This window comes from Balaenoptera borealis (assembly GCF_965194805.1).
Source record: "Balaenoptera borealis genome assembly, chromosome: 5".
NCBI lineage: Eukaryota > Metazoa > Chordata > Mammalia > Artiodactyla > Balaenopteridae > Balaenoptera > Balaenoptera borealis.
Window position 1 is genome coordinate 46,137,195 of NC_138862.1, and position 1,153,433 is coordinate 47,290,627.

The window sequence follows — 1,153,433 nt, forward strand, 5'->3', positions numbered from 1 at the left end:
TGTGGCTGTAGAAGAAAAGAACAAAAGTAATTATTTGAGTAATTTCGGCCTAACACTCTCTCCTTTTGACTCATTATCAGGACTTTTGGGTGGGGAGGCTACAAGGAGTTGTCAGGGGATCAATTGCTCACCTCTGCTCTGGCCTGTGCGTTTCATAGCTCTGTAGACAGGCAAAGGGGTCACAGAGAAAGTCCTTATTTCATTCTGTTAAGATGATTGAAACCAGAAGCTCTTTCTGATGATCAAGGGACACATGAACAAATGGGAACAAAGTTTACCCTTACCCAACACTTGTCCAAACTAACAATAATCGCAGCCAGTAACGAATATTTCTAAAAATGAATGCATAAACTGTGATGAAATAATTTGTATAGGAGTATACCCAATGGGATTTTCACTTGAAATTTCAGTTAATGCCCAAAAACAAGAGACAATCATAATACTTTTGTTGAGCACCTACCGTTTTCCAGGCAGTTTTTAAAATTTGTACTCAAACTTACTAATCCATACAAAAATCTATGAGAAGGATGCTACAGTTATCCTCATTTTGCATGTGAGGAAAATGAGGCACCAAGAGACTAAGTTATTAGTCAAAGGTCACAGAGTACACCGGTCAGAATGGCCATCATCAAAAAATCTACAAACAATAAATGCTGGAGAGGGTGTGGAGAAAAGGGAACCCTCTTGCACTGTTGATGGGAATGTAAATTGATACAGCCACTATGGAGAACAGTATGGAGGTTCCTTAAAAAACTAAAAATAGAACTACTGTATGACCCAGCAATCCCACTACTGGACATAAACCCTGAGAAAACCATAATTCAAAAAGAGTCACATACCACAGTGTTCATTGCAGCTCTATTTACAATAGCCAGGACATGGAAGCAACCTAAGTGTCCATCGACAGGTGAATGGATAAAGAAGATGTGGCACATATATACAATGGAATATTACTCAGCCATAAAAAAGAAACGAAATTGAGTTATTTGTAGTGAGGTTGATGGACCTAGAGTCTGTCAGAGTGAAGTAAGTCAGAAAGAGAAAAACAAATACTGTACGCTAACACATATATATGGAATCTAAAAAAAAAAAAAAAGGTTCTGATGAACCTAGGGACAAGACAGGAATAAAGACACAGACGTAGAGAATGGACTTGAGGACATGGGGAGGGGGAAGGGTAAGCTGGGACGAAGTGAGAGAGTAGCATTGACTTTTATATACACTACCAAATGTAAAATAGATAGCTAGTGGGAAGCAGCTGCATAGCACAGGGAGATCAGCTGGGTGCTTTGCAACCACCTAGAGGGGTGGGATAGGGAGGGTGGGAGGGATATGCAAGAGGCAGGGGATATGGGGTTATATATATGCATATAGCTGATTCACTTTGTTATACAGCAGAAATTAACAACACTGTAAAGTAATTATACTCCAATAAAGATGTTTTAAAAAAAAAAAAAAAGGTAGAGGTAGAACCTAAGAACCTTCTAAGAGGTAGAACCAAGATTTTAATCTAGTCAGTCTGGCTTTAGAGCAGGCTTTCTTAACCTGGGCATTACTGACATTTGGGGCCAATAATTCTTTCTTGTATGGGGCTGACCTATGCATTGTAGCAGCATCCCCAGCGTCTACCCATTAGATGCCAGTAGCGCCCGCACCCAATTTGTGACAGCCTAAAATGTCTCTAGCCCCTCCGTAATTTCTCTGTGGGGAACTACTGTGTTAGTAGTAACCCCTACCCAGCTTTTAACCTCACACTATGCTGCAGTTACATTCTGCACTTCTCCAGAGGAGGTGCTCAACATTGCCCTATAGGACTCACTAAAATAGGTTCCATGACCATCACCCACATTCAGAGTATGTAAAGAGAAGACTGGAAATTGAAGGGCAATCTGTGGCAGTAGGGAATATATGGGAATAGAAGATCATCAGACTAGTGGAGATTGCTGTAGCATTTCTCTTCCTCCCCCAAGCCAAGTGACAGGGACTCCAGAGCCCAGCAGAGAGACTGGGGGCATCTGCAGAGGAGTACCTGACCTGCTGCTTGCTGAGCTGTGAACCTGTTGGTCTGTCCTGGGGCTGCTATCAAAGAAGAGCCCGGTGTAGTTACAAAGTTCTTGGATCCCTGAGACATGGCTGTGGGAGCTGGGGGAGGGTTTGTGGACAGACACAAGTGGCTGCTTCTTGCCGGGAGGATCCTGAAGGGGGCGGCACTCTGAGGCCTAAAGGCAGCATGAGGAAACTGCTCTATCACCCTTTGTCTTGCCAAGGACCCTTGAGTATCCTCTGGGTGGAGGGGGTGCTGAGGAAAGTATCAATACTTGGGCTTGGTCCATCGGGAGGTACCGTGCCAAAGAGAGTGACGTAGCAGGTGATGAAGGCCAAGCATTAGGAAGCAGTGGGGTCCACTGGCATGGACAGGAAAGGAGGTATGGGGCCGCAGGAGGTCAGTCAGAGATCTCAAGTTTAATTTTAATGCAGCCTAGTGTGTAGACCTCCAAAAGAACCTTCACCTGCATCCCTTGAAAGCTTCAACATTTGAACACCCGTTATCAAGGCCAGCTACATAATTGGTGGGCCTCAGTGTGAAATGTAAACGTGGAGCTCCTTGTTCCAAAGGTAGGGGAAAAGTGTCATTAAAGGTTCTAAGGTATAAAATGGTTCCTTTCTTTTGCAGCCTCTCTCTTCACTATGATGGCGGTGTTTTCAATTTGCTATTTAGTGTCACGCTCTAGGGAGCATAGGAATACTTGAAAGGTGAGTGCAGACATTCAGGAGCACTGGAGGGCCCTTCAGTGCCACTTGGACCCATGTATGCCCAGGAGCACCTGCCCCACAGGCTGTCGAGGTCCCCCACCTGCTAAACTCTGGTCCAGCACTGCTGTGCCCTGGCCAGGGGCAGAGAAACCAATCCCTGAGGCACTGGTCATGGCCCCAATCCACAGCAAACCAGCAAAGCTCAGGAGATTGCAACCTTCCACCCAGGGAACACTCCTCACCTGGGTTGGGGTAGTGAGAGCCTTGCTCTAGTCCAGTCACCTTCCAAACACACCAAGGTGCTACCTGCCCAGGGCGGTTACAGGGTGTGGGATGTGCCCCCCGACCCAACCCACCCTGCATCTGTGAGGCTTCGGACAGGGGCAGAGGGCAGCCGTGGGCTTCGGGCGGGGCAGGGAGAGGGGGCCAGGAAAGCGAGGTCCAGAACCCATCTCACAGGGAGGGAGGCAGAACTGCACAAAAGACTTCACTTGAAAAACAAATTCAGATGACATTATTAACAACTATAAGACAGCAACTGCAGAGCATTAAACTCCAAGGGTGAGGCCCTGTGTGAGGGCACTGACTGCACGCCCAGGAAGCAGACCCGACCTGCCAACCAGAGGACATCAGCAAACTAAGCTAAAATCCATGTCATTTCAGTAGAAGATCTGCCAACTCTTTCCCTAATCCTCCCCATCCATTCGTTGCCCCTAAACCTGGTGGAATGGAGGAGGGTGGGAGAGAGGTGTGTATTAAAGAGTAGACTCTACGTTCTTCCTTGGGCCGTTTCCTCAGTTCAGGGTGCAGGCCTGAGCTGGGAGAAGGGAAAACAGACTTGAATCAGTCTAGGCATTATAACTGAAAATTATTATCATTGTTATCAAAGTGAGTATTTTGTATGTATGTATGTGCTTGTTGATTGATTGATAATTCAAAGTATCCAAAAAGCAATGGGATTCACCTGAGAAGTCAGCAAGGGGCAGAGAAGGAATAGCTAATAAAGCATGTTTGACAATAATTGATGAAAAATACAGCCATTTTCTACCTGTACCTCCAACAAGTTCCAACTGTTTCACGTAAAACTATGGTTCAGGAAGAAATATGATAAATGGGTAACCAAGTAGAACTCACTGGAAATTCTCCACCAGTAAATTCACTGCATAAAAGGGATAAGTGATAAGGTCATGAGAGAGTAATTTGAAATGGGTTATTTGTGTCAAGATGGCATATTGATTACTTAGTGACCAACATGCAATTTAATTGCTCTGATTGCCCAAAGACACACCATCTTTTGTACAAATGAGCAATAGTCGTCTGATTGCATTAATCTAGACCAGGATATTATCCAAAATAATCAAAGTAATTAATTCTACATTCAAATCCAAATCTTTCTTCAAGATATATGGGACTTTAAGGAGTTTGTTTTGTGGCTCCATCACATTTTTAGCTACCACCTTGGTCTTTTCCTTTGCCTTATTTTTCTCTCCTACTTTAAATTCCTATTATCTTTATAAGTCGTATTAAATTATTTGAGCTCATTTTCACAAAGCTTTCTCTTTCTTTTCTGTCTACCTGAATTGCGTATTTATTTAAAAGCTGTTTATCAGGTCCCAAGTGAGCCTCCTTTCACCTTGATTCGCCATTTAATTTAAATATGACCTCATCCAAGGTACAACCTAATTAACAAAAGATATTTTAAGCTATTTTGGGGTGGTGTGATAGCTCTAAAAATGTATTTGATGAGTGGGTTTATGTTTATAACACTTCTTTACAGTGCAAAATGCTTGAAACACCTGCATTAATGTTCTCTGAAGAAGTAAGAGAAGAAACGAATATGGGTGCAACATATCCATCCTTCGGATGCCTTGTTCAAATAGTCTGCTTGGAAATATTAGAACTTATATGTCACTTTTAAAGGACACAGTCTTGTACATCAAACCTCAGAAAGTCTTATTACTTCACACTAGCTTTAAAAGTAGTTGGTAATGACACTGTAACTTCATCTATTGATACTTTTGATTGCCTAAGGCAAGAAGTGATCAACTAGCAGCACAATTTTGTAGAAAGCCTTTGAAGCGTTCTTGTATAAATAAGTTTCTATAATGAATTATATTGATCCTAGGTTTAAAAGTAATAGTTCATCCTTCATATGACCTAACTGATAATAAAACATAGTTCAGTTTTTCCTACAACAAATTAAGTATCTATATATTGAAAAGAAAACTATGGTAATTTTTCCCAATGACCGTGAAATCTGTCGTCACTTGGCCCCATCATTGACCAAAAAGCATTATGATTCAGCAGTGGATTAAAATGGAAGAACAACTGACAATGTTGAACTTTTTCTGAAGCCCCAGTGTTCATGGAAAGCACAGCAAAGGTTGAAAAATCCCCCCACCATTTTGTTTTCTGAGAAATGGCCATTTTGCTCTCATATATTCTGAGATAAGACCCACCACTACCCTTCCTCAGTGGATCTGACTCCCATGTTTAATCTACCTCTTCGGGTTTCTCAGTCCCCTTCCTTTACTTTGAGATGTTCCTAATTATGAACATCCTTCCTGTTGCAATAGGCTGAAAAAATCATCTCCTTAATTATCCCATGCATTTTGTCTTTCATAACTTCTTTTTTTAATTTAATTTAATTTATTTTTGGCTGTGTTGGGTCTTCGTTGCTGCGCGTGGGCTTTCTCTAGTTGCGGCGAGCGGGGGCTACTCTTCCTTGCGGTGCGCAGACTTCTCATTGCGGTGGCTTCTCTTGTTGCGGAGCACCGGGCTCTAGGCTCGTGGGCTCTAGAGCGCAGGCTCAGTAGTTGTGGCACACAGGCTTAGTTGCTCCACGGTATGTGGGATCTTCCCGGACCAGGGCTCGAACCCATGTCCCCTGCAATGGTAGGCAGATTCTTAACCACTGTGCCACGAGGGAAGCCCCATAACTTCTTTACAAGAGGAAAAAAAAAAGTGTTCAAGTTCTTCATTAAATCTTGGGAAGTCAAATTGCAGTTGGAAAGTGATATGACTTTGAAATTAGGCAGGACTTTAAATTTGATCGAGTGTTTTAAAACGATGTTTACAAGGGAAGAGTGGATGCCTCCATTCACAAATGAGGTAGTTGGAGTGTAACACTGACTGCTTTGCCTAAGGCCCTGCCAGGAAATAACAGTAGCACCAGGTATAGAATTGTAGTTGAAATAGCAATTTCCTTACCACCGCTTTCTCTTGCTTCTTTAAGGATGTTACTTAATTTCATTGGAATTTTGACCTTCAGTATGGTAACAGAATTAGATATAATTATTTTCCTCATTAATCTTCATGTTAAAAAATTGTATGTATATATATGTGTGTGCATGTGTGTGATTTGAACAGGCTTATGAGTGGTACAAAATAAAATGAGACCTTACACATTAAAACTAACCCACCTGCAAGGATTAAGACAATGTAACCATAAATTATGATTTTGTAGCAACTCATATGCAACTATTTACAATCTCAGTTATTCTTCTACTTACAAAGATGGTTTGTGGTGGGGATAACCGTCATGCAAGGAAGCAGGATTTCAACAAATAGGACTGCTTTAATATAAGCATTTTATACAATGCTGAAACATCTTTTATATAAAAGGAATGCCAGTGGATATATATTCATATATATACATATATGAAGGCTCTGCTTTGGGGGGAAAATGAACTAAAAATTAAAAAGTTCCTTTAGTTACAGTAATCAATACTCCAGAGCTTCTGGACAAATAGGTGAGTCTGACATGGCAGATTCTAGTAGCAAATAGGGATTCTTATAAAGACAATAAATGCTGAAATTTGGATAGGGCTAGAAATTTCATTTGTTTCTAAAATAATTTCACTTCTAAATATTCTTTATGTTACTAACTGCAACCCATTATAACGGCACACAATGGGAAATAAAACAAATGTCCCACAGGAGGAGATGGGTTAAGTAAACCACGGTGCACTCATTCAGTGGGCTGCTCTGCACGTATAAAAATTAGTTTGCAGGAAAAAATGGCATAGTTGTCTATGGAAAAAAAATAAACAAATTGAAAAAAATATTGTTTATGGTCCAAGGAGGAAAATCTGGCTACAAATGGTACAGTTTAGACACATTTTCAAGTAGAATATATGTTCAATAAGTCAGGGGGTGTTCATCTTCAGTTACTGTATCCCCAGCAGTGTTTGGTATGACATAAGGGTTTACATTAATAAATGAAGATATATACAAAATGATTTCATTAGAAAAATATATGTTATGCATAGAAAAACTCTAAGAATATTCATTAAAATGTGAACTATTTGAGTGTTGTTTTTTTTTTTTGCCAACTGGTATTTTTAATTTTTATAATGAAATTGTATTTCTTTTGTAATCAGAACAAAAACAATAAACTTAAGTTAAAATATATCTTTTCATAGGTTTTTCAGAGCAGTCCTGATAAAATAGCCCATTTCTATATTTAGGCAGTTTATAGAGCTGGCTGGCTCTTTCTTAATCTTGGAGAGCAACCTATTTTCTGAAATCTTCACATTTTATCCAAGCTTATCCCTCAGTGAACAATCACACACAGTCTGTTCCAGATTGTAATCAGTAAATGAAGTGAAAATCACAATGAGATAACTATTATATGCTGTCTGTCACTCACAGATTTCCCAGGTAGCTGTGATTTCATTCTTCATGAAATAAGAAGCAAACCAGGAACGTTGTTGCTCCCCAGCAGAAACAAAGCTCACAGGAACAGTTCTGTCCTCACCATCTTCAACAAGCCACCGATTTGTGAAGAAAGTGAGCTAAAATCCTAGGAGCTTATTGTGAACGCTCTAATTAATGCTCTTGAGCAGTAAATATATTTTAGACATTTATTACTGAAGAATGCAATGACTGTGTTTCTAGACATTAACAAAAGTTACGTTTGCTTGGCCAACAATTGTGCATTAATGCCCCTCAAGAGGAATGCCAAGTGTATGTGTCCTGTGATAGAGAGCCATTTTTCTGGGCTAGATTGCCAAATGTATACAATGATGCATTTAAAATTGTGCAATGAATATGCCCAACGGAAGTGTTAGCTGTCCTGAACGTTATAGATCAAATGGAAGAAAGAAAGCAATGTCTGAAAAACCGGAGACTCAGAAGAAGGGAATTGTGCAGATTTATTCTGTTCATTTGCAGATTTGTCTTTTTTTTTTTTTTGCATCGATTATATACAGAGTATATCAGAAGTAGAAATGTTAATCCAACTGTAGTATTTTGCTTAAATAATAGCTACAAATTCCCAAAGAACCACATAGGATATTAATCTGTTCTAGATTTTGAAAATATAATCCTAGAAAATTTTACCCCCTTTAAGTCAAGCTTAAAAACTATTAAATGAATACTTATAAATTATATTTATGGTTTTTCCAATTAAACAGAGAAAGTTTTAAAATAAATTATATTAGCTCAATTTTGGACAGTTTCCTAGAAAAATATAATCCTTGGAAAGTTTTGAAAGAACTGAAAAAGTTGTATTAAGAAAATAGAATGAAGTATCCCAGAATTAGCCTGCCCATGAGGGAAGTCATAATAGAGAAAGAATTTGCCTTTAAATCTTTTGCACCCAAGAGGAAAATAAGTTTCTAGAACAGTATGTTATTCACAATAGAGAACCGAAACCAATGTTATTGGTAAACAAGCAGGACGTTATTTGTCTCTTCACCTGGCATGAAATAATTCAAATCATTTTAGTTCACTTTATGGTAAAATAAATGGCAAGACACTGAAAGTAATACACCGTTTAATTTATTTCCCTTAATTCAATCCCAGAAATCAAAATAGGATGGGAAATATTTCATACTTCCTATCAAGAACTTATCTGTAAATGGAATCTTTTTCACAAATACTCAACACAAAAGCATGCAAACTGTCAATCTACAAAATGAATGCTGATCATTGGAGGTTTTTCTACTTACCAAACATTTATTTAATACCCACTTGACCTGATTTACTTGGTTCAACCAAAGTTACTAAAGATTGCTACGGGATACATAAATTTCATTCAATTTTTTCACTCAATACCAAGTCTGGAAGCATCTTCAGTTGCTTTTAAATTGAGAGTCCACATCCCTTCATGGATGTTTTTTCCCTTCTTTTGATATCCCCTTTTCAGAACCCAGGTAGTGTAGTGTATATACCTCTATTTTAACATCCATTACATTTATTATTTATTGTAGCTGCCATTTCACTGTTCCTACTATGCTGTGCACTCACTGATGGCAGGAATGTCATTTTGTATTCATTTTTTAGTACATAACACCTAATAAAAAACCTAGTACATGTAGGAGGTCAATAAACATTTGGTGAACAAAGATAACTAATTAAATACCTCCAAAAAGCTATGAAAGCTATAACTACAAGATGCTATTATTGAAGATTAATGTATTAATTTAACATTAGGATGGGAAGACTGAGTGATGTTTAGATTTTTTGTCCCCCTTTGGTGTCTATAACATATGAAACTTAATAGTAAAATAAGATGAAAGAATTGATTGGAGATAGAAGAAGGAGGCTCTTCATGGGAATCTCAGCTGTGTGAGTGACCATGGTGCCACCTTGATGCTGATATTCTACCTCAGAGGGATTCAGCACTGTTAGGTAATCTAGCACTAAGGAACAGACTCTCCTGGAATTACTGTGATAGTCCAGCTTTATTCCTCAGTTAAATGCAGACAATTTACATTTAGAAAGCAAGGAGAATCTAGATGAAGCAGTTACAAAGCCCTTCCCTATGGAAACTGTTTTTCCATAGTATGCATGCCTGTGACTCTTTTTTTTTTTTTTAAATATCTTTGAGTATAATTGCTTTACAATGCTGTGTTAGTTTCTGCTGTATAACAAAGTGAATCAGTTATATGTATACATATATCCCCATATCCCCTCCCTCGTGAGCCTCCCTCCCACTCTCCCTATCCCACCCATCTAGGTGATCACAAAGCACTGAGCTGATCTCCCTGTGCTGTGTAGCAGCTTCCCACTAGCTATTTATTTTACATTTGGTAGTGTACATATGTCAATGCTACTCTCTCACTTTGTCCCAGCTTACACTTCCCCCTCCCCATGTCCTCAAGTCCATTCCCTAGTAGGTTTGCGTCTATATTCCCGTCCTGCCCCTAGGTTCTTCATGACCACTTTTTTTTTTTTTAGATTCCATATATATGTGTTAGCATATGGTATTTGTTTTTCTCTTTCTGACTTACTTCACTCTGTATGACAGACTCTAGGTCCATCCACCTCACTACAAATAACTCAATTTCGTTTCTTTTTATGGCTGAGTAATATTCCATTGTATATGTGTGCCACATCTTCTTTATCCATTCATCTGTTGATGGACACTTAGGTTGCTTCCATGTCCTGGCTATTGTAAATAGAGCTGCAGTGAACATTGTGGTACGTGACTCTTTTTGAATTATGGTTTTCTCAGGGTATATGCCCAGTAGTGGGATTGCTGGGTTGTATGGTAGTTCTATTTTTAGTTTTTTAAGGAACCTCCATACTGTTCTCCATAGTGGCTGTATCAATTTATATTCCCACCAACAGTGCAAGAGGGTTCCCTTTTCCCAACACCCTCTCCAGCATTTATTGTTTGTAGATTTTTTGACGATGGCCACTCTGACCGGTGTGAGGTGATACCATATTGTAGTTTTGATTTGCATTTCTCTAATGATTAGTGATGTTGAGCACCATTTCATGTGTTTGTTGGCAATCTGTATATCTTCTTTGGAGAAATGTCTGCTTAGATCTTCTGCCCATTTTTGGATTGGGTTGTTTGTTTTTTTGATATTGAGCTGCATGCACTGCTTGTATATTTTGGACATTAATCCTTTGTCAGTTGCTTCGTTTGCAAATACTTTCTCCCATTCTGAGGGTTATCTTTTCATCTTGTTTATGGTTTCCTTTCCTGTGCAAAAGATTTTAAGTTTCATTAGGTCCCATTTGTTTGTTTTTGTTTCCATTTCTCTAGGAGATGGGTCAAAAAGGATATTGCTGTGATTTATATCATAAAGTGTTCTTCCTATGTTTTCCTCTAAGAGTTTTATAGTGTCTGGCCTTACATTTAGGTCTTTAATCCATTTTGAGTTTATTTTTGTGTATGGTGTTAGGGAGTGTTCTAATTTCATTCTTTTACATGTAGCTGTCCAGTTTTCCCAGCACCACTTATTGAAGAGGCTGTATTTTCTCCATTGTACATTCTTGCCTCCTTTATCAAAGATAAGGTGACCATATATGCGTGGGTTTATCTCTGGGCCTTCTATCCTGTTCCATTGATCTATATTTCTGCTTTTGTGCCAGGACCATACTGTCTTGATTACTGTAGCTTTGTAGTATAGTCTGAAGTCCGGGAGCTGATTCCTCCAACTCCTTTTTTCTTTCTCAAGATTGCTTTGGCTATTCGGGGTCTTTTGAGTTTCCATACAAATTGTGAAATTTTTTGTTCTAGTTCTGTGAAAAATGCCATTGGTAGTTTGATAGGGATTGCATTGAATCTGTAGATTGCTTTGGGTAGTATGGTCATTTTCACAATGTTGACTCTTCCAATCCAAGAACATGGTGTATCTCTCCATCTGTTTATATCATCTTTAATTTCTTTCATCAGTGTCTTATAGTTTTCTGCATACAGGTCTTTTTTCTCCTTAGGTAGAATTATTCCTAGGTATTTTCTTCTTTTTTTGCAATGGTAAATGGGAGTGTTTCCTTTATTTCTCTTACAGATTTTTCATCATTAGTGTATAGGAATGCAAGAGATTTCTGTGCATTAATTTTGTATCATGCTTCTTTGCCAAATTCATTGATTAGCTCTAGTAGTTTTCTGGAAACATCTTTAGGATTATCTATGTATAGTATCATGTCATCTGCAAACAGTGACAGTTTTACTTCTTCTTTTCCGATTTGGATTCCTTTTATTTCTTTTTCTTCTCTGATTGTAGTGGCTACAACTTCCAAAACTATGTTGAATAATAGTGGTGAGAGTGGGCACCCTTGTCTTGTTCCTGATTTTAGAAGAAATGGTTTCAGTTTTTTACCATGGAGAATGCTGTTGGCTGTGGGTTTGTCATATACGGCCTTTATTATGTTAAGTTCCCTCTATGACTACTTTCTGGAGGGTTTTTATAATAAATGGGTGTTGAATTTTGTCAAAAGCTTTTTCTGCATCTACTGAGATGATCAAATGGTTTTTATCCTTCAGTTTGTTAATGTGGTGTATCACATTGATTGATTTGAGTATATTGAAGAATCCTTGCATTCCTGGGATAAACCCCACTTGATCATGGTGTATGATCCTTCTAATGTGCTTTTGGATTCTGTTTGCTAGTATTTTGTAGAGGATTTTTGCATCTATGTTCATCAGTGATATTGGTTTGTAGTTTTCTTTTTTTGTGACACCTTTGTCTGGTTTTGGTATCAGGGTGATGCTGGCCTCGTCAAATGAGTTTGGAAGTGTTCCTCCCTCTGCTATATTTTGGAAGAATTTGAGAAGGATAGGTGTTAGCTCTTCTCTAAATGTTTGATAGAATTCACCTGTGAAGCCATCTGGTCCTGGGTTTTTGATGGTTGGAAGATTTTTAATCACAGTTTTAATTTCAGTGCTTGTGATTGGTCTGTTTATATATTCTATTTCTTCCTGGTTCAGCCTTGGAAGGTTGTGCTTTTCTAAGAATTTGTCCAATTCTTCCAGGTTGTCCATTTTATTGGCATAGAGTTGCTTGCAGTAATCCCTCATGATTCTTTGTATTTCTGCAGGGTCAGTTGTTATTTCTGCTTTTTCATTTCTAATTCTTTGATTTGAGTCTTCTCCTTTTTTTCTTTATTAGTCTGGCTAGTGGTTTATCAATTTTGTTTATCTTCTCAAAGAACCAGCTTTTAGTTTTATTGATCTTTGCTATCATTTCCTTTGTTTCTTTTTCACTTATTTCTGATCTGATCTTTATGATTTCTTTCCTTCTTCTAACTTTGGAGTTTTTTTTGTTCTTCTTTCTCTAATTGTTTTAGATGTAAGGTTAGATTGTTTATTTGAGATGTTTCTTGTTTCTTGAGGTAGGATTGTATTGCTATAAACTTCCCTCTTAGAAATGCTTTTGCTGCATCCCATAGGTCATTGTGTCTTCATTGTCATTTGTTTCTAGGTAGCTTTTGATTTCCTCTTTGATTTCTTCAGTGATCTCTTGGTTATTTAGTAGCGTATCCTTTAGCCTCCATATGTTTGTATTTTTCACAGATTTTTTCCTGTAATTGATATCTAGTCTCATAGCGGTGTGGTTGGGAAAGATACTTGATACGATTTCAATTTTCTTAAATTTACCAGGGCTTGATTTATGACCCAAGATATGATCTATCCTGGAGAATGTTCAATGAGCACTTGAGAAGAAAGTGTATTCTGTTGTTTTTGGATGGAATGTCCTATAAATATCAATTAATTCCATCTTGCTTAATGTATCATTTTAACCTTGTGTTTCCTTATTTATTTTCATTTTGGATGATCTGTCCATTGGTGAAAGCGGGGTGTTAAAGTCCCTTAATATTATTGTGTTACTGTCGATTTCTCCTTTTATGGCCGTTAGCATTTGCCTTACGTATTGAGGTGCTCCTATGCTGGGTGCATAAATATTTACAATTGTTATATCTACTTCTTGGATTGATCCCTTGATCGTTATGTAGTATCCTTCTTTGTCTCTTATAACAGTCTTTATTTTAAAGTCTATTTTGTCTGATATGAGAATTGCTATTCCAGCTTTCTTTTGATTTCCATTTGCATGGAATATCTTTTTCCAGCCCCTCACTTTCAGTCTCTATGTGTCCCTAGGTCTGAAGTGGGTCTCTTGTAGACAGCATATATATGGGTCTTGTTTTTGTATTCATTCAGCCAGTCTGTGTCTTTTGGTTGGAGCATTTAATCCATTTACATTTAAGGTAATTATCGATATATATGTTCCTATTACCATTTTCTTAATTGTTTTGGGTTTGTTTTTGTAGGTCTTTTCTTTCTCTTGTGTTTCCTGCCTAGAGAAGTTCCTTTAGCATTTGCTGTAAAGCTGGTTTGGTGGTGCTGAGTTCTCTTAACCTTTGCTTGTCTGTAAAGGTTTTAATTTCTCTTTGAATCGGAATGAGATCCTTGCTGGGTAGAGTAATCTTGGTTGTAGGTTTTTCCCTTTCATCACTTTAAATATTTCCTGCCACTCCCTTCTGGCTTGTAGAGTTTCTGCTGAAAGATCAGTTGTTAACCTTATGAGGATTCTCTTGTATATTATTTGTTGCTTTTCCCTTGCTGCTTTTAATATTTTTTCTTTGTATTTAATTTTTGATAGTTTGATTATTATGTGTCTTGGCGTGTTTCTCCTTGGATTTATCCTATATGGGACTTTCTGCATTTCCTGGACTTGATCGACTATTTCCTTTCCCATGTTAGGGAAGTTTTCAACTAAAATCTCTTCAAATATTTTCTCAGACCCTTTCTTTTTCTTTTCTTCTTCTAGGACCCCTATAATTCGAATGTTGGTGCAATTAATGTTGTCCCAGAGGTCCCTGAGACTGTCCTCAATTCTTTTCATTTTTTTTCTTTATTCTGCTCTGCAGTAGTTATTTCCAGTATTTTATCTTCCAGGTCACTTATCCGTTCTTCTGGCTCGGTTATTCTGTTTTTGATTCCTTCTAGAGAATTTTTAATTGCATTTATTGTGTTGTTCATCATTGTTTGTTTGCTCTTTAGTCCTTCTAGGTCTTCTTTAAAACTTTCTTGTATTTTCTCCATTCTATTTCCAAGATTTTGGATCATCTTTACTATCATTACTCTGACTTCTTTTTCAGGTAGACTGCCTATTTCCTCTTCATTTGTTTGGTCTGGTGGGTTTTTACCTTGCTCCTTTATCTGCTGCATATTTCTCTGTCTTCCCATTTTGCTTAATTTCTGTGTTTGGGGTCTCCTTTTCACAGGCTGCAGGTTCGTAGTTCCCGTTGTTTTTGGTGTCTGCCCCCAGTGGGTAAGGTTGGTTCAGTGTGTTGTGTAGGCTTCCTGGTGGAGGGGACTGGTGCCTGTGTTCTGGTAGGTGGGGCTGCATCCGGTTCTGTGTTTTGGGATGTCTGTGAACTTAGTATGATTTTAGGCAGCCTCTCTGCTAATGGGTGGGGTTGTGTTCCTGTCTTGCTAGTTGTTTGGCATGGGGCATCCAACACTGGAGCTTGCTGGCCGTTGAGTGGAGCTGGGTCTTAGCGTTGAGATGGAGATCTCTGGGAGAGCTCCCACTGGTTGATTTTACATGGGGCCGGGAGGTCTCTTGTGGTCGAGTGTCCTGAACTCGGCTCTCCCACCTCAGAGGCTCAGGCCTGATACCAGGCTGGAGCACCAAGACCCTGTCAGCCACACGACTTCTGAAATATAGTCATGTTCTCCATTTAATTTGCAGCTCCTTGTAGAAAAATGATCAGCCAACAATAAAGACTGCATCTGGGCAGCGCTCTCTGTCTCCGTCTGTCTCTCTGACTCACTTTCTCTCTCTCTCTGTATACAGTCCAGATGTCTCAGTAACCCCTTACTATCGCAAGGCTGTGTCCTTAAGGCAGCTTCTGGCATGGGGGAGGCAAGCAGAATGCCGACTCTCATTGATGGAGCCAAATTCTCCTAAGACCTTAAACTCTTTCCTAGATGTGAATCAGTTAACTTTCAAATCTTATTTGGGCCAGGAGAAGTGACTGGCTGACTCCAGTGTAGTCTAGTACCATCCAATTTATTGTTAAGAGTTGGTGGTTTTTATTGTTGTTTTTAACATAATCTGACTCCAAAACAAATTTTATCAACTGGGATTTCCTCTTCACACGTAAATACTCCAGTAAAACAAATTAAATGTAATGTACACAATGGGAAATAAAATCCTTGAATAGGTGTCAATGACATGGTTGCTCTCCAGAATGATTCTACCAACCTGCCCTCCTAGCGATTTTCTTCTCTTTATCCGAGGTGAATCTGTGCTGAGGTTGCCTGTGCATCTTTCTTGCATGGAGTCCTCTTCTGAGTATAGAGAAAAGGAAGTCTGGTCCGTGTCAGTTGTACTGTCATGGTAACAACCATCGAAGGCCATGGCTTGAGCTGCATCAATACTGTACATTCCAGAAATCTGACAAAAAGACTTTTGTTAGTTAGTCATGAATATGGTTTTAGGAGTTGGAATTACAGTAAAAATCTAAACAATCAGATTTTAAAAATAGTTTTAATAAATACTAGAATGTTTGCTTATTTTAAAGAATAGAATTCTGGTTTTGCTTCTGGTGTCTGATTAAAAGTCATTTTCATAATAAATGGAAAACATCATCTTAGACATCCATTTTTAATAGGGATTTAGAAAGAGAGATATTTGAGCATTATACAAATAAATGTATCACAACTATAATTGTCAATGTTTTCTAATTTAGTCCAGGCCTGACAGACTGTTACACTCAATGTTTTTTTCCACAAAAGGGAACATTGTTTCAAGTTTTCCTCTTTGTTTCTGAGTAGTATGAATTGTTTGCCCTAAGTCTGTGAGTTGAAATTGAATATGATTTATCAGAAGAGCAATATAAGCCAATTGGACTTGTTTTTCAATGTATTTTTCCTCTTTAGAGAAAACATGCCTAATCAGTGTGGGGTTTTTGCCCCAAAACAGAACAATATCATCTGGTGATCCATTTTTGCTTGAATTTGGGGTGGAGATAGGGAATGATTTTAGCTGCCCTTTTAAAATGCAAATTGACCAAGCCTTCCCACTTTTGCTGAAAAGTACCTTTAAATGATACTAACATAGCTCAATTAAACAACTTGAAATTGGTGTATTTTTTTGAAGGAGTGAGTTATCAATGCTTTCTGGCTCCATTGCTTGACTGAATCTAAACCATTGTTTTTCTTTAAGGTTTTACTCTGCGGGAGATAGTGGTTCTCCCTGATACAGAGCTGTGTCTAGGAAGCAGCTGTTACTAATTGCTTTCTGAGAAAACAAAATTTCTTTTTGATCTCTAGGGAAGTTAAAAAAGGAACAAATATGGACAGGCTACTACTGGATGAAAGTATTCATAGTTCAAGTTGGAGGCTGCAGAGTAAATTCTGCCAAAACATGTATTTGGTTCAATACTGACTCAAAAACCTAATATTTTACTGAATTCAAGAGACATAAGGACTATTTTGTGCAGTCAGTAAACTAACCAGGGACCATACTCGAATTATGTTGTCCCTTTTAGTTTTAGTTGTAGAAACTTTTCATAGTAAAATGAAAATGGGTAAAATAAACATGAAACAACATTGAGACTGAATTACTAACCAATAGCCAATAATAACACTAATAATATATCCAACTCTGGATCTGAGGATAGAATAACTATGTACTGTCTCCTTGGTTTTGCTAGCCCCTCAGAACACTGCTGAGTCATCCCACTGGACATCCACACTTTTAACAAAAATGTCATTAGTATGTTAAAAAAGACATAATCTTCTTTGAAAAGCAATGGTACCATTTTCTTTCTCCATTATGATAATTTAGATCTATAAAATTGGTTAAACTTTGCAGTGCACAATTTACTGTAGGCTGCTAATGTCCACAAGTTTGTAAGTTGGTTGTTCCAATAGAAACAGTTTTAGAACTGGTCTTTAATTTTTCACTCCAGCTTACAAATAAGTACAAAGCTAAGGCATATTATATCTAAAGTATAGATCTGATGGTTTTAGACTGAGTTCTAAGTCCTAGAATTAGGAGAACATTTGGATGAAGAATAAGAAAGAAAATAGCTTCCTTTCTCCTTTCTGGGCAATGGTCAATGCTAGGGACAAATTTTCCATGGACCTTGCTATTCTCACATCTCTTGGTATCTGGGGGTGGTTGGGACAGGTGTGTGATGGTGGTGATGGTGGTGTTGGGAGGAAATGAGCTTTGCTTAACTTCATGATTTCATAGGGAGGAACTCCATAGCCTAACATTCCTGGTCTTTCTCATCATCCCTCAATCACTCTACCCTAGGGGTTTGGAAGAAGGAACTGGCACGTGTGGTTTTAGCCCTTTTGGCGTCACTTTAGGATCTGCATTGGTGTCCAGGTTCGTTTTCTGCAATGAGGTATAGGAGACTGTCCTCACAGAGGAATCCTGAATTGTCTAGTTTCGCCAGTGACCAAGAGAGTAAGTACACTGAATACAGCGATGAAATATTAGTGGGACACCCTGCTCACAGATCTAAGGCAATTTCTCCAAACTGCTTTACCAATAACAAAGGTAACATTATCACATCCATCAGTCTGGCTCCTACATCTCTCTCTCTCTCAAACTGGTTTCCCAACTCACATACAGAGGGGAGAGGTATCATTGATTAGCCCCCAAACCTACAGACATATCTTTCTTCCCTGCATCTCACCAGAGCATCCCACCCCTTTAAAGATCTCTCATCTCAAACAGCCTGTCCCCACTATCCCTATCAAAACTGCTACTCCTTCAGAGCATATGCTCTGGGCACTAATCACAATAAGAACATAACATTTGTGTAGCACTTTATAGTATGCAAAAATGTTAAATGCGTTTATTATATCATTTGATTTTCACAACAGCTCTGTGAGGTAATAGGGAAGAAATTCCACTATTTTGCAAATGCAGAATGAGGTTTAGGAGACAGCCTGGCACACAGAGCTAGGATATTAGGTTTGGCATCACTTCTGATGCTCTTTCATTTGTACCACAAACATATGAAGGGCAAGTAGGACATTTCTTTGAGATAATTGCACCTTTGAAGGAGAATGCATAGAATGGTGGTTTCCAGAGGTTGGGAGGAGGGGGAAATGGGGAGTCGTTTAATGGGTACAGAGTTTCAATCTTGCAAGGTGAACACTTTCTGGAGATTGGTTGTATGGCAATGTGTATACTCTTAATACTATGAAACTGTACACTTAAAAACAATTAAGACGGCAAGTTCTATGTTATGTATATTTTACTACAATTGAAAATAAAACATAATTTTTAAAGTGAACAATGCTTATTAATTCAAAAGAATATCTTCTGGGGTACACAGAAGATTGTGAACAACCCGATCAAGTGAAAAAAACATGCAGGTAGTGTGAGCACATGTGTTTTGTGGTGGGGTGGGTGGAGGTGAGGAGTCAAAGGACTCCGTAGAGGCGGCCGAAATTACTACAGTGCCTCTGTCTTGGGTTCACCACTCCCCACATGAAAACAAAACAAAACAAAATAAAGCAAGAACAAAATTCTTCTCGTCATCACACATTTCTCTCTTTCACTTCACAGCTTATATCTAATCATTGCTATTCACGGTGTGGCTATGGATTGGCAACAGCCGGGGCTTAGAAATGCAGACCCTCAGCTCCCACCCCAGACCTACTGAACGAAAATCTTAACAAATCCCAGGTGATGCGTACATGCCGATTACTGCATACTCGTCTAAAAGCTCCTGATTTTCTCACGCCTGCCTAGCGGTCACTGTGGGTATGTACGTGACAGAGACTCATACTTCCTTGCTGTCAACAAAAGAAACTAAAGCATCTGCAATGAAGCAAAATCAGTTTCTATGACAGCTTTGACTCAAAGGATATGAAATAAAAGACTGAAGTAGCATTACAGGAGATCTGAACTGCGATTGCAGCTCTGTTGGCTGTGGATCTCTTGGCAGATCACTTTACGTCACTAAAACTCTGCTGCTTCAGTTTAAAAACAGAGGTAATCATCTCCGCAAGGCCTACATCATGGAGTTGATATGAGGGTTCAGTTTGAGAAGAGGATATAAAAATGCTCTGAAAAGTGTGAAATACTCTCACTAGAAGTATAAAAAATATTAAATAATGTTTTGGATGTGTATAAGTACTCATTATAAGAATTTCTTAAATGAGTGTGAATATATCACATTAAAATTGCACATATATATATATACACATATACACACACACATATATATAGCAAACAAATTAATTTGATCAGTTAGGTTTCTGAAGTAAAATATCATGTGTCAGTTCTCATAATAACAGGAAGTTGGTGCCCCACCCCTTTGTGAAATGAAGCAGGTAGAGAGCAATCTATCCAGATTGATAAAGTAATGTCACAAGAAACATGTGATAACATTTAGGGCCCAGAATGCACCTTATTCCCAGTACACTGTGAAGAGAAGAACCTTCCCTCATGCTCTCCCACTCTCCCGAGTGACTAGGAAAGAAAAATAAATCCTAGCTCTTGGGGGAGAGCTATCATTGATTGGTTGAGAGCACAGCCTTTGGAGTCAGGGTGCTCCAGATGCAAATCCTGATTCCTCTTAAGCTGTGGGGCCTTGGTCAAGTTACTCTCCCATCTGCTCCTATTTCACCTCCGTAAAACGAAGGTGATAAAGTACCAACCTCTTGGGGTTACTTTGAGAATTAAAAGACATAATATGTTGGATGGTTAGCACAAAGCCAATATATAAGAAACACTCATTAAATGTTAGCTATTATTATTATCATCATCATCATCTACTTGAAAGGATGTGATTTGTACATCAACCCCTTCTTTTCAAGGGTTAGAGTCAGTGGAGGGGAGCACACTGAGAGAAGTTCCTCACACAGAAAATCTCTTGGCAAAGGTGAATGAGGATGCTGAGGAAACCAACCAGCACAGAGCAGAAAGAATAAAATTCAATATCAAATTGTCATCACCCCATAAACTTGCATCTTGCCAAGGCACATGGACTTCATACAAGGGTTGCAATGCTGTCAGGAGAGGGCATAGATGAGGATAGTCTTTTTCACATTCCAGAAAGGATACAACAGTCAAAACAAGGCAATACCTTCCCTGTCTTCTTGAATTGTTTCCTCTCTTTCACTGTGGTGAGGTAGTTCACGGCTGCGTACTCAAGGACTGACAGGAAGACAAAGAGGGAGCTAACCCACAGGTACACGTCCACGGCCTTGACGTAGGACACCTGGGGCATGGAGGCACTCACCCCAGAGAGGATCGTGGACATGGTCAGCACCGTGGTGATTCCTGCCATTTGAGACAGTGATGAGTTCAGTGACATAACCATTCAGCTCCAGGTGCTGGTGCTAGATGACACCAGGGGATACATTTCCAGATTGATACAGATTGATACCTGGTGATCAAAGGTGTGTGTGTGGGGGGCGGAATCCCAGCATGTTAACCTAGTACACAGCTTGAGCCTAAGCAAGAAACTCTCCTTTGATTTCTCTTTCCATCTCTTTTTCTCACCCTCACCCCCATTGTCTGTGACGTTTCCTTCCCTCCAGCTAAGGTCTCCACGGAGTCAGACTTGTCTTTAAGGATCGATTGCTTCCCACCCTCAACTGGGCCTCTTTTAACCATCCCAGGAAGGTAATAATGTATTCAAGTTTTAAAAATTCTTCTGAGAAAGAAATTCTAAAACCATTTCCACTACCCTTCCCCATCATTTCACAACTTTTACTGTTCAGAAAGCGTCTTCATGTCAATCTTTAATCTTTCATTTGTCAGGGAGTGATCTTTAGTAGCATTAAAGATTGCTTTCTCTGTATTTTTCTTTCATATAGAATACTTACAAGCCATCGTTATTGGTATCACTTTGCCCCTTGTTACTGAAACTACAATTCAGTTGAGATTCGGAACGGAAGTGTGTTAGTGGAGGCTGGGTTCAGTGTAAATATTTACTAAGCAACTGCTAAATGCCACTTACTTTTTGCCCCTCCCTTCCCTTTCCCTTGTTGTCCAGTACTCCCACCGCTTTCCTTCTCTTCCCTTCCTCTCCCTGACCACTGCCTTCCCCTCCCTTTCCTTTTCTTCTCTTCCTTTCCCTTCTTTAATCCCTGCCATGGGCATCAGAGGTAACGATATCAATGTTCTGGGGGACAATGGAGAAAGAAGTGACTGAGATTTCCTTAATAAAATGCCAGCCTTGGCGAAGGCTATTCTGTGTCTACACTAATTTCTCAGAGGCATACTGCAAGAGTACTGCCTGGAGAGAAAGTAAAGTATTGTAAATATTTGAAATGTACACTGGCTGGCATGGTTTTATTTATTAACTTCCCACCAGGGAAGTGCAAATGGAATCCTTAATGATTTTTATAAGTTGTGAGGACATTTTAATGTCAACAGACAGAGTCCTGAACAGCAGGAAGAGCACTGCGATTTACTCCTAAATGTACAGACACAGCACGTGGACAGCTTTCACCCACACATTTCTACCTTTTCAACAAATTCTATAATTCTGCAAGGTTCTCATTTGAGGGAGGCCCATATCAAAGACAATGACAGTGCTACAGAGCTATTCGATTTCAAATTAAGTTTTTCCTTTGGACGATCAAAACCAATGCAATTTGGCAATTTGATAGTCACCATAGGAGGGCCTGGAATCTCGCCTTCACACTGATTTGAACTCCAGAATAAGAAACCTAAAAGCTTCTCTAGCACTTACCATTAAATGCAGGCCACTGACCCATTGAGTCTCAGGTTTCCCCAACAATGGTAATATCAATAATCTGCGTATCAGTGGATGCTGCTTGCAGTCCTTGCTACATAAACATGGAGATGTGAAATTTTTATTAATGGATCAGGTGTATGTATAGCTGAAGCTGAGATTAATAAATAAAACTTGCTTGCCTTTATTGAATGTTTACCCACCACAAACCTAGGTAAATATTAGCCACATGTTGCAGAAAAGAAGTATGAGTGGAGAGTGGCTAATTAGCCTGAGTTTGGTCAGGAGCAGGACTGAAACCTTTCTCTCTGAGTGTAGAACCCATGCTTTTTTCATGCAAACCTGTGGCCTCTCATTCTGAACCTGTAGAGGAAATTTCCTTTTGTTTTTAAGATTGTAAACCAATTTCTATATATGGAGTATCTCTGAGACAAGATGCTGTAAAAGTGAGTGTAGAATTATGTCAGGAAGCATGAAGGTACTTTGTGCTTTACAAGAGGCCAGAAGTCTTATTCCTGTCAGGATTTCCCTGGTAAAACTGTGAAAACTGTGAAAATCCTAAATGAACATTCTTATTTAGGAATGTTTACCTCATTTGTTCAAAAATTTTTAAATGTTTTCTCTTACTGGTTTTCTAAGATATGGAAGATAGAACTTGAATTTTTTTCAATGAACAGTAACATGAAGCTTAATTGACAAAATAAGGGTTTGGAAAAACACGCAAATACATGCTCTTGTCATGTATTTTAAATTGATGACTGTTGGGTCAATAAAAGGGAATTGCATTATCTATATTTGCCAGACAGCAATAAACTAGCAGTCATTTTCTTTAGAAGGGTGCTTAGTCCAACTAATTTATGGTAGCTTTATTTATTTTTAAATCAGCATTCTAGACTTTCTTCTTTAAAAGGCGCAAACAAAGAGAGAGAGAGAGAGGGAGAGACAGGGAGACTGGGGAGAAGGGAATGTTGAGTACAGGGAGTAAGGGGTGAGAAAACTGATATCTAAATTCCTAAAGCAATAGGACTTGGAGTGAGGAGTATTACAGCTACATTAACCACACTTACTTTGTCTTGAGCCACCCCTTAGAAATACATTAACCTTGACAAACTGTATTCCTTCCAAGCCCATTAAAGTTAACATCGCAATAAAGGAGTTTTGAATTATATGAAGTGACCATTTAGTCAAAGAAAGGTCCTGTGTTGGGATTAGAGAATTATTTTCCCACCTACTGAAATTGCTATGCATAGTTAGGAAAGTGTTAAGAGGCAATACTTAATCTGGCCTCTGGGACTCAACTTCCCTGAGCCTTGCAGTTTCACTCACCATATTAATTCTTAAGGACACATATGAGATCCAAAGAGCCCTGCACTTAGGGGAGAATTATTCATCTATCTTTGTGTTTCATTGGCTATTTTTTGCCATATATGATGGAGAGGTTCATTGACCTGTGTGAAAGCAGTAGGGCCTGCAGACATCACTTAGAACTGTTGAGTCAGTTCACCCCTTCAGTGGCTGTGTGGTGGGGAGCTCTTTTGAAGGAATAGGTGTCTACATTCATCTTTAAATGAGTAAAAACATTTTCCCTGTAGGCTTAGGCAGAAGAAAAATATTAAGTGATGTGAGGGAGAGAAACATAGGCTGGATATCCAAATACCACTCTGTGGCCAGAAAGTAACAACCATTATTCCACAAAGGTGGTGCCAGAGTCCATGGCACAGAAGTTCTGGTTACTTCTATAATGGTAAAATGAATAGCTCTGAAGTATTTACTTTTCCAGGTATATGGGATATCCTCTGTTAGACATTTTTCTTTATGAATGACTACATGCCTGAAAGTTTTAGTTGCCTTTCTCTGCCATGTTTATTTCCTGATAAATGACCCCATTACTTCATACATTGTACATGAATGGCATACCCCAGCAGAGGGGTCAAAACAGGAATGATGGAGGCAAGGAAAGAAGGAGGGAGATAGAAAGGAGAGGAGAGCCCTCCATGAGGGTTAAAACATCCTTGAACAGCTCGTAATAGTCTCACACCAAATCGAATAGAAACATAGAATGGTATTTTAACCCATTACACATTCCAAGTTATGACAGCTATTATCTCTTATGAGAAGTGCCTAATCACAATTGATACTTTTGTGCTGTTCAGCTTCCATTGTTCTTTATCTGAAACATGACAAATGTGGAAGGGTCTTAACCAGCAAATGATTCATCCTCAATCAGCAAATGAACCCAAATGTGGAAGAGTCTTAATGAGCAATGAATCATCATTGTTTTCAGTTAGTAGCTAAAATATAGTTATTAAAAACATGGTGGGCTAAATACTGGTAGTTTAACAACTATGTATTGAGCACAAAATATGTGCAGGACACTGTGCCAGTCACGTAGGGACAAAAAAGAGGATAATAATGATCCTGGTCCTTAAGAAACTCATATTCTAATACAGGAGACAAGATAAGCTACCAACCCATCCCATAGCTGAACATGAAATAGAGGAAGTAGGGTTCTCAGGAGAGATACAGAGTGCTATGTGGTCCAAAGATGGGAGAGACCATATCTGCCTGGAACCATCAGTAAAGGCTTCTGGCTGTATAGAAATGGCTGAATTTGACAGAGAAAGACAGGTAGGGAGGGCATTCTAGGCAGAGTGAGAGCCAGAACAAATGTACAGAGGTGAGATAAGCAGATAGGCATGAGGGCCTGTTTGAGAACATTGAACATTCAAATTGGTTGAAGCTTATTAGGGCTAGTATGTTGGGGCAGGAGTATGATTGAAAATTTAGCAAATAAAAATACAGAACACTCAGTTATATTTCAATTTCAGATGAACAATGAACAGTGTTTTAGTATCAGTATGTCCCATACAATATTTGGGATATACTTATACGAAAACATTATTTGGTGCTTATCTAAAATACAGATTTAAGCAAGTGTCCTGTATTTTATCTGGCACCCCTCAAGGGCACCTTGGATTCCAAGTTGAGTGTATTTACTCCAATGGCATTTGAGATGAGAGTATTGTGATCACATTTGCGTTTTAGAGATATCACTCTGGTCATAGGGTTGAACTGGGGCAAGAAGAGCAGGAGGTGAAGTAAGCTATTACAAGGCGTCTGCAAGCCCAAACTACATCTTTGTGCAAATTAGTAAGAGGTGCCCCTTCCTCTGGAGGACGTCACCCCAAACCATGTCCCATGGAGCTTGGGCTGGATTTCTGCTCTCTACTCCTCACTGGGTGCACTGAAAAATTAGGAGTTTGGGATTAACAGATACACACTACTGTATATAAAATAGATAAACAGCAAGGACCTACTATATAGCACAGGTTACTATACATAATATCTTGCAATAACCTGTGATGCGAAGGAATCTGAATCACTTTGCTGTACACCTGAAACTAACACAACATTGTAAATCAACTATCAATAAAAAAAATTTTTTTAAAACAGAGGGCAAAGTATCTTTGAAAGAACTTGAAGGTGGTAGGGAGGAAAAGCCTGAGAGGATAGCAGTGTTCTAGGAATACTACAGTTCTCTTAAAAAGAAGGAGAGGGACACTTCTGATTTGTATATTATTTTACATAAATCTGCATAGCAATTTCCTAACCCTGAGGAATCAGATGTAGAAGCATAGAATTTCAGGGGCGACTTAAATGGATTTCAGTGTTCTCCATTCACCCCACCCTGCCCTGGAACCAGCTTTTACTGTTGTCATTTTCAAAGTATAAGAGTTGAGCAGTCAGCTTCAGGGATCCCATTGAAAATCATATCCATAAACCTTTAGAGACTGAATGCCCTTCTCATTCTGTCTCGAGGGCTGGAAATAGGCCTTTAGTCTCCTCTTTTGGGTCTACACTGCCCTACTGCCCTACTGAGGTCAGGGCCAGGCTGCTCTGATGTGAAGGAACAGCCACAATAATTTAATTACTCATTCAGATAGTATGTTTCCTCTTGAAGACATTCAAGCCTCAAATGCTTGTAGATTGAAGCTTTTAATAGGCGAAAGAGGTGAACAAATTATTCACATTAATGACGATTTATGTCTTTCAAATGATCTTTTGAAGTATGCATATAATTTGTGAACATTAACTTAGAAATCACCCTTTCTGGAATGAATTGTGTGATAATTACAATGATTATGAACTACTTATGACTAATGAACCACTAATGCTCTAGATAGAGCATTACAGGCGAAAGAACAAAATCAGCCAAAATGATAGATTTCTGCCCCAAACCAGCTAAGAAGGCAGGTGGGATTGACTCTTGGGTTCCCGTTAAGTAACACGTTATCTAACTGCTTAGCTTGGCAACTCCACTTTGTAAGGACTCAATAACTGCTAAGTGGGTCTGAAATCATTCCCGTAAATCTGTATGTGTGATGGTGGCATATAACATATGTAGATAGAGGAGATAATATACCTGTTAATGAGGCTGGAAATGTTTCTCCACCTGAAATCTCTTGCCCACTAATGTGTCACCATACCTAAAATTCCACTGCAGCTGATTCTGATTTTAGCATTTAGATTACGCCCTAATTTCTAACTAGTGCTCATGTTTCCAAATTCAAACATCCCCCTCTCCAAGAAGTAATTTATTAAGGTACCAGTAGTATAGTGTGAATTGGTTTGAATTGAAATCTTCTGTGATGTACGGGTTTGTCAGGGAAAGTGAAATGAACTTGGGCAAGGGATAGGGAGGTTTTCAGTAACTATCCCTACTAAATCATCAGTCTCTTTCCCTCTCCACTTATCACCCTTTTTATTTACCTTCCTCGACATTTCTCCCATATTAACATTTCACAAAGGTGTGGAAAGACTTACCCGAGGAAACCCTTGCAGGAACAGCTCTCTGGTCAATCCAAAATGAAACCCAGGAAAGCATTACCATCAACACAGCCGGGAAATAGGTTTGCAGCACGAAGAAGAAAATATGCCTCCTTAGCACAAAGTTGATGAAAAGCCTATGGTACCAACCTATGAGAAAAAGCCAAAGTTTTCATCAGAACAGGCTTCTTCGTGGAAACCCCACACTTAGTGAAACAACCTGCTTCTTTAGACTCCAAGCTCCTAGGGAACATGGAACTTAACACACTCACCCTTGTTTACCCAGCATTGGCATAGGACCTGGGCCTGGCACTCCATCCAATGTTTGTTGAACTAACTGAACTGCAGTCTGTTTAATTATCTGACTCAAAGATCCTCCTTTAAATTTCATACCTGCTGTTCAGGGATGAATGGTAATTACATTTTATGGGTTGGCCTTTAAAGACCTTTCTCTAAAATATACTGTGTTTGCAGTGTTTCTGCAGGTGAGAAAGTCTTCAGTACATGGCTAATGACTGATGCAATAGCCAATAAACTATTTATTAGCTATAACAAATGAAATGAAATATTTTATGTGAAGGAAAAGATTCACAGTAGCTACTAGGTCACTGGATTCCAAGTTAGGATCCAGACAGCTAGGGATTCAAAGAAGAGCTAAAAGGCAGGGAGTATCCATAAACTATTTTTTATTATTTCAAAGTTTCATGGGTACCATTAATTTATCTATGATAAATCTGCCAAAAAGTAGCCAAATGATGTTCTTTTGCTTGTTGTTGGAATTATATAAACTCACGTTGGTAATATTGATTAATTTGTGCTGATCAAAAGTACAAATTGCAGTCACATCCACACACACATTTTGTTCAGGTTTCCCTTTTCACATTGGCTGCAAGGAAGTTTAAAGCCATATATTTGGACCATCTATAGGACTCTCTGAGTGCCATTCTCTAATAACCACATATTATAGTCTATAACATAACTTACCCTTGTTTTACATTTTTCTTTCTCACACATTTCTAATTTATATCATGCTTTATTTCACAATAGCTGTGATGTCAATCTTATTAAACCTTTTCTAAAATAAGGCAATGAATAATGAAATGATAAAAATGAAAGTATATCTTTTATAAATAAGTGGTAAGATTAATTTTTCTATGATAAATGCAGTTTACTTTGAGACAAAATTATTCAAATCACAGAGAGTATAGGTTAAAAAAAATAAAACTAAATCATAGATGTTGCAAAGTTGGAGAACTCTTCTACTTCCTCAGTAGTAATTTCTTAGGTAACCCAAGATGGCAAACCTATTTAGACAGATTAAGTAAATATTTAGGCACTTAGTCTAATATATACACCTAGTCAATCCACACTGAATTGGCAGACTGCATGCCTAATATTCTACTCTTAATTAACTGCTGGTTACCCTTCTCTTTCCTACTTGTTCTGAGTTTCTCTCACCATCAGTTGATATGTTTCAGGAACATCAAACAATTTCATTACCAAGGGTAATAAGAGATACACTGCATAGTGCATTCTAAAGTCAAAATATACATTTTTTAAGCTACTCAATGTCTTGTATTACCCATGTCACAGCCCACTTCATTATGGTTTGCAATTGAGAATTTTGATTATAGTTGTAGAATGGAATAATAGCATCTCTGACGTTATAGCTTCATATAATTATTGTGAGATTAAGAGAGATAAGGAAAAGCTGTGAAAGTACTTCATAAAGAAAGACATTAATGCATATGGTTTTAAGTCTTGAAATATATTTAGGTAACGAGGTCCTTTCTTTTTTTTTTTTTTAAAGATTTATTGATTGATTGATTGATTGATTGCTATGTTGGGTCTTCGTTTCTGTGCTAGGGCTTTCTCTAGTTGCGGCAAGCGGGGACCACTCTTCATTGCGGTGCGCGGGCCTCTCACTATCGTGGCCTCTCTTGTTGCGGAGCACAGGCTCCAGACACGCAGGCTCAGTAGTTGTGGCTCACGGGCCTAGTTGCTCCGCGGCATGTGGGATCTTCCCAGACCAGGGCTCGAACCCATGTCCCCTGCATTAGCAGGCAGATTCTCAACCACTGCGCCACCAGGGAAGCCCGAGGTCCTTTCTTTACTCATAATTTTCTGAATTTTTTTTTTTTTTTTTTGCAACCGAGCAGGAGAAATGTTGCTCTGTCTTGCTGTTCTTCTGGGAAGGGGAGACTAGGGATGGTTTTGTTGTTGAAGCTGTAGCCAGGAAGAGCTCCCTTTACCAACCAGGAAAGGTAGTGCTGCTTTGGAAAGATGTGGAGCCCTCATTTTGGGTAGTGTAATAAATAGAGTGTGACTCCATTTTTCATATTTGACTTCTGATAACTTTCTAGCCCCACTTCCCCTTCTGTTCCACCCCTGGGCAAGCTAGGAGGAAAGCCAGATGTTCCCTCTTTGGCACTGGTGGGATGATCAAACCATGCAAACACTGCCCCATTTAATGGAATCCTCACCCTAGCCCCACTTTCTAACCACCATAGAACCCCAAGTCAGGCACCCTTTGCTGTTCTCTCAGACATTTTCAGACCTGCTCAGGAGCCTGCCCTGCTCTCTCTAAAAAACCTCATTATGTGAGTAATAAATCTCTTTATACCCTTTTGGCATGTGTGTGGCATCACAATGATGTACTTGATTGATTGATTGATGATTGATTGATTCAGCTGCTATTTATTGAGCACCTATCATGCGCCAGGCACATTCGAGGTGAACAAGAGAATGGGGAAGAGATGGTGAACAAGGCAGACAGATCCCTGCACTCTTTCTAGTGAGGCACTCAGACAATAAGGCAGTCAAATAGAGATGTATTTCAGGACGTGGTTAGTGATGTGAAGACAAATGCACATGGGGAATGGTGAGGAGGGAAGTCTATTCTAGATAGGATGGCTAGGAAAGCATTCTTTGAGGAGATGATATTTGAACAAAGCTGTGAGCAAAATGAGGAAGTTGGTCATGAAAAGATCAGGGGAAAACATTCCAGGCAGAGAGAGAAAAGGCCAAAGCAGAAACCCTGCAGATGGAATAAGATGGGTGTGTTTGAAGACAAGCAAGAAGTAGGGAGAGGGGGCACGGGTAGTTGGTGAGGTCAGAGCCTTAGGCAGAGAGAGATCATGTAGGGCCTTGCAGGCCACGGTGAGAAGCTTAAATTCTGTTGGAAGTTTGGTGGAAAAACACCAGAGGGTTTTGAACAGAGAAGAATTGTGCTGTTTATGTTTTCAAAAGAACACTCTGTCTGCTGTATTAAGAGTAGACTGCAGGGGCCGAGAGGAAGCAAGGCATCTAGTTAGAGGTGGTTATATGACGAAGACAGAAATCTGTACAGATGGTCCCTGACTTAAGACGATTTGACTTACAATTTTTTGACTTTATGATGGTATGAAAGCAATACACATTCAGTAGAAACTGTACTTCCAATTTTGAATTTTGATCTTCTTCCCGGGCTGGCCATATGCTCTCGTGTGATGTTGGGCAGCCGTAGCGAACCAGCCCCCGGTCAGCCCCAGATCACGAGGGCAAACAACCGATACACTTACAACCATTCTGCACCCAGGCAACCATTCTGTTTTTCACTTTCAGTACAGTATTCAATTAAATTACAGAAGATATTCAACACTTTATGATAAAATAGGATTTGAGTTAGATGAATAAGTGTTCTGAGCACATTAAAGGTAAGCTAGGCTACTTATGATATTTGGGAGGTTAGGTATATTAAATGCACTTCAACTTATGATGGATTTATTGGGAGGTAACCCCATCATAAGCTGAGGAACACCTGTATTGGAAAGGTAGAGGTGGCTGCCTATAAAAGAAGGATGATGTTACTGGCCAAATGGGATGCTTGTTTGGACTCGGGTCTTTCCACACGTACTTTGCAGACAGTAGATGCTCAATAAATGCTGATGAATTGTCCACATAAAATACTGTACCTGTGCTGCTATAGAAAGCAAATCCACTGGATGCACTGAATTCCTCGATGAAGAACTGAGAAAGCGAAATATGCTCGTCGGTATTTAGGGACTTGTTTCCATGTTTCCAGTACAGCATTAGATCCTCCTCATTGTAGGCATCTAAGACAAGAAAATAACATTCTTTTTATTGGAGTAAGCTCTTGTAAGTTCCATGAGGTCTATGACCATGTTTTATACAGTTCTGTATCCCTGGGGTCTGGTCCAATGTCATGGCTCTGAAATATATGTTTGCCAATAGACTTCACATCTTCAAAAAGAAAAAAAAAAAACCTCCAAAAATTAGACCCCAATTACTGGCATAGTGTGGCAGCTTTTCTTGTGCCCATGTGACACATTAAAACTCTCCTAATAGCTGTTTCCATGTCTGTGTGCACCGTGATGTAACAGCAACGCCTTTCACTCACAGGTCTGATGCCAAGTCTTTAGGCCCCTTTAGTTTTGTAGCTCTATTGGATGAAATTCCAGAGTGAGCTGGGCTTGTACAGTATTTTCTTCTATAATCAAATACTATTATAGAGAGTTTCTAATGGATTTGGGGAGGAGCATCTATGTAGGAGACATCCATTGAGATTCCCAGCATTTTACCCACATTATGGAAAACTGCAGTCAGCTTTTAAGATATCATGTCAAAAATAGCTGGTGGGTCAAAGTAATTGACAGGGAGCTGGCTCAGATGCCCTCTGACAGGGCTTTGATTACGAGGTCTATGTCTAGAGCTGGGTTTTTCCAGGGAAACAAAGTATACTTAATGGAAGATTGGGATTCATACGGGAACATAAATGGCAGAGCTTTCTAAATCTGCCAGTCTCTGTTAATAGCGTTAGCAAGAATACAACTTTTTAGGGAGCTATTCCTTTAAAATCATTGTGGAAACTGCAAAATATGTAGTTATCAAAGCATTTTTTTCCTTGAATCTTCTGTCTTCTCATTTGAGAGACAATTTGCCATCATCATTCTCACTAAAAAACCAACCAACCAACCAACCAACAAGCTGATTTGGACAAATATATTTAACTTATATCAACATGTTTACATGCTTGTTAAGAGTATGCTTATTTATATGCAAATATGTGACAGTGTGTTCAGACTACACATACTCCATAGGGAAGTAAGACTTACAGCTTTCCAGTTCAAGGGAACAGTTTTGAGTGTCAAGTGGAAACCTGCTGAAATCCATAAAGCACATTGCTGAAACAGTTATCCTATAGCAAGAATGAGAAAAAGAAAACTGCAGATCATTTAACCACATGGTCAAATAAGCAATGCAGCATTGAAGCTCTCTGACACTTTTGAGTGCCTTTCAAGACTAATGCAAAACAGGTGTTACCATCTTCTTTCCAAATAACCCATAAGGAAGCAAACCCAGGAAGGTAGTTGATTTGCTTAAGACAGAGTTAATGAGTGAATTCCTGCCCTAATAATTGTTTCTGATCTCACCATTTCCTGCTTAGCTTCCTCTATATTTTCTGGCTCGGGTGTTTTCAGAAAAACACACTTCAAAGTGAGAAGACTTTTAAATAGATTTAAACATTTTCTGCTTTCTGGAAGATCCAAACTTAAATAGTTTCCAGTAATAAAGAGCTGGAATGGTGGTATTAAAACCCTATGAGTAAAGGTTTCTTTCACAAAGCAAGTTTACCTGAGGAAATTATCTTTCCAGGAGTGAAGGGAAAGCCTGGAGCATTTTCAGTTATAGATCTACGTGCTATTAAGCACGTAATTCAGGTGCTATTAAGTTGAAAGGCTTGCATACTGATGAGGACTGTTTTTTCAAATTTTATGTCCTTTTAGCTTTTCCTGGCTTCAGGCAGAGGCTGTTGAACTTTGGTACCTGCAATAGCAGATCAGAGGTTCCTTAAAAGGCCCCTGAGCAAGTCTGCAAAAAACAAAGGCAACAGCTGCTCCTACCCATGGTGTCCCCAAGTTAATCAGAGGAGTAGAACCATTTCATCTGCCAGGGGTTGAATTCTACTGTCAATAGTCATGCAGCAAAATGCCAAGCCAGGAAGATGTCTGGATAACTTTGTTTCACAAAACATATTCATTTTGGCATCTTCCTTGTACTTTAAAGCTGGAAAGGACTTCTGAAATCTTTGAGTCTACTTCCTTCAGAGTACATACGAATAAATTAACCACCAAGGAGATTAGGCAGGCACTATTAAAGAAAAAATTATTCATGATACTTGTTAAAGAATGGTAAGGCAGACTCTATTTAGGAGGGCTACTATAATTTTTTTTTAAATGGGTAAGAGAGATTGGGCTCAACTCCAAATATAATGAGTGGGAATTTATAGTGAAGGAAGAGGGAGTGGGGTGGAGGTGCGGAGGTCAGTGGATGAACAATTACCAAGAGGAAACATCAGGGCTTGGGGGATTCTGGCTAAATGGACCTAACAGGATTCTTGCTGAAGGGGGGCCAGGGTGATCAGATGTCAGCTGGGGGTTAGGGGGTGGATGAGGAACCTTATCAGATATGGAGGGTGATCAGATATTGAGAATGGGGAAGCAGGGCCTAGATGAGAAGAGAGTTCAGAGGAGACTGAGTAGAATTTGGTCAAAGAGAGAATCTTTGTCAGTAGACGGTGTCAGAACCAAGCCTGAAACCAGGTGACTGGCTGGGCTTCGACTGGCTCTGCTGTCAGCTGAAACAGCTGTGCAGACAACAGTTTTGAGTCCTTCTGTGTTGGGGGATCTCCAAGACCAACCTCAGGTTCAATGTTTCACTAGAAGGATTCACAGAACTCATCAAAGCTGTCATACTAACAGTTAATGGTTCATTGCAATGAAAGGATACCAGTTAAAATCAGCAATGAAATAAGATGCATAGGGCAGGTTCCAGGAGAGACCAGGAGCAAGTTTCCAGCTGTCCTGTTCTAGGGGAGGTAAATGGACAGTGCTTATTTCTCCTAGCAATGATGTGTGACAACATGCACGGACAATTGCCAACCAGAGAAGCTACATAAGCTTTGGAGTCCAAAGTATATATTAACTGAGGGTTGGTCACATAGTTATGGCTGACCTTAGTCTTTAGCTCCTCCAGAGATCGAGTTGATACCGTGTGGCTCAAGGCCTCCGGGTAAACAAAGACATACTTATCAGGCAGGATATTCCAAGGGCTTGTAGGTTATTTCCCAGGAGCCAGGCAAGAGCTAAATCTTTCTTTGGAATGTGCAGGGTAAGGAAAATCCACTGAGTTAATTCTCCAGTGGATATCGCCTCATCAAAATAATTAATTTAAATCAGTTGATTCCTTGGCCAGATGCTGCCATTCGGCTTCTGATTCTTAGTAACGCTTGATTCCAGTACTTATTAGAGTCCTATGTTACTTCTGATTTAAAAGTCCTATGGAAAGTAGTATTTTCCTTTAATTTCTTTTTTTTTAAAAAAAGCATATGAAACGTCTGGTAAGAGCACCTTTGTACTAAAGTGAGCAAGGTGTTTTTAATGAACAGAAAGAATCTGTATTGGTTTCCAATTTCCATTGTAACAAATTACCATAAACTTGGTGGCTTAAAACCACAGAAATTTATTCTCTCACAGTTCTGGAGGCCAGAAGTCTGAAATTAGTATCACTGGACTGAAATCAAGGTGTTAGGAAGGCCCTGCTCCCTCCAGAGGCCCTAGGGGGGAAATTCATTCCTTGCTTCTCACAGCTCCTGGTAGTTGCCAGCATTCTGGGGCTGGTGGTTGCATCACTCCAATCTCTGTCTTCATGGTCACACTGCTTTCTACTCTTCCATGTGTGTCAAATCCTTCCTCTGCCTTTCTCTTACAAGGATACGGATGATTGCATTTAGGACCCATCCAGATAATCCAGAATAATTCCCCTATCTCAAGACCCTTTATTTAATCACATCTGCATAGATCCTTTTTTTTTTTTGCCATATAAAATAACCTTCACAGGTTCCAGGGATTAGGACATGGATAACTTTTGGGAAGCTAATTTTTTTTTTTTTCAGTTTACTACTGAATCTTTCTGGGATTTCTAAGACATAAAAAAAATGAATTGCTTGGATTTACCAAACATTTTTAGGATTACCTATGGTAAGCCACTCAGTAAACACAGGACTCAGGCTTAAAAACATATGGTATATTAAAGATGGAGGGATATTATAGCATAGTGTCAGAACAAATGTTTTAAATTAAAAATTTTTTTTCATTTTCAAAATTTTTTAAATGAAGAAACTAGGGGTAACTTGGATGATGACTATATATTCCTGTGAAAAATGAAGGAGATAGTTAACAAAATTATTTAGTTAATCCAAGATTCCAAGACTGCTTGCTGGGGTGCAGGGTTGGGTGGAGTTGGTGAGGAGGAAAAGTAGTTTTGTATACTTATAAAATTGTGGACCAGATTCTTAAGGATTTCCATAATTCAGCTCCACTCTGCCCAACCTTATTTCCTATCATTCTCCAATACATGCCCAGAGTGGGTACAGTTAGACTAGGAAACCATTCTTTAAAGTCTGGAAGTTAGAACCAGGAAAAATCACATCTTTTGCTTGTGTCCCAAGCTCCAGCATTACTAAATACAGCAATATTGGGAGTTTAGCCTGAAGTGAGACCCATCAGCTTTGGTGTAGATGGTGCGGTATAAGGAAGCCAAAGGCAGTAGACAGCCCTCCTTACCTGACACTGAAGAGGACATTTCCATCGGGGTGTACACGCAGCATGATGTTCTCCACAGTTGTATCATGGATGAAGGATCTTTTAGAATGGACAAAAAAGATATCAGGCACCCAAATCTTTTCGATTAATCTGTGATCAAAGGTCATGCTTTTGTTGGTTTTGCTGGGAAAGGCAAGTCTTTCATCTTTCCAGTAATGCCTGAGATAAAAAGTCATTGTAAAGTCCTAGGCAGAGAGAAAAAGAGACAAATCAAGGCCAGTAGGAATATGGTTCAGGATGACCACTCAATACTATTAGTCTCGACTGGTTTCCATGGGTGTTAGTGACCTGTCCGTGAATAGCTTATGTTTTCAGGTAGATTTAGAATGAAGCTACTGAGCTTCAGTCACAAAGCCCCTCCCTCACCTGGACTCTGGTGAATGTTGAGAATTTCTGAAAACCATCAAGTATTCAAGTTGGTGAAGGGAAACAGGTTATAACTGGGAAGGATTTCTACCGAAGCACTCTGGTAAATCACCTAAAGAGGTCTCAGAAGAAAGGAACCTGAAACGCCATGGTCTGGTATTTTATTTTGCTTTTTTTCTCATTATAAATAAATATTCACTTTTCTGATTGATTTTGTATCCATAAATTTATATTGTTTTTGTTAAAGAAGCCCTCCCCAAGTTGAAAAACCTACAGTCCCACAAAAACCTGGACACAGCCTTTATTGGAGCTGTTAGTGGAAAGCATTGTTTTCAGAGGTTCTGAAAAAGCGACAATGATCTCCCTCTTCTTGAGAGACAGAAAGAATGCCAGGAAATGGTGGTGCTGGAATTTTAGTGTGCAAAAGAATCACCTGTGAATTTGTTAAAATGGCACATTCCCCAGAAGCTAGTTCCCAGAGATTCTGATCCAGTATGGCTCAGGTATTTGAATTGTTAATGTGCATTCCAGTTGTAAGGAGGTAAGGATGAGGGGAAAAATCTATATTAACATTATGTTAACAGAAAAAAAAAATGGTTAGTCAATAATCTGAGTTTTATTTGGCTCTCAGATACTACATTAAATATTTTGTTTGAACAGAAATTCTCCTATCTTCATCCAAGTCATTTGGTGTGGGCAATGACAACATGTTTTACCTTTCCCAAATGCTTACTTCATACTATCATTTATCTCCCAACAACACTCCTATTTTTCTTGAAATAACACGTATAATAGAACTTTGACATTTATTACACAAGCAAAGAACAAATCTCAGTAAACCACAAATAAGTCATCAAGTAATGATGAGCTCATTTGTTTTTCTTAGGATCAGAATAGAGGTACATTGTATTATTGCTCTGCGTTAATCTGGGAGCATTAGCCCTGTGAAATTTTGGATTACTGTGAGGGTGAATAAATAGAATGGTTCATTCATTATTGTAACACTACTCCACAGGGAATCCTGTGGGTTACTGCATGGATTGCTTTAATGAGCATATATTTGGTTTTAGATGCTCAGTCTGATCAGAAGGGCACTGGGCAAATACTGAGCCTATGAAGTCAAATGGCAGACATTGGTATATACATGTCAGTGGTACATCAGCATCACCACTAGTTGGCACTATCATGAGAAGTGGGCTGAACAGCCTGTTTTGAGGAGAGCAGGACCAAACTAAAAGGGATCGAAAGTGAATTCAGGGTGGGACAAGGGAGCATGGGAAAATGATAAATGAGAAGCAAAAGAAGCCAACACTGGAGGTCATTGATAATTTTTTCAAATTAGGCATGGAGAATGCAGACCAGTTTTTGCTGATACTGAATACTAAGGCTGAACTTATTCAGGAGAAAAGGATGAGGTCCAGTTTTGGGGGCTGTGGGGTAGACACAACGAGATTTTTAGATGCAGACTGGGTCATTCAGGTGTCACTTAGAGATTATGCCAGGAGAGGCGAAATGAGAGCCTGCTTCTGGAGCACAACAGGCTCAAGGGAATGCCACTAAAAGCCACTTTTGGTAAGGGAAAAGCCAACACTTTCTAATCAAGGCATTTTTGAATAGTGGGCACTATTGGTGCTATTCCCTCCGGGAGTAGGGTGCTTAAAATGAAGGAAGTTTCATTTAAGGTTTGATATTGAACTGAAATAAATATTAAATTAGATAATGACAAGGACTAGAATGACATTAACTGAAGACTGAAACCAGATGTTGGGCCATAGAAGATCTTGTTTAGACTTTTCTGGAATTTTTATGTGTCCTATAATTTTCATTTAGTTAGCATTTGGATGGCAATGACTAGTTGAAGGAATCACTATAAATAAATATATTAAGTTTACATATGAAAAGATTATTTGCTCTTTCAATTTTAAGTAATTTATATTTTCTAGGTCCTGCTTCCTTAAGAGATCCCTACTTTATTCTCTCTCTTTCATTCTCTTCTTCTTTTAAAAAAATTATCTTTGTGGTAATTGCATATTAAAAATAATATGCAGAATCTAAATTTCAATACTTAATTCTATGAAAAACACTATATATAAGCCACAGTTCATATATCAAAAATACTTTTATTCCAAAAAATATCCCAAAGCAACTTTTGAAAATTTCACAAGAACACACATGTAAAAGATTCCAGAAAAGGGGATAAAATGCAAGGATTAACGTACATAACAATGTACATGAAATGACCAGATTAGATAAACAACAAACTAAATCTTTCCAGATGGAAAATGGAGTTTGAAAGTAATTCATATCTTCTCTATTCATGGAGGGAGTATTCCCTGGTTTTATTTTTATCACCTTCCAGCCCCCTGCAAAAACCAAGCTTCCGTATTCAAAGTAGAAAATGAAAGACAATAAGCATTTGGCTAAGAGTTGCAACTTCAGATGTCTCCCTGGACCAGGACCCGGCAGGAAACACCAATGAACGAAGCAGGATGGATCTAAGAGGAAAGTCAGGCATGGGTTCCAGGGCAAACTGGAGGGCACAGGCCCTATCTAATGGCATTCACAAACTGGCTAAAACTTGTGGGGAGGTAGAAACAAATCCAAAATTGAAACCACAACCAAAACCAAAACATGTTCAAAGCTGCATCCTACCAGTGAGTACCTGTTAGGGCCCTTGTCATTAATAGTTGCACATCAAAAAAAAAAAAGTTGCACATAGTGTAATGTTGATAGGAAACAAAAGAAAGACAACTACAGGAGATGATGGAAAAGACAACACAACTGAAGAGAACAAAATTAGATGGAAAGAGTGATTCAAATATAAGAATATACATCCCTTAGGTAAGAACAAGGAAATGGAAATTGAACATTTGAAACTATAATGCACTTTTTATTTGGCATAGAAAAATATACTAAAATGGGCTACACAAAGCTCTGAGACATTAACAAATTAACAGAATAGTAGTAGGTAAAAAGGAATTACATCAATAATGTATATGTTTGTGCAAGTAAATATTATTCATAAAGTACCTGAAAAAAAAACTTAAAATTATTTAAATGAAACACAACTCTGGTAATTATGTAGACTTGGTAGTTCTAAAGTGGGAGTAGAGAAAATGAAATGGAAAAATTATGGTAGGGGATATTAAAACACAAAAATAACTAAAATGGTAAAACCAGGTTGGGGGAATGGGGAAGAGGAAACAAAAAAGCAAAGCATATAAAATGGCAAAGGAAACAGAAAAAGGCTAAAAGGAAGGCTGAAGATGATAATAATCAATCAGTTTAAAGTTTTAAGGGATGGTGGTTTGCAAGTACTACTCCATAAAAATGGCAAATATTTCAGTGCAAAAATAAAATAAGGGCAGTCTCTTCTGGATTTCTAGAAACTATAAGGGAATGGACAAACTTTTCTTAATTTAAATTTTTAGTCCTATGAGTTTAAAAAATCCTTTGTTCTCTGCTATTGTTTGTCTACAGATAAGCAAAGTTAGTATTAACTGAAAAATCTGGAAGCATTCTATCAACCCAGATTCAGGTGTTTATCATTTTGTGGGTAAGGACTCATGGTTGTGACTTCATATTTCACATATATTATGATCACCCTTTCTTCTTGTGCAATAGTTTCTGGTTCATGTCACATAGCTAAATATATCATGTGCTTCAGTGCTCCACCACTGTAAAGCCATTAGAAGGAAAAGAGAAGAGGAGGAAAGGAATGAGAATTTTAATCAGAGGTAGAAAGAAGTGGATAGAAGAGAGTAAAGCAACTTCAGCATTATTAAGCAAAGGAGGAAAAATAAGTAACATATATAATTAAGATGATTTATTAAAACACCAGTGACACTATTGACACTATTGAGACTCTATCCTTTCAGAAAAAGTATCTCATGGAGAAACTTACCATGTTAACCTCTGAAATGCTGTCAATGCTTTCAACCTGGACATCTATACCCACTGGCACTGGAGATCCTTCAGAAAGAAGAATGGGTAATATAACGAGGAATCAGGATTATTTTGGAAACATTTAAAGTGGAGAGAGATCAATGTTGCAAATGAATTATTTTTCGAGTTTTGACAGTAAATCTCCCCATTGTCTATTGATATATTATTACACATTCAGGGAGTGGATGTAGTCATGGAGTTCATGACTTCGGTAAATATGGGAGCCTTTCCTCCCTTGCCAAAAATTCAGCCTTTTTCACCTGGGCAGTGCATGGCAGGCTAGAGGAACACACTGCTAGTACAGGCTACACAGGGATGCTGCACATTCAGAAGTGTCGCTTCCCAGATCATCAGTAACCACAGCCTGCATCTGGGATAAAGCAAACATCCTTCGAAATGTGTGGCTGAGAGTATTCTGAAAGTCAGAACTGGAGCAACTTCAGACAGACAAGTGCTGAGATTGGTGTGCAGTTGGGTCTCACAGAATCAGGCTCGTGCACCCAGAGAACAGACTGAGACCAAGACGTTTCCTTGTTACACCTTACGAAGGGTTTCATCTGTTCCTGTGTGAGGGGATGCTGATGTTGATAACTTCATTATTTAGTATTGTGTATGAAATTTGATGTATATATATATGTTCAAATAGTTTGTATAATTATACATATAATCTTCACACGTTTTCTTTCCATGGTGACCAATTCTCAAACTTTACAGTCCCGAGTTAAAAAATGCTTTCAACTATTGTTGACAAAACAGAAATCTTGCCTAGATGGATCCCAGGTGGCTGTTTCAGTCAAGATTCTGGGATTTAGAAGGGACAGGCCAGAAAAACTTCCTTCCTTATTGTCTGGATGTGCTACACGTGACATATATGTGTGTATAATTTAATAAGGCACCTAATTATTGTGTTTTAAATGCACATTATAAAACAAGATATGCCTCGCCAGTCCCTGTGCACCATCTATGACCCCCCTGCCCCATTCATTGGCTGATGTTACCTTCACTTTATCGATCCAGATTCCCTCTTCCATTCCATAAGTCTAAACCCTCAATACCATTCTTTACTTACAAGGGTATCAGCTGGCTAGGCACTGGGCCCGTCACTAGAATATATTTCTGTTTCAGGCTTTAGGAATACCTTACTTGCATCTAAACCACCAACTACTTCCTGCCATATTGGACCAATTACTTCCTGCAATGTTAATAATGACAATTCTATTAAAATTTTGTTTAATGATAATTATGATTAAGCATTAACTTGGGAACAGCTCAGTATTATTCCTTTATCAGCTTCAACTCTGGTGCTTTTATTTTGTTTGGTTGTCTTTTTTCTTTAATTGGTAGAGCTATCAAAATAAAAAAATCATGGAAAGATCTCATCCCTGCCCCCATCTGGCCTTTCAGGATGAGTAAGTATTCCCATTAACTCCAATACTCCAAGGGACTGAGGGGATTGGAGAGGTCTTGGACAGGGAGCAGAATGTCCTGGAGAAAATTCTGGCATTAGAGTCCGGACCAGAGTTTGAATCCAGCTCCATGACTCACGTGTGCTCTAGGGTCAGTAACATCTCTAAGCTTAGTGTCCTCAGCTATAAGATCCAGTAGTAGTACTCACCTTGGAGACTTACTGAAAGACTAGAAATAATGTACAGTAAACTTAATTGATACTCAGTAAATAGCACAGAATAAATGTTACTCTTACTGCAATTCAGCAAAAATGTGAAACTGTTCCTAGGACTGCAAACCACAATTCCCAATATTACACTCAAACATTTAGACAATCAGTCCACTCTTCACTAAAAAATGATCCAGTGCTTCTCACAGAGAGCTTATTTTATGACAAAACCTGAACACAGCTTGGATTCAAGATCTCATGACTTGTAAGTAGGACCTATTTACTGATGACTATCTCTGCAATCCAGGAACAGTCTTATAAAGCCACCATACAAGGACATTCATGCCACCACTGGACAAGCGCTGGGCCCTCGGGGTTATTTGAAGGTTGGACTGACAGTGGGGTAATAATATGGCTTGTCTCTTAGGAATGGGTTCCTGGAAACATCTTAGATTTCTTCTTTCTTCCCTCCCATTTTTTCTATTCTTGTGGGGATGAGCTCTTCCATCTCAAAGGAAAGTGTTTGTCTTCAGATGCTGTCTGACCTCATTTTTGTCTCCTTTGCATTTGATGCCCAAGTGTACTTTCTCCTGGGTCTAGGACTCTATACTCTGCTCTGACATTCTGAGGACAGAGTGGAGGGTGAAGACGTGTAAAGGCAAGATGCAGAATCGTAGAATTTTGGAGCTGGATAAAAGCTCCAAAGATCATTCTTTTTGTAAAATAGGAGCTGAGTCCCAGAGAAAAGGTGGCAATAAAGCAAAAACAAACCAACACAAAACAAAACACCATGAAATTTGTAGCCACATAAACCCGAGTTAAAATTAAACTTCTGTAAATCCTTAACTCCTCTAAGCCTCAGTTTGCTCATCTGTAAAATAGGGGAAATAAGTATATGGTATGTGCCTAATGGGGTTGCTGTGAAACAAAATGAAAAAATGCATGTTAAGTCCTTAGCCTAACCTAACATTCAAATGTCTTAACCAACTTATTCAGTATCTATTTGATGTGTAATACATAGAACACAAAATATAACACTTTCATACATACTCTTATTAATTCTCTATGTAAAGCATTTGGAATATAGTAAAAATTAAATGACTATTAACTATTACGATTAGGTGTTGATTTCCCAGGATCACTAACTAGGTAGTGGCATAGACATTTATACTGCTCTCTCTCTCTCTATATATATATAAAGCTAGATCATCAATCTGGTTTTATGCATGCTGGAATAAGGCGAGCTAAATGAAAGTTATTCATCTTATTTGTGAGGTGCATTTAAAATACTTTATATATTATCTAATGTTATTATTATAGCCACTTAGTTAGCTGGGTAGAATCAATTTTAACTCCATTTGATATGAGGGAACTCATGCTCAGCAAGGTTGAAGAACTTGCCTGCAACCTAGAGCTGTTTAATGCAGGAATATAGCCAGGTCCCTCTGGCTCCCAATCTGGTCCTCCTGTTTGACAAGCAAAGACTACACAAGCGGCTTTTACAGCTTTAGCTTTTGTTTTGACTCAGTAGCCAGTATCTAGATGCTGAATTGTTTTCACTTTAAAGAAACAAAGAAATCATCATCTATAAAACTAAAACAAAAGAAACCCTTAGTTATGGGTGATGTAAAGGGTAGGGAAAGTGTAAATAAAGAAAATGAGCTGCAATTTATAACCCAAGTTAAACAAAAAGCTCCCTTAAATATGTATCCTCCTTTTTCCACATAATGAGTCAATTAATCTTCTAATGCTTTATAAAAGACACTGCAGTAGCAGCTGGTTTTACTGTTAAGGCTAATTAGGAAAACATTAAGGCAAGAGAAGTGCTGAAGTTACATTTAGCTCAAGAGGAAAGAAGTATGTGTGTGTGTTTGTGTTATGGACAAGTATAAAGAAAGAGAAGATAAATTTAAGCCTGTCTTTTATATCCTGCAGGCTGATCTTCCCAGGAAGGCAGGCTTGAGAGAACAGAGAAGGGGTCACCTGTATAAAAAGCGGTTCTGACCAAGACAAGAGAAGGTTAAGGACTATATTTCACAGGGCTACCAGACTGACACTTCTGACTGAATTTATGGATCTTTCTGCCTGAACTGACTGAACACACAAGCCATTTGGATACCATTTAGCCCCAGTCCACGATTGTCAGAAAAATTTCTTAATCATGGGATGATTTGCCACCTGCCACTAAGTAGTACATTTCAATTGCATTTTTAATGACCCCACAAAGTAGCCTCAGGAAAAAAATTGTTTTAAAAATTCTTAACATGTATCCCTAACAGATCAAGAGAAGTGGAATTTTAAGATCAGTTTTATGTTTTTCTGAGGGATGGGGATGATATATAGGAGGGAGAATGGAGGCATAAATGCTTTAAGATAAAAGTAGAGGGTCAGCTCTTGGTAATCTATGACAGTGCTTGTCAAATTGTAAAGTGTATTCAAATCACCTGGAGATCTTGTTAAAATGCAGATTTTGATTCAGAAAGCCTGGGGTTGGGCCTGATCGTCTGCATTTCTAACTGCAGCTGGTCTTTGTGATTCTGCAGCTGGTCTTTGGACCACTTTGAGCTACAAAGTGTAGCGTGCTTGTTTCAAGGTCCAAATTCAAGGACGGTAATTTTTCTCTTAATCTTTCTGGCTTTCAATGGTCTAAAATAGGCCCATAAAACCCTTTCCTCTAGGATAGGAGTTCATTTAATTGAGGAACCTAACCTGACAGGAATTAGGGCAGCTTTTTGAATTGGTATTGAAGAGAGTACATCATTTTGAGCTGCTAACCGCTACTCGAGAGAGGCCCATTCCAAGCCATTCCTGTGCGTCTGGAGCCCCCTAATGGCTCAAAGGACCCATAGCCCGGCAAGTTTAACTTCGTAAGATTTTCCCCAACTAAACCGTGGGAGGGGAAAGATTTTATAAACTCTTTACAGAATCATAGAGACCAAGGTTCAGAATACCTGAGTAAGAGTTGTAGAGTATATTATCCAAACTTTGGGCAAAAATTGGGGGGAAATAAACGGTCTGTTGGGAATGGTAGTTAGATTTCGGGCATCTTTTGGAAAATTGTCATCCTTAATGACACGTCTGAGAAGTAGTGATGTAAGACAACAACAACAAACCAAAAAAAAGAAAAAAACAAAAGAAGATTAAAAAAATAGACCTATAAGTAAAAAAAAAAAAACAACAACAACAGAAACGCACACATCTTTAAACCTGATTGATTTTGAGGTTTCTAAAAATCTTAAATTAGGTTCAATAAGTGTGAGAAATGCTCTGGAAAACAAACAAATTCTACTCACCGTGATTTAATCTGATGCTGATCATCTATCAGTAGTTATCAAATGTGATCTCAGACCAGTAGCATTAGCATCACCAAGGAATTTATAAGACGTGACAATTGGTGACCCCACTCAAATCTACTGAATCGAAACCTCTGTGGGTGAGGCCCAGTAACCTGGGTGTTAAGGAGCCCCCAGGTGACTCTGATGCTTGCTAAAGTTTACATCATTAACCTAATGAAATCAAAACCATACCCTTAGAACTGCAACCCAATGGATTCCAGGAAATGAAAGAACAAAAACCAAACAACCCTCAACATAACAGCTACCTGATGTACTTTTAAATTTTACCTGTTAACAAATGAGTTTTCTATGGTACCTACACACCTGTTGTGCTTCCCTTTGTCATAACCACAATATGGTGAGTATCAAGTTCTCCTCACCCCACGCTGAATACTTGAAGCATTGGTTATTTATCGAAAGGCGGTACCTGCTGGGGGATCCTGCCTCCTCACCACCACGCTCACTTCTCTCACTTCCATATCTCTAGCATGAAAAGTTGTCAGTTCAGGAATTGTGGGTGTGGGAGACCTTAGGTCAATGACAAGAGAGTCAAGATGGATTTAGCAGTAAGACGGGGAGTTCAGTTTACCTTGTGGATTTTACCACCTCCTGCGCATCTCTGGGAAACTTGGTACACTCAGTGATGCAACTACATGCACAGTAAACAATCTGACGGGAGGAAAGGCTTTCTTACAAGTGTATCCTTCTAATGTGGTTTGCTTCTGTTCTCCTTATCAGCCATTGCATCTTGGTTCCACCACTTACTGCTTTTTTCATGGCCTTGAGAAAATTTCTTGACTTCTCTAAGCCCCAGTTTCCACATTGGAATATTAGGGATCATGATAACGCCTACTTCATAGGGTCACTGTGAGCGTGGAATGAGACAGTGCATTAAAGGGCATGCCAACATTTCGATCACTTTTTGTTGCTAGGAGTAAATAGAAGAAAAATCCTCAGCAGAGGTGGTTCGTAGGAAGCCATGGCATTTGTCAAACTAGTTCTTCAACAAAAGCCAGGCTTTCCAGCTTATAAGAATGTTCAACAAGATTTTATGAATATTATCATATAATCCAACTTAACAAATTTTAATTAAAACAGTATGTTGCTGTATGGGCAAGATATATACATTCACTATTTTTGAACATATACTATTTGTTGAACACACTATTTATGATAATGTATATACTAAAAAATGAGTCTTTTTGGTTAATTTAAAATGCATAAATTATCAACTGTTCTTATTCAAGAGAAGATCATTGTAAAAGGTTTCTTGTTTTTTTTTAAAATTGGTGGTCTTGTGTTTTGGTCTTAATTCCTTCAAATTTTCAACTCAATTTTGACAGTGCAATGGATTATGATACAAGAGTTTTGTAAAGATAGTACTCACCTCCAAATCCAGGTCTCACTGCAAAACTGTGGTCCTCTATATGGAGAAGTTGCTTATACTTCAGGGGCCACACTTTGGTACTGTCATCCTTCCTCATTCTAGTTTCTTGTTTGCTGTACCTCCAAGGGAGAAAAATGCTTCTGAGATACATATGCTTCTGGATATTTTGATTTAGGTTAGCTTTCTGTATGATCTAAAATATACACATAAAAGCTCATTTTCTCAGTTCATATTACATATAGCCAAAGATCTGCCAGCATTTACTGTTTATTATACAAGGGTGGGGCAGGTAAGCAAATCTTGGAGCACCTTAGATGATAAACTGAGTTTGGATGTGATCCTGACAGGCAATGTTTCTCAGAATGTGGGTTATAGTAGGAAAACCTGGTCACTAGCACCTGGGTGGAGGTGATCAAGATTCAGATCCACGGACCCCAACCCAGATCAACTAAACCAGAACCAGAGGAAACAGGGCCTAGGCATCTGCATTCAATGTGCTACCTAAGTGATTCTTAGAGTCACTAAAGTTAAACTACCTCTTGCACTAAGACAGTAAAAAAAAAAAAAAAAAAAAAAAAACATGAAAAATTGTAAACTGATGAAAATAGTGTTTTACAAAGACAGAATGTGCAAAGACTATGGGTGCTGGTTGAGATTAGAGGAAGTACCCCTATGGCAGATTCTGGAACCTGAGAGAAGGCGATGGGCATGGATGGAGAGGAATCCCAGGGAAAGATGGATGATCTGACAGCTGATTGGACCTAAGGTCAGGTCTAGCTGTGAAGCAGGTGCAGCCTATTTTCACCTGCAGTTTTCTAGGGCAAAGGCAAAGTGTGTGGCCTCTCCCGTGTGTGTGGAGTCCTGATCTGGGAGTGAAGCCCGTTCCTCCCTGGGTCTTTGAACTCTGGCAAGTTGCTGGGCCTCCCTGACTCATTTCCTGTGCTGTGACACGTACCTCCCAGACGTACTCTAAGTGTGGCGGCAGAATATCTGTAGAAGTGCACACAGCTCCTCTGTATGTGACATGCTGCTGTCTCCTCATCCCCGGTGCCCGAGACCTAGTTCACTGCCTCTTCCAGAAGAACGTTCCTGTCTCCATCACCGTCATCACAGCAATAACACAGCAGCAATAACACAAGACACTGAGGGGTCTTCTAGGTGAATTCTAGTTACTCTGAATTCCTGACTGGCTTTTGCATTGATACATGTCTTCTTCAGGAAACACACGTACATTTTTAACATAAGACTTGTGAACGCAGTTTCCTAACTCAATAAAGTGACTTTGATGGTGGGAATTTCACATCCTGAAGCAGCTGGTTTAAGAAATATGTCCAGGCTTATGGGCACCTCAGATCACCTAGTATGGTCTTTAAATAGAGAAGTTTCTGGCTGAAACCCTCAGAGATTTATGTATGTATTTTTGCCATTGATAGAAATGGTGAAGTTGGAGAAACAAATCTGTTTTGAGTAGAAGACAAATGAGTTTGATTTTAAACATAAGTCATTTTATCCTATGAATAATTGAACATATAGAACTATTTCTTCCAAGGATCTCTTAACTAGAAAACTTCTTTCAAGGAGCTAGAATGAACCATTTATTGAAAAAGTAATAGCAGCTAGTTTTTATTAAATGCCTACTGTGTTCAAGGCCCCCTACCAGAAGTTTTGTAAATACTATCTTTGGAGTGCATCTGAATCACCAGGTTTGCTGGGCCCCATGCCCAGAGTTTCTGATTCCACAGTTTCAGGGTATGAGAATTTGCATTTATAACAATTTCTCTGGAGAACTACTGGTCTGGAAAATAGCAGACATTTTATAAAAGCTAGCTAGTTGTTACTATTTTATGAAAAGTGGAATGTAAGCTTGGGTGGAAATTCATGGAAATTTGTGAACTTCTTCAGTAATATACACAACAAAACGGCAATCTCTAATACTCTTTTCAAAAGCATACCCCTCCGTGAGATCGGGAATCCCCAGAACAATGAACATGCAGCCTGCTATGAAAGGCACTCTTGGCAGTACCTGAAATCACACACACATTTTTTTACCTGAGGGCTCTTCTGATGTACAGTGAGATGTCCCACCTTTATTTATTTTTGACTTTATTTATGCATCTACTTCTCAAAGAGGTTTATGTGGCTTAGATACCCTCTGAAAGAATTTTGAAAACCTCACACATATTTAAGTAGACACCTACAATTTTTTCATCATAAAAGTTAAAATTACTTAAATATTGATAATAATTTAAAATAAAACATATTCCTGCTTTTAATGTATCCAATGAACCTAAAATACCCACTTTATGCATTTTAAAATACATGAATAAACTCCTCTTTAAAAACCAGAAGTTTTATCTCACTCCTTGTTTTCTTGGAACTTCTATTTTGTTTTATTTCTATTTTATTTGAAAGTTCATTCGGGTTTTTCCGTAAGATGGTACGGAAAAACCCGAATGAACTTTTTGGCCAACCCAATATTTTCTTCATTGAATTTTATCACCCCATCATACTTCTTTGCAAGAATATATGTATACATATTGAAATAAACTTTTTTAGCCTCTGTGACTATTACAAATGGAGTAAAACATAATGCATATAAATGTTGATACTTATTAAAATTATGAATTAAATTTTATAGGAAAAGTATTTCTTAATAAAGTGATGGTACATTTTCCCTATTTTGTGTATCTGTATATGGATATTACTTATTGCACTTGTTATTTCTTGTCTTTTTGATAAAGCCCTTCTAATAGGTATGAGGTGATATCTCATTGTAGTTTTGATTTACATTTCCCTGATCCTACTTTTCACTTCTATAGATGAAAATATTGAAAAACTTTGTTCATATATATGTAAGTACATGGAATTGGAAGAAATTTTGTTTCAGGAATGTAACTTAATTATTTAAATTCCTTCTTATTTTCCAAAATTCACATTGTGGTCTATCATCAATTATTTCTATTGATTTGTAACCTGAAAAATTAATTAGGTTCTTACTTCAATACTGATGAATGCAAAAAAAAAAAAAAAGAAAAAAGAAAATCACGCAGTTTGGAAAAGGATGTGTTATTTAAACTAAAGTCATCCATTACCTCAACAACAATATCTGTAAAGGTTTCTTTGTACCTGGGAGGATTTTATACACTGGTGTAATACCATAGTTAAGATTCAAGAAGAGGGAGAGGTATGCCTTTATTTTGCCAAATGGGACAGAGCAATCATTAAAGGGAGGCTACAGAGGAGACTGCAGGCAAGTTTTCAGGAGGATCAATTTTAGGAAAGAGGTCAGAGGAAGTCAGAGATCCAGAAATAATTATTTTAAAACTATCCATGCCCACATGCCCCTCTGATAGCTTGCATGTACCCTAAGGGGAACATTATACTCTAGGAGTATAAGTGCCCTATTTGAAGACCCCTGGCTTATTAAAAAAAAGACATATATAGAAAGGTTAATAAAATGAAGACTGAAATAGAACAGACAAAGGCAAGAGAAGTAAATATGCTTAATAAGGGGATTCATTTATGACAGAGAATCAGATTTAGCTCAGAGCTTTCTGGCCTGATTCCATATATGTATCATTTTAAGGCCCTTTGTCTTCTGCCCTCTTCCCTTTCCTAGAAAAAATGATTTTGTTTTTAGTAGTTACTGAAAGAAATCTTTTGGATGACTTCTGTCTGAAGAGAGGGTCTTCTAGAAGGCTAGGTGCCAATGGGATAGAGCAAAGAAATCTCAACTCATGAAAGAGTCTTGCGTCATTACAGCATTCTTAATCTTTACAGAATTCTTAAGCATTACAGCATTCTTATTCTTTCCCCACAAAGAAAGATTATGAACATTGTTTGAGAAACAATAGGTAAGGCTCGGTAATAGTTATCATTTTTCTTTTTGAGTTAGAACCTTTTTCTTTCTGGATGAAACAAAGGAACCATATTTTTATGTTCCCCCCTCTTGTCAGTATCAGAAACTTTACTATAATTTTGTCACTAAGAAAGTGTGGGTTCAGGCGGAAGGAAGGGCTGGATTTTGAGTGGTTTCAGGGGAATAAAGGGGTCTTTGAGGAGGATATACTAGGCAGAGAATTAAAAAGTACCAGAACTGCTTGAGGAAAAGCAAGTACATCTAACTCATTCTGATACATTGGTGTTTAGTAAGTGGAAAGACAAAAACTCATTTTAACCGAGTCATACTCAGCTGGTTGCTTTACCAAACTGCTTTCCCAAGGGCCTATATAGTTGATTAGTTTACTAGGATCAGGACTTGAAAACGACTAGGTCTGACTAAATAGACTATTTACCCAAGAGAGGCTATAATTAAGAAACATATTAAAAAATATTTAATCTAGAGGGTTAACAGTGAGATACCAATTAAAAGTATGAATGCCATTTTATACCTATTAAATGAGCAGAAAACAAAAAAATTTTAGTACCCAATGCTGCTAAGAATAGGATGAAATAGAAATGTTTATACTTTGTGGGTAGCAATATACTCGTAAAACCCGTTTAAAAGTTGATTTTGAGAGCTAGGAAGATAATTCATATCCTTTGATGCCAATCCAAGGAATGCAGTAACGTAGTCGGAAGAAAAATCAGTTGATCCAATTTTTGATCACAAAGAAAACCTTGATAATTCTGGATCCAATGTTTATTTTTAGGTCCCTGATGCTTTTGAAACTTGTTAGAGAGGACATGGTGCATTATACGGAGTGAATCTTGTGGCTTCAACTGAACTGCCCTTGAACTCATGACTCTGGGAATACACACTTGACTTTAGTCAACAGCCCGTTTCTTATAAAGGAAAAATCTACACGGACGAGCATTTCTGTGGAAGAGCCAGCCAGAGAGAGTGCCCCACTTGAGACACGACAGTTTCCATGACTTAACTTGTGTCTCTATCAGATCATGAGCTCAGTGAGGTCTCAGTTTCCTCATCTGTGAAATGAAGGAATCGGACCACATTAGGAGCTGGTTTGCAGACATTTTTTTGGATAGCCCATATGGTGTATTAAAGTGGAAAACTTCACATGACAATCTGAATTTTTCTCTTGAAAAATCAGAAAATCTGGCAATACCAGACTCAAGTTGTCTTATAAGAAGTCTTGACCTGACCAGCCTCTGCCCCCAGAGGAGCATATAGCCTGTAGTTGCCACAATCTCTGCCACTCCCTTTGTTATTTGCAGTAGCAGTTGAACTGGCAATCTCTAGGACCCTCTTGGCTTCTACATTAGGTTCCTGGATCTGCTGGTAAATGTTTAAGTGGCTCTCCTGGGAAAAAAACCCTATTTGTAGTGTTTGTTGATTTCCATGATGTAAATACTGCCACCATAGCTGATTTCCAGCTACGGATATGACAGAGATGTGTGTAGCCCATAGTGTAGTATAGTATAATATAGTATAGTTTTGTATATTATAGTATACTACAATTTATAGGATAGTATAGTACAGTATAGTGTAGTATTTCTACCAGACATAAATAGATATAAATAATGGAGAACAATAGACAATAGCAACATGTAGTAAAGTAGTTAGGAAGTGGTGAGTTTTAAGTATTTATTACCTTCGTTCTAAAAATAATTTATTTAATTGTATATTTATATAATTTAATTTTTAATAATGCTTATATTTAACAGCCTTAAAATTTAACAGTTGGCTCTTGCAAGCCATTTTGTGCAGACACTGGCGCTCTGCTGATTATTCCTAAAGTCAGAGACAGTGTGTTGTTCTTAACTCTCAACCCAATACTTATCATACAAAAGGCACTCAGTACAATTGTTGAAAGAATGAATAAATATTCAGTGAGTCTAGATGCCTAATCCTCTTTGCATCCCTAGAGAGCCAAATCTCTCCCCTAGGCAAAACAGGAACTTTTCCCCCTGCCATACTTAATTTATTCACCAACTCCTCCTCTCCCCCATTTTGTCTTTAAGAAATAAAGGGAATGTTTGGATGAAAGATTTTTAAAATACTTGGATAAAAAAGGGAATCTTTGGGCAAAAAGTAAGATTATATTCTGAATGAAAAGGGTTAATAGCAAAGGATTTAAGGGCCTGATTGTAGGAAAACTGGCTCAAAATAATGTACATAAATGTGAGCTAATATATAAAGATATACTTCCTAATTTTCAAAGAAAGATCAGGCCTTTCTTCCATGTTCATTCTGTTAGTTCTCTTGCATTATGACAGAGTGGATTGTTCATTCATTCATTCATTACTTATTTAATTACCGATAATCAGATTGTGTGTAGGGCAAAGAACCTCACAGCATTTATTTATATACTAAGGTCTAAAGTATCCTGGGCTTTTTACTCTAGAAACTATCCTATACAGTAATTTCAGTATTTTTGTCAAAATGCCTTAAAATCTTCATGCGAGAGTGCTGAGTGACAGCTCAGAAACAGGCTGGCTGAATTATTCTGTTCACTGGGGAAAATGCCTGACTTTCATCCTAAGTGGCTGCTTCTGAACTAGGGTCTATGTTTTATGCAATCCCTAGTGTCCTAGAGGATTTTTCTTTGAAAAACAAAAGAAGCAGATATAAATTTTAATGAATCATATTGTAGCTTATCGCTGAAAGGGGTACCTCACTTAGGATATAGAGAAGTGAAAACAAACATGCTTGGCCCCATGGAGTAGGAAGCCCGGGGTTCCCTCTTCATTTAAATAGATTCTAAAAATGAGACACCTAACATAAGAGAGAAATTCCTACCCCACCACAAAGAACAGATGTTCTCCTCTTGTCCCGTAAATGACACCTAAAAAATACACATGGTAGGTTTTTCTGCAGCAGCTCTTCCACTGAGAGTGTGCTGGTGAGATTGATGAGTTCCTATGACCATCCCCCTTCTTATCTGCACATCCACCAAACAAACTGAACAAACTTCCCATTGTTTGAGTCGTATGATGATATTTTAAGCAGTCTCTATTTGTTTCAAAATTAGATAAAATATACTACTAAAATATACTAGATGTTATAAGCAATCTGAAAAAACATACAATTTGGTTGTATAGCCCCACATTTCCCAAATATTGCTTGCCCAATTGCCTTGAAGAAGACTCAAAGTGTTTAAACTGGGCAAGATCTCATAGCATCTCAGATCTGCGTGTGGGAGCAGAAGCCTGGAAGGGAAGTGTGGGAGGTGGTCCTTGATTTTTAAGAGCAGAGCAGGAATGAGGAATCTAGTGACCTCTCCTCCCCTCCCCCCATACCTCTTTTGTTTTTGGTCATTAAACCTGAGGCTTCAGAAGGATTTATTAAATTTTTATGTTCTTTCCTGATGTTATAGTGAGTGCTTCATAAATATCCAAGATGTGAGGGCAATCTGGCTGAAACAAAAGTTACCTCACTGATTGCTAAGGTTGGCTGGGTGATATTACTCACCTTTATTCCTCAGTTTCTCCTACTGGGTCTTTTTGGGAATCTTGTGCTTGGTGAAAAGGAAAGACTTTCCCTACAACAGGAGGTCATTTCTTGGTTATTAAAGGGTAGTAGGGTGACTAATCGTTCTAGTTGTCTGCGACTGAGGGGGTTCCTGGGACTTCTAGTGCTAGAAACCATGGAACCCCAGGCAAATCAGGATGAACTGATCATTCTAGTAGAGAGCTATGCCCCTTCACTAGCAGGTCCAAACATACTCTGATTATTGATGATAAGATAATAATGATGATGTATTGACATTCAGGATGATATTTCAAAGATGATTTTCAAAGTGGAAAATGAATTTTTAAAAACAACAAATGGCTTTAATGTCTTTCAGTACTGTCACATTCATATACAGAACTATACACTGTGCAAGTACTTGACATTAGAAATTGGTGCTTAGACTAATTTCTACTCAAAAAATTTTGAAGGAACATTAAACTCATGTCGTTATTTATAATAAATGCATTAGTCATTGGAGAAATACAATCCTTGAAAGAAGATTCATACATGAGCCCTTTAACTGTTTTCTCCAAAAATAAGCAAGCAAATGCCAGCAGAAACCCCAGATTCTGCTCTTTCTATGCTAATTAGAGGTGATTTATTTTGATGGGTGAATGCCATCTCTAGAGAAAATCACTGCCACAAATACGTGCTACCATTAAAGATATAGTTCTGAGGCAGGTGGTGAGAGAAACTGGGACTACACTATGGATATCTTACCGGGTCGGCTTCACTGAAGAGAAGCAGCACTGGTGGGGCTTCTTGATTTCACCAGCAGCACAAGCATTTGACATCAGTGTGATCCAGATGCAGGTGAAGAAGACCAACTGGGAAGCCGGGATCATCTCTGCCAAAAGAAAGGAATGAGATGGATGCAACCAATGCTGTTACCAATATTGCTTCTTCATGTGTCTTTTAAAAAGTAATTAGAGGTAAAAAGGTATCAAGGAAAAAAGAGAGACATTGCCTTCAATGCTGCGTCTTTTGTTTTAGTAGGTTAAATGGATTGACATCATTCACAGGCAAACATCTGTCTGGATCACCAGCAATTTAAGAAAAACAAAGCAGATTTTTTCATTTTGTTTCCATCCTTTAGTCCCTCTTTCCAGGGAAGGTTCTTCGTGGGATGCTTGATCCCCTACTCAGGAAACTCTCAGCTGCAGTCCTCGGCAGACAAAGAAGTGAGATTAGGCATTAAATCCCCTTAATCCAACACAGTATCATTTGAATATATTTAATGACTCAGCAGAATAATATGCTTAATGAGAATAAAGATGATTAGTTTAATATTTGTTATAGTTTTAAAGATCCTTTCCTTTATCTCATGGTTGTTTTTTTTAATCCAGAAAGGAATCTTTCCCTCTTCAAATGCATACAGATGGCCAGAATACAAACAAACTTAAATTATTATTTTGTCAAATAAATAATCATATTTTAAGATGATGGTTTATTCCGTTGATATAAAAAGTAGTTCAATTTAAGGTTTAATGTGGTGAGCAGCCAGATAAATAAAAAAAGAAATTAGTCTTGGGCAGTGGGTAAGGAATTACGTTAAATTATGGCCACATCGGCTCCTAAAGATACTTTGCACACATCGAGTAGAAATATTCCCTCCACGTATGCAAAGTACCAGTGAATAGGCAGGTTAGTGAAATTCAGTTTCTCCAACTGGAAAAGCACAGGGTGAGCAGTCCAGCGACAGCTGACCTGTTTACTAAGACTTAAGAAGAATGCTGTTTTCTTCCCAGGGATATACTGTGAAGGAATTCTTAAATTTCCTCTAATTGATTTGTCTCCTTGACACCTCATATCCTGTGTTATTGCTTGATGGTGTTAATTTATTTTGATTTGGGTTACCTCTTCTCTTGGCCCATGCATCTCCTCCTATGTTTCTTTGGCATGTCTTTCCTCTTTAAAATATGTGTTTAATATAAAATATTACAAATATTAAAATATTACAAATATACAGAATGATGTAATAAATACTTACCTCTCCCTTGATCCCCTATTTAGTGTTTATCATTGTATACAGTTATACTATTATGTATATTATGTACAAATTTTTTGTATATCTCAGAAAGCTTTATAAAAATGGTGTTAAATTATACTTTTACCTCTGCAACATACTTTTCCTCTCCACATTATGCTTAGATTTATTGTGTTGATAGCTGCAGTCTTAGTTCATTAATTTTTGAGTGCCATATAGTATCTCACTGTGTAGATAACTAATATTTTATTTATTCTTTTGCTGATGGGCATTATTTCTTATTTTCAATGATAAACAATCTATTATAAGCAACCCTGCAGTGAATTTTTGTCAATATTTTCTTGTTCTCATACATAAGAGTTTCTCTAGGGTAAGTACCTAGGAGTAAAACTTCTAGGCTGAACAATTTTCACATCTTCAAATTTATAGGAGACTACCGTAATGCGCCTAAACATGACTGTACCAATTTACAGCCCCACTAGAAGTGAATGAGAGCCCTCATTTCTTAAAATCTTTTTTTAACATTAATATTATCAGGCTTTTAAATGTTACCCAATCCAATCAATGTTGTAGTTTTAATTTTAATGTCCCTAATGGCTAGAGAAGTTTGAGCATTTTTTTTGTGTGTATTTCTGGGCCAGTAAGCTTTCCTCTTCTGCAAAGAGCCAGTCAATAGAAGAAATATGAAGAAAGTTGCTGGTCTTAAGCCACTTCTGGAGGATGCCACCATGGTCAAAGTTTGTTTTCTACCCTAGTGATCTCATGAGATCCAGGGCCCTGACACTTGACCCGAGCACGCTCTGCTACCTGGGCCTGTTCTCTTCATTAAGTACCAGGATCTACACCAACATTTCCCAAAGTAGTTCTTGGCTACACTGGAGACGTTTTGTGAAAAAACGTTCTGTGCCAAGTGAGTTTGGGAAACACTATACAAAAAAAAATTTTTTTTTGTGGCTGTTTACCAATAAAATTTGTTTGTTGACATTTGAATTTCATAGAGTTTTCATGTATCATGAAATCTTCTTCTCTTTTCTCCCCCAATTAAACACTGTAAAAACCATTTGGTGGGATGGATACAGCCCACAGGGCATAATTTGCCAACTGTGAGTCCCCAGTCTAGGTTGGGGACTCAGTTCACATGACACGGTTCAGTGAAAGTGCTCTCCTCCCTCAGCAACGAGGAGGATGTGAGTTCAATGGTCTAGCCTCAGTGCTTACCTTACTAGATCTGTTGGAAACAGCGACACACCTGAGCTCTCCCTACTTGAAATATTTTCTTCACCTGCCTTCTGGGATACTGGACTTGCCTATTTTCCTCTTACATCTTGCTCATTCCTGCTCGGTTCTATTATCTTATCTCCCTTCCTCTAACAGATTTCACAGTACTCGAATGGCCCTATGCTCGGCACTTTAGTACTTTAGTACTCGTCTTTCCTACCAACTCACTCATTTTGTGATCTCAGCCAGTCTCAAGGCTTTAAGAACTGTACATATACTCCCAAATTATTGAATCACTCCAGGCTTTTCTCCCAAAATTCCATCTCATATTCCTATGGTCTCAATATTTGTGTCCCTCAAATACAAATGCTGAAATGCTAACCCCCAAAGGTGATGGTTTTAGTAGGTGGAGTCTTTGGGAGGTGATTAGGATGAAGCCCTCAAAAATGGGATGAATGGTCTCATAAAAGAGGCTCCAGAAAGATCTCTCACCCCTTCCACCATGTGAGGATACAACAAGAAGTCTGTAACCTGGAAAACAGCCCTCATCTGACCAAGCTGGCACCCTGATCTTGGACATGAACTGTGAGAAATAAATTTCTGTTGTTTATAAACTGCCCAGTGTGTGGTATAGTGTGATAGAGGCCCAAACAGACTAAGACACATATCCAACTGCCAGCTTACTTGGATGTCTGATAAGTATCTCAAGCTCAACATGTCCAAAAGTAAGTATGTTAATATCCCTCCCCCCAGCCCACCAATAGCCTTCTCTATCTCAGCTGATAACAACACAGTCCGTTCTTGACAAGGAATGTCTCTGACATTCCTTGTCCAGCGCACCTTAAAAATACATCCAGGATCCAAGTGCTTCTCACCAGCAGCTCAGCTACTGCCCTGGCCTTTCAGTCATCATCATCTGTTGCTTGAATTACTGCAGTGGTGGCCTGTCTCCTCGCTTCTTCCCTTGCCTTGCTTCAGTTAATTCTCAACACAGCAACCAGCGATCCTTTAAAAATATAAGTCAGATCAAGTTACTCCTCTCTTCAAAACTCTGCAATGGCTTCTCCTTTTCTTCAATTTGAAAAGTCTTTACAAAGGCTAGGAAAGCCTTACCTAATCTACAGTTCCCTCCTCTTCCTTGCCTTCTGGCTTCTCCACTGTTCCCTCCCCCACCACTGGCTGTAGAAATACTGGCCTCTTTGTTGTTCCTGGAACACACCAAACACACTCCCACAGCAGGGTCTTTGCACAGGCTGTCACCCTTGCCTGACCCACCCATCATATAGATCCTGACACACCCAAGGATCTATATGACTAACTCCTTTAACAAATTTAAATCTTTGCTCAAATGTCGTTTATTCAATGAAGCATACCCTAACCCCCCTTTAAAAAATGCAGTATGCGCCCTTTCCTCCAAACACCTGTTACCAATCTACCATAGACTCCACTTAGCATGTTTTATACAATGTACTTATTATAGTTATTATTCATTCTCTGTCTAATCATGCTAGAATGTAAGCTTTACAAGGAAACATTCTTTGTCTGTTTTGTTCCCTGGGGTATCCTAAACACTTCTAACCATTTTGGGCATGTAATCAGTGTTTAATAAATATTTGTTACATTAAAAACATCAGAAAAAATCCTGTTTAGTTCTGCTGAATTCTGTGTTTCCCAAACTAGGTTGACCTCAGATCTCCATTTAAAAAAAAAAATCCACCAGACTTACTAATATTCCTCAAAAAAAGTGCTCCTCCAGAGTACCCAGTTTGGGAAATTCTGATTTATCAGTAAATCTGTGCTTTACAAATACTCCTTATCAAAATTCTATGTCCTAGCATCTCATGACTACTTTTTATTTTTTTTAACATCTTTATTGGAGTATAATTGCTTTACAATGGTGTGTTAGTTTCTGCTTTATAACAAAGTGAACCAGCTATATATATACATATATCCCCATATCTCTTCCCTCTTGCGTCTCCCTCCCACCCTCCCTATCCCACCCCTCTAGGTGGTCACAAAGCACTGAGCTGGTCTCCCTGTGCTATGTAGCTGCTTCCCACTAGCTATTTATTTTACATTTGGTAGAGTATATATGTCCATGCCACTCTTTCACTTTGTCCCAGCTTACCATTCCCCCTCCCCATGTCCTCAAGTCCATTCTCTAGTAGGTGTGCGTCTTTATTCCTGTCCTGCCCCTAGGCTCTTCATGACCATTTTTTTTTTTTGATTCCATATATGTGTGTAAGCATAAGGTATTTGTTTTGCTCTTTCTGACTTACTTCACTCTGTATGACAGACTCTAGGTCCATCCACCTCACTACAAATAACTCAATTTCGCTCATTTTTATGGCTGAGTAATATTCCATTGTATATATGTGCCACATCTTCTTTATCCATTCATCTGTCAATGGCCACTTAGGTTGCTTCCATGTCCTGGCTATTGTAAATAGAGCTGCAATGAACATTGCGGTATATGACTCTCTTTGAATTATGGTTTTCTCAGGGTATATGCCCAGTGGTGGGATTGCTGGGTCATATGGTAGTTCTATTTTTAGTTTTTTAAGGAACCTCCACACTGTTCTCCATAGTGGCTGTATCAATTTATATTCCCACCAACAGTGCAAGAGGGTTCCCTTTTCTCCACACCATCTCCAGCATTTATTGTTTGTAGATTTTTTTGATGATGGCCATTCTGACTGGTGTGAGGTGATACCTCATGGTAGTTTTGATTTGCATTTCTCTAATGATTAGTGATGTTGAGCATCCTTTCATGCGTTTGTTGGCAATCTGTGTATCTTCTTTGGAGAAATGTCTATTTAGGTCTTCCGCCCCTTTTTGGATTGGGTTGTTTGTTTTTTTGATATTGAGCTGCATGAACTGCTTGTAAATTTTGGAGATTAATCCTTTGTCAGTTGCTTCATTTGCAAATATTTTCTCCCATTCTGAGGGTTGTCTTTTCATCTTGTTTATGTTTTCCTTTACTGTGCAAAAGCTTTTAAATTTCATTAGGTCCCATTTGTTTATTTTTGTTTTTATTTCCATTTCTCTAGGAGGTGGGTCAAAAAGGATATAGCTGTGATTTATGTCATAGAGTGTTCTGCCTATGTTTTCTTCTAAGAGTTTTATAGTGTCTGGCCTTACATTTGGGTCTTTAATCCATTTTGAGTTTATTTTTGTGTATGGTGTTAGGGAGTGTTCTAATTTCATTCTTTTACACGTAGCTGTCCAGTTTTCCCAGCACCACTTATTGAAGCTGTCTTTTCTCCACTGTATATTCTTGCCTCCTTAATCAACAATAACGTGACCATATGTGTGTGGGTTTATCTCTGGGCTTTCTATCCTGTTCCATTGATCTATATTTCTGTTTTTGTGCCAGTACCATACTGTCTTGATTACTGTAGCTTTGTAACATACTCTGAAGTCAGGGAGCTTGATTCCTCCAGCTCTGTTTTTCTTTCCCAAGATTGCTTTGGCTATTCGGGGTCTTTTGAGTTTCCATACAAATTGCGAGATTTTTTGTTCTAGTTCTGTGAAAAATGCCAGTGGTAGTTTGATAGGGATTGCATTGAATCTGTAGATTGCTTTGGGTAGTAGAGTCATTTTCACAATGTTGATTCTTCCAATGCAAGAACATGGTATATCTCTCCATCTGTTTGTATCATCTTTAATTTCTTTCATCAGTGTCTTATAATTTTCTGCATACAGGTCTTTTGTCTCCTTACGTAGGTTTATTCCTAGGTACTTTATTCTTTTTGTTGCAGTGGTAAATGGGAGTGTTTCCTTAATTTCTCTTTCAGATTTTTCATCATTAGTGTATAGGAATGCAAGATATTTCTCTGCATTAATTTTGTATCCTGCAACTTTACCAAATTCATTGATTAGCTCTAGTAGTTTTCTGGTAGCATCTTTAGGATTCTCTAAGTATAATATCATGTCATCTACAAACAGTGACAGCTTTACTTCTTATTTTCTGATTTGGATTCCTTTTATTTCCTTTTCTTCTCTGATTGCTGTGGCTAAAACTTCCAAAACTATGTTGAATAATAGTGGTGAGAGTGGGCAACCTTGTCTTGTTCCTGATCTTAGTGGAAATGGTTTCACTTTTTCACCATTGAGGACGATGTTGGCTGTGGGTTTGTTATATATGGCCTTTATTTTGTTGAGGTAAGGTCCCTCTATGTCTACTTTCTGGAGGGTTTTTATCATAAATGAGTGTTGAATTTGGTCAAAAGCTTTTTCTGCATCTATTCAGATTATCATATGGTTTTTATCTTTCAGTTTGTTAATATGGTGTATCACATTGATTGATTTGCATATATTGAAGAATCCTTGCATTCCTGGGATAAACCCCACTTGATCATGGTGTATGATCCTTTTAATGTGCTTTTGGATTCTGTTTGCTAGTATTTTGTTGAGGATTTTTGCATCTATGTTCATCAGTGATATTGGCCTGTAGTTTTCTTTCTTTGTGACATCTTTGTCTGGTTTTGGTATCAGGGTGATGGTGGCCTCGTAGAATGCGTTTGGGAGTGTTCCTCCTTCTGCTATATTTTGGAAGAGTTTGAGAAGGATAGGTCTTAGCTCTTCAGTAAATGTTTGATAGAATTCACCTGTGAAGCCATCTGGTCCTGGGCTTTTGTTTGTTGGAAGATTTTTAATCACAGTTTCAATTTCAGTGCTTGTGATTGGTTTGTTTATATTTTCTATTATTCCTGGTTCAGTCTTGGAAGGGTGTTCTTTTCTAAGAATTTGTCCATTTCTTCCAGGTTGTCCATTTTATTGGCATATAGTTGCATGTAGTAATCTCTCATGATCCTTTGTATTTCTGCAGTGTCAGTTGTTACTTCTCCTTTTTCATTTCTAATTCTATTGAATTGAGTCTTCTTTTTTTTCTTGATGAGTCTGGCTAATGGTTTATCAATTTTGTTTATCTTCTCAAATAACCAGCTTTTACTTTTATTGATCTTTGCTATTGTTTCCTTCATTTCTTTTTCATTTATTTCTAATCTGATCTTTATGATTTCTTTCTTTCTGCTAACTTTTGGGTATTTTGTTCTTCTTTCTCTAATTGCTTTAGGTGTAAGGTTAGGTTGTTTATTTGAGATGTTTCTTGTTTCTTAAGGTAGCATTGTATTGCTATAATCTTTCCTCTTAGAACTACTTTTGCTGCATCCCATAGGTTTTGGGTCATCATGTTTTCATTGTCATTTGTTTCTAGGTATTTTTTGATTTCCTCTTTGATTTCTTCAGTGATCTCTTGGTTATTAAGTAGTGTATTGTGTAGCCTCCATGTGTTTGTATTTTTTACAGATTTTTTCCTGTAATTGATATCTAGTCTCATAGCATTGTGGTCAGAAAAGATACTTGATATGACTTCAATTTTCCTAAATTTACGAAGGCTTGATTTGTGACCCAAGGTATGATCTATCCTGGAGAATGTTCCATGAGCACTTGAGAAGAAAGTGTATTCTGTTGTTTTTGGATGGAATATCCTATAAATATCAATTAAGTCCATCTTGTTTAATGTATCATTTAAAGCTTGTGTTTCCTTACTTAGTTTCATTTTGGATGATCTGTCCATTGGTGAAAGTGGGGTGTTAAAGTCCCCTACTATGATTGTGTTACTGTTGATTTCCCCTTTTATGGCTGTTACCATTTGCCTTAGGTATTGAGGTGCTCCTATGTTGGGTGCATAAATATTTACAATTGTTATATCTTTTCTTGGACTGATTCCTTGATCATTATGTAGTGTCCTTCTTTGTCTCTTGTAATAGTCTTTGTTTTAAAGTCTATTTTGTCTGATATGAGAATTGCTTCTTCAGCTTTCTTTTGATTTCCATTTGCATGGAATATCTTTTTCCATCCCCTCACTTTCAGTCTGCATGTGTCCTTAGGTCTGAAGTGGGTCTCTTGTAGACAGCATATATATGGGTCTTGTTTTTGTATCCATTCAGCCAGTCTATGTCTTTTGGTTGGAGCATTTAATCCATTTACATTTAAGGTAATTATCGATATGTATGTTCCTATTACCATTTTCTTAATTGTTTTGGGTTTGTTTTTGTAGGTCTTTTCTTTCTCTTGTGTTTCCTGCCTGGAGAAGTTCCTTTAGCGTTTGTTGTAAAGCTGGTTTGGTGGTGCTGAATTCTCTTAGCTTTTGCTTGTCTGTAAAGGTTTTAATTTCTCTGTCAAATCTGAATGAGATCCTTGCTGGGTAAAGTAATCTTGGTTGTAGGATTTTTCCCTTTCATCACTTTAAATATGTCCTGCCACTCCTTTCTGGCTTGCAGAGTTTCTGCTGAAAAATCAGCTGTTAACATTATGGGGATTCCCTTGAATGTTATTTGTTGCTTTTCCCTTGTTGCTTTTAATATTTTTTCTTTGTTTCTAATTTTTGATAGTTTGATTATTATGTGTCTTGGTGTGTTTCTCCTTGGATTTATCTTGTATGGGACTCTTTACATTTCCTGGACTTGATTAACTATTTCCTTTTCCATATTAGGGAAGTTTTCAACTATAATCTCTTCAAATATTTTCTCAGTCCCTTTCTTTTTCTCTTCTTCTTCTGGGACCCCTATAATTCAAATGTTGGTGTGTTTAATGTTGTTCCAGAGGTCTCTGAGGCTGTCCTCAATTCTTTTCATTCTTTTTTCTTTATTCTGCTCTGCAGTAGTTGTTTCCACTATTTTATCTTACAGGTGACTTCTCCATTCTTCTGCCTCAGTTATTCTGTGATTGATTCCTTCTAGAGTATTTTTAATTTCATTTATTGTGTTGTTCATCATTGTTTGTTGCTCTTTAGTTCTTCTAGGTCCTTGTTAAACGTTTCTTGTATTTTCTCCATTCTATTTCCAAGATTTTGGATCATCTTACTATCATTACTCTGAGTCCTTTTTCAGGTACACTGCCTATTTTCTTTTCATTTGTTTGGTCTGGTGAGGTTTTATCTTACTCCTTCATCTGCTGTGTGTTTCTCTGTCTTCTCATTTTGCTTAATTTACTGTGTTTGGGATCTCCTTTTCACAGGTTGCAGGCTCGTAGTTCCCGTTGTTTTTCGTGTCTGCACCCAGTGGCTAAGGTTGGTTCAGTGTGTTGTGTAGGCTTCCTGGTGGAGGGGACTAGTGCCTGTGTGCTGATGGATGAGGCTGGATCTTGTCTTTCTGGTGGGCATGTCCACGTCTGGTGGTGTGTTTTGGGGTGTCTGTGGCCTTATTGTGATTTTAGGCAGCCTCTCTGCTAATGGGTGGGGTTGTTTTCCTGTCGTGCTAGTTGTTTGGCATAGGGTGTCCAGTACTGTAGCTTGCTGGTCATTGAGTACAGCTGGGTCTTGGCGTTGAGATGGAGATCTCTGGGAGAGCTTTCGCTGTTTGATATTATGTGGAGCTGGGAGGTGTCTGGTGGACCAATGTCCTGAACTCAGCTCTCCCACCTCAGAGGCACAGGCCTGATACCCGGCCGGAGCACCAAGACCCTGTCATCCACATGGCACAGAATAAAAGGGAGAAAGAAAGAAAGAAAGAAAAAAATAAAATAAAGTTATTAATATAAAAAATAGTTATTGAAAATAAAAAAAAATTAAAGTAATTTAAAAAAAGAGAAAGAAAGAAAGAAGGGAGCAACCACACCAAAAAACAAATCCACTAATGATAACAAGTCCTAAAATCTATTCTAAAAAAAACCAAACAAACAAAAAACGGACAGACAGAACCCTAGGGCAAATGGTAAAAGCAAAGCTATACAGAAAAACCACACAAAGATGCATACACATACACACTCACAAAAAGAGAAAAAGGAAAAAAAAAAATATATCATTGCTCCCAAAGTCCACTGCCTCATTTTGGGATGATTCGTTGTCTATTCAGGGATTTCACAGATGCAGGGTACATCAAGTTGATTGTGGATATTTAATCTGCTGCTCCTGAGGCTGCTGGGAGAGATTTCCCTTTTTCTTTTTTCACACATCTCCTGGGGTTCAGCTTTGGGTTTGGACCCGCCTCTGCGTGTAGGTTGCCTGAGGGTGTCTGTTTTTCGCTCAGACAGGACGGGGTTAAAGGAGCAGCTGATTCGGGGGCTCTGCCTCACTCAGGCTGGGGGGAGGGAGGGTTATGGATGCGGGGCGATCCTGCGGCGGCAGAGGCCAGCATGACGTTGCACCAGCCTGAGGCGCGCCGTGTGTTCTCCCCGGGAAGTTGTCCCTGGATCACGGGACCCTGGCAGTGGCGGGCTGCACAGGCTCCCAGGAGGGGAGGTGTGGATAATGACCTGTGCTTGCACACAGGCTTCTTGGTGGCTGCAGCAGCAGCCTTAGTGTTTCATGCCTGTCCCTGGGGTCCACGCTGATAGCCGTGGCTCGCGCCCGTCTCTGAAGCTCATTTAGGCGGTGCTCTGAATCCCCTCTCCTCGTGCACCCTGAAACAATGGTCTCTTGCCTCTTCGGCAGGTCCAGACTTTTTCCCGGATTCCATCGCGGCTAGCTGTGGCGCACTAGCCCCCTTCAGGCTGTGTTCACGCAGCCAACCCCAGTCCTCTCCCTGCGATCCGACCGAAGCCCGAGCCTCAGCTCCCAGCCCCCGCCCACCCCGGCGGGTGAGCAGACAAGCCTCTTGGGCTGGTGAGTGCTGGTCGGCACCGATCCTCTGAGTGGGAATCTCTCCGCTTTGCCCTCCGTACCCCTGTTGCTGCGCTCTCCTCTGTGGCTCTGAAGCTTCCCCCATTCCCACCCCCTGTCTCTGCCCGCGAAGGGGCTTCCTAGTGTGTGGAAACCTTTCCTCCTTCACGGCTCCCTCCCACTGGTGCAGGTCCCGTCCCTCTTCTTTTGTCTCTGTTTTTTCTGTTTTCTTTTGCCCTACCCAGGTATGTGGGGAGTTTCTTGCCTTTTGGGAGGTCTGAGGTCTTCTGCCAGCGTTCAGTAGGTGTTCTATAGGAGCAGTTCCACGTGTAGATGTATTTCTGATGTATCTGTGGGGAGGAAGGTGATCTCCACGTCTTACTCTTCCGCCATCTTGAAGCTCTTCTCATGACTACTTTTGATGACTACTAAACTTTTAAGTTCATAATGAAATATTGATAGCTGATGAAGGGTAGGCAAGACAGTAAGAGGGGATTTCTTGTAACAATACTTTGAGCTGAAGGAATGAAGCACTAAAGTAGAATTTCATCCACCTGTCAGGCAGGCAATGGAGCTATTTTGGGGGACACATGGTTTTCACAAATGTCTGGCAGGTCATATGCCTCCTCACCATCACTTAATCATATCAGGGTGCCCGGGGTGCCCCCCTCCACATTGTAGTAATGACACAAATCCATGTGACCTCTTCATTGAATAATCTTTGCTAGAACAACTATCCATATCAACATTAAGGGAGGAATAAAAGCAGTTTAAAATTTGTTAGTTACAAATTTTAAGTCTGCATAAAAATAAAAATAAGGCAATGGCCTAAGATACAAAGAGTTGGCTCACAGAAGGTCTTACGGTTTCAATTCAATTACAGTAAGACATCTGTCTCTGTTGCTGCGGAATCTGCTCCTTATCCCTTTAGTGCTTTCTTTGCAAATCCAGTAAGCTTCTTAAGAAAAGAGCAGAAAACCACATATGTCAAAATTAGAAAGTGGTAACTACCAGGAAACAAAATAATCACAAGGAGACTTTTGTAAATGTTTAAGCTCTCCCTCACGTAAATTGCCTCCTGTTCACTCTCCGTTCATTCTGATGATGTCAGCCAGTTTCTATTCCTTTGGCAGGGAGCCAAAGGGAACACTTGGATAGCAGGGTTGTGTCCTCAATATTCATCTTGGGATATGCAGCTATTTTGCTTACAAAGAGAAAACACAAGGTAAGTGGAGGCCTTATTTATATTGGATCAAGAACATCTGACAACAACAATAACAAACTCCAAGCCTCCACAGATTTCCCACTGTGTCCGCCTGATGCCAAGTAGGCAAAATATCTTGAGTGGGAAATTGTAGAGTCATAGAATGTTGATATACAAAGATCTTTGGAGATCATTTAGACTACCTACATCCTTCTCTTTTTTGTATATGAGGAAACTAAGACTGGAGAGATTAAGCACACAATTCATTTCCTTTTTTTTTTTAACATCTTTATTGAAGTATAATTTCTTTACATTGTTGTGTTAGTTGCTGCTGTATAACAAAGTGAATCAACTATACGTATACATATAACCCCATATCCCCTCCCTCTTGCGTCTCCCTGCCACCCTCCCTATCCCACCCCTCTAGGTGGTCACAAAGCAGCGAGCTGATCTCCCTGTGCTATGTGGCTGCTTCCCACTAGCTATCCTTTGGTGTATTGGAAATGCAGTATAACATGGCCATGTCAAGAGCAGTTACTAGGAGGCATTTGCTATCCCTCCAAAAAACCTTGCTCTCATTCATAAATGGTGTATTCTCTTCCGTTTCCCAGAATTACCAGAGCCCCGATAGAGCATCTTTCCAACCCACTCCCCTCTTTCATTCCCCTCCCACTTCATTCCTAAGATACAGAATCAACAGTGATGGGAGCGGGGACTCCACGTTAGTGGAAAGTGGGTGACAGGAATGCAATCTTCATCATAGTGTAATAATACAATATAACCACGAGATGGCAGCATAGACTACACAATATTGTTTAAGCATTCTCTTCCTTATGAAATGAAAACCACAAACTAAATGATTAGCACTTATGATACTGCAAAATTAAATGAAAAGATTAATAATATAATGCCAAATGATTCAGGCAAAAAGAAAATCCCTGTTATTCAGGAAAACGCAATTATTTACCTTGCGTGAAGATTGAACATAGCATATTTTAAAGCATCTTTTATAGATATAAGAATAGCATTTCGTTTTATCTCTGGGAACGCTAGGCTATAGAGGTGAACACTGGAAAAAGAAACTTTCCAGAGAAAGACAAATATCATATGATATCACTTATATGTGGAACCTAAAAAGATGATACAAATGAACTTATTTACAAAACAGAAACAGACTCACAGACATAGAAAACAAACATAGACCAAAGGGAAAGGGAGGGGGGGCATAAATTAGGAGTTTGGGATTAGCAGGTACAAACTACTATATATAAAATAGATAAACAACAAGGTCCTACCATATAGTAAAGGGAACTATCTTCAATATTTTGTAATAAACTATAATGAAAAAGAATATGAAAAAAAAAGCCTATATATAGACTGAATCACTTTGCTGTACACCAGAAACTAACACAACATTGTAAATCAACTATACTTCAATAAAAATGAGACTTTCCATCAAAATAAAGTGCATGTCATGAGTAATGTATTGAAAGGACATGGGATAAGGAACTAGGAGACTTGGCTCTGGGATGGGATGTGGCACTTAACTGTATGATTTTTAGAAAGCTTCTTAACCTCTCTGGCCTTCCATTTCCTCTTCTGTATTCATTAGGCAAATGGATTTAGATGATTTTTGAAATCCCTGAGGAGACAATCAAATATAGTGGTTAAGAATGTGATCTTTGGCAACAGACTTCCTAGGTGCAAATCCTAATTCTTGCACTTACTAGATGTGTGAACATCGGCAATGGCTGGATATTTTTCTCTGAGTCAGTTACTTCATATGTCAATTCGGGATGACATCACTAGGACCTATCTCTTAGGATTATAGTCAGAATTGATGGGATAATACCATGTGTTTAGCACAATGTCTAGTACATTGAAAATACAAAATTAACATAATTAATGTTAACTGCCAATCTTATTCATCTTTATTAATGTAGTCTTTGCATTTCCAACATCATGACTTTGATCAAAACTACCAGCATTCTCCTAGTCTTCCAGTCTTGAAATTTTTAAGTCATCTTTGACCCCTACCTTTTCAAGGCTTGAATGTTTTTGGTTTGTTTGGTTTTTTGCTTCAGAACTTCTTCTTTTTTTTTTTCTTTTTAGTTCCCTTGTCTTCCCAAGGCCACTAGACTGTTTTGCCTCTAACATAAATAAATACCTCAATCAGCCTCCTTGCTCCAAGCTTTCTATTTTACTCTCTTCCGTATGCTTTTGCCAAATTTCTATTAGTGATACTTCTTTTTTCTAAATTTTCTCTGGTTAAAATGTTTTCATATTGTCTATAGGAGAAAGCCTATTCTGTTACATTGGCCTATGTTACTACACCTTTGCAAATACTGTCATCACTGTAGCTTTATTGTAAATAAATCTTAAAATCCTCCAATTTCATTCTTCTTATTCAAAGCTGTTTTAGTTATTCTAGTTCCTTTGTTCTCCTGTATAAGTCTTAGAGTCAGTTTTCTACATCTACAAAATTCTGCTAGGATTTTGATTGGCATTGCATTAAATATGTAGGTCAGTTGGGTGAGAATAGACATCATATGTTGAATCTTCCAATCACAGAGCATGGTATGTCTCTACTTAGGTCTTTTATGACTTCTTTCAATAGTGTTTTATAGTTTTCAGCATCTAGATCTTGTACATATTTTATTAGGTTTAATGCCTAAGTATTTATATTTTTGGAGTTATTATAAATGGCACTGGTTTTTAAAATTTTGGCTTCCAATTATACATTGCTAGTATATAGAAATATAATTAATTTTTTCCTCAATTAAGAAATTGTGGGAAAATACATAACATAAAATTGATCATCTTAATCATTTTTCAGTGAACAGTTAGGTATGTATTAAGTACATTCAAATTATTGTGCAACCATCAATGCCATTCATCTCCAGAACTCTCTCCTCTTTTTTTTTTTTTTTTAATTTTTTAAAAATTTATTTATTATTTATTTATGGCTGTGTTGGGTCTTTGTTTCTATGTGAGGGCTTTCTCTAGTTGCGGCAAGTGGGGGCCACTCTTCATTGCGGTGCGCGGGCCTCTCACTGTCGTGGGCACTCTTGTTGCGGAGCACAGGCTCCAGACGCGCAGGCTCAGTAGTTGTGGCTCACGGGCTTAGTTGCTCTGCAGCATGTGGGACCCTCCCAGACCAGGGCTCGAACCCGTGTCCCCTGCATTGGCAGGCAGATTCTCAACCACTGTGCCACCAGGGAATCCCTCCTCTTTTGTTTTTAAGACAATTTTTAAAGAGCAGTTAACGGTTCACAGCATTTAAGTTTCCTCCATATCTTTTCATGGCTTGATAGCTCATCTCCTTTTAGCACTGAATAATATTCCATTGTCTGGATGTACCACAGTTTATTTATCCATTTACCTACTATAAAGGACATCTTGGTTGCTTCCCAGTTTTGGCAGTTATGAATAAAGCTGCTGTAAACATCTGTGTGCAGGTTTTTTTGTGGGTGCATAAGTTTTCAACTACACTGGGTAAATACCAAGGAGTGTAATTGCTGGATCATATGGTAAGAATCTGTTTAGTTTTGTAAGAGACCACCAAACTGTCTTCAAACGTGGCTGTACCAGTCCATATTCCCACCAGCCGTGAATGAGCCTTTCTGTTGCTGCACATCCTTGTCAGCATTTGGTATTGTCATGGTTCCAGATTTTGGCCATTCTAGTAGATGTGTAGTGGTGTCTCATTTTAATTTGCATTTCCCTGAAGACATATGATGTGGAGCATCTTTTTATATGCTTATTTACCATCTGTATAACTTCTTTGGTGAGGTGTCTGTTAAGGTCTTTGTCCCATTTTAAAATTGGGTTGTTTGTTTTCTTTTTGTTTGTTTGTTTTCTTATTGTTGAGTTTTAAGAGTTCTTTGTATATTTTGGACAATAGTCTTTTATCAGATGTGTCTAGCAAATATTTTTTCCCATATTGTAGTTTGTATTATCATTCTCTTGACATTGTCTTTTTTCTTTTCTCAATATTCAAATTTTTATTATGTGCTTGATGAAAAATTAAAGAACACATTACTTAGTGTTACCCATAATTCTTTTTTTCACACACACTGTATTTTATTTTTACAAGAGATAAGTAAACTGACACCAAGCATTGTAAATGGATGACCACAACAAAAGCAACAATGATTGCAATTACCAAACATGAAACACACTCATACTATTGACATTGTCTTTTGCAGAGCAGAACTTTTTTTTTTTTTTTTTTTAAAGAGAACATGCTGTGATCAGAGCAGTAATTATTTTTTTGGGGGGGTTTGTTTATTTATTTATTTATGGCTGTGTTGGGTCTGTGCGAGGGCTTTCTCTAGTTGCAGCAAGTGGGGGCCACTCTTCATCACGGTGCACGGGCCTCTCATTATCGCGGCCTCTCTTGTTGTGGAACACAGGTTCCAGACGCGCAGGCTCAGTAATTGTGGCTCATGGGCCTAGTTGCTCCACGGCATATGGGATCCTCCCAGACCAGGGCTCGAACCCGTGTCCCCTGCACTGGCAGGCAGATTCTCAACCACTGCACCACCAGGGAAGCCCCAGAACTTTTTAATTTTAATGAAGTCTAGCTTGTTTTGTTTTCTGGGTTTTTTTCATGGATTATGCCTTTGGTATGGTATCTAAAATGGCATCGCCATAGCCAAGACATCTAGGTTTTCTCCTTTGTTATTTCCTATGAGATTTATAGTTTTGCATTTTATATTTAGGTGTGTGATCCTTTTTGAGTTAATTTTTGTGAAGGGTGGAAGGTCTGTATTCTGCTCGTTTTGGATGGCATGTCCTATAAATATCTGTTAAGTCCATCTGGTCTAATGTGTCATTTAAGCCTGCTGTTTCTTTATTCATTTTCTGTCTGCATGATCAATCCATTGATGTAAGTGGGGTACTAAAGTCCTCTACCATTATTGTGTTACTGTCAATTTCTCTGTTAATATTTGCTTTTTATATTTAAGTGCTCTTATATTAAGTGCATATATGTTTATTTATGTTATATCTTCTGCTTGGATCGATCCCTTTATCATTATATAAAGCAGTTCTTTCTCTTTTATTACAGACTTTGTTTTAAAGTCTATTTTGACTGATGTGGGTATAGCTACCCCAGGTTTTTTTGTTTGTTTTTTTCCATTTGCATGGGTTGTCTTTTTCCATTCCTTCACTTTCAGTCTATCTGTGTCTTTAGCTCTGAAGTGACTCTTTTGTAGGCAACATATAGATGGGCCTTGATTTTTTAATTTTTAATCCAATCGGCTACCCTGTATTTTTTGATTAGAGAATTTACTCCATTGACATTTAAAGTAATTATTGATAAGTATGTACTTATATCCATTTTTTTATTTGTTTTCTGGCTGTTTTTATGGTTCTTCTCTGTTCTTTTCTTCTTCTTCTAGTCCACTTCTTTGTGGCTTGATGATTTTCTTTAATGTTACATTTGGGTTCCTTTCTTTTTATTTTTTGTGTGTCTATTGTAAGTTTTTAATTTATGGTTACCATGATGTTCATATATATATTGACCTATAACTATATCTACTTGTTTTAAAATGATAGTCTTTTAAGTTCAAACACATACAGGGATTCAGGGTCTTCCTACTCCACCATCTTGACTCTGTCTCTCAAGCTTGCTTTTTATTGTTATTTGTTAGCAGTTCTAAATGATACCAGTAATAGTATGCTCCTCCATGAAAAAAATATTTTGTTAATCTGTTTGAAACAACTGCTGCCATTACTGTTAAGTATTACTCATATGTATATAAATTTAAATTAGCATGTGTTATTAAAGAAGCATTAATAAAGAGTACATTCTGTTTAGAAGTTTATGCAGAGAACTTCCATTTGACAGTTGCTCTAGACCCATAGGAATTCAGCTATTTGTACTCATTTTAAGAATAAGCTTATAAAAGTTTGAAATTACTCAGATTGAAGTTTTGTCTCCAATCCCATTGGTATTACATATTCTTATATTTAAATGTTAGATTAAAATTTAATAATGAGAACACATTGACTAAAAAGACAGGGAGAATTTAAGTTACTTTAATTATATCATTGTATGGGAATCACTTGAAAATTCTATCTGTGTTTAAAATTTATAAAAATGAAACAGCATGCTAATTGCAAGGTAGGATATTTTTGTTTGCAAAGTGTATGTTTTAGTTCTTCCATCAGCTACAGCAAAGATGTTGATGACTCTGGTTATAGGTCTATTGAATGTAAGTGTAAAAAGAAGATAAAAATTTGGAAGATCATTGGCAAATTTGTAGAAGTTGAGGCATAAGAACAGAAACTAATATTAATTATTTATTATGGTGACAGAAATGTAAATGTATATTCTTTTAAACATATAAAAATGTAGTTAAAAACATTAATCTGTTGCTTTTTCATTTTTATTCTATAATATTTTATTTTTTACTGACATAATGTGAAATTAAAGAAAATTTTTATTGCTTGTATTCTTTTCTGACCATTGTTATTATTATTTTATTTTGTGATTATTACTGAGAATACTTCTATCATATAGAGGAGGCATTGTTGAGAAATTTTCAACTCCATCTGTCAAATAAGCTTGTTATGCCACTGATCCTGACTACCTTACAAAACAGCAATTCTAATCTATTTCTAGGTAAAAACCTAGGAATAGAAAATGAGTGCAAATGTCCACTGAAAGACAAATTCATAGCTAGCTTATTTACAACCAAACCCTGGAAACAACTCAAAAGTCCATCAACAGGAGAATGGATAAACTGTGGTGTTTAAGAAAACAATGGACTTCTATACAACAGAAAGTTGATTAAACTAATGGTACACAATGACATGGATGAATATAAAATATTACGTTGAGTAAAATAAGCCAGATACAAGAGTACTTCCCATATTATTTCATTTATAAAAACAGGCAACAATGCTGTGATAAAAAATCTACATTAATAAAACATTAATGTAGTATAAAAATAATAGCTTAATTTTGCTCTTGATAAACACTATTTTCTCCTGACTGTGTTTAGTTCATACTCTTGTTTTCTTTCAGGTGTAGCTAAAGAAAGACTGAATCTGTTTTCCATTAGCCTCTGCTTAGACAAATGGCTATCGGATTCCTCTTACAGAGAATCCTGTATCCATCTGCCTGCCTCCTGAGACATGTTCCTTAAAATTTCCTTATGATCATACTTTGTATACATTATTGTTTTAAATGATGAGCCAGTGAATGAGTTTATGACAGTTTAGCAAGGCTGCTACTATTCCTAATAACCACCAGTGACTGTCAGTTGAATATGTATGAAGTCACAGAGCATAGGGCTTGGCATATGGTAAGTGCTTAAATAAATAAATTCTTGATAAAGGAAAAATATAGTCCTAGTTGTTTTAAATACACTGATGTAAGATTTATACACAGTATTACCATTTTCCTCATATGGATATTCTTTTATTGTTTTTGGAGGTCTGACACAACTGTCTCTATGGTAGCAAATATGAACTTGGTGTTTGCTCTCTAAAAACAAATGCATTAATGAAGAAATTATACATGACACCAATTTTTTCAAATTTCCAAAAGATAATTAGTTTGAGGAGACTGGCTATGCACATCTATTCAGTTTATAAAAAGCTAACTGCAATTCTTTCCTCACAAATATTTATCTTGCCTTCCTAGAGTCCCATATTTCAGCAGGTGTTTCATTTATATTGGCAAGTTCTCCATTTTTGTCTATATTAGAGTACAGTATAATCAATCCATTAAATATCATTAAGCTATTACAAAGTGTCTGCTAGGTACTTAATTTATATAATTGGAGTAAATGGCCTCTTTGTAACATTTATGACAGGTCACTCAAGCAGAAGAGGAGCCAATGTTACAGAGATTTTTTTCACTTGAGATTGTCATTCTCAAACTTCAGTGAGCAAGAGCTCACAGGTATTGGCAGACAATAGCCAATATTTAATAATAAATTAAATGGAGTATAATCTATAAAAATATTGAATCACCAGTTTACCCCTGAAACGAATGTAATAATGTAATCAACTATACTTCAATAAAATAAATAAATATAATCCCTATAGGTTTTTCCTTTCCAGGTGATGTGTCTCATTTACTCCACAAAAATCACTATTTTCTGGTCTCTGTGCCAACTTGCAGATGGCATGAGCTAGATATAAAAGTTGTTTTATGTACAAAGTTAAACTGTCATTGTCACAAGTTAGCAATATCTCAATTTGGCTCACCCCAAATACCATTCCCTAACAAAAGAGCTTAGCTGCTTTACTTATAAATAACTAGAATAACTAACACAAATAAAGTTAATATTTAATGAGCCCTTTCTACCTGTGAAGTACAGCACTAAGGCTTGTTGTTTATCCTCTCATTTGATTCTTGCAACAGTCTTATAAGTGCACATTATTTACTTTCTTTCAAAATGAGGAAATCAAGGCTTAGATAATTTAAGTTATTGATCATAGTTTTAGAGGCAAAGCCAGTTTTGATCCCAAGTCTGTCTTTCCAAAGTCTATGCTCTTAATCAACTTCGCTATTCTTTCTTTCCATGTCTAGAAGTAGACTATCACATTTTAGTGAATTCGTACCCATTGTGAACCTTGACGACATCAAACATAGTTTCAATTGTTACAGCTAACTTTATGATATATTGCAATATTAGGCATGGAACATCTCCCATCTTTATTCTTTTTGTAAAATTCTTTTGACATAAAAAAATCAATTTGATTCCTGATGAATTAGAATTTACTAATCAAACTACCTCCCAATTATTTTGTTTGAGATTGCATATAATTTATATATTAATTTGGTAAAATTAACAACTTTACTAGATTTCAAGTCTTCCTAAGACTTGAAATGATTAATTTTCATACATTAAACAAATTTTTATGCCTTTCAGTAGTTTTACATTTCTGACAAATACATTAGGTCGGATATATTTCTTACCAAGTTTAATCATAAATATAGATATAGATAAATACAATTATGTGAATATGTGTGTGTGTGTGTGTGTGTGTATATATATATATATATATATATATATATATATATACACACATATATATTTATACACAGTTGAACCCTGAACAATGTTGGGGTTAGGAGTGATGACCCTCCGCTCAGTTGAAAACCCAGCATAACATATAGTTGGCCCTCTGAATACATGGTTCCTCCGTAACAATCGTTCTGCATCCATGGATCTGACCAACAGCAGGTTATGTAGTACTGTAGAAGTTAATGCTGAAAAAAATCTGAGTATAAGTGGACCTGTGCAGTCAAACCTGTGTTGTTCAAGGGTCAACTGTATTATAAATTTCTTTTTGGTAGTATAAAGTTTGGGAAATTAGTAATTTCAAAATTCGTATTGTAAAACAGTACAATTTTCCAAGAGGCCCATGATTTGTTGAAAGAAAATCCTTAATATCATGCATATATTTGGACAAATTATCTTTATCTCTATAACTTTATAATTATAGATTTTTATAAAATTGATGTAGCCAGAGAGACAACCCCCATGTTTTTCAAACTAAGAACATAGGAGAGGAGAGGAGCTTCAAGATGGCAGAAGAGTAAGGCACGGAGATCACCTTCCCCCCCACAAATACATCAGAAATACATCTACATGTGGACCAACTCCTACAGAACACTTACTGAACGCTGGCAGAAGACCTCAGACCTCCCAAAAGGCAAGAAACTCCCCGCATACCTGGGTAAAGCAAAAGAAAAAAGAAATAACAGAGACAAAAGAATAGGGACGGGACCTGCACCAGTGGGAGGGAGCTGTGAAGGAGCAAAGGTTTCCACACACTAGGAAGCCCCTTCGCGGGCGGAGACTGCGGGTGGCGGAGGGGGGAAGCTTCGGAGCCACGGAGGAGAGTGCAGCCACAGGGGTGCGGAGGGCAAAGCGGAGAGATTCCCGCACAGAGGGTCGGTGCCGACCAGCACTCACCAGCCCGAGAGGCTTGTCTGCTCAGCCGCCGGGGCGGGCGGGGCTGGGAGCTGAGGCTTGGGCTTCGGAGGTCGGATCCCAGGGAGAGGACTGGGGTTGGCAGCGTGAACACAGCCTGAAGGGGGCTAGTGCGCCACAGCTAGCCGGGAGGGAGTACGGAAAAAAGTCTGGAGCTGCCGATGAGGCAAGAGACTTTTTCTTGCCTCTTTGTTTCCTGGTGCGTGAGGAGAAGGGATTAAGAGCACCACTTAAAGGAGCTCCAGAGACGGGCATGGGACACTAAGGCTGCTGCTGCCACCTCCAAAAAGCCTGTGTGCGAGCACAGGTCACTCTCCACACCGCCCCTCCCGGGAGCCTGTGCAGCCCGCCACTGCCAGGGTCCTGTGATCCAGGGACAACTTCCCCGGGAGAACGCACGGCGTGCCTCAGGCTGGTGCAACGTCACACTGGCCTCTACTGCCGCAGGCTCGCCCCGCCTCCGTACCCCTCCCTCCCCCCGGCCTGAGTGAGCCAGAGCCCCCGAATCAGCTGCTCCTTCAACCCCGTCCTAAGCAAAGAACAGACGCCCTCAGGCGACCAACACGCAGAGGTGGGGACAAATCCAAAGCTGAACCCCAGGAGCTGTGCCAACAAACAAGAGAAAGGGAAATTTCCCCCAGCAGCCTCAGGAGCAGCGGATTAAATCTCCACAATCAACTTGATGTACCCTGCATCTGTGGAATACCTGAATAAACAACAAATCATCCCAAATTGAGGAGGTGGACTTTGGGAGCAATGATATATATATATTTTTTCCCTTTTTCTATTTTTGTGAGTGTGTATGTGTATGATTCTGTGTGTGATTTTGTCTGTAAAGCTTTACTTTTACCATTTGTCCTAGGGTTCTCTCTGTCCGTTTTTTTTTTTTTTTTTTTCTAGTATAGTTTTTAGCGCTTGTTATCATTGGTGGATTTGAGTTTTGGTTTGATTGCTCTCTTCTTTCTTTTTTTTTATTACTTAAAAAATTATTTTTTAATAATTATTTTTTATTTTAATAACTTTATTTTATTTTCTTCATTCTTTCTTTTTTGTTCTCCCTTTTATTCTGAGCCACGTGGAAGACAGGCTCTTGGTGCTTCAGCCAAGCATCAGGGCTGTGCCTCTGAGGTGGGACAGCCAATTTCAGAACATTGGTCCACAACACACCTCCCAGCTCCACATAACATCAAATGGTGAAAATCTCCCAGAGATCTCCATCTCAACGCCAAGACCCAGCTGCACTCATCGACCAGCAAGCTACAGTGCTGGACACCCTATGCCAAACAACTAGCAAGACAGGAACACAATCCCACCCATGAGCAGAGAGGCTGCCTAAAATCACAATAAGGCCACAGACACCCCAAAACACACCACCAGACGTGGACCTGCCCACCAGAAAGACAAGATCCAGCTTCATCCACCAGAACACAGGCACTAGTCCCCTCCACCAGGAAGCCTATATAACACACTGAACCACCCTTAGCCACTGGGGGCAGACACCACCAACAACAGGAACTACAAACTTGCAGCCTGTGAAAAGGAGATCCCAAACACAGTAAGCTAAGCAAAGTGAGAAGACAGAGAAACACATAGCAGTTGAAGGAGCAAGGTAAAAACCTGCCAGACCTAACAAATGAAGAGGAAATAGGCAGTCTACCTGAAAAAGAATTCAGAATAATGATACTAAAGATGATCCAAAATCTTGGAAATAGAATGGAGAAAATACAAGAAACGTTTAACAAGGACCTAGAAGAACTAAAGAGCAAACAAACAGAGATGAACAACACAATAAATGAAATTAAAAATTCTCTAGAAGGGATCAATAGCAGAATAACTGAGGCAGAAGAACAGATAAGTGACCTGGAAGATAAAAAAGTGGAAATAATTACTGCAGAGCAGAATAAAGAAAAAAAATGAAAAGAATTGAGGACAGACTCAGAGACCTCTGGGACAATATTAAATGCACCAATATTCGAATTATAGGGGTCCCAGAAGAAGAAGAGAAAGAGAAAGTGACTCAGAAAATATTTGAAGAGATTATAGTTGAAAACTTTCCTAATATAGGAAAGGAGATAGTTAATCAAGTCCAGGAAGCACAGAGAGTTCCATACAGGATCAATCCAAGGAGAAATATGCCAAGACACATATTGCTCAAACTATCAAAAATTAAATACAAAGAAAAAATAGTAAAAGCAGCAAGGGAAAAACAACAAATAATGTACAAGGGAATCCCCATAAGGTTAACAGCTGATCTTTCAGCAGAAACTCTGCAAGCCAGAAGGGAGTGGCAGGACATATTTAAAGTGATGAAGGAGAAAAACCTACAACCAAGATTACTCTACCCAGCAAGGATCTCATTCAGATTTGACGGAGAAATTAAAACTTTTACAGACAAGCAAAAGCTAAGAGAATTCAGCACCACCAAACCAGCTTTACAACAAATGCTAAAGGAACTTCTCTAGGCAGGAAACACAAGAGAAGGAAAAGACCTACAATAACAAACCCAAAACAATTAAGAAAATGGTAATAGGAACATATATATCAATAATTACCTTAAATGTAAATGGATTACATGCTCCAACCAAAAGACATAGACTGGCTGAATGGATACAAAAACAAGACCCATATATATGCTGTCTACAAGAGACCCACTTCAGACCTAGGGACACATACAGACGGAAAGTGAGGGGATGGAAAAAGATATTCCATGTAAATGCTAATCAAAGAAAGTTGGAGTAGTAATTCTCATACCAGACAAAATAGACTTTAAAACAAAGACTATTATAAGAGACAAAGAAGGACACTACATAATGATCAAGGGATCAATCCAAGAAGAAGATATAACAATTGTAAATATTTATGCACCCAACATAGGAGCACCTCAATACCTAAGGCAAATGGTAACAGCCATAAAAGGGGAAATCGACAGTAACACAATCATAGTAGCGGAATTAAACACCCCACTTTCACCAATGGACAGATCATCCAAAATGAAACTAAGTAAGGAAACACAAGCTTTAAATGATACATTAAACAAGATGGACTTAATTGATATTTATAGGATATTCCATCCAAAAACAACAGAATACACTTTCTTCTCAAGTGCTCATGGAACATTCTCCAGGATAGATCATACCTTGGGTCACAAATCAAGCCTTGGTAAATTTAGGAAAATTGAAGTCATATCAAGTATCTTTTCTGACCACAATGCTATGAGACTAGATATCAATTACAGGAAAAAACTCTGTAAGAAATACAAATATATGGAGGTTAAACAATACACTACTGAATAACCAAGAGATCACAGAAGAAATCAAAGAGGAAATCAAAAAATACCTAGAAACAAATGACAATGAAAACACAACGACCCGAAACCTATGGGATGCAGCAAAAGCAGTTCTAAGAGGGAAGTTTATAGCAATACAATGCTACCTTAAGAAACAAGAAACATCTCAAATAAACAACCTAACCTTACACCTAAAGCAATTAGAGAAAGAAGAACAAAAAAACCCCAAAGTTAGCAGAAGGAAAGAAATCATAAAAATCATATAAGAAATAAATGAAAAAGAAATGAAGGAACCTATAGCAAAGATCAATAAAACGAAAAGCTGGTTCTTTGTGAAGATAAAATTGATAAACCATTAGCCAGACTCATCAAGAAAAAAAGGGAGAAGATTCAAATCAATAGAATTAGAAATGAAAAAGGAGAAGTAACCACTGACACTGCAGAAATACAAAGGATCATGAGAGATTACTACAAGCAACTATATGCCAATAAAATGGACAACCTGGAAGAAATGGACAAATTCTTAGAAAAGCACAACCTTCCGAGACTGAACCAGTAAGAATAGAAAATATAAACAAACCAATCACAAGCACTGAAATAGAAGCTGTGATTAAAAATCTTCGAACAAACAAAAGCCGAGGACCAGATGGCTTCACAGGTGAATTCTATCAAACATTTAGAGAAGAGCTAACACCTATCCTTCTCAAACTCTTCCAAAATATAGCAGAGGGAGCAACACTCTGAACCTCATTCTACAAGGCCACCATCACCCTGATACCAAAACCAGACAAAGATGTCACAAAGAAAGAAAACTACAGGCTAATATCACTGATGAACATAGATGCAAAAATCCTCAACAAAATACTCACAAACAGAATCCAACAGCACATTAAAAGGATAATACACCATGATCAAGTGGGGTTTATCCCAGGAATGCAAGGATTCTTCAATATATGCAAATCAATCAATGTGATACACCATATTAACAAATTGAAGGAGAAAAACCAAATGATCATCTCAATAGATTCAGAGAAAGCTTTCGACAAAATTCAACACCCATTTATGATAAAAACCCTCCAGAAAGTAGGCATAGAGGGAACTTACCTCAACATAATAAAGGCCATATATGACAAACCCACAGCCAACATTGTCCTCAATGGTGAAAAACTGAAACCATTTCCACTAAGATCAGGAACAAGACAAGGTTGCCCACTCTCACCACTATTATTCAACATAGTTTTGGAAGTGTTAGCCACAGCAATCAGAGAAGAAAAAGAAATAAAATGAATCCAAATCGGAAAAGAAGAAGTAAAGCTGTCACTGTTTGCAGATGACATGATACTATACATAGAGAATCCTAAAGATGCTACCAGAAAACTCCTAGAGCTAATCAATGAATTTGGTAAAGTAGCAGGATACAAAATTAATGCACAGAAATCTCTTGCATTCCTATATACTAATGATGAAAAATCTGAAAGTGAAATTAAGAAAACACTCCTGTTTACCATTGCAACAAAAAGAATAAAATATCTAGGAATAAACCTACCTAAGGAGACAAAAGACCTGTATGCAGAAAATTATAGGACACTGATGAAAGAAATTAAAGATGATACAAATAGATGGAGAGATATACCATGTTCTTGGATTGGAAGAATCAACATTGTGAAAATGACTCTACTACCCAAAGCAATCTACAGATTCAATGCAATCCCTATCAAACTACCACTGGCATTTTTCACAGAACTAGAACAAAAAATTTCACAATTTGTATGGAGATACAAAAGACCTCGAATAGCCAAAGCAATCTTGAGAACGAAAAATGGAGCTGGAGGAATCAGGCTCCCTGACTTCAGACTGTATTACAAAGCTACAGTAATCAAGACAGTTTGGTACTGGCACAAAAACAGAAATATAGATCAATGGAACAGGATAGAAAGCCCAGAGATAAACCCATGCACATATGGTCACCTTATCTTCGATAAAGGAGGCAAGCATATACAGTGGAGAAAAGACAGCCTCTTCAATAAGTGGTGCTGGGAAAACTGGACAGATACATGTAAAAGTATGAAACCATACTGACACCATACACAAAAATAAACTCAAAATGGATTAAAGACCTAAGTGTAAGGCCAGACACTATCAAACTCTTAGAGGAAAACATAGGCAGAACACTCTATGACATAAATCACAGCAAGATCCTTTTTGACCCAGCCCCTAGAGAAATGGAAATAAAAACACAAATAAACAAATGGGACCTAATGAAACTTAAAAGCTTTTGCACAGCAAAGGAAACCATAAACAAGACGAAAAGACAACCCTCAGAATGGGAGAAAATATTTGCAAATGAAGCAACTGACAAAGGATTAATCTCCAAGATTTACAAGCAGCTCATGCAGCTCAATAAGAAAAAAACAAACAACCCAATCCAAAAATGGGCAGAAGACCTAAATAGACATTTCTCCAAAGAAGATATACAGATGGCCAACAGACACATGAAAGAATGCTCAACATCATTAATCATTAGAGAAATGCAAATCAAAACTACCATGAGGTATCATCTCACACCGGTCAGAATGGCCATCATCAAAAAATCTAGAAACAATAAATGCTGGAGAGGGTGTGGAGAAAAGGGAACCCTCTTGCACTGTTGGTGGGAATGTAAATTGATACAGCCATTATGGAGAACAGTATGGAGGTTCCTTAAAAAACTAAAAATAGAACTACCATATGACCCAGCAATCCCACTACTGGTCATATACCCTGAGAAAACCATAATTCAAAAATAGTCATGTACCACAATGTTCATTGCAGTTCTATTTACAATAGCCAGGACATGGAAGCAACCTAAGTGGCCATCAACAGATGAATGGATAAAGAAGATGTGGTGGGCTTCCCTGGTGGCGCAGTGGTTCAGAATATGCCTGCCAATTCAGGGGACACGGGTTCGAGCCCTGGTCTGAGAAGATCCCACATGCCACGGAGCAACTAGGCCCGTGAGCCACAATTGCTGAGCCTGCACATCTGGAGCCTGTGCTCCGCAGCGGGAGAGGCCACGACGGTGAGAGGCCCGCACACCGTGATGAAGAGTGGCCCCCACTTGCCGCAACTAGAGAAAGCCCTCGCACAGAAACGAAGACCCAACACAGCCATAAATAAATAAATAAATAAATAAATAAATAAACCCAAAAGTTAAAAAAAAAAGATGTGGTACATATATACAATGGAATATTACTCAGCCATAAAAAGAAATGAAATTGAGTTATTTGTAGTGAGGTGGATGGACCTAGATTCTGTCTTGCAGAGTGAAGTAAGTCAGAAAGAGAAAAACAAATACCATATGCTAACACATATATATGGAATCTTAGAAAAAAAAAATGGTCATGAAGAATCTAGGGGCAAGACAGGAATAAAGACACAGACCTACTAGAGAATGGACTTGAAGATATGGGGAGGGGGAAGGGTAAGCTGGGATAAAGTGAGAGAGTGGTATGGACATATATACACTACCAAACGTAAAATAGATAGCTAGTGGGAAGCAGCCGCATAACACAGGGAGATTCGATTGGTGGTTTGTGACCACCTAGAGGGAAGCTGTAGGGAGGGTGGGAGGGAGGGAGACGCAAGAGGGAAGAGATATGGGTATATATGTATATGTTTAACTGATTCACTTTGTTATAAAGCAGAAACTAACACACCATTGTAAAGCAATTATACTCCAATAAACATGTTAAAAAAGAAAAGAACATAGGAGAATATAAATGATATATTATTCAATTACAAGTAGTTTGTGAAAAATATGTGTAGCTGTAGCATAATCATATATATAAAATTTTCAATAAATTATATATATAAATGTGTGTAAAACAAATATATATGTAAATATACCAAGAGAGGTACATGCATTGGTTAAAGGTGAAAGAAAAAATACCCAAAATTTAAATGTATTTTCCAGTGATTAGTGAGATTACAGCAATTTGTTTCCTTTGTGCTTTTCTACATTTTCAATTTTTTTCTACAATTAGGTTGTAATTTTTCTACTATTAAACTGAAATTGCTTTTAGAAGAAAGAAACAAGCTATGAAAATAATAGTTGCAAATGAGTATGTTCAAAATGATATGTTGATTAACCTATAATACCCAATAGATTGACTTTATTCTATAGGGAATCTTTTGGTAGCATTGAGGGAGTTTCAATATTATCTTCACAAACAGATTTGAAGATGAGAGGATATAAATACCTTTCCTTCTAAACTGCATTTCTCAAAGAAGATTAATGAGATGAATAATTGTTTTTGACATTTTTGTTCTTGTACTTTAAGAGTTCTTCATGAAAATTTATATTTTATGGCATCTCTGCATCTTCTTATTGGGATTGGGTGAGAATTCAATGCTTTATTTTATTGTCATTATCCTTTCCATGAAATGTGATAGAACATATCATTTTAGTACCAAGAGTTTCTCAGGAGCTGTCAAAATATCTGAAAAAAATTTGAAATGATTTAACTACCAAATGGAACAGGCAGCAATCCTGAACTGAACAGTTAAATAAACATTATGTTCAAGCCTCTGAACCCTTAGGGATACAAGCTATATATTTGTAGAATGAAGATTTGAATTGGTGATATTACATATAGAGTTTGTGTGTTTAACCGTTATACTCTACTAGTTAACTAAATAGCAAAGAGGAGTCATAGACTCATAGACTGTGGGCAGATGTGCCTTAGAAAATCCAGTGCACTACAGATGAGAATCTTAGAACAAGGTCATAAAGTGGTTTAGGCATTGTCATTTAGTAATTTAGAAGTGGAATTGAGACTCAAAGCTTCAGAAATTTTGTTACATTTTTGTGAACATTTTCTTTGCCAGGATAATGAGTTATGGAACCAATCTATTTAATAGTTTGTGTCTGTAAAAGTGGAATTCATTCTAGCCTTTACTGTACTGTCACAGAATCCAGAAGATTTTCCAACAGTGAAGAATCATAGGGTTATGGAGTTTTAAGGGCAGTCTATGCCTTTGTCTTCAATCCGGTTCTTGTTTAGATTGTTACATCTCTGGAGATAGGCAGAAAGAAGGAGTTCACCACATCTGCCCCAAGCCATACCTCATTACTGTATTCTAGGCAGAATGTAAAATGTAGATAATCTGCTACTTTCAATGATATGACAGCAGTGTGCTTGCTCAATGACTACTGCCAATGTTACCAGCCTCTCATTTTGTACTTTTTAAGTCTAATCTTAATCTCAAACAAATTTTCTCTTTTCCTATTCCTTATGAAGTTTGCAGAAGTGCTTTCCTCAACATAGCCTCCCTTTTTAAAGGAAAAAAATAACAAACAAAAGAAAAAAACAACCCCCCCCACAAAACCTCTATGTGCATTTCTGTAGAAAATACCCCAATTCTTCTATATATTTACTGTTCAAATATTATTCTTGTCAGAACTGAATTCACAAACCCTATCTTCCTCAAATTTTCTACATTGTTTCCTTTTTTTGAATTACAGTGCAGGCACTTTGAGAAAATGTTTCAGGCTAGCATAGACTTGGCAGTGAAATCTTCATCTACGTTCTGCAGAGTTGGTGACTAGGATATAGAAATAAAAATTTGTGCTGGAATGACTCCCATGTGGTTGGACATGTCATAAAAGCCAGGGAACTGTGAATCCAAGTCTTATTCCCTTGCATGGTTATATACTTAGATCAGCTGTTTCTAAATGGCTAGATCCTTCTTTAGATAACCGAGGCAGGGATTTGGAGGCACAGAACACATTGTATATTCAGAAATGTATACAATTTGTCACTGATAAAATGCATTGTGATGATGTGGACTTAGGTTTATCCCTCTGGGTTTCCACAGGATCTAGCCTTCTCATTTGCTTCACAAGATTATAAGATTAACAGGTGCATTTGTAATTTGGGGCTCTTTTCTGCCTCAGCTATCTTCATGTTAGCCATTGCCTACCAACGTGTTTCATCTTTTCTCCTCATTTGATTTGGGTGTAAACAAAATCTTAATTTTTACTATTTAAATTGAATCCAGATATTCAAAACATTAAACACTGGCTATTCTTTCCACTTTGGTGTTTTTTGTAATGTTACATTCTACCCTGACTTTGATAGTCTCACTTGTAATCTCAAAAAGGGCAGGGAAGGATAATTGTTTTAGAATTATGTGCTTCTGACATATTAGAAACATTCTTGGTTAACTGCATGATAATTATCTACATTGGCATGTAGAGTCCTAGCTCTTAGATTCTTCCCAAATCTGCAGATAAGCTGGCTAATATCTGATCTTTTCTCTCTTCTTAAAGGAGGGGTTATTTTAACATCATTGGTAAAACACAGAGTTACAGTTTTACAGTGTGGGTGAGCTAGGAATGACAGTGTTCTAGCTTAGGAGACACTAAATAAATGTTTGATGATTATGTTCACATATGAGAATTTATTGAGTAAAATTAAAAACAGTCTATTTGAAATTTGGTGTTGTTTTGAGGAATGTATAACCAAAAGAGTCTGTTAGGAATTTGGGGTAATTTTTGATGAATACATAATCAAACATAATGATAATGGATAGGAAACAGCAAAAATGAAATTTTAACTTACTGTCTTACTATTCTACCCATTAATGTCTTAGTAGGAAATGATACATATCCATTGTACAAAGATACAGTCTAGTTTTTTGGTTCAATAGAAAAGTTACAATTGAGTTCTTGAGAAATGGTGAAAACACTTTTGAACCTGCACCAGTCTCACTTTTTAGAGACTGTAGAATAAAACGTATTACATATTTTTTATTCTTAATTTTGTAGAACATTTCACTGTTAATACATTCAGTTTTAAGGTATTTATGAGTGACAAGTTATGGACTAAGTCAAATGGTGTCCACAGCCTGCTCCATAAACCTTTTAGGTAAATATATATTTGAAAAACCTTTAAAAAACTCCTTCCTCCTCAGAATTCTTTATAATATACTTAACACTCTTCAGCGTGTTTTTAAAAAGAGAGACCCTTTACCTTCATATTTGTTCAGTAAGGGGCATCTGAAATACAGAAATTGACACTGCAATCCAATATAAGTTTTCAATTAACCTTGATTAATTTTTTTCATTTCATTTCTCCATTGCAGTGATCAGCCTGAGTGAATATGATAGAAGCAAACAAGACACGGTGACTGAGTTGGTTCTCACAGGGCTTATAGATCTTCTAGGACTGCAGGTCTCCTGTTCCTGGTGTTCTTGGTGATCTCCCTCACCACTGTGGTGGGCAACCTTGGACTGATTTTTCTCATCTGGAAGGACCCCCATCTTCACAACCCCATTTACTCATTCCTTGGCAGTTTAGCCTTTGCAGATGCTTGTTCTTCATCTTCTGTAATTCCCAAGATGTTTATACATTTTTTATCAAAAAATCATGTGATACCTTTCCTTGTATGGCCCAATTTTATTTTTTTAGGTCCAGTGCCACCTCAGAATGTTTCCTCCTGGTAGTGATGGCCTATGACTGCTATATAGCCATATGCAACCTCTTGCTTTATCCAGTGGTGATGCCCAACAGACTCTGTATTCAGTTTATAGCTGTTTCATATTTCATTGGTTTTCTACATTCAGCAATTCATGTGGGTTTGTTATTTAGATTAACTTTCTGCAGGTCCAATGTAATACATTATTTCTACTGTGAAATTTTACAACTGTTCAAAATTTCTTGCACTGATCTTACAGTTAATACACTTCTGGGTTTTATCTCTTCAGCTTTTATACAAGTCTTCAGTTTTATGACCATCATGGTTTCTTACACCCGTGTCCTCTTTGCCATCCTGAAAAAAAAGTCTGAAAAGGGCAGGAGCAAAGCCTTCTCCACATGCAGTGCTCACCTGCTCTCTGTTTGCTTGTTTTATGGCACTTTTTTCTTCATGTATGTGCATCCTGGGTCTGGGCCCTCTGGAGATCACGACAAAATGTATTCTTTATTTTATACAATAATGATTCCTCTACTAAATCTTTTTATTTACAGCCCGAGGAACAAAGAGTTTATACATGACTTGAGAAGAATAATAAAGAAATGAATAGTTGCTAGAGAAGTTTCAAACTGTTTCTTCTTTACTGTCTGCTGAAAAAAGCCCCCAGTCCTAAAGATTAGCCATGACTATGCCGTTTCATCAGAGAGCTAGTGGTCATTGTGATCCATGGCTCTGTGTGAAGGAACCCAGCTTCCTATTATGTTTACTTGGATATGGGGCCAGTGAAAGTTTGGTAATCTTACCTGTAACTAGCTCATTTAGAAACACTGTGCTCCATTTTTGTTTAAGCATTTAGCTTTTGCAAATTAGCTATTTTCCTGGGACTTTAAACATTCTAGATAGTAATTGACAGTTTTACTGAGAAATAGCTGTGAGGCTGGCATACAGGGTTAGTCACTTAGTTCCTGAGTGAGCCTAGCTCACTGCTCTGGACCTACAAAGTAATAAGGCTTCACTGTTCTCTGCCATACACAGTAACTCCAGTAGACTGATAAAAATAAAAGTGCTTCTTGACAGAACATAATCCTGAGAAGAAATGTACTATTTAGTGATAAAGGAAAAAGTAAAAAGTTCTAAAATTTGGTGGATCTTAGGAAGACAAATGGAAGCTGGCATGAATTGAATTAAAGAATGGAGCATCAAAATTAACCACAGTTCATATGTATAACTCCACATACTGTTTTTTATAAGGGATATTGCATGTAGCATGATATTCCATAACTTATAAGTTTAGGAATATCTGAGTGTAATAAGAAGCAATTCCAGAGGTCAGCGTTGATTGCATTACTGTTCCAATCAGTTTTAGCAGAAGCTGACTGGGAAGAAGGCAGGGAACCTAGATCAGAGTCAAGAACCTGGTTTAGTATGTAAAGATATGGATGAAAACTTGTGTCAATGAATTCCCTACCACTAATGTACTTCAGTTTGGGACGTGATCACTTAAATATATATACATACCCCAATTTATTTTAGAAGTATTAAATAGACATAAATGATTCAACTCCTCTGTTAGCAAAACAATATGTTCCTTAGACAATCTGTTTTTTCTTAGCACATTCATTTAGGAAAAATAATTATACAAAATGAGAATGTAGTTTAAATTGTTTAAGAATAAAAATATGCTTGTTGTTCTAGTATTTTAAAAACACTTTAGATCTCAATAGTTCCAACAAACATACTAAAAGTATTATCTAAAAATGTAGGCATATGGTAAATTTATTTTATCACTTCAATCTAGCATACAAGCATTAATGGAAAAATTCAACTTGTTTGTATGGTCTCAAGATTAATTCAAATTGGTCCCCAATAACAAAATTTATTTTAAAAATATCCCACATGATTAAAAACTATCTGTACTTGTAGGCGATTTTCAACAATTTCAGTCTTTGCAACTCATCTTGTAAACTAAATTGGTTTCCTTAACATTTTAATTTTCTTTTTGAGTAAAATCTTTTTCTATAATTTACTATTGGCCTTTTAAAAGTAAATACTAAATACTTTTTATCATTTATGTACATGTAAATACATTTATTTCTTAATGTACATGGTACAACATGTTTTATTTGAAGTGTTTGCAAAAGCAACTACAGTAGTCTCCCCTTTTCTGTGGGGAAATACGTTCCAAGACACCCGTGGATGCCTGAAACTGCTGATAGTACTGAACCCTGTTTTCTGTTCATGTTTTCTACCCACAACTTTAATGTCACTTCCAGCTTAACTAAGCATTCATCACACACTGTGCCTGTAACTTTTGCAGTTTGAGGTGCAACAGCAAAACTAGCAAGAATTTATTTCTCTTTCTTCACAATTTAACGAACAGAAGATTTGTTCTTACCATAGATGTTAGCAGCCTCAGCATATGATTTTTTTTCTTTCCTATTAAGTTGAGAACTTTCATATTTTCACTTAAAGGAAGCACTTTATGGCTTTTCTTTGGCAATTTCAAATTGCCAACATCACTACCCTTGTGCTTCAGGGCCATCATTAAGTAAAATGAGGGTTACTTGAAAACAAACACTGCAATACCGCAAAACTCAATCTGATAACCCAGACAGCTACTAAGTGACTAAGGGCAGGTAGTGTATATAGCGTGTATGCTAGGCAAAGAGATGGTTCACATCCCGGACAGGATGGAGTAGGACGGTGTGAAATTTCATCATGCTACTCAGAATTGGTGTACAATTTCAAACCTATGAATTGTTTATTTCTAGAACCATTTAATATTTTCAGAACATGATTGACCTTGGGTAATGGAAACTGTGGAAAGCAAAACTGTGGATAAGGGGGAACTACTGTATATGTTATGATATCTTAATATCTTTACAATTGCACAAGTAATACACGATTTTATCAGGATTATTTTCAACAAAATTCCAGCTATTATACACATTAAGTTGAACTATAGTAGTTTCCTCCAGTTTGATGGCCCCCTGAGGAACTGACATTTATACAATCTTGCAATGTCAACTCAGGAGATGCATCAACTTGGGATAAATTAGATCCTAGCTAGGGTTGGTATGAACTGATTGCTGATCTGAAATGTTCCTAAGTGTGTTGTATGTCAAGTATCTCAAAATTGTTTATTGTACAGTCTGTATTTTATGGAATGCAGCTGCACTAAAAAGTGGATGTGAGGCAAATGTCCTTCTAAGTGGTGGGTGACAAGCAAGTTATTTATGCTGAGAGACTGCAGACCCTCCCTGCACCTTCCTTGTGCTGAGTGATCTGTACTTAGATCAGTTTGCATTCAGTGAATGACTTTGGATCAAAAAGTCTACAAATAATAAATGTGGGACAGAGTGTGAAGAGAATCCTCCTACACTGTTGTTGGGAATGTAAATTGGTGCAGCCACTATGGAAAACAGTATGGAGGTTCCCTAAAAAACTAAAAATAGAGTTACCATATGATCCAGCAATCCCACTCTTGTTCACATACCTGGAAAAGACAAAAGCTCTAATTCAAAAAGATACATGCATCCCAATGTTCATAGCAGCATTATTTACAATAGCCAAGACATGGAAGCAACCTAAGAGTTCCTCAACAGATGACTGGATAAAGAAGATATGGTCTATCTATCTATCTATCTAGATATACCATATATATATTTATAATATATATATTACTCAGCCATAAAAAAGACAAATAATGCCATTTGAAGCACCATGGATGGACCTAGAGAACATCATACTAAGTGAAGTAAGTCAGACAGAGAAAGACAAATATATGGTAGCACTTATATGTGGACTCTAAAAAATAGTATAAATAAACTTATTTACAAAACAGAAAGAGACTCACAGACATACTTATGGTTACCAAAGGGGAAGTAGCAGGGGAGGGATAAGCTGGGATTATGGAATGAATAGATGTGCACTACCATATATAAAATAGATAACTGGTTACAGCCGCAGCAAGATGGCAGAGTACAAGGAGGTGGAGCTCACCTCCTCACACAAGTATAATACAAATACATCTACAAATGGAAAAATTCTCACAGAACACCTACTGAACACTAGCAGAAGACCTCAAACACCTGAAAGGACAAGAAAGATCTCCATGTAAGTGAGTAGGATGAACGAAAGAAAAAAAAGGAAGTGGGATGGGACCTGTGCCCCTGGGAGGGAGCTGAAAAAGAAGAAAAGTTCCCACATCCTGGGAAGACCCTCACTGGTGGGGAGATTAGCCAGGACAGAAAGGGAGCTTCAGAGGCTCAGAGGAGAGCGCAACAACTGGGTTGTGTCAGGCAGAACAGAGAGAGCTACACAGACAGTCGTGCCACCACCCTGCACACCCCAGACTGAGATGTGCATCCGATGGTACAGCGGGCGCTGGGTGCTGAAATGTGGGGCTCAGAGGACAGATCTTGGGAGAGGACTGCTATTGGCTGCGAGAGACAGCCTGAAGGGGCTGGAGTGTGGTATGGCTGCAACCAGGGGTGTTTGTGGAAGAAGCCTGGGCCCACCAAAGAAGCGAAGCTCCATTGTTAAGTGGCACATGAAGGGGAGGGGCTACCATAACAGCCTCTTTCTCCACATGCCGGCTCCTGCCTTAGTGACTCCCATGCCCCAGCCACGGCCTCAGGGGTGCCCACCTTTGTGGGCTCCTGCATCCCAGCCACCACCTCAGCAGGCTCTCATGCCCCAGCCACCACCTCGGGGGCTCTTGTGCCCCAACTGCTGCCTTGATGGGCTACTGCACCCCAGCCACTGCCTCAGCAGGCTCCAGGAGCAGATGCCAGTGGGTTACCCATGCCCATAGGTGGGGCTGAAACCACAGCTGAGCCCCAAAGGCCACGTGACTTAGGAAGCAAGGCTGAAATCTCTCCACATAGCTGTGTGAGCCACAGATTTACACCTCTGCTGCCAGCTTTGTAAATTCAGCACCTGCAGGACATCCAAGTGGATAATGGGTGTTCCCGTGGCTGGGTAGGTTCTGGCCTTAGCAGCTATGGGCTTTGTGGGCACATGCACATGGGAACTGGGCTGGGTCAGGGTTTGAGCTGCCTCCATAGCTCCCACAGTGGGTCCAGGTTCATGACTACTGTAGTCCTGGGACCTGACTTCAGTGGACCTGTGATGGTGGCTTTGTGAAAACAACACCTGAGGGACACCAGGACCAATTGCCAGCATTCCCAAGGTTGAGATGGGGCCAAGGGCAGTGCCAATAACAGAGTATTTTGTGAGCCCACACAATGGGTGATGGGTGACACCACAGAACAGACTCACCAGTGAACAGCTCTGACAGAGGAATACTCAGTGGTTCCTCTCCCAGTGGGAGCATTCCAATCCCACCTATCTCACACTGCAGCTCAGAAACACAGCCTAGAAACAGATCTAGGGACTTCTACTCCAACAACTAGGGAACATACTCAGCCCCTGACAGGACAGTAACAACCACAGAGCAAAGAGGAAGCCTTACACAATATCCAGTGCAGGCTCTGGTCACCACAACACCAGTAACACCTCCTATCAAGAGGATAATGACCAGCATACACTGAGGAAAGAGGTGGCAGGCATTCACACTGAAAACAGCCCTTGCACCAAAAAAATTAAACCCACACAGGCTACACAGGGATGCTCCCACACAAAAATAGCCCTCCAAGACCAAGTAGACAACTGTTTCTCCTAAACTCATAGAGCAAGAGAAATACAAGTAAAATGAAGAAGCAGAGGAACCACTCTCAATTAAAAGATCAAGAGATTCCCCTGAAAGAACAATCAATGAAACAGACCTCTTCAGTCTAATAGACACTGAGTTCAAAAAGAGATAATAAAAATAGTGAAGGAATTAAGAAGGACTATTGATAGAAATGCAGATTACTATAAAAAGGAATTAGAAACTAAACAGGAACCAAGAAAAATTAGAGAACTCATTCACTGAGGTGAAAGCTGAACTAAAGACAATGAATAGCAAAATGAATAATGCAGAGGAAAAAATAAGTGATGTGGAAGATAGAAATAATGGATATTGCTCAGTCAGAACAGCAGACAGAAAGCCAAATGGAAAAATAGATAAATAAAAGCAATATAGGAGACCTATGAGATAATATAGAGCATGCCAGTCTACAGATAGTAGGGATTCCAGAAGGAGATGAAAGAGAAAAGGTGATTGAAAATGTATTTGAAGAAATTATGGCTGAAAACTTCCCAAACCTAAAGAAGGAAACAAATATCCTGGTCCAGGAAGCACATAGGGTCCCAAACAATATAAACCCAAACAGAATTACACCAAGACATATCGTAATAAAAATGGCAAAACTTAATGCTAAAGAGAGGACTCTAAAGGCAGCAAGAGAAAAACAAAGAGTTAATTACAAGGGAGCCCCCACAAGGCTATCAGATGATTTCTCTACAGAAATGTTGCAGGCCAGAGGGAGTGGCAAGATCAAAGTCCTGAAAGGGAAAAATCTGCAACCTAGGATACTCTACCCAGCAAGATTATCATTAAGAACAGAGGGAGAGATAAAGAATTTCCCAGACAAGCAAAAACTAAAAGAATACAGCAGTAGTAAACCTATCCTAAAGGAAATATTGAAAGGTCTTCTCTAAATAGAAAAGAAGTAAGAATCTATAGGAAAGAGAAAATCATAATTGGAAAATAAATCATTTAAATAAGTCAGTAGACAGACGAAAAAAAATGGAAAACTTTCTGTGAAAGTGATGATAACCACAATGAAGAGTAAAAGGGTGAACATGAAGATATAAAAAAGGACATCAAAATCATAAAATGTCAGGAAGGAGAGTAAGAAAATGTAGATTCTTTCCCCCCTAGAATGTGTTTGAGCTTATATGACTACCAGTTTAAGCAGGCAGATATAGGAAAGGGTTAATATACTTGAAAAACAAAGTAACCTCAAATCAAAAACATACAATAGGTTTACAGAAACCAAAAAGAAGAGAACATAGGCATAATCCAAAAGGAAATAATCACAAAAGGAAAAGAAAAAAGAAAAAGAAAGGGACAAAGAAGAAATATAAAATCAATGGGAAAATAAGGTTTAAAATGGCAATAAATACATATATCTATTAATAATTACCTTAAGTGTCAATGGACTACATACTCCAATCAAAAGACACAGAGTGGCAGATTGGATAAAAAACAAGAGCCTACAATATGCTGTCTACAAGAGACCCACTTTAGGGCAAAGGACACACATAGATTGAAAGTAAGGGGATGAAAAAAGATATTTTATACAAATAAAAATGACAAGAAAGCAGGGGCCACAATACTCAGATCAGACAAAATAGAATTTAAAACAAAGGAAGATAAAGAAAGACACTATGTAATGATAAAAGGATCAATACAAGGAGAGGATATTACACTTGTCAACATATATGCACCCAATATAGCAATGCCCAAATATATAAAACAAATATTAACAGACATAAAAAGAGAAATTAATGGGAATACAATAATAGTAGAAGACTTTAACACCTTACTCACATCAATGGACAGATCTTTGAGACGGAAAGTCAATAAGGCAAAAGAGATCCTAAATTATGCAATAGAACAGTTAAACTTAATTGATATTTTTAGGACATTACACCCCCAAAAGCAGAATACACATTCTTTTCAAGTGTACATGGAACATTCTCTAGGATTGACCACACACTAGGACACAAAACAAGCCTCAACAAATTTAAGAGTATAGAAATTATCTAAAGCATCTTTTCTGACTATCATAGCATGAAGCTAGAAATCAATCACAGAAAAAGAAATTAGGGGGACCTTCAAGATGGCAGAGGAGTAAGGCATGGAGACCACCTTCCTCCCCACAAATACATCAAAAATACATCTACATGTGGAACAACTCCTTCAGAACACCTACTGAATGCTGGCAGAAGACCTCAGACTTGCCAAAAGGCAAGAAACTCCCCATGTACCTGGGTAGGGAAGAAAGAAAAAACAGAGACAAAAGAATAGGGACAGGACCTGCACCTCTGGGAGGGAGCAGTGAAGGAGGAAAAGTTTCCACACACTAGGAAGCCCCTTCGTGGGCGGAGACTGCGGGTGGCGGAGGCGGGGAGCTTCGGAGCCACGGAGGAGAGTGCAGCCACAGGGGTGCGGAGGGCAAAGCGGAGAGATTCCCGCACAGAGGATCAGTGCTGACCAGCACTCACCAGCCTGAGAGGCTTGTCTGCTCAGCTGCCGGGTCAGGTGGGAGCTGGGGGCTGAGGTTCAGGCTTCGGAGGTCAGATCCCAGGGAGAGGACTGGGGTTGGCTGCATGAACACAGCCTGAAAGGGGCTAGTGCACCATAGCTAGCTGGGAGGGAGTCCGGGAAAAACTCTGGACCTGCCTAATAGGCAAGAGATCATTGTTTCAGGGTGCATGAGGAGAGGGGATTCCTTCTCTGTCTGCCCACAGAAGGCAGAGCACCGCCTAAATGAGCTCCAGAGACGGGCACAAGCCACGGCTATCAGCGCGGACACCAGAGACAGGCATGAAACGCTAAGGCTGCTGCTGCAGCCACCAAGAAGCCTGTGTGCAAGCACAGGTCACTATCTATACCTCCCTGGGAGCCTGCACAGCCCACCACTGCCAGGGTCCTGTGATACAGAGACAAGTTCCCTGGGAGAACACATGGCACACTTCAGGCTGTTGCAAAGTCACGTTGGCCTCTGCCAATGCAGGCTTGCCCCGTATTCCGTACCCCTCCCTAATCCCTGGCAGGAGTGAGCCAGAGCCCCCTAATCCACTGCTTCTTTAACCCCCTCCAGTCTGGGCAAAGAACAGACACGAGAGGGTGACCTACATGCAGAGGCGGGGCCAAACCCAAAGCTGAACCCCAGGAGCTGTGGGAACAAAGAAGAGAAAGGGAAATCTCTCCCAGCAGCCTCAGGAGCAGCAGATTAAATCTCCACAATCAACCTGAAGTACCCTGCATCTGTGGAATATCTGAATAGACAATGAATCATCCCCAAGTTGAGGTGGTGGACTTGGGAGCAACTGTAGACTTGGGTTTGCTTTCTGCATCTAATTTGTTTCTGGCTTTACATTTATCTTAGTTTAGTATTTAGAGCTTATTATCATTGGTAGATTTGTTTATTGATTTGGTTGCTCTCTTCCTTTTTCTTAATATATACATATATATTTTTCCTTCTTCTCTTTTTGTGAGTGTGTATGTGTATGCATCTTTGTGTGATTTTGTCTGTATAGGTTTGCTTCTACCATTTGTCCAAGGGTTCTGTCTGTCCGTTTATTTATTTATTTAATATAGTTTTTAGTGCTTGTTATCATTGGTGGATTTGTTAAATGGTTGGTTCCTCTCTTCTTTTTTTCTATTACTTTTTAATTTTTTTCATAATATATATATATTTTTTAATTTACTAACTATTTTATTTTATTTTTTCTTTCTTTCTTTTTATATTTTTCTCCCTTTTCTTCTGAGCCATGTGGCTGAAAGGGGCTTGGTGCTCCGGCCAGGTGTCAGGGCTGAGCCTCTGAGGTGGGAGTGCTGAGTTCAGGACATTGGTCCACCAGAGACCTACCAGCCTCACGTAATATCAATCGGGAAGAGCTCTCCCAGAGATCTCCATCTCAACACTAAGACCCAGCTCCACTCAACGTCCAGCAATCTCCAGTGCTGGATGCCCCATTACAAACAACTAGCAAGACAGGAACACAAACCAACTCATTAGCAGAGAGGAAGCCTAAAATCATGAGTTCACAGACATGCCAAAACACACCACCAGACACTGTCCTGCCCACCAGAAAGAAAAGATCCAGCCTCATCCAGAAGAACACAGGCAACAGTCCCCTCCACCAGGAAGCCTACACAAGCCCCTGAAACAACCTTACCCACAAGGGGACAGACACCAAAAACAATGGAAACTATGAACTTCCAGCCTGTGAAAAGGAGACCCCAAACACAGTAAGTTAAGCAAAATGAGAAGACAGAGAAACACACAGCAGATGAAGGAGAAAGGTAAAAACCCACCAGACCAAACAAATGAAGAGGAAATAGGCAGTCTACCTGAAAAACAATTCAGAGTAATAATAGTAAAGATGATCCAAAATCTTGGAAATAGAATGGAGAAAATACGAGAAAGGTTTTAAAAGGACCTAGAAGAACTAAAGAGCAAACAAACAATGATGAACAACACAATAAATAAATTTAAAATTCTCTAGAAGGAATCAATAGCAGAATAACTGAGGCAGAAGAAAGGATAAGTGACCTGGAAGATAAAATAGTGGAAATAACTACTTCAGAGCAGAATAAAGAAAAAAGAATGAAAAGAATGGAGGACAGTCTCAGAGACTTCTGGGACAAATTTAAATGCACCAACATTCAAATTATAGGGGTCCCAGAAGAAGTAGAGGAAAAGAAAGGGACTGAGTAAATATTTGAAGAGATTATAGTTGAAAACTTCCCTAATACGGGAAAAAAAATAGTCAATCAAGTCCAGGAAGTGCAGAGTCCCATACAGGACAAATCCAAGGGGAAACATGCCAAGACACATATTAATCGAAATATCAAAAATTAAATACAATGAAAAAATATTAAAAGCAGCAAGGGAAAGCAACAAATAACATACAAGGGAATCCCTATAAGGTTAACAGCTGATCTTTCAGCAGAAACTCTGCAAGCCAGAAAGGTGTGGCAGGACATATTTAAAGTGATAAAAGGGAAGAAACTACAACCAAGATTACTCTACCCAGCAAGCATCTTATTCAGATTCAATGGAGAAATTAAAACCCTAACAGACAAGCAAAAGCTAAGAGAATTCAGCACTACCAAGCCAGCTTTACAGCAAACGCTAAAGGAACTTCTCTAGGCAGGAAACACAAGAGAAAGAAAAGACCTACAAAAACAAACCCAGAACAATTAAGAAAATGGTAATAGGAACATATATATCGATAATTACCTTAAATGTAAATGGATTAAATGCTCCAACCAAAAGACATAGACTGGCTGAATGGATACAAAAACAAGACCCGTATATATGATGTGTAGAAGATAACAACTTCAGACCTAGGGATACATACAGACTGAAAGTGAGGGGATGGAAAAAGATATTCCATGCAAATGGAAATCAAAAGAAAGCTGAAGTAGCAATTCTTATATCAGACAAGATAGATTTTAAAACAAAGAGTATTCCAAGAGACAAAGAAGAACACTACATAATGATCAAGGGATCAATCCAAGAAGAAAAAATAATAATTGTAAATATTTATGACCCAACATAGGAGCACCTCAATACATAAGGCAAATGGTAACAGCCATAAAAGGGGAAATCGACAGTAACACAATCATAGTAGGGGACTTCAACACCCCACTTTCACCAATGGACAGATCAACCAAAATGAAAATAAATAAGGAAACACAAGCTTTAAATGATACATGAAACAAGATGGACTTAATTGATATTTATAGGACCTTCCATCCTCCAAAAAACAGAATATACTTTCTTCTCAACTGCTCATGGAACATTCTCCAGGAGAGATCATATCTTGGGTCACAAATCAAGCCTTGGTAAATATAAGAAAATTGAAATCATATCAAGTATCTTTGCCAACAACAATGCTATGAGACTAGATATCAATTACAGGAAAAAATCCATAAAAAATACAAACACATGGAGATTAAACAATACACTACTTAATAACCAAGAGATCACTGAAGAAATCAAAGAGGAAATCAAAAAATACCTAGAAACAAATGACAATGGAAACGCAATGACCCAAAACCTGTGGGATGCAGCAAAAGTAGTACTAAGAGAGAAGTTTATAGCAATACAATCCTACCTCAAGAAACAAGAAACATCTCAAATAAACAACCTAACCTTACACCTAAAGCAATTAGAGAAAGAAGAACAAAAAACCCCAAAAGTTAGCAGACGGAAAGATATCATAAATATCTGATCAGAAATAAATGAAAAAGAAATGAAGGAAACAATAGCAAATATCAATACAACTAAAACTTGTTTCTTTGAGAAGATAAACAAAATTGATAAACCATTAGCCAGACTCATCAAGAAATAAAGGGAGAACTCAAATCAATAGAATTAGAAATGAAAAAAGAGAAGTAACAACTGACACTGCAGAAATAAAAAGTATCATGAGAGTTTACTACAAGCAACTATAGGCCAATAAAATGGACAACCTGGAAGAAACGGACAAATTCTTAGAAAAGCACAACCTTCCGAGATTGAACCAGGAAGAAATAGAAGATATAAACAGACCAATCACAAGCACTGAGATTGAAACTGTGATTAAAAATCTTCCAACAAACAAAAGCCCAGGACCAGATGGCTTCACAGGTGAATTCTATCAAACATTTAGAGAAGAGCTAACATCTATCCTTCTCAAACTCTTCCAAAATATAGCAGAGGGAGCAACACTCCGAACCTCATTCTACAAGGCCACCACCACCCTGATACCAAAACCAGACAAAGATGTCACAAAGAAAGAAAACTACAGGCCAATATCACTAATGAACATAGATGTAAAAATCCTCAACAAAATACTAGCAAACAGAATCCAACAGCACATTAAAAGGATAATACACCATGATCAAGTGGGGTTTATCCCAGGAATGCAAGGATTCTTCAATATATGCAAATCAATCAATGTGATACACCATATTAACAAACTGAAAGATAAAAACCATATGATAATCTGAATAGATGCAGAAAAAGCTTTCGACAAAATTCAACACCCATTTATGATAAAAACCCTCCAGAAAGTAGGCATTGAGGGAACTTACCTCAACATAATAAAGGCCATATATGACAAACCCACAGCCAACATCGTCCTCAATGGTGAAAAACTGAAACCATTTCCACTAAGATCAGGAACAAGACAAGGTTGCTCACTCTCACCAGTATTATTCAACATAGTTTTAGAAGTTTTAGCAACAGCAATCAGAGATGAAAAAGAAATAAAAGGAATCCAAATTGGAAAAGAAGAAGTAAAACTGTCACTGTCTGCAGATAACATGATACTATACATAGAGAATCCTAAAGATGTTACCACAAAACTACTAGAGCTAATCAATGAATCTGGTAAAGTAGCAGCATACAAAATTAATGCACAGAAATCTCTTGCAGTCCTATACACTAATGATGAAAAATCTGAAAGAGAAATTAAGGAAACACTCCCATTTACCATTGCGAGAGAAAGAAAAAAATTCCTAGGAATAAACCTACCTAAGGAGACAAAAGACCTGTATGCAGAAAATTATAAGACACTGATGAAAGAAATTAAAGATGATACAAACAGATGGAGAGATATACCATGTTCTTGGATTGGAAGAATCAACATTATGAAAATGACTATGCTACCCAAAGCAATCTACAGATTCAATGCAATTCGTATCAAACTACCAATAGCATTTTTCACAGAACTAGAGCAAAAATTTTCACAATTTGTGTGGAAACACAAAAGACCCCGAATAGCCAAAGCAATCTTGAGAACGAAAAATGGAGCTGGAGGAATCAGGCTCCCAGACTTCAGACTATAGTACAAAGCCACAGGAATCAAGACAGTATGGTCCTGGCACAAAAACAGAAATATGGATTAATGGAACAGGATAGGAAGCCCAGAGAAAAACCCACACACATATGGTCACCTTGTTTTTGTTAAAGGAGGCAGGAATATACAATGGAGAAAAGACAGCCTCTTCAGTAAGTAGTGCTGGGAAAAAGAGATAGATACATGTAAAAGAATGAAATTAGAACACTCCCTAAAACCATGCACAAAAATAAACTCAAAATGGATTAAAGACCTAAAGGTAAGGCCAGACACTATAAAACTCTTAGAGGGAAACATAGGCAGAACACTCTATGACATAAATCACAGCAAGATCCTTTTGACCCACCTCCTAGAGAAATGGAAATGAAAGCAAAAATAAACAAATGGGACCTAATGAAACTTAAAAGCTATTGCACACCAAAGGAAACCATAAACAAGATGAAAAGACAACTCTCAGAATGGGAGAAAATATTTGCAAATGAAGAAACTGACAGAGGATTAATCTCCAAAATATACAAGCAGCTCATTCAGCTCAATATCAAAAAAACAAACAACCCAATCCAAAAATGGGCAGAAGACCTAAATAGATATTTCTTCAAAGAAGATATACCGATTGCCAACAAACACATGAAATGATGCTCAACCTCACTAATCATTAGAGAAATGCAAATCAAAACTACAATGAGATATCATCTCACACCAGTCAGAATGGCCATCATAAAAAAATCTACAAACAATAAATGCTCGAGCGGGTGTGGAGAAAAGGGAACTCTCTTGCACTGTTGGTGGGAATGTAAATTGATACAGCCACTATGGAGAACAGTATGGAGGTTCCTTAAAAAACTAAAAATAGAACTACCATATGCCCTAGCAATCCCACTACAGGGAATATACCCTGAGAAAACCATAATTCAAAAAGAGTCATGTACCACAACGTTCATTGCAGCTCTATTTACAATAGCCAGGACATGGAAGCAACCTAAATGTCCATCGACAGATGAATGGATAAAGAAGATATGGCACATATATACAATGGAATATTACTCAGCCATATAAAGAAAGGAAATTGAGTTATTTGTAGTGAGGTGGATGGACCTAGAGTCTGTCATACCGGGTGAAGTTAAGTCAGAAAGAGAAAATAAATACCGTATTGTAACACATATATATGGAATCTAAAAAAAAAAAAAAAAAGGTTCTGAAAAACCTAAGGGCAGGACTGGAAAAGACACAGACATAGATAATGGACTTGAGGACATGGGGAAGGGGAAGTGTAAGCTGGGACGAAGTGATAGAGTGGCATGGACATATATACACTACCATATGTAAAATAGATAGCTAGTGGGAAGCAGCCGCATAGCACAGGGAGATCAGCACAGTGCTTTGTGTCCATCTAGAGGGGTGGGATAGGGAGGGTTGAGGGAGCAGCAAGAGGGAGGGGATATGGGTTTATATGTATACATATAGCTGATTCACTTTGTTATACAGCAGAAGCTAACACACCATTGTAAAGCAATTATACTCCAATAAAGATGCTAAAAAAAAAAAAAACCAAGAAAAATCTGAAATAAGCAACCTAACCCATCACCTAAAAGAATTAGAAAAAGAAGAATAAATTAAACCCAAGGTCATCATATGGAAGGAGATAATAAATATTAGAGAGAAAATAAATAAAATAGAGATGAAAGAAATAGAAAAAACTCAATCAAATCAAGAGCTTGTTCTTTAAAAGTGTTTACAAATTGACAAGTCTGTTCCGGCTCACCAAGCAGAAAAGGGGGAAGACCCAAATAAACAAAATAAGAAATGAAAGAGGAAAAATCACAACTGATGCCACAGAAATACAAATAACCATAAGAGAATACTATGAACAATTATATGCCAACAAATTTGACAACCTAGGAGAAATGGACGAATTTCTAGAAACTACAGCCCATCAAAACTGAATTAAGAAGAAATAGATAACTTGAACAGACTGATCACTAGAAATAAAGTAGAATCTCTAATAAAAAAGACTGCTTACAAACAAAAGTCCAGGGCCAGATGGCTTCACAGGCGAATTCTGCCAAATATATAAAGAACTTATACTGATCCTTCTCAATCTCTTCCAAAAGGTTAAAGAGGAGGGAACACTCCCATAGACATTCTTTGAAGCCCCCATCTCTCAGATACCAAAACCAGGTAAAGACACTACCAAAAATAAAATTACAGAACAATATCTTTGATGAATATAGATGCAAAAATTCTCAACAAAATATTAGCAAACTGACTCCAACAACACATAAAAAAGATCATATACCAAAACCAAGTTGGATTCATCCCAGGGTCACAAGAATGACTCAACATTCGCAAATCAATCAATGTGATACACTACATCAACAAAAGAAAAGACAAAAACCACATGATCATCTCAATAAAGGCAGAAAAAGCATTTGCTAAAATTCAACATCCATTCATGATAAAGATTCTTACCAAAGTGGGTATAGAGGGAACATATCTCAACATAATAAAAGCTATTTATGTGAAACCCAGAGCCAATATAAATCTCAATGGTGAAAAGCCGAAAGCCTTCCTGCTAAAATCTGGAGCAAGACAAGGATGCTCACTCTCACCACTTCTCAACATGGTATTGGAAGTCCTAGGCACAGCAGTCAGACAAGAAAAAGAAATAAAGTGTGTTTAAATTGGTAGGGAAGAGGTAAAAATTGTCATTATATGCAGATGACATGATACTATATATAGAAAACCCTAAAGAATCCACATAAAAACTATTAGAACTGATAAACAAATTCAGCAAGGTAGCAGGATATAAGATTAACATACAAAAATCGGTTGCATTTCTTTACACTAACAATGAAATAGCAGACAGGAAATGTAAACATGCAATCATTTTTACATGTTTAAATGTAAACATGTAAAAATGCAATATCTTTCAAAACTGACTAAAAAAATACTTAGCAATAAACCTAACCAAGGAGGTGAAAAATTTATATGCTGAGAACTACAAAACATTAATAAAGAAATGGAAAGATATCCCATGCTCTTGGATTAGAATTAATGTTGTTAAAATGGCCATACTACCCAAAGCAATATAGATTTAGTGCAATCCCTATCAAATTACCCATGACATTTTTCATAGCACTAGAACAAATCATCCTAAAATTTATATGGAAACATAAAAGACAGAATTGTCAAAGCAATCCTTAGGAAAAAGAACAAAGCAGGAAGCATAATCCTCCCATACTTCAGACAATACTACAAACCAACAGTAATCAAAACAGCATGGTATTGGCACAAAAACAGACATATGGATCAATGGAACAGAATAAAGAACCCAGAAATAAACCCACACAGCTATGGACAATTAATCTTCAACAAAGGAGGCAAGAATATATAATGGGGAAAAGACAGTCTCTTCAGCAACTTGTGTTGGACAGCTGCATGTAAATCAATGAAATTAGAACACACCCTTACACCATACACAAAAATAAACTCAAAATGGCTTAAAGACTTATATATAAGACATGACACCATAAATCTTCTAGAAGAGAACATAGACAAAACACTCTCTGACATAAATCATACCAATGTTTTCCTAGGTCAATCTCCCGAGGCAATAGAAATAAAAGCAAAAATAAACAAATGGGACCTAATCAAACTTATAAGCTTCTGCATGGCAAAGGAAACAATAAACAAAATGAAAAGACATCCTATGCACTGGGAGAAAACATTTGCAAATAATGCAACCAACAAGGGCTTAATTTCCAAAATCTACAGACAGGTCATATAACTCAGTAACAAAAAAACAAACAACCCAATTGAAAAATGGGCAGAAGACCTTAATAGACATTTCTCCAAGGAAGACATACAGATGGCCAATGGGTGCATGAAAAGATGCTCATCATTGCTAATTATTAAAGAAATACAAATCAAAAGTACAATGAGGTACCACCTAACACCAGTCAGAATGGCTCTCATTAAAAAGTCTACAAATAATAAATGTTGGAGAGGGTATGGAGAAAAGGGAACCTTCTTACACTGTTGGTAGGGATGTAAATTGTGCAGGCACAATGGAAAACAGTGTGGAGGTTCCTCATAAAACTAAAAATAGAGTTACCATATGATCCAGCAATCCCACTCCTCAGAATATACCCAGACAAAACTATGATCCAAAAAGATACATGTACCCCTATGTTCATAGCAGCACTATTTATAATAGACAAGACATGGAAACAAACATCCATCGACAGGTGAATGGATAAAGAAGATGTGGTATATATATATACAATGGAATATTACTCAGCCATTAAAAAAGAATAATGTAATTCTATTTGCAGCAACATGGATGGACTTAGAGATTATTATACTAAGAGAAGTAAGTCAGAAAGAGAGAGACAAATAGCATATATATCACTTACATGTGAAATCTAAAATACAACACAAATGAACATATCTATGAAACAGAAACAGACTCACAGAGCTAGAGAACAGACCTGTGGTTTCCAAAGGGGGGAGGGTTGGGGGAGGGAAGGACTGGGAGTTTGATATTAGCAGATGCAAACTAGTATATATAGGATAGCTAAACAACAAGGTCCTACTGTATAGCACAGAGAACTATATTCAATATCCTGTAATAAACCATAATGGAAAAGAATATGAAAAAGAATATATATGTGTATAATTGAATCACTTTGCTGTACAGCAGAAATTAACACAACATTGTAAATCAACTGTACTTTAATAAAATTTAAAAAAATTAAATAAATAGCCAACAAGGATTTGGTGTATAATATAGGGAACTATATTCACTATTTTGTAATAAAGTATAAAGGAAAAGAATAAAAAAGACTATATATCACTGAATCACTTTGCAATACACATGAAACTAACACAATATTGTAAATCAACTATACTACAATAATAAAAAGAAAAAAAAGAAGTAGGTACAAGGTATACAGCTGGTGAATGGAAATATTGGTCAACTACATAGTAATAATGGTGGAGAATCAAAGATAACTTTCTAGAAGAGATGGCACTGATGTAAGATTAAATGCATAAAAGAGAGTTAGCAGGAGTCACAAGGCACTCATTCCAAAATAAGTGAGCATAATACATAAAAATAATTCTCTAAGTTATTAGGTGATAAGGGGATGAGGGTATTATAGATAAGACTGGAGATGTTAGCAGGGATTAGACAATGGAAAACAATTTATGTCATGCTGATGGGTTGAACTTTATTATAGATAAATGGGTAACAATGAAAGATGATGAGGAAGATAAAAAAATTTTTTGAAAGTTCAATTTTGGTGAGAGCATGAAAAATAGATTGAAAACAGGGAACGATTAGAGACAGAGAGACAAATAAGGTTATAATTACAAACCATTGAAAATTCCTTTCTCTGAGTTTCTAGAAATATTACTCCATTGAATATGTCTGGATATATGTTGTCATTGAAAAAAATCTGATGCTAACCTGTTTTTCTTCCCTTTGTCTGGATGCCCAGAGAGAATTTTCTTTATTTAAAATTTTAATAGTTTTAATATAATAAGTCTGAAGTTGATTATTTCCCTTAATCTTCCAAAGTATATAATGGACTTATTAATATATAGATTAATATATTTTTATTTCTGGATAGATTTCTCAGGTTGTAATTTCCATAATTCTATTAATTGATTTATTTTTCTTCTTCAGGGATTTATTATACATATGTTGGATTTTATTTGCATATCAGCTATATCAATAATTTTTTCTCTGATCATTTTCAAATCTCTTTACTTTTGTTTTCTTACTTGGCTGTTTTCATGACTTTTCTTAATGTTTCTTTTTTTATTTATGCATAAAAAGTAACCAAAATTGAGTGACCTACCTAGAGACAATAATCTAATTATTACCTCTCACAATTCTGTGGTTTGGCCAGGCTCAAATGGGCAATTGTTTTGCTCCATGTAATGTCAGCTGGTCTGCAGGCATCTGTAGACAAAATTGGTCTGGATTTTCCAATATGACTCATTCACAAATCTGGTCCATTTGTGAAGATGACTGAAACACTTGGCTCAGTTGAGTCTTTGGATCCCTCTTCTTCTCTTTGTGGTTTCAGGTCCTTTTGTGATCTCTTTGGATCCAAAAGTGGAAGCAAATTCTTAAGCCTGAACTGGCATAGCATTACTTTTGCCACATTCTATTGTTTAAAGAGGGTGTTAAACAAAGGCAGGAAGGACAGATGGAACATTTGAAAATTTGCAAATGTAAATACTTCTTTAAGACAAATTAACTACTGCAAAATTTCAGAGTTACCTGTTTAGTTGTCAATACTGTATGTAGTCTTATTTTTGTTAATGAATTCTTGAAATATTGAAGACTATAAATTACCATGTTCCCAATAAGGGGAATCAAAATAAACTGGGGATAAAGAAAATAAAAACTTTCTGTCTCTTAGTCTAGTGGGCTACAAAGGTGGAGTTTTAAGCCTATTTTTAAATGGCTCAGAGATATTGGAGCAAGTCTTTTGGAATAGTTAGCTCTCCTCTTAAGGGGCAGTTTTAGATCAATATCTAAGGTGGGTAATTAAGCAAGAAGAGACTGGCCCAGGGAAAATTCTCTTGGCACTTGACTGAAGAGATGCTGGCACAAGGGAGCTCTTCTTTCAATGTAAACTAATTTAGGACTTTTAGAAAGCAAGGATGAAGCCAACTATGATTACTGAAATACACCCTGTATCAAGCCCTGTGTTACACCAGACCTGAGAGGGATCATCTTTGCTCCTATGGAAAAAAAAAAAAAAAAACTTAACAAGGTGTCATGAGAATGGTAATTATTTGAGATAATGAGAAACTTCCCAAGGGAAATTAGCAAAAGTTTGGTTTGGTGACAGGAAATAGATAACAGTTTCATTAAGTAACTTTTCAATTCTCATATGAGGAGCAATGGGCATTATTAGTAGACATTTCCATCAGTCCCTGAAAGATCTCCTCTAAATGAGTGCTGGGTTGATAATGAGAGACTTTAAGTCAAGATTCAAATTATATAGGGTATTGATTAATTCAACCCTTATTAAATCTGATTCAAATCAGGGCTTTGTCAGCTGGGGATTCTCATTTGCTCCTTTCTTTCCAAGCTCCATCAATGCCAGGATCCCTGGCTCTTTACAATTCAATTATAATATGAATTGGTGGCAATAGTTGACTGATTACCAAAGTATATTTGGAAACAACCAGTTCTCAATCTGCAATATGTACATACTGTTGAATTCATATTATTGACTTCAGAAACTTTCTCTGTCCTTTGAATCACCAATGTTGCTTCCTCTAAAGTTTCAAAAACGAACCTCTTCATGGAGTCACAAGAGACTCCAAATAACCAAAGGACTCTTGAGAAAAAAGAACAAAGCAAGAGTAACATGCTATGACACCAGACTATACTTCAAAGCTACAATAATCAAAACAGCATGGTACTAGCACAAAAACAGACACATAGATCAATGGAAAAGAATAGAGAGCCCATAAATAAACCCATGCACTTATGATCAACTAATCTATGACAAAGAAGGCAAGAAGATGCAATAGAGAAAAGAAAGTCTCTTCATTAAATGGTGCTGGGAAAACTGGACAGCTACATGTAAAAGAATGAAATTAGAACATTTTCTCACACCATATATAAAAATAAACTCAAAATTAATTAAAGGCCTAAATGTAAGACCAGAAACCATAAAACTTCTAGAAGAACACACAGGCAGAACACTCTTTGACATAAATTGTAGCAGTATGTTTTTGATCTGTCTCCTAATGCAAAGGAAACAAAACCAAAAATAAAAAAAACTAATTAAACTTAAAAGCTTTTGCACAAAAAAGGAAACCATTGACAAAATGAAAAGACAACCTACTGAATGGGAAAAATATTTACAAATGATATAATTGATAAGGGGTTAACATCCAAAATATATAAACAGCTCATACATCTCAATAAAAAAAAAAAACAATGCAAAATGGGCAGAAGACCTGAATAAACATTTTTCCAAAGAAGGTACACAGATGGCCATCAGGCACATGAAAAGATGCTCAACATCGCTAATCATCAGAGAAATGCGAATCAAAAGCACGGTCACTTCACAACTGTCAGAATGGCTCTCACCAAATTTTACAAATAACAAATGTTGGAGAGGATGTGGAGAAAGAGAACCCTAGTACACTGTTGGTGGAAATGTAAATTGGTGCTGTCACTATGGAAAACACTATGGAGGTTCCTCAAAAACTGAAAATAGAACTACCATATGATACAGCAATTCCACTCCTGAGTATATAGCTGAAGAAATTAAAATGCTAATTAAAAAAGATAAATGCAACCCAATGTTCATAGCAGCACTATTTACAATAGCCAAGACATGGAAGCAACCTAAGTGTCCACCAACAGATGAATGGATAAAGAAGAGGTGATATGTATATATATGTATACATATATAAAATGGAATACTACTCAGCCATAAAAAAGAATAAAATTTTGCCATTTGCCACAACACGGATGGACCTAGAGGGTACTATGCTTATAAGTCAGACAGAGAAAGACAAATACTGTATGTTATCACTTATATGGGGAATCTAAAAAATGAAAGGAATGAGTGAATGAATATAGCAAAACAGAAAGACTCATAGATACAGAGAACAAATTAGTGGTTACCAGTGGGGAGAGGGAACAGGGGAGGGGAAAGATAGGGATAGGGGATTAAGAGGTACAAACTATTATATATAACATAAATAAACTATAAGGATATATTGTACAACACAGGGAATATAACCAATATTTTATAATAACTATTTTTTTAATTTAATTTTTATTTTTATTGGAGTATAGTTGATTTACAATGTCATGTTAGTTTCAGGTGTACAGCTAAGTGAGTCAGTTATACATACACATATATCCATTCTTTTTCAGATTCTTTTCCTATACAGGTTATTAGAGAATATTTGAGTAGAGTACCTGTGCTATACAGTAGGTCCTTGTTGATTATCTATTTTATATACAGTAGTGTGTACATGTTAATCCCAAACTGCTAATTTATCCCTCCCTGCCACGTTTCCCCTTTGGTAACCATAAGTTTGTTTTCAAAGTCTGTGAGTTATAATAACTTTAAATGTAATAATCTATAAAAATATTGAATCACTATGTTGTACACCGTAAACTCATATAATACTGTAAATCAACTATATTTCAATTAAAAAAAAAGAAAATTACACCATATGGTAACTGAATATAACCAGAAATGGCAATTAAGAAGGTTAATGTAACAGGGCTTCCCTGGTGGCGCAGTGGTTGAGAATCTGCCTGCCAATGCAGGGGACACGGGTTCGAGCCCTGGTCTGGGAAGATCCCACATGCCGCGGAGCAACTGGGCCCGTGAACCACAATTGCTGAGCCTGCGCGTCTGGAGCCTGTGCTCTGCAACAGGAGAGGCCGCGATAGTGAGAGGCACGCGCACCGCGATGAAGAGTGGCCCCCGCTTGCCGCAACTAGAGAAAGCCCTTGCACAGAAACGAAAACCCAACACAGCCAAAAATAAATAAATAAAAAATAAAAATAAAGGAATTCCTTTAAAAAAAAAAAAAAAAAAAAAGAAGGTTAATGTAACAAATTCTATAAATATGTATATTTTCTTCTTTTTTATCTCTAAGCTAATTTAAGAGCCATAAGATTATATTAAGCAATCATTGTAACAATGGTTCTGTAAGGTATATAGATGTAACAATACAAGTCTTACTTATCTTACTAGTGTTAAGTTAGTATATGTCTGAAGTAGATTATGATAAGAGAAGATGCATATTATAAACCCTAGAACAATCACTAAGAAAAAACTCAAGGTATATTTTAAAACCATTAAAGGTATTAAAATAACAGACTTTAAAATGTTTACTTAATACCAAAAATATAACAAAGGAGGAATAGAGAGAAAACATGACACAAGACATACAGGAAACAAAAATCAAATGGCAGAAGTAAATCCAACCATATCAATAATAACATTAAATGTAAATGGATTAAACAGTACAATAAAAAGGCAAAAATTGTCAGACACAATAAAAGTAAGATACAACCACATGCTGTCTATAGAAGATACACTAGATTCAAAGATGCAACTGGCTTTCATTCTTCTAAATGGAAAATATTATACCACACAAACAGCAACAATAAGTAAACTGTAGTGGCTATACTAATATCAGACAAAATAGACTTCAAGAAAAAAGGTAAATTAGAAAATATTTTAGATGAATGGAAACAAAAACAAAACACATCAAAATTATGAAATGTAGCTAGAGCTGTACTTGAAAGGAAATTTATAGCTGTAAAAGAGAAAAAAAGATCTGAAATAAACAGCCTAAACTTCCACCTTAAGAAATCAGAAGAATAAGAAATTGTAAAGCAATTATACTCCAATAAAGATGTTAAAAAAATAAAAAAATAAAAAAAAATGGGCAGAAGGAAAAAAAAAAAAAAGAAATCAGAGAAAAGAATAACAAGCTAAATCCAAAACAAGCATAAGGAGAGAAATAATAGAGAGAAGAGCATTAAAGAAACAGAGACTAGAAAAGCAATAGAGAAAATCAGCAAAACCAAAAGTTGGTTCTTTGAAAAACAATTGACCTTCCTTAGCTAGACTGATTAAGAATAAAAGAGAGAAGACTTCAATATCTAAAATCAGGAATTGAGGAGGGGACATTACTATTTGACCATACAGAAATAAAAAGAATTATAGGGCTTCCCTGGTGGAGCAGTGGTTGAGAATCTGCCTGCCAATGCAGGGAACACGGGTTCGAGCCCTGGTCTGGGAGGATCCCGCATGCCGTGGAGCAACTGGGCCTGTGAGCCACAATTACTGAGCCTGCGTGTCTGAAGCCTGTGCTCTGCAACAAGAGAGGCCGCGATAGTGAGTGAGAGGCCTGCGCACCGCGATGAAGAGTGGCCCCTGCTTGCCACAACTGGAGAAAGCCCTCGCACAGAAACGAAGACCCAACACAGCCATAAATAAATAAATAAATAAATAAAAAATAAAAAAAAGTTACTTACAAAAAAATAAATAGAGGATACCTAGTAAAATTTGAAAAAAAAAAAAAAGAATTATAGGGGAATATTATGAACAACCCTATACTGATAAATTAGATCGAGGAAATGGATACATTTCTACGAAGCAACAAACTACCAAACTAACTCCAGAAAAAATAGAAAATCTGGATAAATCTATAACAAGAGAATAATAAATCAGTAACTATAAAACTTTCCACAAAGAAAAGCCCTACCTCAGACAGCTTCATTGGTGAATCCTATCATACAATTAAAGAAAAATTAATACTAAATTTTCACAAAGTGTTCCAAAAATAGAAGAGGAGGGAACATTTCCCAACTCATTCTATAGGGCCAGTGCTATAGACTGAATGTCCACATCTCCCAATATTCATATGTCAAAATCTAATCTCCAAGGTGATGGTATTTAGAGGTGGGGCCTTTGGGAGGTGATGAGGGTGGAATCTTCATGAATGGGATTAGTACCCTCCTAAAAGTAAAAACAGCTTGTTTTCTCTCTCTGCTCTCTACCATGTGAGGATACAACTAGAAAATGACAGTCAGTAACCCAAAAGAGGGCACGCACCAGAACTCAATCATGCTGGCACATTGCACTTCTCAGAAATATGAGAAATAAATTTCTGTTGTTTGTAATCCACCCAGTTTGGTATTCTGTTATGGCAGTCCAAACTGACTGTGACAACCAGTATTATTCTGATAACAAATACAATGACATTACAAGAAAAGAAAACTAAAAAATATACCTTATGGTTTTTAAAGTAGGCAAGTCAAGGAAATAAAGGCCATCCAGATTGGAAAGAACAAAGTAAAACTATATTTGCAGAGGATATGATCTTTTATATAGAAAATCCTAAGGAATCTACTAAAGAACAAATAGAACTTATAAATAAATTCAGCACTGTTGCAGGATAAAAGATCAATACACATATCAATTGTATTTCTATGCACTAGCAATTAGCAATCAAAAATGATATTAATAAAACAACTCTATTTACAATAGCATCAAAAGAAATTAAAATATATGTTCAAACAAAAAAATCTTATACATGAATGTTTATAGTAGCATTATTTGTAAGAGTCAAAAAGTGGAAACAACCCATGTCCATCAACTGATGAATGGATAAACAAATGTGGTATTGCCATACAATGGAATATTACTCAGCAATATAAAGGGATGAAGTGCTGTTTCATGCTACAATGTAAATGGACCTTAAAAACATTATGCTAGTGAAAGAAGTCATTAAAACCACATATTATATGATACCATTTGTATGAAACATCCAGAATAGGCAAATCTATAGAGACAGAAGGTAGATTAGTAGTGTCCCATGATTGAGGAGAGAGAAAAGGGCTTAACTGTTAATAGGCATCTTTTGGGATGATAGAAATGCCCTAAAATTAGATTGTGTTGATGGTTGCACAACTCTATAGAAATACTAACACTGTTGAATTGTACACTTAAGAAATCACATCTATCTCATTCTTTGGATTATTATTTGATACAGAATATTTGGAGGTACATTGTTAAGTATAGCTCAGTATACAAATACAGGTTTACCCGGTATGAAGAAAAACAAGACAAATCTAGACTGTGGGACATTCTAGCCCATTTTCTTCAGCAAGTCAATATTTTAAATATCATTGTTCCAGACGAGCACAGCAAACATAGAAGTCGTGTGTTGAAGTGGTGGAGAGACAAAATGGGAGGATCTGATTAGAACAGAACCAACCAAGAAACTTGTTTAATTTTTATTTGAGGGATAAATTAAAGTATTACATTAACTCACTAAGATACTGAGGTCCATTTCTTAAAGCAGCGAGGGTTGCTACAACAAATATATCTACTCAATTCAATGCAAATGAAGTAAAAAAAACAGCGTATGTAGTTAAATATTGGGTCTGTTTTATGATATGGGATAAAAGATAACTAGGCTTAACATTTTTGGTCTTTGGCCTAAGTGCAGTGGAAACAAATTTACAAGTTTTAAGTGGAGGTGGGAATGGATGGATGTATTAGTTTACTATGGCTGCTATAACTAACAAACACCACAGACTACATGGCTTAAGCAACAGAAATTTATCTTTCACAGTTCGGAGGCTGGAAGTCCAAGATCAAAGTGTCAACAGAGATTGGTTTCTGCTGAGGCTTCTCTCCTTGGCTTGCCAGTGGCTGCCATCTCATTGTCCTCACATGGTCTTTCCCCTGTGTACAGGCATGGCTGATGTTTCTTTGTGTCTTCAAATTTTCCCTTCTTATAAAGACACTGGTCTGATTGGACTAGGACTCACCCTAATGGCCTTATTTTAACTTAATCACTTCTTGACAAGCCCTGTCTCTAAATGGAGTCATATTCTGACGTACTGGAGGCTAGGACTTTTCTTTATGATTTTTTTGGAGACAGAGTTCAGGCCAGGACAGTGGTAGGAATGAGTGTGGGTAGTGACATAACAAACTCTACATTTTATAAGATTGGTCTTGGGGCAATGTGGAGAATGAATTGGATGACTGTATTAGTGGATACAGATGGATTACTTAGGAGGTTACTTTAATAATCCATGCAAAATTTGGTTGTACCTATAGAGAATGTGAGAAGTGGATGAATATGAGAGACTCTAGGAGATGAAATTTACAACTTGACAATGGCTGATGCATGGAATCAGAGGGAGAGTTCAGTGTCAAGGATTTTTCTGTTATACGGTTTGCATAACTGAAGGTTTAGTGGTGCTACTCCTCAAGATAGAGAACACTGGAGGGTAAATATACCTGGGTGGGATTACAGAAGATCCTAATTTCAAATTTGGACATGGTGACTTTTAGGTAACTTTGAGAGTTTCAACGAAACATGTAAAGTAGGGTTTTGGATGATACTATTCATTAAAAGAAAAAAGAGAAAGGAAAACAAATATTTCCTAAAGGCTGTTCATTGATGTTCTGTTTAGATCTTCCACAGTAATCCCTGTGGATTATAAATAGAGTTTTTAATTGTGACAACTAGTTGTGGTGGTGAACTGATGATAAACTCACAATGCCCAGCAGAATGAATTTAATTTCATCCTACAGGGAATCCTTTGGAAGTGTTGAGGGAATATCTTCCTTTCCTTTGTTTTTTAAAGAACAAGTTTGGAAATAGAAGTAATAAATATTATCTCCATTCATTTTTGAGTTACTGATGAAAATCAGTGTGCCAGTAATCACTGCCTCATTTATGTCTATTCTACCTTACTTCAGGAAAACTATCACTTTCCAATTTCCCTATGTTTTGTGGGAATTGGGTGAGAGTTCAGTGATTTCTACATTTTCTATTACTTAGAGTTTTGCCATTTGTCTTTAGATACCAAAATATCTATGCAAGATATTTATGTAGGAAATTAAAATTCCAGAAAGGCACTGAGATTTTTTTCAACAGTCATGAAAATCTGGACAGTTGGGAGAGGATGGCTTACTGTAAAAGGAGACGTATTTACCACAAAATTTTGTAAATAATAAACCTTAATAGAAGAACGAAGTAAATGGAAAAAATTAAAGTAACCACAATAAAAATGATTCAATAGCTTTAAGTTTTATTTTATAATACAGAGAGTTTAGAACTGAGACACAGCCATGAAGGATGTATATACTTTATCTGTAATTTTGCAGAATGAAGATAATCCTGGCCTTTAAATTTGGTGGCTGTCTATAATACATAGCTTTTAAAACTTCATGGAATCATGAGGATAAGGGCTGCAGTAAGTAATATAGCCCTTATAATATATAATATAAAATATATAATATATAGCTAGCACTGTCTGCTTTACTCTCACCTGCAGATATTTTTTTCATATTACTCTTAAGGAAAAAACAATTCCCAAAGCTTGCTACTTCTTGGCTTAATTATGCTGAATTCATGAAGTGAAATTAAAAATGTCTATTACTTGGTAATTTGGGTTGCAAAGAAAGCAAGGCCACTTTATTTAGGCCAAAATCTCCACTTTGGAAAGAAAATGATATTTCCTTAACATTCATGTAGTCCATTTTCAGTAAATATACTCCAGTGAATCTTTTTAGGTATATATAGGGATCCCTGTGGGTATGTGTTTAGTAATTTAAATGTATTAAATCTTTTTTTTTTTTTTTAGCTTAGTGAAGAGGGAGCATAACAACTCATTGTTCTTGCCACTGGTTAAACAAACCTAGTTCTTTTAATGCATTTTCATTCAATGTCTCTATGTACTGTTGTCAAGGGGTATGGCTATAAAATTATGAAATTGATTTTTTAAATAAGTTACTTTTATTTTAACTGTTATTATTGTAGTAAATGTATTTTTGTTTCCCTTTCAAAGAGCATAGAAGTTACATATTCACTGCAAAATATTCGGGAAATTCTATTCTGGATTTTCATTCAGATATAGTTTATAAGTAATAAAAGAAAATCAACCTTATTACTTCATAAAAATATCTGACATTATAGTCATAATACCAGTAAAACCTAAAAACCCCTAGGAATAAATAAGAAAAGCATTGAAACTATATGAAGAAACTATAAAAATGACTACTATACTTGGATATCACCTTAAACAATTTCCAAATGCCTTTTGACTATTTCAAAGAATAATGCCTGCTCTCAATAGTCTATTACTGAATATTTAAATGGAAAATATCATTAAGAATTAAAGACTGTTAATAGATATTTTCATAGAAAAATTTACAGATTTTTCTTCCTATTTTTAATTAGAGTTTCCAGTGTCAAATACTTCTTGTTAAAAGTAACAATAACATTTTAGTTTTTCTATTTCTATTAATATACTAGTGTCCAAACTTTTATATATCTTTCCAGGCATACATATGCATACAGACACACACGCATAAACATAGACATACATGCATACATATATAACAAAATTATATACTAAAGGGTGTATGATATGTTTTTAGCATAATTTTTGTGTGTGTGTAGGACCAAAATATCTCTTCTCTGCTTTCACTATTCCTGCCACTACATCTACTTCTGCACCAGAAAACCAGTGTTAGCAACTTGGTATATTATTCCACATTTATCCACATTCATATCATCATATTTATAAACAAAAAATTTTGAAAATTATAAAAATGGGACCATAAAATTTAAACTTCTTTATATTTTGATTCCCTCACTTAATCATACATTGAGAAAATCCTCCCACAGTTAACTAATACAATTCAAATACATTTCTTTTATGTCTGAATAATAATCCACAGTAAGACTGTACCGTAATTTATTCAACCATTCTACAGTTGTGAGTGTTCTTCCTGCTTCCAGGCTTTGCCCTCATGAATAATGCCTTATTAAATATCCTTGTACTTTATTCTTGTATATGAGTGATATTATTTATAGAATATACATCCAGGAGTAAGCCTTGTTGATCAGAGTTTATATAAATTTCCAATTTAACAGATAATGTCAGATTCAAAAGGCTGTTACAATTTATATTTTCACCAGTTACATTAGAAAGTGCTTTCTTTTTCACTTTCCTGTCATCAACAGATATTATTTCTCATTTTGCTTTTTTGCTTATCTGACAAGTGAAAATATGCATCAATTTAAAAAATGTTCCTAATTATTAAGGAGGATGAATATTGTTTAATATATTTATTGGTCACATTGACTTGCTCTTCCATAAACATGTCTGTTCATATTTTCTCCCCATTTGTTTCACTGGGTCATTTAATTTGTTCTCATCTAGTTTGTAAGAGGTTGTGTGTGTGTTATAATTACTAACCTTATATATGCAGAATGTCACAGATTCTTTCCCAACATATTTTTGTCCTTTCTCTTTGCTTACAGATTTGTCTGTGCAATGTCTCTGTTGTGTGGTTATTCCTATATTAAATTATTAGTCTATTTCTCTCCCACATGCAGTGGTTTTGCGTTTGCATTTCTTCCTCATGCAATAGTCTTCCGCATGGTTTTAGTACTGCCTCACATATTTGCACTTATTTCAGTCTTTTTCCAATTTTAGAGTCAATTACCTAAACACAGAATTTTTAAACAGACTTACTATAGGATGAAAGTTAACCTTTAAAAACTAATTAGGGGCTTCCCTGGTGGCGCAGTGGTTGAGAATCCGCCTGCCAATGCAGGGGACACGGGTCCGAGCCCTGGTCTGGGAAGATCCCACATGCTGCGGAGCAACTGGGCCCGTGAGCCACAATTACTGAGCCTGCGCGTCTGGAGCCTGTGCTCTGCAACAAGAGAGGCCACGAGAGTGAGAGGCCCGCGCACCGCGAGGAAGAGTGGCCCCCACTTGCCGCAACTAGAGAAAGCCCTCGCACAGAAACGAAGACACAACACAGCCATAAATAAACAAATAAATAAATAAAATAATAAAAAAAAAACTAATTAAATGGGAAACAACAGTAAGATATAATTTAATTTGCAGATAAAATGCCATGACTTTGTGTAAACTTTAGTGACTGTCCTTGTCACATATTTTCTCAGTACAGTGATCAAGTGTGAGTATGTCAGAAGGAAACAAGACTCTGGTGACTGAGTTTGTTCTTACAGGACTCACAGAGTGACCATGGCTGCAGGTCCTCCTCTTCATTGTGTTCTTGGTCATCTACCTCACCACCATGCTGGGCAACCTGGGACTGATGGCTCTTATTTGGAAGGATGCCCACCTTCACACACCCATGTACTTCTTCCTTGGTGGTTTAGCCTTTGCAGATGCTTGCACTTCAACCTCTGTAACACCCAGGATGCTGGTCAATTTCTTAGACAAGACTGCCATGATATCCCTAGCTGAGTGTATCACCTAATTTTATTTTTTTGCTTCCAGTGTAACTACAGAATGTTTCCTCCTGGTAGCGATGGCCTATGACCGCTATGTATCCATATGTAACCCCTTGCTTTATCCAGTGGTGATGTCCAACAGACTCTGCACTCATTTAAGAAGTATTTCATATGCAATTGGTTTTCTGCATCCCCTGATTCATGTGAGTTTATCATTAAGGTTAACTTTCTGTGGGTCTAAGATAATACATTATTTCTATTGTGAAATTTTACAACTGTTCAAAATTTCATGCAATGACCCACCCATTAAGGCACTAATGATAACTACTTTTGCAGCTTTTATACAAATATCCACTTTAATGACCATGATAATCTCTTATACTTGTGTGCTCTTTGATGTTCTGAAAAAAAAGTCTGAAAAGGGCAGAAGCAAAGCCTTCTCCATGTGCAGTGCCCATCTGCTCTCTGTCTCATTGTACTATGGCACGCTCATCTTCAGGTATGTGTGCCTTGCATCGGGCCTAGCTGAAGATCAGGACAAAATGTATTCCCTATTTTATACGAGTATGATTCCCCTGCTAAACCCATTTATTTACAGCTTGAGAAATAAAGAGGTTATAGGTGCCTTGAGAAGAATTTCAAAGAAGTAAACAGTTCCCAAGGGAAATTTCAAATTGTTTCTCTTTTCACTCTGCATAAACAAGCCCTCAAAATCTTTCAGATTAGCCATAGTTCTGGCCTTTCATAAGAGCGGTGGTCACTGAGCACTTGGTGAAGGAACACAGCTTCACACAATGTTTACTTGGATGTGGGTCCAGTCAAAGTTACCACTTCAGTTGAAATGACCCACATCATCCACAACTGATTTATTTAAAAATGTTGTAATTCCTTTTTATCTGAACGTTCAGACTTTGAAAATTTGCTATCTTCAGCGGACTTCTCCCCCAAACTTCATTAATTTCATTTAATAACTGACAGTAACTAAGGCTGGTGTATAAGTGTGAGTTTTAGTTCACAACTGATTCTAACTCACTGAGCTAGACCTGCATATTAAGAAGGGTCTGTGATAAAAACTTAGAATCTTGGCAGAAAAGTGTTTCTGAAATAAAAGTGAGGATAATGAAGAAAATTGAAGAGTTAAAAAAAATTGGTGCATCTCAACAACAACTAAAAAAAAAGAGGTTGGCTTGAATGAATAATGGAACATCAAGATGTAAAACTTCCCATATCTAGAAGTCCACACACTAACTTTCATATAGGACATCATATGATACAGTAGAACTCAGGAATTTGCAGATTTGGAAATACCTCAAGATATAGCCTTCTCAAATATTATAGATTTCCTGTACTCTATTTACATGAGTATTTTGTTTGAAATAGTAATCCTGGTCAAATATTTGCATAGGGATTGCATTGCTAACCTACAAGAGGCAGAAGGCAAGGATGAGAAATTGGTTAAGAGTGCATGGATGTGGGTACAAAATTGAGGTAGTGATCTCTCAAAGCTGAGACTAGGTTCTTCAGATCTCAGCTACCAATTTACTTACAATTCAGTGATAGGACTACATTAATATATATATATCAATTTATTTTAGTATAATAGAACTGACACAGATCCCCTTTTTTTAAAACAATTATTTATTTTATTTATTTATTTTTGGCTGTGTTGGGTCCTCGTTGCTGCATGGGCTCTTTCCCGTTGCGGCGAGTGGGGGCCACCCCTTGCTGTGGTGTGCGGCTCCTCACAGCGGTGGCCTCTCCCATAGCGGAGCATGGGCTCTAGGCGCGTGGGCTTCAGTAGTTGTGGCTCGCCGGCTCCAGAGCGCAGGCTCAGCAGCTGTGGTGCATGGGCCCAGCTGCTACATGGCATGTGGGATCTTCCCGGACCAGGGCTCGAACCCACGTCCCCTGCATTGGCAGGTGGATTCCTAACCACTGCGCCGCCACCAGGGGAGCCCCAGATCCCCTTTTTTTGCGAAGACTTGATTATGTCCCTTCAAGCATTGTGTTTAGGAAAAAAGAATTCACAGGAAATGAAAATTAAATTCAGATTGTTGAAACAGGAGTGAAATGTTTCTCTCATCGAAGTATTTTAAAAATTATTTTTAGTTTTTTTCCTATAATTCCAACAAATACACCAAAATTCTTATCTAGAATGAAGACATAGTACGTATCATACATTTATTGTTTGACTTATGAATATAAATGAAAAAACTCTATTTGATTGTATGGGTCTACCATTTATCGCTACAGGGCCCCACTGTCTTTTTTTTAAAATTAGGTAGGTAAGGTGTATTCTTTTTAGATATACTATTTATATCCAGGAGATTCTGATTAACTTTACTGTCTTGGTGGCTAACTTAATAATTCAAGATATTTATATTTTATATGTTAGGATTGATTTTTACTATTACATTTTCTTTATTTTTGATTAGGGCCCTATTTCTATAATTTGTCCTTTATGTTCTGTTATAATCTATTAAAATATTGTTATCATTTTGAAAAAAAATTTATTCCCATGTGTACATGTCTCAACACATACTTTTTTTTAGTTTGAGTGTATGGTACTACATAATGTTTCTAATTTCTTCAGTGATATTTTATGATTTGCTGCAGCTGATTATTAAAATTTTAACCATTTAGTGCATGTAATGCTAACAAACATTTTGTATTAACCTAACCACAGCACAATTATAATATGCAGCAAAATTAATAACATTTGCTTAGTATGTAATATCCATACGTGTTCAGTATTTCCAATATATCTCAAAAATTTTGCTGTGTCTTTGCTTGAATCAGGATTTAAACAAAGTATAGTCATGGCATTTTGATGATAGTTTTAAAGTCTCTTTTAATCTAAAAAGTTTTTCTCTTCCTCTTTTTTTCATGTCATTTATTTTTTGAAGAAATTGGTTCATCTGTCCTACAGAATTCTTCACATTCCACATCTGGCTGAAAGCATCTTTGTGATGAAAATAATGTATTCCTTGTAACGGCAGATAGATCTAGAAGCTTGATTAAATTCAGAATATTTTTATTTTAGTTCACTTGCTGTGGACTTACTACTGTGTTCCATTAAGAAGAACAAGATTCTGATTATACTGTTTCACAGTTATCCATTTCATCAAGGTTTTCAAATTTATTTGTCTAGAGTTGGACAATGACACTCATAATGGTTTCAAAATAAATTGGGTTTAGAAAGTTATTTCCCTCTTTTTATTTTTTTGGGGGTTTTCTCAGTTAAAAAAAATTAGGTTAGCTAGTAATTTTTCTATTTGTAGGTATTTTAAAAGAACCAGCTTATAATTTTTTTATTACGTCTAACTTTGCTATTCTCTAATTCATTAATTTCTCTTATTTTAAAATGTTTTCCATCTGCTTTGCTTCCTTGTAGTATTTTGTTTTTCTTCCAGCTTTTATATTTAGAGTTGAATTCATTTATTTTTAGTTTTCATTTATTACTGATACTGTGTATATTCATAGTTTATGATATTATGGTTAGTCTTCTGAATTGAATTTAGTTGTTGAGTGTTTCAAATTTTTTTGGCTTTCTGCCTCTCACTGTTCATGTGGGATTTCTATTTATGTTAATTCATGTTAATATTCTGTAGGTCTAACAGAACCTAAGACCTTACAATCTACAGGACTGTCATCTTTTCTCTATTATTTGTTTTTGTGAATGCCATCTTCATGTACATCTACCTATGCCCATCCATCCTATGGGGTCAGGCCATGTGAACATGGTTTTATATCACCATGAATGCTATGTTCAGTTAAGATTATCTGAGATTAGTTTAGTGTGTGTCATCACATCTGAGTGGGGATTAGGGGCAGGAAGACTGCCTAGCTGGGGCTGTGTGGTCTTCTCCAAGCGATAGTTGTGGGCAAGAGAATTACTCTGCTTTTGGAAGAAGAGGAGAAATTCATTTTGTGCAGCCACAAGAAAAGCAGTTTTTTCAGATGCTAATGGCCAGTCACCATCATCTGAAGAAGGTGAATTTGGCAAATGACATGCAGGTTCTCCAAGATAGAGTAATTGCAGAAAATCTTCAAAAGACAGTTTAGAAGATCAACCAGGCTGACAGAGTAGAAAGACTCTGAGCTCACCTCTTCTCATGAGCACACCAAAATCACAACCATTGATACAAAAGACTGACCTACCAGAAAAGATCTTCTAAAACGAATGACATGAAGAAGGAACCACAATGAGACAGTTAGGAGGGGCAGACCTACAATATAGTCAAGTCCCATACCCCCACAGGAGTGAGACTTCTGAGTCCCATGTTGGGCTCCCCAGCCCAGGGGTCATGCACTGGGAAGATGAGCCTCCAAAGCATTTGGCTTTGAAGGCCAATGGGGCTTAATTGCAGGAGCTCCACATGATTGAGGGAAATAGAGACTCCATTCTTTACTTTTTTTTTTTTATGTCTTATAGAGCTGGTTATTTATTTAGTCCAGGGCTCAATCAAGGTTTACACATTACATTGTTTTTTTTTTTTTTAACATCTTTATTGGAGTATAATTGTCTTACAATGTTGTGTTAGTTTCTGCTGCATAACAAAGTGAATCACATATATGTATACATATATCCCCATATCCCCTCCTTCTTGCATCTCCCTCCCACAGTCCCTATCCCACCCCTCTAGATGGATACAAAGCACCGAGATGATCTGCCTGTGCTATGTGGCTGCTTCCCACTAGCTATCTATTTTACATATGGTAGTGTATATATGCCCATGCCACTCTCTCACTTCATACCAGCTTACACTTCCCCCTCCGTGTCCTCAAGTCCATTCTCTATGTCTGCGTCATTATTCCACTCCTGCCACTAGGTTCATCATAACCATTTTTTTTTAGGTTCCATATATATGTGTTAGCAAATGGTATTTGTCTTTTTTTTCCGACTTACTTCACTCTGTACGACAGACTCTAGGTCCATCCACCTCACTACAAATACCTCAATTTCGTTTCTTTTTATGCTGAGTAATATTCCATTGTATATATGTGCCACATCTTCTTTATCAGTTCATCTGTCGATGGACGCTTAGATTGCATCCATGTCCTGGCTATTGTAAATAGAGCTGCAATGAACATTGTAGTACATGACTCTTTTGGAATTATGGTTTTCTCAAGGTATATGCCCAGTAGTGGGATTGCTGGGTCGTATGGTAGTTCTATTTTTAGTTTTTTAAGTAACCTCAATACTGTTCTCCATAGTGGCTGTATCAATTTACATTCCCACAAACAGTGCAGGAGGATTTCCTTTTCTCCACACCCTTACCAGCATTTATTGTTTGTAAATTTTTTGATGATGGCCATTCTGACCAGTGTGAAGTGATACCTCATTGTAGTTTTCATTTGCACTTCTCTAATGATTAGTGATGTTGAACATCCTTTCATGCATTTGTTGGCAATCTGTGTATCTTCTTTGGAGAAATGTCTACTTAGGTCTTCTGCCCATTTTTGGATTGGGTTGTTTGTTTTTTTAATATTGAGCTGCATGAGCTGCTTGTAAATTTTGGAGATTAATCCTTTGTTAGTTGCTTCATTTGCAAATATTTTCTCCCATTCTGAGGGTTATCTTTTAGTCTTCTTTATAGTTTCCTTTGTTGTGCAAAAGCTTTTAAGTTTCATTAGTCCCATTTGTTTATTTTTGTTTTTATTTCCATTTCTCTAAGAGGTGGGTCAAAAAGGATCTTGCTGTGATTTATGTCAAAAGTGTTCTTCCTATGTTTTCCTCTAAGAGTTTTATACTGTCTGGCCTTATGTTTAGGTCTTTAATCCATTTTGAGTTTATTTTTGTGGATGCTGTTAGGGAGTGTTCTAATTTCATTCTTTTACATGTAGCTGTCCAGTTTTCCCAGCACCACTTATTTGAAGAGGCTGTCTTTTCTCCACTGTATATTCTTGCCTCCTTTATCAAAGATAAGGTAACCATATGTGCATGGGTTTATCTCTGGGCTTTCTATCCTGTTCCATTGATCTATATTTCTGTTTTTGTGCCAGGACCATACTGTCTTGATTACTGTAGCTTTGTAGTATAGTCTGAAGTCTGGGAGCCTGATTTCTCCAGCTCCGCTTTTCATTCTCAAGATTGCTTTGGCTATTCGGGGTCTTTTGTGTCTCCATACAAATTGTGAAATTTTTTGTTCTAGTTCTGTGAAAAATGCCTGTGGTAGTTTGATAGGGATTGCATTGAATCTGTAGATTGCTTTGGGTAGTATAGTCATTTTCACAATGTTGATTCTTCCAATCCAAGAACATGGTATATCTCTCCATCTGTTTGTATCATCTTTAATTTCTTTCATCAGTGTCTTATAGTTTTCTGCATACAGGTCTTTTGTCTCCTTAGGTGGGTTTATTCTTAGGTATTTTATTCTTTTTGTTGCAATGGTAAATGGGAGTGTTTCCTTAATTTCTCTTTCAGATTCTTCATTATTAGTGTATAGGAATGCAAGAGATTTCAGTGCATTAATTTTGTATCCTTCTACTTTACCATATTCACTGATTAACTCTAGTAGTTTTCTGGTAGCATCTTTAGGATTCTCTATGTATAGTATCATGTCATCTGCAAAGAGTGACAGTTTTACTGCTTCTTTTCCAATTTGTATTCCTTTTATTTCTTTTTCTTCTCTGATAGTTGTGGCTAAAACTTCAAAAACTATGTTGAATAATACTGGTGAGAGTGGGCAACCTTGACTTGTTCCTGATCTTAGTGGAAATGGTTTCAGTTTTTCACCATTGAGAATCATGTTGGCTGGAAGGTGTCACATATGGCCTCTATTATGTTGAGGTAAGTTCCCTCTGTGCCTACTTTCTGGAGGGTTTTTATCAAAAATGGGTTAAATGGGTGTTGAATTTTGTCGAAAGCTTTTTCTGCATCTATTGAGATAATCAGATGGTTTTTCTCCTTCAATTTGTTAATATGGATTATCACATTAATTGATATGCATATATTGAAGAATCCTTGCATTCCTGGGATAAATCCCACTTTATCATGGTATATGATCCTTTTAATGTGCTGTTCGATTCTGTTTGCCAGTATTTTGATGAGGATTTTTGCATTTATGTTGATCAGTGGTATTGGTCTGTAGTTTTCTTTTTTTGTGACATCTTTGGTTTTGGTATCAGGGTGATGGTGGCTTCGTAGAATGAGTTTGGGAGTGTTCCTCCCTCTGCTATATTTTGGAAGAGTTTGAGAAGGATAGGTATTAGCTCTTCTGTAAATGTTTGATAGAATTCACTTGTGAAGCCTACTCGTCCTGGGCTTTTGTTTGTTGGAAGATTTTTAATCACAGTTTCAATTTCAGTGCTTGTGATTGGTCTGTTTATATTTTCTATTTCTTCCTGGTTCAGTCTCAGAAGGTTGTGCTTTTCTAACAATTTATCCATTTCTTCCAGGTTGTCCATTTTATTGGCATATAGTTACTTGTAGTAAGCTCTCATGATCCTTTGTATTTCTTCAGTGCCAGTTGTTAATTCTTTTTCATTTCTAATTCTGTTGATTTGAGTCTTTTCCCTTTTTTTCTTGAGTCTGGCTAATGGTTTATGAATTTTGTTTATCTTCTCAAAGAACCAACGTTTAGTTCTATTGATCTTTGCTATCGTTTCTTCATTTCTTTTTTATTTATTTCTGATCTGATTTTTATGATTTCTTTCCTTCTGCTAACTTTCACTTTTTTTGTTCTTTCTCTAATTCTTTTAGGTGTAAGGTTTGGTTGTTTATTTGAAATGTTTCTTGTTTCTTGAGGTAGGATTGTATTGCTATAAACTTCCCTCTTAGAACTGCTTTTGCTGCATCCCATAGGTTTTGGTTCATCATTTTTCATTGTCACTTGTTTCTAGGTAGTTTTTGATTTCCTTTTGATTTCTTCAGTGATCTCTTGGTTATTAATAGTGTATTGTTTAGCCTCCATGTGTTTGTATTTTTTACAGTTTTTTTCCTGTAATTGATATCTAGTCTCATAACGTTGTGGTCGGAAAAGATACTTGATATGATTTCAATTTTCTTAAATTTACCAAGGCTTGATTTGTGACCCAAGATATGATCTATCCTGGAGAATGTTCCATGAGCACTGGAGAAGAAAGTGTATTCTGTTGTTTTTGGATGGAATGTCCTATAAATGTCAATTAAGTCCATCTTGTTTAATGTGTCATTTAAAGCTTGTGTTTCTTTATTTATTTTCATTTTGGATGATCTGTCCATTGGTGAATGTGGGGTGTTAACGTCCCCTACTATGATTGTTTTACTGTTGATTTCCCCTTTTATGGCTGTTAGCATATGCCTTATGTATTGAGGTGCTCCTATGTTGGGTGCATTAACATTTACCATTGTTATATCTTCTTTTTGGATTGATCCCTTGATCATTATGTAGTGTCCTTCTTTGTCTCTTGTAATAGTCTTTATTTTATTTTATTTTTTTAAGGAATTCCTTTATTTTTATTTTTTATTTATTTATTTATTTATTTATGGCTGTGTTGGGTCTTCGTTTCTGTGTGAGGGCTTTCTCTAGTTGTGGCGAGCGGGGGCCACTCTTCATCGCGGTGCGCCGGCCTCTCATTATCGCGGCCTCTCTTGTTGCGGAGCACAGGCTCCAGATGCGCCGGCTCAGTAATTGTGGCTCACGGGCCCAGTTGCTCCGCGGCATGTGGGATCTTCCCAGACCAGGGCTCGAACCCGCGTCCCCTGCATTGGCAGGCAGATTCTCAACCACCGCGCCACCAGGGAAGCCCTAGTCTTTATTTTAAAGTCTGTTTTGTCTGATATGAGAATAGCTACTCCAGCTTTTGATTTCCATTTGCATGGAATATCTTTTTCCATCCTCTCACTTTCAGTCTATATGTGTCCCTAGGTCTGAAGTGGGTCTCTTGTAGACAGCATATATACGGGTCTTGTTTTTGTATTCATTCAGCCAGTGTATGTCTTTTGGTTGGAGCATTTAATCCATTTACATTTAAGGTAATTATCAATATGTATGTTCCTATTACCATTTTCTTAATTGTTTTGGGTTTGTTTTTGTAGGTCTTTTCCTTCTCTTTTGTTTCCTGCCTGGAGAAGTTCCTTTAGCATTTGTTGTAAAGCTGGTTTGGTGGTGCTGAATTCTCTTAACTTTTGCTTGTCTGTAAAAGTTTTAATTTCTCCTTCGAATCTGAATGAGATTCTTGCTTGGTAGAGTAATCTTGGTTGTAGGTTTTTCCCTTTCATCATTTAAAATATTTCCTGCTACTCCCTTCTGGCTTGCAGTTTCTGCTAAAAGATCAGCTGAAAAACTTATGGGGATTCCCTTGTATGTTATTTGTTGCTTTACCCTTGCTGCTTTTAATGTCTTTTCTTTGTATTTAATTTTTGATATTTTCATTAATATGTGTCTTGGCATGTTTCTCCTTGGATTTATCCTGTATGGGACTCTCTGTGTTTCCTGGATTTGATTGACTATTTTCTTTCCCATATTAGGCAAGTTTGTAGCTATAATCTCTTCAAATATTTTCTCAGTCCCTTTCTTTTTCTCTTCTTCTTCTGGGACCCCTTATAATTGGTATGCTGTTGTATTTAATTTGTCTCAGATGTCTCTGAGACGTCCTCAATTCTTTTCATTCTTTTTTCTTTATTCTGTTCTGTGGTAGTTACTTCCACTATTTTATCTTCCCGGTCACTTATCCATTCTTCTGCCTCAGTTATTCTGCTATCGACTCCTTCTAGAGAATTTTTTATTTCATTTATTGCGTTGTTCATCATTGTTTGTTTGCTGTTTAGTTCTTCTAGGTCCTTGTTAAAACTTTCTTGTATTTTCTCCATTCTATTTCCAAGATTTTGGATCATCTTTATTATCATTACTCTGAATTCTTTTTCAGGTAGACTACCTATTTCTTCTTCTTTTGTTTGGTGTGGTGGATTTTTACTTTGCTCCTTCATCTGCTGTGTATTTCTCTGTCTTCTCATTTTGCTTAATTTACTCTGTTTGGGGTCTCCTTTTTGCAGGCTGCAGGTTTGTAGTTCCCATTGTTTTTGGTGTCTGCCCCCACTGGGTAATGTTGGTTCAGTGACTTGTGCAGGCTTCCTGGTGTGGGGGACTAGTGCCTGTTTTCTTGTGGATAAGTCTGGATCTTGTCTTTCTGGTGGGCATGACCGCGTCCGGTGGTATGTTTTGGGGTATCTGTGAACTTATTATGATTTCAGGCCGCCTCTCTGCTAATGGGTGGGGTTGTGTTCCTGTCTTGCTAATTTTTTGGCATGGGGTGTATAGCACTGGAGCTTGCTGGTCATTGAGTGGAGCTGGTTCCTAGATTTGAGATGGAGATCTCTGGGAGAGCTTTTGCCGACTGGTATTATGCGGGGCCGGGAGGTCTCTGGTGGTCCAATGTCCTGAACTCGGCTCTCCCACCTCAGAGGCTCAGACCTGACACCTGGCCAGAGCACCAAGACCCTTACATGTAAATAGGTTAAATTCTCCAATCCAAAGTCACAGTGTGGCCGGCCTCCTGTGCTCTGCTCGGTCCTCCAGCTGGGCATTGTCCTCTGGGCCTGGTTGATATGGAGAGCCTGCTTTGGATCCAGGTCCAGCTGTGTTCCCTAGCATCTAGAAGAAGCAGCCATTACCCCCATCCTCCTCTATCCCCGTTGCAACACATCAGGATCCTCGAGACTCCATTCTCGAAAGGCATACATAAAATCTTACAGGCTCTGGGATGCAGGGCAAATGCAGTAATGAATGGAGCCTGGGTGAGACCTATCTGCTGGTTTTGGAGAATTTCCCAGAGAGGCAGGGGATGGTGGTAGCGCACCCTGGGGATATAGAGCATTCTTGGGAGTTCCTTCTACCATGTGGACAATGGTGCTGCTGGGCACCATTGTACAATCCTCCCACTAGTTCATTAGTACCAAGACCTGGACCCAACCAACCGCCTATAGGCACCAGTGGTGGGACGTCTCAGGCCAACCAACTTACTGGGTGAGGACAAGGCCCACCCATTAGCTGACAGGCTTCCTGTGTCCATAACCCCTCTAGACACATCTCTAGACACAGCCCTGACCACAAGAGGGCCAAGACCCAGCTCCACCTATCAGGGGGCAGGCACCAGCCTGGTCCTCCAGGAAACCTGCACTAGCCTCTAGACCAGCCTCACCCACCAGGGGGCAAACACCCGATGAAAGAAAACCACAATCCTGCAACCTTTTGACCCAGCCCACCTGCAGCAGGCCAGACCGTACTCTGGGACCAGCTGGTTCCTGTCCCTGTCCTATAGCAGGCCAACACAAGCTTCAAGACACCTTGGACCTTATACCCAACTGTGTCAGGAACTGTTCCTCCCTCCAACCCCAATTGATCTGACACCAGCTCTGGGATCTCTGGGCCCTGCAGCAAGACTCTGGTACCCAAGTCTGCCTGCTAGTAGTCCAGCATTAACCCCAGGACCTGGCTTCACCCAGCAATGGGGGACAATAGCCCTGAGTCTTCTGAACCCTGACTCTGCCCACCAGTGAGCTAGCATTAGCCCCGGGGCCCCCTGGGGTTCTACAGCAGCTGCCTCGTGATCAGGGCCCGCTAACCAGCAGCTATCAGAGTCCACACAAGGCAGGGCCTGGCAATCAACCAGGTTAGAGGCCAACCAAGGCTATCAGACCACTCACATAGTTAGCCTGTCACAACAGAAGGACCCATGCAGCCATCTTAGGGGGAAATCCTAGAGCAGATAGCTTGGATGATGAGAGAGGAGTCTACTACTGGGATGCATAAAACATCTTCTACAGTAGGCGACTTCTCCAAAGTCAAGAAATGTAACTAACTACCCACACACATAAAAATACAAATAGCATTGTCTAAATACTTAGACAAAATGAGGTGGCAGAGGAACATGTTCCAGACACAGGAACAAGATAAAACCCCAGAAGAACTAAGTGAAGTGGAGATAGACAATCTACCCAAGAAAGAGTTCAGGGTAATGACTGTAAAGATGATGAAAGTACTTGGGAGAAGAATGGATACACAGAGTGAGAAGTTAGAAGTTTTTAACAAATAAATGGAAAATATAAAGAACAACCAAAGAGAGATGAAGAATACAACAACTAAAACGAAAAATACACTAGAAGGAATCAATAATAGAGAAAATGATACAGAGAAATGGATCAGTGAGCTGGAAGACAGAGTAGTGGAAATCAATGACACTGAACAGGAAAAAAAAGAATGAAGAGAAACAAGGCAGTTTAAGAGAACTCTGGGACAACACCAAGCACAGAAATATTCATCTTATAGTGGTCCCAGAAGGTGAAGAGCAAGAGAACGGGGCTCAGAACATATTTGAAAACATAATAGCTGAAAACTTCTCTAACCCAGGAAAGGAAACAGTCACCCAAGTTCAGGAAGCACAGAGTCCCCAACAGTATGAACCCAAAGAGAAACACACCAAGACACATTGTAATTAAAATTACAAAAATTAAAGATAAATAGAGAATATTAAAAGCATCAATAAAAGCAGCAACAAATAACATAACATACAAAGGAACGTCCATAAGACTATCACCTGATTTTTTAGCAGAAACTCTGCAGGCCAGAAGGTCCTGCAATATATTTCAAGTGGTGAAAGGGAAAACCTAGAACCAAGAATACTCTACCCAGCAAGGCTCCCATGCAGATTTGATGGAGAGATCAAAAGTTTTACAGACAAGCAAAAGGTAAATGAATTCAGCACCACTAAACTAGCTTTACAACTAGTGTTAAAGAAACTTCTCTAGGTGAAAAAGAAAAGGCCACAACTAGAAACAAGAAAATTACCAAATGAAAAGCTCACCAGTAAAGGCAAACATACAGTAAAGGTAGGAAGTCATCCACATACAAAGGTAGGAGGGAGGTTAAAAGATAAAAATAGTAAAATTATCTATATTCACAATAAGCAGTTAAGGGATACACAAAACAATTAGATATAAAATACGATATTGAAAATAGTAATCATGAGGGGAGAAGAATACAAATGTAGGGTTTAAAAAATGCATTTGAAATTAAGAGATCAGCAACTTAAAAATAATCATATATATATGATTATATTTAATATCATACATATATATAATCATATATATGTGTATATATATAGAGAGAGAAACTGCTATATAAAAACCTCATGGTAACCACAAATCAAAAATCTACAATAGCTATGCACACAAAAAAGAAAAAGGAATCCAAACGTGCTACTAAAGATAGTCATTAAATAATAATAGAAGGGAACAAGAGAAAAAGAAAGGGGAGAAAAAGGCCTAAAAAAAACCACCCCAAAACAAGGAACAAAATTGCAATAAGAACATACATATTGATAATTACCTTAAATGTAAATGGACTAAATGTTCCAACCAAAGACACAGAGTGGCTTAATGGATATAAAAACAAGACCCATATACATGCTGCCTACAAGAGAACTCACTTCTGATCTAGAGACACACAGAGACTGAAAGTAAGAGGATAGAAAAAGGTATCCTATGCAAACGGAAGTCAAAAGAAAGCCAGAGTATCAATACTTATATCAGAAAAAATAGACTTTAAAATAAAGACTGTTACAAGAACAAAGAAGGACACTATATAATGATCAAGGGATCAATCCAAGAAGATATAACAATCATAAATATATATGCATCTAACAAAGGAGCACCTAAATATATAAAGCAAATATTAACATACATGAAAGGAGAAATAGAGAGTAACACAATAATAGTAGAGGACTTTAATATCCCACTTATATCAATGGACAGATCATCTAGACAAAAAAATCAATAAGGGCACACTGGCGTTAAATGACACATTAGACCTGATGGACTTAATTGATATATATATATATATATATATATGTAAAGAGAGAGAGAGGAGAGAGAGCATTCCATCCCAAAGCAGCAGAATATACGTTCTTTTCAAGAGCACATGGAACATTCTCCAAGATAGATCACATGCTAGGCCACAAAACAAGCCTTGGTAAATTTAAGAAAATTGAAATTAGACCAAGCCACTTTTCAGACCACAATGCTATGATACTAGAAATCAATAACAAGAATAAAAACTGCAAAAACCAGAAACATGTGGAGGCTAAACAATATAATATTAAACAACCAATGTATCAATGAAGAAACCAAAGAAGATTAAAAAATACCTAGAGACAAACAAAAATGAAAACATAATGATCCAAAACCTATGGGATGCCGCAAAAGCAGTTCTAGAGGGAAGTTGAGAGTGATACAAGCTTATCTCAGAAAACAAGACAAATCTCAAATTAACAATATAACCATACACCTAAAGGAACTAGAGAAAGAAGAACAAACAAAACCCAAAGTTAAAAAAAGGAAAGAAATCATAAAGTTCAGAGCAGAAATGAAAGAAATAGAGACTAAAAAAATAATTTAAAAAAGATCAATGAAACTAAAACCTGGTTCTTTGAAAAGATAAACAAAATTGAAAAACCTTTAGCCAGACTCATCAAGAAAAAAAGGGACAGGGCACAAATCAATAAAATCAGATTTGAAAAAGAAGTTACAAACCTGAGAAAGGTTAAAAAAAAAAAGAAGTTACAATGGACACCACAGAAATACGAAGGATCATAAGAGACTACTATGGATAACTATACGACAATAAAATGGACAACCTAGAAGAAATGGACAAACTCTTAGAAAGGTTCAATCTCCCAAGACTGAATCAGGAAGAAACACAGAATATGAACAGACCAATTACCAGTAATGAAATTGTATCAGTAATTAAAAAACTCCCAGCAAATAAAGGGATAAGTTCATAATTCTTTGTCATTTTCAGACTTGAAAACTTCCATGGCCTGCGTACATTACTGAAGACAACATAGTGCCAATGGTTGACCCTTTCAGAGTTCTACCTGGGTTCATGAGCTCTGTCAGACTCACTCAAAGAATGTGTGTTCCTCCCGTCACAGGGGCAGCATGTCAGGCAGAAATCTAATGGGTATCCAGAGATATTTAGGTACCTTTCAAGGAGAACTCTTTTCATTCTTACGATAAGATTAGAAAAATAAAGGGATAGACTCTGAATTTTGTTTCTCAGCAATACCACATACAGAAGTCACAAATAAAATTATGATTTTTAACTTCAACTCCTACATTGATTTTATTATCAAAGAAATGTCAGGATCATTCACCTAAAAAAATCTATGAACTACACTGAACAAAAACTTTGTATAGAAGAGTATTGGATATGTTTTTGGATGAGGAAAGGGATGTATGGACTAAGGATTTTGATTTTTCTTTTAAGAGCCATTGGAAGTTATTTAAGGGTTAAGGTGGAGCTGTAGCCATGGGTGTGAGAACAGTGGTGATCTCAGCAGTTTGGCTTTTTATAAAAATGATGTTAGCCCAAATGTAGGGAATGGTATAGGATAAAATGTTAGAAAATACACATAGAATATTAAAAGGTTATGTCAGTATTCCAGGTAGGAGATCGTTTTCCTGAACTTGGAGAGAAGTGGATGGTTTCAAGAGACATTGAAGAGATACAAGCTGTGGATTTGATAATGATTTTTTTTAAAATTAATTAATTAATTATTTATTTATGGCTGTGTTGGGTCTTCGTTTCTGTGTGAGGGCTTTCTCTAGTTGCGGCAAGCGGGAGCCACTCTTTATTGCGGTGCGCGGGCCTCTCACTATCGCGGCCTCTCTTGTTGCGGAGCACAGGCTCCAGACGCGCAGGCTCAGTAATTGTGGCTCACGGGCCCAGGTGCTCCGCGGCATGTGGGATCTTCCCAGACCTGGGCTCAAACCCGTGTCCCCTGCATTGGCAGGCAGATTCTCACCCACTGCGCCACCAGGGAAGCCCTAATAATGATTTTGACATGGATTTGAGAGATTACTCTCAGGTTTGTTTCTTTAAAAATGGGTAGGTGATAATGCCATTATTTGAGAATGGGAGGACTGGATGAGGTCCATGTTTAGTGATAGGTTTGGAAAGACTCTAAATTTGGATTTGCACATGTTGAGGTTGATGGGTCTTTAAGATGTTTGAAGAAATTATCAGGTCATTGGAATTGGCAACATCAAGAGTGACAAGTTAGAGGAAATTAATATGTCCTAAAAACTACTCAGAGGCAGTTTTTCAAGTTGCCTGCACAGTAAACTCTAATGACACAAAGTGTGTTTCTAATTGTTACACTTGGGTATATCTGGGGTGATTTGCTCGCTGATTGGTTCATAATGCCCAGTAGAATGACTTTGCCTTCATCCTACAGGGAATCCGTTGATAACTTTCATTGAGGGAATTCCAAGATTCTTTTTACTTTTTCATGAATAGATTTGAAAGAGTACAAATAAAGATGTCCCTGCAACTGAGGCTTCCAAGGAAAAGCTTTGCACAACACTGCTTCATTCTACACCTTCCACTTTTCTTCCTTTAAGGGTTGTAAGAAGAGATGCAGCCATACATGTGAAAACAGTGCTGGCCTAATCAGTTTGGCAATTGGTAAAGATTACTCTGGCCTTAATGTAGAGTATTGTAGACGGAAATATACATTTTTTTCATTACTTTCTATGAAAAATCATCATCTTTCCTTCAAGAAAACAACCATTTTCTCATTCTCCCCAAGACTTACAGAAACTGAGTGCGGACACCGGGATCTGTCTAATTTTAATTATTTGTAGTTTTTCAATTTGCCTATCTGATAATGAAATATCCAGGTAAGCATTAAAAATCCTGGCAATCCTATGGGATTTTCTCTTTCTCTTCAGGACAATTTCATATGCCTGTCATAAATACTAGATGTTTTACTGTTAAGGAAACAAGCATAATAAGATTTCTTTTTAACAGTAAACTTGGAATAATAGAAGACTAAAACAAATGGGAAAATGATAATGACTCAAAAGTTTCAGAGATTATTTCATAATCTATAGAAAATTTTCTTGTCAGATTATGGACAACTAAACTGTGCTGCTCAAACTTCTTTGAGTTATTCATGGATGAGATAAAATCATTAATTCCCAATGGATGAGGATATCAGTCTATCTAGCTAGCTAGCCAGCTAGCTAGCTATCATCTATATCTTAGGGTGAAAGATCCAAAATTCTTAATAGCTCTTGACCTAATTATGAAATCTGGAAATATCTATTATAGGTTGAGAGTTGGCAAGAAAGCTAAATAGGTTTAGTCAGGACAAAATGTCCACTTTGGAAACTAAATGATCTGTACTCACTGTCCATAAGGCCAGTTTTCAGCAGAAACGTATCAGTCAATCTTCTTGCTACTGGTATTGTGTTTCCAGGTTTCCTTGCAGGTATATACTTTAAAAGATATATTCTTTTTTATTTAATTTTATTTTTTTAAAATAAAAGATATATTCTTAAAGCTAATTTTTTTCTTGTTCTAATCTCAGCGAAGATGGAAAATAAAAACTAAGACTTATTTTAAGGTTAAACTAATACAATTTTGGAAAATAGGTAAATTTTTGTATGTATTTTAATCAACAAAAAGTGCATGTATAAAATTGTGTTATTCATTTTATTTTGAGAAATAGCTGAATTTACACACTAAATTATAGGTGGATTTTCCCCTTCTAGGTAATCTAAGAATCTCTATGTTCACCTCCAAATATCTTAGGATCTATTCTTTTGGATTTACTTTTAGGCAAAATTTACATGTCACAGAAGAAATTCAAATTATTAAAAGATTACATCAAATATTTCATTTGCATCATTGACAAAAATTATAAAGCATTTATCAATATATCCAAAAAGAAATGTACTTAGTTATAAAGACAAACGAAACACTTACTGTACTTGTATACCTAACTTTATTCATTTACAAAATACCTTTTGAGTATTCCAAAAAAAGAGAGAGAAAGAAATCACTCTTAATGGTTGAAGTCAGATATCACTGAAAATATTCAAAAGCATATCCACATAATCCAAAAAATTACTAAACTGAAGATATGCTTTTACAAAAAATGTTACTTGTAATGAATTCCTATTTTTTAATTAAAAGTTTTATTGCTACCTACTAAATACAATAATAACATTTTTATTGTTTCTCTTTTTCTCATCTTCACTATTAACAGCCTTATGACTATCAGTAAAAATATCTTTGTACATATATTAATATATATAATTGTATAAATAGGATGATAACATATATTGTGTTTTTATCACAAACACTTTTTGGGGGGGAATGTTTATCTCTCTCCTCCTCTCCTTTATTTTCTCACCTACACGAAGATCATAAATATTAACAACCTGGAGTCTATCGATTCACACAGTCTTTATGTTCAGATGGTTATATACAAATATATATGTGTGCATGTGTTCGAAGATATACAGAGAGTGAGAATTTTAAGACTTTGCTGTTTAATGTGATCATCTCATACATAGTTCTCTGTATCTTACTCTTCTTACTTCCTTATTAATTGTGAAATTTTCCTTCAGTCAACTGGTGGGTCAATAACTCATTTTGAAATGACTGCCATAATATTGATTAATATAATTACACCAGGATTTGTTCAACCATTGCTTCATCCTGATTGGTTTTCATATTATTTCCAGTCTTTTGCCACCATGAACAATGCTGCAGTAGACTTTTCTTCCTATGAAATGATATGCTATTGCTATAGAATGGGTTGCAGACATGGATTGCTGGGTTGACGAGTATGTATATTTTATTTTTAAAAGACTGCCAAATTGTTTTTAAAAAGCTTAATTTATATTCTCACCAGTAAATGTGAGAGTGGCCATTTCCAAATTTCATTAAGCAATAAATTTTGCTAATCTGAGGAGTGAAAAGTGATGTCTTACTGCTATTTTATTTGCACATCTTGAGTATTGAGGAAGGAGAGCAACTTTTCCTACATTTTTTGAATATATGTTGACATATTTTTCTGTGACTCGCCCACCCAATTCCATTTTCATTTTTCTATTGAATTATTTGACTTTTCTTATCAATTTGTAATTTTTTTGCATGTGATAGGTACTGATATTTTATCTTAATTTATTATACATATTTCTACCAAAATTTTATTAATCTTTTACCTTATTATAGATTTGATATATACTTGATTTTCATGAAGTAGTAGATTAAATATACCTATACATTTCTTTATAATTTATGGGTTTCTTATATTAGTCAAAAATTTTTGTAATATATTTAAATTATATTTATTTTATGACTTTTCTTAGAGTGTTTAATTGTTTATTTTTGTTTTGTTATTTTTTAACTTTTAAGTCCTTTATCTGGCAGCAGATTTAAAACAGGCATAAGAAAGGGAGTCATTCTTACTTTTTTCCTGATAGATAGGCAAATATAGTCATACTACTGATTGAATAAATCATAATTTTTCTCAATTGAAAAATCACCCATGTAATATATTAAATTCCAATATATACTTGAATCTGCTTTGGAGTCTTTGTTTTGTTTTACTATTATACTTTCCTACTTCCATGCCATATCATATTCTATATCTGTTCTTAATTTGAAGAGAGATGCTGTATTATTTAGAATGTGTGCTATTAGTTTTGATAACTATTCTTTAGCATATTTAAATAGCTAGATTCTATACATATTTTTAAAGATTTTTATATTAGAAGATGATTATTAAATTACAACCAATCTTTCCAAATTACAAAATAAGCTCACTTCTTTTATACAAGTCATGAAATCATTACTATATGTATATATATATATTTTTTCCCCCTAGTTTATGGGACCAGTTTCCCAAATACTTATTGTTTGTAAAGAATATTTACTCAAGGATAAAAGGTAAATGTCCTGATTAAAGGGGATACATAAACAAGGAAGATGTATTTTTTTCAAATAAAATGTGATTATTTTCATGGTCTTTCATTACTGTGTTCTTCACCTACCCTTTTACTGCAGTGATAGACTGAGTGAATATAATGGTGGCAAACAAGACACTGGTGACTGAGTTTGTTCTCACTGGACTCACAGATCTTCCAAGGCTGCAGGTTCCCCTGTTCCTGGTGTTCTTGGTGATCTATCTCACCACGATGGTGGGCAACCTTGGACTGATTTTTCTCATCTGGAAGGACTCCCATCTTCACACACCCATGTACTTATTTTTGGGCAGTTTAGCCTTTGCAGATGCTTGTTCTTCATCCTCTGTGACTCCCAAAATGCTAATGAATCTCTTATCTATGAATCATATGATATCCCTGTTTGAGTGCATCTCCCAATTTTATATTTTTGCTTCCAGTGCAAACACAGAATGTTTCCTCCTGGTGGTGATGGCCTATGACCGCTATGTGGCCATATGCAACCCCTTGCTTTATCCAGTGGTGATGTCCAATATCTTCTGCACTCAATTATTAGGTGTCTCTTATATTATCGGGTTTCTTCATCCCCTGATGCATGTGGGTTTGTTACTTAGATTAACTTTCTGCAAGTCCAATGTAATACATTATTTCTACTGTGAAATTTTACAACTATTTAAGATTTCCTGTACTGATCCTAGAGTTAATATGCTCCTGGTTTTTATATTTTCAGTCTTTATACAGTCTTTCACTTTTATGAGTATCATTATCTCTTACTGCTATGTCTTCTTTGCCACCTGGAAAATGAAGTCTGAAAAGGGCAGGAGCAAAGCCTTCTCCACATGCAGTGCCCACCTGCTCTCTGTTTCCTTGTTCTATGGCACTCTCTTCTTCATGTATGTGCATCCTGGGTCTGGACCAGCCGAAAATCAGGATAAACTATATTCTTTATTTTATACAATCATAATTCCTCTGCTAAATCCTTTTATTTATAGTCTGAGGAACAAAGAGGTTATAGGTGCCTTGAGGAGAATAATGAATAAATAAACAGTTCTTAAGGCAAAATTCAAACTTGTTCTTTTCAAACTTTGCAAAATACAAGGGGTCTGTAGTTATGCAAATTAGCCTTGGCTTTATAATTTTAAGAGAAGGCGTGTCTAGGGTAGTTTCTGAGTGCTGTCTGATGAAAGTCAGCTTCAATGGATATTTGTTTCAATGGCAGGAGGTCTTCATACCACAGAAAACTGAATTTTTAATGAAAAATAGAACATCCTTGTTAAAACAAAGGATTTAGAATTTTCAATGTTTGACTCTGTAAATTCCTTCTAAATTGATATAGTAGTTTGTAATTTTGCTGTGGCAGACATTTGCATGTTTCTTTCTTTAGTTTGGTGTGACTGAGTGAAGATAATTGTCTAGAGCTTGCATATCAAAATTCTTGCTGCTTCTCAACTGTTCAGAGACTCAGATGAAGTGACTTCTTGGAGGAGATTGTCCCTGAAGAGGAAAATTTCTTTGTAATAAAGAAAATGTTTAAAAAGCACAGAATATAAGAGACTGGTGGATTTTACTGGAGAATAATGGAAGCTGGGATAAAATAAAAAGTGAACTACTGAACATGGCTCAAATATATGCAAGTACATAGTACATTTTATCAGGAAAATTATAATAGTGGTATTCAAGACTTTGCAGATATTAAAAGATTTCAGAATATATTTCCTCAGATATTAGCAGTCTACTGTATTAATCTTTACATGTTTAATAAGGCAGAAACATACATTTACATAATTTTCACACTTCTTATAATCTCTTGCATGTTTACCATTTAAGTAAAAATAATTTAATTCTGCAATTACACGATGCAACACTTCTTAATTTGGGTAAGTGCCAGTATGGAATGGTTCTCATTTCTGAAGTGATTGTAAAAACTTACAATGTAATATTTATTGTTCTTCCATTGACTGCTCTGTACAGAATGTGTAGTGACTTTCTCTGTTGGCCATCTCCTAAATTTAAAGGAATTCTACGGTAGAAAATGTAAAATTTGTTTGAATTTATATCATCATTGGCTACCTATTGCTGTTGCAAAATCCTTAGGTGATGACCTGATATTGCTGATCAGTGAGGAAGAATTAAGAGGAAGAATTACATATACAGAAAACCTGATGTATAGACACAACAGGTATGCAAGGTAGGAGGATGCAAGGCTGAGAACTGAAGCCAGAAATGCAGCTCCACTGCCCTGTCTTAGACTATCTTCAGGGCACAGAGAGTACGTGAACTTAAAATGATTATATAAATGTAATCGGCCATCTAAACAGGCAATGACAAGAGGAATGAACACATTGAAGCCAAATGAATTCAAAAATTCTACAAATCAAATTAGTTCTGGGAGAAAATGGTCCTTGTTGTATAAGCAGAAGAACTTAATAGGGGCATCTTTGGTGCTGATAGAGATCAAAGTATCTAATCCATCCATGCTTCTACAAGGTGTCCTGTCCTCTCTTCAACCAGATAGGAAGAAAGGGTTTAGATTTGTGAAAAAGGACACTGTTATTTCAAAGCACAAGTGCTGTAAAGCCATATAATGTTCAAACTCATCAGAAAAATCTCATATAGAGAAGAATTTATTTTTTGAGAGTATTTTTGGGGAGAACTGACCACTGGAGGGAGTCTATTGTGTATTTACACCCTCTAAACTGGTGATTCTAGAATTGGCAAATTAGGCTCACTCATTCTAAAATATAGCTCATCAAGCCATTTTCTAGAAACAAAGGAAATCTTGGATTCCTAAGCTAAATAATCTGCAATGGATAGCACTGATACTATAACAACCACAAGAAGACTATGCTCCTGGCAAACAGTCCCAGATTTCAGGGTAAAGAGAAGATCTATAAACTTCTAGATAGAGAGACTGGTTTACTAACAACGTAAAGATAAGTACAGTAATATTTGACTTCCCATTTGTTGCACTGAAAGTACAGAGACAATGGAACAACATTTATAAACTACTGAGAGAAAAATGGTTTCCATGAATAATGTTATAACAAAGTGTGTACAGAGGAATTTTGAATGGCCATGCAAACTGTGTGCACTGCTTAACTCAGGGGCACTATTCACAACACAATATTGTATTGCTGGCTGCCCTGTGTATTAGACACCATAAGCAATGACCCAATGGATGATGATGATGTGACTGGGAAGAGTATTTGCTTAGATTTTTAAAGACTACAAAACAAATTAAATAACATTCCATCACTATTTTAGGGGAATTTTGGCAACTATCGGAGGAAACTTTATTCCAATTAAAAGGCCCTAATGTTAAGTGTTACATAGTATAAATTGTATGCCATGACTCACTGTGAAACATTGTTTTCCACTTTTCTAATCCTGTAAGAGCAATTTTCATCATTTCTTTTGTTACATGTGGACAAACCTAAATTTAAGGTTTTTGAGAATAGGTTGCTTGAGAGATAGTCTGACTCACTATAATAGCTAGTGTTGAATGACTCATTCAATGTGAGTCACAGATCACACTGTCCATTGATTCCTATACATTCCCTGTCACAGATACTGTTGGTGCCTGCCCATGTCTTTTCTAACTATACATCTTCATCTGAGGGCTTTCTCTGATGGCCAGAGGCATTTAACGCAGATTGGAGGAACTGGGAAATGACTACTGTTCATAGACTCTCCCCCAGACCATTTATCAACCAATGATTGGCAGGAGTTGGTGAATAAATACCTCAGATCCTTTGCCCTTTGGCTAATATAAATTTGACGTTCATGCTCTATACTGGCTCATGGTGTTTCCAAAAATGATTAAGCTTGATTGCCCACAGTTGTAACTTGTTTGGTAAATTACCCTTTATCGGCTGCATTCCCTTTCCTGTCTCACTTCAACACTTTCTCACTCATCAACTATTCACAAATAAATTACTGCACTCAAACAATGTCTCAGTCTGTGGCAGAACACAAACTAAGATACCTACCCCTTTTCCCCTGAGGTAGAATTGAATGTTTTATATAGACACCAGGCATACATGTATTATACTATTTCATATGAAGCGATTATTACTTTACAGAAATCTCAATGGTTGGGGGTCCTCTCACTACTTTGGATATGCCCCATCTATCCAGATGTTATTCAGATCTAAGCAGAATCTTAAAGTGGTTCTTCCTTTTACCTCATACCTTTAAGAGTCTGACCCCCACCACATACATATACAATACATTCTACCAAAGTTTATAGTCAATGTCCATTTTAACTTGGTATCTGAAATATACACTTCAGCTAATAAAAAGAATTTTAAGTTTTTATAATTCCGGATATTTCATTTGTCCTTTAAGTACGATTTACTTCCATTTTTATTGTCCTACACATGAAGACCAGACTTCAGATAAAATTTGTGAGACAAACAAACAACAACAACAACAAAAAAACCAAGAAAGAAACAACCCAATGTCAAAAGGCAAAACAATCAAAAGAACCAGTGTCAGATATGACTCAGAAGTTGGGATTATCAGTCAGGAAATTTAAAACGATCATGATTAATATGTTAAAGTTTCCATGCATGATCAGATTTAGAGAGAATTTAGAGCTAGACAGATAGAAAGTGTTTTTTAAAAGTCAAGTGAAAATGGTAGAAATAATTTTTTAAAAACATGAGAACAAACATAAAGGATGCCTTTGGTGAGCTCATCAGTAAATTAGACACAGTAGAGGAAACAACAGTGATGTTGAATATAGGTCAATAGATATCAAAATTAAACACAAAGACAGAAAAGAGTAAAAAAAAAAACCCAGAATATTCAAGTACTGTGAAGGACTATCAAGTTATCTAACTTATGTGTAACTGGAAACTTAGAGGAAAAGAATGAGAGTTGGGCAGAAGGAATATTTGGAAAACATAATGGTCAAGAATTTTTCAAAGATAATGAAAGTCATCAAACCAAAGAATCAAGAAACAGAGAACCTGAGGCAGAATAAACAAAACAGACAGAAACCAAATCATAAGAAAATAAAAACACAAAAACACCTGGACACGTTATATTGAAGTGGTTAAAGACCAAAGATAGAGAAAAGTTTGAAGGTAGTGAGAGGGGAGGAAAAAGTACACAGCCAGAAGATAACTGAGTAGTTGACTGACATATTTCAAACTGTGGGGGAAAGAGACCTGCCAACTCAGAATTTTACCTAACAAAAAATAACTTCCCAAAATTAATGTGGTCCAGGTCCCCAGCTTGGGGGACTTTCTTCCCCATTGCAGGATACCTACTTGCTTTTGAATTTTGCCTTTTTACTTCCACAGATGTAGGGGTAGGTGTAGGTGATGGGTCAGGAGGGTTGGAGTTGGGCTGGGTTGACCTTCTCACCTGGCTGGGCTTCCAACACCCCTCTTCTGTGCCTCCTCCAATATGGTCCAGGAATTGGGCAGGGGTTGGAGAGTAGCTGAAGTTTTTGGGGGTACTCAGCGCTATGTGAGTTCTGCAGAGGGATGGCGTAGTGGCTCCTTTAGGTTGGAATGGGGCTGGATCCTCAAGGCTGCTGGAAACTTCTCAGCCTGAAGTCTAGCCTGGGGCCAGGATTGAGAGCAACTCTGAAGGGGCCTCCCCCAAGCCTTGTGCTGTCTTCCTGGTGGCATGAAGCAGGACAAGGTGAAGTTGCAGCAAAACCTGGAAGGGTCTCAGGACATCAGAACTTTACAGGAGCTCCAAAGCAGAAGAGGATCACCCTGTGGGAAGGTATTTAGCCAAAAGAGCAACTGCTGTTTTGAGACTCTGCAGCTCAGTGTCAGTAATGTGTGTAAGCTGTGCCCCCTGCTGCAGAAATAGGTGGAGGAAGCTGACAACAAGGAGAATCTTCAGGGGGAAGGCACAGAGGAGTCCCTCCTGCAGCAGGCTCGAAAGGGAGAGCAGATAAGCATTGAGAATTAAGTAGCTTGGCATCAACAAGCACAGAGTCTGAGTGTGGCTCTGTACCTGGTACCAGAAGGGCAGTCAATCAAGCAGGAACTATTCCCAATGAGAGTATTTTGAGGCTGCTGAGTTTCCTTTCATGGGGGCACCAGTGTGCTTTTCTCTGGCACCAGGGCCCATTTCAGTAGCCTAGACTATGGGGGCTCTCACTTCACTATTCTGTACTCCTTGGTCCCTTTGACCTTTGAGGGTGAAGTGTTCCCTTTTGTCCAGCTCACCACTCTGGGCTTTCTCATGCATTCAAACTGAGGTGCCTGCTTTTCTCTGAGGGGTGGGGGCAGGAGTGGGGGATGAGGAAAGCGGGAGAAACTGGGGAAACAGGACCCTGGGATTTGTGCCAGGGCTTTTGGAGTTAGGTTTTTCATTCAATAAATAGGAAACATTCAATTAATTGGGAATATGAAGAACGGGGGCAGGGAGTTTTGAGGGAAATAGTAGGAAGGAAGGTAAAATTCATTGATGTTCTTGATTTTAAACACAATGTCAGTCATCACTTTGTTTTTAAATAAAGAAGCCTGGGACACAGTGGGAAAAAAAGTGTAAAATAAAAACTTTTAAGACAAGAACCAAAAAAAAAAAAAACATTACCCAAAGTCCTAGAGGAAAAAAAAAATTATGAAAGGAAGTTCTTCAGGAAGAAGGAATATGATATCAAAGAGGAACTTGGTGCTACACAAACAAACATCTCTGAAAATAGTTAAAAATTAAGGTTCATATAAAAAGGATCTTTCTTTCTTCTTATGAATTAATCTAAGAGGAAACTGAATGCCAAAAGAGTAGCAATATATCATACCTTTACAGATAAAAGTAAAATATATGATAATATAGCAGAAAAGATTGGAGGGAGAAATTACAATTTGTTAGATTATTGCCCTATAAATGTAGTGGTATGATATTATTTGAAGGTAGATGTAATTAATTAAAATAATATATTGCATACCCTAAGAGAATCACCAAAAGAGAGACAATATATAAATAATAAGCCAAATGTAGCTATAAAATGGAATCATAAAAAAGTTTCTATACTCCAAAAGCAGGCAGGAAAAGAGGAAAGAAGAACAAAGAACAATGGAATGGATAGAAAAATATCCAGCAAAATGATAGATTTTAATCCAATCACATCAATAATTCATTGAATATAAATGGTATAATATACCAAATAAAAGACAGATTGTCAGATTGGATTCAAAAGCAAGATCTAACCACATACTATAACTATACACTGTTGAGAAGAAACACACATCAAATACAAAGACACAGATAAATTAAAAATAAAAGTATGAAAAACAGACATACTATGCCAACACTAATCAGAAGAAATCTGGAGTGGCTAGCAAACAAAATAGGAATATTACCAGAGATAAAGGGGACATTGCAAAATGATAAAGGATTCAATTTATCAAAAAGACAAAATAATACTAAGTCTGTAAGCACTGAACAATGGAGCTTTAAAATACTTGAAGCAAAAACTGATAGAATGGGAAGGAGAAAGAGACAAAGAAGAAAGAGACAATTACAGATTAAGACTTCAATACTCCTCTTTCAATAATTGATAGAACAAGTAGAGAAAAAAATCAGTGAAAGTAGAGAAGACCTAAAGAACATTATCAACCAACTTGATAGTTATAGAATACTATATCAAACAACAGTAGAATACACATTATTTTTTTATGTGCTCACTGAACATTCACCAAAATAAACTCTATTCTGTGTAATATTTAAAATAATTGAATTAGGGGAGGGCCACGATCATGGAGTAGAAAGACCCTGAGCTCACCTCTTCTTACAGGCACACCAAATTTACAACTATTTACAGAACAACCATTAACAAAAAAGACTGGAACCTACCTGAAAGATCTTCTACAGCTAAAGATATAAAGAAGGAATGACAACAAGATGGGTAGGAGGGACCGAGTCGTGATATAGTCAATTCTCATACCTTTGGACCCACAAATGGGAGAATAATTACAATTGCAGAGGTTTTCCCAAAGGAGTAAGGGATCTGAGCCCTACATCAGGCTCCCTAGACCAGGGGTTCGTTCTAGAAAGATGAGACCCCAGAATGTTTGGCTTTGAAGGTCAGTGGGGCTTATTTTAAGAGTTCCAGAGGGCTGTGGGAAATAGAGACTCAACTTTTAAAGGACACCACAAAATTTCACATGCACTGGGACCCAGGGCAGAAGCAGTAATTTGAAAGGAGTCTGGGTCAGACCCACCTACTGATCTGGAGAATCTCCTGGAGAGGCAGAAGGCAACTTCAGCTCACCCTGGGGACATAGACACTGGCAGAAGCCATTTTGGAGAGCTTGTTCTACCATGTGGACACTGGTGCTGGCATTCACTATTTAGGAATCCTCCTTCTAGCTTATGAGCCTCAGGACCCAGCCCCACCCATGCCCACCAGCCCATAGGCACTAGTACTGGGACAGCTCAGGCCAAGCAATTAAATGGGCAGGGACACAGCCCCACCCATCAGCAGACAGGCTGCCTTAAGACCCTCTGAGCCCACAGCCTGAATAGACAGTTTTCCAAAGAAGACATACAGATGGCTAACAGGCACATGAAAAGATGTTCAACATCATTAATCATCAGAGAAGTGCAAATCAAAACCACAATAAAATATCACCTCATACTTGCCAGTATGGCTGTCATCAAATAGAACACATATAACAAATGTTGGCAAGGATGTGGAGAAAAGAGAACCCTCATACACTGTTGGTGGGAATGTAAATTGGTGCAACCACTGTGGAACACAGTACGGAGGTTCCTCAAAAAACTTAAAATAGAACTACCGTGCAATCCAGGAATTTCACTTCTGGGTATATATCTGAAGAAAGTGAAAACATTAATTTGAAAAGGTGTATGCACCCCAAGGTTTATAGCAACATTATTTACAATTGCCAAGATATGGAAGCAACCCAAGTGTCCATCAACAAAGAAGATACAGTTTATATATACAATGGAATACTACTCAGCCATAAGAAAGAATAAAACTTTGCCATTTGTACAAATATGCATGGATTTGGAGGGCATTATGCTAAGTGAAATAAGTCAGGCAGAGAAAGACAAATACTGTATTATATCACTTATATTTGGAATCCAAAAAAAAAAAACCAAACTAGTGAATTTAACAAAACAGAAACAGGCTCCCAGATATAGAGAACAAACTGGTGGTTACTGATGGGGAGAGGGAAGGGGGGAGGGACAGTATAGGGGTAGAGGATTAAGAGGTACAAACTACTATGAATAAAATAAATAAGGTACAATGATATACTGTACAGCACAGGGAATATTAGCCAATATTCTGTAATAACTATAAATGGAGTATAAGCTTTAAAAATTGTGAATCACTAGGTTATACACCTGAAACATAAAACTGTATATCAACTATACCTCAATTTTTAAAAAAGGAAAAAAAAAAGAAAACAAAAAAAATTTTAAGGTATTTTGTATAGATACCAAGTCTTTGAATATAATAGCAAAACATACTTTGATAATTTTTCCATTTAAACTTCAATAATGGGCTTTAAATATTAAAGATTTAAAAATTAGAATAAAATAACTGAATTAATACAAACTATAAACCCTTAACATAATTAAATTAGATATCAATAAGAGAACGATATCTCTAAAATCTCCATGTATTTGGCAATTAAAAACCATCTTTCTAAATATCCGTGGATCAAAGAAATAGTCACAAGGAAAATAAGATTATATTTTAAATTCAATGATAATGAAAATGCAAATATTTAAATTTGTGGAGTATAGTTAAGAGAATGTTTAAAGAGAAATCTATAGCATTAAATACGTACATTGGAAAAGAAGAAAGGACTGAATCAATGTTTTAAGCTTCCACATTAACATACTATAAAAGAAGAGCAAATTAAACCCAAAGCAAGCAGAAATAAATAATAAATATAAGAGCAGAAATCAATTAAATTGAAACAAAAGTAATAGAGAAAATCAATAAAATGAAAAGCTGGTTATTTGAAAAGATCAATAAAATTGATAAGCTTCTAGCCAAACTGGCCAAGAAAAAAAGAGAAAAAACTTAAATTACTAAATGACAGAAAATGCAAACATCAGAAGAGAAAGAGGAACATTATTACAGAGGCTATAATGTTTAAAGGACAGCAAAGAAATATCTTGAACAGTTTTATATCTGAAAATTTGTCAATCTAGATGAAGTGAGCAAATTTCCTAGAAAAAAATAAAATATCAAAGCTTATTTAAGAATAACTAGATAATCTGAATACTCATACGCTTTTTAAAAATTTGGATTTTTAGTTAAAAGTTTTCAAACCAAAAAAAGTCCAAGTCCATATATTTTATATAAAACAAATAAGCAGAAATAGCTAAATTATCTTCTAGGAGTTTTGGGGAAAAGTACCTAAACATTCTTTTTGATGTTCTAGAGAAAGATATAAGTGCAAGGAAAAGAAAGAAAAGTAAAATGTATTGCTACCTGAGCCTTGGTCAAAATAAGACAGAATATTGTGGCCTAGACTAGAGGTCCAAGGAATTTTTCACTGTTAAGCCTAATCTGAATCTTGATTTCTAGCTCTGGAAGAGATGGAGCCAAAGGTGTACAAGTTAAGCCTTGGTGCACAAATCTGGCCTGCACTGGCCAGACCAAAGCCTGGTGGCCAGTTTGGAAAAGAAAGAGTGAAGTGAAGCTGGCCGTGTTTGGAAGGCAAAGTCCAGGGTGAGCTTATTTCTTCAGTCAGGAAGAAGAGATGATGGAGAAAAGGGAACCCTCCTACAGTGTTGGTGGGAACGTAAATTGGTACAGCCACTATGGAGAACAGTGTGGAGGTTCCTCAGAAAACTAAAAATAGAGCTACCACATGATTCAGCAATCCTGCTCCTGGGCATATATATGGAGAAAACCGTAATTTGAAAAGATACATGCAACCCAATGTTCATTGTAGCACTGTTTACAATAGCCAAGACATGGAAGCAACCAAAATGTCCATCGACAGAGGAATGCATAAAGAAGATGTGGTACATGGGCTTACCCTGGTGGTGCAGCGGTTGAGAATCTGCCTGCCAATGCAGGGGACACGGGTTCGAGCCCTGGTCTGGGAAGATCCCACATGCCGCAGAGCAGCTGGGCCCGTGAACCACAATTACTGAGCCTGCGCGTCTGGAGCCTGTGCTCCGCAACAAGAGAGGCTGTGATAGTGAGAGGCCCGTGCACCGCGATGAAGAGTGGCCCCCGCTTGCCCCAACTAGAGAAAGCCCTCGCACAGAAGCGAAGACCCAACACAGCCATAAATAAATAAATAAATAAATAAATAAAAATTAAAAAAAAAAAAAGAAGATGTGGTACATATATACAATGGAATTTTACTCTGCCATGAAAAAGAATGAAATTCTGCCATTTGCAGCAACATGGATGGACCTGGAGATTATCATACTAAGTGAAGTAAGTCAGACTGAGAAAGACAAATATCATACAATATCGCTTATATGTGGAATCTAAAAAAAAATATGATACAAATGAACTTATTTACAAAACAGAAACAGACTTGCAGACTTAGAGAGAGAACTTATGGTTACGGTGGGGAAGGGTGGGAGGAGGGATAGATTGGGAGTTTGAGATTGACATGTACACACTACTATTTTTAAAATAGATAACCAACAAGGACCTACCGTATAGTACAGGGAACTCTGCTCAATATTCTGTAATAATCTAAATGGGAAAAGTATTTGAAAAAGAAGAGATACATGTACATGTACATAACTATTTTTTGTACATACATAACGGAATCACTTTGCTGTACACCTGAAACTAACGCAACATTGTTAATCAACTATGCTCCAATATAAAATAAAAATTAAAAAAATAAAGTGAGATGTTACTAGGGATGTAATGTACAACATGATAAATATAATGAACACTGTTATATGTTATATATGAAAGTTGTTAAGAGAGTAAACCTAAGAGTTCCAATCATAAGGAAAAAATTTTTTCTGTTTAACTTTTATCTATATGAGATGATGGGATGTTCACTAAACTTATTGTAGTAATCATTTCATGATGTATTAAGTCAAATCGTTATGCTGTACACCTTAAACTTATACAGTGCTCTATGTCAATTATATCTCAATAAAACTGGAAGAAAAAGAAAAGTGAAATAAAAAAAAAAAAAGAAGAGGTGACTGGCCTGTTTCAAGGGAGCATGCCTGGGGACTATTTAGCATTCTGTTAAAAGAAGAGACAAGCTATGGTAAATCAAAGCCACAGTCTGACTTTTGGATGCCCCTTAAGCCCACCCATGTGGTCCCACCAGAATCTTGTTACTTCACACAACACATTAATATCTCCTTACTTTGGGAGAAGGAAAAAGGGAAGTGCAAAAGGGATCAGAGTAGGAACTTGAACTCCTTTCTCACTCTTATCACTCCAAATATAGTAATCAGGAATAGCAGGTTGCAAAACTGTATGTATTTGCATAATTTCTTTATCTGAAAACATGCATGTTTGTATAATATACGACAGAAAAATTTAAAAGATTCATACTAAAATATTAGTAGTATATATTTCTAGATGATTATAAAATATTTTTTTTTCTTATTGCTTATCAATATTTTCAAATATTTCTGTAATGGACAGTTTTATTTGTGAAATAAAATAATTTTAGAGTGAATGGAAGATATTGACAAAGATTCTGTCATTGATCAAACTCTACTCAGGTTCCTTTGAGTTCTTTTTCAACCAGGCCTGATTTTTGGTCTTCGATATTCGTCCCTGAATTGTCCAGTTTTAGCAAAACTCCTGCTAAGTCTGACCAGTACCCCTACCCTTGATATCTGATCATCCTTGATACATAATTAGGTTCCTTATCCTCTACCATCGCCCAGGTGATGTCTGATCACCCTAGCCTGCTTTCAGCAATACTATGAGGTGGGTTTAGCCAGAATCCCCTTACTTCTGTTGTTTCTTCTTGGTAATTTTCCATCCACTGCCCCCCTCCTTGCTCCTTGGCTATAAATACCCACTTGGTTATGTTATATTCAGAGTTGAGCTCAACATCTCTCCCCCACTGAAGTGGTCCCTACACCTAGTAAAATAGCCTACGCATGAATAAGTCTTCCTTACCATCTTCAACAAGTGTCACTGAATGATTTTTTTCCTTAATAGCATCCAGATTGGATGAAAAGAAATAAATGTATTTTAAACAAATAATGTAATAATCTATGCAGAAAAATCAAATGGAATGCACAAAAAGCTACTACAACTAATAGATGAGTTTAGCAAGTTTCTAGAATACAAGATCAATATTCAAAAATCAACTGCACTATTGTATAGTGGTAATAAACATTCAGAAGTTGAAGTTTAAAATACTGTGTACAATTATAATAAGCATATGAAAACTTAGTTTTAAATGTGGCAAATAATGTGCAAGACCTATAAATGGAAAAAGAACAAAAGCTTTTCTGAGGGAAATTAAAGAATACCTAAATAAATGGAAAGATGGGTTAGAGGATTCAATATTGAAAAAATGTCAATTCTCCCCAAATGCATTTATACATTTAATAAAATTCCAATCAAAATACCAGCAGGATTTCTTGTAGATATTGACAAGCTGATTCTAATACCCACATGGGAATGCAAAGAATATAGAATAGCCAAGACAACTTTGAAAAAGGAGCAAAGTTAGAGATCTAACACTACCTGATTCTAAGATTTAACATAGAACTTTATTATCAAGATAGTGTGGAATTGTTGTAAAGATAGACAAGCAGATGAATAGACTAGAATACAGTCCAGAAATAAACTCATAAATATATGGATAGCTGATTTTGAACAAAGCTGAGAAGGTAATTCAGCGGAGAAAGGATAGTCTTTTCAACAAATGATGCTGGAACATCTGGATACCTATATGAAGAAAAATGAACTATAATCCAAATCATATACAAAAATTAACTCAAGATGGATCATAAACCTAAATGAACAACCAAGAAATATGACATCAAAAGCACAACTTATAAAAGAAAAAATATTGATAAATTAACTTCATTAAATAAAGAATTAAATTAAATATATTGCTGTTAAAAATTGTTAAAATGAAATGACAAACCATAGAATTTCAGGAAATATGTTTAAATCATATATCTGATAAAACACTCATATGTAGGATATGTGAAGAACTCTCAAAGCTCAAAAATTAGAAAACAAATTTTAACTACTGAAACAGCTAAAAATGGGCAAAAAAATTTTAAGAGACACTTCACTAAAGATGGCCTACAGATGTCAACTAAGGGCAGAAAAATACTTAATCATCATTAGCCATCAGAGAAATGCAAATTAAAACCTCAATGAGATACCACAACCCACCTATTAAAATAACTGAAATTGAAAGGACAATCCATTCCAGAAGCAGCAATACAGACCTTTGTACTCATAGACAGGCAACACAAATTAGAAGATAATTACACAAAATTGAAGGGGGCAGTAAATTTATGTCAAATTTCCGTTATGTTAAAAGTTCCCTTGGCACATTCTAGTTATCTCTGCACATCCTACTGCTTACTCAGCCCTTCTGCAGAGTTTTCGCAGTGAATCCTCTTTAATCTATGTTATTTTTTCTCCACATTTTTGCCTTTCATTAGCAAAATTCGAAGGAAGCAGGAAAAGGATTAATGCATCTATCAAACAATATGCCCTTTTCCCCCGGTATGTTGCCAGACACGTTTCAATTGGAAGTTATTTTTTAAAAACTTTTTAGATATAAAATCAAAATGTCACAAGTAAGTAAATTAAGGTTTATTTTATGAATGTTCATGGATAATTTTCTCTGTTAATGCACAAAAAGCAAATCTGAACACATTACCACCATGTTCAAAATCATGTTAATAATTTTCCTTTAAGTTGGGGTAAAGAACGAAGTCTCTGACCTGACCTCCAAAGCCCTGTGTTACCTAAATATGCTGGCCTCTCCGACGCCATCGGGCTCCTCCCTGCTTCTCTTTTTGCAAGCCACATTTACCATGCTGTGCTTCTCCAATTACCTAGGTTCTCTGATAATCTGATAGTCCCTCCAATGATGAAGGCCCTGTGGATGGGACCTGTCCACAGGCAACAATCGCTTTGTTAGAGTTGAAGACCCCTGGGCCCCACACAGACCTATTGAAACAAACCCTGCATTTTAACAAAATTTCCAGGAGATTCACAGGCAATAAAGTTTGAGGAGCACTGATCTAGATCACCTCTCACTGTGATCTTTTGTTTTGTTTTTCCTTTGCTCCTCCCCAGATCTTTGCTTAGTAAGATTTCTCATCGGATTTCAGCTTAAAGTTGGGAGTTAGGTGTGAGTCTGGAATGTGAGCTACAGTTTGCAAGAGGAGGACAACTTTACTTGGGGTTCACTCCTGAAGGGAATCTAGAACTTTGACCTCATTAAAATCATGTATGATTAGCTCAGACAATAGGATACTAAGCAGAGCATCAAAATTTATAGATAAATTGAAGTTGTCATAAACATATCAGATGTGTCATCTATGGTGAAAAGTAATGGCATAAAGTGTGGTTTCTACTGTTAAAACTGGAACTATCTACAATGACTGATGTTTATAATTTCAGAGCCTATGATGCCCCATGGGACAACCTGCCTTTCTCATACATGTCCAAGTCCACAGTGCCCAGTAAATGCTTAGCCTTGCCCTAAAGGGAATTTTAGTTCTTCATTCCTCCTTCTTCTGGCAAAAGCACACAGTTGTATAATTGGTTGACTCTTCTGTTCAAAGCAAATTAATATAAACTATAATTTCCTGAGCTTGGGAAGTCTCCAAAATGAATCAGTGTGCAAAGAATTGCTACCTATGTTATTGTCATTTCCGTGCTGTTGTAGAGAAAGCCTAATGTATTGACAGGTTTCCACAATTTCTCATAAGATATGGGTAAGAGAGAAATGATTTGTATAATATTCATTATTCTTTATATAAAAATTAAAATACTGTTTAATTTACAATAATTTTAGATTGGGTTCATAAGATGTCAAAATAACCACGTAGAGATGAAAAAAAGTGAATTAATTGTATATTTTATTTTTGTGATTAAAATTTAGACATGTAAAATAGCTGTAAGACAGAATTGTTCCCTTTAATTTAATGATGTTTTATTATTTTGTTAACCTAACTAGAAAGATTTATAAGATAAATTCTGGTGAACCAGAAAGTTAAATAATTTAAAATTGGATTTAATGTTTCAGGTCATATGATTCTTATATAAGAAATCATTTAGAGCTTTCTGACAAAAAGACCCACTCTGATTAGTTAACTGATTAAAACTTTTAAGGTAAATCACTTAAATATTAATTCCTCTATTCCTTCACATACTTATGAGAATAATCTTATTGAATATTGTGTACATATAGCATAGAAATATATACATGTATTAGAATATAAATGAAAATATATAAATCATATATATATATATATGTTAGGAAATATATAGACAATGTTTCTCCACTATGTTTTCCAGCATTTATGAATTAATAAGTACCCACACACAAATTAAATTTGAGAACTTTCAATTACTTAGTGATTGGGATTGAAGAGAAGGAAGGAAATTTCATATAAAAATCTACTTAACAACTGAAATTATTGATGTTCATTATTTATATCGCCTATATTCAAGATCCAGTTTGGGCTCAGTTTTTTATTCCCCCCCCAAAACTAAAAAGCCCACAATTGGTGGAGAGTAAAGTGCTCTCGAGTTAAATGAGCAGGATTTCTAGATAAGGTGAGTTCTAATTACTCTAGTAACAAAGAGAAAGTAATTTTAAATATGGAAAGAACTTTCTGTCAGTGCCAATATATTTATTAACAACACACAATTTGTAAGATACAATTTAAAATAGAAGTCTCTTTTTCATACACAAATTCTAGAGGAAAATAAACTTTGCATAAAAAAAAAGATTCAGGACAATCTTAGGGAACACCAGAGTTAAAACAAACACTCACCCCCAAGTCTCTGAGCCTTTCCCTTTATAGGTTTCCCCTGCTATCTGAAAGTAGAACATTCCTATGAAACCTTTTAAAAGCTGAAATGGCATAAAGAGAAGAAGCTATTACCTTAAGACACATCTTCCTAACAGATGGACAAAATAAATCAAGATAAAGCACAGATACAGACACAGTTCAAAGATATGATGGCTTGATGCTGATAATGATAAATGTAGTTCCCAGGGAAGGAGCTTGGTGGGGCCATTCTGGCTGCTGGGGGTGTGTGTTGTCTCTATAACTGCTTGCTGCAAAAGAAATGCTGAACATTGTTTTTGCCTTCTATTGGTAATAGCAAAAATCCTTTTCGGATCTCTTTCCGTTAGTGAAAACAGTTATTAACATAGTTCTTTCAAAAAAGAGAAGTGGTGGTAAAGCAAACTTTTGAAAAGTGGGGCATACCTATATTTCCTCTTCAGCTTTTCTTGGATACTTCCTCTCTCAGATACTTCCTTCTCAGCTCTACTTTGGCTTGTCTTTCCTATACTTATCCATCTATGTCTCTGATATTTTCCATCTGTTACCTCCCCACTGTTTTCTTTTCACCAACACATATTATCTTCCCACTTTTCCTGTTCCCTTTCTCCTCTCAACTTCTTACTCTCCTCTCTTTTGAAAACTTTCATTAAAATGTTCTAGAGGAAAAAAAAAAAACCCATATGTGTCTAGGAGAAGTAGAAAAATGCCAATGGTTCTCCACCTTTCGTGGAGTACTCCAAATCCTTCCACCCACTTGTTTCCCTTTCACTTCTCATTATTCTGTGGCCTCAACTCAATCACAAAATGCAAACTGCTCTCACTAAAGCCACTGAAATTCCCTTAATTTCCACAGTCAGTGAAATCTGATCACCCTTTGTCCTACAAGACCATTTATTTTGGCATTTGACATGTCATTCTCTTCCTTCATTTTGAATATCTTTTCTCTAAGTTCACAACACTCAGCTTTCCAGTCTCCCTCCTGCTTCTCTGCTCAGTATCCTTTTCTGGTCTCTCCCTAGTCTTTCTCTGTTGTGAACCAGGCCTCTTGGTTGCCACAGGAAATGAGTTAATTGAATGGAAATGGCTCTAACATAGAAATGCAAGAGACAATGGAGAAATCAGGTGAAAAAATGATCAGGAAGAGAAGGAAGCAAAGGAGCTAATCAACAGCCCAAATCATGTCCCATCACCAGCTCAATGAGACCTGCTGCCACTGCTGTTGAAGTTGGAATGCCAGCTCACACTCAGAGTGCCATGGTTGTGGATGCAGGATGCGTTTGCTGGAGTCTTGATATTGCTGTCTTTGCAACTAATATTCTCTTTTGTCCCAGTACCTTTTTTTTCTCTCTCTCTTCATATTCTAAATGTAGGTTTTGTGGATTTGATTTGCCAAATCTAGGTCAAGTTCCCTCACTCTATGTGCAAGGGGAATGGGAAAGTCAGTGTCTAGTTCTTTGGCTTCTTTTTTTTTTTTTTAATTAATTTTTTATTGGAGTATAGTTGGTTTACAATGTGTGTTAGTTTCTGCTGCACAGAAAAGTGAATCAGTTATACATATATCCATTCTTTTTAGATTCTATTCCCATATAGGTCATCATGGCTATCACCTTTTGGCTTCTTGAATGGGTGATAACCTCTACCATCCACCACGACTATGTGGGAGAAAAGGGGATCAGATGTTGGCTATCTAATATATGCTGTGTATCCACTGTGTAACCTCTTTAATATAAGTTCCTCAAGTTTCTTTCTGTGCCCTTCTTCTTTTTATGCATACTCTTCAATGGATAGGTTATCCATAAATATGCCTTCAGCTACCCCCAAAACTCCTAAGACATTATTTCTATTAAGCAATTTGTAGACTCATATTACTAAGTACATCTCATCTTGATGTTCAGAGGATGCTCTCTCCACAAACTGGCCACTGCCGCTGAGATCTTGATCTCAACTTTTGATGTCCATCTAGCCAGTCACCAAGTGACTCTTCTCTCCTTCACTGACCACCCCTTTCACATCTAATGTCACAAGGTCCTAGTGACTCTGCATTTTGAATTCTTTTGCATCTATCTCTCTGTCCTCCTCATGACAACTGAAGTTATATCACCAACGGGCTAGGCACTACACATGCATTTGTGGAGCATTTTTTAAAGTACAGATTCCTAGAACTCAGTCTTGACCCACTGAATTAATTTCTATAGTAATGTCTCACAATGTATATTCTGCATAAAAAGCTCCACGATCAATTCTGATGTGTAATCTGGTCAGAAAACCACTGGACAATAAATAGCAATATCTCCTGAATAGTATCCCTGACTCCGGCTTTCCCTCCATGACACCTATTTTCTGCGCTGACAAAAAATTAATTTAAAATACTTTCTGAGGCCTCTCCCTGTCTTGAAAATTTTCAGTACATACATATTACCTGAGGCAAAGAGTTCATGATCCTTCACGTGGCATTCAATTCATTTTATAATCTAGATCCCTTAAACATCTATTCCCTTGACTAATAATCCATGTCCCAGACTCAGAATTTCCCTACCACACTCTATCAGGTCCCCACAAATTTAGCAAATGGTTAGAATGTCTCTTTTATATAAATCTATTAGTTTCTGCACATTATTTGAACTGAAATTATCATATTGATTGGCATTTCTTCAAATCCCCCAAACAGTTTATATAGTAGTATTTTATGAAATTAAAAGGGCATTCTGATAGGAGTATGATTTCGACTCCACTTTACAAGTTTTCAATTCGTAAGTCCATAGTGAATGTTATTTTTATATTTCTTGCATTTTATTTCAGGGGACATCCAGTGAAGATATGGAAAAGGAAAATGCAACATTGCTGACAGAGTTTGCTCTCTCCGGATTTTCATATCAACAGCAGTGGCAAATCCCCTGGTTCCTGGTATTCCTGGTATATACCTCATCACCATTGTGGGGAACCTTGGTCTTATTGCTCTCATCTGGAATGACTCTCAACTTCACACCCGCATGTACTTATTCCTTGGGAGTTTGGCTTTTGTGTATACTTCAGTATCATCCATAGTGACCCCCAAGATGCTGGTCGACTTCTTCGCCAGGAGTAAGATGATAATTCTCTCTGAATGCATGGTACAATTTTTTCCCTTTACAGTCAGTGCAACCACAGAATGTTTTCTCTTGGCAAGTATGGCATATGATCCTTATGTGGCCATATGCAATCCTTTATTTATCCAGTGATTATGACCAATAGACTATGTATGTGACTGTTAGTCTCATCATTTTAGGTGGTGTCCTACATGCCTTTATTCATATAGGTTTTCTATTCAGATTAACCTTCTGTAATTACAACATGATATATAACTTTTACTGTGACATCATGCCATTGTTTAAAATTTCTTGTACTGACCCTTCTGTTAATATTCTGATGGTTTTTATTTTCTCTGGTTCAATTCAGGTGTTTACCATTCTGATGGTTCTTATTTCTTATACACTAGTTCTCCTTACAATTTAAAAAAAGAAGTCTGTCCAAGGCATAAGGAAGGCCTTCTCCACCTGTGGGGCCCACCTCATATCTGTTTCTTTATACTATGGGCCTCTTCTCTTCATGTACATTCGTCCTGGATCCACACAAGCAGGTGATCAAGATATGATGGAGTCTCTATTTTACACTGTCATAATCCCTTTGTTAAATCCAATTATCTACAGCCTGAGAAATACGAAAGTCATAGATTCACTGACAAAAATGATAAAGAGAAATGTTTAGACCTCATAGTAATATCTGTTCTCTTTCCATTAAAACAGTCATAAAATTGTGCAGATTAGATATTGCTATGTGTTGACTAGTGTTCAACGTTTTTTGTATTTATAACCGTCCTATTATTTTGAGTTAAAATGTTAGTTTCTAATAAATTCCTTAAAATATGTGTATATATTTTTCAAAAACACAAATGAATTTTAATCAAGTGTTCATATCATACTAAAATAACTAAAGCAGAAAATAAATGAAAACATTTTACATGCTTGTATATTCTTCAGTATGGCTTTATATGTGAATTTATTAAGCATTTATTAAGCACTAAAATAGTGTTGTACCTCTGAAAATTACTTGAGTGCGATGTCTTTGGTAGTAATATAGCTGTATTGCCTGGAGACATATATCACATTTAACTCTACAGTGGATGTGGGTTTGTGTTTGAGTGAACAGAGGCAAATCCCAGGAATTCTGCGTGCCATCAAAGGTCTTTTATTCCACTTTATTTGCAATATGTTGAATCTCATTTCTTGTGGGGACTCAACCCTCATGTCACACAGAGAAAGAAACGCAATGGTAAAGCAATGAGGAAAAACCTGAAAAGGGAGTTAAGAGAGCGAAGGTCAGGCCAAACCATAAGAGGATGCTCTTAATTCAGTGTGCTTCTATGAGGAACTAGAAGGAGTGAGTTACCTCCCACGTTCTATGATGTTTTCTAAGACCCTTTCTACCTGTTTATTTGTTGTTGGGTAATCTAAAAAGTTTCACTAAGAGTTCAGATTGAATAACTAAATTGGGATGGGTGTGGGAAGGAGAGAAGTGGCAGAATAGGAAGGAAATGGTCTCAATCTTCCTAAAATTAAAAAAAGAAAGAAGTTTGTAAGATAAAGAAATCAGTAGTATGTAAAAGTTATTCAAATGTGTTGTTGACAACAAGGGGCTTTAAATGCATATTATCAAAGCTCAAATAATGTTAAGATGATATGATTCCATAGTTCCCAGTGGGTAGCTGAGAAATACTTGAAAATGAGCAAGAATTTGGCTGTTTCATGCTCTAAAAGTCCTTGAAAGGTTGCTCTCCTCACATGCTGTACTATTTAAGTATAATAAGTGATTCATTTTCAGAGCCATTTTGCCTTTCCTCTCCTGACACTTAAATTCCATACATATTCCATACCACTCAGGTCCTAACCCTCAAAACTACTGACCTCTGTTATTTACCCCTTCCATCCTGCTGATATTCTTTTCCTTTCCAAACATACCTGCAGGATTAACCTTTATAAACAGGACTCTGATTACATGATATCTTTCTTCAATAACTTTTAATAGATTGTCATTGCTAGCAGATTTTTCACATATATGGGAAATGTATCTAGAGCTGTATACGTACATATGCATTATGATTATTTCTTCATTTATATGTTAAGGTTATATGGTATATAAATACAAGTACATATATATGCATATATATCTATATATACAGACTTCTTCCTTCCTTCCTTCTTTCCTCCCTCCTTTCTTTCTTCCTTTCTTTTTCTTTTCTTTCTCTCTCTCTCTCCCTCCCTTCTTCCTTCCTCCCTCCCTCCCTTCCTCCTTCCTTCCTCCCTCCCTCCCTTCCTCCTTCCTTCCTTCCTTTCTTCTTTCTTTTTTTCTTTCCTTTCTTTCTTTCCTTCCTTCCTTCTTCTTTCTTTCTTTCTTTCTTTCTTCCTTCTTTCCTTTCTTTCTTTCTTTCTTTCTTTCCTTCCTTCCTTCCTTCCTTCCTTTCTATCTTTCTTCCTTTCTATCTTTCTTTCTTTCTTTCTTTCTTTCTTTCTTTCTTTCTTTCTTTCTTTCTTTCTTTCTTTCTTTCTTCCTTTCTTTCTTTCTTCATATTTCACCCTGCATTTGTTCATCCCGGCATTCACATAAAACCTTGCTTTAACTCTGAAGGCTCTTCCTCCACAATTCTCCTGTGGACTCTACATTATACCCAAACTGAGTTACTGAAAGCTTTCTGGACAAACCTCTCTCTCTTAGGTTCATGCTTTTTCCCACACAGGTCTCTCCACAGAGAATCTTCCCCACCCAACTTCTCTATCTTCATTTAAAATTGAAAAGGTATCATTTCCTCAAGGCCTCTCTCAAATTTTACAACTTCTGAGATGCTTTTCCAGTGTACCTCAAAGGTAATAGGAATGCTCACTCATCTCAAATGTTTAGCAGTTTATTTATTCTTCTTGGTCACACTTGGCCTCGTATAATACTATTTTTGGCCTACAAACTCTTTTAAATTACAATTTAGAAATCCTTCTGTCTTTTGTAGTAGATAGCACAGTGGCTTACTCACATGAGCTCCTAAATAAGTATTCACAAAATATTTATAAACTTAAAATGATCTGACAGCACACATACATGGAATCCAGTAAGAGTGCATCACTCTTTTTCAACCCGGTAATGAGCCCAGGGAAATTACTGGGCCTGGCATGACTGCTGCATGCCAGCTCACCTTCTTAAATTTCTTTCATGACAATTGAAAATATTATCAGTAGGATTGGTTCCTGGGATACAGTATGACAAAATATCAGGGAGAAGCCCTTAATGAGAGGTTTGGTTTAAAGATACAAGACATATAATTATTTAAAACAAAAATCATTACTCTATATTCCTGGAGGTGCAAGTCACAAGATTAGACCAGGTCATCTGCCTTCTTTTTACTCCTCTGAGACATCCCCCTATGTCCCAAAAAGGGAATGCATTCATCACATTCCAGTTGCTTTTACTGTTTCTCCCTAAAGAGTCTTTTTTTTTTTTTTAAGGAAACTCCATACTGTTCTCCATAGTGGCTGTATCAATTTACATTCCCATCAACACTGCAGGAAGGTTCCTTTTTTTCCACACCCTCTCCAGCATTTATTATTTGTAGACATTTTGATGATGGCCATTCTGACTGGTGTGAGGTGATACCTCATTGTAGTTTTGATTTGCATTTCTCTAATAATTGGCTATGCTGAGCATCTTTTCATGTGTCTTTTGGCCGTCTGTATATCTTCTTTGGAGAAATGTCTATTTAGGTCTGCTGCCCATTTTTTGATTGTGTTGTTTGTTTGTTTGATATTTTGCTATATGAGCTGTTTGTATATTTTGGAGATTAATCCCTTGTCAGTCTCATTGTTTGCAAATATTTTCTCCCATACTGTAGGTTGTCTTTTTGGTTTGTTTATAGTTTCCTTTGCTGTGCAAAAGCTTTTAAGTTTAATTAGGTCCCATTTGTTTATTTTTTATTTCAATTTCTCTAGGAGGTGGATCCAAAAAAATATTGCTGTGATTTATGTCAAATAGTGTTTTGCCTATGTTTTCCTTTAGGAGTTTTATAGTAACTGGTTTTACATTTAGGTCTTTAATCTAATTTGAGTTTATTTTTGTGTATGGTGTTAGAGAATGTTCTAATTTAATTGTTTCACATGTAGCTGACCAGTTTTCCCTGCACCACTTATTGAAGAGACTGTCTTTTCTCCATTGTGTATTATTGCCTCCTTTGTCATAGATTAATTGACCATAGGCGTGTGGATTTATTTCTGGGCTTTTTATCCTGTTCCATAAAAATAGAGCTACCATACGATCCTGCAATCCCACTCCTGGGTGTATATCTGGAGAAAACCATGACTCAAAATGATACATGCACCCCAATGTTCATTGCAGCAAAAGCCAAGACATGGAAGCAACTTAAATGTCCATCAATGGATGAATGGATAAAGAAGATGTGGTATAATATATGCGATGGAATATTACTCAGCTGTACAAAAGAATGAAATAATGCCATTTGCAGAACGTGAATGAACCTAGAGATTACCATACTAAGTGAAGTAAGCCAGACAGAGAAAAACAAATATCATATGATATCGCTTGTATGTGGAATCTTTTAAAAAATGATACAAATGAACTTATATACAAAACAGAAATAGGCCCAAAGACATAGAGAATAAACTTATGATTACCAAAGGGGAAGGTGGTGGAGGGATAAATTAGGAGTTTGGGATCAACATATACACACTACTATGTATAACATAGATAAACAACAGGGACCTATTGTATAGCACACAGAACTTTACTCAATATTTTGTAATAACATAAGGGGAAAAGAATCTGAAAAAGAATAGATACATATATATGTATAACTGAATCACTTTGCTGTACATCTGAAACTAACACGACATTGTAAATCACCTATGCTTCAATTAAAAAAAATTAAAAATAATAAAAAAGAATCATTGTTATTGCATATGTACATAGTTCAGTGATTTTTATTAATGTATAAGGTTTCCATTGTTTAGATGGATTCCTTCAATTATTTAGATTTTTGCTTCTTCATACATTGTAATGACCCAAAGACTAACTGAAAGTATAGGCAGTGGTATGTATTTCTTCTGCCATCATTAGCACTGTTTCCTAATGAATTTTTCTTTGAATGAGAAGTCTGGTGTCAAGCTATGAGTATATGAGTGGGTGTATAACCCATCACATCTTAATTTAGGTTGCTGAGTACAAAACAGACAGTTGGAGGCCTCTCAGAAATGCAGACTTTCTTGAAGCCTTCTCTTGTAGACATCTAGTCTACAGATTCCTTTGCTCTGTATTGATCTTCAGTACAATCTCAACTACTTTATGCCTTCCAGAAATTATCAAAATCCCTACTCAAATGATGTGATCCCATTCACTTCTGTTATAGATTTATTCATTTGTACATTTTTTTGTCATTTCAATGGTATGTTGGTAAAGAGGTAAAAGATACACTTGCGAAAAATCCACATTTTTGAACAAGACATTCTGCTGATTCCTTTATAAAGAAACTATGAAATGAAATCTGTATTGTTTAACGGTTATTTAGATTTAAAGGATGATATAATTTTGCTAAGTTCATCCAGTTGTCTGGACACTGCTGATGCTAGATTAGATCATTTGTTGGAAATACAAATAATATAATTGAGATATTCTTTATTATGAAGTTGTATTCATTTTCTTAACCTGGAGATTGAAAAGAATACATAATAAATTATCTCTCTTTATGTATATGTGCATATGTTTTTTTCTCTTTGCCTTCCAATACCTTCTACTAAGTAAGACTTCTACTGTTCAGGAGATTGTTGATAATTTTATACCAGACTGTGTTCAAAGAAATAACATAACTAAGATTGGGCAAAAAACAAACAAATATAAATCAAAATTAGACCTGTATAACTAAAGTCTGTTTTGTTGACTAATTATGGCATGTAGTCTTAGTACATGTAGTATTAGGAAAGTGTCAAAACCTCTCTGGTATAGGCTTTCATTTTAGCTCTTTCTGTTGGTCTTTTAAAACAAAGGTTTGAAAAATTTAGTGGGCATCAGAATCACCTGGAGAGCTTATGAAAACACAGACTGATGGGCATTATCATTAGAGTTTCTAATTCAGTCATGCTAATGCTGTTGTTTTGGGACTATACATAGCAAACTACTGTTGTGGACTGAATGTTGATTTCCCCCCAAATTCATACATTGAAGCACTAATCCCCTAATGTGGTGGTATTTGGAATGAGGACTTTAGGAGGTAATTAGGGTAGGAATAGATCATAAGGGTCAGGTTTTCATGATGGTATTAGTGACCTTATAAGAAGAGAAAGAGGCAAGAGAACTAACTCCTCCCCACCATCCCCAGGAATACTCAACCTGCAAAGGCCAATGAGAAAGCTGCTGCCTACTAGGCCAGGAAGCAATCTCTCACCATGTACAATAAATATCTGCTGGCCCCTTGTTCTTGAACGTCCCATCTTCCAGAATGTAAGAAATAAATGTTGGTGGTATAAGCAACACAGTCTATGATATTCTGTTACAGTAGCCTGAGCCAAGATAATCACTGTTTTAAAATAATCAGTGAAGCAAAATTGTTATAGTATTAGGATATTTAGATATCAGATGAAATGGAGTTTCCATATTCTCTATTCCCTACTTAAACAGCACTCTGAAAATATTTTGACAGTTTGCACCCTGTTTATACTTTCCTTTCAGTTTTGGACAGAAAGATGCAAATAGGGCATCTATTTCAAAGGATGAAGTATTGTGGATTTTTAAATAATTTTTTCTTGGGAACCATGATTGATAGTGATGATAGCCAATAAAAACCACATTGTCTAATTTCAGTATGGTTAATGGGAGGGTTCTCTGTCCCTTTTGAAAAATTAATTACCAAGCCAGATCAGCATTTAGATCACCCCTTTCAAGTACAACTTCATATACACAATATTCCTTATGCTGTAGTACGTGATGTTTACCTCTTCTGAAAAGGTACCTTCAGAGTGAGACTTATTTAGAGCAATAGCTAACAGTTACATCATGATATTTCCCTCATTTTGCAAGATAAAACAAGATGTTCACTAAACATGCAGTGAGTTTTAGTTATAGTCATGGTTGTCCAGAGTAACAGAACCAGGAGAATCTATCTATCTCACTACCTCCCTATATATCTATCTATCTATCATCTATCTATCTATCATCTATCTATCTATCTATCTATCTATCTATCTATCTATCTATCTATCTATATCTATACCAGGACATTTATTATAAGATATTGGCTGACATGATATGGAGTCTGAGAGGTTCCATGATCTTCCCTCTGCAAGCTGGAGAGTGAGGACAGCAGTGTCCTACTTCAAAGGTCTCAGGCAGTAGGGCCAATTGTATAGATTCCTTTCTGAGTATGAAGTCCTGAGAATCAGATCATCAAGGGCAGGAGAATATCACTGCTAACCAGTCAAACAGAAAGTGAATTCCACCTTCCTCTGCCTCTTTGTTCCATCCAAGCCCACACCAGACTGGCTAATGCCCAGCTACACTGCGGAGAGTCCTCAGCTTTACTGAGTCCACCAATTCCACACTAATTTGGAACTTCCTCACAGAAACATCCCCAAATAATGTTTAATTAGATATCTAGACAGTCCACGGACCAGTTGACACATAAAATTAACCATTACAGGTTCACCTTTTGTCAACTTAGCACCCATACACATATCTTAAAACTATTTTATTTCTAAATAATGATAATAGCAAGGTCACCTAACATGATACAACTATGCTGTGTACAACCAAAAATGTATTACTTCTTCCCCGGAGTGGAGGTAAAATCTTTGAGTGATGTTTACTCTTGATTCTCCTTGATATCTGGTAATACAAATACTAAGATGTCAAATTAACAACACTCAATTATTATACTATAAAGTCAGTACATCTTATGTCTCATGATAAGGGAATAAGTGTGGAAAGAAAACAAAGCTGTTTGCTATACACACACACAAATGTATTCATATCAAACTAAGAAGGAAATCTCTTGGCAAATTACACCTCATATCTGTAACTGGACACGTGATTGTTGCTGGTATTTTAACTAACTTCTTTCACTAACCATTCTGCATTCTCTTCGCCTCCAGCAAACCCCTCACTCAGGTGGTCATTGTTCTTCACCTTGTGGAATAACCCAAATGTTTACTCCTGAAGAGTCTGAGCCATTAGAACTACTATGTGGTTTGGCCTGTTAAAGTTTTCCATTGATCTTAATCATGGGAATGATAATGCTAAGAGATAGCCTAGGGTATCTTCTGTATTCCAGACATACTCTTCCTTACCCTCTTTGTGGAATAGTCCAGTTTCCCCTTGGTAGTTGCCATCAATCACCTCAGCCAGCACAGTAACTCACTTCTTTGTCTGATGAGTCAAAGGAATGTAAAGTCAAAGGGACCAAGGGGCAGTCTACTTTCAGCTCAATGGAAGCATTGTTGTGTGTCCTGGTGGAAGCAGGACTGCCCACTGTAAGGTTTTCCCTTCACTACCATCCTTCCTGAATGTCACAGAGAGGAGTTGTCATGCAACAGCTGTCCACATTATGATGGTGCCTGCATACCATGCGGAACCATCTGTAAATCAGGCCCCAGTCTTCTCTTCTCTGTCAACTAATCATAGAGAATTCCCTATAGGACCACAGGTCCAGGCTGGGAGACAGAAGCCATTGCAGCAGGAGTAGAGGCCAATAGCATCTGAACCACTTCTTCATGTAACTTACTTGTGCCTTCAGGGCCTGTTCCTGCTTGATCAAGTGTCTACTACTTCCATTCGATGAAGGAATGCTGCTGTGCACACTGAACTTTATGGTTAGTGGGTCAGATAACATTCAGTTTGTCAAGGGCAGCTCTGGTATCATGGCAAATTGGTGGCCCATTGTTAAACGTTCGTTTTTTACCAAGGCTCACTAGCAGTCCAACAGCTGTTTCTCTAAAGTAGAGTAATTATCCACAGAGGATGGCAGTGCTTTGCTCAAAATGCTAAAGGCCTGCACTGTGATCAACCTCTAGAGGCTTATTAAAGGCTCCAAGCATCTGCCACTGCCATTTCAGGCTCCACTGGATCTGCTGGATATGGTTCAAGGAGCAGAACAGCTTGCACAGAAGCCAAGACATGTTGCAAAGCCTTCTTTTGCTCTGAGACCCACTCAAAACTAGCAGTTGGTAAATGGGCTGGAGTAACTCACCCAAATAATGCTAATACTGCTCCAAAATCCATAGGGGCACATTATATGTTGTGCCTCTCTTTTGGTTTCAGGAAGGGCCAGGTGTAACAACTTATCCTTCACCTTAGAAGGGTTTTCTTGACATGCCCTATATCACTGGACACCTAGAAATTTCACTGAAGTAGAAGGCCCCTGAAATTTTGTCAGATTTGTTTTCCACCTCTGTCCTACAAATGGCTAACTAATAAATATGATTTCTTGCTCACTAAGACCAATCAGCACAATGTCATCCATGTAACAGACTAGTGTGATATAATATTCACAAATCATATGTGTGATAAAAGGCTTGTTTCCAGGATATATGAAGCACTCTCAAAATTCATAATTAAAAACAACTAAACCAATTAAAAATGGGTAAAATATTTGAACACTTTACCAAAAGAGATATACAGATGTCAAAGAAGGATGCAAAAAGATGCTTTATAAAATTAGTTACTAGGGAAATGCAAATGAAAGTGCAATGAGATACTACCTATTAAAATGACCAAAATTGAAAAGACTACCCAGAGTGGAAGCAGTAATACAGGCCTTTGTGCTCAGAGAGAGGCAACCAAATAAGTTAGGAGATAGTTACACAAAATTGAAGAGGGCAGTAAAGTTTAGTCAAGTGTTGGTTATGTTGAAGCTACCTCTGCACGTCACACTGCCCATTCCACTCTTCTGTGCACTTTTCACAGGACTCCTCTCTTCTATATTATTTTCTCCTCTACTTTGGCTTTCATCAGCAAAATTGTAAGGAAGCAGATTAATTGATCAATCAATCTACTAAAATGATGCTGTTTACTTTCCCCCATCTAGCCGTCCAAGTCCCAAGTGGAGGTTAAGCATTTTCTTTTGTTACTCAGATATCATACCAAAATACCACAAATAAGTAAGTTAAGTTTTATATTTCTGAATGAATGTACACTGACAACTTTCTCTGTTAATGCAAAAAAGGCAAATCTGATCATGGTACCACCATTTCAAAACCCCTCAATAGCTTTCCTTTAAATTAAGATATAGAACAAAGTCCCTGACCTGGCCTCCAAGGCCCTGTGTTACCCCCATATGCTGGCCTCCCTGGCCCATCTGACTCCTCCCTGCATCCCTCTTTGCAAGCCAGCTACATTTACCATGCTGTGCTTCTCCAATTATCTAGGCTCTCTGATAATCTAGGCTCTCCATGATAAGGGCCCTGTGGATGGCACCTGTTCACAGGCATCACCTCTTAGAAATGAAGATGCTCAGGCCCCACCACTGATCTACTGAAACAGAATTCACTTTTTAACAAGATCTCCAGGAGACTCACAGGCATTAAAGTTTGAGAAGCACTGCTATAGGTTACCTCCCACTGTGGTCCTTTGTTTTGTTTTTCCTTTACTCCTTCCTCAGACCTTTGCTTGGTAAGATTTCTCACCAGATCTCATCTTAAAGTTGGGAGTTAGGTATGGGTCTGGAACGTGAGCTACTGTTTGCGTGAGGAGGACAAGTTTACTTGGGGTTGGGTCTTGACAGGAATCTAGAAATTAGGCCTCATTAAAATCATGTGTGATTAGCTCAGATAAGACCATACTGATCAAAGCACTCAGAGCATCAACATTTATTGATAAACTGGAGTTTGCAAAAACATGTCAGAAGTGTCCTCTGTGGTTGAAAATAGTGCCATAAAGTGTAATTTCTATTGTTAAAACCAGAACTGTCTGCAATGACTGACATTTATGATTTCAGAGACTGTGGTGCCCCGTGCAGCAACCTGGATTTCTCATACATGTCCAAATCCACAATGCCCAAAAGAACAGCCTAGCTTTGTCCAAAAGGTAATCAATGGGTGCTATCAGGGGAATTTTAGTTCTTCAATCCTTCCTCTTCTGGCAAAAGCACACAGTTATACAATTGGTTAACTCTTGTGTTCAACACAAATTTATATAAACTTATGTAAACACCATTTTCCTGAGCTTGGATAATGAAGCCTCCAGAGTGAATCAGTGTGTAAAGAATTGTCACCTGTGTTATTGTCATTGCAGAGCTCTTATATTAGTTTCTACTTCAGAAAGCCAAACACTGAAAGGAGCTCAACAATTTCTAACAGATATAGGTATGAGAGAATGCTTTTTGTAATATTCATTATTTTTTCATAGAAAGTTAAAATACTGTTAAATTTATAATAATTTTGATTTGATTTACAAGATACCAAAATAGCCAGTTGAAAATGGAAAACAAATAGTGAATAATCTGCATGCTTTATTATTGTGAGTAAAATCTGGATGAGCAAAATAGCTCTAAGAACACATTGTACTCTTTAAATATTTAATCATCTGGTTAGCATACTTATAATGACTCTATAGGATAAGTTTTGGTGAATTCAAACTTTAAACAAATGAACAGTAGTTTAAGGATTTAGGTCAATGTTTTCTACATACAAAATCTTTCTGATAATTGTGTTCAAAATATTTATTTGATTTAATTAACCATATTCTCTGATTAAATTTTAAGTTAAATCACTTAAATAGTAACCTCTCTATTCTTTCACCCACTTCTGACAATAATTTCATTATACATACATGTATATATACATATATATATATATACAGAAAAATGAAGAAAATGTTTCTCCAGTGCTTTTCTCAGATTTATGGCTTAATAAGTACCCACACATCAAATTGAGAATTTTTGAAATGTTTAGTGATTTGAGATTGCATGGAAGGATGTTCACTCGAAATAAATGTACATTTAACAACTGCAGTTATTGGCACTGGTAATTTATATTGCCTGTATTAAGTTCCAGTCTTTGGATCAGTTTTATACCACTAATAAAACTTGTGGAGAAGCAAATGCTTTAATCGCAAACCAGGAGGATTTCTAAAGAAAGTCAGCTCTAATCATAGTAATAACAAAGATAAAGCATCTTTTATATATGAAAAGAACTTTGAGGCCATGCTAGTATATTTATGAGCAAAAAGTAAAATTAAAATGAAAGTTTTTAACACACCATTGTAAAGCAATTATACTCCAATAAAGATGTTTAAAAAAAAATTCTTAATTAAAAAACCTAAAAAAAAAAAATGAAAGTTTCTAATTCATACACAAATTCCATAGGAAAATAAACTTGGAGTTTTGAATAAAAGAAAAAGAAAGGTGACCCTGTGTTGACAACTTTTGTTGAAGCCAGAGTTGACAGATATTTATCCTCCAAACGCTGAGACTTTCCCCTTATTTCATCTTCAACCTTCCTCTGATACTTCCTCTCTTTATTTGCTTGTCTTTCCTACACTTATTCATCTATGTTCGTTTGTCTCTTCCAGTTTTTTGTTGTTCCTTGTTTTCACCCACACAAATTTTCCATTCCGCTTCTCTACCCACTCTCATCTCAATGCCCTCTTCTCTCTCTTTTGAAAACTTTCATGACACTGTTCTATAAGGGAAAATATCGCATCTGTCTATGGGCGGTGGTAAACAAATGTCAACTGTTGTCCACAACTTAGATACTTTATTTCATTCTCCTCACTGCTGTCCCACTTGCTTCCCTTTCATTTCTCCTTATTCTCTGACCTCAACTCTATCCCCAAATGGAAATTGCTCTCACTAAAAAATCTCTTAATTCCTACACACAATGATCTCTATTCACTCCTTATCCTACCAGAGCAATTATTTCATTTTAGGCACTGTATTTTCCTTTGTCCTTCTTGAGTATTTTCCTCTGTTTAAGTTCCCAACACTCAGCTTTCCAATTCTCTCCTGCTTCTCTGACACTCTGCTCTGTAGCCTTTTCTGGTCTTTCCTTTTCTCCTTTTGTGTGAGCCAGAGCTCTTGGCTGCAAGATGAAATGAGTTAATTGAATGAAAATTGGCTTGGACATAGAAATGTTAGGGAAGTTGGGGAAATCCACTAGAGAAATTGGCAGGACAAAAAGAAAGAAGTCAGACAGTCAACAGCCAAAATCATGTCCCATCTCTAGCTCAATAAGACCTGTTGTCATTGCTGCTGAACTTGAATGCCACAATTCACACTCTCAATGCCATTGCTATGGGTATAGGATTTTCTGGGGTCATGATATTGTTTCCTTGGTTGACTTTACAACCAAAATTCTCTTTGTCCACATTTGACCTCTTTCTCCCCTCTCCATATCTCAAATACAGTGTAAATGAGTTTTTTTGGGCTAACCCTATATCAAGCCCCCTCACTCTAGGTACCAGGGGGATGGGAAAGTTAGTTTCCAGAAACTTTGGCTTCTAGAGAGGATGAGAGCTTTAGTCTGCCACCAAGACTCACTTGGTAGAAAAGAGGATCAGATGTGAACCATCTAATAAATGATGTACATCCATTTTTAATCTCTTTAATATAAATTCTTCAAGTTTATTTTCATTCCTTCCTCTTTTTTTTTTTTTACCTTATGCACACTGTCCAATGTATAAGCCATATATAAGTATGTTTTCAGCCACCTCAATGATACCCAAGTCATTATTTCTATTAAGCACTTGTAGAATCATACTGCTAAGTTTATCTCACCTGGATGTTCAGAGGATGCTCCTTGCAAAAACTGGCTATTCCATCTGAGTCTTCAATCTCAATTTTTAATGACTAACGATCCAGTCATTAAAGAGAGTGACTCTCTCTCCTTTACTAACTATTCCTTCACATTTAATCTGTCACCAAGTCTTAGTGACTCTACATTCTGATTTATTTTGATCTATCTCTTTGTCTCCCTCATCATCCTAATCATATCACACATGAACTAAGAACCTCACATACATTTTAATCAACTGGGGAGCATTTAAAAATGCATATTACTTGACCACATTCATGATCTACTGAATCAATTTCTACAGTAGTACCTCAGACTCAATGTTTTGCATGAAAAACTACCCCAAACAATTTGGATGTGTAATCTGATTTGGGAATTACTGGACAAGAGTTATAACTTCCTGAAGAGTATTCATGACACAAGATTCTTCTTCCTGCAGACTATTTCTACAACCAAATATTTAATTTCAAAACTAACAGATGATGACACTCCATATCTTAAAAGTTTTCAGTGCTTGCCTATTACTTGAAGAATAAAATTGAAGATCATTCACATGGCATTCAATTCATTTGATAATCCAGGCCTTTCTAACATTTTTTTGATGTGCATCCATGTCAAACACACAGAATTTCCCTACCTCATTCAATAGTTTCCCCATAAATTTGCTCATGTTCAGAATTTCTTTCTTTTCTTCTAAATCTGTTTATTCCTATACATATTTTGAACTGAAATAATCACATTTTCCCAATATAGTAATTTCCCGAAATACTTTTCATGTACTAAAGAGTAAATAAAATAAATGGCATTCAGTCTAGTGTATGGTTTTATTTATATTAGCTTAACCAAATCTTCTTTTTAAACTTCTGATAAATGTTACTTTATATTTACTGCATTGTGTTTTAGAGGGCATCTATTAAGGATATGGAAACGAAAAATGCAACAGAGCTGACAGAGTTTGCTCTCACAGGACTTACATATCAACCAGAGTGGCAAATCCTCTTGTTCCTGCTGTTCTTAATGCTATACCTCATCACCATTGTGGGAAACCCTGGTCTGATTGCTCTCATCTGTAATGACCCTCACCTTCACATTCCCATGTACTTATTCCTTGGGAGCTTGGCTTTTGTAGATACTTGGTTATCACCCACAGTGGCCTCTAAGATGCTGGTCAACTTCTTTGCCAAGAGCAAAATGATCTCTCTCTTTGATTGCAAGGTACAAGTTTTTTCCCTTGCAGTCTGTAACCATGGAATGTTTTTTGCTGACAACATTGGCGTATGATCACTATGTGGCCATATGCAAACCATTACATTATCCAGTGATTAAGATGACTAAGCTATGCATCTGGCTATTAGTTTTGTCATTTTTAGGTGGCCTTTTCCATGCCATATTTCATAATGCTTTTTTATTCAGATTAACTTTTTGCAATTCCATCATAGTACATCACTTTTACTGTGACATTATACCATTGTTTAAGATTTCCTGTACTGATCCTTTCCTGTACTGATCCTTCCATTAATTTTCTGATGATTTTTATTTTCTCTGGGTCAATTCAGGTGTTTACCATTTTGATGGCTGGGGGAGGAGAAGGGATCCCACGCCCAAAGGGGTAAATTGGGGGACCATTGGGAGGGCAGAGGATCAAAAGGGAGCATGACCAGGTTTCCCCTGCCCACTTGGGGCCCCAGGAACCTGCTGAGATCCCGGGCCTGATCCTCTGCCCACCGAGGCTCCCTCCAGCTGTGCAGGTGCTGAGCGAGTGGGAGAGAGGGAAGGCAGAGCAAGAGTAAAGGATGGACCTACAGGCCGGCACCTCTGAGGGGCGGCTGGGGGAGGGGAGGAGTTTCTACACCCAGCGGGATCCACCCATGGTTAGGGGTCCAGGGGGGATGGGGGAGACCCTGTGGGAGACCCTGAGGGGGGAACGGAGGAACGGAAGGGAATATGGCCAGCACTTTCCCTGTCCACTTAGGCACTGGGGAGCCTGTTGAGCTCTCAGGCTGAATCCTCTGCCCGCGGAGCCTCCCTCTTACCGCACAGAGCCCAAGCCCTGTCCCTACACCCCCACCCAGGGCCCTACCTCTACACTCAGAGACCCCCTCCAACGTGCTGGGCCTAAACCCCACCCACACACCCTCCCCCAGGGCCCTACCTCCAAACTCCGGAAGCCCACACTCCACTCCTGCTGCCTCTCCCCTTGCACGCAGGTCCTAAGCAGAGGCCCTGCACCCAGCTTGAACATCGCCCTGCCTAGGCCCCGCCCCAAAGGACTTTGCTGACTGTGGGCGTCGCGAGCCTAAGCCCTGCCTAGGCCCCACCCCTGCTTAAGTTCCACCCCCGCCTAAACTCCACCCCCCCATAGCCAAGGACTTTTTTTTTTTCTTCTTCTTCTTTTAGGTTGGGGTTCTGTTTTACCTTGTTGTTGTTGACACATTTATATTTTTATTTTTTCTAATAAATCTTTTATTTTTCAAAATTTATTTTATTCTTTATACTTTGTTATTGTTCTGCTCCTTTTGGCTTGTTCCCCCCCCCCCCTTTTTTTTTTCTGTTGTGGTTTTGTTTTACCTTGTTGCAGTTGTTTCAATTATATGTTTATTTTTCATAATACATTTTTTATCTTTCTAATTTTATTTTATTTTTTATTCTTTGTTTTTGTGCTTCTCCTTTTTTTCTTTTTTTTTTTTTCCGCTGAGCCACACGGCTTCTGGGATCTTGGTTCCCAGGCTGGAGGTTGGGCCTCCAAACAAACAAAAAACAAAAGCCCAAACAATATTTGTCCTCAAAAATTATATTAAGATTTAAAGGGTTTTCTCTTCTAAATGTTAGAAAAACTAAAGTATAAAAGCAAGCTTTTAATCTACTCTGATATACTTTGGAAAATTTTACACAATTTTCTTAGAATCAGAAAAATTGTAGATGAGTCAATTCAGATGAAAGGATTCTTATACATACTGTATTATTTATCATAAAACATTGTTTAAGTTTAATGTATATAACATGTTGATTTGATACATTTGTATATGGTAATTTGATTGCCATTGTAACATTAGCTAGCACTCTATCATATAATTATCATTTCTTTTTTGTGGTGGGAATAATTAAGATCTAGCCTCTTAGTACTTAGTACTTTTGATGATTATAATAACTATTTTTGTCTCCATTTACTATACTGTACATTAGATTCCAGCACTTATTTATCTGTTAGTTGCAAGTTTGTACCTTAAACAACATAACTCCTACTCTCTCACTCCCTATCTCCTGGTAACTATCATTTTACTCTGTTTTTATGAGTTTGGCTTTTTTATATCCACATGTAGGTTATATCATACAGTATTTGTCTTTCTCAATCTGATTTATCTCACTTAGCATAATGTCCTCAAGGTCCATCCGTATTTTCACAAATGGTAGGATATCATTCTTTCTGATGGCTGAATAATGTTCAATTGTGTGTGTATATATATACATACATACATATATACACCACACTATATACCACACCTTATTTATCCATCCATCCTATGATGGGCACTTAGGTGTCTCTGTATCTTGTCTATTGTCGATAATGCTGCAATAAACATTGGAGTGCAGATATCCCTTTTATAACTTGTTTTCATTTCCTTTGAGTATATACCCAGAAGTGGAACTTAGAGAACATATGGCAGTTTTATTTTTAATTTTTGAGGAAAATACATATTATGCATAATGGCTAAACCAATTTACATTCACACCAACAGTGTATAAGAGTTCCCTTTCCTCCACATCTTTGCCAATACTTGTTATTTCTTGCCTTCTTGATGATAGGCATTCTGAGAGGTGTGAGGTGATATCTCATTGTGGTTTTGATTTGCATTATTCTAATGATTAGTGATGTCGAACATCCTTTCATGTGCTGTTGACCATTTGAATGTCTTTTGGAAAAATATCTTTTCAGTTCCTCTGTACATTTTAAAATCAGATTGTACTTTTACTATTGAGTTGTATGAGTTCCTTACATATTTTGAATATTAACCCTTAATTTTTTAAATGATGAGTTGTGAATAATTTTCTTTGTAGACTCTTCTTCAAAATTGATAGAGTCAATTTTCAGAAGAGGTCACTAAGGATCATTGATAGGACACTGAAAACAAGTTCACCCCTTCCAGGTCACTGGGATAGAGGTAGGACTGGAATCAATATCACTTTTTCCCCATAACACTGTACAGCTGTCATAAGAAGTACAAGTCACAGTTAACTTCAAAATGCCTATAATTTAATGAGGAAGTTATACATTCACATATAAAAAAGGTAGATTATACATAAGGCATTCTATATTGTGTTGAGTATATAAGACATGTTTGAGTGCAGAGAAAATGGAGATCAGTGTGGTCTGGGGCATTTAGTTAAAACTTTATTAAGTAGCCTTATATATAAATTATGCTTTATATAAAGGAGTAAATGATTTAGATATATGGGCAAAATCAACAGAAATAATCATGGACAGAGTCAGTGTTAATGGAAATGGGTATGACATTGGGAAAAGGAATAAAAGAGGTGATAATCAATGGATATTTAATTCCTTAGCTAGCCAAGATTACTGTTTTTACAATTGAATAGTCATCCCCTTAACCTTAGTGATCTTCATGCAGTTCCTAAGATACAATTTTAACATGTTTGTTGTATGCTTTTTTCAGACAGGCTCTCCACTGGGAGATTATATGAAAACTTTTGCTCAATGAAAAAGAATAAGTATGTAAAGAAAAACTGATTTTAAATTTATTTTTAAAATCTTTAATATAAATACTGACACTGAACTTATCTGAGAACACTGAACCAAATATGGATACCCTAAATTTGTACACTGTACTTGTGCAAATTCATAAAGACAAACCTTTTCCACTGTAAGCATCCTCCCTGGAGTTATCAAAATAGTCTCGTGAATCTGAGTTTCAGATTTGAGGTCGTAGAGGCTGACATGTTAGGGGAATGAAAGTCCCCTAGGAGTTTGTGTGCCTGTATCACAGAGACAGTAGGAGAAGCTGAAGAAGCTCCTCTCCTTGTTGTAAAAAGAAAAATTTGTAGATAAAATTATACATGTTCTAAATTAGAATCTTATATCTTCATAATTCTTATCTCAACAGACAATATAGAGATGACTGAGGATAACTGCTCCTTGACAACTGAATTTATCCTCATAGGACTTACAGATCACCCAGAGCTAAAGACCCTTCTGTTTCTGATGTTCCTTACCATCTATCTGATCAGGGAAACCTTGGTCTGGTCACATTGATATTTACAGAGCATGGTCTTTACACATGAATGTACATCTTTCTTGGTAACCTCGCTCTGATGGATTCCTGTTGTTCCTGTGCCATTACCCACAAAATGCTGGAGATATTGTCCTTTTCTAAGGACAGAATGATTTCGCTCTATGAATGCATGGAACAATTTTATTTTCTCTGCCTTGCTGAAAGAGCAGATTCCTTTCTCCTGGCAGCAATGGCCTACAATCGCTTTGTGGCCATATGTAACCCACCTCAGTACCACACCATGATGTCAAAGAAACTCTGCATTCAGATGACCACAGGGGCTTACATAGCTGGAAACCTGCATTCCATGATTCATACAGGGTTTCTGTTTAGGTTCACTCTCCATGGGTCTCATCAAATCATTCACTTTTTTTTTGTGATGTTCTTCCATTATACAGATTCTCCTGTGTTGACCCTTATACCAATGAATTAATGATATTTATCTCTGGAGGATCAGTTCAAACCTTTACTATTACCATAGTAATAATCTCTTACCAGTACCTCATTTTCACAATTTTCAAAAAGGAAATCTAAGAAGGAAGAAGGAAAGCTTCATCTACTTGTGCATCACACTTTGTCTAAATAGTCTATGGTTCTCTTCTCTTCATGTACATTCGACCAAATTCAGTTAATGAAGAAGATAAAGATATACCCATTGCTATTTTTTATACTCTAGTGATTCCTTTATTAAACCCTTTTATTTATAGTCTAAGAAATAAGGAAGTAATAAATGTTGTGAAAAAAATTATGAAGATATCATAACATTCTGAAACAATTATCATGCTATGTGGACAATGGATTTTAACTTGATAAAACTTTTTCAAAATCAAGGAATACTGAGAAAGTGGGAAATGACAACTTTATATATAAAATGTTAAATTATTAACATATGATTGGTGTATGAGTCAAATAAACAAGTTCAGAAAAGAGACTTTCTGCTAAAATGTATTCCAAAATATAAGCTACTAGGTTTCATCAGGGGTAAACTAAATAATTACTCTTGAGGTCAAAATTATGTTCCAGTATAATTAGTTTCACCAGTTACTCTTAGTTTCAGAGTATAATGAGTTACAATTTTCAACAAACCCAACAAACCCTAGAAGTAGAAGTCATTATATACAAAGGTTGCCTCCATATGATATTGCTGGCAAATGTCTCCAATCTGAAGGCATAATCTAACAAACTCCCCATGTCTCAAGTTCTTAAAAATTAATCCCTTCTTAAGCAATACTGTGTGACAGAAGTAAACTATATATTTCCATTTGAATCTCAATTTTGAGTTTAAGAGATTATATTTGAATATGAATTCATGTACAATATTTATTCACTAATCAACAACATTTTCCTCTTAATTGTTAGTCAATTTTCTATCAAGTTCTCTGAAATAGAATATCTGAACAAATTGGTGATTTATCAATCTGTAGTTGAACATGTTGCTACTTACATTGACATCCCTTATGTACTTGATATTATCATGTTGTTTGCTTTTGATTGGCAGTCCATCATATATGACAGTGTAATTCCTGAATATATTAATTAAATAAAAGTTTTTTTCTCTCTGATATTATGTCACTTGCTTGTTATTAGGAATATCACTAACCTGGACTGATTCCAATTATAAGTATTGATGTATGCATAGCATTAACAAAAACCAGGAGATGCTGATCACGCATATTGAGATATAAAATGTTAAAAATTCTACATTTATAAACAAAAACACTTATTGATCCTTACATGTACAATTATGAAAGAAAAAAAAATTTACTGAGAACCTACTATCTGCTAGGCACTAAGCTAGAACTCATATATGTTACCTACTAAAGAGTTAGACATGATTTTTCATGATTTTCCTCAGTAAAAAATTTCATACTTTGAAATATCAAGGAAAGGATTTATTACCAAAAGACCAAATCTAGAAATAATAAGCAGATTAATTGATGTATGTGATTCTCTGATCATTTGCCTTTTGGCCTCAATCCATTTTCCAACTTCCTCTCCTGTGTTTTGTTTTATAATTAAGAACCACTGTAAACTCTATTTCCCAGACTCCCTCCCTTTCAAATGTCTTCTGGCTAGATTCAGACAATGAGGAGCACTGTAACTAAAGAGTGGGGGGGAAACACACAATATTTCTCCCCTGTTCCACTGCTGTAGGGAGTGTCTCAAGCACAAGCTGCATCTTATCACTGAGTCCACCTCCTGCAGGGAAAATGCTCATGTGGGTCAAATCATGGGTTCTGTTAACTAACCACTCATCCTCATGGGAGCTTCCTACCATTAGTAATCTCTGGGCTCCCTTACTATTCCTTGTTTGACTTTTTGATTTTACAACACTTTCAAACCGTTTGCTAAATTAAATTTTCTCATCTTAACTAGTGGGCAAGGTCTTTGTTTTCTTGAATTGTTCCTCTTACAATGACTACATAAAATTTAAAAACTTTTATATAATAGTAAAATAGAAGAGTTAACAGCCACATAAAAATACAAGAAAAAATATTTAAGACATTTATGAGGGAAAGAAAAAGTTTAACACCTTTAATATATAAGGAACTCTTACAATTCATTAAAACATGCAAATATCTGAATGGAAGGAAGGGCCAGTGAACATTCAACAGAAGAATTAAAAATATCCAATAAGTTTAAGAAATATATTTAACTTATTTCAATTTAAATAAATGAAATTAAAACTTGTTTCATTTATTTTACTTCTATGGGGTGAGGGGAAAGAAGAGCTATCAGTTTGGAAAACATTTAAAAGGATAATGATAGCCAATTTGTGGGAATATAATGGAGCAGTTGTAATTCTAAGATTGATACAGTCTTTCTGGAGGACAGTAAACAAAATAGATTAGATTTGGGGTGGCCACAACTGGGGAAGAATCTTGATCATGGGACTTAGAGGTCATCCGGGACCAGGGTAGAGCCTGGGTGGGACAGTGGTGGCCATTGATGGCACTTACTAAAGTGGCACCTCAGAAGCCACCCAGATCTCTTAGCAGAGCAATGGACACCTACACAGGCAGCACACTGAAACTCTGTGCATGTGACCCACTCATTTAACATTCCCCTCTGCTGGGGCAAAGGTTCCAGCACAGGGAGAGGGAAAAAGACACACTTAAAGGGAACAGGGCCCCCTCAAAGCCCAATCCTCATGGCTTCTGAAAAAATAAATAATAAAACATAAATAAACAATTTACCAGATAAAAAATTCAAACATTGGTAGTAAAAATGTGAACTGAACTAGGGAAAATAATTGATCTAAACACTGAACAATTTAACAAGGAACTAGAATATAAAAAAGACCCAGTCAAAAATGAATAATTCAATAGCTGAAATAAAAAACACACTAGAAGAAATGAATAGTAGACCAACTGATACAGAAGAATGCATAAGTGATTTGGAAGACAGAATAATGAAAATCAACCAATCAGAACAATAGGAAGAAAAACAAGTTTAAAAAATAAAAGCACTCTGGAATAACATGAAGTGTTTCTGTATTCACATTATAGGGGTTCCAGAAGGAGAAAATAGAGAAAATGGTGAACAAAAATGTATTTGAGGAAATTGTAGTTAAAAATCTCCCAAACCTGAAGAAGGAATAGATATCCAGGTACATGAAGCACAGAGGGTCCCAAAGAAGATGAGCCCAAATAGACCCATACCAAGACATATCCTAACAAAAGTTAAAGAGAAAACTCTAAGGCAGTGAGAAAAAGGAGAGCTATATTCAAATGAATCCCCATAAGACTATCAGCTGATTTCTTTGCAGAAACTTTGCAGGCTAGAAGAGAGTAGCATAATGTATTCAAAGTCCTGAAAGGGAAAAACTTGAAACCTAGGACACTCTACCCCTCAAGATTATGATTTAGAATAGAATGAGATAAAGAAATTCTCAAACAAGCAAAAACTAAAGAAATTCATCAATACTAAAATGGTGAAGGGTCTTCTCCAAATGGAAAAGAAATAAGAATCTGTAAGAAAGGGAAAAAATCTCACTAGGAAAGGCAAATATATAGTAAGGAGAGAGGACCAATCAATTAAATAAGCCAGTGTGTAGAATAAAAGACAAAAAATTGTAAGAGCAACTTTAACTATAGTAAATAGTCAAGGGATAAGCATGAAGATATAAAATATGACATCAAATACACAAAATGTTAGGTAGAGGAGTAAAAATGTAGATCTTTTAGATTGTGTTTGAGTGTAAACAACTACCAGTTTAAAGCAAGTAGATATAATTACAGGTCAACATTTAGGAACCCTACAGTAACCACAAATCAAAAATGTACAATAGATACACACACACACACACACACACACACACACACACACAAAGAACGCAAGCATAATCTTAAAGAAAATAATAAAACCACAAAGGAAGAAAAAAGAAGAAAGAAAGAACAGAGAATAACTACAAAAACAACCAGAAAACAAGTAATAAAATATCAATAATTACTGTAAATGACAATGGACCAAATGCTCCAGTCAAAAGACAAAGAATGGCTCATTGGACCCTTCAGTAGGCTGCTTTCAAGAGACTGCTTTCAGGGATAAAGACAAACAGACTGAAAAGGAAGGGTTAGAAAAAGATATTTCATGTAAACAGAAATGACCAGTAAGTGGGGGTTAGCAATATTCACATCAGACAAAATAGACTTTAAAACAAAGGCTATAATGAAAGACAAAGAAGGGCATTATATTATGATCAAAGTATTAATACAAGAAGATATTATATTCATTAACATATATGCACCCAATACAAGAGCACCTAAATATATCAAACAAATACTAACAGACATAAAGGGAGAAATTGAAAATAATACAATAATAGTAGGGTACTTTAACAGCCCACTTACATCAATGGACAGATCATCCAGACAGAAAAGCAATAAGGCAACAGTGGTCTTAAATGACATGTAAGTCCAGTAGAACTTAATAGATACATACAGGACGCTACAGCCAAAAATAGCAGAATATACATTCTTTTCAAGTGCATATGGAATGTTCCCCACGACAGATTACAGGCTAGGCCACAAAACAAGTCTCAACAAAATTAAGAGAATAGAAATTATATAAAGCATTTTTTCCAACCACAACATTATGAAACTAGAAGTCAATTACAAGAAGAAAAATGAGAAAAGAACAAACAAGTGGAGATGACACAATATGCTACTAAAAAACCAATGGGTCAATGATGAAATCAAAGCAGAAATTAGAAAATACCTTGAGACAAATGAAAATGGAAGCACAACACTCCAAAATCTATATGATTCAGCGAAAGCATTTCTAAGAGGAGGCTTTATAGCCATTCAGGCCATTTTCAATAACAAACAAACAAACAAAAAGCAAAAAAACAACCTAACCTACCAACTAAAAGATTTAGAAAAAGAAGAACAAAGCCCAAAGTTAGCAGAAGGAAGGAAATAATAAAGGTCAGAGAGGAAATAAACAAAATAGAGATCAAAATGACAATAGAAAAGATCAAAGAAACCTAGAACTAGTTCTTTGATATGATAAAAAATTGATAAACCATTAACTAAGCTAACCAATAGGAAAAGAAAGGACCCAAATAAATAAAATAAGAAATGAAAGAGGAGAAATAACAGCTGATAACACAGAGATACAAAAAATCTTAAGAGAATACTACAAATGGTCATGTGTCAACACATTGGACAACCTAGAAAAAATGGGCAAATTTCTTGAAACATACACCCTGCCAAAACTGAATCAAGAAAAAACAAGCAATTTGAACAGACTGGTCACCAACAGTGAAATAGAATCTGTAATTTTAAAAAGTCCCTGCAAACAAAATACAGGACCAATGGTCCTGCATCTTCTTGATTCAGTTTTGGCAGGGTGTATATTTCAAGAAATTTGCCCCATGACAAAACTGAATCAAGAAGAAACAGGCAATTTAAAGATGTAGACATAGAGAATGGACTTGAGGACACAGAGTGGGAGGGGGAAGCTGGGGTGAAGTGAGGGTAGCATTGACATATATACACTACTGAATGTAAAATAGTTAGCTAGTGGGAAGCAGCAGCATAGCAGAGATATCAGCTCAGTACTTTGCAATGACCTAGAGGGGTGGGATAGGGAGGATGGGAGGGAGGCTCAAGAGGGAGGGGATATGGGGACATATGTATGCATATGGCTGATTCACTTTGGCGTACAACAGAAACTAACAGTATTGTGAAGCAATTATACTTCAATAAAGATCTATTTAAAAAAAATAATGAAGTACAGGACCAGACAGCTTCACTGGGGAATTGTACTAAACATATAAAGAAGAGCTAATACCTAAACTTCTCAACCCATTTCAAAAACTGAAGTGGAGGGAACACTCCCAAATTCATCCTATGAGGTCACCACTATCCTGATACCAAAACCAGACAAAGACACTAAAGAAAGAAAATAATAGGCCAATATCTTTGATGAAAATAGATGCAAAAATCCTCAACAAAATATTAGCAAACCATATCCAACAAATATAAAACGGATCATATACCATGATCAAGTTGGATTTATTCCAGGGATGAAAAGATGGTTCAGAATTCACAAATAATGTGATACACCATATTAATAAAAGGAATGGTAAAAATAATATGATCATCTCAATAGGTGCAGAAAAAGCATTTGCCAAGATTCAACATTTATTCATGATAAAAACTCTCCTCAAAGTGGGTATAGAGGGAACATATCTCAACATAATAAAGTCCATAAATTTAGCACATACTTAGCATGTCTTTCATTTTTCTAAGTCTGTCCATTGATTCACATTTTTTGAATTTAAATGATTGCATTTATTTCTATCCCCGGCCCCCCAAAAACAGATCCCATCTATTAAGGAGGTATAATAAACAAAATTAAGAGGAAATTCTGAAGTGCATGTTTCATTTCAACTCTCTTCCTCCATAGTTTCACTTTATAATTTCTTACTGACTATTCCTTTCATTTACTCCATGTGTTTCACACACTGCCCAGTGAGGAGATGGAAAAAGAAAGTGCAATATTACTGTTAGAGTTTATATTCATAGGACTTACACATCAACAAAAATGGCAAATCCCCTTGTTACTGGTGTTCTTGGTGATATATCTCATCACTGTCATGGGGAACCTTGGTCTGATTGCTTTTTTATGTAATGACCTTCATCTTCACATCCCCATGTACTTATTCCTTGGGAATTTGGCTTTTGTGGATGCCTGGATATCATCCACAGTGACCTCCTCCTGGCCCCAGCCAGACGTTGGTGAATTTCTTTGCCAAGAGCAAAATGATATCTCTCACTGAATGGAAGATACAATTTTTTCCCTTTGTAATCAGTGTAACCACAAAATGGTTTTTGTTGGCAACGATGGCATATGATCACTATGTGACCGTATGCAAACCGTTACCTTATCCAGTAATTATGACCAATAGACTAAGCATCCAGCTGTCGGTTTTGTCATTTTTAGGTGGCCTTGTTCATGCCATACTTCATAATGCTTTTAAATTCAGATTAACCTTCTATAATTCTATCATAATAGAGAACACATACTGTGACATTGTACCATTGTTTAAAATTCCCTGTACTGACACTTCCATTAATTTTCTGATTGTATTTATTTTCTCTGGATCAATACAGTTGTGCATAATTCTGACTGTTCTTGTCCCTTATAAAGTTGCCCTCTTTACAATATTAAAAAAGAAGTCTGTACAAGGCATAAGGAAAGCCTTCTACACATGTGGAGCCCATCTCTTAACTATCTCTTTATACTATGACCCTCTATTCTCCATGTATGTGCTCCCTGGATCTGCAGAAGCAGATGCTCAAGATACAGTGGACTCTCTATTTTGAACTGTCATAATTCCTTTGTTAAATCCAGTCATCTATAGTCTGGGAAATATGAAAATCATAGGTTCTCCGGAAAAAATGCCAAAGAAAATGCTTAAATCTCACACTAATATCTGTTCTCCATTCATTAAAAGTCACATAAGTGGGCAGATTAGATATGTGTTGATTAGTGTTCAAAGTTTTTGCACTTACAATTGCCCTAGAGATTTTACGACTTAAGGTAGGAGTACTAATAAATATATTAAAATATGTGCATATATTAGTTAAAAGCATAAAAACCATAGAAAAATTTAATCACGTGTTCAAGTCAAATTAATTAAAGAGGAAAATAAATTAATATATTTTACACATATGTTCTCAATGTGGCTCCATAAATGCACGATGCACTATAATAGCACAATTGCTCTGAAAAACAACTGAATATGATTTTTTGATAGTAAAACAGCTGTGCAGCCTGGAAGCTCATATCATGTTTACCTCCACAGTGGAGGCAGGTTTGTGTTTAAGGAAACAGGCCAATTACAGGAATTTTGCTAGCCACCAAAAGGACTTTCATTACGTTCTATTTGGGACATGGTGAAATTTATTTCTTGTGGGGACTTAATTCTCATATTACACAGAGAAATCAGCAGAAATGAGAAGGCAATAAGAAAAAATGAGAAAGGAGTTAAAAAAGTGAAAGTCAGAACAAATTGTAAGAGGATGCTTTTAGCTCAGTGTGTGTCTATAAATAATAAGAGGGAAGCTGCCTCTCACTGTCTATGATGCCTTGAAAGGCACTGTCCAGTTTTCTTGTATGTTGTATGGTAATCTGAAAAGCTTTACTAATTCAGAAAGCTAAGAGATGAGATTTCAGATTTAATTGGGATGGGCATAGAGAAGAAAAGAGAAATGACAGAATAGGAAGGAAATGGATTAATCCTTCCTACAATTTAAAAATAAAGAAACTGATAAGAAAAAAAGAAGTAATATGTAAGGGTTATTAGAATATATTGTTGAGTAAAAGAGGTTTCAAATGCATATTACCAAAGTTCAAATAGTTTTAAGATGATATGATATTGGAGAGTCCAGTGAGTAGCTAGAAAAGACATAAAAATGAACAAGAGTTTACATGATTTGTGCCCCCAAAGTCCTTAAATGTTAGCTTTTGTCCCACTCCATACTCTATGAACAATAAGTGATTCATCTTCAGGTCCATCTCTGAACTTCCAATCTCACCACTGATTCCATATACATTCCTACTGACACCACTGAGGCCCTCACCCTAAAATTACTCATATTTGTCATTTGCAATAGTCTTGTTACTTCCTTTATATTGTGTTGATATTCTCTTACTTCCCAAACATTAGTGTAAGATTATTCTTCATAAACAAAACTCTGATTAAATAATATTCCTCTTCAATAAATTTTAGTGGATTGCCATTGCTACCAGATTATGTGTATATATGGTACATGTATGCAGAACTTCATATATGAATAAACATATGTTTAATTTTCAGATCTATGTATAGATAACATGATATATAAATACATCTACATCTAAATATATTACCTTGCATTTGCTTATGCTGGCATTATTTGAGGACTTTCCCCCCAGATTTGATTTAATTCTGCAATCTCTGCCTCCACAATTTTCCTAATGGACCATATGTTATACCCAAAATGAATTACTGAGAGCCTCTGGACAAACCTTCCTCTCACGTACATGGTTTTGTTCATACAGGTCTGTCCACTGAAAATGCTCTCTACAGGTGCATCTGTCTTCGTTTACAATTGAAATGGTCCTGTCTTCAAAGTCTATCTTAAATGTTACAGTTTCCATGATGCATTTCCAGATTACCTCAGAGAGAATAGGAATGCTTCTTCGTTTGAGACACTGAGTAGTTTATTTGTTCTTTTAGACCACAAATGACCTTGTGTAATACTTATTTTTGGCCTACAAGCAGTTTTTTTTCAGATTATGACTTACAAGTCTGATTATTCTTCAATCTTTTGTGGTGCTTAGCACAGCTATTTACACACATGAGGTCCTAGATAAGTATTTATGAAATATACAAACAATTGAAATAAATATGACTTCAAAAATGCTTCAGATGGGGTTTCCCTGGTGGCGCAGTGGTTGAGAATCTGCCTGCCAATGCAGGGGACACGGGTTCGAGCCCTGGTCTGGGAAGATCCCACATGCCGCAGAGCGACTAGGCCCGTGAGCCACAACTACTGAGCCTGTGCGTCTGGAGCCTGTGCTCCGCAACAAGAGAGGCCGCGATAGTGAGAGGCCCGCGCACGGCGATGAAGAGTGGCCCCCACTTGCTGCAACTAGAGAAAGCCTTCGCACAGAAATGAAGACCCAACGCAGCCATAAATAAATTTTTTTAAAAAATGCTTCAGATGAAGTAAGAGTGCATCACTTGTTTTCAATCTTGTAATGAGTTCAGGGAGATCACTTTGCCTGGGATGGCTACTGCATGTCAGTTCACCACCCTGTTTCTTTTAAGATAATCACAAGTATCATACACATAAAGTGAATTAATCTTATTCTTTTTGTCATGAAGATTAGCTCCTGGGATATATCAAGAGAAGCCCTTTAGTTAGATCTTTGGATTAAAGTATTTCCAACAATGTCATTATTATATATTTCAGGAGGTGGGCACAAGATTAGACCAGGTCAACTTCCAGGAGAGATACATTGATTTCACTAGAAAAAATTAGTTGTCAGGCTGGATCAAATTTTGGACCATCATTCTCAAAGAAGTTTCATATACAAGTTATTCCTTGTGCTATAAAAATATGATGATACCTTGTTTGAGAAGGTACCTTCTAGGTCAGCTTCATTTGGGGGTAACAGTTAACAACTGCATATTTCCATTTATTTTTCAATATAAAGAATGTGGTTCACTAAATATTCAGTGTTTGTTATTAGTCAGGATTGTCCAGGATAGTACCAATAGGAGATATATATCTATATCTATATCTATCTCCACAATATATATACACACATACATACACATACATGTAGACAGATATAGAGATCAGCCTATATCACTCTCTATATAAATCTACATCTACATGTACCTCCATAACCATATCTACACCTATATCTAAAGACTTGTATTATTAGATGTGACTCACCTTATAATGGAGGCTTAGAAGACCCATGATCTGCTATCGGCAAGGTGGAGATCCAGGAAAGCTGGTGGTAGTTTTAGGCTTGAAATTGGAGAGCCAATGGTATATATTCCACTACATGTATGAAATCCTGAGAAACAAGAGCATGGAGGGCAAAATAAGATTCATGTTCCTGATCAATCAGCCTTTCTCTGCCTTTCTATTCCATTCAAGCCCAGAATGGATGAGATGACACCCACCCACAAAGGGTGCTGCAATCAACTTTACTTAGTCCACTAGTTCAATACTAATCTGTTCTAGAAACACCCTCACAGACACACACAAAAATAATGTTAACTGGATATCTGGGCGTCCCTAGGCCATGTCAACTTGACACAAAAAATTAACCATCACAAGTCCACCTGCTGTCAACTTGGCTACCACACATAATTTCTTAAAGTATATTTAAACTTCAAACAGAGACAATAGGTTACCTGCGCCAACATGGCAGAGTACAAAAACCCTGAACTCACCTCTTCTCACAGACACATCAAAATTACATCTATTTACAGAACATGATGAGAAAGACCAGAATCTACCAGAAAATATCTACTACAACTAAAGATATAAAGAAGGAACCACATAGAGGTAGGTAACAGGGGCAGAGTTGTGGTATAATCAAGACCTATACCCCTATATAGATTGCTACATATAAACCTCATGGTAACCACAAACCAAGAATCATAATAGATACAACACACAAAAATAGAAAGGAATCCAAACATAACACTAAAAACAGTCATCAAATCATAAGGGAAGAAAACAAAAGAAGAAAGGAACAAAAATGAAGTACAAAAACAACCCTGAAACAATTAACAAAACAGCAGTAAGTACATACTATCAAGAATTACTTTAAATGTTAAAGGACCAAATGCTCTAATCCAAAGATGTAAAATGGCTGAAGGGATACAAAAACAACACCCATATTTATACTGCCTACAAGACACTCCCTTCAGATCTAAAGACACACAGCGACTGAAAATGAAAGGATGAAAAAGTTATTCCATGCAAATGGAAATCAAAATTAAGTTAGGGTAGCAATACTTATATCAGACAAAATAGACTTTAAAACAAGGACTGTAATAGGAAACAAAGAAGTACATAACATAATGATCAAGGGATCAATCCAAGAAGATACAACAATTGTAAATATGTATGCACCCAACATAGGAGCACCTCAATACATAAAGCAAATATTGGTGAACATAAAGGGAGATATTGATAATAACACAATAATAGTAGGGGACATTAACACTCCACTTACATCAATGGACGGATCATCCAGACAGAAAATCAGTAAGGAAACACTGGCCTTAAAGGACACATTAGACTGAATGAACTTAATAGATATGTATATAGAACATTCCATCCCATAACAGAAGAAAACACATTGTTTCAAGTACACTTAGAACATTCTCCAGGATACATCATACATGGTAGGGCACAAAACAAGCCTCAGGAAATTTAAGAAAGTTGAAATCATATCAAGCATTCTGACCACAATGCTATGAGACTAGAAATCAATAATGAGAAAAAAATCCCTCCAGAAAACGCAAACATGTGGAAGCTAAACAACATGCTACTAAACAATCAATGGATCAATGATGAAATCAAAGAAGAAATTTTAAAAAACAGGAGAAAATGAAAATGAAAACACAGTGATCCAAAATCTATGGGATGCAGCAAAAGCAGTTATTAGAGGAAAGTTTATGGCGAAACAAGCTTACCTCAGGAAGTAAGAAAAATCTCAGATAAACAACCCATCCTTACACCTAAAGGAACTAGAAAAAAGGAACAAACAAAAACCAAAGTTACTAGAAGGAATGAAATCATACAGATCAGAGCAGAAATAAATGAAATAGAGACTAAAAGAAAAAAAATAGAAAAGATCAATGAAACTAAAAACTGGTTCTTTGAAAAGATAAACAAAACTGTTAAACCTTTAGCTAGACTCATCAAGAGAAAAAGAGAGAGGGCCTGAATCAATGAACCAGAAATGAAAAAGAAGAAGTGACAATCAACATCACAGAATTACAAAAGATCATAAGAGATTATTATGACAACTATATGCCAATAAAATGGAAAACCTAGAAGAAAAGGATAAATGCCTAGAAATGTACAATCTCCCAAGACAGAACCAGGAAGAAACAGAAAATATGAACAGACCAATTACCAGTACAGAAATTGAATCAGTTAAAAAAAGAAAAAGAAACTCCCAACAAAGTCCAAGACCAGAGAGCTTCACAGGTGAATTAGACCAAACATTTAGAGAAGAGTTAACACCCATTCTTCTCAAATTATTCTAAAAAATTACCAAGGAAGGAAAGCTTCCAAACTCATTTTACATTGCCAGGATTACCCTGATATCAAAACCAGAAAAATATATCACAAAAAAGAAAATTACAGGTCAATATCAATGATGAACATACAGGCAGAAAAATCTTCAAATAAATATTAGCAAACCAAATTCAACAATACATTAAAAGAATCATACACCATGATCAAGTGGGATTTATCCCAAGTATGCAAGGATGGTTCAATATCTGCAAGTCAATCAATGTGATACACCACAGCAAAAAAATTGAAGAATAAAAATCATATGATCATCTCAATACATTCAGAAAAACCTTCTGAAAAAATTCAACATCAATTTATGAAAAAAACTCTCCAGAAAGTGGGTATAGAGGTTACATACCTCAACATAATAAAAGCCATAAATGCTAAGCCCACAGCTTACACCATATTCAATGGTGAAAAGCTAAAAGCATTTCCACTAAGATCAGGAACAAGAGATACTATGTTCTATCGCCTGGAGGGAGGAGAATCAAAAAATCTATGAAAATATGTTAACACCACCTCAGGAATTAATAAATATTTGGTAGAGATATTTTCAGACTATAAAATATCTTGTTTCTCCTTTAAGTTTTGCATCAGTGGATCTTGCCTATAGCAATTATTACTTTGTACTTTCATAGCAATTTTCTATTTCCCTGATTTTTTCTACACATATTAATTGGAAAATATAGCTTAAATAGATATAAAATCCTCTTTTCCTTGAATTTATTGAAAATAGTGATCCACTGTTATCTATTTTTTAAACATCTTTATTAGAGTATAATTGCTTTACAATGGTGTGTCAGTTTCTGCTATATAACAAAGTGAATCAGTTATACATATACATATGTCTCCATATCTCTTCCCTCTTGCATCTCCCACCCTCTTACATCTCCCTCCCTCCCACCCTCCCTGTCCCATCCCTCTAGGTGGTCACAAAGCACAGAGCTGATCTCCCTGTGCTATGTGGCTGTTTCCCACTAGCTATCTATTATGTTTGGTAGTGTATATATGTCCATGCCACTCTCTCACTTTGTCCCAGCTTACCCTTCCCCCTCCCCATATCCTCACGTCCATTCTCTAGTAGGTCTGCATCTTTATTCCCGTCTTGCCCCTAGGTTCTTCTGACCATTATCTTTCTTTTTTTTTAGATTCCACATATATGTGTTAGCATACGGTATTTGTTTTTTTCTTTCTGACTTACTTCACTCTGTATGACAGTCTCTAGGTCCATCCACCTCACTACAAATAACTCAGTTTCGTTCCTTTTTATGGTTGAGTAATATTCCATTGTATATATGTGCCACATCTTCTTTATCCATTCATCTGTTGATGGACACTTAGGTTGCTTCCATGTCCTGGCTATTGTAAATAGAGCTGCAATGAACAGTTTGGTACATGACTCTTTTTGAATTATGGTTTTCTCAGGGTATATGCCCAGTAGTGGGATGGCTGGGTCATATGGTAGTTCTATTTTTAGTTTTTTAAGGAACCTCCATACTGTTCACCATAGTGGCTGTATCAATTTACATTCCCATAAACATTGCAAGAGGGTTCCCGTTTCTCCACACTCTCTCCAGCACTTATTGCTTGTAGATTTTTTGATGATGGCCATTCTGACTGGTGTGAGATGATATCTCATTGTAGTTTTGATTTGCATTTCTCTAATGATTAATGATGTTGAGCATTCTTTCATGTGTTTGTTGGCAATCTGTATATCTTCTTTGGAGAAATGTCTATTTAGGTCTTCTGCCCATTTTTTGATTGGGTTGTTTGTTTTTTTGATATTGAGCTGCATGTATGTTTTGTTTTTTTGATATTGAGCTGCATGTATGTTTTGTTTTTTTGATATTGAGCTGCATGTATGTTTTGTTTTTTTGATATTGAGCTGCATGTATGTATGTTGCTTGTATGTTTTGGAGATTAATCCTTTGTCAGTTGCTTCATTTGCAAATATTTTCTCCCATTCTGAGGGTTGTCTTTTCGTCTTCTTTATGGTTTCCTTTGCTGTGCAAAGGCTTTTAAGTTTCATTAGGTCCCATTTGTTTATTTTTGTTTTTATTTCCATTTCTCTAGGAGGTGGGTCAAAAAGGATCTTGCTGTGATTTATGTCATAGAGTGTTCTGCCTATGTTTTCCTCTAAGAGTTTGATGGTGTCTGGCCTTACATTTAGATCTTTAATCCATTTTGAGTTTATTTTTGTGTATGGTGTTAGGGAGTGTTCTAATTTCATTCTTTTACATGTAGCTGTCCAGTTTTCCCAGCACCACTTATTGAAGAGGCTGCCTTTTCTCCACTGTATATGTTTGCCTCCTTTATCAAAGATAAGGTGACCATATGTGCGTGGGTTTATCTCTGGGCTTTCTATCCTGTTCCATTGACCTATATTTCTGTTTTTGTGCCAGTACCATACTGTCTTGATTACTGTAGCTTTGTAGTATAGTCTGCAGTCAGGGAGCCTGATTCCTCCAGCTCCGTTTTTCTTTCTCAAGATTGCTTTGGCTATTCAGGGTCTTTTGTGTTTCCATACAAATTGTGAAATTTTTTGTTCTAGTTCTGTGAAAAATGCCAGTGGTAGGTTGATAGGGATTGCATTGAATCTGTAGATTGCTTTGGGTAGTATGGTCATTTTCACAATGTTGATTCTTCCAATCCAAGAACGTGGTATATCTCTCCATCTATTTGTATCATCTTTAATTTCTTTCATCAGTGTCATAATTTTCTGCATACAGGTCTTTTGTCTCCTTAGGTAGGTTTATTCCTAGATATTTTATTCTTTTTGTTGCAATGGTAAATGGGAGTGTTTTCTTAATTTCACTTTCAGATTCTTCATCATTAGTGTATAGGAAGGCAAGAGATTTCTGTGCATTAATTTTGTATCCTGCTACTTTACCAAATTCATTGATTAGCTCTAGTAGTTTTCTGGTGGAATCTTTAGGATTCTCTATGTATAGTATCATGTCATCTGCAAACAATGACAGTTTTACTTCTTCTTTTCCAATTTGTATTCTTTTTATTAATTTTTCTTCTCTGATTGCCATGGCTAGGACTTCCAAAACTATGTTGAATAATAATGGTGAGAGTAGACATCCTTGTATTGTTCTTCATCTTAGTGGAAATGGTTTCAATTTTTCACCATTGAGGATGATGTTTTCTGTAGGTTGGTCATATATGGCCTTTATTATGTTGAGGAAAGTTCCCTCTATGTCTACTCTCTGCAGGGTTTTTATCATAAATGGGTGTTGAATTTTGTCGAAAGCTTTCTCTGGATCTATTGAGATGATCATATGGTTTCTCTCTTTCAATTTGTTAATATGGTGTATCACGTTGATTGATTTGCATATATCGAAGAATCCTTGCATTCCTGGGATAAACCCCACTTGCTCATAATGTATGATCCTTTTAATGTGCTGTTGGATTCTATTTGCTAGTATTTTGTTGAGGATTTTTGCATCTATGTTCATCAGTGATATTGGCCTGTAGTTTTCTTTCTTTGTGACATCTTTGTTTTTGGTATCAGAGCGATGGTGGCCTTGCAGAATGAGTTTGGGAGTGTTCCACCCTCTGCTATATTTTGGAAGAGTTTGAGAAGGATAGGTGTTAGCTCTTCTCTAAATGTTGGATAGAATTCGCCTGTGAAGCCATCTGGTCCTGAGCTTTTGTTTGTTGGAAGATTTTTAATCACAGTTTCAATTTCAGTGCTTGTGATTGGTCTGTTCATATTTTCTATTTCTTCCTGGTTCAGTCTCAGAATGTTGTGCATTTCTAAGAATGTGTCTGTTTCATCCAGGTTGTCCATTTTATTGGCATATAGTTGCTTGTAGTAATCTCTCATGATCCTTTGTATTTCTGCAGTGTCAGTTGTTACTTCTCCTTTTTCATTTCTAATTCTATTGATTTGAGTCTTCTCCCTTTTTTTCTTGGTAAGGCTGGCTAATGGTTTATCAATTTTGTTTATCTTCTCAAAGAACCACCTTTTAGTTTTATTGATCTTTGCTATCCTTTCCTTCATTTCTTTTTCATTTATTTCTGATCTGATCTTTATTTCTTTCCTTCTGATTACTTTCGGGGTTTTTTGTTCTTCTTTCTATAATTGCTTTAGGTGTAAGGTTAGGTTGTTTACTTGAGATGTTTCTTATTTCTTTTTTTTTTAATTTTTTTTTTTTAAACTTTGGGTTTATTTATTTATTTATTTTTATGGCTGTGTTGGGTCTTCGTTTCTGTGTGAGGGCTTTCTCTAGTTGCGGCAAGTGGGGGCCATTCTTCATCGCGGTGCACGGACCTCTCATTATCGTGGCCTCTCTTGTTGTGGAGCACAGTCTCCAGATGCACAAGCTCAGTAATTGTGGCTCACAGGCCCAGTTGCTCCGCGGCATGTGGGATCTTCCCAGACCAGGGGTCGAACCCGTATCCTCTGCATTGGCAGGCAGATTCTCAACCACTGCGCCACCAGGGAAGCCCGAGATGTTTCTTATTTCTTAAGGTAGGCTTGTATAGCTATAAACTTCCCTCTTTGAACTGCTTTTGCTGCATCCCTTAGGTTTTCGGTCATTGTGTTTTCATTGTCACTTGTTTCTAGGTATTTTTTGATTTCCTCTTTGATTTCTTCAGTCATCTCTTGGTTATTAAGTAGTGTGTTGTTTAGCCTCCATGTGTTTGTATTTCTTACACCTTTTTTCCTGTAATTGATATCTAGTCTCATAGCATTGTGGTCGGAAAAGATACTTGATACGGTTTCAATTTTCTTAAATTTACCAAGGCTTGATTTGTGACCCAAGGTATGATCTACCCTGGAGGATGTTCCATGAGCACTTGAGAAGAATGTGTATTCTGTTGTTTTTGGATGAAATGTCCTATAAATATCAATTAAGTCCATCTTGTTTAATGTATCATTTAAAGCTTGTGTTTCCTTACTTAGTTTCATTTTAGATGAAATGTCCATTGGTGAAAGTGGGGTGTTAAAGTCCCCTACTATGATTGTGTTACTGTTGATTTCCCCTTTTATGGCTGTTAGTATATGCCTTATGTATTGGTGTGCTCCTATTTTGGGTGCATAAATATTTACAATTGTTATATCTTCTTCTTGGATTGATCCCTTGATCATTATGTAGTGTCCTTCTTTGTCTCTTGTAATAGTCTTTGTTTTAAAGTCTGTGTTGTCTGATATGAGAATTGCTACTCCAGCTTTCTTTTGATTTCCATTTGCATGGAATATCTTTTTCCATCCCCTCACTTTCAGTCTGTATGTGTCCCTAGGTCTGAAATGGGTCTCTTGTAGACAGCATGTATACGGGTCTTGTTTTTGTATCCATTCAGCCAGTCTGTGTCTTTTGGTTGGAGCATTTAATCCATTTACATTTAAGGTAATTATTGATATGTATGTTCCTATTACCATTTTCTTAATTGTTTTGGGTTTATTATTGTAGGTCTTTTCCTTCTCTTGTGTTTCCTGCCTAGAGAAGTTCCTTTAGCATTTGTTGTAAAGCTGGTTTGGTGGTGCTGAATTCTCTTAGCTTTTGCCTGTCTGTAAAGCTCTTAACTTCTCCGTCAAATCTGAATGAGATCTTTGCTGGGTAGAGTAATCTTGGTTGTAGGTTTTTTCCTTCATCACTTTAAATATGTCCTGCCACTCCCTTCTGGCTTGCAGAGTTTCTGTTGAAAGATCAGCTGTTAACCTTATGGGGATTCCCTTATGTGTTACTTGTTGTTTCTCCCTTGCTGATTTTAATATTTGTTCTTTGTATTTAATTTTTGATAGTTTGATTAATATGTGTCTTGGCATGTTTCTCCTTGGATTTATCCTGTATGGGACTCTCTGCATTTCCTGGACTTGATTAACTCTTTCCTTTCCCATGTTAGGGAAGTTTTCAACTCTAATCTCTTCAAATATTTTCTCAGTCCCTTTCTTTTTCTCTTCTTCTTCTGGGACCCTTATAATTCGAATGTTGGTGCGTTTAATGTTGTCCCAGAGGTCTCTGAGACTGTCCTCAATTCTTTTCATTCTTTTTTCTTTATTCTGCTCTGCAGTAGTTATTTCCACTATTTTATCTTCCAGGTCACTTATCCGTTCTTCTGCCTCAGTTATTCTGCTATTGATCCCTTCTAGAGAATTTTTAATTTCATTTATTGTGTTGTTCATCTCTGTTTGTTTGCTCTTTAGTTCTTCTAGGTCCTTGTTAAACGTTTCTTGTATTTTCTCCATTCTATTTCTAAGACTTTGGATCATCTTTTCTATCATTATTCTGAATTCTTTTTCAGGTAGACTGCCTATTTCCTCTTCATTTGTTAGGACTGGTGGGTTTTTACCTCCTCCTTCATCTGTGTGTGTTTCTCTGTCTTCTCATTTTGCTTAACTTACTGTGTTTGGGGTCTCCTTTTTGCAGGCTGCAGGTTTGTAGTTTCCATTGTTTTTGGTGTCTCTCCCCAGTGGCTAAGGTTGGTTCAGTAGGTTGTGTAGGCTTCCTGGTGGAGGGGACTAGTGCCTGTGTTCTGGTGGATGAGGCTGGATCTTGTCTTTCTGGTGGGCAAGTCCACGTCTGGTGGTGTGTTTTGGGGTGTCTGTGGCCTTACTGTGATTGTAGGCAGCCTCTCTGCTAATGGGTGGGTTTGTGTTCCTGTCTTGCTAGTTGTTTGGCATAGGCTGTCCTGCACTGTAGCTTGTTGGTCATTGAGTGGAGCTGGGTCTTGGCGTTGAGATGGAGATCTCTGGGAGATTTTTGCCATTTGATATTACGTGGAGCTGAGAGGTCTCTTGTGGACCAGTGTCCTGAACTTGGCTCTCCCACCTCAGTGGCACAGCCCTGATGCCTGGCTGGAGCACCAAGAGCCTGACCTCCACACAGCTCAAAATAAAAGGGAGACAAAAAAGAAAGAAAATAGAAGAGAAGATAAAATAAAATAAAGTAAAATAAAATAGAGTTATTATGTGCTGAATTGGGAGATTGGGATTGACATGTATACACTGATGTGTATAAAATTGATGACTAATAAGAACCTGCAGTATAAAAAAACCAACAAACAACAAATAAACAACTAATACTAAACTTTCTTTGGGTTATTTGTATGGAAATATGTTAATATAAATGTTTCAGACATTACATGAAATTTCTAAAAATCTTATATGTTCTGGTATAATGTTATGTCATAATTCTAGTTATAACTTTAAAATGTATATCTCAGAAATAACTAAATTTCCTTGTCAATTGCATTATTATGAACTTTCATCAAATCTTTAACCATGGTCATTTTTAAGTGTTTTGTCATTTACAGACAGTTCTGGGTGTACTCTGATGCTTTTGCAAAAATGTTCCTATAAAAGGGTTTCATCTTCAAGAATTTCATGGAAAAGACTCTGACAAGTACAGGTTTCTGTTAACTGACTATACTGCTGAACTGAATGAATAAGCATTTTCAGAACTCTAATGGAAAACTGATGAATTCATAAAAGTGCTAACAAAAGATCAAGATGAAAAAAAATTAATTAAATGGGACTGAGTTAACTGATGAGGATGATTATAGTTTTTGTGGCTTTCTGTTTGAATAAAAAAAAAAAAATCCCACAAGGACTCAGAGGCAAAAAATATACAAATCAATTTTCACTGCAAAGTAAAGGAGCTGTTACAGTGGAGGATTACTGGACTGAATGTCAATATTATGACATAGTATGAGTGTGTTTTGTGTTTGGTAATTGCAACCATTGTTGCTTTTGTTGTGGTCATCCAAAAAAAAAAAAGGAATATTACATAAAAAAAAAATAAATTAGGAAAAAAAATTTTTTTAAGTAATAAAAAAAAAAAAAAAAAGGACAGACAGAACCCTAGGACAAATGGTAAAGGCAAAGCTATACAGACAAAATCACACACAGAAGCGTACACATACACACTCACAAAAAGAGAAAAAGGGGAAAAAATATATATATCATTGCTCCCAAAGTCCACCTCCTCAATTTGGGATGATTCGTTGTCTATTCAGGTATTCCACAGATACAGGGTACATGAAGTTGATTGTGGAGATTTAATCCGCTGCTCCTGAACCTGCTGGGAGAGATTTCCCTTTCTCTTCTTTGTTGGCACAGCTCCCGGGGTTCAGCTTTGGATTTGGACCCGCCTCTGCGTGTAGGTCGCCTGAGAGCGTCTGTTCTTCCCTCAGACAGGACGGGGTTAAAGGAGCAGCTGATTCGGGGGCTCTGGCTCACTCAGGCCGGGGGGAGGGAGGGGTACGGATGCGGGGCGAGCCTGCGGCGGCAGAGGCCAGCGTGATGTTGCACCAGCCTGAGGCGCCGTGTGTTCTCCCGGGGAAGTTCTCCCTGGATCACGGGACCCTGGCAGTGGCGGGCTGCACAGGCTCTCGGGAGGGGAGGTGTGGAGAGTGAGCTGTGCTCGCACACAGGCTTCTTGGTGGCTGCAGCAGCAGCCTTAGCGTTTCATGCCCGTCTCTGGGTTCCACGCTGATAGTCATGGCTCGCGCCCGTCTCTGGAGCTCCTTTAAGCGGCGCTCTTAATCCCCTCTCCTCGCGCACCAGGAAACAAAGAGGCAAGAAAAAGTCTCTTGCCCCTTCAGCAGGTCCAGACTTTTACCCGGACTCCCTCCCGGCTAGCTGTGGTGCACTAACCCCTTCAGGCTGTGTTCACGCCACCAACACCAGTCCTCTCCCTGGGATCCGACTGAAGCCCGAGCCTCAGCTCCCAGCCCCGCCCGCCCCGGCGGGTGAGCAGACAAGCCTCTCGGGCTGGTGAGCGCTGGTCGGCGCTGAGCCTCTGTGCGGGAATCTCTCCGCTTTGCCCTCCGCACCCCTGTGGCTGCACTCTCCTCCGTGGCTCCGAAGCTTCCTCCCTCCGCCACCCCCATCTCCACCAGCGAAGGGGCTTCCTAGTGTGTGGAAACCTTTCCTCCTTCACAGCTCCCTCCCACTGGTGCAGGTCCCGTCCCTATTCTTTGTCTCTGTTTTTTCTTTTGCCCTACCCAGGTACGTGGGGAGTTTCTTGCCTTTTGGGAGGTCTGAGGTCTTCTGCCAGTGTTCAGTAGGTGTTCTGTAGGAGCTGTTCCACATGTAGATGTATTTCTGATGTATTTGTGGGGAGGAAGGTGATCTCCGCGTCTTACTCTTCCGCCATCTTGAAGCTCCTCCTGTATAATCCCATCCCCCACTCAGAAGATATCGATCCACTGTTATGTTGCTTTATATGTGCTGTTGAGATGCCTATATGATTTCCTTTCTTTGTAAGTAAGGCTGTCTTTCTACATGGAGGTATCAATAGTTTTCTTCAACTTGAAATCTAATACTTTTACTAAGATATATCTTGAAGTTCACTTTTCTGGGACAATTATCACAAGAATGTTTCAAATTGTATGTTAAAGTCTTCTGTTTTTCTGCAAATTTTTCTGTAATTATTTTAAATACTATTTCTGTTCCATTATTTTTTTTCTTTTTCACGGATTCCAGTTTTGTGTTTGTGTATAACCCTTGCTTATTTTCCATACCATCATCCTCTGATTCTTTTTACACATTCATTCTCTTAGTCATTTCCTTTCCTCTCTTCAATTACCCTTTTAAAGATAATAATATCTCTTACCTTTGAGGATCTTGTAATTTAATCTTAATTTCCAAAATGATTATGTCATTTTCTCCAAATCATTTCCACCTTTAGTCAGTTTTCATCTTATGTATTTTGTTTTCTCCATCTCTGATTTGGCTTTGGAATTTTTGATAAAAGGTGTTTTTCCATTATCTTCAAATGCTTATTTAAAGGTAAAGAAACAGACTCTGAGATGGAGATGTGTGTGAAAGAAGTCTGTTGGGGAATGCCCTCAGGCACAATGCTTATTAACTGAACGAAGGAAGTAAGATCAGACAGAAAGATAATTTGAATGTAGTTACAAAAAAAAGACCTTAGCCAATCCTGTGGAGAAGTGGGGTTTGTGATGTCCCTTCAAAGTTCCCAAGCCCTAAGTCGGGGGCCTGGAATTTATACCTTACATGAATAGTCATTGGATACAGGCTGCCCCCAAGGAAGTAATATGACCTTCATAAGACACTTATCTTCAGATAAGGGTATTTCCTAAGGAGGGACTTAGTTGAGAGCTGTCAGCTACTAGCACTCTTACTGCTAAGGAAATAGGTGGGATCTGGGCTGTGAACAGTAGATCCGTTACTGGCTACCTCTTATACTGCTCAGAACTACTTATTTTTATGATAAGTTCTGGGGAAAGCCCCGCCAGAATTTGGATTTTTCTCTTTTCCTGGAGAATTTTTAAAAATGAAGGTTAATGGGACACCTGCAGTTCCAACGGCTACAGCTAGTCTCAAAGCCACACTAATATCCATCTTCCTCCTCTTGGTTCCCTTCACATTTGCCTCATACCTCTGCTGCTCTAGGTGATAATGCGGGAGGATAATCCAGAAGTCATATCCCTGGGGAATATGAACCTTACATCACCATGCCCTTTTCAGTCCTCATTGCTGCATTTGTCTATTTACTATCAAACTTGAGCAAGGGAATACCAGCCGATACCTATGGATCACCTGAATGACAAACATAATTTTTCCTGCTCCCATTGCACAATAGCAACCCTGTCTCTTCCTGAAAACAGGGTCAATTACCCCCTTCAATTCTCATGGACTCCTTTTCTTTCCTGGTGGTCTCTTGGACAAGGAATCCAAAGTGACTGGGTAGCTGCTGAGGCTTTATGTATAATAGAATTCTTGCTGCATTCCCTGGTAAGAGCATTTCCCCTCTGAGAACCAGGACTTCTAAACCCATAGAGTGCAGGTATGTGGGGACATAGAGTACAGATTCCCCAAGTGGGTCACTTAGAGAAGTGCTGGATTCACGTATTGAACCTATTGAAGACACAGCCCCATATAATGGTCTCTGATTTCTGGTGGAAGATACACTCTGGAGGTCATAGTACTGACACCTCAATTATACTTTCAACAGGCCGTTTCATCTGTTTATTAAGCTAGTAGTTTCCCATTGATGTGAAATAGGAGAGAACCAGTGTACCAGTCACTGCCCAATATGACACTTCTTTTACTGAAAAGTGGAGTTCTGGCCCAATGCCATGTTATACACCACTCTATCAGCCTCAGATACTGGTGCTACCTGAGGCCTTGCAGATAGGAAAGATAACTCATACCTGAATTATGCTGCTATTAGGCAAGATGTATTTCTGCCACTTTCAGAGTATAAGAGGTTCATAGCAGCAAACATGACACCAGCGGGTGGCTGATCATCTTGAGGGATGTTGCTATATTGGGGGCCACAATGGTTTCTGGTAAGTTAGGCATTTGGAAGGAACCGTACCTAGATCAGCATGGAAATGTTGGAGCCTATGCATATGCATTCCTCCATCCCAGCCAACACAGCACTTTTTTCATGTGCCCATTGTGCCAGCACTGGCATGGCAGATGAACAAAGCAGGATGACCTCAACTGGCTGAGTAATTCTGTCTATTTGGTTGTTTAACAGCTCTTCCATGGTAGATGCTCTCTGGTGGACATTTATATGGAATATGAGGATCACCAAACACTGTATCCACTCTAGTAACTCCATTCATATGCCTCTTCCTCAGATTTCCTGGTCCCTGACCTTCCCATGTTTCTCCCCACAGGACACTGACCAATATCCAAACTTTACACCTCTACCCTGAGTCTATATATTCTTAGCTTGGACCACTTCTCTTTCTATACAATGGAAATAGATGATCATTCCACTGCTCTAAGGGAGAATTTCCCCTGAGTGATGCCTTTCACGGTCACCTTGGGTGGAGCTGTAGTTCAGCCGCTGTACATTATGACATCAACACACCAAGATGACCATCCAAGAACCTACTTGGCTTTCTGAGGCCAGATGTGTGAGCTGAGGGAAAGACGTCAGCGCAATGGTGGTAGATGACAAGAAGGTCTGGGTCACCTGCCGGTGAGGCTTATGGTATTCTCTGCCCTGCTTAGGCCAGATCCTTGAATTTGCCACCTTCAGCTTCTAATGAATTGCTCCTGGTTCTGCTCAACCTTATACTTGTTAGTGTGACAAATTCCAGCTCAGAATTGAAGGCAATTCTGGTTTTGGTCACTTAATGTCCCAAAGGCAGGAGCACTTTCTCTAGCATGTTTCATAGTCCACCAGGGAGTTTTTGGTTTTCGGGGTTTTTTTGTTTGTTTTGTTTTGTTTCTGAATGGTTTATAATTCTCTGCTAAGAGAGCAAATCCTTGATCCAAAACCTTAAGGGTACATGAGTCTCCTGTTAGAGTTTTTCATAAACTTTCCATTAACTCCACATCTCTTCCTACCTCTGAAATCTCTAGCGCGGGTGGGTCCGCTTCGCAGAAGGCGGGGCCGGGGACACCAGCGCGTCCGCGCTTGGGCCGGGCTCGGGGCGGCGCTGCGGGCCCACCTGACTCCGCAGGCGCTGACGCTGCTAGAGAAGCTGCTGCTCCAACTCCTGGTACAGACACGGCACCTCCCTCTCGTGCTCGCTCTCCCGCCTTCTGGAAACCGGGGGTGAGACAGCTGCTTAGAACCTGCCAGCACTACAGCCCCCGGCCCCGCCTCTACCCCCTCGCAGAGCCCCTCCACCTGGCCCTCAGGCTGCCCCCAGCACCCCAGCCCTCACCGCCGCAGCGCCTGCTCCAGGCCCTCCCGCTCTCGGGCCGCTTCCTCCAGGCAGGCCGACGCTCGCATCAGAACGTCCTCGAAGGAGCCCAGCAGTTCGGGTCGCTCACGCTGCAGCCGGGTCCAGAGCGTCTGAGTTGCCCGCTGCCTGCAGGGGCGGGGCGGGGGAGGGCAGAGGCTGAAGCTGAAGCGGGGACTCCTCACCCCACCCTGCAGGGTAAGAAGCCCCCAGAGGCCCCTGTAGTCTTGCACAAGCAGGGCATGCCTCTCCTGGGTGCTTTCACCCCTGCGGGGGTCTGTGCCTGTGCGGGGCTTGTGTGGCCAGCAGGTGTGTGTACATGGGGTTGTGTCCTTGTGTACACACGGCTGTGCCTGTGATGGGGGCAGCCCTGACTGCTGCCTCCTGAAATGCAAATTCTGTGGGAAATCCTGCCCGTCACGCAGTAGTTGCAGCTGGGAAGGAAGGACTGGGCCAGACCCGGCCTAGGCACCCTGCCTGGGAACAAACATGCAGGCGACACGGACAGGCAGCATGCAGGCGGACAGAGAGCAGATGAGGACGCTGGGAGCCGGGCCAGCACCAACTCACTCGCCCAGGACCCGGGCCGCCCCCAGCTGCTCCAGCGCAGAGCAGAATCTCTCCTCCTCCTCGTCCTCCTCCTCCAGGGAGCCCCCGGTGCCTTGCACATTCGACCAGCCCGCCTCGAAGGTTTCCTCTGGGGCCGGGGAGGGCAGGGCACCCGAGACGGACTCCACACCCACCAACTTCCCTGCGGGCATGGGAGGGAGAGATTACTGGGCTGTGGGTTACCACCGCAGCCCCCCCCCCGTCCCCCCACCCCCTCCACACACATATCCTGCCCTTTCTCTGGGCCCAGTTTCCTGTTTTTCTTCCTTATTCTGGTCCGATTCTTGTCCTGGGAATGGGAGGTGACAGCTGGGCTCAGGCCAAAATGAGGCATGCCTGGCTCCCAGCCCCACCTGGGTTTGGCTCAGGGAGCAGGTCATCTCCACATATGCCACAGCATCTGGGGGGCTTCCCGTGGCGCCTGGGTGTACAGACACCGGCCTGTGCTCCGGAGGGAGGCCAGGGAGAAGCACGGGCTGCCACCCACGTGGGCTGTGGGCCCCAGAGAGTCCCACATGTGCCAGCGGAGGGTGTCTGAGCAGCGGGGTAGGGGGTGGGGCTCAGGGGCCGGGCTCACCCAGGCCAAGGCAGAACTCCCGAGCCGTGAGGAAGCCGGTGTGCGCCTGGTCCAGACTTTTGAACACAGCCTCCAGCTGTTCGGGCGTGAGGGGCAGGTCCCTCTGCAGGCCTTGGCCGGGCAAGGATGGCAAGGCTGTGTAGCCAAGGTCAGCCCTGGGGCGGGCAGCCTCTTGGGGCTGGGGGCTCAGCTGCAGGTCATGCCGGCTGATGAAGCCCTTGGCCTCCTTGTCACACAGCAGAAACAGCTCCTGGGCCTGCTCCAGCGTCGCTGCCGGTGGCCCTGGGGCATGCCCCTCGTCCCACCCCTCCTCCTCTTGGGCATCCCCAGCCCCAGGCTTCCCGGGGCTGGCCATGGCGGGCGTCTCAGCCTTGGGTGCTGTGAAGCCAAAGGGAAGTCAGGGCCTGAGCAGAGCTGAGAAATGAGGGGAGAGGAGAAGGGAAGGCAGAGAGGGTGAGGGGCAAGGGTAGCTGAGGGCTAAGCTGGAGCGGTGGGGAGCAGAAGAGTCTCCCTGCCCCCATGAGAAGGTGGGAGAGGGCCTGGCGGAGGCCCAGAGAGGAGGGACAGCTGGGGGAGGTGTGGCCCAATTGCAGGTCGTGGAGCTGGCGTGAGGTGACATGGGTGGAGCCATGCAGGCTCAGGGCCACCCAGGGAGCCAGCTGGTGCAGGAGAGGATGTGCTGGGGGGAGGGGGCAGAGGCTTGGGTGAGAGAATGCTCAGCCACAGAGAAGCTGAACAGGTCCTGGAGTCAGGGCCTGGAGACGGGGCTGACCAGGCTGGGCCAGTGGGAGTATCAGCCAATCCTGGCTAAGTCCTTAGCCTCTGAGTCTGGGCCCTGCCTCCAGGCAGCTGGCAGGCGGGTGAGCTCCTCCCTCCCTGACTGCAGCCCCTCCCACCAGCACGAAGCCCCAAGTGGTGCAGGTGCAGGGTTCACCCTGGGCCACGATGCCTTCTGTGGCCCTTGTCAGGAACAACCCCAGAGTCTAGCTTAACAGCCCCTCCTGCTGGCACTACGCCCTCCACCAGACTGGCCTCCCTCCCCCCCAGGGGTGCCCCACCCCCTAATCAGACCACCTGTCGTTCCCACAACACCCAGACCCCAGACTTCCCAAAGCTAACCCCCAGCGTGGCAACACCCCCACACACACGTAGGACCCTGGGGTCCTCGCCCCTCAGTCCAGGACTGTGATTCTCTCTCCCAACCCATATTCCTGGGGGATGGGGGAGGCGATCTCCAAAGAGGGAAGGTCTGAGGAAGGGCGAGAGGAAGGGACACAGGAGCGGAGACACCTCCCCCTCACACCGTCGCCTTCCCCGGGAAGGCGCTCCGCCCCACCAGCAACTTGCAGGCTCCACCGGACCAGGGGGCCATCCCAGCTGGAAGCTGCACTGTGGCCGGGCTGGGGAGCAGGGGGAAGGGCTGCCTGAGCCCCCAGGCACTCGGACTTGGCCCCATACACCAGTGTGCAAGAATTAGACCAGGGGCCCCCAGAGCCCTGCAGCCAGAGACCCCAGGACCCAGCTCTACCCACATGTGGGTAGGCACCAGCCCCAGAATTCCTGGCCCCAACTTCCAGTGTGCATGCTCTAGACTCACGACCAGCCTCACACACCAGTGGGCAGACAATAGCCACAGGACAATCACATCCCTGCAACCTGCAGACCTAGCCCTCCCAACAGTGGGCCAGTAGTAGCTCAGGACCAGCTGGGCCCTGGCCCTGCCAACTAGCAGGCCAACACAAGCTTTGAGACAGCCCTGACCCCACAGCCAGCTGTGTCAGGAATCGTCCCCACCCAACAGTTGTCTGACACCAACTCTGGGATACCTGGGCCCCTACAGCCAGACCCCAGGACTTGGCTCTTCCTGCCAGTGGGCCAGGACTAGTCTCAGGAACTGGATTTACCCACCAGTGGGGTGTCACCAGACCTGGGGTCTCCTGGACCCCACCCCTGCCCACCAGTGAACCAGAACTAGCTATGGGGCTCACTGGAGTTCTGCAGCAAGCAGCCCTGTGACCCAGTCCCACCAGCCAGCCACAGCAGCCTCCACACAAGGCAGGGCCTGGCAACCAACATGCACCAGGAGACAAGCAAGCCTACAAGACTGCCCACAGTAGTCAGCCTACCACAGCAGAAAGAATGATGCAGCCCACATAGGGGCACCCCTACAACATCCAGCCCTGGTGATGAGAGGGGAGTACACTGCTGGGATGCATAGGATATCTCCTATAAAAGGCCAATTCCCCAAGGTTGGGAAACGTGACCAACCTACAAGACACATAGAAATAAAAAAACAAATTAGGCAAAATGAGATGACAGAGGAACATGTTCTAAATGAAGGAACAAGATAAAGCTCCAAAAGAAAAACTAAGTGAAGTGGAGAGAGACAATGAACCTGAGAAAGAGTTCAGGGTAGTGATCATAATAATGATGAAAGAACTCAGGAGAAGAATGGACGCACAAAGCAAGAAGTTAAAGTTTCTAACAAGAGTTAGAAAATATAAAGAACAGCCAGAAAGAGATGAAGAATATGATAACTGAAATGAAAAATACACTACAAAGAATCAACAGTATATTAAATGATACAAATAAATGGATCAGTGACACAGAGTAGTAGAAATTACTAACACTGAACAGAAAAAAGAAAAAAGAATGAAAAGAAATTTAAGAGACCTCTAGGACAACATCAAGCACACTAATATTCACATTATAGGGGTCCAGAAGGAGAAGAGGGAGAAAAAGGGGCTGAGAATATATTCGAATCATAACAACTTAAAACATCCCTAACCTGGGAAAGGAAACAGACATCCAAGTCCAGGAAGCAAGAGACTCCCATACAGGATTAACCCAAGAGAAATATACCAAGTCACATTGTATCTAAGATGGCAAAGACTAAAAATAAAGAGAGAATATTAAAAGTAACAAGGGAAAAGCAACAAGGAACAAATGAGAGAATTCCCATAGGGCTATTAGCTGACTTTTCAGTAGAAACTTGCAGGCCAGAAGAGTGTGGCACAATATATATAAAGTGATGACAGGGAAAAACCTACAACCAATAATAGTCTACCTAGCAAGGCTCTCATTCAGATTTGATGGCAAGATCAGCCAAGTAGCTTTACAAGAAATATTAAAGGAACTTCTCTAAGTGAATAAGAAAAGACCACAAGTACAAACATGGAGATTATGGAAGGAAAAAACTCATCCATAAAGGCAAATATGCAACAAAGGTAGTAAATCATCCATGCACAAAGCTAGTACAAAGGTTGAAAAACAAAAGTAATAAAATCATCTATATCCAAAATAAGCAGTTAGAAGATACACAAAACAGTTAGATATAAAACAAGATGTTAAAAACAGTAACTGTGAGGGGAGGAGATTACAAATACAGGGGTTTTAAAATGCACTTGAAATTAAGTGCATTATATATATATATATATATGCATATATACATATATATGTATACACATACACACACACATACATATAAAGGAACTGCAAAAAGAAGGACTAAAAAACCCAAAGCTAGTAGATAAAAAGGAATCATAAAACTGAGAGCAGACATACATATAATAGAGACTAAAAAAAAAGAAAGGATAAAAAAAACCAAAATATGGTTTTTTGAAAAGATAAATAAAATTGATAAACCTATAGTCAGACACATCAAGAAAAAAGAGTGTAAATCAATAAAATTAGAAATGTAATATGAGAAGTTACAAACAACACCATAGAAATACAAAGGATCATAACAGATTACTAAGAACAACTATAAGCCAATAAAATATATAATCTAGAAGGAAATGGACAAAATCTTAGAAATGTACACTCTCCCAAGACTGAACCTGGAAAAAAATACAAAATATGACCACACCAATTACCAGAAAAGAAATTGAATCAATAGTAAAAACAAAATTCCCTGCAAACAAATGTCCAGGACAAGATGGCTTCACAGGTAAATTCTACCAAATATCTAGAGAAAAGTAAACACCTATCATTTTCAAACTTATCCAAAAATTTGCAGAGGCAGGAATGCTGCTGAACACATTACATGAGGCCAGTATAAGCCTGAAAGCAAAACTAGACAAAGATATCACTTAAAAAGAAAATTATAGGCCAATAGCACAGATGAACATAGATGCAAAAATCCTTAACAAAATATTAGCAAACTGAATCCAACAACACATTAAAAGATCACACACAATGATCAAGTAGGATTTAACCAAGTGATGCAAGGATGGTTCAATATCTGCAAATCAATCAATGTGATACACCACATTAACAAATTAAGAATAAAAACCATATGTTCATCTCAATAGATGAAGAAAAAACTTTTCACAAAATTCAACATCCATTTTCCATTTATGATAAAAACTCTCCACAAAATGGGTATAGAGGGAACTTATCTCAAGATAATAAAAGCCATATATGAGAAGCCCAAGGCTAACATTATATTCAATGGTGAAACGCTGAATGCATTTCCTCTGAGATCAGGAACAGTATAAGGATGCCCACTCGCCACTTTTTTCAGCATAATATTGGAAGTTCTAGCAACAGCAAGCAGACAAGAAAAGAAATAAAAGGAATCAAAATTGGAAACAAAGAAGTAAAACTGTCACTGTTTGCAAATGACATGATCCTATACATAGAAAATCCTAAAGATGACACCAAAAAATTACTAGAGCTCGTCAATGAATTCAGTAAATTTGCAGGATACAAAGTTAATACAGAGAAATCTGTTGCATTTCTATGCATTAACAACAAACCAGCAGAAAGAGAAATAAAGAAAACAATTCCATTTATAATCTCATCAAAAAGACTTAAATGCCTAGGAATAAACCCACCTAAGGAGGCAAAAGATCTGTATTCAGAAAAATACAAGACACTGATAAAAGAGATTGAAGATGACACAAACAGATGGAAAGATATACTATGATTTGAGATTGGAAGAATTAATATTGTTAATATTACCATACTATCCAAGACAATGTATAGAGTCAATGCAATCCATATCAAAAAACCAATGGCATTTTCCACAGAACTAGAACAAATAATTTTAAGATCTGCATGGAAACACAAAAGACTCTAAATAGCCTAAACTATCTTGACAAAAAATAACATAGCAGGAGGTGCAACGCTCCCTGAATTCAGACTATACTACAAAGCTACAGTCATCAAAACAGTATGTTACCAACTCAAAAAACAGACACATAGATCAGTGGAACAGAATAGAAAACTCAGAAATAAACCCATGCACTTATGACCAATTAATTGATGACAAAGGAGGCAAGAATATACAATGCAGAAAAAACATTTCTCCATTGATATTTCTCAGCACCACTTATTGGAGAAAAGACTCCAATAAATGGTGCTGAGAAAACTGGACAGCTACATGTAAAAGAATGAAATTAGGACATTTTCTCATACCATATACAAAAATAAATTCAAAATGGATTAGAGACATAAATGTAAGACCAGAAACCATAAAATTCCTAGAAGAAAACAAAGGAAGAGAATGCTCTTTGACACAAATCATAGCAATATTTTTTGGCACTTTCTCATAAGGTAAAGGAAGTAAAAGTAAAATAAAGAAATGGGATGTAATTAAACTTAAGAGTTTTACACAAAAGGAAACCATCCACAAAATGAAAAGACAAACTACTGACAAGGAGAAAATATTTGTAAATAATATGACTGATAAAGAGTTAATATCCAAAATATATAAATAGCTCATACAATTCCACATCATAAAAACAAACAACCCAATTAAAAAATGGGCAGAAGAACTGAATATACATTTTTCCAAAGAAGATATACAGATGATGAACAAGCACATGAAGAGATGCTCGACATGGATAATTATCAGAGAAATGCAAATCAAAGCCACAATGAGATATCACCTCACACCCGTCAAAATGGCTATAATCCAAAAGACCCCAAATAACAAACGTGAGGTGAGGATGTGGAGAAAAGGGAATCCTCATACACTGTTGTTTGGAATGTAAATTGGTACAACCATTGTGGAAAGCAGTATGGAGATTCCTCAAAAAGCTAAAAACAGAACTACCATATGATCCAGCAATTCCACTGGGGTATTTATCCAAAGAAAATTAAAACTCTAATTTGAAAAGATACATGCAACCCAATGTTCATAGCAGCATTGTTTAAATATCCAAGATAAGGAAGCAAATTAAGTATCCATCAACAGATGAATGGGTAAAGAAGACATGATATGTATATACAAAGGAATACTACTCAGCCATAAAAAAGAATGAAATTTTGCCATTTGCACCAACATGGATGTACCTAGAGGATGTTATGCTTAGTGAAATAAGTTCAACAGAGAAAGACAAATGCTGTATGATAGCACTTATATGTGTAATCTAAAAAAATAAACCAAACTAGCAAATGTAACAAAACAGAAACAGAATCACACATATAGAGAATAAACTAGAGGTTATCAGTGGAGAGAGGGAAGGGGAAGGGGCAAGATAGGGTCAGGTGATTAAGAGGTACAAACTACTATGCACAAAATAAATAACCTACAAGGATATATTGTACAGCACTGCGAAAATAGGCAATATTTTATAAAAATAAAGGAGTATTACCTATAAAAATTGTGAAACATTATATTGTACAACTGAAACATATAATATTATTCTTCAACTCCACCTCAATAAGGAAAAAAATTAAGTACACAGCAATAAAAAAAATTCTAATGGCACTTTCCACACACAATTTTAAAATTTGAATGGAACTGCAAAATACCCCAAGTATCCAAAGCAATCCTGATAAAGAATGAAGGTGGATGCATCATGCTTTCTGACTACAAATTATATTACAAATCTACAGTAATCAAAAAGTATGGTAATGGCATATAAGCAGACACAAAGATCAACAGTATAGAATACAGAGTCCAGAAACAAACCCATGCAAATATAATCAATTAATTTACAAGATGGGGAAAGGAGAGTATCTTCAATAAATGGTGCTGGAGAAACTGGACAGCCACATGCAAAACAATACAAGTAGATCACTATCTTTCACCTTACAGAACATTTAACTCAAAATGGATTAAGGAATCGAACATAAGACCTGAAATCATAAACTCCTGGAGAAAATATAGGCAGTAAGCTCCTGACAGTAGACTTGATGATAATTTTTTGGATTTAACAAGAAAGCAAAGGCAACAAAAGAAAAATAAACAAGTGGGACTACATTAAACAACAAAACTTCTGAACAACAAAGGAAACCGTCAACAAAATGAAAAGGCAACCAACCAAATGAGAGAAAATATTTGCAAGTCATATATCTGATAAGGGTTTAATATGCAAAATATATAAAGAATTCATACAACTCAATTGGGAAAAACAAAATAATCTGATTAAAAATGGGAAGAGGACTTAATAGATGTTTTACCAAAGGCATAACATATGGCTAAAGAAGACATACGTGAAATGGTACTCAACATCGCTAATCACCAGGGAAATGCATATCAAAACCACAATAAGATATCATTTCACACCTATTAGAATGGATATTATCAAAAACCCAAGAGAAGTATTGGTGAAACTGAGAGAACAGGGAACAATTGTAACATGCTGGTGGGACCATAAATTGGTACAGCCACTATGGAAAAATTATGGAGATTCCTCAAAGACTTAAAAAGAAAATTACCATATGATCCAGCAATCCCACTTCTAGGTCAATTTGTTAATTTTTTATCTCTTCCATTTGTGTTAAAATTCACAAGACAGCCCCCCTCATTCAGAGATATTATATAAACATAATTTGTATTTTTTCTTTTCCCATAGCTTAAATTGTTTTACATAGCACTTTTACTCAACTGGGATTCTTTTTAGAATGTTGTGAAGTGAGAATTATAACATTATTATATATTATAGCAAACGTATGTATTAACTAACTCTTCTCTTATTCACTGATTTCTTATGCCTCCTTTTTATTCATGCACAAACACTCACATGCACACACATATACAGAGAGGCCTATTCCAAGCCTTTCTAACTTGCACAACAAAAACACAACAGTCCCAATCTGTACACTTATATTCTAGTAGGGAAGAAAGAAAATTTTAAATGTTGTTAAACTAAATAGTAATAAGTACTATAATTGGGGAAAACTCTTCTGCCTCTACCCAGTCTAAATATTAGGATTCTATGAGCTTCAACTTTAAGAGTCTCTATTCTTTTCTCCCAATTCTTTCTTTTTAGATGACTCCGTCTATTTTTATGACTTTTAATGGCACCAATATGAAGATGACCCTGAACGTATGTTTCCAGTACTGGCAACTTCCCTAATTTCCAGATTCATGGATCCAACTGCCAAGAAGGACATGGTTATTTGACTGCCTCAAAGACATCTCAAATTTAACATGATCAAAAAGCAATTCTCAAATTTTCTAAACAAAAATGGTTTTCCTGGGTCTTCTCAATCTTGGTGGTAGGCTCCTCCAACCAGTTTGGCAAGGAAGAAGTTAGAGGTCATCCCTCATCTCCTCTGCTATTCTTTCCAAACTTTCACAGGAATTGTCAACTGTCTCTGTGCCCAAATTTCTCCATTTACACTAATTCACAGTCCCCATGCTGCCATCATCTTTCACCTGAACAATATCAACAGCTAAGACTGGTTCCCCTTTCTGTTGTCCTTTTATTTATTTTTAATTTTTATTTAGAAAATAATTTTTTAAATAGTGCTAAAATACACATTCTAAAATGGGTAGTATTCTGCCCATAATAACATATGCATTTCAGGTAAATAACTTTCTAATTTTTTATCTCTTTCCATGAATATTTACCTTGCTATTTCTTTGTATCAGTTACAGACATATGCATCAACTTCCTGTTATGGTTAATAAATATTTATCTATTTATTTAAATACCTCCCCATTTCTCTCATTTTGGATGATTATCATTATTTTTGACAATTTGATACTCAGTTTTCATTAGGGACCTGCAAATACTTTCCACTCCCATGCTTATGACTGTGTAATTTTTTTAAGTTAATAAAAATTTTATTTCCAATTTGCTCAATTAAATCCTTCATTAATCCTCAATTAAATCCTTTGATGTCATCAAATATATTCCTTAAAACTCAACTCTTAAATAATCTTCTGTTCTTTTCTTATCCTAGAGACTTTTTACTTGTGCCCTCCATCCTCCTGCTCCAGACTGGAGAGTTTGCTCAGTAGGCCCTGACACTTTCCTTTGTTGATTTCCTATGTTCAATACTATATTTCCAAACGCTCCATATTGCTCTTCAAGGTTCATTCTCTCATTCTGTTGGGAAATCTTGCTTTTCTCTTTGGCAGTCAAGATTTGCAGTCTAGATGTGTTGTAAATGATCTTTGTTCTTTCCTCACACATGATTAATAGTTTGGTTTCCATAGAGTTCTAGATTAAATAAATTTCTTTGGAATGTTGAAGACATTCTCCATACTACAGCAAGGTATGTTGCTTTTGGAAAATTATACATAATTTTGGTTCCCAATGCCTTGTTTTCTTTCTGAAACTTTTAGAATTTTTATTTATCAGTGGCTTTATAAAATTTCAGAGTGAGTATCTTTGGCATGTTTTCTTCGTTCATTCATTTTTCTACATAAGGATGGATTCTTTATTTCTCTCCCCCTTGCCTGCTTGCCTCGCTCTTCTTTCTTTTTAAAAGTTTTTTATTTCTTTTTCTTTTCCTTATCTATCCCTTCCCTTTTCTATCCTTTTCCTTGTCCACTCCTTTCCATCTCTTCCCCCCCTTTTTTTATCCTTCCCTCCCTTCTAGTCTACTCCTCTCCCAACTCTCCCTCCCCTTTCTCCCCAGTTTCCTACCTCATTCTCCCTCTCTTTTCTCTTTCTTTCTTTCACTCTAAAGAGTCAAAGTTTTACTTCCTAAAAAAAGTCAAACCTGAGAGTAAAAAACAGATACAATTCACATAGAAAAAGCAGAATAAATAAACCTAATTATCCATTTTCAGAATAAGTTGTTTTCCTAATATCCTATGGAGATCATTATCATACTGAAAATTATCATTATGAATTCATAGATTTTAACATGTTTTATCAGCTTAAATCCATTATATTTACTATTCATGTTGATGCCAAATTTGTCTCATCTTTGGCTTGTAGCAACTCAACTCAAAAACTTCAAGATGGTGCCTGAGTCCTTCTGATATGACCACAGTTATCTCTGATAGATTTCTTGCTCTCTTTTACAAGATGCCTAAGCTAATTTTGTGCATTTCCTGCATTATAACGAGAATCAGATGTTTTTCCATAGGGGCCCTATAAGCCTAGTTCACTACATTCTGGTCTATATTCCTTCTGATTCTTTGCAAATATAAGAAAATATTTCTTACTCGAATGGCAGCATAGAGACAAAACATTATGCACACACACATACACAGACATACATACACTTTGTGCCTTGATTTTCTCTGTCTGGAAGTGAAATTGCCTTTCTACGTGGAGGTGCAGGTCATTTTTCTTTAAACTGAAGACAAATAGTTTCACTTTTATTGGGACATACCTTAGAGTGCCTTTTTCTGGATCAAGTACCAAAATGTATATTAAATTTCTTCTGTTTTTCTCCAAATATCCTTGGATTATAATTTAAATATAATTTCCATTGCATTGTTATTTTCCTTTAGGGAATCCAATGTTTCATGTGATGTATCACCCTTGCAAATTTTCCATACCATCATACTCTCGCTAATTCATTTTTTTAATGGAAGTATAGTTGATATACAGTGTTATATTAGTTTAGGTGTACAACACAGTGATTCATTACTTTTACAGATTATACTCCTTTTAAAGTTAGTATAAAATATTGGCTATATTCCCTGTGTTGTACAACATATCATTGTAGATTTTTATTTTATACATAGTACTTTGTACCTCTCAATCCTCTAACCCTATCTTAAGCATGCCCATTTCCTCTCCCACTGTTAACTAACTGCTAGTTTGTTCTCTGTATCAGTGGGTCTGTTTCTGTTTGTTATATTCATTCATTTGTTTTATTATTTAGATTCCATGTGTAATTTGCTTTAACCTCACTGTCTCACAGGGCATCTTTATATGTGTTGACTATGAATCTCCCTACAGTAGTGCAGTGATGCAGGGAAATCCCTCAGGATTTGATACAGAATTTTAAAGTAGCATTGTGAGGAACATAATTATTGTCTCTAACCTATTTGTAGTCACCCGTATTTTCATTCTTTTAATCCCTAATGTTTTATAGACCAAGGTTTATATTCTGAAATTCTATGAGATCTAACACCATAAACCAAACAAGGCTTTTTTCAGTAAAATCTAGGTGAGGGATGTATTCTAATTTATTTTTAATTTTAGTATTAGTATCCATTGATATTTATTTATCTGAGGTATTAAGCATTTTTGTTGTTGTTGTTAGATTTCAACGACTCAGTTATTTTCCCAGCTCTTCTCAAAACTGAAGGGCATGGAAAAACTAGGATGAAATTGACACTGCAATTCACTCTGACTTTTCTGATTAAGGTAGAACCTCAAAATATACAATAAGGAAACAAAGTAACTCTGTTCAACAATTCAGGCACTTATGTGGAATGGTTTTTTTTTAGCTAGGATGAATAATTAAGTAGATTATATTTAATATTTTAAAACAAATAAATAAAATGTTCAGCTAAAGCCTTCATTTTGATGTTTTGATTAAGGAAAAATACACCCATTTTGATCACAGAATTAATATTAGACACATCAGTCAATATTCCTAATGGATCACTAAATATTGCTAGAAGATAGCCATTTAAAGGAAAACAAAATGTGTTCCCAAAAATTGTATTACAATTTAAAGGGTTTTCTCTTTTTCTAATTGTTAGAAAACTAAAGTATAAAGTCAAGATTACTTTTATTTATTAGCTTTTAATCTACTGTAATATACTTCAGAAAGTCTTATATAATTTTCTTAGAAACAGAAAAATAATAGATGAGTTAACTCAGATAAAAGAAAGATATCTAAATTTTTGTTAAAAATATAGATCTTTATTAAACTATATTTGACATATAATGTGTAAGTTTAAGGTATAACACCCGTTGACTTGATACAATGGTAAATAGTAATACGAATGCCATTGTAACATGAGTTAGCACTCTTATCACATCATATAATTATCATTTCTTTTTTGTGGTGGGAATAAAGATCTGGTCTCTTAGCAATTTTAATGATTATAATAAAATATTGTTGTCTATATCCAGTATAGTGTGCATTAGATCTACAGAATTATTTATCTATTAGTTTCAAGTTTACACACTCAAACATCTCTCCAATTCTCCCACCCCCTCTGCCCCTAGTAACCACCATTTTACCCTATTTTTATGAGTTTGGCTTTTTTAGATGCACATGTAAGTTATATCTTACAGTATTTGTCTTTCTCTGACTTTGCACACTTAGCATAATGTCCTCAAGTTCTATCCATGTTGTCACAAATGGAAGCATATCCTTCTTTCTCATGGCTGAATACATCACACTTTTATCCTTTTATCCTCTGATGATCACTTAGGTGTTTATGTATCTTGGCTATTGCGAATAATGCTCCAATAAACACAGGAGCGCAAATATCCTTTTGATAATCTGTTTTCATTTCCTTTTAGTATTTACCCAGAAGCGGAATTGTGAGATCATATGGTAGTTCTATTTTTAATTATTTAAGGAACCTCCATATTGTTATCCTTACTGGCTGAACCAACTTCCATTCCCACCAACAGAGTTTTCTCCACATTCTCAGCAACATGTGTAATATCTTGTCTTCTTAATGACAGGCATTCTGACAGGTGTGAGGTGATATCTCCTGGTTTTAATTTGCATTTCCCTAATTATTACTAATGTGAATATCTTTTCATCTGTCTCTTGGCCATTTGGATGTTTTTTGGTCTTTTTAGTTCCTCAGCCCATTTTGTGATCACATTGTTTGTACATTTACTATTGCATTGTATGAGTTCCTTATATATTTTGGATATAAACACTTAATTTTTAGAAATGATATATTATGAATAATTTTCTTTGTAGACACTTATTCAAAGTTAACAGACTCAATTTTCAGAAGAGGTCACTAAGGGTCACTGTTAGGACAATCAAACAAGTCACTAATGATCATTGGTAGGATACTGAAAACAAGTTCATATATCACATGTCACTGTGGTGAAGGTAGGACTGGAATCAATACTGCTTTTTCCCCATAGCTGTTGTAAGAAATATAAGTCACATTAAACCTCAAAATGCCTATAGTATAATAAAGAAATCGTGTGTGTACATATTAAAAAAAAAAGCACGGTGGACTGCACAAGAGCCATTGTAAACTGCAGTGGGTATATAAGACATGGTTGAGAGTATAGCTATAGGAAGTCAGAAGGGTCTAGGTCATTTAGTTAATGCTTTATTAAGTAAACTAAACTTTACATATAGGAAGAAAGGGTTTATACATAAGGGCAAAAATCGACAGGAATAATGGCATGGACAGAGTCAGTGTTTATAGAAATGGGTATGACACTTGGAAAAGGGATGAAAGATGTGATAATACATATTTTATTCCTTAGCTATTTGAATTTACTTTCTTTAAAACTGAATAGTTCTCTCATTAATCCTTAGTGACCTTCATGTAATTCTAAGGTGTAAACTTAGCATATCTGATGTATGCTATTTTCAAACATTCACAACACTTGGAGAGTATATAAAAATTTTTTGATCAATGAAAAATATATACATATACAGGAAAATTGATTTTAAATTCATTTGAAGGATCTTTAATGTAAAAACTAACACTGACCTTATTTGGGAACACTAGAACAAATATGAGTACCCTAGATTTATACACTATACTTTCATAAATTTTTAAAGACAAACCTCTTCCAATGAAAGCATCCTCCCTGTAATTATCAAAATAGTCTTATGAATTCTGAGTTACAGATTTGAGGTCATAGAATCTCACATGTTATGGGAACAAATGTCCCCTAGAGTTTGTGTGCTGGTATATCGCAGGAGAAAAGAGAAGACTAAAGAAGAAGTTCTTCTCCTTGTTATAAAAAGAAAAATTTAGGGGCTTCCCTGGTGGCGCCGTGGTTAAGAATCCGCCTACCAATGCAGGGGACAGGGGTTCGAGCCCTGGTCCAGGAAGATCCCGCATGCCGTGGAGGAACTAAGCCCGTGCGCCACAACTACTGAGCCTGTGCTCTAGAGACCATGAGGCACAACTACTGAGCCCACGTGCCACAACTACTGAAGGAGGTATGCCTAGAGCCCGTGCTCTGCAGCAAGAGAAGCTGCAGCAAGAGAAGCCACCGCAATGAGAAGCCCACGCACCGCAATGAAGAGTAGCCCCTGCTTGCCACAACTAGAGAAAGCCCGCATGCAGCAATGAAGACCCAACACAGTCAAAAATAAATAAATTTTTTAAAAAAGAAAAATTTTGAGGGAAAATTATACACATTTTAAATTAGATATTATATCTCCATAATTCCTATCTCAACAGACAACATAGAGATGAATTAGAGAGGATAACTGAATTTATCCTCATAGGGTTTACAGATCACCCAGAGCTGAAGACCCTTTTGTTTCTGGTGTTCCTTACCATCTACCTGACCACCATGGTTGGAAACCTTGGTGTGGTGGCATTGATAGTTACAGAGCATCATCTTCACACACCAATGTACATCATTCTGGGTAACCTCGCTCTGACAGATTCCTGTTGTTCCTGCGCCATTACCCCTAAGATGCTGGAGAACTTCTTTTCTAAAGACAGAATGATTTCCCTCTACAAATGCATGACACAATTTTCTCTGTCTTGCTGACTGCAGATTGCTTTCTCCTGGCAGCAATGGCTTATGATCGCTGTGTGGCCGTATGTAACCCACTGCAGTACCACAACAATATAGGGGACACAGGTTCGAACCCTGGTCCGGGAAGATCCCACATGCCACAGAGCAACTAAGCCCATGTGCCACAACTACTGAAGCCTGCATGCCTAGAGCCTGTGCTCCACAACAAAGACAAGCCACTGCAATGAGAAGTCCGTGCACCACAACGAAGAGTAGCCCCGGCTCGCTGCAAATAGAGAAAGCCTGTGTGCAGCAAAGAAGACCCAACGCAGCCAAAAATAAATAAATTAATTAATTTAAAAAAAATACACAATGGAGGGCATAGCTGTGTGAATCACAGAGAAAAAAACCCAGAGAAATTAGAATAAACAATTCTCCTGGCTGTATAATCCAACAGATCTTCTTAACATTTAAGCTTGTTTGGAAAAGATGCTTTATTTGCAAATGAATATTAACTGAAATATTTACGTCTCTTGCTTTATCTCTCACTTTTATACTCTATTTTAAATTAATCCTCATTCTTTTGTTTATAAATAACTTTTCACCTTGTATCTATTCAACTATTCAGCACATTTATTTGGTTACACATTTACTACACTATTTTAATTTCGTACAACTCCACTTAAAAAACTTAAGAGGGGCAGAGATGTTCTATAATTTATCCACAGAAATACTAAGGTGGAGCTCAGGAATCAAATTTAGGCTATCAGCCTTCATAATGCATGTTTTTAACCACTAAATCATACTACACATAGCACAAAGAGGTAAAAGTAGCATGAGAGGATAATTTTCAAGATTCTCTAACACCAAACACAAAAATAAGTGCAAAATTTATTAAAGACCTAAATGTAAGACCGGATACTAAAAAACTCCTAGTGGAAAACATAGGCAGAACACTCTTTGACATAAATTGCAGCAATACTTTTTGGGTCCGTCTCTTAGAGTAACAGAAATAAAAACAAAAATAAACAAGTGGGTCCTAATTAAAAGCTTTTGCACAGCAAAAGAAACTATGAACAAAACAGAAAGAAAACCTACAGAATGGGAGAAAATATTTTCAAATGATGTGACTGACAAGCGATTAATCTCCAAAATATACAAATGGCTCCTACAGCTCAATAAAAAAAAAAAAACACAATCAAAACTGGACAGAAGATCTATATAGACATTTCTCCAAAGAAGACATACAGATGGCCAAAAGGCACATGAAAAGATGCTCAACATCACTAATTATTAGAGAAATGCAAATCAAAATTACAATGAGGTATCACCTCCCTCTGGTCAGAATGGGCATCATAAAAAAGTCTACAAACAATAAATGTTGGAGAGGGTGTGGAGAAAAAGGAACCCTCTTGCACTATTGATGGGAAGGTGAATTGGTACAGCCACTATGGAGAACAGTATGGCGGTTCCTTAAAAAACTAAAAGTAGAACTACCATATGAACCTGCAATCCCACTCCTGGGTGTATATGCAGAGAAAATCATAATTCAAAAATACACATGTACCCCAGTGTTCACCGCAGCACTATATACAATAGCCAAGACATGGAAGCAACCTAAATGTCCATCGACAGATGAATGGATAAAGAAGATATGGTATATTTATATAATGGAATATTAGTCAGCCATAAAAAGTAATTAAATAATGCCACCTGCAGCAACATGGATGGACCTAGAGATTATCATACTAAGTGAAGTAAGCCAGACGGACAAAGGCAAATATCATATGATAACTCTTATATGTGAAATCTAAAAAAATGGTATAAATGAACTTATATATAAAACAGAAATAGATCCACAGACACAGAAAACAAATTTATGGTTACCAAAGTGGAAAGGGAGGGAAGGGTAAATTAGGAGTTTGGATTAACATATACACACTGCTATATATAAAATAGATAACCAACGAGGACCTACTGTATAGCACAGGGAAGTATACTTAATATTTTGTAATAACCTATAAGGGAAAAGAATATGAAAAAAACAGATATATATGTATGCTTTGGGTTGGCCAAAAGTTTGTTCAGGTAACCCAGTATAACTGAATCACTTTGCCATATATCTGAAACTAGCACAACATTGTAAAGCAATTTAAAAAAAAGAAAGAAAGAAACTAATTCAAATATTCTAAGAATTCAAGATCACATAACTTAGGTAAATCTAGCAAATCAGAGTAGTTCAGTATTCTTGATTTAATAAAAACAGCTATGCTTTTTCTGATTAAGAAAACAAAGCTAAGATGTTAAGTGGGCAGAGAATAGAGCAGAGGTTCAAGATGTGGATCAAAGACATTTTCCTTCAAATTTATTTATTATTATTTTTGAATTTTATTTTACTTATTTTTTTATACAGCAGGTTCTTATTAGTCATCAATTTTATACACATCAGTGTATACATGTCAATACCAATCGCCCAATTCATCACACCACCACCCCCACCCCCCCAATGCTTTCCCCGCTTGGTGTCCATATGTTTGTTCTCTACATCTGTGTCTCAATTTCTGTCCTGCAAACCAGTACATCTCTACCATTTTTCTACGTTCCACATATATGTGCTAACATACAGTATTTGTTTTTCTCTTTCTGACTTACTTCACTCTGTATGACAGTCTCTAGATGCATCCACGTCTCTACAAATGACACAATTTCGCTCCTTTTTATGGCTGAGTAATAATCCATTATATATATATGTATCACATCTTCTTTATCCATTCGTCTGTCAATGGGCATCTAAGTTGCTTCCATGACCTGGCTATTGTAAATAGTGCTGCAATGAACATTGGGGGGCATGTGTCTTTTTGAATTATGGTTTTCTCTGGGTATATGCCCAGTAGTGGGATTGCTAGATCACATGGTAATTCAATTTTTAGTTTTTTAAGACACCTCCATACTGTTCTCCATAGTGGCTGTATCAATTTACATTCTCACCAACAGTGCAAGAGGGTTCCCTTATCTCCACACCCTCTCCAGCATTTGTTGTTTGTAGATTTTACGATGATGCCCATTCTAACTGGTGTGAGGTGATACCTCATTGTAGTTTTGATTTGCATTTCTCTAATAATTAGTGATGTTGAGCAGCTTTTCATGTGCTTCTTGGCCATTTGTATGTCTTCTTTGGAAAAATGTCTATTTAGGTCTTCTGCCCATTTTTGGATTGGGTTGTTTGTATTTTTAATATTGAGCTGCATGAGCTGTTTATATATTTTGGAGATTAATCCTTTGTCTGTTGATTGGTTTGCAAATATTTTCTCCTATTCTGAGGGTTTTCTTTTCGTCTTCTTTATGGTTTCCTTTGCTGTGCAAAACTTTTGAAGTTTCATTAGGTCCCATTTGTTTATTTTTGTTTTTATTTCCATTACTGTAGGAGGTGTATCAAAAAGGATCTTGCTGTGATTTATGTCAAAGTGTGTTCTTCCTATGTTTTCCTCTAAGAGTTTTACTGTGTCCAGTCTTACATTTAGGTCTCTAATCCATTTTGAGTTTATTTTTGTGTATGGTGTTAGGGAGTGTTCTAATTTCATTCTTTTACATGTAGCTGTCCAGTTCTCCCAGTACCACTTATTGAAGAGACTGTCTTTTCTCCATTGTATATCCTTGCCTCCTTTGTCATAGATTAGTGGACCACAGGTGCATGTGTTTATCTCTGGGCTTTCTATCTTGTTCCATTGATCTATGTTTCTGTTTTTGTGCCAGTACCATATTGTCTTGATTACTGTAGCTTTGCAGTATATTCTGAAGTCAGGGAGTCTGATTCCTCCAGGCCAGATTTTTTCCCTCAAGACTGCTTTGGCTATTCGGGGTCTTTTGAGTCTCCAAACAAATTTTAAGATTTTTTGTTCTAGTTCTGTAAAAAATGCCATTGGTAATTTGATAGGGATTGCATTGAATCTGTAGATTGCTTTGGGTAGTATAGTCATTTTCACAATATTGATTCTTCCAATCCAAGAACATGGTATATCTCTCCATCTGTTGGTATCATCTTTAATTTCTTTCATCAGTGTCTTATAGTTTTCTGCATATGGGTCTTTTTTCTCCCTACATAGGTTTATTCCTAGGTATTTTATTATTTGTGTTGCAATGGTAAATGGGAGTGTTTCCTTAATCTCTCTTTCAGATTTTTCATCATTAGTGTATATATAGGACTGAAAGAGATTTCTGTGCATTAATTTGGTATCCTGCAACTTTACCAAATTCATTGATTAACTCTAGTAGTTTTCTGGTGGCATCTTTAGGATTCTCTATGTATAGTATGTCACCTGCAAACAGTGACAGTTTTACTTCTTCTTTTCCAATTTGTATTCCTTTTATTTCTTTTTCTTCTCTGATTGCCATGGCTAGGACTTCCAGAACTATGTTGAATAATAGTGGTGAGAGTGGACATCCTTGTCTCGTTCCTGATCTTAGACGAAATGCTTTCAGTTTTTCACTGTTGAGAATGATGTTTGCTGTGGGTTTGTCATATATGGCCTTTATTATGTTGAGGTAGGTTCCCTCTATGCCCACTTTCTGGAGAGTTTTTATCATAAATGGGTGTTGAATTTTGTCAAAAGCTTTTTCTGCATCTATTGAGATGATCATATGGTTTTTATTCTTCAGTTTGTTAATATGGTGTATCACATTGATTGATTTGTGTATATTGAAGAATCCTTGCATCCCTGGGATAAATCCCACTTGATCGTGGTGTATGATCCTTTTAATGTGTTGTTGGATTCTGTTTGCTAGTATTTTGTTGAGGATTTTTGCATCTATATTCATCAGTGATATTGGTCTGTAATTTTCTTTTTTTGTAGTATCTTTGTCTGGTTTTGGTCTCAGGGTGATGGTGGCCTCATAGAATGAGTTTGGGAGTGTTCCTTCCTCTGCAATTTTTTGGAAGAGTTTGAGAAGGATAGGTGTTAGCTCTTTTCTAAATGTTTGATAGAATTCACCTGTGAAGCCATCTGGTCTTGGACTTTTGTTTGTTGGAAGATATTAAATCACAGTTTCAATTTCATTACTTGTGATTGGTCTGTTCATATTTTCTATTTCTTCCTGGTTCAGTCTTGGAAGGTTAAACCTTTCAAAGAATTTGTCCATTTCTTCCAGGTTGTCCATTTTATTGGCATAGCGTTGCTTGTAGTAGTCTCTTAGGATGCTGTGTATTTCTGCGGTGTCTGTTGTAACTTCTCCTTTTTCATTTCTAATTTTATTGATTTGAGTCTTCTCCCTCTTTTTCTTGATGAGTTTGGCTAATGGTTTATGAATTTTGTTTATCTTCTCAAAGAACCAAATTTTAGTTTTATTGATCCTTGCTATTGCTTTCTTTGTTTCTATTTCATTTATTTCTGCTCTGATATTTATGATTTCTTTCCTTCTGCTAACTTTGGGTTTTGTTTCTTCTTCTTTCTCTAGTTCCTTTAGGTGTAAGGTTAGATTGTTTATTTGAGATTTTTCTTGTTTCTTGAGGTAGGCTTGTATAGCTATAAACTTCCCTCTTAGAACTGCTTTTGCTGCATCCCTTAGCTTTTGGATCATCGTGTTTTCATTGTTATTTGTCCCTAGTTATTTTTTGATTTCCTCTTTGATTTCTTCAGTGATCTCTTGGTTATATAGTAACGTATTGCTTAGCCTCCATGTGTTTGTGTTTTTTACGTTTTTTTCCCTGTAATTCATTTCTAAACTCATAGCGTTGTGGTCAGAAAAGATGCTTGATATGATTTCAATTTTCTTAAATTTACTGTGGCTTGATTTGTGACCCAAGATGTGATCTATCCTGGAGAATGTTCCATGCGCACTTGAGAAAAAAGTGTAATCTGCTGTTTACAGATGGAATGTCCTATAAATATCAATTAAATCTATCTGGTCTATTGTGTCATTTAAAGCTTCTGTTTCCTTATTAATTTTCTGTTTGGATGATCTGTCCATTGGTGTAAGCGAGCTGTTAAAGTCGCCCACTATTATTGTGTTACTGTCGATTTCCTCTTTTATAGCTGTTAGCAGTTGCCTTATGTATTGAGGTGCTCCTATGTTGGGTGCATATATATTTATAATTGTTATATCTTCTTCTTGGATTGATCCCTTGATCATTATGTAGTGTCCTTCCTTGTCTCTTGTAACATTCTTTATTTTAATGTCTATTTTATCTGAGTATTGTTACTCCAGCTTTCTTTTGATTTCCATTTGCATGGAATATCTTTTTCCATCCCCTCACGTTCAGTCTGTATGTGTCCCTAGGTCTGAAGTGGGTCTGTTGTAGACAGCATATAGATGGGTCTTGTTTTTGTATCCATTCAGCAAGCCTGTGTCTTTTGGTTGGAGCATTTAATCCATTCACGTTTAAGGTAATTATCGATATGTATGTTCCTATGACCATTTTCTTAATTGTTTTGGGTTTGTTTTTGTAGGTCCTTTTCTTCTCTTGTGTTTCCCACTTAGAGAAGTTTCTTTAGCATTTGTTGTAGTGCTGGTTTGGTGATGCTGAATTATCTTAGCTTTTGCTTGTCTCTAAAGCTTTTGATTTCTCCATCGAATCTGAATGAGATCCTTGCCGGGTAGAGTAATCCTGGTTGTAGGTTCTTCCCTTTCAACACTTTAAGTATATCATGCCACTCCCTTCTGCCTTGTAGAGTTTCTGCTGAGAAATCAGCTGTTAACCTTATGGGAGTTCCCTTGTATGTTATTTGTTGTTTTTCCCTTGCTGCTTTGAATAATTTTTCTTTGTCTTTAATTTTTGCCTGTTTGATTGCTATGTGTCTCAGCACGTTTCTCCTTGAGTTTATCCTGTATGGGACTCTCTGTGTTTCCTGGGCTTGGGTGGCTATTTCCTTTCCCACGTTAGGGAAGTTTTCGGCTATAATCTCTTCAAATATTTTCTCTCGTCCTTTCTCTTTCTCTCTTCTCTTTCTGGGACCTCAATAATGCAAATGTTGTTTCATTTAATGTTGTCCCAGAGGTCTCTTAGGCTGTCTTCATTTCTTTTCATTTGTTTTTCTTTAATCTGTTCCGCAGCAGTGCATTCCACCATTCTGTCTTCCAGGTCACTTACCCATTCTTCTTCCTCAGTTATTCTGCTATTGATTCCTTCTAGTGTAGTTTTCATTTCAGTTATTGTATTGTTCATTTCTGTTTGTTTGTTCTTTAATTCTTCTAGGTCTTTGTTAAACATTTCTTGCATCTTCTCGATCTTTGCCTCCATTCTTTTTCCGAGGTCCTAGATCATCTTCACTATCATTATTCTGAATTCTTTTTCTGGAAAGTTGCCTATCTCCACATCATTTAGTTGTTTTTCTTGGGTTTTATCTTGTTCCTTCATCTGGTACATAGCCCTCTGCTTTTCATCTTGTCTATCTTTCTGTGAATGTCCAAATTTATTTTTAAAAATACTCAAACCTACAGAAAAGTTGAGGGAATGTCCACAGATATTTTTAAACTAAGATTAAACAACTGTTATACATTTAATACATTTAGTACATTTAATTCATACGTGTGTGTGTGTATACGATGACATGACAGTTTACCCATAAATACTTCAACATACATCTCAAAAGCACAAAGACATTCCCAACATTATCATAATATCATTATCCCCAAGAAATTTAACATCATCTAATATAAAATTTATATTCCAATTTTTTTCTATTTTGCCAAAATTAGCCTCTATAGTGATTTAATTTTCCCATCAAGAATTCAATTTAAGGTCATTATTCATATTCAGTTATTATCATTCTTTAGTCTCCTTTCTTCTAGAAGAATCTTCCTGCATTTCCTTCCTTTCATGACATTTAAACTTTCAAATGTTTAGGTCAGATGTCATGAAAAATATCCCACAATCTGTTTTTATGACATTCTCTCATGGTTAGATTACAATTAAACGTTTCAACAATAATAGGTGTAATATGATTTCCTTCTTGCATCACAAGACCCGTAACGTCAGTTTGTCTTGTTACTGGTGATGCTGACTTTGGTAACTTGGTTAAGGCAGTGTCTATCAGATATTTACATGGTAAAGATAACTTGTTTCCTTGCTAATTAAAATTTCTTCTGTAGCATGATACATTGATACCATGTGAATTTCCTGTTTCCTAATTATTTTTCGTCAATCGTTTGAGCATCTAATCACAATTCTTGCTTGAATCAATTATTATGTTTGGAGGTAGAAAAATTGTGATTGTTCCCTCCTCCCCCGCCACCTCCCCTCCCCGCCTCCTGCCTGTGTTATCTGGCTCCATTCTGAATAAAAGAGCTTTACCTCAAAGGCTTTTTCTCTAAAATTTTTTTTAATTTTAAAATGTTTTAGATTTATAGAAAAGAACAAACATGGTATATAGAGTTCCCTTATATCACACACCCATTTTCCCATATCATTAATATCTTACATTAGTATGGTACCATTGTTATCATTAATAAGTCAATACAAATGTACTGAAGTCCATACTTTATGCAGATTTCCATAGTTTTTACCTAATGTCCTTCTGCTGCAGAATCCCACCCAGATATCACATTGTATTTAGTCATCTTGTCTCCTTAGTTCTCTCTTACCTGACAGTTTCTCAGACATTTTTTGTTTTTGATATCGTTGCAAGTTTTGCAGCTTACTAATCTGTTTTGTAGAATGTCCCTCAATTGAGATTTCTCTGATGTTTTACTCATGATTAGACTGAGGTGATAGGTTTTTGGAAGGAAGAGCACAGGGATAAATCGTAATTTTCATCATATCATTTCAGTGGTAAATACTACCACCATGACATAACTTTTTTTTTTTTAAACACCTGTGCATCTTTTTAAAATTAATTAATTAATTTATTTATGGCTGTGTTGGGTTTTCGTTTCTGTGTGAGGGCTTTCTCTAGTTGCGGCAAGTGGGGACCACTCTTCATCACGGTGCATGGACCTCTCACTATCGCGGCCTCTCTTGTTGCGGAGCACAGGCTCCAGACGCGCAGGCTCAGCAATTGTGGCTCACGGGCCCAGTCGCTCTGCAGCATGTGGGATCTTCCCAGACCAGGGCTCGAACCCGTGTCCCCTGTATTGGCAGGCAGATTCTCAACCACTGCGCCACCAGGGAAGCCCCATGACATAACTTTTGATGTTGACTTTGAACATGTAGCTGAGGGAGTGTGTGCCAGGTTTCTCCACTGTAAAGTTACTCTTTTTTTTCTTCACTTACTGTGTTATTTTCAGGAAGTCACTATACACGGTCTACACTTAGAGAGGAGTTGGCACCACCTTCTTTGGGCGAAGTATCTACTTAAAGCATGTGGAATTCTTCTGCACAGATTTGTCTATTCACCTGATATATTTATATATTCAACCATTTATTTACAAGTCACCATTTATTTATTTAGTAAGGACTCACAGATATTTATTTTTTACTTTGAGATATAATCAAGCACTACTTTATTAATTTTGTTGCTCATATCATTCTAGCTTTGGCCATTGTGAGCTGTTTCCTTTGGTTCCTGTATCCCTTTAACATACACCTATAATTCTATACATGGGATAGTTTTTGTTTGTCTTTTTTTTTTACTTTCTGGCATTAAAAGATGCTCCAGGCTCATCTTACATATTTCCTGCCCTTGTCTCATAATCGGCCATTCCTGTAAAAAGGTCTAGTTCCTTTTATTAGATAATGGCATTAGAAACCATGATAAGGCAATAGATATGCTGCTTGCTTATGCAATGTCATTGCTTCTAAGCTCTCACAACTGGCAGAGTGATATGTGTGTGTTTCTGTTGTTCCACATTCTTGCCACAGATTGTTTTTTTTTTTTTTAGCCATCTTTTTAGGTATCCTATTATTGTTTCTATTTAAAATTCTCTAATGACAAATAATATTGAGTAGCTTTTCACATACTTGTTTTTCATTTTTTTTTTTGTAAGATACCTGTTCAGATCTTTGGCCCATTTTTAAATTGAATTGTTGCTTATTGTTGGTTTTTAAGTATTCTTTGTATATTTTTATAAAAGTCCATTATCAGAAATGTTTTGCAAATATTTTCTCACAGTCCTTGGTTTGTCTATTGATACTTTAAAAGTGTCTTTCTCAGAGCTGAAGTCTTTAATTTTAGTATAACTTAAACAATAACTTTTTCTTTGATAGACTGTGCTTTGGTATTGTATCTAAAACTCATCATCATAGAGAAGACCACATAAATTTTCTATGTTTTGTTCTAGAAGTTTTATAGCTTTGCATTTTACATTTAGACCTATGATCCATTTGGGGTTAATTTTTGTGAAATGTATAGGGTCAGTGTCTAGGTTATTGCACATAGACATCTGATTGTTCCAGCACCATTTGTGAAAAGACCATATTTTATTCATTGAATTGTCTTTGCTCCTTTGTCAAAAATCAGATATATTTGTGTATGTATATTCTGAGTTCTCTATTTTGTTCCCTTGACCTATATGTCTGTTTTTCTAAAATACCATGCTATATTTTACTGTAGTTCTACAGTAAGTCTTATAATCAAGTAGTGTGTGTCTTCCAACTTTATTCTTTTTCTTCACTCTTGTGTTGGCTATTTCTGTCCTTTGCCTTTCAATACAAACTTTAGAATCAGTTTTTCAATTATAAATAATGCTTCTCTGAAGATTCATGTGTTTGTATATGGCCATATGTTTTTATTTCTCTTGTGTATATACCTTGGAGTGGAAATGCTGGGTCATAGGGTAAATCTGTGTTTAGCCTTTTGAGGAACTGCTATACTGTTTTCCAAAGTAGCTATACCATTTTATATTCCAACAGTAGTGCAAGAGGGTTCGATTTTGCCACATTAACAGCTGTACTTGTTATTGTCTGTTTTTTTTTTAATTTATAGCTTTATATTTCGTGTAAAGTGACATCTCATTGTGGTTTTGATTGATTTCCTTGATGGCTAATAATGTTGAGCACCCTCTCATGTAATATTGGCCTGTAACTTCTTTGGAGAAATGACTATTCAGAATCTTTGTCATTTTATAATGGGGTAATCTATGATTTTATTATTGAGTGGTAAATATTCTTTATATTTTCTAGATACAATTTTGCTTTTGAATTTATAATTTTCATATATTTTCTCCAGTTATATTGGTTGTCTTCTACTTTCTTGATGGTGTCCTCTGAAGCAAAAAGGATTCAATTTTGATGAAGTCAAATTTTTTAATATGTTGCCTGTGCTTTTGGTGTTATATTTAAGCAACTATTGTATAATACAATGTCACAAGGATTTACACCTATGTTTTTCCTAAGAGTTTTATAGTTTTAGCTTTTACTCTTCTGGTATTTATCCAACTTATGTTAATTTTTGTTTAGGTGTGGAAACAGACTCCATTCATTTGCATGTGGATATCCCATTGTCTCAGCACCAATTATTGAAGAGACTATTCTTTCCCTATTTAAATTTTTGGCTTCCTTGTAAAAAATCAACTGACCATAATTGGAGGGTTAATTTCAGGACTCTGATCTATTTTCCATTGATCTATAATGTTGATCCTTGTGCCAGCACCAAACTCTTCTAATTGTTGTAGTTTTTTAGTAGGTTTTAAAATCAGGAAGTGTGAGTTTCCCTGCTTTATTCTTCTAACTCAAGATTGTTTTGGTGGTTCTGGGCCTGTATGAATTTTAGGATCAGCTTATCAGTTTCTACCAAGAAGCAAGCTGGGATTTTGATAGGTATTACCTTGAATTTGTAGATCAATGTAGGGTATACTGCCATTTTAACAACATGAAGTCTTCTGATCCATGGACACAAAATATATTTCCATTTATTTATATCTTCTTTATAAATTGCTAAACTTCTTTCAACAATGTATTATATTTTCAGTATAATTTTTATACTTCTCTTGTTAAATTTGTTCCTCAACATTTTCTTTTTTGATGCTATTGAAAATGGGATTGTTTTCAAAATTTCCTTTCTGTGTTGCTCATTGCAAAAGTATAAGATACAATTAATATGAATGTACTGATCTTGTTTCCTGTAAGCTTGCCAACTTATTAGTTCTAACAGTTTTTTAGTTGCCTCCTTAGGATTTTCTATAAAAAAGATTATGTCATCTGCAAAAAGAGGTGTATTTTCACTTCTTCCTTTCAAATCTGGATGCCTTTTACTCCATGTTTTGCCTAGTTGCCCTGGCTTCAGTACAATGCTGAGTAGAAGTGGCAAAAGCAAACATCCTTTCTTATTCCTCATCTTGAGAGGAAAGTTTGTCTTTTACTATTGAGATACCCACTCTTGCCACTTCTATTTAACATGGTATTGGAAGTCCTCATCATAGCCATCAGACAAGAAAAAGAAATAAAAGGTAACCAGTTGTAAATGAAGAGGTAAAACTGTCACTACTTGCAGATGACATGATACTCTATATACAGAACCCTAAAGTCTCCACACAAAAACTATTAGAACCAAAATATGAATTTAATATACAGAAGTCTGTTGCATTTCTATACACTAATAATGTAATATCAGAAAGAGAAAGCAAAAATACACTAATAATGTAATATCAGAAAGAGAAAGTAAAAACAATCCTGTTTAAAATTGCATCCAATAAAATAAAATACCTAGGAATAAACTTAACCAGGGAGGTGAAAGACTACACTCTGAAAAGTATAAAACAGTATAAAGACCTATATACTGAAAACTATAAAACACTGATAAAGGAAATTTAAGATGATTCAAAGATATGGAAAGATATCTGGTGCTATTGGATTGAAAGAACTAATATTATTAAATGGCCATACTACCCAAAGCAATCTACAGATTTAATAAAATCCCTATCAAAATACCCATGTAATTTTCTACAGAACTAGAACAGAAAATCCTAAAATTTATAAGGAACAGCAAAAGACCCTAAATTACCAAAGCAATCCTGAGGGAAAAGAACAAAAGTGGAGGTATAACCCTTTCAGACTTCAGACTTCAGACTACACAACAAAGCTACAGTAATCAAAACAGTGGGATACTGGTACCAGAGGAGACATGCAGATCAATGGAATAGAACAGAGAGCCCAAAAGTAAACCCATGCCTCTATGGGCAATTAATCTATGACAAAGGATGCAAAAATATACAATGGAGAAAAGATAGTCTCTTCAACATGTGGTGCTGGAAAAACTGGACCACCACATGTAAAACAATGAAATTAGAACATTCCCTCACACCATATACAAAAATAAACTCAGAGTGGTTTAAAGACCTAAATGTAAGACCTGACCATAAAACTCCTAGAAGAGAACATTCTCTGACAATAACAATTGTAGCAATATTTTCTTGGATTATATTCCTTGGATTATCTCTGAAAGCAAGAGAAATAAAAGCAAAAAATTTTTAAATGGAACCTAATACAACTTAAAAGTGTTTGCACAGCCAGGGAAACCATCAACAAAACGAAAAGACAACCTAAAGAATGGGAGAAAATATTTGCAAATGATGAAACCAAAAAGGGATTAATATCTAAAACATACAAACAACTCATACAACTCAACATTGAAAAAACAAACAACCCAATCAAAAATAGGCAGAAGATCTAAATAGACATTTTTCCAAAGAAGACACACTGATGGCTAACAGGCACACAAAAAGATGCTCAACATAGCTAATTATTAGACAAATACAAATCAAAACCACAATGAGGTATCACCTCACAACAGTCAGAATGGCTATTATCAAAAAGTCTATAAATAACAAATGTTGGAGAGGACGTGGAGAAATAGGAACTCTCATACACTGTTGGTGGGAATGTAAATTGGAGCAGCCACTATGGAAAACATTATGGAGGTTCCTTAAAAAACTGAAAATAGAACTACCATATGATCCAGAAATTCTACTCCTCAGTATATATGTGGAAAAAAAGAAATCACTAATTTGAAAATATACAAGCACCCCAACATTAATAGCAACACTATTTACAATAACCAATATATGGAAGCAACCCAAGAGCCCACCCACAGACAACTGGATTAAGAAGATGTGGTATACATACATACATATATATATATATATATATATATATTACTCAGCCATAAAAAAGAATGGAATACTGTTGTTTGCAACAACATGGATCAACCAAGAGAATATTATGCTTAGTGAAATACATGAAAGACAAATACTGTATGATATCACTTATATGTGGAATCTAAAAAATAATACATATAAATGTACATAAAAAACAGAAACAGACTCACAGATATAGAAAACAAACTTGTGGTTACTAACGAGGAGAAGGAAGGGGAAGGGACAAATTAAGAGTATCGGGTTAACAAGGTACAAACCACTAGATATAAAATAGATAAGTAACAAGGATATATTGTATAGCATAGGGAATTATACCCATTACCTTGTAATAATCTGTAATGGAACATAACCTGCAAAAATACTGAATCACTATGCTATACACCTGAGACTAACACAATATTGTAAATCAACTATACTTCAATTAAAAAAAAAGAAAGAAAGAAAGAAAGGGCAGGACCAAGCCCTCTGCAAGCATTCTCCATTCTCTGCCAAAAAACAAAAAGAACAGCTATTATCAAAAAACCAATAAATAACTAGTATCAGTGAGATGGGGAGAAGAGGCAACACTTGTACACTGTTGGTGGGAACTTAAATTGGGGCAGCCAGTATGGAAAAAGTATGGAGATTCCTCAAAATCTTAAAAATAGAACCACCATATGGTCCATAAATTCCACTTCTACTTCAATTTATTAACAATTTAATGCTTTCATTTGCTTTAAAATTTATCACACCCTCCATGTTCAGAGATATTTTATAGACGTAATTTGTATTTTTTCTTTTTCCATAGCTTAATTTTTTTAAATAGCACCATTACTCAACTGGGATTCTTTTCAGAATGTTGTAAAGTGAGAATTAAAATTGGATTTTTTATAGTTAACCAGTCATTCTAATATAATTAACTCTTTCCTTATTCACTGATTTCCTATGCTTCCTTTTTGTTCACACACAATCACACACTCATATGCACACACATATACAGAGAGACCTATCTAACCTGCACAACAAAAACATGACTGTCCCGATTTATACACTTATATTCTAGTAAGGAAGAGAAATTTTTTAAAGTCATAATAAATAGCAATAATAAATATAAAATAGTAAGTATTAAATAGTTATTAGTAATAAGTATTTTGACTGGGGAAGAGCCTTCTGCCTCTACCCAATCTAAATGTTAGGATTCTATAAGATTCAACTGTAACAGTCTCTATTCTATTCTTTCTTTTTAGGTGACTCCATCTATTTTTATGACTTGTAATGGCATCAATGTGAAGATGACCCAAAATGTGTATTTCCAACTCTGACATCTCCCCTAATTTCCAGACTCATGTATCCAACTGCCAAGAGAGACGTAGTTATTTGAATACCTCAAAGACATCTCAAATTTAACATAATCAAAAAACAACTCTCAAATTTTCCAACAAAAATAGTTTTCCCAAGTCTTCACAATCTTGATGCTAGCCTCTTCGAACCAGATTGGCAAGGAACAAATTAGAGGTCATCCCTCATCTCCTTCTGCTATTCCATCCAAACTTTCACAAGAACTGTCAAGTTGTCTCTGAAATATCTGAAATGTGCCCAAATTATTCCATTTACACTAATTCACAAACTCCATGCTGCCATCATCTCTCACCAGAATTTTTTCAATAATTCCAATTGGGCTCCCTTAGTGTTATCCTTTTATTTCTTTTTAATTTCTATTCAGAAAACAATTTTTAAAATAGCACTAAAACATACATTCTAAAATGGATATGACTATGCATTTCAGGTAAACAACTTTCTTCTTCAGCTATTTCTGTGAAAATATACACTTATATTTCTCAGTATCAGTTGCAGACATGTGAATCAACTTCCTGTTATGTTTAATGAGTATTTATCTATTTATTTAAACACCTTCCCATTTCTGTCATCATGGATGGTAAGTCACTATTTTTGATAATATGATGCTCAGTTTTTATTAGGGACATGCAAATACTTTCCACTGCCATGCTTATATTTCCTTTCCTTGTATGACTGTGGGATTTTTTAAAGTTAATAAAAACTTTATTTCTCATTTGCTCAAGTAAATTCTTCATGTGTCTATCAAACATATTCATTAAAAACTCAACTCTATTAAATAATCTTTTTTTATCCTAGACTTTCTCCTGGTGCCCTCCATCCTCCTGCTCCAGACTGGAGAGGTTGCTCTCTAGGCCCAGGGCTCAGCTGTCCCGCTGAAACTTCCCTTTACTGATTTCTTGGTTTCCATACTCTGTTTCCAAGCTCTCTATATTGCTCTTCAAGGTTCATTCTCTCCTTTTGCTGAGAAATCTTCATTGTCTCTTTGGCAGTCAAGATTTGCAGTTAGATGTGCTGCAAATGATCTTTCCTCACACATGATTAATAGTTTAGTTTCTACAGAATCGTAGATTCTACGTTTCCTTTTGAATGTTGAAGGTATTCTTTCTTTATATTTTAGTAAACTATTTTGCTTTTGAGAAACCACATGTAATTTTGATTCCCAATGCCTTGTTTTCTTTCTGAAACTTTTAGAATTTTTATTTATCAGTGGCTTTATAAAATCTCGGAATGAATAACTCCGGCATGTTTTTTTCTTTCATTCATTTTTCTACATGAAGGATGGATTCCTTATTTCTTTCCTCCTTGCCTGCCTGTCTCTATTTTTTTTTCTTTTCCTTCCCTTTCCTATCTCTTCTCTTGTCCATTCCTTTCCTTTTCTTTACTATCTCTTCCCTTCCCTTTTCCATCCTTTCCTCCCTTTTCTTCTACTCCTCTCCTAACTCTCCCTTCCCTTCCCCCCAACTGCCTCCCTCCTTCCCTCTCTCTCTCTCCTCTTACCTTCTTTCATTCTAAAGATTGAAAGCTTTACTTCCTCAACAGAGTCAAATCTGAGAGTAGAAATCAGATATTATTCACATAGAAAAAGCAGAATAAACTCAGTTCCCAATTTTCAGAATAATAAATTGTTTTTCCTAATATACTATGAAGATCATTACCACATTGAAAATTATCATTATGAATTCATAGATTTTTAATGTGTTTTATCAGCTTAAATCCATTATATTTACTATTCGTTTTGATGCCAAATTTGTCTCATCTTTGGCTAGTAGGAACTCAACTCAAAAACTTCAAGATGCTTCCTGAATCCTTCTGATATGATCATGGCAGTCTCTGATAGATTTCTTGTTCTCTGGCTCAAGATGTTTAGGCTAATCTTGTGCATATCCTGCCTCAGAATGGGAATAAGACATTTTTCCAAAGGTGTCCTATAAGCCTAGTTCACTAGATTTTGGTCTGTATTTCCTCTGATTCTTTTCAAATCTAAGAACACATGTCTTACTCAAATGGTAGCATATACACAAAACATTACACATACACAGACACACAACTTTGGGCCTTGATTTCATTCTTTGGTAGTGAGATGGTCTTTTTACATGGAGATCCAGATCATTTTTACTTAACCAGAATTCTTTTACTTTTATTAGGACATATCTTGAAGTTCCTTTTTCTGGATAAAGTATCACACATATGTTTCAAAATGTATATTAAAGTCTTCTGTTACTCCCCAAATTTTTCTTGGATTATCATTTTAAATACTATTTCTTTCCCATTATTATTTCTTTTGTATTATTATTTTTCTTTAGAGACTCCAAGTTTTTGTGCAATGTGTCACTCTTGCTAATTTTCCATACCATCATTATCTAATTCTTTTACCCCTTTGCTTCACTTTCATTCTCTTAGTCATTTCCTTTCTTCTCTTCAGTGACCCTTATACAGATAATGGAATCTTTACCCCTTAAGACTCTTGTAATTTAGTCTTGATGAAATAAAATTCATATGTCATGGTAAGACGAGAAAACTTTAAACATAAAATTTTTCTTTGCCCATTTGGGTCTCCTCCCTCCCCTTTAGTGTGTGTTTTGCATTTGCATTAACCAGGCTTCCTTAGGAGATAACATTCCTTCTTAATCTCATCAAGGGTCAAAACTCCTTAGATGATAATCCTTTTTAATCCTGTAAGGGGTCACAATGACCCATGACCTACTACTCCCTTTGTACACTTAGATCTAGATTATGTAAACTGTCAGTAATGTGTCCTTTAGTGTTTCAGTAATATGTTCTTTAGTGTACAGACCTCTGTCTCAAAAACATATGTAACTAGAACAGTTCTTGGAGTTTTCTGAGAGGCTGTTCCTGGGTTATAATCCTCAATTTGACTCAAATAAAGTTTTTTCTATTTCTTTCTTGGATCGAATGACTAATTTTTTTCATTGTCATTCTTAATTTCTAAAGTGATTATGTCTTTTTCTCCAATATATTTTCTACCTTTAGTTTTCATCTTATATATTTCTTTTTGTCCATCTCTGGTTTTGATTTCTGAATTTTTGATAAAAGGTGTTTTTCCATGTCTGCAAATACTGTTTAAAGATAATGAGTTCAGGTTAAGGTATTTTGTTAGATTTTTGTTTCTCTTTCCATGGTTGTTTTTCTGGTAAGAATTTTCAAATAATGAAATATTTCTGTGCATATTTTCTATTTTCTTCTTATATTGGTTTTGTCTGGATGAAGCCTGTAATTTTCTATTTATTTTGAAATGCCTACATTATTCAGGATCAGGAATGATAAATAATTCCATTCAAGCAAGGGTGAGAGGATGCTATAGATTACTAAGTTATTAATTGGGAGCATTTTCCCCTGGTGGTACAGTGATACAACTTTTCTTTAATAGATGGTTTATCTCTGATGAATAGATTTGTTTTGTCTTCTGACTTGTTATTCTCTTTCATTTATGTAGAAAGATGTTTTAAGTTGAGATACCCAAGAAACTAGCTCTGAGTTGGAGATATGCATGTAAAAAATTTGGGGGGAACACCCTCAGGGTTGATACATACTGGAGGAATGAAGGAAGTAAGATTGGACAGAAGGATAAGTTCAATGTAGTCACAACAAAGAATTTAGCAAGTCCCACTGAGAAGTGAGGATTTGGTATGTCCCTTCAGAGTTCCCATGAGTTAAGGCAGGGGGCTGGAATTTATACCTTCTTGGAACAGTCACTGGATGCAGGCTATACTCAAGGAAGGTTATATACCTTCAAAGGTCAATTCTCTTCAGCTAAGGACATTTCCTGGACAGGGGCTTAGTTGAGAGCTGTCAGCTACTAGCACTCTTACACTTGGAAAATAAGGTGGGATCTGGGCTGTGAACTACAGATCCATTATATGCCATCTCTTTTACTGTTCAGAGTTACTAATTTCTTATTAGCAAGAAATTAATATTAGTTCTGGGGAAATTAGTATTAGTTCTGGGGAAAACTCCACCAGGATGTGGATCTTTCTTTTTTCCTAGAGAATTTTACAAGATGAATGTTAATGGGACACATGCCATTCCCACAGTTACAGCTAGTCTCAGGACCACGTTAATATTCACCTTCTCCCTCTTACTGATTCATTTCACCTCTGTTGGTCCAGGTGACTGACATGATGGGGTGATCCAGAAGTAGAATCCTGTAGGGTCTGAGCCTGTGGGGTATGAAGCTTTTCAGGACATGGTTGTAGTATTTTTCTATTTACTGTCAAATTTGAGCAATGAGTACCAGCAGATGCCTACGAATCACCTGAATGCCCAACATAGTTTTGCTCCTCCAACTCACAACAGCTCTACCTCTTCTTGATAATCAGGATCAAATACCCCCAATAAGCCTTGTGACTCATTTCCTTTCTTGGTGAACTCTTGGAACAAGGAAACCAAAACAGTTGGGTGGCAGCTGTAGCTTTACATATAATGGGATTCTTGCTACATTCCCTGAGAAGAGCATCTCTACTCTAAGATCCAGGATATATAAACCCATATAGCTCAGGGATGTGGGGACATAGAGTCCAAATTCCCCAAGAGAGTCACTAGGAGATTTCCTAGAGCCAGGTATTCAGTTTACTGAGGACATGGCAACATAAAATGATCATTGAGTTTTGGTGGATACTGAACCACAGAGGATGCAGTCCTAACACCCCAATTATATTTTCATAAGGTCATTTCATTCATCAATTATTAAGCCAGTAACTTCTAGGTGAATGAAATAGGAAAGAAACAATGACCAGTCAGAGCCCAATACCACACCATCCTTACTGCAAACTAGATTTCTTGGTTCAATGCAATGTTATGTACCAAGCCTCTGATAGTGGTGTATCCTGAGGCCTTGCAGATAAGAAAGATAACCCATACTTGGATTATATTGATTCCAGCAAAGATTAATTCTTCCCACTTTAGAGTGGAAAAGGTTCACAGTGGCAAACTTGCTACCAACTGGCTGGCTGATCTCCTTGAGGGATATTGCCACATTGGGGGCTCCACAGTGGTCTCTGTTTTGGGCAAGTTGAACACTTGGGAGAAACAGTTGCTAGATCAGCCTGGAAAAGTTGGAGCCTATGTTATTAGGCACATGCATGCCTCCATCCCAGCTATATAGCCACTTTTCATGTGTCCATAATCCAGCATTAGGTGGCAGATGAACAGAGCAGGATGACGTCAACTGGCTGAGTCATTCTGTCTATTTGCTTGTTTAGTAGCTCTTCCATGGTACAGGCTCTCTGGTGAACCTTTACATGAAATATAAGGATCTCCACACTTTGTATCCATTCCAGTAGATCCATTCATATGCTCTTCCTCATACTTCCTGGTCCCTCACCTTCTCATCTTTCTCCCCCAAGGCCATTGAGCAATACCCAAACCATTCACATCTACCCCGAGTCTATATATTCTTAGCTTGGACCACTTCTCTTTCTATACAACAGAAACAAATGATGATTCCACTGCTCTAAGGAAGGATTTCCCCTTATTGATGTCTTTCAATGTCACCCTTTGTGAAACTATACATAATGGCATTAACATACCCAGCTAACCATCCAAGAAACAATTTGGCCTCTTGAGACCAGACCATGTGAGATGAGGGTAAGATGTCATAGAGATCTGGATCAACTGCCTGTGCAGCCTACTATATTCTCTGGCCCTTCTCAGATTATCCTTGAATACATCAGCTTCACCTTCTAATGAATGCTCCTGGCCCCACTCATTCATTTAATTTTTAGTCTGATAAATTCCAGCTCCTGGAGTCAGTTCTGGAGTCTTTGTCAGTTGATGTCCCAAAGTCAGGACCTCTTTCTCTATCATGGTTAATAGCACACCAGGGAGTTATTTTTTACTTTTTGAATAGTTTATAATTCTCCGCTGCAGAAAACAAGGCTTGCTCAAAATCAGTAAGGTATTTCCTATTAGAGTTTTCCATTAACTTTCCACTCAATCTACATCCTCTTCCCACCTCAGATATCTCTAACACCATTGGTCTGTTGAGTCATTTGTCCTGAATATCACGGCTGTTTACCTCACAGCTTGGACTGGCTGGAGAGCCCTTTCTTGTTTTGGGACCCAATCAAAACTTGCATTCTTCTCCATTTGGGGAGATGTATCTGTGTGTAGGATCTTTTCAACTGTGTCAGACATTAAGAAGGTTTGGAAATAAATTTAAACAAGTTCTTGAAGTGCTATAACATAGCATTAGCTAAGATTTGAAGAACATACCATATATCATCACATTTCTTTTTCTGAATATAAGATTATTATTATTTAATTAATTAATAATAGTGTTAGTGCGAGTAACATCCTTTTATAATATTAATACATAAATTAACACTTTTAATACCATTTTGTAATTAAGTCATTATTAATATCTATTTTCATATTTTATAATATACATAATATTTTAGCATAGTGGTACATTTACCAATTCATAAATAAAATGTATATATTCAGAACATACTCCTGATGATTGTACTGATATGAATATACACTAAAAATGTCTTGGAACTGGGCAGAAACAAGATGGTGGAGTAGAAGGACATTAACTTTTCTTACGAAAACACCAAAATCCCAACTAACTGCTAAACAACCATCGACAAAAAAATGCTGGAACCCACCAAAAAAGATATCCTACAACCAAAGAAAAAGAAGCCACAATGAGATGGTAGGAGGGGCACAATTCTGATAAAATCAAATCCCATACCCACTGGGTGGGCAACTCACAAACTGGATAATAAATATATCACAGGAGTTCTCCCACAGGAGTGAAAGGTTTGAGCCCCATTTCAGGCTCTGGAAATGGGAGGAGGAGCTCCCAGAGAATCTGGCTTTGGAGGGCAGCAGAGTTTGATTCTAGGAATTCCACAGGACTGAGGGAAAGAGAAACTCATTTCTTAGAGGGCACACACTGGTCTTGTGCACACCAGGACCCAGGGAAAATAGTAGTGATTTCATCACAGCCTGGGCCAGAACTACTTGCTGGTATCAGAAGGTCTCCTGAGGAGGCAGGATGCGGTTGTGGCTCACTGAGAGGACAAACATACTGGTGGTGGTAGTTCTGGGAGTATTCATTGGCATGAGTCCTCCTGGAGGTCACTATTTTCTCACCAAGACCTGGCCGCACCCAAAAGCCTCTAGGTTCCAGTGCTGGGACGTCTCAGGCCAAACAACCAACAGCGTGGAAACACAGCCTCACCCATCAGCAGACAAGCTGCTTAAAGTTTTCCTGAGAACACAGCTTCCCACTAAACACACCCCTTGACATGGCCCTGCCTACCAGAGGGACAAGATCCAGCTCCACCCACCAGTGGGCAGGAAATAGTCCCTCCAACCAGGACATGCACAAGACTTTTAGACAGTCTCATCCACCAGGGAGCAGACAGTAGAAGTAAGAAGAACTACAACCATGCAGCCTGCAGAACAAAAACCACAATCCCAGAAAGTTAAACAAAATGAGACAGCAGAAGAATATGTCCAGGACAAAGGAACAAGATAAAACCCCAGAAGAACAACTAAGTGAAGTAGAGATAGGCAATCTACTCTAAGAACAATTCAGAGTAATGATAGTGAAGATGATCCAAGATCTCAGAAAAACAATGGAGGCATAGATCAAGAAGATATAAAAAATGTTTAACAAAGAGCTAGAATATTTAAAGAATAAATAAACAGAGCTGAACAATACAATAAATGAAATGAAAACTACACTAGAAGGAATCAATAGCAGAATAACAGAGGCAGAAGAACAGACAAGTGAGCTGAAGACAGAATGCTGGAAATCACTGCCTCACAACAGAATAAAGAAAAAAGAATGAATGAGGACAGTCTAAGAGACCTCTGGGATGACATTAAACACACCAACATTCACATTATAGGGATCCCAGAAGGAGAAAAGAGAGAAAAAGGACCTGAAAAAATGTTTGAAGAGATAATAGCTGAAAACTACCCTAACAGGGGAAAGGAAGCAGTCACCCGAGTCCAGGAACCACAGAGAGTCTCAGGCAGGATAAACCCAAGGAGGAATACACCAAAACACATAGTAATCAAATTGACAAAAATTAAAGACAAAGAGAAAATATTAAAAGCAACAAGGGCAAAGCAAAATGTAACATACAGGGGAATACCCATAAGGTTATCAGCTGATTTTCAGCAGAAACTCTGCAAGCCAAAAGGGAGTGGCATAACATATTTAAAGTGATGAAAGGGGAAAACCTACAACCAAGAATACACTACCAAGCAAGGCTCTCATTTAGATTTGACAGAGAAATAAAAAGCTTTACAGACAAACAAAAGCTAAGAGAATTCAGCACCACCAGACCAGCTTTGCAACAAATGCTAAAGGAAGTTCTCCAGGTGGAAAACAAAAGGTCACATCTAGAAAAAAAAAAATTGCCAATGGAGGGACTTCCCTGGTGGTCCAGTGGTAAAGAATCTGCCTTCCAATGCAGGAGACGTGGGTTCCATCCTTGGTCAGGGAACTAAGTTCCCACATGCCAATGGGCAACAAAGCCCACACGCCACAGCTACTGAGCTCACGTGCTTCAGTGAGAGAGCCTGAATGCCACAAACTACAGAGCCCATGCACTCTGGACCCCGCGTGCTACAACTACAGAGCCCACGTGCCCTGGAGCCCATGCGCCACTGCTAGAGACAGAAAAATCCTGCATGCCACAACTAGAGAGAAGCCCGCATGCCTAAATGAAGAGCCTGTACTACAACAAAAGATACCATGTGCCTCAACAAAGACCCTGAGTGCCACAACTGTGACACAACGTACCCAAAAAAAATAAAGAAAAAAAAAGAAAGACAAGAAAACTGCCAATGGAAAAGGTCACTGTTAAAGGTAAACATACAGTAAAGGTAAGAAATCAACCCCACACAAATATGATATCAAGACCAACAATCATGAGAAGAGGAGAGTACAAATGCAGGATATTGAAAATATATTTGAAATTAAATGACCAGCAACTTAAAACAATCTTGTTTATATATAGACTCCTATATCAAATCAAAACTACAATGAGGTATCACTTCACACCAGTTAGAATGGGCATCATCAGAAAATCTACAAACAACAAATGCTGGAGAGGGTGTGGAAAAAAGGGAACCCTCTTGCACTGTTGGTGGGAATGTAAATTGATACAGCCACTATGAAGAACAGTATGGAGGTTCCTTAAAAAACTAAAAATAGAACTACTATATGACCCAGCAATCTCACTACTGGGCATATACCCTGAGAAAACCATAATTCAAAAAGAGTCATGTACCACAATGTTCATTGCAGCTCTATTTACAATCATGAGGACATGGAAGCAACCTAAGTGTCCATCGACAGATGAATGGATAAAGAAGATGTGACACATATATACAATGGAATATTACTCAGCCATAAAAAGAAATGAAATTGAGTTATTTGTAGTGAGGTGGATGGGCCTAGAGTCTGTCATACAGAGTGAAGTAAGTCAGAAAGAGAAAAACAAATACCGTATGCTAACACATATATATGGAATCTAAAAAAAAAGAAAAGTGGTTCTGAAGAACCTAGGGGCAGGACAGGAATAAAGACACAGATGTAGAGAATGGGCTTGAGGATATGGGGAGGGGGAAGGGTAAGCTGGGATGAAGTGAGAGAGTGGCATGGACATATATACACTACCAAATGTAAAATAGATAGTGGGAAGCAGCCACATAGCACAGGGAGATCAGCTCGGTACTTTGTGTCCATCTAGAGGGGTGGGATAGGAAGGCTTGGAGGGAGATGTAAGAGGGAGGAGATATGGGGATATATGTATATGTACAGCTGATTCAGTTTGTTATAAAGCAGAAAATAACATACCATTGTAAAGCAATTATACTCCAATAAAGATGTTAAAAAAAAAGTTACAGACCAATATCACTGATGAATAAAGACACAAAAATCCTCAACAAAGTACTAGGAAACCAAATCCAACAATGTATTAAAAGGATCATACTCCATGATCACATAGGATTTATCCCCCAGGGATGCAAGGATTTTTCAATATCTGCCTATCAATCAGTGTGATACACCACAACAACAAATTGAAGAATAAAAACCATGATAATCTCAACAGATGCAGAAAAATCTTTTGATAAAATTCAATACCCATTTATGATAAAAACTCTCAAGAAAGTTGGCATAGAAGAAACATAACTCAACACAATAAAGGTCATATATGACAAACCCACAGCTCACAGCATACTCAACAGTGAAAAGCTGAAAGTATTTCCTTAAGATCAGGAACAAGACAAGGATGTCCAAGCTCACCACTTTTATTCAACATAGTTTTGAAAGTCCTAGCCACAGCAATCAGAGAAGAAAAAGAAATAAAAGGAATACAAATTGGAAAAGAAGAAGTAAAATTGTCACTGCAGATGACATGATACTATACATAGAAAATCCTATAGATGCTAGCAGGAAACTACTAGAGCTCATCAATGAATTTGGTAAAGTGGCAGAATGCAAAATTAATATATGGAAATCTGTTCCATTTCTATATACTAACAATGAAAGATCAGAAAGAGAAATTAAAGAAACAATCCCATTTTCCAACACATCAAAAAGAATAAAATGCCTAGGAATAAACATACCTAAGTAGGTAAAAGACCTGTACACTGAAAACTATGACACTGATGAAAGAAACTGAAGATGACACAAACAGATGGAAAGATATACCATGTTCTTGGATTGGAAGAATCAATATTGTCAAAATGACTACACTACCTAAGGCAATCTACAGATTCAATGCATCCCTATCAAATTACCAATGGCATTTTTCACAGAACAAGTACAAAAATTCTTAAAACTTGCATGGAGACACAAAAGACCATGAATAGCAAAAGCAATCTTAAGAAAGAAAAACGGAGCTGGAGGAATCAGGCTCCATCTTCAGACTATACCACAAAGCTGCAGTCATCAAAACAGCATGGTACGAGAACAAACACAGACATATATATCAATGGAACAGGATAGAAAACCCAGAAACAAACCCACACACCTATGGTCAATTAATCTATGACAAAGGAGGCAAGACTGTACCATGGAGAAAAAGAAGTCTCTTAAAGAAATGTTGCTGGGAAAACTGGAGAGCTACATGTAAAAAAAAAAAATTAGAACATTCTTTAACACCATACACAAAAATAAACTCAAAATGGATTAAAGATCTAAATGTAAGACCAGATACTGTAAAACTCTTAGAGGAAAACATAGGCAGAATATTCTTTGACATAAATCACAGCAAGATCTTTTTTGATCCATCCCTAGAGTAAGGGAAATAAAACAAAACTAAACAAATGGGACCTAATGAAACTTAAAAGCTTTTGCAAAGCAAAGGAAACTACAAACAAGACGAAAAGACAACCCTCAGAATGAGAGAAAATATTTGCAAACGAATCAACGGACAAAGGATTAATCTCCAAAATACATAAACAGCTCATGCAGCTCAATATTAAAAAAACAAAAAACCCAATCAAAAAATGGGCAGAAGACCTAAATAGACATTTCTCCAAAGAAGACATACAAATGGCCAAGAAGCACATGAAAAGCTGCTCAACATCATTAATTATTAGAGAAATGCAAATCAAAACTACAATGAGGTATCACCTCTCAACAGTCAGCATGGCCATCATCATCTACAAACAATAAATGCTGGAGAGGGTGTGGAGAAAAGGGAACCCTACTACACTGTTGGTAGGAATGTAAATTCGTGCAGCCACTATGGAGAACAATATGGAGGTTTCTTCAAAAACTAAACAGAGCTACTGTATGATCCAGCAATCCCACTCCTGGGCATATATCTGAAGAAAACCATGGTTCCGAAAGATACATACACCCTAATGTTCATTGCAGCACAGTTTACAATAGCCAAGACATGGAAACAACCTAAATGACCATCAACAGAGGAGTAAAGAAAATGTAGTACATATATACAATGGAATATTATTCAGCAATTAAAAAGAATGAAATGATGCCATTTGCAGCAACATGGATGAACCTGGAGATTATCATGCTAAGTGAAGTAAGTCAGGCAGAGAAAGACAAATATCATATAATATCACTTATATGAGGAACCTTTCTTTAAAATGACACAAATGAACTTATTTACAAAACAGAAACAGACTCACCGACTTAGAAAACAAACTTATGGTTACAAAAAGGAAATGGTGGGGGAGGGGAGGGATAAATTGGGAGTTTGGGACTGACATATACACACTACTATATTAAAAGAGATAACCAACAAGGACCTACTATATGGCACAGGGAACTCTGCTCAATATTCTGTAGTAACCTAAATGGGAAAAGAATTTGAAAAAGAATAGCTACATGTATATGTATAACTGAATCACTTGCCTGTGCACCTGAAACTAACATAACATTGTTAAACAACGCTATTACAATATGAAATGAAATTTAAAACTAAAATAAAATAGCTACACATTAAAAATTAATTAAAAATAAATGGGTTGTAAATTAAAACCAAAAAAAATTGCCTTTTTCCTCTCCTATAGTGAAGCCACCAGAAGGTGGAACATAGGTGAAATATATAAGTAGATGAGAAAATCTGGGGGAAACTCCAGAATGAAAGAAGAGGGTGGTCAAGTACAGAACTAGGGGGAATGCAAGCATTTTAAAGGCAAAGAGAGAAATATGACCCAGCATTAAAGACTGAGATGGAACAGTCAGGAAGACAGAAGCAGTGAGTGTTATCACAGAACCAGAGGTGACAACTTTCAATAGTACCAAACACCACAGCTTGGTTAGGCAGATAATTAGATGCTCTTTGGAGTAGACATTTAGCGTTGGTTTTGACCTTACTGAGAGAGAGGGTTTGATGAATTGGCAGGGAAAGAACCAAATAGAACAATTTCCAATCTATTTTCCCATACCCTATAAATTACCTGTAAGTGTCTCCTATATCATGTATGAGTGGGCTTCAGCCAACCTTATTTACTATCCACTTTTTAATTACGTCTTGCTATTTCAAACTTCCAGGATTTTATCATATGCTTCCATTCTGTTGCTTTTTTTCATCATGTGCTTCACATATTATAATCCTACTTATCCTGGAAGGTTCATCTGAAATGGTCCTTCCAATGAGAAATCTTTCTTTTTTCCTCCAGGTTTCCATTCACTTCCTTCATCATATTTTCATATAACATATTTACACTTTTTTATATAAAAACCTGAGTTGCCTGCTGGTTAGCAATGAAAGTGTCTTTCTCCCCACTAGATTATGAGCTTCTTGTCAGGAACCATTTCTAAAACCTAAGAACTCTTTATCCTATGCTCATTCTATCCATGGTCTCTTTCAACACTCTGTATATTGTAAATACTTGATTAAGTTTAAACAGAACTGAAATTTGAAAAATCAATGAAGCTTGTATTAAGGATTTAGCTCATTTTGTTGTTAGGAGCCCAAAAGACATAAGACATGATCAGTGACTTATGGATATTTAGCCAATAATTTTATATTCAAGACACATACAAACCCTATTTGATAAAGGGGTAAATGTATTATAAAAGCAGGTAATTATCATGGAGACCAGGAAAGGGAAAATCTATTTAGTTTAGAGGACTAGAAATGTGCTCAAGAATGAGATCTGATTTGAGATCAAGAATGAGTAGGATTGGGGGGAAAGAGAGGGAGAGTAAAGTGTTTTAGATGAGGAAACATAAGCAGGTGCACAGAGGAAGAATGAAGGGATGCACATGGCCAAGTGCCTTGAGGTGAGAGGAAGAAAGCAAGAAGAGAGGAAAGATACAGACTGTGGAGCATCTGGAATAAAAAAATAAGAAAAAACAATTTGTTTGAAAACTAATCAAAGACCATTTCAAATACTTAAGCAAGGGAGTATGATCTTTTTTTTTCATTCATCAGATAAATATTTATTGAGTGCTGTAAAGTGCCACATGTTATTCAATTGCTAGAAATACAGGAATGAACATAACAGAGACATCTCTTCCCTCTTAAGCTAATAGTGGTTGGCGGAAGGAGTGACTGACTATAGTCATACTAACAAATATATAGCATACTGGAGACTAATTACTAGAATAAAGGGGGAATCAGCATAATAAAGACAAATAAGGTGTATACTTAAAAGAAAGGAGAACGATCTCAGTAATTCATATGTGGGGCTAAAAATATCAAAATTAGTATCCTCTCAAAATTCAATCATGTTTTACAGCAGAAGCAAGGAGAACTACAATCCTGTAGCCTGTGGAACGAAAACCACATTCACAGAAAGATAGACAAAATGAAAAGGCAGAGGACTTTGTAACAGATGAAGGAACAAAATAAAACCACAGAAAAACAACTACATGAAGTGGAGATAGGCAATCTTCCAGAAAAATAATTCAGAATAATGATACTGAAGATGATCCAGGACCTCAGAAAAAGAATGGAGGCAAAGATCGAGAAGATGCAAGAAATGTTTAACAAGGCCTAGAAGAATTAATGAACAAACACTTAGAAGAACTAAAGAACAAACAAACACAGATGAACAATACAATAACTGAAATGACAAATACACTAGAAGGAATCAATAGCAGAATAACTGAGGCAGAAGAATGGATAAGTGACCAGGAAGACAGAATGTTGGGATTCACTGCTGTGGAACAGAATAAAGAAAAAAGAATGAAAACAAATAAAGACAGCCTAAGAGACCTATGGGACAACATTAAATGCAACAACATTCGCATTACAGGGGTCCCAGAAGGAGAAGAGACAGAGAAAGGACCCGAGAGAATATTTGAAGAGATTATAGTCGAAAACTTCCCTAACATGGGAAAGGAAATAGTCACCCAACTCTAGGAAGCACAGAGAATCCCAGGAAGGATAAACCCAAGGAGAAACATGCACAGACACATAGTAATCAAACTGACAAAAAACTAAGACAAAGAAAAATTATTGAAAGCAGCAAGAGAAAAACGACAAATAACATACAAGGGAACTCCCATAAGGTTAACAGCTGATTTCTCAGTAGAAACTCTACACGCCAGAAGGGAGTGGCATGATATACTTAAAGTGATGAAAGGGAAGAACCTACAACCAAGATTATTCTACCCAGCAAGGATCTCATTCAGATTCAACAGAGAAATCAAAAGCTTTACAGACAAGCAAAAGCTAAGAGAATTCAGCACCACCAAACCAGCTCTACAGAAATGCTAAAGAAACTTCTCTAAGTGGGAAACACAAAAAAAGAAAAGGACCTACAAAACTAAACACATAACAATTAAGAAAATGGTAATAGGAACACACATATCAATAATTACCTTAAATGTAAATGGATTAAATGCTCCAACCAAAAAACACAGGCTCACTGAATGGATACAAAAAGAAGACCCCTATATATGCTGTCTACAAGAGACTCAATTCAGACCAAGGACACATACAGACTGAAAGTGAGGGGATGAATAAAGATATTCCATGCAAATGGAAAACAAAAGAAAGCTGGAGTAGCAATATTCATATCAGATAAAATAGACTTTAAAATAAAGAATGTTACAAGAGACAAAGGAGGACACTACATAATGATCAAGGGATCAATCCAAGAAGAAGATATAACAATTATAAATATATATGCACCCAACATAGGAGCACCTCAATACATAAGGCAACTGCTAACAGCTATAAAAGAGGAAATCAACAGTAACACAATAATAGTGGGGGACTTTAACACCTCACTTACACCAATGGACAGATCATCCAAACAGAAAATTAATAAGGAAATAGAAGCTTTAAATGACACAATAGACCAGATAGATTTAATTGATATTTATAGGACATTCCATCCAAAACAGCAGATTACACTTTTTTCTCAAGTGCGCAAGGAATATTCTCCAGGATAGATCACATCTTGGGTCACAAATCAAGTAAATTTAAGAAAATTGAAATCATATCAAGCATCTTTTCTGACCGCAACGCTATGAGTTTAGAGATGAATTATGGGGAAAAAAATGTAAAAAACACAAACACATGGCGGATAAGCAATACGTTACTGTATAACCAAGAGATCACTGAAGAAATCAAAGAGGAAATCAAAAAATACCTAGAGAAAAATGACAATGAAAACACGACGATCCAAAAGCAATGAGATGCAGCACAAGCAGTTCTAATAGGGAAGTTTATAGCTATAAAAGCCTACCTCAAGAAACAAGAAAAATCTCAAGTAAACAATCTAACTCTACACCTAAAGGAACTGGAGAAAGAAGAACAAACAAAGCCCAAAGTTAGCAGAAGGAAAGAAATCATAAAGATCAGAGCGGAATTAAATGAAATAGAACAAAGAAAACAATAGCAAGGATCAATAAAACTAAAAGCTGGTTCTTTGAGAAGATAAACAAATTTCATAAACCATTAGCCAGACTCATCAAGAAAAAGAGGGAGAGGACTCAAATCAATAAAATTAGAAATGAAAAAGGAGAAGTTACAAGAGACACCGCAGAAATACAAAGCATCCTAAGAGACTACTACAAGCAACTCTAGGCCAATAAAATGGACAACCTGGAATAAATGGACAAATTCTTTGAAAGGTATAACCTTCCAAGACTGAACCAGGAAGAAATAGAAAATATGAACAGACCAATCACAAGTAATGAAATTGAAACTGTGATTTAAAATCTTCCAACAAACAAACAAAAGTCCTGGACCAAAAGGCTTCACAGGTGAATTCTATCAAAGATTTAGAGAAGAGCTAACACCCATCCCTCTCACACTCTTCCAAAAAATTGCAGAGGAAGGAACACTCCCAAACTCATTCTATGACACCACCAGCTCCCTGATACCAAAACCAGACAAAGATACTACAAAAAAAGAAAATTACAGACCAATATCACTGATGAATATAGATGCAAAAATCCTCAACAAAATACCAGCAAAAAGAAAGAATCCAACAACACATTAAAAGGATCATACACCATGATCAAGTGGGATTTATCCCAGGGATGCAAAGATTCTTCAATATACGCAAATCAATCAATGTGATACACCATATTAACAAACTGAAGAATAAAATCCATATGATCATCTCAATAGATGCAGAAAAAGCTTTTGACAAAATTCAACACCCATTTCTGATAAAAACTCTCCAGAAAGTGGGCATAGAGGGAACCTACCTTAACATAATAAAGGCTATATACGACAAACCCACAGCAAACATCATTCTCAATGGTGAAAAACTGAAAGCATTTCCTCTAAGATCAGGAACAAGACAAGGATGTCCACTCTCACCACTATTATTCAACATAGTTTTGGAAGTCCTAGCCATGGCAATCAGAGAAGAAAAAGAAATAAAAGGAATACAAATTGGAAAAGAAGAAGTAAAAGTGTCACTGTTTGCAGATGACAGGATACTACACATAGAGAATCCTAAAGATGCCACCAGAAAACTACTAGAGTTAATCAATTAATTTAGTAAAGTTGCAGGATACAAAATAACGTACAAAAGTCTTTTGCATTCCTATACACTAATGATGAAACCTCTGAAAGAGAAATTAAGGAAACACTCCCATTTATCATTGCAACAAAAAGACTAAAATACCTAGGAATAAACCTACCTATGGAGGTAAAAGACCTGTATGCAGAAAACTATAAGACACTGATGAAAGAAATTAAAGATGATACCAAAAGACGGAGAGATATACCATGTTATTGAATTGGAAGAATCAATATTGTCAAAATGACTATACTACCCAAAGCAATGTACAGATTCAATGCAATCCTATCAAATTACTGATGGCGTTTTTTACAGAACTAGAACAAAAAAATTTTAAAATTTGTATGGAAACACAAAAGATTCCGAATAACCAAAGCAGTCTTGAGGGAAAAAACGGAGCTGGAGGAATCAGACTCCCTGCCTTCAGACTATACTACAAAGCTAGATTAAGCAAGACAATATGGTACTGGCACAAAAATAGAAATATATATCAATGGAACAGGATAGAAAGCCCAGAGATTAAACCCACGCACCTATGGTCAACTAATCTATGACAAGGGAGGCAAGGATATACAATGGAGAAAAGACAGCCTCTTCAATACGTGGTGCTTGGAAAACTGGACAGCTACATGTTAAAGAATGAAATTAGAACACTCCCTAATACCATACACAAAAGTAAACTCAAAATGGATTAGAGACCTAAATGTAAGACTGGACACTATAAAACTCTTGAAGGAAAACATAGGAAGAACACTCTTTGACATAAATCACAGCAAGATCTTTTTTGATCCACCTCCTAGAGTAATGGAAATAAAAACAAAAATAAACAAATGGGACCTAATGAAACTTAAAAGCTTTTGCAAAGCCAAGGAAACTACAAACAAGACGAAAAGACAACCCTCAGAATGGGAGAAAATATTTGCAAACGAATCAACAGACAAAGGATTAACCTCCAAAATATATAAACAGCTCATGCAGCTCAATATCAAAGAAACAACCCAATCCCAAAATGGGCAGAAGACCTAAATAGACATTTCTCCAAAGAAGACATACAAATGGCCAAGAAGCACATGAAAAGCTGCTCAACATCACTAATTATTAGAGAAATACAAATCAAAACTACAATGAGGTATCACCTCACACCAGCTAGAATGGGCATCATCAGAAAATCTACAAACAACAAATGCTGGAGAGGGTGTGGAGAAAAGGGAACCCTCTTGCACTGTTGGTGGGAATGTAAATTGATACAGCCACTATGGAGAACAGTATGGAGGTTCCTTAAAAAAATAAAAATAGAATTACCATATGACCTAGCAATCCCACTATTGGACATATACCCAGAAGAAACCATAATTCAGAAAGACACATGCCCCCCAATGTTCATTGCAGCACTATTTACAATAGCCAGGTCATGGAAGCAACCTAAATGCCTATCGACAGACGAATGGATAAAGAAGTGGTGGTACATATATACAATGGAATATTACTCAGCCATAAAGAGGAACAAAACTGGGTCATTTGTAGAGACGTGGATGGATCTAGAGACTGTCATTTAGAGTGAAGTAAGTCAGAAAGAGAAAAACAAATATTGTATATTAACACATATATTTGGAACCTATAAAAATTGTACAGATGAACCAGTTTGCAGGGCAGATATAGAGACACAGATGTAGAGAACAAATGTATGAACACCAAGGTGGGGAAATGGTGGGGGGTTGGGGGCTAGTGTGATGAATTGGGAGATTGGGATTGACATATATACACTAATATGTATAAAATAGAGAACTAATAAGAACCTGCTGTATAAAAAAATAAATTAAATAAAATTTAAGTTAAAAAATGTACTCTTCAAAAATGTTAAGATCATAAAGGACAAGGAACAAATGAGGAATTGTTCCCGAATAAAGAAGAATTGAGACATGACAACTGAATGTAACTCATGGTCCTGGATTTTCTTTGCTTTTAATGAATGTTATTAGTATAATTGTCAAAGTTCAGGCCATTTAGTATTAATTTCCTGATTATGATACTTATATCATAGTTATAAAAGAGAATGTCCTTGTTTTTAGGAAATATACACTAAACTATTTAGGGATAGATAAATAGATAAAGCAAATGTGGTAATATATTAACATTTGAGGAGTCTGAAGAGAATACAGGATTCTTTGTACTATTCTTGCAACTTTTATGTAAATCTGAAATTATTTCAAAATAAAAAGTTTAAAAAATATTCAATCATCTTTTATAAAACATATTAAAATCTCATAAACATGTTAATTCCTCCAGTAGGAGGTGAAACCAATCTGTCTCTTCTGCTCATTTTACATTTTACACAAAGAATGAAAAGAATTGTAAAAATGAAGTCAGTTACCTAAGATCAGCAACATGATCTCAAATTACATTAGTGACTTTAATGAAGGTCTTTAACTTTTTCAGAGGTTATCTTTAATTAACATCAGGTAGTGTATGTCTTTGTGACCTAATCTCCCAATAGAAATACACTGAAGTCATTACAAGGAAATCCCTTTAGCATTTGATGGAAATTTTAAATTTTCATTTTAAGGAAAATAATTATGGACACTGACCTATTAGTAGTCTCCCAGATATTTATTCTTTTAATCCCAACGTTTTAAAGACCAAGGTTTATATTCTGAAATTCTTTTAGACCTAATACCACAAAGCAAAAAATGAGGTGTTACAAAACACTTCTCAGTGTAATCTAGGTAAGAGGAATATTCTAAGAGGAATATTCTAGTTTACTTTTCCTTTTAATATCAACATCAATTAATTTTTATTTTTCTGAATTATTAAGCATTTTTGTTGTTATTAGATTTCAACTATTTAGTTATCATTCTAGCTATTCTCAAAACTGAAGACTATGAGAAACTAGGATGCTGACCTAGTTTATGCTGACCTCTCTGATTATAAGGTAGAACTTCAAAATATACAGGTAAGGACAGAATGTAATTCTGTTATATAATTCAGGTATGCACATAGAAAGTTATTTGTATCAGCTGAATAATAACGTGGCATATGTTTAATATTTTAAAACAAAAAGTAAATAAAACTTTTAGCCAGTGCCGGTGTTTTGAAACTGAAATAAACCATTTTGACCAAAGAATTTATATGATTAGACACGCAGTCAATATGTCTTGTAGGTCACTAAATAATAGTAGAAAGTAGCCTTTTAAAGGAAAACAAAATTTCTTCTCACAAATCATATTAAGATTTAAAGAATTTTCTCTATTTCTAAGTGTTAGAAAACTAAAGTATAAAGGCATGGCTTACTTTTATTTATTAACTTTTAATGTACTGTGACATACTTCAGAAAATCTTACATAATTTTCTTAGGAAACAGAAAAATAGTAGATACATTAATTCAGGTAAAAGAAAGATACACAGATTTTTTTTGAAACAATGAATTTTGAATGATGTCTTTTGTAAACTGTTCTTCAAAATTAAATCTCAATTTGCAGATACAAAATAATTCACTAAGTATCACTGGTAGATACTGAAAACAAGTTCACCCATCCCAGGTCACTGAACTGGAGGTAGGACTGGAATCAATCATGTTTTTATCCCATAGCACTGTACAGCTGTTATAAAAAGTATAGTCACAGAAAACCTCAAAATACCTACAGTATAAAAGGGAAATTGTGTATGCACATATGAAAAAAAAGCAATGTTAGATTATACACAAGCAATTCTAGATTGCATTGGGTATATAAGATGCTCTTGATGTTTCAAAAACTGGAGATTGGTGTAGTCTGGGGCACTGAGTAAACGATATTAGTATCATTATATAAAAACTATGCTTTACATAAAAGAGGAAAGGATTTAGATATCTGGCCACATTCAGAGAATAATGGATTTAGCATGACACAGGGAAAATGGATGAAAGAGATGATAATCTATAGGTATTTATTTTCTTAGCTTTCTAAGGTAATTTTCTTTAAAGATGAACAGTCCCCTCCTTCATCCTTAGTGATTTTCATGCAATTCCTAAGATATAAATTTAACATATCTGTGTACACTATTCAAATATTCACTCTATGTAGAGAGTATATGAAAAATATTTGCTCAATTTAAAAATATATATATCTACATGAAAAGTGGCTTGATATATATTTTAAGGAACTCTGATATAAAAACTGACACACATTAGTTGGGAATACTGAATCAAATATGGATGGCCTAGATATGTAGAGTATTCTTCATAAATTCATAAAGACAAGGCTTTTCCACTATAAGCATCCTCCTTAGAATTACCAAAATGTTCTTGGGAATCCTGAGTTTCAGAGTCAAGATCTTAAAAGCTGGCATTACAGAGAAATGAATGTCCCCTACAGGTATGTGTTCCTATCCCAGAGGAAATAGGGGAAGCTTGAAGAAGAGCTCCACTCCTTGTAAAAAGAAAAATTTTAAAGGAAAATTATACGCACTCTAATTTCAAATCTTATATCTCCACAATTCCTGTGTCAACAGAGAAGTTGGATATGATTGAGGATAACCACTCCTTGACAACTGAATTTATCCTCATAGGATTTACAGATCACCCAGAGCTGAAGACTTTTCTGTTTCTGATGTTCCTTACCATCTATCTCATCACCATGGTGGGGAATCTTGGCCTGGTGGCACTGATAGTTTCAGAGCGTCGTCTTCACACACCAATGTACATCTTTCTGGGTAATCTCGCTCTGATGGATTCCTGTTGTTCCAGTGCCATTACGCCCAAGATGATAGAGAACTTCTTTTCTAAAGATAGAATGATTTCCCTCTACGAATGCATGGCACAATCTTATTTTCTCTGCCTTGCTGAAACTGCAGATTGCTTTCTCCTAGGAGCAATGGCCTATGATCGCTATGTGGCCATCTGCAACCCACTGCAGTACCACACCATGATGTCAAAGAAACTCTGCATTCAGATGATCACAGGGGCCTACATAGCCGGAAACCTGCATGCCACGATTCAAATAGGGTTTCTGTTCAGGTTAACTTTCTGTGGATCTCATCAAATCAAACACTTTTTTTGTGATGTCCTTCCATTATACAGGCTCTCCTGTGTGGATACTTATATCAATGAATTGTTGCTGTTTATCTTTGCAGGGTCAGTTTTAATCTTCACTATTACTATAGTAATAATCTCTTACCTTTTCATACTTTTCACAATTTTCAAGATGAAATCCAAAGAGGGAAAAGGCAAAGCCTTATCTACTTGTGCATCCCACTTTCTCTCTGTCTCATTATTCTATGGTTCTCTTCTTTTCATGTATGTTCTACCAAAGTCAGGTAATGAAGAAGATAAAGATATACCTGTTGCCATTTTTTATACTCTAGTGATTCCCTTATTAAACCCTTTTATTTATAGTCTAAGAAATAAGGAAGTAATAAATGTTGTGAAAAAAATTATGAAGAAGACTTCATAACATTATGAAACAAATTATCATCCCATATAGACAACTGATTTTAATGTCATTAAACCTTTTTCAAAATGAAGGAATACTGAGAAAATAGAAAATGGCCATATCATATATAACATTAAATTACTAAAACATGATGATATGTCAGTCAAATGAACAAGTTCAAAAGAAGAGAGTACGGTAAAATGCGTTCCAAAATCTAAGCTATTTGGTTCCATCAGGAACGAACTAAATAATTACCCTTGAGGTCACAATTATGTCAGGGTGTAATACACTAGTAACTATGTTTCAGACTATAATAAGTTACAATTTTCAACAAATTCAACAAATGCTAGGAATTGAAGTCAATACATATAAAGGTCTACTCCATTTAATATTTTTGGCAAATTTCTGGAATGCCAAGGCATAATCTTACAACTCCCCCATATCCCAAGTTCTCAAATATTAGTCTTCTCTTAAGCAACACCATGTGACAGTAGTAAACTATTTCATCGGATTCTCAATTTTGAGTTTGTTCAACAGATTATGTTTGAACATGAAATCACACAGAATATATATTCACTAATCAACATTTTCCTCTTTAGTATTAGTCAATTTTCTCTCAAGTTCTCTGAAATACAGTATCTGTACATTTGTGATTTATAAATATGTACTTGAAGGTGGTGCTATTTATATTGACATCACTATGGATTTGATATTTTCATATAGTTTGATTGGTTGACCATCATATATGACAGTGAAATACCTGAATATATTCTTAAATAAAGGTTTTTCTCTCTGATATTACTACTTGTCTTGCTTGTTATCAGGAATACCACCAACTTGGACTATTTACAAGGTAAATTACTGATATATGCATAGCATTAACAAAAAGCTGCAGGTCCTGATCAAGCAAAAATGAGGCAAAAAATAGTAAAAATTTAAGTATCTAAACAATAATATTTATGGATCCTTACATGTGCAAATATGGAAGGAAAAATAATTTACTAAGAACCTACTCTCTGTTTGGTGCTAAGTTAGACCTTTCATATATATTACCTACCAATTTATTAGATGTGATTTTTCAAGATTTTCATCAGTGAAAATCTTATACTTTGAAATATTGAGGAGCTTGCCCAAGTTCATCCTGGTCATAGGATTCAGCTAGAATTTGAATCAGTACTACCTTTTCCCCACATGCTTGGGAGTTCAGAAAGTGGAGATCCTTGTAGCCTAGGGTATTTAGCTCTTAAGTTGCATCAGAAGTAAAATGTGCCTTAAAAATGGGGGTAAATGATATTTGGAGGAAAACAAGAATGGTTACAACCAGAGTCAATGTTTATGGAAAGGAGTGTGGCACTGGAAGTGGGGGATGTGGAAGCTGAACCATGGAACAGAGTCAGAAATTAGACAAACCTATTGGGGAGAGCTGCTGGTGAATGTGGGGAAAAGGGGGGAAGTGGGTCAGGTTACTGTCTCTTAAATGCCACTCTAAGGAACCTGAATTTATCTTAGAGCCATCAGACACTGAAGCCTCCTTGGAGCAGAGTAATATGATTGTACATTTCAGAAACCTGATCTTGCAACTGATTGGAAAGAGCCCTAAAGCAAGAAGACTAACTTCAATAATACATATATTAGATGAGGAGAACGGAAACTGGAGAATACTCTAAAAGGAGAAGAGTGTACAGATAAGGGGAACATTAAAAAAAAAAATAGTAAATTGTAACTGTTGGATAATAAAGTGAAGGTCTATCTTCTTCCTGTGATATCAAACATGATATAACTGATATTATATCACCAATACTTAATAAGGTACCTAACACATTTGGCCATTCAATAAACATTTCCTTCAGTATGTTCTAATATAATTATGTAAATAAATATGTACTAGGCTTATTATTTTTATTTTTGAATGAATTAATAAATTGTAACTTCTTGGTTTAAATTTCTAATATTGTAAATATGGATAGGTATAATCCACATAAACAAAGCTCTTTATAGTCATAAGACACATTATAAGCAAAAAGGAATCTAGATACCAAAAATTTTGAGGAGCTCTGAATTGGAGGGATGCTCTACGTCCTATATTCACTATCTATTATAATAGAGCTTTTTAGTTTTCAGACTTGCATGCATTGACTTAGTTTCCCTTTTCTAAGGATACCATGATTTTTTTAAAAATGTATTTCTGCACCACCCACCCCAACCCTTAGCAACACTGAATACCAGAGGTTTGTTACGGGAAGAACATGTGACTTATTTGGGGCCAATGAGACAAAACAATTGGTTTTCTAAAAGATTCTGGGAAATATGTATCATTTATTTGAAAAGACGTCCACAAAATAGGCAGTGTTTCTCCCCCTGAATGTCATGGTGTGTGGATATTGTATCTGGCACAGTCTACGTCCATTTTGCCATCAAGAGGGAAACCAGCCCAGAGATGAAGTCAATACACAATGGAGGGCATAGGTGAGGAAATCATGGAGAAACAGGCCCAGAGTCACTGGAATAAACTATTCATCTGGTTTTATAATCCAACAGATCTTCTTTCTTCTTTTTTCTTTTTTTCTTTTTTGGCAGTGCCGCATGGCATGCAGGACCTTAGTTCCCCAATCAGGGGTGGAACCCGCACCCCCTGCAGTGGAAGGGCGCAGTTTTAACCACTGGACCCCCAGGGAAGTCCCAGATCGTCTTACTTTTAACCTTGTTTGGTAGAGATGCATTATATGTAACTGAATAAATGTTAATTGGCACATTCATGTCTCTTGACTTACCTCTTATTATTATAGTCTATTTTAAAATAATCCTCAGATATTATTTAGCTTACAAATTACTTTTCAGCAGTACCCAATCAGCTACTCATCACATCTATTGTCTTTTACCTTCATTACACCATTTTAATTTCATATAACTCCACATAAAAAATATTAAGGACATGGGGCTTCCCTGGTGGCGCAGTGGTTGAGAATCTGCCTGCCAATGCAGGGGACATGGGTTCAAGCCCTGGTCTGGGAGGATCCCGCATGCCGCGGAGCAGCTGGGCCCGTGAGCCACAATTGCTGAGCCTGCGCGTCTGGAGCCTGTGCTCCGCAACAGGAGAGGCCGCAATGGTGAGAGGCCTGCGCACCGTGATGAAGAGTGGTCCCCACTTGCCGCAACTGGAGGGAGCCCTCGCACGGAGACGAAGACTCAACACAGCCAAATAAATAAATAAATAAATAAATAAATAAATAAATAAATAAATAAAAGAACGTGAATTTCTAAAAAAAAAAAAAAAAAAAGAATGACAAACCCTCCAAGAAATTAACTGTCTGGGTACCAGTGTATTTCATAAAAAAAAAAAAAAAAAAAATTAAGGACAGAGATGTTCCATAATTTATCCACAGAAATACTAAGGTGGAGCTTAGGAATCAAACCCAGGCTATCTAGCTCCAGAATCCATGTTCTTAGCCACTAAGTCATATTATACATAGCATAAAGAAGTAAAAATAGCAGGAGAGGAAAACTTCAAAGAAGCTAAGCTGTCTAGTGGGCAGGGAAATAGGGCAGAGATTCAAGAATGATGTAGATCAATGACATTTTTCTGCCAAATTTGTTTTGTAAAATTTCAAACATAATGAAGTTAAGAGAATGCCCATAGATATTTTTAAGTCAAAATTAAATAATTGAAACATTTTACATTTGACTGGTAAGCTATCTCCAAATGTGTACGTATACATACATTTAATGTGTGTGTGTATGATGACATTATGAAGTTTACCCATAAACACTTCAACATACATCTGAAAAGAATATAGACATTTCCTATTTATGATAATATCATTCTAATCCGTAAGTAATTTAACAACACCAAGTATGAAGTTCACATTTGAACTTTTCCCAATTTTCCCCAAACTGTCCTCTACAGTGATTTAATTTTTTAATAAGAATTCAATTAAAGGTCACCATTTTTATTTTTTTAATTTTTAATTTCTATACAATTTTTAAAGGTTACACTCCACTTCCAGTTATTACAAATATTGGTTATGTTCCCCATGTTATACAGTACATCCTGGTAGCCTATCTTACACCCAATAGTTTGTACCTCCCACTCCCCCACCCCTATACTACTCATCCCTCACCTCTCCACTGGTAACCACTATTTTGTTCTCTATACCTGTGAGTCTGCTTCCTTTTTGTCATATTCACTAGTTCGTTGTATTTTTTAGAGTCCACATTATAAGTGATATCATACAGTATTTGTCTTTGTCTGACTTATTTCACTTAGCATAATGCCCTCCAAAGCCATCCATAATGCAGCAAATGGCAAAATTTCATTCTTTTTCATGGCTGAGTAGTATCCAACTGTATATATATGACCACATCTTCTTTATTCATTCATATGTTGATGGAAACTTAGGTTGTTTCCATGTCTTGGCAATTATATATAACACTGCTATAAACACGGGCGTGCATGTATCTTTTTGAATTAATGTTTTTGTTTTTTCCAGATATATAACCCAGAATTGGAATGGCTGGGTTATATGGTAGTTCTATTTTTAGTTTTTTGAGAAATGTCCTTACTGTGTTCCATAGTGCCTGCATCAATTTATCGATACATTCCTACCAAAAGTGCACACGGATTCCCTTTTCTCCACATCCTCACCAACATTTGTTATTTGTGTTGTTTTTGATAATAGCCATTCATATCAATGTGAGGTGATGACTCATTGTAGTTTTGATTTGCATTTCCCTGACTATTAGTGATGTTGAGCATCTTTTCACGTCCGTGTTGGCCATCTGCATTTCCTCTTTGGAAAAACGTCTATTCAGATTTTCTGCTTATTTTTTTTATTGGGTTGTTTGTTTTTTTGATGTTGAGTGGTATGAGATGTTTATATATGTTGGATATTAATCCCTTATCAGTCATATCACTTGCAAATATGTTCTCCCATTCAGTAGGTTGTCTTTTTGTTTTGTCCATGATTTCCTTTCCTTTGCAAAATCTTTTAATTAGGTCCCATTTGTTTAATTTTGCCTTTTTCCCTTTGCTTTAGGAGTTGAATCCAAAAAAAAATTGCTGCAATTTATGGCAAAGAGGGTTCTACCTATGTTTTCCTATAGTATGTGGTCTTACATTTAGGTCTTTGAGTTTATTTTTATATATTATGTCAAAGAATGTTCAAATTTCATTCTTTTACATGCAGCTATCCAGTTTTCCCAACCTCACTTCTGGAAGAGAATGTCTTTTCTCCATTGTATATTTTTGCCTCTTTTGTCATAGAGTAATTGACCATAAGTGAGTGGGTTTATTTATGGGCTTTCTACTCTGTTTCATTATTCTATGTGTCTGTTTTTAGGCAGTAATTTTGATTACTGTATCCTTGTAGTATACTCTGAAGACAGGCAGCATGATTCCTCAAGTTCAGTTCTTTTTCAAGATTGTTTTGGCTATTCTGGGCCTTTCATGTTTCCATACAAATTTTAAATATTTTGTTCTAGTTTTGTGAAAAATGCCACTGGTATTCTGATGGGGATTGCATTGAATCTGTAGATTCCCTTGGTTATTATGCTCATCTTAACAATATTAATTCTTCCAATAAAGGAACACAGTATATCTTTCAATCTGTTTACATTGTCTTCTGCTTATTTCATCAGGTCTCATAGTTTTCCAAGTACAGGACCTTTACTTCCTTAGGTAGGTTTATTCCTAGGTATTTTGTTCTTTTTGATGTGATGGTAAATGGGATCGTTTCCTTGATTTCTCTCTGACACTTCATTGTTACTGTACAGAAATGCAACAGATTTCTGTATATGAATTTTTTATCCTGCAACTCTACCAAATTAATTGATGAGCTCTAGTACTTTTCTGGCAGTGTTTTTAGGATTTTCTATATATTGATATAGTATCACATCATCTGCCAAAAGTGACATTTTTACTTCTTCCTTTCCAATTTGGATATCTTTATTTCTTTTCCTTCTCTGATTGATGTGGCTAGGACTTCCAAAACTATGTTAAATAGAAGTGGTAGGAGTGGGCATCCTTGTCTCTTTCTGGATATTAGAGGAAATGCTTTCAGCTTTTCACCATTGAGTATGATGTTAGCTGTGGATTTCTCATATACAGGTTTTATTATGTTCTGGAGAGTTTTTATCATAAGTGTACATTGAATTCTATCAAAAGCTTTTTCTATATATATTTTGAGATGATTATGTAATTTTTATTCATCAGTTTGTTAATGTGGTGTCTCACATTGATTGATTTGTGGGTATTGAACCATTCTTGCATCCCTTAGATAAATCCCAGTTGATCATGGTGTATGATTCTTTTAATGTATTGCTGGATTCAGTTTGCTAAGATTTTGTTGAGGATTTTTTCATCCATGTTCATCAGTGATAATGGCCTGTAATTTTCTTTTTTTGTGATATCTCTGTCTGGTTTTGGTATCAGGGTGATGCTGACCTCATAGAATGAGTTCAGAAGTGCTCTTTCACCTGCAATTTTTTGAAACGGTTCCAAAGTATAGTTGATAACTCTTCTCTAAATGTATGGTAGAATTCACCTGTGAAGCCATCTTGTCCTAGACATTATTTTTGTCAGGAGTTTTTCAATTACTGATTCCATTTCATTACTGGTATTTGGTCTGTTTATGTTTTCTATTTCTTCCTGGTTCAGTTTGGGGAGCTTGTACCTTTCTAAGAATTTGTCCATTTCCTCCAAAATGTCCCTTTTATTGGCACATACTTGTTCACAGTAGTCTCTTAAGATACTATGTATTTCTGTGGTGTCAGTTGTAACTTCTCCTTTTTCATTTCTAATTTTACTGACTTGGGCCCTCTCTGTTTTTTTTTTCTGATGAGTTTGGCTAAAGGTTCATCAATTTTGTTTATCTTTTCAATGAACCAGATCTTAGTTTCACTGATCTTTCCTATTGTTTTTTAATCTCCATTTTATGTATTTTTTATGATTTTTATGATTTCTTCCTTCTACTATCTTTGGGGTTTTTTCTTCTTTTTCTAGTTCCTTTAGGTATAGGTTTATGTTGTTTGTGACTTTTCTTCTTTCTTAAGTTAAGCTTGTATTGCTATAAACTTCCCTCTTAGAACTGCTTTTGCTACATCCCATAGGATTTGGAATGTCATGTTTTAGTTCTCATTTGTCTCTAGGTATTTTTCAATTTCCATCTTTGATTTCTTCAGTGATCCTTTGGTTGTTTAGTAGCATATTGTTTAGCCTCCACATGTTTGTGGGTTTTTTGCAGTTTTTTTTCTTGTAGTTGATTTCTAATTGCATAGCATTGTGGTTGGAAAAGATGCTTGGTGTGATTTCAATTTTCTTAAATTTACTGAGGCTTGTTTTGTGGCCTAGCATGTGATCTATCCTGGAGAATATTCCATGTGCACATGAAAAAAATGTGTATTCTGCTACGATTGGATAGAATGCTTTATATATATTAATAAAGTCCATCTAGTCTAATGCGTCACTTAAAGGCAATGTTTCCTTATTGACTTTCTGTCTGGATAATCTGTCCATCTATAAGTAGGGTGTTAAATTCCCCTACTATTATTGTGTTACTGTCTCCTCCTATTATGTCTGTTAACATTTGCCTCGTATATTGAGATGCTCCTATGTTGAGTGCATATATATTTACAATTGTTATATCTTCTTCTTGGGTTGATCAATCACTTGATCATTATGTAGTGTCCTTCCTTGTCTCTTGTAACAGTCTTCATACTAAAGTATATTTTGTCTGATATAAGTATTGCTACACCTGCTTTCTTTTGATTTCCATTTGCATGTAATATCTTTTCCCATCCCCTCACTTTCAGTCTGTGTGTTTCTCTAGATCTAAAGTGAGTCTTCTACAGACAGCATACATACCGGTCTTGTTTTGTATCCATTCAGTCACTCTATGTCTTTTGGTTGGGGCATTTATTCCATTTCCATTTAAGGTAATTATTGATATGTATGTTCTTATTGCCATTTTGATCATTGTTTTGGGTTTATTCTTATAGGTCTTTTTTTTCCCTTTCTTTTTCTTTTCTTCTCTTGTGATTTGATGACTATCTTTAGTGTTATGTTTAGATTCCATTTCCTTTTTTGTGTGTATATCTATTATAGATTTTTTTTTGGTTACCATGAGGTGTGTGTGTGTGTGTGTGTGTGTGTGTGTGTGTATGTACATATGTGTATATATATGATTATTTTAGTTTACTGATCTCTAAACTTCAAACGCATTTTTAAAAACCTGCATTTGTACTCTACTCTCCTCATGATTACTGTTTTTGATATCATATTTTACATTTAATTGTTTTATGTATCCCTTAACTGCTTATTGTAGATATAGATGATTTGTATTACTTTGTTTTTCACCTCCTACTAGATTTGTGTGTGGATGATTTCCTATCATTACTGTATGTTTGCTTTTACCAGTGAGCTTTTTCATTTTATAATGGTCTTGTTTTTAGTTCCACCCTTTTGTTTTTCTCCTAGAAAACTTCTTGCAGGAATTGTAGTAAAGCTTATTTGGTGATGCCAAATTCTTTTAACTTTTGCTTGTCTGTGAAGCTTTTGAGTTCTCCATCAAATCTGAACAGGGGCCTTGCTGTGTAGAGTATTCTTGGTTGTAGGCTTCCCCCTTTTATCACTTTAAATATTGATATATTATGCCACTTGCTTCTAACATACAGAGTTTCTGTTAAAAAAAATAAGCTGATAGCCTTATGAGAATTCCCTTGTATGATATTTGTTGCTTTTCCCTCGCTGCTTTTAATATTCTCTCTTTAACTTTTGTCATTTTATTCACAGTGTGTCCTGGTGTGTTCCTCTTTGGGTTCATCCTGTATTGGAATCTTGGTGCTTCCTGAATTTGGGTGACAGTTTCCTTTCCCAGGTTAGGGAAGTTTTCAGCTATTATGTTTTCAAATACATTTTCAGCCCCTTTCTCTCTCTCTTCTTCTGGGACCCCTATAATGTGAATGTTAGGGTACTTGGTGTTGTGTCAGAGGTCTCTTAAACTGTCTTCATTTCCTTTCATTCTTTTTTCTTTTTTTCTGTTCAGTGCCAATGACTTCCACTACTCTGTCTTCCAACACACTGATCTGTTCCTCTGTATCATTTAATCTACTATTGATTCTTTCTAGTGTATTTTTCATTTCAGTTATTGTACTCTTCACCTCTGTTTGGTTGTTCTCTATATTTTCTAACTCTTTGTTAAATACTTCTAACTTCTCACTCTATGCATCCATTCTTCTCACAAGTTCTTTGATCCAGTTTAGGATCATTACTCTGAACTCTTTCTCATCTCCTGATTGTCCATCTCCACCTCACTTAGTTCTTCTCCTGGTGCTTAATCTTGTTCCTTTTTCTTGAACAGTTTCCTCTGCCACCTCATTTTGTCTAAGGTACTATTTGTATTTTTAAGTATATTGTAAGTTAGTTATGTATCTCAACCTTGGAGCAGTGGCCTTCTGTTGGAGATGACCTATACATCCAAGCAGCACACTCCCCTTTTGTCATCCAAGCTATATGCTCTGGGGGTTCCCCCTAAGAGGGCTGTATGGATCCTTCTGCTGTGGCAGGCTGACTATGTGGGCAGTCTGGTAGGCTTTGTTGGCCCTTAACCCAGTTGGTTGCCAGGCCCTGCCTTGTGTGGATGTTGATGTCTGCTGGTTAGCTGGGCTTGGTCAACAGTGGCTGACTGCAGAACCCCAGGGGACCTCAGGGTTAATGTTAGCTCAGTGGTGAGCTCAGTCAGGGTCCAGAACTTCAGAGGGCTATTGCCCACCCACTTGAGGGTGAAGCCAGGACCTCAGCTTAGTGCTGAACTACTGGCAGGTAGAGCCATGTCCTGTAGTTTGGCTGCAGGGCCCAGGGATACCAGAGCTGGTGTCATATCACAGGTAGGGGGGGGGCTGTTTCCTAACACAGTTGGGTATGGTGTCCGAGGTGTCCTGAAACTTGTGTTTGCCTGCTAGTGGGCAGGGCCAGGGCCCCATTGCTCCAGGGTATGGTCCGGCCTGCTGTGGGTGAGCTGGGTCTGCAGGCTATGGGTTTGTGGTTTCCTTATGTATGGTGTCTGCCCCCTGATTGGTGAGGCTGGTCTAGAGGCTAGAGCAGGATTCTTGGAGGGAAGAGCCTGTGCCTGCCCGATGGTGGGTGGAGCTGGGTCTTAGCCCTCTGGTCGGCAGGGACTTTTCTAGAGGCATGTCTAGAGATGGCTGTGTACTCTGGAAGTCTTCAGGCAGCCTGTCAGTGGTGGGTGGAGATGTGTCCCCCCCAGTTAGTTGTTCGGCCTGAGACTTCCCAGCACTGGTGCCTAAAGGTTGTTGGGTGGGTCATGTCCTGGTGCTAATGAGCTAGAGGGAGGATCCAATGATGGCACCAGTGTCCACATGGTAGGAAGTTCCCAAATATGGCTGATGCCAGTGTCTGTGTCCCCAAGGTGAGCCACAGCTGTCCCCTGCCTCTCCAGGAGACTCTCCAAGACCAGCAGGTATGTCTGATCCAGGCTTCTATCAAATTACTGCTTTTGCTTTGGGTCCTGGTGAATATGAGATTTTGTGTGCACCCTTTAAGAGTGATGACTCTATTTCCTCTAGTCCTATGGGACTCCTGAAATTAAGTCCCAATGGCCTTCAAACCCAAATACTCTGGGGGTTCATCTTCCCTGTGCAGGAAGTCCATGCTGGGGAGGCCAACATGGGGCTCAGAACTCTCACTCCTGTGGGAAAACCTCTGCAGTACAATTATTCTCCAGTTTGTGGGTCACCCACCCGGGGTTTGGGACTTGATTATATCATGAGTCTGCCCCTCTTAACCATATCATTGTGGTTTCTTCCTTATCTCCTTAGTTCTGGAAGATCTTCTCTGGTAAGTTTCAGTCTTCTACATCAATGATTGTTCTGTAGATACTTGTGATTTTTTGTGTGCTCATGAGAAGAGGTGAGCTTAGGGTCTTTCTACTCCCCCATCTTGGCCCATCCTCTGTTTCTGGAGATCAGAAGTACAAAATGGGTCTCAATGAACTCCTTTTGTTGGTTCAGAGGAGAATCTGTTTCCCTACTGCCCACATTTTCTGTCTTGTGACTCCTTCCCCTAACCTCAAAGCCAAAAATGGCAACTTGAGTCTTTTTTGAACAGCATTATTTTGGTACTCTGTTTCATTTTCTGTACACTAAGAAAAAGTATTAGAAAGAGAAACCAAGAAAACAATCCCATCAAAAAGAATAAAATACCTAGGAATAAACCTACCTAAGGAGGTAAAAGACCTTTCCTCTGAAAACTATGAGACACTGATGGAAGAAATTGAAGAAAACACAAACGGGAGTGGAGGTGGTGGGATGAATTGGGAGATTGGGATTGACATACATACACTAATATGTATAAAATAGATAACTAATAAGAACCTGCTGTATAAAAATAAATAAATAAAATAAAATTCAAAAAGAAAGAAAAGAAAAGAAAACGCAAACAGATGGCAAGATATACAATAGTCATTGAGTGGAAGAACTAATATTGTTAAAATGACCATACTACCCAAAGCAATCTACAGATTCAATGCAATCCCTTTCAAAATACCAATGGTGGGAACTTTCAAGATGACAGAGGAGTAAGACGTGGAGCTTACCTTCTCTCCACAGATACATCAAAAATACATCTACATGTGGAACGACTGTCACAGAACATTTACTGAATGCTGGAAGACCTCAGACTTCCAAAAAGGCAAGAAAATCTCTGCATAACTGGGTAGGGCAAAACAAAAAAGGGAAAAAAAGAGAAAAAGGAATTGGGACAGGACCTGCAACTCTGGGAGGGAGCTGTGAAGGAGGAAAAATTTCTGCACACTGGGAAACCCCCTCACTGATGGGGCCGTGGGGGGAGGGAGCTTCAGAGCCTCAGAGGAGCACAGAAACAGGTGTGTGGAGGACAAAGCAGAGAGAAGCCTGCATAGAGAGTCAGTGCTAACCAGCCTGAGATGCTTGTCTGCTAGCCAGCTGGGGCAGGTGAGGGCGGGGTGCTGAGGCTCCAGCTTTGGAGGTCAGACCCCAGGGAGAGGACTGGGGTTAGCTGCATGAAGACAGCCTGAGGGGGCTACAGTGTGGTGCACCTCAGCTGAGGCAGTCCGGGAAGAAGCCTGGGCCCACCAGAGAGGCAAGGGACCATTGTTGGGGGGTGTGCAAGGAGAGGGATGGCCCCTCCATAGGAGCTTCTTTCTCTGTGTGCTCACAGGTGGCAGGGCACCACCTACATGACCTCCAGGGGCACACACGAGCCTCAGCTGCTTTCTCGGACCCCAGAGGCAGATACAGACTGCTATCACTGCCGTCGCTGCCACTGAGGGTCCTGTGAGAAAGAGCAGATCACTGCCCACACCTTCCCAGGAGACTGTGCGGCCCACCACAGCTGAGGTCCCGAGATCCAGAGCCAACTTCCCTACGAGACTGCACAGAAAACCCCAGGCTGTTGCAACTTCCTGCTGGCCTCTGCCACCACAGGCACTCCCCACAATCCCAATTGTGACTGCCATACTCCTCCTTCCTGGCCTGAGCGAGTAAGTGCTCCTCAATCAGCTGCTGCTTTCACCCCCTCTCGCCTGGGTGGGGAACAGACACCTGAGGGTGGGCCAAACACAGAGGTGGGGCCAAAACCAAAGCTGAGCCCTAGGGGCAGTGCAATTAAGAAGAGGAACAGAAATCTCTCTGTGCAGCCACAAGAGCCGCAGATTAAATCCCCACAATTGGCTTGATAAACCTTGAATTTGTGGAATATCTGAATAGACAATGAGTATTCCCACAATTGAGACTGTTCTAGCTTTAACAATTGTGGACTTTGGGGGCAAGTATATGCGTACAAAGCAGGAGTTGGGCCAGTTCAGAGTCTGAGCTGACCCCATAGTTGGGCCAGAGACCTTCCTAGAGGTATTGGAGGACCTTCTGGGGAGGCAGGGATTGGCTTTAGCTCACTGAGGGGGCAAGGACACTGACAGCTGAGGCAACAGGAAAATATTATTATTAATATTATTTTTATTGTTTCATTTTGTTCTGTTGTTGTTTTTATTGTCTTTTAATTATTTTTATTTACTGTTTCTTTTCTCTTCATCTTTTTAATTTTTAATATTTTTTTCTATTTTTATTTTACTTTTTTGTTGTGTTTTTTCCTTGTTTTGTGTTTTCCTTTGTTTTGTTTTGTTTCTATCTTTTAACTGTATTTTTCACTCTCCTAGTTTTACTTTAGTTTTTCATTGTTTTGTGTTTGTTCCGTTTGTTTTTTTCTTTCTTTTGTCCTGTTTTTTATCTTTTTTTAATCATACTTGTGTATTTGTTTTATGCTTTCTTTGCTTTTTTTTAGTTTGCTTTCTGCTTTTGATTTGTTTTTGTTAGTTTACTTATATTGTTTCATTGAATTTTAGAGTTCTTTTATTTGTTTGGTTGTTCTTTTCTGTTTTTTTCTTTTTTCTTTGTTTGTGTGTGTGTGTGTTTCTTTGTTTTGTTTGTTTGATTTTGCTTTTATCATTTGTCTAGGGGGTTTGTTTGTCTGTTTGTTTTCTCCCCCCCCACACACACTTTTTTTTTCTTTTCTCTTCCACACCACGCAGCTTGCAGGATCTTGGTTCTCCAGCCAGGGGTCAAGTTTGAGCCTCTGGGGTAAGAGAACCAGACGCTGGACCACCAAAGAACTCCCAGCCCCAAGGAATATTAATCAGCGAGAGCTCTGCCAGAGGTCTCCATCTCAACTCCAAGACCCGGGTCCACCCAACTGTCTGCAAGCTCCAGTGCTAGACGCCTCATTTCAAACAACTAGCAAGACAGGAACACAATCCCACCCATCAGCAGACAGGTTGCCTAAAGACATACTAAGCTCAGAGACACCCCAAAACACACCACCTGATGCGGTCCTGCCCATCAGAGGGACAAGACTCAGCTCCACCCACCAGAACACAGCCACCAGTCCCTCCCAACACGAAGGCTACACAAGCCCCTGGACCAAGCTCACCCACCAGGGGGCAGAAACCAGAAGCAAGAGAAACTACGACACTGCAGCCTGAGGAAAGGAGACCTCAAACACAGTAAGTTAGACAAAATGAGAAGACAGAGAAATATGTTGCAGATTAGGGAACAGGCTAAAAACACACAAGACCAAACAAATGAAGAGGAAATAGGCAATCTACCTGAAAAAGAATTCAGAGTAATGATAGTAAAGATGATCCAAGATCTTGGAAATAGAATGGAGGCATGGACTGAGAAAATACAAGAAATGTTTAACAAGGACCTAGAAGAAGTAAAGAGCAAACAGTGATGAACAACACAATAAATGAAATGAAAAATACACTAGAAGAAATCAATAGCAAAATAACTGAGGCAGAAGAACGGATAAGTGAGCTGGAAGATAGAATGGTGGAAATAACCACCACAAAGCAGAACAAAGAAAAAAGAATGAAAAGAAATGAGGACAGTCTCAGAGACAACTGGCACAACATTAAACAAACCAACATTCAAATTATAGGGGTCCCAGAAGAAGAACTCCTGCTCCCCGAATAGCCAAAGCAATCTTGAGAAAGAAAGATGGGGCTGAAGAATCAGGCTCCCTGACTTCAGACTATACTACAAAGCTACAATAACCAAGACAGTATGAAATGGCACAAAAACAGAAATATAGATCAATGGAACAGGATAGAAAGCCCAGAGATAAACCCTCACACCTATGGTCAACTAATCTATGACAAAGGAGGCAAGAATATACAATGGAGAAAAGACAGTCTCTTCAATAAATGATGCTGGGAAAACTGGACAGCTACATGTAAAACAATGAAATTAAAATACTCCCTAACACCATACACAAAAATAAACTCAAAATGGATTAAAGATCTAAAATGTAAGACCAGACACTATAAAACTCTTAGAGGAAAACATAGGAAGAACACTCTTTGACATAAATCACAGCCAGATATTTTTTGACCCACATCCTAGAGTAACGAAAATAAAAACAAAAATAAACAAATGGGACCTAATTAAACTTAAAAGCTTTTGTACAGCAAAGGAAACCATAAACAAGACAAAAAGACAACCCTCAAAATGGTAGAAAAAATATTTGCAAATGAAGCAACTGACAAGAGATTGATCTCCAAAGTATACAAACAGCTTATACAGCTCAATATTTAAAAAACAAATAACCCAATCAAAAAATAGGCAGAAGACCTAAGCAGACATTTCTCCAAAGAAGACATACAGATGACCAAGAGGCACATGAAAAGATGCTCAACATCACTAATTATTAGAGAAATGCAAATCAAAACTACAAAGAGGTATCACCTCACACACTGGTCAGAATGGCCATCATCAAAACATCTACAAACAATAAATGCTGGAGAGGGTGTGGAGAAAAGGGAACCTTCTTACACTATTGGTGGGAATGTAAATTGATGCAGCCACTATGGAAAACAGTATGGAGGTTCTTTAAAAAACTAAAAATAGAACTACCATATGGCACAGCAATCCCACTACTGGTCATATACCCTGAGAAAACCATATTTCAAAAAGATACATGTACCCCAATGTTCATTGCAGCACTACTTACAATATCCAGGACATAGAAGCAAACTAAATGTCCATCAACAGGTAAATGGATAAAGATGTGGTACATATATACAATGGACTATTACTCAGCCATAAAAAGGAACGAAAGTGGGTCATTGTAGAGACATGGATGGACCTAAGGACTGTCATACACAGTGAAGTAAGTCAGAAAAAGGAAAACAAATATCATATATTAATGCATGTATGTGGAATCTAGAAAAATGGTACAGATGAACCTATTTGCAAAGCAGAAATAGAGACACAGACATAGAGAAAAAATGAATGGACACGAAGGAGGGAAAGGGGGGAGCTGGTGAATTGGGAGATTGGGATTGACATATATACACTGCTATGTATAAAATATATAACTAATGAGAACCTACTGTACAGCACAGGGAATTCTACTCAAAGCTCTGTGGTGACCTAAATGGGAAGGAAATCCAAAAATGAGGGGATATATGTATACATATAGCTGATTCACTTCAATGTACAGCGGAAACTAACAAAACATTGTAAAGCAACTATACCACAATTTAAAAAAAAATACCAATGGCATTTTTTCACAGAACTAGAACAAATAATTCTAAAATTTGATTGGAAACCCAAAAAACCCCAAATAGCTAAAACAATCTTCAGAAAGAACAAAAATAGAGGTATCACACTTCCTCACTTCAGACTACACTACAAAGCTACAGTCACCAATATATTGTGGTACTGGCACAAAAACAGACACATAGATTAGTGGAACAGAATAGAGAACCCAGAAATGAACCCACACTTAGCCAGGAAATTAATCTACAACAAAGTAGGCAAGAATATATAATGAGGAAAAGACATATTCTTCAATAAATAGTTTTGGAAAAACTGTACAGCTCCATGCAAAAGAATCAGATTGGATGACTTTCTCACACCAAGCACAAAAGTAAATTCAAAATGGATTAAAGAATTAAATGTAAGACCAGAAACCATAAAACTTCTGGAAGAAAACAGGCAGTATGCTCTTTGACATCGGTCTTTGTGGTATATTTTTGGATGTATCTCCTAAGGAAAGGGGAACAAAAGCAAAAATAAACAAGTGAGACTACATCAAAATAAAAAGCTTTTCCAGGACCAGATGGCTTCACAGGTGAATTCTATCAAACATTTAGAGAAGAGCTAACACCTATCCTTCTCAAACTCTTCCAAAATATTGCAGAGGGAGGAACACTCCCAAACTCATTCTACGAGGCCACCATCACCCTGATACCAAAACCAGACAAAGATGTCACAAAGAAAGAAAACTACAGGCCAATATCACTGATGAACATAGATGCAAAAATCCTCAACAAAATACTCGCAAACAGAATCCAACAGCACATTAAAAGGATCATACACCATGATCAAGTGGGGTTTATCCCAGGAATGCAAGGATTTTTCAATATACGTAAATCAATCAATGTGATACACTATATTAACAAATTGAAGGAGAAAAACCATATGATCATCTCAATAGATGCAGAGAAAGCTTTCGACAAAATTCAACACCCATTTATGATAAAAGCCCTGCAGAAAGTAGGCATAGAGGGAACTTTCCTCAACATAATAAAGGCCATATATGACAAACCCACAGCCAACATTGTCCTCAATGGTGAAAAACTGAAACCATTTCCACTAAGATCAGGAACAAGACAAGGTTGCCCACTCTCACCACTATTATTCAACATAGTTTTGGAAGTGTTAGCCACAGCAATCAGAGAAGACAAAGAAATAAAAGGAATCCAAATCGGAAAAGAAGAAGTAAAGCTTTCACTGTTTGCAGATGACATGATACTATACATAGAGAATCCTAAAGATGCTACCAGAAAACTCCTAGAGCTAATCAATGAATTTGGTAAAGTAGCAAGATACAAAATTAATGCACAGAAATCTCTTGCATTTCTATACACTAATGACGAAAAATCTGAAAGTGAAATTAAGAAAACACTCCCGTTTACCATTGCAACAAAAAGAATAAAATATCTAGGAATAAACCTACCTAAGGAGACAAAAGACCTGTATGCAGAAAATTATAAGACACTGATGAAAGAAATTAAAGATGATACAAATAGATGGAAAGATATACCATGTTCCTGGATTGGAAGAATCAACATTGTGAAAATGACTCTACTACCCAAAGCAATCTACAGATTCAATGCAATCCTTATCAAACTACCACTGGCATTTTTCACAGAACTAGAACAAAAAATTTCACAATTTGTATGGAAACACAAAAGACCCCGAATAGCCAAAGCAATCTTGAGAACGAAAAATGGAGCTGGGGGAATCAGGCTCCCTGACTTCAGACTATATTACAAAGCTACAGTAATCAAGACTGTTTGGTACTGGCACAAAAACAGAAATATTGATCAATGGAACAGGATAGAAAGCCCAGAGATAAACCCACGCACATATGGTCACCTTATCTTTGATAAAGGAGGCAAGCATATACAGTGGAGAAAAGACAGCCTCTTCAATAAGTGGTGCTGGGAAAATTGGACAGATACATGTAAAAGTATGAAATTAGAACACTCCCTGACACCATGCACAAAAATAAACTCAAAATGGATTAAAGACCTAAGTGTAAGACCAGACACTATCAAACTCTTCGAGGAAAACATAGGCAGAACACTCTATGACATACATCACAGCAAGATTCTTTTTGACCCAGCTCCCAGAGAAATGGAAATAAGAACACAAATAAACAAATGGGACCTAATGAAACTTAAAAGCTTTTGCACAGCAAAGGAAACCATAAACAAGACCAAAAGACAACCATCAGAATGGGAGAAAATATTTGCAAATGAAGCAACTGACAAAGGATTAATCTCCAAGATTTACAAGCAGCTCATGCAGCTCAATAACAAAAAAACGAACAACCCAATCCAAAAATGGGCAGAAGACCTAAATAGACATTTCTCCAAAGAAGATATACAGATGGCCTACAGACACATGAAAGAATGCTCAACATCATTAATCATTAGAGAAATGCAAATCAAAACTACAATGAGATATCATCTCACACCGATCAGAATGGCCATCATCAAAAAATCTAGAAACAATAAATGCTGGAGAGGGTGTGGAGGAAAGGGAACTCTCTTGCACTGTTGGTGGGAATGTAAATTGATACAGCCACTATGGAGAACAGTATGGAGGTTCCTTAAAAAACTACAAATAGAACTACCATACGATCCAGCAATCCCACTACTGGGCATATACCCTGAGAAAACCATAGTTCAAAAAGTGTCATGTACCACAATGTTCACTGCAGCTCTATTTACAATAGCCAGGACATGGAAGCAACCTAAATGTCCATCGACAGATGAATGGATAAAGAAGATGTGGCACATATATACAATGGAATATTACTCAGCCATAAAAAGAAATGAAATGGAGGTATTTGTAATGAGGTGGATGGAGTTAGAGTCTGTCATACAGAGTGAAGTAAGTCAGAAAGAGAAAAACAAATACAGTATGCTAACACATATATACGGAATCTAAGGAAAAAAAAAAGCCATGAAGAACCTAGTGGCAAGATGGGAATAAAGACACAGACCTACTAGAGAATGGACTTGAGGATATGGGGAGGGGGTGGGGTGAGATGTGACAGGGTGAGAGAGTGTCATGGACATATATACACTACCAAATGTAAAATAGATAGCTAGTGGGAAGCAGCCGCATAGCACAGGGAGATCAGCTCGGTGCTTTGTGACCACCTAGAAGGGTGGGATGGGGAGGGTGGGAGGGAGGGAGATGCAAGAGGAAAGAGATATGGGAACATATTGTATATGTATAACTGATTAACTTTGTTGTAAAGCAGAAGCTAACACACCATTGTAAGGCAATTATACTTCAATAAAGATGTTTAAAAAAATAAAAATAAAAATAAAAAAATAAATAAAAAGCTTTTGCACAGTGAAGGCAATTATTAATATAACAAAATATCCATTTACAGAATGGGAGACTATATTTGCAAACAATATATCTGATAAGTGGTTAATATACAAAATATATAAAGAATTCATACAACTCAACATTAAAAAAACCCAATTAAAAATGGGCAGAGGGCTTCCCTGGTGGTGCAGTGGTTGAGAATCCGCCTGCCAATGCAGAGGACACAGGTTCGAGCCCTGGTCTGGGAAGATCCCACATGCCGCGGAGCAACTAGGCCCGTGAGCCACAACTACTGAGCCTGCGCGTCTGGAGCCTGTGCTCCGCAACAAGAGAGGCCGTGATAGTGAGAGGCCCGCGCACCGCGATGAAGAGTGGCCCCCGCTTGCCACAACTAGAGAAAGCCCTCGCAAGGAAACGAAGACCCAACACAGCCATAAATAAATAAATAATTAAAAAAAAAAAAAATGGGCAGAAAGGAACTTCCCTCGTGGTGCAGTGGTTAAGAATCTGCCTGCCAATGAAGGGGACATGGGTTTGAGCCCTGGTCCGGGAAGATCCCACATGCTCTGGAGCAACTAAGCCTGTGCGCCACAACCACTGAGCCCACAAGCCACAACTCCTGAGCCTGTGTGCCACAACTACTGAAGCCCACATGCCTAGAGCCTGTGCTCTGTAACAAGAGAAGCCACTGCAATGAGAAGCACATGCACCATAATGAAGAGTAGCCCGCACTCGCCACAACTAGAAAAAGCCCACGAGCAGCAACGAAGACCCAACACAGCCAAAAATTAATTAATTAATTAATTAATTCTTTAAAAATAGGGAGAAGATCTGAACTGACATTTTTCCAAAAAATTCATACACATGGCCAACAGATACATGACAAGGTGCCCAACATCATGTATCATCAGGGAAATGCAATCAAATCCACAATGAGATATCAGTTCACACCTGTCACAAGTATTATACAAAAGACAACAAGAACAAGAGTCAGTGAAGATGTGGAGAAAAGGGAACACTTCTGCATTGTTGGTGGGAAAATAAATTGGTGCAGCCAATATGGAAAACTGAACAGAGATTCCTCAAAAAATTAAAAATAGAACTACCATATGATCCAATAATTCCATTCATGGGTATTTATCCAAAGAATGCAAAAACACTAATTAGAAAATATATGTGCACCTCTATATTCATTGCAGCACTATTATAATAGACAAGATATAGAAGCAACCTAACTGCCCACCAACAGATGAATGATAAAGAAGATGTTATAAATATATACATAATGGAATATTACTCAGCCATAAAAAAAGTGAAAATTTGCCATCTGTGACAACACAGATGGGTCTCAAGGTAATTATGGTAAGTGAAATGAGTCAGAGAAAGTCATATACTGTGTGATTTCACTTAAATGTGGAATTAAAAAAAAAAAAACAAATGAACATAACAAAACAGAAACAGAGTTACAGATAAAGAAACAGGTGCTGGCCAGAGGCGAGGGCGTTGGGGGAAGGAAAAAAATAGATAAGGAAAATTAAGATATACAAACTTCCAGTTGCAAATAATTGAGTCACAGTTATGAAATGTACAGTGTGGGGAATATTGTCAATAAATATGTGATGTTGACATACTGTAACTAGAATTATCATGGTCTTCATTTTGAAATATATAGAAATATCAAATTACTATGTTGTATAACAGAAACTGAAATAGCGTTATAGGTCAATTATACTTCAAAAACAAACAGATTCATAGAAAAAGAGATCAGATATGTGGTTACCTGAGCTTCAGAGTGTGGGGAGGAGGAATATGATGAAGGCAGTGAAAATGTACAAACTTCCAGTTATAAAATAAATAAGAACTAGGATGTAGAGATGGAAGTGCCTGTGGAATTTCAAGTCAACATGAGATGTCTAGCTATATAGCAGAACTCAAGATGGCGGAGTAGAAAGACTTGGAGCTCACTTCCCCTCACAAACACATCAAAAATACATCTACATGTGGAACAACTCTCACAGAATACCACCTGAAATCTTGCAGAAGATCTCTTAACAACCAACACTGCAAGAAAGATACCACATAGCCAGGTAGGACGCAAGGGGAAAAAAATAGGAATCGAGATGAGCCCTCCACCCATGGTGGGGAGCTGTCAAAGAGGAAAGTTTCCCTCACCCAGGGAACCCAATTTGCCGTTTGTGGTGTCCACAAGGACAGATAGCTGGAGTGACTTGGGCTTTGTTGTAGAGGAGTATGCGGATGCTGGCTTTCTGCCAGGCAGGGTAGATAGAAACCAGCACTGACGCCTGCCATGTCATCACACTTCTCAGCCCCAGATGTGCACCTACTGGGGCCTGCAGCTGCTGGGTTTTGAATCTTGGGCTTCAGTGGACAGACCCGAGGGGAGGACTCAGTTTGGCTATGTGGAGACAGCCTGAAGTTTCTAGAGTGTGGTCCAGGCTGTTTGGAATACACAAGGTGGTGTGCAGGCCCACCATAGGAGCCCCATTATCAGCATGCAAAGGGTGTGGCATGGGTCCACCATAGGAGCCCACTGTCAGTGTGCTCACAGAGGAGCATAGCTACAGCAGCAGTGGGCTTCGGGAGTACATACATGCCAGGGGTGGTGCTGACATCTCAGGCATTTATTAGTGCTCACACAGTGGGGATGGGTCTGGGGGTGGTGCAATCAGCAACAGACTATGTTGGCATGCATACTGGGTGATGGTCAGCATTACAGAATCGAGCATCCCTGGCAGAAAGCCCCTGGGGAGGAATACTCAGTGGTTCTTTCACAGTGGAAGCGCTACAGTCCCACCAACCTCACACTGCAGCTTAGAACCAGATCTGGAAGCTTCTACTACAAAAACTGGGGAAAGACCCTGCCCACAACAGGGGTATAACAGCCGCAGAGCAAAGAGGACACCCTGCCAAACATCCATTGCAGACGCTGGTCACCAAAACAACAATCACACCCCATATCAATGGGACAATTGCCAGCACACACTGAGGAAAGATGAGGCAGGCATCCATACCAAAAACAACCCTCACACCAAAAATACTACTCTTACACAGTCTACACAGGGATGCTCCCACATAGAAACAGCCCATCAAGACCACAGTAGAAAAAAAAAAAGACCACAGTAGATAAATGTTTCTCTTAAGTTCACAGAGTCAAAGAAATTTAAGTAAAATGAAAAAGTAGAGGAAATACTCTCAATTAAAAGAGAAATTCCCTGAAAGAACAATGAAACAGACCTCTCCAGTCTACCAGACCCCAAGTTCAAAAAGGAGACTCCAAGTTTAAAATAAAAAATTCTAAAGCTAAAAAAAGTTAAAGGAATTAAGAAATATTATCAAGAGAAATGCAGATCACTGTAACTAGAAGCCAGAAAATATAAAGAGAAACCAATCAAAATTAGACAACTCAATTGCCAAGATAAAAACTGAGTTAAAGGCAATGAATAGCAGACTAAATAATGTGGAAGAATAAGTGATCTATAAGATAGAATAGTGGAAATCACCCAATCAGAACAGTAGACAGAAAGATCAATGAAAAAAAAATGAAAGCAACATACAAGATCTATGGGATAATACAAAGCCTGCCAACCTACACATAATAGGTAGCCCAGAAGTAGAAGAAAGAGAGAAAGGGATTGAAAATGTATTTGAAAAAATTATGGTTGAAAACTTCCCAAACCTAAAGAAGGAAACAGATATCCAGGTACAGGAAACATAGAAGGTCACAAACAATATGAACCCAAACAGACCCATACCAAGAGAGATCATAATTAAAATGCCAAAAGATAAAGAAAGGATTCTAAAGGTAGCAAGAAAAATACAAAGAGTCATATATAAGGGAATCCCCTTAAGGCTATCAGCTGATTTCTCTGCAGAAACTGTGCAGGCCAGAAATGAGTAGCATGATATATTCAAAGTCCTGAAAGGGAAAAACCTGCAACCTAGGATACTCAGCAAGATTATCATTTAGAATAGATAGAGAAACTAAGAATTTCTAAGACAAGCAAAAACTAAAAGAATACAGCAATATTAAATCTAACCTAAAAGAAATATTGAAAGGTCCTCTCTAAATAGAAAAGAAGCAAGAATCTGTAGGAAAGGGAAAACACAATAGAAAAGGCAAGTATATAAAAGGATTGAAGATCACTTAAATAAGCCATATGTACATTAAAAAACAATCAAATTTTGTAAAAGTGATTATAACTACAATTAACAAAAGGATAAAAATGAAGATGTAAAGTAAAACATCAAAATCACAGAATGCAGGGGAGAGGAGTAAAAACCACAGATCTTTTAGAATGTGTTTGAACTTATATGACTATCAGTCTAAAGCAAGTAGAGATGGTTATGGTTTAACGTACTTGAAAAGCAGGGTAACCACAAATCAAAAATATGCAAGAGATTCCCAGGAACTAAAAAGAAAGGAACTAAAGCATAATACAAAAGAAAAACATCAAACCTCAGAAGGAAAAACAAAAAGAAGAAAAAAGGAACAAAGAAGAACTATGAAATCAACTGGAAAACAACGTTTAAAGTGGCAATAGATACACATTTATAAATAATTACTCTAAATGTGAATGGACCGAGTGCTCCAATCAAAAGAAACAGAGTGGCAGACTGGATTAAAAAAACAAGAATCTACAATATGCTGCCTACAAAAGACCCACTTTACGGTGAAAGACACACATAGATTGAAAGTGAGAGGATGGAAAAATATTTCATGCAAATGGAAATGACAAGAAAGCGGGAGTACCAATACTCATATTAGACAAAATAGACTTTAAAACAAAGTCCATAAAGAAAGACAAAGAAGGACACTATGTAATGTTAGAGAGATCAATACAAAAAGAGGATATTATACTCATTAACATATATACATTCAATGTAGGAGCACCTAAATATATAAAACAAATACTTACAGACATAAAGTGTGAAATTGACAGGAATACAATTATGGTAGGTGTCTTTAATACAAACCTTTGATAGAAAGGGAGAGATCTTCCAGACAGACAATCAATAAGGCAAAAGAGATCCTAAATGACACAATAGAATAGCTGGATTTAACTGATATCTATAGGCTACTATGTACAAAAAGCCAGAATACACATTTTTTTCAAACACACATGGAACATTCTCTACGATTGATCTAGGATGCAAAGCAAGCCTCAACAAATTTAAGAGGATAAAAACTATTTCAAACATCTTTTTGACCACATCTGTATGATACTAGAAATCAACCACAGAAAGAAAAATGAGAAAAATACAATTTACATGGAGACTAACCTTCCGTGATTAAAAAGCCAGTGGGTCAACGATGTAATCAAAGAGGAAATCAGAAAATACCTCAAGACAAAAGACAATGAAAACACAAACTTACAAAATCTATGGGATGCAGTGAAGGCAGTTCCAACAGGGAAGTTCATAGCAATATAGGCCTTCCTCAAGAAACAAGAAAAACCTCAAATAAAGAACCACACCTACCATCTAAAAGAATGAGAAAAAGAACAAACAAAGCTGAAAGTTAGCAGAAGGAAGTAAATAATAAAGATTAGAGAAAAAATAAATAAAATAGAAATAAAAATAACAATAGAAAAGATCAATAAAACCAAGAGCTGGTTTCTTGAAAAAATAAACAAAATCAACAAACCTCTAGCCAGGCTTACCACGAAGAAAGAGAGAGGACCCAAATAAATAAGTAACGAAAGAGGAGAAATAATAACCGATACCACATAAATACCCAAAAAAATCATAAGAAAATATTACAAAAAGCTGTATGTCAACAAATTGGACAACCCAGAAGAAATGGACAAGTTTCTAGAAACATACAGCCTGCCTAAATTGAGTCAAAAAGAAACATACAATTTGAACAGACCAATGACTAGACGTGAAATATCAACTGTAACTTTAAAAAACTCCCTGCAATCAAATGTCCATGGCTGGTTGGCTTCCCTGGGGAATTCTATCAAACATACAAATGAGAACTTATACCTATCCTTCTCAAACTATTACAAAAAACTGAAGAAGAGGGAACATTCCCAAAGTTGTTCTATGAAGCTACCATCATCCTAATACCAAAACCAAAGACACCACACAAACAGAAAATTACAGGCCAATATCTTTGATGAATATGCATGCAAAAATCTTCAACAAAATATCAGCAAACCAAATCCAACAATACATAAAAAGGATCATACACCATGATCAACTTGGATTCATTCCAGGATTGCAAGAAGAGTCCAACATATGGAAATCAACCAATGTGACATGCCACATTAACAAAAGACAAAAACCGTTTGATTATCTCAATAGGTCAAGAAAAAGCATTTGATAAAATTCAATATCTATTCATGGTTTAAAAAAAAAAACGCACCAAAGTAACTATAAAGGGAACATATCTCAACATAATAGAAGCCACTTATGACAAACCCACTGCCAATGTGATACTCAATGGTGAAAAGCTGAAAGCCTTCCTGCTAAATTCAGGAACAAAAAAGGATGCACACTTTTACCACTTCTATTCTACATAGTATTGGAAGTCCTAGTCACAGAAATAACACAAGAAAAAGAAATTAAAAGTGTCCAAATCGGAAGGGAAGGCATAAAATTGTCATTATATACAGATCACATGATATTCTATTTAGAAAACCCTAATGACTCCACACAAAACTTTTAGAACTAATAAATGAATTCAGTGAGGTGGCAGGATACAAGATTAATACACAGAAATCTGTTGTAGTTCTTTACACTAACAATGAAATATCAGAAAGAGAAAGTAAAAAAAAATAAATCCCTTTTAAAATTGCATCCAAAAAAAAAAACCTTGAATAAACCTCATCAAGTAGGTGAAAGACCTATATGCTAAGAACTATAAAACAATCTAAAGGAAACTGAGGATGATTTAAAGAAATGGAAATATATCCCATGCTCTTGGATTGGAAGAATTAATATTGTTAAAATGGCCATACTACCCAAAGCAATCTACAGACTTAATGCAATCCCTATCAAATTACCATGACATTGTTCACAGAACTAGAACTAATAATCCTAAAATTTATATGGAACAACAAAAGACCAAGAATTGCCAAAGCAATCCTGAGGAAAAAGAACAAAGCTGGAGGCATAACCCTTCCAGACTTCAGACAATACTACAAAGCTACAGTAATCAACACTACGTGGTATTGGCACAAAAACAGAAATATGGATCAATGGAACAGAACAGACATCCAGAAATAACCCACACACCTACAATCAACTAATCAACAAAGGAGGCAAGAATATACAACGGAGAAAAGACAGTCTCTTCAGCAAGTGGTGTTGGGAAAGCAGGACAGCCACATGTAAATCAATGAAGTTAGAACACACCCTCACACCATACACGAAAATAAACTCGAACTGGCTTAAATACTTAAATATAAGACATGACAGCATAAAATTCCTGGAAGAGAACATAGGCAAAACATTCTCTGACACAAATCATACCAATGTTTTCTTACATCAGTCTCCCAAGGCAATAGAAATAAAAGCAAAAATAAACAAAGGGGACCTAGTCAACCTTATAAGCTCTTGCACAGCAAAGGAAAAACCATAAACAAAACGAAAAGAAAACGTACAAACTGTGAGAAAATATTTGTAAACAATATGACTGACAAGGGCTTAATTACAAAAATATACAAACAGCTCATACAACTCAATCACAAACAATCCAATCAAAAAATGGGCAGAAGACCTAAATAGACATTTCTCCAAAGAAGACATACAGATGGCCAACAGTCACATGAAAGATGCTCAACATCATTAATTATTAGAGAAATGCAAATCAGAACTACAATGAGGTATCACCTCACACTGCTCAGAATGGCCATCATCAAAAATCTACAAACAATAAATGCTGGAGAGGGTGCAGAGAAGAGGGAAGCCTCCTACACTGTTGGTGGGGATGCAAATTGGTACAGCCACTACGGAGAACAGTATGGAGGCTCCTTAAACAGCTAAAAATAGAATTACCATATGATTCAGCAATCCCACTCCTAGGCATATATCTGGAGAAAACTATAATTCAAAAAGATACATGCACCACAATATTCATAGCAGCACTATTTACAATAGCTAAGACATGGAAGCAACCTAAACGTCTATCAACAGATGAATGGATAAAGAAGATGTGGTATATATACACAATGGAATACTACTCAGCCATAAAAAAGAATGAAATAATGCCATTTGCAGCAACATGGATGGACCTAGAAATTATCATTCTAAGTGAAGTAAGTCAAAGAAAGACAAATATTGTATGATACCAGTTATATGTGGAATCTAAAAAAATGATACAAATGAACTTATTTAAAAAATAGATTCACAGACTTAGAAAACAAACTTATGGTTACCAAAGGGGAAATGTGAGCAGGCGGGGATAAATTAAGAGGTTGGGATTGACATATATACACTACTATATATAAAGTAGGTAATCAACAAGGACCTACCATGTAGCACAGAGAATTCTACTCAATATTCTGTAATAACCTAAACGGGAAAAGAATCTGAAAAAGGATAGATATATGTATATGTATAGCTGAATCAATTTGCTGTACATCTGAAACTAAAGCAACATTGAAATCAATTATACTCCAATATAAAATAAAAAATTTTAAATTAAATAAATAAATGTTATCCAAAACAAAACAAAAAAACTACAATGAGGTACTACCTCACACCAGTCAGAATGGCCATGTCTACGAATTACAAATGCTGTAGACGGTGCAGAGAGAAGGGAACCTTCCTACACTGTTGGTGGGAATGTAAATTGGTGCAGCCACTACAGAAAACAGTTTGGAGGTTCCTTAAAAAAACTAGAGTTGCCATATGATCCAGCATCCCACTCCTGGACATATATCTGAAGAAAGCTGTAATTCAAAAAGATACATGCACCTCAAATTTCATTACAGCACAACGTACAGTAGCCAATGCATGGAAGCAACTTAATGTCCATCAACAGATGAATGGATAAAGAAGATGTGGTATGTGTATATATATACACATACACACACAATAGAATATTACACAACCATAAAAAGAATGAAATAATGCCATTTACAGCAACATGGATGGGCCTAGAGATTATCATACTAAGTGAAGTGAGTCAGAAAGAGAAAGACAAATACCATGTGCTATCACTTATATGTACAACTAAAATAAGACACAAATGAACTTATTTATGAAACAGAAACAGACTCATAGACACAGAAGATAAACTTATGGTTATCAAAGGGTGAATGGGGGAGGGATAAATTAGGAGTATGGGGGTTAAGAGATACACACCACTATATATAAAATAGATAAACAACAAGGATTTATTGTACAGCACTGGGAACTACATTTTGTATCTTGTAATAACACATAATGGAAAAATATCTGAAAAAAAACACTTTGCTGTACACATGAAACTAATGCAGTGTTGTAAATCAACTATACTTCAATTAAAAAAAATAATAAAGAACTAGGGATATAATGTACAATATGATAAATATAATGAACACTGCTGTACATTATATATGAAAGTTATTAAGAGAGTAAATCCCAAGAATTCTTATCCCAGGAAAATAATTTTTTCCTATTTCTTTAATTTTTTAATCTATATCTGATGACAGATGTTCACTAAATTTACAGTGATAAACTTTTCATGATGCATGTAAGACAAGTCATTATGCTGTACACCTTAAACTTATACATTGTTATATGTCAAGTATATCTCAATAAAACTGGAAGAAAAAATCTACAGTTGAGCTTCTCTAGTGATATTTTTATTTCTATTATTGTACTTTTCAATTCCAGAACTTCCATTTGGTTGTCTTTTATACTTTATCTCTTTATTGATAGTCTCTATTTGATGCAACATTGTCATCGTACCTTCTGTTACTTATTTAATTCTGGTTTCCTTTAGTTCTGTAAGCCTATTTATCATGGTTAATTTTAAGTCTTTTTCTGTTAAATCCAACATCTGATTGGTCTCACAGGCAATTTTGTTCCCTGGTAATTTTTTAATATATAGGTCACACATTTTGTCTGTGTCATATTTTTTTTTGTTGTGAGAACCCAGCATTTAAGATGATATATCATAGCAACTCTGGATACTCACTCATCCTTGGGTCTTGCTATATCCTTGTTTATTTGTTTAGTGCTGGGTGGATATTTTTTGTGAAATCTGTTTCCCTTTCAGTGTAAATCCTCTGATGTTGCTCTCCAGAGGGTGCAACATGCACACAGTCACCTGGGATAACCATGGTTTTAGTAGAGCTTCTTTTATCTTTTTCTTTGATCATTCCCAGCTGTCAGTCTCCACTAACTGCCAGTAACTTTTCCATTGTTTTTGACAATGTCCTGACAATAAGTTGTTTCAGACTCACAACCAATTAAATTTGGGCCTCTTTGAAAGATGATTTTGAGGACAATGTTTGAGGTTTTTTTCTATTCCCAGTCAGGCTTCTCCCTGATGTTTTCCTCCCTGAATTATTCAGGGCAAACCAGCTGGCTGAAAATTTAACCAATAATTCCACCAATTTCCCCCAAATCTCCTTTCACCAAAATGTTCATGATTTTTGAAAGTACCCAATGATTGAATTTCTCTATATTCTTCTTCAAATAAAGTCGATTCCTTTGGGAAGACCTTTGGAGGGCTCAGGTTTTAAAGTTTTTCTTTCCTCCTGGGCAAAATCTCTAAGACTCAGCTCCCAGACAAGGGGGGAGTGACAGTTGCCCACTTCTATGTGACACTTCTACTTTAGAAGCAGGTCACTGGGTGGGGGAGATGAATTGGGAGATTGAGATTGACATATATACACTAATATGTATAAAATAGATAACTAATAAAAATAATAAAATTTTAAAAATTAAAAAATTAAAGAACTAGGTCATGGGGTAGGTGCTGTAGCCTCTGGTTTTCTCAGCTTGCCCCTCCCAGTCTGGAACAACTGCCTTACAAACAAATGCAGGCCAAGGGTGATTGGGGCCCAGTATTTTTGCTGTGCCATGCTGAAGGCAGCACTTCTACCCTATGCATGGGGGCTGGGTAGAAGAAGTGGTCCCCAAACTCTTGACCGTACCTACCTAGAACTTAGCTTCTGCAAAATATAGCTGGGGGAGATGAGAAAAGCTGTAGGCCTGGCCTCCTGGAAAAGTAACATAACCCTCTATGAGGGTTATGGGGAGCAGGGCAGTGGGAGTTCTGTGCTCTTGGTTGCACCTGTGTAGAGTAGACATTTCACACCGAACAAGGAAGGCAGAGGAAGAGACTAGGTTATGATTCAAATGCTATAGATTCTCACTATTCTTATCAAGAAGAAAAAATTTTCTATTTGCAGATGACATGATCTTGTATAGAGAAACTTCTAAACATTCCCTTAATAAACTGTTAGAACTAATCAACAATTCAGTAATGTTGTAGGATACCAAATCAGCATACGAAAAACAGTTGCATTTCTATACATTAACAACAAACTATTTTAAAGAGAAGTAAAGAGAATAATAGTATTTATAATAATATGAAAACAATAAAATAATCAAAAATAAATTTAACCATGGAGGTAAAAGGTTTATACACTGAAAACAATAAGACACTGATGAAATAAGTTGAAGACACAGATAAATGAAAATGTATCTCATGTTCATAGACTGGAAGAATTAAAACTGTTTGAATATCTATACAGTACTACCCAAAGCCATTTATAGAGTCAGTGTAATCTTATAAATATTCAATTGGAAATACATTCAGAGGAACCAAGATGGAAGAGTAGAAGGACATGCTCTCACTCCCTCTTGCGAGAACACCAGAATCACAACTAGCTGCTGGACAATCATTGACAGGAAGACACTGGAACTCACCAAAAAAGATAACCCACATCCAAAGACAAAGGAGAAGCCACAATGAGATGGTAGGAGGGGCGCAATCACGGTAAAAACAAATCCCATAACTGGTGGGTGGGTGACTCACAGACTGGAGGACACTTATACCACAGACGTCCATTCACTGGAGTGAAGGTTCTGAGACCCACGTCAGGCTTCCTAACCTGGGGGTCCAGCAACAGGAGGAGGAATTCCTAGAGAATCAGACTTTGAAGTCTAGTGGGATTTGATTGCAGGACTTTGACAGGACTGGGGGAAACAGAGACTCCACTCTTGGAGGGCATACACAAAATAGTGTGTGCACTGGGACCCAGGGGAAGGAGCAGTAACCCCAGGGGAGACTGAACCAGACTTACCTGCTAGTGTTGGAGGGTCTCCTGCAGAGGCGGGGGGTGGCTGTGGCTCACCATGGGGACTAGGTCACTGGCAGCAGAAGTTCTGGGAAGTGCTCCTTGTGTGAGCCCTCCCAGAGTCCGTCATTAGCCCCACAAAAGAGTCCAGGTAAGTTCCAGTGTTGGGTTGCCTCAGGCCAAACAACCAACAGGGAGGGAACCCAGCCCCACCCATGAGCAGTCAAGTGGATTAAAGTTTTACTGAGCTCTGCCCACCAAAGCAACAGTTAGCTCTACCCACCACCAGTCCCTCCCATCAGGAAACTTGCACAAGCCCCTTAGATAGCATCATCCACCAGAGGGCAGACAGCAGAAGCAAGAAGAACTAGAATCCTTCAGCCTGTGGAACAAAAACCACATTCACAAAAAGATAGACAAGATGAAAAGGCAGAGGGCTATGTATCAGATGAAGGAACAAGATGAAGACCCCAGAAAAACAACTAAATGAAGTGGAGACAGGCAACCTTCCAGAAAAAGAATTCAGAATAATGATAGTGAAGATGATCCAGGAACTTGGAAAAACAACGGAGGCAAAGATTGAGAAGATGCAAGAAATGTTTAACAAAGACCTAGAATAATTAAAGAACAAACAAACAGAGATGAACAATACAATAACTGAAGCGAAAACTACACTAGAATGAATCAATAGCACAAATAACTAAGGCAGAAGAACGGATAAGTGACCTGGAAGACAGAATGATGGAATTCACTGCTGTGGAACAGAATAAAGAAAAAAGAATGGAAAGAAATGAAGAAAGCCTAAGAGACCTCTGGGGCAACATTAAACGCAACAACATTTGCATTATAGTGGTCCCAAGAGGAGAAGAGACAGAGAAAGTACCTGAGAAAATATTTGAGGAAATTAGAGTCGAAAACTTCCCTAACATGGGAAAGGAAAGAGTCACCCAAGTGCAGGAAGCATAGAGGGTCCCATACAGGATAAACCCAAAAAGAAACACACTGAGACACATGGTAATCAAATTGGCAAAAATTAAAGACAAAGAAAAATTATTGAAATCAGAAAGGGAAAAATGACAAATAACATACAAGGGAACTCCCATAAGGGTAACAGCTGATTTCTCAGCAGAAACTCTACAAGCCAGAAGGGAGTGGCATGATATACTTGAAGTGATGAAAGGGAAGAACCTACAACCAAGATTACTCTACCCAGCAAGGCTCTCATTCAGATTCATGGAGAAATCAAAAGCTTTACAGACAAGCAAAAGTTAAGAGAATTCAGCACCACCAAACCAGCTCTACAACAAATGCTAAAGGAACTTCTCTAAGTGGGAAACACAAGAGAAGAAAAGGACCTACAAAAACAAACCCAAGGGGCTTCCCTGGTGGTGCAGGGGTTGAGAATCTGCCTGCCAATGCAGGGGACACGGGTTCGAGCCCTGGTCTGGGAAGATCCCACATGCCGTGGAGCAACCAGGCCCGTGAGCCACAAATACAGAGCCTGTGCGTCTGGAGCTCATGCTCCGCAACAAGAGAGGCCACGACAGTGAGAGACCCATGCACCGTGATGAAGAGTGGCCCCCGCTTGCCACAACTAGAGAAAGCCCTTGCACAGAAACAAAGACCCAGCACACCCAAAAATAAATAAATAAATAAATTTAAAAAACAAAACAAAACAAAACAAACCCAAGGGCTTCCCTGGTGGCGCAGTGGTTGAGAATCTGCCTGCCAATGCAAGGAACACGGGTTAGAGCCCTGGTCTGGGAAGATCCCACATGCCACGGAGCAACTAGGCCCGTGAGCCACAATTACTGAGCCTGCGCGTCTGGAGCCTGTGCTCCGCAACAAGAGAGGCCGTGATAGTGAGAGGCCCGTGCACTGCCATGAAGAGTGGCCCCCGCTTGCCATAACTAGAGAAAGCCCTCGCACAGAAACGAAGACCCAACACAGCCATAAATAAATAAATCAATTAATTTTTAAAAAAACCCAAAACAATTAAGAAAATGGTCATAGTAACATACATATTGATAATTACCTTAAACGTGAATGGATTAAATGCTCCAACAAAAAGACACAGGCTTGCTGAATGGATACAAAAACAAGACCCATATATATGCTGTCTACAAGAGACCCACTTTAGACCTAGGGACACATACAGACTGAAAGTGAGGGGATGGAAAAAGATATTCCATGCTAATGGAAATCAAAAGAAAGCTGGAGTAGCTATACTCATATCAGATAAAATAGACTTTAAAATAAAGAATGTTACAAGAGACAAGGAAGGACACTACATAATGATCAAGGGATCAATCCAAGAAGAAGATATAACAATTATAAATATATATGCACCCAACATAGGAGCACCTCAATACATAAGGCAACTGCTAACAGCTATAAAAGAGAAATTGACAGCAACACAGTAATAGTGGGGGACTTTAACACCTCACTTACACCAATGGACAGATCATCCAAAATAAAAATAAATAAGGAAACAGAAGCTTTAAATGACACAATAGACCAGATAGATTGAATTGATATTTATAGGACATTCCATCTAAAAACAGCAGATTACACTTTCTTCTCAAGTGCACACAGAACATTCTCCAGGATAGATCACATCTTGGGTCACAAATCAAGCCTCAGTAAATTTAAGAAAATTGAAATCATATCAAACATCTTTTCTGACCACAAAGCTATGAGACTAGAAATGAATTACAGGGAAAAAAAAACGTAAAAAACACAAACACATGGAGGCTAAACAATACGTTACTAAATAACCAAGAGATCACTGAAGAAATCAAAGAGGAAATCAAAAAATACCTAGAGACAAATGACAATGAAAACATGATGACCCAAAACCTATGGGATGCAGCAAAAGCAGTTCTAAGAGGGAAGTTTATAGCTATACAAGCCTACCTCAAGAAACAAGAAAAATCTCAAGTAAACAATCTAACCTTACACCTAAAGAAACTAGAGAAAGAAGAACAAACAAAACCCAAAGTTAGCAGAAGGAAATAAATCATAAAGATCAGAGCAGAAATAAATGAAATAGAAACAAAGAAAACAATAGCAACGATCAATACAACTAAAAGCTGGTTCTTTGAGAAGATAAACAAAATTGATAAGCCATTAGCCAGACTCATCAAGAAAAAGAGGGAGAGGACTCAAATCAATAAAATCAGAAATGAAAAAGAAGAAGTTACAACAGACACCACAGAAATACAAAGCATCCTAAGAGACTACTACAAGCAACTTTACGCCAATAAAATGGACAACCTGTAAGAAATAGACAAATTCTTAGAAAGGTATAACCTTCCAAGACTGAACCAGGAAGAAACAGAAAATATGAACAGACCAATCACAAGGAATGAAATTGAAACTGTGATTAAAAATCTTCCAACAAACAAAAGTACAGGACCAGATGGCTTCACAGGTGAATTCTATCAAACATTTAGAGAAGAGCTAACACCTATCCTTCTCAAACTCTTCCAAAAAATTGCAGAGGGAGGAACACTCCCAAACTCATTCTATGAGGCCACCATCACCCTGAGACCAAAACCAGACAAAGATACTACAAAAAAAGAAAATTACAGACCAATATCACTGATGAATATAGATGCAAAAATCCTCAACAAAATACTAGCAAACAGAATCCAACAACACATTAGAAGGATCATACACCACGATCAAGTGGGATTTATCCCAGGGATGCAAGGATTCTTCAATATACACAAATCAATCAATGTGATACACCATATTAACAAACTGAAGAATAAAAACCATATGATCATCTCAACAGATGCAGAAAAAGCTTTTGACAAAATTCGACACCCATTTATGATAAAAACTCTCCAGAAAGTGGGCATAGAGGGAACCTACCTCAACATAATAAAGGCCATATATGACAAACCCACAGCAAACATCATTCTCAACAGTGAAAAACTGCATTTCGTCTAAGATCAGGAATGAGACAAGGATGTCCACTCTCACCACTATTATGCAACATAGTTCTGGAAGTCCTAGCCACGGCAATCAGAGAAGAAAAAGAAATAAAAGGAATACAAATTGGAAAAGAAGAAGTAACTGCCACCATAAAACTGCTAGAGCTAATTAATGAATATGGTAAAGTTGCAGGATACAAAATTAATGCACAGAAATCTTTTGCATTCCTATACACTAATGATGAAAAATCTGAAAGGGAAATTAAGGAAACACTCCCATTTACCACTGCAACAAAAAGAATAAAATACCTAGGAATAAACCTACCTAGGGAGACAAAAGACCTGTATGCAGAAAACTATAAGACACTGATGAAAGAAATTAAAGATGATACCAACAGATGGAGAGATATACCATGTTCTTGGATTGGAAGAATCAATATTGTGAAAATGACTATACTACTCAAAGCAATCTACAGATTCAATGCAATCCCTATCAAATTACCAATGGCATTTTTTACGGAACTAGAACAAAAAATCTTAAAATTTGTATGGAGACAGAAAAGACCCCAAATAGCCAAAGCAGTCTTGAGGGAAAAAAATGGAGCTGGAGGAATCAGACTCCCTGACTTCAGACTACTACAAAGCTACAGTAATCAAGACAATATGGTACTGGCACAAAAACAGAAACATAGATCAATGGAACAGGATAGAAAGCCCAGAGATAAACCCACGCACCTATGGTCAACTAATCTATGACAAAAGAGGCAAGGGTATACGATGGAGAAAAGACAGTCTCTTCAATAAGTGGTGCTGGGAAAACTGGACAGCTACATGTTAAAGAATGAAATTAGAACACTTCCTAACACCATACACAAAAATAAACTCAAAATGGTTTAGAGATCTAAATGTAAGACCAGACACTATAAAACTCTTTTAGGAAAACATAGGAAAAACACTCTTTGACATAAATCACAGCAAGATCTTTTTTGATCCACCACCTAGATTAATACAAATAAAAACAAAAATAAACAAATGGGACCTAATGAAACTTAAATGCTTTTGCACAGCAAAGGAAACCATAAACAAGACGAAAAGACAACCCTCAGAATGGGAGAAAATACTTGCAAAAGAATCAACGGACAGAGGATTAATCTCCAAAATGTATAAACAGCTCATGAAGCTGAATATTAAAAAAACAAATAACCCAATCCAAAAATGGGCAGAAGGCCTAAATAGACATTTCTCCAAAGAAGACATACAGACGGCCATGAAGCACATGAAAAGCTGCTCAACATCACTAATTATTAGAGAAATGCAAATCAAAACTACAGTGAGGTACCACGTCACACAAGTTAGAATGGGTATCATCAGAAAATCTACAAGCAACAAATGCTGGAGAGGGTGTGGAGAAAAGGGAACCCTCTTGCACTGTTGGTGGGAATGTAAATTGATACAGCCACTATGGAGAACAGTATGGAGGTTCCTTTAAAAACTAAAGATAGAATTACCATATGACCCAGCAATCCCACTACTGGGCATATACCCAGAGAAAACCATAAAAGGACACATGCACCCCAATGTTCATTGCAGCACTATTTACAATAGCCAGGACATGGAAGCAACCTAAATGCCCATCAACAGATGAATGGCTAAAGAAGATGTGGTGCATATATACAATGGAATATTACTCAGCCATAAAAGGAAACGAAATCAGGTCATTTGTTGAGATGTGGATGGATCTAGAGACTGTCATACAGAGTGAAGTAAGTCAGAACGAGAAAAACAAATATCATATATTTACACCTATATGTGGAACCTAGAAAAATGGTACAGATGAACCAGTCTGCAGGGCAGAAATTGAGACACAGGTGTGGGGAACAAAGGTATGGACACCAAGGGGGGAAAGCGGCGGGGGGGGTGGGGGTGAGGGTGTGCTGAATTGGGCAATTGGGATTGACATGTATACACTGATGTGTATAAAATTGATGACTAATAAGAACCTGTTGTATAAAAAAATAAATACAATTCAAAGAAATTTTTAAAAAACCTGTAACAAGAGACAATGAAAGACATCACATAATGTTCAGGGGATCAATCCAATAAGAGGATATAACAATTGTAAATATATATGCACTCAACATAGGAGCACCTAAATAAATAAAGCAAATATTAGCAGACATAAAGGGAGAAATTGACAGTAATATGATAAGAGTAGGGGACGTTAACACCCCACTTAAATCAATGGACAGATCATTCAGACAGAAAATCAGTAAGGAAACACTGGTCTTCAATAACACATTAGATGAAATGGACTTAAATAAAATCTATATAAAACATTCCATCCCTAAGCAGGAGAATACACATTCTTTTCAAGTGCACTTGGAACATTCTCCAGGATAGAAAACATGTTAGGCTACAAAATAAGTCTTAGTAAATTTAGGAAGACTTAAATCATACCAAGCATCCTTTCCAACCACAAGGCTGAGACAGGATATCGGTAAGAAAAAAACTGCAAAGTGTACAAACATGTGGAGGCTAGACAGTATGCTACTAAACAACCAATAGATCACTGAAGAAATTTCAAAAATACCTGAAGAAAAATGTAAATGGTGATACAAAGATCCAAAATTTATGGCAAACAGCATAAGCAGTTCTAAGAGGGAAGTGTATAGCAATACAAGCCCACCTCAGGAAACATAAAAGTCTCAAAAAAAACCAACCTAACCTTACACCAAAAGGAACTAGAAAAAGAAGAACAAACAAAACCCAAAGCTAGTAGAAGGAAGAAATCATAAAGATCAGAGCAGATATACATAAAATGGAGATTTAAAAAACAGCAGGGCAGACAAATGAAACTAAGAGCTGCATCATTGAAAATATAAACAAAACTGATGAACCTTTAGCCAGATTCATCAAGAAAAAAAAGAGATGGCCCAAATCAATAAAATCAGAAATGAAAAAGAAGTTAAAATTGATATCAAAGAAATACAAAGGGAGTACTACCAACAATTATATGCCATAAAATGGACAAGCTAGAAAAAATGTACAAATGTCCTAAAATGGACAACCTAGAAAAAATGTACAAATGTACAATTAAAATTGATATCAAAGAAATACAAAGGGAGTACTACCAACAATTATATGCCATAAAATGGACAACCTAGAAAAAATGTACAAATGTCCTAAAATGGACAATCTCCCAAGACTGAACCAGGGCGAAATAGAAAATATGAACTGACCAATTACCAGAAATGAAATTGAATGAGTAATCAAGAAAACCCAACAAACAAAAGTCTAGGACAAGAAACCTTCACAGGTGAATTCTACCAAATATTTAGAGAATAGTTAATACCTATCTTCTCAAATTATTCTAAAAATTACAAGGGAAGGAATATTTCCAAACTCATTCTATGAAGCCAGCATCACCCTGATACCAAAATAAGACAAAGGTATCACATGAAAAAGGAAAATTACAGGACAATATCACTAAGGAACACAGATACAAAAATCCTCAACAAAATATTAGCACATCAAATCCAACAATACATTAAAATTATCATACACCATGATCAAGTGGGATTTATCCCAGGGATGCAGGTATGGTTCAATATCCACAAATCAATGTGATACACCACATCAACAAATTGATGAAAAATCATATGGTCATTTCAATAGATACCAAAAAATATTCAACATTCATTTATGATAAAAACTTTCAACAAAGTGGGTATAGAGGGAACTTACATCAACATAATAAAGGCCATATATGACAAGCTCACAGACAACATCATACTCAATGGTGAAAAGCTAAAAACATTTCCTCTAAGATCAGGAACAAGATAAGGATGCCCATTCTCGCCACTGTTATTCATAATGGTATTGGAAGTCCTAGTCACAGCAATAAAGAAAAGGAAATAAGAGAAACCCAAATTGGAAAGAAAAAAGTTGTCACTGTTTGCAGGTGACATGATACTACACATAAAAAAATCCTCAAGACACCACCAAAAACTACTAGAACTGATCAATAAATTCAGTAAAATTACAGGATACATAATTAATACACAGAAATCCATTGCATTTCTGTACACTAACAACAAACTTAAGAGAAATTAAGGAAACAATCTCGCTTACAATTTCATCAAAAAGAATAAAGTACCTAGGAATAAATCTAACTAAAGAGGTAAAAGACCTGTCCTCAGAAAACTATGAGACACTGATGAAATAAATTGAAGTCAATGCAAATAGATGGAAAGATATACCATGTTCATGAATTGAAAGAATTAATATTGCTAAAACATCATACTCCCCAAGGCAATCTATAGATTCAATGCAATCTCTATATCAAAACACCAATGGCTTTTTTTTCACAGAACTAAAACAAATAATTCTAAAATTTGTATGGAAACACAAAAGATTCCAAGTAGTCAAAACAATCTTGAGAAAGAATGAAGCTTGTGGTATCATGCTCCCTAATTTCAAACTATACTATAAAGTTCCCACAGTCTAAAACGTATGCTACTGGCACAAAAACAGATGCATATATCAACGGAATAGAATAAAGGGACCAGAAATGAACCCACAGTTATATGGGTAATTAATCTACAAGAAAGGAGGCAAGAATATATAATCGTGGTGCTAAACTCTCTCCATGTTTCTAATATTTTTAATAGTGGGTTTTTTTTAAATTGTTCTCATCACAAAATTCAGCGTCCTTGGGGAAGGGACCCAGCCCCTTGACTGCCACTTTCCAGGTGTCCTTTATCATTTTGATGGGATTCTTTGGTCTGCAGAAAATACTCTGTCTTGGCATGCTTCTAAACTGTAAGATTTGGGTTGTTTTTTATTTTGTTTATGTTTACATGCATCTTGTATTTCCCTGAAAACTAAATAAAGTTTTTGCCTTTTTAAAAAAAAATAAAGATGATGCTTTTTTTTTTTCAGCTTCAGACTAGAAAATGCTGAACATTCTCTTGGATAAAGAAATTATATTCCCTGAAAATTATTAACGCCTCCTTGAAGGTGAAACTTTGTCTTTTGCGGTTTTGTTGGTGGTATTAAATTATAAAAGGCTTAAGTTCTCAATAAGAGCAGCCATTGTTATTGTTACTGAGTTCATTTGTAGTTGGAAGCCCTTACAACATTTTACAAGAGAAGGAGAACAAGAAATATTTGTTGACTAAATTATTGTGGTTTGATGGTGCCAGGAGGAATTCAAGCCAACAGCAATTCAAGGTCCTTCATTAGAGAAGCCATACCATTTTTTTTTTTTTTTTTTTTGCTGTTTATACTGGTTTAATCCGTGTCAAATGTAGTTTACAAAGGGAAAGGACAAGTACCTTTGTATAGAATATACAGACACAGCATCACACCATGGGGCCCACAAGAAGGGCAGGGGAGACAACACTTTTCCCTGGGAACAGTCTAATCCCAGGAAAGGTTCTCTGCAGAAGGCTGGGTAGCTAGGAGCACCCTCATCCAGCCCCAATCTCAGCCCCTGCTTCAGCTCGGTTCCCATTTCCTGTGCCTCCCCCCTCCCCCAACTCCTTATGAAGAGCCCCAGGAGCTAAGACTAAGGAGAGGATCATGTCCCTTGGGGCACGTGCCCCACGTCTGGGAGAAGAAATATACACCACTGAACACCGAGCACATGGGAGAGGGAAGAGAACCACGGGAGAGGGAGAGGGAGAGGGAGGGGGAGGGGGAGGGGGAGAGGGAGAGGGAGAGGGAGAGGGAAGAGAACCACGGGAGGGGGAGAGGGAGGGGGAGAGGGAGAGGGAGGGGGAGAGGGAGAGGGAGGGGGAGAGGGAGAGGGAAGAGAACCACGGGAGGGGGAGAGGGAGGGGGAGAGGGAGGGGGAGAGGGAAGAGAACCACGGGAGGGGGAGAGGGAGGGGGAGAGGGAGAGGGAGGGGGAGAGGGAGAGGGAGAGGGAGAGGGAAGAGAACCACGGGAGGGGGAGAGGGAGGGGGAGAGGGAGAGGGAGAGGGAGAGGGAGAGGGAAGAGAACCACGGGAGGGGGAGAGGGAGAGGGAGGGGGAGGGGGAGAGGGAGAGGCAGGCACCCCAAGAGGTGGATGGGCCGAGCCCCCAGCCAGGCCTGAAGGAGGCACTGCTTCCAGGTGTTCTTAACAAAAGAAGAAAATCATACAACCAAAGGGGAAGGGACGGGGTAGAGAGTGAGGAGTTGTCCCATTTATACACAACATTGTAAACATACACGGTCTATGTTACATGTGCTTCAGTCTGGTGTTTGCATGTCTGTCTGTCCGTCTGTCAGTCGGCGGGGGGCTGGATCTCAGGAGCCTACCCCCACCTCCCTGCCCCACCCTGGGAACGGAACCTGGAACAGGTATGGTCCCCAATCTTGGTGGGAGCCAGCAGGCAGGGCCTGGGCCTCAGCCTCCACTCTGGCTCGAGTCCTGTGTGTGTGTGTTCATGTGTGTGCATGTATGTACATGGGGAACCTGTGTGCACGTATGTACCTGTGTACAAGGGGGGGGTCACGTCACAGGCGGGGCCGGTGGGGCGCTCGAGGCAAGGGCTGCCTGGGGCGGCTAGCTCACAAGTAGATTCTCCGCAGGTCTCCAGGCGCTGTGATGGTGTTGCACTGAGGGCAGAGCTTCCTGGCACCCAAGGTCCGCAGCCAGCACTCCTCACAGTGCACATGCCAACACTGGATGGACGTTAGGGGCATCGAGTATGAGTCCATGCAGATGAGGCACTTGTAACGGTCCCCATGGGATAGCTGCCGCTCAAGTTCCCTGACCCGAGCCTTCAGGGCCTCAAACGTGGTCACAGCTGAATTGTCTGTGATTTTCTCGATGTGATTGTTCTTGCAGGTCTTCTGCATGGCCTCCTGCTTGCTGCTCTCACCGTTGCTGGTAGATGGCATCTCGTCACTGGCCCATTTAGAGAACTCAGGTGTGATGCGTGTGCTGGGAGGGCCACCATTTAGGACTGCGCCCCGGAGTGCCTCTCTCTCTTGGGCTTCATGGGGCTCCTCGCCTGTGCAGGGGATGACGTCGGCCTCCGTGTATTGCGGTTTCCCATACTCCAGAGTGTCATCCCCATCCACATCCAAGTCAGCATCACTGTCCGGGTTCTCTTCGCCGCTGCACGTGACGAAGCCAGAGCCTCGGAAACCACCTTGCAGGAGAGTGGTGGCCCGGACCCGCTTCTGCCCGCACCACTCATACTCCTCAAAGCGGTTGCTGTTCTCATGCTCGACGTCCACGGCATCGTCCTCAGCCATGCAGGAGCCTTCCCTCTGCCCTTCATCTTGCTTCCTCCGTTTCATTTTCCCAATCCCAGCATTCAGTCGGGTCTGCCGGTTGGCTCGCACTCGCAAGAAGGTCTACTTCTTCCCTCCCGCGGGCCCCCATGCTCCGCCGGCCGCCCCGGGCCCTCGGCATAGCTGCCGTAGGCTGCTCTAGCGGGACCCCGTGGCCGCCGCGCGGTGCCGCCCCAGCCCCAGCCATCAGCGCTCTGGACCCCGCGGCCGCCCGGCCGGCGAGGGCGGCGATGCGGGCGGATTCCCCCCAGGCTGCCCGGCGGCGGCGGCGGCGGCGGCGGCACCTCAGCTCCCAGCGGCGGCGGCGGCCATGTTGGCCTTGATCACGTGACTCGCCCAAGCCATACCATTTTAAAGCTGAAGAGTGTAGAGATCCTTTATGAAATAAACCTCTGATATAAGTTATCTGGGGACAGAGCACTAGAGTGATTTGCCTGAGATTGGCTTATTGCTGTTTTTTCCAATAAAAGGATTGGTTATCAGCCTGCTGGAGAGATTTTCTACGGCTCTTTGTTTCATATAATGAAAGTGCAGTTCTTGAAGGATAAACTCAGCCCTCCTTGCTAATGATGTCTCTGGACCAAAGGGCTACCTCAATACAAACTCTTTTCTCATTCTGTCACACCTTTACGGGAAATCCCTGTTTCCTAACAATGTCCATTGTGCATTGCTTGCAAATGAAACAAAACTCATTTGCAGCTATGGAACTTATCCAATTCCCAGTCTCTAAGGGCCAAACTTTTAATAAAGTCTCCAGTGAAGACATTCAGGTTTACTAAACATTTCACTAGATTTTATTAATTCATGCAATTCTCCCCCAGCTAACTAAAGTTAAAATTAACCAAGTTATACAGGCATAAATAATTTTAGCAGCATACTCTAAAAAATGAAAAGACTCAAAAGCATTAAATAAGACAGCAGTAATTACAATAAAATTACTACTCTAGTATAATATAATTTCATAATGTCTGCATAAAGTGTAAAAGTATCCACTATTAATGAAAGCTTTTCTTGGCTGCCCTTTATACAGTATTTCTATTTTAAAAGAACTGTTCACTGGCTTGACCAAGCCCTCTTACATATTCATGAGACAAAATTTCCACATTTTTCTGTGGGACCAGCTCAGTGTTATGGTACACTTCTGACCACCTATTTGCTGCCAGCAACACCGTGCTCTACTCTTCTCAGGACCCACTCAATAAATACTCCATTTGACAGAGAGTACCATCTCAGTATACATGGTCAGTTTTAGAAAAAGTAAGTTTTACATATTAATCAAAATATGAAAAATAGTTTGATCAAAACTGATCTCATTGATCTCAAGTTTATAGCCCATTTGTGCAGAGCCTGAAACATGTGAGCTGAGAATCATGGGATACAGTCCTGAGTGTAGTAGAAGGAACTGATGTGAGAGATTTTATAAGGGAAGAATCCATGGGACCTGCTGGCAACTTGAGGACAAGCTGGATGTGGGTAGTGAGGATAATAGCAGTGTCAGATGATCCTGAAGCTTTGAACCTGGGGATGTCAAATGTCTTCCTGTTGCTCTTAGGATACACTTGAGAATCCTGACCCTGGCCCACAAGGCCCTGTGATATCTGACTCCTGACTCCTGTTCTAGCTTCACTTACCATCACTATTCCTCTAATTTACTGTGCTACAAGTGCACTGACTTCTCAGTTCTTAGAACCCACTAGGCTACTTCCCAACTCAAAACTTCCAAGTGCTATCTGTGGAATAAATGTCATTTGTCTCACTTCATATACTCTCAAGGCTTCAGTTTATGTGCTGTTTTCTCTGGGAATTCTTTCCTGCCCACATCCGCAGACTAGGGTAAGATCACTGTTATATTCATCCATAGTTTTCTGTTCTCTATAGCACTTAATACAGTTGTAATGATTTGCAGATGATAAGCTCCATGAGGGCAAGGACCATGTTTAACTTGCTCACTGCCTATCCCAAAGACTAGCACAGTATGTGGCATATATTAATCAGATGACACTGCTGATAAAGGCATGAAAGGATATTTGAGTGAACAAATGGTATCTACAACCCAGAATACTGTTTTCTGCTCTTCTTCCTCTGTTACCTGGTTAACTCTTATATAGCTCCAGGCCTCAGCTTATATGATGTTTTTTCAGGGATGTTTTTCCTAACTAATCTCTATTACATGCTGTGACAGCCTAGGGGAGTTAGGAGGAAAAATTCCTTCCTGGTACAAGGTAATTCTCCTTTCAAGTATGGCAAGTTTGAGGGGATGATTCGATATTATGGAAATATCCCACAGATATCAGTTGGGTGATTAAGGCTGCAAATGAAAATCTGGGAGCCAACTGCATCCAGCTGTGAATCATTAATTTTGAAGGGAGAAGAAATGCTCAGAGATGGAACTTCAGAAAATGCTTATGATGAGATAGAAAGTAACAGTTTTAAGAATGAAAGAATGTTTAATCTTTCAAAGGTTTTAGAGAGGTCAAGGAGAACAAAGGTCCAAGAAAGATAATTGGACTTGATGGATAGGTCACTGGGGAGTGTGATTATTACAAAATAATGGGAATGAAAAATCTAGGTTGCAGGGCTTCCCTGGCGGCGCAGTGGTTGAGAATCTGCCTGCCAATGCAGGGGACACGGGTTCGAGCCCTGGTCTGGGAAGATCCCACATGCCGCGGAGCAACTAGGCCCGTGAGCCACAATTACCGAGCCTGCGCGTCTGGAGCCTGTGCTCCGCAACAAGAGAGGCCGCGATAGTGAGAGGTCCATGCACCGTGATGAAGAGTGGCCCCCACTTGCCGCAACTAGAGGAAGCCCTCGCACAGAAACCAAGACCCAACACAGCCATAAATAAATAAATTAATTTAAAAAGTTGTTATCACAAGAAAAAATGTGTAATTATAAAAAAAAAAAAATCTAGGTTGCAGACAATCAAAGGGAGTTCATGAAAATGGTAGGTGTAGATGCTTTTTAAAGTTTGGTGCTAAAAATTAAGAGAAATGAGAAAGGAACTAAAGAGTTGACAGTGAGGTCAATTAAGGTTTTCCAAAATAGGGCAGAAGTATGCAGCTTCAGGAAAAAACACCTTTTATAGTGGCAAAGTCTGAAGTTAGTTGAATTTTTTGACCACTACTTTTTAGAAATACTATCTCCTTGGCTTTTACTATTGTACATTATCCTCTCTTCCTTTCCCTCTTGCTATCTCTACTTCCTTTGTTTTTTCCTCCCTTCTCTTCCTACCCCTAGACTTGTACTCTCCAGTAGATAGGCAATAAGCAGATAGCTACTGAGTACTTGAACTATGTATAGTCCAGAGTATGATGTGCTATAAGTAGAAAGAAACACACCAGATTTTGAAGACTTAGTATGAAAAAGTAATGTAAAATATCTTATTAATAATTTTATATTGATTACATGTTGAAATGATAATATTTTATATTCAGTTAAATAAGATATTTATTTTTAAAATTAAATTTATGTTTCTTTTTACTATCTTTAATGTATTGAATTTACTAGAAAATTCTCTATCACATATGTAACTCATGTTATATTTCTATTGGACAGCATTACTCTAGGCTTTCTTACCTATCTCTTCTCTCTAGGTTTCAGAAACCACCTCTAGACAATTGACTCATAAATATACATCTTCTCATAAACTTATGTTCAGACTTCTCCTCTGAACCTCAAACCCTTGTATTCAATTGCCAATTAAACACCTTTTTCTAGAAGTCTCAAAGGCACCTCTTAACTAAATATATGTGAAATCCAACTTATCTCCTGCTCTCCTCTTTCCCCAAACCTGATCCTCTTCCAGGGTTACCTCTCTCAGTAGGTCATCATCATTCTGTTGCATTAGCCAGACTTTTAGATCCTTTGTCTTTAAACCCTACATTCAATCTATCACTAAATCCTGCTCACTCTACATTCTAAAGAATTCTCTAAGTTCTCCGTTCCACTCATCACCACCACCTGATCCATGCTACCATAATCTTTTTCCTGGACAGTTTTAATAGTTTGTCCATATCCAGTTTTGCCAGCTTCCAATCTATTTTTCATGCTTCATCCAGAATTAAGTTATAAAATCTAAATCTGACCATGTCAGCCTTCTTTATAAGAAATTCCCATGGATTCTTATTGCTGTTAGAATGAAGACCCAAATTCTTAATATTGTTTACAATACCCCCGTATTATCTATACCCTGCCCACCTCTCCACCCTCCCTTAGACCATTTTCCCCCTAACTAACTCTCTTTGCCTCACTGATTTTCTTTCGGTGCCTTGAAATTTTCATGTATCCTTCAGAAATAGGGCCTTTGTATATGTTATCCTCACAACTCACCCATCCACCTTTCCCTGAAAATTCTGTTTACCAAATTTCAGTTCAGTCATCACTTCTTTAGGAAATCTTTCTGTCACCTCCTCCCTACCTCAAGTAATAATGACAGTGGTGGTGGTGGTAGTGATAGCATTTAGTATTTATTGAACACCTACTATAACCTAGGCTCTCTTCTGGTGTTTTACACATAATTCACTAAGTCTTCTAAACTACATTTTAGTCTCAATTTTCAGAGTATAATCTATTATAATATCCATATTCTAATGAGGAACTTGACGCACAGAGAGGTTAAGTAATTTTCCCACTATCAGCTATAAAGTGGCATAGCCGAGATTCAAAATTAGGTCCTGTTTTCAAAACCCACAGGGTTAATTACTACATTATTTGCATTTTCAGACTAGGCTAAACCTCTCTATTGTAAGTCTTATATCTCCAATAACCTTGCCTTCATAATAGCGAAGTTGTAATTTTCAATTCATCTGGGTGATTATTTGGTTAATGTCAGTCTCCCGTCACTTCTGCCCAATTCTGTAAGGTGAGGGGAGGCAGATACCACATCTGCTTTTTTTTATCACTTAACCTTAGTGCCGAGTATTGTGGCTGACATGTAGACACACAATATATGTGAATAAAATGACACAAAACAGTTGTAAGTATATATGAAAGAAGAAAGGAAGGAAGATAGGGGAGGGAAAGAGGGAGGGAGGGGGGGAAAGAAAAAGAAAGCAAGTTCCATGTCTCCAGTTATGGATTATCCCATTGAGCACAGCTCAGTATACCACTTTCTATCTCTTAATTTCTACATCTGTCTTAGGAAGTCTTCTGACTATAAGAACAAATTCAGAGATGCTGTCTGGTATGTACTAAATGACTTTAGAACTTCTCCTGAGTAATTACTTGATTATGAATAGCTGAGTCATTCAATATTTATTTCAGGCAGAGGATGTCAAAACCAGATCAAGCACTGAGTAATCCACCTATAACATAATTATGAGAACGAAGTTCTCTAATACACCCTACACTCCAGCCAGTCTGGGGACTGCTTTCCATTCCTCCAACACTTCATGAGCTTTCATGCCTCTGATACTTAACTTAGCATTCCCTTTCCAACCTTCTCTGCTGAGAAAATGTCTACATATCTTTCAAGGCCAGGGTCAAATGTCCTCTCCTGAGTAATCCATAATAAAATACCTCCAACTGTTTTTGTTGTGTGTGTGTGTGTGTGTATTTCTTATAGAGATAGTGAGCCTAATCGTAGGATATTTTAATATGATTTCTCTGTTAAAGATGTGGTTCTATTCTTGTGGTTAAGGTTGGAAGCTTCCCTTAAGGACTGGGCATTCCTAGTGTCAATCTCAAGGGGAAGAGCTAAGTCCTCAGACAAAATAACAGAAGGGGGGCTCCTGTCTCTCACATTCTTAGAAATAGATCTAGTGGGGTTTAGCCATGCCTAAACTTCCAGGCAACTGGGAAAAGACAAAATCTGCCTGTCAGAGGTAGGCTTGGAGATAGGTAAGGAGGCCTTGCTATAGGGAACCCTAAGGACAGGATGACTGACCCACTTATATAAACCAGATTATCAAGATCAGCAGCATTCAGACGATTTCAACGCCTTGATGTGTCACAATCAGTTATGAGATGCATCACAATTAATCTGTTTCTAATAATAAACTACCATAGTTTAATACGATTTTATATATATATATATACACATAAACTAGAATGGATTCCATATTATCTCAATAATACCTTCCTCATTCCTTTACATTACAATATACTACCTTGAATGGGAGAAATGCAGAGGTATCATAGCTAGCCAATGATCAATTTTTCATTACCTGACAAAGCCCACAGGAGTGTATCATGCAGTCAACGTCATTTGCCAACTTGCTTTCTCAGTGGAGACAAAGGTTTGAGTACTACTCCTCTGGTTGCATATTACTACATTTTGTTTCCAGTGGTTATCTCTAAGTCTAGTCAGGGCATGTACGAATGATTCCTCTTAATCTTCTCTTTGCTACAGGAAATCACTTGGGCCAGAGTGATTGGGAGAGCAATGTCTTTTTGGCAGCCAATGCCATGGTTTTGGCAGTAGTGGTGACTACTTCCCAGGGGGGAATATGACAATCTGGGAAAAGGCTTCGAGGATGTGTTTTGCCCCTCCCACATGGAGATTTGCTCTCTACTGCCAAACTAGAATGTTATTTTATTATGAAAAAGACAGTTTTGTTCCAGAAAGAATTTTTAACACCCCCAGACAAATTAAGTCATTCCCATCTCTTCTCCCATAGTTCCAAACGTATGATTATACTATAGATTCTATCACCTTGCATTCTAATTATTTGTTTACATGACTGCCTCCCTAGTGCATTGAGAAGTTACTGTAAACAGGGATTGAGACTTAACACAGCTTTGAATTACTGTTGCTTATTAGCACTGTGCTTGGCATTGTAATAAGCACTGGCAACTCTTTTTTTTTTTTTCTTCTTTTTAGCTTCCCACATGGATCTTTTTCCCCGACCAGGGACCGAACCCAGGTCCTCAGTAGTGAAAGCACCGAGTCTTAACCACTGGACCACCAGGGAATTCCTGCACTATCAACTCTTGAACAAGGGGTCAGACTTTACCAGAAGAGCAAACCAAAATTCATCACATTAAATTTGGGGTCTTTTTTGTTGTCTTAGGGTTTTTTAATAACAATCTTAAAGTCATCTTTATTCCACAGCTTTAATCTTAACATGATACATGAGGGGGGCCCAAACACTTGTTTATTAATTTATCATTTATGCCATGTCAACATGCAAAATATAGCATAGAGAATAAAGCAATGAGTCACACACAGAATTGTTTTTCTGAAACTCAGATTTGACAGAGTCAGTCCCTTGACAAGTTTATTCAGGTCCTACTAAATAGAATTCAAGCTCCGTGATTTGGCATTCTGACCTCATCTTTTTTAGGATACCTCCTGTAATTTCTACACCACTGAATTCTATACCCACCAGGCATTTTGTATGGTAGATAATCTGGTCTAATCTAAACCAGAGAGTACCGGAGGGTTCTCTCCCAGTCACCCTTCTCTATTCTGTCTTCCCACTCTCCCTAAATGATCTCACTCAGTTCCAAGGCTTTAAATGTATATGCTGATGACTCCTAATCTCCAGCCTTGTCTTTTATGTTCGATTACCTGTTTGACATCTCCACTTAGATAACTGATAAGCATTTCAAACATAACATGGATAAAATAAAACTCATATTTCTAGCTCCATTATCCCCCCTAGAATATTTCTCCTGAAGTCTCCTTCAACTCAGTAAATGCTACTATGTTCTCCTCAGATGCTCAAGGCAAAATATCCAGGCATTTTCCCCGCTTGCTCTTTTTACCCCCCTCTCAAATAGAAATCATTAGCAAATCCTGCTGACTCATCCTCCCAAACATAACCCAAATCCATCTACATTTCTCCATGTCCACTGCTATCAGCCTAATTCTGAACTACTACAGTGTCCTTTTAGCTGGTCTCCCCACTTTCATCCTTACCCTTAATGATCCATTTTCTGAAAAAATGTGAATACGGTAATGCCATTTCTCTGCTTTAAAAAACTCTGGTTTGGTAGGCATAATGATAGTTCCCCCAAAGTTGTCCACCTACAGTAATCAGAAATTGTAAGTATGTTATGTTACACAACAAGGGTGAATTACATACTCCTGGATCATCCAGGTGGGCCCAGTGTAATTTTTTAAATGGTGGAAACAGAAGCAGAGGACTCAGAATCAGAGTAGTACAATGTGAGAAAGATTAAACCGGCCGTTTCAGGCTTTGAAGATGGAAGGGAGCCATGAGCCAAGGAATGCAGACAGACTCTAGAAGCTGAAAAAGGCTAGGAAACGGATTCTCCCCTACAGCTTCCAGGAAGGATGTCGACACCTTAATTTTAGCCCAGTGAGAAACATTTCTGATTTCTAACCTCCAGAACTGTGAAAGAATAAAAATATGTGTTGTTTCAAGCTACTGAGTTTGTGGCAATTTGTTAGAGCAACAATAAGAAATCAATACACCTTCCCAAGGATTCTCATTGAGCTGAAAATAAAACACAAACTCCATACTCTGCATTACAAACTCGGCGAGATCAACTCTTCTATCCCATCATCAACCACTTTCCCCTGCCTTTTATGGGTTCCTCAAACATGCAAAACTTATAGCTGCCTTAACGAATTTCCACTACCGCCTCTGTACCTAACATGCTCACCCTAAACTGCCATAGCTGGTTTCCTGCTGCTCATGTCTCAGCTTGACTGTTCACCTTTCCTATAGACCTTTTCCAATCATCTGTACCCATTAAACAATATTCCCCGTTCCCTCCCTCCCCAGACAACCTTTAATTTGTGTAAGTAGAATCACACAATATTTGTCCTTTTATGCCTAGCTTATTTCACTTAGCATAAAGTCATCAAATTTCATCCATGTTTTAACATGTGTCAGAATGTCATTCTTTTTTAAGGCTGAATAATATTCCACTTTTTGTCTATACCACATTTTGTTCATTCATACATCCAGCAGGGGAGAGTTGGGTTGTTTCTACCTGTGACTATCCTGAATAATGTTTCTATGAACATGGGTGTACAAAAATAGTCTTTCAAACAACATTGTTAATCTGTACAGATACTGTCACTGAAATTGTTTGGGAACACTGATACCAATTGCTGACACATAAATTATGAATCAGCTTTAGCTAATCCATATAGAGAAGTTTTTTGCACTCTCAAGACCTCAAAAGCTATCTTTGTGCATCTAATCTGATGTTTTCTCTTTCTTGAAAATATGCTGGGAAAATGTTAAACAACTAGCTCAAAAGTTAAGAGTTCCTGGAGATTGATACTGCCAGAGAAATGGGCATACACCAAAATCCATGTGACTTGTGAAGGCACTATGGAAGATGTTCCTTGTCCTTCTGGGTCAGAGAGAGCTCAAGAGTTGAATTGGGCATATTATAAATTAGTACCTCATTTCTCCACAATTTTTTCTCAACAGCAGAGTCAGGAATGGCTAAAGAAAATCATACTGTAAAACATGAGTTTATCCTCACAGGATTTACAGACTACCCAGAGCTGAAGACCCTTCTGTTTGTGGTGTTCTTTGCCATGTATCTGATTACCATGGTGGGGAATCTTGGCCTGGTGATACTGATTTCAAAAGAGCATCATCTTTGCACACGAATGTACATCTTTCTGGGCAACCCCGCTCTCGTGGATTCTTGCTGTGCCTGTGCCATTACTCCTAAGATGTTAAGGAACTTCTTTTCTGAAAACAGAATGGTTTCCCTCTATGAATGCATGGCACAATTTTATTTTCTTTGCACTGTTGAAACTGCAGACTGCTTTCTTCTGGTGGTAATGGCTTACGATCGCTATGTGGCCATATGCAACCCACTGCAGTACCACACCAGGATGTCAAAGAAACTCTGCATTCAGATGACCACAGGGGCCTACATAGCTGGAAACCTGCATTCTATGATTCATATAGGGCTTCTATTTAGGTTAGTTTTCTGTGGATCAAATCACATCAAACACTTTTACTGTGATATTCTTCCTTTATACAGGCTCTCCTGTGTTGACCCTTATGTCAATGAACTGGTACTGTTTATCTTTTCAGGCTCAATTCAAGTCTTCACAATAGGTAGTGTCTTAATATCTTATCTCTACATTCTCTTTACTATTTTCAAAATGAAATCCAAAGAGGGAAGGGTCAAAGCCTTTTCTAGCTGTGCATCCCACTTTTTGTCAGTTTCATTATTTTATGGCTCTCTTTTTTCACGTACATTAGACCAAATTTGCTTGAAGAAGGGGATACAGATATACCAGCTGCTATTGTGTTTACAGAAGTAGTACCTTTACTATACCCTTTTATTTGTAGCCTAAGAAATAAGGAAGTAATAACTGTTTTGAGGAAAATTCTGAAGAAAAAAAATCTCAAAAAAGTTTGAAACAAATGGGGTCTACTGTACCTTAATGATTTAAATGCAGAAAAAAAACTTCCAAGTGAAATTACACAGAGAAAATGCACAAATTGTATGTAAAATATTAAAATATATCATAATGCAATCAATTTAAGTAGCAGTATGTAAGGGAGAAAATATACAAGAAGGAGAAAGTTATACTAAATCTTAATTCAAATTAACAAAAATCAAAACCAAATTTTGATATAATTCAAGAAAAACACAGTATGCTGCCAAGGTCATGGATTGTGTCAGCATCAGGGATTATCAGCAACCCAAAGAAAAACAATTATATCTCAATAAAACTGAAAAAAGTTTTTAAATTGTCAGACTGAGGAAAAGAAAAGGAAGAAAACCAACAAAATTAGCAATTTCAAATATAAAGGAAAATCCTATTAAGCATTAATAGCCAGCCCACATTAATAGTTTGGAGCATGAGCACTCCAGTTATGCTAAAAGGATTTAAGGGTATATGAACCTTCAACCAATGAAATCACTTACAACCATGAGTGACAAAGTTGAAGCAAGTGAATTTTGAGGAATTACTTTTAATAGCATTTTGAGGGACATTGTAGTTAGAATAGAGGCAGTTAGGAAACAAAGGTGTGAAATAAAAGTGAATATTATATTTCCAAGTTGAATTTCCTATGGAGTTGTATAATTAAAGATGGAATGTCAATTTTCAAGTGTAATTATCTTCACAGACATTTATTTACTCCCATATGTACATGCATAAAGATGCCATAACATAAAGTTCCAGGCAAGCAGTCATACCTCATTTAGGATTTGAAGAGTTCTTTGTCAGTGAGCTAGGCTAAATTTCTCTATCCACCTTCCTGAGACGTGAAGAAGGGGTTCAACAATGGGGACACTTACTACATTATATGTAGACATGAAGAAAAGTATGCTTGTTGAACTGTGGATAGGGCTTATCTGAAATATTTTTTTTCTTTTTTCTTATTGCAAAACCTGCAGTTGTGGAATGTAGGTAGAACTGCATGAACTTCATGTGACATAATAAAAGAATTACTTTCCAGTTATTTATTTAACATAGACCTATTGAGAGCCTGCTATGTGGAAGCACTGCTCTGGATGTTGGGATACATCAGTTACCAAAATACCACGTTTTCCATCTTAAATAATAGAACATTGCCATAATTTTAATGGCTAACTTCTGGAGCAAGGATCCTTATCAAGTAAAAGAAAAATTCCCTCTTCCACCTCTTCTCTTGATGCTCTGAGGTCACATCTAAATTCCCAGAAGGCAATTGTCAGGTTGTAGCCATGGTCCAGCCTAGCCATCCACTCAAGGCTGACTTCACATGCAAAATCAACATCTTGAACGTATTTAGCGAAAGCGGTAGGAATACAAGTACTGTATTTCTAATTCCCTAACTCATGAATACAAAATTATAACCACTTAGTTTATATTTGTAACCTCCATAAAAACATAACCCAGCTCATCCCATATAATCAGACATTTCAAGATTGAAAATGGAGACATTTCAAGATTTCCTTTGTTGTTTCAAATTTAAATCCCATCAGTTTAGGATTTGCCCAACCCCTCCTCCACTTTTTCTTGGCATCTAAATGTGTAAGTACTGGGCTGATAAGACATCGAAGACAGGTGTCATGTTACAGATGGAGCTTTGTCCACGCTGCAGTCTTCTAAGATGTCTGATACTCTGACCTTCTGGTTATTTCTTCATGCCACCATCAGTTTCTGTTTCTGTATTCATGTCTAGTCCCCAGGCTAGACATGAAAGCATGATTTCAGCTAAATCATCTACCTGTCAAGTTTACAAGGCTTAAAGTCTGCTGGCTCAGTCTCTCTTGCTCTTTCTTTCTCTGCTAATTTCTGAGTAAATGCTCTTGACTTCGCCGTCTAGAATATTTAAGAAGATGGAAAAGTTTGTATTTTTGTAACTGATACATCCCAACACCTAGCTGAAGGAAAAGTTCAGGAAAAGTTGAAGGGCTCCATTTTTGCACTTCTGATGACCCACTGTACCAGTACCTCACAGGATTTTGAGAGCTTTCATGGATCTGTCCAGAACGTTCTTTTGCCCATAGATCTGCAAATTTCTATGGGCATTTGATTGTCTCCCCATCTCATTCCCAGGACAAACTTGGGAATTTAAGTCACAGAACCCCATCTCAGCAAACACCAATTATTCCCCTCTGACTTTTCTTTTTTCCCTCAGTTCACTGAATCCTTATTTCTAGGGTAATACCTAGCTCTTAAATCATTATAAACGTTTCCCAAATCTACTTTGATGGAATAAACTTTTACTTCGGAACAGTTCTCAAAAGTGACGCTTTCTCAATCTATTTTCTCTGTCTGGATTTTCAAAGGTATGTTTAGGGAAAAAAGAATGTGGGATTGACATTGCTGTGCTTTGGTCTCCCTCTCTTAAAGCAATAAATCTGACCTTTACAAGCTGCTATCTAAAATGGCAGGAATGATCATTGGGCAAAACAGAATTATAGACAGGTCTTCATCTAAGTATTGCTGATTATAGGGAGAAAAGTCCCATAAAATGAATCTTTTTAAAATCTTGACCAATATTTCATAGTAAGTGGAAAAAAAGAGATTTGTTTAGGACTTTACTTTGAAAAATAAAACAAACTTATGGAAATAAATATTTTATCTCATATTTAATCAAAATTTAGTTATAATCACAAATATGTACTAATTTTACAAAGAATGAATCAAGTGTCAAGTGTTTTCCTTGTTATTATAAATATTTTCCAGAAGAATAAAGTATGGTAACTAGATACAATCTTAACTTTTGAATTCAAGGAATAATAGCAACAGATGATTATAATGGAGCAATTTTGTAAAATATCCAAAGGCTCCACCGATTTTCCCAAGTGTCCCTCTTAATCCTTATTGTACAGATTCTTAGCCATTGTATTTGTTTTTATTATTCTCATTTATTATTCACTTTTCAGTTGTTCTAACACTACCAGGCCCTGCTTGTCAATGGGACTTCATGTTTCCTTCAGGCAGTTCCCCAGCACCACTTTCATCAACTTTATGAAGCCTATTGCATCTTTCTCAAGATCATTTCTCATTAAATTTGAATAATGTTTACTATATCAGAAAACCAGTGGGGAAGTAAGATGTCAGCCCAGTGGACAAAGATAGTGGTATTAAGCAGGAAGGGATGTTTAAAGGGAAATTAATTCTCTAAGTAGCTAGTTCATTCAGGAATATTTGTGTGTTATAACAATTCTTACTTCCCTAAGAAAGCTTTGTCACTTCAGGGACTTGCGGATTGATACCTCATTATATACACAAAGATTCATGTTTGAGCTAATTTGTAGATATTTTTAATGCCAGAAATACTTTCTTTTTACATTTTAATTATTGGGTTCTTACTGAACCTTAATAAACTATTTCCTATTATTAGGCTGAATTGTCAATTATCTGAGTATCCAGAGTTTGGTGAAATGAAGATTATTTATTCTACCTATCTACCTCCATGCATGTCATTTACCTACCCTCCCTAGATCATTTTCTTTAGGATCATATTAGTTCTCATTTCCTACCCATTTCCAGCCTCCCTGCAAATTGCTCTGAAGTTGGCACTGCTTGTTGGTGCAGGTCTGTTTTATCAATGAACCAACTCACCACATGGTTTCAAATACTGGTTCATAACTGATGCTGATGAAGCACCAGGGAAGCAGAACGTAATATCTATAGTCCATTCACCTCTATAAATCATACTAAATGTTAAAACTTTATGTCTTCAGTTTAATATAACTATCAGGTTATATTTTTAATCTGTCAAAATGGGACTATATTTGGACTGTGTGTAGTGGAGAAACAATGTGTTTTATTAGATAATTGTTCCTACATGAGAGAAAATAAAAGACCTCATGGTAACCTTGGACGTGCCTGAGTCTTGTATGTCTTTCAGAAATTTAAAATTGGTATCATAAATTATTTCTATTAATTTGAAGTTTTCATTAATTTTTTACTAAAATAAATTTTTGACTAAATAAAGATATGATTTTCCCATTTTTTCCAAAGAGGGTAAACTTGTTAATGGGATCAGGTTCATTCATTACTTGAAAAAATGTTTATTAAGATGTCTGTAGCATCAACACTGGATATATGAAGTAGGAGAGGAAGTATGCTGTTATACAAAACAACATAAATATATAATATAATATAGCATAGTAACTATATTTATTCAAAATATTTCATGTATAAATACTTAATAGATACAGTCATAACTTAGTTCCATCTTCTATAGTTCACAAGTCACAAGTAGAAAAGGTTACATTTTGCTACAAATATTTACACTGTACCTGTTTCAGCAAAAATTTACTAATATTCCACGGATCTTATAGTTAATGGATAAACCATTTTCAAAATTTCAGAAAACTGAATTTTAAAGATAATTTAAAAAAAATATATAGCATAATCAACCATACTCCAATATAAAATAAAATTTTAAAAAATTAAAGAAATTTTTAAAAATATATGTAACAATTTTCTTTATGACTCTATAATGACACAGACAATATGTTTTAAAATATTTCTTAAGGAAATATTTAGTGGTTAACTATATAAACTCTTAAAAATCAAACATATTTTGGACATTAAAAGGATAATAAGGGAATATTATGAATAACTGTATGCCCATAAATTTGATAATCTAGATGACATGGACCAATTCCCTGAAAAATACAATCTGCCAAAACTCATACAAAAAGAAACAGACAATCTAAAAAGCTATACCTATTAAAGAAATTGAATCAATGATTAATAACCTTCCAAAACAAAAAGTACCAGGCCCAGATAAGTTCAACTGATAAATTCTATAAAATATTTAAGGAAGAAATTATACCAATTCTCTACAATTTTTTTCTGAAGATAGAGGCAAAGGGAATACTTTCTAACTCATTCTATAAAGCCAGCATTACTCTAAAACCAAACCAGACAAAGACAATACAAGAAAACTACAGATAAATATCTCTCATAAACATAGATGCAAAAATTCTCAACAAAATATTAGCAAAGAGAATCTAACAATGTATAAAAAGTCTATGCACCATGACCAAGTGGAATTTATCCCAGGTATGCAAGGCTGGCTCAATATTCAAAAAAGAATTAATGTAATCTTTTACATCAACTGGCTAAAGAAGAAAAATTACATGATCACCTTAATAGATGCATAAAGAGCATGTGACAAAATTCAACATCCAACAAAATTCAACATTCACTCATGATAGAAACTCTCAGTAAGCTAGAAATGGGGAAAAACTTCCTCTACTGGATAAATAATATCTACATAAAACCTACAGTTAACATCAAACTTAATGGTGAGAAACTTGAAGCTTTCCCAGTAAGATCAGAAACAAAGCAAGCAAAAGCACCACAGCTTTTCAACATTGTGCTGGAAGTGCTAGCTAATGCAGTGAAACAGGAAAAGGAAATAAAAGGGACACTTGTTGAGAAGAAAGAAATAAAACTGTCTTTGCTCCCAGATGACATGACTGGCTATGTAGAAAATTTGAAAGAATCAACAAAAAACTCTTGGAACTAATAAGCAATTATAGCAAAGTTGCAGGATACAAGGTTAGTACAAAGGTTACACAAAAGTATATTTTAAGGTATTGCTTTTCTATATAACAGCAATGAACAAGTGGAATTTGAAATTAAAAACACAGTACCATTTACATTAGCACCCATAAAAATGAAATACTTAGTTATAAATATTTTAAAAATGTATAAGATCTATATGAGGAAAACTATCAAACTTTGATAAATCAAAGACGAATAAAATCAATGGAGAGATATTCCATGTTCATGGGTACAAAGGTTCAATATTGTAAAGGTGCCCCAAATTGATCTATAGATTCAATGCAATCCCAATCAAAATCCAGGCAAGTTATTTTGTGGTTATTGACAAACTGATTCTCAAGTTTCTATAAAGAGGCAAAAGACCCAGAATAGTCAACACAATATTTAAGGAGAACAAAGTTGGAGAACTGACACCACCTAACTTCAAGACTTACTATAAAGCTACAGTAATCAAGACAGTATGGTATTGGCATAAGAATAGACAAATAGATCAATGGATAGAAGAGAGAGACCAGAAATAGACCCACATAAACATGATCGTAAGATCTTTGACAATGGAGCAAAAACAATGCAATGGAGCCAAGACTGTCATTTCAACAAATGCTGCTGGAACAACTGAACATGCAAAACAAAACAAACGAACAAAAAAGTCTAACATACCTTACACCCTTCACAAAAATTAACTCAAAGTGTATCGTATGACAGTTTCTAGGTCCATCTACATCTCTACAAATGACCCAACTTCGTCCCTTTTTATGGCTGAGTAATATTCCATTGTATATATGTACCACATCTTCTTTATCCTTTCCTCTGTTGATGGACATTTAGGTTGCTTCCATGTCCTGATTATTGTAAATAGTGCTGCTATGAACATTGGGGTGCACATGTCTTTTTGAATTATGGTTTTCTCTGGGTATATGCCCAGTAGTGGGATTGCTGGGTTGGGTGGTAGTTCTTTTTTTAGTTATTTAAGGAAACTCCATACTGTTTTCCATAGTGGCTCTTTCAATTTACACTATCACCAACAGTACATGAGGGTTCCCTTTTCTTCACACCCTCTCCAGCATTTATTGTTTGTAGATTTTTTGGTGATACAGAGTGAAGTAAGTCAGAAAGAGAAAAACAAATATCATATATTAATGCGTATATGTGGACTCTAGAAAAATGGTATAGATGATCCCTTTTGCAAAGCAGAAATAGAGACACAGACACAGAGAACAAATGCATGGACACCAAGGGGGAAGGGGGGTGGGAGGAATTGAGAGATTGGGATTGACACATATACACTATTGATACTATGTATAAAATAGATAACTAATGAGAACATACTGTATAGCACAGGGAGCTCTACTTAATGCACTGTGGTGACCTGAGTGGGAAGAAAGTCCAAAAGGAAGGGATAAATGAATACATGTGGCTGATTCATTTTGCTGTACAGTAGAAACTAACACAACATTGTAAAGCAACTATACTCCAATAAAAATTAATTTAAAAAAATGTATTGCAGACGTAAAGGAAAAATGCAGTATTATAAAATTCCTAGAAGATACCAGGAGAAAATCTAGATGACTTTGGGATTGACAATGAGTTTTAAGATACAAGACCAAAGCCATGATACATAAAAGAAAGAATTGATAAGCTGGACTTCAATAAAATTAAAATTTTCTGCTTGCAAAAGACACTGCCAAGAGAATGAAAAGACAAGCCACAAATCAGGAGAAAATATTTGCATAAGACACATCTGATAAAGGGCTGTTATCCAAAATATAGAAAGAACTCTTAAAACTCAACAATAAGAAAACAAACAACCAGATTAAAAAAGAGGCCAAAGATAATAACAGACACCTCTACAAAGAATACATATGAATAAGCTTATGAAGAGGTGCTCATAGCCATCAGCAAAATGCAAATTAAAACAATGAGACACCATAACACACCTAGTAGAATGGCCAAAATCTGGAATAATGACACCACCAAATGCTGGCAGAGATGTGGAGCAACAGGAACTCTCATTCATTCCTGGTAGAAATGCAAAATTGTACAGCCACTTTGGAAGACAGTTAGGGAGTTTCTTACAAAACTAAACATATTCTTATATCATTCAGCAATCTCACTCCTTGGTATTTACCCAAAGGAGTTGAAAACTTATGTCCACACAAAAACCTGTGTATGTTTATAGCAGCTTTATTCATAATTGCCATAACTTGGAAGCAACCAAGTTACCCTTCAGTAGGTGAATGGATAAAATGTTGTATGTCTAGACAATGAAATATTACTCAGAAATGAGCTATCAAAGCCATGAAAAGACGCGGAGGAAACTTTCACGCATTTTATTAAGTGAAGGAAGCCAATCTGAAAAAGCTAGGTACTGTGTGATTCTAAATGTATAGCATTCTGGAAAAGGCATAAAACTACGGAGATAGTAAAAATATCAGTGGTTGTCAGGGGTTGGGGGAAAAGATGGATGAATAGAAGGAACATAGAGGATTATTAGGACAGTGAAAATATTCTGTATGATACTGTAATGGTGGATACTTGTCACTATAAATGTATCCAAAGCCATAGAATGTACAACACCAAGAGTGAACTCTAATGTAAACTACAGACTTTGGGTGATAATGGTGTGTCAACCAATGTAATAAATGTACCACTCTGGTGGGGATGTTGATAATGGAGAAGGCTATGCATGTGTGGGAACAAGGGGTATATAGAAAATCTCTGTACTTTCTGCTCGATTTTGCTGTGAACCTAAAGCTGTTCTAATAAATAATGTCTATTAAACATAAGCAAAAATCAAACACAGTGTGTAGGTCACACAAGAATCTTCTTCTCTCCGCTCTGTCTAACCAAGTGCTCTGTGGTTTACCAGTTACTAACAAAGATCAGTCTCATTTTATCCCTTCAAAGTCTTCATCTGATTTCTGGTTTCTGCTGCTCTTTTCCATCTATACTCATTATGATGTTGAGCTGAAAAAGTTCAGATTATTTTATGGTATAAATTCTCCCATGTGGCCTCTTCTCATCTTCTCTGTAAAATAACAAATACATGACAATTCCAATTTTCACCTAAAACTGACTGTAAAAAAACAGTCTCTTGCTTGTTTTTCTATCTGTTTCCCTGTTTCCTGTTTGTCTCTGGACAAAATCAGAAGGCTTTTTCTTTCATTTTAATTTTTTCCAAAAGTTGTCCTTGCATTTGGCCAACCTATTTTTGAGGTTTATAATATGTGAAGCCCTAAGGCGGATCCTGGGTGGAAATAAAAATTAAATAAGACCTAATATTGACTTGAAAGGATAGAATTTGTTCTCAAGAAGCAAAGTTATTTCAGGTTAACCCTTGTGAAATGTTTTTGTAGGACAAAAATTGATAGAATATTGACAATGTCATGGTTCATTCCAATATATATTCACAAATAATTCCAATAGTGGCATGACCTTCAAGCATCGTTTCTTATACCCAGAATCTCATTAAAATATCTGTGAGTTATCCCATAAGCAGAGTGGCCCTCAGTCTTTGTCCACTATCTCAGCAGGTACTTCATGAAAACTTTAATTTCTGCCTCTGACATTTTTCTTTAGAAGGGCCCAAATTCACTACAGGAGCCAGACCAGGAATGAAAAATATATATTCTCTCCCTTATGCCAAACTTATCTCTCTCAAAACTAATTGTCACAGGTTAGATTTCCAGAGAAATAGTCTGTTCAATGGAGTTTTGTGTGCTGGATGTTTATTAGAGACTGCCTTGGGGGTCAACTCTTGTGGAAGAAAGAGTTTTAAAGGAGTTGTCAGGGGAGAGACCCAGTATAATACAGACCCCTGATAGCATGGGCCAACCCCACAAATACCCTAGAGCTAAAAGAGTTCAGAGTTCTCAAGAGAAAATAAGCATAGGAAAAAAAAACAAAAAACAAAAAACAAAAAAACTTTAAAGAAAGGAACAAATCAGGTAACAAAAGAAAATTTCAAAGAAATTATAATTCATGGCAAATTAAAAAGATATGGCATCCAAAGTACAAGAACAGAAGCTATTTTAAAAAATTCAATTTTTTGTATTCATTCAGAATACAAAAGGATCATGAAAAATATAAATTACAATAGCAGAAATTTTTAAAAGTAATTGAGTTAAAAGATAAAGGTGACCTAATATTTTAGAAAGTGGAACAAAATGATTGAAAATTAAAGAAAAAAGACCAGCAGTTTATATTCAGGAGCTCCAGCATTCAAATAACAAGAGTTATCATTATCTTATCAAATAATAGGAAAAATTTACCATAGAAATAATTCCTTCTTGGAAAATATTTATGTATTAATAAATATAAGAGGAATTCCCAGGATGATTGTGAAGTGAAATCTTAAGACAAAAGAAGACAATGATTAAAACTGGAGTAGAGTGACAGAGAGCTCCAGAGAAGCGCTTTGATTTAAATATTTAATGTTCCTGTTGGCCATTCTGATGTCCTCTTTGGAAAAAAAAAAAATGCCTATTTAGTTCTTCAGCCCATTTTTAAATCAGATGGTTTGTTTTTTGTTATTAACTTCTACAAGTTCTTTATATATTTTAGATATTAAGCCCTTACTGGATATATGGTTTGCAAAACTGTTTTCCCATTCTGTAGGTTGTCTTTTCATTTTGTTAATTGTTTCTTTCATGTGCTGAAGCTTTTAAAAAGATGCTCAACGGGCTTCCCTGGTGGCGCAGTGGTTCAGAGTCTGCCTGCCAATGCAGGGGACACGGGTTCGAGCCCTGGTCTGGGAAGATCCCACATGCCGCGGAGTAGCTGAGCCCGTGAGCCACAATTACTGAGCCTGCGCGTCTGGAGCCTGTGCTCCGCAACAAGAGAGGCCGCGACAGTGAGAGGCCCGCGCACCGCGATGAAGAGTGGCCCCCGCTTGCCACAACTAGAAGAAAGCCCTCGCACAGAAACGAAGACCCAACACAGCCATAAATAAATAAAATAAATTAAAAAGATGCTCAACATCACTGATCATTCAGGGAAATGCAAATCAAAACCACAGCGAGATATCACCTCACATCTGTTGGAATGGCTGTCATCAAGAACACAGGAGACAACAGGTGCTGGCATGGAAAAGGGAACCCTTTTACATTGTTGATAGAAATGTAAATTGGTCCAACCACTGTGGAAAACAATATGGAAGTTCCTCAAAAAATTAAAAGTAGATTTACCAACCCAGCAATTCCACTTCTGCGCATATATCCAAAGGGAATGAAAACAGGATTTTGACGAGATACCTGCACTGCAATGCAATGTTTATTACAGCTTTATTCACAATAGCCAAGATATGGAAGCAACCCAAATGCCCATGAACAGATGAATGGATAAAAAAAGATGTGGTACATATACACAATGGATTCCATTGTCATAAGAAAGGAAGATATCCTGCCATTTGCAACAATATGGATGGACCTTGAGTACATTATGCTAAGTGAGATAAGTCAGACAGAGAAAGACAAATACTGTATATTATCACTTATATGCAGAACCCCCCCAAAAATCAATCTTATAAAAAACAGAGAGTAAGATGGTGGTTACCAGGGGATTGGCGTGGGAGTGGGGGCAGTGATGGTGTTTAAGGCCACAGACTTATAACAAATAGAGATCTAATGTATATAGAGACCTAATGCACAGTATAATGAATATAGACAATAATATTGTAGTATAATTATGTAATGTGATAAATATTGTAACGACGGCAATTATATTACGATATATAAATATACTGAAGTAACACACTATACATCTTAAACTTACACGATGTTACATGTCAAATTTATTTAATAAAAAAGTTAAAATTAATTTAGTTGATTATACTTCTGGCAAACAATTTTGTGTCAAAATGGTAGAAAAAAAGGCCTTATTAACCTAAGGGGAAATTTTTTGAATAAGAAAAAGGTGATGATATAGTACATTACATGGCATAGCTATGAGCAATAAATACATATCCATATGAATAGAAATAATGACTACTGATTTAACCAAAATGGTGATTTAACTTTATTGAGAGGGTAAGGGAAGTGAAAGAATATTCTCTGAGGAGGGCTGTTGTATAGTGAGAGAGCTATATACTCCTCTACAGAAACATTTATAACTAAGAAACTATAAAATAGCAGTATAAGCACATCACTTAGAAATATAAAAGTGAATCCAGAAAAAAAGTTAGGAGAGTTGAAAATGGTTGAGGATTGGAGAGGGCAGAAATTGGGGTGAAGGTACAGATGCTATTTTTCATTTTAAGCCATTTAAAATTATCTGACTTCCAAAATTCTGCAAATTAAACTGATAAAATAAAATATGAATTTTAAAACATTGGTAATATTGCTTGAACTTCTGCTCCTTTCTACTTCCAATGTTTATAGTAGAAAACTAAATTAGCATTTTTGAAAAAGGATACGTTAGTTCCAAACATTTGAAATTCCAAGGTTTTTTGTCTCTGTGTCCCATTTGCAGCAACATGGATGGAACTAGAGATTATCAAACTAAGTGAAGTAAGTCAGAAAAAGAAAGACAAATACTATATGCTATCGCTTACATGTGGAATCTAAAATATGACACAAAAGAACTTATCTACAAAACAGAAACAGACTCACAGACATAGAGAACAGACTTACGGTTGCCAAGGGGGAAGGAGTGTGGGGGAAGGATGGATTGGGAGTTTGGGACTAGGAGAGGCAAATTATTATATACAGAATGGATAAACAACAAGGTCCTACTGTATAGCACGGGGAACTTTATTCAATATCCTGTGATAAACCATAATGGGAAAGAATATGAAAAAGAATGTATATACATACAACTGAATCACTTTGCTGTACAGCAGAAATTAACACAGCACTGTAAATCAACTATACACCATAAATGCCAAGGCAGGACCTAAAGGAAAGGTGCATATTAATTGCTGCATACAAGGAATGAGAGAATTGTTGGCCAAAGGTGAAAAATGAGCCTTTAGGCATCTAAAAATGGTAAGACTTTGAAAAATGCCAGAGCAGGCCTAGACAAGAAGCAGAGCTGGCCTGATGCAGTCACAGGTCCTAAGAGATATTTGTAACCATGGGGTATATTGGGCCCCTGTGGGGACAAAACTTCTTTACCATCTCACTGTGACTTATGCTCCGGTTATTTGTTGTTGCATGGTCCCAAAACTCAATGACTTAAAGCAACAAAAAATCACTATATTATCATGTCATGGTTTGGGGGGTTGACTGTGCTCACCTAGGCAAGTTCTTGCTCAATATTTGTCATCTAGTTGCAGTTACATGGTGGCTGGGACTGGAGTCGTCTCAAAGGCTCCTTCACTTGTATGACTGGCCATTGATACTGGCTGTCAGATGGGACCTAAGCCAACATGTAGCCTCTCCTTGTGATCTGTTGCTAAAAGTTGAATTTTGGGAAATAGGATCTTTACAGAAGTAATCAAGTTAAAATGAGGTCATTCGGATGGACCCTAATCCAATATGACTAGTGTCCTTTATAAAAAGGGGACACAGAGACAGATATGCAGAGGGAAGACAATACAGAGAGACACAGGGAGAATGCCTTATGAAGATGGAGGATTGGAGTGATACACCTAAGTCAGGAATGTCAAGGAGTGCTAGCAAACCACCAGGAGATAGAAAGAGGCAAGGAATGATTCCGGCAGGAGTGTGGCCCTGCCAACACCTTGATTACAAACTTCCAGCCTCCAGATCTGTTAGATGATAAAATTCTGTTGTTTTAAGGTACCTTTCTGTGGTACTTTGTTACGGCAGTGCCAGGAAACAAATACACCTGGGTTTCCTTACAGCATGGCTACTGTAGGCAGTCACTACATTTTACTCTCATTTAAGGAGAGGAAACATAGAACCGTTGATGGGAAGAGTGTCAACACCACACTGTAAGAAGAGCTTGTGGGGCTTCCCTGGTGGCGCAGTGGTTAAGAATCCGCCTGCCAATACAAGGGACACAGGTTCGAGCCCTGGCCCGAGACGATCCCACATGCCGCCGAGCAACTAAGCCCGTGCACCACAACTACTGAGCCTGTGCTCTAGAGCCCGCGAGCCACAACTACTGAGCCCGCGATCCACAACTACTGAGCCCACGTGCCACAACTACTGAAGCCTGCACGCCTAGAGCCCGTGCTCCGCAACAAGAAGCCACGACAATGAAGAGTCCGTGCACCGCAACAAAGAGTAGCCCCCGCTCACCGCAACTAGAGGAAGCCTGCACACAGCAACAAAGATCCAACACAGCCAAAAATAAATAAATAAATAAACTATAAAAAAAGAAAAGAAGAAGAGCTTGTGGACTGAGATATACTGTGTTGGCCAGCACAATTTACACAATTTACAAGAGTTGAGAAAGATTGTAAGGCAGGGCTGAGGGTACCTCAAGGGCTGAGTTTGAAGGGAGAATGTTAAGGACAGCTTAGCTCACTTATTCTTCATAAAATTTGTTTTCCCCCGGGTAAATGTTAAGAGGGCTGTTGTGAAACAAAGAACAAAGCAGTGAACTCCAAGGGAATTCAGCTTTTCAGATTTGGAGCTCCTCAGATGTCCCCTAACTCCCATGCTCCCAATAAGCCAAAATACTATGAGAGAGATACAGTTATTACCCCCATGTGACAGGTAAGAAAATGAAGTTCAGTATGACCGAGTCATTTGCTCGGGGTCCCACAGTAGTATTTGTGTTCTGAACCCCAAGCCAACTACAAATCCCACATTCTCAACTATCATATAAGTCACAAAAGATCATCCAGAGGGTTGCACAGAACAGTTTAGAACTGTTGGCAGTGCAGAACAGCATAGTATTTTTTAACATTAATTTCCAAGATTCAAAAATCAGGAGAAAATTTATAAAAGCAAATTTCAACTGCTCTTGAAAAACTGGGAGATCTGGCAACAATTAGTTCTTTTTATGCCACCTGCCTGGCCTCTCTGAACATTTGAATGTGTAACTTGCATTTCAAAATACTGCCTCTCATTATACTTCATTATTTCCATACTCGTAGTAAAAACATTTACCAACTTGCTATAATAAACTATAAAATATACTGATTTGAACAATTTCTCACTGTTTCAGGTCACCTTTTATAGTGAAAATGTTAAATAGAAGAGAAATGAGCAAAAAGGCCCAGAAGGGGTAATTTATTAATTCATTGGTTAATTAATATATAGTCATATATATAATGGTTATTAAAAAAGCAAAATAACCAACAATAAATAAGCTAAATACAGTAATTGTTTTTAAAAGGAAAATCTTATACAGTAGATAACTGTTGAGCTGTAATTTCTTTTTTAAAAAAAAATTTTTATTGGGCAGGAGTTTAAGTATGAACTTGATAGAAATATGATGGAATAATAGTGAATATAATTCATTTTAAGCAATATATGTCATCTTTTTATTAAATACGAACTTACTATTTTACTTAAATGATCTTCATCTCTTTTTATTATAATTTTATGTTTTGTTTTTGTTGGTGAATCAATATCAATCCCAGGGAACAGAAAAAACAAAAAACTAGTTAGTCCTGTTTAATGTGTTAACGAGAAAGTAAACTCCCTTTTATACAGGAAGGAAAGCCAAATGCTAATGTGGGAAAGAGTGTATTATCAAATTAGTATGCTAATTTTGGAGAAATTAGTCATTGCATACTGATATTACTTATAGATCTATTTTCTTTGATACTCCCTTTAGAAGATAAGGATAAAAGAATATATATGAAATTTTAAAAATGAAATAAAAATACAAAACTTTCTGTTAAAAGAAAAAAATTCTGAGAATTTTAAAAAATATGTTTTCATGGAGAGATATGCCTCTGTGTGGAACTAGTTCTTCATAAAACCAGAGAGGGTAAATGAGAGGGAACACACTGAGACACTCTGATGGGCAGGTTAGGGCATCTAAGCACAGGTACTTAAGCTTCCTGGTATGTCATCTACAAAGTGGAGGGTGGGGCACATGCATTTAGCATATTTGCAATAAATCTGGAACATAGACTAAAAGAGTTGCTTGAGGTTATCACAGCTAGAGACAACAGGACAGGGCAAACTGGATTATTCATCCCTGGAAGACAGCTATGTAGAGACTAGCTCTACGGGTAGGCCAAGAAATGTAATTTGAGGGGCTCTAAACTATTCTCCTAGTCAAAATATTTCTTCATCTCCATAGCAACAACATATTCCACCATTAGAATGTTGAGACAAACACGGTGAATAGATTTTATCTTTCCTGCCAAATGAGCAAGTAAGAGCATGATTGAATGATTGGGGATACTGTTCATGGATTCAAAAATGAAATGTATTATGCTTCCATAGTTTAGTGGTAGCCCAGGTTCCACATGAGTGCCATGAAAGTAGGGGTGCAGTCTGCATCCCCAGGGCCTACTCCAATGCCTGGCGGCAGGTGAGGTGCTCAAAAATTATATTAAGAAAGAAAGGCAGGAAGAAAGGGAGAAGGACAGAAGCAAAAAATTAGGATTATGGTGTTGAAAGTCCAGGTATTGAAATGGAAATAACTTACCTGGAAGGTGTGACTCATTATCTCAGTAGCATAAATCAATTCAATCGCTATTTTACCAGCTATTCAGCAGGAAACAGCCCAGAAGAATGAGGCACAATTCTAGGAAGCCATTACTCTCACACGCCAAAGGCAAGACGATGCCCTAAATGTGGTTCCTGGAAGGCCAGGGCAGCCTGAGGAAGCCAGGCTGCATTGGAAGAATCACAGCTAGACGTGGCAGGGAGAAAGGCCGTGAAACAAGTTCTCTTCTCAGTGCTATGTTGGCTGAACTAGGAGTGTGACTCCCCAAAGAATGCATCACCTGAACGCTCTCTTAGTCTTACATTGTCACAAGGAAAACGTAAGTCTGAAATTTATCATGACAAGAATTCTTGCAGGGGCAAGCTATGAGCACCACAGAGATGACAGCTTTGGCATAATTTCCTCAGCAACCTGAGGGCTGTCCTCCTTTGTTACACTCTCCACTCCCTCCTCCTCATCCCCTCCTGTAAAGTGTGTCGTCTCTTCCTGCCATCATCAGGAAAGTATGTACTGAGTTTACTTCCTCTTAGAGTGGGAAATGATACCGGGCGACACACAGTAAAAAGAATTACACAGGCACAATCCCTGCTCCTCTGAAATTTATCTAATGCAGGACATTAAAAAAGGAAAGAAAATGGTACAGGCTATTTATAGTATATAAATTGACTAATATTAAATTTAATTAACATTAATTGACTAATATAATTGACTAATATTAAACTAAATAGAACTTCATTCTTCACAATCCTTCTCCCTCTCAATTTTTTCTTCTACTTAACTAACCATATTTAAATATGTAGCCTCTACTTAGAGGGAAATAATAATTTTTGAAATCGATTTTGTACTCTCCTCCTGACGAAATACACACCAAGAAAATAACTCCTACTTGAGGACTGATTAAAGGAAACACGAGTCTCAAAATTTAATAATTATGTGTACCTCTATGCACTCACCTCTGAAAAATGAGTATTGTGGCTCACCAGACTTACAAGATTAGTTCATACCTTTCAAGAAAGATAAGAATTTTGATTCATGCATCATTCACTAAGTATTTATTGAGCATCTTACTATATTCTGGGCACTGTGCCAAGCACTGGGTCCTATGAGTTAAGTCTGACAAGATTTCTGCTCTCATGGGTTTTAAGTTGTCCAAGGAAGGAAGATGTTAAACAAAATTATTAAAATTTAATACTGTTTAACAGGATTCAAATGTAATGTATACTGTTACCTCAGTTTAGTTTTATCAGAAGCTCCACGTTCCAAATTGAGATGTTGGACCCCTGTGCAGGATTTGCAGGGGGTGGTCTAAAAACAGATCTTGTGACTTTTAGCTCATCACTCCCCTCAAAGATTTATAAGAGCCTCGGGGATTCATGAGAGTTTGGAGAAATAGGAGACAGACATCTCTGGAGAGACAAGCTGAAGGCTCTGGGCTTCCCCTGGTCCCACCCATTGTGGTGGGAGGGGCTTGCCTCCCCCTCAGTGGGCTTAGTCACTTGAGAGGGGCTTTACTAAGGGAGCTGGGCACGTGCCCACTGGAGCTTGAGAAACCTATGGAAGAATATCTCACTCACCCTTGAAAAGCTAAAAGCTGTAAGGGCTTGGCTGGATGGGACTGATGCAGCAAAGCAACGAGACCCCAGTTTGAGTTGGGAGAGACCTGCATTCCCACCATCCAGGTATTTATTCATTAGCTGTTCTTGTTTCCTGGGGACTAGATGTCCTCCCCCCAGAAGGAGCTGACCTGGGATCCTAGTAAATGAGAACTCCTGAACAACCTGAGAGCACTAGGACCCCAACGGAGACGAGCCAGCCTGCCAGCAACCCAGGTACTGAGCGGGGAGGGGTAAGCAGACAGCTGAAGACATTGACTTCTCATGCCAAAAGAACTGCAGGCTGAAAGTCTGCGGGGGGCAGGGGGGGGGTGTCTCTGAGAAACTCCCCAAAGTGGCCCCTAGGAGAGAAAGAGCAGCAAACGTGCATGGGTCTCTGCAGCCCCAAGGTCAGAGGACAACTGGTACAGCCACACAAAACCGTACTTGTTCCTAATCTACTCTTCCCAGGTTTTGACCATAAAGGAGTCACTGTCTCAGGAAAAAGTGACTGAGGACAGAGAGAAGAAGCTGCTCAAGTCTCCTCCCAGCCAGAGGCAAAACTAAGCCAAGGGAGAAGGGAGTTTTAACTTTCAATGGTGTTTTAGTTTTAATATTTCACTAACTGGCCTGGAATGTGATTATCAGACAGGACTGAACTCTTTCATGCTGCTGTCAGAAAGAACTACTTTCTTAATTATTAAGTAACCCCAAGACCTACCCAAGATTTTACTGAGGTACGGGAAGAACAGATCCATGGAGTTTAAACAGAGTCACTTTCAAACTTGGACTTTACTGTTTCCCACATTCAAGAACTCCAGAGCACTGTGGACACATAAGAGGGAGAGCTAACTCAAGACAGATGGTCAGGAAAAACTGTGCAGAAGAAATAAATATTAAGCTTTGACTAGAAAAATAAATAGGAGTTACCCTAACCAAGGCAACAGAAAACTTATATTTTCTAGTATAGCACTTCATATGAAATGAGCAAAAATCACAAAAGCCTAAGTGAGTTAAATTGTACACGTGGCATCCCAACTGACAAAAAAATGAACCCTCTTCCTCTGCTAGCTCAGGGGGGAAAATGTTGTATCTATAAATCTCAAAGTTACCTTGAAGGACTGTTGCAGAGCTTTCCCTCCAAAGTAGCAACATAATATTAAACTTGAGCTCTTGTCTATCAGTTCAAATTCTTTCCTAGATAACCTAATTTCGTGTATACACTTTACAGTAGGGCTTTCTAATAATTTCAAGGGTTACTCACTCAAAAACTTCCCTCTGATTTCCTGAGAAACTAGTCTTTGCAAGGCTACGTGGGAGATGTTGCAAGATACAAAGATTAAATAAATAGGCAGTAAGATCTAGTAGGGAAGAGAATATGTATAGCAATCAGTATTAAACAAGGTAGAAAGTGACAAAAGCTACGGGGGGGGGGGGGGTGTTACTCAGAGTGCTATAAGTATTCAAAAGAATAATACATTTGAGGTGAACTTTAAATTATTCTATTTGGTAAATAAATGGTCATGGTTGTTGAAACGATATAATTTCAACAAAATGATGTGGACAAGATTTGAGTATGTGGAGAACAGTATTCCAGAAACACAATATAACAAGAAGCATCGATCTAAGAAAGTGCAAACTGGGTACAATTAATAGTGAGTTTGACTAAAGTAAAAGGATGGGAACAGAAAATGTTTCAAAGATGGAACTAGCTAATGCTAGATCTTGGATGTGAGACTAAATTTAGACAATTCCCGATTGCTTCTAGAATCATTGCTTTATAAGCAATGAGGAGTCATTGATGTTTTTTAGCAAAAGGTTGATGTGATCAGATCTATGCTTTTGCAAATCAGACTAGCAGGATATGTAAAATGGATTACAGAGAGAGCTGGCAGCAATGCTACTGTCATCATCCAGTAGCCTGAACCAGGGTAGGATGGCAGGGCTTTAGTGAGATAGACATTACATAGAATCAGAAAGTCTTGGTTAAGGCAAGGGAACAGGAGCAATCAAAGATGATGTCACCACTGAAAGTCTAGCTGATAGGGAAAACAAAGAAAATGGGAATTGGAGAAACGATGAGAAGAAAGATGAGTTCAAATCTGGACATATTAAGTTTTAGGTATCATGAAAAGATTCAAATGGAGTTGCCTTGAAGGCCGTTAGAAATTTAGACCTAAAGCATAGGAGAGAAGGCAGGGCTGGGAACCTGAAATCATCTGCTGATCAATTATGATTACCATTTATTGAGACGCACTGGACACCGTGCTGAGTGCTTTACATGTATTATGTTATTTAAGCCTCACGGCAAACATGAAAAGTGGGCTTTATTATCCCACTGAGACCTCAGAAGTGTTATAATTTTCCCAAAGGTTCTCACGCAGTAAAAGAAGAGCTGGGGTTATAAGTGAATGTCTAAATTCGAAGCATGTGATTTAGGTGTGAAAAGTCATGGGTTAACTAGAGAGTAGCTCTGCTGGTCCACCTAGGAGGCCGTCTAGTAGTTGGCAGGCGGGATCCGTACCCACCTTCTCTGGTGGAGGCAGAGACGGGCCGCAGCACCCTCCACGCAAAGACTCAAGGCCTTTTCCTCCCTTTCCTTCCTCCTGTCATCTTTTTATTTCAAATGGGAAGAGAAGGGGACCACTGCCATGGGGGATGGTTGGATAGTTATGATAATAAAGGTGGACGCTGCTGCCCCTAAACAAGTCCTGGAAGAAGTCTTAGACCCGAGTGTTTGAATTCTTTCTAGATATTTTTTAGATAATTTCTTATCTTTCACACCTTTGAATGCTCCTTTAAGTCCAGGCAGGGCAAGAAAAGTGCCACTTTGCAACTTATTATAAGTGTTCATGAATAACGCTCAGTGTCTGGCCCTATGGTGTGCGTCCCTGAAATCCACTGCTACCCTCAGCACTGAAAATGAACCGTCCAAACCCAATTGTATTGCATGTGGTAGTAGTTCATTTCAGGAACCTGAGAACAAGCCACAGGAATCCAAGTTCCTCTTGTTCTCTCAGTGGACCTGGATCCAATTTAAACAAGATAAAGACAGATTTTTGATGCAGCTAACCTTAAATCACCAACTGATGCTTAGCAAAATCATTGAAAGACCAAAAAATCCCACACTGGTGCAGACCTGTTTGGGAAAAAGGATAAAAACACAATCTTTTAAAAAATCCTTCCATTTTGACATGCAAGAATGGTTAAAGAGCCTGTCTGTAATGAAGCTCTACCTGTTTTGAAGTGAACCTTACCAGGAAACTATTCTCCCCGATACCGTAGCCCCAGGCCCAGCCCTAAGCCCTGCTGGAGTGCAGCCACAGGACAAGCCACAGCGGCTCCAGCTCCTGCACAGACTGACCACACAGGCCGGGCAAAGGCTGCCCTCCTCCCCCTGTGCTGCCTTCGTCTCCTAACAGTTCCTAGTATTTACTGACCTCTGATGTTTCAGGATCTATGTACCTTCTTATCTAACCCTCACAACAACCTATCAAGGCAAGTACTAGTTCAACTTCATTTTACATGTTCATTCTCAAGCATTTCTGGCTTGTGTAGAGGTTAATGTCAGTTACTCATACCTCTGTCCTTTCTGGTTCTAATCAAAAGAGAAGTAATGCAATGAACTGATAAACAGACAAGGATCACAGTATTCACCCTTTTTATGGAGGCCTAGTTACCCTCCCCCCCACTACAGGGTCCCTGAAAGTACTGAATTAAAGAAAGTAATTTGTAATTGAAGCCAAAACAAATGAGGCTTTCTGTTACCTCCGGCCAAATCTGAACCTTATGACCAGCCACTGGAGCGTCCTGGGCTGCAGGTGGACTCTTGGTACATCTCCAGCCAGCAGTGGTGTGATGGATTGGGGCCCATCTCAAAGAGCCAGATGTCAGCAGAAGAGAGTGCCTGAAAGCACGGGAAAGAAATAGCTTCTGGAAGGCAGGCAGCATGCCAGGTCTGTTTACTCTACAGAGCCCACTATCTCTTTCTAACAATCTGCCAAGAAGAGAGAGAATCCTATTTCTTGCTATTAAATGTAGCTTTCAAACACAGTTTTCAAACATAGCTACTCACTGGAATCACTTGGAAAGGTTTAAAAAAATCAGTGACCTAGCTACACCCCAGACCGAATCAGAATCTCTAGCACACAAGTATTTTCTGAAGTTCCCTAGGCAATTCCAATATGCAGTACAGACTGAGAACCACTCCATGGGGTGGCCAGGTCACTAGGGGTAAACCCATCCACTCTTAACGCAGCCAGTCAAGCATTTCTGAGTGGCTACTTTATGCCACTCATTACAACTCTATGAGGCAGGTATGATAATCACAGCATTTCACAGATAGAAAAAGTGGGACTCGGAAAGGCTAAGTGACAGACCTGGGATTACAAATTTAGTATGCTGTCTCCTGAGCTGGATACTTAACCACTATACACTTTGCTGCTTTTTGTGGATGCCGTGCTCCCAGCAATCTCTCCAATCAGTTAATACGTTCTTCTTCTTTTGTAGGGAGAAGCATACAAGTGTTGGAGAAACTGGAAGAGTTCATTCCAATATGTGCTCCTTAAAGAGAACATAAACTCCATCCGTGGAAGTTGAAGAAAAAGAATACAAGTTTCCAACAACTAACATTTGTAGAGATTTGAAAAACATGTGTGTTACAGGGTAATAAATCAACAGGCAGTGGGGGGTAACTGTCAAGCAACTAAAGTCAAACAGCAATTTTTTAAACAGAATCAGCTGAATAGTTTTGAGCAGCCCTCTTTGGTACCCTGAGACTGAGAATAGGCAAACTGGATGGCATAGTTCTGCTGTGAAGATAAGACTAAGGACTGTGAAGGAAGGTGCCATGGGAGATTATGCAAACAAGAGACTCAAAGCTGCTTGTGTACATCCCAATGACAATACAAGCTGAGCAGAGAAAAACAAGAACACAGGCTAGAAGACTGGGAGGGGCTGGAAGGCTGTAGGAGACGTGAGGTAAATTTCACATCCTGAGACAGAGTCTGAAGATGAAAGGTGATACATTACCCCATAACTCAAATATTTTAAAAGGTGAAGACAAAAGAGAATTCTCTCTCTCCTCATTCCATCTTTTTAAAACTCTGCAAAGGTAGAAAGTAATATAAATTGGCTCTTGCTTTATACAAGTTTGCTGAAAGTGTGCAAGTCTTAGTATGTCAATGTATTAATTTTGCTAACAGAAATTTTAACACTGAAGAGGATTTAAATCTCTTCTTCTAGAGAGCAAATAATTACTCTAATTTATTCTTTTCATGTAATGAATTTGCAGGACACTGGCATATATCATAATTTGATCCAAGGGAAAAATATATCTCATTACAATAGTGTGTTGGAACACCTGATGAGCAAAAGAAAAAGAATTCCTATACATAGATGTGTTTCCTTGTTTTATTTCTCTCAAGTCTGAATCATTACTCCCTTAAGAGAAGAGGGCTGAAAGGAGGACAACAGACTTCACCCATCTGTGCCAGGACAGAGCTGGGTGAAGCTTGTGAAGTAACAATTTGCATCTTCAGCACTATACACATTACCTGCTCCTTTAGCTGCTGGGAAACTTTTCAAAGTGTTGCAACTGGCAAAATCAGGTTAAATCAACAGGTTGTTTTCATTTCTGGTGAAAGCTTACATAAGGGTTAAATTTTAAAATGCCTTCACACTACTTTACAATAATTGAAAATGACTGGATATATATTACATAAGTTTTAACAGTGCTAGTCTGCAATTTAGCGATGTCTCTGGAATGGAAAAACAAACTCTAAATTGATTTGTTGTATGGTCAACTCCCTCTTCTCACTGGGGTCACCAATCAGTTCACCTGTGACTTAACTCTATCCACTGCCTCCGCCCCCCCAACACACACACACCAATACTTAGACCAGGTAAAACTTCTAACACGTTACAATTAAATTCCCGAGACCCTAGTATATTATGACCTAGACAGCAGGCACACAATATTAATTGAACAAATAAATTCTGCCTTTTTTATTGTATTAACTTTTACTGTGTTTATGGCTATCCTTAAGAAATTTTCTAAAATGAGTCTTTGCTAAAAAGGATATAGAAGACATTTATTCACATCATGAAATGAGATCAGGAACCATAAAATTAAGATCTTAAAACATGTTTCTTAAGTTGCCATAAAACTCACATTCTGAAAAATCTGAAAATTATTTTTTTACACTTCGGGGGTTGCTTTCAAGGATTAGGTGAAAAGAGGTTAATAGCACTTTCCTTGCCACTGATTTTATGTATTAGTTTAATCAAAAATGGTCAAATATCAGTAATTTCATATGGTTCTACTTGACTAGAATCATTAGACAGCTGAAAAACCGTAATATTTACACATCAAGTGAAACAATGCAAGCCTTTGTATTCCAAAGAAAAAAATCTTTGCAGGAGAGAATGACCTCAGCTACTCTGAAATGTGCTTAAACGACACATACTCAGCACCAGGGCTTATGGTGCTAGCTTTCCATATTTAAGGGTGCTACTGGTGAGGCTCAAAAGTCAGATCCTGACTAAGCTTCCTCAATGCACACTAAAGACGGGTATTAGAGTAAGTTACAGGTAATTCTGGGGTGACAAGAGGCAGGGATAAAATAAATAACTTCCAAATCCAAAAATGTCATGTTGGTCAATAATTTTAAAATCTCATTCCAAAAAAGCGTGCTGTGTTTTGTTCACTTAGCTTTTCTACCTTCCACAAAAGGTGCTGAAAGGCAATGAAACTTCAAGAGTTAGGAAGTAGAAAACTGAGTAACTAGCCATTTCACAGGCAATAATCGGCTGCAGAGTAATACTGGCTTTGTTGTAAGTCAGAAGCCCACTTGATTAATATACAACATAAACATCCACAGCCATTAAATGACTTTATGAAAAACTAGCCATGTTAAGTATGATACACAATGATCACAAAACTACTTTGAAAACATGCTTTAAAACGCTGAAGCATAAGAAATAGTCTCTTATTTTCTAATGGGGGCAAGGGGTTCCCACATTTTCTGGAAGATAAAACAGAGACCCAAACACTGGACATAAAGATAGGCCTACAGAGCAACAATGCATTTCCCACAGAAAATCACAAAATCCTCATTCAGAATCCTGTACTTCTTTATCCTAAGGTACTGAGATTTAATCAACTCAGACACTATACACAATTCTGAGTCTCTTCTCATTTTTTATTTTTTAAAAAAGACAGATCTAGGATTTTGTAAGAAATTATTACTAAGTTACATTTATTTTTTAAATCTGTCAAGTACTACAGTAATGGAATAAATAAATAAGATTTTTTAAAGTTCAATGTTTATAGACATATTTATAAAAAAATGACTGAATTAGAAGACATTAAATAATGTTGATACACACCAGGAAGGGATTAGGCAAGGAAAGGCACATCATTTCACCACAAGAAATAAAAACCATAGTTGGAAGTTAACGACCAGCCAAAGCTTTAGATCTTGTGGTAGTTTTCCTAGCTCCAGAGGGTCATTATGGTGTAACCTTCTTTACTTAGCTGAAATAAACATATGGCAGTTGGAGAATTGTACTCTGTGACCCCAATGTAGTGTTAAAAAAAAGCACTCTTTTAATAAGTCTGGTGGGTGAGGAGGGAAGGAACAAAAATCCAAAATGGTTTGGCGATACTGAAAATCTTACTGACGTATTAAGGAGAGTTTTAAAAAAAAAGTAAAATAAGGTTAATCCTCTTCTCTGGCTGAACTGGAATTCTTGCAGTTACAAAGTTAAAATTCCATGTAAACACTTCCTTTCTTGTAAACAGACACAGTACAGATAAACAACTGAAGATATTTCACCTCAGATGAAGTTATATGCCAATATTTAGAGAAAAAGATCTTAGATAATTTCCTTAGATAGCCTAAGTCCCTGAAAACAGCACTAATACCTCTGGCTGACTGGCTATCTACAACAGCAAAGTGAACATAAGTTTTGACAATGATTGTTTCCCAAACAAACTAGAGTTTCCAGTTAAACAGATACTTTATCCAACAGACCTCAGCAGAACTTGCTTTGGGTCAACCTCCTCCTACCAATTTTCTTTCACAAATTTGTGCCAAGAGTTTACCCATTTTGTTTCTGTCTGGACTCTGAACCTAGATTAGTTTGACTGAGAGATGGAATCACTCAGGTTCCATATAAATTTTAGTGGTATTAAGAAACGTCTGCGTGAATAAATAAAATGGATTTTCAGGATAAAACGGTATACCCGTTAAAAAAAGAGTTAAATTAAAAACAATTGGGGGGCAGATAAGGGAAAATATTAATATCAAAAAATCATAAAAATGGCAATTGTAAAGCAGGCAGCTTCCCACTCATGCCACACGATATGCCTTCATGAAGGTGTACTCTTTCCGGTTGGTATGAGCGGCCCAGACGAAGAGAGCAGAAGCCATGAACTGTAAGGGAGCTGAGACGCAAGCCAGGCAGAAGGACCATCCGAATTCGCCAGACACATTCTCAGGCAGCTCCAGTTTCTGGTGGAGTAGTTCAATTCCAGCAACGTAACAGCTCACTGAGCCCAGTGTACACAGACCTTGGAGGAAAATTTAGAAAAAAACATAGCTAGATAAGAGCATGGTAAGAGCTTTCCAGGCAACACAACAGGGCAGAAATATGGGATCCCTAAGGAGACAAGAAGTAGGTAAAACTAAGTGTGATGACAAGACCCACCTGCAAGGAGATGGAGAATGCCTGTGGCAATGGTGGGGTACAAGCTTCGGCAGATACAAGCACAAAGTCCAATCAAAGCCCCAAAGCACATCAAACCTAGACTAACAAAAGGTAAAAGGAACTGGCAACGCCAAAGATCTAATTTTAAAAAAGAGAGAGAGAAAAAAGAAACGTTACCATGATTTCAGTTTTCTCACAATTTCTTTCATATTCTAATTAGAACTTTTCTCAAAAAGTGAGAATGAAGTATGCTAATATTGAGGTTTTTTCCTAAACCACATTATTCAAAAACAATGCTAACTTGGTCCTGATAAAAGTAAAAGGACACTAACAATTAACTGTTACTGAGGGTTTCCTATGTGTCAGGCACTGTTCTATACATGCTTTGTGTATTAAACCTCCCAACATCTCTATGAAGTAGGTACTATTACTATTATCTCCATTTTATAAATGAGGAAACTGAACCAAGAGGTATAAATAACTTGTACAAGGTAACACAATAAGTGGTAGAACCAGATTTGAAGCAAAACATACAAACAAATTAACAAACAAATGGCTCTACATACAAACAAATTTAAGTCCTTATAGGATTTTAAGACAGGAATAACAAGCAAATGAATAGAGATTATAAAAGACCTGTTAAACGAATATACATAAAGCACAAAGCAGAGGATCTGGTATATACCAGGCACTCAATAAATGGCAGTTTTAATTATCATAAATTCCCTCAGCAACATGGGAATAAAAGCTGATGACTTTACAAAGCATCCCATTACATTTTCAAATTATTTTAATTATTATCAATGTAGTAACATCAATTCTAAACCAAACTTTACCTTTTAGTGCCAGTTTTACTTTCTGGAACTATATAAAAGTCTTTTCTCTAACTTCCCTTCAAACTCTGTTAGTAATAAACTTCTTCCTATGCATTCACAATGCAAAACTGAATACTCGTCATTTATTCAATGTTCCTTCTCATGACGTGGTCATTCTTCCAGGCAAGCTCCAGTAACTCTCTATATAGCCTAGAAACGGTCCAAATATGAAGACAGCATTTCCTAGGCCACCTGACCATCAAGGAATAGAATGCTCGTAATAAATACTTTCATTTGTTTTTGACATCTACACCTTGGTTACTACCACCTAAGACTGGATCAATACTTCGGCAGGCCTGATACTTGTTGACTCATATAAAGCTTGCAGTCAACTTTTTTCACATATCCCAATCTGAACTCAGATAAATGAAGTGTTTAACTTAAATACAAAAATGTATTATTTATCCCTGTTAAATTTCCTCTTTAAATGGGCCCATTAATAACATCTTTTGGATGGTCTGGATTCTGTCACCCAATGCATTAGCTGCTCAGCTTCATAGTTGTGATTTGGTAAGTATGAATCTAACTTCTAAAATGTGTTATCAACAGAACAGAGTTTGTTGGGATAATGTTAAAGACCTTATTTCAAGTTGATACAATGTACAATGTCATCCTGTTCCAAAAAGAGTTCAACAAAAGGGAAATAAAATTATTTTCTTTTTTTCCCAATTGTCTTGCTGGGTTCAAACTACTCACAGGTCCGAAGCAGATCAATCCCACTATTGTGGTTTCCAGGATCAACAAATTTCTCCACGAACTGCTCATTTAGCGTGAAACTGATACATTTTGTGACCATATCAAATGACTCTGGAACGAGAATAACAATGATTGCCTGTTGTTTTAATTTTAAACATTTAACAAAAATCTCTTTTAGTAATTATTCTCTGAAATAAAAAGTGATATGGAAAAATGTTCTCAGGGGAGACAGCAACCTCTTTGGTCCTGAGTGACACACAGGCGTCACCAATGCCCAAAGGACCAATGGTTCTCAGCAGCAGGCTTAAGACATGGGTTCAGGAAGGCGCAGTAAGAGGAGCAGTAAAATGAATTAGAATAGGTAGTAAGAAGACTAGGAAGAAGGAGTGGACAAAGACTGAAATAAATAGAAACTTTGATCTTCTCCCCCAAACCTACTCTATAACCCATGTTCCCCATTTCAGGTAATGACAATTCCATTCTTCTCGTTCCTCAGACCAGAAACTTTCGAGTCATTCTTGCCCATATGCATTCCATCAGGAAATCCCAGAGGCTCTACCTTCAAAATATATCCAGAATCAGTACTGGTAGCTTAGTACTACCACCCTGGTCTTGAGTCATAATCATCTCTCACCTGAATTGGTGCAATAGCCTCCTAAGTCTCCTGGCTTCTGTCTTGGCCAGCCACCTGTCTGTTTTCAGCACATCTTCCTAGGTGACCAGATTATCTTTCCTCTGCACAAAGCCCCCCAGTGGCTTCATCACACTCAGAGCAAAAACCAAAGCCCTCATCACACCTAGAGAATCCTGCGTGATTTGCCCTACTCCCTCTCCCAGGATGTGTCTCTGACACATACTCAACTCTTCCCCCAGCCCCCTCCCTTCCAGCCCAGGGAATTCCTTGCTGGTTCTTGAATACTTCAAGCATGCTCCCACCACAGGGCCCTTGCAGTTGTTCCTTCCAACTTAAATGATTCTCCCTGCCTCCACAACTACCCATATGGTCAACTCCTTCACCTTTAGCAAGTCTTTCCTCAAGTGGTATTTTCTTGTTGCAGCATATCTTGCCTTTACTATTTAATAGCATAACTTATGCCCACCAACATCCCCTTCCCTATGTATTTCCAAACCCCCTTTATTGTGCTGTATTTTTCATAGCACATGTCATCTTCTACTATATAATTACTTATTCTGTTTATACTATTATACTTATTTATTGTTTGTTGCCTGTCAGCCCTTATTAGAATGTTAGCTCCCCGGGAGTAGGGATTTTTATATGTTTTTTTCCCTAATGTATTCCAAGCTCCTAGGCCCTGGAACATGAAGGAATGCAATAAATATTTGTTGACTGAATAATAAATGATTGCTAAGATTCAAATATCAAGTGCTCCTATGCTCTCATAAATAGAATTGAACATTTTAAATAAAATTTAACCAACTTTCACCTCTTTCCAAACTACTTTCTTTTTTCCATACAAAATCACAACTATCAGCCTTCCGATGTATGGTAACTCAAGCCTGTTGTACTGTGATTTGAATACAGTACTTCCCACCAAGAGCCCAACAGAAGTAGTCATACATAGAAACAATTTATAAAGCTGTTCCTTACAAAGAACTCTAAAGCTTCCATCTTAATAAATGGAAATTAAAATTTTTAAATGTTAAGAATGCTTACAAAATAAACTTGAGAGGCAGTTTCTTAGATTTTTTTTTTTTTTTTACTTCTGTAATGGATATTTTTAACCTAAAAACTCCATCAAGACTGTTGTAAAACAGTCTCAAATATGCAGACTTAAACACAGAAGTGGTTGAATTATATCCTCTAAGATTTAGAGGGCAAATGATAATATCAACTATAACACAGCTACATATAAAATGACTATGAATTCATATGTGTTGACTTCATTTTGGATACTAGTCCGTTTTACCAGTTACCAAGTATTTGAAATCTTCCAGTGTTCTTTTCCAATTATTTTCTCATGACATGTGAGTTTAATACAAATATTTTAATGAGTGGGTAAATAAGTACAAAGATTTAGAATGATTTTCCCAAGATAAGGACAGTTACTCATCCAACCAATATTAATGAGTACGATGGTAATTCATAGAAGCTGGGGAGGGTAGTGACGGGGAAAAAAGAGATACATAAGATTTCTTTCTTTGGGGAGAGAAAGAACCCACAAACCTGCTTATACATAACTGGGCCATCATCACATCACTTTCTGTATTATACAGTAGGTAAAGGAGACAAAAGTTAAAATAAGAGAAATACCTGTCCTTTCTGGTGGACTATACCAGTATGTGTTTTGGGGTATAGTGATACACCGTCTCCACAATCCCACTGTGCCATTATATCGGAAAAGTGCATCATTATAAGTCTTTTCATCTGCCTCATCACTAGCAAAGTCAGTCCAGATACTTTTGTTCAAATCGCTGGAATTTTCTTGAACTGGACTTCGATACTCATACCAGAAATCTGTGCCAATTGAGGCCGCCATGTAGATGGTAGAAATGAGGCTAAGCACACAAGCAATTACAAATGCTGTAGCAAAACGGTTATCCATTCTGGCATTCAGACTGCTCTGTTTAAAAGTTGAAGAAAGAACAAAAGTTAGACTTCAACGACAAACACAGATTTTGAAAGGAATTATGTCAAAATCACCCTTTACCCTATTCCCCCTCCCAAGGCTCTTTAAAGTAATGTATAATCATTAATGAATTAAAAAAAAAAAAAGAGGAAGCAAGCATTTTTTAATTAAGTTCAAAACAAAACTTATTAGCACGAAAGTACTTATTGAATGCTCACATACCCAGGATGCTACGGAGACAGAGGTCTTGTTCTCTAGTCTATCACCTGCACACTAAAACAGACAACACTGAAATGGACATACACATTACAGATACAAACAACAGACATGCCCAGAGTCAGCAATGTACCTTGCATAAATTTTTAATGACAGACTGCAGAGCGTTAAGTGTTCTGGGTCTGAGTGTGAAAAAGGCATAGGAAAAGGAAGCAGAGGAAATCGGCTTCTCCCAGTTTCCTCTGCATAGGGAAACCTTCTAAAACAAGGTTAAGAGTAAGGAGCTATTTAAAAGACAGGTGAAAATGTTTGTTAACCCAGAAAGAAAGGTTGTTCCAGGTGCCTGGCATAGCAAAGAGAATAACAACATATAATAATGCTAGATACCAATCTGCCACTAATCCATTAAAGCTAAGCCAAGCTCTTTTACGCTGCCAAAGTCTTCACTCCTATCTACTCTACCCATTCCTTATACTTCTGAACCTACTCATCTGCAAACTAAATGATCCCTCCTCAGCCAGAAAGAAAACTCTGGATTAGGCAAATATTAACACTCCCAAGGCGTGGACAGGGCTCGCTGGCAGTAGTAAATGGCCGCAGTAAAATGACTCAAGGCGGATCAAGCTTAGTCAAATACTGCAAGTATATATACCATGACCGCGCCAAACACCTTAAAAAGGAGCACGAAATCGGGCTCGCGAACTGGGGTTGCTGAGTTTGGGAAATGGCAAGTGACTCAGGAGAGATCAGAGCAATTACAATAATTAACGATAACTCCAGAAGTTGGGTTTGTATTTTTATTCTTTTTAATCCTTTTTCCTCCCGGTGGCTCTCAAATGACCTTAAAAGGTCCCGAGCACCGGGAGCGGCGGTTCGCCCAGGCCGGACGCCTGGCGCTGTCACCTCGTGGGGCGCACCCTGGGGCCGGGGGTGGTCGAGACCAGCCGGAGCTGGGGCGGGGCAGCCCTGCGCGGTCCCCGGCCAGGGGCCTCAGGTACCCGAGCAGGCCCCTCCCCGGACCACTCGGCCAAGGGAAAAGCCCCGCCCCAGGCCCCCACTCAGAACCCGCACAGCCCCGGCCGCGCCCGGGGAGGGGGCCCCTCTTCAAACGGCTGGAAACACCGAACGGCTACGCGACCCCCGCCCGGCGACCTCGGCCCCGCTCACTCACCGCCCATCCTCCTGCTCCGCCAGCTTCACCCTCAAGCTCAAACCACAGCACCCTACTCTCCCCGCGCCTCCTCTGACGCACTTCCCTGCAGAGCCCGCCCCCTCCATAACTCCCGCGCCTCCGCCTCCTCCCCGGGCCCGGCCTGGCCCCGGAGCCGAGGGGACTTGTGGGAGTTGTAGGAGGGACAGAGGAAAAGCTGCGAGAGGCGGCGGACGGCATTCTCGGTGCCGCGCGGCGCATTGTGGGAGATGTAGTTCAGTTCCCTAGGTGCGCAAAAGGGAAGTCTGAGCAGATGGATTATTATATTTTACTAAGGAAGGGACGAAGGTCCACCGAGTAAGGCGACCTATTTCCGGTCACTACTAGTCATTAATTGTGACGAATATGACTCAGATTTTTCCAGTCCTGTGCTATCCCTACCACCACACTGCTTATGAACAGCAATGCGATTGTACTTTTAAAATGTTTAACCCATTGATTTTCTCTCCCACAACCTCACTCCCACTGCAGCAGATAGTCTTTCTGGTTTTACTGCTTACGTTTAGACTAAGAAGGATGTAACCTGACAGAAGGTATCCAACTAGAATGTAATGACATTCTTCGGGTTTCGTGTAGTTTTTGTTTGTGGCTGCTTTCTCTTGGTGGCAAGTGATATTAGTTTTCTCTTTTTTGCAGTCAAGTTTACTTTTAAAATAAATTACAATTTGTTGAAGAAAGATATTAAGTTAATACTGAGGGTCCCAGATATGTCAAAAAAGTGAATAAAAAATTTATGTAGTATGAAAAAGACTGAAATTTGGAGAATATTGCCTTAAGCAGATAAAGTCATGGACAACCTCAGAGATCGCAGATGACTGTATGGCACAGAGGCAACAAAATGATTCTAAGCCTTCAAGTACTGCATAGAAATCCACAGACAGGAAGCAGGGACATCTTTTTAGTGACGTGTGTGGACTCATGAATGTGCTCTGAGAACAGCAAATGATGGATTTCTCAACAGATACCTACAGAGACAGCCAACCCAAGGACCAGAGGGTCTCTCAAATCCTTCCTCGTCCCCCAGATGCCTTAGAATTTGGCCACAGCACAGGAGAAAGGTGGGAGGCCCAAGTTGATACTAAATTTCTACCCCCTGACAGACTGAAGGCATATCATTTGTTTTTCTACTTTTAGCTATAGTTCTTTTGCCTGAATGGCTGAACTGATATTCACATCCAGTACCTAATTAAAATAAAGTAATAGCCAAATATAATATTCAAATATGACTGGATTTTCATGTAGAATATCTGGTCATAGGAGAAGTTTGTCAGAGACACCAACTAGAGAAAATGGAGGAGGTGCCCAGGCAAATTGTTATTGTGCAATAAGACTCCTCAAAGCATTTATTCACCAGGAAATGTTTTCATCCACTGGCTTCATTAGAAATCCCCTACCTTCTCTCTCCAGCAGAGTAGAACTATCTCTCCAGTGAAGTCACATGGTAAATAAAACCAGGCTAAAGAGAAGTTTAAAAAAGGAAGAGGAAGACAGCACCTCAGTTCACAAACAAGGGAACGGAGCCCAGGGAATAACTGACTTCAGACTTGAATACTGGGGTGAGTTGACTAGCTTTGTGCCGTTAGAGAATTTACTTACTTACTCTTACTTATTCTTTAAGTCTCAGTTTACTTTTCTCTAAATTATGATGTTGACAGTAGCACCTATCCTGTGTGATCCTTGTAAGGATTAAATGAGAAAATACACATAAAGTACCCAGCCCAGAGCCTGGAGCGTAGTAAACAATTGTTAAATTATTAGTATTTGCAAATATTTGTTCAACACCTGTAATCTTTGAGTAGGATCAGTACTGTATAAACACCTTTTTAAAGCTCTCAATTCCCCTGGAGGCTGGAAGTAAGCCATTTATCTTGGTCCCTGCTCACATCAGGAGGTTTATGAACATCTGGACTAACTGCCAAATGACTAGGAAAGACTTTCCAGGACCAGATTTCAGGCATCCTTACTTAGCTCCGCTCAGGAGATTCCCAGGCTGGGCTCATAGCGTACGTAAATCCTCATGATTCAGGAGATGGATGTTCCTGGGGAGACCTGCAAACAAGGATTACACTTTCTTTTTTTATTTTATTTTATTTTATTTTATTTTATTTTATTTTATTTTATTTTATTTTATTTTTTAATAGATCTTCATTGGAGTATAACTGCTTCACAATACTGTGTTAGTTTCTGTTGCACAAGGGAATCAGCCACATGCATACACATGTCCCCATATCCCCTTCCTCTTGAGCCTCCCTCCCATCCTCCCTATTCCACCCCCGTAGGTCATCGCAAAGCACCTAGCCGATCTCCCTGTGCTATGCTGCTGCTTCCCACCAGCCAACTATTTCACATTCAGTAGTGTATATATGTTGATGCTACTCTCACTTCGCCCCAGCTTCACCCTCCCATCCCATTTCCTCAAGTCCATTTTCTGCGTCTACCTCTTTATTCCTGCCCTGCAACTAGATTCATCAGTACTTTTTTTTTTTATATTCCATATATACATGCTAGCATATGGTATTTGTTTTTCTCTTTCTGACTTATTTCATTCTGTATGACAGACTCTAGGTCCATCCACCTCACTACAAATAACTCAATTTCGTTTCTTTTTATGGCTGAGAAATATTCCATTGTATATATGTGCCACATCTTCTTTATCCATTCATCTATCAATGGACATTTAGCTTGATTCCATGTCCTGGCTATTGTAAATAGAGCTGCAATGAATATTATGGTACATGTCTCTTTTTGAATTATTGTTTTCTCAGGGTACATGCTCAGTAGTGGGATTGCTGGGTCATATGGTAGTTCTATTTTTAGCTTTTTAAGGAACCTCCATACTATTTTCCATAGTGGTTGTATCAATTTACATTCCCACCAACAGTGCAGGAAGGTTCCCTTTTCACCACACCCTTTCCAGCATTTATTGTTTCTAGATTTTTTGATAATGGCCATTCTGACTGACGTGAGGGATACCTCATTGTAGTTTTGATTTCCATTTCTCTAATAATTAGTGATGTTGAGCATCTTTTCATGTGCCTCTTGGCTATCTGTATGTCTGCCTTGGTGAAATGTCTATTTAGGTCTTCCGCCCATTTTTTTTTTTTCACACACACACACACACACACACACACTGTATTTTATTTTTACAAGAGATAAATAAACTGACACTAAGCACTGTAAATGGATAACCACAACAAAAGCAACAATGATTGCAATTACCAAACACAAAACACACTCATACTATGTCATAATATTGACATTCAGTCCAGTAATCCTCCACTGTAACAGCTCCTTTACTTTGCAGTGAAAATTGATTTGTATATTTTTTGCCTCTGAGTCCTTGTGGGATTTTTTTTTTTATTCAAACAGAAAGTCACAAAAATTATAATCATCCTCATCAGTTCACTCAGTCCCATGTAATTATTTTTTTTTATCTTGATCTTTTGTTAGCACTTTTATGAATTCATCAGTTTTCCATTAGAGTTCTGAAAATGCTTATTCATTCAGTTCAACAGTATAGTCAGTTACCAGAAACCTGTACTTGTCAGAGTCTTTTCCATGAATCCCTTGAAGATGAAACCCTTTTATAGGAACATTTTTGCAAAAGCATCAGAGTACACCCAGAACTGTCTGTAAATGACAAAAGACTTAAAAATGACCACGGTTAAAGATTTGATGAAAGTTCATAATAATGCAATTGACAAGGAAATTTAGTTACTTCTAAGATATACATTTTAAAGTAATAACTAGAATTATAACATTATACCAGAACATATAAGATTTTTAGAAATTTCATGTAATGTCTGAAACATTTATATTAATATATTTCCATACAAATAACCCAAAGAAAGTTTAGTATTAGTTGGTTTTTTGTTTGTTTGTTTGTTTTTTTATACTGCAGGTTCTTATTAGTCATCAATTTTATACACATCAGTGTATACTTGTCAATCCCAATCGCCCAATTCAGCACACCACCATCCCCACCCCACCGCGGTTTTCCCCCCTTGGTGTCCATACTTTTGTTCTCTACATCTGTGTCTCAACTTCTGCCCTGCAAACCGGTTCATCTGTACCATTTTTCTAGGTTCCACATACATGCGTTAATATATGATATTTGTTTTTCTCTTTCTGACTTACTTCACTCTGTATGACAGTCTTTAGATCCAAGGGATGACACTTTCATCCATTAAGTCTGCAGAATGCCTAGAAAACGCACAAGACACTTTTCAATCAGCAATTTAGTATGGACCTGGGAGTGTCTGCATGCTTGAGGTTGTGACCATCCTGCCCACTCAGACCAGAGGACTTGAACCATCTCGTCACACCCAGTACCACCAAGCACACAACTGTGTTTCTGATTTATCTCTACATCTTGGGTGTTTCTGTCTTCTATTTGTGCAGCTGGTCGTGTGGATAGGCAAAATAAATCCTTAATGAATTAATGGAGTTAAATATCTGTTTCCATTTCTTACTGCACTGTTTGGGAAACAGTAGCTGCCTGACATATTTTCACAAATATTAAAGATGATTTAGTACAACCAAATACAGATCATGAAATTTAGATTTAAAAGCAAAGTTGAACTAGACCTCTGGCTTAATTTGTTAAGGATGGTTCTAGTTTCAGCAAGAAGGTGTTATAATTACACTATACTTTAAATAAACCAAATAACTGAAAATCTAGATACGCAGGTATTATAACTTGTTTATATTATGTGCTTACAAAACAACTCTTTATGTGAGAATTCCCTTCAATACCAAATTCCCTAATATACTTACATATTATTTTTAATTGTACTTTTTTTAGAAATTAAAAATTATGTTAAGCAAGATATATCTACATTATATTTTTCTCATATAGTTTTTTTTTAATTGGAGTATAATTGCCTTACAATGTTGTGTTAGTTTCTGCTGTACAATGAAGTGAATCAGCTATATGTATACATATATACCCTCCCTCTTTGACCTCCCTCCCCCCCACCCATCCCACCCATCTAGGTCCTCACAGAGCTTTGTCCTGGTTGTTTTCCTTATGAACTTTGGAGTGCAGAAAGGAGGAAAATAGAAATATATGCAAATTAATGGGTTCCAGTCAACAACTACCCTCAAAAAGATGTGTCAACCTTCGAATTTCTTTGTACCAATTCACTGTAGAACAATGGCAAAATTAATCAAGGACAAGGCAAATAGAAAACTACATCCAAAATAGCTCTTTCCTTTTAGTAATTCCTGTCAAATGTTACACAGAGCAACAAACTATAGTTGTTCAGATGTCCATGCTTCTGAAGGACAGAGGATGGACCATACGTAGATGAGAACTTTAAATTTAAATTGTCCTTTATTTTAAAATCATCAATGTGAATCTTTGGTAGATGACCTCTTTCTGGGCCCCAGTGTCCTCATTAGTAAAATGGTTGTACTAGATGATCACTAATGTCACTTAAAGCTCTAAAATTTTATGACTTATAATTCTGCTGGAAGAAGAATAATGTAACTCCGAAATATGGTTGTCATAGGTCCACAGCATTAAAGCTTCATTGGGGAATTCATGTATCCTACACCTCCAGCCAAGGCAATATGCAAGAAGACAGAGATAGTGGGAAATGCAGATGGACAAAGAAAAAGGAGGAAGGCTATATGCATTCTGATTAGAAAAGATGCAGCAACTCAGACCTTTGCTGTTTCAAAAAAAACCAGTAATCATGGAAAATAGAAGCTGTTGGAGAAGTTTGTGAAAAGTCCTTATTCATTGCAAATGGCTCAAAACTCAAGCATAATTCAGTCCAGATCTACAAACATTTATTGATCACCTATTGTATGCCAGACACTGTGCTGGGTACACTGACCACCTATTGTATGCCAGACACTGTGCTGGGTATGAGGGACACCAATATAAATAAATACAATTTTTTGCTGTACACAACCTAAATCCAGGTTAAGTCAACTATTATGAAGAAGCCTGAAGTGCGCCTAAAATACTAATATCACTGCTGTTTACGTAAATATGAGGTACCAGGGGAAATAATCCAACAAATAAAGTGGGGGAGGACACTGAAAATAGCAAATAGGTTCCACTTAATTTGGCATGATATATTACATTATATTGCACTAAACTCTCCAAGTAACTGTCAGAATAAAAAAAAAAATCACTTAACTCTTAGACTATAAACAGAGCTCTTACACTGGACTATTTAAATGGTTCTACATGTTATGATACTCAAGTAAGAGTGTTCATTTCTAACAAATGAATATATAATCACTCTGATTGATAAGATTTATGAAAAACAAATAGTTTGCTTCATGATCTTTGCCATTTATTCTGGGACATATCAGTAGACCATGTACGAACAGAGGTTTCTTTCTGCTGTGCTATCTGCTACCTAATCTAATGAATCCTTTCTAATATGGGGGTGAGAGTGGTTGATAGAGGGAAAAAAAGAGGTAATATATCATAGTGCCAGTTGGGGTGGCCATATTCACACAAAGCCTTCAATCCACCTGTGCAGCAGAGGCTTGTAGTTACAGCTTTGGCTGAATGGTGATAGTAGATCCACTTGAGCAGATGCCTCAGTGGACAAAAACTTACTCTCTCCCCATTTTCAACATTTGAGCCAATTCTGAACATATCTCAGGAATTGGGACACAGAATGAGAGAGGGTTCAGAAGTCTAAATTAATTCCTAAAAATTTCTGAGATCCAGGCCAGAAGACTTCTAAGAAGTTCAAATTTAGAGGTGATTTTTAAACTTTTTTAAAAGTTAGCCAAAATAATAACAAAGCATAATGTATAAAGTTGGTTAAGATGTATAAATTAGAACAGGGACTCTAAACTTTAGTGTGTTTAAGAATCACTTTGAGGGCTTATTAAATATAAAGTCCTAGACTCCACTCCTAACAACTCTGATTCAATAGATCTGGGACCAGCTTCAGAAAGCTACAGTTTAGTAGGCATCCCAGGTGACTCTAACGTGGGTAATGTGGTCTGGCATCCACAGTTTCAAAACAATGACATTAAGAGGCCAAAAAAGACTTTAGTTAGAAAAATACTATAAGCTAGAGGCCGGTGGAAAGATATCGATGGTCTCTGCCTTCAAGTTGCTCATGATCAGCTCAGGAGGTCAGATGCTAAAACAACTTACCATGTAAAATGAGATAATAAGTACTTTAGAAGCAGTGTTGTAAAAGTTCTTAGAGAACACAAAGCTGAAAACAATGATCTCTGCTAGGGATGAAGGAGGAAAGTTGAGTGTTTTTGTTTTTTTGTTTTTTTCTGAAAAAACAATTCTTGAGAGGTGACATGTGTGCTGTAATTCAGTTACTGATATTTACAGCTTACTCTTTTTTTTTTTGGTCATCACTTTGTTCATACTGCCGTTTCATATGCTTATGGTGTCCAGTGTTGTTTTTGAGTTTTGGTCCGTGCGTAGCTGGTTATTTTACTGTTAGTTTCCTCATGTTTATTTCAAAGAGCATTCAAAGTTAAAAATGATTGTCGTTCCTAATTTATTTAGAACTATGACCTCCCCTACTCTATCTAGTCAGCTTTTATTGTGGGTTCTGTCTCATAATAGCTCTGTACTCTTTGAGCTATTAAAAGACCAGTACTATGCTGTTTGTTCCCTTTTTTGGCTTAAAACAATTTATTTTCTAACTTGGGTCCCAAGATACTGTTGATCCATGATGGGTATTCTCATACTGCAGCATTCTACCACTAATTACCATAATCCAAAGTGACTATATATGATAAAGCAAATCATTTTGTCTACAGCTGCTTCAAAGTTTACTGAGGAAGTCAGATTTGAGATATTTTACATCAGCAGGCTAACAGCTTCGGAATGCTGAAAGAAAATTTAAGACCTACAGAATAAATGTGCAGACAGATGTTTTCCTCTAGAGTGTGAGCATGAACTCTTTTCCATTTTATAATTCTTTTATGTGGAATTCTTGAGACATATCTAAAAAAATTTTTTTCAATATCTTAGCCCCAGAATCAGCCTTATCTTTTCAAATACTAGAAGAACTTCTGGCTGCAGAATGCAAAATTCCAATAATACAATTAAAGTACAATTACAAAGAAATTTTAAAATATATACATATAATTGCTTCTTTAATGCACACACACACACACACACACACACACACATAGTGTTTAAATATTTAAATTTTCCATGTTTACCCCATCAGTCCTTTTCAAGTAAACATTGTCCTACTTCAAACTATTTGAAAAATGAAATATTCTATTAAATAGTTAAGGCTTACCCAGTGAGAAAGATTTCTATCCAAGAAATGTCAAAAAGTTAATTAGTTTATCTCCTCTGCAGCCTATATTTAGTGAAGGATATACCCTCCCACACTCCCTCCAGGAACAACACAGAGCAGCCTAGGACACAAAAGGAGGTAGACCCAGGCCCGTAAATCAACTCCCAAGTGACTTTATGGGGCTGCCCCAGATCAGGGTAGCCCTCATCCTCCCCTGACCCAGACTAAATGCCTGAGACTGACGTGGCAATAGAACACATCAGGAAGAAGACAGAAGAAAGGAGCACAGCAGGCAGGATCATTCTTTTCAATATATTAATTACGGGAGAAATAATTCAGTAGAAAGGACTTCAAGTGTTTAACAATTATATTTTCATCTATGCAATAGTAGTATCAACCTGAAACTGTAATTTTGATGAAGAAATGAGATGGAGGGAAAGTAAGGACAGAAGGGTATGAAGGAAGCTTGAGCCACTTTGGCCAGTAAAGAATTGAAATAAAAGGAGTCAAGTTTCAGAATCTGTTGTATTTTACTATGGTAAAATACAAATAAATAAAAGGGAACAGATGAGAGAAAAATATGATAGAATCTTTTTGATATTAGCCTGTTTCTCAAGTGTTTTGAATGAACCAAAAATCTTCCTTTTATAGTGCCTATACTGGCCACTCCATTGTAATGTCACCTAATATAGTTCTGTCTGTTGCCAAGTCAGTAATTCCAAAAGTGAAGTTCACTGATGTGTGCAGGCCCTTACTGAAAAGTCAGAGCTCAAAAGCTAAAAAGTCACTGCTATCAAGGTGAGGTGTAAAGAAGAAAAGATCAGAGGGGATCTAGAGACTGATGAAGGATAGTTATTTGAGGGTTAGTAGGGAGAAAATCTCCTGCTCAAGGATATTAACACTAACAAAAGGGAACTTAATTGGTTGAATTATAGTAACAGGTAACAGCGGAAAAATAACAGTTTGTGACTTTTAAACCTGTGTTTGTAAGCTGCATAAATAACAGCAATGCCCACAGTTAAACCCCAATGAATTCACCCTTGCTAAATTATACTGGATCATGAGTAACATTTCCAAAGCACCTACTACATGCAAGGTTCTGAGCTAACTGTAGTGAAAAATTTTTTTTAATAATGATAAACGCACAAGACATGTTCCCAGCATTTTGGGTATTTTTTAAAACTTACTGAACAAGACAGTATCAATTATGCATGAACTGAAAGAGTGAAATAAATGGGAAGAAACTAATACCCTAATTGGAATCATTATGTTTGCCATAGATGTGGACTGGTATGATTTGGGGAAATTTCAATTTACTCTTTATGCAATGGAAGACTGTTTTCTTCACATTTCACCAATGATGTAGATGAAAACAGTATCTTCAACATCACCACCTTAAAATTCTAAAAGTAAAACAGTATCTTGTATGTGAAACAGGAGGCTAGATCAAAAGGATTCTCAGTGTCAGAAAAGCAAAGATGTCTTTAAAGTAGGTAAGGAGAAAAAGTTAATTCATTTCCTAATCTCTGGAGATTTAAAGAAACAAATTGAATATCTTGAAGAAAAAAGTCAAAAAGCACCTCAGTTTCCTGGGCAAATGCAAATAAAGAAAACCATAACCACAACTACCCAATACCAATCAGGGTGGTGTTCCTTGCGGGCCCTTTCTGAGGATTGGTAGAAACTGTTTTTTAATCTCTGTTTTTCTGCGTGTCCCAAGATCTTTTAAGGAAGGGGGTGGGGCAGGGAGAAGAGGCAGGTGTTGTATAAAAGAAGCTGCCTTGAGAATTCTAAAATTCATACAAAAACTTCCTAGGTAAGAAAATTTACCAGATTTGGCACCTGCTGGACCCAATGATGGACCCAGAAGCAACCACGGTTTATTTGGAATATTTCTATGTTACAAGCCAAAATCCTGATATTGAAGAGACCCACTCCCACGTTCCTTATACATCAGTCTTCCTTCCGGTCTTTTACACAGTGGTGTTCCTGACTGGAGCGTTGGGGAACGTCATTCTCATGAGTGCATTGCATTTCAAAAGGGGCAGCCGAAGACTGATTGACATTTTTATCATCAACCTGGCTGCCTCTGACTTCATCTTCATCATCACGTTGCCTCTCTGGGTGGATAAAGAAGCATCTTTAGGACAGTGGAGGACAGGCTCTTTCCTGTGCAAAGGCAGCTCCTACATGATCTCAGTCAACATGCACTGCAATGTCTTCTTGCTCACCTGCATGAGTGTTGACCGCTACCTGGCCATCATGTGTCCAGCCGTATCCAGGAAATTCAGAAGTAGAGACTGCGCGTATGGAGTCTGTGCCAGTGTCTGGTTTATCTCCTGCCTCCTGGGGTTGCCGACTCTTCTGTCCAGGGAGCTCACCCTGATTGATGGTAAGCCATACTGTGCAGAGAAGAGGGCCACTCCAACTAAACTGGCTTGGGGCCTGGTGGCCTTAATTTGTACGTTTTTTGCCCCTTTGATGAGCATTGTGACCTGCTACTGTTGTATCACAAGGAAGCTGTGTGTCCGTTACAAGCAGTCAGGAAAACATAACAAAAAGCTGAGGAAATCCATAAAGGTCATCTTTATCGTCGTGGCAGCCTTTGTATTCTCCTGGCTGCCCTTTAATACTTTCAAGCTCCTGGCTATTGTCTCTGGGCTGCAGCAAGAACTCTACTTTCCTTCAGCTTTTCTCCAGTGGGGCATGGAGGTGAGTGGGCCCTTGGCATTTGCCAACGGCTCCATCAGCCCTTTCATTTACTATATCTTTGACAGCTACATCCGCCGGGCCATCGTGCGCTGCTTGTGCCCTTGCCTGAAGACCTATGACTTCGGGAGCAGCACCGAGACCTCAGACCTCACTAAGGCTCTCTCCAACTTCATTCAGGCAGAGGATTTTGCCAGAAGGAGGAAGAGGTCTGTGTCACTCTGAAAAGGACAGTGACATTTCAAGCTCTGTTGGCGGATCGGAGGGTTCATTTGCGTTTGAGACAAGGAAAGAAGAAAAGTATCACTAGTGGTAATATTGCTTCATGAATACAAGGAAGTGTTCATTTTTAAAGAGACATCTAGAAAGTCTCTGTGTTCATGGACGTAATTAGGCCGCATGCTGTTTTGTTTTGTTTTGTTTTTCTTAGCTGAGTGGCCTTATTTGACCCTTGCCAATCAAGTTCACCAGGCAAAATACAACTCTTATGTTTTTGAACTCTAGGATAAAGGCTCCTGCTTGGGCCAGTTCCTTCCTTCATGGTTGTTAATGAACATTCAAGCCTTTTCCTCTCTCAGGAACCTAGATCCACACGACCCTTCATACCGGGCTCCAAAGTGGGCAACATTTAAAGGATTCTGCCCACTTGTATCTGGTGAGAAATGTGGTGACAATGCAGGTAGTAAAAAATGTAATATACCTGTGCTCAATAATTAATTATTCCTGAGTAATGAAGTGAGGTTCTGGCCTTAATCTTTAAAACTTTATATGGTAATTCTATACCATCTTCCAACATTATCTTTCACCCTATACCATTCACAATAACTTTGGACTGGCGAAAGCTCACTGGGATAAAATCATTTTGTATTGTGTTTATGACTTGGGACTTATTTTACCACTTGGTCTTCAAAAGTATTTTAACAAGAAAGCATAGGACAAGGTTTGGCTTTTATTTTCCTTATAAGATATGTCGATTAAAATGGATCTCATTATAATGATGTAGTAACTACTTTTCAATGGGATTTTACTGTGCTCTTTGTTTCCATTGCCTTTATAAATTAGGATATGGCTTTGTTTTAATTACATGTTTTTAATTACCTAGTTATCTAGTTATCAAATAAAAGTGCTACTACTACTGTAATTGGAGGTCATCAAATGCTTAGCAACACCCTCGTGCAGATTATCATTTTGTATTTTAATTAAAGTGTTAGTGCTACACATTCCCTATAGCATCATTTGCTTGGTGTATGTAATTTCATGATTTGATCCAATAACATAGGAAGACAGGATGCTCTGTATTCAGCTGAAGGGAAAAATCCATAACAAAGATGTTACTGGTATTTTACATACATTTTTTGAAACTCAGAGACCTTCTGGACTTCCTTACCTGATAAAGATTTACTGAGTCAATTTGTACCTATATTCCTTTTAAAGAATTTGAAGTGGAAAATGTAATTAGCAGCAACCACAAAAGGCTTTGTAGCAGCAAACATACTACTGTAATATATCTTTTGGTTCAAGATAAAGTAGGTTATGTTTTTACCCCCACTGTTTACACAAATGAATTATTGCTTTATTTTTAAATATTAGATTTGAAGATCAGAGAAAGCTTAGAATCTTTTCAGAGACTAGGTAATTCAAGTTCATCCTATGTATCTTTCACATTAAGAGTAATTTCAAATATTGTGCATCTTCTTAGAGTCTATTCAGAAGTTTTTGGTTTTATAAATTGGTTAATTTATTACTTTCTCTTAAACTTTTATTAAATAAAAATATAATTTTGTTATAAAAGTATTCTATGTTGTATTAATTTCTATTAACATATCAGTTAATACTGATATTCTAACAGACTTTTAATAAATTATCATAGATATAGAAAAAAAAGACTGTGTAAATCATAAGAAATAAAGTTTCTGGGAAAACTTCAGAAGTGCATTCAATATAATTAAATAGATCTCCAAAGGTTAAATAAAAGCAAAAATACAGAAAGTAGAAGACATTCACTTTTTTAAAACAAATCAACAAAACCAATGTAACTAATCACAAAATCAGTGCCTTTGAGAAATGCTACCTTTAAAAAATAGGCCAGTCAATCAGCTAAGGTATTTGTGAGAAAATGAGAAAACCTAGGTTATTTGGTTTAGCTTCACCCTCAATGTTGGGACATTGAACAAGTCATTTTAATCTTTCATACCTAGATGTCATTGGTAATATCTATGTCTATAGAATCCTCAAGGATATTGTAAGACTAATAAATATAAGTAAAAGGTTTTTTTAAATATTGAATAAAAAGTTATATAAAACAATTCTGTTTCTATCATTAATTATTGAATGTTACATAAAAGTTTCCAAACTAGATTATCAAATGAAACTTAATCATTCTCATTTAACAAATATTAGAACCTATCCTACTTCTGTTTCATCCCTTTCATTTTTTCGTTTTAACATGGAAGAAAAATATACTGTTGTACTTTTTAATACTTTAAGTAGATATGCTACTTGTGTGCCTTATGAAGATCTTAGCATATTTTATATTCATAAGGTACCAGTGATGAAAGGAAAAATAGGCATAATTTTAAAGATAGCCTAACTCTGATAGAAAAAAATTCAAAATGTGATTAGTGTTATGTTACTATGAGAACTTACCACAGAAAAGCTCTCCATTAAAGCCTGGGTGAGAAGTTGTCTGATAACTCGTAATTAATTTTAAAATTAAAGTACACAGTCACAAACACACATTTAGTCCATTTGGGTCATAGTGGAAAGAAGAAAACTAACCTGATATTCCTGGGAGCCCCACAATTCATCCACTCTAACGAGTCAAAATCACCTCTGAGTGAGAACACTAAGAACAGTCTTAAAGGAAGCTATGTGCGTGACTGAGAGGGGACGATTACTAGGGGTCATAAGTTAATTTTTAAATAGACACAGAAATGCACAGTATGATGGGAAGCTGAGTAAAAGAAATCTTCCTCTGATTCATCTTGACTCCTCAAATCATTCTCTATTCCCCCAAGAGATCTCAGAAGTGAGAAATGACTTGTCGAATGTGCATGCCACAGAGAACAGCGACCCTCAGTTTTCCCGCAGGGCTCATTCACAAAAGTCAAACAATAATAAAAGAATTACAAATTTATTGCTAGCAAGATGATGCCTCCAGCCCCATGACAGCAGTGCTGTCCAGAGAAAAGGCAGGAACGTAATGCTAACTACCAGAAATGGGTAGTGGGTTTTGCTTCCCACAGAGCTTGTGGGTTGGATTATCCCTTGCAAATGTCTTTTCTTATTTTAAGTCCTTTTCTCTCAGTCAACATTCTTTGCTTTTATCAGTTCTATGAATAAGCAGTTATGACAAGACTTTACATATCAGTGTACAGGGAAAAATAGTTCCAGCAACTTGACTCTAAATTGCAGATGCAAAAATCCACCTTAGGATTAGTTCCTCCTGTCTCTTGTTATCTTTGTCATTTTCTTAATAAAGCTACATTTCCTAAATGTATTTGATAAGTGGGAATTTCATCCTAAGATTGATTAACCTACAGCATTAAAACAAATAAACAAACAAACCAAAAAAAACCACTTTAAATATCCAATGTGCCAAACTGTTAATAAAGTGAAAGTTCTTATGATAAGTTAAATCAAATGTAAACTCACATGAAATGTCCATTTATTAATCTAAAAGTAGAAGGAGGTACTCTGTTAGTTGGCAGACATTATTAAACTAAAAAATTCATGGCTTATGTATATGAGTACCAAATTTCTAAGATCCAAAGGCACTTTAAAATTACAGTGGAACTGTTTCTGGGTTGGCCACATGAGGTTGAGTTGAATTGTGGCTAATCTAGGCAAGTGGCCCATTTAAAGGATATATGATACAATGTTCATATTATTTTTATAATGCTCTGCAGGTATCATCAATCTGACATTATTCAGTGATTTTCTCATTTTCTAATGAAGAAGATTTAATAATTAGCTAGTTTACTATCACTCCCATATTAATAAGAGTTAGGCTTCATCTATGAGTACTTTATGTTTGTCAACACTGATGGGAAATTTAGAATTTTTATCTGCTAGCCTCTATCAATTCTGATTAGCAAGATTTCATTTCCTTACTACTATTAGTTCAAAATGAAATATAAAAAGTTCTTCTTGCTAGAATACTTTATATTTGCAGAAGATATAGGTATTTGTGTGATGTTCTTAAATCAAATAAAATTTTATGCATCAAAAATTATGTGTGGCTAAAGACTATTTTTAATGTTTAAAAACTTTTCTGTGGCAGAAAATTTCAGCAAGCAACTCTGCTCTTTTCCTTATAGACATATGTAAAAACTGTCTACTGTAAAACTTTCACAAATTCTTAAATCTGCAAATTCCAGTGTAACATATAATTTACTCCATACAAATTTCATAAAGTTTAACCTCCTCAGAGACACTGCATGATGTGTAGAAAATAAAACAGAATTGAGATGTCAACCCTAAGTGTTTGGCCTGACCTGCTAGTTACGTCAGTCATTACTCAACCCATCATAGATCAATGGTTTAATTTTGTGACTCTTATGCCTAGACCAGTGGAGTTCCTTGAAAATATTCAATATCTCAAACATCAAACTGTGAAGGCAAAGTGTCTGTTGTACACAATGCACTATGCCAGCCACAAATTTGTTATTATGACTGATGGGTTCCTTATTATAACTGGATTCTGAAGCAGGCGTATTGCAGTCACTCACTCACAAAACTTCTCTCTCTCTCTCCCTCTCTCCCCTCCCCTCGACCCCGCATCTCCATCTCTGTCTCTCCCTTTCTCTGTCTCACACACACAAACACAATGTACAAACACAGCTGATAAGCATCTATTGACTCTTGTTGCTAATATTCAGTTTAAAGTACTTGATAGAACGCAATAAAGGAGAAGATAAAGCAAAGAAAAAATATAGTAAATAGAAAATACAAAATAAAATGGCATATATAAAAATAAACATATCAACAATTACAATAAAAACATAAATGGATGAAAATATCCTATTAAAATTGAACAAGTAGCCCATTCCTACAACCAACTACTATATATATGGCACTATTAGACTCTGGAGGATTTAAAGAGGTAGAAGTAGAATTTGTTTCCTCATGGAGTTTACAAGCCCCGAGTTATTTTTTGAATCAAAGAATGAAGTACTGCCCCCAAGAACAAGTCAAATCACTTTCTTTGATCTTTTCCAATATTCAGGGAAAAGCCCATATTTGTCCATACACAAGTCACTTCATGTAGCTACCATTTTGATAGGGTTATTTCCTAAATATCATCGCATTTCCTTAAAGAAATGTACAATGTGCACCCCCAACACTGGCATCCCCAAATGAAAACACTTTTATTGCCCTTAAGGATTTTTAGGTGTAAAAGTGTGTTTTAAACATAAGAACACAACTGAACAGTATCACGTTTAAATTTATTTTCAAACAACTAAAAAGGATATGCAAAGTAGATTACTCTAACCTTGCCCAAAGACTGTGATTTAATGAGATGCCCTCTCTCTTACCCTCAGTTTAGACCAAAAGCAAAACTGACAACTCAGGTGGAGAGGTGGTAAACAAGAAATGAAACTTGGCCCGTGGTTTCATGTTTAAAGCAAAAAAAAAGAATCAGATTCAGAGGAGTTGAAGGTAATGCAATGCAAACTTGACTTGTATGCATTAATAAAAAATAGTTTCAAATTAGTAAAGAATTGAAAAAAAGTCAATGCAGAACTGCATAATTTACACAATCTTTAGGATTTCAAATTACAGTAACTTCACTTATATAATTCAAACAGAAAAAATACTGACAGTAAATTTATGAAAATATTTAGCAAAGTAAATAATCAAAGATGGCCAAATTAAAATTTAAAAATATAATTTTACCTATTAAATTGGCAAAGGTTTAAACATTAAATACTGAAGCTGAGCAGGATAAAAGGTGTGGAGTGTGGGCAAGACTTCTTGGACTATTGATTGAGCATAATTTGATTAAGCTTTCTAGAGGATATTTAGAAACATCTTTGAAAAGAAATCCACTTCTAGGATTTTACCCTGGAATGTAATTATGGCCACGTGCAAAGATATACATACATGCATTTTTACTGCAGCATTGTTTGCAAAAGTGACTGGTACATATTAAGAGCTTGATAAGTAATCGTTGAGAAATAACTCCATTTTAGAGATGGAGAAAATAGAATTCAAAGAAATCAAATTTCACATAATTCTTAATGGACTGAACCAAAAATGAAACCTGATTTCAATTAAACCCATTTAGAATTGTCTATGCAATTCCAAAGCTCATGCTTTTTCCACATCACCATATTTTTTTTCTCTGATTCCCAGGCTCTTTAATAGACTCAACATCACAACCTTCTCTTGGTTTAGTTTATTCTCTCTATATAATAATTTCTCAAATTCAAACTATATTTCTTATTTTTTCCAATGCAAATATCTCAAATCACCAAACCCTTTGCCTATTCATGACTAACATTGCTTGAGGGGGGAGGAAGCCCATTTTATTAAAAATACTTTTCTTTTTAAAAGAAAAATGTTATCTTGTAACATGTTTACCATGATCTCTTAATTGTGACCTATCCGAAATGGCATATTCTATCCAATAGTCACTAAAATCCTTATCTAGAAAAACAAATATGTGCTCATGTAAGAAATGGACAGTTATCTATTTTACTCCCCCTCACACCCAACCCCACATTAAAGGATAGTAGCACTTATGACAGTGGCTCTCACAGGAAAATATTTTTTTTTGAAGAGCATATACGTACTAAGTAAGAATCATAGTCTCATTTTCTTTATCCCTGAAAATTTTTCTAGTCCCTGATTTCTTAGTATATATCCACAGCAAAAAGAAAAAGTAAATCTAATGTCAAAGCTCACACTATAGACTGTGTGTCTGTGGGCAATGCAGCCTAAACCGGTCCAGAGGTTTAAAGTTTCACCATCTTTCTTATTAAGTGCTATTTGTTATGCCAAGAAGTTGCACTGGTCTGTGTGCAGAAAACATTCAGTAGCCAGTGCTCCTGTCTTTCAGGAACTTTGTTTACACTTTTCAGAGCGCATGTTTTTATAAATGACTTCCTAATTTTAGTAGGGACTCCCAAATGTAGTTTTGAGAAGCACAAGAGTTTCTCAAATTAGGAACAGTATAAACTGCCCCAAACATAAGGTAAAAACTTGATTGAAATTTACATTAAATAAGAAATAATATTTACCATCCAGCATTTTTAGGAGGCGGAGTTAAGAATGTTAGGAAGTAAAATGATAATAAGGTTAATAATTACTGGCCCACAATCAAGGAGAAAAGGAAACATAATATTTAAGAATAAGAGAGCATGGTACTCGAGTATTAAAACATTTATTTTTTAACAGCAAAGAATAATTACCTCAGCTCACTTTATTTAGGGAGTATATTAAAATGTTAATAATGGTTTTTTTAGAGAGTAGAAACAAGGACAAATTCACTTTTTCATTTTGATTTATTTTTCTTTACATTTTTATGAATACTTTACATTTCCTATAATGAATATGTATTTCTTTTTTAAACTTTAAAATAAAGGGTGCTGGAATAAATGTCACATGTGGCATAAAACACATATTAATATTTCAGTACAACTTTGCCTCTTCCTCTAAAGGCAAAATAGGGATTTTTTAAATGTCATATTCAATTTTAAATTTCATATCCGTAACTTTGGGATGATTTAACTTTGGACAAAGCTTTATCAAATTAAATCTCAATCAAATCATAGTTGTTGTCATATCAAATGCAGCAAGTCATTGTTTAGTTCAAAGATTCCAATTTACTTTTACTAAATTGACTTGCCCATTAAGTCAAATGTCAGCCTAGTTTGAGTACGTAGATGCAGTTTTTATGTTATTTTTAAAGATTTAAACTTTTCAATTAAGTGCAAATTAGAATTGGTTCTATAGAATGATAGCATTTGGAATAAATTGGGACTTACCAACTTATTCCAAATGCTCTCTTCTAAAACATTTGAAAATAATATGATATTTCTGGAAAAGTGCAAATATTTCCAAGTGAAAATTTTCTAAAGTAATGAACTTTTTATTTGAGCAGTCTTACGAGGATGAATGTTGACTTTTAACATTTTTCTCTTTCACTCGGATTTACCTAGAAAGTTTTCTAGTAGCGAAGACGTCTAAAGATTGTTTACGAAGCTCTCAAGGAAGGAAAACCACTGGCCTGATGTCAGTTTTCCACTGTAACGGTACAGCTCTATTAGCAAGAAAAATGCACAGGGAAAATGACTTGTAATAAATATCTATAATTCTCATTGCAATGACTTTTTAAAAGTGGAGATTAAGAATGAAATCTGTTTACTGAGTATTCATTTGGTACCAAGGAACTTTTAAGTGGTTAACATGTATTATCACATTTAATTTAACACAGTCCACCTTCCTTCCCTGTCTTTTCCCACAGGGGTCAGACCTCCATCTCAGTCCTAGGGTCTCTCCCCACCTTCTCTACCTCCATCTCCCAGTAAATCTCTTGCCTACTCTTGTCATGAGGGCTGCTTCTCTGCAAACTGGAACTAACATGTGAAGAAAAATGTTTTTTTCTCTGAGAGAATATAAATTTTCTGAGGGTTCAAGAATTCTTTTGGGAAATGCTTTCCTTCAGACATGTCAAAATGCAGCATTCTACACAGTGGAATAACAAGCATTTTATACGTTTTCATACTGCTAAAGTCATATATAAAGCAGAGAATTATAAAAGGGTGCCTCTGAGAAGTATCTTGATTAGCTGGCTTAAGAAAAGTCCTGGATGACACCTTAGGTAATAGGTAATAGTTCTTAGTACTATAATGGTGAGTAATATTGCAGCTATTATTAGAGTTTATTTGCACCTTTCTCCCACTTCCCTGGAAAATTTAAAGGAAGAATGCCTTAAAATAATGGCATAACTACAAAACTATAATGTGATGTAGTGGGAAACATAAAGGCTTTAGTATCAGAAAAATTTGAGTTGGAAACCATAACAACAAAGCACAAGTTACTGACATTCTCTGCCTCAGTTTCTAACCTGTTAAATAACACTGTTTTCCATGGAGTTGTTGAGGTGGATCACACAGTAATGTCTGTTTTGGTTTTATATTCTTTATTAATCCTGTATGCATAAACACAAATATATAGTTTAACTAATTTAAAGTAATTTAATTGTGAGGACTTAAAATTTATCAAGTTGTTGTTGAAGTATATATATGTTATATAAACTACACATAACTCTATATATTAGGCATAATATATACATACCTAAACATGCAGACCCAAAAAAGCAGCATCCTCGTTTACTCTTTAAAAAAATTATTTAAATTTATTAAATAATAAATTTATTTTAGCTCTTGGGCAGCAAGTTTTATCAATTACGTTTGAGAACTATTTTTATTCAAAGCATTATAAGACATTTATTATTTAGTTCTAGCTAGTGCTGTAACAGAAAATACCTTTAAAGAGATAAGACAATCAGTCCTTATCCCTGTGACTCTTATGTCTTTCCTTAGAAGTCTCTGTAAGTAAAGTTTTTCAGCTGGGTTAATTAACACAGCTGTGTGTGTATACCTGTAACTCTATCCGAAATTATATATAAAGAGGGAGGGAGGGACTTAAGGATCTACCAAGCCACGGTTTTGCTCTGAAGATAGGAGAAAGCACTAGCTATAGGCAAGAAATTCTCTCTTTGAAAGTCAAAGTCTTTCTTGGCTTTGACATTTTTGATGACTTAAAGTGCAGAAAAATCTACAAATACAGATCTGCAAATGTTTAAAATGCTCCATCAAAGATCAAAATATCACAAACATTTTATTTATTCCTCTATGTAGAAAAAATAAGAAATAGATATAATATTTTTCCCACTTGTCTATAACTGTGGTGCCTACAACACTGCCCTCTGGAAAAATCAACTCTGTTTTGGGGCAGGGGTGGGGTTGGCAGAGGGACAAGTAAGGGAATGGGAGATAGCATCATCATTGTTGCTGATTTTCCATTTATTTTAGGAAAAAAGTTCCTCCCCTGTGGTTTTTTTGTATCTAAAATGACTAGCCAGCTGAGAACCTAAGCTGTTGGGAAGGCTTCTCAGGGAGAGTTAGAACAGGCAGGTGAAGCCTGGGAGAAAAACTCATGTTCTCCAGCTGCACTTCAGCTCTGCACTGTGAGGACACTGACCCAGTGGGAGAGCGGAATGACCTCGTGGCCACCACTCCCTCCCTACCCTCCACCATTGGGGAACCCTGCCAACAGCGGCTGCCGTGATTGGATTACTTCAGCCACTGAACCATCTTCACATGAATACGTGGCTTCCATCTTAACACTAATTTTTCTTCAGCCATTTCTGTTTTTGTGCCTCTCTGCTTTACATTAAATTCAAAACAGCACTAATTTTTTTAATTCAATGAAAGATGCTTTAAATTCTATAGTGCTTTACAATTTTCAAAAGTTTCACACACATGATTTCATATAATCCCATAATAACCCTTTTTATTCCTCCTACCCCTAACTTGCCCCTCCCCCCTTCCCTCTCCTCACTAGTAACCACTAGTTTGTTCTCTATATCAGTGAGTTTGCTTCTTTGTTGTTTTATTCACTAGTTTGTTATATTTTTTAGATCCACATGTAAGTGATATATATTTGTCTTTCTCTGTCTGACTTATTTCACTTAGCATAATGCCCTCCAAGTCCATCCATGTTGCTGCAAATGGAAAAATTTCATTCTTTTCTATGGCTGAGTAGTATTCAATTGCATATATATATATATATATATATATATATATATATATATATACTGCATCTTCTTTAATCCATTCATCTGTTGATGGATACTTAGGTTGCTTCCATACCTTGGCAATTGTAAATAATGCTGCAGAGAACATTGGGTTGCATGATCTTTTCAAATTAATGTTTTTGTTTTTTTCAGATATATACCCAAGAGTGGAATTGCTGGGTCATATGGTAGTTCTATTTTTAGTTTTTTGAGAAACCTCCATACTGTTTTCCACAGTGGCTGAGCCAATTTACATTCCCACCAAGAGTATACAAGGGTTCCCTTTTCTCCACATCTTTGACAACATTTTTTATTTGTCTTCTTTTTGATGATAGCCATTCTGACAGATGTGGTGGTATCTCCTTGCGTTTTTTATTTTTAAGTATTATTATTTATTTATACATTTATTTATTCATTTATTTTATTTTTGGCTGTATTGTGTCTTTGTGGTCCTGTGCGGGCTTTCTCTAGTCGCAGTGAGTGGGGGCTACTCTTCGTTGCAGTGTGCGGGCTTCTTATTGCGGTGGCTTGTCTTTGTTGCGGAGCACGGGCTCTAGGCACACGGGCTTCAATAGTTGTGGCTCGCAGGGGCTCAGTAGTTGTGGCGCACGGGCTTAGCTGCTCTGCGGCATGTGGGATCTTCCCGGACCAGGGCTCAAACTCGTGTCCCCTGCATTGGCAGGTGGGTTCTTAACCACTGCGCCACCAGGGAAGCCCTCCGTGTGGTTTTGATTTGCACTTCCCTGATGATTAGTGATGTTGAGCATCTTTCATGTGCCTGTTGGCCATCTGCATTTCTTCTTTGGAAAAATGTTTATTCAGTTCTTCTGCCCATTTTTTAATCGGGTTTTTATTTTTTGATGTTGAGCTGTATGAGCTGTTCATATATGTTGCATATTAACCTCTTATCAGTCATATCATTTGCAAATATTTTCTCCCATTCAGTAGGCTTTTTGTTTTGTCAATGGTTTCCTTTGATGTGCAAAAGCTTTTAAGTTTAATTAGGTCTCATTTGTTTATTTTTGCTTTTGTATCTTTTCCTTTAGGAGACTTCAAAAAAATATTACTGCTATTTTTGTCTGCCTATGTTTTCCTCTAGGAGTTTTAACATGTTAAAAAACATGAGCTTTTTAACATGTTAAATGATTGGTTTTTTCCCTTGCTTTACTGCAAAACACAGAAAGTGAGAAACAATGAAAGCATGACCTTTAGAAATAATGTATTTGAAATTTTCAATGTAAAAATCTAGTTAAATTCAGACTCAAAGTCAGTTAAATTTCATGTGCCAAATTTCAAATGGAAATTTGGTTCTCTGCATTTTAAAATTTATAACATTCTGTTTATAATTATAAAATTTATAATATTCTGTTTAATACAGACATATCACAATGTGCATGGTAGATCGAATTAAAGGCTTATTTATATAATTTTTTATAGAATACAACACAAACATTTCTTTCAAAGGAATTGTAAATCATCTACTTCAACCCACTCATTTTTCAAATGAGGAAATTAAGTGAAGGGTCTTATTCAGAAGCAAAAATCCTTCGCGTTTTTTAAAAACTCATTGAGCCTGTACACATGGGTACAATTATAAATGCTGTTAAGATAGTGATACATTTCAGTTCCAGGTGGTACGTAGCCACTGTCCTGAGTACTCTGAGTGCTCACCTATCATGGCCTTCTGTCACCTTCTCCAGGAGCTCCTGGACCCTTCAACATCAACCAACTCAAGGGTTAACACTTTGTAAGCAGGAGGGCTTTGGGAGACAGGCTCCTGCACAGACAGAAGTGGTGCCCACGAGGGTATAGGTTGTTAAATAGTTTTGAGCATCACCTCTGCCTGCAGTCAATGACAGAAACTTAAATTCCCAGCTGTACTGGACATTTGTTGATTGAACCAGCAACCATTCACAAGCTTTACTCCCACCCCCAGGCAGTCATCTGTCTGCTTCTTCCCAAAGCACAGCTCATGCGTTTTGGTAAAAGTTGAACCCACTCTCAGCCCCATGGAAAAGCCTTCACAGACTTCAGGTCCTCAGTACCTTCCAGCCCCTGGCCACAGTCACCACACGGTGAGCATGTGACCAGCCAACCAGGCTATTCAGAACGCTGGCTTAGCCTTGCTCTCTCCCATCCGGGCTCTATTGAAACTTGCAGCCAATTTAAAAACTGAGTTCTTACTGGCATGGCCAAGCTGCTAAATCAACGAACCCTAACTCCTCCCTACATCTGGACTTTCCAGTCACCTGAACCTAAGCCCGTTTGTTGTCTTCTCTTGTTGTTTAAGCCCGTTTGATTTGGGTTTTCTTTGAAACCTTAAAGGATCTCCAAGTTGTCCCAGCAGTTTTGCCAGAATTCTCCAGTATACCACTTTAGTTAATTACACCACAAAGTTATAAAACAAAGTAGAATTTCCCAAAATGTGTTCCAAAGAGCACAAATTCCAGGAAAAGCTAATAGTTATTATGGTCCTGGAGAGGAACAGCTCAATAAAGTCAGTAAAATAGACCTGGATCCTCTAACAGAGAAGATTTGCGGTGTACTCAAAATATAATTTTTATTTTTTATTCTTCTCTAATCTTTTCAAATTTATTCATTACGGTAATTGTCCCCTGCCCCTGCCTGAAGACCTTGGCACGTCTCTTGACTTTTCTACTTATTTGGGGGGAAGTGCTTTAAATCTCGAATCAGAGCATTAATTCAGAAAACATAATAACTTCTGTTCTTTCTTTCTTCTCACCATTCACCTACTCGCCAGCTTTTTGGGGAAAGGTGGGGTGGGATAAGCTTGCCAGATTTAACAGGTAAAAATATGGGAGGCCTAGTTAAATTTGAAATTCTGATGAATAGCAAATATTTTTTAATATAAACATGTCCCAAATATTGCATGGGATATATGTATAATAAAAAGCGTTCATTGTACACCTGAAATTCAAATTTAACTGAAGACCTTGTATTTTATCTAGCAATCGTAGGTGAAAGCAGGGAGAAAAGATAAGGGGATTTTTGTCCTTACTTTGCTGAATGACTTCATGTTCTTTGGGGATGGGAGATGGTGAAGGTGACTCATATGGGCCAATGTTAGGGGTTCTTTGAACATTCCAACATAGGGGACCTCTCCAGCATCAACTCTCAAGATTTGAGGGATACTCCTCATTCCCTCAGGATGTCTACCCCCCTTATCCCCTAGTCCATCAACTGGGAGACTCCACACCAGCCCACCCTTGATCTAGGGGAAGCAATGAAACCTTTGTCCCCATACATATTTGGCTCCATACAGATTGGGCATCAAAGTGATGATGTGCCAACTTTTGCTTCTACATTTCCCAGGAGAGAAGCAATTCTAGCCTGCAGTGTCCCCAGCATATGGGGACATACATTAAGCTCTTCAAGTAGTCCCATTAAGCCCTTGCTCACTAGGCTGGTATAGGAGGTAGCAACTTTCCCAAGTGGAAAAGTTTGGGGCCCCATAGCACAGCTACTAGTCTCTCCCAAGAAAATCTTACAAAACCTCTCTAGTCTCTGAAAAAAATCCAAGTTATGGACTAGCTTGCCAGATACTATGCTTGTACAGTCTGTATATGATGACTTAGCAACTCCCTTGGGAATTTTGCATTTATTTTATCTTGTGCTTAGCTGAAACCTCAATCTTACATTCTGTTACACAGGTTTCTTTTCTGGGAAAATTCTCACAATTTTTAATATAGACTACATTATGAGTCTACATAGATAGCAGCAATTCCCACATGTATTTAAGTACGTAAATGTTTTCCTTTTTTCTTTTTTTCAGGAGCTTTTAATAAAATTGGTGTTCTGTGGCATAGACTTTGGAATGTTCTGCCCAGGAAGATTTTTTTCATGATTAAGAGGAAGAGCTCTGAGTCCAGATTTGAATTCTGGCTTTGCCATTACTGTGTAATGTTAAGCTCTGGGCCGCAGTTTCTTTAATTATCGATAATGGTATTTACCTCACTGAGTTGTTGTGGAAGTGAAATTAATCAAAACATGGCAAAGCACTTGGAACAGTGCCTGACACACAATATATGCTCAATAAACATCAACTGTTATCATTACTAGTAGTAGTATCAGCATTAGTAGCAGTATAAGTAGCAGTACTGGGGCTGCTTGGGTGATAATTATAAAATGGCGAACAGAGTTTTAACTACATTGAGATGTGTCATTTTGCAAATTCATATGTTTCTGATTTTGCAGGTCTAAAAAAGCAAATGTTTCCATATGTTTGCATATGGCTAAGTGGATCAAAATGCCTCCAGAGTCCTTAAATAATACTATAATTTTTGTATCCTCTTGCATTTTAGCCATATAAAACCTTTTTTGAAATGTAGACATTTTCAGATAATTAGAAGATATATAATTAGGAATTATGTTTAGCTCTTATTTTTAAAGAAAGGAGGATGCTTAATGTAAAAGAAAAAACATTATTAGCAACTTTGGATAAGAATATAGTAATTACAAAACACAAAGTTGTCTATTTTACAACGAAATTTCCAAAAATATGCAATCACTTTTGTTCTGTGATTTTTCAACTCTTGCAGCTCTGCCTGAAGCCACAATCTTATGACTTAGAGTACAACACAAGCACACCATTGTCATTAATTTTTGAGCCGTCTCAATTGCACATGAAACTCAGAAAGGGCAGAAAGAAAAACAGCAAGCCCCACCAGCACATACCTCAAGACCACTAATTTTAAACACACAGTTGGATCCTAACTTGCGGTAAGCAGCACACCAAGCAAAGGTGGGCCCTAGATGAGCTGGTGAAAAGTCCCGGTCAGAATGTTTGGGTGTGAGTAGCTCAGCAACGTTCGCTGAGTAGCGATTCCATTCAATTTCAACAGACTGTATTGTTATGAGTTGAATTGTGCCCTCCAAAAAGATACGTTGAAGTCTTAACCCCTAGTACCTTAGAATGTGACCTTATTTGAACACAGGGTCTTTACAGAGATAATCAAATTAAAATAGGGTCATTAGGGTGGGCTTTGTTCTAGTACGACTGATGTCGTTATAAAAGGTGGAAATTTGGACACAGACACAGAGGGAATATGATGTGAAGAGACACAGGGAGAAGATGGTCATTACAAGCCAAGGAATGCCAGAAGCTACCAAAAACTAGAAGAGAGGCCCCAAAACAGATCGTTTCCTAGAGACATCAGAAGGAGCATGGCCCTGCTGACAACTTGCTTTCAGACCTCTGGCCTCCAGATCTATGAGACAATAAATTTCTGTTGTTCTAAGCCACCCAGTTTGTAGTACTTTGTTATGGTAGCCCTAGGAAACCAATACAGTGTATGAAAGTATGTCCCTCCAAACATGCAAATTACTAAAAGCAGTTGTCCTGCACTTTTTTCTGCTAACTTCTAATAGCTCATCAAACCTCAGGATCTGCCCTTTGAAGTTAGTAGAAATTTATGTACAGAAGAACCCCACAAAATGAAGAAACAAAGGAGATAAAATGACAAGAATGCCATTTCAGTATTCCCAATTTTTATTTCAAATGGTTAAGGAAGCATCTCTTTTACTGAAGGGGGTCACAAGCCTATTCTGCCTCTGAGATTGCCACATTTAAAAGTAAAATATTAGTGTCAGAGACCAGCCATGTTATACTAAGAATAAATTTTAATTATAATGAATAACCCTCAGATCCAAGGAATGATAGCAAACCTACAACGTTTATTGGCTCCACTCAGAGGATTATTTCCAGTAACTAACAGGTCAAAGCTTAAGCCCATTCCTGCACACACTAGCCTCTGAGCCCCACTGGAGCCCTCACTTACTGGGCATGACTTAAGCAAGGCAGGGGAGGAAGTGAACTGCTTTCTCGCTACCTGCCTCATGTATCACCCTATTTGCTGAAAATGTCCACCCTATTAAAAAAAAATGGCAGGAATTTTTGGTGGCTGGATAGTTGTAGGATTCCTGGTAAAGCACAGTCTTCAAAGCATACCTCAGAAAATTCCCACAGGAGTTAAAAACAGTTTCCCTTTCTTGTACTCTTCTCTTCTCCCTATTCATTCTGCAGAACTCCCCACAGAGGCCTTTGCCCCTCAGGCATCTAATCTGAATAGTATCACGTGTTAAGTCCAAAGTCTCTGGACAGAAAGATAAGACCAGGGAAAACAGGGCTGTGGGTTTCATGGGCTCTAACACTCGCAATAACCACGAGATGTGGGTCTTTGCACGAGGCCCTTCCACATCAGCTACAGAAACCTCAGACTCTTGTGTGTGAAAAGAGGAAGTTGTACTACATGGCTTCAAACAACGCTTACAGCTTGAAAATCCTACGACTTTGATTCTTTTGTTTTGTTTTGTTTGTTTTTTGTTTTTTAATATTTATTGGAACATAGTTGATTTACAGTGTTGTGTTACTTTCTGCTATACAGCAAAGCGAATCCGTTATACATATACATATATCCACTCTTTTTTAGATTCTTTTCCCATATAGGTCATTACAGAGTATTGAATAGAGTTCCCTGTGCTATACAACAAATATCATATGATATTGCTTATGTGGAATCTAAAAAAAAATGGTACAAATGAACATATTTACAAAACAGAAATAGAGTCACAGATGTAAAAAACAAACTTATGGTTACTAGGGGGAAAAGGGGGGAGAGGGATAAATTGGGAGATTGGGATTGACATATACACACTACTGTATATAAAATAGATAACTAGTAAGTCAGACAAATATCCTATAACTTTGATTCTAAACTCCCAAGGGAGCAGGGCATGGATGCTACAATGATCTCACACCTTAGGTTAATTTTAAAAAGAATAAAAAGAAGAACCCTGACAGAAAAGATCGTGATGTTATCAAAGAAGAGGGGTTTTGTGGTAGATTCCCAAGTGTTACAGTATTAAATGATCCTACTTGGAAATAGAGAAGTAAGACTTCCAACTGCAGCCGACCAAGCCATTCCCAGGCAGTGGGTCCCACTGGGCCAGTAGGTGGTGTGTCTATCACAAGTTGGGTGATCCATTAGTGGAATATCTCTCTTTCTCTCTGTCTCTCTCTCACTCTCTTTCCCAGATTGCTCTTACAAAACTCTCACTTCACACTGGGAATGACTCATATTCTTTCATGATCTTAGGTGTTGTATCAGGATCCCAGGAGGAAAAAGGTGGCATCCCAAAATTTGTATAATTTAAGGGGGGCTTAATAAAGGGAGATCACAAGGGGTAGTGCACTAGCCTGGGATTGGTAACAACAGAGCTTATATCTATTTCCAAAAGGAAGAGGAGAGGGGGCAATTGCCAGCACCTGAAAGAGGAGCGTCTAACCATCTCTAGAGAGGGCTGCCAGCTTGAAGCAACCGCACAGGGAGGGGAACCAGGGGAATAAATACTCTTGAAGCCGATACATGGCATTTTGAAAACATCTCAATCCTTGCTGGTTGAAGCACTTCCTAAAGTAATTCTCTTAATATCTCCAATCTGCTGAAAGTGTATCCCTACTGAGGAGAAGCAGGGGTAGAAAATTTTTATTTACCAATGCACTCTCAAAACAATGCAAAGTTTTTGGTGTGGAATAGGTGTAAGTATACAAATCGAACCTGATTCCTTACCTCCAGAATGTGCTCCTCTACCAGAGATTAAAAGGTTGGCCAAAAAAAGTTCTAAAAGTTTGCTACTTGTTATTCTTTGTAATTAAATGCATGAAAGACTGGTTTTTCTTCGGATACACTCTGTGAATATACTTAACCCATGACCAAACGCCTAGATTTAAAATGGGGGAAGTCACTCTAGAGCTCTCTCTTGAATGCCCAGCATTGTTTCAGAAGGCCATTAGGGTCAAACTTCTACAGTCTTACCATAGAGCTACTTCAGTCTGAGAATCTTACACTGTGTCCTGCTTTATCTGGTATGTTTCTTTATTTAAAAACCCCAGTTGGATTTATTCTCTTAATTGTGTTTCTACCCAAAAGAATAAGTCAAATTATTCAGCATCTAACCTGGGGTAGCCAATATATGGAGAAGTGCTTCCACTCTTCACTCCAGTATACTCACAACAGATGTGACTAATCCACCGCTTCTAGTTCCTGGAAATTGCAAAATATGGTAGCGTGTGTCTCTGTCAACAAATTCTCTGTTGGCCAAAAGAATGAGCTTCTGTTTCTTTCTTCTTTTAGTCCCCTGAGGTTTTTCAAAATGGTATGTGTGTACGTATATGTATGGCTGATTCACTTTGTTATAAAGCAGAAACTAACACACCATTGTAAAGCAATTATACTCCAATAAAGATGTTTAAAAAAAATGGTATGAATATGTGCTCTAAAAGCCTTGCTAGGGTCTACTGCAATAAACCATTACAACATAATAATAGCTTACTCCCTGAAATTACCCTTCTGCCAGTTTACTTATAATTCATGCTTCTCTTTCTTATCTGAGCCTCTTAATCTTGTAACATCCCTGGTGTTAAGGAGTAGACACAACTAATTAACATTTATCCTTCAGGTAGGTCATGCTGTAAATACTCCAGTAATCAGTGTGTTTTCTTATGGGAATGTTGTTTATAACCAAAGCCAGCATTCTTCCACTCCTGAGTGAAACAGGGTCAGCTGAGGCAGGTAGAACATCAGCTTGAGGGTATAGCATTCCTTCTGTGTCTTACGCTTTAAAACCAAACAAATCAAACCCTGGAATACCAAAGTTGGGGGGAGGGGAAAAAAACTTTCTTGATGTTCAAGATAGGTAATTTTTAAGATAATATAAGACAATTAAAACAAAGAACCTGTCACGTACAGTTGGTAACATAAACTAAGATTAGCTTCAAGGGAACGTAGATAATTACATGTTGGTTGACTTCATGGCTCATTCATTTGTTCAGCAAATATTAATCACTCCTAAGCCAAACATTTGCCAGGCACTGTTATTGGCATTGTTTATAGGCTCTTCCTAAACTTAGGAAGTTGTCTGGAGGACAATTAGCAGATCATTGCATATATTAACCCTGGATCAGTCTGAAACAGGTGGAATTAGGATGCATGGATCATAGATCTGACCCAGTTTGGCATTTCCTGTAATCTAATAACATTTTTATTGTGGATATTGATTTGCTCAAATACATAAGCGTAATACACCTAATACAAACCCTTTGATCTGAGTGATTATAAAGAATGTATAAATAGACAAAAATAAACACTCCACCTGAAGTTCCACCTGTTCACCTGATTAAAATCCTTTTTTTTTTTTTTTTAAGATGGATGCTTTGGAAAAATACTGAGTTGACTTTTTCTATCCTCTGTACTGGGCTAAACCAGTTTCTCTAATATCAAAGTTTCCTTTTACACCAACTTTATCCACTCTCCTGCTGCCCGAAGTTCTCATCCCCACAGCTTCACTCTACCCAGTCTGATGACAATACACTGAACGCTTGCAAACAAGAAGGAATGCCGCCTTCCCTGGTGGCGCAGTGGTTGAGAGTCTGCCTGCTGATGCAGGGGACACGGGTTCGAGCCCTGGTCCGGGAAGATTCCACATGCCGCGGAGCAACTAGGCCCGTGAGCCACAATTACTGAGCCTGCGCGTCTGGAGCCTGTGCTCCGCAACAAGAGAGGCCGCGATAGTGAGAGGCCCGCGCACCGCGATAGTGAGAGGCCCGCGCACCGCGATGAAGAGTGGCCCCCGCTTGCCACAACTAGAGAAAGTCCTCGCACAGAAACGAAGACCCAACACAGCCATAAATAAATAAATTTAAAAAAAAAAAAAAAAAAGAAGGAATGCTTGTGGGATACAATGACAAGTGACTAAATAATTTCAAAATGCTATTGATTTGCTTTCTTTCTGGAACATACATATAGGAACAATAATAAAAGTTCAAAGGAACTAAAATCCTTATCCCTTTCACCACATAAATTAACACCTCCTTTACATGAAAGTGATTAAGTACAAAGCTGTTCAAAAAAGGAGTTTAGATTTGGGTTTCATTTAGAATCTCTCAGTGGCATATTTTGTTTTTCTCCTATTATTTAACAATTATTTTAATGTACATATCATTCCTAGTACTTAAAACAAAAAATTGTCATGATTTTTAAAAATGCAGTTAGAAAAACAACAGAGAAGAAAACATGGCACCAGTTAGGAAAACAGTCATTGAAACAAAATTTATCTCAAGAAAAGGAAACCAACAATGCAGCATAAGCAAAAAGATCTTTCTAGCATTATACTTGTTGACTAGTGACTGAAAATTAAGAGAATAAACATACCCACCCTCTTCTACTATCAAAATACCTTCTCTTTACACATAATTATGCAGAATCTTACCTTCAAGAGGAAGATCACAGGCTACTATATCACTGCTTTTTTATTCAAACTAAAAATCATACCTTTGTGTTTTTAAAAAGTTAAATGAAATCCTGAAAGCCAAATACAAGGCAAACAGAGAGAGAGAGATAGAAACCAGATGCATGCCTGTATTTCTGGAAGAACGGTTTCTGAAGGGTTTTTTTTTTGAAACTTCTTTAGCTCCAGCTGAAGTTAAGGTTAGCCTGAGCATCGCGTGCCATTTTTGAAGGGTCCTTGGGGCTGACTCATTTGCTTTATCATATCTTGTGAAAACGAGAGGTGGCAGGTATCACTGGAGGGCAAGGGGTGACTTGGTGACTGATCTCTTTACTGAACTGAGGGAAGCAATCACACGCAAGGTTCAGAACCTCCCCACTCCCAGAGAAACCCAGCAGCTTCGTAGAAAGGAAGTTATTTCTATCCAAGAAGACAGGTGGTAACTGAAAATACAAACATGAAGAAAAGAAGAATAAATATCCTTTTCAGAAATATATCAGCAGTAACAGTCAGAATTATTCTACTTCTCACCTCTGTCTGATGCTCTTAACTGTATATTTCAAGTTAAAATAGAATTGATTGTTGTTCTGTGTTTTAAAAATCCTCTCCCTTTCTAAAATGCAGCACTTCACTTTTAGCTGTCCAAAGAACCCTTTATAGTTTACTTCCTCTAGAACAGGTGAAATTTTAATAGAATGATGGGGGCAAAAGCCACAAACCCACCCAAAATGTTGAGGAGTGAGCAATGCAGACAGTGAGCAGAGGGAGACAGAAAGTAATAAATACCCTAAAAGAAGTTATGGGAAAAGTCAGAGATTCTTCTTTTCTGGGCCAGTGGGGCTTGACTTCTGACTGAGCTGAACTTCAGAGACAGACAGTAATGTCTTTTTGCGTGGATTTGGGAAGGAAATAGAAACAACAAAAACCTTTGTTGGATACTTACTGAGATGGAAGTGGGGACAGACAGGCACTTCTCTAAACACTTTACAAACATCTTTTTTATCCTAGTTTTAGAGATGAGAAAGTTCAGACACAGAGTTAATGGAAAAGGAGAGTAAAACAGGCAGACTGATCCCCTTGTCAATCTGGAGTCTAAATGTTCCAAAAGCACATCTGCCTTCTTTGTGACTAATAACCAACATTTTTTATTACTTCAATTAATGAAGAAGCATGTTCTCCTATATTAACTGAATTCATCTTCATTAAAGCACTAATAGGACGCTCTTATTATTTAGCTTGTCACTCAGGTGAGAAAAACGCGTCATGGGGAGTTCTCAAGATCACTCATCCTGAAAATGACAGGGCCAAGATCGGAACGTAAATCTTGTGCCCTCAGCTCTTCTGCTCTTTCAGTTTTTCCTTTTGCCTTTCAACTCTGCTCCCCTCCTCTCTTTAGGATTCAGGAGAAGGCTGTGATGTTGTAAACTCCAACATCCACCTGCAAGCCAGAACTGAAGCTTTAGCCCATCAGCTTTACAGCTTCTTTCCCCATTGAGAGACAAAGGTACTTAAGAGAGATAGCACTTTAATCTTCCATCCATCATTTGCACTTTAGTATGACAAAGGGTCTGAGATCAGTTGCTTGTTTTTTTATAGACTTATTTTTTAGGGTGGTTTCAGGTTCACAGCAAGATTGAATGGAAGGTACAGAGATCCCACATGTACCCCCTGCCTCCACCCATGCAGAGCCTCCGCCCACCCCCCAACCCCTGTTATCAACATCACCCACCAGGGTGCCACATTTGTTACAACTGATGAATGTACATTATTAAAACTTCGTTATCACCCAAAGCCACAGTTTACATTAGAGTTCTCTTGGTGTTGTATATTTTATAGATTTGGACTAACGTATAATGACATATATCCACCATTATGGTATCATCCAATGTAGTTTCACTGCACTAAAAATCCTCTCTTCCCTGCCTATTGCCCCCTCCCTTCACCCTAACTAACCCCTGGCAACCACTGATCTTTATACTGTGAAATTAGTTTTTGATGGGGGGTGGGGAAAGAAAATTAAAATAAACAAACAAACAAACAATCAAAAAACGCAGAAGATGAGAGCATTTAGTCCTAAGGTATACGGGGTGATGTGGGTGGAGAAATTGAAGACCTAAAGAGAAACTAAAACAACTTTATAAGTAAGTTAGACACAGCTTTCTCTGCCCCACTCATCCTCGCATCTTGCTGAAGACTCAGCTCAGTGGATTTGAAACATTTTTAACAGTGAAAACCTTTACTGAAATAAAAGCTTACATTTTTATACATAATGTAGTAAGAATGTAATCAATATAAATATATGTTATCATGAACGTTTAGCTATTTTAATGAAAGTTATAGTCTTATGTGCATCCCAGTATCTACCTCAGCTGGCAGCATCCAGTCTATTTTTTAAATTTCGATTTACTTTAATTGCATTGAGATTAAAATCCAATTCATAATAACAAATATTTGCAAATGGTTCTTTAAAGGAACTCACACTGCAGTTTAGGACTACTTCCATTAAACTGAATCAGAAGTTTTGAAGAGCACTAACAACTTGCTTGCATTCTGCAGTATAAACATAAAAGGCTAACACACACCTAAAATGTACAGTCCGTATTAACACCATCTATGTCAAAATATTATCAAAATATGACCAAGTTATGTGTTCAATTGCTTTTATTCAATTGTACTGTATCGTATTGTATTGGTGCATGAGGAAAGAATTCACCAAAAAGAGTTCCTGAGTCTTGCCAGAAACATGAACATGTAAGCATTATTATGGTGTAGTTTTAGTTGTGCATATTTATAGGCTTAAATTTTTTAAATGACCAGTGCAAAGCCATAAACCTTTCTAAACCAAGGGCACATCTGTAAGAGCAATATATGAAGCCAGGGAAAACTCTGGAAAAGAAGATTATTTAAAAGGACTCGCCTTGTGAGGTATGAAAAGATATTATAAAACTCTAGTAATTAAACTGTTTGTGTGGTGGAACAGATAATCAATGAAAGAGACTACAGAGTACAGAAATAGACCCAAATACATATAGGAGATATGAATATGATCAAATTGAGCACTTCAGTATAGAAAAAAATGAATTTGTCACTTGGGAAAAAAAGCCATATGGAGGGAAAAAAGGTGGATCTCCCTCATTTCTTACATCAAAATACTTTTCTGGTGCAGGGATGTGCTGGACCTGGCATATGCCAGCTGGCAAGAAGCAATTGTGAACAACTTTTTCTAACTAACTCTGTGTTCAGTGAAGTTACATTGATAGCTTGTAATTGGGCATGGTGGGAGTGTTTACACTTCAGAAATTGGCAAATACTACAAATCAGGGCTTTTGTTTCTATTTTTTGAGATTCAATTTTCCAGTCACCACTTCTGGTAGGGGGAAAAAAAAACATGTAAGATATGAACCAGAAGATAATATGAGCGTTTTTCTTTTTCTTTTTAATTGTAGTATAATTGCTTTACAATGTTGTGTTAGTTTCTGCTGTACAATGAAGTGAATCAGCTATGTGTATACATATATCCCCTCCCTCTTAAACCTCCCTCCCCCACCATCCCACCCATCTAGGTCATCACAGAGCACCGAGCTGAGCTCCCTGTGCTATACAGCAGGTTCCCACTAGCTATCTATTTTACACGTGGTAGTGTGTTTATGTAACACCTAATCTCCCAGTTCATCCCACCCTCCCCTTCCCCCTCTGTGTCCACATGTCAGTTCTCTACGTCTGCCTTTCTATTCCTGCCTTGCAGATAAGTTCATCTGTACCATTTGTAGAGATGTGGATAGACTTAGAGTCTGTCATACAGAGTGAAGTAAGTCAGAAAGAGAAAAACAAATATATATTATCGCATATATGTGGACTCTAGAAAAATGGTACAGATGAGCATTTTAATAATTTTAGAGATGGTATAGAAAACTTTATATAAAAATCTAAAATATTTTTTAAAAGATACAGTTTACCACAAAAAGTAAAAATATTCTACTCAGAAAAAACTCTATAAATAATGTCAAAATGGGTGAAAATACATACACAGGTAAGACAGGGCTAATTTTCTTATTATACAAAGAGTTCTAACAAGTTAATAGGGAAAAGATGAGCAATTCAATATAAAGCTGAGTGAAAGACATCAATTGACAGCTAACAGAAATATAGATATAACTGTCCAATAAATACAAGAAAAAATGCTCAACCTCATACCTAAGAAATCCAAATCTAAAAAAAACGTTTTTTAAACCTATAAAATGGCCAAAATTTAGCGTGGGCTGTGATGATGAGGGCAGATATGGGGAAGCCTATTCATTCACTGTGAGACTTTGTTAACTTAAATTTGATATTATTAAGTAAAACTTAAAATTCACATTTGTTTCGGGACTTTCCCGGTGGCACAGTGGTTAAGACTCCGTGCTCCCCAGTGGTTAAGAATCTGCCTGCCAATGCAGGGGACATGGGTTCAATCCCTGATCCAGGAAGATCCCACATGCCATGAGCAACTAAGCCCGTGCACCACAGCTACTGAGCCCGCGTGCCTAAAGCCCGTGCTGCGCAACAAGAGAAGCCACCGCAATGAGAAGCCCAAGCACTGCAACGAAGAGTAGTCCCCACTCGCCGCAACTAGAGAAAGCCCACACGCAGCAATGAAGATCCAATACAGCCAAAAAAAAAAAAGACTCCATGCTCCCTCTGTGTAGAGGGCCCGGGTTTGATCCCTGGTCAGGGAACTAGATCCCATGTGCATGCCGCAACTAAGAGTTCGCATGCCACAACAAAGGAGCCCACGTGCTGCAACTAAGGAGCCCACCTGCCACATCTAAGACCCAGCACAACCAAATAAATAAATATTTTTTAAAAATTAAAAAAAATAAAATTCACATTTGTTTCAATCTAGTGATTCTACTTATAGGAATTTGTTTTATAGATTTTCATAGACTCACAAAAGTGAGTAGACATGGATGATTATTATGGCATTGTTTAGGTAAAAGTTATCTATTGCAGCATAAGAAATTACTCCCAAACTTAAAAGCTTAACACATACCAAACATTGCTTTTTTTTAAATAAAATTATTTATTTTTGGCTGTGTTGGGTCTTCATTGCTGTACGCGGGCTTTCTCTAGTTGCTGCAAGCGGAGGCTACTCTTTGTTGCAGTGCACGGGCTTCTCATTGCGGTGGCTTCTCTTGTTGAGGAGCACAGGCTCTAGGCATGTGGACTTCAGTAGTTGTGGCTCACAGGCTCTAGAGCACAGGCTCAGTAGTTGTGGTGCACGGGCTTAGTTGCTCCGTGCCATGTGGGATCTTCCCAGACCAGGGCTTGAACCCGTGTCCCCTGAATTGGCAGGTGGATTCTTAACCACTGCACCACCAGGGAAGTCCCCATACCAAACATGATTATCTCATGCAGTGTCTGTGTGTCAGGAGTTGGAGAGCAGCTTAGCTGGGTGGGTATCTTACAAGGTTGTAGTCAGATGTGGGTACAGTCATCTGAAGGTCTGACTGTGGCTGGAAGATCCAGTTCCAGTGTGACTCACTCTCTTGGCCAACAGGTTGCAGGAGGCCTCAGTCCTTCACCCCACGGACCTCTCAGTAGGACGGTTGGAGAGCCCACATGACATGACAACTGGCTTCCATCAGAGTGAGCAATCCAAGAAAGAGCAAGCAGAAGCCACAATGCTTTGTATGACCTAGTCCTGGAAGTCACACATCACCTTTTCCGCAATATCCGTGTTACACAGGTCAGCCCAATTCAGTGAGGGAAGTGAATACACAAGGGCATGAGTACCAGGAGCTAAGGATCACTGGAGGCCATCTTCTGAGGCTAGTTACCACAGTTTGGACTAACAAGGAAAGAAAAGGAATCTCAATATTCATTAATAAAGTAAAATTTAAAATTTTTTAACTTAAAATGTTATAGAACCATTGAAAAGAAGGAAACTATCTATGCTGCTATGGCAAAGTGCTCAAAATATAAAGTGTGTGAAACATATCTGTTTATAATAAGATTCCCTCAATATTCTTATAAAAATAGGCATGTATGCACAATTACACACATAAGCGCATGAAATTTCTGCAACAATTTATAAGGAGATCTATCAGTGGGCCGTGGAATTGGGGGTGATAGTGGTTAGGGATATATAGCTTTTTATTGTATGCTCTGAACTTACAGAAATGTTTGAAAAAATGTTACTATGCACATATATCACATTTATAATTTTTAAAACTAGTTAACAGGGCTTCCCTGGTGGCGCAGTGGTTGAGAGTCTGCCTGCTAATGCAGGGACACTGGTTCGAGCCCTGGTCTGGGAAGATCCCACATGCCGCGGAGCAACTAGGCCCGTGCGCCACAACTACTGAGCCTGCGCGTCTGGAGCCTGTGCTCCGCAACAAGAGAGGCCACGATAGTGAGAGATCCGCGCACCGCGATGAAGAGTGGCCCCCACTTGCCGCAACTAGAGAAAGCCCTAGCACAGAAACGAAGACCCAACATAGTAATCAATCAATCAATCAATCTTTAAAAAAAAAAAAAAACTAGTTAACAATATGCTCCACAGATATTACAGGACAGACAGCCAAAGGGGGATATCATTTTAGCCAAGCTCAGGCAGACTTCTTCCGGACTCAAGTTCCTGCTCGGAGGAGCTGAGTAGAAAAGCAGGGGAAATATAAGATAGTTTTCTGAGTTGAGGACTGAGTGCTGCCAATCTCCCTAGTCTCCAGGTCTCCAGCCTCTGCAAAGCTGGATTAACATGAGACGGGAATTATCCCCCAAATAGAAATCTGCTGTGGTGGATTTCTCCCTATTCTGAGGCCACGGGGTCCTCTGGAGCATCTGGCAGCTGAGATGTGCAGGAATGATAAGGTTTGCAGTAGGCAGCAGTTACATGGGGTCACACATCCACGGAAAGCCTCTCAACACCTTGACGTTAGTGAAACTTGGCTCCAGTGGATTTCCAAAGCATCCGCTACCAGGAAAGCTGGAGCATGTGAACACCCGTCCTGGAAGATCTTCAGGGACTATAGCTGCTGGAAGTTGAGTGATCACTCCTGATGGATTACCTTGAATAGGTTGGAGACCCAGGAAAGCCCATGCTCAGTTTATTATAAGGCCAAGTTTGGGGTTTGAAGCTCAGAACCGGGGGTTTTTTCCTCAGGTTGAGGAAGAAAATAGCTGAGAATTGTCTACAGCAACATGAGCAAAATAGAGTCACAGAGTTTTACGGAAGCCTCCTAATAGCTTATATCAAATGCCAATAATACAATGATAATAATTATAAAGGTGCATCTAACATTTGTTAAGTGCTTATTATTCACTTACGAGTTAGACTCGTTTTACAGGTTAAAAAGCTGAGAATTGGAGAAGGTAAGCAAACTTCCCAAGGATATTACACACCCTTTTTTTGAGTTTCAGTTTGGCAAATAATTCAGAAATGTACTTTAAAAAAAAAAAACATGGAATCAAACATTTTAAGAATTCATGAAGCACTTCTGCCCAAGGAAATGGAAGACAACTGCTTGCTAACCTATCACTGGAACCAATGAGTGGCATTTACAGAAGGGGAGATTTCTGTTCAGTATAAAGTATAAGCTTATTCATAATCAAACTATTCAATCATGATGTGTACTTTCCTGAGAGGTAGTAAGCTCCCCATCACTGAGAATGTTCAAGCAGAATCACAATTACCACCTGTTAGGTATAATATAGAGAAATGTGAGCAGCATATCGTTAGGTTCCATTTCAAATCTAAGTTCTGATGTTCCTATGAGAATAGAGGTTTCACTTTGTTATGCTTTGGGTTGAACTGAACTGAAGCTTCTAATTGCACAAGGCTGGATTAAGTATATTTCCTGAGATTGTGGGGTTTTAAAAATGATAGTAAACACTTAAGAAGTGCTTATTATGTGTGTGGCACTGTTTAAAGTGCTTTACATAGATGAACACATAGGTAATCCTTTCTACCACCCTAGTGAGGTACATATTATGTACACAGGATTTACATAAGATCCTAACCTCAAAATCTGGGAACCAAGTCCATGCTCTTCAGCACTCTGCAATGTTTATGCTCCACGTAGTGAGATAGCTGCAATTATAGGACCCTACAAGTGGAGAAGAGTTTAGCTAAGACACTGCAGATAAATGAATAAACAGACAAAGGAAGTGGTTTATTGCATAATAGGGAGTTTCTATCCATGTTTCTATAGTTATGTCACCAAACCACACTGATACTAAGAAAAAAATCAGTGCCAGAAAAGCCTCGATATCATTAACATTCCTTGATTCTGAACTCAGTACAAGTCAGCTTAATCTAAAAATTTTAATTTAGTATGGGAAAAGAAAGATAAGGAGAAAACAATTAAAATAGCATTAGTAGAACATAAGTTCCCTAGCCCTTGCTCCTTTATTTTTTCTATAACAATAGGATTTTTTCTCAGAGCAACAACCACAAGACATTTACCATCCCTTACTGGATGCAATTCATGGTGAGGTGCTGGCGGTACCATGGTGAGAGACAAGGTCTTGGCACCTGTGCGCTTCTGTAACTCAGTGGTTCAGTTGCAGCCTCAGAGCCAGACCACTGGTGGCTGGGCGCGTGGCTCTGGGGTGTTGAGCAAATACTTCATCCATCCACCCTTCAATTTTTCTCACATATGCAATGGAAATAATAGCACCTCTCTCATAGGATCCTTTCAAATATTGAATACATTAACTCATGTAATTTTAGAACAGTGCCTGGCACATAGTAAATCCTCAATTAGTGTTAACTATTAATATTAGCTGGTGTGAGGGGAAATGGAACATTTAAGTGTAAATCTAAATTTGCAAAGAGATATATAATGTTACTGAGTGGTATGTGAGAATCAGATGAGAGTTACAGATACTAAAGATGCCTGGGTTCAAAAGAGGGTGAGATGGTTACAGGTGGGAGTGGTAGGGGCCACTGGGACAGACTTTCAAGGCGAGGAGAGGAGCAAGGCCAAGAAACGAATTCTTTTGCCCATCTTTGATGTGGCATACTTTGAAATGCTGTCACGAGTAAAATGTTCTCAGCTAATCTAAGGTGGTCTATGATATACACTTGACCACAAAGGAAAAAAAAACAAAGAAGAGAATCAAAAAGTTAAACAATAGGTGGAAAACAATAATACATAAAAGAATTAAAATACACAGAGAAGTCACTTGTTATTTCCTTCCCAAATAAAACATACATACGTATAAAAATATGAGCTTAATATTTTGATATATGTATAAATACCTATCACTGAATTGTTTTTCACTTTTCCAGCTAAATTCCTCCATCAGATTACTCAAATTTCTTAGCTTTAAAAATAATTATTATTTTTGATGCTGACCAGAAAAAGTGAAAAGCAATTGACAGAGGCATCTATCTATATAATGTAAACATACACGTATATTTATATTTTCCACCGGGAGGGGAGCAAGTGTAACCTGCAAATGACTAAACTCTTCTTCCTGACTAATCTCATCTACTCCTTTTCCTACTTGTAAAATGATAAAAATTATTTACCTCATTTTCTTTTTATGAAATATCTGATCACTTGTTTTAATGTCTTCAGTACGGCTTTAACTGATTTACTAAATACGTAATGTCTGGATGCACTTAACAGTTTACAGAGCTCTTTTCCATGCATTATCTCAGTTACCTCTCACAGTAATTTTGAGAGGAACACGTTACTCATTCTATTTTACAGATGTGGTAACTTAAGAGTAGAGTCTGTGTGACTGTCCCTAGATCCCACAGCTGTGACTGGTCTGAGATCTGGGCTCAGGTGGCATGGGAATATTAGCAAAGTTTCAGAAATGATTGTTATACATTTAAGGGTCCTCGGTTGGCTGATTGAAAAAAGAAAAGGGGGGGACAGTGCAGACTTATATTTGAGTCTCTGCCTATAAATTTTTTAGTGTTGCCATTTATTTGTCTTATTTTATTTCATTTTTATTTTTGCTTTCCCTGTTGAAAGCTAGAGAGTTATTTTTCCTCACAAGCTTCCAAAGCCTGCCAGGGTCAGTAACTAATTCCCACAACCCGACTATGGTCTGGGCTTTATTCTTCAGGGGAGCAAGAGAGGCAGTAAAGCAGAGACACACAGGATGGCTAGGTCTTGGAAAATTTTCCCAGGAACTGTCCTATTGTTTATCCTCATTAGGGATTAAAGTAAATTGTTAAAGCTATGGCCTGTGTACTGGCTTCATTGGCCCCAGAAAATGTGGCCTAGGTCAGCAGAGCTACTTCCTACTGTAAAACCCTTTAGCAGAAGTGCTGGCTCATAACAGGCTTGCAACAATGTAAGGAATTTTTACAAAGACCTGGGGGGCAGGGCTGTTGGAGCAGAGGTTAGCCGGAAGCCCAGGATAACCTAGAAGCCTATTCATAAGCAATTGTTGGCCACCAGAAAAGACAGGAGTTTCACCCGATACTGGAAATAGGAACTCGTGGCCCGATGGCCCCTATGGAATTGAGTCTGGCACGTGTAAGGAGTGAGAAAAAAGGATTAAGAGAAACTTCATGGATTAGGGAAAATAGAAGGGGGAATGTACCTCCAAAAAGGGCAAGTGGTTGGTAAAAGCAAGGAAGGAGCAGGCTTCAGCGGTGTTATGGTTACTTTTATGTGTCAACTTGGCTGGGCCATGGTGCCCAGATGTGTAGTCAAACATTATTCTGGATGTTTTCGTAAGGGTGTTTTTCAATGAGACTAACATTTAAATGAGAAGATTTTGAGTAAAGCAGATTTCCCTCCATAATGTGGGTGGGCCACTTCTAATCAGCTGAAGGCCTGAATAGAACAAAAGACTGACCTTCCCGAGCAAGAGGAGATTCTGCCAGCAGATGGCCTTCATTTGACTTGAACAGCACTGGCTCTTCCCTAGGTCTGCAGGCTGATGGCCTTAGAACTTGAACTGCTTAGAATAAGATTTGCTAGCCTCCATAATCGCATGAGCCAATTCATTAAAATAAATCTTTTGAGATAGAGATAGAGAGATATGTATCTCCTATAGGTTCAGTTTCTCTGGAGAACCCTAATACAGGGGGGCTGTAATCCTCAGCCTACAAGGACGGGACTTGAAGCTGGTGAACAAAAACCAGGGATTGAACACCAAGCCAAACTGTGACCATCTGGCAAGTATTTGGGTACTGATCTCACTCTTGGCTTCTGAATTTTCCAACATTAAATTCTTCTTGCTAACTTTTCTTACTTTTTTTTTTTTTTTAATTTTATTTATTTATTTTATTTATGGCTGTGTTGGGTCTTCATTTCTGTGCGAGGGCTTTCTCTAGTTGTAGCAAGTGGGGGCCACTCTTCATCGCGGTGCACGGGCCCCTCGTTATCGCGGCCTCTCCTGTTGCGGAGCACAGGCTCCAGACGCGCAGGCTCAGTAATTGTGGCTCACGGGCCCAGTTGCTCCGCGGCATGTGGGATCCTCCCAGACCAGGGCTCGAACCTGTGTCCCCTGCATTGGCAGGCAGACCCTCAACCACTGCACCACCAGGGAAGCCCTTTTCTTACTTTTAATTGAATACATCCTATTATATATTATGTGTTATAAATCACCTTAATTCTTTTTTAGGATAAGTCAGAAGAATAAATAAATAGATCCTCATAATTTGAAGGAATTATTTATGACTAGATTTAGATTTCTACATATAAGGAAGAAACATATGAATTATCCAAACCTAAGAAGAAAATGTTGAGGAAAAAGGAAAGTATTCTAGTAAGAGAACAGAAAGTATTGAAATTAATCCAGAGGATAAAACATCAAACCACAGAGATATAAGCAAGAACCATAAACTCTATATTAAAAAAAAAAAAAGATGAGTTATGAAAGAGGAAATGAGTTATTTGTTAGTATGCCTACCTAAATTTTTATGAAAATTATATATTTAAAAATATTTTCTGGTGTGAGAAAATTAAAGGGTTCAAGGATATGACATATAAGTAATGAAAACATGATGCTATGTTGTCTTTGTACATATACTTTTCAAAATGTGTATGCTTCTAACTCAAATATTTTTCTAAATTAAAAAAATGCAGATAAAATTTCATGCTACGTCAATAAGAGGATTTTAGGGCATTTCTGACTCTAACTATGATTACAGCAATACACTAAAAAATCATGAGGAACAAATAACAGTGAACTCAGAATGTCACACCACAAAAGGAGAGTAGGAATGAGAGGAATCCACCCACCTGGACACACAAGAACCTGGCCAGAGTGAAACCAAACCACGTAACAACACTGAGAGAAAGCCCATAGACTTCAGGAAGAAGCATTCTTCATCTAGTAACTCATTTTTCTTAAACAGAAAATCTCCTTCAATCTGATTTCCCTGCTCTCCTGTATTGTATCACACCAATCCAACCATGAATTAACGACACTGTAGTGGCAGCACATAGATTGTATAATAGTCCAGGAAGGAAGCCAGATATTTTCCCCAAGTCCCAGGCTGGCGCATTCCTTCCACTGAATTTCTTCTAATCTGGAGGGGATCGAGGGGGAGCAGTGAGGAGTTGTGAGCTTTTCATTGGGTAACTTTCATTTCCATTTCATATTCTAGTGATTGCCAAGGAAACCATGTTGAGGTTTTCAGCCACTGGTAGCAAGCCCTTCAAGTTGTCATTAAAATAAACTTGAAGAAAACAAAATAGAGCTATAAAAACAGGAACGTTTATTTTTTTAGGTTTCTTTCTTTACAAACACAACTCTGCTCAAGTTCCTCTATAACTCATGAGATGCTTTTGTGGTTAAGCCAGAGGGCCGCTATATTTAGAAAACATAACCCCAGAAACAGTGGTCGTTAGATGGTCATTGATTTCAATATAACTTCTAATCTCCCAAGCAGAAACTTTAAAGAGGTCACATATCTGGGACATTGTCCAGCACCCACCCTCTGAAATGCCTTCCCTGTATACCTTGATGTGTGTGAAATCTGTGACAGTTTATTTTATGAGCAATAGTTTTACTTATTAGCATAGACAGAAAAGACACTTTAGTTCCACGGTGAAAGTTCTATGGATCTTGAAGATTACAACCTGATAAATAATTCTTTCCTCTGAGCACATCTGGTCTCTTAAACTAGTTAGAAGATACCATGCATTTAAAAAATCTTAACCTGAGGTTAAAAACAGGAAGAGGTCTTTAAAACACTGATAGGGTAATGGCAACTCGTGATTAAAAAAAAAAAATCTATGTAAGAGAATGGAAAGTTCTTCTGATAAGAAACATCTATATTATGGAAAAGTATACATAATGAAAACAATGTTTTGAGATCTTAAAAAAATGCATGGCCTTTACTTTTTAACTCTTTTATTAATCTAATAAATGTCAGCAGTTAAAAAAATCAAATAGTAGTAAAGGCTTATACTGAAAAATAGCAGTTCTCTGTCCCATGGTCATCTACCCCCAGTCCTGATCTCCAAAAGCAACCAGTTTTAAATCCTTTAGCTTTATCTTCTGTTTACCTCTATATTACTAAATGATAAGTTTAATCTCTTTTCTGAGAATATTAACTAGAGGTCGGTCTGTCTGTTATCTCTGCTTTCTCTCTCTCTTATGTATTTGGAGGTTTTCCTCCAATATCTGATTATCTCTGCCCTTAAAGAGGCACTAAAAATTGGACTGAAAGCTCTAGATATGGGAGGTGGTGGGAGGTGGGTGGAGGGTGCGTAAGGAAAGAGCTGTGTGTGGTGAGAACGCCAAAGCTCCCTCCTCGTGGTGGAGTTTGGGGGGCTTTTTGTGTTTTGTTTTGTTTTGTCTAGAACTATTCTACAAAATTGTTTTCTAGAAAAGAGCTCTTGAATTTCCTGCCCAGCTGAAGGCCAAATCCCTTGAGGGAAAAGGGCGGACAATAGTTTAGAGCCCTCAGTCAGTAGGTCACTTTTCAAGAAAACCCCTATTTTCACTGCCAGCCTGTCCTCTGTCTTTGAAGAATTTAAATAAGAGAGGGAAGTGTTTAAGATATAAAGATAAGGGGGGGGAAATCAGGATACAAAATTGTATACACAATTTAACTAAATTCAAATTTACATGAAGTAGCTAGAAAGAAATACACCAAAATATTGAGTGGTTATGGTAATGGTTATTTCTAAACAGTGGCACAAAATGTGATGATTATTTCCTTTTTGATACTGTTATTTTCCAAAATTTCCACAAAGTATAGGCATTAATTTAAATATTAGGGAAAAATACTTGATTTTTAAAGACACACGTATCAGGATGCCAAAAGGAAAACCCACAGAAGTAGGTACATGTTGGTATCCAAGTAAAAGAGTTTTTCTGCCCTAGCTTAAAGGGTATAATTATTTACTATTAATATTTAGGAAATATGAGGATATTAAGAAATATCTCCTTGATATATTCAAATACTGAAATGGCCTCTTGTGTACCAGAGTCCAGCTCAAGAAATAGGACACTGCTAACTTTGAAGCTCTCTGGAAGCTTTGCCTCAGTCCTTTTCCCCACTCAGCAGAATTGTATTTGCCCTTGGTTTTTCATTAGAGTCTTATCACCTAAACACAGTCTATGGGCTAGCTTTGCATCTTTTGAATTTTATACAAATGGAATCAAACTGTATGTATTATTCTACAGGTTGCTTTTTTTCACCCCATATTATGTTTGTGAGTTTTGTGGATAATTCTGGTTTATATTTTTATTCCAATGAACACCTCTATTATTATATCTTTATTTAACATCTTTGTTCTCCATTTCTTTAGACAGTATCCATTAGTTCCCTCTAAAACTGCTAAGAAATTAGCACATTTACATTTCCTCCCTGGTGACTCCAGCAGGGGTAAGAAGACAAACTTTATTGTTATTGTTTTCTTCCTTTGATTTATCAAGATATTCTGCTTTCTGATTTCTCCAACTTCATTTTTAGTCCTTAAAAGTATAAAAATGTACACTATTTTGAACTGATGAGGATGAGTATAATATTTGTGACTTTCTGTCTGAATTTAAAAAAAAAAAATCCCACAAGGACTCAGAGGCAAAGAATACACAAATCAATTTTCACTGCAAAGTAAAGGAGCTGTTACAGTGGAGGATTACTGGACTGAATGTCAATATTATGACATAGTATGAGTGTGTTTCAGGTTTGGTAATTGCAATCATTGTTGCTTTTGTTGTGGTCATCCATGTACAATGCTTAGTGTCAGTCTATTTATCGCTTGTAAAAATAAAATACACTGTGTGTGTGTGAAAAAAAATGTCAAAAAAAAAAGTACACTATTTTTACAAGCAAATTTTGAAATTTTTTGATATGTCACTAATTTTACACTCCCCCAAATATCTTTTATTTGTGAATTAAATATATGCATTAATGTACGAATATGGACAAATAATTACATTACACACAAAAATAGAACTTCTGAAAGGATAAAAACGTTTTCTTACCTTTCCTCACTGAATTATCACATTGCCTCCCACTGGGGTGGGGGGGGGGCGGGTATAGACACCCTCTCGATTTAGATGAGTAGTCCTCAATCTTTTCAGGAGCATGTATCCTTTTGAGAGTCAAACTAACATTACGAACTCTAAGAAAAATGCACACATTTTCTCATGATTTCAGGCACCTCACAATTCAGGAATTCCCTAGGAACTCAAGATGAAGACCCTGCTTTACACATTGAAAATTACTGGGATTATAGACATTGCCAATTTCAGAATCTCTTTGTACTAAAGAGAGAAATGAAACATAGTGGAGCCATTTGACAAGATAGGAACATCACAGTCGACTTAAGTGTGCTTGGTTAAATATGTGATAACTCCTTTAGATAATATCTCCAACAATACCACAGTTCAATGAAGGAGAGATCTTTGTTCTCTCTCATCTTCTCTCCCTTCCTTCCTTCCTCTCCTCGTTGCTGTCCTGTTCTGTGCCTCTCTCATCACCCCTCTCCCCTTCCTCTTCAATTTCTCCTCCCCACCCACCAGCAAAAACAAAACCCAACACTCGGGATTAGATTTTCTTGAGCAAATGGGCTCCACCTACTGGTTCTTTAAGGAATTTCATATTTAAACAGAACTTGAGATGGAGACACTATCTGATATGTCAGTGGAAGTAATTTTAGTACCTGAGAAGACCTTGGTAATTTAGACTAGGATCATTTCTAAAAATCTGAACTTCATTCCTAATTTATCAAACATGTTACTTGGAGCATTTATTATTTTAATATATTCTCTTATATGTAGAAACATGGTAATGTTTTAACCCTTTTTAAAATCACACCCAACTTGTCCCTTTTGATTCCCTTCTTCCCTATTCCATTTGCTCAGTGAGCTGCTCTCAGGACCCTTTCTTGACACCTTTTTCCCTGCTCACTTCTCTGCCTCCAGTTCAGTCTTTGACTCTCCTTTCTTATTACACTGCATGTACTACCTCGGATGGCTCACCTACTTTTTCAATTATCGCCTTCACACAAACAACTGGTAAATATATGTTTCTAGACTACATTTCTTTCTCCTGAGCTTTAGACTCACATCTCCAAATACTGGTAGAGGTACCTTGCAGGCATGCCAGGCTGATCAAATTCACTCTCCTCATTTTTTTGATGGCATCCAACCTGTTCTAGTTACACATTGCGGTTTAACAAGCCACCTCAAATGTAGTGACATAAAACGGCAACTATTCTATTATGCTCACGGGTTCTGAGAGTCAGGAATTCTGTCTGAGAGAGCACAGCAGGGACAGCTAGGTAGAGGTGAGCAGACCATCTTTTGCCGTTACAAGAGAGATACCATATCTCCCTCACATTACTAAAACAGGGAGGGAGGTAAAGATGAAAAGGAGGTGCTTATTCTTTCTTTCATTGATATGTGTACATTATTTTTAAGTACCACTCTCTTGTTGAATAGCACATCATAAGATCCAGTACACATTAAAGAATTAAAAATTACTCTCAGCAGAAGTTAGTAAGTTAATTTGTATTGATATTGTGGACAATGTCACTTGCCATTTCTGTAAACAAAGGATGTTTTGGCCATAAAGCTATCAGCCACTGCAGCTGCCCCTAACAGTACACCCCGAGGGGAATTCAGGATGGAGAAAAACAGGATACCGGCCTTAGATAGTTAAGATGCATGTCAAAGGAATAATTTCAATGAGCCCAGATTCTTGCATCTTCTCATACATAGAAAGGCAGTAAAATCATTACCTTGAGATATCTGGGATTTTTTGTGATTAGCAGTAATCTTTTGATGTTCGACTACAGTTTTGCTTTTCTTTCCAGCAAAAACTCCTCTATATCCTGGTGGCTCCCTTTCCTCTTTGGAACTGTTCCTCAGAGCTATCTGAGAGGCTGCCATCCTGGGCTATAGTGCTCAGTAAGGTCACCGAAAAAAACATAATTCTCAACTTTTAGGTTGTGCATTTTTTTTCAGTTGACAATTATCATTTTAAATGTCCTTTGAGAATATCTACTAGTTATTTTTCATAGTTAAACAACTTGAACTACAAGAAATTGATAAATTGGGTTGAAATTTTGCATATTACACTCATGGTTAGAACGATGTCAAGCAGCAGGCATGGAGTATTCTAAAAGCCTCAGGCTGCCTCATCAAATCAGAAACTGGAAGCAAGTTTGACTAGACCTAAGCATAGGTAAATCTCTATGAAGACTTTTACTTAAAAAATGCATTATTCACTTGCTGGTAAATAATAGAGACATTCAACTAGTACAACTTAATTGTGAAACTTTAGTTTTGTACCTTCCTAACCATCTCTTAAGAAAATAAATCCATGACAGAGTGAATGTGGCAACTCTAAATGACCACAAAGCCAATTTGCTTTCCTAAGTAACTGAACTTGTGTCAACTCATTGAAACCATGGTGGATTAGATTATGCCCAGTTTTAATATTCAAACATGTTTTGAAATGTGAACAGGAATTAACAGGTGAAGGATACTTTAAAATACTGATGAGTTTAACTTCTGGAATCAAAACCAAGTGCAGAGATTGGAAGATGGGAATGCAATTACCTTGCTCTGCTGGTATATGCTGGTGTGTATCTGGCATAAAACCACCTGTAGAAACAAGTCTGAGAGGTTTTACATTGCATGACCCATGACTCAGTTTCAGGTTACAATGTAATGATACTTAGTCAAGCCATATTGCAGATGTCCAAGCTTCACTAACTTGAATGTGCTAATGTAGGTTTATTATGAAATTGGAATTTACATGTGTGTTTCTTTGGAAAGAAGGACCAACTTTCTTTAAATGTGGGATTTCAAATACATAGTTAATATTTGTGGCAAGGATAATACAAACATCCTTGAAAACAATTTCTAAATGGGCTCTTAAAAGATGTTTACCGGGAACTTCTATCTTCACAGACTAGGAATGAGACGGTTGTAAAGTAAAACAATATTAAGCTTGATACCACAATATACTATTGCAAAACAATGTTGGAAGACAAAGGTTAACAGGTCATTCATAAGGTAGCAGACTTTATAAATGAGGAAAGACCCACCTTAAATATTTTGAAGTACAGTGTACTCTGAGTGACTATATGAATACAGACTGTGATGACAGCAATACTAAAGGTAAAATGTGCTGAAGGGGACAAAAAGAGATTCCAAGCAGAGAAAGCAGCAGCCTGAGCACAGGTCAGATGGAAGAGACTTGGGGAATGTTCAGAAAAATGCAGAGTGGTGACACGCAGTCTGAGGCTGAGGCGCAGGGGAGGCATGGAGGAGAAGACACGGCTGAAAAGAGAGGTCTGCGTCTAATGGTGGATTGCTTTCAATGTCAGATTGAGTTCAGAAACTCTTCTGTAGGAGAAGGGAGGATGCTTAAAATATTTGAGGAGGGCAGTTAAGAATGGGATTTAGTGAAGTAATTTTTTTTTTAACATCTTCATTGGCGTATAATTGCTTTACAATGGTGTGTTTCTGCTTTATAACAAAGTGAATCAGCTATACATATACATATATCCCCATATCCTCTCCCTCTTGCATCTCCCTCCCACCCTCCCTCTCCCAACCCCCCTCCCTCTCCCACCCCTCTAGGTGGTCACAAAGCACCGAGCTGATCTCCCTGTGCTATGCGGCTGCTTCCCACTAGCTATCTATTTTACGTTTGGTAGTGTATATATGTCCATGACACTCTCTCACTTCGTCCCAGCTTACCCTTCTCCCTCCCCGTGTCCTCAAGTCCATTATCTACATCTGCGTCTTTATTCCTGTCCTGCCCCTAGGTTCATCAGAACCTTTTTTTTTTTTTTTTAGATTCCATATATATGTGTTCCCACATGGTATTTGTTTTTCTCTTTCAGACTTACTTCACTCTGTATGACAGACTCTAGGTCCATCCACCGCACTACAAATAACTCAACTTCGTTTCTCTTTATGGCTGAGTAATATTCCATCGTATATATGTGCTACATCTTCTTTATCCATTCATCTGTCGATGGACACTTAGGTTGCTTCCTATTCGGTGAAGTAATTCTGAAGGGAGAGAATGGAGGTCAGAGTGACCAGAGGCAGGTAGGGTATGGCAAACATTCAGGTGAGAGGGAATGTGGGACCAAAGTAGAGTCATGGCAGGGGACAGAGGCAGGAAATAAGAAACATTTCAAAGGTGGACTCAACAGGATTTGATTAGGGCAATAAGGGAGGGAATGCCAAATCTATTTTGTGGTTTTGGGTGTGAAAGGCTATGTGGTGGTTTTGAAGATGATCACAAATCCTTGACACTCCTCCCATTGAGAGCTGGGGTCTAATTCCCTCCCCAGTGAATCGGGAGCTGTTCTTAGCGACTCACTTGTAACCAACGGAATGTGAAGGACGTGACACTACATAACCTCTGGGGCTAGATCGGAAGGCACTGCCTCTGTTTGTTGGGTAGAATGTGTGTTCTGAGCCACACGTAGGTACCAGGTCCACAGTCCAAGCTGAGCCTAGCTCTCAAGCCGTCCTAGCCTAGGCACAGACGTGTGAGTAAAACACCTGCAGACAATTCCAGCCTTGATGAATTGTAACAGCAAATGAATCACGGGTGGATAAATCATAAATAAACAGATTACCTGCCCTATTAATCTGATGCTCTTTAACGCAGAAAAGGTTTTATTTCATGAATTACTCGGTTGAATAGGTGGGTAAGCAGAGTATAGTGATAAAGTAGTGGTTAGAAATTTGCTCCAAAGCATTTATACATCCCCCAAATTGCCACCCCTTATGACCACCAACATACATGTGTAAGCCAGGAGCAGTTAGGTGTCCAAGACTCAGACATCAGTACAAATCTGAAACAAATTCATTTTGAATAACAGCAGAATGACTTTCCAATAGTTATGCAATTCTGTTACGTTTTTCCCCAGATATAGTCTCATCTGTAAGAAAAATACGTGATTACTGAAGAGTACGAAAAACTGATAGGCACAGAAAATTTTTGAAATTTCTCTTAGTCCAATGCCCAGACTCCAAGAGCCCTAAACACAACTAAATAGGCTGGCAGATCTAAATGATGGGGACTTTTTATTGTAAAAGGCAAACTGAAGTTTATTGAACATTTGTTCCTATATGCCTAATAATGTTTTTTCTTTCATTTAATCAACTTTGTTGAAGTATAAATCATATATACAATAAAATTTCATGATTTTAAGTGTCGAGCTCAATGAGCTCTGATAAATGTATACAGTCTGGTAACCACGGCCACAATCAATACACAGAACATTTCCATCACCTCAAAACATTCTTTTGTTCCCTTTCACAATCAATTCCCCAACCCCAGCCCCTAGCAATCACTGATCTTTCTCTTGTTAGAGTTTGACTTTCCTAGGTTTTCATGTAATGTAGTCATACAGTGAGTGCTCTTCTGTGTCTGGCTTCTTTCACTTGGCATAATGACTTTCTGATATTCACCCATGTTCTTGCCTTTATCAATAGATGTTCCTTTTCATTGCTGAGTAGTATTTTAACATATGGATATATTATAACTTGTTTATCCATTCACCTGCTGATGGGCAGTTGTGTTATTTCTAGATTTTGGCTATTGAGAATAAAGCTGCTATGAAAATTCAACTGCAAAACTTATATTTTTCTTGGGTAAAATACCTAGGAATGAGGAACTATGGTTTTAGTACTAAGAAATATTTATCTTCCCTATATCAATTACCCTGGAAAAAATGAAAAATACAAACATTTCTTAGTCATATTTCATAATAAAATTTATCAGCACGCCTGTTGTAAGAGTTGAAGAATTCATACATTTTCCAGCTCTACAGAGTCACACATGATCATACATTCAACATATTCCAAGATAATGCTTAATAATATATAGGAAGATAACATTCCTTACAAACTTCAATATATTATGAATAAAATATTCACATTATTATATGAACAAAGAAGTCTTGAGAACTCTGTTGTGATTTTCTCTTAAGAGCAAAGGTAAGAGTTGCAGAATCTCTAATTTAAAAAGAGGACGATTTCAATTAGTCCATATTCAAGGAAATATATTTATAAAATGCCTACAAGCTTCTTACACTAGTTATGTCTGCTTTCATTAGAGAAGGAAAATGTCTCTCATTTCCTAAATTCACAACATCCCCAGGATTGTTCTTAGTCTAAACCTCCATACAGAAATGTCTGGAATAGAAATTTTTAAGTATCAGAATCCAAGGGTATAAGCTTTCACATTCAAAAGTGCAAAGAATCTCAGCATCAACAAATTATAGTTCTACAAAAATCAAAACTACAACTTAGATATCCCTTGTTTAAATAACAGTGATGTCACTTTAGAGTCAACTATAGGTAGTCACTGAATTGTAACACATGCAGAGATTAAGAAAATTTCAAGTATTCCTAAATATCTATCATTACAAAAGTCAATATTTTACAATATTATGATCTCTAGAGAAAGATATATAAAGATTATGATCAAAGAAACTTCAGTAATGACAAAGTAAAATTTTTACTTTCATTTCCAGTTGCTTTCTAAAATTACTAGTCTCAATCTCATTGAATTAATGAACATAAAATTTATCCCACAACAGACTTTTGTGGCTGAAACTAAATCTTTAAAAAATATATGAAACAAAAATAACATGAGAAGTTTCCTGATACAAATTATAATATTTAGACCCCCTAAACCAATTCTTGGAAATTGTCACTGTTTGTAAACTAGTCATATCAAATGATTCTAAAAGTATAAATGAGTTTTACATCAACCAGTTGACTCTGACAAGCTGCCACCTCACCACCCATCACCGACAGCATCCAGCGGAAGCTTGTGGTGCTTAAAACACATTTCAGCAGGAAAGGAGGCAGACTCCAGGGCGGAGAAGACTGGAGCTCTGAGACACAGGTAACTAAGTGCCACACAGTGGCGGTGGTGCCAGCCAGCGGAGCAGGGGGCCCATTGTGTGTCCCCCAGACCCTAGGAAGACTGCTCTGCCTGCATCAATGCACCCAGTCCCTCGGATGGCGCAAAACGTCCACAATTTCAGCTTCTTTGGAGTTCTCTGAGGGTGAATGCATGTACTCCCATCTATGCAGGTTCAAAACAGAAGCAAAAAACGTAACAACAATAAAAAATAAATAAACAACACACATACCTCTTTATCTAAAATAAATGAAAAATAAAATTCTAAGAGTAATAAAAAGACTTATACCTCTTTGTCTTCACTACGCTTTCAAAAAATATTTGCTGCTAAAGAAATAAAGTTTCTTAATAATTCCTGAGCATACTCTAGCTAATATTAATATTCCAGAGCCAAAACATACTTTTACTATAAACCAGGGTTTCATAAAGTATAGAATCTCAGGTGATCCATGGGCAAACTTTTTTTAGCTTAGTACTTCGGCATTTATTTTAATGTGTTACTTTCTATTTATGACAAAAATGTTGGTTTGCCTTTAATTTTCTCTCTGAAAAAAATAAGAGTATAAAATTTAAGTAAATAATACCTCAGATTATATATAAATATACAAATATGGTCAAAATGGTTAAACTGTAGTATGAAATCTGGCAAACACTGGTTTAGATCAGAGGCTGGCAAACTTTTCCTGTAAAGGGCCACATAATAAACACCTTAGGCTCTTGGGGCCACATACCTTTTGCAGTCTCTTGCCTATTCCTTTTTTATTTGTTTTTAATAATCCTTTAAACATGTAAATTCCATTCTTAGCTTAAGGGCTGTACATAACCACAAGTGGACCTAGATTTGTCCTGAAGCCTTAAGTTTGCAGACCCTTAGTGCAGACTTTAAGAAACTAAAAATAACCTATTGCATTAATGTTATTCAGTTGAGCGAGGGATTGATTTATAATCTGCCCTTACCTGCAGTTTGGAATGTGCATTATAATTAGAGGCCAGCAGAGATCAGGTAGACTACCCGAGGCCTTAAGATCTCATGTCTACTTTTTCTTTTTTTTTAAATTTATCCTTTTTTTTTTTTTTTTTTTGACAGTTACTATATTTCATTGTTAGATTTTTCACAATCTTTTTTTTTTTTTAAAGTAAAGTGTCAATTTCTTTATTTATTTATATTTATTTTTGGCTGTGTTGGGTCTTCGTTTCTGTGCGAGGGCTTTCTCTAGTTGTGGCAAGCGGGGGCCACTCTTCATCGTGGTGCGCGGGCCTCTCACTGTCGCGGCCTCTCCTGTTGCGGAGCACAAGCTCCAGACCCGCAGGCTCACTAGTTGTGGCTCATGGACCTAGTTGCTCCGCGGCATGTGGGATCCTCCCAGACCAGGGCTCGAACCCGTGTTCCCTGCATTGGCAGGCAGACTCCCAACCGCTGCACCACCAGGGAAGCCCATGTCTACTTTTTATCACATCTTGCCTCTAGGGTGGCAAGAACACCTAACAGTGATGTGCATGAGAATCCAGCCAGGACATGAGATCCCATGAACAACAGCTAAACAAGGACAGAGCCAATGCCATTCTGAACGTAGTGACAATGGTAGAGGGTACTGATCTCACAAGGCTAGATCTGCACAGCAGAATGATGCAAGGCAGACCTTCAATGCCAGCCAGTCCATTCTTATTTGGATATTTAAACTCATGGAGAAAAGAAGATTCTAGCTCTTCTAAAACAAGCAATGGTCGTATTTTTTCTCATCTTTTCTATTTCAGTCTGGATCCACACCATTCTCACTTCCTCAAAGCCAAAAAAGTCAACTGTAGATCTTTATTAACCTAATAGCACCAACATAAATAGATTTTTAAATTCCCCACAGAGATTCAATTAACCTTTATGGAAGCACACCATGGCAGCACGTAAAGCATCTGAAATAATCCCGCATACTTTCATACAAGCTTAATACTTCATAGTGGAGAATAAGACCTTTCCCCACAAGTGCAATCATTTCCAATAAAATTAAAGAGTTGTTATGTTCATATAAATGTGCTTTGCTCATAGCTCCTCCTAGAAAATCACCAAGTAGGAACAGTCAATCTAGCTCCCTAGACACCATCATCCACCCTATCTTCTCACTCCCTCTATCCTTTCCCTGCTCTCACATATAAAGCTATATCATTTATCCTGCCACCCCTTAAAAAAACCAATTTGATTCTCCTGTGATTTGCCTGTGATTTTCTTAAACAGGCAGCAAAGTCAAAACCAATGAGTCTTTAGGAAAGACATTTGTGGTGTCAATGTTCATGTTTTGTGGAGGGTAGGGAATAACTATTATTCTTATGAGTTATTCTTACCGGGCGGTGAGAGGTAAAGACATCAAGATGCTTTCTATCCTGGATCCTGGAGTGAAGAGGCCAAACTTTGTACCCCGATCATACAGCAGGTTAAATTCTACATACCTGACATAAAGACATCAAATAAGATTAAGGATTGGCTGAGTAATCCCTTTCTTAAGATTAGTCCATAACAAATACTTAAAGGGGGGGCATCTTCCCACCACCTCCCACCCCATCAGCTGGAACTGGCATAGAAAACACCAGTCTCGTCAGTTGAGTTTTCTCCATCTGGAAAGGCATAAAGAAAAGGCTATTCTATCCAACAAACAATAGGATATAGATTCAGCCCCAACATAGAGCAGTTACAAAACAATAAGGTTATGTTTTCCAATAAATAAACAGAATGAACACAAAGCTTAGAACTTGAAGGCACAAAAACAATTAAGAAAAGCAAATGGCACCCTTTATCAGGATAAAACAGCTCTTTCTGGCCCTCGCCTAGAGTCTGAGATGCTTCACAGTCAAAGACTTCATTTCACTGCTAATAACTCACACGAACTAAGACAGTGTAAAGCTCTCGTAATTGAAAAGCCAAGAACAGATAACAGAAATCTATTAATAATTACTAATATATTCTAGATATTTCCTTTTCTTAAACTAGTTAACAGCATTAATAAACAGTCATATAATTCAGTCTTCCTGCAAATTAATGACAAAGTCATAATAGAAGGTAGTGATTGAGTTGCAGTGCTCAGTCCTTAGCATCAACTAAAACCTGGTTCAGGATATTAGTTTTCCATGAACTGCCATAGAGTCATATCTAAACTCTGTCTAGCTTAAAAATCTGTGATTGCCTTTAACATCAAGAGATCCTTTGTAAAAGGATCTCTTCTCTCCAATTTCAAAAGATAATTTCTACTACCCAAAAGAATTGAGAATTATCCATAAATCTTAAAATTTCAATAGTCCCCCTTCATATCATTTCTCAACTCACTCAAAAACTACTCTCTTGGTCTAAACTTCCCTCAGATATTACCGTTTATGCATTGGTTACTGTATTTAATCACAACTAGAGAAAAATATTCTCTAGATTCCCGCAGTCCTTCAATTTTTAGAAAGCAACCTTCACTGTGGAAACTTGCCAAAGGCTCTGAGAAAATTTAAATAAATTACATTCATGGATCCCTTTCTAGTCCTCACCATTTATTTATGACTGATTGAGTTCTGTGCACAAATAACTATTTAATACCTTCTTATGTCTGTTTCAAAAGATAATTTAAGTGAATCTTCTTAACTTCTTCCTAAGACCATGGAAAAGAACTCCAGTCTCTCAGCTCCCTTTTTCACCCCTGATATTACCCTCCTGAAACATGATATTTAAGGGATGGCTGTGATTCTCTATTTGTACAGATGTCTTGTTCAAAGACCCCTGTAAGGAGCTCCCAAATGAGCCTCTATAGGATCCCTGTGCTGCTCTTCTGTTTTGAGTGAACAATGCTCCTTTCTGTGTATCAGCCTGACTCTCACCAGGTTTTGCTTAGATCTGATCTTTCTGATCCTTTCCATACATTTATCCTCTCCGAGGTTCCTATAAACTAAGAACCTTAACCACTCCCTTCAATTTAACTGATACCTACCACTGTATCCTGCTTCCCTTTCCCAAAATACAGCAAAACAAAAAAGAAAGTCTAAGACTGGAGGTTCAAGGTCTGGGGAGAGAATAGTAGTAACTGAGGACAAGAGACTAAATGAGATAGCCAAGCAAGAGGCTGCAAAGTCAAAAGAGAAGCAGCCTAACCACTGCAGGGGAAAGTCATACAGAAGGGGATGCAAGGAAGTGGGGAAGAGTAATACAGATAATGGGTTATGAATGCCGTGTAAGAAAGTGAAGACAGGGCTCATGACCGCAGCAAAGAGCTGGGGTTATCTTAAGCCCCAGAGATTACTGCCATTTTAAGGCCCAGAGACATGGGTGGTAGAAGGAGCCTCTCTTTGAAAGTACAGTCATCCACCACACCACAGAAAATTAACCTAATACCCCACACTTCCGCCTAATTCAAAAAACACAGACATGAAATGATACACACAAATGGAACTTTCAAAATATGTTGTCAATTAATAATAAAAAACAGAACAAGCAAAATAAAACATCATTCCTATGTCCAAGAAGTTTTAAAGGCTTCACCTCATTAGTATTCACGAAACCTGCTACCTTTGCATAAGAAATCTTATGCAAAACTAGAACATTGCACTTTCCACAGAGTTTTTTTTTTCTTCTTTTAGTTTCTTGCTTGTTTTTTATTGGAGTTTGTTGTTGTTGTTTCCACAGAGTTTTAAATTATCCTCTTAGGATGGTCTTCCCCACTAAACTGTGAGCTTTTCCCAGCATGGTCCCTAGCCATAGGAGGCACCTAATGATCAAGTGAAGGGAAGGAGTAGTAAAGGTGTATCTGGGAAATCATGGGACCAAAAAAAAAAAAAAAAAGTCCCAAAACAGATGCACTGTTAAAGAACTGTCTAACAAGAACACTTAATCAATTCTCATTTTCCCAAGTTTATAAACAGGGAGCAAGCAAGCAGAGGTAGTCCTAAGAAAGAATAAACAACAAACATTTACCTTGAGACTTTGAACATTATCTAAGTTGACCTTTTAGCTTTACCTCAAGTACCCAAAGTTTCATATGCCCGAGACAAAATTAACATAAATGAGGAAATCCATTTTATAGCCATGGACCAGTAGTACACATGCAATTAAGATGGTAACGAGAAACCGCTGTGAGAGGCAAAATTGGATAATTTGGAGCTGATTCACAATCACACCCCCGCTGAAGATGACCTCACACTGGTCACCCAACTGAGCTCACCAAGCTGAGTGCACAAAGCAGGGTGGCTAAGTTGAGCATCACGGTCAGAAATAAGACGTACTTAACTTCATTCACATCTAAGAAAGTCTGCAAGTTTTGAAGGCACGATGACCTGATTCCACACCTGGGATCTTTTATTTACTAGCTGTGTAAACTTGGGCAAGGGACTGACTTTGCTGAGACTAAGTTTTGTCATCTGTAAAATGATGATAATTACACCAATCTCACAGGTTTGTGAAGAAATTTAGATGCACACTGCCTAACATATTAGCCAGCACATATTAACATCTCCATAATTAATAAATATTATCACTAAGTGTAAATAATTTCTGAAAAGATTATTTTCATCGTAACAACTTCCATGAAAACCTAAAGATAAATGAAAAAAATGTGTGATTCCAAATTTACAAAGCAGCAAAAACATTAAATGATTCTCCTATCTTGGCGTAAGGCTGGAAGGTATTGCTAGAAGAAACTGTAAGAAATCAGCTGAAATAAATTCAACAAGTTCTTACTATACGCCTAATATGGTTCTCTAATATATACACAAATTAAACAAACTTTGGTCTTTTTATAATACTATTTTATACAATGGTTTTTAATTCACTTGATATTTATCTAGTTATGAAAAGAAATTAGGGTGAGTATTAACAAAACTCTGACAAAGCATCTGCCCAAGACAACATATCATCCACTCTTATTATGGCTGCTCCACTTCCCAACCTCCTACCGCCCAGAGTTATGCAATGAGACGGTTCATTCTCCTGTCACTCACTCACCGTCCTCTCCGGAGCTGCTGCCACAACTTCTCCCGGGGGGTGAAGGAGTCATCACAGTGCTTTTTCACAAGGGGGATATAAGAAGGAATGACAGCCTGGGTACAGCTCTGCACAAAGCGAAAGACCTCCTCCTTGGATGGAGAGTCAAGGTCATCAAAAAAGATACCCCCGATGCCCCTCCGCTCCCCACGATGGGCTATAAAAAAGTAATCGTCACACCTGGAAAATACAGCAAGGCCAAATCAGGGACCAAAGAGGAAAAAACAGAGAGACGTGAAAATCAGTGTGAGCATTTCAGCTTAGCGCACCATCCCTGACTAATGCCAGCACGGTGCCCTTACTTTTTGTCCATGTCTGAAAATGAAACTAGAGTTTTAGACAGATTTCCTGCAGTTATCAACAACGAAGAAAATGCTTACACTTTTACCTACAAAGCAATAGGCAAGCTAGTACATGTCTATCTGAAGATGTGGCACTCTAAGACCTTTACTGAAAAGAAACAGAGTCCACTATTAATACTGTATTTCCTTCTTTTTTTTAAAGCACTGTATTTCTTAAAACAAGTGACGCTGCTGCCCTCAGAAGCACTGCTACTTTCGCAGCAGGCAGGAATCCTCTACCAACAATGACACAAACCAGGTCCTTGATGGAGTGCTAACCCCTAAGCTGTCTGAATCAGTTCTTATTCACCAAAGGAAGGTAGAGTAAATTATCTCTAAGGTCTCTTTCGGCAATAAAATGTGATGACTCTATAGCATGCATAGCTCAGGGGAGGGTTGGTGGAAGGAAATGTTCAGAGAATGAGTCTTCGGAACATTAAAGATTGCCCTTGTGAACCAGCACATGAAACTATCAATTTGTTCTTGAGTCTTTGCCCACCTGTGCCTACTAGAGCAGATTTCCTAAGTCTTTCCTAATTGCTAAATTTGCAGTATAGTTTACATCCTGGAAATAGTTTTCATTATCTCTGTATAATGAGGGTTCCTAAATAGAAAACCTGTACAAACAAAAACTAAAAGCTATTGAAAAGGTTATCTTAAAAATAGACTTAATAGCTTAAAGTTAAGAAGAAAAAAAAAGGCAGCAGATGCAAATCCCTAGAACTGATGTGCTGGTATAATTCACCTTGACTGTTGACTTCTTGGCTTTTCTTCATAGGTACATTTTATGAACAGAGTTAAAGTATATCCTGAGCAAGGCTGTAAAGCCAGCTTTAACTAAATCATGTTATTTCCAAATCTCTTTTCATGATATTATGAAATGAAGAGATTTACTAAATATGTATACTAAAAACTTTTTAGCTAGCCCACATCCTAGATATTTTATTAATACTACTCGGATAAAGTTCTTCAGTAACAGCGATAAAAGGGAAAAAAAAAAAAAAAAAGAGAGAGAGAATGTCTACCCCACCAATCCTCCTCCTGAAAGGAAGCTGATTTGTAAGAGAAAAACAACCCTTCATCCTACATCTGTGTGTCCATAGCTGTCCAGTGTTTAGTGGTAATGTCAAATCAAAGAGAGGTTATTTAAATGTCTTATATTTTCTGAGGATTTTAAAGCTGAACTCCATATTCTTAGATAAATAACATCAAGATTCCACAAATATTAGCACTAAAAGCAAAGCAAAAAAAAAACCCAAAAACCCTTTCTGTTCCTCCTTTTTCTAGAATGGCAATTTGCTCTAAGCAGTGTTGAGTACCTTATTATTCCAAACAACTTATGCACAGACTCCATTCCACATCTACCAAATATCCTGGGTCTCCTCACAACTTTTTTCTTTACCATTAGAGTTCCTTTCACACAGTTTCCAATCCCACTTTCTCCTTGTCCAAAATCTCCAGTACATTTGCACCTCTCCTAACAGTTCTCCAACCCTTCCCATGCCTTAACACATTTCCATGGCAACGAGATGATAATCCTCGTGTGGGATGAGAATTTAATATCCCACTTTAGGATTAAAAAGCCTCTGATTCTCAGGCATATATCACCTTCAAGTTTATATCCTAGATCATCTGGTATCAAAAATGATATTGCTACCCAATTTTTATCACAGACATTCAAATATTCCTAAGAAAATAATGTATTAAAACCACTTAAAACTCGTATCTCACTTCTGGTGAAAGGAAGGAAGGGAGGGAGGAAGGAAACAGTTCAACCTTCATAAGCTGAAAAAGATACTTAGTGACACAGTAGTGCCTTCAGGATCTGCAGAAGGAATGTTAAATACTTAGGGGTTATGACAAGTTCAATAACTTTACCTACCATTTTTTAAATTTGGGGTAGAGATCTGGACCATGCTGGTCACAAGCCTCCTTTAGAGTCCTGTGAAAATGCACTGCATCCTCTTGGTTCAAGTATGTTGGGGTAAGGTCACATCCACCACCAAACCACCACTGCTTGTTACCTACCAAATCAAGACATGTGATTCTGATGTGGAATTTGAGATGCAGAACAGTACTCAAAAGGAAAAGTTAAATACATTGCTATAAATGCCATCACCTGCAGAGACAGCAAAAGGCGTCGCTTGCACTGCACAGGTGCTCTGACAGGGTAACAGTTGGCCCAGCTAATGGCAAACATAGACTGGAACTATATTTACATAATGAAGCATGATCAATTGCATCCCATCTTAAACCCACTGACAACGCACTAGTGACTGGCAAAGCTACATATGTGGAAAATAATTTCCAAAAGCAAGTTCTCAATGGCAACTTAACATTGCATGTGAGGTTTTCCTTTGGATGTAATAAATTTATATTTGCAAAGAACCCTGTGTGCACTTTAAGTTCGGGTTCATTAAATCATTCCTTGTGTGTTGGAGGAAAATGGGGATGCCAGAGACCAGGCAATACCACTTTCACTTTTCACATCTAATAAATAATCCATTGCACCTGCCAAGGAATAAGCTTTCACATGCTTCCCAAAAAACCTAGTTAAGATGGTATTTATTTTTTCTTGATTTTAGATGTTATGCCCCCTGACGTGTTTTAAAATACACATTTTGCACAATAGTACTTTCCACACCTCCATAGCCCTTACCGTCGGCTTCTTCTACTTCAAAGTATCTGTAGTTGAAATGGATAGTAGGAGCATGAGGGTTCTTGGGGTGGATAACAGAGCTCACACCCATAGCAGAAAACGGCAATTTACCTGGAAAGTAAAACACGCAGTGAGCTGCACTCGATCACCTGGCTTGAGACAAATTAACTCCAACATGGTTTCTGAATCAATTTTCAAAGGCTGCTTTTCAATTTGTCTCTTAAAATATAATTTTTAAAAAGTAACTGTGTCCTCAAGTCCATTCTCTACGTCTGCGTCTTTATTCCTGTCCTGCCCCTAGGTTCTCCGTAACTATGGACATATATACACTACCAAATGTAAAATCGATAGCTAGTGGGAAGCAGCCACATAGCACAGGGAGATCAGCTCTGTGCTTTGCGACCACCTAGAGGGGTGGGATAGTGAGGGTGGGAGTGAGATGCAAGAGGGAGGAGTTATGGGGATATATGTGTATGTATAGCTGATTCAATTTGTTATAAAGCAGAAACTAACACACCATTGTAAAGCAATTGTACTCCAATGAAGATGTTAAAAAAAAAAAGTAAGTGTGAACATGTTCAGCTGGCATATGCACCCAGATGGAATTTTACAGAAGCAATATGTACTTTATAAATAAAACTTGCGGGGAGAAAAGGTTTACAGGGACTGTTAAAGGCTGTTGAGATTGTCTGATTTACCATCTTTCGTCTTCAGCTTTTTTCCTCTGCTTCTCATCTGTTTTGCTGCTTCCTCAGAAAGATTTCCATGAACGACAGAAATGCTCACCCCGGCCTTTTCAAAAACATGCCCGTCTTGAAGTACACAGCTGATGCCACCACCTCCTGTTTATGGAAATGTAAAATGAGGAGAGAATGTAAGGGTATATGCGAAGTTAAAAACAACTGCTGCATGAAGGTGGTGGGATTAGGAGTTATTTTCCTCCTCTATTTTCCAAATCTTCCATAATATCAGCATATTTATAATTTTTAAGTACAATAAAATTAGATAACCAGCTTAGCTTTATGACATTTGCTACCGATCATGGGCGGATATTTTATCTCCCCACACCACCCGACTGAATACTCTTCTACATCCTTATGTCATCATCTAAAATGAATCACTGGAATAGTTTCCCTTCAAATAAGACTGTTCACAATGGCAGCTGTCAGTTGTGATACATGAGAGAAAGCTAAGATTAAAAACAGGAATAAGTATATTCAAAGAGTGTTCCAGTATTGCCAAATTTAAGAGTTCCATATTGTTTCAATTGTTTTTTCTCCGTGTGCTGTTTGCCTTTTAATTTTGTTTACAGGTAATTAAAAAACAGATACTGAAATGCTTAAGGAATTCGGAAGCTTGAACTGAGTGAGACACACATTAACATTTAGGTATATGAGCTTTACTACTAGTAGCTGGTTTGTTTTTCTAAGACACTAGAGGTACCACAAGAGTTCATTGTTTCATGAAGCTTCATGTTTGGCTTGTTTTATTTCTAAAAATTTTTAGAGCTGGATGGGACATAAGATGACCCAGTACGACCCTTGTATATTTCAAATGAGAACACTGAGGCCCAGAAAGGCAAAATACTTTCTCCAAAACCACGCAACTAGTAAGTGGCCCAAACAATTTGTCTCAGGACTTCCCTGGTGGCGCAGTGGTTAAGAATCTGCCTGCCAATGCAGGAGACAAGGGTTCGAGCGCTGGTCTGGGAAGATCCTACGCGCCGCGGAGCAGCTGGGCCCGTGAGCCACAATTACTGAGCCTGCGCGTCTGGAGCCTGTGCTCCGCAACAAGAAAGGCCGCGATAGTGAGAGGCCCGCGCACCGCAATGAAGAGTGGCCCCCGCTTGCCACAACTAGAGAAAGCCCTCGCACAGAGACGAAGACCCAACACAACCATAAATAAATAAACAAATACTTAAAATTAACAATGAAAATTAATGTGACATTATCAATAATAAATTGTGAAGCTGAAATAAACTTTAAAAAAAAAAACCAAAAAACAATTTGCCTCAGTGCTTTCTAAGCATCAAACATTATTTGCAGTACTTCATATATATACACCTTATTTTACCCTTATAATACATTCATGTTATTTAAATTTCATTTCATAGATGAGGAAACAGGCACAAAAAGTAACTACTGAAGGTCACACAGCTAGTCCAGGTTGTGTCCTGATTCAACAGTCTTCACTTTAAAAATTAGAAGATGGAGGACTTCCCTGGTGGCGCAGTGGTTAAGAATCTGCCTGCCAATGCAGGGTACACGGGTTCGAGCCCTGGTCCTGGACGATCCCACATGCCGCGGAGCAACTAAGCCCGTGCGCCACAACTACTGAGCCTGCGCTCTAGAGCCTGTGAGCCACAACTACTGAGCCCACGTGCCACAACTACCGAAGCCCACGCGCCTAGAGCCTGTGCTCTGCCAACAAGCCACCCCAATGAGAAGCCCACGCGCCGCAACGAAGAGTAGCTCCCGCTCACCACAACTAGAGAAAACCTGCGCACAGCAACCAAGACCCAACACAGCCAAAAATAAATTAATTTTTTAAAAAATTACAAGATGGAAAACACTATAAAAACCAGATTTAACTTCATTTAAAATAAATGTGGCAGTATCACAGCCCCAAATCAGCTGATGAGAAGTTGCTGCAGTAGTCCCAGGTAAGAAGAATCAGAAATCCTTTAAGTTTATGACCAAGATGTAAGGTTTCACTGTATAGGCAATAACATGGTCATGAATGTAGGACGCTGTAAGAACTAGGTTTTAATACTTAAGTATTTTACCAGTGGAAATAAAGATTTTCCTGGCAGGAAATCTGATGGGTGCATTTGGCAGAACTACTGACAAGCCAGGTCAAATATTTCTTGCGCAACCTGGGAAAAAGACACAATGACACAATAACTCCCTCAGCTGGAGGAGACTGGTTGACCCTTAGTAATGAGGAGATGACTTTCTTTTTCCATCTCCAAAGGAAGAGAAAGGGTAAACGCACCCAGAGAAGCTAGAAGAAATGTGGAGAAAATCTATGCTCAGTTACAACCTTGGACATCCAAGCCTGTTCGCTAAAACTGACCTTAAGACTTGTATGAAAAATGCCATATAAAATTGCAGATTTTTTAAATGTCCAGTACTAGAGTGACAGCAGATCTGGGTCCACACCTGCAAGCTGAGGGCTGATGACCCTGTCAGTATCAATCGTTTTAAAGGTGTCCCTTTTAACCTAGCAGCCGCTGTGTAGGTACCCCTTTCCTTACTCCCATCCCCTATTCTGACTCATTTTCTGCCGGCAAACTAAAGCCCGACCTCTCTTCCCCATCTCCACCTCCCGCTAGGGGCCGACCTCCTCACCTTCCTTCCTCTCCCACCGGTCCACAGAGAAGCGGGCGCCCCCGTCCACCTGTGCCAGCGCCTGGCACACCTGGGCCTGGGTCTCCAGGATCAGCAGCTCCATCTTGGTCTTCATGTCGCCCGGCCTCCTCCGCAGCTCGTGCAGGTCGGTCACAGGCGAGGCCATGAAGCAGCTGCAGCGGCGGGCCAGCTCGTCGTCCTCCTCCTCCGGCCTCCCCGGCGAGGGGCTCGGCGCCCCCGAGCTCTTGCTCACCATCTCCGCCCGCTCCACGTGCCCGAAGGCGGCGGCGGCCAGCCCGGCCAGCCCCGCCAGCGCCGCGGCCAGCCCGGTCCTCAGCCGGGGGCCGCCTCCCGCAGTAGGGCCGTACCCCAGCCCGCGGCTCTGCTCGGGGCAAGCGGTGCCAGGGGGGCGGCAGAAGCGTCCGGCCGCGCAGCGCAGGGACCAAGAGCGCAGCTCCCCGCAGCCGCCCCGCGCCGCGAGCCAGCAGGGGCCCGCGCTCAGCCTGCCCAGGTGCATGGCCATGCTCCCGCACTGTCACCCTGGGCAGTGCCCACCTCCCGCAGACAGGCCCCTGAGCGCCCTGCAGACCCAAGCAGCGAGCGGCGAGTGGCGAGCGGCGAAGGCAGAGGGAAACTTCGCCGGAAAAGAGCTACTACCGGGTCGGCTCCCCGGCGTAGAATGCCGGGAGCTGTAGTCCCGGCTTCTATCGCCGCCTGCAGGGGCGCGCCCGGGAGATAAAAGAATCCACCGTCCCCAGAAGGGCGGGTCCCACGGGTTGAGAACTGGGGTGCTGGGTAGGAGAGGGCAATGGAAGCGAAGGCGGAGATAAAAGAGGCCTTCTTGTCACGTACAACCTCTGGTCTGCGGTTCACCCAATCACAGGGAGAAGACAAAGTAGGGCTGGACGCGCTGAGGGCTAACGGGGGGGAAATGTGGCCAGAGACCCCTGCGCCGACTTATATTTCTAAACAGCGTTGCAAACCCTGACTCCTGTATGTATAGAAGAACATCGTCCCCGGTTCTAGTCCTCTAGAGCTTCTAGAGCTTGTAGGATTGGTGGGGGCGGAGCCTGGGAAACTCCTTGCCTATGGGCTAGTTTTTAAAAGGAGTCGGAAACGCTAGTTAAAGGACTCCTAAGAAAATCCTAGGAAAAGACTTTCTGGGATCAACTCCATATCACAGTTCTATCATAAAAATCTTCCCAGGCCTTGCTTCTACAGTGCCCACTTAATTATTTTAGAAATAGGAAAAGCAAAATGTTTTACTAAACTGGCATAGAACTTAGGAACTGGTGTGTCTGGCTGCTCAAGGAAGAAGAGATTTAAACATACGGATCCTACAGCTGTAGAGTGCTGCCAAGTATTTCTCACGTTTAGTACTTGCAGCAACTCCGGTAAGCTAGGCAGGACAGACATTCACACTCCTTCCTCTCCTGACCCCCAGCGCGCGCGCGCGCGCACACACACACACGTTAGAGAGATGAGGAAAGAAGCTAACATAGATTTGATAGATTTTTTTTGTTCCTGTAACCATGCCACAGTTCCATGTTGTCTGGACATAAAAGTGTAAGAAGGACTGTCATGGGCTAATTTGTCCCTTAAGTCTCCAGGATGATTTTAATTTCTAGTAGTAGATAATTACGTAAGCCACTGGTGGTGGTTTCTACGTTTTTTTCTTGGTGGCTAGATGCAGTGATGGAAATTCCATGGCTGCGGGTCAAACCAGTTTTTCAAGGCAGTATATTTTATCATCCACAACAGCATCCAGCAGCTCTTACACAGAGCATATCATTAGCTGGGTGGGCATGCTTGACTCTCTAGCAGATTCAATGAGTGTTAAAGGCCTGGATTAAGAAGTGAATAAACTACGTTGGGGGAAGATTTTAGCTGTAGTGTAACTTGCCAGGAGGCTGAGTTGGCAAAGGAAAGAAAAGATAAGAGCTATCACTGTATAATGCAGCCCACTGCAGGGAACATGGGGGCTGAGTGAGCACCAAGAGGGGACCAAACCGAGCCTGGAAGCCTGGCAGGTCTTTTGGCAGGGGAGACACCAGAGCTGAAGAACCTTAAGGAGGTTTAGCCCTCAACAGGGTGAGGGAGGGTCTGGGAGCTCTGTGGGCGAGGGATTAAGAAACATTAGCTGGGTATTAACCCTCCTTGACTGGTCTAGACCATTGAAAAGAATACCTCAAGGTGTAAGGGAGGAGGTGAAGGACAGATGGTGTTTGGGTTCAGAGAAGAAAGATCCACAGGGCAGTTTGGGGCCTCAGCCCTATCCGGGATATCCTTGCTGCATCCTGGGTCCTGGGCCTATGCACCTGCCCACAATCACTTTGTCACTCCTAATCTCATTCCTGCCTCACCTCTCTCTACCTGGGCAACTCTTTTGTGCCTTTCAGAACTGGAATCTGGCTTCACCTCCCACTGATGCCATCCCTGACACTCCCAGGCTGACTTGGATAGCATCTTCTCCTCTTCTAGGCTCCTGTGCTCACCCCTATCTAACACTTGTCCTACAGACAACACATCTGTCTACCCCACCAGACTGTGAGCTTCGTGAGAGCAGGGTCTGTGTATCCCCAGCACCTACCACAATGCCTAGCATGTGGTTGGCTCTGAATGTTTATAGAATGAATGATCAGAGGGCAGACTGAGCAGGAGAAACTGCCAGATGCTCCAAAGGAATCAAGAAGAAAGAGTGTTGTGAGACAGTGAGATGTGAGGGGAGGGGGAGAGGGGGCAAAATTGATGAAGGGGGTTAAAAGGTACAAACTTGCAGTTATAAAATAAATAAGTCCTGGGGATGTAAGATACAGCATGATGACTATAGTTAATAATACTATACTGTATATTTGAAAGTTGCTAAAAGAGTAGATCTTAAAAGTTCTTATCACAAGAAAATAAAAATTTGTAACTCTGTGTGGTGATGGATATTAACTAGTTAATTGCAGTGATCATTTTGCAATAGATACATATATATGATCATTACATTTACATCTAAAACTAATTTAATATTATATGTCAATTATACCTTAATTTTTTAACAAACAGAAAAAGACCTATCACTCAAGGAAGGCTTTGTTTGTCTTTTCTAGATGCCTGTGATGGGGTTTGACTGAGCCTGGTGGTGATAAGTGAACCTCATTAATGAAAAGGAACCTCTCTGGCCCATTTTCCTTTAAGAACCCCCTTCATTATTGCTCTAATTCTGAGAATACCCATAAAGTTAGTAAAAGATAAGCAGGCACAGGCTGTTTTGAACATTTGCCTGGTCAGATAGGCTGGACTTGAGCCCAATTGTGTGCTAGTTTCCAGGTTTCCACCCCTCCCCACCCTTAGCCTTTCTATGTGCAGGGCCTCTCTCATTTCCTCCTCTGGTTTCCAGCGCCTTCCCTACCTTCACCTTGTTATGGTACACTTAAGAAAGACCTTAACAGCCTGATTAGTGTGAGTTTAAACCACACTTCCTAGGGGTTCAAATTGTCTCCAAGGAGGATACTTGTATGTAAGTGTTATTTGTCGGGGTGGAGTAAAAGGCATCCCCTTGTCAAGCAATTTCAAGCATCAGAAAGTTGACAGGGACAGATCATATGTTTAGAGTAAGTTGTAAGACATAAGGTGTAAGGTAGATATTCTCATCATTTTTGAACCCAGTTTCCTGCACTGCTTTGTATTCTGTGTGACCCTACCAGCCAAAAAGATTCTGACTAGACTTATACAGACTCATGAGGTATAGGTATATTAAGTATCATTTTTCAAACTCCACATGCTTCCCAGAATCCTTATGAACTTTACCCCTCCTCTCTGCCCCAAAGCCCTGTTGAACATAACTGACTTTAGGCCTGCTGATGGTATATGAGTCTGCCCTTTTCTGGAGAGAATTAGAAAAGACTCTGACATCCCTCTGGCAGATTTTCTGCCTTCTAAAAACACACACACAGTCATAATTCCCAGTACCTTTACTAAATTGTACTGCTTTCACCAATTCCCAAATTTTGAGAGCCAAACAAGAAATGTATTGGGTTGGCCAAAAGGTTCGTTCGGGTTTTTCATAAGATGGTATGAAAAACCTGAACGAAAATTGTGGCCAACCCAATATTATTCAAGTGACTCAGCTCTGTTATTTTCTGCTAGATACAGAAACTCAGGATAATTATGAACTGTGTTGCCAAACAGATATGTTTGCCTTGGCAAACTTCTGCCAATTTATCAGAAATTCTAATGGGGGTGGTCATGGGGTGATAGTAGTGAGATTAGCAAAGAAGTGGAATTTTTGAGATTTTTACTCAATTTTTGTCCTAGAATTTGCATTTTAAACTTCTGGGATTTTGGAGGCAAATATTTACACGAATCATTAAAATAATTGTTTTTTAAAGCTAATGTAGACTAAATATCTAATTCAATTTGGTGTTGCTAATTTGTTTTTTCTTTAACTGAAGTAATTTTTTTTATTGGAGTAGAGTTGCTTACAGTGTTGTGTTAGTTTCTGCTGTACAGCAAAGTGAATCAGTTATACACGTATATATATATCCCCTCCTTTTGAGATTTCCTTCCCATTTAAGTCACCAAAGAGCACTGGGTAGAGTTCCCTGTGCTATACAGTAGGTTCTTGTTAGTTATCTATTTTATACATAGTAGTGTATATATGTCAATCCCAATCTCCCAGTTCATCCCACCCCCCGCCCTGTCCCCCCTTGGTGTCCATACATTGATTATCTACGTCTGTGTCTCTATTTCTGCTTTGCAAGTAGGTTCATCTGTACCATTTTTCTATATTCTACATATATGTATTAATATATGATATTTATTTTTCTCTTTCTGACTTATTTCACTCTCTATGACAGACTCTAGGTCCATCCACGTCTCTGCAAATGGCACAATTTTGTTCCTTCTTATGGCTGAGTAATATTCCATTGTATATATGTACCACATCTTCTTTAGCCATTCATCTGTCGATGGGCATTTAGGTTGCTTCCATGTCCTGGCTATTGTAAATAGTGCTAAAATGAACATTGGGGTGCATGTGTCTTTTTGAATTATGGTTTTCTCTGGGTATATGCCCAGTAGTGGGATTGCTGGGTCATATGGTAATTCTATTTTTAGTTTTTTGAGGAACCTCCATACTGTTCTCCATAGTGGCTGTATCAACTTACATTCCCACCAACACTGCAAGAGGGTTCCCTTTTCTCCACACCCTCTCCAGCATTTATTGTTTGTAGATTTTTTTGATGATGGTCATTCCGACCAGTGTGAAGTGATACCTCATTGTAGTTTTGATTTGCTTTTCTGTAATAATTAGTGATGTTGAGTATCTTTTCATGTGTTTGTTGGCCATCTGTATGTCTTCTTTGGAGAAATGTCTATTAGGTGTTCTGCCCATTTTTTGGTTAGGTTGTTTGTTTTTTTTGATGTTGAGCTGCATGAGCTGTTTGTATATTTTGGAGATTAATCTCTTGTCAGTTGCTTCATTTGCAAATATTTTCTCCCATTCTGAGGGTTGTCTTTTCAACTTGTTTATGGTTTCCTTTGCTGTGCAAAAGCTTTTAAGTTTAATTTGGTCCCATTTGTTTATTTTTGTTTTTATTTTCATTACTCTAGGAGTGGGTCAAAAAAAGATCTTGCTGTGATTTATGTAACTAAAGTAATTTTAAAATTAGTTTTTCATGGAGGTGTAGATACCACCCAAATATTCCAGAAAAATTTTATTAAATAGAGAAAGCCATGGTGCCTGCCCTTATGTCTTTTATGTTCTGCCTTTAGCCCCTCTGTAATTCTTTCCTATAGTAATATGTATGTGATATCTGGAGTTACAGCAACCATTTTGCGACCAAGATTAAGAAAGTCCCATGAAAAGGTTTGCACAGCAGTAAGATTGAAGGAGCCTGGGTCCTGGTTACATCCTTGAGCAGATGCACTAGCCCTGGGCTGCCTACCTTTGGAGTTGTTATTATATGAGAAAAAACAAATTAAGGTACTGGTTGTCAGGTTTTCTTTTACTTGCAGCTTAAGTCTTTCTAATACTCTAATTCTTCCTTGTTCGTTCAGATGCCCACCCTGGAACAAATCCACAATGGCTGGGGTAGGAGATGGGATCATGTTAGAACACAGGGGACCTCCCCCTATAATTAGTGTTGGAGAGAATGAGTGGTGAGTGTGGGATGTCATTTCTAGAAAAAGGGAAATATGGAAAGCAAACAATAGCATAATGCCCAATTTAGAGAGAAATTTTTGAAGATTATCCCAGGTATTAAGCCTGTGGATCTAAGATTAACAAAAATATGAAATTCAGAAAGAAGAACTAGCAAGTATAGGGGGGACAGGAGGTAATCACTTCGATCCAGACAGTTGTTAAAAGAGTTGTTTCCACCAGTTTAGCCAAAGCTCTCCAGAAGTCCATTTGCCTGGATACAGCAGTTTCCTGGCCACCCACCCCTTCACTATACAATGCTGTCAACATCCATTCTAGGAGGCTTAAGAATATCATGGGTCAACTGAAAGGTGTGGGGGGGGAATCATTTGGGAAAACGTTAGGGACAAAGTGTTGGGATATATGCAGGTGTCCCTTCTGTTAGGCAATCAAGGAACAATGGGCATTGGGCTACTGTTGAGTAATCCTCACCAGACAGAAATAAGAATGACATTTAACATTGCTGCTGGGTACCTGCCTCCATGATGATTTCGTGACACTTGCAACCAATGGTATTTGCAGAAGAGATGCAAAGCTGCTCCCGTTCATGTCATGGAGAATTCATCTCATTTGGTGGACTAGAATAGTCTCCTGGAAAATACACATTTAAAACCTTTTAACTTAAACCCATATCAACATCTTACTAAGCTTAGGAGTCGAGAATTGGTTTCCTTTGTTCTCTAGAACTAGAGTGACATTTTCTCCGATGTCTAACTGTTTAGCTAGGACCAGAACTTGCTTCTAGAAGTGATGGTGTTGAATGAATGCAGAGGGAGGGGAAGCACATTTAAAATACTCTCTCTTATTGCAGACACATTGAATTTAAGATGCTGGTGGGCTGTGTAAATCACAATGTGGGTCCAGACAGGGGTAAGGACTGGAAGGGTAGATTTGTGAGATACCCACAGCTGGAATGATGAAAAGTTCACAGAAGAACTTTTAGAACAAAAGGATAAAGGGTTCAAAGTCCGAAGACAGAGCACAAGACACATTTAATGACAAAAGAAACAAGAAGTCTTGGGACCTTTGGTGCTATGTCCCAGAGGCATGGGGTGGGGAGCATCAAGGAGGAGAGTATGGCCAGTGGACAGAAAGCTGCACTTTCTGATCAGAGAACTTAAGTGCTGAGTACCAGATACTAGAAATTATGAAGTCACTGGATGCCTTTGAGACAAAAGCTTCAGAGAACCAGATGAGGTGGCAGGTAATTTAAAAGAATATATAGAGCAATAGTAGCTCAGGGTGGGCAGTTATAAGATTGATCTTTTGTCTGAGTTGGAAGACTTGAGCATGTTTTTGTTTTTTGTTTGTTTGTTTGTTTGTTTTTTGCTGAGAGGGGTGAGGCAACAGAGAGAACTAAAAATGCAAGAACGTGCACCACTAGGAGACCCCGTGACCAGACCCAAGTTTTAATTCCTTTGCTCTTTTTCCCAAATTGAACCATTCAGCCTCCATTCAGAGAGCACAAAGGTCAAGGGGAATGGGAATGAGGATTGGGGGAAAGGATTAAACACTTTTGGTCCTGGGCTTCCCTGGTGGCGCAGTGGTTAAGAATCCGCCTGCCAATGCAGGGGACACGGGTTTGAGCCCTGATCCGGGAAGATCCCACATGCCGCGGAGCAAGTAAGCCCGTGCGCTACAACTACTGAGCCCACACACCACAACTACTGAAGCCTGCGTGCCTAGAGCCCGTGCTCCGCAACAAGAGAAGCCACCACAATGGCAAGCCCGCACACAAGAGTAGCCCGCGCTCGCCGCAACTAGAGAAAGCCCATGTGCAGCAACGAAGACCCAACGCAGCCAAAAATAAGTAAATAAATAAATTTATAAAACAAAACAAAACAAAACACTTTTGGTCCTGATATATGTACCTTCAAGGGACCAGGCTTTCTTGCTCCAAATAGTTGGTCCTACCCTCACCCTCATTCTAACCAGTTCCCAGGCAGCCTTAATGTCCTAGCCTCAGCTGTAACCAAAGGGTTATGAGAACTTTGTGGGGTAACTATTCTTGGTCAAACTGAGTCCTGGTCATTCCTTCTTCCTATAGACACTTATTTATCACTTTCTAGGTGCTATGTTCAAAACAACCCCATAGAAGACGTAACCACTCTTATTACCCTCACATGATGAATCAGGAAACTGAAGTTTAGGTTTAGACAGTGACCAAGTGCAGACCTTGTTTCTAATGCTGTCTTGACATTACTCCACTGTTCTTCATCTGACCCAGAGTCGCTGTCCACTACAACAATGAAACCAGTATCTTCTAAACACCTGCACCTTATTAGGAACTTCAGAGTACACAAAGGAGCTAATACCCTTCTCCCGCCCTCCTAGAAAGAGATTCCATTTGAGCCACCAGATAACCTCTTTAAATGAAATACCACACAGGCAGTCCCCATTCTGCATGGTACTTTGGGATCATAAAAATGACCATGCACACAGAAGCCAGAAAACCCAATCTTAATAATCAATGTGAAAAAAAACTTATTGTTTTGTGATCTTTAAAAATGTTTTGTCAAAACATTAAAGACTGGGCTTCCCTGGTGGCGCAGTGGTTGAGAATCTGCCTGCCAGTGCAGGGGACACGGGTTCGAGCCCTGGTCTGGGAAGATCCCACTTGCCGCGGAGCAGCTGGGCCCGTGAGCCACAACTACTGAGCCTGCGCGTCTGGAGCCTGTGCTCCGCAACAAGAGAGGCCGCGATAGTGAGAGGCCCGCGCATCGCGATGAAGCGTGGCCCCCACTTGCTGCAACTAGAGAAAGCCCTCGCACAGAAACAAAGACCCAACACAGCCATAAATAAATAAATAAATAAATAAATAAATAAATAAATAAATAAAATTTAAAAAACAAACAAAAAAAAAACATTAAAGATTTAGTTACTGTAAGTTATAAATGAAAAAAATATCAAAACTAGTATTTATTTAGTACAATGCAATTTAAAGCATTAGAAACATTCAGAAGTAAAGTGTTTTATTTCTTTGCACTTATCAAGAATAGTTTCAACAGTGTTTGCCTTTTTTTGTTGTATATCTTTATGATATGGAAAGAGCATTTTTTCTATGCCTTGGTGAATTGTCAGGCTCCTTTCTAAGTTTGGATTAGCTTCCAATATTTTATCCTTTGTGCTTTCAGTGTTGTGAAATATTCCAAGAGTTCCTTTAATGTGAAGGTTTTTTGTTTGTTTATTTGTTTACCAGCATGACTTCCTCTGGGACATCTTTAGCTGGCTTGTCATAACCACTTTCTTCATTTATTTCAATAAGTAAACCTTCACTAAGTTCCTGTGATGCTTAATTTTATGTGTCAACTTGGTTGGGCCATCGTGTCCACATATTTGGTCAAATTTTGAACTGCAATATCAACTTTCACCTCGGTCTCCAGTGTACTGGTTCACTATGCAGATTTTGGACTTGCCAACCTCCATAGTCATGGGAGCCAATTCCTTAAAATAAGTCTCTCACTATGTATATATAAACATATCCTATTGGTTCTGTTTTTCTGGAGAATGCTAACACAGTTCCTCTGGCTAAATATCTGTCTCAAACAGTGGTGTTGATGACATTTCCATGGTCAGCTTTTTCTAATTCTGTTTATATTCAATTAGAATTTCACTTTTTGTCACTTTACTACACTTTCGTCTCTATTGTCCAATTACCTCTTTCAGTTTCATTTTTGTAAAATGTCACATGAGTTTTTTACTGTTAGACAAAGAAGCAACATAGCTACACACTTTGCTCTCGGTATGTAGTGTGTATATGTTAATTCCAACCTTCTAATTTATCCTCCCCACTGCCACATTTTTCCCCTTTGGTAACCATAAGTTTGTTTTCAAAGTCTGTGAGTCTGTTTCCATTTTTTAAGTAAGTTCATTTGTATCATTTTTTTAAAATTCCACATATAAGTGATATAATTGGTATTTGTCTTTCTCTGACTTAATTCACTTAGTATGATAACCTCTAGGTCCATCCATGTTGCTGCAAATGGCATTATTTCATTCTTTTTTATAGCTGAGTAATATTCCATTGTATATATGTACCACATCTTCTTTATCCATTCCTCTGTCAATGGACATTTAGGTTGCTGCAAACAGTCTTTCAAAAAAAGTAATGTGATTGGTCAGTGAATATCATGTGCACCTGTTATTTATGTAGTGATTTGTGGACTGAAGAGCTAGCACAAAGTTTGTACTTTATTTTTTATTTTTTTTTTAACATCTTTATTGGAGTATAATTGCTTTACAATGGTGTGTTAGTTTCTGCTTTATAACAAAGTGAATCAGCTATACATATGTCTCCATATCTCCTCCCTCTTGCATCTCCCTCCCACCCTGCCTATCCCACCCCTCTAGGTGGTCACAATGCACCAAGTTGATCTCCCTGTACTATGTGGCTTGCACTTTATATATCCATCTTTATCTCTATCTACCGTGTGTGTGTGTGTGTGTGTGTGGTAACTGAAATTTGAACTATGTTGTTGGGGAGCTGGTGATATTTAACTAAACCATGGTAACTAACTGAAATTTGTGCATATTGAGGCCATGCAATGCAAGGACTGCCTGTATTTACTTTTGAATTGATTGTCTAGGTCCATAGTTAATAAATCTCTACCATGAAGGGCAATAAAGCAAAGAAAACAGGTTCTCAGCTGAATCAGCAGCATCTCTGTAAAAATTCTACCGTTTCATTAACTGTCATTCTTGAAATACCTGATACTTGTTTTCTTGCCTATTTTCTGTGAATAACTGGCTGCTTATAGAATCACATAAAAATGTTCAAATATAGAAAGTGGTTTGTGGCAAAGACAACTCTTTGTCCGTTAAAAATCCATTCTCCTCTTCTTCCTTTAATTATGGTACTCCAGGTTTTAGTGGGGCATATAACTGCCTCACTGAAGACTACATTCCCACCCTCTCTTGAAGCTTATGGCCAAATTCTGGTCTATGGGATGTGAGCAAAACTGTTGTATGCCACTTCTGGGTTTGTCCTTAAAAGGAAGGGCTATGTTCTTCCCTGGTCTTTTCTCCATTGGCTGGGATACAGATGTAAGAGCAGGAAGTGGAGCAGTTATTTTGAGCCCAAAATGGAATCTGTGTTGAGTGTAGATGTCAGAGCTACTACCTCTGGACAGTTATATCAAAGAGAATAAACTTCAATCTTGTTTTAGCCACTACATTTTGGGGTCTTTTTGTTATAGACATTTAACTCTAGTCTAAAAATATCCATGGATGGTTTCCTGTTTGGGAATAAGCTATAGCCTAACACAGTAATACAGGGGATTTATATATATCACACTAAATAGTTAATTGATTCTCCTCCCTTCCAACCCTAACTGAAAGAGGATAAGAAAAAAACAGAAGGCTCTAAGTATAATCCCCTTCTGAGAGAATAAATTGAGCAGAACCTACTGAAGACAATTAATGATATAATGAAGCCACCACAGATAGGATGAGTAAAATCTGCCACTCCACAACGTGGATTTGATGTTCCACACTTATCAGTCACTGTGCACTAAGGCTATGAGCCTCTATTCCTAGTAACCAGACGTGCTGGTATGGAGGCTTCCAATAATTAAATTGAATTCCCAGGAACTGCTGAGGTCTGATGAGAGACAGTTAGTGGCAATATTTACATAACTTTTGTGACAAAATAAATTTAATGTAGTGTTAATCAGTTAAGTCATTGACGTGGAAATAATTTATCCTGATACAGTTCTTAAAATTTGTACATCATGAAATGTGGCTCTTTTGTAAGGAACTGATAAAAGATCTGATTCATCAACACCAACAAATGTGTAATACTCATGTATATACACTAGAGGGCACTCACCTTCTACTATTTTCTATCTGAGCAACATTTACCATAATGGCTTTCAAACAAGTGTATAGAAGAATCACCTTGGGAATCTTATTTGAAATGTATACACTTAGGTTGCGAAGGAGCCTGTGAATCTGCATTTTAGTAAGAGGCTATAAGAGAGCATGGTTAAGAGGATGGCTCGTGAAGCCTGACTGCCAGCGTTTGAAACCTGGCTTTGCCACTTATGAACTTGGACAATTATTTAACCTCTCTGTGCCTCGGTTTCCTCATCCATCAGATGAAGTTAGAAATAGCACCTACCTCTTAGGATTGTTGTAATGATTAAAAGAGTTAACCTAGAACATACAGCCTAATGTCTGGCAATAAATATGCACTCTATTATTAAAAGTTTTCTTTGTTTTTGTTTTTGTTTTGTTTTGTTTTGCTTTGTTTCATTTGGTTGGTTGTTTTGGTTTACCCAAAGAGTTTTATTTGGGCAGACCTGGGGACTGGGAGGGCCTGCACATAAAAGAAGGTGTTGGGCCTCTTGGTGGTGAAGCATGGCTTGTGCTGACAGCACAGGACCTGGTGGGGCAGCCGGAAGTTGATCTTGGAGTCATGGAATTGCTTGACTGATGGTGGGGGACACCTGCTGGCTGCGATCTCCTCCACCTTCATGATCTGGATCGAGTGGGCCCAGGCGCGGGGCCGGGCGCCCACGTCTTGGTCTGCAGGGATCAGGAGGGGACAGGGTGAATTGTACATCCCCCCAAACCTCCCATCACGTGTGGGGGAGGTGGGCACTTGGGGACCCGGTGGCCACAGCATCTGGTCCCAGCAGGCACTGGCTACCAGGGGTGTAGACCCTCCAAATTCACTTTGAGAGGCACGACCGCAGCCCCCAAGGGCAACGAGATCCACTTGCTGTTAGCACCTCTGTTTAAACTGCTGCTATATGAAACAGCAGTTCTTGGGGCTAGGGCCTTAGAAGTGTTTAATAAAGATGCTCATTGATTTTGTTTCAAAGAGACTTGAGAACCATGCTTGAGAAACACAGGACCCTTTTTAAAAGAAAAAATATTTTCAACATTCTACCCAGCTGGGCTAAGACTTCAGGCTTTAACCCCTGCTAGAGTGAAAACGGAATGGCAGGAGCCAAAGGTACAGGGTGGAGAATGGAGCAGGATGAAGCTGGTCTTCGTATGTTCCTCCAGAGAGTTTGTATTTTATTCGGAAGTCAGTGGAAATTCATCTAAGGCATTGAGGCAGAGGATGGCATAATCAGATCTATATTTGAGACAGATCACTCTGCAAGTGGAGTGGGGGATGGAGAGCGAGCAGTGATGCTGAGGCAGATCGGTAGGGGAGCCCAGGTAGACGCAGTGGTGCTCCTTTTCCATCCTACGCAATGGTCTCCAGAAAGCATTACAATGATTTACATGAGTAGTGATTCCAGTATTAATAATTTGAAGCTTATAAATCCTTTCTTCTTAAGTCAAAATAGAGTGGAGTTTGTAATGAAGCGCTCTGCCCCAACCCTACCCTATGATTTATACACAATATAGAGTATAAGTACCTGGCAGGCATCCCCCCTAGGTTCTGAGGCAATCACCAACTGCCTCACAACGCCAGAGGCTGTAAAAGGGGCACATTCTGCATCCTGACTCGTGATACTGTAGAGGTTGGGGTAGATTTCCAGTAGCCATGGCAGCTTTGAAGTGTCTGACCTAAAAGGTTTAAAATAAACTTCAGTTCTGCTCTATCACTTCCCCAGCCAGAATGGGAGGAGCTGCCAGTGGGGTGGGAGGGAGTGGAGGAGGAGGGGAAGGCTGAAGTCACACGCTCCTTATTGGCTTTACCTAAAATTCACCAACACTGTTCTGCTACCATCAAATTAGCAGAGTCAACAGTGCTAGGGAAAATAGCTACATGAGTCTTTTCTCTAGTTCCTGAGGAGGGGCTATAAACGATTTTATGAGAAAAGAATCCATCCCTGGAGCCCCCTCTGACAGGATCAGTTCCTACTTGTGCACTCAGCCAAGCCTTATATATCACCCATATAGCTAGTCACTAAATTCCTTAGAAACATACCTGTTTCTAAGTCTCTGAAAACATGCAAAATGTAAATAGATACAACAGCTCTTCCCTCTGTTGTTCAGATTGCAGAATCATAGGATATTGTCTTAGACTGCTTAGAGCTAGAAAGGACCTAATCCAATGGTTTTCAAATGTGTTTTAGTATCAGATCCCTTCAAATGAAATCCTGTCAAGTTCAATTAATATGTTCAATTAACTGAACATTAATATGTGAACAGAAAGCAGAGCTACTTCTATTTCTATCTGGGAAATGCCTCTCTCTGTGTTTGTCACACCTCCAACACCCTATTGTGTGAATTAATTCTTTGAACACCTGGGACTTAGAGAAGCAAAATCTGATTTGGAGCCAAGTCATGATTAAACAATTTCTTCCATTTTACGGAGGACAAATATGAGTCCCAGAGAGCTAGTAATTATTTGAGTAGAGTGTAAAATCAACAGGGGGAGGCATAGAAATAAAATCAAAGGTTATTGTTCAAATGCATGATAGAGCATAGAGTTTGGAAAGGATTTTCTTAATGGTTTCTTCAGAGTTGGATCAATGAGTCAAGAAAAACAAGATAAATTGCAATGTGTGAGGGGCATTAAGAAGGTTTAATTTAGATCTAGAGAAGGATTTCAATAGAAAGAGATGCAAACTTTGGAACTTTGAAATCTCTGGCCCAGAATTTGTTCAATGTAGCAAAGCTGCATATCTGTCTACAGAGAATCAAAGCCAGATTTTAATTAAAGTCCTGCATTGTGGTGGAGACCTTCAGCCCTATCAGCCATTAGTCATCATCACCCTTGGCATTATCAAATATCCATTATAGGTCTTTACAAGTTTAACCCAGAGGTCCTTTTTCCACTGGACACGGTTTGTGCAGATCAATAGTTGAGACAGACAACAACATGGTAATTTCCTGAAGATTCATAGGAGAAAAACTACTCAGTTCCAACCTTTCTTGCTTTTTTTTCTGCATTCAAAATCAAACTCAAAATTTGCCTGGTCCAGGAAATGTCTACCTACCTGACTTGGTTCATTACTGTGCTCAGCAACTTCCATTTTTAACTTACCTTGCTGAACTTCTGTTCCTCACCTGTAAAGTAGAGACAATAAGAAAGATTCCTTACTGTGCTTATATGAATAAATGGAAATAAAATACATTAGCCATTTAGCACAGTGCCTGGCACATAGTAATTATATTAAAACTGTTAGTTTCAGCGTGAATCTCTGATAAACCAAGGTCAAATTAATAAAAATCAGAAAGAGGTTAAATTTCTCTTTAGGTATCTTCCCATCTTTTCACTTAGAATCCACTCTAATTTCTGGGCTCTGTTATGTTTTATTTTTTCTCTTTTCCCCTTTCTTTCTTTTTATTCTGGAATAACTATGATCAACTTTCATTAGTGTAGAGGTTAACCGATGATAGGAATCAAAGTAGAGAATAAATTAGATACCATATTCAATACTGTAGTTTGCCTTTAGTTACAAAATTTTTAGAATTGCATTCCCTTAGACAGCAGAGGTGTTTGTTTCCCATGCCTCTTTCATATCTAGATGGTTAGGGAACATCTGTTTTTTAGTTAATACATTCTATAGTGTTAGACAAGGTAAGTATCTCTGGAAATAAGCATGTGGTCAATCCAGACCAGCTGAAATTAACCGACACTATTCAAGTGGAAATTCTAGAACTGAAAAGTTCAATATCCGAAATGAAAATTCAATGGATAGGCTTAACAACAGATTGAATATTTCAGAAGAAAGGGTTATTGAACTTGAAGACAAATCAATAGAAATTATTCAACCTGGATAACAGAAAAGAGAATAATAAGAAAGAACAGCAAAAGAAGTTCCATGCAGGAAGTTGATAGCAATACAAGCCTACCTAAGAAATAAGAAAAATCTCAAATAAACAACCTAAACATACACCTAAAGGAACTAGAAAAAGAAAGACAAACAAAACTCAGTTGAGAATATGTTTCCTTTAAATCCAAAGATTACCACAGAATTTATCACTGTAACAGAATAAAGGGGAAAAGTCATAAGATCAACTAAACAGGTGATGATAAAGATATTTGACCAACTTCAACATTTATTCATGGTTTAAAAAAAACTCTTTAGCAGAAACTAACACAACATTGTAAAGCAACTGTACTCCAATAAAAATTAATTAAAGAAAAAAAAACTCTTTGGTATAGCCACAATGGGAAATAATTCAGCGCTCCCTTATAAAACTAAACATGAAAACACCATATGACCCAGCAATTTGCACTCATGGACATTTATCCCAGAGAAGTGAAACTTATGTTCACACAAAAATCTATACATAAATTTTCATAGGAGTTTTATTCATAATAGCCAAAAACTGAAACAACCCAGATGTCCTTCAGTAGGTGAATGTTTAAACAAAGTGGGATATATCATTACTATGGAAAAATATTCAGCAGTAAAAAGGAATGAACTCTTTATATGTGAAAAAACTTGGATGAATCTCCAGGGAATTATGCTGAGTGAAAAAAATCAATTCCTGAAGATTGCATACTACATAATTTATTTGATTTATATAAAATGTTTCAAAAAATTTTTTTAGAAATAAGGAACAGGTTAGTGCTTACCAGGAGTTAGGAATAGTAGGCAGGGAGAGGAAAGAAATGTGCTTATAAAAGGGCAACATGAGGAATCCTTATGGTGAAGGAAACGTTCTGTATCTTGACTATGGTCAACTTACACATGAGATAAAATTGTATAGAACTAAATACACATGAGTATAAGTAAAACCAGAGAAGTCTGAATAAGATTGTTGGATTGTAATGTCAAGGTCTTGATTGTAACATTACACACTGTATCTCTGCAAGATGGCACCATTGGAAGGACCTGGGTAAATGGTACAGACTCTCTCTGTATTATGTCTTACAACTGCATGTTAATCTACAAATTATCTCAAAATAAAAGGTGTAATTTAAAAAACCACTCCTAACAACGTAGTAATACATGAGAACTTCCAAATCTGGTCAAAAGTAGTTCTAAAAAGCATATAACAAACCTTATACTTCTTGGGGAAATATTGAAAGCTTTTCTTTAATATCAAGAACAAGACAAATACCTGCTCTCCCCACTTTTATTCGGCACTGTATTAAAGGTTCTAGCATGGAATAATGTAAAAAAATGAAATCGAAGTTATAGGACAGGAAAAGAACTAAAATTGTTATTATTCACAGGTCATATGGTTGCATATGTAAAATTCCAAAAGAATCTACAGTTAAATTTTTAGAATTAATAAGTGTACTAGCAAAGATACAGGAAAAGTCCATATACAAAAATTGTATATAGAGTATACAAAAATCAATTGTATACATTAGCCAAAAAAAAAAACCCAAAATATTTAAAATATGCCATTTAAAATAAAATTAAATTAAACACAAGAATAAATCTAACAAAAGACATGCAAGGCCTCTACACAGAAAATTACAAGCATTATTAAGAAAAATTAAGGAAGATCAGATAAATGAAAGAATATACCATAGATGTTTTAAATACCAGTATTATAAAGAGGTCAGTTTCCTGAATTGATCTATGGAGCAAGTGCAATACTGATCAAAATCCCAATGAGTTTTTGTTATTGTTGTTGTTGAAATTAACAAGTGGTTATGTAATTTATATTGAAATGTAGAGAGGTAAGGAAAGCCAAATTGCTGTTAAATAACATTATGGGAAAATTTGCTCTACTGAGAATTAGTTAACAGAACTATTAAATTGTTTTAAAATATTAAAAAGTTATAGAAGTTAAAGGAGTGCAATACTGGTACAAAAATGGACCAAAAGACCACTGGAACAGAAGAGAAAATGCAGAAACAGACAATGAATAGATGAACACATAATTATGACAAAAGTGGAGCTCTAGAAAAGTGGGTAAATGATAGCCTTTTCAATAAATAGTGCTGGGTCAATGTATTAATTTTCTGTAGCTGACATAACAACCACAAACTTAGTGGCTTAAAGCAACACAAATATATTATCTTACCGTTTTTTAGGTCAGCAGCCCAACACAGGCCTCACTAGGATAAAATCGAATATTGGCAGGACTGCACGTTCTTTTCTGGAGGTTCTAGGAGAGAACTCGTTTCCTTGCCATTTCCAGATTCCTAAAGGCACCCATGTTCCTCACTCTACGTTGGCTTGGGACCCCCTTCCTCCATCTTCAAAGCCAACAGTGTTGCCTCTCTCTGATTATTCTTCCCTAATTAAATATCCCTTTGACCACAGCCCGGAAAGATTCTATTTTACAGATCCATTTGGTTAGGTTGGGTCCAGTCAGCTAATCCAGGATAAACTCCTCATCTCAGAGTCACACCTGCAAAGTCCCTTTTGCCATGGAAGGTAGCATGTTATGGGGTTCCAGGGATCAGGAAAAGGACATCTTTGTGGGGCCATTGTTCTGCTTACCACAGTCAACTAGATACCCTATGTAAAAAATAAGAAACTTTCCTTTACCACTCACCAAACACAAAATCAATTCCAGATGGGCTATAACTGGCTATAAATGTGACAGTTTGAAAAATTAAATTTTTGGAAGAAAATATAGAAGAACATCTTCATGATATTGGGGTAGTGAAGGATTTCATGACCAGGACACAAAAAACACTTAAGATTGAGAAATTGATCTAGATTAAGATTAAGAACTTCTTTTCATCAAAACATCCTACTGAAGAATGAAATGCGGGCTTCCCTGGTGGCGCAGTGGTTGAGAATCAGCCTGCCAATGCAGGGGACACGGGTTCGAGCCCTGGTCTGGGAAGATCCCACATGCCACAGAGCAACTAGGCCCGTGAGCCACAATTACTGAGCCTGCGCGTCTGGAGCCTGTGCTCCGCAACAAGAGAGGCCGCAATAGTGAGAAGGCCCGCGCGCCGCGATGAAGAGTGGCCCCCACTTGCCGCAACTAGAGAAAGCCCTCGCACGGAAACGAAGACCCAACACAGCCATAAATAAATAAATAAAAATTAAAAAAAAAAAAAAAAAGAAATAGACACATTCTTAAGTGGGAATTTCAACTGCAATTGCCTTAAAAAAAAAAGAATGAAATGCAAGGCCACAGAGTGGGAGAAGACACGTGGAACACACATCATCAGTGAAGGGCTGTGTCAAAGTCTGGGTTCCCCTGAAAAGAGAACCTGAAAAAAAGACTTGGGTACAGGAGCTTCTGGGGATCCATTGTGTGTGTGTGTTATGCTTCACAATAAAACAAGTTAACACCAATAACAACAAAGGTCTTAAATGTAATAGCTAACACTTATTAAATGCTTTCTATGTGCTAAACTCTGTTCTAAACATTTTATGTAAATCAACTCAGCTAATGCTTAAGACATGCCCAGAAGTAGATACCTTTATAATCCCTGTAAAGGAGGAAGCTGAGTCACAGTATAGTTAATGTCCTAAGGCTAGTAGGTATGGTGTGTGATGGCAGGGATTGTTGTCTCTTTTGTTGACCGCTACATTCCCAGTGCCTAGAAAAGTGCCTCTTGATTGAGTAAAGAGGCAAAGCAGGATTCAAACCCTGCTGCCTTTGGTAAAGCCTGCATTCTAAACATGGCACAGAACAGCTCATGTTATTCATTTAAAGTCTCCTATTCATGTCCAGGTTGTAAGAATGAAGATAATAAAAGTATAGGGAAATTAAAATTAATTTTTTAATTTTAAAAATAGTTTTCTATTTTAAAAAATAAATTTTAAAATGTTATCCATTAGTCTAGATTTCTTAGAGGAAAGGGGGATGGGAAAAACTGATCTCAGAGAGTGAGCAGTGAGCGGTGGCTTGAAGCGAGATCTTAGCTCCCTGCCCAGGAATCGAACCTGGGCAGCCTGGATGAAAACCAGGAATCCTAGCCGCTAGGACACCAGGGTCTAGAAGCTAAAAGCAAAATTCCCCTGGCCCTTAACCCCCATTGGAAAATGCATTTCTCAAGGAGGCAAACGTTGTAAAAACAGGTACAAGTTTATTACTAGAGACACAGCACAAGTGGGAGAGCACACAGAGAAACTGTTTAGTTAAGACAGAAGCAAGGCAGAAATACACACCCAGAGAGAACGGGGTGTGGGCGTCCTCCCTAATGAAGAGGAGGGCAGTAAAGAGGCGGCTAAATCACTTACATAGGGCAGTTCTTCCAGGTCTTTTTTTTTTTTAACTTTGGCCAATTATCTGGTTTCTTTTTCCACACCTGCCCTGCCCTAGGCACCTCCCCCACATGCGTGCGCAACTTTTTTCCAAGATGGATTCCAGTCCAGAGGCCTATGCGGGGGCTTGGCATCACCTATTATGGGGTGGTGCCCCCTCCTTTTTGGCCCCCAAGGAGCCTTTCTGCACATGTGCAGTGTCTCCCTTGCCCCAAGGACAGGAAATATGTGACCTCTTGATCTTTATTCAAACAGGATTTAGCCCTTCTCTGTCCCCACCGTGACTGTTATCTTAAAGTGTCCAAAGTCCGGCTATTTACCCTGTCCCTGTTGGTTTTTTCCTATCTCGAAGTGCAAATGGGAGGCTGGTTGTAAATATCTAGCCTAGAGCCCACCTGCCTCCTTCCTCAGGAAAAGTTAACAGGAGGCTAGTTGTAAATGCCTAGCCTGGAGCCCATCTATCTCCTGCCTCAAAACCAAAGGCCTAAAGAATGTTTTAAAATACTTTTCTTCCCCACAAAATTTGTTTAAGATCATATTCCCATCATTGCCAGCCAGCATTTTAGCCCTTGCCAATGAACTTCACAGATCACAGAAACCCACCCTTCCTAACCCTTCTCCCAACACCTGAGCCTAATCCCTGCACGACCCTCTCCCAGCTGAAAGACTTGTTCGTGTTGGCTGTTAGTTTAGCAGTCGCGTTTCCAGCCACTGAATCATATTAAGCTGAAATCAAAACCAAACACATATTCCTCTAAGAAACAGCCAAGGCTTTCATGCTAAATACCAAGCATTTCTCCCCAGCAGTCCCGGAGTTCTAGCACTTTAAGATGTTGACCAAGTATTGTCCAGACTACAGGTCACTGCTTAGAAGTTTTTGTTGCTGCTGCTGTTGGTGGTGGTGGTGGTGATGTGTGTGTGTGTTTTCAAAACCAATGTAGAAAAGTTCATGCAATAGTCCGCTTTCATTTTAAGAAAAAATGATTACAATATAATTGGTATAATAAAATCTCTTCTGAGGGATCACAATTTCCCTTCTGTTGGATGATGGCCAGGTTGTTTTGGGTGGGCAAGGGGAATATTCAAAAGTAGTATTCATGCTTTTTCAATGAAACATGCATTTAATGAACCACAAATCAACACTTGTCAATTGAAGCTATGGAAGTGGCTACTACAGTGACTTTTTTTTTTTTAATTTTTTAAAATTTTACATTGGAGTATAGTTGATTAACAATGTTGTGTTAATTTCAGGTGTACAGCAAAGTGATTCAGTTATACATATACATGTATCTATTATTTTTTGAATTCGTTTCCCATTTAGGTTATTATAGAATATTGAGCAGAGTTCCCTGTGCTATACAGTAGGTCCTTGTTGGTTATCTGTTTTAAATATAGCAGTGTGTACATGTCAATCCCAAACTCCCAAGGTTTTGGTGCTTGTGATAATGTCTTCAGAGAAATTATGCAGTCTAAAATACTAACGTATTCTTACTCCTTGTGTATTTTATTTTCTATGAAATATATTTATGTGCATATCCATTATCATATCAATCACAAGCCTGCTTGTTATTATTTCCTTGAGCCTATTAAAGTAAATGATTTATATTTTCCCTAGAAGTTCATATACAGTGTTTTTTTATTCACTCATAAAAACCATATTTATTTTGAAAGCTATAATTTCACATACTCTTACTAGAATTATATATATAATAAAGTTCCAGGCTGTAGGGAACAAGTTAGAAAAAAAGTAGGCATATCTGAAGAAACAAAGAACAAATTTCAAATATCTTATATTGTACACAGGATTGCTATTTATCAAATTTTATATTTTGTTTAGTATATTTTCATTTTTTTTCCATATAAAAGAGTCCATAAGTATAGTTAAATGTATTTTAAATGTTTGTATCCTTATAGGTCTTTTCATATTCTTACATAAATAAATCACAAAAGGAAAGTATTTATTTGAATACAATGAGATGATTGGCACATTAGAAAAAGCCTGGATTTTCGGAGTCAAACAGAGATGAATTCAAAATTCAGACTTTGCTACTAATTAGCTGTGTGACTGTAGGTGGGTGACTTGACCTCTCTTAGACCTTGCTTTTCACCTCCCTAAGAAGGAATAACATCTGCTTTGCAGGGTTGTTGTAAAGGATTTTTATCCATCCATTTCATCAACATATAAGCATTTCTAAGCACTACTACTTTATAACACAAATTATTATTATTATTTTTTTTTTTAGTTGGGAGGAAACTAATGAAGAAAAAATTACGAGCAAAAGCAAGAGGCACGGGGGCTTCCCTGGTGGCGCAGTGGTTGAGAATCTGCCTGCCAATGCAGGGGACACGGGTTCGAGCCCTGGTCTGGGAAGATCCCACATGCCGCGGAGCAGCTAGGCCCGTGAGCCATAATTGCTGAGCCTGCGCGTCTGGAGCCTGTGCTCCGCAACAAGAGAGGCCGCGATAGTGAGAGGCCCTCGCACCGCGATGAAGAGTGGCCCCCACTTGCCGCAACTAGAGAAAGCCCTCGCACAGAAACGAAGACACAACACAGCCAAAAATAAAGAAAGAAAGAAAGAAAGAAAGAAAGAAAAAATGCCATAAAAGCAAGAGGCACATAAATTTGTTTTTCCTCCAGAGACCATACATACTCAAGCAATGTGGATGAAATGTTCCCATTTTCAACCCTATATATTTATTCAAATCAGATAGATAGATGATTGATAGATAGATAGATAGATAGATAGATAGATAGATAGATAGATAGATAGATTCAAGGTGCTCTTCTCCTTCCTACAGAGAGCTGTTTATTGAGGCAGCAAATATTTCTTGAGTGTCTAATCCATGCTGGGCACCATGCTTGGTGCTGGAGGCTGTGAACAAGACAACGAGTAGTAGTCATTCCACATGCTAATATAGGATATTAGTTAAGAGTTCTGGTTACAAGAAACAACTACTCTAGCAAATGCACGCAATAATGGAAATTTATTGGAAAGCTACTACTGGAAGAGTTAAACATCCAAACCCTGGATAGGGTAGAACCAGGAATTCATGGACCTTCCCCTTTGGGCAATGATGTCATTATGGTGACTCAGCCCCAACAAGTCCTAACTGCTGTGTCTTTCAGGTCAAGTTTCTGAAGAGAGAAACTCATTGGCTCAGCTTGGGTGCAGTGTCTATCCCTGGTCCAATCACCCATGGCCAGAATGGCCAGCTCATGTGGCTTGAACCTGCCCTGACATATTTGAGTCTTCCCAGAAACTGAAAGAGTTTGTGAGTAGAGCAGACACTCATTAGTTTCTATATCTTGCAGCCCTAACATTTCAATAGGTTCAGGGTTATATTCAAAATATTTAACAACTGCTATGACCCAGGCAGTGACTAGTCCAACAGTGCTGGTTGTAGCCTAGAAATAGGGTCCAGGAGGGTCCTTGCTGGGTCAGGCGTTAACCCTGTATAACACAAATATTGAAATAAATAAAACTCTCCTTCATTCAGTTATGTTACAGTTCATCAATATCTCAAAAATGTGGCACCAGAATTAAATACAAATATGATAAAATGTTAAACAAAAAGCTCTTCAAGTCTTTGTTTACCTTTGTTACTATGTAGCACTGATCAGCTACTTTGGGAAGTGCTAGGTAAGTGTGTGTTGGATGGACCCTTCAAACAAGAGTCACTGCCAAGTTACAACAGGACTAGTTACCTCCTGTGATCTGGTCACTAAAATGGCTAATTGAAAACTGAATTGCAGCCATGAGGCTTCAAAAGAGGCTCACCTCCACTATCCTTCACTGCAGCAAAAAGAGGTCTGCTCAGACCCAAATGAGACCAACGAAATCACCAATGTCAATTCCCAACAATGGATTGGGAAGCTGATCTAAGATGGGCTGATCATCTGGAAACCTTTAACTGTCCATTCCTGGGCTCAATGCTGGAGAAACACCTTGGCCTGTCTCAAGGGCAGGGATGGGGACATGGGCATGCAAAATGTACTATCATTGTTCAAATGCCTGAGGAGGTAACCTGGATGAGAATTCTGCATTGGCTGCTCAGAAGATACCATGAATCTAAGAAGACTGACCACCACATGTATCACAGCCAGCACCTGAAGGTGAAGGGGAACATGTTTAAAAACAAGTGGATTCGCACGGAACACTTCCACAAGCTGAAAACAGACAAGCCCAGCAAGATGCAGCTGGCTGACCAGACTGAGGTCTAAGATCAAGGAAGCCCTCTGAGAGCAACTCCAAACCAAGCAGGAAGAGATCACGAGGAATGAGACCAACAACTAAAGCTCTCCATCTCTTGTCTGTACATAGTGGCCTCTGCAATTGTATAGATCCATCGTTTGATAAAACAAGCCTTTATCTGCCTGAGGTGGAAAAAATGAATTGCATTTATTTTTCTGTCAGCTCTTTGGATATGTTGAACATTCAACCAATTAAAAATCTGAGTCTTTTTCACATGAACTACTGTTCAATGAGATCTCCCTCTCTCTGTTTATGGGCTATTGATTTACTGAACTGAAATATAGGATTTTACGTTCATCTTTAGTTACATTTCATCCTATTAGCTTCAACCAATTTGATTTAACCTGTTGAGTTCTGTTGGCTCTTAGTATGTCATGATGCATGCTAATTATTCCTTCCAGATTTGTGACGTTTGTGACTTCGATTACAGTATAAAACTCTATTCATCCAAATTGTTGACTTAAGAAAGATAAATAAAAAAGAAGATAATGTGGAGCGTAATGCCTTGTAACACGTCACCCAAGCCTTGTGCTAAGTTGTTCCCAATCCAATAAATGGCCACCCTTGATTTTCAGATGCCAGTTGGTGTAACTATACGTATTTTCATCTAGTGCAAATTTCTGCATTTTTTTCTGCCAAGATATAAAAGTCTTTAGTTGTATTTTGGCATTTCTCTCCAATATTCTTTAAACATCACCAATAGTACTTCGTAAGTCACTTACAGAAGTCATTCCAACCAAAGAATAAAGTTCAACTAGATCTGGACACGTTCCCTGATTTAAATTATCTAGGTACCCTTATTCCCTGCTACTCTATTTGGACTTCCCTCAACTTCCTACTTTCCTACGACTCATATTTCTCTATTAATATTTGAGATTTAGTTTGCAGAAACTAACACAACATTGTAAATCAATCGTACTTCAATAAAACAAATTAAATTTTTTTAAAAAATACTATCTAATCACTTAAAAATGACCTCACCAATATACAGAAAAAAAGAGGAAAGAAACACATCATCAACAACAGATGAGTTAGTGTGGTAGCTTTATAGGTAATTTTTTTTCTTTTTTCTATTTTCTAAAAATATGGAAATTTTTTCACTTCTATTTCAGTTCAACCAGACATGGCTTAGGCTCAAACTAAGAATTCACCAGACTATGGGAAATCTTATACCATTGCATGTGTAAAATATATTTTTACTTAACAAATATTGATTCAGCATCTATTACTCACTAATGAAGAAAGAGCCAAAAGGTTCCCTGATGGAACAGTCTTACTGCAGTTTGGAGAAACCTGTCATATTTTGTCCCTACAACCTGTGTGTACCTGTTCTCCAGGTGAAATGCCCTTCTTCCATTTCCACCTCTCTACATCCTTACTCACCTTCCAAGGCCAATTTCAAATGCTAATTTACCAACGAAATCCCCTCATCTAAATATGCCTTTGACAACTCAGAAGTCCCATCATATCCTGCCTTAAGATCAACTGTGTATGTTGAGGCCTTATGGGATGGGGGGATATGCCCCTTATAGGCAAAAAATGTATTTTAGTCAGTTTTCTTAGATTCTCCATAGAACCTAGCATGATATGCCATAAGTACTTTCTGAAAAAAGGAAACAATTAAAGGTAATTAATCTACTGTGTTAACACTTCCCTATTCAGGAAGTAAATCAGCCCTCTCAAATCATAGTCAGATAGAACATGAGAGAGAATACTAAACACTGGCTGGGATAGTTAGGAGGATTAACTTTTTTCCACCTTTTTCTCTAGTCAGATTGGTTCTTTTGTGTAGAAACAATGTCCTCATTGGTAGGTTGGTAGCTCTTAATCTCAGCTGGATGGAATTTCATCTTGTTTTCAGCTGGATAGAAGTAGGCTGGCTATATGCTTGTTAGTATTTAAGAAGTCTCTTACCTTGGGGGGTAGTACTTTTTATGCCTGGTTTTTCCTAAAGTTGAGATGGCATCCCAGGCAGAGGGCCTTCTTTCTGAAGAGTGTAGGGTTGCTATTAATCAAATAGCATCTTATGAGCTGCATGTCAGTGATGCTTATTTATCTATGGTTAGTATGGGTCCTTGAGCCACTGTGAGGGAGGTTTCAGCTCTGATCTGGATATCTTACATATCCTTTCTAATTGTGGTTATGGCCATGTTTGTTGTTTGATACTAGATGTAACAACAATTTAGTGGCTGGGATTTTGCTTCTCTGTGGCCCAATGATTTAGAGCTGTGATTGCAAATTGTGGGCTATTATTGGGAGAATCACAGTTCTTTTCCAGAGGATTCCCAAAACTTGTATGGGCATCAGACACTGTTATAAATAATTTTTCACCCATCTGCTATTTTAGAGCTAATGTAGATGTGGTAGGGTTAATGAAATAGATTGACTTTACAACATCACTTAATTTATGCTGGACTTCTGCCACTTGTCGACATAATTACTGGTTATAGTGCTAGCATATAGGGTTCATAAATCTGACCCTTAAAGAGGCCTAATAGCAAAATGCTAGGCACCAGCATATTAGAATCTGGGTGGCTTCTCTTTGAAGTAGCCTGGGTTCAGGAAGGCAGCTGGGGCCTTCTGGAAGTCAAAGGACAAACTGAGGACCCTGCACTGAACAAAGAAGGCTTCTTTTGGATAGCCACAGAGACAACAAAGTGAGTTTGTGTGAGATTACAGTCTTAAACATAGACTTCTCTCACCTCCAGTCTCTCCCTATTCTTATCCCTGTCTCAGGCCTGTTATTACATTGAAGATACAGAAGTGCCTTCTTTTCATACATTCTTCCAAGACCAAGCTGAGGTGAAGAGGGAGCATGCAAAGCAATTCATAAAATATCTAAGAAAATATAAGTGTAAAGTCTGCCTTCCGGTGATTAAGGTGACTATGTAACTTTGTTATGATGATCTCCATGGGGCCTTCGCTGGGTCTAGAGAACTAAATTATTAGTTGCTACCTGACTTGCTAGCTTACTCATGTTCCTACATGGGATTTGAGGGCAAGCATGTGTCTTCTTTGTAGCCTCTTCATATCATTTTGAGTGAACTTTAGCCTCTAAATGTATGTTTGGCTTTTCTCAAGGAGACTTACAAAGTGTCACCTCTGGGCCAGCAGCACCAGCAGCACCTGGGAGCTCACTGGAAATGCAGACTCATTGACCCCACTCTAATAAACTGAATCAGACTCTCTAAGGGTGGGGCCCAAGGAGCTGTGTCTTACCAAGCTCTCCAGATGATTCTAATCCTCTGTATAGTTTGAGAAGAACTACTGGTCTCTTCCTAGAGCTGTTACTATCCTATATTAGATCTTTAATTCAGATGTACGCTCAGGTATTTAATACAGCCGTCTCTTCGATGTAGTAAAACAAACTTTTTTTCACTGGAACAGACACTAAAGAAACAATCTGAGCCTTAGTCGAAGGTATTACATTTAGAAACATTCCTACTTATCTGAGGGGGTGTCTTTTAACTCCAGGTCTATAAAGAAAACTAAATGTCTGGTGACTGAACTGAACCACCATCCAAAGCTAATGAAATCCCAAAGCTAATGGAATAGTGCATATAACTGTGCTAGTGGTACCCATGCTTTGTAGAACATTAAAGTCACCTGGAGAGCTTTAAAAAACCCTGCTCCTCTGTACCAATTAAGTCAGAATGTCTGCAGTTGAAAGCCAGACATCAGTATTTAAGGTGCTCCACTGATTCCATTGTGCCAGGAAGTGTGGAAATCATTGACCTCTGCGAACCTAGTCATAATTCTACCCAGGAAGTAGGATGTAACCAAGCTGTGCCTCAGGTAGGATAGTGACGCCCCTGTTTCTCTCCAACAGAGGCCCGATATAGATAACTGGGGAACTGGCAAACAAGCTATAGAGTCTGCTCTGCAGTTGGAGAAAGCGTTAAACACGCTGCTGCAAGAACTGAAGACCTTGGCTTCTAAGAATAAAGAAACCAATGTAAGTAGTAAACTGGTTCTGAAAGCAGTGTCATCTTTCACTTCTGGATTATGGCTTGCTTTTGGGAAAGAGCCCAAGGCAATGGATTATCTAATGTGTCAATTTCCCAAGGAAATATATGAACTTATTTCTTGGAGTAGTTGGGAAGTGGGAGGAGTAGGTGTCCTGGTAAGGAGAAATGCAACTCAATACAAGATGGGAAGAAGGCTTTTCAGGAATAATGCACTCTGGATATAAATAAACACATCTTGAGAACCACTGTCCTAGACTGCCCCTACAAAAGTGAATGTCAGGGGTGACCTATTCTACAGACTTCTCTGAAGTATTCTCGGTTAACAGTGAGCACTCTAGATCGCAGTGGTAACTTATTTCTCACCAACCCTTTAACTTCTCTGGAAGTTGAAGTGAAGAAAATGACCTAGTAGAAAAGTTTTCAACCTAGATGCATATTGGACTCGTTGAGGAGCCCTGAAAATGATCAAATGCCTGAGCCTTATGCCAGAACACTAAAATTTAAATCCTTGAATGGGGTCTGGGAGCCTACTAGAAACTTACATGTCATTGAGATAGGGTGGAAAAACATTGCAGTAGTAGCTTATTACTTAAATTAATCTGTACTTTTGATGAGTTGCCTTAACACTCATACTCATTGAAAGTGGATGTTTGTATTCATCTGGAGGTCCTGAAGGTCATAGATCAGTGCTCTTTGAACTTCAATATGCATATGAATTGCCTAGTCGCTTCTTAAAATATAGATTCTGATCTAGTAGGCCTGGAAGGGATTCAGGATTCTGCATTTCTGACAAGCTCCTAGGACTGCTGGACTAGGACTGAGCTATAATTTGGGTAGCAAGATAGTAGATTGCCTCCCATGGCAGACAAGGGCCTTGATGAGTTCTTCCTTGTTTTATTTCTGTAGCTCTCACGCTTCATGAAAAAGTTCCTGGATGAACAGACCAGGAACATAAGCTATCTGGAATACCAGCTTAACTATCAGAAGGACTTAGAAAAGGTGGCCCAGAGCGAAGGACAGCCTGAAAAAGCTGCTGAAGCATCTGAAACATCAGGTAAAGAGACAACATCTGAAGGCAACACAGCAAATCTTCCCACCCAGCAGGTCCCAAAGTCAGCTACTTAAGAATCTTGATCTTCTCCATTTGACAGAAGTGTGCTTTCGTTTTCACCTCACAAATAAATCTGTTTTGCATTATAATTATGTGTAAAGAGATTGATATTGGAGCACAAGAAGGGTTAGGTTCATTAATGTGAGTTTGGTGAAAGCTGAGGTACAGTGGGTGCATTAAAAAAAAAAAGGCTTTCCTCAACACCCAGATACAGAGTCAGGATTTGGTAAATTCAGCTAGTCCAAGTGGATATAGCAGAAATTAAGTAGTGAAACCTTAGGTCTCCCTAATGTTCTCCTCCCCTAGCTTGTATACAAATCTTAAGTTTACAAAATAGTAGGGTTTTCTAAGTAAATGCAAAGCTAAAACTTAAACAAGAACCCTTGGTCTAGAAAAGGTGACTCTCACTTGAAAGATATACAGTGAATAGGCAGCTGCAACCCAGGTGCATTTCCACAACTGGAGGTAGGCATAGGGAACAGGAGGGTACTTAGGCAATTAAGACACTACAGACAAGTGTTGGGATGGCCCTACCCCCTCCACTGTGGGCTACCTAGCAGCTACTGGGGTAATTGCTTTCAGGAGCAAACAATGAGCATGCAAGCTTGGATCAGACCCAGGGACCTCAGGTGGCTAGTACCACCTGGGAAGAAAGGGGGCGCTATAGGATTGTGTCCTGTCTTTAAAACTGACCGGCTCCATGGCCTTAAATAAGTTTTTATTTACCTCACTCATTGACACAGTTTAGTCATCTGTAAAGTAGGATTAATATTACTTAGTTCATAAAGTTAATAAGAGGATTAAGTATGTAAAGTATCTAAAAACAGCACCTGCTCAGATTATGTATTCTGTTATTTGTATAATAAACAATGCCATTTCTTTTTTTTTTAATTTTTTTTTATTTTTTATTTTTACAAGAGATAAATAGACTGACACCAAGCATTGTACATGGATGACCACAACAAAAGCAACAATGATTGCAATTACCAAACATGAAACACACTCATACTATGTCATAATATTGACATTCAGTCCAGTAATCCTCCACTGTAACAGCTCCTTTACTTTGCAGTGAAAATTGAGTTGTATATTCTTTGCCTCTGAGTCCTTGTGGGATTTTTTTTTTTTAATTCAGACAGAAAGTCACAAAAATTATACTCATCCTCATCAGTTCACTCAGTCCCATGTAATTAATTTTTTTTTTCATCTTGATCTTTTGTTAGCACTTTTATGAGTTCATCAGTTTTTCATTAGAGTTCTGAAAATGCTTATTCATTCAGTCCAGCAGTACAGTCAGTTACCAGAAACCTGTACTTGTCAGAGTCTTTTCCATGAATTTCTTGAAGATGAAACCCTTTTATAGGAACATATTTGCAAAATCATCAGAGTACACCCAGAACTGTCTGTAAATGACAAAAGACTTGAAAATGACCACGGTTAAAGATTTGATGAAAGTTCATAATAATGCAGTTGACAAGAAAATTAGTTATTTCTGAGATATACATTTTAAAGTAATAACTAGGATTATTACATATAACATTATACCAGAACATATAGGATTTTTAGAAATTTCATGTAATGTCTGAAACATTTATATTAACATATTTCCATACATATTTCCATACACATACAAATATAAGATTTTTAGAAATTTCATGTAATGTCTGAAACATTTATATTAACATATTTCCATACAAATAACCCAATGAAAGTTGAGTATTAGTTGTTTTGTTTGTTTTTTTATACTGCAGGTTCTTATTAGGCATCAATTTTATACACATCAGTGTATACATGTCAATCCCAATCACCCAATTCAGCACACCACCATCCCCATCTCACCGCAGTTTTCCCCCCTTGGTGTCCATATGTCCATTCTCTACATCTGTGTCTCAACTTCTGCCCTGCAAACTGGCTCATCTGTACCATTTTTCTAGGTTCCACATACATGCATTAATATACGATATTTGTTTTTCTCTTTCTGACTTACTTCACTCTGTATGACAGTCTCTAGATCCATCCACGTCTCAACAAATGACTCAGTTTCGTTCCTTTTTATGGCTGAGTAATATTCCATTGTATATGTGTACCACAACTTCTTTATCCATTCGTCTGTTGATGGGCATTTAGGTTGCTTCCATGACCTGGCTATTGTAAATAGTGCTGCAATGAACATTCGGGTGCATGTGTCTTTTTGAATTACGGTTTTCTCTGGGTATATGCCCAGTAGTGGGATTGCTGGGTCATATGGTAATTCTATTTTTAGTTTTTTAAGGAACCTCCATATTGTTCTCCATAGTGGCTGTATCAATTTACATTCCCACCAACAGTGCAAGAGGGTTCCCTTTTCTCCACACCCTCTCCAGCATTTGTTGTTTGTAGATTTTCTGATGATGCCCATTCTAACAGGACTGAGGTGATACCTCATTGTAGTTTTGATTTGCATTTCTCTAATAATTAGTGATGTTGAGCATCTTTTCATGTGCTTCGTGGCCGTCTGTATGTCTTCTTTGGAGAAATGTCTATTTAGGTCTTCTGCCCATTTTTGGATTGGGGTGTTTGTTTCTTTGATATTGAGCTGAATGAGCTGTTTATATATTTTGGAGATTAATCCTTTGTCCATTGATTCATTTGCAAATATTTTCTCCCATTCTGAAGGTTGTCTTTTCGTCTTGTTTATGGTTTCCTTTGCTGTGCAAAAGCTTTGAAGTTTCATTAGGTCCCACTTGTTTATTTTTGTTTTTATTTCCATTACTCTAGGAGGTGGATCAAAAAAGATCTTGCTGTGATTTATGTCAAAGAGTGTTCTTCCTATGTTTTCCTCTAAGAGTTTTATAGTGTCCAGTCTTATATTTAGGTCTCTAATCCATTTTGAGTTTATTTTTGTGTATGGTGTTAGGGAGTATTCTAATTTCATTCTTTTACATGTAGCTGTCCAGTTCTCCCAGCACCACTTATTGAAGAGACTGTCTTTTCTCCATTGTATATCTTTGCCTCCTTTGTCATAGATTAGTTGACCATAGGTGCGTGGGTTAATCTCTGGGCTTTCTATCTTGTTCCATTGATCTATGTTTCTGTTTTTGTGCCAGTACCATATTGTCTTGATTACTGTAGCTTTGTAGTATAGTCTGAAGTCAGGGAGTCTGATTCCTCCAGCTCCATTTTTTTCCCTCAAGACTGCTTTGGCTACTCGGGGTCTTTTGTGTCTCCATACAAATTTTAAGATGATTTGTTCTAGCTCCGTAAAAAATGCCATTGGTAATTTGATAGGGATTGCATTGAATCTGTAGACTGCTTTGGGTAGTATACTCATTTTCACAATGTTGATTCTTCCAATCCAAGAACATGGTATATCTCTCCATCTGTTGGTATCATCTTTAATTTCTTTCATCAGTGTCTTATAGTTTTCTGCATACAGGTCCTTTGTCTCCCTAGGTAGGTTTATTCCTAGGTATTTTATTCTTTTTGTTGCATTGGTAAATGGGAGTGTTTCCTTAATTTCTCTTTCAGATTTTTCATCATTAGTGTATAGGAATGCAAGAGATTTCTGTGCATTAATTTTGTATCCTGCAACTTTACCATATTCATTGATTAGCTCTAGCAGTTTTCTGGTGGCAGTTTTAGGATTCTCTATGTATAGTATCATGTCATCCGCAAACAGTGACAGTTTTACTTCTTCTTTTCCAATTTGTATTCCTTTTATTTCTTTTTCTTCTCTGATTGCCGTGGCTAGGACTTCCAGAACTATGTTGAATAATAGTGGTGAGAGTGGACATCCTTGTCTTGTTCCTGATCTTAGAGGAAATGCTTTCAGTTTTTCACCATTGAGTTTTTCACCATTATATTATTTGTATAATAAACAGTGCCATTTCTTAAACTTGGAAAGCCAGTATATAATGGAAGCACTTATAAATTTATTTATTTATTTATTTTTGGCTGTGTTGGGTCTTCGTTTCTATGCGAGGGCTTTCTCTAGTTGCGGCAAGTGGGGGCCACTCTCCATCGCGGTGCGCGGGCCTCTCACTATTGCGGCCTCTCTTGTTGCGGAGCACAGGCTCTAGACGCGCAGGCTCAGTAGTTGTGGCTCATGGGCCTAGTTGCTCCGCGGCATGTGGGATCTTCCCAGACCAGAGCTCGAACCCGTGTCCCCTGCATTGGCAGGCAGATTCTCAACCACTGCGCCACCAGGGAAGCCCAATGGAAGCACTTAGCATAAGAAAACATGTCACTGAAATTGAGACAGAATCTTAAAACATTTAATATTAGAAGTTTCTTGTTCTACATATTTAATCATCACCACAAGCCTATGAGATAGGTTCTTTTTTATCTCCATTTTACAGATGACACTAAGACAAAGCAGTAACTTACCCAAAGTCATACTGCTACTTAGTGGTGGAGCTGAGGAAGGATTAATTAACTGTCTGATAAATATTCTCTATTATGGTGTTCATGAAATGTGATGTTGAATTGCTTAAAAAGCTTGATTTCAACTTTTATGTTTATGTTTTGCTAAAACTACTTATTTTTGAACCAAGCTTCTTTTATTTTATTTTTTTAAATTGTGGTAAGAATACTTAATTTGAAATCTACCCACTTAAATTTTTAAGTGCACAATACAGTATTGTTGGGACTTCCCTGGTGGTCCAGTGATAAATAATCCGCCTTCCAATGCAGGGGACACGGGTTCCATCCCTGGTCATGGAACAAAGACCCCACAGGCCACGGGGCAACTAAGACCGCGCACCACAACTACTGAACTCGCGCACCTCAACTAGAGAGAGAGAGAAAAAAAAAAAACCCACGTGCCACAACAAAGAGCCCCTGCGCCACAAGGAAATATCCCACATGCCTCAACGAAGATCCCACCTGATGCAACTAAGACCCAACGCTGCTATAAATAAATAAATAAATAAAATTTTTTAAAATGCAGTCTTGTTAACTATAGGTACTATGTTGTACAACAGATCTTTGGAACTTATTCATCTTGCATAACTGAAACTTTATATGAATTGAACAGCCCCCCACGTCCCCTTTCTTTTGAATGTATGTCCATGTTTACTCTGTTCTTCTATTCATTCCTATGTTGTGTGAATGTTTTTAGCTTGTCATTACTACTGCAATCACTGTACAAAAATCCATATGCCATGTATGCTTTAAAATGTTCAATGCCCACTTGTTATGTTACATTTGTATTAATAAAGATTGCACATTAAAAAAAAAGTATCTTGGATTAACCAAGATGGCGGAGTAGAAGGACGTGCTGTCACTCCCTCTTGCGAGAGCACCAGAATCACAACTGGCTGCTGGACAATCATTGACAGGAAGACCCTGGACTTCACCAAGGAGGATACCCCACGTCCAAGGACAGAGGAGAAGCCACAGTGAGACGGTAGGAGGGGCGCAATCAGAGTAAAATCAAACCCCATAACTGCTGGGTGGGTGACTCACAGACTGGCGAACACTTATACCACAGAAGTCCACCCACTGGAGTAAAGGTTCTGAGCCCCACGTCAGGCTTCCCAACCTGGGGGTCAGGCAACGGGAGGAGGAATTCCTAGAGAATCAGACTTTGAAGCCTAGTGGGAATTGGATTGCAGGACTTTGACGGGACTGGGGGAAACAGAGACCCCACTCTTGGAGGGCACACACAAAGTAATGTGTGCATCAGGACCCAGGGGAAGGAGCAGTGAGCCTGGGGGAGACTGAACCAGACCTACCTGCTGGTGTTGGGGGGTCTCCTGCAGAGGCGAGTGGTGGCTCTGTTTCACCGTGGGGATAAGGACACTGGCAGCAGAGGTTCTGGGAAGTTCTCCTTGGCGTGAGCCCTCCCAGAGTCTGCCATTAACCCCACCAAAGAGCACGGGTAGGCTCCAGTGTTGGGTTGCCTCAGGCAAAACAGCCAACAGGGAGGGAACCCAGCCCCACCCATCAACAGTCAAGTGGATTAAGGTTTTACTGAGCTCTGACCGCCACAGCAACAGGGAGGGAACCCAGCCCCACCCATCAACAGTCAAGTGGATTAAGGTTTTACTGAGCTCTGACCGCCACAGCAACAGGGAGGGAACCCAGCCCCACCCATCAACAGTCAAGTGGATTAAGGTTTTACTGAGCTCTGACCGCCACAGCAACAGTCAGCTCTACCCACCACCAGAGCCTCCCATCAAGCCTCTTAGATAGCCTCAACCACCAGAGGGCAGACAACAGAAGCAAGAAAAACTATAATCCTGCAGCCTGTGGACCAAAAACCACAGTTACAGAAAGATAGAGAAGATGAAAAGGCAGAGGGCTATGTACCAGATGAAGGAACAAGAAAAAACCCCAGAGAAACAACTAAATGAAGTGGAGATAGGCAACCTTCCAGAAAAAGAATTCAGAATAATGATAGTGAAGATGATCCAGGACCTTGGAATAAGAATGGAGGCAAAGATTGAGAAGATGCAAGAAATGATTAACAAAGACCTAGAAGAATTAAAGAACAAACAAACAGAGATGACCAATACAATAACTGAAATGAAAACTACACTAGAAGGAATCAATAGCAGAATAACTGAGGCAGAAGAACGGATAAGTGACCTGGAAGACAGAATGATGGAATTCACTGCTGCGGAAAGGACTAAAGAAAAAAGAATGAAAAGAAATGAAGACAGCCTAAGAGACCTCTGGGACAACATTAAACGCAACAACATTCGCATTATAGGGGTCCCAGAAGGAGAAGAGAGAGAGAAAGGACCAGAGAAAATATTTGAAGAGATTATAGTCGAAAACTTCCCTAACATGGGAAAGGAAATAGCCACCCAAGTCCAGGAAGCGCAGAGAGTCCCATACAGGATAAACCCAAGGAGAAACACGCCGAGACACATAGTAATCAAAGTGGCAAAAATTAAACACAAAGAAAAATTATTGAAAGCAGCAAGGGAAAAACGACAAATAACATACAAGGGAACTCCCGTAAGGTTAACAGCTGATTTCTCAGCAGAAACTCTGCAAGCCAGAAGGGAGTGGCATGATATACTTAAAGTGATGAAAGGGAAGAACCTACAACCAAGATTACTCTACCCGGCAAGGACCTCGTTCAGATTTGATGGAGAAATCAAAAGCTTTACAGACAAGCAAAAGCTAAGAGAATTCAGCACCACCAAACCAGCTCTACAACAAATGCTAAAGGAACTTCTCTAAGTGGGAAACACAAGAGAAGAAAAGGACCTACAAAAACAAACCCTAAACAATTAAGAAAATGGTCATAGGAACATACATATCGATTATTACCTTAAACGTGAATGGATTAAATGCCCCAACCAAAAGACATAGACTGGCTGAATGGATACAAAAACAAGACCCATATATATGCTGTCTACAAGAGACCCACTTTAGACCTAGGGACACATACAGACTGAAAGTGAGGGGATGGAAAAAGATATTCCATGCTAATGGAAATCAAAAGAAAGCTGGAGTAGCTATACTCATATCAGATAAAATAGACTTTAAAATAAAGAATGTTACAAGAGACAAGGAAGGACACTACATAATGATCCAGGGATCAATCCAAGAAGAAGATATAACAATTATAAATATATATGCACCCAACATAGGAGCACCTCAATACATAAGGCAACTGCTAACAGCTATAAAAGAGGAAATCGACAGTAACACAATAATAGTGGGGGACTTTAACACCTCACTTACACCAATGGACAGATCATCCAAAATGAAAATAAATAAGGAAACAGAAGCTTTAAATGACACAATAGACCAGATAGATTTAATTGATATATATCGGACATTCCATCCAAAAACAGCAGATTACACGTTCTTCTCAAGTGCGCACGGAACATTCTCCAAGATAGATCACATCTTGGGTCACAAATCAAGCCTCAGTAAATTTAAGAAAATTGAAATCATATCAAGCATCTTTTCTGACCACAACGCTATGAGATTAGAAATGAATTACAGGGAAAAAAACGTAAAAAGGACAAACACATGGAGGCTAAACAATACGTTACTAAATAACCAAGAGATCACTGAAGAAATCAAAAAGGAAATCAAAAAATACCTAGAGACAAATGACAATGAAAACACGACGACCCAAAACCTATGGGATGCAGCAAAAGCAGTTCTAAGAGGGAAGTTTATAGCTATACTAGCCTACCTAAAGAAACAAGAAAAAGCTCAAGTAAACAATCTAACCTTACACTTAAAGAAACTAGAGAAAGAAGAACAAACAAAACCCAAAGTTAGCAGAAGGAAAGAAATCATAAAGATCAGAGCAGAAATAAATGAAATAGAAACAAAGAAAACAATAGCAAGGATCAATAAAACTAAAAGTTGGTTCTTTGAGAAGATAAACAAAATTGATAAGCCATTAGCCAGACTCATCAAGAAAAAGAGGGAGAGGACTCAAATCAATAAAATCAGAAATGAAAAAGGAGAAGTTACAACAGACACTGCAGAAATACAAAGCATCCTAAGAGACTACTACAAGCAACTTTATGCCAATAAAATGGACAACCTGGAAGAAATGGACAAATTCTTAGAAAGGTATAACCTTCCAAGACTGAACCAGGAAGAAATAGAAAATATGAACAGACCAATCACAAGTAATGAAATTGAAACTGTGATTAAAAATCTTCCAACAAACAAAAGTCCAGGACCAGATGGCTTCACAGGTGAATTCTATCAAACATTTAGAGAAGAGCTAACACCCATCCTTCTCAAACTCTTCCAAAAAATTGCAGAGGAAGGAACACTCCCAAACTCATTCTATGAGGCCACCATCACCCTGATACCAAAACCAGACAAAGACACTACAAAAAAAGAAAATTACAGACCAATATCACTGATGAATATAGATGCAAAAATCCTCAACAAAATACTAGCAAACAGAATCCAACAACACATTAAAAGGATCATACACCACGATCAAGTGGGATTTATCCCAGGGATGCAAGGATTCTTCAATATACGCAAATCAATCAATGTGATACACCATATTAACAAATTGAAGAATAAAAACCATATGATCATCTCAATAGATGCAGAAAAAGCTTTTGACAAAATTCAACACCCATTTCTGATAAAAACTCTCCAGAAAGTGGGCATAGAGGGAACCTACCTCAACATAATAAAGGCCATATATGACAAACCCACAGCAAACATCATTCTCAATGGTGAAAAACTGAAAGCATTTCCTCTAAGATCAGGAACAAGACAAGGATGTCCACTCTCACCACTATTATTCAACATAGTTTTGGAAGTCCTAGCCACGGCAATCAGAGAAGAAAAAGAAATAAAAGGAATACAAATTGGAAAAGAAGAAGTAAAACTGTCACTGTTTGCGGATGACATGATACTATACATAGAGAATCCTAAAACTGCCACCAGAAAACTGCTAGAGCTAATTAATGAATATGGTAAAGTTGCAGGATACAAAATTAATGCACAGAAATCTCTTGCATTCCTATACACTAATGATGAAAAATCTGAAAGAGAAATTATGGAAACACTCCCATTTACCATTGCAACAAAAAGAATAAAATACCTAGGAATAAACCTACCTAGGGAGACAAAAGACCTGTATGCAGAAAGCTATAAGACACTGATGAAAGAAATTAAAGATGATACCAACAGATGGAGAGATATACCATGTTCTTGGATTGGAAGAATCAACATTGTGAAAATGAGTATACTACCCAAAGCAGTCTACAGATTCAATGCAATCCCTATCAAATTACCAATGGCATTTTTTACGGAGCTAGAACAAATCATCTTAAAATTTGTATGGAGACACAAAAGACTCCGAATAGGCAAAGCAGTCTTGAGGCAAAAAAATGGAGCTGGAGGAATCAGACTCCCTGACTTCAGACTATACTACAAAGCTACAGTAATCAAGACAATATGGTACTGGCACAAAAACAGAAACATAGATCAATGGAATAAGATAGAAAGCCCAGACATTAACCCACGCACCTATGGTCAACTAATCTATGACAAAGGAGGCAAAGATATACAATGGAGAAAAGACAGTCTCTTCAATAAATGGTGCTGGGAAAACTGGACAGCTACATGTAAAAGAATGAAATTAGAATACTCCCTAACACCATACACAAAAATAAACTCAAAATGGATTAGAGACCTAAATATAAGACTGGACACTATAAAACTCTTAGAGGAAAACATAGGAAGAACACTCTTTGACATAAATCACAGCAAGATCTTTTTTGATCCACCTCCTAGAGTAATGGAAATAAAAACAAAAATAAACAAGTGGGACCTAATGAAACTTCAAAGCTTTTGCACAGCAAAGGAAACCATAAACAAGACGAAAAGACAACCCTCAGAATGGGAGAAAATATTTGCAAATGAATCAACGGACAAAGGATTAATCTCCAAAATATATAAACAGCTCATTCAGCTCAATATCAAAGAAACAAACACCCCAATCCAAAAATGGGCAGAAGACCTAAATAGACATTTCTCCAAAGAAGACATACAGATGGCCACGAAGCACATGAAAAGATGCTCAACATCACTAATTATTAGAGAAATGCAAATCAAAACTACAATGAGGTATCACCTCACTCCTGTTAGAATGGGCATCATCAGAAAATCTACAAACAACAAATGCTGGAGAGGGTGTGGTGAAAAGGGAACCCTCTTGCACTGTTGGTGGGAATGTAAATTGATACAGCCACTATGGAGAACAATATGGAGGTTCCTTAAAAAACTAAAAATAGAATTACCATATGACCCAGCAATCCCACTACTGGGCATATACCCAGAGAAAACCGTAATTCAAAAAGACACATGCACCCGAATGTTCATTGCAGCACTATTTACAATAGCCAGGTCATGGAAGCAACCTAAATGCCCATCAACAGACGAATGGATAAAGAAGTTGTGGTACATATATACAATGGAATATTACTCAGCCATAAAAAGGAACGAAACTGAGTCATTTGTTGAGACGTGGATGGATCTAGAGACTGTCATACAGAGTGAAGTAAGTCAGAAAGAGAAAAACAAATATCGTATATTAATGCATGTATGCGGAACCTAGAAAAATGGTACAGATGAGCCAGTTTGCAGGGCAGAAGTTGAGACACAGATGTAGAGAATGGACATATGGACACCAAGGGGGGAAAACTGCGGTGGGGTGGGGATGGTGGTGTGCTGAATTGGGCGATTGGGATTGACATATATACACTGATGTGTATAAAACTGATGCCTAATAAGAACCTGCAGTATAAAAAAACAAACAAAACAACTAATACTAAACTTTCATTGGGTTATTTGTATGGAAACATGTTAATATAAATGTTTCAGACATTACATGAAATTTCTAAAAATCTTATATTTGTATGTGTATGGAAATATGTATGGAAATATGTTAATATAAATGTTTCAGACATTAAAAAAAAAAAAAAGTATCTTGTTCTAAACAAGAACAAGTGATCATAAGAAAGAACCAACTAGATATCCTGGAAAAATTCAAGTTAACAAATGGGCTGAATATTCAAATACACACAGCTAATCAAATGAGTGGTCTAGAAGTAAGCTAAGATTCTCTGACAAAGGAGTAAAGAAATGGTCTTTAAAATGTTAAAACATGGAGTTCCAACAAAAGATCTAATTAGAGTTCCAAGAGGAAAGAAACTGAGAAAGATTCATTACAGTGAAATTTTAGAGCATCAAGGATGAAAAAGTTTGCCTAAGTCATCATTTAAGAAAACCTGATGTATCTCAATATTAGAAGCAAAGAAATGAAAAAACATCTTCAAAATGCTGAGGGGGGAAATTAGTAGAGTTAGGGTAGAATAGACCTATTCAGACATACAAATACTAAGCTCACAGATGCTTTTAACCCAAAGAGCTTCACTGTGAACAATATCATTGTTTACAAGCAAAATATAAGGGCATGGGCTTCTACAGGCAGGTCCAAAGTAGTCTGGCTGATATTAACATCATATAGTGCTTTATGCTTTAGCAATTCTAGTGGGAAATGGTCCACATAGTGGACTTCTTTTCCTACCTCTTCACACCATTTCTACAAGTCACACATCTTGAAAATCACTGCCATGGTGAGCTTGTCACCACTGGAGAAATACTAGTTGACAAAGCATTCTTGAATAAATTCTCACTTTTATAATTACTAATTTATATCCAATTTTATACTTGTTAATGAATGATAGAAATTCACATTAAATTGGGAATAAGACAAGACTTCATTATGCTCAGCACTACTTATTGTTTTTTCTGAATGTTCTCAAGCAGCGTTTCTCAACCTCAGTACTACTGACATTTTGAGGCAAATGACCCTTGTTATGTGGAGTAATCCTTTGCATTGTAAGGTGTCTAGCAGCATCCCTGGCCTCTACCTACTAGATGGAACCTTCTCCAGTTGTGGGAAAACTGTTTCCAGACATTGCCAAATATCTCTTGAGAGGCAAAAATCACCTTGTTTGAGCACCACTATTATAGGCAATGCAATAGAAAAGCTAAAGGAAAAGATCTGTTTGAAAAAAACTTATTTAATGTGATATGATTATAACTAGAACTGAAAAACTATTATAACTTACAAGAAAGTTATAAACTTTCTTCTAAGTTATAAGTTATCCTGCATCCTGGCTGGATGCAGGATGAATATCTACACATCAACTTTTCAAATATAGTATCAACAAATAGAGAAAATATTTTTAAAAAGATATCTTGTTTAGCCACAAATATCAATACATAAAATATCTAGGAATAATTTTAACAGAAGTAGCTTGGAAACTTTATAAAATAAAACTAAAATGTTTCCTGAAAGAAAGAAGCTTTGAATAATGAAAAGAGAAGAGGAAGATTAAATTTGAAAATTGTGACACCTTCCAAATCAAAGGTCTAAAGCAATTTTGTTCATGATCCTAACAGGATTTTGAGGGTTTAGACAGTTTAGTACCAATGAGTAAGCTCCGGTCATGGGGAAAAACAATGAAACACACATAAAACTTCCTTAACATCATTAGTCACTGGGAAATACAAACCCCAAAATTACAATGAGTCACTATATAATCATCAGAATGGCTAAAATTAAAATGACTGTCAACACCATATGCTGGCAAGGTGGTGAAATAACTGAATCTCTCACACATTGTTGGTGAGAATATAAAGTGGTACAATCACTTTGGAAAAAGACATGTCATTTTATCTTATAAAATAAGCATATACATACCTCATGCCTTTTGGGAGGACACAATTCAGCCCATAATAAATAATAATATTGTTAACTAAAATTGAGTAGAGAAAGCTACAAAGAAAAGAAAGGAAGGAGTTACAAGCTAATTCACTTGATGTTCATAGTAGGAGTCAATAGATACTGCCTGAAGAAAGAGGGTTCTAAGAGTTTGATGTAAAAGTCTAACTATAAGGACAGTCACTAGAATAAAAATATCATAAGAACTATAATTTTTAATATAACAACCTCCATAGTGAAAGCTTATATAAATACAATCATCATATTACATTTTATTTTGTAACCCTTATGTTAGTCCTTGTTTTAGCCGTAGTTTCATTGTTAAATACATTCAGTGTTCACTCTGAGGACTTTTTTTTTTTTTTTTTTTTTAACTTTGGGTTTATTTATTTATTTCTTTTTATGGTTGTGTTGGGTCTTCGTTTCTGTGTGAGGGCTTTCTCTAGTTGCGGCAAGTGGGGGCCATTCTTCATCGCGGTGCGCGGGCCTCTCACCATCGCGGCCTCTCTCGTTGCGGAGCACAGGCTCCAGACGGGCAGGCTCAGTAATTGTGGCTCACGGGCCCAGTTGCTCTGCGGCATGTGGGATCTTCCCAGACCAGGGCTCGAACCCATATCCTCTGCATTGGCAGGCAGATTCTCAACCACTGCGCCACCAGGGAAGCCCACTCTGAGGACTTTTGCTGATGTTTCCCTGATCATTTTTCTGCTTGGGTCAATTTTGTTCTTTGGGAGGTACTTCAGCAAGGCCTAATGCAGATAGTATTCCCTCAGTCTATGAATTTGCAGAAATTTTTGCCTGTACCTTTGACACTTGAAGGATATCTTGGATGGATTTAAAATCCTTGGCTCAAACTTTCCTCAAGTATCTGATAAATATTGTTCTGTTTCTGTTAGCATTGACTCTAGCTATGCCAACTTGTCTTTCTTTCCCTTATAAATGACACAATGTTTTTGCCCAGATTCTCAAAGTGTGCTACTAGTGTTAGTAGGCTACATCTTGTGTTGGCAGGGTATATGTTAGTAGGATATGTCTTGGTATTGATCATTCTGAGATAGTTTTTTTCCATATCTTGGATATGCTTTTTAATATACAAATTCAAGTCCTATTTCACAGCATTTTCTAGTGTTTGCTTTACTCCATTCTTTTGTATTTCCTCCAACTGGAAGAACTCCAATTATTCATATTTTGAATCATTTTTGCCTACCATTTATAACATTAATTTAAAAAAATCTTTTCTTCTTTTTTTTTTAATTAATTAATTTATTTTTTATTTTTGGCAGTGTTAGGTCTTCGTTTCTGTGCGAGGGCTTTCTCTAGTTGTGGTGAGCGGGGGCCACTCTTCATCGCGGTGCGCAGGCCTCTCACTGTCGCGGCCTCTTTTGTTGCAGAGCACAAGCTCCAGACATGCAGGCTCAGTAGTTGTGGCTCACGGGCCTAGTTGCTCCACGGCATGTGGGATCTTCCCAGACCAGGGCTCGAACCCGTGTCCCCTGCATTGGCAGGCAGATTCTCAACCACTGAGCCACCAGGGAAACCCCACATTTACTTTAAAAAAATCTTTTTGCTTATTTCCCTTATACTTCATTTTTTCCATATGTATACTCTGTGTCCTGCTGTGCTTTCTATAGGGTCTATTTCTTCTTATGCTATTTGTAATTTAGTCTTTATTTATGAAATGATTCTGTTTCTTCCATTTCTTTCCTAAATTTTACTAGGTACCATTTCAAATCTTCCTATTGACTGACCATCAGCTTCCTTTGGTGACCAAGTCTTCCCTGTGTTAATGTATCTATTTATTTTTTAAAGGTTACACTCCATTTACAATTATTACAAGATATTGGCTATATTCCCCAAGTTGTACAATACATCTTTGTAGCTTATCTTACACCCAATAGTTTGTACCTCCCACTCCCTCACCCCTTCACCCTTCCCCGCACTGGTAACCACTAGTTTGTTCTCTGTATCTGTGAGTCTGCTTCTTTTTGTTATGTTCACTAGTTTATTGTATTTTTTTAGATTTCGTGTATAAGTGATATCTTGTAGTATTTGTTTTTCTCTGTCTGATGTATTTCACCTAGCATTATGCCCTCCAGGTCCATACACGTTGCTGCAAATGGCAAAATTTCATTTTTTTTTATGGCCGAGTAGTATCCCATTGTGTCTATGTGTGTATGTATATATATATATATATATATATATATATATATATATATATATATATGTGTATATATATATATATATATATATATATATATATATATATATATATATATATATATCACATTTTCTTTATCCAGTCATCTGTTGATGGATACTTAGGTTGCTTCCATACCTTGCCAATTGTAACTAATGCTGCTATGAACGTTGGGGTCCATGTATCAATACCTTTTCGAATTAGTGTTTTTGGTTTTTTTCAATATTTACCCAGGAGTGGAATTGCTGGATCATACTGTAGTTCTATTTTTAGTTTTTTTGAGAAACCTCTGTACTGTTTTCCACAGTGGCTGCACCAATTTACATTCCTACCAACACTGTAGGAGGGTTCCCTTTTCTCCACATCCTCGCCAACATTTGTTATTTGTGTTTTTTTTGATGATAGCCATTCTGACCAGTATGAGGTGATATCTCATTGTGGTTTTGATTTGCATTTCCCTGATTATTAGTGATGTAGAGCATCTTTTCATGTGCCTGTTGGCCATCTGCATTTCTTCTTTGGAAAAATATATATTCAGTCCTTCTGCCCATTTTTTAATTTTTATTTTTTTGATGTTGAATTATATGAGCTGTTTATATATGTTGAATATTAACCCCTTATAGGTCATATCATTTGCAAATATTTTCTCCCATTAAGTAGGTTGTCTTTTTGTTTTGATGATGGTTTCCTTTGCTGTGAAAAACTTTTAGTTTTATTTAGGTCCCATTTGTTTATTTTTGCTTTTGTTTCCTTTGCTTTAGGAGAGGGATCCAAAATAAATATTGCTGCAGTTTATGTCAAAGAATGTTCTGCCTATGTTTTCCTCAAGGAGTTTCATAGTATCTGGTCTTACATTTAGGTATTTAATCCATTTTGAGTTTATTTTGTATACAGTGTTAGAGAGTGTTCTAATTTCATTCTTTTACATGTAGCTGTCCAGTTTTCCCAGCACCACTTATCAAAGAGACTGTCTTTTCTCCATTGTATATTCTTGCCTCCTTTGTCATAGATTAATTGACCATAGTGCATGGGTTTATTTCTGGGTTGTCTTTCCTGTTCCATTCTATGTGTCTGTTTTTGTGCCAGTACCATACTGTTTTGATTACTGTAGCTTTGTAGTATAGTCTGAAGTCAGGGAGTGAGATTCTTCCAGCTCTGTTCTTTCTCTAGATTGTTTTGACTATTTGGGGTCTTTTATGTTTCCATACAAATTTTAAAATTATTTGTTCTAGTTCTGTGAAAAATGCCATTGGTATTTTTATATGGATTGCATTGAATCTGTAGATTGCCTTGGGTAGTATGGTCATTTTAACAATACTGATGCTTCCAATCCAAGAACACAGTATATCTTTCCATCTGTTAGTGTCATCTTCAATTTCTTTCATCAGTGTCTTATAGTTTTCCAAGTACAGGTGTTTTGCCTCCTGAGGTATTTTATTTTATTTTATACCTAGGTTTATTCCTAGGTATTTTATTCTTTTTGATGTGATGGTAAATGGGATGTTTCCTTAATTCCTCTTTCTGATAGTTCATTGTTAGTGTATAGAAATGCAACAGATTTCTGTATATTAATTTTGCATTCTGCAACTTTACCAAATTCACTGATGAGCTCTAGTAGTTTTCTGGTGGCATTTTTCAGATTTTCTGTGTATAGTATCATGTCATCGGCAAACAGTGACAGTTTTACTTCTTCCTTTCCAATCTGGATTCCTTTCATTTATTTTTCTCCTCTGATTGCTGTGGCTAGGACTTCCAAAACTATGTTGAATAAAATTGGTGAGAGTGGGCATCCTTGTTATGTTCCTGATCTTAGAGGAAATGCTCTCAACTTTTCACCATTGACTATGATTTCCATTTGCATGGAATACCTTTTTCCATCCCCTCACTTTCAGTCTGTATGTGTCCCTAGGTCTGAAGTGAGTCTCTTGTAGGCAGCATATGTACAAGTCTTGTTTTTGTATCCATTCAACCACTCTGTGGCTTTTGGTTGAAGCATTTAGACTGTTTATATTTAAGGTAATTATCACTGTGTATGTTCTTATTGCCATTTTGTTAACTGTTTGAGATTTGTTTTGTATGTCTTTTTTTGCCATTCTTCTTCTTTTGTTCTCTTCTCCTGTGATTTGATGACTATCTTTAGTGTTATGTTTGGATTCTTTTTTCTTTTTTATGTGTATATCTATTATAGGTTTTTGGTTTGCAGTTACCATGAGGTTTTTTTTTATAGCTGTCTGTATACATAATTGTTTTAATTGCTGATCTCTTCATTTCAACTGCACTTTTAAAACCCTGCATTTGTATTCTCCTCCCCTCATGATTACTGTTTTTGATATAATATTTAATAGCTAATTGTTTCATGTATCCCTTAACTGCTTATTGTAAATATAAATGATTTTACTTCTCTTGTCTTTTATCCTCCCTACGAGTTTTGTTTGTGGATGATTTCCTACCTTTACTGTGTGTTTGCCTTTACTGCTGAGTTTTTCACCTCACAATTTTCTTGTTTCTAGTTGTGGCCTTTTCTTTTTTGCCTAGAGAAGATTCTTTAACATTTGTTGTAAAGCTGGTTTGGTGGTGCTGAACTCTTTTAATTTTTGCTTGTCTGTAAAGCTTTTGATTTCTCCATCAAATCTGAACAAAAGCCTTGCTGGGTAAAGTATTCTTGATTGTAGATTTTTCCCTTTCATCACTTTAAATATATTGTGCCATTCCCTTCTGGTCTGCAGAGTTTCTGCTGAAAAATTAGCTGATAGCCTTATGGGAGTTCCCTTGTATGTTGTCATGTATTTATTTTTTATTGTTTTCTTTCCTGTCTGCAATTGCATCAAGATTTTATCCCTCTTTATTCATGTTGGAATGTTATATTGCACTTTTCTTCTGCTTTGGGCTGATATTTTTGTAGGGAGTGTTGTTAATCTGTAGGGAAGTTTTGTATCTATTTTCAGGTCTTTTTTTTGCCCTTTTGTTTCCCTAGAGCAGCTTCCTTTGGATGTTTTAGTTGCACAATACTTTGTCAATTATATTTAAATAAGTCAGATTTTTCTCAGTTAGAAGGAGGATCTTTTGAAGTGAGGGAAGGGGTAGCTTTCCCAGTTTCTCAGTTCAAGAGCTCCCTCTTCTATTGCTATTATAAATTGCACTTCTAGTACTAAGTCTTACCTAAGTTTCAGATCTTAACTTGGTTCACAAAGGCTCCCACCATCAGTTCCAAACTTCTATAGTATCTTCACCACCTCTAGTGAAGAAGCACTTTCACCAAGGAATCTTGTCCTAATCTCCACTTTCTGACTCCCCTCTTATTTATTTATTTATTGTTCATCAAATAACCCTTTATTTAATTATTTTCCTTTGTAGTTCTTAACTAGCTAGGCATTCCACTGCACCACTGTTGATGTCATCTCTGATGTCGTGAGGATGGCAGCCATCAACATTGTAACCCACGGGCTGGAAAATCCCCAGGATCTCTTTAATGGTTCCAGAGAGTTCTCTAGCTAAAGATCAGTGCCTCATCTGTTGGGCAACGTTGACAATCTCATCAAAAGTGATGTTTCCACCGTGCTTAATGTTTTTCTGCTTCTTTCTTTCTCTTGGCAGTTCTTTGACAGCTTTGATGATCAGGACGGAGGCAGAAGGTACCACCTCAATCTGGGCCTGTGTGTTCTGAATGGTCAGTTTCACTGTAATCCTCAGACTCTTCCAATCACTAGTTGCCTTGGTGATGTCATCACCAACCTCTTTTGGAGACAGACCTAGGGAGCCGATATTGCTGGCCAGGGCAAATGTGGCACCGACTTCCCCATCAATGCACCTCAGATATACAGCTTTTATCTCCTTGGGGTTGAACTTAGGCGGCAAGGTGGAGGTGGCTGGTGTCATATGAACCCATATTTGGGATGACCCAAGAAAGTTGCACCTTGGCCACTTCAAGCTGAAAGCTGAAAGCTCCCTTCTGTTTTAAAAGTGCTATTTTCTCAAATCTGCCACCTCTGTGTGACTCCTCGCCCAAACATATTCTAAGCCTTCTATCACCAACCCTCTCATTGCACCTGCCCTCTTTGATCACAGATGTTCTCACTGGTGATCTGACCTCATCCTTTTGGGAGTGAATATTTACTGTTGATTTCTCACATCTGCCACTTCTAGGACCCTTCTGCACATCCTGTTCTCAGAAACACCTGCAGCACTGTTGTGGCTTCCTGAACTAAAACTTATGACTTCAGATGCCCAAAACCTTTATCATCCGGGATACTTAAAGGAAGATAGTAGAGGAGAAAAAACCCAGTAATAATAGATGTCATAAAGAACACACTAAAATGTTTACTTCCTAAATGTGAGGAATACCCCTTGAGTGCAAAAATCATATCATTTGTCTGCTAAAGAGGGTTCAGGAATAGGGCTATGCTGACAGAAGGTCCTTCGGGAAACATTAGGTACATAAATGCAAAAAGGCAAGCCTTCATAAAGAATCATGAAGACAACCTGGAGTGGAGGAAGGCAGTTGATTTTGTGACTACAGAAAAGAGAGATACTGGGCTTCCCTGGTGGCGCAGTGGTAAAGAATCCACCTGCCAATTCAGGGGACACGGGTTCGAGCCCTGGTCTGGGAAGATCCCACATGCTGCAGAGCAACTAAGCCAGTGTGCAACAACTACTGAGCCCGCGTGCGACAACTACTGAAGCCCACGCACCTAGAGCCCGTGCTCCACAACAAGAGAAGCCACTGCAATGAGAAGCCCGCGCACCACAACAAAGAGTAGCCCCTGCTTGCCACAACTAGAGAAAGCCTGTGGGCAGCAACGAAGACCCAACGCAGCCAAAAAAATAAATAAATAAAAATAAATAAATTTATTTAAAAAAAAGAAAAGAGAGATACTGCTTTAGAAAAAAATATCAAAATCACTTAGCCTAGATTGCTATCCTGGTCCTTTTTCACCTACAGGAAATTCTTACAAATGGATGATCCAGAAATCTCTAACTCAAACAACAATGATAAATACAAAAGAAGAAGGAGTTGAGGGGGAGAACTGGCATGACATATAGATGCTATTAGAGAAAAAGGAGCGGAAATAAACCACAGTTTATTAACATATGAGGACTACTTTGACATGGACTAGTTGAAAACTGTGAACAAATATTTTAATTTTAGCCATTCTAGTGGGTGTACAGTGCATCCTATTGCAGTTTTCGTTTGCATTTCCCTGATGACTGTGAAAAACAAATGTTTAAAACAGTTAGAAAATAATACTGGAGAATAACTTTACCTTCTGCCTTGGTCCTCTGTGGGATCAGAACTGAGCCTGATTAAGAGGAATATTACAAATGCAATTTATTAGAAGGGGAACATACAGACACTAAAGACTCTCCAGGATCCTGCCTGTTAATATTAGAGGTGTGACTACTGGGTCACTGCATGGAGGTTTGCTGATGCTCACAGATATTATTACCAGTATTGTTATGTTTACTTTAATCCTGGGAGACACAAGAGCAATTACACTTTTGCAAATAATTTATCTGTGCCTCCTTAATTCCTGGCAATATGAGGTTACCAGTAGAAAAAATTTTTTCCTAAAAACACTGCAGAGAAAACTTCTTAAACATTAGGAAACAAAATTGCTAGATTTTGTACCTCTTCAGTCATACTAAATTAGCTTAATTAAACAAGTACCTATTGAGCACCTTCTATTTATCATGGACTTAACTTGGATGCTGGGAATACAAAATTGAATGAGCTTTTCCATCAAGATGTGCACTATCTAGTAAAGATGTGCACATATATATAAATAATTAGGGGGCTTCCCTGGTGGCTCAGTGGTTGAGAATCTGCCTGCTAATGCAGGGGACGCGGGTTCAAGCCCTGGTCTGGGAAGATCCCACATGCCGCGGAGCAACTAAGCCCGTGCGCCACAACTACTGAGTCTGCGCGTCTGGAGCCTGTGCTCCGCAACAAGAGAGGCCGCGACAGTGAGAGGCCCGCGCACTGTGATGAAGAGTGGCCCCCCCTTGCCACAACTAGAGAAAGCCCTCGCACAGAAACGAAGACCCAACACAGCCAAAAATAAATAAATAAATAAAAATAGTAAAATTAAATAAATAAATAAATCTTCAAAAAAAAAATAATAATTAGAATTCAGTGTGGTAAATGCAGCAATAAAAGCCTGTGTGAGGCAGAGAAGAACACAGAGAAAGAGTGACCATTTGTGCCAGGTAGGGGGAATGCAGCATTAAAAAAAAGCATCTGATCTGTGCCTGGATGGATGACTCAAAGTTCAATAGGATGGGGAAGAGGAATAGAGAACTTCAGGCTTAGCCAGTGGTATAGGGTCAGATAATGAAGTGCTTTATAGCATGTTAACATCCCTGGGTTTTGTTCTTCAGAGAATGGGAAAGAAACAAGGAGTTTAGACATAGCTATGACTTGATCAGATTTGCAGTTTAGAACAATGACCATAGTAGCACAGTAGCTGATGGTGATGTTTTTATTCTGACATTGCTGTCTGTGTGTATCAATGTGATAAAATGAATAACTAATTATGTTGGTGTTTTTGAGAACTGAGATTTCCTGTGTGAGATAAAAATGTAGGGTCAATACGTTAAGTAAAAATCCTATAGATATTTAATTGTGAATATCAAAATGAGCTCATGATATATTTATCTTTTTTTTTTTTTTTAAATATTTTATTTATTTATTTATGTATTTATGGCTGTGTTGGGTCTTCGTTTCTGTGTGAGGGCTTTCTCCAGCTGCAGCAAGTGGGGGCCACTCTTCATCGCAGTGCGCGGGCCTCTCACCATCGCGGCCTCTCTCGTTGTGGAGCACAGGCTCCAGACGCGCAGGCTCAGCAATTGTGGCTCACGGGCCCAGTCGCTCCGCGGCATGTGGGATCCTCCCAGAACAGGGCTCGAACCCGTGTCCCCTGCATTGGCAGGCAGATTCTCAACCACTGCGCCACCAGGGAAGCCCATATTTATCTTTTCTAAAAAAAATCTTAGCTGTCTATTGAAAAGTCTTAGAAACAAGTGCAATGGGCACCCCTACACCCTCATTTTTTGTCACTAAAAGGAACAAAGGCTCCTTTGAGAAATGGCTGCTTGTAGTTCTGAGTAAGGAAATACATTAAATAATCCTGAAACGTGTTATCATATTAGAAAGCAAAGCTATCAAAAAGAATTCAGAACAGAACAAACTAGTGGTCACCAGTGAGGAGGGGGGGAGAAGCAGGGCGGGGGAGCAGGAGGTACAAACTGTTGGGTATAAGATAGGCTACAAGGGTTATCGTACAGCATAGGGAATAGAGCCAATATTTGTAATAACTGTAAATGGAGTGTAACCTTTAAAAATTGTATTAAAATTTTTTTAATTAAAAAAAAGAAAAAAAGGGGGACTTCCCTGGCGGTCCAGTGGTTAAGAATCCTCACTTCCACTGCGGGGGGGCATGGGTTCGATCCCTGGTCAGGGAACTAAAAGATCCCACGAGCCGGCGCAGTGTGGTCAAAGATAAATAAATAAATAAATAAAAGTTTTTTAAAAAAAGAACTCAGAACAAACTTGAAGAGGCTTCCTTTGGGTAAGCTTAGCCACTTTGAGAAAAATAACTGCAGTGGACTGAAACATACCATATGCTTGAATTTATTAGTAAAATATTAAATAATAATAAATTATTAATAATACTTATTATTTAAGAATTGTAATAAATAATACTAAAAAACAGTGGTCACCTTTGAAGGATAGTAGAGCGCTAACTCATAACTCTGAAGACTGGTAAAGGAAAGAATCAAGGATTTATTTTAACCTGTCTTTCCTACATGAACTACCTTGGAATAACCAAATAGTTATAAGGGAAAGTTTTTTCTTCTGGAAAATAATACAGGGTGAAATTTACCATTTTGCCAATCCTTAAAAATAATTAGGCAATGATAAAAAAAAAAAATTAGGCAATGATCATCAATGGCTATTAACAGAAAGAAAACCAATCAGGCATTTTGTGCCTCCTAATGAAATTATACACTGCTACTTATGAAGTCACTTTGAAAAGAAAAGGTAAAACTACATCATATCAAGCCTCAGGATTTCACTGCCCCCTACATGATATGGGAGAGAAGAATCTATTGAAGAACATAACAGGAATGCAATCAACAAAATCCAGAATGTAGGAAACTATAGAACAAATATCCCAGGTTCTCCAACAAGTAAATTACACGTGGAAAAAAAAAAGAACAGAAGAGGAGTGTGGCCTTTGCTTGATCCTGATTAAAACAAATTTAAAAAATTTTTAAATAAACATTATGAGACAACCAGTGAAATTTGAACACCAATAGAATATTTGATGATATTAAGGAATTATTATCAATTATTTTTAGGTATGATCATTATATTATGGTTATGTATAAAATAAGAATCTTTATCTTTTAGAGATACAGATTAAAATATTTATGAATGGAATGATAAAATTTAAAAAGGGGGGGAAGAGAATGAGGTAAAGATGAAACAACATTGGTTATTGTTGAAACTGGGTAATAGGATCCTTGGGGGGTTATTACACTATTCTGTATATTTTCAATAATAACTTTTAAAAATTGCTTTTGAAGGGCAATTTTATTTCCCTAATATCTGATTCAGAACATGGGGAGGCCTATTTACCATAATCTCCAGGTGCTGATATTGGCACCCTGCAATTCTTGCCCAGGTGTCCATCTTTCCCTCACAGAGCTCTCTGTAATACTCATCACATTAATGTTCACCTTTTTGTGCTTTACAGAGAGGTCAAGAGTTTGGAGAACTAGTCATTAGTCCTCTTCGAGTTGCTACAGTTATCACTGGGCCCAAGGATGTCTGGTTTCTTGTTCCCTTGAGTAAAGCACAGTGCAGATTGCCACCAGTAAATTACTGGACTATTTAAGAGTGTTCTTTTCTGCCTAGTTTTTCTTTAGGACAGAAGGGTTTCCAAAAATGGCCTAGAAGCCAGCCAAAACACAGATATCCTTGATGTCTCTGACTTTCAGCTCAAATTGAAAAGCTCTCCACATAAAATCTGTCTCAACTTGGCTCCCTGTGTAGCCCGTGCATCGGCCACAATTACTGGGTTCTCACGAGCTTCATCTTATGCCTGCATATGAGTGCATTACAGATTTTACTGAAGATTTGGGAGTAATAAATGGGAATTACACAAAGCACAAAAAAGACAACAAGTTTAAATAGGGGAATAGCTCTTTCACTGCCCCAAAGCCTCTCAGCCATCCTGCCATCTCTAGCAGCTTCTCTTCAGGGCCAACCAGGGTATTGTGGGTCCATGCCTCTCTGTTCTAGGGTTTTTCCAACATCTCAATATTTGGATCTCCATCATTGACCTGTGAAGAAACTAAAAATTATTGCTTCTTTAATACGAAAGCACTAAACCCTTCTTAGTCTGAACCTGACCCAGAGGGCCAAAGTCTGTTCACCCATTTTCCTGAACAAATGTGCAACTGTCTAACAGGAATTCTGCCTTCCTCCTAAGCTAACAAGCTCAAACTGTTGCTTACCTTCCACAATAACAAACTTTGAAAATAAACAGTTTTTCTCTTTTCCTTATACAATATTTCTCTTTAAACTACAGTAGGCACTACGACTTGCCTTACACATTGATAGAACAAATAAGACGGCTGACTGTGCACAGAGAAAAAGAACAGCTAGGTAGGAGCAAACATACCCACGATAAATATACCCAGAAACTATGTAGCTTTTTACTATTTACTTTGTGCTTTAGGATGCTTGTTGACTTAAAATATTGTCTGGAATGGGTAAAATGACCTTCCTGTACTGTGACCGAATTTTGCTTTTTGTTGTGGTAAGCTGACCTACTGTGAAGCTGAAATTATAAACATGTATGCAAAAGCAGCTTAAACTTGCTACTTACTCATAAGCATAAAATGATGGTAGAAGCATGACACATTTTAAAAGCCACTTTCTGGAGATGGGATAATGACAATAACAGCCAACACTTCCTGAGGGCCTGTGATGTATACTTCTATGTGCTTCACAATAATGCTCTTGATTTACCTGAATCATCCTAAATGTTCTCTAGAGTTAGTCCAAGGAACGACTCTTTGATGGAAGTACTGTTGTTAGTCTCAACTACAGTGAGGAAACTGAGAGGCTAAGTAACTCACCAAAGCAGTCTGGTGAGTTACTCTTAATGCCAGACCCCCACTCCATGGTAATAAATCTATTAAGGATCCTCAGAGATTTGAATTAGAAACGAAGGCAGGTAATCTCTTGGTTCCTTGTTCTCTAGGGCTATATCGTCTTTCATCCTGCGTCTAACTGTGTATCTGCTTCTTTCTTTCTCTTTTTGCAGTTTCCCTACCTTGTTAGCTCATGGTCAACTGAGTCCTCTCAACTTGACATGTCCTTCATTTAAGCAACCAGCAAAAACTGACCACTAGCTTTGAATCCCAATTCCGAAGTAACAATACTAGGAGAAAGACTTCAGTTAGCCTCAGGAGTCGGGGTCCCTTGCCCCTGGGGACAAAGGCAGTGGCTATAGGAGGAAAACAAGGTCCCACACTATAAAGATGGCCACCAGTGTTCACAGAAGGTAATATTCAGAGAAGCGCATGGGTTGGCAGAAAACCGCAACTGCATCGGTTATTAGGCTGGTACACATGTTCACTGCATTGGTATCCTTTGCATATACAAGTCTGTTTGGATTAAGGTCGCAAGAATGTTTGTAGACAGACACACTCTTTCAGCCTACCCTTCCAGAACAAAGCTTGTTTGTATTCTTCCATGGCCTGACAAATACAGAATTTGTATAGACTTAAGACAGAAATCTGTATTAGCTTTCTGGAGCCATCCCAACAAACTAGGTGGCTTATAACAACAGAAATTCATTCTCCCACAGTCCTGTAGGGCAAGGTCCGAAATCAAGGTATCAGCAGGGTGGTTCCTCCTGGAGACTCTAAGGGAGAAACTCTTTCATGCCTCTCTCCTAACTTCTGGTGTTGCTGGCAATTCTTGGCATTCCTTGGCTTGTGGAAGCATCACTGCAATCTCTGCCCCCATCTTCACATTGCCTTCTCCCTGTGTTTCTCCTCTTCTGTCTCCTATAAGGACATTTGCATTGGATTTAGGGCCCACTCTAACCCAGCATGATTTCATTTTGATCCTTAACCTAATTATATCTACAAAGACCCTTATTGCAAATAAGATCACATTTTGAGGTTCTGGGTAGACATGAATTTGGGGGGACACTATCCAACCCACCACAGCATCCATAAAGCCTCTTTGCCACTAAGACCCCAGCACCCCTATTTATCACCTCTAAATTGATTTGTTCCTCTTTTATCAAATACTTACTATGTGACAGGCACTGTTCTAAGCATTTCACAAATAATAACTCTTTTAATGGTTGTTATGAATTGGTGTTGTTTTTCTTCTGGGTTATCACTCCCAGGTGTGAAAGACTGACAAGCCCTTCCCTCGGCAGCTGGTCCAGTGCTATGTGCTATGTGCACGGTGATTTCATAGAGACTGATCTGAGACCCAGCTGCAGCTGCCTGACACTGACAGTCCATGTGGCCTCTCACTTAAGAGTAAAATGTCACCTCCTGGAGAGAGCTAAGTAAGAGATTCAGGAAACGGACACATAAGACTTAAGATTCCTGTACAAGTATCTCCTTGGAAAATGAGCAGCAGGAGAGGTCCCTAAGGAAAGAAAGGGACAATAATGAAGACTCAAAAGCATCCACAGCAGAAAGCAGAACTGGTAATTTCATGCCATGCAGTGTTCAGGGATGTTTCCTGAGTTTCAGTGACAGGGAGGAGACGTCCAGACCATGTGCCCCACCCACCAAGTTTTTCTAGATTGCTGCTTTTTTCTCTTCTCCTCCACTCAGACCCAGAGGAACAAGTCCTAATTAAGGTGTTAAGCTGAACTAAAACACTTTTTAATATTTGGTTTTTGTTTTGTTTTAAAATACCACAAGGATCTATAACGTAGCAATGTGGGAGACACATTAAGAGTTCAGCAAATGAAACAGAATCCAACAGCACATTAAAAGGATCATGCACCATGATCAAGTGGGATTTATCCCAGGAATGCAAGGATTCTCCAATATATTCAAATCAATCAATGTGATACACCATATTAACAAATTGAAGGAAAAAAAACATATGATCATCTCAATAGATGCAGAAAAAGCTTTTGACAAAATTCAACACCCATTTATGATAAAAACCCTCCAGAAAGTAGGCATACAGGGAACCTACCTCAACATAATAAAGGCCATATATGACAAACCCACAGCAAACATCATTCTCAATGGTGAAAAACTGAAAGCCTTTCCTTTAAGATCAGGAGCAAGACAAGGATGTCACTCTCACCACTATTATTCAACATAGTTTTGGAATTTTTAGCCACAGCAATCAGAGAAGAAAAAGAAATAAAAGGAATCCAAATCAGAAAAGAAGTAAAACTGTCACTGTTTGCAGATGACATGATACTATACATAGAGAATCCTAAAGATGCTACCAGAAAACTACTAGAGCTAATCAATGAATTTGGTATAGTAGCAGGATACAAAATTAATGTGCAGAAATCTCTTGAATTCCTATACACTAATGATGAAAATTCTGAAAGAGAAATTAAGGAAACACTCCCATTTACCATTGCAACAAAAAGAATAAAATACCTAGGAATAAACCTACCTAAGGAGACAAAAGACCTGTATGCAGAAAACTATAAGACACTGATGAAAGAAATTAAAGATGATACAAATAGGGCTTCCTTGGTGGAGCAGTGGTTGAGAATCTGCCTGCCAATGCAGGGGACACGGGTTCAAGCCCTGGTCTGGGAAGATCCCACATGCCACGGAGCAACTAGGCCCATGCGCCACAACTACCAAGCCTGCGCTCTAGAGCCCATGAGCCACAACTGCTTAGCCTGTGTGCCACAACTGCTGAAGCCTGCGTGCCTAGAGCCCGTGCTCCGCAACAAGAGATACCACAGCAATGAGAAGCCTACGCACCTCATGAAGAGTGGCCCCCGCTCATCACAACTAGAGAAAGCCCGCGCACAGCAATGAAGACCCAATGCAGCCAAAAATAAATAATAAAATTAAATTAATTTAAAAAAAAGATGATAAAAACAGATAGAGAGATATACTGTGTTCTTGGATTGGAAAAATCAACAGTGTGAAAATGACTATACTACCCAAAGCAATCTACAGATTCAATGCAATCCCTATCAAACTACCAATGGTATTTTTCACAGAACTAGAACAAAAAAATTGCACAATTTTTATGAAAACACAGAAGACCCCGAATAGCCAAAACAATCTTGGGAAAGAAAAATTGAGCTGGAGGAATCAGGCTCCCAGACTTCAGATTATACTACAAAGCTACAGTCATCAAGACAGTATGGTACTGGCACAAATCAGAAATATAGATCAATGGAACAGGATAGAAAGCCCAGAGATAAACCCACGCACATATGGTCACCTTATCTTTGATAAAGGAGGCAAGAGTATACAATGGAGAAAAGACAGCCTCTCAATAAGTGGTGCTGGGAAAACTGGACAGCTACATGTAAGAGAATGAAATTAGAACAATCCCTAATACCATACACAAAAATAAACTCAAAATTAAAGACGTAAATATAAGGCCAGACACTATAAAACTCTTAGAAGAAAATGTAGGCAGAACACTCTATGACATAAATCACAGCAAGATCCTTTTTGACCCACCTCCTAGAGAAATGGAAATAAAAACAAAAATGGGACCTAATGAAACTTAAAAGCTTTTGCACAGCAAAGGAAACCATAAAAAAGAAGAAAAGACACCCCTCAGAATGGGAGAAAATATTTGCAAATGAAGCAACTGACAAAGGATTAATCTCCAAAATTCACAAGCAGCTCATGCAGATCAATATCAAAAACACAAACAACCCAATCCAAAAATGGGCAGAAGACCTAAATAGACATTTCTCCAAAGAAGATATACAGATTGCCAACAAACACATGAAAAGATGCTCAACATCACTAATCATTAGAGAAATGCCAATCAAAACTACAATGAGGTATCACCTCACACCAGTCAGAATGGCCATCATCAAAAAATCTACAAACAATAAATGCTGGAGAGGGTGTGGAGAAAAGGGAACACTCTTGCACTGTTGGTGGGAATGTAAATTGATACAGCCACTATGGAGAACAGTATGGAGGGTCCTTAAAAAACTAAAAATAGAACTACCATATGACCCAGCAATCCCACTACTGGGCATATACCCTGAGAAAACCATAATTCAGAAAGAGTCATGTACCACAATGTTCATTGCAGCTCTATTTACAATAGCCAGGACATGGAAGCAACCTAAGTGTCCATCAACAGATGAATGGATAAAGAAGATGTGGCACATACATACCATGGAATATTACTCAGCCATAAAAAGAAACGAAATTGAGTTATTTGTACTGAGGTGGATGGACCTAGAGTCTGTCATACAGAGTGAAGTAAGTCAGAAAGAGAAAAACAAATACTGTATGCTAACACATATATATGGAATCTAAGAAAAAAAAAAAAAAAGGTCATGAAGAACCTAGGGGTAAGACGGGAATAAAGACACAGACCTACTAGAGAATGGACTTGAGGATATGGGGAGGGGGAAGGGTAAGCTGTGACAAAGTGAGAGAGTGGACATGGACATATATACACTGCCAAACGTAAAATAGATAGCTAGTGGGAAGCAGCCACATAGCACAGGGAGATCAGCTTGGCGGTTTGTGACCACCTAGAGGGGTGGGATGGGGAGGGTGGGAGGGAGGGAGACGCAAGAGGGAAGAGATATGGGAACGTATGTATATGTATAACTGATTCACTTTGTTGTAAAGCAGAAACTAACACACCATTATAAAGCAATTATACTCCAATAAAGATGTTAAAAAAAAAAAAAAAGAGTCAGGGTTCCAAAGTGGAAAGAGAGAGGAGTAGCCTAGACTTGAGGGACAGAGTGGTGGAAGAGAGTCTGACAGTGATGGGGCTGGCCACTTCTCACACGGGGGATGCCCGCATGGCTGCATGGCAGTGAGGTTCCTGACAGTGAGGTTCGGTGTGCAATACGCTATCTAGCTTGGACAAGAAACAGTTTTGACAGTGACAATGAGAGTCAAGGTCAGGGTTCCATCTCAAATGTCCAGTAAGCTCCAGGATTCCTTACAGAATTCTTTTTTTTTTTTTTTTTTTTAATTTATTTATTTATTTTTAATTTTTATGGCTATGTTGGGTCTTCGTTTCTGTGCGAGGGCTTTCACTAGTTGTGGCAAGTGGGGGCCACTCTTCATCGCAGTGCGCGGGCCTCTCACTGTCGCGGCCTCTCTTGTTGCGGGGCACAGGCTCCAGACGCGCAGGCTCAGTAATTGTGGCTCACGGGCCCAGCCGCTCCGCGGCATGTGGGATCCTCCCAGACCAGGGCTCGAACCCGTGTTCCCTGCATTAGCAGGCAGATTCTCAACCACTGCGCCACCAGGGAAACCCCCTTACAGAATTCTAAGTTAAGAAAGGGGTTCCACCCACCCACTCCATGAATAAAATTAGATTTTCCCCCAGATAAAAACTGGGTTGTCTCCTAAGCTTGATGGAAGTGTGTGGGGAGAGCAGATTGATATGATTTAGAAAAAAAAGTTACATCTCTTACATTTTGAATGACTGGAGTAAATCATGTTGGTTACTCTCCCATTTCAGCTACATTTAACTGGAAGGGCTCCATCAAGTATTCCCAGGGTCATAGTTGAGAGTTCTATTAACTTCTCTGTTACATTGAGAAGTTGCATTCTCAAGAGATTATCTGCAAAGCAAAAACAGATTTATATATTTATATATGATAGATTATTATTCTTTGGAATTTAATTTACATGATTAGATTCAACCGTCTAGATTATTTAAATGAAATATTGTCTGACAAGGCAATTTGTGAATTCTGAAGGAAACTATGAGAGACAAGATAAATACGGTATGACAAACAAAAGCTCTGGAGACAGAAAAACACGCTGTGAGAACCTGGACAAGTTGCATACTTCCTCTCAGGCTTGGTATTTTCATCCGTAAAATAAAGATATTAAGAATATTTTCCAGCAGGTTATGGTGAAGAAGAAAATGAATACATACTTTACAGCACAAATCCTTCAGTAAATGCTCATTTTTATCTTCCATCATAAATATACTTGGCTTCTTTTGATCTCCTTTATTTTTAAGTAAACTTTATTAATATATAACATACGGGAAAGTACATCATAAGCATAGAGCTTGATGAATTATCACAGCAGGAACACACCCTTATAGTTACCATGAGATCAAGAAATAGAACATAACCAATGTCAAGGAAGCTCCTCCTTCTTTCCCTCCCAATTGTTACCCACTTTATCTCCTCCCCTAATGTAACCACTATCCTGACTTCTAACACCATCATTTAGTTTGGGGGGGGGGGTTGTTTTAGATTTTTTATTGTGATAAGGACACAACATGAGATATATCCTCTTAATTTTAAGTGTACACTGTTGTTGACTACAGGTACAATGTTGTATAGCAGATCTCTAGAGCTTATTCATCTTACTTAATGGATACTTTATGCCTGTTGATTAATACCATCCTTTAGCTTGGCCTGATTTTTATTTTTTTATTATTTATTTATTTATGTATTTATTTATTTATTTTAATTTCTGGCTGCGTTGGGTCTTTGTTGCTGCACGTGGGCTTTCTCTAGTTGGGGCGAGCAGGGGTTACTCTTCATTGCTCTGTGCGGGCTTCTCATTGCAGTGGCTTCTCTTGCTGTGGAGCGCGGGCTCTAGGCACTCAGGTTTCAGTAGTTGCAGCATGCAGGCTCAGTAGTTGCAACTTGCGGGCTTAGTTGCTCTGCAGCATGTGGAATCTTCCCGGACCAGGGCTCCAACCCACGTTCACTGCATTGGCAGGCAGATTCTTAACCACTGCACCACCAGGGAAGTCCTTGGCCTGATTTTTAAACTTAACACATATTGAATCATACAGTATGGATCAGTTGTATCTGGTTACTTTCACTTACTGTGTTGATGAAATTCATTCATGTTTTGCATTAAACGGGAATTTGTTCATGTTCATTGCTGAAGAGTTCTTCCTTTGCTTGAATATACCACATTATGTTTATCCATTCTTACGTGGGCGAGCATTCGTGTTGTTTCCAGATGGGGGCCTTTATGAGCAGTGCTGCGACAATTTGTACCTATGTGTATGCATTTCTGTTAGGAATATGCATAAGGGCCAAATTGCTGTGTCATATGGTGTGTATACAAACAGCTTTCATATATACTGCCAAACAATTTTCTAAAGTGGCCTTGCCAATTTTCTCTCTCATAAGAACTATGAGATTTCCTGTTCTATATCTCTGCACTGGTATTGACAGTTTTTTCTTTTTCAATGTAGCCTTTCTTTTGGGGATAGATTATCTCACTGTGGTTTGATTTCGATGTCCCTTATAAATGATGAGGTTGAACACATTTTTCATAAATTTGCTGATTATTTGGCTATCCTCTTTTTTGAATGGCTTGTTTAAAGCTTTTCTTGAGCATTTTTAAATTGGGTTGTCGGTCTTATTGCTAATTTTTTTAGTAATTCTTTTTTTTAGTGGAAAAATTCCAGTTTTTTTATTTATTTTTTATTTTTTTAAATTTATTTATATATTTTATGGTTGTGTTGGGTCTTCGTTTCTGTGCGAGGGCTTTCTTTAGTTGTGGCAAGCGGGGGCCACTCTTCATCGCGGTGCGCGGGCCTCTCACTATCGCGGCCTCTCTTGTTGCGGAGCACAGGCTCCAGACGCGCAGGCTCAGTAACTGTGGCTCACGGGCCCAGTCGCTCCGCGGCACGTGGGATCTTCCCAGACCAGGGCTCGAACCCGTGTTCCCTGCATTGGCAGGCAGACTCTCAACCACTACGCCACCAGGGAAGCCCCAGTTTTTTTAAAAAATATAGAATAAGAAAAGAATAATTAAAATCTCAGACCCCAATATATAAGCTGTGCAAGGAACTTGCACATTCAATTTGCAATAAAGTAAAATTTTAACAAACCCAAAAATAAATGCAGACTCACCAGTAATACAACTGCAAAGTAAAAGTATTCCTCTTCAGACTTATTAAAATAATTTTTTCATGTGAATACGCAACATGAGAGAAGATACTGTGAAATATATGTCTCATGAACTGCTGTTGCAAGGTAGTAATTCTTTATATATAATCTTTTGGCTGCGTTGGGTCTTTGTTGCTGTGCCTGGGCTTTCTAGTTGCGGCGAGCGGGGGCTACTCTTCGTTGTGATGCGTGGGCTTCTCATTGCGGTGGCTTCTCTTGCTGCGGAGCGCGGGCTCTAGGCTCATGGGCTCAGTAGCTGTGGCGCATGGGCTTAGTTGCTCCGCAGCATGTGGGATCTTCCCGGACCAGGGCTCGAACCTGTGTCCCCTGCATTGGCAGGTGGATTCTTAACCACTGTGCCACCAGGGAAGTCCCTATATATAATCTTTTCCAACTCTGTGGCTTGCCTATTTACTATATTAACGATATTTTCTAATAAACAGAAGTTTTAAAGTCTAATGTAACCCAATTTGTCAGTCTTGTCCTTTATGGTTAGTGCTTTCATCATGCTGAAGAAATAATTTCCTACCCCCAAAAGTATGAAGATATTCTCCTATGGTTTCTTTTAGAAGTTTTATTCTTTTAAACTTTGTATTTGGTCTAAATCTACCTGGAGCTGATTTTCTTTTTTTAATGTGGTGTGAAAAAGGGATTAGGATTCACTTTTTTTCTGCATATGAATATCCAATTGATTCAGTTCCATTTATTTGTAAAAAAATATTCTTTCCGTACTTCTCTGAAGAACCACCTTTCTAATTAATCCGGTCTCCATGTATACATGTCTTTGGATGCTCTAATTCTGTTCCAGTGTTCAGTCATCTATTCTTAACTACTGCAATATTATAGTTAATATTGATATTTGGTACTATAAGTGCTCCAACTCTTTTCTTTTTCTTCAAGATTATCTTGGCTTTTCTTGGCCCTTGCATTGTCATATGCATTTTAGAATTAGCCTGTCAATTTTTTCACAAATCCTGTTTGGTCTTTCAGTGGAATTGTATTAGATCTATAAATCCATATGGGAAGTATTTTACATATTTAGTTTGTTAATTCTTCCAAACCATGAGTATGATTTTTCTTCCACTTATTTATATCTTCTTTAATTATTATCAATAATGTTTCATAGTTTTATGTAGAGAGCTTACATCTTTCATTACTTTTTAGCTAGATTTTGCTGTTTTGATGTTTTTGAAAATTTTAACTCCTCAAGTTTTCATTTGTTCTTAGTTTTAAGAAATATGGATTCATGTATATTGGCCAGTATCCAGTAATCTTACAAATGAATTTACAAATTTTGATAGTTCTCCTGTAGGGTATTTTGGATTTTATGCATACATTACCATTTATTTATTTCTTCCTTTCCAATGTTTACAACTTTTTTCTTGATATATTGCACAGATTAGTACCTCCAGAATAATATTTAATAGAAGGGATAGCAGGAATTCTTGTTTTACTTATGAACTTAGGGAAAATTTTTCAATATTTTACCATTAAGCATGATATTTGTTATAGGTTTCTTGAGAGATACCTTTTATCAGATAATGTAAGTACGCTTTTATTTCTAGCTTTCTAAGAATTGTTCTAATGAAGAAGTATTGAATTTTATCTCACACTTTTTTGTTTCTATTAAAATGATTTTATGATTTCTCTTCTCTATTCTGTTAATGGAGTGAAATCCATTGGCAGATTTTCTTTAATGCTAAGCTTGAGTTCCTGGAATATAATACACCAACTCATGATGCATTGTCCTTTTTACGTATCTTTTTGCTAATATTTTGGTTAGGATTTTTGCATCTATGACCATGAGCAAAATTACACTGTAATATTTTCTTAAGCCCTACTTCAGGTTTGGTACTAAATTATGTTAGCCTTATAAAATGAGTTGGGAAGAGTTACCTCTTTTTTTATTCTCTAGAAGAGCTTGCATGAGAATGGTCCTGTTTACTCCTTAATTATTTGGAAGAATTTCCCACTGAAGTCATGTGGGCCTAGAGCTTTATTTTTTGCAGAAAGGATTTTAATTACAGATTCAAAGATCCAATTTCTCAAATAGATATAGGATAATTTGTATTTTCCATTTCTTGTATGTATTGTGATCAGTTTTGATTTTCTAGGAATTCATCTATTTTATCCAAATTTTCAAATTTATCTGCATCGTTTTAAAAAATATCCTCATATTTCTAATATTCATAGAATCTGTAGTGATGTCTTCTTTTTTATTTCGATATTACCTATGACTTCTTTCTTTTTCTGTATCAATCTTACCAGGACTTTATCAATGTTATTACTCCTTTCAAAGAACCAACCTTGAGGGATGTCCCTGGTGGCACAGTGGTTAAGACTCCATGCTCACAGTGCAGAGGGCCTGGGTTTGACCCCCAGTCAGGAAACTAGATCTCACACGCATGCTGCAACTAGAAGTTCACATGCCACAACTAAGGAGCCCATGTGCCCCAACTAAAGACCCAGAGTAACCAAATAAATAAATATTTTCAAAAAAAAGAATCAACCTTGAGTTAATTGATTCTCTCTATTATAAATATGCTTTATATTTTATTTAGTTTTGCTTTCATCTTTATTATTTTCTCCCTTATAGTTTCAGTGGGTTTAATTTGCAGCTTTTTTTGGGGGGGGGAACCCCATGAGATTAGAAATTTAGATATTGGGGTATTTAAATATTTAATTTATAGACATTTTAATATTTGCACTTAAGGCTATGAATTTCCTTTTAAACATGGCTTTTGTCCTATTAACAAGTTAGGATATCTGTATATTCACTATTATTCAGTTTAAATATTTGCTAATTTTTATTGTGATTTTTGTAACACATGCATCATTTAGAATTATACTGCTTAATTTCCAAACGTTTAGAAATTTTCTACTTATCTTTATTCATACGTCTTTTAAGTCCACTTTTCTAAACCGACTCTATTGAGTTATAATTTAAGTACAACACATTGTACTTATTTTAAGTTTATAGTTCAATAAATTTTGACAAATATATGCACCTGTGTAACGTCCAACAAATTCAAAATATTGTACGTTGCCATCACCTCCTATAAGGTCCTTCATGCCCTCTTGTAGTTCATTTTCCCGCATTCCTGGGCCAGGCAACCATTATTGTACTTTCTGTCACTATATATTAAGATTTTCCTATTTTAGAACTTCATATAAATGGAATCATACAGAATGTAATCATTTGTTGTCTGGTTTATTTTGTCAATGTAATGTTTTTGAGATTCATCTATTTTTGTTGCCTGCATCAGTAGTTTGTTCCCATTTACTTCTGGGAAACATTCTGTTGTATGGATACCACTACTTATTCATCCATTCACCTGTTGATGGCATTTGAATTTCTCTGGTTTGGGGCTATTTTGAGTAAAGCTGATACAAACATTTGTGAATACATATGCATATATGTCTTCTTATGCACATATGTTTTCATTTCTCTTGGTCAATGTGAAATTGCTAGGTGAAATAGTACTTAATAAGTAACTACCAAACTGTTTTCCAAATTGATTATACCATTTTATATTCCTACTGTATGAGTTCTAGTTGTTTCACATCCTCTCCAACCCTCCTCCCTGCCTCCTTTTCCTCTCTCTCCCTCCCTCTCTCCTGCAGTCTTTTAAATTACACTTATTATCCTATTTTTCACCTCTATTACCTTACTAATTATACATTTTTGCTAATCTTTTTAGCTGTTACTCTAGTGATTGCTACATGCACCTTTGACTTGTTAAAGTCTTATAAAAAGTAGTACTTAAATTATTTTCCAAATAATGCAAGGTTCAGGAAACAGTTTAACATCATCTATCCTTTTCTCACCTTTTATACTGATGTTGTCATGGATTTTACTCCTGTATGTAATGTAAACCCTTCCAGGATTATTATTATTTTTTATTTCATTTTTTTTATTTTTAACTTTTTATTTTAAATAATTTAAAAATGGGATGAAAATTTCAATAACTATTCAGACAACTTCTATTTATCCTTTCTTTTTTTTTTTTTGTTTGAATTTTATTTTATTTATTTTTTTATACAGCAGGTTCTTATTAGTCAGCAATTTTATACACATCAGCGTATACATGTCAATCTCAATCGCCCAATTCATCACACCACCAACCCCACCCCCCGTGGCTTTCCCCCCTTGGTGTCCATATGTTTGTTCTCTACATCTGTGTCTCAATTTCTGCCCTGCAAACCAGTTCATCTGTACCATTTTTCTAGGTTCCACATACATGCGTTAATATACGATATTTGTTTTTCCCTTTCTGACTTACTTCGCTCTGTATGACAGTCTCTAGATCCATCCACATCTCAACAAATGACCCAGTTTCGTTCCTTTTTATGGCTGAGTAATATTCCATTGTATATAAGTACCACATCTTCTTTATCCATTCGTCTGTCGATGGGCATTTAGGTTGCTTCCATGACATGGCTATTGTAAATAGTGCTAAAATGAACATTGGGGTGCATGTGTCTTTTTGAATTATGGTTTTCTCTGGGTATATGCCCAGTAGTGGGATTGCTGGATCATATGGTAATTCTATTTTTAGTTTTTTAAGGACCCTCCATAGTGGCTCCATCAATTTACATTCCCACCAACAGTGCAAGAGGGTTCCCTTCCAGTATTATTATTGTTTAAGACACTTCATATTCATTTAGATTCACCCATGTACTTATCCTTTCTGTTGTTCATTATGTCTTCCTATTTCATTGTGCTTTCTATCTGGAACCATTTACCTTCTGACTAAAGAATTCCCATTAGTATTTCTTTAGTGTAAGTCAACTAGTGAATAATTTTTTCAGTTTTTTTTCATCTGAAAACATCTTTATTTCACTTTCACTTTAGAAAGGTATTTTTCAGTGGGTGAAAAATTCTAGTACAGTTATTTTCTTCTAGCTCTGACATTAGTTGTCATTTTGATGTTTGTGGCCTATTTTCTTTTGTTGAGAATTCAAGCATCAGTCTTATCACTGGTATTTTAAAAATCATACATCTTTTTCCTCTAGGTTGTATTAATATTTTCTCTTTGTCTTTGGTTTTGAAAAATGTTACTATGATACACCTATATGTATGCTTTCTCTGTATTTAATTTAAATGATGTTTATGATTTCCTGAATTTGTGGCTCATGTTTATTATGAACATCATTTTGATCTTCAAATTTTATCTCTGCTTCATCTGTCTCTTCTGGATTTGTTTTGGTTTGTTTTTGGTAGGATTTAAATTACATATATGTTAAATATTTTCACTATTTCCCATATATCTCTTATGCTTCCTCTTTTTTTTTTTTTGTATTTTCCATTCTGTTTTTCTCTCTGTGCTTTGTACTGAAGATTTTCTCCCAATGTATGTTCCAATTTACTAATGCTCTCCTAGATTGCTTCTAATCTACTGCTCTTAACTTTTTAATTTTAGTTATTATATTTGTTCAGTTCTATAATTTCATTTGAAGAATTTTTATATTTTTGAGTTTTATGCTGAGATTTTCCATTTTGTCACCTGATTTCTGGAACATATTAATATGTTATTTTAAAGATCACATATAATAATTCCAATATTTGGATCTCCAGTGAGTATATTTCTATAATCTGTTTTTCTCTTATTTTTCAGTCATGTGGTTTCACCTCCTGGTATACCTAGTAATTTTTGATTAGCAGCTAGAAAATACATTTGATAAAATGTGATATTTTAAGACTCTAGATAATATCTTCTAGAGAGCATTCATTTTTGTTTGGCAGTTAGATAAAAGGAAGATTAATTTTAATCAAATCAAGGATTTAGTTGATTTAATGTCTAGCCCTTATAGAGTTGTAAGTTAAAATTGGAATGTTTGCCTGAGCCTCTCCTTGGTTGGCCTGAAGTCCAATTTTTGACCACCAGCACTGTAAGACTGCTAGAAATTTTGCTCAGCTTCTCAGCCTCCTGGCTTCTACTTACAAACCACAAACATCTAAAAGGAGAACTTAGGGCCAAATTGGGCTCACTTCTCTATTCTTGCATTCTGTCTTAGCCTAGGTTCCCTAGAAAATAGATCCTGAGGTAAAGGTTAAGTGCTAATTTTTAACAGGGAGGTATAACTCTGAGATAGTAAAAGTAAAGGGAAAATAAAGTGGGTAGAAAAGGAGGAAAAGGAAATATGAGCTAGTGTATTACTGCAGATGACCACAGCTTCATGAAGAGAGGCTCACTGTATAGAAACACTTTGTCTTGGAGTAGTCTGATAGAGGGAGAAAAAGAGAGGAATTTATTCAATGGCTCCCTCTATTGATTGGCTTAACTTTCATTGGTCAAAATTTACCCACAAGACATTAACTTCTATGCATTCCTGATGTTTCAACTGGTCTCTTCAGACCCACCAAGGAAACCAAATCCCATACCCTACAACATGTTGATTCTTCTAACTCCAGAACTAGTGAGAGTAATCAGATCCTTGATGGGTATGGCGGGGCCTGGTGCCATAGCTGCAGCAACTCATACCACATCAGGAGCAATGGAGTCTGTGTGGAGACTAGCACTCACCTTGGGGGAGGCTGAGGCAGCCTGCAAAGCTTGTTGATGAAATGGTTGTGACCTTGTGTCCACAGTAAGTTTGAGGACCTGGAGAACAGATAAGGCCTAGAAGATTTAAGGAGGTTCCTCAATGTGTCCAATGCACCTTCTCCTGGGAATCTTGACCTATCAAAGCCCTTGGTAGGGCTTCCCTGGTGGCGCAGTGGTTGAGAATCTGCCTGCCAATGCAGGGCACACGCGTTCGAGCCCTCGTCTGGGAAGATCCCACATGCCGTGGAGCAACTAGGCCCGTGAGCCACAACTACTGAGCCTGCGCGTCTGGAGCCTGTGCTCCGCAACAAGAGAGGCCGCGACAGTGAAAAGCCCACGCACCATGATGAAGAGTGGCCCCCGCTTGCCACAACTAGAGAAAGCCCTCGCATAGAAACGAAGACCCAACACAGCCAAAAAGATAAAATAAAAAAAATTTTTTTAAATCAAAACTCTTATTAAAAAAAAAAAAAGCCCTTGGTAGCTTCATAGTTTCCAAATGTCTTTAAGCAGTGGTTTTATGTATTGTCCAGCATTTCTGATTCTCAGGGGAAGGTTTAGTCTGCAACCAACCACTCCACATTATGAGAAAAGAAAAAAAAAACGGCACTGCTATCTTTTAAAGATCTTAAAATAGTAACATATGATGTTAACCACAGGCACAACTGACACCCAAATATAGCTAAAAAACTAGTTGACATCAGCCTCAGAGTAAAACTAGTGGGACACCAAGAAGCCAGGTTCTCACCTGTTAGATATAAATCACCCCTCACCGCTATACTGACTCCTCAGATAAGTTCAGTTGATATTTTCAAAGTCAACTTGCCCTTGATTTCCTCAGATTAGTCACTGTTAGTATTACTCACCCATTGGAAAGTCCCATCCTCAGGAAAGCACTAATCATGGGTGGGGCCATAAGAGAAGGGCACACAATATACCAATTACCTCATCTCTGAAGCAGAGGGTTCACAGTGCCTTTTTTTTTTTTTTTCTGAATGCATAAATTCCTTTATTGAAAATATTGGGTTAGCACTGCAGTACATATACTCAATATCCATAAATCAAGGGCCACACATTTCTGATTGGAAAATACTGTTTTAGAGAACACAGCATCTGGATATGCTCTCACAAGTATAATATCATGGACTAAACTAGGTAGGAGTGAACTATATGCAAAATGACCATTTTGTTAATAGCATATGGTTGCAAATGGCATAAATGGTAAATGTGATCATCATGAGACATTCCTGGTGCCTCACACCAACACATAATTTAACAAGCAGATTAAGGTTAAACTGCCAACAAGTTGTTAATCAAGAGTTCTCAATAGGAGAACTTGGGTGAAAGTACACCCAGTCTATAGATTTAAGATTTTATAGCATTCATTTAAACTTGCATGGAATGTGAGTGGAGTAAAATAATTGTTGATTTGACAGGAGGCCACTTGGCAATTTGTTTGTTCTCTTTTATAAATAGTCTCAAATAAGAGAATATCTAGCTAAAGGAAATATTCTGCCAACTTAAGGCCAACATTCTAAGAACTGTTTACTTCTTTAAAACGCAGTTATATAAACACTACTTTTTATTAATTTTTCCTTTCAAAGATCACTATGTATTTAATTCTGACTGCTGCTAAAACTCAACTCATACTAATCATTATCTCTCCTTCCTTTTCCCAGCTAAAGTCTATCTCTGGTCTAACCTACAGTCTGTAATTCAACTTCTTGTGACATACTCTAAGAATTTCAGAATCTCCTCATCTGCTGCTGTTCCAAAACATTACTGACCTATATGAACCCTGCAATTTTTAGCCTCTTCCAAATTAGGCCAAAGATTTTAGTTCTTAATGAAACCTCCTTATAGAAATTTACCATTGTATCTGTTCTATATTTTTATGTAATATAAAAAACAGGAAGAATCAGTGTAAGGAGCTCTATTAGGACCACTAAATAAAGGTCTTCTCTTCTACTTGCTACCTTCTCAGGGCACTTAGATGCCTCTCTTTAGAAAAATGTCACCCTTTGGAGAATGGTAAGAGATGCATGCTTAATGATACAGTTCATGGAAATCGAGAAATGTTTCATTAGCTTTCTCCAAAATAACAGTAAGTTTACTACAAAGGTTTTAGGATAACGACCTTTCTCTACTTCCTCCCAATCTGTCATTGTCACCACCATGGGTCATCCTTGCCACAGCAATCTGAATATGTGTGGCCAATGGGAAATGATGACTTTTCCAAAGGGAAGAGGACCTTTCTTCAGTAAAGGGAAGATACACGGCTCTGGTTTCCTGCTAGAGCTTAATATATAGGCCCCATCTCAACATCAAGAAATACTTTATCACAAAATTGCGTATGCAGTTAAAAAACTACGTGTGCAGTATGATCTCAGTTATACAATATGTGTGTCTATAAAACATGTATGCATGTATGAGGATATATAGTAAAGTGTTAACCAATTATGGATCATGGCATTATGGGTACAAGCTAATTTCTATGCACTTATCTGTGTTGTCATCATTTTATTTATTGGACATGTAATATTTTTTTCAAAAAACTTTTTAAAAAACTGTTTTGTCAGATGTTGTGCTCTTCCAGGTAAAATACATGCGCTATGCTCTTCTAGGTATGTAAGTCAGTAAATAAACATGAAATGCATAGAACAAGCAAATAGCTTGTTCTCAGTAAATGTTAACTATTATGGATATGGCACAGGAAATTAAATTTAACTTTTTCATGAGACGCAATTTTAAAATATCTATATTTAAAGGCATGGGTCTTAAGAGTGTACAGATCTACAAAGCAACAAAGTAATCTACTAAAAGTGCCTGCCTCCTTTTTTATTTTTTTAATTTAATTTAATTTTATTTTGCTACATTGTGCTGCTCATGGGATCTTACTTCCCCCATCAGGGATTGAATCCAGTTCCCCTGGAGTGGAAGCCCAGAGTCCTAACCACTGGACCACCAGGGAATTCCCACTTGCTTCCTTTTTTAAAATGAGGTATAACTGAAACAGGAAAAAAAGACTTATAATGACTATTAGGCAGAGGATTATAAGAGATTTGAAGTCAACAACTCTTTAGCTGTGAGTGCTGCCCCTCACAGGCTAAGGTTATAATCCGGGTAGAAAAGAATGAAAAAATATTTGGAGAGAAAAATGATGAGCAAAAGAAGAGTAGAAGAGGGAAAAGAGGACAGGAATGGAAAGGAGAGAAAAAAGTTGGAGCGAATTATAAAGATTAATAGGAGGAAAGAGAAAAGAGAACAATAAAATGAATAACAATTGGAGGGGACTTCTCTGGTGGCACAGTGTTAAGAATCCACCTGCCAATGTAGGGGGCATGGGTTCGAGCCCTGGTCTGGGAAGATCCCATATGCTGCCGAGCAACTAAGCCCATGCACCACAACTGCTGAGCCTGTGCTCTAGAGCGCGCGAGCCACAACTACTGAAGCCCACGCACCTAGAGCCCCTGCTCCACAACAAGAGAAGCCACTGCAATGAGAAGCCCGTGCACCGCAACAAAGAGTAGCCCCCGCTTGCTGCAACTAGAGAAAAGCCCGCGCACAGCAACAAAGACCCAACGCGGCCAAAAATAAATAAATAAATAAATGCATTTATTTTTTAAAAAAATGAATAACAATTGAAAGAGTGGCATCTACAAAGACCAACTAATGTTGGCATCTACAAAGACCAATTAATGTGGGCATCTACAAAGACCAATTAATGTTGTCAGGCCTTCTGCTAAGTGTTTTACAAGAAGTATCTCATTTAGTTTTTAAAATTGAAAACTAAAAATAGAAATTGGTATTATTTTATCCCTATTTAACAGAGGAGAAAACTAAGATATTCAGGGTTTAAGTGATTTTTCCCCCAGATCATGTATTACACCTCTTTAATGAGATATGTCCTGTCCTTTTGAGCTTCACTTTGGCCTGATTTGTCTTCTTGGGGTGTGCTGTCCCATCTTCCCATATTATAAAATAAATGAACAGAATATCTGCCCCTTGTTTGATGTCCTCTATATTGTCACTATTTTCTATAATCCTGTGAATCAAGCAGGCTTAATAGGGCTTACAATAACTTAATGTGAAGACAAATGCAAAGATCTAACTCTAATACCATATTCATATTTTCCAAACTAAAACTTAAATCATTAATTCTAAGACATTATACTTGCAAATTTATTACATATAAAATTTTACTAAAGTATAAAGAGAAAATCACAGAATACTTTTTTGAAAAGCATCAAATTAAACAAAATGTGTTTGGCCCCAACATTTTACTGTTGTCACCATAAATGCCTGACATCTGTATCACCACTCACTTAATAAGGAAATTTTTCCCAAAAAAAAAAACTAAATGGGAAAAATGTCTGCTGTGAAGTTTTATACTTTCCCCAATATTTGGATAAAAGAGTTCTGGATTGACAGTCAGAGTCTGGGTCCAGGTTTTAGCTCCTGCTCTGTCAGTTGTGCAGTCTTTGCCCCAGCCCCTAACTTCACTGGGTCTTAGTTTTCTGATCTGTAAAATAAAGTTTTGAGCAATATGTTTGGAAAAATCCTATGACTATATAGTTTACAAAAAAACAAGGCAGGAAATTACCAATGGCATTTTTCACAGAACTAGAACAAAAAATTTTACAATTTGTATGGAAACACAAAAGACATCGAATAGCAAAAGCAATCTTGAGAAAAAAAAACACGGAGTTGGAGGAATCAGGCTCCCTGACTTCAGACTATACTGCAAAGCTACAGTAATCAAAACAATATGGTACTGGCACAAAAACAGAAATATAGATCAATGGAACAGGATAGACAGCCAAGAGATAAACCCACACACCTATGGTCACCTAATCTATGACAAAGGAGGTCAGAATATACAATGGAGAAAAGACAGTCTCTTCAATAAGTGGTGCTGGGAAAACTGGACAGCTACATGTAAAAGAATGAAATTAGAACACTCCTTAGCACCATACACAAAAATAAACTCAAAATGGATGAAGACCTAAATGTAAGACCGTACACTATAAAACTCTTAGAGGAAAACATAGGAAGAACACTGTTTGACATAAATCACAGCAAGATCTTTTTTGATCCACCTCCTAGAGTAATGGAAATCAAAACAAAAATAAACAAATGGGACCTAATGAAACTTAAAAGCTTTTGCAAAGCAAAGGAAGCTACAAACAAGACAAAAAGACAACCCTCAGAATGGGAGAAAATATTTGCAAACAAATCAACAGACAAAGGATTAATCTCCAAAATATATAAACAGCTCATGCAGCTCAATATTTAAAAAACAAACAACCCAATCAAAAAATGGGCAGAAGACCTAAATAGACATTTCTATTACAGATAGCCAAGAGGCACATGAAAAGCTGCTCAACATCACTAATTACTAGAGAAATGAAAATCAAAACTACAATGAGGTATCACCTCACACCAGTTAGAATGGGCATCATCAGAAAATCTGCTAACAGCAAATGCTGGATAGGGTATGGAGAAAAGGGAACCCTCTTGCACTGTTGGTGGGAATGTAAATTGATACAGCTACTATGGAGAACAGTATGGAGGTTCCTTAAGAAACTAAAAATAGAATTACAGTATGACCCAGCAATCCCACTACTGGGCATACACCCAGAGAAAACCATAATTCAAAATGACACATGCACCCCAATGTTCATTGCAGCACTATTTACAATAGCCAGGTCATGGAAGCAACCTAAATGCCCATCTACAGATGAATGGATAAAGAAGATGTGGTACATATATACAATGGAATATTACTCAGCCATAAAAAGGAACGAAATTGGGTCATTTGTAGAGATGTGGATGGATCTAGAGACTGTCATACAGAGTGAAGTAAGTCAGAGAGAGAAAAACAAATATCGTATATTAACGCATGTATGTGGAACCTAGAAAAATGGTATGGATGAACTGGTTTGCAGGGCAGAAATTGAGACACAGATGTAGAGAACAAACATATGGACACCAACGGGGGAAAGTGCAGGGGGAGGTGGTGGTGGTGGGATGAACTGGGAGATTGGGATTGACATACATACACTAATATGTATAAAATAGATAACCAATAAGAACCTGCTGTATAAAAAAATAGATAAAATAAAATTAAAAAATTTAAAAAAATACAAAAATAAAAATAAAGACTACCTTTTTTTTTTTTTTTTTTTTGGCCACACCACGCAGCCTGTGGGATCTTAGTTCTGCCACCAGTGATGGACCTGTGCCCACTGTGGTGAAAGCAGGGAGTCTTAACCACTGGACCACCAGGGAAGTCCCAAAGACTACTATTTTTAAACTATTTCATTTTTATTTCATTGTATCAATAGATTGAAAAAGTGGCCACAAATTGTATCCATCCTGTAAGCGTGTCCCTTTGCAAAGGTCACTTTGCAGTGACTCCCATGAAGAGGTAAAGTCTATTCTTCTAAACCTCGAATCTGCACTTGACCATGTGGACAATGGGATGGTAGAAATAATTACACAAGCAGAGACTTGAAAAGTGGTTGTACATTAGGGATTGCTCCCTTGCTGCTCTTGGGAACCCTGGAGCCACTGCATGTAAATAAGCCTAAGTTAGCCTGCTGGATGATGACATGTGGCCCAGTACCCATATGAGAGCCAGCTAACTACCAGATATGTGAGTGAGGCCACTGACTGCCCTCTGACCAGGAAAGCATAAGCAAGAGCACCTGAGACCAGCAGCAGAACTTTGCAGCTGAGTCCAATCCAAAATGCTAACCCACAGTATCAGGAGCTGGTAAATAAATGATTGCTGTTTCAGGCAAGTTAGTTTTGGATGGTGGGCTACACAGTAAAAACTAACTGATAGAGAAATTAGTACCTAGAAATGGGTTGCTATAGTAAAATGGGTTGCAAAAACCTAAAACATGTGGCCTTGGGTCTCTGAATCGGGCAGACACTGAAAGAACTTTAAGAACCCAGTAGCAAAAACGAGAAAGAGGGTGAGCAAACTATTAGTGGTAGCTGGAAAAACAGTGAGGAAACTACTATAACAGGCCAGAAAAATGGCAACATGTATCATGTACTTAAAAACAATCGGCACAATGGTTGCCTGCAGAACTTTGCAGATTTTTAAAAATACATATTGCTAATGAATTTATGGACCTTGCAAAATGATTTCCTGGCAAAATGTTGAAAGTGTCAATTGGTTTCATTTAGCTGCCTAAGAAGAAAGAATTTAGAGGGAATATACAGGAAATAGCAGTTTCTCATCCCTAATCTCTTTAGCCAGAAAATCCTCCAAGTGAAAGTAGCCTGAGGTGAAAGATCATATCAAGGTGTGGCTATCAAAGCTTTATTAAGTTATTTGAAAGAATTAAGGTGGCATCTAGTTGATCCTCTTAACTGTAAAAAGGTGGGGTTTTCTAAGAATATTAAGGCTGTTATCCCACAACAGACTGACACACCCACATAATTCTCTTTCTAAAGAATTGTGGGTGTGGCTTTCCTTGGACCAAGTAGACTCCAGTCAGGTTCAGAGGAAAACCAAAAAGTTTGTTGTTTTTTTTTTTTTAACATCTTTATTGGAGTATAATTGCTTTACAATGGTGTGTTAGTTTCTGCTGTATAACAAAGTGAATCAGCTATATGTATACATATATCCCCATATCTCCTCCCTTTTGCATCTCCCTCCCACCCTCACAAAGTTTTAAGAGTTGTACTAATGAAAGCACCACATAAAGGACTGAAGAAATTAGATTGCTCAAATGACAAAATATGAGTCCTTCCTTACGGAAAAGGAACAAAGTCTCAGAAGACAGCCAAGAGCTCAGAAGGTAGAGCTAAGAGCCCTGGAGAACAATAAAGCAGGGAGATGAAACTAGACCTAATCAAAAAATATTTCCTGCCCCCAGGATGGGAAGACTAGCAACCCATGTCCTACTGGATTTCAGAATTGTTATAGACCAGCAGCTGCTATGTGTTTCAGATCCTTCCCCTTTCTGAAGGCAGTGTCTCCTGTAATGATCCTGTCCCTGCCCAGTCCTGTATATTACTGGGTGTGTTGAGGGCAGATATGATTATTTGGTCTTTTTTGGTCCATAGGTTGCCAGAACAAGAGGAGCCCCTCTGAGGATACTCATCTGATCTGATTTAGATCACAAGATTCCACACTAGCCTGATGCCATAGTTAAATGAGATCTTGAGGGTCTTACAGTATGGAAGGAATGATAATTATTTTGTTCAAAGGACAGACTGCTAGATTGCAAAAATGGCTATAATACATTGTAGCCTCTTCCACCAAGAGATGTCTATTTCTCCACCCTTTGAATCTAGACTGGTCTTGTGACTTATTTCACCATTAGTGTGTAACAGAATTGATGTTGTACCATTTCCAGGCCTAGAGCACCTTCACTCTCTCTGATCATGTCAACCATGTGAACATACATGGGCTACCTGCTGCATGATGACAGGTATGTGGCCCAGTCACCATTGTCGCTCCAGCCAACAGCCGACCAACACAGAAGCAGTTTCTTTAGCTGCTCAGAGACACTCGAGGAAGTTAAATGAGCTAGTTGAGAAGAGCACCCAGTTGATCCCAGCCCAAATTGCTGACCTAAGAATTGTGAAATAAACAGATGGTTGTTATTTTAAGGACCTCAACTGGAGGTAGAGGAGGTTGTCATGCAGCAGTAGGTAAGTGACACAGACACCTAAATGTCACAGAGCCAGTTATCGATGTCCTGTCCTTTCTCCTCTGGTCTTCAGTTCTCTCTCTGCCATAGATCAATTGTGCATAAATTGGTGGATCTGCTTTGGGCATTGCAGTCTGTTCCAGTAGTCTATTTATCTGTGTCTACACCAATTCGACACTATGTTATTCAATGTAGCTTGATATCTGGTGAGGCAAGTCTCCCACGACACACCATTTTCTTCTTCCTTTTCTTCTTCAGGAGAGCCTTGGCTATTCTTAACCTTCTGTTCAATTCTGTAAATTTTGGATGAGTTTATCGAGTACAATAGGAAAAAACACTCTGCTGGGATTTTTTTAATTGAAATCTTATTAAATCCAGGGATAAACTTGGAAGAATTGGCATTTTTTAAAAATTGAAGTACAGTTGACTTACAATGTTGTATTAATTTCTGCTGTACAGCAAAGCAATCAGTTATACACATATCTATATGTATTTATATTCTTTTCCATTATGGCTTATCCCAGGACATTGAATATAGTTCCCTGTGCTATACAGTAGGACCTTGTCCATCCATTCCCTAAGTAGTAATTTGCATCTACTAACCCCAAACTTGAAGTCCATTCCTCCCCCACCACCCACCCCCTTGGCAACCATTCTCTATGTCTGAGTCTCTTTCTGCTTTATAGATTGGTTCATTTGTGTCATATTTTAGATTCTACATATAAGAGATATCATATGGTATTTGTCTTTCTCTTTCTGACTTACTTCACTTAGTATGATAATCTCTAGTTGCATCCATGTTGTTGCAAATGTCATTATTTTGTTCTTTTTTATGGCTGAGTAGTATTCCATGGTACCACATCTTCTTTATCCATTCATCCACCGATGGACATTTAGGTTGTTTCCATGTCTTGGCTTTTGTGAATAGTGCTGCTATGCACATAGGGGTGCATGTATCTTTTTGAATTATAGTTTTGTCTGGATATATGCCCAGGAGTGGGATTGCTGGATCATATGGTAATTCTGTTTTTAGTTTTCTGAGGAACCGCACACTGTTTTCCGTAGTGGCTGCACCAACTTCATTCCCACCAGCAGTGTAGGAGGGTTCCCTTTTCTCCACACCCTCTCTAGCATTTGTTACTTGTAGACTTTAATGATGGCCATTTTGACTGGTGTGAGGTGGTACTTCATTGTAGCTTTTATTTGCATTTCTCTAATAATTAGCGATGATGAGCATCTTTTCACGTGCCTATTGGCCATCAGTATGTTTTCTTTGGAGAAATGTCTATTTCAGACTTCTGCCCATTTTTTGATTGGGTTATTTGTTTTTTTGTTGTTGAGTTGTATGTGTTGTTTATATATTTTGGAAGTTAAGCCCTTGTCAGTCACATCATTTGCAAATATTTTCTCCTATTCTGTAGGTTGTCTCTTCGTTTTGTTTATGGTTTCCTTTGCTGTGCAAAAGCTTGTAAGTTTGATTAGGTCCCATTTGTTTATTTTTGTTTTTATTTCTATTGCCTTGGGAGACTGACCTAAGAAAACATTGGTATGATTTATGTCAGAGAATGTTTTGCCTTTATTCTCTTCTAGGAGTTTTATGGTGTCTTGTCTTATATTTGACTTTACTTTTGAGTTTATTTTTGTGCATGGTGTGAGGGTGTGTTCCAACTTCATTGATTTACATGCAGCTGTCCAACTTTCCCAGCACCATTTGCTGAAGAGACAGTCTTTCCCATTGTATATTCTTGCCTCCTTTGTCAAAGATTAATTGACCTTAGGTATATGGGTTTATTTCTGGGCTCTCTATTCTGTTCCATTGATCCATATATCTGTTACTCTGCCAATACCACACTGTTTTGGCTATTGTAGCTTTGTAGTATTGTCTGAAATCTGAGAGGGTTATGCCTCCTGCTTTGTTCTTTTTCCTCAGGATTGCTTTGGCAATTCTGGATCTTCATGGTTCCATATAAATTTTAGGATTATTTGTTCTAGTTCTGTGAAAAATGTCATGGGTAATTTGATAGGGATTGCGTTAAATCTGTATATTGCTTTGGGTGGTATGGCCATTTTAACAATATTAAAGGAACTGACATATTTTTGATACTGATTTTTCCTATCTACAAACATCTCTCTATTATTGAAGTGTTCTTTGGTCTCTTCTAATAAATTTTTATGTAATTTCCCACATAAATATTTTGTACATCTTTTTAAGATTTATTCATAAGTACTCTGTATTTTTATTATTAATATAAGTTAGATTTAAAAAAACTTTTCCAACTGACTATCAAAGTGAAAATGACTCTGTAATAATTTGTGGGCATTTGAATATTTTCTATTTAGGAAATAATCTAAAGAAAATAGCTCTCTCTCTACCCCTTATGATTGACAGTGGATGAGTCCAAAGCAAGATCTGCAAATACAAGAAGAAAGAGAGGGAAGAAAGAGAAATAAAGCCAAAAATGCCCCCTTCTTTCATTACAAGTTTGTAAGTCTGAAGCAGACTGAGTGGAGGCAAGGAGTAATTACTTAGATAAGAGTATGTAGTTTTGATATTACACTTGCGGGGAAAGAAGGCAAATTATTATAAGACCAGATGAAACTTTTATTTTCTAAGAGCAACTGTAGGATCCCTGGCACAACAGGACATTTGCTATCCTAAATGTCCCAATCAATGAAGACAATTTAAGCTAACAAAGAAGACAGTCAGATAGCCAACAGGCACATGAAAATATGCTCAACATCGCTAATTACTTAGAGAAATGCAAATCAGAACTACAATGCGGTATCACCTCACACCTGTCAGAATGCTATCATCAAAAAGTCTGTGAATAATAAATGCTGGAGAGGGTGTGGAGAAAAGGGAACCTTCCTACACTGTTGGCAGGAATGTAAATTGGTGCAGCTGCTATGGAAAACAGTATTGAGATTCCTTAAAAAACTAAACAGTAGAGTTGCCATATGATCCAGCAATACCACTCCTCCTAGGCATGTATTCGGAAAAGATAAAAACTAATTTGAAAAGATACATGCACCCTGATGTTCATAACAGCACTATTTACAATAAGCCGAGACATGGAGACAACCAAAGAGCCCATGAACAGACAACTGGTTTAAGAAGATGTGGTATATATATATATATATATATATATATATATATATATATATATATATATATATATACACACACACACACACACACACACCACACACAATGGATTATTACTCAGACATGAAAAGGAATGAAATATTGCCATTTGCTGCAACATGGATGGACCTAGAGATTATCATACTAAATCAGTATGTAAATCAGTATCAGAAGTAAATCAGACAGACAAAGATATGATATTATATTACTTATATGTAGAATCTAAAAAATAATACAAATGAAACTATTTACAAAACAGAAACAGACTCAGAAACAGACATAGAAAACCAACTTATGGTTACCATAGGGGAAAGGGATGGGGGAGGGATAAATTAGGAGTATGTGATTAACAGGTACAAACTACTATACATAATATAGATAAGCAACAAGGATCTACTGTATAGCACAAGGAACTATATTCAATATCTTATAATAACCTATAATGGAAAATAATCTGAAAAAAACTACATGCACATAACTGAATCACTTTGCTGTACACCCAAAACTAACACAATATTGTAAATCAACTATACCTCAATTAAAACAAAAACAATTAAAGCTTTATGAAAAACAGTATAAGATATATTTCATGTTTCTCTGAGATGGCAAGGAAACTAAAGTATCCATAAAAACCAACATCAAAGTAAAAGTGGGAAACCTAAGAGGAAAGCAAGAACCAAAACCAGCATTTGTCTGAAGGCGTCTCCAGAAACCCTGGTGGCTTTGAGTTTCGGTTTTCATGTCTGGCCAATTCTGGTGACAAATGATAAAGCTCAGGGACCTCCAAGACTGGGAGTTTAGTTAGATCACCCCATACATTGCTGAGGCCCTGTGGGGCAAATAATGGCCCTCCAAATATGTCCATGCCATAATCTCCTAAACCTGTGAGCATGTTGTTACACGGCAAAGGGGAACTAAGGTTGCAGAGGGAATTAAAGTTGCTAATCAGCTGACTTGAAGATAGATTATCCTGGATTATCCAGTGTAATCATAAGGGCCTTTTAAATGTGGAAGAGGGAGACAGAAGGCCGGAGTCAGAAAGAGACTTGAAGATGCTATGCTGCTGACTTCAAAGATAGAGAAAAGGGCCACGAATCAAGGAACGTACATGGCCTCTAGAAGCTGGAGAAAACAAGGGAACAGATTCTTGCACACAGACCTCCAGAAGCAGTGCAGCACTGCTGACACTTTAAATTTACCTCAGTGAGATTCATTTCAGATTTCTGACCCCCAGAACTGTAAGATAATAAATTTGTGTTTTTTTAAACCATGTAGGTGGTGATTATTTGTTACAACAGCAATAGAAAAGTAATACAAACCCCAAAGGGATAATATATTTCCAGAACATTTTCAATATAGGATTGTGCGGGAAAATTATGGCTATGGAGATGACAGAATGATTTCTATAATAAATGTTAAAATGAACACAAACATACACAACCCATTCAGGAGTTTAACAAACACAAACTCTTAACTTACTGAATTGGATTTAATCAAATGAAAAGCATTATTTGCCTCTGGGAAAGGTAAAGCAAGTTTCATAAACAATTACAGGGTTTCCCTGGTTGCGCAGTGGTTAAGAATCCACCTGCCAATGCAGGGAACATGGGTTCGATCCCTGGTCCGGGAAGATCCCACATGTCGCAGAGCAACTAAGCCCGTGCGCCACAACTACTGGGCCTGCGCTCTAGAGCCGGCGAGCCACAGCTACAGAGGCCCACGTGCCTAGAGCCCGTGCTCCGCAACAAGAGAAGCCACCGCAATGAGAAGCCTGCACACCGCAACAAAGAGTAGCCCCTGCTCGCCACAACTAGAGAAAGCCCGCGCAGCAATGAGGATCCAATGCAGCCAAAAATAAATAAATAATTTTTTAAAAAAATTACATTTACTGGAAAGGAAGAGCTGAGTCACCATAATCCTGAAACATGAAAATGACTTCAGTCGTTCTGCAGAATTCAAAACCATAAATAGAAATAGATGCTCTTGTTTGCAGTCGGTTCCTTCCTCGTCTTTCAGATGTTTTGACCTTTTGCCCTAAGCGGAAGAAGTGATTTCTGTAAGTGAAGTACGGTGGTCCCTTGGTGTCTGAGGGGGGTTGGTTCCAGGAGCCCAGCAGATCCAAATCTGCAGATGTTCATGTCCTTTATAGAAAATGGTCTAGGACAGTCAGCCCTCCATATCGGCAGATGGGGAGGACCCACTGCAAATGACTCTAATTTCATGGCATTCAAAATATGAATCATGAGGGTAATTTGGGGAACACTTTACCTGTAGGAAGTACAACAGACCCTTAAGTTCACAGAGTGAGAGCCCAGTACTGCTTCTGTCTCTTTTTCTAAAGTGCTACTGCTTCCATACATGAGAAGTCTTTTCATCTCCTTTTAACTCCATGGGCATTTGCTGTTACAGCAAAAACCTCAGAGTTTAATACTTACCTTTCAGAGCTTATGTCTTGTGTTTTAGAACACTTTTGCTAAAGAAAAGATTTTTATGGTGGGTGGTGTACTGACTTCAAAAACATTTGAAGCGGGACTTCCCTGGTGGCGCAGTGGTTAAGAATCCACCTGCCAACACAGGGGACATGGGTTCGAGCCCTGGTCTGGGAAGATCCCACATGCTGCAGAGCAACTAAGCTGGCGTGCCACAACTACTGAGCCTGCACTCCAGAGCCCGCGAGCCACAACTACTGAGCCAGTGCACCTAGAGCCCGTGCTCCGCAACAAGAGAAGCCCACACACCACAACGAAGAGCAGCCCCTGCTCTCTGCAACTAGAGAAAGCCCGCGCGCAGCAATGAAGACCCAAGGCAGCCAATAAATAAATAAATAAAAAGAGAGTAACTATTTAAAAAAAAAAAAAAAACAACATTTGAAGCAAAGACAAATCAGTTGGCTAAGTGGTAAATAGGTGTTGTAAAAGGAGTCAGTGTTGGGGAGAAAGGAGCTGAAGATAAGGGTGTAACCAAGAGAACGTAACATTGGCTTTATCCAGAGCTAAGAAACAGCAAATTGTATTCCTCCTTAATGCCCTTACCCTTGACCTCTGCCCCTTGCTAAGTACTCAGGGACTAATACTGTGCACTGGCAGCCTTATATCCTGCACAGCTACTCTGCAGAAACTTATCTGGGTATATTTTCTTCTTGGCATCCTCACATCCCATTAAGACTCAACTGTTATGACTTTTTCATTCCCCTGCTTCCACTTCTAGCTCTATAAGGAAGGAGCTCACAAACTAATAATGTGCAATAGTGCATGTACATGATTGTAGGATTTCCCTTCCCACACAGAAGCGGATGATGACTTAGACTACTCAGTTTCTCTCCTCCAATACCCATCGACCCACCCAGGGAGTGTCTTCTCTGTCCTTGCCAAATCAGTTCCTGGAATTTATGTTGAAAGGTGGCAATAAAGGTAGAACCTGAGCAGTGGAAGGAGAAAGGAAAGAGATTAAGTTAATCTTCAAAATAAAGAGATAAAAGAATTTTGGAAATTTAGAGCAAATGAAAGATACTAGAGTAGTGCAGGTACCAGAAAACTGGGAAAAGGGGGAAACAGGTAAAAGAGTTGTTGCTGGGGGTGAGGATGGGGGTAAAAAATCAACTTTATTACATTTCTAAAAGTACGAAAATTAGAATGTAATTCCATTTTTATGACTAATGGATATTTGATCTATGCTTCTATGAATGAGACTATACACAGTCTGGACCGGAGGTTAGAATGGTTACACACTAAGTTTAGGGTGACCAACTCATCTCAGTTTGCCCAGGATTTCCCCAATTTTAGCACTGAAATTTTCACATCCTGGGACTTTTTCTCTCTTTGTGAACCCGGGATGGCTGGTTACCACGAGTCATTAGTGACTAATAATGGCTTCAGATGTGGCATTTCTTGAGAGAACAGTAAACTCTCATTTTTCCTGAGAATGGTTGCTGAGGATGAAGAGGAAACTATGATGGGTGTTTGCAGAGAAAAGGAAGAGAAAGAAGGGAGAAGGGGAAAAGGAAGAAGGATGAAAAGAGTGTGTGTGTGTTCATAAGAAGGAATTTTGACTTAAAGCAGCTGTTCTCAACCAGGAATGCTTCTATCCTCCAGGGGTTATTTGGCAATGTCTGGAGATAGTTTTGCTGGTCACAGTTGACATCTACTGGTACCTGGTGAATGGAGGGCAGGGGTGCTGCTAAACATCCTACAATGCACAGGACAGCCTCCCACACCAAAGGGTTATCCAGCCCAAGATGTCACTAGTGATGAGGATGAGAAATCCTGAGACCCAAAGGAATGCATAGTTAATAGTGGACTAGCACACATCAGAAAAATGTATAGGAGAGGGGGGTGGAGATGCAATCACAACATATATAGAGTGACACTGAAAAACTGACTTTGAAGTGTCTAAAATGGTAGTGCTGCTTTTCCTGACTATAAATCTTGTAGTTGGCCATCTGTGTCACGAACTTTCTAAGAGATGGACCAAACCAAATCGGCCCCCAAGGACTAGATTACCACAGTCCCTGGCAATCATATATACAGAATAAGTGTTGGTGAGTTAATGTTATTAAAATAAAACACTGTTGGATGCAGACAAAATGGAAAAGGAAATTTAAGTATGAAACAATTTAGTGCTCTGCTAAAGGTTATTTTTCAGGTGGAAAAATAAATAATTTTTCTAGACCTGTGATTAGTAAAGATTATGTATTTGATGCCTGGCTCATATTGGACACCCAAATATTTGTCTAATAAGTCAAATGTTGAATAAGATGTCCCAAATTGCTGATGATGTTAATGGTTACATTTCTTGATCTTGAAGTTATTGGGTAATTACAAGTTAGGTATGGGAAGTAGTTTTTAATATGCTACAAATACCACTGCTGTTTAAAGAGGCCTGCTAATCTATCAGTGGAACAAAAAAATCTTAGTGACCCTTGAACAGGTAAACATCAGGCTGGAGAATATTTGAGCAGGAAGATGTAAAAGCTGTTTCCCACCTGTAGGGAGGATGGGAGAAGAAAAGTTGCAGGATCAGAATTCTGGTGATCAAAAATCCTAGTATAGAAAAAAAAAATGGGGAGTAAGCTATGTGCATGTGTGGGAAAGTGGCTGAGTGGCTGCTTTACGAGGAACAAAATGGCAACATTTGCAAAGGTTAGGATAAAAGTTTACAGTTTAAAGCACTTGGCATAGTTTACATTATTTCCAGTATATAGTTTGGCTACATCTAAAAAAAAAAAAAAAAAAAAATTGATGTTAATGGTTACATTTCTTCTTTCTAAGGGGTCATTGTCACTCTTTATTTCAGCGTTCTGTTCCTGTGCTTCTGTTTTCAGCCCCTAAAAGAAATAATGAATTGCCCTCATACTCCCTCACATGGCCCCAAAGGTGCAATCATGTTTGTACAGAGCTGCCTTCTGTTGTGGGCTAGGCGGATAGAGTTCACACTGGCTGTCACAATCCTGCTTTCTTTGGAAGCTTTGCGGAGGGTAAGGTGGATGGGGTATGGGTTTCAGTCCTCTATGAGAAAGACATGAGACAATATATCGGACTTAATTTGGGCTTTTTACTGATAGCTAAGCCTGCAATAGGTTCAACCAGAGTTATCAATAGAAAAGAATTTTAGAATCTTGAAAACTTTAAGCTGTAAGAAAGCTCATAATATCATCTTGTCTAATTCCCTGATTCTTGGGCATAATGTGGCATCATTCTTGTTTTATTTTTTTACGTGTTTATCTATTGATGAAGCACTTAGAGTTTATTTATTTAGTTAGTTAGTTATTATTGGAGTATACATAGTTGATTTACAATGTTGTGTTAGTTTCTGGTATACAGAAAAGTGATTCAGTTTTATAAATACACACACACACACACACACACACACACACACCATTTTTCAGATTCTTTTCCATTGTAGTTCATTACAAGATACTGAATATAGTTCCCTGTGCTATACAATAGGACCTTATTGTTTATCTATTTTATATATATAGTAGTTTGTATCTGCTAATCCTAAACTCCTAATTTTTCCCTTCCCCCAGAGTTTAAATAATTTTCCCAAAGTCACTTTCAAAAAGTGGGCTTTTCTAAAGAATATGAAAATTTCCCAACTAGCCACTCTAATTGAAATTAAGATTGATATATTATATATTATATATATATATATTATATTTCTAATATCCATCATATTAGAAAACTGAGAAAATTTAAAAATATTTACATATATTTAATTATTAATTCGATTAGAACAACAAAAATAAGCCCATTACCTGTTATCATAATGTACAATTTTGAAAAATAATTATCCTTTCCAAAACAAACAAAAAATAAGACAGTTCAAAGAGTGAATTGTTTTACAGTTTTGCAAATCTCTTTAATGTTTAGCTTAATAGACAACTGGATTCTCATATCTGTACTTGCATTCAATCTGGTTCTCTATACTGTTTTGGTTGAAATAAATGCAGAAACTCCAGCCATACACAGAGGAGTAATTGACATAGAAAGAGGTATTTAATATCCTTTTCAGACAACTGATGATATTATTCTTTGCTACTACATCAAAACTTGACTCATCTTAAAGAATAGTTGCAATGTGGAACCTGAAACAATCTGTCAAATCCATACATGTTATAACTCATATTTTGGGTTCTTTTTTCCCAATCTCATATTTTATAACCCCTCATGTATATATATCCATATATATGTCATATATATGTGTCATAAATATATATATTTCATATACACACATGTACATGTAGCAGGCACTGTCCTAAGCTCTTTACAGGTATACCTTATTTAATTCTCACAGCAGCCTTATAAAGGTAGACATCCATACCTCCATTTTGTAAATGGAGAAACTAAGGTAAATAAAAGTAAAGTCTCAGGACTTCCCTGGTGCCACAGTGGTTAAGAATCCGCCTGCCAATGCAGGGGACATGGGTTCAAGCCCTGGTCCGGGAAGATCCCACATGCCGCGGAGCAACTAAGCCCGTGCACCACAGCTACTGAGCCTGCGCTCTAGAGCCTGCAAGCCACAACTACTGAAGCCCACATACCTACAGCCCACGCTCGGCAACAAGAGAAGCCACCGCAATGAGAAGCCCACACGCCGCAACGAAGAGTAGCCCCCGCTCACCGTGACTAGAGAAAGCCCACGCACAGCAATGAAGACCCAACGCAGCCAAAAATAAATACATTAAATAAATTTAAAAAAAAAAAGTAAAGTCTCTTCCCAGAGTTTGCCAAGGTCACATAACAAGTAGGTCTTAGACCCAGAATATGAATCCATTATGCTGTTTACCCCTACTAATACTACTTCCCTTACTATGGATGGAGTAAATACTAGAAAGTAAGTCATTATATCAAGCATATGTCATCAACCCCATTTTGCACCTAAGGAAACTGGGATCTAGACAAGCTAAGTGAGTTATCTAGGGTCACAGAGGTTGTTAGAGGCCCAAACTGGGACCTTTTGCCTTCAGTCTTCTGTAATTCAAGAAATCCACAGCACAGTAGTCACATAAAAAGGAGACTACAATTTCTTTGTTCATCTATGTTAGGAATAAAGTGGCTAGTATAAATGGAAAGGGTTTTCATTTTCTTCAGAAAAATATATAGACAAATTTTATTTTTCGTTCACTGTTTTGGTCCAAAGTTATTGGATAAACATTAATATTTTAATAAGCACATGCACACATAAACATGCACATAGAAACAGGCACTTTAATCCTAAATTTTTATTTAAAGGATTTAATCACAGCAAAAAAAAAAAAAATCTACCTCACTCAAGATTTCTTTATTAATGAGTCAAAATAGACAAAATCTAAAACAACTAGAAGAGTTTCATATATGTGCTACAGTCAGATCTTTACAATTTACTTTCACTGGTAAAGTCACCCTTTCTGTCACAGTCTCTAAGTGAAATCTGGTTCTATCCTGAGCTTCTGAACACATAACCTCCTGGGCAGTGCTTTGTATTGGGTTGCTAGAGTCTTTCTTGAGATTATTTTACATCTTCAAACCATCTAACCTTCCCCTCATGAGCAATAGTTAAAGGCCGTTTATAAAGTTACTGAAGGGACTTCCCTGGTGGCGCAGTGGATGGGACTCCGCGCTCCCAATGCAGGGGGCCTGGGTTCGATCCCTGGTTGAACGGGTTCCCCTGGTCGGGGAACTAGATCCCACATGCATGCCGCAACCAAGAGTTCGCATGCCACAACTAAGGAGCCCACCTGCTGCAAGTAAGACCCAGCGCAACCAAATAAATAAATAAATATTAAAAAAAATAAAGGTACTGAAAACAGATCAGAATGAGCCATTTCCTTCACTTACACCCTTTAAAGCTACCACATTACCAAGAATCTCCAAATTCTCTACACATTATTCATGGTCCTCATTATTCTGAGAAACTAATAAACTGCCTTCATGGACTCTCCCTTGGCTCTCATGGGCCACACAAGGTGGTTCACCATTCTCTCTAATGACCTTGTCATGACACACCACTCAGCTCTTGTTCTCTCTTCTTCTCTCACTCCACTCCCAGCCAGTCTTGACTAGTGGTGAATAATACTCACCTCAGTGTACCATGACCTCAGAAACCTGCCCACAACAAGCACCCCGCAACCATCCCCCCTTCTCTTTCCTGCATTTATACAGAAGCATATCCGTGCCTCTTTCGTACCATGAATTACTATTAAATTTGCTTGTGTGTCTAGAGCATGAGCTCTGTAAAGGCAGAGATCTGTAATTCATCTTTACTGCCCCTGCACAAAGATTAGGGTCTGACGTGAAGTAGGGAGGTTTGTAGAACTATTTGGTGAAAACTGTGTTTGCTGGCTCGATCCACTTCATAATGTTACATTCCTTCCAAACTGAAGGTTCTTAGTCTAATAGAAAGAATGAAGCCTGGGATCCATTCTCTGGTCTTCTAGACATAGGACTTTAGGTAAATTATTTAACCTTTCAGCATCTGTTTCTGTGAGAGTTTTGGAAAAGTAGTAGATAGTATATTGAAAATATATAAAGTACCTATCATTGTGACACATCGTAGGAATTCATTAAAGTGTGGCTATTATTTATTTTGTTCCTGTGGCCCCTGATGGTCACACCCCTACTAAAGGTTGTGTGTGTGCACGTTACACACCTAGCTGGAGAGAGGGCAGCTATCACCTGATCAACACAACATGTTCTTTAGAAAATTTCCTGGCCCTAACTTCCCACTAGGATCAGTTACTAATCAATGACACTATTTAATATTGCCATAATCCCTTGTGCCCTTATTTCAGTGATAGTCATAACCTACGGAGGTTATATTTTTCTTTCTTTGTCTGAAGATTTCTTGTTCTGACATGCTTGCTATTTCACACTGAAATTATTCTGTACGTGTATAAAAGAATCAAACTTTAAAATGTAGAGGGCTACCCTGGTGGTGCAGTGGTTAGGAATCCGCCTACCAATGCAGGGGATACGGGTTCAATCCCTGGTCCGGGAAGATCCCTCATGCAGCGGAGCAACTAAGCCCGTGCACCACAACTACTGAGCCTGCACTCTAGAGCCCGCGAGCCACAGCTACTGAGCCCACGCGCCTAGAGCCCGTGCTCCGCAACAAGAGAAGCCACCGCAGTGAGAAGCCCACGCACCGCAACGAAGAGTAGCCCCTGTTCACCGCAACTAGAGAAAGCCGGCGCGCAGCAACGAAGACCCAATGCAGCAAAAAATAAATTAAAAAAAATATACATATAGGGAACGTTGTCTTTTCAGAACCAACCCTTAAGCACTGACTAAATGCGGAAACTTAAATTTTCTTATCATTATAAATGCACGGTAGCACTCTCTCTATATATATATCTCCCATTCATTAAAAGTAAATAGGTTTCTTTGCTTTGAACTGAGAGATACTTTGGTTAAAAAGCATCAGTTGTGAGTAAACCTTACTTGCTTTCACAATATAGAGAACTATCTGGGCCTCCATTAGTTTAGATGGTCAGATAACTGATCACAGGTTAAATGCTGAGGGCAAGAGAATGACCATTTATTGCAGCCGCCAGACAGAGAAGAGTGCCTGTCACGAAACAGATAAGAAAACTCTATGAACAAATGCATCTTCTCCAGCACTCAGCTATTACCAAGCCCAGAAAGAATTTGGACCTAGGCTTGGCTGACGCCAAAGCCCGTGATCCTCTTACTCTTGCCCCTCCCTGTCTCTGGAAGGCAGGATGCAGTATGTGAGCGGTCCTTCTGACGTGTTGTCCAGCTGCCATACCTCATATCACAAAGTACAAAATCTATAACCCGTTCCCCTTCTCACTACAATATTGGTAACCCAATTTGTCACTCTACCAGAACTACAGAAGGAAGGGAGGGCTTAAAAGAAATCATCCCCCAAAAGAAATTTCTATTATCTCAAGTATATTTGGAGCTAACTGGAGACTAGAAAGGCAGGTAGTTTCTCGTACATCTATAGATAAGAGTGACCCTGGTAAACCATTTCCTGAAAACAATTTTTTGGTGCTGATCTGAAAGGGAGTGGTTCTGTTTGGTCTCGTGTTGGTTTGTGGGTGGTTGGTTTAGGATGGGGATGAACCATTTTTTCTTTTAAATATTTATTTATTTATTTTGGTTTCTCTGGGTCTTAGTTGCGGCATGCGGGATCTTCGTTGCAGCATTTAGGATCTTTAGTTGCGGCGGTATGAGGGATCTTTTTTTTAGTTGCAGCACGTGGGTTTCTTAGTCACAGCATGCGGACTCTTAGTTGTGGCATGAATGTGGGATCTAGTTCCCTGACCAGGGATCGAACCTGGGACCCCTGAATTGGGAGCACGGAGTCTTACCCTCTGGACCACAAGGGAAGTCCCAGGATGAACAATTTTATTGGGGGTGGGGGTGAAGATCACTGCCTTCCCCCCTCCTCAGGCTTGTCAGACTGGCTTGTTGGAAGGGATGATGAGCTTGTCAGTTGCAGGCAGCAATTTTTAGGCTGTATGGACTGTAGAAGGGATTTGAGTTAATCCATTATTTCCCAAACTTGACCTCCCTCTGCCAAACTTCTATCTGGCTAACCCTCTAATTTCCCTGGGGGTTTTCCTTTTTTAACAAAACGACTTTGTTTTGATTTAGCCTAGGACTAGGCTTGGGTTTTAGGGAGGAAACGCCTTTAAACAATTTGCATTTGAAATGAGGAAGTGAAAAAAAGAAAAAAAAACAAAAAAAACGAAGAGGCAAAGCCAGCTGTTTCCTACAAACCCTTGATAACGTGCAGCTGCTCATTGTCCTTCTGCCCCAGTGGAAACCGGCTTCCGTCCTGGCCTTGTCTGCTGCTTTTCCAGCCTCCCTCACCTGTCCAGACAGCTGTAACCTCCCCACTGTCATTACCCCCGCAAGGTAAGATTCTGAGATACGTGTGTGAGCTCTGGGACAACTCGGTCTTTACGCAGTTATGAGCAAAGCTACACTTTTCTTACAATGGCTGTGATAGGTGACACTTTACAAACACTGCCTCCTTTAATCCTCAAAGTTCCCCAATGAGGAAGACTGTATTATTATCCTCCTTTCACAGAAGAGGGAAGCGAGACTTAAGTCGTGTGTCCAAGTCATTTTTCTGATTCCAAGGCCTGTTCTCTGAACCAGAGGGTTTCAGAATGTCTTCCCATCAGCAGAGTGCTGGTTAGGAACAGAGATGCCCAGGCAGACAGCTCAGAGATCCTGACTGAGTAAACGCGGAGTGAAGCCGGGCAATCTGTTTCGACGTCTCTGATGAAGGCAGGATTTAAATCTTTCCAGTGATGTTCTCCGTCTTTATATGGCCTGCTTGGTGCAGCCCCTTCACACTTCTCAGTGCTGATTAATCACTCCCTCTGGGTTCTCAGAGCACTCCGATCCCACGGCTAGTATAGCAGGAACCACGGTGTGTTAAAATTAGCTGGTTTTAGTTCTGTCTTCCTGACTAGTTGGGAGCTACTTGATGCCGAGGATGCTGTTTCTTTTTGACTTCATCTTCCTGAATTGCTTCTTCCACTGATCTTTACATAGCTGGGTTCTCCTTATTATTGGGGCTTCAACTTAAAAGTTTCCTCCTCAGAGAACCTTTTATAATGACCTTAAGAATTAATTCAGCTCATGCAGCTCAATATTAAAAAAACAAACAACCCAATCCAAAAATGGGCAGAAGACCTAAATAGACATTTCTCCAAAGAAGATATACAGATTGCCAACAAACACATGAAAGGATGCTCAACATCACTAATCATTAGAGAAATGCAAATCAAAACTACAATGAGGTATCACCTCACACAGGTCAGAATGGCCACCATCAAAAAATCTACAAACAATAAATGCCAGAGAGGGTGGAGAACAGTATGGAAGTTCTTTAAAAAACTAAAAATAGAACTACCATACGACCCAGCAATCCCACTACTGAGCATATACCCTGAGAAAACCATAATTCAAAAAGAGTCATGTACCACAATGTTCATTGCAGCTCTATTTACAATAGTCAGGACATGGAAACAACCTAAGTGTCCATCGACAGATGAATGGATAAAGAAGATGTGGCACATATATACAATGGAATATTACTCAGCCATAAAAAGAAATGAAACTGAGTTATTTGTAGTGACGTGGATGGACCTAGAGTCTGTCATACAGAGTGAAGTAAGTCAGAAAGAGGAAAACAAATACTGTATGCTAACACATATATATGAAATCTAAAAAAAAAAAAAAAAAAGTTCATGAAGAACCTAGGGGCAGGACGGAAATACAGATGCAGATGTAGAGAATGGACTTGAGGACACGGGGAGGGGGAAGGGTAAGCTGGGACGAAGTGAGAGAGTGGCATGGACATATGTACACTACCAAATGTAAAATAGATAGCTAGTGGGAAGAAGCCGCATAGCATCAGCTCGGTGCTTTGTGACCACCTAGAGGGGTGGGATAGGGAGGGTGGGAGGGAGACGCAAGAGGGAAGAGGTATGGGCATATATGTATATGTATAGCTGATTCACTTTGTTATAAAGCAGAAACTAACACACCACTGTAAAACAATTATACTCCAATAAAGATGTAAAAAAAAGATTATATCTCGATAAAACTAGAAAGAATAAATTAAAAAATAAAATAGTTTTAAAAAAAAAGAATTAATTCAGAACCCCACCACTCATTCACTGTCGTATCACCCTATTTTCATATAGCATAGAGCACAGAGCTTTGCATAGTAGGTGCTCAATTAGAACTAGATTATCGGGGCTTCCCTGGTGGCGCAGTGGTTGAGAATCTGCCTGCCAATGCAGGGGACACGGGTTCGAGCCCTGGTCTGGGAAGATCCCACATGCCGCGGAGCAACTAGGCCCGTGAGCCACAACTACTGAGCCTGAGTGTCTGGAGCCTGTGCTCCGCAACAAGAGGGGCCGCGACAGTGAGAGGCCCGTGCACCGCGATGAAGAGTGGACCCCGCTTGCCACAACTGGAGAAAGCCCTCGCACAGAAACGAAGACCCAACACAGCCATAAATAATAAATAAATAAATAAATAGAACTAGATTATCCAAAGGAAGATTAAGTACATTTGTAGGACACCAGGAAAACAGAGGTACCCTGTTTTTTTTAAATAGAAATCGACATATAATTATATTTTTAAACTGTAGAAGTCATGTGAAAAAAAAAATTAGGATTTTCCTGGTCTCTCTTCCACTTACATTATGGCTTAAAATTATTTTTATGTAGAATTACTTACTGAAACTGAGCTCCATAACATGTGGGGTCTTTGAGTCTCTAAAGGTTTTAAACTAGCACTGGTATGTGTTTAACATCTTTGTTTTCCAAAACATTTCGAAAATAAATTGGGCAGGTATTATTATTCAGTCCCATGTTGAAGAGGCGGGGAAAAAAAAAAAGGAAGAAAAGAAAAGGAAGAATAAGCACACAAAAGAGGATGTAGCATCAGATCTCACAGATTAAAGGCTCAGTCCTACAAGAGTGCCCCTTCCTCCCCACTTCAGACAGCAGTCACCAAGTCCTGGATGTCACCTATGCTTCTGATCTACCTGCTATAGATTGGAGTTTCCAATGACCCCCTCCTTGGGTTTGGTTTATTTGCTAGAGCAGCTCACAGAACATTTTACTTACTAGATTGCTGGTTTATTATAAAAGGATGTAACTCAGGAACAGCCAGATGGAAGAGATACATAGGGCAAGGAATGGGGAAAGGGTACAGAGCTTCTCCAAGCACACTACTCTCCCCAAATCTTCATGTGTTCACCAACTTGGAAGCCCTCTGAACCCCATCCTGTTCGGTTTTTACAGTAGGCATAATTGATTAAATCATTGGCCAATGGTGACTGAATTCAATCTCCAGCCCCTCTCCCCTCCTGGGAGGTCTGGGGGTGAATCTGAAAGTTCCAACCCTCTAATCACAGAGTTGGTTCCCTTGGCAACCAGCCCCCATCCTTAGGTTAGGTCTAAAAGTCACCTCATTAACATAACAAAAGACGCCTTTGTCACTATCACTTAGGAAATTTGTGCCAGAAATGGGGACTAAGACCAAATATATATTTCCTATTATAAATCACAATTTCACACCAGTCAGCGAGGCCCCAAATGCAAGAGCATCAAGAGTATAGAAAATAAGAAAATATAGCTTATATAGTTTAGTCCTGTAAACTCCAAAAAATGACTGAAACATAGCTGCAGGCTTCTGGAAATCCTCACCTTCTAACTGGAAGAGGGCCTGAGAGAAGTGGGAACACCTTGTCTTTTTCCATTGTCTTAGACTATGTAATTAAAATTTGACTTGACATTCTTCCCTAGAATTGGGGATGACAGACCAAATTTTCTTGCTCTGTCCAGTTTTTTTTTTTTTTAATAAATTTATTTAATTTATTTATTTGGCTGTGTTGGGTCTTCGTTTCTGTGCGAGGGCTTTCTCTAGTTGCGGCAAGCGGGGGCCACTCTTCATCGCGGTGCGCGGGCCTCTCACTATCGCGGCCTCTCTTGTTGCGGAGCACAGGCTCCAGACGCGCAGGCTCAGTAGTTGTGGCTCACGGGCCCAGTTGCTCCGCGGCATGTGGGATCTTCCCAGACCAGGGCTCGAACCCGTGTCCCCTGCATTGGCAGGCAGATTCTCAACCACTGCGCCACCAGGGAAGCCCTGTCCAATTTTAAAAGAAAGGATTCTTGTAAATGTGTCATACTTTACCAGTATTCTTAATAAACTTTGGCAAGGATGTGGCTCAGAATGAAACTACTCTTTTCAGATGTAAATGCAGGTGTAGGTCCTGTAAAATCTTTAAAGAAAAGTGATGTGAGAAGAGAAAACATGTCCCTGTTATCTCCGAGGAGATGCCCCTTTCCAGAACCTAACCTGGGCCAGTAAACTGTTCCAACTCACCCCGATTGAAAATAAGAATGAGCTGGAGGGGATAGAGGTGGAAATGGAGAAGTGAGAAACTTAAGGAGATTGTAAGGTTATTTAGGAATATATGGTCCAAAAAGGATATTTAGCAGAAATCAGAGGGACAGTTCTCTCTTCCAAAAGGGAAATAATCTTTTGCTCCTGTTGGCATATTTTCCTGAGTATCTCTTGGTTGAATTTCTGCAATAGCAAAATAATCAGTTTATCAATATGTAGTGGGTTTAGTGCATTACTTAGAAATGTTGATATCACAGACTCTTAGACTTGTAGAAATTTTAGGAGTTAGAAAATTAATCCTTCACCTATGCAGGAATTCTGAAAAATAGTTATATTGTTAATACAGGCAAGTTATTCCATCACTAGACACCTTGTGGTGTTAATCTGAATGGCTGGATAAGTACATAGCCCTTTAATGATATGGTTTGATCCAAAAGATAAAATTCAAGATAAGTAGAGAAAAAAATGAACCAAGAAATGTGTCTAACAGAATCTCCCACCTGAAAATCAGGTCAGTAATCTTCATTTAAAATTAGTCAACTCAAAGCCAACATTTCGATAAACCATAGAGAGACCATGGTTATTTTCTGATAAGAGCCTGGATTGTCAGGGTTCTAGACTGCTAGTTGTATATGCGGGATGATTTTTGGGCTGTAAGAAGGAAAAATGTGACTGACTTTAACACTGAATGTATTTTAATATATTACATATTAATATAATGAAAGACATACTTTATAACAATTCCAGGGTCAGATCATTTAGCAGCTGGTCCACCTCATCAAGGATCCAGATGCTTTCTGTCTTCTTGTTCTGCTTTCTCCAGATGCTGGCTTGATGTCTCATAGCTGGAAGAGGGACAGAGAGAGCACTCCCTTTCCTCATTTATCTTCTGAAGAGACAAGGAAAACTTTTCCAAAGGCCCTCCTCTCCTATCGCATTGGCGAGAATCGTGTGGCATGCTGGTTCCTAACCTCCTCAGCCACAAAGGCAGTGGTTGCCATGGTTGGCTCAAACCCATCCTGATTTACACCCCTGGGACTGGGAGAAGCCCAGTCTCCCTTAAAGTTTATGGCCAGCCGAGTCCTTAAAATACTTGGGTTTCTATTGACAAGGGTACAGGGAAAAATGAATTTAAGACAGACCATTGCATCAAGAAGGCAGTGTAGGGCTTCCCTGGTGGCGCAGTGGTTGAGAGTCTGCCTGCCAATGCAGGGGACATGGGTTCGAGCCCTGGTCTGGGAAGATCCCACATGCCGCGGAGCAACTGGGCCCGTGAGCCACAACTACTGAGCCTGCGCGTCTGGAGCCTGTGCTCCGCAACGAGAGGCCGCGATAGTGAGAGGCCCGCGCACCGCGATGAAGAGTGGCCCCCGCTCGCCTCAACTAGGGAAAGCCCTCACACAGAAACGAAGACCCAACACAGCAAAAATAAATAAATAAATAAATTTATTAAAAAAAAAAGAAAAGAAAAGAAGGCAGTGTATTTGACAGTCAGTGGAGCACAGAGAAGGGTTTATATCATTCCACCCACCCCATTAAAGGAATCCTTATTATTCACAATTTCTTTTAAATATTGAGATGAATGCTGTTATTGTCATTTCACTTGGGCTTGGATATTTTTCCGGATAGAAGAAAATAAGTCTAATTTCTTTCTGTTGTGTCAACTGCCCAAGTAACAGGATTTAAATGTAGCTCTCATGTGACTCCTAACCCTTTTCCTAAAGCTCCTAAGCTAAATTCCCCCATTCTGCTCAGCCATTCCCTGTGGTTTCCAAATCTTTCACTATGTCTTCTCACTGTACATCCCTTATTTCTCCTCAATGAACTACAAGAAACTCAACTTTCAAGACCTAGCTCTGGAAAGCCTTTCCAAATTCCCCATGGTTGTTATGCACTCTACAGTCTGCTGTAGTCCTCTCATGCCTCCTCAATGCCAACATTTACTGAACTCCACATGCCAGTCATTATGCCAAAGGCTTTATCGAGAACCTCACTTAGGAATTCCCAGGCAGTCCAGTGTTTAGGGCTCCACGCTTCCATTGCAGACGACATGGGTTCAATCCCTGGTCAGGGAAGTAAAAGCCCACATGCCACCCGGCATGGCCAAAAAAATAAAAAAAAGAATCTCACATAATCTTCATAAGAACCCTATGGGACAGTTATAATTTTATCTCAGTTTCATAAGTGACAAAACTGAGGCACAGAGAGATTAAGTAATTTACGAGGTCACACAGTATATAAATGGTGAGGCCAGGATTCAAAACCAGATGATTAGACTCCAGGCTCCTGGCTCATAAGCATTATATCCTACAGCCTCCTATGCTCTTACAGGCGTCTCCAGAGTTCTTCTCGCCCAGTGCCTGGCACATAGTGAACACTTCACAAATGTTTGCTGAGTGAATGAATGATTCATGATTCTTCTCCTCTATAGAATATCATTTATCAATTTCCTCCTGAAAATGTGATGCCCAGGGCTTCCCTGGTGGCGCAGTGGTTGAGAATCTGCCTGCCAACGCAGGGGACACAGGTTCGAGCCCCAGTCTGGGAAGATCCCACATGCCGCGGAGCAACTAGGCCCGTGAGCCACAACTACTGAGCCTGCGCGTCTGGGGCCTGTGCTCCTCAACAAGAGAGGCCGCGATAGTGAGAGGCCCGCGCACCGCGATGAAGAGTGGCCCCCGCTTGCCACAACTACAGAAAGCCCTCGCACAGAAACGAAGACCCAACACAGCCAAAAAATAAATAAATAAATACATAAATAAATTAATTAATTAAAAAAAATGTGATGCCCAGCATTGAAAACACTACTCCAAGTGGTTTTTGACCAGAACAAAATAAATGGCACATGTGGGAAGCCAGATAATGTCCCCACCCCCTACCCCCAAAATTGTCCACAACCTAATTCTCAGAAACTGTGAAAATGTTACTTTAAATGGCAAAAGGAACTTTACAGACATAATTAAGTTAAGGAGATTGAGAGGGGAAGATTATCCAGGTGGGCCCAATGTAATTACAGGGTCTTTATAAGAGGGAGGCAAGGAGGGTCAGAGTCAGAATAGAACATGTGTTGAGAGACACAGGTGTCACAGAGAGACCTGAAGATGCTATGCTGCTGGCCTTGAAAATGGAAGAAGGGCCACAAGCCACGGAATGCACGTGGTCTTTAGACGCTGGAAAAGGCAAGGAAACTAATTCCCCCCTGGAACCTCCAGAAGGAATGCAGCCTTGATGACATCTTGATTTTGGACTTCTGACCTCTAGAACTGTAAGAAAATAAATTTGTGTTCTTTTAAGCCAATAAAGTATGATTTGCTGTAACAAAGTTTAGCAGCAGGAGGAAAATAATACAGCATAGATACTTTTCTTGATGTAGTTATTATGTTTCTATTAATAACAGCCTAGCAGTGTAGCCCTGTTGATATTAGGTACATTGAGTTTTCAGACTGCAGGCAGATTCATCTAAAAATATAGATTCTCTCTTTTCATTTTTTTTAAAAAGACTCTTGGTTGGCATCTGTCCCCTTCATGTTGCCCAGACCTCCTGTATTGTCACCACCATCCTAGTACCTGTTGTTTGCTCTCATTGATGCTGTGTTAGAAGTTTGTTTCCCAAGAGGCCCATTCACAAGAAATAACAAATTCCCCCACATCCTTGGGACTGTGTTCTCACCACAAAATCTAACATTATGTTACTCATTTGGATGTAGTCAGAATGTTTTTAAAAAATCTAAATTTCTATAACATCTGTCTATGGAAGAGGAAAAGAAGAGTTATTTCAAGTTAAACCATAAAGCATCTCAACCTCAAAGTATTTTGAACCCTGATAATCAGTGATAGCAGATTTCTGACTTCAAGTTAATAGATTCTTGCATTTAGGATATAAAATATTATTTTATTTTGCCTGCCTATCTAAATTTATATTTTATTAATAACCTATGCCTTGTTATTCCTGCTCTGAATCAGAGGTATCATCTGTCTTGCAGTCCTTTAATAATGACTTTAACTTGGGAAGTTGGTATATTTAATTCCCTAAACCATGCTTATTAAAGTGTGGTCCTTGGACAGGCAGCAGCAGCAAATTCTGGGAGCCTGTTAGAAATAAAAAATCTCAGGTCGGGCTTCCCTGGTGGCGCAGTGGTTGAGAGTCTGCCTGCCAATGCAGGGCACACGGGTTCGAGCCCTGGTCCCGGAAGATCCCACATGCCGCGGAGCAACTAGGCCCGCGAGCCACGATTACTGAGCCTGCGCATCTGGAGCCTGTGCTCCGCAACAAGAGAGGCCGCGATAGTGAGAGGCCCGCGCACCGCGATGAAGAGTGGCCCCCGCTTGCCACAACTAGAGAAAGCCCTCACACAGAAACGAAGACCCAACACAGGGTCTAATTAATTAATTAATTAATTAAAAAGAAAACAAAAAACAAAAGGGGGAACTAATTAGAGTGAGAAAGTGTTCTAGCATCATCATGATAAGAGAGCATGATAATGTATCCCATCTCTCAGTAGAGATGACTTAAGAAAAAAAAAAATTCTCAGGCCACACTCTAGTCCTGCAGAATGAGAGACCCTGAGGCGGGGCCAAAAATCTGCGGCAATAATTAGGACTTGGAGCTATGTTAGGTGATCGGGGTCAGAGTGTTAGACCTCTACAGACCTTTCTGGAAAAGTCATTCATATCTCAGTGACTAAGAATTCTTGGGTAAGATTCTCTTCTGGCAAATTCTAAGTACATGCATGTCTTATTTTAAGCAAAGATAACACTAGAAAAGGAAAACCTTTTGGAAAAAAATAAACAAGGAAGATTATTTTCTGCATAAAGCAAAGTACAAATATCATCTTTCCAAATGCTCCCAGGAAGTTGTTTCCTCTAGTTCCCACCACGCTGTTTATGTCCAAGAGTTACAATATCCTGAAAAATAGTGTTTGTCTATATGTCTGCTCATCTCCACTCATCCTCAAGGTGGAAAATCTGTCCATTCACCACTGTTTTCTTCAAACTTAGCCAATGCATGACACATAGAATCTCAGTAAGTGTTTGTAGTCTGAATGCCTATTTCCTTCATATCATTTCTCAAGGCAGGAATTCCAATGTTTAGGATTCTGTATGTCTGATGCCTGCAATGCCATTGTGCTGGGTATATAGTAGGTTCTCAATAAACATATAAATGAATAAATCAATGAAATCATGATGTATATATCCAATTCCATTCCCACTATTAACATGATCATTTCACATTGTGATGTACTAAGAAGTTTTAGTAGAAATAAGTAGGCATGGGTTGGTGCCAAAGGAATTTCTGTTGCACTAAGATTTTGATTGCCAAAACATTTGACATTGCACAAGCTACTTCTGTAGAGATGAAGAAAAGCCAGCTAGCGAAAAGATAGATGATTTCAGAAATTAACCTGAGTTTTGACCAGAATTCGTTTTATTATATCTGAACCAAAACACACGTTATTGAGAAAAGACTAATTGTATTAAGTACTAACATAGTAAAATATTAAGAAATGCTGATAACTGTATGGTTCCAAGAGCAATAGGAAGCAATTTTATATTAAATCTGTCACTGCAAGTTTGCCATACGATTTTTTTTCTAAGAATATTTCTCGTGAAGTAAGTGACATTCACGTCCAAACTTATATTCATGGTTGATTTTTATGAAATGATCCCAGCCCTTGGTTTTCTAACTGGATATACAGAGGATCAAATCTACAGCAATTTTGTCTCCTCTTAACTGGTTTGGGGAGATAGACGAGTAGATTATAATAGAACACTGAAGAAGAGTCTTTTCCCCCACAAAGACAAGCTGGTTTTAAATTTGTTTAACCACTAAGCAAATTTAAACACCGTTCTTTATTGTTGTTTTTATCTGATCCTTTGATATGCTAATATGTATTGCTTGTGGCTTGGAGGAGGGTTAGAACTCAATCTTATTTGCCTCAGATCTTGTATGCTTTTTTTAAAAATTTTATTTATTTTTGGCTGCGTTGGGTCTTCGTTGCTGCGCGGGCTTTCTCTAGTTGCGGCGAGCGGGGGCTACTCTTCCTTGCAGTGCGCTGGCTTATTGTTGTTGTGGCTTGTCTTGTTGCGGAGCATGGACTCTAGAGCGCAGGCTCAGTAGTTGTGGCGCACGGGCTTAGTTGCTCCAGAGCATGTGGGATCTTCTCGGACCAGGGCTCGAACCCATGTCCCCTGCATTAGCAGATGGATTCTTAACCACTGCGCCACCAGGGAAGTCCTGAATCTTGTATTCTTGGAACTCAGATTAGCATCTCCCAACAACACAGTTTGGGAAAGGCTACTCAACTCCAGAAGCAAGTATTTAATTCATTGTGAAATAACATTTACAAAGGGAAGAACTAAAAAGGTCCACAGAACACTGCATCAGACTCTGTTTTTACCTGTTAGGTCACTCCTGGATGGCTCTTTATGTTTAAGGACAGTAAGAAGAGCATCATTTCTACTAGGGAAAAAAATAGAAATGATAATGAAATGGAAATGTTGGTGTTTAGCTTGAAAATAAAAAAAAAATTAAAGACATAAATGGATCACTATTTTATCAAAATCCAGAAACTTGAGGATTAAGTTATATCTGTGCACTTTAGTTTTTTTTCTGTGTATGTCAGAGTCATTTGAGGGATTTCAGGACAAAAGCATTAGGTCCCTCTCCCTCTGCCAAATGAATGTATGTGCCAGGGATCAGGACACACCCAGACCTAGGTTTGAATCTGGTTTTGTTCCTGTTTTTGTCCTCTTCATACTATCTCAGTAATATTTAACTCCCAGGTTTGCTATCATTAAATGTGATCATGAATGCCAAGTCCCTCCTTAGGGCTCAAGAAATGTTACTTTCTTTCTGCTTCACCTACCTCTCTCACCTGTCTAGGGTTTTTGTTCATTTGGGGCTGCCATACTCTGCCTTGTGTTATTAGGTGACTGTTAATAAGAATTTGTTTTAAACCTCTTTATGTTTCCCCATGAATCCCTGCTATAAATATTCATCCTTCCTCTATCTCTAGAAGGTAACCAAGCTTTGGTGTTCTGTTGTTCAGTGACTTTTCTGTTACAGGATAAAAAGACAAAAGTTACCAGATCCCTAAAAGATGACTGAAATATGTTTTCAAAAGCATAGACTGATGGAGGCAGAGAAAGTGGAGTCCAGTGTTGTTCTCTGTTTGGGTGGGGCTGGGAGTCAGGGTGTTCTAGAGAGAAAGGGACGAGAGGCCTAAGCGAAGTTTGGGGAGATTTGCCTAATGTTGGGAAGTGAAAGAGCAAGTTGTGGGTCTCCAGGATATTATCACACAGAGAGCTGCTCTAGGTGATGGGTTGTCTGATGGGGTGGCTCTGGGTATCTAGGCTGGGGGGTGGTGGTGCTGAAATAAACACCATGTGAGAGGGAAGCACAGGTGAAATGGAGATGAAGGGCTCAACAAGATGACGTCTGAAAGCTCTTTCAGGACACTGTTAATTATTAGAATATAAGCTCCAGGAGAGCAAGGATTTTTGCCTGTTTCCTCACTGGCAAACTGTATTCCTAGCACCTACAACAGTGTCTGACATATAGCAAGCACTTAATCAATATGCATCTGATGACTGAATGTGGAGTGTTAATGACATGAAGGATAGAAGTTCAGGTAAGATGGGGGAAAAAGAAGGAGTGGTCAAGGATGTCTCTAGGGCTTCAAAAGTGGGAAGGTGGGAGGAAAGCATTATCAGTAATAACAATGAGTCAGTTAAGAGAAAAGGCTGGTTGGTGTGGAAGACGAAAACGTTCAGCTTTCTATTTGTAGACTCTGCTTTTTGTAAAGTACTTTGCATACAGTGGGTGCTGATAAATACATGATGGACGGAATGCTCTGCAAGCAGTTGGGAGTACCCGACTGAGAATTACGAAAGGAGTCGGGGGCTTCCCTGGTGGCGCAATGGTTGAGAATCTGCCTGCCAATGCAGGGAACACGGGTTCGAGCCCTGGTCTGGGAAGATCCCACATGCCGCGGAGCGACTGGGCCCGTGAGCCACAACTACTGAGCCTGAGTGTCTGGAGCCTCTGCTCCGCAACAAGAGAGGCCGCGATAGTGAGAGGCCCGCGCACCGCGATGAAGAGTGGCCCCTACTCGCCGCAACTGGAGAAAGCCCTCGCACAGAAACGAAGACCCAACACAGCCAAAAATAAAAATAATAAATAAATAATAAATAATTTAAAAAAAAAAAAGAAAAAAAAAAAGTAGTCAGAGCTAGAAATGGAAGACTCCCCAGTCCCTCTGTGGAAGTGGTGAGTGGGCCCCAGAGAGATCTCAGATATAGAGTAAGTGCGGGGGTGGGGGGGCAGGGGGTGACAACTGCAAGGACATGCGCATTTCCTGAAGCAATGTACAAATGAACTTATGAATCATCCTGGAGTTAAGTACAATTTAGGGACAACTTCCAAATATTTAGTATTGGATTTTTATTGTTTTCCAGCCTGTGGATTAGAATATTATCTGAGAGAGTCTCAGTGGCAGGACTCTTGGTGTTAACGGACCCAGGAAGAGTCAACGGTATTCAGCTTTTAAATCTATAGACAGTAAATGTTTTATCAGTTATACAAAACTTGGGGGATCCAAAGTCTAGGATTTGGCTTGGTTAAAATGCATTAATTTATCTTGTAATAGGCACAGAGGCATACAATTAAATCCTGCCTACTCCCATCCCTCTCTCCAAGCAAAACCAAAATTATATGTGCTTCTTTTTAAGTCCCTTAGGCAGGGATTCAGAAACCCTCAATTTTACGGAATAATACTAAAGTGATGGTGAAGATGAAATTTATCAGTATTTGCCACTTCTGAGGCACTGCAGACAGTTGCTTGGATGGTCAGTATATCACCATGTGTTAATAGACTTGTAATAATGAACAGTCATGAACAGGATTCGAAAAAACTGCTGCCAATCTGAACACACACACACAAAATAAATTAAAAAGCTGACAAGAAGATACAGTAAAAATGAAAACTGTAGTAAAACAGACTACTAGTTTAAATCACTGGGAAACAATTGTCAGTTTTAACCTTTCATTTACTTCTACTTCAGATGTTCATAAGTAGTTCCTGTATCTATAGGTTTTCATTACTGATACTGGTCCTCTTTTATTCATAATGTCCTGTAATGTAATAAACTATTCCCAGTGAGGAATAAAAATAAAGAATTGAAGTACTGGGTATGCATGCTTCCAGGAAGCCGCTGAGCATGTTTTCTTTGTGACGACCCTGATGCCATTATAGCTACTGCTTCCACTACTAAAATTACCTTAAAAATGGGATCTGCCCCCCAAAGTGAGTTCAGGTGTGAAAGAGAGCAGACTGAGATGGGAAGAATGATGGCTAGGGTTCTGATGAAAAGTTTCAGTAACTTACTTTCTGTGTAACCCTGGAGAAAACATTCTAGGTTTTTGGAAACTGGAAATGACTACAATTCCATTTCAGTTGCCATCTTGATACCCATGCACAAAAGGCTAATTAAGCCTTCACAAGATTCTCATTCAATTAACCATGGCTGTGTTTTCCCAAAATGTCCCACTGTAGCATGTCATTGATTTTCTCACATTCTTCATCTCTTGAATAGAAAGGCACTATGTCATGGGTGTGAAGAGTTTAATGTGGGTTCAAAGTTTAGATTTGGGCCCTTGGACAAACTGTGTAATTTCTCTGAGCCTTAATTCCTTATCTGGAAAATGGGAATAATGATATTTAGCTCACGGGCTTGCTATGTGTGGTAAACAATGCAGTCTATAAAATCACCTAGCATCTGGCAGGAGTAAAATATGTCACACTAGAGTTGTCAACTTTAATAATATAATAATAGCCAGTAATTTTACAAGCAAAAACGAGTTTTTTGGGGAATAGCCAGAGGAACTGCAATTTGGGACATGCGAACCATGGCAGACCATAGGCAAATCCAAAGAACAAGGAACGGGAAATTGCTTTTATAGGGAAGGGTGAGGGGGATTTGGAAGGGCTATTATAACCAAGCAGTCGATTGGAGGAAGCTGGGAGTTCAAAGTATGGAGGCTTCTCATTGGTTGGGCTGCTACAGTCTATGATTGGCTGGGCTGGCCTTGGGCAAAGAGAAGTTTTCTTCTTCCTGCTGGATAGTAAAGTAGGCAAGACCTTTCTGTTTGGAGTAATTGGAGATGCATAGCAGATCATGAAATCTCCCACTACAGGCCTGTTCTGACTCCAATTTTAGCTGAAGTGTCTTTAATTAACCCTAGTATATCCAGTGGTTCCACCTTGCCCTTCTTTTTTCTCCTACCCTCTTGGATCCCCTATGTTTATCTTCAGCTGTGGTGGCGGAAAGCTGGGAGAGGTTCCTAGTTATGCAGGGGCCAAGGTTCCTGGTGGACTCTCTAGAACCAACTTGGTATCCCACCAGTGTCTCTCTGCTTGACAAGTCAGTCTCTTACAAATATTCTTTGGTGATGTAGAATTCCCTGCAAGTTTGAAATTAGATGAGTTCCTTTTAATTCAAAGGTTGAGAATAATAGAAACCTAAAACACTGTCACTATCAGGGTTCTGATGAAAATGGTGTACAATCCTCCCTTTACAACAGAGCTTTTGTCATTAATTCTCAAAAAACCCACAGACCGCCCCCCCCACTCCCCAACAAGCAAAGTTCAGTTTGATATGTTTCCAAGCAACTGCATGTAAAAATTCCTAAAACATAAAATGCTTTGAAATTTCTACTTTTTTTTTTTTGTTTGGTTACAAATGGTGCTTACTGTGAAAATCAAACATTCTGAAATGAATAATTTAGGAAGGAAAGTCCTCCCATGAATGCATCCTCCAGAGATAGCTAATGTTCATGTCTGGTGTGTATCCTATCAGATACTTTCTGTTTGTGTACTAACATAAGCTGTACTATAAATATCATTATTTCTATTTTTTGTATATCTAACAGTAACAGGATCCTACTAGGCAACTTGCTTAGTAACTTGCTGTTTAAATTTAATAATATCTTGGACATTATTCCCAGTCATTAGATATAGGACTAACTCATGGTTTTAGTGACTATACAGAAATCTACAGTATATGTGAACCCTATTACTCTTACCAATGGCTATTACCCTTACCAATGGCTGTTTGAGTCCTGGTGTCTCTCCATTATAAGCAATGTCTAAATGGCAATTCTTAAACACAACTTTGTTTAACTAGGCAAAGATATCTACAACAAAAGTTTCTATCAGTGGAATTTCTGCAACAAAGTATATAAATGTTTAAAATTATAATTGATTTTGCTAAAATATCCTCGAAAAAAACCTGACCAATTTGCATTCTCACAAAAAGCACAGGAAAGTACTTATATCTCCATACTAAGTTTTTTTTAAAGGTTTTTATATTTTAAAAAAATATTTATTATTTGGTTGCGTGGGGTCTTAGTTGAGGCAGGCGGGCTCCTTAGCTGCGGCACGTGAACTCTTAGTTGTGTCATGCGTGTGGGATCTAGTTCCCTGACCAGGGATGGAACCAGCGCCCCTGCATTGGGAGTGCGGAGTCTTATCCACTGTGCCACCAGGGAAGTCCCCACACTGAGTTTTAATAATCATTTTTACCAATAAGTGCAAATGATACATAACTTTAAATTTGATTAGTGAAGTCAAGACTCTTCAAATTTACTAGAATGTAAGCTCCACAGGGGCAGAAATTATTGTCTGTTTCCTTCACAGCTATATACCTGCTCAGAACAGTGCCTGGCACATAGTAGGCATACATATTTGTTTAATTAAGTAATGTATATTTTTCTCTTCAGAGAGCTGTTTGTCCATGTAGTTTGCCTATTTTTCTATTAAATTCTTGGGTTTTTTTTTTTTTTTTTTTTTTTTTTGCCCCCTAAGAGCTCTTGGTATAATAAGTAACCATTTGCTGTGTGCTGCAAGTATTTTTTCCCAACTTGTCTTTTTACTTCTTGGTGTGTTTTGCCTTTAGAAACTCTCCATTTTTATGAGTTCGAATGTATTAACCTTTTTCTTCAAGCTTCTTTCATGCCTAGTTTTTTTCCACTGCAAAATAAAAACGAGATTCACATAGGTTTTCTTCTTGTTCTTTCAACATGGGCTTAAGGGTTTTGTTTTGTTTTCATCTGATATTTCTATTTGGTGTCTACTGACTGGAAAAATGCATTGTATAGAATAAAGAGCACACAGGTAGGGAATCGCCAAGTTAGAGAGTTCAAATTTGTACCTAAACACTGACGCATTTTTATTTTGGATTTTTTTTTACTCTCTTTCCCCAAACACATAAAAATAACTTTGTTAGTGCCTTTTTAAAAATTACAAATATTGCTCGTGTACATTATAAATACTTCAAGTTAGACAGATTTAGAGTAAGCAGCAAAAATCCCCTTTCTTTCTCTACCCCTATAACTCTAGAAGAAATCTCTGTCAACATTTTGGTGTGTAGCCTTCAGGACCTTCTCTTATGTACTCACAAGTATATACACACATACCAGTGGTCCTTTATTTTTCTGCTTGATATAAATGAATCACACCATATGTGTTGAATGTAGAACTTCTAAAGCCAATATACTGTAGCTGTCATCATATTAGTGTATGTATATACATATTTATAATAGCTTTGCAATAGTTGCATTCATTACTAGGATATACTCCCATAATCTAGTTAGTCACTTTCTACTCGTGGGCATTATTTTCCTGTTTTTAAACATCACAGGCAATGCTGCTGTGACCATCCCCATACATATTTTTGTGTTCCTGTGTAATTATTTCTGCAGGATGGAGTCCTAAAAAATGGAATTGCTCATTTGAAAGGTACATGCATTTACAGCAGACTGGAGTTTGCGAAATGCAGAGAAGCCTTTGTGCCACTCAGCCCACTGTAATGACTCCACCTTGCATTCTGCTTCAGGAGTGCTATAGAAAATAGTTTTTTGCTTTTTGTTTTTTAAGCATGAAGTTTTGAACATGAAAATATAAAATAGTTAATTATTTGAGTGTAGGTTTACGTACATTTTGCCCAGCAATTCCACTTTTAGGGATCCATCCTATAACAACACTCCCCTGAAGTGAAGTAGCATAAGTTCAGCTCCATAAACCAGTTATGATGAAAGGAAGTTGTTAAAAATGTTAAGTATCATTAATGCGCTAAGTGAGTGCTCTGAGTAAAGTGCCCCAGATAGTTTGCCTCAATTATCAGGCATGGGACTGGAAATTAGGAGAGCATCTCCACAGACAGATGGGAAGGGTGAGACATCTCCCTTCTCTCCTGTGAGGTGGCACATCAGCTGGGACAGTGGTCCAGGCTTCTAACATTTCTCAGGATTGAATAAGAGCTCTGAGCAAGCTGCTCCAAGATACAGCAGCTTTGTACACTGCTCCCACCCCCTCGCCCCGCCCACACACAACTCGGGGAGGTGTCCTACCATCTGGGGCTCTGTGCAGGGAGCTACCCAGCAATCAGAAGGGCCAACCTCTTTTCGCTGATGGGGTAACTAGGAGTCAGCTAAGAGATCTCAGTTCCTTTCCCTCCTGGTCCTCATTCCTAGATCACTTGGCTTGAGGCCAGAACTGCCTTCCAGGGAGAAAAGTCAAGGAACTTTAGCATAACCACCGAACTGCCCTCTAAAAAGGAAGTAGTACTTTACACTTACTTGAGTAGCTTCCTTGCCACCTTTGCTGAAAACTCACTAATTTACTCTTTAATCTTTTCAGTTTTTGCCAATCTGATTTCTCATTACTGTCTAGTTTTTCTTACACAGTGTTATTATAAAAAAGACACTAAATTTTTTGCACATGTTTGTGGACTATTTGTATTTCTTCAGTGAATTGCTTGCTTATGGCCTGTGTCCTATTTTTAAATGGGTTGTCTTTTTTATTGATCCATAGGAATTCTTTACATATATTCTGGATATTAACCCTTTTTAATAATACTGCAATTGTTTTCCATCAGTTGTCTTAATTATGGCTCCCACCACATAGATATTGACATGCTCATGTGCTTAGAACTTGCTGAACCCCAGTTCCACCTTCTCCCTTCTCTCCCTCTCCAGCTTGTGGAAGGAGAGTAAATGCAGTTCCTGACAACTACTGGGCCACTAAGACCTCTGAAACCTTGACAGGACTAGTAGAATAAGGAGACACTATCATTTATGAAGTGGCAAATAAGCTTTCTGGTAGATGCGAATTCCTTTTTCATGAACTCACAATACTGGGGAAAACAACACAGTGGTTATTTACATATGCAAACGTGTAGCTGAGCCCTTGCTCTGGAATGGAGATGTTGGAGAAAATAGGGCTCTGCTTGAGAGTACTAAACTGCCATTTGCTAAAGCAATAGTTTTTCTACACTGTAGGCAGACTCATAGCTCTAAGTTAGGATTTAGACTCCTTACACACTGGCTTATTTTTGAGATGCACATGTCCTCGATTTTTTTTTTTTTTTTTTTTTTGCCACACCACACGGTGTTTGGGATCTTAGTTCCCCGACCAAGGACTAAACCCATCCCTGCAGTGGAAGTGCAGAGTCTTAACCACTGGACTGCCAAGGAAGGCCCTGCACATATTGTTTAAATAATTGCTTGCAGGAGATAAAGACAGGGCTGGCAGGATCTTTACACAGAGTTGGAGGAAGGATTGTATGTAAAAAGGATTAGTTTGGTCAAGCTCAGTCCTGAGCCAGATATTGTTTAAAACTGAACACCCCAAGCCTTGAGAATGTTACGAAAACTTTCTTTTAAATTATTATTAACTTATAAGGGGATGTTGTGTGAAAGTGGCCTCTTTTCACTTTGTGGGTATCTCCAGTCCTGGGGTTCATCTACTATGATCTGATGTGACTTGCTGACAGCACACCCCTACAAGTAGGTCTCTTCTGCATGGAGTAGACAGTCCTACATCAATCATGCCAAGAAAGCCTGTGCTTGGGACGGGGCATGAGAATTTGGAAGGCAGGCTGTATATTGGGGTGAAGAAGAAATACTACTTTCTTGAACCTTACTCTAGACTGTGATTCTACAGAGTGCTGACTGGCACCCCAGGGTAGTGCGGGGAACCTGGCTTTCACCTGTCCCTGGATACCCTGGGGCACATCCCATGAAATAATATCATTTTAATTCAAAGAGACTGCACCATCCATAATCAAAAAACAAACCTAGCAAACAAGGCCAGCCCTACGTGTACAATGCCTAAATAATATGATTTCAGGGACCTTTAAAAGACCCTGCATGTCCCAATAGTCCTGGCCCTTCCCCTCCCACCTTATTAGAATAAATCTTCTACACAAAGGCTGAGTTATAGTTACATTGTGAAAAATCCCTACCCCCCCCAAAAAGTTACCAAAAACACTATCCCAGAGAGGGCTACAAATTCACCCTGCTTAATTCTTTATCACCTTCCACAAGAATTCAAAATTTTTACATAGTTGCAATAATGTGCCCATGAAATAATGTATCCTGCATAGTTGCAATCATGTGCCCATGCAATAATGTATCCTGCATTAAAAAAAAAAAAAAAAAAAAGTTTTACAGGTCAAAAGCCCTTACCCCAGATAGTTACATAGTGGTATGACATTCTGGAAAGAAAATTGATTTTGGTTCCGGGCACTTTTTTTTTTTAATTTTTATTTACTATTTTATTTATTTTTAATTTTTTTTGGCTGTGTTGGGTCTTCGTTTCTGTGTGAGGGCTTTCTCTAGTTGCGGCGAGCGGGGGCCACTCTTCATCGCGATGCGCGGGCCTCTCACTATCGCGGCCTCTCCTGTTGCGGAGCACAGGCTCCAGACGCGCAGGCTCAGTAGTTGTGGCTCACGGGCCTAGTTGCTCCGCGGCATGTGGGATCTTCCCGGACCAGGGCTCGAACCCGTGTCCCCTGCATTAGCAGGCAGATTCTCAACCACTGCGCCGCCAGGGAAGGGAAGCCCCCCGGGCACTTTCATTCAAATCACTGCTTCAAAATAGGTGGTATGACCTTGGGCACATTACTTAACCTCTTGACCCCATTTCATCATTTTTAGGATATTATTCTGGTTTGCAGGATGAATGAGAGAAACAGACATGATACATGGAGGGTAGCTGACTCATGGTGGGAAAGGACTGGCAGTTAATACTCCTACTTCCTGGATTGATGTTTCTTTTGAGATGAGCACTGTGCTGAGAATTCTCTATGTTATCATCTATTTTAATCCTCCTAACAACCCCTGAAGATAGGTTATACTATCTCACTGTAGAGGTGGCCAAAAGGAAGTACACTGAGGTTAAGTCACTTGCTCAAGGTCACACTGCAGGCCGAAGGAGGAGGTGGAATTTGAATTAGGTTAGGGTGAACAGTGCCTTCTTGGTCACTACTGACTATGAAGAAGCACAAATGTCACCTAAGAACAGTGGATTGCCTCTCGCTTTAGCACGTGACGTTGCAGATTCAAAAATCCTAGGAAAGCCAGAGGGGAGGAGGTATACCACTGCTTTAATTCTGAAAGTCATGAACAAGAGAAGGGTAATAAACTCAGGAGAACCTAAAAGAGCAAAGTAACCTCAAGAAAAATGGGCCCAGATGGATAAATTCCCTAAACATCTTTCACTACTCTGATGTCTCAGGAACCACCTTTAAAATGACAAAATCTGTGTGGGTTACTTCAAAGGCAATTTGTAGAAAGGGAAAGGGATAGGAATTTTCTGAACCCTCTGGGTTTTTTGATAGGAGAACTGGGAAAATAACAAGTGCTGCCTCCTAGGGCTGTTGTTAAAATTAACACAAATACCAGAAGGTCCATCACAGACGGAGGACTTTGTTTCAGTGCCTGACACATTACTCACTTTGAATTGCACCCAAGTCTGTGGCTCTTCTCCCTGGGGTCATTTGATGGCATGTGATTTATATCACAAACACTGAAATTTAAAAAGTATTCACAGAGGGAAGAGATATGGGGACATATGTATATGTATAACTGATTCACTTTGTTATAAAGCAGAAACTGACACACCACTGTAAAGCAATTATACTCTAATAAAGATGTTAAAAAAAAAGTATTCACAGCTATCCAAGTATGAAGACGCTTTTCTCAAGGGAGACCTACTTTAATAAGAAAAGAAAATGCACGTCTCACCTTTGTTCTTCTCCCTAAAGTAACGTTTCCTCCAAAAGATAAAAAGCACTAACACATTTGTCCTTGAAGGGCAGAGCCCAGGAATTCTGGTCTCTCTGAACACCTCTCCCTTCCTGCTGGGGACCAAACCGCCTGCCCCGCCTCGTGTCACAGAAGTCCCCCACGCGCCAAGCAAAAGTGTTTACTTCTGCCGCCTGCCAGCCCGGCGGGGAGGGGTGGGGAGCACCCGAGGTGCCCCTCACTTTCGCCCCTGCAGCTTTCCAAACAAACCAGGACGGGATGGGAGTGTCTTCTTGGCTGTGGAACTTGATCCTCCTACCTTGTCCTGAAGCCACCCGCCGCTTTCCCCCGGCCCCCTTCGCGGTGATTTTCCTGTCCGGGACGCCCGGAGAGGGCGCGCGGCTGGTGTCCGCCCAGCCGGAAAGGTAGGGGCTCGGCCGCGCTCCCACTTAGCCGGCCCGGGGACGGGGAGCCCCAGCGGCTCCCTCCGCATTGCACCTTCCTCCGCGAACTCGGGGGCGGCCGCGGCCACCACGCATCTGGCGCCAGCCGCCGAGCGGGAGGAGCTTCTGCGCGGCTCCGGAGGCGCTAGGCGCTTTCGCCGGGGATCCGAACCCGGGCGCGGCGGGCAGCGCACGCGCCGGCGGACGCCTGGGACTCCGGGCGGCGCCGCGCCCTTCCCCGCTCCCCCGCCGCGTCCGAGGGAGCCTGAATCCTTCCCGCGCCGCCCCTTGAACCGCGCCACCTTCCTCCGGTTACCGCCGGCCGCGGTCTTCGGCGGCTCGATGCTTCAGGCGCCGCGGGAGAGGCAGCAGCCGGCTGGGGCGAGCGGCGACGAGCGAGCCGAGAGCAGCGGGCCTCCGGCCCCGGAGCCCGGCACGACTCTGCGGTCTTCGCGCCGGGGCCTCGGCGGGTAACTCTCCCCCGCCCGCTTCGCTGCGGGTTTGCATCGCCGGGGGAGGGAGGTTGGGGGAGCGGAGAGATCCGCGGGCTTTGCAGCCCCTGAGGCTGAGGATCGGGGGCCGGGGGCGCGCCTCCACGCACCAATCCCCCCTCCTCCCAGGAGCCTGCGTGAGCTGGTCCCGTACCCCCGGGTTTAGGGAGTCGGGGGCGCTCGGCCCCAGGTGCTCTCCCGGGAGGGGCGGGAGGGGCGCTGGAAGCTTGAGCGCAGGAGAGGCCGACGGGGGTGATGGGCGCTTTGCTCACTATTGTTTGCCTGTAAAAGGGTCTGTACGCGAGCAGGGGCGAGAGGTCTGGAAGGTTCTCCCGTTTTACCTTAGAACATTTTGCTAGAAACCCTTCTTCCCGTCACGGTGGAACTAGACCTAGCAAACACAGCTCCGAGGCAATTTGGAGGAAAGGGCGGCGGTGAGAAAATTTCCGTGACTTGGGCTGCCGTTAGTTTAGGGGGTAGGGGAGAAAACGCTTGTGGTTTTGAGGCGGATTGTTTCCGAGCTCCCTGGCGATCTCAGCCCCTGTGTGCTGTTCTTTTGGCTTGAAAGAAAATCTATCAAAAGCTATTTTCAGAAACTAAAAACAAACCCAAAGCAGTTTTTTGGGGGAGGGTCTTCAGTAGAAGGGCGGGGAGAGAGGTTGGGGACGGGGGTGGGCGTTGCTGTTCAAAGATGATGGTTCAGAAACGGTTCTTGGGAGTGGTGATGAGAAAGACATCTTGCATGCCAGCATATCAGAAACTACGTAAACTGCAGATTCTAAACTCAGCAAAGTCGCATGTGCTTAAGAGGAGCGCCGCCGGGTGTAGATAGTTAAGGAAACTGCCGATCGGCCAGAAGCCCCTCGCCCTCTGGCCCCAAGTTCACACTAACCTTCTGGTCTTTGATAGCCGCTTTTACAAGGCTAGCTTGGATATTTGACTTTCCGGTCTTAAAACTTTCTCTCCCGGCTGCAGACCATGAAACTATCTTTTTATTTATACGGAGATGTTAAATATTTAGGAGGATCTGGTCAGGCTGGCAGGTTATTTTCCGTTCGAAAGCATGCTGATTTGACATTTGTAAATTGATTCGTTTTCGCTTCCTTTTCCTTTCACCTACGACTGCTTTTAATACGAAGATCTGCAAAGAACCACTCTTAGTTTGTTATCTATTGATAGTTTGTCGTCTCTGAATAAGTCTAATCATCCCGGAGGCACATTAGATAATGGCAACTTTGGTTTATGAGGAGAGAACTCTTCTAGAAACTGTGTTTTCCTGTTCTGGCTTCAAGCTGTCCTTAATCCTGGAGGGGGAGGGGAGGTCTTCATTGGTTGCCCTTGTGGCTTCTCTTGAGCAATATTTTTATCAGTGTCCCTCTCTGATTGTCACAGCCGCAGATCGTACCGTGTCTCCGTATTATGGTGCAATAAAACAAGACTGCTATTTTGATTATGTTTCAGTAGATTTGTTAGAAGTACTCAATTTATTCTTATGCCCCGAATCAATACAAATCTTCGGGGCTCAGAAAAGCATAGAGGAACAGTTTTGGCAGAAGAATGCCATTAAGAGACATAGCATTTTAAAAAATCAGTCTTTTGTGGAAATTGTAATTTTCAAGTTTTCTCATTCCAAATATCACTGGCAGCCGTTTTCTTCTGTTGGAGATATTTCTGTGTTCCATGTCATATGGAATATTATGGAGAGAAGTGAAATAATGCCGTGCCTCCCATGTTTCTCTGATAAGCATCATCTGCTAACCACTTGGCTTTCGTGGAAATTTGTGATTCCATTCAGACTGGGGACCAGAGACCTGTTTAAGTGCATTCTAGGCGATGCTTATCAAGGAGGTAAGGAAAACACAAAACTCAGGCGGCCTCCACTATGATCCCCAGTGAGTTCCCCTATGCTATTTTATTAAATCTTCCCAACCACCCTATGAGACAGGAATGCTTAACCTTATTTTATAGTTAAAAAAACTGAGACTGCCCAAGGTTAAGTGACCTAGAATGGATCACAGCAAGGTCACTTCACCTCTGCCTTACACCATTCCAGAAAGCCTCTGTAGCAGACATTCTTCACCAATTCTTCCATTCATTTGCATATCTTTCTCCTTTGCCTTCCACAATGCTCATTTATATACCCCCTGATCGGAACGCAGATTAATTCTTTTGTTTGTTTGTTTGTTTTTTGTTTTCAGAACTATTTATTAAATCAAAGCAAAAATATATACAAAAAACATACTCTGAATAATGGCTACACATATAATTTTCGACAGATACTTACAAATATTCATGTCTCCCTTTCTTTTGATTAATATATTTTTTTAACGTCTTTATTAGAGTGTAATTGCTTTACAATGGTGTGTCAGTTTCTGCTTTATAACAAAGTGGATCAGTTATACATATACATGTCCCCATATCTCCTCCCTCTTGCATCTCCCTCCCTCCCACCCTCCCCACAGATTAATTCTTTTTTTTTGGTATAAATTTATTTATTTATTTATTCATTTATCCCTGGCTGCGTGGGGTCTTCGTCGCTGCGTGCGGGCCTCTCACTGCAGTGGCCTCTCTTGTTGCGGAGCACTGGCTCTAGGCACACGGGCTTCAGTAGTTGTGGCACGCGGGCTCCGCAGTTGTGGCTCGCGGGCTCTAGAGCGCAGGCTCAGTAGTTGTGGCACACGGGCCCAGTCGCTCCGCAGCATGTGGGATCTTCCCGGACCAGGGCTCGAACCCGTGTCCCCTGCATTGGCAGGCAGATTCTCAACCACTGTGCCACCAGGGAATTCCCCCAGATTAATTCTTAATTACCCCTCATGCTTGGCTTCTTGAGCAGGTGCTCTGCGTACTTTGCCTTTCCTTCTGATAGCTCCAGACTTTCAACAATTAGTTATTGTCTATCTTCTCCACATCTTTGACATGCCCCTTGGGTGTGCTGTGTCTGGCCAGGTTTACAAGGTCATGTTATCTCCATTGGCTTATGTTCTGAAAGTTCTTTTCATTCTGAATACATGTATATTCTCACTGAAGTTCCTGCTTATCCTTCTTGCCTGGAAGAAATCTTCCAAGGGCTACAGCCCCACCCTCACAGCTGAAATGAATCTCTCGTTTCTCCCAAATACAGTGGACAACAGCACACACCACGATTTCCAATCGAACCCTGGTAAGTTAGAAATAAAAAGTATTTAGTTTGGAGAGAGCTTGATGTATGGAACAGGCTGTCTGCCTTGGACATTACAGTGTTTCAGTAGAAGACTGTATTTATGATTCCATGTCAGGGTGTTAGAAGCACAGTTCCCTCACCACAGTGGGGTAGCAGGCGTTCTTTCCCATGATGGTGACTGAATTGGTGGAAGTGTCTCAGACTCGGTCAGGAACTTGGCTGCCATACAGTCGGGCTAAGAAGCGATAATATTATGGGGGTGAGGTTATGAGGGTAAAAGAGAGCGAATAACAGTAGGATCTGAGTCTCTTCCCCACATCCATATTTCTTTTTCCTTTTCTTCTTTTTTTTTGTGGGGGGGCAGATCTTTTGGTCATCCAGCTTCCCATTTACTGTCACAACCTTCTGCATCAGATCAGGGCTTTCCTCTTCCTGGACCATTGGGAAAAGGTGAAGGAAAGCACTCAACCCTTAGGAGATTTTGTTACCTTCAACACTGGAAAGCTGAGTGAAGAGGATCTCTTCTTCTGCATTCTCTCTTCCCCCTTACACCTGAAACACAGTGGGCCAATGCCATCGTTTCATCCAGTAGCACAGAATAATGCTGGTCTTTGAAGAATTCTTTCAACATTGATTTACTTTTTATGTGGTTGGGAATGGAAAGGTCTGTGGGAGATGAGGGAATAAGGCCTCCAGATGAGGAAATGGAAAGGAAGCTGGAAATTTCTCCAAGGGAAACAGCGTTACTCTCACCTTCATGGGTTGTGGCAGCAGGCCCAGAGCTGGTGTAGCTGTGGGTCATGGTCACTATGCTTTGATGGGGCAACAAGGGAGCAGAGAGTGGTTTTGCAGTGGCTCTTGCGTGACTTTCCGCAGTCATCTATATGGTGGGACTTGAAATTTAACCAATATTTACTGCGTACCCACCATGTAATAGATGTTCTAGGTAGGGCATGTGACGTTGAACAAAACAGATGAAGCTCCCACTCTTACAGAGCTTGTGTTTCTGTGGGAAATGGGATCAATAAACCAGATACAAATAAATGGAAAAACGTTTTTCAGGTAGAAATGAGTGTTACAAAGACAATGCAATGTGGGCGCGTGCGAGACAGGGCATGGGGGAAGCCAGTTCAGAGCAGTCAGAGAGCTGCTGGGAGGAGGGGATATTTGAAGTGAGATGTGAATGATGAGAAGGAGCCCATCAAGTGAAGAGCAGCAGGAAGAGCATTGTAGGCAGAGGGAACAGCAACTGCAAAGGCCCTGAGGCATAAATGAATCTGGGATGTCTGGAGAACTTGTAGATGGAGAAGAGTGCAAAAGGGCAAGAGAGGAGATGAAGTCAGTGAGGCAGGCGGAAGACCGCTTATGTGAAGATTTTAAGTCTTAGAAAGGAGTTTGAATTGTGTTTTTATTAGAATGGGCTGCCACTGGAGACTCAGAATTAGAGACTCAGTCTTCATCTGGTGGGCAATGGGCTTTCCTGTTTCTCTCTCTCTCTCTCTCTCTCTCTCTCTCTCTCTCTCTCTCTCTCTCTCTCTCACACACACACACACACATTTTCACTCTCAGTTTTTCTTCTCCCTATTAATTGTCCATCACTGATTTCCCCTTCTTTGCCCTAGGTCAGAGCACAGGCATATCCACACAGAAAAGCAGGGCTCAGAGGACTGTGGACAGTCTTCCTCTTACCCTCTGAAATAAATCCATATACTCAGTTTCAATTTCACGCATGAAACTCCCCATCACTAGCTCTGATTTCTTAGCCTCTCTCCAGACTATCTAGTTGTCTCTAAGTCTCTGGATTGGCTGGTGACATCTGAAACTAGATACTAAAAAGTATCTAGTCAAATCAATCATAGTTGGTATCTTTTGCAAGACAATGATTGTCCCAAAAGGGGATATTCTGTGTAACAAGAAGGTCTTGCCTTTTCCAGAACTCCCACTCCCTTTCCCCAGCCTATGCAGTCTGATATGAGAGGTAGTTTCAGTGGAAATGTGCAGGACTCTTATAATAGTTGCCATGGGACTATACTGTGCCTTAGAAATTTCATTTCTATTGTTCTTTGTAGATGATCTTGTCAGTCTTAGAGTAACACTTAAATCATGAAAGCTTATGTCCAAGTCGATATCTCCTAGTAGCACTGGTTTATCAGAAATGAACAGAAGCATTTTATCAGTTATCCTTTGATTCCAGGAAAGCTCGTTATTGCCAGTACATAACTCTCTGGGGAAGCTTGGTATACTCTTTAGGGAGAAAATTGTTTTTGAGATTATTTAGCCAGATGCCCTGCTCATTTATTAATTTACATACTTAACATACGTAGTATAATTTTTTTAAAAAATTATTTAATTATTTATTTATTTATCCATTTATGGCTGTGTTGGGTCTTCGTTTCTGTGCGACGGCTTTCTCTAGTTGTGGCAAGTGGGGGCCACTCTTCATCGCGGTGCGCGGGCCTCTCACTATCGGCCTCTCTTGTTGCGGAGCACAGGCTCCAGACGCGCAGGCTCAGTAGTTGTGGCTCACGGGCCCAGCTGTTCCGCGGCATGTGGGATCTTCCCAGACCAGGGCTCGAACTCGTGTCCCCTGCATTGGCAGGCAGACTCTCAACCACTGCGCCACCAGGGAAGCCCCAATATAATTTACATACTATTTCATATATAACACAACTCACTTTCAGCTTTTCGTGGCTGTTTCTTTCTGACTGATGTAGTGGCATAAAATCTGGAACACGTTTCTATTTGAGAGGGCAGCGATTATGTCTTGTCTTGTTCGCCCCTGTGTCCTCGGTACCTGGTGTGGTGTCCAGAACACTATAGATGGCCATGGATTAACTCACAATGTGAATATATTAGCTCAGCTGTAACATCTTTATAACTCTTAGGATTATAACTATTAGTATCATCAATTTGTCATCTCAAAAACTTAACACGTTGGAGAAGACAGGTGAAAGGTGAATTCATTACTGTGGATTAGTCTATATTAATTAAAACTTCTGGTTTTGAAACTCTTCTTTTTGAAAATAATATAGTATACTTAGGCTGACACGTAAGAGACCGGTATGTGAATATTATCAGGTGGATATTCTCAAATTTGTTTTCGTGTACAGTAACTTTCAGAACAGTTTCATAATTCATAATTTATGATAATTTGAGTTGGGTTAGTCAGTTAGTTGGGTATGTGATTACATTAGTGAGGAAATACGTGTGCCAAGAGCATGGATAACGAGATCATTTCCCTCTTTAATAGCCCAGCATCTCACATCCATGATGTCATGCCCTTTAGTAGGCAGAGATTTGCACTGCTTGAGTTCCAGTGCTTATTATGATATTTCTTAGGTTTCTGTTATGTATCATTTTGCCTAACTGGAGACACACACAGATGCCCTGGGGATAAAAAGCCCTCCTCATTGAGATTGCCAGAGCTGGGAGGAGTCCCTGCCTGGCAGAGGGAACTGAGAGGGGCCCAGCTGTGGGCTCTTGTGAGACTCATAGTGACAACGTTTCTCACAAAGAACGGTGCCTTCAGAGGGCATTTTCCTGGTTAATACAGATATTCAAGGACATGCTGTTACATAAACAAAGCCTTCTTGTCTTCGAGCTGATTTTATGCAGTCTCCCTCCCCACACCCCATCATATTTTAGTCGGCAGAGAAGTTATCAGCCCGCTGCTTCAGACAGCTTGGAGGAGTTTTCTTCTTAGGAAAGATACTATTGCAACTATTTAGGCCAGCACCGTAGAAGGTGTTGCTTTTATTAAAATAATAAAATAAAATCTGTATAAAAAATACAATATAAAGTATGACAAATGAAATAAAATAAGATAAAATGCTTTTATTAAAATCTGTGCAACCCTTTAGTATTTAAGAGTCCTTCATGTATTAAGGGATAGAAGAGGCAGAGGTAAGGGAATATGTACATTTTCTATGTTCAGCATAGAGCCAAAGAATAAAAGACCAGATTTTTTTTTTAATTCCCTGACTTCTTTTTAGGGATAATATACAGCTAATATAAAATTAGATAATGTAATATATAATAATTATTATAATATAATAAAGATAATATAAAGTTATAAAACTGCACTTAAAAATTGAGAAATGGGTTATCCAGTTGCATTTAGACAAGAGCAATGAGATGATAATCCAGTTGCATTTCAACTGGATTTTCAACTGCTTTTCAGCAACAGCAACTAATTTAATTTATAATTTTATTTAATTGACAGACTCTGCAAGTTAAAGGGACTCTCTGTTGTAAATGTAAATGATCTTTGTGAGATGAAGAATACTGCTGTCAAGATACTTTTGATATTTGGAGCCAATATTTCAAGTAAATGTCAAAGGAAGTTAGCTAATCACTCTTGTTTGATCCCAGCTATGCTACAATTAAATTAGAAATAATTGGATTTTTTTCTTTAGCAGGATGTTAAGGGATATGTGTAATTTCTGATCATGAAGTACCTGTAAATGTTTCGCAGGCCCTGAATTTTTTTGGAGGACAAAACTGGCCCACCTATTGCAAAACAAAAACAAAAACAAACCCCCCCCCCCACTATTTTTACAGAATCGGTGTGTAGGGCTCTTTTGCTTTAACCATAAGTAACATGATCATATTCTTATAAAAAGCTTCTACCCAAGTTCTCCACCTATGACCACCAATATTCCTGTCCACGCACCTTTTATCATAGCATTCCTCAAGCATGGTTTTTATTATGGAAATTTTTTTCTGCTCAAAAAATCCAGAGAATTTCTCCCACAGGTCTTTGAAGTTTTCTGCCATCTCCTGTTGCTAACTTTCTTTTCACTCTTCCATTTGCACTACAGTCACTGCAAGCCTCCTGGCGCTGCAGCTTGCAAGGGTCCTTTGACGCTTAGTGCCTTTCTCCTTCCACTCCACACTCCCCCTCCCCCATCCAAGCCCGGTGATGACCTGCCTTCGTTTCCCAGCTTCATGGCCAACAACTGCACGACTCTGAACGCATTGCCTAACTTCTGGGAGCATCACTTTCTTTATCTGTAAACTTGAAATAATGCCCACATCACAGTTATGATAATTAGAAAGAAAACACGTATAAATAGTTCAGCATAGTGCCTGCCAAATATCATTTAATCAATGTTGTTACATTATTATTATTATAATTCTATTATTATAGCTGTTCTTCCTCGAATAGTTAAAATTTGACTTTCTCCAGAAAGTCTTTCTGTTTGGCCTTCTCTAGCTCTAATTTTTTCTCCAGTCTGTGTCCTCTTAGACCCTGACTTCACTTTGGACTCTATTAATCTACTCATGTTGTATTTCTTTAATTATTTTTCTGTGAACAGCAACAAATATTTGGGCACCTATCATGTGCCAGGCACAGTGCTATTTACAACATAGAGATCCATGGGCATGCAGTGGAGGGATACAGTGTGTGTGTGCGTACACACACACACACACACACACACACACCACACGGGCTTCAGGTGAAGATGGGGGATGAAAATCTGTTGGTTGAATAGCACTGTGAGTTTTTCAGAATAAACTAGGGTTAAGAAGTAAAAACTACTCTATTCAGATGTCCATTAAAAAAATTAAAATTATTAATTTTCATCTTTTTCTATAGTATAAAAAATATGATAGTTATAGTTTCTGTATTCTTTTTTTTTTTTTAAAGAATGATATTGGAGGACAACTCCTTTAGATCACTTCTTTTTTTTTTTTAATTAATTAATTAATTTATTTTTGGCTGTGTTGGGTCTTTGTTGATTGGCTTGGGCTTTCTTTAGTTGCCGCGAGCAGGGGCTACTCTTCGTTGTGGTGCGCGGGCGTCTCATTGTGGTGGCTTCTCTTGTTGCGGAGCACGGGCTCTAGGTGCTTGGGCTTCAGTAGCTGTGGACCTCAGGCTTTAGTAGTTGTGCCTCGAGGGCTCTAGAGCGCAGGCTCAGTAGTTGTGGCACACGGGCTTAGTTGCTCTGCGGCATGTGGGATCTTCCCGGACCAGGGCTCGAACCTGTGTCCCCTGCATTGGCAGGCGGATTCTCAACCACTGTGCCACCAGGGAAGCCCCAGTTTCTGTGTTCTTGAAACAGCTTTACATATGCTTTCTTTCTTAGAAGCTCCTCTATCCTCATCCAAACACAGGGTAAAGGTAGAAAAGGAAGTCTTCCTTGAAGAGCAGAATCCCACTAGACCATTCCAGTTTATGGCGGGGAGGGCAAAGGATGGGAGGGAAAAATCCGGGCAGCAGGAACAGCATGATCAAAGGCACTGAGACATGAAACAGTATTGAGTAGGATGGAGAACTGTGCAGAGTTTCGTGCTCATAGAGCATAGTGTTCAAAATCAAGCATTTTGGGAGATGATGCAGGAGAGAATGTAGGGCTCAGCTAAATCAGACTCAGAGACCTATGGCCTATATGTTTACATCTCCCTATAAGGATATGCACTTGGGTAGGTCTACATAGACAATTTTAACAAATTTATATATAACAAGTTATAACAGTCAAATTCTGCACATTGCTTCTAAAGTTGCACTTGAATTTTACATGTGGCATGGAATACATCTCTTCCATTTGCTGTTTTCATAAGAAAATGATGAAAACATTAGTTACCTGTAATATATAATTGATATTAGAGCTCTCATTTTTAATAACTTAAGTGTTGGAAAGATAGATATGTGAGGGAGTTCCCTGGTGGCCTAGTGGTTAGGATTCCAGGCTTTCACTTCCATGGCCCAGGTTCAATCCCTGGTTGGGGAACTGAGATCCTGAAAGGCACGCGCAGTGCAGCAAAAAAAAAAAAAAAAAAAAAAAAAAAATTGTGAAGTATCATTTGAGACTTCTGAAGCCTGGGTTTCTATATGAAAGTAGAGAGTAGAGAGGGACTTCAATAGGACAGAGCCATCCAAGAACCGACCAGAGGACCATTACAAATTCGTAGCCTTGAAACTTTCAGTGCCTCCCTAATACATTTCACACCCAAGAAAGCCACAGCTTCGGCTTCTATAATTATGTGATTGATAATTTGTATGTACAATTTGATCAATATTTTTATTTCTTTGTTTGCATTGCAGTTAATGCTTGGCTTCCTTTCCCCCCCTCCACTCCTTTTTTTTACCCCTCTCCTCCTCCCCGCTCCCATTTTTAAGGCAACATGCAGTTTGGTTTTTTTAAAAATTAATTTATTTTATTTTATTTATTTTTGGCTGTGTTGGGTCTTCATAGCAGTGCGCAGTCTTCTCATTGTGGTGGCTTCTCTTGTTGCGGAGCACGGGCTCTAAGTGTGCGGGCTTCAGTAGTTGTGGCTCACGGGCTCTAGAGCGCAGGCTCAGTAGTTGTGGCGCACGGGCTTAGTTGCTCCGCGGCATGTGGGATCTTCCCAGACCAGGGCTCGAACCCGTGTCCCCTGCATTGGCAGGCGGATTCTTAACCACTGCGCCACCAGGGAAGCCCCATCAGTTAGTTTTTGATATATCAATATGTTATTTAGAGCTTATGCAATGTCTGATGTTAAATGTCTGAATTATATTTAATTCTAGAAAATCTTATGTGTTTTTATTACAGAAATATGTTTTCCACCAAGTCTGAGTGGTGTCCAGTGTATTTTAACTCTGTCTTTCGGTGTTGATTTCTCTTGCTTAGGAATTAAGCAATAGGACCGAAAACTCCCTAAACGTAAGAGTGTAAAATTCCCAGAGGAAAATTAGATGGGAAAGAAAAAAAAACACTGGAATTTACTTGAGGTGTAATTAGCCTGAAAATGGAATGTGTGGGAGAGGTCCGCAAGGAGGCTAGGAAAACAGAGGGCAGATCAAAAAGTGTCTTACTGCGTTTCTAGCACTACTGAGGGAAGAATGTATCCTTATTATAGGCCTGTGGTTATCAAACAACTTTTCTTATCACCCAGGGATTTGCCTCTAGAAGTTGTCAATCTTCCAGTTTAAATATATGTACTCCTTGGCTCTTATATTTTTCTCATTATAAGTGAATTACTTTGGCATTTCCATTTAGACACTAGCTCCTGGGAGTTGAACATCTCAGGTAAACTGACCACTCAAATGTCTGAACCAGCACAGCTGAGCAGCTAACTCTTGGGTTGGGGCTTCTCCCAGGTAATGCCTTTTTCTGAGGTTCTGCCTAGGCCGCCGATACCCCTATTTCTTGGACAGCTCCAATTTCTCTCTCTCTTTTTTTTAAAATTTATTTTATTTATTTATTTTTGGCTGCGTTGGGTCTTCGTTGCTGCGGGTGGGCTTTCTCTAATTGCGGCGAGCGGGGGCTACTCTTTGTTGCGGTGAGTGGGCTTCTCATTGCGGCGGCTTCTCTTGTGAGCACGGGCTCTAGGCGCATGGCTTCAGTAGTTGTGGCATATGGGCTCAGTAGTTGTGGCTCTCGGGCTCTAGAGCGCAGGCTCAGTAGTTGTGGCGCACGGGCTTTGTTGCTCTGTGGCATGTGGGATCTTCCCGGACCGGGGATCAAACCTGTGTCCCCTGCATTGGCAGGCGGATTCTTAACCACTGTTCCACCAGGGAAGTGCCTCTTTTTTTTTTTAAAGTAAAGTTCTTATGGAAATATATTGGACACACAGAGGAAGACACAAACCATGTAAAAGTATAGTTCGATACGTTTCCTCGCAGTGAACACACCCAGGCAACATGCCTCTGGATGAAGAGCTGGAACATTACCTGCCCTCCAGCAGTGTACCATGTGCTCCCACACAGTCACGGCTCCCCTCCTTGAATGTAACCACCATTCTGACTTTCACCACCATAGGGTGATTTTTTTTTTTCTCTTTCCTTTTCATTTGAATTGACACCCAGGTATTCTGAATGGCTCTAGAGCATCAGGGTCCCTCTGGCTGAGAGTAAGGACTAGGCATCAGGAAGGGTGTTATAGGTTGAAAACTGTGTCTCCCTAAAAAGACACGTTGAAGTTCTAACTCCCAGTACCTCAGAATGTGAACTCATTCGAAAATAGGGTCATTGCAGATGTAATTAGTTAAGATGAGGTCATGCTGGAGTAGGATGGACCCCTAGTCCAGTGTGATTGGTGTCCTTATAAGAAGCACCTGTGTGAAGACAGAGGCACAGAGAGAACACTATGTGAAGGCAGTGGATCGGAGTGATGATCTATAAGCCAGGGAATGCCAAGGAATGCTAGCAAACCACCAGAAACTAGAAAGAGGCAAGGAAGGTTTCTCCCCTACAGGTTTCGGATGGAGCATGGCCCTGCCAACACTTGGATTCTGGACTTCTAGCCTCCAGAACTGTGAGATAATACACTTCTGTTATTGTAAGCCACCCTGTTTGTGGTACTTTGTTGTTGCATCCCTAGAAAATGAATGCAGAGGGTCTGCGGGGGGCCTGGTGCTCTGACCCCTCTTCTCTCTGTCCCCCAGAGTGCACCTGATCCTTGGTTCTGTAATTGCCCTGGCTACACCCTTTCGAAGCTGCTCCTGCCTGGACTTAGCTCACAGAGTGCCCTGTCTTGCCGCTGGTTGTTCCATGTCTGTGTTGTGGAAGACAAGGTTTCATTACTATTGTATGGCTTTTTCTTTATTTCTTCACTCTGCTCTTCCCTAGTAGTTTCAGACTGAATCAGTTTGGTTTCCTGACACACCCCAGACCACGCTTTGTAAATCAGCCCTCTCTGCTTTCCCACCATTGCCTATCTGGGTCTCTGCTGAGGTGTCCTTAATCCATCCTCCCAGACCCAGACTGAACCACCTCCTCCGCCTAGTTGTCCCCAGTTCCTCTGATCCAAAATCATCTTTGATAGGAAACAAAAAGAACTTTATTCTTTAAATGAAATCCCTATTTCCAATAGTATGGCATGCTGTAAATAAAGGTTTCATTTTGTTGTACTTACGCATATCAAAGGCCGGTTCTCATTTCAGAAAATAAAAAAGCCCTCAGATCAAAAAGCAGCCCAACAATTAGTCTTTAGTTAGTAATAACGAACTAGGCAGAGCATATTAGATGATGGAGTATTTTTTTCTTCGGCAAAGGATTGGTTTTAGACTGCCTGACAGTAACTTATCGATTTCTTATTCTGGGCTGAGTTTCTGGTGTGAGGGGAATGATAAGGATCAGACTGTTGTTAAGTCCCCAGGGTGACTTCATAGACTCTGGCCACTTCCTTTGTTCTTTTGTACTGTTGCTTCAGCACCTAGGGATTCTGGTGGCTTTTGTCTTAAATGCTCTTAGCACAGACTCTCCCTTCACCTTATATGTCTATAGCCTAGGGTGGTTACAGAGTGCATGTGCCTTTTAACTGCCCCTGCTTTCTGTTCAGAAGCCATTGCTTACTGCTAGTAACTACTGGGGAAGTCTCTAGACATTTTAAAATATCACAAACATGGGGAAGTTTCAAAAGTTGAAGCATTTCAACTTTTGGTTCCTGGCCTATTGCCAATGTGATTCCTTATTCTCTTGCTAAGAATCTCTCAACCTCTAATTTCGGCTCTTCATACAATATATTTTGCCCTTTGAGGGAGAATGCAAAAAAGTTGCATGTTTTAGGCTTCTCTCTGTGTATTCTCTATAATATACATATTATTTAATTGAAAAATAATAAGAGAGTACACTTTGAAATGACAGTTAAGAGGTTAGAATGAGGCAAAATGTTATGTTCGGTATGTTTAATCGTCTATGTTTTTATGGACTTGCCTTGAGAGCATCTGTGTTGTCAGCTCAGACAGTCCTTGTTCCTTGAGATCTTGTGCCATGTGACGGATGGGTAATACGTATCTGTGTTGGATGGATGGATGGACAGACGGGCAAGTGGATGATGGAGCTGCTCCATTTGCTTGGCCCGTTATTTCACTGAACTACTGCTAGGATGATTTTCAGTGGAGTTCAGAGCTGCCTCCTGAAGCCTGGGTAGGTTTTCCTAAGCCCTGGGGGTTTTCTTGGGCTGGAGACCAGGGATGTAGAAGAAGTGATATCTCCTTGACTCTCTCCTGTGGAATGTGCTGAAACATTTGGCTAATTGTGACCATGGAGTCCAACAGTCTGACTCCATTGTGATCCCCAGTGTGCTGGAGTTACTTCTTTCAATGGAAACCCAGATTTCTTTTTTTTTATTCACCTTCTTGGGGGTGGTGTACACTTCTTTGGAAATCTGCTAGGAGAAGAGATGTTTCTTCCCCCTCCCTTCAAAGACAATGCTCTTACTCAAATTTCCTTTGCTCCTTCTAGACTAGGTTTTGTTTTGCTTTGTTTTGTTTTTGGCCGAGCTGTGCCTTGCAGGATCTTAGTTCCCCAACCAGGGATTGAACCCCGGTCTTGGCAGGGAAAGCGCCAAGTCCTAACCACCGGACTGCCAGGGAGTTCCCGAGACTAGGTTGTTTTATAGTGTAAAGAATGCAGCCATTAGTAAACATTTATCCATATTTTAAAACATCTGCCTTTTGAGGTTTTCTCAGATTCTTCTTTATAGAAAATGATGCTAAAGGGATAGGAAACCCATAGACAAGTCTTCACTTATTTGTAGACTTGACTTCAGTTTATGCTGGATGATAAACCTTGTTACAATGTCCTTGAGCTAAGAATTTTCACTAAGGTAAATAGATCATTGTTTATAGTCACACTGTTTATGGGTCTAAAGACTTCAGGGTGAAAGACCTGGCATTTCATTGTTTTGCTTAATTGTCCACTTTATTCAACATTGACTCTGGCTTATAGTAGGCACTTCCCAGTCCCTCAGTTCTAAAGAGAAATTTGGTTATCTTTCTGTGGGGTTGTACCTTGGATTATTTTCTGGCCAAAACACTGAACAAAGCATTCCAGAGAAACCTTTGGTTTGTTTATCTACTCGCTCAAATGCTCTAACTTTTCTGTCAGTGTGGTTATCAGAAAAAGAAAGTAATTGTAAGAAGGCTATTTTCAGCATCCACTTTTTCTTCAGTGTGTTTTGTTTTCAGCAGGATGATTATAGATTCACCTTACCTAGAAATGTATTTTCTTATTTAAAGTACTATTAACTTTTTCAGAGGTTTTCAGAGGGTCGTGGTATTTTAAACATCTACGTATTTTTAAACAACTTGAATGATCAAAGTTTATGTTTTAGAAAAAAGACTATGCAAAAGTGAAATTTCAGTTTTAAAGTATTTCTAGCAATTTGTAAGATTCACTGTCTTAGTAAACTGTTTTTTCTAGATTGGAAAAAAAAGAAGATTTTGCTCCAAAATGACATTTAGATTAGCAGTTCTCTGAAAACAACCTAAATGTCTGCTGGTAGGGAATGGAAAGCTTTGTGATATATTTGGTTGATAGGATACGCTACAGAACTTAAAAAGAATGAACAAAACCTTTATGCATCAATATGGATGGACCTCAAAACCAAAAGTGTAGAGTGAAAAACGCAAATTTCAGAATAGTATGTATTTGTTATGTCAATGTTAAACATTACTTTAAACAATATTATATACCACATAATGTTTATGAATGCATGTGGGTGTGTACACGTGTGTGAATAAAAAGTAGATAAATTTGTAATAGTGGTTGCCTCTCAGAGAAGAGGAACATGGTAAGGAGGGGAACATAAATCTCCATTAAAAAAAAATCCCTGAGAAGATATGGTTATTTTGGTTAATGGGTTCATGGGCATTTGTTATATTAACATTTGGACTTCTGTTAACGGGGTTTTTTTGAAAAAAATATTTATTGATTGATTTATTTGGTTGCTCTGCGTCTTAGTTGTGGCTCACATGCTCCTTAGTTGTGGCACATGGGCTCCTTAGTTGTGGCATGCAAACTCTTAGTTGAGGCATGCATGTGGGATCTAGTTCCCTGACCAGGGATTGAACCTGGGCCCCCTGCATTGGGAGTATGGGCTCTTAACCGCTGCACCACCAGGGAAGTCCCTGTTAACATTTTTGTGATGAAAAAATTCCATGTAATATTTCCTAATGAAATAGATTCCAACCTAGGAGCCATACATTTATCAAGACTCTGGGAATGAGACTGAAGCTATTCCAATACATCTATATTTCACAATATTATTCTGTGAAAAATGAAAATTGACAGAATGAATCTTGAAGATGAGGAAAGCTCCAAGTTGATCTGGCTCCTGGAAAGCTAGAATAGCTTACAGATTCAGAACAAAGAGCCTGGCAGCCAACTGCCTAGCCCAATCCCTGGCTTGATAACTAACTTTGAGACCTTGGGCAAGTTAACTTCTCTAAGCCTCTCAGTTTCCTCATTTACAGAATTAGAATAACAGGCCCATCTCAGCACTGTTGTGAGGGTTCTATGAGTTCATGCATGTAGTAGGCATGCAACAAAGATTAGCTCTTATCATTTTCATGCTTACTCCTATTATCGGCAACCTCAATTCTTCCGGTGAACTGTTTTCATTTTCACTTCAGAATCTTCACAAATGCTGTTTCCTCTGCCTGGGATGCTTTTCATTTCCACCCTGATTTCTTCTGGTTAACTCCTTCTCAGAGGAGTTCTCTGTGAATTTTCTCAAATTCCTCTGAGAAGCTCCCTGTCCTTCCCCACCTGGGTCAGTTTCTTGTCAGACCACAAATGTAATTTAATACTTACTTACATAGTAATAACTCTAAGTAATATTACTTAATAGTAATAACAACTACTTGCTAATTTCTGCTTCCCTCCTGGATTGTAGACTGTTTTTCTTCACTTCTGTATCTTCAGTGCCTACGACAAGGGCTGGCATTAGGAAATTAATTATTGACTAAATCAGCAAAGTTATAGTAGAGGTAAAAACTTTCAGAGTTAATTTTACTAGGAAATGAATTTACTCCCTTTGCCTAGAGGATTAATGTAGCTAGTATTTGGAACTAAATCTAGGACTATGTGATTTAATAAAAAAATATGTATCACGTGTACTGGTTTATTTGTAATAATAATTATAAGATACCCCAAATTAAGATTCGCATCATATTTGTAATTTGACTTTGGAGGGTCATCTGATGGATAGTAACATAAGTATCATCACATACTTTCATTTACTGTGGAAAGCAGGAACATTTCCAACACTTTAATCTTAAGATTTGATACATGCTCTTCTGATCGTTTACCCTCAAGCTAACTCACCTTTTTCTTTTAAAAGTAGCAAAAAGAGGAATTAACAAACAGGAAATGATACTTCTCAAGGAGCAGAATAAGCTAGGTTCTTTAAGGGTAAACTGAGGTAATAAGTAGCTTGAAAAAAAGGGCTTTTGTAAGTCAGATGGAATGTTACTTATAACTTTTAAGCAAACTGTAAAACAGTAGACGCTTTGGAAGGGGAACTTACAGAGTAGGAGGAAAGACAGGAAACTGGTTCCTTCTTAGTTGTGGGTTTATTTACTCTGGGAGAGAAACCTAAGAAGGCTTTAAAATTTGAGGAAGGTCTGTGTGTTCAGATATTAGCATATTTCCCCAGGAAAGACATCACACAGAAGTTTGAACTGATTAAAAGCCCAAATTTATGAGATAAGTAGGGAGCTGAGCAAAATATGAACAAGAAAGAAATTTTCAAAGCATTGAAAGAATTTTTTGACCCAGATAGGGTGGTGGGGAGGTGAAATTTCAGGGCTAGGAAAATAATGCAAGGCCCTGCATTGAAAAAGAAGACTACAAATGTAGGCTTAGGAGTCTACCCCCGCCACCTTTGGAGGCAAATGATTTTGTAACACAAATCACTGGGAAAAATTACTTTATAGCCATATTTTGTCTTATCCTACTTCTCTGTTAACTATTGTACACTGAAATCATAAGTAACTGCATTTTTAATGCTGAGCATATACTCATTCATTCATTCATTCATCAGGACACGCTTATTTGGTTTCAGTTATTTACCAAACTTGGAGTAAAAGCATCATTTTAAAATCCTTTTTTAATTGAAATGAAACATGTCTTCTTTAAAATTGTACAAAATTAGTTATTGTTCAAAAGTATCACCTGGGGGGTACTGGATACCACCATACACCTTTTTTTTTTTTTTTTAATTTGAAGGTGTGTGCCTGCAAAATTCTGCTAATAACTACTTTACCTATTTATTAATCATCTGCCCCAAAATCAGGGTTGGAGTACTTTTGAAGCCATATGGTTAGAAGACTGCACTTTGGGAAACACTGGTTTAAATAACCTTCTAATGCTTGTAACCAAGCTACATCAGCATTGGCACCACCTGGGAACTTGCTAGAAATACAGATTCTTAGGCCCCACCTGCCCTACCGAATAAGGATCTACAGTTTAACAAGATGCTCAGGTGATGTTAATGGACATTAAAGTTTATTAAGCACTACTATCCAAAACCCTCCCAAGTGGTTTTTATTTTTTATTTTTTTAAATTAATTAATTTTTCTCCAAGTGGTTTTTAAAACAGAGTATCTTTAGTAACAAGTGACTCATTATCCAGCAATGGAACCTGTATTATCTTTAGGCAACCTAAGCAAGTTCTTCCCTGCGGAGCTCAAAGCTAAGTCCTTGAATATTGCATTCACTGGCCTTGGCTTTACTCCCCATAGCATTCAGTACCAGGCTAATGCCTCTTTTTCATGAAAGCCATACAGACATGAGAATAGCCATTTTTGTTTTCCTTCCTTGATTTAAGCTTCTCCAGGTGTAACTAAATCCCCATCTCTCTAGCTGTTCCTGGTGTGACATTGTTTGGGGTTTCTTTACTAACGTTTCTATTTCAAATTTGTGATTGCTCCTTTACTCCAGCTGGTAGTAACTAGTAGTAGGTTGAAGATCATAGGAACCCAGGAGTTGTACTTTCTATACATTTAGGGAGAATGATTTTGAGGCTCAACTTTATCATTACCCGTAATTTCCTTAGGTTCAAAATTCTGTCTCGTGGTGGAGACTTCTATTATAATAATTGCCACTAAAGAGCACCGCTTTGCCTTTCTTCTCATTTCTAAATGCACCAACTGCTTAGCACTTCAAAAGTGAAATGCATATAGAGATATATGAAAATAAGCATTTTCTATTTCTCCATAAATTTTAAACTTTTAAGAAAAAAAGTCCCCTGTAATCCACAATTCAGCACATCAACTGATTTCTTTTTTCTCTGTCTTTCAGTAATGTTACCACACATACATCTAACACGTGGAAATAATCTTAATGTACTCAGCTTTTTAAAACTTTCTTCACTTGGTAGAATCTAAATATTTTTTCATGTTACTCTATGATTTTCATAATTAAGCATAATCGCCTTCTTATTGTAGGACATCAGTTCATCAGTGAGTTCTGAAATAAAATATTTGCCATATTTTTGTTGGTTTTGTTTTTTGATATTTGTTTCCTAAAAAATTTTTTAAAATGACACTTTCTACTAACCCAAGAAATACAGAGCATGCAGTTTTATTTGTTTTGTTTGTTTTTGTATCAGGGTTATTTAGTCTTGTGTAAGAAAAGCTATAGCAGGAGCATTTCAGATTTTTTTTTCAAAAGTTTTTGGAGAAAGTGGCCCATGGCACATTTTTAAAGTAGTTGCTGTTCTAACTTCCCACGCTTCCTTTCCCCTCACTTCCTTCTGGATATTTTTGTTCTTCTTGACCTCCTCCACATTCTCCTGTCTCCCTCCCTCCCCTTCTTCTTCAGAAGGTTTTCCAGCAGCTCCTCCTTCTCTCACCTCTGCATTGAACAATAAAGCTGTGTGTACGTGTGGAGAGAAGCTGAAAAAGAAGACAGATGGTTCTTTCATTACCGGGTTGCTCTGGATTAATTGAGCTGGATATGTTATTTTTTTCAAGGAGACTAAGCTGGATCCCGTGGATAACCAGTCATGGGCTACAGTCATGTAATATATGCAGCTGGTTTTGCTGTTGGATTTTTTTTGTTTTGTTTTTGGTAATTACATCATCCTGCAGAGCATTTTGGGAGGGGCCAGTAGTGAGTTTACTAAAGTAGTATTTTCATTCAAAATTTTTTTTAATGGCTTAAGATTTTTCTCGGGGAGCCAAACCATCCTTATAAGCATGCTACCTTTGTGTTTTATTTCAGCACTTACAAGTGAAGAAGCAGCACGACCTTTTGTCTTGGATAATTTCTAGTGCAGAGGCTCCGACAATTTAGCAGCGGCCTCCTGGGCCTCCGGCACCCTTACCACATTCTACATCCTCAGGGGACAGAGGGCCTTTGGGAACAGACCCCTAAAAGAGTAGGTAAGCAAAGGCAACAGGACTGTCTTCTCAGACTTCCTAGCTGTTAAGTTGGAATACTTGAAATATTTTTATACAGTGTTTCCCTCTGGCAGGTGACTTTACCCTCTCCTTCTTTGTATACAGCTGCCTGTTAATTTATCTCTTACTAGCTTAACAGCTGGCCAGAGGGCCTATGAAACTACATATTAGGTAACCAGTGACTCTATAGCATATCCCAAAATTGAGCTATGAAAGTTTTAATTATTATTTTTATTCTCAGTCTAAATGGGCCTTTTGGGACTGTTCTAAACCAACATGGAAGTGAAAGAGTAAGTAAACTGAAGTTACAACTAGACTATTACATGCATCGCAAATATTGTAGTAAGTGCTGTTAACCAGCTGTGTTAGAATGAACTCTAGTTCCCTCTCTGTCTTTAATGCTAAAATTAATAATAATTTCATTGAAGTACCTTACTATAATTTGTGTGTATATTCTCCTTACTATGCCTGGAATCCCATGTACAAATTTACACCTGTTTATAAATTCATTCTGAGAAAGCTCTGGAGCTCAAATGTCTTCTAGGAATTAGCTCCATGTTTTACCCATGAATCCATAGCATTTCTGATTTGTTGAGGTTCATCAGAGAACAATTATTCTACTAGCAAATTTGTTACGTTACTACTTTGTTTGGAAATCATTTTATGAAGGACACTTATTGACTTGCAGTATTATGCTTTAGTACTATTGGTACATCTGGGCATTTACAGTGGTTTTGGGATTTAGTCCTTGGGAATCTCTTGAGCTCTTCATTGTTCATACCAAGATTATGAGTGGATTCAAAGTCCTTCCCTAGTGTCCTGAGGCACTGGTCTTGCAGAACTTTTGAGCACCGTGAACGTGGGCTGAAGGTAGGGCTGGAGCTTCAGGTTTCTTACTGCCAGAAACATCTTAATTGAAGGAAATCTGGGCTATAATCATCTTGGAGATTTCTGGAACTGCCTTTCCTGTCAATCTATACATCTCCTTGCATCAAGAATATGGAAATATTTTGAGTCCTTATAGCCTAATGGTGAAGAGCATGGGTTCTGCTATGTGCCTGGGTTCAAATCCCAGCTCCATCACTTACTACTTGGGTATCCTTGGGTACATTATAACTTCTCTGTGCTTTAGTGTCTTCATCTGTATGATAGGAATGACCTTTCTTAAGGGATGTTTTTGAGGATTAAAAGAATTATATATACCAAGAGCATTTAGAAGAGTTTCGTCACATAAGTGTTCAGAAAATTTAACCTAGTTGTATTGCCATCTGTTGCGCTGTTTTTTCTTCTTCCTCCATTCTCTAGTCTAGGGCTAACAGGTATTCAACTCTTCATCCTTACCTTGTTAGATGTTGCTGACTGACCTTGGCATTTGCTTCTGAGCCTAGAGCACCATATTTGAATCCTTCTCAACGTTTTAATGGATCCAAATCAGAGTGTAAGGTGAAAACTATTTGCCAACTCAGATTATTTGTAAAGTTCTTGATTTTCTTTCTTGCTTCAAGACATAAATTTGATATGCTGATTACAAACCTAGGTTGTTTGGTTTTACTAGGACTCAGAGCAGTTTTATTATGAAAAGCATAGAAAGGTATGGCTTCTATAGCCAGAAATTGGGTCTAAGATGAGTTTTGCTAATGAATTACTATTATCTTGAATGCCTTTTGTTTTACATTTAGAAGCAGATGGGTAAGCCTTCCTATCACAGATACTTTGAAATGTTTAAATAAATGTGGAGAAATTATAGCGTAGTAATGGAAGCTTAATTTTCTTTTTTTTTTTTTTGTGGCTCTTATTGTACACTGTCATGAATTCTTCAGTATCTTTACCAGGATGTTATGAAGTTAGTTTTGTTTTTTTTTAATAAATTTATTTATTTTCGGCCGCGTTGGGTCTTCGTTGCTGCGCGCGGGCTTTTTCTAGTCGTGGTGAGCAGGGGCTACTCTTTGTTGCAGTGCGCGGGCTTCTCATTGTGGTGGCTTCTCTTGTTGCAGAGCACGGGCTCTAGGCACGTGGGCTCAGTAGTTGTGTCTCACAGTGCAGGCTCAGTAGTTGTGGCGCGCCAGCTTAGTTGCTCTGCAGCATATGGGATCTTCCCGGACCAAGGCTCGAACCCATGTCCCCTGCATTGGCAGGCAGATTCTTAACCACTGCACCACCAGGGAAGTCCCCTGAAGTTAGTTTTTTAGTGAAGCCTTGGTGTATGGGCAGCTTATACTTTATTAGTTTTAAAAGCAGAATTAAAAACAAGACTAGGAGAGTCCTTACCATGTGCCAGATATTTTTCTAAGTGCTTTATATTTACAACTTATATAGCTCTATTAGGTACTATCTTTATTCCCATTTTACAGGTGAGGTATAAAGAGGTTAAGAAACTTCCTAGGGTCATACATCTAGACAGAGGTAAAGCTGAGACTCAAACCCAGGGTGTCTGATTGCTAAGCAGACAACCTTAACACCTAATTGCGCTGCTACCTGCAGAGAAGAAATTACATGAAGAAGATGATGAGAAGGAAGATGGAAGGGCCAAATGAAAGAAGTCTTAAATGCCAGGCTAAGTGATTTTATGTGTATTTGGCAGACAATGGGATAACACTGAAGGTTTTCCTGTGGGGTGGATGACAAAATGAGAACTGGGCTTGCTTTGAGGAGTTTATGCCAGCGCAGCACATGGGCTGATTTAAAGGGAAGATAGATTAGAGATCATTGCTAGTAGCTGAGAAGTAATGAGACCATGGGTTTAGGAAATAGGATTAAGATAAGAGCTTGAGAACACCTGTATTTAGGTGTGCCAAGGAGGAAGAGAAAGATTTAGAAACTCAGGCAGCAGGAGTGAGACGCAGGGCCACCCGAGGGAGGTGTTTCAGGAATTGAAAACCATAGAGATTTGAGAAGATTGGAATGAAATGAAGACTAGTGGGTTATTGTTGTGTACCCATGATGAGCCCGGAATCATGCTGGAGGAAAATCCACATAAAAGTGTTCTCCTGCACTGCCAACTCTGCTACTTATGAGTGAGGTCACCTTTGGCAAGTTTTTACTTTTTTCTAAATCCTGTCTGCTTCTTCTGTAACGTGGTGACATACATAAGACCTTACTCTGTCTAAATGCCCTGAACTCTTGCAGTCTTTCCAGCTCTAAGATCTGTAATTCCTGGGTCCCAGGTATGAATAGCAATAATTGGAAATGTGTTGTGAGTGAGTGGTGATTCAGTTGGCCCTTTTAGGTGAATCAGGAGGGGATGCAGGATGAAGTGTGTGTCACGTAGATGTAATCTGTATATTTTCTCTCAAAAATAGCAGTGGTGATACTGGTAGTAGATGGAAGGTGGAAGGTTAAGGCTGTAAACAATATAGGAATGAAAATATCCAGGGAATTTACAGAGAGACCACAAATATCCCCTAGAATGATGATGGAAATTTTTCTCAAAGCCGCTTGTTTTCAAAGAGAGTCTCACTAGTTTGTTCAGGGAAAATTTTGTTGATTGGAAATTTTAAAAGGTCAAGCCCAAAAGACTCTTAAAAGAGGTAGCATGGACCTTAGAATGAGCTTTTAGTTCCTCTCAACAACTGTTTTTTGTGAAGCCCTGATCCTCTCCATGGGCTATGATTCCTCTTTCTTCTGACCTTCTCCAGCAGTGCTTCTCAAACACACAGATCACCTGGGGATCTTGTTAAAATGCACATTTGACTCAGTAGATCAAAGGGTGGAGCTGAGATTCTGCAGCTCTACCAAGTTCCCAGGTGATGCCAATACTGTTACCAAATGCAAGTTTGTGTGCCCAACGCACAGTGAGGCCAAATAAACCGAAGTTTCGGAGTTTGGAACAGAGAAAGGTTTATTGCGGGGCCAAGCGAGGAGAACAGGTGGCTTGTGTTCAAAAACCCCGAACTCCCCGATGGTTTTTGGGGAGAAGTTTTTATAGGCAAAATTTGGGTTGAGGGCTGCAGGGTATGTGAATTTCTTCTGATTGGTTGGTGAGGTAACAGGGTGGTGCTCCAGAACTCTTGTGCTCAGCCTGAAGTTACCATCCTCCACCTGGGTGGGGGCCTTAGTTCCTGCAGAAGAATTCAAAGATATATTGTTGTGTATATTCCTTGAGGAGGAACCAGGACCCTGCCCCAAGGCTGCACTATTGTTTCTTGATTGCTCCTCCCTTGTTTCTGCATGCCCTCCCTTGTTTCTGCATCCCCTCGCTTCCCTAATTAGCAACTGTTTGAATCTGCCCTTTGGAACTCAGGGAAGGTCTAGGAGGCAGAATGAAGCCTATTTCCTACAAACAAGAAATGGGGGACACAGAAAGGTTTTGTACCAGGGAGGGACCCACAGGGTCCTGCTTGGTTTCAATACTGCTGGTTTGTGGACCACACTCTGAGGAGCAGGGGCCTAAAATATTTAATTTTACTTCCCACTACAGATAATCATAGTCATCTTGGAACAGTGTAACTTCCCTTGCCAGACTGTGAGCTCTGTTTGCCATGTCTTAAAATAGACTACACATGCATAATGAATGCTCAATAGTAATAGATTAATCCATTCTTACCCCTGTCAGTGATTTGTATTATTCAGTGGTGTCAATAATTTGAATTGTTACAGATAGGGGATTTTTCCTTTTAACTGAGCAATTGAAGCAAATCTGTTGTTCAGAAATAGGCACCGGAATGTAATATAAAATTTTCATATAAAGTTAAAAATACATTTACTATATGACCCATGAAAACACATGCCTACCCAAAGTCTTGTGCTTGAATTTTCAATGTAGTGATGCCAAAATCTCGGCCTCTGTGCTCTGGTGCCAAATTGAATCTTGGAGACACTTTTGGGTGAAATAAAAAAGAATAGCTTTATTTCTTTGCCAGGCGAAGGGGAACACAGAAGGCTCAGCTCCACCTGGGAGGATTTGGTGAGGAGTTCTATAGCAGTAGTTCAAGGGTGGGGTTGCTGATAAGGATCAGGGTGTGTGCAGGGCCTATACTCCTTTAATCTAGCCTCATGTGGTCTTCTGATGAGTTTTGAGGTTATCATACTGTGATCTTCTCTCTGGAACATCTTGCATTTCGTGGGTGTTTTAGTTTTTCACCATTGAGGACAATGTTGGCTGTGGGTTTGTCATATATGGCCTTTCTTATGATTGTGGGTGTTTTAGTTCTACAGAAGAGCTTAAAGATATTGTTATGTGTGTCCCTTGAGGCAGAACCAGGACTCTGTTCCAAGCAGGCTGCACCACTGTTTCTTGACTGTTCCTCCCTTGACTCTGCATCCTCTCCCTTCCCTGATTAGCAACTGTTGGAATCTACCCTTAGGAACTCAGGGAAGGTCATGGAGGCTAAAGCCTGTTCCCTACAAACAAGGAACAGGGGACACAGAAATGCTTCCATGCCCAGGGGCCCCAGAGGGTCCTGCTTGGTTTCAGTAGCTGTATTTATAATAACTAAAACCAAAAAGTAACCAAATGTTTATTAACTGGTTAATTGATAAACAAATTGTGATTGTGGTGTAGCCATACAATGGAATACTACTTAGCAATGTCAACTGATTTAAAAAAGTGCACAACCTAGAAGCTGAGAATTATGTTTTATTCAGTGCCCTATCTGAGTACTATAACCTGAGAGACAGCGCCTTAGATAGCTCTGAGGACCTGTTCCAAAGAGGTAAGGGAGAAGCCAGGATATAGAGGAGTTTTTGCTGAAACAAACCTACAGACGTAGTTGAACATCAAAAGATTACTGCTAAAAAACAGACATCTCAAGTTAATGATTTTAGTACTTTTCTATGTGTGGGAAGATGCAAAGTCTGGACTCATTGAAATTATTCCTTTGATATACATCTTAACTGTCTAGGGCCCATATCCTGTTTTTCTCCACTTCAGGGTGTACTGTTGGGGGACGGGGGGTGTTGGAGGGGGCGGTGGCTGCAGTGGCTGATGGTTTGCTGGTGGGCAACATTGCTGTTTGCTGAAATGGTAGGCAACTTTTTTTTCTTTTTTTTTTTTTTGTCCACAGCAATAAAAAGGAAAAAGGCATGAATTCCTGGTAGAAGTAACAACATGAACAATTTTTTTCAAAAGCATTATACTAATATAAATAAACCAGAAATAAGATACATACTGTATGATTCCATTTATATGAACTTTTAGAGAAAACAGAAGTATAGTGATAAACAGATCAGGGGCCAGGAACTAGGGGAAGAGAGTTGGCTGCAAAGAGGGACAACACAGGAACTTTTAGGCTTGTTGGAAATGTTTAGTATGATTTTGGTGATTGTTACACAACCTTACAGATTTGTCAAAACTCATGAAATTGTACACTTAAAAGTGGTGGACTTTATTATAATTTTCTTCCCTCTATACAGTTAATTTTAATTTAATTAATTTTTTAAAAGTTTATTTATTTTTGGCTGCTTTGGGTCTTCATTGCTGCGGGCTTTCTCTAGTTGCAGTGAGCAGGGGCTACTCTTCACTGTGGTGCACGGGCTTCTCATTGTGGTGGCTTCTCTTGTTGCAGAGCACAGGCTCTAGGCACACGGGTTTCAGTAGCTGTGGCATGTGGGCTCAGTAGTTGTGGCTCGAGGGCTCTAGAGCACAGGCTCAGTAGTTGTGGCTCATGGACCCAGTTGCTCCACGGCATGTGGAATATTCCCAAAGCAGGGATCAAACCCGTGTCCCCTGCACTGGCAGGCAGACTCTCAACCACTGCACCACCAGGGACGTTCCACAGTTAATTTTAAAAATTGGCCACCGTCATTAACCTGTTAACAATATCTATTACTCTTTAGAGTCTATCTTATCAATAGGACATTAATATAAGAAATAGAGAAAATTTCCACTCTGGGAAAAGAAATGGGTCTCTGGGAGAAAATATGAATAAACAGTAGGATCATAAGAAGTTCCCTTAAAAGCTTCTTTGTGTATTTTCAACGAAGCTGAGGCTAAAGGGAGAGATCTTGAAAACAGGAACTTCAGTTCGTTTATTTTTAACATCTAATATAGTGTGCTATTAGCTGAATGATTTTAGTCTGTCCTGCTGCACTATTAAGAAACAAAATTCTGCTGAAACATCATTTCTCTTCTTTTTATATTCTTTGCAGTGAGCATACCCAATTTTGGGGGCAGGATTTGGTCATCTGCTTCGGCAGTGACAGCTTAGCTTTTATTAGCTGAAAAGATCTATCTACATATGCTGAGGATGAAATCTGGGAAAAGCATTGGCTTTCTTTTATTTATATTTTAAATTTTATTTATTTATTTTTTATACAGCAGGTTCTTAGTAGTTATCTATCTTATACACATCAGTGTATACATGTCAATCCCAATCGCCCAATTCATCACACCACCATCCCTACCGCACCGGGGTTTTCCCCCCTTGGTGTCCATAGGTTTGTTCTCTACATCTGTGTCTCAACTTCTGCCCTGCAAACCGGTTCATCTATACCATTTTTCTAGGTTCCACATACATGCGTTAATATACGATATTTGTTTTTCTCTTTCTGACTTACTTCACTCTGTATGACAGTCTCTAGATCTATCCACATCTCAACAAATGACTCAATTTCGTTCCTTTTTATGGCTGAGTAATATTCCATTGTATATATGTACCACATCTTCTTTATACATTCGTCTGTCGATGGGCATTTAGGTTGCTTCCATGACCTGGCTATTGTAAATAGTTCTGCAATGAACATTGGGGGGCGTGTGTCTTTTTGAATGATGGTTTTCTCTGGGTATATGCCCAGTAGTGGGATTGCTGGATCGTATGGTAATTCTGTTTTTAGTTTCTTAAGGAACCTCCATATTGTTCTCCATAGTGGCTGTATCAATTTACATTCCCACCAACAGTGCAAGAGGGTTCCCTTTTCTCCACACCCTCTCCAGCATTTGTTGTTTGTAGATTTTCTGATGATGCCCATTCTAACTGGTGTGAGGTGATACCTCATTGTAGTTTTGTTTTGCATTTCTCTAATAATTAGTGATGTTGAGCAGCTTTTCATGTGCTTCTTGGCCATCTGTATGTCTTCTTTGGAGAAATGTCTATTTAGGTCTTCTGCCCATTTTTGAATTGGGTTGTTTGTTTCTTTAATATTGAGCTGAAAGAGCTGTTTATATATTTTGGAGATTAATCCTTTGTCCGTTGATTCGTTTGCAAATATTTTCTCCCATTCGGAAGGTTGTCTTTTCGTCTTGTTTATGGTTTCCTTTGCTGTGCAAAAGCTTTTAAGTTTCATTAGGTCCCATTTGTTTATTTTTGTTTTTATTTCCATTACTCTAGGAGGTGGATCAAAAAAGATCTTGCTGTGGTTTATGTCAAAGAGTGTTCTTCCTATGTTTTCCTCTAAGAGTTTTATAGTGTCCGGTCTTACATTTAGGTCTTGAATCCATTTTGAGTTTATTTTTGTGTATGGTGTTAGGGAGTATTCTAATTTCATTCTTTTACATGTAGCTGTCCAGTTTTCCCAGCACCACTTATTGAAGAGACTGTCTTTTCTCCATTGTATATCTGTGCTTCCTTTGTCACAGATTAGTTGACCATAGGTGCGTGGGTTAATCTCTGGGCTTTCTATCTTGTTCCATTGATCTATGTTTCTGTTTTTGTGCCAGTACCATATTGTCTTGATTACTGTAGCTTTGTAGTATAGTCTGAAGTCAGGGAGTCTGATTCCTCCAGCTCCGTTTTTTCCCCTCAAGACTGCTTTGCCTATTCGGGGTCTTTTGTGTCTCCATACAAATTTTAAGATGATTTGTTTTAGTTCCGTAAAAAATGCCATTGGTAATTTGATAGGGATTGCATTGAATCTGTAGATTGCTTTGGGTAGTATAGTCATTTTCACAATGTTGATTCTTCCAATCCAAGAACATGGTATATATCTCTCCATCTGTTGGTATCGTCTTTGATTTCTTTCATCAGTGTCTTACAGTTTTCTGCATACAGGTCTTTTGTCTCCTTAGGTAGGTTTATTCCTAGGTATTTTATTCTTTTTGATGCAATGGTAAATGGGAGTGTTTCCATAATTTCTCTTTCAGATTTTTCATCATTAGTGTATAGGAATGCAAGAGATTTCTGTGCATTAATTTTGTATCCTGCAACTTTACCAAATTCATTGATTAGCTCTAGTAGTTTTCTGGTGGCATTTTTAGGATTCTCTATGTATAGTATATCATGTCATCTGCAAACAGTGAGAGTTTTACTTCTTCTTTTCCAGTTTGTATTCCTTTTATTTCTTTTTCTTCTCTGATTGCTGTGGCTAGGACTTCCAAAACTATGTTGAATAATAGTGGTGAGAGTGGACATCCTTGTCTCGTTCCTGATCTTAGAGGAAATGCTTTCAGTTTTTCACTGTTGAGAATGATGTTTGCTGTGAGTTTGTCGTATATGGCCTTTATTATGTTGAGGTAGGTTCCCTCCATGCCCACTTTCTGGACAGTTTTTAATCATAAATAGGTGTTGAATTTTGTCAGAAAGCATTTTCTGCATCTATTGAGATGATCATATGGTTTTTATTGTTCAGTTTGTTAATATTGTGTATCACATTGATTGATTTGTGTATATTGAAGAATCCTTGCATCCCTGGGATAAATCCCACTTGATCATGGGGTATGATCCTTTTAATGTGTTGTTGGATTCTGTTTGCTATTATTTTGTTGAGGATTTTTGCATCTATACTCATCTGTAATATTGGTAAGTAATTTTCTGTTTTTGTAGTATCTCTGTCTGGTAGTATCAGGATGATGGTGGCCTCGTAGAATGAGTTTGGGAGTATTCCTTCCTCTGCAATTTTTTGGAAGAGTTTGAGAAGGACGGGTGTTAGCTCTTCTCTAAATGTTTGATAGAATTAACCTGTGAAGGCATCCGGTCCTGGACTTTTGTTTGTTGGAAGATTTTTTTTTTTAATAAATTAAAAAAAATATTTATTTTTGGTTGTGTTGGGTCTTTGTTGCTGCACGCAGGCTTTCTCTAGTTGCGGCGAGCAGGGGCTACTCTTCATTGTGGTGCACGGGCTTCTCATTGCAGTGGCTTCCCTAGTTGTGGAGTACGGGCTCTAGGCGCACATGCTTCAGTAGTTGTGGCTTGCGGACTGTAGAGCGCAGGCTCAGTAGTTGTGGCACACAGGCTTAGTTGCTCTGCAGCATGTGGGATCTTCTCAGACCAGGGATCAAACCTGTGTCCCCTGCATTGGCAGGCGGATTCTTAACCACTGTGCCTCCAGGGAAGTCCCTGTTGGAAGATTTTTAATCATAGTTTCAATTTCATTACTTGTGATTGGTCTGTTCATATTTTCTATTTTTTCCTGGTTCAATCTTGGAAGGGTATACCTTTCGAAATATTTGTCTGTTTCTTTCAGGTTGTCCATTTTATTGGCATAGAGTTGATTGTAGTAGTCTCTTATGATGCTTTGTATTTCTGCAGTGTCCGTTGTAACTTCTTCTTTTTCATTTCTAATTTTACTGATTTGAGTCCTCTCCCTCTTTTTCTTGATGAGTCTGGCTAAAGGTTTATCAGTTTTGTTTATCTTCTCAAAGAACCAGCTTTTAGTTTTATTGATCTTTGCTATTGTCTTGTTTATTTCTATTTCATTTATTTCTGCTCTGATCTTTATGATTTCTTTCCTTCTACTAACTTTGGGTTTTGTTTGTTCTTCTTCCTCTAGTTCCTTTAGGTGTAAGGTTAGATTGTTTATTTGAGATTTTTTTGTTTTTTGAGGTAGGATTATATTGCTATAACCTACCCTCTTAGAATGGCCTTTGCTCCATCCCATAGGTTTTGGATCATTGTGTTTTCATTGTCATTTGTCTCTAGGTATTTTCTGATTTCCCCTTTGATTTCTTCAGTGATCTCTTGGTTATTTAGTAACGTATTGTTTAGCCTCCATGTGTTTGTGTTTTTTACGTTTTTTCCCCTGTAATTGATTTCTAATCATATAACGTTGTGATCAGAAAAGATGCTTGATATAATTTTAGTTTTCTTAAATTTACCAAGGCTTGGTTTGTGACCCAAGATGTGATCTCTCCTCGAGAATGTTCCATGGGCACTTGAGAAGAAAGTGTAATCTATTGTTTTTGGATGGAATGTCCTATAAATATCAATTAAATCTATCTAGTCTATTGTATTATTTAAAACTTGTTTCCTTATTAATTTTCTGTCTGGATAATCTGTCCATTGGTGTAAGTGAGGTGTTAAAGTCACCCACTATTATTGTGTTACTGTTGATTTCCTCTATTATAGCTGTTAGCAGTTGCCTTATGTATTGAGGTGCTCCTATGTTAAGTGCATACATAATTGTTATATCTTCTTCTTGGATTGATCCCTTGATCATTATGTAGTGTCCTTCCTTGTCTCTTGTAACATTCTTTATTTTAGAGTCTATTTTATCTGATATGAGTATTGCTACTCCAGCTTTCTTTTGGTTTCCCTTTGCATGGAATAGCTTTTTCCATCCCCTCACTTTCAGTCTGTATGTGTCCCTAGGTCTGAAGTGGGTGTCTTGCAGACAGCATATATATGGGCCTTGTTTTTGTATCCATTCAGCGAGCCTGTGTCTTTTGGTTGGAGCATTTAATCCATTCACGTTTAAGGTAATTATCAATATGTATGTTCCTATTCCCATTTTCTTAATTGTTTTGGGTTTGTTTCTGTAGGTGCTTTTCTTCTCTTGTGTTTCCCACTTAGAGAAGTTCCTTTAGCATTTGTTGTAGAGCTGGTTTGGTAGTGCTGAATTCTCTTAGCTTTTGCTTGTCTGTAAAGCTTTTGATTTCTCCATCGAATCTGAATGAGATCCTTGCCGGGTAGAGTGATCTTGGTTGTAGGTTCTTCCCTTTCATCACTTTAAATATATCATGCCACTCCCTTCTGCCTTGTAGAGTTTCTGCTGAGAAGTCAGCTGTTAACCTTATGGGAGTTCCCTTGTATGTTATTTGTCATTTTTCCCTTGCTGCTTTCAATAATTTTTCTTTGTCTTTAATTTTTGTCAATTTGATTACTATGTGTCTCGCCGTGTTTCTCCTTGGGTTTATCCTGCCTGGGACTCTGTGCTTCCTGGACTTGGGTGGCTCTTTCCTTTCCCATGTTAGGGAAGTTTTTGACTATAATCTCTTCAAATATTTTCTCTGGTCCTTTCTCTCTGTCTTCTCCTTCTGGGACCCCTATAATGCAAATGTTGTTGCATTTAATGTTGTCCCAGAGGTCTCTTAGGCTGTCTTCATTTCTTTTCATTCTTTTTTCTTTACTCTGTTCCATGGCAGTGAATTCCACCATTCTGTTTTCCGGGTCATCTGTCCGTTCTTCTGCCTCTGCTATTGATTCCTTCTAGTGTATTTTTCATTTCAGTTATTGTATTGTTCATTTCTGTTTGTTCTTTAATTCTTCTAGGTGTTTGTTAAACATTTCTTGTATCTTCTCGATCTTTGCCTCCATTCTTTTTCCGAGGTCTTGGATCATCTTCACTATCATTATTCTGAATCCCTTTTCCTTATCTCCACTTCATTTAGTTGTTTTTCTGGGGTTTTATCTCGTCCCTTCATCTGGTACATAGTCCTCTGCCTATACGTTTTGCCTGTCTTTCTGTGAATGTGGTTTTCTTTCCACAGGCTGCAGAATTGTAGTTCTTCTTGTTTCTGCTGTCTGCCCTCTGGTGGGTGAGGCTATCTAAGAGGCTTGTGCAAGCTTCCTGATGGGGGGGACTGGTGGTGGGTAGAGCCAAGCACTGGCTTTCTTGAAAGACTGAAAGAGGAGGTGTGTGTATACATATAAGAACTAGCTGCATAGCACTGTATAGCAGAAGAATTGGGGGGGAAGAAGAGAGAAAGAAAATTATGCATATTCTTCTGCTATGCAGAAAGGAAAAAACTATGTATTTAGAAATCAGCCAGAATGTATACAGTTGGTCCAATTTGTTGAAAGTATACTAATAGCTTTTCCGGGGGGGAGGTACATAAATCAAATTATAATTTTCTATTAATTTATTCAGTAATATCAGATTTTTTCCCCCTTAATTTGTATTAAATAACAGTAGCTCAGAACTTCAGATTTAAATTTAGCTTTTTTAGGTGGTGTAATATTGCATACTGAATTTTATATATGCTATTCTTTATTTTAAAATTTTGGCCTATTGAGAATTTTCAGATCCTTCTAGTAGAAATCTGATCAACGAGACTACTAATTCTTTAAGATTTATCTCTTTAATTTTGAAATGAACAGTTTTTTCTTTTGTATTTTAATGTTTCTAAGTAAGTATATTTTATTTATTTATTTTTGGCTGTGTTGGGTCTTCGTTTCTGTGCGAGGGCTTTCTCTAGTTGCAGCAAGTGGGGGCCACTCTTCATTGCGGTGCGCGGGCCTCTCACTATCGTGGCCTCTCTTGTTGCGGAGCACAGGCTCCAGACGCGCAGGCTCAGTAATTGTGGCTCACAGGCCTAGTTGCTCCATGGCATATGGGATCTTCCCAGACCAGGGCTCGAACCCATGTCCCCTGCATTGGCAGGCAGATTCTCAACCACTGCGCCACCAGGGAAGCCCTAAGTATATTTTAATAAATGCATACTTTAATGTGTATCATTCCCTTGCTTAACAAGGTATTAAGTGAATACATTAAGTTCTTGCTGTTATAGTTAAAAAATACAGTAATTATAGTTCTCCAGAATGTACAATTTAGAAGTTTCCCATAATGTACAATATAAAAACACAGAGAGATCTCTTGAGTGGGGATGATAGCACCCCTGTTTTCATCATCGTATGTGAAAAGGGCTTAGTGCAGTGCTGGGCATTTTGTAAGTACTTAATAAAGTGTGCTATTATTTATATGATCATCAGCACCAGAGGGTGGAGGTCCTTGTTATATAAATGAGGCTTCTGGACACATTTGGATCATACCATTAATAATAAGGGTCATTACTTGAAAGAGGGGTAATAACTGAGTTAAAGAGGACTGAGGGCTTTCCATCCATTGCTGCGAGGTCCTGTGTGTCTTCTTTAAGGCTTGGGCTCTATGGAGACGGCTAGATCTAGGAGGCTTAGGGGACCCATGGGGCTGGACTAAGAGACTTAGACATTAATGCATAGGTAGAGCTGCAGCTCATGCTCACAGGGGCATGTGATTGCAGAGAAGAGTCATAAGCTGAGCAGTAAATACATCCTGCCTTCCTTCCTCTTCGTAAGATCTGTTGCCAAGCGCAGACAGTCTCGGGTATGTGTCAGTGTGAGCTGAGGTCTGGTGGAGACCTGAATGAAGAAGAGCCTCTCCCAGGGTTGAATGGACACAGACTGAGAGCAGGGCCACCTGGTAAGATTGTGGAGGTGACCCTTGAACAGGGGCACCTGGCTGAGAGGAAAGTTGTGGTTGAAATCCTGCCCGTGCCAAGCTATGTGCCCACAGGGCTGTGTGGAGCCAGATGGGGTGTCCTTTTCTATTTCGCACAAAGATGCAAGTTATCGAGTATTTTTGCTGAGCAGAGGTACGCTGGATGAGAGAGGAGACCGAGCAGCAGCAGAGCAAGACCTCTGTCACTGGGGAAGCAGAGGGTATCAAGGGATAGAGTGGATGAGTACGTGGTGTAGGATCCTAGTTACTTAGAATTGGATGTTTGATTGCTGAGCTGCCGGGGTAGCTGAGAGAGAAAAGAATGAAGACCTTGGAAAACTAGGATGTAATTCAGGGACCCGGCAACGGGAACTCAGGCCAGGTGAATGACATGTCCAAGTGTGGGATCAGTAGGAACCTGACCAAACTGTTGAGCTGCTGCTGGAGGCGTCTCAGGCTCCCTTTCCTTTGGTCCAGGATCAGGCTCACAGGTTGGGGTGGAGCTGAGCCTACAGATGGGCACCAGGACGTGTCTGCAGCTGAGCCTAGAGGTCACTGGGTGGAGAGAGGCCGGGCAGGCTGGGTCCGTCTGTGTGTGGAAGCATGTTTCTTCCTTGGAGTCATGTGATATTGACTGAGATACCCACAGGGTTTTTGTGCTTAGAGAATAGAATGATGTTTGCGGAATTATTGCTGAATGTGCTTTTTTCTAACTGGTTGTTGGAAAAACAAGCCTCTTTAGGTTTCAAAAAGCATTAGAGAGTCTAAAAATAAGAATCTGACCATTTTCAAGTGTCATTCCGTAGGGTTTTTGTTTTGTTTTTATAAGCAATGCTATTATGGTTGCCCTGGGGCTCAAGAATGTGCATTGAAATAGGAATCCTCCAGTTTGATTCTTAAGCATACTGAAGTTTGAGGATCACTGCTCCAGGACACTCAATAGAACCATGGAGAAAAAAAAAAAAAAGGATTTACTGAAATCCAGAATAGGGTGGGGAAGAACAAGGTTGTGAGTAATAGGGTTTTATTTAAGCACAGTTTGTGACTATAAACTTTATCTCCATTTCAATTCCTAGAATTGATACTGCTTAGGGAGCTGGTAGGATGGGCAGATGAGATATTCTGTCATGTTTAGTCTGGTATCAGGAGGCTGGACCTGCACCAATTTGTAAAAGCTCACATCTGGAGAGCAGCAGTACAGTGTGTGGACTCTGGTCTGATAGATACGGGTTTGAGTCTGTTCTGCAATTTATTAGCTCAGGTAAGTTAATATTACTCTCAGAGCTTCAGTTTTCTCATCTGTGAAATGGGAATTGTAAGTTTACTATTTCCCTCACAGGGCGGTTGTGAGGATTACATGAGGTAATACACCAAAAGCATCTGTCGGGGGCCTTGACAAATGCTAAGCACTGCTATATCTTAATGATTCTAATCAGCCATGATTCATTAGGCATTTGCCATGTGCTAGGCATTTTGGATAAAAAATCAATACAAAGCATCTAGTTATGAGATCTGTAACTGCATTCAACGATTATCTACTTAGCATCTTCTGTGTGACACGTAGAAGTAGATAAATAAATGCAAATAAAATGATTGACAAGTCCTGCTCTCATGGAGTGGGGTCATTATTATAACATCTGTTATGGTCTCTGTATTTCAGTACATTCCTCCATGGTTCTCTTGAGAATCCTAGAGCAGTGATTCTCAAACTGTAGTTTGGGTCGGCATAAGAATCAGACTGGAGTGTTCTTGTTTCAGTATACTTTTCCAAGCCCTAGAGACTCAGATGAAGTAGGGGCTCGGGAATGCGCATGTTAACAAGCCCTCAGCTGGTGCTGACCCTTGGACCTGCCATGTCACTTTGGGGAACGCTGTCCTGCAGCCCTCCCCCCGCAACCCGTGTCTGTATTTTCCCTTTCGGAACTCTGCCCATCAACAGCGCACTGTCAGGAAGTTGTCAATTAGAATTTTCTCTTTTGGGTTCTCCTCATGTATTCTGTCTTGATAGACAGGATGACACCAGTAATAGAACTGTGAGAAAGAAATGGTCAGACTTAAGTCTGTTTCTGTCTCTTAAACTGTGTGAGTTGGAACAACTCACTGAATCGCAGAAACTTTCATTTCCCTCGTTCATCAAGAAGATGATGCCTGCACATCTGGTTTTTTTTTTTTTTAACATCTTTATTGGAGTATAATTGCTTTACAATGGTGTGTTAGTTTCTGCTTTATAACAAATTGAATCAGCTATACATATACATATATCCCCATATATCCTCCCTCTTGCTTCTCCCTCCCACCCTCTCTATCCCACCCCTCTAGGTGGTCACAAAGCACCGAGCTGATCTCCCTGTGCTATGCGGCTGCTTCCCACTATTTTACATTTGGTAGTGTATATATAAGTCCATGCCACTCTCTCACTTCCTCCCAGCTTACCCTTCCCCCTCCCCGTGTCCTCAAGTCCATTCTCTATGTCTGTGTCTTTATTCCTGTCCTGCCCCTAGGTTCTTCAGAACCATTTTTTTTTTTTTTTTTTTTTTAGATTCCATATATATGTGTTAGCATACGGTATTTGTTTTTATCTTTCTGACTGACTTCACTCTCTATGACAGACTCTTGCACATCTGTTTATCAAGCTTGTTTTGAGCCTTAAATGAAGTGATGGACATACAAGCATTTTATGAACTTATAAAATATACTGTTATTATTAAAGAGAAGGAAGACCTGTTGCCAAGATTGAGCTCACTTTGGCATATGCAGATTATTCATCTATTGGGTTATGTATCATAATTTGGGAAGAAATAAACATTTGATCTCTGCCAGTGATTCCTGCTCTCCCTTGACACCCTCTACTCACACTTTCGGTGAATAATTGCTTTATGGCTTAAACTTTGTGAAGGATGTTTTAGGGACTCTGGTCTTAGTAGCATCTGCAGCCAAGAAGCTGATATGTGTTGTTTAATGTCAAGATCTTGAAACTTGTTTGTTTTGGTAATTGAAGCTATATTGAAGGGGCTTTTTTTTTTTTTTTTTTTTTTCCTCCCCTTAAAGCAGGCGCTCTATGTTAAATTCTTACTGGTGTTCCTTTGAGTCTTTGGCTCAAAGCAAAATGGTTGTTTCATTTATAGACTTATAATTAGAGAATTCAGTTATTTGTGGAAGTTTTTGCTGTGAGCAAGCAGAGGCACTCTACATGTTTATCACAAGGATATCCTGGCTGGCCCCAGTTTGCTTTGCAACTTGAATATGGATGTTTTGAATTGCCCATGACATGTGAGAGAGTGGCAAAGCTTCCAAAATTTTTCTCAGGCGGTGTATGCAGTGGCTCTTCACGAATAGGTTCATTTTACTTTTTGAAGGAAAAAAATGTTTTCTCACACTTCTTTGTCTTCAGCTAAACCACAAACTGGTGAGGAAAAAAACAACATCTCGCTTACCCATATTTTCGTGCTCTGTAAAGTGATATATAAATTTCCCAAAGAATATGTTTTGAGGGACAGATAAGCAAATTGAACTGTAAATACTGAGTTGTTTCTCTAGACTTTCATATGCTGTCTTACCTTAGATGTAAATATGTTTTTAAAACATTGCTGATACTGATAAGTGGCATCCTTGTTGGGTGTTTGCAAAACTGATGTTACTCTGGGTGGAGTTTTAAATATTTAATCTGAGTATTTAAGCAGATTGTTTGGTGACTATTTTGGCCCATGGTAAAATGCCTTCCAGGACAGTCTTAAGCCTGGTATCAGTAATTTCTAAAACTCTCTCTGTCCAAGTCTAACTTGTGGATTCTAGAACTTCCAGAGTTTCCAAACACCCCTGATATCTGAGACTGTCCAATGTACAACAAAAAAGGCTTAATTCTAGTGTATTTCAGCTGAGTCACAGGGTATAGAAAGAATTCCATTGTGTTCTTTGGAGTCTTTTATATTTATCCTACATTCATGTTTGCGTGACACTTGAATGAAAAAAACAAAAAACATTTTGCAGAGGCCAGTTCAGTCAAAGGGCTGAATGAGCCAAGGCCAGGCCACGCCAGCTCCCTATGTCCTGCCATCATGAATCATGACTCGTGGCCTCTGGCCAAAGTGTTTAATATTAGCACTTCTCTCACACATGAAAGGGAGGAAGCAGAGCTAGCATTTGTTGAACATGTCATAAGGGCCGGGCTCTGGGCTAGCTATCTTGCTGTCTTTGTTTCCTCGATTAACCAGTTCAGTGATGTGTCCAACATCTCCCATGCCTCACTGTCTTAGACTTTTACTCTGATCATCCCAAACCTTAATTCTCTCCATTACTTGGATTTTACCAATTATTTCTCAAGAAGCACAGAACCATACTTTTTCTTTTTTTTTTACCCACTAATGATCATGCAATTTATTTCTTGCTTTTTACCAAGAATTTAAGGTGATTTCTAAAAGAATGCGCAGTACATCAAGACATACATTGCAAATGGGCAAGGAAGACAGAATAAAGTGGAAAGGGAAGCACAGGCCTGAGGTGATCTATGAGTCCTTGCCATGCTTTACTCCCTTTGCCAGCAGAGGACGTGGCCTTTCCGCCACAGCCGTGCCCAACTGACTCTTTCTGTCAGACCAGTAAGAATACTGCACAGGATACATTAAGGGCAGGTCAAGTTTCCCTCTGGTTTTCGCAAAACTCATGCATTTTACTGTATAGAAAAAAAGCACAGCTGGCTTTAGCTTTAGAAAACAAACAACCATAAAATACACAAACTTATTCAGCACATATTCTTGTGTCCTAGGTTATGCCAGACTCCCATCATTTTGGCCACTCTATCTAATAGCCCAAAGAGGTTGGCTGTGTGCTCTCACTCCTCAACATGTGAGAACAGTCAGGTTGGAAAAGGGAGACTGATTTACCTAAGGCCCCTCTCCAAGCCAGGAATGATGTGGAGTTGGGCCACGATTCCTGTCTTCTGATTTCTAACCAGTGTTGACTCTTCACGGGGATTATGTCCGCTAAATTAGAAGTATGTGTAAACTACTGCCTTAACTGCAGTGAGAAGCAACAGCTGACACCAAGGGAGGTGTGCCCAGCAATCTTCATGGGATAATCCCTACAGTTTAGGGTCAACTCCAAACAGCCCCACACCCTCGTTAGCTCCAGAGGGTCTCAACTCTAATGGAGCCCAGGACAATTATTACATTTGTTACGATGACCTCACATGATCGAGAACGGCTTCATTTATGTTTGGTAGATTATACTTAAGAAGGCAATGGAGCTCTTTAAGAATCTAACCAATCAACTATACTTCAATAAAATTAAAAAAAAAAAAAAAAAAGAATCTAACCAGACTCACACGTTCGACACTGCCTTGCCCCAACTGAGGTTAATAGAGACGGACAGGAGTGAGCCCAGTGGTACGTTCAAGTATCTAGATGGACCAGAAACTTGATAAGAGATAGTATATCTGTTTAAGCAACATGCATTGAAATAGAAGATCCAGTATAGAAACATATATTAAATTTGTCTTTTGCATTTAATTACATGTGGAAGTGGGAGCATACTCATTTCTGCCTTTGAAGCAGAAGTGGGAACTAAGCAAAATGTTTTAGGCTATAAAAAATATATTTTGTAAAGGGTTTTTTGTTTTTGTTTTTGTTTTGTTTTTTTTGCATTTATACTCTAGAGAGGATTGTGTCCAGGTGTGTGTCTATCTATAAATGTACAGTGAACTATACTGTCCATTTAGTATAAAAACAAGCAAATAATTAGCTAAATTTACCTGTGCTGTGATATGGTGCATCTAAAAGTGTGTAAAAAGTGAGGATGTGGGAGGACTTCCCTGGTGGCACGGTGGTTAAGAATCCAGCTGCCAATGCAGGGGACACGGGTTCGAGCCCTTTCTGGGAAGATCCCACATGCTGCGAAGCAACTAAGCCTGTGCGCCACAACTACTGAGCCTGCGCTCTAGAGCCCGTGAGACACAACTACTGAGCCCACGTACCACAACTACTGAAGCCTGCATGCCTAGAGCCTGTGCTCGGCAACAAGAGAAGCCACTGCAGTGAGAAGCCCGCGCACCTCAACTAGGGAAAGCCCGTCAGCAGCAATGAAGACCCAAAGCAGACAAAAATAAATTAATTAATTAGTTAATTAAAAAAAAATTGAGGTTGTGGGAAATATTTTTTAGTAGCTTTTTTCCCCCAGTTTTTTAAAATGAGAAAATGACTTTTAGCATAAATAGCATTTAAAAGTCATTTCGAGCACTGACAAAACAAAATGTTTGTTTACATCTTAAGGCATATATTCATTTTCTCTTGAGATAGAGAAAATAGGTATTTTTTAATATTTCTGAAAAAAGTTTTGGATATGAAATAGATGTGTAAAATTTTGTTCTGAATGAATTTTTTTCCTATCTAACATAGGAAAGTATTGGTCTAAACGCGAATCATGTTGTGTTGATTAAAGAGGATGAGGAGAGACAGAAAAAATATTTTCTGAAAATTCAGTGGGTGTTTCCAAAATAACAGCCTGATGTCAGTTTCTTCTCCTCTTCGCTCTATATGTTTATTCACTAACGCTTGTATGTAAGCCATTGTGTAAATCACCTGTATAATGATCTTGCCTTTCCCTTGGCCTTCATCCCCTGTGTTTCAGGTGGGCCAGCCATGAGAGGGTACCTTGTGGCCATCTTCCTGAGTGCTGTCTTCCTCTATTATGTGCTGCATTGTATATTGTGGGGAACAAATGCCTATGGGTAAGTTTTATTTTTGCTGTTTAAAAATGACTACCAAACTGGTCTTTCACATAGACCTGCAAATGATATTAGAGGGACCTAGTAAAAAAAACAAAAACAAACAAATAAAAAACAAACCCTGTAACATTTTGAACCTTTTCTAGCTTTTCCATTATAAATTAGAGTTTTACCATTCTAGTATCTTATACATTACATCTAACAGTTTAAATATTGATAAACAACAACATCTTTTTATTGACTTTTCAGTGAAGCAGTGGTGTTGACAATCTTTGGGACATCACATTCTTATTTATATAATTCATCTTTTTGAATTGATGGAGTAATTCTTAGACTCAGTGGCACTTGATTCTTAGAGTCTAAAATGCTTGGATAAGAGACTGTTGATAAAATGTAGACACTACATATGGTTCCTTTTGTTTAAAAATATTTGGTGAATAATGATGTATGTACAATTTGAAATGACTTTGACTTGAAATGTCACATATAAAAGTTGAAGAGGCACAGGTAGTTTTATTAAAGAGAAAACTTCTGTAATAAGATTTTTATCATTTTTCCTTTTTTTTTCTATTTTGAAAAGTACTTAGTTTGAATAAATTAATTGCAAATAAAAATTAGCTACAATTTATAGCCTGAATAGAAATGACTAGAATTAATACCACACAGGACTTGATTTCCTTGCATTAGTCACAAAGCATGTGACAATCTAGAAAACTTCAAAATCAATTATATTTCTTTCAAAAAGGAGTAACAGTAGTTACTGATACATCACAACTCGTCAACTTATAATACAAGCTTCCTGACATGCATTTCCTGAGTGAACCCAAATGATCTTTTTTTAAAACAAGGAAATTTTGACACGTTGAAGTAAAGTAAAATAGTTCATGGCTTCTAAGCAACAGGTTTTGTTTTTTAAAAACCAAAAGAAAATTCAGAACAGCATTGTAATAGGATAGGTTAAAGCTATGCTACCACATACAAAATTTTGCTAGAGTCAATCAAGTATAACACAACTTTTCGAACCAAAGGAAAACAAATCAAGAGATTAAAAAAATGATTCTGTCTAATCTAAAAGAAATCTACTGATTTCTACAAGTGTCACAAAGGGTTTGAGGTAGTGCAACTGTCTGTACTTTCCTTGTGGTGTGTTTAAAAAACGGGGGTGGGGTAGGGGGAGGGGAGAAGAAATGTTTTCTTGCTTCTGAAAGCAAAGAACTTATTGGAATTAGAGAATAAACTGACCATGCAAGTGTGTCCCTCCATTTGGCTGTCACTGGTGCTCATCTGCTAACCAAACATTTCCTTGCGTCCCACTGTGGCAACTGTCCTTTTAGGATTCAAGCCCACAGTTAAGGCTGGTCTGTTAGATTAACAACAACAAAAAAAGAGCACTGTCGTCATTCAACCCTTTATACCTCCCTAAATTTCTTAACACCTGAATAAGTCCAAATACAGGATAGTCGATTAAGCATTTCTTTTTCTAAAAGCAAATCGAGTCACTCTCCTTTCTTGTTAATTTATGCTTTTTCTCATGAGAAAGATTTTTTTCTAGAAAAGTGAACAGGTGAACCACAGTTTATATCTAAAAAATAAACTTGCCAAATGTTGCCGATACTAAAAACAGATTAGTTATTATGGGAGGAAAATTAGATAATCTAGATTAAATTGCATACTCAAAGGTGCATATAAAATGTTTCTTAGCATTAAGTTTTTGTTATAGTTCTACACTCGGGAGAAACATTAAGGAAAAAATCTTTCCCGATTATCTTCAGTGTGGTTAAAAACAAAACATCTCGTACATGATGGTAATTAATATGAATTTGTTTTTACAAAGTATTCTAATTTACCAAATTTCATAGTTAGATGGGGGTGGGGAGAGAGGCTCTCTTGTCCTTCTTCCTAACTTTGCAAATCCTTGAGCTATGCTTTGCTAAACTACCATTCACACTGAGTGTGAGACCAACGTTACCGTGCTACTCTATCAAGAACATTCTAAGATATTTTCTATAATAAAGATAAATAGAGAAAAAGTTAATATACATGTTGCTGTATTCTACAATGTTTGCAACAAACTGTAAGCTAACATAGTTTGAACCAACAGTACCCTCAGTTATACAAAACAATTTTTCAACCCTGAGGATGGGTGATTCAAAAACACTAAAGGCATCAAATTAGACTATGTCTATTTCTCCTCAAAATATATTTTCAAAACTCAGAATTCAGAAGTCTGGTACTTTTGGAAATTCCTTTACTTGAGTTTCCCAGATTTTTGCTCAGAAATTGCTACTATGTATTATAAATGTTTAAAAAAATTCTTCATCTTAATGCAAATGACCAGAGCAGAAAAGCTGACGTGGACAACAGGTTGGAAAACCCAAATCACTTAGCTTATAAATGTATAATGTAGTCCTGGAGGACAACGGTCTGTTAGTGTAGAGGTATCCTTTTTCCTATTGTCAGTCCTTCTGTGAGGAGTCAAGTTTTGATGACCTTTAAATCCTGAATGAGTGGTGAGTATAGGATGTCAAAATAAACCACATAAAAACTTCCTGTCTTAGACAAAAATTCGGTACTTTTTGCCAGTATTTGAATAGTAGATCCTAGATCATGTTTCTAGGTTTTGTTTTGTTTTACTAGATTAAAAAAATGATGCTTCTGTATTTAACTTCATCACTGGTTGATTGTAGTGATCTTTATGGTCACTGGTAAAACCCAATGCCAGGTGGGTCGGTTTGGACACAAGTTTTGAGGTTTTGGACTTAAATAATGAGCCATAGATCTTAGAAGTCTGATTTTATACCACATGAGGATCCTACTGCAGGCATCTCTCCCTCCATCTCTGCCACTTCTGTCTCTGTCCTGTACTTAGTAATGGAAGAAAAGAACAGAAGAGAAAGCACGAAGTTTACTAGATTGCTAATTCCCTACAAATCCTATTCTTGGTCACAGGGGAAATGATAAAGAAGACAATGAAAAGCGTCCAAATTCAGCACATTTTTCTTGTCATCAGAATTTGAGGAACGTTCATGTCACTCCTAAGCTAACACATTACTCCAGACGCAGAAAGTATCGTGAAATTACCTTGGATGCTGGTAATTACCTCGGAGCTGGAAATTACCTCGTAACTTGCTTCCTTAAAAACTGTTTAAGACAAGTAATTGTCTTTTTTTAAGAAAAAACACCCACAGTCTTCACAATATCCCAAAATAGTTTGTTTTCTGGTTGAATAACCTTAGAAACCAAGTAATATCTTATACTTTATTTTGTCCTCTGACTATAATTTGGTTTTTGTGGCTTGGTGTGCTGGCCCACCATATTTATGTACCTTCCTTACATATAAATCAAGAGATTTTTGCCATTTGGGGTATTTACAAAAGATGATTCTCTGCATCTGGCCTCAGAGTTCAGAAACCTAGCAGTTTTAACTGCGGATTTTGTACCAAAAACAGTTTAAAATTGAGTCAATCCATGAAGGGTTTAGGCTGTTTCTCTTTGAATCCTGTGATTGCAGAAGAGAATTGATTCGTTTTCTTTTTTGGATTAATTCTCCACACAACTGATGATCGTTAATAGTTTTTTATATTAGGCTGTTTTGCTCTTTCCTGGCTGAGTCTGGATCCTGTCCCCTTCATTTGTTTTCATTGTTGTGCTCTGTCTTGTATCACAATACCCTTTGAAATTGTGGAGACAAGTGCTCCATTCAGCGGACACACAAGCGCCTAACCTGTGCCAAGAATAGAGGGGAGTTAGACATGTGACTCTAAATGGTGGGATTTGTGGAGTCCCCGGGGCACGGGCAGGGGCTACGGAACCTGCTCGGGGCAGTGTCTCTGTGGCATTTGCTGCCCACGGGTGTGCCCGCGTGTGGCACGGAGGACCCACATAGCCGTGTGCATGTCTCAGGCTTTCAGGAACTTCTAAAACGTGAGTCTGGTCTTGGCTTCCACAGTGTGATGATCCTAGTTCTTCTCACAGGGTCCTTTGAGTCACTGCTCTTTGACCCTTCTGGGTCACTCGTCACCTCAGCCTTTTCCACTCTCTCTTGCTTTGCATCCATGAATCCTCAAATATGTCCAGGACTTAGGAGAAGCTTCTGTCATACCTCAGGGGCTGCGGTGAGCGTTTCTATTCCCTGCCTGAGAAGCCTCTCACTGGTGGCACCGCGTGGGTTCCCAGGGCATTTTCTTCCCTTTGGGCCGTCTTCCTAGTTCTGGTTTCTGACTGATGCTATTTTTGTCTCATAGGGTGCCACCTGTGGAAATGAAGAGGAGAAATAAGATCCAGCCTTGTTTATCAAAGCCAGCTTTTGCCTCTCTCCTGAGGTAAAAATACAAAAGAAACCGTGGCACACAAAATGTTCAAAATGTGTTTGTAATCATTCTCCACACTTGTTTGCCTTTTTTCATGCAAATCTTAGCAGTATAAGTACATAATGTGGTTAGCCTACATTTCAGGAAGAGCTTGACTATCCTGTGTCTTTTTGTGCTTTTAGTCAGAACTCTGCATATATTTTAAGAAAAGGCATTGAAGAACTCAGTCAGACCAGTATTCTTTTCACACAGGTGAGATTAGAGAGGTCTATTTGTGTTTGATCATAAAAGAGTGCACTGTCCTTTTAGGGTTTTCTTTCCCCACCCTTGTTCCCATGTTATTTTCCACCCTTGTTATTTAACTTCTAGGTTAAAGTTTACAGTAGATATTTTCCTTTCCCAGACTTTTAATGAACTACATAGAATGTAAATAATGATTGTTCATTATGGTTGTCAGGACTTGTAGAGAATTTACTCTTCCATCATAAATATTCTTTTCCTTTGTCACCACTGCTTTGATAGAGTGCTGGTCAAAATGCTTCCAGATTAATAGAAATCAATGACAGTCGGGTCTGGGCATGTTGAAGTGTGTAAAACACAGAGGTTTTTCAGCATTTTATCTTTTAAGGATCTAAAATTCATATTGTCTTTTCTTATTTTCTTTTATCGTATTACTGTATCTCTCCATGACTGGTTCTTAACCTTTTGGGGCTACAGGTCCCTTTAAAAATCAGCCAACCTTCTGGAAAACTTTAGATACATAAAATATTTTTACATCTGACTACAGGTGTGCCGCGGTTGCCTGTAGTCAATCTGTGGGTGTGTGTCCAGTTAGGACCACTGCAAAACTAGAAGAGTGATGTTAAAAATTTTTTTTTTTTTTACCATGACCCATAGTAAGAAATACATTTTGCTTTGGAACTTAGTATTCATACATATTTATAATAAAAAAAAGAAAGAATTTTTACCTTTCCTACTCCAGATACCCTGTATTCTGTTCTATTCACTTTTTAAAAATGAGCTGATCATGACTCGCAAAATTGACTTCATGAGCCACCTATGGGTTGCAGACTGCAGCTTCAAAGTGCTACTCTAGAATCAAGGTACTCTTCAGCTTTCGAGAGAAAAGGCATTTTCTTTCTGAGAAAACCCAAAAGGGTTTAAGTATTTATGAAAGATTGCTCAGCAGGTGTGCAAGTCTGCACGTTTGTCACGTGAATAGTATTCCCTGGAGGCAGAGCTCCCTCCTTTGCAGTAGCCATCAGGAGAAGCTCTGCTGGGAAACCTGGCGGAGTTACCTGCAGTGCTATGAAGAGGACACCTTTCCTTAGCACTGAGCTTGGGTGTGGTTTCATCTTTGTCAGGTATGGGTTAGTGACTCCAGATAATAGTAACTTCACTTTTTATAGCTTCGGTTTCTTTGTCTCGTCGACTGAAAAAAAAAAAAAAAAAAGCACAGCCTAAAAGTTGAGAATGTTTTATTTGGGGACCTTACTGAGGACTGTAGCCTGGGATGGCAGCCTCTCAGATAGCTCTGAGGGACTGTTCCAAAGAGAGAGGAGCCAGGATTTATAGGAGTTTCTGGGAACAAAAAAACAGGGAGTCGAACATCAAAAGATTACTGCTGGACTTGCCTGGTGGCGCAGTGGTTAAGAATCTGCCTGCCAATGCAGGGGACACGGTTTCAAGCCCTGGTCCAGGAAGATCCCACATGCCGCGGAGCAACTAAGCCCGTGCGCCACAACTACTGAGCCTGCGCTACAACTACTGAGCCTGCGCTCTAGAGTCCATGCTCTGCAACAAGAGAAGCCACTGCAATGAGAAGCCTGCAACGAAGAGTAGCCCCTGCTCACTGCAACTAGAGAAAGCCCATGTGCAGCAACGAAGACCCAATGCAGCCAAACATAAATATAATAAATAAATTTTTAAAAAAAGATTACTGCTAATTAAAGAAAAACCAGACATCTCAAGATAATGAATTTACCCCTTTTCTATGTGTGGGAAGATGCAAGAAACTGTATTATTGGAATTATCCCTTTGATACGCACCTCAGCTATCTGGGGCCAGTATCCTGTTTTCCTTCCTCCTGAATTCCCCTCAGGGTGCACAGGTGGGGGGGCAGCTGCAGTAGCCGAAGGCTTGATGGGCTTCAACATCCTTTGTTTACTGAAATGGCAGGCCACGTTCTTTGCCACAGTGCTTAACAGTTATTTCGTTTAGAAATAAAATGTTAAGTCACCTAGTACAAGGTCTGACTGGCAGTAGATGTTAATCATCAGTTACCATCATTATCACTCCCACCAGCTCCGAAGAATAGCGTCCTTTATTGCTTTCACCTCAAGGTGCAAAGTCATCTATGGTTTACTTTCCCAAGGAAGCCTGGGAAGATCTTGAATCTCCTCTCAGTCTTAAGTCAGGTGACCTGACACTTCCTCTTCCCAGAGCAGATCCTAAGCTTAGGGATCAACCCTGATACAGATAATGACCTTTTGAAGTTGGCTGGACCCCTGAGGCTGCTAACACTTGTCACAACTGAATCTAGCACACACACCCTTCTCGAGTAGGAAGGGCTGGTTTCTCACCTCTTTGCTTAGTCTGAATATGGTGTAAGTTCTTAGCTCAGCTCTAAAGATCTTGAGCTCCTGTGACTTGCCAAGGTTAGTGGTTCCTGGGTAGCAAAGCCAGGATCAAGCTGAAGCTAATTTGTCCCTACCCTACTGCTGTTTATTTCCATTTTGTCATGCAGCCTCTGAAACCCCAGGGGCGCTCTTATCTCCACCTGCAATTTTTATACTAAGGAAGATCAAAACTGATAATGCCGGAAAGAAGGGGCCATGTGTTGGGGATGGGATAAGGATTAGCTTGACTTGCTCTGCAGTACTTAGTCCTGGTAGGTGGAAATGGCATTTTAATATGTGCTTTACCTCTTCCTTATCTCTCTCTCTTTATTTTTTGATGTGGACGTTTTCAAAGTCTTTATTGAATTTGTTACAATATTGCTTCTGTTTTATGTTTTGGTTTTTTGGCCCGGAGGCATGTGGGATCTTAGCTCCCTGACCAGGGATTGAACCCGCACCCCCTGCATTGGAAGGCGAAGTCTTAACCACTGGACCACCAGGGAAGTCCCTGTTCCTTCTCTTTAATTAAAAAAAAAAAAATTATTTCTTTCTATTTCATAATGGTCCCATAAAGAATTAGTTTGGAGTTGAAATTCATTCAGTCATTTCTCTTTTTTAAAAAATTTATTTATTTACTTATATTTATTTTTGGCTGTGTTGGGTCTTCGTTTCCGTGCGAGGGCTTTCTCTAGTTGCGGCGAGCGGGGGCCACTCTTCATCGCGGTGCGCGGGCCTCTCACTATCGCGGCCTCTCTTGCTGCGGAGCACAGGCTCCAGACGCGCAGGCTCAGTAGTTGTGGTTCACGGGCCCAGCTGCTCCGCGGCATGTGGGATCCTCCCAGACCAGGGCTCGAACCCGTGTGCCCTGCGTTGGCAGGCAGATTCTCAACCACTGCGCCACCAGGGAAGCCCCCATTCAGTCATTTCTTAAATGTATGTTGTCTGCCTACTCTGTGCCAGGAGCTAAAAGTGAGGGAAAAAACAGAGGCGCCTCATCAAACATTGTTGTCTGAGAGAGTAGCTGAGTGGAGCAGGGGGCAGGGCAGGCAACAAGAAGACAAATACCCGTAGTTCTTGTTCTTGAGTAAATTTTAACTTAATGACCTCAGGAAAGAGTTCAGTTCTAGCTACCTCTAACTTTCAGTGTGTTTTTATTTTCACAGCTGACAACAGCTTTATGGTACGTTTTCTTTTGGGAGTGGATCAGCATCTGTACTTCTACTTTCCCTTATTTCTTCCTTTATCTCTGCCTGTAGATGGCTGTCACTGGTGTTTGCTGGTTTTTAAATTTTGTGCCCCCCCCCCTACTCCCCACTCAAAGCTGTTACATAATTTTGGTTTTACTACTTGGAAAGCGTTTCCCTTCCGGGTGTGTAGTTCCAGTGCACATCCCCTTGTAGATAATATTTAAATAGTGTTTAAGATGATTTTTAAAGAATCTTAAAAATAATTATACATTCATGTATAGTTAATACAACAATAGGAATGACATACTACAGTTATTTACAGTTCTGATTTTAAAAACATGCAAATATTATACACATTTGGGAAAATCATTCTTTATCCTTTTCTTCCAGGTTTCATCAGTTTCACCCTTTTCTGTGTGCAGCTGATTTTAAAAATACTGCTTCCTTGTATGGTAGCGATAAGTTTGATTTGCCCTATGGGATAAGAACATCAGGTCAGTAATATTATTCTTACCCTGCCCTATTAATATGAGTGGTGTTTGATGTGAATCACATGTTTATATAATTTTAAGGCCTTTTAATCTTTCTGTTTCATAATGATTCCTAAGGATAAGATTTGGGGATTGGGTGAAAGGAATTAAATTTTAATACATAAATCCCCATTCATTTTGAGTCAGTGTGGAATAAAAGAATGAAAAAAGGTAGATTTTTTTGTTTTTGAGAAACTGCTTTTCACTTTTGTTTTGCCACTGTATTATTCATGAGTTTCAATGCCTTACTTTATTCCAATTCAGAATTAGCAAGACAACCCTATGAGTTAACTTCCTCCCTATTTCCCATTTCACCTCTTTACCTATGAGTTTTATTTTATGTCATCAGCACATTCTAGGTCCTTGGTCAATCTTTTAATTTAATCAGAGGATATTTTATTTTTGCTAAATTTAGAGAGAATTACTCCATTTACTAATGATGAAACGATTTTCCCTCTGCTTGGTGACACCTGCTTTGCCTTGCACAATTTTATAGTCTAGATTTTGAGAGACCCTGAAAGCCTAGGAGGTGACAAGCCTGTAGTTTCCTGAGGTAGACTTTTCTTATTCAGCTGATCCTGGGTGTGTGTGTGTGTGTGTGTGTGTGTGTGTTTAAAATACATTGCAGAGAGTTTGATAATCTAATAGGTTTAAAGTTGCAGAATATTGATTTCTATACCAATGTCAGTTTCAGAATCATCTGATATGATTAATTTTTGGTTATGATTGTTTTTAGATTAAGCATCTTATTTTTCTGGGGTTTTTGGAGAATGTCCTTAGAGCATTTACCATTTTGAGTGCGCCTGTTAAGTAGTGCTGGCTAATTGCAGTTGTAACATGAATTTTCACCACAGAATAAATCACAGGTGGCCATACCAGTTTGAAGTGGGTTTTGGGGAGGGCAGTAGATAAGGTGGTTTACTGTGTACCTAAGAAGTCATGATTGCTTTTATTCATAATACTCCCATTTGTTTTCTAGCCGAATACTTTCGACTTGCTCTTTCAAAACTGCAGAGTTGTGATCTCTTTGATGAGTTTGACAAGTGAGTTTGTTTTCTTGCTTCTGTTTTACTTTTAGTTTTAGCTAAGTTGATTCAAAATACGTACCCCAGTGTAAAATATATTCACTCAGGAAGATTCCATAGCTTTTGTGCATAACTAAAATGCCTAGGAGTTATTTCTATGACACTTGAAGTAAACAAACTACAAATATAGTTTAGAAGTTGCATAATTGGTTGGCTCAAAAGATTGCAGACAGTCTTGATGATGTGCCATGCTAGTCCCAAGTCAGGACATTTTTAACCCATGTTCATCTTTTCTAAGTTGTTGTTACTGAAGAATTAATTCACACTCCCTGTTAATCAGCTCACAGCCTCCTTCCATGGCATGGTTCCCATACCTTCCCATACATCTTCTAAACTGCTCCCTCATGAGGATCTTTTCTGTTTCACTTGAATATTGGATTTCAGAAGCAGCGCTCTTCCTTTTGTTCAGAATTACATTTGAGGGAAGTGAACAGCTTGCTTAGATACACATTTTCTTATTTATTTATTTATTTGTTTGTTTGTTTGTTTATTTATTTATTTATTTTTGGCTGTGTTGGGTCTTCGTTTCTGTGCGAGGGCTTTCTCTAGTTGCGGCAAGTGGGGGCCACTCTTCATCGCGGTGCGCGGACCTCTCACCATCGCGGCCTCTCTTGTTGCGGAGCACAGGCTCCAGTCGCGCAGGCTCAGTAGTTGTGGCTCACGGGCCTAATTGCTCCGCGGCATGTGGGATCTTCCCGGACCAGGGCTTGAACCCGTGTCCCCTGCATTAGCAGGCAGATTCTCAACCACTGCGCCACCAGGGAAGCCCTGTCAGGATTCTTGATGGGACGTGACTGGAACTTTTGTTCTTGCCTGTTTTTTTTTCTTTGACAAGTTTTTTTTTTTTTTTAATTTTTATTTATTTATTTATTTTTGGCTGTGTTGGGTCTTCATTGCTGCGCATGGGCTTTCTCTAGTTGTGGCGAGCGGGGGCTACTCTTCGTTGCGGTGCGCAGGCTTCTCATTGCGGTGGCTTCTCTTGTTGCAGAGCACGGGCTCTAGGCGCGCGCGGGCTTCAGTCATTGCCTGGTTTTTATCTTAGAGCTAGCAGCTGTGCTTTATTTAGTTGCTTTCAGAGCCTCTTCCTGCACAGGTGTTCGTCATCTGTATGTGCCTCACCCAGGCTACCTCCTCTCTTCTTGCTGACTTGGTCTGGCTGCTCCCCACACTTTCCTCCTGCCCCCCACTCCCACCATCAACCCACATCGCGTCCTCAGCATCACTAGCATTGGGAGGGAGGTGGGTGTGGGTGGTGAGGGAGGACGGAAAATCATGCTGATTGCACAAAGGTTCTTGAGTCTGAAGTTGTTAAGAGATGGAAGTACCGTCAATGTACAAGCAGAAACTGTGCAGGTGTACAGTGAATGGAGACTATCCCTGTAGGATCCTCCCAGAGTGAGGGCAGTGATGCACTAGACACTCAGCATTGCTGAATTGCTTGTGCGATGTGTGCAGACTTGGTCCCTAGAGACTTCGGAAAGAGTGTTTTGAAAGTGGATAAGAATATACTTGTGACACTATTATCTTCATTTAGATAATAACTTTTAGGAGGCGTTCACGTGTAATAATAAATTTTACCTGCATTTTAAGTAAGTCATTCTACATTTGTCTGAAACCCACAGTACAATCCAAAGATCATAACAGGCCAGCCCATGCCTGAGCAATAAATATATTTTAAGTAAACCCCAGAAAGGCAGAATACACTAACCTGCCTATCACTGCCTCGGAGTCAACTCAGTCTATCCCCCCAAATAACCTTATACATTTCCCATCTCTCTCTCTGCCTGGGGAAATGCTGTAGAAGAAAGAGGCGTGAGAACAGTCTGTCCTTCTCTGGCAGAGGATCTGGACCGCCCTTAGTTGGGGAGTCCTCCCTGAGCCCTTGCTGTGGATCCAGGAGCTGTGGCCCTCGTGTACCAGGAGGAAGCCTTGCTGGCCGAGGCTTGCTCACTCTCTGTAGGGGTCTGTAGGTCAGAGAGGAGGGGCTCAGGTGGAGAGAGGTGAGAACCTCATTTTCAAGTCCCTTCCCCCTTTGGCTGTTCTGTTCACCTTCTATCCTCTTTGTCCCTCCCAGAAAGGTTCAGACATTTTTTTGTTGTTTCAAATCTGAATCCTTTACTTATCTCATTTAGCATGTGTGATGCCCTTGGTTGGGATAGATTTTACTGTGAATGGGAAAACTCCAAATATCAGTTGCATTTGCAATATACAACTTTTCCTCTTTCTCACAATTGTCATGTAAATGAAGCCTGCAGGTAAGCAATCTCAGGCCAGCTTAGCAGTTGTTGATCATCAGAGACCGAGGCTTCTCTATTGTGACTCCGTTATTCCTCCTTATGGTCCAATCTGATGGCTGGACTTCACCAGTCATGTGTACATTCTGGCCAGCGGGGAGGATGAAGGGGGAAGGGCATGCCCCCAGCCATTAAGACTTGCCTCCTTCTTTAAGGACATTTCCCAGAAATTACATATAACACTTTATTACAGCCAATGATGTGCTGGAGCCTGTTGGTACCAACTTGTGAGAGCTGCCGCTCTTCCCCAGTCCGTGTTCAGTGCCATCAAGGTAGAAGCTTGAAATTAGCCATGGTGGGAGTATATTTATACCATGGAAATTGGCAAACACTGCAAACTAGGGCTTCCCCATCACCCCCGTCTCTCCCAAAGAGGACTGATTGTTAAAAATTTGCTAGCAACCACCAATTATATTCCATTGGCTAGGGGTATAATCACAAGGCCTTTCTGGAAGATAGACTGGAAAATGTAGCCTCTATTCCATGTGGCTGTGCACCCACCTTAGAGAGAGAGAGAGAGAGAGAGAAAGTCCTATTTTAAGAGACAAATGAAACATAATTATTGAGGGGCAGGTAGCAGTCTTTATCAGTGTTGTCCACCATTTTCTGTTTCTGTGCCTGGAAATATTCAAGATTCTGAAGTCAGTTACGTAACACTATACCAGCCTAGCTCGGTGCTTGAAGCAGCCAACTGTGGTTTCTCTCTTGGAAGTGAAAGCTGTTGCAACATATTGGTGTTGCAGATCATTTTGAGGCGGGGTTTCTTATGAGGTCTTATTTATGCCACCTTTGTAGGTAATGTGAGTAAAGTAACTCAGTGAGGCAGAGAGAGCCTTTTTCTAAAGTCGCTACCATGAAGAACTTGGGCCAGAAATAAAGAGGGAAGGGAACAGGAGTGTGCATGTTTGGCCATAACTCTGTGTGGAAGAGCCCAGGAGAAGAAGCCCATGCTGCTTCTTTGCTCTACCTCCCCTCTTCCCTAACCCCTCCATCCTGCGCCCACCCCCCCCCCCAAATCTGTTCTTTTTCAAAGTTTTTGGTCACTTAGTAATAATCGTAATAATTTGCCTCCCTTCTTGTAATCACATCTGTTAGAAAAAGTATTTTCATTATAGAAAGTTGCCTTTCGCCCTAATTTTGTGATAGGAGTTCTCAATTTTCCCTGTGAAAAGATGAGAACACATGATAGGCCATTTACATACCCCATTGTATTTTATTATTTTAGTTATCTTTTTGGTATGTATTTTTTTTTAATATAAATTTATTTATTTATTTATTTATTTTTGGCTGTGTTGGGTCTTCATTTCTGTGCGAGGGCTTTCTCTAGTTGCGGCAAGTGGGGGCCACTCTTCATCGCGGTGCGCGGGCCTCTCACTATCGCGGCCTCTCTTGTTGCGGAGCACAGGCTCCAGACGCGCAGGCTTAGTAGTTGTGGCTCACGGGCCTAGTTGCTCCGCGGCATGTGGGATCTTCCCAGACCAGGGCTCGAACCCGTGTCCCCTGCATTGGCAGGCAGATTCTCAACCACTGCGCCACCAGGGAAGCCCGGTATGTATTTTTAATAGAGGGTTAATCTTGGGCTTTTTCCTTTATATTCTTTCTGAGTTTCTCTCCTGAGCAATGGTCCAGCAGGTTGGGATGGGGTGAATACTGAGGCTGCTAAACTGTTCCCTAAAGAATCCCAGTTACCTCACCTCACCTGTTCCTGCTCAGTTGTGTGGACTGAGGGCCAGACCCAAAAGCACAGTAAAGTCACAGAGAGGGTCAGAGGCAGGAAGGATGGAGATCATTAGTCCAGTCCCCTCATTTTAAACATGAGAGGACTGAGGTCCATAGAGGTTAAGAGGTCTCCAGACTTCCACTCTTCTCCAGTTCCTCCCTTTGCATTTAACCAGCAGCGCAAAAACAGAAGACTCCACAATTAAATGTCTTAGATTGAGTGTCATCTGAAGAGGTAAGGGGGAGAGAATTCTGGAACTGTGAATTCTTTTGGGTATATTCTTTAGGATTTCCAGGGCTATAAATCGCACCCCCCCCCCCCATTATGTAATGTGGCTTCCGCCTTTGTCCTTAACCTCAAACCATTTTTAATACTTTGACAGGGCTAAACTAAAACACCTCCAGGGTACATGTGTAAATTCACCGAAACAGATGTACCTTAAATAGGGGTTTTCGTTTGTTTGTTTTTTGTGGGTTTTTTTGCCTCTTAAAGATAAATGATCTGGATAGAATCTTCTCTGAATAGATACTACTGAAAAAGTTTTCTTTTCTCAACTCTCTTCCTGAAGATCATGCACAGTAAATATGCCAGTTGGCTTTCTCTGTCATTTGCCGCTGAGCCAGAGGATCCTAAGTATGGGGGGAAAAAAAAGTCTCAAAGAAATGTTGACAAATCATTTTTTTTTCTTGTTCAGGTGAAATTCACGCAACATAAAATGAACTCGTTTGAAAGAGAACAATTCAGTGGCACTTAGTGCATTCACAGTATTGTGCAACCACCTTCTCTAGCTAGTTCCAAAAAGACAAACCATTTAAAAACAATGATTAATCTTTTCGTGTTTGTTTTCTTTTCCATGTTCCTCCTTTTATGGGGATACTCAAACTAGCCGTCTGACCAGAACTTCGGCAGCAGAGGAGCGATGCTAAGGATAGAAAAGGATAGCTTAGAAAAGTTTGTTTTTATTCTTTTGTCGGGGAGAGGGGAGAGCAGGTGGTGGGCATGGGCCATCTGAAATAGAGGGGCGGTACTGGTGAAAAGTTGCTAGAGTCAGCAGGTCAGGCCTAACTGCTCTGGGACCTTGGGCAGGTTTCGGAATTTCTGAACCTTGGTTTTACAAAAGAGGAGGTGGATCTGTATATGCACATTATACCGATGTCAGCTTTACTAGTTAATAAAGTTAAGTTAATAACTTAAATCAGTGTAACCACTGGAAGAAACTGGGTGAAGGTTACACAGGACTTCTCAGTACTATTTTTGCAACTTCCTGTGAATCTAGAATTATTTCAAAATAGAAAGCTTAAATTGAAAACATATAACCACGTGAAACTTGTGCATGAATGTTCATAGCAGCATCGTTCATAATAGCCCCAGAGTGAAAACAACCAAATGTCCAGCAACTGCTCAATGGATAAATTAAATGTATAGCCATACAATGGAATGTAATTCAGCCATACAAAGCAACACAGTACTGATTCCTGCTAGAGCATGAGTGAATCTTGAAAACATTTTGCTCAGTGAAAGCAGTCAGTCACAGAAGATCACATATTGTATGACTCCATTTATATGAAATGGCCAGGATAGACAAATCTATAGAGATAGAAAGTGGATTAGTTGTGCCACAGACAGGGGTTGGGATGGGGGTGGAAATGGAGAGTGACCGCTACTGGCTGTGGGGTGTCGTTGTCGGGTGATGAAAACGTTCTGGATTGGATAATGGTGATTGTGGCGCAGCTTTGCAAATATGCTAAAACCTGCTGAATTTTATTATTTAGATGGGTGAATTTTAGGGCATGTGAATTATAGTTCAATTTAAACAAAAGCTGTTAAAAAGGAGGGGGAATGGTTGAGGTGCCCTCTAGATTCCTTTCTAGCCACTTTGTTCAGAGGGCACCATGATGCCACACCTAGGACAAACGGTTTGGAGTGACACACCTCTAGTTCTCTTGCCATCGTTTCCCTACGCTGTCGCCGTTGATTTCTCAGGACTCGGTTCCTTGTTAATCTCCCAAGCACAGCTCACACAATGTGGCCGTGCTTTTTTATAAACTTCACTAGTGATTGAGGATATTTTCAGGGAATTGCATCACAGAGAAAGAATACTTAAAATGTGTCCATGGTATGAGGTCCTGACCCTTCCTGGCTGTGTGTGGAGCTCTGTAGCACCAGCTTGCACCCTGGTCCTGGCGATTGCTGCTTTCTGCTCAGTGGGAGCACACCCTCCCACAGCCAGAGCAGCGAAATCCTGGGTCACAAAATCTCTGCTCTCGCTTAACATGCAGGAACCAGCTCTCCACCCCTGGCCATCACCATCGCGTTCCGCAAGCCCGCCAGATTCTGTGAAGAGTGCTTGAGTCCTGCATAGGTGGTTATAGAGTAACTAAACCTAAATACCTTACTTAATGGAAGCACCTGTGTTAAGTCAGTTGCTTGCTAAACGGATGGGGATTTGCGAAGGCTGCCTAGTTGCTCACCCAGGCAGAATCCATTATGTCAGCAGCGGCAGAGCCAGGTTACACTGGCAACCAGCCAGGGTGGGAGCATGGTCTTTGACAACTTAAGACGTCAGCAGTGTATTTATCAAAAAGAGCCCAAGCTCTGTAAGGGAGATCAGTGTCTGCATCACTGCTCTGGCCATCCTCCTGCTCTGCAGTTTCTCTGCAAGGCAGCGTTTTCAGCCAGGAGGAGGACTTGAGGGTGAGGGGAGGTTGTGATTCTACATCAACAAAGCAGTCATTTGTGGCAGAGAGGAACACATACGTGTTCTGTAGCAACTGCGGTGGTCGGATGTTGGATAGTGAGAGATACAGAACCCATGGTACACATGCCGGAGGAACTGACAGATGGCTCTGTGCGACATAGGTTAGCAACATTTGAGACCTCAGTGATTCCCTTTCTTCGTAAAAGGGCATGCTGAGATCCAAGAGGTTAGGTCATGAGGCCAGGGTCCCAGAGGTGCTGAGTAGGGGAGCTACAGCTAGCAGTGAGGTCTCCACCCCGGTCCAGTGCACAGGGTTTTAGGATCTCCGGGCTGCAAGTAGCACTATTCCTAACTAAGCGTGATTTGAACTAAGTGGATGTTTATCATCTCCCATATCACATAGATGTGTGGATTCAGATGTATAGAGTCAGGTTTGTGGATCTAGCGCGCAGGGCAGGCCACGTATGGCCGCACAGACTGGATTGCACAAGCCGAGGGAGTGCCGACGTACTGGGTACCACCTGCACGTCTGTATGGATTGGCTCCGGTTATGGGATTGAATGAGTGGCTCAGTAATGTCAGGGCAGCTTCTTGGTGGCTCTCTCTGGCTTTCCCTCTTAGGTGCAAGATGACTGCAGCTGCCCTAACCTTGTTATCACATGTCAGTATCTAAGCAGAAAGGACAGGTAGATAAAATCAGTGTTCTGCTCAAACCATTCTCTTCCTGGGGGTAAAATCTTTTCCAGGGCATTTAACAGACTTCCCTAATATCTTATTGCCCAGGGATGGTTCACGTGACCACATCTAAACCAACCATTGGCACAGGAATACACTCACCACTGTTAGGCTTGTGAAAGCAGGGCTCTGCCAGCAAAGGTACAAGGGGTAATGGGTGTTGGGAATATGACCAGTGGGATCTGCCAGAGATTGCTACATTGAAGATGGAGTGATACATTTTAATGTACACTATGCTGCCGAAAGGAGTCATACAGCACTTAGAAAAGAAGACAGATCACAGATCGCTGGGAGCGGGCAGTTCAAGTTTACTTTCTCTATACTGATGATGATGTTTCACTCTGCATAGGCCAGTAGCTCTTCTGGATCTGCCTGACTTGATGAGAAACACGGCTTTCACCTCGGGGAAGTGTGACCTCTTACCATTACTATTTCAGCAGCTTTCCAGATTTTCCATTAACAGGTTCAGGCACTCTGGAATGATCTTGTTTTCTGGGTGAGCAATTTGAGGCACATGGATTTCCCTACCTGCTTCCAGAGTGGAGGAAGGAAGAACAGCTACCTGTTTCTCCAGCTACAAAGTCACACTTAAAGGTGACAACCAAATCAGTTTCTAAAATGCACAACCTGTGAATCAGGAAGTTTTAGATTGGAGGATGCAGAAATATAAATATATTTATAAGTAAAATATAAATAAATATAAAATTTTAGATTAGAGGTTGCAGAAATATAATATTCTTGCCCATTAGGGATTCACAATTCACTGCAGCTGTTTGTGAATGAAAGTTGTGTTAATTAAATATCTTGAAGTTATACAGTCACCCAAAGGACACTGGAAGTTATTGATTCACACTAGGGAAACAGGGGAAGCCAGGAGCCCAGGCCAGGTGGATGAAGCCAAGGAGGGGATGAATCACTCCTTTGGTAATATGGGGGTACCTGCTGCGGAGGGAGGGAAGCAGTGAATTACAAGGTATGTGGTTCAGACCGTGGATCGGTTCCATTTCACATTTTCCAGCATCATAGGGGCACTGTGAATACCAGCGGCAGAGAAGATGTTATTGCCTAAGAGTCGTCTTAGGCCCACCCCTAGAGGAGTTTCTAGTGTCATGTATGATATTCAGAAACATGTGTGGATCTTTGCAATATCCCTTGCCAAGAGGAAGAGTAAAATTTCATTGACGAGATTTCCTTTTAAAGGCATCAGCAAACTTTTCCTGTGGTGAAGGGCCCTCCCCTTTCCACCTGCCCCCTACAAAGCTGACAGAGAAAAAAACAGAAAGTGAAATTTTAAAAATGCGGTGACCATGGAACTGTAAAGTGTCTTTGGAACTGGAGTTCTCTTGAGTGAGGCAGTGTCCATATGATTTCTCTCCATTCTTCCCAAGCGGGAGGGGGCCGGAGAGGCTGAGTAGAAGGAATGACCCTCCCTCTGGAACCAGTCCTTGGGGCTCCTGCGAAACAGATCTGCTTGCACCCTTAACTCCCCCTTTTCTTCTGGCTGGAAGGCTTGTTAGGGTTTGTGAGAGGAGGCTCAGGACCTGGAGTTTGAGAGGGGACCAGGGATGTGACCTGAGTATGACAGATGGTAGCTTCTTGTATTGCGATGCTCTTTTGGCCACACGTGATCTGGGGCTTGATTACCAACTGTAATCCTGCCTGATACAGATAACACTGAGGGAAACTTCTGGCTGAGTGTGTATGGAACCGGCTGTGTCTGGGACTGAGCTGAGTTCCCTCTTTCTGGGGTCAACCTCAGAGATTAGGCCTGTGGGGCAGGAGTCCTTTGTGGAGGTTCCAAGATAAGAACTCTGGGGACACACGGTGGTGGCCTGTGCTCCTGGCCCCGCCCCGGCATGTTCGGTGGTACTGGAGGCAAGCCTGCTTCAGGCTGGGGACCCCAGTCTGGGATGGTTGCTGGGAGGGGAGTGGCCTCCAGCCTTCTTTGAAGGGAGAGGGTTAGTCTACATGCCATAAATTACAGATATTCCTCCTTCACCTCCACACAGGTGACCTCACAGGAGCAGAGCTGTTATTTCCATCCTGTCCGTTCCTAGCTGCTCCCTCCCTGGTGCCCAGCCTCACCTAGCGTTCTGGTAGGGAGATGGAGCAGGGAGGTTCAGCCTCTGATTTTGCATCAAACTGGCTGTGAGGTCATGGAAAGAGGAACCACGCAAGCTGTGTGCGTGGGAATTGCTCCCTGCTGTACAGCCCTCATGGGCTAGGTCTGCTCAGGAGGATGGCCGCAGACCCAGAGAGAAAAGGGTTTTGAAGTTGACCAGCATCCCCATCTTCTCCATGCCACCTGGCTGCAGAGCACCGTGGACAGAGTAGCTTCCTGGAATTGGGATTTACGTCAAACTTGTATATAAGAGCACCTAGAAATGTTACTTTCATAGTTAAAGACAAGCAGGCTTAGGAAAGAAACTTCTGTAGAACACATTGTGACATGTCCGTCATAGGAGGTCTGTGGGTACAGACTCAAGGAGGGCCTGTTGGACGATTGCCCCCCAGCCCCCATCAGTACCATCTGTGAAACCCTGGATCTTCTTGTTTTTGTAACAAAGTAGACACTGATTATGCATGACTCTTTAATATTTGGGAGCTGAAAGTCTCAAAACATAAAAAAAGTGTTTTTAAAAAGTTTAAGGTATAAAAACATCAAGCAAATAGATGAACTAAACAAATTCTAAATAAAAAAGGGAAGTTTACATGTGTAGGAATGTGTATCCTGTCTCTCCTTAACCTGACAGGACCAACTCCTGGCTCCTTTCGTAGTTCCTGTATGCCTGTGTTCTCTACGTTTAAATATTCTACAGCATTTGTGCAATTTTGCTACCGATTAATTTCCTGAGAGCCTTACGGTCTGAAGTTCATCTGGTCTGCTGATTTCATGGTTCTTAGAGAAACGGTTTTTTCCTCATACTTCCATCATGAGGGCCCTGCAAGGACAGTCTCAACAGCCTTCTCCTCTGTAGTTTTGTCTCCAAGAGGAGAAGGACATGATCTGTTTTGTCATTTCTCCAGGCCTGGCTGAGTGGTGGTGAGAGCTTGGAGTTGGATGGACCAGGCCATTTTTTTTTTAATTAATTTTTATTGGAGTATAGTTGATTTACAATGTTGTGTTAGTTTCAGGTGTATAGCAAAGTGAATCAGTTATACATAGACATATATCCACTCTTTTTTAGATTCTTTTCCCATATAGGTCATTACAGAGTATTGAGTAGAGTTCCCTGTGCTGTACAGTAGGTTCTTATTAGTTATCTATTTTATATGTAGTAGTGTGTATATGTCAATCCCAATCTCCCAATTTATCCCTTCCCTGCCCCGCTCCCCCTTGGTAACCATAAGTTTGTTTTCTACAGCTGTGACTCTTTTTCTGTGTTATAAATAGGTTCATTTGTACCACTTTTTTAGATTCCACATATAAGTGATATCATATGATATTTTTGTCTTTCTCTGTCTGACTTACTTCACTCAGTATGACAATCTCTAGGTCCATCATGTTGCTGCAAATAGCATCATTTCATTCTTTTCTATGGCTGAGTAATATTCCATTTTGTGTGTGTGTGTGTGTGTGTGTGTGTGTACCATGTTGTCTTTATCCATTCCTCCATTGATGGTTGCTTCCATGTCCTGGCGATTGTAAATAGTGCTGCAGTTAACACTGGGGTACGTGCATCTTTTTGAATTTTGATTTTCTTCGGATATATGCCCAGGAGTGGGATTGCTGGATCATATGGTAGCTCTGTTTTTAGTTTTTTAAGGAACGTCCATACTGTTCTCCATAGTGGCTGCACCAATTTATATTCCCACCAACAGTGTAGGAGGCTTTCCTTTCCTCCACACCCTCTCCAACATTTATTGTTTGTAGATGTTTTGATGATGGCCATTCTGACCGGTGTGAGGTGATACCTCATTGTAGTTTTGATTGGCATTTCTCTAATAATTAGCAACGTTGAGCATCTTTTCACGGGCCTCTTGGCCATCTGCATGTCTTCTTTGGAGAAATGTCTATTTAGATCTTCTGCTCATTTGATTGGGTTGTTTGTTTTTTCGATATTGAGATGCATGAGCTGTTTATTTTGGAGATTAATCCCTTGTCTGTCGCTTCATTTGCAAATATTTTCTCCCATTCTGTGGGTTGTCTTTTGTTTTGTTTACGGTTTCCTTTGCTGTGCAAAAGCTCTTAAGTTTAATTAGGTCCCATTTGTTTATTTTTGTTTTTATTTTCATTACTCTAGGAGGTGGATCAAAACAAGATCTTCCTGTGATTTGTGTCAGAGAATGTTCTGCCTATGTTTTCCTCTAAGAGTTTTACAGTATCTGGTCTTACACTTAGGTCTTTAATCCATTTTGAGCTTATTTTTGTGTATGGTGGTAGAGAATGTTCTGATTTCATTGTTTCACATGTAGCTGTCCAGTTTTCCCAGCACCACTTATTTAAGAGGCTGTCTTTTCTCCATTGTATATTGTTGCCTCCTTTGTCATAGATTAGGTGACCATAGGTGCGTGGGTTTATCTCTGGACTTTCTATCCTGTTCCACTGACCTATATTTCTTTTTTTGTGCCAGTACCATACTGTTTTTTTTTTTTTTTTTTTTTAAAGCTTATTTATTTATTTATTTATTTATTCATTTATTGATTGATTGATTGATTGCTGTGTTGGGTCTTCGTTTCTGTGCGAGGGCTTTCTCTAGTTGTGGCAAGTGGGGGCCACTCTTCATCGCGGTGCGCGGGCCTCTCACTATCGCGGCCTCTCTTGTTGTGGAGCACAGGCTCCAGACGCGCAGGCTCAGTAGTTGTGGCTCACGGGCCTAGTTGCTCCGCGGCATGTGGGATCTTCCCAGACCAGGGCTCGAACCCGTGTCCCCTGCATTGGCAGGCAGATTCTCAACCACTGCGCCACCAGGGAAGCCCAACCATACTGTTTTGATTACTGTAACTTTGTAGTATAGTTTGAAGTCACGGAGCCTGATACCTCCAGCTCCGTTTTTCTTTCTCAAGATTGCTCTGGATATTCGGGGTCTTTTGTGTTTTCATACAAATTGTAAAATTTTTTGTTCTAATTCTGTGGAAAATGCTATTGATAATTTGATAAGGATTGTGTTGAATCTGTAGATTGCTTTGGGTAGTATAGTCATTTTCACATTATTGATTCTTCCAGTCCAAGGACATGGTTTATCTCTCCATCTGTTTGTGTCATCTTTGATTTCTTTCATCAGTGTCTTATAGTTTTCTGAGTACAGGTTTTTTGCCTCCTTAGGTAGGTTTATTCCTAGGTATTATATTCTTTTCTTTTGCAATGGTAAATGGGATTGTTTCCTTAATTTCTCTTTTGGATCTTTCATTGTTACTGTATAGGAATGCAAGAGATTTCTGTGTGGTAATTTTAAATGCTGCAACTTTACCAAATTTATTGATGAGTCTAGTAGTTTTCTGGTAGCGTCTTTAGGATTTTCTACGTATAGTATCACATCATCTGCAAACAGTGACAGTTTTACTTCTTCTTTCCAATTTGGATTCCTTTTATCTCTTTTTCTTCTCTGATTGCTGTGGCCAGGACTTCCAAAACTATGTTGAATAAAAGTGGTGAGAGTGGACATCCTTGTCTTGATCCTGGTCTTAGAGGAAATGATTTCAGTTTTTCACCATTAAGAATGATGTTTGCTGTGGGTTTGTCATGTATGGTTTGTATTATGTTGAGGGCCAGGCCACGTTGGCTGAGAGCTGAACAGTAGATAATCCACTGGCCTAGGCTGATTCCGGCCAGCAACAGGAAGTCCCACTTCATGTCCTACTTTAAAGCTCTTTGCCAGGAACACACAGTAAACTTTTCATTTGTATTGGCTAAGCTCCAAGAACCAGTACCTGTTTGGGGAATTGAAGTGAGCACGGGCAGGTACAAGGAAGCTGCACTTTACCAACCAGATTCTATAATGTCTGTCTCCAAACTTATAAGACGCAGCAATAACCCAGAGATGGAATCTCAGGGGAATGGGTAATGCTGATGGAAAATACATACACATCTAATATGAAACACACTTGTATCAATATTAACATGCAGAATCCTATATTGAGGGGTATTTTTGTAGTCCAAAGGTCTGGACTCAATCCTAGTTTTACCTCTTTGGAGTATGACTTTGAAATGTCACCTAACAGGTTTTTGAATCTTTCTTCATTTGTAAAATGGGAATATCAGGCTTACTTATCTCAGTGGGTGGTTATGAGAATCAAATGAGGGGATGTATGTGAACTGATATGCCTTAATAGTTGCTAATGATGATATACTTCCTATGGAATGTTATTTCTTGAATTTTATATCTTTCTAATACATCCCTAGACCTGTAAGTTACAACTGGTTCTTTTTCTACTTGTGCAACAAGTGAAATCTTGTATTGGGTTCCTCAAAGTATGAATGGGTTCTTGGAATCACCCAGTTTTGTAAAAGATGGCTCAATCTCTCTCTTGTCATTTGCCCAACAGTGTGCCATGTAAAAAATGTGTGGTGGTTGGTAATGGAGGAGTTTTGAAGAATAAGACGTTAGGAGAAAAAATTGACTCCTATGATGTAATAATAAGGTAAATATATCTTCTATTTGCTAACCTGGAATTGTTTCAAAAGAATCTAGTTTCCTGCTTTAGTACCGCTGCGTTTTAAAAGGAAGTAGAGTTGCTGTAGTATGTTTAAGTACATTACACATTACTCGAGTTGTTGGCTGGAGTAGGCCTAGATTTCAGGTCATTTATTTAGCACATATTTATGAAATCCCCTTAGTATGCCAGGCACAGTTCTAGCTCTAGTTCTAGCACAGTTCTAGGGGGATATAGCAGGGAAAAAGAATAATGTTCTTGCTCCCCGAGGAGCTTACATTCTAACGAGGGGAAGAAAACAGTAATTAAATACAGAAATGTAGTAATAAATGCCGTGCAAACAACTAAAACATGTGTGATAGAGAATGACTGAGTGGCTATTTTTGAATTGATGACTGTTTTGAAGGGGTGACATCTAAACTGTACCTAAGACCACACAGTACGGGCCATATGAAGACTAGGGAATACAGACAGAGAGGATGTTTACTGCAGGTCTTCAGGAGGGTATGATGCTAGGTTTAAGAGCAGCAGCAAGAAAACCAGTGAGGTTGGAGGGCAGCAGGCTGGGGGGGTGGTGCAATTGGCAGCTGAAGAGGTAGGTAAGGAGCAGGCTATGTAGGACTTTGTAAACTGCGATTAGAGCTTGCGTTTTATTTTAAGTATAACAGAAAACTTTTGAAAATTGTTAAACAAGAGAGCAACTCTATCTGGTTATGTCTTTAAAATACCCTGGTGATGGCATGGACAATGAAACAGGAAGGACAAGCTGTGGAAATGAAGAGGCCAGTTAGGTTGCTGCATTTGGGTAGAGAATGGTGGCTTGCAACAGGATTGTCATGGCGTGGAAGGAGATAAGGGGCTAGAATGAGGCATGTTTCAGAGGTAGAGTTAGCAGGATGTTCTGATGCATTAGATGTGAGCAGAGATGGGAATAAAGGAATGCAGGATACCTCCTCCTTGGTTTTCAGCGTAAGAGATTGGCTGGATAGTGGTTGAGTTGGGGAGGACCAGGGTAGGAACAGGTTTAGAGGAGAATCAAGGCTACTGTTTGAACATACCAGGTTTGATATGCTTATTAGATTTGCAGTGGATAAGTCAAGTAGGCAGTTAGATAAACAGGTTAACATCTTCATTGCGAACAGCCTGTAAGTTGTACTTAAACCATGGACTGCGTGAGATTTCCCAGGGAGAGACAGAGAAGAGGGCCCAGGACTGAGCTTTGAAGTAGTCAAAACTTAAAGGTTGAGCAAAGAAAAAGGAGTTAAAGAGTTGGAGAGGATCTACCAGTGAGGTAGGAAGAAAGACAGGAAAAGGTGATCACAAAAGCCAAGAGATCACAGTGTTTTAAGACAGAGGGAGGTTTCAAGCATGACAAAGGCTGGTGAGAGGTCATGTAAGATAAGGACAGAGTTCACCATTGTACTGGCAAGCTGAAGCTCACTGTTACTCTTGACAGAAGAAGACTTGGAGGCACAGTGTGGGGGAGAAGCCCAAGTGGAGTGGTTTGAGGAGAGAATGATAGGTGAAAGTGGAGAAACCAGTAGAAGCAACTCTTTAGAGAAATTTCACTGTGGAGGTGAGAAATGAGATAGTCGCTGGAGATGATTATGGACTCAAAGGAGATTTTCTATTTTGTTTCCTTTTATAAAGATAGATTCTAAAGCATATTAGTAAACTGATGGAAATGAATAAGGAGGTTGGTGTGGTAACGAGAGAGGGGATGGGGTTCAGAACACCAGTGTCGTTATCTCTGCAGTGGAAGGGAAAGCTGGGTTTGTGGTTACAGCTACCAAGAGCCCTATAGATGTAATGGTGGGGAAATGCGGACATTTCAAGTTCTATTTTCTCATTGAAAGGGTGAAGTCAGGTCATTATCCGGGATAAAGTTTGTGTGTGTTGGGAATGGCTATGAATAGTCTTCTGAAGAGTGGGAAAGCTTCGCGCTGGGCAATGCATTAGGATGACCTGGCAGTGCTAGGGCGTTTTGCTGGGTTACAAGCTGAGGGTTTCTGCATAGAGTGGTCACCTTATTTTCTGTTGATTATTCATTTTGAGGAAGCTGTGAAAATTTATCCACAAAACAATGTTGAAGCACTCACAAATTTCTTTGTAATTGTCTAAAATCTGGTCACCTAGAACCACACCAGGCCCTTGTGGGAAAATGCCATTAAAGACATTATGAAAGTCATTTCAGGTGTTACTAAGGCTGCCTTATATCACACAGTCAGTGGCAAAGGGTCAAACAGTATTTATCTCCTAGGAGACAGTGTTTTGGGAACAATGCATTCCTTTTCATAGCACACCTTCATGGTGTGTGCATAAATAGTATATGTCTAACCTTGGCTTTGAGTATCCACAAACCCAACACTGGATCCTTTGTGGTTCTTTGGTTCATGCCAGAGATAGTCATTCATTTGGTTGTGCTTGGGTATAAATAAAGCAATTTTATGTTGTTACTTTATTTCAGAGCACAACAATTTTGGTGGGTTTTCAAATCACCTTAACTGTGACTCTTGCCTGTTAGTCACTGAGACACACGTCCACCTGCTACATGATTGTGTAACCCTGGGCAAGTAACTTTATCTATATGTACATTGGGGCCCTCATCTACGAACACAAGGGGTTTTGTCTGGATGTCCTCCCAGGTCTCTTTTAGCTTTGAGTATTCTGTGGTTTTATGTTCCCATTTGTTTCATTTTGTCTTCAGTTTTTCTGGAGGTAAGAATGAATTATCAGTGTCCCCACAGTTAATTTTCAAACACAAATGAATGTTTCTGCCTTTGATCAAGCAGCCGTTTCACGAAAGGGAGTTATTTCCTTGGCTGTTACGTGTGAAAGATTGACGGATTGCCGTGTGGCTTTAGAGCCCTGGCTACACGGCTGACCATGTTTGTCCAGCTCTGAAAGCTCTGAGAACTGTGATGGACATGACCCGTACTGCGCTTGGTCTACATATCTTGTGTGTTTTACTACCCACAGAATGAATAATGGTCCTGTTTTAGGACATGAAGAGGAAGTTGGGAGAAGGACTACCTTCCGACTTTTTTATCCAGAATCTGTTTTTTCAGATCCCAATCACAATGATCCTAATACTACGGTGATTCTCACTGCTTTTAAGCCGCTTGATTTAAAGTGGCTGTGGGAATTGTTGACAGGTGGCAAAATAGTAAGTTGGCAAAGTTGATCTGGCTTCCAATTACCTTCATTTTTTTTTTCATTAAAAAAAGAGACAACAACAAGTTGTATTTTCTATTTTCTTACTTTATTTCAGAATACTAATGGTTTTTGGAAGAAACCAGCATTAAATCTGATCTATAAACCTTATCAAATCAGAATATTAGATCCTTTCATTATCAGAACAGCAGCTTATGAACTGCTTCATTTCCCGAAAGTGTTTCCCAAAAATCAGGTATGTATTTTCCTTTGTACAGTTTCAAACTAAAGACCTCACTGGGGTGGGATAGAGGGTCCTTGGGGCTCTTGGAAACTGGATGAGAACCACGACTCGTGAGGTGGCTTCACTCATGTCTGGGTTAGTGAAATCACGTATCTTTGGATTTTAGCTTTATGTTTTTCAGGTTGCAAGGAAAAGAACCTTAAGTGGTGTGGGGGGGGGGTTTTCTGCCATTAATTAATTAATTAATTAATTATTTTTGGCTGCTGGGTCTTTGTTGCTGCCCACGGGCTTTCTCTGGTTGCGGCGAGCGGTGGTTACCCCTCCTTGAGGTGCGTGGGCTTCTCATCGCGGTGGCTCCTCTTTGTTGCGGAGCACGGGCTCTAGGTGCGCGGGCTTCAGTAGTTGTGGCATGTGGGCTCAGTAGTTGTGGCGCACAGGCTTAGTTGATCTGCGGCATGTGGGATCTTCCTGAACCAGGGCTCGAACCCGTGTCCCCTGCATTGGCAGGCGGATTCTTAACCATTGCGCCACCAGGGAAGTCCTGGCAGGCAGATTCTTAACCACTGCACCACCAGAGAAGTCCCTTTTCTGCCCTTTTGGAGCCTTTCTGGGGTCTCCCTCTGCACGTCCAAGTGGCTCATCTCTCATGACCTCCGCTTCAGTGCTCTGTAGGGAGGAGAGTCTTGATGGGGGTGCTAATGGGCAGGCTGTGTGCAGAGTAGCAGGACTGGATTCTTTAATTCTTTTTAATTAAAAATTTTTTTGACTGCCTTAGGTCTTCGCTGCTGCACGTGGGCTTTCTCTAGCTGCAGTGAGCGGGGGCTACTCTTTGTTGCGGTGCGCAGGCTTCTCATTGTGGTGGCTTCTCTTGTTGCGGAGCACGGGCTCTAGGCATGTGGGCTTCAGTTGTTGCGGCACGCGGACTCTAGGGTCCATGGGCTCAGTAGCTGTGGCACGTGGGCTCTAGAGTGCAGGCTCAGTAGTTGTGGCGCACGGGCTTAGTTGCTCTGCAGCATGTGGGATCCTCTCGGACCAGGGCTTGAACCCATGTACCCTGCGTTAGCAGGTGGATTCTTAACCACTGCGCCACCAGGGAAGTCCCTAATTCTTTTTAATTATAAGGAATCTCATTGACTCTGACTCTTGCAGCCCTGTTTGTCTACATTCCCTAGGGAAAAAATACTCTTTAGACCCATACAGTGGCAGGCTGTGTTTTTCACTTGAAGTTTGAGTGTGTAATGTGATATCTCAGTTGAAATGAGGCTTTCCCTTTTGTAATTGGGTAAAATCCAAAGAAATAAACGCATATTTTGTATCTTTTCTTCAGCATGATAAAGAAATTCTAAAATATTACATGCTTAAAATCAAACAGCTTTTACAAAGGAGTATTTTTTAAAAAAGGAAATCATCCTTCTTTTCTCTTCTCTCCGTAACTCAGATTATCTCCCAAGCTTTATTGCCTTTTATATCCTTCTAGACTCTTGTCTATACGTTTACAAACACAAGTACTTTTTTTTTTTTAAGTTAATTTTTATTGGAGTATAGTTGCTTTACAATGTGTTAGTTTCTGCTGTACAGCAAAGTGAATCAGTTATACCTATACATATATTCCCTCTTTTTTTGATTCCCTTCCCATTTAGGTCACCACAGAGCACTGAGTAGAGTCCCCTGTGCTATACAGTAGGTTCTCATTAGTTATCTATTTTATACATAATAATTATATATGTCAATCCCAATGTCCCACTTCATCCCATCCCCCCTTCCCCCCTTGGTATCCATGTTTGTTCTCTACATCTGTGTCTCTATTTCTGCTTTGGGAGTAAGTTCATCTATACCATTTTTCTAGATTCCACATATAAGCTATATTATACGATATTTGTTTTTCTCTTTCTGACTTAACTTCCCTCTGTATGACAGTCTCTAGGTCCAGCCATGTCTCTGCAAATAGCACTAGTTCGTTCCTTTTTATGGCCGAGTAATATTCCACTGTATATATGTACCACATCGTCTTTATCCATTCCTCTATTGATGGGCATTTAGGTTGCTTCCATGTCCTGGCTATTGTAAATAGTGCTGCAGTGAACATTGGGGTGCATGTATTTTTTTGAATTATGGTTTTCTCCAGGTGTATGCCCAGGAGTGGGATTGGCAGTTCATATGGTAGTTCTATTTTTAGTTTTTTAAGGAACCTCCACACTGTTCTCCATAGTGGCTGTATCAATTTACATTCCCACCTACAGTGCAAGAGGTTTCCCTTTTCTCCACATCCTCTCCAGCATTTATTGTTTGCATAGACTCTTGTCTATTCATTTAGAAACACAAGCACTTTTTGTTTGTTCAGTATAATTGTGATTATACTATAGATACTGTTCTGCTATTTCCCCTCTCCATTTAATTAACCCTTCCCCTATTTATAGACCCTTAGTTTTATGTCCAGCTTTTTTCCTCTATAGGTAATGTAGAAATGCATGTACTTATAGAGATTTTCTGCACACTTGTGTGATTTCTGTAGGAAGGACATCTGGAAGTGGAATTCCCTAGTCAAAAAGCATAAATAGTTTAAATTTAAACCCTATTTCGTAGTAATTTTGAGGGGAAAGGACAGCTTCTGAATGTATATTTTGTGACTTTTCAGCTCTTACTTTACTATGTGAAGTAAGATCAGATTTGTTCCTTGATTTTTGTCTTAGGTGGTGCACAGGAAGACCCTGGTCTTACTTAGAGATGATCCTAGAACTAGTTGTAAGTAGACTGAAGTTCTAGTAGGACACAGTGTCCCAGAAGCCAAGGGAGGGACACAGCTGTATTTAGAGAGTTCAGCTATGTCAGATGTGGTCCTGGAAACATGGAGGTCATATTGATATGGACAAGGATAAGAGAAAGAAAGCCTGACTGAACTGCGTTAAAGAGAGAGAACATGGGACACGAGAGAGCGGAGGCAAATCTTTAATGGAGTTTTGCTAGAAAAGAAAGCAGAGAAATGGTTGGAAGATATAGGCTCAAGGTTTTTTTTATTTTAAAGAAAGATAGATGATATGTTTGTGTGCTGAAGGGGATGATTCAATAGAGGGAAATATTGATGATGAAGAGAGAAAGGGGATACTTGTGAAAGCGAAATTGTTGAGAAAAGAAATGTGATAAAATAGAGTGCACGAGTGGAGAGGCTGGCCGTAGGTAGGAACAGGGACATATCATCCACATAGGAGTGAGCACTGAAAACATGGGTAAAGACGAAGGTAGATTTGGAATTGGGAAGATGATGTAGCTCTTGTCTGATCGATTCTGTTTTCTAAGAAAAATAAGGGTTAAACTGACAAAGTAGGAAGGAGGGTAGAGCTGTTGGATAGAAAGGTATGAAATTGTCATCTTGGAGAGTAGGAATGGAAACTTACTAGGGGAGTGAAATGTAAAATGGATGGCTAGTGGGAAGCAGCCGCATAGCACAGGGAGATCAGCTCGGTGCTTTGTGACCACCTACAGTGGTGGGATAGGGAGGGTGGGAGGGAGACGCAAGAGGGAGGAGATATGGGGATATATGTATGCATATAGCTGATTCACTCTGTTATACAGCAGAAACTAACACAACATTGTAAAGCAATTATACTCCAATAAAGATGTTAAAAAAAAAAAAGGCTGTTAGGCTTTCAAACAAATTTGCTTCCTAGAGTTTATCTGATTTTACTGTGCTGCTTTGATTTTTTTCTTTTTCTCAAAATCATAATTAATCATATGTAATTTACATGGGATCTGTAAGAAACATTTAATCAAAAGAAAATCTCCTTGAATTTTTGTATTAGTAAATTTAAGATATATCTTGTTTTTGCCTCTGAAGGCCATCCAACGAGAATGAAAACTTTGAATGCCAAGACCCTTCTGCCAAACATCTACTATAGTGTTTTTCAGGATATGTGTACATGTGAAGGGGGTGCTTGGTTTCTTTCTTTTTAGTTAAAATTTACTTAAAATTATAATCGATTTAAAAACAAAATTGAGATTGTGACTTCAATCTGTATATACATCTAGAATCTTTATTTTTCTAGTCAGATCATTACCATGGCCATTTGTGATTGAAGTTACTTGATTAAAGCCGTCTTTCCCTAGAGCTAAATTATCAGCATTATAAAATAGAACCATTTTAAAGCTAAGTTATTTGAAGCCTTTTAGCATGATCTTATCCGTTAGTGAATTAAGCTGTCCTTACGTTTCACACATGGGTTTAACATTCTCAGGCTTTGCTTTTTCCACAAGTTGCTTGACTCAGTGTGTTTTTTAAAAACAAGGCAGCAGAATCCTTTTCCTTAAAGGCTTCATTTGATAGCTGTCTTCTGGACTAGTACTGCAGTTAAGTTTTACCTGAGAGACTTTCTAAGATTTCAAGCAACACTTTATATTCAGAGTTAGGATATTAACTGTTTGGGGCTTGAGCCTTAGGGCATGACAAGAATTTAACTGAAGTATTTCTGTCCTGATTAAATGTTCAGAAGATGCTATTTTATAAGATTAGGTCACCCAAATGTTTTGGAAACAGGTACCTTGTTTGGATTTTTTCCCTAAATTTTCATTTCCTCCCCCAGAAACCCAAACACCCAACAACAGGAATTATTGCCATTACATTGGCATTTCACATATGTCATGAAGTTCACCTTGCTGGTTTTAAGTACAACTTTTCTGACCTCAAGAGTCCTTTGCACTACTTTGGGAATGCCACCATGTCTTTGATGAATAAGGTAATATATATATATATATATATATATATATATACCCTTTGGTATAATCTTTGATCTTTAGAGTTGGAAAGCTTATATTCTCCCTTTTCACCCTGTCATTTTACTGAGGGAACAGGTTTCGAGGGGTTGATGGCTTGATAAGGGTTTACAGAGATAGCACGTGCTGAAATTAGGACTCAGGTGCAGAGTTCTTACTACAGCAGCAGTTCCCAATCTGTTGGCCTCAGACCCTTGGGAGAAACTCATCAAACCTATATAGGGACCAAGTCTTACCCTAGATACTGTATCATATTTGCACTATTTGAATATATAGAAACCTGCTGTTTGAGATATTTCAAATTCACCTAAAAGCATGGCCATATTCATACGAATTATTTTCAGGTAGTTTTTCAGTTAAGTCGATGAGAAGGTCCGTAACATTTTAACCTCATGAAAGAATCTTCATGGTCAGAAAAGTTGTAAACCTTTATACTAGATCATTCTTCACTTGAATGGGGATTAATGGTGGTGGATTTGATCCTTAAGATTTTTTACTTTAATTGATTAAATGGGAAGGAATTTCCTATTTTCCTAATTATAACTTAGATTAGTGGCACAGTGATAGGATTAAAATGTTACCTGTACATTTTAAATATTGAACTGTGAATGATTTGCTGTCAAGTAAATGGATATATCCCATGACATGAAACCAGTCCCCTTAAATCTTCATCCCTAAATACTATATAAGCTGAAAAAGTGGTATTATTCAGGTTAGAGCTTAACACTTTCAAATTCTGGTTTCTAGATTTATACCATAATTCAGTAGAGTAGAAGATGATGTGAGGGAGCCTCTTACTTATGTGATGGTTTAAGTGGAAAGAGTGGGCAAGCTCTGGCGTAAGAATGAGCAATGAAAAAGAAATGAGAAAGATAAGTTAAAAGTCCATGCCACTTGTTACTTGAGTTTTTAATTAAGCTTTTTAGATACAGCATATTCTGTTGCTGCTGTTGTTAACATCTTGAGATTGGGATAGATGGTGATTTTATTTTTCTTCTTTAGAATGCGTATCACAATGTGACTGCAGAGCAGCTCTTTTTGAAGGACATTATAGAAAAAAACTTTGTGATCGACTTGACTCAAGATTGACCCTACAGACTCAGAAGATGATGCTAACAGTATTAGTTTTATTTTTACACTGCAATTTTTTAGTTTATTTTTAAATATGTTGGATGTACTTGTCAAGAAATTATGTATATTAAGTCTGTTGCTGCCTGGTGCTTCATAACCACCAGCTTAATTTCTGTGAACATATTTAATTTATGGAAACCAAGACATGCTAAGATATCAGGGAGAGTGAATTTTTCATTGCATTGTTTTAAAAATAAGCTAGTTTTCTGATGTGTTTTTAAAGTATCTTTTTATAGTTACTTCATCTTAGACTTTTGAAGGGATGTGACTTGCTAATAAGTAAGGGGATTTAGTTTACCACAGCAGATTTTGAATGTAACGTGACATTCTGAGAGGCTTATCTGGCTCCTGTAAATTGGTGGGGAGCTGGCATGTGGTGGTGCCTTGAATGCGGCATACTGGAACCACTTCAGGCCTCTGTATCTCTCTCTCTGGATGATTGGTTCCTTTTTGTTCTACCTGAGCAACCTGACTGGAATCTTAAACCAGACCCTAAGCGTGGATGATTGATTAGGGAAATCTAAGATCATACTGGCTTAATTAAGCATTTTTTTCCTACAGTTAAGTTAAACCATGATTATGATGAGTAGTTTGGTAGAATGAAGATGATGTTTTTTAAGAAGTCGACAGAAATAGGATAAATATGAAACTCTGGATAAGTAAATAACCAAAGAAAGAATGCAATTCCTAAAGTCTGGTGACTGCATTATTTTAAAGAAATAAAGTTTATACAAAGAAGCTGAACTAGGCAAGCTCAAGAAGGAGAACATTCTTTAAACGTTTTTTGCCTGGCTTAATTTATTCATTAAAATTTCGAAGTTTATTGGAAGTAAATTAGGAAAGACAAGACATGAATGAGTAAACCTTTAAGAAGAGTCAAGCTTTTTCTGGATTTAAATGGCATTTTTTTCATGAAAAACCAATTGTCCACATGATTCAATCGCATCTTCAAATGGAAAGAAGCTTACCTGGGGTGCACCAGAGAAGAGTGTTGTGGGATGCAAACAAACAAGCCAGTTGGACAAAAGTGGTGAGCTAGTCGTCTCCCTTTTCATTTTAATGTCTGTCTGACTGTAACCAAAGGCTATGGGGAGGGAGGGAGGGGGACAAGGGGTGAAGAGAACAGTGGAGGTTATAAGGCTGGAATCAAAAGCTGTCAGAAGAGGTAGGAGTGGAAGGAACTGGCATCTTTTGAACAATAATTATCACTGGGAGACAGTGGTAATAATTATCACTGACAGACAACTAGCCTGCATCTCTAAAGAGTGTATAAATAAATATTAGATCAGAAACAGAAATAAGTGACTGACTGACTGACATACTTGCAAGTGGTGTAAGGGGACAAAACTATTAGCTGATTTAACCCAGACCTAGACAATAAATATGGACTCTGTTCTGTTAACCCCAGCATATGTTTGCACCGTACCAGTCTCGTTTGATTTTGCTCATAACTTCTTTCTTTGAGGTGGAAAAGGCACAGCTGTTCAGTGTGATCTTTCCCTCATACCACACAGCCATAGGCTACAGCTGGGCTGCTGAGTTGTTTGGTGTAAAGTAATTCGGGCTTCAGAAAGGATGGCACTGGCTACAGAAAAAGTCAATGTCAAAAACCAATGGTAGGGACCTCTTCCCTGGTGGTGCAGTGCTTAAGAATCCGCCTGCCAATGCAGGACACGAGTTCGAGCCGTGGTCCGGGAAGGATCCCACATGACGTGGAGCAACTAGGCCCATGTGCCACAACTACTGAGCCTGCGCTCTAGAGCCCGTGAGCCACAACTACTGAGCCTGTGCGCCACAACTACTGAAGCCCACGCACCTAGAGTCCGTGCTCCACAATGAGAAGCCACCGCAATGAGAAGCCCGCGCACCGCAACAAAGAGTAGCCCCTGCTCGCCACAACTGGAGAAAGCCCCTGCACAGCAACGAAGACCTAACGCAGCCAAAAATAAATAATTTATCAAAACAAAACAAAAAAACCAAACCCCCAAAACCCCCCAATGGTGGCATTTTCAAATGTTACTGTAAGTAAGTACTATAATATTGGCCATAAAAATCTGATCTTAAAATTGAGGGATCTGGCATTTTGCATGGTATGAGAAATGTTACAAACCTCAAGGTTGTTTTATTTAAGCAAAAAACAAAACAAACAAAAAACCCTGAACAAGACACATATATACAATTTATTAAAAACATGAACACATTAAAATCTCACTATTATTTATACAATCTAAATTCTAGCAACATATACAAATACTGAGTGACTACAGTACATGCCGAGGTAAGAAAAGTACATTCTGGGAGAATATCACTGACACTCAAGCCATTTTTATTTCCAATACGTATTTCAATACATGTTTTGTTTCTACCTTTCCCAGTGCCAAAAAAGAAGAGGAGATGAGAAGAAACTAGTCACAAGTTGGATTAAATGAGAATTGGTGCCACAGTTGACCTAAAAGTATCCAACTCTTCCTTAGATTTTGCAGTTTAGGGACTTCAAGTTCAGAACTGAAAGGCAGAGCCAGTAGGTAATTTTTTTTTTTTTTTTAATAAGCAGAGCTTCATTGATTTCTCTTAAGAGGGGCTGAAAAGCTTTTATTGTCCCACCTAATCTATTCATTCTTTCGAATTGTATTATCTGACATGGTGTTTCTGTAACCCTCTTGCTCTCCAGGTAACAATGTGGAGCCCAGGGAAAGAAGTTCAAGCTTTATCACATTCCATAGAATTACAGCCACATTCATATTTAAACGAGCTCATTTTCTGTTCCCTCCAGGGCAGGGGAGGGGGGGGGAGAGAATGGGGGGGCAAGTGTATACATAACATCCTAATTTCAGTTACTGTATAAATCCTCTGCTCGAACCATTTCAACAGCGAATAAACCCATTGTTCAATACAAAGTGCAAACAGTGACACGTGAACTTAAATAACTGGGCTAGACCCTGCATACGCAATAGGATCTATTTAGATTTACAGCTTTCAATAAAATATAAATCAGCATTCACAATATCTTTCCTTTAACTGCCGGTTCCCAAGATCAAGTAACAGCGAAGCCAGTGTAATTTTATGAAACCTTAAGGGCCACATTTCCTGCACCACTGTCTGATTCTACTTTTATAACTGCATTAACAGGAAAGAATTTAATCCAATAAGCCACAGTGAGTTAAGTCTTTTACATGTTTCAAGCAAAGAATAAAAATTCCAAGGGAATTTTGTAAAAAATGGTTACTTTCACATTTTCAGTTGTTACTTGATTGTCTCCAAAGCTGTATATATATGCAGACATAGTAACATTAGAAAAAAAAAACAACCCAAAACAAAACTCTAATATGAAAACATACGAATTAAAAGAAAAAGTACAAACCAGTACAACCCTTTGTATCAGGCTCAGCTCTTCATTTGGAAAGTAAAATATATAATAGTAGTAAAAACTAGGTATTTTATAAAAATTATTGGTAGTTCAAACAGCACAGTGGCAATATATGAATCAAGTCTTAAAACATGCATTATTTAAGAAAACATTTGCTTCTCAAAAAAAAAAGTTCTATGGGAAAACAATCAGGTACACACAAACAAAAATAGCAAGCATCTTTGGAAAAATGAAAGTTACTGAAATCATTTCTCTTAAAGCTTCAAACAGGCATATGATTTGAGAAAAAGTATATTTTTGTATACTAAGGACGAATAAAAAAATAAAGCAATTGGTTTACTCTCTTCCCACCTGAAAGGGGATGACTGCATTAATACATGTGCTTTACACATTCATAGGTTTTAATAAAAGTTCAACATCTGTGCTTTTTGTTTCAGATATTTTGAAACAAAACGTGTATTGGTTTTACAGTGAATAAAATTATGCCTCAAAAGTCTGTTGGAAAAAGGAAAAGCCACTGAAAATAAGACCAACAAAATCATACAACTAGAAGGCAGGGAGGCTGTAGAAATAGGCAGTTCTGTTTTGAAGCAACGTTTTACAATACTGATAGACTCATGGAAGCAAGCGAAATGAACACTGTACATCATTAGTCAAATTTAGCATATTCTGCCATCATCTGGTGGCACAGGCTAAAAGAAATGACTAGAACCTGATGGGGAAGTATATTTCAATATTAAGTCTGCAAACTAAGGTTTATATTGATTGATAGAAGAGGGGATGTCAAGTTTTATATATTTTAATCATACGGTCAGCTTCTCATATCATCTTACCAGTCTAAAGACTTTTAAAGATGGTTTCCACACTAACGCTAATAAACTGCACATGGTTTCTATTTCAGTCATTTAAACTAGTTCTGGGCAAATGGTGACAAAGAAGTTGCCCAGAGGTATCAAAAACAAGACAGGAATTTTCCCTTGCTAGGATGCTGAAACATTTGTTCCCTAGGTATGATAAAAAGGACTGCACCCCCTACCACATAGATGGCATAATCACACAGAGCTGAAGAATACATGCTGGGTTTACATTTCTTACAGTAGTTTACTGTGGAAAACAAGTATTTCTTTATTCGACTAAAAACAATAAATTACCTTGAGAGTCAAAGAATAATCTGTATACATAAAACCAAAGAGGACAAATTCGGTTACTTTTTTTGGCGGCGGGGGTGGGTGGGTAATTTATATGACTCCCAAGGAGTCATGATTTTGCCTTTCACCGTGATAAATATAAGTGGGTATTGTTTAGTGTTCACTTTTAGAAACCCTCAACTTTTCACAACTCTCCTAGGAAAAATTCCATTGCAAGTAAAGTTCGGGGCGGAGAATCTCCTTTACAGCTTTTTTAATTTGTAAAGTTGTTCCTGTTTTCACATGGAAACCTTAGGGGATCTGAAATAATGAGGTTGATAAAGCAAGCATCACCCACTGAAAAAACTCAAGCATTTATAAACACAAGAACGGGGCTGGCCACCAAGGGCCCCAGGTGGAACAAGCAGGGATGAGGCCAAGTTATGTACTATGAAATGTTAAAGCTCGTTAGAGTGTCAGAAAGTGGAAAATCACTCTGCTCACTGCAGGTCAGTTTCCCAGCTATAGCTCTTCCTAAGGAAAGATGGATAAGTATATATATATGACTGCAATCAAAACAAGGATTATGTCACTCTTTTCTAAAAAAATTCAGAAAGCAATATAGGAATAGAAGAGGAAGAAGTCATGATAGTACCCACCTTTCACAAAGAGCAGAATTTCAAGCCATCAGACATTTTATAACAGTACCATGCGTTATTGCCAGAAAGGCTTACAGAGCCATCTCGAGTTCATCAATGTAACTGCAGCACTGGTAATAAATACTCTCAGTGATTTTTAATTTCTTTGAAGTGCATAGTAGGGAGCTTTTTCTGTATAAAATAGTGTTTTACAGTAGTAACAAACAGGATATTTGAAATTTAATAGGCAAGCAGTAACTGTGCTACAGTAACACTTTTAAAGCTAGATGGCAAGATTAGTAGTTTCCTGTACCTCGGTCATCACATTTCCCCCAACCACGTCCGTGACAGATATGTAATACGTTCTATATATTACTACCACTAATACAATTTTAAAAAGGCCATGTGCTTTAAAATGATGCTTTGTAAAAAGCAGCATCACCTTCAAAGGATTTCTTTAAAAACACCACCACCCCTCCCTGCTCCTGACAGCCCCTGTGCGCTCTGTGGCACTTGGTACACCAATTCGTCTGGGGCACTTGGAGTCGGCTTCCCACCTTTCGGCGTATCGTACTGGGCCCGGGCGGAGGAGCAGCTGTCAGTCCTGGAGAGAAGAGTGCTGTATGTTCCCACTAGAGGGGGAGGTTGGTTCCCTGCAGCTTTGAAAGTGGACGCTGAGGGCAGGCCAACCGAAGCTGTGGGGTGCCCGGACATATCCATGACAATTGGGGTTGCGTACTCGGGCCCAGTAACCGGGAGTGGTTCAGCATAGGCATGATAGACTTCCTGCACAGGGGAGCTGTAAGGGTCTAGGTCAGCATAGCCTGCTTCTTTGCCTTCCTCTGGTTTAAAGGTAGATCTCTGATGGAGTGTGCCAACAATTCCTCCCACAAGTGGCTGTGCATACTCTGTGGGTATCGCAAAACACAGACAACAGAAAAGTTATCGCATTAAGGCAGGGATCCTATAATGCAGGGTGGCAGCTGCAGGCTTGCACCAAAAACAAACACCTCTTTATGGCACTTTTGTTATCAACGGAGACTGATGGATCTTCCCGCAAGAACTAACTTCAAAAATTAAAACTAAAGACGTTACCCTGTATCTCATGGTAATAAGTCGATGTGCCAGAAAGCTTCATTCATGGAAGTCTGCATAAAGAGTGTATATGTTCTTCAGATTTATAGACAGTATTTCATTGGAAAATAAATGTTCCATTACTGAAATAATATTCGTCTTGGAAAATAATTTCATAGATTTCTTTTTTCTTTTTCAAACATTAGGAAATGTTTAAAATATATTCTAGGTTAATAGGATAAATACTGTGAGGCCACTGTGTCTTTCCTGCTCTCCTTTTAAAACCCCCAAATGCCCAAGAAAACCAAACGAAATTTCAGGTAAGCAGACAAAATGCCCAAAGTTTTCAGAAATGAGTACCCCAGTTTTATGGACAGAACATCTAAGACACAGAAATGACTCTCTCGAGGTCTTTTTAAAAAGTGGCTCTATATTTGGAAACTAGCTCATCTCCTATGCATGAAACAGATGAAAGGCACTGCAAATCTCACGGCACTCTACAGCGCGCGCGGCGGCCTCTCCCTCCCGTGGTGGCAGCGCTAGGTACCTGCAGAGTCAGCCTGCAGCGCCGTGGTGACTTCTCTAGGACTCAGGTGATTCACTTCACTACTGCTGTAGCGAACTGGGGTTTCCTCGTGCTCCACTGATTTGGCAGGAAGAAACTGCTTCATTCCTTTCCACCAACCTTCATTGTGATCGTAAGCAAAAGAGACCATTACACAGAAAGCTATGTTTGAAATGATAACAGTATATGAAGGGAGAAATCCTGTTGCATTTAAGCCATTTCTATGACAAATATTTATACAAACCAGCCTTTGTGTTCAAGGTTTTTTGGTTTCTTTGGTTGTTGTTGTTTTGTTTTGTTGTTGTTCTGGTGGTAAAATACACACAACATAAAATTTCCTATCTTAACCATTTTTTTTTTTGGCCGCGCTGCACGGCTTGCAGGATCTCAGTTCCCCGACCGGGGACGGAACCGGGGCCACAGCAGTGAAAGCCTGGAGTCCTAACCACTAGGCCACCAGGGAACGCCCTGAACCATTTTCAATCGAACAGCTCAGTGTTATTAGACACACATTCACATTGTTGTGCAACCCTCCCCACCGTCCATCTCCAGAACTTTCTTCGTCTTGTGAAACTGAAATTCCATACCTATTAAACCATAATTCCTGATTCTTCCCCTCAGCCCCTGGCAAGCACCACTCTACTTTCTGTCTTTATAATTTTGAGTACTCTAAGTACCTCGTATGAATGGAATCATATGCTATTTTTCTTTTTGCGACTGGCTTATTTCATTTAGCATAATCGCCTCAAGATTCATCCACGATGTAGTATATATTGCAGAATTTCCTTCCTTTTTAAGGCTTAATATTCCATTTTATGTGTATAACCACATTTTGCTTATCCATTTATTGGTGGATAGACACTTGGATTGCTTCCATGTTTTAACTATTCTGAATAACGCTGCTATGACATGGGTGTAAAAGTATCTTTTCAAGACTCTGCTTTCAATGCTTTTGGGTATATACCTAGAAGTGGAATTGCTGGTTCATATGGTAATTCTGTTTTTAATTTTTTGAGGAACTGACAAAAATTCTGTTTTCCACAGAAGCTGTACTTTTACGTTCCCACCAACAGTGCACAAGGGTTCCAGTTTCTCCACATTCTTGCCAACACTTGCTGTTTTCTGTTTCTTCCTATTCTCTATTTTGTTCCTCTCTTCTCTAATCTTTATTATTTCCTTCTTCCCAATAGCTTTGGGTTTAGTTTGTTCTTCTTTTTCTAGTTCCTTAAGTTGTTCAAACTTAATTTTTGCTTTGATAAGACTATCCAGTGGAGGGACTTCCCTGGTGGAGCAGTGGTTGGGAGTCCGCCTGCCAATGCAGGGGACATGGGTTCGAGCCCTGGTCCGGGAAGATCCCACATGTTGCGGAGCAACAAAGTCCGTGCACCACAACTACTGAGCCTGCAGTCTAGAGCCCGCGAGCCACAACTACTGAGCCCGCATGCCTAGAGCCTGTGCTCACCGCAACTAGAGAAAGCCCGCGCACCGCAACGAAGACCCAACGCAGCCAAAAAATAAATAAATAAATAAATTAAAAAAAAAAAAAAAAGACTATCCAGTGCAAAGCAGGACGCGGTAGAAATCTCTATCAAAAGCATATACTGAAGCAAATCACTGCTACTACAGTGCAGCCAGATATAGTTTGTTATAACAGTGGTCTTTAATAAGTTTTAATAAGTTTAAAAAATTTTAAGACCAACCCTGTGGGGGGCGGGGGGACGACGGTGAGAAGTAGCAGCCCACGAGCTGCCCCCATCACTGCTCTTTTCTACCCTCGTCACAGTGAACTCTTTTGACTCCTAACAGTCATTCCAGTGGTGAGACTGGGAAGTGGGAGACCCGCCCGCAGAAGGCCCCTGGTGTCACCTGCAGCAACCTGCCACCTGCCACAGAAAGTAGGAATGCGGAAGATGACAACTCATGGCAGAGATAGCAGACTTCACTGACTCGTAAACCGCTGAACTCCACTGCGGTAAATATCCACAGCAGAGTGACACACACATACACACACACTGTGTCACCAGGACCGCAATCCTCTGCTTCTTACCTAGTGTTCACGTACACCACACAGAAAGCTGGTCTCCTCAAGACCGATACATACATGGGACAAACCAGACAAGTTTTCCAAAAGGAAAAGAACAGAGCATGTGTTATGAGAAATTCTTACTTCCCATTTCGTTACTTACAGACTAGAGAGATTTTACAGAAAAGTAAAAATGATCAGAACAGAAGAGGAATGCCATTTTTCTAACAGTGCTGGGGAGTTTATGTGGGTCTGAAAATGGCTTTCCTCTTTCACTGCTGCCAGCTGGAGGGCAGGGGCTTCCCTCTGATGGAAAGAGATGTAAAGCCACAAATTACCTGCCCGGTCCCAGTAAGGTAAGTCATAGGTGCCTTCAGCTTTTTTCTTTCTGGAAAAATACAGAAAAAAAAAAAAAAGTTAGCAAATAGAGTGAATTCACTAGTAAGAAAGCTCTGAAACTGCAGGATAAACACCAAAGTTAATAATTAGTCAAGAGCACACATTTCTACTTGCTGATTTCCCTGGGAGACCTCTTTCACTTGACTTTCGAAGTTGCCACTGCTGAGGCTCATGAATTCCAGACTCTCAATAAATATTAAACAACTATCTCCTGAGACAGTTATCTTGTTACCCAACTATTTTCCACTCAAATGGATAAAGGGATTAAAAAAAAAAAAAAAGACTAAGCCTGTAGATAAAAACCCTGAATCAAATCAAAGACCCAACCCTGACACGTGGATTATTATGGGGAAATCATGTTAGGTTTGTTTTGGTTTCAAATACAAATTTCACAAATCAGTCGATTCACAAAGTTCACAGGACACAACAAGAACAACAAAACCCCCATATTTTCTTCTGCGTTGTTACTTTTTTTCAACTTACTGCTTTTTTTCTACAGTCCTTTGCCCCTGAGAAGTTTAAAGTGTCACACACCCTTAACTGCATAGACCTGATTCCTCCACCCTGCCCAAGATAAGCCAACGCTGTCACTAACAGTGAGGGGACCGAGGGCCATGTGTGCAACGAAGAAGGTTCTTCCCCAGCCTGCTCCTCAGAATTCTGACACATCCTCCCCTGGAGAAACTTCTGTCCCTCCCCAACATTAAGAATTGCTATCTACCGTGAGCCTTTTAAAAAGAAAAAAATCAAGCACACAAAAGGACATTTTCTGATATACACCTAATTAAAATAATGCTCTGCAAGCTAAAGAGAAAGAAGTTGTTCTAGTGTTGTAAACGAGGAAAAGAGGGTTATGTGACTTGCTGAAGATCACAAACGGGGCTTTCTCAAAGAGCCCAAGCTATGTGCTTTTCCTACTTCGAAACATTCTTCTCTAGTATAAGACTATGTTTTTATTATTGATACTAAAAGCTCCCTCATTTTAAAGTCTGGCTGTATTTAAAATATAATACTTCATTATTTCAAAGTAAGGCATAGCGTAAAATTTGTGGACGAGATGGTAGGTGCTGAAGCTGTCCAAGGGTTGTACTATAAAGGATTTCATATTCTTGATCTCCAGTGACAAAGCTGCAGGTGATTTATTCATTACATGTAAAGTACTTAGAACAGTGCCCGGCATGGGTTAGGGATTCAGTAACTTGCAGCTGTTTTTATTATTACTTTTCTCCTGGCTATTTTCCATAAGCCCCTTAATGGCACTTCCTCTTTACTCCTTATCACAAAGCCAGTGGTCAGCAATTTCATCCACTACGTTCGTAGAAGCAACCTCAATTCTGCAGCTCAGACCTTTTGTCCTCAACAGGCTCGTGTTCCATCTTGCCTCTTGGGAGTCTGAATGTCCAGAGTCCTTTAAACGCCATCCCAAACTGATCTCAGGACTTGCCTCCTGCCTCTCAACAGCTCTACTCCCCTGTCCTCACCCCCACGCCCTGGGGCTTTAACCACAGAGGGTTAGACTTGAACTGCCGATTGATCAGAGGCTGCAGCGGCTAACAGCACGGGCTCTGAAGCCCGGACCAAATCTCCACCCTGCCATGTGCTGACCAGGTGACCTCGGACAAGTTACCTGTGCTCTCTGTCTCACTCTCCTCTTCTATAAAATGGGATTTATAACAACAGCTGCTTCACAGGTTGTTTTAAGGATTAAATGAGTTAAAACACGTACGGCATTTAGAAAAACATGTAAAACCAGCATTTCATTTTATTTTCTATGAAACTTTGCCGTTGCTGCTGTTCTCACCACTACTACTGTTACTGTCCGGTTCCCTGAAAGCATCATGAACTTTCCTTCCTGGACTCTCCCAGAGCCCTGTTCCCTCCTCCCCCGCCTCGTGCCCTCATGCTAAGTTGTCAGTTCTGCACAGACAGCCCCCCAACACCAGGAATCTGGGACCCACGCCTCCTCCAGCTTCCTTCCACCCGTGGAACACACTGTGGTTGGTACGGTTATGATGTGGTTTCTTTTGTGTTATGATTCCTACTCATCTTGGGTGAAACTTAGAGGATTTAAGCTATTTAAGACATGTTACGTAGTTCAAAATGGAGTCCCAGTGGCCAACGCGAACTTGCCTATGAGTTGTTTTGAAATGTCCACTGTAGGATTGCCAGTGTCCTCAAATGATAAACTGAGAATATTACTTTAGATAAGAAGTTTGATGGCCCATGTACGGCACGGGAACAGACAGCAACTGAAGGAGTCCAGACTCCTCCCCTGGGGTAACGCTTACTCCTTAGGAGGAGACAATTGAACCGAGTGACCTGAAGGATCCTGGCTGGAGGCCCCCATGCTGCTGAGAGCAGTTCCAGATGGACACCGCCTGAGGCCCTGCTGGAGCCGGGGTGATTTCCCACCCTCACTTGTCATGTGCTGCTGTTGGTGCCGAGATGCCTCCTTCAAGGCTTCTCTTGGAGTGGTTCGTTTACACCCTCCCCCCCCCCCACTTTGCCTAACCTGTGTTGTGTGCTAATTATGTGTAGTAAACCGAGTGACTCGTGAATTGAATATTGGCTACTGTTTTATCTCCAATCCCGTGATTCCTACCTGCCCTTACTGCTGGGCCCTGCAACAAACAGGTTCCATGGTGGAAGGTGTTCTGCAAAGTATCCTCTCCCATCCATAGACTCTGGGGTTCACCACTGGACTCCCAGCACACGGCTCAGTACTTGGCAGGGAGCAGGAGCTCAAATATCTGTTGGATGGCTAGACAAATGAGGTCCCTCCAAACCTGTCAGTCACCAAATCTGTCCTCCTACTCTGTTACCTCTACTCACGACATCTCTACCGGTCAAGTGCACAAGCCAGAAACTTGAGAGGACCTTGGATCCTCCTCCTTCCTTAGCAAGTAGCCAGTCAAGCCCCGCACTGACGCCTCTGGGAAACCTCTCCCCCTCCACGTCTCTCCCTTTCCTAGAATTGCTGTGTCATGTTCCTGTGTGGCCTGAATAGTTTCCTAACTCTTCTCTCTGTCTCTTCTAGTCTCTCTCTCCTCTTCAATCCACCCTCCTGCCACCATTTTCCTACAATCGTCTGATAATATCACCTGTCCGCTGAACACTGCTCAATGATTTCCCCATCTACAGAAAGTCCTTCCTGGTCCAGGCCCAGGCTGCATTTCTATGGGTCTCCTAGAGCTCCCGCATGCCAAGCCTCTGTGGGATGACTCACTATTCTGCCTACATTCCACAACTCTGTGCCTTCCCGCAAGACATCCCATCAATCTGGGCCATTCTCTCTTCCTCTATCTAGCCAAATCTAATCCCTCCTTTAAGGCAAACCATGCCAAATTTGAGGACTACTCTTTTCTGAAAAAAAGGTTTCAGGTAACTCTCATGGTTCTTGCGTCTGTGTTCCCCAGCACTTCATATACAACTCATCATGCCAAAGTACAGTGGTCAACCCTGCTAAACAATCTGTAGATAATAATTGTGTCTCATTCTTTCAGTGTTACTAAGTATCTATTATATCTTACTAATGTGTGTAACCCACTGTATAATACAAAATTTGATACAATAAAGGTACTCAGTAACTGATTATGGAATTGAACTTACTCATTTTTTACAGGAATAAAGGAGAAATGTATATATTTTTATTCTAATGACTATCTTAACTCTCCCTCTCAAAAAAGTTCATCTTCTATATTTAGTTTCTATTTCACATTTGGAAACATCCCCTCTAGGACCAGTCAGGCGAACTAGTTTTGTACGAACCTGTTTCTCCAATGCCAAGCACACACTAGTATGAGAATGAGAGTGGTAAGGACCATGACCAGCACAGGGACAAGGACGGCAGCCAAGGCTACATCTGAAAAACAAACGCAAACAAACCAAAACACACATTAATACCAAAGGCAGAAACCATTAAGGAGAAGAGTACAGATTAACCATATCACCATTCAAAGCTTTTCTATCTCAAAAAAATACCATAAACATAATTTATGCAATGAGAGTGGGCGCGAGTGGTAATTGCAGAGGCCTTCAGGGATACATGGAAGTGCGTCACATTATTTGCTCCACCTTTGCATGTTTTTAAATCACTAAGACAAATTAAAAGAAAAATGATAAACTGGGAAAACGTATTTTCTGCATATGTGATAAAAGGTTAATATAGTTAATCTATTACAGAATTTACAAGTAAAAAATAAACAACAGAAAAATCAGCAGAGATGAAAGAGCAACGCATTAAGAGCACAAGTGACCATTAAGCATGTTCACCTCACTAGTAATCAGAAAGATGCTATTTTTGCTTATCAAATTGGCAAATATTTAAAAGAACAACTAATTGTTGAAGAGGGTATCAGGAAACAGGGATTTTGATGGGACTATAAATTGAAACTACCTTTCGGATTGGCATTTTGGGGCAATATCTATAAAAACCTATTACTTGGCAGTTCTCTATGTAGAATTTATTCTTAGGAAAAAATTAAGATGGCATTCAAAGATGTATCTTTAAATATGTTTGCTTCTGTATCTGCAGCAGACTGTAAAACTGGAAGTAATCCAAATGCCCAACAATGAAAGGGAATAAGTAAATCATGGTCTCCTCCTTATAATAAAATATTATCCTTATAATATAATATTATAATAAAATATTATCCAGCATTTGGAAGTGATGGCAAAATATAGATGCAGGAAGATAATAACATAGTATTAAGCATAGAAACCAAATGTGTGTATGAACAAGGCAGAAACCAACACAATGCTGGAGCCTGCAGGGACTTGGAGATCACTTAATCCCCTTATCTCACTCCATAGATAAAGAATCCTGGGCAGAAATGGTCTGCTTAAGGTCAGTTGGGACGCTAGTTTCTTCCTCCACCTCTCAACCTCCTCCTGGCCATGAGGGTGATAACAGCAACAACTGCTGCTATTTACTGGGCGCTAAGCGCCAGACCTGCATCTTATTTACTCCTTATAATCACACCAAAGAGAGAAAGAAGCTGAAGATACAGGGAGGGAGAGGACAATCAATAACACCAGGCCTCTGAGAAGCTGTATGGATGGGAACTAGGTGACTATGCAGGCTCCACAAAAAGGAAGTGCCCTTCGAATGGCTTCTTCTTTGGGAAGCTGAAGATGTAACTGAGAGTGAATGAGGATCTCTGGGTCAAGGGTTTGAAAAATACAGAGAGTGTTTCAAACAGCTACTGTTGAGAACAGACAAAAGAGCTAACCAGGGAAACAGAAAGACCACCAGCTGCTACTGAGGGCCCCACTGAGGGAGGATCTGGACATTACAGTGGCACAAATCTGACCATGACATGATTTTCACCAGCATCACTCTCAGCCTGGATGTAAAAATGGAGAAAGGAGAAGTGAATAAAACAGAAATCATGACTCAGGATAGAAAGGACTAAGAAATTAGAAAAGCAAATGTGCTTTATCCCTAAAATTTGTGAAATTGTAGAGAGAATAATCAGGTTCAGATGGATACAGTTTGACTTAATCAGAGGCATTAAAATATATGCTTAGGTTCAAAAAACAATAAAAAGTCTACATACTACTGTTCCAGAGAAAAGGAGACAGGAGGTCTTCAACCAAAAAGACCTAGATGTTCTTTGTTATTTTAAAGATTACAGGGATCCTAGTTCTGGAAGAAAATGCTTTAAGAACACTTTTAGTCCTAAGATTTAAAAATTCTATAATCAGATTTTAAGATGAACAACACTTTTAAATGACTGTTTTTCCATCTGGGTATGTGGTCTGGGATTCCACCCAAACGCATGCTTTCTGTAAACTGGTAAGAAGCTCTTTGTGGGATGCTGAAATTTCTTGTCTCTGTCAACCCTTGCTTCTCTCTAGACTGGACAAAATAAATGTTGCCCCAGCCATTTCAAAGAGGTGCCACCACGTCCTCAGCCACTACCCGCACCCCATGACTGTGCGCACTGAGGGGAATTCAGGATGGAGAAAAGCAGAATACTGGCTCTAAACAGTTAAGACACATACCAATGAATAATTTCAATGAGCTCAAACTCTTGCATCTTCCCACACATAGAAAAGCACTAAAATCATTAACTTGAGATGTCTGCTTTTTGTGATTAGCAGTAATTTTTTGATGTTTGACTACATTTTTTCCAGCATAAACCCCTATAAATCCTGGCTCCTCCCTCTTTGGAACAGTTTCTCAGAACTACCTGAGAGGCTGTATCCCAGGCTACTGTCTTCAGTAAGAACCTGAATAAAACATAATTCTCAACTTTTAGGTTGTGAGGTTTTTTTTGTTTTTCAGTCAATACTAGCTTTTCCTGCAGCATGAGAAAGAAATTGGTCTCTTTGGGAATACTTCAGAAGATAGGAAGGAAACTGACATGTAGGAAGTTGTAGAAAGTTATCTGAATCCAGGCAAATTTTCAGAAAATGAGAATGATTAAGTTCTATGTGGCACAAGTTACTCTGAATGAACTACTTTCTCTTCTCTGCACTGTCCTGAAAATTAGTGTGCTTTTTATCTGTCAACACTGAAATTAATTCCTCCATGGCACTGATGCTTTTTGTTCCTGAATTCAACAGAAATTTTGTTTTCAAACTAGTAAAATTAAAAAACTACTAGGTTTTATATATGTTAACACCTTATATACTAATAATTAAAAGCAAAGTTTGAAAGTAAATTGAAAAACACTATTTATAATCTGAAAAAGTAACTGTAAACATTTAAAAAACAGAGACCAAATTTTTAAAATAAATGTTAACAGAGTATCTTTTTTTAAAAGAAGTATTTATTTTCACCAAAACTTTTTTTTTTCTTCTTCCCTTTTTCCTACCAAGTTCCCTATCCAGCAAATTAATATATAATCAGAAAAAAAGTTTGTTTCCTGCTATGGTTTTAGTTATTTCTAGAAAAATTATCTTCCTAAGCCTGAGACTCCACATATTTAGTCATAGAGGGAAAAAAATCATAAGAGGAAGCCTAGAATACAGCAGCCATCTCTAAATATTTAAAGAACCATTTTACATGGCACCAGATAGTAGAACTTAGAGCAATGCAGCCAGTTTTTTCTATAAGGTATGGAATCAAATTTTTTGCTGTACTTAAAAAACAGAGGGAAAAAACCCTGAGCGTTTAAAAGCTGGAAATGTTTCTGAAAACTTAAGTTAAAAACAAAACAACTCACTACTATGAACAGGTATTAATTTTTGGGTTTGCATACCTTTGGTTACATTTGGAGTTATGGTGGTATTTTTGATTTCAGGAGTGGCAGTTGTTTGCTCTGTATGTGCAGGAAATTCATTGCTACTTCGAGGTTGTAGTGGTTGAGTAAATTTGGGGGCACGACCTTGAAAAAAGTTTTAAAAACTTTTTATTCTTTAATCTATACCAGCTTGATTAAAATAGTTACTTTATAATGCTTTTAATATGTTTATGGAAAATTATACCACAAATCCAGGGAACATCAAATTCTCACATTTAAAGTAGGCATACCTTTGGCTATTTTTGGAGGGGCTGTAGTGTTTTTGAGGTCACTGCTGCTCCGAGGAGGTGGAGGCTGAGTAAGTTTTGGAGGACGACCTTGAAAAATGGTTTAGAAAAGTTTATACATTTTGCTTATAAAAATCATAGTTAAATATAGTAATTTTAAATGTCTTTAACATTTTCTAGAGTACTTAATTCTGCACAGTAATTTTAAATCTCAGAGAAATACGTCAGAAGGATAAATATACTCTGCATGAAATGCACAAATGTATTGGGATTTCTGAGTTTTTAAATAATTAAATTGTCCAAAAAGAATCTTCTTAGGAAGGAGAATAACAGGGAGTCAGATGATGTTGAATGATAAAGCTATAAAAATGTCATCACAATATGATATACTACTCATTCAATTCATTTAATAAATATTTATGGAGGGCCCACTATGTGTCAGGCACTATGGTAGTTTGGGGGGACATAACAGTAAACAAAGTATTAAAATATTATATAATTTTGAAGGAAGTTATTCCCATTTTTAATTTATTCAAAGTAAAAGGCACTTAGGTTAAGGTGACTTACAATCACCAGTGCTTGTATGATACAAATATTCTACTACATGAGACCTGATTAAAAATTATTAAGGTTGAGACTACATTTGGAAAGCAATCTCATTGCATTATCTCATCAGTGACACCCTCTCTTTCTTCTTCCACTTGTAATTTTGGAAACCAGTTTGATATCTAATATGATATTTAATAGGGATAACTATTTCTTTTTAAAAATCCCTTTAAAAACATACTGTAGAGTATAAACACTTACATTATTATTAATTAATTTCTCGGAGAACAGCACAGTCATTTTTAATTAATCCAGTGAAAACCACATGCCTTAAACATACTGTTGCTTTACCTTTAGGAATAAACTGACATCCAAGCAGTTCCATTTTCATGGCAATTTTCTGCTGCCATTGGGTAGGATTCACTCTAATAAAACGTGCAATAATTGGTGGCAAAAAGTTATTACGCACATCCTGGTGATAATCTTTGTTTCCTTGAAATATCTTTAAAAAACAACAAAAATCGGTACTTTACATCAACAGAGGCCAGGGCTAAACTGCTCCACTGAAACATGTTTTTGGTTTTTGCTCTGGGCCTTAAATGAGCTCTGCAAAATGTGACATTAAGCATTAATTTCTAAGAAAATAAATTAATCATAATTTGGAAGAACTATTAAGAAGCTGCACACTCTTCATAAAAATTTCATAGGAGGAAAATACTGAATATAGAAATGATTTTAAGATGACTTAAACATAACAAAAGTTCTAACTTGGCAATTTGGGAAGAAGGTTTGGATTGCAGTGCACAGTACCTTGTATTAATAAATTAGTAACTCTAGTCCTGTGGAATCACCAACTATTTAAATATATTAATTTTATTTTCAAAGTAAAGCGTAATTGAACATTTGAGGTCTTAGAGGAAATGCTGTACTGTGTACTTTTCATAATTTTTCTCTCAATAAATAGACTGAAAGTGAACATACACTAACAAACACATAACAGATACATAGCTCCGCCTACTGGAGAAACTATATAAACACAGTTCCCATATCATACATTTTCATTTCCTGCTATTTGAACCAGAAAAGTGATGCTGCCCACTGCCTAGTTTAATCATCATAACTAAACAGCCACTAATGCATCACATGAATAATCCTTAGGTAAAAATATAATTTCAGGTGACTATGTCATTCCCTCAACTATTTCAAGCAAATAATAGTAGTATCTCACACTGGAACAGCTCTTAATTATTTACAAAGCATCTTCATATAATTAACTCAGATGTTCTTCATGACAAGCCTACAAAATAGGCAGAACCCAGAACACTGCAGTTTATACAATGTAAGTGGACTACATAGCCAGTCAATTTAGAGCAGTGATTTGAATCTGTGTCTTCTGACTTAACCATAGGGCTCCACTAAGCAAAAAAGAGCCCTCCTCGTTCCTTCAGGCCAAATTACCTAGGCAGTTTCTAAAGACCATTAATAAACAGACACCTGCCTAAAATCCAAGTGGTTTTTTGTCAGTTAATGTGAGAACAAGTAAATGTTTAACTCCTCAATCAAGTTATTTCCAAATATTATAGCTATTTTCTTCCTGGCTGATTCAAATGGCATTCGACTATAAACTTCTAAGATGATTTAATAGCCTTCATTTTTAAACAGGTCTGAAGTTACAATAATCTCTGAACTACCAAGCTTCCATTATTTCCTCAGATATTACTCTCAAGTAAAATGAAGGCAATTCCTTGCAGTCTATTATATTAGTGGAACAGGAACAATAACTAAACATCATCATCTTAGGACATAAAAACTATCCCTGAAATTTTACTCCATACTGCCATCTCATCTTCATAAAAAACTTAAAGGAAAAAGATTTCATAAAAACTAAGTACAAAGGATTTACATGTAATGTATGAGCATTTATTATGACCCCCCCCCCCATGTAATGTGGAGGTTCACAGGTGCCACGAGGGTGAAATGGAACGGAAGTCAAAGTTTTTACCCTCAAGGAACTTACACTTTATTGGATATTACCAAACACAAGAATGGCATACTATTAAAAAGCAATATATTATGAAAACAACTTGTATATACATTCCCATTTTCTGAAAACAAAACCAAAAGCAGTCTGAATCTTTGTGTGTGTGCTCATGCATGTGTGCGTGCTTAGAAAGGGTATGAAAATGAATACATCAATTAACCCTGAGTTGGGATTAGATGAGAGAGCAGATGGACAAACGTAAGTGAGGCAAAAAAGACTGTTATTTCATATAATTCAATGTAAGGACTGCCACTTCTACCCACGATAGACTAACAGGGACTGGATTTATCCTTTTGCCTTAAAGATCTGAAAAATCAGATAAAATATATGCAACAATGGTTTTCAGAGGCTGGACAACAGGCAGCATAGGGCAATGCTCCCCGAGGGGAGGAAAACAAATGACGTGAGCCCTTCTCTTGCACCAGTAGTGCCTGGAAAGAGCGTGGTGGTCTCACTGAATTGAGGGAGAGCTCAGAGAAGGAGAGGCTAAGGCAGCTAGAATTTGCAGGGCAGAGTGTGGGAGAGACAAGAACTACCCAGAGACTTCTAGGGTCTGTTGGGGTTTCCCCTTACACCTTTAGCTAAACTATCTGTGGATGGAAAAAAAACCACTAGAAAGGAGTAGGAGAACAATTCTCAGGGCCACACAGGGCTGGGCCAGCTTATGTTGCCAACAGAGAGTGGAGAAACCTCATATACATGGGACATTGGATTGAGTTCTTAGAACAGTACTGTCTCAGTAGTGGGGAAAAATTAGAACTAAAGCTGCTCAGGTGCTGCCTAACAAATCTAAAATGTAAGCTTTGAAAAGATCACATGATTTCCAAGGAACCTAACTGCATCCCAGAATAAAGCTCAAAAATATTTAAAGGAGTAATAATAAAAAAAGGAAAACGAACACCAAGCAATATAAAGTTCACAATGTCTGGTAACCAATCAAAAATTACCAGGCATGTAAAATAAGCCCCATAATATCTAACAATATATAAAGACCCAGATATGACACGTTAGTATATAGTATTAGTAGACAAGGGCATTAAAAGGGTTATTATATACTCCATATGTTTTAGAGGTAAAGAAAAGCATGAGCATGTTAAGGAGAGAAATGGAAGAAATTTTAAAAGCCAAAAACTGAATATCTAGAAGTGAAAAATACAATGTTGGAGATAAAATACACCAGATAGGATTAATAGCAGATCAGACACTGAAGAGGAATAGATTAGTGAACTTAAAAATAAAACAGTACAAATTTTCCAAACTGGAACATGGAAAGAAAAAGACTGGAAAAAAATAAACAGAGCATCAGTGAACTGATATATCATCAAGATTCATAATCTTCATGTAGTTAGAATTGAGGAGGCAACATATTCAAGAAAAAAGGGCCTATAATTTTCCAAATCTGATAGAAATTATAACCCACAGATCCAAGAAGCTCAAAGAAATCCAAGCAGAAGAAACATGAAGACAACTACACAAAGGCACATCATAATCAAATTGCTTAAATTCTTGCTGAAAACAATGCAGACTGGAAAGCAATGGACCTGCATATTTAAAGTACTGAAAGAAAAAACTGTCAACCTAGTATTCTACACCCAGTGAAATTATCTTTCAAAAAGGAAGCCAAAAAAAGTTTTTCAGAAATATAATTCAGTGTTGTTGGATGTTTTTATAATATAAGCATGGATAATACTTATAATTTCAAAAAATTAACTATATTCTACAAGTATAGCAAATATTATTGTACAAATAAATATGGATGTGCTAATAGGAAAAAGTAAGTTTGGGGGCATTAGGCAGAAGTAAGTTAGATTTAGAGACAATATTTTTATCTGCTTCAAGGGGTGGAGGCTCACCAAAGATTGAAGTTCATGTGATATCAAGCAGAAGAGAGGAAAGAAGGCCTTGAGTAACAGCTGAAGAGTTTAGATCCATATGAAAGATTAAAGGGAATCCCTGGAGTTTTTTGAACAGAGAGGTGAGAAAAGTGGCAAGTGAAAATATATTAGCATATCACGTATATGATAGAGAACTGATAGTATCATAAAACTGAAAGAAAACTCACAGGGAGGTTTCATTGAAGAAATGTGCTCATAATTTCAACTCTAGATGAGAGGCATCCACCTTCCTTGGGGACAGGGACCCCTTGTGGTGGGTGGACCAAGGTCCAGGAGCCCGGGGGAAAGTAACAAACCTCTAGTTGAGAGCCACCTCTACCTACTCGCTCTCTACCCCTAAGCATTGTCATGTTTTGCTATAACTAAAACGATAGTTCATCATTACCACAGAAGTTAAGGAAATTCTTCAGGTGGAAAAAAAGTTGTTTTCTACGACAAAAGTTGGTGAGGTGATCTTGACATGACCTTTCTATAATATCCTACAATTTAATGCCCTTCTACCTTTAGCTCTTTTGTCCCCACCCCCGCTGGCCTAGAGTAGAAATCTAGGAACAAGTTAGGCTCTCCATCATTCTGTGGATTGATAAGAAAAGCTTTTTCAGGACAAGAAATTAAAAGGTCCTTTTTATTATTTCTTAATGAATTATTTAAACAAGTGAATTAAAATTTACTGGAAAAAAAAAAATCAGGAAAGTACTTACCCTTAACAATCATCAAAAGGGACCTAGAAGCACTGAGAATTTCCTAACCATAGGTAGAAGGGGAAGGCCAGTAACTAACACTACCTAAAATAACCAGAAGAGGGCAGAGTAAGACCAAATGATATCTAATTTTTATCACACACAGGAAGAGCTTCTGTGGCTTTTGGCAAAGGCCACCTACCCCCCATCCCCTTTTTTAATGTTCTTTAAAAATACTCTGGTAATCATTTTACCTTATCCTGCTCCACACCAGGCTCTCTGTACACAGTCCATCTCTGCCCATCGTCACTGTACAGAACTCTGTAGGCTGACACATAGTAATTGTGCTCCACCATGGTGGAGCCCGTGGTTACAATGCCTGGGAATGGAGAGGTCCTTTCGTTAGCGCTCACGGTCTGATCTTTGAAGCTTCGTCATCACTGAAGCATTAACACCTAAAATGTACTATTGAAACATTTTTGGCTCCAGCACATTACCATATCTAAGTGCACGGTTTCATCCTAATGGTAACTAAATCCTTGGCTTTGCTCCCTTGTAGAGACAAGAAGAATGATGGGCACACGTAAGGAAAGGACTATTGTATTTTGGCAGCTTGTGTTCACGACACTGTAAAATATAGTTCACCTACTGAGAAAGAATGACTTCCTGGGAATGAACAGATTAAAGAAGATTACTGGTATTATTTTTAGAACTAAAGCAAAATAAGTCTTTAACAAAATTATCTAAACCAATCCTAACCAGTTATTCTGACCATTTGTTAAGTTGCTCTAAATAATTAAATTTATACTTGGCACATGTGGAATATTATTTGTAGCACTTAAAATGGACTCCTTGAACACAAATTTCTCTTAATGACTATAGGAGATGGTTATTTCAGATGTCGCAAGATCCCTTTACTGAAACACGACCTTAAAAGAATCTCTTTACAATGAAAAGAAACGCTAGTAAGAATCAAATAACAACTCCTCTCCTTTGCCATGCTTTATAAAACCAACTTCGGTCATATTAACACCAGTACACTAAACTTAAAACCATGTAATTAAATTTGCAGTGACCTAATTTTCTATGAAATTCTTAGATGTCACCAGGTTTCCAAATGAAATTAGTATTATAAATCATCTAGAAAATTATGTCTCTTAACCTGTGATCTTCTTTTCCTTATTCAGATCTATTTGCAACCACTGATATTCATCAGTGGCAAAAGCAGCCCAAGGAGGTCCAGGTTTTTTCAGCCTGGCCTTTTCGGGTTTCCAGCTGTTCTCTTGCCCTGTGTGGTCCGTCCACTCCAGCACAGATGATGCCGTTATTTGAGCATCGGCAATCACGCCAGATTCCATGCCCAGTGTTCCATAACAACCTGAAACAAAGAAGAAAGTAATTTGGTTTCCAGATATAAACTCAAAAATCTCTAAACACTTGCTCATTGGAAACTCTAATTGTTCCTTTAATTAACATACACTATGCTGACAATATACTGTACTAGAGGGTTTCAAAAGTATGCAAATGTTTCTTGGGTCTATGTCTTCGTGTCTCATCAGAGAATGTACAGACGTATTTATTCACAGCAGTAATCACTAGCTTAATGGCAACACATTACCCTCTCCCTGGGATACTCTCCCCAGAGGGCAACTCGCTCCCTTTCCTCCTCCAGGTGTTTGCTCAGATGTCACATTCTCCATGAGGCCTGCCCCAACCCACATTAAACTTCAAACCTGTCCCTTCTGAACTGCCTGTCCTCTTTCCTTGCCTTATTTTCTACATCTGTTATAATATTGTAAACAGGACGTTATAAACATTCATTTACTTATCCGCTGTTTATTGTCAATCTCTCACTTCCAGAATGTAAGCTCCAGGAAAGCACAATTTTGTTTATTCTGCTCACTTTTGTTTCACTAGCACCAGAACAGTGCCTGACAAATGAAAAAAGGCACTCAATATTTTCTGTTGATTGAGTTAATTACTTTAGACATATTCAAACTTCCCTTTTTCTAAGGTAACTTCCATGCTTACATGATCACTTCTCTATTAATATAAAACCTCCAGTTTATTCCATTCATTAAATTATTAAGTACCTATTTTACCTCATAGAGTTATTCGTGATAACTAAATGAGAAAGTGCAAAAAAACCCCAAAACCCAAAACCCAACCTAGCAATTGGCAAAGTTCCTGATGTACAGTGTTCAAAAAATACTGGCTAGCTCGGTGCTTTGTGACCACCTAGAGGGGTGGGATGGGGAGGGTGGGAGGGAGGGAGATCCAAGAGGGAAGAGAAATGGGAACATATTGTATATGTATAACTGATTCACTTTGTTATAAAGCAGAAGCTAACACACCATTGTAAGGCAATTATACTTCAATAAAGATGTTTAAAAAAAAAAAAATACTGGCTATTATACAAATTATGATCAGTTATAAAGTCCATGAGAGGCTTACCACTTGTCTTAAATGTAAAAAGACTTGTAGATAAGTGTCCCCTGAAAGAGAGAAAGACTTTTTTGGTGACACTCATATAACCACATGATTTCCTCATATTTGTCTTAGCAAAGCTTTCTTTTGTTTTTATTTCACTAAGAACGGTCTATGGCTATATATTAGACAGCAGAATCAGTTTTCTCTACAAGTATCTAGTGCCTAGTTTCATACATGATTACGCAAGTGCATCCATGCAACCTTCAATATGTACTTATTTGATTTCTTTTTCATGAAATAAATTGATTACTAAAGTGTTTCTGTGGCAATTGCTTTTTGGGAATATATAATGAAAAGTGTAATTCTCATAGAAAGAGGCTCAAGCTTCCTGGGGCAAACAGAAGAAAAGCTGGCTACTAATAAGAGAGACTGCATTTGTTACAGGAAATCAATGTATCTAAGAAAAAGTTTCAGTGTTACAATGCAGCACTGCATTTGAATTTCAAAGTAACTGGCAGAATAGGTGCTTGGGGAGAGTGGAGGGGTGGGATTATTAGTTATTAGTTCACCATATGGCAGGTCAAAGGGCCCTAAGGAACTTGGAGGGATAAAATCATCAAAATCATCAGTGTATGCTCCTGCCTTTAGCACAACGTTCAAACCACCACAAGTGGATGCAACCTGTCTGTTTTTTTAAATATGAAAGAGAGAACTCATGAAAAAAAATTCTTTCTAAAGGTATAACAGTGGAAAGTAATGAAACGATCTTCATAAAATCATCCAGAAGAAACCAAAGGAAAGAAAGGTAGCTGACTCTAGAGCAGGGATGAGCAAATGACAGCCCATGCATGGCCTGTTTTGTATGGCCAGAAAGCTTAGAACAGTTTTTACATAGCTAAAAAGTTGTAAATAAAACAAAAAAGAATGAGTGACAGACATGTGGCCCATAAAGTCTGAAATATTTGTTAGCTGGCTCTCTACAGAAAAAGTTTGCTGCCTCCTGCTTTATACTGTCCTGAATATGGTTCACACTCTTGCCTTCTGAATGAAATTGGCCTAGGACCTGAAGAGAAGCTGGCTTCAATTACGCTTATTGTCTGCAGGACCGAGCATGTCTAAGATGCAAGATTTACAAACAGATCACTCGTACTATGTTTCTATTCAATGTTTCAATTTCTCCTTTTTTTTTTTTTTAAATAAGTAAACAGAAAGCCTTATTTCTTTTTTTTAAAAATTAATTAATTAATTAATTTTTGGCTGTGTTGGGTCTTCGTTTCTGTGCGAGGGCTTTCTCTAGTTGCGGCAAGTGGGGGCCACTCTTCATCGCGGTGCACGGGCCTCTCACTATCGTGGCCTCTCCCGTTGCGGAGCACAGGCTCCAGACGCTCAGGCTCAGTAGTTGCGGCTCACGGGCCTAGTTGCTCCGCGGCATGTGGGATCTTCCCAGACCAGGGCTCGAACCCGTGTCCCCTGCATTAGTAGGCAGATTCTCAACCACTGTGCCACCAGAGAAGCCCTCTCCTGCTTTTGATGCCTAGTCTATGTTTTGTAATACAGTAGATCATAAATACCATGAAAATACATTTTTAAAATATTCTCTTGGGATGAGAGGGATTCATAATACTATCTCTGATTTAAGTCAAAATTTGATTTATATTCAAAGTGTTTCAATTATCCTAATCCATCATGGGCCACACAGGCTATAAGGAACAGAGTAGTTAGTTATGCCTTCTGATCTTTAAAATGAAGTAAGGATTTGGCAATATACTTCTAGACTCACTCTGGGCTCTTTCAACACTTAGAAAAGAAGAAAGAAATCACTCTTCCAAATGACTACCAACCTTTCTGACAGAGAACAAGCCAAGATAGCACGACCTTGCCTGCGCTCGTCAATACACTCAGGTATCGAGCACACAAAGGTTACTTCATGAACACCATCAACATTTGTCCTTATCACACAAATGTTATTTCATGAACACCATCAACAGTGATACTGCTCAGGTCTAACTCATCCCTATCCCACCCCGTGCAACACGCTTATTATAAACAGCATATATACTTACACCACAGATGTTACGTTGTTAGCCAAAGAACTTTCATAGTACGGGATGCCTTTACTAATTACGACACTAATCCGGCCACCCAAAATGTTTGACACTACGCCTGCATGCACACCAGCCATGCACAATGGTGAGGACTTCAGGGAGGAAAGATAAAAGATTAGTTTTAAATTTTCTTTTGATAATTCATAAACAAGACACTTATACTTCTTCCTCTAGAAATTAATTGATCTGGGCAGTTTTCTCAATAAACTTGGGATAGATGATTGATGATACAACACAAAACAGATTTTTAGCAGAAGAAAAAGAACAAAATGTTACATATTACTAAAAAGAAGTAATTCCTAGAAAATAAAAATCAAGATAAAGATATACAATAGATTACACATCTACCTATGAAGGAGTTTAAAAAATGAAGTTTTATCATCACTTTAACGTAAGTCTATATCCAACTTACATCTCTATATCCATGAGGGATTGTTCCAGATATCTCAGCAAAAGGAAGCAGACAACCAGCTGGGCAGTACTTGCTGTGAAACAAAAACAAGTTAAAGGGTATATAGTGCTGTACTTTCTGGGGAAAAGGACCCAAAAATGTCACTTATACCCAGTTTTCAGTTCAATGTAAATACCATAATCTCACCACTCTGAGAGAACCACCGCTTCTAAAAAGCCCTTAAGATTTTCTTCCACCCATTTACACGTTTTCACATACATATATACAAAAATTATTTCATATTCTACATACTGCTTTATTTTGCTTCATAATAAATGGCAGACATATTTCTACTGTAAGAGCTATTCATAATATTTAATAGCTACATTTGACTTTGTGGATGAACCTCAATTTATTTCACCAACTCTCTATTGATCAAATTTAAGTTGATTTAAAAAAAATGTTTGGCATTCATTCATTTATTTACTCACTCACTAATCCACCTACCCACTTAACACATTTACCTGAATGTCTATTACAATGTTTGTTAAGTGCTGGGCTGTGCTAGGTACTGGCTTTACAAAGGTCAACCAGGCAAATATGGTGCCATCCTCACTGGGTTTACATTCCCGTGGTGGGAGGATACATTAATTGGATACTTGATTAATTAGATTATGATTAATTAGATAAGATTATGATTATGCTATAAAGAAAAGGCACTCTATGAAATAACTGGGAGGAATCTAACTTAATAAAAGTAATACAAACATTCAGCAAACTTCCTATGTCCCAGGCAACATTCTAAGTACACTTCAAGTCATCCACATAAGAACCCTACATGGTAGGTATTATTATTATCCTCATTTTACAGATGAGGAAACTGATGAGCTGTGTGCCCAGGTCACACAGCTGTGTCGTGGCAGATGGGCTCCAGAGTTCGTGTTCACATGCAGGGCTCTGCACTGCCTCGGTCGGTGGACGGGGCTCTGAGGAAGGGAAGCCTCAGCAGAGAACCACCGGCTGCCACCGGAACAGTGCAGGGATGTGCGCCACAACCAGAAGGAACAGCATGTCCCTGAGGCAGGATGGCCTGTGTGTGTCTGGAGCCGAGGACAACCAGTGCAGGTAGAGTGCAGTGAGACAGGTAAGGTTAGTCTGAGAGAAGCTTAGAACGGGGGACCGGGATCAGATCATGCAGAAGCCAGGGGTGCTATGGTGAGGAGTCTTGGAGTATGTTTCTAAGTAAAAAGAGGAAGTCAACAAAGGATTTTGATGGTCTATACATATAATCTGATTTTTATTTTTTAAAAAAAGTTATCCTGGCTCCTGGAAAGAAAAGAGACTGTAAGGACCATGAGTGGAGGATACGACACTGTTAGGTAGTCCAGGCGAGAAAAGACGGCAGCTTGCATGTGGGTGGTGACGACGGAGCTGGAGAGTGGAGGGTCCAACACAGCTGATCCTCTGGCAGGGCCGTGTGACATACACTGATGCCAGGGTTACCTCTGCTGACCACAACCCCCCACGAGGGCTGAGGAGCCCCCCCCAGCCCACAGAGAGAGAGTCATTCCTGAAGACAAAATGAAGGTTCTTTGGGGAGCAGTAGCAAGTTGGGGGAGGTGAGTGAGATGGGTCTTCAAAGATGAGAATGAATTTGCTAAACAGAGAAGAATAAAGTGATTCTAGACAAAAGTTCTGAGAGCTCAGAGCAGTATAAATAATCCAGAGACGTTTCAACATGAGTATGTTAACGTGAGACTAGAAAAATGGCCCAAAGACTACTTGTGAAGGACCCTGAAAACCAGGCTAAGGAATAGGGATGGCATTTTGTCATAATAAGTAGCTCCTGAATATTTCAAAGCAGGGGAGTGATCGAATACAGATTTTAGGAAATAACTTGGCAGAATGTGAATGGCAGAAAAAAGCCAGCAAAGGTTAGAAAAGGGAAACCAATTCCAAGTTAATCCTAGTCCAAGCAAGAGACAAGGGCGTAAAGCAGGGAAACGGTAGTATTAATAAAAATGCCACCTGGGTAAGAACAGTGAGGAATTCTCTAACAGCCTAAACCATCCTGTTACTTCTTTTTGAGCAAAGAGAAATGGCTCTTCTACCTCTATTAGGAGTTTTGCCAGATTTTGAAGAGTGACTAGTCCTACTTTTAAAGTATATCCAAATTATACTTCCATTGTGGAGAAGATTCAAATGCTAAAAGTTAAGGCAAAATTTAAACATGGCAACTCAGTGGTTTTACATAAGCTCTGGTTTATTGCTGTCTCAGAACAATCATTATGAGTCACACCATGTACATTAATCTTAAGTACGTAAGATGAGGATGAAGTAGATGAAGAGTAACATTTAAGAAAAAAAAAGTCACAAATATGGTCATACCTGAACTCAGGTTCCAAAAAACTGGATGCAGTGTCTAAACAAGTAATTAGATCTAGAAAAACAAAAATAAAAAACTGATTCAATAATAATAGGTTTATTCTTGCTGAAACACCAACTGTTTCCAAACCCAAACCATATTGTTCTAAATTTCAAAATCTTAACAGCTATGAAGTTAGTACTTTAACTTTTTATAAGGTTTTGGTAATCACAATTTCTTTGATTTTAAGTGTCTGGACTTCTGGGGCTATGTCTGCCCAATACTGAATACACCACATCGCCTCATAGAATCACATATCATACACATGGACGGTACACAGATAAGTATAATTTATAGTCCTGAAGTAGCTTCTATAAAATATATTGATAGCTTCTGAAACAAATATTTCTAGTTACTACATGACTAAAAATGATCCTTTGCTGGTTACGCATGAGGAAAACAATAACAAACGAAAGGTGAGTTAATTCTGTGGCTCTAAATAACTGCAACTCAAAATCTGGTCCACGAGTAGGACCAGCAGCGGCAGCATCTTCTGGGAAGTTACTAGAAATTCGAAAGTTTGAACACCATCTAGACCTACAGCATCTCTTGGCAGTGGGGCCCAAAAAGCTATTTTAACAAGTCCTCCAGGTAATTCTAAAGCACACTCTGCATAAGACAGAACTTTAAAGTTTTAACATTTCCTATCTCAAAATCAAATCTGTGTAAGAGCTAACCTTATCTAATTAAGACCTAGGTCACAGGCTTGTGTAAAAGGTGGCTTCCGGTTCAAACATTTCAGTGGTTTCCTTCTGCTCTTAGGACAAGGGGCAAAGTCTTCAACACAGCCCACGAGGTCCCACCTCAGTCTGGTTTTGTCCCTGTCTTGGCCTCTTGCCATACTAGCTTTCTTCCTGTTCCTCTGTGCTCTCGGCCAGGAAGGCGCTTCCACTATCCCTTCACCTGGCTCATTCCTCTCTAGATCTCAGCTTAACTGTCGCATCCTCTCAGAAGCTGTTCCGGATCTTCCCAAGTCAAACTGTGCTAGCACACAATAGGCACTTAGGGTTTTTTGGTTTAACGAATGGATGACTATTCTATGTTCTCATAGTACCATGTGTCACGTAAGAGTGATCTGTTGCGATCATTTTAGTGTTAATAAGCAACATCATTTTATGATGCCCAGCCCATGGGTAGTGACTGCGGCTGTCAGTCTTCACCTTTGTATCACCAGCAGCAATCACAGCATATGGCATAACAGGAGGCTTTCTATCAACATTTATTGAATAAATGGATGAATAAAAGTTTCTGATTGTTAGCATGTTTGGCTAAGTCCAATCATGGACTAACCTGTAGGGGGAAAACCTGGAAGAAGGTCCTAAGCCAATCACAAAGGTGAGTGATTTCACCTATAAACGCTAGCCAAACACTGTGCCAAGGGTTCCCAATACACTGACAGAGATAACACCTCGCATTCTTCCTAGCACACTGAAGGTGTACAAATATTTGTTAAATCAATGGCAAGCACAGAATAACTGATTATTCTATTTTACAATTCTGAAGAAAAATGTGTTTATTATCCAACTGATATGTGTCTTTAAAGAACTAGAGCATAATAACTGTTAAACTAATAGGAAAGTGGTATTTTGAGAGAGATTACATGGATGAATATCTACATAGTACAGGTACTCGAATGATGATTAAGTTAAATCTGTATTTTAGGAGTTTAAGAGGATACATGCCTGGTTAGAGGTTCACTATCACCTGGTTAACTGACTAGGAAAAGCAGACAAACTGAATTACCTGTATTCTATAGATATTCCTGGCAATCTTTACACAGCATCAATAAGAATTGATTTTCCACTTTCCTGTTCCACCAAAAGAGTTTCCAACTTCTAAGATTAGAAACTGAACTTCTAAGATTAATAGCCTGGGATGAAAAGGTACCTGTGTGGTCCAACATGGCGTTCAAGCCATAAGAAGACTGCCAGCTGGCCCTACTACCTTCAGGCTACATGCCAGAATCCTGGTCAACTATGGATATACTTGATTAGAAGAGGGCTTTATTATAATAAAGCCCATGCAGTGCTGAAACTCCAGATTTTGCACAAATGTATGCAACTCACTTGACCTTGCTCTCAAATTCCATGGGGGCTCAAAACAGCTCCCTAAGAGGAAAATATGAATTCAAAATGAAAGCTATAAGGAGAGCCAAGAAGACAAAAGACAAAGAAAGAAAGTCACGATTAGAGATTTTGACCTTTACAACTCTATGAAGGCAAATAAAACATCAATTAAGCAGGGAATTGAGAAACTTTAAAATGTGTCTTTCTAGAAAGCTTTTCGCAAGTCAACAGCCTTCCAGAAAATCACTATTACTATAAGGCGCCCAGTTAATAAGAACACAGCCTAGGCAAGATGAATGCAACTCAAAGGGAACCATCTGACTCAAACTTCTCACAGCAATGTATAAGAAGTTATCATAATGAATGGAACAGAACTGAGAGTCCAGAAATAAATCCTCAAATTCACAGTCATTGATTTCAGCAACGGTGCCAAGACAATTTAATGGGGGTAAAAATAGTCTTTTTAACAAATGATGCTGGGACAACTGGATATCCACATGCAAAAGAAAGAAACCGAACCCCTACCTCAGATCATATATAAGTTAACTTAAGGTGGATCTAAATTCAAGAGCTAAAACTATAAAACACTTAGAAGAAAATATAGGTATAAATCTTGACTTTGGATTAAGCAATAGTTTCTTAGATATGACACCAAAAGCATAAGCAAATACATAAAAACACATAAATTGATTTCATCAAACTTTGAAATTGCTGTGCTTCAAAGAAGGCTATCATGAAAGAGAAAGATAAGCCAAAGAATGGCAGAAAATATTTTCAAAGCATATATCTGATAAGGATCTGTATTCAGAATACATAAGGAATTATTACAACTAGACATTAAAAAGACAAATAACCCAATTTTAAAAGGAGCAAAGGATCTGAATAGACAGTTCTCCAATGAAGATATACAAATGGCTAATAAGCACACGAAAAGATACTCAACATGATTAAGTATCAGGGAAATAATAATAAAAATTACAGTGAGATACCACTTTATACCCACTAGGATGACTAGAATCAAAAAAACAGATAACAAGTGTCGGCAAGGATGTGGAGAAACTGGAACCCTCATATATTGCTAGTGGAATTGTGAAATGGTGCAACTGCTTTGGAAAATGGTCTGTCAGTGCCTTAAAAGGGTAAATACAGAGGTACCATATGACCCAGCAATTCCACTACCAGGTATATACCCATGAAAATTTAAAACATGTGTCCATACAACACGTGTACACAAATGTTCATCAACTGATGAACGGGTAAACAAGATGTGAAAGAAGTGGTATATTCATAAACTGAAATATTACCTGGCCATAAAAAGTAAGTACTCATACATACTACAACATGGATCAACTTTGAAAACATGCTAAGTGAAAGAAGCCAGTCACAAAATAGCACATATTACATGATTTCATTTATATGAAATATCCAGAATAGGCAAATCTAAAGAGATAAAAGTAGCTTAGTGGTAACCTAGGACTGGAGGGGGTTAAAGATTAGCGAATGGGGAGTGATTATTACTGACTACAGGGTTTCTTTTGTGGTGATGAAAATGGTCTAAAATTGACTGTGGTGATGACTGCACAGCCCTGAGTATACTGAAAATCAGTGAACTGTGTATTTTAAGTAGATGAATCGTATGGTATGTGAATTATCTCAATAAAACTATTATTAAGAGCTTAAAAACAAGAAAGAAAAAGAAGCTATCACAGAAGTAGTAATAATTTCCTTTCATATACAGCACATCTGCATTGATGGATGAAATAAGCTTAGTAAAAGACAGAGCCAGGATTGGCAGTTTGTTTCTTTATTCATTTGTTCATGCATTCAACAAGTATTTAATAAGTATGTATTATGATTAGGTGTTCTTCTAGGTGCTACAGATGGAGCAAAGAACAATCAGACAAAAATCCCTGCATATATGAAGTGTACCTCCTGTGGGGGTAAGAAAAAATAGACAATGTAAATAAGAAAAATATATAGTGTATTAGTCGGTAATAAATACGCTAGAAAAATAAAGGAAGGAAGTTAGGGAAAGTTAAGGGGTTGCAATTTTAAGTAGAGTGGTCATGGTAGGCCTTACTGAGAAGGAAGCATTTGAATAAAACTCTAAAATAGGTGAGGGAGTGAGGTATCAGGTATGTGGATAACGGAGAACAGTGAAAGGGACTCACAAAGGCCCTCAGGAGGAAGCGTGCCCAGCATTGTTGAGGCCAGAGTGAACAAGGGGAAGACAAGTAAGAGATGAAGCCAAACGAGTCATGAGAAGCCATATCCTAATGGTGTCTTGGAGGTAAGGACACTAGGCAGAATGAGATGGGTCCTTCGATTTAATAGGATCACACTGATCACTGGGTTGAGAGCAGACTGAAGGGGAGAAAGGGCAGAAACAAAGGTCAGGGAGGAATCTCTTGCCATAATTGAGGTAAGAGTTGATGGTAACGAGAACTGGTGTAGCAGTGGAGGCGAAGAGATGTAGTCAAATTCTGATATACGTACATATATATTCAGAGAGGTGGTTGATGGATGTGAAGTTTGAGACAAAGAGTCAAAGATAACTTGAAGGTTTCTGACCTGCGCTAATTAAAAGTATGCATTCCACGTAAAGTGCTTAGGGCAGTGATTATAATAATAAGTACTGATAAAGTACTCATTGTCAGCTCAACTATCATGCTGGATCCACTTTAACACGGCAGACAATACTAGAAAATCAGTGATATATGTTCACAGTGAAGCGTAGTATATAATCCACTCAGTTCTCAGCTAAGAGCTTCTGCACGGGAATTTTTTTTTTTTTTTTGGTAATTTTACTCCAATATTTAATACATACAAAAGAATACTTATAACATATACATTACTACACGAAACACCAAATATACTGTGAACTTCATTTGGGTGCTCTGGACAACAGGGAATGGCGGCAGTAGGACGCAGGACGCCCTCAGGGATTCTGCTGAAGCCCACAGCACTCTATTCCCTCTCTTCCCCCGCGCGGCCCAAAGAAGAGGTGGCATCTGCAGTGCACATTCTACACTAGTTTTAGCAGCAGAGTCTAACCCAAAGTGAGTGTGATCATAATCCCTATAAAAGGAGCTGCTCTAACATCTGCCTTCCTTAACCTCAGAAGGCTTTAAAGAGGAGGCAGGCCTCCGTGGGGTTTTGAAGGCAGGATTATGTGACTGTGAGGAAGAGCACAAGAAAAATATGAAAACAAAGGTGAGCCAATAATCAACAACAGGATGACAGATTTCAGGGTTTGCTTAATGAAGACATCAACATCAGATTTTCTGAGACAGCTCTAACTTAGTTAGCAATATTACTATGAGCCATATTTGATATCCTATACACAGGGTTTTATTTAAAGTACAATTAAAATTTTTTCTAATACGTAATAACTGCATAGGCTTGGGAACTTCATAGTTATTCCATGAACTATTTTTTAAAACATGATACCTAATGTTAACCCACATGTAATCCCATGAAAATATGATAAATATTTTATAAGTTCACAAATAATAAAAAATATCAGCATATTGGCTACTAACTTAGAAATATTTTTGATTGACAGCACTGTCTATTTCTGAGATTAAAGGATTGTGAAAGAGATTTAGATTTTCCCCCAATTAATACTGTTTTGTGCTCTTGAATAAATTGAAAAAAGACTCTCAGCAGTGTTAGTACCCATCACTAACGAGAGTATATCACCAACTATATTAGCTGCAGGGTATAATTTTTGTGCAGCTGAAGCCATTTACTTCTGAGGGAAGGGATGCTTGAGTGCCTTTATTTATTCTAACTCAAGGAAGCATAAAGCACTGTAACTAAGTAATTATATTTATTTACCAGAAAGAAGAAAATACACGAAGCAAGACAATGTATACTACAAATTCTTCTCCTTTATTTGCTCTGAAATTCTTTTAAATAACAAATTCCCCAGAAACTGAAGGGACCCGAGATCATTCTTTCCCAATTCTCACTTTGTCAGCAACCTTGCATTGTAGGTGTACAGATAGTTACTTTGTTCAAGAGCTAGAGGATGTGGGACAAGGCTCATCTTTCTGCTAAATTCTTGTGTCGATATTATTGTGTGACCTTGGGAATAATTCCTTGTTTCCACGATAGGAACCTGGCACTGATTTCTACCATGTGCAATCTAGTGAAGGGAAATTTACATATATAATAAAACATAATTTACCGTGATTCAGCATCAACTAACATTTACTAAGTGGCAGATAATTTATGTGGTATTTTACATCTAATCTCCTTTTACATACTGAGAATAGAGATTAAATCTTGTTTCTCTTAGAAATATTACAATGCCATCTATCGAAGCTGAGTCCACAACAGGAGCTCAGGAAAAATTTTCTCGGATGAAAATAGTCAATATTTTTTTTTTCACAGATGATGTAGGCATGGCTCAGTTGCCTAAACAATAAGTCAAATAGGCTACAAGCTACATATGGATAGATCAAACCCTCTCCACACCTAAATTCCTATATACTAAAAAATGAATATAAGACATATTAAAAGACATTACAAGACATATTGAAATAACATAAGACATCTTATATTAAAATATAAGAGACATTAAAAATATTAAAGACTGTAAGACACATTAAAATTCTTTTGTAACCTAGTATCGAGGACACTAATAATATCTTAGTAAGAGTAGCAGTGAATGAATTCGTCCCCTGGATAGCACAAACACATACTTAGCCCCTGAAAAGAATTGCTAACTTACTAAAAAGAAAAAAACAAAAAAACCCAAAACACATAGAAAACACTTAAAATCATTAAAGTGCTCTTGAGGTTATCTGTCAGTCTGAAATAAACTCTATCTCATAAAGGTGAATTGCCTCTTTGGGTTATACCACCTTAACGAATTAATTCTGTTTATAAATTTCTCTGTAAAACTGGTAACACTTTATTCATCAGCACCTTTGTTATACAAATTGACATCAAAATACAGATGTTTTTCTGCATGTATACACACAAACACTATACATATTCATTTGTGTATAAATAAGGACAAATCTAAAAATATGCATGTAAACTGAGACTTCATTAATAAAATCTTACTAAATAGTTTAAAAGTTTTAAAACGTTTGCCAGACACAACAACAAAAATTAGGAACACAACAGAAAAACTAAAAATAGAAACATAGCTAAGTGTAGCACTCAAAACAGAAAGGATCCTATAAAATTACTGTACAATTAAGGTAGCAAACAATCTATTCGTGCTCTATTTTCAAAACCAAAAACATCCCATGCAGGAAAAAAACAACCAGTTACAGAAATCTGGACTCTATTAGAAAGGAGTTCTCTATTCTGCCCCTATGTTTCACTTACAAGTTCATATAATCCGATGGAAGACGGAAGAAATGGAAAATATTTGTAAAAAAATGTGGTTAAAGAATGTAGCAATTAAAACCTTTTATACTATCGGTGTTAAGTCTAAAAATAACCCAGCATATAGCAATAATAACCCTGTCAAATGGGAATATTTGTCAGGCTCAGCTGTTCCCAAGTCCTAGGCACATTGTCATGAGGCAATGAATAAACAAGTGTTTATGAGTTCCAATTAGGCAGTATGTTAATACATCTACATTGGATCATTTTATTTCACATGTAATTTTAAACTAGCTCCTGTTTTTTCCTAAAAAAAATAAAGGCAAACTTTACAGTGACCAATACAAAATTCTGGATTGGTAAAATTTGAAGTAATGAGGTTTAACATTACTTTTTAAGTGATAATTCATGTTCTAAAAAAGGAATATCAGATGAACACTTTTCAGCTGGTCATATACATATATATGTGTACACACACACAGATACACACCCCGCCCCAAATTGATGGCACATAACAAACAGCGGCTGCCTTAAAAGACCTGAACCTATCAATGCAAATGCAGACATGCCTTCTGAGCTCATTGTTCCGTAACTAAAATTACCTAAAAAATTACTGCCCAGAGTCATCCTAGACATGTTGAGCTTTTCTTAGAAACTGGCTAATGTTGAACAGATTCAAAACCAGGAATTTAGAGCAAATCACCTATAAAATTCATTTTATTTTTCAAGTCCAGTGGTAAATGCTGTTTTTTACATTTACATTTTAGAATGAAAATGTCGGTATCATTTATTATTCTGGATTAAAAGATCTGAGTTCCTGAGTCTGGACCTGTGAGTGGCTGGCTTTGCCTCTCTCAGTAAGACCAGCAGTAACTAAGGAGTTTCTCTCTACAGAACTTCTAAACAGTGGTTGCTAATATGTTGCCCAGGATATGTCTAGGATCCACGTACATCTTCAATTTTCAGATGAAAATTTCAATTTCAGAAAGTCTAGTTCGAATTTGATGGAATTATACCAACTCAGAGTAAACTACCAATCTTCTAATTACTACTGAAGTGTTGATTAATATTTTTATCTGTCTTTCTTTGCTACCCAACAGAAACAGGAAAACTTCCTTTCACTGGTGGATAAAATCTTTCAAAAATGAGATTTACAGGTGAAAATTAAAAGCGGTAATTGTCAATGTAAAAGACTGGAAACTACTGCTCAAAGATCATTAAAAATAACAGAGAGGAATAAAACCATAAAAGTTATAAAAACTAGACCCTAAAGTGAAGAGTACACCAGGTACAGGGCCCCAGACATCACCGAGGCACTGCAGCAGCTCAGCGCCTCATCCAAGGGCTTCTTCGTGGCCGAAGCCTCTTACTTCAACATAAATTCAGCTAGAATGAATATTGATCCTTTGAAATGTTTCCCTGTAGAAGATATGTCTGGTTCAAAAGTCTTTAAAAAGAATTAAATTAGAATCTGGCCTAATTCTGGAGCTACTTCTATAGCAAGATCTCTTAATTCGGTCATCTCTGATCCAGTCCCCTCTAAACAGCCTCTTACCTGGCCTCCCTACAATTCTTCTTCTCTCTCTTTGGCCCATTCTTCACAGATCAGGGAATCGTAAAAACAAAAACATAAATCCAGTCACATCACTACTCTGCTCTAACAGCTTCCATGCACTTTTTTGGGGATAAAACTCCAACCCTTACATTTTTTGCAAGGCCCTGAATAATGTGACTTACTCACCACTCATTCATTTCACCCCAGCTGTGCTGGTTATTTTTCCGGTTCCTCCAAAGCTCCTTCCTACCCTAAGGCCTTTGCACCTGCTGCTCTCTTCCCTACAATGTTCTTCCTTGTATGTCTGGAACCTCCAATTAATCCTTTGGTTCTGGGCTCAGAAGTGGTTTCTTCGGGAGAGCTTTGCTCTTCATCAATCTTCTACTCCCCGCACCCTTCTGGCCTCCCATTATTTGAATGTTTCCTTCATCATACTTATTATAACTGCAATTAAGTAACCATGTGTTTAATGCCTTTTTCCAACCCTGTACTGTAAGCCCTATGAAGGTGTGATTGCGTCTGTCTCATTTACTGCTGTTTTCCCAGTGCCAGGCCTATTGCAGGAAATAAGGCACTGAAGGGAATATAATTTTGCAATGGGCTCTTGTAAGAAGTAATGAAAATTAGTCTATCTTACACAAAATCATGGCTGTATCAACCACACATCACACTATAACATTAACAAGTCTTTGTGACAGTTTAACAAATGAGGAAGCCAGTGAAGCAAGATTTTTCACAACTTTTTCATTCCCAAATACTCTAAACCGTTAACTAGGTTATTAAGCTGGGGACATGTAGTGATGTTCCTTGAAAATATTCATGGAATTCAGTGTGGCAGCTAAGTTTCCTGGATGGAGACAAACTGAGACTCTCAACCAAAGTGCACCAGCCTTCAAATGAATGAGCCATTACAAGAAATTATGTCTGAAAGGCCACCCAAGAAGAAGTAATGTGAAATTCAACCGGTGTTCTCTTGAATTTAGCCAATTCACTTCAAATAAAACAAATGCTTGATGGATGGGTAAGAACGCACAAAAACATTAAGAAAAAATTCAGGAGCAAGCTGTGAGATGAGGATTTCCCAAGATGATTATGACTTTGGAAAGTGTTACTATAAAGAAGTTCCTGATTATGGTGGATATTTCGAAAAAATCTTTGGAAGCTAAGAGTCATCTAAAATAGTGGCATAGCCATTTTAAATCTGGCATAGATGTATATAAGTCTACAATATACTGATTGTGGTATCTGAGATGATTGTCAATTCTTAAGAAACTCTAATAAGGGCATTTAGGTTTCCGTGGATCAAAAGCTCCATAATTTAAATATCCAATGTAAGAAACTTTTTATTGTAAAGAGGAGATACTTATTTTCCAGAAACCTTTAATTCAATAAATAACAAAGAAAGGGGAAAATATGAAAACGCAAAATAAATAATTTAACCCGATACTGCGACCAAGAAACTTAAGAAGAATAAGAAGCAAATTAATTATCTTCTATCCTCTCACCCATCAACCCAAGACTTTCACCAAGTAAAACCGAAAGGATGGAAAGCTATCATTTCACTCTGTGTTTTCTACCTTACTCTTCTGATGGTGGTGGGCGGGGCAGGAGTGGGGAAAGTGAGATGTGTGTGTGTACAGTAGTGAAAGGGGGGAAACTAACATTTGTCTTCTGCCTACTATGTTATGTGCCTACAGACACTAAACATGTATTATTAGATTTAGTCCTCACAACTAACCCATTTACAGATGAAACTGACAGAGGTGAAATGACTGGTCAGAGGTCACCTGCTTAGTACACGGCAAAGGCAGGCTTTGATTCCAGGGCTACTTAGTGCCCCTTCTACAACACCACACTGCCTTAGTTTTCCTAGTTCTGTCAAATATATTAATTGTTCATTTAGTGTAACATTTCCAGTTCTTTTCTTTCCATTATTCCATTCAAATGAGTTTTCTTTTTCACTCTGAGGGATTTTATTAGCCTTCAAACCTTGTTCCATAGCTTAGAAATAAAGGGAAAGTAGACCTTTTTTCACACAAAACAGCCCTCCTCTCTCACACTCTTAATGAAACTTTAATGAGACAGATAGTGTGTATCTATTTCACTTAATAGCCTTGCTTTTAATTCCCCCCTTCAGATTCTAAATATTAACAATCTAGAAAATATCTCGTTTATCTTGTAGTGTCTCAGAGAGCACTCCCCAGGTTACCCGTGGTGCTATGCAAGTCTCTTCTTTGAAAAGAATGGTAATATGGTTTTTAACACAGTAAGATGAAGTGGTAAGCTGTGGATAATAAAGTTTTAAATTGATACATTTCAGTAACTGATAGATTTTTTAAAGTTATTATCATTTGTGTTCCAATCTTATAAAGGTGGAAAACTCAATATTTCTTCTACTAAGGAAAGGTAAGTATATAAAAAGACTTTATATAAAGTTAATATACTTAATTTTTAAAATTCTGAAACCGATCTAATTTTGTCAGATTTATGTATGTGGTATTAACTGTTCAGTCTTCCTACTCTATTCCAAACTCAGATAACAGGTACTCAAAGAAAACACTGCATTTTTGTTTTCAGAAACTGTAAAACGTGAGAATCATGATATAAAGTGAAAATTACCTTGCTTATCTATAACCGAGTATGAAGCCAAAAATCCTCGTCCAGAAACATGAATTCCACTCATGAACAGCACTGTAATTTCATTGCTTTTTGATTCAATTGAATGGTTCATTTGCAACCCCAGACCACAGTATTTGCCTAGGAATCAAAGAAAAGCAGATATTTGGTGTGATTCATGAAGTCAATAATATTTACAATGTAGGTAAAATAATCATAATAATACACCAAACTGGGCATTAATCTAAAATGATGATAGAATGTTTAATGATGAAAAACTCACATTACTCTGGAGAGAAAAAAAATTCCAAGTAATAACTGTTCAAATGATTCAAAAGGAAAAACAGTGTATACAAGCATCACTGACCTTATAATGACTCAATTTCCTGTGAAATATATTTATACTCTTTAAAACTGTGACAAGGAATTTTAAAAAATTAACTTAAAGCATTTCATGCAGGCAGGTGGCTCATAAATGAATTGACAGTCAAGCAGTAGTACTCTTACCATGTTCCCCAAGGGGGAACAGATTCTTGAGCTCAGGGCACCCCTCAAACCTTTTACAGACCGTCTCAAGTTTTCTTCCAAGAATTGTTGGACTTCTGTCAACCCCCTTAGGTGATCATATCTAGTCCTACAGCTTTAACTATGATATGACAATTCACATTTATACCTCTACATAGCCTTTTCCTTGAACTTCAGATGCATATATCTAACTGCCTACCAACTTTTATCCTTTAATGTCTAACAGACATGTAAAAAATAATATATCCTCCCTCAGTACAGATCTAAGTTTATTAAGATAAAAGGGCAGAAAAAAAAATTAGAGCAAGATATCCACCAATAACTAATAAAAATGGTTTTTTTTTTAATGTGCCTGGTAACTTTAACAAATTCTGAATAAAAAGTTCTAAAGATATTTTAAGTTGAACAACATCACTTGAATAAGAGTAATGTGAACTTCCATATATATCATTTTCAAGGACTATACATTTTCATGTGAGTAGAAAATGCTAAATAATCAACCAAAACCCCCCACCAGAACTGGTAAGGGAGATAAGGTCACAAGGTTGATATACAAAAGTCAATTGCAAACAATAACCTAATCAAAAAGGGCAGACCTAAATAGACATTTCTCCAAAGAAGACACACAGATGGCCAACAGGCACATGAAAAGATGCTCAACACTACTAATTACTAGAGAAATGCAAATCAAAACTACAATGAGGTGTCACCTCATACCTGTCAGAATGCTATCATCAAAAATCTACAAATAATAAATGCTGGAGAGGGTGTGAAGAAAAGGGAACCCTCCTACACTGCTGGTGGGAATGTAAATTGGTGCAGCCACTATGGAAAACTGTAAAATAGAGCTACCATATGATTCAGCAATCTCACTCCTGGTAACATATCCAGAAAAGATGAAAACTGTAATTTGAAAAGATACATGCACCCCCCCCCCACCCCCGCCAATGTTCATAATATAGCAGCACTATTTACAATAGCCAAGACACAGAAGCAACTTAAGCGTCCATCAACAAATGAATGGATAAAGAAGATGTGGTATGGGACTTCACTGGTGGTCCAGTGGTAAAGAATCCACCTTCCAATGCAGGGGATGCGGGTTCGATCCCTGGTCGGGGAACTAAGATCCCACATGCCGCAGGGCAACTAAGCCCGCGTGCCTCAACGATAGAGCCTGCGTGCTGCAAACTACAGAGCCCAGGTGCTCTGGAGCCCAAGCACTCTGGAGTCCACGTGCCCTGGAGCCTGCACACCACAACTAGAGACAGAAAACCCACAGGCCACAACTAGAGAGAAGCCCGCATGCTGCAACAAAGACCCGACACAGCCGAAAAAAAAACAAAGAAAAAAAAGACAAAAAAAAAAGATGTGGTATGTATGTGTATGTATATATATATATACCACACACACACACACACACACACACACACACACATATATATATGCACATAATGGAATATTACTCAGCCATAAAAGAATGAAATATTGCCACCTGCAGCAACATAGATGGACCTAGAGAATATCATACTAAGTGAAGTCAGAAAGACAAATACATGATATCACTTATATGGGGAATCTAAAAAATAATACAAATGAATTCATTATAAAACAGAAAGAGACTCACAGACACAGTAAACAAACTTATGGTTACCAAAGGGGAGAGAGAGGTGGGGAGGGAAAAATTAGGAGTATGGGATTAACAGATACAAACTACTACTGTATATAAAGTAGATAAGCAACAAAGATTTACTGTATAGCACACGGAATTATACTCAAAATCTTGTAATAGCCTATAATGGAAGATAATTTGCAAAAAAACCCCTTGAATCACTATGCTGTACACCTGGAAACTAATAACATAATATTGTAAATCAACTATACTTCAATTTTAAAAAATCAATTTTATTTCCATATACTAGTGACAATCTGAAATGAAATTTTTAAAGCTTAATTTATAATAGCAACAAAAAGATTAACTAGAGATACATTTAAAAAAAAAGAAATTCGAAAGCTGTACATTAAAATATGCAAAACACTGTTGAAAAAAATTAAATAACTAAATAAATCAGGAGATATACCAAGTTCATGGACCAGAAGATTCAATATTGTTAAGATGTCAGTTCTCCCCAAATGGATCTACTGATTCAATGCAATCCATATCAAAATTTTAGCAGGGTTTTTTTTTAGAAATTAACAAGTTGAGCCTAAAATGTATATGGAAATGCAAAGGACATAGAATAGCCAAAATAATTGTAGTAAAGAAGACAGTAGAGAGACTTACATTACTTGCATTTAAACTTACATTTACTATATAAATAAAACTTACTATATAAAACTACAGTAATCAAGAAGAGTGTGGCATCATTGTAAGGGCGAATATCTACATTAATCTGAATGGAGCAGAACAGAGTCCAGAAATGAACCTACTTACAACTATCAACTGATTTCTGACAAAAGTGTCAACAGGGAAAGAACAGTCGTTTCAACAAATGTACTAAGCCAGTTGGATATCAATATGAAAAAACAACTTAGAACTTCACAATATATACAAAAATTAAGTCAAAATGGATCACAGAGTTAACTCTAAGAACTAACCTTATAAAACTCTTACAAGAAGACATAAAAGAAAACTTTGTGACTTTGGGTTAGGCAAGGATTTCTTAGATTCAACACCAAAAGCATAATCCATTGAAGAAAAATATTAATAATTAGGATTTTATCAAAAATTTAAATGTTTGCTCTTTAAAAGACACCATTAAGAAAATGCAAAGACAAACGACAGGCTAGGAAAAAATATTTGTAAAACATTAATCTGATAAAGACCTCACATCTGAAATGTGTAAAAAACTCCTGTAACTCAATCAATCCAATTGTTTTAAATGGGCAAAAGATTTAAACAGACACTTTAACAAAGAAGACACACTCAAGGCAAATAAGCACATGAAAAGATGCTCAACAGTATTAGTCGTTAAAGAAATGCATATTAAAACTAATGAGGAGATACCACTACATACCCACTATATTAGCTATAATCAAAAAGACTGACAAAACCAAGTATTGGTAAGAATGTGGAGAAACTGAAACCTTCATACACTGATGATGGAATCATAAAGGGCACAGCCATTTTTGAAAAACAATTTGGCAGTTTCTTAAAATGTTAAACATAAAATATACATATCATACATTTCATACAACCCAACAATTCCACTTCTAGTTATCTTTTATTTGCCCAAAACAAAAACGATGAACCTCAGAAACATTATGCTAAATAGAAGCCATTTATGATATTTCTAGAAAAGGCAAAAAAAAAATAAAGATAAAACATAGGATCAGTGGCTGCTTGGGACCAGGGGTGAAGTGGCAATTGACTCCAAATGGGCACAAGGGAACTTTCTGGTGTGATGGAAATTTCTAAACCTGCATTTTAGTGATGTTCACCCAGCTATATAAATTTACTAAAACTCATCAAACTATACATTTAAAATACATGAAATTTATGGTATATAAATTATATCTCGATAAAGCTTTCAAAAGAAATGCAAACATTAAAACAATTTTTATTGTGAGGTGTTTTGCACAAAGAAAAAATAGGTCACAGAATCAGACACAGCAGAACGATAACTTCAGAGATCTATTCCATGCCCCTTTTGACAGCTGAAAAAACTGAATACCAAACATCAAGGTGTGCATGCACGCGTGCGTACACACACACACACACACACACACAAAGGTCTTAGGTGTGTGCTATGGTGTTCAATATAAAATATATGTCTTGCTCATCCTTTATTTTTTTTATTTTTTAAATATTTATTTATTCAGCTGCGCTGGGTCTCAGTTGCAGCACTCCGGATCTTTGTTGCCAAGTGTTGGATCTTTAGTTGCAGCATGCAAACTCCTAGTTGAGGCATGTGGGATCTAGTTTCCTACCAGGGATCGAACCCGGGTCCCACGCATTGGTAGCATGGAGTGTTAGCCACTGGACCACCAGGGAAGTCCTTGCTCATTCTTTCTTTAAAAACACCTAATGTGCAAAAAAAAAAAAAAAAAAGCCTTCTATTGCTAAATATGGAATGCAATTTTTAAAAAAAATTAATTTATTTATTTTTGGCTGCATTGGGTCTTCGTTGCTGCACGTGGGCTTTCTCTAGTTGCAGCGAGCGGGGGCTGCTTTTCGTTGCGGTGCGTGGGCTTCTCACTGCGGTGGCTTCTCCTGCTGCAGAGCACGGGCTCTAGGCTCGAGGGCTTCAGTAGTTGCGGCTCGCGGGCTCTAGAGTGCAGCAGGCTCAGTAGTTGTGGTGCACGGGCTTAGTTGCTCCGTGGCATGTGGGATCTTCCCGGACCAGGGCTTGAACCCGTGTCCCCTGCATTGGCAGGCGGATTCTTAACCACTGTGCCACCAGGGAAGTCCATGGAATGCAATTTAAATATAGCTATCAATATGTTTAACTTTCAAGTAAAACAACAAAGAACCCTGTAACAGTTATTATCTGAATATACAAGACGAAAAGATGATTAAGTCGTTAGATTTGTTTAATGCTAAATAACTCAGAAACAGTCTGGTAAATAGGACAAATATTAAATACTGTATTATTTTTGAATACTAAATATTAAAAAATAATGACCTAATATTAAAACAGAGCAATATAATATGTACTTCATGTTATTGCAAATATTATCTCAAATACTAAAAATATTAGACACTGTATAATTTGCTGGCAAAACCAAATGTGTGCAGAGCCAGGGCCCATCACATTAAATCTTAAGGCCCAGTGGGAATAGATAAAAGGAAGAAAAATTGTATCAGCGAGAATCTTTACATAAACCAGTTAACTCTTGTAAAAATGAACAATAGGTTCACCTGGGCTTATCAGCACTCGCTGTTCTTTGCCATTTAAGGATTGTATTACAAGGCTCATAAAGGTGCTCAGTACAAATACTGACTTTTCAGATACTTTTAGATACAAACAAAAAAGATCATATTTAAATGATCATAAAGAATATGATCATGACACACAGAAGTATCCTTACTTTATAAAAATTATATCATGTATACGAATACTAGGAAATTCCAAGTTATTAGATTTAAAAGTGAACGTGCTCTATGAAAATAAATAATTGACAAAAATATATTCTTGAAGTGAAACAAAAAAATTTTTAACCCTTTTATAATATAGACATAATCATAAAAGTATTTTCTATTAGCATTGCAGTTTCACCTCTTGTTTGTTTATTTATTTAGAGTTCTCTTGTCATCTGAAAATGTGTATAAATTCAATCTATGGTAGAAACAAAACATTTTTTTAAAACCCCTCTTTTTCTGTGAAACTCAAAAGGCAGTCCTAAAGAATCCCAATTTTAAAAAAAAAACAAGAAAAGTGGGCTTCCCTGGTGGCGCAGTGGTTGAGAATCCGCCTGCCAATGCAGGGGACACGGGTTCGAGCCCTGGTCTGGGAGGATCCCACATGCCACGGAGCAACTGGGCCCGTGAGCCACAACTACTGAGCCTGCGCGTCTGGAGCCTGTGCTCCGCAGCAAGAGAGGCCGCGATAGTGAGAGGCCCGCGCACCGCGATGAAGAGTGGCCCCCGCTTGCCGCAACTAGAGAAAGCCCTCGCACAGAAACGAAGACCCAACACAGCCATAAATAGATAAATAAATAAATAAATAAATAAAAATTAAAAAAAAAAAAAAGAGCTCCTCAAATTCTGATTTAAAAAAAAAAACAAAAAAAAAAAAAACAAGAAAAGTACAACAGCTCTCCTTGCAGGTGCTTAAGTGAGATCAATATATACCAGGTAAACACCTATTTTCACCTCTTATTCCCAGCCAAGATGATGGTATCACTCCTCACTTGGCTTGCCTTTGATCACAGGTTTTACCCATTATACAAGTAATACAAGCCCTTGGCAAAATACTCTGGGAAAGGAAGAAGAAAATTCATCCTTAATCTGGGCCAATATACTCGTTAATTCTCTAACTGCTTTCCCCAATTGGCCATTCAAAGGTACTCCTAAATCAACAAGAAGCATTTAACTGCCAACAATTATAGGTTCTGCTGATGGCTCTCAAAGCCAGCCAAATTTGTTAGAAGTTTCTCATGGATAAATAAGAGAGGAATTTCAAAAAATAGTATATGGATACATATAGAAAAATATAAATATAAAAGCTAATCAAATATTAATCACCATAAAACCCATGACACACTGGTCTACAGTCTAAAAGAATCCATGTTCCAGGCAAATAAAAATGTTTGAAAAATCATTAGCCCTAAGGAAACTAGAAAAAGAAAAGCAAATTAAATCCAAAGTAAGCAGAAGAATAAGAATTAGAATAGAAATCGATCAACAGGAAAACAGGAAAACAATGGAGAAATTAATGAAACTAAAAGCTGCCTCTTTGAAAAGAAAGTCAGTAAGCCTCTAATGAGACTAACTAAGAAAAAGAGAGGACACAAATCACTAATATCAGAAATGAAAGTGGGGACATCATAATATTAAAAAGGATAATAAAAGAATACTATTAACAACTCTGTGTCCACAAATTTGATAACCTAGATGAAATGTACAGGTCCTTGAAACACAACTTGCCAAAACTCAAACAAGAAGTAGACAATCTGAACAGGCCTGTATCTATTTAAGAAACTGAATTAATAATTAACAGTCTTTCAAAAGAGAAAACACCAGGCACAGATGGGTTCACTGGTGAATTCCATCAAACATTTAAGAAACACATCACACTAAATCTCTACAATCTCTCTTCAGAGGACAGAAGCAGTGGGAATATTTCCTAACTCATTCTATGAGGCCAGCATTACCCTAAAACCAAAACCCAAACCAAAGACATTACAAGAAAACTACAGACCAATATCTCTCATAAAAATAGATGTAAAAAGAGACAGAAAGCTTGCTGTAGCTGAGAAGTATGTGGACATCAGCCTGGCCCAAGCTCTTACCTTGCTGACTGTGGATTTCTGTGTCTTTCGAGCCCTGCCTCGAGTGGATCATAGAAGCAATAAGAGGAGCATCCTTGTTCTCCTGGTTGCTGTCTGATCATATTTACTACTTACAGACTTGCAAAATGGCAGCCCCACATCTCTCCACTATATGTGCTCTGCCTGTCCTACACCCTTCCTGTGCCCATGAGAGGATCACAGAGATAGAAAACTTCCACTCTGGGTTACAAAACTCAATAACCTTTGAGGATGTGGCCATGGACTTCACCCAGGAGGAGTGGGCATTGCTGAATTCATCTCAGAGAAAACTGTACAGAGATGTGATGCTAGAGAACTATAGAAACTTGGCTTCACTGGATGGAGCAGGAAGATGAAATGGAGATAGTAGAGAGAAGAATTCACCAAGACACCTGTTCAGATGAGCTGATTCTCCTTAAAACCAAACAACCACAGCAAAAACAAGGTATTTTGGAGAAATATACGCTCAATGGCAAGAAGGAACAAACTATCGGAGGCAATCCCATTCAATGCAGTGAAATTGTTGAAGACTTGAGTGTGAAATCTAGCATTACTCAGAATAAAATTTACCCTAGCAAGAAACCCCATCGATACCTTGACTCTGCAAAAGCCCTTAGAGATTCTTCACATCTTAAGCCACCTGAGGGAATTCTTCCTCGGGAAAAATCTTATGAATGTAAAAAAGATGAGAATGCCTTCCTCAGGAGTTCTAACATAGCTGGGCACACGAGACAACATAGAGAAGAGACATCCTATGAATGCAGTGACTTGGGGAAAGTTGTAAATTCAATCTCACACCTTAAGAAGCATGAAAAAACTCACATTAGAGAGAAACCTTTTGAGTGTAATCAGTGTGGTAAAGTATTACAGAGCCATTCATCCATTAAACTGCACATGAGAACCCACACTGGAGAAAAACCGTTTAAGTGTGATCAGTGTGGGAAAGCCTACAGCTCAAGCTCTTACCGTACACGTCACAAGAGAATTCATACCGGGGAGAAGCCCTATGAGTGCCATGACTGTGGAAAAGCCTTCCGAGATAGCTCACTTCTCAGACAACATTCAGGGACTCATTCAGAAGAAAAACCCTACAAATGTAATCAATGCACCAAAACCTTCAGTAGAAGCTCTAGGCTTACCATACACCAGATAACACATACTGGAGAGAAACCCTATACGTGCAATGATTGTGGGAAAACCTTCAGTATTCTCTCATATTTTAAAAGACATAAGAGAATCCACACTGGAGAGAAATCCATTGAATGTAGCCATTGTGGTAAAGCCTTGAATAGTAAGTCATCTCTTAAGATACACCTGCGGATACATACTGGAGAGAAACCTTACAAGTGTGATCAATGTGGGAAAGCTTTTAGGCTGAGCTCCAACCTTATCATGCACAAGAAAATTCATACTGGAGAGAAACCCTGTAAGTGCAATGACTGTGGGAAAGCTTTCAGGGATCGTTCATGTCTTAAAGAACATGTGAGAATTCACACTGGAAAAAAAACCTTTACATGTAATCAATGTGGAAAAGACTTCAGAGTGAAATCTTTCCTTGTTTTACACAAGAAAATTCACATGAAAATGAAACATGAATGTAAGGAATGTGGGAAAACCTTCCATGGTCTCTTATCTCATAGGAGGCATATGAAAATCCATGCCAGGGACAAGAAACCTTTTAAGTGCAGTGAGTGTGGAAAAGCTTTTAGCAGGCATGTGTCCCTTACAGTACACATGAGAACTCACACGGGAGAGAAACCCTACGAGTGTAATCAATGTGGAAAATCCTTTAGTGTAAAGTGTAATCTCATTGTGCACAAAAGAATACACACTAAAGAAAAACCCTATAAATGCAACGTCTGTGGGCAAGGTTTCAGTAAATCCTTACCCCTTCGGCGTCATGAGAGAACCCATGCTCAGTAAACCCCCTTTTAATGATATCTTTGTAAAGTAGCTTCCAGTGAACTCTCAATCTTTAAGGCATACAACCAAATGCTAAGTGAGAAGAACTGGTTGTGAAGAATGTGAGAAAGCCTCTAAGTAATGCATATATGGAAGAAACCTAAGTTATGCAATGACTGTGAGAAATCCTTTATTCATTCATTATCCCTTAGAAGATATGTGATAACGCTGAAGGGAAAATGTTTTAATATCTTCAAGACTTGTTACTTGAGAAAAATAAACACCTAATGGGGACTTCCCTGGTGGTGCAGTGGCTGAGAATCTGCCTGCCAATGCAGGGGACACGGGTTCGAGCCCTGGTCTGGGAAGATCCCACATGCCGCGGAGCAACTGGGCCCGTGAGCCACAATTACTGAGCCTGCGCGTCTGGAACCTGTGCTCCACAACAAGAGAGGCCGTGATAGTGAGAGGCCTGCGCACTGCGATGAAGAGTGGCCCCCGCTTGCCACAACTAGAGAAAGCCCTCGCACAGAAACAAAGACCCAACACAGCCATAAATAAAAATAAATAAATAAATTTAAATAGCACTTAGCAAACAAAGAGAGGGAAGAAAAATACAGTTATAAAAAATATAAAACAAAAAAATAAACACCTAATGTTCTAAGCCACAAAAAAAAAATGTAAAAATACTCAACAAAATATTAACAAATACAATTCAACAATGTACAAAAGAATTACACACCATGATCAAGTGTGATTTATCCAGGCATGCAAGATTGGTTCAACATTTGAAAATCAATGCAATTCATCACATCAAGAGGCTAAAAAAGAAAAACCACATGATCAAATCGATAGATGCAAAAAAAGCATTTGACAAAATCCAACATCCATTCATGATTAAAAAAACTAGGAATAGAGGAGAACTTCCTCAACTTGATAAAGAACATTCCCAAAAAAACCTACAGCTAACATCACACTTAATAGTAAGAAATTAAAAGTTTTACCAATATCATCAAGAGCAAGGCAAAAAATGTCCCTTTTCACCACTCATGTTTAACATTATACTGGAAGTACTAGCTAACATAACAGGACAAGAAAAGAGGAAAAAAGATATACAGATTGGGAAGGAAGAAATAAAACTATCTTTGTTCACAGACAACATGATCATCTGTGTAGATAATCTAGAAGAACTGACAAAAACTCCTTTAATTAGTAAGTGATTACAGCAAGGTTAATATACAAAAATCATTTGCTTTCCTATATATCGACAACGAACAAGTGGAATTTAAAATTACAAACACAATACCATTTACATTAGCACCCCCCAAAATGGAATACTTAGGTATAAATCTAACAAAATATGTGTAAGATCTACATGAGGAAAACTACTAAACTCTGAAGAACAAAATCAAAGAACTAAATAAATGGAGAGATGTTTCATGTTAATGGATAGGAAGGCTAAATGTTGTCCAGATGTCAGTTCTTCCCAATTTGATTTATAGATTCAATCTGAATAAAAGTGCCAGCAAGTTGGGATAATTAGATATCCATCTGTAAAAGAATGAAACTGAATTCTTATCTTATACCACTCACAAAAATTAACTCAAAGTGGACTAAAGACTTAAATGTGAGGGACTTCCCTGGTGGTCCAGCAGTTAAGACTCTGTGCTCCCAATGCACGGGGCTCGGGTTCCATCCCTGGTCAGGGAACTAGATCCCGCATGCCACAACTAAAGATCTCACATGACGCAATGAAGATCCCGCATGTGGCAATGAAGATCCCGTGTGCCACAACTAAGACCTGGCACAGCCAAATAGATAAATAAATAAATATATATATATTTTTTAAAGACTTAAATGTGAGACCTGAAACCATGAAACTTCTAGAAGAAAAAACATAGGCACAAAAAGTTCCTTGAGGGGCTTCCCTGGTGGCTCAGTGCTTAAGAATCCACCTGCCAATGCAGGGGACACAGGTTCGAACCCTGGTCCAGGAAGATCCCACATGCCGTAGAGCAACTAAGCCCTTGCGCCATGACTACTGAGCCTGAGCTCTAGAGCCCGTGAGCCACAACTACTGAAGCCCATGCGCCTAGAGCCCAGTGCTCTGCAACGAGAGAAGTCACCACAATGAGAAGCCTGCACACTGCAACGAAAAGTAGCCCCCGCTCGCCACAACTAGAGAAAGCCCATGCACAGCAATGAAGACCCAACACAGCCGAAAATTAAAAAAAATAAAAAGTTCCTTGACATGGGTCTTGGAAATGATCTTTTGGACATGACACTTAAAGCACAAGCAGCAAAATTAAAAATAAACAAGTGGGACTATATCAAACTAGAAAGCTTCCCTAGAGCGAAAGAAACCATCAACAAAGTGAAAAGACAACCTATGGAATGGGAAAAATATCTGCAAACCATATATCTGATGAGGGGTTAATATCCAAAATATATAAAGAACTCATACAACTCAATAGCAAAACAAACAAAAAAAAAACACCAATTAAAAAATGGGCAAAGGGGACTTCCCTGGTGGTCCACTGGTTAAGACTCCATGCTTCCACTGCAGGGGGCGTGGGTTCAATCCCTGGTCAGGGAACTAAGATCCCGCATGTTGCCCTGTGCGGCCAAAAAAAAAAAAGGCAATAAAGAAAATGGGCAGAGGACCTGAATAGACTTTTCCAAAGAAGGTATGTGAAAGGCCAAAAAGTACATGAGAAGATGCTCAACATAACTAGTCATTAGGGAAATGCAAATGAAAACTACAATAAGATATCACCTCACATGTGTTAGAATGGCGATCATCAAAAAGACGAGATAACAAATGCTGGCGTGGATGTGGAGAAAAGAGAATCCTTGTGCGCTGTTGGTGGGATTGTAAACTGGTAGTGCCACTATGGAAAACAGTATGGAGGATCCTCCAAGAATTAAAAACAGAACTACCATATGATCCAGCAATTCCACTTCTGGGAATATATCCAAAGGAAACAAAAACACTAACTTAAAAAGATATCTGCACTGCCATGTTCACAGCAGCATTATTTACAATAGCTAAGACATGGAATCAAACTAAGTGCCCAAAGATGGATGAATGAATAAAGTTGTGGTACATATACACACAACAGAATATTACCCAGCCATAAAACATGAGGAAATCCTACATGTGCAACAACACTGATGGACCTTGACGGCATTATGCTTAGTGAATAAGTCAGATGGAGAAAGACAAATGCTATATGATCTCACTTATATGTGGAATTGAAAACAAAAACAAATGCATAGAAAAAGAGATCAGACTTGTGGTTACCTGAGGTGGAGGGTGGGGGGAGGGGGAATTGGAGGAAGGTGGTCAAAAGGTACAAACTTCCAGTGATGAGATAAATTAAGTACTAGGGATGTAATGTACAACATGATGGCTATAGTTAACATTGCTGCATGATATATAGGAAAGGTGCTAAGAGAGTAAATCCTAAGAGTTCTCATCGCAAGGATAATTTTTTTTTCTTTTCTTCTTTTTTATTTTATATTGTGGTCATCATTTCACAATGTGTGCAAATCAAACCATCAGGCTGTACGCCTTAAACTTACACAGCGATGCATATCAATTATTTCTCAATAAATCTGGAAAAATATCCCAGCAAGTTATTGGATATCAACGAACAGATTCTAAAGTATATATAAAGACAAAAGGGCCAGAATGGAAAACGCAATATTGAAGGAGAACAACAAAGTTGGAGAACTGACACCACTTGTCTTCAAGACTTACTATAAAGCTACAGTAATCAAGACAGTGTGCTACTGGTCAAAGAATAGACAAACATATCAATGGAAAAGAATAGAGAGCCCAGAAACAGATCCACATAAATACAGTCAACTGATAAAGGAGCAAAGGCAATACAACAGAGCAAAGATAGTCTTTTCAACAAATTGTGCTGGAACAACTGGACATCCACATGCAAAAAAAAAAAGAATCTAGACACAGACCTTATACTCTTCACAGAAATTAACTCAAAATGGATCACAGACCTAAAGGTAAAATGCAAAACTATAAGACTCCTAGAAGATGACCTAGGAGAAAATCTGGATAATCTTGGGTATGGTTATGACTTTTTAGATACAACAAAAAAGGCAGGATCCATGACAGAAATATTTGGTAAGCTGGATTTCATTAAAATTAAAAACTTTGGCTCTGCAAAAGGCAATGTCTAGAGATTGAGAAGACAAGCCGGAGACTGGGAGAAAATATTTGCAAAAGACATATCTGGTAAAGGACACATCTGATAGAGAACTCCTATCCAAAATATATAAAGAACACTTAAAACTCCACAATAGGGGCTTCCCTGGTGGCGCAGTGGTTGAGAATCTGCCTGCCAATGCAGAGGACACGGGTTCGAGCCCTGGTCTGGGAGGATCCCACATGCCGCGGAGCAACTAGGCCCGTGAGCCACAACTACTGAGCCTGCGTGTCTGGAGCCTGTGCTCCGCAACAAGAGAGGCCGCGATAGTGAGAGGCCCGCGCACCGCGATGAACGGTGGCCCCCGCTTGCCGCAACTAGAGAAAGCCCTCGCACAGAAACGAAGACCCAACACAGCCAAAAATAAATAAATAAAAATTTTTAAAAAAAACAAAAAAAAACTCCACAATAAGAAAACAACCTAATTTAAAAATGGGCCAAAGAAGATATACAGATGGCAAATAGGCATATGAAAAGATGCTCTACATTATATATCATCAGGGAAATGCAAATTAAAAACACAATGAGATATCACTGTACACCTATTAACATGGTCAAAATCCAGAACACTGACAACACCAAATGCTGGTGAAAATGTGGAGCAAGAAGAACTCTCATTCATTGCTTATGGGAAAGAGAAATGGTACATCCACTTTGGAAGACAGTTTGGGGATTTCTTACAAAACTAAACAGTCTAACCATCCAATCCAGCAATCACACTCCTGGGTATTTACCCAAAGGAGTTGGAAATTTATGTCCACACAAAAAACTGCACGTGGATGTTTACAGCAGCTTTATTCATAATTGTCTGAACTTGGAAGCAACCAAGATGCCCATTAGTAGGTGAATGGATAAACTGTGGTACATCTAGACCATGGACCATTACTCAGTACTAAAAAGAAATGAGCTATCAAGCCATGAAAAGATATGAAGGAACTTTAAATGACTAACACTAGTGAAAGAAGGTAATATGAAAAGACTACATATTGCTTGATTCCAACCATATGCCATTCAAGACAGGCAAAACTACAGCGACAAAAAAAAGATCAATGGTTGCCAGAGGTTGTGGGACAGGGATGAATAACCAGAGCACAGAGGACTTCTAGGGCAGTGAAAATACTCTGTATGATACCACAGTGATGGACAAATGTCATTGTTCAAGCACATAGAATGTGCAACACCAAAAAAAGAAAAAAATCATTAGCCACTAAGGAAATGCAATTCAAACCCACGATGAGATACCACTTTACACCTACTAAGATGGCTAGAATAAAAAAGACAGATAACAACAAGTGTTGACAAGCATATAGAAAAATTGGAACCCTCATACACTGCTGGTAAATGGTATCACTTCAGAAAAAAGCCTGTCAGTTCTTCAAATGGTTAAACACAGAGTTACCATATGACTCAGCAATTCTACTTCTAGGCATATACCCAAAAGAAATGCAAACATATGTCCACATAAAAACTTGTACAGGATAGCTCATGGCAGCATTATTCATAATGGCTAAAAGGTGCAAACATCCTAGGGTAAACTGGCATGGAGAGATGGTGACAGATCTGAAAGAATGATGTGATCCTTTGGAAACAGAAGGAGCTGTGAGAATTGAGATGACCTATCTAGAGTCTACTAAGGGAGAGAAGAAATCTCTTGCCTTCTGGGAGAAGGAAAGGCTGTATCTCTGAATGGGAAGAGATGTTAGATGTTAAGTGGGTCATCTATGTGAAGGCGTGGACGCTGGAGGGGCTTGGGTACATGGCTGTCAACACCACAGGAAACTTGAACAGCAGTAGAGTGGGAAGAAGCCTTTGAGGAGAAAGTGGGTAAGAAGTCCACGAAAGCTCCAAAGGAAATAGAGTTCAGGGGCCCAGGAAAATGTGGCAGGAGCTAGAACCGATAATCTCTTTGTAATAATTCTAAGTGGAAAAGTCATTGTTTATATAACTAATTCCTTTACCATAGAAATTTAGGTTTCTATTTTTTCCCGTATTTTAGATAATGAAGCAATAGATTTGTTCATATGCACAGCCTTTTTTTCCCCATATTTAAAATGATTATTGAGGCCAGATTTTTTAAAATTACAGGGTCATGTTGCCTTCCAAAAGAGTTATACTAATTTACGTCACTACCTCCAATATAGGCTGAGAGTTTATTTCAAGGCAGCCTTATTACCACTACTTTTCCTGTTTTTAAGTGCTTTTAAAAATTCTATAAATTTTATAAAAATTTCAAATATAAGGAGAAAAAAAAATCATTCTTATATAATCCTGTTACACCGAGATAACCACTAGTAACACTCTGAAGGGTACCTCTCAATGCCTTGGCTCTCACCATCTGTTAATTGAAAATTGTAATACTATTTATCTCATAGGGTTACAGCCATCATTAAATGAACATACATCTGTATGTTTGTGTATACACACACACAAGCACAGTATTCTCTCTTTATTCATCAATTAATATACTTGCTCTTATTTAACATAAACCACACCTATATAACTGCTTTTCAGAAAGGCTGTATCAATTTATTCTGTCCCCAGTAGTATTAGAGATAAAAGAAACTTGGTAATTTGCTATTTTCTTGATTAACTAGTGAAGCTAAATTTTTCCAACGTGCGTTGACTTTTAGAATTTCCTCTGGTATGTGATCCTTTTATGCTACCCCTGACCCCTGGCTTAAAAAAAAAACTAACTACTTCTATATTACAAATATGGCAAGAGGGAGATTTTCTTGGTGGGCCTCACCTAGTCAGGTAGGCCCTTTAAAAGCGAGTGTTTTCTCTGGTTAGTCACAGAACTGGAGATTCAAGAGACACATGCCAGCTGGCCTAAAAGAAAGCAAACATCTAGGTGGTGAACTGGCACTCCAGACGGCCTCTAGGAACTGAAAGCAGTCCCTGGCTGATCGGCAGCAGGAAAATGAGGACCAGAGTCTTATAACTGCAGGGAAGTGAATTCTGCCAACAACCAGTGAACTTGGAAGAGAAGCCTCAGGCCCAGATGAGAACCGCATCTCCAGCTGATATCTTGATTTCAGCCAGGCAAAACCCTGAGCAGAGAATCCAGTCATGCCAAGCCCAGACTTCTGACCTACAGAAACTGAGATAAGAAATGTTGTTGTTGTTTTTCCCCCCTCCATTCAAGATTGGCTTTTATTTAGCATAACTAAATATCCAAATACAAACAGTTTCTATGTGCTAGACCCCAAAAGGTTATTTTCCAAAGAATCAATAAAAACAAAAATACATTTCCAAGTTTAATATGTCTTTTTTCCCCACTTTAATAGAACATTTTTTTTTTTTACGATATATCTAAGAATTTAGTCTGTTCAGAATATTTTTTGGCAAAAAAATCAGTTGTAAAATACATGTAAACTTTGTCTACAGCCTTTTCTGAGTTTTCAACACTCATGTCCCCGATAGTAGAACACACAAATGAGTCAGTTATACAGAGACTTGATCAATTTAGTATTTTCTAAGTCATTTCATGTTTAATGTAGTTCAGATCCAAATTTCCACTCACCCTCTCGTCTTCCCAAGGATGGCATACAGGTTAGAACTACGTGAATTCCATATATCAGTGGGGAAGGAGTGTCTGACCCAAAGCCATCCCTGGTCATTGATCCATGAGCTCTTCCATTTCCTTATCTTGTTACATCTGTTGGTGCTCTTCTTAGTCATTCTTCCCCCTTCTGCAAACATTCAGATGCTCTCTCATACTTTTCTCTGGGGTTTTGACTGCATGTGTTCCTCTTCCACTGGGTCATGGAACCTTTATAAGGACCAACAGCAGACCAATGTTTCTTCTATTGCTCTTCTTTCAGGATCTGCTTCGTCTGCAGGGCTAAAATCACGGTATCAGCAGGGCTGATTTCTTCTGGAGGCTCTAGGGGAGAATCCACTTTCTTGCTCCTTCCAGCTTCTAGAAGCTGCTGGCATTTCTTGGTTCCTGGCCACATCACTCCAGAAATTTTGACGTTTTTAAGCTGCTACATTTGTGGTAATGTTATGAAACAGAAAACTAATACAATGTGAAATTTACTTTGGTGTATAGTAAGAACACCTTGTTTTTGGATGATCAAATCTGAGATAAGTACTATAGTATGCAAATTGGAGTGTATATATGGCTTAGGCCCTCAATTAGCAGACAGATGTATTTTACTTGCCCTTTTGGCCTGTATAGTTTTCAGCCTAAACTATTTCAAAAATGTTTGAATTACTTGCCAAGATTTAAAAAATCTGGAAACTCCACATAAATTCTGAATTTCTGGTTTCTCTTGAAACACCACAAGAAAAAAAAAAAAAGGAAACCTGGGCTAGTTTTCCAAGTGGTTGTACCTAAGTAATGGATGTCCCTTTTGAAAGAGACAAGTCACACTCCAGTTTGCCAGAGCATCCACCATTCCCTGATGTCCCCAATCCTGAAGCTCAGTTATCACTTATCATTGTGGCAATGCTGTTATTATAACCTAGTCCATTTCACTCGTTTATTTTACCTGTCTGGCCTCTGTTGGCAGTATATACGTATCCACTTGAATAGAGCTTAGAGATCTTAAGGATACCATGCCTCTTCCAATACCCATACCAACTACACTTTAGGTAGATGATGAACAGCAACAAATTAAACTCTGGAAGATGGTAAATAAAATACTCTGTATTCAAAAGAGAGGAGAGATCCATCTGATTTCAGATTGACTAGAGGTGGGGTTAATATTGTCATAAAGCTTAAGAAACCTGATTTACGTTCTCAACTAAGTGGAAGATCATTTAACCTATTGAGAGGTGTGCCATGGAACAATCTCATTTTAGGAACTTGCAACTTAGAAAGATAAGGTGGAGAATGGGGAATTATTTGAGAAAGCAAAAGCACCATCAACTGTCCACCTCTAATAGAAATGGAACTTGCTTAGAGAACATCACTCAATTTACAAACAGACTTGCGGACAGCTTTTTAGGGCCCATGTACAGAAGCACCTCTAATCTCAAAAACAAAACTTGGAATTCCCAAAGGAATTAATTTACTGAATATCCAGGCACTGAGCTAGGTATGTGTTAGGGATTCAGTGATGAAACCAGATAGGCATGGTGCTGCCCTCAGAAAACTTAGTGCAGTGGGACAGGGCAAGTGCACAGCTGAAGCCTCTAAAGTACAGACGAAGCCACTGCAGTCCCCAGAAAATGTTTAGAGAAGATTCTATCATTAAATAACATCCATCAGTACAGTTTCTTTAAAAAGTCGGGCTTCAAGGATCACTGCCTTGTGCTTGGTGGGCCAGAGCGAGTTTGAGTTGTAAAATTTAGCTGCCCGACTTCAAGTGATTTTGTGTTCTCTTTTTGTATGACTAGGATGTCTTCCCATAATGATTCCTCTTATGCTGTGACTAACAGTAAGCTGTTTTTGGCTGGATTTAGTATTAGCTTTGGCTGCTTCAACAAAAATTCACCTGCAGAGAAAAATGACAGAAGGGTACAGATCTAATTTCCCTTTAAACAATTAAACTATTGGGTATGTATTTAAAAGGACAAGTAACGAATATTTACTGTGTTTAAAAGGAATTCAGTAATATCTCTAAGAATGGATTTGCCTCTCCTTCTAAAAGATAGTGGTGACTACTTTAAGAGTACGTTTTTCTACAACACCATAAAGTCATTGTGCATTTTGATTTCAGGGAAGGTGGCTACTTCAGTGTTATTTTTTTCATGAATAAATGACAGATCCAGTATTTGCACGTTTTAAAATGAATACGGTCCATGTGGGAAAATGTACCTTGACACTTTTACTCCTACTTCACACATCCTACACAAAGATCAATTCTGGGTGGATTGAGGATATAAATGTACAGGAGGGAACACAATAAAGCATTTAGAAGAAAACCTTGAGAACATCTTCATGACCTACAAGTGGGCAAAGATTTTAGAAGATAATACAAAAAGTACTAACCATAAGAAAAATTAATGTGAACATTAAAATTAAGTTAATGTCTGCTTAGCAAAAGATACCAATAAAGGAGTAAAAAGGAAGGCTATATAAAGGGAGAATATTTGTAATACATATATCTAAGAAGAATCCATAACCAGAATATATAAAAGAACCCCTACAAATAAGAAAATAATCATCCGATAGAAAATAATGCATAAAAAACTTCAAGATTCTTCACAAAAGAAGATATTCAATGGCTAATAAATACATGAAAAGAGAGCAATATCATTAGCCATCAGGTAAACTCAAGGCAAAGCTACAGTGTGATATCAGTACATACAAACTAGAAGGGTGAAAAAAGAAAAAACAGAATAATAACTGGTACTCTCATACACTGGTGGTGGGCATGGAGTGGCACTACCACAGATGCATTTGGCAGTATCTACTAAAGCTGACCATAGGCACACCCAGGGACCCAGCAATTCTTCTTCTCGATACAGAAATGTGCACTCATGTTCACCAAGAGAGGTAATAGACTGTTCATAGCAAACAGTTAGTGACAGCCAAAAAGTGGCTATATGGTGGATATCCCTTAACTTTAAGTAAGTTTCCTTACTGTTAGAAATTTAATTTGCTTCCAATTTTTCTACATAGTGAATAATGTTGCAACAAACATCTTCTTAACATACCTTTTTCTATCTTTTGAAATATTTCCTTAGGAGTGATTTTTAATATATACTTCCATACGGCTACCCAAGTGAGTTATACCAATGAATACAGCCTCAATACTAAAAAAGGACCAATTTCATCACACCCACAGCAACATATTAAAACTTAAATCTTTTTCACTAATCTAAAAGTCAGGGAGGCAATATACTTAGCTTTAAAAATTTTGCATTTCTTTGATTATAAGGATAATTGCCTCCTCTAATATCCTCTTTCATAAGGGCATCATGGGCAAAAGAGCACCTAAGTTTTTATTACTACCCATGATGGTGACCAAAGGGTCTTGATAGAAAATTTTATTGCAATCACGAGAACCAAAATATCCACAAAGCAATTCCAATCTTCCCCATCAAATTTAGTAGGCTTTCCTTCTCTCTTGTGAAACTTCTACTTTGAGAACTTTAACACTTTTCCTCTGGAAAACCAGCAAACTTCTGGATAGAAGAAAGCTCCATACTCTGCTTCTGTTTCTTCATAAAAACTCTAGAAAAGGTAATGACTCAAGGCCCTGGCTCTTATTAAGTTGACAGCTTCTTTCAGGACAGCTGGCAGAGTTTTCTCATACCGAGTACCCTAATGTAAAAAGCAATGAGTCATAACAGTGTATAGACTTCAGCAAAACCAGATGTGTTGCCAAACATCACAGGTGAGACATACACAGCATACCAAGAAATTTCTTTCAAAGATTTTCTGGAAAAGTAAACTTTTCACCACTTGGGAGATGTCAAAGACTTTTTAATATTTCCTATAAGGGCTCACAAATAGGAATTCTTGGATACGGTCAGCATCGTGTAGATTACTTTCATCCAGTTGAATGCTGATGAGAAATGGGACAGCTGTCAATTCCTCATTAACCTGCCTCAAAACATTAGAGGAAACATTTTGAAGTAATGACATCATTTATAGAGACAAAGCTTTAGCATTTCTTTTCTGTTCTAGGCCACAAACCAGATTGACCATTCCAGGGTACAAAGATTCACTAAGGTCTTTCGAAATGTATATGGCTTCTATACTTTCCAACGCAACAAGCAACCTCATAGGATGCTTCTGCATTAGGGACAAATCCAAGTTAAATATAAGTACCCATCAAGCCTTCTAATGAAAAAAATTCACAGTAATCAATGTATATTCATGATAAACAGATATGAGATGCCTTTAGCCTTCCTGAGTTCACCCTTTCATAGGCCAGGATTTTATCCCACATGAAATTCTGTGGCTCTCACATCAACCATGCAAAATACCTATAATCATTAAGATTAGATATCACTTCTTTAATTCCTGCCCAAGGAAAACTACTCTAAATGTAAACTGTTAACAATGATGATCATATTGTAATAACACTTCTTTCAAGTGAAATAATACTTTACACTTTAATTTGACATAAAATAATAATTTTTTTTTACAAAGACAACTTTAAAAGAAACAGTAAGAAACTTCAAGAACAAAATTTACTTATTTTTACTAGGGTCACAGATCCCTAAAGTATATTAATAGATTTCATGGAGTCTAAAAATAACTTAAGTGGTAAAGGTTAATGAAAGACCCACTGGGGGAGACAAAGACAATTAAGATATCCCATGCACAGCCAGAAAATACTGAAAAAAAAAAAAAAATCCCCTGGTAGGTAAGAGCACTGACTTCAGAGAAGGAACTTAAAAGCAAAGAAATCCTGAATAGGATTGGAAACTGTATGGTAAAGGTGGGGGTCAGGGGTCAAAACAAGAGGAGGAAAATTAGAATCCTGCAAGATTAAAAAAAAAAAAGGATACACAACTCCTCCCCTTCTATAGCCTCTTCTCTTCAGAAAAAAAAAAGAAAAATTTACTGCACTAGTAGAAGAGGGCTATCATGAACCTATCATAAACTACAAAGCTAGTAAACCATTGCAAACCACCAGCACTGTCCACAGAAATACTAAGGCAGTCTTTACCTACTTAAAACACATAGTATAAAAAGAAAACAAGGGGCTTCCCTGGTAGCACAGTGGTTGAGAATCTGCCTGCCAATGCAGGGGACACGGGTTCGAGCCCTGGTCTGGGAAGATCCCACATGCCGTGAAGCAACTAGGCCCGTGAGCCACAACTACTGAGCCTGCGCGACTGGAGCCTGTGCTCCGCAACAAGAGAGGCCGCGATAGTGAGAGGCCCGCACACCGCAATGAAGAGTGGTCCCCGCTTGCCACAACTAGAGAAAGCCCTCACACAGAAACGAAGACCCAACACAGCCATAAATAAATAAATAAATAAATAAATAAATAAATAAAAAATAAATACTGGGTCATGATAAATGACACTTTAAAAAAAAAAAAAGAAAACAAAAAATGAGAATCTCAACAATTCAGTTTATGGAAACCCTCTCATCCCCACAAACAATGGTAAAACAGAAGGAAACTGGAACACAACACTAAACTTAATTAAATGTCCTCAAACAAGCAACTGGGGATATGACAAAACACCTCGAAAAAGAAACTCAAAAACTAAGAACAGAAATGGACAAAAAGTAGAAAAAAAAATAAGAGTTGACTGATCTCAGAAAAGAAATACAAAAAAGTGACAAAATTATGTCAGAAATGAAGACCATATTACAAGGTGCATGAGGAATAACAGATTCTAATGAAAACATGATAATGAATGTTGAAGAAAAGGAGAAAACAAATACAATGAAAAGGAAATTTTAAAAAGTAAAAAGGATCAGTGAGAATGTGGTTGAAATGAATGTGGTTGAAATGGCAAACAAGGTCCAGTTTTCTTACAATTACGGCATCTAAAAAAGATACACAAGACAATGGAAGAGAAATAATATTAAAACTATAATCTAAGAAAACTTTCTAGACTCTACATACTGAAAGAGCTCATTAGATACAATGAAAACTAACTCACAATGAAAAACTTCAATACATATCCTTGTAAAACTATTTGACTTTAAAGATAAATAAGGAATCTTTACAGCCTTGATACAAAGATCAAATACCTTATAAAGGCAAGGGAATTCAACTAGTATCAAACCTCTCAAAAAACAATATAAAAAGCCAGGCAATAATGGAAGAGGATTTTTTTTTTAAACTCAAAGAATGAACACATGAACCAAGAACTTATATACAAATCAAGCTGACTCTCAAGGTAAGAAAAAATTTTAAATTAAGCAGTTTTAAACATGCAAGATACTCTGTACCCATAAGCCTTTCTTAAGGAATCAACCTATTCAAAGATGAACTTCATCCATTCAAGATATAACTGGGAGAACTTAAGCAAAAAGACTGGCAGTGAACATTTAATATGTTTAAACACTGATCGAGAAAAGGTAGACATGGGTTGAAGAATAAGATATTATATGCTATAGGCTATATGTTATGAATTTATGTTCTGTCAGAGTAAAAATGGGGAAAGAAGGGAGAGGAAAAGAGGAAAGAAGAATAGTTCATTGAATGTTATATGAAAAATAGATAGGAGTTATAGGCAATTGGTAGGAATTAAAAGACACCATTAAAAATAGACAAATCAGATAGTAAAAGATGAAGACAAGAGGGGATTAGAGGTATTTAAGAAAGTAAAATTGGAAGGTTAACACTTAAACTACAAAACTTATTAAACTCCAAAAGAAGTTTAAATATAGAAGGAAAGAAAACAACGTAAAGAAATAAACACAGCAAATATAACACACACGATTATAACTTAAAATAATATGATAGAGTTAAGACAAAAAAGCTTTCAGTTTTACAAACAGATGCAAATGGGTTTAACTCAGTTATTTTAAAAAATTTTTTCAATTTAGTTCACAAAATGAGACCCCCAAATATGTTATATATAAGAAACACACCCAAAACAAAATGATTCAGCAAGGCTAAAAATAAAGGAATGAGCAAAGACAGGTATACCAAGCAAATGAATATAATAAGAGATAAGGAGGACAGTGTGTATGTGATACTGATGTCAGACATAGAAGAATGCAAACTAAAAAGAACTAAATATGACAAAGGAGAAACTTTTTAATGCTAGAAATCACGGTTTAAAATGAAGGCATTATAATTATGAATAGCTATGTAATAACACTGCAATCATCTTTATAAAAGCAAGAGCCCAAAGAAATACAGAAAGAAAAAAAGAAAAAAGACACACTAATAAGAGATCAAGTGGATAAAAATAAGGATATAGAAAACCTAAACAGCATAATAAGATAGATATTTTGGATACAAATTAAACTTTACATCTTAATATTACAGACTAAACCTTCCTCTCAAGCATACATGGGACATTCACAAAAAAGATTATATCTTAGGTTTATACATAAAATATAAGCAAGTTCCATAAAGTAGAAATATTACAATGTTTTCCAACTACAATGCAATAAAGCTAAAAATTATTAACAGTAACAAAGAAGGGTACCTCCAACTGAAATAAATCTATTTATCTATTATTTATCCAATAATAAACAATTAAAATTATTAGTGGTTAAAAGGGAAATACAAAACACAATTAATGAATTCCTAAAAAATAATAATACTATAAATCAATCTCTGGTATATCAGTCTTAAAATATGTGACCAAAGTAAAATCCACAGCTTTAGCTAATTTTATCAATAAAAATGAAAGAATAAATATAAATTAAATTCCTGGTTAAAAGCTAGGAAGAAATAACAAAATAAGCCAAAAGCAAGCATAATGAGGAAAATAATAGAAGAAAATGAAATAATAATGGAACTAGAAACAGAGATTATTAAGGCAGAAAACAGAAAAAGAACAGATCTAACTATAATTAATAGCTCAAAATCTATTTTTTGAAAAATATCAACAAAATAGGCAAACCACTAGCTAACAAAGTGGTTAAAAAAAAAAAAAAAAGAGCAAAAGCACAAATATACAAAACAAGAAATGATAGGGGGGAAATATCTAGTGAAAAAACACTGAAATAACCATTAGGAAAAAAATCATAAGAATCTATTTTGTAGACACTGCTACAAATAAATTTGAAGACCTACGTGAAACTGGTAACTTGCTTGGCAAATAGTTTACTAAAACTGAACTCCTTAGAGACAGAATATTGAAACAGACCATTCTCCTTTAAAGAAAGCTATTAAGGACCTACCCTAACAAAAAAGCACCAGGTCCAGATGGTTTCACAGAGTGAAACCTTCAAAAACTAGCTTGTTAAAATGCTCTCTAAATTTTTCCAGATAAGTGAAAAGGAGGAAAACTTTTTATTTAATATGAAACATCAATACGTAAACCTGATAAAGACAATGCAAAATAAACTGTGCATTAATTATCACTCATCAATATTTATGTAAAAATACTAAACAGAATATTAGGAAACAGAATCCAATACCATATTGAAAGAATGACACATCATAACCAAGTGATATTTATTTCAGGAATACAAAATTGGCTCAATATTAACGAATCCATTAATATACTAAAAGATTCAAAGGAGAAAATTATATAATCATCTTCATAAAGGTTAAAAAAAGCTTTCCAATAAAATTCAACACTCTTTCCTAATGAAAAACACTCAAGAAAACAGCAATCAAGGGATATTTCCTGTTATGAACTGAATGTATTGCTCCAAATTCATACATTGAAGTCTCAACCCCTAGTGTGACTGTGTTTAGAGACAAGGCCTTTATGGAGGTAGTTAAGGTTAAATGAGGTCTTAAGAGTAGGGTCTTAATCTGATAAGACTAGTGTCCTTATAAGAAGAGACATGAGAGAATAAGGCTCTTCCTCTCTCTCTCCTCTGAGACCTCTAGCCTCCAGAAACTGAGAATAAATTTCTCTTGTTGAAGCCATCTGGTCTGTGGTATTTTGTTACGGCAGTCTAAGCTGACTAAGACACTTAACATTTCCACTAAGACCAGGAACAAGTAAAAGATGCCCACCATCTCCATTACTGTTTAACATGGTATTGATTGGTGGTATTAGCCAAAGTAATTAGATAAGATAAATCAATCATAGGCATAAGAATTGGAAAAGAAGTAGTAAAACTCTATTTGCAGATGTGATTATGTACCCAGAAATCCCTAGAAAGTGAGTGATAAAACTAACTGAAACAATAAAATTAAAAAAAACCTCAGTAAAGTGGCAGGATATAAAATCAACATATAGAAATCAACAGTCTTCATATAATTAGAAACCAGAGGACATAATGGCAAAATAAAACAAAACAAAAACACCTCCACTTACAACAGCAACAAAGAAGATAAAATATTTAGGAATAATTTTAGCAAAAAATACGTAAAACCTACATGAGAAAAAGTTTAAAATACTCCTGAAAGACAACAAAATTAGATTTGAACAATGGAAAAAAAGCAGCTCTTATTCTTAAACAGGATGACTCAACATCATAAAGACAATTTACAAACAACATAATCCCAATAAAAAAATACCAACAACGATTTTTATGATGTTGGACAGTTGACAGATAAATTAACAGGCAAGAATAGCCAGGAAAATGCCAGAAGTGAATATCTATAATGGGAGACTAGCCAGATAAGACATTAAGACACACTATAAAGCCTCTATAATTAAAACTCTGAGGTTCTGGTATATGACTAAATAGACAAGTGGAACACAACAGAAAGTCCAGAAACAGATCCCAAGTACATACAGAATTTGAGTATATGATAAAGGTAGTATTTCAAACCACTGGGGCAAAGGCAGACTTTTAAATGCCTGGTGCTAGGACAAGTGGTTAATCATCTGGAAAAAATACAATTAGATCTACACTTCATACCATAAAAGAGAATATCTCCAAGTGGACCAGGGATCTAAATATAAAAAAAGAAACCACATAAATGTACCAAAAGAAAACATGGGTAAATTTACGTTTAACAGGGATATAGAGAGAGGCTTTCCAAATATGACTCAGAATCCAGATGCAAAAGACTGATGAATTTACTACATTTAAAAAATTTTACATGGCAAAAAACCCCACTATAAATAAGCTTCATAAACAAAGTCAAAAGACAACTGACAAACTAGGAGAAATTGTTTGCATCATATATCACATGGAGGCTAATATCACTAAAAGATAAAAGAATTCCTAATACCTAAGAGAAACAAAGACCAAAAAACCTGAAAGAGCGGGCAATGTTTTTTTTTAAAAAAATGGACCTTCAACATATAAATAAAAGGTTCAGGATGGATAAACAACAAGGTCCTATTGTACAGCACAGGGAACTATATTCAATATCCTCTGATAAACCATAATGGCAAAGAACATGAAAAAGAATATATATGTATAACTGAGTCACGTTGCTGTACAGCAGAAATTAAACACAACACTGTAAATCAATTATACTTCAGTAAAAATTTTAAAAAATAAATAAAAGGTCCCATCTTCCTCATAGTAAGAGAAATGCAAATTACAACTATACTGGGATATCATTTCTCACCTATCAGTGGGAAAAACTTACCAAGCATGACAACACACTCTGTTGGCAAGGCTGTGGAAAAGCAGGCATTTTTATGCCCTGCTGGTGGAAATGTAAATTGGCACAATCCTTGTAGAGGGGAATTTGGCAATAGCTAACAAATCTATGTATACACTTACCTTTTGAACCAATAATTACACTTCAGGAACTTACTCTGAAGATACACCTCCAAGAATACAAAAACACATATGCATTAAGTTATCTATTGCAGCACTGTTTGTAACCGTAGAATAACAGAAGCAATCTATATATCCAGATATAAATGAGTGGTTAAACCACAGTACATTCACACTATGGAGTTCTCTGTGGCTGTAAAAAGAATAAGGACTATCTCTATGAACTGATGTGGAATGATTTCCAGGATACATTGTTAAGTGGGAGAAAAAACAAAGTAGGAAAGAATATCAATAGTATGTTAGGGTTTTTTTATAAGGGGAAATAAAATCTAAATATATCATTTGTACAAAAAAGGAAGTAGAAAAGATAAAACAAAGACTAATACAACTGGTTAGCTACAGGGGGTGGGTGAGGATGGGGTGGAAAGGACAGAAAATATGGAGTGAAGTAGGAAGGACTGTCACTCATCTAAGTATATCTTTCTGTACAGTTCTAACTTTGAGAACCATAAATGTTTCATGTACATTGTTTCATGAACATGTAAATGTTTCACATTCTCAACAAAAGAAAAAGAAAACTAACTAGAGAAAAAGCCTACAATGGAATATGAACAGAAGTCAGTGAACCAAACTGTACTACAAATGGATAATAACATAACCACACTGGAGGGCAGGAGGTGGTGGGGGAAATCTAGCCCAGGCAATACTGAACACAGTATTTAGATTAAAGGTCCTCAGGTTAAGACTAAGCAAGTATGGATTCTAGGTAGCAGGCTTCTTTGATTTAGAAGCATGGATTAGTAATTCTGAAACTATTTTCTGTGTATTATAGCACTAAACAAATAAGTTAACTAAGTACATATACTGTAGACAACAGAAGCTAGATACCTCATTGTCAGAGAAGTGATTACCAGTATGAAAAAGGAAGGAAGAGAATGAACCTGGTGAAGCTGGATTAGGGTTAAAGGTATCAGTATGAACTCATGCTTTTAAATAAATATCGGTAGATAAATATAAAAAGATATAATGTGCGTACCTGTATATACGTAAGTACATATATACATATATTTATCTACTAAATCTATCTGCTAATAGGGCATGGCAGCCAACTGGCCTGAAGTTACAGACTAGATATTGATTTCTAATACCATTTTCCACTAAAAAGAAACAGGATTCCTTGAAGAAATGGATGATTTCAGGATTGAGACAGGACAAGTACAAGACAAATCGAGAATATCCTGTGCCAGACCAGAAGGAAGTACTTAAAAAATGATGAGGACATCACAAAAGGAGACAGGAGCTAGTCTGAAGAGGCTCCCAATGGAAATTTGGGACAATATGAGAGTCAAAACAAATGATAGTAAAGGATGATAAACAACGGACTAACACAAGAATCCATGAGTCCACACCGGTACAAACAAATAACTAGGAGAGAAGGAAAAGTTCATTTTTTCAGTAGGGAAGAAAAACCTAATCAACATAAAAGGAATGATGACATAAGAAAACCACCGTTGACAATTATCATAATAACAACTGATTCAGAAAAGAATCATTAATGGATGCCAAAACTAGTGGGTGCAAGTTTAGTAAGTAACAGAGTATTTACATCATTTCAAAGAGTCTCCCCACGATATGCATATTGATTGTGAAGGGAAACATAGCTACAGTGTAGAAATCTGGGCGATATCACCTTAGCCAATAGATCAAAGTTAACATCACCAGGAATGAGACAAATCAAAATTGTGAGCCTCCTGATCGGAAGTACTGAGAACAACACATCTGTGGCATTCCTGCAAAAGTCTGTAACCTGAATCTAATCATGAGGAAACATCAGACAATCCAAATTAAGAAATATCCTACAAAATGACTGGCCTATCTATTTCAAAAATGTCAACGTAACAAAACACAAGGAGTGACCAAGGAACTGTCCACTCCTTTAATCTCCAAAGTAATGGAGACTAAGAAGATGTGACAACTGAATGCAATACATAATCTGAGAATTTCTTTTGCTATAAAGGACATTATTTGTACAACTGGAGAAATTTGAGCAGCTCCTGTAGCTCAGTCCTACATCAATGTTAATTTCCTTAATTGTGATAACTGTTTTGTGGTCATGTAAAGAGAATGCCCTAGTTTTTAGGAAGTAAACACAATATACAGGGGTAAAGGAACATCACGCACTTTCAAGCGTGAAAGTACTCTCAGTTTAGAAAAAGAGTGTATGCTTGTGGGGGAAAGGGATAAGGCAAATGTGGTAAAATGGTAACATTTGGAAAACTGGGTGAAATGTTTATGGAAATTATCCCATTTTTGCAAATTCTCTATTAAGTCTAAAATTATGTCAAAATAGTCAGTTCCCTGGTGGCCTAGTGGTCAGAATTCTGGGCTTTCACTATCATGGTCCGGGTTCAATCCCTGGTAGGGGAACTGAGATCCTGCAAGCTGTCACATGGCCAAAAAAAAAAAAAAAATTTATGTCAAAATAAATAGCTAAAAGGAAAAAGTTAATGTTTATTAAAAAGTTGCTAGTTTCAACAGTTTGCAGTAAGGAGACCATGTAGTAAAAGATTAAGGAGTAATAGCTGGTATCTATTACTCTATAGCCTAGTGGTTGAGATTATGGACTTTGCTATTAGCCAGACCTTAGTTCAAGTCCCAATTCTGCTTATATGACTTTGGGCAAGTTGCTTACCTTCTCTGATCTTCTATTTATCTGTTTTATGGGAATAATGTACAGGATTCTTGTAGGATTCAATGGTATCAAGTGTGTCAAGGGCTTACAGTAAAAGACACCAATTCTGGAGCCAGACTGCTTAGGTTTGAATCCCACTTAGCAATTTGCTAGCTGTGTGACCTTGGGGAAGTTATTCAACCTCTCTGTGCCTCAGTTCTCTCATCAGTAATAAATGGGGGTGATAAAAGTATCTATCTCAAGGGTTCTTGTGAGGACTAAATAAGTTAATTGATAAAAGTGATTTGAGTAGTACCTGGCACATAGCAAGCACTGCATGCATGGTAGTTATTTTCATTATTAGCCTGAGCCTCTACAGAATAGGAATTCAAAAAATATTAGCAATCATTATCATCATTAAATACCTAATATTATCATCACTATACCTTTTTCAAGAGGTCTGGTGGTAAAGAGAAAGAAAATTTATTTTTTCTCTTAAACTAGGAAGACCTAAGCATATTAGAGAGAAAGGGGACAAACAATACAGAAAGAGAAACTTTTTTGAAAACACAAGAGACATGGAATCATTTACCAGATGAAGCCCTGAGGACCTCAGTTTCCCTCTCTGTAAATGTCATCTGAAGACTTAAGAGACAACTTTAAAAGGTACTTTGATGAAGGTATAAGACAGAATGTTACATCTTTAAATATAACTTTGAACACACAGACACACATTTACATTTCTTCTACAGAATGCATTTTCCTTTAATAGCTACTAGGTTTTAAAATATTTAGCTTCTCTTTCAGAGATCCATCCACAATATCTCTCATCCCGAAAAAAGTTCATTTAAAATGGAAATTTTAAGCAAAATCTAGGAAGAAAATATATACAATAGAGTGAGAAAAGGTTACACATAAGCAAAGATTTTTCTTCTTAATATGGTTTTAAATTTCATTTTTGGACTAGTTATCAACAATATCCATTGGGGAAATGATGCTAGTAGATGTCTATGGACCAATATGAAAAGATGTCTAAATATTAAGAGAGAAAAAAACAAGTTGCAAAATAGTTTGGAGATATATATTTATATATGTACAGAAAAAGTTAAGATTAATAATGAATGATTTTACTTTAATTTTCATCTTTACAGAGCAACCACTATGTTTCAGACACCAGGGATTAAAGAATAATCAAAATGGAAAAGTAAAATTCAAGACACAATGGAATTTTCTCATTCTAATACAATCTGCCTAAAAAAGGGACAGACCTAGAGAGCCAATCTTAACTCTATCATTAAACACATCCTGTTTGTCAGTGAAATGAGTACCACTACACTAATTTCACAAAGATTTCTGGACAGTCTAGCTATTTAGAAAGTTGTTATATAAAATCATAATAAACTCATATATTTAAATAATATTACCCATTATTGCCCATTCCAAAAAAATAGAAAATAACTGTCCAAAAGTGCTTTATCAGTTAAAACACATTCTAATGAATTTATGATTTAAAAAGTGATTCCTTGAGAAACCATTCTTCCTTTTATTTTCTTTTCTTGATTATTCCATAATACCATCCCTCAGGGGAGAAAAGTCCCTAAAATTAACACCTATAGAGAAAAAACCCAAAAATCTAAGCTTTATACCAAAATAGGAAACATTTTTATAGGAAAATGCAGCTCATTTGAACCTGCCTCTGTTCAGAAGGGACCCTGAGAAAAGACAATATAGGAAAAAGAGGATTCTTTACCATAATCACTGGAATCTTGATGCCCACATGTATTTGTTTCTGTTCTGTAATTCCTGGCATATCTACTTTAACCAGAAGAGTTATTCTTGAATGACCTTTATTTCTCTGCGATGTCAGGAAAGTTACTTTTCTACCACCAACCACAAACTGCTCCCCAAATGGAGGACCAGTGGATATATAGTAGGTGGTGATGGGGGGGAGGAGCAGAACTAAAGCCCAACAGGAACCATCATCACTTGGTCCCCTTGACCTTTCTACAGCTTTCCATTCACCTGTATGAAGAGAGAATAAGGAAAAAACCAATGGAAATAAGGGAGAGCTGAGTAGTGGACACCTACTACACCCCAAGCACTGTAAAATATTATTTCATTTAATCTTCCTACAGTACTGATGATGACTTTGAAGTCTGGGCTGATGACTTGTAGAAAGAATTCTCAGCAAGTTAAGTCCGGGAGCTGTGATGAGAACCCAGTGAGTGATTTAAATAAAACCTGTGCTCAATTTTTTTCCCATGTCACTCTTCCTGCCTAGCAACATGACACTACTTATTGTCCAAATACATAATCCTATGGTTTTCTTTTTTAACAAAAAGCACTTTCAGTATGGAAATTTTCAAAACTACATCAAAGTAGAGAGATGTACTCCCATGTGCCCATGGCTCAGCTTCACCCGTGTGCCATTCTGGTTTCACCTGCCCTCTTCCTACCATTTTTTCTCTGAAATATTTAAAAACAAATCAGAGACGTTTTGTTTGAACTTCAAAATGTCTCTAACAAATCAGATCTTGAATACACAAATATAACATTACCACAGAATTTGAGATTCTGCTTTTCTCAAAAATGTCCTCTCGGGCTTCCCTGGTGGCGCAGTGGTTGAGAGTCTGCCTGCCAGTGCAGGGGACATGGGTTCGGGTCCTGGTCTGGGAAGTTCCCACATGCCGCGGAGCAACTGGGCCCGTGAGCCACAGTTACTGAGCCTGCGCGTCTGGAGCCTGTGCTCCGCAACAAGAGAGGCCGCGATAGTGAGAGGCCCGCGCACCGCGATGAAGAGTGGCCCCCACTTGCCACAACTAGAGAAAGCCCTCGCACAGAAACGAAGACCCAACACAGCCATAAATAAATGAATTAAACCTTAAAAAAAAAAAAAAAAAAATGTCCTCTCGCAGTCAGTTAGTTTGAATCAAGACCTAAACAAGGTCACAAGGTCCACACACGACTTTCGGAAGACGTATCTCTAAATGAATGACAGTTCCCCCGACCTCCTCCCCTTTACATATAAGTGGCATTTTTAAAAAAAGGAGTCTTTATGGTTGATAAAATGTGTTTCTCTAGCTCCTTTATTTCGTGTAAACTGCTAGGGGCGTGATCAGATTGTGGTTCACATTTTTTCATTATTGTTTCAAGACTGCTGAGGTGGTTTCACTTACTCCCTACTGCATCTCCTCAGGAGGCACTTAATATGCAACTGTCTTCTATCAGTATTACAGTAATAGTGTTTTCTAGATCCTCAGGCGATTCGAGTTTCTAAAAGCTTATCCAAGACCATATATTCGTGGCAATATGCACGTGGTGATCAAGCACCCAGGTTAATCAAGAGTTGATTGGGAGACAACAGAGGTTATCAATCAGCAGCCAGGGAAGCAGGCCAGGAATTTTTCCTCTCATAGATAAGAGGCCAAAAAGTGGAGAAGAGATGAAGGGTTTGACTAGAGACGGAGAGGAGGCCAGAAGATGAACATGATGCTTAAAGAACAAGATAGTGGGCTCCATTTATAGTTCTGAAAGACATTTTACACACCTGTATCAATAAGTCTTTCCAAATAAAACTCACAGAGAATTTTAGAGTTCTTCATGTTATAATGTTATTTCACCAAGACAGCCTTACAAATTTTGCTATGTTTCCTGCTTCAGAGAAAGGTGCTGATCTCTAAGCCAAAGGTTCTCAACTTGACTTCAAAGTATATTCTCCTGGGAAGCTTTAAAAATACTGAGGTGTGGGTCCCACCGAATCAATTCTGATTCAACTGCTCTAGAATGGGGACCAGGTATATAGTGTTATTTAAAAGTCTTCCCAAGTGACTCTAATATGCAGCCATAATTGAGAACCAGCTGCTCTTAGCTAAGAATAAAGACAACAGCAGCTAATATTTACTAAGCATATATTATATGTCAGGTACAGTTCTAAGCACTTTACATGTACTAGTTCATGCCCTATTTTACAAGTGAGGAAACAGAGATCAGGTAACTCGCCCAAGGTCACACGGCAAGCTAACAGCAGAAGTATTTAATATCAGGAAGTTTGGATCCAAAACCCATGCTCTTAATTACCATGATACACTGACTCCTAAGCATGAATTATACTTACATTCTTTAACTGCAAATAGAATGATCAAAGAAAAACAAAATGAACAAAAAAAGATAACTAACTTCCTCCTCCTCAGAAGCAGTACAGTGGCATCTTGTTGCAAAGGTACCAACACACGCTTATTAGAAAAGTGAATAAACAGATAAGAATTTTCTCTTCCCAAAAGAACATTCAAATTTGAGATTTCCACACATTTCAATAATTTCCCACATATCCTATACAGCATAGTTATTCAATGTTAAGTATCAAACATTGCTTCAGTTTTAAAACTTGGGGCAATGATGTATTGAAAATTTCCTACCTATTTCGGTTCTGCTAACTCCAATTCCATTATAAATTCTCAAGTAATTAAAGTGACAAGAAGCAGAATCTTCAATGTCAAAGTCACCAAATTTGATGCGCACTCGCTCTCCCATCTTTACACGGATCTCCCATTCGCAAACAGTGCTGTTAGGATAGGTCTGTGGGTAGTTTATGGACGTCAGGGTTCCACTTTCAGGGCCTAGTACAGTATGTCCACATCCATCACCTTTAAAAAAAAAAAGTTAAAAGAACGATAAATTATTCTTTACATCTTTAACTTACACTACAAATAATCAGGATTTTGTGTGAAGATTTTAAAATATGTATGACATCAGATATTTTGTACCACCAATACCTTCCTTACATAAGATAAAACAGATAACATAGTTCTTAGTAGATCTACTCACAGGAGCCAGGAGAAGCCAGGTTAGGTCAAAATAATCAATGATTACCTTTATAATTTATGAGTTCAAAGAACTTTCCAATCAAAATAAATAGAAGTAAACATAACTTAGCAATAATTATATATATATGTCATAATAAATCCAGTCTTTAAGAGTATCAATTCTTTGTAATTGTTCAAAATAAATGTCAACTATAAAAATAAATGTATATGATCAGCTTCATCTATTTAGTTACAAATAGCACAAACCCCTTCAAAAATCCCTGTGAGAAGTCAAATGATTTCTAAAAACACTTAAACTATACTAAAGATTATGCAGATTTCTGACCATATTACACGATGCAAGGCATTCCTTCTTGAAGGCATTAAAGCAATATTTCATAGTTTAATTTTATGTTCTACTGAAATTTGACTTTTCAGTAGTCCCTCCCCAAAAGCCTCATTTTCCCCTATAGAATGATGACAAAAAACCAGTTTATTAGACTTATTAAAGATTAGTAAAATGACCTTCATATCTTGGTAGCAGCATTAAATAATTAAGCAAATGCTCCAGAAATTTCTTCAGCAACTGAATATGGAAACAGTTAACACATTGTTTGTAAAAATCAAATATCTGCATTCTTCCCTTTATCATAAAATTTGACATTCTACTGAGCACCTGGAAGGAGGCGTTAATACTGATTAAGAAGTTTTAGCTGCTGCTCCAATTGCACCGCTTAGCGTTCCTAACGATGGGATTCAAATGAATGTCTTTTTAATAGGAAAATGAATACATCCTTTCAAAATAATAGTATTTTCTCTTTCAAAAGAGCTATTTATAATCACCTTTTGGAAGAGTTCAGAACTTAAAACAAAGAAAACTATATTAGAAGTGACACTTCTGAGTTTTAACCTCAATATGGATACAGATGGGTGTAACAGAATTTTATATTATCTTGATTTTTTATTTTTAAGAACAATGTAGTGCTGATATCATTTACTAGAACAGATGAAAGCTTTAAAAGCCTATGAATAAGAAAACAGTATCTACAAGTAGTAGTTGCAAAATGTTTATTAACTGAATGAATAAGGAAACTGTACATTAACCTATGAAAAAGTTATCTCAAACTAGTCTCAAAACTAGCTTTAAGGAAGGAACAACAACTCTGTACCTAGATTCTGATGACAATACTTCATTCTTTTGCTGATAAAGAAATTTTATTGCCAAATCCACACTAGTACTGTTACTTAGCCTGCTTTCACAGGTCAACCAGCAATCTGGCTTCTTAAACAAATCTCTCTCGCGCAAAGTTTAGCTTTTAACCAACATTAAACTTCAGCTATCTTCTACACTTGCCTTGACTCCACACACGAGAACTAGGCATAGCAGTTCAATAATATCATAACACGTAACGGCACCATTAAAAAAACCTGTGAGTTTTTGTGTGACATAGCCACTGATCTTTTGCAAATATAAAACTTAGAATGTTATACAACTCAGAGGAAAAGAAAAATAACCACAAATTTCCCCTGAAACTACGATGAAAATACCTTGAATATCTCTATTGGATATTATCTAAATTAAAAACATAAGGATATAAAAACCTCCCTTGTGAAAATAAATGAATTGTAATATAAATAACTTTTGAATAATCATTAACATTTTTCCTTAGAGAAAAAGACAACCATCATAAGACAGATCTTCTAAAAATATGAAACTAGCCAAAAATGTTCTCTTACTACTGAAAAGATGAAAACGAGCTTTCTGGAAGTGTTTCAATCTTTAAAAAGTAGCCCTGAATAAATGAAGTAACTCAAACTATAAATGTATTTTCTTTAGTAAGTATGAAACTAAGGCAGCTTCTTAAGTGATTAGAAGTGTTGATGGATTTCAGAAAGCCCAGAATTTTGCTATTAACAGCTGAAGTCAGGACTTAGTAATGGCAGATTGTCGCATTTAATGTATTCCCCACAGGCTATTATTTAACTTAAAGTTGTCATGTTAAAATGAATTTTATAAAAAGACTACAAGCAGAGTGTTAGGAGCAATTCTTAAATATCTTTATGCTCATAATTATGTTTGATTCTCAATAAACACACAAAATGTTTTCTGCCCTTTCCTCCATACAGCATAGGTCCTACAAAAGTTAACAAAGTAAATACTAACTGATGAAAAACAGGACTTTTGCATGCATGGTGATGAAGAAAACAATTAAAATGGAGCTGTCTTTTTTCAGCATCTTGTGTAGGGGGAGGGCATGAACAGTCCACAAGTAACGTGCCAAGAATGTTCTAAAATATGTGATGGAGTTCAGAGCTTCCTCCTCTCGCAAACAAGACGATACGTACCAGAAACTAAAGTTAAAAGAAAGTCTCAAATCTACTGCAATGCACAAATTTGCATGTTCCATATTTCCAAGACTATTTGATAAGTGTAACCTGACTAGATAAATAGCTTAGCTGGCCTGGCCAAATACCTACGGCTATGAAGTACATGTTTCGAATATTCCAGTTGGAAAGGGACACTAGGCCAGCAGTTTTCAAATGTTTTTCTCTCTTATTCCAAAGTAAGAAATGTATTTTACACCTTGACTCAAGTGTCTTAAATATATCTTCCTGACCCACTAAAGGGTCCCCACCTGTGCAACGAACAACACTGTACTAGGCATCCAAAGGTGACACTGTTGAATTCTCAAATCAGAAAAAGACCTTGTCCTCACTTTTACCCCCAAATTAGAACATGTGCTTCCAGTTTATTTTTACAGTTCTTAAAAGCGAAGCCTATTCTACACCAAAATACTTAAAATGGGACAAAATATTTAAAAGTAACACTAAAATCTGGAAAATATTATCAACAAATCACCTAATACACTGAGAGCAGGGGTTCTCAAATGTGGGTGGAGGACACTGGAACAATTCTGGGGTGGGGGGGTGCCACAGGCATCCAGTGGGTAGAGGCCAGGAATGCTGCTGAAGTATCTTACAATGCACACGACAGCTCCCCAGAGTAAAGGGTGATGCATCCTAAAAGTCAAATAGTGTGGAGGTTGAGACGGGCTGACGTAGAGCAAGGGTTAGGACATCTCCAACAGAAGATCTGGGTTAGTTCTTTTTCCTTTGGCTCAAAGAGTAATGCTGTTCTACTTGCTAAGGGTACAACCCAGGGAACAGTCTTCCCCACAAGGTCAAAGAAGTAAACAGAATGCTTTATTTTTCTTTAAGTTAAAGGAAAAAAAAGGTCCTTCTTATTAGTCTGCAGCCCTCAAGTATTTTTCTTGGTCAGGGGCCCTCATTTAACATTGGGGTTTGAAAAAGGATGGTAATAGGGTCAGGAAGTAAGAGTCTCCAGATTTTCTGCTTAGTTTTGTAACTGGAAAGAATAATCATCTGTGACCAGGCTAATACCACCTACTATTACTCATTTTTACAAGGCAGAATTGACAAAGAGAGTGTAACCACTACTGGAAAAATAATTTTCAAAATGGGTATTGTAGGACCATACACTCACTCTCACCAACAACGCCACATCGACAACTCCTTCTCCTTCTCCAACTCCATCGTCACCACCATCACTGTCAGCTTCTTCTTCTCCTCCCCCCCCCACCCCCGCAGATGGTCTCCACCAGACTATAACTGACCATAAGGGGTAGAAGCCTGTAAATGTAATTTTTGAATTTTAATTTTATTTCAGTGGAGAAAAAACACTGGAATTTGATCTCACTGCCCCGTTGTTTGGCTGCAGATTTATCTAGGGGATTACTCATAGAACATGTGTTCGCTTCCTCTGAAGACTGTCAGGTCAGATGTGTTAAGCCAGATACAAATTTTGATACTGTTCCAGGAAAATAGCTGAGTAATTTTTTTTAACTACTTTTCCCTAGAGAAAACACAAAGAACATTAATTTAAATAATAATGAATTAATACAACAAAGAACACATGCTTATTTTAGGCTGCTTTCTAAACTTCAAACCAAGTATGTTTTTTGGATAAATATGTGCTCATGATGCTGATTTTATGAGACTCTCCAGCTAACCCCATATTTTAGTCACATTACTAATAAAATAATATAAGTTATCTTAATTATTTAATTTTATTAACATGAATACTGTATGACTTCTAAAAATACTTTCTTTAACAAGAACAAAGACAAAAGCAGGAAGCTTGCACAAATATTCCAAAAATGTAGAGCAATGTAACTTTCATTACAATTCTTAGAAACTAGGAAAGGTTTATACTTTTCCAATAAGCTTTCAAGGAATTTTCGTCACTGTGAACGGGTGAGTTTGACTATATACTCCCTCTAAATAAGTGTCACTTCTGTCACATCTTGTAACACATCTGTGAGATCTTATAATAAACTGAAAAAAAAGGCATTTAGAGAGTAGAAAAGTGTTCAAAAGAATAACTTGCAAGCGTTAACAAGGATATCCTATTTCATTTGACTACAATGAAGATTTTTAATCTATTATTTAGCACTGTGAATTTTTAGACTAAAAAGTACTATACCAGTCCTGTTACTTTAAGATTTTAAAGTTGCATCACAACAATCTCAAAAAGATAATTCAAGGTCCTATTTTAATTTACTCATTTTTTTTTTAATACTGCCTAAGACGGATATGCACTGAGAGCCTAAAGAGGGTTACTGTGGCAATTTAAAGGAAAAGAAATAGCTCTCAGCTCAAGCTTTTTTAAGCCCACACTCATCTCTGCATGTGTGATAATTTACAAAACTGAATCACATGAAGGAATGTGAGATGTATAAATCCTCTTCAATCCCCACCAAGCACACACTCTATGTAGTACATAATGGTTAAGCAAATTGGTTCTGGAGTCATGTGATGAATTTAAATGCCCTACCTACCACTCACTGTGACCTTGAGAAGGCTGTTTACTGATGGCTAAAGCTGAGTTTTGTAAAATGGGTATACTAACATCTCAAACCACAGAGGGTAAGAATTTAAAGATACTGTATGAAAACAACTACTATCGAGGGCCTAACCCATACTAATGTGTTCAATAAATGTTTGAGGGTAATTATGGTCATAAAAGACCAGAAAGGCTTTTGCTCATCCCATGTAGGTCTGGTGCGTTTGGCCACAGCCTAGCTAAGGTATCAGAACAATGGCTCATTACTTTAGAAGATTTATATCAGCTTTAAAGCTTCAAGTACAGTGTCCTGTGAAAAGTGTAAATCATGAGAAAGTAATTCTCACCAATCTTCTCCCCAGTGACCTCTACTTCACTTCAGTAACTCATGAAACCACAGCCTAGACTGTTTTTGCCATTACCGGAGATTACTCCCACCTGTGAAATTTCAACAACTTTAATGTCTCACTCTTTCGGTCAGTCTCCTGACCCTTCTGCTCTCTTACACCCACTGCACACTTTCTGTGAACTCCTCTCTTTGCTCCCCATCTACTGTCTTGCCCTAGCCTCATTTCTTTCCCTACCCAGCCTGGACCTCATGTCCAGTGTGTGAACTACACTCTTCCTGGTACCTTCACTTCCTTGCCACTATGTCCTTCTTGAGGATCTGCCTGGCAAGTCCTCCACCCTGGATCACATGATCTCTCTTTGCCCAGGAGCTGAGCACTACTGGGAAAAAAATCACACAATCCAGGGAATAGTTGTCATTAGAGTAATAGGTTCTGATCTCAGATGGGCACTGAAAGCCACTCAGTATTCTCTTACTCAGTGGTTCTCAAAATTTAGTCAACATTAGAACCACCTAAGGGCTATTTAACGTAAAGGTTCTCAGGCCCCCATCTCTGTCTCCATAGATCCTAATAAATATGTCAGAAACATTACCTGAAACTTGGAAACAGGTTAAAAAAATAAAGGTGAGCAGCAGATCCTTTAAATGTCATAGAGGCCAAAAGCTGCCCAAGGATTATAGGGCAAAATACTTAATTGGATTTGTTATTTATCATTGATTAAAGGTCCCAGTCTTGGCTACACATAAACTTGTAGATTGTTGTCTTGTACAGATGCATATAATTTCTGTATAGTTGAAAAAAATAATCCCACATGTTAGAGTTTATGGCCCTACTGGCCACTGAACAGTTTTAGCCATCTAATCTAGCAATCACAGCCTAAAACTACCTATCTAAACACCTAGTTTCTCAAATATTCTTTGGACATGTTTCAACTTCTTACTGGTTCCTTCATTAATTAATGAGTTGAATAAAATCTTTGACATGTGTTAATTTTATATTTGCATGACAGGTATAATTTTGCCTTTTTTTGCAAATTATATACTGTAAAGTAGCTCTGCAGTGGAGCCTAGGAAGGAGCCGCACTTTAACAAGTTTCAAAACACTAAGAGCAACAACAACCAAAAAAAACACACAAAAAATCTTTCTCCAGCCAGTGTTCCCCAACATCTACCACTTTCTTTCTCACTTTTTTTTTCTTTTACAGAGAGATTTTTTTCAGTTCTCTACATTCGATGTCTTACTTCTTTGCTTCCCGTTCTAGGCTCAAAATACTGCAATTCAGCTTCCAAACGGTTGTGGTTGGCTTGTACTCTCCCCCCGCCCACCCCCGTCCCAACAACCAAATTATATGTTCCTAATTGCTGGTACCTGTGAATGTAACCTTATTTGGAAACAGGGTCTTAGCAGATGTGATCAATTTAAAATGAGGCCATACTGGATTAGGAGAGACCCTAATCCAATGTCTGGTGTCCTTATAAAAAGAGGAAAATCTGGACACGATACAGACACAGGGAAAATACCGCATAACTACAGAGGCAGAGACTGGAATGATGCAAAGGGATTCCAAAGACTGCAATTGCCAGAAGCTAGGAAGGGATAAGGAAGGACCCTGGTCTAGAGCCTTCAGAGAGAGCGCATTGCCCTGCCAATACCCTACTTTCAGAATTTTAGCCTGCAGAACTATAAAACAATACATTTCTGTTGTCTGAAGCCATCTAAATTTGTGGCAATCTGTTACGGCGGCCGTAGGAAAGGCAGACCTACCTCTCCAATGTACTCTTCACTAAAGCGGTCCGTTTCCGAGCTGCCAAAAGTCAATACTTTTCCATCTTTATCATTTGTGACCTTTCTACAGCATGTGGCATCGCTGTCCCTTCCTTCCCTCCCATCTTCCTTCCTTATCTTTCCTCCCTCCTTTTTAAAACTCTCCTTCCCCACCTTAGTTCTTCTTTTGACTCTCTAATTGCAACTTCTCCAGCACCTTAGCTGACTTATCTTCCAACTACTGACTGCTGATGCTGCTGCTCTCCAGAGCTCCTTCCCCGCCCTCTGTGCTGCCTGGGCCATCTCCCCACCCTGCAACTTCAGCCACCACCGAAAGGGAGAATGCTCCGTAGTCTCCAGCCTTTCCCCTAACCCTCAAACCTGTCATCCACTCCTGTACTGAGCTCCTCTGCTCAGAAATTCCACAGCACTTCAAACTCAGCGTGTCCCAAGCATTCAGGGAACATCCTCCACGTGCCAAGCATTGAACCAGGTGTTAGGAACAAGAGAAATGACAGACAAGGCCCCTGTCCTTACAGAGTTTACAGAGTAGTACGACAGACGTAGTAAATAATTTCAGGGACGATGAGTGCTGCAGGGAAGTAATGGATGTGATAGGGTGTGCGCGTGCGTGCGTGCGTGCGTGCGTGTGTGTGTGTAGGGTAAATAACAGTTAGCTAGGCAGGAATACTGGTGGAAGAGGGAGGTGGAAAGCAGGGAGAAGAGGATTCCAGAAAGAAAAAAACCCAGCATTTTTAAAAGACCTTTGCTCTCTCAAATTTAACTGGTCATTAAGTTTTATACTTTGTTTCCTTAGTATCTCTAAATTTCATCCCTCTTAAGGAGTGCAGGCCCTTGTAATAGTTCTCTGACAGGTTTCCCCACTTCCTTTCTTTGCTCTCTCTAATCCACTGCCCACACTCCTGCCAGTTTCTTAGACACCAACTGGGTCACGTAGGTCCCTTATTTAAAAATCCTTCAACTGTTCTTCACCAGTGATACAATAAAACCTCAAACTCTTCAGCAAGGATACAAAGTCCATAACAATCTGTGGCCGGACTCCCTTTCCCGTCTCATCTCTTGACTCTTCCCACAACCTCTCTGCTCCAGCTCTGGAACTGTGGGTGACTCCCTCTGTGCTCCACGCTCTCTCTCCCCTGCCGCTGCACGTGCTACTCTGCTCTGCCGAGAAGAAGGTCCTTCCTCCTCATATCCACCTGGCAAATACCTACTCAACGTTGTCTCTTTTGGGAAACCTTTCTGAAAGCCCTGGTCTTTCTCTCCCTTTCCATCATCAAAGTCTCTTTACTGTACCGAATATGCTTAATTATGCATACTTATGTCGGTTTGCCACACCAGCTGTACAGCTCTATCACAGACAGGCAATGCATTCTGTTCGCCTTGGTAGCTGTAGACATAGAAATAGGGCATACCAGCCTCTTAACACATGCTGCTGAATTTAGAAAATAATAAACCCAAACAAGCCAGTGGCAGGCACTTGGTAGGTAAGTGATAACAGTAGAAAAGTACATAGGCTTGGGAATCAGACAGACTTTCCGATTTAAATTCTAGCTATGCCAACTTTTGAGATGATCCTGGCACTTAACCTCTATATCCTCAACTATACATGGGAATAATACCACCCATCTCCCAAGGTAATTGTGAGGGTTTGGTAATAACTTGTCTAAAAAGCACTGGATTCTATAAATGTGAACACTCTCTTTGAAGATGATGCCTCTATGTATCTAGTACCCCCCCTTTCCTTCTGGGAGCTACTCCGCAGTTTGCAACAGTTGTCATATGACCTCATGCCCCCTGGTTAGTTGACTGGTTCAAGGGTGGGTACTGATTCACACTGGGCCAACGTGAGGCCCTCTCATTTCTGGACCTTGTATGTTAGGGAAACCCCAGAATCTCTCCAGTGTCGAAGCTACAAGCCTTGGGGACTGCCAGCAGCCATGATTTGTTCCATGCAGAGAAAGCGAGACTGTAACAAGACAGAATTAAGCTGAGTCCTTGGTGTCTGAGGTCCCGCTGCATCCCTGCTTTTCCCTGGGCTTAGGTTGGCTCAGTTCTTAGGAAGATTCCACAAGTTACCTCAGAATGGTCCCAATACTTTTCCCTTCTACTTTAAGCAGATTTAATTTTCTGTTCCCTATAACCTCACTAACCAAAACACTCTTCCTCCACCCATGCAACAGAATGTCTGTCTCATATCCAGACCTATAAAGTTAGCATCTAGGACAAAAAGAGTAACCAGAAACAGGGCATGCCAGGAAGAAAGGGATAAACCATGAACCTGAAAATGATCTGAGGATGGAGAGCAAAGAAAGCTAAAATCTATCAACAGGTAGGAAGTTGCAGAGAGAAAGGAGAGGTCAAAAGGGAGGGGACAAAACCAGTATTACGGTCTGGGTGGGTTGGAGGCCACGTAAGGACAGATGTGAACAATCACGCCCTGCTGTCACACTCCTCCACTGCGCGGTCTGACCCCTCTCACTAAGCTAGGGGTGAACTTTCCTACACAATAAGTGGGATGGGGAGAAGGGGCAGAAGGATGGAGAAGCACTGGATCTCAGTAGAAAGCAAACACTTGAAAATGGAAATTTTAACTGTGGAGTAGGGAAAGAGAAACAAAATTTTCATTCACACGTTGTTTCACTTGTTGAACCAAAATTTATCAACTACCCAACAGATTTGATCACAGCCCTCATACATTCTAGAGAGGTGAGTTATACATTTCAAAACGTTGAGAGTGACATGCCTAGTATTTAAATACAAGTATGTCTGACTCCAATATCTCCATACTTTCAAAGTCCACCCACGTAAAAAATAGTGAAGACAAAGAAAGCTCTCAGGTTTAAAAGAAAAAAAAATCTCACAGTTTAAGTGACAGTTTCAGAAGAGCAGAAGCTAGACTGCAAGGGAAACATCATTTAACAAATATCTTTTGTGTGCTAGACACTAAGAAAATGTACAGCACAGATGTAGTCTACTTGTCAGAAAGTTGGTCACTGAAAAAAGCAGAGATATAGGGTACCTGGAAAGCAACCAGTTGACAGATGTATATACAAGCCAGTGGCATCCTGAGCATGTTTCCAGGTACAAGGTAAGAAGCACCACAGAAGTTTAAATTATACTAAAACACATCTTATATTCCCTGATGAAGCAGTGTTTTGGATAAGGTGTAAGAGATGATTTCAGGAAGAAGAAAAGGCAAGGCAGGAGGCAAAGTTTTACTGTGCAGGGATGAGGAGTGGGACAGTCATGATGCTGCAGCTGAGCACAAATCCCCACGTGAGGTTTGATTCGTCATCCTTATCTGAGGCAGATCTAGTCACAAAGGCCACAGGCCTTTCTCCTGCAACCCTGAGCTGTCCAGAACCAGAGAAAGAGGACAGTGGGGACTGGCACGTGGGCCAGGTATGGGATCTGTCAAGGACAAGGGGGAAAGCATCAATGAGATGACTGACCTGGGCTGAGACAAGTGAACCTAGAGATGGACTGGGTAGAAGGAGAGGTACCTAAGGATGATGTCATTGCTAACGTCACAGGTACAAACTCTTCAGTCTGACCCACAAGGAAAGTTCTCCACAATCTTGTCCCCACCGACCTTTTCAGCCTGCTTCTCATTACTTTCCTGACACTAAATTATTGTAGCTACCTGAATGTTATCCAGGAATTTCGGCTGGCAAAGAAAAAGGAGGCAGGCAACTACTAGAACCAAAACTAGGGGGACTTTTATAAGGCTGGAGGTGGCTATTCAAATCAGAATCTGAAAGAAAGGGCAAAGGAGTGCACCCCACTTGCTGACACTGATTTAGGCTAGCACAGCTCTTAAAGACCACCTATTTGAAAGGGGAGCACAGCAGTGTTTTCTAAGTAGAAACCACGGCTCTGTTCAGAGTTCCAGTTGAAGGAGGACTCCTCTCATTACAAAAGCAAAGGGGTCTAGCTCCTGGGAAGAGGGAGGCTGGAAAAACACTGGGCAGAATGTTAGGCCCTGTGCAAGTAGGTTAAGGTTCAAGAAAGGGTTCTATTTTCATGGAACTGAGAAGCCCAGGCTCTGACTGCTAACTGAGGGAATCAGACAAAGGACAACAGTGTGAAGGGCATGCAGGTGCCCAGGGACTAACATCCAATAATGTGCTTGGGGCAGCAGATTCACTGCAGAAATGAGTTCTAAATTCTTTTTTTTTTTTTTTTTGGCACCGCCAAGTAGCTTGTGAGATCTTAGTTCCTGACCAGGGACTGAACCTGGGCCCTCAGTAGTGAAAGTGGCAGATTCTAACCACTGGACTATCAGGGATTTCCCCTAAATTCATATTTTTGAATGATGGACATCATGAAAGTATTAGAAATAAGAAAATGAATAAAACTCTCTGCCAGAAACAAATATTTAATATACATTGTGATTAATGACTGAACAGAAAAAACAGGAAATTACTATTGGAGATGAGTGTGTGTGGTGACAGAGAACTCTTCTCAGAGGGCATGATACCCAAGAAGGGTTTTGAAGGATGATAAGGAGGTTACCAAGCACACAAGGAAAGGGGCTCTTTCTCTTCAAGTGGAGAAAATGACACATGTAAAGAGATCAGTACTGGGAACAAGGCAAAACAGGATGAAATTATATATTAGAGGAATAAAAATCTCAGTCTTATACCTGAACTATATACAAAGGGTGAGGGATGCTGGCATGAGATTAAGTCAGAGAGAAAGGGAGGGGCCAGACTCTGAAAAAATTACATATATAATATGCCAAGGAGTTTGGATTGTATCTTATAAAGGGGCTGCTGGCCACACTATGGAAGTATTAACGTAGCTCCAAGAGTGCAGTACCCCAGTGCACAGAACCATGGCCCTCAGAAAGCAACCATATTTGCCCAAATATGGGGCAAGTGTGCAGGGTATGGGGCTCAAGGAGGAAGCAATGGGCCAGGACCAGAGGCTGAGGCATGCTACTCATTGCAGCAAGGATGGCTTTGACACTCACATGCTTTCCTGACTCCTTGCTGTTCTGATGCTGTGATCTTAACTCCTGAAATGTCTGCCATCCCTGTGAACTAGAAACCTACCAATCCTAAAAGCTTACCTGCTTAAAATCATTTTATCAGCAAGGTTTTTCCTACTTCCCAGGCATTGTGAGCTCTCCCTCCCTTACAAACTCACAGCACTGCGCAACTTCCCTTGGTTATTTATCCATATACTCCAACTTGAAGATAATTATTTCCCCAACTAGCCTGTAGGATCTCTGAAGACAATGACAATATTTTACTCTATCGTAACTGTCTCAGGACTCTATCGACCTATGTGCACACACCCCTGGGAGCTTATAGTTGGTACTCTTTCATGCTGAGAGTTTTTAATGAGAGAATGATAAAGAGTACCAGCATTTTCTCTCTTATCCCAAGCAATTAAGTTTGCACACTTAAACTGCAAACTCCACGTTGCACTGTACTCCACAAAAGAAAGGAACTCCTGGCCTACTCTCCTTAGAAAGCAGTTGAGGGAGCTTGCATCTTGTGGTCTTCCCCATGATTCAAGCAGCTGACCAAAGTTCTTCTTTCAACTACACATCCTTCAGAGTGCAGGTGGATCTAGTAGGTGATGTTGTGGCAACCTTTTAAGATCACCCCGTTATACCAGCTGCTTCAGTGGACACTGGCATTCATTAAATTCTAGTTTATTTGAATATCTGTATTTTTTGTCCTCATGGGAGTATACTGATTTAATCCACATAAGGACCTGGAAAATTAGCATTATGTGTTTCTAAACTAACACTTTGAACTGACATACTTTCTCAAAGATCCTATCCTGAATGAAGAATTTAATCAAATAAAGAAAATAATGTAATAGCAGTTCTAAACAATATAATAATTACTTCACAAATAATGAGTATCCTGTGAAAAATTTTTACATTTTGAAATTTTTGTCTTGCTGGATTTTCAAAGTATGCTTCTGTGTGCTAAATCAGCCTACAAATTAATTTTAACATGATATGTCTACAGAACTTAACACCACACTATTAAAATTACAACCACATAAGATTATGTAGATATGTGAATATAGACTAGAAAGGAAGATAAAAATTATAAATGGATAGATAAGGGGGTAGGACTGTGGATAATTATTAGTTAAGTTTTTGGTTTTGAGTAATTGTTATATAATTGTTATCTGTACAATATTTTTAAGATAAATAAAGTGCTAAAGTCATAAGGTTGTTATAAAGTAAACTGAATCCATGAGCAACACAAGAAAAACTGCCAAGCTGTCTCACTTCATATTTCAACAATCACATTTAGCAAATATCACTATTTACATTTAGCAAATATCACTATCTCTACAAAGCTTTTCCTGATCCTTATAATTTTATGTCATCATTCCACATCCTTCCAACTAGTCAAGAAGTGGAAGTGGAAACTAACTATTTGCATGAATTCAATTAATACCCAGTATTACCACCTAAGCTTTCACACCCCAGGTTCATTTTGTAAAGTATAGTCCTAAATTTAAAATCTAACTCTATGTAAATCTAGCCTTTCCTCATCATACTGATTCTTTCTTTTTGGAAATTAATTAATTCATTTGTGTTTTAATTCTAGTACTGGTACTTTAACTCATACCCATTTCACTATTTTTTTTTTTTAATGTTGGTCTTCTAGAATGAAGCTTAGATGTTCAAATAGAACTATTAACTATTTCCAGAGGGAAATAAAGTTTTCTCTCTGCTGATAACATTGGGAAATCTACTCAAAAATCATTAACATGTAATTTTACAATTAATTTTTCATTTACAAGTTTTTAAAATGTGGATTTTAAATCTGATCATTAACACATGTGGAATATGTGCTATATTTCTAACTTTCACTACGTAAAATTAATCAGAAATATAGCAGGAAAAGGATGCTCTGATTTTTGCCTCTGAACAGTAAGTACATATAAGAGCCCTAATGTTTTATCAGACCGAAAAAAAGATAACGGAAAATTCTAAATTAACAATGTCAATATTACTAATAATCACAAATGTTCTTTGCAGAGGGACATGTTCTTCATTTCTGACAATTCACAAATAGTGTTCAGAAACTATTTCCCCACATCACAAGCAAATAAAGGCACTACTTGACAGACTGTATATTTTTTCCACACATTAGTTCAAATATCATTGTGAAATTGAATGATTCTTTTTAAGAAAGAAACTGATTTGTTTGATAGATAAATTAGCCAACAAAAATCACTACCTTCACAAACATTTCATGTTAATAGGCATAAAGTCAGTCTCAATGGATTTTTAAAATTAATCCCTCTGATATTTTACCACATTCAAATAATACTCTAACCCAGAAGGTAGGCAAACCCTCCATGACACAAATGAGGAAGCTGAGCTCCTAAGATGGGGTGACACAAATTCCTACAGTCATAATGTAAACCAGAGACTTAAATTCATTCACAGTAGACCCTTAACTTTCTATTAAGTTAATTTATTACGGTAACAAATAGGCAATCAGCATAATAAGTTCCACAAATTTAAGTTTTTTTAGAAAGACATACATTCTACAGCAAAAAATGCTTTCAATAAAAAAGAAAAAGACTTTGAAGGTAAATTTAATATCAAACTTAGAAGTCAAAATACACAAATATAAGCCATGCCTAAAACACCATCATAGTTAAACAGATGTGAATAAACAGAATTTATACATATATTAATGAAATAAGGTTGGTTAAAATACATCTCTGTTGTGAAAGGTTGACAAGTTTTCAGACCAATGATAAATTTTATTCTGGGCCAAATAAAAAGAAAAAACACTTGGTCAGCAGAAAATCTGCTGAGGAATAGCTATGTATGGCATTAATTGGAATGAGTGTAGTATCTTCTGCTACTTCAAAATGATGTCTGAAAGATTAAAAAAAAATCCTGAAGCACAGTTCTACCTCAGCATACACATTCAATGCATTTCTACCTAGGCTGGCTAAGGGAAAAAAGAAATCTATATATCACAAAACATTCTTTCACAGCTTTTTTTTTTTTTAAATTAATTAATTAATTATATTTTTTTTGGCTGTGTTGGGTCTTCGTTTCTGTGCGAGGGCTTTCTCTAGTTGTGGCAAGTGGGGGCCACTCTTCATCGCGGTGCGCGGGCCTCTCACTATCGCGGCCTCTCTTGTTGCGGAGCACAGGCTCCAGACGCGCAGGCTCAGCAATTGTGGCTCACGGGCCCAGTTGCTCCGCGGCATGTGGGATCTTCCCGGACCAGGGCTCGAACCCGTGTCCCCTGCACTGGCAGGCGGATTCCCAACCACTGCGCCACCAGGGAAGCCCCACAGCTTATTTTTTATTGTGACTATATGTAAATTGCAGAACATTTGGAAAAGCATAAAGAAATTATCTACAACTCTACCATCAAAAGACAACTGTTATCTTTTTTAAAAATTATTTCCTTCCAGACTTCTTACCAAGACTTCTTATAAAGGAGTAAAAACTCCAGCTTGTAACTTAACATTACAATATTGTAGACATTCCCATTATTAAAAATTCTATAGGCTTTTTAAAGCACTGCTTCTCATTTTGAAATTAGACTTCTTTTCAGGTTATGTGAAGAATCCCAGTGGACCCTAAAGCACATCTGTTAGACTAGTAACACTGACTGCAGTTCCACCACAGACCGCATCAGGGTCCTTTGGGTAAGAAATATAATTTTTAAAAATTAGGGAATTCAAATCCCATACAATTCCTGAGTTTTCAGGCAATGTATACCTAAATTACCCTTACTTTATCAATTTAGTAAGCTCAAGATTAACAGTGATAGGGTCTTCCCTGGTGGCGCAGTGGTTAAGAATCCACCTGTCAATGCAGGGGACACGGGTTCAAGCCCTGGTCCGGGAAGATCCCACATGCCGCGGAGCAACTAAGCCTGTGCGCCACAACTACTGAGCCTGCACTGTAGAGCCCACGAGCCACAACTACTGAGCCCACGTGTCACAACTACTGAAGCCCGCGCACCTAGAGCCCGTGCTCCACAAGAGAAGCCACCGCAATGAGAAGCCCGCGTACCGCAACGAAGAGTAGCCCCCACTCGCCCCAACTAGAGAAAGCCCGCGCAGCAACGAAGACCCAACGCAGCCCAAAATTTAAAAAAAATTTAAAAAAAGATTAACAATGATAATCAGTTATAGCTATTTGTACTTTACCCTTTTCAAAACTCCTGTGTACTAGCATTTCATTTTCATCAAGCTAGGAAATAGGTATGTATTCTCTTATTCATGATGTAGAAAACTGAGGTACAAAGAAATTAAATGATTTTTAAAAATTTACCCAATAAACAGGAGGACTAGAAATCAGGTCTTTTAAATTACCAGCATCATTTCTATTTGTGTTCATCTACATTGATGTTTATATAACATGACACTGTGAAAGAGAACCATGTTAAAATGCTTTGTTAAAAACTGAAATTAAACTTAAAAAAATAAGGTAATGTTGCATGTTTAATTAGACCAGGCTTAAGAAATTCTAAAAGCAAGGCAATTATCTCATTTGGAGGGGAGACATATAACTGGTTCTATACTGTTCAAAGATTTTTTTTTTAAACATGATATAAACACTTTCAGATCTTCAAACAAGCAAAATGGTCAGAATATTCTGGTTATGTAGTTAGAGTTCTGTATCAAGGTGTCTTATTTTTTGTGTGTCTTAGTTTCCTTATGTTTGAAATGGAATAACAATACTTATCTCAGATGGCTGTGGTGAGGATTAAGTGAGTTAATAGACATAAATCACTTAGGGCTGTGCCTGCCACAAAGTAAGACCCAATCAATCAGTGTTAGCCATATATAAGCCTGTTTTGCTTTTTCTTTCTACTAGGAGGAAAACAGAAGCATAGGTTCTAAAACTTAAATGGAGGAAAGGATTTCACACTAATTTATTAAGTGCTGATGTTCAAGAATTCGTTTAAGGAGATGATCTAACTGAAACCTGAATGCTGCCTAGGTCTGAAAGAGGTCAGTTTACCAAATACATTTTTCCCATTTACATTCTATTTCCACATGCCTGTCAAAGTTTCAGCATCTTCACAATGACAGGCTTATGGCCATGATTCCATACTTTACTGAAAACCATATGAGAGCAACATTAAGCTGGACTTAAATGTGGAGATCAACCAAAACCCAAAACCCAAAACCCAAAACCCAAAACCCAAAACCCTTCCCAGCGATAAGTAACAATCCAATCCTTATCCCTCTCACTGCAATAAAATGCAGTGAAATGCAATGGAAAAACGTGTTCAGTAACTGATGCCAAACTGTTTCAAAAATTGCTGTTCGCTGCCTGAAAAAAGTACTAAAAAAGGGGAGGAAATCAGCCTGGCATTCTCTTTCCATTATGATTATTCAGTAAAGTTTTTTTTCAAGGATTGTTGACGGAAAAAAGTTTTGTCACTTTCTGTAAGGGCTTGCCCTTTTAACACGGAACGCTCCATTTGGGCAAGAGTACGCTGCCCTGGGTCCCAGACCCAGTGTCTGACCCAGGCAATCTAGACCACCATCCTGAATAGGCAGGGATTGCAAACAGCATGTTCTAAATCCAAGACTCAAAGATAACAAGAATAAACATCATTCGATTTTGAACCTGAGCACATTGACAAAAGATGATAATTATCATCACTTGCCTTCAATAGATTTAAATGCTATTTAATTACCTTGCATTTCTACTCTGTCCATCCATCCATTTAGCTTAACATTAGGGGTCACATCTCCAGAACTTCTTTTCCTCTCCAAGACTTTCCCCAGTAGAAGAATCCAATAGCCAAAAGGAGGCCTTCATAGCAAGGTCTCAATTCCCTCTTTTCAGAAAAATGAATGGGCTTCCCCCAAAGTAAAGCCGCGCCAACTTGGGGGACAACAGACAGCCCATCTCAGCAACTCAACCCAGCGAGTGCGGGGCCAGGTCTGGCCACGCACCGAAGCGCACCGCACCTACCCCGCGCGTCTGCAGATTCATTAACGGCCCGGACACCCGGCGCCCAGGAGGCTCCCTCGGCGCCCCTACCGCCCCCCCGGGGCTCCGCGCGCTGCGCACTCCTCGGGAACCACTCACCTTGCTGGGCTCCGGCGTCCTCGAGCAGCAGGAGCAAGATAAGTAAGAGAAGGAGGAACAGAGGCATGGGGAAGGAGGAGGAGGAGGAGGAGGAGGAGGGGGAGGGGGAGGAGGAGGAGTTGGAGCGGGGAGGGAGGGGGTAGGAGCGGGAGAGGGGGATCGCGGCCCGGGCGGGGGCGGCGGCCGCGGCCCGGACTAGGAAACGATGAGGGCTGTGCCCGGCTCTCACCACCGCCCGGCTCGCCATCGCGGCGGCCGGCAGTCCGCCTGCATAGTGCGGGCGCCCCGGGGCCGCGGCACCGGGCGAGGAGGCAAAGGCAGCGGCGGGAGAGTGAGAGGCAGCGCGCGCTTCGCCCCGCTCCGGGACCCCCTCCGCCCCTCACTCCGCGAAACCTCCTCCTCCTTCGTCCCTTCCCTCCGCTCCCCGCCCGGAGACCCCAGGCCGGAGCGCAAGGGAGGGGAGGGAAGGAAGTGGGGTGCTCGAGCCGCGGAGGGCAGCTGGGGGACGCGCCTCCCGCGCCGCGTTCCTCAACCCGACCCCTGCCCGCCGCGCTCGCCCCGGACTTCGGCTAGCTGGCAGGGCGGTCGCCCGCTCCCTCGCGCTGCCTCTCGCGCGCGCTGGCCACGCCTTCACAGCCGCCACGGCCAATCCGCGGTCGGCTCTGGTCCGTCTCCCTCTGCGTCACCCAATCAACACGCTCTCTCCTCGGTCGACCCGTTAGCTCCGCGGCCCACTCCTCGAGCTCCACCGCCCCTCATCTCTCTCCTCCAATCCCTGCGGCCTTGGGAAGCGTCCCACCCGCCCCCCCATCCGGGTTCCGCCCCCAAACTCGGGCCCCCGGCAGCCCTCGCCCGGCCCGCGCTCCTGTTATTGTTGGGACCACAGCCCAAGCTGATCCGGCTGAGGCGGCTGCTTGCTCTGGTCAATGACTTCCGGGACTTCCCCCAGCTCGCTCTTCCCTGCTCCTCGGGCCCAGCTTGCTCATTGCTCCTCCCCCGCCGCACATCAGGCCACTGGAAGGGGTGGGAAACAGGGATCCTGGCTGGTTTCAGCTGGGAGCCGAGTCTAAGGGACTTTTTTTTTTTTTCAATAGCAGAGCGTGTTTTTTTTATTAAAACTACAGCCAGTTGTTGCAGCAACTCCAGATACAGTGTTAAATTTAAAAAATATATGTATTTCCTGCTTCCTATGCCTTTTACTACATTTACTATTGGGAGGGGGACAAAAAAGTATATAACAAGATACATGCCCCTAAAGCAATTTAAACCTAACATCCTAACATGCATTGAGCCATTCTACCAAGACTTGTTGAACACCTGCTGTCTACCTGCAAACCCTTTGCTAAGAGTTGTGGGATTTGCAGTTATAATACAGAAATCTTCCAGGATCTTGTATTGGGACAGAGATGGAAATACATCATGAAAGTCAGAATAAAATAAATACTAATTAGAGTCACAGGTAATCTGATGGAGACTGTAAGGGGATGGAGTGACAAAAAAGAACTGGTTTGGGGAAAGGGGAATCCACAGGACTAGGTGGAGATTAGTTTTAGGAGAAAGGTGCCATCTGGATGTTCTTAACATGGGCCTCTAGGAGGAGGATGGTGTCATTAATAAACAGGAAAGGTGGGTCAGATTGTGTGAGCAAGTGAGTTCATTTTGGACATACTGAATGTATTTGAGATATCCACTAGCTTGTGTGTGACGTTACATAACAGGCAGGTGGACATTTTAGTCTAAAGCTCAGGTTGAGAAGTACCTCGAAGTCATGGGTGAGGGTCATAAGTAGATGTGATTTCAAAACTATGGAAGGGACTAATATCCTCAAATGAAAATCCGAGAATTCGAAAGGGCTTTGAAGGTCATCTTCTCCAGTTCTCCTGCTGACCCCTCATAGACTGAACCCTTCTACCAAATTTCTTAAATAAGCACTTATTGGATGCCTATTAAACCCTATTATGCTTAAGACCTAAAGTAGACAGTGGGCAAACAAAGTTCAATCAGAGGAGCCTACGTTCTGCGGGGGAGGCGAACATATAAACAAATCTATTGCTATCAGTGCCACACTGGAGGTGTGGACTGATGCCACAGTACCACAGTGGAAGGAGTTCAAGGGACCCATCACAGTGAGGATGAAACTCCAGCAGAGTCTTGAATGCGACGACAAAGTGAGGAAGGTGATCTCAGGCCAGAGGCAAAGTAGGCTGGCTCACAGGTACCACGGTGAATGGTGTTGATGGAGCGGAATGGGGTGAACAATTGCTGACTTAATGGGAGTAACTGAAGACTAGTGTGTAAAAGTGGGTAGGGGCAAGATCTAAGACAGGCTACGAAGTCAGGATTTTACTTTGTAACATTAAGAAACAACTAAAGGGCTTTAAGAAAGGGTGACATTATCAAATTTTTATTTTAGGAAGCTCAACCAGACAGGTAGGTGAGGAATAGACTGGAGGAAGAGCAATTCTGGAGGCCAGGAAGAGCCAGTCTGGAGGCTGGTCCAGTGATTTTGTACAGCTAAAGGGAGTGACGGTGAGTCTGAACTGCAGTAGCAGTGGGCTTGGAAAGGGGAGACTTTCCAAGGAATATTTATGAATGTCGTACTGATTAGATGTGGGGAGTAAGGAGGAGCTGAGGAAGATGCTCAGGTTTCTAGGTAGAAGGCAGTGCCTATCATACAACAAGGGAATGCGAGAAGGGAAACTGGTTGGAGGAGGAAGTAGAAGACAAGATCATGAGTTCAGTACTGGGCCTGACAAACATGATGTACTAATGTGGCGGGCCATCAGTCATGTGCTGAGACTTCTGTGGTTAGATAGTCTCTCTGAGACAACCCATCTTGTTTGTTGGACAATTCCTTTCATCAGGCATTGAGTGATAACCTTGAGGTCACAGAGGTGGTAGACAGAACAAGATATTATGAATCTCAGTATGGCATTCTATCGACTACAGAGAACTGCACCAGAGGGAGAGGATTCACCTGTGAGCTAACAGGTTATAGAAGGCTTCCTGGAACAGGCAAAACTGGGCCATAGGCGCCTCTATTCCTTGTTAACAGAGGATGAAAAGATCCCGACTAGATATACCTACATATACCTAAAACAAGAGGTAGGAGCACTTATATTTTTTCATCCCTTTTTTTCATTCTTGTTTTATTGACCCTTTGGTATCTTAAAGGGTTATTAAAAGTGGAGAATAGATAGGTGAAGAGGTTCTAAATGAGGTAAGTGGCAGGAAGGGGATGAGAAAGAGACAAATTAGAGTTAAACAGAGGTGAAATCAGACGTTCTTGGTGACTGATACCATTTGACAATTTCGATATGTATTCTTATGCTTCAGTTTCCTGGGTTTTTCTTTGGAAATACAGAGAACAGAACTCTGGCTAGAGAACATCTGTGGAGGCCCTATTGCTGTCTGTATGAGGGAATTATAGGTATAGCACAGATGTGGGAAAGCACTGAAGCTCTTTCTGCCTCTATTCTCTCCCCGCTTCTGGTCATTGTTATTCTACTAAGTTGCAAAAATGATGACAGAAGACTGCCCTGAGAAGACCAAAATCTTGTAAGACTGCACACCAGTGGAATATAACAGGCACTCATTTCTAGGATAATGCCTGGGTAGAGTGGAATTCTAATTTATGTGAACATTCTCACTGCCTACATGCTGCTCTGGCCAATTTTGTCACCTTCCTTGCCTCTGGGACTTGGTGTGTTTAGGGGCTGACATCTGCTGAAGCAGGGGGAGCAGTACTTGTCCAGGACCATTAACCCACATGACCCAGATGCCTGGGCCAGGTCAGAACTGAGGATTCTTATCAGGACCCAAAGTGGATAGGTCTGGAGGAGGCCATCATCATAGCAGCCAGAGACCCCGAGAAGCTAAAGTGTTTCCACAAAGGAGACCCAGGTCCCAGCTCCTTCCTACAGAGTCTTAAAAAGATATGTGCTTTAGAGGTTTCCTTGGGGACAAGACCAACAAAGAAAGCACAAACTGAGCAGTGTCTTCACCACACAGGAGTTCATTGATGTGCACTATAATTTGTAGCAGTCACGGTGGACTCTATTCGTTGACTGGTAAATGAATTAATGCTTTGGATGAAGGCTCTGGGGAAGACTAAGGCTTTAGGAAAGCCTTAGTGGGGTAGTTATATATGAAATTCAAGCAAATTAAAATGTGTATTATTTTCATGTATTTGTTTGTTAGTCCATGTTAAGAAATTTAAAAATAAGTATAGATTCTCAGCTTAAATTAATTCCCAGACTGTCCTCCCCTTTTTGTCCTCTCTCTCTTCCTCTTTCTCTCATTCTTTCTTTCTTCTCTCTATTGATAATGAGTGGTGGAATAGAGAAAATGGAATTGATCTGTAGAGAAAAGGAGAAATATGAAAAGAAAGGTTACATCCCACTGTTTCTGCTTCCAAATGAATCCCAGCTCTGCCACTGCTAAGGAAATAAGATGGAGGAAAAGAACCTGGGGGCTGGTGTCTTTGCTTCTGTCTGTACAGAAACATCTGGGTTTCAATGGTATGATACAGTAAGAATCATTGGCACCATCATTGCTATTAAATGTCTGTTATGCATTAATAAAACAGAAGAGGCTCATTTAATATGGCATTTATACTGGAAACCTTGGGATGATGGTATGTAATGAATCACTGATGGGCTTTATCAGTGAGTGTGTATTTTTGGCAGGATAACAGAAAGAGGGAACAAAAGAGAATTTACTTTTGTGATCTTTTAGAGGAATGGGAGAAAGAAGAATGTGGCAGTTCTGGGGAAATATTTCAAACTTCAAAGACCAGAGCCCTAAGATCTGGTTACTGTTTTCACAGGAGCATTTTCTTTGTCCTGTTGACTGTTTGGATAAATGTTTACAACCAAGATTGTTACTAAATGTCTGAATTGTGCTGAGGAGACTTTCTTCTTTTCCCTGAATGGAAGTGCTTTGGATACATTTTTCTATCCTGTAAGCTTCTTTCAGTGAGTCATGTCAGTCAAATGTAGCTCTCAGGTTTATTACTCCTATTTCCTTAATATTTATAAATTATTTCTTTAGGTATCTGTTATGGCAAATTTAAGACAGAAGTGTTAGAACCTAATTTATAGAAGATATTGAATTTCTACTAGTGGATAATGCTGTTAAATAGTTTTTCTTGGCATATTTCAGCAACATGGCTGGCTGTGATCATTTTCCATTTGCCTCTTCCTCCATTACAAGCATTTCTCTCTCCTTCTACCTCTCCTTCCCCACCCCACCCTCCTTGGATTTTCTAGGAACATAAGAAATGTAACCAGTGCACTTTCTTCTGGGTCAGAACAAGGAGGCTTCAGCTTGACATTTTATCTCTGATGGAAGCTGCAAAGGATTTAAGTGAAAAGTGCCCTCCGTAAGATCAACATCATGCCGAGAAATTAGAGGATTAATTACACGTGAATGGTTAGCAGAGAACTGAAAATTGAACATACCAGAGTATTTGCAATAATATGATTTAGGTGTGCAGTAGCTGCATGCCTACCCTGCTCTATATGCCTGTATTCTTTCCTCTGGGACCTTTGCTGGCAGCACAGTCCAGAATTAAACATATAGAGTTGAAATGTTGTTTGGCTTCTGAGAAATTGAGTTGTTTCATGAGCTCATGGAAACAGTTCTGGACCAGACAGTTGTATACAACTTGAAAGTGCTATATAACCTCCAGTAAGGCTCCTGACCTCTTTAGGTCTCAGTCTCCTTGTCTGGAGCAGAAGATGTTTAGGTCTTGTTACATGCATAAAGGTTGACAGTTCTTCCAAATTCTCATTGTCTGCCGCGCCCTCTCATCTCACAGCCAAGTTCTAAGTCCTTAATCCCTAGATCACTTCCTATTATAAGGGGGAGAGGAAACTGATGACTACAGAATTCCTGTCTGGGACAGCATTGTCTGTGCTGAGCAGGAGTGTGCTTTAAAGGGTGTGCTTCACACCCACTTACCCTGCCCAGCCATGCCTTTATGAACTGGGGCTGGGTGAAGAGCTCCAGTTCTGTTCTGTGAAAGGAGCTAATGGGACCTTGGAGGGGGAGGGTGATCTTACCAGGAAGGAGATGGGGGAGGCCAGAGGAGATAAAACTGGCCAGCGATTTGAACGGAAGCTGGAACTGAGGAGAGGCGAGAAATAGTGCAAATTCCCCAGTGGTTGGAATGCAAAGATGCTTTGAAAGACAGAGATAGTTTGATAAATAATTCTAGTTGTTTGAGGCGTATGCCACCCCCATACCACCTTCCTCCCAAATTCTTCATTAAGTTTGCTATAGTCACAGCCTAGATTGGGTGAAACTTTGGGAAAAGGGGAGTTGCACACAAGTTGGACAGGGCACAATGAGGTTGTAGAGCTTACTGATCCTATATGGAAAAGGGCTGCCTCCTCAGGAGGTGAGATGACAGCGGAGATCAAAAATTCAGAGAAAGAAGGAGACTCCTAGAACCAGAGATTTGGTGAAACCTAAACCGCTACGCCACTCCCCATTTCTTGACAAGAGACTAGGATTCCATCCCTAGGTAAGTCAGGATATTCGAACAATTTTATTTAAGTATTAAAGGACCAGGTGATTGTAGCAAGCTAGAAGATTTGGAATCATCCAGGTAGCTGACATCTGTTATACTAGGACAAGTGAATAATAATACAATAATTCTACTTTTTATTTTCTAGGATCCAAGAGAATAGAATTAGGGGGGTTTTTTTCTATTTTTTTTTTAACATCTTTATTGGAGTGTAATTGCTTTACAATGGTGTGTTAGTTTCTGCTTTATAACAAAGTGAATCAGCTATACATATACATACATCCCCATATCTCCTCCCTCTTGCGTCTCACTCCCACCCTCCCTATCCCACCCCTCTAGGTGGTCACAAAGCACCGAGCTGATCTCCCTGTGCTATGTGGCTGCTTCCCACTAGCTATCTATTTTACATTTGGTAGTGTATATATGTCCATGCCACTCTCTCACTTCGTCCCAGCTTACCCTTCCCCTTCCCCATGTCCTCAAGTCCATTCTCTACGTCTGCGTCTTTATTCCTGTCCTGCCCCTAGGTTCTTCAGAACCCTTTTTTTTTTTTTTTAGATTCCATATATATGTGTTAGCATGCGGTATTTGTTTTTCTCTTTCTGACTTACTTCACTCTGTATGACCAACTCTAAGTCCATCCACCTCACTACAAATAACTCAATTTCATTTCTTTTTATGGTTGAATAATATTCCATTGTATATATGTGCCACATCTTCCTTATTAGGGATTGTTTTTAATGTGCATATTACTTCTTTCAACGATTCGTTTTGCATCCTTTAATTAAATTCTAATTTAGATTCTTTAAATGCAATAAGTCAGTAAAATAGGAACTAATATTTTAAATAATTGCAAGCCTTTGGAAATTTAGTGTTTAAAAGGAATACCTAAGTCTTTTAAAACAAGTATATCATCTCCTTCATATGCTATTCACAGACTAGCTAATGTTAGCCTGCCTTTCAACACAATAAGATATAAATGAGATGCAGAATATATTATACATTTTCATTTAAACAGATCTTTTTATTTGGGGTATTCTATTAACCATGGTTTGTGAAGTGACAGATTGTGGACTAAAAGGAAATAATATATTGTTCAGATTAACCTGATTTGCCATGAGCTTCTGCATTAATCATCCGGTTTTAATACCAATAGAAGTAATGCTTTAAATTTGACTGACATACACTATCATTTTGCTCATAGTTAACATACTGCACAAAAGTGAAAATGTGAGGGATTTTTCTGGAGGATTGATTGCAGACCAAGATAACTCCTAGGAGAGAAACAAAGCAGAATATAATCTCCCTGACTTAGGTAATTTTTTTTTTAATCTTGAAGGACAGTACATGCCTAGTGCTCATACAATTTTGAATAAGTAAAACTATTTTCTCACCATATATCTGGCATTATTTACTGGTGATCCCTTTAAATCAAAGCTTAGCTCCCATTTGTAGATCTGAGAATATGTAGATTCATTTTGGATAAATATAATCATTGTATTTGCTACTACTGACTTGACTAAAATGGAGGGTGAGAGAAGGCCTTGGTAAAATATATAAATTATTAAGTTACAAAAAGTCATAAGTAACAAAATATCATGGATTTCCTATTTACCTAGATCTCATTTGGAAGATGCTCAGGTATTAACAGCCCCATCTAATGATAAAGTTTAACTATTTGTTTAGCTGTTTGATTTGAAACAGTAAAAGTAATTTTATTTCCCCCAAATCAAATAGTAGACATAAGGTAATTCAGGATTCAGTTTGGTCTTTTTGTCATGTACGATTATTCACATATGTAAAAATAATATTAACAAAGTAATTCCTATCACAATATAAATATATCCACTCACTCTAGAAACTGTTAGATAGTCACATATGCATGGAATTAATTAAATCACCTACAAAATAATATCCCCAACAGAGAGCCATGCAATACTGTATATAATTAAATTGAAATTCTCTCGTAGTGAACAAACTCTTAACAGCCATTCATACATGCTTATGGCAGCTGCCCATTTAGAGAAATTAAACATAGCCCAGAATGAAATTTTTTAACACCATCTGTGTCCTAATGGAAAACAAAATGAAACAAACAAACCATGTTTAAAGATCCGTTAAAATATTACACTGAAATCCCATCTGTAATCACATATTCTCTCCTGAAAGTTACTTCCCAACATTTATGTCTATATATTCTGTGTGTAGAGAATTTAAGCCCTTCTTTACCTGTCAAGATTTTTTTTCCTGGTCCTAGAATCATTTTCAAAGTTGTGAATCTCATTCCATTCTATCATATGAAATAAATCCCACCTTTATTTTCCCAAACCAAATCAGTACAAGAGGCAGCTAACATTCATGAAAGGTAGAGTGAGTAACCTCTAAATATCTTTCTTTAAAAATTATCTTCATGGGCTTGAGGTAGCTAGTAAATAAGAAAACTGTATTTAGGAGAAGTCAGTATGAATTGTCACTGATAATATCTTGAGAATGTAAAATATCCTTGAAAAAACATGTAAAAAACCTCGGAATTCTACAGCTTACCAATGAATGTTAATTTTTTCTCCATCAGGTTTCCAAATTGATTTTAAAACAAGCTGCATAAAAATTATGACACAATTTTCTGGACTGTGGAATAAATGAGCTACTCTACTGAGATGGTGAGTTCCAACAAAATCACCTGATGGGGCTTCACAAGTTCTGTGAGCCCCCTTATGTAAACCTGTGGACTCCTTTGAGTAGTGGTGGGGAAAATATGGAGAACCATTGGGCTAGAAGATTTAATTCTGACAACCAGGCAGTGTGAGTTCATTAGGGTCTTTGGCTTTTTCAGATTTACGTTGAAAAATCCTTATATGTCTGTTTCTGCCAAGCTTGTGTCCATTCTAAGCTGTATATCTTCCATCTTCTATCTTCTTTGCTGTAAGAGTCTAAAAGAAAACACTTTGATCCGTTAATGGAATGTAGTTGACCCAGTGCCCTCTCTGTCACAATGTTGATTCACAGCCACCAGGAGCAATGGGCAGCAAGCCAGGCTGCAGACAGTGTCTAAACCCCGGCAACAGGTCAGATGCAGTGCTTGCTTAATGGGCCCCTCGGTCTCCAGCAAGCAGCTTGCCTGTCACAGTGGGTACAGCTTTCTCATGGTAGGAATTAGTTGCACACAATTTCCTGTCACCAGGATTCATCATAAGGCTGTTTGTGATCAGGACGAGGTACTCTCCTACAGCAACTGAAGAATCATGTACTCTAATACTGGGTCACCTCCCATGATCAGGGACCCCAACCAGAAGAGGAAGAGAAGGGGACTCACATTTAGTGAGCATGTACCTCTACTAGGCATTTTGCATGTTATTCATGTTTCATGGCATCTCAGTGAACTATAATTATTCACACATGGACACACTTGTTCAGTGATTAGGCCAGGACTCAGCTGGGTTGAGATTCCAAGCCTGCCTCATGTGAGCCATCGTGTTTTTTCCGCTTGACCACACTGCCTCCATATTATTCTGAGAATTTTGCTTATATCACTCAGTGACCTAGATATTTTCTAAAGCCTGCTACCAACAGGCAACAAGTACCTAATAAAAGTGCATTTTAATTTTTTTGTTACAAAATTGTCATTTGATACAAATGGTTATTTTGAAAACTGTGCTCGTAAATGTCCATTTTATCTCTTGTATTTTCTAAAAGTTCATAAAAAATTTGTCTTGACTATTTTGAAATGTGCGCAAGCCCAGGTCCTGGAGTTGTATAGCATTGAATTTAGTGTTCAGAGAATGTATTGGCATTCCTTATCTTTGCCGAACGGCGTCCCACAAGGGATTAAAGATTCTGAGAGATTAATTTCCAGTTAAAAATGGTGGATTGACCACAAATGTTTATTCTCTCCTCAAAATGATATTAAAATGACATTAGAAGAATTAGGAAAGTATATACCAATAAGGACAAGGGCTAGAGTTTTGTAAATTGAGGGACTATCAGGCAGAAGGGCTGGAATTTAAGAATCAGAGCTGAAAATGGGGGGGGAGAGGTGGCAAATAAATGAAAGTCTACATATTGAACTACAGGACTCTAGTGCCCTTTCACCATCCTGCTTTCACAATTCCAAAGACCAAGCCACAATGTGTATCTAAAAAATAAATGAAATGTTCTGAAACTTTCTGAGATTCTGGAACATTCTCCCATGCCAGTACTATGCTACTTAAATTTTGTCTTGGGCCTGATGAGGGTCTCAGTGAAGCAGGCTTGGTAGTGGGTACTTTCATCCCATATCCCTGGAGTCCCAATGCTCTGTTTGCATTTTAACAGCTACTTACTAGGTGGGCGAGAGCATGTACTGACTTGGTGCCAACCTAAGTGGCAGGCTCTTTTCCACTGAGCCAGTTTGACAACAAAACTGTGAAATTTTCTAATGAAACATATGAGAATTCTGTGATCAAATAAACTAGGTCCTGATGGCATTTCTTTTCAACTACCAGTAGATCTTAGAATAACCCTTCACTACCATAACCCCAAAAGGGACAATTTCTCTGTCAAAAGTCATGCTTGTGTCTCTCCTTTGCCCCACCTCCTTCCCTCCTCCACGCTTTCAGCTGCTTTGTTACATCCAACTGCGTGAAGTCCACCTACACTTCCCCACAGTGTGAATAAATGGCATGGTACAAACTATGAAAAGTTACTGGAAATCACAAATATCACTTTACGCTGTTGGCTTCTCTTAGCCTAGGTTAAAGGTTTTCGAGACTCCCTTCTGGGAGCTTAATTTTTTCCCCTTAAAACTTACTGTAAAGTGATCCATAGACCATTGCTTTAAGATCACAGGGATCTTAAGATCCAGGCTTAACTTAACTGTGAATGTCATTCTGCATACATGCTTACATTCTAAGTTACTGAATTGGCTGCTAGAGATCATGGACTATTTCATACTAATTTTAGTGTCTCTTGCCAGTAGACAGCACATAGTAGGTTTTCAGTAAAAGTTTGGTGAATTAATAATGTATCAATGAAAGAATCGTGACTCTTTTGACTCAGAAAAATTGTCTTCTTTTTTAGACTCTAGGTACCATCCTTCCATTTCCAGGTTTTGCCACTAGTTTCTGTCCTAAAGCCCATGTTACAGGATAAAAATAAAAAATAAACCCCTATTTAGTAAAGTCTACATATTCAGGTTCCTGTTATTTGCAACCAAATGCAATCCTAACTGATGTGCATGTGTGTGGGGAGGGAAGCACCACAACCCTGCTGAAACAAGACATGAGGCAGGTCCACAGTGAACATATTCTAAGATGACTTAGAATATGTTCAAGTCATCATATCAATATCTATATTTCAAAAGATAAAATCTTTTGAAAAGATTTTGTTGTAAATTGGCATAAGAGTTGCTTTCATGAATGCTGAATATAGAATTAAAGACTGCTATTCCCTATTTCCTAATCTGATTAAATGAATATTAAGTAATTTATAATATGTTTAAGCATATTCCTTTCAATACTATAGTAAAATACAAATATGAATAAAGAATGGCTCTCTCATAAGTTTGGGAAGTTTATTAGAGATGACTGGACAGCCATACAAATATATGTGATACAAAGTGGAGTCCTGTGCATACCATGAAATAGGTGTAGATGTAGTGGTTAGAGACATTGCATTTTGTTGGAGGAATCTGGAAAGCTTCAGAGAAGAGGCCTTGAAGATTAACAGGATTTCAGTAGGTTGAAAGGTTAGGGCATGATCACAGAAGAGAATGGTGTAGACAAAGGCATGAAGGTGGGAACATGCAAAGTATGATCTTAAGAATTACTAGCTACCATACAAACTATACTGTTTTTTTTCCAGCTCCTGACAACTGTCAAAATATCATTTTAGATCATTAAGATCGCTCATTTACATTTTAATTCAGCCACCCCTGACCCTTTTGTCAAAGAAAATTTTATTTCTCCATTTAGTTCTAGCAACAAAAGGAGGGACTTGAAGACATTGTAATTTGTGGGTATTAATGTAAATGAATTCCTCATTTGTACCCACTGTCTGTGAGAGAGTTTGGAATATACTAGTACTATATTTATTTTCCATGATGATTTGAAAGATGCCTGTTTTAACGATATCAGGATTATAATAAATGCAATCTCCTTGACTATCCTTGCCCACTATATAACATGTGATGGTCTTTAATTGCACTCCTTGTCAAGCAAAAGAATATTATACGAAGGCAGTGATGGGGCCTGTGAACTGGTAAGAATGTATTTTGTGAATTTTCCCACAGTGTGGGAGAATCCCTAATGAATCTTTTTTCACCACTTTATCTTATTTGTTTTTTAATTTAATTTGGTTTTTTTAAATTTAGCTTTATTTTTGGCTGCATTTCACGTTCATTGCTGCGCACGGGCTTTCTCTAGTTGTGGTGAGTGAGGGCTACTCTTCACTGCGGTGCGCGGGCTTCTCATTGCAGTGGCTTCTCTTATTGCAGAGCAGGGGCTCCAGGCGCGCGGGCTTCAGTAGTTGCGGCATGCAGGCTCAGTAGTTGTGGCTCGCAGGCTCTAGAGCACAGGCTCAGTAGTTGTGGTGCACGGGCTTAGACGCTCCGCGGCATGTGGGATCTTCCCAGACCAGGGATCGAACCTGTGTCCTCTGCATTGGCAGGCAGATTCTTAAACACTGCGCCACCAGGGAAGCCCCTTCCTTAGTTTTTAAATGCAGTCTATGATATACTTTGTTCCTTGATGGTGGGATGGAGAGATTATCTTTCTTCAAGTTTGCCAAGTAATGAATACCATGGACTTCTTGGCACATAACCTGAATAAACCATATGAATGATTGAACAGACTGTAGGGATTTCAGAAAAGAAATGTAATTAGTTAAAAGTGTGCATATCAAAAACTATATTCTCTGTGGGCACAGAGAAGCTGGAATAATGCTACTCTTGAGGCTGCCACATGTAGATTGTGTATTGTTCAACTCTAGAGAGTGGCGTTCGCATCATAGTCTGTGGGATGGCACCCTTGTCGCTGGGTGGTGCACAGCCTCCAAGGCCATACAAAGCAGCCCAAGTCATTCTTTGGGTTGTCTTTTGTTTTACTTATTGTAGCTGAAGGAGTCTCTTGCCAAGTTTCCCTGTGTATTTTGCCTTTCCTCCAGCTCTTACTTTTCCTGGAGCTTTGGCAGTGGTATCTGTTGGCAGCCCTGTTATCCTGGGCTGTCTTTGGCTGTGTCCTTGAGTCCCTAGATTACCTTTAAAACTGACATTCATATACCCACAGTCTTTGCTGGGCGATTAGTAGGGATATTTTCTCTGTTACCATTTTTTTCTCTGTTTGGATGCCAAGGTCTTCCGCTGCCTGTGACTTTTTGCTTCAAAGAGAACCATAATTTGTCTTTGTGTCCTTTTATTAGGGTGACTGTATCATATACTGTCCAATTGAGGACACTTTAAAATATATCATATGGTCATCCTAATGACCTAATGACCTAATGACAAGGACACAGAGACCAAACATGATTCTCGGAGAAGGAGCTATTGATAATGACACTGGAATAACAAGTACAAACTGGGCTGTCCTGGGTACTCTCGGGTATCTGATCACCTACCTTTCTCTTTCTCCAGACTGATGTGCAGCAGGTTCACACCTTTGAGGGTAGAAGCTATGTATGGGATATTTCTATTCAGTAAATAAGTAGCCAATGCACCCTCACTATTATGGCACTTCCCCCAGGACTCTCCAGACCGCTCCCTACCCCTCCCACTCTCCAGCATCTAAACAGGATGGCCTTGGCATGGCTGGAGGCCCTCTAGGGCCAGTACGAGGCCTAAGGTTTGCATCTGCTCTGATAGGGGCCTGTACCGTACCAGTTACTAAATACTTTTGATATTACCCCAGTCCTTTTACTATCTACCTACAAAGTCTCCTTTTGTTTTACATTGTCATTCAATCAACCTAGTCTCAGGACTGTAAAGATACCCAAGCTTCAGTTTTCTCTTTTATTCTTACGTGCATGTGTGTCATATTCAATTTTGTAGCTGTTATTTATATATATCATAAATAGCAAGATATTTTTTCTGACTCAAGGAGAGGAGGGTATTTGATTTGGTTATCAACATCACAGAACCGCAGTGTGATTATGGTTACTTCAAGCAAGGGGCTTTGAAAGGAGAGCTCTGTCTCTCTTCATAATCACAGCATTTTAGAAAGATTGTTTCTGTCTGTGAATCCACTCCCCTGACTGGAATGTGGAGAAGACGATTGGTCTCCGTGAATAAGATTAGGAAAACTAAAGGAGAGTTTCAGAGAGTTAGGGCTAAAAAGAGGGAAGAAAACAATTGTATTTTTTTTGCTCAAAAGTCACATGCCAAATATTTCAGATTACTAGGTCAAACTAAGACCTTCTGAGAAGAAGTAGAGAAAAAGAAAAAATTGAAATTTTGTGATTGGTGAAAAAAAGTCCCTTTTTTGAGAGCATCAGTTATGAAACTAGGATAAAATTCCCCACATAGCAGTTGTGAATTGAAGGATGAGCTCTGGATCAAGAACTGATATATTCATGGCTTTATATAAATGTGAGACCTGAAATATTTAACATGCTAAGAGGTATTTAGCAAAGACTTCTTTGGAAATTTGGTGTCTTTTTTGTCATGCCCAGAACTGAGGCTGAGACAGGCATAAGGGGAGCATGGAAAGTCTAGGAATGTGGCGATGCTGCGGAAAGAGCACGTGACCTAGAGTCAAATGAAAATCTGGGTTCAAATCCCAGCTCTGCCCCTTGCTAACTGACCTCTCTGTACAGCGACTTCCTCACCTTAGAACAAAGCAAAAAATACTTCTATGAAGTTGTCAAGATTTTACAACTTAATGTACACAAAATGCCTACTAGCATGCCTGCTCCACAGTAACTGCTTAATAAATTTGTACTTTAGAATGTGGGATATTTTGATGCAGAATGTAGGTACTAAGGAAATAATGTTTAAGAAAGAATTTAAGGCAAAGAGAAAGGAAGGATAAACGTGATCTGAAAACTGGATGGGCCTCCATGCATGGGGGTCTATGGAGTGTGTGGAGAGGTGAAGAAAAGCACAGAATGAAGGAAGGAGAAAGAATGAAGCTGGCACTCCTGGAGGAGTTGATTTCATATATCACGTTAAGACCAAAGAGCATCCTGGCATATACATGATGCCCTCGCTTCTCTGAAGATAAAAGGGAGAACTGTGGCAATTTCTGGCCCTAGAGAGAGAAGAAAGGCGTAATGTTAGGATGGCTGCACCCCAGGTTCAGTGTTTAGATGAGAAGTTTATAACCTTGAGGTCTATGGACTCTTAGAGGAGGTGTTAGGTGTGCTTCAGGAGCTCCTGCGAACCCCCTGAAATTGTGTGAAAACTTTGGTATATATTTGTGTTTTCTGGGAACAGGCTCCATTGTGTTACTCAGATTCAACAAGAGCAGTCCTGGCAGTTAACTTCCTCATTCTATGGCTCCCCACTGTGTAGCAGCGATATAGTTTTGGGAAATAATATCTGCTCTAGGGAGGTGTGCTTGACCTAAGGATAACCCTGTGCCTCTTTGCAATAATTGGTTTAAATTAGAGAGAATAGAAAAATAAACTTGATGTACCCATCGCTGAGCGTTTTTCCTAACTCTTGAGAGAGAAAAACTGCCCTTCAACTAAAGGCACAGTCTGAGGAAGCATGTGGCCCAGCCTGGAAACCAGCCTACAACTATGAAAGGATGAGTCTGAGACTGTGGATTGAAGAGCAGAGAGATGGAAAGAACTGGAGTCCTCATGACATTGTTGAGCTCTTGGTTCAACCATGCCCTGAAGCCTGACCTCCATCTGTACTTCCCCTCCTGTGACTGATAAATGTTATGTAAACATAACATGGATAGGGTTTTCTGTTACTTTTAAACAATCATATCTGAATGGATATAGTGACCCCCAAAGTTGAGAGCCAGTGGCTTATACCACATTAAAAGGAGAAATATCATAGGGAATGTTTAAATGAACTGTTTCATGGTTAAAGCCATTTCAGTGTAACTGGATAATGATGTATTTGTGTACTTTACCTCATCTACAGTGGTTAAATAATTTGTGCTTTTCACTTTAATACAAGAATGCCCTTGAACCCTTTTATAGTGGTAATGGGATGAAGCAGCACTATCACATAAAAAGAGGTGGTGGTGGGAAACTTAGGGAGTGTGCATGGGGGGGGGTCTTTAATTATGCAGTGTATGCATTTATGGTTTCACAATGGTTCAGAAAAAGTCATGTAGGGGGCTTCCCTGGTGGCGCGGTGGTTGAGAATCTGCCTGCTAATGCAGGGGACACGGGTTCGAGCCCTGGTCTGGGAAGATCCCACATGCCGTGAAGCAACTGGGCCCGTGAGCCACAGCTACTGAGCCTGCGCATCTGGAGCCTGTGCTCCGCAACAGGAGAGGCCGCGATAGTGAGAGGCCCGCACACCGCGATGAAGAGTGGCCCCCACTTGCCGCAACTAGAGAAAGCCCTCGCACAGAAACGAAGACCCAACACAGCCAAAAATAAATAAATAAATAAAATTAAAAAAAAAAAAAAGAAAAAGTCATGTATACAAGAAATGTAATCAGGAATGTCTATGAGGCAACTGCCTCAAGGCATCACTGGGCAGGGAGCTATCTGCTTTTAGGTCTTGATCTACAGTGCTCCTTACTAGCCTTTTGCTCTAGAGGTAACTCTTCTGATTTGATGCCATTGGCAATTGGATGGTCTGTAGGCACCAACCCAGCTTGAGTTCTGCCCCTGCCTTTACAATCTACAAAGACACAGCTAAATCCTAATTTTAGTGGTGGACTATCCACCCTGTATCTTTCTGATATCCACCCCTCGTTCACACTGAAGAACGCTGGAAAGGCACATCATCTTGCTTTCTCTCTAGCGCTTGCTCACCTAAACCCCACATTCTACTCAGAGCTCATGGAAACTTTCGACTGCCCTCTATACTAATTTAGGTCATGGAAGACTTGGGAAGTTGAGGAGGATTATTTTTGGCCCTCTCACGGATAGATCTGCTGTGCTGCTATCTCTATAGCGTTCTCCATAATTCTGTGAAACCATTTCTTCCAACATTCTAGTCAGAAAGCTAGGCAAATGTCTCCTCTACCCTTAGAACTCAAACTTAAAAGGAAATCTGAGGGGAATTCTGTGGGTCTGTCCTTACTGCTATCCTATTTGCATTTTTATCAATGACTTGGATTAATGAACAGAAATCACAGTATTCTAGTCTACAGATGATACAATGCTGGGAGAAACAGCTGAATATAAAATAATAGCTGCAAACCCTTGTCTAGTGCTTACTATATCCATTCTTCTACATACTTTACACACATTAGCTCATTTAATTCATATTTCATAGATGGGGAACTTCAAGTCACTTGCCCAAGGCCACTCGGCAAGGAAAGGATAGAGTTAAGGTTTGAATCCAAGTAGACTGGCTGTAAAGTACATGCTCTTAGTCATTCTGTTTTGATGCCCTCATCATGGTGTAATAGTTAAGCCAATAGAATGGATATTTTAGATTTGCTAAAACAAACGGCAGAATACAGTAGGTAAGGAAAGGACTGATTTTATAATAGTTTATATGAAAAAGGACAAAGGTTTTTAGTTGGTCATAAACTGGATTTTAATGGGAATAAGCTGCTTCTAAAAAGGTTATCACAACCCCAGACCTCTGGTAAAGAACAACATGATTCAGCAGAGCAGAGGTAAGTGTTCCACTGTATTCTAACTACTCTGATTATGTAGATTATGCTGGAATATTTCATCTGTCTGGTGTCAGAGTTCACAGGCAATATTATCAGACTCAAGATGTCTTGGATATTAGCCAAAATGATGTTTGATCCAGTGACCACTCGATATGAAATGAGACAGAAGCTTGTCAAAGAGGGCATATAATAGCAGTTTTCTGATATTCCAAGAATATTCACAAGGAAGAGGTATGGTCTATGGTATGGTTAATATCTCAGCTCAAGACCAAAAGGAATCATCTAACTATTCAAAGTCTTCTGCAATAGTCAGGACTGCCTTATTAAGCAGTGGGCTCCTAGGCAATAGAAGGTTCAAGAAGTGTCTGGATGACCATTTGTTGAACATCTCATTTGTGGGAAAATAATGTTAATTGGAATACTGTTCCCACAAAGCTGTTTTAGGAATCTGGCTTTTCAAACGTAGTTTTTAGCCAAAAACCAGCTTTCTACACAATTGTTAACTGGAAAACATCAAATTAGGAAAGCTTTTTAAAACTCATATTAAGCATATAATAATGAACAATATTACCATTCCATTTGAAAGAATAATACTTAAAATGAAACTCCTAAATTCCTTATCATATGTTTTGCAAAAATATTGAGAGCCCAATTTCAAATGGATGTTTTCCAGCCACTTCAGCGTGTTTAAGTGCTTTGTCTTTGAGAAAATGCTGCAATAAATAAAAGTAGTAAAGTTAAGTGGCTGAATACCCGGTCAAGATGCCCTGTACAGCGAGTGCACATGTGATAACTGAGGAAGGGAGAAAAGGTTAATGTAATTAGAGAAATGAATTTGGGATAACCCCAAAGAACATATCTGTGAGTCATCTATGTTCACATTTCTTTGAACTTTGTCTATCCCAAGGGAGATGAAGCAATTACATAGACATAATGTGTTACCCTTTCAGTACAATGCAACCTGCATTCCTCCATCCATTCATCATCATCAGTGGTATTTGTGTTCAGTGCTGTCATACAAGCTAGTTGCAAACAATTATTAAAAAGAAAACCGAAAGGTTATGCATTTAGGAGATAAAGCAAAACCAATTTTCGCAATGTGCTATGAAGATGTCAATCCATCAAGCAGAAAAAAATCACTAAGGAACTCCTCAAAGATACTCTCGCATCAAGAACTATCTCCAGAGACCTAAGAAGTAAATGAAGTGATTATCTGTCACTCACAATTTCCCTTCTCTGAAATGGAATCCACAGTGTCTGTGTTGTAGCTGCATAGCAGTTTTTCCTCTCCATTTGCTATTTTATCTACATTCTCATTCATTAACTGTGAAAGTCTTTTTCTCTGGACTTGTCCTCATTACCTGCATTTTTTCTTCAAAAACAAACAAAAATACTCTGTATTTCATTACCAGAGACATTTCATGTAGAAAACACCCTGTCTGGCACAGTGTTAAAACTATCCCTCCCAACTTCTTAGAACAATAAAGGGAGTATTTTAAATATATATATTTCTTCCTCTTATCTCCTCTCCTCTCCTCTTCCTCCCCTCCCCTTCTCTTCTCTCCTTTTTTCCTCTCTTCTCTTCCTCCTTTCCCTCCACTCCCTTCCTCTTACTTCTCCTTCTCCTCCCCCCACTTCCTCCTCCTCTTCCTTTCCCCTCTGCCTCTGGAATTCATGTTTCCTTTCAAAATGAATTTTCTTCTACCCCAATTAATTTCTCAAACTACTAATAAAATGGCACTTATATAGTGCTTGCTATGTGCCAGGGAGTGTACTAAACACATTACATATATTGGCTCATTTAATCTCCTCAACAATCTGAGGAGGTATGCAGTATTGTTACATCATTCATAGAAAGAAAACCAAGTCATGGAGAGGTTGTATAATTTTCCAACAGTCACATGGTAATGAGATCTGAAAACAGGCACCGTGGTTCAAAAGTTCATGCTTGAACCAGTGACATATACCACTTTTCTAACTTAAGGGTTTTCCAGAGCATGACTTCCTTAGACACTGATGAAGAAGGAAACTCACTTATGCTTTGCCCCTAATTTGTGCCAGGCACTCAACATATGTTATCTAGTTAGATCTCTGCAACAACGCTATGAGTTAGGCATTATGATCCCTGCTTTATAGACAAGGTTAAAAAACTGCAAACTTACCTAATGTCACACTGTAAGTCACAGAGACGGATTTCTATCTAGCTAATTCTGTACATTACCCTCTTTAGGACATACTAGATTGTCACCTGTAACTCAAAATGGAGCAAGCAGCCTTTACCTGAGACCTCATCTTCGGCATTGTCTTCTCACTCTGATACCTTGACCTCTTGGACACTCTAGAAAAAACTTGAGTTAGCCAGTCAAGGCTTCATCTTTCTCTTTCAATTAGCTCTCAAGAATTTACTCTCTTATCTGGGAGACTTAGGGGACCTATGACCTCAGCTGGTTCTGAGTCATGCTGCTGACTCTGATCTACATCACACATTTTTTTTTCTCTCTTTGTTATCCTGAATCCTGAAATGGGATATTGAGAGACAATGATTAAAGAAGGACTGTATGCATCACATTATAAGAATTGTTAGGTTGAACTACATGAAACAAAAGTTTCATATTTTTTTCATATAAAAAAACTAATGTTTTTGTAGGTAAAATAAGTCAAATAGTGAAATTAATATGGGTCAACAGCTTATACATTTTATAATAGCCATTTTTACTTTGATAATTTGTATACAAATAATTACAGAAAAGAGACCAATTTTTAAGGAAAGCATACTATTTTGAAAATATAATTGTCAGTATGTTTTATATAATTTTATTTCTTGTCTAAATCATTATTGGTGAACCAAGCAACCCTGGCAGCCTAGCATTTGCCATGCTGCTAAATCTCAAAGAAATTTTAAAAATACATTGAGTTTCATGAAAATTAAAATACAGCATATATAAATTTGTGGGATCTAGTTAAAGCAGTGCTGAGAGGAAATTTGTAGCACTGGATACATTAGAAAAGAAGAAATGTCTCAAATCAATAATATAACTTCCTGGGACTTCCCTGGTAGCGCAGTGGTTGAGAATCCGCCTGCCAATGCAGGGGACACGGGTTCGAGCCCTGGTCTGGGAAGATCCCACATGCTGTGGAGCAGCTGAGCCTGTGCGCCACAACTACTGAGCCTGTGCTCTAGAGCCTGCGAGCCATAACTACTGAGCCCGCGTGCCGCAACTACTGAAGCCCGCGTGCCTAGAGCCCGTGCTCCACAACGAGAGAGGCCACCACAGTGAGAAGCCTGCGCACTGCAAAAAAGAGTAGCCCCTGCTCGCCGCAACTAGAGAAAGCCTGCGCACAGCGAGGAAGACCCAAAACAGCCAAAAATAAATACATTTATATTAAAAAATAATAATAATAATAATAATACTTCCTATCTTAAGAAATTAGAAAAAGAATTGTAAGATAACCCCAAAGCAAGCATAGGAAGAAAATAATAAATAAGGACACAAATAGATTGGTTCAAGATGGTGGAGTAGAAGGACGTGTGTTCACTCCCTCTTGTGAGAGCACAAGAATCACAACTAACTGCTGAACAATCATCAATAGGAAGACACTGTAACTCACCAAAAAAGATACCCCACATCCAAAGACAAAGGAGAAGCCACAATGAGAAGGTAGAAAGGGCGCAATCACAATAAAATCAAATCCCATAACTGCTGGGTGGGTGACTCACAAACTGGAGAACACTTATACCATGGAATTCCACCCACTGGAGTGACGGTTCTCAGCCCCACGTCAGGCTTCCCAACCTGGGGTCTGGCAATGGGAGGAGGAATTCCTAGAGAATCAGATTTTGAAGGCTAGTGGGATTTGATTGCAGGACTTCAACAGGACTAGGGGAAAAAGAGACTCCACTCTTGGAGGACACACACAAAGCAGTGTGTGCTTCGGGACCCAGGGGAAGGAGCAGTGAACCCAGGGGAGACTGAACCAGACCCACCTGCTAGTGTTGGAGGGTCCCCTGCAGAGGCAGGGGGTTGCTGTGGCTCATCATGAGGACAAGGACACTGGCAGCAGAAGTTCTGGGAAGTACTCCTTGGCGTGAACCTTTCCAGAGTCTGCCATTAGCCCCACCAAAGAGCCGGGTAGCCTCCAGTGTTGGGTCGCCTCAAGCCAAACAACCAACAGGGAGGAAACTCAGCCCCACCCATCAACAGACAAGTGGATTTAAGTTTCACTGATCTCTGCCCACCAGAGCAACAGCCAGCTTTACCCACTGCCAGTCCCTCCCATCAGGAAACTTGCACAAGCCTCATAGATAGCCTCATCCAACAGAGGGCAGACAGTAGAAGCAGGAAGAATTACAATCCTGCAGCCTGTGGAACAAAAACCACATTCACAGAAAGATAGACGAGATGAAAAGGCATAGGCTATGTACCAGATGAAGGAACAAGATAAAAGCCCAGAAAAACAACTATATGAAGTGGAGATAGGGAACCTTCCAGAAAAAGAATTCAGAATAATGATAGTGAAGATGATCCAGGACCTCGGAAAAAGAATGGAGGCAAAGATCGAGAAGATGAAAGAAATGTTTAACAAAGACCTAGAAGAATTAAAGAACAAACAAACAGAGATGAACAATACAATAACTGAAATGAAAAATACACAAAAGGAATCAATAGCAGAATAACTGAGGCAGAAGAACGGATAAGTGACCTGGAAGACAAAAAGGTGGAATTCACTGCCATGGAACAGAATAAAGAAAAAAGAATGAAAAGAAATGAAGACAGCCTAAGAGACCTCTGGGACAACATTAAACACAACAGCATTCGCATTATAGGGGTCCCAGAAGGAGAAGAGAGAAAGAAAGGACCCGAGAAAATATTTGAAGAGATTATAGTTGAAAAATTCCCTAACGTGGGAAAGGAAATAGTCACCCAAGTCCAGGAAGTGCAGAGAATCCCAGGCAGGGTAAACCCAAGGAGAAACACGCCGAGACACATAGTAATCAAAGTGGCAAAAATTAAAGACAAAGAAAAATTATTGAAATCAACACGGAAAAACGACATATAATATACAAGGGAATTCCCATAAGGTTAACAGCTGATTTCTCAGCAGAAACTCTACAAGCCAGAAGGGAGTGGCATGATATATTTAAAGTGATGAAAGGGAAGAATGTACAACCAAGATTACTCTACCCCGCAAGGATCACATTCAGATTCGATGGAGAAATCAAAAGCTTTACAGACAAGCAAAAGCTAAGAGTATTCAGCACCACCAAACCAGCTCTACAACAAATGCTAAAGGAACTTCTCTAAGTGGGAACACAAGAGAAGAAAAGGACCTACAAAAACAAACCCAAAACAAGAAGGTGGTCATAGGAACATACATATCAATAATTACCTTAAATGTGAATGGATTAAATGCTCCAACCAAAAGACACAGGCTTACTGAATGGATACAAAAACAAGACCCATATATATACTGCCTACAAGAGACCACTTCAGACCTAGGGACACATACTGACTGAAAGTGAGGAGATGGGAAAAGATATTCCACGCAAATGGAAATCAAAAGAAAGCTGGAGTAGCAATACTCATATCAGATAAAATAGATTTTAAAATAAAGAATTTTACAAGAGACAAGGAGGGACACTACATAATGATCAAGGGATCAATCCAAGAATAAGATATAACAATTATAAATATATATGCACCCAACATAGGAGCACCTCAATACATAAGGCAACTGCTAACAGCTATACAAGAGGAAATCAACAGTAACACAAAAGTAGTGGGGGAATTTAACACCTCACTTACACCAATGGACAGATCATCCAAACAGAAAATTAATAAGGAACAACAGGCTTTAATTGACACAATAGACCAGATAGATTTAATTGATATTTATAGGACATTCCATCCAAAAATAGCAGATTACACTTTCTTTTCAAGTGCACATGGAACATTCTCCAGGATAGATCACATCTTGGTCACAAATCAAGCCTCAGTAAATTTAAGAAAATTGAAATCATATCAAGCATCTTTTCTGACCACAACACTATGAGATTAGAGATCAATTACAGGGAAAAAAACGTAAAAAACACAAACACATGGAGGCTAAACAATACGTTACTAAATAACCAAGAGATCACTGAAGAAATCAAAAAATACCTAGAGACAAATGACAATGAAAACACGATGATCCAAAACCTATGGGATGCAGCAAAAGCAGTTCTAAGAGGGAAGTTTATAGCAATACAATCCTACCTCAAGAAACAAGAAAAATCTCAAATAAACAATCTAACCTTACACCTAAAGGAACTAGAGAAACAAGAACAAACAAAACCCAAAGTCAGTAGAAGGAAAGAAATCATAAAGATAAGAGCAGAAATAAATGAAATAGAAACAAAGAAAACAATAGCAAAGATCAATAAAACTAAAAGCTGGTTCTTTGAGAAGATAAACAAGATTAATAAACCATTAACCAGACTCATCAAGAAAAAGAGGGAGAGGACTCAAATCAATAAAATCAGAAATGAAAAAGGAGAAGTTACAGCAGACACTGCAGAAATACAATGCATCCTAAGAGACTACTACAAGCAACTCTACGCCGATAACATGGACAACCTGGAAGAAATGGACAAATTCGTAGAAAGGTATAACCTTCCAAGACTAACCAGGAAGAAATAGAAACTACGAACAGACCAATCACAAGTAATGAAATTGAAACTGTGATTTAAAATCTTCCAACAAACAAAAGTCCAGGACCAGATGGCTTCACAGGTAAATTCTATCAAACATTTAGAGAAGAGCTAACACCCTCCTTCTCAACCTTTTCCAAAAAATTGCAGAGGAAGGAACACTCCCAAACTCATTCTATGAGGCCACCATCACCCTGATACCAAAACCAGACAAAGATACTACAAAAAAAGAAAATTACAAATCAATATCACTGATGAATATAGAGGCAAAAATCCTTAACAAAATACTAACAAACAGAATCCAACAACACATTAAAAGGGTCATACACCATGATCAAGTGGGATTTATCCCAGGGATGCAAGGATTCTTCAATATATGCAAATCAATCAATGTGACAGACCATATTCACAAATTGAAGAAGAAAAACCATATGATCATCTCAATAGATGCAGAAAAGGTTTTTGACAAAGTTCAACACCGATTTATGATAAAAACTTTCCAGAAAGTGGGCATAGAGGGAACTTACCTCAACATAATAAATAAATACGACAAACCCACAGCAAACATCATTCTCAATGGTGAAAAACTGAAAGCATTTCCTCTAAGATCAGGAACGAGACAAGGATGTCCACTCTCACCACTATTTTTCAACATAGTTTTAGAAGTCCTAGCCACGGCAATTAGAGAAGAAAAAGAAATAAAAGGAATACAAATTGAAAAAGAAGAAGTAAAACGGTCACTGTTTGCAGATGACATGATACTATACATAGAGAATCCTAAAGATGCCACCAGAAAACTACTAGAGCTAATCAATGAATTTGGTAAAGTTGCAGGATACAAAATTAATGCACAGAAATCTCTTGCACTCCTATATACTAATGAGGAAAAATCTGAATGAGAAATTAAGGACACACTCCCATTTACCACTGCAACAAAAAGAATAAAATACCTAAGGAGACAAAAGACATGTATGCAGAAAACAATAAGACACTGATGAAAGAAATTAAAGATGATATACACAGATGGAGAGATATACCATGCTCTTGGATTGGAAGAATCAATATTGTGAAAATGACTATACTACTCAAAGCAATCTACAGATTCAATGCAATCCCTATCAAATTACCTATGGCATTTTTTACAGAACTAGAACAAAAAATTTTAAAGTTTGTATGGGGACACAAAAGACCCCGAATAGCCAAAGCAGTCTTGAGGGAAAAAACAGAGCTGGAGGAATCAGACTCCCTGACTTCAGACTATACTACAAAGCTACAGTAATCAAGACAGTATGGTACTGGCACAAAAACAGAAATATAGATCAATGGAACAGGATAGAAAGCCCAGAGATAAACCCACGCACCTATGGTCAACTAATCTGTGACAAAGGAGGCAAGGATATACAGTGGAGAAAAGACAGCCTCTTCAATAAGTGGTGCTGGGAAAACTGGACAGCTACATGTAAAAGAATGAAATTAGAACACTCCCTAACACCATACACAAAAATAAACTCAAAATGGATTAGAGACCTAAATGTAAGACCGGACACTATAAAACTCTTACAGGAAAACATAGGAAGAACACTTTTTGACATAAATCACAGCAAGATCTTTTTTGATCCACCTCCTAGAGTAATGGAAATAAAAACAAAAATAAACAAATGGGACCTAATGAAACTTCAAAGCTTTTGCACAGCAAAGGAAACTACAAACAAGACGAAAAGACAACCCTCAGAATGGGAGAAAATATTTGCAAATGAATCAAAGGACAAAGGATTAATCTCCAAAATATATAAACAGCTCATGCAGCTCAATATTAAAAAAAAAAACAACCCAATCCAAAAATGGGCAGAAGACCTAAATACACATTTCTCCAAAGAAGACCTACAGATGGCCAAGAAGCACATGAAAAGCTGCTCAACATCACTAATTATTAGAGAATGCAAATCCAAACTACAATGAGTTATCACCTCACACCAGTCAGAATGGGCATCATGAGAAAATCTACAAACAACAAATTCTGGAGAGGGTGTGGAGAAAACCGAACCCTCTTGCACTGTTGGTGGGAATGTAAATTGATACAGCCTCTATGGAGGACAGGATGGAGATTCCTTACTGGGTCATATGGTAATTCTAAAAATAGAATTACCACGTGACCCAGCAATCCCACTACTGGGCATATACCCAGAGGAAGCCATAATTCAAAAAGATACATGCATCCCAATGTTCATTGCAGCACTATTTACAATAGCCAGGTCATGGAAGCAACCTAAATGCCCATCGACAGACAAATGGATAAAGAAGATGTGGTACATATATACAATGGAATACTACTCAGCCATAAAAAGGAATGAAATTGGGTCATTTGTTGAGACGTGGATGGATCTAGAGACTGTCATACAGAGTGAAGTAAGTCAGAAAGAGAAAAACAAATATCGTATATTAACACATATATGTGGAACCTAGAAAAATGGTACAGATGAACCTGTTTGTAGGGCAGAAATAGAGACACAGATGTAGAGAACAAACGTATGGATACCAAGGGGGGAAAGTGGCGGGGTGGTGGTGGTATGATGAATTGGGAGATTGGGATTGATATTTATACACTAATATGTATAAAATGGATAACTAATAGAATCTGCTGTATAAAATAATAAATAAAATAAAATTCAAAAATAGGACATAAATAAATGAACTTGAATACAGAAAAAGAGAAAAAATCAGTGAAACAAAGAACTGATTCTTTGAAAAGATTAATAAAATTAATAAACCTCTAATAATATTAACAACAATAAAAAAATAAAAAGAAGATACAAGTTACATAAACCAGGAATGAATCAGGAGATATCACTACAGACCCTGAAGACATCAAAAAGATAACAGGGGAATACTGCAAAGAACTCTACACACATAAATTAGATGGCTTAGTTGAAATGGACCAATTCTTCAAAAAGCACAAACTACCACAACTCACCCAATATGAAATAGATCAATTGAATAATCCTATAACTATTAAAGATAACAAATTCATAATTTAGACTATCCCCCCATCCCCAGGCTCAGATGTTTTCATTGATGAATCCTTCCAAACATTTAAGGAAGAAAGATGATCAATTCTACACAATCTTTTCTACACAATCTTTGCTAGCACTGATGACAAAAATAGAAGAAGGGGAACCTTTTCCAGTTCACTTTATGTGGTCAGCACTAACCTAATAGTAAAACGTGGCAAAAGCATTACAAGATTAACAACAACAACAACAACAATAATAACAATACTAGTACCATATGACTTCTATGCTTAGATCAGCTTCAGCTTCCTATGAGAATGCTTTTCATAAGTCGAGGTCATAAGTAGAGGCTTATTTTATCCAATTCTTTGTGAGTCTTTGTTATTGTTGTAGCAATGTATTTTCCCATAATAAGTAGTAAGAACAAAAACTGTGCTCTTAAAATCATTATGGTAAAAAAAAAATCAATATGGTATATGTCCATGTTCATAGCAGCATTATTCACAATAGCCAAAAGGTAGACATAACTCAAGTGCCCACTGATGGATAAAAGGATAAACAAAATGTGGCATATATATACAGTGGAGTATTATTTAGCCTTGAAAAGTAAGGAAATTCTGACACATGCTACAACATGGATGAACCATGAGTACCTTATGCTGATTGAAATAAACAGATATAAAAGGACAAATATTGTATCTTTCCACTTATATGAGATACCTAGAGTGGTCAAATTCACAGAGACAGAAAGTAGAATAGTGGTTGCCAGGGACTGGGGGCAGAGTAGAGGGAAAGGGGAAGGAGGGAATGAGTAGTTGTTTAATGGGTATTGAGTTTTAGTTTTGCAAAATGAAAAGCATTCTGGAGATTGGTTGCACAACAGTGTGAAATTAGTTAACCCTAATGAACTGTACACTTAAGAACGATTAAGATAGTAAATTTTATGTCTATTTTACCACAACTAGGAAAAACACTATTGTAAGTATTATAGTAACACATATCGTTTTTAAAATAAATTCCTTAAAGTGTTGGGGTCATATTTTAAAGTGTTTGATGCATATTTCCAAAGTGTTCATAGAAACATGGCACCGATTTATACTCTTATCAGCAATATTTTTTTAAAAAGCCTATTTCCCCACACTTTTGCCAGCACTGGATATTACCACTGGTGACAGAGTCTCAATAGCCATCTTCCTCAGTCTTTTTTTCCTTTTAGCTGGACACAAGACTGCTTAGAATAAAGACCTCTTCTTCCAGCATCTCTTGCAGCTAGATGTGGCAATATAACTAAGGTCTAATGATGGGAGCCAAAAATAATAGTATGTATAAATAAAAATAATGGGACCTAAAAATAATGGTATGTGCAGTTTCTGGAATGTTTTCTTTAAGTAAAGGGCGTGTCTTCTTTCCCCTTTGTACCTGCTGCTCAGAATGTAGATATGGCTGATTGATCAGCCACCATTTTGGACACTGATTTCCACATGAAAGCCACACGTGGCACAGCAACAAGGTAGAAAGGGTCTGAGTCCCTGACACCTAGGACTGCACCGTGGGCTCTGGACTGCCTGCCTCCAGACTGTTACATTGGAGACAAATACATTTCTAACTTGTTTAATCTATTTGCAGCTGAATTTATCCTTCAGCTTTAGTCTTCATTCTTTTTAGTCTTTATCATATAGGTGAAAAAATAAGATCTTAGTTTTGTTATACATAGCTCTTTGTCCACTAAGAGATAAAATTTCTGGAGTTATCGCTACTTTTAGCTAAGCAAAAGAGAGAACGCAGGGAGAGTTTTTTCTTCCTTTCATATCTGTGATGGCATATTGCTAGGGTTCTTCTCAATATTAAAGAGTAAATTTGTTATCGTCACCTTTCTCTTTAATTCAGAGATTGTCTGGAAGATAAAGTTGATAAGATCAACAGATGTTTATTGAAATACTCTATTCATTTGATACTTGGAAAGAATGCTTAGATTTTAATAGTGATGCTTTAGAGGATTTTAATAAGGATAAAAAACCAACGTGTCAGATCTTTCTGATTCTTTTAGTAAAATTGAACTGAAATTAGAAACTGGATCTAATATCTCTAGTCATTTTAAGCCTTGTTACTCTTGGAGGGTGGGTATGGGGAGGAAGCATGGTGAAACTATGAAATCTGTGTTGATGTTTTCAAACTTGAGTGTGTATTACAATCACATGGGGAGCTTTTTTAAAACACAGATTGCTAGGCCCCATGCCTCCAGGATTGGCTGGCCGCATTCTTTTTGTACAGGAAGAACAGCAAAATGAACAATTCTGGTGTACAGCTGCCTCATTCCAGGCATTTTGCCACCATTTTATGGTAACTCTGCCAACTCAAGGGGTCAGGCAAAATATTTAGAAGGAAACAGGAATGGCAAGAAGCATAGTACATTGTACTTATTCAAGGTCACTGCTTAGTTTTCTTCAGGACTTCGGACTGATTTTCATCAAACAGACTGATTTCTATCAAATTTAAACTTCTGCTTATTCCCACAGTAAAAGCATCATGTAAAACCCAATCTCTGCTTCAGTGCATCCAGAGAATGTTCTCCTTTTGGCATTAGAGAGTGGAGCCACATGCCCTCATCTAATCTCTTTATAGATTAAATGATGCAACTGAATTTATGTCACACTGTTCTGGAGAACACTCAACCACTATAGCAGATATTCTTGGCTACATTTCAGCAACATGAAAATTGCTTTAACTACTATTCCTGACTCCACCAATCTCTTCCTCTTTACTGTCTTTAGCATTAACTCTGAATTAGGATGTATGTGGTTGAAAATAAATTTCCAGCCACAGGATGAATTTATAGATGAGGTCTCTTAACAGTTGTTTCCTTTAAAGAGGGCATTGCACATTATCAATATTTAACTTGGTGCTTATCCACTCTGAGTATTTTATTTACAATTATAAAGTTATTATACTGGTTGTCATTTCTATCGTAAATTTTTATCAAATAAAACACTTCCAAGTGGAAAGTTTTCATTCTCTCACCTCAAACTCTGCAGTCAGGGCAACAGCAGAAGGATAGATGAGACATAATTGAAATTTACTGATGTGATTTATTTTATTATGAGTTGGAGATCTTATCCTATGAAAAAAATAGGGAAATAAATTTAGAAGGCAGTTTAAAAATTGTTCGATTTAGCGATTTTGTTTTACAGATTAAAAAAAAAATCTGAGATTCAAAGAGCTTAGGTAGGGGCTTCCCTAGTGGCACAGTGGTTAAGAATCCACCTGCCAATGCAGGGGATGCGGGTTCGAGCCCTGGTCTGGGAAGATCCCACATGCCACGGAGCAACTAAGCCCGTGAGCCACAACTACTGAGCCCCCGTGCTGCAACTAATGAAGCCCACGCGTCTAGAGCCCGTGCTCTGCAACAAGAGAAGCCACCACAATGAGAAGCCCGCTCACCTCAACGAAGAGTAACCCCCGCACTGCAGGTAGAGAAAGCCCGCGCGGAGCAACAAAGACCCAACACAGCCAAAAAATAATAATAATAAAATAAAATAAACTAAAAAAAAAAAAAAAGAGCTTAGGTAATTTGCTCAAGATCAGATGACTAGACTGGTACTGACTCAGTACTAGAAATGGGCCTCCTAGTGCTTTGTAAAATCAATATTAAGTGAAGTGAACTGAATCCTAGCATTTCAAAGGATGTACAAATCATTATAATTCTCTTAGGTCTATTTGATGAGAATTTTTTAAAAAAACTGATAATTCAGATACATTTTGGAAAAATGCACCAGAGGATTTAGATACTGATGTCCTTCTAAACAGTTCACTAAAATGTTTGATTTAAAACAAGTAAAACCTATCATTAATGATGTATTCCTGCTGACTTATGAGGAACCATAAGTAAGTGATAGAGGGAGAGCCTTGGAGAAGCGATGATGATGTTAAGAGAAGCCATAGGGGAGATAAATGGCCCAGTTGGAATGGTTTGGAGTAAACCTTTTCCTTAATAACTTTCTCAACATTCAACATTCTTATAATTCAGCAACTACATTTATTGTTCACACTTATTTTCTCTTCACTCCATATTGTTCCCGTGGTTACTTAAGACACATACAGATAAATGCTAGCACTGATGACAATAATACATTTTCATGGCAAATTAGCATTCTTTTAACTGAATATAGTTAATAAAAATGATTGTGATTTCAAAAACACTTAAAGTATTAAATTCTTATTAGTTAAGGAGTTATAAAGAATAATTGGGTTGCTAAAACCAGGGAAATTTTGAATGAAATTTGGCTTTAAATGACCAATTTTCATCTTGACAAATTCTGTGGCCGTACAACGATATGGCCGAATGAACTTAGGACAAAAGCAACCAATCAATCGTGCCAAGTTCATTAACTTCAGCTAACCCACATGCCAGTTTAGTTAGATAAAACACAATCAAGTCAGATGACTGGAGTGAGAAATACTGATGTTTTATTTACTCAAGGCTTTAAGTGTAGCCTTGAACACATCACCGAAAGGGGAGCCTCCAAAAGAATGTCAGAAAACCATTTCTCTGCTTTCACCTTGTCTTTTTGGCCTTGCCCCCTTGTCTCTGCACTCTGAAACCATGTGGATGAAGTGAATTCACTTCCTTCCCTTTCTGTGACTGAGGGAAGAATCAGGTTCATTATCATTAGTCTGCTTCAAAATTGTGAATTAGATCAGACTATGGAAAATATTGGTAGCAGCTGACTGTTCTAGAAAAAGAATTATGTCAAAATCTATACGTTGTCTCCATGTTTGGCTCTTAGCCTACAGAGAAATGATTGATAAAAATAAGATCTAACATGTATTTTGTGTTTACTGTAATTATAATATATATAATTACTGCTTAATGCATATGTTATTTAGTCCTTAACACCACCTAATAAGGTAGATCCACTTATTATTAATATTTCCATTTTACAGATGAAGAAATAAAGGCAAAATAAGTTTAAGCTACTTGCTTAAGATATGCAACTCATCGTTGGTAGAGTTAGAATTTAAAGCCAGAGATTTAAACCCAAATCTTAATCATTCTACTCTTCTTCCTCTTGATCAGAGCTCAGGTTAGAAGTATTTGAAAAGAAGACAATTTGTGTGAATCAAATTAATCATGGAAATTAAAAACCCATGCAAAATGAGAAATATAGCAGATGCATTGAGATAATAGTCCATCTGGTTGTTTGGAAACATGAATTGTAATTATAACTTCCGTAAATAAAACCCTGAAAGTCTAGTATCTGAGAAATACAGGGATAGAAAACATTTTATGAGATATTCTAACTCATTCTTTGTCTTAACCCAAGGATGACTAGACAACAATCTTGAAAGTCATTTGAATTTCTGGGTTCTTTTTTCAACAAGTATTTACTTGTTAGTATTATGAACAGTTTAAAGAATATTAAGATACAGTTCTTATCTTCCTGGAACCTACTGTTAGGAAAACTGGTCATTCACATTACACATTAGATGACCGTATGTAACAACATAGGGCAATTCTATTTAGTTAAATATCACAATGAGTACTACAGACAACATACCCTTGCAATCCCTTTGCTAGATGTATTCAAATAGGGGTAGAGGAATGTGGACCAGTTATGAGAAGTTTGTGAAGGAAGTGAGCTTGAGCTAGGACCTGAATGTTGGGTAAGATTAAGAGAGTGGTGAAGTGGGCATACTAAGTGGGAGGTAGGATCAGCTTGGTATGTTCTGGAGAGAGTGAGGAGATAGCTGTGGCTGGAACAAAGGAGTGTAGAAGGTACTCTTAGGCTTAGGAGTTTGGAGTAGACCTTAAAACAGCATGGAATCATGGAAGGCTTTAAGGAGATATTGAAGTGTTTTAGGATGATAATAGCAAAGATATGGAGAAAAGATTGGAAAGGGACAACCTCAATTTAGGAGAATGGTTAAGGGGCTAGAGCACAAATCCTGGTATGGTGCAGGAGATGTGGAATAGGATGGATTATTTCTGCCTCCTAAAGGTATGTCAGTCAAGCCGACTGATGTCAGGGCTATTTCCTGGGAAGATAAGATGGAGCCACAACAAACTGTATCAGAAAAGATAAGATCCATAACTCAAAATTCAAGAGGGCAGATCTATTCTTCAGGTTATAGGGGCAAGCATGGGGCTGAGAACTAGAGATGAAGCCAAAAGGAGTTGGGTAAAGGCAAGATCTGATCAGGAGGTGAGGAGATAGTATGGGGCAAAGTGAGAAGGTTGTGAGAAGGTGAGAGTTTTCATGTAGGAAGTTGTCTAAAGCTCTTTGAAGGGGGTGCCAGTACCATGACCTCTAACAGTCATTCTAAGCAGAGAATGAACAGACAACCATCACCATAGCTTACAAAACATTAGTGTATTGCCGTTGACAATAGTCTTGTTGGACATCGACCAGTCACAGTTTTAGGACCTTGTGAAACCTAAATCAGCTCTAGGAGCTTTCTCAGAGTTTTGTTTTTCTCTAAAATGACAGAATATTTTGGATGACCACAGGTTTTGCACGATCCAAGTTCCGAACCTTAGAGAAGATTGCAAGATAGGAATGAATTCAAGAAACTTGCAAAGCTGACTCAAAAATTTTAAAAATGGAGTAAAATCTAAAATTACAATCATATAATTTTAGATCAGAAAGAGACTTTAGAAATTTTTTATAGTTTCCCACCTAAGCTGGATTCTCAAAAATAACATTCACTATTGTCCTTTAAAAGTGTTTTTATATCATAAAGAATATTTCTGTATACTTTATAGTATTTAAATTTCTGCCTTTTATAACAATAGATTCGACTCACAGACAAATGTTAACATTTGCACTATCATGCACTTTATTATAAATCCTACTGCTGTGATCACATTCATTGAGATAAAATAAATAGGGAGATTTAGATGTAGATGATGCTTTTAAAAAAAAATCTAAAATCTATTGCCTAAAAATACAAAAACTTGTTTTAAATGATGTCTTGGAGAATTCCAATGAGAAATTTCTAGCCTAGTTATTAATACTATCTATAGTTGTACTCTACATATAAGTAGGCATGAAATATTTAAAGTGTAAAATCTCATCTGTTGCTGCCAAGGAGAATAGCTGACAGGGTTACATGAAGTCATAAAGAGCCAGTAATGTCAGCCCCAGTTGGGAGACATTTTCAGGAGGCTTTGAAAAGAAATTTTTTACTTAGAATCTGAATACTGACCATGTGCAGAGAAGGACAGGGATATTCTGCTATTACATTTTCTGTCTAGTGTGAGAAAATGCACAACTATAAAAATTAAGATGATTAAAAAGAGTGATCCATGAAGGATGAGGATATATTTTCTATAGTGAAACCTGACTAAGCTTTTTGTCGGATCTCTAGAGACGAAGTGACAATAACACCAGGTTCAAAGAAACCAACTAAATGAGTTCATATACATGTATTTATGTTTATAAATTAATAGAATTATAATCTTATTATTTTACTGTCACTTTAATTGAGAGAGGTAGCATTTTTTTGCAGGTCTTTTTTCTCTGCTTTCTTCTTCTTTTGTTCTCCTCTCTTGTGATTTGCTATCTTTAGAGTTATGTGAGAGAGGTAGTATTATGAGCCAAAGACAGTGGATTTGTCTTTGTGACAGGTTTTTCTTCACCAAGTTGAGTACCTCCTGGCTCATTTGCCTCATTATTTTTTCTTACTAGTTTGGGCATTAGGAATATTCTTTTTTTTTTTTTTTTTTTTGGCTGCACTGGGTCTCTGTTGCTGCACCCGGGCTTTTCTCTAGTTGAGGCGAGCGGGAGCTACTCTTTGCTGTGGTGCACTGGCTTCTCATTGTGATGGCCTCTCTTGTTGTGCAGCGCTGGCTCTAGAGCACAGGCTCAGTAGTTGTGGCGCACGGACTTAGTTGCTCCGTGGCATGTAGGATCTTCCCGGACCAGGGTTCGAACCCGTGTGCCCTGCAATGGCAGGCGTATTCTTAACCACTGCGCCACCAGGGAAGCCCAGGAATATTCTTAAAACCATATTACAGAAGCAATCATAGAGATATATTCTGAAATAAAATCATATTTTTCTCTTCATAGAAAAAGACCACAGCAATTATCAACACATCCTAAACAATCTGTTTTCTCTGGAGAATAAATTTTCTGCTCACAAAATAGCTGTACATCCCATCTTGTTCTAATTATAGTTTAAGTCATATAATGAACTGTAAAAAGAATGTTCCATGCTAGTGTACCCTGTCCCCATACTAAACAGCTTTGCAGTAAGGTTAGTTTATCATTCCTTGTTTAAAATGTGATTCCCATGGTTCCTTTGGAGGTAGCCAACTACAACCTCAATGTTACTAAGTCATTCTTTGCTTCCTCTTTCAGCTACTGTGGGTGTCTTCAAATGTGTGTACCACTTTTCAATATAAGTGACATTCTTTTATTTTTTATAATAAAAATATGGAAGTAAATTTATGAATTGTCTGCTCAGTGTACAAAGCAGCATGATATATTTCAAATATGCTGACATCAGTGACTAACTTGTTAGTAAGGTGCAAAGCTGATGTAAGAAATTTTCTAAAAAAAAAACAAAAAAACCTAGAGACAAATGACAATGAAAACACGATGATCCAAAACCGATGGGATGCAGCAAAAGCAGTTCTAAGAGGGAAGTTTATAGCTATATGAGCCTACCTCAAGAAACAAGAAAAATCTCAAATAAACAATCTAACCTTACACCTAAAGGAACTAGAGAAAGAAGAACAAACAAAACCCAAAGTTAGTAGAAGGAAAGAAATCGTAAAGATCAGAGCAGAAGTAAATGAAATAGAAACAAAGAAAACAATAGCAAAGATCAATAAAACTAAAGCTGGTTCCTTGAGAAGATAAACAAAATTAATAAACCATTAGCCAGACTCATCAAGGAAAAGAGGGAGAGGACTCAAATCAATAAAATTAGAAATGAAAAAAGAGAAGTTACAACAGACACCGCAGAAATACAAAGCATCCTAAGAGACTACTACAAGCAACTCTATGCCAATAACATGGACAACCTGGAAGAAATGGACAAATTCGTAGAAAGGTATAACCTTCCAATACTGAAACAGGAAGAAATAGAAACTATGAACAGACCAATCACAAGTAATGAAATTGAAACTGTGATTAAAAATCTTCCAACAAACAAAAGTCCAGGACCAGATGGCTTCACAGGTGAATTCTATCAAACATTTAGAGAAGAGCTAACACCCATCCTTCTCAAACTCTTCCAAAAAATTGCAGAGGAAGGAACACTCCCAAACTCATTCTATGAGGCCACCATCACCCTGATACCAAAACCAAAGATACTACAAAAAAAGAAAATTACAGATCAATATCACTGATGAATATAGATGCAAAAATCTTCAACAAAATACTAGCAAACAGAATCCAACAATACATTAAAAGGATCATACACCATGATCAAGTGGGATTTATCCCAGGGATGCAAGGATTCTTCAATATATGCAAATCAATCAATGTGATACACCATATTAACAAATTGAAGAAGAAAAACCATATGATCATCTCAATAGATGCAGGAAAACCTTTTGACAAAATTCAACACCTATTTATGATAAAAACTCTCCAGAAAGTGGGCATAGAAGGAACCTACCTCAACATAAGAAAGGCCACATATGACAAACCCACAGCAAACATCATTCTCAATGGTGAAAAACTGAAAGCATTTCCTCTAAGGTCAGGAACAAGACAAGGATGTCCACTCTCACCACTATTTTTCAACATAGTTTTAGAAGTCCTAGCCACGGCAATTAGAGAAGAAAAAGAAATAAAAGGAATACAAATTGAAAAAGAAGAAGTAAAACTGTCACTGTTTGCAGATGACATGATACTATACATAGAGAATCCTAAAGATGCCACCAGAAAACTACTAGAGCTAATCAATGAATTTGGTAAAGTTGTAGGATACAAAATTAATGCACAGAAATCTCTTGCATTCCTATACACTAATGATGAAAAATCTGAAAGAGAAATTATGGAAACACTCCCATTTACCATTGCAACAAAAAGAATAAAATACCTAGGAATAAACCTACCTAGGGAGACAAAAGAGCTGTAGGCAGGAAACTATAAGACACTGATGAAAGAAATTAAAGATGCTACCCAAAGATGGAGAGATATACCATGTTCTTGGATTGGAAGAATCAATATTGTGAAAATGAATATACTACCTAAAGCAATCTACAGATTCAATGCAATCCCTGTCAAATTACCGATGGCATTTTTTACAGAACTAGAACAAAAAATCTTAAAATTTGTATGGAAACACAAAAGACCCCGAATAGCCAAAGCAGTCTTGAGGGAAAAAAACGGAGCTGGAGGAATAAGACTCCCTGACTTCAGACTATACTACAAAGCTACAGTAATCAAGAGAATATGGTACTGGCACAAAAACAGAAACATAGGTCACTGGAACAAGATAGAAAGCCCAGAGATAAACCCACGCACCTATGGTCAACTAATCTATGACAAAGGAGGCAGGATATACTGTGGAGAAAAGACAGTCTCTTCAATAAGTGGTGCTGGGAAAACTGGACAGCTACATGTAAAAGAATGAAATTAGAACACTCCCTAACACCATACACAAAAATAAACTAAAAATGGATTAGAGACCTAAATGTAAGACTGGACACTATAAAACTCTTAGAGGAAAACTTAGGAAGAACACTCTTTGACATAAATCACAGCAAGATCTTTTTTGATCCACCTCCTAGAGTAATGGAAATAAAAACAAAAATAAACAAATGGAACCTAATGAAAGAAGACCTACAGATGGCCAAGAAGCACATGAAAAGCTGCTCAACATCACTAATTATTAGAGAAATGCAAATCCAAACTGCAATGAGGTATCACCTCACACCAGTCAGAATGGGCATCATGAGAAAATCTACAAACAACAAATTCTGGAGAGGGTGTGGAGAAAACCGAACCCTCTTGCACTGTTGGTGGGAATGTAAATTGATACAGCCTCTATGGAGGACAGGATGGAGGTTCCTTACTGGGTCATATGGTAATTCTAAAAATAGAATTACCACGTGACCCAGCAATCCCACTACTGGGCATATACCCAGAGGAAACCATAATTCAAAAAGATACATGCATCCCAATGTTCATTGCAGCACTATTTACAATAGCCAGGTCATGGAAGCAACCTAAATGCCCATCGACAGACGAATGGATAAAGAAGATGTGGTACATATATACAATGGAATACTACTCAGCCATAAAAAGGAATGAAATTGGGTCATTTGTTGAGACGTGGATGGATCTAGAGACTGTCATACAAAGTGAAGTAAGTCAGAAAGAAAAAAACAGATAACGTATATTAATGCAGATATGTGGAACCTAGAAAAATGGTACAGATGAATGGGCTTGCAGGGCAGAAGTTGAGATACAGATGTAGAGAACAAATGTATGGACACCAAGGGGGGAAAACCTCGGTGGGGTGGGGATGGTGGTGTGCTGAATTGGGCGATTGGGATTGACATGTATACACTGATGTGTATAAAATTGATGACTAATAAAAACCTGCTGTATAAAAAAATAAAAAAATAGAATTCAAAAATTGAAAAAAACCAAAATCCTGATCTGGATATGTCTGTATTTATGAATTAGCTAATTTAGGGAAATGGCTCCAAGAAAGTCAGATGAGTAATATGCATGCCCAAGATGACAGAAATATGTGAATCATTTCTATAAAAGTAGAGCCTGTCCCTCTAGTCTTGCAAATATTCAAGGCTGATTTTGCATGGGATGAAAGACAACATTTGTCCTTCGCTGTTCCAAAGTAAGAGCTGCAGATTGCAATGGCGGGCTTGCTACTACAAGGTTTCCTCATTAGAAATTCTCACTTATTGAAAAATTTAGCTACACACCCAGGCTTGAATTAGACTCCTGGGGGCTGAATCACAGGCAATAATTACTCAGGATGAACTCTTATAGGAAATGTCTATGGACCTTTCGGATTTGTAGGAATGAGAAAAGATGACCCAGGCTAAAAATTAGTTGTGAATAAGGGATATGCAAAGGAAGGTGTCTTCTGGTGAATGAGAGGCATGCAGGGGATATTTGGTCTTCTTGCCTCTGTACTTTATTAAAATTGGTTATTCCACCAATATATGTCAAACCTCTACGAAGAAAATATATTAAGCCTGAAAATCAATCATTCCCCATCTCCAGCAAGGTGGAATGAACTAATTGACATAGATGGTGCTCACACTTGTCCAGTTGTGAACCCTTGAATTTGTGTGTATACATCTATTATAATGACTGAGATGAGAAAAACTGTTGCCTGAAACACATTTCTGTACAATCAGAATGAATGACACTTTATCCTGTGATAATTATTTTCTAAAACCTTTTTGATTACAGATGTAAATGTTCTGAAATCCCACACTACATTGACCATCTTTCTTTGCTGTCTAGGAATGCAAAATTTGGAGTTTATGAGAATTCTGTTTTTGATTTAATGTCATATGGAGATTGCTCATAAGAAAATATGATTTTGTATTTTTTAAAAATAAAAAAGTTAATAAATCCTTTGAAAACCAATCAGTGACCAGCAGGTAAATCTAGAAGAGAAGAGTGAGTCATCCTTTGGTGAATCTATACAGCATCATATAAAAATAATTTATCCTTCAGTGGAAATATCCATTAAAATCCCACATGAAGCTATGGTTCAGTAAAAAAATCCCACATGAAGCTATGGTTTCATTATTGGAATTCCACCCCCCACCCGAAGAAGATGAAGATTAGAAAGCAATGGCCGCCTGGGGAAATCCAGGTGTGGCAGATAGTTTTTTATTAACTTAAGATATTTTAATAATAGACATCACTAATGGAGTGTTTTCTATGTGCCAGACACAGTGCTAAGTGTTTAACATGCTGTGTACCAGGCTCTGTGCTAAATGCATCTCATTTAATGATCATAGTAACACTATGGTGTCAGTGCAGTTATTATTATGTCCATTTTCTAGGTGAAGAAACTGAGACCATAAATGTTAAATTAACTTGCCTAAGATCACATAGCAATGATCTGTATCTACATTTGCCTAGCTCTGAAGCATATGCATACATCAACATTATAGAAATTAGGACAATAAAACCCCTTATTTATTAAAGGCAAACAAATTTCTTCAGTAGAATTATTTAAAGGTAGCAAAGTTTGATTCCAGTTCAATACTGCTACATCACTGAACAACATCACTATTCTTGGGAATCACATTCAACCCAGAGTACAGTTACTTATAAATAAGAATTATAAAGTTATTTGTTGTTCCCCCAATTTCTCCTCCTTTCTCTCCTCCTCACACTCATGTCATTATCCTCATCAACATTATACATTCTTGGCTTTAAGAATCATGTAGTTCAACACTTTCCAGAAGTTTCAATTCTCCTTTCAACCTCCCCACCTAGTGCTTGAATACCTCCCATAAGGGAAAACTTGTTTCTACTGGTGCTGCTGATTCTATTTGTGGACTGCTCTGACAATGAAAACGTTTCTCTTAAAGTTAAAATTAACTTTCTGTAAGTCTCACCCACTATCCCCAGTGTAACTCCATGGCGTCACAGAATAAGTCATTCTCAAAATGCATTTGCTAAGCAGACCAAGGATCATTCATTTATAGAGTAAGGTGCTTGTTAAATAAATATGGTAAAAATCTCCTAATTTTATACTATTGGCAAATGGGTAGAGGATCAGAGCAGAGGAGAGGAAAGCAAAGGAAAAAGAGTTTAAAAGGTTTTGATATAGACTCTTTTGAAATGAACATAATGCTATTCTTTTATGAAGATTCAGCAAACAAGTGGCTAACAATAGAACCCACAAAATTCCTCAGACACATCAATAAGTCCAAAGTCTTCAACTAGTAGTTTTTTGAAAATGATACTACTATGTGCTTGCTTACAGACAACTTTCTCAAGAGGCTGCCGCTTTTCTTGGATTTTTGTTAACATTAATTTGCTTGGCAAACCTTTTTTTTTCATAGATGCTACACATAGAATATTGGTCAATTTTAGGATTGAATATTCCCAAATTCCGAGTTAATGGGATCTGATATTTCACAGAAAAGTTAAAAATATTCTCATGCTGTTATTAGTCTTTCTAAGGTATATTAATTGTCTACACAATCTAGCTTCAGTTATATTGTCTCAGTTTTTAAAACATGGTATTAATAATGCTCACATTACAGTAACAGTACCTAAGAGTTAAGTATATATTAAATATTCACTAATAATTGTTGCATGCAATTAAGTTGAATTAAATCAGGTAATAGATTAATTTTTACTTGGATTAGTTGACCTTATAGGGTTGAAGAGAAATGTTTCAAAGTCTGAATTATATTTTAATTTTAGCTAGGCACCACACAAGGATCTAAAAGGAACACAGAAGATTGGAATAGTTCAGTGAATACCACCACTTCAGCAACAAACAAGTCATGTAAAAAGGTAATATGGAAATAGTATTAACTTTTGAACACTGGAAACAATGACAGGAGTTGAGCTGCTAAAAGTCAAACAGGTATTAAGTAACTTAACTTCTCTGAGCCTCCAATTTTTTCATCTATAAAATCATGATGAAAATATTTTAACCCAATGATTTGTGGGCTACTTAATTATGGAAAATTACCAAACAGTATGTGTACCATCATATTATTTTGTGGACTAAATTAAAATAAAATTAAAATAAGAACATAGAAACAGTTGTGGAAGGACCCACAGGACTCCAGAGTAGGTAACAGTGGAGGCCTTTGGTCAGGAGTGTACTTAGATTATTCCAACATTAAACACTTATTGCATGCATATAATATGGCTCTTTGGACACTAATGTTCCAACTTTCCACTACTATAAACAGTTTAAAGCAGGAATAATTTTCTGAAAGTCAATTAGAAATTATAAAACAAAAAAGTGAGAACCCCACTACTTCCCACTCCTGCTGGATTCTGAAAAGCAGACAAAAATGAGTAAAGGAGGGCAAATTCACCATAATTTACAATAAACAAGATGCCAAACACTGAAGCTATCCATTTATTTTTTATAAGTCATTACTAAGAGTAAATTATAATGTTGACCAACTTGCTTGTACTCAAGATGTTTAAGAAAAAAAACTATTTCTAGCCAAATTATCTAGGGTTCTTTTCAAAAGGTGTCTAGTGTTTATATGTATAAGACTTTTTGGCCTAAAAGTTTAGAAATCATAAAAGCTCTTGGTTAGAGTCTGGAAAAGATGGTCATTGTAACTGCAGGGAATGTAAGAGTCTCCTTAGGGTTGATAATAGACCTTTGAGTCAGAGGCAGCATAGTGCAGAAATAGGCAGAAGCATTTAACACTGCCCACAGGAGATTCTGGGAAGTCTCTTTCCCTGGTAAAAATTGTGGCATGCAGAATCTTCTCTTTCCACAGGCAGAAAGATCAGTGCTTGGATAGATGATACTGTGTAGTACGATGTAGACCTAGTCCTTTGGGAAACGTTGGCCCGAGGACTGTTTTATGATCTCACATAACAATGATGTCAAATGTGGGGTGTTTTGCAGTCATGTTAGCTTGCTGGTTAATTTTACTGTATTAGAAGTTTATTTTTATTTTTGCTTGAAATTTCCAATTTGATCATTTACATTAACAAGATTAACAGTGCTTATAGAGGGATGGTTTGTTAATGCAGTAGATGTAACAAAGGGGCATTTGATAAACTAGTAGGTATCATTGGGAATAGTCAGATGATATCAAGGAAAAAAAGAGAAAGATTTTGTTGAGAAAAGGCAGTATTTATCAGAAGGATCGACTGACAGCAGGACCCCACGAAGAAGGGAGAGAGAGAACATGAAGTTGGTAAAGAGAGCAGTGGGGTGTCAGAAATCCTGAGACTGAGGCTGGGCTGTCCCTTACTAGTGCTGTGACCTCAAATGAGTTATTTAACTTCCTTGACCTCAGGTTTTCTTATTTCTTAAGTATGATGAATTATAACAGCTGTTTCTCCTACTCATAGTAGGACTGGATCTAATAAGATAGGGTTCTCTCAGGATATAAATGTCACTCATTCTGAGACAGGAAATTAGATGGGTATTGGAACACAAAAGAGGGAATTTCTCCACTTTCAGAGTTAGGTTATTGAGGTGGAGAGAGAGCAGGTGGTGCTGGGCCTTTATAGTGGAGACCTCTTTGGAGTATAGATTAGCAGTAAGGAAGATATCTGTAAGTATTAGTTAAAAGAGCTTTGGGAACTAAATTGTTGAAACATTGAGAGTCACAACCTATAGTAGCATTAGTTTTTTTCCATAATACTCAAGAGAGACTTCTTTTACACCAAACATGGAGAATCTATTTCTAAATCACCTGTGTTCCGACAGCAATGGTGGAAAACAGTGAAACTCATCAGTTATCTGATAATAATTTCTGATTTCTCTCCTTCAGATGATAGTAACCAAGTTACTTGACTTCTTAAAATTGCAAAATAATCCATCCCTTGGTGCTATCACAAGAAGGAAGACCCTGAGAAGAGAAAAGGGACATTCTTGCAAGAAGTGGGATGGGAGCTCAGAATCATTTTATTTGAATATTAAAGTGAGTGGGTTCCATTTTGAAGTTATGGATATATGTGTGTCTGAGCGTGTGTATTTTGTGTGTGTGCACAGATGCATTGTGCTTTGGAAACACTGAAGCACACGAAAACCCTTTACACAGTCCTTTGACTATATTATTCCAACAGGTGAACAACTTGGAATTTGGGAGTAACACATAAAGGATATAAATGATGAAAATGGTGTTGAAGGGTAGGCCAGGAGGTGCACCTGAAATAGAGGGATTTCATTTCTTTCAAAAAAGAATATTTGGTAGAAGGAAGCTCTTATGAACTGAATTGTGTTCTTCCCCTTTCCAAATTCATATGTTGAAGCCTTAACCCCTCATGTGACTATATTTGGAAATAGGGACTCTAAGGAGGTAATTAAGGAAAAACGAGACCATAAGAGTGGGGCCCTAATTCTATAAGACTGAAGCCCTAATCCTATATGAGGAAGAGATATCAGAGCTCTCTTTCTCTCTGTGCCCGCACAAAAGAAAGGCCACAGCAAGAAGGCAACCATCTACAAGCCAGAAAGAGAGCCCTCATCAGAAACCAACCCTAATGGTCCCTTGATCTTGGACTTCTAGCTTCCAGAACTGGGAGAAAATAAATTTCTGTTGTTTAAGCCACTCAGTCTGTGGTATTTTGTTAGGGCAGCCCAAACGGACCAATACAGAGACCTTCTTGTTTGGGTGGCATTAAGACCAATTTATGATAATCATGGCCAAAGGGGAAGCAGCACACCTGAGCATCCTTGATTAAGTACCAATGGAGTGATGTATTGACTTGAAGAAGCAGAGCGTGGTAATTCATGGATACAGTGAATTACGGAGGCAGTCATAGCGGCAGAAAAAGTATCACTAGAGTAGAGAGGCTGTCCAGCAGTGTGGGTAAATGTGCGGTGTCTGATGCTAGGTGGTCTGGTTTTCAAAGCCTACCTCTGACACTTGCTCATTGTACGACCTTGGGCAAGTTACCTGAAGAAACTTTGTTTCTTTGTCTATAAGATGGGATAACTATAATGTACCTACTATGAAGGTTTATTGCAAGGATTAACTGTTTTAACATATGTAAAGTGCTTAAATTAATGCCTGAGTATTATCAGCATTTTTATTAATAAGAATGAAATATAATGGACAGCATTTATCAGAGCTAGGTGTTTGTCTCTTCTCTTTCAGAGACTGACCATGAGAGTTAGAAAGCACTTAGCCCCTAAATCATGTAATTTTCACTTTTATATAATAAACTGGAAATCCTACAACTAGATTTTTATATACCATAAGACACTTTTCACTTTTTTTTTCAAATTAAAACCATTAAAGATATATAAACCCATTGTCCGTTTCATAAGAACACGAAATAGAAGATTTTCTCCCTAGATGATCAACAAAAGAACTCCAGTGAAAAAGGATGTAATAATTTTTATGTTCCCTGTAAATTAACATTCAGTATTATTATTTGCATTTTCAAGGACGGATTATTCCCAGTATTGCAATTGCTTTTGTCTTAGTGACATAAAACCTGTGTCCTATCTCCAATATTACAATTCTTTTTGTCTCAGTGACGTAAAACCTTGTGGCCTTGCCAAACAATAATTTGGATAAATCAATGTCAGGGAAAGAACATTACACGACAACCCCAAACTGGGGTGGGCATAGAAAGGAAATGGTCAGGAGACATGAATCCCATACCAAGGAGTTGATTCATGCCTTTTCTCTGGGACTTATTCAGTTCAGTCTCACTAAAATCCTTGGTGCTATAATTCCTGAAAATATTAATCTAATGGGTATATGTATATGGAGAATGGTGGAATTTGTACACCAATATGTACAGTGTAGGCTTCCAAAAAAATTCAAAGCCAAAGTATTATAATTAGGTTAGAAAGTAGGGCCCAGTGATGGAGAAAGGTTTGCCTCTGTTCATTCAGAAAACTTTTCACGTTAGCACTTGAATTGTTAAGCTTGGTTAGCTTGGTCCCATCTGCTAAACTGTATTCTCCTTTGAGATGGATTTCCTAGTAAAATTGTTCATGTTGATCATTACAGAGTAAAGATGGTTTTTGTACCATCCTAATATACTTATAAAGAAACCCCTCTCTGACAGCTTGCTGTTGCCAGGCTAATGGAACTGCCTGAGTTTATGGTTACAAACGACCCATGGTTAGCCCCCTTGGTTTTGACATGTAAAATCCTCCTGTTAAAAACCCTCTTACTTTTCCTACGTCTCACTCAGTGGGTTTGGCAAAGATTTGGTTCATGATTCTATCCTAAAACACCTATCCTGTGCCTGGCATTTAGAGGTGTCCAGTGAATAATAATAATAATAATCTAAACAAATAAATAATATTTAAATAAATTATGTATTATTTAAAATATTAGTAATAAAATAAATAACAATTTTATTATAAATAATTTAAAGGTTATTTATAATGTAGTCTTACTGTGGGAAAGTGTGATTTTTTTTTTTTCTTTATTTGGGAAAAAGACATCTTCTCCAGTTGGGCAGTATACCAGAAACATCATTTTGAATATTAGGAAAGGAAATTAACAACGATTTTCTAGAATTTCATTTACACATTAGAATAATACAAAGTGAAAACTCTGACAAACAACCATCGACTTTACATTTTTTATTTCTTAATCTTTGCTCCCTAATATATTTTCAACTACTTATTGTGTTGTTCCATCTGGTTATTCAATATGTCTAAGCAAAAGTCAATGCCCCATGTGCTGAATCTGAATTCTCTGCAGTTTTCAGTGAACTGTCATCCTCCTGGTCAGTCATATTTGAAGACTTAGCAATACCTTTGACCAATTTCTCAAGTTTTGTTCAAATTTTCCAAAAACTGATATCGACTTATTCATACTTTGAATTAACATGTCTATACATTACGTCCATTCCTGCCTTTCCTGTGCTATATCACAACCCTGGGCTGAGCTGCTCACACTTCACATCTGTCTAAGCCTCTTTGGCTCCCTGCCACCAACCCCCACTCATCTTAAACTGTCACTTTCAGATGCATTTTCCTTAACTCATTTATTATATTATTTTTTCCTCAGTCGCCTTCAGTGGTACATCCCCTAGACTGCAAGCAAGCCTCTTGAACTGAGGAGTTACTGTATTTCCATGAGCTTAAGGGCTCATTATTTAATAACATTTGTTTAGGGAAAAAAAGATATAGCTGAAAAGTTAAAATTAATTCTAATTTCAGAAATATTAAAATTTTGGGGAAAACATGCATCTAAGGGCCAAGGAAATATGGCACTTCCTTTACCTCTGTAACTCTAGAAACTAGCTCAGTGCCTATTATATAGTAAATATCACTATTTGTTTCATTATAACTTTTTGATTGTTGCTACTATTACTAGTACTAAGTAAATATTAATTGATGAAAAATAAAACATGATTATTTCAAATTGATATGCAAATTTGGTTCTCAGCTTTATTCTGCCCCATCTTTAAACCCATTATGCTCTTTAGTTTCTTTACTTTCCTGATCATGTAAATTTCCTCCTCCAAGCCTTTTTTTCCCCTCTTTTTTTTAGGCGATCTCTGCTTTCCAAACTGGAATAATGTCCCACCTATCCTTCTGGCCTCTCATTTCTGAAATCTCACATTTGATTATCAGTAGTTTGGCACTTGGTTCTGCTTATGAAGATGTAACCAGATAAAAAACAATTATCCTAACAGCTGGTGCCGCAACTTCACTTAGTGAAGGTAGGTAACTGTATGTGTTTAAGAAAATATCCTAATGAATGTGAAAAGAGGGCTCCTGAGAAGAGTCTGGAAGAAAAGACAAAATAAGAAGGTGGGAATGCCTTGCATTTTTTTTTTTTTTTTTTTTGGCTTTGAGAAAGGAGTAAAAGTAGAGAAAGGTAGAGCAAATAAGCAAGAAACTGAAGGGAAGGCAAGAGGTTGGAAACTGAAGCAAAGTTGATAGAAACAGCCAAGGGATTTTTAAAACGCTGGTGTATCTAATATTCAATTATTTTCTTTTAGCACTGCTGTCACCTTAACCCATTAATATATTTGGCAATGTGCGCAAAGACATTATGTTTTGGGGTTAATTTTGTGAAAATCACATAGATACTATGTCTGGATTACCTGGTGTGGAATAGAGACAACATATGTAAAACCCCAAGATGGTCCATAAGTTGAAATAGTAGAAAAAGGAGCTTGAAGCAAATGTCACCAGGAGAGCCATCCCACCTGTATGCCCCATGCTATCATGGATATGAGTTACATCTGTCTCCTTTGTGCCCCTGTAAGAGCCTTATTAGCAGACATCTTGACTTTGTTCATTTTGTACTTCCTGCTTTGCCCATAGAGTATGAAACTCATAATACATATTCAAAAAAAAAAAACATTGATTTAAACAATTTGGCCATTTTCATTGTTGCAGAAAGACAATTCCAATACGCAGAGTGTCTGCGGTTCAGTTTGATTTTACATATCTGTCCTAACCTCTATCACTAGAGCTTTATTTCTCAGGTACCTGATTTCCTAATGTGTAATGAAAACTTTGTTTACAATTAATATTTCCTGCCACTTTTCACGGAAATGAATAAGATAGCTGTGAGCAATTTGAATAAGAATATAGTTGAGAGAATAGAGTGAGTAATGATCTTGGTGACTTATGTGGCAGGAAGAAACATTGCCCTTGAGAAAAATCCAGATGGGTGTTTTTGCTTAACACTCATTCACGTCGCATTTAACATAGCTCAATATCATTTGTCACTAGTTTGATACCATCTAACCTCTAGTTACTTTTTTATTTTTGAAGGGATCATGTGGTGTTGTTTCGCTGAGTTTCTCCAATGAGCGGTTTATAAGAAAAGCTATAAGATTAATGAATACGAACTTCCTCCAGTGATGTGAATAGATAGGAACTGTGGGAAACATATATAAAGAATGCAGTGCTGGTTAATTTAAGCCCAGGCTCTCCCAATGCTTACAGCGAGAATTCAAGTGACACTTAGATAAACCTATTGGAGCAATTTAGGCTAGAGTTCCATAAATTCACTGAATAAATAATATTGATCATCTGCTCTATGGAAAGCATGGTATTGGGCACTGAGTAGAAAGCAAATATGAACAAAACGTGATCCTGTATTTAAGGATTTTATAATCTAAAATTAAAATCTAGTTTATAATCTAAGCATTGAATTAACAATATTACAAGGTGGCCTAAGAGCAGCTAAAATAATGAGTTACCAGGCTTCAAAGGAGGACATGTCATTTTGTTTGGTTTTACCTGGGGATATGAGTTTTGAGCTGAACATTGAAGATGGGTTGGATTTAATAGGTGAGCACAGGGAGGAAGAGAAGTTGGAGTGAATGACATCTGTTTATCTCCAAAATTCTCTCTTCAGTGTGTCTCTAAACATCACTGCCACTGTACTCATCAATACTCTCGTTAACGTCTCGCTTGCTCTACGGCAATTGCCTCCTCGATAGGTCTTCCTGTCTCTAGTCTCGTCTCTTCCAATTTATCCTTTGAGATACCTTGCCACATATGTTACTCTACTACTAAAAAACATTAAATGTTTCTCATTGCATACTTAGAAAAGAAGTCCACACACAAGGCCCTTTATAATCTGGCCCAATTCTACCAGTCATGACTTTGCACCCTCTATGGGACATTTAACAATGTGTGGAGACATTTTTGGTTATCACAGTTCAAGGGAGGGTGCTCCTGGCATCTGGTGGGAGAGGTCAGGGGTGCTGCTAAATATCCTTCAAAGCACAGGATAGTCTTCCACCACAGAGAATTATCTGGCCCAAAATGTCAATAGTTCGAGGTTGAAAATCCCTGGTTTACATAACACTTAATTCAATTGTGTGATTATAATAACAAGTACAGCGGATTTGGGAAAGGGGGCCACTGACTCTTAATAAGTGTTAAACTCAACTAGCAGCTATAGAATTCTATGGGTGAATAGGAGAGTATAATATTAACTTGTAATCATTTAGCCTGTCCTATGCATCAGCCAGTGTTTACACAGGCAAATCAGTGCATTGTTTAATCTCCAGTGTTGTTGTAGTAAACATAAATTAAGGGAGTTTCTACTAAGCTTGTATTTTCTTGAACAAGCCGCCTATTCCTATTTGTTAGACCCTTGCATACATTCTTCTCTATGCCTGGAATTCTCTTTCTTATTCTTCCACCTGGCAAACTTACACTTATCTTTCAAGTCCCAGATTAAATATCATATTCAAGGGGAAACTTTCCCTAATTCTCCATACAGTTGGTTGGACTAGCAATTTCCTCATACCTACGACATGCTTCACAGAGAATTATAATAATTTATAATGTATGTTTCTTCTATAGGTAGAGTCCTTTGAAGGCAGGGTTCATGTTTCATTCATCTTTGCATCCCTGGTACTTATTGCACAGTACCTGGCACATAAGAAAGCAACCAATGTATGTTGATTTCAAAAATGAACGAGGAAGGATGAAAAAAATTATATGTACACTAGAAACAGGGAATATAGCCTATTTTGTATGGAAAGAAGGCATGAATAAAAAACTAGTAAAAGGTCAGACTGCAAAGATATTTAGGGCTTAGATTATAGAGTGCTTTGAAGGCCTGGAATTTGTGGTTTATATGGGAAGATTTAGAGAAACTAGAATTTTTTTTTTTTTTTTAATGAGGGGTGACACAAAGTGGCACTGTAGAAACATTAATCTGGTGGAGGTATTAGAAAATATTTGGTAATTAGAAAGCATTTAATCATTTAATCATAATGTATGTGAGTCTTATGTAAATATTGTGGTTTTTAGTGCTGAAAAGAGCATGTGAACTTAATCTGGGGTCACTCCCAAGCCTGGAAGAGTAATGAGAAGGAGGCAGAACGTCACTATAATCATAGAACTTGTCCCAGGAGATCTGTGTATTCTACTGAAGAGTGGGAGTGAATCACAGTGGGGAAATTGACAGGGAGACTGGGTAACCACTAGAACTGACCAAAGTCAGACATGCTCTGGATGGAAGTGTCCATGCCTCTCTGTGTAGGTATGCTTTCTCGGTATATACCATGGTAGGCATTGCTATTGGTATCTAAGTTATCTTAGAGGAGTCTGGTAGCTCTTGTTTCTGCCCACTCATCTTTTCCATCTTCCTTTTTATAGCTACAGCATTTCCTTTCTTTGGGGGAATTCCTCTCCTCTTTACATGGTCCTGGTACACCGACTGATCATGGCGCTCCTATCCTCTACCTTTCCAGGCATGATTGAGCACATGACTCAGGCTGAGCCAATCATAGTACCACATCCACCTGGACAGTTATTTACAAGGGTCTGTATATTATTCAAATCAGGTCAATCAGAATTCTTCACCAGAAACTTACAGTTGGAGGGGAATCACTTTCTTCCACTTAGTAAGCTGTAAGGATATGAACCTGGATTGTCAGTGGCTATCCTCTCCAATGTGTGAAGAGACCTTGCATGGAGTAAAAAATAAAGAAGCTAACAGACAAAGAGAAGCAGAGCACAACAGAAATAATAACTGGATGGAGACAAACTTTGTGGTGGCCCTGAGGCCCTGATCCAGTCTCTGAATGACTGGTTTCTGGGGCTTCTCTTCCAAGTTCATGACCTATCTCAGTATGCTTACCAGAGGAGTCAACTCACTTCCTTTTCTGCTGACGTTAATTTTTGTTGGGTTGTGGTCATATGTAACCAAAGGAATCTTAACAGAGTTTTCCCTTACCTAATTCGTGCCTGTATGATTACTAGTAGCAGGCTGGGATCCAAAATATCAGCTCTTATTGTTCTACAAAATTTCTCTTATCCTTGATCAGAGAAACAAAATAGGGATATTCCACCTTGGTTGTCTACCATATCTAAATTCAACCTAACAAAATTATTAAAACTCAAAACACAAATGTTTTAAATTCTAGTAGTGTAAGAGCTCAAAACATTTAAAATACGAAGAAGAATTTGGCTCTTTCTCTGTATCACCTCAGCAGTCATTGAGTGAATGTCATCACAGTAAAGTCTACCATCAGGTCCATATGTCGCTCCTCTGGTTTGGAGACTTAAGAACTACAAAGACTGGTTTTCTCCCTCTCTCCCTACTCTCTAATAGATAACAATGGGAGAAAAAGGACACATTGATTTGGAGAGGAGGAAATGGAGATAGCCAGCAGTCACTGGGCTGTGGAAGTTCTGAAATCCCACTGAGTGGACACTGTGAGTATCTGGGGTGAGAGAGCTTCCTTAATTCATTGGGCTGTGATTCTGGTCTCTAGAGGAATCTCTTTGTCTATAGGTCTTCACAGAATGTGTCCTTTTCTTTTTATTCTTATTAATTTATTTTATTTTTGGTTGTGTTGGGTCTTGTTTCTGTGTGAGGGCTTTCTCTAGTTGCGGCGAGCGGGGGCCACTCTTCATCGCGGTGCGCGGGCCTCTCACTATCGCGGCCTCTCTTGTTGCGGAGCACAGGCTCCAGACGCGCAGGCTCAGTAGTTGTGGCTCACGGGCCTAGTTGCTCCGCGGCATGTGGGACCTTCCCAGACCAGGGCTCGAACCCGTGTCCCCTGCATTGGCAGGCAGATTCTCAACCACTGCACCACCAGGGAAGCCCCTCTTTTTATTCTTTAGTGGATCTGAAGTGAGCTTTGGGAGTGGATTCCCTCCTTGGGGGCTGAATAGTTTTCTCAGCCCATTCTCATCAAGGAAGTTTGGAGGTTTTAAGTCAAATGCTTTTTTGGTCAAAGTTCTTGCTTCTTTGGCAATTTATTCCCTTCGGAGGAGGCTTCTGATCTATTTCATGTAACAGTAACCTCACTCTTTTGAAACCTGGTCCTCAGATCTGCTTTATTTCTGTGCTTCTTCATCCCCACATCTTGTATTATTTAGACTACTATTGAGTTTAAATGGGAAGATTACACCTTTAATCTGACTTTGCCTAGAAGCACGTTGATCAACTAGGAATTTTTATTGGGTATTTGTAACTCAAAGCTTCTTTAGTCCTGTTTCTTACTTTTGAGGTGTAGAAGTACTTGACTTTCCAACCTGGAAGGACCTGAATTTCTGGTCTTTCCCTACAATGCCCTTCTAGCCTACTTTCAAATGGTCTGTTCTTTCTGAGTCCGTTTCTTTTTGGCAATGCCTTGCTAAAGGGAACAAAAAGCCACTAATATATAGTACTGAAGATCTATTTTCCATCATTTTACTCTGAAACTTCTGGCTGAATACTCAGGTGAGCTGACTTCCAAGTCACTGCATGTAATAGTTATACCAAATATTTTACCACTGCAAAGCAAGTATCATTATCTTTTCAGCCTTTGATGTCAGTTTCCTTGCTGTTCATTACCCACTAAGCAAATTCACATGTTTTAGGTTTTGTTACTCCAACACCCCACATTCAGGTATTAGTTGCTTCATTGGGATAATTAATGCTAGCTGCCACAATAAATATGTTGAAATCTCAGTGCTTATACAACCAAGGGTTCATCTTATTTGCATTATATGTCCAGAAAGAGTTGGTAGACAGGGGATGAGGGAAGTTTTTCTCTACATAGTCACTCAGGAAACCAGGCTGATGGAGCCTCCAGTATCTTGTAGCTACATTACAAGGAACACTTGGCTTTTGAGGTTTCCCTGGCACAGGAAAAGAAGGATGGAGTGGCACACCAATTCTTAACTCCTCAGGCCCAGAAGTCATAAATATCACTTCCACTCAATGGCGTTTGCCTTAACTCATCACCCAGCTCTAACCTAATTGCAAGGGAGGCTGGGAAACATAAGGATGCACGTGGAATAGTTGGCGAGCCCTGACTGTCTCTGTCCCTGGAAGGTACTGTGGGAGTCTGCATATGTGAGAAGACTAGGCATTAGACAGCAAGGTCCTGGCAGGAAAGTGTCTGGTAGTCATTAGTTCTGTTCAACAAATATTTCCAGTTCTTTTTCTCAGCAGATTTGTACTTCTCTATTGCCCTGGAGTTAGAGGGGTCACGTGCTTTGGTCATTCGTTATTTTGGGGAATGAAATGTGAAGAGAAGGATATGTGTTTCTTTCGGATGGACTCATTAAGAGCAGTGTGCAATTTGTTTTGTACTCTCTTTTCATCTGCTGCGATGACCAGCAGTGTTCCAGACTGAGGTTGCTCCACTGGCTTGGGTCCCAGGGTGAGGATGAATTGAAGGAGAGACCCAGCCAAATCACAATAGACATGCAGTGAGAGCACAAAATAAATCCTAGTTTTGAGTGGGAAGTGGGTGGCTTTTTATCCCTGCAATATATTTCATTCCATTCTGATTGATATCGTACTTTCTCATCTTTGTTTCTTTAGTGCCAGGGATTCAACAAATGCCTGATGACTCTTCTTCTTGTGTTGCTACTGTTTCTCCCAGTACATCTCCATCTCTTATTAGCAATGACGTTCCCAAGCAGTAGAACCGAATTTTCTGATAGTTACCTGAATAGTATTCCGGCCAGTAGCCATTCATGGGCTGGAGCTATGGCAAAGAATATGAAGAAAGATCACCAGTGGCTCTTAGCCTTGCTTTCAAAGCAACACTTTCTCTCTGCAAGTGAATTTTAGCAGAATGTCCTTCAAATACAAACCTATACATCCCTTCCCTTTCTTTCTCATTCTCTCTCTCTCTCTCCCTCCTTGCTTCAATTTAATTGGAGGAAAATTCTTTCTTCATTATGGTAACAGTACAGTGAATCTTAAAGTGTTCACAGAAAATAGGTGAAGTGACTTGACTGTACTTCTGGGTTTAATTTTAGGTAGACTTATATAATGGGACTGTACTTCTGGGTTTAATTTTAGGTAGACTTATATAATGGCATAGTCACTAGATTTGGATTCAGAAAATTTGGATTTGAATCCTGTCTCTGCTACTTACTGGCTATAGAGATTTTAGTTTATATCTTCATATAAATTGGGGCTAATATAGGCTGGGTCTTCCACAGTGTTGCTATGAAAATAAAAATATTATAATAAAGATATATAATGAGTAAAGGCTCTTTATAAAGGCCAAAGATACTACTATCATAAAACAATTTTTTTTTCCTCTAACTTTTACTTATTTGCATTAAATCCTTTTTAAACGTGAGGAAACCTATGAGACAGACTTACCTGATTGCAAACTGTTCTGGTTCTCTACACCTGCCTGTGCTGTAAAGCATGTTTGACACAATTAGCCAAGAAGGAATCTTATTAAGGCTTCATTTTTGAGAACAGCCCTCTACCTGCCAATTTGGGGTTGAAAAAAAAAACAAACCAAAAAACAACTATTGACTGCAATTTAAATATGAGATTTACTCAATTCAGATTTATATACCTGGAGAGGTTTTGACTTTTGAACTTCATACAGCGACAAAAAGATTAAATGGAAAGGATTGAATCTACACAAAGTTATGAGAACTCTATGCAGTTTACCAAACAGATAATTTAAGCAAAATTGTGTCCAATTTTTGATATTTGCTTTCAATTCTCTTCACTAGGGAACTGGTAAAACTTGTGGGCAGTTATGCTTAAAGGAAGTGTGGCTAATAGTTCCTTCCTGTCGCTTGCCAGATTCTCTTCTCTTTCAACTGTACTTCTTTATACAGTGTTGAATCATCTGATTTTTGTGTCCCTTGCTGTGGATGACCCACCTAATTATACTGGAATGGTTGTTTTGCTTGCAGTTTCAAAGAATTTTCAATCTCTCTTTCTGAAATTTTATCAAAGATTTTAAACAGCGCCCTTATTGATAGGTATTTCTACAGAGCTTAAATATTGGTGGTCTTAATTTCATATATTTAAGGTAGGCAGGCCAGATGTCTTCCATTAACCCCATCAGACTGACCCTCAATTATTCTGTACCTTGTCTTCTGCCCAGACATGGTGACTCCTATAGATCACACCAGTGGGTTCCCAGGGGGTTTCTGGTTGAGTTTTGCCAATGGACAGTCCTGACTATAGATTGGAGGGAGAGAAAGGGGAGTGAGGCTATGGTTCCCTTCCTGCAAGGTCTCCTCTAGCTAGCTGTGCCTCTCCAGCAGTCATGGATTCTCTCAAGGCAGCAGGCATGACTCTTTCCCCGGGTTCCTGTACTACTCCCTCCCCTCTTAATAGCTTAGGCATTAGGCTATTACTAAGTCTTCGATGTATGGTTACCCTAGTCCACATCATTGCAAATGTCTCTTTGTAAATAAACCCTCATTAAATTACTCTCTTTTGACACACCATCTGTTTCCTCTTGGGTCACTAAGTAATTCAGTGGACGTCTCTATTTGAATCTACCCCCCATATTCCTACTTTCTCTTTCATTGCTGTTGCTGTTGGCACTTTACCTGTGTATGATGTTTGCTATGCATGCCCTTTCTGTGTATTTCTATTTAGTATTGTGTGTCTCTGAATTGCCTCTATATTCTCTGCCAAATGAGGGCTATAATTTTCAGATCTGTGGTACATTTCTTTTTTTTCCCCTTTCGTTTGAAATAATTAAAAACCTACAAAAAGTAGCAAGAATAATTTGAAGAGATTTTTCATTCTGAACCATTTGAGCAAGTGGTTGATAAGAGGCCTCATAATCTTCAAATACTTTAGTGTGTATTTTTTACAAATAAGTACACTCTTCTGCCTAACCATAGTAACACCACTGAAGTTAGGAAATTAACGTTGATACATTGCTACCACCTATATCACAGATACCATTCAAGTTTTGCTATTTGTCCCCAAATGTCTCCTATAGTAAAAAGAATTTAATCCAGTATCACATGTTGTGCTTATTTTATCTCTGTAGTCCCCTTTTGATCAGGAAAAATTCCTCAGTCTTTTTTATTACTTTCATGACTTTGACAATTTTTCTGAGTTAATTTAAAAACTATCTCTAAGTTTAAGTTTATCTAATGTTTCCCTAGGGTTAGATTCAAGTTGTGCTTCCTCTAGGGCTGGAATACCATAGTAATGATTTTGTGTTCTTATTGCATCCAGTTACATGGTACATGTTTTCAATTTATCCCCTTACTGATGACATTAATTTTAATAATTTGTTTAGGTGGTGTCTGCCAAATTTCTCCAGTGAAAACTCATTCTTTTCTTCATTGCAATTAATAAGCATTTTGTGGATAGTTGAGACTATGTAAACATTTCATTCTTCATCAAACTTGTACTCACTAATTTTAGCATCTATTGATGTTTCATGGCTGAATTAATTATTACTATGATGGTTGCCAAATAGTTATTTTCTAATTAGACCATTTCTCCTGCATTTATTAGTTGACATTCTACTGTAAGGAATTTATTCTTCCAATTTATGTTTTCACTTATTTATTTGTATTAGTATGAACTTGTCAGTCCCTTAGAGAGGCCAATGGGTGCCCTTTCAAGATGGCTTCTATAATTATTTGACCATTTCCTTGCTAATAAAATATTCAGACTCACCTTTAATTTTTCCTTGCTTTAGCCCTGAAGTCAGCCATTTCTCCAAGGAGCCCTGGTTTCTTTTAGTGGAGAACTGCATTTAGAAACTGAGATCTGGGCATTTGGTACGCTCATAGGTTTCAAAGTGTCATTGCACCCAGACCTTAGCAATGGATAGAGCTAGGGAATATATGTAAGTGTGTGCTCTGTATATGTATATTTTATCTGTTGCTACATAACAAACTTAGTACCTTAAAACAATGGATATTTATTACTTCACAGTTTAGTCAGAATTCAGAAGTGGTTTAGCTGCATGATTTTTGGCTCAGTCCCTCTCATGAGGTTGCAGTCAAGATGTTGGCCAGGACTGCAGTCGCCTTAAGGCGTGACTGGGACTGGGGAATATGCTTTCAGGGTGGCTCACTCACATGTCTGGCAAGCTGAGACTGGTTGTTGGCAGGAGGCCTCTTTTCGTCATGTCACAGATTTCTCCACACTGCTGCGTGAGTGTCACCACAGTGCGTGGCTGGATTCCCCCAGAGTGAGGAAGCTAGATGTCTTTTAGGACCTAACCTCAAAAGTCTCACTCTTTCATTTTTATAACATCTTACTGTTTACACAAGTGAACCCTATTCAGTATAGGAGAGGACTTCACGAAGGTATGAATACTTGGATTCAAGAAAACCGGAGGCTGTTTTAGAGGCTGGCTACCACAACATTATCTATCTACCTACCTACCTACCTGTCTAACATCTATCTACTGGAATCTATGTGTTTATACCAATACTTCCAAGTTCAATCTGACACCTCGGGATTCATCCTAGCTTGTCCTTTCAGTGGCAGTGAGAATGCCGATCTCCATTGTTCTCACATAGTTCCAACATATCTACTTATTTGATCAACACCCATATATGTAATCAACAGCCTGGCCCTATGCCCAGCAACTATAACACCATGTACAAGTACCCTCCTCACTGAGCATTTGGGCTCTTACTCCTTGCCAGGCCACTGCGGCCCCTGCTCCTACCCACCCCACGTGAGCTACTGGCTCGACAAGACCCCACCTTATGTTTTTTGAACTGAGTTATTCAGGAAGTTATTCCTTGCTATTCAGGAAGGAAGATAAGTAGTTGTGACTATATATATATTTTTGTTGTGAATTGTATGTAACAGTGGAAAGAATGTATAATACTTAGACTTGGCCTAGAGAAATAAATCTCTGGCTCCCACTTCTCTACAGAGGTCCAAGAACTGTGTCACCTTTCCCATGTACATGGGTCAGGCATTCCCTCCCTCTGTGAACAGTTGCTTGTTTCATCTGTCAAGAACCCTTTTATGTAGGCTACATTTATAGTCTTTTATCTCCTCCTTTTTTTCCTTTCCCTTTCACTTCTTTTCCTTTCCTTTCATTCTCTTTTCTTCATTTCCCTTCCCTTCTCTTTCTTCTTCACTTCCCACAGGCTTCATCCTTGCTCCCCTTTTTTTTTCCTAAATTGCCTTTGCTTCAAGTTTGTCACTGACATCTCAATGGCACAAAGACATTGTTTTTCACATAGCAGCCCTAAAGGTATTAGGGCTTTACCTAATTAATTGTGTGGTACAAAAAAGCAAACCGCTACTGATACTCTATTTTTTTAAATGAATATATTAGAAAGACTTTTTACATTTTAGCCTTCCATTTCATATAAGAATGCTTATTTTGAGATCATGGCAATAGAATTTTCAAAGTCACCATTATTCCTATGCTCCTGCTAAAGAGCTTACTAGTGGCCTGAGGACTTCCATTTCTGAATAAGAAATACGAAGAGGCAAGGCAGGATTTCCAACATGCAATTAATGGTTATTCTAACAATTTGCTTTCTCTAAATTACATGCTGAAGAATCACACAGAACATCATTCCGATTCTGGTCTTTTCACCTCCCCAGAAAGTTAGGATTTACTAGATGAGACGTTTCCTGAGGGTTATAAGACAGAGGTTCCAGACACATGGAAGGGAAGAAATTGAGGCTGAGCAAACTGTTAAACTATTACGCTCTTTAACAAAAAGAGGGCTAATGGACCTTTTTCTCCCCCCCAAGATCTGGAATTGGAGGTTGGGCTCGGTTAAATCACCCACAGAATTGCATGAGGTTTGGGGAATTTGGATGTGAGTTTTTTTACTCTCTTCATAGAAACATATCAGCATATTTGTTCTGCCCTGCCTGTGGAAAGATGCCTGGTAGGGGAGATAACACACACAACAGAGCCAGGGGACTGACACCTCTGAGCTCAACAATTCTTACACCTCACTTGAAAATAAGATGTGTACATGCAGGAATGCAGGCTCATTAGGGAGGCTCATTAGGGAGCCAGGGAAATGAAAGCAGTTTAGTACATTTCATGGGCTCCAATGTTATCACTACACAAAGCTAATATGTCATGTCGGTTTCGTGTTGGGAAGAATTCACTATGGCTTGTAAAATGTCCTACATTTTTTAAAATAAGGTCAATGCCAAATTTAATCTAAAGTAACTCTTTAGAAATATCATTCCAGTGACTTAGAAAAGGATGAGGTAAACAACTGTAGAAGATAAACATTCTAAAATGTGACGATTGACACTTTAGAGGAGCACAGAAAAATTCCTAGATAAGACAGTATGACAACATTAACCACATTATAGAATATAGGGAGTTTCCAAATACCACTTTTATCTTGTGCTTCTGTTTAACTATACTAAAATTTCATGGAAAGAAAGTAAAACTGGCTTTTGAGCGCTGTTCCTTTTGATTTTAAGAAGATAAAATAGCAACATTTCTCTTACACGAATTTTGACACTAAAGTTTCTTTGTCTATTCATTCTAATTCCAGTTTTTCTGGATGTATTTAATGTGTTCATCTGAGTAGAAAGAGGGCATTAATGTAAAGAAAATGTATGGGACAGAAAGAGCTGTGATCTCACTCTGGGGTGGGAAGGTTGGAAAGGAATATAAATCTCAGTGATTCTTTTCTAGGAGTCATCACGGTAAAATTAAAAAACAAAACAAAACAAAAAACGTATTGCACTTTCAACAGGTTAGCTGGACTTTTCATGCTTTCCTTGAGTTTATCTTTAGTCTTTATAAGAGAACTAAAAGGAACAAGGTTAATGGAGTTTCCAAATAAGACTTGCAAATGGTTAACAAAATTAAAAAGTGAAAACAAATATTAAAAAGTTTCTGTTTATGAAAGGCATCTTTCTTCTCAGCAGGGGGAGAATGCCATAGGAACAAAATCTTTCAAGTTTCTTAACCTCGGCATAAGAGTTTGTCATTATTTAAAAATACGTAAACAATGGGAATTCCCTAGCGGTCCAGTGGTTAGGACTTCGCACTTTCACTGCCAGGACCCGGATTCCATCCCTGGTCAGGGAACTAAGATCCTGCAAGCTGCGCAGCACAGCCAAAAAATACTTAAACAAGTTTTTTATTTCCCAACGCAACTTTTGTGGCACAAAAATATTATTGGTTATTATGGTAGAGATTTATTGTCTTGTCTCTCTAGCGTTGGTTACCCCTTCTTCTCATAAACACAACTTCATTTTCCTTAAGATATAAGCCTTCTCCCACCCTCCATTCACATGGTATGGGTGAGGCCAAGCAGCACATTCAGTCCATTGGCTACAATGCACAGTGATTGGTTCTAAGATCATCATGTGACCCAATTCAGGCCAACGAGAGTCAGTTCTGGACTTGGTTGAACATATTGGTAATAAGAATCTTTTTCACTGGGATTTTGAGCCTCAGGATGATAAGGGAGACTTGTGGGTACTGAGAATAACCACACAGACAGAACCAACCTGAGAATAGAGGCAAACAGAGAAGAAAGTGCTGGTGAGAGGAGGAAAAGAACTGATTGCTGATGACCATATTTAAGTTCCTTTACAGAGGTTTTTTTTAAAGATGAAGTTGGCTTTTTAGATCAAATTTCTGGTTAAAAAATTAGCAGAGGGCAATATGGGCTATAAAAAGTCAGTATCGATTGCTAAGTTGTTGCTTAACATGTAGCTAATTATAGCCAATTCATACTAAAGTTTAAACACTTTTTGCCTTAACCTATTCAGATTTTTAAAATCTATTTAACTAAGACACTTTAGTGCTTATTATGTGCTAGTCCCTGTCTTAACCATTGTACCAATAACAACTCACTTAATTCTCATAACAAACACATGGTGTAGGAATTACTGACATCCTCATTCTACAGTGGAGGAAGAAGAGGCACAGAGAGGTCATGTAACTTGCCTAAAGTCACAGAGATAGCAAGGGGCCAACCAGACCTGGGAACTGAACCCCTTCAGTCTGATTTCAGATCAACTCTAACCACTACGCTACTCTGCCTTTTTAGAATAGTGCTCTACCTTGTCCAAGCTCATAAACAAACACAAATAATGTATTTGTGCATTTTATGAAAAAAAATTGAGGCAGATGGATATTGTCATACAGCTTGTTAGTAAAAAAAAAAAAGTGAGACTAAGTGGCAATATGGTGTTGTGATTAAAAGTATAGGCTCTGCATTCAAACAGTCTGGGTTTGAATTCCAGCTAATTACCAGCTGTGTTGGTAAATTACTTTACCTCTGCATGTCTTTATTTCCTCATTTATAAAATGGAGCCAGTATCTATCTCTCCAGGTTGTCGTGAGGGTTAAAAGTGATAGTGCTTATATAGCATTTAGCAGAGTTCACTAATTAACTATTGCTATTATTAATAAATCTCACCCTTTTTTGTTATACCATTCTTATGCATAATGTTTTTTTTTTCTCCTTTCCATTTATATTCTTCAATACACATGGCTATTCTACTCTCATTGGACCAGTGCTTCTATTATTTTCTCACAAGTCCATTCTTTTAATTAATTTCAGTCTTTTAATCATCTCTGAACTTGTCCTAATTATTTTTTCCAGTTCTAACAGGATTTTCTTTTGGAACAATGAGGGAAAGTGTGGGATACAGAAAAAGTCAAGTCCCCGACCCTACCTTTTTGCCTCTGTCTTTAGAGAACCAACAAGGTGCTCAGTCATTTCCTGTTCCTGTATAAATTGAGAGATTTGGTGTTATTTGTTTGTTCAGCCCTTCTGATCATTTTCTTTGGAGAGGAACTCTCAACTACTTGTTAGGGAGTTGCCTCTGGTCCCCATGATTCCATACAGGAAGCCAGGGTGCATGTTTTCAAGGGTGAAGGCCAAGGATCAATCAGTAGGTGAATTTCAAAATTTTGCTACTCTGAATGACCAGTATGAAAGCATTTAAAGATATATGATAATACTATTGGCAAATCTGTACAAAGCATCATCAGTTGTGGTTTCATTCCTGTGCTTTGTGTGTCATGGGTAGCCACAGTTAAGTGCTTCATAACATTCCCTCAACCCAGCCCAGTGAAGAACACTTTGCACTCTCAGAAAAAGGGCAAAAGAGGCTATTTCCTCCTCCACATCTGAGAAAAAGTTATGATCTACTACACATGGAAGCATTATGGCAATTAAAGCAATCAAATGACTGTTGCACTACCTCCATCTTTCGCCTCATGACTTTCTATATTAATCAGCCATGGAGATAAATTTAAATGTAATTATCATATTTTCCCATAATTGCATGAGAACTCAATACACAGTTTACTTCCCCTGGACTTTAAATCAAGGTAATGGCAAACCTGACCTAACTAAAATGACCCAGTTCTAACGCTTTGTGACCCAGTTAGATCTGGAAGTTGAAGGTAAGGAGAAAATTGCTCTAACATCACTTTAACCTTAAATGTTAAATTTAATCTCCTTTATTTACTCATGTGGTGAAGCAATGTTAGAAGAAAATATTTTCACTTGAGTGTTTCATCGCACTCTTCACAAAAAATGTTGTATCCTTTCCTCTGAGGACTTCTGTACTTGGCCATTGCTGGCCTCAGGATGTGGTGTGAGATGGACAAACATGACCTTGTGATCCTTCTGGTAAGGTAGACCTTTGAAGAAGATTAAGCAGATTTTCCAAACAACTGGTTTAGGTTTAAGAGCATTGAGGTAGATAAAGTGGAAGCATTGCTCTGCCTCAACCTTGGCACCAACTTGTCTTTGAAACCATGAGTCATCTTCCTCTTAGCAAGTGAAAGTGCTCTTAAAACAATTCATTACTCAATGACTCAGACAGAATTTTGAAAAACTGATGACAATGTTGTCCATTATTTTGTGAAGGTAACAAATTTCTCTGATTTTCCTCAAGTTCTAGGGGACTTTTCTAATTATTCATCTTAGTGTTTGTAGGCAGTGAGCGGGCAGAAGTTGTTTTTTTGGTTGGGATGTTTTCTTAGAGGTAAGTTTCTAGTATCAAGGCCAAGACACTAGAGTCTACAGATTCCTTGATGAATTGATCCATTGGTGAATTAATAAAAAGGAACTCCCCGAACTCTGATTTGTTTTAGTCCATTAGGTTGTTTGACTTTATGAAAAATAGGAGGAAGCAAGAGCTTAAGATTGAAACTGTCAATATGAGGAAATGTGTTGACTGACCTGTTATTTAAACTGGAAAGAAATATAAAGGGTAGAGACAGTTCAACTCACTCAAACAAAAACCACAGACACACACACACACACACACACACACACACACACACACACACACACATACACACACAAACAAGTTTAGTAAGGAAAATGAGGAACTTTGAGGTGACTTAATTGTTCTGTTTGGATAAATAAGATTTATTTTGCCTATCTCTTTTTTGCATTTGACAGATTATTTCATGGAACCCTGATATAATTCAGATAGTCATAGGTTTTAGAGGCAAATGGAATGGGCTGTGGTAAAATGTAAATCATTTTATTTGTATAAAAGAAGTTGATTTTGCTTATCAATTATTGTGTGAAATTGATAAGCAAAAGACATCTGGCAGTACACATTACACTCATCAAAGCCATAGCCTGGGCAAAGATACCCCTCAGGAGATTCTATGCAGACCGATGCAGTCTCCTGGCAAATCACAAAGTCAGAGTGATGGTGGAGTCAGGGAGAGATGACATTTGGCGATCCAAGAAGCTAATAAAACTGTAACACTGCCAAAAATTTGCAGTAGGATGCTCAAAGGTAGGAATTAAGGTCTGTGTGTGAATTTCCAGGAGTGAGAAAGGGAGGGCCCTGAGTCCTAGAAGAGCTACAGGACTAGAAAGGTAACCAACAGGGATCAGAACAGAGACTGAGTCCCCAAACTGGTGGTGACTGGGTTTCACCAACAAGGCAGAAACTCAGTCCAGTTAGTCAGTCAGTAAGCAAACACTGAATGACTATTGTGTGCCAGCAGTATACTAGGTTCTGAGGGTACAAAGGAAAACAAGACTCAGTTGCTGTCCTCTAATTCCTCACAATTAGAGACTGGAATGCAAGTTTATGACCTAACTAGGAGCAAGTATCACAGGATGAATGCCAGAATAGAGAGCTGGCATTATTTATGTCTTTTCTGCCAACTGTCAGGATTGGTCTCTTAGGTTGGGGGTAAGGAGTCTTCAGGTGGGTATCAAGTAATTCTATCTATGAGGAAAAGAAGGCTGTAGAGGTCAGGATGAGCCAGGGCCTGCCTCTGATGAAACACTATGCAGGAGCAGAAAGATGGCATTTTTAAAGTCTTGCTCTAGATACTGTCACAACTCAAAAAGAGCAGACGGAGTGCTGTGAATGGAGTTAGAGTTCTCCTTTACTCACAGCAAATAGTGGGCTTCACACATTTTAGTTCATCTGAATATCAAGGAGTTTCAAGGAGGAAAATCAGTAGGAAGTAAAATAGTTCGTTTAAGGTTGAGGGGACGCCGTCCAAAGAAAGACAGGCATGGTAACTCATGTTTTCCCTCTGTTTGCTCATTCCTTTAGAAAGGGGAATCGTGATGATTTATTTCATCACCTAAGTCAGGGGTCCTCAAGCTCCGGGCCGTGGACTGGTACCGGTCCTCAGCCTGTTAGGAACCGGGCCACACAGCAGGAGGCGAGCGGCAGGCAGGTGGGCGGGCGAGCGAGCGAAGCGTCATCTGCCACCCGCTATCGCCCCCCATCGCTCGCATTACTGCCTGAACCATCCCTCCCCCCGCCCCCCGTCTGTGGCAAAATTGTCTTCCATGCAACCGGTCCCTGGTGCCAAAAAGGTTGGGGAGCGCTGACCTAAGTGATTCTTTAATAATTATATCCACGTGTGATTTTTTTGTATATTTCTTCATAATGTTTGTTGACATCTATTGTTTATACTAACCCTAAAGATGCAACCAAAACAAATTTGTCATTTCACATGCTACAGGACTGTAACACAAAACAATGTAACAAATATAAGCAAATTTCTCTATTCCAGTCTGCCAAATATTGAGCTTATTAGTCCATTGGCAAGACATCTGTTAGGCCACATGGGAGGGTGGGAATCAACTCTGGCCTAGGAGTCAGGAAATTGAGTGTCTACCCTGCCTTCCTCTTTCTTGCAAGGTGGCCTTACCTACTTCTCTAAAATGCTTAGGTCATACGTATGTTACAAGTTTTAAATGAAATGACAATGGCATCAATACAAGTACCTCAACTTGCTATCTACAGCCTCCTCCAAGCCACATTCCTACAACATCCCTCTATGTACCCTCACCTTCGGCAAAATGAAGGTTTAACCTGGAATTTCTCTCTTATGTTTCAGAAAGTATCCCTTCTATTTTCATTCAGAAACACTTAGGTTGTCCCCTACTATCTAGAAAACAGTGGATGAGGATACAAAGCGACTCTTCTTGTTTCCTTGATGAGTGTGGTTTAAGCTAGTTGAGCTGGTCGCCTATTTCTGGCATGTTTAGCTTTAGCCAAAATTCAACAGTATGTGAGATTTTTGTGTTGGGTTGTTTTTTTCTTAGTAGTTTGGACTGATCAGAGAGAGGTGGTTCTCTCGTAGGGTACCTTACTTTAGAGTCAGTTACGTATTTGGGGGACTTCCATGCTGAAATTAGTGCTTCTGTCAGATACAGCTAAAAACAAATTTTAAAAGTCTAGAATGATTTCAGTTTATTACAAGAATCTGAGGGACTAATGGGCTATTCCCTGTCAATGTTCCTCAGGGGCACACTGCTCTGATCAGATAAATTGATTATTCTCTTTTTCTGTGTGCTTTTGAAGTAGCAGTGATTTTTGTTGGAATATGACTTTATTATTATGTTTAGTTGTTAATAAATATATGTTGCTAACAGCAAAGGCAAATAACATGTATTGAGAATTGCAGTGATCTGCCAGGGATTTTAAATGTCATCAATCTTATTAGCTTCACTGTAGATAAGTAATCAAACCTCAGAAAGGTTATGTAAATTAACCAGGGCAAACCATTAATATTTTTTTCTGTCAGGATTCAAGCCCAGATCTGCCTGACTCTGAAATGCAACCTCTGATGAGAAGATTAAATATTGAAAATAAAAGAAAGAACAAAAACTAAATAAATAAAAAAAACCAAAATAAAATAAAATGCAACCTCCTTCTATATTGCCTTGAGGCAAACTCAAGGTTATAACTTCAAGATACTACTTGCCAGAGTGAGTCGAATTTTGCTTGTTTTAAAGTTTCATGTTTAAACGCGGAGGCATTTTTGTCTCCGAGGTTTAGCACATACTTGGCGCTTGATAAATATAGAATAAATGAAGAAATGGCTCACAGTTGCACTAGGAAAGAGCTTTGTGTGTACATTTCAGAAAGACACTGGAGAGCCCTTTGGGAGCATGTGTGCAGCTGTGGCAGCGCCAGAGCTGACCTCATGACTCCTCTGTGGGAAAGGGAGGTGGTTTCTTGTAGGAAGAGGGTTGGGTAATAAAGCCACAGAGGTTTGCTGATACATTTGCTAGGCATGTCTTAAGCTCATTTAGGAAGTTATTTTGTGGCTCTATTACTAAGGTGTTTCCCAGTGTGTCACAGCTGCCCACCGTCACCTCTTCCAGCGGGGTCAATGGCTTCCTGGTCTGTGGCAAGGGCGATTACTCCCTCACTGCCAGCCCTGATTCTGCATCACTTGACTCCAGTAATAAACAGAGGAAATAAGCAATACCTGGAAATCAGTTTTTGCAAGGTGTGGGATTCTGAAATGTTGGGGATGTGTAAGTTTATGGAGCATTCTCAGGAATAACTGTCACTACTGTTTGCAGGATTAACAGATGGATGAAAGCTAAAGTGTTCTCTTTGCATAGGAGTCGTATATTTTCTTTTTTCTTTTATGAATAGTTTGTTATTTTCTAATTATAAGATAATATATGGGTATTAGTGAACATTATATTGTAAAGAAAAGTTGAAAGAAGAGAAGAATGTCATTTACAATTCCACCATAATAAATAAGACAACTATTGCTAACATTTTGTTGGATTTCCTTCTAGTCTTGGCCTTTTTAGTCTTGGCAGCTGAGATTATACTAAACATATAATTAGTACCCCTTTTCTTGCCTCTTCACTTAATATTATTTGAACACTTTCCTAAGTTATTAAAAATGCAAAAAACCTTCTAAAGGATTTTTAACTTAATATTATAATTATTTTCAATGTTATTATAAAGCCTCCTAAATGTATGAAATAACTGTTATATAATATTTTCTCCTATAATTCAGCCATAATTTTCTGAGGTCACATACCTGGTTATTCATAGAACTAGGACTAGAAACAATTTTCTCTTATTCATCTAAGAGCATAATCCAAGTTCTTTTTCTTTTTCTCAGCATTCTCAGATAAAGGATAATATTAAAAGTAGAATTGGAATTTTGATTAAAATTAAACTTGATTCACTCTTAAAAAAAATGTTTCACATCCTGTATATTCAGTCATTTTTTTCATGCTTCCCAGAAGAACATTTTGTTTTGAAGGAGTTAAAAGAATGCAGGGAAAGAACAATGCTAGTAGTGCACTCTAATAGTATTTATTCTGCTGGTTAAATAAAACATCACCTTTGCGTCTGTACCAGATGGAATATAAGCAGATTTTAAGTGACAAATGATATAACATAATGGCATCTACTATAGGTTTGTGGGATTGGGTTATGTTGTGGGTTTAATTATAACAATTTGATCTATAGTTGAGTATGAACATTGAATTCTTCCCCCCCCTCCACCAAACTTTCCTTGACATTTTTTATAGATGAAGAAATAGGAATGTGGAAGTATAATCATTTGTCTGAGGTCACAGAGGGAGATGATTGCACAGCTGGAATGTAAGCCTTGTATTTGACTAAAACCTTGGCTTTGTCCATGGGCCCAGCTAGACACATAAAGCTTTTCTCTTCCCCAGCAGTGACTTTGAGTACCAGCTTTCAGAGACTGACATTGAATCTAAGCTTTGTGATCAGTATTTAGCAGGAGAAGGGGAAGAATTACTTATCTTTTTGCATACATTAGCATGCAAATAAATCCTTTCTCTGCATCATGGAAGAGTCTGAAATTATCACATATACAATATATCTTTTATCAGTGGCCCTGAATACAAATGTTGCTTTGAAGAATCCACATTTAGAGGCCTTCTCCAAACATTTACAGTGCTTCTTAGGATTAGAACTTCTATCTACTGTCATTTTTAACAAAAGGAGAATTATGAATTAGTTAATTTAGTCATTATTTACACCCCTCCAGTCTCCCCCCAAATGTTTTATATATATGTATACAATAAAGCTTTAGATTTAAACAGAAAATTATAATTACTAAAAGAGAATATCTGCATCTATTTGATAGACCTGGAACAATTATTGTCTGCTGCTAAGGTTTCTACTACAGATGCAAGGAAAAAGTGTTCTAGCACTTTCTGTTTGATTGTGGCAGCCAAGATTAAATGGAGGAATAAAGGGAGAAAAACATGGTAATACAGAGAAAACATGAAGAGAGTTTTTGTAACTCAGAAATGGCCTTACAAACAGTGACGAGCCTATTTTACTCTAAAGAAGAGCACCAGGTTTGGGTTTAAAAAACAAACAAACAAAAAACCCACAAAAATGATATTATAGCCCTCACACATCCTATTCACACGGGTATATGACTGATCTTTTCTTTTAGTCTGGGTTTTTTGCAGTCCAGGCTAAATCAGGAAGGACCACTTGAATCTCATTTGATTAATGGAAACATAAGATCATTTCAAGTGTGATAATTTTTCTGTGTTAACATTTAGGAGAAATTTATTCCCTTATGTGATGTTACATAAGGGGCATTCGCATTGTCTAAAGACTATGGCTACTGTTGTTTGAAGTCTAGGGAAAGATTTGAAGCTATCAGATGTTTGTTGGCTGAGAAATTATCTGCTAATACCCCTGGCTGATATGCTGTATACTGTAGGCAATAAGATTTGAGAATATTTGCTAACACGTTAAACAGTGAAGAGGGCCACTGATTATAAATTTCAAAACTCCTTACCAGTGGTAAGCTGACTTGGAATTCTTAAAATTATTATTGGTTTTATCTTTCCCTCTCTAGCTGTACACTTTTAACTGATTTGCAAAAAGCTCTTTGTATGTTAAGGATATCAACCTCCTCTGTTATTAAGCAAATAATTTTTCTAAATTCATTGTTTGCTTATATATAATTTCTGAATTTGTATCAAACATGACAGCAACTCTAATGTAGTGATTCTCAGTCAGGGGTGATCTTGTACCCCAAAGGACGTTTGGCAATCTCTGGAGAGATTTTTCGTTGTCACAACTGTGGAAAGGGTGCAACAGGCATTTAGTGGTTAGAGGACAGGAATGCTGTTAAACACCTTATAATGCACAGGATTCCCCACAACAAAGAAATGTCCAACCCCAAATGTCAATAATGCTAAAGTTGAGGAATCCTGGTCTAAACAATCATCCTGGTACATTGTTTTTTCCAGTAGTTTCCCTATGTTTAAAAGAGAACGTGAATACGTCCCCAGACATATTTCCAGGATCGTGGTATCTGTTTACCTCCTGATCCTTTAAGACTTACTTGCTAAATGACCATACATTGGTTGAGGAGAGCCGCATGAAATCATCCATCTTTATTTTACTCTGATAAGCTAAGGTCACTGTTAAGATTTTAGAGGCATCGCATAGAAAACGTGTCAAAACTTAAGACTGGCCCTCACATTAAATTCCCTATGCTGGGAATTCTTCCTTAGAAGACTTCCCTATTGAACTATCCTTGACCTGTGTGCTAATCCACAGGCAACCTCCCCAGGAAAGGTGTCCCCTCCTACTGGCAAGCCTCTCATTTGGCTGAGTTATCCTTTGGCTCTTTGCGGGTTTTAGTGTCAGAGAGCTGACTGCAAGTCCTTGTTCCTTCATGACCTAGCCCTTGTCTTTTTCATGCCTAATTTCATTTAAAAAATTTTGCAACTTTATTGAGACATAATTAACATGCAATAAACTGCACGTCCTTAAAGTACACAACTTGGTAAGTTTTGACATGTGTATACACGTGTGAAGCCTTCGCCACAATCGAGATAATGAGCATATTCTGTGCCCCCAGGAGTTTCTTTTGCTCTTTTGTAACCCCTCCCTCACCTCCCTCCTCCCATCACCCTCAGGCAACCTCTGATCTGCTTTGTGTCCCTACAGATTAGTTTGCATTTTCTAAGAATTTCATATAACTGGCAGAGTCATACAGAATGTATTACGTTTTTTGGTCCGGTTTCTTTTTTTTTTTTAATTTAATTTTATTTATTTTTTTATACAGCAGGTTCTTATTAGTTATCCATTTTATACATATTAGTGTATATATGTCAATCCCAATCTCCCAGTTCATCCTACCACCCCCACACCCCCCCCCCCAACCACTTTCCCCCCTGGTCTGGTTTCTTTTACTCAGCATAATTTTTCTGAGATATATTCATGTTGTTGAGTGTATCAATAGTTTAGCCCTTTTTATGCTGAGTAGTATTCTAGCGTATGGATAAACCACAGTTTATATCCATTCACTTCATCCAGTTATAAATCCAGTAAACTTTACAGAGGGGAAAAAAGAGACAATAAGGTACAATACCTTTTGGAACTTCTCTTTCTGTAGTAAGTTTTACACTATCTCTGTGTGTTTACTTCTGTAAGTATTTGAAAATGAATTTATAATATGCAAATTAAAAGTGTCTATTGGACCCAGATGGTAAATTGTAGTGACTATTTTTTTGTGGTGTACTGAGGGATAACCAAGGAAAACTCTCTGAAATTCGAATCTCTACTTACCAAAAATATTGCTGGAATATAAGAACTTTTTTGAAATTTGACATCTCACTTTCAACAGGATTTTAGCAAATAGAAATATATCAGACAAGCATTAAAATGACCCCTGCTAGCACCACAAAAAAATAATAATGAAGGGAATAATTACAACAGTAACCACTTAAATGATCAGATGTTTTTGACTTGAGAAATCCTGGTCTAAACAATCATCCTGCTGTATTGTTTTTCCCATTAGTTTACCTCTTCTTAAAAGAGAACCTGAGGATTTCCCCAGAATTTTCACCTAAATCATCAGGTGTTTTTCTCACATCTTTTAAAGCAATTGTTCTTCTCATTCTCAGCTTGAGGGAATGAGTTTCATTTCACTTGGAGAGTGGGAAGCAGTAGGTAAGATAAAAATCACTCAGGAAACATAAAGGACTTGGCCTGTTGGTTAGGTAACTGCCCAGCTTAAAATTAGGATAGTGAACTGCCTTCTTTACCTGGATGAAATATTTCTCATGTTTCAGATTTCAGCACTCTTTTGGAAGGCTTCCATCTCTCCAATTAGTTGCAAGTGAAACACAAAAAAGTCTGCTTCCCACAGGCTGTTTGATTTAGAAGATATTGATTAACAATCATCCAGGAGATGGGAACAATCTTTTTTGATCTTACAAGTTCACCCTTCTTTTAAACTGACTTTCAGAGTTCCCAGTCATGGTGCAGATGAGTGCTACATTGAAGGATACATGTCAAAAGTCCTAAAATATTAAACAATTTATGGTTATTAAGGAGTTTTTGAACAGAAGGAAATCGGTAACATTGGAGGCTTTTCTGTCTGTGAGCTGTTCAGTGGAATTATGCAGGACAGGGAAAGAATAGACAACTTCCCTCAGTGAACTTTCACACGTTACTGGACATATGTGTCTAACCTAAGCCCTTATTATGGAATCTTCACTATCATGGCAACAGTTAAAAAATTTAGCTGAAGAGCATGTCTTACAATTTTTTAAAAACTAGGCAGTTAACCTATCCATTGGTAGACCAAATTGGTTTGATTAGGTCTAAGATATTCTCATGGAAGCCGCTTACAATAAGAATTTAAATTCTACCATCTCTTTATGGAAAATTCATACAAGCACAATTTTTAAAAGGCTCATTTCTTATCTTTTACCTTTGGCAAATGAAAAATATATTTTTCTAATATTTCCAAGAAACGCCAAAGGACCCACCCAACTCCCAGGCTACTCACTGTTTTTTCCCTTAATTGCTTTTACATCATGTCCAAGTCTGACTGTTTGCACTTAACACTTGCCTGATAAACTCTGCCAGGCTGAAGGATGCTTGCCTATTTTACATTCCTTGGCCTGTGAAGCATTTTTTTTCTGCTTCACATGCCTAAGGGGGCAAAGGTCAAACCTCCTCAACTGCAGATGAGGTCATACTTGCTGATGGTCTGCAGCTGATCACAATAAAAACAGGGTCTCCCCTGTGACCAGTTCTCCCCATTTAGGAGCAGTGATGTCATCTCTGGTGAGACAGGATGAGACATACAACTTGCTTTAAATTGAACTACATAAATTTTTCTTCTACTTCACTGCAATCTTTTATTTATTTTAGCAGAAGGACTAGTTTAATCATGGTTTCAAACTAAAAAAAAAATAAATGAAGGAAAGGAAGCTTGTATTTTACAAGTAGTCCTTCACATCTATTGGGTAGAGCCAGATGAAAATGCTGTTTTTCTACATCAAAATGAATGAATATTGGCAATCTCACATGGCTCATCCTAATACTTCCAAAGCATCTATCTCCGAGAGTAGTAAATGTTCTTTCATTGGTTCCAGAGTCAGACAGACCTTAGTTTGAATTCCACCTCTGCCATTTACTATCTGGGTGACTTTAAAAACTTTAGGGTAAATTTCTAAGTCTTACTTTACTCAGTTGTTTAAAATGAAGAAAGTTGTTTAAACTGAATATGTACCTCACAAGGTTATATTTAACATGAGAAAGCGCTTAGAAGATCACCTGACTATAGGAGGCATTCAATCCATGTTGTTAGGAATAATAGCAGTAATACTGGTAGCATAGCAGCTCAGGTCCCTTAGGGTCAGATGTGTTTTATAATTCATAATTTTTCAGATTTCAGAAAGATGCTTCAGTGCTTATACTCAGGGCCAGCTATATAATTTGCAGGGCCCTGTGCAAAATGAAAACTGCAAGACCTCTTGTTCGAAAATTATTAAAGATTTCAAGATAGTGAGAGCAGAGCTTTAAGCCAAGTGCAGGCCTTTTCTAAGTGTGGGACCTCACGTGACGGCCCTGCTTACACAGTATCTCAATATACACCCAAAGCAAGGGGATGAGAACAGTAATGAAACACATTAGTATTTCTCTGGTGCAATGTATGAGTATTCACACCAAGTGGGAAAAATAAAGGCAGTAGATATCCTCATGTCAGTTCACGTCAGATTTCCTACCAAATGAGTTTACTGTAGACTTAAAAAAACTGATGGCTTTCAGAGGTTTTGGATTTTGGAATTCCACATGAGGGACTGAGGTGCTATTTGCGTTGTATTCTCCAGGCCAGCTACACCCTGGGCATTTCTGTGATGAGCTGAAAGGTCAGTCAGAGAACACTGAAGCCAAGGGGAACTGAGTTTGGATCTTGTTTTGACACATACTAGTTGTGAGACTTTAGGCAGACACACTGGAGGCAGAGGTATACGTAGGGTGCTTCTCACTTCTGGGGAAGGAGCCTGGACTGCGGGAAAGAAGGGATGAGAGGGAAACCAAAGCCTTGGTAACCGGATGGGCAGCAAGCTTCTAAAATCAACAGCAGAACAACAATGACAACAAAAACACCACAATTGGACTTCCTCTTCTAAGCTGGAGTTTTGCTTTCACACATTTTCCTCTAATGCCTTTTTATCATGGTGTTAACAACTGTTAGACTAATGTATTTTCTTTACAAATGTGCTCAGAGTAGCTGCGTCTCCTGTCCGGGCACCCACCCTAGCCCTGTCTTTGGCTAGAGATTGAGTCTATGGAATAATAATGGATACAATTTATTGAAATTTACCATTTTGGTAAACAAAGGGCAGTTGAATCCATGAATAGTAGGGTCCTGGATTTGGGCTTCCTGTTAGTATCTGTGCTTTATTTATCAGGGCTATATATACATGTAATATTCACTAATTACCCCAAAGAATGACCCCTGAGGTAAGCAGTTTTAATGAAACAAAATTAAATATATTTTTATACTTTCCTCACAATGCGGAAAGAAAACAGATTATTTTAATATGTATAATGTACATTAGTTCATTCATATATAATCTAATTAGGATATGAAATAAATGGGCAGAATTTTAAAAAACTTAAGAGGCTGGAAGTTTAGTAGAAAATTGAAAAATAGAAATGAACAAAAATAGATGTACCACATGCACCAGAAAAAAATAATAGTGGTTTTTAATATCCTTACAGAATAAGGAATAAGACAGTTGATGGAATTGTCCTAGTGGAACACAGGACTACGCAATCATTTCAAGCATGTTGGATTGAGAAAATTAAGGGCAAGACCTGTATTCCACTCATTTGCTTCCTAGAAAATGAGGCTGTCTAAGAAAGAAAGCATGACCAACTCCAATTATTTTTCACAAGCAGCGTGTGCAATTGTGTTATCATTCAATAGAAGTTCAAAGTAGAAAAGTATCTTATAGTTGGGGACATACCAATTGAAACAAGTGGATTGTTAGAATGAATAGAACTATTTAGAGATGAGTACGTTTATCTTAAAATATCTAAATGCTAGATGCCAAATGTTTGGACGTAAGTCCCTCATTTAGTAAGCAGAAATTAACACAAATAATCTGGTCACTGGGATCAAGAAAGAGGTGGATTTATTTGATAAGAACTGCAGATGACTACTTTTCCTGTGTGAGAGAAGTTCAGATGGATGGCAAATTCTAAACCCAAAATATAACCCCCAGTAAGAAGCCTCATAAATCGTATCAACAATAAAAGGTGGGCTTTAAAAACATACCTAAGAGGTCTGACAAAATAATAACATTTTATCACAAAATGCCCACAATCCAGGACCACAAGAGACTTTGCCTCTACTAGATGCCTATTAAATTTCACCCTTTACTCCTCAGGTTGGAGAGATTCAGATTGGCCATTTCCTATGACTGTCCCCTCCCGGCCTCAGGCTGCACACAGTCACCTATTCTGACAGCTTTCTTTCATTTATCCTTAGTAAGGTTAGAGGTTTTCAAAAGCCGTTAGGAGCCAAGAAAGTAAAATCAACCAACCAACCAACTCCCACTCGTATAAAGAATCTGCAAAGTTTCTTATCCAAACTTGACTGCATCCCATTCCATTCTAGCGGGTGCCTTCTCCAGTAGGTACCCGCTAGCCATGTTTGCTCTGACCTCTCTGAGAGAATAACAGAATCCTCCTATCTGATGATGTGCTGTCTTAATTTGTTGGGAGCTGCGGTATAATGTGACTTCCATCAAAATTCTGTACTAACCTTTTATGGGAGGAGCCTCATGCTTCATGATGTCTAAGAGATATGGAATCTCTAAATCAGTTTTCATTTGTGTGATAGTTTTCCTCTTTCCAGTTTAAGATAGCTTTGGTTTCACCCTTCAAAATCCTTCTCAAGTTTGCCTACTACTTCTGCCATACAAAGTTAATCCTAAGAACAGCCACACTTGCATAACACAGACCCTGATTTCAACCCCAGCAGTCTGTTTCCAGAAACTGCATCTTCACCATTCCCACAGTGCTCTCACCTTACCAGACTTTCCCTCTATTGATTATTTTTCTTTGTGCCTTTAGTCCTGGATCATTTTATCCCCTCGTGTTTAGAAAGTCTTCAATTTTTATAAGAAACAGAAATAAATGCTAGAAATATTTTGAAGACCTTTAAACTTTCCTAGATATTTTCCATCCCTATCACGATGGACTTAGCTTTCCCTGAACCCCGCTAGCCTCTCTTACGTGCAATATAGGGATTTTAATGACTGCATCACAGGGTTTTTATGACATTAGATATTATGAAAGCACGATGGAGCTCCCTCATCTAGATGGCTGTGGTGGGAGTTCTTACTTGGCACTCTAGACTCCAGACTCTTAATTTTAATGATCAGTTAGGATCCATCCAGTCCCAGAATCTACTTAATCAATACCTGGAGGGGTTCTTGATCTGAGAACTTTAGGAATAAATTTTTTTTTTTTTTTTGCAAACCATTACACCCATATTTGGTATTTAATCACATACAACTTCTTATTCACATGTACCACTTATCAATTTATTGCCTCTCAGCTCCAACTTTACTCTCCAATATCTGCTCTGTGTTAAAAGATGGAACTCCAAGGAACATCTCTCCTTTACAGCAAAGAGGATGTTGGGCTTTCTCAGCAGGGGGCGCTAGAAGGACATAGCAGGCTGAAGGGGATCTCCTGTTATCAGAGATTGCAGACTCAGTCACGTGTGTGTGTGAAAACATAGGGTTGTGCTCTGCCCCAGCGAAGAACCCAGCATGTATGACCTCTCCACACCCTCGCAGCTCCAGCCCACCTAGGTGATCACTTTCCTGCATCCTTCTCGACATAGATGGTGTGCACTCCAGGTCTCCTGCCCGCATAGGCACCTTTACTCCCTCAGCACACTGGTGTCCCTGGCCACTAGCTAAAGCTCACCTGTACTCTGCCTGTGCCTGGAAGGCTATCTCTGCATGTCAGTGTGCCAACCGGGGCAAGCCTGCACCCCCCCGAAGGTTGCTTCCTTGTTGGCCCAGTGACAGCAGACCAGATCCGGTCCAGGCACACCAGCAAACTTCTCTGCTATGCTGTGGGCTGCAACCTCACCTTCTCCAGTGAGGTCTGAACTCAGCCTTGGGGAGGAGGTCTTCCTTCCAAACTTGGCCTTCCTTTGGAACTCTCTGTTCCAGCCCTAGGGTAACATATATAGTTTTAAAAATACTGTGAGCTACTCTTTGGTTATAGTTTCATAATCCTTTAATGTTAAACTTTCCTTGTTTAAATCACTGTGTGTAAATCAACACCATACACAAAAATAAACTCAAAATGGCTTAAAGACTTAAATATAAGACATGACACCATAAAGCTCCTAGAAGAGAAATAGGAAAAACATTCCCTGACATAAATCGTAGCAATGTATTCTTAGGTCTGTCTCCCAGGGCAATAGAAATAAAGGCAAAAATAAACAAATGGGACCTAATCAAATTTATAAGCTTTTGCACAGCAAAGGAAACCCTAAACAAAACGAAAAGACAACTTATGGAATGGGAGAAAATATTCTCAAATGATGCGACTGACAAGGGGTTAATTTCCAAAATATACAAATAGCTCATACAGCTCAATACCAAAAAAACCCCAATCCAATCAGAAAATGTGCAGAAGACCTAAATGGACGTTTCTCCAAGAAAGATATACAGAGGGCCAATAGGCACATGAAAAAATACTCAACATCACTAATTATTAGAGAAATGCAAATCAAAACTACAATGAGGTATCACCTCACACTGGTCAGAATGGCCATCATCAAAAAGTCTACAAATAATAAACACTGGACAGGGTGTGGAGAAAAGGGAACCCTTCTACACTGATGGTGGGAATGTAAATTGGTGCAGCCGTTATGTGGAATAGTATGGATGTTCCTTAAAAAACTAAAAATAGAGTTACCATATGATCCAGCAATCTCACTCCTGGGCATATATCCGGAAAAGATGAAAGCTCTAATTTGAAAAGATACATGTACACCAATGTTCATAACGGCACTATTTACAATAGCCAAGACATGGAAGCAACCTAAGTGTCCATTGACAGATGAATGGGGGATAAAGAAGATGTAGTATATATATAATGGAATACTACTCAGCCATAAAAGAGAATGAAATAATGCCATTTGCAGCAACATGGATGGACCTAGAGATTGTCATACTAAGTGAAGTAAATCAGACAGAGAAAGACAAATATCATATATCACTTAGATGTGGAATCTAAAAAAATGATACAAATGAACTTATTTACAAAACAGAAACTGACTCACAGACTTAGAAAACAAACTTATGGAAACTTATGGTTACCAAAGGGGAAGGCCGGGGGGGATAAATTAGGAGTTTGGGATTAACAGATACACACTACTATATACAAAACAGATAAATAACAAGGACCTACTGTATAGCACAGGGAACTATATTCAATATCTTGTAATAACCTATCATGGAAAAAAATCTGAAAAAGAATATATATATTCTGAATCACTTTGCTGTACACCTGAAACTAACACAACATTGTAAATCAACTATACTTCAACTAAAAAAAAATCACTGTGTGGTTTCTGTCTCTTAATTGGACCTGAACTGCTACATGATATTTATATGCAACAACACATAAAGAATATGCAATGGGTTCTGGTGTCAGACCACTTCCTCCTCTCTAAGAGTTTCCAACCTGAGAGCTTTCTGTTTTGTTTTTTTTTCTCTTCCATTTCTTTCTTTCCCTCCCTTCCTCCCTTCTTCCTTCCCACCCTCTCTCTTTCTCTCTTTCAGCTCTGAAGATGGCTGGATAACGTGAGACTTCAGCATCTCTCTCTAACTTGAGGTGTTCTGCTGAAGAGACTCTACTTTCTTTTCCCAAGACTAACATGGCCTCCGCTGGCTCTGACTATGGGAGGGGCTTTAAAGCTGGTTTGGCAGGGAGCTTTTTCAGTCCTAATGTCTCACAAGGAAATGGACCCTCCCATTCATTCAGCATTCCCTATATAATTCGGCTGCAGGATACAGCTTCCCTTCATGAAATCAATTTCTTAATGCTTTGCAGTGTTAGAAATGCTGGAAAAGAAAGCCTTATGTAAGGCATGGTGATATTTAGTGGAAAACAGCAAGACATTTAAAAGTCCATAGTTCCTGAAGGACAAATTATAAATGCCCATCCCTTTGAGGCTTCTATTCGTTGACAATGGCTAATAGTCTCCCATAGGCAAGAGCCAATGAGGAACCAAGGAGATTCTAGAATAAGCTTTGCACTGGGGCATTTGAGGAAGGAGTACCTATGTAAGGCAAGCTCCTCATTCCTTTGGACTTGGAGCTGCTCTGTAACTCAGCCTCACAGGTCTGCTAACCCTGACAGCTTCCAGGATGACTCTTCTCTGGTCCCACAGCTTCCCTCATTCTCCTTTCTGCTCCCACAAAACAATTATGCTCTAGGCATAGGAGAACAAAATCCCTGTGGTTAAACATTCTATAAATGAGAAAAACAAGGTAGAAACTTTCGTCTCTTGCTTATACCCTGGAAGAATTATGGTGAAAAACAAATGAGCATGAAGAGACTCTGTGTTTTTTCCTAGGACAGTATTCCCCTCTACTGGTGAAAGCCTGTAACTTTTCTCCCTCCACCAAGGCAGCTTTAAAAAAAAAGTAATCAACTAAGGTTGTTGTTTCTGTATTCTAGGGGAACATTTGGTGTTTTCTTGCACTTATCACATTGTTTTCAGAGCCTGAAGAAATCTCCAAGGAAATCATCTTTTATTTTCTCACATATTCAATTCTGAAATTTTCTTCCCCAAACAGTGCCCTGGTGTCTGGGGAGAGACTGCATTTATTTACCAAATGAACATTTCTCTCCCAGCATGTGTTTTATTTTCCACAGAGCCCAACTAATTATACTTTAGAATCCTTCTAAAGTATAATTTTGTTTGTTTGTTTAAAAGTATTTATTTAGATAGGGAACAGAAAGGGGCTTAAGCTTCATCACCTGCCAGTGAATCTACCTCTAGCAGAACCATAGTAAGGCCTGACCACCTCTCCTGGGCCAGGCCCTCATCAGTCCACCCCCACTGCCCCCCGTTCCCGCCACTCTAGGGACCCACGCACAGCTGGCTGAGGGGAGGTGCGGGATACAGGAGGCTCCAAGGCTACAAATCTGTTGAGAGGCAATCCATAAACGTTTATAAAGCAGAGTGATCATTCACGAGAGCCCCCCACCCCTGTCACTGAGCTCCAGCTCTGTGTCAGCGGCCTTGAGCCCCCTCCCCCAAAATGGAAGAGTCTGGCCCTCAGGCCACCTAGTCTCTTTTCCCAAGGTGGGATATAAAGTTTAACATACTCTTTCAGTGTTTATCCCTGGAGACCCTCCTCCTCTTAGTTTCCCCAGAGAATGAATGGTGCAGATGTATTGCAGAGTTGAGAAATGATAGGTATCTGGTATCAAATTCAGTTGACTTAATAAGATCCTTGTGACCTAAACTTGAGGCTATCCCATTGACTTCTGTTTTCTGAGGAATGTTAAGTCAGAAAGTCCTGGAGGAAGTGGGCTGTTCTAATGACTCACCTGGGAAAGCCCAGAGGAGGTGACATTAGAATCTAAGAAGATAACTGAACCCTATAACATCTACACATATTAACACTGGTGTGATTTTTGCATTGATATTTAACGTGAGGAGGAAGTAGGAAACGCATGTAAATAGGGGAGAAAAAGGAAATTGATGTTTGGATTAGATTCCTCTCATTATTCATCTGGACATTTTGATGGAGGCAGTGAGGTAAATAATTAAAACAATGTATTTACAGGCAGTTTTCAGAGTATTCCTTGAATACCGTTGCTATCCTAGTGGGCTTGCTTCATGTATTATGTGCATAAATGTTTAAATGCATCCTTACAGCACAATAATAATTATTCCAAACTCAACTCCCAATTAATTTTGAAAGCTTGGTGTCCTTTTTCCACTGTTTTTTTCCCCCTCCACTGTTTTGAATTGCATATTCACTTTCTCCTAAAACTAATACTATTGTGGAGAGTGTTAAAACCTAATTTTCAAAAAAGGTTAAAATCATGACTCTCAAAGAGATAAAAATGAATAGGTGTTAAAGATTTTATTCTACTCATTAACCAATGATGTTACCCAAAAGCTGGATTTGCCTCTTGGTGGGTGTCGAGCCAATAGACATCACTAAGCCAAAGATTGGGAGAAGGAAGGATTTATTATTACTTGCAGCAAGTAAGGAGAACACCAGGGATCATTCCCAAAGAAGTGTCTCTCTGAACAGCAAAATTGGGGAAGTTTTAAGCTAAGGGTACGTGCATATTAATGAAGGGGTTTGAGCAGAGGAGAATTCAGTGTAGAATTGGGGCAAAGGTCTACAGTGTCCAAGCTTTAGTTGATTGAAGTCGGGAGGGTCAACATCAGGGGGCCTTAGTTCCTGCAGAACTCAAAGACCTGTATCAGATTGTTACATATATCCCTTGAGGAGGAAGCAGGACTCTGTTTTTTTGTTTTTTGTTTTTTTGCTGAACTGTTGTTTCTTGACTGCTTTTCCTGGGTTCCTGCATTCCTTTACTTCCCTTAAGAACACATTACTGAGACCTGTTCAAGGGCAAGCACTGTGGCCAGACTTAGATCACAAAGCAGCTTAGGCAAAATGGCTTCTCTTATGTCATGAAAGCCCTTCCTGGTTCTCTTTCTCCAGGGACCTCCTACCCTATCTGCCTACAATGATGGTACCAGGCAGATGTCATAACTGGTTCAAGAAAATTGGTTTTCCCACAGGAGGGGAAGGGAAATCAATTGCACCTCTACTGGACAGGATATTGTATGTCAATAGACAAGAATTATTTTGCATTGTTACTACTTATCTTCAATTTACAGAGTTGCAAAAGAGCTCAAGGACAGTAACAGACTAGAATCAGATAATCCTGAGAGTGTTCCCTAGAGCCCAGACAATGCATAGTTTTCCAGTGAAACACAAAATTTTTCCTATAAGAGAAAATAATTTTATGCTTGATGCTCTTTCCTTTATTAGTTTTCTTAGAAAACAGGCAGATCCAAGGCTCACTCTGCAACCTCTGGGTTTCTGTATCAGATGCTTCTTGTTATTTCTCTGGCACAGGATACAGTGAACCTGGGTAAGAATTTGCATAGTACACATGTAAGGCAGTCTATGGTTAGAAGTTTTTCCCCCAATGAAGTTTTATTTAACTATGTGAAATACCCTTAGCATTCATTCTATCCATTTAGCAAATATTTACCAGTCACCTATTTATCTGGTATTAGGTCTAAGAAAACAGAAGTAGATCAGACAAGGTCTCTGTTCTCAAGGATCTTGAATACAGAGATAGGAATTTTATTTCAGACACTCAGAGGCATAAGAAATATCAACGTAATTTATTTTCTTTAAATCAAAGGTATTCTGAAACTGAAACCCAGACACTTGTTTGGCAAATCATTTAATCTCGGTCATCATCCAGCTTCCGTGGGGTCATCTGAAGGTCCCAACGGTAATAAAAAAGCAAAATATTTGTGGGGCTTGTCTGTGGTCTTTGGTCCCAAAGGAGAAAATTGTGCAAAGCTTAGTAATGTAGTAGGCATTCTGGCAAGCTCATTCATGTGGGTTGTCTCTGCTTTTGGTTGTCTTTGACTAGGTTATCTTACAACTCCATTGAGATAGAAGTTAACTTGTAGCACTAATAATAATGCAAATGTTTCCTGTGCACAGCTAAGCAAATGATTCCTGTTCATGGCAATGAAGGTGAGTTTTGTCAGATAGAGAATATAAATCTCTGGAAGTCCAATTTCCACTGGAACTGGTTTTTATATAGCTTACTGGTTCTCTCATTAATTATTGAGTTAAATAAAATCCTTGATGTGTTCATTTTGTATTTGTGTGAGAGTCATGATTTTATCCTCTTTTAAAATGTATATAGTCTGTTAACCAAAAAAATTATGCAGGAGGCTGCAAATAAGAGTTTATTTGGGGTCTTAAGAATTCCAATTCAGGAGACACAGATTTAGGTAAACCCGAAAGAGTGCTCTGAGGAAGAGAAAAAGTCAGGGGCTTATAAAGACAAAAAGCCATGACGTTGTTAATTAAAAGTTGCCTGGTGAGAACTGCGATTGACTCTGACGCCAGCCAGAAAATATTTGTCCATAAGGAATCACAAGTTGTTTTAGGGTAGGGGTCCAGTAAGTAGACTGGGATGAGTTATTTTAGGTAAGGGTCCGGTAAATATCTTGAGTTTCTGGCAGGTGTTCTGGACGACTTCATCAGGTAAAAAGGTCAGATTCCATCCAGGCTGAGACGTGCATAAGTCACACCTCCTCGATGGCCTCCCAGCTCCATTTTAGAGACCTCTTAGCAATACCGACTCCATTTTGATTTTCCTTTCACAAGTCTCATGAATATGATCCTACTGAAGTTCACATGTCATTTGAAGTGGTTTCCAGCCTCAGTAGGGTTGATGTACTTGCCAGGGATCTGTAGTTTTAGGGCTGCTGCCTTGTTGTGCAGGTTTTGTACTCAACTCTAGGAGGTACCATTCACACAGACCAGCAGTAAAATTCTTCAGATAGTAAATATGCCCTAGACCATAGGCCTCTGTCCTAACTACTCAGTTCTGTAGTTGCAACTGTAATTGCAGCTATAGGCAATACTTTAATGCATAGACATGGCTGTATCCCCTGCAAATTTTATTTACAAAAACAGGCACCAGCCCATGGGCTGTAGTCTGCCAACTCCTGACATATACCATTTTAGCTTATCAGTAGCCCCCTTGGAAAGCTCTAAGAGGATGAGAAGTAGGACCTATCATGCATCTTTTTCTTTCCCCTGTTCTCCTACTCACTCCTCAAAAGGCGCTTGGTTTTTTGTTTTGTTTTGTTTCGTTTTTTTGCTTGGTTTTTTCCTCATTATGCTCTAGCATAATTTTCTCAAAAAGGCTGGTCTTTTGAAAATGAAAGACAGGCGGCAAATTGTCAGGAAATTTCACTTTGGGCCCATAATGTCCTTAAATCAAAGGACCAGAAGACTGGGGCTACCTTGATGGAAACAAAGAGGAAAAAAACACAAGATCGAAACACAAATTGAGGTCTCAGTAAGCTATCCTGTCACAGATATAAGACCTATTTTTTTCTATAATCATTATTTTAAAATTTTTCTTACTTTTGTGCAATACTTTATGGTTTTTCAAAACACTTTTCACATGTACACAGACATAGAAAGCAAAGCAGGAAGAGCTAAATCAGTGGTGTCCTGGTCAATGTTTGACAACCGCAAAAGACTTAAACTAGGTCAGAAAAAGCCATACGGCATTTGTCTACTGCTTCTGGGATGCTTTCTCGGGAAGGAACCAGTTATCTGATAGGAAATCTGACTCCTCTGAGTCTACCTTGCTGTAGAGGACACATGTAGGTACTTTGAAGATGGCCACCATCAACTGCCAGCTATGTGAGTGAGCCGTCTTGAATGTGCGGGCCAGCTAACCCTTCAGACAACTATGGCATCGGCTGAGGTCTGATTGTAACTATATAAGGAACCCCAAGTGAGAACCACCTAGCTAAGCTATTCATGAATTTCTGACCCCTGTAATTGTGAGCAAAATAAAATTGTTGTTTTATACGACCAATTTTAGATTAGTTTGTCATACAGCAGAAGGAACTGCAATAGGAAGAAAACAACAGTGTTTAAAGAGGCACTGTATCCAGAGAGTGAAGGAGAGAGAGGAATCAAAGAAGATTCTAGAGATTGAATCTTGCAGAAAATAATTTCATCATCTTGGTGAACAGGAAAATGAACTGAAGAATTAAAATGAAGGCGAGAAGATGACGCTGATGAGCTCGAGTATGTTAAATTTGGAATGTGTCTTAGTTCAGGCTGCTATCACAGAATACCATAGACTGGGTGGCTTAAACAACAAAAATGTATTTCTCATAAGTTCTGGAGGCTGGACAATTTAAGATGACGGTTCTGGCAGATCCAGTGTCTGGTGAGGGGTCACTTCCTGTTTGCAGTTGGCCATTTTCTCTTGGTATCCTCACATGTCAGAGAGCAGAGAGCCAGCTGTGTCTCTTCTTTTAAGAGCACTGTGATATACGAGTTATAATAAGATGTAAATTGATACAGCCACTATGGAAAACAGTATGGAGGTTCCTTAAAAAACTAAAAATAGAACTACCATATGACTCAGCAATCCTACAACTGGGCATATACCCTGAGAAAACCATAATTCAAAAAGAGTCATGTACCCCAATGTTCATTGCAGCTCTATTTACAATAGCCAGGACATGGAAACAACCTAAGTGTCCATCGACAGAGGAATGGATAAAGAAGATATGGTACATATATACAACGGAATATTACTCAGCCATAAAAAGGAATGAAACTGGGTCATTTGTGGAGATGTAGATGGACCTAGAGAGTGTCATACAGAGTGAAGTAAGTCAGAAAGAGAAAAGCAAATATCGTACAATAACACAAATATGTGAAGTCTAGAAAAATGGTATAGATGATCTTATTTGCAAAGCAGAAATAGAGACACAGACATAGAGAACAAATGTATGGATACCAAGGGGGAAAGGGGTGGGGTGGGAGGAACTGGGAGACTGGGATTGACACATATACATTATTGATACTATGTATAAGATAGACAACTGATGGGAACATACTGTATAGCACAGGGAACTCTACCTAACGTACTGTGGTAACCTAAATGGGAGGGAAGTACAAAAGGGAGGGAATATCTGTATGTGTATGGCTGATTCATTTTGTTGTGCACTGGAGGCTAACACAACATTGTAAAGCAACCATACTCCAATAAAAATTAATTTAAAAATAAAATAAAATAAAAATTAAAAAAAAAAATGTCTTTGGTCTTCTTCCCTGTTCCTGGCAAAGAGCTCCCACAGTCCTTGTAACAGTCCTAAGTGATAGAGCAATGAAGGTGTCTTTTGTTAGTCAAAACAAGCCCCTTTCAACCGCTCCTGAAGTTTTGTTAATGAGGTGGTTTTTGGAAAGCCCCTAAGTTTGGGGACTGGTTCCCAGGGAAGCCAATCATGTGATGAGAAGGTTGAAACTTTCAGCCCCACCCCACAACCTCCTGGGAAGGGAGAGGGGCTAGAGGTTGAATTACTCCCCAACGGCCAATGATTTAATCAACCATGCCTACATAATGAAGCCTCCATAAAAATCCCTGAAGTACAGAGGTCGGAGAGCATCCTGGTGGGTGAACACGTGGAGGTTCTGGAAAGGTGGGTTCCCAGGGAGGGCTTGGAAGCTTTGCTCCCCTTCCCACGTACCTTGCCCTATGTGTCTCTTCCATTTGGCTGTTCCTGCAGTATATCCTTCTATAATAAACCAGTAATCTAGTACATAAAATGTTTTCCTGAGTTCTGTGAGCCATTCTAGTAAGTTAGTTGCACCTGAGGAGGGGGTCATGGGAACCTCTGATTTATAGCTGGTCAGTCAGAAGCACAGGGGACAACCTGGGATTTGTGTTTGCATCTGAAGTGGGGCCACTCTCCTGGGACTGAGCCCTTAACCTGTGAGATCTGATGCTATTCCCAGGTAGTTAGTGTCAGATGTAGTTGAATTGTAGGATGCCCAGTGGATATCCTTCAGAGAATTGGAGAATTGCTTGGTGTGGGAAAAACTGCACACATCTGGTCACAGAAGTGTTCAGTGTGAGTAGTAGAAAGAGAAGAAATGTAAAAATGTTTTTCCTCTTTCAGGCAATAATCCCATTCATGAAGGCTCTACCCTTATGACCTAATCAACTCCCAAAGGCCTTGGCCTCCTAATACCATCACTTGGAGGTTAGAATTTTAACACATGAATTGTAGGGAAACAGAAACATTCAGTTTGTAACAGGATGTGTCAAAAATACTGCACACATTCACAAAAGGATTTGTATAATAATATTCATAGTACCTTAATCGGGTTATTCCCAAACTAAAGACGACCTAAATGCTTCTTAATAGGAACCTAAATATCCATATTATTGAAGGAAATAATTTTCTTTGATAATAAAATGAACACTGTTGATGTAATATCCTTTCCTTGTTTAATATTAATTTACTGTTTTTAGAAAAGAGAATACATGAATAAAAAAATAGAACAATTGGAAGTCAACAGGCTTTTAAAAAAATTAAAAGTCACAACGTATTTGTATTGTACTGCTTTTCAAAAAGAAGAGATTGTCCGTGAGGAACACAGAACTTGGAAGATGAGAAAGTGACCTGCAAGAGATGATCTTTCACTTAAATGGGTAGATTGCTGATTGGCACCCAGTGGACCAGGTTTTATTTTAAAACTTTTGATTATTTGAATGTATATTCTGACCTACTGTTTTATTTGAGACATGGACACTCTAATCACATGTAACTATTACAAAATCACTAGATTTCTCACATTTTCTTTTAAAAATTTCAACAACAAAGGCATTTTTTTAAATTTAAGAAGTACTACATATAAATGATAAAAAAATTCAAATAGTTCAAAAGAGTATATTATGACAAAAGTAAGTTGTCCTCATAGCTCAGACCCTTTTTCTCCCTTACCATAAGCATCTACTGTGAAGTTTCTTGTGGCTTTTTCCATAAATATTCTATGTTAATGCAAGCGTATGTAGGTGTATGTATAGACATAAATACATCCAATTTTTACCCAAATATATTCTTTATCTTGATGTACCTGAGAGAGACTGTTCCTTTTAGATCTACTCTGGTCCTTTCATGGTGGCATAGCTTTCTAACATATGACTGTGCCAATATGTTACACTATATCTCAAATATATACTATATATATGAATATATATTTAACATGTTTCTTATTAATGAGCATTTAGTTTGCTTCCAAAGTTTTTAAAAACTACAACTGCAACTAGCATATGTGTACATATATGTTTTTCATATATACATAAAATCATATATGTCAATGTATGTATATGAGAGTTTATAGCATAAACTTCTGAAAATGGAAGGGCTAGGTCAATGGGCATATTAATTTTATATTTTAAAAGATAATACCAAATACCAAATCTCTTTGCCCCCCAAGGAGATTTTACCAGCTTCACTCCCACTGCCTATTTTCTCACATCTTTACCAATGTATGTGATCACTGAATACTTTTTTTCTGCATTATTATTGGTGAAATAAATACTGTATCATTGCTTTAATTTGCATTTTAAAAATTATTAGTTTTAGTGCTTTTAATATATTTTTGGCCAGTTATATTTCCCTTTCCCTGAATTTACCAGTTTTCTTGTTTTTAATAGACTTTCAAAGCTCTTTGTATATTAGGTACTATTAACATTGAGCCATTCAGTTGTAAATAAGTGTATTACCCAGGAGAGGAGTGTTGGCCTCTGGAAGGCACATTCTGGCCATCTCACCACATGGGACAAATGAATGAAGCAGGGTGACCATAAAGTCAGAGATGTTTTCCCAATAAATTCTGAAAGGATCAGGATATCTGTTTTATGGGCTTTCTCATTCTGAAATGAGCCCATCTTGGAATATAATTATTAAAAACATACCCTGCTGCATGAATAATAATTAAATGGCATAACTTCATTTAAAGGACAGTGGAACAATGATACAGCATTCTTAAATTTACAATAAAACATTAAACATGGCTCCTAAAGTAGTGAGTTAGCTGGGCTCTGTGGCATAAGACTCATCTTAGCCTTAAGGATTTGCTTCTTTCACTCCATTTCTAAAATAGATTAGCAGAGATGGAATGTTTAAAGATTTAGGCACATTTTGGAGCTTAAAATCAAATTGTATATTTATTTCTGTTACAGCTTTTGCTCCATCAGGGAGACTATCTCCCCAGGTTGAGATCATCATATCCAGGTCTGCAGAGATCCCCAGAGACCAAAGATTTGATTTTCTCTTAATAGGGGTGTTAAAGGTGGAGTCTGGTGTTTTTTGCTCAAATAAAGACAAAGGGCTGAGAAGTTGAGCTACTAACAACCCTTACAGAAGTCAGCAAGTATACATGTGCTGCCCAAGGAACACAATGAAATTATGAATTGAATTCACCTCTCGTCACAAGTGGCCAGGGCCCAGCAGGCCCTGTGGTCCAGTAAGGAAAGACATATTTCTTTTCTCTGTGACGGCAGCTGCCACCATCATTTTGCAATGACCTCAGGTGGCTGAGTTTCCTACAAAGCCTCTGTGCAGGACCAAGCATGACCAAGATGCAGGTTATGCTCTCAGTTTTCAAGTGTCATCTAATCTCTCCTTACTTCAGAGGCTTAGAAGAAATTATAATTTATAGGCCACTTGAGTCCAGAGACTGAAATGTCAGCCAGTAACTGAGTCACAGGCCATTGGGTGCCAGATGCTTATAATCCACTATCCAATGGAGGCTTTGTACTTAATAGAGGTCTGATAGTTTAAAAGATATGAGATTAGTGTCCACATAAAATCGTCCACTGATAGTCACGTTGCTATCTGTTTTTATCCAAATATTGAAGGAGTGGGAAGTGCTCTAATTAAAAATTGTGCAGCATATCTAAAACTGTAAAAGTGATCAGCAAATAGATTGTATGAGATGATGGATCAGAGAGGTCCTTATGACAGGAAGGGGTGAGTGGTACAATGAGAATTATCCAATGCTGTGTACTGAGTATAGGGTATCTGCTGATGTAGGAGGAGACGCCTGAGATTTTTGCTGCATTTCAATATCAGCAAAAATTCAAGTTGACATGATGCATATGGTAGCACCTCTAGGAATAGATCCAGGTTATGCACCTTTAGCAGGAATGTCACAGACGATGTAGTCTTCTCATAAACCCTATTACATAGCACACATTTTCAACTTACTGCGTTAGCGATGATGTTTACTTTGATCACTTGACTAAAGTTGTATCTGCCATGCTTCTCCACTGTAACATTACACTCTTCCCCCTTTGTAATTAAAAAAATATATTTTTATTTTTTAAGGGAAGGTACTTTAAATCTACATAAATATCTCTTTCCTCATCACTTTCAATGTACTCAACTAAACAGGAAAACTAAATAGGATATAAATAAATAAATATCGTATTTAGTTTTCCTGTTTAGTTTAATGGTAATAACCTGTTATTATCATTATGTATTTTGGTACTCAAACTCTCCCAGAGTTGCCCAGTGGGAGTCTCTTTAAGCTAGCTTCTTCATCTTTTTGACAAGACCCATTGTTCTTTGAATACTTCTTGAGTTTCTATCACAACAAGATATTCAGGTTCATTTTGTATTTTCTCTTCCTTCTCCAACCTGAGGTCAGACATTTTGCCAAGGTGCCTTTTAATGAAGAACAGATAAAACCAACTTACCATGATAGAAATAAAATCAATGTCTGCCTGTGGTAGGGTTAGGAGGAACTGACTGCGAAGGAGCACAGAGGAGCTTTCTGGGGTGATGAAAATGTACCATATCTTGATTGGAGAGGTCTTTACAAGGTTAGGTACATTTGGCAAAACTTATTGAGTTATGAGTTCCTTTACATTGTGGATACAAATTCTTTGTCAGATATACGTACTTAAAATTTCTCCAGTCTTAAGTGCCTTATCTTTTAATTTTCCTTTTATTTTTTAAAATTTTATTATTTTATTATTTTTTAACATCTTTACTGGAGTATAATTGCTTTACAATGGTGTGTTAATTTCTGCTGTATAACAAAGTGAATCAGCTAAACATATACATATTTCCGCATATCTGCTCCCTCTTGCGTCTCCCTCCCACCGTCCCTATCCCACCCGTCTAGGTGGTCACAAAGCACCGAGCTGATCTCCCTGTACTATGCAGCTGCTTCCCACTAGCTATCTATTTTACATTTGGTAGTATATATAAGTCCATGCCACTCTCTCGCTTCGTCCCAGCTTACCCTTCTCTTCCCCCTCCCTGTGTCCTCAAGTCCATTCTCTATGTCTGTGTCTTTATTCCTGTCCTGCCCCTAGGTTCTTCAGAACCTTTTTTTTTTTTTTTTTAGATTCCATATGTTAGCATACAGTATTTATTTTTCTCTTTCTGACTTACTTCACTCTGTATGACAGTCTCTAGGTCCATCCAGCTCACTATAAATAAATCAATTATGTTTCTTTTTATGGCTGAGTAATATCCCATTGTATATATGTGCCACATCTTTATCCATTCATCCGTCGATGGACACTTAGGTTGCTTCCATGTCCTGGCTATTGTTAATAGAGCTGCAATGAACATTGTGGTACATGCCTCTTTTTGAATTATGGTTTTCTCAGGGTATATACCCAGTAGTGGGATTGCTGGATCATATGGTAATGCTATTTTTAGTTTTTTAAGGAAGCTCCATACTGTTCTCCATAGTGTCTGTATCAATTTACATTCCCACCAACAGTGCAAGAGGGTTCCCTTTTCTCCACACCCTCTCCAGCATTTATTGTTTGTAGATTTTTTGATGATGGCCATTCTGACCAGTGTGAGGTGATACCTCATTGTAGTTTTGATTTGCATTTCTCTAATGATTAGTGATGTTGAGCATCCTTTCATGTGTTTGTGGGCAATCTGTATATCTTCTTTGGAGGAATGTCTGTTTAGGTCTTCTGCTCATTTTGGGATTGGGTTGTTTGTTTTTTTGATATTGAGCTGCATGAGCTGCTTGTATATTTTGGAGATTAATCCTTTGTCAGTTGCTTCATTTGCAAATATTTTTCCCATCCTGAGGGTTGTCTTTTCATCATGTTTATGTTTTCCTTTGCTGTGCAAAAGCTTTTAAGTTTCATTAGGTCCCATTTGTTTATTTTTGTTTTAATTTCCATTTCTCTAAGATGCGGGTCAAAAAGGATCTTGCTGTGATTTATGTCATAGAGTGTTCTGCCTATGTTTTCCCCTAAGAGTTTTATAGTGTCTGGCCTTACATTTAGGTCTTTAATCCATTTTGAGTTTATTTTTGTGTATGGTGTTAAGGAGTGTTCTAATGTCATTCTTTTACATGTAGCTGTCTGGTTTTCCCAGCACCACTTATTGAAGACGCTGTCTTTTCTCCATTGTATATTCCTGCTTCCTTTATCAAAAATAAGGTGACCATATGTGTGTGGGTTTATCTCTGGGCTTTCTGTCCTGTTCCATTGATCTATATTTCTGTTTTTGTGCCAGTACCATACTGTCTTGATTACTGTAGCTTTGTAGTATAGTCTGAAGTCTGGGAACCTGATTCCTCCAGCTCCGTTTTTCTTTCTCAAGATTGCTTTGGCTATTCCGGGTCTTTTGTATTTCCATACAAATTGTAAAATTTCTTGTTCTAGTTCTGTGAAAAATGCCATTGGTAATTTGATAGGGATTGCATTGAACCTGTAGATTGCTTTGGGTAGTATAGTCATTTTCACAATATTGATTCTTCCAATCCAGGAGCATGGTATATCTCTCCATCTGTTTATGTTATCTTTGATGTCTTTCACTCAGTGTTTGATAGTTTTCTGTGTACAGGTGTTTTGTCTCCTTAAGTAGGTTTTCCTAGGTATTTTACTCTTTTTGTTGCGATGGTAAATGGGATTATTTCCTTAATTTCTCTTTTGGATCTTTCTTTGTTACTGTATAGGAATGCAAGAGATTTCTCTGCATTAATTTTGTATCCTGCAACCTTACCAGATTCATTGATTAGTTCTAGGAGTTTTCTAATGGCATCTTTAGGATTCTCTATGTATAGTATCATGTCATCTGCAAACAGTGACAGTTTTACTCCTTCTTTTCCAATTTATATTGTTTTTATTTCTTTTTCTTCTCTGATTGCTGTGGCTAGGACTTCCAGTACTATGTTGACTAATAGTGGTGAGAGTGGACATCCTTGTCTTTTTCCTGACCTTAGAGGAAATGCTTTCAGTTTTTCACCACTAAGAATGATGTTTGCTGTGTGTTTGTCATATATGGCTTTTATTATGTTGAGGTAGGTTCCCTCTAATGCCCACTTTCTGGAGAGTTTTTATCATAAATATGTGTTGAATTTTGTGAAAAGCTTTTTCTGCATCTGTTGAGATGATCATATGGTTTTTATTCTTCAATTTGTTAATATGGTGTATCACATTGATTGATTTGCGTATATTGAAGAATCCTTGCATCCCTGAGATAAATCCCACTTGATCATGGTGTATGATCCTTTTAATGTGTTGTTGGATTCTGTTTGCTGGTATTTGGTTGAGGATTTTTGCGTCTATGTTCATCAGTGATATTGGTCCATAATTTTCTTTTTTCTAATATCCTTATCTGGTTTTGGTATCAGGGTGATGGTAGCCTCATAGACGAGTTTGGGAGTGTTCCTCCCTCTGCAATTTTTTTGAGAAGGATACGTATTAACTCTTTTGTAATTGTTTGACAGAATTCACCTGTGAAGCCATCTGGTCCTGGACTTTTGTTTGTTGGAAGATTTTTAATTATAGTTTCACTTTCATTAACTGTGATTGGCCTGTTTATATATTCTAATTCTTCCTGGTTCAGTCTGGGAAGGTTCTACTTTTCCAAGAATTTGTCTATTTCTTTAAGGTTGTTCATTTTTTTGGCATATAGTTGCTTGTAGTAGTCTCTTATGATCTTTTGTATTTCTGCGGTGTTAGGTGTAATCTCTCCTTTTTCATTTCTAATGTTATTGAATTGTGTCCTCTCCCTTATTTTCTTGATGAGTCTAGCTAAAGGTTTATTAATATTGTTTATCTTCTCAAAGAACCAGCTTTTAGTTTTATTGATCTTTGCTATTGTTTTCTTTGTTTCTATTTCATTTATTTCTGCTCTGAACTTTATGTTTTCTTTCCTTCTACTAATTTTGGGTTTTCTTTGTTCCTCTTTTTCTAGTTGCTTTAGGTGTTAGGTTAGATTGTTTATTTGAGATTTTTCTTTTTTCTTGAGGCGAGCTTGAATTGCTATGAACTTCCCTCTTAGAACTGCCTTTTCTGTGTCCCACAGGTTTTGCATCATCGTGTTTTGATTGTCATTTGTTTGTAGGTATTTTTTGATTTCCTCTTTGATTTCTTCAGTGATCTCTTGGTTATTTAACAGTGCACTGTTTAGCCTCCATGTATTTGGGGATTTTACTGTTTTTTTCCTGTAATTGATATCTAATCTCATAGCCTGTTGCTTGGAAAATATGGTTGATATGATTTCAATTTTCTTAAATTTTACAAGGTTTTATTTGTGACCCAAAATGTGATCTATTCTGGAGAATGTTCTGTGTGCACTTGAGAAGAAAGTGTATTCTTCTGCTTTCGGGTAGAATGTCCTAAAAATATCAATTAAGTCTATCTGGTCTGTTGTGTCCTTTAAAGCTTGTGTTTCCTTATTTATTTTCTCTCTGGAAGATCTGTCTATTGGTGTAAGTGGGGTGTTAAAGTCCCCCACTATTATTGTGTTACTGTCGATTTCTCCTTTAATGGCTGTTAGCATTTGCCTTATGTATTGAGGTGCTCCTATGTTGGGTGAATAAATATTTACAATTGTTATGTTTTCTTCTTGGATCAATCCCTTGATCATTATGTAGTATCCTTCCTTATCTCTTGTAACAGTCTTTATTTTAAGGTCTATTTTGTCTGATATGAGTATTGCTAGTCCAGCTTTGTTGTCATTTGTATTTGCATGGAATATCTTTTCCCATCCCCTCACCTTCAGTCTGTATGTGTCCCTGTGTCTGACGTGGGTCTCCTGTAGACAGCATATATAAGGGCCTTGTTTTTTTAATCCATTCAGCCAGTCTGTGCCTTTTGGTTGGAACATTTAATCCATTTACATTCAAGGTGATTATCCATATGTATGTCCCTATTACCATTTTCTTAATCGATTTGGGTTTGTTTTTGTGTTTCTCACTTAGAGAAGTTCCTTTAGCATTTGTTTTAAAGCTGGTTTGGTGGTGCTGAACTCTCGTAGCTTTTGCTTGTTTGTAAAGCTTCTGATTTTACCATTGAATCTGAATGAGATGCTTGCTGGGTAGAGTAATCTTGGTTGTACGTTTTTCCCTTTCATCACTTTAAATATTTCCTGCCACTCCCTTCTGGCTTGCAGAGTTTCTGCTGAAAGATCAGCTGTTAACCTTATGGGGATTCCATTGTATGTTATTTGTTGCTTTTCCCTTGCTGCTTTTAATATTTTTTCTTTGTATTTAATTTTTGATAGTTTGAATAATACATGTCTCAGCGTGTTTCTCTTTGTGTTTATCCTGTATGGGACTCTCTGTGCTTCCTGGACTTGACTGACTATTTCCTTTCCCACGTTAGGGAAATTTTTGACTATAATCTCTTCAAATATTTTCTCAGACCGTTTCTTTTTCTCTTCTTCTTCTGGGTCCCCTATAATTCAAATGTTGGTGCATTTAATGTTGTCCCAGAGGTCTCTGAGACTATCCTCAATTCTTTTCATTCTGTTTTCTTTATTCTACTCCAAGGGAGTTATTTCCACCATTTTATCTTCCAGCTCACTTATCTGTTCTTCTGTCTCAGTTATTCTGGTACTGATTCCTTCTAGAGTATTTTTAATTTCAGTTATTATGTTGTTCATCACTGTTTGTTTGCTCTTTAGTTATTCTAGATCCTTGTTGAATGTTTCTTGTATTTTCTCCATTCTGTTTCTGAGGTTTTGGATCATCTTTACTGTCATTACTCTGAATTCTTTTTCAGGTAGGTTGCCTATTTCATCTTCATTTATTTGGTCTTGTAGGTTTTTACCTTGCTCCTTCGTCTGTAACATATTTTTTTGTCCTTTCATTTTTTTTTTTTTTTTTGATGGGTGGGGTTGTATTCCTGTCTTACTGGTTGTTTGGCCTGAGGTGTCCAGCACTGGATTTTGCAGGCAGTTGGATAGAGCCAGGTCTTGGTGCTGAGATGAGGACCTCTGGGAAGCCTCACTGTGATTAATATTCCTTGGGGCCTGAAGTTCTCTGTTAGTCCAGAGGTTTGGACTTGGAGCTCCCACCACAGGAGCTCAGGCCCAACCTCTGGTCCAGTTGCTGGGGGTTCCTCCCATCCCCTTAGGTGTCCATGGTCCCCCACCAGTGCCTGGTAGGTGCCCTTGTTGTGCAGAGACATGAATTCTGCATTCTCCTAGTCTGTCATCTTGACTCTGCCCCAGGAGAGACCCTTTTTAAATCAAGATTCATTGTCTTTCTCCCCAGGCTAGTCCTCCCTCCTGTTTCTATCTGTGGTGACATTCTCCTAATCAGCAGGAAGTTCTTCGGTAAAAACAGAAAATTTTGGTCAGTGACCATCTGCTTATCACTGGTTAGAAAATAATTTTTGTGAATTTTCCCCCAAGCCATGGGGGTTTCTTCATTACCTTAAGCACCTTGAAACCTCTTTTCTGTTTCTTTTTTTTAGCTATAAAAGTTTAGGATCATATAATGAAACAGAAGGTCTTACTAATAAATAGCATAAGAATGCCAACTTCACCACGGTCTTTGGCCCTGGGGTGGGAAAACTACCTTTCATGTTGGACAGGGATTATATCCTGGCATGAAAAATTTGTTTAAACCTTGAAAATCAAATGTACTGATTCCTTTTCCAAGAACTGTCATTAATTCATTGTTTCATTAGACAAGTCCTGGACTTTGGTTTCTCTTTTGGTAAAGTGAGAACAGCATTTCCCATTGGCCAAAAAAAGCAGAGGTCAGTGCAGTAAAAAAACTTAAAACCAAGACATGCTGCACTTCTCAGGTGAAAACTTTTATGTAAGAAAAAAGTATTGATTTATTTCTAAAATATCATTATCTTTTTAAGAAATGCTTCAGAGGGAAAAAATTTTCATTGCTTTGGAAATTAAATAAAAGTACCAGCAAATATTGGCTTAAAGATGTAACTAATGGGGTCATTTTAAAGACAATCATGCATGTCATTGACATTTGAAATGAAATAATCATGCAAAAAATGAATGTTTTGGTTATTTGTGATGGGAAAGTACAGATGTTGGCCCCTTGATCATGGAGTTTAATAAAGTTAACGGGAATTTGTGGATGCTTGGAGAAAGACGGATTGACCCAACTGTCCTGTAGTACTGATGCTTAATATTTTTTTCCATGTGTATTTTATTCTCTCTTTCATCAAATAAAATATCACGGTCTTTAAACTTTAATTTTATGACCTGTAACTTTTATTATAAACTGGTTCTGACCTAAGAAGTCTCTTGGCCAAGTTCTCTCTGTATTTTATTGACTGGAATGACTAGCTGAATTACATTCAGATAAAGTTATCAATTGTTATAGTTGGCCTGGAAGGCCAAATGATGGAGTGGAAAGCTTACTGGACAAGGAGTTCTGAGAACTGAGCTCTTGCTCCAGGTCTGTGGGATCATAGTTAAGCTATTTTCCTCTTTGGGCCTCAGTTTCATTTGTCAAATAGGGGATGAATATATTGCATGTAACCACCTCAGGTGGCTTTGTGCGACACTAAATAAGTGTGAAAGCAATTAAAAAAATTCTATCAGAATGTCAATTGGTACAACCACTATGGAGAACAGTATGGAGGTTCCTTAAAAAACTAAAAACAGAACTACCATATCATCCAGCAATTCCACTCCTGGGCATATATCTGGAGAAAACCATAATTTGAAAAGATACATGCACCCCAATTCATTGCAGCACTATTTACAATAGCTAAGACATGGAAGCAACCTAAATGTCCATCAACAGATGAATGGATAAAGAAGATGTGGTACATATATACAATGGAATATTACTCAGCCATGACAAAGAATGAATTAATGCCATTTGGAGTAACATGGATGGGCCTAGAGATTATCATACTAATTGAAGAAAGTCAGACAAAGGCAAATATCATATGATATCACTCATATGTGGAATTAAAAAAATAGATACAAATGAACTTATTAAAAAAACAGAAACAGACTTACAGATATTGAACACAAACTTATGGTTACCAAAGTGGAAACGTGGCATGGGGGAGAGATAAATCAGGAGCTTGGGAAGAACATACACACACTACTATATATAAGACAGATGACCAACAAGGACCTACTGTATAGCACAGGGAACTCTACTCAGTATTCTGTGATAACCCATATGAGAAAAGAATCTAAAAAATAATGAATATATATATATGTATAACTGAATCACTTTGCTGTACACTTGAAATTAACACAACATTATAAATCAAATATATTTCAATAAAATTAAAATATAAAAAATTTAAAAAATTAAAAAATTCTATAACACTGTACTTTAGAAGACTCTAATTTACATTTCATTGCCTCTATGGTGATCTACATTTGTCAAGTGAGTTTATCTCCATGTCCACATTTACTCCCTTTTCCAATTACTCCTTTTCTGACATCAGTGGCATCACCATTCCTCTAATCACAGAGGCTGGAGATTTTGTAGACCCATTCTGTTTTTCTGTGAACTTTTACTGCTATCTTCAGTTTTTCATCCAGCCTCATTATTTCTTCCTCTGTGTTACAGCTCAGTTTTCCTCTTTCACTCTGTTGTCATTGCTATCAATCTCTGTTCAACCTTCTCTTCTTTAGTAATAAGTCAGGAGACAGTGTAGCAAGAACCATGTTCAGCTTTATTCCTACTTGGGGGTCTTACCTTACAAAAGACCTTCTAACAAGTGACATTTTAGCTAAAACTCTCCAATAGAAAGCAGAGGATGGTTTTTATGCATTATACACTGAATCTTATTTTGGGGCAGGCATTTTGGGGACACCTGAACTTGCATAAAAGGAGAACATGATATCCAGAGGTTATGGCTACAGACAGTATATAGAAGAGATACAGGGAAAGAGTTGATACTTATGGTTGAGGGAGAGGTTCTCCAAAGAATTGAGATTGGTTCTTCTCTTTAGAAGTGGGTTAGAGAAGTGGGTGATATTTGAAAATCCAGAGAGGGAAAGAGAACCTAGGAAGTCTGTTAGCAGGGAGCAGAGGCTCAGGCAGTGAGCAGGAGTCTATATCTTGGGAGGGGGGCTGTTAAGAGCTAGTAATGTCTCCAGCCAAGGATGAGGCACTGAGTGTACAAGAGTGTACCAGGTACTAAGCACCAAATAGATTAGAGGTGGGGATCAGTTTGTTGAATCAAAACAGAGCCAGGTTATCAGAATGGGGGAGGATAATCTAGCACCTTCTTTAATTCAAGTGAATGGTTCTGTGTTCTACAAGTTTGAGTGAAAGCTCATTAAATCCTTTTTACTTAAAATCAAGTTTGTCCTAGGGATTGCGGCATCGCTGAGGCTATTTCAGCTATGGAGAAAGGAGTTCTCTGCAGGCTGAGAATGAGGCGAGGTTGGCTGACAGCAGCACTGTTGGGGAAAGAAACTTGGCTTTGAAATCAAGATACCTGTATTCTGGCCCAGTCCCATACTACCTTGTGACAGTGAGCAAGTTATTGACTTTTCTGAGAATCAGTTTCCTCATCTTTAAGGTAGGGATAAGATGGTCTATGTAGTAAGGGTACTTTCAGGCTTAAGTTAAATGATATATAGTTTTGGGAACTATACTGGGCTAAATATTCATTTATATTTTCACTGACTTTAAAAATAGTGTTTCTGCCACTTTCATGTGTGAGAAAAGCAGACCTTTAGACAATTTTTTGAAATTATGTGCAAGGCTTGCTTGTTTTTTGGTTGAACTAAATTTACTCCCTTTGGGAGTCACTTTCTTAAACAAAACTAGGGTTTTTTTTTGTTTGTTTTTTTGTTTTGAGCAAATGCTAAAAAGTCATCCTTTCATTCAACCAATATTTACTGAGCATCTACTATATGCAAGGCACTGTTCTAAGGGCTTGGGATATTTCATAAGCAAATCAAACACAAATCTCATAAGGAAGCTTACATTCTGTTGGGAAGAGATAGATTGTAAACAATGAACATAATACATATAATATATTAGAATGTGCTAAGTGCTATGGAAAAGAATAAAGCAGGAGAAATAGAGAGGTGAACTTTTAAATGGAGTAGTTAGGGTAGGGGGTCTCATTGAAAAGATGATATTTGAACAAAGACTTGTGAAAATGCACGAGTAAGCTGGGTGGATCTTTGGAGGAAGAGTGTGCTCCTGGCAGAGGGAACAGCAAGGGCAAAGGCCTTGAAGTGGGTGCTTCCCTGCCATGTTCTAGGGCAGGTATCAGAAAACTTAGCCCGTGGACCAAACCTGGCCCACAAACTGTTTTGGTACATAAAGTTATGGGCACACAGCCATGCACACTGTTTACATATGATGCATGGTTTCGTTTGTATGACAGCACCAGAGTTGAGTAGTTGCAATAGAAACATTATGGCCTTCAAAACCGTAACGATTTACTCTTTGAAAAACTTTACAAAACAAGTTTGCCAACCCCTGCTCAAGAGGCTGGTGCTGGAGTGGAGTGAACAAATTAAAAAGTTTTACTTTTTCTTTTTATGTCAGGGAAGGGATTAAAAAATTTATTTATTCACCATTTTTCTTTATGGATTCCCCTTTTTAGCTTACTTAGACTATATCTAGAGAAAACACATTATTAATATATAGATCCATTTTTTTCAACAGACCAAATAAGGGAGTCTACTGCCTTTTATTGTGTTTGATTCCTCTAACAGTGGCAACGAGGCTTTTATCTATTCTTTAAGTTTTGTTCATGAAAGAAAAACACCCAGCTTTTTTCGCAGAGAACATTCAAAAACAAATGGCAAACAGAAGTGCGATACTAGAATAAGTCCAACAGGTGGCTGTATTTCTCAAAGTTTCAAAACCAGCCTGATGGTCTGTTGCATGCAAATTTACATCTCAGTTTGCGGTTACCTCACATTAATTCTGTGATTCCAGGATCATTAATTTTATGATAAAGGGCTAAGCGGTGAAGAAAAAAAGAAGATCATCACATAATCAGAGATTATTTCATTGACCTTATCCTGATCAGTGCTTCTATTGTTCATTCAACAGATTCACAACCAATATTTATTCATATCCTTGGTCTGGTTGGGCACTCTGTGGTACCCTCTCAAAAGGGTAAAAGATTAAAAGATTTTGAGTTCATTCTTATTCTCTTAGCACTGGCATCTGGACATCTGAAGCCATGTCATTCCCAATATTTCCCCCAGGGATTTTTTCTGAGTATTCCTATGCTCGCGTTTGTCTCCTACAATGCCATTGTCCAAAATGGAACCTGGTTTTACTTCAAAGTACTATTTTAACACCTTTTGTTCATGTTAGCATGATTTTTGTCAGACATGGTCTTTCCAGTCCTTATAAAATAATGCTATCCCTGGGCGATTATTTTGATAAGTCAATGTGCAGAAAATGAAATTCAGCAATTTATAAACTATGCAGAAGACATTGTGCTAAAAGCTTTAGTTTATAAAGTTCTACCCCAGGGAAGGTTACAACCGAATGTGAAATATAGTAAGAGGAGATAATTCTCTATGCTACAAGTCAGAGTAATCTTTTTTTCCCCCTACTCACTTCATTAGTAGATATCCACTTCCTATATCACTCTCTACAGAAAAATTGAAGAGCAGTTGTGGACGTGAAAAATGTTGGCAGGCTCTCTATCTATCTCAGATATATGCCTTTACTCTAGATTAACCATGTCAAGTCACCCTACAGCCCTCGTGCTCTATACCCCTGGGCCCTATGGATTCATCCCGAAACAGAATTCTGTTATCTATTCTATTGGGAAGAGACTTCTACAATTTTTTAGTCTTTGGAATATTGTAGCCTGTTCTGATCATTTTACCCAATACAGAATTTGAAAAAGTACAAAGAGTGAAAAAACCAAGAGCCTGTATTGATTAGAGAAGGTCAGTGAAAAAGGTTATAATTTCTTCTCAGTGTTAAAAGATACTGAGTTGGAATATAAATTTCTACATTCACTGTAAATGCTAAGAGCAAATGGGAACTTATTTATTCACTAAAGGTTTACTCATTAAAACTTAGAGGAGTTATAGTCATGTATTAATTCAACAAACATTTATTTAATGCTTTTTATGTGTTAGGCACTGTGGCAGACGATGGGGATATGATGATAACCAAGACAGACATAATCTCTGTCCTTATGGAGTGTAACAGTTTTCTATAACTGCTCTAACAAATTACCACAATCTTGCAGCTTAAAACAACACAAATTTAGTATTTTACAGTTCTATAGGTCAGAAGTCCAACATGAATCTCACTGGGCTAAAATCAAGGTGTTGGAAAGGCTGTATTTATTTCTGGAATCCTTAGGGCAGAATCCCTTCTCCTGCCTTTTCCAAGGTCCAAAGGCTGGGCTCGTGGCCCCCTTCCTCTATCTTCAAAGCCAGCAATGTGGTATCTCTCTGTCTCTTTGCCTTTCATCGCCTTTTTCTAATGACTACAGCTGTGAAAGGTTATCCACTTTTAAGAACTTGTGTGATTAGACTGGGGTCACCTGGAAAATCCAAAGTACTCTCCCCAACTCAAGGTCTGTACCCTTAATGACATTTACTAAGTCTCTTTTGCCTTGTAAATTAATATAGTCACAGGTTCTGGGGATTAGGACGTGGATATCTTGGGGGTCATCATTCTGTCTTTTACATAGAGCTTATGGTCCAATGAATAAGTAGCAAACCCAAATGTCAATAGGGCAGGCAGGTGACTGAATGAGTGGGATGGGCGGGGGAAGGCAGTGGTGAACTGGAGCAATCACACTGACTGTTAGCACATGAGGATCCTGGCTCCATGTTGCCAGATCTTTCCACATTTCAAGAAAAGCTAGAACTGGATTATGTGAAATCTACCAATTCTTAAAATGTGAGCAAATGTCTTGGATTGCTTTCTCAGAAGCAAACCCTGAGTTGAAAATTAGTATATAAGTAATTTATTTAGGAAGTCTTCCAGGGAAACTGGGAAGGGAGTGGGAGAGTCAGGGCCAGGAAGGGGAAGAAACCCAGCAAGGGTGCAGTCTCAGGCAAAGTCCTGTAGCTTGATTGCACAGAGCAACTGTGGAGCATAAGTCATATCTCATAGCTACAACAAGGGAGCTGGGGCTGTCACCATCATGCAGTGCCCAGCCATTGATTAAGAGACACCGAGAGGCATGCTAACTTCCTGATATTACTTGGATGATCATAAATAACAGTGCCCATGTTATTTTCTTACTTGGCCTAATCTTTATGTGCCCCAGACATCAGAGTAACAACAATTATTAAAAGTATCTGTGACGCTAGCTGATAATCCTTATTCTAAATGCCCTTCTACATCTAGGGAAGTCTGCATGGGAGATTTTAATAGTGTCTTATAAGTCAGTAAAAGGTTTTATAGTTTAGCCAGTTAGTTCCCATGTTATTGTAGAGAAGGCATGAGAAGGAGAGTGGGCCAATGTTGGTGGAAAAAATTTATTTCAATCTCTTTGAACTTGGAAACCACCGTCCATTACCTGAGACTATATATAACACTTGATTTTGCTACTGAAAAGAGTGCTATCAGCACCTTTGCTACAGTTTCATAAAGTATTCTGGCTTCTTTTGAAATGATAGGTTTTCTGTGTCTTTTGGGGGTCACAACAAAGATGCTAGTTTCTATTTCTATATCTTAGAAAGCAATAGAAGAACCAGATGCATAAAAAAATTGTCATAGGTTAATTAAGACCCCAAGGTAAATTGGCCACTTCTGCAGAACTCAAAGAAAATAAGTTGATTGATTTAAAAAAAATATTTAAGAAGATTTGTGACCCTTTTTTCACCCTTTTCTGCAACATTTTGGAGGAATTATGACAATGAACAAATTTGTTGAACACATTTAGTTGCAAGTTAGTCTGATCATTTTTGGATGCCTTGAAGGGGATTGAAATGGCATTAAAAAGCAATAATAAGGCAGCTGAAAATTTGGGAAGCCAATATTTAAATTTTTTTGTTTAGAGAGCTGAATGATTTTGGAGAAAGAGAGCAGTCTGGGGATAATCTCATGAGTCTTATTAAAGAAAGATTACATGACTGTGCATTGAAGGTCTGGCTCAATTTGTATTGTCTACACTTAACCCAGTCATAATTATATTCTCACAATGTTCTAGATGTTGCAAGCATATCAGTTGCTCAACTAAACAATAAATTCCATGTGGCTGCATTAGTCTTGTGGGGTTCACATTACAATTTTTCATTTTAAGAAATATTTTTCATTGGTTTGCAGCACCAACACCATGTACTGAAGGCCACTAGTGCACTAATGTGAAGACTAGCTCATAAAAAAGAGTCAGAGGAGGTGCCTTCAAGATGGTGGAGCAGTAAGATGTGGAGATCACCTTCCTCCCCACAAATACATCAAAACTACATCTACATGTGGAACAACTCCTACAGAACACCTACTGAACGCTGGAAGAAGACATCAGAATTCCCAAAAGATGCCCTCAGGTGACTAACACGCAGAGGCATGGCCAAATCCAAAGCTGAAACCCAGGAGCTTGGTGAACAAAGAAGAGAAAGGAATACTTCTCCCAGCAGCCTCAGGAACAGTGGATTAAATCTCCACAGTCAACTTGATGTACCCTGCATCTCTGGAATACCGGAATAGACAATGAATCATCCCAAAATTGAGGTGGTGGACTTTGGGAGCAACTGTAGACTTGGGGTTTGCTTTCTGCATCTAATTTGTTTCTGGTTTTATGTTTATCTTAGTTTAGCATTTAGAGCTTATTATCACTGGTAGATTTCTTTATTGATTTGGTTGTTCTCTTCCTTTATATATATATATATGTATATATATATATATATATTTTTTTTCCTTTTTCTCTTTTGGTGAGTGTGTATGTGTATGCTTCTTTGTGTGATTTTGTCTGTATGGCTTTGCTTTTGCCAGTTGTCCTAGGGTTCTGTCTGAATGTTTTTTATTGTTTGTTTGTTTGTTTGTTTTTTTGGATAGTTTTTAGTCCTTGTTATCATTGGTGCATTTGTTTTTTGGTTTGGTTGCTCTCTTTCTTTCTTTCATTTTTTAAAATTACATTTTAATTTTTAAATTTTTAATAATATTTTTATTTTAATAAATTTATTTTATTATTTTTTCCTTCATTCTTTCTTTTTTATCTCCCTTTTCTTCTGAGCTGTGTGGCTGACAGGGTCATGGTGCCCTGGCCGGATGTTAGGCCTGAGCCTCTGGGGTGGGAGAGCCGAGTTCAGGACACTGGTCAATGAGAGACCTCCCGGCGCCATGTAATATCAAACGGCAAAAGCTCTCCCAGAGATTTCCATCTCAACACTAAGACCCAGCTCCACTCAACGACCAGCAATCTACAGTGCTCGACACCCAACGTCAAATAATTAGCAAGACAGGAACACAACACCACCCATTAGCACAGAGGCAGCCTAAAATCATTTTAAGTTCACAGACACCCCAAAACACACCACCGGATGTGGTCCTGCCCACCAGAAAGACAAGATCCAGCCTCATCCACCAGAACACAGGAACCAGTCCCCTCCACCAGGAAGCCTACACAACCCACTGAAGCAACCTTAGCCACTGGGAGAAGACACCAAAAACAATGGGAACTACGAACCTGCAGCCTGTGAAAAGGAGACCCCAAACACAGTAAGTTAAGCAAAATGAGAAGACAGAGAAATACACACCAGATGAAGGAGCAATGTAAAAACCCACCAGACGAAACAAATGAAGAGGAAATAGGCAGTCTACCTGAAAAAGAACTCAGATGAATGATAGTAAAGATGATCCAAAATCTTGGAAATAGAATGGAGAAAATGCAAGAAACGTTTAACAAGGACCTAGAAGAAGTAAAGAGCAAACAAACAATGATGAACAACACAATAAATGAAATTAAAAATTCTCTAGAAGGAATCAATAGCAGAATAACTGAGGAAGAAGAACGGATAAGTGACCTGGAAGATAAAACACTGGAAATAACTACTGCAGAGCAGAATAAAGAAAAAACAATCAAAAGAATTGAGGACAGTCTCAGAGACCTCTGGGACAAATTAAACGCACCAACATATGAATTATAGGGGTCCTGGAAGAAGAAGAGGAAAAAAAAGGGACTGAGAAAACATTTGAAGAGATTATAGATGAAAACTTCCCAAATACGGGAAAGAAAATAGTCAATCAAATTCAGGAAGCACAGAGAGTCCCATACAAGAAAAATCCAAGGAGAAACATGCCAAGACACATATTAATCAAACTATCAAAAATTAAATAAAAAGAAAAAATATTAAAAGCAGCAAGGGGAAAAAAACCAAATAATACAAGGGAATCCCCATAAGGTTAACAGCTGATCTTTCAGCAGAAACTCTGCAAGCTGGCAGGGAGTGGCAGGACATATTTAAAGTGATGAAAGGGAAAAACCTACAACCAAGATTACTCTACCCAGCAAGGATCTCATTCAGATTCGATGGAGAAATTAAAACTTTTAGATACAAGCAAAAGCTAAGAGAATTCAGCACGACCAACCCAGCTTTACAACAAATGCTAAAGGAATTTCTTTAGGCCGGAAAAACAAGAGAAGGAAAAGATCTATAATAACAAACCCAAAACAATTAAGAGAATGGTAACAGGAACATACATGTCGATAACTACCTTAAATGTAAATGGATTAAATGCTCCAACCAAAAGACATAGACTAGCTGAATGGATACAAAACCAAGACCCATATATATGCTGTCTATAGGAGACACACTTCAGACCTAGGGACACTTACAGACTGAAAGTGAGGGGATGAAAAGATATTCCATGCAAATGGAAATCAAAAGAAAGCTGGAGTAGCAATTCTTATATCAGACAGAATAGACTTTAAAATAAAGACTATTACAAGGGACAAAGAAGGACACTACATGATGATCAAGGGATCAAACCAAGAAGAAGATATAACCATTGTAAATATTTATGCACCCAACATAGGAGCACCACAATACATAAGGTAAATACTAACAGCCATAAAGTGGAAATTGACAGTAACACAATCATAGTAGGGGACTTTAACACCCCACTTTCACCAATGGACAGATCATCCAAAAGGAAAATAAATAAGGAAACACAAGCTTTAAATGATGCATTAAATGTGATGGACTTAATTGATATTTATAGGACATTCCATCCAAAAACAATAGAATACACTTTCTTCTCAAGTGCTCATGGAACATTTCCAGGATAGGATAGATGATATCTTGGGTCACAAATCAAGCCTTGGTAAATTTAAGAAACTTGAAATTGTATCAAGTACCTTTTCCGAACACAATGCTATGAGACTAGACATAAATTACAGGAAAAAATCTGTAAAAAATACAAACACATGGAGGCTAAACAATACACTACTAAATAACCAAGAGATCACTGAAGAAATCAAAGAGGAAATAAAAAAATACCTAGAAACAAATGACAATGAAAACATGATGACCCAAGACCTATGGGATGCAGCAAAAGTAGTTTTAAGAGGGAAGTTTATAGCAATACAATCCTACCTCAAGAAACAAGAAACATCTCAAATAGACAACCTAACCTTACACCTAAAGCAATTAGAGAAAGAACAACAACAACAAAAAAACCCCTAAAGTTAGCAGAAGGAAAGAAATCATAAAGATCAGATCAGGAATAAATGAAAAAGAAATGAAGAAAACAATAGCAAAGATCAATAAAACTAAAAGTTGGTTCTTTGAGAAGATAAACAAAATTGATAAACCATTAACCAGACTCATCAAGAAAAACAGGGAGAAGACTCAAAACTACAGAATTATGAATGAAAAAGGAGAAGTAACAACTGACACTGCAGAAATACAAAGGATCATGGGAGATTACTACCAGCAACTCTATGCCAATAAAATGGACAACCTGGAAGAAATGGACAAATTCTTAGAAAAGCACAACCTTCCGAGACTGAACCAGGAAGAAATAGAAACTATAAACAGAACAATCACAAGCACTGAAATTGAAACTGTGATTAAAAATCTTCCAAGAAACAGAAACCCAGGACCAGATGTCTTCACAGATGATTTCTATCAAACATTTAGAGAAGAGCTAACACCTATCCTTCGCAAACTCTTCCAAAATATAGCAGAGGGAGAAACACTCCCAAATTCATTCTACGAGGCCCCCATCACCCTGATACCAAAACCAGACAAAGATGTCACAGAAAAAGAAAACTACAGGCCAATAAAACTGATGAATATAGATGCAAAAATCCTCAACAAAATACTAGCAAAGAGAATCCAACAGCACATTAAAAGGATCATACACCATGATAAAGTGCGCTTTATCCCAGGAATGCAAGGATTCTTCAATGTATGCAAATCAATCAATGTGATACACCATATTAACAAATTGAAGGAGAAAAAACATATGATCTTCTCAATACATGCAGAAAAAGATTTTGACAAAATTCAACACCCATTTATGATAAAAATCCTCCCAAAAGTAGGCACAGAGCGAACCTACCTCAACAAAATAAAGGTCATATATGACAAACTCAGAGCCAACCTCATTCTCAATGGTGAAAAACTGAAACCATTTCCACTAAGGTCAGGAACAAGACAAGGTTGTCTACTTTCACCACTATTAATCAACATAGTCTTGGAAGTTTTAGCCACAGCAATCACAGAAGAAAAAGAAATAAAAGGAACCCAAGTTGGAAAAGAAGAAGTAAAGCTGTCACTGTTTGCAGATGACATGATACTATACTTAGAGAATACTAAAGATGCTACCAGAAAACTACTAGAGATAATCAATGAATTTGGTAAAGTAGCAGGATACAAAATTAATGCACAGAAATCTCTTGCATTCCTCTACACTAATGATGAAAAATCTGAAAGAGAAATTAAGGAAACAATCCCATTTACCATTGCAAGAAAAAGAATAAATTACCTAGGAATAAACCGACCTAAGGAGACAAAAGACCTGTATGCAGAAAACTATAAGACCCTGATGAAAGAAATTAAAGATGATACCAACAGATGGAGAGATATACCATGTTCTTGGATTGGAATAATCAACATTGTGAAAATGACTATACTAGCCAAAGCAATCTACAGATTGAATGCAATCCCTATCAAACTGCCAATGGTATTTTTCACATAACTAGAACAAAAAATTTCACAATTTGTATGGAAACACAAAAGGCCCCAAATAGCCAAAACAATCTTGTGAACGAAAAACAGAGCTGGAGGAATCAGACTCCCTGACACAGACTATACTACAAAGCTACAGTAATCAAGACAGTATGGTACTGGCACAAAAACAGAAATATAAATCAATGGAACAGGATAGAAAGCACAGAGATAACCCACACACATATGGTCACCTTATCTTTGATAAAGGAGGCAAGAATATACAATGGAGAAAAGACAGCCTCTTCAATAAGTGGTGCTGTGAAAACTGGACAGCTACATGTAGAAGAGTGACATTAGAACACTTCCTGACACAATACACAAAAATAAACTCAAAATAGATTAGAGACCTAAATGTAAGGCCAGACACTCTAAAACTCTTAGAGGAAAACATAGACAGAACACTCTATGACATAAATCACAGCAAGATCCTTTTTGACCTACCTCCTAGAGAAATGGAAATAAAAACAAAAATAAACAAATGGGACCTAATGAAACTTAAAAGCTTTTACACAGCAAAGGAAACCATAAACAAGACGAAAAGCCAACCCTCAGAATGGGAGAAAATATTCGCAAATTAAGCAACTTACAGAGGATTAATCTCCAAAATATACAAGCAGCTCATGGAGCTCAATATCAAAAAAAACAAACAACCTAATCCAAAAATGGGCAGAAGACCTAAATAGACATTTCTCCAAAGAAGATATACAGATTGCCAACAAGCACATGAAAGGATGCTCAGCGTCGTAATCATTAGAGAAATGCAAATCAGGACTACAATGCGATGTCACCTCTCACCAGTCAGAATGGCCATCATCAAAAAATCTACAAACAATAAATGCTGGAGAGGGTGTAGAGAAAAGGGAACCTTCTGGCACTGTTGGTGGGAATGTAAACTGATACAGCCACTATGGAGAGCAGTATGGAGGTTCCTTAAAAAACGAAAAATAGAACTATCATATGACCCAGCAATCCCACTCCTGGGCATATAGCCCGAGAAAACCATAAATCAAAAAGAGTCATGTACCACAATGTTCATTGCAGCTCTATTAACAATAGCCAGGAAATGGAAACAACCTAAGTGTCCATCGACAGATGAATGGATAAAGAAGGTGTGGCACATATATACAATGGAATATTACTCAGCCATAAAAGAAACGAAATTGAGATATTTGTAGTGAGGTGGATAGACCTAGAGTCTGTCATACAGAGTGAAGTAAGTCAGAAAGAGAAAAATAAATACTGTATGCTAACACATATATATGGAATCTAAAAAAAAAAAAAAAGTTTCTGAAGAACCTAGGGGCAAGACAGGAAGAAAGACACAGACATAGAGAATGGACTTGAGGACACAGGGAGGGGGCAGGGTAAGCTGGGACCAAGTGAGAGAATGGCGTGGACATATATATACAGTACTAAATGTAAAATAGATAGCTAGTGGGAAGCAACTGCATAGCACAGGGAGATCAGCTCGGTGCCTTGTGACCACCTAGAAGAGTGGGATAGGGAGGGTGGGAGGGAGACGCAAGAGCGAGGAGATATGGGGATATATGTATATATATAGCTGATTCACTTTGTTATACAGCAGAAACTAACACACCATTGTAAAGCAATTATACTCCAATAAAGATGTTAATAAAAAAAAAGTCAGAAATATTTGTATGCTACATTCTTAGATGTTTTCTATGAGGTCAATAACTTGGATTTGTTTTTATAAAATGTTGTTGAGTAAATTGCATATAAAATTTGCTAATATCTTTTACCTGATATTTCATCTTTACAATGTCCTGTGTTTGATCCCAAATATTGTCAAAGCTACAAAAACAACCATGGTGAAGATAGGGGAGCTGATGTAGTCAAGTGCACATGGAGTGTAGGTATATGTTCAAAAATGGTAATGGGGTCAAGAGGATACTAGTGTGGAAGTGGGGAGGCTTGCTTACGATTTTTACTAGCATGTGACAACACGAGTGTCTTAGCCCTAAAGATCTATTTCCTCATCTCCAAAATAGGGAGTGTAGATTCAGACAAATTTGCAGTCTCTTCCAGCTCTGACATTCTGCCTCATTCTTTGTTCTTCCCTTCAGACAGGCTAGAGAGAGGTCAGGATGACTTCAGTGTCTCCTCTCTTGCTCAACCGATTTATCTCACACTTGTCTGGCCTTTTCCTTCTAAGCTGGAAATCCTGGTTTTCTGGGGTTTCTAGACCCTGTAAAGGGAGGCACTGCATTGTCTCCTAGTCAGTCAACCCATCTGTTCTCTCCACTAACACCATGAAAATCATCTTTCTGTTTCTATTCCTTTTCCTTTGACTCTCGGGCAGTGAAGAAAATTGCTCCCAAGATACAAAACAGATTTCTTTTCTCTGGCCACTTTCACCTGGTGATCCTGGGAGGTAACAGGAAGGAAGTGACAAGCTGGTCTCTGGAGGAAGGGGGCTGTATGTTTTCTTCTACCTGCAGTATCCAGAGCCTGCTGGACAGACCCTGGTGAAGGCTCTCAACTGGGATCAGGGGTTAGGGCACACTCTTGCCTTTGGAAATAGGGACATTCTTTTTTTTTGAGTGAGCAGAACTGTTTAAAACAGTTCCAAACTGTGTTCCTAGTAATTACATGTTCTATTTGTTTTTCCCCTTGTTTCTTTGGTTCTGTGTTTTTGCTAGAACAATCTGTAAGCTCTTTTAGAGCCTGATATTCCTCTTTGTGAAAAGAATTGTGTGGTCTGTAGATGAAAGAATGAGAAGGGAGAAAAGAGGAGAGGAGAGGAGAGGAGAGAAAATGAGCCACTTCCACTTCCTTCCCAGGCTCTTTTCCTATTTTGGAGATTTATATTATGAATGACATGGGGGTAACGCATGGAAAGAGATGCTTATTCTCTTAAACCCTTGAAAACATATTTTTTTTCAAAGAGCCATATATAGTCAGAGGGGACTGAGAGTGTATTTTAGAGAATTCTGGATTTTACAGCCTTGCTTCTAGACATGCTTCCCTTAGGGCCCGATGTATAGAAGTTGTATGAGACTGTCAATCCCAAGAGCCTGACACAGTTGCTCAGTGTCTATTTCCTGTTCAATACCACATTCCAAGTACTCGCCAGGCTCAAAAACCAGGCTCGACTGAAATAAAATCATTCTCAACTTTAAGGCTGTGCGATGGGGACACCCACCCCTACGTGTTGTGGAGGTGTAGCAGGGAGTAAGAGGGGGACGTCTTCCATATCTCAGGGTTTCTCAACCTTAGCACTATTGGCATTTTGTGCTAGATAATTTTTTGACGGTGGGCGGGGGGATAGCGGGAGTGCCCTGTGCATTGTAGGATGTTGAGCAGTATCCTGAGCCTTTGCCCGCTGGATGCCAATAGCCCTTTCCCCACAGCTTTAAAAGTTGGGACAACAGAAATGTCTCCAGACATTGCCAAATGTCCACGAGGGAACATTACCTTCCTTGGCTGAGACAACTGCTCTATCTTAAGTAAATCTTGGTTCAACCCTATTGTATCACATCTCAGAATGGTCTCTGCTATATGGAAGCAAGTTGATCCACCCCAAATCAATTTGATACAAGCCAATTTCACCAAATGCCCATTTGCTAAAGGATCAAATGCCAAATAAGTAATTCACCATATTTGCCAATTTTACTCAATTCATAAAAAATTCTTTAAAGAAATATTCTTCCTGAACATATTGTGTGAATTTTCAAGAATACATATATTCCTAAGAAATGTATATTCAAATTACTTGAATATGCTTTAAAATAATATCCTTAAACATGTTTTTGGCAAATAAGCAAAGCTGGCAAGCATAACAAAGTGTTTTTCAGTGAATTGATTTTCAGAGAAGTGATGTCAGGGAACTAAATTATAATCTTACCATATCTGTTCCCATGGCAGCCAGAGTGGTACCTGTCCTTGGAAAGGACCCTAGTGACCATGAAGGTAGCTCAGGAGACATGTTAAGAATATGTGTTGAGAAGAATAAAACAACAGGTATGTTAGTGTCATTTCTGTTCATGGAAAAGAAAATCAAAAGTATCTCATCTTAGGTTTATGTTTTATACAAGGGTTCACAAAGCAAGCATATGTATCAGAGACATTTTTTAGTTAATATTATGTTCCTGTGCCTACATTAAGATAGTAACTTGGCCTTTAAGCTGAGGTAACAGATAGTACCTACCAGATGGGACTCTCCTTGCTTGTCCTCTTTAATTGACATAATCTTTATAATTTGCCCATATTAGTCATAGGAACAGCATGTGTTTAGAATTGGGAGAGGGAAGCATTGTTTTGGTACACCTGTTACATTCCAGTTAATGTACTGAGATTTTATTTGGGAACTTTATGGCGAAGGGAGTATAGTTTAAAAGGTGTAGGGGAGGAAAAGAAAAATATTCTAAGTCTCTTCTTGCCTTGAATTACCCCTAACGCTCCATTATCAGATCAACTCCTTTGGGTTAAGTAGTAAGATTGGGAGAAGCAGATGGGGAAAAACAATGTCTCTCAAAAGGCAGACATTATTTAAAAGGGGGAAGAGTTCTGGGGATGGCACTAAGATTTAAGTATTCTTTAAATTTAAGTAAGTCTTAAGGAGATCAATTTACCTAGCATTCATCTTAGAGAACACTTTCAGAGGAGTGACAGAGCTATAAGAAATACCCACTTGAATGCAGAATGGCAGGAAACCCTAGGAGCATAATCCCCAGTCCAAAAAATCTCTAGTTGGGTTACTGGAAGTTAAAGATGTCAGCCAGTAGGCATGGGTGATGGAGGTGGGAAGGGAGAGAACATTTCAAGAGAAAGTATTGTAAATAGGTCAAATCCTTCTTCATGATATTTATTTTTTATTTTTTAAACTAGGGTTATCCTGGTGGGGAAAACTTAAGACAAGATGCTTTTGGATGTTTGTTGATTTCATTACACACCAGCATGTATGTTTAGAACTGCCATAGGAACTATGCTGTTGATTTCCCATGCACATCAGATATGACTGATATGATAATTTTCCCTGATTAGCTTAGACTCATCTTTCTCATCATAGTAATATTAGCAGCCACTACCAATAATCAGAGTTGGCACATGAGTTTAAAGCTCACTCATCATCTCTGATGCTTGGGGTCAAGATGTATACCTATTATTACTATACTATTTTTACTAAGTTATCCTCTAAGAAATCTCTATTTTACAATACAAAATTTCTGTCAAACCCAGATCCTTGTCTTTGTTAGTGCCATATTTGGGCATATCCTTTGGCTGGAGGTTAAATAGCTTGGAAGCTTTCCCCTGATATAGCACATTGTCTCATTCTTTCACAAAACTTTGAAAATATCAAGTCTTTCATTTGAAGGCAGGGAACTTTAAGCATTCAGTAAATACTTACTCATTTGATTTGCTCCAAGTTCTCACACCATCACCACTGGTAATTGATATTCAGAAAGTACAGTGTCATGCAACTAAATCCTTATTTTGATGAGAGATTCTACTGTTTTTCCCTTGGAGGGAGGTCAGGAAGCCCACCTTCAGTGGGAAGATTGTTATTTTTATGCAGTTTTGAAGTAGCTCTACCATGCTACATCGCTTCATTATGTTTGGCTTTACAAAAGTCAGGTTTTTAGGAATTGGAAAAATAGCCTTTATCAGCTTCAGTTACACTGAAATCTCTCTCTGAGAATAAAATTTATAACTTTGGCCAAAACAGGTAACACTCGTGCCTTGCTCTTTCTTACTTGCTACATTTCTTCAACTGTCAGAAATTATTCCTTAAGCATGACAACTGTACTTGCCTGCATTTTGCAAGCTTTTCCAAAGAAGGTAAATACCTTCTTTATTTTATACACATATTCGTCATATATACCCATATATGAAATCTTTAAACATTTACAACTTCTGTGAGATAGGTTAACGGTGTTCTCAGTAGGTTTAGGTCTGCTGCTGTATCACCATCTGTCCATTTACTTATTTATTCAAGCAACAAGTATTGAACATGTACTGGGAGCCAGGAACTGTAATAGGAAAGATGATACTGGGAGACTGTGGCATTTTTCCTTTGCTGGTAGATGTAGAACCAACATCAGTGCTCGTCCATTAGAAAAACAACAGACTAATCCTCATCTCTTAACTTAGGGACCATCAAATTAGTTTTTTGTCTTCTACAGAGAAAAAAATATTCTATTAGGATAGGTTTAGATTCCATTATCTAGGTCGTGTTATTCATCTATATTAGTATTAAGCTCATTATCAACTAAAATCTTTTATATTCTTACAAGTGCTGCTGTCAAACCACATTCCTTCTTTCGTAAAACTTCAGGTCAATATTAGTTGTATTTTCAAGCCCAGAGAGAATGTTTTGAATTTTGGCTCTGTTGATGTGAATCTCCACAATATTGGTTTTCTAAAGATGATATAAGCACACTTTTACCTTCATATGGGTCACTGATAAACACATGGACTAGAATAAGGCCAAACACAAGCTCTGAAACACAGGGTCTCTTCAGTCAGGCACAAGTCCCTCTTACTTTGCCAAAACCCAGCTTACATTTCTTCACCTTGTCTATAGGTTTCTTCTGAAAGAGTTTGTCAAATGTTTTAAGACATTCTCCCTTATCTACAAGTTTTGTTCCTACAAATTGTAAATGAAATTACCTCGAAATACCTTCAGCTTAGACCTGGGAATAGGTCATTTCCAGTTGTTAAGATGAGGAAAAATGTGGAAAGTATTTCTCTAAAAAAGATAAATCAGTCTGTGCATCTGAGGCTGGATTGGAAATGGAAAGACAAGAAAAAGAACACAAGAGAGGAAGTCATTGACACAATCAAAGCAACAGGTGCAAAAGGTAATAAAAGATCCAACTAAGGTGTGAAGAGTAAACATGGAAAGGATGGGAGAAATCTGATGCATTTTGGAAGGAATAGAGCCCCTTGACTTTGAAGGGGATCCAAGAATGACTCTAAGCATCCCAAATGAGGAACTTTGGAGGGACATGTAATATTCTAACATGCACAGGTTGTGTAAAAAGATATCCAAGTAGTTTTCATTATATCTTTCATAACATATTTTATGTAGCATTTGGTATAGAACATGAGACATTAATTATCAATGTCAATTACATTTGATGTGACAAGTATAAAGACATAGACTACTCTTTCATTCATGACACATCACTTCATACCACTCCTCTTAGCGTCCCCCCCCACTCCCCGCATCCCCAGATCTTCAGATGTCTAAAACAAGTGAGTCTATAATTCAAATGTACAGTGATTGAAGGCTGGGCAAGATGTAGAGGTTAGGGATGGAGAGGATGTTGGAAATCATACAGGAAGAGAAACAGAGGGCTGAAGATCATCCTTTCAGTGAAGGAAATAGAGGAAGAAGAGGACTGAAACAAAGATTAATTCGTTAGTGAGGTAGAAGAAACAAAACAGGAAAGAAAGCCAAAACAATGGCTTCTGGTAGAAGAGAATAGTCAAATATCTAAAATGTTACTCAACTGAGATATTTAGATTTGTTTAGAGTGATATTATTGCTGACTTTATAGATTGATCACAATAGATATGAGGGGTTTATAACAGATTACAAGGAATGGCTGCTTAAAAAAAAGAAGTGGATTAGGGAGATGGGTGGGTTGACAGGAGGAACAGCTGCATTGAACTTCTTACATTTTTAGATGGGAGAGATTTGAGAGTGTTTGAAATCAGGAGAAATGAGGATGGTTTAGAGAGGGAGGCTGCTAAAGAGTTTTCCTAAAGTGTTAACTGCAGGAAAGAGGCATTTGTAGAGACGAGAAGAGTTGGGATTGAAGGGACAAGAGGAAATCTTATCTCTAAGACCGAGAGACCTCTCTGAGACTGCATGAGAAGGATAAATATGAAAAGGGCAGCTGAGCCAGATAATGTCAGAGAACTCAGAGTCCTCACTTTTCAGAACTTCTCAAGAGCAGTTCCACTGATTTCAAGTTTGACTTTCCAACATTCACTTGCTCATCTCCTTGTTATCTTCATTTAGGACTTTGCTAGTTTATCCTCTGTGTAATGATCAATACCCATAAAGGTATTGGTATCCTCTGTGTAATGATCAATACCCTTAAAGGCCCCTTCTCCAAGTTTTTTGAAAACCCCGTTACAGGAAAGTATGAATGGGGAACAGAGGCAGGGACCCATCTACTTGGACTCTTACTTTAGGGTCCTAAATATGGGGTGATTTAAGGGACATTCAAGGGGCTTCCTGATCCTAAATAATTGTTCTACCAATGAAGGAGAGAACCTGAAATCTTACCTTTAAGAGTTTTTCTTTTGTTTTATCACATGTCTTTTAAAATGACAAAAATTCAAAAATTCCCTGGGGTTTTGACCTTTTAAGGTTAGTCACAAGTTGTTTTTATCTTAATAAATATTTATTTAGGATTGTATTTTTCTTAGAACCTTTTCTTTCTTTGTTTCTTCCTCCCTTAGATTCTTTTCTTCCATCCTCCCTTCCTTTCTTCCTACTTTTCTTCCTTCCTCCCACAAATAATGAGCCCTTATGATGTTCCAAGTACTATGTGAGGCTAGGGAATATGAGCCCTCAAATACCTCATATTCTAAAGAGGCACATGGATATCAATCCAATGACAGCATAGTGAAGTAAGTGGTACCATGGAGGTGTGCTGGGATCAATGCACTCAAGCTCAGGAGTATTACTGGAGGGAAAGAGAGAAGAGTGGTGTCATTGGGAACATGCAACACTACTCATCGAGGGGTGGCTTGGGAGGAAGACCCTAGCAGGTAACCCTGGCAGTCAGAGGATAGCTGTCATGAGGTAGGAGAACACCGGAGCCACGGAATATGCCTGGGTCTGTCCTGAACACAGGAATGGGTAGACACACCATAAACCATAACACCTAATTCTTAAGCTTCAATGTTTTTGTTGCCTACAAATGAGCAATTAGCACATGTGAATCCAACCCAGGGTTAGAATTAAGTGTTTCAATAAATTACGTGTCTCTTCTCAAACAATAGTATCATAAATTTTCCAAGCTGATTTTCGAAGCAGAAGAGCTCACATAAATCAGTTTTAACTGGGAAAGTTTAGATCTAATCTCAATTAATAATGAACTTCAAATGGGATGTTGTCTTTCCTCCAGCCATTACCCAAATAAATATAGATCATAGATCATTTATATTTTGACTTATCCCCATGGCTCTCATTGTTAGGACACTGGTGTTATTGTCAGTGGCAAAACACAAAAGGAAAAAGAGAAGAAGGGGACTAGGAAAATGAATTTGAGTCCAACTTCTTCTTACTAAATACTTCTGTTCAATTTTATTATTATTTTCACAGAGCTATTAAATGTCTGTTTGGGGTAAATGTTAAAAAATCTAGGGGCAAATTAGAAAAATAACATCTGAATTTAATAAGAAAATATCTGCTTAGAACTATACAAGCTGATGGAAAGAGAATTCTCTGTGCCCCCGCCCCCTCCCAACATGCTCTCAACTCACCCCACCCCCACCCTTTCCTCTCCGAAAGGACATCTAGTGACAATGCACTTAATCAATGAAAGATAACTGTGTCATTGGCTTAGAATTTTACTAGCTGCTCTAGTTAAGAAGAAAGAACATTTTATTCTTCCAAAAATGTTCTCCTTAGGACATGATGCAAACCATCCCCCAAACTGGTGATTTGAGAAACTGCACTTGATATTAAGCAGTTGCATTCTTTCTAAATGTCAGCAATGTGCCAGCCAATACTCAGATTATAGAATTAGAACACTCTAATTTTAGAGGCCTTTTAAGGGGAAAATTTTTGTTGCAAGCTTACATTTACCAATGGTGAGAAATGATCAAGAGATTACTGCAATGTTTGGATGTAAACATTAATGGTAAAATGGTAAAAATCAGAACACCACACTGCTGATGGCTCTTGGGAAATATTGATCTGTTGATGGCTCTTTGGAAATATTGATCTGATTGTGCTGCACATTGTCATGGGTTTAGAAATGTCTAAGATACTTGTTTTCTGTTTTTTTTTTTAACTTTTGAATTTAATTTTATTTATTTTTTTATACCACACGTTCTTATTAGTCATCAATTTTATACACATCAGTGTATACATATCAATCCCAATCGCCCAATTCATCACACCACCCCCCTCACCCACCTGCCGCTTTCCCCCCTTGGTGTCCATACGTTTGTTCTATACATCTGTGTCTCAATTTCTGCCCTGCAAACAGGTTCATCTGTACCATTTTTCTAGGTTCCACATATATGTGTTAATATACAATATTTGTTTTTCTCTTTTTGACTTACTTCACTCTGTATGACAGTCTCTAGATCCAGCCACGTCTCAACAAGTGACCCAATTTTGTTCCTTTTTATGGCTGAGTAATATTCCATTGTATATATGTACCACTTCTTCTTTATCCATTCGTCTGTCAATGGGCATTTAGGTTGCTTCCATGTCTTGGCTATTGTAAATAGTGCTGCAATGAACATTGGGGTGCATGTGTCTTTTTGAATTACGGTTTTCTCTGGGTATATGCCAAGTAGTGGGATTACTGGATCATATGGTAATTCTATTTTTAGTTTTTTGAGGAACCACCATACTGTTCTCCATAGTGGCTGTATCAATTTACATTCCCACCAACAGTGAAAGAGGGTTCCCTTTCCTCCACATCCTCTTCAGCATTTGTTGTTTGTAGATTTCCTGATGATGCCCATTCTAACTGGTGTGAGGTGATACCTCATTGTAGTTTTGATTTGCATTTCTCTAATAATTAATGATGTTGAACAGCTTTTCATGTGCTTCTTGGCCATCTGTATGTCTTCTTTGGAGACATGTCTATTTAGGTCTTCTGTCCATTTTTGGATTGGGTTGTTTGTTTTTTTAATATTGAGCTACATGAGCTGTTTATATATTTTGGAGATTAATCCTTTGTCCGCTGATTCGTTTGCAAATATTTTCTCCCATTCTGAGGGTTGTCTTTTCATCTTGTTTATGGTTTCCTTTGTTGTGCAAAAGCTTTGAAGTTTCATTAGGTCCCATTTGTTTGTTTTTGTTTTTATTTCCCTTACTCTAGGAGGTGGATCAAAAAATATCTTGCTGTGATTTATATCAAAGAGTGTTCTTCCTATGTTTTCCTCTAAGAGTTCTATAGTGTCCGATCTTACATTTTGGTCTCTAATCCATTTGAGTTTATTTTTGTGTATGGTGTTAGGAAGTGTTCTAATTTCATTCTTTAACATGTAGCTGTCCAGTTTTCCCAGCACAACTTATTGAAGAGAATATCTTTTCTCCATTGTATATCCTTGCTACCTTTGTCATAGATTAGCTGACCATAGGTGCGTGGGTTTATCTCTGGGCTATCTAGTTCCATTGATCTATATTTCTGTTTTTGTGCCAGTACCATACTGTCTTGATTACTGTACTTTTGTAGTATAGTCTGAAGTCAGGGAGTCTGATTCCTCCGGCTCTGCTTTTCTCTCTCAAGACTGCTTTGGCTATTCAGGGTCTTTTGTGTCTCCATACAAATTTTAAGATTTTTTGTTCTAGTTCTGTAAAAAATGCCCTTGGTAATTTGATAGGGATTGCATTGAATCTGTAGATTGCTTTAGGTAGTATAGTCATTTTCACAATATTGATTCTTCCAATCCAAGAACATGGTATATCTCTCCATCTGCTGGTATCATCTTTAATTTCTTTCATCAGTGTCTTATAGTTTTCTGCATACAGGTCTTTTGTCTCCCTAGGTAGGTTTATTCCTTTGTATTTTATTCGTTTTGTTGCAATGGTAAATGGGAGTGTTTCCTTAATTTCACTTTCAGATTTTTCATCATTAGTGTATAGGAATGCAAGAGATTTCTGTGCATTAATTTTGTATCCTACAACTTTACCAAATTCATTGATTAGCTCTAGCAGTTTTCTGGTGGCAGTTTTAGGATTTTCTATGTATAGTATCATGTCATCTCCAAACAGTGACAGTTTTACTTCTTCTTTTCCAATTTGTATTCCTTTTATTTCTTTTTCTTCTTTGATTGCCGTGGCTAGGACTTCCAGAACTATGTTGAGAAATAGTGGTGAGAGTAGACATCCTTGTCTTGTTCCTGATTTTAGAGGAAATGCTTTCAGGTTTTCACCATTGAGAATGATGTTTGCTGTGGGTTTGTCATATATGGCCTTTATTATGTTGAAGTAGGTTCCCTCTATGCTCACTTTCTGGAGAGTTTTTATCATAAACGGGTGTTGAATTTTGTCAAAAGCTTTTTCTGCATCTATTGAGATGATCATATGGTTTTTATTCTTCAGTTTGTTAATATGGTGTATCACATTGATTGATTTGCATATATTGAAGAATCCTTGCATCCCTGGGATAAATCCCACTTGATCATGCTGTATAATCCTTTTAATGTGTTGTTGGATTCTGTTTGCTAGTATTTTGTTGAGGATTTTTGCATCTATATTCATCAGTGATATTGATCTGTAATTTTCTTTTTTTGTAGTATCTTTGGTTTTGGTATCAGGGTGATGGTGGCCTCATAGAATGAGTTTGGGAGTGTTCCTTCCTCTGCAATTTTTTGGAAGAGTTTGAGAAGGATGGGTGTTAGCTCTTCTCTAAATGTTTGATAGAATTAACCTGTGAAGCCATCTGGTCCTGGACTTTCGTTTGTTGGAAGATTTTAATCACAGTTTCAATTTCATTACTTGTGATTGGTCTGTTCATATTTTCTATATCTTCCTGGTTCTGTACTGGAAGGTTATAACTTTCTAAGAATTTGTCCATTTCTTCCAGGTTGTCCATGTTATTGGCATAGATTTGCTTGTAGTAGTCTCTTAGGATGCTTTGTATTTCTGTGGTGTCTGTTGTAACTTCTCCTTTTTCATTTCTAATTTTGTTGATTTGAGTCCTCTCCGTCTTTTTCTTGATGAGTATGGCTAATGGTTTATCAATTTTGTTTATCTTCTCAAAGAACCAGCTTTTAGTTTTATTGATCTTTGCTATTGTTTTCTTTGTTTCTATTTCATTTATTTCTGCTCTGGTCTTTATGATTTTTTTCCTTCTGCTAACTTTGGGTTTTGTTTGTTCTTCTTTCTCTAGTTCCTTTAGGTGTACGGTTAGATTATTTATTTGAAAATTTTCTTGTTTCTTGAGGTAGGCTTGTATAGCTATAAACTTCCCTCTTAGAACTGCTTTTGCTGCATCCCATCGGTTTTGGATCATTGTGTTTTCATTGCCATTTGTCTCTAGGTATTTTTTTATTTCCTCTTTGATTTCTTCAGTGATCTCTTGGTTATTTAACAATGTATTGTTTAGCTTCCATGTGTTTGTGTTTTTTACGGGTTTTTCCCTGTAATTCATTTCTAATGTCATAGCGTTGCGGTCAGAAAAGATGCTTGGTGAGATTTCAATTTTCTTAAATATACTGAGGCTTGATCTGTGATGCAAGATGTGATCTATCCCGGAGAATGTTCCTTGCACACTTGAGAAGAAAGTGTAATCTGCTGTTTTTGGATGGGATGTCCTATAAATATCAATTAAATCCATCTTGTTTAATGTATCATTTAAACTTTGTGTTTCCTTATTTATTTTCATTTTGGATGATCTGTCCGTTGGTGAAAGTGGGGTGTTAAAGTCCCCTATTGTGATTGTGTTACTGTCGATTTCCCCTGTTAAGGCTCTTAGCATTTGCCTTATGTATTGAGATGCTCCTATGTTGGGTCCATAAATATTTACAATTGTTATATCTTCTTCTTGGATTGATCCCTTGATCATTATGTAGTGTCCTTCTTTGTGTCTTGTAACAGTCTTTGTTTTAAAGTCTATTTTGTCTGATATGAAAATTGCTACTCCAGCTTTCTTTTGATTTCCATTTGCATGGAATGTCTTTTTCCATCCCCTCACTTTCAGTCTGTATGCATCCCTCGGTCTGAAGTGGGACTCTTGTAGACAGCATATATATGGGTCTTGTTTTTCTATCCATTGAGCAAGCCTGTATTTTTGGTTGGAGCATTTAATCCATTCACGGTTAAGGTAATTATTGATATGTATGTTCCTATGACCATTTTCTTAATTGTTTTGGGTTTGTTTTTGTAGGTCCTTTTCTTCTCTTGTGTTTCCCAATTAGAGAAGTTCCTTTAGCATTTGTTGTAGAGCTGGTTTGGTGGTGCTGAATTCTCTTAGCTTTTGATTGTCTGTAAAGCTTTATCATTTCTCTCTGAATCTGAATGAGATCCTTGCCGGGTAGAGTAATCTTGGTTGTAGGTTCTTCCCTTTCATCACTTTAAGTATATCATGCCACTCCCTTCTGGCTTGCAGAGTTTCTGCTGAGAAATCAGCTGTTTACCTTATGGGAGTTCCCTTCAATGTTATTTGTCATTTTCCCCTTGTTGCTTTCAATAATTTTTCTTTGCCTTTAATTTTTGCCAATTTGATTATTATGTGTCTTGGCATGTTTCTCCTTGGGTTTATCCTGTATGGGAGTCTCTGCACTTCCTGGACTTGGGTGGCTTTTCCTTTCCCATGTTAGGGAAGTTTTTGAGTATAATCTCTTCAAATCTTTTCTCTGGTCCTTTCTCTCTCTCTCTTCTCCTTCTGGGACCCCTATAATGCGAATGTTGTTGCATTTAATGTTGTCCCAGAGGTCTCTTAGGCTGTCTTCATTTCTTTTCATTCTTTTTTCTTTGTTCTGTTCTGCAGCAGTGAATTCCACCATTCTGTCTTCCAGGTCACTTATCCATTCTTCTGCCTCAGTTATTCTGCTATTGATTCCTTCTAGTGTAGTTTTCATTTCAGTTATTGTATTGTTCATCTCTGTTTGTTCTTTAATTCTTCTAGGTCTTTGTTAAACATTTCTTACATCTTCTCAACCTTTGCCTCCATTCTTTTTCCGAGGTCCTGGATCATCTTCACTATCATTATTCTGAATTCTTTTTGTGGAAGGTTGCCTATCTCCACTTCATTTAGTTGTTTTTCTGGGGTTTTATCTTGTTCCTTCATCTGGTACATAGCCCTCTGCCTTTTCATCTTGTCTGTCTTTCTGTGAATGTGGTTTTTGTTCTACAGGCTGCAGGATTGTAGTTCTTCTTGCTTCTGCTGTCTGCCCTCTGGTGGATGAGGCTATCTAAGAGGCTTGTGCAAGTTTCCTGATGGGAGGGACTGGTGGTGGGTAGAGCTGGCTGTTGCTCTGGTGGGCAGAGCTCATTAAAGCTTTAATCAGCTTTATTGCTGATGGGTGGGGCTGGGTTCCCTCCCTGTTGGTTGTTTTGCCTGAAACAACCCAACACTGGAGCCTACACAGCTCTTTGGTGGGGCTAATGGTGGACTCTGGGAGGGCTCACACCAAGGAGTATTTCCCAGAACTTCTGCTGCCAGTGTCCTTGTCCTCATGGTGAGACACAGCCAACCCTTGCCTCTGCAGGAGACCCTCCACCACTAGCAGGTAGGTCTGGTTCATTCTCCCCTGGGGTCACTGCTCCTTCCCCTGGGTCCTGATGCACACACTACTTTGTGTGTTCCCTCCAAGAGTGGAGTCTCTGTTTCCCCCAGTCCTCTCAGAGTCCTGCAATCAAATCCCACTAGCCTTCAGAGTCTGATTCTCTAGGAATTCCTCCTCCCGTTGCCGGACCCCCAGGTTCGGAAGCCTGACGTGGGGCTCAGAACCTTCACTCCAGTGGGTGGACTTCTGTGGTATAAGTGTTCTCCAGTTTGTGAGTCACCCATGCAGCAGTTATGGGATTTGATTTTATTGTGATTGCACCCCTCCTACCATCTCATTGTGGCTTCTCCTTTGTCTTTGGATGTGGGGTATCTTTTTTGGTGAGTTCCAGTGTATTCCTGTTGATGACTGTTCAGCAGTTAGTTGTGATTCTGGTGTTCTTGCCAGAGGGAGTGAGAGCACGTCCTTCTACTCCGTCATCTTGGTTCAGGCTCCTCTAAAGATTTTTAAAATGCAAATAAAAACTAATGCACAGAATCTCAATTGACAAATACCAAGGGAAGGTTTAGGCCAATAGAAAGACTTTGGTCTTCCTGCACATGAGGGAGACCAGCAAAAATTTCCATACAGTGGGTGTAAAATCTTTGAGCCTCCTTGATCATAACCAGAGGATGAACCTCCAGATGATGAGAGGTCCATCAGCTCCCAGCCCAACCGCTTTGTTTTCTGTTTATCATAGCTTGATCTACAAATCCATTTCAATAATGATTCTACCTAACTGTTTTACTTCCTTCTTCAGATCAAAGATTATCATAAACTGTTGGAGTATTGAGGAAAAGGGACAAATATTCATTCAATACTGTCTTTCTAGAGATTTAAAAAATAACATATCAATATATTCACTTCATCCTTTTTGATAATAATATAATTTATTGAGCACCTACTATGTGACAGATTCTTTGCTGAGAGCATTCAATATATTGTCTCTAAACTTCTCAAAAGCCTTGTGTACTAGGTATCATTAATTCTTTTTTAGAGGTGAAGTAGCTGAAAAAATGGCAGAGATAGAATTTGAGTTCAGATCTAGTGAATCCAAGGCCTATGCTTTAACTACATCAAGATGTATCTCCTATGCAAGAAATGATATCAGTTAGTCTTTTGTTCACATGTGCAACACTCTTCCTTCAGTAGCATCTCCCATTAGACTACAGGAAATGTAATTTACTACAGTAAATGTCATTTAAAACACAGAAGCAAATTAGAAAAACAGCATCTGAGTTTAATAGGGAAATTTCTGTTTAGCATTGTACAAACTGGTGGAAAGAGAATTCTCTGTATCACCACCACATACTGCCACAGACATCTAGTGATAATACACTTATCCACTGAAAGACTCCTGTCTCACTGGCCCCATGAGTGAGAGGGCATGTGTATAGCTCGAAACGTCCCTCACACCAGCAGCCTCTCACATAGTTGAGAAACACTGCTATCTAGACATCTTCACAGACTTGTGATTCTCTAATTAATCATGGACTTATATAAAAAGGGTCACCTGAAAGGCACTTGTGAACCTCCATAAGATTAATACTGAAAACATGTTGCATTGTAATTTCATGTTTCTTAAGCATCACTTGGATGCTATCTTATTAGAGTTCAGTTCCTGGAAAATTTGTCTTTCTTGATGAATGAAATAACAAAAACTAAAAATATTAATAACAAAATAACTCTGGAGAAAATAGCATGAAATGTGGTGAAGAGCTCATTAAAGATGGAAACCAATTGTATTTATGTTTTGCCTTGAGTCTTGGCTCTCAGAAAACTCAGATTTATATTTGATGTTAAATATAAATCTTATAAGTGCTGCTTAAAGATAAGCAGCACTTATCTTTACCTTAGATTGCTTGCAAAAATGATCTATCTTTTGATTGCTCACATTATTTGATACTTCATCCTTTGTTCTTAATTTAATGTTCTATTTTACATGTCTTTGATTTAAACTATCTCAAATAACTTTTTACATAAATGGACCATAAATAATATAATTAAAAATAAAACAGTTTCTGCTTGTTCTGTTTCAGATTGCCCAAGTCTCTGTTTTTTTTCTGATGTTTTGCTTTCAATTATCACTCACATCTAATCATTCATCTATTCTTTTGATTCTTTCTTAAAAGATTCTTTCCTTCTGCTTACTCTCACCATTTCCACCTGTAGAATTCTAATCCAAACTTTCCTCATTATTGAATTACTGAATGCTCCCCAACTGATCTTCCTCTCCCCAATCTCTTTTCTTGCCAATTCTTCTCTCTGTTCTGTCCCTAATGGTCATTGATCAACACTGTGTTCCAGTTGCTGTGTACTTTGTGATTTAATGATGAATGAGACAGATACCAAAGGCAGATACTAAATGACTAATACTATAAATACTGCAACTGAAGTGTATGGGGGCTACTCTGATCTCATGCAGTGTCTCTCAAACTTGGCACTATTGACATTTGTGCTGGATAATTCTTTGTTGTGGGGACAGTACTGTGTGCATTGTAGGATGTTTAGCAGTTTCCCTGGCCTCTACCCACTACATGCCAGTAGCACCTCCCCAGTTGTGAGAAGCAAAAGTGTCTCCAGACATTGCCAAATGTCCTCTGAGGCAAAGTTTCCCTCTAGTTGAGAATCATTGCTCAACTGTAGTCTGTGTGGGTTGGGAGATGAGTTTAATGTGGAAATGTTTAACTGTGGATAGGCCATTTGGATTGAGAGGTGAAGGATGAGTAGGAATTAGTAGGAATTAGGGTTGTGGAAGGAAGGAGGTAGGAGGCTTTGGGAGATGGGAGAGCCTCAGTGTTCTAGGAAGGAAGCCCAATACATGCAAAGACCTTGAAGTGGAAATGAACCTGCAATATTCCAGGAACTGAAAGAAGGCCAGTATGGACTAGTACAGAGTGTGCTTAGAGGGTGGCTACTGCCAAGGTTGAGAAATGCACTCATTTAGCCAGTCTGTGGAGATCATGCTCAGACCTATGAGCAGTGAGAAACCCTGAATGATTTTTAGTAGGAAAATGACAAGGTATTGAAGTCAATCAGGATAATGGCAGGAGTGGAATGAAGGGAAAGATTGAGTCTACACCAGCATCTTCCATGAATGAAGCTGGGGCTGGGCAGGTGTGTTGATGACAGCAAGGACAAGTGGACAGGGGTGTGGCTAACTGGTAGTGGCATAAGGCTCAGGAGGAAGGTATGTATGTATATTTGTATGCACGTATGTGTGTATGATCTTTTTATCTATTTTAACAAGAGGATCACTTTTGAAAGAGTCTTGGGAGGCCTTTGTAGGATGATACCAGCTACTCTTCACAACCTTGTAACCCTTGGGTAGGGGAGGTAGGCATGGTGCAGAAGATGCAACTTCCACTGGAAAGGGGCACAGAGGAAGCAGTCTTACGGGAGACAAGGAAAGAGAGGGAACGTTAATGAAGAGGTTGAGGATACAAGGCAGTTTTTTCCTTGAAAAACTCCCGAGGATACTGTTGAAGACAGGGGAAGGGAGGTGGGGTCTGGGTTTAGAGGGAAAAGAGGTACAGACTTTTCTAGGGATGACAGAGCCTGGCACAGCTTAGATGTCTGGGGCTTCTGTCCCATTGCGCAGTGAACAGAGAAGGCTGGGGATGTGGCACATGGTAGATTATTTCTGGGTATCTCAAGGGGCAGAGTGGGCACTTGGATCTAATAGGGAGACCTGGAGATTTTGGTATCATGAAACAAATGTTCCCCAAAGCCCATTTTTATAATGGTAGCTCTAACCCCTCCCTCTCCGACCCTTCCAGAAACATGACAAACGAGTAGGACATTTACAGCCTAGCTTCCAAGCCTTGGGTTACACTTTTGCTCCATATGAGCTGTGGTCTGCCTGAGCTGGTCTTCTTGTTCTTACAATATGCCTTGTTCTCTTCGTTGCCCCATTCCCTGAATCTGGTTTTGCCTCTTCACATCCTATTCGTTTTTAAAGCCCTAGTTCATATCCTGCCTCCTTCATGGCACCTTCCCAGATCACTGGGCTCCCAAAAGTTGCCTGCTCTTCTTAACTGGCACTTCACTAAAAACTACCTTGGGGCTTTTTTTTGGTACTGGTATATATTGCTAACTTTTCATGGGTATGACATTGTTGTTTCTAAAATTAGATTGCAAAATTCTTGAAGCCAGGATTACGTCCTATGCCTCTTAATATACTCCAAGAGGCCCAATACAGGACTCAACACCCAAAAGCCACTCGATGATTTGTTTAATTAATGCATTGGTTAAAATATGTATCACTTTTCTGGGACAGATGTAAAGGAGTACTGGAGTCAGTCTTATGTGGAGTGTAGACTCAAGGTGTGAATGTGTCTGGGCATTCATTTTTTCTCCTCTACACAAAAGTTCTGGGAAGTTTCTGACTCACTATTTTGCTCATCTTATAGGGAACCTATTGTCCTTTTCAGATGACTCCATGATAGACACAAATTGGCACATTCAAGTCTTCAGCTTAAGTAACAAGGAGGTGAGAGCAACTCTGGGCACGGATGGAGTGGTCAGGGATGCAGGGAACGAACTGACCCAGACAGACCACACAAGGGAAGTTGTAAGTACACTGGGGCCACGGGGAAGAACAAGAGGGTGAGGGATGTCAAAAGAAAGTGACTATTACTCAACAGTGTGCCTCAGGCTTGTCTTCTAAAGTTTAAATTGTGAACATTTCAGAGACAGTGAGCTAACTCTCAGTTATCAATGAACAGACTTTTATTACTTCTATAAAAGTCACAATTGGAAATACATCTTCTTCACAAATTTACATTTCCAGAACCCTAGTTGAAAGAAATAGGTGTGAGGAAAAGAGAGTCTGGTCTCAGCAAAGAGAAGAGTGGTGGTGTGTTCATGTTTGTCTGATCACTTTGAACAGTATCAAAAAACAAATGTGGCTTTAACTCTGGTTTATAAAGTGACAATATTTTTGCCAACTCTTCTTCTCATTAGTACAGATGATGGTAGATCCATTTTCCCAGCCTGTCTTTGGTTGCTGTTTGTCAACTGATGGATTTTCCATCTCCCTCTGGGTTGAGGGTGGGGGCAGTAGAACTCTAAACCAGGCAGAAGCAATACTCTAACAGAGGTCTGACTAGTGCCAAACATGGTGAGAGGGTTACTGCAGTGTCTTTCCATATTACCTTTCTATTATTCCAGCTCAGGTTCATTCTTACCTTTAAAAATAACACCGATGTGTGGTGAGTCCTTCAGCAAGCCTGAAACTGTGAACTTGCTTGTTTTTAGCCTTGGAGTTAGTTTTGCAGGTCTCACTGCCCCACTTGGGTAGTTTTAGTTCCATATCTAACCCTATGACCAGTCCAGAAATTCCTACCAATTTGGAATAGACTAACATAGTGTATTAATCCTTTTTTTATTTTCAGATGCTTTGACACCTTGGGGCCTTGCTGACCAAAAGGGACTGCTCCTCTTAAGGTTAGCTAATTCCTAGAGACAGGCAAATCTTCCAGCACGCCTTTCATATGCAAACCAAGCAATCCAGAAGCCAAACCCTCAACCACCTCCTTTAGAGGGCACTCACACTCCTGGGCCACTATCCATCTGTACCTAGGTACCACAGGGAACTATATTCAATATCCTGTGAGAAACCATAATGGAAAAGAATATGAAAAAGAATATATATATATATGTATAACTGAGTCACTTTGCTGCACAGCAGAAATTAAACACAACATTGTAAATCAACTGTACTTCAATAAAATTAAAAAACAAACAAACTAGGTACTAGACAAGTAGAGACAGCCCTTATGCCCCAGAGCCTGCTGAAATATTCAAACTGGCCAATTCTAAAACTGCTTACTCTGTCTTCATGCAGAAACCACAAGAAAGGCTCTTGTCCACGTTTCCCCCTCACTTCTCTGCCTCTTTACTTACTCTGGTGTTTCCCGTATGGTGGGGGAAGCACCACACCATAGATCCCTTCTTGTGGGATCTATGAGTAATAACAATCTTTTCAATGGCAGTCATCTCTTGATCTGTTGGCCTCACCATACCTGAATAATAGTAAGACCTATATTTAAAAACATGCAGTTGTGATATTGAAACCACTTTTGTCGTAATCTTATAAACAACATGGCCATCGATATCAGCTGACCCCATTTTTGTGTACTGTATTAATCTTTCTTTTTTATTTATTTATTTATTTGGTATAGTTGTTTTACAACGTTGTGTTAGTTTCTACTGTACAGAGAAGTAGAGTTCCCTGTGCTATAATCTATTTTATACATATTAGTGTATGAGCCACAAATATTAATATCCCCAAAACTACACTGCACAAGTTAGTCACAGAGAACCTGGAGAATGTTTTATTATAATTCACATCAAGCTTACCTCACTATATAGGTCACTTTAACATGTTCTCTATATCTAGACTATGAGGTCTTTGAGGGAGGGGGAAATAGCTATATTTTTCTATTTTCTTCTTTATTTTTTTGTACCAAAGGAGCATGATAACTTCTTTGGCATTTTTGTCTAGGTAGTGAAGTGAAACTAGTACATACTTTTGGCCAAAGAGTACTCACCCTTCACCTGAAAAATGCTTTTCAATAGAGAGGGCAGTTTGGGGAGTGACACAGGTAAAGTGGTAAGAGAAGACAGTTATATTTATTTAGTCAATGAGCGAGGGCAGTTCATTCCTGTGGTCACTTATATCACCTTTAAAACCATACATTGCCCTTTATTACGTTAGTTATAGTAGTAGGAAGCTTATAAGTCACTGAGATAAGCTTCTTATTGAATGTGTTCCCTTGTGTTCTCTATGTAGAACCTGTATGATCTGGTCTTCTCTATTGTCTGAAATACAGGTCACATTAAATTTTAATCCCTGCTCCTATAATAGGACCTCATAAACACCCCAAATATATACCAATTATTTTGGGGGATCCTCAAAGGTTATTTTCTCACCAAACCAGCATGTCAGCTACAGTTAACAGTGACATATTATTGTTTTTCTCCTTTGTCTCTCACTAGCCCATGTCTGCTGTCTACGAAGATCCTTAAAGAAGCCTCATGGCTGGCTTGGCTGACAGTGTCCCTGATCAGCACTTCTATGGGGATGCCAATGATGCTATTCCCAGCTATGGGATAGTCCCATGGCTGCTGCCCTGAAGTGCTGAGCTAGGTTCCACTGAGAGGCAGGGAGAGTCAACTCCACCCTGCTTCATCACTATATCTCCACAGGGCCCAGAGTTTCACAGAATTTCCCGTGTATGGTTTGGCTTTTTGGCTTCATCACTCTAACGCTGGTGGTTCATATCCAATTCAAGGAGCCAGAGGATGATAAATTTACCATGCCACCTACTCATTCATCCATTTCTCCCTCAGCTCTAACCCACCCTTCTCTCCACCAAGCATTCTAATTTACTCCAGCTGTAACACTCCCACAAAAAAGTTTTTAAAATATTGGAGTCCACACATTTCTATTGCACCAGGGAGGCTTTGCTTTACCTTTACATAAGAGACTCCTTGAGATGGTTTTCCTAGAGGGAAGGAAGATCTATTCCAAATGTGAATTCAGGTCCCCACTATTTGCAATGAGAGAACAATTCAGTGCTTTGAAATTACAGTTTTTCATTCTTCTGCTCTTTCCCTCAAATTTTCAGAGATCTTAGAGCTCATTTAAAGCTCAAAGTCAATAACTTCTTTCTCTTCAATTGTCTTTGCAATAAGGAAGCTTCCACTAATCAAGGATTTTAAAACCTGTCTGTACATTAGAATCACTTGACGGTGGCGAGTGTTAAAATATACTGGTGACTGGGGCCCACCAAAACCAATTAAATTGAAATTTGTGAGGGTAGGATGCAGATAATGATCCTTTTTGTTTTAAAGTTCTCCCATCTTGCATTCCTTTACACTAACAATGAAAGATCAGAAAGAGAATTAAGGAAACTATCCCATTTAACCATTGCATCAAAAAGAATGAAATACCTAGGAATAAAACTACCTAAGGAAGCAAAAGACCTGTACTCTGAAAACTTTAAGAAGCTGATGAAAGAAATCAAAGATGACACAAACAGATGGAGAGATATACCATGCTGTTGAATTGGAAGAATCAATATTGTCAAAATGACTATCCTACCTAAGGCAATCTACAGATTCAATGCAATCCGTATCAAATTACCAATGGCATTTTTCACAGAACTGAACAAAAAGTTTTAAAATTTGTATGGAAACGCAAAAGACCCCGAATAGCTAAAGCAATCCTGAGAAAGAAAAACAAAGCTGGAGAAATCAGGCTCCCTGACTTCAGACTATGCTACAAAGCTACAGTCATCAAAACAGTATGGTACAGGCACAAATACAGAAATATAGATCTATGCAACAGAATAGAAAGCCCAGAAATAAAACCACGTACCTATGGTCAATTAATCTATCACAAAGGAGGCAAGAATATACAATGGAGAAAGGACAGTCTCTTCAATAAGTGGTGCTGGGAAAACTGGACAGCTACATGTAAAAGAATTAAATTAGAACATTCTCTAACACCAAACACAAAAATAAATTCAAAATGGATTAAAGATCTAAATGTAAGGCTGGATACTATAAAACTCTTAGAAGCAAACATAGGCAGAAAACTCTTTAACATAAATTGCAGCAGTATCTTTTTTGATCCATCTTGTAGAGTAATGGAAATAAAAACAAAAATAAACAAATGGGACCTAATTAAACTTAAACTTTTGCACAGCAAAGGAAACCATAAACAAAATGAAAAGACAACTTACAGAATGGGAGAAAATAGTTGCAAACAAAGAGACAAGAGATTAATCTCCAAAATATACAAACAGCTCATGCAACTCAACATCAAAAAAACAAACAACCCAGTCAAAAAATGGACAGGAGACCTAAATAGACATTTCTCCAAAGAATACATACAGATGGCCAAAAAAGCACATGAAAAGATGCTCAACGTTGCTAATTATTAGAGAAATGCAAATCAAAACTACAATGAGATATCACCTCACACTGGTCAGAATGGCCATTATCAAAAAGTCTGCAAACAATAAATGCTGGAGAGGGTGTGGAGAAAAGGGAACCCTCTTTCCCTGTTGGTGGGAATGTAAATTGATACAGCCACTATGGAGAACAGTGTGGAGGTTCCTTAAAAAACTAAAAATAGAACTGCCATATGATCAAGTAATCCCATTCCTGGGTGTATATCAGGAGAAAACCATAATTTGAAAAGATACATGCACCCCAGTGTTCATTGCAGCACTATTTACAATAGCCAAGACATGAAAGCAACCTAAATGTCCATTGACAGAGGAATGGATAAAGAGGCTGTGGTACATATATACAATGGATTATTACTTAGCCATAAAAAAGAATGAAATGATGCCATTTGCAGCAACATGGATGGACCTAGAGATTATCATATGAAGTGAAGTAAGTAAGACAAAGAAAGACAAATATCATATATCACTTAGATGTGGAATCTAAAAAAATAATACAAATGAACTTATTTACAAAACAGAAACTGACTCACAGCTTCAAAAACAAATTTATGGTTACTAAAGGGAAAAAGTTGGAGGGAGGGATAAATTAGGAGTTTGGGATTAACATATATACACTACTCTATATAAAATAGATAATCAACAAGGACCTACTGTATAGCACAGGGAACTCTACTCAATATTCTGTAATAACCTGTATGGGGAAAGAATCTGAAAAAGAATGGATATATATATATGTATGACAGAATCACTTTGCTGTACACCTGAAACTAACACAACATTGTAAATCAACTATAAAATAAAAATTAAGTTAAAAAAAAATCTCCCCCAGATAATGATAGATAAAACCAGGGTTAAGAACCACTCTTGTAAGCACATGACCTAGGGATAGTGAAATCCAATTTGAGATACTGACTGGGGCACATCTACTCTTCCTCACATGTGAGACTTCAGGAATCACTCTCTTTTTCCTTGTTTGAAAAGTAAAGGGTAACTCAGTCTAATTATTGTTAATTGTTATTCCTTGTGATGTGTGCTGACTTCTGAAAGGTTCAGACTTGTTAGACCAGCACTCTGGCTATTTTCTTCTAAGCACTTTGCTATTAAAAGACATTGTCTCCTGATGGGCTTCTGGTGGAACCACCTTGGTTTCCTATAGGTGTGGTTAATAAGAAGATCAAGTCATTTGTCTTCCGAATTCTTCTGAAAAGAGTACTTTTGTTGAACTGGGCAAGTGTATATACACAAAAATAAATTAAATACATGTTTAGAGCAAGGGTTAAGTAAGTTTAAAACAAAAACCTAGACACATTTGATTCTTTATTCACTAACTCTGAATTATTGTTAAACCTCGCTTAATATAATTATATATATTTTTTATGCTTCTGCAGAATTAGCTCACTCTAAGTATTTTACTCAAAGTGGGTCTATGTACCAGATGCTTTTAAAACTTTGACAGCTCCACTAGGAGTCAAAGCTCCTAAAGTCTTTTATTCAGGCTTTAATTCTAACAACAATTTAGCACTTTCATAGCAAAGGCATCTATTTGGCTTTTCAGTTTTTAAACACTGTCCCTGTCTGATTTCAGTTGGAGAAAGCAGAAAACCATATAGAAAAGTTACATGGCTTTTGACCTTGGTGAAACTAGTCATTGTTTCTCTTCTCATGGAAAACTGTCTTTATTTAAGTATCTCTCCCAGTGCTTACTCCATCACATATAGTATTTGCCATGCATTTTTTTTTTTTTTTTTTTTAAATATTTATTTATTTATTTATTTATTTGGCTGTGTTGGGTCTTCGTTTCTGTGCGAGGGCCCTCTCCAGTTGCGGTGAGCGGGGGCCACTCTTCATCGCGGTGCGCGGGCCTGTCACTGTCGCGGCCTCTCTTGTTGCGGAGCACAGGCTCCAGACGCGCAGGCTCAGTAGTTGTGGCTCACGGGCCCCGTTGCTCCGCGGCATGTGGGATCTTCCCAGACCAGGGCTCGAACCCGCGTCCCCTGCATTGGCAGGCAGACTCTCAACCACTGCGCCACCAGGGAAGCCCTGCCATGCATTTTTGTACTTTGGCATTCTTACCAATCAGATCAAACCTAGACGTGCAGATGGACACTCTTTCTTGCTTAAAACTTTAATTAAAGAAGTCTCAGTTTAGCAGGATAAGATAAGTATTCTAAACATGTGTTTTGAGTATTTAAAAATATAAACTATGTGGTTTCTCCATGGCACAATAGAAATAAGAGTCTTATTTTAAAAAGCATGCTGAAAGCATAATGAAAGTTTCTTAATAGTCTCATATATAAAAAATATTTTCCAAGAGTACCAAGATTTTTTCTTCCCATTCTTTGGAACTTACTTGAAATATAATGCTTTCATTGAGATGATCTAGAAATTAATTAGATGTTTATAAAAGTTAACTTAATTGACAAAGAACATGTCAAGAATTTTCCATGTTACTGTATCTTTAAGGACTAGTATGTGTCCATATTGGTAATGGAATGTTGTTCAGTACCTGCAGAAGAAAAGTATATCTTTCAAGAAAGCATAGAAAGGCACCACTAAAATTACACACATAATGAAGATAAATATAAAAGTCTTGAAATGAGGAATTAATGTTACTTATTATCTTTCTTATTTTTCCACCTAGGATTTGGATAGGGCCTTTCACATAATGAACAGAAGGATGTTAAGTTTTGTGATTTCATATCTTTACAAATTAGAATAAGATGATTGTTTATGTATTACAAAAGTGGAAATGAAGCAAAGACTGTGACTGACTATGCAGTGCACATGATACATCACTAATTTTTTTTTTGGCTTCGTTGGGTCTTTGTTGCTGCATGCAGGCTTTCTCTAGTTGCAGCTAGCGGGGGCTACTCTTTGTTGTGGTACGTGGGATTCACATTGCAGTGGCTTCTCTTGTTGTGGAGTGTGGGCTCTAGGCATGCATGTTTCAGTAGTTGCAGCATGCAGGCTCAGGAGTTGTGACTCTGGGCTCTAGAGTGCAGCCTTAGTAGCGGTGGCGCATGGACTTCGTTGCTCTGTGGTGTGTGGGATCTTCCTGGACCATGGATCGAACCCATGTCCCCTGCATTGGCAGGCAGATTCTTAACCACTGCACCATGATGGGGAAGTCCCCATCACTCATTTTTGCTTACATCTTTTCTATTCACTTTTCTTAGCTGTTGATTTCCATAAAAAAGATCAGATGAATCACAGTGAATATAACTGAACTCAAAAACTACTGTTTTGAATATTATTTTAAGTGAGTGAATTGTCATAAGAATTTGTGCTTTCTAACAACTTCAGGGTGTAACTCACCTTAAATTTGTACCAAGAAGGGAAGACTCTTATATTTTTACCAAGTTCCTACCAGTCACCCATACAACCATATCTCCTTGTCCTTCATACTGTTTTTAGTCAAACGTTTACAAATGCTTCCAAGAATTGTTTTTAGGGCATACTACATATAAAGCTAGATGCTCTGTGGAGACAAAGACAAGTGAAAGAGAATCCCTCAACACAGTAGATTATGCTCTGGTGTGAAGGATGAGACATGTTCACCTTTTACTGCAATGTAAAGGAAAGAATGTCAAATAACAATAAGAAAAATTAAAGAAAAATTGAACTTCTCATGATACTTCAAACAAAACAGAAACAACTGGGCTGGGAACTAAGGCAAATTTAAAAGAAGACATGATACTTCATCTGCTCATGTGTTAAATAAATATAGGCAATGAGCACAGCATAAATTTCAAGGACTTGGAGGGGGAAGGGAAATGATAGATTTTAAGCAACTGGAGGGAAGACTTCCAAGGAAAACAAATGGGGCATGAATCAACCAATGTGAGTCACCACATTAACAAATTGAAGAATAAAAATCATATGATCACCTGAATAGATACAGAAAAACCTTTGGACAAATTTCAATATTCTTTTATTATACAAACTCTCAACAAAGCGGGTATACAGGGAATATACCTCAACATAATAAAGACCATATATGACAAGCCACAGCTAACATCATATTCAACAGTGGAAAGCTGAAACATTTCCTCTAATATAAGAAACTAGACAAGGATGTCCACACTGGCCACTTTTATACAACAGAGTATTGGAAATTCTGGGCATAGCAATCAGACAAGAAAAAGAAATAAAAAAAAATACAGATTGGAAAGGAAGAAGTAAAAGTGTAACTGTTTGCAGACAGCATGATCTTATTCATAGAAAATCAAAAATATGCTACCTGAAAACTACTAGACCTCATCAATGAATTCAGTAATGTTTCAGGATACAAAATTAATATACAGAAATCCGTTTCATTTCTACACACTATCAACAAACCATCAGAAAGAGAAATTAAGGAAACAATCCCATTTACAATCTCATCAAAAAGAATAAAATACCTAGGAATAAACCTACTTAAGGAGGTAAAGACCTGTACTGGGAAAACTGTAAGACACTGATGAAAGAAACTGAAGATGACACAAACATATAGAAGATGTACAATATTAATGGATTAGAAGAATTAATATTGTTAAAATGACCATACTACCCAATGCAATCTACAGATTCAATGCAATCCCTATCAAAATATCCCACAAAACTAAAACAAATAATTTTAAACTCTGTATGCCCCAATTAAAAAATTAAGCATTTACATTTTTATATAAATTAATAAAGCCTTTAAATACAAAAAAGAAAAAAAAATCTGCATGGAAACACAAAATACCTTAATAGCCAAAACAATCTTGAGAAAGAAAAGATCTGGAGGTAGCTATATATTTTTTCTATTTTATTTTTATTTTTATTATTATTTTTTTAACATCTTTATTGGAGTATATTTGATGGACAATGGTGTGTTAGTTTCTGCTGTATAACTGTTATATAATGAATCAGCTATATGTATACATATAGCCACATATCTCCTCCCTCTTGTGTCTCCCTCCCCCCCTTCCTATCCCACCCCTCTAGGTGGACACAAAGCACCGAGCTGATCTCCCTGTGCTATGCAGCTGTTTCCCACTAGCTATCCATTTTACATTTGGTAGTGTATATATATCCATGCCACTCTCTCACTTTGTCCCAGCTTACCCTTCCCTGTCCCCATGTCCTCAAGTCCATTCTCTACATCTGCGTCTTTATTCCTGTCCTGCCCCTAGGTTCTTCAGAACCATTTTGTTTTGTTTTGTTTTTTTGATTCTATATATATGTGTTAGCATACGGTATTTGTTTTTCTCTTTCTGACTTACTTCACTCTGTATGACAGTCACTAGGTCCATCCACCTCACTACAAATAACTCAATTTCCTTTCTTTTTATGGCTGAGTAATATTCCATTGTATATATGTGCCTCATCTTCTTTATCCATTCATCCGTCGACGGACAATTAGGTTGCTTCCATGTCCTGGCTATTGTAAATACAGCTGCAATGAACATTGTGGTACATGACTCTTTTTAGTTATGGTTTTCTCAGGGTATATGCCCAGTAGTGGGATTGCTGGGTCGTATGGTAGTTCTATTTTTAGTTTTTTAAGGAACCTCCTTACTGTTCTCCATAGTGGCTGTATCAATTTACATTCCCACCAACTGTGCAAGAGGGTTCCTTTTTCTCCACACCCTCTCCAGCATTTATTGTTTGTAGATTTTTTGATGATGGCCATTCTGACCAGTGTGAGGTGATACCTCATTGTAGTTTTGATTTGCATTTCTCTAATGATTAGTGATATAGAGCATCCTTTCATGTGTTTGTTGGCAATCTGTAGATCTTCTTTGGAGAAATGTCTATTTAGGTCTTCTGCCCATTTTTGGATTGGGTTGTTTGTTTTTTTGATATTGAGCTGCATGAGCTGCTTGTATATTTTGGAGATTAATCCTTTGTCAGTTGCTTCATTTGCAAATATTTTCTCCCATTCTGAGGGTTGTTTTTTCGTCTTGTTTATGGATTCCTTTGCTGTGCAAAAGCTTTTAAGTTTCATTAGGTCCCATTTGTTTATTTTGGTTTTTATTTCCATTTCTCTACGAGGTGGGTCAAAAAGGATCTTGCTGTGATTTATGTCATAGAGTGTTCTACCTATGTTTTCCTCTAAGAGTTTTATAGTGTCTGGCCTTACATTTAGGTCTCTAATCTATTTTGAGTTTATTTTTGTGTATGGTGTTAGGGAGTGTTCTAATGTCATTCTTTTACATGTAGCTGTCCAGTTTTCCCAGCACCACTTATTTATTGAAGAGACTGCCTTTTCTCCATTGTATATTCTTGCCTCCTTTATCAAAGATAAGGTGACCATATGTGCGTGGGTTTATCTTGGGGCTTTCCATCCTGTTCCATTGATCTATATTTCTGTTTTTGTTCCAGTACCATACTGTCTTGATTACTGTAGCTTTGTAGTATAGTCTTAAGACCAGGAGCCTGATTCTTCCAGCTGTTTTTCTTTCTCAAGATTGCTTTGGCTATTTGGGGTCCTTTGTGTTTCCATACAAATTGTAAAATTTTTTGTTCTAGTTCTGTGAAACATGCCATTGGTAGTTTCATAGGGATTGCATTGAATCTGTAGATTGCTTTGGGTAGTATAGTCATTTTCACAATGTTGTTTCTTCCAATCCAAGAACATGGTATACCTCTCCATCTGTTTGTATCATCTTTAATTTCTTTCATCAGTGTCTTACAGTTTTCTGCATACAGGTCTTTTGTCTCCTTAGGTAGGTTTATTCCTTGGTAATTTATTCTTTTTGTTGCAGTGGTAAATAGGAGTGTTTCCTTAATTTCTCTTTCAGATTTTTCATCATTAGTATATATGAATGGAAGAGATTTCTGTGCATTGATTTTGTATCCTGCTACTGTGCCAAATTCATTGATTATCTCTAGTAGTTTTCTGGTTGCATCTTTAGGATTCTCTATGTATAATATCATGTCATCTGCAAACAATGACAGTTTTACTTCTTCTTTTCTGATTTGGATTCCTTTTATTTCTTTTTCTTCTCTGATTGCTGTGGCTAAAACTTCCAAAACTATGTTGAATAATAGTGGTGAGAGTGGCCAAACTTGTCTTGTTCCTGATCTTAGTGGAAATGGTTTCAGTTTTTCACCATTGAGAATGATATTGGCTCTGGGTTTGTCATTTATGGCCTTTATTAAGTTGAGGTAAGTTCTGTCTATGCCTACTTTCTGGAGAGTTTTTATTATAAATTGGTGTTGAATTTTGTCGAAAGCTTTTTCTGCATCTATTGAGATGATCATATGGTTTTTGTCCTTCAGTTTGTTAATATGGTGTATTACATTGATTGATTTGTGTATATTGAAGAATCCTTGCATTCCTGGGATAAACCCCACTTGATCATGGTGTATGATCCTTTTAATGTGCTGCTGGATTCTGTTTGCTAGTATTTTGTTGAGGATTTTTGCATCTATGTTCATCAGTGATATTGGCCTGTAGTTTTCTTTTTTCGAGATATCTTTGGTTTTGGTATCAGGGTGATGGTGGCCTTATAGAATGAGTTTGGGAGTGTTCCTCCCTATGCTATATTTTGGCAGAGTTTGAGAAGGATCGGTGTTAAATCTTTTCTAAATGTTTGATAGAATTCACCTGTGAAGCCATCTGGTCCTCGGCTTTTGTTAGTTGGGAGATTTTTAATCACAGTTTCAATTTCGGTCCTTGTGATTGGTCTGTTTATAGTTTCTATTTCTTCCTGGTTTAGTCTCAGAAGGTTGTGCTTTTCTAGAAATTTGTCCATTTCTTCCAGGTTGTCCATTTTATTGGCATAGAGTTGCTTGTAGTCATTTCTCATGATCCTTTGTATTAGTGCAGTGTCAGTTGTTACTTCTCCTTTTTCGTTTATAATTCTATTGATTTGAGTCTTCTCCCTTTTTTTCTTGATGAGTCTGGCTAATGGTTTATCAATTTTGCTTATCTTCTCAAAGAACCAGCTTTTAGTTTTATTGGTCTTTGCTATCGTTTCCTTCATTTCTTTTTCATTTATTTCTGATGTGATCTTTATGATTCTTTCCTTCTGCTAACTTTGGGGTTTTTTTTTTGTTCTTCTCTCTCTAATTGCTTTAGGTGTAAGGTTAGGTTGTTTATTTGAGGTGTTTCTTGTTTCTTGAGGTAGGATTGTATTGCTATAAACTTCCTGCTGAGAACTGCTTTTGCTGCATCCCATAGGTTTTGGGTCATCGTGTTTTCATTGTCATTTGTTTCTAGGTATTCTTTGATTTCCTCTTTGATTTCTTCAGTGATTTCTTTTTTTTTTTTTTAAAGATCTTTCCAACATGCAACAGCTATCTGTTTTTTTTGTTTTTTTAAAATTTATTTATTTATTTATTTTTGGCTATGTTGGGTCTTCGTTTCTGTGCGAGGGCTTTCTCTAGTTGCGGCAAGCAGGGGTCACTCTTCATCGTGGTGCACGGGCCTCTCATTATCGTGGGCTCTCTTGTTGTGGAGCACAGGCTCCAGCCACGCAGGCTCAGTAGTTGTGTCTCACAGGACCAGTTGCTCTGTGGCATGTGGGATCCTCCCAGACCTGGGCTCGAACCCATGTCACCTGCATTAGCAGGCAGATTCTCAACTGCTGCGCCACCAGGGAAGCCCTTCAGTGATTTCTTGGTTACTTAGTAGTGTATTGTTTAGCCTCCTTGTGTTTGTATTTTTTACAGATTTTTTTCCTGTAATTGATATCTAGTGTCATAGCATGGTGGTCGCAAAAGATACTTGATATGATTTCAAGTTTCTTAAATTTACCAAGGCTTGGTTTGTGACCCAAGATATGATCTATCCTGGAGAATGTTCCATGAGCACTTGAGAAGAAAGTGTATTCTGTTGTTTTTGGATGGAATGTCCTATAAATATCAATTAAGTCCATCTTGTTTAATGAATCATTTAAAGCTTGTTTCCTTATTTATTTTCATTTTGGATGATCTGTCCATTGGTTTAAAGTGGGGTGTTAAAGTCCCCTACTATGATTGTGTTACTGTCAATTTCCACTTTTATGGCTGTTAGTATTTATGTATTGAGGTGATCCTTTGTTGGGTGCATAAATATTTACAATTGTTATATCTTCTTCTTTGATTGATCCCTTGATCATTATGTAGTGTCCTTCTTTGTCTATTGTAATAGTCTTTATTTTAAAGTCTATTTTGTCTGATATGAGTATTGCTACTCCAGCTTCTTTTTGATTTCCATTTGCATGGAATATCTTTTTCCATCCCCTCACTTTCAGTCTGTATGTGTCCCTAGGTCTGAAGTGGGTCTCTTGTAGACAGCATGTGTACGGGTCTTGTTTTTGTACCCATTCAGCCAGTCTATGTCTTTTGGTTGGAGCATTTAATCCATTTACATTTAAGGTAATTATCGATTTGTACATTCCTATTACCATTTTCTTAATTGTTTTGGGTTTGTTATTGTAGGCCTTTCCCTTCTCTTGTGTTTCCTGCCTAGAGAAATTCCTTTAACACTTGTTTGTAAAGCTGGTTTGTTGGTTCTGAATTCTCTTAGCTTTTGCTTGTCTCTAAAGGTTTTAGTTTCTCTGTTGAATCTGAATGAGATCCTTGTTGGGTAGAGAAATATTGGTTGTAGGTTTTCCCCTTTCATCACTTTAAATATGTCTGGCCAATCCCTTCTGGCTTGCAGAGTTTCTGCTGAAATATCAGCTGTTAACCTTATGGGACTCCCTTGTATGTTATTTGTTGCCTTTCCCTTGCTGCTTTTAATTTTTTTCTTTGTATTTAATTTTTGATAGTTTGATTAATATGTGTCTTTGCATGTTTGTCCTTGGATTTATCCTGTATGGGATTCTCTGCACTTCCTGGACTTGACTATTTCCTTTCCCATATTAGGGACTTTTTCAGCTATAATCTCTTCAAGTATTTTCTCTGACCCTTTCTTTTTCTCTTCTTCTTCTGGGTCCCTCTAAGCATGAAAAAAGGGGAAGTAGGGAATATTAAAATTAAGAACTTCTGTGCATCAGAAGGTACCATAAATACAGGAATGTATTTCTTGGAATTTTGCAACATGGTAACACTTGTGTAAAATATATAAAGAACTCATAAATAACAATAAAAAGCAAAATAGAATAAAATACTTGAACAGATGTTTCATAAAAGAGCAAATACAAATGGCGTATACATACAACAAGATGCTAATGTTCATAAGTAATTAGGAAAATGTAAATTAAGATCACAAAGAGATATTAATTTATACTGTAGTTGGCAAATTTAAGCTGACTGACAATACTACGGGTTGGTGAGACTGCAGAGGAATTAGAGCCAGAATTATACTGTATATGTCTATTGATCAATTTCAGACATTTAACTTTCAACCTTTTTCAAGAATGTGTTTTATAGGAAAGTGGGGGGTTTTCATATAAAAGAAAAATTTACATAAAACCTTGAACTCCATGCAACTGAATAAAAATGTCCTATGTTACAGGACAATCTGAAAAATCTCTTGATTGAACAGGACCTTATAAATGTATGGGCCTAACAAATAACTCTAAGAATGTCTTTAAATTTTATTTAAAAGTAAAGACATAATTTACATACTCCTCTCTTGAGCATGGAAGTAGATATTTTCCTAAAATTCTCTGGTGGAATCTCATGTCAGCTGGCCCTCCGAAGTATAATTAACTCGTTTTTATCCTTGTCTATGGTGGCTTGGTAACGTACAAGATACATTCACCTTCGGGGTAGAAAAGATCTTCTGAAGTTTCCAAACCTTTCCAGAGGTTGGCTGAGTAGCAGCCTGTCACACTAAAGAAAGGTGTTCTCATCTGAGAAGAATTTAAATTTCATTAAAAGGGGGGTGTTCCTAAACAGTCTTGCTGTCTGAGCTTTTTGCCTGTAGTACATGCTGCTCTTAAAAGTGGTTCAGTTTTATTGTACATAAAAAAAAATCTTCCAAAGAATTATTATTCCATTGGAAAAAATTATGTGAAGGGCTTGGGACAGGTATTCAAAAACAGCTGGGAGTCCAGAGTGGTGGGGAGGGCACTTAGCCTGAATGTTTTGTCTGCAGAATCTGAGCTTCTTTCATTTTATTCCTTCTAAAGTTTGTTTGACACATCTATGTTTTCTCCAACCTTTCCTTGGAGACATTTATTTTTAAAATTTGGCTAAGAATTATTTTCAGGGGCCTGCTCTATAGTCTTGAGTAATTGATACAGAAACATGTTTTTGTTTTTTTTGCTTTTATTTGTCCAGATATTTGCCCCAAACTCCAGTGCAATTTAAAAAATCTTTATAGGGCTTTGTATTTCTCTGAGAATATAATAAAAGCTGTGATCCATCTCCCAAGGAAATTTTTTATAAGTACTTGTAAGTTGAAGGCTATTGTAGTTCCCAGGTTAAGCTTCCATTTCTTTTTTTCCCCAGCTTTATTGAGATATAATTGACATATAACCTTGTGTAAGTGTACGGTATACAATGTGTTAATTTGATTCACTTATATATTGCAAAATGATTGCCACCATAGCATTAGCTAAATCCTCTAACGTGTCACATAAATATCATTTCATTTTTTATGGTAACAACATCTAGATTTACTCTCTTAACATGTTTTAATTATATAATACAGTATTATTAAGTATAATCACCAAACTGTACATTAGATCCCCAGAAATTATTCATCTTATAACTTGAAGTTTGTACTGCTTGTTCAACATGTCCTCATTTCCTCCACCTCCCAGACCTTGGTAACCGTCATTCTAGACTCTGTTTCTATGAGCTCAGCATTTTTAGATTCCACATATAAGAATCTCTCTCTGTTTAACTAATTTGTCTTTCTCTAACTTATTTCACTTAGCATAATGCCCTCAAGGTCCATTCATGCTGTTGCAAATGGCAGGATTTCCTTCTTTCTCACAGATGAACAGGATGCAAACAATATTCCATATTACATCTTCCTTATCCTATAGTCTGGATATTTATGTTGTTTTCATATCTTGACTATTACAAATAATGCTGCAATGGACATGGGTGTGCAGATATCTTTTTGATATACTGTTTTCATTTCTTTTGGATATATACCCAGAAGTGGGATTGCTGGATAATATGGTAATTCCATTTTTAATTTTTTGAAGAACCTCACATACTGTTTTCCATAGTGGCTGCACCTACTTACATTCTTACCAACAGTGCACAACGGTTTCTTCTTCTCCATGGCTTAATCAACACTTTTTATCTCCTGTCTTTTTGATAATAGCCATTATAAGAAGTGTGAGGTCATATCTTATTGTGGTTTTGATATGCATTTCCCTTATAAATAGTGATATTGAGCATCTTTTCTTGCACCTGTTGGCCATTTTTATGTCTACTTTGGAAAAATGTGTATTCAGTTCCTCAGCCCTTTTAAAAATTGAATTGTGGTTTTTGTTTGGTTTTTTGCTGTTGAGTTATGTGAGTTCTTTATACATTTGGACATTAATTCCTTATCAGATATGTGATTTGCAAATATTTTCTCCCATTCAGTAGGCTGCCTTTTCATTTTATTGATGGTTTCCTTTGCTGTGTAGAAGGTTTTTAGTTTGATGTAGCCCCATTTGCTTATTTTTGCTTTTGTTGCCTTCACTTTTCTTTGCCAAAAAATCAATGCCAAGACCAACCTGAAGGAAGTTACAGACTATGCTTTCTTCTAAGGCTTTTATGGTTTCAGGTCTTACATTCAAGTCTTTAATCCATTTTGAGTTGATTTTTGTGTATGGTGCAAGTTAGGGATCCAGTTTAATTCTTTTGCATGTATTATCCAATTTTCCCAGCACCATTTATTGAAGAGTCTATCCTTTCCCCATTCAGCATTCCTGACTCGCTTTTCAAATATTAGTTGACCTTATATGCTGGGGTTTATTTCTGGACTCTCTATTCTGTTCCACTGGTCTGTATGTTTACTTTTATGCCAATGACACATTGTTTTGGTTACTCTAGCTTTGTCACATAGTTTGCTATCAGGAAGTGTGATGCTTTAGCTTTGTTCTTACTGAAGATTGCTTTGGCTATTTGGGGAGTTTTTGTGGTTCCATTCAAACGTTAGGGATCTTTTTTCTATTTCTGTGAAAATTGGAAGATAAATAGGGATTGCATTTAACCTATAGATAGCTTTGGTTAGTATAGGCACTTTAACAATATTAATTCTCCCTATCTATGAGCAAGAAATATCTTTGCATTTATTTGTGTCTTCTTCAATTTCTTTTTTCAGTGTTCTACAGTTTTCAGTTTATAGATCTTTCACCCCCTTGGTTAAATTTATTCCTACGTATTTTATTATTTTTGATGCAATTGTAAATGGGATTGTTTTCTTAATTTCTCTTTCACATGCTTCATTTTTAGTGTATAGAAACATAACTGATTTTTGTATACTGATTTTGTATCCAGCAAATTTACTGAATTTATATATTAGTTCTAACAGTTCTTTGGTGGAGTCCATAGAGTTTTCTATATATCTATTATGACACCTGCAAATAGACAATTTTACTTCTTACTTCCAATTAGGATGTATTTTCCTTCTTTTTCTTGCCTAATCACTTCGGCTAGGACTAGAGTACTATGTACTATGTTAACAAAAGAGTGAGAGTGGTTATCCTTGTCTTTTCCTGATCTTAGATGAAGAATTTTCAGCTTTTCACTTTTAAGTATGATGTTACCTGAGGGTCTATTATATACAGCCTTTATTATGTTGAGATATGTTCCCTCTATACCTACTTTGTTAAGAGTTGTTATCGTGAAAGGATATTTGATTTTGTCAAATGTATTTTCTACATTTATTGAGAAGATTATATTATTTTTATCCTTCATTTTGTTAATGTTTTGTATCACACTGATTTATTTGCAGATGTTGAACAATCCTTAGATCCCTGGAGTAAATCCCACTTGATCATGGTGTACTATCTTAATGGACTGGTGAGTTCAATTTACTAATAGTTTGTTGAGAATTTTTGAATCTATGCTCATCAGGGATATCGGCCTATAATTTTCTTTTCTTGTGGCATCCTTGTCTGGTTTTGGCATCAGGGTAATTCTGGCCTTGTAAAATGAATTTGGAAGTGTTCCCTCCTCTTCTATTTTTTGGAAAAGTTTGAGAAGGATTGGTATTAATTTTTCATTAAATGTTTGATAGAATTCATCCGTGAAGTCATCTGGTGCTGGATTTTTCTTTATTTGAGAGGTTTTTGATTATGATTTAACCTCCTTGTTAAAAAATGGTCTATTCAGATTTCCTATTTCTTCATGATTCAGTCTTGGTAGGTTGTATGTTTCCAGCACTTTTTCAATTTCTTCTAGGTTGTCTAATTTTTTGGTGTATACTTGTTCAGAGTAGTCTCTTATGCTTCTTTGTATTTGTCGGGTATCCTCTTTCATTTTTGATTTTATTTGAGTCCTTTTTCTTTTTCCTTGGTGAATCTACCTAAAGGTTTTTTTTTCCTCAATCTTCTGAATTTTTAATTTTTACAGTTTTTTTAACAAGCTGAGTTATAACTGTCATATAACATTATCTTAATTTCAGGTGTACAACATAGTGATTCAACATTTGTATACACTTTCAAATGATCAACAAGATAAGTCTAGCTACCATCCATCACCATATATAGTTACAAGTTTGTGTGGGTGTGATGAGAACTTTTAAGCAACTTTTGTATATGCAAAACGGCATTATTAACTATAGTCACCATGCTGTACATTACATCCTCATGACTTACTTATTTTGTAATTGGCAGTTTTTACATTTTGACCTCCTTCACTCAAATTGCCCACCCCCCTCAGTCAAACACTGGTATGTTCTTTGAATATATGAGCCTGATATTTTGGTTTGGTTTTGTTTATATTTGTTTATTTTTTTGTTTATATTCCACATATAAGTGATATCATATGGTATTTGACTTTCTCTGTCTGACTATTTCACTTAATATAATGTCATCAAGGTCCACCTATGTTGTGGCAAATGGCACGATTCCATTTTTTTATTGTAACTATATTATACATATGAAAAGAGACATGAAAATTGTGTCATGAAGTATAAGTGCAACTCTTGCTTATCAAACAATAGTAAAAGTAACTTATGGATCATGTGACAATCCTTTCATTTTACAGATAGTCTAAAAGCCAGAGAGGAAAATACTGGTTAGTGGGAGACTCATTATCAAAGCACCTCTTCTGATTTTCTTTTTGGTACTTTTTCCTTTATAGGACATTGTGAGTTATAAGAATAAAATTATGGGGTATTCACCCATTTTTAGTTGGGTATATTTTTAAATTCTAAAAATAAAGGTGGTTGTAGCATCAGGTGAAATATGATGAGGTCTATTTGTCTTGAATGGTGTTTCATAAAGATGACTGGTTAAAGATAAAACAATTGGGGGGTGGGTTGGGGGAAGAGAGGACCAGCCTTAGAAGTATTTAGATGGTTTACAACAGCACAGTGTACCCTAAGCTTAACTTCTGAGTACCAAGAAAAGAATATTTAGTGGACTACAGATGTAGATCTTTCGTCTTATTTGCAACGTATTGTCTAAATTAGCAAGATATATGAATAGGTTGAGAGAAAGTTTACACAGTTAGAAAGAACTGCCTCCCTTACTGAGATTCTACCTGTTTTTGGCTTCTCCCTCCTCCTGGTAACTAAGTTGGGGAAGTAGTTGATGTGGCGATGGTAGATATAGTGAGTACTTGATGGAATTTTGGAGGTGAGGCTAGCTTCTTCCTGGGCTAATGAGTTCAATGAATGTGGGTGTAGATTTTCCTCACTCTCCAAATACAATCCTTTACCTCCACTGACCAGAAGCATTGTCTAAAATTTTTAGAGCACAAACTTTTCATATTAGTGATCATATTCTTTTCTTAATCTATGAATATCTGCCAAACCAATCCCAAAACTATGCTTTTCTGTAAGTGCATGACTTAAATGAACTAATCTCATCCTTGAACTCAGGATGTAAGTAGGCTCAGTACAATTTGTCCCTGTCATAAAAAAACAGTGATTCAGACAAATGGCAACTAGACAGAGTGGAGAGGAAAAAGGAAAAATAAAACAAAAACAAAACTCTGAATTATTTATGATTCGGCTGTGGTTTCTGTTGTCCAAAGACTTTTTTGGTCAACTACCTACTGATCATTTTCAGAGATCATAGATCCATACTTAGCTTCTTTCTATTCAACTTTGAGAAAATTAAATGCAAATATCCTGCCACAATCATAGAGGAAAGCTAATACTTAAACTGAAAAAATCCTCAAAAACCTTGAGACAAATGACAATGAAAACACAACCATACAAAATCTATGGGATGCAGCAAAAGCAGTTCTTAGAGGGAAGTTCATAGCAATATAGATCTTCCTCAAAAAAATAAGAAAAATCTTCAATAAACAACCTAACTTACCAACTAAAAGAAATAGAAAAAGAAGAACAAACAAAACCTAAAGTCAGCAGAAGGAAGAAAATAATAAAAATCAGAGAGGAAATGAATAAAATAGAGATTTAAAAAATAGAAAAAAATCAATAAAACTAAGAGTTGGTTCTTTGAAAGAGTAAACAAAATTGACAAAGCTCTGGCCAGGTTCACCAAGAAGAAAAGAGAGAGAACCCAAATAAACAAAATAAGAAATGAAAAAGGAGAAATATCAACCAATACCACAGAAATACAAAAAACCATAAGAGAAGACTATGAACAATTATATGCTGACTAGAAGAAATGGACAAGTTTCTAGAAACAAATAGCCCATCAAAACTGAAAATTTGAACAGACTGATCACTAGAAGCAAAATAGAATCTGTAATTTAAAAAAGCTCCCTAAAACAAAAGGCCAGGACCAGATGGCTTCACAGGCAAATTCTACCAAACATACAAAGAAGAACTTTTACTGATCCTTCTCAAACTTTTCCCAAAGATTGAAGAGGAGGGAACCCTCTCAAAGACATTCTATGAAGCCACCATCACCCTGATATCAAAACCAGATACCAAAACCAAAAATACCACCAAAAAAGAAAATTACAGGCCAATACCTTTGGTGAATATAGATGCAATATTTGTCAACAAAATATTAGCAAACCAAATTCAACAACACATTAAAAAGATCATACACCATGACCAAGTGGGATTCATTCCAAGTTCACAAGGATGGTTCAACACATGCAAAGCAATCAATGTGATACACCACATCAACAAAAGAAAAGACAAAAACCACATGATCATTTCAATAGATGCAGCAAAAGCATCTGACAAAATTCAACATCCATTCATGATAAAAACTCTTACCAAAGTGGGTATAGAGAGAACATGTCTCAACATAATAAAAACTATTTATGACAAACCCACAGCCAATATAATACTCAATGGTGAAAAGCTGAAAGCCTTCCCACTAAAATCTGAAACAAGACAAGTATGCCCACTCACCACTTTTGTTCAAGATAGTACTGGAAGTCCTAGCCACAACAATCAGACAAGAAAAAGACATAAAATGTATCCAAATTGGAAGGGAAGAGGCAAAATTATCATTATATGATGACATGATACTATATATAGAAAACCCTAAAGACTCCACACAAAAACTACTAGAACTGATTAAAAAAATTTAGCAAGGTAGCAGGGTACAAGGTTAACATACAGAAGTTAGTTGCATTTCTTTACACTAACAATGAAATATCAGAAAGGGAATGTAAAAAACAGTACCTTTTAAAATTGAACCAAAAAATACTTAGGAATAAACCTGACCAAGGAGGTGAAAGAATTATATGCTGAGAATTATAATACATTAATAAAGTAAATTAAAGATGATCTAAAGAAATGGAAAGATATCCCATGTCTTGAATTGGAAGAATTAATATGGTTAAAATGGTCATACTACCCAAAGCAATATACAGATTTAACATGATCCCTATCAAATTACCCATGACATTTTTCACAGAACTAGAACAAATAAACCTAAAATTTATATGAAACCATAAGAGACCTAGAATTGCCAAAGCAATCCCGAGGAAAAAGAACAAAGCAGGAGGCATAACCCTCCCAGACTTCAGAAAATACTACAAAGCTACAGTAACCAAAAAATGTGGTATTGGTACAAAAACAGAAATATGGATCAATGGAACAGAATAGAGAGCCCAGAAATAAACCCACACACCTATCATCAATTAATCTTCTACAAAGGAGGGAAGAATATAAAATGGGAAAAAATCTCTTTAGTGAGTGGTGCTGGGAATGCTGGATGGCTGTATGTAAATCAATGAAGTTAGAATACACCCACACAACATACACAAAAATAAACTCAAAATGGCTTAAAGACTTAAACATAAGACATGACACCGTAAAACTCCTATAAGAGAACATAGGCAAAACATTCCCTGACATAAATTGTACCAATGTTTTCTTAGGTCAGTCACCCAAGGCAATAGGACTAAAAGCAAAAATAAACAAATGGGACTTAATCAAGTTTCCTTTTGCACAGCAAAGGAAACTATAAACAAAACAAAAAGACAGCCTATGAAATGGGAGAAAATATTTGCAAATGATGCGACCTTCAAGGGCTTAATTTCCAAAATATACAAACAGCTCATACAACCCAACAACAACAACAAAAAACCCAATCAAAAAATGGGCAGAAGATCTAAACAGACATTTCTCCAAAGAAGACATACAGATGGCCAATAAGCCCATGAAAAATGCTCATCGTCATTAATAATTAGAGCAATGCAAATCAAAACTACAATGAGGTACCACCTCACGCCAGTCTGAATAGTTGTCATTAAAAAGTCTACAAATAGTAAATGGTGGAGAGGGTATAGAGACAAAGGAACCCTCCTACACTGTTGGTGGGAATATAAGTTGGTGCAGCCACTATGGAAAACGGTATGTGAATTCCTCAAAAAATTAAAAATGGAATTACCATATGATCCTGCAACCCCACTCATGGGCATATATCCAGACAAAACTATAATTCAAAAATATACATGCACCCCTATGTTCATAGCAGCACTATTCACAATAGCCAAGACATGGAAACAACCTAAATGTCCATTGACAGAAAAATGGATAAAGAAGATGTGGTACATATATGCAATGGAATACTACTCAGCCATAAAAAAAGAACGAAATAATGCCATTTGCAGCAACATGGATGGAACTAGAGACTATCATACTAAATGAAGTAAGTCAGACAAAGAAAGACAAATACCATATGATATCACTTATATATGGAATCTAAAATATGACACAAATGAACCTATCTATGAAACAGAAACAGACTCACACAGACATAGAGAACAGACTTGTGGTTGCCAAGGGGGAGTGGGGGAGGGGAGGGATGGATTGGGAGTTTGGGTTAGCAGATGCAAACTATTACATATAGAATGGATAAACAACAAGGTCCTACTGTATAGCACTGGGAACTATATTCAGTATCCTGTGATAAACCATAATGGAAAAGATTATAAAAAAGAATGTTATATATAACTGAATCACTTTGCTGTATAGCAGAAATTAAAACAACATTGTAAATCAACTATACTTCAATTAAAAAAAAATTGAAAAAAACCTCAAATTCCTAAGTAACTTGCACCCTAAGACATAACTATTTTCCTATTTTCCTTTTGCATTTCTCTTACATTATTTCTTATGCAATAAATGAGGTCAGACAGATAAAAGATATATGAAGAAGTGCACTAGGTAGAAGGAAATATACATGAGAAAATAATCTTATCTCATTTATTATCTTGAAGTTAGTTTATATAAAATCCATCACCATGATCCACATAAGTCTTTCAGGTTTGATATATACCTTCTCATTAAGTAAATTAGATGCATTTAGTTTGTTTTAGAGTTCATTTAGTTCCAGGCAAGATCAATTAAATTTATCTAAATTTTAATGCAAAAAGACATGGTGGTCTCTGTAGATTAATGCTATTGTAAATTAATTTCATATCTATTTTTATATTTACCAGAAAGATTATGGTATTCATACCTGTGGTAAGATATAAAGCTTAACCTAAAACATTCAGGCAATGTGTAATAATTAAAACTAAGCCTGATGGAACAGTCTAGTTCTTCTAGAAAATATTTCTAGAAGTGACCTAATACAAAGATTATAACTGTTTTTAGTTTTTTAAGGAACCCCCATAGTGTTCTCCATAGTGGCTGTACCAATTTACATTACCACCAACAGTGTAGGAGGGTTCCTTTGTCTCTATACCCTCTCCAGCATTTACTATTTGTAGACTTTCTGATGATGGCCATTCTGACTGGTGTCAGGTGATACCTCATTATAGTTTTGATTTGCATTTCTTTAATAATGAGCGATGCTGAACATCTTTTCATGTGCCTTTTGGCCATCTGTGTGTCTTCTTTGGAGAAATGTCTATTTATATCGTCTGCCCAATTTTTTGATTGGGTTGTTTTTTTGATATTGAGTTGTATGAGCTCTTTGTATATTTTGGAGATTAATCCCTTGTCAGTTGCATCATTTGCAAATATTTTCTCCCATTCTATAGGTTGTCTTTTCATTTTGTTTATGGTTTCCTTTGCTGTGCAAAAGCTTTTAAGTTTAATTAGGTTCCATATGTTTATTTTTGTTTTTATTTCCATTACTCTAGGAGGCGAATATAAAAAGATATTCCTGTGATTTATGTGAAAGAGTGTTCTGCCTATGTTTTCCTCTAGGAGTTTTATGGTATCCAGTCTTACACAGAACTACTATATATCTTACAGTCCCACTCTTGGGCATATATCCAGAGAAAACTATAATTTGCACCCCAAATAGTATTCATTGCAGCACTATTTACAATAGCCAAGACATGGAAGCAACCTAAATGTCCATCAACAGATGAATGGATAAAGAAAATGTGGTACATGTATACAGTGGAATACTAATCAGCCGTAAAAAAGAATGAGATAATGCCATTTGTAGCAACATGGATACACCTAGAGATTATCATATTAAGTGAAGTAAGCCAGACAAAGAAAGACAAATATCATATGATATCACTTGTATGTGGATTCTAAAAAAAAACATGTACAAATGAACTTATATACAAAACAGAAATAGACCCACAGACATAGAAAACAAACTTATGGTTACCAAAGGGGAAAGAGGAGGAGGGATAAATTAGGAGTTTGGGATTAACATACACAGACTACTATATATAAACTAGATAAGCAGCAAGGACCTACTCTATAGCATTGGGAACTATACTCAACATTTTGTAATAACCTATATGGAAAAGAATGAAAAAAAAATATGTATGTATAATTTAGTTACTTCGCTGTACACATGAAACTAACACTACATTGTAAATCAACTACACTTCAATAAAAAAAGATTATAACTAGTAGATTTTGAAGGTCTAATTAAAATAAAACAATTGTAGAAGTTATGTGAAAATTTGGTATGGATTGGTTTATAAAGCATTTTAATATCCTGGCTAAGAGACAGTATACACTTGAAAAACTAGTGAAAAAAGGAGAAACTTGACAGTATTTGCAGTGATTTACTTCTTTGGAAAAAGGAAAAAAACCCTAACTGAAGCAAGTAATGCCAAATGTTGACATCTATTTTGTCTTGCTGGTGGCTACATAGGTGTCTATTTTATTGTTTCTATTTGTTTAAAATATTGTATTGTTAAAAATTTTAAAGATGGGATTGTTGTCACCATCACTTTTTTTTTTTTTTAACTTTTAGAGATACATACTGAAATATATTGGGATGAAACGGCATATCTGGGATTCTTTAAAATACTTAAGCATTAATAAAATAAGAAGAGTTAAAAGTATAAAAAGAACAAGGGTGGCACAATCTTGAAAGCACTGTGTGAACATAAAGGAAAACCTCATTTAAAATGGAGTCCAGAAGCTCTGAAGGGGGAGCGCTCATGCATATACCTTCTGCTGCAACTTACTTTGCATTCCTGGGCATGAAGAAGCTTATTTTACTACCCCAGCAGGAGGAGGGAAGATTTCTTCCTTACCCAGAAACAGCCCAACCAATGAGAAACCATCACCACCCTGAATTTCTGTTTTTCTACAATGGACTTTTGTTCAAAGCAGCCCCTGCCAACTTCCTCCTTTTTCTCTTATAAAGTAACATTTCCTCGCCTTTGTTCACTGGACTTGCCTATGGTTTGCTATAGTTTGCATGTCTTGAATTTGCTATTCCTCTGCCGTTACCAAATAAACTCTTTTCTTTTTTTTTTTGCTGGTAAAATAACTGGCCGTTTTATTTTTAAGTTTGAAAGTTAAATCCAGGTGATAAGTGTACATGCACATAAATACTTTAAAATGAGGAACAGTATATTATCTTAAAGCTGTTGGGACAAGAATGCTTAGATGAACACAAAAAGGAATTAATGATAGATTAATTAAGGAGATTAGTTAATGTATATTCTTTTACACCAGTTCTGTGTTTCTAAAAGTTTCAATTATTTTGCTTATATCAATTGTACAAAATTTTGACTGGCTTATTTTTATAAGCACAGAGTAAGAGTTATCAACAAGTTAGATTGTTGGGAAATTCTAGCTCTTTGCTTGTGTAATCCCTATTGGTTTGCTATATTGTTCCTGACCATTGCTTAACTTATCCCCCAACTCTGTTTTACCCACTTGCTCCCTCCAAATGAAGACTTTGACTGTGAGGGTCACTTAAAAGCCAAATTATAGGGGAAAAAATGAGTAGGACAAGGAGTTAATAGGAATTAAGTGAGGAACGTTCTGAGAAGTACACTTGAAATTGAAAGGATATGGGGACATTCTCAGTAGGATAGAGTCCTAGAACTGGTGAATATTTGCCACATCAACATCTATAACTAACAAGTAGTTCAAATTTACTTATCAGAGCTCATCTAAATAACCATTCATTTTCAATTATGTGCCATTTCCTTGTTTCCTCCTGTAGACACACTTCACATAAGAAGTCACAGTAATGTGAAGTTAGTTTGGTTCTTGGAATTTTCATTAAGAAAATATTTGCACATAAAATGAAAAGACCCTGTTGTTAGGAAATTAGCACACATGTTTTATCCTGCCCCAAAGCATTGCGTTGTATCCTGTGTTGGTGTTTCTGTTTTGGTTAACCAGACTAAGTTCAGGATTCAGGACTTCTAGTGCCCATCCCAACGCATGTTAAATCAATTATGGAGGCACAGGGTAGAAATGAAAGCATTTCTACCCTAAAGGCCCTGCTAAAACTGTTAGATTCAATTAGGTACAAATTCTGTCTTTAGGATTAGAGTTTTATATTCCAAGCCAAAACTCAATTCCCTTTGTTGGTTTCTATACCTACACATACATTTTGCTACTGAGGGTATGTATCCCCACCATAGTGTCTGGTCCTGAAAAGACACAGTGATTCACAGCTCTCCTTCTGAGAAGTTGATTACACCCATCAGTTGGGTTTGGAAAAATTCTGAAGGCTTCTTTTTGCAGGGAGAAACGGGAGAGGGCATTCTTTGCTGGTTACTACAGGAGAGATTTGGGTTTTAGGTTTTATTTTCATACCAGGGTTGGGTTGCTGAGACGGAAATCAAATTAAAACTGGCATGTCTCTGTGGCTTCATTTGCTTTTCTTCCTGCCATGGGACAAGCTGGCACCAACGCCTTGTTTTGAAACCCTGAAATTCAAGTCTTACACAGTCAGTGCCAGTAGTGTGAGTTGAAATTGCTTGGTTTGACTTTCCATAGGACTGTGGGGACTCAGAAACAAAGACTGAATGCGAGTTTGTCTCAGCAGCTAGTAGAATATCTTCTTTGGGAAGGCTTATTAAGAGATACAGGCAATGTCTTACAAAATGTTTAAAAATTAAACTTGCACCAGCCCTTCCTCTACTGTATATAGGTAGTATCCTATTTATGGGAGAAAATGTGTTAAGGCCAAAAGGAGGAAGTGAGGTTTGCTGTGTTTTGAAGGAGAGTTTTCAGGGATCTTGTAAAAGGAACAGAGGAAATTTGGGCAATGGAATTTGTTCAGTGTGGGGCATGGAGAGAAAAATGGATGAAGAAGATTTTAGAGACATTTTGCTGTATATTATGAGTGGAATTCTCTTTGGAAACATTTTGAGAAACTTAAAAATTTAAATTGCTTTTAAATGCCTCCCCTACTTTTTTTTTTTTTTTTAAAAGGTTGGAGTCCTCTAAAAATGGAGTGCTTAAGCACTTATATAGATCAAAAAGTGACAACAGTCTGGACTTGTTCTCTTAGTAGGTTGCACAGTTCACCTAATAACTTTATATTCAGGAAGAGTTTTAAATATCTCTTTTCATTAGTTTTTGTTCAATATTAGATTTTGGATTTGGAAATATCTCCGATCCAAGTCAATGTCATAGGAGATTTCATTATTTCTCTTCATTATTTTTTTATGCAGTATTAGATTTTATAATTGGAGCTATTTCCAACTTCAGGCAATATAATGTTATTGATTAATAGAGGGGTCAGAACATGTAATGTTCATTGTAACTGCAGTCTAGTAGACTACTTAAGTGCAAAAATGAAGATCAAGTAAGAGATAATGTAAAGACACTTGCAACTATGAGACTCCTTATACTCGTCTTTTCTTTTTTTCCCCTCAGCGATACTATATATTAGAAATATCTTAAAAATAGTCACAGACTACAAAATGTAGAAGGGAGAAATATAGAGAGGAGAATGTTTCCGCATCTATTATGTGGAAATGATAATTGACTAGGTTGTTCAAAATGCCTTGAGTCAAGTTCAACTGGAAGAATGAAATGGGAATGCTGTTAATGTGCTTTTAAAGATTCCTTTCCAGACAGATTGCCTCTGGGTTCAACATTTACAGTTTGGTCCAGGTACAAATTTGAGAGGAGAAAAATGGATTTTGGTATTTTCTATGGAATAATTTTGTTTTTATTTTTGACATTGTTTTTGGCCTTGGACAGACTTATCTAGCCTACACAGAAGCACAGATGTTGCAATTTACAAGTGTGGTAAAGACCAATTTTTTTTCCTCAAAACAAAACAAAAAACCTCTCAGTTTGTCTACTGGACAATAAAATTGGACGGAAAAGCTTCTCATGAAAGGTAGTCTTGGTGTGAAACGTGAAGCTTCTGTTTAGTGCCCCTCAGACTGTATACCCTGTATCATTATTTCTTATGAGGTATATTTGATGACACAGGCCAAAAGAGACAACTGACAGGAGTGTGAGACTTGGACCAATTATACTTCACATGAGTTAACAAGGAGTGGTGATAGCAAAACTTCACAAGTCAGGGAAGATGAAAGATACATACCATATTGTGCCACATTTGAGAAATATGAATGTTTGTAATTCCACATCTGTACTTAATTTCATTAAACTTCCCTGGTTATTCAAGTCTGACTCAGCATACATTCACGTTCTACTGCCATGCAAAGCACAGAGTTGTTGGTTTACTCTAGCTGGATATTAGTTAGTAGCTTTTACAGGAAAAGAGTTTAACCAGGCATTGGGGAATGAGATTATTTTATTTGGGAAAAATTTAAAGACATTACTTTAAGTATGATTAAAATGTTTTTAATCCATACGTTATGAAAACTATGATGCTTAAAAGTGGAAGGAAGAGAGAAAGTTTCTGTTTATTTAGGCATCAATGTAGTCTTGTTTTCCACATCAGTCCTCAGAGAAGAAGTGGGAAAGGAGTGAGAGTCACATTAATCGCGCTTAGAGCGAGTCTCAGGCTAGGCCCAATTTAATTTCTGCACTTGATAGATAATATCATGGCTAAACTAGTCAACTTTTAGGTGAATTCAGACTTTAATGAATTTCAGAATCAGAAGATTTCTGAGAAGTATTAAGGCTGAAAATAAAAACTGTCCTATTGAACTGAAGAAAATAAAGCCAAAGAATCCTAACTTCCAGGAACTGAAGGGACCTCACCCCCAATTCCAGAAAAGACTGCCTCAACTCTTACCCACAGATGAGTATCTACCCAACTCTAAAAAAAGCTCCTCTTTTTAGAAGAAAGCATTCTATTTTGTTCTTTAATGAATACAAATTATAAGGGCCTTTTCCTTTCAAAACCTGAATCCCTCCTACTTTAGCAGAGTTCATGGTCAGGTGGTCATCCATCCTGGTATGATTCTGAGACAGAACACAAATAAGAACATAGACTCTCCTGTCATTATTATAAATGTACCCACAAAATTGAATTGAGAGGAACATTTTTCAGTTTTTGAACTCTTTTTCCCTCCCAAGTGATATGTTATTTTGCTTGAAAGGGTGTCAGAAATATAAGAACCAACCCATTGATTAGTCTCTGCCATCATGCTTCTGAAATAGTTGAGGATCAAAGGAGCCATTAGATGAAAAAGTGCTTGAGATTCTCAAAGTTGTACTCATAGTGTGAGAGGTTATTTCAATGGCTCTGACCCTGTATTATGTTAGGCCATCAATTAAACCTCAGTAGGTCTCAGTGGCTTCCTGAGAAAATGAGGCGGTTGGAATAATTGATATTTAAGATCTGGTTCTAACATTCTATGATTTCAAGATGTTTGATATTCAGTTAATTCAAGTCTGTTAAAAAAGATGGGCACCGCAAAGATATCCCTGAAATTGGGTCTTAAATTAAGCCATGGGTTTGGAAATATTTGTTCAGTAGGTATTTATTTCTTTTTTAAAAGAATTCCTGTTCTCTTATAACCTGGGTTATTTAGGGTACACCTTTGGAGTCTTGTACACCCTCCTACTTCAGAAGAGGGCCAAACTTTCCTGGTGAAGAAGTTCCAATTATACACCAAACATAATCAGAAGGATGTGGCAGGATATATTGCCCGCAGTGTCCAGAATTTTCACATCTTATGCTGGTTTGGGAGATTGGTTTTTGTCAAGCATTTTCCAACATCTCATTGCTCTTAACTGAACCCTGAAGGCTTTTCTTGGCAACTGATATCAGCCTTCACTAAGTCTGAGAAGGTCCCTCAATGTGGGCAGAGGCAGCGTGCTGTTAGAATCCTTGACTTCTCTCTCAAGGTTTTGCTTAGGCAAACAGAGACCATCTCCTGCTGCTTGACTGATACCCAGGCAAGATTTTCCAAGATAGAGACTGCTGGTGCATAAGGTTTAAAACAAACCCCCAATGGCTGCAGGGGATGGCTGGAAGGGAATGTGGTTTTGAGACCTGAGGTTATATATTCATATCTCCCTATTCCTCTTGGAGTCGCTACTTCTGTTCTTCAGAGGGTAAAAGGAGTTGGCTAACAAAATTGAGCAAATTAGTGATTGATGGTATTTTCCCTCTATTGAAATTCATTAGTATTTCTTAAGTTCTGCAAATCGGTGGCCTGAAAGCTCTTGAAAAGTCTGAATGGTGACAAAGTTTAGCTTCTGCTATCCTTGTGCTTTTCTCTCATGAGGCCAGAAGTAGCTTTTTATTTTTATAATTTTTTAATTTTTAAAATTTCTTATGCAGTTTTTAAAGGTTACTTTCCATTTACAGTTATAAAATATCGTCTCTATTCCCCGTATTTTATAATACATCCTTGAGCCTACCTTACACCCAATAGTTTGTACTTCCCACTCCCCCATCCTTGTATTGCCCCTCCCCGTTTCCTCAGTGGTAACCACTAGTTTCTTCTCTATATCTGTGAGCCTGCAGAAGTGACTTTTTAAAAGTAAAAACAAATTTATAGGAAGAAGAACAAGTGTTGCTTTGTATATTTGCTTACTTCAAGGCAAGGTGTGGCACTAATGAATTTGGATTGTATTATTGGCTAAAAGTCGAGACATAGTCTAGATTACACTGAAGGAAAGAATTACCCCAGCACTTTTTACTGTGATGAAGGATATGTGATGTCTGGTGAGATGTTTTTGGATTCCATCAGTAGGAACCTTATCACTAACAAATAATAAAGTGTCATAGGATGAGAGAAGAGGATTAGAAGTGATCTCTGGGTTCTCTATTGCAATTAAGTTAGTCTGCATACAAGCAGCTGACGTGACTGTGTCCATAGTTTACTAGGCAAGGCTTCTAGTATGTGCAGCTCATGGCCAAGGCCAAGGCCTGCCTGTTCTCTCTTACCCAGTGCTGGCTGCAATCTAAAGTAGCTTACATATTTGGGAGAAAGAAATTCCCAAATATACATAGGTGATCAGAAATTTATTTTATTTTTAATTTTTATAAAAATAACACATTCATAGAAAATCAGAAATTAGAAGAGCAGAAAGAAAAACATGCATATTTCTCCCACCCATTGACAACCGACAGTAGCAGCTAGTCTATTTCTAACCAATCTTTTTTCCTAAGCATTTTCAATCATGATTATGATGATGTTGTATATAAAATTTTGTATTTGCCTTTTCTCATTTAGTATTTTATTCCCCCCAGCTTTACGGAGGTATAATTGACATAGAACACTGTGTAACAGTGTACAATGTGATGATTTGATATACGTATATATTGTCATTTATTTTTTTTTCATTTTATTATGTTCCTTTGTAGAACTTGACAATAGAGATACAAAGCTGATCACAGAATAGATACTATTTTGTATCCTCTTTAATATAACAATGCCTCAAAATTTCCTAATATTCTGATCTTCATAATTATCATTTTAATGGGCATCATATTCCATCAATTTGTTGTACCATAGTTGAACCATTCCTTACCATCCAAAGTCCCAGGTGTTCCCTGGCTTTCCATTTCTTTGCCACCATAAATAATAGTGGTATGAATATCTTAGTGCATACATATTTTTTTATTCTCTTGAATTATTTCCTTAGGATAAATTCCCAAAGGTGACAAATGTCCATGGGCAAGTTTTTGATTCCTGATACACAGTCAGACCACTTTCCAAAAATCAGCAATGGAAGGTTGCAAACTTGCAAATTATCACATTTCACCACAATTTCACAAGGACTGGATATTATAACTATTTTTTTTAGCATTTATTGAGTATTTATTTTGCTCTACATGGTACACAGTGTGTGAATTACTTCTTATAATTTTAGCATGTGTCATTTATTTTTATTCAAGCATTTGTCCGTGTTACGTATAACCTCTTCATTACCATAACTGAAATTTTAAGTAATGGCTACATAACAGTGTGTAATATGGATATACTGTAGATTATTCAACATTTATTGATTGATATTTTAGTTGTTTTCAAATTCTCACTTTACAAATTACAAAAACATCTTTGTAGCATAAACGTATCTTCTAAAAATTTCTCATTATTTTTCCATTATGAGAGATACACAGCATGTCACTCCTTCTTCAAGTTATCATTGAGCAATAGAACTTCAAAGAACTCAGAAATTATCTCAACTAGCCTGTTCACCTTATAAATGAAATATGTAAATGATGGTGTGCTATGAAAGAATTTTTTCTTTTCTTTCTTGCTTAATTTCTCTTTAAGATGATTGTATCTGTGCCCTAAGGAAGCAGAGGTAGGAAGTTAGATACTCCTTGCAGTCATAAAGGACACCTCTCAGGTGACAGTCTTTGGCTACCCATTCCATGATGAAAATCACACGGGTGGCTGCTGATGTACCTAGTAAGCATTGTTCTGAGCCAGTTTGGCTTTGAGAATCCTTACACTATTCCCTACACTATTGTTTCTTTCCCATGGGGCACGCTCTTTCCTCACATGCTTTCCACCTCCCTCTCTCCTGTGTGATGAGCTACTGGGTCACAGAGCAGGAACAAAAACCTGGTGTCCTTATTCTTAATTCAATGATGAAACATTATGGGCAAATTGGGAATATTACTCTGGTGCTGATTTATCTGCTGGCAAAACTCATTTTTGAAAGTTTAAATCAGACTTTTGTTGTTGTTTGTTTTCAATTTTAAAGTGACTTTCTTCTCCCTTTAGCTTTCATTATCTTACTGATTACAAAAAGAAGTCTCCAAATAGAGAATTTTGGCTAATCTTGGGTTGTCTTTCTCCATTGCCTCTTCCTTTTTTACTTTCTTTTATGTCAGCATTTCCTTGATTTCACATTTGTTCTTCCTCTCTGAAGCATTCTTTTGACATAATCAGTTATTGGTTATAGGGTAGAAAAGTGCTGCTTCACTTTTTTTTTTTCTTCTGATTTTGGGGTAATAGAAAAAAATGGGAAAATTCTCATTTAAATTGTAGTCAGATGCCTTGTCTTTGAATCTAATCACATAATAAATGTTTGTTGTTATTTATTGAATCAGAATAAGATTGGGAGTTTGGGATTGACACATACACACTGCTATATTTAAAATAGATAACTAGCAAGGACCTGCTGTATAGCACAGGGAACACTGCTCAATATTCTGTAATAACTTAAACGGGAAAAATATTTGAAAAAGAATAGATACATGTAACTGATAACTGAATCACTTTGCTGTACACCTGAAACTAACATAACATTTTAAATCAACTATGCTCCAATATAAAATTAAAATTAAAAAAAAATGAATAAGAAACTAATTTGGCTATAGACTCCAGGTTTAAAGTACGAGTATACCCTGAAAATTTTAAGCTGGCCCGTCTTTCTTATTTAGGTTTCAGTTGAATTTTTTAAACAATGTATTTGAATTTTTTTTATAACATTTTTATATGCCAGCTGTGGAGCTAATGACCTTCCTTGCAGCATCTCATCTAATCCTCAAAACAACCTTACTATATGGATAAATTATCCGTAGTGTGTGGATGAGGAAAAAATCTTACAGAGGTTACACACCTTGTCCAAGGTCATCTAGGGAATGCCAGAGTGGGATTTCTAACCAGTTTGGGCTACACCTCTTCTCAAAAATTAGCCTATAGTACTTATGTCAGAGGAAAAATAATTTAGAGTTAAAAGTCAGAAATCTTAGAAAATGAAATTCTGAATACCTTGGATTTCTAAGAGTTGAGAGAAAGGTGCTTAAAATGGCAAGAACAAAATACCCACGTTACAGGTGTGACAAAGTAACTAATATTACGTACATGCCGTGTGGCATCAAAGTCATATTTCCCATGGTGAGTCGCCATAGAGTGGTGGTGTGGGAATCGTGTTTAATGTTGCCGGGTGTTTTAAAAGGACAGACAATACTAAACAACAGGGAATAATAAATTAACTTGAAATTAAAAAAATATTGTAGATACAGGCATTATGCAAAAGCATAATTTTCCTAATAATCCTCAAATAAGGTTTTAATCTTTAAGAAAGACTAGCATTTCCTCCACAGTTAAACTGCACAATTTCTGGTTTTAAGAGGTCCCATTTTTAAACACTTGATCTGGGATTCTTCTATCTTAGCTCCGCAAAATTGACAACTAGGTATATTCTCTAGAAACTGGGGAAAATTGTTCCTAATATTGCATTGTCTCCTTCTTATGGACAAGAGCTTGCAAAATTTGTCTGTGGCTCTCTTGTGCCTTTCTCCCATAGTCCTGTTCCTCGCCTTCTGTACATCTCCCCCATCCTCTGAATAAGGGACACAGGTGAAGATAGGATGGCAGCTGTGCCAGAATGTAGTGGTCTTTAGGCCAAAACATTGCTCAACCCATATTTTTTTTTTTACTGTTGTATCAAATGAGCTGAGGGGAAGTCCTAAAAATGATCCAAGGAGTTTCCATGGCCATGGAGCCTACATGTCCAATTTCAAGGTAAGAATTAATGTTAAACTTATATATTGCTCGAGGGTTTAAATTTTTTTTCCCCCCCAAAATTGGACTGGGCCATTGGTTCTTAACTTAAAGGCTTTTGACTCCCTCCCTCCCAGATGTCCATGAAGAATAAGGAATGTATGTTACTGACAGTGTGTTTTTTTAAAAAATTCAAAAATAATATATCCGCCAAAGACTAATTAAAAATTCAAGTTTCTTTGTTTTTTGTTAAGTTATCAGCAATTGTGTTAGCATTGGTTCTTAATCAGTGGCTCTGACTAGAAATTGTTTTGTATGCTAAAGGTGCAAAACTAATTATGAATTCGTGATGTTTGTTTCATGGATTCAACTACCACCTATACTCTTATGACCACAAACCCTTATGTTCAAGGTTAATCTCTCTCTCTCTAAGCTTCAAAATCAGATATCCAACTACCTGACACATATCAACTGCTAGATGTTGTACTGTTGCTTAAAACTGAACTCATCTCTCTCATTCTCCCTGCCTCTTCTTCTGACTTCCCTATTTTCATGAACCCATCACCCTCTTCACAATTCCTAAGAAAGGCATTAGAGAATCACACTTACTTTCTTCATCTCTTTCTTTTTCCAAATGCAGCCATTTAATTCCATCATTTCATTTTATTTCAGACATATCACTCACTTACAGTTGGTAGTATTATAAAAATGTCCTACATTGTCTCCTTTCCTCTCCTCTGTAAAGTACATTCAATCCATGGCCACCACAGATCTGATCACAGTATTTCTGTTTTTAAAGTCTGTTCCATACTACCCAGAGAGCAAGTCCAAATCCCAAGCAAGCGTACAAGGCCTTTTAACACATGGCCTCAGTCTGACACACTGACTCATTTCCTGGTATTTCTGATCCACAGTTTGTATTTTAACCACTCACGGAAACACCCACACACACTCTCAGGTCTTTGTCAGCGTCCTTAGTCAGCAATGCTCCTCCCTCCCTACTCTGTCTTGTTAACCTCTACTCATTTTTTTTTATAGTTCAGCTCATTGCCACTTATCTTTAGCTTTTATTTCAAGTACAATTAGTCATTCCTTTTCATTGTATCCCCACTGTATCATTTTCTTCATGTAATCATCCATTTAATCATTCATTTTTTCCATATATTCATCCATCTATTTATCTATCCAAATATTTATAGAGTCTCCTATGTATTCCAGAACCTGATAATACAGCAGAGAACCATACAAAATCCTTACCCTCATGGATTTTTTTAATACATTCTAGTATGAAATAAATACATAATAAATAAATAAGGTTGAAATAGTATGATTCAGGTAGTGACAGTGCCAGGAACAGAAATCAAGCATTTTAAGAGGATAGAAGGTGAAAGAGATTGGGGAGGGTAGCTACATTAAATCAAGAGGTCAGGGAAGGACTTTATAAGGAGGTGATAGTTGAATAGATATTTTATTTTATTATTATTTTTTATTTTAATTTATAATTTATTTTATTTACTTAGTACAGTAAGAACACCTTTCCATGCATTTAAATATATTTCCACAGAATCGTCTTTTTTTTTTTTAACATCTTTATTGGAGTATAATTGCTTTCAAATGGTATGTTAGTTTCTGCTTTATAACTAAGTTAATCAGCTTTACATATACATATGTTCCCATATCTCTTCCCTCTTGCATCTTCCTCCCTCTCACCCTCCCTATCCCACCCCTCTAGGTGGTCACATGGCACGGAGCTGATCTCCCTGTACTTTGCGGCTGCTGCCCACTAGGTTATCGGTTTTACATTTGGTATTGTATATATGTCCATGCCACTCTCTCACTTTGTCCCAGTTTACCCTAACCCTCCCCATGCCCTCAAGTCCATTCTCTAGTAGGTCTGCGTCTTTATTCCCGTCCTGCCCCTAGGTTCTTCATGACCATTTTTATTTAGATTCCATATATATGTATTAGCATACGGTATTAGTTTTTCTCTTTCTGACTTACTTCACTCTGTATGACAGACTCTAGATCCTTCCACCTCACTAAAAATAACTTAATTTCATTTCTTTTTATGGCTGAGTAATATTCCATTGTATATATGTGCCACATCTTCTTTATCCATTCATTCATCAATGGACGCTTAGGTTGCTTCCATATCCTGGCTATTGTAAATAGAGCTGCAATGAACATTGTGGTACATGACTCTTTTTGAATTATGGTTTTCTCAGGGTATATACCCAGTAGTGACATGATGGGTCATATGGTAGTCCTATTTTTAGTTTTTTAAGGAACCTCCATACTGTTCTCCATAGTAGCTGTATCAATTTACATTCCCACCAACAGTGCAAGAGGGTTCCCTTTTCTCCACACCCTCTCTAGCATTTATTGTTTGTAGATTTTTTGATGATGGCCATTCTGACTGGTGTGAGGTGATATCTCACTGTAGTTTTGATTTGCTTTTCTCTACTGGTTAATGATGTTGAGATTTCTTTCATGTGTTTGTTGGCAATCTGTATATCTTCTTTGGAGAAATGTCTATTTAGGTCTTCTGCCCATTTTTGGATTGGGTTGTTTGTTTTTTTGATATTGAGCTGCATGAGCTGCTTGTATATTTTGGAAATTAATCCTTTGTCAGTTGCTTCATTTGCAAATATTTTCTCCCATTCTGAGGGTTGTCTTTTTGTCTTGTTTACGTTTTCCTTTGATGTGCAAAAGCTTTTAAGTTTCATTAGGTCCCATTTGTTTATTTTGGTTTTTATTTCCATTTCTCTAGGAGGTGGGTCAAAAAGGATCTTGCTGTGATTTATGTCATAGAGTGTTCTGCCTATGTTTTCCTCTAAGAGTTTTATAGTGTCTGGCCTTACATTTAGGTCTTTAATCCATTTTGAGTTTATTTTTGTGTATGGTGTTAGGAAGTGTTCTAATTTCATTCTTTGACATGTAGCTGTCCAGTTTTCCCAGCACCACTTATTGAAGAGGCTGTCTTTTCTCCATTGTATATTCTTCTCTCCTTTATCAAAAATAAGGTGACCATATGCGTGTGGGTATATCTCTGGGCTTTCTATCCTGTTCCATTGATCTATATTTCTGTTTTTGTGCCAGTAACATACTGTCTAGATTACTGTAGCTTTGTAATATAGTCTGAAGTCAGGGAGCCTGATTCCTCCAGCTCCGTTTCTCTTTCTCAAGATTGCTTTGGCTATTCGGGGTCTTTTGTGTTTCCATACAAATTGGGAAATTTTTGGTTCTAGTTCTGTGAAAAATGCCAGTGGTAGTTTGATAGGGATTGCATTGAATCTGTAGATTGCTTTGAGTAGTATAGTCATTTTCACAATGTTGATTCTTCCAATCCAAGGACATAGTATATCTCTCCGTCTGTTTGTATCATCTTTAATTTCTTTCATCAGTGTCTTATAGTTTTCTGCATACAGGTCTTTTGTCTCCTTAGGGAGGTTTATTCCTAGGTATTTTATTGTTTTTTTTGCATTGGTAAATGGGAGTGTTTCCTTAATTTCTCTTTCTGATTTTTCATCATTATTGTATAGGAATGCAAGAGATTTCTGTGCATTAGTTTTGTATCCTGCTACTTTACCTGATTCATTGATTAGCTCTAGTAGTTTTCGGGTCACATCTTTAGGATTCTCTATGTATAGTATCATGTCATCTGCAAACAGTGACAGCTTTACATCTTCTTTTCTGATTTGGATTCCTTTTATTTCTTTTCCTTCTCTGATTGCTGTGGCTAAAGCTTCCAAAACTATGTGGAATAATAGTGGTGAGAGTGGGCAACCTTGTCTTGTTCCTGATCTTACTGGAAATGGTTTCAGTTTTTCACCATTGAGGACGATGTTGTTGTGGGTTTGTCATATATGGCCTTTATTATGTTGAGTTAAGTTCCCTCTATGCCTACTTTCTGGAGGGTTTTTATCATAAATGGGTGTTGAATTTTGTTGAAAGCTTTTTCTTCATCTATTGAGATTATCATATGGTTTTTATTCTTCAGTTTGTTAATATGGTGTATCACATTGATTGATTTGCATATATTGAAGAATCCTTGCATTCCTGAGATAAACCTCACTTGATCATGGTGTATGATCCTTTTAATGTGCTGTTGGATTCTGACTGCTAGTATTTTGTTGAGGATTTTTGCATCTATGTTCATCTGTGAGATTGGCCTGTAGTTTTCTTTCTTTGTGACATCTTTGTCTGGTTTTGGTATCAGGGTAATGTTGGACTCGTAGAATAAGTTTGGGGGTGTTCCTCCCTCTGCTATATTTTGGAAGAGTTTGAGAAGGATAGGTGTTAACTCTTCTCTAAATATTTGATAGAATTCGCCTGTGAGGCTATCTGGTCCTGGGCTTTTGTTTGTTGGAAAATTTTTAATCACACTTTCAATTTCAGTGCTTGTGATTGGTCTGTTTATATTTTTTATTTCTTCCTGGTTCAGTCTCAGAAGGTTGTGCATTTCTAAGAATTTGTCCATTTCTTCCAGGTTGTCCATTTTATTGGCATAGAGTTGCTTGTAGTATTCTCTCATAATCCTTTGTATTTCTGCAGTGTCGGTTATTACTTCTCCTTTTTCATTTCTAATTCTATTGATTTGAGTCTTCTCCCTTTTTTTCTTGATGAGTCTGGCTAATGGTTTAGCAATTTTGTTTATCTTCGCAAAGAACCAGCTTTTAATTTTATTGATCTTTGCTATCGTTTCCTTCATTTCTTTTTCATTTATTTCTGATCTGATCTTTATGATTTCTTTCCTTCTGCTAACTTTGGGTTTTTTGTTCTTCTTTCTCTAACTGCTTTAGGTGTAAGGTTAGGTTGTTTATTTGAGATGTTTCTTGTTTCTTAAGTAGGATTGTATTGCTATAAACTTCCCTCTTAGGACTGCCTTTGCTGCATCTCATAGGTTTTGGGCCATCGTGTTTTCATTGTCATTTGTTTCTAGGTATTTTTTGATTTCCTCTTTGATTTCTTCAGGGATCGCTTGGTTATTAAGTAGTGTATTGCTTGGCCTCCATGTGTTTGTATATTTTTCCAGATTTTTTCCTGTAATTGATATCTAGTCTCATAGCGTTGTGGTCAGGAAAGATACTTGATACGATTTCAAGTTTCTTAAATTTACCAAGGCTTGATTTGTGACCCACGATATGATCTATCCTGGAGAATGTTCCCTGAGCACTTGAGAAGAAAGTGTATTCTGTTGTTTTTGGATGGAATGTCCTATAAATATCAATTAAGTCCATCTTGTTTAATGTATCATTTAAAGCTTGTGTTTCCTTATTTATTTTCATTTTGGATGATCTGTCCATTGGTGAAAGTGGGGTGTTAAAGTCCCCTACTATGATTGTGTTACTGTCGATTTCCCCTTTTATGGCTGTTAGCATTTGCCTTATGTATTGAGGTGCTCCTATGTTGGGTCCATAAATATTTACAATTGTTATATCTTCTTCTTGGACTGATCCCTTGATCATTATGTAATGTCCTTCCTTGTCTCTTGTAACAGTCTTTGTTTTAAAGCCTATTTTGTCTGATATGAGAATTGCTACTCCAGCTTTCTTTTGATTTCCATTTGCATGGAATATCTTTTTCCATCCCCTCACTTTCAGTCTGTATGTGTCCCTAGGTCTGAAGTGGGTCTCTTGTAGACAGCATGTATACAGGTCTTGCTTTTGTATCCATTCAGCCAGTCTATGTCTTTTGGTTGGAACATTTAATCCATTTACATTTAAGGTAATTATCGATATGTATGTTCCTATTACCATTTTCTTAATTGTTTTGGGTTTGTTATTGTAGGTCTTTTCCTTCTCTTGTGTTTCCTGCCTAGAGAAGTTCCTTTAGCATTTGTTGTAAAGCTGGTTTTAGTGGTGCTGAATTCTCTTAGCTTTTGCTTGTCTGTAAAGGTTGTAATTTCTCCATCGAATCTGAATGAGATCCTTGCTGGCTAGAGTAATCTTGGTTGTAGGTTTTTCCCTTTCATCACTTTAAATATGTCCTGTCACTCCCTTCTGGTTTGCAGAGTTTCTGCTGAAAGATCAGCTGTTAACCTTATGGGGATTCCCTTGTATATTATTTGTTGTTTTTCCCTTGCTGCTTTTCGTATTTTTTCTTTGTATTTAATTTTTGATAGTTTGATTAATATGTATCTTGGCATGTTTCTCCTTAGATTTATCCTGTATGGGACTCTCTGTGCTTCCTGGACTTGATTAACTATTTCCTTTCCCATATTAGGGAAGTTTTCCACTATAATCTCTTCAAATATTTTCTCAGTCCCTTTCTTTTTCTCTTCTTCTTCTGGGCCGCCTACAATTCGAATGTTGGTGCGTTTAATATTGTTCCAGTGTTCTCTGAGACTGTCCTCAATTCTTTTCATTATTCTGCTCTGCAGTAGTTATTTCCACTATTTTATCTTCCAGGTCACTTTTCCGTTCTTCTGCCTTAGTTATTCTGCTACTGATTCCTTCTAGAGAATTTTTTATTTCATTTATTGTGTTGTTCATCATTGTTTGTTTGCTCTTTAGTTCTTTTAGGTCCCTGTTAAACGTTTGTTGTATTTTCTCCATTCTATTTTGAAGATTTTGGATCATCTTTACTATCATTACTCTGAAGCCTTTTTTGGGTAGACTGCCTATTTCCTCTTCATTTGTTTGGTCTGGTGGGTTTTTACCTGCTCTTTCATCTGCTGTGTGTTTTTCTGTCTTCTCATTTTGCTTAACTTACAGTGTTTGGGGTCTCCTGTTCTCAGGCTGCAGGTTGATAGTTTTTGGTGTCTTCTCCCAGTGGCTAAGTTTGGTTCAGTGGGTTGTGTAGGCTTCCTAGTGGAGGGGACTAGTGCCTGTGTTCTGGTGGATGAGGCTGGATGTTGTCTTTCTGGTGGGCAGGTCCGAGTCTGGTTGTGTGTTTTGGGGTGTCTGTGGCCTTATTATGATTTTAGGCAGCCTCTGTGCTAATGGATGGGCTTGTGTTCCTGTCTTGCTAGTTGTTTAGCATAGGGTGTTCAGCACTGTAGCTTGCTGGTCGTTGAGTGGAGCTGGGTCTTGGCGTTGAGATGGAGATCTCTGGGAGATTTTCACTGTTTGATATTACGTGGAGCTGGGAGGTCTCTTGTGGACCAGTGTCCTGAAGTTGGCTCTCCCACCTCAGAGGCTCAGGCCTGATGCCCGGCTGGAGCACCAAGACTCTGTCATCCACATGGCTCAGAATAAAAGGGAGAAAAAAAGAAAGAAAGGAAGAAAAATAAAATAAAATAAAGTTATTAAAATAAAAAATAATTATTACAAATAAAACAATTTTTTAAAGTAATAAAAGAAAAAAGAAGAGAGCAACCAAACCAAAAAACAAATCCATGAATGATAACAAGTGCTAAAAACTATACTAAAAAAAAAAAACCAACCAAAAAAATGGACAGACAGAACCCTAGGACAAATGGTAAAAGCAAAGCTATACAGACAAAATCTCACACAGAAGCATACACATACACACTCACAAAAAGAGAAAAAGGAGAAAATATATCTATCGTTGCTCCCAAGTCCACCACCTCAATTTGGGATGATTCATTGTTTATTCAGATATTCCACAGATGCAGGTACATCAAGTTGTTTGTGGAGCTTTAATCCACTGCTCCTGAGGCTGCTGGGAGAAATTTCCCTTTCTCTTCTTTGTTCGCACAGCTCCCGGGGTTCAGCTTTGGATTTGGCCCCGCCTCTGCATGTAGGTTGCCTGAGGGTGTCTGTTCTTTGCTCTTACAGGAGGGGGTTAAAGGAGCAGCTCATTCGAGGGCTCTGGCTCATTCAGGCCGGGGGGAGGGAGGGGTACGGATGCGGGGTGAGCCTGCAGCATCAGAGACCAGCGTGACGTTGCACCAGCCTGAGGCGCGCCGTGCGTTCTCCCAGGGAAGTTGTCCCTGGATCACAGGACCCTGGCAGTGGCGGGCTGCACAGGCTCCCAGGAGGGGAGGTGTGGAGAGTGACGTGTGCTTGCACACAGGCTTCTTGGTGGCTGCATCAGCTGCCTTAGCATCTCATGCCCATCTTTGGGGTCCGCGCTGATAGCCGCGGCTCGTGCCCATCTCTGGAGCTCCTTTAAATGGCGCTCTTAATCCCCTCTCCTCGCACACCAGGGAACAAAGAGGGAAGAAAAAGTCTCTTGCCTCTTCGGCAGCTCCAGACCTTTTCCTGTACTCGTTCCTGGCTAGCTGTGGCGCACTAGCCCCCTTCAGGCTGTGTTCACGCCGCCAACCCCAGTCCTCTCCCTGGGATCCGACCGAAGCCCGAGCCTCAGCTCCCAGCCCCCGCCCGCCCCGGCGGCTGAGCAGACAAGCCTCTCGGGCTGGTGAGTGCTGGTCGGCACCGATCCTCTGTGCGGGAATCTCTCCGCTTTGCCCTCCGCACCCCTGTGGCTGCGCTCTCCTCCGTGGCTCCGAAGCTTCCCCCCTCCACCACCCGCAGTCTCTGCCCACGAAGGGGCTTCGTAGTGTGTGGAAACCTTTCCTCCTTCACAGCTCCCTCCCACTGGTGCAGGTCCCATCCCTATTCTTTTGTCTCTGTTTTTTCTTTTTTCTTTTGCCCTACCCAGGTACGTGGGCAGTTTCTTGCCTTTTGGGAGGTCTGAGGTCTTCTGCCAGCGTTCAGTAGGTGTTCTGTAGGAGGTGTTTCACATGTAGATGTATTTCTGATGTATCTGTGGGAAGGAAGGTGATCTCCACTTCTTACTCTTCCGCCATCTTGAAACTCCTGAATAGATTTTTAAATTAAGTGCAGGAGTCATACTGGTAAACTTCTAAAGGGTGATGTGGGCTTTGAGAGAAACAGGAATCAAGAATAAAATCTAGGCTTGAGACACGGGCAGTCTGATGAACAGTGACACCATTTACTGGGATGAAGATTAAAAGAGAATATGGTAAGCAGAGGATATATTTATTATACACTTATTTATTTACAGATTTATATCTCTCTTTAGTTTGTGAGTTCCTTGAAGACTGGCTCCATATTTTCTTTGGCTTTGGATTAAATAAAATAAGCAAAATATTTTAAAACAAGGAGGATTATTAGTGGGGTGGTTCATAAAAAGGCCACTGGGTGGCAAAAATGTTAGGGACCACTTTACTACATTATTTCTACAGTCACTTCTAGGTCTATAATTATATGCATCTAAGTCTTAGAATTTTAATATAGGCAATTACTCAGGAGTTGAAAATCAACTACTTACTACCAGCAGGTATTCAGAATAATATTCTCCATATACAAAAAATTATCTTTTTCATTAGAAGCTTTCACGTTAAAAATAACATCTTCAATATGATGCAGGAAAAAACCAATAAAATGGCAAAAAATATGTTAGCTGAAATACAGTTAATAATATAGAAGTCCTGAAGTGAAACTTAAAGCTCAGTACCATCTTTTTCATGAAGTCTTTTTGATTACTCCTCACATAAACTCTCTCTTTTCCAAACATTCATCACACAGATCACTTATCACATACTAAGGATGCAGCACAAGGCTGTAGGAAGAACAAAGGGAATGGGAAGCTAAGCTATAGCCCCATTTCTACCACTTATTATATTGGAAACCATTATGAGCTCTCTCTACCCGCTTTTCATTGACTGTGAAAAGGGAGCAAATATATAGGCCTGCCCATCTCATAGGGTTATGGTAGCCCTTAGCCAAGTGGCTTCATGGACTTTTCATAAACTATAAAACTTCATTCACAAAGTGATCCCTTTTATTTGTGATTTATTTGTCTTTTTCCAGGTACTACAAGGGCTCAAAGATCAATGAAACACCATCACGATTCCCTAAGAGCTTAACCTGTAGTGGGAAAATAGAAGCATACCCAAGGAACAAGAGAGACACGCAGCAAGATGCAGGAGGCATTACTATTAGTGTTGGCTGCATTGTAGTGATTGGTGAACACATTTATTTTCCAAAGAGGCAATAAATTCCTAAGTGGTAGAGACCATGTCTTGTATAATAGTCTTATATTCCCACTATTGGTAGACGTTAGGACCTCAAAATTAGTTAAACGAATGAGTCCAAATAGGGAAGCTGGGCTGAGGAACTGTATCACTACAAATATAAACACTCTATAAATCTCCTACTCCATATACACAGTTCCCATCCTCTGCCCTGTGTCTCCCTGCTTTTGGACTTTGGAATGTCCACTTTACAGAAGTAAATTAGTTTTCTTGGGCTGGACTCCTTACCCCTGGTGTCAGGATTACTCTCTCGTAAATATTTTCAAAGACATTCCTGAAAAATATGCACACCTCAGTTTTCCTAAGAGAAGTATATTTCCCATAAATGTTTTAGCAAAGTTAGTTCAACCTCTTGAAGCTTGTAGAAAAATAGTTTTGGGGCATAGTTCTTCTTATTCACTGATCTTGGTATCTTTTACAATAGCTTATTATAGATATTTTAGTGATTGCTTGTACTAAAATTCCCCAGCACCCCAGAGGAGTCATCATGAAGCATACTCTCAGGTTACATCCTGACACCTCCAGCTTAAACTGGTCAATTGTAGTGAGGTTATTACAGATGCAGGAAACAGCTGCAAAATGACACACTTTGCCCGGAAACTTGGTTTCTATGGTCTTAATCCAAACTTGCTATCTCTTCTGAATACACACTTTTGTGCAACGATGTCTTTCCCAAGTGCATCCAAAACACAATGTGCCAATTTTAAGTATGACTCAGCATGAGTGTTTAACTTGCCTGACTTCACAGAACGCATGGCTTATGACATTATAAAACATAGAAAGTGACTATTTGACCATTAGTGGTATATAATGATCTTTTCATGCCCCTTAAACGTCATGATACTCAGTGGATATGTCACCAAATAAGTATAATTAACTGGATGTTTTCAGTTCATATGAATTTTGCTGTTGGGGCATGTTGATTTGGGCATGAGAAACATCATGATGTACTGGGGAATTTTTTCTTTCAGAAATCAGGAAGCCAGGATTCTGGTGCCATCTTTCTCACTAAGTGACTCAATAACCTTGGATAAACAATTTTACCTTTTGAAACCCACTGTTCTTACCAGTTAATGGAGAGAATTGGACTGAGTTCATGACAACGCTTTTCAGTTGGAACATTCTTTAGTGCAAATCACTTTTAAAAAAAAAATTTATTGAAAGTGTTAATCACTTTTAGCATAAAGTGTAAAGTTAATTTGTTAATTATTCTAGGAAAAGTAATGTGTTTTAGGAAGTTTTGAATGACAGAAAGCAAAGGACTAGGTGACATAAGTAAATAGAGAGCATTTATATGAATCAGAAGCAAAGTATAAGACTAGGAATTACAATATGTAGAACAAGTAGGTGAATAAGAAGAAAACAACAGGTTAGCCTGCCTAATGTTCTAATAAGTTTATTGAATGAATCCTATTGGGGCCAGACCTCTTCAGGTCTTATTAAAAGGTGACCAAACTGGCTCTTTTACTTCAGACATCAATGTACCCTGCCCACCAGTCTAGATGAGCAGACCAGAGAAATTTGAGAATGACTGGCGTCTAAAATGAGAGAGCTGCAACTTTTCCTTCCTCTCCATGGAGAGGGTAGAATAGTGTTTTCTTGCGGTCCCCAAATCAAGAGATCTGAAAGAATTACTTCTAGAGTCAGCCATAATGGGAGCCTGGCATCTCATTACCTGGTGGGTTGTATGCCCCGGCAGAGGACTTGATACGTGTGGATCAAAGGTATTCCGGGCAAGGGCAACCCAGAAGCAAGATCACTATAAGAAGCTGCTGATAGGGCTTCCCTGGTGGCGCAGTGGTTGAGAATCTGCCTGCCAATGCAGGGGACACGGGTTCGAGCCCTGGTCTGGGAAGATCCCACATGCCGCGGAGCAACTGGGCCCGTGAGCCACAATTACTGAGCCTGCGCGTCTGGAGCCTGTGCTCCGCAACAAAAGAGGCCACGACAGTGAGAGGCCCGCGCACCGCGATGAAGAGTGGCCCTTGCTTGCCACAACTAGAGAAAGCCCTTGCACAGAAATGAAGACCCAACACAGCCATAAATAAATAAATAAATAAATAAAATTAAAAAAAAAGGAAACCTCTTATCATTTAAAAAAAAAAAAAAAAAAAGAAGCTGCTGATAGAGATTGAAAGGGTCAAGCTGGAACAAATCTCCCATGCAGAAGCTGTGCATTTAGAAGTCCCTACAAGAGTCCTCTAAAGAACCCACTTATGTGCTCACTAGAGCACCATCAAATCAAGATCATCTCACAGAGAAGACTACTGTAGCAAAACACAGGTAAGAAACAACCACTTATGACATGCCATTTCTCCTCCCAACAAGCCAAAAGTGAAAGGGACCCAGAAAGGGGCCAAGGTGGTGTTCTAAGAGCACCCCATGTCCCCATGTTCCTTACTCATTCCATATGCTTCAGGCCAAAGCTAAAGTTGAGCTGGGGGAAAGGAGGATATGAGGTTAAAGTTTGAAATGATTAACTGGACTCTTTGACAACTGAAAGTCACAAGAAAACTGAAAGTCACAAGAAAACTGAAAGTGACTGTGGAAGCTGAGATTTCACAAAGAGATAGGAAATGGAAATTCCTCATGGCAGAGTGAAAGCAGCGTTAGCAAAATAGAAAACCATTTTACTTTCATGTGTCACTAAATCCAGAATGTTCAATAATCTGGCAGACAAAGAGCAGGTTTTCTCAAGCCTTGGTCCAGGATCTCAGGTGTGGGGAAAATGGCCTAGCTGCAGACGCTGCTGTACCTGTCACTACTGAGTGGATATGTGGCTACTTCTAGCTTAGCTTCTAGAATTTGTGGAAAGTCATGAAATACCAGCTTGATCAAGAAAGTAAGGATGCTGGTCTACTGTTCCAAAATATCTATAGAAAAATATCTGTGCACAGTTTTATTGGGAGATAATTCTCCAAGGATATTTTCATATTTTTGCATAGTTGGGCTTTATGATTGAATCATAAATGCAGGATGATAGAGATTGTGCATTACTCCGGAGAGATTTACAGACTTCCCTCCCCGGACCCATTTGTTTACATTCCAGGGTAGAGCCCTTCCCTTCCATTCCCCAGAGAAAATTCGGTTACATTTCAGAGTGAAATTCTCTCTCTCTGGAAAGGAAGAGGGAGGGGTAGATGTGCCAGCTGCCGTATATAAACTTTGAGTCATAATTTCAGGGTTCCTCTCCTCTGATGCAAATCCCACGCATACCCAGGTGAAAAATTGGTCCTCATTCTGGTGCCCTCTGGGGAATAGGAGCTAAGGTGCTCTGTGAGGGTAATCTGTCTGTTCTCTAATTCGGAGATCTCATGTTTTCTGTCAGTGTATATGACATATACTATATATACACACACATATTGAGATATACTACATACATATGTAGTATATGCCAATTTTGCAAAATCAATAGGATAATTAATGTTTAACAAATTTATCCTACTGATATTTGTAAAAAATTGATATTTACAACCAGATAAGCAGTCAGTTTTAAGTCCAGAAACTAGTATAAAGCATTTATATTTTATTTCTATTATGGGATTAACTTTTAGAATTGTTTTAGAGATAGTGGTAGTTTACTTTGTCTGCAGAATAAAAGTTCTTGATTTTGTATTTGTTAGAAACAAATTAATCCTGTTAGAAAAATATACTGATATGATCTATTGTTCAGACATAAATTTCCTGAGTATTGGGTGGATGTTGTAGACTCCAGAGTTAAGGCCTAAACTAGGTGCACTTTTTGAATTTTGACCCAGCTGGGTATATCTGTAAGGGCCAGTGTGACAAATCGTGTTTTAGTGACGATCTGGTGAGGTTTCTGACAGCAACTTTGGCTGGATGAGCTGGGCAGCTGGAGGTCAAGACTAGCATTTCCTCCTCAGTTAAACTAACAATTTCTGATTTTAAGAGGTCCCATTTTTAAACACATCCCTTACTCTTCTGCGAAATGTAGAATGGGGAGAGAGAGTTGGGTGGCGTATGGAAGGATGGGAAAGAGTGAGGAGGGATGCTTTTGAGCCACTTAATTTGTCCTTTTGCCTTGATCCAGGAAATGACCCAGGTCTTAGCGAGTAAGGGACAAAACTGAACTAGGCGACCTGATCAGATGAATAAGGGAGACCATGATGAGGGGACCAGGAGAGGTAGAAGCGATAACACAAATTAGCATATTTTGTGTTCAAGTTGACATTAGTTCAAGAAACTTTTATTTAGCTCCTATTGTGCATGACGTACTACGCTAGAAACTGGGCTTAAAAGATGAATACGACACAGTTCAAGGCTGTGTGTGTGTGTGTGTGTGTGTGTGTGTGTGTGTGTTTCAATATAAAGTAGTAAATGCAAGGGTAAAGAAGCAGACACACAGAGATGGGAAACAGTATGGTGTCCAAGAAGAATCACAAAGAGTTCAGTAAAGTGAAAGCCATGTTCTTCAATCTTGCCGCATAGTGGAATCATCTCATGAACTTTAAAAAATTGCCTATGCGCAGGCCTCACCCCACACCAATAAAACCTGAATCTCTGGAGGTCGGGCCCAGGCATTGGTCACCTTTTTAAGCTTCCCAGATGATTCTCGCTGTATTTGGGTTGAAACCCACTGTCATGGTCAATAAATATAAAGTAGGACTTCATGAGAGATGATGCAGTTTGCCCATCTGCTAAATGGGGTTAATAACACTTACCTTGCCTAATTCATCAAGTTGTTATAAAGACATTTGGAATGTAAGAATGCATTTGAAAATGCTTTGTAAACTACAAAGACCTGAAAAAATGCAAGGTAATATTAGCTCTCCTGCCAGACTGAGAGTCCTTTGAGCATAATAATTATTAATTCTTATTAATATTAATCTCTATAAGCTTAATCTTATTAATCTTTATATCACCACACTTCCCAACATAGGATCTGCTACATAGTAGATGTCCAATATATGTTTGCTGAATGGGTGAATGAATAAATACATCAACAATGCAAATAAACACACATCGAACTCTTGAAACAGCACTGAAATAGAAAAAATGAATAAAGTGAAAGTATATCCTCATGGCTTATATTCAAAAGGAGAGTTTATAGGGGCATATGAGCTTACGAAGTGATTTAAATTCAGTTGATTTATTGCACCTTTTAAACAACATGTGAATGAACTTTAAAAATACGTACAGAAACATGTCCCTGATTTTGAGTGTTCCAGCCGAGAACCCAGCTTGGTATGTAGACAGTTTAAACAATAGGAGATTTCCAGAAAAAAAGTTAATATTTGAAATCAGAGCACAGTGGAATTCTTAGAAAGAAATCACATTTTCTTTGGAGTCTCCCACTTTATCTTTTACATGGACTGACTTCGAATAAAATCGTATGTGGATTGTGTGTGTTTATGTGTGTGTGTAATTGATGTGTGGATTTAGACATTATGGAGATGTTCAGATAAAATAAATGTGCAATCCAAAAGTGATTAACAAGCTTCAAATTTAAGAAAAAATGTTGCATGCTTAATCAATGGATGAGGAAAGGCAAAGAACTATAAATGCATTGTATTTGCATGATGCTCTTTGTGATTTTCAAAGAAATATAAAATATGCCCTTGTTTGTGTCAAAGAAAAGACAATCTTTCTGTGCTTTTGTTGCAATTTGATTTTCTAACTGATTGGTCATCAACTCATCTCCATTCTGCTTTTGATATGCTCTCATTTATCAGCTTCATTTCCTAGAAAGAGATGAATGTGTGCCTCCATCTAATGCTAGAGGAGTGCATGTGGGCAAGAAAGGGAGGTCACACTGAGGGGGAAAATAGGAGTAGAAACAGCACTCCCAGAGAGGTGCCAACCATAACATCTTTCACAGTTCAGAATCAAATAGGTATCAATATCTAAGTAGAACTCTCTACCAGGAATGCAGGCTAATTTATTTAACATCAGAAATTTGACACCAAGATGGCAATAACATTAGTTCATGTCCAAGGAGACATAGTATCATGTCTAAGGAGATCCATTTGAAAATAAGGGAGTGTGATGAGTAGACAGAAGGTAAGAGAGTAGATCCAAGTTAACAGGCTAGGTGCAGAGCAACCCTCCTGGGGCCACTGGTCTACGTAGAGAGATGTCAGTATGGAGGAAAGCCAAGGACTCAAGGAAAGTCAGCAGTAAGTAGGAGGCCTGCACTTGTCACAGGGATGCTCAGAAGGCCTGACACCTGATGACGTCACCAAATTTCTTCTACATAGACCTAATGATTCTGTCAAAAATGTCAAAAACATTTTTCAAGAAATACTATTTAATGGGGTAAGTTTTGCTTTAGTGCTAGGTCCATGCAGGCTAGTCTGCAGATGGTTAACAGCTCATTTGACAATTTGGATTGAAACTAAAATGGATAGGAGTTAATATGCTGTCCTTTAGCCTTGTTTATATCCTCTTCATCTCATTAGAATTATTTCTTTATAATTGTCCTCTACCTGGTCCCCCTGCCTCCAGTCTACCTCCACAGTAACCTCCCCAAAATGTAAGTTTAATAACATTATTCTTTAACATCACCTTCATTGTTTTTAATGGAATCTTCAGTGTGTCCTATTGCAATGAGGTTTATCCCAAAAATCTAACTTCCCACTGTCCGATGACCATTCCCTCCACTCCTTGGTTCTTTCTATGTCTGGAATACTCCAACCTCTAAACTGCTGAAATTCCACATGTGTCCTTCAAGGACAGATTCAAATCTTAACTCTGGGTAGCTCTGCCCAAACTTCCAAGCTAAGATTTCTTTGAATACTTTGTTCACGTTCCCCTTTTGACCTTTCTGTAAGACTAAAAATTTAAAGTGCATATTTATGTTTGTTTCCTCCATAAATCTGTGAGCTCATCAGAGGCAGGGAATCTATCTGCTTTGCCTTATCTCTAGTTCTCAGCACTCAGCATAGTGCCCGGTACACAGTACATCATCAAATTTTTTTTTTTTAAATGAATAGATGCATATATACTATATCATTTGAGATTAGGTTTGATTCAATATAATAGAAATTCAAAATACACGATTCAGACAAGATAATGGATTTTTTTTTTCCTTTGGGCCTCATGTAAAGGAAATTCAGAGATGTACAGGCAGTCTATGGATGTATGGTGGCTTCATGTTGACATCAGTGTCATAAGAGTCTAAAAAAATTCTGCTGCTCATCTGCTATGGATTAAATTGTGTCTCCCCCCTCCCCCACCAAATTGATGTGTTGAAGCCCTAACCTCCAATGTGTCTGTATTTAGAGACAGGGCCTATAAAGAGGTAATTAGCTTAACTGAGGTCATAAGAGTAGGTCATAAGAGTAAACTGACGATGAAACATCTGAAAAAGAAATAAAACTATCCCATGCACAACAACATTAAAACAATAAAGTACTTAGGAATAAATTTAACTAATGAACTGAAAGATCTCTACACTGAAAACTATAAGACTTTGTTGAAGGAAATTGAAGAAGACACAGACAAATGGAAAGACATCCCATGTTCACTGATCAGAAGAATTAATATGATTAAAATGTCAATATTACCCAAAGCCATCTATAGATTCAACACAATCCCTATTAAAATTCCAATGACATTTTTCACAGAATAGAAGGAAATCCTGAAGTTTGTAAGGAACCACAAAAGGCCCTGAATAGCCAAAGCAATCCCAAGAAAGAAGAACAAAGCTGGAGGCATCACACTTCCTGATTTCAAATTATACTACAAAGCTATAGTAAAAACAGTATGGTACTGATATAAAAAGAGACATGTAGATCAACGGAATAGAATAGAGATCCCAGGATTAACCCCCCACGTATATGGTCAACCAGTATTTGACAAGGGAACCAAGAACACCCAATGGCGAAAGGATAGTCTCTTCAACAAATTGTGTTGGGAACACTGAATAACCACATGCAGATAAATGAAATTGGACCCCTCTCTACACTACTCACAAAAATTAACTCTAAATGGATCAAAGACTTAAACATAAGATCTAAAGCCATAATACTTTTAGAAGAAAATATAGGGAAGAAGTGCCGCCATTGGTCTTGGCAGTGGGCAATGACATTTTTGGACAGGACACCAAAAGCACAAACAACAAAAGCAAAAATCAACCAGCAGGACTACATCAAACTTAAATGCTTCTGCACAGCAAAATAAATGATCAACAAAATGAAAAAGCAACTTACACAATGGGAGAAAATATTTGCAAACTATATATCAGATAAGAGGTTAATATTCAAAATATATAAAAACTCATACAACTTAATAACAACAATAACAACAGAAAAACACAAACAATCTGATTAAAAATGGGCAGAGGAACTAAACAGACATTTTCCCAAAGTAGACATATAACTGGCCAACAGGTACATAAAAAGTGCTCAATGTCACTAATCATTAGATAAATGCAAATCAAAACCACAATGAAATGTCACCTCATATCTGTTAGAATGGCTAATATCAAGAAGACAAGAGTTAGCAAGTGTTGGTGAGGATGTTGAGGAAAGGAAACCCTTGCTCATTGTTGGTGGGAATGTAAGTTGGTGCAGCCACTATGGAAAACAGTATGGAAGTTCCTTAAAAAAATGAAAAATAAAACTACCATATGAACCAGCAATCCCACTTCTGGGTATATACCCAGAGGAAATGAAAACAGGATATGGAAGAGATATATGCACTCCTACATTTATTGCAGCATTATCCACAATAGCCAAGATAAGGAAAGAACCTAAATGTCCATCAACAGATGAGTGGATAAAAAAGTTGTGATACACACACACATACACACATACACAATGGGATATTATTCTGCCATGAGAAAGAAGGAAATCCCGCCATTTGTGACAACATGGATGGACCTTGAGGACATTATGCTAAGTGAGATAAGTCAGACAGAGTAAGACAAATACTGAATGATATTACTTATATGTGGAATCTTAAAAAGACCCAACTTGTAAAAACAGAGAGTAGAAAGGTGATTAACAAAATCTGGGTGTTGGGAGAATAGGAGAGATGCTGTTTAAGAGTACAAACTTGTAACTGGTAGATAAATAAGACCTGGATATCTAATGCACAGTATAGTCATTATAGACTATAATATTATATTATAAACATCTAAGAAGAAAAAGGATCCGTTTAGGTAACTCAAATTGGGCTATAGCACCCTGATCTCAAAGTGAGGTGGATTAAAAGTTCTCATCTTCTGGGGAGAGAAGCAGGCTGGGTATGCAGTATCAGGGAAACGAATCTCCAGAACTGGAGAGGGAGAGGGTAGACCTCTGCACTCCAGAATTATCCTGTAGTAGTTTTTTAGGTTTGAGCTCACAACACTAGTACCAACTGTGTGGGAGATTCTTGAAATGCTGTCACCATCCTGGAGTTCCTAATCAACCACAAAGAGCCAGAGTGCTTTCCATGTTTAAACTGAAATGGATAACCTCCACTTTTTAGTTAGACCCAAACAGGTTTGGATTGGGGAGCCTGCCCCTGATACTCCTGGTTGGCTCACTGTCATTTCATTAACCTTGCAGCAATACTGCAGTTATGCAATAAATGCAATTCCACATTTTCCCCAGTTGAATTGTTGGATCCCATTATGACACCATGACCAGGTTCTACTATTTTTACATCACCATCTGAAAGGGAAAAGGAAATGATATCCATCAATGCCTGTTGTGTAGCACAGGATCTAAGGCCCTTCTGCCCAGCACATTTACTGGCATTTCACCACTGGAAACCTTATTTGATATGCATCTTTAAAACGTAACTACCTGGGAGTTAAGGAATTTTGTCTAAGGTAACCGAAAGTGCTACTGGCTGAGCAGAGTTGTAACTCATGCTGTGCTCACCTCAACCACATGGCTTCATTTAGGGTAACAGGTACCATTTATTGAGCAATAACTATATGTCAGACCCTTTGCTCACCACTCAACATCCATCATTCCTATTTACTCTATAAAGCGCCTCCTCCTCCAGCTCTCTATTATTCCCATTGTACAGGTGCGGAAACACAGAGAGCTTTTGTAACTGGGCCAAGCATGTGAGCAGTAACTCATACCAATTTTGTATCTCTTCCAAGCCTGTATTCTTAACCATATGCCACTTTCCTTAACATAGAAGGAGGAAGCATATTGTCATGATTAGCAGTTTGGGCTCTGGGATATGGGTCAAAATCCTACCTCAGCACTTTACTAGTATTTGTAGTATTGCACAAATTATTCAAACTCTCTACAGAGCAGTATCTTTCTTTACCTGTGAAATGGGAATATTAAAAATACTTACATTCTATGGTTGGGGTGAATAATAAATGAAAGCTACTATCTCATGGTTCCCCAAGGCATTCTCCAGCATCACTGTCCTCAATGACCTGGGGCCTTGTCCACAGTTACTTTGTTAACTGGGAAGACATACGCTAAATTCGTTTATAATAAGTTAATCAATATTAGTTCACTCTGTTATTTAAGCATAAGGATTTTGAATACCGTGATGCTTTATCATACATTTCAAAGCAATAGAAATTTACGTTTCAAAAGAAATCTCAAGTGAGAGCCAAAACACATAGTCCAGACAAAAGCAGGAGTCTAATTAAATTCCTCTCAGGTTTTGGTGGCTGGTTAGGTATGGTGACCCTAGGGATGGGATATCTAGGAAGATCAGTGATGGGGCTGAAGGTGGTGAGCTCAGCCTGGGTTGTGATGGCTGTGGGAAATCAGATAGAGAGGCAGCAGGTAGGCATGGAGAAGCCTCAAGCTCAGGACAGACTTAGAACTGGAGACACAAGTATGGAAGGTATGCGGTGCTGTGTGCCTTATGAGGTGAAAATCAATCAGTGTTGCGTGGTGGCGGGAGCCAGGTGAATGGACTGAGTATGCAGAATGGAGAGAGAACCACGGACAGAATGAGGAAACACCCTAAACACTGGGTGGAAGAAAAGGAGTCCGTGGAAGAATCCAAGAAGGAAGGACATGAGAGGGAGGACAATATTAGAGAGGAGAGCCACAGAAGCTATCCTAGGTGCAGCTCGCACCCTTCCTGCCGCCATGTTGGGGAGCATGCCCACCCCTGACCGCAATCTGAGTCTGCACCCTCAAAAGACCTCAAACTACTGACCACAACTGACTGGAGATCAGAACTTGACATAAGACTCAAGCTGGGTCAAGCAGATGCCCTCTTCTTGATGGGTGTAACTGTAATGAGAGACTCTAGTCATTTTTCTGGGTTTTTACCGTAGGGGCCACGGGAATCCAGGATCAGGAGACCCACTCAGTGCTAAAGCAGAGAAACACTGATCTGAGGAGAAATGATGAGAGATTCAGTGGGCAGAGCGTACTTGAGAAAGAAACTTAGGTTGCAACTTTCTGGTTCCAGTGAGTTGCTCAGAGGGGTACCCGCGTGTGAGTTCTGTTACTCAGGCTGCCTTGAGTGGTTTGAGTTCCCAGCAGCCAGTGATTGCAGACTGAGGCAGAAATCAAGGGAGGAAAGCATCTTAAGGAGATTGTGGTTAATACTATCTAGGGCAGCAACAAGGTTGAGGATACAGTCTGAAACAGTTCCATCCATTTGGTGAAGAAATAAGGGACTGGCCTTGCTAAGGGTATAATTAGAATACTGATGGTGACAGAGATTTATGTGGTGGTCGGGCGAATGAAATGGATGCAACATGGCTCTTCAGGGGAGAGGAGTGAGGGGTAGGAAGGTGCAGATTTTTTAAAATTAAAATTAAGGGAAATTTACTGGGAGCAAAATACTCATAGAAGGGAAATCTTTGCTGAAGCGTTGCTCTGCCAAATGGAGGGTATGGGATTCTGTGTATTCTCCCAGTGAGGTACAAAATGAGTCACTAGGGTATAGGAAAAATATGAGAACTTTTAAATATTTTTCTTATTTAAAATTATGTGTGTGTAGTTTTATAAAGTATATATTATAAAATGGTACAGTTTTATAATTTATAAATACATATATATTATACATTGTGGTTGTGTGCTCAATAATTTTATTGATAGAGGCATGTGATCAAAAAAGTTTGAGGCCACAGCACGAAAGTGTCAGAGAAGCAGGATGTTCACCCTCCTAAAAGCCAGCAGTGTACTAGATGCCACAGAAATAACTCCACGAAGGACAATATTTTGGCAAAGTAAAAATAAAATAGTGGAAAAAGGTATATCCTCATCCTAAAGAAGTTTTGCATTTTTATCCTTTTTGCTTTGTGCTTTCTCGAAACCTTTACTTCTTTCTTAATGAGGTGAATTTTATGATGCTGGAAAGTGTGGAACTCAAGTGTTTTTTATTTCATTGCTTTTCCAGACCAAAGACTCTTGGTCATCAATGACCGATCATAGCATACCAAAAAAATCAGGTACGAAACAAAACATTTCCATAGAGCAAGTGCCAGAAGAATCTACTTTGCTTTTTTTTCTTAACTCAGTGGTCTTCCCATGTCCTAATGGCTCATTCCTAACCAGCCAGGGAGAAAAGTAAAAAGGGTTTTCTGATTTGTAAAGCTAAGGCAATCACTCTCTCCGTCTTTTTTTGGTTTGTTTTTGTTTTGTATCTTTTACATTTGAGGTAGAAAAGTAACACAGAAGACAGAAAAAAAATCTTGTTCTGAACATTGAGAAACGCTTGCTCTTCCTACAGCTTTATATTATAATAAAATATTAATCAACTCAATAGCAACAGATGCACCTTTATGTGTTGTACATCTTTAGGCCACTAGAAGACAGAATTTAAAGCTCATTGGAAAAGACAGAGTTTTCTCTTTTGTTCTCCAATTGGAGTGAGACTGTGAGTATTTAGTAAAAAAGTAAGGAGACAGAGATATTTTTGGCATTTTGGTATGCCAGGTTGCCATCTGGTTGCAATATTTGTCCATCTTTAATTTTCAGAGTTAAACTGGCAGATTCTGCCCATCAGAGAATGTCACCCTTTACCCTAGAAACTATTGCTATTTCAGAAACTTACTGTAAGTTAATGACCTTTCCAGAGACAGAGGTTATCAACTGGAACCCAAAAACCTATAACTGAGTTTGAACTAAGTATCAATATCATTTCCACACTGAGCTCAGTTTTAGTGGAAATTTGAATTCTTTATTTCCTTATTATATTATTGAAAAATTTACTTATGGTGTTGATTTAGGTTTCAATTAGCTGCCCTATTTTGGCATATCTATAGGCTTAAGGATGATAACTTCCAAATACTATCCTTTCTAGGCAAAGTCTAATAAGGAGCCAATGACAACTAGAATTATTAAATTGAAATAATTTATGACAAGCCTATCAATCATTCATATTGTATATGTTTGTAGATTTATAGTTTTCTGCACACTCCTCTGAGCATATTTAGTGATAAAAATTTGAATTATGCATGAGATAGTGTGGTGGTTAATTTTATGTGTCAGCTTGGCTAGGCCACGGTGCCCAGTTGTTTGGTCAAACACCAGTTCAGAGGTTGCTGTGAAGGCATATTTTAGATGTGATTAACATTTACGTTAGTAAGCAGACTTTGAGTAAAGTAGACTACCCTCTATAATGTGAGTGGGTCTCATCCATTCAGCTGAAGGCCTTAGAGAAAAGACTGAGGTCCTTAGAAGAGGAAGGGTTTCTGCTTTCAGACTGCCTTTGGAATCAAAACTGCAACACTGACTCCTGCTGGAATTTCCAAGCTTCCAGCCTGCTCTGCAGATTTCAGACTTGTCAGTGTCCACAATGGAGTGAGCCAGTTCCTTAAGATCTCTCTCTCTCATTCATATTTATATATGAATATAAATAGAAAAATTCCAACGCTCTGTATAGATTTTTTTCCTTCTCAATGTAACTGAAGAAATTATATTGACATTATTTTCAGAATGACTAAAACCTTGTAAACATATGTATTCACACATCAAGTTTTTTTTTTTTTTTTTTTAACCAAGTAAATAGTGAGAAATGAAACAAGGGTAGAAATGTATGTGTCCAGGGGCTGAGTATTTCACCAAGCACACCAGTGAGGATGGTGGCTCTATGTCAATTTCATTTTTTTGATGTCCTGTCGATCGTCACCCCCTTGATTTTGTTAGTTCCAACACCTGCTGGTTGGGAGAAGCACGGCCAGGTATGAAGTGAAGTCCCGACGATGCTAGCCTAACTTCACCTAAAACATCCTTTGTGGAAGTGTAGTCCAAGCATCTCAATAGCTGTGGTTAGTCCACCGTTAAAAATTGAACCAAGGGCTTCCCTGGTGGCGCAGTGGTTGAGAATCTGCCTGCCAACGCAGGGGACACGGGTTCGAGCCCTGGCCTGGGAAGATCCCATATACCGCGGAGCAACTAGGCCCGTGAGCCGCAATTACTGAGCCTGCGCGTCTGGAGCCTGTGCTCCGCAACAAGAGAGGCCACGATAGTGAGAGGCCCGCGCACCGCGATGAAGAGTGGCCCCCGCTTGCCGCAACTAGAGAAAGCCCTCGCACAGAAACGAAGACCCAACACAGCTATAAATAAAATAAATAAATAAATAATTCCCATTAAAAAAAAACCAAAAAACAGCTCCAAATAGAAGTCTTTAAAAAAAAAAAATTGAACCAAGATTTTTGAAGATTATTAAAAGTTTTCCAGATGCTGAATCTATACATGCATTCTATCTGAAAATCAGTCCACTTAGATACACAAAGCTTTACCCAGTAATAATGAATGTTTTGTTTTGGCTGCTGCCCAATGTAAGCAGCTATAAGAGGTTCCAGTAATTTCTTCCTTGACGTGCTGATATTTAATAAGTTGGAAATGTCTGCCTTTCAGCAAACAGATTTTATGCCTCATCTTTTAACTCTAAGACATCTGTATGGTTAGACTAGAATTATGGAACACCAAAAGGTTGGGTAAGTTCAAGTGCTTCACTTAAATCTTTGGTTCCCCAGATAGCCCCTGAATTACAAAATCATTTCCATAGTAGAGTTTCCTGTTTTGGGACTGTTTTTTACCCTTGCCTTGAAATGCTGAACTAGTCTGGCCGGCTGGCCTGATGCTCACAGAGGGTCATATTGAACCACGATATCGAAATGCCTACAACTGTATATTTTCCAATTCTGCTGTTGTTGTAGAAGCACAGCTAGAAAAAAAAAAAAAAAACTGGTTTGATTTTAGATGTGAACCTTGTCTAATCATGGAATAAACAAACTACAGTTTAAGAAGAAACTCATCCAGGTACAGTGGGATTAGCCATGGACATCCTCAGACCAATTACAGATACTTCTTTCTTCATTCATTCTTTACCACACAGATGGCCCCTGGGGTTCAGGGATCATGGTGAGAAGCCTGGGATTGGAGTGCACTGGGATTTTAGAATAAAATGTGTAAATGTGATGCATATTTAATAATATGCATGTCCTTATGCAGTATATTTTGAATGAATTGCTTATCTTTCTAAAAGGTACAGCCACTCTACCGATTTCAGTTGTCCTACCTAGGTTTCTCACAACTTCCTTCCATGTTCACATCAGAAAAGAGTCTTACTTTTTGTAGGGCAAATATAAAAAAATAGACTACATCTCACTTTGTCAGGATCAAGCTGGACCAACTAATCTAGGAGGGTGAGTTTAAGCTGTCAAGAGAAAGAGACACAGATTTAAAAAAATACCTCAGACTAATAAACATTTACGCATCATCTATCTGGACTTGACTTTGACCAGTCTGTTTTTAAATCTCTGGTGATGTGTAGCAGACAGCAGAATAAGTGGTCCTGAGGGCTGCCAGCCTCTCATGCAGAGACGTAGGTGGCCACAGGCATCTGTCCATCGTTGTCAAGATTCAGAAAGTCTGAATAAACATCAACATTTTCATAAGGAAGCTGAGGAATTCCAGACGCAGCAACCCAGTGAGAGAAATGCTCTGGAAAGGAAACTGTGGCAGACGCTCCCACACCTCTTGGACAGACATCCACATTTCCTAAGTGAGGGCATCCACTTATCCCCAGATGTGAGAACTGAATAAATATCACCTTCACAACCCTGTCCAGTGAAGACATATTTTGATTCCAGAAATTACGCAAGCTGACCAAACGACTCTACCTATGAAAATTCCTGGCTACTTTCCCTCAATCCAAAACAAGAATGACAAGAAAGTCTGAGTTTTCCCTCAGAAAAGAGAATCCTGCTGAGATTTAAACTCCGTTCTAGACAGGATCTGGCTTCTAGAATTTTAGGCAAGGCTAGATCAGTTTAAAAAAACTGTACAGAAAAATCAAACACATAGAGGAATGCCATGAACATTTTTGAGTGTTGTTATATAAGGTATTTTAAAGGGAAGAGATTATATTTTTATAGAAAATACTTAGAGGCCAGAATATTTTTCAAAGGTATTCTTTCTCCTAGGTGTAATATTGCTCCTCTATTCAAATTCATTAAATGAGGAACTGTCTTCTTTAAATGTGTGAATGGGGAATTCAGGTTAAAATTGTTAATATTGGAAATGGAAATTCTTTTTGGAAGCTGTGGCTCTGTTGCTTTTCTACTGGTTGTCAGGCGGATTTCAGAACTGTATTCCCACATGTTCTTCCACAACAGCTGGAAGCTTCCTTGTATGAGGGAGGATTACACACTGTTGTTTTCTGTTTCAATGTGTATAAGGGTCCACTCACCATCCCTAAAAAATTGCAACAATGTATAGTTTTAGATTCTTAGCAAGAAATGGTTACATGTGAATTCAAATTCAGTAAAATCAAAGAGTTTTAGCAAATGAGTTGTTGTAAACCATTTACGTAGAAAGTATTTCCCTTAGTGACATTGTTCATTCATTTAATGTTTATTGAGTAGCCTAGTATATTCAGATGTATTAAGTCTTTAATCTCTACTTATGGAGTAAAAAGTTTTGTTTCTCTAAGAATTTTCAGGCATCTGAAAGTAGACAGAGAAATCTAAAAATGAATAAGCAGAAATAGGCCTAGTGTTGAAGAGCAGCAAATTCAATGTCCTAACCAAAATCAGTGTTTTCCTTGGAAAACATTGGGAGAAAAGAAGACGCTCAGAAAAAGTTTATGATTTATGAAAAGCTATCTGTTTCATTTAAACTAGGGTTAGATTTTATCAATGGTAGAACTGCTAACTTGATTATGTTCTAGCCTAAACAGCCATGTAGGATTCTGTTTCCTTTTCTCCTTTTGATGCTTGCACTTTGTGAGGCTACCAATTAATCTCTTACAATCCAGTTGAAATGCGGACATGTGGAAGAAAAGCACTTAGAATAACAAAGGTTAATAAAACTCTAGGAATGCTCCTTAGCACTCAATATTTATGGTCTACGTATTGAGTAATTCAGACTAGAGTCACCGGAAAAATGAATTAGGGGCAGTGTTAAGTTCAGTAGATTCTGACTGCTGGTTTTGCTTGTTCCCCTCCACACTGAGAGGAATGTGACCTCTTAAGTTCAGAGGAATTCTTTCAGGCTCTGCACCACAGCATTGAGCCAGACATTATATTGAAAGTGGGGCCCTCGTACACTTGGATTGAATGAATTTAGGACTGCCAACCATTGTCAGTTAGTAGCTGCACTGCAGAGATCTTGGCACAGAGGGTATAAAAGTATGCTCTGGCTAGTCCCCAAAGAACTATTTTGCTTTTAGAGTACTTTGAAAACACACTGAGTCATAGAACAAGGCCAAATGTATGTTTGGCACAAGTTTGTCTACTCTATTCATTTGTATAGTTTCATGGTACCTATCAGTACGCCTAAGCTTTTATACGGAAACATAATATCCTTGAATGGAAGTGATTGGAAGAGGATCTATTTGCTCTGTAAGCTGGGGCTTTGATAATGAAATGCATAAAGGGTCAAGAGTTGGCCAGACTTGTAGAACGACAGTGCATTGTTTACTATCTATTCTTCATACGTAAGAGTTATCAATTTCTAAAGGGGTCAGTAGCAAGGCACGGATGCTTGCTTCACTTCACATTGAAAAATATACATACATAGAGTCTTCCCTGGGATGGCAGTGTGCTGTTATTTAAAAAGAGCTGAGCTAGGTAGGAATCAAGAAAACTTGGTCTAGCCCAGTTCTTCTAAAACTCATTGTATAACCTCAGGCAAGGCACAGTCACTCTGGGTCTCCTTCTCCTTATTTGCAAATCGAGGGGGTTTGACTCTCTATGATATATTCTACTCCATAGTTCTTAATCTTCAAGGGGTGATGAGAAGAAGACAGAAAGTGAGCACAGTTAATAATGAGAAAACTTTGCAGATTTTGTTCCTTCCCAAATGCCATGTCTGTGAAGCTTTTTCATCAGCTCTAGAAGTTCTCCTTGCTCAAGTTCAGCATTCCCATAACCAGGTTAGGAAAGGCACAAACTAGCTGGATTCTAGTGTCATGATTATTCAGTGGCTTATAAAGTTAGGTCAAAGTTGCTATGGAAATAATTAGTTTCATTACCATTCTGGCATGGTTAACTTCCAGGACCATGCTTTGAATAAGCACGCTTTTACTCCAAGCAATGTATAGGGACAGAGATTCTGACTCAATTCAAAGACTTCAAATGCTTTTCAGTCTCTCTGACAAAAGGCTTCTGGCCTTGGCCAGCATCATGCTGGCACAGGCCCCTTTAAATATTTCTTGTTCTTACTTCTCCATTTATAAGACGAGATACTGTCTAACGTCATTTACTGTTCTGAAATTCTATCAGTTACAGAATATTTGGGCCCTAGGATAGAACAGAAGAGTCAACCCTTCCTCCCTAAATGTTTTTGCAAAATTAATTGTATGTATTAATTATTATTATGATATACAACAAGCTAACATTTTTTACTTGTATGAAATTAATCAACCCAACATCTTTGGCTCCTTCCTGTTCTTTTTAGCCTGCTCACTGGATATAGGCAGGCATTCCTTTGCATATCATTTGCTTCCCAGCTTTATTAGGCCTCCCTAAAAACCCAGAAAAATATCTGTTCTTAAGCATTCTCTGAATTCTTCCATTTACATCAAAGAATTCTTCTTTTTAAGAAGACACAAAGTTCTTTATATCAAGTAGCAATGCTAGTCAGCACTGGGATATTACCAGAAAAGCTAAATCTGTATTAGCTTGCTAGGGTGGCCATAGCAAAATACTACCACAAACAGACATTTATTGTCTCACAGTCCTGGAGGCTGGAAGTCCAAGACTAAGGTGTTAGCAGGGCTGATTCCTTCTGAGGGCTGTGAGGGAGAATCTGTTCCATGTCTCTCAACTGCTTCTGGAAGTTTGCTGGCAGTGTGACATTTCTTGCCTTGTAGCACCTCTACCCGATCTCTACCTTCATTTTCACATCTTCTATGTGTGCATGTCTATGTCCAAATTTCCCCTTTTTATAAGGACACTAGTCATATTGCATTAGGGGCCACCATATTCTGGTATGACCTCATCTTAACCAATTACATCTGCAATAACCCTATTTCCAAATAAGGTCACACTCTGTGGTACTGGGGGTTAATACTTCAATATGTGAATTTGGGGTAGACCCAATTCAACCCATAACATATGGCTTCCAATATTCCTAGTGGGGGGAGAATCCTGTTAGTGGTGTTGGTTTTACACTTTGAACCAGGGCTCAGTTGCATTAATAATAAACTTCTATGGAAGGCTCTTGGCTAAATTATGAAGAAGAGGTGTTTGCTTTCTCTTATCCTGCTACCTCCTTCTAGGTCCTTCTGTCTCTGGTGGGCCCTCCACCCTTAGTCCTTTCATGTTCTGCCCTTCAGAATGGATACGTAATTCATAATATTAAATATCTGCCCCAGTTTTTATTGCTTTGGGGGACATTTCTGAACTCTTGTTAATCATTACAGGATTTTACAGTTGGTTTAGCTTCTTGGCTGGCAGCTTTATCCAACATGCTTACAGAATAACAAAATATTAGATTTTAAAATCATCTATTTTTCACTTCACACTCCCTATCTATACCAAATTATTTACCTTCTTCAGTAACAAAGTAACCATTTTAGCAAGCTCCTCATTTCTGGGACCAGCTCTTTTTTTTCTGGTTCAAGGAAAAGAACCAGAGGCTCTTTAAGTCTTGTCTCCATTCATTGCCATCATCCAACTTGTCAGCAGTCACTATAATGCTCCCCTTTGACTTGTCTCATTTCCATCACATCTAGAAGTTGCAGGCATGTATTTTAAGCATTTTATTGGGGGAAAATATTCCTAGATTTGCCTATTTACAGAAATATCTATAACCTATTCTTTGTGAATGGAGTAAGGAAGGGATGGGGGCCTAAGTTTGATCAAATCCAAACACTTTCCTAGGCACTCCATGTAGATTATCTATTTGAATCCTACAATAACCCTTTGAGATATTCTTGCTTAAATTTATGAACAAAATAGAGACTAGCTAAAGAATTTGTTTGTGATCATTATCTAATAGCCAAAAGGAAGGACCTCTGGAATTCTTTCCATTTCAAGAAGAAATGCTGAACTTCAATAACATTTTGAATGGTAACAATAATGATGATAATTTTATATTTATTGATCACTTACTCTATTCTAGGTACTGGCCCACAAGTGCTTTGCCTAATTTATGCCATTTTATCCTCACAACTATTTGAGGAAGATGCAGACCCTGTTTTTTTTTTTTTAAATGTGATATGATTGACATATGATATTATATTAGTTTCAGGTATACAACATCATAATTTGATAGTTGTTTGATATTTGGCTCCTTAGTTGCGGTTCGTGGGCTCCTTAGTTGTGGCATGGGAACTCTTAGCTGCGGCATACATGTGGGATCTAGTTCCCTGGCCAGGGATCTAACCTGGGCCCCCTGCGTTGGGAGCACGGAGTCTTAACCACTGTGCCACCAGGGAATTCCCCTCCCCTTTTTTTTTTTCTAATAATGGAGAGCATTCTATAACTTTTTAAAATTAATTAATTAATTTTATTTATTTATTTTTGGCTGTGTTGGGTCGTCGTTGCTGTGTGCAGGCTTTCTATAGTTGCGGTGAGCGGGGGCTACTCTTCGTTGCAGTGCGCGGGCTTCTCATTGCGGTGGCTTCTCTTGTAGCAGATCACGGGCTCTAGGTGCCCGGGCTTCAGGAGTTGTGGCTCTTGGTCTCTGGAGCGCAGGCTCAGTAGTTGTGGCACACGGGCTTAGTTGCTCTGCAGCATGTGGGATCTTCCCGGACCAGGGCTTGAACCCGTGTACCCTGCATTGGCAGGCAGATTCTTAACCACTGCGCCACCAGGGAAATGATCACCACAATAAATCTAGTTAACATCCATCACCACACATAGTTAAAATTTTTTTCTTGTGATAAGAACTTTTAAGATCTATTCTCTTAGCAACTTTTGAATATATTATACAATACACTATTGTTAACTATATTCACCCTACTGTACTTTACATCCCCAGGACTTATTTATTTTATAACTGGAAGTTTTTACCTTGTGACCACCTTCACACATTTTGCCCACCCTTCACCCCTTACCTCTGGCAACTGCCAGTCTGTTCTCTGTATCTGTGAGTCTTTTTTTTTTTTTTTAAGATTTCACATACAAGTGAGATCCTACAGTATTTGTCTTTCTCTGTCTGACTTATTTCACTTAGCATAATGCCCTCAAGATCCACAAACCCTGTTTTACAAGATGAGAAATTTGAGGCTGAAGGAAGGTTAAATAACTTGACCAAAGTTTCATGGCTAGGAGTTAGTAAAACCTATATTGGAACGCTGCCACTGTCAATTAAGACCCTTCACTTTTAACCACAATACTTTATGTGAAAGTGAAAATATCATGCATTACTTTTCACTCGGTCATCTTTTGGAAAAAAATCCCCAGCTCTCTTTATTAAAATTGTCATGTATAAACACTGCACATCTCCCCAGTGTGTCTAGCTGAGTGCTGGGCACAAAGCTTATGCTGAATATATACTTTTCATTATAAGCAGCCATATGAATGTATCCCTTAAACTTACAATAAACACAACTGGAAAAGTCATCATTGAACTGCGGGCTGGGAAAAATATTGGACAGATGGTTAAGAGACCTATGTTCTAGCCCTGTGTAACACCTGTGATACTAAGTTCCCTCGTCCGTAGATTTAAAAAGCTTGGTTTTAATGGTTTGGGTTCAAAATGGTTTTAAAATGCATACCCCACATTTTGTAGTTTCAATCATGTTTTAATTATGTTGGAAAGTATTTTAACTTCTGGTTAACAACAAAGACTATATGGAATGTCAATTTCAGCATAGTGGTTTGTTTCCATGGCTTTTAGGAATGCAAATTATGCGTACCCAGGTTTTGGCCGACCCACATATTTGGGGTGTGTGTGTAAGTGTGTGAGAGACAGTGTGTGTGTGTGTGTGTGTGTCTCTGTGTGTGTTTAGTATCCGTGGTCAGATCTAACCTAATCTATGTATATTCCCTCAGAAACACACAAGTGTTTAGGGTTCAGCCGTATTAACTATGAACTTATTTGGTAATAAATGTTATCTTCATTGATGTGTCTTTTCTCTTAACATACAATTTTTAATTCCAGTTCTTAAAAACAGACCAGTTAGTACTTTTCAGGCACAAACATTGGCAACCGGTAAACCATAGTTATATACTAGGGATCCAAACAGGCAGGCTTCCTTTAGATATGGTAAAATTTAGATAGCTAGGTTTTATCCAGTGTTTAGTATTTTGCAGACACTTTGTATTTGCCTGTATTAGCTCCTTTAGTCCTTATAATAACTTATGAGGTAGGTGCTATTAACCACTTCATCTTGCAGATAAGGAAACTGAGACAAGAGGCAATGTAACCTGCCAACCCACTAACAATTCTTTAAAATAGAAATCTGAACAACTTCCCCACAAGTGATTTTTTTTAATACAAAAAATTCCCTATTAAAACTGTCATATTTATGGGAATAGATTCTAAAAAAGTGGATAAATGTATAACTGATTCACTTTGTTGTATAGTAGAATCTAACACAAGATTGTAAATAACTATACTCCAATAAAAAATAATTTTAAAAACTGCCATATTTAAACAAGAGGTAAATGAGTCTTAAAAAGTCAGCTTGTAACAACAAAGTATCAGTGAGTTACTCTCCTAATCCTTAGCTATTCTCAATTTCCACTTAATTTTCCCATTTGACCTTGGCTTCCCTAGATTACTTCCTTTGAATATAACCTAATTTCCTAATTTGGAACGCTCTCAGCGTCAGTGTTTCTATCGCTTCTCTAAGCGTAAACTTTTACACATTTTCCTGCACCAAAGTTTTTAATGTCCTCAGGGAATGAGTCTTAATTGTGAGACACACAAGCAGACATTAAAAACAAAACAAAACAAACAACACAAAAAAAACAGCTTTCTGACTTTTCCCCACTCTTAGCTGGTGCTAATGTGGGGTACTGTGAGAAAAAAAACATCTCAATGAGTTATATAGAAATGAAGTTATTAAATCAATAGATGAATGAATTTTCTTAGGTCTAGCTGGAAAGGAAAAGCTGCTAGAGTATACATTCATCCAAAGTAAGCTTTCAAATCAAAAGTGGATGAGTAGGCAGTGACTTGGTCCTATCTTTTGCAAAAATATTCAAATTACTGATGCAAAACAATAGATTTAAAGTTTAAAATGGAAGATTGACAATATCCATTTATTGCCCTCCTGTACACTACCCATATTGAACTGCAAGGATGAAAAACCAATGAAATTATGTCTCATTTTCATATATTTTGGCTCATTCAGGTTTACTCTTCTGTGAATTGACTATTCATAGCCTTCATCCATTCTTCTACTGAGTTTTTCTTCTTATTGAGTTATGAGTTCTTTATGTATTTTAGATACTAATTATTTATTGGTTCTAGGCACTATAAATATTTTATTCCAATTGATGGTTTGGTATTTCATTTTATTTATGGTTTCTTTTGTCAAATGAAAGAACTTCAGAGTTAAATACATTCATCATTTCCTTCATGTTTTGGCTCTGTGTGTTTTTTTCTTTTTTCACTTGAGGTACAGTTGATTTACAATATTATATAAATTTCAGGTGTACAACATAGTGATTTACAATTTTTTAAAGGTTATACTCCATTTATAGCTATTAGAAAATATTGGCTATATTCACTGTGCTGTACAATATATCCTTGTAGCTTATTTATTTTATACATAGTAGTTTGTACCTCTTAATCCCCTAACCTTATCTTGCCTTTCCCCCCTTCTCTCTCCCCACTGATAACCACCTGTTTGCTCTCTATCTCTGAGAGTCTCCTCCTTTTATGCCATATTCACTAGCTTGTTTTATTTTTTAGATTCTACATATAAGTGATATAATATTTGTCTTTCTCTGACTTATTTCACTAAGCATAATACCCTCCAAGTCCATCCCTGTTTTTGCAAATGGCAAAATTTCATTCTTTTTTATGGCTGAGTAATATTCTATTGTGTGTGTGTGTGTGTGTGTGTGTGTGTGTATATATATATATATATATATATATACACACACACACACACACACACAACCCACATCTTCTTTGTCCATTCATCTGCTGATGGACACTAAGGTTGCTTCCATATCTTGGTATTGTAAATAATGATGTTATGAACATTGAGGTGCATGTATCTTTTCAAATTAGTGTTTGTTTTCTTTGGATATACACCCAGGAGTGGAATTGCTGGATCATGCAGTAGCTCTATTTTTAGTTTTTTGAGGAACCTCCATACTGCTTTCCACAGTGGCTGCACAAGTTTACATTCCCACAAACAGTGCACGAGGCTTCCCATTTCTCCACATCCTCTCCAACATTTGTTATCTGTGGTCTTTTTGATGATAGCTATCCCGACAGGTTTGAGGTGATATCTCATTGTGGTTTTGATTTGCATTTCTCTGATCATTAATGATGTGGAAAACCTTTCAATGTGCCTGTTAGCCGTCTGTATGTCTTCTTTGGAAAAAATGTCTATTCAAGCCTTCTGTCCATTTTTATTCAGGTTCTATGGGTTTTTTTTTTTTTTTCATATTGAGTTGTATGAACTTTTAATATATTTTGGATATTAACCTGTTATTGGTCATATAGTTTGCAAATATCAATATTTTCTCCCATTCAGCAGGCTGTCTTTTCATTTTGTCAGTGGTTTCCTTTGCTGTGCAAAAGCTTTCAAGTTTAATTTGGTCCCATTTGTTTATTTTTGCTTTAGTTCCCTTTGCCTTAGGAGACAGATCCAAAAAATATTTCTATGGTTTATGTCAAAGAGTGTTCTGCTTATGTTCTCTTCTAGGAGTTTTATGGTTTCTAGTCTTACATTTAGGTCTTTAATCCATCTTGAGTTTATTTTTGTATATGGTATTAGAAAATGTTCTAATTTAATTATTTTACATGTAGTTGTCCAGTTTGCCCAGCACCACTTATTGAAGAGACTGTCTTTTCTCCATTGTATATTCTTGCCTCCTTTGTTGTAGATTAATTGACCATAGGTACGTGGGTTTATTTCTGGGCTCTCTATTCTGTTTGGCTCTATGTGTCTTGATTAAGTAATCCTTTGCTACTGTGTGTCATGAAGATATTGATATTTTCTTCAAAAAAATTTAAAATTGGGCTTTTCATATTTAGCTTTTAAATCATCAATCATCTTATTTTTATATGTGATATGTGAAGTAAAAATGTAATCTTATCTTTCTACCATATGGGCAGTCTCACATTTATGTTGGACAGCTCATTTACTCCCCAACAATTAATAATTCCCTCACTATTTTCAAAGCCCCTGTGTATACAAAAGTAAGATTCTAGGCTATATTATCAAAACTGTTCTTTTGGTCACTTCTTACATCAGTACTACATTGTTTTTTTTGTTTTTTGGGGTTTTTTGAGCATCTTTATTGGAGTAAAATTGCTTTACAATGGTGTATTAGTTTCTGCTTTATAACAAACTGAATCAGTTATACAAATACATATATCCCCATATCTCTTCCCTCTTGCGTCTCCCTCCCTGCCACCCTCCCTATTCCACCCTGCTACGTGGTCACAGAGCACCGAGCTGATCTCCCTGTGCTATGTGGCTGATTCCGACTAGCTGTCTGTTTTACGTTTGGTATATATGTCCATGCCACTCTCTCACTTTGTCCCAGTTTACCCTTCCTGCTCCCCGTATCCTCAAGTCTATTCTCTAGTAGGTCTGCGTCTTTATTCCCGTCTTGCCCCTAGGTTCTTCATGACCATTTTTTTTTTTTTAGATTCCATATATATGTGTTAGCATACAGTATTTGTTTTTCTCTTTCTGACTTACTTCACTCTGTATGACAGATTCTAGGTCCATCCACCTCACTACAAACAACTCCATTTCGTTTCTTTTTATGGCTGAGTAATATTCCATTGTATATATGTGCCACATCTTCTTTATCCATTCATCTTTTGACAGACACTTACGTTGGCTCCATGTCCTGGCTATTGTAAATAGAGCTGCAATGAATATTGTGGTACATGACTCTTTTTGAATTATGGTTCTCTCAGGGTGTATGCCCAGTAGTGGGATTGCTGGGTCGTATGGTAGTTCTATTTGTAGTTTTTTAAGGAACCTCCACACTGTTCTCCATAGTGGCTGTATCAATATACATTCCCACCAACAGTGCGAGAGGGTTCCCTTTTCTGCATGCCCTCTCCAGCATTTATTGTTTGTAGATTTTTTGATGATGGCCACTCTGACCGGTGTGAGGTGATACCATATTGTAGTTTTGATTTGCATTTCTCTAATGATTAATGATGCTGAGCATCCTTTCATGTGTTTGTTGTCAATCTGTATGTCTTCTTTGGAGAAATGTCTATTTAGGTCTTCTGCCCAGTTTTGAATTGGGTTGTTTGTTTTTTGATATTGAGCTGCATGAGCTGCTTGTAAGTTTTGGAGATTAATCTTTTGTCAGTTGCTTCATTTGCAAATATTTTCTCCAATTCTGAGGGTTGTCTTTTTGTCTTGTTTATGGTTTCCTTTGCTGTGCAAAAGCTTTTAAGTTTCATTAGGTCCCATTTGTTTATTTTTGCTTTTATTTCCATTTCTCTAGGAGGTGGGTCAAAAAGGACCTTGCTGTGATTTATGTCATAGAGTGTTCTTCCTATGTTTTCCTCTAAGAGTTTGGCAGTGTCTGGCCTTACATTTAGGTCTTTAATCTATTTTGAGTTATTTTTGTGTATGGTGTTAGGGAATGTTCTAATTTCATTCTTTTACATGTAGCTGTCCAGTTATCCCAGCACCACTTATTGAAGACGTTGTCTTTTCTCCACTGTATATTCTTGCCTCCTTTATCAAAGATAAGGTGACCATATGTTCATGGGTTTATCTCTGGGCTTTCTATCCTGTTCCATTGATCTATATGTCTGTTTTTGTGCCAGTAACATACTGTCTTGATTACTGTAGCTTTGTAGTATAGTCTGAAGTCAGGGAGCCTGATTCCTCCAGCTCTGTTTTTCTTTCTCAAGATTGCTTTGGCTATTCGGGGTCTTTTGTGTTTCCACACAAATTGTGAAATTTTTTGTTCTAGTTCTGAGAAAAATGCCAGTGGTAGTTTGATACAGATTGCATTGAATCTGTAGATTGCTTTGGGTAGTAGAGTCATTTTCACAATGTTGATTCTTCCAATCCAAGAACATGGTATATTTCTCCATCTATTTGCACATCTTTAATTTCTTTCATCAGTGTCTTATAATTTTCTGCATACAGGTCTTTTGTCTCCTTAGGTAGGTTTATTCCTAGATATTTTATTCTTTTTGTTGCAGTGGTAAATGGGAGTGTTTTCTTAATTTCACTTTCAGATTCTTCATCATTAGTGTATAGGAATGCAAGAGATTTCTGTGCATTAATTTTGTATCCTGCTACTTTACCAAATTCATTGATTAGCTCTAGTAGTTTTCTGGTAGCATCTTCAGGATTCTCTATGTATAGTATCATGTCATCTGCAAACAGTGACAGTTTTACTTCTTCTTTTCCAATTTGGATTCCTTTTATTTCTTTTTCTTCTCTGACTCCTGTGGCTAAAACTTCCAAAACTATGTTGAATAATAGTGGTGAGAGTGGGCAACCTTCTCTTGTTCCTGACCTTAGTGGAAATGGTTTCAGTTTTTCACCATTGAGGACGATGTTGGCTGTGGGTTTGTCATATATGGCCTTTATTATGTTGAGGAAATTTCCATCTACACCTACTTTCTGGAGGTTTTTATCATAAATGGATGTTGAATTTTGTCGAAAGTTTTTTCTGCATCTATTGAGATGATCATATGGTTTTTCTCCTTCAATTTGTTAATATGGTGTATCACGTTGATTGATTTGCATATATTGAAGAACACTTGCATTCCTGGGATAAACCCCACTTGATCATGGTGTATGATCCTTTTAATATGCTGTTGGATTCTGTTTGCTGGTATTTTTGTTGAGGATTTTTGCATCTATGTTCATCAGTGATATTGGTCTGTAGTTTTCTTTCTTTGTGACATCTTTGTCTGGTTTTCGTATCAGGGTGATGGTGGCCTCGTAGAATGGATTTCGGAGTGTTCCTCCTTCTGCTATATTTTGGAAGAGTTTGAGAAGGATGGGTATTAGCTCTTCTCTAAATGTTTGATAGAATTCGCCTGTGAAGCCATCTGGTCCTGAACTTTTGTTTGTTGGAAGATTTTTAATCACAGTTTCAATTTCAGTGCTCGTGATTGGTCTGTTCATATTTTCTATTTCTTCCTGGTTCAGTCTCGGCAGGTTGTGCTTTTCTAAGAATTTGTCCATTTCTTCCAGGTTGTCCATTTTATTGGCATAGAGTTGCTTGTAGTAATCTCTCATGATCCTTTGTATTTCTGCAGTGTCAGTTGTTACTTCTCCTTTTTCATTTCTAATTCTATTAATTTGAGTCTTCTCCCTTTTTTTCTTGATGAGTCTGGTTAATGGTTTATCAATTTTGTTTATCTTCTCAAAGAACCAGCTTTTAGTTTTATTGATCTTTGCTACAGTTTCCTTCATTTCTTTTTCATTTATTTCTGATCTGATCTTTATGATTTCTTTCCTTCTAACTTTTGGGTTTTTTTGTTCTTCTTTCTCTAATTGCTTTAGGTGTAAGGTTAGGTTGTCTATTTGAGATGTTTCTTGTTTCTTGAGGTAGGATTGTATTGCTATAAACTTCCATCTTAGAACCGCTTTTGCTGCATCCCATAGGCAATCAGATTGCCTCTGATTTCTTCAGTGATCTCTTGGTTATTAAGTAGTATATTGTTTAGCCTCCATGTGTTTGTATTTTTTATAGATTTTTTCCTGTAATTGATATCTAGTCTCATAGTGTTTTGGTCCAAAAAGATACTTGATATGATTTCAATTTTCTTAAATTTACCAGTGCTTTATTTGTGACCCAAGATATGATCTATCCTGGAGAATGTTCCATGAGCACTTGAGAAGAAAGTGTATTCTGTCATTTTTGGATGGAATGTCCTATAAATATGAATTAAGTCCATCTTGTTTAATGTATCATTTAAAGCTCGTGTTTCCTTATTTATTTTCGTTTTGGATGATCTGTCCATTGGTGAAAGTGGGGTGTTAAAGTCCCCTACTATGATTGTGTTACTGTCAATTTCCCCTTTGATGGCTGTTAGTATTTGTCTTATGTATTGAGGTGCTCCTATATTGGGTGCATAAATATTTACAATTGTTATATCTTCTTCTTGGATTGATCCTTTGATCATTCATTATGTAGTGTCCTTCTTTGTCTCTTGTAATAGTCTTTGTTTTAAAGTCTATTTTTTCTGATATGAGAATTGCTACTCCAGCTTTCTTTTGATTTCCATTTGCATGGAATATCTTTTTCCATCCCCTCACTTTCAGTCTCTATGTGTCCCTAGGTCTGAAGTGGGTCCTTTGTAGATAGCATGTGTACGGGTCTTGTTTTTGTATCCATTCAGCCAGTCTATGTCTTTTGGTTGGAGCATTTAATCCATTTATATTTAAGGTAATTATCAATATGTATGATCCTATTACCATTTTCTTAATTGTTTTGGGTTTGTTATTGTAGGTCTTTTCCTTCTCTTGTGTTTCCTGCCTAGAGAAGTTCCTTTAGCATTTGTTGTAAAGCTGGTTTGGTGGTGCTGAATTCTCTCAGCTTTTGCTTGTCTGTAAAGTTTTTAATTTCTCTGTCAAATTTAAATGAGATCCTTGCTGGATAGAATAATCTTGGTTGTAGGTTTTTCTCCTTCATCACTTTAAATATGTCCTGCACTCCCCTCTGGCTTGCAGAGTTTCTGCTGAAAGATCAGCTGTTAACCTTATGGGGATTCCCTTGTGTGTTATTTGTTGTTTTTCCCTTGCTGCTTTAAATATTTTTTCTTTGTATTTAATTTTTGATAGTTTGATTAATATGTGTCTTGGTGTGTTTCTCCTTGGATTTATCCTGTATGGGACTCTCTGTGCTTCCTGGACTTGATTAACTATTTCCTTTCCCATATTAGGGAAGTTTTCCACTATAATCTCTTCAAATATTTTCTCAGTCCCTTTCTTTTTCTCTTCTTCTTCTGGGACTCCTATAATTCGAATGTTGGTGCATTTAATGTTGTCCCAGAGGTCTCTAAGACTGTCCTCAATTCTTTTCATTCTTTTTTCTTTATTCTGCTCTGCAGTAGTTATTTCCACTATTTTTTCTTCCAGGTCGCTTATCCATTCTTCTTCCTCAGTTATTCCGCCATTGATCCCTTCTTGAGAATTTTTAATGTCATTTATTGTGTCATTCATCACTGTTTGTTTGCTCTTTAGTTCTTCTAGGCCCTTGTTAAACGTTTCTTGTATTTTCTCCATTCTATTTCCAGGATTTTGCATCATCTTTACTATCATTATTCTGAATTCTATTTTAGGTAGACTGCCTATTTCCTCTTCATTTGTTACGTCTGGTGGGTTTTTGTCTTGCTCCTTCATCTGCTGTGTGTTTCTCTGTCTTCTCATTTTGCTTAAACTGTGTTTGGGGTCTCCTTTTTACAGGTTCAAGGTTTGTAGTACTCGTTTTTGGTGTCTGTCCCCAGTGGCTAAGGTTGGTTCAGTGGGTTGTCTAGGCTTCCTGGTGGAGGGGACTAGTGCCTGTGTTCTGGTGGATGAGGCTGGATCTTGTCTTTCTGGTGGGCAGTTCCACATCTGGTGGTGTGTTTTGGGGTGTCTGTGGCCTTTTTATGATTTTAGTCTGCCTCTCTGCTAATGGATGGGCTTGTGTTCCTGTGTTGCTAGTTGTTTGGCATAGGGTGTCCAGCAGTGTAGTTTGCTGGTCGTTGAGTGGAGCTGGGTCTTGGCGTTGAGATGGAGATCTCTGGGAGATTTTCGCCATTTGATATTACATGGAGCTGGGAGGTCTCTTGTGGACCAATATCCTGAACTTGGCTCTCCCACCTCAGAGGCACAGCCCTGATGCCTGGCTGGAGCACCAAGAGCCTGTCATCCACACGGTCATGTGGCTCTATGTAGGAGGTCTCATTTCCTTGCCACATGGATCTCTCCTTAGGGCTGCTTGAGTGTCCTCATGACATGGCAGCTGGCTTACCCCAGGATGTGTGATCCGGCCAGTGGTCCCTAGGACTGTCGTGGCTTCGGCTGCTGGGGCCCCTCCAGAGCTAGCAGCTTCAGTGATGCTGCCCTCCTCTCAGGCTCCAGGGCAGTTCAGTGACAGTGGAGGGAAGAGACCCCGAACCAGGTGGTCCAGCTCTGAGGAAATATGGGCTCCATTCTCAGCACCACATTGTTTTAATTATGGCAAGTCTTCATGGTAAACCAGCTCTTATCTTTTAAGATTTTCTTTGTTGTTCTTGATTCTTTTTTCACATACATCTTGTGACCAGCTTCTCAATTAAAAACATATTTGGGAATTTGATTGGAATTACCTGATATTTTAAAGTCACATTCATATGTATATATGTAATATATGTATGTATATATAAAATATGTATTTATACATACGTATGCATATATATATATATATAAAACACACGCATGTATACATATGTACACATGCATATTCTGGGAGCATTATATTCTTGTGGTATTGAATCTTCCCATTCAGTAAGATATCTCTCATAGATATCTCTATGATTTGCAATAAGATTTTATATATTTTCTTCATAAATTTTTTGCATATCTTTTATTATCTTTATTTATAGGAACCTTATGTTTATTGTAGTATGGTAGTATGGAGAATTTGAATTCTCAAGGGTAGGTTCAATTCGTATAATTGTAGAAATAAGAGGGCTTAAACCTCTATTATTTACTCTATGAAAGTAACTCTTTTATCAGACGTATTTCTTATGTTTGTGGGGGGATGCTTGCCATTATGATGGGTAGTGATACTTGTCATATGCACAGGGCTAGTGTTAAAGGCAGGAAATTTTTTCAGAGTAGGTGTATTAACTGGTCATATCAGAATCGAGGGTAGGATGCTCAAATTCATAGGAAGGATATTGTTAATAACAGTGTTTTGACGATGAAATTGATTGTGTATAGTTCCGGTGTATGTGGGTTGTGAAATGCTCCCAGGAACAGGATTTTTGTGAATATATTTATTATGATGATATTAGTGTATTCTGCTAGGAAAAACATAGGGAAATGGCCTGCTGCATATTCTACATTAAAGTCAGATACAAGCTCGGATTCTCCTTCTGTTAGGTTGAACCAGGCTCGGTTGGTCTCTGCTAGGGTAGAAATAAATCATATTATGGCCAGTGGCCATGATGGAAAGATCAGCCATAGTTGTTCTTGTGTTGTGGTGAGGGTTGATAGAGTGAAAGACCCGTTTATTAGGAGCACAGATAAGAGAATAATTGCTAGTTCTACTTTGTATGAGATTGTTTGTGCCACTGCTCATAGAGCCCCGATTAGTGCATATTTTGAGTTGGAGGCTCAGCCGGACCATAAAATAGAATACACAGTTAGACTTGATATGGCTAGTATAAATAGCACCTCTAGGTTTACGTTAATGAGGGGGTATGGCATGGGTAGGGGATTCATATTGTTAGGGATAGAGTCAAGTCAGAACTGGCGTGATGATGAATATGGAGATGGAAGAGGTAGCTGGTCATAGTGGTTCTTTAATGAATAGTTTGATTGCATCAGCAATGGGTTGAAGTAGGCCATGTGGTCCTACAATTTTTGGTCCTTTTCGGAGTTGTACGTAGCCTAAAATTTTCATTCTACTAATGTTAAAAATGATATGTCTAGAAGAATAGGGATAACAAGCCTTAGAATATTGATTATAAATATTTTGTTAGGGAGAGGATTTGAACCTCTGGGTGTAAAGGTTTAAGTTTTACACAATTACCAGGCTCTGCCACCCTAAATAAACCCTGGTCTCAGGTGATTGTTTTGTGTTTGCTTATTAAGTTGAGATTATATCATTAATTATTTTAAAGGCGCTTTCTTAAGGTGGGCCTTATTTCTCTTGTCCTTTCGTACTGGGAGAAATACATAATAGAGAGAAGCCGACCTGGATCACTACGGTCTGAACTCAGATCACGTAGGACTTTAATCGTTGAACAAACGAAATTTTAATAGCAGTTACACCATTGGAGTGTCCTGATCCAACATCGAGGTCGTAAACCCTATTGTTGATATGAGCTCTAGAATAGGATTGTGCTGTTATCCCTAGGGTAACTTGTTTTGTTGATCAATTTTTTGGATCAATAAGTGTTAATATGCTTTGACTAGTGAGTCTAAGCTTTAACCACTAGGAGTTTTTTTTGTCCTCTGAGATCATCCCAACCAAAATTGTCAAGCCATGTGAAATTTTGTTATCCCTTGATGGTTTAATCATGTTTTTGTGGATCAACTAATTGAAGTTCCATAGGGTCTTCTCATCATTTTTCGGTATCCCCGCCTCTTCACAGGGAGGTAAATTTCACTGATTAAAAGTAAGAGACAGTAAAACCCTCATGTAACCATTCATACAAGTCCCTATTTAGAGAACAAATGATTATGCTACCTTTGCACGGTCAGGATACCACGGCCATTTAACAGTTGTCACGGGGCAGGCAGTGCCTCCAATACTAATAATGCTAGAGGTGATGTTTTTGGTAAACAGGCGAGGTTTGTGTTTACCAAGTTCCTTTTACTTTTTTAAATCTTTCGTTGGGTGCACACCTGTGTTGGCTTAACAGTGTATTTAATAAATAGTTTAGTGTTGGGCTATATTTATTTACTGTTAACTATCAGTATATTATTAGTTGCTGATGTAAACTTGTGCAAGGAGAAATATCTCTTGTTACTCATATTAACAGTATTGCTTCTATAATTTTATAGATTAGTCCAGTAATAAGACTAGGAGTTAATTTATTTAATATTGATATTAAGGTATATTTATTGTTGAGCTTGAACACTTTCTTAATTGGTGGCTGCTTTTAAGCCAACTGTGGTGCTGTTTACTTTTACTCTCTAGTTAAGGTTGTACCCATTTCTGAAAAGCTGTACTTTTATAGACTAACATTTAAATATACATTAAAACCTATAAGGGGTCCTTAGTGTTATTTAAAGTTGAACTGAAATTCTTTTTCTGGACAACCAGCTATCACCAGGCTCATTAGGCTTGTCACCTCTACTTATAAATCTTCTATTTTGCCACATAGATGAGTCTGTTCTAATAACTGTTCATAAGTAGCTCGTCTGGTTTCAGGTGGTTTAATTTAAGTTCTCTTTGTTAAAATTTTGCTAGTTAAATCATTATGCAAAAGGTACAAGGGGTAAGCTTTGCTTTCTGTTACTTTTAACGTTTCTTTCATCATTCCCTTATGGTACTTTCTCTATAGTGCCATAAGTATTTAAACCTATCTCCTATAATTTAAATGTTAGGTGAATGTTTTATTTGATCGGTTCGTGCTAATATAATGGGAAGGGTTGTGGGCTAGATTTAGTTCAAGTCATTCATAGGTTATGAAATCTCCTAGGTGTAAACTAGGTGCTTTATTTAAGCTATGCTTTGATTTATCCAAGCACACCTTCCAGTATGCTTACCTTGTTACAACTTAATCTCCTTTCACAGAATAAACTAGTATTTGCCAGTAGGTTATGATTTTTGTTATATACTCGAGGAGGGCGACGGGCGGTGTGTGTGTGCTTCATGGCCTTACTCAATTAAGCACTCTACTCTTAATTTACTACTAAATCCTCCTTTGGTGTTTAGGTTTCATAAAAACTTTCATGCAGGTAAGAGAATGTTCTTGGTGTGGAATATGTAGCCCATTTCTTCCCACCCCATGGGTTACACCTTGAGCTGACGTTTTTATGTGCTATAGTTGCGCTTACTTTTATTCCTTTTTAGGGTTTGCTGAAGATGGCGGTATGTAGACTGGATTAGCAAGGGCTGGTGAGGTTTATCGGGGTTTATCGGTTACAGAATAGGCTCCTCTAGAGGGGTGTGAAGCACGAAGTCCTTTGAGTTTTCAGCTGTTGCTAATAGTACTCTGGTGAATAATCTTGTTCTTATAATTATTTGGGTTTAGGGCTAAACATAGTGCGGTATCTAATCCCAGTTTGGGTCGTAGCTGTCATGTAATCAGGACGTGCTAAAGTCACTTTCGTAGTCTATCTTTACTTTAATTACGGCTTTTTACAACTTAATTAAAATTTAACTTTATTTTGTATTACTCTTTAACACGCTTTAAGACGTATTTCTATTAACTTGGGTTAATCGTATGACCGAGGTGGCTGGCACGAAATTTACCTACCTTAATTAACATGTCTTAGTCGAACTTTCGTTTATGGCTTAATTTTTATCACTGCTGCCTCCCGTCGGGATGTGGTCGAGCAAAGCATTATGAGCTACTGGTATAGTGTGCTTGATACCTGCTCCTTTTAATCTTAGTGATTTAGAGGGCGTTCTCACTGGAGTGCGGATACTTGCATGCGTAATTCTATTAAAAATTAATGGAAAGGCTGGGACCAAACCTGTGTGTTTATGGAGCTAGCAAGCTCATCTAGGCATTTTCAGTGCTTGCTTTAGAGATTTAAGCTACATCAACTTGTTGTGTACAGGTGATATTTATATGGCTGTGTTCTGTGGTTTGTGTCGGATTTAGTATTAAATTTTTGATAAAGTGGTTAATGAATGTAGGGGGATGTCTGTCTATATGGGTAGTGAATATCTAAATCGTTTATTGGTATGATGGGGGTGTTTTTGAGGTTGCCTGATTTGATGGGTGCTTAATTTTAGACGAGGTGGGGAAAGTGGAATGCTAGTGTTGATTGCACATGTATATACATATAATATTGTTATGTCCTATAACCACTGACTGAATTGCACACCATGGATTGTCGATGCTGGTAAATAATTTTCAATTAAAGTCCAGCTACAATTTGCTTGACTGTGTTAAGACCTTTTAAGGTCATAGCTGAGTCCAAGCATCCCCCACTAAAAATTAAAAAATACCAAATGCATGAAACCACAGTTATGTGTGAGCATGGGCTGATTAGTCATTAGTCCATCGAGATGTCTTATTTAAGGGGAAAGAGTGGGCCATTTTAAATGAGATGGCCCTGAAGTAAGAACCAGATGTCTGACAAAGTTCATTAATAGAAACCCCCACCTGGTGCTTAAGCTCGTGGTCTAATGGACGGGATAGGCATGTTGACTGGGAATGATTTGACTTAATGTACTATGTACGATTAATAATCTATACGTACTACATAATACTAATAATATGATGTACATGCTTATAAGCATGGGGTAAATAATGTAATGCATGATTATACATAAATGTAATACGTACATATGGGGTGTATGTACTTATTGATGTGGTAGTACAGTTATGCACGATGTACATAATAGTTTGTGATAAGATGAACTGTTTTAATACTGACATAGTACTTAACAGTTCTGTAAATGTCATATAATAAAATTTCAGGGAATAGTTTAAGTAGTATTCCAGCTTTGGGTGCTGGCGGTAAAGCTTGGGGCTTCTTCCTTGAGTCTTGGGGAGGTGTGTTGTTCTCCTTTTCTGGTTTACAAGCCCAGGGTAATATGATATACTACAAGGACTCTTCATTTTAGGAGATTGTTTTCAATGACGCTAGTTACTGGCATTAGTACTAGGATTAGAAGAAAGCATAAAATAGACGCTAGTTGTCCTATAATGATGAAGGGGTGTTCTACAGGTTGCCCTCTGATTCATGTTAGTGTTAGTAGATCTGCTACTAGCACTCAAAATAAGCATTGGCTAAGGGGTCGGAATGTTATACTTAGTTGTTTGGATGTGTGGAGTATTGGGACAAATATTAAAATTAGGATTGAAAGTATTAAGGCTAGGACTCCTAGTTTGTTAGGGATTGTTCGTAGAATTGCATATGCAAATAGAAAATATCACTCTGGTTTAATGTGTGGTGGTGTGTTGAGTGGGTTTGCTGGGGTATAGTTGTCGGGGAGACAACTAGTAAGTTCGGTGAGAATAGGACTAGTATTAGTGAGACTAGAATTAGTAACAGGGAGCCTAAGATGTCTTTGATTGTGTAATAGGGGTGGAATGGAATTTTGTCTATGTTGGACAGGATTCCTGTGGGGTTGTTGGATCCTGTTTCGTGGAGAAATAGTGGGTGGACAGCTGCTAGTGCTGTAATGATGAAAGGGAGAATAAAATGGAAGGCAAAAAATCGTGGAAGAGTTGCCTTATCTACGGAAAAGCCACCTCAGATCCATTCGACAAGAGTAGTGTCAATATATGGGATTGCTGAGAGAAGGTTTGTAATGACTGTTGCTCCTCAAGATGCTATTTGTCCTCATGGTAGCACGTAGCCTATGAATGCAGTGGCTATAACTGTAAATAGCAGAACAATTCCAATGTTTCACGTTTCTAGAAAGGTGTAGGATCCATAATATAGACCACGTCCTATGTGAATGTAAAGGCAAATAAAGAATATGGAAGCTCCGTTTGCATGGATGTATCAAATGATTCATCCATAGTTAACGTCTCGGCAGTTGTGTGTTACTGATGAGAAGGCAGTTATTGTATCTTGTGTGTAGTGTATTGCTAAGAACAAGCCTGTTAGGATTTGTAGAATTAAACAAATACCTAATAGAGAACCAAAATTTCATCATGACGAGATATTTGATGGGGTTGGGAGGTCAATAAATGCACTGTTGATGATTTTTATTGGTGGGTGTGATTTTCAGATGTTGCTCATTGGTGTTCTTATAGTTGAATGACAATGATGATTTTTCATGTCATTAGTCATGGTTAGAATCCATGTGGGAATGATGATGACATGTATTTATTTTAAGGGTTATTTTTGTGATTAGTTTTGTGGGGTTTTCTTCAAAACCTTCACCTATATATGGGGGCTTTGGGTTGATTGTGAGTGGCGGTGCTGGGTGTGGGATTGTGTTGAATTTTGGTGGTTCACTTTTATAGGCTTGATGGTGTTTCTGATTTATTTAGGAGGGATTTTGGATATGTTTGGTTATATGATGGCTATGGCCACTGAGCAGTATCCTGAAGTTTGGGTTCCTAATAAAATTGTTTTGGGGACACTTCTTTCAGGATTGGTAATAGCGTTTTTAATGGTACTGTATGTTTTAAAGGATGAAGAGGTGGAGGTTGTGTTTAATGGGCTGGGAAACTGGGTTATTTATGACACTGGTGATTCTGGTTTTTTTAGCAAGGAAGCTATGGGGCTTGCAGCATTATATGGTTATGGTACCTGGTTGGTAATTCTTACTGGCTGGTCGCTGTTTATTGGTGTTGTAGTTATTACGGAGACTACTTGTGGTAATTAAATAAAAGCATGCTAAAGATGAGGGTAATAAGGAACGATAGGAAATATAGTTTGATAAGGCCTTTTTGGCTTGAGACTAGCATGGAGAGCTTTAATTGGATAAGGGATGTGGTTTTTGGTAAAATCTTTTTTAGTCAGATTAAGTCTAAGAGAGAGGATGCTGATTTTTGGCTTATTGATAGGTCTAGGTAGGGAGGTAAATGGTGCATGATAATGGGGAAATATCCTAAAAGACTAGAGAATTTGAGGGTATTTGAAGGGTAAATAAATTTTAAGTTTTGTGTGTTAAGATTAATTTCAAGTGCTAGTACAAAGCCCAGGATGGTCACTGTAAGGGCAGTTAATTTTAGGTATAGGGGCATGGTTTTTAGGGGGACCTTTGTTGGGGAGATGTTGCTGGAGATAATAAACCTGGCAAAGACACTTCCAATTAATAGGCGTTTGATGGAGTTAATTAGGAGTGGGTTGTTTTCATTGATTGAGGTTAAGGGAGAGAAGGGAGGTTGTCCTAGCAGTGCGAAGAAGATAATGCGAGCACTATAGACAGCCGTGAGGGAGGTGGCAACTAGTGTTATTCGCAGGGCTCAGGCATTGGTACAAGACGTGTTAGCAGTTTCGATGATCAGGTCTCTAGAATAGAAGCCGGTGAGGAAAGGCATTCCTGTCAGTGCTAAACTTCCAATAATAGGGGCTGTTGTGGTGAAAGGTAGAGCTTTGAATAGGCCTCCTATTTTTCGAATATCTTGTTCGTCATTCAGGCTGTGAATAATAGATCTGGAGCATATGAATAGCAGGCCTTAAAAAAAGCATGTGTGCAGATGTGCAAGAACGCTAGATAGGGTTGGTTGATGCCAATTGTTAGCATTATTAGGCCTAATTAGCTTGAAGTGGAGAAAGCGACCATTTTTTTAATGTCGTTTTGGGTGAGGGCACATATTGCTGTGAATAGGGTGGTAAGGGCTCCTAAGCATAGTGTTATGGTTTGAATAAGTTCGTTGTTTTCTGTTAAAGGGTAAAATCTAATAAGCAAGAAGATTCCTGCTACAACTATTGTGCTTGAGTGGAGAAGGCTGATACAGGAGTAGGGCCTTCTATTGCTGAGGGGATTTAGGGGTGAAGTCCAAATTGGGCTGATTTTCCAGCTGCAGCTAGTACGAGTCCTATGAGGGGGAGATTTGAGTGATTTAAGTCTAGTATAAAAATGTGTTGCAGGTCTCATGTGTTTAGGTTAAACAGGAATCATGCTATTGATACAATAAATGCAATATCCCCAATGCGGTTATATAGGATTGCCTGGAGAGCAACTCTGTTTGCGTCTGTTCGCCCATCTCACCACCCAATGAGCAGGAAGGATATAATTCCAACTCCCTCTCACCCAGTTAAAAAGTTGGAAGAGGTTGTTGGCAGTAACAAGAATTAGCATGGTGATGAGGAAGAGGAGTAGATATTTGAAGAACTGGTTAATGTAGGGATCTGAGTGTGTGCATCATATTGAGAACTCCATAATGGACCATGTGACAAATAATGCTACTGGTACGAATATTATTGAGAAGTAATCTATTTTGCAGCTAAGTGTTAATATAAGGGTTTGAACAGTGATCCAATGTCAGTTTGAAATAACTATATCTTGGCCTGTGTGGACAAATATTATTCTTGGAATTAGGCTGGTAATGAAAGCACATGAGACAGTACTTTTTACATATGATGAATATTTTTTGCTTTTGTAAAGATCTGTATTAGTTACTATAATTGGGATTGTTAGTATAAGCAGTGTGACCAGAGTGAAAGAGGAAAATAGGTTTGTTACTCTTACTTGGAGTTGCACCAATTTTTTGGTTCCTAAGACCAACGGATAACTACTATCCTTTAAAAGCTTGAAAAAGCCATACTGTTAGGCATGGGAGCATGAATTAGCAGTTCTTGCATACTTTCTCGGTAAATAAGAAGTTTCAGTCTTCTGTTACAAGATTCACAATCTAGTGTTTTCTTTAAACTATATTTACAATACAGGGGGCCTAGGATAATTTTGGGGTTTAGTGACAAGAGTAGGAGGGATAAAACATGAAGGGCTATAAGGGCATTTTCTCGTGTGAAAGAGGGTGTAATGTTATTAATATGGTGTGTGTATTTACCACATTGTGTTGTAATTAATATATATAGATAGTATAAGGCTGTAATTACAATGTTGGCTCCTATTAAGATAATGGTAAAATTTGATCACAAGAAGGACGATATAACCACAAACAACTCTCCAACCAGACTAATAGCTGGGGAAAAGGCTAAGTTTGTTGGGCTTGCTAGCAGTCATCAAGTGGCTGTTACTGGGAGGAAGGTTTGTAGGCCTTGGACTAAGATTATTGCTCAGCTATGGACTCATGCGTGATTTGAGTTTGCTAGGCAGAGTAGCATAGATGATGTGAGGCCGTGGGCGATTATTAAAGCAGTGACTCCTATATAACTTCAAGGCGTCTGGATAAGAATAGCTGCAATGAAAAGCGCTATATGGCTGATGGAAGAATATGTGATAAGTGATTTTAGGTCTGTTTGGTGCAGATTGAACTGGTTATGATTATTCCTCATAGGGAAAGCATAAGAAAGGGATATGCTATGCATTCTGTCAGCGGGTTGAGTATTGCTGTAATTTGCAGTGTGCAGTAGCCCCCAAGTTTTAGTAATATGCTGCAAGGACAATAGAGCCTGCAATGGGGGCTTCTACATGTGCTTTGGGTAGTCAAAGGTGGAGGCCATAGAGGGGTATTTTTAACATAAAAGCTATTATGCAGGCTAGTCATATGAAAGCGTTAGATCAGGAATTGGGTAGTGCTTGGGTTCAATATTGGAGTACTAAGAAATTTAGAGAGCCTGTAGTGTTTTGGATATACACTAATGCTACTAGAAGTGGGAGTGGCCCGACTAGTGTGTAGAATAAAAAGTAGAGTCCTGCATTAAGGTGTTCTGTCTGGTTACCTCATCGAGTGATGATAATGAGTATAGGAACTAGTGTAGCCTCGAATATAATGTAAAATAAAATTAGTGCTGTGGCTGTAAATGTTATGATTAAAAATGTTTGTAATATGATTAGTATAGTGATATATAGTTTTTTGGGGGTCAGTGACTCTTTGAGCAGGTGAGATTGGCTGGCTATTAATATTAGTGGTAGGAGTCATATCGTTAAGATCAATAGTGGTGTAGATAAGGAGTTGGAAAAGAATATTAATGAGAAATTAAGGCTATTATCATTAAGCTGATTAAGGAGAAGCAGGCTTGTGAGGCTAATGAGTAGGCTATGGGCTGTAGAGTTAATTCAAATTATATTATTTTTTGATAACCAAGTCAGGGGTACTAATATAATCATAGAGACAATAAATTTTAGCATTGGAGGAGGTTAAGGTTTTGTACATAGTCGGTGCCATATGTGTTTGATACTATTACTAGTAAGGATAATCTGAGTGTGGCCTCGCAGGCTGTGAACACTAACAGGATGATTGGTATTGTGCTGGCTAAAGTGAAGTGTGAATTTAGGATCATTAGGGTTGCCATGAGGAATAGTGATAATATTATGCCTTCTAGACATAATAGTGAGGATATTAAGTGGGATCGATATATTAGCAGTCCTATAAGAGATACTGTGAAAGCTATAATAATATGTATATATACTAAAGGCACTTGGTAATTATGAATTTAGTCATGATCTAATGAGTCGAAATCATTTGTTTTAAACTAAATACCATATTCAATTTATTCTAGGGCCTTTTGAGTTCATTCATAGGCCAGGCTAATTGCCAATAATGAGATTAGGAGCAGGGCTATGGTGAGTACTGGTTTTAGATTATTTGTTTGAGGTGCTCAGGGGAAAGGCAGTAGAAGGGGAATCTCTAGGTCGAAGAGAAGAAATGTGATTGCTACTAGGAAGAATTTTATAGAAAAAGGCAAGCGGGCTGATCCTATGGGGTCAAATCATTAGGCCTTGTTTTTTCTGTATAAATATTCAGCTTGAGGAGTCAGAAAGCGATGAGTACGAGCAATGAGGCCAGTGCTGTGTTTGCCAATAGGGCCAGTATTAAGTTTATTATTCTTTTTCGGGTTATACCGAAGCTGATTGGAAGTCCACTGTACTAATTAATACTAAAAGTATTATGAGCCTCATCAATAGATAGATACGTAAAGGAATAGTCATACATCATCTACAAAATGCCAGTATCAAGCAGCGGCTTCAAAGCCGAAGTGATGGTTGGACGTGAAGTGATATGTTGATAGGCGTAGGAAACAGATAATGAGGAAGGTGGACCCAGTAATTACGTGCAGTCCGTGGAATCCTGTGGCTATGAAGAAAGTTGATTCGTATACTCTGTCTGAAATTGTAAAGGGTGTTTCATAGTACTCTGAGGCTTGCAGGAGCGTAAAATATATGCCTAGGGCGATTGTAATAAAAAGGGCTTGGAGTACATGCTTGCGGTTTCCCTCCATTAGGCTGTGGTAGGCTCAAGTAGTAGATCCACCAGAGGCTAGTAGCACGGAAGTGTTAAGGAGCGGTACTTCTGGTGGATTTAGAGGGCGAATGCCTGTTGGCGGCCAGCACCCGCCTAATTCAGGTGTAGGGGCGAGGCTTGAGTGGTAGAAGGCTCAAAAGAAGCCGGTAAAAACGAGGACTTCTGAGATAATAGGATTATCCCATCTCGAAGTCCTTTTTTTCCCTGGCAGCGGGAGAAGTAGATTGAAGCCAGTTGACCAGGGTATTTAGCTGTTAACTAAAAATTCCTGGGAGATGTATCCCTCCAGTCTAGGGAGGATTTAGCTTAATTAAAGTGTTTGATTTGCATTCAGTTGGTGTAGGATATAGTCTTGCAATCCTTATTAGGCAGGAATTTAGTAAATTATACTTGCTTAGGGCTTTGAAGGCCCTTGGTTTGGTTTAATCTAAATTCCTATTCCAATACTGATAGTATTGGTGTGAGGGGTAGGAGTATAGTGCATATTATGATCATGGTTGGTAGGAGGGTTATTTGCTTTGTAGAGTCAAATTGCCATTTTATTTTTGTGTTGTTTGTGGAGGGGAACATGATCAGTGCTGTGAAGTGAGTCGCATGTAGAAATACAAGTTAAGTAGTGCTGCGATGGCTATTAGTGTGGGCAAAATAATGTGGGTTTTTTTGTCATTTCTTGGATGATTATTGATTTGGGTATGAGCCCTGATCGTGGCGGGAGTCCTCCTATTGATAGCAGGGTAACTAGGGTAAGGGTTGTGATAATAGGTATTTTGTTTCCTGCGTGTAATGGTGATAATGTAGTGGTAGCTGAGCTGTGAATGAATAATATAAATACAGTGAAAGTTATTATAATGTAGATTACTAGGTTTAGATTTGTTATAGTTGGGTTATAGTAAGTATGATAAATACAATATATTTATAACAAATAATAAATATAATAAATATCTTTTAAAAATTACATTTTATAAATAGTTCTGCCTTGTAGAAGCACATTTAAATTTTATATAACTTGTGTATTAATCCTATATCCAGCGTGACTTTGCTGAACTTCCTTATCAGTTTTAATAGTTTGACAATAAAATTCACCAACATTTTTAATGTAGAAAGTAAAATTATTTGCAAGTACTCCATTGAAAGAAGTGATAATACTACTCATTTTGGACTTGAAAGGGAATTCTCTCAAGATTATGTGTTATCATTAATGTTATCATTAATTTTTTGTTAGCTACCTTATATCAGAAGTTCTATTTCCCTATAACCAGTGATTCTCTGATGCATAAGAGAGCATCAGAATCAGAGCGCTGGGCTCTACCCCTGGAGTTTCTGATTCAGTGGTTCTGTGGAGGAGCCTGAATATTTGCTTTTTTAACAAGTTTCTAGGTGATGGTGATGCTGTTAGTCAGGGGACCACAATCTGAGGACCACTGCCGGTGCTCTATGCTAAACTTTGGTCTCTATCATTTGAATTGTATACGTCTGGTGAGATGGTTCTTATTTGTTCCCAAACTTGCTTATTTCAGTTTTATTGTGGTCCTCGGTATTTTATTGTGGTCCTTTGCTGATGGCTAATGCCTGCAAACAGTTTTGTAAATATTTCTCCAGCTTTTATAGTTGTTGAGTTGATTCTTTTTGTATCTTGCCATTCTTTGTTCGTGGTATATTTCTCCCAGTATTTTACTATGAAAAATTTCAAACAGATAAGAAGTCACTTTACATTGAACACCTGTATAACCACCAGCTATATTCTACTATGAACATTTTATGACACTTGATGTACACATATTTGTCCATCTGGCCACCTCTATATCCATTTATCACTACATCTTATTTTCATATGCTTTTGTGTCCTTTTGTCTACATCTTCAATTCTAGTTTTTTTTTTCTCTTTAATCATCTTAACAATTTACTTCAGAATCTCTGTCAGGTCATTCTATCTTCCGCTATTATTGGGATTTGAAATCTCCTGTTGTATATGCTGTCCGATTCCTGGTAGATTGTTTCCTGTTATTTTATAATTGCACTGTAAACTCATTTTCATTCTCATAGGAATCCTGTGCAGCCTAGGTTGAAACCATGTCCTATCAGGGAATTTTTATGTTTTTTTGATCCCATGACTCTTAGCAGAAGTATTCCTGGTGTAAGAGCGATTTCTATGGTGATTTCTCGTCCAAACCAGACAACGTTTGGTACAGCCCCAATGCAGGGAAATTTTCTTCTAGCCCCTCAAAATCCAAACTAAAGTAAACTTCCTTACATTCTCCCTGTGCCCGGAGGCTCTTCTTTTCCTTTTTCTTTTTAACCTTTTCATTGAGTGCAGGCCCTTCAGGTTCCAACTTATGTTGGTGATCTCAGTTCCAACTCCTTGCGTTTCTGAATTCTGGTGTCTCTGCTACTGTTTCAATCTGTGTTAAAATCCAAGATTAGCACATCCCCTAGAGTAGCTACACCTCAGCTCATGTGCATGGTATTTATTTCTCTTTTTTTGGTTTCCCTGTCGTTTCTGGTTTTCCAGTGCATTTAAAGAATGTCTGTTATGAAATACTCCTACATGTTCTCTGCTTCTTGAATTTTTGGCAAACAGAAGTCTACTTTTACTTCATTCACTTGGATTTTATTTCTGTGTGTATTCTGAGGAGGTTCCTATTTCTGTTTCTTATTGTTTATTTACCTATACTGACCAGTCTTAATTGTGTGTTCTTTTGTATTCTTCTAATGGAAATCACTTTTATTTAAAATTCACCAGTGGAATTTCCTCTCCATTTTAAAACTTACATGTTATTATAACCTAAGAGAAATTATGAATCATGTTGAGTATATATGTTCAGGAAAACCCCTTAGCTCACTTGCTGGTTGAATGGATTCTCTCTCTTCTCTCTGTAAAGCACAGTGACTGAGGCTCATGGCACAGCAAACACTCATGACCAGAAGACTATTTTATTCTCCAAGCCATATTGGTACTATTGTTCCCATCAGTTGTGTCACAGACGTATTAAGAATCAGTTTTGTTGCTGCCTTATGTTACTTAATATTTTAATGTTATTTTAAATGGTTTTATTTTAAAATTTTTAATGCATTCAAATATATAACTGAGTAAAACATGAGTGGAAAACAAAGTTATTTCTATCAAAACTAAGTTCAGTTCTCTGATTAAGGCATGATAATCTGTGGTTCTAAATGAAATTTTCTTTGTAAATGAGGTATAGATAAGAAATTTATAAATGATTAGGAAAATATTCTCAAAATCTTAAGACTTACGCACCAACATTAATTTGCAAATGTGTTAAATTTTCACTTTACTTTAAAGAAGTCAGAGTTAGAAATTAGAGATGTTGTATTAGGAATGATGGTCTTTATACAACATGGACAACTACGGAACACTCCGATAAAAAGATATTTATATGTATTAAGTTAAAATATGATCTTTAAACAATATATCATTTAAAAAATATCCCTCATATTAAATGACTTTTTTACTAACCAATTACTGGTCCTTATTGCATAAGGTAAGAGGACTTCTACTTTATTTGATTTTGTTATTACTGCTATCCAATTTTCTCACTGTCTGAAGTGTTACTAAAATATTTATATTTACATATGTTTATTTGAAACTGGGTCCAAGAGAATAGACAGGAAGCAATAAAACAGATTGTTCAAAATAAAATGAAATACTTAAACAAAAATTTAGCAAGTTAAGATTAAAAAAATAAGGAACGCCAGGAAGTATAGTGCATGAGAGGTCTCTGACTTCTAGCCTGCCCCCATCCTTGGGATAAAGTCCTTGCTTAACATGGTCTGAAAGGACACATGCACCCTAATGTTCATTGCAGCACTGTTTACAGTAGCCAAGACATAGAAGCAACATAAATGTTCATCGACAGAGGAATGGATAAAGAAGATGTGGTACATATATACAATAGAATATTACTCAGCTGTTAAAAAGAATGAAATAATGCCATTTACAGCAACATGGATGGACCTAGAGATTGTCACATTGAGTCAAGTAAGTCAGACAGAGAAGGAGAAATACCGTATGATATCGCTTATATACGGAATCTAAAAAAAATGATACAGATGAACTTATTTACGAAACAGAAACAGACTCACAGACTTAGAGTACGAACTTATGATTACCAGGGAGGAAGTGTTGGGGGGAGGGATAGTTAGGGAGTTTGGGATTGCCACGTATACACTGCTTTATTGAAAAAGGATAACCAACAAGGACCTACTGTATAGCACAGGGAACTCTGCTCAGTATTCTGTAACAACCTAAATGGGAAAAGAATTTGAAAAGAATAGATACATGTATATGTATAACTGAATCACTTTGCTGTACACCTGAAAGTATCACAACATTGTTAATCAACTATACTCCAATATAAAATAAAAAGTTTAAAAAAATAAAAAGAAATCAAAACACTGAAAAAAAAAATAGTCCTTGCTTATGGTAACTATGGTTTGTGCCACGTGACCTCACAACCCTTGGGAAAGCTGAGGATGGGGGACATGACCCAAAGATATAGGCAATAGACCTATATATAAAGGTGGTCAGAGCCCCAGTAAGTCTGTCCTGGTAACTAACACATTCAAACTGATCCTCTAAGCAGAGGTAAGTCAAAAGTAGAATAGCTCAGAAAAATTAAAGAAGGTAATATATTATTTTGGGTAATAATATTACCCAAGAAGGCAATAATAATCAGCTCAAATCAATAAAAGATATGAAACAGAGAAAAGGAGTGTAGAGGCAGGTTAATTTACATGGAAGATAAAGAAACAAGCAGAGGAAGAAGCAGGGCTGTAAGGGTGAGTCCTGGGCACAGGAGATGTGCATTCACGCTGGCTTCCCAGAGATGCTCTCTCACTTCTCCAGCTTTTGTGGATCCCGAACTGTGAAGATGCAGTTGTAATCATTGTAATGATGTCCCAGTTCTCCTTAAAGCCTTAGAGACCAGGTTCCGTCCTTTCTTACTTCTCCTTTTATCCCAACTATAAACCCCACCTGGAACCTGAGTATATGTGCCGCTTGCTTGTTGAGTGAGTCTAAATAATATAAGTGGAAAGGGAACTAATTTATAATTCTAGTATCTTCAACAGCTAATATTCTTGAAGGCCGGGACCATATGTCTACCAGATTTTGGCATGCTAATAAGGCAACAGAATAAAAACAGCTTTAGTGAGTTTATCTGCACAAATTTGCTCATTTAGAACGCTATCTTAGCCAAGAGGCTTTCCAATATGTTGGTATAACTTATCTCATATCTTTGCATGGAGTACTGTGTGAATTAAAGGCTGTAAAACATTGGATTGGGAGTCAGGAAACCTTGATCATAATCAGAATTCAACCGTTGCAAGGAGTTGGTGACTTTGGAGGAACCATCCAGAATCTCTCGGCCTCAGTTTCTTTATCTGTGGGGCTCATGTGCTTTGATTTAAGGTAATTGTAAAATTCAAATTAGAGAATAAATGTGAAAGTACTTTGTAAATTTGATATGCCATACAAATATAGGTGATAAAGCTTTAGAATCTCAGAGTTGGAAGGGACTTTGCAGTACCTCAGATCCAGACTTTACCCGATTTAGAATAATTTTTAATGCTTTTAATCTTTTGTATTTCTTTATCCCCCTGACTTCCATACTTGTTTCATTTACATAGGAATAATATTTTAACACATCTTGTTCAAATAAATTTCCTGATATTCCTAAAACAACATTGGAAACAAAGACTACATTTTTTTTTCTCGAGTTAACCACTAAGTGCAGAGGGAAGAAGGAAAAGATTCACTCTCATACTCTGTGAATCCTAGGTTATTGACAGAAAGCTTAGAAATCGTTTGAGGGTGCGACCAGACCTGTTCACATCGGATGGGACATGGGCTGTGCAGAACCCTAAAGGGGTGGAGTCACATCGGCATTTCTCCTCCACTCAGAGCCCCTCCCTCAGCTCCTAGGCTGCCTCGCATCTGTGCTCTGTGGAAGCAACACACTTGTAATTGCGACCTTTCCTCCCCAGTTCTTGTCTTTAAAACATATGTGTCCTCTGGGCTCTGCCAAAAATAACCAGAGTCAACGAAGAAAAGGCCTGTTAAGAGGAGGATATATTTCTCACCTTGAATAACACTTGCATTTTAAAAGCTGTCCGAATAGCAGTCACTAATATTGCTAGTCCAGTCAGTTGTGTGTGAAATCCTTCCTCAGGACCCCTCCAGTGAGGTTGATGGGTATGCCAAGAAGCAGGAGAGCTCTCTACACAAGGGGTGTGTGTGTGTGTGTGTGTGTGTGTGTGTGTGTGTGTGTGTGTGTGTGTGTGTGTGTGACTGTTTTTGGGCGAAAAACAGCTAGAAATTGCCTATCTCATTTTTACTATAATCCATGAATGGAATTGCTTTCCAGAGTGATTAAATCTGCCCTGTTTGGGGAAGATAGTTGGTCAATAGGTGTCAGAGAATGATTTTTGTAATCATCGACAAGCCTTTTATTGATGTAGCCAGCGGTGACCAGGTTGGAGGAAGGTTGTTTATTTACGATCCAAATGCATGCTGATATCTCATTAGGCCCAGATGTTCATATTCCTAGATATAATCTTGACACCAGAGCCCAAACCAACACTATGCTGGGAGACACAATTCCTCAAATTCAGCCCTTAACTATTTCTACTGCATTGGGAGAATTTACTTCTCCCTCCTTCCCTACCTCTTAACACTCTCCAGATTACCAAGGGAACAGTTTTAAAACAGTGAAACCGTGGAGATGTATTTGGAGCAGTGGGATTTTAGACATTCCTTAGCAAGCCCCAAGAGGCCTAAGATTTCCAGTCATATGAAGGCCTCTCCACAGCTGAGCTATCATGGTAATAACAAAGAAATAATTTCAGAAGAACTCAGCTGGAAATGATACACAGAACAATCCAGGAAATAATAAGAATGACTAATGGGATGAAGATTAAATCAGATAACAAGAGCTATAGGGTTAAAGTTTTGGTTCCAGAGAAAAGAAGTCCCAGTGTTGATTTACTAATTGATTATTAATAATCGGCAGAGATTGATTTAGAGCTCTTAAACAAATTGTTACATAAAAATCTTTCCAGCCTCAATGATTTTAGTCAAAGCAGGGGCCATTCAAATAGAGCTATACCTCTGGTTTGCTTCAAGAATATAAAAATCCACTTTAAACAAGATTCTGGTACATTGCCTTATACTGAAAACCAAATACCAGTAAGCGGACTTACACTAGTGATTAAAAGTTAGGTTAGATTTAAAGATGTCATAGGTCCTAAGGGTGATTCATTATATACTGACACGCCAAGAGAGTTTAGAAGGACATCTATTCCTAAAATATGTTCAACCAGCACCATAATGTAAAAATAATGTTTTATGTTTCTTTTATACTTTGGGTTTATTTCTATGATTTTACCTCTTTAGTGAAAGAGTGTTGATTGAACCATTTGAATAGATCATGAAATAGTGAGTAATTACAAACTTAGAGGCAAATTAATGACATTTATACAATAGAATTATAATTATACATTGAAAACTAAGAATGTATTTTTTTAGTAGGCTGCTTTTGCCCTAGTAAAAATCAAACCTTCTTTCAGAATGTAGTGCTTTTAATTCAGATTACCTAATATACTGAATGTCAAATTTGAGTAGCTTTTTAGCCACTAAGATATTAATATTTGAGGGCATATTTGAGCAGTATTAAGAACCAAATCATTTCACTGGAAAATTATATTTAGAATAATGTTCACAAGTAGGCAGACTGTCTGATAGCCTCAAATGTTAGCTGTTCATTGCTGCTCTCCATTTGAACTACAAAATGCTAAGGAGTTCTCAAGTACGCTCACTTTAAATTATGTTCCCAATCAAAATCACAAGAAGATTGGGACTTGAGAGCCTTTTGATTTTTTTTTTTTTGGCCTCATTGTTGGATTTTAAATATTATAGCTAAGCAAGGAAATCGGAAAGAAAGAACCGCTCAAAATATGATCACTCAGAGATGGGACTGGTCAATATTTTTGTTTGCTTTCTTTTTTCAGAGAAGTGTTGTGTGTGTGTTTGTGTGTTTACATTTTGTTGTATAATGTTTTTCCTCACCAAACAATTTATAAGGAATATTTTTCAGCTGTTAAATAAGTATTGATTTCAAAATAGGTATGCTTTGAAGACCAATGATTATGGGAAGAATACTTTCAGAGCAAGCCTGTTTGGATTCAGAAGGAACAATGAATATTAAAAGGCAAGTATTGAAACCTTCCCAGGGAAGTTTCCTTCAGAGCTATTTTGGCTACATAATCATTTAAGTGACTTCACCCAATGTTGGTGAATTAGTTGTAGGAGACATACACCAATAGGTTAGAAGCAGCCTGATTTACTAGAAATTGTATTAACCTGGGAATCAAGAGGCCTGGGATCTAATCAGGGCTCTGCCAGAGGACCTAGCAAGTAACCCCAGGCAAAGGAATTAACCTCGATATCTTTGTTTATACTGTGAGCCTAACACTGCCAGACTATGATTCTCTATACCATGAATAAAATGAGTGTTGCTTAATGTGGATGATTGTGCATAATTTAGTTAAGAAGTTCAGTCAGATTACTGTCATTTCTGTGAGGAAAGCTGTGACAGAATAGGGATTTAAAGATTTTACACCTATTTTAAAAAGCTATTCAATCAATCTATTCCTTGCATCTTAGAAAAAGATTTTTACAACATACCAGTCAGTTAATACATCTTCTTTTTTCTGTAATTCAAAATTATGCAGAATTGGACCAAATGCCAAAGTCTAAAATGTAAGTCTTTAGAAAAAAAAGTAATTGAAGATAAATTATTTTAAGGAAAGACTCTAGTAAAAATATCAGTAATGATAATTTATCCACATTTCTTTATGTGCAGCTAATTTTTTTCTTTGAATGGCTGTTCAGAAACTAGAATCTTATCTGTCTCAATGACAAACTTAGTTCACAGAAGGCTTCGTTGCTATACTAAAAATTTCTCACAGATGTAAAATTTACAGATGGCTTTGTTAGGTGGGGTAAATGAGAACCTATAAAGGGAGGGAGAGCTTGCTTTGGGATAGTCCCATCTACTGAAGTTTTGACAATAGAAAGTTGTGAGAAGAACCTTTAAGATACATAATCTGTGCATCTCCTTCAGCAGCAGCATGCGAGCCCTCTAAATATAAAGGAGAAACTCTCATCACTTTTAAAGAAGAAGATTTATTCAATAACTTCATTGCTTATAAGAAACTATTCCAAACAAAATTAAGTCCCTCCTAATTTAGTTTACACCCATTTTATCTTGTTCTATGCACATCTGGGTTTGCAAACAGCTGGCTGCCACTCACTGAATACAGTCCCTTTGTATATTTGAAGACTGGCACATGGACAGCTACATGTAAAAGAATTAAATTAGGACATTTTCTAATACCATATACAAAAATAAACTGAAAGTGGATTGAAGACCTAAATGTAAGACTGAAAACCATACAACTCCTAGAAGGAAACATGGGCAGAACACTCTTTGACATAAATTGTAGCAATATTTTTTTGGATCTGTTTCCTAAGGCAAAAGAAACAAAAGTAAAAATAAACAAATGGGGCCTAATTAAACTTAAAAACTTTTGCACAGCAAAAAAGCCCATGGACAAAACAAAAAGACAAACTGCTGAATGGAGAAAATATTTGCAAATGATATGACTCATAAGAGGTTAATATTCAAAACATATAAATAGCTCATACAACTTAATATCAAAAAAAATCCAATTAAAAAATGGACAGAAGACCTGAATAGACATTTTTCCAAAGAAGATATACAAATGGCCAACAGGCACATGAAAAGATGCTTAACATCACTAATCATTAGAGAAATACAAATCAAAACCACAATAAGATATCACCTCACACCTGTCAAAATGACTATCATTAAAAAGTCTACAAATAGCAAATGTTGGCAAGGATGTGGAGAAGAGGAACCTTAGTACACTGTTTGTGGGAATATAAATTGGTGCAGCCACTGTGGAAAACAGTATGGAGGTTCCTCAAAAAACTAAAAATAGAACTACCGTATGATCCAGCAATTCTACTCCTGGGTATATATCAAAAAATAAAACAAAAACACTAATTCAAAAAGATACATGCACCTCAATGTTCATAGCAGCATTTTTTACAATACCCAAGATATGAAAGCAAACCAAGTGTCCATCAACAGATAAATGGATAAAGATGATGTGAAATACATACACACACACAATGGAATGTTACTCAGCCATAAAAAAGAATGAAATTCTGCTATTTGCAAGAACGTGGATGGACATAGAAGGTATTATGCTTAGTGAGATAAGCCAGAGAAAGACAAATAATCTGTTATCATTTATATGTGGAATCTAACAAATAAAACAAATAAATGAATACAACTAAACAGATACAGAGAACAAACTAGTGATTACAGTGGGGAGAAGAAAGGGGGAAGCAGCAAGATAGGCATAAGGTATTAAGAGATATAAACTACTATGTATCAGATAAGTAAGCAACAAGGGTATATCATATAGCACAAGGAAATATAGCCATTAGTTTGTAATAACTTTAAATGGAGTTTAATTTATAAAAATATTGAATCACTATGTTGTACACCTGAAACTAATACTGTATTATAAATCAACTGTACTTAAAGTAAAAAAATTTTTAAAAGACTGGCATGAAATGACTGTGGAGTTTTTTTGTTCATCAAGTTGTATAGTTCCAGCTTTATTAACCTCTCAGAGTCAGTCTTGGTTTCCAGTCCTTTAATCATCTTCTGGATCATCTCTAAAGCTGTTACAGGGTCTTTCACGAGTCAGTTTTACTTCCATAAGCCCTCTGACTGCAAAGAAATATGTCAGGATTTGTGTTTAGTTGTCACAGCAATTTATGTCTCTTGATCTGTATTTCTTTGAAAACTCCAAGCACAAGGATAAGGCAAAGATGGAGCTTTAAGAGGTATAGCTTTAATTTTTTCCCCATTTATTTCATATTATAATATGAGAGCTTTGCCAGTGAGCCAAAATGGCTAATCTGGAATTCTATATTCAGCAAAAAAAATCTTAAAAAATGAAGATGAAATAAAGCCATTTTCCAACAAACAAAAACTGAGAAAACTTGCTATTAGTTATAACTATACCACAAGAAATAAAAGGAAGTTCTTCAGGCTGGAGATAAACACCACTAGTTGGAAACTTGAATCTACAGAAGGATTGAAGAGTTCTGGAAATGATTAAGAAAGGTATATCTTTTTCTTTTCAATTTTACCCAATTCTTTGAAAGATGCTTGACTGAAGCAAAATCAATAGCAATGTATTGTGAGATATATAATATATATAGTAAAACATATGAAAACAAAAAGTTCTAAAATCAATGATCTAAGCAACATAAACACAATATCAATAGACAGGAGAAGATAATAGAGAACAGAAATTATTTATATGGAAATAAAGAGAAAATCCTTCAAGATAGGTTGGTTCTTGAAAAGATTATTAAAATTTATATACCCTAAAAACACTGAGCTAGGAAAAAAACACACAAATATAAATATCCAAAATATAATAGGCAATATGACCATAAATCCTATAGTAATTAGAAAGATAGTAAGGAACTATTATGGACATAATTAAGCCCACACCTGATGATGTAGATGAAATAGACAAATTCCTCAAAAACACAACTTACTAAACTGATGAAAACTGGTAAACAAATTGATTTTTGACACCCACCCCCCCGGGCCAATCTTACTCAAACTCTTTCAGGAAATACAAGAGGAAAGAACACTTCCCAACTCATTTTATGAGACCAGTATAGCAGCATAACTCTGATATTAAATGATGACAAACCCATAGCAAAATAAAATCAACTATAGACTAATACCTCTCATTAACATAGGTACAAAATTTCTTAACCAAATATCAGCAAATTTAATTCAGCAGTATATTATTAGGATAATATGATATGAATAACCAAGGATTATCCTGGGAATGCATGTTTGGTTTAACATTGAAAAACCAGTCAATATAACTCATCACACAAACCGAATAAAAAATAATCACGTGGTCAGGTGCAGAGGAGGTACAGAAAATATGTACAAAATAGGTACAAAAAATCATATGAACATATTTAACACCCAACTATGACAAAAACAAAAACTCTAGGCAAACTAAAAAAGATTCTCTGATTTGATAAAAGCGTCTAAGAAAAATCTACACCAAATTTAACTTACTGTTAAAATACTGAATGAAGTCTGTTCTTACCAATTCTATTCAACATTCTACTGAAGTCCGAGACAATGTAATTAGGCAGAAAAGTAAAAAGATCAACAGAAATAGAGGTCAAATTTTATTTTCAGAAACTCTAAAGGATTCTATAAAAATTCTGCTAGATCCAATAGGTGAATTGAGCAGTGTGTCAAGGTCTATATATAAAAATTAATTGTGTTTCTACATGCAAGAAACAAAGAATTAGAAAATAAATATTTGGATCATCTTTAATTTCTTTCATCAGTGTCTTATAATTTTCTGCATACAGGTCTTTTGTCTCCTTAGGTAGGTTTATTCCTAGACATTTTATTCTTTTTGTTGTAATGGTAAATGGGAGTGTTTTCTTAATTTCACTTTCAGATTTTTCAACATTAGTGTATAGGAATGCAAGAGATTTCTGTGCATTAATTTTGTATCCTGCTACTTTACGAAATTCATTGATTAGCTCTAGTAGTTTTCTGGTAGCATCTTTAGGATTCTCTATGTATAGTATCATGTCATCTGCAAACAGTGACAGCTTTACTTCTTCTTTTCCGATTTGGATTCCTTTTATTTCTTTTTCTTCTCTGATTGCTGTGGCTAAAACTTCCAAAACTATGTTGAACAATAGTGGTGAGAGTGGGCAACCTTGTCTTGTTCCTGATCTTAGTGGAAATGGTTTGTTTTTCACCATTGAGGATGATGTTGGCTGTGGGTTTGTCATATATGGCCTTTATTATGTTGAGGAAAGTTCCCTCTATGCTTACTTTCTGGAGGGGTTTTATCATAGATGGGTGTTGAATTTTGTCAAAAGCTTTCTCTGCATCTATTGAGATGATCATATGGTTTTTCTCCTTCAATTTGTTAATATGGTTTATCGCATTGATTGATTTGCGTATATATAAGAATCCTTGCATTCCTGGGATAAACCCCATTTGATCATGGTGTATGATCCTTTTAATGTGCTGTTGGATTCTGTTTGCTAGTATTTTGTTGAGGATTTTTGCATCTATGTTCATCAGTGATATTGGCTTGTAGTTTTCTTTTTTTGTGACATCTTTGTCTGGTTTTGGGGCCAGGGTGATGGTGGCCTCGTAGAATGAGTTTGGGAATGTTCCTCCCTATGTTATACTTTGGAAGAGTTTGAGAAGTATAGGTGTTAGCTCTTCTCTAAATGTTTGATAGAATTCACCTGTGAAGCCATCTGGCCCTGGGCTTTTGTTTGTTGGAAGATTTTTAATCACAGTTTCAATTTCAGTGCTTGTGATTGGTCTGGTAATATTTTCTATTTCTTCCTGGTTCAGGCTAGTAAGGAATAAATTTTTTTAAAAAATCAAAGATCATTACATTTGAAAACCACAAACACATTGCTAAGATATATTTTAAAATACTGATATAAATGGAGAAATATACCATGTTCATTAGATGGAAGACTCAATATTTTAGAGATGTTATTTCTTTCTAAATTGATCTACAGATTCATTGATCTAAACTAATCTATAGATTCAACTTTAGTCCAAATTCCAGAAGGCTTTGTTATTTTTGGTAAAAATTGACAATCTGGTAGTAAAATTTATATGGAAATATAAAGGACCTGAAAGAACTAAACGATCTTGAAAAGGAACAGAAAAACTAGAAGACTCACACTCTTGACTTTAAGACTTCCATAAAGCTACATTAATTAATACAATGTGGAATTGGCATAAGGATAGCTAAATAGATTAATGAAAAATAAAAGAGTCCAGAAATAGATCCACTCATTTTGGTCAAATGATTTGTTGCAAATATACCAGTGCAATTCATTGTGAAAAGTAAAGTGTTTTCAACAAATAATCTGCATCAATTGTATATCAATATGGAAAAAAATGGACAATTATACTACATCTTACCATACAGAAAAATAAGTCAAGATGGCTGGCAGATCTAAATGTCAATGCTAAAATTATGAAGTTTCTAGGAGAAAAAAAAATAGCTTATCTTTGTTACCTTGGGATAGGTAGTGGGCTGAATGGTGGCCCTCAAAAAGATATTTCTGCAAGAAGATGTGGCACATATATACAGTGGAATATTACTCAGCCATAAAAAGAAACGAAATAGTTATTTGTCATGAGGTGGATGGACCTAGAGTCTGTCATGCAGAGTGAAGTAAGTCAGAAAGAGAAGAACATATACTGTATGCTAACACATATATATATGGAATCTAAAAACAAAACGAAACAAAAGTTCTGACAAACCTAGGGGCCGAACAGGAATAAAGATGCAGACGCAGAGAAAGGGCTTGAGGTCACGGGAAGGGGGAAGGGTAAGCTGGGATGAAGTGAGTGTGTAGCATGGACATATATACAGTACCAAATGTAAAATAGATAGCTAGTGGGAAGTGGCTGCATAGCACAGGGAGATCAGCTCAGTGTTTTGTGACCACCTAGAGGGATGGGGTAGGGAGTGTGGGAGGGAGACATACGAGGGAGGGGATATGGGGATATATGTATACATATAGCTGATTCACTTTGTTATAAAGCAGAAACTAACACAACAATGTAAGCAATTATACTCCCATAAAGATGTTAAAAAACAAAAAAAAGATATGTCTACATCCTAATCCGTGGATGTGATGAATATGACCTTGTATGTCTAATGATGTAAATTAAGGATCTCAATGAGAGGAGCTTATCCTGGATTATGGCAGGGTGGGAGGGGGGCAGTAATTGCAAACACATCTGTCCTTATAAGAGAGAAGTAGAGAGAATTGCAAGACAGTAAATGAGGAGGTATGTGATCATAGAGACAGAGACTGGAGCAATGGGACCATAAACCAAGGAACTTCTGGATCCACCAGAAGCTGGAAGGTGCACAAGAGACTCTAAAGTCTTCAAAGAGGGTGTAGCTCTATGAGTATCTTGATCTCCAAATTCTGGCATCTAGAACTGGGAGTTTATGGAAATTTGATACAGCAGCTACAGGAAACTGATATAGGCTACAAAGATTTCTTCAACAAAATGGAAAAAGCAGCAGCAATAACAGAAAAAATCGAGCGACTGGACATCAAAATGAAAAATTTGCTCTTTAAAAAACACCATTAAAGAAAGAAGCCGAAGCAAATGAAAAAGTGCTCAACATTGATAATTATTAGAGAAATGCAAATCAAAACTACAATGAGGTATCACCTCACCCCAGTCAGAATGGCCATCATAAAAATGCCTACAAATAACATATGCTGGAGAGGGTGTGGAGAAAAGGGAACCCTCCCATACTGTTGGTGGGAATGTAAATTGGTACAGTCGCTATGGAGAACAGTTTGAAGGTTTCTCAAAAAACTAAGAATAGAACTACTCTATGACCCAGCAATTCCACTCCTGGACATATATCAGAAAAAGACAAAAACACTAACTACAAAAGATATATGCACCCCATGTTCATTTCAGCATTATTTACAATAGCCAAGGTATGGAAGCAAACCAAATGCCCATCAACAGATGAATGGATAAAGAAGATGTGGTACATATATTCACAGTAGTATATTAGCCATAAAAAAGAATGAAATTTTGCCATTTGCAACAACATGATGGCCTTGAAAGATATTATGCATAGTGAAATGTCAGAGAGAAAAAGACAAATACAGTATGAAATAATATAAGTTTGTAGGTCAATTTTACTTCAAAAACAAACAAACATAAAAACAAACTCATAGATAAAGTTATCAGATTTGTGGTTACCACAGGCGGGGGTTGGGAACAGGGGGGTATGGGTGAAGTCAGTCAAAAGGTAAGACAAACTTCCAGTGATAAGATAACTAAGTACCAGTGACGTAATGTACAACATGATAAGCATAATTAACACGGCTGTATATTATATATGAAAGTTCTGAAGAGAGTACATCCTAACAGTTCTCACCACACACACAAAATTTTTTTATTTCTTTAATTTGGTATCTATATGAGATGATGGATATTCATTAAATTTACTGTGATAATCATTTTATGATGTAAGTCAAATCATTATGCTGTACACCTTACACTTATACAGTGCTGTATGTCAGTTATATCTCAAAAAGTTGGAAGAAAAAATTATCAAATAAAAAAGTAGAGAATTAAAAATAATAAATTAGGGCTTCCCTGGTGGCGCAGTGGTTGAGAATCTGCCTGCCAGTGCAGGGGACATAGGTTCGAGCCCTGGTCTGGGAGGATCCCACATGCCGCGGAGCAACTAGGTCCATGAGCCACAATTACTGAGCCTGCGCGTCTGGAGCCTGTGATCTGCAACAAGAGAGGCCGCGATAGTGAGAGGCCCACACATCATGATGAAGAGTGGCCCCCGCTTGCCACAACTAGGGAAAGTCCTCGCACAGAAACGAAGACCCAACACAGCCATAAATAAATAAATGAAACAAATACTTTAAAAAATAATAATAATAATAAATTAGAAAAACACCAAAGAACAGCTGATGTCAAAGATGATTCCATGTTAAAAAAAATTTTATGGTTAAACACCATACATTTTGACTAATTTGAGCTTATGCAGGAATTTAAGAACAGAACATCAAAATTTTCTATGTGATTCATTACATAGCAGACTGAAGAAAAGTCATATGGTCATTTCAATAGATGCAGTAAAATTAGGAAAACTTAATACTAATTTGTAATGTAAAAAATAGCTCAGTAAACTAGGAATTAAAGGGAAATTCCTTAAATTCATACAGGATATCTATCAAAAACCTATATCAAACATCACAGTTAATGATAATCTTTATCAGAAATACCTTCAAATAAGCCAGTAAAACCTTACTAAACTCAATACTCTTCAACATGGTACTAGATATCACAGCCAGTGAACAAGACAAAAAAGTAAGACTTGCAAAGAATAAAGCAAAATTGTCATTATTTTCAGATGATAATTTCAGAGAATCTAAAAATTAGCAAAAGACTTTTGTAGGACTGTTGATACAAGATCAGCAGACAAAAATCACTACTGCTCATATATATTAGTCTTAAAATATCAAGAAAATGTAGCCATAATATAATTCTATATTTAATAGCAATAAAATCTACAGCTAGCATGAATAAATCAAACAAAAGATTTATAAAACATGGAGAAAATTATTTATTAAAGGAAATAAAAAGAAACCTGAATAAATAGAAGAAAAAATTTTGTTTATGAATTGGAAGATTTAATAAAGATGTCATTTTATCCCAATAAATGTATAAATTACAACAGTTTTCAACACAATTCCAACAATTAATGAACTAATAAAAAATTTTAAATTCCTATGAATGAAAAGTAGCAAAAGTAAAAAAGCTGGGAGAATAGCCACCAAAGTAATGACAGCGGTTGCTTCTGAGCAGATAGAAAGGGAAAGGATCTGGCAAAGGAAACAAAGCCAATTTAAATCTCATCAGTGGAGAGAGGAGCTTCAAGATGGCGGAAGAGTAAGACGCGGAGATCAGCTTCCTCCCCACAAATACATCTACATGTGGAACAACTCCTACAGAACACCTACTGAACGCTGGCAGAAGACCTCAGACCTCCCAAAAGGCAAGAAACTCCCCACGTACCTGGGTAGGGCAAAAGAAAAAAGAAAAAACAGAGACAAAGAATAGGGACGGGACCTGCACCAGTGGGAGGGAGCTGTGAAGGAGGAAAGGTTTCCACACACCAGGAAGCCCCTTTGCGGGCGGAGACTGCGGGTGGCAAAGGGGGGAAGCTTCGGAGCCACGGAGGAGAGCGCAGCCACAGGGGTGCGGAGGGCAAAGCGGAGAGACTCCCGCATGGAGGATCGGCGCCAACCAGCACTCACCAGCCCGAGAGGCTTGTCTGCTCACCCGCCGGGGTGGGTGGGGCTGGGAGCTGAGGCTCAGCTTCGGTCGGATCACAGGGAGAGGACTGGGGTTGGCGGCATGAACACAGCCTGAAGGGGGCTACTTCACCACAGCTAGCCGGGAGGGAGTCCGGGAAAAAGTCTGGAACTGCTGAAGAGGAAAGAGACTTTTTCTTACCTCATTGTTTCCTGGTGCGTGAGGAGAGGGGATTCAGAGCGCCGCTTAAAGGAGCTCCAGAGACGGATGCGAGACGCGGCTATCAGCGCGGACCCCAGAGACGGGCATGAGACGCTAAGGCTGCTGCTGCCGCCACCAAGAAGCCTGTGTGCAAGCACAGGTCACTATCCACACCTCCCCTCCCGGGAGCCGGTGCAGCCCGCCACTGCCAGGGTCCCGTGATCCAGGGACAACTTCTGCAGGAGAACGCACGGCGCGCCTCAGGCTGGTGCAACGTCACGCCTGCTTCTGCTGCCACAGGCTCACTCTGCATCTGTACTCCTCCCTCCCCCTGGCCAGAGTGAGCCAGAGCCCCCGAATCAGCTGCTCCTTTAACCCCGTCCTATCTGAGGAAGAACAGAGGCCCTCAGGCAACTTACACGCAGAGGCTGGTCCAAATCCAAAGCTGAACCCTGGGAGCTATGCGAACAAAGAAGAGAAAGGGAAATCTCTCCCAGCAGCCTCAGGAGCAGCGGATTAAATCCACAATCAACTTCATGTGCCCTGCATCTGTGGAATACCTGAATAGACAACGAATCATCCCAACTTGAGGAGGTGGACTTTGGGAGCAACGATATATATATATATTTTTCCCTTTTTCTCTTTTTGTGAGTGTGTATCTGTATGCTCCTGTGTGTGATTTTGTCTGTATATCTTTGCTTTTACCATTTGTCCTAGGGTTCTGTGTGTCCACTTTTTTTTTTTAATTACTTAAAAATTTTTTTTCTTAATAATTATTTTTTATTTTAATAACTTTATTTTATTTTATTTTAGCTTCCTCTTTCTTTCTTTCTTCTTTTTTCGCCCTTTTATTCTGAGCTGTGCAGACGACAGGCTCTTGGTGCTCCAGCCAGGCGTCAGGGCTGTGCCACTGAGGTGGGAGAGCCAAGTTCAGGACAATGGTCCAGAAGAGACCTTGCAGCTCCATGTAATATCAAATGGCGAAAATCTCCCAGAGATCTCCATCTCAATGCCAAGACCCAGCTCCACTCAACCACCAGCAAGCTACAGTGCAGGACACCCTATGCCAAACAACTAGCAAGACAGGAAAACAACACCATCCGTTAGCACAGAGGCTGCCTAATATCATAATAAGGCCACAGACACCACAAAACACGCCACCAGACTTAGACCTGCCCACCAGAAAGACAAGATCCAACCTCATCCACCAGAACACAGGCACTAGTCCCCTCCACCAGGAAGCCTACACAACCCACTGAACCAACCTTAGCCACTGGGGACAGACACCAAAAATAATGGAAACTATGAACCTGCAGCCTGAGAAAAGGAGACACCCACACAGTAAGTTAAGCAAAATGAGAAGACAGAGAAACACACAGCAGATGAAGGAGCAAGGCAAAAACCCACCAGACTTAACAAATGAAGAGGAAATAGGCAGTCTACCTAAAAAAGAATTCAGAATAATGATAGTAAAGATGATCCAAAATCTTGGAAATAGAATGGAGAAAATACAAGAAACGTTTAACAAGGACCTAGAAGAACTAAAGAGCAAACAAACAATCATGAACAACATAATAAATGAAATTAAAAATTCTCTAGATGGGATCAATGGCGGAATAACTGAGGAAGAAGAATGGATAAGCGACCTGGAAGATAAAACACTGGAAATAACTACTGCAGAGCAGAATAAAGAAAAAAGAATGAAAAGAATTGAGGACAGTCTCAGAGACCTCTGGGACAACATTAAACACACCAACATTGGAGTTATAGGGGTCCCAGAGGAAGAAGAGAAAAAGAAAGGGACTGAGAAAATATTTGAAGAGATTATAGTTGAAAACTTCCCTATTATGGGAAAGGAAATAGTTAATCAAGTCCAGGAAGCACAGAGAGTCCCATACAGGATAAATCCAAGAAGAAACACGCCAAGACACATATTAATCAAACTATCAAAAATTAAATGCAAAGAACAAATATTAAAAGCAGCAAGGGAAAAACAACAAATAACACATAAGGGAATCCCCGTAAGGTTAACAGCTGATCTTTCAGCAGAAACACTGCAAGCAGGAAGGGAGTGGCAGGACATATTTAAAGTCATGAAAGGGAAAGACCTACAACCAAGATTACTCTATCCAGAAAGGATCTCATAAAGATTTGAGGAAGAAATTAAAATCTTTCCAGACAAGCAAAAGCTAAGAGAATTCAGCACCACCAACCAGCTTTACAACAAATGCTAAAGGAACTTCTCTAGGCAGGAAACACAAGAGAAGGAAAAGACCTACAAAAAACCCCGGAAACAATTCAGAAAATGGTAATAGGAACATACATATCGGTAAATACCTTAAATGTAAATGGATTAAATGCTCCAACCAAAAGACATAGACTGGCTGAATGGGTACAAAAACAAGACCCGTATTTATGCTGTCTACAAGAGATCCACTTCAGACCTAGGGACACATAGAGACTGAAAGTGAGGGGATGGAAAATGATATTCTATGCAAATGGAAATCAAAAGAAAGCTGGAGTAGCAATTCTCATATCAGACAAAATGGACTTTAAAACAAAGACTATTACAAGAGACAAAGAAGGACACTACATAATGATCAAAGGATCAGTCCAAGAAGAAGATATAACAATTGTAAATATTTATGCACCCAACATAGGAGCACCTCAATACATAAGGCAAATGCTAACAGCCGTAAAAGGGATTGAAATCGACAGTAACACAATCATAGTAGGGGACTTTAACACCCCACTTTCACCAATGGACAAATCATCCAAAATTAAAATAAATAAGGAAAAGCAAGCTTTAAATGATACATTAAACAAGATGGACTTAATTGATATTTATAAGACATTCCATCCAAAAATGACAGAATACACATTCTTCTCAAGTGCTCATGGAACATTCTCCAGGATAGATCATATCTTGGGTCACAAATCAAGCCTTGGTAAATTTAAGAAAGTTGACATCATATCAAGTATCTTTTCCAAACACAATGCTATGAGACCAGATATCAATTACAGGAAAACGTCTGTAAAAAATACAAACACATGGAGGCTAAACAGCACACTACTTAATAACCAAGAGATCACTGAAGAAATCAAAGAGGAAATCAAAAAATACCTAGAAACAAATGACAATGAAAACACAATGACCCAAAACCTATGGGATGCAGCAAAAGCAGTTCTAAGAAGGAAGTTTATAGCAATACAACCCTACATTAAGAAACAAGAAACATGTCAAATAAACAACCAAACCTTACACCTAAAGCAATTAGAGAAAGAAGAATAAAAACCCCCCAAAGTTAGCAGAAGGAAAGAAATCATAAAGATCAGATCAGACATAAATGAGAAAGAAATGAAGGAAATGATAGCAAAGATCAATAAAACTAAGAACTGGTTCTTTGAGAAGATAAACAAAATTGATAAACCATTAGCCAGACGTAACAAGAAAAAAAATGAGAAGACTCAAATCAATAGAATTAGAAATGAAAAAAGAGAAGTAACAACTGACACTGAAGAAATACAAAGGATCATGAGAGATTACTATAAGCAACTGTATGCCAATAAAATGGACAACCTGGAAGAAATGGACAAATTCTTAGAAATGCACAACCTTCTGAGACTGAACCAGGAAGAAATAGAAAATATGAACACACAAATCACAAGCACTGAAATTGAAACTGTGATTAAAAATCTTCAAACAAACAAAAGTCCAGGACCAGATAGCTTCACAGGAGAATTCTATCAAACATTTAGAGAAGAGTTAACACCTATCCTTCTCAAACTCTTCCAAAATAAAGCAGAAGGAGGAACACTCCCATACTCATTCTACGAGGCCACCATCACTCTGATACCAAAAGGAAACAAAGATGTCACAAAGAAAGAAAACTACAGGCCAATATCACTGATGAACATAGATGCAAAAATCCTCAACAAAATACTAGCAAACAGAATCCAACAGCACATTAAAAGGATCATACACTATGATCAAGTGGGGTTTATCCCAGGAATGCAAGGATTTTTCAATATACGCAAATCAATCAACGTGATACATCATATTAACAAATTGAAGGAGAAAAACCATATGATCATCTCAATAGATGCAGAGAAAGCTTTCGACAAAATTCAACACCCATTTATGATAAAAGCCCTGCAGAAAGTAGGCATAGAGGGAACTTTCCACAACATAATAAAGGACATATATGACAAACTCACAGCCAACATCATCCTCAATGGTGAAAAACTGAAACCATTTCCACTAAGATCAGGAACAAGACAAGGTTGCCCACTCTCACCACTTTTATTCAACATAGTTTTGGAAGTTTTAGCCACAGGATTCGGAGAAGAAAAAGAAATAAAAGGAATCCAAATTGGAAAAGAAGAAGTAAAACTGTCACTGTTTGCAGATGACATGATACTATACATAGAGAATCCTAAAGTTGCTCCCAGAAAACTACTAGAGCTAATCAATGAATTTGGTAAAGTAGCAGGATACAAAATTAATGCACAGAAATCTCTTGCATTCCTATACACTAATGTTGAAAAATCTGAAAGTGAAATTAAGAAAACACTCCCATTTACCATTACAACAAAAAGAATAAAATGTCTAGGAATAAACCTACCTAAGGAGACAAAAGACCTGTATGCAGAAAATTATAAGACACTGATGAAAGAAATTAAAGATGTGCAAATAGATGGAGAGATATACCATGTTCTTGGATTGGAAGAATCAACATTGTGAAAATGACTCTACTACCCAAAGCTATCTACAGATTCAATGCAATCTGTATCAAACTACCACTGGCATTTTTCTCAGAACTAGAACAAAAAATTTCACAATTTGTGTGGAAACACAAAAGACCCCGAATAGCCAAAGCAATCTTGAGAAAGAAAAACAGAGCTGGAGGAATCAGGCTCCCTGACTTCAGACTATACTACAAAGCTACAGTAATCAAGACAGTATGTTACTGGCACAAAAACAGAAATATAGATCAATGGAACAGGATAGAAAGCCCAGAGATAAACCCACGAACATATGGTCACCTTATCTTTGATAAAGGAGGCAAGAATATACAGTGGAGAAAAGACGGCCTCTTCAATAAGTGGTGCTGGGAAAATTGGACAGCTACCTGTAAAAGAATGAAATTAGAACACTCCCTAACACTGTACACAAAAATAAACCCAGAATGGATTAAACACCTAAATGTAAGGCCCGACACCTTCAAACTCTTAGAGGAAAACATAGGCAGAACACTATGACATAAATCACAGCAAGATCCTTTTTGACACACCTCCTAGAGAAATGGAAATAAAAAACAAAAATAAACAAATGGGACCTAATGAAACTTAAAAGCTTTTGCACAGCAAAGGAAACCATAAACAAGTTGAAAAGACAACCCTCAGAATGGGAGAAAATATTTGCAAATGAAGCAACTGACAAAGGATTAATTTCCAAAACATACAAGCAACTCATGCAGCTCAATATCAAAAAAACAAAGAACCCAATCCAAACATGGGCAGAAGACCTCAATAGACATTTCTCCAAAGAACATATAAAGATTGCCAACAAACACATGAAAGAATGCTCAACATCATTAATCATTAGAGAAATGCAAATCAAAACTACAATGTGATATCATCTCACGCTGGTCAGAATGGCCATCATCAAAAAATCTACAAACAATACATGCTGGAGAGGGTGTGGAGAAAAGGGAACCCTCTTTCCCTGTTGGTGGGAATGTAAATTGATACAGCCACTATGGAGAACAGTATGGAGGGTCCTTAAAAAACTAAAAATAGAACTACCATATGACCCAGCAATCCCACTACTGGGCATGTACCCTGAGCAAACCATAATTCAAAAAGAGTCATGTACCACAATGTTCATTACAGCTCTATTTACAGTAGCCAGGACATGGAAGCAACCTAAGTGTCCATCAACAGATGAATGGATAAAGAAGATTTGGCACATATATACAATGGAATATTACTGAGTCATAAAAAGGAACGAAACTGAGTAATTTGTAGTGAGGTGGATGGACCTAGAGACTGTCATACAGAGTGAAGTAAGTCAGGAAGAGGAAAACAAATACCGTATGCTAATACATATATATGGAATCTCAAAAGAAAAAAGAAAAAAGAAAAAAAATGGTCAGAAGAAGCTAAGGGCAAGATGGGAATAAATATGCAGACCTACTAGAGAATGGACTTGAGGATTCGGAGAGGCGGAAGGGTAAGCTGTGACGAAGTGAGAGAGTGGCATGGACATATATACACTACCAAAGGTACAATAGATAGTTAGTGGGAAGCAGCCCCATAGCAGTGGGAGATCAGCTCGGCCTTTGTGACCACCTAGAGGGGTGGGATACGGAGGGTGGGAGGGAGGGAGATTCAAGAGGGAAGAGATATGGGGACATATGTGTATGTATAACTGATTCACTTTGTTATAAAGCAGAAACTAACACACCATTGTAAAACAATTATACTCTAATAAATATGTTAAAAAATGTCATCAGTGAAGTTTTATTTTTTCATTATAACAATATCTGAAGGTCAAAATGTGAACATTGTGACAATTCTGGCTTCAGATTTCATGAGTACTTGTTTTAGTGATATCTTGACTTTTCTCCATTGTTTAAACTTTTCAAATAAAAAAGAAATAATATTGGCTTTTTTTTTTTTTGACAGGGTCTCCTCTGAAGGTAGGTAGACAATAATAAAAAGAAGATTTTTCATTTTAATTCATTTCATCTAAAATACTTAAGGTTTCCACATAGCTGAGTTATAAACAGTTGAAATTCAATTCTGTTACCAAAAATAAGAGTAAACTATTTTCCTCTGAAAAAACAAGCTTATGGTAGTTGATTATTAACACTAACTTTTACTATAAAGACTGGAACTACTGAAAAACAGGAAAAGGGCACCATTTACTCAGTTATATAATTTGCCTCCACAATGCCAATGATGTCTAAAATCCTAGAATTTTATTAGTTGTTTAGAGATTGATTTAAATTATTAGAAGCTACAGGTAATGAAAGCACTGCTTTTGATCTAAAGTAATTATTAAAAAATGTTCAAGCCTGTACCAGTTATAAAGCATTCTCTTATATCTTGGCCTCGTCACTGGATTAGTATCCTAAGCAATCATTTCAGCTGAAATTTTTTTGAACATTGTTTTCTAGATGTACAGCTATTTTCAATTTCTACTTGTTTGTGCTTGTTGAACATCACATTGTTTAGACTGACTTGTACTGTTACTAACTCTAATTACATTCCAAAACTTTACTATTACTATTATATTTCTATTACTAAGAATCATTTTGTTCCAACAGAGAGGGGAAGATTTCGGAAGAATCTGATATCCAACCTTGGGATAGAGTTTATCTGGGCTTGAGAGAGCCAGCCTTGTTCTCAAGCTCTTCATTTTCTGCTCAGTATGATCACTATTTGATTCAAGAGAACCTGGAGAATTTTCTTATAGAAGAGCACAGATTACATAGAACATGTAATTTGTAAATTAATATTTACCCTTTCATTTTAGTAGCACAATGATTTATTTTAGGTTAAGAGTTAATAATACTGATTTGATCTTGTGTATCTTGAAAGATGCTCATCTTTGTTAAGGACATGAATGAATTTCATCAGGAAGAAAATTATATTCCTCAAGTAAAATTATATTCCTTAATATATTTCAAAGATTATTCCTCCACCTGGTCATTTTACTATAAGGAATGCTATCCAGGGCAAAGCTTGAATTGGAGTTGGTTAATCCATCCTCAAGAATGTTCCCATAGACAACACATAATAGGCAGTGTCCGTTTGATTCATCAGTTGGCGAGACTCTAAGTAATAAAAGAAGGAACAGCTGGATGCGTGACAGAGCATTGCTCTGTACTCTTCAGAAGAATTTATCTTATGCCACGAGGCATGGGAAGTATATTCGTATGCTCCAGAGAAACTGGTTCTAATCAAAGTTAACGGGGAATTGCAATCTCTGTTCTAAACACATGGTTGGAACTATCTCATATCTAGTACTGGGGATTAAGAAAAGGCCTAGGCAATTGGATGCATGATTAAAGATTAAAGGAATTAAGATTATTAAGTTTGGAAAAAGCATGATAGAAAAGTGCCTGACCATGAGTCTTTAAATATGACATTATTATTTAAAAGACATTGACCAGCTGTTTTCCAGCCCCAGTATGTCCTGCATGTAAGAAAATATTTAAAATAGCAACACAAGAAATACAGACTAGATCACAAACTCTAGAATAAAGATATTAAGGGCTAGAAGAGACTGTATATGTGGCTATTAGAAATATTTAATACTCCTTAAGGGAGCTCATTCATATGGCTCCAGCCATATGAATCCCATAATATACGGATTGCACAAACATTTTTGGTAACATATTCATGGCATTCATTTGGATTAAGGTAACTGTTGACATGACTACATAAATTACAAGGTAATGATTTTTTTATATCACTGTAAAGCAAAAAAAAAAAAAATGGTTGTCGAAGTACCTATTTTTCTTTTAAATCACTGATGTCTTCCCCAAATTAAGCTAAGATCGAATCTTTGCCACGCTCACTGTGATTCTTTGATTCCATGGTCATAATAGAAAGGCATTCAACAGCGAGAAGGAAAATCTCATTTCCCGAAGTTTCCACATTTTTACATTTTTCTTAGTGACAGTTACAAGCTGAAATAGCTATGAGTTAATGAAGTCTGTGTGGGTGAGACTGCTTTGCTCCATTAGCAGAAACAGACTGGGCTAATCTGAGTCATAGACAAAGCAAACTAGAAGACAGTGCTGCTAGCACAACAACAACATTCTAGCATAAGGACGAAATAAAGTGGATTAAACAAATCAGTTGTGTCACCTTTCTAAACCTCAACACACAGGCATAAGAACAGAGTATTTCTGCTACTAACTAAAATACCTTTGCCTATCCCAGTGTCATGAAGATTGTCTTCTGGTTTCTTTGAAAAGTTTTATAGATTTAGCTTCTACAATTACATCTGTATTTCAATTTGAGTTAATTTTTGCAGATAGTGTGAGATAAGGATTAAAGTTCACTGTTTTCCATTTTGGTATCCAATTGTTCCAACAGAATTGTTCCAGCCTTTCTTCATTTTTCTTGCTTTATTACACTAGTAGGACCTCCAGTACAAATTTGAAGAGTGTTGGTATAAGGATGTATTTTTGCCTTTTTCCTAATCTTAGGGAGAAAGTATTCAGTCTTTCACCATTAAGTATGTAAGTGTGATGTTACCTCTAGGTTTTTGGGTTTTTTTTAAAAATAAACGCTCTTTATCTGTTGAAAAAATCCTTTTTATTCCTAATTTGTTGAATTTTCATAATGGATGTTAAATTTTTCAATATTTTTTGTGGTAAGAAGCACATATAAAATATATCATCTTAACCTTTTAAAGTGTACAGTTCAGTAGTGTTAAGTATATTTATATTGTTGTAAAAGAGATGTCCAGAAACTTTTCATCCTGTGGAACTCAAACTCTATACCCATTAAGCAGTAACTGCCCTTTTCCTTCTCCTCCCAGGCCTGGTAACCACCATTCTACTTTCTATTTCTATGAATATAACTACTCTGGAATCTTCATATAAGTGGAATCATACAGTATTTGTCATTTTGTGACTGGCTTATTTCACTTAGCATAATATTCTTAAGGTACATCCAAGTTGTATCATGTATCAGGCTACACAGTATTTAACAGCTGCATAGTACTCCATTATATGTCTACACCATATTTTGTGTATTCATTCATCTGTCAGTGGACATTTGGGTTGCTTCCACCTCCTGACTATTGTGAATAATACTGTTATGAACATGGGTATGCAAGTATCTTTTGAAAACACTGCTTTTGGTTCTTTTGGATACCTACCCAGAAGTAAGATTTCTGGATCATATGGTGGTTCTATTTTTAATTTGTTGAGGAACCTCCATACTATTCCCTTAGCATTTGCACCAGTTTACAATCCTATCTACTGTGCCGAAAGGTTCCAACTTATCCACATCCCTGCTAACACTTGTTATTTTCTATTTTTTTAATATACAACCCTAATGGGTGTAAGGTAATAGTTCACTGTGGTTTTGATTTGTATTTCTCTGATTATTAGTGATGTTGAGCATCTTTTCATATATTTATTAGCCATTTGTATATCCTCCTTGGAGAAATGTCTACTCAAGTCTGCCTTCTCACTGGTTTTCAGCAATTTGACTATGATTTGACTCCGTGCAATTTTGTCTGTGTGTGTGTGTGTGTGTGTAACACTGCTTGATATTGTCCCATGTGTAACTAATGCTCTGCTCCTTTTTCCCCCAGGCACATTTCTTTTCTTGCTTCATTTTGGAGAGATTATATTTTATTGGCTTTAGGTTTATTGATCATTTCTTCTTCAGTGTCAAACCTTCTGATACCAGTCAGTGAAAATTTCATTTCTAACATTGTATTATTTCATTTATTTTTCATCTCTAGATGTTCCAGTGTTTTTTTTTCCCCCACAATCTGTTTTTCTCCTCATTATGTTCACATTGTCATTTAAATATTTGAATATCACATAGTAGCTTTTCTTAACTACTTCTTTTAGTCTTCTTGGCCCTGGCGATTTAAAATTTTTTTTAAATTTTTTCTCCCTGGCTCATGGGTCACAATTACCTGGTTCTTGGTATATCTAGTAATTTTTTATTGAATGTTGGACTGCATGGCTATTTTGTGTCCAAGTGTGTAGATTTTGATGTCCTCCTTGAAGAGTGTTGCACTTTGTTCTGACAGGAGGTTAAATTACTTGTTGATAAGTTGGACCATTTGTAGGTCTATTTTTAAGGTTTTCTAAGGGGCAGGTCCAGAGTTGTACTCCGGTCTCCATGGCTAGTTCAGCTCTAATTTCAAGGTATCATCCCTCTGGGGTCTTCAGTGACGACCTGGCTTATTTCCAAGGGCTCTTCATTTTGACGTCAGAGCTCAATCTCCTTTTGCATAAGCTCTGGGAATTGTTTAGCTTATAATTCCCAATTATTCTTTGCTTGACTTTGTGGAGTTTCACTAGAATCACATCCAGCTTGAAACTCAGAAAAGACTCAAAGGAACTATATGCACATTTCTGGAGCTCCTTTTATGCATATCTCTCTCCTTTATGAAACTCTGCTCCACAGTTTTCAACCATCTCAGTCTTCCTACACTGTGATTTACATCTCCTCGGTTCAGTGAGGCCACTGCGTTCTTCCTGTGCTCCCCTTCCCTGTACGTGTGGTTGGGAAATTGCCTCTAGGTAGAAAACGGGAGCAACTGTAGGGCACACTTTGCTTGCTTTCCTCCTCTCAGTCGTCACATTCTGTGCTGCCTATTGCCCAAAGTTTGAAAGCAATTGCTTCATATATTTTGTCAGTTTCCAATTGTTTACAGAATGAAGCTATGTCCCGTATTTGTCACTCTGTCATGATCCATAAAGGAAATTCACAACTGATTTTTACATTTTTAAATTAGGGAATATTTCAAGTACACAAAAATTATAGGAAGATATGTACATTTTAACCAGATTAAAAACTATTTTGCTATAGTGACACAGATCACTTAATTTGAAAGAAAAAAAACGTTGTAGATGTAAAGTTTTCATTTACCTCAAGTCTATTTCTTTTCTCCTATATTAGAGGCAAATATTGGTGTATATATTTCCCAATCATATTTTAATGCTTTCATTATAAATTTGTCCACAAACAGTATGTAATACGATTTTATTCACATTTCATCTCAACAGCAGCTTCTCTCTACTAAACGTTTCAGAGTCTTTTCTGCCCATGTAGAGCCCATTCTTCAGGCCAACGACCTGAGAGTAATGCCAATATAGACAACTGCCTCTTCCCTGTAGCATCTTTACCTCTTTGGCACATTAATCTCACAAATTTCTGCCACATTAGCAGAGCCATGTCTATGTCTTCCTCTTCAGCTCATTGAGTGCTGTCTCCACTTAGGCATCACCAACTTCTGCTGCAGTCATGAAAGCTTCCCTAGTAAGAAAGGTGGGCAGATGAAAAGCTCAAATCTCGTATTCCCTTTTTCCTCAAGGATCACGGTTACACTGCATTTTGGTCATACCAGAAAAAAACTGAAATGCTGCTTTGTCCAGCTTGGTAGTTGCTTATAGTAGGAGGGTAAGTCTGAAACCAAATTATGGTTTGCATGATTATAGGAGCAGAAGTTTCCAAATATACTTAAAAAGTGACATAACTGATTCTATTATGTAATACTATATCACATTCTTAGAGCTTCTCTTAATCTAAAACTTAACTGCTGAAAATAAAATTCATATATACCACTCTCTCATCCCAAGTTTCCTTTCTTTTGGTTAAATCAATCACCCTTAGAGCTTCTCTGTGTCACTGGACGTTGCATTTTTTCTGTATCCACAAACTATCTCCATGTCATATGTCCTTTTCATTCTGCTTAGTTTCTGTGGTCTCTCACTACCCCTCTGTTGGTAATATACTGAACTCCTCTGTCACATCTCTTACATCCCATAAACAGAGTCATCAATTACCTTTTTAATTTCCAAATCCAGTGGACACTTTTCATCTCCTATTTTGCCTTACCATTTACCACTCGACACTCTTCTTGAAACATACTCTTCCTTTAGCTTTTAATTTTCCTTCTTCCCTTACTAACAGCTCACTGTCCTTTGATGTTCTTTTTCCTCTACTCATTCCTTGAATGTTGATGTTTCTGGGTTCTCTCACTTCTTTCCATACACTCCCTTTGAGCAATCACTTCCACTCTAGTATTTGTAAGGGTGAAAATTAAGCTAATGCAACAAAGAGACCCTACAAAGTCCAATCACTTAAAAAACAAAGAAATTGTTCTCAGTGTCACATAACAGTCTAAGGTAAATACTTTGGTGGTGGGAAGCTTTGCTCCAGGGACCCAGGTTTCTTCCCAGTCACTGCTTCACCATTCCATAGGGCATTGCTGTGGTCTCCATGGTCAAGGTTTGGTTGTTCCAGGCTCCAGTTGTTCACTCATTGGAAATAAGAAAAAATATAGAGAAGACATTCTAGCTGCCCCAGTTCAGGGAACTACCATCATCATATTTGTAACTACCATTCCTACGTCTACCATTTTCACCTCTGGTGCATTTTCCACACATCATATAGGATGATCTTTTAAAAATACACATCTGCTCATGTCACTTAAAAGAAAAGCAATGGTGAAAAAGATTAAGTCCCAGCTGCCTAACTTGTCTTATAAATCCCTCAGCATTCTCTTCCTTGATGCTCAGCTGGATCCAGAATAATTCTTTCTTATTTTTGAACTCTATAGTCCAGCAATATTTAACTAATCTCAATTTCCTGATATAATATGTCCTATGTCATCTGTTTTTTGTATATGCCATTCTCTTTGTCTAGATATCATTTTTTCTTTTGCTTGGCTATTTTCCATCTTTCACTCATTTGTCAGATTTCAGTTCAAATTTTACTTCCTCCAATGAATCTGTAAGAGACTCTAATGTATATAGTCAGGGAAGTAACTGGAAAAGAATGTATAAAATATAATGAGAAGTACTAATAAAACCCCTCATTGGCCAAAATTTTTAGTCCAAGTTCTGTTGCAGATGGCTGGCACATTTGACCAAAAACTGTGAAACCTTAACTAAGATTCACTAAAATTATGTATCATTCAATTGCAAACAATTATATATACATCCTTGAATCTGAATGTAATAGTGTAAAAGAAGCATGTGGGCATTTACTTAGGCATTTTCCTCTTGCTCAACTGTCATATTTTTTGGTGCCCTCAAATATTTTTTATAACAAGACATAGCTAATGAGGTCTTCTATAATGTCAGTTCAATTAACAATTTAAAAAATAAAATCTACTGTGCCTATCCTATTGTTTGCACATGGAAATGGGTAGCTTGGCTTGGGTATTTTGGCACACATGCTATATTTATTTTTAATCTGACTCATCTCTAGTTCAACTTGAAAAATTGCCTACGTCATTGACATTGCCAAAGATATTTCATCAAAGTCTGCACTTCATCAGATTTCCAAGAAAGGCGGGGGAGAATTCTGATTTTTCTTAGGTGGTCCCAGTAATTTCAGGCTTGGAAGAATTTTAGAAAAAAATTTTTTCTTTTAGACCAATATCCTTATTAAAATGCTTTCAATATAAAAATTCATCCCAATAAGCTCTATCCATCAGCTATTTTGGCATTCACCATATAGTTTTTTATCCAGAACTTCTTTATGTACCTCTTTTGTCTTGTATACGACTGATTCTGTGCATCTTTGTTATTTTGTATAGGACTGATTGTACAATTTTCAACTTCTCAACTAATTACTCCATGATTTAGAGGAAAAATATTTGCTTTACATTTTACAGAGTACTTAAGACAATGCATAGCACATAGTAGCTACTCGGTAAATAACTGAGAACTAAAAAGTTTATGGACATCAATGAAGTGACCAGTAGGGATAAATCCATAAATGCTTGAGGAAAAGGTGTAAAGACATAAAATAATGCCATCTTAATGCATGTTTTATTACTTTCTTCCAAGGAGAGTCATTTCCTAAATTAATCTCTACAGGTTCCTGACTTTAAGTAAACAAATGCTAATAAAATAATTTACATAATGGAGAACAAAAGAATCAAAATATTAAATGCTACGTGTTGCAGTTGTTCTTATGAAATAAATTACCCATGAATCTTTATAATGGCATTTAACAGACTTACTAATATGCTAGCTGTTCTTTACTGCACCAAAGAGTCCACTAGTTCAGCAAATAGTCCCATTTTTGGTAGTGAAGTGAGGAACAAAATTTTCTAGAAAAGAACCCAGTGAAAGGTTCACAGTGTGGTAAATAAGTATATATCCTTTCAAAAGGATTTACAAAGGAGGAAGTAACAAAAGGATTGAGTCGGGAGATTATCTGTGAAAATGGGAAAATGTCAAGCTAACTACAAAAGTAATGTCATTAGAGGAAGGGAGGCTGGAGATGACGATGTGGAGCACAGTCATGTGAAATTCCATGAGCCCCCTACCTCTTCTTCATCCCACAGAGCATGTATACCAGTTTGACATTATAGCAATGGGAGAGAACATAGGGGTTATTTTCATCCTAGTCTATTTCCAATGATTTTGTAATTAACTGAAAGTCAGAAGTATTTAATGTTCTTTTTCTTTCCTACTTGGAAACTAGCAAGAAGAGGAATGTATTGTTTTCCCCACAGTTCACACTGTTATGCATTCTGGCCTGAACCTCTGAGAGTCTCCAATAGAAAAATTGACATGCCAGCAACTTTAGGAGATATGAGGGTTTCATTCGTAATAGGAATCATGTGGAAGATTGGCTGCCACAAATGTGAACACCAACTTCATAGTTGACGTCTCATTTTTTGTGTGCAAAAAAATGTCTCAAGTATTTTCCAAAAGAATGAAGATGAAAAGGCAAGCAAAGACCAGAATTACATAAGATCCAGATGAAGATGATGGGATTCCTATGTCATTCATGAATTCATCTACCCAGAATTTTCCCAATATCATGGGCCTGTATAAAAGGGAGAGTGCAAAGTTCACAGGCAGGTTTCCAAATAAGCTTTTACTGAAACGTGGGCATTGTTCATTCTTGTCCTAAGACATGAGCATCAGGTTAACTGAAGGAGTAGATTAGGGGTCAAACCTAAGCTGAATCTTCTCAAGAATCGATTATTTCAGAGTCTTCTAGATAATTACATTAAGTTTTAAAACATGAAATTATAGACAGTGGATTATTTTTGTTTTTAAAAATATTTATGATAATTAGCTGGCTAGAATAGATATCTGTAGTAGTTCCTATGCTTTCATTCTTACTCTGCAACCCTAGCAGTTCTAAGATTTCTTTCCTGCTACACCCAAGTTACTAAGGAAAACCAGAGAACAAGTCTCAGAGAAACAGACTGTCTTTGCCAAAAATATCTTGCCCTCAGTCCTAAAACTTCTACCATAGTGGTGACCCAGTACACAGTAACTGTAAACATTCCCAGCATGTTGGAATTTGATGGAAAACTGTATGAGTTTCAAATGGTTCGGTACATGTTTTTTCCTTTTCGGTTAGGCAGTTTAGGTGAAACTACTGTTAGATTACAGCGAGGTTAGTGAAAATTTGGGGAGGAACTCTGTATCTTTTCTTTTCAAGGCCTGGTGATTTTTGAGCCCAATGGTGTTTTCCAGCAGAATCCACTGTAAAACATTTTATAAAACATTGCTTATAATTACATTAAACATACCAAAATAAAACTTTAAAATACCAATAATTACCCCAACAATAATAGAGAAGTTTTAAATGTGTGCCTGCACACACACACACACACACACACACACACACACACAAACACACACACACATACACACCTTCAAAACTATACTCTTTAATAGGAGACTTACAGACATAACCACTCTAGGGGCTAAGGAACTATTAACTTTGTTTAAAACTAATCATATTGCTTAAAAGTGGCTTTGTGCTTGACTTTGAGTGTCCTGAGGAACATGATAAGAAGTTGTTTTTAGGAGAAAGAATAACAATCCTTTAGAGGAGTTAGTGTCTTTGTGGCCTTCTTTCCTTATAGCCCTGGCTCTTAGAATGTAGTTATGACCAACATAACTAAGAAATACCAGCTCATTCTTATGCTCTTAATTTCTGAAGGCATCAGTCTTCAGGAGGCAGATTCAGGACACTAAGGAACTACTGGGCCTGGAAATATCAAAGGAGGCTGAGAAATAAGCGGTAATCAAATTCCTTACTGTTTTGTCTGGAAATTTCATTAGGGAAATAGAACAGGAAAATATATATTTTCCTCTAGGTTGAAATAGTATCCAGTCTATGTAAATTGAAAATTTCACAGTTACAGTTTTGCCACTGGATGATGCTTTGCATTTTTGGTAAGGCAAAATCAAGCTTGAATTATAGTTTATTGTTACCATAAGCCTGGCCAGAGAGTCACCAACAATAGCATTACAACTGAAAATTTTGCAAATAGGCTTTTTTTTTTTTTTTAAGAAGCAGCATTGGAAGAACTAGATGCCAGAAATGTGAAGTGGAGAAGACTGGACCATCTCTATTTTATTCTGGTGTGTAAGTGCTGTGGTTGGGATGATATTTTGATCTAATAAAATATTAGTAGGTTTTGTTGCCACTGCTCCCAATTAACACTTTATTTATGGCTCTTGGCTCTTAACATGCAAAATAGTCCATGAGACCTACTCCTGGGCATATGTCTGGAGAAAACCATAATTCGAAAAGATACATGCACCCCAATGTTCATTGCAGCACTATTTACAATAGCCAAGACATGGAAGCAACCTAAATGTCCATCAACAGAGGAATGGATAAAGAAGATGTGGTACATATATACAATGGAATTTTACTCAGCCATAAAAAAAGAATGAAGTAATACCACTTGCAGCAACATGGACAGACCTAGAGATTATCATACTAAGTGAAGTAAGTCAGACAGAGAAAGACAAATATATGTGGAATCTAAAAAAAAGTTGATACAAATGAACTTATTTACAAAACAGAAACAGACTCACAGACTTTGAAAACAAATTTATGGTTACCAAAAGGGAGCAGTGGGGGAGGGATAAATTAGGAGTTTGGGATTAACATATACACACTGCTCTATATAAAATAATCAACAAGGACCTACTGCATAGCATAGGGAACTCTACTCAATATTCTGTAATAACCTATATGGAGAACGAATGTGTAAAAGAATGGATATATGTACATGTATAACTGAATCACTTTGCTGTACACCTGAAAACTAACACGACATTGTAAATCAGCTATACTCCAATATAAAATAAAAATTAAATTAAAAAAATAGGCCAAGAGATATTCACTGGCTCAAAGAAATGTTGTTACAACACAATTAGATAATTTAAAATTCATACTCTCAGCTTTATAATTACCAAAGTCAATGTCCATAAGAAAGAGGATGAAAGACTTTGAGGATACATAATCATGGTCACTCAGAGGGCCCCCCGTCATCCTCACTCTAAGGAACTATACTGTGTTGCCCCATGGGAGAAGAGTGAGAGATGGAGGGGGAAACATAGTATTAAATACCTGTATGCCTCTGAGAAACAGCCACTGCCCATACCCTTGAGCTAAGCCCCCTTGGATAGCAAAAAAGAAATATTATACTCATTAGAAACTCAATTTATTTCATTTTTCCTTCACAAATACAAACGGGCAACTAAGAACCACAGTTATATTAGAAGAATGCAGCATAAAATAGAGAAAAATAGCAAAAATGACAAAAAGGGTGGGGGAGAGATGGAGTGGGGAGAGAGAGAGAGAGGGAGATTTATTTTGAGGAACTGACTACACAGTTGTGGAAGCTGGCTCATCCAAAATCTTCAGCCTAGGCCAGCAGGCTAAAGGCCCAGGGAAGAGTTAATGTTACAGCTTGAGTTCAAAGACAGTCTGGAGACAAAAATTCCTTTTCCCTGGGGGACCTCAAGCTTTTTTTTTCTTAAGGCTTCCAACTGATTGAATGAGACCAACTGAGAGTATAGAGGGCAATCTGCTTTACTCAAGTCTACTGGCTTAAATGTTAATCTCATTTAAAAACAATAGCTTAACAGCAACACCTAGACTAGGGTTTGATCAAATATCTGGGTACTGGGGCCTAGCCAAGTTGACACATGCAATTAATCATTATAAACATTAATACTTTCAGCAGAAGGACTGGTGAATAAAGTTGAGAAAATTTGCTGGAATGTAAACAGAAGAGAAAAACGATGGGATATATGAAGACAAAAGAAGGTTGTAAGTCATCAGATTGCAAGGGATCATAACATAGGTAGCATAGTTAATAAAAAATGAAAGAAGCCTGGTATCTAAAAAATTCTTCTGAAATTTCAGAACATCAGAACTGAGAGAAGATTGTAAAAATTGTCAGAGGGAAAAATCACTTCCAAAGGAATATGAATTACATTGGCATCAGTGTTGTCGCCAGCAACCACTGGATGTAATTGCTTCCAAATTTGAGGAAAAATGAGATACTTGACTTCAAATTCTATTCCCAGGCAAATTATCAATCAAATAAGAAGGCAGGAAGAAGGGGTATTCAGACATGTGATGACTCAGAAAGGTTTTCTCCACATACTCTTGCTAAGAGAGTTATTTCAGGATTTACTCTGGCAATTCAAGAGGGTGAAAAAGTATCAAAGGATACTCTGAAGCAAGGAAGCTGAATTTATTACTTGCTAAGCAGGTAAGAATTGTGGATGTGGAATGCAGTCTCTGAACACAGCAAAGAGCAGACTTTATACAGACTCTGAGGAAGGTGCAGCTTAGGGACTGGGTGACTTCCAGAAGCATGCTGAAGTGAAGTGCCTGCCGACTGGCCAACCATGAAAGGCCTGAGTACTTAAATGAAGCTACCATTGATTGACTGGGATAGGTTTAAAACCTGTTCTGAGGTATCCTAGTTATGACTTGGGTTTTGGGCTAAATAACTATCAGTATTGTATTTTCTTCATCTTGGAGAAGAGGAAATTTTATTTTCAGAACAAAGAGAATGGTATGGGGTCCAGGAAAGGTAGATCCAAGCAAGAGAAATGAGAAGTTCCTACTGGCAGTGGCTCCGTAGATCTAGAGAACCACCTAGCTCTGTTGGATCAGGAGGCTGGAAATCTGCAGGAGTGAGGTATACAGTGCAAAGGAGGATTGAATAAAATATAAAGTATGTTTGAGAGTTTGGGGAGAAGTGTGATGTAGTGTAGTATCACACTTACAAGCACAAAATTGGGAGCTGACTGGCTGTGCTGGAGTCCCATCTCTACTTGTTACACATCTCCACTGTGTAACTTTGAGCATGCTACATAAGCTCTCTCTGCCACTCTTGCTTCATCTGTAAATAGACCATAGTAATAGTCTCTATCCTATAGAGATGTTGTGAGGATCACATGTGTATTGTTATCTATTGCTTTGCTACAGATTATTGCAAGATTTCATGGCTTACAACAATGATAAGTTTTATTATCTTTCAGTTTCTGTGGGTCAAGAAAATGGGAGAGGCTTGGTTGGGAGACCTTACTCAAGGTCTCTGATGATGTGGCAATCAAGATTTTGGGGCTAACTATGGAAAACAGTATGGAGGTTCCTCAAGAAACTAAAATGATCCAGCAATCCCACTCCTGACCATATACCCAGACAAAACTATAATTCAGAAAGATACATGCACTCCTATGTTCATAGCAGCACTATTTACATTAGCCAAGACATGGAAACATCCTAAATGTCCACTGACAGATGAATGGATAAAGAAGATGTGGGAGGAGCTTCAAGATGGCAGAAGAGTAAGATGTGGTGATTACCTTCCTTCCCACAAATACATCAGAAATACATCTACATGTGGAACAACTCCTACAGAACACCTACTGAACCCTGGCAGAAGACCTCAGATCTCCCAAAAGGCAAGAAACTCCCCACGTACCTGGGTAGGGCAAAAGAAAAAAGAAAAAACAGAGACAAAAGAATAGGGACGGGACCTGCACCAGTGGGAGGGAGCCGTGAAGGAGGAAAGGTTTCCACACACTAGGAAGCCCCTTCGTGGGCGGAGACTGTGGGTGGTGGAGGGGGGAGCTTTGGAGCCACAGAGGAGAGCGCAGCAACAGGGGTGCGGAGGGCAAAGCGGAGAGATTCCCGCACAGAGGATCGGGGCCGAGCAGCACTCACCAGCCCGAGAGGCTTGTCTGCTCACACGCCGGGGCGGGCGGGGGCTGGGAGCTGAGGCTCGGGCTTTGGTCGGATCGCAGGGAGAGGACTGGGGTTGGCGGCGTGAACACAGCCTGAAGGGGCTAGTGCACCACAGCTAGCCGGGAGGGAGTCCGGGAAAAACTCTAGAACTGCCTAAGAGGCAAGAGACTTTTTCTTGCCTCTTTGTTTCCTGGTGTGCGAGGAGAGGAGATCAAGAGCGCTGCTTAAAGGAGCTCCAGAGACCGGTGTGAGCTGCGGCTATCAGCGCGGACCCCAGAGACGGGCATGAGACGCTAAGGCTGCTGCTGCCGCCACCAAGAAGCCTGTGTGCGAGCACAGGTCACTATCCACACCGCCCCTCCCAGGAGCCTGTGCAGCCCGCCACAGCTAGAGTCCTGTGATCCACCGACAACTTCCCCAGGAGAACACATGCCGGCCCCTCCCTCCCCCCCGCCTGAGTGAGCCAGAGCCCCGGAATCAGCTGCTCCTGTGACCCCGTCCTGTCTGAGCAAAGAACAGATGCCCTCAGGCGACCTACACGCAGAGGCAGGTCCAAATCCAAAGCTGAACCCCAGGAGCTGTGCGAACAAAGAAGAGAAAGGGAAATCTCTCCCAGCAGCCTCAGAAGCAGCGGATTAAAGCTCCACAATCAACTTGATGTACCCTGCATCTGTGGAATACCTGAATAGACAACGAATCATCCCAAATTGAGGAGGTGGACTTTGGAAGCAACGATATATATATATATATATATATATATATATATATATATATATATATATATACACACATACATATTTCCCATTTTCTCCTTTTGTGAATGTGTATGCATATGCTTCTGTGTGTGATTTTGTCTGTATAGCTTTGCTTTTGCTTTTACCATTTGTCCTAGGGTTCTGTCTGTCCTTTTTTTTTTTTTTTTTTTTACTAGAGTTTTCAGCCCTTGTTATCATTGGTGAATTTGTTTTTTGGTTTGGTTATTCTCTTCTTTCTTTCTTTTTTTTTTTAATTACTGAAACAAATTTTTTAAAATAATTATTCTTTGTTTTTTATTTTAATAACTTTTTTTGTTAATTTTCTTTTCTTTTCTTTCTTTCTTTCTTTCATCTTCCTCTCCCTTTTATTCTGAGCCATGTGGATAACAGGTTATTGGTTCTCCAGCCAGGTGTCAGACCTGTGCCTCTGAGGTGGGAGAGCCAAGTTCAGGACACTGGTCCACAAGAGACCTCCCAGCTCCACATAATATCAAACGGTGAAAATCTCCCTGAGATCTCCATCTCAACACCAAGACCCAGCTCCACTCAATGACTAGCAAGCTACAGTGCTGGACACGCTATGCCAAACAACTAGCAAGACAGGAAAACAACCTCACCCATTAGCAGAGAGGCTGCCAAAAATTATAATAAGGTCACAGACACGCCAAAAAACACCACCAGACGTGGACCTGCCCACCAGAAAGACAAGATCCACCCTCATCCACCAGAACACAGGCACTAGTTCCCTCCACCAGGAAGCCTACACAACCGACTGAACAAACCTTAGCCACTGGGGGCAGACACCAAAAACAATGGGAACTACGAACCTGCAGCCTGCAAAAAGGAAACCCCCACACAGTAAGTTAAGCAAAATGAGAAGACAGAGAAACACACAGCAGATGAAGGAGCAAGACAAAAACCCACCAGACCTAACAAATGAAGAGGAAATAGGCAGTCTACCTGAAAAAGAATTCAGAATAATGATAGTAAAGATGATCCAAAATCTTGGAAATAGAATAGAGAAAATACAAGAAACGTTTAACAAGGACCTAGAAGAACTAAAGAACAAACAAACAATCATGAACAACACAATAAATTAAAAATTCTCTAGATGGGGTCAATAGCAGAATTGATCTAGAATAGCAGAATAACTGAGGCAGAAGAACGGATAGGTGACCTGGAAGAAAAAATAGTGGAAATAACTACTGCAGAGAGGAATAAAGAAAAGAGAATGAAAAGAATTGAGGACAGTCTCAGAGACCTCTGGGACAATATTAAATGCACCAACATTCGAAGTATATGGGTCCCAGAAGAAGAAGAGAAAAAGAAAGGGACTGAGAAAATATTTGAAGAGATTATAGTTGAAAACTTCCCTAATATGGGAAAGGAAATAGTTAATCAAGTCCAGGAAGCACAGAGAGTCCCATACAGGGTAAATCCAAGGAGAAACATGCCAAGACACGTATTAATCAAACTATCAAAAATTAAATGCAAAGAACAAATATTAAAAACAGCAAGGGAAAAACAAGAAATAACATACAAGGGAATCCCCATAAGGTTAACACTTGATCTTTCAGCAGAAACTCTGCAAGCCAGAAAGGAGTGGCAGGACATATTTAAAGTCATGAAAGGGAAAGACCTACAACCAAGATTACTCTATCCAGAAAGGATCTCATAAAGATTTGACAGAGAAATTGAAACATTTACAGATAAGCAAAAGCTAAGAGAATTCAGCACCACCAAACCAGCTTTACAACAAATGCTAAAGGAACTTCTCTAGGCAGGAAACACAAGAGAAGGAAAAGACCTACAAAAAATCCCGAAAACAATTCAGAAAATGGTAATAGGAGCATACATATCGATAAATACCTTAAATGTAAATGGATTAAATGCTCCAACCAAAAGACATAGACTGGCTGAATGGATACAAAAACAAGACCCGTATATATGCTGTCTACAAGAGATCCACTTCAGACCTAGGGACACATAGAGACTGAAAGTGAGGGGATGGAAAATGATATTCCATGCAAATGGAAATCAAAAGAAAGCTGGAGTAGCAATTCTCATATCAGACAAAATGGACTTTAAAACAAAGACTATTACAAGAGACAAAGAAGGACACTACATAATGATCAAGGAATCAGTCCAAGAAGAAGATATAACAATTGTAAATATTTATGCACCCAACATAGGAGCACCTCAATACATAAGGCAAATGCTAACAGCCATAAAAGGGATTGAAATCGACAGTAACACAATCATAGTAGGGGACTTTAACACCCCACTTTCACCAATGGACAGATCATCCAAAATGAAAATAAATAAGGAAAAACAAGCTTTAAATGATACATTAAACAAGATGAACTTAATTGATATTTATAGGACATTCCACCCCAAAACAACAGAATACACATTTTTCTCAAGTGCTCATGGAACATTCTCCAGGATAGATCATATCTTGGGTCACAACTCAAGCCTTGGTAAATTTAAGAAAACTGAAATCGTATCAAGTATCTTTTCCAACCACAACGCTATGAGACTAGATATCAATTACAGGAAAAGATCTGTAAAAAATACAAACACATGGAGGCTAAACAATACACTACTTAATAACCAAGTGATCACTGAAGAAATCAAAGGGGAAATCAAAAAATACCTAGAAACAAATGACAATGGAGACACGATGACTCAAAACCTATGGGATGCAGCAAAAGTGGTTCTAAGAGGGAAGTTTACAGCAATACAGTCCTACCTTAAGAAACAGGAAACATCTCAAATAAACAACCTAACCTTACACCTAAAGCAATTAGAGAAAGAAGAACAAAAAAAAACCCAAAAGTTAGCAGAAGGAAAGATATCATAAAGATCAGATCAGAAATAAATGAAAAAGAAATGAAGGAAACGATAGCAAAGAACAATAAAACTAAAAGCTGGTTCCTTGAGAAGATAAACAAAATTGATAAACCATTAGCCAGACTCATCAAGAAAAATAGTGAGAAGACTCAAATCAATAGAATTAGAAATGAAAAAGGAGAAGTAACAACTGACACTGCAGAAATACAAACGATCATGAGAGATTACTACAAGCAACTCTATGCCAATAAAATGGACAACCTGGAAGAAATGGACAAATTCTTAGAAATGCACACCCTGCTGAGACTGAACCAGGAAGAAATAGAAAATATGAACAGACCAGTCACAAGCACTGAAATTGAAACTGTGATTAAAAATGTTCCAACAAACAAAAGCTCAGGACCAGATGGCTTCACAGGCGAATTCTATCAAACATTTAGAGAAGAGCTAACATCTCTCCTTCTCAAACTCTTCCAAAATATTGCAGAGGGAGGAACACTCCCCAACTCCTTCTACGAGGCCACCATCACCCTGATACCAAAACCAGATAAAGATGTCACAAAGAAAGAAAACTACAGGCCAATATCACTGATGAACATAGATGCAAAAATCCTCAACAAAATACTAGCAAAGAGAATCCAACAGCACATTAAAAGGATCATACACCATTATCAAGTGGGGTTTATTCCAAGAATACAAGGATTCTTCAATATACGCAAATCAATCAACATGATACACCATATTAACAAATTGAAGGAGTAAAACCATATGATCATCTCAATAGATGCAGAGAAAGCTTTCGACAAAATTCAACACCCATTTATGATAAAAGCCCTGCAAAGTAGGCATAGAGGGAACTTTCCTCAACATAATAAAGGCCATATATGACAAACCCACAGCCAACATTGTCCTCAATGGTGAAAAACTGAAACCATTTCCACTAAGATCAGGAACAAGAGAAGGTTGCCCACTCTCACCACTATTATTCAATATAGTTTTGGAAGTTTTAGCCACAGCAATCAGAGAAGAAAAAGAAATAAAAGGAATCCAAATCAGAAAAGAAGAAGTAAAATTGTCACTGTTTGCAGATGACATGACACTATACATAGAGAATCCTAAAGATGCTACCAGAAAACTACTAGAGCTAATCAATGAATTTGGTAAAGTAGCAGGATACAAAATTAATGCACAGAAATCTCTTGCATTCCTATACACTAATGATGAAAAATCTGAAAGTGAAATTAAGAAAACACTCCCATTTACCACTGCAACAAAAAGAATAAAATACCTAGGAATAAACCTACCTAAGGAGACAAAAGATCTATATGCAGAAAACTATAAGACACTGATGAAAGAAATTAAAGATGATACAAATAGATGGAGAGATATACCATGTTCTTGGCTTGGAAGAATCAACATTGTGAAAATGACTCTACTACCCAAAGCAATCTACAGATTCAATGCAATCCCTATCAAACTACCACTGGCATTTTTTCTCAGAACTAGAACAAAAAATTTCCCAATTTGTATGGAAACACAAAAGACCCCGAATAGCCAAAGCAATCTTGAGAAAGAAAAATGGAGCTGGAGGAATCAGGCTCCTGGACTTCAGACTATACTACAAAGCTACAGTAATCAAAAGAGTATGTTACTGGCACAGAAACAGAAACATAGACCAATGGAACAGGATAGAAAGCACAGAGATAAACCAACGCATATATGGTCACCTTATCTTTGATAAAGGAAGCAAGCATATACAGTGGAGAAAAGACAGCCTCTTCAATAAGTGGTGCTGGGAAAACTGGACAGGTACATGTAAAAGTATGAAATTAGAACACTCCCTAACACCATACACAAAAATAAACTCAAAATGGATTAAAGACCTAAATGTAAGGCCAGACACTATCAAACTCTTAGAGGAAAACATAGGCATAACACCCTATGACATAAATCACAGCAAGATCCTTTTTGACCCATCTCCTAGAGAAATGGAAATAAAAACAAAAATAAACAAATGGGACCTAATGAAACTTAAAAGCTTTTGCACAGCAAAGGAAACCATAAACAAGACAAGAAGACAACCCTCAGAATGGGAGAAAATATTTGCAAATGAAGCAACTGACAAAGGATTAATCTCCAGAACATACAAGCAACTCATGCAGCTCAGTATCAAAAAAACAAGCAACCCAATCCAAATATGGACAGAAGACCTAAATAGACATTTCTCCAAAGAAGATATACAGATTGCCAACAAATGCATGAAAGAATGCTCAACATCATTAATCATTAGAGAAATGCAAATCAAAACTACAATGTGATATCATCTCACACTGGTCAGAATGGCCATCATCAAAAAATCTACAAATAATAAGTGCTGGAGAGGGTGTGGAGAAAAGGGAACCCTCTTGCATTGTTGGTGGGAATGTAAATTGATACAGCCAATATGGAGAAGAGTATGGAGGTTCCTTAAAACTCTAAAAATAGAACTACCATACAACCCAGCAATCCCACTACTGGGCATATACCCTGAGAAAACCATAATTCAAAAAGAGTCAGGTACCAAAATGTTCATTGCAGCTCTATTTACAATAGCCAGGACATGGAAGCAACCTAAGTTTCCATCAACAGATGAATGGATAAAGAAGATGTGGCATATATATATACAATGGAATATTGCTCAGCCATAAAAAGGAACGAAACTGAGTTATTTGTAGTGAGGTGGATGGACCTAGAGACTGTCATACAGAGTGAAGTAAGTCAGAAAGAGAAAAACAAATACTGTATGCTAACACATATATATGGAATCTAAAAAAAAAAAAAATGAAAATGGTCAGAAGAACCTAGGGGCAAGACAGGAATAAAGATGCAGACCTACTAGAGAATGGACTTGAGGACACGGGGAGGGGGAAGGGTAAAAAGTGACTGGGACAAAGTGAGAGAGTGGTAGTTTATATATGGACATATATACACTACCAAATGTAAAATAGAAAGCTAGTGGGAAGCAGTCGCATAGCACAGAGAGCTCAGCTCGGTGCTTTGTGACCAGCTAGAAGGGTGGGATAAGGAGGGTGGGAGGGAGGGAGACGCAAGAGGGAAGAGATACGGGGATATATGTATATGTATAACTGATTCACTTTGTTATAAAGCAGAAACTAACACACCATTGTAAAGCAATTATACTCCAATAAAAATGTTAAAAAAAATTAAAAGAAAAAAAAAAGATGTGGTATATATTGATATATACAATGGAATACTACTCAGCCATAAAAAGAATGAAATAGTGCCATTTGTAGCAACACAGATGGACCTAGAGATTATCATACTAAGTGAAGTAAGTGAGAAAGAGAAAGACAAATACCATATGATATCACTTATGTGTAGAATCTAAAATATGACACAAATGAATGTATCTATGAAACAGAAGCAGACAGAGAGAACAGACCTGTGGTTTCCAAGGAGCGGGGTAGGAGAGAGTTGGATTGGGAGTTTGGGATTAGCAGATACAAACTAGTATACATAGAATGGATAAACAGCAAGGTCCTACTGTATAGCACAGGGAAGTATATTCAATATCATGTTATAAACCATAATGGAAAAGAATATATAGATGTATAACTGAATCACTTTGCTGTACAGCAGAAATTAACATTGCAAATCAACTATACTTCAATAAAATATATATAAAATAAGATTTCAGAGCTACACTGTCTCACTCACTGGCTGGCAAGTTGGTGCTGGCTGTTGACAGGTGGCCTCGGTTCCTTTTCCTGTGGGCCTCTCCCAGGGATGCTGAAGTATCCTATGATACAGTGGAAGAGCTTGGCAGAAGCTATCCTTTTTATGACTTAGTCTCAGAGTCACATAGCCTCACTTCTGGCCCATTCTACTCAGTAGAATGAATCATTTCATCCAGCCCACATTTGAGGGAAGGAGATACAAAGGAGGAGTGCCAATGAATTTACACATATTTTAAAACTATGACATACCTTTATAGAACAATCCTTGACATAAAATAAGTAATGTATATGTGTATGATATTGTTAATATCGCTATAAAAATTATCAGCTTCTTGGTTGTTAGTGTATAGACATATGTTTGACTTTTGTATGTTTATATTTTATCTAGTATTTTGAAAAACTGTCATTAATTCAAACAATTTGTTCAGGGAATTTTTTGGACTTTCTATGAATTCAACCACGATATCTGCAAATGAAGAATATTTTGTTTCTTGGTATCAAATCCTTACATATTCTATTTCTTTCTCTTGTTTTGCTGTACTGATTAGTACCTCCTGTACCATGCTGAAGGGAGTGGGACAATAGGTATTCTTGGTTTGTCACTGATACTCAAGGACATACTTTCAACATTTCATCTGTGATGTTGGCAGAAGGCTTTTTGCAGATATTCCTTGTCATTTAAGAACGTTTCCTTCTGGACCTAGCTTGTTAAGAATTTATTTTTTATCATGACTGGATATTGAATTTTAATTGTTTTTCCTGAAACTGCTGATTTTCTTCTCTTAGAATGTAAATGTGGTAAATTATATCTTCACTTTTTCCTTTCTTCATCGGATCATCTCAGAGCTAAGTAGGGTCATATCCTGAGATTTCTGAGTGAAGTAGACCAGGATTCAGGGTCAAGTCAAGTCTCAAAGTAGAACTTTGGTTACTTTTTTAAAAAATTCTTTTTTATTTATTCATTTTTATTTTTTATTTTATTTTTTAAACATTTTATTTTATATTGGAGTATAGTTGATTTACAATGTTGTGTTAGTTTCAGGTTGTACAGCAAAGTGATTCTGTTATACATATACATGTATCCATTCTTTTTCAGATTCTTTTCCCATATAGGTTATTATAGAACATTGAGTAGAGTTCCCTGTGCTATACAGTAGTTCTTTGTTGATTATCTATTATATATATTAATTGTTCATTGTTTTGTCTCTAGCAAATCCCTTTGTAGATAGCAAGTCTTGATAAGTCAGGATATGCATTTATTGTAATCATTATTTTCTAGAGTTAAATTTTTTCTACTGTGTATGTGGTAAAAATATTTCTCTCAGGCAGAAAGAGCTCTTAATAATAAGCCTTTCATGGTACACTTCCCATGAAATGCAATAGTTAATTGGGTCTTTCTTTAGAAAATACCAGAAAGAATTAATATGGAAAAATTAATTTAAAAATTAATATAAAAAATTAATATGGAAAAATTAATATGGAAAATTAATATGGAAAAATCACATTTTCTTTTTTAACTTATTTGAAACAATGTGGACAAACACACACACACACAAACACACATGCACACATTCAAACAAGCAGTGACTAAATTTAAGTATAGAAACAGTTTGGTTTCCTAAGTTAATCTTACAGTTGAGGTATTTGACAATTATTAATTGTTTTTGCCTTAAACAGGAAGGTGTACCCATGGAAAGGAATGAGTTCTGCTTTCCTTCAGGGCCCCTGTGAACAAAATGTAACATCCCAGAGCCAGAGTCAGGCAGTACACTAGGCTGCATTCAGTAAAGCAAAAACAAAGCCTTATTTTATGTTTCCTTCTAGAATAAATAAATTAAAAAAAGAAACTAGCTTTTCTGTTTTTCCTTGGAATTGAGCCATATTGACCATAATGATTTTACCTTTTCCCCTATTTACCACTCCAGCAGGTAAGAATTGCTGATGACCAGCCAGCTGGAAAAGCAAGACAGCCTCTCCTGAAACTCACTTCCCTTTTCTTGATGCCATGTTGGACGTGGCTCATTCTCAGTCCAGCAGTCAGTATTCTCTGAGCATTAGGACTGCTGTCACAAGCGGTTGCCGGTGTCAAATCCCAATAAATGTCAAACAAGTTGTTGAATTCACTCACTTTGCATCCTGTGTCTCTCTTAGGAGAGTGAAGGTTGGTTTAAAGAAAAGGGTGTATAGGAAAATCTAGCAAAGTCTCTGTACATGTTGGCAAGGCATAAAGAAAGGCAAAGTTGGCGAGAGACAAAATAATAATTACTACCATGCTTGGAGTGTCTAGTATGTGCCAAACATTTATAAACATAATTTCATTTATTCTTCTACCACTCTAGGGAGCAAGCATTGTTATCTCTAGTTTACATATGAGAAGCTGATGCTCAGAGAAGTTAAGTAAATTTCACTTCAGTCAGTGGTTGAACTAGAAATATGAACCCAGTTCTATCCAAGTCTGAACTCCACACTGCTGCTTGCCTTAGTATTCCAAACAATGCATTTTCATTTACACTTCCTTTTACTTGAATACATTGCCAATGGTACATATTTAAACGTACAAACATATTTTAACAAATATAATGACAAATGAACTAGAATAATGGGTTATTTGTGTTTTGAGTAACACTGCATCCAGAACTATGTTGACAAGATGCCCCTCTTTAGGGTGCTAGGGTAAGACAGTGTCTTGCCAAGTCTTACAAATTCAGTAGGTTTTGGATTTTAATAAACACTCCCTTTAGGCAAATAAACAATGTAATTTTTTAATGGATCATTAAAAACAACATTCTAGTATAAAAGATCTTTCAGATCTCATAAGTTTGATTGGTTGTCATTGATTTATGATCATGAACAAATTACCAACCAATAATAAGTGTACCAGCTCCAACAATTTTATTAACTTCAAATGATACCACCTGCATTAAAACTGCTGAAGAAATAACAGACCTCCTTTCAATAGATACTTCGACAACTGGTTGTTATGTTTCCAAATTTATGCTATTGAAAAAATCACTCTGCTTTTATTTCTGCAAGCAATTCATTTGCTATGAAGAGCTGTGAGTACAGGCTTTCTGGAATTCAGAGACCTATACTTTTACAAAAGTGAGATACCTAGAGGAATGCGACAGCATAATTTTATGGATTTCCAACTTTTCTCTGAGGAAGTTATAAGAAGGGAGGAGAAACTGGTTGTATCTAGAGGGATTCCTCCATATTAGTGCATAAATAATGATGAGCATGGTGTGTTTATTTGGGAGGTAAAAATTGTTAGACTGACCTTTGGAATAGCTATATAAATAACCAATCGAAGAAGAAAACTGTGATTTTATTTAATACACTTTCTCCACTTTTATTTCATGCACTCATTCATTTACTGTTGTATTATTTATTGATATATTATTTGCCCAATAAAAATTATCAAAAACTGACAATTTCCCAGGATAGAGTAAAGGCTGCGTTGTGTCTTTGGCTGTGCACGGGCTTTCTCTAGTTGCGGCAAGCGGAGGCTACTCTGTTGCGATTCGTGGGCTTCTCATTGTGGTGGCTTCTCTTGATGTGAAGCACGGGCTCTAGGCAAGCGGGCTTCAGTAGTTGTGGTGCGTGGGCTCAATAGTTGTGGCTCGCAGGCTCTACAGTGCAGGCTTAGTAGTTGTGGTGCACGGGCTTAGCTGCTCCGCGGCATGTGGGATCTTCCCAGACCAGGGCTCAAACCCGTGTCCCCTGCATTGGCAGGCGGATTCTTAACCACTGTGCCACCAGGAAGTCCCGGGAATTTGAATTTTGATAGGGATTGCATAGAATCTGTAGATCAATTTGGGGAGAATTGTCACCTTAACGACATTAAGTCTTCCACTCCGTAAACACAGGGTATCATTTCATTTACTTAGAATTTTTAAAATGTCTTTCTTCTACCAATTGTCTTATTACCCAGCGTTTTCTGCCATGCTTTTCGGTTTGTCTATTATTTGCCCTGTTACTTCTTGCCCCACATGGCAGCTGCTAATTCATTTGCCTTTAAAGGGTTTTGAGGGACTTCCCTGGTGGTCCAGTGGTAAAGAATCTGTCTTACAATGCAGGGGATGTGGGTTCGATCCCTGGTCAGGGAACTAAGATCCCACGTGCCACAGGGCAACTAAGCCCGTGCACGGCAACTGCTGAGCTCACGCGCCTCAACTAGAGCTCGTGTGCTGCAAACTACAGAGCCCACGTGCTCTGGAACCCGTGCGCTACAACTACAGAGCCCACGTGCCCTGGAGCCCGTGCACTGCAACTAGAGAAGAGAAAACCAGCACGCCACAGCTAGAGAGAAGCCTGCACACCACAACGAAGAGCCCGCATGCCACAACGAAAGATCTCACATGCCTCAACGAAGATCCCGTGTGCTGCAACTAAGACCCGACACAGCCAAAAATAAATAAAATAAATAAAAATAAATAAAAAATAAATAAAAGGTTTTGACAAATGCCCCCTGAGCAGCCACCTCAGCTTGCGGATTTTTCTGAGTTAGGCAAAATAAAAGCAAGCCCTTTGAGCTGGTCCTTCAGAGAGCCACCAGATAGGTCAAGACAAACAGCCAAAATTGTTTGAGAATAAGTTCTGTTCTGCTCCCCCTGGTACCAGGAACCTGTGTGAAGAATGTAGCTTATTGTCTCCAAGGCTGCCTCTGAGCTGGGGAGTGGGGAATGGGGACAGGGTAAATTAAAATGCCACAAAGCTCTCTTATTGACACTCAGATAATTTTCTCTTGATTAAACACTCATCTGGTTGCTATAGTTTCCAGAGTTCTGATAATGTTGATTCTGACAGTCCTTGCCAATTTATTCACTGCTTTTGAGGAGGGATAAATTTTTGGAGTTCCCTGCTCTATTATCCCTGGTATCACTCTGAGACTAAGTTTTTGTTAAGGTAACAAACAACCCCCAAATTTCGGTAGATCAATACCATGAATGCTTATTTCTTGCTCATGATTCATGTTCACGTGCATAGGCTGTGGCTCTGTTCCACACCTACCTCTACCTTAAGACTCAGCATAACAGAAGAGCCAGAATCTGGAGCTGTGCCAAGAGCTCTGGCTGAGGAAAAGGGAACGTGTCAAATCATCTACTCACTCTTAAAGCTTTCATCTGGAAGTGACCCATTCATATTTCACTGGTAAAAGTCATTCACACGACCATGCTTAACTTCAAAGAGGGCGGGAAAGTACACTCCTAGCAGGTGACATGAAGGAGAGGGAACTGAATATTTGTGAACAGCATTAATCATGCAAAGAAAATTTGAGGAGATTCCTATTAAAGTTATAGTTTAAGAGCATTTATATTAAAGTTTGGAGCCTCACAGTTAAGTAAACAGTGAAGTAACTTGATTTATAAATATAGGAGGTGAAGACTACATGGAGGCCCTGAGAGTATGTAAAACATTTGGAACAGGTGTTATATGTAGGTAATTCAATACAGTGGTAATTTAAAAATAAAAGGAGTTGTTGAGCAGTGCTGGAGCCCAGCTGAAGTTAGCTATGTATTCATAATGCATCTAATCATTGTGGGATAGTTTCCAGTAATGCTTCAAAGATCAAGACAAACAAAATATATTTAGCAGTATAGGGTGACCAACAATATAACACACTACTAAAATAGAAGTTAAAGCCATGCTTGAATTTGGATAATTGTGCTAATTTGAGATGCATTTCTTTTCTTCCCACTGGCTCATATGACATTTTGGACAGTTCAACCTCATTTATTCTACTTTGAATAAATCCAAATGTAATGGGGTGAAACCTATGAGGAAAGACTTGCTTGTGGCTTGGCTGGATGACCTGCCCATGAAATGCTATTGACAAGATATAATTCTTGGCCTCCAAGAAGAATATCTAAAATATTTTTTATCATAAGAAATGCATATGTGACAGTTTCTACTGTTTCATCTTCAGAAGTTTATGAAAGGTTTGGGAAATAAAAGGAATGATAAAAGAAATGATTATTTGTGGATTGAAGAGCAAAACATAAAAGATTTAAAAATTGGTGATTGAGTACTCTCTACGTGCACTGAGGATGAGAAGAGACAATTAGATTTTATGGAACAAAACTACTCCTTTGGAACGGTGGATTAGGTGGTGGGGTCAAAGCTGAATACAGACCCAAGAAGGGCTGTTCTAATGATTGAAAGCTCTGGTTAAATGCTGAGAGGTTGATTGTTAAATGTAGGAGAAGCATACCAGCCAGCTGATGGTAAAACTCAGCCCCAAACCTACAGAAAATAAACAGCTGCTTAGCACTTCACCTTAAGTGCTACCCTTGATGTGAGTTAACATGACAAGATTAAGTGGGGGAAAGTACTTAAGTGTCCTAGTCCTGTAACACCAACAGCCTTGTTTACCCATCTGCAAACCTCAGCCTCATCCCCTTCTCCTGGGTAAAGCCACGAATAAGATAGAGGCAACTGAAAGAGTAACTGCCTTCATAAAAGGCTTTTAAGAAGGCTGTATAAGAAGTTTATAGCACTTCTAATGGAGGAGATTGAAAAAGTAATTGATAGCCATCTGTCTTGAAAGATTTCATTCCATAGGTAGGCTGAGTTTATAAATCCAATAAAACTTTACGGAGTCCTGTTAGCGATAGGAACCACCTTAGTCACACAGAGGGAGCACACAGATAAATAACAAGTCACTGTTCTTATGAAGCTTATAATATAGCAAAGTTTAAAGGAGTAGTTGTAGCGGGGAAGAGACCAAGAGGGCAGAGTAGGAGGATGAAGAACTAACTCACTTACCCCCATGAACACATTAAAAATACATCTACATGTGGAACAATTATCACTGAAAACTAACTGAAGACTGGCAAAAAGACTCTTGTACAACCAAAGCTGTAAGAAAGATCCATACAGAACTGGGTAGATAGGGAAGAGAAGTGACCAGGTTGAGACCTGTGCCCCTGGGTGGGGACACAGAAGAGAGGGGAGAGATTACACAGGCAGAGATCCTCCTTGGGGAGTGAGCAGTTTGAGCCACATCACTGGGATCTGACACTGGGAAGACGAGTCCCCTTAGCTGGTTAGAAAATCAGTGGGACTAAGAGGAGGCCTGTAAGAAACCCAGACTCTGTTCATGAAGTGTGCACACACTTACTCTAGAGATTGTCATACTGAGTGAAGTAAGTCAGACAGAGAAAGGCAAATATCATATGATATCGCTTATATGTGGAATCTAAAAAAAGGGTACAAATGAACTTATCTACAAAACAGAAATAGAGTTACAGATGTAGAAAACAAATTTATGGTTACCAGGGGGTAAGGGGGGGAGGGATAAATTGAGAGACTGGGATTGACATATACACACTAATATATGTAAAACAGATAACTACTAAGAACCTACTGTGTAGCACAGGGGACTCTACTCAAGACTCTGTAATGACCTATGTGGGGAAAGAATCTAAAAAAGAGTGGATATATGTATATGTTTAACTGATTCACGTTGCTGTACAGTAGAAACTAACAGTGTAAGTCAACTATTCTCTAATAAAAATTAATTTTAAAAAAAACAAGGCAGAAAAAACAGACTGAAACTGCACAGGGCTCTGGCCGGTTACCTGCAACCGCTCTAGTGCACCCCAACCTGAGGTGAGTGCCTGGTCCTCCCTGCTTGCTTCGCCATGTATACACACGAGGGTGAGGGCTGTCACAGCTGAGGGGAGTGCTCAGTTGTGAGGGACCATGCCAGCCCGAACCCAGAACAACACCTGAATGGGGTGAGGGCAGCCATTACTGGCACTTATGGAGGCAGCACATCGAGAGCAGTCCTGGACCCTGACTGTCACCAGGACCCCCCCCACCCAGACGCATACTGAGTGCCCACTCAGGCCCCACTTGATCTGAGGTGCAGCTCCATATTAGGGTGAGGGCTGCTGTGGCTGAGGGTAGGGCTCAGCTGTGAAGGACTGTGCCAGCTCAGACCTGGAACAACTTCTGAATGGGGCGGGGACAGTCATTACTGGTGCTTATGGAGGCAGCACATCAGAAGTGATCTGGGACCCTGACTGAGTCCTGGGCCACCTCAGCTCATGCCCAGACCCATGTCAAGCACCCGCCACAGTGCCTCTTGCTCCAGCACTGCCCTCCTCTGGGGTGAGGGAGCTCTTGTTGGGAGGGGGAGAGCACACACTTAGAGGGGATGGATCCACCTCAGACATGACCCTCAAGGCTTCTGCTCCAGCAACTGAAGACCCACCCCCACCCCCAACAAAGTAGTGTTGGCCACTGAGTAGAGGAGAAGCCTCAGTTCATGCCTGGCTCCTGCTCTAGCCCCTCCATCTTCAGCCCTACCTCCTACCAAGATGACGGCTGCCAGCACACCCTGGGGAAAAATGTGACTTGAGCTCACATCAGATCCTGCACTCCTGCCAAAGCCACTGGGCACATGCAGACAGTATAGGGAAGCTCCCACATAAGAGTACCCCTTTAATATCAGAATAGGTAACTGTTTCACCTAATTACACAGACATAGAGAAAGTTAAGCAAAATGAGAAGGCAGAGGCATTTGTTTCAATTGAAAGAACAAGAGAAAACCCCTGAAAAAACAACTAATGAAACAGAAATAAACAATTCACCAGATAAAGAGTTAAAAGCATTAGCAATAAAAATTCTAACTGAATGAGGAAAAAGAATAGATGAACACAGTGAGAATTTTAACAAGGAACTAGAAAATATACAACGGAACCAATCAGAACTGAACAATTTCATAATTGAAATGAAAAACACACAAGGAGGAATTAGCAACAAACTAGGTGATACAGAAGAATGCATAAGTGATCGGAAGATAGAATAATGGAACTCACCCAATCAGAACAGCAAAAAGAAAAACAAGTTTTAAAGAATGGGAACAGTTTAAGGAAGCTGTGGGACAACACCAAGTATCTACGCTTTAGGGGGTCCCAGAAGGAGAAGAGAGAGAGAAAAAAGTTGAAAATGCATTTGATGAAATTATGGCTGAAAGCTTCCCAAACATGAAGAAGGAAACAGATATCCAGGTACAGGAAACACAGAGGGTCCCAAACAAGATGAATCCAAACAGCCCCACAGAAAGACTTATCATAATTAAAATGACAAGTTAAAGAGAGAATCCTAAATGCAGCAAGAGAAAAACAGAGTCACATACAAAGGAATCCCTATCAGGCTATCTGCTGATTTTTCTGCAGAAACTTTGTAGGCCAGAGGGAGAGGCATGATATATTTAAAACACTGAAAGGGAAAAATCTGCAACCTAGGATACTCTACCTAGCAAGATTATAATTAAGAATTGAAGGAGAAATAAAAAACCTTATCAGACAAGTAAAAATTAAGAGTTCATCAATACTAAGTCTACCCTAAAAGAAATGTTGAAGGGTCTTAAATAAGTGGTAAAGAAAAGGTTACAGCAAGAGGTAAATAGCCATAGGAAAGGAAAAATCCCACTAGTAAGGCCAAATATATAGTAAAGGCTGAGGATCAACCACTTAAGTAAGCAAGTATGAAGATTAAAAGACAAACAATTGTAAAATCAACTATAACTACAATAAACAGTGAAGGGATAAACATGAAGGTGTAAAATATGACATCAAAAACACAAAATGTACTTTTCTCAGGGTATATGCCCAGTAGTGGGATTGCTGGGTCATATGGTAGTTCTATTTTTAGTTTTTAAGGAACCTCCATACTGTTCTCCATAGTGGCTGTATCAATTTACATTCCCAACAGTGCAAGAGGGTTTCCTTTTCTCCACACCCTCTCCAGCAATTATTGTTTGTAGATTTTTTTGATGATGGCCATTTTGACAGTGTGAGGTGATACCTCATTGTAGTTCTGATTTGCATTTCTCTAATAATTAGTGATGTTGAGCATCTTTTCATGTATTTGTTGGCCATCTGTATGTCTTCTTTGGAGAAATGTCTATTTAGGTCTTCTGTCCATTTTTTGACTGGGTTGTTTGTTTTTTTGATATTGAGCTGCATGAGCTGTTTGTATATTTTGGAGATTAATCCCATGTCAGTTGCTTTATTTGCAAAGATTTTATCCCATTCTATAATTCAAAAAGACACATGCACTCCAATGTTCACTGCAGCACTATTTACAATAGCCAGGACATGGAAGCAATCTAAATGTCCACCAACAGAGGAATGGATAAAGAAGATGTGGTACATATATACAATGGACTATTACTCAGCCATAAAAAAGGAACAAAATTGTGTCATTTGCAGAGATGTGGATGGACCTAGAGACTGTAATACAGAGTGAAGTATGTCAGAAAGAGAAAACAAATATGCTATATTAACGCATATATGTGAAATCTAGAAAAATGGTACAGATGAATCTATTTGCAAAGCAGAAATAGAGACACAGATGTAGAGAACAAATGTATGGACACCAAGGGGGGAAGGGGGATGGGATGAATTGGGACACTGGGATTGACATATGTACACTACTATGTATAAAGTAGATAATTAATAAGAACATGCTGTATAGCACAGGGAACTCTACTCAATGCTCTGTGGTGACCCAAATGGGAAGGAAATCCAAAAAAGAGGGGATATATGTATAAATGTAGCTGATTCACTTCACTGCTTCAGCAGAAACTAACACAACATTGTAAACCAACCGTATCCCAATTAAAAAAAAAAAAAATGCAAAATGTGGAGAAGGGAGACAAGATGACAGAGTAGGAAGACCTTGATCTTGCCTTCTGTCATGAGCACACCAAAATCACAACGAACTGCTGAACAACTATTGATAAAAAAAGACTGGAATCTACCAAAAAAGATATTCTACATCAAAGACACAAAGAAGAAACCACAAGATGGTAGGAGGGGAGCACACGTGATATAATAATTTTTAAAAAAATGTGGGGGAGGGTAGTAAAAAATTGTAGATTTTTTTAAAAGAATGTGTTTGAACTTATAAATGACTACCAGTTTAAAATAAGTAGATATCATCACTGGTCAACATATAGGAGCCCCACGGTAACCACAAATCAAGAACAAAAAATAGATTCACTAAAACCAGAGAGAAAGGAACACAAGCATACCACTAAAGAAAATCATAAAGCACAAGGGAAGAAACTAAAAGAGAAAAAGACCAGAGAAGAGCTACAAAAACAATGAGAAAACAAGTAACAAAATTACAGTAAGTACATATCTATCAATAATATCTTTAAATGTGAATAGACTAAATGCTCCAATCAAAAGACATAGGGTGGTTGATCGGATAAAGAAACAAAACCCATCTATATGCCGCTTACAAGAGACTCACCTCAGAGCTAAAGATACACGCAGACTGAAAGTAAGAGGATGAAAAAATATATTACATGCAAACAGAAAGGATAAAAAAGTGGTGGTAGTAATACTCATATCAGACAAAATAGACTTTAAAACAAAGGCTATAATGAAAGACAAAGAAAGAAATTATATCATGATAAATGGATCAATACAAGAAGAGAATTATTACACCCACTAACATATATGCACCTAATACAGGAGCACCTCAATATATAAAGCAAACATTAACAGACACAAAGGGAGAAAGTGACAATAAGACAATAATAGTAGGGGATTTTAACACCCCACTGACATCAGTGGACAGATCATCCTGACAAAATCTACAAGGAAACAGTGGTCTTATATGACACATTAGACCAAGTGGACTTAATAGATATTTATTGAACATTCCATACAAAAACTGCAGAATACATATTCTTTTCAAGTACACATGGAATGTTCTCCAGGACAGATCATATGCTAGAGCACAAAAAATTCTCAACAAATTTAAGAGGACAGAAATTATATCAAGCATTTTTTCTGATCACAACAGCATGAAACTAGAAATAAATTACAGGGAAAAAATGGGAAAAAACCAAATACATGGAAAATAAACAAAATGCTACTTAAAAAAAGATGGGTCAATGAGGAAATTAAAGAATGAGGAAATCAGAAAATACCTGGAGACAAATGAAAATGGAAACAAAACACTCCAAAATTTATAGATGCAGCAAAAGCAGTTCTAAGAGGAAAGTTTAGAGTGATACAGGCATACCTCAAGAAACAAGAAAAATCTCACATAAACAACCTAACCTACCATCTAAAGGAATTACAAAAAATAACAACAAACAAATACCAAAGTCAGCAGAAGAAAGGAAATAATAAAAATCAGAGAAGAAATAGAGATTTAAAAAAAGAATAGAAAAGATCAATGAAACTCAGCCGTTTTTCTGAAAAGATAAATCACATGAAAATACTACAAACAGGTATATGCCAACAAATTGGACAATCTAGAAGAAATAGACAAATTTCTAGAAACATGCAACCTCTGAAGCCTGAATCAGGAAGAAATAGACAATCTGAACATACCAATCACTAGTAGTGAAACTGAATTTGTAATCAAAAATTTCCATCAAACAAAATTCCAGGACTGATGTCTTCACAGGGGAATTCTACCAAACATATAACAAAGGGTTAATACCTATCCTTCTCAAACTATTTCAAAAATTGAACGGGAGGGAACACTCCAAAATTTATTCTAACAGGCCACCATTACCCAGATACCAAAACCAGAAAGACACTACAAAAAAAAAAAATTACAGGCCGATATCTCTGATGAATATAGATGCAAAACTCCTCAACAAAATATTAGCAAATCAGATCTAACAATATATAAAAAGAATAATATATCATGAACAGGAGGGATAGTCCAGGGATGCAAGGATGGTTCAATATCTGATCATGAATCGATATGATAACATCACATCAACAAAAGGAGGATAAAAATCACATGGTCATCTCAATAGAACAGAAAAAGAATTTGACAAAATTCAACATCCATTCATGATAAAAACTCTCATCAAAGTGGGAATAGAGGGAACATACCTCAACAAAGAAAAGGACACTTATGACAAATACACAGCCAACATAATATTCAATAGTGAAAAACTGAAAGCCTTTCCTCTAAATTCAGCAACAAGACAAGGATGTCCACTCTTACCACTTCTATTTAACATAGTGTTCAAAGTCTTAGAGCAATCAGATAAGAACAGGAAATAAAAAGCATCCAAATTAGAAGGGAAGAAGTAAAACTGTCACTATTTGCAGATGGCATGATACTATATATAGAAAACCCAAAAATCTCCACTAAAATAATTAGAATAAATGAATTTAGAAATGTTTCAGGATACAAGATTAATATACAGAAATCTGTTGCTTTTCTATGTACTAATAATGAACTAGCAGATGGAGAAAGCAAAAAAAAAAAAAAAACCTGTTAAAAAATCACATCAAAAAGAATAAAATACCTAGGAATAAACTTAATGAAGGAGGTGGAAGACCTATATTCTGAAAACTGTAAAACACTGATGAAGGAAAGTGAAGATAATACAAGGAAATGGAAATATATGCCATGTTCATTGATTGGAAGAAATAATATTGCTAAAATATCCATAGTACCCAAAGCAATCTATAGATTTAATGCAATCCCTATCAAAATACCCATGACATTCTTCACAGAACTAGAAAAAATAATCCTAAAATTCATATGGAACCACAAAAGACCCTGAATTGCCAAAGCAATCTTGAGAAAAAATAATAAAGTTGGAGGTATCATGCTCCCTGACTGCAGATTATACTACAAAATAATACTACAGTATTGTAGTCTTTGATACTACAGTAATCAAAACAGCATGGTACTGGCACAAAAATAGACACATAGATCATTGGAACAGAAAAGACAGCCCAGAGATAAACCCACTCACCTGTGGTTAACTAATCTATGATAAAGGAGGCAAGAATATACAATGGAGAAAAGACAGTCTCTTCAATAAGTAGTGCTGGGAAAACTGGACAGCTACATGTCAAAGAATGAAATTAAAACATTTTCTAACACTGTATACAAAAATAAACTCAAAATGGATTAGGCCTGAAACCATAAAACTCCTGGGAGAGAATATAGGCAGTACACTCTTTGACATAAATAATAGCAATATTTTTTGTAGCTGTCTTCTAATGCAAAAGAAACAAAAGCAAAAATAAACAAATGGTACCTAGTTAAACTTAAAATTGTTTGCACAGCAAAGGTGATTATTGACAAAACGAAAAGACAGCCTACTGAATGGGAGAAAACATTTGCAAATGATATGACTAATAAGGGGTTCATATCCAAAATATATAAACAGCTCATACAACTCAACATCCAAAAATCACAAAACCCAGTTAAAAAATGAGCAGGAGAAGTGAATAGACATTTTTCCAAAGAAGGTATACAGATGACCCAACAGGCACACATAAAGATGCTCAACATTGCACAACATCAGAAAAATGCAAATCAAACCCGTAAAGAGATATCACCTCACACCTGTCAAAATGGTTATCATCAAAAAGTCTACAAATAGCAAATATTGGCAAAGATGTGGAGAAAAGCAGATTCTTATACATTGTTTTTGGGAAGGTAAATTGATGGAGCCACTATGGAAAACAGTATGGAGGTTTCTCAAAAAACTAAAAATAGAATTACCATATGATTCTGCAATTCCACTCTTGTGAATATACCTAGAAAATTGAACACATGAATTTGAAAAGATACACGCACCCCAATGTTCATAGCAGCAATGTTTACAACTGCCAAGATATGGAAGCAATCTAGGTATTTACCAATGATGAATGGTGAAGAAGATGCAGTATACACACACACACACACACACACACACACACACACACACACAATGGAATATTACTCAGCCATGAAAAAGAACAAAATTCTGCTATTTGCAGCAACATGGATGGACTTAGATGGTATTATGCTTAGTGAATTAAGTCAGACAAAGAAAGATAAATACTCATGTTATCACTTATATGTGGAATCTAAAAAATAAAATGAATGAATATAACAAAACAGAATCACAGATATAGAGAACAAACTAGTGCTTACCAGTGTGGGAGGGCAAGATAAGGGTAGGGGATTAAGAGATACAAACCACTGTGTATCAAATTAATAAGCAACAAGGACATATTGTACAGCACAGGGAAATATAGTCATTATTTTGTAATAACTTTAAATGGAGTATAATCTATAGAAATATTGAATCATTATGCTGTACACCTGAAACTAACATAATTTTGTAAATCAGTAATACTTCAATAGATAAATAAATAGATGTTACAGTTACAGACCTCTAAAGTTAGAAGGAACATAAGAGCCACAAGTAAGGGAGAAACAATGCCAGAAGTTTCAGATAAAGCAATTCTCACATTATTTGGGTTGATGGACAAGATATCACATTAAAAAGAGGTCATATTTAAGGCAGAAGAAATGATTTGAACACAAATGAAGGAGTATGAGGTATTTTCTGTAAATAGAATGTACCAGTTTGGCCAGAGAAGAATGTGCTACTGAAATATAGAAGGTATGGTTGAGAATGTTCTTAGGAGTTAGACTATGGAGAGCCCAGAATGCTAGGAGGTAGAGAATGTGTTTTATTTTGTTGACAATGGAGAGACAGTCAAGGTTTTAGAACTCTTCCATGACATGATCAAAACTGTGTTTAAGGACGATATCACTCTAATTGTCATCTGGAGTAGACTATAGTGGGTAAAGACTGGATGGAGGTCAAGGTAACTAATCAGAAGACAGTTTCAATAGTGTCAGATAAGATAAAGACTTAAATGATATGGTGGCAGAGGAATAAAAGCAGCATCCAGATGTGAGTAGCAAGACTTGGCAAGTGAGTGGTTATGGGAATGGGGAGGAGCTAAATTTGACTTTGATGGCTTGAGACAAGTAGGAGCCTTTAATGGTGCCATTAATAAAAACAGAAGAATTAAAAGAATGAAGGATGAAGAAGTAAGAGACACTAGCTGGTCTCTAATCCCAGATACACTGAACAAGTCATCTAAATTCTCTGGGTCTCTCTGAACTTCCCCTGTAAATTAAGGGAGTTGGGATTATGAAAGAATTGCTAATTATCCATATATAGCTCTATGAGGTGATATTTTGGGGAAGGAGGATGAGTTCATTTTGAAATATCTTGGGTTTGAGATACTCGTGGGGCATCCATCAGGTATGTCTAGCAGGCAAATAAAACTCAGAATTTAGAATTAGAAAATATGGGAGTATAGAGTACTTAAAATGTGTTCAAGACCATTCAGACCCTATTTTAATCTGTGTGAAATAGTGTGGAAAACTATCCTTTTGGCAGAAATTGTGTACATCTGAGTTGTATCCAAAAGTGTATTTCTTTTGGGAAAAAAATGATGCAAATATGTTAAACTATGTTTGAGTTAGAAGCAGGTGAAAAAGTATCTTTTACTATTGTTAAAGGATCTAAAATTCCTTTTGGTGCATTGGCTTATAGTGAGAGTTTAAAAGTTGAAACTTTCCAGGTGTCAAGTTATCACTGAGGAATTTAGTACTTACTAATAAAATCATTGTTACCATTGAAAACAATCTTGCACAGAAAGCAAGGTCATTTTTCTAAAACTGCCTCAAGTGGAACAATAGAAGCTCAATTTCTTTGAACTTTACTGAGGTGAATGCATCAGCAGACAGGGAGGAGTAATAGAAGGGACATGAATAGGGAAACATGATAAAACTGAGAAAAATATATTCATTTTTACACCCTTCTATGTTTATTAAAGAGGAAGCAAGAAGGAACAACTTGACATTGCTCAGTGTTTAGGTTGCAGACATAAACACAGGGAGGCCAAGAACTGTGAAAAATGAAGTTTTCTTTTCACCATGGTGCACATTCTTCAGCAGTTCATTTAATAGTCTTTAGAGAATGGTGTAAGCATGAGAAGCACAAGTCTAGCATTTTGTTTTTACTTTTTTGTAATTGCATTTAGAAGTATAATTTGTTTGTACACGTGTCTTTAGGTAAGTGTGTTAATACATGGATTTAATTTGAAAGGTCCCATCTTTCAGATGACATGATGGAGAGAGCAGCCTCCTCTTCAAACTACTGTGTATGTCAACAGTTCATATAACTTGGAGGGAGAGGGGAACAGTCTATCCAGATGGAGAGTTATGGAGAAATTCAGAAGGTCTGTTTATGTGTTAATCTAATAAGTCAGAATAGCATTCATATTTTACTTCTACTTCTTTGTAGTAGATAGGCAGCCTCTAAGAGGGCCCCCAGTGACCCTCACCTCCTGGTATTCATGACCTTGTATAATCCCCTCTCCTTGAGGGCAGGCTGGCTACCATGTCTAACAAATAGAATACTGCAAAAGTGATGAATGATTAGGTGACTGTGAAAGACTGTGACTTCAGTCTCAGGCCTACACTCACCCCTTCCAGCCCTCTCTCAAAGATGCCAGCTGCCATAATGTGAGCTGGGCAAAGGAGAGGCCTGTGTGGCAATGTCTCTAGCCAACAGCCAACGAGAACCTGATGCCTGCCAACACAGCCATGTGAGTGAGATTGGAAGTCGATCCCTCCCCAGTGGAGCCCTGAAATGATGGCAGCCACTGCTGACACCTTGACTGCAACCTCGTGAAAGACCTTAAACCAGAAGGCACTCAGTTTAACCATGCCTGGAGTCCTGGTCCAAAGAAACTGTGATATAGTAAATGTGTATTATTTTAAACCACTGCTTTGGGATAATTTTTTACACAGAAATAAAAACTAATACATTTTCTCATTGCAAAAGACTGGTGAATTGACCAATAGCAAGTTAGAAAGAGATTTTTTTTTAAGTCAAATATGCTTCTGGAAGACCGTATTGTTTATCCCCAGAAGAGCAAGGCTTTGTAAAGACTCTATCTTAAATGAGAAATAAGTTTAGTGATACGAATCTTTTCCTTTATAGAGTAGACATTACTCCTTGCAGTACTCAGATTTGATGAGGTCTATTCTATCTCCTGGAGAGATATAATCATTAGGAGTCTTGTAAGATCTTTGGGAATAGTACATACTGTACCATTTATTCTCCATTTCTTTCCTATTGTTTTAACAGAGTATACAAGTATGATATTGTATACAAATTGCTGATACTGTATTACTTGTATGCACCTAAACTCTCTTTGCTAATGTTAAGAAGCTGTTGTACTACCAATCAAGCATACTATATACTAATCTAGTATGTTCTACTCAGCATGCCTCCTCTCCGTTGATACCATATTCCTGGCCTAAGTCATTTGTTGATAACATTGAATACCCAAAGCTTTGTAAATTTCAGTTCAGTTTTCTATTGGAATTATTTGGCATCATATTTATACTTGAATCCCTGCTTTAAGGTAATTTTCTTCAAACTGCACACTAGGTCTCTTCTGTGAATCTTGTAATTATCACAATGATGGATTAGATACCTCAACATTCATAAAGGTATGTGAAATTTAAACTTTTAGGTAATCTTCTAATGAGGTTATAAATACACTCATCCATTGAATGTTGAACTTGTGCTGATTATTGGGCCTCATTATCTGGAGAATACTATGGGTAAGTACTTATAACAACGTTTTATAATTTTGTGATGAGTATTGCAATTATATTGCATAGCATTTTTACATTAAAAGATTAGTTTGTTAAATATTTGAAAATAGTCCACAGTTTTGAGAACTTTGTTTTGGTCTATCAAAAATTTTAATATATTAGAAGTCTCAGAAAATGGTAGCATCCTGAGCTATCTGGTGTCTGGTAGCCTACAAACAGATCATGACAAATTCTTAAGTGCAATGCAGCATGCTGCCTTTCCTTGCTCTCCTTTGCCAATTTGAAAAAAGAAAATAGGGGATAAAACTGGTGGAAAGGAAACAGAGTAGATAAAAGAGTTTTTGCTAAATATGTACACGCTTTCAATACTCTTTCAAGAGCTAAGTTAACTTCTTTATGAAGATTTTCCCATTTTCTTCAGGCAAAAGCTTTATGAAGTCCTCAGCATTTTCTTGATATCTCTAAGCTAGTCTTTCTTATATTGAATTATAATTTTAGGTGAATATATATTACTTCCCCACTTCACTATGCACCCCCCTCCCCTGCCCACATCAGACTCTACACTCTTCAAGGCAAAAATTCTGTCATCCCTGCTTTTATCTCAGCTCCTACCTCAACCACAATGCCTGGCATGGAGTGGGTACTCTAGACACCTTTGTAGAATAAAAAAAAAAAAAAAAAAAGAATGAACAGGAGTTTTTCCTTTTGGGTATCAGCATGTCAAGAGAACTTAAGATTTTGTATACATTGATTTAATGTACCTACTAGGCAGTCTATTTCTGGAAGATATACTGGGTATCTAGTATGCCCGTGCATTGTGGTAACCAATGGAAGAGTTATACAAAGCCAGAAGATGAGTGTCCTATTTTCAAGGAGCTTGCCATCTAATTAGTAACTTTGATATTCTCAATGAAACACTAGGTTTCTATTTGTCATTTAGGTACCTAATAGGATATGGTATGACCAAACATATAAATACTTATGCTATCCATTAATGAAAGAGGCTCCTGCTACCCTTTTTCACCAAAAAATTGCAGTGAATTTTCCATATGTGCTTCTTTTATTTTCTCTTGGAACAAAGTTCCAGTAAACATACAAAACCTCTTTGAAGAAAAAAAAAAAAGAAATGAAATTTATGTAGAAATTTATTTAATCCTAAGTGATCGGAGACAAAAACTTCTTTCACCTAACTCAAACCACATAAAGGACTTTCAGAAACATTTGAGCATTCCTGGGCTCTGTTCCCTCCACATACCCTACTAGCCAGACAAGGAAGTACCGCTTTCCCTGTGTGAAATCTCTTCTGTTGGACAATTAGTTCCATGTCTTGGGATCTCATTTCCTGAGGTCCTGCCAGTGACCTTCTCTTAAAAACCATTCATTCTTGTGAGATTCTGGCCAGGTAAAGTTTGGTCTGGCTCCTGGACAAGGGTGATCCTGGGCAGTCCTGTGAAGCCTAAAGCCGTATTACACATCGCCTTGGAGCTGGAACATTTTTGGCCCTCTGGTGACTGGCTTAGGAAGGTAAAATGACTGGATGAAGCATCGATGTGTAAGTCATAACTCTAGAATCACAGTTGTGTGTCTGTGTTTTTTAAAAAGTATTTGGCTTTGGGGTGGCAGGCGGCAGTGGTAAACCCTTCCAGGGAGTTTTTGTGACCCTTGCCAGGGTTATTTGTACTCAATGAAATGGTTCCTTGAGCTCTGCTAAATGAATGGTTCCCCACCAATACACCCAAACCCCTAAAATCAAATCAAACCACATCACCTATGTCTCTGCCTTCTTTCCCTGAACAGTTAGAGTTTTATATAGTTACCTTGGAACTTCTCTGGCCTTTCCCTTAGAACAGATCAACACTTATTGACTAAGGCTGGTACTTTGTTCCAGGGAAAAGAAAAGGTCAGGAGAACGAGGAGCATTTTCTTTCTGACTATCAGCTAAGGATCTCTATTTTTCTTCACTTTACATATTACCTTTCAATACATCTACCTGTCTAACAAAGGAAAAAGACACTTTCTACAAGGTATACATTGGTGATGTACCGGGCTGAAGCCTTCTGGTCTTTATTGGTAGAGTGAGAATTTAAAAGAAGAGAAAGAGGGACCAAGATGGGAAACAATGATGATAAATGAAATAAAGGAATGGTAAGCACTAACTTTAAGAAGAATTGTGCGTATTTTGTTCTTAGATATTTATGGGAAAGGAGCATTTCCTGATGACTCTGGGTATGTATGGCAGAGGCACTATTTCACATGTGTAGATGCTCTATTTCACTTAATCAGTCAGTATTGTTCACTAAGTATAATCCAGAGAGGCTCTGGAGGACTGAGTCAGTTCTTGCTCTCCCTGAGGTTTAGATCCTCTCTGTGGTAGAAGATTTCCAAATCCATCTCAGTCAACTCTGGCATTACTGTGGGAGTGAGCTGGTCTCCTGAGAATTCTCCAAATTGGGGGGGGTCTAGAGTGGGACTCCAAGGCTACCCTGGAATGAAGCTCATGTCTACAGAGGGTTCCAGGATTGCAGTGGCCTCAGTGGTCCTGGCGCCATGCTGCTCTCCTCACCATTTCTCTTTATTTTAGGTCTCAGTCCAGGCAGAGATTCTAGGGAAGCCCACTTAACTGTCTTGCTGAAACTCTTGCAATGCTTAATTTCTAGAGGAGAAGCACTTGCTTACTCTGTGACTTAGGGAGAAACTATTATTATCACTACTACTGCTGCTTGCTAATACCATCTATTCCATGCCAACTTTTAATAAATATGAATAATTTTCACAACCAAGATCAATGTTCTCATCTGTTTTAACACATTAGAAAACTGAGGCTCTAAGAAAATAAGTAACTTGCCAAAGGTGTTAACTAGCTGGTAAGAGGTAGAGTCAAAATTGAACCCTGATCTTTTCATGCTAAAAATCGATGTCAGTATTTTTTTTACTCTAAAGTCATAAATTATTTGATAAATGAATTATTAACTACCAACAGACTTTGCTTAATTATAAACTCACTTTTATCATTTTATAAAATTTTATCTTTTTTATAACTTGAAATTTCTTAAATAAATATACATGTTATATATGGTCCATTACAACTCAACTCATCGAATACTTTTTGAGTGCCAGGGATGTGCCAGGTTATGTTTTAACATTGGGGTTAGAGCAATGAGCCAAACAAATTCAGTTTCTGATCTCATGGTGTTATATTGTTTATTTTTGTCTCCTAGTGAGGGGAGACAGGAAATAAACTAAAAAAAATCAGTGCACAGGTGAGGATAAATTCAATGAAAATAATGAAGCAAACTAAGGGGGATAGATAATGAGAGGGATGGTGAGGGGGCTTGTGCTACTTTCAAATAGGACAGAAAGGACTGCCTTTTGATAAGATAACATTTGGAAAAAGACTGGAAGGAAATGATAGAGTAAGCCACGTGGATATCCGGTAGAAGAACGCTGCATTGCAGGGAGCCCCAGGTGCAAAGCTGTTAATGTGGAATCAGCTTGATGTGTCTCAAAAATTGCAAGGAGGCAAGTCCACCTGGGGCAGAGAGAGAGGGGCTCAGCAGCTGGGAGGGAGAGGAGAGATGGGAAGAAGATGTGACTGGAGATGGGTTGGAGAGATAGCAGAGAGCCAGATCATGTTGGGCTTGGATGGTCATGGTCAAAACAAGGGATTTAGATTTCATGCAGAGATTAGAAGCCACTATTAAAATCTAAACAGAGGAAAATATGATCTGGCCTAGTTTTTAAAAAGTATCACTCAGGCACTCTGTGTCAAATCCAGTATCAAAACAAGTATGGGGACAAGGGAACCCATATGAATGTTACTGATAGAAAACAAGTGAGGCATGACGAAGGCTTAAGCCAGGGTGGGATGATTCAAAGGGCAGCATTGGCAGAATTTCCTGATGGACTGAATGTGGGGCATGAGAGAAAGAGGGGAGTCAAGGATAACTCTAGGGTTTTTGCCTTTCATAAGAGCAAGGATGGAGTAGTGTTTATTATTGAGATGAGGAAGATGTGGGAAGGGACAGATTTGGGGAAGTGTATTCCGGAAGATCACAAGTTACATTTTAGACTTGGTAAGTGTGAGACGTAAATATATTAGCCACTTAAGGGGATCTTTCAAAGAGTCAGCTGGATATTAGAGTCTGGAGCTCAGAAGAGAGATCAGGAAGGTAGATACAAATTTAGGAGTCATTGATGCATTTGAAATCATGAGACTGATAGATGACATTTAGGTGAAAATAAAGTGAGTGAAATAAAGAGACAACGTTTAAAGACTGAGCCCTGAGGCATTCAAGCCCTAGCAAGATGGGGAAGACCCAGCAAAGGAGACTAATCTCCAGCAAAAGAGCAGCCGGTAAAGGAAAAAGAGGAAGAATAAAAAAATGGTGGTTCTGAAGCTCAGGAAAGGGAGTACATCAGGACTTAGGCAATAAACAACTGTTTCAACAGAGGTTATTCATTAGGCCAAATATGGTAGGGAGTGACGTATTTCCATTAGATTGAATATCAGGGACATTACTAGATACAATGTCTGGTGGTACTGTCATGGCATGAACAAAACATTTGGAATAGAATTAAATCCATTCCAGAAAATTACTCATTTGACAATTATACCCTAAAATTTATATTCCTTCTAGTTACACATAAATATATAGTCAGAAGTACAAACAAAAATAAACATAGTTCTTCCTATTTTACCTTCTAGAAATTGTCCCCATTCTAGTGAAGACTTTCTGGTGAAGTGCCTTTTGAAATACTGGAACCAGTCATGAGCCTTTAAAGAAGAAAGACTTCTTTTTGTCCTGAAGAATGAACATCTATCTCACAGAGTGTATGATACACCACATAGCTGGAGACCCTTGATTTTCCAAACTGTAGCAATCACAATACCTTTCTGATAACCCTGGAAAATGTGATGACAATACACAAAAAAAGATTTTGACCCTTAAGTGGGTCCCAGCCCTATCAATAATATATCCTCCTTTCGTAAATTTTTTCTCCACAAAATATTAGGTAATATTCCTGGATGATTATGCCACTTAAAACTAGGTGGAGACTGATTAGCCTTGAAACACAGAAACAGCAAAGATTAAAATCTGAAGAGAAAACAGTATGGATAGAAACACACAGAATTTCCCTTAAAATGAGGACGGTGCGTTGGGCCTTCATTTTGCTTTTGAGTAATCCCAGATTTCTTCCTTTTGGTATATAAAACAAAGCAAAACAACAACAGCAAAAGGGGAACGGGGAGGGAGAAAGAAAAAGAGAATGCAGCAACAAACCAAGCAAATTTACAGGTGTAGAAGATTGCAAACATTTAGAGCTATTTACATTATCTCTACCCCTTCATTAGACTTAAACTCTTGGGAGGTAAGATAGGTAAATCAAATTATTCCCAAACCAGTCTCTTTTTTCTTTCTTATTTGAAAGAAGGACATACATGATGAAATTGTTACTAAATTTTTAAATTCTCATGGGTCCTTTTTGCCTATTTTCTATACAGGATCTTTGGAGTCAGCCATGAATACCACCACCGCGGCTCATAGACAGGGCTTTACTAGCTTTCAATGCTTGCACTTGCTTAATAAGGACCACCATGGAGTTAAGCAAAATACTTGTTATTTCTGTAAATTAAAAACAGGCATTTCAGAGCACCCAGTCCTGTAACATTTCTTACAAAGCAACCAGGATGTTTTTGGCAGAGGTCCAGGCCAAAAACGGAAGCAGTTCTGCTCATGTCTCATTCTAAGGGTTTTTCAATAGTTCTGAAACACAGAAGTCCCTCCCCGCCCAGATTAGGGCATAGTAAGCATGTTTATTTCCTGGGGAAAGTGGGAAATTTGTTTTTGCTAACCCTCCTTCTCGTCTAACTTTAGGTCCCCATTTATTCAAACTCCTCACTTTTCTCTCCTTGGCCATGTTCCCAGCAACTTACCTCAGCTTACCTTTTTAAGCATACACAAACACACATTTCTAGATCTTCTCCTACATTATTCTTTCCTTGCATCATTCATTCATTTATTTATTCACTCATCAGTCATTTAACAAATATCTCTTCAGAGCTTACCATGGGCTCAGCAATGCACCAGGCGCCGGGTATAAAGTAGGAAACGATACATGCTTCTGTGTTTGTGGATACTAATGGGAGGAGTCAAGAATAAAAGACAAGAGTAAAAAGGAAAAAAGGAAAACTATCGGAGTGTGATAAGTGATATGAAGAGAATTAAGTAAGGTTATATTTTAGTAAGCGCCTGGGTGGCTCAATTAAAATACACTTCCTGTACTAGATTCTCTCAGGACGTCACTCTTAGATCTCCAAAGTAGCAAATAATTTCAAAAATTAATCTATGTTTTTCTGTTTAAAACTTCCTTTCTTTTCCCTCTTAATTAGTGTCATTTCTAATGTTTGCATTCTAGAGATAATGCCACCGCCCAAATATATGAGTCATAGCAGACATTTCAAGTTCCAAAGCAATGGGGTGAGATATTTGGGAAGAGACATTGGTTTATCACCTAGGCTGTCCCAGAGTTTGGTTCTGCTTGGCTCTTCTTCTTTATTTCTTTTATAGATTTCTCAATCTAAATCTGTCTCCCAAGCTCTTAGTGCTTCTGGGTTTTTCCACTGTATTGCACAGGAAAGCAAAGGGCTGTTAACCACTCCCCAGTCAGTTGTTTCTGTTTTGTCTTTTTTGGCCCTACCTACATTCAGTCCTGTCTCCCCTCACAGCAGCTGTTGTCTGCCATTGCTTTCCAGCCATGTCATTCTACCCCATCATGGATCAGATTGTCTTATTTTTACCTCTGTGAAGGCCATTTCATCCAGTACACAGAGGTCTTTTTGATTTTTGATTCTTTTACTGGAGAGTGACAAGTTGTCTAACATTTCAAGGAATGAAGCCTACATAAAGACATTTTTTTGTCTTAAAAATTCCTTTTGGCTCCATGCAACTTCGAGTTGCCACCTTTCCAAAGAAAATGAAAGGCCTAGATCATAAGTGTACAAACTTTATGAGTCTCTGAAATTCTTACGGGCTGTTTTTCATGCCTTAGACTCCAAACCCTCATTGCAGGATTGGGGCAGTGCCGGCTGCTGGTGGAGCAGACACAAAACAAACATATCCCGAACGGTCATGTTATTTTTCTTTCAAAGAACACTTAAGGGTATTGTTAGTCTGAGGAGAAAGACAGGAAGGAAGACAAGATCTATACCCTTCAAGTGTACAAGCCTCAAAACCAGAGACAATCCCAGGATGGTGGAGCAAAGAGGCAAGCTGACTAGCAACATGATCTACAGATGAAGTGGATGGAAGCAAGCACAGTTTGCAATGCACAGCGTAAGTCTACATGCTACCTGCCCCAGACGGCATCTTAGGGCACTGTGAAACAACTCCTCAAGACTCAGAGATCAGTCCTGCAAGTTCCTCTCCTGGACCCCAGGAACACACAACAGTGATGGAGTCTTGCTTTGGAGTATCTTTTCAACTGGACCAGGAGAAAGTCTGTGCATCTACTGCAGGTTCTGGGAACACTGCCAGCCACTAAAGCTCTGATAGGTAGCTCACTAGAATTCTGCAATTTAATGAAATAGTTTGAAAAGCCCTATTCTAGGTTAGTGTTCTATGTAGTATCAAAAATTTGAAGCTTGAAAGGATCCCTTGATATCTCTGCCAACCCCTTTGTTGCAAAAATGCAGAGATTGAACCTAAATAGGTAGAGTGACTGGCTCATGCGGATAGCTACTTAAGAACAAATATGCAATTAGGTAGGGAACATGAATATAATATAAAGTCAAATTCACACTCCATTAATAGACTGGAGTTTGACTTTTAGAAAGTTACATAATCTCTGTGAACTAAATTGTATATATATAGATATAGATATGTATATGTCTATATAGAGATATAAAAGAGAAATCTAGAAAACCATACAGACTATGACAAATTTTATAAAGGATGACAAACTAGTGGTTGGTTGGATGTCAGTCACTCATTCATCAAAGTACTTCATGCTATAAAAACTTCTGGAGTATTTAGTCGTACAATAATTGAAACATATGTTACATGCTGCAACTTTTTAGGAAATAAAAGCTTTCAAACTCTTAGTCTACATATTTTGGGATACCCCTTAGGAGATTACATAATTTAAATTTAGGAGTTAAAACAAGTGTAAGATCACAACTGCTTAACTGAGTAGTGTTAAAAACAAGACAATAGACCTAAAATGGAGTTGCTTATTCTTAGCCCCATGTTACCAAACCGAGACTTGTTTACAGTTTTGGCTCTTCCAGAAATGAAATCTTAAAGCAGTCAAGCAGGAGTTGCCTGGTTAGCACTAGTTAGGTCATCTGCCTGATAGACCCCTGCCATGCCCTAAAGGAAAGTGACCTTGCAGTAAACAACCCGCTTTTTTGCCAAGTTTTAACTTCTTTGTTCCTGTTCCCTTTGGGCTAAAAAAGCCTTCCAGTTTGTACAGCTCCTGGGAGCTCCTGTCTATCTTCTAGACTGAATGCTCCCCAGTTCAAATAGATGTTTGTGCACAAATTAAATCAACATGTTTAATAGGCCTCAGTTTATCTTTTAACAGTTCTGTCCAAACAGTTTTGGTTCTACATCCTACCACATACCTCGTTAGATTGAAAATAACCAGATTTGCTCATACAGACCCACTGTAATATATTTATCTGCTCGTAAATTTTATCTACATATTATTGAACTAATAGGTTTCAATTTAAATTATTACCAAGATAAAAAGAAAACAAAAGTGAAATGAATATTTTGTATTATTTTATTTACTAACAATATAAAGGTGTTTTGCTTTCACTTAATGTTTTTTGTTGAAAGCAAATACTCTTTCTTATGTTAAAATCTTAGTTTAATATGTTATGCTATAGTGATTCAAAAATCTGGTTTTAGGTTCAGCTTACTTTACATTTGGTGCTAATAGCTGCTTTAGTTTTAAAAAGATTGCTAAAAATAACCCATAGGTCCAAATGAAAAGTGTTTCATTGGTTGTATTTAAATCTTGAGATTCATTTTTCAGTTTCATCCACCAATTCTGAATGCTCTTTGACAAACTTCAGCTATAGAGTCTTATATTCTCTAATGTCAATCCATTGTTCCTAAAAAATATGAGAAAGTCTATTTTTATATTTTTAAAACACTGGTTCAAAATACACTGGAATCTTTCATTTGGAAATGTTTTGACTAAAGTATTCTAATTTCAAGATTATTATTTGTGTAGATGACACTTTTGATAAATATTAATTTTGTCAACAAAGTAACGTAATAATAGGAATATTCTTCCCCCCACAAATTCTCTTTATAGAAGAGGCTTTTTTGAAAAGCTATTTCTCACTTGTTGCTAAAATGTCACCTTTATCTTGAAGGGTCAAAATAATTGTATTTATTTTTAAGAAATATCCGCTAGTATCTGCTAGGTAGCATATTGTCAACAATAACTTGTTATCAAAGGTCAACTTTGGAATACAGGTCCTTTGGTAAAAGTGTTTAGCTTATCTTTGAATTCAACAATGCTTTTGTAGGTTGAATGGGGACACCAGCATGAAAACTCTAAATTGCATAGCATTGTTAAGTATCAGCAAAATTGAATTGCTTTTTCCTCCCCCATGCCAATGAATCAGGTTGCATGTTCCCTCGGGTGCATAAAGCCACTATGGACACCACTAATGGGCTATTTATTTACCTATGCTGTCTCTTGGATTCAAATCCATTCTTCTATACTAAAGTTGTAACTAGGAAAATGTAATCGACATTTTCCAGATAACTTTGCTACCTGGCTTCCTCTTAGGTTCTGCCAATGGGAGATAATAGAGGCAAGTTGGAATTCAGGAAGAGGAGATAACTTTGTTCTTTTTTCTTGTTTTTCTATTAACATTGCCCTAGCAGTAGCAATTCACCCAGGTGACAGCAGTTCATCACAGCATGGTTTCTGTTTTCTGATTGTACCTTAAGTGATACAATTGATTTAGACCAGAAGAAACCTTAGAAGTCTCCACTTCATTAAAAACAGGAACAAAACAAAGATGGCCAGATATATTAAAAATCTAAATGTGAAAAGCAAAACTTAACAATTTTTAAGAAAATGTAGGGTTATATCATTATGACCTCAGGAATTTTTAAAGACAACATAAAATTTAAAAGCTGTAAATGAAAAAATTGATACATTTGACTACATTCAGGTATAAAATGCCTGTGTTACAAAAGATACCATAAATAAGAGGCAAGTACTAGTCTGGGAGAAGATAGTTATACTGCATATAACTGCTAAAGCACTGAAGTCCAGACTATTAAAAAAATTCTAAAAACCAAGAAAAAACAAACAATCCAATGGAAAGGTATAAAAAAGACTTTAAAAATTAATTTTAAAAAGGGAAGCCTGAACGGCTAACAAATACATTGAAAGTTCCTCAAGCTCATTTGTAAACATGGAAATACAAATAAAAGCAACAGGAAGATACCCTGCATCATGAAGGCAAAATCTGAAAGTCTGAAAGTGCCAAAACTTAAAAGTTGGAAAGGGCAATGATGTTGGGAAAGAGATTGCTCCTATATACTGCTGCAGAGGCATGAATTGTTTCAAGTTCTCTGGAGAACAATTTGGAAATATATAATACAGGTGAAGATGTACATAGCCTATGGACATGACCCAACAATTCCACTTATACAATACTCATAGAGAGACCTGATCTAGGATGTTTGCTGCAATATTGTTAGTAATAGCAAAAATTAATGGGGGAATGGATAAATATTCAGACATTGGAACTACTCAGGGATTCAAAATATTAAAGAAAATCTGTATTTCCCAACATTGAAAAAAGCATATGCTTTTTCCTGAAAGCGATAGAAATATAATCTATATGGCTTATTAAAGAGAAATGCATTTGCTTATGTAAAAAGAAGCTCATATTAAAAAAAAGAATAGGGCTTCCCTGGTGGCGCAGTGGTTGAGTCTGCCTGCTGATGCAGGGGACACGGGTTCGAGCTCTGGTCTGGGAAGATCCCACATGCCGCGGAGCAAGTGGGCCCGTGAGCCACAACTGCTGAGCCTGCGCGTCTGGAGCCTGTGCTCCGCAACAAGAGAGGCCGCGACAGTGAGAGGCCCGCGCACCGCGATGAAGAGTGGCCCCCGCTCCCCGCAACTAGAGGAAGCCCTCGCATAGAAAACGAAGACCCAACACAGCCAAATAAATAAATAAATAAATTAAAAAAAAAAAAAAAAAAGAATAGCCTGAAGACTGGTTCATACAGCTTCTCTCTGTTTTACCCTTGTTTCTGCTCTGCCATCATCATTATATGGACATATCGTCAAGCCAGCTTCCTCAAAGTAGCAAGATGGCTGCCCAGGTCGCACTCAGGTATGGCAGCATACAGCACAAGATGAAGCCATTGATTTCTGTGCTTTAAAGAACAAAAGATCTTTCCTAGACACCTCCTAGCCATATTCTGCTTATTTCATTCACTAGAATTATGTCACATTGCCCTTCATAGCCCATTAACCGGGAAGGATAAGAGTGCTTATACTAATCGGTATCTACTCTTGACATGGGGAAAGGCTCTCTTTTCCTAAGGAGTGGAAATCTCAACAAAATTGGGGCTCTGTTAGCAAGGAATAGGGAGGAAATAGGTAATGGGCAGGCAATCACCAACTCTACAATAATGTTTTAAAATGCAAAATGTAGAAGGAGATGCACAGTTTTGTCTCTTCATAAACATTTTTAAAGCTCTGAAAGCATACTAAATATTGTGTAAAGATACAAACACCTATAGTGAACAGTCAAAAACAAAGGTGGATGCTCTATAGGGTGGTTACTGGGCTGTCCCATTGCACAACTGGAGTTCTTCAGTGTACAGCTTGCATCCCTTAGACGTGTGCTAGATTCCATGGCCTCATGGTTTTCTTTAGGAAAAGAGGGAGGGGGATGACATGGGAGGTAGCTATCAGCCTCAGCTACACATTTCCTTTCTATTAATAAAGAAACAAATAGAGCAATATGTTAACATTTGTTAAATCTGGGAGGTAAAATGAAATCCACCATTTTAAATATCAAATAGTTTTGGACCCGAAGCCCAGGGTACTCTTTGTTGTGTTCAAATTCCTGTGTGTTGATTATCTGGCTTTTTGAAAAAAAAAAGGAAAACAGTATTTCAAAGTACAAAATTGGTACATTTTAACCCGAAGCAAATATATTTACTTTGGCAAAACTGGGCAAGATTTATGAATGATGATTAAAATGATCAAAATGTTAGCATTTCATTGTTACAATTCCAAAAGGCCATTCTCCAACATGAATTCCCAGACAAATGTGAATGTGGCTTTTGGCTATTTTTTTATTGCTAGTTTGTTTTGGGTTATTCATTCATGTAAAAATCACTGGGGAACAGGTAAGCTTCTATTTCTTTCCTAAACTACCCCCTGCTTCTGTCCACACCCTGAAAGGTGGTATGTGGGCAGAACTCCTGCTTAAGCCCTGGGAAATATATTCCAGCTGATCATAAACATAGTCCCTGTTTTTCCTTTCCTTTTTTCTCTAGTCATTTGCATTCACATACATTTTGACTTCCCATGAAAAACTGTCAGGGAGGTCACTTTGCCATTTCTTAGTTCCCTTCCGTCCTCACTCCTACAGTATAAGGAGCTTCTGTACAAATTAGGAAGAATGGGGGTTCATGTAGACCCTTACCCATGAACCTGAGTGGTCCTTCTTTCTGGGGGATTAGTATGGACCAAGAAGAAAAATACCTTATTTTGTCCATTAAAGCCTCACAATGTTTGGAAAGTGGCACATGCTTTAATAAGGGCCTTCTGGCTGATTATATTCTGTCATTGATACTCAGAAAGTCCAACCAAAAATATTTCCAAACATCTGCAACTAGGCTGGTAACTCTTCATTTTACATTCCAGAGCAATGGTGCCCAAGTGTCCCTTAACCATTGGAAACACTGCGGTCGGAGAGAGTTGGCACAGATCCCAGAAGCCGCAGCCTCCTCTGCGTTTCTCATTTCACTACTGGCTCATCAATCTATTGGCCAGAAGTAGATCGTGCATTGGATCCTGTGCTGGAAGTCCAGGTTTGGTGTGATCTGAATTTGGGGTTGGCGTTCCCACCCCCTCTCACTGTCTCCATTTTTATTTCCCAAAGAATAAGGAAGGGCTATTTCAAAACACTCTAAAACTATCAGCACAAGTGCTGGCACCATCTCCAATGTCTAAATATCAGATTAAAGGAATAGTCAGTCCTGAGTCATAACATGGTTCTTTCTCAATTGGTCTTACTATAAAACGAAGGGGTATCTTTTGTTACCTGTGCTCCACGCACTTACAATACTATCATAAATATTTTTTCTGCTTGCTGATGAAGACTTATCTTTCTCTGAAACTGTTTGTTTATGAATGTTATGTTACGGGTTTGCATCATTAACCTTTAGACAGAACTACAGTTTAGTGGTTTGAAGGAGCAATTTAGTAGTGGGTGTAGCTTGAATGGTGCAGGAGAATAGTATTAAAGGTTATTTTGGAGACAAGTATAATAGCGCTATTTTTCACTTAATTCAAAAAGGATCTGAGCAGAGGAATTCTACTGTTGCCTCACCTTAAGTGAACCTCTTAGCCACAGTCTCAGTTTTCACTATAGTCAGCACAGGATTTTTATGCCTACTTGTCACACCAGCTCTTTAGGGAGTGACTGTAACAGCGTTTCCCTGATCACTTTGAATCTGCTCAATTTCCAACTAGAATTTTCTTCACATTTTACAAAAAGGGAGTATATGTGATTTCAATGTAATTTTCACTTATAGAAACGCCTAGAGTGAGTATTCTTTAGGTTTTGTAGTAGAACCTTCCTCCTGGAAGCTCAAAGCACTTTATATATAAAATTTCATTTGTGTTTACCCATCTGCTGTAATATAAGTTGGGGGTCAGGTTTTAATTATTTCCTCGTGTTCCATGCAGATGATATGCTATTATTTTATAGTAAGTGAAGACTTCAAAGATACTGTCTCAAAGCAGAAGAAAGGAAATCACTTTCTTTTCCTGAAAACATGTATCACCATGAAGCTTTGGCAGGCCTGAGCCTGACCTTTTGTTCCTTCTATTATCTAAATACTTATTTGGCTTTAAGAAACCAGCATGTCATGTCTGGAATTATTACTAAATGTAACCCTCAGATTGCAATACCAGTTTATAACTAAGGAAAGGGTAAGCGTGGCCATGCTGAGGTTTTGAAAAATGTCTTCTTAGTGAAGGCATGGACCACTGTCTGCTTCGTTCTCATCTGGGTGCTTCTGCCTAAAACAGCATGTCAGTCTATAGCCTTACACTGATGTCTTGGCTAATTGTAGTCTTTATTAACAAATATCCCAGGTCACAATCCTGTCTGAGGATTACACAGCAGTAGCAGAACAGACAGGAAGGTGTCCCCACCCCACTTCTATTGTTCTGTCTTTATGGGATTTAGTGCAGTGGTTTCCAGCCTGAGGCCCCTAGATTGCTAGAAGTCCTCAAAACACAAAAATAAAAGCCCAGTGATTTCTAATAAAATTTGAAGTCTCACATGAATTGGATATTTTCACATCATTGTCTTGGTTTGCAAGAATATCAACATAGTATAGTAACACTGTGATCTTATGCTAACAGCTCCAGCTGGCTAGTTTTGGGGTCTTTTAAGAAAAAAAAAAAGGAAACAAATGAATTATTACTTAATACATGTGGTGAGTTTGGTGGAACACAGAAATCTTTTCAACTTGAAGTCTGTGGGGGAAATTATGGTGGTGGGAAGGTTGGCTACTCCTGTCTTCAGTTTGGGGTCATAGTCACTCAGTAGAAGAGCCCTCCACTTCACAGAATTCCTACCTCATTTGGCTCGATCCCTGAAATCTGCAGATCTAAGAGCTTCTGTGTGCTAAGTACTAAGAGCCCAACAAAAGTTCATCAAAAGAAACAATTAAAAGCAGGCTGTTTCCACTTCTCAGAGTCACACTTATTCAATAGGTATATAGTGATCACCATGCCCCAGGCTCTGTGCTGGGCATTTGGAATATAAAAGTTCCCCAAAAGACCATTCTTACTGTTGTAGACATTGCAGTCTAGTAGGGGTGACAGACATTCATCAAATGATCACATAAAGAGAAGTAAAATTACAGTCATGGTAAATGTTATCAAGGAGAGGTGCATGGAAACCTTGACTGGGGGATTTGACCTAGCCAGGGGGCTTATGAAAAGCTTCCCCAAGGAAGATAAACTTGAACTGAAACTGGTAGTTGAGTAGTTAACTAGTCAAGATACGAGGAAGATGCATTCTAGCCAAAGTAGTCATTTATGTAAATACTCTGTCAGGAGGAAGGGAGGTAAGTAGTAGGGCTGAAAGGAGGCCAGTTTGGTGGTAAGACTGGAGAGAACAGTATGTGTTACATGATCAAACTTGTGTGCTGTTGGGTTTTTTTTTTTAAGAAATCACTTTGGCTACCAGAGGGAGAAAGAGAGAACAGTGGAGAAGAGAGACCAACTAGGATTCTATTGTTTATAGTTCAGAGATCAAGGTGGCTGGGACTCTTTCCGAGTTGGTAAAAAAAAATAGTAGAAGAAATCAAGAGATTTAGGAATCTCCCTCAAACTCTTTGGTAGCCCTAGATGTCCTTGTGTTTGTATGTCTTTGCATGTCTCCCAGGAGATTTTTCTTGGTTTCCCATTCTCCACCAAAGGAACCCTTCAGCCTCATTGTTGGATCCTATCTTCACTAGGTATATCTGCCTTTCTCTGTGGTTTGCGCTTCATGGTCCCTGATATGGGATACTTGCTTTGTTGTTAAGTTGGTCTGGGCTACTGCTTTCTAGGCATAGCCCACAAACTGTCACCCTGGGTGTGATGAGTATGGCTCTAATGCCAAAGGTAGTATCTACTTCCATGCTAGGCTGGTCCCTAGACAGGGCAGCCGTTATAAAACATAAAGGCTCCACTTTGGCCACTTGACCAGCAGGGTTACCTAATAATTTTCTGTTTAATAATATCAAGGGTCTTTGATTTAGAATTTGGACAGCAGGAAGATCAAAACCAACTTCAGCAGAACGGATGCCTAAGTTCTTACCTCAGACTTCTAGCAGGGCCACTATGTGATGCTGGCTGAGGTTGTGCAATAGAGTGCAAACTTTATCTCCCATTTGTTTTGTATATTTTGTTCAATGAGTGCTTAGTACTTGTCTATGGCATGAATGAATCAATCAAAGATAAGTGTCTAGTCTGATTTGCCCATTCAGAGTTAAAAAGAGAATAGTTATAAAGAATAATTATATTACAAAATCTAACCAAAAATTCAGCAACAGAGGAAAAGGAAAGAAATTTGGTTGAAAATAGAACCAAGAGAGGACCAGAAATAAATTGAAAAAAGAAAGAAGTTTTGGTGAGATGGTAGCATGGGAAAAATGAGTTGATTCTTATTCTGGCAGGAGAGAGAAAAAGCTGGAAGTACTGTATAATCTGATGGACACAGTGTGACTATGCATGTCCCAGCTGGTTTCATTCTATCTCCTCAGGCTGCCCCAAGTTTCTTGAAGTTTGAGCTTCTGGACTGAAAATCAGTCTAGACATTTTATTCTCAGAATTTCCAGAGGAAACTCAGATGGTAACACTACCAGCATGCCAAATTGAGAACCTGCATTGTTCTCACCTGATGACATTTAGGCAATGTCCAAGACAATTCAAAGGAATAAGGAACTATTTCCACTTTGTAAGAAAGTAAATGCTTCCTTAAAGTCCATTATGTAGGTTGCTAAAATAAAACTGCAAATGCAAACTTTTAAATGGCTTGTCTAAAGGCTCATATAAAAACAGGGAATGTCAGAATTTTCACCTTTGCTCTTTGTCATTTCTGAACATATTAACATATTTTTATATTTAAGCCAAAAAGGTCTTGAATTCCAAAGAAAAACATGGAGATGTGGTGAAAAAACAGAGGACTCAGAATGAAGATAAACAGGATGGAGTTTTAATTCTACCTATGTGATCTGGGACTAGCTACTTAATCTCTCTGGGTGTCCATTCCTTCATCATAAAAGTCACAATGTTGTTTGAATGACCAAGAAGAATATTCTAACTAGGATACTCATTGGTTCCATTTAGGACTGACATTGCAGAGTTACCCTTTTTATATACTAGATCTGGTATTTAGCATTTTTTAATGGAGAATCAAGATATTGTTAAATTAATTAAACAAGGAAGCCAGACTGAGGTGGTTCTAATGCCATGGAGGCCTATGTAAGCAAACCAAAATCTAAGCCTGTAAGGGCTTAAAGGTTACAACCAATCACAAACAGCCAACTAGGCTTTAAGCTATAGCCGATCCAATCATATTTCTTTGCTTCTGTATGTTCTCTATATAAGTCTTTCCCTGGCTCCTGTCAGCAGAGTTCTCCTGATCACTTCTGGTTTGGTGCTTCCTGATTAGAATTGATTTTTGCTCAAACTCTTGACATTTTTAATATATTTCAATTTATCTTTTAACAGTATTCAAGGCCCAATTTGGATTTCGTGTTATCTTGAGAAGTATTGTAACCAAACATGTAAATTATACTTCAATGAAATTTTACATTTTTAGCTAGAGAGACAATACAAATTAAACTTTTGATATGCATTTCTTGGGGAAATTAATAAAAAATAATTATTGACTTTGAAAAATGAAAGATCTCGAGATGGTGAAATCATATTATATATATATTTTTGCCAGACTTATCTATAAAAATAAGCGGAGGTCCTTTGTTAACATCATAGAATTTGTGCTTTTCTAGTTGAAGTAAAGGGAATAAGGTATTTGGGAGATAGAATTCTTTTTAAAATATATCCAGCAATGCTCAGAGAATACTGTGCTTGGTAGTTGATGGTGGAGAGCAAGCCTGGTCCCTGCTGCCACAGAGCTTACAGGGCAGTTATTTCTATTCTCTGCACATCCACCACCTTTTTGGTATAACTCAAAGACACAGAACGTAAACCACAGAGATATTAAGAAAGTTTCTGCATGCTCCAAAGTAAGCTTATGAAACAGCATGATAAAAATTCAAGTCCAGTGGTATACCATGTGGATTCCATTGTGCTGTCACCTCGTCTCACAGGGGGAGTTTAGTGGAGATACACAGAGATGTATGAGTCCCAAAGTGGCCCCCATTAAAACATACGGCTCTTCTACAAGTAAATAGCCTGAATCATCTATCATTTTAATGAAACTGTGAGGACCAATAGTGCATAGCCTATCCCAATATCATCTCTATGCAAATAGAATTGGCCAGGAAGGAGTTCCAAAGTAAGTACGTCGCTGATGGTGCCGTAATTCAAGTCATTAGTGTTTGACCTCTACTGAATTACTTTGTTATATAATTAATTAATTAAATACTTTAAATAGTTTTTGCCTGACCTTCCTTCTTTCTCTATGACATAGAGTTAGCAGATGGAGCAAATAAAATTAAAGGATGCCCAATTCAACTTGAATTTCAGGTAAACAACAAATATGTTTTTAGGATAAGTATGTCCCATGCAATATCTGGGTCATACTTATATTAAAATTCAAATTGAACTGTGCATGCTGTATTTTGTCTAGCAATACTACTACCACAAGCTGCCTCTCTATCATGGCTTGCATGAGTAACTTTCTACATATGTATTTTATTACATACAAGAACATTGACATATATACACTACCATGTGTAAAATAGATAGGTAGTGGGAACCTGCTATAAAGCACAGGAAGCTCAGCTCAGTGCTCTGTGATGACCTAGATGGGAGGGGTGGGGGGGTGGGAGGGAGGGGATATATGTATACATATAGCTGATTCACTTCATTGTACAGCAGCAACTAACACAACATTGTGAAGCAATTATACTCCAATTTAAAAAAATGTAAAAAAAAAAAAAAAAAAGAACATTGACTCTTATTTGAAAGTTGGAGAAATCCCCTCTCTGAAGATCCTCAGGCATGACAAATACCAAATCTGTCAGACAATATTTCATTAAATTCTTTCTTGAGGTAACGGGATGGCCTGGGTGGCATTTGGGAATCCCATTCAACCTCATATTTTTGAGTCTCTAAATCACATGACGATCACATAATAAGCTCACTGAAGCCTCATGAAGGCAGGGATGTTGTGTATCTTCCCAGTGCCTGGCATACAATCTAACAGAGGTGCTGACCGGTGTAGGCATTCAGTGACTATATATTAGATAAATAAATAAGAAAAAAGCCCTTAAAATCTGTTATTCCAGAAATAACAAAATAAAGCAAAAATTAGAGTAGATGTTTGTTTTCAACTATGGATGCAGAGGCATAAGGCTCCATAGACCCGTTATAGCTACATTATTACATTCATGCCTGAAGCTGCATTCTAAGATAATACATGAGGATTTCTCTAAGGCCTAAGCCTCTCTGTAGGGGTTGAGCCAAACCAGACGTTGTTTTTTTCCAGGTGACATGCAGGGCCCCCAAAAAGATAATATTTTGACTCCTAAACTTAAATCCTTTTATGGCCCCTCTGGGCCATCTGGGTACTTTCTTAATCTACAGTGTGAGGCATTTTAGAGCACTTAGAGATTTAAATTGGGGTTTGCAAAGTAGAATTTGTTTATGACAAAGGAAAGCCATTTTGACCTCAAAAAATACAAATGGAGCAATTGAGAAAAAAAAAAGAAAGAAAACCAAAACCAGTCAAATGCTAACCAACAGGAAACTGGTATAGAAATAATAATATCATACAAAATAGAATTAAAGGCAAAAAAGCATAGGTGGAAATGACAGGAGAAAATGCACAATAGAAGGAATAACTCTATAACAAATTACAACATGCATAAGCTTCTGTATATCTAATAATATAGTCTTAAAATACAGAAAGCAAAAACTGGCAGTAGCAGTATAGTGTCAGACCAATGTGAACAATGGGGTCGGACTGACTGGATTTTAATCTCGGCTCTACCAGTTACTAGCTTTGTGAACTTAACTTCTTGCAACTTCTTTGTCCCTCAGTTTCTTCTGTAAACCAGGGAAATGATGCCCTCACCTCACACAGTTGTTTTAAGGATTAAATAAATTACGATGTTTAGAGGACACATAATAGTGCCCAACCCATAGTAAAATAGATGCCTAACTTTTTAGTAATTGAGAGAATTATAAGGATTGATTCCTAATAGTAATGTGAAAATTGATAATCAAGCAAAATATAATAATGCTAAGGTATTTCAATGAATAATTTTTCTCTAAAAGAGAATGCATATTGAACTTTACCTCCAAAAACTAAAGAATATATATTTTTCAAGTTATTGGAACATTATAAAATTACTCACATACTAGATCACATGTAATGTCTCAACTATTTTCAATGATTTATATTAGGAAACAATATCATCTTACCACAAGCATTAAATATTTAATAAAAATAAAATATAGTTATTTTAGGAAAGTTGATATGTTCTCATATGCAAAGTATGAGTAAAAGAAAAGATCACAATAGAAATTAGAGAATATTTATAACTTAATGAAAATACAAGCATTACATATAAAAACCTGTGAGAAGCTGGTACAGCAGTAATCAGAGGGAAATTTATAGACATAAATGCATTTACTAAAAATAGTGATTGAAAACAACTAACACAATAGGTTAACTCAGAAAACTAGAAAAATAATAGAATCAACCAAATGAAAGGAGAGGCAAAGAAAAACTAAAGGTAGGAATAGAAAATAATAAAATCAACAAGAAAAAGACTATTTCTTTTAAAGAAAGAAAGTACACTGACTCCATCAATAAAAGAGACAAGGATCAAAAATAATAATGGAAAAAGAAACGAAAATGGTAAAAAGGGAAATGACTACATATCCATGGAGTTTTTTTACAATATCATAAAAACATTATGAAGAAATTTATGCCAATAAACTTGTAGATTTAGATGAAATTGACAACTTTCTAGACAAATATAAGTTAGGAAAATTGCCTGAGCAAGAATTAATAATCATTAAAATAAATTTAATAAGTTATACAATCTTATCTTACCTTAAAAATCCAAAGCTTCTAGGAACAAATAATTCAAACCGTATAAACATGTCCCAGAGAATAGCTAATGAGGGGAAGGAAGCTACCCAGCCAGTTTTATGACACAACCGTATCTTTATACCCAAAGCAGACATGAATAACAAAAGAAACAAAATCTTGTAGATAGATGCAAAAAATTCAATAATTTCAAGAGTCATTTATGACAATTTTTAGCGAATCAGGAATAGAAAGATATCTCTGAACCTTATCTACAGTAAACACCACACTGAGAAACTTCAGAAGTGTTCTAATTAAACTCAGGAACAATAGGAGGATACATGTGACTGCATCTAACAAACACTGCACTGGAAATCCAAGGCAAAAAATAAGGTAAGTAAAGAAAGTAAGATGTATAACAAGTACAAAAGCTAGCAAAATTATCTTTATTGAGAAAATACTGGTTATAAAATCCAAGAAAGTTTACAAACAATTGGGACTAAGGAGAGAATATTCAGCAAGTTTGCTAGGTATGAGATCAGTATATAAAAATCAATAGCATCCCTACATATGAACAATCATTAATGAGTAAAACAACGGCAGTAAAGTACTTATTAATAAAATAATAAAAAACAGTAAAGCACCTTTTAATAAACCTAGCAAAAGCAGTATAGTAAGCTTTTGACAGAGAAAACTATAAATTTGAATGATACTTTAAAGCACGGAGTAAATATAAAATTATGCTATGATAACAGATAAAAGACCTAATATCCAAAAGACATCCACTCACTCTAATTCATTCTACATTTTTTATCCAACTGCAGCTATAAACCCAGAAAGAATGTATGTGTGTGTTTAGTGGAACTTGCCAAGCTTCTCCTGAAATTCATATAAATGAACAAAAGTTCACGATCAAGTAAGAAATTTAGAAGAAAAATAAGAAAAAAAAAAAAAGAGAATATCAAGATATCTTGATGCTGGAGTAAATAAAATACTGTAGAGCAGGAACCGAAATAAACAAAGGGTCAGAAAAGAGAGCCCAGAAATTCATAGATATATTGACGTATGAGAGAGAAGTGGGAGAGAAGTGATACTAAAATCAGTAAGAAAAGAGTGAATTTTTCATAAATAGTTTTAGAACACCTGTGTATCCAAACAAAAAACAATTAATTCCAAATATTTGAAAGCCCTAAATATGAAAAACAAAACTTTAAAACTTTTAACAGAAAATATAGAATATGTTTATGATCTTGAGGTTGGAAGGAGGTATGATACCTAAAATGCAAAACTCATTAAGTAAAAACTATGATATATTTGCCTACATTACAATGAAAACTTTCTATTTAATAAAATACCACAAACAAAGTTAAAGGAAGCCACAGAACAGGAAATTATATTTGCATGGGGTTTCACCAATGAAGATTTTATATTCAGAATATATGAATGTTTACAAATAAGAAAACAATAACAACCCAATATGAATAAAGACCAATATATGTGCACCAGATACTCAGGCAAAGGAATGTTCAAATGACCAATAACATAGAAGTTAAAATGCTCAACCCCACAAATAATTAGGAAAATGAAAGTTAAAACCACGTGCAAATTAAAACTACCTACCTTTTCAAACTCAGCAGACAAAAATTTTCAAGTCTGGCATTACTCTAGGCTTATAAAGGTTAAGGGATCACAGGGTTTCTCATACATTTATAGTGAGCACAGAAATTGGTATAGCTATTTTGGAGGGAAATTTAGCATTAGTAAAGTTTAATATGCCTTATTAGTTTTCTATTGCAGCATAACAAGTTACTACAGACTTCATGGCTTAAAACAATGAAAATCTGTTAACTTACAGTTCTGGAGGTCAGAAGTCTGTCCTGGGTCTCACTGGGCTAAAATCAAGGTGTGTCTCTGCTGGGCTGCATTCCTTTCTGGAGGCTCTAGGAGAGAATCCATTTTCCCTGCCTTTTTTCCAGTGTCTCAGGGCCGTCTACTCCCTGGCGAATGGCCTGCTTTCACCATCTGCAAAACCAGCAACAGCTGGTTGAATTATTTTCAGGTGGTAGCCTATGACCCTCTATTCTGCCTCCTCTTCTGATTTCAAGGACTCATGTGATTAGATTAGGCCCTCCTGAGTAAGCCAAGATAATCTCCCCTTCTGAAGATCCTTAACCTTAATCACATTTGTGAAGATCCTCTTGCCATGTAAGGTCTAACATATAAACAGGTTCCCAGAACTTCTTTTGGGGAGCCATTGTTCTACCTATCACATGTACATGCACTCTTTGAACTAGCAATTTTACTTCAGAGGCCTTAAAAAACTGCTGCAAATGAGCTCAAAGAGATATTCAGAGATATGTTCATTGGAACATTGCGTATATTATGGAAGATTTTTAAAATTGTGTTTATTAACAGGAGAATGAATAAATGATATCAGTGCATCCCTACAATGGAATACTGCATAGGGTTAAGATAAATAGTAAAAAACATAATATTGAACAAAATAAAGATACAGAATTATATTTGTATGAGTATGCATATGTATGGATATGCATGGATAAAGAGATGATTGATAGATTGATAGACAGATAGATGATAGAGATTATATCATTTTGAATTGGCATAATGAACTCAAGATTTGGTATAATGGTTATCTAGGAAGTGAGGGGAAGGAAAACACATACAAGCAAATCATAATGTTTACATTTGTTATAGCTACGTGGGTACCTGTGTTTTCCTTAAAATATTCTCTAGATTTTTTTATGCTTTAAAAGAATAAGATTTTGTAGGCATTGGTCTAAGGGCACTGAATTGAATGAAGGCATCCCATGGAAGAAGCAAAGGCTAAGAAGAGGAAAACACAGAGTTAAGCCTAGATTAGTTGGTATTGCTAAAAAAACTCTAGATTGAAAATCAAGAGCCTGGAGTTTTAGTCTTGGCTCTATCACTATTTAGCTCTGTGATTTTGAGCAAATTACTAAACATAGCCAGATTTTATTCCCCCATCTCAAAAGTGAGGACATTGAATCAAAACACTCTAAGTCTGTTGTAACCATAAGATAGTCTATCTGATGGCTTTTATGTACAGTAAGATATTTTGGACACTAAAATATGGGTGGTTTGACAAAGTACATCTTCTTGAAATTGGCGATCATGTTTACAGATCGTGTACACACATGCATGCACACACACACACTTCCTAATCCCTGCTTTTGGCTTAAAACCATTCCCTGCCAGTCTTTTGGGGCTAAAGGATGGCTGCAGAGCTGGGATCAGGGGGAATAGCTATTAAGCCCAATGTGGGATAAAGTGTTGAGATGGGCTTGAATTTGGAGCCCTGTTCTTTGTGGCCCTCATAGAACCAAGCTCAGTGTTTCATTCATATTATCTCCTTGGGGAACATGTTCAGTGGCAAGCTGTTAAACAGTATATCTCTAGAACATTATTCCCCAAAAGAAACCTATTAATGTCGTAGAATTATGGTAACTGCCTGTCCTAATTTTGGAACAGTGTTAGACAATGGGGTAAATATTTCCTGGCAAAAACTATATGGTCATTCAAATCCCAGTGTTGCTGAGTGATCTCCTTGCCTATGCCAGAATGGCCCCTGGACTGCAGAAAGAATTCCCTACACAGATGCTCCGCCACCTCACAAATGCTTCTTTTGTCCTATGTACAAAATCAATGCTGAAGACCACCCAGATTTTATACCTTGATTCATTTCTTTGGACAGTATTTGGCATATCCTTGCAAGCAATGTCCACTTCAATAAGAACAAACCACTTCTGATGACATGAATTCTTGAGTAGGACTCTGACTGGGACATACATTGCCTAAAGCAGGAGGCTGGGCTCATTGGCTGTCTTTTGAGCAGCCTGCTTTCATGTCCTAGTTACTCAACTTTGAGCACAGCCAAAAACTATCTCAAGTTCTTCTGGACAAAAAACACTCAAAACTCTTGCTTGCTTCAAGCCAATAGAAGACTCCAGCCGGATATTGGATCTGTCAAGTAGTTTTAATAACTAAAAGAAGAATAGATTAGATTCTTGCTCTCATTCTCTACAGTGCTGAGGCCCATTCATCCCTATTTGGAATTTTTATATTTTAATTTAAATTCTCTGTTGCTTCTGTACATATGATGATATTTCAGAATATAGTTTTCAATCATATATGTATTCCTGAAGACCCATAGAAGTGACTGCTTCATGTTTATATCACAATTCCTATTTTAGAAGACAGTATTCCAGATGTTGTATGACCCTCTCCACTTTCTTGTCACTGCATTCTACATATCTCCTAGTCATTCCCCCACATACTTTAAGAATTTGACCTCAGGCTCATGGTTTTCTTCTCCAATCCACTGAATTTTCATGTGACAAGTTACCAAACCCCAGATACCTCTAATCAATAACTTTCTCCATCTGTTACATTCTAGAACAAGCCACCACACAAATTGCTCACTTCCATCACAACTTCTAATCTTTTTAGTTTACTCATATGTGGACATTATTCTACCCTTTTTGGGCTCACCAGTTCATTGACTCTTCCATTTTTATCTTCTTATCACCTTTTATCTTTCTTTTCTCAGAAAACACTAACCATATTATAAACTCAATCTTCTGTTTTGGAAGCTAGGTCTCACTATAAGCTTGGAATCTTATCTTTTTCTCTGGTCAACTTGCCCACTGACTTTTTCCAAAAATTATTTCAAACTTTCCTTTCTATCCTCAAACTTCTACTTCAACCTCACACCTTAACTTTTGACTTTTAGCTGATGATATTACCATTTACTTCACACAGAGAGAGAAAATCCACCTGAAAAGAATCAACTAACTTTCTGACCACCCAACCCACAAACACACCTGAATCTGCTTGCATCTTTTCCTTCTGTGCCTGCTTCTAGAAGAGGTGGTAGCCCTCCAACCTGAAGCATTCCTTCCATCTGGGCTCTGGGATCTCATGCCCTCCTTTACTCTGGAACATTTACTTCCTCTACTTTGCCCTGAATCATCAATCTTCTACTTTACGTAAGATCTTTCCCATCACCATATGTAGTCTTCCAACGATTCCAACCATTCTTTATTTCAGTAGGTTTGAAAAATCTGTTTCTTAATTTGAGTTTCCTTTTCTGTGAACATTATATTCATATACTGTACCTACTTTCTAGGGAATCATCTTTTCCTTATTGATTTGTAGGATTCATTTGTAGATTCCATATATAAATACTTTGTCAGCTAAACACTGCAATGTGTTCTTTGTTTGTAGTTTGCCTTTTAGATTTGTTTATTGGGTCTTTTGTCATATAGGCATTTTCATTTTACTGTAATTAAATTTAACAGGATTTTCTTTTATGGTTTATGCATTTTGTAGCTTTTTTAAAAACTCTGTTTTCTAATATAATAAAGATATATTTCAAAATTTTGTTCTAGAAAATTCAAAGTGTTACTTTTTACATTACATCTTTAGTTCACATAGATTTTTAAAAAAGAATAGTATAAACTAAGAACCTAATTTTATTTTCTTCTTATAGATAATTATCCAAGCAACATTTATTCATCTGCCTAACTTCCATCCAATGATTTGAAAAAGAAACTTAGTCACCTACCAAATCTAAATATTTGTGTCTACTTCTGTACTTTATTTTTTGTCCCATTGACTGATTTTCCATTCATGCATCAATATCACAATGCTTTTATTATTAAATTGCTATAGCTTTCTTTACATACCTTGATATCTGATAGGGTGAGTTCTTCCACCATATCCTTCTCAAACCTCTTTTGACTTTGTTGGCTGATTGCATTTTTATTTGAATTTTAGTTATCAATTTGTCAAATTACAAGAAATTTTATTTGATTTTTTAATAGAATTGTTCTGAATTTATAGATTGATTTTGGGTGAATTGACACTTTTTTGATATTACTGGTTCCCAGCCATAAACATGGTGTACAGTTTTCATTTATTTTGGTCCTCTATGTATTTCAAGAATAAATATTATACTTTTATCACCAAAGTGAATAAAAATATAAATTATTCAAATCAAAACACAAAGAGAATAAAAGAGAGAGAAAACTGGAACAGAACATTTAAAATCTTTGGGAATAAAATCAAGAAGTTTAAAATACATGTAACAGATCTCAGAAGAAAGAGAGAAAGTAAATGGTATAGAAGAAATATTTGAAGAGACTATGGCTATGATTTTCCAAAATTGATAAAAGATAGTAACCTATATATCCTAGAAGCTCAGCAAACCACACAGGATAAATACAAAGTAAACCATACTTAAGGAAATCATAGTTAAAATTCGGAAAACCAAGGATTAAGTGAAATTCATAAAAGCAGTCAGAAAAAAACTCTGACAATTCACTTACAGGGAAAGAAGAAGATTGATGGCTAATTGTTGGAAAATATGTGTTCTGAAATTACTGAAAGAAAACAAAAAAACCTGTCAAACTAGAATTCTATCTTCAATGAAAATATGCTACATAAATGAAGGCAAGTTAAAGAAACTTTTAGTGAGACAAAAGTTAAAAGCTGAAATATTTTCTCCAACAGATCTGCACTATAGAATAAAATAGATTATTTAGGCTAAAGAAAGTGATACCATAAGGGAGCCCAAATTTACAAGAAACACCAAAAAGCACTGAAGAAGAAATTAGTGGGAGTAAATATGAAATAACATTTATATATATACAGATATACATATACATACCTACATTTTATATTTATTTGCTTTTCAACCCTCTGATGGGCTTTGAAAAACTATGATTTTGTAGCTTAATCAGTTTGCTTCATTATTAGTTGAGTCGAATTTTTTGGTTTTAAATAAATACGACAGAGAATTTCCTTTATTCAAAAAGGATTCAAAAAGGACAAATTCATTCTCAACCAGAATGTGCATTATATAAAGAAAGCAATTTATTTGGAGGGAAAGTTTTATTATACAATATAAACAGTATATTATTTATTTTTGGCTTACCTATCTATTTTAAACCTTAGAAAATATTAGATTCAACTTTCCTTTAGCAGTTAGTCTTTGCTGACTCTGATTTGAAGTGATCATAGGTACCAAAATTTCAAAAGTGTTTACAATTTCCTCCCAGTCCCAATAACTCAAAGCTATAATTTTTAGGTTCCTAATTTTGATGGTTATGTCAACTTCCTTGCTTTGTTAGTTGATATTAACAGGACTTTTATTAGCAGTTTGATTTGGTCAAGTCTTATCCTTGCAAAACCATTTTTTATAATAAAAGAATATAATGAATTTGGTTCTCAAAGTGCATGGAAAAAAATATGGACCCGCCACCAAGTCATAAAAGGACAAGGGAGTTCTGGGGTCTTCTCAAAAATATGTTTCCAACAATCTCAAGGTTATTTCTACTTCTTTATAATATTATTCCATTCTTTTTAACCATGCAGGCATTGCCCTCTCCTCTTCCATAACATGCACCTTTCTTGAATGATTGATTCATGGCATTGACACAAGGAATTCTAAGTGTATTGAATCCAACAGGACATGTAATATGTAGAGTTTACTAAAGGCATGTTCTTCTATGGCAGTGGAGTCACAGACTATGAATTTGAATTCACAACTATCTTCACCAGGAAGAATTCTTCAATTACTAGCAGATTTACACCCATATAGTTGGTAGAGTTTCATCAAATCTTAATAAATCAAAATAATTCTCAGTTAGTATTGATTTGCTTTCTCTTTTGCCAAATCTGAAGACAAGAAATTGGCATCTAGATCACTTAAAAGAGTGTTGGTTTCTTCAAGAGCTTCTTTTAATCTGTTACTTACATTTAACACATGATACTGGTAGTATATCTAGTGCTCTAGCCATTGTTACTTTCTGCCCCAAACCTTGTCTGGCCTATAACCTCATCTGCTCAATTCATGGGTATAGCATCTTTTTCTCTACGTACGTCAGTGCTGTCCCATTCTAGTGGAGAGCAGAGACCAGAACGAGGACTAATCCTAATTCCAATCCCAGTTTTGATCTCTGTCCCAACCTTGGCCTCAGCTCTGGATGGAATTTTAATGACCCCATTTTCACGAGACAAATGGCCCCTTAAAACTCAATCATTTAGTTTTAATCACCTACTCCTCTAGAGAAAATGGACCTTGGAAAGCTGTCAGTCCTTTATACGTCAGAGTCAAATTCAGCTGTTTCCTTTCCACCCAACACCTAATTGAGAAGAGTCACACAAATAAACAAAACAAAATAAATTCCTCTGTTGGAGAGAAAAAGAAGGTATGACTAATAATTTCAGATCAGATCTAAATTATTGGGCCAAGTAAAGGTCCATGGTCTTGAGATGCTTATAAGAAAAGATGTAGCCAGTAGGAAATAGTGCAGAGAGAGTGCTGAAATGTTGCCAAAGATGAATTTAATCAGCTTAACAATTCTGACTAGATCAATCTCTGTTGAATAATTTTTCAACCTATCATTTAGAATAAAGAAAGCAAATCCTTTCCTGCACCTAAAGTTGGTTCTTTGTAAAATCAGACTGTGAGGAAAATATGCATTCAGAAGAGGACAAGCAGAGGACATCCGTTTTTTAGTGATGGAGAGAATTTGGGGTCAGAAGAGACTCTTACATTTTCAGGTAAAATGTGAACTTGTTCTTCATTTTTTAGGAAGAAAGTTGAATCTAAAATTGGAACACTGGATAGAATATCAAAATAATCAATTCATCAGACATATATTGACTACCTACTATGTGCCGGGTATAACTCTGTAAGATCTAAGTAGAGATAACTGCTAAAAGAACACAGTGGGGTTTTTTTTGGTGTTTGTATTTAAAGGTCATATGAAAAATGCATATAGATGAATGGCTAAGTCTTTGTACATAAAATAGCCCAACATGACTTGGTATGCATGTCTTTTGAGAAAATCACACTTTATACTATTCAAACTTAAAGCAAAATCCTGTGTTATATGCCAAATACTTATAAGTGTAGGGACCTTTCTTTGAATTTATATCCAGAGTCTGAGTTGATTTAAAAAAAAAAAAATTTTCTTTCCCTGGTTTATTTTCTTCTTTTCCTAATAATGCCAAGGATGTCAGATAAGTTTTCTTGGACCAGCCAATTTCACATCTGCTTGAGATAACGTATGATACATACTAATATTTTAACAGTTATAATGCATATTACAATCAAAGATACATAAAATGAAAAAATGGAAATCATTCTGAATTCATTTTTTTTCTATTCCTATTATCTCCAGGTCAAGAAGATCTTCACTTAACTTAATTTTAAGGAATGCTTGTGTTAAAAAAATTTCTTCTCAAGACTTTTGGTTTTGGCTCCTATGTGAATAGATGAAAAGAACTTGAAAGTTGTCACTTCTGTATTTACAACAAGAAAAAAATTGAACAAACTGAAAATCAATGGCTTTTCTTGGACCCATCAGAGAACTGTGACACAAAGAAAACCTCCACCCTAAAATCTGGAAAGACAAGTGAATACAGAGAGTCACAGCCAAGACCTCCTTGCCTGGAGCAGAAAGCACTGAAGCCATAAACTGGTAGGAACACTTATACAGTAATTTTGATGAACTGTTAGAGGCTGAGTGTGCGTCAACATGAGAGCAAGAAACCCCTGAGGGTGCAGCCTTGGGTGAGGGTGGAGGCACAATTTGAGGGGCTTTACCTCCAGAAACCCCACTAGGTTTCTGCTGATGAAGAGCCAAGAAAAATATCCTCATAGATTTGGCAGAAATAGGTGAAGAGTGATCATTGTGAAATATATCCAAAGGGTTTCTATAACAAAGGCCTATTTTCAGGGGAAAAGATTTTACCAGAATTTTATCCCACCTGAAGTAAGAGCACTGCTCCCACTCCAGCCCCTTCTAGCCTTATTGTCTCACTTAGGGAGAAAGAAAGTAAAGAAACACGGTGAAGGTCAGAGTCACCACAGTGAAGGACAAAGACACACTGAAAATGTGAGATTTAATCATAAGATTAAAGAATACTTCTACTCTCGCACATTATTACCCTACAAACAGGGCTTGGTATAATAACTGGGAAACACAAATAAGAGAGCTGCAAGACACAGACTCTCTAAGGAAGAGTACTTAAAGAGGCTCAAAGTCAGCAGGGAGTGGGAAAAAAGGGACATCAGAGAAATCTGAACATTCTAGCATGTACACCTATAGCAAATATTTGATAGATCCCAACTCTTAGCCACATGAACATAAAAGTTCACACTAAAGGCTTCTTTGCCTCAGTTCCCATAATATTCAGCTTTCAAAAAAAATATTACAAGGCATGCTAAGAGGGAAGAAAGACCACAGTCTCCAGAGACAAAGCAAGCATCAGAACTAGACTCATATATGACACAGGTGTTGGAATTATCAGAAATAAACTTTAAAATGATAATAATGAATATGTTAGGGACTCTAATGGAAAAAGTAGACAATGGGCAGCAACAAGCAAGTAATGCAAGCAGAGAGATGGAAATCTAAGAAAGAATCAAAGAGTCAAAAATACTGTGACAGAACTGAAGAATGCCTTTGGGCTTGTCTGTAGACTGAACACAGTCTAAAATAATCAGTGAGCTTAAATATAGGTCAGTAGAAACTTCTCAAAGTGAAATGCAAATAGAAAAGATAATGACAAAAATAGAACAGAATGTCCAAGAAAAAAAAGATAAAATAACTGCACTTTGTCATTATATTTAAACTGCAGAAAGCAAAAGACAAAGGAAATCTTGAAAGAAGTTAGAGGAAAGAAGAACAATCTTACCTATAGAGGAAAAATAATACAGAGATAAGAATTACAGTGAGCTCTTCAGAAATCATGCAAACAAGGCAAAAGTGGAATGAAATATCTAAAGTATTTAAGGGAAAACCCACCAACCTTGAATCCTATAGCCAGTGAAATTATCTTTCAAAAATGAAAGAGAAATAGACTTCCTCAGACAAACTAAATCTGAAGGAGTTTACCACCATCGTATTTACTCTGTAAGAAATGTTAAAAGAAATTCTTCAGGGAGAAGGAAAATGATAATAGGTCAGAAACTCAGATCTATATAAAGAAAGGAAGAGCATTAGAGAAGAAATAAAGTAAAATAAAATCTTCTATTTTTCTTACTCTTAATGATCTAAAAGATAGCTGTTTAAAGTAATAATAGTCACATTGTATTGGGTGATTATAGAATTTGGACAAGTGAAATGAATGACAGCAATGTAATAAAGGATGAGAGGGAGGAATTGGGCATACTCTGTTATAAGGCTTCTGCATTACAAGTGAGCAGTACAGTGTTATTTGAAGGTGGGCTTAATTAAAAATATGTTGTAAACTCTAGGGCAACTACTAACAACTTTTTAAAAGTAAGTGTAATTGATATGCTAAGAAAGGTGGTAAAACGGAATCATGTAAAACGCTTATTTTAAAGCCAAAGAAGGCCAAAGAGAGGCATAAAATCCTCCCAGAGAGACTTCTGTTTGGAGAAATAGTAGGTAGTTCTGATACTTTTTTCAGTTAAGAATTGATTGTCAAATATAAGAGGAAATGTTGAAAACACAGAACTCCGCGTTTTGCAGCTCTTCTCATAACACATTTTCCTATAATTAACTAACTTGTTGTGTACATCTGTTTTCTAGTTTGGGAGTATTCAAATTGCAGGACCCCTGTATTCCACTGTGTACTCCCTTTGGGACTTAAGTTTTTGTAAACTACTTGAATGAAATTGAATTATACAGGATAACACAATTTACTCTCTTACTCAGTTACAAGATATAATATTTGGATGATTGCTGTGGGGACCAAGATAGAGATCAAGGTAAAAAACAAACAAGCACCCAGTAATTACAATTCTCCAAAGCTGGTATCTTTCACATATCTGGTTCAAAGATATTTCTCAATAAGAGGATCCTCTAAGAGTGCCACTGGTAGCTCATTTTATAGTTCAAAACCCTTTTTTAAGAATTTCTATTAGCAATTTATTTTCCCCAGTAGGTGGGAAGAACCTAATAATCACTCCAAATACATTTTAAACAGTAGATGTTTTATATCTATTTCCACCTGCAACACTTTCATCTACATTACATCAATGAAAATGTTTTCTCTATAGCTAGGTCTTTACTTATATTCTTTGTTAAATATAAAATTGTTGTAAAACACTAGTAATAAACATTTCAGAAGATTTGGGTTATTTATACTTTAAAATAAAATTCAGTAAAAATTATTCAGTGAGCATTTGCCATCAGACATTAACAAGTCTTAGAGCAGGATATCAAGATGAATAAGACAAGAGGTCAAGAGAGGAATTCAGTGAACTACTCATAAAGAATAATCCCTTTTAAAATAGAATAGTTATTAATAAAACCAGAAGTCTTTTTTTGTTATTGTGTTCATGAATTTTCAGTAAAGTTAATTAGTCAATTAACAAATCTTTTTGAATTTATAACTTTGTGACCAACTTTAAGTACTCAAGATCCAGTGAAATTGTCTGTTACTATTCCTCCTTCCAATGCATGACAGACCTCATTAAATTATATTGATATATTTTCAGATTGGGTTTGGATGTGCCTTTAGAATCTTTTCAAACAGTTTAAGACATTTATTCCATTTGATTAGAACTGCCATACAAGATGAAATTCATTTGCCATTCCTGGCTTAAATTAAAGATATGTAGTAATCACATTGTCACAAATAAGAATGTTGAATAGGGCTTGGGTAAATACTGGATCATATTCTAACTCATTTCAAGACATTTGAAGAAGTAACTGGAAAAATAGAGAGACAATATAAACTGAAAATTAAAAGTTTAGGGATGCGTTGTAGAGGAGAAGGGAATCAAGGCCAGAAAGAATGCCATAAAGGACAAATTCTACTGAAACTTGTTGCTCTAAGGGAGAACACTGTGATTTATTGATCTTTCAAAAACATTAAAACGAGACTAGAAAATGGTGTGTCTCGGTACCAATAAAACCATATTTCCCCCACTGAAAAATAAAACACATTTTTAATATTATATTACATCTGTTATTAGAATTATATTATTATATTCTGTTATAATAAATTGTTATGTTATTTATGTAATGATGTATTTCAAAAGAAATTTGCTTGCTAACATTTATAAAAGTAGACTTTAATGAATTGTCATTACTTGTGCTTGTGTGAATTTAGTCATATGTAGAATGTAATACTTCATTAGATAATTTAAGTCTTTTGTATTTGTATTTAACATTCTGCAAAGTTAAATCTTCACCCTAGTTTGGCTTCTTAAATGTTATTGAAAATATTTTACGAGATACTAAAGCACAATCTAACATATAATTTAATTATAATATATAACATGTAATGGAGGATCTTAGAACTTCTAAGTGTTTCCACTGAGGACAAACAGAAAAGTTAGATGAAATTTAAAATAACTATTTTAAAGCATCGAGAAAGAGGCTGAATCATTGAAGACAAGAGTGACTAAAATTCAAGAAAGGAGAGAACTATAGAGAGATTAATTGACAGTCTTCAGCAGCCTATTTTCATGGGAGTACATGTCAATCTGTGTGGGTGAGAGATTAAGAATCTGAGCTTTACCCTGGCAGAAATGTGCTGTTAGAGAACAGGAGAATGGAGAACAGCTGTTGCAGAGCTTTTAGAGTCTTACATACTAGAAAGACAATGTTAAACACTTCAGTGATATCTTGCAGTCAGTTTTCCCCTCAAGACATTTGCTGATTTCTGAAGCTTCATAGGGTAGGAGGCAAAGATGCTAAAACAAACAAACAAAAAAACCCTTTGAAAAGTAGAGCAGAGATTTTGGTAAACTCATGTTTCCAAAGAGACAACAATTTGCATTAAAGGACACAGTGTAGAAGGAGATTTAGTGAACATACTCAGTTGAATCGGTTTTCAGTTGAAAACACAGGAGAGCTGTGCCTGATGAATAGGGCACTCTTTTTTAAAAAAATAAATTTATTTATTTATTTTTGGCTGCATTGGGTCTTTGTTGCCGCACGTGGGCTTTCTCTAGTTGCAGAGAGCAGGGGCTACTCTTCGTTGTGGTGTGCGTGCTTCTCATTGCAGTGGCTTCTCTTCTTGTGGAGCATGGGCTCTAGGCACGTGGGCTTCAGTAGTTGTGGTGCCTGGGCTTAGTTGCTCTGCAGCATGTGGGATCTTCCCAGACCAGGGCTCAAACCCATGTCCCCTGCATTGGCAGGCGGATTCTTAACCACTGTGCCACCAGGGAAGTCCCTACTAGGGCACTCTTAATTAGGCTATGTCCAATTATCAGAGGCAGACTTAGTTTGACCAAAATTGTATCCAGTATCTATGAAATTCAATCCTTATTGGACTAAAGTGATTAGTCCCCACTCTATCTAGCAGAGGAAATGGTGAGTTTTGTCTGAAGGAAAAGAGCATCATCTGAAACCTCTATAATTTGATCTATATGATGTTTGGAATTCAGTTAAAAAAAAAAAAGATGGTATGTAAAGACACAGGGACAAATGACCAAAAACCAAGAGAATAAATAGATGATAGAAACAGTCACAGGTGATCCAGATAGCAAAGTTCAGTGACAAGGACTTCAACACAACTATGAGTAATATGTTCAAGAATAGAGAATAAAAGATGAAGAAATAAATAAAAATATAGAAAATTTCAACAGAGAAAGGAAAAAGGGAAATTCTAGAAATAAAATGTTTACAATATTTAAAGTTAAGAATTCAATACATTCAATACATTAACATCAGAATAGGCAAGGCAAAAAGCAAAATTAGTAAGATGAAAGATACCCAATACAGGAGAACCTAAATATATGAAGCAAATACTAACAGACATAAAGGAAGAAATTGACAATAATACAATAATGGTAGGGCACTTTAACACCCAATGACATCAATGGACAGATCATCCAGTCAGAAAATCAATAAAGCAACAGTGGTCTTAAATGACACAATAGACCAATTGGACTTAATTGATAACTATAGGACATTACATCCAAAAAAGGCAAAATACACATGCTTTCAAGTGCACATGCAACATTCTTCAGGATAGTCCACATGCTAGGCCTCACAATAAGCTGCAACAAAGTTAAGAGGAGAGAAATTATATTGAGAATTGTTTCTGATCACAACATTATGAAACTAGAAATTGACTACAGAGATAAAAAATGGGAAAGACCAAATATGTGGATACTATATAACATGCTACTGAAAAACCAATGGGTCAATGAAGAAGTCAAAGAGGGAATCAGGAAATATCTTGAGATAAATGTAAATGGAAGCACAACACTCCAGAATTATGGGATGCAGCCAAAGCAGTTCTAAGAACTTTATAGTGATACAGGCCTTCCTCAAGAAACAAAAAAAATCTCAAATGAACTACCTAACCTACCACATAAAGGAATTTAGAAAAAGAAGAACAAACAAAGCCCACAGTCAGTAGAAGGAAGGAAATAATAAAGATTAGAGAGGAAATAAATAAAATAGAGATAAAAACAATAGAAAAGATCAAGAGCTTTTTTTTTTTTTTTTTAAAGATAAACAAAATTGATAAACCTTCAGCCAGGCACAATAAGAAAAAAAGAGAGAGGACCTAAATAAAAAAATAAGAAATAAAATTGGAGAAATAAAAACTGATACCACAGAGATACAAAAAAATCACACTACAAAGAGTTATAAGCCAACAAATTGGACAACCTAGAAGAAATGGACAATTTTCTAGAACCTGCCAAGACTGAGTCAAGAATAAACAGACAATTTGAACAGACTGATCACTAGTAGTGAAAGTGAATCTGTAACTTAAAAACTCCAAGCAGGGCTTCCCTGGTGGTGCAGTGGTTAAGAATCTGCCTGCCAATGCAGGGGACACGGGTTCAAGCCCTGGTCTGGGAAGACCCCACATGCCACAGAGCAACTAAGCCCATGCACCACAACTACTGAGCCTGCACTCTAGAGCCCACGAACCACAACTACTGAAGCCCACGAGCCACAACTACTGAAGCCCGTGCACCTAGAGCCCGTTCTCCACAACAAGAGAAGCAACTGTAATGAGAAGCCCGTGCACCGCAACGAAGAGTAGCCCCTGCTCGCCGCATCTAGAGAAAGCCTGCACACAGCAACGAAGACCCAATGCAGCCAAAAATAATAAATAAATAGAATAAATTTATTAAATTAAAAAAAAATACTCCAAGCAAGCAAAGTCAAGGACTGGATAGCTTCACAGGGGAATTCTACAAAACATATAAAGAGCTAATACTATCCTTCTCAAACTATTCCAAAAAACTGAAGAGGATAGAACATTCCCAAATTCATTCTATGAGGCTACCTTTACTCTGTCACCAAAACAAAGATACTACAATACATGAAAATCACAAGCAATATCTTTGATGAATATAGATACAAACATCCTCAATAAAATATTAGCAAACTGAATCCAACAATATATAAAAAGAATCATACACCATGGTCAATTTGAATTTATTCCAGGGACACAAGGATGGTTCAATATTTGCAAAGCAATCAATGTGATAAACCACATTAACAAAAGGAGAGATAAATATCACATGGTCATCTCAATGGATGCAGAAAAAGCATTTGACAAAATTCAGCATCCTTTCATGATTAAAACTCTCCAGAAAGTAAGTATAGAGGGAACATATTTCAACATAAGAAAGGCCATTTATGACAAACCACAGCCAATATCATACTGAATATTGAAAAGCTGAAAGCCTTTCCTCTAAATTCAGGAACAAGACAAGGATGTCCACTCTTGCCACTTCTATTTAACATAGTCTTGGAAGTCCTAGACACAGCATTCAGACAAGAAAAAGAAAAGGCATCCAAATTCAAAGGGAAGAACAAAACTGGCACTATTTGCAGATGACATGATACTATCTATAGAAAAACTTAGGTCTCCACTCCAAAACTGTTAGAACTAATAAATGAATTCAACAAAGTTGCAGAATACAAGATTAATATACAGGAATCTGTTGCTTCTCTATACACTAATAATGAACTATCAGAAAAAGAAAGCAAAAAATAATAATTGCATCAAAAAGAATAAAAAATCCAGGAATAAACGTAACCAAGGATGTGAAAGACTTATACTCTGAAAACTATAAAACATTGATGAAGGAAACTGAAGATGATAGAAAGAAATTGAAAGATATCCAATGTTTTTGGATTGGAAGAATTAATATTATTAAAATGACCATACTGCCCAAAGCAATCTACAGATTTTATGCAATCTCTATCAAAATACCCATGATATTCTTCACAGAACTAGAACAATAATTCTAAAATTGTATACAACCTCAAAAGACCCTGAATTGCCAAAGCAATCTTGAGAAAAAAGAACAAAGCTGGAGGTATAACCCTCCCAGACTTCAAAATATTCTAAAAGCCACAATAATCAAAACATCATGGTACTGGCACAAAAACAGACATAAAAATGAATGGAACAGAAAAGAGAGTCCAGAGATAAACCCATGCCCCTGTGGTGAATTAATTTACAACAAAGGAGGCAAGAATATACAATGGTGAAAAGACAGTCTCTCCACTAAGTGGTGCTGGGAAAACTGGACAGCTACAGGTAAAAGAAGGAAATTAGAACATTTCCTCACACCATATACAAAAATAACCTCAAAATGGACTGAAGACCTTAATGTAAGACCAGAAACCATAAAACTCCTAGAAGAAAACATAGGCAAAACACTCTTTGACTTAAGTCACAGAAATCCTTTTTAGATCTGTCTTCCAATGCAAAAGAAACAAAAGAACAAAAATAAACATATAGGACCTAATTAAACTTAAAAGGTTTGCACAGAAATGGAAATCATTGACAAAATGAAAAGACAACCTTAAAAATGGGAGAAAATATTTGCAAATGATATGACCAATAATGCATAATATTCAAAATATATAAATAGTTCCTACAACTCCATATAAAAAAAAACCCACTCAAAAAATGGGCAGAAGACCTAAATAAAAATTTTTCTGAAGAAGGCATACTGATGGCTAACAGGCATATGAAAAGATGCTCAACACTGCTAATTATTTGAGAAATGCAAATCAAAACCACAATGAGACATCCCCTCACATCCAAAAGAATGTCTAAACGACTATCATCAAAAAGTCTACAAATAACAAATCTTGGCGAGGATGTGGAGAAAAGCGAACCCTCATACATTTTTGTGGGAATGTAAATTGGTACAGCCACTATAGCAAACAGTATAGAGGTTTTTCAAAAAACTAAAAATAGAACTACTGTATGATCCAGCAATCCCACTCCTGGGTATATATCTGGAAAAAATGAAAAGCACTAATTTGAAAAGGTACATGCACCACAATGTTCATAGCAGTACTATTTATAATAGCCAAGATATGGAAGTAACCCAAGTATCCAACAATAGACAAATGGATAAAGAAGATATGGTATATATATACAATAGAATATTATTCAGCCATAAAAAAGAATGAAATTCTGCCATTTGTAGCAACATGGGTGGACCTAGAGAATATTATGCTTAGTGAAATAAGTCAGACAGATAAAGACAAATACTACATGATATCGCTTATGTGTGGAATCTAAAAAAACAAAACATATGAATGTATACAGCAAAACAGAAACAGACTCACAGATATGGAAAACAAAGTAGTTGTTACCATTGGGGAGAGGGAAAGGGGGAGGGGCAAGATAGGGGCAAGGGATTAAGAGAAACAAACTACTATATATAAAATATGTAAGTAACAAGGATATATTATATAGCACAGGGAATTATAGCCATTATCTTGTATAACTCTCAATTGAGTATTATCTGTAGAAATACTGAATCACTATGCTATAAACCTGAAGCTAACATAATATTGTAAATCAACTATACTTTAATAAAAAATTAATTAATTAATTGAAAAGTTTTTTTTAAATGGAGGCAAATAGGGAGATCCATTTCAGCTTAGAAAGTGTTGAATATAAGGTGATATTCTCTTTCACTTGACATGAAGAAAAAGCTAAGTAATCTACAGAATCATACATTTGTTTTTGCCCATTGGGTAAGGTCATCAGACAACAGGGGAACTAGATTATCATGGATGAATGGCCCCTAGAAATAGGACATGCAAACTGTTTCACTTCTGGCAGAGAACAAGATAAAGAGGTTATACTCATAAAGGTGGGTAAGGAAAAAAACAACTAAAATTTTAACAAATTTTTTAAATCCATTGGTGGGCTGGTGTGACAGTTTGGAATTTCTGGGATCCTAGAAACAAGAGGATTTTGCAAACAAGTGATGGTTTTATACACAGGTTTCTTCTAGGTGCTCCAAGAAAAGAAAAATAATTAAGGCAGGGCAAGAAATTGAAGAGAGCTGCCTCTCAGAATGCAAGCATTCAGGACCTGCCAAAGTTTGAGGGTGGAACAGGAGCCCTTGGAGAAGCCCATCTACACTCCAGGCCCTGTACAAGTACCAAGCGGTGATCACTTCCACAAGGAGGTAGGCACACAATCCAACCCACACCCTTGACATTTCACTCATTAAAGCAAAAGTCATTTGCAAAACGGGAAGGAACAAAACCCTCAGTTAATCCCCCAACTTGATGTTGCTTTAAAATGATGGAAAAGCTACTGGCCTCTGTACAAGGGATAAATAACCCTCTCATTCACCCCATCCCAGGAAAGGTCAGCTGCCACTGGGGCAAGGGTAGAAAATTTGCCCACAAAAACTTGCACTGATAATAAACAAAAGAGATCTGCTTTTGGTGGAGAAAAGTATACCCAGTCCTGGCCGGAATCCTGTACTGATATAAAGCACAGGTCTGCTGCCATCCAGGAAAAAGCAGGGAACTCATTTGCACACCAGATTCCTCATGAAAATGGTAGGGTTTGAATGCCAATCGGAGGATGGGAAGAAAACCTTACCTGTGCTCTAACCCCTACAAAGAGTAAGAGGCAGAGGTTGTCTGCCACTGAGGGAGAGGCAGAAAGGCTGATGAATCTCACCACTGGAGCTCAGGAACAAGGTGCCTGTCTAAGTCTAAAACTAGAGCAGAAGAATCAGGAAAACACACCATGAGCTTAGCGCAAAGTAAAAAGCAACAAGAGCATGGAGAGCAATGCTCTATTGCACAGGCCTATAAGGCTTACTGAAAGCTGAGGTTGGAACAAGAACAGTGAGAAAGATCCTTCAGTGCTCCAGCCTCACACTGAGCACAAGGTAGTAGGTCCATTACCAGAGGAATTTGAAGCCTGTGGTGCAATAAATGTGCCTATAACAATGATAAAACCCAGACCAAGCAGAACTACTTCTTAGCTTTATTCAATCCCAACCCCAGGGCCTGACAGAGAAAGTGCTTTTCTCTTTCCTGGCATAAATATTATTTACCACCACTTCTCTTGTTATTTTTACAATGTTCAGCATGCAATTAAAAATCATGAGATACAGAAATTAGCATGAAAACTATATTCCATTTTTAAGCAACAAAATGAAGAACAGAATTAGACACAGAGATGGCCTGGATGTTGGAACTGTCAGACAAGGGCTTTTAAGATAATCCTTTAATGTGTTAAAGGATACAGTGGCAAAGGTAGATAATATGCCTAGACAGGTGGAGAATACCAGCAGAGAGATAGAAACTAACAAAAATGACAAATGGAAATAGTAGAAATGAAAAGCACAGTATAAATAATTTTTGATGATGTAATCAGTAGACTCAACAAATAGGAAGAAAGAATCAATGAATTTGAAGACAGATAAATAGAAGTTATCCAAAGTGGATGGCAAAAGGGAAAAAGAGTGACAAAGTAGAATAGAATATAAAAAAGCAGTATGGGCAATATGAAATTTTCAAACATTTATAGCTAGAATCTCAGAAAAAGAGAGAGCAAGGACAGAGCAGAAAAGAATATTCAAAGATATAATAGTTAACAATATTCCAAAAGTAACAAAAAACAACAAACCACAAATTCAACAAGCTCAGAGATCCTCAAGTATGATAAATACAAAGGAAAACAACCTAGGCATATCTTTGTTAAACTGGTGCAAAAGCTGTGGACGAAAAATTACAAAATATTGCTGCAGAGAAATTAAACAAATGGGGAGGCATTCGATGACCATACATCAGAAGATTTAAATTGTTTAATATATCACTTCTCCCCAAATTAATCTATAGATTCAAAAAGCAGGTTTTTTGGAAACAGAGAAGCAGATTCTCAAAAATTACATAAATGCAAAGGGCTTAAGCCAAAATAATTTTGAAAAAGACATATTATCTGACTTCAATACTTACAATAATTTTCATCAATGAAAACAATGTGATATTGGCATAATGAGATCAATGGAATAGAAAACAGGAGTCCACAAATGGATTCACACATAACTTCTGACAGGGATTCCAAGGTAACTCAATGGTGAAAGGATACTCTTTTAAAGAAATGGTTCTGGAACAATGGGATATCTACATGAAAAATGTGAACCTTGACCCTTAAACAAAACAAACACAAGAATTTACATAAAATGGATCTAAATAAAATAGGTAAAATTGTCAAACTTTTAAAAATTGAAGTATAGTTGATTTACAATGTTGTGTTAATTTCTGCTGTACAGCAAAGTGATTCAGTTTTTTTTATATATATATATGTATTCTCCTTTATATTCTTTTCCATTATGGTTTATCACAGGATACTGAATATAGTTCCCTGTGCTATACAGTAGGACCTTATTGTTTATCCATTCTATATATAGTGGTTTTCATCTGCTAACCCCAAACTCCCAATACGTCTTTCCCCCACCCCCCCTTCCCCTTGGCAACCATAAGTCTGTTTTCTATGTCTGTGAGTCTGTTTCTATTTCATAGATAGGTTCATTTGTGTCATATTTTAGATTCCACATATAAGTGATATCATATGGTAAAGTCGTCAAATTTTAGAAGAACATATATAAGAAAATTTTGTGACCTTATGTTAGGCAATTTCATTTCTTAGTACACAGAAAATATGAACCATAAAGAAAAAAAAAAGACATACTTAATATCATTCAAAGTAAAAATGTCTGCTCTTCGAAAGGCACTGTTAAGAAAATGAAAAGGCAAGCCTCATATTTTCAAAACACATATTTGATAAAAGACTTGTATCCAGAGTAAATTTAAAAAAAAGAAGATCCATAGAACTCAATAATGAGAAAATAAAAAAATCCAACTAAATGGATAAAATATTTATACAAGAACTTCACCAAAGAGTTTCTAGCATTATTGGGGAAGTGATAAAATCAACATTTAAAAATTTTTTTTATTGGAGTATAGTTGATTTACAATGTTGTGTTAGTTTCAGGTGTGTAGCAATCTGTCATACATATACATATATCCACTCTTTTCTTAGATTTTTTTCCCATATAGGCCATTACAGAGTATTGAGTAGAGTTCCCTGTGCTATACAGTAAGTCCTTAGTAGTTATCTGTTTTATATATAGTAGTGTGTATATGTCAATCCCAATCTTCCAGTTTATCCCCCACCCCGCCCCCTGGTTTGTTTTCTACAAATGTAACTCTGTTTCTGTTTTGTAGATAAGTTCATTTGTACCCTTCTTTTTAGATAAAATCATCATTTTGTATTAGATGATTAATTCAGGGCTGCATGTTGTGATCTCTAGAGCAACCAAAGACAGATAGATGGAAAGATTGATTGATCGACCTTACAAATAAATAGAGGGAAAATAAAATAATGAAAGTATTCATTATCTAGAATAATGCAAGAAAGAAGGAAAAAGAATCCTAAATATGTGAGACAAAAAAGATCTTGAAGATTGCAAATGTAAAATCAAATGTGTTAATAAAGTAAATATAAATTAAATTAAAAGTTTAATTAAATGGTTAAAACGCTTGACTGGATAAAGATACAAATGCAATTTTACTGCTTATGAGGAAAAATTAAATAAATAAATAAACAGAAAAAATTACAATGAAAACATGAACCAGGAAAAAAGCAAAGTAGATTTTAAGGCAAGAAGCACAGTTAGAGATAAAGAGGGATGTTTTATAGTCATAAAATTGTCAGTCCAATAAAAAGATAAAATAATTTTACATTTAAGTGCACTTAATAATATGGATTCAAAATACAAAAAGCACAATTGATATAATAAAAAAGAAAAAAAAAGACAATTTCAAAATGATAGTGGGAAATTTTAACATGCCTCCTCATTAACTAACAGAATTAGCAAACAAAAAGTAAGAATAATTTATGTTCCAGGCTATGCAGCTCTCACTAGATGAATCCAGAAATAAAGTACAATAAGATGGGAAAATTTTATATAATTTATCTCATTTTATATTATGCTTTCACAATGAATAATAGCATAATAAAAACTACAATTAAATTCTGCATTATCAAAATATATGTGTATTTTCTAGATTTGTTTGATCATGGAAACTTTTTCAAAATAGCTTTTACTAAAGTAACTTGGAAAATATATTTTGTAGAATACACTTTGTGAAATATTGCTCTGGTTCTGCAGTTTAAAAATATATGGGTGACTGGAAAGATGGTGGAGTAGAAAGACTCTGAGCTCACCTCCTCTCATGGGAATACTAAAATGACAACTTTTACAGAACAACCATCAGTGAAAAAGACCAGAACTGTCCAGAAGAGATCTTCTACAACAAAAGATATAAAGAAGGAACCACAATGAGATGAGTAGGAGGGGTGGAGTTGTGACATAGTCAATTCCCATACCCTTGGGTGGGAGACCCACAAATAGGAAAATAATTACAACTGCAGAGGTTCTCCCAAAGGAGTGAGGGGTCCAAGACCTACATCAGATTCCCCAGCCCAGGGTGGGAAAATGAGCCCCCAGAGCATTTGGCTTTGAAAGCCAGTGGAGCTTACTTTGGAAGTCCCAGAAGGCGAGGGGAATTAGAGGCTTCACTCTTAAAGGACACATGCAAAATCTCACGTGTTCCAGGACCCAGGGCAGAAGCAGTAATGTTAAAGGAGCCTAGGTCAGACCTACACAGAGTCTCCTGGAGAGGCAGGAGGTAACTTCAGCTCACCCTGGGGACATAGACACTAGAGGCAGCCATTTTGGGGAGCTCCTTCTACCACATGGGAACTGGTGCTGGCAGATGCAACGTTGAAATCCTCCAACTATCTTATTAGATTCAGGATCCAGCCCTGCCCTAGCTCAACAGCCTGTAGGCACCAGTGCTGCGATACCTCAGGCCAAGCAACTAACTGGGAGCAGGCACAGCCCCACCCACCAGCAGATGGACTGCCTTAAGACCCTCTGAACCCATAGCTGCCTCGGGACCTGTTCCTGCCCACCAGAGGGCCCAGGACACAGTCCCACACACCAGTGTGCAGGCACTAGACCTGGGACCTCCAGGGCCTCCAGCTAGAGACACCAGGACACAGATCCACCCACCAGTGAGCAGGTACCAGCCTCAGAACTCCCTGGGACCTGGCCCCACCCTCCAGGGAGGCTACTCTATCCTTGAGATCAGACTCACCCATCAGGGGGCAGACCCTAGCCACAAGACAACTGCAGTCCCACAGCCTGTGAACCTGACCCACCCACCAGCAGGCTAGACTCTGTCTGGGACTGGCTGGGTCTCAGCCGTGCCCGCCAGAGGACCTTCTCTAACCACAGGACCAGCCTCACCCAACAGAGTATGGACACCAGCCACAAGGCAACTGCACACTGCAGACTGCAGACCCAACCCACACATTAGCAGGCCAGATGCTGCCCTGGGACCAGATATGCCTTGGCCCTGCCCACTACCAGGCCAACAGAAGCTTTGAGATATCCCAGACCTGACAAACAGCTATGTTAAGAACCGGCCCCACCCACTAGCAATCTGACACCAACTCAGGACTCCTGGGTTCTACAACCGAACCCCAGAACATGTCTCTGCCTGCCAGTAGCCTGGCATGAGCCCCAGGACCTGGCTTCACCCATCACTGGGCAGGAAACACTCCCTGGGGTTTCCTGGACCTTGAATAGGGTCACTGGTGAGTGAGCACTAGCTCTGGGGCCCCCTCGTGACATGTAGTCAGCTGCCTCATGAACTGGCCCAGCCAACCAGCAGCTGGCAGTCTCTGCACAAAGCAGGGCCAGGCAATCAACCAAACCAGGGCCAACCAAGCCTACAAGATGGCCCACAGTAGTCAGCCAGCCACAACAGAAGGAGCCACACAGCTCAAATAAGGGACACCCTTAGAGCTTATAGCTCTGATGACCAGAGGGAAGTGCATTGCTGGGACACAAAGGATGACTCCTAAAAAAGGCCACTTCTCCAAATTGGGATACATAAGCAACATACAAAATACATAAAAATAAAAACAGCAAATTAGGCAAAATGAGGCAACAGAGGAATATATTCCAAACAAAGGAACAAGATAAAATAACAAAAGAAGTACTAAGTTAGGGGGAGATAGGCAATCCATCAGAGAACGAGTTCAAAGTAGTGATTGTAAAATGATCAAAGAACTTAGGAGAAGATTGGATGCACAGAGTCAGAAGTTAGAGATTTTTAAAAAAGAGTTAGAAAATATAAAGAACAACCAAAAAGAGATGAAGAATACAACAACTGAGATAATAAACTAGAAAAATAAACTAGAAGAAATCAACAGTAGACTAAATAATACAGAGGAACAGATCAGTGCTGGAAGACAGAGTAATGGAAATCACTGATGCTGAAGGAAAAAAATTAAAAAGAATGAAAACAAATGAGGACAGTTTAAGAGACCTCCTGGACAACAGCAAGTGCACTAATATATGCATTACAGGGGTACCAGAAGGAGAAGAGAGAGAGAAAGGGTCTGAGAACTTATTTGAAGACATAATAGCTGAAAACTTTCCTAATCTAGGAAAGGAAACAGACATATAAGTCCAGGAAGCACAGAGAGTCCCATACAGGATTAATTCAAAGAGGAACACACAAGACACATTGTAATTAAGATGGCAAAAATTAAAGACAAAGAGAGAATATTAAAAGCAGCAAGGGAAAAGAAACAAGTTATGTACAAGCGAACTCCCATAAGGCTTATCAACTGACTTTTCAACAGAAACTCTGCAGGCTGGAAGGAAGTGAGGAAAAGGAGAAGCTTCCAAACAAGAATATTCTACCAGGCAAGGCTCTCATTCAGATTTGATGAAGAGATCAAAAGTTTTACAAATGAGCAAAAGCTAAAAGAGTTCAGCACCACAAAACCAGCTTTACAAGAAATGTTAAAGGGACTTTTCTAAGCGAAAAAGAAAAGGCCACAACTAGAAACATGAAAATTACAAAAGGAAAAAACTCATTGGTAAAGTCAAACATACAGTAAAGGTAGAAATTAATCCATGCAAAAAGCTAGTAGGAAGGTCAAAAGACAGAAGTAGTAAAATCATCTATATCCCCAGTAAACAGTTAAGGTACAGATAAAACAATTAGATGTAAAATATGATGTCAAAAAGAGAAATCTTAAGGGGAAGAGAGAACAAATGCAGGACAGTTAAAACGCATTTGAAATTAAGAGATCAGCAACATAAAACAATCATGTATATATATATATATCTATCTATATCTATATATATGATATATAGATATAGATATATATATATATATGATGTGGTATATATATATATATATATACCACACAGTAACCACAAACCAAAAATCTATAATAGATGCACATGCAAAAAAGAAAAAGGAATCTAAGTATAACACTAAAGATAATCATCAAATCACAAAAGAAGAGAATAAAGAAGAATAAGAAAAAAAAAAGACCTACAGAAACAACCCCAAAACAAATAATAAAATGGCAACAAGAACATACATGTTAATAATTATTTTAAATGTAAATTAACATATGTCTATGTAGACATAGAGTGGCTGAATGAATACAAAAACAATACCCTTCTATATGCTGCCTGCTCTTGTACTCACTTCACATCGAAAGATACACAAAGACTGAAAGTGAGTGTACGGAAAATGTATTCCATGAAATAGGAAATTTAAAAAAGTCCATGCTAGCAATACTTACATTAGACTAAATAGACAGTAAAACAAAGACAAAGAAGGACATTACATAATGATCAAGGGAATCAATCCAAGAAAAGTATATAACAATTGTAAATATAAATGCATCAACATAAGTGTACCTAAATACATAAAGTGAATAGTAACAGAACTAAAGGGAGAAATTGACAGTAACACAATAATAGTAGGGGACTTTAACACCTCAATCACATCAATGGCCAGGTCATCCAGACAGAAAATCAATAAGAAAACAGTGGACTTAAATGACACATTAGAGCAGACAGACTTAATGGATATTTATAGAGCATTCCATCTGAAAGCAGCAGAATACACATTCTTTTCAAGTGCACACGAAACATTCTCCAGGATTGATCACATGCTAGGCCACAAAACAAACCTCAGTAAATTTAAGAAAACTGAAATCATATCAAGCATCTTTTCTGGATACAATACTATGAGACTAGAAATCAACTACAAGAAAAAACTGAAAAACAAAAACATGTGGAGTCCAAACGATATGCTACTAAACAATCAATGGATCATTGAATAAACCAAAGGGGAAATAAAAAAAATACCTGAAGACAAATGAAAACAAAAACACAATAATCCAAAATTTATGGATGCAACAAAAACAGTTCTAAGAAAGTAGTTTTCAGCAGAACAAGCTTACCTCAAGAAACAAGAAAAATCTCAAATAAATAACCTAACCTTACACCTAAAGGAACTAAAAAAGAATAAACAAAATCCAAAGTTAGTAGAAGGAAAGAAATCATAATGATCAGAGAAGAATTAAATGAAATAGAGACTGAAAAAGAAAACAATAGAAAAGATCAATGAAATTAAGAGCTGGTTCTTTGAAAGATAAACAAAACTGTTAAACCTTTAGCCAGGCTCATCAAGAAAGAAAGGGAGAGGACATAAATCAATAAAATTACAAATTAAAAAGGAAACATTACACCTGACATCACAGATATACAAAGGGTCATAAGAGAGTACTATGAACAATTATATGCCAATAAAATGGACAGCCTAGAAGAAATGGGCAAATTCCTAGAACTGTACAATCTCCCAAGGCTGAACCAGGGAGAAATAGAAAATATGAACAGGACAATTACCAGTACTGAAATAGAAATAGTAATGAAAAACTTCCAACAAAAAAATGTCTAGGACTAGATGGCTTTGCAGGTGAATTTTACCAAACATCTATTCTTCTCAAATTATTACAAAAAAATTGCAGAGGAAGGAACACTGAACTCATTCTATGTGGCCAGCATCACCCTGTTACCAAAATCATACAGATATCTCACAAAAAAAGGAAATTACAGGCCAGTATCACTGATGAACATAGATGCAAAAATATGGAACAAAATGTTAGCAAACCAAATTCAGCAGTACATTAAAAGGATCATACACCATGATCAAGCAGGATTTATCCCAGGGATGTAAGGATGGTTCGATATCTACAGATCAATCAATGTGACACACCACATTAACAAACTGAGGGAAAAAAACATATGGTTATCTCAATAGATGCAGAAAAATTTTTTGGCCAAAATTCAACATTCTTTTATGATAAAAACTCTCCAGAAAGTGGTATAGAGGGAACATAGCTCAACATAATAAAGGCTATATATGAAAAATCCACAGGTAACATACTCAATGGTGAAAAGCTGAGAGCATTTCCTCTAAGATCAGGAATAAGACAAGGATGCCCACTCTTACCACTTTTATTCAACATAGTATTAGAAGTCCTAGCCATGGCACTCAATCAAGAAAAAGAAATAAAAGGGATACAAATTGGAAAGGAAGAAGTAAACCTGTCACTGTTTGCAGATGACATGATACCATACATAGAAAATCCTAAAAATGCCACCAAAACACTAGAGCTCATCAATGCATTTGGTAAAGTTGCAGGATATAAAATTGATATACAAGAGAAACTAAGGAAACAATCCCATTTACCTTAGCATCAAAAAGAATAAAGTACCTGGGACTAAACCTACCTAAGGTGGTAAAAGACCTATACTTGGAAAACTATAAGACTCTGATAAAAGAAATTGAAGCTGACACAGACAGATGGAAAGATACACCATGTTCATGGATTGGAAGAATTAACATTGTTAAAATGACCATACTCCCCAAGGCAATCTACAGATACAATGCAATCCCTATCAAAATATCAAGGGCATTTTTCACTGAACTAGAACAAATAATTCTAAAATTTATAGAGAACAACCAAAAACCCTGAATTGCCAAAGCCATCTTGAGAAGAAAAGAACAAAGCTGAAGATATAATCTTCCCAGACTTCAGACTATACTACAAAGCTACAGTAATCAAAACAGCATAGTACTGGCACCAAAGCAGAAGCATAGATTAATGGGAAAAAATAGAGAGCCCTGAAATAAACCCAGACACCTGTGGTCAATTAATCTATAACAAAGTAGGCAAAAATATACCACTGAGGAAAGACAGTCTCTTCATTAAATGGTGCTGGAAAAAGTGGACAGTTAAATATATAAGAATGAGATTAGCACATTTTCTAACACCATATACAAAAATAAACTCAAAATGTATTAAATACCTTAATGTATGCCCCCAAACCATAAAACTCTCAGAAGAAAACATAGATGGAACTCTCTTTGACATAAATTGTCAAAGTAGCAATTTATTTTTGCAGCTGTCTTCTAAAGCAAAGGAAACAAAAGGAAAAGTAAAGAAATAGGGCCTAATTAAACTTAAAATCTTTTGCACAGCAGAGGAAACCATCAAAAAATGAAAAGACAACCTAGTGAAGAGGTGAAAATATTTGCAAATAATATAACCAGTAAGGGGTTAATATCAAAAATATATACACATCTCATATTACTCAACATCAAAGAAACAAGCAACCCAACTAAAAAATGGGCAGAAGACCTGAGTAGAATTTTTTTCAAAGAATACGTAAGATGGCAATAGACACATAAAAAGATGCTCAAGGTGTTAATCATCCTAGAAATTCAAATTAAAGTCTCAATGAGCTATCCCCTCACAGCTGTCAAAATGGCTATCATCAAAAAGGACACAAAGAACAAGTGTTTGCAAAGATGCAGAGAATAGGGAACCCTCATACACTGTTGGTAGAAATGCAAATTGGTGGAAAATAGTATGGAGGTTTCTCAAAAAACTAAAAATAGAATCACCTTATGTCACAGCAATTTCACTCCTAGGTTTACATCCACAGAAAATAAAAACACTAATTTGAAAAGATACATGCACCCCAATGTTCATAGAAGCATTACTTACAATGGTCAAGATATGGAAGCAACCTAAGTGTCCATCAACAGATGACTGGATAAAGAGGTGGCATACACACACATACACACACACACACACACACACACACACACACACACACACTGGAATACTACTCAACCCTAAAAAAGAATAAAATGTTGCCATTTGCAACAATGTGGATGGACTTGGATGGTATTATGCTTAGTGAAATAAGTCAGAGAAAGACAAATACTGTATAATATCACTTATATTTGGAATCTAAAAAATAAAACAGAATAGTGAATATAACAAAAAGAAAGACTTACAGATATAGAGAACAAACTAGTGGTTACCAGTGGGGAGAAGGAAGGGGAGGAGGATAAGATAAGGGTATGGGATTAAGAGCTACAAACCACTATGTATAAAATAAATATGCTACAAGGATACATTGTATAGCACAGGGAATATAGCTAATATTTTATAATAATTATAAATGGAGTATAACCTTTAAAAAATGTGAATCACTATGTTGTACACCTGAAAATTATATAATATTGTACATCAATAAAATTTTTTTTTTTTTAAACTTTGGGTTTATTTGTTTATTTATGGCTGTGTTGGGTCTTCGTTTCGGTGCGAGGGCTTTCTCTAGTTGCGGCAAGTGGGGGCCACTCTTCATCGCGGTGCACGGGACTCTCATTATCGCAGCCTCTCTTGTTGTGGAGCACAGGCTCCAGACGTGCAGGCTCAGTAATTGTGGCTCACGGGCCTAGTTGCTCCGCGGCATGTAGGATCTTCCCAGACCAGGGCTCGAACCCACGTCCCCTGCATTGGCAGGCAGACTCTCAACCACTGCGCCACCAGGGAAGCCCCCAATAAAATTTTTAAGAAAGAATATATGGCTTTTTTTCAGGAATATACTCTATGCAATATTGGTTTGGCTTAGAAAATTTCAGGTTTACTAAGTAGATAATTGTTAGTTATTCAAATTAAGAAGAATTTATAAATTTCATTCCTTTAAATTAACAAGTTACCAATTGCATTTTAAAATAATTTAATTTACAAAAGCATTTACTTTCAGTAATATATATTTCAGAGATACATCTAGTGCTGTGAAGTGTTGTTATTCTGTAAATTACCAATTCCTGAGCAAGAACACCCAGATTCTATGTTCCATAACTTAAGACCACATATATTCTCCAAAATTATCTAGTTAATACTGTTATTGAGAATATATTTTAAATATAATTTTGAGGTGCTACTTCATGCAGAGTTAAAAGCACACATAAACCTTGTATTTGTGCCATTTAAATTTTAACCAAATCTTTATATTATCTGAAATCCAATAGTAGATCCAGACCATGCATTAATAGTAGTTTTCATAAAACCTACAAACATTTATGAAAACCTTTCTAGTTTACAAAATTATTTTATTTGTTCCTCACAAACATAGGTAAATAGATCTGGTATTAATATTCTTATTTTACAGGTTAGAAAACTGAGATTCAAAATCCCATACCTTTTGCCTGTACCACTCCATCTCACCTTACATGATCACTTTAGCCCTCTCCTTACGTAATCTCTTGGCAGTGTGGTCATTGTTAACTATGCCCTATTTCCCCAAACTCTCTCCAAAACAGTGATGAATTTAATTATATACAAAAGAGATATTTGTTTAATGATAAGACTGTTAATACAGTGATGAGACGGTGATTAAATGAGACCAAAAAGGGATTAACATCTAAGCTATACAAGAAATACTTGTAAATCAATGAAAAAAAGACATTGATTCCACAGGAAAAATGAAAAAGGATATGAACAACAATTTTTGAAAGAGACAATGCAGAAAGCTAGCAACCCTATAAAGAAATACTCCAGTTCTTTAGTAGTAGAATTGTAAGCCTTCTAAAATTCCCAGATAGGTCCCCAAGTGAAGGTATACTTGTATATTCTTTGCAACATTATTGGGGGTGATGGATAGCTGGAGGCATTCTACGTGATCTTCAATGGGAGAGTGGAAGCACAGCATTTAGAACTATACAGTATATAAAATAATGGGTTAGATGTATATGGCACTAGAATTGAATCTTAAACAATATCCAAATTACAATATTTACATAAATGAAGAATAATGCTTACAAAGCAATGTTTCATATTTTGCTAGACCATAAAGAAGCAAAAAGATAAACATTAAACAGTTTGGATGAGTGCCTATAGGAAGGAGAAAGGCAGAGGACCATGTGGATAAAGAGAAACAACAGGGAAAAATAAATAAAGGAAACTCTCTTCCCTCCCCTTCACCACTTCAATCTGTCTACTTCTCTCCTTCAACAGGAATCTAAACCTCCTTCACTTCAGGAACATTATGATTTCCCTCAATCACCTTTTACTTTCCTCCTCTCTGTTTTTGTCACCTTGGACACAGTGACCTTTAAAAATCTAAATTTCTTCATTGTACTCCCTTTTTAAAATTCTTCCAAAGTTTTCTTTAGCTTTCTGGATAAAAAACAAATCCATAACACAACCCTATCCATCCTTGTGTTGAGCATTCTGTTCCTTGATGTCAATGTCTTTGTCTAGAATGTTCTTCTGTCCTCTCTTCACCTAACTTGTATTCATCTTTCAGATCCATCTCTCAACATCTGACTAGATCGCTTCCCTTTGCTGTGCTCTCAAGAGCATCCTGAGATTATTATTTATGTCACCTATTACAGATGTAATTACCTTTGGTAATTATCTCAGTAATTTCTATTTCTACCAATATTTTTAAGCTCCTTAAAGGTAAGGACCCTACTGGTTTTGCTCACCATTGTATTCAAAGAACTTGACAGGGTGCCAGGCCCTTATAATTGGCCCAGTAATTACATGTTAAACAAATGATTAAATGTAAGAATTCCTGCTTTAAGAAAAATATTGGACTCCTGCCTTCATAATTTAAAAATGAGAGATTTATAGAAGGATGTTTAGAATAAGAGTAATAATAAACAGACAGTTAGTCAGAGAAAGAAATGATGTTCAAAAGGGAAAAAACATGAAATGAAATCAGGAAACACTGACAACACTTCACTTCTAGATTTAACTATTAAATGATTATTATAAATGTGTGAAAAAGATGAGCATCACACGTCTATTTTATATTTCTCTGTTCAGAATCTGTGTATAATTCTGTAGCTGCTGAGTAAAAGTTTTTAAATTGCATTCCAATTGACAGGCTTTAAACAATAATGATTTTTTCTGAAACAAAGCCAGGAGGTTTTACATCATAGGTGTCCAACTACCTAAAGATTCATTGTGCAGAAACTAATTCCAAACTAATTCCAAAATTTGCTAATGCATTTCCTTATGTAAACAAAAGTGAAGACAGTCTGACATAAGAGAAGAATGAGTGTGTTGCTACATTTTTCAAGTATACATCTGTTTTTTAATTCTGTGGCATTCCAACTGGCCTAAAGAAAACCTCAGGAAGAAAACTATAAATGGTATACCCCATGCACACACACTTAATAATAACTAGAACACATGGAAGTTGTAAAATTGGGAGGAAAATCAATGTTTCTCATTGAAACGAGTCTAGCCATAGATGGGAAGCCTCAGAAACAGGATCTTTGTTATTCAGAAGCCAGTGCCAATTAGCCTAGATATGTTTTCAGAGAAAGATAAAATCTGATCAGGGCTTATGTGCCAGGTGTTTTATAAATTTTATATCACTTAATCCTCCCCTCAAGTCCTGTAAGGTATATATAAATGTCAACATTTACAGCAGAAGAAACTGAGATGCAGTTAAACAGTTAACCAGAGTAGACACAGATAACAGTGGGGTAGGGCTTGAACCCGAATATAACTCCAAAATATTCACGTTTTCCACTCAGGCCTGCTGTAAAGGATTCCTCCTCTCTTCTTTAAATCCCAGTCTTACTCTGTCTATTACTGTATCTCTTGAGCTCTTCTCAAAATTTTCTTTCTCCCACCAATTTGCCTGTCATCTTTGAACACTTTCACTGTGGTTAGTATGATAGACATTACAAACTTGTGGACCCACTGCACACCTAACTAGAGGATAACTTGAGACTGATTTCTATTTCACATCTTGATCTCTTTCTCTTTTTCTCCTGTTGGTCACAGAATGTCTTGGACAAACATTTACTATGAGTACTAAAATTTAACCTGTGAAGAGTTGAAAGAATAGTATAATAAATTACATTCTATCATTTCTAAATTTCTGGTGCATACACTAGCTTATTTAAGAATCTTTTTTTTAGGTCAACTTGACTTTAATGTTTTCTAAATGAAATTAAGCCAACAAAATGTTCCTCTCATCTGGAGTTTGCCTCATTACGGACCACAATAAAGGGAAAAATCTCCAAGCTATTCCAAAATAGATCTCTCCTACTTGATACCTGTGAGTATTATTTCCATACTAAATAAAACTGAAGAAGAGGGACTTCCCTGATGATCCAGTGGTAAAGAATCCACCTTACAGTACAGGGGATGCGGGGAACTAGTCAGGGAACTAAGATTCCACATGCCGCGGGGCCATTAAGCCCACGCGCCACAACCACTGAGCTTGTGCGCCTCAACTAGAGCCTGCGTGCTGCAAACTACAGAGCCCACGTGCCCTGGAGCCCATGGGCCACAATTAGAGAAGAGAAAACCCACACGCCACAACTAAAGAGAAGCCTGCAGGCCGCAATGAAAGATCCTGCATGCCACAATGAAGACCCTGTGTGCTGCAACTAAGACCCGATGCAGCCAAAAGTAAAAATAAATAAATAATAAATAAATAAACAAATCTTTAAAAAAAATACTGAAGAAAAGATTTCCCTTCCAAAGACCGAGCCCCTCATATTCATGGACTTTTCTCATCTGCACCTTCTTAAGCTTGGGATTCTAACACTCACTAATTTAATCTAAATGGTTTTCAGTAAATTATTTAACTTCACTTTAGTGTGTTCATCCATTAAAAAATGTTGTAGTAATACATAATGAAATATTGTCAATGATTACATAATATTTTTAAAGCAGACATGGTTTAGAGAAAGTTCTCAGTATTTCTTTTTCTTCTCTTCTCTTATTGTATTCTAAATTCTCAGAGGCTCTTGCTCTGTTTCCCTGATTCTCTTTCCTTCTGTAATTCATTTCTTCACTAACACCTTACATTCTTAATTTGCTTACTCTGAATTAACATCTCTCAAATCTCAAGGCCTTTCTTATCTGGAGTTCCTATCAACCTCTATTTCTCCCCCTTACTCTAGAGTAGCCTGGAACTTTATATCAAAGACTAAAGTTTTAAAATGGGTAGGCTGTGGTTATGTAACTCATGTGGAACTTTAGCATGTCAAAAACCTTTGTCAAACTCATACGTCCTGCAGTGAGATGGTTGAACATAGGTATTTCCCTTTCAACATTCCTATAGAAAAGTAGCATATCTGGATTGAATTAGAGGGCAATGTTCCTGTCTCTAGCCAAGCTGAAGATATTCCCCAATCCACCATGACTATTGAGAGATGGGGTGGCTTGTTAAAGACTCACTTCCAGTCTTCTTGATATATGGGTATATGCTATGTAAATTGTAATAACAAGCAGATCTAGGAAAATAATTAAGGGAAAGGTAATACTCAGAAATGGTCATAAGGAATAAATATTATCATAGTGAGTAAAGTAGTATGGCTTGTTGTTTAGGCTAAATTGTAATATCAATGACACTGTGGTAGCTTTAAAACCCCATATTCTTTTGATATTCTTGCATCAAGGGGTCTCTGTGACTACTTGAGCAATAGTATATGTCAGAAGTCATATTGTACAATTTTCTAGGCCCAGGCCACACAAAAATGGTAACTTCCATTTCCTGTTTCTTAGATCACTTACCCTGGGAACCCAGCCACTGCGCAGTGAGGAAGTCCTGTCAGTTCATGAAGAGGCCAAAGGGAGATAAACCAAAGGCTCTGGCTCACGGTTCTATGGGCTTCCAAGCTGAAAGTCAGAACCCACTTGCCAGTCATAAGAGTGAGTCATCTTAACAGTGGGTCCTCCAGACTCCAACAGATGCCTTGTGGAGTAAAGATGAGTTGTTCCCAAGAAACCCCATAAAATTCTAGATTTGTGAACAAAATAAATTATTGATGTTACTTGAGCTATTAAGGTTTGGGTGATTTTTTAGGTATCAATAGGTAACTGGAGTAGACACACATTCAAAAGGGCATCAGTTGCTTGACTAAGGTTGAGGGAGTGAATGTCACATCTTGGGGTCTGTGCCCTCTATGCTCCCTACATTCAAACATCTATGTCTATCTATCTATATATGTATATCTATCTATCTATCTATGTATCTATGTATCTATGTATCTATGTATCTATCTATATATATATATATGTATATATATACACATATATATATGCATACGGACACAATCGATCCTCATTATTCACAGATTCTTCATTTGCAAACTTGCCCACTCACTAAAATCTACTTGTCAACCGTAAGCCAACACTGGAAGCACTTTAACTGTCAGTCATGAACAGGCATAGTGCTTAAAAATTTGAGTCACTCAGCATACACATTCCCATCTGAGATTGAACAAAGCAACACTGCCCTCTTGGGTCCTTTTGGCAGTCTATTTAGTGTCACATTTTTCATTATTTTGTGCTTTTGTTTTGGTGATTTTGCTGTTTAAAATAACCCCTGAGCATCATGTTGAAGTGTCCCCAAGTGCAAGAAGGCTGTGATGTGCATTGTAGAGAAAACATGTGTGTTAGATAAGCTCCGCCCAGGCATGACTGATAGTGCTATTGGCTTGAATTCAATGTTAATGAAACAACAATACATGTTAAATAAGATGTCTTTAAACAGAAACACATATTAAATGAGTTCATGTATTGATTGGTTGACAAAAATGTTGTGACCAGATGATCACAGGAACCTCATCTGGTATTTCTCCTAAGAACAATGGCTCAGCAATCACAAACTCAGGATTTGTGGCTACTTTATGGAACATAACTCTCATGAATAATGAGAATCAGCTGTGTATATCCCAAACTAATATCTCAATGATTCTGCCTAACTTCCAGATATACATGTGTACACATGTGCACACACACACACACTCACATGTAAAAAACAGCATGATAGTATAGGAAATCACCCGCATAAACTATGAAACATCAGTTCTGCTTCTATTTGTCTCATTATAGTATAAAATTCATTAAAATATGTGAAAAACTATGAATGCCATTTTATGGACAGTTCTACTAATTTCATATCCAGTAATCTGTTTCTCAACCATGCACATCAGTCACAAATTATTTTATCCACACTTCACCTTTTAAAAGAGGCATTGTTTTCTAGCTAAGTGAGGAGAAATCATGATGTCCTACATATAATATGAATTTAATGAAAGCTATGTCACATTGAAATGTGTATGATCAGATAAGTACATGGCAAAGATGACTGTGGTTGATTAAAGTTGGATATTGTAAATAGACTGGTTAATTCCCCAGACTCAGGTGTGAACAAAGCTTTTGTCTACCACTCATTTCCTCTGCATCTTCTCACTGATAAACTTCATAGGTCCACTCTCAGAAACTGACCTCCTTCTGAATATGTGATGATTATACGATGGAGCCCCAAGTGTTAGCTTGTATTTCATTCTTTAAATCTAAACTCAAAAGTAGCATCCTTTCTTTTCCTAGTTTAGAGTTGGTTCATGACAGCTGAAATTTGGATACAAAGGAATACCTAAATCTAGATTTTCCTGCATGAGCTACAAGTAATCATCTATCCTTTGCTCCCTCTTCCAGATGTTCCTAATCTCCCATCCCCCCCTCCACATATACACATACATCCCCCCTCAAATCTTTTGATGTATGACATGCTGGAATGCTGGAGCGAGAAAAGTACTTTTTGGTCAGACAAGGAAATAGAGCTAAACATGGAACAGGGACAAAATTCTAATTTTAAAGAAAGAAGCTCAGTAGAATCCAAGGTTTTCTTTTCACACTGTGGGACCTCCATTGTGCCAGGAAAAAAAAAAAAGGAAAATATACACAAAATGACTTTTATTATATTTTTGTTTCAATGAAAAATCTTGATAAAAGAAAATGTAACTTTAGAAAGGAAGTGATATTTGGGCTTATTTTCTAGTGCAACACCTCTATTTTGTTTACTCTTACTTTCCTCTAGCTTTATTGAAATATGACAAATAATGTATAAATTTAAGGTGTACGACCTGATGATTTGATATGTGTATATTATAAAATGATTATCACAATAAGGTTAGTTAACACATTCATCACCTCACGTGGTTATTATTTTGTGTGTGTGATGAGAACACAAGATCTGCTCTTTTAGCAGCTTTCAAGTATACAACACAGTATTAAATATATAGTCACCCTGCTGTACATTAGATCTCCAGAACTTATTCATCTTATAACTGAAAGACTGTACCCTTTGACCAACATCTCCCCTTTCCCCCCATCCCCTGGCAAACACATATAAGTGAGATCACACACCATTTGTCTTTCTCTGACATTTTACTTAGCATAATGCCCTCAAGGTCCATCCATGTGATCACAAATGGCAGGATTTCCTTCTAAGTGAGAAAACTGTGGACCAAAAAGATAATGTCACCTGTCCAAACTCTTACAGCTTTCTGGTGGCAAAACTGGAAATGGAACCCAAGTCTCAATGCTATTATTTTTGTATTATAGTTGAGTCAGGATCAGAGAATACCCAGAAAGAAAGTTTAACAGTATATCGACATTCTTTTTTCTTGAGCTATAATGTTAGTGGATTGACGTAAATCACAGAAAACTTTTCGGCTATACCCTAAGGGTTCATAATCTCTCAGTTTTTTACATTAAAAATGTGTGTGGTGATACAGGGCTATTAATTCTCTTATTGATACACCATAGAGATGACTGTCTTAGGACTGCTTGTTTTACAGACATGTAAATTCCTTTTTTAAAATGTTATTGGCAACAGCAGAGAACACTTTCTTCTCTTCCCCATTATAGCTGTGAAATTCCATTCAGAAATACTGTCCCAGGCAGTTTGGAGAATTACCATTACCTTCATCTAGCAATAGAAATGGTGATTTCTGGTGAGAAATTAAAGCAAACAGCAGGCAAGACTCACTGTTACTATGATCCTGGAGCCAGACACAGTAGAGAAAAGCAAATGGAACTTCACCCCCAATTGTGTTTCAGCTGGTTTCTGGAGTCAAATAAGCATAATGGGACTGTGATTCTTATGCAGGTTCAGTATTATCCTATGGACCGTGGAGCAATGAAGAAAGACAATAAGCCTGAAAGTCTGGTGCTTAACTAATGTGTTCATAGAAAACCTGATTAGCTCTGGCTGCTTCAAAGCAGTGTCTGATCTGAAACACGTGTTTATTGCCTAGTGACCAGAGTTTCCTTTACTGAAGTTGTATGATTCACTTGAAGTGTTTTGCCATACCAAATTGGTTAGCTAATTTGAATAAGGAACCCAGATATATTATTTCTTCCCCAGACTTCTCTAAATAACAGTTTCTTTCCTTCCTCATATCCAAAACACAACTATTAAAATGGAAACATCTTAATAAATTTTAGAAACTCAAGAGAGCCCCTTTGAAGTATAAAATGTGAGTAGAACATTGCATATGACTTATGGGTGAAATATGTTTTAGCTAATGTTCAGGGCCTCTGCATGGCATAACCCCAGGGTTTATAACATTTTCTTAACACAAATAGAGCATCCAAACTATTAGCATCTGGTTCAAAGAAAAAAATAATTCGGAGAGATGGGATAGTAACAGAGGTCAAGATAGCATGGACTAAGTGAAAAGCCTTGACCCAGATGAGAGAGACATGAAGAACAGAATGTTAATGAGAAAAAAATGATATGAAAAATTAAACTAGTTTGGGGAACATGCCAGACATTGTTCAGTCAGTCAGGGGAGACATATATCATATTCATGCCTAAGATCACAAAAATGACAGTTGAGCTACGGCAGTTAGGAGACCCTGTTTCCTCTTCTTGAAGTCTCCAGTTGTTCCCTTGTGGGCTCTTTTTTCCATTTTACTCAGTCACACCCAAATCTTCTCTTCACCCTGGACTCAGTTATTTTTTTTTAATGTAAACTAGATCATGTTGCCACTATGACTGAAACTTCACAGGGTCATTCCTACATGACTTACCTTGTCCTCAAGGGGACATGATCTGATCTCTACTTGCCTCTCCATCTCCTGCTGACTTCTTGCACCTTGTTTCCTCCCACTCCATCCCCTATTCCTTATGCTCAGTCCTTTGGCCTTCTTCCTCTTCCTAGAACATCCACACTCTAGAACTATTGCACTTGCTGTTCCTCTGTGTAGAATATTCAATCAAAGATATTTTATGTCTGGATACCTCTTGGCATTCAGATCTCAGCTCATATGTTACATCCTTAGTGAGGCCTTTCATGAGCATCTAATTTATTTATTTATTTATTTTTTCAATAAAAAGATTTTATTTTTTTCATACCAACACAATTTTTATTTTTTATTTTTATTTTTTTAACATCTTTATTGGAGTATAATTGCTTTACAATGTTGTGTTAGTTTCTGCTGTATAACAAAGTGAATCAGCTATATGTATACATATATCCCCATATCACCTCCCTCTTGAATCTCCCTCCTACCCTCCCTATCCCACCCCTCTAGGTGGTCACAAAGCACCAAACTGATCTCCCTGTGCTAGGTAGAGCTTCCCACTAGCTATCTATTTTACATTAGTTAGTGTATATATGTCAATGTTACTCTCTCACTTCATCCCAGCTTACCCTTTCCCATCCTCATGTCCTCAAGTCCATTCTCTACGTCTGCATCTTTATTCCTTGTCCTGCCCCTAGGTTCATCAGAAACATTTTTTTTTTTTTTTTTTTAGATTCCATATATATGTGTTAGCATACAGTAACTGTTTTTCTCTTTCTGACTTACTTCACTCTGTATGACACTCTCTAGATCCATCTTCCTCACTGCAAATAACTCAATTTCGTTTCTTTTTATGGCTGAGTAATATTCCATTGTATATATGTGCCACATCTTCTTTATCCATTCATCTGTTGATGGACACTTAGGTTGCTTCCATGTCCTGGCTATTGTAAATAGAGCTGCAATGAACATTGTGGTACATGACTCTTTGAATCATGGTTTTCTCAGGGTGTATGCCCAGTAGTGGGATTGCTGTGTCATATGATATTTAAATTTTTAGTTTTTTAAGAAACCTCCATAGTGGCTGTATCCATTTACATTCCCACCAACAGTGCAGGAGGGTTCCCTTTTCACCACACCTTCTCCAGCATTTACTGTTTGTAGATTTTTTAATAATGGCCATTCCGACCAATGTGAGGTGATACCTTATTGTAGTTTTGACTTGCATTTCTCTAATCATTAGTGATGTTGAGCATCTTTCATGTTTGTTGGCAATCTGTATATCTTCTTTGAAGAAATATCTGTTTAGATCTTCTGCCCATATTTGGATTGGGTTCTTTGTTTTTTTGATAGGGAGCTCCATGGACTGCTTGTATATATATTGGAAATTAATCCTTTGTCAGTTTCTTCATTTGCAAATATTTTCTCCCATTCTGAGGGTTGTCTTTTCGTCTTGTTTATGCTGTGCAAAAGCTTTTAAGTTTCATTAGGTCCCATTTGTTTATTTTTGTTTTTATTTCCATTTCTCTACGAGGTAGGTTAAAAAGGATCTTGCTGTAATTTATGTCAACGAGTGTTCTTCCTTTGTTTTCCTCTAAGAGTTTTATAGTGTCTGGCCTTACATTTAGGTCTTTAATCCATTTTGAGTTTATTTTTGTGTATGGTGTCAGGAAGTGTTCTAATTTTATTCTTTTACATGTAGCTGTCTAGTTTTCCCAGCACCACTTATTGTAGGGGCTGTCTTTTCTCCGTCGTATATTCTTGCCTCCTTTTTCAAAGATAAGGTGACCATATGTGCGTGGGTTTATCTCTGGGCTTTCTATCCTGTTCCATTGATCTATATTTCTGTTTTTGTGCCAATACCATACTGTCTTGATTACTGTAGCTTTGTAGTATAGTCTGAAGTCCGGGAGCCTGATTCCTCCAGCTCCGTTTTTCTTTCTCAAGATTGCTTTGGCTATTTGGGATCTTTTGTGTTTCCCTACAAATTGTGAAATTTTTTGTTCTAGTTCTGTGAAAAATGCCATTGGTAGTTTGATAGGGATTGCATTGAATCTGTAGATTGCTTTGGGTAGCATAGTCATTTTCACAATGTTGGTTCTTCCAAACCAAGAACATGGTATATCTCTCCATCTGTTTCTATCATCTTTAATTTCTTTCATCTGTGTCTTATAGTTTTCTGCATACATGTCTTTTGTCTCCTTAGGTAGGTTTATTCCTAGGCATTTTATTCTTTTTGTTGCAGTGGTAAATGGGAGTGTTTCCTTAATTTCTCATTTAGATTTTTCATCATTAGTGTATAGGAATGCAAGAGATTTCTGTGCATTAATTTTGTATCCTGCTATTTAGCAAATTAGTTGATTAGCTCTAGTAGTTTTCTGGTAGCATCTTTAGGATTCTCTATGCATAGTATCATGTCATGTGTAAACAGTGACAGCTTTAGTTCTTCTTTTCTGATTGGGATTCCTTTTATTTCTTTTTCTTCTCTGAGCGCCGTGACTAAAACTTCCAAAACTATGTTGAATAACAGTGGTGAGAGTGGGCATCCTGGTCTTGTTCCTGATCTTAGAGGAAATGGTTTCAGTTTTTCACCATTGAGAACGATGTTGGCTGTGGGTTTTTCATATATGGCCTTTATTGTGTTGAGGTAGTTTCACTCTATGCCCATTTTCTTGAGAGTTTTTATCATAAATGGGTGTTGAATTTTGTTGAAAGCTGTTTCTGCATCTATTGAGATGATCATATGGTTTTTGTCTTTCAGTTTGTTAATATGGTGTATCACATTGATTGATTTGCATATACTGAAGAATCCTTGCATTCCTAGGATAATCCCCACTTGATCATGGTGTATGATCCTTTGAATGTGCTGTTCGATTCTGTTTGCTAGGATTTAGTTGAGGATTTTTGCATCTATGTTCATCAGTGATATTGTTATGTAGTTTTCTTTTTTTGTGACATCTTTGTCTGGTTTTGGTATCAGGGTGATGGTGGCCTCATAGAATGAGTTTGGGAGTGTTCCTCCCTCTGCTATATTTTGGAAGAGTTTGAGAAGGATAGGTGTTAGCTCTTCTCTAAATATTTCTATTTCTTCCTGCTTCAGTCTCGGAAGGTTGTTCTTTTCTAAGAATTTGTCCATTTCTTCCAGGTTGTCCATTTTATTGGCATATAGTTGCTTGTAGTAATCTCTCATGATCCTTTGTATTTCTGCACTGTCAGTTGTTACTTCTCCTTTTTCATTTCTAATTTTATTGATTTGGGTCTTCTCCTATGTTTCTTGATGAATTCGGCTAATGGTTTATCAATTTTATCTTCTCAAAGAACCAGCTTTTAGTTTTATTGATCTTTGGTATTGTTTCTTTTATTTCTTTTTCATTTATTCTGATCTGAAATTTATGATTTCTTTCATTCTGCTAACTTTGGAGATTTTTTGTTCTTCTTTCTCTAGCTGCTTTAGGTGTAAGGTTTGGAGGTTTATTTGAGATTTTTCTTGTTTCTTGAGGTAGGATTCTATTGCTATAAACTTCCCTCTTAGAACTGCTTTTGCTGCTTCCCATAGGTTATGGTTCATCGTGTTTTCATTGTCATTTGTTTCTAAGTATTTTCTGATTTCCTCTCTGATTTCTTCTGTAATCTCTTGGTTACTTAGTAGTGTATTGTTTAGCCTCCATGTGATCGTAGTTTTTACAGATTTTTCCTGTAATTGATATCTAGTCTTATAGCACTGTGGTTGGAAAAGATATGTGATACGATTTCAGTTTTCTTAAATTTACCAAGGCCTGATTTGTGACCCAAGATATGATCTACCCTGGAGAATGTTCCATGAGCATTTGAGAAGAAAGTATATTCTGTTGTTTTTGGATGGAATGTCCTATAAATATCAATTAAGTCTATCTTGTTTAATGTATCATTTACAGCTTGTGTTTCCTTATTTATTTTCATTTTGGATGATCTGTCCATTGGTGAAAGTGGGGTGTTAAAGTGCCCTACTATGATTGTCTTACTGTCGAATTCCCCTTTTATGTCTGTTAGCATTTGCCTTATGTATTGGGGTGCTCCTGTGCTGGCTGCATAAATATTTACAATTGTTATACCTTCTTCTTGGATTGATCCCTTGATCATTATGTAGTGTCCTTCTTTGTCTCTTGTAATAGTCTTTGTTTTAAAATCTATTTTGTTTGATATGAGAATTGCTACTCTAGCTTTCTTTTGATTTCCATTTGCATGGAGTATCTTTTTCCATCCCCTCATTTTCAGTCTGTATGTGTTCCTAGGTCTGAAGCAGGTCTCTCTTGTAGACAGCATATATATGGGTCTTGTTTTTGTATCCATTCAGCCAGTCTATGTCTTTTGGTTGGAGCATTTAATCCATTTACATTTAAGGTAATTATCAACATGTATGTTCCTATTACCATTTTCTTAATTGTTTTGGGTTTGTTATTGTAGGTCTTTTCCTTCTCTTGTGGTTCCTGCCTAGAGAAGTTCCTTTAGCATTTGTTGTAAAGCTGGTTTGGTTGTGCTGAATTCTCTTAGCTTTTGCTTGTCTGTAAAGGTTTTAATTTCTCCGTCAAATCTGAATGAGATCCTTGCTGGATAGAGTAATCTTGGTTGTATGTTTTTCCATTTCAACACTTTAACTATGTCCTGCCACTCCCTTCTGGCTTGCAGAGTTTCTGCTGAAAGATCAGCTGTTAACTTTATGGGGATTCCCTTGTATGTTATTTCTTGTTTTTCCCTTGCTGCTTTTAATTTTCTGTCTTTGTATTTAATTTTTGATAGTTTGATTAATATGTGTCTTGCAGTGTTTCTCCTTGGATTTATCCTGTATGGGACTCTCTGTGTTTCTTGGACTTGATTAACTATTTCCTTTCCCACATTAGGGAAGTTTTCAACTATAATCTCTTCAAATATTATCTCAGTCCCTTTCTTTTTCTCTTCTTCTTCTGGGACCACTATAATTCGAATGTTGTTGCATTTAATATTGTCCCAGAGGCCTCTAAGACTGTCCTCAATTCTTTTCATTATTTTTTCTTTATTCTGCTCTGCAGTAGTTATTTCCACTATTTCATCTTCCAGGTCACTTCTCTGCTCTTCTGCCTCAGTTATTCTGCTATTGATCCCTTCTAGAGAATTTTTAATTTCATTTATTGTGCTGTTCATGATTGTTTGCTCTTTAGTTCTCCTAGGTCCTTGTTAACATTTCTTGTATTTTCTCCATTCTATTTCCAAGATTTTGGATCACCTTTACCATCATTATTCTGAATTCTTTTTCAGGTAGACTGCCTATTTCCTCTTCATTTGTTAGGTCTGGTGGGTTTTTACCTTGCTGCTTCATCTGCTGTGTGTTTTTCTGTCTTCTCATTTTGCTTATCTTACTGTGTTTGGGGTGTCCTTTTCGCAGGCTGCAGGTTCGTAGTTCCCGTTGTTTTTGGTGTCTGTCCCCAGTGGCTAAGGTTGGTTCAGTTTGTTGTGTAGGCTTCCTGGTGGAGGGGAGTAGTGCCTGTGTTCTGGTGGATGAGGCTGGATCTTGTCTTTCCGGTGGGCAGGTCCACGTGTGGTGGTGTTTTTTGGGGTGTCTGTGACCTTATTATGATTTTAGGCAGCCTCTCTGCTAATGGGTAGGGTTGTGTTCCTGTCTTGCTAGTTGTTTGGCATAGGGTGTCCAGCAGTGTAGTTTGCTGGTCGTTGAATGGAGCTGGGTCTTGGTGTTGAGATGGAGATCTCTGGGAGATTTCTGCCATTTGATATTACTCAGACCTGGGAGGTCTCTGGTGGACCAATGTCCTGAACTTGGCTCTCCCACCTCAGAGGCACAGCCCTGATGCCTGGCTGGAGCACCAAGAGCCTGTCATCCATACAGCCCAGAATAAAAGGGATAGGAAAAGGAAAGAAAGAAAGAAAAAGATAAAATAAAATAAAATAAACAAAAAAAGGTTATTAAAATAAAAAACAAAAAATAATTATTAAAAAGATTTTTTAAAGTAATTTAAAAAGAAAGAAAGAAGAGAAAAACCAAACCAAAAAACAAATTCACCAACTGTAACAAGCACTGAAAACTCTACTAAAACAAACAAACAAACAAACAAATGGACAGACAGAACCCTAGGACAAATGGTAAAACAAAGCTATACAGACAAAATCAGGCACAGAAGCATATGCAGACACACTCACAAAAAGAGAAAAAGGGAAAAAATATATGTATATCGTTGCTCCCATAGTCCACCTCCTCAAGTTGGGATGATTCATTGTCTATTCAGGTATTCCACAGACGCAGGGTACATCAAGTTGACTGTGGAGATTTAATACGCTGCTACCTAGGCTACTGGGAGAAATTTCCCTTTCTCTTCTTTGTTCGCACAGCTCCCAGGGTTCAGCTTTGGATTTGGCCCCGCCTCTGTGTGTAGGTCACCTGAGGCCGTCTGTTCTTTGCTCAGACAGGACGGGGTTAAAGGAGCAGCTGACTGGGGGCTCTGGCTCACTCAGGCCAGGGAGAGGGAGGGGTATGGATGCAGGGCAAGCCTGAGGCTACAGAGGCCAGCATGGTGTTGCACCAGCCTGAGGCGCACCGTGTGTTCTCCCAGGGAAGCTGTCCCTGGATCACAGGACCCTGGCAGTGGAGGGCTGCACAGGCTCCCGGGAGGGTGTGGATAGTGACGTGTGCTTTCACACAGGATTCTTGGTGGCTGTAGAAGCAGCATTAGCATTTCATCCCCATCTCTGTGGTCTGAGCTGATAGTCGCCGCTCGCGCCTGTCTCTGAAGCTTGTTTAGGCGGTGCTCTGAATTCCCTCTTCTTGAGCATCCCGAAAGAATGGTCTCTTGCCTTTTAGGCACGTCCAGACTTTTTCCCGGACTCCCTTCCAGCTAGCTGTGGCGCACTAGCCCCTCAAGGCTGTGTTCACGCTGCCAACCCCAGTCCTCTCGCTGGGATCCGACCTCCGAAGCCCGAGCCTCAGCTCCCAGCCCCCGCCCACCCCGGCGGGTGAGCAGACAAGCCTCTCAGGCTGGTGAGTGCTACTCGGCACCGATCCTCTGTGCGGGAATCTCTCCGCTTTGCCCTCTGCACCCCTGTTCCTGTGTTCTCCTCCGTGGCTCTGAAGCTTCCTCCCCCCCTGCCACCCCCAATTCCACCAGTGAAGGGACTTCCTAGCGTGTGGAAAGTTTTCCTCCTTCACAGCTCCCTCCCAGGCGTGCAGGTCCTGTCCCTATTCTTTTGTCTCTGTTTTTTCTTTTTTCTTCTGCCCTACCCAGGTACATGGGGAGTTTCTTGCCTTTTGGGAAGTCAGGTCTTCTGCCAGCGTTCAGTAGGTGTTCTGTAGGAGCTGTTCCACATGTAGACGTATTTCTGATGTATTTGTGGGGAGGAAGCTGATCTCCACATCTTACTCCTCTGCCATGTTGAAGGTCCCCCCGAGCATCTAATTTAAATTGGTATACTCCTGACTCATAACTTTGTATTGTATTATGATATTTTATTTTATTCACATACTCTATCATTAGCTGAGATTATTTTGATATATAGCTTTTGTTCGTTTACTGTGTCTGCTCTTTCTGTCCTCTTCTCTGCCATCTTCCCTCCAGCAAGAACTTTGCCTGGCACATAGTAGGCACTTATTATATATTTAATGAGGAGCTCAGTATTACCTGATTAACCTGATATGCTATGACAATAATTTCAGCTCTCAATCAGTCCAGAAGTAGGCAAGAGGAAATACTACTTTAAACTTAATTCCTTACAACAAAGACAAAAACTGATTGAGCCAATGAGAGTAATAACAACTTTGGAGAATGTGAACAATGTTCTTGGAATTAATAATAAAGCTGTGGAAAGGAATGCTGGGAGACAGCCAGACATCTACCCAGGACTTCAGGAAAGTACCTCTCAAAAAGTTTAAGACAAATTAGGTATGACCACATGGACAGAGATTCTAAAAGGGAAGATTGATTCAGAGAGATGGAAGAATAACAATGACACTCTGATAATACAGTCTTTGATTATATTTTTACAAACAAAAAATGGAGCCTTAGGTACTGTCCAGGATGAGATCATATTTTAATAAGACATGTACAAAAGACAGAATAAACAGTGTATAACCAAAAACAAAAGTACCATAAATCCATTAAAACTGTCAGTCAAAGTCCAAAATTGGCTGTGGAGTACAAAAAATAGAATATAGAGTTTAAATGACTTTTTAAAAATTACGATTTGCTCTTCCCAAATTGAGAAGAACATGAAGAGTCAAATTCATTTGGGTGAGACTGAGCGATGTTAGTAAAAGACTAACCTCTTAATGTTTGCTTCCAACTTTTATATCAAGAGAAATTTCTTTCAAGCTGAAAAAAGAAGAAACATGAAGAAGAAAAATGAGGCACAAGATAGACTAAGGAAAATACATTAATGGGGCGATCTATGTAGCTCAGAGTGTTAAAACAGCTTGCAATCATACAAGCTTTAAGGAATCATGTTGACTAGTACAGAGGGGAAAAAGCCTCATCCTAAAGCTCACAAAGGGTAAAATAAATTTTTGAAACTACACACCTACTAATTTGCATCCTTCATGGTAAAATTCTAAATCATGTTATTGAGGTTGTAAGGGAGTGTATCTTAAAGTATTTTCCAGGAATACGGCAGGATGTTAAAAACAACCAACAAAAACAACCACTACCAACCAGGTTTCTACACACAAATAAGCTTGGGAAATGTTGGGTTAATTGAAGTTAAACAGGACTTCTCATTACTGCACTTTACAACGTGCAATATGCACTGTGACTTCCCAAGAAAAAGCATATAGTATGTGGTGTTTCTCAAACTTATCTGATCATGGAAATTTTTTCCTTTTTATCTTGTAGCATCTCATAGAACTAGAATCTTGTTGAACATAATTTGGGAAACAGTGTTCTGGTGGCATGCTGCAGGGTTTTATACTTAGGTCCCTTGTGTTCAATCAACACTTTTCCTAATACTTTAAATGAAGACAAGAGGGCCTGCTTATAGCATCGGCAGCCAACACATAGCTGGGAGAGACAGTTAATATGATGCATGACTGAATCAAGTTTTAAAAATATTATGACAGGTTGAATTATTGGACTCCAAGATCATCTCACAGGATAAGAGACACCTGGCTTAACAGCAATTTCTATGAACAAAATCTAGAGGGTTTACTTGACTATAAACTTAGTATGAGCCAACAGTGTGTTGCCCCTGCGAGCAAAAACAACGTAGTGAAACTGTTACAGTGGGATGTTTTCACAGGTGACAAAGCACTTGGCAGGGGCATTCCTAATTTCATTGTCTTCAGTACCGGTCGTACAACATTTGGAAGTGGAGTTAGGGATTGGAATATGCTCAGTTTGAGGACCACAAGAAAGGGAAGACGTCTGGATGTGTGTTACAATAGCAACACCAAACTGGTAATGTTTGGTCTAGATAGAAGAATACTTGCATTAGACTCCATATAAGGAAAGACTTTCTGATCTCATTTCAAGGAGAAACAAATTAAAATTCTGACTTACAAGATGGTGAACTCCTTATTCCTGGATATCTCCAAGTCAGGCTGATGATTGTCTTTCCAGGATGTTGAAGGTGGAATTCTTACACTGACTTCCACTTTCTGAGTCTAAATAGTTTCTAGAAGTCTATGATACTATGTATTTAAATATTATTTTTCTGGTCACTAGAATCTTATAAGGTTTTCATATACAGCACTGAAAATTCTAGACCTGGAAATAACCTTAGAAATAATCTATGTAAGACTCTGCTTTTTAGAGGTGAGAAATTAAGGCTCAGAAAATTTCCATTCTTTAATTTGCCAGATGTTTCCTGGGTGCAAAGCCCTGAAATATGTAACTGTAGAGAACACCAACATGAACAAGGAAAACTTGCTTGCCATAAGCTTATAATCTAAGTAGCCAAAACACAACACAGACATACAAAACATGTGTAGTTGAGGAATAAGCAACTCATTCTGATTGGCAGATCAGGAAATGTGAAAGTTGGGAGTGTTCTAGCAGAGAAAACATTAGCAAACTCTGAGGGAGAAAAGTGTTTGGGAAGTGGTTTCCATGGAGTTGGAAGCCATCTCATGTAGGACCAACCCCGGGTAAAGGGCCACGTAGGCCTTGGAAGTGGACTCAGGCCCATTTGGACCAGAAATACTGAGACCTGGATTCCAGCTACCTTGAATGTGATCTCAAAGGTAGACAGATGCAGGTTCCGGGTAGGCCCATCCCTTAAAGCCCACAAACTCTTTGCCTCATGGGGAGAGGCATAGACAAGTTAGGGTTAGAGTGAGGTCTTCTAAACCTCAGGGCCAAAGGCAGAAACCCCTTTTGTTATAGGGTAGGAATTTTGATTTTATTTTGGAGCCATTCAAGTTTTCTGCAGAGGGAAGTGGTATCATTTGCTAAGGTCATGCTGATGAGCCTGGAATCCACATTTCCACATCCCTAGTCCAATATATCCCCCATTACTCCACACCGCACCTATTATTACCTATTAAGGTCTGTGTTCCACATTGATTGAACTCTAACTTAACCTTTATGGGCACCTATTATAAAGAAAACCTTTTAGGTATGGATCTAAAACAACACATATAAACATTTCCAAAAGGAATCAACCAATGCCTATTCACATTAAAAACTTATTTCATTTAAGGGGATAAGAAAATATGAAGAATAAAGCACAGGAATTCATTAAATCAGTCCAAAAGTAACATTGAACACCCCACGTGTGTGTGTGTGTATTGCTTCTAAACCTTGCAACAAACCTACAAGGTAAGTATTATTAATCCCCATCAACAGATGAGGAACTAGGGTTGTCTATGTAAGGCCAGCCAGTAAGTCACTGAACCTGGGTACAAACTCAAGTTTGTCTGACAATAATGTTCATGATATTCCCTCTATAGCACTCAATAGTCTACCGGGGGAAGGACGGCAGTGTTGTTCAGGTTGTCCTTTTCTATGTGTTAATCTCTATTTTATAAGAAAAATAACAGAATGTAAATTCCTCAAGGAAAATGATTCTACTTTACACTTTCCCTACTCCTTACAACTGCAATCGGTACAGCAATAGCATATAACAAGCAATTTAATCCAGTTGAAAAACTATTGATTCATTCAGCAAGTATTTATGAAAAGTCTACTATGTGCCAGGCACTGTTCTTGGTTCTGAGGATACATCAGTGAACAAAACATGCAAATTCTCAGCCCTCATACAGAATTCAGTTTCTTGCTACTGTAAGACTAAGGTCCTTGTGTTCTTGATTGATGTCAAGGAAGGCTGATCTCAGCTTCTGGAAGATGTTCACCATGCCTGATACATGGCCCTCTCTATGACAGGGCAGTTGCTCATTCAAGCCCAGCAAAAGAAGATCTCTGCTGCTTCCAGTTTCTGACTTCTGTCTCTGACCTCTAAGTTAAAATTCATAGGGCTCATGCGATTACCTGAGTGGGCTCAGGCCCACTCAGATCATCTCTATTTTGATTAACTCAGTCAACTGCTCAGTAACATAAGTACATCTGTAAAATGTTCAGTAATTAAAATAAAAATCTGCAGTAGTTAAATCTGTAATGAAAATTACTCATCTTAATTACATCTTCAGTCATCTCTTTTGCTACATAATATAACATAATCACAAGAGTGATATCTCATCCTATACATAAGTCCCATCCACACTCAAGGGAAATAGATTAAATAAGGGTGACACATTGGGTTCATCTTAGAATTCTGTCTACCACAGGCAGTAAAGGAGCTTGAGGATTAATTTCAATCTTTTGCTTTGTATTTTTCACTTATTAATTCACTCATCATTAATATATGCTTACTGAACATTTATTATATGTATACTATGCTATGGGCTACAGCTAAGTAAATGAATAAGACAGAAGTCACAGCCTTCAAGGGTCTAAAAATCCAAGAAAAAGACATTTCCATAAATGATAGCAATAATAAAATGGTATGATAACTGCAATAAAAGAATGTGCAGATTTGTCACAGAAGAACTTCATCTAGAAAGGCCAGATAGTGTTGTGAAAATGATACAATACCTATTACGTTAATTGGTGGACTCAAACACTTCTGAATAAATAGTCTTTATTTTGAGACTTATGGAAGGAGTTACAATGGAGACATATTCTCCCTTACTGATACTAGCTTTTTTCTATTTAACAACTACGAATGCTGAGTTTTCCCATCTACTAAGATGTGCTTTACAAAGTATGACTACTCACTCTGTGGGCTAATCAATTTTTCAGTTAAGTCTGTAAAGTGAAATTGATGAGTCTATGGAGAGGTCTTTCTACATTCATGAATGGGGTCAGAAAAGCCCCAGTTTCTATTAACAATAACAGGAACTACTGGTTTTAAACTTTCTTCCATCTGCAGGTTGGAAATATAGGTTAAGTCATACCACTAGTAAATCTGTAACAGGATCCCACAGGGCAATAAAAAACAGTGAACACATTCATTTCTTGGCTTATAGACAGGGGAAGTACACGAATGCCTAGGCTCCAAAGGAATGACTGTACAGTTCTGTTTGTAGTTACACATGGTCTGTATAAACAGATGAAGGGTCCTTGGTTTCTTTTTGAATCAGGAAGGGTAGTGAGATTCTAGCAGTCAAAAGCAAAACACTGATTGTTAGCTACAAACAAATTTGATCAATGGTCTGGGAGCTTCAACTTGCCATTCTATTTCCTTAGCAAGCACTTTATCTTGTGCCAGCCACTGCTGTGCACCGTGTTTGGTTTTGGGTACTGGCTATTCATCATCCCTTTGTTTTCTCACCAAGCACAAGGGTGCCAACAAGGCTGCTTATTGCCTCATGATAGCAGGTGGCAATGTTGGCAGTTAAACAGTCAGCAAGACGTTAATCTTACTCTTATTGCTCTGTTCCAGAAAAACATAAAACTGAATGGAATCCCATTTCCCCACGTCCCAAGTTTTTTCAACTATCAGATTGTTTGAAAAAAACAAAACAAAGCAAAAGCCAAAAAACTTAGCAACACAGAAGTTCCTTATAGCTCAGGGACGCTAATTGATATATATTTCTAGAATAAACAAGTGAAATCTTCACATAAAGAACCAGTCTAATATTATATATCATGGAATAATTTTTTCCTGTAAAATGAAATATGGGAATTGCCCTTAATAGTAAGATTTTGAGGGCTTCCCTGGTGGCGCAGTGGTTGAGAATCTGCCTGCCAATGCAGGGGACACGGGTTCGAACCCTGGTCTGGGAAGATCCCACATGCCGTGGAGCGACTAGGCCCGTGAGCCACAATTGCTGAGCCTGCGCGTCTGGAGCCTGTGCTCCGCAACAAGAGAGGCCGCGATAGTGAGAGGCCCGCGCACCGCGATGAAGAGTGGCCCCCGCTTGCCGCAACTAGAGAAAGCCCTTGCACAGAAACGAAGACCCAACACAGCCATAAATAAATTAATTAATTAATTTTTAAAAAAATAGTAAGATTTTGAGCGGTTGATTGTTTCATTGATTGATCCATTCACGTGATCTGCAGGGTTTCTCAACCTCAGCACAATTGACATTTGAGGCCATAGACCATTCCAGAGTAAAATGAAACGTGATGAGAACACTGTTGATTATCTGTCTAGATCCCTTCAGAGTCCTTTTGTGTTTTCTTTTTGTGCATCCATTCCCCAGCTCCTCTGTATTGTGCTCCCAAATGCTTACTCCTGCACCTTGCTTCAGGGGACTGTTCTTGGGTGACTTGAGCTGCTCTGCCCACAGGTGCAGAAAGCTGGGGATGCCTAGGAGGTATTGGGTTTCAGCGTAGCTCACAGCTTATGGGATCAGCTCAGGGATGTAATTTCTGTTTTAGCCCACCCTGGAGACAGGTTGAGGTTGCATTGACTTCCCTCCTTGCTATTCCCTCGTCAACTTCTCCTGGAAGAACTTCCTTAACAAATCACCTACACAATCAGATAAGCATTTAAAAGAGATTCCTCTGCCTGTGATATGGAGAAAAGAGGGTTGGCTGAGATCAAATAAAAATAAGACTGGCCTCCTAAATATTGAGCGTATCATAGCTCTCTGGATCTCAGGTGGGTATGCAGTCCAAACTTCACTCAAAGCAGGAACCCCTTCTAAGCATTCATTACAGATCAGCTTTAGCTTGAAGATCTAGAAGGTTAATCTCTTACAAAACAGTCTTTTTCATAGGGTTGCAGCAGTTATAAATTCTTCCTATAATGAGTCCAAATGGGCCTCCCATGAAATTTGTCCATTATTCCCTGTTCTGCTCTCTAGAATCTCACAGATTAAAACTAATCCTTTGAGAAAAAAAATTGTAACTATGTGATGTGATGGATATTAATTAACCTTGTTGTAGTAATAATTTTGCTATATATATATATATATATATATATATATATATATATATCAGATCATCATATTATATACCTTAAACTAATAGTATTATATGTCAATTATATCTTAATAAAAGTGGGGGGAAAAACAAACCAACAAACAGACAAACAAAAAAGCTAATCCTTTGAACACATGTGGTTAATTTTATGTATCAACTTGACTGGGCCCACAGGGTGCCCAGACATTTTGATCAAACACTATTCCAGGTGTGTCTGTGAGGCTGTTTCTACAAGAGATTAATATCTGACTCAGTAGACTGAGTAAAGCAGATTATCCTCCCTAATGTGGGTAGGCCTAATCCAATCAACTGAAGATGGGAATTGAACAAAAAGGCTGAGTAAGAGGGAATTCCTCCTGTCTGACTACTTGAGCTAGGACATTGGTCTTTTTCTGCCTTCAGACATAAAATGAAAAACCAGCTCTTCTTGGGTCATGAGCCTGCAGGCTTTCAGACTGGAACTATACCATCAACTCTCCAAGGTCTCCAGCTTGCTATCTGCAGATCTGGGGACTTCTCAGCCTCCATAATCACATGAGTCAATTCCTTATAATAAATCTTTTTATAAATATTTATTCCATTGGTCCTGTTTCTCCGGAGAACCCTGACTAGTACAAGGCAACATCCCTCAGGTAGGGATTTCCCTATGTAGTCTGATATAAGAGCAACTGATATCCCGTATATACCTTATCCCCTCTGGCCTGCCAGAAATCACTGGTATTGACTATACCACTTTGGCAAAAGGGATCGTACCCGCATAAAACTTTGGTTAAATGTAAACTTACGTGAGAAATACATGAGAAAATAATACATGAATTCAAGAACAATTTTTATTGTACTACCAGAACTTTGAGTAGGTGAGATGCAAGGAAGTATGTTTTGATGTGGGATGTAGAAATTCTGATAAAAGGATCAAGGCAGGAAATTAGGCTCTGGTAAGTCTCCATAATTCAGGCTTTTAGAAATTCTGGGGTGGCATGAGATGTTTGAGATGTGGAAGGGTACAAGAAGGCAGACAAAAGACTGCTGGTCATCAATTTTTCCTTAGACTGGCCCAGCATAAAAAGAAATTTCCACTGATGATTTTAACTGATGTCTAGTTTATACATACTTCTAAAAGAAATTAATAAATGTAATATTTTTGTATACATTTTTTAGGCATGAACTATTTCCTTTGGTCACTTTTCATGTGGTAATATTTTTGTATACATTTTTTAGACATGAACTATTTCCTTTGGTCACTTTTCATGTGGTGAATCCAGCTGTTAGGAACAGAATCAGCAGAGTACTTCTTGGCTGTAAGACAATTGCTAAGACAATATATTAATATCTGACTTGGTTGGCAACTTTAGGACAAAATTCTCTAAGTGTGTAAGGCAAGTGTAAGCAACTAAAACCTCATGGCCCTAAATTACAATCATCTATGTAGTAGTCTAGGATTTTAAGGCCCTAGGGTAGAGAGATTCCACATAACTTAAACATGCAAAGAATTTTTGTGTGTTAGCAAGAACAGTTATTACCTGGGAAAAAATTACTATCTTCGTGAGAATATTACTTTTACCTATTTTTAATCTTGGCCATTTCTCTTTATGTGTTACTCAACAATTAATGAGTCAATAAAAAGGATTTTAAACATGATAGCTGGCACTGAGCCACTTGAGGATCTAGACATCTTAACAGGATTTATTTATTTAACTTACACTGCTCTACACTTGATAGTTATTTTCCTTTGGCTACACACCAATAGCATTTCTAACTTCAATCTACTTTATTTATACACATACTCTCTGATAAGAATGTGTATCATTTCTAATTTATGGCCCAAAATTATTTTTAATACTCTTCTATTGTACCAAATTATTGGTGTTTATTTCAATCCCACCCTAAATTTCATCACATTTTAAAACAGAGAGCACTAGTCTGAAGCGCAAAAGAACTGGTTGAATTCCAGTAATTAAAATATGGCTGGGTGATCTTAAGCAAAGTCATAACATCTCTTTAGGCCTGTTCCTTTTTCTTAGATGCCAATAGAGGCTTTAAAGAACATGATTTCTGAAACGACCATCAATTAGGATATTCTACAATTAGAATGGGTTACTTTAATACTAGTTATGTGTATGCTCTTGTTTTAGCAATATTTATTTTTTTTAAATTCAAGTGAATAAAAAAGTACATGAATTTCAAATACTTATAGGAATGGCTAGGAAGAAATTAAGCCACCTCTAGCATTATCACTTTACAATCCTAGCTTATAAAGTGATGGGAAATGTCAGAAGATGTAGGGTAGGGAAGACATCTTCCCTTCATCATGCAATGTTTTATCTTTAAAATCCAGTAAGCTCATTGAGTCTACTTCACCTTCCTGAGATCTTAAGAGGGAGCAGAGCTTCCCTCCCTACTCCAGATTCCCTACTGGTACTGGGCTTACATACCAGTATGAGTGGGAAATTAGCTTTTTATTGAATTTTGAGTTAAACTGTGCAGTTTTAACTGATAGCGAAGATGACTGCCAGGTCACTGGCACATAACAGTGTGGAGGATTTGCAGCAAAAGTTCCTAAGATCTCTCCAGGGAATGCTCTTGGAAAACACATGGTAGTTTCTCTTCTTTTATAGATATCAACTCCTATGGGGATTCTATAGCCAGGCTTTATCTGAGGTGTGAACATGTAAAAGCATGGAGAGAGTCAATATAAACTGAGAGAAAAAGGTATTTGAGCTTGGATTACCCATACTGAATCAGCCTCCATCATTTTTTTGGCTCCTCATATCCTGAGAATAAATATCTATGAATTATTTATTCATTGAATAACCATATTTTGGAGTGGATACTGAGTCCATGTTAATGCAGAGGATACAAAATGGATATTTCAAACATTGCCCTTAAAGAGATGATCTAATTGAAGAGATAGACATAAAAGTAAATACAGCACAACAAATGCCCCACTGAAAATATTGAGTGCAATGATAATACAGAATCAAGGAAGATTTCACTGAGGCAGCAAGGCTTGATCTGGTTCTGAAAGAATGAGTAGTATTTCTCCAGGTGGGCTTGGGTTGAGGAAATAAGAAAGAATCAGGACTCTGAGAAGTGGAAACAGCACATACAAAGGCACGTAGGACTAGAAAGCCACGGTCTTTTAGGCAACTGCAGAAAGTAGTTTGGTATTTTTGGAGCTTATGGTATGAGAGGAAGTTGTCAGGGTAAGCTGGAGAGGTAGGCTATAGGTAAGATATTTCAAGCCAATTTATGAGAGAGACATATAATTCAGTTGTTGGATGTCAACAGCAGATACTGAATATCAAATAAAGACATTTTTAGTCTCCTAAATTTTTGGTGACAATTTTATCACTCTTATGAAGTTACAAATTTTAGTATTTAACTTATACAAATTTACTATACAGGTACTATTATACAGACTCTACAAGAAGCCAAAACAAAACAAATACAACAAAACCCAAACTCATCAAGTCCATCTATTCTTCCACTCAGTAATAACATGTTACATAGCATGAGCATGATATGAGAGTCTGAACTCTGCCATTTCCTCTGCTGGTTTCAGTTCCAGACACTCACAGTGTATCTCTGCTTACTAGGTTAAGATTGTGGGAAAAAAATGCAATCCTTACTAGATTTAGCATATATCCTTAGTAGATTTAGATTGTGTAATAAACACATAGTTTTAAAACACAATTTTTTACACAACCTAAATACAAGCTAACTGCCTTACCTGGTGCTTGACCGGCATATAAATGACCTGTTCCAATGCTGGAGGAAAAATAAACTGCATTGGACTACTCAAGAGATGCTATATTGATCCTCAATGTGCACCTTCCTAAGAGACTTAGGATAATTTTGACTCCATAAAAATTTCATCCTCTACATTCTCCACTTTGGATCCTAACTCAGGTGAAAGATGTAACTCCATGATATTCTGTTTATGTGGGTTTTTTAAAATTTTAATAACTAAAATTAAAACTGTGAGAAAATAAGCAAAAGAGCCAATGATGCAGTAATTCTATCAATATAAAGCATTATTTAATATTAATAAATACTTATCCTTGTGATCTCCCTCTCTAAAAAGCATCATCATCATCATCATCATCATCATCATCATCATCAGGCATGCATTTTTCAAGAGGAAAACAATAGAATAATAGCAAAACTTGGAGAAGGTAGAGAGTCTGCTCTGTGATATTTCAAGTTCTTTGACCTTGGTGAATGATGTCATTCATGTCATCCTGACTGTGCCCTACTCTATGCTTTCATCAAAATTTCTTATTATCTCAGAAAATGTGTCCAATCTTTTAAGGGACATGATCTTTTAAACTTCATAGTTTACCCAGGGCCATGACATTCTGTTGGTGGGGGGAGGTAGGTGGGGGTAGATCACTATCCTTTTTGTTTTAGAGATAGCAGAATGGTTTTGATAAATATTTGTAAAAATTTTACAATGATACATTCCTTTAGAAATGCCTATCATAGCTGGAAAAATCAGTTGAATATCAAGCATACTGATATTACTGAATCATTTTTTTCTCCACCCAAATATACACTTAATGGATAGCATGGCTCTACATCTCTTCAATCTTTCTGGTAGAAGGCAGAGTCTGGGTGTGGGGAGATTGTGGTGGGAACAGTCTGAAGACTGGAACTTCATTAGCAAATTTGTTGGAATATGTGAACAGATCAGATCTAAACTGAAAGTAATATATCACACCCAGACCAAGAATACAAGCTTCTCTAGAATAGGAATGCTGGATATTTCTCTATTGTGGCTCACCTGGCTGTAACTTCTCAAAGTATGTGTGAAACATCACTGATGTGGGAAAGAATAAAGAAATACACACACACACACACACACACACACACACAAAATATATATATATTGGGTTGGCAAAAAATTTAATTCGGGTTTTTCCATAACATCTTACAAAAACCCGAATGAACTCTCTGGCCAAACCTATATATATATAGATTGAGAGAGAGAGAGAGAATCTTGTATCCACTGAGCACTGTGTGGTGATAGATAGTAGATGGAAGATGTTTTGCAACCACAAAGCATTGTTATTTCATTATGAATGTCTGAACCAAGCATAATTTTTAATAAGAAATAAAATATGGACTTCGCTTTTCCAAGATAGATAGAACACCACATGATTTATAATGGAGGAATAAATTAGGGTAAGTATCAGAAGTCAAGAGTTCCTACAATATATAAATAGATAAAATACATCTAGAAAATCCCTAGGATGCTGTATTTTCCTCCACGACTGGTCATTTCTGATATTTAGACTAGTAAATAAAATACTTACAAATTATTTGCCAAAATGTGAATATCATATCTTGGATCTGAAAAATATGAATAACGTCTTAAGAGCAAATGAAGGGAAGTCAAAAGAGGCCAAAATGGGAAGTTGAACTTCAGGTCTGAAGGAGGAAAAGAACTTGAACTTAAACTTAGATACAGAGAAAGATGAATTCTTCAGGCAGCATTATCAAAAGACTATAGGTGGGGCTGCTCATGACTCATTTTGGAGTCAATAGGCAGACCTGTTTGGCCTGAGTAGGTGGGTTATTTTGAAGATAAGAGCAAATATTAGATTGGGGACAGAATGTAGAAGGCTGAGAATGCCAGGCTCAAGAAATTAATATAAAAATAAAAATTAACATCATTAGCCACAGAGATTTCATAGAATATTTTGATGATTATATAGTAGGATTTTTTTTAAAAAAGCAAAAATTATAAACCATAAAAATGTTACATTTGACTAAATCAAAATTTAAAACTTCTACATGATAAAAACTGAAAGATAAGGAATAATACAGCAATTTCAGAAGACAGTTGCAGCTTCTTACAAAACTAAACACATTCTTACCTAATGACCCAGTAATTGTGCTCCTTGGTATTTACCCAAATGAAATGAAAAATTATGTTCACAAAAACTTGCACACATATGTTTTACTCACAATTGCCAAATTAATGCTTTATTCATAATTGCCAAAATTTGAAAGCAACCAGGATGTCCTTCAATAAACGAATGTATAAATAAACTGTAATATATGTATATAATGGAATATTATTCATTAATAAAAGAAATGAGCTATCAAACCACAAAAAGACATGCAGGAAACTTAAATGTATATTGCTAAGTGAAAGAAGCCAATTTGAAAAGGCTACATACTGTTTGATTCCAACTATGTGACATCCTGGAAAAAGCAAAACTATGAAGAGAGCAAAGAGATTAGTGGTTGCCAGGAGTTTGGGAGGAGGTAGGGAGGGATGAATCAGTGGAGCACACAGATTGTTAGGGTAGTGAAACTATTGTGTATTATACTGTAATGGTGAATTCATATCATTATACATTTGTCAAAACCCATAGAATGTACAACACAAAGAGTGAACTCTAATGTAACTATGGACTTCAGTTAATAAGAATGTATTTATATTGGCTCATCAAATATAATAAATGTACCACATTAATGCAAGATGTCAACAATAAGGGCAACTGTTGGGGGGGATTAAGAGGGTATATGAAAACTCTCTACTTTCCACTTATTTTTCCTTAAACTTAAAATTGTTCTAAAAATAAAATCTGTTAAATTAAAAAAAAAAACACATAAGGGTCAAAAGGATAAAGATGTTTACAAGATATAAAGCTAGAAATTAGTAGCTGGAATATATGAAGAGCCTCCACAACTCAATAAGAAAAAGACACACAATTCAATACAAAAACGGGCAAAGGAAATAAACCAGGCAATATACAAAAATGAAATTTGAATGGCAAATAATTATGAGGAGATGCTCAAGCTCATTAGTAAATATATTCAACAAAATATTTACTGAGCCTCTACTGAGCTCAGGTACTGTTTTAGGTACTTGGGATACATGAGTTTACTAAATATGGAAGTCTGCACATGTGGAGGTAAAATTATTGCAAGTAAGGCTTTTTTTTGCACCCATCATATTGACAAAAATTAAATGTCGGCTCCTATCAACTCTTGGCAAAGATTTAGAAAAACAGAAAATTTCATGCCTTAATGATAGGTGTAAAAAGTGGTTCAAAAAGTGTGAAAGAAAAAAAACCTGATAATATCTTGCAGTATTAAATGTGCATACCCTATTACCCCCAAAATTCCACTTCTAAGATTATAGCCTAAAAATATTCTTGCACAGCACACAAGGAAACATAAACAATAATGTTTATTATAGCATTGTTGTAATATCTTATGTATTGGAAGCAATCAGGGAGTTGATAAATATGAGTATATACAAAGAAAGGAATATTATGAAGTAAAAGAAATTAAACAGATATTAATATATCAAAATGGCTAGATCTCAGCCATAGATTGAGGGGAAGAAATGCAACTGGTAGAATATAGAGCATGTAATAAATCATGTTAATAAAAATTTACATAAAATAATATTATATATTGTTCTTGTATATAAATGTGTGTATATACATATATGTGTTTATGGATGTATAAAATATTTTTTAAATAAATAGATTACGACAATCTTCATTTAAAGTATAACACTGGCTGTATATGGTGAGATTGGAAGGGAGTGGAAACAGGTATGGGGAGCAAAAGTAACATCATCTTCATCTTTATTTTATCTACTTTGTAAAAATTGATTAAATAAATATGGCAGAATGTTAATAAGTATCAGTTTCAATTAATGGGTATAACTTTGTTATATTATTTTTAATATTTTCTGTATTTTTAAAAAGACTTTTGAATATAAGCAAAATTGTAAGAAATATTGGTGAATTTTTTACAACTCTACTCCATGATAAGCGAATGTTTTTATATATCTATCAGAATTTCTGATTTAAAATGGCATCTAGCCAATAAGCTCTAACATAGCCACTTCTAACCCCCTATGAAAATTGAGAATGCAGACAACAAAAAAGGGAAAAATCTTCCAGCAACACAGTCACAACCTGGGCAGAATTTCCTCTAATTTTCAGACCAAAGGAATTGAAGAGAAAATTACAATCTGTGGACTGTTTATGTAGTGGAACTGAAATAAAGCAAATCTATTCACCAAAAAAGTAATTAAATAATTTCTTTAGTCCTCCCTGTTGTCTGTTCATTGATGTAGGGAGGGCATAAAAACCTTACAAGTACTTAGCAGACTCTTCGCCTCTGTGATATTGTTTTTTGGGGGGGATGGCCAAAAGCAGGCCCTTTTTATAGCTGCAGCCGTAAGTATCTCTTGGTCTACATCTCACCTATCGAGAGGCCACACTGAGTTGAGAAGCAGGGATGGACAAGCAGTACTGAGTTACATTCTGAGTAGTGGAGTCCCTACAAGTAAAGCTTCATGGAAGATGTTCTTAGTGTATGTAGGACTTACCTGGAGAACTTGTTCAAAATGTAGGTTTGCAGGCCTTCCTCCTCCCCACACTAAAGACTATGATGCAGGTGGCCTGGGATTAGGCCTAAGGCTCTGCATTCTGATGTTGATTAGTTCATGACTACCGTTTGAAAACCACATTTGTCATCTAAGCCCCATTGTAATGATGCAAACATGGAGTTGTATTTTTTTCTCTTTATATACTCTATCCACTTAGCCATATATCACACATTGAAAAAAAGGTCCCAAATCAGTCCAGCAAAACTGAAAGACAGTGCAAATTGGACTGATTCATACTCATCACCTGCCTTTGGCTGTATATCTGAGAAGAGGGTAACATCTAAGTAGAGAAAACGTAGAGACAAAGGCAATTCAATTACCTGTTGGTCTGTTCACAAACACTAGATCTTGATACAGTTTTCCTTGTTTAAGGAGAGGTAGGTAAACAGAAAGATAATAACATGTGATTTGTGGGAAAATAACACAAGTGAAAGGATAAATTTCCTAAGATTCTGAAGAGAAGATTAAACCTCTGAAAACAACATACTACAGAAACAGAACAAAACTTTTATTACATTTCTTGATCTCCTCTTTAAAATATAAGGAGACGTTTTCCTTTAAGTAGATTCAGAAAGGCATAAGAGAAAAAATCTGCAACGCCTTGGCTAAACAAGATGAGATGAAAAAGACAGAAGAAAGAGAGGGAGAAAAAGGAAATAAAAAGACAGGAGAAAGAAAATTAAAACACATTATCAAAAGTAGTAAGGAATGAAATACAAAAAGGCAGAAGATAAATCAGCAATTGAAGGACAAACATAACAAACTCTCCTGCAATATATTTTGAACTCCAATCTGCTTTAGTTGGCCTGTGTGTTGCTGGCTAAATTCTGCAGCCCTGGAGGGAAGTTCACCCTGAAGTGCTCTCTCCTAACTTTCCCTTTGGATTCCACTCCTTTGTCAAGTCCAGGTCCTGTGTCTACTACCAAATAGTTTATCCCAGAGTTGGGCTGGAATCTCCTGTTACTTTTTATAATAATAAAATACAATATTTCTGCTATTTTTATTTAGCACTTACAAAAAGTATCTAAACTATTTGCATGAGACATTTTGCCAAGAGAAACTTTCCTCAACTATCTCCATAAAACAGAGCTACACAGAGCAAAACCTTGCTAAGTGTCTTGAATAAATATTTTTTTGCATGGTCAAAAGTCACACTAAATGGCCTGAGTAATTTTGCTTAATTAAAAGGGACCAATAAACCACCTAGGAACAAATATTAGTTGTCACCATACCCTAAATCTATTGTCTTCTAAATAGGATCTGTAAATGATCTTTTATTAACTGTTTAAAATTTTATATATATTATATAAATTATACATAAATTATTATAAACAATAATTATACATATTTATATTTACATTATTATATATACACATATATGTACACACATATATTTATAATGTTATAATGTTTAAAAAGTCTAGAAATAAACTGCACAAATTCCAAGGAAATGTCTATATGTTAACAGCAATTGTCTGTTGATGGTTAGGTTTTAGAATGATTTTATTTTCTCTTTTATATATTTTCCAAATATTCTAAATCCACAGAACTTAGAACTTCTTCTGCTAGCCATGGTGAAATAACAAAAATTGAGTTTAACCTCCTGCTGTAAATAACTGGGCAAAATATATGAAACAACTGTTTCAGACATGGGAAAACAGGAAATGCAGGATTGGTATTCCTGAGAATAAGAAAAATTAAGGTGAGCTCTACATTTATATTGCCTTTCTGCCTGGAGTCAATTAACAAAACATAAATACAGGGTGGGAGAATGCAGAGAGAATTCAGTTGGCCTCCCTGAGTTGAGGAGGTGAAGATTAAAACTGGGAAAGCTGAGGCAGCTGGAAATTTCGGGACAAAGTTTCTAAAAGTAGATAGTATGAAGAAAAAGTGGTCTGCATAGGAGTCGCATTGTGTCTTACTGAGTACCAGCCCTGACATGCATAGAAGTAGTTCTGCTTCTGGCATAGACAAATACATTCTTACTAGGTTGACTTTCCTGCAGATAATAACCGTATACTCTGGACAAAATGCAAAAGAAATTACTTGAAAGAATTGGATAGTGCAAAACAGCAGGCAGATTCTGGAACCTGGACAAAAAGAAAATTTTTATACAGCATTTAGCTTGAAAGCAAGCTATACTTGGTACCATGTGAAGTGGCTAAAACTCATGGAAAACATACCATCTTTCAGGCCTGGATAGTCAGAGTACAGCTGCTAGAAAGTGAGGGGGCACCCAGAAAAAGAGAACATAGAGAGGGAGAGCCACAGACTCTGTGCATACACTTTGCCAAAATCTCTGGATGACCCATGAACTGTGACTGCATGGAGCCTACTTTAAGCCACTTAGCTAAGATTAACAGAATTGAACTGAAGGTTAAGCTGTTACCCAAAAGGCATAATTTGCAGTCTGAGTCCAACCAAGGTAATTGCCTGCAAAAACAAACAAAATAAACTGTTTTTGAACTAATATAGTAGAATCCAGAGTATCCACAACATAATATCAACAATCCCAAGGATCCAATCGAAAATTACTCAACATATGGAATAATAGGAAAATATGACTTATTCTCAAGGGAAAAAAAAATCAAAAGAGACAGCCCCCAAGGTAGAATTATCAGGCTCTGTAGAGCAGCTATTATAACTATGCCAAGTAAAAGAAAAAAAAATGCTATAATGAATGAAAAAAGAAATCTAGGAAAGCAATGGAAGCTATGAAAAAGAATCAAAAGAAAATTCTAGAAATAAAATATAAAATATCTGAAATTTAAAAGTTCATTGTATTGGTTGATTTAACAGCAGAATGGAGATGAAAAAGAAAAAACACAGGTTAACATTAAAATGAATTGAGTAATTGCTATCTGAAGAACAGAGAGAGAAAATGTGTGTGTGTGTGTGTGTGTGTGTGTGTGTGTGTGTGTGTGTGTGTGTGTGTGTGTGTGTGTCTGGGACCTGTTTGACAATATTAAGAGGTCTAACTTCCATGTTATGGTAGTCCCAGGAAATAGGAGAGAAAGAATGGAGCAGAAGCAATATTGAAAAAATAATGGGCAAATGTTCCCAAATTTGGTAAAGACATAAATTTACATATTCAAAAAATCAGTAAAATCCAAATGAATAAATATAAAGAAAACCACACCTAGGTACATCATAATCAAACTGCTGAAAATTGAAGATAAAGGTAAAATCTTGAAAGCACCCAGAGTATTGGGATGATGGAACAAATGATTCAAATGACAATTAGCTTCTAATCAGAAAAGTAGAGGTGAGAAAACAGTGGACCAACATCTTTCAAAAGGCTGAAAGAAAAAGAATTAATCTAGAATTCTACATCTAGTAGATAAATTATTTAAAACATTTTTAGACAAAAAAACAGAGAAAAGTCATCATCAGCAGACTTGTATTATAAGAAATGTTAAAGGAATTCCATCAGGCATGAGGAAAATAATAGAATATTGCAAGTAAAAAACACAAAGGAAGAGTGCCAGAAATTTCAAATAAATAAATAAAAGATTTTTCTCTAATTTATAATTTTTTTACAAAGATAATTAACTAAAGAAAATATAATGTATTGAACAGAGTGGTATAGCTAATAAGCCAATAGTGGAAATAAAATGGCATATTCAGTTTCAAATATTTCATCACTATGTAAAAAGAGAAAAATAAACAAAGAACAAATAAAACAATTAGAAAACAAATATGGTAGATTTAAACCAAATGTATAAATAATTACATTAAATGCAAATAGTCTAAACACTAATTAAAAGGCACAGATTATCAGATAGTAAGAAAAGCAAGATCTAATGATATTCTGTCCACAATAAACTATACTAAATATTTTAAAAATAGATTAATAGTAAAAAGATGGAAAAAATACACCATGAAGCACTAATCGAAAGAAAACTAATTGAAGGAAAACAAAGTAGACTTTAGAATAAGGAGTATTACTAGGGATAAAGAGGAATGTTTCATAAAAATAAAGGAGTCCATTCATCAAAAAAAAAATAACAATTCTAAATGTGTATGCACCTAATAGCAAAGTGTCAAAATGCATGAAGCAAAAATGTAATGAACAGAGGAGAAATAGATAAGATCCCAATTACAGTTGGAGGTTTTAACACTTTTTTTCTCAGTAATTAATAGAAGTAGATGGAAAATCAGTAAATAATATTGATGACTTGAACATTATCAAATGGCTTGATCTAACTGACATTTATAGAACATTCCATCCAATAATTGTAGAATATACATTCCTTTTAATTGAAAACTAAATATTGTCCAAGATAGACTATATGCTGGTACATGAAATAAGTCTTAATAAATTGGAGAGAATTGAAAAAATACATATTATATTTTCTGACCAAAAAAGAATTGAATTAGAAATTAATAACAGAAAACTATCAGGAAAATCTTCAAATATTTGGAAATTAAATATTATACTTCTGAGCATGCCATTAATTAAAGAAGAAATCACAAAGGAAATTAGAAAATATTTTAAACTCAGTGTAAATGAAATCAATATATCAAAATCAGTGAGTTACAATTAGTTTTTTTAGGTTAATTTATTGCTTTAGATGTTTATATTATAAATTAAAAGGTCTAAAATCAATAATCTGCCTTAAGACTTTATAAAACTTATTTTTTAAAAGAGCAAGGTCACAATGTCCATCATCAAAAAATCTACCAACAATAAATGCTGGAGAGGGTGTGGAGAAAAGGGAACCCTCCTACACTGTTGGTTGGACTGCAAATTGGTACAGCCACTATTGAGAACAGTATGGAGGGTCCTTAAAAAACTAAAAATAGAGCTACTGTATGACCCAGCAATCCCACTCCTGGGCATATACCTGGAGAAAACCATAATTTGAAAAGATACATGTACCCCAATGTTCATAGCAGCACTATTTACAATAGCCAGGCCTTGGAAGCAACCTAAATGTCCATTGACAGAGGAATGGATAAAGAAGATGTGGTACATATATACAATGGAATTTTACTCAGCCATAAAAAAGAACAAAATAATGTCATTTGCAGCAACATGGATGGACCTAGAGATTGCCATACTGAGTGAAGTAAGTCAGACACAGAAAGACAAATATCATATGATATCGCTTATATGTGGAATCTAAAAAAATGGTACAAATGAACTTATTTACAAAACAGAAATAGAAACACAGATGAAGAAAACAAGCTTTTGGTTACTATGGGGAAAAAGGGAGGGGGGATAAATTGGGAGATTGGGATTAACATATACACATTACAATATATATAAAATAGGTAACTAATAAGGACCTACTGTATAGCACAGGGAACCCTACTCAATACTCTGTAATGACCTATATGGGGAAAGAATCTAAAAAAGGGTGGATATATGTATATGTATAATTGATTCACTTTGCTGTACACCTGAAACTAACACAACATTGTAAATCTACTATACGCCAATAAAAGTTTAAAAAATAAAAAAATAAATAAAAATATAAAGAGCAAATTAAACTCAAAGTAAGTAGAAGAGAGAGAGGATAAAGATAAACACAAAAATGAATGAAATGGAACTTTTTTTAAACTAATAAAACTAAAAAGTGAGCTTCTGAAAAAAAATCATTGAAATTCACAAATTCTAGTTTCAAGAGAAAGAGAGAAGATACAAATTACCAATATTAGGATTGAGAGAAAGGACACCACTACAGATACTACAGATGTTAAGATAATAAAACAATATTATATATAATTCAATGCCAAAAAATTCAACCACTTGGATGAAATGGAAAAATTTCTTGGTAGATACATATTAACAAAACTAAGACAAAATAACCAAGTTAAAGAAATTAAATTTGTAATTCAAAATCTTCCCATGGAGAAAACTGGTAGGAAGATTGTTACACTGGTAAATTCTGCCAATTATTTAAGGAAGAAATACAACCAATCCCACACAAACTCCTTCTGAAAGTAGAGGAGAAGCGAATGCTTACCAACTCATTAGCCAAACAAAGACATTATACGAAAATAAAAATTACAGAGCAATATCTCTTGTGAACATAGCTTCAAAATTTTTATCATGTTAGAATATCATATACAGCAATGTATTAAAAAGCATAATATAGCAGGAAAAGTAGGGCTTATTGATTTTACATAAGGAAATTAATCAATATAACTTACCACATTAACAGGTAAGGAGGAAATCATACAATCATTTCAATAGACATAGGAAAAACATTTGATAAGTTCAATATCCATTCTTGGTAAAAATTCAGCAAGCAAGAAATAAGAGAATAATACTTCCTCTTCTTTTGATAATAAGCTATACTAAGACTAGAGTCCCTTGTATATACACATGGAATGCTACTTTCCAGGTCTAGATTTCCCTTCCATCTGATAATACTAGTGACACCTGAAATTGAAAGTACCAAAAATAAAGTATCATTTCCAGATTCATCTATTATCTACAGGTGGTAACAGTAAAAATGAATAAATACTAGATTATAATTATTATTTGTATTCAGCAAGTTCCATCTGAAATTCCTTATTACCTCTCAACCTCTAGATTCTCTAACCGGTTCTATCCAGAATTCAAGAATTATTTGGGCTTTGTTTTCCTCCTCAGAAGTTTACTCCAGATACCAACTATTACTCAAATCAATAGTCCTAGGAATTAACCTCAAAGCCATCTACAATTTGTTCCTTGATTATCTGAATGCTGTCATGTTTGATATATACAGAATTATGCTCTTGACTGGTATGCTCTCTTCCTTTTTCTACATACGAGAGTTCACAAACTTTTTCTGTAAAAGTACAGATAGTAAATATTTTAGGTTTTGCAACCTGAGGTTTCTGTTGCAAACATTCAACCCTGCTGTTTTGCTTTGAAAGCAGTCACATACAATACATGAGAAAATGGGTGTCTGCCATGTGCAAATTAAATTTTATTGACAAAAACAAGCTGTGGCCTGGATTTGGCCAGAGGGCCATAGTTAACTGACCTTGCACTCTAACATCATTTCTTTCATTCAAAAGATTGCTTAAAGCATATTTTACAATTAGGAGTGGAAGAACCAAACCACCTTGTTTACTTTCTCTAATAATTGCAGTTACTCTAGATAAATAAATAAATAAGAAATTTAAATGAAAACATTTGGGGGAGTTACCAAGGAACGTTATCTGTATATTTGCCTTCTTTCTACTATTAAACTGCTCAGGACTAGAACCTCCCATTTCTATGCACACAAATCTCCCATTTCTATGCACACAAAAGATGAAGAAAAATTGATCATAATCATGGTAATCAAGATGATATTAATTTTAACTTCTTAAGAAGTATCCAATTAGTGCCTATGAAAAAAATCTCAGCAAAGAGAAGGGCATGCACTTAAACCTTTGCTTGATCTGTTTCTGGAATGATCAGGTAGTTTGCAGCATAGTCAAAGGAAGAGTAGACGTCCATGTAGTGTTAATCCTCTTTCTTTGGTTCCTAAGACTGAATGAATGGACACAATGAAAAATAATAAATAAAATCTAACATACAGAATATGCATGGGGCCCTGTTTTGTACAGATATGTATTTACAACACTTACTTGGGCTACTTGGTTAGGACTGCAGTAAAGAATTAATCCAAGAACAAATACCTGTATTAAGGCATATCACAAGTGCTTTTAATTAAGAGTTAGTTTTAAAATGTTAGCTAAATACTTCTACAGCAATCCATTCTCCCTCAAAATCCATTGACAAGCTCTCTTGATCTAGGGCCAGTGTATCTTCAGCAGTGAAAAAAAGCTCGCTCCAATTACCAAAGTAATCACATGATTATAGTTCCCTGGACGCTACATTTAGTGTACATAAAATCACACATCTCTGCCCTGTGGGAGAGCACTGGCTCGCATATGCTTTGTTGGATATGCCTAAGAGATTTCTGGCTCAGTCTGGCTTATTTTGAAGTCATAAGGATTGAGCCCTACTCCTCCATTTCCATTCGTCTATGCAGTGTTGGTAATTACCATCCCTTTGACAGTGTTTGTGTTGAGATGGTAAGTGAGCCCTCAAAAAACAGCCTGTTGTTTCTCCCTCCTATATGACATTGTCAAGTTTAGGGTATTCTCAGCTAAATCAAATGACTTCCAAAAATGGAAGATATAAGGAATATAAAGTATCAACCCAGGCAGGCAGAAACCTGTATTTTTTTAGTGCCTCTACCTCTCAACCTAATTCTCCTTTGGTTAACATTTAATTGGTACTTTGAGATATATGCTTAAAATAAGTGGCGTTCTTTGCTGTATTCTCAGTGTCTAGCACAAATATGTCTATTTAATAAGTGAATCAGTACTCTTAAAATGATAAATTAGAAGTTCTTTACAAGATTTTGCATTTCATCTCCTAATTGTACTCTATTTTACCATCTATTACAACAAGATTAATTTGAGAAATTGAAGCTAAATTTTCCATACTTCCTTTTTTTTTTTTATTGACCAAGTATGGCTAGGGTAAAATTATTAATACAAGAGATAAAAAATGACTTTTTTTATCCTCCACTAATAAGGAAAAGAAAGGCCCCAAGGGGAGAATCAATGTTCCATTTTAATCTTCAACCTCTTATAATTCATTTTTTTCATTAGTGAAAAACCCCTTCTTTTTTCTTTTCAAAACCTAGGAAATCAAGGGGAATTTCTCCTAGCTTATTAAACAGAATACCTTTAGACTTGCCTGCATTATGTTTGAGTATATTTTTCTTTGCCAGTCCACCTAAGTTTGAGCATAGACGTAGTGTGCCTGGAGGAAAAACATAGTTTAAGGAATCATTTTAATCCCAGATCCCATATGACTTACTCTTTTTTCATATTTAAAATTAGTATCTGGAGTAGTTAGGCTTCCCCAAGCCATATGCCAACTGCACTAATGATTCAGTAGAAGGAGACCTGTGTAACTCAGGCACTAGTCCTGATAACTATCAAACAATAGTCTGGTGGAGTACTATTGGGGCGGGGGGTGAGGTATTGATCTTTCAGTATTTGATTTCCTTATATGTGAGAAACATATGCCATCATGGCTTGTCCAGACCACTCTACCCGCACCATGCCAAGGTTGGCTTTTAGTTCCTTCTCTTCTTTAGTGCAGTTCCTAAAGGCAGCTGATGATTTCTCACTTTAGTTGGAAAAGAACACTGATCAAAGGGGTGAATACAGAGTCCAGTGGAGACAATTCTTTACAACTTTATATCCTGTAAATACTCTCAGAACAAGGAGACAAAAAGTAAATATATCAAAAAGAAGGAAAAAAAATGTGACTGAACTAATTAATGTTGTTTATGGGTGCCCACCATGTGCCCTGCACTATGCACACAGGAACTGTAAATAGACAAATTATTAAAAATATGTGTATGTAATGGAAGTTCAGAACAGTCACTATTCTCCACTTGCATGCAATCTAGTGGAGAGGCAAAATTTACTCACATGAAATAGCAAAATTATAATTAACTCTGATACTCATATTAAGTGTAATAGGTGTTCAAAAAAAAGGCATAGAGTGTGTTATATTGTTATACAGAGTCATCTTTGGTTTTCCTATCAGTGACATTCACAAGCAATCTTTGTTGACAACCTAAGCAATTACTAAGAAATCATCTTATTTATTCAAACTGCCAGAGCTGAACCCTTCTCAATAGAGCTTAAGTCATCACCCAATCTCTGGAGCTGGGCTGCTTGGGATCATGTTTTGCCTTTGTTAGATATGTGGCCTTGGGCAAGTTACTTGACCTCTCTGTGCCTCAGGTTCCATATTTGCAAAGTGAGATATTTCTAGAATGTTCCTCATAGGATTAGAGAATTAAAGTCATATTTTTAGTATAGGGCCTGCTGGTAAGTACCATATATAAGTATTCACTGTTATTTCTAGTACAGTGGCTGGTGGTAAGCATTATAAAGTATTCGCTATCATTTCTGGTTTCTACCACCACGTGGCTGACCTTTCCCAAGACATCAGTATAATTTGGGAATAATAGACCAGCACAGTACCTCACAATTGGAAATCCACAATTGCTGGATGAAAAATCCAAGGCACATAGGGTACAGATAGATTGAGTATGCCCAGGACGCAGTAGAATATATGATGTGATAACATTGACCTGATCCTCCCATTTCTTTGAGTGAGGTGAACTCTCAGAGAGTTCAGAAGACCTCACATCCAGGCTGACAACTTAGGTCAAAATATTGCAGCTCTGTCTGTGTCCTATTTTTACATCTGGCTGCGTTTCTATCTGAAGCCTCCACTAGCCAGGGGAGGCCTGTGTGTGTCACTGCTTCTTTCTCCCTGAAGGTTCAGGAGGATACATTTGCTCAATATCCTGAGAGTTTCAGAGATAACTGTCAGTGCAGCATTGCTGGAAAGCAGTAGAAAATTAGACATGATAACCACGTTTCCTTAAATCACTCAGCTACTAGTTTCATTTTTATTCACAGGGTAATTTTGTAATCTCTTTTCTCCTAAAGAAAAGTCAGAAAGTTCACACCTACATATTCAGCTGAAAGAGGAGTACCCAGTTAGACTTGGAATAGAAGATCATAGCCATACCATACCATACTTTACATTTCTATAATGTTCTGCAAAGTTTTTTTTTTCAAGTCATTTTAATGTAGATTACTTGCATATATCTTTACAATAGGTTTATAAAGTAGAAAACGCAGTTGTCATTGTTACTTTTGATGAGGAAACTGTGGCTTGAAGACTGAAAATGCTTTATTCAGTCACCTTTTCACACCCCAAATGATATTAATTCCAATTCACCTGACTCTCAATCTCATTCTCTTTCTAATCTTCGTGACTAAAAACTTGAATTTCCACAACTGCTGGTTAAACTGCAAAGAATAGGGTTTAAATTGTTTAGAGAGAATGTCTTAACCTCTCATTTATTTATATTTTACACAGCTTCATTTGTAGCAAAAGGGAAAAAAAAAGAAGTACTTACTCTTTCTCCTACGTCCTTTTGGCCCTGCCACATAAGGGAAAGTCCTAGGGTTTGATCAATGAACACACAACTTCAAATTATATTATCTGTCCCCATGAACTTCCTTTTCATAACTTCTTGGATCCTAGTTAGTCCTACATGGCTGGTAAACAAAAGGTGTCTAGTCCCTGCCCCACCCTTTATCCCCATCACCTTCCAGACAAGGAAAACAATCCCCATAATCAAGGTACAAAGACAAGCAAGTATTAAGCGTTTTTCTAAACTGGTAGAAAATGCTCATTCTCAAATACACTGGGTAATTCATTCGTTCATACATTCAACAAAATATTTACTAAGAAGTTATGATGAGCTAAGCTCTAGAATAGGTGCTAGGAAAATAGATTTTAAAGATGATAATAAAATAAAGTGAAGTAAAATAAAATAAAAATAAAACAAACCTGATCTCAAAGAGCTTGTGTCCAATGGGAGATCTCAATTGTAATGCTGTATTATAATATAATGCTTTAAGTTGACTGCTCTGAAATGTCCAAGGAAGGCTTCCTGGGGAGTGACATAACATACAAAGCCCAGATCCTACAGCAACACTAAACTTTTGAGAAAGAGGAAACATCTGTTTCCACTAAAATGCCACCAGGACCACTGCAAGTTGTCCAGGGACAAGGTGGAAAATGGGGGCTGGGAAGAGTTGGTGCTCCCCTTCCCCCATCCAAAGATGTTTTCATAGAGATGAAGTTAGCATCGGGACAGCTTTGAAGAGAAAGAAGTATACAACAGGAACTTGGAGGTAAATGGATGGGCGCGAGGGGTTCCAGCCATCTCCCGCCTTGGTGTTCTGGGAAGGAGGGCCTGAGGCAAATCTAGACTCACTTGACTACTTCCTTCTGCCCCACAAATGTTTCCAGAGATTAGGCAGCAATTGGTCACCCTGAGGGATAAGAAAAAGTACACAAATAAAACACAAGAGAGACAAGGCCCTGGTCAAGGGCAGCAGAGAGGAAGAGAGTTACAGAAAGGTAGAGGGGCAGTGTGTCATTTTTGCCTGTTGTTCTTCCCTGAGCAGAAATTTTAAGCCATTTAGGAAGCAAGAATGAATTTTAGAAACTGAGTACAGGTAAACTAGATTTACTTGTTAACTATCGCTAGGATTTTTTTTTAATAACCTTTATTGGAGTATAATTGCTTCAAAAGACTGTGTTAGTTTCTGTTGTACAACAAAGCAAATCAGCCATATGCATACACATGTCCCCATATCCCCTCCCTCCTGAGCCTCCCTCCCATCCTCCTTAACCCACCCCTCTAGGTCACCGCAAAGCACCGAGCCTATCTCCTTGTGCTATGCTTCTGCTTCCCACCAGCCAACTATTTTACATTCGGTAGTGTGTATATGTCGATGCTACTCTCACTTCGCCCCAGCTTCGCCCTCCCACCCCATGTCATCAAGTCCATTCTCTATGTCTACCTCTTTATTCCTGCCCTGCAACTAGGTTCATCAGTACCATTTTTTCCTTTTTTTTTTTTGATTCCATATATATGCGTTAGCATACAGTATTTGTTTTTCTTTTTCTGCCTTAATTCACTTTGTATGACAGACTCTAGGTCCATCCACCTCACTATAAATAACTCAATTTCGTTTCGGAGTAATATTCCATTGTATATATGTGCCACATCTTCTTTATCCATTCACTTGTCAATGGACATTTTGGTTGCTTCCATGTCCTGGTTATTGTCCCAGCAGTGGGATTGCTGGGTCCTATGGTAATTCTATTTTTAGTTTTTTAAGAAACCTCCATACTGTTCTCCATAGTGGCTGTATCAATTAACATTCCCACCAACAGTGTAGGAGGGTTCCCTTTTCTCCACACCCTCTCCAGCATTTATTGTTTCTAGCTTTTTTGATAATGGCCATTCTGACTGGCGTGAGGTGATATCTCATTGTAGTTTTGATTTGCATTTCTCTAATAATTAGCGATGTTGAGCATCTTTTCATGTGCCTCTTGGCCATCTGTATGTCTTCCTTGGTGAAATATCTATTTAGGTCTTCTGCCCATTTTTTAACTGGATTGTTTATTTTTTTGATATTGAGCTCCATGAGCCGTTTGTATATTTTGGAGAGTAATCCTTTGTCTGTTGTTTCATTTGCAAATATTTTCTCCCATTCTGAGGGTTGTCTTTTTGTCTTGTTTATGGTTTTATTTGCTGTGCAAAAGCTTTTAAGTTTAATTAACTCCCATTTGTTTACTTTTATTTCTGTTACTCTAGGAGGTGGGTCAAAAAAGATCTTGCTGTGGTTTATGTCAGAGTGTTTTTCCTATGTTTTCCTCAAAGAGTTTTACGGTGTCCAGTCTTACATATAAGTCTTCAATCCACCTGGAGTTCATTTTTGTGTATGGTGTTAGGTAGTGTTCTAATTTCATTCTTTTACATGTAGCTGTCTAGTTTTCCCAGCACCACATATTGAAGAGGCTGTCTTTTCTCCATTGTATGTTCTTGCCTCCTTTGTCATAAATTAGGTGACCATATGTGCGTGTGGTTATCTCAGGGCATTCTATCCTGTACCATTGATCTCTATTTCTGTTTTTGTGCCAGTACCATACTGTCTTGATTACTGTAGCTTTGTAGTATAGTCTGAAGTCTGGGAGCCTTCCTCCAGCTCTGTTTTTCTTTCTCAAGATTGCTTTGGATATTCGGGGTCTGTGTTTCCATACAAATTGTAAGATTTTTTGTTCTGGTTCTGTGAAGAATGCCATTGGTAGTTTGATAGGGATTGCATTGAATCTGTAGATTGCTTTGGGTAGTATGGTCATTTTCATAATATTGATTTTTCTAATCCAAGAACACAGTATATTTCTCCATCTGTTTATGTCATCTCTGATTTCTTGCATCAGTGTTTTGTAGTTTTCTGAGTACAAGTCTTTCGCCTCCTTAGGCAGGTTTATTCCTAGGTATTTTATTCTTTTTGTTGCAATGGTAAATGTGAGTGTTTCCTTAATTTCTCTTTCTGATTTTTCGTTGCTGGTGTATAGGAATGCCAGAGATTTCTGTGCATTAATTTTGTATCCTGCAACCTTCCCAAATTCGTTGATTAGTTCTAGTAGATTTCTGGTGGCATCTTTAGGATTTTCTATGTATAGTATCATGTCACAGCTTTACTTCTTCTTTTCCAATTTGGATTCCTTTTATTTATTTTTCTTCTCTGATTGCTGTGGCTAGGACTTCCAAAACTATGTTGAATAAGAGTGGTGAGAGTGGACATCCTTGTCTTGTTCCTGACCTTAGTGGAAATGCTTTCAGTTTTTCACCATTCAATATGATGCTTACTGTGGGTTTGTCATATATGGCCTTTATTATGTTGAGGTAGCTTCCCTCTATGCCCATTTTCTGGAGAGTTTTTAACATAAATGGTGTTGAATTTTGTCAAAAGGTTTTTCTGCATCTATTGAGATGATCAGATGGTTTTTATTCCTTAATTTGTTATTGTGGTGTATCACATTGATTGATTTGCGTATATTGAAGAATCCTTGCATCCCTGGGATAAATCCCACTTGATCATGGTGTATGATACTTTTAATGTGCTGTTGGATTCTGTTTGCTAGTATTTTGTTCAGGATTTTTGAATCTATGCTCATCAGTGATATTGGTCTATAATTTTCTTTTTTTGTGATACCTTTTACTGTTTTTGGTATCAGGGTGATGGTGGCTTCGTAGAATGAATTTGGGAGTGTTTCTCACTCTGCAATTTTTTGGAAGAGTTTGAGAAGGATCTGTGTTAGTTTTTCTCTAAATGTTTGATAGAATTCACCTGTGAAGCCATCTGGTCCTGGACTTTTGTTTGTTGGAAGATTTTTAATTATGGTTTCAATTTCATTACTTGTGATAGGTCTGTTTATATTTTCTAATTCTTCCAGCTTCAGTCTTGGAAAATTGTACCTTTCCAAGAATTTGTCCATTTCTTCATAGTTGTCCAGTAATATAATTGCTTGTAGTAGTCTCTTACAATCCTTTGCATTTCTGCAGTATCAGTTGTGATTTCTCCTTTTTCATTTCTAATTTTATTGATTTGCATCCTCTCCCTTTTTTTCTTGATGAGTCTGGCTAATGGTTTATCAATTTTGTTTATCTTCTTAAAGAACCAGGTTTTAGTTTTATTGATCTTTGCCATTTTTTTCTTCATTTCTATTTCATTTATTTCTGCTCTGATCTTTATGATTGCTTTCCTTCTCCTGCCTTTGGGTTTTCTTTGTTCTTCTTTCTCTAGTTGTTTTAAGTGTAGGGTTAGATTGTTTATTTGAGATTTTTCTTGTTTCTTGAAGTGAGTTTGAATGCTATAAACTTCCTGCAGCTTTTGCTGTGTCCCATAGGTTTTGGGTTGTCGTGTTTTCATTGTCATTTGTTTCTATGTATTTTTTAATTTCTTCTTTGATTTCTTCAGTGACCTCTTGGTTATTTAGTAGCGTACAGTTTAGCTTCCATGTATTTGTCTTTTTTACAGTTTTTTTCCTGTAATTGATTTCCAATCTCATAACATTGTGGTCAGAAAGGATGCTTGATAAGATTTCAATTTTCTTAAATTTTCCGAGCATTGATTTGTGACCCAAGATGTGATCTATCCTGGAGAATGTTCCGTGTGCACTTGAGAAGAAAGTGTATTCTGCCACTTTTGGGTAGAATGTTCTATAAATATAAATTAGATCTATCTTGTCTATTGTGTCATTTAAAGCTTGAGTTTCCTTCTGTTTGGATGATTTGTCCATTGGTGTAAGTGGGGTGTTAAGTTGCGTACCATTATTGTGTTACTGTCGATTTCTCCTTTCATGGTTATTAGCATTTGCCTTATGTACTGAGGTGCTTCTCCTTTCATGGTTGTTAGCATTTGCCTTATGTATTGAGGTGCTCCTATGCTGGGTGCATAAACATTTATAATTGTTATATCTTCTTCTTTCATTGATCTTTTAATCATTATGTAGTGTCCCTCCTTATCTCTTGTATCACTGTTTATTTTAAAGTCTATTTTATCTGATATGAGTATTGCTACTCCAGCTTTCTTTTGATTTCCATTTGCATGGAATATCTTTTTCCATCCCTTCACTTTCAATCTATATATGTACCTAGGTCTGAAGTGGGTATCTTGTAGACAGCATATATATGGGTCTTGTTTTTGTATCCATTCAGCCAGTTTGTGTCTTTTGGTAGGGGCATTTAATCCATTTACATTCAAGGTTATTATCAATATGTATGTTCCTATTACCATTTTCTTAATTGTTTTGGGTTTATTTTTGTGGGTCTTTTTCTCCTCTTGTGTTTCCCGCTTAGAGAAGGTTCTTTAGCATTTGTTGTAAAGTTGGTTTGGTGGTGCTAAATTCTCTTAGCTTTTGCTGGTCTGAAAAGCTTTTGACTTCTCCATCGAATCTTAATTAGATCCTTGCTGGGTAGAATAATCCTGGTTGTAGGTTTTTCTCTTTCATCACTTTAAGTATATCCTGCCACTCCCTTCTGGCCTGCAGAGTTTCCACTGAAAAATTAGCTGATAACCTTATGGGGATTCCTTTGCATGTTATTTTTTGTTTTTCTCTTGCTGCTTTTAATATTTTTTCTTTGAATTTAAGTTTTGTTAGTTTGATTAATATGTGTCTTGGTGTGTTTTTCCTAGGGTTTATCCTGTATGGGACTCTCTGTGCTTCATGGACTTGGGTGACTATTTCCTTTCCCATGTTTGGGAAGTTTTCCACTATAATCTCTTCAAATATTTTCGCAGACCCTTTCTCTTCTTATTGTAGGACCCCTATAATTCGAATGTTGGGGCATTTAGTGTTGTCACAGAGGTCTCTGAGATTGTCTTCAATTCTTTTCATTCTTTTTTCTTTATTCTGCTCCTGGGCACTTATTTCCACCATTTTGTCTTCCAACTCACTTATTCGTTCTTCTGCCTCAGTTATTCTGTTATTGATTCCTTCTAGCGCATTTTTCATTTCAGTTATTGTGTTGTTCATCTCTGCTTGTTTGTTCTTTAGTTCTTCTATATCTTTGTTAAACATTTCTTGTATTTTCTCAATCCGTGCTTGCATTCTATTTCTGAGATTCTGGATCATCTTTACTGTCATTACTCTGAATTCTTTTTCAGGTAGATTGCCTATTTCCTCTTCATTTATTTGGTCTTGTAGATTTTTACCTTGCTCCTTCATCTGTGACACATTTTTTTGCTGTCTGTTTTTGTTTTTGTTTTTTTAATTGAGTGAGATTGTGCTCCTGTTTTACTGGTTGTTTGGCCTGAGGCTTCCAAGAATGGAGTCTGTAGGCTATTGGGTAGAGCTGGGTCTTGGTGCTGAGATGAGGACCTCTGTGAGACTTCACTCCTATGAATATTCCTTTGGGCCTGAGGTTCTCTGTTAGTCCAGTGGTTTGGACTCAGAGCTCCCACCGCAGGAGCTTCTGCCCAACCCCAGGCTTGTGAACCAAGATCCCACAAGCCAGTTCACTCTGGGGTTCCACCCATCTCCTTGGGCATTAGAGTCCCCCACCAGCGGCTGGCAGGTGCCTTAGTTGTGGGAAGACGCTAACTCCGTGTCTTCCCACCCCACCGTCTTGACTCTGCCTCCACTATCGATAGGATTTTGTCTTTCTTTGCTCTTTCACTTCTTCTTTCTTTTTTACTTTTATTGTTTATACTTGGAGCATTCTGACATCCTCACATAAGAGGACCTTTAGCAGAGATACCAAAGGAAAAAAAATCAAATAAATATCTCTTAATCTACCAGTGCAATTCAGTTCTGATATACCCACTGACAATAAATAAATAAATAAGCAAATAAATGAATAAATCAATGGCTTTGGGGTTTTAAAATTATAAACAGGACACTGTGACTAGACTGTGATCTGGAGTAGACAGTTGACAGGATGGAAGAGAGGAAGGATAAAAAATGGTAAAGGAATGAGTCTGTTAGTGCTAAAGTTTAGGTAAAAGAGAAATTCTAAGTATATCTCAATCACAGAGTTGGGGGAGGGGGCTGTTCACAAGCCTAGGGGATCAGCCAACTGAGGTCATGTCCTAGGCTAAGGCCATATCTACATACTGAAAAAGGGAAGTCAGTATGAGAGTTGTGCGAATCGTATACCTTTCCAAGAAATAGTCCATCTTTAATTAGAATATCTGGGGAATAAGGTGAGGATTGGAGGTGAAAGCACTCAGTTATCTATGTGAGTTGAATTTTTAATATAGAGTAATTTTAAGGGTAAAGGTAATTAGATATTTTTTAGCATGACAAACTGTAATTACTAATCAGAGGCCTCTAGCATAAGATTATTATGCTAAGATGGGGTTTAGAAGCTTAGGATAAGAGCCTGGGCTGCTGGTGGTGAGCACATCCATCTTCCCATCCTGGTTACAACCCACTGGGCTTTTCTTAGGGGTGAACGGCTGTCAACTCTGGTCAGACTTTCATTTTGATTGATGTGTCTCTGCCATTCAGATTGTTAAATATTTCGAATAACATTCCCAGAATCATCTCCATACCAGCAATGTGACCCAATGACAAGAAAAGAGCCCTGGTCAAGCAGTACTGTTTGGTCCCAGCTGAATATTGCAAAGAGAAATCCTGCTGTTACAGTATTCTCTTCCCAATCAGTGGGACTTATCAGCAAGTAGGATCCTTGAGGAACTGCTTATATACTAAAATGAATAACTACATGAAGACAATATATTGTACGGTAACTATCAAGGAGACTGGCCTTGAGGAAACCAGGACTGTCCATTGGCAGTTAAGAATCCCTTGAGAAACCTAGCCCTCCTGACCCACTCACATGAGCATTCCTGTCTTACACCTGGGGAGGAGATATGGGGAAGACCTGGTCTCCTGGAACATTTCCAAGTTCAATAATGCTGAAGATATCTATAATTCAACCAAGAAAAAAAATCTCCATTTACTATTGTACTCTTTCCAGCCTTTTCTGCTCTTGCCAGTACCCAGGTAACAGTGCAGTCAGCTTTCAGCCCCGCCATTGTAGTGCAGACACCCCTTGCCTCATGCCCTGCAAACTTTGGAACACTTTAACTTTCATGACCTCTTGTGTAAAGTGCAAGGAATGACAGCCAGATAAATTTAGTATTAAACACACAAGGTGACAGTCATTCTGCTTGGGAGCTGAGCAGCAAGGACAAGCTAAAAACAGTAGATGTGCTCTGGAGGACATTCTCCATCCAGAGCAGAGACTGATGGCTCCAGGCAGCAGCTTGCTGAAATTTATATGAGTTTCAGGAATCCAGCTCTCAGCAGGCAGAGCAAATGGAATTATAGGAGGATGCTGAGGACAGGAAGATAGAATAGCCTATGCTTCTATATTCAGTGAAGGGTTTTTTGTTTTTTTTTTTCTTTTCACAAGAGGGCAAGTTTCTTATATAGTTTTTTGGGAACATGTTTTAGTATTTCCTTTGTGTTGAGACATGTCACTGAACCACGTACAGTATGAAAGGCATCTATTCTGATTCAGAAGGAAAAACTATCATGGATTATAAGTCTGACATTCAGGTGTTCCTTGGACACATCTCACCATATGGAGTTTTGATTTTTTTCTGTTTGTTTTTTATTTAGGAATAACTTTCATAGCATCAACCTTTTCAGATACCTGGTCCTAGATGACAGAAAACAAGCTGAGACAGTAACAAGTTCTCAAGGCAGGACAGGTATCTGCTTTGCTTCACCTCTAGAGCAGCTTGCATGTGACAACATGGCTTTGATTTTCCTTCACGTTCTTTTATCTACCCATGTAAATAACTTGAAAAGAAAATGCCATGCCCAGATCAAAAACCTGTGTCTGCTATTTACCCTCTGAGCATTTGTTTTGGTGGAAAGGGAAATCATATCACACACTACATGCATCGTGAATGAATTTTGATTGCTTGCCCCCAGACCATGAGACTTATGTGCTAACATGAAGAGTGAATAATAACTATATACTTTGCAAGTGCAGGTGAATGGGTGAAGTTTTACTATGGATAGGATTTGACCCTGGTAGTAACACCTAGAACCATAGGGTCAATTTCTCAAAATCTAAGCCAAAGCAAATTTTTAAATGACATTCCACCTCCACAGAGATTTGGTTCCTTTTTTCTCTAAATGTATATAGATTGACTGTAGAATGGTTTGCTGCTTCAGTCCATGCTGATATTTCTATAAAAGTACTTCACTTGAGCCCAAGAATAGAACCAGAAGCAGGGAGAGAAGTTAGCAGTTAATTATTATTTATTGGACATTCATTCATATTCGTAAATATTTACTAACAAATATTTATTAAGCATCTGTTATACACCAAGAAAATACTATGCACCAAGGATACAGAAATGAAGAAGGCAGCTAAAGACCCTGCCCTAAACAAGCTCAAATCTAAAAACAGGAATAGAAAATAAATCAGTAAACAATTAAATATATGATATAATGGCATGTAATGTAAGTGCTGAAAAGCAGAAGAAGAAGCTACAATGCAAGTATTCTTTAGATGCTGTTAGAGAAAGCCCCCTTGGTCTAGGTGTGTGGAAGAAGTAAACTGAACAATCAAATGATCAAATAAAGGTTAAGGGCATAGAATATGATTTATATTTTATATACAGTATGATTTATAGAAGATAGAACAAGTTTTAAAGATATAAAAACTTAAAAAATATCGATGAGTAAAGGTGGTCAAAAGGTACAAACTTCCAATTATAGGATAAATAAGTTATGGGGCTAAAAAGTACAGTATGGTGAGTATAGTCAACAATACTGTATTGTATATTTGAATGTTGCTAAGAGAGTAGGTCTTAAAAGTTCTCATCACAAGAAAAAAATGTAACAATTTGAAGTGATGAAGGTTAACAAAACTTATTATGGTAATCATTTTTCAGTATATATGTATATCAAACCATTATGTTGTAGGCTTAAAACTAATCAGTGTTATACACCAATTATATCTCAATAAAACTGGAAAAATACATAAAAAATATATATAAATGCATGGCATCTATATTCACAAACTTATAAACATTTTTGGCATATTTTCTTCATAACAATTCTGTGAGGTGGATAGAAGTTATTATTATCATCCTGTCCCCCTTTTACAGATAGTAAAACTGTTAGGTAATAAGAAATTCACATAGTTTGGGAGAGGCAGAGCCAGGATCATGAACAAAGACTTCCTGACCCTACATACAGTGTGTGTTCAAAGTACAATGTTTATCATCTATAACTGAAGCTAGGGATTGAGCTTTGTGGAAGAGCTCTTTTATTATAGACTGAAAACCAAAGTAGATCTATTATGGTCTGCACTGTTTATGGTCCCTGAGTGGAAGGCCCCCATGCCTTCTTCCTCCTACAGCTGACTGTAACCCAAATAGACCCATAACCCAAGAGGGAAGAGTATCCAAAGACCTGATTAAGCTATCCAGTTCCCATTTGGTAAGAATTTGAACTAAGAGGTCAATGATCTGTAGATGATGGATCTTATAGGTGAGCCAAACTCAAGTGGAAAGAGCTATTTGCACAAGGAGAGAGGAAGAAAGGAAGTTCAGTGGGAGAGAGGAAATATAAGAAGGAGGGAAGAAAAAAATGGAGTAAATTAACACTGAGAAACAGTCAACTGTATTTTCCCTGTAGAAGGTATAGAATTGCCAGAGATACTGCTTCAAATCCTCAACCAAAGCATACACCATTCATGGAAACTGCAGCATTGGTAGCTGGAATAAAAAGACCAATGATTTTTTCCCCAATTAATACCTCTGGGGATAAAATTCCTACACCTGAATGACTGTTGTTGACAAGGATGAGATAGGAGCTGAAGAACTGTCATCACCTGTTTACCAGTAGGAATAAAAACCATAGATCTTCTAAAAAAATCTCTCCTTGGCTCTCTTTTTTCAACTTCTCTACCCACCGTAAAGAGCTATAGAATTTTGGAACTGGAAGAGAACTAAGAGCTCATCAAATCCAAGTAGGTCAAGATAATTTCATTTCATTTAGCTGCATAATATCCCTGTGAGATTAGGAGAGGCAGAGAATATGGATGGAGAATCTATGGCACCAAGAGGATTCACCCAGGTCACGGGGCTTATGTATAGCAAGGAACTCCTGGCTTTGAGTCCTCTGTCTCTTCTTCAGCAACAGTTACATGACAGGACATACTTTATTCTCTTAGAAGACTCCCCAGAGACACTTTGCCAAGCTCAGAAAGATCAACAACGCTTAAGAGTTCCTATTTCAGAATAGCCACAGGCCAGTGGGGTCACACAACAAAAAGATCCTGAATGAACACAAATGAAACAAAAAGTAGGGATGGTAAAAAGCAGCTATTCTGGGGTTTAGTAGCTTACACAACAGGATGTGTTCTGGAAACTTCTAAGCTTGCTTCCTGGTCTTATCTCTGTTTATTGGGATGAATTGCCCAAGTCATAGTTTCCCCAAGTCCAATTTTCATTTGTCAGACAGAATTAACAGTACTGATCACCAGGATGCTATGAGGAATACAAATGAATGAAATAAAAAGGGCACTGAAGACATGAAGAACTATAAAATTATGGATCGAGAGAGCCAAAAAGAGGCCTTGACAGGTAATCTAGCTTTGAAATATAGAATAAGGTGTATTATACACATCTACCTTGGCAGCTTTAGAGACTTGCATACACCTACGTGTATTTATATCTCTAGAACACTTTGTCAAAGGGTTGGAAAGAATGCAGAATGGAGAATTCATTGATCTGCTTCCACTGTTCCCCTCCACTCTGGGGTTCTTTGCTCAGTCCAAGATGAGAGGTTGATTGGGAGAGCAGAAGTAGACATGAACTAGTGTAAAATTTATTTCTGGAAACTTTCCATCCATTCCCATCCTTCCCACCATCCCCATCCCACTGTTCAGCTGTCCTCCCCACTATCTTTTACCAGATTCATTAAGTGTCTTTATGCTGTGTGTGATTATCCAAGGTTACACACTACTGCCTTAAATGACAAGCATGTCCTCCCCTAAGGAACAAGTTCCATTCCCCTCTAGGGTTACAAAAGTAATAGCCATCATATAAACTTCATGCAATCTTCCACAACATTTGTGGGGCTCTGTCATTTACTAGGTGCTAGCTTCAGCTTATAGCCTTCTCATACCATGGACATTTTTTTTTTTTTTACAGTTTTCATTTTATTTTTATTTAACCCAATATAGTCAATATATTATCATTTCACCATGTAACAATGTAAACATTATTGGGATTTTTACATTAATTTTTTATAGTAAGTTTTTTATATTCAATGTGTGTTTTCTACTCACAAGACATCTGGATTTGGACTAGCACTATTTCAAGTGCTCAATAGCCACATGTAGTTAGTGGCTACCATACTGGGCAGGACAGTTCTAGAATATACTTTTAACAATTTTTTAAGACAAATCAGATCTGTACAAAATGCTGCAATATCATACCATGGACATTCTTAACCAGATGAAATACAGCTAGGTTCCGAAAGATGATAGTGCTAGAAATGTCAGCTACACAGCAGGCCAATAAAGGTGGGTACTTACAACCCCCAAAGACAGAGGGCAGTGATCCATGTGGAACAAGGCTGGTGTTTGCTTAAGTAGCTAAACAGAGGCAGGCTCTGACAGTGGCCTTGAACTTCCTGCTCTCTTGTCCCCCGCTGAGCCAGAGCTTTCATCAATGGCCACGTGAGCATAAAGGAAGCTCAACTCCGGGCAGCCACCATTAAGTCAGAGAATAAGAGTTGCCAACAAATATTGACCAGGCTTTGAAAAAGCAAGGATCTGTGGGGGTGTAGGAAACCTTGTTCTCTCTATGCCCAAAAGACAAACAGTTCTTTTCATAAAAAGTAGAATGGGGGCTTCCCTGGTGGCGCAGTGGTTGAGAGTCTGCCTGCTGATGCAGGGGACGCGGGTTCGAGCCCTGGTCTGGGAGGATCCCACGTGCCGTGGAGCAGCTGGGCCCGTGAGCCACAATTACTGAGCCTGCACGTCTGGAGCCTGTGCTCCGCAACAAGAGAGGCCGTTATAGTGAGAGGCCCGCGCACCGCGATGAGGAGTGGCCCCCACTTGCCGCAACTAGAGAAAGCCCGCACACGAAAACTAAGAGACCCAACACAGCCAAAAATAAATAAATGAATAAATAAATAAATAAATAAATAAAGTAGCTATTAAAAAAAAACAAACTAATCTTTAAAAAAAAAAAAAAGTAGAATGAAGTCTAAGGCATACATGAGACCTCAGATTGAAGAATGGCTAAGTATTTACAGATTTCTCCACTGATATTCAGAAAGATGCCCCGTTTTTCTCCATTCAGTTAAAGTGGCATGTCTTCAACTCTCACAGCATTTGTTATGAATAACCCAGACTGGTTTTGTTACCATCTGAAATTCTGTAACAAGTATGTTTCAGTCTTGGCCGGCATTCTAAGGAGAACAGCAGAATTCGCATCACTGCAAAGTCCAAGGAAATCAGAATATGAACCCACCGTTGATACATTTTCCCTTGACATACACAATTTTACTGAAACTGCTGACTTGAAATTTGAAATGTAAGGATGTTTTATATGAAAATTCTACAAGGACTTATGGCTTCAGGAAAGTCCATTATACCCCTATTGCTGTAACACCTTGTCACCTACTGGTTCTGAATTCACTGTGTTCTTACAACTAGATGCCCTTTCAAAAAGGCTCAAACTGTAATCCCAAATATGAATCCGTTTTTTCTTTATTATTTAAACTTTGCAATTGTTCACCAATGCCCAATATGAAAGATGCTTCATTTAGCACTGTCGCTAGCAGTATAACCATTCCTGGGTTTCTGAGACATCCTCCAAGATCTATCTATGTCTCAGTCCATGGGCAAACATATTATGGACCATGTGTAGATCTCTGTTTTCTAGGAAGATACGTGAGATGGAAATTGGCAAATTGCAATTGCACTTTAGAGTGTCTGGTGAAATTACTTTGGATCCCTGATGTATGGGAAAGCAGTCTGGATGGCTGGCCAGACCAGACATTTTGCATGCTCATGCCAGGGGAACCAAAGCAATTTGCTGACCCATTCCAAACCATTGGGCGGAAAGCTGTTTAATTAGAGAAGTCTCTAGTTCTGAAGGTTGGGTGATTTAAATATTCGGTGGAGAAAGTTATTGGTCAGTTGATAGGTCAGCCATGGTCTGAAGACTTTTTCTCTTAACATAACAATTTGTCTTCAGACTTTTTAAAACCTCCAATAGGCTGTATGCTAGCCAAATATTTCGTGGTTTTGTGAAGTTTTTTGGTATTCATGTCAAATGCAGTTCTTTAGAAACCCATTTAAAATGTTGTTTCTTTTCCATATGGCATTCTGAAAGGGAACAGGGAATTGCAAATTTAAGACTGTGACAAAAAAGAATGCTCTGTGTAACTATTTCCGTACTTTCTAAGTTTCTTAAATGAGTTTGATTTATATTGTGCCAAGACTGAATACTATGTTTATCATTAGGATTGTGATTTTTTAAAAGCCATATAGTCCCTTGGCAATTAGAATAACTGTACATACAGTATGTTGCAGGCTTTTTGTTTTTATTTTTACCATGTTTTGAAGTTTGATTAACTGACTCCATAAATGAATTCTGAAGAAGGATAAAACATCCAAGTTTCATCTCAACACATTCAAAGCATGTTTAGTGCAACTTTAAAGTCTAGGTCTCCAAGTACTGTTTGCAAAGTTGTTCTTAGTCTATCCCATTGTCTTGTTATGTATGCTGGGGACACTGCATTTTCTTAGATTTTAAAACCCTTGGGGATATAACTTTGCCCATTTTCAATGTGACTCTATAAGACAAACCAAATGATATACCCTTCTGAGAGGCATTGGAGTCCCTTCCAAGCCCATGGCTCCCTTCAGGGTGGTTCTCCATCCATAGATTGCTGTACTTTATATCTTATAATTCCCCACCCACCCCTAAAGAATGTGGCCCAACCCAAAGGCAGTCATCTATAGACTGGGCAAGGTCCAGGAAGGGGTCCAGCTGGAGAACTCTACTCAACAAAATGGTCCAATGACTGATCCCATCATATTTGTCACTTGGAATCTGATGGAGAGATGTACAAAGTTGGAGTCAGTAGTGGGAAAAGAATTTAGGAGAAAAAAAAAAAAAAAGAAGATAGATGGCACAACCAAAGGGTAAAAGCCTGAAGGCAGCAAGAATAAGTAGAGAACAAGGCAGAGGGGAAACTGAACATGAACATGGCAGAATATCACTGGAGTTGTCATGCTTCACCAGAGCTGTGGATTATTAAAGACACTGCTGCATTCTGACTGGTTCCCCAGTTTTCTATCAGTTTGGCTGTGGAGTTGCTGAGACTGGTTCCTGTCTTTCTTATAACACATCTCTGTTAACAGAGATATAAGAGTTGGGTTTTTTCCAGTTTCTGACAAATGATATAGAACCTTAAGTAAATGATTTATTTGCTATAAAATGAAACATCTATTTTGTGGATAGATGTTCTGACAGGTTCTATGGGGACTACAAAGATGAAAATCCACAGTTACTGTTCTCAAGGGGCTCACTGGTTTAAAGAAGTAAGACCATAGAGTGTTGATGGAGGCAGGGAAGGGCTAAAAGTGGGCATCCGGGACCAGACTATCTGCTTGCAACTAGCTGTATGATCCTGGGCCAGTTACTTAACCTCTTGTGCCTAGATTTCCTCATCTGTAAAATGGGGCAACACTGTAAAACCTACCTCATAGTATACTTGTTAGGATTATGTGAGGTAATGCCTAGAAAGAGTTCAGAATCACTAAGGTTGCCCATGCCCTTCCCAGGTATCTGAGGTCCTTGGGGAAAAGGAAGGATTTGGGTAGATTAGAGGCATCTCTGTATAAACTTATTCCTCATGGGAAGATGAGATGTTTGCCGTACCAGTCAATTTAGTTGAGGAGTTACACCTAGATTCCAAGGTACATGTCCCTAGGACAGATACTCACTCAGCACCCTTGATCCTTGGCACAGAAGATCCCTCCTTTCATTGGTCACTGATGTGCCAGGGAAGGAATTTGGCTCCCCTGTCACCCTACCCTCTCTTTGCTCCTCCCTTTGCCAGACATCTGCTACATATGCAGCTCTTGTGTCTGCTTCACCTTTCCCTGCATGATCTTGTCCTCCCCCCTCCCTTCCCTCCTTGTACTTTCTTACAGGAAAGAACCAGGGGCAATTTTCTTTACAACATATGTAACCACACAAAACATACAATTCCCTCTCAGCTCTGGAGTGTTCTGAGTTGATCAAGACCATCTGTGCTTGCTTATCCAATATCCCCCAGTCTACCCCACCCCCTAAATTAATCCTTTTTGTGTAATTTAGCAGGGTCTTTGTGCTACAAAGCCCTTAATAATTTTTAAACAAAATTACCTTAATACATAGCAATTGCTAAATGCAATACGGAAATATTTATTTTTCTTGCCAGCTATAGATTTCCGAGTCTGTAACTGCCTTACACAACTTGCAGAACTCTGTGTGATGCAAACCATATAAGACACATTTCTTAAAAGCTACTCCTTTGGGGAGTCTAGCAACACATCACATTCAATTCTACAAGAAGTGAACATTGCAAATTATCAACAAGTTAATTACCCAGGGCAAGAACCCAAGCCCGCCCTATAATATTTAATTTCCCCTTGACCCTGTTATGGCTGACATCTGATAGGCAATACTGAGTCTTTCCTGTGGCACCTTATTTCTAATTGTTGACTTTTGCTTATCCTCACTGGAAAACACTCAGGCATAAGTTCTACTGACAGACAGAAATCCAGCTGGAAAGTAACACCATCACAGCATCCTGGAATATGTAAGATGGTCACATAACTGTAATCATGGATAAGCACTGAAGATAAAAAATAACTTTTGTAATCCTATACTTACAAAATTATTTAAGTGTTCGTGAATTTTCCAGTGGATTTGGAAATACCTAAATAGTCATTCTTTCCGGAATTCTTGAAACCCCATGAGTTTGCCATTTGCTCCAGTGAATCTAAAATTTTTTGAGTTCTGCTGGATCATTCACCAAAGCCAGATAAACTCTTTGATGTATGCAGTACACTTGGACTGATTCTGTGGTGAGTACAACAACAGGTCAGATACACATTTGGGGCCCCAAGAAGCTTACAATCTAGGAGAAGAAATAACATGCATACACGTGGTAGGCAGATTAATAGCCACTCAAAGTTGTCTACTCCCTAATCTCTGGAACCTGTGAATATGTTACCCTACATGGGAAAAGGGGCTTTGCAGATGTGACAAAGGTTACAGACATTGTGATGGGGAAGATTAAGCTGGATTATTTGGGTGGGTTCAACCTAATCACATGATTCCTTAAAATCAGAGAGGGGGATATAAATGATCAGACAGATCACTGTTGCTGGCTTTGAAGATGGAAGGGGTCATGAGCCAAGGAATGTGGGTGGCCTCTAGAAGCTGGAAGAGGCAGGGAAATGAATTCTGCCCTAGAGTCTGCAGTAAGGAATACAGTCCTGCTCACACCTTGATTTTAGCCAAGTGAGAACCATGGAAGATTTCTGACCTCCAGACTTGTAAGCTAAAAAATTTTGTAAGTCACTGAATTCATAGTTATTTATTCTAGTAGCAAATGGAAGCTGATAAATACATACTTTTAATACAAGTTAAAAAGTGTCAATTGCTATAGAAGAGGTATAAAGTGAGTGGGATCTTAGATGAAGGCCAGCACGGCAAAACTGACTCTTTAACTTCTCTTTCACCCTTGTTTTTCTTGACTCCAGATTTGTATTCCTTTTGGATTTGTAATAAATAATATCCATATCAAAATAGCATCATAGTATCCCCCCCATCTTCAAGGGGGGCTCTACAGCACAAAGGTAAGGAGACCATGCAAACAGGGCAAGTGATTTGTACAAGATGGGAAGCTGGCGAAAGTGGCTAACCCTGAATTAAACACAGTCCACACCCAAGAGGCAGTTTCCAAAGCCGTGACTAATGTAGCTAAAAGCAAGTTTCTGGGATCACAAAGATATATTCACGATAGAATCTTAGTGATGGCAAACATCATACTATGTAAAACCTTGTTTTTATTTTAAAAATTATTTTTATAGCATTCCTGGAGTCTGACACCCACTTTAGCAAGATAAAAAAACTAGGACTAAATATTAACTCCTTTCCTGTAGTCTGCATAGTGAGTCATGAATGGAGTTGGAATTGCTGAAATGTCTCTGACTAAATGGAAAAGATAAACAAAACAAAAAAAGAGGTTAAAAAAAAAAGAATCTGAATGAGAGTCAATAGAAATAATACCTTAAATTTTTTTCATGCATATTTATATATGATCACACTTAATAGTTACAATAATGCTGTGAAGGCCTTATTATCGTTGCTTTACCAGTGAGGAAACCGAAGTCCTAGAGGTTCAGTGACTTGTTACTAAGTAACAGTGCCCAGACCTAAACCAAGGAGTAACTAGAAAACTCTACCTCTTTTTCGCTAGTACCATCTAAGGGAAAGATACTAGCCTGTAGGCCCCTGGAGGGCAGGGACTGTGGATGTAACAGCACTTAATAGAATGCCAGCACTCAGGAGGGCCTCCACAGTGACTGTGAAATAAAGGAGTGAGTCTGGCGAATGGCAGTCCTCTCTCTGTGCTCCATTACTAGGCAGCTCTCAACTAAAACACAAGACAGCACACATTCTCACAAACTCCTCAAGTGATTCTAGGTAGAGGTTTTAAACCTTTGGGACAAATTGAAATCACCTGTGGAGCTTTTAAAAATTCAGATATCTTGGCACCTCGTCTTGCTGTTGTCGGACCTAAATAAGACCCTCTTTGGGCTAGGTCTTACTATGAATCCCATTGAAACACAGGTTTCAGGACATCACAGAGCAGAAACCAAATGGTTTGCTCTTTCTTCTTTTTTCCTATTAAACAAGATATTAAGTAATAAACAAATGATATCCCAAACTATCCAGCCTCTTGACATGAGGGAATACAGTCCCGTACTGTAAGCAGAGCTGGTTTTCCTAGTAACAGGGTATTCCCAGAGGAGTTTTGCACAGAGCTGACGATCAAACTGTTGGTGGAGAAAACAGCAGGCAACTGAACAACTGTTCTTGTGTTGAAGAGGTCTATACGCTTGTACGTAGAGCCAGAAATTGAAGGTTCATGAGAATATTGTACCATAACCTTCTTACCTCTTTCCTTACTCTAAGGGCCTTGCTCTTTATTATCTAATGGAAACCTAACATAATGAGAACTCATATCTAAATAGAGCTGGAGTTTGAATGGGAACTCTGCAAATGTTACATGCTCTCCCTCACCATAACACGTAGTTTATTTTCAGCAGAAGGGGCCGAGAGATCTGGGTTAGTTAAGAATGATGGAGCTTCCCTGGTGGCGCAGTGGTTGAGAGTCTGCCTGCCAATGCAGGGGACACGGGTTCGAGCCCTGGTCTGGGAAGATCCCATATGCCGCGGAGCAACTGGGCCCGTGAGCCACAACTACTGAGCCTGCGCGTCTGGAGCCTGTGCTCCGCAACAAGAGAGGCCGCGATAGTGAGAGGCCCGCTCACCACGATGAAGAGTGGCCCCCGCTTGCCACAACTAGAGAGAGCCCTCGCACAGAAACGAAGACCCAACACAGCCAAAAAAAAAAAAAAAAAAAATATATATATATATATATATATATATAAATAAAAATAAATTAATTAAAAAAAAAAGAACGATGGTCACAGTTTACTAAACCCATCTGTTTTCTTAAAAGGCAAAATTGTTAACTGATGGCGTGCAGGGTTCTCTAAGTCCATCTCAGGGGGATGGACCAGACACACAGAGGTCCATAGGTTATTTGGATGCACACTAGAATGGATAACCAATGTTCTGTAATCAAAATTCCCATGTAGGTTGAACCGTGGCCAACCTTTCGTTGATCTATCATAGAATGGGTGTGAGTCTTGAATGCACAACACCCTTCATTGGCTTAATAAAGCCATTCTTCTCAGTTCTCCTAAATAAAAAGAGAGGGACTAGTGAGATCTAGCAAGGGTAATATTATATAAACAAAAACAAAAAACAAAAAAGAAACTTTTGAAATTGTAGCTAAAAAGAACTGGAGTAATAGCAAATTATTTTAAACAATCTAGTGGTAGTATTTTCTCAAAAGGAGAAAAACAAATGTTCAAGTAGCCTTTTGCAAGACAGTCCCAACAGTGAGGTCAGTCGAGCAAAGTGGTATTTTTCCTTGGAATTCATTGAGATATTCAGGTCATAATTGGCTGTGGCATTTGGGAAAATTTGGGGGAAGAAACTTGGCTCTTGGAAAAGAGGGAAAAATTATCTCAATGCCCCAGAAGCTCTCTTTCAAACTCCAGATTTGCAGTGGGACATTGAGAGTTAGAATTTCTAGTAAAGAACAAAATATATTGAAGCCACAGATTTCAAACAAGGAGGAAGATCAAGGAGATGGTTAAAAAAAAAAAAGAAAGGAAAACTCTGGAACAAATGGTCATAGATAGCTGAATTGTGAAATAATCTAACTGAATCATAGGAAAGAATGACGTCGTGTCTAAATGTTAGGTTGGGGGTGGGTATCTTGTGCTTATGATGTGATTACACATTTGTTGAACACAGGTGCACAGCAAGGATGCCACTCTCATTAAAAAGTTTCATTTATTAAGTTTAACATGATAATTCTTTATTATATTACCTCTTGGGACTCTGTCTTACCTATTTTTATGTACTTTCCTTGAAAAGATTGAGGATTATTAATCCCTATAATCCATCACTTAGTCATATATCTCAGAAGTACCCACTATGTGGTTGGCACTCTGCCAAGGAATATGAGAACCACAAAAGAAGTAAAACAGTATGTCTACTCAAGTGAAACTTAAAATCTAATTGCAGAAATAGAACTTAAGTACACGCAGACATTATGTAACAACTGTCCATCTGATGCCAGCTGAAAACAAAATTTGATATCTAGATGGGAGGGAGCAATGAGGGCTGGGGTATTTGGGGGTACACCTCAGAAGGAGGTTGAACTTGATCTACACCTTAATGAATGGAATGGAGGCAGGAGGCATTAAGTAAGAGAGTGTGAAATGAGCTCACAGGCAGTAAAAAGCTCAGAGGGTACAAGGAAATGAGTATATCTGCTTGGTCATTGGGCTTGAAGCATATATATTTAAGACTGGGCTATGAGTCATGGAAAAAGACTGTGGTACAGTGGAAAGAACCCAGGTCTTGAGACTGAATTCTGATTTTGCCACTATAACCTCAGCTTCCTTCTAAAATGTGCTGAAAAAAGCAGCAAGTTTAGATTTACTTATTTGAAAATGGCTCCTGACTTATCTCTCCTTGAATATTGCTTCCCAGCCTCTGTGCTTCTCTAAACTGCTTCTACGTCTGGCCTAGGACCATTTTCCATCTCCCTAATGCAGGTCATTGGTATTAGGGACTACAGACACACTGCAGTCTGCAGAACTGTAGAATGCCCTCCACTAGAAAGGATGTTACTACTTCTCACCTGGACAGGGTCACGTTGAATGAGATGCAGTACTGCCCTGACCCTTTCTTTTTCCCACGGTGCCATCAGACAAGGCTGTACCAACACAACAGGCTTAAGGCAGTGATCCTCAGACAGATAATTCTAATGTGGAGCTTCTAAAATACTGATATTCAGACCGCTGAATCCAAACCTCTGCAAGGTGGAACCCAAACCTTAGCATTTTTTAAAGCTCCCAGGTGATTCCAACGTGCAGCCAGCGATGAGAACTACAGCTCTAAAGCAATCATCTGGGAGATTCTGCTAAACAGGATTGACTGTCACACTTCAGGTTCCACAAAATGACCTGGAGGGAGAAAGACTTGCTGCTAGACATTCCACAACCCAGTTCAGGTGAGGCATGGGCCCTTCGAGCAACTTCTCTTTAGGTACTGTCCATCAGCATGGGTTTCAGACGAACCTGTTTCCTCCTCTGATTGGGCCAGTGAGTAACTGTTGAGCCATGTTAGCGTGGAGCCCCTAAATAAATTATTTTCAGAGATTGTACCGTCTAAGCTGATGAAAGGAGTAGAAATATATTCATAATTAACTCATAAACTTCTCACAAATGAGTCAACATTTTACACAATTATTCAAAGGTGTGTTCGTTTCTTCCCTTCCTTATATCTCTCTTGACCCATGCCTTTTTCAATTTGTGGACATTTTTGGCCCACTCAGAGAAAAGGAAAAAACTCAGTGTTGCACTGTATCCATTTAATGGTACTCTGTTAGCCATACATAGAGTAGCTAAGTGTGAGAATTATACCTCAAAAGAATTATGTGCTCAAACATTTTTGTTTTTCTGTGAGGGTTGAGAAAGTATGGTTAAATTCTTCTAGATAATATCTGAATAAGCTTTGACTGAATTTCTTAGTCTTTCTGAGCTTCAGTATTCTCATCTAGAAAAAGATAATATTAGCATCAAATGGCAGGATCGTTAGGATACTATACTTCACTTTTGAAATACCATATATGAAGCACAGAGGGTTCAATATGGGAGTGTTTGAAAGTTGATCATTATTAATCCAATTTGAGAAAATAGGTCATCTTCTCTTTTTAAGCAGGGGGAAAAAAGTAGGGAAAAAAAGGAAGAAGGAGGGATTAAAAGAGGGGAGAAATAAAATTTGTATTATTTGAATGCTCACTATGTGCCAAACCCTATGTTAAGCTCTTTGTAAATATTACCTCATTACTATCTACCCATGTAACAGGTATTGATATGCTCATTTTTGTAGATAAGAAAATTGAGACCTAGGGAGTTTAACAGAGAGAGGAAGTGACTAAGCCAGGATTAGAAGACAGATTTTAGGCAACATTTATTTGTGAACTGCTCTTGGGCTACCTCCTCCCCCCCACCCCCATTAGATGCCTATGGTGTCCACAAAGGTTTCTGACTCTTGCAGGTGACTTTAGGAGGCTGAGGGCCTTGAGAGATTATCATAATACCTGTCTGTATGCACGTATGTTTGTGTGTGTGTATGTGTGTATATGTATGTATATATGTATTGTTCAGGTGGAAAGAGGAATTCAGATTGAGTTCACCCTATTCTTTCATAGTATATTGTCCCCATTGGTTCATGCAAGACCCATCTCATTTCTCACTTTATTTTTTAAATCCCCCTTTATCACAATTTCCCACTTCTATTACTCTTGCCCTTCCATGGGCTCCCATCCTAATGTGTTTTTAGTTAATTCTACTTGCATTCTTAGAATAGCTATTTTGACTGGTGTGTGTGTGTGTGTGTGTGTGTGTGTGTGAAAGAGAGAGAGAGATAGAAAGGGAAATGCATTGATGCGTGGTATGGTGAATATCTTATGTTTCCAACTTTTTTCACTCAATACTCAATATTAATTTTTTAAAAAATCTACTCATGTGTACTTAAGTATTTCTTCTCTTGTTGTAAATATTCCACAATGTGCTCTAAATCACAACCTCTAGAGGCAGACACCAAGTTTGGCTGCAATACCTCAATGCCACAAACAACACCATTCCTCTGTAGACTTGTGTGAGACCTTTTCTGGGGTATATACCTCGATGTTCAATTTCTGGGCCATATGGTAAAGCTATACTTTTTAAAACTGAGTTCTGCTTACTAGAATGGGCTATAGGCAATCTACTGGTACGGGAAGGTTCCTATTATAATCCCACACAGCCTCCAATGCTTGGTACTATCTGAAGAACATGTTATTTTAAAATAGCATTCGCCTCTATTAACATTAAGCCCTAAAATAAAGAGAGAGATGGTCCAAAGAAGGACATTTTATAAATAAAATCCAGTTCTTAAAACAGCCTGGTTTGATCCCTTCACTATGAGAGATTGAAAACAGTACAGAGACGTGGTTTATGTCTCCACTAGAGAGGACATTGCATGCCCTCCATTTGGAAGGACAGTCAGTGCTTTAATTTAATGGGAAGACTTGAAGCTTTCTTTCGTAACCATTGTGGACTGCAAAAATATTTTTTTACGTGAGGGGATGAGATGAGCACTAGTGCCTTGGGCCCCTAGTCAGCCTGCCAAGGACAAAATGAGGACACCAGAGTTTCACCTCGTGGACCTGACAAGACTGCAAGCCTGTGGTGGCAACGAAGACACAGACAGTCCATGACCTCACGGAACTTACAGGACAGTGGGGAAGAGAGAAGCAAACAATAATGACAAGAGATACTTGTGAGTCTGAGATTTAGGTACTCTCACTGAAGTGGACCTTTGAATCATCTTGGATGTCAAAGCCTGGTTCCATGGGATCTGTAGTCATGGGTTCTTATCAGCCAATTTAGAAGTCTTTCCCAACTCCCCCAACTGCAAGAAAGATGAAGTCCCTTGCTTGTGTCAGCTACTTTCCAACTCACAGTATATCCAGGTTCTCTCTCTTTTAATTTAAGCAACAGTCTCTTAATTTGAATTTGTCTGGCATGTCCAGATCCATCTTTTTGGCCAGGAAATTATTCAAAGATTAATGGTCCTGAGAGAAATAATATTCTTCACGCTAGATTTCGCAGGAGCTGTTCAATCTTTCTTAATTCGGCAGTGAGAATGATGAGCTGAAACAAAAGTAACCTTGACAGGAGTTGTCCTCATCTGTTACTTTTCCTATATCTCAAGAGGATTTGGTGGGGTCTTGAACTTTCCCCTTGAGCTAAATAGTTGGAAAGTACTTTGGCTCCTGGCAACTTACCCAGTAGTCTGATAAATGTGAAGGAGCTACCTTAGTTCTGGTTTGTGGGAAACAGCAGAATTTTCTATGGTTATTTTGTACACTGTTACAAAAGAGAAATCTTTTCTTTCCTATGTGTGGGCTCTGCAGACAGGAAGGATTGTGAAGGAAAAATTATATGGTAACAACAAATCTGATTGACTCCTGGGATTTTAAGTATGACAAGCAGTGCTTTTCTCTCCACATTAGCAATTTCATGGTGTTTAGAAGTAACTGCTAGGTTTTCTTTTAAGTCTATTAGAAAATATTGGTGTGTGACTTATTGTTGATATGACATATGGAATAAATTTTAGCAAAAGGGCTGCTGACTCCCTACATGATATGTGGGTTATTATCTGTGTTGAATAAAAAAATACAGTGCTTTTTATTTTACTTTGTGGAATTGAAAGTTTATAACAAAGGATGTATTGAGATTAAGGGAACTCTAGCATTCTCTTCTTACAGCCATTTTAATGGCTAATATAATCATGCCAATAATGAAGTTGAGAGGATCTGGTAATGACACCATTAACTGGACACTTACTTCATTTTAGGCACTGCATCATTTGCTCATTTGTTTTTACATTTAACAAATATTTACTGAGTACTTAATATATGACGGGAGCTCTGCTAAATACAGAAGCTATAATGGCAAGACTGAGACAGTCCCTAACCAATGGGGAAGACAGAACCCAAACAGAAAAGAATCAGATAATCATAGGAAAATGTTTTGAATTTTATAATAAAGAAACAGGGCACTATGAGAGAACAGAAGGAGAATTAGACTAAGGGACATGTAGACAGAGGAAATGTATGTTTAAACTGAGACCTGAAGGATGAATGGGAGTTATGCAGGAAAAGAGAGAGAAGAGGAGTGATTTATAGGCAATGGGAACAACCTTTGGGAAGATTACAGCCATGTGAAAGATTATAGTATATTCAAGGAATTAAAATGAGTCCTGGTTTCCTTGAGCTGGTGTGCACAATGAGAGGAGGTTGGAGGCCATGGACATATTATAATGGTCTTTTAAAAGTACATTTGGGGACTTTAGAATTTATCCCAAGCCACATAGGAAGTTATATCCTCATTTAACAGGTATGAAAATTGGATTGGAGAGGTTAACTATGTTCCTAAAACTCCAGCAAGTAATTGGTCAAGCCAGGTTTTTAAACAAGTACTGCCTACCTGCAAAATCTATGACTTTTACCTGTTAATTTAGGTCCTCTCTTCTTTTTTTTAAAAAATATTTATTTATTTATTTATTATTTATTTAGTTTGCTTGGGGTCTTAGCTGCGGCACACAGGATCCTTGTCGTGGCATGTGGACTCTTAGTTGTGGCATGCATACGGGATCTAGTTCCCCGACCAGGTAACAAACCCAGGCCCCCGTATTGGGAGTGCGGAGTCTTACCCACTGGACCACCAGGGAAGTCCCTAGGGACTCTTTTCTAATCTGCATAAAACTTAGCCACTGGTTGCCTTTTCCTGACCAAGTGTTATACTCAGAGAAACTTTGATCCAATACTCAGACATTATTTTTTAAAGATTAAGTATACATTACTGTCACTCAAGAAAACTCCAGGTGGGAGGAGTTTCTAATCATACATCAAGGTAAAGATTTATATCCCTTTTTCTACGTCTTTTGGTCTCAGTAACCCCCATGCTTTTACGTTTTCCCCTAAGTGTCTCCTCTTCTCACGTTCTAAATACAAATGCTACAAGATTTGTCCATAGAAGCACTCACACTTCTTCATGTCCTCACCCTTACTGTAACCTTCATCTTTTTTTTTTCTGCTAGTAACTCTCTGTCCATTCCAATGTGAATTCAGCCATGATTTACAGATACTCCAGTTCTTTCCTCTCTCTTTCCTCCAACTGGCAGAGGCAATTAAATTAGATGGTACTTTCCATGACCATTCGCTGTTGGAGGACATAACCACTAAAATAATCTTGGCTGGGAAGAATGCAGATATATTTTAAACCTTATAGCCTCATGAATCAGGTATATGCACAGGGTGTAATTGAGAGCCCAGTGTCCTGGAAAAAGGGCTGCTTCTCTGCAAAAACAAAGCACCAATTCTCTATGTATCCTGGGGTGGGACTCATACTGGGGATATGGCCAGCCATTAAGTTAAACCTATTGGAGTGGGTAAAATATAGCTTGCTATATGCAGCTCTGGGAAAAACAAGCCATTTCCCTAGTGCCACTGCCCCAGAGAGAAATTGCAAACCATTCTTACTTTCAATAAATTAGAAAAAGGCTTCCTCTGAGATGCCTCAGCAGAGAAGCTTCACTTTGCCAAACATATCTCCACCAATTTCCCAGAGAAAAATCCCTTATGCCATTATTTACTGTCCCATCTACGCCTACTGATAAGAGTAATAATAGTCATTTAAGGGGATGTGACTGCTTGTGGGAAAATGGCAGCATCAAATAAACAGAATAGTGGAAGCATAACTAATGGCAGAAACAGAAGGAAACTCTAATCAAAATTTTATTAAGGAGATAAATTAGAGTACACGCACATAACAGTTTTTGGACCAGAGGAACTTTAAAATTAATTAGATAAATTGAAAATAAGTTGGCTATCACTAAGAAATAGCTTGTATAGTTTTAAACATATATTACAAAATACTAAGAAAGGAAAATCATAGGCAAAAACATAAGAAGAAAAATAAATAGATGTGGTAAAAGTGATAATCAAAGAAATATTAGAATGTAAACTCCATGAGGACAGGAATCTTGTACTTCTTTAGCACTGCCAATACTTAAAATGGTGCCAAACCCACAGTTGGTGCTCAGTGAATGAATGAAGGAATAAATGAATTAAAGAAAATTTACCTAAGTTGAAGATTTAAAAGATACACTACTAGATGAGGTAGACCTGTTTTTCTCTGCTCCTCTCTGGCAAGTACAGCTATAAATCCTGGAAATGGTATAAGGTACAAAGGAAGAACTCTGAAAAATGGGGAGAAGAAGAAGAGCTAGTTTGAGAGCCCAGGACTGGAGGAATGACACAGTGATAGCCCTACCCAACAGAGGCCCGATGTTTCCTGATCCCCAACCTAACAAAAGAAGGCAGCTGAGGTAGGCTCATCACTTCCCTGGACTGAACAGGAGTCCCTCTGACAACATCAAGTGAGCCAGACTCCTTAGGTAAGGGGAATGGATTGGGAGCCATACCAAAAACAGGGAGCCTGGGGAAGCATTCTCCTTCCCTGCAGAGGCTGATACTCCTGTCTTGCAGTAGACATGAAGTGGAACCAGCAAAGGAGACTCAGCCTTGTCTGGGAAGCTCACTTCCCAGAGGCCTGAGAATCTCCCATCCCCGCCCAGAGATACTGGAACAACCGGGAGGTATCAGCCCTCATCCACTGAGAAAAACTCAGCACACTCATCTTGGGGTAACCCTTCTCCACCTTCAGGCAACACTGGGAGGAACAACACGTGCCCCAGCATCACCAGGTCAACCAACTAGACCAAAATAATACCACATAGGCTCTAAATATAAAACTACCATGGGAATCACAGTCTACAAAGTACACCAAACCTCATGCAATAAATCTAAACAGGGTACTGCTCCCAGAAATAAAAGATTTAATTAAAATGCAGTGTCCTCTAATATAATAGACAAGAAACATCAAGAATATAATAGAAAACCATCCACCATACCAAGAACAAAGACAATTGCAACTTGAATGAGAAAAGACAATCAACTGAAATTTAAAAAATGATGAATCTGATGTTGGAATTATCTGACAACTATAAAGAAATTTCATAAAAATACTCTAACAATCTATTACAAATTCTCTTAAAATAAAATTTAAAAATAGTAAATATTAGCAAAGAAATAGAAGTTATAAAAAATAAACAAAATGGAAATTATAGAGCTGAAAAATGCCATAACAAAAATAGAAACTTACTGAATGAGCTCAATAGTAGAGTGGAGATGGCAGAAGATAGACTAGATGAACCTGAGGACAAAAACAGTAGGCTGGTTATTTACCTAAGCTGAACAACACAGAGAAAACAGACCAAAAGAAACTAACAGAATCTCGGGGACCTGAGAGACAATAAGAAAAATCAACATTCATATCACTGGTATTCCAGAAGAAGAGGAAAACGAAAGTGGGACTGAAAAGGTATTTGAGTAAATAATGCCTGAAAATTTTCCAAATTTGATGAAAGACTCAGACCTACAGTTCCAAGAAGCTGAGCAAATCCCCTAAAAGTATAAACTATGATCCACACCAAGACATTTCATAAACTTTTGAAAACTAATGATAAAGAAAAAAATCTTAGAAGCAACCAGACAGAAACTACACATTATCTGTAGGGGAACCTCAATTCAAATAACAGTGGGTTTCTCATTGGAAATCAGGAGGCCATTAGGGTGTGACACAATATTTTTCATGTGCTAAAAGAAAAAAACAAAGGATCAGTTGTGAATTCTATATCTTTAGAAATTATTATTCAGGAATTAAGGGAAAAACATTCTCAAGGGAAAGAAAAGTAAAAGAATTTGTTACTAGCAAACCTCCTGTTAAAAATTAGCTATAAGATGTTCTTCAAACAGAAGAGAAATGATCAATAGAAAGAAAAAAGAGAAAAAAAAGAAAAAAGAGAGAGAGAATAAGAAGGAACTTTTCAGTCAGCATAATTCCTTGAAGAATCATCTAAGTTGCTGTTTACATTAATTGTCCATTTCTTTTTAATTGCTGAGTAGTATTTTGTGGTATGTATATACTATAGTTTGTTTAATAATTTGCCTGTGAAATGAGGACAGATTAGTGATTACCAGGAGTCAGGGTTGGGGAGGGGAGTTGGTACAAGAGGGAGGAAGGTGTGGTTATAAAAAGACAAGAGGAAGAATTCTTGTGGTGTTGGAACTGTTCAGTATCTTGACTGAGGTGTTGGATACGTGAACCAACATCTAATTTAACTGAATAGAACTTAATACACACAAACACATATACACACACTCATGAGTAGGAGAAAAACTGAGAAAGCTGAATAAAATTGGTGCATTATATCAATGTCAATGTCATAACATTATACTACAGTTTTGCAAAATGCAAAATTGGGGAAAACTTGGCAAAGTGTGTGCTGCATCTCTCCATATAGTCATTTACAACTGCATATAAATCTACAATTACATCAATTAAAATCTCAATTAAACAAAATGGTAAACTACTGCAGTAGCCATCCTCCAAGGTGGCTCCTGTTGAGTCTGCCCCTGGTATTCACCCACTGTGGAGGTCATAAAAAACACTATGGCTTCTACCTTACTTTTCTCTCTCACTTCCGGGAGGCCACCCACTGAGCATCAGATTTTTCCATCTACTACAATGGAAAATAATAAAAGAGAGAGAGCTATAGATGCGTTAACAAGAAAAAAGTACAATTATAAAGATTCATATCCTTCCCCAAGATATCCTTCATTATCAGACTTCACAAGAATTCAGAAATTACATGCCCTTTCTTTCCACGTATTCTGGCTGAAGCAATTACCTGAGAAAGCACCCTCACTAAGAACATTATGTGCTAACTCTCTAGACATAACAAGTGTTTATAGAAGACAATCGTGAGCAACGAATCATGGTAATCATAGTGAAATCTGAGTAAATGGTTTTAATGTAGTCGAAAATTATAATATAGGTAGTAAGCATGAATTGATGCCATAAAACAGACATTCTGTGCAGGGAAAAATACATTAGCAAGGAAGCAAAATACTTCTTCAGCAAACTCAGGACTCAGAAGACAGGTGAAGAATTTATTTGGAAAGTATAACCATCCTAAAGGTCTGATTTCTATGAGGATGATGAGCAGGATTGGCCAAACAAATACAGTGAGTGGGGATCATAACATTACCTAATTTTGATACACTCTGTAGAGATAACTATTGTAAATAAGCTATTAAAGATAAAAAAGCAATCACTAGTAAATCACTAGCCATATTTCCCAATTCAGAGAGAGAGAAAAAGAAAACAAGAAGGTATTTGCTTTAGATTTCACAGCAAGGCACAGATAAGTCTCTATAATAGGTCCATCTGGCTCCAAAACCCATGTATTTTTACACTATTATTTGGCCTCTATCGATGGTCCTAACAGGTCTATACTGAAGACATCCCACGTTAACAAGCAACTATCTTACAGTTTCATCATTTCCAAGATCAGAAAACAAAGCAAATGTTGTTAACAACTTAGTCTTGTAGCTTCAATTGGCACTGCAAAATATTAGGAGTGTGCAGCAACAAGAATAAAGGAAAAAGAAAGAAATGGTAATTATGTTTCATGGCAATAGTCACTGACAAACAGAAAAATCCATTAGATATGAGAAAAGGACATCTGACTTATTCAATGACCACCCAGGAGACCAAGAAGGAGGAGACTCAGGGAACTTGCGATGTTCAGGAATTCTCCAGACCTTGGGCCCTTTGATATTTGCTGTACATATACTTCACACCATCTTTATTTATGTTGCTAATAAAATAATATGGCAGGTCTAAAGAAACGATCTATTTCTCAGAACACAATATTCAAATGGTATTTCTCGCAGTGGTTAGTAAGGAACTCTGCCACAAATGAACCTAGAAATCTGAGAGCACATTGGATGAGTAAATTAGATTTTTAAAAAATTTTAAGGGAAAATTATCTTCTTTAATTAAAACTTCATTTTAGGAAAAATTGTATCCCTCTTTCAGAGGAATAGTACCTGTTTTAGGATATTTCTAAATGTTCCTTGACAGCAATATCCTTTTCCCTCAGACAGTGCAGTATTTGTCCTTTCCCCTAACAATGCCAAATGCTGTGAATGAGGTTTCATGAAAGAGACAGAATTTGAACCTGGAACATTTGAATCAAGAAGCACAATTGCTTGATATTACAACAGAAACTATAGGTATATGAGACCACAAGGTGTGTGGCTTTCACCTTGAAGTTTCTGAAAGAAATGTCTCGCGCTGAGATTTGGACCTTTCCATTTCAAAGCAGTCAGGACATTTTTTTAAATGATAAGTTTTGAGCACAAATACCAAAAGATTGAAAAAGCTATAGGCACTGGATAACAGGAAAAGATGAAAGACCCAATTCAAATGGCTGGCCCAAATAATGACTAAGGAGAAATAATAACCATCTGCAAATATTTGAGAGAATTATGGAACAAAAAGGGGAGAGGAATTTCTTTGAGCTATGCAAAGGGTTATAACTAAGAGAAACAGAATTAAATTGAGCAAAGAAAAATGTAGGCAGAGCATAAGGGAGAAAATGACCACGTAATGGGATCTGTCAGTCTGTGGAAGAGTCATTCACAGGAAGTGGTGGAAACCCCATCACTTGAATCATTTTCAGCTCAGTGGAAAAACTGCTCTATTAAAGAGGACTATCCAACCCTGGAAGAGGAGGGATTTGATGAGCAATGTGTCTTTTCCATCTTTAATTTCTATAGTTTTGGAAAAGAAAGAAAGAAGAGGAAAACTAAAAAAAGGGAGCAACCTGGTAGAATATCCTGGAGAAAAAAATTTTTTTAATCTAGAAACCACAGAACAGCAATGATGAGCAAAAGAACACATGAGAGAGAAAACCCACTAAAATGCACCAGTATCAATAAACAGGAAAAAATTTAAAGCAAGGCTGAAGAGGGAATGACTTCAAAGAGAGGTTGGGTATTTATTTAATGACTTTTGTTTTCTATGCACAATAGAATACCAGGTTCGTCTCAATATTCCTCTTAAGCAACTGAAGGACTGTCATGATTATCCCTGAGTTAGACTAACACAGTTGTGTTTCTCTAAAACTCCAGCAAACTTAGATACTTCAGAATAATCTGGGTGATCCAATTAATCATCTATGGTGGGTGGACCCCCAAAATACTGGTTAGGCAAAGAGCCAGGCTGATCATAATTAAATAATAAATAACTAAATCAATAAATACCATACAAATTCTATAAACACATACTGATCATTGAGTATAGGTAAAGTAATATGTCAGATAATTTCAGGAATACAAAGGTACATAAAACATGGCCATTTTTCTCCTTGAGCTTTGAGCCTATTGGGAAAGACAGACAGATTGGGAAACTTCATATGTCTTTGGGTCACTGAGCACCAAGACTCCTTGGGCAGGTTCCTTTTCTTACTCCTGCTAGATGCCTCAGGGACTCAGTCTGCTTTTCCCTCCTCCTAGTAGCTTTTTCCACCCACTCTATCCCTTCTCCACAAACCCAGCTTCCCCATTTCTCACTGCCATGAAGAAAAGGAGTCAATCCCTTCTTACTGTTCATAGTTAATCAGTACTAGGGTATCAACAGGAACCCATAACAACAACCAGTATTTATTGTGCACTTATTCTATGGCAGGAACTGTGTTGAGTCCTTAAAATACACTACTTATTTTAACTTATGTCAAAATCCTATGAGTTGAGTAATTATCCATATCACATAGATTATTAAATTAAGGCTAAAGGATGTTTATAATTTGTCCAAGATGAAACAGGGAGGAAGCAATAGAGCTATGATATGAGCACATGTTGCTAGGGACTGAGTTGTGTGCCTCCAAATCCATATGCTGAAAGCCTTAATCTCCAATGTGACTCTGTTTGGAGATAGGGCCTTTAGGGAGATAATTAAGGTTAAATGAGGTCATAAGGTTGGGGGCTAATCTGATAGTATTTGTGTCCTTATAAAAAAGAAAAAGACACCAGAGATGTCTCTCTTCCTGCAGGCAGAGAGGAAAGGCCAGGTGAGGACAAATGAGGAGGGGGCCATCTACAAGCCAGGAACACAAGCCTCACCAGAAACCAACCCTGATGGCATCTTGATCTTGGACTTCCAGCCTCCAAAACTAAAAAAAAAAGTAAATTTCTGTGTCTAAGCCACCCAGCCTGCAGTATTTTGTTATGGCAGCCTGAGCTGACTAATAGATGCTTTCTCACTCCACAGCCTTTTCTTTAAATTACTCCTCTATTCTATGAATTTTTATTCACTAAGTCTCTGCAGACATGTTGTTCTTTAGGAAAGCGAAAGTCAAAGGATAAGAATATTAATTTAAAGATTAGTTTCCACTCAAACATCTTTTTCTATTTAGTAATTACATTGATCCTTTGCCCATTCTAAGAAACTATCTTATCAGTTTATGGATGATTATCCAATCTTACAAGAAAAAGGTGCTGAGGAATCACAAGTAATGCTATTGACAAATAATGACTTGGAAGAGTTAGTCCAGTTTAAAGTTGATAAAAATAAAGGCAAGAATGATGCCAGAATACTCTAAAAGAAAATGGTTTTGAGTAACAAATTGTAAAAGACCACTGGGAAAAATTAATGAAGCTTCCATATTTCTTTGCAAAAATGACACTTCATGGCGGTAAATGTCAAAGGTGGAATGACGGATGCCATAACATTATATCAAATGGTTTTGCCTGATTTCCCCACCACAAAAGGGAGAACTTGATTTACACTTTATTTCTTCCTAATATTAGCATCGGTTGAAGTATATTTAATTTAATAACTTAATTATATTACTTGGTTTAATAAATATACTTTTATAATTTTTAGTTTTATTGTTCAATATAAATTTCAACAAGTCTTTCATTCCTTGTTAAATGTGAAATTTTGGTCCCTAATGAAGTAAATTCACTTTAAGTAGCCTTTAAACAGAACTAAGTTATAAAGTTTATAAAACTAACAAAAGTTATTTCATTTATTGTTCTCCATTTACTTCTTAGATAATAAATGAAAGTTTCTTTAGTATGTTGCCTCTACTTTTATTTCTAAGCAGCAGAGTTAACAGTCAATCTCCTTGTCTCCTCTTCTGGTTTCTGTCACTACCATAATGATAACAGCCAACAAAAAGATAATTGAATTTAGAACTTAAACTCAAGACATTAATTCTACAACATTTTATTCTGGTTGACTCCTTTGATGAAAATACAGCTACAAAGTCATGCTCTATGTTCTCCAGTGGGACAGTTATTCAGGATAAAGATGAGTCCAACAGGTAGAGAGGAAACAGCCTCAAGAACAAAATAGAATGTTTTTTGGGAGTAGTCAGTCATCATTACTAGAAAGCATCTAATACGTGTACATTTATGGAACAAATATATATTCATGATGACAAATAGCAGAATGAAAAGCAATGTCCTAGGAAAATTCTGCTTTGGCAAGGTTTCCAGTTCAATTTAGTATCATGAGTTCTTGAAATATCACCTAAGACTCCTCAAGCCTACCTTTTCTGGGAAGGTAACGTCTTTCAACCAGCAGTCTGAAGCAAGACATCTAACAGCCTGAAATATCCTTTCCATTTTTGAAAGCTTCAAACCTCTCCACACTAAGGGATTTAAGACTATGTCTGATATATTCAATCATGTCCCCTGTATTTTTTCCTGGCAGTATGTTGAAAGGGTGATTTGAACATTCAGATTCATGTGGCATTTGGAGTAAAGGCAGTCAGTTTGTCGTCAGAGAGGTGTGATTTGGCTGCCATCTGGCTGGAGTAATGAGTTCCTTCCTCTTTAGTGACAAGGCAAAAGAAAAAAAGTGGAGAGGACCAGAGAACAGTATTATTGAATCAACTCTGAGCAACAGATTTGGGGACCCACTCATGTACCTGTGTACAAGAAAGCGTTGGTTTTGGCATCAGACAGTTCTCAGTTCTGGTTCTGAATCTCCTTACCACTGTATAAACTTTGACTGAGTACATAACTACTCTGAGCTTCAGCTTCCTCATCAGTAAAATGGAAACGATAATAGGGTTGTCATAAGATTAAATGTGGTAACATACATATAGTGGTAAGTAAGCACAGAGCTGACATATGGCAGACAACTCAATAAAATTATAGATTATTATTATCATCAAAATATTTGGGGGACTTCCTTGGTGGCGCAGTGGTTAAGAATCCGCCTGCCAATGCAGGGGACACAGGTTCGAGCCCTGGCCCGGGAAGATCCCACATGCCGTGGAGCATCTAAGCCCGTGCGCCACAACTATTGAGCCTATGCACCACAACTACTGAAGCCTGTGCACCTAGAGCCCATGCTCTGCAACAAGAGAAGCCACTGCAATGAGAAGCCCATGCACCGCAACAAAGTAGCCCCCACTCATTGCAACTAGAGAAAGCCCGCGTGCAGCAATGATGACCCAAAGCAGCCAAAAAAAAAAAGAAAATTTTGTAAGAAATAATTCAAAGACATTTTTAAACCTCCTAACCACTAAACAACTCTTTCTCAAAATGTAGCATAAGAAATTTGCATCAACATCACAGTGTGGAATGCTTAATAATGCTCATTCTGCCTCCCACACAGATCTCCTTAATTTTCTTAATCCATTTATCTATTGAGTGAATTGACAAGTATTTCTGCACCCTTAGTATATGCCTGTCACTGTCTGCCTTGGGAAAACAATGATAAGACAGACAACTTCCCTGCCACTATAGAACTTACATTCTAGTGGGGAAGACACAAATAACTAAATAAGCAACATAATCAATAGACTGTGGTAAGTGTTGTAAATTAAACAGGCTGGTAATATAGAACATAATCTGGGAAGGTTGCTTTAGATAAGGTGGTCTGGCAAAACCTGGTCAGAGGAGATGACATCTGAACTGAGACTTGAAGGAGGAAATTGAGACCACTATGGAAAAAGCTAGGGGAAAAGCATTCCAGGCAAGAAGAATAAGAAAATCCAATGGCCTAGAAGTCTGAGGTCTTGGCGTGTTGATAAAGGAGACCAATGTAATTGGAATGTAGTGAGAGAGGAGAATGGTACGAAATGATACTGGCGAAGTTAGAGAAGAAAGAAATTATCCCTCGTTATGCCACTCGGATCCATTTTCTTCCTACTGTAAATTCCTCCCATCTGGGAGCTTCTTTTCCAGAATTAAAGCTGGTCTCTTTTTCTGGGGAACTATACAAGGGTTGCTTAATGGGATAAACTACGGGCCGCATATTGCTGTCTCTAGACAGCAACTGAGGCTCAGCATCTCTCTCCTCTACCAACTATTCTAGATTCCCTTCAACCTCAGTTAGCACTTCTGCTGGTCTAGGTGGCTTACTTGGTGGGTGACCCAGACCCCTTTTCATGAGGAATCCAAGTCCCTGGTCACCATGACATGCTCAGGCCATGACTACTAGACTTTACTATTACCATCAACATTAAGCAGGGCTGCAGGGCCGTGCCAAAAGATGCCCCACTGGATCACTGGCTGCCAAGGATATTCTTTCCTGTTCCCACTGTATAATAGCCACTTTGCTTTCCCCTAGTATTCAGGGTCATTTACGCTTTCCTGCTGATCTCTTTGTATGGGGAGCCCATAGTAACTGGATGACAGCCATACCTTAAAATTACATGGGACTTTTACTATATTCCCTAATAAAAGCATTACCCCCTCTAGCCTCAGAGCATAAAGCTGTTGGATTGGAAAATATACATTTCCCCCAAGTGGGTCACTGGAAGTGATGATATGTGGGGCTATACTGATTTCCATACCTTGGTTCATGAACCAATTTATTCAAACTATTGGGAACATAGCACTATATGAAATAACTGATCTAGAGCAGGTGTCAGTACAGTTTTTTTGTAAAAGGCTAAGCAGTAAATATTTTAGGTGTTGCAGACCATACATTTTTTTTTTGTCACAACTACTCGACTCTGCTGCTACAGTGTGAAAGCAACCATAGGCAAATGTAGATGAAAGAGAATGATTGTGTTCTAATAAAACTTTATTTACAATGAAGGTGGCAGGTCAGATATGGTGCTTGGACTGCAGTTTGTTGGCCCCTGACCTGGAGGGTATAGTGCATCCTGGACAGTGACATTCCAGTCTTGTAGAGTAACATATCCTAGCAGATGCCAGGGCTGCATAGTCAAAAGGCCACTGCATCCCCCTATCAGGCTGGCAGCTTCTGGGCAGGGGGCTCCCATGTGTCAAGACCTACTACCACACTCCCTTTGTTGTAGGTGGGATTTGGGGTCTGATTTGATGTTATATGGGATATTTGATTATCTGGTCATCAGATTAAATATTCTGTAGCCTTCAATAGTGGTGATGACCAAGCCTATGTCAGGGGGAATGATAAAATGAAGGCTGCCTTCTTCAGGGTAAAAGGGACCCAATATAATCAGTTTACTATCAGTTGCCTGGGTACCCTTTCAAGTGATGGGGGCTCAGTATTAGTTTCTCTTGCTGGCAGGTTGGATATTTAGAAGGGGCAGTAGCTAGATAAGTTTTGATAAGTGAGAACAGATGGCTTGGGCCCTTGCATGGCCATCTTGCCATCCTGGCTACTCCATTCATGAGCCTATTGTCCCAGCACTGAAGCAGTGGATGACAGATGCTATCTGATACCAGCTGGCTCATAAGTTCAACATGGTATTTTTCCTCATCATAAAAATCTCTAGTAACTTAAGATCTGCTGGACCTTATGGCCCACATATTAAGAGCTGTTTATATTACAGCCTGAACTTGCTACAGACCTCTTATCTTCTTTGAGCCTCACTAAAAGCAGGTAGCATTTACGTCACTTGGTAAATGAATCCAAGAAATATTCCCAAGTGTATAATGTTTTGCCTCCCAGTACCTAAAGAGGCCTACAAGGCATTGTGCTACCTTCCTAGTGGTGAGAAGTATGAGTTGTAAAAATTTTCTTATTTTAGAGGTGATACATAGATATACTCCTGACCACTGTGAAATTCATTGATGTGCCAGTCTGTGAATCTTCTGAATGTATATCTCCTACCCTCTGGAGCATACTTGTCTTATCAAGGAGCTCATATATGGGCAGAGGTGGAAAATAACACATTTGCCAGATTAATGGCAAGTGTGGACAGTAATTAATAATTAATTAAATATGAGCTCTGAAGGTTGAAGGGCCTTCTTGGTAGCACAAAAAGAGACTCTGCAGCTTGAAGGGAAGAAAAGAACTTTAAAAGAGTAGTAGAGCTCCAGAGGAAGTTGACTTCTTAACGGTGGCAAATCTGATACGCCAAGATTAGAAGTCTACTGGTAAAGCATGGAATCCTGAATCTAGGGATGGGGCCATTTGGGTCAATTTATCAAAAACCTTGAATTCCTAGATCCTCCTGATCCCTCTGAGCTCACAGAAGTGGCCTATGTATCCCAGTTAAAGACTGGTGCTTCCCTTTCTGCTTTGCAAGACAATATGCATTCCTCTCAGGATCTGTCTTCACTTCCTCTCCTGACCACCAGACCAATATCTAGGGTCAATTTACAATATGACCCAACTAGGGAAGGGTTAGGTCTGCTCAAGAAGGAAAAGGAGTATATGCCAAAGGATCAGTAAGATCTCATTAACATATAATAGCAGGGGTCAAGAGATTTTTTCCCAAGGTGCTGGATCAGGTGGCAGAACACAAAGCTGGATAAATGAGAGTTTATTTGCCACTCTTCTGGGACATAGGCTTTAACTCCCTGGCAAGACTTTAGGAAAAAAGTGTTAAGATACTGCTAGGATGATCCTTGGAAGCTTGGAAAAAACAAAAGACTTTTAAATGAAGTGGTAATTCTAGAACCACTGTGACAAACAGCTGAGACAGTGATCAACAGGCAGAGAGAAAAGAACAGGCTAGAGGAGATATGCCCTGTATGTCTGGAAAACCCACCAAATGACAATATTTTGTGGGAGGCAAAGTTGGGACTAGTTGAACTACAATGCAGTCCTCTACCAGAGGATTCAGCCAGTCCTCCAGGAAGTTCTGGAGCTGGGAATGGCCCTTCAGAGTAGTCCCAAGTGGAAGCAATGAGGTTGGGTCTTTGTAACTCCTCAATAATCAGTTATATTGGATGCAGGCTGCCCAGGGAAGGGAATACAACCTTGGGTGAGGTGGATCCTTCAGCCAAGACCAATGCCCAGAGAAAGACTCAGCTAAGAGCTATTAGTAACCAATACTTTTGTAACCCAGCGCAATTAGTGCTGTGGTTCTAGAAGCCCTAGATTGTTCACTACAGTATTTTCTATACCATCACTATTGAATCTACTTTTGAGTGAATAACGACCTCTATCCATCTTTCAAAATTACTCAAGTGGCAAAGAAATTTAGAGCTGAGAGTTCTTGGATGTGTGATCAAGCAGACACTTTGAGAAAACGGGATCTGCACAAGAAATGGCTTATCTCAAGTGTCCAAGAGTTTTACATTACTGTAGCTGCCTTCAGTGTAATTCACAATTGTTTCTAAAGATCCAAGACAATTACTCACTTATTTCTTCCCAACAAAATCTCTTCCAATTTTACAAGTGAGAAAGAAATGTCATAATATTTAGAATAATAGAATGAGTTGGTAAGCTTCCAGTAAAGCCAACCCTACAATTGAACTTCTTTTTAAACTGATCCTCTGGTTGCTGAATAACCAGCAGAGCCAAAGCCCTCTCACCATCTTCTGAGTCTGATCTACTGAGTCTTCACAATATAACTTTTCAGGAGAAGGATTTCTGTTAACCCTCTGTAACAAAGACATCATCCAGTCACCCAAAATGTTTGTTAAACTCCTGTGTACCTATGACAAGAACTATAACATATTGGACTGTTGCAATATCAGTGACTTCCAAAAGCAAAGTATGTGATTTCTTCCATCAACATTTAATGTGATAGATGTGACTTATCTGATTTTTCACTATGCACTTTTTAGTCAATAAGAACTCATTGACACATCAACTTCCTAGAACTAAAGAATTAACAAAGTTCAGAAACGAATTCCTTGTTCTAACTTCAACATCTGAATTCAGTTCAACTTAGATACCAGTCCCTGAAGTCTTCAAAGATACCAGTGAGTCCTTGATACCTAGAAGCACCCACCACATTCTTCCCTTCCCCATTTCAGATACGGGTAGGACAGCTTTACCTATGAAGATGAAAGCAATCATGCTTTGCTGTTAATCCGTAAACCATGAGAACTGGTCAAGGATTGAGCAGATAACTAAACTTTTTAGTTGTCAGAAATATTTAAATATTTTCAGAATGCTAAATTTGAAGACTTAATCCAAACACTATCTAAATAAACCAATAAGTATAAAACACATATAAGGAAATAAGTATAAGTATGTGAGTTCATGTTAAGTTGTTTATAAATAATGAACAGCTCAGGGAGACTGGTTTTATACACAGTGCATTCTTCCTTTGGGGCTTGCCGTGTGTTTAGGAAAATGAAAATGTATTACATCTGGAAAGTCAGTGAACTGCTTTGTGCCAATGCTCCAGACTTTTCTTCTGGATCTCACATTCAAGGAAACACTTGAGACTATGCAGAAGCTTCAACCTTTCCTGGACAAAGCAACCTGGGGATGGGACTGCTTGGCTGCCTTCTGTATAGAAGAGGCACTGAGAATATTTCAGGCTCTAGAATCATGTTCCTCATCACTATGCAAGTCATACCACCACTTGTAAAGATTCTATAAGGGTGATACTATTATTGCCACTTCAGAGATGAAGAATCTGAGACACAAAGATGTTAAATGTTTTGTCCCAAGTCACAAAATCTAGTAAGAAAGGAGACATCATTCAATCCTCAGCAGTCTGCATGGAGAATTTGTGGCTTTAATTAACTGGCAGTGCTGACTTCTGCTCACATTATTTACTAACAATATTAATAAAACCTGGAGTAAATGAGAATAATCAGGAATTAAAAATATATAAATCATACAAATGAAGCTTATTACCCTTATTTGACTTGTTTTTTTTTTTGGCCCAGTCAGGCATCTGCATTTGATTTGAAAATCTTCACAAGAATCATGAGCCTCAAAGGACCATAAATGTTTCAGACACTTAAAAGGAACTGAATGGATAAATTTGCTAGTGATGTTCTAGAAAATACTGTTACCAAGACCATTCCTTTCAAAGCTCTCAATTATCTAGGTGGCATATTTGCTTTGCCACCTAATTAATCTACTAAATGCACTACTCATGCAATTCTATCAGCTGTGATTCTTGGTCTTCTTTAAGTCATTTTTCTTGGCTTTATGTTTCTAATGGAAGTGTGAACTAAATTATATTATCATACCTCATCTTTTTTTCTGATTTTAAAAGCAATATGAACTTAATGCATGAAATCTAATGAATAGTGAAAGCTGTACAATTGAAAATAAAATTCATTTATACTCCTACCTGACAAAGACACCAGTAATATTTTCATAGACTTTTCTCCTCCTCATTTTCCTTCCTCTTTTTCCTCTTCCTCCTTCGTTTAGTTTTTCTATGCCTACAGTGCTAGGGTGCATTCTATAAGTATGGCTTTCACTCTGTTTTATATCATTGCCTATTTGCCTATTTCTTCAAAGGAAAAGCAATTTCAGTGACTGATTGAATAAACCATATTAGATGAATGCAGCTTAAAGAACATTTTGACATTTTCTTATCTGAAAAATAAAACTGTTACAGAATTTTCTATTCATTTCCTTTGTTAAATTACCATCACCAGTTTCCTGGATATCTGCACCAGGCTCTTAAATGAGCTCCTGCAACTTCTCCTAATCTCCTCCAATCTAGTCTCCACAGCGCAGTAAATACCACTGTCAAAACTAAATGATTGCTCTTAGAATAAACACCAGACTTCACTACCATTACAAATCCCTGTATGTTTTGGTTTCTGTCTCCACCACCAGACTCATCTTAATGTAATGCCCATTTTATTCCCTGGGCTTTCACCACAGGATCTTTGCTATGGTTCTTTCCTCTTCCTAGAATTCACGTTCTTCATCTGTTTAACCCTTAATCATTCCTCAAGTTTCAGGTCAATCATCACTTTTCAAGGGAAACCTCCCCTAACTGTCCAGAATTCAGATTCCTTATTATATGCTCTCATAGAACTGTGTACATTTCATTCATAGAAATGAATATACTTTGAAATTATATACTTTTGTGTAATTATTTGATTATATGTATTTTCTTCCTTATACAATATGGTCAGTTAGTAGATATGTCACTGTGCTCTTTATAAAATTAAATATTACCTTTTATAAGAAATCTCAAATTATTTGATAGACATGAAATATTATATTACTGTCATTTTAATTACATTCATTTAAAGAAAACATATTTTCAAATTCATGTTGGTCATTTGTAGCTTTCCTCTGAATCTTCTGTATAATCATCGTTCACATTTATATTACAATGTTAATGTAATGTCTTATTGATTCACGAGCATTCTTAATATATTAAGAGAATTAATCCTATGCTTATCATTTGCAAATATTTATGACCAGGTCAAGATTTGCTCTTAAGCTGTGTGTACAGTAATTTTAGTATTTGTAAATAATAAAAAACGTGTAATAAATTTTACCAATAATTTCTTAATGATTTCTTAATACTCATGTTTGAAAAGAAAGGCTATTTCTTATCCCAATATCAGTTAAATAGCAACATTTTTTCTAGTTTTGTAAGGTTTTATTCTTTTTTTCTTAAAGTACTGTTGATTTACAATACTATAATAGTTTCAGGTATACAGCACAGTGATTCAGTACTCTTACAGATTATACGCCATTAAAAGTAATTAAAAATAATGGCTATAGCCTTAGTGCTCTACTGTATACCCTTGTTGCTTACCAGTTTTATACATAGTACTTTGTGTCTCTTAATCCCATAACCCTATTTTGTCTCTCCCCACTTCCTTCTGCCCACTGGTAACAACTAGTTTGTTTTCCATTTCTCTGAGTCTGTTTCTGTTTTGCAATACACATTCATTTATACTATTTTTTAGATTCCACATATGAGTGATATCATACAGTATTTGTCTTCCTCTCTCAGACTTATTTCACTAAGTATAATATTCTCTAGGTCCATCCACCTTGCTACAAAAGGTAGAATCTCATTATTTTTTATGGCTGAATAATATTCCATTGTACATATAGATACCACTTCCTCTTTATCCATTGGTCTGTTGATGGATACTTGGGTTGATTCCATGTCTTGGCTGATGTATAGTGCTGCTGCAATGTATATGAACATTGTGGTGTATGTATCTTTTCGAATTAGCATTTTCCTTTTTTCCAGGTGTATACCCAGGAGTGAAATTGCTGGACCATACGGTAGTTCCATTTTTAGTTTTCTGAGGAACCTCCATTACATTTTCCACAGTGGTTGCAACAAGTTACATTCCCACCAACAGTGTAGGAGGGTTCCCTTTGCTCCACATCCTCGCCAACATTTATTATTTGTAGACTCTTTCATGATATCCATTCTGACAGGTGTGAGGTGATATCTCATTGTGGTTCTGATTTGCATATCTCTAATAATTAGTGATGTTGAGCATCTTTTCATGTGCCTATTGGCCATCTGTGTATCTTCTTGGAAAACTGTCTAATCAGGTCTTCTGCCTTTTTGTTAGTGAGGTTGTTTGTGTTTTTGATATTGAGTTGTATGAGCTGTTTATATGTTTATATATTTTTGATATTTACCTCTTATCAGTCATATCGTTTGCAAATATTTTCTCCCATTCAGTAGGTTTTCTTTTGTTTTCTTGATGGTTTCCTTTGCTGTGCAAGCTCTTAAGTTTAATTAGGTTCCATTTGTTTATTTTTGCTTTTGTTTCCTTTTCCTTAGAATACAGATCCAAAAACATATTGCTGCGATTTATGTCGAAGCGTGTTCTGCCTATGTTTTCTTCTAGGGGTTTGATGGTTTCTGGTCTTACATTTAATTCTTTAATCCATTTTGAGTTATTTTTGTATATGGTGTGAGAAAGTGTTCTAATCTTATTCTTTTACATATAGCTGTCCAGGTTTCCCAGCACCACTTATTGAAGAGGCTGCCTTTTCCATTGTATATTCATGCCTCCTTTGTCATAGATTAGTTGACCAGAGGTGTGTGGGTTTATCTGTGGGCTTTCTATTCTGTTCCATGGGTCTATGTATCTGTTTTTGTACCAGTACCATGCTGTTTTGTTTACTGAGGCTTGGTAGTATAGTCTGAAGTCAGGGAGTGTAATACCCCCAGCTTTGTTCTTTTTTCTCAAAGTTGTTTTGGCAATCTGGGTCCTTCTGTGATTCCATATGAATTTTAGGATTATTTATCCTAGTTCTGTGAAAAACGTCATGGGTATTTTGACAGGGATTGCATTAAATCTGTAAATTCCTTTGGGTAGTATGATAATTTAACAATCTTAATTCTTGAAATCCAAGATCACTATGTATCTAACTATTTCTTTGTCTCATCTATAATTTTCTTCCCAAACAGCACACCTCAGGGCCAAGCAAGTACCCTTTAGTCCTTTATTTCTCCCATGGGGAATACTAAGAACAAAGTGTGTACCCAGCTTCTCCAGCCTTATAGGATGTTGCCCAAGAAACCCACTTATGTCTTGCCCCACCCAGAACACTGAAGGCATTGGCATGGATAAGAAACTTAAGGATAGGTATGAACAAAGAAAAAAGTAGGCCTCACAGTACCTAGTGGGTCTTAACTACAGGTCACAGATCCTATAACCTGTTCAGGGTCTCCATCAAGAGCCCCACCCACAACCCTGTAGGACCCCCTCATTTGTGCCTGCCGCAGGGAGCTGTTATGCATCCCTAGCACTCTGTATGTACACCCTGTAGCCAGCAACCTGCACTCCCCTACATACTAAGCCTCATCAGATGGCACATGGGGACCTCCACAGACCTTCTGGGAGCTTCAACACACAACACACAAACATCAGCAACGGGCTCATCTCTGTGGGACTGGCACACAATTTGCTATGGGCACTGCCCTGAAGAAAATAAACAAGAGTCTCTTAGTACCCAGTCTAGCTTTACAGAATTGAGAGAAGGCACATAATCCTAAATCTTCCCTCCCAAGAGGAATAAGAGGAGTAGAGCAGTTGTACAATTATAAAATTTTAGATAATGCCGTTTGCAGCAACATGGATGGACCTATAAATTGTCATACTGAGTGAAGTAAGTCAGACACAGAAAGACAAATATCATATGATATAGCTTATATGTGGAATCTAAAAAAAAGTGTACAAATGAACTTATTTATAAAACAGAAGTAGAGTCATGGATGTAGAAAATAAACTTACGGTTACCAGAGGATGAGGGGGGAGGGATAAATTGGGAGAGTGGGATTGACATATACAAACCACTAATAAGATAAAATAGATCACTAATAAGATAAAATAGATAACTAATAAGAACTTGGTGTATAGCACAGAGAACTCTACTCAATATTCTGTAATGGCCTACATGGGAAAAGAATCTTTAAAAAAAACAGTGGATATATGTATACGTATAACTGATTCACTGTGCTGTATACCTGAAACTAACACAACATTGCAAATCAACTATACTCCAATAAAAATTTTAAAAAAAGTTTTAGAGACCATCTGAACCTCTATCCAGGCTGAGTGGTGAAGGTCTTTCTCTCCTGAAGCTGGTCTGGAAAGACTGGAGAAGGTAACTGCTTCTTCAGATATGAAGACAGCAATACAAGGCTTTAAGGACATGAAGAAGTATGTAAACTATCAGGGTTGAATCATGAAGAAATAGTAAAATTGAACAGACCTATAAAGAATAAGCTGATTGAGTCAGTAATCAAAAACCACCCAATAAGGAAAAGTCCAGGATTAGATGGCTTCACAGGTGAATTCCACAACATATTTGAGGAAGAATTAATGCCATACTTCTCAAGCTCTTCCAAAAAATTGAAGAGGTGGGAGTGCTTCCAAACTCATTTTATGAGGCCAGCATTACCCTGATATACCAAAGCTCAACAAATATACACCAAGAAATAAAAACTACAGGTCAGTCTTCTCTGATAAACACAGATGCAAATATTCCTAACAAAATACTAGCAAACCAAATTGAACAGCACATTAAAAGGATGGTACATGTGATTAAGCGGGATTCATCCCTGGGATGCAAGGATTGTTCAAGATACACAAACTAATCAATGTGATACACTACATAAAAGAATGAAGGATAAAAATCATACAATCATCTCAGTAGATAGAAAAAAAAATTTGACAAAATTCAACAGCTTTTCATGGTAAACTTTCAACAAATTTGGTATAGAAGAACTGTACTTAAACTTAATAAAGGCCATAAATGACAAGCCCACAGCTAACATCCTACTCAGTGGTTAAAAGCTGAAAGCTTTTTTTCTAAGATCAGCAACAAGATATGGATGTGCACTGTCACTACCTCTATTCAATATTGTAATGAAAGTTTTAGCCAGAGCAAGTAGACAAGGAAAAGAAAGAAAATGTGTCCAAATTAGAAAGGAAGAAGGAAAATTGTCTCTGTTTGCAGATGAAATAATCCTATATATAGAAAACCCTAAAGACTCCACCAAAAAAACCTCTTAGAATTAATTTTAAAATTCAAGAAATTTGCAGTATATATGATTTTATATATATATATATATATATATATATATATATATATATATATATAATCAGCATACAAAAATCAGTTCTGTTTCTGTGTACAGGCAACAAACTATTTGAAAAAGAAATTTTTAAAAAAATCTCATTTACTGTAGAACCAAGAATAAAATCCTTAGGGAGAAATTTAACCAAGGAGGTGAAAGATCTGTACAGTGAAAATTATAAAACATTGATGAAAGAAATTGAAGAAAACACAAATTAAAGATAACTCATGTTTATGGATTAGAAGAATTAACATTAAAATGTCCATACTATCCTAAAATATCTAAGCAGTCAATGCAATCCCTATCAAAATTGAAAAGGCATTTTCTCCCCAAATAGAAAAAAAACCCCTAAAATTTATATGGAACCACCAAAGATTCTTAATAGTCCAAGCAATCTTTCCAAAAATGAAAAGGCTGGAGTCATCATATTTCCTGACTTCAAATTATATTACAAAGCTCTAATAATCAAAACAGTATGGTACCATCATAAAAAGAGACATGTAGGCCAATGGAACAGAATAGAGAGCTCAGAAATAAACTCACTCTTGTATAGTCATCTAATCTTTGACAACAGAACCAAGAATACAAAGTGGAGAAAGGACAGTCTCTTCCTTTGTAAATGGTTTTGAGAAATCTGGGTATCCACATGCAAAAGAATGAAATTGGATTCATATCTCACACCATATACAAAAATCAATTCAAAATGGATCAAAGACTTCAATGTAATACCCAAAACTATAAAACTATGAAGACAAAACATAGAGAAAAATTTATTTAAATAGGTTTTAGCAATTTTTTTTTCAGGTATGACCCTGAAAACACAGGAGACAAAAGCAAAAATATTCAAGCTGGATTGCATCTAACTGAAAAGTTTTGGACAGCAAAGGAAGCATTCAACAGAGTGAAAAGGCAACCTATGAAATGGGAGAAAATATTTGCAAGTCATGCATATGATAAGGGATTAATATCCAAAATATATAACCAAATCTATAACTCAATAGCAAAACAAAACAATCTCATTAAAATATGGGCAAAGGACATGTACAGATATTTCTTGAAAGAAGATATATAAATGGTCAACAGGTGTATGAAAAGTGCTTAAAATCAGTAATTATTAAGGAAATGCAAATCAAAATCATAACAAAATATCACCTCACACCTAGTAGGATGGCAATTACTAAAAGAAAAAAAGATGGTAATTGTTGGCAAAGATATGGAGAAAAGAGAATTCTTGTACATTGTTGCTATAAAGCCATTATGGAAAATAACATGACAATCCCTCAAAAAGTTAAAAATAGAGCTACCTATGATCCAGCAGGTCCTCTGCTGTGTATTTATCCAAAAGAATTGAAATCAGAATCTCAAAGAGATACTTGCACTCTCATGTTCATTGCAGTATTATTCACAATAGCAAAGACATCAAAACAAGCTAAATGCCCATTGATGGATAAATAGATAAAGAAAATGTGGTATATACATACAATGGAACGTTATTCAGCCTTGAAAAGAAGGAAATCCTGCCATTTGCCAACACCATGATAAACCTGGAGGACATTATGCTAAGTGAAATAAGCCAGACACAAAAAGACAAATACAATATGATCTCATATATAGAACCTAACAGAACAAAACTCATAAAAGAAGAGAGTAGAATAATAGTTGCCAAGGGCTGGGGAGAGTAGGAACTGGGGAGGAGATGTTCAAGTGTATAAAGTTCAGGTATGCAAGATAAATAAGTTCTGGAGATCCCCTCTAGAGCATAGTGCCTATAGCTAACAATACTGTATTGTATACTTAAATTTTGCCACAGCATTCAGACACAAAAAAGAAATAAACGAATCCAAGTTGGAAAGGAAGAAGTGAAATCACTGTTTGCAGATACATGATACTCTACATAGAAAATCCTAAAGATGCCACCAAAATCTATCATAACTCATCAATGAATTCAGGAAAGTTGCAGGATACAATATTAATGTACAGAAATCTATTGTGTTTCTATACACTAACAATGAATTATCAGAAAGACAAATTAAGAAAACAATTCCATTTATAATTGCATCAGGAAGAATAAAATATCTAGGAATAAATGTAAGTAAGGAGGTAAATTACCTGTATTCACAAAACTATAAGACATTGATGGAAAAAACTGAAGACACAAATTATATTACAAAGCTACAGTAATAAGAAACAGTATGGTACTGATAAAAAATTGACACATAGAGCAATGGGACAGGAAAGCCCAGAAATGAACCCACACTTATATGGTCACTAAACCTATGACAAAGGAAAAAAGTACAATGGGGAAAAAAGAGCCTCTTCAATAAATGGTGTAGAGAAAATTGGACAGCTACATGCAAAAGAATCAAACTTGACAATGTTCTCACACCATATACAAAAATAAACTCAAAATGGAGTAAAGTCTTAAATATAAGAGCTAAAACTGTAAAACTTCTAGAAGAAAATATAGGCAATATACTTTCTGACATTGATCATTGCAGTATTTTTTGGATATGTCTCCTCACGCAAGGGAAACAAAAGCAAAAATAACCAAATGGAACTACATCAAACTTTTGCACAGTGAAGGGAACTATCAACAAAATGAAAAGACTGCCTACTGAATGGGAGAAGATATGTGCAAATGATACATCTTATAAGTGGTTAATATCCAAAATATACAAAGAGCTCATACAACTCAACTTCGAAAAAACAAACAACCTTGATTAAAATATGGCCAGAGGACCTGAAAAGACATTTTAAGTTTATGATGATGCTTATGAATCATTTACATATATATATATATTTAGTGAAACACATACATTATAACATTCCATATGTAAAGAAAAGAATAAAATTCAATCCATAATGAAAGTTTTTAGATTAAGATTATATCTAGGGTGCATTCCTATTTTAATAATTCCTTGGTCTAAAAAAAGTAATCTGAAATTGATGAATACGTAAAGTGAAAATGGAATCAGCTAAACAAAAACAAAAACAAAACTAAGATTGTAAGAGTATTACCTAAATATAATAAACATATCCATAAAAAACCTAAATTAACATAATACAAAATTGGAAAGTATTAGAAGCATTCCCTAGGAACCAACCACCACATAAAGATACTACACCACTTCTATGAGAAATTGTACTTGAGATCCTAGGTAGTGCAATAAGCAAATAAAGCATAAGGATTGGAAGGAGGAAATAAAATTGTCATTTGCAAATGAGTGTCTATATAAAAATCTGATAGAATCACAAATAAGTTATTAAAAATCATGTGAGTTTAATTAGGTAACTGGATGTAAATTCACTATTCAAAAGTCAATTGCATTTCTGTATCCTAGGAGTAATACTAGGAAATGAAAGTTCAAGAGACAGTATTTACAATATAAATAAGAACCATAAAGAACTTAGGGATAACCCCCCCCCCCCCAAATTTATAAGATTTATAGGTGGAATTTGATAAAATTTTACTGAATAATACGAGGGAAGATAAAAATAAATTGAGATATATCCTATATAATAGATAGAAATATTCACTGTTGTTGGAATGCTAATTTTCCTCCAAATTGTCTATTATCTATTAATTCCTCCAAATTATCTATTAATTTAAGATAACTCCAATCACAGTTCCAAGAAAGTTGTTACGGAATATGACAAGCCTATTCTAAAATTTATATGGAATAACAAATGGCCTATACATATCTAAGTAAGAAACATAAGGAGTGGTGAGTAACTTTATACATTTAAATAAGAAAAGTAAAGAATGGGGAATAGCCAGATATTAATACTTATTACAGAACCATAGTAATTTAGGCAGTGAATATTAGTGCAGAAACAGAAAAATTAACCAATAAAATATTATACAGAACCCATAAGCACACATATATGGACATTCATGCAGCACAGAAGTAGAATGGCAAGTCACTGGCAGAAGTAGAGACTATCTAGTAAGTGGAGAATGAAGAATCATTTATCTACATGGCAAAAAAGGAAATTAGATTTCTGACTCCAACCATTACACACATGCACATGTACACACACACACACAAACAAGTCAAGTCCAAGTAGAGTAAGGAATTAAATATGAAAAGGAAAACTTCAAAACATTTAAATTAAAATATAGGTGAAAATTTTTCTATAGAAGACAAATATGTTAACTGTAAAAGAAAAGACTAATACATTTGATTAAATTTTAAATTATATTTATTAAAAGTTTTCTTAAAATGAAAACACAGGATACAAACTTGTAGTCAATATTTGCAACACGTATAAAGGACAAATAATTACCCTCAAAAACGTATCAAAATGTTTACAAATCAATAAGGAAAGGACAAATCCCAATAGAAAAACAGGTAAAAGATGTGAATAGACATATTGTAGCAAAGGAAACACACATGAAGAGATGTTCGAACTTACCCAAGGAAAGCAAACCAAGAAAATGAGATAAAGTGATATCCAAATAAAGTACCATTTTCTACTCACATACTTGGCGTAGTCTAAGAAAATCTGACAGGACCAAGGGTTGGATAGAATGTGGATCAGTGGAAACTCTTCTACGTTGGTAATGACTGTAAATTGTTACAATGACTTTGGCTAGATGTGTGACATTTCCTGTAAAGTTCAATGAACATACTGTATATCCCAGAAATTCAAACTAAATTATTTCTATATATACTTAAGAGAAATTCTTAAAAATATGCAGCAGGCATACATACACAAGAAATTTTATAGAAAAAGGTAACAAAAGAAAATTTGAAATATGCTCATTGACAAGAGAATGGATTAATAAATTATGGCATATTCCTCTAATGATATATTGTGAAACAGTAAAAATGAATGAATTGAAGCTATATGCAATAGCATGGATAAATCTTGATAAAATGCTGAGTAAATAAAACAAGTGACAGAACACTACAAAAGCATACTTCCTTTTCTATAAAGTTCAAATCAAGCAATATATATATGTATCATACATTTATATTCATATAGATATATTTATATACACATTCACATATATTTATAGATACATATATTTGTATATACTTACATACACATACATTTATATAAATATAATTTTACATATATATTCATGCATATACATATATATTGATTTTATATACTGATACACATATATTTATATATGCATATTTAAAATTCTTTTCAGAAAGCAAGACATTATAAATATACAATTCAAAACTGTATTTTTGTGAATATTTCTTTTTTTTTTCTTTTTTATTGTTTGAAAACATGGGTGGATCCCCCTAATTTTTTTTTAACATCTTCATTAGAGTATAATTGCTTTACAGTGGTGTGTCAGTTTCTTCTTTATAACAAAGTGAATCAGTTATACATATACATATGTCCCTATATCTCTTTGCTCTTGCATCTCCCTCCCTCCCACCCTCCCTATCCCACTCCTCTAGGTGGTCACAAACCACTGAACTGATATCCCTGTGCTTTGCGGTTGCTTCCCACTAGCTCTCTATTTTACGTTTGGTAGTGTACATATGTCCATGCCACTCTCTCACTTTGTCCCAGCTTACCCCTCCCCCTCCCCGTATCCTCAAGTCCATTCTCTAGAAGGTCTGCATCTTTATTCCTGTCTTGCCCCTAGGTTCTTCTGACCATTTTCTTTTTTTTTTTTTAAGATTCCATATATACATGTGTTAGCATACAGTACTTGTTTTTCTCTTTCTTACTTCACTCTGTATGACAGTCTCTAGATCCTTCCACCTCACTACAAATAACTCAGTTTCATTCCTTTTTATGGCTGAGCAATATTCCATTGTATATATGTGCCACATCTTCTTTATCCATTCATCTGATGATGGACACTTTGGTTGCTTCCATGTCCTGGCTATTGTAAATAGAGCTGCAATGAACACTGTGGTACATGACTCTTTTTGAATTATGGTTTTCTCAGGGTATATGCCCAGTAGTGGGATTGCTGGGTCGTATGGTAGTTCTATTTTTAGAGTTTTAAAGAACCTCCATACTGTTCTCCATAGTGGCTGTATCAATTTACATTCCCACTAACAGTGCAAGAGGGTTCCCTTTTCTCTACACCCTCTCCAGCACTTACTGTTTGCAGATTTTTTGATGATGGCCATTCTGACCGCTGTGAGATGATATCTAATTCTAGTTTTGATTTTCATTTCTCTATTGATTAATGATGTTGAGCATTCTTTCATGTATTTGTTGGCAATCTGTGTATGTTCTATGGAGAAATGTCTATTTAGGTCTTCTGCCCATTTTTGGATTGGGTTGTTTGTTTTTTTGATATTGAGCTGCATGTGCTGCTGGTAAATCTTGGAGATTAATCCTTTGTCAGTTGCTTCATTTGCAAATATTTTCTCCCATACTGAGCATTGTCTTTTCGTCTTGTTTATGGTTTCCTTTGCTATGCAAAAGCTTTGAAGTTTCATTAGGTCCCATTTGTTTATTTTTATTTCCATTTCTCTATGAGGTAGGTTAAAAAGGATCTTGCTGTGATTTATGTCATAGAGTGTTCTGCCTATGTTTTCCTCTAAGAGTTTGATGGTGCCTGGCCTTACATTTAGGTCTTTAATCCATTTTGAGTTTATTTTTGTGTATGGTGTCAGGGAGTATTCTAATTTCATTCTTTTACATGTAGCTGTCCAGTTTTCCCAGCACCACTTATTGAAGAGGCTGTCTTTTCTCCACTGTATGTTCTTGCCTCCTTTGTCATAAATTAGGTGCCCATATGTGTGTGGGGTTATCTCAGTGCATTCTATCCTATACCATTGATCTCTATTTCTGTTTTTGTGCCAGTACCATACTGTCTTGATTACTGTAGCTTTGTAGTACAGTCTGAAGTCAGGGAGCCTGATTCCTCTAGCTCCGTTTTTCTTTCTCAAGATTGCTTTGGCAATTCGGGGTCTTTTGTGTTTACATACAAATTGTGAAATTTCTTGTTCTAGTTCTGTGAAAAATGCCAGTGGTAGTTTGATAGGGATTGCATTGAATCTGTAGGTTGCTTTGGGTAGTACAGTCATTTTCACAATGTTGATTCCTCCAATCCAAGAACATGGTATATCTTTCCATCTATTTGTATCATCTTTAATTTCTTTCATCAGTGTCTTATAATTTAATGCATACAGGTCTTTTGTCTCCTCAGGTAAGTTTATTCCTAGATATTTTTTTCTTTTTGTTGCAATGGTAAATGGCAGAGTTTCCTTAATTTCTCTTTAAGATTTTTTGTCATTAGTGTATAGGAATGCAAGAGATTTCTGTGCATTAATTTTGTATCCTGTTACTTTACCAAATTCATTGATTAGCTCTAGTAGTTTTCTGGTGGCATATTTAGGATTCTCTATGTATAGTATCATGTCATCTGCCAACAGTGACAGCTTTACTTCTTCTTTTCCAATTTGGATTCCTTTTATTTCTTTTTCTTCTCTGATTGCTGTGGCTAAAACTTCCAAAACTATGTTGAATAACAGTGGTGAGAGTGAGCAACCTTGTCTTGTTCCTGATCTTAGTGGAAATGGTTTCAGTTTTTCACCACTGAGGACGATGTTGGCTGTGGGTTTGTCATATATGGCCTTTATTATATTGAGGAAAGTTCCCTCTATGCCTACTTTCTGTAGGGTTGTTATCATAAATGGGTGTTGAATTTTGTCTAAAGCTTTCTCTGCATTGATTGAGATGATCATATGGTTTTTCTCCTTCAATTTCTTAATGTGGTGTATCACGTTGATTGATTTGCGTATATTGAAGAATCCTTGCATTCCTGGGAGAAACCCCACTTGATCATAATATATGATCCCTTTAATGTGCTGTTGGATTCTTTTTGCTAGTATTTTGTTGAGGATTTTTGCATCTATGTTCATCATTGATATTGGCCTGTAGTTTTCTTTCTTTGTGACATCTTTGTCTGGTTTTGGTATCAGAGTGATGGTGGCCTCGTAGAATGAGTTTGGGAGTGTTTCACCCTCTGCTATATTTTGGAAGAGTTTGAGAAGGATAGGTGTTAGCTCTTCTCTAAATGTTTGATAGAATTCGCCTCTGAAGCCATCTGGTCCTGGGCTTTTGTTTGTTGGAAGATTTTAATCACAGTTTCAATTTCAGTGTTTGTGATTGGTGTGTTCATATTTTCTATTTCTTCCTGGTTCAGTCTGGGAAGGTTGTGCATTTCTAAGAATTTGTCCATTTCTTCCAAGTTGTCCATTTTATTGGCATATAGTTGCTTTTAGTAATCTCTCATGATCCTTTGTATTACTGCAGTGTCAGTTGTTACTTCTTTTTCATTTCTAATTCTGTTGATTTGAGTCTTCTACCTTTTTTTCTTGATAAGTCTGGTTAATGGTTTATCAATTTTGTTTATCTTCTCAAAGAACCAGCTTTCAGTTTTATTGATCTTTGCTATCGTTTCCTTCATTTCTTTTTCATTTATTTCTGATCTGATCTTTATGATTTCTTTCCTTCTGCTAACTTTGGGGTTTTTTTGTTCTTATTTCTCTAATTACTTTAGGTGTAAGGTTGGTTGTTTATTTGAGATGTTTCTTGTTTCTTAAGGTAGGCTTGTATAGCTATAAACTTCCCTCTTAGAATGGCTTTGGCTGCATCCCATAGGTTTTGGGTCATTGTGTTTTCATTGTCATTTGTTTCTAGGTATTTCTGATTTCCTCTTTGATTTCTTCAGTGATCTCTTGGTTATTAAGCAGTGTGCTGTTTAGCCTCCATGTGGTTGTATCTTACAGATTTTTTCCTGTAATTGATATCTCGTCTCATAGCGTTGTGGTTGAAAAAGATACTTGATATGATTTGAAGTTTCTTAAATTTACCAAGGCTTGATTTGTGACCCAAGATATGATCTATCCTGGAGAATGTTCCATGAGCACTTCAGAAGAATGTGCGTTATGTTGTTTTTGGATGGAATGTCCTACACATATCAATTAAGTCCATCTTATTTAATGTATCATTTAAAGCTTGTGTTTCATTATTTATTTTCATTTAGGATGATCTGTCCATTGTTGAAAGTGGGGTGTTAAAGTCCCCTACTATGATTGTGTAACTGTCAATTTCCCCTTTTATGGATGTTAGGATTTGCCTTATGTATTGAGGTGCTCCTATGTTGGGTGCATAAGTATTTACAATTGTTATATCTTCTTCTTGGATTGATCCCTTGATCATTATGCAGTGTCGTTCTTTGTCTCTTGTAATAGTCTTTATTTTAAAGTCTATTTTGTCTGATAGGAGAATTGCTACTCCAGCTTTCTTTTGATTTCTATTTGCATGGAATATGTTTTTCCATCCCCTCACTTTCAGTCTGTATGTTTCCCTAGGTCTGAAGTGGGTCTCTTGTAGACAGCATATATAGGGGTCTTGTTTTTGTATCCATTCAGCCAATCTATGTATTTTGTAGCATTGGACCATTTAATCCATTTACATTTAAGGTAATTATCGATATGTATGTTCCTATTACCATTTTCTTAATTGTTTTGGGTTTCTTATTGTAGGTCTTTTCCTTCTCTTGTGTTTCCTGCCTAGAGAAGTTCCTTCAACATTTGTTGTAAAGCTTGTTTGGTGGTGGTGAACTCTCTTAGCTTTTGCTTGTCTGCTTTTAATTTCTCCATCAAATCTGAATGAGATCCTTGCTGGGTAGAGTAATCTTGGTTGTAGGTTTTTCTCTTTCATCACTTTAAATATATCCTCCCACTCCCTTCTGGCTTGCAGAGTTTCTGCTGAAAGATCAGCTGTTAACCTTATGGGGATTCCCTTATGTGTTACTTGTTGTTTTTCCCTTGCTGCTTTTAATATTTATTCTTCGTATTTACTTTTTGATAGTGGTGGGCAGGTCTTTTTCTTTTTGGTGGGCAGGTCCATGTCTGGTGGTGTGTTTTGGGGTGTCTGTGGCCTTATTATGATTTTAGGCAGCCTCTGTGCTAATGGATGGGGTTGTGTTCCTGTCTTGCTAGTTGTTTGGCATAGGGTGTCCTGCACTGTAGCTTGCTGGTCATTGAGTGGAGCTGTGTCTTGGTGTTGAGATGGAGATCTCTGGGAGATTTTCACCATTTGATATTACATGTAGCTGGGAGGTCTCTTGTGGACCAGTGTCCTGAACTTGGTTCTCCCATCACAGTGGCACAGCCCTGATGCCTGGCTGGAGCACCAAGAGCCTGTCCTCCACACAGCTCAGAATAAAAGGGAGGAAAAAACGGAAGAAAGAAAGAAAGAAGATAAAATAAAATAAAATAATTAAAATAAAAAATAAAAACTAATTATTAAGAAAAAAAATTTTTTTAAGTTATTAAAAATAAAAGGACAGACAGAACCCTAGGACAAAGGGTAAAAGCAAAGCTATACAGACAAAATCACACACAGAAGCATACACATACACACTCACAAAAAGAGAAAAAGGAGGAAAATATATATATATCATTGCTCCCAAAGTCCACCTCCTCAATTTGGGATGATTCGTTGTCTATTAGCAAACTGAATCCAACAATATATAATAAGAATCATACACCATCATCAAGTTGGATTTATGCCAGGGACACAAGGATGGTTCAACTTTCACAAATCCATCAATGTGATACACCACACCGACAAAAGGAAAGATAAAAGTCACATGATCATTTCAATAGATGCAGAAAAATCATTCGACAAAATTCAACATCCATTCATGATAAAACCTCTCATTAAGGTGGGTATAGAGGGAATATATCTCAACACAAGAAGTAATATTTATAGCATACCAACAGCTAACATCATACTCAATAGTGAAAAGCTGAAAATCTTTCCTCTAAATTCAGGAATAAGACAAAGTTGCCAATTCTCACTGCTTCTATTTAACATAGTATTGGAAGTCGTAGCCACAGCAATCAGACAAGAAAAAGAAAAGTTGAAGGCAAGAAGCAAAACTGTCACTACTTGCAGATGACGTGATACTATCTCTAGAAAAACTTAAGTCTCCACACAAAACCTGTTAGAGCTCGCACATGGCAATGGAGATCCTGCATACCACAACTAACATCCAATGTAGCCAAATAAATAAATAAATATTTTTTAAAAAACTGTTAAAACTAATAAATGAACTCAACAATGTTGCAGGATACAAGATTAATATACAGAAATCTGTTGCTTTTTTATACATTAATAATGAACTATCAGAAAGAGAAAGCCAAAAGTAATAACTGCAGCATAAAGAACAAAATAGCTAGGAATAAACTTAATCAAGGAGGTAAAATATCTATACTATGAAATCTACCAAACATTGATGAAGGAAATTGAAGGTGATACAAAGAAATAGTTAAATATACTGTGCTCTTGGATTTCAAGAATTAATATTTCTAAATTATCATACTACCCAAAGGGATCTACAGATTTAACGCAATCCTTGTCAAAATACTCATGACATTTTTTACAGAACTAGAGTAAATAATCCTAAAATTCATATGGAATCACAGAAGGACCCAGATTGCCAAAACAACTTTGAGAAAAAAGAACAAAGCTAGAGGTATCACACTCCCTGACTTCAGACTGTACTACCAGTAAAGCCTCAGTAAACAAAACAGCATGGTACTGGTACAAAAACAGATACATAGACCCATGGAACAGAATAGAAAGCCCACAGATAAACCCACACACCTCTGGTCAACTAATCTATGACAAAGGAGGCATGAATATACAATGGAAAAGGCAGCCTCTTCAATAAGTGGTGCTGGGAAACCTGGACAGCTATATGTAAAAGAATAAGATTAGAACACTTTCTCACACCATATACAAAAATAACTCAAAATGGATTAAAGAATTAAATGTAAGACCAGAAACCATCAAACCCCTAGAAGAAAACATAGGCAGAACACGCTTCGACATAAATCGCAGCAATATGTTTTTGGATCTGTATTCTAAGGAAAAGGAAACAAAAGCAAAAATAAACAAATGGAACCTAATTAAACTTAAGAGCTTGCACAGCAAAGGAAACCATCAAGAAAACAAAAGAAAACCTACCGAATGGGAGAAAATATTTGCGAACAATATGACTGATAAGGGGTAAATATGAAAAATATAAAAATAGCTCATACAACTCAATATCAAAAACACAAACAACCTCACTAAAAAAAGGGCAGAAGACCTGAATAGACAGTTTTCCAAAGAAGATACACAGATGGCCAATAGGCACATGAAAAGATGCTCAACATCACTAATTATTAGAGATATGCAAATCAAAACCACAATGAGATATCACCTCACACCTGTCAGAATGGGTATCATGAAAAAGTCTACAAATAATAAATGTTGGCGAGGATGTGGAGCAAAGGGAACCCTCCTACACTGTTGGTGGGAATGTAACTTGTTGCAGCCACTGTGGAAAACGTAATGGAGGTTCCTCAAAAAACTAAAAATGGAACTACCGTATGGTCCAGCAATTTCACTCCTGGGTATATATGTGGAAAAAAGGAAAGTGTTAATTCAAAAAGATACATACACCACAATGTTCATATACATTGCAGCAGCACTATACATTAGCCAAGACATGGAAGCAACCCAAGTATCCATCAACAGACCAATGGATAAAGAAGAAGTGGTATATATATATAATGAAATATTATTCAGCCATAAAAAAGAATGAACTTTTGTCATTTGCAACACCATGGATGAACCTGTAGGGAATTATGGTTAGTGAAATAAGTCAGACAGAGAAAGACAAATACTGTATGTTATCACTTATATATGATACTTAAAAATAAAACGAATGAATATAACAAAATAGAAACAGACTCACAGATATAGAGAACAAACTATTAGTTACCAATGGGGAGCAGGAAGGGGGAAGGGGCAGAATAGGGGTAGGAGATTAAGAGGTACAAACTACTATGTACAAAATAAATAAGCTACAAAGATATATTGTACAGCACAGGGGATATACCAAATATTTTATAATAACTTTGAATGGAGCATTATCTATAAAAATATTTACTATGTTGTACATCTGAAACTAATGTTTTGTAAATCAACTATACTTCATTTTAAAACAAAGAAAAAAATACTCTAGACAGTATTCAAATTTTCCTCATTTGCAATTTTGTTTTTGTTTTTGTTTTTGTTTACAATTTGTCTGCTTAAATCATAATTCAAATTAGGTCTATATGTCCCAATGTAAGTTCCTTTAGATCTATAAATTTCCCAATATTTTCCTTTCAGTTTTTTTGTTGAAGAGAGTAGAGGTTTTTTCTGTATTGTTTTTGCAGTTTAGAGTCTGTTAATTGTATCTCTATGGTGTCATTTAACATGTTCCTCTGCTCCATATATTCTTTGTCTAATATTATTTAGATGTAGAGGTATAAGCAGATTCAAGTTTAATTTTTTGGCAAAATACCTCAGAGGTATTGCAAGGTGAAGAGTTTTTTTTTTTTCTCTTTTAATGATGTTACTAGTCATTGATGATCTTTACCTAGATCTGTTAATTTGCTAGAGGTAGCAAAATAGTGATATAATAACTCTGTTATTCCTTCTTTGATTAGCAAATGGAATACTTCCATAAAAATAAAATTTTCCACTTTATTTCCTTTTGGAATCCAGAATAATTGCAGAAAACTTGCTAATTCTATTTGGTCTCTTCGTAAGCCCTCTTCCACCTATGGCTAAGAGAGAACATTTGTGATAGAATTAGAAGATAATCTTCCCTCCTAGAGCCAGTTAAACCAATAGTGATGAACTTAACTCTCCTCTTCAGTCTGATGACAGGAAAGTTGACTTGTGCCTCTCTGGTGGGAGGGAGACCATGGAAAGAAACACCTTCTCACCAAAATATATGTGAAGTTTTTCACACTTCACACACTCTCCGAAAATCTATAAATTAAAGATCATAGTTTATTTGTACTTACGATTTCATTTTGTTGAAAGCTCTCTTTGTCCCTTAGGCACAGGACTGAAAACCTGAAATCGACTCTATTGGTGTGTATTATAATGAATTTTTTAAAATTACTGTTTATAATACCAGCAATTTCTCTGCCAGCTCTGAAGAAGGCCATTAACTTTTAAGAGATTGTTGAGCCCAACAGCAGCAGAGTGAGAATGAAATATCCTCAGAACAGTAGATGTTATTAGGGTTTCCTGCAAGACACTGGCTCATCTGGACCATGTTGTCAAGCTCTATCTGGCTGCACATTGCCCAAGTACCAGTATACATTCTTCACACAGATGATGTATATTTTTCTTTCACCTCACATAAATTGTCAGCATAAACTCAAGGCAGCATGTTATCTAAATTCTGAAGTGTTTCATTTCTTGGGACTAAACAACAAGGTATGAAACATGATATTTTTGCTTTCTCTGATTTCTGCTAAAAACTTCAAAGAGGTTGAGCTGATGTGTGAATTGCCATGATTCAAGGGGTGCAGCATGTCAGTATTTTCAATAGGCTTATTCAAATGCTGGTTGAGAGTATTTGGTGGATTGATTCAGAAAAGAGTCTAAGGATGCATACTTCAGAGTAGACTGAACATGCTTGTCACTAATTCACATTTGTGAATCTTTTTATTTTCCAGTTCAAAAAAGGTGAACAAAACAATCCAAAGGAATAGAATGAAACATTAATTCAAAAACAATAAACTTCAGTTCTTTAGTTCTAAATATTTTGATTAGAAATGAAAGGATTTCAGACTACAAAGAAAATGTCCTATATGGCCAAGACATCTAAGCCATTAACATTTGCTATATGGACACCCAAGTGTTTCATTTCATAAATTTCTGATGCTAAGAATGATTTAGGGTGGCACTTTATAGGGTATAAAGGATTTTTATGCACATTTTCTTTGTGAAAACTCACAAAATCCACACGAACTTTGTCTCCAAACTCATTCTTTCTTTCATTCAATCCCCACCTAGGTTTTTTTGTTGTTGTTGTTCTTTAATGTTCTTTAATTTTAAATATATGACCTCCTTGGTCTTGGATTTCCCAGCCTCCAAAACTAAGAGAAATAAATTTCTTTTGTTTGTAATCTACCCAGTCTGTGACATTTTGCTACAGTAGCCTGAACAGATTAAGACATTGGATAATGAGAAAAATATCATCATTGACAGAAATAGAGATGTTAGGCTGGGTTTTTTTCCTCATACAAAACTATATATATTTTCATTTGAAGCTCTCTTCTTTTAAGATTCAATTAATTAAAATATGATTTCCTTACTCTAAGTCTCACTTACCCCAACTACATGACTGACATTCTTACTTGGACATCTAAAAGGCTTATCAATTGTAATTCTGCCTAACAGAGGCCTTAACTTCTGCCACATGAGAATTATTCTTTCCTGAATCTTCACCTCAGTAACTGTCATCACTGTACCCAAATGCTCAGGTGAAAAATCTAGAGTCTTCCTTGATTCTTCTATTTCCTTCACCCCATCATCACTGCTACCATCCAATCCATCAACAAATGCTTTTGGATCCACCTGAAAAATATATTCCATAGCCATTTAATTCTCTTTCATTATACTGTGTTCACCCTGGTCTAAGTCACTGTTATTTCCAGCTTTGATGACTGCAAAAGCCACCCAGCTGGTTGTTTCTCTGCTACTTGTGCTCCTCTATAATCCACACAAAAGCCAGACTAATGCTTTAAAACGTGAAACGGATTTTTTTCAAACTCCCACGTCAAACTCTTCAGTAGCCTCCTACTGAATTTTGAATAAAATCTAAATGGCCCATTAGGTCCTACATGATGTGATCCTTCCCTTATCTTTGACTTCTCCTTCTTTTCCCCCCACTCTTTATGCTCTTGCCACATTATCCTTCTAGAATGGGCCAAAATCCTTCCCTCTTGGGGCCTTGGCCTCCAGATCTCTGCATATCTGGCCGCTCCTAGTCACTCAGTCACAGTTCAAATGTCACATGCTCACTGACATTCACTTGTAAGTAGCCCTTTCCCACCACCCTAACCCATCACTTGCAACATTCTATTTCCATTTATTTCATAGCATGCACGACTAATTTCATTAATTTTGTTATTGTTTATTTCCGCCTCCTTACCCCAATGCCATCCCATGAAAGGGGGATCTAGTCTGTCTGGTTCACCCATCTATGCCTTGAGTTGTGCCTGGCATACACTCAGTTCTCACTGAATATTTGTGAAATGAGCAAAAGAACAAAGTCCCTCTTGTTTGTATAAATCAATATAATTCTGGCTATAAAGAATCCCCATTCTGGGCTTCCCTGGTGGCGCAGTGGTTGAGAATCTGCCTGCCAATGCAGGGGACACGGGTTCGAGCCCTGGTCTGGGAGGATCCCACATGCCGCGGAGCAACTGGGCCCGTGAGCCACAATTACTGAGCCTGCGCGTTTGGAGCCTGTGCTCTGCAACAAGAGAGGCCGCTATGGTGAGAGGCCCGCGCGCCGCGATGAAGAGTGGCCCCCGCTTGCCACAACTAGAGAAAGTCCTCGCACAGAAACGAAGACCCAACACAGCCATAAATAAATAAATAAATAAATTTAAAAAAAAAAAAAAAAAAGAATCCCCATTCTGTTTTAGGCCTGAAGATGCGAAAATATGAGGGGAAATGTACATTTTTCTGCAAGGGATGCTAGAAATCCAGACTCGTATAATGGAAAACTTATTACTGTAAAGGAAAACAAAGAATAAATTGTAAGAAATATTATATCTGGAGATATTTGTGAACAGTTATATACCCATTTCATGGGCTCTGAGTCTATATACAACCAGAAGAAGCCCATGCCACAGCCTGGCTGGTGTGCTACTGCTTTCTGCAAAATGTGGAGATAACTGGGCTAGTGGTCTAATACAACAGGACTGGTGGCTTGAGAGGCAGCACGATTAATGTTTCCCAGTATGACAGAGCCTCTTACCCTCAGCTCCCAGAGGGTAGAGACCAAGGACCACATAACCACCAAGGCCAGTGCTCTGACTTCTGGAGAATAAACAGGCCCCAGAGTAAGTAATGAGTTAGGTCTGGCAGACTACATGTAACACCAAGATGAGATGAAGAAAAATAGAGCAGGCATGGATGAGTGCCCATGGGAAAAGAAGAGTATCAGCTCTCACACAAACCATTGCACCCTGCATGACTGGGTTAAACAGAAAGCTGGCAGCAAGAAAGGGAACTGAAGGAAGCAAAAAATAGCAGACAATCCCCTCCTCTCTCATTCTTTAACTTTCTGTTGAGGAAATAAAATGCTGCTACCAGATGTACCATGTGATGGCATTAATTATCTCATTCCTCTATCATCAAGAGAGAATCTATTCATATCATCATTAGCATGAGACCACTTTAGAAAACAGTAGTACACTGTAAAAATTAGTAATTCAAACTCTGGACCCCATGCAAACCTGGACTCAAATTATGGTGTTATCTCTTAGAGCCATGACACTTTTTACAATGGGGATACTTTATTAACACTACATGAGATTGTGTAAGGACTATGGATGGCTCATGTGAAAAGATGAATTCACCAACTGAAACATAGAGCTATCAATAAATAATAAAATATAAACAAGATGTGAAATTACTATTTTACTATCTAATCTTTTTTCTCCCAATGGACAAAGCAAGTGTTCTAAGTAACTCTACGTTTTCTCCACAAAATGAATCTACCAGATACTGTGAATTTGAAAGAAACTAAGGAGCAAAGAAGGTAATTGTTCTATATTTAAAGTATGTGTAGGTCTAGAAATACCCCCACTCAAAGTCAAACATGAGCTGCAGGCTTTAATTATTAACAGCAATAACCAGTTATCAAATAAAGAATAAAATAATTTTAGAATTAAAATAGAAATGTTTATATTAATGCAATATACTATTATTTTCCACTCACTGGTTTGGCAAGGAATAAAAATTTGAAGGATGACATTTAATAATAATAGTATATAAGGAAATAGGTACCCTTGTACACTGCTGTTGGAAGCATAAATAAATACAAACTCTCTGGAGGACAATTTTACAACATGTGCCAAACACTTTAAAAATGCTTCCTCTTTGATCCAGTAATTCCATTTCTAGGAACTTATCCTAAGAAAATAACAAAGGCGTTCCAAAAAGATACATGCATAAGTATCTCGTTTCAGAATTTTTTTCTAACAGTCCTTGACCCCCCAGAAAACTTGCCTGTCCATTATTTGAGATTTTGCTAAATAAATTATGGTTTTATAGCGACTAAAAAATGATAATGTAGATATACATTGACTGGCATTAAAATAGTCACGATATGTTGCTATTCATTAAAAAGTTTAAGTTAATATTTTCCTGTACTTAGAAATATGGTATCAGTTCTTTGCATTGTATATCATTGAATTTAAAAAAGAAAGGGAGGGAGTGGCAAATATGGCAGAGTAGGAAGACCCTGAGCTCAACTCCTCCCATGGGCACATAAAAATTACAACTATTTACAGAGCAATTATCAATGAGAACAACCTGAAGACTAGCAGAAGAGATCATCTACAACTAAACATATAAAGAAGGAACCAAAGGGGGGACCTTTAAGATTACGGAGGAGTAAGACGTGGAGATCAACTTCCTCCACACAAATACATCAAAAATACATCTACAGGACTTCCCTGGTGGTGCAGTGGTTAAGAATCCACCTGCCAAAGCAGGGGAAATGAGTTCGAGCTCTGGTCCAGGAAGATCCCACAAGCCATGGAGCAACTAAGTCCATATGCCACAACTACTGAGCCTGTGCTCTAGAGCCCACGAGCCACAATTACTGAGCCCACGTGCCACAGTTACTGAAGCCCTCATGCCTAGAGCCCATGCTCCACAACAAGAGATGCCACCACAATGAGAAGCCTGTGCACCACAATGAAGAGTAGCCCCCACTTGCCACAACTAGAGAAAGCCCCTGTGCAGCAATGAAGACCCAATGCAGCCAAAAATAACTCAATAAATAAATTTTTAAAAATACATCTACATGTGGAACACCTCCTACAGAACACCTAATGAATGCTGACAGAAGACCTCAGACTTCAAAAAAGGCAAGAAAATCCCCACATACCTAGCCGTGTGGCTGATAGGGTCTTGGTGCTCTGGTCTGGTGTCAGGCCTGAGTCTCCAAGGTGGGAAAGTACATGATACTGCACAACCAGAGACCTCCCAGGCCCCCATAATATCAATCGGAGAGAGTTCTCCCAGAGATCTCCACCTCAACTCTAAGACCCAGCTCCACCTAACGGCCAGCAAGCTCCAGTGCTGGATGCCCCATGCCTATCAACTAGCAAGACAGGAACACCACCCCACTCACAGCAGAGAGGCTGCCTAAAATCATAATAAGTTCACAGACTCACCAAAACACATCACCGGATGCAGCCCTGCCCATCAGAAAGACAAGATCCAGCCCCACCCACTAGGACACAGGCACCAGTCCCCTCCACCAGGAAGCCTACACAAGCCACTGAACCAACCTCACCCACTGGGGGCAGACATCAAAAATAATGGGAACTACGAATCTGCAGCCTGCGAAAAGGAGACCGCAAACACAGTAAGTTAAACAAAATGAGAAGACAGAGAAAAACACAACAGATGAAGGAGCAAGATAAAAACCCCCCAGACCAAACAAATGAAGAGGAAATAGGCAGCCTACCTGAAAAAGAATTCAGAATAATGACAGTAATAATGATCCAAAATCTTGGAAATAGAATGGAGAAAATACAAGAAACATTTAACAAGGATCTAACAGAACTAAAGAGCAAACAAACAATGATGAACAACACAGTAAATGAAATTAAAAATTCTCTAGAAGGAATCAATAGCAGAATAACTGAGGCAGAAGAATGGATAAGTGACCTGGAAGATAAAATAGTGGAAATAACTAATGCAGAGCAGAATAAAGAAAAAAGAATGAAAAGAATTGAGGACAGTCTCAGAGAACTCTGGGACAACATTAAACACACCAACATTCAAATTATATGGGTCCTGGAAGAAGAAGAGAAAAAGAAAGGGTCTGAGAAAATATTTGAAGAGATTATAGTGGAAAACTTCCCTAACATGGGAAAGGAAATAGCCATTCAAGTCCAGGAAGCACAGAGAGTCCCATACAGGATAAATCCAAGGAGAAACACGCCAAGACACATATTAATCAAACTATCAAACATTAAATACAAAGAAAAAATATTAAAAGCAGCAAGGAAAAAGCAAAAAATAACATACAAGGGAATCCCCATAAGGGTAAAGGGTGATCTTTCAATAGAAACTCTGCAAGTCAGAAGGGAGTGGCAGGACATATTTAAAGTGATGAAAGGGAAAAACCTATGATCAAGATAACTCTACCCAGCAGGGATCTCATTCAGATTCGATGGAGAAATTAAGACCTTTACAGACATGCAAAACCTAAAAGAATTCAGCACCACCAAACCAGCTTTACAACAAGTGCTAAAGGCAGGAAACACAAGAGAAGGAAAAGACCTACAAAAACAAATGCAAAACAATTAAGAAAATGGTAATAGGAACACACATATCTATAATTACCTTAAATGTAAATGGATTAAATGCTCCAACCAAAGGACATAGACTGGCTGAATGCATACAAAAACAAGACCCCTATATATGCTGTCTAAAAGAGACTCACTTCACACCTAGGGACACATACAGACTGAAAGTGAGGGGGTGGAAAAAGATATTCCATGCAAATGGAAATCAGAAGAAAGCTGGAGTGGCAATTCTCATATCAGAAAAACTAGACTTTACAATAAAGACTATTACAAGAGACAAAGAGGGACACTACATAATGATCAAGGGATCAATCTAAGAAGAAGATATAACAATTATAAATACTTATGCACCCAACATAGGAGCACCTCAATACAAAAGGCAAATCCTAACAGCCATAAAAGGGGAAATCAACAGGAACACAATCATAGTAGGGACTTTAACACCCCACTTTCACCAATGGACAGGTCATCCAAAATGAAAATAAATAAGGAAACACAAGGTTTAAATGACAGATTAAACAAGATGGACTTAATTGATATTTATAGGACATTTTATCCAAAAACAACAGAATACACTTTCTTCACAAATGCTCATGGAATATTCTCCAGGACAGATCATATCTTGGGTCACAAATCAAGCCTTGGTAAATTTAAGAAACTTGAAATCGTATCAAGTATGTTTTCCAACCACAATGTTATTAGACTAAATATCAATTACAGGAAAAAAACTGTAAATAATACAAACACATGGAGGTTATACAATATGCTACTAAATAACAAAGAGATTACTGAAGAAATCAAAGAAGACATCAGAAAATACCTAGAAACAAATGACAATGAAAACACAACGACCAAAAACCTATGGGATGCAGCAAAAGCAGTTCTAAGAGGGAAGTTTATAGCAATACAATCCTACTTCAAGAAACAAGAAACATCTCAAAAAAAGAACCTAACCTTACACCTAAAGCAGTTAGAAAAGAAGAACAAAAAAACTCCAAAGTTAGCAGAAGAAAAGAAATCGTAAAGATCAGATCAGAAATAAATGGGAAAAAAAATAAAGGAAATGATAGCAAAGATCAATAAAACTAAAAGCTCGTTCTTTGAGATGATAAACAAAATTGATAAACCATTAGCCAGACTCATCAAGAAAAAAAGGGAGAACACTAAAATCAATAGATATAGAAATGAAAAAGAGGAAGTAACAACTAACACTGCAGAAATACAAAGGATCATGAGCGATTACTACAAGCAACTCTATGCCAATAAAATAGACAACCTGGAAGAAATGTACACGTTCTTAGAACAGCACAACCTTCTAAGACTGAACCAGGAAGAAATAGAAACTGTAAACAGACCAATCACAAGCACTGAAATTGAAACTGTGATTAAAAATCTTTCAACAAACAAAAGCCCAGGACCAGATGGCTTCACAGGCGAATTCTATCAAACATTTAAAGAAGAGCTAACACCTATCCTTCTCAAACTCTTCCAAAATATAGCAGAGGGAGTAACACTCCCAAACTCATTCTACGAGGCCACCATCACCCTGATACCAAAACAAGACAAAGATGTCACAAAAAACAGAAAACTACAGGCCAATATCACTGATGAACATAGATACAAAAATCCTCAACAAAATACTAGCAAACAGAATCTAGCAGCACATTAAAAGTATCATACATCATGATTAAGTGTGGTTTTTCCCAGGAATGCAAGGATTCTTCAACATACGCAAATCAATCAATGTGATACACCATATTAACAAACTGAAGGATAAAAACCATATGATAATCTCAATAAATGCACTTTCAACAAAATTCAACAGCCATTTATCATAAAAACTCTCCAGAAAGTAGGCATAGAGGGAACATACTTCAACATAATAAAGGCCATATATGACAAACCCACAGTCAACATTGTTCTCAATGGTGAAAAACTGAAACCATTTCTTCTAAGATCAGGAAAAACACAAGGTTGTCCACTCTCTCCACTATTATTCAACATAGTTTTGGAAGTTTTAGCCACAGCAATCAGAGAAGAAAAAGAAATAAAAGGAATCCAAATTGGAAAAGAAAAAGTAAAGCTGTCACTGTTTGCAGATGACATGATACTATACATAGAGAATCCTAAATATGCCACCAGAAAACTACAGAGCTAATCAATGAATTTGGTAAAGTAACAGGATACAAAATTAATGCACAGAAATCTCTTGCATTCCTATACACTAATGATGAAAAATCGGAAAGAGAATTTAAGGAAACACTCTCATTTACCACTGCAACAAAAAGAATAAAATACCTAGGAATAAACCTATCTAAGGGGACAAAAGACCTGTATGCAGAAAACTATAAGAAACTGATGAAAGAAATTAAAGACAATGCAAACAGATGGAGAGATACACCATGTTCTTGGAGTGGAAGAATCAACATTGTGAAAATCACTAAACTACCCAATGCCATCTCCAGATTCAATGCAATCCCTATCAAACTATCAATGGCATTTTTCACAGAACCAGAACAAAAAAAATTCACAATTTGTATGGAAACACAAAAGACCCCAAATAGCCAAAGCAATCTTGAGAAAGAAAAACAGAGCTGGAGGAATCAGGCTCTCGGACTTCAGAATATACTACAAAGCTATAGTAATCAAAACAGTATGGTACTGGCACAAAAACAGAAATATAGATCAATGGAACAGGAAAAAAGCCCAGAGATAAACCCACGCACATATGGTCACCTTACCTTTGATAAAGGAGGCAAGCATATACAATGGAGAAAACACAGCCTCTTCAATAAGTGGTGCTGGGAAAACTGGACAGCTACATATAAAAGAATGAAATTAGAACACTCCCTAACACCGTATACAAAAATAAACTCAAAATGGATTAAAGACCTAAATGTAAGGCCAGACACTATAAAACTCTTAGAGGAAAACATAGGCAGAACACTCTATGACAGAAATCACAGCAAGATCCTTTTTGACCCACCTCCTAGAGAAATGGAAATAAAAACAAAAATAAACAAATGGGACCTAATGAAACTTCAAAGCTTTTGCACAGCAAAGGAAACCATAAAGAAGATGAAAAGACGACCCTCAGAATAGGAGAAAATATTTGTAAACGAAGCAACTGACTAAGACTTAATCTCCAAAATATACAAGCAGCTCATGCACCTCAATATCAAAAAAACAACAGCCCAATCCAAAAATGGGCAGAAGACCTAAATAGACATTTCTCCAAAGAAGATATACAGATTGCCAACAAACACATGAAAGAATGCTCAAGATCATTAATCATTAGAGAAATGCAAGTCAAAACTACAATGAGATATCATCTCACACTGGTCAGGATGGCCATCATCAAAAAATCTACAAACAATAAATGCTGGAGAGGGTGTGGAGAAAAGAGAACCCTCTTTCCCTGTTGGTGGGAATGTAAATTGATACAGCCACTATGGAGAACAGTATGGAGGTTCCTTAAAAAACTAAAACTAGAACTACCATATGATCCACAAATTCCGCTACTGCGCATATACCCTGAGAAAACCATAATTCAAATAGAGACATGTACCAAAATGTTCATTGCAGCACTATTTACAATAGCCAGGACATGGAAGCACCTAAATGTCCATTGACAGATGAATGGATAAAGAAGATGTGGCACATATATACAATGGAATATTACTCAGCCATAAAAAGAAATGAAATTGAGTTATTTGTAGTGAGGTGGATGGACCTAGAGTCTGTCATACAGAGTGAAGTAAGTCAGAAAGAGAAAAACAAATACCGTATGTTAAGACATATATATGGAATCTTAAAAAAAAAAAAAAAAACGGTTCTGATGAACTTAGGGGCAGGACAGGAATAAAGACGCAGACATAGAGAATGGACTTGAGAACACAGGGAGGGGGAAGGGTAAGCTGGGACGAAGTGAGAGAGCGGCATGGATATATATACACTACCAAAGATAAAACAGATAGCTAGTGGGAAGCAGCTGCATAGCACAGCGAGATTAGCTCAGTGCTTTGTGACCACCTAGAGTGCTGGGATAGGGAGGGTCAAGGGAGACACAAGAGGGAGGGAATATGGGGATATATGCATATAGGTGATTCACTTTGTTACATAGTAGAAACGAACACAACATTGCAAGGTAATTATACTCCAATAACGATGTTAAAAGAAAAAGGGAGGGAACCACAACAAGAAAGGGAGGAGGGGCTGAGACATGGTAGAGTCAAGACCTATGCCCTCAGGTAAGCAAGAAACGGGAGAATAATCACAATTACAGAGGTATTCCCCAGGGAGCGAGGGCTCTGAGCCCCACATCAGGCTGCGCAGTCTAATGGTCCTGCACCAAGATGGTGAGGCCTCAGAACGTTTGTATTTGAAGGCCAGTGGGTCTTGCTTTAAGGAGAGCCAGAGGACTGTGGAAAACACAGACTCCTTTCTTAAAGGACTCACACAAACTCTCACACACTCTGAGACCCAGGGCAGAAGCAGCATTTTGAAAGGAGCCTGGGGCAGACCCACTTGCTGATCTTGGAGAGCCTCCCTTAGAGGCAGCAGGAAATTTGGGACTTACCCTGGGAAAAAAGATGCTGGCAGCAGCCATTTTGGGGAACTCTTCAACCACAAGGACACTGGCGCTGGCAAGTGCCATTTTAGAATACAACCTCTATCATATAGGCACTAGGACCCAGCCCCACCCACCAGCCAGTCAGCACCTTGGGGAGACCCCAGGCCAAGCAGTTATCTGGGTGGGGATACAGTCATACCCACCTGCAGGCTGCCTACCATAAGACCTTCTCAGCCCCCAGTCACCCCAGGATCTGACCATACCCACCAGAGGGCCCAGGACCTAGCTCCACACACCAGTGGGCTGGCATCAGCTCTGGGACACACCTCACCCTGCAGCTAGCCATGTCAGGAACCAGCCTCACCAGCCAGCAGGTCAACAGCAGCCCCAGGACCCTCCTAGGTCATGACCCCACCAATCAGTAGGCTGACACTAATTCTGGGACTCCATGTCCCAGAGCCAGCACCATGGGACCCTGCTTTGCCCACCAGAGGGCCTGCACTAGCCTCCAAACCACCCAGGTTTCTGCAGCCAGCCAACTCAGGACATGGCCCTGCCTACCAGTGGGTCTGCACCAGGACCAGAATTCCTCTGGTCATGCAGGCAACCATGCTAGGACCTGGCCCCACCCACCAACTGGAGCAGGGATTGGCCATGCCTATTAGAGTGCTCACAGTAGTCAGCCCATCTTAACAGAAGAACACATGCAGCCCATATAGAGGGCACCCCTAGAACATATAGCTCTGGTGACCAGAGCAAACTGTGCTGTTGGGCCCCGTAGGATGTCTCCTACATAAGGCTGTATCTCCAAGATCAGGAAATGTAACCAGCCTACCATATGCATAGAAATAAAAGTGAATTGGGAAAAATGAGGCAACAGGGGAATATGTCCCAAACAAAGGAACAAGATAAAACCTCAGAATAAGAACTAAGTGAAGTGGAGATAAGAAATCTACCTTATAAAGAGTTCAAGGTAATGATCATAAAGATGCTCAAAGAACTCAGGGGTAGAATGGATGAATATACTGAGAAGTTTCACAGAGAGTTAGAAAATATAAAGAAGAATCAAAGAGAACTGAAGAATACAATAACTGAAATAAAAAATATACTAGAAGGAATCAACCATATATTAGATGATACCAAAAAAAAACCCCAAACAAAAAACTGATCAGCAAACTGGAAGACAGAGTAGTTCACCCAAGCTGAACAGAGAAAGGAAAAAAGAATTTTTTAAACTGAGGAGCATTAAGAGACTTCTGGGACAATATCAAGTGTACCAACATTCACATTAAGAGGTCCCAGGGCTTCCCTGGTGGCACCGTGGTTGAGAATCCGCCTGCCAATGCAGGGGACACAGGTTCGAGCCCTGGTCTGGGAAGATCCCACATGCCGTGGAGCAACTAGGCCCGTGAGCCACAATTACTGAGCCTGCACGTCTGGAGCCTGTGCTCCGCAACAAGAGAGGCCACGATAGTGAGAGGCCCACGCACCGCAATGAAGAGTGGCCCCCACTTGCCACAATTGGAGAAAGCCCTCACACAGAAATGAAGACCCAACACAGCCATAAATAAATAAATAAATGCATACATACATACATAAAATTAAAAAAAAAAAAAGAGGTCCCAAAAGACTTACTGTATAGCACAGGGAACTCTGCTCAATATTATATAACAACATAAATGGGAAAAGAATTTGAAAAAGAATAGATACATGTATATGTGTAACTGAATCACTCTGCTGTACACCTGAAACTAACACAACATTGTTAATCAACTATAGAAAAATCAACTATAATCAACTTTTATAGTTAATCAACTATAAAAAGCTAAAAAAAAGAGGTCCCAAAAGGAGAAGAGAGAAGTTAAAGGGGCAGAGAATATACTTGAAGACAAAATAGCTGAATACTTCCCTAACCTGGGAAAGGAAACAGACATCCAGGTCCAGGAAGCACAGAAAGTCCCAAACAGGATCAACCCAAAGAAGACCACACCAAGATACATTGTAATTAAAATGGCAAAAAGTAAAGACAGAGAATATTAGAAGCAGTAAGGAAAAAGCAACAAATTATGTACAAGGGAACTCCTTCCCATAAGACTCGGCTGAATTTTTAGCAGAAAGTGTGCAGGCAAGAAAGAAATGGCGCAATATATTTAAAGTGATGAAAGGGAAAAACCTACAAACAAGAATACTCCATCTGGCAAGGATATCATTAAGATTTGAAGGATCTAAAGTTTTACAGACAAGCAAGAGCAAAAGATGTTCAGCATCACAAAACAGCTTTACTAAAAATGTTAAAGGGACTTCTCTAAGAGGAAAAGGAAAGGCCACAACTAGAAATACAAAAATTACGAAATGAAAAATCTCATTGGTAAAGGCAAATATATAGTAAAGGTAGTAGATCAACCACTTATAAATCTAGCAGGAAGATTAAAGGACTAAAGTAGTAAAATCATCTAAGTCCACAATAAACAGTTAAGGGATTACACAAAACAAAAAGATATAAAATATGACGTTAAAAACAGAATGTGGGTGGGTGCAGTAAAAATGCAGAGTGGTTAAATGCATTTGCTCTTAAGAGATCAGCAACTTAAAATAATCACATATATATAGATTGTTATCTATAAACCTCACGTAAATCACAAACCCCAAATCTATAATACATATACACACAAAAAGGAATTCAAATGTGACACTAAAGATAGTCATCAAAATCACAAGGGAAGAGAGAAAAGAAGAAACAAAAAAGAACTACAAAAACAACCCCCCAAGAAATTAACAAAATGGTAATAAGTACATGGCTATCAATAATTACTTCAAATGTAAGCAGACTAAATGCTCCAATCAAAAGACATAGAGTAGCTGAATGGATGCAAAAACAAGATCCATATATGCTGCCTACAAGAGACTCACTTCAGCTCTAAAGAAACACACAGACTGAAAGTGAAGGGATGGAAAAGGTATTTCATACAAATGGAAACATAAAGAAAGCCAGGGTAGCAATACTTACATGAGACAAAATAGACTTTAAAACAAAGACTGTAACAAGAAACAAAGAAGGATATTATATACTGATAAATTATGTAATCAATCCAGGAAGATATAATAATTGTAAGATATATGCCCCTGACATAGGAGTACCTAAATACATAAAGCAAATATTAACAGCCATAAAAAGATAACTGGACAGTAATACAATAATAGCATGGGAATTTAACACCCCATGACATCATCAGGACAGAAAATCAATAAGGAAACACTTAAATGACACATGTAGTTCAGATGAACTTAACAGATACATACAGAATATTCCATCCCAAGTAACAGAATACATATTCTTTTCAAGTGCATATGGAACATTTTCCAGGACAGATCTAGAAATCTAGTCTCATAATTTTTTCAAAAAAAATTTCAAAACACAAAAATATATGTTGGTTAAACAATACGTTACTAAACAACCAATAGGTCACTGAAGAAATCAGAGAGGAAATCAAAAAATACCTGGAGTCAAATGAAAACAAAAGCAAGATCAATGGGACTCAGCAAAAGCAGTTCTAAGAGGGAAATTTATAGTGATAAAAGACTACCTCAGAAAACAAGAAAAATCTCAAATAAACAACCTAACATTACATCTAAAGGAGCTAGATAAACAAGACAAACAAAACCAGAATTTAGTATAGGGAAAGAAATAATAAAGATCAGAGCAGATAAATGAAATAGATATTAAAAATAACATAAAAGCTCAATGAAACTAAGAGCTATTTATTTGATAAGAAAGAAACATTTAGCAGACAGACTCATCAAGAAATAAGAGACAGCCCAAATAAATAAAATCAGAAGTGAAAAAAGTAGAAGATAAACCAACACACAGAAATACAAAGGATCATGAGATTACTATGAACAACTATACATCAATAACATGAACAACCTAGATGAATAAATTCTTAGAGATGTACAATCTCCCATAGTGAATTAGGAAGAAATAGAAAATATGGACAAATTACCAGTAAATAAATTAAATCAATAATTTAAAACCTCCAAGCAAACAAAAGTCCAGGACCAGACGGCTTCACAGGTGAATTCTACCAAACATTTAGAGAAGAGTTAATACCTATCCTTCTCAAAATATTTCAAAAAAAAATTCAGAGGAAGCACACTTCCAAACTCATTCTACATGACCAGCATCATCCTGATAACAAAATCAAAGATATAGTTAAAAAACAAAAAAGGAAACAAAAAAGAAAATTACAGGTTAATATCACTGATAAACATAGATGAAAAAATCTGGAACAAAATATCAGCAAACCAAATTCAACAATATATTAAAAGGATCATATATCATGATCAAGTGGGATTTACCCCAGGGATGGAAGGATGGCTCAATATCCACAAGTCAAACACTGTGAAACACCACATTAACAGACTGAAAAAACAAAAATAATATGATCACCTCAGTAGATGAAGAAAAAGCTTTTGACAAAATTCAACATCTATTTATGACAAAATCTCTCCATAAAGGGGGTATAGAGGGAACATACCTCAACATAATAAAGGCCGTATATGACAAGCCCACAGCTAACATCATATTCAATGGCGAATACCTAAAAGCATTTCCTCTAAGATCAGGAAGAAGACAAGGATACCCACTCTTGTCACTTTTATTCAACATAGTATTGGAAGTCCTAGTCATAGCAATCAGACAAGAAAGAGAAATAAAAGGAATCCACATTGGAAAGGTAGAAGAAAACCTGTCACTGTTTGCAGATGACATGATACTATACATAAAAAATCCTCAAGACACCACCAAAAAGTGCTAGAACTCATGAATGAATTTGGTAAAGTAGCAGGATAGAAAATTAATATATATATAAATCTGTTGCATTTCCATATAGTATAATTGAACTATCAGAAAGAGAAATTAGGAAAACAATCCCATTTACATTGACATCAAAAAGAATAAAATATCTAGGAAGCAATCTAACTAAGGAGGTTAAAGACCTGCATTTGGAAAACTATAACAAGATGAAAGAAATCAAAGACTACACAAACAGATGGAAATATTTACCATGTTCATAGATTGGAAGAATTAATATTGTTCAGATGAACATACTACACAAAGCAATCTACAAATTCAATGCAATCCCTATCAAAATATCAATGGCATTTTTTTTCACAGAACAAGACCAAATAATTCTAAAATTTGTATGGAAACCCAAAAGACCTCAAATAGCCAAAACAGTCTTAATGAAGAAAAACAAAACTCCCTGATTTGAAGCTATACTACAAAGCTACAGTAATCAAAACAATTTGGTACTGGCACAAAAACAGACACAGAGCTCAATGGAACAGAATACAGTTCTCAGCAATAACCTACGTTTCTACAGTCAGTTAAGCTATGACAAAGGAAGAAAAAACATACAATACAGTAAAGATAGCCTCTTCAATAAATGGTGTTGGGAAAACTAGACAGCTACATGCAAAAGAATCAGTCTACTTTCTCACACCATATACAAAAATAAATTCAAAATGAATTGAGTAAGACTCAACTGTAAGACCTGAAACCATAAAATTTCTAGAAGAAAACATAGGCAGTATACCCTTTGACATCTGTCTTTGTAATATTTTTTTTTGGATATGCCTCTTCAGGCAAGGGAAACAAAAGCAAAAATAAACAAATGGGACTACATCAAACTAAAAAGCTTTTGCACAGCATAGGAAATCATCAACAAAATGAAAAGGCTATCTACTGAAATGAAGGAGATATTGCAAATGATGTATCCAATAAGGGGTTAAAATCCAAAATATACAAACAACTCAACATCAAAAACCCAAACAACCTAATTAAAAAGTGGCACAGGATCTGAATAGACATTTTTCCAAATAAGACATACTGATGGCCAACAGGGACATGAAAAGATGCTTAACATCACTAATCATCAGGGAAATGCAAATCAAAACCACGAGATATTACCTCATGCCTTTCAGAATGGCTATTATTGAAAATACAACAAACAACAAGTGTTTATGAGGGTGTAGAGAAAAGGGAACCCTCAGGCCCTGTTGGTAGGAATGTAAGTTGGTGCGACCACTTTGGAAAACATTATGAAGATTCCTCAAAAAAATTAAAAACAGAACTACCACATGATCCAGCAATTCCATTTCTGGGTATTTATTCGAAGAAAACAAGAACACTAATTCAAAAAGATATATGCATCCCTATGTTCATTGCAGCATTATTTATAACAGCCAAAATATGGAAGCAACCTCAGTGCCTATCCATAGATGAATGGATAAAGAAAATGTGGTATATACATGTACAATGGAATATTAATTAGCCACAAAATATAAATGAAATCTTGCCATTTACAACAAAACAAATGGACCTAGAGAATACTACACTATGTGAAATAAGTCAGAGAAAGACAAAAACTGTATGATTTCACTTATTTGTAGAATCTAAAAAAACAAAACAAATGAACAAACATAACTAAACAGGAACAGAGTCACAGAAACACAGAACAAAGAGGTGGTTGCCAGAGAATAAGGGGTTTGGGGGGAGGAGAGAAAAAAGGGAGGCAGATTAAAAAGTACAGACTCTTAGTAACAAAATAAATGAGTCACAGGTATGAAATGTACAGTATGGGGAATATAGTCAATAATTACGTAATAGCTTTGTATGGTGACATGGTAACTAAACTTATTTTCATGATCATTTTGAAATGTATAGAAATATCAAATCACTATGTTGTAAAACAGGAACTAACACAGTGTTATAAGCCAATTATACTTCAAAAACAAACTAACTCATAGAAAGAGAGATCAGATTTGTGCTTTCCAGAGGTGGGGAATGGGGGGAGGGGTAACTGGATGAAGGTAGTCAAAAGAGACAAACTTCCACTTATAAGATTAATAAGTACTTGGGATGTAATGTACTACATGATAAATATAATTTACACTGTTTACATTATATATGAAAGTTGTTAAGAGAATAAATCCTAAGAGTTCTCCTCACAGGGAAAATTTTTTTTCTATTTCTTTAATTTTGTATCTATATGAGATGATGGATGTTTACTAAACTTTTTCTGTAATCATTTCATAATGTATCTAAGCCAAATCATTATGCTGTACACCCTAGGCCTTTATAGTACTATATGCCAATTATATCTCAGTAAAAATGGAAAAAGAAATAAATAAGAAATAAAGAAGACCTAAAAGGCATTGTAATGACATTTAAAAATTAACATCCTATCAATGGGACAGAATAGAGAGCCCAAAAATAAACCCACACACCCACCGTCAATTAATCTACAGCAAAGGAGGCAAGAATATACAATGGAGAAGAGAGTCTCTTCAGCAAGTGGTTTTGGGGAAGCTGGACAGCCACATGTAAATCAACGAAGTTAGAACACTCCCTCACACCACACAAAAAAATAAATTCAAAATGGCTTAAAGACATAAATATAAGACATGACACCGTAGAACTCCTAGAAGAGAACATAGGCAAAACATTCTCTGACATAAATCGTACCAATGTTTTCTTTGGTCAGCCTCCCAAGGCAATGGAAATAAAAACAAAAATAAACAAATGGGACATAATCAAATTTACAAGCTTTTGCACAGCAAAGGAAACCATAAACAAATGAAAAGGTAACCTACAGAATGGGAGAAAATATTTGCAAATGATGTGACCAACAAGGGCTTAATTTCCAAAATATACAAACAGCTCATACAGCTCAATATCAAAACAAACAATCCAATCAAAAAGTGGGCAGAAGACCTAAACAGACATTTCTCCAAAGAGGACATATAGATGGCCAACAGGCACATGAAAATATGCTCAACATTGCTAATTATTAGAGAAATGCAAATCAAAACTACAATGAGGTATCACCTCACACCAGTCAGAACGGCCATCATCAAAAAGTCTACAAATAATAAATGCTGGAGAGGGTGCGGAGAGAAGGGAATCCTCCTCCACTGCTGGTGGGAATATAAATTGGTGCAGCCACTATGGAGAACAGTATGGAGGTTCCTTAAAAGACTGAAAATAGAGTTGCATATGATCCAGCAATCCCACTCCTGGGCGTATCCAGAGAAAACTCTAATTCAAAAAGATACATGCATGCCAATGTTCATAGCAGCACTATTTACAATAGCCAAGACATGGAAGCAATCGAAGTGTCCATCAACAGACGAATGGATAAAGAAGATGTGGTATATACATATAATGGAATATTAGCCATAAAAAGAATGAAATAATGCCATTTTCAGCAACATGGATGGACTTAGACATTACCATACTAAGTGAAGTAAGTCAGACAGAGAAAGACAAATATCATGATATCACTAACATGTGGAATCTAAAAAAATGATATGAATGAACTTATTTACAAAACAGAAACAGACTCACAGACATAGAAAGCAAACTTATGGTTACCAAGGGGGAATGAGGGGGGGAGTGATAAATTAGGAGTTTGGGATTAACAGATACTACTATATATAAAATAGATAAACAATAAGGTCCAACTGTATAGCACAGGGAACTATATTCAATATCTTGTAATAACCTATAATGGAAAAGAATCTGAAAAAGAATATATATATATATATTCATGTATATATATAAATATATATATATGAATCACTTTGCTATACACCAGAAAATAACACAACATTGTACATCAACTATACGTCAATAAAAAATAAAAATTAAAAAAATTAACATCCTAAAAATATCAATGGTTTTTGGATATCTATTTACAGTACTATCAATGTTTGCTTGCTTGACCTATACCACATCCAATTTCCTCTGTCTTATCAGCACAATAATAGTATACTATAAATTTTTTTCTTATCCATTATTACTTGACCAAAATATTGGCTTGACCAAAAGAACACATTAGAGAATATGCTGTTACAGCACTGACTGGAACTGATTCTCCTTGTCTTGTTTTCAGTGTGCTTGTGAAGGAAAGTCACCTAGTCTTCTGGGACCATTTCTTCCCTGTAAATGATAAAGTGAGATACCAATATACTGGAAGCATACAAGTAGAAACATGATGGTAGTAAGAGTATTTTGAAAATCTACCATTTTAACTACAAGATTTAATTTAAAACCAGAGGAGCAAGAAACAATAGGACGACTAGCAAATGAAAAATTTTAAGACTTGATATTGAAAATCCATTTCTCCTTTTTTTAAACCATCCAGAACTTTAAAAAGTGCTGTATTGTCTCCCACTATAATTCATGTCATCACTAACACCTAGAGCATAAAAGACACCTGCCTCTTGCTTACCTTGGGTGTTAGCAAGGTTGTGGCAGCCACTGGAAGGAAACTCAGACTTTGGCAATAAAAATCACTTTTTACTTGGGTTCTTTTCCTCCTTCCTTCCAAGTCAATGTGTACTTAGTTAATGATTTTGACGCCATTTTGGACCAAATAGAATAAACTTTGAGCCAAACGTACAGCTTATTTT

The 1,153,433-nt window shown here is 37.8% G+C and overlaps 12 protein-coding genes, 1 long non-coding RNA gene and 7 pseudogenes across 40 annotated transcripts; 12 read left to right on the forward strand and 8 right to left on the reverse strand.

Annotated features, from left to right (window-relative positions):
* Positions 1-1,281: 1,281 nt before the first annotated feature.
* Positions 1,282-396,133, reverse strand: GABRR3 (gamma-aminobutyric acid type A receptor subunit rho3). Of its 5 annotated transcripts, XM_082392131.1 has the most exons (12): positions 394,344-396,133; positions 188,562-192,055; positions 68,300-68,393; positions 54,458-58,150; positions 46,321-46,439; positions 39,943-40,010; positions 35,634-35,857; positions 32,124-32,206; positions 30,963-31,103; positions 27,007-27,159; positions 20,563-20,759; positions 1,282-15,899 (listed from the first exon to the last, which is right to left on the reverse strand). In XM_082392131.1, the coding sequence occupies exons 4-12, from the start codon at positions 54,580-54,582 to the stop codon at positions 15,597-15,599; spliced, it is 1,413 nt and encodes a 470-aa protein (XP_082248257.1). In that variant the 5' UTR covers positions 54,583-58,150; positions 68,300-68,393; positions 188,562-192,055; positions 394,344-396,133; the 3' UTR covers positions 1,282-15,596. The 5 variants fall into 5 exon arrangements, with proteins under 5 accessions (XP_082248257.1, XP_082248258.1, XP_082248259.1 ...); XM_082392132.1 differs by lacking the exons at positions 188,562-192,055; positions 394,344-396,133 and adding an exon at positions 76,696-79,609; XM_082392133.1 differs by lacking the exons at positions 68,300-68,393; positions 188,562-192,055; positions 394,344-396,133 and adding an exon at positions 76,398-76,416 and having other exon boundaries at positions 54,458-57,948.
* Positions 69,980-92,176, forward strand: LOC309628786 (olfactory receptor 5AC1-like; annotated as a pseudogene). Its single transcript, XR_014249477.1, has 2 exons — positions 69,980-76,456; positions 87,125-92,176. The product of XR_014249477.1 is annotated as an olfactory receptor 5AC1-like (transcript).
* Positions 106,445-112,052, forward strand: LOC309628834. The gene is made up of 2 exons (XR_014244736.1): positions 106,445-110,253; positions 110,594-112,052. It is a non-coding gene; the product is annotated as an uncharacterized lncRNA (long non-coding RNA).
* LOC309628812 (olfactory receptor 5AC2-like) lies at positions 115,751-119,896 on the forward strand. The gene has a single exon (XM_082392242.1). The coding sequence runs from the start codon at positions 118,879-118,881 to the stop codon at positions 119,449-119,451; it is 573 nt and encodes a 190-aa protein (XP_082248368.1). The 5' UTR covers positions 115,751-118,878; the 3' UTR covers positions 119,452-119,896.
* LOC309628794 (olfactory receptor 5AC1-like) lies at positions 134,619-143,317 on the forward strand. Of its 2 annotated transcripts, none has more exons than XM_082392193.1 (2): positions 134,619-137,420; positions 138,646-143,317. In XM_082392193.1, exon 2 carries the CDS (start codon positions 138,666-138,668, stop codon positions 139,584-139,586), a length of 921 nt encoding a protein of 306 aa, XP_082248319.1. In that variant the 5' UTR covers positions 134,619-137,420; positions 138,646-138,665; the 3' UTR covers positions 139,587-143,317. The 2 variants fall into 2 exon arrangements, with proteins under 2 accessions (XP_082248319.1, XP_082248320.1); XM_082392194.1 differs by having other exon boundaries at positions 134,619-135,464; positions 137,319-143,317.
* Positions 152,366-165,674, forward strand: LOC309628793 (olfactory receptor 5H2-like; annotated as a pseudogene). The gene has a single exon. The product of its transcript is annotated as an olfactory receptor 5H2-like (transcript).
* On the forward strand, positions 165,818-173,879 carry LOC309628810 (olfactory receptor 5H8-like; annotated as a pseudogene). The gene has a single exon. The product of its transcript is annotated as an olfactory receptor 5H8-like (transcript).
* On the forward strand, positions 174,303-178,365 carry LOC309628796 (olfactory receptor 5K1-like; annotated as a pseudogene). The gene has a single exon. The product of its transcript is annotated as an olfactory receptor 5K1-like (transcript).
* On the forward strand, positions 184,584-187,800 carry LOC309628784 (olfactory receptor 5H1-like; annotated as a pseudogene). Its single transcript has one exon. The product of its transcript is annotated as an olfactory receptor 5H1-like (transcript).
* LOC309629018 (EF-hand calcium-binding domain-containing protein 4A-like) lies at positions 199,740-335,502 on the reverse strand. Its single transcript, XM_082392586.1, is given in 6 exon segments — positions 199,740-203,348; positions 203,352-203,415; positions 203,544-204,009; positions 204,136-204,312; positions 204,748-205,125; positions 327,150-335,502. Coding segments are annotated over 5 exon segments (1,179 nt in total). The 5' UTR covers positions 205,103-205,125; positions 327,150-335,502; the 3' UTR covers positions 199,740-203,231.
* On the forward strand, positions 254,355-260,511 carry LOC309628791 (olfactory receptor 5K3-like). Of its 2 annotated transcripts, none has more exons than XM_082392191.1 (2): positions 254,355-255,306; positions 256,842-260,511. In XM_082392191.1, exon 2 carries the CDS (start codon positions 256,853-256,855, stop codon positions 257,780-257,782), a length of 930 nt encoding a protein of 309 aa, XP_082248317.1. In that variant the 5' UTR covers positions 254,355-255,306; positions 256,842-256,852; the 3' UTR covers positions 257,783-260,511. The 2 variants fall into 2 exon arrangements, with proteins under 2 accessions (XP_082248317.1, XP_082248318.1); XM_082392192.1 differs by having other exon boundaries at positions 254,355-255,079; positions 255,214-260,511.
* LOC309628828 (E3 ubiquitin-protein ligase RNF220 pseudogene) lies at positions 299,885-301,048 on the reverse strand (annotated as a pseudogene). Its single transcript has one exon. The product of its transcript is annotated as an E3 ubiquitin-protein ligase RNF220 pseudogene (transcript).
* LOC309628790 (olfactory receptor 5K1-like) lies at positions 309,372-337,024 on the forward strand. The gene is given in 3 exon segments (XM_082392190.1): positions 309,372-310,839; positions 310,842-310,997; positions 311,000-337,024. Coding segments are annotated over 3 exon segments (963 nt in total). The 5' UTR covers positions 309,372-310,079; the 3' UTR covers positions 311,047-337,024.
* Positions 335,642-343,154, reverse strand: CLDND1 (claudin domain containing 1). Of its 4 annotated transcripts, none has more exons than XM_082392169.1 (6): positions 343,021-343,101; positions 341,856-341,906; positions 341,318-341,627; positions 339,046-339,156; positions 337,475-337,612; positions 335,944-337,337 (listed from the first exon to the last, which is right to left on the reverse strand). In XM_082392169.1, the coding sequence occupies exons 3-6, from the start codon at positions 341,607-341,609 to the stop codon at positions 337,117-337,119; spliced, it is 762 nt and encodes a 253-aa protein (XP_082248295.1). In that variant the 5' UTR covers positions 341,610-341,627; positions 341,856-341,906; positions 343,021-343,101; the 3' UTR covers positions 335,944-337,116. The 4 variants fall into 4 exon arrangements, with proteins under 4 accessions (XP_082248296.1, XP_082248295.1, XP_082248297.1 ...); XM_082392171.1 differs by having other exon boundaries at positions 341,856-341,899; positions 343,021-343,093; XM_082392172.1 differs by having other exon boundaries at positions 341,856-341,921; positions 343,021-343,070.
* Positions 341,928-371,185, forward strand: GPR15 (G protein-coupled receptor 15). Of its 4 annotated transcripts, XM_082392165.1 has the most exons (4): positions 341,928-342,636; positions 344,021-344,117; positions 344,467-344,615; positions 353,131-371,185. In XM_082392165.1, exons 3-4 carry the CDS (start codon positions 344,498-344,500, stop codon positions 354,246-354,248), a joined length of 1,236 nt encoding a protein of 411 aa, XP_082248291.1. In that variant the 5' UTR covers positions 341,928-342,636; positions 344,021-344,117; positions 344,467-344,497; the 3' UTR covers positions 354,249-371,185. The 4 variants fall into 4 exon arrangements, 3 of the variants coding, with proteins under 3 accessions (XP_082248291.1, XP_082248292.1, XP_082248293.1); XR_014244726.1 differs by lacking the exon at positions 353,131-371,185 and adding an exon at positions 347,214-347,505 and having other exon boundaries at positions 344,021-344,615; XM_082392166.1 differs by lacking the exon at positions 344,021-344,117.
* A 151-nt stretch (positions 396,134-396,284) lies between the features above and the next one.
* Positions 396,285-410,677, reverse strand: CPOX (coproporphyrinogen oxidase). 3 transcript variants are annotated; one of them, XM_082392135.1, is made up of 7 exons: positions 409,808-410,621; positions 407,156-407,299; positions 406,458-406,568; positions 405,681-405,822; positions 403,419-403,637; positions 399,794-399,898; positions 396,285-397,624 (listed from the first exon to the last, which is right to left on the reverse strand). In XM_082392135.1, exons 1-7 carry the CDS (start codon positions 410,328-410,330, stop codon positions 397,537-397,539), a joined length of 1,332 nt encoding a protein of 443 aa, XP_082248261.1. In that variant the 5' UTR covers positions 410,331-410,621; the 3' UTR covers positions 396,285-397,536. The 3 variants fall into 3 exon arrangements, with proteins under 3 accessions (XP_082248261.1, XP_082248263.1, XP_082248262.1); XM_082392136.1 differs by lacking the exon at positions 396,285-397,624 and adding an exon at positions 397,658-398,004 and having other exon boundaries at positions 409,808-410,677; XM_082392137.1 differs by lacking the exon at positions 403,419-403,637 and having other exon boundaries at positions 409,808-410,663.
* Positions 410,678-419,666: 8,989 nt separating this feature from the next.
* On the reverse strand, positions 419,667-524,254 carry LOC309628824 (uncharacterized protein; the record flags this gene model as incomplete). The annotated part of the gene is made up of 4 exons (XM_082392246.1): positions 419,667-422,519; positions 423,368-423,518; positions 424,945-424,967; positions 524,081-524,254. 4 exons carry the CDS (start codon positions 524,252-524,254, stop codon positions 422,466-422,468), a joined length of 402 nt encoding a protein of 133 aa, XP_082248372.1. The 3' UTR covers positions 419,667-422,465.
* Positions 455,015-460,047, reverse strand: LOC309628814 (large ribosomal subunit protein uL11 pseudogene; annotated as a pseudogene). Its single transcript has one exon. The product of its transcript is annotated as a large ribosomal subunit protein uL11 pseudogene (transcript).
* Positions 524,055-602,674, forward strand: ST3GAL6 (ST3 beta-galactoside alpha-2,3-sialyltransferase 6). Of its 7 annotated transcripts, none has more exons than XR_014244727.1 (11): positions 524,058-524,186; positions 544,795-544,955; positions 565,881-565,980; positions 570,222-570,299; positions 574,483-574,586; positions 575,602-575,665; positions 589,641-589,736; positions 592,728-592,914; positions 593,020-593,157; positions 601,416-601,565; positions 601,712-602,674. XR_014244727.1 is itself a non-coding variant. In XM_082392174.1 (11 exons), exons 3-11 carry the CDS (start codon positions 565,892-565,894, stop codon positions 598,996-598,998), a joined length of 996 nt encoding a protein of 331 aa, XP_082248300.1. In that variant the 5' UTR covers positions 524,058-524,186; positions 544,795-544,955; positions 565,881-565,891; the 3' UTR covers positions 598,999-599,784. The 7 variants fall into 7 exon arrangements, 6 of the variants coding, with proteins under 6 accessions (XP_082248301.1, XP_082248300.1, XP_082248302.1 ...); XM_082392174.1 differs by lacking the exons at positions 601,416-601,565; positions 601,712-602,674 and adding exons at positions 597,720-597,872; positions 598,912-599,784; XM_082392176.1 differs by lacking the exons at positions 601,416-601,565; positions 601,712-602,674 and adding exons at positions 597,720-597,872; positions 598,912-599,784 and having other exon boundaries at positions 544,795-544,951.
* Positions 601,195-693,855, reverse strand: DCBLD2 (discoidin, CUB and LCCL domain containing 2). Its single transcript, XM_082392084.1, has 16 exons — positions 693,163-693,855; positions 674,709-674,936; positions 639,810-639,947; positions 628,187-628,238; positions 625,820-625,892; positions 625,366-625,499; positions 623,327-623,367; positions 622,035-622,250; positions 621,127-621,251; positions 616,608-616,758; positions 615,714-615,800; positions 615,442-615,567; positions 612,002-612,095; positions 608,173-608,222; positions 605,794-605,931; positions 601,195-605,080 (listed from the first exon to the last, which is right to left on the reverse strand). Exons 1-16 carry the CDS (start codon positions 693,407-693,409, stop codon positions 604,617-604,619), a joined length of 2,364 nt encoding a protein of 787 aa, XP_082248210.1. The 5' UTR covers positions 693,410-693,855; the 3' UTR covers positions 601,195-604,616.
* Between the last annotated feature and the right edge of the window lie 459,578 nt (positions 693,856-1,153,433).

What these genes read in the sequence shown, in the direction of transcription:
- GABRR3 (XM_082392131.1), bottom strand. Translation starts at nt 54,582, where the DNA reads ATGATCCCGGCTTCCCAGTTGGTCTTCTTCACCTGCATCTGGATCACA. An exon ending in AGTGAGACCTGGATTTGGAG is followed by an intron (nt 40,011 to 46,320) that starts GTGAGTACTATC and finishes TTCTTTCTGAAG; the next exon opens with GATCTCCAGTGCCAGTGGGT. An exon ending in AATGTCCTCTTCAGTGTCAG is followed by an intron (nt 32,207 to 35,633) that starts GTAAGGAGGGCT and finishes TTCTTGCTATAG; the next exon opens with GATAACTGTTTCAGCAATGT.
- LOC309628812 (XM_082392242.1), top strand. Translation starts at nt 118,879, where the DNA reads ATGGCCTATGACCGCTATGTATCCATATGTAACCCCTTGCTTTATCCA.
- LOC309628794 (XM_082392193.1), top strand. Translation starts at nt 138,666, where the DNA reads ATGGTGGCAAACAAGACACTGGTGACTGAGTTTGTTCTCACTGGACTC.
- LOC309628791 (XM_082392191.1), top strand. Translation starts at nt 256,853, where the DNA reads ATGATTGAGGATAACCACTCCTTGACAACTGAATTTATCCTCATAGGA.
- CLDND1 (XM_082392171.1), bottom strand. An exon ending in TAGTCCACCAGAAAGGACAG is followed by an intron (nt 339,157 to 341,317) that starts GTATTTCTCTTA and finishes TTCTCGTTCCAG; the next exon opens with AGTCATTTGATATGGTCACA. An exon ending in GATTGATCTGCTTCGGACCT is followed by an intron (nt 337,613 to 339,045) that starts GTGAGTAGTTTG and finishes TTTTAAAATTAG; the next exon opens with ATCTTTGGCGTTGCCAGTTC.
- GPR15 (XM_082392165.1), top strand. Translation starts at nt 344,498, where the DNA reads ATGGTAAATAAAACCAGGCTAAAGAGAAGTTTAAAAAAGGAAGAGGAA. An exon ending in CTTCAGACTTGAATACTGGG is followed by an intron (nt 344,616 to 353,130) that starts GTGAGTTGACTA and finishes AAAACTTCCTAG; the next exon opens with GTAAGAAAATTTACCAGATT.
- CPOX (XM_082392135.1), bottom strand. Translation starts at nt 410,330, where the DNA reads ATGGCCATGCACCTGGGCAGGCTGAGCGCGGGCCCCTGCTGGCTCGCG. An exon ending in TACCCCAAATTTAAAAAATG is followed by an intron (nt 403,638 to 405,680) that starts GTAGGTAAAGTT and finishes TGTATTTTCCAG; the next exon opens with GTGTGACGATTACTTTTTTA. An exon ending in CAGCAGCTCCGGAGAGGACG is followed by an intron (nt 399,899 to 403,418) that starts GTGAGTGAGTGA and finishes TCTTTATGTCAG; the next exon opens with GTATGTAGAATTTAACCTGC.
- ST3GAL6 (XM_082392175.1), top strand. Translation starts at nt 565,892, where the DNA reads ATGAGAGGGTACCTTGTGGCCATCTTCCTGAGTGCTGTCTTCCTCTAT. An exon ending in CTCTTTGATGAGTTTGACAA is followed by an intron (nt 575,666 to 589,640) that starts GTGAGTTTGTTT and finishes TTTGCCCAACAG; the next exon opens with TGTGCCATGTAAAAAATGTG. An exon ending in AAGTGTTTCCCAAAAATCAG is followed by an intron (nt 593,158 to 597,719) that starts GTATGTATTTTC and finishes TTCCTCCCCCAG; the next exon opens with AAACCCAAACACCCAACAAC.
- DCBLD2 (XM_082392084.1), bottom strand. Translation starts at nt 693,409, where the DNA reads ATGGCGAGCCGGGCGGTGGTGAGAGCCGGGCACAGCCCTCATCGTTTC. An exon ending in CTCGGTTATAGATAAGCAAG is followed by an intron (nt 628,239 to 639,809) that starts GTAATTTTCACT and finishes TTGTTTTTCTAG; the next exon opens with ATCTAATTACTTGTTTAGAC. An exon ending in CCCTCCAAAAATAGCCAAAG is followed by an intron (nt 615,568 to 615,713) that starts GTATGCCTACTT and finishes ACTTTTTTCAAG; the next exon opens with GTCGTGCCCCCAAATTTACT.